The 1153433-nt window shown below is 43.2% G+C and overlaps 27 protein-coding genes, 4 long non-coding RNA genes and 5 pseudogenes across 122 annotated transcripts; 16 read left to right on the top strand and 20 right to left on the bottom strand.

Moving 5' to 3' along the window:
- The first annotated feature begins 13748 nt into the window (after positions 1-13748).
- Ltbp2 (latent transforming growth factor beta binding protein 2) lies at positions 13749-117798 on the top strand. Of its 5 annotated transcripts, none has more exons than XM_087195398.1 (36): positions 13749-14930; positions 21197-21267; positions 35871-36117; positions 63975-64159; positions 65690-65860; positions 66352-66558; positions 67329-67612; positions 68726-68828; positions 84168-84242; positions 86124-86246; positions 88224-88388; positions 88644-88859; positions 89458-89477; positions 90460-90499; positions 91304-91417; positions 93975-94103; positions 94958-95086; positions 100256-100375; positions 103923-104156; positions 105124-105246; positions 105445-105570; positions 105935-106060; positions 106765-106887; positions 106979-107104; positions 107521-107643; positions 108310-108441; positions 108733-108858; positions 109425-109568; positions 110813-111004; positions 111121-111204; positions 111959-112087; positions 112373-112510; positions 112590-112757; positions 113017-113283; positions 114237-114386; positions 114584-117798. In XM_087195398.1, the coding sequence occupies exons 1-36, from the start codon at positions 14440-14442 to the stop codon at positions 114724-114726; spliced, it is 5544 nt and encodes a 1847-aa protein (XP_087051524.1). In that variant the 5' UTR covers positions 13749-14439; the 3' UTR covers positions 114727-117798. The 5 variants fall into 5 exon arrangements, with proteins under 5 accessions (XP_087051524.1, XP_087051525.1, XP_087051526.1 ...); XM_021246459.2 differs by having other exon boundaries at positions 14123-14930; positions 104037-104156; XM_087195401.1 differs by lacking the exon at positions 13749-14930 and adding an exon at positions 15325-16695.
- Positions 117799-120068: 2270 nt separating this feature from the next.
- On the bottom strand, positions 120069-121735 carry Isca2 (iron-sulfur cluster assembly 2). Of its 2 annotated transcripts, none has more exons than XM_087195402.1 (4): positions 121547-121735; positions 121225-121358; positions 121016-121145; positions 120069-120623 (listed from the first exon to the last, which is right to left on the bottom strand). In XM_087195402.1, exons 1-4 carry the CDS (start codon positions 121615-121617, stop codon positions 120449-120451), a joined length of 510 nt encoding a protein of 169 aa, XP_087051528.1. In that variant the 5' UTR covers positions 121618-121735; the 3' UTR covers positions 120069-120448. The 2 variants fall into 2 exon arrangements, with proteins under 2 accessions (XP_087051528.1, XP_004837257.1); XM_004837200.4 differs by having other exon boundaries at positions 121030-121145; positions 121256-121358; positions 121547-121734.
- A 105-nt stretch (positions 121736-121840) lies between these two features.
- On the top strand, positions 121841-132312 carry Npc2 (NPC intracellular cholesterol transporter 2). Its single transcript, XM_004837201.4, has 4 exons — positions 121841-122153; positions 128394-128501; positions 130262-130434; positions 131476-132312. Exons 1-4 carry the CDS (start codon positions 122072-122074, stop codon positions 131560-131562), a joined length of 450 nt encoding a protein of 149 aa, XP_004837258.1. The 5' UTR covers positions 121841-122071; the 3' UTR covers positions 131563-132312.
- Positions 132313-134649: 2337 nt separating this feature from the next.
- LOC147822760 (uncharacterized) lies at positions 134650-142174 on the bottom strand. The gene is made up of 3 exons (XR_015445040.1): positions 142094-142174; positions 135973-136188; positions 134650-134775 (listed from the first exon to the last, which is right to left on the bottom strand). It is a non-coding gene; the product is annotated as an uncharacterized LOC147822760 (long non-coding RNA).
- Positions 142175-176073: 33899 nt separating this feature from the next.
- Syndig1l (synapse differentiation inducing 1 like) lies at positions 176074-197634 on the top strand. Its single transcript, XM_004837202.4, has 4 exons — positions 176074-176224; positions 193439-193912; positions 194750-194890; positions 195027-197634. Exons 2-4 carry the CDS (start codon positions 193499-193501, stop codon positions 195183-195185), a joined length of 714 nt encoding a protein of 237 aa, XP_004837259.1. The 5' UTR covers positions 176074-176224; positions 193439-193498; the 3' UTR covers positions 195186-197634.
- Positions 197635-221758: 24124 nt separating this feature from the next.
- On the bottom strand, positions 221759-233292 carry Vrtn (vertebrae development associated). Of its 4 annotated transcripts, none has more exons than XM_021246497.2 (2): positions 233113-233292; positions 221759-224746 (listed from the first exon to the last, which is right to left on the bottom strand). In XM_021246497.2, the coding sequence occupies exon 2, from the start codon at positions 224743-224745 to the stop codon at positions 222607-222609; it is 2139 nt and encodes a 712-aa protein (XP_021102156.1). In that variant the 5' UTR covers position 224746; positions 233113-233292; the 3' UTR covers positions 221759-222606. The 4 variants fall into 4 exon arrangements, with proteins under 4 accessions (XP_021102156.1, XP_021102158.1, XP_004837260.1 ...); XM_021246499.2 differs by lacking the exon at positions 233113-233292 and adding an exon at positions 232117-232867; XM_004837203.3 differs by lacking the exon at positions 233113-233292 and adding an exon at positions 231402-232030.
- Positions 233293-263821: 30529 nt separating this feature from the next.
- On the top strand, positions 263822-278522 carry Abcd4 (ATP binding cassette subfamily D member 4). 3 transcript variants are annotated; one of them, XM_004837204.4, is made up of 19 exons: positions 263822-263977; positions 265676-265794; positions 265942-266069; positions 267223-267362; positions 268558-268674; positions 269025-269150; positions 270339-270389; positions 272130-272224; positions 272477-272598; positions 272689-272780; positions 272935-273012; positions 275043-275251; positions 275418-275509; positions 276023-276059; positions 276379-276428; positions 276806-276858; positions 277183-277259; positions 277724-277839; positions 277984-278522. In XM_004837204.4, the coding sequence occupies exons 1-19, from the start codon at positions 263940-263942 to the stop codon at positions 278050-278052; spliced, it is 1809 nt and encodes a 602-aa protein (XP_004837261.1). In that variant the 5' UTR covers positions 263822-263939; the 3' UTR covers positions 278053-278522. The 3 variants fall into 3 exon arrangements, with proteins under 3 accessions (XP_004837261.1, XP_004837262.1, XP_087051523.1); XM_004837205.4 differs by lacking the exon at positions 269025-269150; XM_087195397.1 differs by lacking the exons at positions 265676-265794; positions 265942-266069 and having other exon boundaries at positions 263854-263977.
- Positions 278523-297030: 18508 nt separating this feature from the next.
- On the bottom strand, positions 297031-317732 carry Vsx2 (visual system homeobox 2). Of its 2 annotated transcripts, none has more exons than XM_013065915.3 (5): positions 317254-317732; positions 315937-316021; positions 312006-312129; positions 299853-300033; positions 297031-299222 (listed from the first exon to the last, which is right to left on the bottom strand). In XM_013065915.3, exons 1-5 carry the CDS (start codon positions 317621-317623, stop codon positions 298840-298842), a joined length of 1143 nt encoding a protein of 380 aa, XP_012921369.2. In that variant the 5' UTR covers positions 317624-317732; the 3' UTR covers positions 297031-298839. The 2 variants fall into 2 exon arrangements, with proteins under 2 accessions (XP_012921369.2, XP_004837264.2); XM_004837207.3 differs by having other exon boundaries at positions 297031-299165; positions 317254-317623.
- Positions 317733-359188: 41456 nt separating this feature from the next.
- Positions 359189-453566, bottom strand: Lin52 (lin-52 DREAM MuvB core complex component). Of its 5 annotated transcripts, XR_002390206.2 has the most exons (7): positions 453187-453566; positions 448088-448162; positions 446213-446250; positions 443624-443690; positions 441124-441207; positions 380459-380636; positions 359189-361174 (listed from the first exon to the last, which is right to left on the bottom strand). XR_002390206.2 is itself a non-coding variant. In XM_004837208.3 (6 exons), exons 1-6 carry the CDS (start codon positions 453215-453217, stop codon positions 361119-361121), a joined length of 351 nt encoding a protein of 116 aa, XP_004837265.1. In that variant the 5' UTR covers positions 453218-453429; the 3' UTR covers positions 359189-361118. The 5 variants fall into 5 exon arrangements, 4 of the variants coding, with proteins under 4 accessions (XP_004837265.1, XP_021102318.1, XP_021102321.1 ...); XM_004837208.3 differs by lacking the exon at positions 380459-380636 and having other exon boundaries at positions 453187-453429; XM_021246659.2 differs by lacking the exons at positions 359189-361174; positions 380459-380636 and adding an exon at positions 420111-421987.
- Positions 380643-419983, bottom strand: LOC147822759 (large ribosomal subunit protein uL23 pseudogene; annotated as a pseudogene). Its single transcript, XR_015444936.1, has one exon. The product of XR_015444936.1 is annotated as a large ribosomal subunit protein uL23 pseudogene (transcript).
- A 110-nt stretch (positions 453567-453676) lies between the features above and the next one.
- On the top strand, positions 453677-480651 carry Aldh6a1 (aldehyde dehydrogenase 6 family member A1). Of its 2 annotated transcripts, none has more exons than XM_004837217.4 (12): positions 453677-453827; positions 461780-461836; positions 464754-464828; positions 464997-465158; positions 465579-465657; positions 466552-466854; positions 468288-468409; positions 470469-470658; positions 470868-471049; positions 472620-472799; positions 473203-473301; positions 477684-480651. In XM_004837217.4, the coding sequence occupies exons 1-12, from the start codon at positions 453780-453782 to the stop codon at positions 477786-477788; spliced, it is 1602 nt and encodes a 533-aa protein (XP_004837274.1). In that variant the 5' UTR covers positions 453677-453779; the 3' UTR covers positions 477789-480651. The 2 variants fall into 2 exon arrangements, with proteins under 2 accessions (XP_004837274.1, XP_087051211.1); XM_087195085.1 differs by lacking the exon at positions 477684-480651 and adding an exon at positions 473568-476624.
- On the bottom strand, positions 471969-521491 carry Bbof1 (basal body orientation factor 1). Its single transcript, XM_004837216.3, is given in 13 exon segments — positions 471969-473436; positions 480650-480839; positions 480998-481072; positions 485789-485890; positions 490435-490928; positions 491883-492027; positions 493921-493991; positions 496060-496140; positions 507356-507499; positions 510732-510797; positions 517179-517336; positions 517339-517412; positions 521289-521491. Coding segments are annotated over 13 exon segments (1662 nt in total). The 5' UTR covers positions 521339-521491; the 3' UTR covers positions 471969-473424.
- On the bottom strand, positions 501907-503443 carry LOC101704966 (E3 ubiquitin-protein ligase RNF113A-like). The gene has a single exon (XM_004837215.4). It carries the CDS (start codon positions 502970-502972, stop codon positions 501965-501967), a length of 1008 nt encoding a protein of 335 aa, XP_004837272.1. The 5' UTR covers positions 502973-503443; the 3' UTR covers positions 501907-501964.
- Entpd5 (ectonucleoside triphosphate diphosphohydrolase 5) lies at positions 521444-562759 on the top strand. 8 transcript variants are annotated; one of them, XM_087195088.1, is made up of 16 exons: positions 521444-521523; positions 523523-523598; positions 541418-541485; positions 544740-545024; positions 545759-545838; positions 547919-548062; positions 551491-551566; positions 551811-551846; positions 552708-552796; positions 553097-553176; positions 553752-553813; positions 554737-554838; positions 555648-555788; positions 556658-556714; positions 557557-557672; positions 559651-562759. In XM_087195088.1, exons 4-16 carry the CDS (start codon positions 544808-544810, stop codon positions 559735-559737), a joined length of 1287 nt encoding a protein of 428 aa, XP_087051214.1. In that variant the 5' UTR covers positions 521444-521523; positions 523523-523598; positions 541418-541485; positions 544740-544807; the 3' UTR covers positions 559738-562759. The 8 variants fall into 8 exon arrangements, with proteins under 8 accessions (XP_087051214.1, XP_087051215.1, XP_087051218.1 ...); XM_087195089.1 differs by lacking the exon at positions 541418-541485; XM_087195092.1 differs by lacking the exon at positions 555648-555788.
- A 97-nt stretch (positions 562760-562856) lies between these two features.
- Positions 562857-577633, bottom strand: Coq6 (coenzyme Q6, monooxygenase). Its single transcript, XM_004837218.3, has 12 exons — positions 577428-577633; positions 572556-572690; positions 571699-571757; positions 571286-571409; positions 567563-567693; positions 566755-566862; positions 566514-566576; positions 566214-566321; positions 564344-564546; positions 564151-564266; positions 563687-563853; positions 562857-562990 (listed from the first exon to the last, which is right to left on the bottom strand). Exons 1-12 carry the CDS (start codon positions 577591-577593, stop codon positions 562961-562963), a joined length of 1410 nt encoding a protein of 469 aa, XP_004837275.1. The 5' UTR covers positions 577594-577633; the 3' UTR covers positions 562857-562960.
- Positions 577634-577783: 150 nt separating this feature from the next.
- Fam161b (FAM161 centrosomal protein B) lies at positions 577784-596441 on the top strand. Of its 5 annotated transcripts, none has more exons than XR_015444931.1 (10): positions 577784-577930; positions 581595-581911; positions 582867-583417; positions 585437-585780; positions 586364-586491; positions 588770-588934; positions 589165-589264; positions 591919-592045; positions 592659-592785; positions 595623-596441. XR_015444931.1 is itself a non-coding variant. In XM_087195083.1 (10 exons), exons 1-10 carry the CDS (start codon positions 577877-577879, stop codon positions 595650-595652), a joined length of 1959 nt encoding a protein of 652 aa, XP_087051209.1. In that variant the 5' UTR covers positions 577785-577876; the 3' UTR covers positions 595653-596441. The 5 variants fall into 5 exon arrangements, 3 of the variants coding, with proteins under 3 accessions (XP_021102175.1, XP_087051210.1, XP_087051209.1); XM_087195083.1 differs by having other exon boundaries at positions 577785-577930; positions 591919-592061; XR_015444932.1 differs by lacking the exon at positions 591919-592045.
- Znf410 (zinc finger protein 410) lies at positions 596343-636329 on the bottom strand. 2 transcript variants are annotated; one of them, XR_002390149.1, is made up of 13 exons: positions 636167-636329; positions 630935-631116; positions 629850-629985; positions 625927-626145; positions 624457-624648; positions 616393-616543; positions 614989-615170; positions 610309-610398; positions 601560-601685; positions 600226-600366; positions 599746-599945; positions 598693-598820; positions 596343-597116 (listed from the first exon to the last, which is right to left on the bottom strand). XR_002390149.1 is itself a non-coding variant. In XM_004837221.2 (12 exons), exons 2-12 carry the CDS (start codon positions 630965-630967, stop codon positions 597078-597080), a joined length of 1437 nt encoding a protein of 478 aa, XP_004837278.1. In that variant the 5' UTR covers positions 630968-631116; positions 636167-636329; the 3' UTR covers positions 596343-597077. The 2 variants fall into 2 exon arrangements, 1 of the variants encoding a protein (XP_004837278.1); XM_004837221.2 differs by lacking the exon at positions 599746-599945.
- LOC110346274 (uncharacterized) lies at positions 636296-650814 on the top strand. The gene is made up of 3 exons (XR_002390207.2): positions 636296-636469; positions 645157-645230; positions 650179-650814. It is a non-coding gene; the product is annotated as an uncharacterized LOC110346274 (long non-coding RNA).
- On the bottom strand, positions 638932-668845 carry Ptgr2 (prostaglandin reductase 2). Of its 3 annotated transcripts, XM_004837229.4 has the most exons (11): positions 668677-668787; positions 665840-666010; positions 665672-665751; positions 664862-664980; positions 650813-651004; positions 645381-645551; positions 643153-643362; positions 641669-641790; positions 641117-641204; positions 640354-640393; positions 638932-639300 (listed from the first exon to the last, which is right to left on the bottom strand). In XM_004837229.4, exons 3-11 carry the CDS (start codon positions 665739-665741, stop codon positions 639227-639229), a joined length of 1086 nt encoding a protein of 361 aa, XP_004837286.1. In that variant the 5' UTR covers positions 665742-665751; positions 665840-666010; positions 668677-668787; the 3' UTR covers positions 638932-639226. The 3 variants fall into 3 exon arrangements, with proteins under 3 accessions (XP_004837286.1, XP_004837285.1, XP_012922730.1); XM_004837228.3 differs by lacking the exon at positions 665840-666010 and having other exon boundaries at positions 668677-668845; XM_013067276.2 differs by lacking the exons at positions 665840-666010; positions 668677-668787 and adding an exon at positions 668638-668656.
- Positions 668738-795745, top strand: Mideas (mitotic deacetylase associated SANT domain protein). 7 transcript variants are annotated; one of them, XM_004837223.4, is made up of 17 exons: positions 668738-668875; positions 678846-678929; positions 697358-697531; positions 701394-701521; positions 704570-704703; positions 771777-773440; positions 774528-774827; positions 782174-782519; positions 784392-784458; positions 784909-785051; positions 785175-785278; positions 785753-785828; positions 786560-786648; positions 788928-789077; positions 790240-790452; positions 791785-791987; positions 792252-795745. In XM_004837223.4, the coding sequence occupies exons 6-17, from the start codon at positions 772004-772006 to the stop codon at positions 792406-792408; spliced, it is 3285 nt and encodes a 1094-aa protein (XP_004837280.1). In that variant the 5' UTR covers positions 668738-668875; positions 678846-678929; positions 697358-697531; positions 701394-701521; positions 704570-704703; positions 771777-772003; the 3' UTR covers positions 792409-795745. The 7 variants fall into 7 exon arrangements, with proteins under 7 accessions (XP_004837280.1, XP_004837281.1, XP_021102170.1 ...); XM_004837224.4 differs by lacking the exon at positions 704570-704703; XM_021246511.2 differs by lacking the exons at positions 697358-697531; positions 704570-704703.
- LOC147822758 (uncharacterized) lies at positions 703901-704607 on the bottom strand. The gene is made up of 2 exons (XR_015444937.1): positions 704503-704607; positions 703901-704011 (listed from the first exon to the last, which is right to left on the bottom strand). It is a non-coding gene; the product is annotated as an uncharacterized LOC147822758 (long non-coding RNA).
- LOC101722481 (uncharacterized) lies at positions 749624-753745 on the bottom strand. Of its 2 annotated transcripts, XM_013067282.3 has the most exons (3): positions 753372-753745; positions 752249-752963; positions 749624-749911 (listed from the first exon to the last, which is right to left on the bottom strand). In XM_013067282.3, the coding sequence occupies exons 1-3, from the start codon at positions 753554-753556 to the stop codon at positions 749753-749755; spliced, it is 1059 nt and encodes a 352-aa protein (XP_012922736.1). In that variant the 5' UTR covers positions 753557-753745; the 3' UTR covers positions 749624-749752. The 2 variants fall into 2 exon arrangements, with proteins under 2 accessions (XP_012922736.1, XP_087051212.1); XM_087195086.1 differs by having other exon boundaries at positions 752249-753745.
- Positions 795746-796443: 698 nt separating the features above from the next.
- Dnal1 (dynein axonemal light chain 1) lies at positions 796444-837564 on the bottom strand. 3 transcript variants are annotated; one of them, XR_001182617.2, is made up of 9 exons: positions 837416-837564; positions 832713-832751; positions 829177-829286; positions 826371-826426; positions 818071-818126; positions 811024-811150; positions 809799-809939; positions 796713-797674; positions 796444-796577 (listed from the first exon to the last, which is right to left on the bottom strand). XR_001182617.2 is itself a non-coding variant. In XM_004837237.3 (8 exons), exons 1-8 carry the CDS (start codon positions 837416-837418, stop codon positions 806774-806776), a joined length of 573 nt encoding a protein of 190 aa, XP_004837294.1. In that variant the 5' UTR covers positions 837419-837564; the 3' UTR covers positions 796444-806773. The 3 variants fall into 3 exon arrangements, 2 of the variants coding, with proteins under 2 accessions (XP_004837294.1, XP_087051222.1); XM_004837237.3 differs by having other exon boundaries at positions 796444-806814; XM_087195096.1 differs by having other exon boundaries at positions 796444-797674.
- Positions 837505-854767, top strand: LOC101710126 (RNA-binding protein 3). Of its 3 annotated transcripts, XR_015444935.1 has the most exons (4): positions 837505-837602; positions 849887-850013; positions 851081-854008; positions 854268-854767. XR_015444935.1 is itself a non-coding variant. In XM_004837232.4 (2 exons), exons 1-2 carry the CDS (start codon positions 846402-846404, stop codon positions 851569-851571), a joined length of 612 nt encoding a protein of 203 aa, XP_004837289.2. In that variant the 5' UTR covers positions 846395-846401; the 3' UTR covers positions 851572-854767. The 3 variants fall into 3 exon arrangements, 1 of the variants encoding a protein (XP_004837289.2); XR_015444934.1 differs by lacking the exons at positions 837505-837602; positions 849887-850013 and adding an exon at positions 846395-846522; XM_004837232.4 differs by lacking the exons at positions 837505-837602; positions 849887-850013 and adding an exon at positions 846395-846522 and having other exon boundaries at positions 851081-854767.
- LOC101711221 (acyl-coenzyme A thioesterase 6-like) lies at positions 837549-846287 on the bottom strand. The gene is made up of 3 exons (XM_004837236.4): positions 845915-846287; positions 838534-843098; positions 837549-837646 (listed from the first exon to the last, which is right to left on the bottom strand). Exons 1-2 carry the CDS (start codon positions 846285-846287, stop codon positions 843052-843054), a joined length of 420 nt encoding a protein of 139 aa, XP_004837293.1. The 3' UTR covers positions 837549-837646; positions 838534-843051.
- Positions 851476-860874, bottom strand: LOC101709781 (acyl-coenzyme A thioesterase 6). Its single transcript, XM_004837231.4, has 3 exons — positions 860122-860874; positions 856161-856363; positions 851476-854441 (listed from the first exon to the last, which is right to left on the bottom strand). The coding sequence occupies exons 1-3, from the start codon at positions 860582-860584 to the stop codon at positions 853836-853838; spliced, it is 1272 nt and encodes a 423-aa protein (XP_004837288.2). The 5' UTR covers positions 860585-860874; the 3' UTR covers positions 851476-853835.
- An 8903-nt stretch (positions 860875-869777) lies between these two features.
- Positions 869778-871903, top strand: LOC101712309 (tyrosine-protein kinase Tec pseudogene; annotated as a pseudogene).
- Positions 871904-872526: 623 nt separating this feature from the next.
- Positions 872527-882819, bottom strand: LOC101722826 (acyl-coenzyme A thioesterase 3). Its single transcript, XM_004837492.3, is given in 7 exon segments — positions 872527-874375; positions 874377-874468; positions 874471-874692; positions 874695-874827; positions 876269-876471; positions 879773-880306; positions 882810-882819. Coding segments are annotated over 7 exon segments (1347 nt in total). The 3' UTR covers positions 872527-874222.
- Positions 882820-888650: 5831 nt separating this feature from the next.
- On the top strand, positions 888651-925151 carry Heatr4 (HEAT repeat containing 4). Its single transcript, XM_021248324.1, is given in 16 exon segments — positions 888651-888875; positions 888877-889580; positions 891018-891208; positions 892241-892381; positions 893663-893866; positions 895571-895714; positions 901237-901404; positions 902276-902436; positions 903050-903154; positions 904926-905044; positions 905739-905919; positions 907908-908107; positions 908783-908861; positions 909687-909846; positions 911722-911777; positions 924993-925151. Coding segments are annotated over 16 exon segments (2934 nt in total). The 5' UTR covers positions 888651-888713.
- Riox1 (ribosomal oxygenase 1) lies at positions 901863-913767 on the bottom strand. 2 transcript variants are annotated; one of them, XM_087195396.1, is made up of 3 exons: positions 911718-913767; positions 910795-910974; positions 901863-903351 (listed from the first exon to the last, which is right to left on the bottom strand). In XM_087195396.1, exon 1 carries the CDS (start codon positions 913684-913686, stop codon positions 911896-911898), a length of 1791 nt encoding a protein of 596 aa, XP_087051522.1. In that variant the 5' UTR covers positions 913687-913767; the 3' UTR covers positions 901863-903351; positions 910795-910974; positions 911718-911895. The 2 variants fall into 2 exon arrangements, with proteins under 2 accessions (XP_087051522.1, XP_021102326.2); XM_021246667.2 differs by lacking the exon at positions 901863-903351 and having other exon boundaries at positions 910811-910974; positions 911607-913767.
- Positions 925152-930620: 5469 nt separating the features above from the next.
- Positions 930621-931365, top strand: LOC101713020 (MICOS complex subunit MIC19 pseudogene; annotated as a pseudogene).
- Positions 931366-932955: 1590 nt separating this feature from the next.
- Positions 932956-941828, bottom strand: LOC110346303 (uncharacterized). Its single transcript, XR_002390244.2, has 3 exons — positions 941113-941828; positions 940563-940657; positions 932956-936697 (listed from the first exon to the last, which is right to left on the bottom strand). It is a non-coding gene; the product is annotated as an uncharacterized LOC110346303 (long non-coding RNA).
- A 4570-nt stretch (positions 941829-946398) lies between these two features.
- On the top strand, positions 946399-1096198 carry Numb (NUMB endocytic adaptor protein). 32 transcript variants are annotated; one of them, XM_021246713.2, is made up of 13 exons: positions 946405-946511; positions 974944-975074; positions 1010479-1010567; positions 1032475-1032615; positions 1044688-1044762; positions 1051475-1051507; positions 1062859-1062933; positions 1081749-1081889; positions 1083629-1083833; positions 1086862-1087155; positions 1089016-1089165; positions 1091752-1091898; positions 1092671-1094630. In XM_021246713.2, exons 4-13 carry the CDS (start codon positions 1032490-1032492, stop codon positions 1093375-1093377), a joined length of 1953 nt encoding a protein of 650 aa, XP_021102372.1. In that variant the 5' UTR covers positions 946405-946511; positions 974944-975074; positions 1010479-1010567; positions 1032475-1032489; the 3' UTR covers positions 1093378-1094630. The 32 variants fall into 32 exon arrangements, with proteins under 32 accessions (XP_087051518.1, XP_087051521.1, XP_087051503.1 ...); XM_087195380.1 differs by lacking the exon at positions 946405-946511 and adding an exon at positions 946582-946713; XM_087195381.1 differs by lacking the exon at positions 946405-946511 and adding an exon at positions 947580-947601.
- Papln (papilin, proteoglycan like sulfated glycoprotein) lies at positions 1064399-1150296 on the bottom strand. 17 transcript variants are annotated; one of them, XM_087195360.1, is made up of 31 exons: positions 1150144-1150296; positions 1145813-1145937; positions 1125944-1126023; positions 1123042-1123092; positions 1122761-1122826; positions 1119423-1119538; positions 1118562-1118622; positions 1118307-1118409; positions 1116651-1116781; positions 1115821-1115944; positions 1115233-1115313; positions 1114980-1115152; positions 1114741-1114870; positions 1114136-1114262; positions 1113667-1113732; positions 1113025-1113232; positions 1112318-1112497; positions 1112001-1112142; positions 1108843-1108965; positions 1108482-1108710; positions 1107388-1107508; positions 1106937-1107075; positions 1105584-1106061; positions 1104440-1104577; positions 1104220-1104344; positions 1103890-1104031; positions 1103335-1103472; positions 1101889-1102016; positions 1101684-1101792; positions 1099988-1100154; positions 1064401-1070242 (listed from the first exon to the last, which is right to left on the bottom strand). In XM_087195360.1, exons 5-31 carry the CDS (start codon positions 1122812-1122814, stop codon positions 1069983-1069985), a joined length of 3993 nt encoding a protein of 1330 aa, XP_087051486.1. In that variant the 5' UTR covers positions 1122815-1122826; positions 1123042-1123092; positions 1125944-1126023; positions 1145813-1145937; positions 1150144-1150296; the 3' UTR covers positions 1064401-1069982. The 17 variants fall into 17 exon arrangements, with proteins under 17 accessions (XP_087051489.1, XP_087051493.1, XP_087051494.1 ...); XM_087195363.1 differs by lacking the exons at positions 1125944-1126023; positions 1145813-1145937; positions 1150144-1150296 and adding an exon at positions 1124966-1125047 and having other exon boundaries at positions 1064399-1070242; positions 1101684-1101789; XM_087195367.1 differs by lacking the exons at positions 1125944-1126023; positions 1145813-1145937; positions 1150144-1150296 and adding an exon at positions 1124966-1125047 and having other exon boundaries at positions 1064400-1070242; positions 1108581-1108710.
- Positions 1074062-1079606, top strand: LOC101713747 (protein strawberry notch homolog 1 pseudogene; annotated as a pseudogene). Its single transcript, XR_015445029.1, has one exon. The product of XR_015445029.1 is annotated as a protein strawberry notch homolog 1 pseudogene (transcript).
- On the top strand, positions 1079645-1081719 carry LOC147822757 (large ribosomal subunit protein eL30 pseudogene; annotated as a pseudogene).
- Positions 1150297-1153433: the final 3137 nt, after the last annotated feature.

Raw genomic sequence — 1153433 nt, 5'->3', positions numbered from 1 at the left:
CCAACCCAGATTGATGTACCCTGCAAAACTATCTTTCAAAATTGCTGGAGAAATAAGATACTTTCATGACAAAGAGCACCTTAGGAACTTCATGAATACCAAACCAGCACTCCAAAAAATTTTAGACAGTATCCTAGGAAAAGACAATGAGGATCACAACCCCAGGAAGCCGAGCAGAATGAATCCATCAAGTATGAGAAGAAATTAAATGCAAGGGGGGAGAATCCAACAACAACAAAAAGTCATGACAATGATAAGTCAATATGTATCAATGTTAATCGTCTCAATTCACCAATCAAAAGAAATAGACTGGCAGAAAGGGTCAAGAAATAAGATCCAACAATATGCTGCATACAAGAAACACAATTCAAAAAGAAACTCATAGACTGAAAGTTAAAGTGTGGAAAACAATACTCCATGTGACAGGAACCTGAAAAAAAGCAGGAGTAGCTATCCTCTTTGCAGATCAAGTGGATTTCAAGCGAACACTGATTAAGAAAGACAAGAGAAGGACACTACATCCTTGTAAAGGGAACAATCCAAGATTAAGAGATGACAATCATAAACATATGCACCAAACACTACTGCACCCAATCATATAAAACAAATACTAACAGACATGAAAAATCAAATAAGCACTAATACAATAGTAGTAGGGGACCTCAATACCCCACTGTCACAAATAGATAGATCAACTAGACAAAAAATAAGAAACAAAATACTAGAACTCAATCAAACTCTTGAAAAAATGAACTTAATAAATGTTTACAGAGTGTTCTACCCCACAAAATCAGAATACACATTCTTTTCAGCTACACACGGGTCATTCTCCAAATTAAACCACATACTCACTCATAGAACATGTTTAAATAAGTGCAAAGGAATTGAAGTTATCCCCTGTATATTATCGACCATAGTACAATGAAATTGGAGATCAATAGCAAAAGAAATCGCAAGAATTTCCTAAACACACGGAAATTGAACAACACACTCCTGAATAACCAATGAGTCACAGAGGAAATTAAAGAAGCAATCAGCCAGTTCCTACAATTAAATAACAATACAACATATTGGAATTTATGGGACACATGAAAGTAGTCTTATGAGGGAAATTCATAGCAGTGAATACTCATATTAGGAAAACAGAGTGAGCCCAATTAAACAACCTGATGCTGAACCTCAAGCTTCTAGAAAAAGAAGAGCAGGACAAACTCAAAGCTCATACAAGGGAGGAAATTATAAAGATCAGAGCAGAAATCAATGCAATGGAGACTAAGAGAAGATACAAAAAATCAATGAAGCCAAGAGTTGGTTCTTCGAAAGAATAAACAAAATTGACAAACCCTTAGCCAACCTTATCAGAAAAAGGAAAGAAAAGGCCAAACCCATACAATTAGGAATGAAAAGGATGAAATTACAATGGACCCAGCAGAAATCCAGAGGATCATCAATACCTCCTTTGAGAACCCATATGCCAATAAGATGGACAACACAGAAGAAATGGACAGATTCCTAGATAAGTATGAATTACCAAATTTGAACAAAGAAGACCTAAAAATTCTAAACAACCCAATATCAATCAATGAAATTGAAAATGTAATTAAAAACTAACCAACTAAGAAAAGCCCAGGTCCTGATGGCTTCACTGCTGAATTCTACAAGTCATTTAGAGAACTCTTCAATGAAATCGAAAGGGAAGCAATACTCCCGAATTCATTCCTGGAAGCAAGCATCACTTTGATCCCCAAAGCAGAGAAAGACCCAACCGAAAAAGAGAACTATAGGCCAATCTCACTAATGAAGATAGATGCAAAAATCCTTAATAAAAAGCATCATACCACAGTGATATATGTGCACCCATGTTCATAGCAGCACAATTTGTAATAGCTAAAACTTGGAAGCAGCCCAATTGCCCATCAACTGGAGACTGGATAAAGAAAATGTGGTGTTTTTTAAAAATAAAATGGAGTGCTACTGAGCCATAAAAAATGAGAAATTAGAGACATTTATAGCTAAATGGATGCACATTGAAGCGATGCTCTTTTTTTTTGGTACCCGGGATCAAAGTAGCGACCTTGCGCTTGTGAGGCAGGCTCTGGAACAACTGAGCTAAATCCCCAGCCCATTGAAGTGATACTCTTAAGTGAAATAAATAGGACACATGTGTGTAAATACTGAATAGCTTCTCTAGTGTGAGAAACTGAAAATGTAAATAAGGACTAAAAGGTACAGTAGATAATGTGAAATAGGAAGAAAAGGGACAAAGGGGAAGGGGAAGTAGGAGGGGTAGGGGAAAGGAAAGAAGGGAATAGAATTAATATGAGAAAATGAAAAAATGGAAACAAAGTCTTTGTAAATAGGAAGGGATGGAGGAGTTGAAGGGAGGTCAGGGGAAGGGAGAAAAAATAAGAACCAAGAGAGATTATGTAAAGGTGCAAATTTCCAATGATGAATGTCATCATATTGTATACCTAAAATGTACCAATAAAATTAATTTAAAAAAATCTGTGTGAATAATGCAAACACAGAATAAGCTGAATCTCTTTCTTGCCCAACATTCCTGCAAACACTTAAAAATTGTCAGATCTGCTCCACCAAGATTTCTCTTTTCCAGTCTTTCAACTACTCCTGGGACATATTAATCTTCATTCAAGGTCATTTTCCCTAGACATGCTTCAGGGTTGGAATATGCCATTTAAAAATTGGCAGCAGAATTAAGTGCAAAACTTCCATTATGTCTGAAGATCTTGGAGAACACTGTTAATGTCCCTGCTCTTAAACCTGGGTTCTATCCAAGATGGTACTAGATCTTTTGGAAGGTGACATTCTTAGTTCATTTTTAACCAGTTTCCCCCCTTTTCAACAGTCTCTATATCTTGTTTTCCTGTCCCCACAATTCAGGTCATTCACATGAACTGCTATCAAAGCAAGTATCTCTCATTCTTAATTTAATTATTGATTCTTTTTAGACTGCAAGACTTTTTCACTTATCTCTATTAAATCTCAACTTATCTTGATTAGTTTATATTTAACGTCTATGTGTCAGTTTTATCATTTATTTCTCCAGTTCTATGTGATGCAAAAATTTGATTTATCTGATTCCTAATTGTGGGAAGTCTTATGGAGGTCACAGCCTTGTCTCACATATGAGTATAGATCTCAGGGAGCTCCATCCACCCAGCAATGTGGAGATAGCTGTTCCAAACAGCTACACATATGCCTAACTGCATCACCATGTGTTCCAGACTTCCCCAGCCTATACACATTGAGTATTATTTGAATTTCATTTCAGTATCATTACAATACAGCAAAAATTCTCTGATCAGCAACCTCATTGAAAAAGGCAATGGGGTAGGGACTGATATAGTTTAATTTTTGTGAGTCTGAGTCTGGTAGTCACTGTTTTTGCTTCCTCCTTGCCATCCTTTCCACCTTCTCCTGGATGAGACTCCTGGCCCAGCTCAGAGGGCACCTATTCTAGAGTCTCCCTGACTTGTCATCCCTACTCCCAGCCAAGACTGGAGGCTCTGTCTTTGGAGTAACATCATATTCTGAGCTATCTTAGTCCCAGCATGCACCATGATAAGCGTTATCACCTGTCTTCCTATACCGGACGCTCCATGAGGACAGGGACCTTCCTCTGCTACCTTCTTGGCAACACTGGTGCCTGCCAGACAGTGCTCAGTAAGGGCTGGTTGCAGTGCAGTAGGTTCTCCCCAGCTGGCTGCTTGACGCTGAGAACACAGGGCTTACCTACCCATGGAGCAGAGCTGGGAAGGCAGCTACAGGTCGGGTCTTGGAGAGGTACATTGTGATACCCAGGCACGATCCACCCTCAATAACCTGAGCTCATGGGATCACTGCAGGACCTGAGGCCAAGTGAGAGTGAGATTGGGGAACAGGAACCTGTTGAGTCCCCAGAGGAACCCAAGGTGCAAAGGGAGTGAGGAATTCAGAAAGGGTTTAGAAAGAGGTGGTTTTATAGGAAAAGAGTCAGGAAGGAAGGGATGCTGTCAGATCAAGGAATGGGTCATGGCAGCAGGAGCTTAGGGACTGGGCTGACCTGCTATATTGGCAGCTCAACATGTTCTATGGAAGAAAAGGCAGGTGGGCAACAGGCTGGTCAGAAGCAGGTCTAGCAGTTGTTTTAGGCATGACAAGCCAGGTGGTTCTGTGTCCACTGTTTATTTGGGACAGCTTTGGGCGGGTTGATGGAGATTATGGACACACTGCTTCTTCTTCATGGAAGTGATTTCTTTCTTTTTTTTCTTCTTCTTCTTCTTCAGTACCAGAGATTGAACTCGGGACTTTGCACTTGCGAGGCAGGCGGTGGCACCACTGAGCTAAGTCCCCAGACCTGGAAGTGATTTCTTACTGTCACCCATAAGACATTACTGTAAGAATTCCAGATGGGTAATCTGTCTACTCCAGAGCCACCTGCTGCTTTAGATATGGGAAATAGGTCCCCCTTCCTAAGAGGAGCTCACTACAGCTAAGCTCTCCATAAATTGACCCCAGCCTACCCCTTCTGCTTCCTCTCTTCCCATAACTTTCCTAGCTCAACTCCAGCCATGTGAGTTGCCTGTAATCCTGGCAATAGTTCGGGCTTTGGATATGCACTGCTTTCTTCTTGGCATGACCCTTTCTGCATGTGGTGAACTCCTCCTTAGCCTTCAAGATTCAGAACTCTGAGAAATGTGCCCATGTAGCCCTCACCTTGCATGGTTAGCAGTTTTATGGTGGGCCTGAAAGATTAATTCCCTATAGATCACACAGACAGGGAGGATTTGGTATTTACTCCCAATGCCTTTCACAAGTGCCTGGCACATATTAGGGGTTCAAAAAATTTTGGTGGGATGGGAGGGCATCGTGATCCCCAGCCAAATAGGCTGAGCTTTAGAAGCAGGTGCCTTAGACACATCTTAGGCAGTGTAAGCAATTCCAGGTCCTACCTGATAGTGTGCCTAAGGGAATCAGTAAACTTCTGGAGGCTGAGGCTGCAGGTGGTATGTTTCAGCAGCTAGGCAGGTTTGGATAGTGTGTGGATACTCCGTGAACCAATGGCTCAACCAGAAGTGCAGACTGTTTCCCTTCAATCATCACGGACCCTTCCCTATTTCTTCTTGCCAACTAGAAGAGGGACATGCTGACAGCTTATCTCTGGGATGTCATGCCTAACCTCCTCCCTCTCCCCCAGTGGCCTTGGCACTTGTATTTCCCATTAGAGATGTTCCCAGGCCCCAAGGCCCCGTTCTGACATGCTGTGACTCTTGGCTTCACTGGCTCAGACAGCTGAATAGCTCCCAGCTTCCTGTAGGAGTTGAAAGAATTGAAAAGTGCTGAGAGTTAAGAGACCCTGCTTCAAGTGCTGGGTGTTGCCAATAGTTGGTCACATGATCTGGGACAAGCACCTCTCCCTTTAGGGCCTCAGTTTCCACACCCACTCTTTGTCTATCCGCTCCTCCAATCAAATGTTAGTGTTGACAGGGAATGCGAGTTCACCCAGTAAAAGCCTTTCTTTGTATAGTTGAGAAACAGGCCCAGAGAGGGGAAAGTGCATGACCAGAGAGACACTCAGGGGGCAGATGCAGGATTAGAACCAGGTGTCTATGCTGCCTGCCATGATGTGAGTTGGACTTTCTTTTACTGCTTTAAATGGAAGAGGTTGTGCTCCGAAGTTGCCCAAGTGCTCTGCACTTGGTTGACATAGCGCTTGGTGGCTCTCATACTCTTCTTCAGGCACTCAGTTCAGGGTCACATACCTCTTGAGCCAACCAAGGGCCAACCAAGCTAGTGCTGAGCCCTAAGTTCTACCCATTTTGGTGTTACTGACTACCTGTGCCAGCCCGGGCAAGTCTCTTCACTTTTCTGGGTTTATGGTATTTTGGCTATGTGAACCCCATTGGATTGTGAGCTATAGGGAACAGAGACTTGCCTGTCTCACTTTAATTCTAGTTCTTGGCTTTCAAAGTCATGTTTCTTAGCTCAAATTTTCAGAGAGAACCTGAATTATCCAAAAAGCGATGATATCTGCATTTGAGTCAGACCACAGAAGTCTTATGTCACCAGCCAGTGAGAGGACTGTCTTTTGGCTAGGGATTTATCCCTGGACCAATCACCTGAGGCCTACAGTGTTGTGTCTTTGGCAAATATAGTTGCTTCTTCTATGCTCTGGGGGTAGAAATACATCTTCTTAATCTCTATTTTACTGATGAGGAAACTGGCTCAAAGAGTCAAGTTCAGGCCACAAAGCTGGTCAGTGATTGTGCTGAGCTTAGAATTACAAAGCCCCATGTCCTTCTCTCCACTTCAGGACCAACAGTTGTGGACTGGTCAGTCACAGAGGGCAGAAGAAGCACACACACAGAGCTAAAGGGGTTCAGTACAGGGAGCGAAGTTTCCAGACAGAGAGAGAAATCTAGGAAGTCTTTTTGGAGGAGGTGGCTTTGAGATGGGACTTAAAGGACAAGCAAGAGTGGTGAAGAACATTCCAGGTGAAGGAAATGATGTGAGCCAAGGTATTTGAGGGAGGGATTGGGGAAGAGGAAACTGGAAGCAAGTGGGATATGCTGAGTTTCAGCATACATGGAGGGGAGGGGCATGAGACAGTTTGTATGCCAGGCCCAGAAGGAAGTTTGAGCTGGTTTAGAGAAGCAGTGGGGAGCCACTGAAGTTTGTTGAGCAGGGGAGTGACCTGATCAGAACTGTGCTGCCAGAAAATGTAAGAAGAGTTAATTAATAGTCTGTTTCTCCTGGGAGGCACAGGCTGTTTTACCTTCACTGTTGTCTTCAAGCAGAGGTGGGGAGGAATGGGGTGGGGCTGAGAAGATACTGGTTGACACCACCACCTTCAGGCAAGAACCAGAGGGGGAGTGAGGACCATGAGCAGTGCCCAGGGCTCCATGGCTGGAGGGGGGGCAGGGGGAAGAGCTAAAGATGTCTCTCGGTCCTGCCTTGGCCACCAGCCTCTGCTGGCCTGAGGTCTGGTCTGTGAGGCAGAGCACAGAGCAGCCTGTGCCGTCTGTGTGAGTTCTTGAGGGGTGAGATCTTTAATTTTTGTCTGCTGAGCCCTGATGGGCGAGGGGCCAGCCTGTGTTACAGCCTCCCTGAGGCCCCTGGGCCAATGCACTCAGACCAGAGTGGACGGAAACGGGAATGAGTCACGCAGACCGGCGGGCCTCGGGGTCTGGCTGCACCCCTCTCCCCCTTAGCTTGGTGGTGTCTGTGGCTTTTTCTGGGGAGGTTCAGGGTCTTGTGCCTAAGGATTTGGGGGTCCTAGAGAGCATCCTCTGCACCAGAGCAAAACTCATTGTCCCTGATCTAGAGGTGTGACCCAGGGAAAACAGACCAGGCTGAGGAGAGCAGAGGGTATCCTCTATCCTCTTCTCTTCTGTGAGGTGAGGATGTGGTGTGTGTGTGTGGGGCCTCCTGCTTGAGGCCTCTGAGCACAACTTATTCTAGAAAAGACCCCATAGTGCCCCTTCTTGTCCTCAAATTTCTGCACAGCCACCCCAGAATCCTGCACAGACCCCAAGACCACAGGCCTTTCCTCCTGGGAATTTGCAAAGAATCATCCAGTATATCATCATACACTCACCTCCAAGACGGCACAGGAAGTCCCTATGGTCTTCCTGGGAGGAATGTGAAGGAGTAGCTACTCCCATGGTTCTGCTTGGGCCTTTACAGCCTCTGCTTCCGAAGTTATGCTTCAGTCCCCAGCTCTAGATTTCACTCCAGCCAGAGATTGAAGGAATTCATGCAGGTAAGTAGGAACTGATGCCTCAGCTTAGAGCTAAATGCACAGAGCTTGAGCTTTCACATCAGCACTCCCTATGCCAGAGCCTGGACACCAAGGGAAATAGAATTAAATCAGTAATTTTGAAGAACGGCTCATTTCACCTCATTGCAGACTGTCCCGGAGTGAATGCAGTGTGCTGAAGTGGAAAAGGCACAGGCTTTGGAGCAGCTCAATGCTTTTTAGATGAATCCTGGCTTGACTCCTAGCTGTGTGACCTTGAACTTGAGAACTCACCCCTCTGGGTTGTGAAATGGGAACTGCAGTGCCAGCACACAGTGTGCACAGACATTCACCTGTGCCCCTTCTCATTCCCAAAGAGAGAAACTGAGGGTTAAGATGCTTCTTATTCAACAACAGCAAACCATTTGATGCAGGGTAAACCTGACTCCCTTCTTCCTCCTTGGTCGGTGGGAATCAGATTCACAGAAACTTACCATACAGGCTTTTGTTTGCTTCCACCCAAAGTGGAGCTTTAGCTGGGAAATAGCCTGTGCCTGGTGGGGTGTGCTTGATGGGGCTACCTCGTGACAGCAATTCTGTGGGGCCATCAGCAATCCCACCACACCACAAATTCTAAGTTCTCTAGCTCCCACAGAAAGGCAGCTGAAGGTGGTCTCCCTCCCCCTGGAAGCTGGCATTGGTTTAGCATCTGCCACTAGACACATTAGGAGTGAGTCACTGTGTTACCACTCACTAACTTTGTCACTTTTTCTCCCTGAGGTTTCATTTCCTCATCTGTTACATGATGAAATAATACTGCTTCCTTCAGGAGATTATCATGAGGGTTAAATGAGAAAATAACTAAGAATGTAGCACAGTGCCTGGTACCTTTGAGGTGCTAGTGAATGGAATAGCACTGATCTATCTGCTCCTGGGACAGCTATCTAATTTGCCCTGAAGGAAGGACTAGCAAGAAAGAGCATCATTAGCTCCATTTTCAGATGAGAAAATGGAAGCCAAATGAAGCTCAGAACTGAGCTCCATGCAGAAGACAAGCATTCAACACAGAAATGTGGGAGACCCTTCCCAGAACACTTGCAGCAATAGGTCACTCGCCCAAATGCAGCAAGGGCATCCATACTGTGGCTGCCATGCTAGCATGACATCCTCACCTGGAGGAGAGGCATGCAGCCCAGGGAGGGTGGTTGTGGGTTCTGAGAGGTTGCGTGTCTGAGGTGGAGCTGTCCTGGCAGCCTCTGTGAACCTTGAAGGCCTCACACAGGAGGGACTGGGGGCCTCCTCCTACCATCTCCACCTTCAGATCTAGAGACTGAGGCTGCGAAGTGTGGGAGTTCCAGCTGCCCAGGGCCCATGAGCTGCTCCCATCTGGAAGGCCAGGGGCCCAATCACCCTTCCTCTGGCTATTCTGACCCCTGACTAACCAGGAAATGTGTTATTTGTTTTGAGCTGGGGAACAAGCTCTCCTGGGGAGAGGAATTCAGAGCTGGAGATCCAGTCACTTCCAAGGGAGAAAAATCCTTGGAATTCTGTAGGGAATTTGGGTCTCAGGAAAGGGAGCAGAGATGCAGTCCTTGTTTTTGGTCCTTATTTACGAGATTAGTTCAGGTTCTGGTAGCTATTTGGCTGCCAGCATTATTCGAGCATGACATGGGAAAGCAATTAGGTGGCCCTGTGCATCTAGCAGACTGCCATTTCCCTGTGGTACAGAGTCTGGGCAAATCTTGCCCTGCTAGAACCCCTTTCCAGAGATGGTTTCTCTCCAAGAGATGGGTGAGTAGTAGGCTTAGTGGAATTTTCCTGCCTCATTAGGGGTGGGGAAGTGACACATGGTGAATCAGGGGCCATGCTGGAAACAGCCCCCCTTTTCTTACTGGACAGAGAGGGTTGAGGGGGGCAGAAAGTTCTGATTGCCCCACATCTTCAGGGAATTAAGTTGTGAGCTACTGGCAGGGCAGAAAGCATTTGGAAATACACACTGGAAGTCCTTCGGTGGGGACAGCAGTGGGGTGGTTGAGAAGGTCCCACTTCAATTGTGGGGAGGGTCCAGGATTGAGGCAGGATGGTGTGGACTTAAAATCTTGGGCTCAGGTAGGAAATGAGTCAGATTGGAATCCTGCATCTGCTCTGTATCAGCTAGCTGTGTGATCTTGGGCAGCCAGTACCCATCCCTAGCCTCAGCGTTTTTTTGTGTATGTTGAAATCATAATGATACCTTTGGTTGGTTAAAGGAGCCAATTTATGTAGCATACAGTGCTTGGACCAACAATTTAAGCTCCATAAATTTTGGCAGCTTCAAAAGAAAAAAAAAAGAGCCGGGGATTTAGCTCAATGGTTTTGCCGCCTGCTGCGCAAATGCAAGGACCTGAGTTCAATCTCTGGTACAAAAAAAAAAAGAAAGAAACCTAAATTCAAGTGTTCATGAGAGAGGAGATTCTGCAGAGTGGCACCATGAGGTTACAACAGTTACAGAGAAAGGAGGTGTGGGGATTACATGGGAAGTGGGACAGAAGAGGGCACTAGGATGTGGGGAGCACAAGGCAAGCTTTGGAGGAGATTATCAGGGCAGGGGCCCTAGGAGAATAGGGTAGGAATTCTCAAGGAGCATTTGTGCTCAGAGAGGAGCAGGAGGGGCGTTGGCTAGTGAGGGAAGTGTGTCTGTGTGAAGGTTTTGGCCAGGCGAGCAGTGAGAGACTGAATGGGCGGCAGACTTCCAGAAATGCAGACGGAGGAGACGGAGCGGTAATAATGACTTGGACACAGAGGAGGAAAAAACAGCTCAGGGACAAAGAAGATGCCAAGATTTCTGCCTTGAGAGGCTCTTGAGAATCTGAGGTGAGCATTCAGAAGAGAAGATCTCTGAAGGAACAGGTTAGGTAGTGCAGAGGGGAAGGGAGCCTGGAACTGCAGGGCTGGACAGATACCAGCAAGGGAGGGTCAGCACAGAGCTGAGGCTTCCATAGCTATGAAGAGAAACAACCAAGAATTCTGGGAATTGAAGTGGCATTCATTCCAAAATGCAAGGAGTAGGACTCAAGGGGTTCTTTAGAGTCAGTCCTAAAGATAGCAGGACAGGAACATGGACCAGTAGCTACCACCCAGAACTCAGTTTTTCTCTCTTAAAATGGATCTATTGTTGCCAGACCTTCCTACTTGAGATTATTCTGTCCAGTTAGCTATCCACTGAATGTGTATTTTTCAGCTGTCTATTAGGATCAAGCACTGTTTTAGGTGCTGGGGCAGCAGTGGTGAACAAGATATCAATTCCTTTAAAGATATCATTGTGGCTTGGAAAGTCAGAGAGTAAGTTTTATAAATGATTACATGAGACTTTTCCTATAATCTTAGCATCTCTGCAGAAACAACAAAGACTAGAACAATGAGAGCTAAATACTCTTACATTCTAAAGAGATGTACAGAACATCTTACTAAAGGAAGGGCAGGTTCAAGACTACCAACCCTTGGTTTCAGTGTACAGATGAGAAGGAGGAAGGTGGCTGAGGTAGAGTATGGTTACATTAGTAGACAGGGCTGAGATTTCCCGAGAGTACTCTTCAACACAAACCAAGAAAAGAGAGCCCTGAGGAGACCACTCACCTTCAAGACAAGGAGGCTTGCATGACTTCTAATCTTGGATCTTAAATGTCCTCCAACATCTCATGTGTAGAAGGTTTGGTCCTCAGCTGATGGTGCTATTGAGAGGTGGTGAAACTTATAATGGGTGGGGCCTAGTGGAAGGAAGGTAGGTCATTGGGGGGGCATATGTGTGAAGGGGGCAGTGGACCCCAGCCCCTCTTCTCTGTCTTTTGTGCTTTCTGGATGCCATGAAGCAAAAAGCTTTGCTCCACCACACGCTCCTTGTCATGAGCCTTACCACAGGCTCAAAGGAATGGAGCCAAGGAACGATGGACTGAAACTTCTAAAGCCATGAGCCAAAATAAATCTCTCCTCCTTTTAAGTTATCTCAAGTATTTTGCCCCAGTGATGGAAAACTAACTAGTATAACTCCCTACAGCAGTCCTTTTGCAGATGCTAGGTGAGTTGTTGGTAGTTGCAGGCACCCCAATGCAAAAAGCACAACAAGAAAGTTCTTAGGTAAACCAAAACTATGTCTTTAGCAACTAAAGCTGCAAATAAATGAAGAGACTTACATGCACTTCCTGTCTGGAGAATTGTGGCTATGGAGCCTGGCTGGAGTGACTTCATGGAGCCAATTCCTCATTGCTTTGCCTGGCATGGATTGGAATGTCTCCTGTGGGTAAGATATGCAAGGATCTTCAAGAGCTAAGCCAAAGAGTACTTTCTTTCTTCTTTGGGGGGGGTGGGGTACCGGAGATCGAACTCTGGTCCTTGCACTTGCGCAGCAGGCTGTGAAACCACTGAGCTAAATCCCCAGCCCTCCAAAGAGTACTTTCTATGTCAGTGCAGAGAGGAAGCCCCACAAAAACCCGCAAATGTGCCCATTAAAGATCCCATGCTTGCCACTTGCCAGCCAAGGGTACCTGCTACATACACTTTGCTATTTTTCCTCCAATACTTCTTGCCCAACCTTGACACAGAGGAGACACAAAAGGAAAATCAGAAAGGCAGCCCTTACCTCACTCTCCCCTATTGAGTCTCCAGCCAAAAGACAGCCTGTGCGGGAGAGGAGGAGTATTAAATTGGATGTGATATTGATTAAACTGGATGGGGTTTTGACTTAAACAGCAGTCTGTTTAGTGCCCAAAAGTTGGTATTAATTATAGAAATGAAAGTGTTCTTGTGTCTGGTAGAGGTGGGCAAGCCAAGGACTCTGCCTGAGATGTCATTGTAGGAAGGGAAGGGAAATTCCATATAATATGGTTGAAGGCAATAGTGCAGAAAATATGCTGCTTCTTGATTCAGAATCACCAATTCAAATGACCAGTTTCACAAGGAAATAAGATAATTTAAACCGGCCCTTAGAGCAATGAAGATAAAGTAGGGTGATGTGAGAAAGTGATAACTTCGGGGTGAGAGAGTTGTTCTAGACTTGCGGTGGGCAGGGACAGCCACCCCAGGAGATGGCGTTTGATCTGAGGAGGTAATGAGTAACGGTCCTGTAAACATCTAGGAGATGAAAGTTCCAGGTAGAGGAAAGTGGAACTCATGTGACTCCAGGAGCAGAGGACCAGCAGCTGCCATGGGATGGGCGTCTGAACAAGGGGGGTTGGGGGGGTCCTAAGATCAGAGAGGGAGTCAGTCCTGTAAGCCTCTGTAGGCTCAGGTAGAGAGTTGAGGATTTCTTCCAACATTAGGTGTTATCTGTGGCAGTTCTTTGTGTACTATGGGAAGTGGTAAGCCGGGCTCATTCACTCTGCCTCTTTAGGAAACAGTAGGCTGTGAAAATGTGTTCAGGGTATCCATATTTGTCCAGGCCTGTAGGTATTCGGTAGAGGGCATGGATGTGAATGATGAAATGATTATTGGGGGTATTCAGATGAGAGGTTATATCGGCTTTTGTACCTCATTCCTCTGCAGCCAACGCAAGAGGTGAGTACACACACCGGATTAATCAGTTCGTCAAATCCTCCTCGGCGAAATTCCTGAGGGAATGAGGGGCTAAGGTGGGCGTCCAAGGAGTGGATGCTGAGCCAGAGGCAGGAGGCCTAGATTTCATTTATTTCTTTGGCACGGGTTGTCTCCTTAAGAAACTTTATTCAAGAGGCTCCATATCTATGCCTCTGTGGAAAAGAAGACACCTTTGCTAGCAGCCGCCACCACCGCCCCAGCCTGAGGCCGGTCCTGACGCTGCCGGCTGGAGAGTAAACTCTAGGAGCCAAGGCGGCTGGCAGCGGCGGGTCTGCAGAACGCAGTTTGCCAAGGGCAAGGCCGGCTCCACTAGGGGGCGCGCCTTCCTGCACTGGGACGACCTTCGAGCTCTAGGCGGAGGTCAGCTCTCACGTGCTGTCCCGGTGCCACCGCAGCGGGCGCCCCCAGCGGCCAGGGCAGGAGGCGGAGGCACCAGGCTTCCGCACCTCAGAACCTGTCCCTGTCACTCGGGTCTCGGTACCTCTCCTGGCCTCCCTCAGACCTGCGAGGCTGCAGCCCCACACCCACTTAGTCGGTGAGGTCCGGGACAAGAGATGAATTCCGACAGGTGGGCAATTCGCCCAGGGAAGGAGGAAGGCGGCTCAGGTGTCCCTATCCAGGCGGACGCCATCTCCCCTAGCAGCCCCCGGGTCAGCTCCACGCAGCCCCCCAGCTCTTCACGGGTTAATCCCCCTCGCCGCCTGGTCGCTTCCCCGTGCCAAAGTGGGTGTTGCTGGAATTCCTCTCTCCCTCTCCCGTAATGAGGGGGCCGAGCTGTCTCTCCAGGAGGGGGCATGGTGTGGATAAAAGAGACGAAAAAACGGGGAGCTTTCCAAAAATAAAACGCTCCGGTTCCCCCTCGGACGGCTGCAGTGCGGCGGACGAGGCGCGAAGGTGCGGCGGCGGTGCGCACCCTGCTGGAGCCCAGCGCGGACTCGAGGCTCAAGGCGCGCGGCCCCCGCTCCGGGAGACCCGGAGACCAGGGCCCTCAGCCGGCTGCTCCAGGGGCCCCCAGACGAGAAGAAGCGGGCCGCCGGGCGGGTCCTGCAAGCAGCCTGCGAACGGTCGGGCGCACCCACTACAAACCCCCGTGCGGGCCCCAGCGCCCACGGCTCTCCAGCCGCCTTGGAGCCATGAGGCCGCCGCCCGCCGCCCGCCGCCAGGGGCGCGCCCTGTGGAATCCCTGGAGGGCCTTTCTGCCGCTCGCCCTGGCGCTCCTGGTGGGCACAGGTCATGCCCAGAGGGACTCCATGGGGAGATACCAGCCGGCTAGCAGGCAGGCGAATCGGCTGCGGCGCCCTGCGGGCGGCCACTCCGCAGCGACTGCAGCCAAGGTGTACAGTCTGTTCCGGGAGCAGGACCCGCCCGTCCCGGGCTCGCTGCCCTCGGAGCGGACCCAGCCGGCCTGGGGGAGCCCCAGGAGGGCCGCCGAGGAGGAGGCTGCGGAGGCCGGGAGCCCGCCCCGCGCGCAGCAGCCGCGCCGAGCCCAGCCACCTGCGCAGACCCGGAGAAGCAGCTCATTGGGCCCGCAGCAGCCCGCAGCCCGGGCCCGGGCCGCGCCGGCTCTCCCGCGCCTCGCGACCTCGCAGCAGCCGGGGGTTGCACCGCGAGGGCGGCTCACGGGGTGAGCACGGGAGAGGGAAGCAGGGTGCAAGGGGAGCGGGACCCAAGCGCCTGTGCGCGCCTTCGTGGAGAGATGCGCTGCAGAGGGCGCCCACTCTTGCCCTTTTCGCTCTGTCCTCAGTAGTGTGAGGAAACAGCTTCGAGTTTAGGCAAAGATCAACCATTTTCGCCCTTTCATACCAACTTACCCCGAGCCCCAACATCGAATCCGTCTTCGAGGCGCCCGCGCTCTTCCCGCCTTCAGCTTTCGCAGGCGCTCGCTGCGCTGCGGGCATCCAAGAGACAGCGGGGAGGGGGACAGCTGGGTGGGGGCTCGGGGCGCCTGAGGCTCTGGGGAGGTTGAGTCAGCGCAGGGCGCCGGCAGGTGCAGGATGTGTGTGGGGGGGGGGGCCCAGCACGCGAGGATAGAAGCTTCTCCAGGTAGGGGCTACCGCGAAGCCCCTGCACAGAGACAAACGTATGGGCAGGGGCTCGGGTCCGCCTGGGCTTGCAGACGTCTGGATGTAGGCGTAGGCATGGGCTCAGGGGCCCTTAGGGCAGGAAACCTGACCCGAATGTGGCTGTGGCACAGTGCGTACATGGAAAACTGGATCGGTGTGTGTGTCGGTGCATCTAGGTGTCATTTGCTCGCTTTGCAGGGCAAAGCCTCCCTCCAACTCTGCGGCTTTGTTTCTCCATTTTTCTCTCCTCCCTCCCTCCGTTTTTTCCCTCCTTCCTTTTGCAGAACTGGGGATTGAACACAGGGCCTTTGCACTGAGCTACATCCCCAGCCCTTTATTTATTTATTTATTTAGAGACAGAATTTTTTGCTAAGTCGCTAAATTGCCCAGGGTTGCCTTGACTTGTGATTCTCCTGCCTCAGCCTCCCAGAGTGCTGGGATTACAGGCCTGCACCACCATGCCCAGATTAACTCTGCAATTTTTTTCTACTCCCCCCACCCCCGCCTGGCTAGATGGCTGACACTGCTGAGGTGCCCCTCAACATCTCCTACTCCCAGTCTGGGATCATCATGGATGCAGAGTGCTGGGGGCACTCCTTGCCTGGGTATGTGAGGTGCCTTTGGAATGAGGGCACTGGAGCCCCCCATCAGTGAGGGGCTGTGCCAGGATCATAGAGAAATCTGGGAAGGGCTCTGGCATCCCTTCTTGGCCTGGGCTCAATTTTCCAGTTGGGTTTAGTCCCTGGGAACGTCATGGCACCTGTACCCCCTGTTTTGCTCACGAGGCCCTTCTGCCTCCTGCCCTTTGTACTCACTGTTTTCCATGGCTGAACATTCTTCTCTCATGTTCAGCAGGATTCATTCAGCTTCATTTAGAACTCTGCTCAGAGAAGCCTTCTCTGTCCACTCCTGTCTTATCCGCTCTCTCCCTTCACCCTGCTTTACATTCTTACAGAGCGCTTATTCCATCCAACATAGTGTATTTCTAGTTCTGCTTATGTGTTTAGGGCCTGGCCTCCCATCTTTCACTAATGTAAGTTCTGTGAAAGCCAGGACTTTGCTCATTTCTGTGTCCCCAGTGCCTAGAATGGTGTTGGTACACAGCTGCTGTTCCCCAAGTATCTGTTGAAAGAGTTAATGAACTCCCTGCTGACCTTGGGTTGTGCTGCCAAGTCCCTCCTGCACAAGATCATTCAACAAGTATTAATGGAGCACCTGCTGCATTTCAGGGTTTGTTTTTTTCCCCCTGACCTGTGCAAGTGAATGCTTGCTTCCTAAAAGTATGTGTGCTGCGCACCGGGAAGGAGACAGGACCCAGGGACCAAGGTATTACCCCTGCTGGGAGAGCAACCCAATTACTTAAAATCGAGTTGGAGAAATGAGCAGCTAAGTGCCGGTGAATGTGCTTTCTAGCACTGGAAGTGCAAAGAGTGGATCAGGGTGGCTGAGGACCTCAGAGAAGAGAGAGAGGCTATGTGACTTGGGTTCAGTGGGCAGCAGATGGGGAAGCAGAGGGCAGATGACCAGAGTGGGGCCAAAAAGTGAGGGTGGCAGGCAGGCATGGCACTACCCAAGCACAAGGGCTTTCATTCTTGGCACTGACCCAGGCTTTGATAGATAGTGGGTTTTCCTGGCACCCCAGGCAGCTACTCCATGGCAGCTGGGGAGGGGCGGAGTGCCAGTGTTGTCCACAGACTTCCAGCCCAGGTCCATTCTAGCTAATGGCTCATCATTTTGGCCATTGTCTTGTGGGCAGATCAGAGCCAAAGACCAAGTGCCACCTGCTGGTAGCAATTGGAACTGCAGTCCTGCTACAAGGATTCTTATATACTATACAGTATTTGTGGAATATATGACAAGCACTAGGCTGGATCCCGGGGAGGTGGCGGTGGTCAAGACAGACAGCCTCTGTCCTTTGGGGATTTTCAATGTTGTGAGACTTTTTGTAGACAGTGAAGTTTTGGGGTTTTTTTAAGTATGCTTTAGGGACCGGGGATTTAGCTCAGGGGTTCTGGGGCTTGCCTTGCAAGCGCAAGGTCCCGAGTTCGATCCCCAGTACCAAAAACAAACAAAAAAAGACTGTCTTAAAGTATGCTTCAGGGTTGGTACTAGGTGTCTTGAGGTATAGCAGTGACCATTCCAGATACCATTCCTGCACTAATGAAATGTATAGTTTACAGAGGACTTGTGAACTCATTGTTTCAGTCTTTCTTGTTTCTTGAAACAGCCTCACCTTGTAGCCCTCTCAGACTATTTCCCTCTACCTTTTCCCTCCTGTTCTTTTACTTTCTTGAAATCAATACACTGTTAAAATAACAGGATTTTGTGTTTTATCCATTTTAAAGTACATTAGGAAGCTTTACAGACACACAAAAAGGTATTGGAAATAAAAGAGCTCACAAAACCCCCATATTTTGGCCATATTTTGCTTCTAATTGTTTTAGTTGAAATTTCTATAAATTTGCCTCTCAAGATCTCCCTAGAGTTAACCACTACCCCAAATTTAATTAATACAGATGTATATTTTTATACTATTACTACAGATGCATATATCTGTAAAACACAAATATTGTTTTGGCATATTTTAAACTCAGATAAGTGATACCATATTGTAGAAAATTCCTTCTACAATTTGTTTTCCCCCTTATTAGATTTTTGAGATTTAACCATGTTAATATAATTAGCCCAAGTTTATTTTAACTGTTGTGTATTGTTTCTTTGTCTAAAAGTACCAGCTTGTTTATCTAGCATCCTGTTTTTGAACATTAAATGAACTTCATTTTTTTTTGCCATTACAAACAGTGGTTGACTCACTTTTCTACATAAATAAATTCATAACTAAAAGGAAACTTTGTATCATTATCACAAGTTGAAAGTAGCACCACTTGTGGAAAAGAAAACATAACTGTAGCAAAACTGAAATGAAAATAAAATGTTCTTCTGTCCTAGTCAGACACTATCCATTAGGAGCTTAACCCTGTGGCATGCTCTCTCTAGAAAAGAGAGACTGGCCTATGTCCTAGGGAGGACCTGGCTTGGAGACCCAGGTCACATGGGGCCTTGCTCAGTGACCTAATCAGGTTTGAATGACCACAGAGCAGGGATCACTTCCTTGCTGTATGACTCAGCATTGCTGAGTACTGTGCTCATGTGACCCTAAAACCCCCCTTCCCACGCTCAGTGCTGTTTATCCCACTTTGGAGGAGGCACAGAAGTATTAAATGCACACCACGTTAGGCACTGTTCACCTGTAGAGGCACAAAGAGGAAAAAAGGAAAGAGCTCTCAGAATACCCAAGACAGACACATGGACCCCTAAACTCTGAGACAGTCAGTGCTAACTGGTAACCATGGGTGGAGAAGGAGGAAAGCTGGAAAGATGTCAGTGAAAGCTTTACACAAAGGAGGTGGTGTCTGATCCGGAAGTGTAGGAGTATGACAAGGATTTCATTTGGCAAGCAAGGGGAGGCTTTTCAGGCAGAGGGAGTAGCTTCAACAAGGGCATTCAAGTGTAGCATCTGTGGAAACAAGCATACAGGAGCACAGCCGTGGTTGAGAATGGTTGTGGAGATGAGGGGAAGGGCGATGGAGGTGATTTGATTTCACAGGCAGGTGGAGGCCAGGTGGGCTTTGTAGAGGCCATGGAGAGCTGTGGGAGGTTTTCAGCAAACGGCCAATCTGATCAAATTTGTCCAAGGTGGAATGCAGCTGTGCTGGGCTGTTAGGCAGGTGTGTCCCCAGCAGTGTTGCTGGACATTGAGCTAATGTTTGCTGAGTAGTGTCACCTGAAGGACAGTACTTGTGATCTCTGAGTGGTGTAAAAGCTGGCTTCCCAGGGGTCAGAGCCCGTGGGTCCTATGGCCCAGCTAGTCAGGCTCATCTGTTCTCTGGGCTGGCTGGTACACCCTGAATGGCTATCTCCCAGCTGCTCTCCTTGCTGGGCCTGTACCCAAGCTGTTCATATTGGCCTGGGAGGGACCCTCAGGGGCTCTCCTTGGATACCTGGCTCTCTCTTGAGTGTCTTCCCAGCCCAGCCTGGCCCCTCTGCCTGGAATCCTTTGATTCTGGCCAGTCCTTGCTGTATCCCTGACATTCCTCAGAGCTCCACTATGGGCAGGGAAGACTGGCCTGGCTGCTAGCCTCCTACAGTCAGCCACAAAGCTGTCCCAAGGGTATCAAGGCTCAACTTGGGCCGGGCTCCATGCCATGACCTCCTAAGCAGGCTCCTAGGTTCACAGTCCATGCTGTTTGGGTTACCACAGGTATCCAGTTTAGAAAATTCCCAAAGCATGCAGGCTGCTTCCTCAAAAAGATTTCCCAGCCCCCTAAGAGGCATTGTTTTCACAAGGCACTGTTATCCAAAAAGGTGACCTGTTTTCCCCTTCCACCAGGGCACACTTTCAGAAACACAGAATCTGAGATTCAGCCCCTTCCCCAGGACCTGGTGACTTGGGCCACCCCCAGGAGGAGGACTTCATGGAGCCAGGAAGCTGCTGAAGGTGGTGGCTGGAGTGGCAGAGTCCTTAGCTAGTGGTACATTCTGGGAACTCCCTGGGAGGCAGTTCTCCACAACTTTGGGCCAAAGGGCCAGGAATGGGCCTCAGCTTTTTCAAGCTGCAGGAATTTAGTTTGAATTCTTTGTAAGGCTCCCAAAACCACACAAGCTTTGGGGTCCACTCAAATGTCAAACAATCTAAGTGGGAGCAGATGCTCGCCACACTGGCCACAGAGATCCCAGGAATGGCCACCCGCTCTGTCCTCTGACCTCTGTACGACTCCCTCCCACTCACCTCTGGTTCCAGTGAGCACTCAGTGGTCACATTCTGCTCACTGTAACAGGGCCTAGGAAGCCAGAGCCAGCCTGGCCTGGGCTGAGGAGTCAGGCCCCCAAGGTCGTCTCCAGGAGGGGCCCTCCTAGGGAGTCACCACGGTCTAGGAATTTGAGTCTGTAGATAGCGAGCTAGGGCTGGGGAAAATGCTGTTGCTGCTGGTGCCCACCAGACACCTGAGGACAAGATGCTGACAAGTGGGTGAGTGCCCCACTGAGGACCAAATGTCATTGTCTCATGTGGTGGAGCCAGTGCCGAGTTGCTGAGGGGAGGTCTGCGTCCCCCATCCATACGTTCCATTAGCCTTCCCTAATGAAACGTGTGCTTGTACTGAGAGCTGGTCACCCCAGAGGCCCCTCCTAAACAGACCCTGGAGCGCTGTTCCTTTAGTCTCCCACTCAGCCCTCAGCCTCCTCATACAACAGCATGATGAAGGGTGTTGCTCCTGCTAGAGCACATTTATTGGCAGGCAGCACATCTGTGTTTCCTTAGGACTGCACATATGTACAGCCTCTCTGGTAGGGCCAGAAGCACGGTACTTGTTTTTGTCTGAGAGGCAGTGCAGAGTTGGAGCCTGGCTTCGAGTTGGGCTAATTCAGGTTTGAATCAGGTTCTGGTGCTTAAGTGTTGTATAGCTTTGACAAATGACTGAATCTCTCTGAATTTGCTTGTCATCTTGATGGTGCCTGTTTGCATCAGGTGCTAAACATTTCTATCCTGTTTAATCATCACAACCACCCAGTTAGGCAGGCACTGTCATTTCCACTGCAGAGATGACAGGGTCAGGTTTCCAGGAGCACAGTGAGGCTCAGCTTAGATCTGCATGACCCCACAGTGCTTGTCCCTGAGCCAGACCGCCTCTCTGTGGAACTGGGACTGCTTTTCCAGCCTGGCAGTGTTCTCCCAGGCCCCGCCTATAGGTGGCAGAACTATCAGAGGGCTCTGAATAGTCTTGACTCTGAGGATCCTTGTGTTGACCTGGTTCTGGTGACCCCACAGGAGGAACGTCTGCGGGGGACAGTGCTGCCCAGGATGGACGACAGCAAACAGCACCAACCATTGTATCAAACGTGAGTGTCTCCTGGCCCATCCACCCCTCTTATCCTTGAGCTGGGCCAGGCTGAGGATGCCAGGACCTAGAACAAAAAGGTCTTCCCAGCCTGCCTCCTGAGATGCAGCCTGTCCCCAACTCCTCCACCTCCTCCATTGCAGAGGTGATGTGAAACGGAAGAGAGAAAATTTTAAAATGCCTCTAACTGGATACAGCTTCTCAAAGCAAATCCCTGCTCATGTTTTAAAAGTTTGCTGCATTCCCTCCTGCTGTCTGACTGTGTTAGGGTCCTGTGTGGGCCCACAAATGCTTACAGTCAGTACACTGGCCCCAGAGCCTGGCTGTTCCACATCTCCAAGGCCACCATTCGTGTTGTGTGCTGTAGGACTCACCTCTGCCCTGGCCCCTGGCCTCTGTCACACACTCCCCTGAGATGAGCAGCTGAGGCTCTGATACTAAGTCTGGAACAGGCTTTCCTTGGACTGCTCCAAAGCTTGAAAGGTTGGCTCAAATGAGGAGAAAGAGAGTGGTCCTCTTAGATGGAGACCAAGGAGTGAGGTAGGAAGAGCCATGATCTCCATTCCTGAGTCTTCTACTGATGATAGACAGAGCTCAAACCTCCCATGAATGGTGTCAGAGGCAGTAACAACAGTGACAGGAGCCAGTGCCTGGGCAGTAGTCACTTTGTGCAGCGTGCACTTTACATATCCTGTAGGGCAGGAAGTGCCCCTGTCTACTTGGTGGATGAGGAAACTGAGGAACAGAGAGGTAACTTGCTCAAGGTCCCATGGCCAGGTAAGGGAAGAACTAGAACTTGAGCTCCAGGGTCCCCCTTCTTAATATCTATGCTCTGGTGCCAGGCATCTTGCCTTTTCTTTCTGGACCGCACTTTCTTCATCAGTGCACTGGGGATGGCAGTGTCCTGCTGCTGCTGCTAGCTGACAGCTGAATATGTGCTGTTACCCAGCACTGCAGACTCTTCACATGCACTGCCTGAATTAAACCTTCCGGTAATCCTATGATGCGAGTATTTACTTGTCATCCCCGCTTAGTGCTGAGGGAATTGGGTCTTTGGTTGGTTAGGAAGTTGGCCAAGGACACACTGCTGCAGTGCTGGACCCAGACTCCCAGACTCTTATTCTCTCCCAACACTAAGATGAGGGTGGACATTCCCTCAGGTGACATCAGCAACGAGGGCTTGAGGAAGCCCCTAGGATCTTTCTTCTTTGCAGCCCAGGGCCCCCCTTGGGTCCATGTCAGCTCCCCAGGCTCTGCTTGATTGTCCTCCTGTAGTCACCACTGCCTCTCCAAGCCCCAAGCCTGGCTGCAAAGCAGTCTCACCAGCTCCTCTACCTTTGTCCAGAATAATCGTCCTGGCCCTTCTCACACGAGGGCGTCACAGCTAACAGAGTGCATGGTGCTCTCAGCCTGGTGGATGCCTTCTCTAGTGCCTCTTGGGATGGTGATGAGAGGGACATGTGGTAGGGATGAGATGGTGTTGACCAAGCTCTGAGGTTCTGCCTCAAGCCTCACGGCCCTGACCCTTTGCGTATCTGCAGATGTAGCTCAGGCAGATTCTTGGGATGTTTTGAAGACCTCCAGATAAAGAAACCAAAACCCCCAAATCAAAAATAAACAAGCAAGCAGGTCTCACAGCCTTTCCTTTTCAGGAAAGGATCAGTCCTCTCTGGCTGTGGGCAGAGTTGGGGAGGAACACATGTCCTTCTTCTTTCCTCTTCTTCTTCCCCTTCCTCTTCCTCTTCCTGTTCTTCTCCCTCTCCCCCCCCCCCCTTCCCTTCCTCCTCCTCTTCCTCCTCCTTCTTCTCCTTCTTCTTTTTTTTTTTGTTTTTTTTTTTGGTACTAGGGATTGAACCCTGGGCAATGAGTTACATCCCCAGCTCTTTATTTTTATTTTGAGAAAGGGTCTTGCTAAGTTGCTAAGTTTCAAAGGCTGAGCTAGAACTTGGGTGATTCTTCTATCTCAGCATTCCACAGTGATAGGATTACAGGTGTGCAACACCACACTCAACTTCCTCATGCTTTTAAAGGTGAAGAAAGTGAGCCACAGAGAGGTAGTGACTTACTCAAGGTCACACAGCTTATGAAGGGAAATCTGAGACAAAATCAGGTCTGAGCTACTCTGCTGTGCAGAGAAGCCAGGGAAGGGGGTGGCCAGGTGGCTTTATGCTAGGCAGAAACCTTGGGGCTGGGACCTGCCACTGGTGCTTTTTGAAAGCACTCTAGTTGATTCTAGCTGTGAGTGAAGACCACTGAGAAGAGTTAGAGGTCCATTTCTGGGAGATCTGCTTTGGGGTCACTACTCATATCTAAGTGTTCCCAGGAAACCTAGGGATCCTATTAAAGAGCAGATTCTGATGCAGCAGGTCTGGGGTGGGGCTGAAGATTCTGTGTTTCAAACGGGCTCCCACAGGTGGCTCATGCTGTTGGGCTAAGGATCCAACTTTGAGAAGCAGGGTCCTGGGGATTCTGGAGGCCTTAGAAGGAAATTTGGAGTTGAAGGCAGGGAGGAGGTTGGTATGTTCTAGAGAGCTCAGCCTGTGCACTGTCCCTGGCTGATGGACAGTGTTACTGAGGTTTCAGTGAATCTGAAGCAGGAGACTTCACAGATAGGCTTCTTCCCAGCTGCCTGAGGGGACTTAGGCATGACCACAGCTGCCCCCTAGGCCTGGAGGCTCTTGGTTTCCTGACTTGCTTGAGATTTTCTAACATTCCTCTCTGCCAAACTGGTGTCTCAACACTGGAAAGTCAAGGCTGGGTGAGTCTGGAGATTGTTATAGAACCAGTGTGTGTGCACCCTCATGCCCCAGGAGGGTGCTACTCCAGGATGCCTCGACAGCCACCCGCTCCTCCATGACTTCCCTTCCCAGCGCTCTCACACTGCTGCCCCCCAGCGCCACCCTGGCTGGGACTAGCAGACTGGCGGCTCTCCTGGAGGGCGTTGCCAGGGCACCAGTCTTTCCTACATGAAGCCAGCTTGCCCACTGAAGGGCTGTGTACTAATTACCTAGTCCCTATGCTGTTTGCTCATTGCTATTTTGCTGCTCATGAGCCTAATGAGAACCACGTGGGCCATGGGGTGTTGGCCCTGGATGGCTGGGTCAGCACTCTGTAGAATGTGGGGGTCTTGGCTCCACACCCTGACAGCTGGCTCTTGTGTTTTCCCCAGGGGCTTCATATCTCCCTCTCTCCTCTTCCCAGCTGCCCTTCTGGTCAGGAATGTTCCTCATTCTGTCCTAGCAGTTTCACACATGGAGGGGTGCCTTCCCAGAGGGAAGACTCTCCTCTGGCCTCCCAGATGCCTGTGGGCCCAACCCACTGCCCAGGTGCAAGAGGCCTGGCCCTGGCTTGGTCATCCCCTAGCCCGGCCCTCTCTCCACCTCTCACAGAACCAGTCTAGCTCCCTGCTGGCCCCACTCTCTCCTCCCTGCCCCATCACTGGCCCTCAGGGAGCTGCTGCATCAGCAGGTGTCCCTTGTGGGGTTCCCACCTCCTCCCTCCACTTTGGCAGGGTCTAGACCTGGGCCATTGTCTCCTCCTCTGGTCTTGGTATCTGCCTTTCTTTTTGAGGCCTTGCCAGCTCTCCCTTGTGATTTATGTGTTTATGTATTTGTGGAAGCAGCTGGCTGGGGCCTGCTCTGCCCACTGAGCTGAAGGAAACGACTGTCGGGTGTGGGGTGACAGTGTCTTGTTTATAGATGCTGCTTTTGGAAGACTCTCCAGTCTTCCCAGACTGGCTCACCCCTGTCTCCACCCCAACTGGGGAAGGGGATGTGAGGATTCCCCAGCCTTCTCATTTTCTCTCAGCCTCAATGCACAGGGGCTGGGATGCTCTGAAGGGGGTGAAGAATAGGGTCCCTGCAGCTGTTGAGGGGGTCTATCTCAGGCTCCCCACCCAAGCAGCTAGGCTCAAGTTAAGAGCATGTGCTTTGGATTCTGGCACCAGATCCGGAGAGATATGTATTTGAATCCCAGCCCAGTGTTCTTAGGCAAGTGACTGGCTCTCTTTTAGCCATGGAGCCTCAGCCATAAAATGGATATGACCATCTATAAAGAGCTGTCTTTGAGGATAATGATGCTAACATCATGTTTCAGGTGCTATTCTAAACTCTGTATAATTTTTTAATCCTTACCATGATGCTATTGCTAGATTGGATTTTCTCCCCATTTGCAGGTGAGGCTGGCTATTTGTCCAAGCCTTGCAGCAGCAGAGGCTGGATGTGAATCCAGTAGCCCGGCTCCAGAGTGCAAGACCTCATCTCCTTTGCAGCCTTGAACATGGCTGGTTTAGCTTGTATTTAAATGTTCAATCTGGGAGATCATGTTGGACTGCCTGGGTTTAAATGTCAGCTTCACCACTTAGTGTCTATGTGACTATGGACAAGTTGCTTATGCTCTCTGTGTCTCCGTTTCCTCTTCTGTAACCAAAGCTCTAAGGGACAAATGAGGTAACTTAGGTCAAGTGTTTAGTTCAAAGCCTGGTATGTTCTATGTGCTCTTTACATGTTTGGCCTTGATTTTGAAGGCAGGGACTGTCTCACTGTCCCCCCAGCAATGCAGTATGGCAGGTGCAGGGTAAAGGTTCACCAAGAAGAGACTGAATGTGACCAGGCCTGGTGGGACACACCTGGAATCCTAGCAATCTAGAAAGCTGAGACAGGAGGGTTGCAAATTCAAGCCCATCCTGGGCAATTTAGTAACTTGGTGAGACCCTGTCTCAAAATAAAAAGTTAAAAGGGGACGGGGGATGTAGTTGAGTGGGAAGAGCCTGGGTTCAATCCCTAGTACCACTAAATAAACAAATAAGCAAAGGACTGAAAGATACAGGGCCTATCTGAGAGGTCCCTTTTTGCTGCCCAAGGCTTATCAGCCCTGCTAGAAACTCCCCACAGGGATCAGAAGCTCATGCCTGCTTGGTCCAGAGCCTTTCTTATGTGGTGGCCACTGGAACTGGGCCTCATCTCAATCCTACAAGGACCTTATTTCTACTGATCTGAGTTCCTCTTGGCTTCCCTAGGGGAGGTTGCCTGGCCCCATCCATGCTAACCTTGTTAATGAACCCATCTCTGAGGGGAAGACTGGCAAGTGGCTAAGACCCAACTTTGGAGCCAGATTGCCTGGCTTCAAATCCTTGCTCTATCACTGAATAGCATCATGATCATGAGTGATCTAGGCTTCAGTTTCCCCATATGTCAATCAAGGGTGAGAAGAGTATCCACAGTAATTATAAAATTCTACACATGAAGCAGTTAGCCCAGGGCCTTCCTATGGAAAGTGCTTAACAAGCCTTAGGAAAAAGGGTCAGGGCAGGGTGATTTTCATGTTTTTTACTAACTAGTTAGAATTGCCTAGAGCCAGAGGCTTGAGCATGTGGGTACCTCTGCATGGACCATGCTATAGGACTCAAGAGTTGGCAGGGAATGGTGGAGAGGAAGGCTGAGAGTAATTTATGGTCTCAGTGGAGACACAACTAATAAAGTGCAGTCCCAGCAAGATACCATGTAAATCTTCCTGGTGAACAGATGAACGTCCCCCTGAGGCTCTTTGCCAAGTGGAGTATTTAGGAAATGTCCTTGACCAGAAGCTTCCTGAAGCCAGGTGTTGGTTCCTCTGGCACCAGTGGAGTGTCTGGCCTTCTTTATACAGTGGCCTATGTCCTCTCTATGTGGTTGGTACATACTTGTTAAAGTGGCCAACAGATCACACAGGTGACCTGGTAATTTCCTTCCTCCATCCCCAGCCATCTCTTCTCAGTATCCTTGCTGGCTTCTTCTCTATCCAACATCTTAAGGCTGACTTTCCCCAAGACTTTCTAAATCCCCTATTCCAAAGAGGGGGCCATGGGATCAAGCCTAGCATAAATGGCCACCCATTATTGCGCATTATTATAGGCACCATGTCAGATGATCAGCATGCAGCGATAATATTAATGCCCAATACTTATCTGCTAGGATGCACTAAACACTGTAATCTTTCAACCCTAGAGTGGCCACTATGCTACTCTGTGTTCTGCTCTCCTCTTCTCTCCCTCTCTCCCTGACTGCTGCTTCTCTTCTATCCGCTACTAAATATTAGGTTTCCCAGGACTTAGTCCTGGGTTCTCTTCTTTTCTTTCTCACTGCACTGATACTGAAATGATCTACTGACTTCTTACAGATGAAAACTTTGTCTCTGGGCTAGATGTACATACATTTTCAGCCAAACTTCTCTCCCAACCTCCAGGCTCCTGTGGCTTATGATGCCTCCCAAACAGCCCAACCCCAACTTGAATTTGTGATTTCCCTGCTTTCGACCCAACTCCCCATCCAGGTCTTGTCTGCCCTGTGAAATGGCATCCCCAGCCACCTGGGCCACCCAGGATACTGTCCTCTGGCTCAGTCTTTCGGGCACCTGGGACACCAATCCCTCACCAAGCCCTGTTTGGCTGACTTTCCAGTTCCTTTGTGAATGTGTCTGTGTCTCTCTGCTGCCCCTGCTGCCTCTCTCACAGTCTCTTGGCTTCCCTCCCTGCCAGCCCTGGATGCATCCACTGGTCTCCTGCTGCAGAACGCCTCAGAACAGTCTAGCTCTAAGCCCGAGTGCTCCGTACTCACCCATCCATCATGGATTAATCCATGTACTCACCATCCATCCATCTGGATTCATCACAGAATCCAACCTATATTCCTGGAATGTGCCCCCTCCAGACCATGCACATGCTACCCTTTCCCTTCCTGCATTCCCTCCTCTCTGTGTAGCTGGCCCCTTGTCATCTTTCCAGTCTCTGCCTCAAACATCTCTCCTCTAAGAGGCTGCCTGAAGCTACTCTGTCAAGATCTGCTCCCACACCAGCCTTATTATTCTGGAGCTGGGCCCCTTGACTGTCACCCCTATGGCTCACATCACCGTATCTGTTCTACTTCTTTGTTTACTTATGTAATGATGGTCCCTCTGGCTAAGTTGGATGCTCCATGAAAAAAAGGACGGTATCTGTCTGGTTTACCACCCTGGCAAGTAGTAAATACTGAGTCCATGGTCACCTGCTAGATAAACATAAGAGGCTCATAAAAGAATAGAACTGGTCCAGGGTCACATGGTTAGAATCCAAACATTATCTGATAGCAAGGCCACATGCCTCTGGTGCTTCTGCTCTTCTATAGCTGAGTAGCAAGTGTTCCTTCCTGACATTCCTGGGGCCTGGGCCTAGAGCTGGAGCCCAGGGGTGGATGGCTCCATGTCAGCCACAGAACTATCTTCCATGTCCCAGCAAAAGAGTCATCTGAGGCTCATCCATCATGGTGGCTGTCCCAGGTCCCCATCCCACCCTCTCTTACTTCCACAGGTCCCTCTGGCTCCAAGGCCTCCCAAACCTGCCTCTCCCACACAAGTCTTCAAGGCTATAGGGATGGATGTGCCAGAGGTCTCTCTCCTCATGCCTACTGGAACTGGTAGGAATTAGGACTGCTCTCTGCCCCAGACCCTGGCCCTCGGCCCCTAAATGGCCCAGCATTGCAGCATTTGTTAATGCAATTAACAGGGCGGTCCAGGCTGGGAGGCTAGGGCCAAGGTCTGACTCACACGTCCCCTTCCTCCCCTCCGGCTGCCAAACAGTAGAGGCCCACTTGGCTTTCGAGACGGCGTCTGCAGAGAGTGCACCGGGGACCAAGAACGGCATCTTTCTCTCATTAGAGGCTTTTATGTGAGCACAACTGCTATTTTGGAGCTGGGCGTTTGGCTGGCTGCTGAGCCCCTGTGCTGTTTCCAACAGTCCTGAGCAGCGGCCCAGCACAGCTGTGTGGAAGTGAGGTGAAACCCTGAGGCCCTGACTTCTCCACAGCCTGGGGGCTCAGACCAGAGGCCAGGACCTGGGGGAGATGACTCCTGGACAGGACTTTTTCGTGCAGGGTCCCTTGTGAGTCCTGAGGTGTATGTGAGCCAGACAGGGATTCTTGGGGTTCTCTGCTATCAGGGTCCCCTTCCTGTGGAAATCAAAGGTCATGGTTATGGAGTTACAGCTTGGGGCCACGGGTGGACACCACAGTGAGCAAGTTTTAGAGATAAACTGAGAGTCTCCAGGTGCGGTCTCAGATGAGGTACCCAGGTAGAGGCTGAGGGAAGTATTCTGGATGGCTGGAAGTTGCCAGTTCAGCAAAGACCTCTTCGTAAGAAAGAGATTAGGTATCTCAGGGGAGAGGTCATTAGTGTCCCAGGACACAGATGTTTGGAAAGGTGGAGGTTTAACCTGAGGGCCAGCTCAGTGTCAGGTGTGGAGGCAGGGCCTCAAGTCTGTCCTGGAGCTGAGATTCCTCTCCCTGACAGAGGGTGGCACTGGAAAATTTGGAGGAAAGGAAAGGTTTATGACAGTGGCTCGTCTCATGGGTCAGATGGAGGGAGAAGATGTCTTGGGACTCGGGAGAGGAAGCGGATGACAGACACCCTGCCTGATAGTAGAGTATGGCGGGCGGCGGGGCGGCGGGGTGGGGGTGGGGGGATTGGCTGTACTCAACGCTGGAAAGCAGCCCCTGCCACTGCATTGTCTCCCTAACCAGGGCCTTGACATCACCTTTCCCTGGAAAAAAGGTCATGGCAGAGAAGTGCAGAAGCCACCTTGCCTCTGTTTTTTTGGTTTGTTTTAAGTTTTGCAGGGTGTTCACTAGAATTTTCTGTGATGATGAAAATACTCTGTATCTTGCTGTCCCATGTGGTAGCTATGAATTACATGTGGCTATTAAGCACTTGAAATGTGGCTAGTGATGCTGAGGAGCTGAGTTTTACACTTTATTTCATTTTAATTTAAATAGCCACCTATAGCTCAAGGCTGCAGTACCAGATTGTGTTGAACAGCACAGTTTCAGAGGTTACAAAGTATGTCCACATCCAGGATCTTGTTGGTGACTTAGGACAACTTTTTGAGACAGGAGTTTCCAGCCCCATTTTATGGATGAGCCAACCGATGAGGCATCTCGGTGAGATGAGATGTATCCAAGCTCATGGAGCTGGGATGTGGCTGAGCTGGCAATCAGTCAAATCGGCCTGGCCTCCCACCCTGTATTCTTTCTGCTACCAAGTTTGTTGATCACCAGAGGCTCTGAGCAGATGGCAGTAGCAGCTTCCATGGCAGGAGCTTTTTCTGGACCCTCCCAGCCCCACCTACCCAATCTGAGTTTGATCTCCTCCCAAACATAGGGGTTTTGTGTGGAAAATCTGAGCATATCTCTGCTGGACTGCTCTGGAGCGAGTGAAGGTAGAAGGGTCACAGCCAAGAAGGTGAGGGTGTTGGGAACAATGCCTTCCATTTCTTGCTTTCAAAGCAATTTTAGGAGTTCTTCTCTTCCTCCCTTTCTTGGCATCCTGTTAACTCCATAGAGCTAAACTCTACACATCTCCAATGCTCAGTGGAGAAGACAGGGGCAGGAGAGGTTGGAGAAGGCAGGGTTCCTTCCGGAAGAGCCCAAGTGATGAATAGCTGCAGACTGGTGTTAGCAAATGGGCAAAGGGAGGATGGGTGACAGTGTAGACTTCTGAGGATGCAGTCATCTGGCAGAGAGGGGCTGGGATGCATTCTTCCTAGTGAAGATCAACTCCTGGAGGCCCAAACATGGACACCATGGCATCATGCTGATGGCCCTCACCGACACTCAACCAATGAAGACTCATTAGGCTCATGTGACTCATGCTGGCCTGATTCCTGGATTATAAGGCGTGATCTCTACTCTTCACGAAATATCGGGGGATGAAGGCTTCTTGGCCTACCATGGATGGAGGCTGTCTCCTTCATAATCCCACGGCATAATCCCACAGCATAATCCCACTGCTGGGCTCTCAGCATCAACCTCTTTGCTTTGTGCAGCAGCCCCTCCCCTGGTGATACTGAAATGGCCAGTTTCTTTTTGATGCTCAAATTTTGAAATCTGTGCTTATATGACATAATATTGTTTTGCTTCAGGCTCCTTTAGACAAAAGGACACACAACCCTTCTTGTCCTTCCCTCCCTCCTAAGTGCTGTCCCTTCCTTCCTTCCTTCCTTTTTTCCTTCCTTCCTCCCTCCTTTTTTCCCTCCCTCCCTCTCTCTCTTTCTTTTTTTCTCTTTGCAGTGATATTAGGGATTGAACCCAGGGCCTTCACACTGAGCTACATCTCCATCCTCTTTTTAAAGGTTTTATTTTGAGAAAGGGTCTTGCTAAGTTGTGCAGGTTGGACTTGAATTTGTGATTCTCCAGCCTCAGACTCCCAGAATGCTGGGATTATAGGCATGTGCCTCCATGCCCAGCACAATGTCAATTTTATGCAGTAAAATATATTTTAAAAGTCTGAAGTACCAATGTACAGTGGCCAGCTATTCATTTTTCCAAGTGAGGATGCTCAAGTAAAAAAAAAATAGCTACCATATGTCATCACCTTTAAGAACATTTTAACTCTCTTTCCTCCCAAAAGACACTCTTTACATGGGAAAAATACTATTACAAAAAAATCAGGATATTGAATTGATTTTCTTTATTTTATGGCAAAACAGTAAAAATTGTCAGACTATTCCTTGTCTTACGCAGTTGGAGCCATCCTTGTGGGCCAATTGGGGGTGGCTTTTTGGAGGAGTGGAGAGAGAAGTGAAGAGTTTACATTCCAATTCCATAAGGCATATGCTCAGCCTGGAATAAAATGTGTAAGCACTTCAGTGATGAAGCCAGGAGCCCTGCATCTTGCTGAGACTTGTGAAAAACACACAAAACCAGACACAGGTAACACCGGTGAGAGCTGGTTCAAACTTCTGAAAGTCCAAAACTTGGAGGATCTGCCTTTCCATGGCTGCCAGCTACATCGTTGATTTGGAAAGATTACCTTCCCAAATGGGTATTTCCCCACCAGGACGTCTGACTGGTTTAGAAGCCTTTTAGAACTTTTATTTATTTCTATGACAGATATATATATAAAACACTCTATCCATAGTTTTCCCTTGAGCTGTTCATTGTGCCAACCAAAGTCCACACTGAGGACCAAATTCCCTGCTGGGCCAGGGCCTTCCCTGGGCATTCAGAAAGGTCTTGCTCATGTCTGTGCCTGCCCCTCCCAGTCTGCCTGAGGGAGGTGATCACTAATATCAGTGGGAGTTATTAGCAAATGAGGCAGGACCAGGACTGAGCGGGTCAGAGTTAGGCACAGGGCTCAGCTGGCAGGGCTGGGGGTCGGAGGTTTCCAGAGAATGAGGGAAAAGATCTTACTGATAAAGCCAAGGATGAGCCATGCTTGGAGCTGAGGAGGGGAAGGCAGAATCTAGCCTGTTTTCTACTAAAAAGATGACCCTTCTCTCACCCATGCTGGTGGAAGGGTGTGTCTGCTCAGGCCTTCCCTTGCTTCTCCCCTCTAAAACAATGCCAAGGCCAAGACCTATCCTGGGCACACCTGCCTTCTCCAGTGTTCATGAGCCCAGCTTTGACTGCTGACTGGGCCCCAGCTGGCTGTATCTCTGGTGGTGGTAACAACAGCCCAGCAGGTGGTCAGATAGAGGGTAAGTCTGCTTAGGCGCAAGGAATGATGGCCAGGCAATAGATACTAATCCTGCATGGTGGATTAGGGGAAGCGCTCTGGTTACAATGATCTCCTTACCTGGGGGCTTAGGGAAAATGCTCTGGCCTTGGGATCCAGCTTGCAGTTGGACTCCTACAGTGAGAGCTGCCATTTGCCCATGTCTGCTGGCTAGGTGGGCTGGCCCTTGGGCATGCTTGATGGGCACAAGCCCAACCTACTCAACCTTTGTGTCCTGGTCAGCACTGCCCCTTCTATGGAGACTTCCCTGACTTTCTCTATTCCCTGACTAGCCTGAGTTAGAGGCTCTGGTGAATACAGCACTCATCCTGTGAACTGTGTGTCCTGTTTTCTATGTGGTAGAGACACTATCACAAGCTAGAGAGTGTGCCAAGAATGATCATTGAATGGATGCATGAGCTGGTTCCCTTGCCATCTAAAATTTACTGTGTGGGCTTTGGAGAGGTAAGGGGTTCTGGGTTTCATGGGGTTCTAGGGTTTCTACCACCAGGCCTGAGTGAGATGTGTAGATTCCCAGTGCAAAGCTACCGAGAGCACATTTGGTGGCTAACTTGAAGCCAATGAATCTTTTTTTGTTTCATCATCAGCTCCAGGACAAGGGTCAGAGATGGTAGCCAGGAAGAGCCATACTGGCTCTGCTGGGAGTCAATGGGAGTACAGATAGCCCGTTGACTGTGTTGTTTAATCAAACAGACCTGGATTTGAATCCTAGCTCCACTCTCTGTCATCTGGGTGACCTTAACCTAATCTCTTCACCTCTCTGAGCTTCAGAGGCATTATCTATAAAACGGGAATCATAATCACACTTGTTGCATAGGCTTGTTGTGAGGATAACATGAGGTTACAGTGTAAGGCACTGTCCCTTGTGTATTGTCAGAACTCAGTGGTCAGGACATTCCATCATGGAAAGATAATGGTTGTGTTAGTGTTAGGAATGTGCTAAGAGCTAAAGGTACAAAGAGATGTAAGGACAACCACTGCTCTCCAAGGGCAGGCCATACGAGTGGGGACATTGAGACATACACGGAAAGCCCACTGTACAGATGGTGGCACCTTGGAGATGGCCAGTGGGTGGTGTGCACAGTAAGAGCTTTTCCTTGTTCACAGGGGGAGCAGTTGGTGAGTGGAGGGTCCTCGAGGGAAGTAGCCTTGAGGGAATGATAGCACTTAGGTAAGTGGACAGGATGGGGAAAATGTTCCAGAGAGGGGACACAGCACAAGTGATGGCAGAAAGAAGAAAGAGCAGAGGCCACTTTGGGCAGCAGGCTGACTTAGAAAGTTGTTAGGGTTAGTTTCAGGAATGTCTTCAGTGCTGGTATTCCTCCAGTGCTAGAGTTATGGACTTGTATCCTGATGGCAACCGGGGAGCCACTGAGGGTCTCTAAGGGGGAGGTGACATGGGCCAGGTGGAATTTTTAGGTGATTTGACCAGAACAGCCTCTGGTTTGAATTCTAGTACTCCTCCCAGAAAGGAGAGTTCAGCCAACAAAAACCCAGACGAAACCCTGTCTGGCCAAGGGTGCCTGGTATTTTCACAAATAAACTTCAAATGACAGGCAGCAAGGTTGGAGTATTTGTTCCAGGACTCTTTCTTGCTGCCCTTGAATGACCTTGCCTATTCCTCTCTCCTCGACCAGACCCCAGCTTCCCTGATCCCCTGAGCCTCCAGGGCTTTGTGCTTGCCTAGCCTTCTGCCTGAGAGTTTGTCTGAACATTTCCAGTCCACCCTATTTGTACCACTCCCATCTCACTCTTCAGAGAGGGCCCTGACCACCCCATCTGGACGGACCTGGAACCCTGTGTCACTCTGGTTAATTATCTTTTTTTTTTTTTTTTTTTTGGTACCAGGGATCGAACTCGGGTCCTTGCACTTGCAAGGCAAGCCACGGAACCACTGAGCTAAATCCCCGGCCCTCTGGTTAACTATCTTCATAGCCCTTGGTATTGGACAATACTGTAACATACTATTTTCTTGCTTCCTTTTGATCTCCCTTGCTGGACTGCAAGCCCCATGAAGGTGGACGTTGTCCTCACTCCCTATAACTCGGGAGGGCTCAACAACTATTTACTGAGTGTATGAATAACAGGTCAGGGAGACAATGGTTTTAGAGGGCACAGTATGAACCAGACCATGGGAGGTCCTGGGAGGAGGGCTGGCAGGGCTCTGCATTCCAGTGTGGTCTCTGCATGTGACTCTTCCTTGGCCGCTGATCACTAGGTGTAGCTCTAGACTCTGCAAGGTGGTGAAGGGCAGTGAGAAGAGAAGTCATGGCCTGGAGGTCTGGTGGCTGATGTGCAATGCTGGCTTGGGGGAAGGGGCCCAGTTTCAGCCCCATTTTGTTCCCCAGGGCCAGAAGGTAGACTCATCCTAGGCAGGAGTTCCACCTTGTTGGGGTGGGTAGGGGATTGACAGAAAGTGCTTCTGGAAGAGGAAGGCAAAGAGAGACTGTCATGCTGAAGGTAACTTTGGGAGGTCCTTAGAGTCCCCCAGCCACTTCTGCCCACCCCTCATGATGCAAGAGGAAACTGAGGCTGAGGTCAGGGTCATGCAGATCATGAGTAACAGAAAAACCCAACAACTCAAACCTGACTTTCAGGCTAATGTTGAACCCTTTTCCATAAAAGACATTCATTCATTCATTCATTCATTCAGTATTTATTGATAATCTACTCTCTGACAGTATGATTCTAAGTGCTGGGGCTACCAAAGGGCACAAAATTAAATGCCTTTCATGGGGTTTCCAGCCCCTTAGAGTGGACATTTAAGTATAAATATGCGGGTAGGCAATTCACTTCCCCTTCAGATATTCTGCTGGAAGTGCTGTGTGAGCCCACAGCTCTGGTTATTCCATCTTGTACTTTGTCCAAAATCAAAGGCAGACTTATCCCAGAGGACTGTGGGTGGTGGGGAGAGAGAAATGGGCCCAGGGAATCTTCTGGGGCCAGGAGTTTGCCTTCCTACTTGAAGGAGGGGCCAGAAAGCACTCAGTCCTTTCTCAGGGTCAGGAAGCTCTTCTGATGGGAGAATGTCTGGCAGCCCACAGCCTCTGACACAGCTGTCAGCCTCTCTCCCTGTCTCCTCAGCCGTGTGTCAGCCACCCTGCCAGAATCGTGGCTCCTGCAGCCGGCCCCAGCTCTGCATCTGCCGCTCTGGCTTCCGAGGGACTCGCTGTGAGGAGGTCATTCCTGAGGAGGAATTTGATCCCCAGAACTCCAGGCTGGCCCCCCGACGCTCGGCTGAGAGGGGACCCAACCTCCGCAGGAGCAGCATGGCCAGAGAAGGCCCTGTGGCCAGAACACAGCCACTGGTGCCACAGCTGTCACCAGCCAGGTAAGTCCTTTCCTCAGTGGGATCCTTGGGTCCGGGGCTCCATCTCTGTCAGGAGGGACTTCTTCCTTAGGACTGTGGGGAAGACAGGCATTGTCTTTCCTCTGTCCTCCCCATTCTCCTCCCCTACCCTCTCCCTTCAGGGCTATGGGGCAGGGGAGCAGGGGTTGAGGTTGGCAGGGCCTTTGCCAGACTGTATAGGGTGTGTGAGCGGGTGAAGTCTTTCTCCTCCAGTGGCCAGAAGAAAGCTGAGGGGAGCGTGTTCCTGCCTCAGAGTCTCTTGGTTTCAGTCCTGGCTTTGCCACTTCCTAGGTGGATGACATGGGCAAGTTACTTACCTCTCTGTGTCTCTGATTGTTCATCAGTCAGGAGGGGACAGCGCTAATAGCTACATCACAGAATTGTTGTGAGGATTAAGTTAGTTAATATAAGAAAAGTGCTTAGAACAGGGCTTGGTGCACATGTAAGCTCTTAATAAATGCTCTTCCTCCTCTTCCTCCTTCTCCTCACCTGATATGAGGGCAGGCATTTGGAAGGCTCCTCCTCAGAGCCCCCTCCATTCACTCATCACCCAGCCCCTCTCCTTGGAGGGGAAGAAAAGAGGTATGTGGGGGAAGGGAGCAGAATAAAAGTAGACAAGGGAGCTTTCATGGGCAGGAGTCCCTAGCCTGCTTGCCAGCCAATCTGGCTAGACTTTTTCTAGTTCAGGACAGGAAATCTGAACTTTGTAAACTGGTCCCTTTCTAGGGGTTGTGTTTTGCTTTGGGATTTTTACGTTGATTTTTCCATTTGCTTCTACTTAGGAAGTTCTTCCTGAAATGTTGCAACCTTGTCTTGCTGAACTAAGGGGAAAAAGGATTTGGCCTCTCCAAAGACAAGAAAACTGGAGAGGAAATTGATCTTGAGGATATGTCCTTAGCAGGAAAGACCAGGAGAGACATTGAGTTGGAGGGCAAGGGAGGAGAGGAGGTGGAGTTGTCTAGCAGTTCTGAAAGAGTGGGGCAGGGAGACCAGGGTCCTGGTAAGGTGGGGATCCAAGATCTTGAGCACCCAAGCAGGGCAGCTAGGAGCAGAAAGAAAGGAAGAAAGGACTCCTATCGAGGCCGAAGGAGCTCCAAGGTCAAAGCCAGAAGAGCCAAGCCCTGTGGCTGAGCCTGGGAATGCTGGGGCAAAAACAGAGAGCAGAGCCAAGGGCCCAGGTAGACAGCAGGGACAGCAGAGCCAATGGACAGAGGTAGGTGGGCCTGGGGTGAGGGCCATCCAGGGGCAGGTTGGGTGCACTGTCCTTCCAGTTGGGCTTTCCCTCTGGAAGTCTCTTTTGGCTTGTGGGATTTCCTCATTCTATATAATACATTGATCCTGTGGATGTTCGTGTTGCTTGGCAACTCACTCTGACCCTTGCACCCAATTCAGAACCATTTGATACCCCTACCCAATATTCCAGCTCATCTCATTCCTCCTTTTTCTTCAAGGCCCAGTTTACTTCCCACAAAAAGCCTCCTCTGATTCTGTCCACCCTGCTCTCTGGCCCCTGTAGCACTTTCTTGCTGGTGTGCGCTGTGTTGGGAGGGTCTCTGTCCTGCATATGGGCCTGGGCTTTGTGGGCTGTGCCCTGGGTGGTGGTGACTCCCTCCCTTCCACAGTGCCTGGCTCGAAGAAGGTGCTCAGTTCATATTTGCTCTCTGACACCCACTGAAAACTGCAGTTAGCCTGACAAAGGGCCCACTTGGCATTGAATACTCATCCTGTACCTGGAACCCCAGGATGCCACCCCATATACTGCTGAGGGGACTGGAGAAGGCAAGGCCCTGCTGATTCCCAGACAGGCACTTCATGCTCCCTTCAGGAACCACTTCTCACTGTGGGTGGGGTCTGTTCATTTGCTGCCTCAACCAGGAGTTCTCTGAAGAAGGACAGTGTCCTGCTTGTTCATGTACGAGTCCCTGCATCTAACACAATGCTTGGCACATAGGTGCCCAACCATTGTAAGCTGAATGGATAAATAATGGCTCCTAGATGAGGAGTGTGAGCTGTGAGCCTTCAATCCCCCAGGGATTGCAAGAGACAACGGAGGGCTAAGGTCCTGGGTGAGGTTTCTGGCCAGCAGTGGGGCTGATCTCTGACTTCCACAGGCTTCCTGGCCAGAGGCTACTGTGATGTTCTTAATGAACTGCAGCCTCCAGGCCAGCCCAGTCCCTCTCTGCCCTGGGGCCACCATGCCATGAAATCTGGGAAAGTCCAAGCCGCCACTGTTGGCCCAGCTGTGTTTTGCTTTGGGAGGCCAAGTCCTACATGCCTGGTGATGTCAGACATTTCCTGTGAGCTTGGCCAGGTTTCCCAAGCAGCCGCTCCTTCCTGATAGCAACTTGGACAGGGTTTGAGTGTCCAGACACCGGGGTGACATGATGTAGTGGACACGTTAGGAGTGGGAAGTGGGTACAAGATGTCTGGAGAAGGGAGATGCTGTGGGGACCGGTGATGGCCAGAAGCCTCCTTCAGAAAAGCCCTGGGTAGAGGCCAAGAGCCATGTCCCAGAGGCAGACAAGAGGGAGCAGCCGGGAAAGTCTTGGGCATCAGGCAGAACGTCCTCCAGGCCAGATGTGGATTGATTTGTCCAGCAGGCTGCAGGGGCCTGGACCCTCCCTCGAGCTGCAGGTCCAGACTTCTTTCCCAGGGGGGAGCAGAGGGCATAACTCACCGGGGGAGCAACAGTGAGGCAGCTGGGCAAGGGTCTTGAGAGATCATAATGGGACTGGTTACAGGAATCAGGGACCCAGCAGGCTATGGAAAACTGTGGAGTACACAAGTGTGCACCCACTGCAGAAATGTCCTGGGAAGTTGTCAACATGCAGCTTCTGGTCAGCAGGTCTGGACGAGCATCTCTCACGTAGGAGAGGCTGATGCTGCTGACCCATGGACCACATTTTCAGTACTAAGGGCTAGAGCCTGGGGTTTAGATTCAGATCGTCCCAGGTTTCCAGTCTAGATTTACCACTCCTCAGCTGTGTGGCATTAGGGTCACATCTTAACCTCTCTGAGCCACTAGTCTCTACCCAAAGGGATTACAGGGAGGATTAAATACGCTCATGTGAGTAGAGCTCTTTGTAAGGTGTGGTAGCGACTGGCAAGTGGGTTCTACTTTCCATGAGGACTTGGGTGGAGGGGAGGGAATGGGAATGAACACTCACACACTTATGCTCCACAACTGTTCTGGGAGAAGTCAGAGTCCAGATCCCAGCCTCAGCGGAGTCATGACTAGCAGGTGCAACAGCAGCACCAGTAGTGGCTTTAGCTGACTCAGGGTATGGTCACTGCCAGGACTGTTGGCACCAGCTCCTGGGAGGTGGCTGAGGGGAGGTATCAAGAATGTGAGGGCCCTCTATTGAGTTTACTTCTCAGCCAGACCTGGGGTCCTCGAGGCTGAGCCCTGGGGACATCCTAAGCAGGCATGGCCAATATATGGGCAACAGGAACCCAGAGGATGTGCTGAGCAAGGCAGCTGTCATGGTTAGGGGTGTCTGGGGAGTGACGACCCCAGAGTGGTGGCTCCTGGCAGGCTGTCCCCTAAGAAGCAGCTAGGATCTGCCTTCTTTTTACTGTCCAGTCTGTCCTTCTCTTCTGCACACCCACTTCTGAATACCTTCACTATATTCATTCTCTTTAGCTGCCAGAACAAATTATTGCAAAGTTAGCAGTTTCAAACAGCACAGATTTGTTAGCATGCAGTTCCATAGGTCAGACAGCTGACCTAGATCTCAGCAGGATGTAATCAAGATGCCTGTGGGCTGGAGAATTCATGTCCATGCTCTTTCAGGTGGTTGGCAGATTTCGGTTCCTTGCAGTTGCAGGACTGAGATCTGTTTACTTGCTGGCTGTTGCTTGAAGTCTGTTCCTATCATCTAGAAGCCATGCCCATGCCTTGTTTTGTGGTCACCTCCCTCACTTTTGAAGCTGCCAAGAGCAGGTGTGCTTTTCAAGTGTGCACCTCCCTTCTGCCTGGCCCATCCGCTCTGTCTCATTTGTTCTCTTGCCTTCCTCTTCTGCACTGAAAAGCCCTTATGATGACATTGGGCCCACTTAGAGAATGCAGGACAATCTCCTTGTTTTAAAGTCAGCTGACTAGCAATCTGTGTGTGTGTGTGTGTGTGTGTGTGTGTGTGTGTGTGTGTGTTACTGGGGGCTAGGGGTTGAACCCAAGGCCTTCTCACTGAGAGGCTAGGCTTAACCTTGCAGTCCACCTACTTCACCCCTCTAGATTGCTGGGATTACAGGTGTAATTATTGGCAATCCTAACTGCACCTGTATTAGAATGAAATCTTTTGCCACTTCATGTAACATAGTCACTTGATCTTAGCCAAAAGGCTGAGAAGCGATCATGTGACATATTCAGTGATGAAACTAACACCAAGAGATGGAGATCTTGAGGGACCAAACACACCCACTCTCTTCAACCTACACCAGCCAGGACCCTCTGTCCGAAGTGTGATAGTTTCCTTTTATCAAAGGTTTACCACAAGGGTTTCTGGGGATCTGGCCCCCCAAAACCTTCCTGATACCTCCAACTTTACCCCTCACCACTTGCCTCCTCCATTCACCTCCTTTTGCCGCACCTGCCAACTGGTTTTTCCTCAAACACGCTATGATGCTCCCACCTTAGGGCCTTTGTACTTGTTATTCCTCCCTCTCTAGAACACTATAATAGTTTCCCAGGTCTTCTATAACAAATTACCATGTTCTGGGTGGTTTAAAACAACAAATACCGTGTTTCCTCCAAAATAAAACCTAACTAGAAAGCAAGTCCTAGTTGGTCGTTACCATGGTGTTGGCCAGTGACATGCAGGAGATTCTATCTCACTATTCTCTTGATTGGTGGCTGCTCTGTAAGGCAGGTAAGGCAGGGATATGCTGACTGGGGCATTTTTTTTTTTTTTTTTTTTTTTGGTACTGGGGATCGAACTTGGGTCCTTGCACTTGGTGCAGCAGGCGGTGAAACCACTGAGCTAAATCCCCGGCCCTGATTGGAGCATTTTTGATCTCTAGCTTTCAAGGCTCATTTTCCAGTTAGTTCTTATTTGAGGGGAAACATAGTACTTATTCTGTCATAGTTTTGGAGGCCAGAAGTCCAAAATCAAGATATTGGAAAAGCTGGAGTCTCCATAGGAGAGACTGTCTCATGCCCTTCTGCTAGCATGTGGTGGTTCCCAGCCATCCTTGGCATTTGCTGGCTCGTACCTGCACTGCCCTAATCTCCGTCTCTGTCATCACATGGCCTCTGTTACTACATATGTGCGTCTGTGTGTCACCTCTTCTTATAAGTACTCCACTCACTGGATTTAGAGCCACCCTAATCCAGTTTGGCCTCTTCTAAACCTAACTAATTATATCTGCAAAGACTATTTTCAGATCAGGTCACACTCACTGTTGCAGTATATGTTTTATGGAGACACAGTCAACCCACTCTGCCCCAGATTCTCCCATGGCTACTTCCTCTCCTTCCCCCCTCAGCAGGACCCTCTCCCCAAACACTCCCTCTCCCTTCTGGCTATTTTTCTCTAGGACACTAATGTTTTAGATATTTTGGTTATTTCTTTGATTTACTGTTTTTCTTGCTACAGTAAAATGTCAGATTCAGAAGGATAAGAGTTTTGTTCTGTGTGCTGATGGATCTATTTTTTCTTTGTTTGAGACAAGGTCTAGCTATGTAGCTCAGGCTGGCCTTGAACTTACTCTGTAGCCCAGGCTGGCCTCAAACTCATGGTAATCCTCCTGCTTCAGCCTCCCAAATTCTGGGATTGTAGGTGTGTGCCACCACGCCTGGCTTGTGTGCTGATGTGTCTATAGCACCTTAACAGTATCTCCTGCACCCACAGCTCCCAGGCCCAGTCTGCCAGTCTCCCTGTTCCACTGATGAGGACAGAAGGTGGTGGCCCATCCCCTCTTCCTTGGCCCAGCCTGGCCTGGGCTGCACACTACTAGCCTCTTCACAATTTTGTCTGTGGGGAGACAGAGGAAGGCTGGGGACTATGAGCTCATGTGGCAGGGTATACCTATGAGCAGTGGTCGTTTGGCAGAGGCTTCCCAGTCCAGGCTCCCAGGACCCTTTTGGCACTTCCAGACAAGTGACCTTTAACCCTTGCTACTGAGGGTGTGCCACTGGTGGTTTCCTGGGAGAGCTGCCTCCCTCCCCCCAGGCCTTGCCCAGGGGAGGGTGGAGACTCTGCCCCCAAATGGAGGGCCTCTGTAAATTTGGGGGAGCAGAGCAACCTCTCAGTAGATCAGTGCACCATGAGTCACTGCAGGGGACACCCAGTCATCCCTTCCTGGGGGCAAAGGGCACAGGGAAGCCAGCCTCTCCCCTCAGCAGAATGGCAAAGATTATCCCAGAGCCTGATGGCCCAGAGTCAGAAATGCTGTGCTTAGTGAAGCCAAACTTTAGCAACTTGTGCATTGTGTCTCCTCCTCCCAACCCCAGAAATAAGGGTATCCTGATCCTAGAATTGGGATTTGGCTTGGGCCGGCAGGAAAGAGGCCCTGTGGTACGGGCATGGAGAACAAAGATTGGTTCCTGGCTCTGGCAGTGCTGGGCGCCTGGCAGATGGAGTCTGGTGGTTGGAGGAAGGGGCAGTGCAAAGTGCCAGGAGGAGCATGGGCTTGGATGTTAGGCAGAGTTTAAGCCCTACTACCCTCACACACTAGGTATGCAAGCCACTCTACCTCCTTAAAACTCAATGTTTTTGACTCTGATATGGGAAACTAATACAAGTCTGCTTAGATACTTTCTCATCACTGAGAAACAACACCTGACACCCACACCTTTAAGGATGAAAGGTTTATCTTGGCTCACGGTAGTTTGCTGGCTTGAAGGCAGAGCAGCATGGCAGAAGGGCATGGCAGGGGAGTGTTACTCATGGCCTGGCAGAAAGGAAGTAGAGAGACATCAAGGGAGGAGGGAAGGAAATAGACCCTTCCAGGCCACACCCCCATGATCCACCTCCTCCAACCAGGTTTCACCTCCCATTGTCACATTTAGCTGTGAACTAAATTAGTTCATGGCCGCATGATCCAATCACCTCCTAGAGGCCCCTCCTATGAGCACATGAAGCTTTGGGGGACATCTAGATATAAACCACAACACCATCTCAGAGAATGCCTGGGAGAATTCATGGAAATACTCCACTTAGAGTGACAGAAGTATCTAGCACACAGTAAGTTCAATAAAAACTAAACCTCTTCACCTACCTGCCTTCCTCTGTGTCGGTCACAAATCAATGTAAGTATCCCATTTACCAGGATAGATTTTTCTCCACTTTACTGTCTGAGCTTATAGATGGAGAAACTGAGGCAGCTCAGGGGTTGGCAGCTAGGCTGTGGGCCTGCCCTATTCAGGGCCCATCTGAAGGCTTGCCTGGTCCTGCTCTAGCCACCTCCAGCCTCCACCCTGTGAGCACCAGTGGGTTTCTGAGTGCTTTCTGCTTCTCCTGAGCACTACGTGGCCTCCTGTTTGGCCTCCTTTCTCCTCATTCAAGTCCCTCACACCCAAGGCCATTCTCTGACTCGAGACAGATTTGTGCCAGAAGACCTTGGGAAGGCCTTTACCCTCCCTGGACTCAGTTTCCACTTTTATAAAGCAGAGGGATCAATTGGACCTTCCCTAGGTGCAGGAGCTAAATGGTCTCAGATCCTGGCCTCCATCCTGGCCAGTTTCCATCCTGATAGTGAAGGTGCTTACTGCCCCTTTTGCCCATTTCCAAGGTTGTGACAAGGACACATGAGCTTTTCATCAGGCAGACTTTAGCTGTCCCTGACAACCTGGCCTCAGATCCTCCTTGTGAGGGCCAGTGGAGTAAAGGAGTCTGCTTCTCTTGTGCTGCCCCCCTGCCTTCTTCACAGGCATTGAGTGATGCCTCCCAGCTGGGCTCAGCCTTCCAGACTTTTGGATATTCTGAGAGTTGAGCACCTTCCTTCCTCTTTTCTTCATTTTTTTTTTTTTTAGAATTTTTCTCCCTTTTTCTCGGTTTGTTTTTATAATTCTGAATCCCAACCTTCCCCCCCTCCGCAGGGTTTTCTGAAATTTCCCAACCATTAGAACCTGAAAACACTATTTGTAATAGATACAGAATCTGGAGAGCTGGTTTTGCTTCCTAGCTGGGCCACTAACAGGCCTCACTTCCTGAGGCAAGCTGCTAACTGCGCAAAGCATTAATGTCCCTGCCTGTAAAATGGGAGACAGTTCCTTCCTCACAGGGAAATCATAAGGATTCACTAAGGCAATGTTTGGGAGAGAATGGTTTGTGGACTGAAATGTGCCTTGCAAATACCTGTTATTGTTGTCATTTAGCAGTCCTGACAAAGAGCTGGGGGATGTACTTACGCTTCGTGTAGGTACATGCGCCGCTTTCAGGAAGAAACTCCTCAGTGAGGCCCTCGCCAACCACTTTTTCAATATTTTAACTTTATGGTTAACTTTAGCTCCCAGACACAGTATCAGGGAACATCTTTTACGTCATCCTTTCTATGACAGACGTCTCCGAGAGTTGGGCAGTGAACAGCCTGTGAAGCTTATGTGGTGACCCTGAACTTGTTTTCTTCCCAGGAGGAAGGTGTCTCCCATTTCCCCATTACTTAATATTGTCAACCTGCAACTTGAGAGTATTTTCATCTGGTTTACTTTTTTATTTCCACAGTATTTTTTATTTTCCACTTTCTAACAAAGCATATAATTTATCTCTTGTTATGGTTTATATCCATATGTCCTGCCAGAGCTTCATGCACTCATAGGTAGGGCTTTTGGGAGGATTCGATCATGGGGGTGTGATGCTTATCAGTGGATTAGTCCACTGAAGATTTTATATCTCAGGGTGATTTGGGAGGTAGACCTGGTCAGAGGAGGTGGGTCACTGGGGGTGAGGCCTAGGATGGTTTATCTCCCTCCCTCCTCCTTTGGTCCTGCATTCTCCTTCTTGCCTCCACGCCATAAGCAAGCCTCCTCTGCCACGCTCCCCTGCCATGCTTCCCTGCCTCGGACCTAGCCAACTATGGACTGAAAACTCTATGAACTGTGAGCCAGAATAAACCTCTCCTCCTTTAGGTTGTGGGTGTCTGGTATTGTGTCTCAGCAATGAGAAAGTAAGACATTTATTATTATATTTGTTTAAGGTCTGTTTTCCCCTAGCTTCTATGTGGGCTCCTCAAGGGCAAGGACCTTTGTTTTGGTGCTGATATAGCCCAAGCTCCTAGAACAGTACCCTGCATATAGCAGGCCTTCAGTAAATCACTATCTACTGAAAAAGCATCCCTGTCATGCTGCATCTTCCCGTGCTGCCAGGAGCCAGGGAGATGGTCTTGGGCCCATGCCCTGGCATGTCACTGATGGGGAGGGGCTCTCCCAACCCTCCCAACCCTCCCAGCAGGCAGCCACTTGCCTGCCCTGTGCCCTTGACTGAAGGGGGCCTGAGAGCCAGGGCAAGCTGAGGGTAACTTTGCCTCCTGAGGTTGGCAGCTGCATAAGCAAGACAGGTGCAGCAGACCTAAGTGAGTGCCAAGCATCTTCAGAGGGGGCTGTGGTGGCTGGGAAGGGGTCTCCTTCCAGTTTCTTCTATCTCTTGGCCCTCAAGAGAGCCCTATGAAACACCTTCCCTGGTAATGTGGGTATAGGAGAGAAAGGGCCCAGTGGGAAGGGCCCAGAGGAGATGCTCCTGGAGGCCTCCAGCCAGGCCAGTGAAGAGGGTTTTTTTCCCCCAGTTCTAAAGTTACAGATGCTTGCTACTATTTGTTTGTTTGTTTGTTTACTAGGAATTGAACCCAGGGTCTCATGCATGCTAGGCAAGTGCTCTACCTCTGAACTACATCCCTGGCCTTTTTTGTTTTGAGACAGGGTCTTGCTAAATTACTTAGGCTGGTCTCAAACTTGTAACCCTTCTGCCTCAACCTCCCAAGTAGCTGGAATGACAGGCATGTACCACCAAATCCAACTTCTACGATTGATTTTTGGTAAGAGCAGAGATCTTTGTCTCAGCTGAGGGCTATCTTTAATATCTGCACCCCTCTCCTTGTTGTTTGTACAGGATGTGTTCTGGAAGCATAGACAGGCCATGTGAAAATTTGTGAAAGGTGCTTTGGGAGCCAACACTGCCTGTCCCGAGGCATCCCTACCCAGTAGAGGCTGCTTGGAGAGCCTGGGTAGGTCAGAAGTGCTCCATTCTAACCTGGTAGAGGAGGGAGGCAGGCTGTTCTGCACTGGACCTTCAGCTTCAAGACCCACCATTACAGCATCTGGGACAGGTACCCCAAGAGTTGTGCAGAGCCTAGCCTATGTATGTGGTTTCTTTCTGGGAGAAAGTTGTTCCCATTTCCCCTACAAAGCATGTTGCTTCAAGGGAGTCTTCTCCAGCTGGATTTGCAACTGAATCTCCTCTGAAAGGGGATGGTCCTCTGGCTATGCTTTGACCCTGGGCCTAGGGGGTCCCAGGAAAGGCTGAGAGGAAGGTAGGGGCCAGTGTATCTTCTTTCTCACCATGTGGCAGAGCTAGCAAGTGTCTTCCTTCTGGATGCTCCACCCAGGGCAGACACTTTTGGGTTGGTGAGGAGGCAGAGCTCAGGCCTCTGAGTGTTCAGGGGAGAAGGTGGCCCTGGGTCTCTTAACAGCTCCTCCTGCTTCCCACAATATGCAGCTGGGCAGATTTGAGGGAAATGGTGCTTGCTTCCTGTATACTTCCTCTTTCCTCTCCCTTCTTGTATTTAAGCCTGAAGGTGGACTTCTTACCAGAGGTGGCCCCAAGATCTTGGATGAAGATTGAGTGCCTCCCTTTTCTAAATTCTCCCAGGGTTAAGGATTATCAGGACCCCTCCCTGGGTTTGGTTCTAGAAGAGGACTGCATTAGTCAGCTTTCCATCACTGTAACCAAATACTTGAGATAATTAACTTATAAAGAGAAAGGGCTTGGGGCCGGGGATTTAGCTCAGTGGTTTGGCTGCCTGCTGTGCAAGTGCAAAGACCAGAGTTCAATAGCCGGTACCAAAAAAAAAAAAAAGAGAGAGAGAGAAAGGGTATTTTGACTCACAGTTTTAGAGGTTCCAGTCCAAGATGTGGCAGACCCACCCATTACTTTAGGCCTCTGGTCAGCAGTGGGGGAAAGTGTGAGGCAGAGCATACTACTCACTTCATGGCCAGGAACCAAGAGAGGAAGAGGAAGAGACAGGAGCCCATCACCACCTTCAAGGGCACACCCCTAATGATCTAAGGACCCAGTAGAACCCATTTTCTAAAGGGTTCATCTCCCAGTCGAGCTTTTCTGGGGACCAGGCCTCCAACACCTGGACCTCTAGGGATCATTCAAAATCCAAACTCGAGCAGGGACTCCTCCCAGCCCAGCCCTGGGCCCAGCCCTTCACAAATCTGAGATTTGAGCTCTTGGTCCCCTGCCTTCCCATATTCTGTAGTTGGGTGGTAGAGAAAACTACAGATCTTTTTCCTCTTCTAATTCTCCTTCTTCATCATCACCATCATCACCACGAATAGGATTTAGTCCACCCTTGCTGTGTTTCAGGCATGGTGCCAGTTGACCCTCTTCTCTTTTCCCTCCTTGATGCCCCACAGCAGTCACCAGCTCAGTGACATTCAGGAAGGGGATTTTGCACAAATGCTTTTTGGCCACTTGTGTCCAACTAGAGGAGTATAAGTGGAGGTGGGGGCTGTACCTGCCACTGGACAGGCACAGAGGGGCAGGGAGAGGCCTGGGTACTCATCACAGCCTTGTGGTGGGTCTGGGTTTATAGTTACGGTGGGAGATGCTTGGAGTAGGTCTGGGTGGAACTGGGTTGTGGTTAGGAGGATGTTCAATTTAACAATGCAATAGTGGTTAGGGTAGGATTAGAGGTGCAACATTAGTGTGGTCTGAGGGTTGTGGTTAGGGTTATGGTAAAGCACAATTTAGACTTGGGTGTTTTAGGTGTAGTGTGGTTGTTGTCTGAACCTCCCAGCTGTGGAGGCTTAATGAGGAAGCCAGCACTTTATGGGTTCCATCTAGTTTAGCAGTGGAGACACCACAGCACAGGGGTGAGAACACAGGTTGTGAATCAGACAGACTTCAGTTTCATGTGATTCTGTAGTGCACCAGTCACTGCACATTGGGTGTAAAATGCTATTGCTAATACTGACTGCACAATGCTGTGGTCTGAATAACAAAAGAATGTGGAGAAAGTGCTGAGGCACATAGTTCAGTGCTCAGTACTCATAGCTAATAGTTTTTATCTGGATCAAAGTTCTGGCAGGAAAGAGATAGGGACAGTTTACAAAGGCAAGGACAGGGGTGGCCAGAAACTGCAAAGGATGATGGGCCCCACAGGTAGGTATGTAGCACAGCCCTAAACCTCCAGGTCTAAAGGAGCATGGGACCAGCAGTTGCTGGAACCCAAAGTAACACAACCACCCACCTGCAGTGCCTGTGGGGAGACAGTGGCAGGGGACCTCCACTCACTCTTCCTGCCTCTGACTTCTTTTCTTTTTTTTTTTTTTTGGTACTGGGGATCGAACTCCGGCCCTTGCGCTTGCGAGGCAGGCGGTGGAACCACTGAGCTAAATCCCCGGCCCTGCCTCTGACTTCTTGCTGGAGGTCCCCATTGGCTGAACCAGGCTGGAAGGAAGAGGGTGAAGGAACCTCTCCAGAGTTGGGAGGGGCATTTGCCATTTCCCACAGTTCCCTGTGAGAAGGCTATTCTTGTCACCCTGCTTTACAACAAGGAAACTGAGGGCAGCCTCGCTTGCCGACATTTTGCTGACGGGCCTCTGGGGTGAGTGAATGGGCAAGTTTGGGAATACCAGGCTCTAGTGGGGAGCTGCAGAAGACAATTGGGCCAGATAGGCATTCAGAGTCTTTTCAGAAAAATCCAAAGAGCCGTGAGGGCCTGGGACAGCCAGGTGTGGAGCAAAGGGAGGTTGCTGGCCTAGGAAAATGTTCATGTATGCAGTTTCCTGCAGCAGTCTTGAAAAAGTAGTAACAATAAACAGAGCATGCTTACGGCTGTACTCACTTCGAGATTTAAATCCTCTAGGATTTCGGTTTGGAAGGAGAAGGTTAGGTAGGGAGCGAGGGAGCAAGTGGGAATGGAAAGATGGTGAAAGCCCTGGGAAGGTCTGTCCCAGCCGGCCACATTTGACAGAATTCTGCTTCTTGGTGAGTGTCACCCCGGGAGGTGGGGGGTAACAGAAGGCTGGATTAAAAACTGTGGGGAGAGTATGCCTCAAACATCCTAAAGGAAGTTCTCACACCTTGTGACTTCTTTTGAGCTCTAGGTTTTCAAATATATATCAGGTTTCACTCGTTGCCCGGAATGCTGAGGAAGTTTCTGATTTATAGGCTCAGTAGTGCTTCCAGTTACTCCATCCGTAAATCTGCCGTCGGTTAATTCATTTGCCACTGTCAGAAAAGGCACTGTGAGCTTCCCAGGTGAAAATCACTTCAGCAAATCAAAATGGTATTATGATAACAGTAATTTTTTTAAAAGACTGAAGCATATACTTGTGTCCACCGCAGGACTCTCTGGATCTGTCTGTTTCCCCATCCCTCTCCCCCTCCCCTTGCACACAAGTGTGTGCAAATGCTTTTCCAGGGGGGCTGAGAGGGAGATTTAAACTCAGCAGGATAATTTCCCAGAAAAGGATTAAAAGGGAAAAACAGGGAGGGGTGCAGTTATCTGATGAGCCTATAATAAATGGGTGCTTTTAGTATCCCAAGGAGTATGACAGTCTGCCTGTCTGTCCCTCTGTCGGCCTATGACATAGTGAAGATTGCTAAATGATTTCCAATAACGAAGTGGGAAAACACATTCTTAGCTTTTTTAGCCACATAGCTGTGGTTTTGTGTTCGTGATTCATTGTGGAAGTGAGGAGCTGGGACAGGCATTCTGTGAGGATATTTTTTTTCTTCTTTTTTCTCCTAAAACAATATTTGTGAAAGGTCTAAAATTCAAGGAAGTCGAGTGCTCTTGAAGAGAAAAATCCCCGCTCCTTGCAAAACAAAGATTATAAATCAAAACCTCTGGAGCTACTACATTTCTGTTCCCAGCCGGTCACCCACACAGCGTTTTCCTCCTGGGGCCTCGGCCCTTGGCCATGGTCTCACTTGTCCATCTATGTGGGCTGGCACAGGGTTGTGGGCTGTGGCTGAGGTGCCACAAGGGAGTCTGATACTGCTGACAAGGAAGGCAGCATCCTCTCAAATCCCTGGCCGGGCCACACCCTATCAGAACCCCTTCCTTGGGAAAAAATGGATTCCACAGGTTCTCTTGGGTGGAGGTCAGAGGCCCTACAGAACTCAGGAGCGTGTGAGGGGAGAACTATGAAATAATTTGTTTGACAGAGGAGGCTGAGTTCAGGAGGCGGACACCTCATGGCCAACCAGGTGGTGGTGAGAGACCCATCCACCAGGCTCTCTGTGGCCTTGGGAAATGGTCCTCACTCAATTTCTGCAGCTTCAAATTTTTTCTTGTCCCTCCTCCACCTCTGATCTCCTACAACACTTGGCAGGTCCCTTATACCCTACTTTCTGTTCTCCTTTTTTTTTTTCCCTTTGGTACCAGGGATCGAACTCAGGACCTTGCACTTTCGAGGCAGACAGCAGCACCACTGAGCTAAATCCCTGCTACCTTCTGTTCTCAATCCATTTTATGGCTTCAGATCTCCACACATTTCCAGATTTCATGCACTTCTTACTTCAGGCAGTACCACCAAGACTCCATGTGTGGCCAGAGCCTGAGAGTTGAGAATTTGGCTCCTGCGATGAGAGGAGCACACAGAGCTTTAAAGCCCAGCACACTGAGGTTTAGAAGCCTGGGTCATGACATTCCTGAGACATCTGACCTGGAGACAGCTGCTTTCCTTCTTCAGATGCATTTCTTAAAGGCCATGCTGGGATACTGAGACCTACCTCTCAGGTTGTTATGAGGACCTTTATAAGGTGATGTACATTTGGGACTTGGTGCTTAGTCTGTGTTCAGTAAGTGTGGCTATCACCGTAATCCCTTCTTATCTCAGGGGGATATATTTTTAGACCCCCATTGGATGCTCTGCAACTGCAGATAGCTCTGAATCCTATAATTTAGTATTTTTCCTATCGCCTGTGCGTTTATCACACACTCTAGCCATAACTTTTGCAGTTTGAAGAGTGACAGTAAAACTTGTACCAATTTATTTTTCCTTTACAATTTCATGGATAGCAGATTTTTAGGGCTTAGAAATCTCATCATTTTTTTTTCTTTTCTCATTAAATCAAGAACTCTCACCCTAAAGCAAGCACTTTGACATAGCTTCTCTTTAGCATGTCTAAATTGCCAGCTCTATTCTTGCACTTTAGGGACAGTATTAAGTAAAATAAGGTTGTTATTTGAACACAAGCATTGTGATACTGTGACAGTCAATCTGACAACCAAAATAGCGAGTTACTAACCAGAGGGTCACATCTACAGTGTGGGTACCCTGGACAAAGGGATGATTCACATCCCGGGAAAAACAGAGTGAGAGGGTGAAAGATTTCATCATGCACCTCAAAATAGTGCACAGTCTAAAGCGTATGAATTGTTTATTTCTGGAATTTCCCATTTAATGTTTTCAGACTGAGTTTGACTTCGAATAACTGAAACCATGAAAGGCAAAACTGCAAATAAGGGGGAACTACTGTATTTTACCAATAAGGGTTCTGTAGGGAGTACTGTGTCTCCCAGAGACTTGATTGCCTCCCATCCCAGCCTTGGGATGGCACATATCCAGAGGAGGAGACTCTGTTAGAAAAGTCTCATTCCTGTCTGATCTCAGCTCAGCTGGCTTCCTCTCCTTGGGTTTGAGAACAGTAACCCTCCCTTCAATACAAGCAGATGTCCTTTTCCAATAGCCAGAGGAGGCCTTGATCTGTTTCTGGCAGCACATCTGCCCACACTTGGGTCCAGCATTTCAACATCTCCAGATGTCTTAGTACAGCATCTTGCACTAAGAGGGGATCACCTGCAATTAGCTCCCTTAGCTGCACCTCCCAAGAGACATTCCAAGAGGTAACCCTAAAAGAAATAACCCTCTCCTGCATGAATCCTGCACTCATCGTAATCCCTTTGCCATGATGGAATTTTCAGACCGATTGGAAGAAAGGATGCCTAAAAGAGGGATAATCTTTGGGTCAGACAACTGACAAGAATTTTTTTTGCACAGCCTCCCCACCTTCCTTCTGCTCCTCCCTCCCTCCCTTCCTCTCTCCTTTCCTCTGGCCTTCCTTTATTCCAGGCACAAGGAGTGCTAGGTTACAAGAGCTCAAACCCTGTCCTGGCCTGCACCAGTCCCTAACGCACACCGGGCTTGTGGGAGGGCTTTGAGGGTGCTCTTGGAGATGGGGAAGAGAGCATCTCTGAGCAGTGTGTGCCACAGGGGCAAGTAGAGGCCCTCCAGGAAAGAGTTTTTCTATGATCCTCTTCCTAAGAGACCATTTTTAACCTTGTTACTTCCTGATTTTAAAAAAGTGCCTTCTTCAAGGGTTCCCTTTTATGCACAAAGTCTCACACGATGAAGCCCAGATTCTTGGTTTTCTACAGCTCAGTCCCAAAGTATATTTCTCAAGCAGAGCTAAAGTTAGCAGTTTAGATAGAGTGCAGACTTTGGAACCGAATTATCTGCTGAATACCTGTATTTGGTCCCAAGCTTTGTTAATCATTGGCTGTATGACCTTAGGCAAGTTACCCAGCTTCTCTGTGCCTCATCTCTAAAATGGATATAATAATAATAATATCTACTTCCTAATTTTAATGATGATGATTAAATGAATTAATATATGGGAAATGCTTAGCATAGTGCCTGGGACATAATAAGCACTATGTAGCTCTTCTCTGTTATTATAATCATCCCTGGCTCCTCTTGTTTTCTCTTTAACCACACAGGCCTTGTTCCCCCATGAACATCACTGCCAGCACATTGCTGGATCTATCCCTTTATGCTCATGGTTCTCTCTGTCTTCCCCATCCCTTCCTCCAGCCACTTCTCACAATCTGGAAAGCTTTCTCCAGCCACCTACACCAGGGGCACATCAGCTCAGGAGGCCTGGATCATTTGGGCTGACAGCTCCCCAGGCCACGAGACTCCTGGTTCCTGCAGCTCTCCTGCTTTCTGTCTCTTGGATTGTTATGAAGCACTCACATCCCGGGGCTGGTCTCTGGGCTGTTGTATATGCTGTGCATGTTGCATCCTGCCCAGAGTACTGGGAAGGGGATGAATGAGGCTAAAATCTAGCCACTGCTCTGGTCTGAAGGAAGTGGGGCAACTTCTGTCCCTGGCTGCCCAGAGGGGCCCCTTTCTAATGCATACAAAGGCAACTGGTATGTCAGGCCCCCTTCTACCCTCTCTTTCCTTGTCTGGCTTGTAAGCTGCCCATGGGCAAGATGTCTGTCCATAGTGCCCAATGGGACTGTGCTCTTTCAAGGATACATAAGTGCACCTTGGCGGTGGCTGAATGATTAATTCATGAAATCTGGGTTTCCTGAGGTCTGACAAGTCCTGCCCGGGGAAACTTGGAGCCCAAAACTTCAGGAACCCTGACTGGCTGTAGAAGGGAGCCTCCCCTGGCCTGGGCGGGTAACTCCAGTGAGGTAGGAGAGTTGGGAGAAGCTTGGAGAAGTTCCAAGTTCATGTAATTAACATTTGAGGGGAAGCAACTGTGTGCCCAGCACTGTGGTAATCCCATGGAAGCTATGAAAAGGCTAAGACCCAGTCCCTTCCCCTCTGGGGTCTGTGTCCTCAGCCTGCTTCAGGGGGTCCTGCTGGGCCCAGGAGGCATAGGGCTCTGGGAGTGGCTCCTCTTCTTGTGGGAGGGAGAAGACTATTGTGTAGGAGTTTGATATTGGGCAAGCTTGGTAGAAGATAAAGGACATTTTCTGGGCCCTAGGCAGACCTCAGGGCCACCTTCTCCTCCCACCTGTTCTCCTGAGGGGCCACAGGTATGAGCCCAGTGCGCAGGCAGCCTGCTCCAGCTGGCCTGTCCAGCCAGGAGAGAACAAAGCTGATGCAACAGGCCGAGGGCTTGGCAGCCTATAAGGCAGGCAGTTCAGTGGAAATGTGCTCACAGTTATAGAGGTGTGACTGGTGTGCAGGGTGGAGGAGAGAAATGAGGTGCTTAGGAGGCTCTGGATCCTTTGGAATCAGAGGCAGAACCTACTAGAGTGCTGCTCTTAAAGTGGGGATGAGCCTCAGGCAGGGTGTGGTTGTCCCTCTCCCCGACACTCCCCGGGACACACAGAGCCGGAGTCTCCCCCTGCCACTTATTTATTTGCCTGGAAACAGGGATGCTGTGCTCTCTCCCCAGGTGGCTGGGAAGCAGAGCAGGATGGAGTTCTGGGCAGGAATGTCACCTCCAGGGTTGTGCCTCCTCCCCACCCCACATCCTGGCAGGGGCACCCCTGGGGTCTGGGTGCCAGAGCTCCAGGCCTCTCAGACCTGGGTGTGGCCACGGAAAGAGCTGGAGGCCTGGAGGCTCAGAGCTGGGAGTGTGATTCATAGGGAGTAGGGTGAGGCCGCCGAGTGGGGACCTCAAGGTGACCAGTGAGGCTGAGGGGCTGGGGAGGTGGACATGGTGGGCAGAAGCAGGAGTTATCTTGAGGCACCTGGAGGACACCTTGGAGGGCTGGCTCTCAGCCTTTCAGGAGAGCAGTGGGGATTTGAGACCAGTGTAGACGATGCTCCCTCAGTGTGCCAAGCAATAGGCAGGTGCTGACTTCCACTCAGGCACTGTCCCCATGTGTCTCTACCTCAGGTCCCGGGGCTGTGGCAGCCAAGCGTGTCTGAACCTGGGCTCAGTGTGAGGGCTGCCTGGCCATCTGGAAGGGGAGAAGGGATAGAGCTCCGCCAGGGCTTCCCTCAGCCTTACCAGCAACCAAGTTCTCTGGAGAAATTGAGCCACTTGGGAGGTGCCAGGGCATGCTAACCTCCAGGGAGCTGGGCCCACTGTCACAGGAAGGAGTACCGCTTCTGCTTTGGCTGGAAGCAGAGAGTTCTGGGAACACCTTCTTCCGCTCTCTCCTTGCTCCCTTTCCTTCCCTGGCTTCTCAGCCTCTTCCTTGTTTGCTCCCTAAACCTTGGGTTCCCCAACCCCATTTCACCCTTCTTTATTCTCTGTACTCTTACATTTCTCAAAGTGTTTCGGTGTCAGAGCACCTGGAAATCATAAAGATTGCTATGAACCATCAATACAGTTGATTCATGATTAGAATTAGCTGGAAACAGTTTTATTAGCAGAAACTATGACGATCGTCTGTGCACGCGAAAGGGGGGAAAAAAACCCCACTGCAGCTCCATAGCACACATGTCTATGAAAAGAGCAAACTGTTGAGTGAAGTCTGATGGGCTGTTGCAAGAGTTTTCTGCTAATACTAGTTTATTGCCTGTTCATTTGTTTAATCATGCACTACCAGACAAGTGGTGGCAAGCGCCAATGGTTGGAGAAGGATTTATGGGAACAAAACTTAAAACTGAGACCCCTCTGTTCATTAACAGATTTTCCCCTTCACATGAGAGGTGTTAGCAGAATGAGCAAGGGCCTTCCAAGGCTGAGGCTGGGCTTGTTCTGCATCCTCTCCTTGCCTGGAATTGATCTTCCCCCTTAACTCTGCAGACAGTGCCTCCTCACCGATAAGCATCTCCCCTCACCCTGCCTCTCATACCTTGATGTTTCTACAGCCCTAAGGACCCTCTTCCGAGTCCTGCCTCCTCCTCCTCCTGGATGTTTCTGTCTTGATATCCATCTTGTGATACTGAACATCCATCATACACAGCACTGAGCCCATTGTCCACTTCTTGGATCTCTCAGGTTGAGCTCTGGGCCCCTGAAACCCCTTCCTCCCATTTGTTCAAGCCATCACTGGGAATTGTCTTCGTCTCTGCATTTTGAATATCCCTTGAATCTCTGCCTCTCAGTATCATCCTCAGTCACAGCTAGTCCAGAGTATAGCCAACGCCTTCCAGCAGGCCTCCAGCCCCCGCCCCTGATCTGTCCACCACCAGGTAGGCTTTCTCCAGGATAGTTAGCACTTAGGAATGTCCATCCATCCTGCCTAGTCCTACTTGAAGGCCGCTAAGGTCTTAAGGCTACTGTTGGCTTCTCTTGGGTCTCCTCACCTTTACGGAGATGCTGGTCCCTTTCTCCAGTCTCCATTGGAGATGAGGTGGGAAGCTTGGGCCCCAGGGCCTGACATGTGACACACTTTGTAAGTGCTTCTTGAATGATTGAAAGAGGGTGTCATTTCCCTGCCCCCAAATCTCTAAGCTCTCCCCCTCACCTACTCATTACAGCCCAGATACCTCACCCAGCATTTCAGGCAGACCTTCTGCCATGTAGGCCCAAACCTGTTCTTTCATCCCCTAAAACCTCAGTGTCTTCATCTGTAAAATGGTGATAAACAAATGACAAATGATGGGTGGATTTTGGATGAAGTTAATCTGCTTTAGTAGCCTGGCTTCTACACTTAGGAGTCCTGCGGCATTTAGCAAGGTATAGAGAGCTTGCATGCATTCTATTTTGTCAACTACAGAAAGGGTGGTGAGTAGTCAAGTCATATGTGACATAATGCACATGACATGCATTATTGGTACAGAGCTGGGCACAGAGTAAGCATTCATTAAATTGTAGCACCTGTTGATCCCCCACCCCACTTCCCACTCCCCTCCCCCCACATAAGTAACCACTATTACTAATTTCCCAGGGTATCTTTCCCATGGTTGCTTTATGAATATGCAAACAAACACAACCTGTGTCTTTATTTTCACACAAAAGTTTGTCCTACATCAGGAGTCAGCAAACTTCTTCCATAAAATTCCAGATAGAAAATATTTTAGGCTTCCTATGACAGATGGCTTCTGTAACTACTCAGTGACACCACTGGAGAGTAAAAACAATCCTAGACGATGACTATGGCTGTGTTTCCATCAAACTCTATTCGTGGAAACTTAAATTTGAATTTTATTTCATTTTCTCATGTCAATAAATATTATTCTTCTTTGACTTTTTCCAACCATTTAAAAATGTAAAAACCAGTGTTAGGATTTGGGCTGTCATTTTTCATGTTTGAATCTATCTTAGAGAGTGTTCCTTATTGATGTGAAGGAGCGGCTTTTGTTTCCACAGCACACAGTGCTATTCTGTTTGTTTAACCAATCTCCCACTGAAGGGCACCTCGGTTGTTTCTGTTCTGTAAAAAATATTTTGCTATTACAAAAGAGTGCTGCTGTGAATAACCTTTGTTCATGCATCATTTTGGACATTTACAAGTGTCTTAGATCAGGTCCCTTAGAAGGACGATTCGGGTGTATATGATTTTGGGGGGCTTGTGTTAAGGGAATAAGTCAAGCAAGGATGAAGACTCGTGGAAATCAAGCTTTGTGCTGATTTTGAACAGAGCTTACAATGTTGTCCCACCTTGAGACAAGGGACCAGGGAGGGGCTTTTGAACTTCTATTTCCAGCAGCATTTGGCTGCATAGTCATGAGAGTGGGAGAAGTTTTTCAGGTGACTCCCATTGGCCAAGAGTAAAGTGCAGTAATGCAGCTGCTGGGGATGTTCCAGCTGCAAAGGTGGCCCAACCAGAGCAGCAGCAGCCCTACCACAGCAGGTTTGTCCTGATGGTAGAACTGCAAGGCCATAGCATCCATGCGTTGACCTGTGAGTGCACATTACCAAATTGCTCTCCAAGAGTTGTATCAATTTACACTTCTACCAGCAACATCTGAGAGTGCCTGTTTCTGCAGTCTCACCAAATGAATGTTAATAAACTCTTGAAGTTTTACTAAAACATGCTATCCCAGAGTTTTCATTTGTACATCTCTTATAAGGAGAAAGGTTGAGCACATTTCTCTGTTTAAAAAACATTTGACTTTTTTTCCCTGTGAACTTTGCTCATATTCTTTGCTGATTTTTCTTTTAGGGCTCTTAGTCTCTATCTTTTCTGTTTCCAGGAACTCTTTAGATAATATGGGAATGTGTCTTTGTCTATGATACAATTGCATGTGTATTTCCCCATCTGATCATTTGCCTTACTACTTTAAGATGGTTTTAGTCAAATAAGGGTTTCTGCATGATTTTACCTTTCACAGGCTTTTTTTGGGGGGGGGTAGTGGGAAAGGCAAAGATTTCTGATCATAGAGTTGTTTGATCAGGTAAATGATATGTGAAACAGTTATTATGATGCCTGCTGCCTATAGGCACTAATTACTATTATTTCTTTTCTCTTCCCCCCTCTCCATCCTGTGCTTTATTCAACTAGTGCTCCTTATTCTTCCTTAAATATAGCCCATGTTTCCATCTCTGTGCCTTTCTTACGTTATTTTTCTAACCTGGAAGGTCTTCTTGTTCTGAGCTCTTGAAGCTCTACCTGTTCATTAAGCAGCAGCTGGAAAGTTGCTTCCCTCCTGAAGCTTTCTAGAGCCCTTCTACTAGATATAGTCCTACTTGCATTTGAATTCCGTGTCTCTGTTTGCCATCACCGTCCACCTCGGGTCCTCGTTATTTATGGGTATTTACCATGCTTTTTCTGAGCTTCAGTTGCCTTGTCTATAAAATGGAGTTCCTGGGGAAAATATTTGTTTTGATTACAAAATAAGTAAACATTTATTCTGTGTGATGCATATTTATTGTTTAAAAATTCTGAAAATATAGAAATAATATAATTATAACATCATTTTAAAACTATAATTACTCACACACAGGCACTCTCATTCTCAGAGTATCCACTGTTTACAGACCTTTCTGATGGCTGTAGAAATGTGTATGGCAGAAGGGAGACATTTAACATAAACTTAAAATATAAAACTGAAAGCATACTATCCTTATTAATCTGCAATTTATTTTTCTCATTCGCTGAAGTGATGTAGATAATATGACATATTTAAAGCACTTGGCTCTGTGCTCAAACAATGGTAATGATAACCGTTTTGTGCATCTTGTAGTGATATCTTAAATTTTTTCTCTTAAGAACAAAGATTCTGTTAAAACAAAATAGCATTTAGAAATCCAAATTATTTATATCTCTATAAATTAGACACAGTGGAGCCGCCAGATGGGGGTGAAAGTGGATGGGATGGAGGGCATGGAGCCTTCAGCCATGTGTGTCACCATCATTGTTTGAAAACCTTAGTGTGGGGGACCAAGGTGTGGGCACACCCTGCACACTTAACTGAGTGGCATTGTGGGTACACACTGTCCAGACAATGTGGATTTGAAGTTCTCAGATAGCTGGGATGGGCATCCCTAGAACGGTTGAAAGAGTTCTGGAGTTCTCAGGTGAGAGCAGGACTTAGTGAATCCACTGGCTCCCCTTTGGCTTGGTGCTGGTCTTCAATGAACTTTTCATGGTCCATGAAAAGAAACTCAGTGTGGGGAGATTTTCATGAAGTTAAATTTACTCAAATATTTCTTTTTTTGACATTGAAATGTCTTTTCTTTCATGTAATTGTGCTGGTAATAAATAGTACCCGTATGTTTGTGTGCATATTTAACCTACTGTATTAGCTTCCCCATTGATGGGATACAATGTCTGACACCCACTACTTAATGGAGGAGAGGTTTGATTTGGTTTACAGGTTCAGAGGATTCAATTCATGATTGGTAGGATGTAGGCAGGACCATCCTGGCAGATGGAAGAGCAAAGGTGCTTAGTTCATGGCAGCTGAGAAACAACAGGGGAACAGCACCAGAGAGGAAGGGCCCAAGGACCAGATATAGTACCCAAAGTCACACCTCCATAACCCACCCAGACACACCCAGAGGTGTGTTTTACCAACCCACTAGGCCTTTCTTAATCCAGTCACAGTGACATTCGTGATGAACGGGCAACTCTGTCTAAACAAAAAGCTGGCAATTTATGTTAGTCCTCCAAATTTGTTTCAAAATTGTACTCATCCATTAAATCCTAAAGTCTGCTGATGGCTGTTTTAGTGCATTGTGGCAGCTTCACCAGAAATTCCCTGGAACAACCACAGAGAGATAGCAAGTTCTAAGGGCCGGGGATTTAGCTCAGTGGTGCCACCGCCTGCCTCGCAAACACAAGGTCCCAAGTTTGATCCCTGGTACCAAAAAAAAAAAAGAGAGAGAGATAGCAAGTTCTATTCTTGTGCTAGTTGACGAAACAGCTGCAGGTCTTCTAAGGCTAATAGTCAACAGGCCCTTTCCCCAGGGGCTGTTGCCCAAGAAAGGCACCTTCTCCACTTGCCTCTGCTGCCACTACTCAGTTGCCCTGGAGAGGGGTGGATGGAGACAGACACTGCTTCTTTGGACCACCCTGGACCAAACACGGTGCCAGAGTCTTCTCTTTATTTCTCATAACCTGAGACTAGGATAAGACACGCAACTAGGACTTGGTTGAAGGCTTATGATTTGCTTAAGGGAAATGAATACAAAGATAACACATAGCAGATGATTGAGCGTACAAATCGTACAGTTCAGTGTCTACCCCATCCCAGCTGCCTATGCCCTTCTACATGGCGATGGCAGCAGCAACCAGTTGGAGATCACCAGGGAGCCAGAGCTGAGCCCAGAGCCTGCAACCCCCACACTACCTCTCTCCTTGTAGGCCCCTGAGGACTAGCTAGGATGTATGAAGAATATAGCTAGGGTGCTCCCAGGGTAAGATGTAGACCTGGAGGCCTCCTCCTTTGCTACTCTTAGTCCAAAAGGCTTTTGGATTTCTGCCATTTAACTCTTTTTTTTTCCTTGAGACAAGGCCTCTGTGCGTAGTCTCAGGCTGGCCTTGAACTTGCAGCAATATTCCTCCCTCAGCCTCCCAAATGGTGAGATTACAGGCACGAGCCACCACGTCTGGCTCTGCCATTTAACGCTTAATTCTCCAACACAGCAGTAAATGGCAATGAATTGGGCTCAGAGGACTCTGGTTACTAAAAATGTGTTGATGCCAGATTAGTCACTTGGCCTTCCATATGTAAAGATGCTTGATTAGCAGTGACAAGTTTTGATGTTTGTTTGTTCTTTGAGTCCTTTTATTCTGTAGATGAAGAAGAAAGAATTTTAAGTGACCAGTCACATTTTCTTACTTGGCTTGAGGATGGGAGTTAGTCCAAACTATAGTTAACCCTTTTGTGTCCTTTTGTTCATGCAGTTTTAAAATTCTAGCATACTTTTCAACTTGTAACTATTTATTTGTTTTTGCAAAGAAAAAAAAGTGCATGGTCTCACTGTTCCCTTAGCCCTCTCAATAGCCCAGTGAGGTAGGATAGGTAGTTTCCTGTCTCACTGATGAGAAACCTGGGGTTCAGGGAAGCTCAGTGACTTGCTTGAGGCCACACTGCTAGGAAGAAGCAGAACTGACATATCTTTCCTGTCTAAATCTCATCCTATCTCCTCTGTGCAGCCAGGTCCTATGTACAACAAGGGAAGTCATGTTTTTTCTTTTTTCTTTTAAAAAATTTATTGGTTTTTTTCTCTGCAAAGCTAACCAACTGGCCCTTAAGGAACTTATACTTGGGAATCTTCATGCCATTAGCATTAAGTTCCATTTAAAGCAACAAGCGACAGCAGCAAAAACATAATAATGACAGGTTACCAAGAAAGACCTTGTTGAGTTTCCAGTGTGACCACATTAGAGGGTTCTCTGCCAGGGTCAAGTTAAAAAAAATGTCAGGTGGTTTAGGCAGAACATGAGCTGTTGCTTTCACCTCTGAGGGTGCTTTGTGGTGAGGGCACTAATTTGAGCTGTGGTACCAGCCTGTAGCCCAGGAGAAGGCTTCCAGCAATGCACAGGCTCCTCAACCAGTCTCTCGAGCATGCTCTTGGAAGCCACAGGAAGGATTTTGCTTTCTCAGTAGTGGGTTGTGCTGAGGAGCAGGCACCTGAGGTCCGGGCTCATAGAACTTCCGTGATGGCTGACAGGACCTCTTTCCTGCTCTAGCCCCCAAACCTGGGAAACAGAAGAAGGTAGAGATTTGCTGCAGGTAGTCTAGGAATGAAGATGAGCATTGAAGTTCACAGGAACCAAGGCCCAGGCCATCAGGGTTGGGAAAAACTCAAGGGTGGGGGTAGGTACTGGGGTGAATGGGTAACCAGGCTCTAACATTGACTTCTGCAGAAAAGAATAAGAAGGAGCTTGCTTATGGCCTGGGCACCTGGGGTCAGCAGTGAGGAAGGGAGAAAATCCAAGACTTTAACCCAGTTGGGCAAGGAATCCAATTGGGAGTCTGGGGAAGGGACCTAGGAACACCACTGAGGTCTGGGCTGGTTTGCTAGGTGGCACAGAACACAGCTTTGGGATGGGGCTGCCCTGGTTGGCATCTGGATGCCCCAATTTAGCTGTTCTATAATCTTGGGGAAGTTCTTAATCCTGCTTAGCTTCAACATCCACTGTGCTCAGTGTAGAAACTTGTGTACAAAGTGGTCCACACATACGGGGGCAACACAGAGTATTTACAATAGAGGCTGCCTTGTTAGAATAGCCTGCCCAATAATAGAATAAAGAGAATCTATTCAAATGGATGAGACAAACAACTCAGTTAAGATGTCAAAGGACATGAGCAGAAAACTTTCATAATTAGCCAGTAAACTCATGAACAAAATTTCAACTTCGGAAGGTTTTTTTTTAAATTTTTTTGGTACTGGGAATCAAACTTGGGACCTTGCGAGGCAGGTGCCAGAACCACTGAGCTAAATCCCTCACCCCAAAAGTTATTTTTTAAAGGGAGATAAAAACAATATTGAAATATAATATTTTATGCTTATTCTATTAACAAAGTACAAAAAATTAATATGCTACACTGATGAGACTGTGCACTACATGGTACATTTATACTTTTTGATGTAATTTTGATTTTCAGAAAGCAATACATCAGTATATATTAGAACTATAAATATTTATAACCTTTGATACAATCATTGTAGCTCAAAGAACTGAATTAATCCTAAAGTAGTAACCCTTTTCAGAATGTTTATTATTAAAAATTCAAATACAGAATAAATTAGTATAGTGAATCCTCTCATAAATAAAAAGTGTATTATTTGAAAAATCCAAACACATAAAATAAAATGAAATGGTACAATGAATCCTGCTAAAGGAATATTTTAATAGAAGGAAAAAAATCATATGTGTAAAAGTATCCACAGTTAAAAATTAAAAACAGAATATGAGTAAGTTGTGATTCATCTGCAGGTTGATTGTCATAGGACAGTGAAAATGATAAGAAGGAAAAAAATGTGAAATCATATATAAAGTGTGATCTAATGTTAAATGAAAAAAATTAGAATTTACATTGTATCAATAGATATCAATAGAAAAAGTTGAAAGGAAATGGAAGTATTTGCTGTGTTGGGGGAAGATGAATTCATTCTCCTTGAATATTGTCCTTATATTATTTTTTACAACAAAGATAAATGAAAAGGAGATTCTAGCCTCTGGCCCACAGGCAGTCATATAAAGGCTTGTATTAAAAAGTGGCAGAGTCCAATTGGGAGGCTAGGGAAGGACCTAGGACTTGGCTTCAAGGCACAGGACTTGGCTTCAGGGCAGGCACTGCCCCAGAAGTGGGCTCTCAAGACTCTCAGAACGTCAGAGCTATACTGGGGCAGGCTAATGCCTTTATTCTGCAGCCAAGGGGTGGAGAGGCTGAGTGGCTTACCCAGAATAATCTAGCAAAAGCCTGGCTATTCCACATAGGGGTGGGTATGCTCCTGGGGATGGCTGGTCACCCACATCTCTGACTTTCTGTCTTGGGGGACCTCCATGGCCAGGAGTCAGCCAAACTGAAGCATTGTTGCAATGCAAGGACAGGCAGGCAACAGCCAGGTGAGGGAAGGCAGAGAGACATGCTTCTGGGATGCAAACCCCTGTGGTTGTCTCCACAGGACTCTGAGTGCACTCAGCCAGACCCACCCTTCCCAGCAGCATGTGGGGCTGTCCCGGACCGTCCGACGTTACCCAGCCACTGCCACCAGTGGCCAGCTGACTTCCAATGCTCTGCCTCCAGGATTTGAACAGAGGGATGGTGCCCAGCAGGCAGCACATCTGGACTACCTCTCATCCCCCTGGGGTAAGGATGCACTGCCTTGGGGCCTAGAAGAGCAGGCCATCTAAATCCTGGCTGCTCTTTGCCCCACTTCTGCTTCTTCCTCCACTCTGCAGGAGAAGCTGAGTTGTCTCTCATTCTTTCAGCCAAGAATATTCGAGTCCTTGCTTTGTGCCAAGACCCAAGGGTGCCAGAGTAGCTGATCTGGATTTGGCCTCTGTTGAGACCCTAGAACCCTGGTTGCTGTGCCTCGGCCAGTTTGTCATCCCCTCCTGCCTCTGCTTCCTTTACATCCAGCCTTGAACCTCAACTTCATGGCCCAGGCCTTTCTGCCTCCTCCTTCCTGCTAACCCTGTCCCTCCTGGACCAGCCAACTAGCTGCTTCTGTAGCACTAACACTGGGCTTCTGCTGCTGGGAGAAAACCTCAGCATATCTGAATTTGCACCAGAGCATACACTTTGTCATTGCTCACGTCCTTTCCATGCCTGCCTGAACATTCTCTCTCCCTTTCCTCAGAGTGGCTGCTCCAGGCCCCCCTGACTTGCAGAAGCTGGGAACTAGCTCCTCTCCACCTCCTCCTTGCACAGGGAAGCTTCTTTATTTACAGTCTGAGTGTGCTTCTCCACTTCCTGCCTCTATCCCCTCCTCAACCCGCTGCCTCTGGCTTCCTTCCCCACACTGAATTAATAGCCCTCCATTGTATTTCCACTGCCACCACCCTTGCTAACTGCAGTGCTTTCTCAGCCGGTCACCTGCTTCCCTTGCACATCACTAGTCCTCCCACACTTCTTTGATGTCTTGCTGGAAACTTTCAGCGGCTTCCCCACCACCCACCACATAAGGTGCCTGATCCCGTTCTGGTAATCAGGCCCCACAAGACCTGACTCTAATCATTCCTCAGGTTTTTTTTTTTTTTTTTTTTTTTTTGGTACCGAAGATCGAACTCGGGTCCTTGCGCTTGCGCAGCAGGTGGCGAAACCACTGAGCTAAATCCCCAGCCCATTCCTCAGGTTTTATCTTCTTCTACTTCTCTTAGGAAGCCCTCCTTTATGGTCCATCTGAGCCAGGTTCCATTCCATGCCCTTGCGTTCAAAGCCCAGCTGTTGTTGGACATCTGAAAATTGCCAGTAAGCAGGCATTTTAACCTATGAAAATGGCAATTTGTGAGGGCTGAACCTAAAGTAATACCCATCTAGAGGGTTGAGAGTTAATGTGCACAAAGTGTGAGCTCAGCGGCTGCATCTCAAAGATGTTACCTATAGACTGGGTGTGGTGACACACACCTGCAATCATAGCACTCAGGAGGCTGAGGCAAGAGGATCATGAATTCCAGCCCAGCTTGGGCTACATAATGAGAACCTGTCTGATTAAAAAAAAGAAAAAGAAAAAGAAAGGTGTTACCCAGCCCCTACTCTGGACTGCCATCCTGTCATCCTCAACAAATGCCCTGGGGATGGCTGCGCCCTAGTCCCATGGGCCTTTCTTACCAGGCTCTGGAGGTCACAGCTGTGCCTCTCAGCCCTGCCCCCTGGACCCAAGCCCTCTGTCCACAGGGCTGAACCTCACGGAGAAAATCAAGAAGATCAAGATTGTCTTCACCCCCACCATCTGCAAGCAGACCTGTGCCCGTGGGCGCTGTGCCAACAGCTGTGAGAGGGGTGACACCACCACTCTGTACAGCCAGGGTGGCCATGGGCATGATCCCAAGTCTGGCTTCCGCATCTGTGAGTCCCTTTCCCCCCAAATGCTTCCCGGATGGTCCTGGGGGTTGGGGTGGCGAAGCGACAGGCCTGCCCTGGACGGGAGCCCAGCTCCTCTGTAGGAAGGAAGCCTTCCCCTGCTCCCAAACCACACAGAGAGCTGTGTCATCTCCCATCCCTATCCCAGCCTGGTTGTATGACTCAGGCAAGTCACACACTTCTCTGAGGCCAAGTTACCTACACTGAGAAGAGAGGAGGGAGTTCATAATGAGGCCACTGCCCTGTATCCTAGGTCACTGGGGGCAGGGAGAGACATAAAAGGGGTTTTTAGAAGGGCTAGGGCTGATTATTATCTGCCCTCCTTCACTCCAGAGCCTCAAGGAAAGTTCCTGCCTTTCAGAGCAAGCTAGGCTCCCCAGGCCATCCACGTGTGGGTGCTTCTCTATTGTCACTGGCTAGCCACATGCCGGGTACTGCTGGTCTCCCACCATGGGTCACCTTGGTTGATGTTGTAGATTTCTGCCAGATCCCCTGCCTGAATGGAGGCCGCTGCATTGGCCGGGATGAGTGCTGGTGCCCCACCAACTCCACTGGGAAGTTCTGCCACTTGCCTGCTCCACAGCCAGACAGGGAGCCTTCCAAGAGAGGCTCCCACCACAGGGCAGTGCTGGAAAACCCCTTGCACCGATCCACCTTTACGCTGCCACTCTCCAATCAGCGCGGTGAGTGCCACCAGGCAGGGCGGGCACTGTCACCTACTGTGCTGAGTGGGGACAGGGAAGCATCTTCCCTCCTGCACTTATGACAAACCTTTCTCCTCCACCGGCAGGCTCTATTCTGTCCCCTGAGCTCTTTCCCCTTCCAGCTCAATGCCTCAACATGTTTTTCCCTAGCCTGTGCTGGGAAAGACAAAGCCGTGTAAGGGCAGCATCCTGCCCTCAGGTGCCTGTGGTCCTGGGCATATAGATTTCAACATAAAACGCAGCATCTCATTTTTCCTGCTACTATCGGTAGATGCCGAATTAAGGATACAAAAAAAAAAAAGAATTGAAGAATGGTATAGGAGTCGAGGGGTAGAGGAACCTCTGGGCCCAGGGTGCTCTGGGATGCTCAGTGGAGAAGATGACCCTCTGCTAGCCCAGGACCAGCAGGCAGCATTTGGTTCAGTAGAGGGAGCAGCATCAAGAACAAGGGCATCGAGGCAGAGTGAGGCCGGGGTCAGCGGCTGGAGCCCAGGGCTGTGCAGGAACATGGTGGGTGGAATCAGGAGGGAGTCTGAGATTTGTAACTGAGGGGCCTTCTGTGAAGCATCTGCCCTTCCTTCTTCTCTCAGGGGAGAATTGTTCCAGGGTTTCAAGTGGCCAAGCAATGGAAGGGGAGCTTTTCAGAGACAGCCAGCCTGCCGGGCCCAGGGATATGGGTGCTCTTTGGGAGGTAGATGTTGTGAGGGAGGCCTTGTTTCCTGGCTCTGACCTCAGCCCCCTGTGCCCAGCTTCTGCGAACCCCTCCTTGGTGAAAGTACACATCCAACACCCGCCAGAGGCCTCTGTACAGATCCACCAGGTGGCACGGGTGCGAGGTGAGGCTGATGGGTTCCTGGAGAACAGTGTGGAGGCCAGAGCCCCACCCCAGCTCCCTGCCAACCCCTGGCACAGCCACCGGGACAGCAACAGCATCCTCGCTCGATCTGGAGAACCCCCTCAGTCACCACCTCAAGTGATGTCCAGGCATCAGGGGCCGCTGGGCCGGTGTTACCTGAACACTGTGAATGGACAGGTGAGAGGTCAGCCCCTGCCTCAGCCCTGGAGGCTTCCAGAACAGCCATTGACCTGCCCTTCTCTCTCTCTGCCATTTGCTCTGTGGAGTGTGTCTGCAGTCTTCCATTTCCCAGATGGGGTGCCAGGGATTTAGCTCAATGGCACCACACCTGCCTGGCAAGCGCAAGGTGCTGAGCTCAATCCCCAGTGCCAGGAAAAAAAGAAAAAAGAAAAAGATCCCATTTCCCAGATGGGAAAACCCAGGGCATAGAAGAGCCTGAGTCTAGAAAGGCTGGGCTTCCTCCTACCCTGACCCCTGTCGGTGCAAGGCAGGCGGAAGTCGACCAAGGAAGCCCCTCTGCAGAAGAGCTGTCACCAGCATCCCCAGGCAAAAGCTGCTTAGATGTTTGGCCCCAGAAAATCCTGGGCTTTCTGAAAGCTGAGTCACAGTAGGACTATTAGTGTCTGGTGAGGAGTTTGGTCTCTAGTCTCAACTAGGGTCACAAGGATGTGGAATTGGTGAATGCATTTCGCACCCTAAAGCCCTGGTGGTGCCAAGATGAGAATCGCACCATTTCCCCTGGGAGGTTTCCCCAGTTCTTGATGGGAGGATCAGGTTAGGCACCCAAGAACAAGGCTGAGACCAGACTCCCGGTGTCTTTTCTTAAGACCGCAGTTTGGAGTTTCTGAGGTCAGGGGATCTGAGGAGGTGAGTAACCAAGGGATAAGGACTGGAGTCCCAGATCCTCCCCGACCTTCAATCTGTGATGTCCCCGAGCTTGGGGCCCCACTCATTGGAGGGCCCTCATGCTGGACTTCCTTGAAGGTTGATGGAGGAAAGCTCATCTTGTGGGACTCTCTGTGGAGTGTGGCAGTTTGCAGAGCTGCACAGGGCAGATTGTGTGTCTGGATTGTGCCCTCTCCAATATGAGGTTAGGGTCTGGCAGATTGGGCCACAACTTTCTCTGCCTCCTTCCGGTGCATTGGCTGAGCCCTTCTCCCCTGGCTTGGGGACATCCTCTGGCAGAAGGGGAGAGGGCTACGTTCTAGGTGCTGGGCTTTCTTGGGACCTCTCTGTACACAGCAAGGGAGGGAAATGGGAGGTCCCAGGTGTCCATGGCCTCTTTTTCAGTGTGCCAACCACCTGCTGGAACTGACTTCCCAGGAGGACTGTTGCATTGGTGTGGGAGCCTTCTGGGGGGTGACCTCGTGTGCCCCGTGTCCACCGAGACCAGGTAAGTTCTGGTGTCAAAATCCAGAGTGTTGGGGAAGCTCTCTCGGGGCCTGGTCTCTGCTGCCAGGCATACCCTTCACCCCACCTCATCGCAGAGCCCTTGACAGAGACTCTGGCTGGTACACCAAGCCTACAGCTCAGCCAGCCCAGGTGCCTGGCCCACTGCTCTGACTGCCTGCCTGTGAAGGGCCACTCCTTCTTCAGTAGATTTTAGGAATCTTGTCTGGTGCTGGGGCCCTGCACCCTCCTGTCTCACACACACCCCTGCCCAGGCACCAGAGGTCTTGGTTTGTTGAGTTGGTATTTCCCTCTTTCTCTCCTTAAAAGACTCTAGGCCTCTTCCTCGCCTCCTCACCTCCTGTTCCTGCCTCCTGGTCTCTGAACCAGGGTGAACTGCCTGTCCAGAATGTCCTCAGCCTTGAGGTGTGAGGACTCTAGTTCCCTGCCCTCTTTTGGATTCATTCATTCATTCATTCATTCAGGCAGCAAATACTCCCTAGTCCCTCATGTATTTCAAGCACTGAGGATTCAGGAGTCAGCAAAATGCCCATTACTGCTGATCTCAGAGGTCTGGTCTGACATCCAGGAAGAGATGACCAGGTACCTCTTTGGCTTTTGCCTGCTTAGCCTATCTTCCCCCCAGGCCTCTTTCCTGGCCCTGGGCCTGGCCCTGGTGTACATTTCTTTTGCTAGTCAGCAGCCAGCTCAGTGAATTGGTTTTGTGGCGGTTTGGAGCAGAGCCCAAAAGTGGGAGGGGCAAGGCTGTCTCCAACATCAGACTCAGCAATGGAGCAGTGACTACATTTTCCAAACTAAAAAGTGCAGAAGGCTTCACAGTGTGATAGAAGTTTTAGGGAGGCAGCAATGGGTAGCAGTTAACTTCCAGGCTTGAGCATCTGACACATACCAGGTCCCAGCCCTACCCTGCCCACTGACCTCTCTGCATAGACGTTAGCTGAAGTGAGGTGATGTACGTGCTTAGCACTAGGTTAGAAGACAGTGGCTATTACAACTGGTCCTCCATCTCTGTGGCTTGGGTGTCTGCAGTTTCAACCAACTATGGGTCAAAAATATTCAGGGGAAATATTCTAGAAAGTTTTGAGAAGTAAAACTTAAATTTACCTTGCACTGAGAACCATGCTAAATCTACACAAGTGAAAGATGTGTAGCCATGTGCTTTTATACCCTTCTGCTGCTTTCTAGATCCTCAGTCTGTCTCTAGCACTCAATGGGGCACTGTTTGCCTCATACTTCATTTTAGGCCTATGATGGCTGCCTCCACACTGAACATTTTTACTAAACAGACTTTTTTCTTGTCATGATTCCCTAAAGAATACTGTATAACACCTATTTACATCAAGTTTACACTGTTAGATATTAAGTAGAGATGACTTAAAATATACAGCAGGATTTGCATAGATTATGTGCAAGCACTGTGCCAGTTTATGTAAGCTTAGGATTTGAGTATCTGTGGATTCTGATAACTGTTTGGGTCTTGGAACCAGTTCATTATGGATACTGAGGGATGACTGTACTATTAATATCATTATTATTATTAGAAGGTGTGTTAGTACCTTTCCATTGCTGGGGAAAAATCCCTGACACATGCAATTTAAAGGAGGAAAAGTTTATTTTGGCTCACAGTTTCAGAGGTTTCAGTCCATGGTCAGCTGGCTCCAAAACAAAAACATCATGATGGGAGGAGCTGGCAGAAGAGAGCTGCTCACCTCATGACATCCAGGAAGAAGAGAGGGTTGGAAGAAGTTCAAGGAAAGATATACCCTTCAGAGGCATGGCCCCAGTAACTCACTTCCTCCAACTAGGCCCCACCTCCTAAGAGCACACTCAGCTATGAATGCATCAGTGTATTGAACCATTTATGAGGTTATCACCCCAGGATCTAATCACTTTCCAAAAACACCACATGAGCCTTTAGGGGGCGCATTTTGGACCCAAACCATAATAGGAGGTATCCTCAAGAAAGGGAAAAGAAGTCCAACCTACTGATGCATAGAACTGCTCTGCATCTCCCCTGCAGGCCAGAGATATCTTTGCCATTTTTTTTCTTTCCTTGTTTCCTTTCCTCCTTCCTGTCAGGCCAATTCTTGAGACTTCTTTCTATATCCCACAGTCTCTTTAATCAACAAATATTTATGATGAGGCCATGATATGTACCAGTGACAAATGAGGTAAAAGCAGTGCCTCTTCTCTCCAAGCTTATAATCTAATGGGTGCCAGAGACAGTTAGTGGGCATCAGAAATAAAGAGGCAGTACAGCAACTGGACAAGTGCTGGGAGCTGTAGGGACAGAGACATTGGAACCAGGCCACTCAGAAGTCCTGGAGCACCTTTTTGGAAATGAGGAAAAGGTGTCCCTTCCATTTGTTCAGAACCGTCTTCACAGGCATATAAATCTAGGATGCCAATGATTCCCTTTGTTGTGGTGCTTTTTTTGCAATACATCTGTACATGATAAGGAAAGGAGCCCTAGTTGAAACTGGTGGATTAAAACTTCTTAGAAGAAGTAACAGCCAGGATGAGATCTGAAGAATGATTAGGGGTTATGACAAAGAGGTAGGGAAGAGTTTAACAACCCAAGGAAATTACAGACGCAGGTGAGACCGTGAAAGTGAGCAAATTTCCTAAAGCAGAATGTGTCTGTTGCCAGGCCCTGCCCAGCCCTGGCTTTCCTGAAGAAACACAGGCATATCTGAAGGGCCAGGTGGGGCCAGGACTCCCAAGCCCTTTCTTTAGGTGCATTCTGGTTCCCAAGAGCTGCCTCAGGCAAATGGGGCCTATCAGCCCACCGTGGGCTGCTGCTGGCCAAGGTGCTGACCTGCCCAGGCACCTCCTGGCCCAGCAGTGGTCTCCTAGGAAGGAGCAACAATTTCATCCCAGTGGCAATTCCAGAGCAGCCTGAGAATCTCCTCCTGGCTGTCTTGGGCCTGGGTGCTGCCATGGTGTTGCCTCTGGAGTCTGAGAATACATAGAGAGGGGAAGAGTGGGCCCAGCTGCCAATAGCTGGGGGTGGCAAAGGAATAGACTGGTGACTGTGGCTGAGGAACAGGGATCTGGAAGGGGCCCCCAGAATCCTGCTTCATTGCTGGCTTCCACTCAGCAGGATCCTGAGGCCTTGAGATGCAGCTTGGTGGGTGGGAGACAGCACTTAGGGTCCTGCAGGGCCAGTTTTTCCTCTTCAATTCACTAGAATACCTTGACAGTGATGTTAGTGACCAGAGAATTATCAGGTGATAATGGAATGAGAATCAGAGTACCCTGAATTCCTCATTTGTGTATCAAATTCCCTGGTTATAGAGTCTAAGCAGGCCACAGGGATCTGCCATCCAGGTTGTGGCAGCCCCTCAGGGATCCAGAGGTGCAAGCTGTAAGCCCCACAGCCAGAGACAGTGGTAATCAGTGAAAGATCCTAGGCCTGCACCCTTCAGCCAGGGCCAGTGGGCACAGTGGCCATGTTCCCAGACCTTAGAATCAGTTCTGAGTATGGGGAGCCCTCATTTGGGAGAGTGGAGAACAGAAGAGAAGGCTAAAGCCTGCACTTCAGGGGCTGCCTGCCAGCCAACCAGCCCTACACCTGTCCTAGCTGTGAGCCAATGTCCTGTGCTCAGCCCACTGGGTGACCAAGGACCCTGTTCCCAGCAGAGCTGGCCAGCTCTGTCCAGGCAGGCTCTGGAGCCCAGTGTAGTGGGCCACGTTGCCAAGGCCCATGTGTGTGTGGGGGGGGTGCAGAACACCAGCTGCACCCACACACACACTCAAAGTTCGGCCCTGCCCTCCCACCCTGTTATCTTCCAGCCAGTGGCCTCCATCTCTCCTGCCTTCCCTTGCCCACTGTATTCAGTATAGCTCAGCACACAGGGCACCAGGGTACAGAGCCTGGAATGTAGAGCATTCCAGCACACTGAGCAAGAAATAACAAAGACCAGGGCAACATAAACATTTAAAATACATGGAAGTGTAGCTGGGCACTGTCTAGAGAAGGGGCAAGATGTTGAGGAAACTTGTTTGTGTTGACCATGTGCCAGACACCTAGCTCCACACCCGAGCCTAGGGCTGGGGGGCAGGGGCTGCTAAGTAGACATGACAGGCAAGCTACTGTGCAAGCATCAGAAGAGGGAAGGACAAGCTGCTCCTGGGGTGGGTTTGGGGATGCTTGGCAGACAGGCAAGACATCCGGATTCTAGAACACTCTTGGCCCCAAGCAGCTCTGTCTCTATTTCTCCTCTGGTGAAATAGGACTACACCTCACAAGGAAGACTTTGTCATCCTCAGCAAGGTGGTCTGGCAAAATCATATGGGAATAATAGAGTGGTCAGCCTGAGAACCATGTAACTTCGTGGCTCTCTCAATCAATCCCCTTTGGTCTTCTGCGGGTCCATGCTCGACTCTCAAAGAAGGTCACTGCAGAATGTTGCTATTTCTGACACTGAAAAGGACCACCTTGAAGTCTCAGTTGCATGGCACAGACAGAGATCCCTTTTCTTCAGAGAGAATTCCCCTTCCTCAGGGAGATGTCTCTAGGAGTCAGTCTAGGCTGCCTGTGGTTTTTCTCCTCTCCCTTTCCTCTGACTGAGAACTAGTGTGTTCTCTCTGACCTCCGAGACTTAGCTGAGCCTGGTCTTTCCTGACCCTTTGGGAGTTATCAAAGGTCCCAGACCAGAGCCTCCTCAGTGCCCCTGCCAGAGTCTTGGGAAAACAGCTCTCAAAAGCCACTTTGATTGAGGACACATTTTTAAGTTTCCATATAAGACAGACATCTGGGCTGACTGGAAAGTTGGCCACTGCCCCATCAGGCTTGGCACTGGCTGTGTCAACCCCAAGGCCCCTCTGCTGGAACACGCGGGGCTGGCACATGACTTGAGGCCCACAGTGGTGGGGTCCAGCTGTTTGCCATAAAATCATCTTTCCCTCAGCCTGGCCTGGGATGAGTTCCCCGGAGAACTGGGCCCCTCCCTGCATCTCCAGGGAGAGCCAGTTCTCTCACTCTGCCCCTTCAAGGAATTCACATTTTTCCCCCCTAAAAACGAAAATGGCCACCAGTTGCTGAGCCGCTGCACTATGCTGGCCCCACACCTGGATTGTCTCATTGAATTTGCACAGATGCAGGCAAGCAAAGGAGAATAGAGCTCAGCCATGGCTAAGGAACTAATCCAAGGACACACAGCTAGGACATGTGAACCCAGGACTCAAGCCCCAGTATGTCTGATGCTCAGCTGGCCCAGCTCTCCCTCTTCTTTCCGGGCTAACCTGAAGGAGACAAAACTCAGGATAGGAGACTGGAATTTCATAGCCCAGAGGGTGCCCATGAAGATTGTAATCAGGAGTCACTCAAAGGACAATACCTTTCAAGAAAATTGGGTTGAACCAACAGGCAAGTTAGCACATAGAGTAGAGCAGCCCTGAGACTTAACAGAGACGTGGTCAAAGAATTGCCATAGGCAGAAGAGGATGGGGTGGTTCCCTGTGCTTCTAAAGGAACAAAAGCTAAAGTGTAGATGTTTCCGGTAAGCAGAGCTCAACTTAAAACTGAGCATGAGGGACAAATTATTAGAAACTGGAGGGGTACTGCAAACATGTACTAATAAAAATAAACATTTTTAAAAATTATTTTTATATTTATTTACTTGGTGCCAGGGATTGAACTCAGGACCTTGCGCTTGTGAGGCAGGTGCAGTGCCACTGAGTTAAATCTCCGGCCCTAAAAATAAAAATTTAAAAATATGCTGGAGGGGTTGGTCATGGTGGCACATGACTGTAATCCTAGTGTTCTGGGAGGCTGAGGCAGGAGGATTATAAGTTCAAGCTCAGCCTGAACAACTTAGTGACTTGGCAAGACCCTGACTAAAAAAAACAAAAAAACAAATGTTTTTTAAGGGCAGAGGCTCTGGGTTCAATTCCCAGTACAAGGAGCAGGAGGAGGAGGGGGAAGAGCAGGAGGGGAAGGAGGAAGAAAAAAAGGAGAAGAAAGAAGAGGGAGAGAAAGAAGAAGAGGAGAAAGGGGAGGAAGAGGAGGAGGAGGAGAAGGGAGGAGGGGAGAAAACGGGTCCGGCCATAAAATGTGTCATGCCTAGAAAGGTACTAAGCTCCACATCACAAGAGGTATACCTATTAAGAACAGGATTATCAAAGGACTTGGGAAAGGTAGATTTATTTTTGAGAGAATGAGAGTTTACATATATGTTTGAGGATTTACCTGAAACTCTCAACAGAAAGAAAGCTTTGCTTCGCTTGGGTCCTGACCTGAGCCATGAGGAATGTTCTAGGTGTAGCTCTGAGATGCCAGCCCCTGGGGAGGGTAGGTGTGGGGGTGAAGTGGAACAGGGAGCCTTAGGGCAAGGCACAGCATCAATGTCATTATTGTCACATTGCCATGATAACCACTGTTTATCCCAAACACTTAAAAGTGCCCTACCACACTAAGGGCTTCTTGTGTTTCTCACCAATGATGTCTCTAGGCATCGGGTGCCACTGTGCCCATTTCACAGATAGGGAAGTCGAGCTGGGAACCCCAGGTCTATCTGATTCCAGGCCCTTCTCTCAGCCTCTCTGTAATGGCTGCCTGTGCACCAGGTTGGGGGGTTGGGGAGTTGGGCATTTGGTAAACCAGAAGACCCTAGCTTGGGGGACAGCTGCACTGGGTGGAGCTCCTGTCCTCTGGGACTCTAGGCAACACACCCAGTCCCCTGCCCTGGATAGATGGGATTTTCAGAATTCCGGTAAAGCAATGTCCCTGTGGCTGGGCGGTGTTCTGAGAGCTTCTTCCAAGGGACTGGAAATCTCCTGGGAATTGTGTCCCAGGCTCAGTTAGCCCCGTCCCTACCCTGCAGGGTGGCATTCATGATTGGCGGTATCTCTGGCCTGCAGGAGTCCAGGATAGGCTGGGGCCTGAGTGTGGCTGGGTGGCTCCCATGTGAGCTAGGGGTCTCCCAGACCCCTCTCCCCCTCGCTGTTGTGATGTTGGCTCTAGTGCCCCTCTGGGAAGCAGTCTGAGGCTGTCTTCGATGAAATGCCCATCCTCACTGCAGGGAGCTCATGGCACCTTGCCAAGGAGAAGCATATGAATAATGCATGTTGCTAAAACGTGATGACTGTTGTTCTCAGTTTTACATGTTTACTTAATGTCTACAATAACCTCGTGAGCAAGGACTTGTCATCCCCATTTTAGTAATAAGAAAACTCAGGCTCCGAGAGTTGAGTAATTTGCCCAAATCCACCCAGCTGGTGGCAGACAGTGGGCCTGCAGCTTGTTCTCAAGACTAGTGGCAGAAAGGAGGAAGGATGGATGGAAGGGAGGGAGGAAGGAAGAAAGGAAGACCAGAAGGGAAGGAAAGGGAAGAAGTGAGGGAAGGAAGGAGGAACTAAGCCTTAGGAAACATCTGCTGAGACCGTGCCAGGCATCATGCTAGGTTTAGTCTGACACATATTGTTTCAGCAAAGTTAATTCCCATGACAATCCTACAAACTGAGTTGCTGTCCCCAGATGAAGAAATGCTGTCTACAGATGAAGGAATTCAGGCTGAAAGAGTGTAAGACATATGCCCCAGGTCACAGAGCGAGTCAGAGTGGAGCCTGGCATCAGCTGCGGCTCTAGCTGCTCTGCACCACATGCTCCATCTGGGGGAGTGGACATTTCTCTCTGAGTGCCTGCCTGAGGTTTGCAAATCAAGGGGCCAAGGCCTCAGCCTGCTCACATGTCCCTGTGGCACCCAGTTCAGTCTCATGGCCTGTGTGTGGGCAACTTAAAGACTTAGCAAGCGCAGCCATATCTTCTTGCTGTCATCGAAGGCTGAGATGGGAGGGCTTGTAAACAGCCCTGTGGCCAGACCCATGTTTTCACTCTCTCCTCCCCGGCTCCACTCCTGGAGCTGGGCAAAACTGATGTCCATATTTTGTTTGCCTTTGCTAAGACCTCCTTGGAGGTACCCAGAAGCTGACAGGAGTTAGGAGAGCAGGGGTCCTTCATTCCTTTCCCCACTCTGTGAGCAGTGAGGATACAGAAGTGAGTGTTCAGGACCAAGGTCAAGGGCCAGAGTTGAAATAAAGCCAAAGCATTTGCCAGGGACCAGTTGGAATCAACCTGTATTCCAAGGAGTCTGACATCGAAGAATGCCTGTGAAGCATGGAGGACAGATATGAGTAACTTTTCTGGTGAGAAAATAATGCTGAATTATGTCCAGAACTTCTCCTCTGAAGCCAGACTGACTGGGTTTGTAATCTCACATCCATCCACCAGCTGTAATCTCACTGTCCGTCACTCCTAATGTATCTGTGCCTTAGTTTGCTCATCTATAAACTGGGAATAAGAAGCCAGGTGTGATTGTGCATGCCTGTAATCCTACCACTCTGTGAGGCTGAGGCAAGAAGGTTGCAAGTTTGAGCCCAATTTGGGCAATTTAAAGACTTAGCAAGGCTGAAAATAAAAACTTGAAAAAGGGCTGCACATGTAGCTCAGCACAAAGGCCCTTGTCTCAATCTCTAGTTCTGAAAAAAAAAAAAGAGAAGGGATAAGATTAATAAATACTCCGGGCACACTCAGCTGTGTTATCTTTGACAAATAGGCCAAATCCTTTTTGCTGGAGGAAAGATAGCCTTTTTAACCAGTGGTGCTAGGAAAACTGGCTATCCACATGGGGAAGATTGAACATTGACCGTTATCTCTCACCACGTCCTAAACTAAAATCAAAATGGATCAAAGATCTAAATATTAAAACAGAAACACTTAATCTGCTGGAAGATAAAATAGGTAAAACTCCTGAAGACATAAGTGTAGCCAAAGATTTTCTGAACAAAACCTCATTGCACAAGAAATAATATCAAGAATCAACAAATGGGATCGCATCAAATTAAAAAGCTTCTGCACAGCAAAGGAAACCACCAACAGATTGAAGAGACAACCTACAGAATAGGAAATAATTTTTTGCCAGCTACTCCTCAGTGGATTAATATCTAAAATATATAAAGAACTCAAAAAATTAGACCCCCAAATTTGAAGACCCAATTTAAAAAATGGGCATTTAAAATGAATAGACATTTCTCAGATGAAGAAGTACAAATGGCCAATAAATACATGAAAAATTGTTCAATATTGCTGGCCATTCGAGAAATGCAAATTAAAACAACACTGAGATTTCATCTCACTCCAGAAAGAATGGCTGTAATCAATAAATCAACCAATAACAAATGCTGGTGAGGCTCTGTGGCAGGGTGGAGACCCTTCTTAATTTTCTTCATTGCTGGTGGGAGCCTAAACTGGTACAGCCACTATGGAAATCAGTATGGAGATTTCTCAAAAACTAAAAATAGAAATTCCAATTTTACCCATCTATTCCTCTTTTTAGTATCTTCCCAAAAGAGTTAAAGACATCACACCACAGTGATGTTATGCATAGCCATGTTTATAGCAGCACAATTCATAATAGCTAAATCTTGGAAGCAGCCTATATGTCCATCAACAGATGAATGGATAAAGAAAAATGGTATTTGTACACAAGTATACTACTCTGCCATAAAGAAGGATAAACGAGGGCCAGGGATTTAGCTCAGTGGTTCTGCTGCCTGCCTCGCAAACTCAAGGATCTGAGTTCAATCCCCGGTACCAAAAAAAAAAAAAAGAGAAGAAGGATAAACGAGTCATTTGTAGGAAAATGGACACATCTTGAGACCATAATGTTTTGTTTTGTTTTGTTGCTTAAATTCTTTTATTGGTACATTTTAGGTATACAATACGTTTACATTTATCACTGGGTGCTTGTACATGTACATGACATATCTTGGTTCTTATTTTTTCCCCATTACCTGTGTGCCCTTCAACCCCTCCACCCTTCCCTATTTACATAAACTTCGTTTCCATTTTTTTTTTCTTTTTGAGACTATAATGTTAAGTGAAGTAAATCAGACATACAAGCTTAAATATAACATGGTCTTTCTTATATGAGAAACTCAATATATAAATAAAGTGCAAAATAAAAGACAGACAATAGAAAAAAAGAGATAAAAAATGAAGTTATTGTAATCCAGCTTGGACAATGTATCTAAAAGTGTACCTTGATTTAGTGCAATCATCTTATGTGTTTTATATATTTTTGGCCTATTGGTCTACTTATTAGTCTTACGTATTATAATAATTAACTTTGTAAGGACTTATAAAATAAATAAATGAATCTGATGCTGGCCAAAAAAGGGAAGTAGAGAGGAAGGAGGGGGAAAAAGAATTAAGATGTATTATGTACATGTACCAATTCCCCATAGTGAAGTAATCATTATACACTGCAAACATGTACTAATAAAAAGTAAAAAAAAAATTAAAGACTAATAAATACCTCCAAGGGCTGTTATGGGGATTAAATAAGTTAATATATTTGTAAAACATTTATAATAGGGCCTGGTCTGTAGTAAGTGCTATTTTGGTACCAAACCCATGTCTAGAAGCTCATCCCATAAAAGCCAATGTCCAAGAGACAAGTGTCAAGAGGAAAGAAGGATCTTTATTCAGGGGCCAAAGAATGGAGTCATGGGAGCTTTGCTCACAAATCAACTTCTCAACTCCAAGATGTTGAAGGGTTACAGATAGAGGATAGGAATAAGGAAGAAGAGACATAGGTTAATAAAGGGGTCTTTTCTGGAACAGGTGGAGATTTTCCAGGAATTCAGGTGCCACCTCTTTCTGCTCCTTTCATGGTCTGATGTTTCTGGTCATGGCAGCTGGTAGATGTCTTTCATCTTGAAGAGGAGAGAGAGACTAGGCAGGCCTAGATAGAGTTAACCCTGTATCTTAGTTCTGGAATAAAGGTTTCCCAAATGTTCAAAATGTCTACATGCAGAGCTGAGGAGAATCTGACCCAAAGGCTAAGGCAGCAAAAGACAGAACCAATATGAAAGCAGAGATGCTGAGCCTTTCCATTCTGCCTGAGGCACCCATCCAACGTTGGCAGGTCCAAGGGAAGAGCCAATGCCTTCAGCAAATCCAGCCTTCAGGTCTGGAAAAGTAACCTAGGCAGCTGCTATGGTCATACTCCCCCCACACCCTCCACACACACACACACTTCAGAGGTGCTGTCTACAGTGAAGCTACTGGGAGACTAATGATGTACTGACCAGCTGTGTGACCTTGGAAATTAGTGATTTTTAAGCCAATTTAGAGCAAGTGAGGCTAGAGGGTTTTGTAAGTTTTTCCTTGGTAACAATTTCAATTCTTGCTATTGCTATTTGTTTCCATTTGGACAGAGTGCCCATATTGTTCCAGGTGCTGGGCTTGGAACTGGAGACATAGCAAAGATAAAGAAGACAAGGTCCCTGTCTTCACATAGCTTACACTGCAGTGGAGAGACAGGCAACACAACTTTTTTTCTCCCAAAGGGGATTTGAGCTGATTTTTCTGAATTGGATCCTAGTCTTGATCTTACAGAAGCTGGGAACCAGTCCCTTTTGACTGCCTGTGGCTGATGTGAAGAAGGGCACTGATAGGCCCTGATTTGAGATACAGGGAAAAATGGCATTCATCAGACAGTGGCTTTCAGTTATTTCTCTCTAGAAGCCGCCTTGGCAATGCATTGCCCATCCAAACCTTTCTCTTCAGCCCAGGAGGAGCACAGAGTCTTCTTCCAAAGGGAGGAAATCACTTTATAGGAAAACCACATGTTGCTGTGTTGTAGTAGTGGAGGCCTGTGACCTTAGCTACTAGGGAGACCGAGGCAGGAGGACTGCAAGTTCAAGGACAACCTGAGCTTGTCTCTAAGTTAAAAAAAAAAAAAAAAAAAGAGAGATTCCACCGCCTGCCTCGCAAGCACAAGGACCCGAGTTCCATCCCCGGTACCAAAAAAAAAAAAGAGGTGAGGTGTAACTTCCTGAGTTCAATCAATCCCAAAAAGAAAGAGAAGAAAAGGAAAGATGAGAAAAGAAAAGAACAAGAAAAAGTACATTTCCAGACTAAGAAATATAGCTGTGGCCCTTCAGCTTAATTCATTGTTCTGGTTCTCCCAGTTTTTTGCAGGTGCCAGTAGCTGGTTTCCCTCTCGCTCCCAGCTCTATCCAAGTTCTCTACCACTCTTCTCTCCATCACTGAAGAAGCAAAGACCTCTTGACATCAGCAGAGGTGATGCCGCCCTGCCTGCTGGCTCATCATAATCTCCCTGATTTCTCTCTGTCCTTTCTGTCTGTCTCTCCATGAGGTGCCTCTCTTGCCCTCCCTCCGTGAGAGAGAGAGAGAGAGTGTGTGTGTGCGTGTGTGTGTGTGTGTTAGCGAGGGACAGTGGAGTGGAGTGGAAAGGACATGGCTTTTGTGGCCAGAGACCTGGATTCAACCCTGACTCAGCTCCAGCCAGCTTCCTTACCTGAGCAAGACCCTTAATCTCTCTGGGCCTTGCTTTCCTAATCTGTAAAATGGGGATAAGGAATACTGCCTTCAAGAATTATCATTGTGAGAAACAGGCAGGGTAACATGCCTCAGAGCCTGGCAACTCTGAAGCTGTGCACAGTGTTAACTTGCTATCACTCCTCAGGCCTTGGGCAACTGCCCTGCATTATTCTTTCTCTCCTTCTGCTCTTCATAATGTACATGGGTTGTATCTAATCAGCTCATTCTGTGAATCTCTCAGTGTCCCTTCTTTCCTCCCTCCTCTCTGTCCTCAGTTCAGACCCCAGGACAGGGGCACAGATGCTTCTGTCTCAATTTCAGCGTTTTCAGTCTACCTTTTCCTCCACAAGAGGGGCCTGCTAGGCCAGAGTGTTGTCTCCATGGTGGACCATGCAAACGCAGAGCAAGACAGGCCATGTCAGGAAAAATATTAGGACTTCGATTTATATTTTTTAATACTAAAGAATATGAACCTTTACTAGTGTATGCTCTACTTGGTCTGTCTGTATGTATGTCAGACTGTCATCACATGTCCTGCTTGGCATGTGATAGGATCCTCAGGGGAGGGGAAGGTCCAGGGGACTGTGGCACCCCCTCATGTCTTTGTCCTATTACAACATAGTGTGGTTCACAGTGTTCAGTTTAGTGGACTTTTATGTTGTCTGTTGTTAACTGACCCTCACAAAGCAGACATGTGACCAAAAAATCCTGGCAAAGAAATTGTGGATTCAAAATACTGCTAATAATACAATCATAAGCAATCATGAAAATGTAACTCAGATAATTCTCATGATGACATACTTCTAACATGTCATCAGACATGTCACAAGGTAAAAATAATAAAAACCTGTCAGATGGGACCCAAAATGTACCCAACAGCCAAACAATCAGGAAGACTATATGAAATATAGATATGTATCTGCTATCATTAATAATAAACCTGGCCTTAAGTATGCAGTGTACCCAGAGAGAGCAGCTCATGATGCAACAAAGGCTAAACACTAAGACACCAAACTTGGCTATATGATTGGATGAAAGTATACCATTTTCTAACATGTCTCTTGGTATTTCAAGAATCTATTTCAACAATAAATCATGTGAAGAACTACTTTTTTTTGTAAACCACTAAAGAAGGGAAGAATAAGAGAAGATTTATTCTCACAGTAAATGACTTCTTGGATAAAAATAAGCTCAGAAAATAACTCTGGAAGCGCAGCCAGTGACACTGCACTGGAAATAAAGGCGCAGGAGTAAAGTGATAGGGATCTCTTCACCACAGCAACTGGAGACAAGCTATTGACCTCAGATAATCAAAGCCAGAAGAGGATTGCTACAGGAAGTCATCCTGTGCTAACTTCACAAAATGAGACCTTTAGGCCTGATGGCATCTTAATGGGACTTTGTATGAAATAAAAGCCTGAAAATTGCTTGTGCCCCATGAGGACTACTGTCTGTGTCTTGGCAAAGGAATTTGAAAACCCTGGGTTCCATCTCCCGTACCAACACACACACACACACACACACACACACACACACACACACACACACACACACACACAGAGTCTCTTTTTTCTTTTTTTTTTTTTGCGGACCGGGAATCAAGCTCATGACCTTGTGCTTAGGAGGCAGGCAAGGTGCCACTGAGCTAAATCCCAGCCCTTTTTTCTCTTATTCATTTTTTATTTTTGGAGCTAGGAATTGAGCCCCAGGCTTTGTGCATGCTAAACAAGTGCTCTGCCGTTGAGCTACATCCCCACCACACTTTTCTTGTTTGTTTTTTAACAAAAAGTTCCACAGTTGCTGCCCTTTTCTGTGATGATGGGGGCTGTCAGTAGTATCTTGTCTACAAAGCTCTCCAGAAAGGTAGACACACTTATCTGTCCCTCCAAAGTGATGGACATGTTTTCCTTGTTTTTATTTAATGTCAATTGTTTGGGTTTTGTTTTGTTTTGCTTTGTTTTGTTTTGTCTCAGATATAAAAGTAGATCATGTGAAATTAAGGCAAATTGTGTATCTGCGTTAAAATACTGACAAACATTTCCTAGTTGATCAATCTGCAATCAGACATTGCCTATGTAGCTATAATTCTTTTCAAAGAAAAAGTTAAAAAGTATTTGTTCAGCCATATGTATACTGCATAACATGAATGTAGTAGACTAATACTGTGTATGGTATTGTAACTATATGAGGTGAAAAAATGATTTTAGTATTTTTAAATGTTTTAATTAATAAAAATTACATATCTTTATAGCACACAGCATGATGCTTTGAAATTAGTGAGACCCTGTCTCAAAAGTTAAACATTTTTAAAGGTCTGGGTATGTAGCTCAGTGCGAAGACCCTGGATTCAATGCCAGTACCACTAAAAAAAAGAAAGAAAGAAAAAAAGGAAAAGAAATCCATCACGGAATGGTGAAATCAAGCTAATTAACATGTATATTACCTTGTATGTAATGTAAAAGTTAATTAGCTCAATTTTGTGTGTGTGCTTTTTTGTGGTGACACTTAATAAACCTACCCTCTTAGTGATTTTCAAATGTATAATGTACTATTATTCATCATAGTCAGGTTATATAGTAAGTGCCTTGACCTTGATCTTCCTACCTAACCGAACTTTGTATCCTTTGACCAAGATCTCCCCAACCTCCAGCCCCAGCCCCTGGTAACCATTACATTCCCTGCTTCTATGGATTCACCTTTTTCAGAGTACACGTAGAAATGAGAAATGCTGCATTTGTCTTTCTGTGCCTAGCTTATTTTACTCAATGTCATTTATAATAAAAGCAGAGTGAACTGTGAGGAGCCTGCTGAGGGCCAGGTGGTGCAGCTGCCCGGGCTAATGGCTTGGGGGACAGGAGGCTCAGAGCTGCTGAATAAGCTGGATATCCACATCACACCCCACTTCCCAGCGTGAGTACATAGGACCCCAAGGGTCCTCCAGTGAGACCTGTCTGTATCTTCACTCCTCAGCCTCCCCGGTGATTGAAGATGGCCAGCTGGACTGTCCCCTGGGGTACAAGAGACTGAACGTCACTCACTGCCAAGGTAAGGACAACCGGGCAGAGCTGGGCTCGGGAAGGGGACATGAAGAGGCCTGCTGATGCACAGGTGATGCTCCCCCCAGAAGAGGAGCATCTGTCACTGCCTGGCAGCCTCCGGTGTGCACCTCTAAGCCCCAGTGTGGGGAGCTGTTGCAGGGGCTAAGGAAGTCGGGAACTTGTTTGAGAATGATGGAGTGAGCCAAGGGAGCCAAGCCCCCCTTCCTCCCCATCTTCTCCAGCCCCTACTCATGACTAGGTGCTTCTTCGGGCTGTACTGTGTCTGAAGGTGCCATGGCCATCCTCATGCATCTACTCACCTCCGGGGCAGATGTGGTCTCCCTGAAATGGGAGGAATTCCCACCAAGCCAGGAGCTCAAATCAGCCTGATTGGTGTGGACCTCTATGGGCTTTTCCCAACAGAGTAGCTGCTCCTGCCTTCCTCCCACCTGCCTCAACCCACAGCTAGAAAGGGGCAAGCAGTGGGGTGCAGGTGGCAGAATGGGGTGCCACAAAGCCCAGCCCCTGTCCTGGCCTTGCTGGCCTGGCTAATGGCTCTGTGGACCAGCTGAAGTTGGGGTGATTTGCATTAGAGAGGCCACAGAGGGGCCAGGCCCAGGGCATCTTGGGACAAAGGATAGAGGAGGAGCTCTGCGATGGTTTTGTCACTGCTGGAGGTTAAGGCAGGTGGGGTGGAACCACTTCATTGAAGGGTAGCTGCCACCACTGAGAAGACTCAGGAGCCCTCATGGACTAAGGGCCTCAGCAGAGGCCTCCTGCTGGCAAGGGGCTCCTGAGTCTGGGAGGGCCAGCAAGGAGCTGAGACAGCTTCCTTTTGGAAAGCTTCAACAAGTCAACAGGTAGATGTCTGCATGGCTTGCTTTGGGTGAAGCTGGCTTGGAGACAGGGATTGCCCCAGATAGCCTCCTAGTATCCTCTCCCAGATGTTTCTTCAGGAGCAAAGAGCCTGAGGAAGCCTGTGTGGCTGCCTCTCCACCTGTGGAGTACTAGCTGCTGAAGGGATTTCAGGTCTGTGGATAAGAAAGGGTGCTTAGACCAGGCAAAAGGTCAGGCCTCAGGCCTAACCTTACCAGGGTCAGACTCTGAAGGTGAACATTGGACAGGTGATGTGGTGAGATCTCTATTTTTGCCTCCACTGGGCTGGAGGGTGTGTGCTGCCTTTCTGAGGAAGGCATTCATGAGGCTCTCCAGACTTCCTCTTCTAGCCCACCTTGTGGACCCCTCTCCTCCCTTCCGCAGCACTACCCCTAGCCCCCTGCTTCCAGTCCCAGCAGACCTGTGACCCCAGGTCTTGGGCCCTGCAGATGGGCTCCACAGAATCTTCAGAAAAGCTAGATACAAGGGACTTGGCTACCCATTTGCCACCCTCCAACCCAGAGGGTCTCCTTTGCCCATTTCTTCTGTTTATGTGCTGTCAGTCACCAGAGCTAAGTGACTCTGGGCAAGTTACTTGTGGAGCCTCAGTTTCTTCTTCTATAAAATGAGGATACATGAACCTACATGCTAACATTGTCTGTGAGAATTAAATGGGTATTGTATGTTAAATACCCAGCACAGTGTGCCCGCAACAGGTACTCCATAAACCTTAGCGTTTACTCTCGGGATCATTATTACATGCCAGACGGGATCAAGTGGTTCAAAAATTCTCTCATTTTATCCTTCTAACAACACAGTCTGATAGTTACTGTCTTTATTCCCATCTTATAAATGATGAAACTGAGGCACCAAGAAAAGGAACATACTTAGTGAAGAGCAGCTCTCTCCTTGTCATTCTTTTTGGAGAAAGTTTTCAAAAGTTTCTGAACAGCCCCTTCCTGACATCAGGCCAGGTAAAGTGGGAACTTGGTCATCTTCTCTGCTCCCGTAGATATCAATGAGTGCCTGATCGCAGGCCTGTGCAAGGACCTGGAGTGCGTGAACACCAGAGGCAGCTACCTGTGTACATGCAGACAGGGCCTAATGCTGGATCCATCGCGGAGCCGCTGTGTATGTGAGTGCTGTTGGGGACCAGACTCAGTGTCACTTTCCAGTGCACAGGCAGCTTCAGAGCATTAAATTGTCTCAGGCCTCATCATTCCATGCCCAGGACCAGTGTTCACTACTCAACCTGGAGTCAGGCCAATGTACAAAACTGATCCACTCCTCCTGCTGGAACGGGCAGTTGCTGCCTCCTTTTCTACTCCAGGCTTTCTTTCTGGGACTTGGCAGTTTGGGGATTATGTTTCCTGTCTTCTCTGTCTCTCTGTCTCTCTGTCTCTCTGTCTCTCTGTCTCTGTCTCTCTCTCTCTCTCTCTCTCTCTCTCTCTGACCATTTCTGTCCTGTTTGCTGCCCTGTTGACCTTGGGAGTGTATGTGCTGCCCTGCTGTAGTGTTGGCCTGAGCCGTGGCTGCCCTTTCCAGTGCCTGAGCTTAGCAGCCTGGTCATGTGGCTGCTAAGTGCCCTTTCTTGAAGGGACATTCATAGATCAATGGCACTCCTTCCTCATCCCAGAGCTTTTCTATAATTCCACAGTCCCTTCTGAGTTCGTCTCCATGCCCACGAACACAATGTGTTATGAGTTGTGAGCATTAGCATTGTAGGAGTGTGTGTGTGCGTGTAACACCCTGGCAGCTGTTCCCAGTGACCTTTGTGGTTTCCAGCTGGGAGAGCCCCAGCCTGGCAGTCCCCTAGATGGCAGAGCTGATGCCACGGCCCAGATGGAACTTTCCTTGGGCAGGAAGACCTGATCAGAGCTGAATAAAACCAGTCCTGACTGGCCTCTGGGGCATGGCCACCTCAAGCTCAGCAGAGCTCCCTGTGATGAGCCAAGCCTTCGGTCTGCAAACCACCTGGCCCTGGGTGTGTGTGGGGCATGGGGAGAAAGAAGACTCTGGTGCCACCCAGAGGATGCACCTCATGTGAAGGGAGACTGAACCCCACGTCTCCAGGGAGAGGAAACAGTAGGAGACTTAGGGCCCAGAGAGTGAGGGGCCCAGAATGAGGACAACACATCAGGCCATGATTTCTAATCAAAGCCTTAAGGGGCTTACACCCCTTCCTTTTCCTCCATGTCACTTAAGATTCTTTTATCAGGCAGGTGTGTTTAACACCCAAGGTGACTTTTATTTATTGGTACCTGGAAAAGACCTTTAATACAAGGAAGCTGCAATGCCTCTGGGTATTCTTTATTTTTCCTGCCTCCCCAGTGTTAGTCCCTCGAGCCTCCTCTGATGATTCGTCTCCCTGTAGGAGAGAGGACAGGCATGTTTCTGAGGGTTGCCCTTTCCCCCGACACCTGACAAGACAAGTTGAGCAGTCTGTTTTGGGCTGGTTCAGCTTCCTGACATTCCCTCCTGTGTTGTTTCTACCCTGGTATTCAATGGGACAAATAGCTTCCCACAGCATCCTGAGGGAAGTGGTTGCTAGAGGCAGAGATCACACCTGATGACGCAGGGCTCAGGGAGCCACTAAGTCACCTGTGCATAGCACGATGACGCTGACAAGGCACTCTCACCTGTCTCGCTCTAGTTAATCTCCACCGCACTGTGAAGAAGGTTTATGAGGCAGGAATCTTTGGGTTGCAAGTTTCAGAAACCCAACCCGAACTGCCTTGAGTAAAAACAAATGAATTGATCCAAACAACGAGGAAGCGCAGGGCCAGATGTGGTCTCCTTGGTTTCAGCAGGCACCCACAGTGTCCCCAGGATGACCCTTGCTCTGTTTCCTGTGCTGGTTTCACAGCTTCTTCAAAGGTGGCCACCAGATGCCCTAATCTTACATTCTGTCAGTCTTGCCAACATTGCTGTACTACACCGTGGCCATGTCTTCTAACGTTCTTGTGAGTGTTTTCAGGGTCCCAAACTTCCAGACTGGGACATGGGCCAGGCAAGTCTGAGTGCATGCAGCCAACCACACCTCCATCCTTTGCATACACTTTCCTCTCCTGCTGGGCCACCGGCCCATCCCCATATGATATGTCTATTGCAGCGGACAAAGCTGTCTCCATGCGGCAGGGACTGTGTTACCGGTCACTGGGGCCTGGCACCTGTACCCTGCCTTTGGCACAGACGATCACCAAGCAGATATGCTGCTGCAGCCGTGTGGGCAAAGCATGGGGCAGCAAGTGTGAGAAATGCCCCCTGCCTGACACAGGTAACCCCTATCCCCATCCCAGCTCTGGCCATCCGAGGTCTTCCTCACAGCCAGTGGCCATTTTCCCTAGCCTGGTGGTCCCCTCAAGCCAAAGACTCTAGTCTTCCTTCCCTACTCAGGTACTTATCTCCACTTGGGGCTCACTCCCACATTGTTGCCATAATTGTCTTTTCCCCTGAAAGGGAGGGAAAGGGGACCCTGGTTTCCTATAGGAATGGCATCACTCACCTTGTCCTCCGGCTGTTGGCTTTGCAGAGGCCTTTAGGGAGATCTGCCCTGCTGGCCATGGCTATACCTACTCGAGCTCAGACATCCGCCTGTCCATGAGGAAAGCTGAGGAGGAGGAATTGGCCAGGCCCTCAAGGGAGCAGGCACAGAAGACCAATGGGGCCCTGCCTGGGCTGGGAGAGAGGCAGCCACTCCGGGAAGCCATCAACACCTGGCTGCAGGCTGAGACCATCCCTGACAAGGGTATCTAGGCTGGGGGAGAAATCTGAGGGGTTCTCCTTTCCTCTGAGATCACTGAGCATGGGGTGTTTGGTCATAGGATCCCATCTCGGGGCATCAGGAAGGGGAGCTGGAGCAGCAGCTGGCCTGGCGCAACAGCAAGGCCTCAAGAGGTGCTCATGTCCAAGGAGGTTACTTGTGGAATTGGGAGAGGTCAGCAGCAGCCTCACCCCAGCTGGTCAGGCCTTCTAGGATAGTGCTTGCTCCAAGCCCTAAAGAGCTGGCAGGTGGATCCTGGAGAGTCTGTAGGCTTTCGGTCCCCTGTCCTGGCTTTAGGTGGCAGTGCAAGGAGGTGGGTTACAGAACTAATGGGGCAGACTGACCCAGAGCAGTGGGACTCCTGTCATTGGAGGCCTAGAAGAAGCAGGAGGAGACTTCTTTTCATCAAGTGAGAGGCTGGGGGCAGGGGCCAGGTAAGATGAGCAGAGCTCTCTGTGTTCACTGTTTACCCTACTGGAGACACAGTCAGGGCTGCAGACTATGAGGCAGCCAGACCATGGGTAGAGGGCAAGGGCCACTGCCTCTCTTTGCCAAGTTCACGCTCTCACCTTTCCCTTCCCAGGTGACTCTCAGGCTGGACAGGTGAGTGGGTCCTTTCACCAGGGAGATGGGCAAGGGTATCAGATGGGGGACCTGGCAGCCCCTGGGGCCCCAGGGCAGTGTCCCATGATGGAGAGGAGGGAGAAGGATGGAGCCTCTGTCAGATTTTACTTGGAAAGGTGACAATGGGGTGGGGTTGAAGACCCCATTTGATCCCAAAGGAAGTGAGAATATCAGCAGCCACTGTGCAAGCAGCCTCTCATCTAGGACAGTCCAGGCTCTTAAAGAAGGACAGAAGAACTCCCTTCCCTGGGCCCAGGATTCCTCTGTACACCCAACACTGGCTTCTACCAAGAAACCACTCCAGAAGTGTGTATCTGCTTCATCTTCTATCAATGCACCAATCCCTACCCATCCCCTACCCTTCCAACCCACAAATCTAACTGTCCTCAAATACTGTATCTCAGTGGCTTTGTCCCACCCCCAGCACCACATGCTGTCCTCCCAGACTGAAGCTTTCATTCTGTGTCCTCCCAGCCCCAGCCACACCCCAGTACCTCTTCATCCTCTATTCTCTCCTCTGCTTCCTTGTTATTTACTTGCCTGTGTCCGAAGTGGTGATGAGGGACACCAGGTGTGGTCATGAGTCCTGGCTTCACCATGCTGGCCCTGGAGCCCTGGATGCTCTAGTTAAGCTCTGGAATGTCTCTTGCTCTCCCTGCAGCGTGGGGATCATAGCCTTGATACTATACTGCTGATGTCCACCATGTGTAGACACTCAGCTGGTACAGAACACACTCTGGCTCCTTCAATCATTACAGTCCACCAGTTCATTAAGACCATGGATATGAAGTGCCTAGCAGAATGCCTAGTGCATATTAAGAACTCATCCATTCTTGGAATGGATGAAAAGTGAATGAGAGGGTTGGATAGGAAGGCTGAAGGTGAGGTGAGTGTTGGGAAAGGAAGCATGTCATGACGGTGACCAAGGAGTCCAAAGTGACCTTCTCTCATTTCTGTGCAGGTCACAACCAGTGTCACCCACCCAGCTCCCTGGGTCCCAGGTGAGTCCCTGTCCTACCAGCTGTCAGAGAAAGGAGATGGGAGGGAGCAAGAGCCTTTCGTCTAGTGGTGGAGTTACTGTCCATGAGTTGTTCCAGGAGTCCAATCAGAAGAGGTCGTAGGTGACATGGCATGTGAACCCTTGGGAATCCTACACACCCAAGGGACTGAAGTCAGTGAGAGACCCATGATGCTTTGCAAATATCTTCTAACCACCAAACTGAATCTCATGATGCCACTCAGCATGTAAATCAGGGCAAAAAAAGAGGCACTGGGTGGAGCAGGGAGTTGGTTGGTTCCCGAGAGCCTTCTCTCCCAGGGACCTCATGTCCCCTCTGAAACTATGAGCTTGCCTCTCCCTGGAGTTGGGCTCAGAAACCAGGAGGCTGACTTGCTTCTTCTGCCATAGAATGGACACTGACACCTGTCCTGTAGCCTCCTGAGACAATAAGACGTTGATATTTGTGGCAGAGTTCTATAAACTATAAGACACTTGACAAGCAGAGAAGAATGCTGAAGTGGGACTTAGGAGACCTGGACTTCAGTTATGCCTCCAGCTACATGGCTGGCCTTGGACAAGTGGCCATGTCTAATTCTCCTCTCCTGTGAAGTAGAGGGTGAGACTAAATTTGCTCTAGAATTCTGACCCTGTATGGGGCCAACTCCAGTTCCAGGAGGCTAGGAGGCACAAGGAGTGACTCACCTAGGCTCCACCCCTGATTCTTGGGAGTCTGAGCAGTGGAAAGGAGAGGCCATTGCCAGCCAAGGAGGCCCTGGTCCCATCTGCTCCCTTCTCCCCTCTGCAGTGGATGCCATCGGAAGACCAACACTACCACTGCCTGCACAGGGGATTCCAGAGACCCAGGAAGAAGAGCACGTGGCCCCTTCCACTGATGTGCTGGGGACCTCAGCTCCCCCAGGTAGCTGCAGCCAGCCTTCGGGAGGCTCTCTGCCACCACCCCTGTGACATATGGCTGTCCAGAGCCAAACCCAGGGCAGGTGCATGAGCGGCATCCCTTCCTTGCCTCTTCAACCAGATGAACAATCTCCAGTGAACTCCCTTCAGGCTTTCTCCAGGGAGGGGTCCTTCCAGGAGAATCTCAAGCAAGGAGTGCACATGGAGCAGGACCTGAGCTTTTCCACACTTTTTTTCCCTGACTCAGTGAGAGCCCTGGTGGCGGCAGCAACCTGTCCAAAGGAGGGTTATTTTAGGAAGGAGCACAGTTGTTACCCAAGTTTTTTAAGGCCTGAGAGCCTGCATTTTACTCCCTCTGCTCAGCTACAATGATGAGAGTGGTGTGGGGAGATCCCTGGCAAATCCACCTTGCTCTGGAATGTGTCCTCCTCAAAGGCTCATTGTCTGAGCATTTGGTTCAAAAGGAGCAAGGCCACTGTTGTGGCAGCTGCTCCTGTGCACATGTGTGCCCTTCTGGCTGCCCTCTCCAGGAGTTGGGTGTACTCTTAGCTCACCAAATGAAGTCCTGAGATTTGGGTCACCTTGAGTAGGAGGCAAGGGTGAGGGGAGTTCTGGATTCACTCCAGCAAAGAGAAAGCCCTTGCAGCCTGGTGGGACAGTCCAGGGGTATCAGAGGTCAGTCGATTTTCTGACTGGCTAGAAAGGGGGACAGCGAGAACTAAAGAAAAAAGATGATAGAGACTTGCGTGATTTCAAGTATGGGGGCCTGGGAGGTCAGTGCCTCAGCACAGGCGAAGACAAAGACATTCTGAGCTAGCCACTATTTATTGGGTTCATAGGGAATATCAGATGTCTCAGAGAGTGACAGTAATGCTATGATGATGAGGATCTTATGCTGGTGAGGAGGTTATGTTGATTAGGAAGAGCAAAAAAAAAAAAAAATTCTTACAACAGTAGGTGGGATGAGTTAAACTGATAAGGAATTTGCCCCTTCCCAGGTGAAACCTTTCTCTTTTCGTATTACTATTTGGTTCTTAAAGAGCCAGGATGTCTTTAGCTGATGTAATCTTGCCCTTGAGCATCACAGCATCATGGGACCTTTGAGGCCTCAGACAGCCAATCATAATTTAACTGTGAAATGATTTCTCCCCCAAATTATGTAGAATGGCTCCCGACACAGGGGGTGGGGGTTGAGGAGGGGGTAGGAGTTGATCTTACTGCAAATGCCCTGCAAATGATCTTTTTCCCAAGACCTGAGGTCCAGGCAGTATCCTATTCCCAGCAGGAAGCAGGGGCTGGGCAAAAAAGGCTCAGCAGGGGAGCCCTGAGTCTCTGATAGTGAGAATGGCCTGCGGGGAAACCAAGTCTGGCTCAGCAGTGGCCCTCAGCTACATGGCTGTCAGGTCCTCCACCACCAGCAGCCTCAGTCTTTTGCCTGATCTCCCTTCTCTACCATCTTCCAACCTCACCCTGTGGGCAGATATCTAGAACCCATCTGGGGACCTCTGTGATATCCCAGGGTGACACAAACTTGGAACCAGGCCAGTGGGGAGGGTGGTCTTGCAAAAACCCCAGTATATGCATTCAAGTCGGTACAATTTAGTAAACATGGTGAATCCCCTCTGTGTACCAACTTCCAACCCATTCTCTTGGGGCTCAGGATTCTCTCAGAGCAGTGGGGACAGGGTGGGGATCCCTGGGTATATGTGGGTGTTAGGCTAACACCTCAGGGTGGATACAAAGGCTGAAAGCACTATTCATTCATTCAACTGTAAGTGTTAGGTGCTTCTCTAGTATTAGGAACACAATTCCAACGATCAAATTTCTTCCATCTATCAGCGTCAGCCCTGAGTCCTGATAATTCTGCCTCCAAATTGTTTCTCAGTCCAGCATCTTTTTCCCCTCTCTTGACCTCATTGCCACCTCCCAAGGCAGACCCTGCCTTAAATGATTTCAGTCGGTTTCTAGGGCCCTCTGTGTCCCTCCATGCCAACACATCGGCCCGTCTTGCTGCCGAGTGGCCTCTCTGTGACAGCTCTGATCACACCCCCTTCCCTGACCCCCTTGCTCACGGGCCAGTCCCAATGTGGCTTTCCAGAGCCTGCTCTCTCTGCCCAGTCCTTCCTCTCTCATTCGCCCCTAGACTTTTCCCCATGTGCCTTCCTCACCAGATCTGCCATCTCTCTGGGAGAAACTGGGAAGGAGTTGCTGGAGGTAGGCGGCACCGGACTCCACTGGTGAGAACTGTGCCCACATTCAGTGAGGTCAGCCTGCAGGCCTCAGCATTCTCTGTGAATGCAAATTACTAGAATCATTCAGGCTTAATCAAGGGGACACACAGCTGTGAGTTCCATCCTGGCTAGGGCTCAGGGCCCTGGCTTTTGGAAGTCCCATGGGCCTTACACAAGGCCATGCTACACGTGGATATGGGAGGGCTGGCAAAGGTGGGGTAGACTCCTATTAGTCTTCTAGACCCTTGCCCAGTACTCTCCCTGCCCTGTTCCACTGCCCTCATCCACCATCCACCCTGCCATAACCTCTGCTTGCTCCTTCTCCCACAGGCACTGACAAATGCGCTGCTGGACCCACCAACATCTGTGGCCCAGGAACCTGTGTGAACCTCCCAGATGGATACAGATGTGTCTGCAACCCTGGCTACCAGCTGCACCCCAGCCAGGCCTATTGCACGGGTATTCACTTGGGTGTCATATGCCTACACGTGGGAGCAGGAGCACAGAACTGAGTCAAGAGTCCAGGCAGCAGAAGGTCCAGGCAGTACTATGTTGTTGATGAGCTTAGGAGTGCAGTCCCTATGGACAAGGCCAATTTGACCTTCACTGAGCTTCTGGACTCCAGGAGAGTGGGGAGCCACCCCAGTGCACCTGGGTCTACACCTGCCCTGAGATCAGCCCACTCCTCAAACTAGCTATGCTGCTGCCTGCTGAGCAGACCAGGGTCTCCACCAGGGCCCTACCTGGAGGAGGGAACTAGGGCCAAGAAAATCAAGTGTGGACCTCATTGCTCCCCTTGAAATATTTTTATATAAAGGCCACATCCAGTGTGGTTTTGAAGAAGAAAGGAAGCAATTTCAAGGCCACAGGAGGAAGGGGACAAGGGCAGGGAGTGGTTGCTAGCGGTCACCCCGGGATCCTAGTGCCCAAGTGGGCCTGATGGGCCAACCCTATGGTTTTTAGCCTAAAGATTTTGGGGGGGGGGGGTTATTTTGTTTTGTTTTGTTGTTGTGTTTAGGGTTTTTTTGTTTTTTGTTTTTGTTTTTTGTTTGAGACAGGATCTCACTATGCAGTTCAGGCTGCCCTGGAACTCACTGCAGTCCTCCTGCCTCAGCCTCCCAAGTGCTAGGATTACAGGCATGCACCACCACGCCCAGCTTAGCCTAGAGACTTTCATCTCCCTAGCCCCCTCTGTCCCCTCACCCCTTCCATGCCACACAGCGCCATCCCCTAGTGTGGGCAGGTTGCTGGCAGGTGCCCAGAGAAAGGCACACTGGCCTCCCTAACCTCCCTCCTTGTCTCCCTCTGGTCAGAGGACGACGAGTGTGTGAGGGACCCCTGTGCAGGAAGAGGGCACTGTGTCAACAGCGTGGGCTCCTACTCCTGCCTGTGCTACCCTGGCTACACACTGGCCACCTCAGGGGCCACACAGGAGTGCCAAGGTAAGCCGAGCCCGCCCTGGCCTGGGATGGGCTAGATTGGGTGCAGAAGAACATGCTTGGTCTGGGCCGCACACAGTTGGGATGGAAGAGGACCTGGGCTATAAATACAGCCTTCAGTCTGCTGTAGTATTAGGAGTACAGGAGCCAGGAGGAGAGAGAGAGAACACTGGTGTGGAACTGGGAGGAAGCTGGTGCTATGCCAAGACCTCAAGGAGTGAAAGGAATCCAAAAGGCAGCAGTGCTTGCAAAAGCCTCGAAGAATTGTGGCTGGAGCCAAGAGGGCATCAAGGGACTTGGGTGGAGATGGGGACCAAAAGCCAGGTCTCAAATTCTGAGTGGCAGGAAGCTACTTTCATTTTGGGGAAGCTGGGAGCAGAACTGGGACTTCTGGAAGACTGGGAAGCAAGCTTTTGAGGGAGGAACTCAGGTCCCCAGCAGCTTGAGACACCTGCAGGCCGTTGATTCTCCCTGGGAAGTCCTGGCCTACTGCTAGGGGAACCCTTGGTAGGCACACTTCCAGTAAAAACCCTTTAACAAAGAATGAGTCTCATACATTTTTATAAATGTGTTCACAAAGAATAGAAGGGAGTGCTTTCCAACCAGTGCCTTAAGATTTCTAACCAAGAATGGTGTAGTGGCACATGCCTGGAGTCCCAGCACTCGGGAGGCTGAGGCAGGAGGATCGCAGTGACATAGTGAGTTCAAGGCCAGCCTGAACTACATAGTGAGACCCTGTCTCAAAAAAAAGCAACAAACAAACCAAAAAAGATTTCTAACCAGTTGGGAAATCTTCACCTCAAGAATGGCACTGTCTCTTTTTGGGGTTCACATTGCTGGTTCTGGCCAGGGCAGCCCAGTGGTCATCACAGCCCCCCAGAGCATCCAGAGCTGTACATCCTCCCATGCCAGGGTCCCCTCAACTCATGATCCCCCCAAGGATCTGGCCTATAGGAACCAAAGCCATCCAGGTCCTCTCGCTTGATTATGGGGGAAAGGGAGGTAGAGGAGATAATCTCTAACTCCATGAAAGAGTGGATTACTGGGTGCATCATTCCGTGAGCACTAAGGCATTGAGCACCATGTGCCAGGCACTGTGCAAAACTCTGGGAAAGCTGAGATGAGTGTGAACGGTGACACTGTGGGATCCAGATGAGCAAACAACTGGATCTACAGGAGAGAATTGCAAAAGGTTTTCCCAGAGAGTGCTTGAAGTGGGGCATAATAATGATAGCTACCATTTAATGAGCTTTATGATACAAAGCTCATCACTCCAGCCTAAGTTTAACAAACTGAGGCTTAGAGAGGTGAACAGAAATACCGAGGGGCCTCACACTTGGATATGGCACAACTGGAAATAGAACCAAAGTCACTCCAGCTCCCAATCACGGCTTGCTTCCTTCCAGAGACACAGTTTTTGTATGCAGGGTGTCAGATGCCACTGTGGAGCATGAACGGGAACAGTGGGTGATCCTGGCAAAGGGAACTATCTCCGCAGAGACCAGAGTAGTTTGCAGGCCTGGCAGCCTGGGACTAGTAATGAAGTCAGTGTGCCTGGAGCGTGGAGTCCAGGCAGGAAGTGGCAGGAGTTGAGGCCAGTTTGGGAAGTGGCTCGAGGTGCCAGGCTGAAGAGCTTGGACGCTGTCCTGAGGGCAGTGGCAGCCAGGAGTCCAAAAGCAGAGGAGTGGTGACTGACTGGGTCAGCTGGCCACCAGCGAGCGACTCAGGCAGCCGTGCCCTGAGTAGGCTGGCAGATCCAGGGAGAGGTGGGGCCTGGGCAGCTACTGTGGCCAGAGGCCCCTCTGTCTACAGACTCAGCCTGGGGAGCTGGCCCAGGGGGAGCATGGCTGCTTCAGGGAAGTGTCGCCAGGACTGGCCCAGACCAGGGGTTCTGCTCTGCACCAGCCTGGGTGTCCGAATATCTCTGCCAGCCCGGACAGCTGAGGAGGAGAGAGGTTGAGGCCAGCTAAAGTGCTTTTCCCAGTGGGGCTTGGCTGCCACTTGAAGAGCCCTTGACTGGCATAAGATCCACTTTCTAAATTTTGCCAGTCTTGTAAAGTGATATCTCATTATTTTTGTTTTGGGTTTTTAAAATTTTTTTTTAATTATGCCTTGATTCTGTTTGCTTCTTTCTGGTGTTTTTTGTTTTTGTTTTTGTTTTTGTTTTTGTTTTGTGGTACTGGGGATTGAACTCAGGACCTCAGGACCTTGCAGTTTTGAAGCAGGCGCTGCACCACTGAGCTAAATCCCTGGCCTGATACCTCATTATTTCAGTGACTTCATTTAATATTGAATTATTTATGAATTAGTTTTCATTGATGAATTAGTAATTCACAACTAATTATGAATTAATTTATATAATTAATAATAGAAACCATTATTGTTTATAAGTTAATATACATAGAAATAATCACTATAAATTATTTAAATATTATTTAATTATTTATTTAATTATTTAATAAGTGTGAGGATTTCTTGACACATTGGCCTTTGAGTTTCCTCATCTGTAAATTGCTTGTTTCTGTCTTTGGCTCACTTTTCTATGAGCAACTGGAAAACCAATTGCTTTTTTTCTTGTGGCTTTTTAGGAGTCCCTTCCAAATTCTAGGTGCTTAGCTGGATTTTGATATTATGACTCACCCATTTGTCCTCTTCCCTTGAACATTATCCTTGTGTCCTTCTCTGAACAGAAATCCTTAATTTTGATGTATTGAAATTCACCTTTTTGACTTATTTTTAATGGTTTGAGAGTTTTATTTAAGAAGTCTTTCCCTTCCTGCCAGGCCTGGTGGCACATGCCTGTAACCCCAGCACTTGGGAGGCTGAGGCAGGAAGATTGCTGTGAGTTCGAGGCTAGCCTGAGCTACATAGTGCATAGTGAGTTCAAGGTCAGCCTGAACTGCATGGTGAGACCCTGTCTCAAAAAACAAAAACAAAAACAAAAATCTTTTCCTTCCTGTAAGTCACAAGGATAATCTACAGTTTTTTTTCAGTACTGAGAATTGAATTTAGGGTTGCTCTACCACTGAGTTATATCCCCAGCCCTTTTGTTTTGTTTTGGTTTGGGTTGGGTTTTTTTTCCCCGGTACCTGGGATTAAACTCCAGTCCTTGCACTTTTGAGGCAGGCGGCAGAACCACTGAGCTAAATCCCCGGCCCTCCCCAGCCCTTTTAAAAAAAAATGTTAAGACAAGGTCTTGCTAAGTTGCCAAAGCAGGATTTGAATTTGTAATTCCCCTTCCCTCAGCCGCCCTACACTTTCTTTCATTACGGTTATTGCTTTACCTTGTATGGGATGCTTTAGCCCATCTGAGGTCCCTCTCCTCCATTTCCATTTTCACACTCCATGAGCTGGTTTTCCCAGTATCAACTCAGACAGTGATCCTGCCTCCCACCCCATTTAGGGGTTCTTCATCAAGTTCCTACATACAGCTCTGCCTATGTGTTCCCTTGTCTCTCCACTGGGATTAGAGCTTCTCGAAGTGAAAACTAGTTATTCCTGAGTTGCGGCAGGTTCCCCCCACCACCACCACCACACACTGCAGGGACAGGATCTGCACACAGTGGCCCGGACTGTGTATGGGACACCACTGCCAGCAACTCAGCTCTGCTGAGTTTTTCTTTTCTATTTTTCTTTGAAGCAAAATATTTATTGGTACAACTTAGATATACATAATGATAACATTCATCATAGAGAATTTGTACCTGTACATGATGTCTTAATTCTTCCTCCCTTCCACCCCCCCTCCCCTCCTTATTTACAAAAGCTTTGTTTCCCGTTTTGCCTTCTATTCCTTTTTTTTAATTGTCCCTCCCCTTATTTCCCTTTCCCCCCCTCCCTTGTTCCCCTTCCCATTTGAACATTTTCTCCCCATTTCCCAGTGTCTATTATACATTTTGGTCCTTATTTCCCTTTTCGGTTTCTCACACCAGAGAAACAATGCAGTGTTTAAACACATGTGTTGCACTGGAGTTTTTTGAAGGATTGCTCAAATGGAAACATCATCTATAAACAAATGATTGTTATTTTATCCCTGTAGTAAGTACTTACTGGGGTTCTATGCTGGGCAGGAGACACAGGAGACACTGAGATAATGAAGTACATTACCGGAGGTCAGGGAATCTAAGGACTGGGTCAGAAAGGAACCCCGGGAAGGAGCATGGAGGCAGGAGGGAAGAAGCCAGGTATGCCAAAAGATGAGTAAGACACAGTGAGGCTGGGAGTGGGGTAGGAGCTGCTCCAGAAAAGGGAACAGCATATGTGGAGGCTCAATGGCAGGTCCTATGTGGCCAAGTATTGTATAGGAGGCAGAAAACAAGTTGAGGGAAGTGGGCAGGGGCAGTTACATGCCAGGCTGAGGAGCCTAGATTCTGTGGGGGAGGTTTACCACTAGAATAATAACAATGGTGCCAAAGTAATAATAATAGAGCCAGAGTTGATCCATTGAGCTTCTGCTCGACATGGTAGTAGGAATCCACTGGCTAGCAGGGTGAGGAAAGACACTCCCAGCAGTGGCGCTGGTATGAACAAAGACTTGGAGGCTGGACCAGTGGAAATCTGCTATAGCTAAGGCACCAAGGGGTGCATGCAAACCAGCAACTATAGCAAGGCTGAGGCCAGGCCATGAGACAGGTTGCAAGTAGGACTGCAGGTGGCAGGGACACCCTACAAGGGATTAAGTGGGAAGTGACATGACCATGAGGGGCACCAGTATGCTTTGGACAATGAATGACACAAACCATACCCCATACCCTGCAGATCCTTGGCTGCTTAAAATACTTTCTCGCCCCCCCTTCTCTCTCTCTCTCTCTGGCTGCTTAATTAACCTTTAAGAAGGTCAGTGAGAAGCACCGTAGAAGTAGACCCAATGTCTACTGTACTAGGGTCAAGAGGGGGACTTTGTTGACCTCTTCTGATCATGCCATCTGGACTGCCATGGTCACAAGGCCAGCCCTCCCATGAGGCGAGAGCTACAGTAGCCACCGTGGGAGAAAGGAAGTTGGGTCAGCTGGAGTCTGGTCAGTCTCAGTCCTCGCCCCTCCAGCCAACCATGGCTGCAGCAAGCATGCCTTCCTCACCTGGGCCTCAGCATGGTATCCTTGTTCTGGAAAAGGTGCTTTAAGACCCACTCTGGGGCTGGCTTTGACTCAGGACTATCCTGTGTGTTCACAGATGTAGACGAGTGTGAGCACCCAGGGGTGTGCAGCGGGGGGCGATGTAGCAACACCGAGGGTTCATACCACTGCGAGTGTGATCCTGGCTACATCCTGGTGAGGAAGGAAGAGTGCCAAGGTAAGGAAAGTGGACAGGGGGTTCAGGCTGCTACCCCACACACTGCCCACCACCAACTCAACTCCCCTTCTGCTTGTCCCTCACTGGGCCCATTGGTGCTGAGCCCACTCCTATGGACAAAAATGTGTCTGTGGATTCCCGAGTCCTTCCATTGCCTTGATGATATTTTGGCATCCTGTCTCCCCACTGTAGCAGGGAAATGCAAATCCACGTGACACCCTGAGAACATCTCTGCACATCTCTGCTTCCTTACTTTGAAAAATGGGCTTTCCTTATGTGGCAAACTTCCATCTATCTGGAAGCCTTGGCCTTCTTGCTAAAGCTTGTTAGACTGTGAGCTCCCGAGGGTTCGCCCATATCCTTAGATGACCCATGCATAGACACTTGATAAGCACCCAACAAACGATAAATGACTGACTGACGAATGAATGAATGAATAGGTCCCAAATCTTTCTCTCCTTTCCCAGATGCAGCCTAACAATGGTGGTGGTAACAGTACCAACTGGTCTTTACAGGATACCCTGAGCCTACCACTACCACAGCAACTCTGAAAAGCTCCAGCCACCTGTGTCACTACCACCTTCCTGCCAGGCTGGGGTGTTAAATGCTTTCAGAAGGACTAGGTCATATGTCCCAAGCCTGGTTAAGACCATAATAAATGAGGGTAAATCAAGGCTCTCTCTGGGAAATAAAAAACAAAACAAAACAAAGCCTGCCCTGGGTCCCAACATATGGACTTGCCAGATCCTGGAGATAAGGGATGAATTTGTGTAGCTGTGAAGGGACAGAGCCCCTTCCCCAATCCATTACCATGGAAACAAAGTCCAGAGTCCTAGGAGGTCTTACCAAAAGGGAGAGGCGGCTGCAGGTATAGGACAAACAACTGTCTCTTCCCCCAGTGTGTCACCTTCTTCTCCAAATGCCTCCCATTAGGTGTTCCCTGTGTAAAACTCAGGCCACTGCATGATCAAAACCAGAAGCCACTCCCTCTGTCCTCATTAGATAGGCAAAAAGACACTTGGCATTTTCCAAGTGAATGGAGAGTGAAGGCCCCCACCGCTTGAGGGTGCCTACTGTGGGCCAGTGGCTGTGCTATGTGGTTGTCAGATAACCTCTTTTAAGTATCACAACAATATTATGAATTTGACATTAGGGCCTGTTGAAAAGAAAAACTAAAGGAAATGAACTAAGAAAATACCAGAACATTAAAATATCAGATTTCTATGAACCAGTCCGTGTTAAGGGTACAGGCTATGGAGCAGACAGGCCAGAGTCTGGCTCTTGTCTCATGTCTGGAAATGGAAATTATCATGCCCATCTCAGCAGCTCTAGTGAGGATGGGATAAGCTCAGCCCCATCTCTGGGACATACAGACACCAAGTAAATAGGGGCAAACATGACTGTCAGGCCTGTCCTTTCTCATGTCCAGATTCCTCTATCCCCACTGCCCTCCTCTGGACTGTCTCCTGCCCATCTAGAGGAAAGATTCTAGACATGCACCTCGACTGGGAGGTCAGGCAGAGTTCCTGGCCCTGGGCAGACACTTGGAGACTGTTGAAAGAAAGAATGATGTAGTCTGCCCACTTCCCCAGGTTTCCATCAGTAACCACAGACCCGGCCCATCACCCGGGAGCTAAGTCAATTTCCTCTCCCTCTTTCTTCTTTGTCCAATGAAGAAACCGCTTTCTCTACTGAAACCCAAAGCCTCTGGTGAAAGGCTGAGTGGTCTGGACAGCAGCCCGCGCAACAGTCTCCATGGCATTTCCACCCTACCAGGACTCTGTGTTCCCATGGACAGGGACAGATTCTCCTGCAGGCTTCCAGGGTTTTGATGTCCCCCACCCACATCTGAGGTCCCCTGAGCTGCTGGTCCCTGCCTGAGCGGCCTCCTCACCCCCACTCTGTGCTCCCAAAAGGAACAGATGTGGGCAACCTTCTATCTCCTCATGCAAAAGCTGATCCCTGGGCAGAGAAGCTCCGGGATCCTCCCAGGCTACATTGGACAGCAGACTGGCAAGCTGGCCTCTGCAAGAGAGGTTCAAAGACTTCATTTTTATCTCATTATGGATTTAGGAGGATCTCTGCCTCAGTGACTTTATTTTCATCCCCAAAGTCTCTCATTCCTGAAGTAATCAATGGCTTTGTGGTCCTCCATCAGGTTCCCCAGCCAGGCCAAAAGGGCATGGTGCTGGATGCTCTCTCCACAGTGGCCAAAGTTAGTGGTCCTGAATCCTTCATTTTCCCCATCTCTGTCTCATTTTCTCCATCTTGTCTTGACACCTTAGAATAATTTAACCTAGTGTCACCATAACCCAACTAGGGGCTCATGGTTTCTACCTTTCCAAAGATAAGCCTTATCTCAGTATCCCCAACTTTACCCAGGAACTGTGAGCATCTCTTTGCAGATTCTCACCTGAATAACCACCATCCCAGTACATCCCTTTTCTGGATCCTTGGGGTCAAGCTTTGGGCTCAAGAGGGTCCCAGTTCCCTGGGACAGAGAACTTTGATGTGTCCTGACTTCTGCAGACCAAGCAACCTCAGGGGAACTTATTTTCACCCTCTATCTTGGGTTCTACATCCTGCTTTGCTGTTGGCTTTAGTCCCTTTACAGAAGGCCTGTGTTCTGCACTTTGGCCTGTCTCTTACATTTTCTCCACGGGTGCTGAGTAGTTCTTCCTTCTGCCAGGGGGCCTCTGAAGCTGCACCAGTGGTGCACTTCCTCCAGGAGAATAATTACCCATTTTGAAAGAGTAAATCTCCCTGTTTCCTTTGGAGATTGGCCAATCTGTCATAAATGGTGAGCAGGACACTTGATCTTGGGCAAGAGGAGCATAATGTCCTGCAATTTTGACCTAGAGCTCAGTCTTTACTTCAGTCTAGGTCCCCTAGACTCCTCAGCAGGCTAGGTCACCAGGGAAGAACTGTGCACTCAACTCCCCGGGGAACAATTTCCCATCCTCCTTGCTGTCACTCATCTCCTTGCCTCTCTGGTTGGAGCCCGGGCTCAACCTTCCTGTCTGACATTCTTGGCTCTCAGCAGAGTGGGTGCCAAGACCCCTACACCTCTTGCCTGGAAGGAAGGTCTGACACTTCCCCAGCAGATAATCCATGCCAACCTTGTCCCTTTGGTCTGTCCTCAGCTTCAGGGCTGCTCTGGGTCATATCCAAGATGGGGATTCATCCTTGGTCTCATTTCTTAAAGAAAGGAAGCTCATTTGTCCTTTACTGCCCCTCTGATCTGTGGAAGCAGTCCAATAGGTTGCTGTGTCAAGCACAACCAATCCCAGTAATGGTCACCATTTGTAAAGGATTAGGAGTTCACCAAGGGAGCTATGAAGGTCCTTCCCAAACAGTCCAGCTCACAAAATAGCACTCTTTGACCCTCCCACAGCTCACAGTGACCACAGTCTACTGCACCCACCCGGAGAGTCTCCCTTTCTTATTTTTAAGTCTTTCCATCTCTCTTTTGTCCAAGACAGTGGGTGGGAGGTGGAGTTGAGAACACAGGGCAAGTCTCATTCTTCCCTTGTTTTCATCTATACAGACGCTGACATCCCTCTCCCCAACCAAGGGCAGGGTCAAGGATCTGCTGTGTCACAGAGCTACCCGTGGGCTGCGGTTCCCAGAGATGACCAAGGGAGGGGCTGTTGTTTTACAGATATCGATGAATGTCGTCAGCCTGGCACTTGCCCTAACAAGAGATGCGTCAACTCCCCTGGCTCCTACACTTGCGTGGCCTGTGAGGAGGGCTACAGGGGCCAGAGCGGGAGCTGTGTAGGTGAGGGCTGCTTGCCAAGGCACCAAGAGGGCTGTTTGGCCTTGGGACTGCTGGTGGAGCCCACACACAGGGAGAGAAAGAGGCAGGCAGAGGGAAGTGCTTAGAGGCTATTGTCCTCCCCAGTCCAGCTGGGTTCCCAGTTGACCCTGGGTATGGCATGGGTGTGCTTCAGTTCTGGTGCTCAGCCCTCTGAATCAGCCAGGGTGGGGGCCTCTCTCCCTGGCCACATCCGTTCTGAAGCTACAGCCCAAGGTCCCAGGAGTTTCTGTGGCTGGCTCCTGTGGGGTGGGGAGAGGAGTCTTATCCCAGTCTTGGGATAAGGCTGAGTGGTGGTGAGAGCCAGCAGCCAGGCCCCTCTGCTCTTCTGTCCGAGCAGCACTCAACAGCAGTTGTCCCTCTCCCTCCAGAGGGGGGTGCATGTGAGCAGGAGGAGGAGGGTCCTCCCCCCCGCCCCCGCAACCCCCGCAGGAAGAAGGGCCTGGGGTTCAGAATGCCAGGAGGGACTGTGTTTTCAATAGATGCTTTGAGGCTCTGGAGAGGGCAGACGGTTCCCAGGCCCTTGAGACTGCCACAGCCGCCCAGGCCTGGCTGGCCTCTCTCCCACTGCCCACCCTCTTATTGAAGCTGGTTGTCAGGCTGGGAACATGGGTTGTTTGGTGACAGGTGGGAAACTAGGGAGAATCAGACCCACAATGAGGTCTTTGGACACCTCATTCCCAGTGTCCTCAGATGGACTAAATCAGTCTAACCCTGGTCACCTGGCCCCTAGTGGTCTGTGTTCTAGATGAGGCTGAGGGGAGCTCAGGGGTGCAGGGACCCTGCCTTGCCTGGGTAGAATGGGGGCATGTGGCTTCACAGCTTCCCCAGGGTGGCCTTAAACCCCTTCTGAAGGCTGATTTCCTGGCCTGCCAAGGTGGGCTGCATGAAGGAGAGGGGCCAGCCCACATCCTGGACTTCTCTTCTACAGATGTGAATGAGTGTCTGACCCCTGGGGTCTGTGCTCATGGGCGGTGCATCAACCTGGAAGGCTCCTTTAGATGCTCTTGTGAGCAGGGCTACGAGGTCACCTCAGACAAGAAGCGCTGCCAAGGTACAAAAAGACTGGAGCTCCCTTTCTCCACAGGCCAATCCAGTCTGTGGCTCCTTCTGTCTGCACATGCGCCCTACCCACGCCTGCTCATGCATTCCTAACCATGCTGCCGAGCACACCCCTGGCCATGTGTCAGTCTCTGGCGCTTCTGGGATGTCTGCCCCGCAGTCTCACATAGAACTTGATGCCCTGTTTCAGATGTGAACGAGTGTGCCAGCCGGGCCTCATGCCCCAAAGGCCTCTGCCTCAACACCGAGGGCTCCTTTACCTGCTCTGCCTGTGAGAGTGGATACTGGGTGAATGAAGATGGCACTGCCTGTGAAGGTAGCCCTGGGGAGGTTACCTTCTTACCAAGCCTGGGCTGGTACTAAGGGGCTCTAGATTAGAACAGAGATCCCTGTAAAGGGACTTTGGCCCAAGGACAACTTCTATTGTCATAATCACCAAGCTCAAAAGGGAGGGCAGGAGAAACAGGAGGTCATAGAGGCAAGAGGGAAACAGGGAGAGCTACCTACGGAGCTCTCTAGGGTGGAGATGTGGGGGTTGCCTTAGGGAAGGTCCTCAGCAGGGCCTGCCTTTCCCCAGGGCCCCAGAGTCCTCCCTGCTCAGAGCGGGGCCCAGAGGTGTGGTGCAGGCCTCACTGGGTGGCAGCAGCCCTGCTGGGTCCCTGGCCACACTGTGTGCTCAGACCTAGACGAGTGCGCCTTCCCTGGAGTCTGCCCGGTGGGCATCTGCACCAACACCATGGGCTCCTTCTCCTGCAAGGACTGCGACGAGGGTTACTGGCCTGGCCCCCTGGGCCACGCCTGTGAAGGTAAGAGCCTGCGTGGGAGGAGCCCAGACGGGATGCAGGGAACAAACCCGTCACTCCAGGTGGCAGAATGGACAGGGGCCCTCTGTCCACCTAGGATGGTGGGCTGGCTGGGGACACCTATCCTCAATCCTCCCTGAACAGAAGTCAGAAAAGCAACCACAGACCTAGAGCTCCTGCGCCAACAAGGCTTACAAGCCTTCGTGTGTGTTAGCATCGCTGGGGCAATGTTCAACGTGCAGCCTCCTGGTCCTATTCTAGACGCATCCTCTGGACTCTGGAGGGGCCTTGGAATCTGCATTCTGACAAGCTCCTCGGGGAATTCCTTGTAAGGGTGGCTGCTGGGAGAGCACTAGTCTGTACCAGGCAGTCTCACATTCCCATGTCTGTTTCCTTGGTTTATTCCCAATTGCTTCCCAGTGAACTCTGAGCCCCCTCGGCCATGACAGGGGCAGGGCTTTGGGGCAGTGCAGGTAGTGGAGGATCCCAGTCAGAGCAGGGCCAAGTGGTCAGAGCTGTAGTCATCCTGCTCCCCTGGGTGCCCTCGCCAACTTCCCCCAGCTGTGCTGCTCTGTGAGGGTGGGATGGCCCCATGGGTCCAGTCTCTGCAGGCAGGTGCCAGGTCCTTGGGAGACCTCTCCCTCTGCTCTGTCCTTGGGAGGTTCCACTGGCAGCTAGCTGCCTCCCTCCCCTGTGTGGCCCTGCAGATGTGGATGAATGTGAAGACCCCCATAGCAGCTGCCTGGGAGGCGAGTGCAAGAACACAGCAGGCTCCTACCAGTGCCTCTGCCCCCCGGGCTTCCAGCTGGCCAGTGGCACTGTGTGCGAGGGTGAGCACTCCCATCTCCCCACTGGGGCAGGAATCCATGAGCGTATGGGAAGGTGGGAGCACCTGGAGACACTCACTGTCTTTCCCCTCAGATGTTGACGAGTGCTCAGGGGAGGAGCACTGTGCACCCCGGGGCGAGTGCCTCAACAGCCATGGCTCCTTCTTCTGTCTCTGTGCACCTGGCTTTGCCAGTGTGGAGGGGGGCACCAGCTGCCAGGGTGAGACGCCAGCATGGCCACGACAGGCGCAGCAGCGGGGGTGCTGGAGGCTATGTCTGGAGTGGAATCCATCTGAATTCTGGGACTGAAAAACACCTAAAATGTTCACACTTCACCCAGATGCAGGGGAGCCAGGTGTCTGGGGAGGGACTTGGAGCCTCTCAGCAGGGCCTCTCCATGCCGTGTGAGGCAGGCGTGCACCCTCTCCAAACTCTCCGCATTGCCCTTCTACCCCTGATAGCCCAGCTCCCCACCCCCAGAATGACCTCTGGTTTCCAGCTCTGGGCTCTCCCTGGGATCTTCCTTTTCTACCTGAGCCACTCTCCAGCCCTGCTGGGTAGCTCCTAAGGGCTAGCTGGGGACCTGACATGGAAGGGACCCATGGCTGAGTCTGCTGACAGATGTTTCTACTCTAGATGTGGATGAGTGCGCAGCTGCAGACCCGTGTCAGGGAGGGCACTGTGTCAACACCGAGGGCTCCTTCAACTGTCTGTGTGAGCCTGGCTTCCAGCCCTCCCCAGAGAGCGGGGAGTGTGTGGGTAAGGGCTGCAGGGGAGTGGACAGGCCCCGGCCCCATGTCTGCCCACACCCTCTGGTCCTCAGCTCCCTGGAACAAGCCACTGCCACTTCCCAGGAACTGGAGTGCTTTCCATGGATTAATCATCCAGCAGAGAGTGCTTTTTTCAAGCCTCTGCTGGCCCAGGCACTGTCTGAGGCTGACAAAATGAAGACAGCCATAATCTTTGTGCTGGCAGACCACACAATCTATTTCTAAAGGCCAAATTGATAGACATTAAACACCTGCTATGCTCAATGTCTTTTGCTAGGGCAAACAGTTATAGACAGTCTTGAAATTGAGTAAGGGAGACAGACATGAAGACTGCTCCCTGCTACGGTAAAAGTTGAACACAGAGAGAAGTATAAAGTGCTCTGCTGTTGGGGACAGGAGGCAGTGGAAGGAAGGGAGTGTCACAGAAGGCCAGGAGCTCTTCCTAAATGGCATACAGTTCTCTTCCTAGATGTTCACCCCTGCTGGGCCAGGGGGATGGTCCTGAACTCGACAGGTTGGGGTTAAGATGAGCACAGTAATTTGGAACAAATCAAGGGACCCCAGAGGTTGCGGGGTATGACCTTGTAATGCTAGCATGGTGGGGCCAGAACAGTGACCTGGTCACAGCTGTGCCCTCTCTTGGCTCTGGGGACAGATATTGACGAGTGTGAGGACTACAGAGACCCAGTGTGTGGGGTGTGGAGGTGTGAGAACAGCCCTGGCTCCTACCGCTGTATCCTGGGCTGCCAGCCTGGCTTCTATATGGCCCCGACTGGAGACTGCATTGGTGAGTAGGAGGGTTGAGTCAGAGGCAGGAGGGCTGCGAACGTCTCTTCTTCCTTGTATTGAACTAGAAATGGTTTTCTCCTGTGGATACTGACTGTGCAGATGTTTGAAGTTTATATATTTTCCATACAGCAGACCTTGTACAAAAATTAAAAAGGAATGTTGCTGTTAGAGCTTTTGTGTCCTGTGTTCAAAGACTGCTTTTCACAAATCTATTAACAGACCAGATAAATCAGTATTTTCAGCGAATAGAGCACTCACACCCTCTACCCTGGCCCCTGCTCTCCCATAGACATAGACGAGTGTGCCAATGACACGGTGTGTGGGAGCCATGGCTTCTGTGACAACACGGATGGCTCCTTCCGCTGCCTCTGTGACCAGGGCTTCAAGACCTCACCCTCAGGCTGGGACTGTGTTGGTGAGAAGCCTGCGGGCTACCCAAGGTCTGGGCCAGGGAAGGCTCTTGGGCCCTTCTCATCTCCATGGGTCTTGGCTGTCCTGGACAGAAGCCCTAGCACTCTCCTCCTGAAACATTCAGGGTCTCATGTTGGGTCCCCAAAGGGTGGCCAAGGGAAACCTGGAGGAAGAAATCTCGACTGCCCCCTGTAGCTGCCATCTCTGCTGGGGTGGAAGGGGAAAGCATGGCCAAGTTCTGCCAGCAGAGGGAGCAAGCAGGTTGAGGATGCTCACCTACCCCACCGCCTCCTCTCCCTCCCTAGAGACCTCAGACCCAAGAGGCACCATGTTCGCAGAATGTACAGAGGACTAACCCTTCTTTTTGGCCACTCCTCCCCTCTCTTCCTTCCCAGCTCCTTTGCCCATCTGCCACTCCATCCTCCTAATTCACACCCACTTTTGCTTCCTTCTGGCCAGGCTTAGCCTGGTTCTTTCGGGGAATGAGGACTTGGCATGGCTGGGCAGGAGTCAGGGGCAGGGGACGGGCCACTTTGTCTCTGCCCACAAGCCTGTCCTCATGCCTGGCAGACGTGAACGAGTGTGAGCTCATGCTCGCTGTGTGTGGGGCTGCGCTCTGCGAGAATGTAGAGGGCTCCTTCCTGTGCCTCTGTGCCAACGACATGGAGGAGTATGATGCACAAAAAGGGCTCTGCCATCCCCGGGTGGCTGGAGGTGAGATCTGGGAGCCTCACAGGAATGATCTGCACTTCTGTCATTACCCATGGGCATCTACTCCTCTGTCCTAAGGCTGCCGAGAGGGGACTGGGCAGGGTCTGGGGCAGTGTTGAAGGGCAGGTTAGGAATGGAGCGTGGAAGGGCAGGTGTCTGAGTCCAGCATGTGCCAAGACAAGGAAGGTTGGCTCCAACCAGGCAACATACAGGCACAGGTGTGACCACCTAGAGGCAACTCGGGAAGTTGTGATGCTGATTTAGTGGCCCCGGGGACCTCAGCCTTGGAGGGACCCTAAATCCATCCAGCCCCTGAATGAGTCTTCTGAACAAGGAAGGACTTGTACCTGAGCTAAGCTGGACTCTGCCCTACCCACTCCACCCTAGAGCTGCAGGCTCAGCTTCTCACCTTAGACTGGACCATGACTCAGCTGGCCTCAGTGACTTGGGGAGAAGTAATCTTATAGGGAACAAGGAAGGGTGGGAGGGGCTAGGTACCTGAGATGGGATGATCAGAGGGCTCCCTGTTTGTATGGCAGGAGCTGGGAGCAGCCCACAAGAGAGGAAAGCAGGGTAGAACAGAAAGGGTAGGGGCTTTGAGGTCAAACCCCAGCCTCACCCTTAAGAGCTGTGTGGCTATGTCAAGCTGCCTAGCTTCACTAAGCTCAGTTTCTTCATCTGTTGAAAAAGGTGATAGTATCCACTCATAGGGTTGTTGTTGAAAGTACCCAGTGAAATAATATAGATAACAGCATTTTGTAAATTGTAATGCTGTGTAAATGTTATATTTAAAAAATACACTCAAAAACAAGAACCAAGAGATACTATGTAAAGGTGCAAATTTCCAATGATGAATGTCATTATATTGTATACCTAAAATGTACCAATGATTAGAATGAATAATCGATAATGTAAAATAGGAATAAAAGGTCCAAAGGGGTAGGGGTAGTGGGAGGCACAGGGGAAAGGAAAGAAGGGAAAGGAAAAAATGATGAGAAATGGAAAAAATGGAAATAAAGTCTTTGTAAATAGGGAAGGGTGGAGGGCGTGAAGGGAGGGCTAGGAATGGGGAAAAAATAAGAACCAAGATGCATTATATAAAGGTACAATTCCCAATGAGAAATGTAATTGTGTTGTATACCTACAATGTACCAATAAAAGAATTTAATACAAAAAAAATACATTCAAGAGGCAGGGTGCCTCAGAGAGTCATGAACAGACAGTAATGAGGGGCATCTACCACACAGCTCAGAGCATCCCTGAGGCCCCAACAGGGGACCATGCCTCAGGCCCCATCCGCATGGACTGCTACTCAGGACAGGATGGCCATCTGCCCTGCTCCAGCATCCTGGGCCACAACTCCACACAGGCCGAGTGCTGCTGCACCCAGGGTACCAGATGGGGAGACGCCTGTGACCTCTGCCCATCTGAGGACTCTGGTGAGACCCCAAGGGGCCCAAATCCTCTTAGAGTCGGCTGTCCAGGGTGACATTTGAAGGAGGGAGGAGGAAAGGGGGCACCTCTCCCTTTTGAAACTTGACACCTCCCTTCACAGTTGAATTCAGGGAGCTCTGCCCCAGTGGGAAAGGCTACGTTCCTGTGGAAGGAGATTGGACATTTGCACAGACCATGTACACAGGTAACCTCCCTCCACACCCTCCCCAGACACCGCAAGCAGGAGTGCCCTTGGCCTGGTCCTCCAGGAGGCCCCTAGGGAAGGCCACATTCAGCCCTGGCCTCCAGGTGCCTTCCATCTTTTTTGGCTGACTCCCTGCAGTTTTAGTTGGAAGTTCAGACCTGAGTGCCACCTAGTGTCCACATGATCTTCACCTCAATTTCCTTGCTTGCTCAGGCCTGTGCTATCCAGGAACTACGGTTCTTGACTAACCCTCATCCCTGTCTTAGTGAGCACAGGCAGAGGCCAGGTGCAGTGGCCCAACTCCCATCCTCCACTGACCAAGCTGGAAACTCCAGGGATCCTCTCAGTGCCTTAGTCCTAAAGCTAGTCCTGAGAAGGAAGTAACAGAAACCGAAATAGCTTGCGTGCATGTGTGTGGTACAGGGGATGGAACGCAGGGCCTCAGGCGTGTGAGGCAGGTGCTCTACCACTGAGCTACATCTCCAGTCCCAGAGGTAGCTTTTCTTGAGTGTAGCTAGGTGCCAAGCACTTTACATGTATTCTCCTCGTAACGACTAGAAGAGGTGAAGTAATTGGCCACATTTTTTAGAAAGAAAACTGAGGCAAGGAGAATGTAAGCAGCTTGCCCAAAGTAACTCAATTCCTAAGTGGAACAGCAGGGATTCAAACCCACAGTCCAGCTTTAGAGCCCCTGCTTGAAAGAACTCCCTCCTACTGCTTCTCCCTTTCCCCTTAACTCCTCTGCCCTCTGCAGATGCTGACGAGTGTGTGCTATTCGGGCCTGCTCTCTGCCAGAAGGGCAGGTGCCTCAACACGGTGCCCGGCTACATCTGCCTGTGCAATCCTGGCTACCACTACTCTGCCTCCCGAGGGAAGTGCGAGGGTGAGGACTGCCCTGGCCCTGCCCACTCCCAGTCCCAGGCAGACAGTCCCTCTTGCTGGGAGGCCCCCTTCCTGGGGAAGATGCCCAAGCAGCAGGCAGGTCTGCGGTGAGGGAAGCTCTGGGCCCTCAGAGCTTGTCCCTGGGGAGGGGCTTCCTGGGCTGGGCAGATGTGAGGGGCATCTCTTCTGTGATTCATCACAGGAAAGCCCCTTCATGAGCACAGTCTGTGGACAGGCCACCCTGGCCCTAACCCACTCCTCCACTTCCCCTGCCCCGCCACCACAGATCACAACGAGTGCCAGGACATGGCCTGTGAGAACGGTGAGTGTGTGAACACGGAAGGTTCCTTCCACTGCTTCTGCAGCCCCCCGCTTACCCTGGACTTCAGTGGGCAGCGCTGCGTGAACAGCACCAGCAGCACAGGTGAGTGGCCTTGGATTCAGGCCACAGGGGATGTGGGCCTGGGCTAAGGCTCACGTGCCTCTGGGTCCTGTGCCACCAGAGGACCTGCCTGACCATGACATCCACACGGACATCTGCTGGAAACAAGTGACCAATGACGTGTGCAGCCAACCCCTGCGCGGGCACCAGACCACGTACACGGAATGCTGCTGTCAGGATGGCGAGGCCTGGAGCCAGCAGTGTGCTCTGTGTCCCCCCAGGAGCTCTGGTGAGGGGACCCCTGCATGGCTGCGCCCAACCTGGGGAAGGGGACATCTTAACCTTGGAAAGGAGTAGGGCAGAGCATTGCCCTTGTCTTCCATCCCCATGTTTGGGGGCAGTGGGAGGGGAGTGCTGCCAGAGCTCCCAAAGGGTACCAGTCTCCCATACTGCCTCTCTCCTGGGGGATTCTGCCAAGTGAACCAGCTGATCAGGCTCTAGCCAGCAGGAGCTGGAGCCCAGCATCCTCTCTCCCTCCTCCCTGACAGAGGTCTATGCTCAGCTGTGCAACGTGGCCCGGATTGAGGCAGAGCGGGAGGCCGGGGTTCACTTCCGGCCAGGCTATGAGTACGGCCCTGGCCCAGATGACCTGCACTACAGCCTTTATGGCCCAGATGGGGCCCCCTTCTACAACTACCTGGGACCTGAGGACACCATCCCTGAGCCCCCCTTCTCCAACACGGCCAGACACCCCATCCTTGAACCACCCCTACAGCCCTCCGAACTCCAGCCCCGCTATGTGGCCAGCCATCCAGGTGTGTTGCAAAAAATGGGGAAGAGGTGAGCCCTAGGCCATTTCCCTTTCATCTCCCCACTTGCCAGTCATACTGCCAGCAAGGTGAGGATGGGGAAGGAAAAGAAGCACCCAGCTAGATGTCTCTGCTTATGGGTCGCTTAGACATAACTCCAAATGCTTGGGTCAGGCCCTACCAACTCTCTGTCATGACTAGCACAGGGACACAAAGAGGTACAGGACACTGCCCCAACCTCAAGTCTCCTTGTGGGAGTTGGAAGCGACAGAAAGTGGCATGCTGCCATCTGTCTTCTCCACACCACATACAGGATGCAGAACAGCCTGTTCCAAGGAAATCTGGCAATTGAACTTGTGACCTGAAATGTGAATTAAGGATTTCTAATAACCTGCAAGGCCCACTGTGCTGACCTTCCATTTTGTGAACGGCATGACCGTGGCACTCAGGCTTTGTATTCTTAAGAGAAAGTCAGGCCTGGCACTTGTGTGGTGGGCACAGTACCCGCCACAGGGGCAGCCACTGTGTCAGCCAGATTAGGACCACCCCATCACAGGAGACTGGGTCATTTCTAGAGGGCGCGGGGTGCTCAGGGAGAGGAGAGGGTAAAGCAGATCAAGTTTGCTTTGTGTTGAGTGAGGCTCCTCTGCTGCCAACCCTGCACCCAAAGAATGCACAGATTTAAATAAAGCATCTTCCCCATACCAAACCCCAAAACTATACAGAAACGTGCAATGGGCAGGACCCTGCCATTATGAAGTCCCGCTCTTCCTGGAGCCTTCGTTTAATACACGGCACAGTACGGCCTTTGTTTTAGCATCTTTCTGTGAGAACCTGTGACCCTCCCCTGCCCATCCTCACCCACATCGTTCACCCTCCCTTTGTTCCGGAGGGTGAGGGTCTCAGCGCAGGAGTCTGAGCACCAGCCTCAGCTGCTTCCCTCTGATTCCCCCCGCCAGAGGCCCCGGCCGCCTTCGAAGGGCTTCAGGCTGAGGAATGCGGCGTCCTGAACGGCTGTGAGAATGGCCGCTGTGTGCGCGTGCGAGAGGGTTACACCTGCGACTGCTTTGAGGGCTTCCAGCTGGATACAGCCCACATGGCCTGCGTGGGTAAGTGCAGAGTCGGGACAGGAAGTGAGACCGGCCCCTGCCCAGAGACAGGAACGCACTTGGGAGGGCTGAGAAATCCGCTGCCGCCCCCTAGTGGCTGCTTGGTCTCAAGGCGGCAGATCACAGGGCAGGACCAGGGCTTAGTGACCAGAGGAGCAGAGGGCTCCCCACAGCTTTTTCCTTTCCCTTCCTCTTAGATGTGAACGAGTGCGATGATTTGAATGGTCCTGCTGCCCTCTGTGCCCATGGTCACTGTGAGAACACAGAAGGTTCCTATCGCTGCCACTGCTCCCCAGGTTATGTGGCCAAGCCAGACCCCCCACACTGTGCTGCTGAGTAGCAGTGAGGTGTGGGCAGCTACCTGGAAATGGTCTCCAGCCACAGGCAGAGGCTTTGAGGATGCTTTCCTAGCTGGGAAGACACCATGACAACATCAGGCTGGGGTCCTGACGCCCACCTCCATTGGACTTGCCTGCTTTCGTCTCTCCCAGCTTAGGCTCTGGCTGTGAGCTTGTCACTGCCTCCATGCCCTTGCTTGGCTCAAATACCACCAAACGCTTTAATGCTTCAGCCATAGGCCATGAGGCCCAGCCCACCACCTGTCCTGGCCTTGCTGTGGGATGCTATCAAAGACAGCCCTCCCCCTCCCCCTCAGGCTGTGCAGCCGTGAAGGGCCCAGTGGCCTCACACTGCAGGGACTCCTTTCCAGCTATGATCCACACATCATCTCGATGACTCCACAAGTGGGACAGAAGCCAGATCTGCCCTGGGATGGTCCTTCAGAATCTGAGGAGCAAGAAAGGGTTTGGCAGAGTTTGGGGATGACTCCATCGCCCCCACTCAGAACTGTCACAGCCACCCAGCCAGTCTGGGCCCTGATTTTGCAACATGTCCACCCTGTAGCCAGTTCTGTGGCCTCAAGGAAGGACCGAAGATCCCCTCATCTCTGAGAAGCAAGACTGGTATTAGCTTGCTGAGTGTAAGAGACACACATGAAGAGGAGCAAAGAGCCGGAGAAAGCAAGAGGGCACAAGAAGGCAGTATGAAAATATGGGGAGCTGACACAAAAGGGGGATACAATTCTAAAGAAATATTCAGTAGCTTTGGGTAAATATTCAAAATTCACCCACTGATATCCCTTGTGCACTAGCAGCAAGGGCTGCCACAAGAGTATTCGTCTCCATTTATTAAATACATACACTTCTTACAGGAAACAGATCTCTGGGATCTTTTTGGTGAAAGTCAGTTTGATCTGCTAACAGTGAAAAGGTCTACTTTCTAGTGTGATTTTGTTCGGAGGAAGCCAGATTTTCAATGCTGTTCTCTTCTGCTCGGAGCGCCCACCCTCTTCTTCAGAAAACCAATGTCTGGAATCCCTCTGGGCTTACAAATAGACTCTTTCCAGCCCAGGCTAGCTGGGAGTTCAGAACCTTGGTAAAGAAATATACATATCCTGGCTCTTCTGTTCCTGTTTTCACTTCATATTAGGCCAGCTTTCTGTACCACATTGGCTAAGTCTAACAATTAAGAGATGAGGCCACTCTGCCAATAGCATACTATTGGGTTCCAATGGGAAAAAGCTCTTTACTCTTTGAAGACAAGTAAAATTTTGAATGTATTTCTCTGATGGATGGCAATGTAAATGAGGCTGCATGTGACTGGAGATGGTGATAAATGCTACTTTCTTAATTTAATCTGTCCTGTCCTACCTGCTGTTCTGATTGTCGGCCATCACATAATAATTTATTGCAGGCTTGTCACATCCCAGGCACTGTGTTCAGTACTGTGCATAAATTTCATTTAATCATCCAACAATCCTACTTTTTTATTCTCAATTTACTGGTGAGGAAACAGGCATAGAAAGTTAAAATAATTTGTTATAAGTCACTACAGTAGTTGAGATGTTTTTAGAAGACAAAAATAAACGGTTCTTAAACATGAAAATGTTCTTCCATTCAAAATAAAAATCCAACTTAAAATGCACAGTGATATACTTAAGATTAGCCAAGATCAAAAACTTATATTAAGACTCCTAGTTGGCATCTAGCAAGCATCTAGGAAAACAGACGCTCTCATACTAGCTGATGGGAATATAAAGTGGTTTGACCTTTCAAGAGGACAATATGACCGTGTCTTTCAAAATTATAACAGTAATAACTTCTAGGAATTTAATTTTCAGATGTTAACTTCCACACTAAATGTGAAATGACATGTGTAAAATGTTATTTATTATAGTATTATTTGTAATAGCAAAAGATTAGTTACTATGGAAACAAAAAAAAGCTCTAATGCCTTCTGAGAAAAGATATCCAAAACAGACTAAGAGAAAAGGGGCGATTATACACCAGTGTGTAACATATGCTGCTATTTGTCTAAAGAAGAGAGAAGTGAGTAGCTGTTAACCTCATCCTCGCCACTCTAGCTTATACCCATCATTCATTACATACCCTGCTGTGCCCGCTGCCCCTTCCCTAACCCTCCAACCCTTCCTGCTTCTTCTAGACATACTGCATGTGTACACACATATTTCCTTTTATTAAAAGCCCAAATGGTATATTTTGCATGCTGTTCTGTACTTTGCTTTTTACACTTTATACTTACACATAAAGGATTTTCTCATTCTACTTCATAGAATGTATACCATTCCACTGAATGGATAAACCATAATCAATCAGTTCCTCACTGACTGACATTTCCATTGTTTCTTATCTTATGCTTATAATGCTGTAATGAATATTCTTGTACATATGTTATTTCACATTATATCTCTGGGATAAATTCTTTGAAACAATTGCAGTTTGTGGGGAGGGTGGATAGGAACAATACTGGGAGACTTTTCACTGTTAAGCCCTTTTGTGTCTTTTTAAACTTGTACATGTATTACTTATTCAAAAAATAAAATATTTTTAAATACAGCTGTTGGCCACAGACTGCTTAAATGTCCCTCATTCTATACATTTATCTGATTACACTTCACAATTAAAGCCAGTTGATAAATATTTCCAAATTTTATAAAGCAAACTTTCACTAGCCATGATGGCATACACCTGTAATCCCAGCCCTTGGGAGGCTGAGGCAGGAGGAGCTCAAGTTCAAAACCATCCTGGAGTATATAATGAGACCCTATCTCAAAAAACAAAAACAAATGAACAAAAAATAAAGCAATCTTGGCTGGGGATTTAGCTCAGTGGTTCTGCTGCCTGCCTCGCAAGCACAAGGACCCGAGTTTGATCTCCAGTACCAAAAAATAAATAAATAAATAAATTTTAAAAATAAAGCAATCTTTCACTAAGCAGCCCGGTAGCATTTTTATGGGGAAAGGACAAATGGATTTTAAGAGAGCAATTATAAGTACTAATCTTAGATATCAAGAAAAATAAAGGTAAAATAAATAAATAAATAAAAATAAAAATAAAGGTGTTTCTTGCCTTTTGGACAAATATGCAAAATGATAATATTGCCACGGACAGTGTTAGGCCCTGCTGAAGGCCAGATGCACAGCATTACTTTGGGGCTAGAGTTCAAGGGAAGGCTATCCACTCCTTATACCTGGTTGCTCCTGCCAAATGCAGCACCCTACTCTGATGCTTTGTTTTTGTTTTGTTTGGTTTTGTTTTTTTGAGACAAGGTTTTGCTATGTAGTTCAGGCTGGCCTTGAATTCATGGCAATCCTCCTGCCTTGGCCTCCTGAGTGCTGGGCTTACAAACAGGTGCCACTATGCCCAGTTTAATCTCTGAACAGATTTTCTCCTAATCCCTTCAAACTTTCCCACACATTCCCTGGGTTTAATCAGAGAGGGAGGGAGGAAGGAAAGGAGGAAAAGGAAAGAAGGGGAAAAGAGGACAAGGAGTGTACTGCCTAACATGCATGAGGCCCTGGACCTGGGTATAATCCCCAGCACTGCAAAAAAAAAAGGGGGCGGGGGGACGGGGGTAATGACATCCAGGTACCTGTTTGTATAAAGTTAAAGCCAATTCTGCAGCAAATAAGGCCTTGACAATCTCTCCTGGAAAGTAATAGGAAAAGTAAAGATCTTCCAATTGATATGGGAAAAGTATAAAGTTTTCCTAAATGAATTTGGACAGTAAACAAAAGTTGTGAAAACATCCGTTGGCATTTATGGCCAGTTGGGAAGAGGGTATCTGGCTAGAAAAGGGCCTGCAGAAGAACCTAAATCTGTTTACAATGTTGATTACTCAAGCAAATGGCTCAGTGTCCTCTTGCTGCTGTCATTATCCCTGCCCTGTGTTTTTAAATCACCCCCTCCCATGAAGACTTCTTGGTGCCACATCCAGTCCTTTCAGTGTAAAGTCAGGTGATTTTCCCTAATCCACCTATTTCTAAACACAGAATTCCAATTCTCCCACTCATAGTAGATACTTCTATATTTCAAGGGACCTTGTTTCTGGCCAGTTGACCACGGGAATTTAATGGGATATATATTTAGCAACTAAAGCTATGCTCCTTAGACTCTGGAATTTTAAAACCACCAAATCAATAAATAAACTATAAAAATATTCCACAATAGGTTCTAACATTTAAAGTGTAGCAAGATGTCTTTTGAACAATGATGAAAGGACTTAAGTAGTCTGAACTGAAAATCTTATTAGGCCAGGTACTGGGCCAACTTTCTGTCTTAGTAATGTGAGTATGCAGACATTTCCATGGCACACTGCTTTCTGCCTCCTTCCATGGGCAGCTAAGAAATCTGTTCAGGCTTCCAAGAATTCTCTTCTTTCTTCTAAACACATGATAGGTTTGATTTCTCTAAATTCTAGGTTCTCTTTTTTTCTTGACAGGGTCTCGCTGTATAGGCCAGGCTGGCTTTGAACTCGAAGCAAGCCTTCTCAGCCTCCTGAGTGCTGGGATTACAAGCATGCACCACTATGCCCAGAAGGTCTAGGTTTTCTCACATTGCAAGTTCTAGGTTTTCTCACATTTCCATTTTTTTTTAATGGCAAGTTTTCTTATTAAATAACTTTAGTTCCTACCCAGTTTAGCAAGTTTTTGCTGTAACAAACTTTTAGGCTCCCAAGAAAAAGATGGATTTAACAAATAATTCTTCCAGAATCAACCCAGTTGTGGTTTCCTCAACTTTGGTATAGTATTATTTGTTGTGATGAGACATATAAGTATGAGACATAATTATTTAAAAGATTAAACAACACACTTATACTAAAAAAGCTACTGTTTACCTGAAATTCAAATATAACAGGGCATCCTGCATTTCATCTGGTAACCCAAACGGCCATTATCTATTATCTACAATAACAAAAAGACTACTTCCTGCTCTGAATGAGACCAAAGACATTTGGCGAAGCAACATATCCCAAAAAGACTCAGTTACTGTTCACACACTCTTCAAATGTCTACATGAGTATAAAGAGGCTATTTTTCAAGTAATTCAGGTATCTGCAGGGGTTTGATCCAAGTCTTCTGGTGGACAGGCTCTTGGTTTTATGAATCCTAGCAGATTGACAAGTCAGACAATAAAATGTATCTGCCCTATCACATGGGAAGTGGCAAATGAGCTACAATACAAAATAAAATTAAGTCAGTAGCACATTCTAGACATGTGAAATGAAAAAGACACTTCATTTGCCTTTCTCATCTGTTCTGGCCTAGTAACTGATGTTCAAACTACCTAATTAATCTGTAACCCTGATTCAAAACACCATAAGGACTTTCTTTAAAATGAGGTTTTTATACATAGCTATACACATATGTACAAGCAGTTATGAAGGCCAAAGAAGTCACTCCAAATTTTGGAGCTTTGGGGCTCTATAGATAATATTGGGTTTCAACCAATGATTAAATCTGAGGTAACAGCATTTGGAAGGTCGGCCTTAGCATCATATAGAGGGCAAGTGGAGGGAGGCTATTTTGGCCAAGTATGAAAGCTTCACATTTGGGAAATAATAGTGGCAAAACACACACTCCTGGATTAAGGAAAATAAAATTGAGAGGAGGATATGATTGGAAGAAACCGCTAGAATTCTATAATCCCAGGTTTCTCAGATTAGTAGAGCTGGTGCCAATCTCAGGGTCACCTGTCATCTTGTCAAAGTTTGATAGAGAAGGATGACCCACAGGAGCAGCCTTGCTGTGCTTGAGGATTGTTCAACACTTGGAATGAGCTTCGGATCAGTTCTCGGCTGAAGTCCACCTGTGCGCCTTTCACGAAAGCCAGGCTATCAGAGTCAACTACCACTCTTGCCCCACCCTGTTCAAATACCCTGAAAAGACAGAAGGCAGTAATGAATGTTATAAACATCAAAACCCTCTGAGGCCAGAGGTGCACCTTCTTTTTTTTTTCTGAAACATTCCTTATTACCTCAAAGAGGTGCTGATTTTCTTTGAAGCAAAAAGAGTTAATGGAATAAATTCTGAAAAATAATTTTTAAGAACTTCGGCTTGGAATCTAGTCCAGCTATACTATCTCTGACTATCCTATGGACCTAGGCAGTCAATTTTCCACCTGTAACTTGGTTATATTGAATCAGGACAACAAATGTTCATTCCTCAGTGAGATGGTCACTATTAACCTTTTAGCAAGTCTTTCAATTTGTCCTAACAATGCACACTGAACTGGAGACACTTTCATCCCCCATACATCCTGCGGACCCACCCCTTTCTCCTTGCCTGTCGTCGGGGTTGATAACTGTATCCAGTGAAAATTTGTATTGGAATCCGGAGCATCCACCTCCCTCCACCTGCAGCCTGAGGAATTCTGACCCTTCGGTGATTTCCAGAAGCCTCTGAAATGCAAAAAGGGGATCAAGAGTTCCAAACAGTGGAGGCGTGGGTGAGGGAGATCCCCGCGCTCCCCGCACTCACCTGGGCACCGCCGCCCCGCTACGCCCCCTACCTGGACGCAGCTGTCCGTGAGGCGGATCTGTCCTTCACCAGCCTCGGGGCCGGAGGACGACGCTTCCCGACGTGCCTGAAGTTCCGCAGAGGCCTCGAGGATCCTGTCGCACAAGGAAGAAAGATGCGCCCGGGAGCAGAAGGGGCACCTGGACGACTTCCCGCCAAACCTAGAGACTCCACCTGGACTGTCTCACGCCAAACCCTCCTCTCCTCCGTGGGTCTTAGTTCCCATTTGTCCTGGAGGAACAGACACTAACATCCTTCCCAAGTGCCCTTCCAGCCTCGGTACCTGCTCCTCTGCCGGGGAATGACCGCTCTCAGCAGCGCAGCCGTTACGTACTGACCCCTGGTGGCGGCCATCTTCCTCCACAAACCCCGCCCTGCGCATCGCCCTTATTCCCGCCTCCGCCCGGACTCGGGAGGACTGGAGAGAAGGTCTGTGGGTGGGACCTCAGCGAGACCCCCCCCCCGAGCATGCCTATTGGTTAGTCCAGGAAGAGCAGGGGCTTGATTGGCTAGAAATGCTCTCACGGCGGCAGTGCGCCAATACAGACTGGTCGGAGCAGAGCGGCTTCTTCGCAGTCCCGGCCACCAATCGAAAGATGGGCGGAGATAGATCGCTAGCAGGCTCTGGGCCGGGCTCCCAGGGGCGGGACGTGGGCGGGACGTGGGCGGGACGTGGGCGGGCCTCAGCGGTGTTTGCTGGGGACAGGTTGCCTGATTGTCCCTCCTCCCCGGCCAGCTCCTACAACTTTATCTTGTGACCGCAGCAGCTGCTTCTTCCTTCCTAGAGCTTGGATCCTCGCTGTCCGTCATGCGTTTCCTGCCCGCCTCCTTACTGCTCCTGGTGTGCATCGCCGCCGCCCAGGCCGAGTCGGTCCGGTACAAGGACTGTGGTGAGGCCCGGGCCCGCCTGAGCTCCTCGCGTCCACTAGGGAAGCCCCGTGCCCTCCCCGGCGTCCCGCGCTGAGACCCCGAGGCTGGGCTGGGCGGGTTCCTCGGACTGGAAGGCTCTGCCTCGGACCCCGGGTGGAGTGGGCTGGGTTGGGGCAGGAGATGCTGTACGCTCTTATGAAACTTGACCGCACACAACTTTTGTCTCTTTCCTTGCAGCGTGTATTTTGGGGGTCCCTGGATTCTCCTAAGATGGACCTGTTGCCAACGGTCTCTAAAGCTTGTAGGGCAGACATCTGAATGTCTGTATCCAGCGCCAGGGTTTAGGAGAGGGGCCCAGAAACTTTTTATTATGTTTTCTCTTGGTTAGCGCGCCCATCCCCCACCCTGCCCCTCCGTTCCTTTTGCCTTTCTTAATTTCCCTTTTGCTGACAAATCAAAAGTCAATTCCCCTTTTCATGATTTATTGTTACAGAATATCTTCCTTTAGACTGGAGTTTTGGGATTCTTAATCAGTTTTCCTCCTGTAAAACTCATGTGTCTAATCGTGTCTTGTGACGCATTACTCCCTCTCAACGCCGTGGTTGGAATCTTTGCTGGAAAATGCAACAGACGGAGAAATTCTGAGTTCATTCGGTCGAGTCTGTAGAATTAACTGTTGGAGCAGAACTGAACAGTTCTGTTGGAAGGTTGGAGGTGGAGAGGTGCAATGATCAATGAAAGACAGGATACGATTTTATAGAAAAGTACCTGAGCCCGAAGGAAACTTGGAGATCAGCTAGTCAATCGTTGAATTCCAGGGACTTCAGTTAGCCTGCCTAAAGTCATATGGCAGAGCAAGTAACCGAGATAAGTTTGCTCCTTTATACTCAGTATCCAGGTAATAATTACTCAATAAAATTTGGAAAAGGTAAATGAGGATATATATATTCTTTCCACTGTGTCATCAAAATTAATGTTGAGTCAAAAACCAAGTTGGGGGACAAGGGGATTGGAGTGATTGAGGAATAAAGACCTCTGGCCTTTTAACACTTAGCAGATACTTTTTCTTTGAGGTTGGAGACTGGCACTTGAAAGATGCAACTATTGCTTCCACCTAATGCCTTTCCCTTCACTAAACTTAATAACCAACATTTGGAAGATAACTCTATTAATTTTATTAACTCATTCATTGTTCACAATCTGTTTTGCAGAAGCAGAAAGTAGGGCACATAGAGTAACTTGCCCAAGGGAAGAAAGGAGGGAAGGAAGGAAAGAAAGGGGGAGAGAGAGAAGAAAGGAGAAGGGAAGGAGGAAGGAAAGAAAGAGCCAGGCATTTAGCTCAGTGGCACTGTGCCTGCCTTGCAAGTGCAAGGTCCTGAGTTTGATCCCCGGTACCAAAAAATGAAAAAGAAAGAAAGAAAGAAGGAAGGAAGGAAAGAAAGAAAGGCAAGGCATGAGGAAGGGAGGGAAAGAGAACTGAAACAAATCTTAAAATTGTTCTGTTCATTTTGGAGGGAAAAAGATACAACCTATGGGAAACCTTCTTAAAGAAGAATTCCTATCACAGATTTTCAATTTACTGGTTTGTTGTTGTTGTTTTTTTTTTTGAGACTCCCTTTGTAGTTCAGGCTGGCCTTGAACTTGTGTAGCCTTGAACTTGTGTAGCCCTGGCTGGTGTAGAATTCATGGCGATCCTACTGCCTCAGCCTCCTGATTGCTGGGACTACAGGCATGCACCACCACGTCTGGCTCTCAATTTACTTTTGAATTGAGAAATACAGTGTAAAAACTTGAGCACCCACATCAAAAGATTTTGCATTCCACTCCACACCCACTTTTCCTTGGAGTGGGACTTGCTCAAGTGAGAAATCAGACCAAGCAAATTAGTTTTGCAATGTTTTCAGGTTAGAGCAGAGAGGGCTTTGTTCTATTGAAGTTCAAGAACATTTTGTCAGAGGGCCAGGTATGTAGCTCAGTGGCACAGTGCCTGCCTAGAAAACTCAAGCCCCTGAGTTCGATTCCCCATACCAAAAAAAAAAAAAAAAAAAAAATGATGAAAGAGTTATAAGCACTGCACAGCTTTCAAATAAGCAGGTAGAAGCTGGACCTGGAATGCCTCAACATAAGCACTGATTTTCAACAGCTTGTTAATATTCAGGGAAGATGGGATGGAATGAAAGTGAGTGCTTCTCAAAGGTGCTGAGTACGTGTACAGTTTTCAAACTTTTGCTGTGAGGGACAAGCAAGCCTGAGGGTAAGAGACTGCTGACTGTCATTTACAGACCTAGCCAGAGGCTAGGGCAGTGGGTCTTGTGGTGAAGAAGTAATTTAGAGGGACTGTTCACCCTAAGGGCAGGAACAGGCAGCCTAAACAAAGTGCATCTACTTGGCCAGCTCTGTTCCCAATGTCCTTCACAGTACTGAGCTAATCCATGACTGCGCAGCACATAATGTGCTTTCCACCTGCAGTATGCCTGCTGTCTTCATACATTTCTGCTTTTGAGACAGTAAGAGTCCATATTATTAGCTGGAAATAGAATCTCTGTAAATGAAGTGTATTTAGCGAGAGAAGCTCAGCTTTGGTGTCAAAGGGGGACTTGCTAATCCGAGAGCAACTACTCTAGATTAAATTCATGGACTGAATCAAAATATGACAATAACCCTAAGTAGTACTCCTGTGTTCCAGACACTTAGCTAAGAGCTGGATGTGTGTTCCATCACCCATCCTATAAGATGGGGATCCTTTTTATTCCCAGATGTTAAGTGTCTTGAGCTTGCACAGTATGTAGTGGAGCCAGTGAGATTTCAAACCCAGGCAGCAGTCCCCAGAATCCACCTCAGCAAGGTTGGCAGGATGGTAGTGCTTAACTTAACTCTGACACAGACACTGTTACCTCCCTTTCAGCAGTCCAGCCACAGAAGGCTGGATAGAGAAATGAGATTTTTCAAGACTCATACTTAAACACATGTCTGTGTGTTGTGTACAAAAAGCACTTTTGTCCTTGGTTAAATTTTTTTTTTTTTTAAATACACTCTTTGCCTTCGAGACACATGTTAGAGCACATAGGTTTCCAAAGTGAAATGTCCGTCTGTATATTGCAGATCTTATTGGTAGGGGTCCATCGTCAAGCATGAGGGACCACTGACTTGAAAAGATAGTGGGGAGAGATGGAGACATATCGGGAGCAGCTAGTCTCAGATTGCAAATACAAATGGTAGTACTACAACTTGAGTTATCACTGGTGCGATATGTGCTGCTTTACAACCTTGTGTAGGGATAGAAGGGTTTCCCTGGTCTTCATCTCCCAAGATATAGAACAGGCAAACTATTCATATATACTTTATTATTTACAGCATTCCCCTTTACCTAGAGATTAAGAGCAGTTTGTAGCTCCTTTTGGAGAGAGTTAGCTCAGATTTATAGAAAATGTCTAGTGTTGTTCTTCAGTGCTTCTATTAGATGACTCCTGAGCTAAACCTAGTTTATAAATCATAAACCAATTTTTGCAACTGCATAGAAACAACACTGACAGGTCAGATCAATTGTTTCTGACTTTTCCTAGCACTTTCCAACATCTGACTTATTTTTTAGACATTTGTAGTATTTGCAAATGTAATATTTTCAGCAGCAATTTATTCTTTCTTGTGTTTTTTGGTACCAGGGATTGAACTCGGGTCCTTGTGCTTGCGCAGCAGGTGGCAAAACCACTGAGCTAAATCCCTGGCAGCAATTTATACCTAGGCAAGTAAGTACTTCAGAGGAGAAGAAGCTGAGACTCAGTTATATTTTCTAACACAACTGTTATTTCTGATACCTTGGCTGTGTGAATCAGCCATATTTGGCTTAAAGTTTAATTTGGGCCCAAAGTTTTTACTGGAGCTATAAAGACTTTGACCTCTGCCCTCTTCATTTCTTTGATTCTTGAGGGAAAAAATCAAGGTCCTAATGACTTAGTCAAGATCTGAGGTACTGCCTATTATTTTTTCACCTGAAATACTTCATGACTCATTAGTGAGCCTCTTAGATGTCTTCCAGCAGAGAACATGACTGATCATAATGAGAACTCAAGTATTGTGGAGATGGTTCCGTTCCCTGTTGAGAAACAGAGGTAGTATCTGTCCCTCTCCGTCTGTCTGTCTTATTTTGCTTAAAATAGTACAGATTAATTCTCTTACAATTCTGGAGGGTAGGCACCTGACAGTCCCACCAGACTAAAATCAAGAGTGGGTAGGTACGAATTCCATTCTGGAGACTCTAGGGGGAACTCCATCCATTTCCTGGCTCTTCTGTTCTACTATTTTGGGGGGTTTTTTCCTCTCTCTTTTTAAAAATTATTAGTGCATATTAGTTATATAGACTAGTGGGAGCTCCTCTCTTACTGTTGAGGGTTAAGATGATAGTTCCTCTTAAATTCCCTAGTCCACTGACTTGCAGGTGAGTGAACTAATTTAAAAAGAAAAGACTAGATATTCATTTCATTGTTTTACCTGTACCTTAATAATACAGCTTATTTCTTTAGGAAACCAGGTTGGGATGAATGAAGATATTTCAGGAAGATAGAATATGGGCAAAGGGTTTACAAGAAGTTTGGGGGAAGGGTATAAAATCTGGACCAAAGATACTTCATCACTGAATATCACAAAGGATAGGGAAGTTGAACCTTTAAGATAAAAAGAGTAAGTAGGGCTGGCGATGAACTCAGAGGTAAAGCACTTGCCTAGCATGCATGAGGTTTTGGGTTTGATCCCTAGCAATGTGGAAGGAAGAGAGGGAGGGAAGAAAGGAAGAAAAAAAGAAGAAGGAGGAGGGAGGGGGAGAAAAAGACCAAATCAGGCCAATTCCATAAATTTTGGATCTGCCTTTTCCAGAAAATGTGACCATGGACAAATCACAGTAATCTTTATGCTTCTCTTTTTTCTAGCATCTAAAACAAGGAGGTTAGATAGTGAGGTTTTTTTCTCAAGTGCCTCAGCTTTTCCTCATCCTTGCTACCCAAGGTACAACTTCCATAGGGCCTAAAAATGATGACTCAGGAGCTAAAACTTAAACTCTAAAGAGGTTTTGTCTGTTCTGGGTTCTGGCAGATTTTACAACAAATACTGAACTCCTTAAAGCAGCATTTGCTGTTGTAGGACCTGGGGTAGAAAAATGGCATAACTTCCTTCTATCTTCCTTCATACCAGGTTTGTCTTCCAGCTGTTTTTGCATAAAGTATGGTCCCATCCACCTACCCGGCCCCCAGCAAACAACTTTGATCAAATTAACATGCTTATCTCTTTGCTAGAAAATGAAACGGGAAACAGGAATATTCTAATAAGAAATTCAGAAGAGGATTGAGGCAGATATTTTCAAGGCTTAAGTTTAAACTATGAGGGCCCAGGGATTTGGCTCAGTGGCTCTGCTGCCTGCCTCGCAAGCACAAGGTCCCAAGTTCAATCCCTGGTACCAAAAAAAAAAAAAAAAGTTTAAACTATGACCTCTTGCATTAGGTATGCAATATAAGAATCTAGGAACAGCCGGGCATAGTGTTGTACACCTGTAATCCCAGCACTTGGGAGGCTGAGGCAGGAGAATTGCTGTAAATTCAAGGCCAGCCTGGGCTACATAGTGAGTTTAAGGTTGGCCCGAACTACATAGTGAGACCTTGCCTCAACAAAAACCAAAAAAGAAGAGGAACCTAGGTATATGTACCAACTCCCCATGATGAATGTAATCATTATGTACTACAAATATGCACTAAAATTTTTTTTTTAATCTAGGAACATTCTGAGTTTCTTTGGTTATAATTTAATCTCTTTAATCCTTTTGGCATATGGTCTCTGGATATTTGACAAATAATAACTTGTCTTCATCAGGAAATGAACTAGATCCTTTTTGGTCCAATTTATAGGATAATTTATAGGATATGGTTTTAGCAGTAAGTTGAATCAGGGTTCCCATTTTTTGTTGATTTGTTTGAGAGAGCATCTTTCTCTGTAGTCCTGGAACTTGCTATGTAGCTGCCCTCAAACTTGCAATCCTGCCCTGGCCTCCTGAGTGCTAGGATTACAGGTGTGTGTCACCTCACCTGATACAATTCTCTCTTTTAATTGCACATTGTCTTTAAGATTCCATCCCAGGAAAGCAGTCAGAAGAGAATGAGAGCACCCTAATTGGGAGAGGAGAGCACAGGCCCATTAGGAAGTAGACAGCCTCTGTGGCATGCCTTTCCTCCTATTCCAATTCCTTTTCTTTTCTTTCTTTTATTTTATTTTTTCAGGTTCTACGGTTGGAATTATAAAGGAGGTGAATGTGAGCCCATGCCCCACCCAACCATGTGAACTGGACAAAGGACAGACCTATAGTGTCAATGTGACCTTTACCAGCAGTGAGTAAATGTGGCTCTTAACCTAAAATTCATGCTAAAGCATAACATAAACATCAAATATTGGGATGAACACGGGATGTAGGGGCTGAGAAGGTGACTGTCAGGAACTTTGCGACCTCCTTTCCAACTTGTGCAAAGCTGGAATTTACTAAGCCCCTTAGACACCCTTCTCATACTGGGTCCCCATATTGCCCCTTTCTCAGAGTCCATGCTCACTGGACTTCAAGAAGGGTAAATTCCCTGTGTCTACGGATTGTCTCGTCTCTGTCCTGTCTTAGCCCATGTTGCACAGCAGGCTTTTATGGGAATATCAGCTCTGGCTACATACTGTGAGTGTTAGTACACACTCCAATTCTGTAAACTCTGGAACTCCTCCAAAATGTTATTTCTGCCAGGCGTGGTGGTGCATGCCTATAATGCCAGCACTGGGGAGACTGAAGCAGAAGGATTGCTGTAAATTCAAGACCAGCCTGGGCTGCATAGTGAGTTCAAGGCCAGCCTGAATTACACAGCAAGACCTTATTTCAAAAAACCAAGAAAAAAAAATGTTATTTCAAGAAATCTACCTTTCAGCCATTAAGTCTATACCTGCCTGAAAATAAAGGTGGAGGCCCAGGGATTTAGCTCAGTGGTTCCGCCTCGTGCCTCACAAGCACAAGGACCCGAGTTCGATCCCTGGTACCAAAAAAAAAAAAACCATAAAAATGCAAATAGAGGTGCAATTAACATTTTAACAGTCTCTATAAGGTTTAGGGAACTCACTGGGGACTCAAGAAACAATCAAAAAACCTGAGCTTTGTCTTTAAGTGAAGACATAATGTTCAAGCTTGGGTTGTTTTCTTGCACCTCATTCATCATTTCGGATCACCTAAGAATGGAGATAAATGTTAACACTTTTATTTCTGGGCAGAGCATCTACCTTGAATCATCCTCTAGTTTTATATCCTATGAAACGATACTTTACTAAGGAACCTCAAAGTTCCTGTCATGTCTTGTTCATAAGTCTGAAGTCTACTTGTGAGTCCGAGCTCCCTGTTTTTCCTCCTGGACTATAAACTGGAGGGATATGCTTTCTTTTCTCTTTCTCCCCTCCCCTCACCCCTGCCATGCTGGGGATAGAATCCAGGGCCTCAAATGTTAAGCATGAGCTACACCCTTGGGCAAGGGTGGAAGGATGTGCTTTCTAAACAAAAATTGTACCCAATCAGGCAGGAAGCACAAAACAGCCCTGTGTCTCCAAAATACCCTATTATCTCCTAAGTCTGCTTGCTCTGATTTCATAATGCCTTTATTCTTCTGCCCACCTTGTGATACAGAAGTTAAAGGCTACCAAGAAATGTACCTGTTTTTAATCTTACCAGGTATCTGGAGGGTTACCACTTTCATTGTCATCACAGACCTTGGTATTTAAAGCACACAATATAATAGAAGCTGATATAAATAGCAAACAAAGTTTACTGTCAAAAGTCAGTTGCCTTGCTAGATAAGGTTATTCATCCAGGTAGCTCTGATTCTCTTGAGGAACTGAAGTGCAGTGGAGACCAAGGTAAAGGTAGGAGAAAGAAAACAACTCCTGCCTGTTGATTGCTTGCATCATGCAAGATACTATTCGTAACTGCAAAGACCCTAGGAATTAAGAAGTAAGGCTTTCTGATTTGCTAGTATAATGAGGCTATTATTTGAGAATATATCTGAAAATTTAATTTAGAATTTATAAATACGCTATTTTCTTTTCTGCCTAATTCTCTTTTTTCTTCAAGATACTCAGTCTACAAATAGCACAGCCTACGTGCATGGCATCCTGTTCAAGGTTCCAGTCCCTTTTCCCATTCCTCAGCCTGACGGTTGTAAGAGTGGAATCAGCTGCCCCATCCAAAAAGACAAGACCTACAACTACCTGAATAAACTGCCAGTGAAGAGTGAATACCCTGATGTAAGTGCCACTGTTGTTGAAAGCTCTGAGGACCTTGGGGCTGAATTAAAAAATCTGAGGCAAGAAACAGAAAGCAAAGATGGGGACAAAGGGCCCCTTGTCTCTATGATGAAGCAGATGCCAGAGGGAAAAAGAAATAGGCTTGAGTGTTAGGAATCTTGGGGTAGGGCAGATATTTTTCATTGTGTGCATGTGTCCTTTCACCGTGGCCTAATGGTTAGCTGGGAGCCCTAGTGATGCCACTTTTACACACAACACTGCACTTGATCCTCATGACCCCCTATGCAGAGATGATACTCTCTGTCTCACAGATGAGGAAATTTGAGCCTCTTTTAAGTTTTAAGATACAGAGTCCACTCCACAAAGAAACCTGGCAGGCTAAGTTTAGAGCTGGGTCTTCTAACATCAAAGTCTGTGCAATGTTAAAAGATTTTAGCCAGGTACCAAATAGTTCAAGGTCCAAGTTATCTTAGCATCATCCTCAGAAACCCTGGTTTCTCCATCAAATTTTTTTTTTTGATACCGGGGATCGGGGCCTAGGAGGCAGGCAGCCGCACCACTGAGCTAAATCCCTGGCCCTCCTACTTATTTTTCTGTTAAGCACTTATAAGCAGATGGAACTGGAGTGAACCTGTATTAAAGATATGAATGGTGGTGAGAGTGCTATAATTCGGCACTTGTCAAATACGTTCAAAATTATTCAAATGTAAAATTATTTTTCTTGTAAGATTTTTATTTACATGCCACTGATCTAAGAGGAAAAGAATGCTTTAGAAACATTTGTTAAGGTGACTAAATTAAGTGTGTATCATTAACACCAACTCATAGGAGATACATTTTGGTTAATTCTTCTGAGTTTGAGGCCACAGGCAGTGTCTATATATATGCTAAGTCAGCTTCATGATGGAATGATTTTAGAAGAAAATGGTGAGGAGTTAGGTGGTTCATTACAATTTACATCTTGAAAATGCAGTTAAACCAATTATGGATTAAGGTCAAATCCTAGTTTCATTTTTCCCAATTCTTTTTCTCTTTCTCTAGGTAAAACTGGTGGTGAAATGGGAACTTTTGGATGACAAAAAACAAGATCTCTTCTGCTGGGAAATCCCAGTGGAGATCAAAGGCTAGAAGTATTTGATGCCAATATGTCTACGTGGGGGTAAGAGGGCTGGGTAGAGGGAAGGGAAGAATGGAAGGAAATCAGACTTGAAGCTAAATCAGTGCCACAAGATGAAAGGAATTTCAAGACTGCTGTTTTATGCCTCACAACCTTTCAAAACATCTAAGACCCTATTTCTTGAGAACTCAGACCTGTAGCCTTTATAATTTTCTTTGTAAAAGGGCTGAAAGAAAGGAGAGAGGGTCAGATTGTGAGGACTGGTTTAACTGTCTCATGGTTTTTTGCTGTTGGATGAGGGTGGGCCCAGCCAGGCAGGACTCGGGGGAGATGGCTTAGGGATCTCAGGATAACTGGTTCTAGGGTGTAGGTGCTCACTGTGGAGAATGGCTTCCAAACCTCTTCTGTGTAGCTGTGGCCCTGTGTCTACGGGTTCCTCAGCTCCAAGTGCCTCACAGAATCCAGTGCATCCAGCCAACAGGTCTGCTGGCTCTTGACAGCACCTTCAGCCCTGTGGCTTCAACAGTAGGGACTTGTGCTCCATGTATCCAGAGATCACTGGAGAGATGTTCTCCAGCAGAAATTTAGCTCAGATGGCTGACTGTTCCATGACTGTCTCATGTCTCTTATTCCGTCTTAGTTGGTTTTCATTAAAGGCAACAGTTGGTTAGCAGATGTTAGATTTTTTTTTAACAATATTAACTTGTGTCCTTTTCCTGCATCTGAATCTTTGAATAAAGAAAAAACGAAGTCTTTCTGCATTTGGGCTATGGTTACCTGCTTCTTTCAGACAGTAAGTTCCCTAGATCCATGAAGGTGGGCACACAGTTCTATGACTCCAGAGAAGATAGACTCTCAGACACTGCCTTTTCTAGCTGGGCGTGGTGGCACATACCTATAATCCCAGCACTCAGGAGGCTGAGGCAGGAGAATGGCGTGCTTGCAGGAAACAGTGAAAGCAGACATCCCATAGTTGAATAATAACATCTGAGGGGTGAGACTCAGTGATCTTTTGGGAACCATTTGTAAGATGGGGAAAGCCTAGAGGCTTGAAGGCAAAATGTGAAGTTACAGTTAGCACAATAAAATTGTTAAGTCTTGGAGTTTCCTGCTTTTAAAGTAGTAAGTGTAAGAGCCAGGGATTTAGCTCAGTGGCACCACGCCTGCATCGCAAGCTTAAGGTCCTCAGTTCAATCCCTAGCACTGGAAAAAAAAGAAAAGTAAAAAAAAGTAACAAGTACGATCATGGGAGCACAGAGTTTATTGCTTTGAATCCATGCACTAAAGTCAGCTTCTAGGTGGCCAAGGAACTACAACCCTCTTCATGATTGACTTAAGTAATAAGGACCTTGGAAGGTCGTCTGTTGTTAGGTTGAGGCAAAAGAAAGAAACTTTTCTGACTTCTGACAAAGTGTTGAACAAACATTGTGAGCAAATAATTCATTTGATCACGGTTCTTTTCAGGCCAATAATTTCACTAGACCCTTGGATTTCTTCAACCCGTGAATTTCCTAGGAAAGCCACCAGGGGACAGCAACAGGTCAGAAATGAAGTTATTGACCGCCAAGCTTTGTTAGTTAATCCTGGCAGCCATTCAACCACAAGACTATTCAGCTAATGTCTCTTGTGTGGCTTGTCACATTTAGTCTAGAGGGACAGCCACCCTGTCTCCCCATGCAGACCCTAGGTGTATCAGAATTGTCTGAATTCCAGAAGTGCTTAACTATTACAGTCTCTGACTTCAAACTGCCCTAGTTGAGTCCTGGCTCTACTAATTAATAGGATTGCCAATGTGATCTTTAAATTACTTCATCTTTCTGTGCTTCAGTTTCCTTATCTGTTAAAGAGGGGATGTGAGGATTAAATGAAATGAGGCATGTAAGACACTAAGATGACCCGTGGCATACACTCTGTTAATCTTTAGCTGTTGTTCCAGGATGCACTGTTCTTTTTCTAGAAATAACAGGAAAACCAGGAAGTCCAATCTTATGTGTGGCAATATGCCTCCTCAGAAAAAGGCTAACAACCGGGCGTGGTGGCACATGCCTGTAATCCAAGCACTCAAGAGGCTGAGGCAGGAGTGCTATGGATTTAAAGCCAGCCTAGACTACATAGCAAGACTGTTTGAAGAAAAAAAAAAAAAGGAGGTTATCTGCTGTGCACAGGAGCCTTCTGAAGGTCTAGAAAAGCTCAGTTCTTACATGTATTTGTGGACTATTTACAGAAGATTCTTCATATTTTTAAACTCCTTTGGGGCTAACAGCTACTGAGCCTGCATTTCATACTCCTGTGCTCTCAGGTGTTGAAAGACCAAGCAAAGCAGCTCAGTTAGTATATAGCCTTCCATCAGAACAGCAAGGGATCCTAATTGCTGAGGACTCTACCTCCCCACCATTGTGGGGGTCCTTGGAGCCTGCAGCAGTGAGCGAGGTAGGGCTCCCTGTGGGGGGATTATTTGGAAAGGTCATCTACTGAAAGCTTACAGTCATTAACGCTGAGTCGCACTGAATCTTAGGTGTACAGAAAGGATCATGCTCTTTCTCACATCATTTTTCTACTCCTCTGTGCATGCCTTGGAGGCTTAGACCCAACTGTTACATGAATTCAAGGTGGACAAATGCCAGGCTCCAATTGTTTATGAATCAAAACAAAAATATGCTATAGACTTATACCAGTCTCCCAAAACAAATGTAACTGATATATTGTAATCATACACTAATAGAAAAACTTAAAAAAAAAAAAAAAGGCCAAGAAGCTCCCCTGTTTACAAAATAAAGGGACATAGCACCTCAGATCTTCAGTTTGGGAGAAAGTTAAATGTGAGGGATGGTAGTCCAATCTTCACACTAAAAAAAAAAAAAGCAATAAGCATGGAGTAATTTCAAATTCTGCATGCTTGGGTTTTGAAATCTCAGCCAGTTTTTTGTTGTTTTTTTGTCAAGAAACAGAGTGACCCTGATTGTGCTTTGCAAAAGTTCATAAAGCAGACTGGTCTCAATTCCCACCCGCATAGGCAAGGTGACTTAAAATAGATGAGGTCAATGAAGTAAAGATCATTGTGGATTAACCATTTGCTTTAATCCAAAAAGGAAATTATTCTCCAATAACTGGGTTGGTGGGAGGACAAAGTCATAGTACATTGGAAAAACATCTACACAGAGGAGAGCTGCACGTAAGCAACTTGTTCAGGTGCGGGTCCCATTAAACAAGTGATGTCCAGGGCCCTTGGAAGGAGACAGAACAAGGATTAGAGGTTGGGGTGTGCTTTACTTAAAGGCTTGGGTTAGCCAGTAACATTGTTTGCATGTGTGTGTTGGGGATGGGAGTGGAGGGACAGAATATATCTCCACAGATAACTGCCTAAAAGTCTTAAGAGGAGTTGAATCATTTTGGGTGGTTGTATCTTCTTTCTCTGAAGAGAATCCCTGGACCTATCCCTCAGCTTCTAAACTGATTCACTTACAGCTGTCAGTTGACTAGCAACTAAATGGTCTGGGTGTTGGTTGCCATGGAAACAGCTAAAAGGCCCATCGCTATGGGAACCTACCATGTTCTCCAGACCAGAGGTTTGCTTGCTTAAAAGGGGTGGGATAGGGAGGGTAGAGCCCAGGAGCTGGACTGCGTAGGTGACTTGAGGGTCCAAGAGGGTGAGCAATGTATATGAGCAGGCATGGCCAGCTCCACAGGTGCCCTCTCCTACTTTGCACAGGCACTCCTCGCCTGTCCTCCTCATTGGCCCCTGCTGACTACCAAGCACAGATGCTTGTCCTAAATGGACAGTAAGGCCATGAGACTCTGGAGTGGGCTTGGCAGGTCAGAGCTGCTACCCTCCTCTGCAGGGGCTGAAAGGGAAAGTCTTGGCTTTCTCTGGAAGGCCCATCTCTACAAATCATGTGCCTCAGGTAAGTAGCCAGCAGGTGATAGGATTCACTTAGCTCTGACTGCCAGCAACTCAACCAGTAAGGAAGTTGACAGGCAAAACAGATGGCCACTGGCCTTGAACACGGCAGAGATGCTGTGTGTGCCAGGTCAGAGAGCAGAGGGGCAGCCCACTAGCAGCAGACTGTTCTCAGCATTGAGAAATGCACTACTCTGCTCTCTACACACCCTACCCACCCTCATGGCTCTGCCACAAAATTAAAAGATGATGGTTGATGGAGATTCTCAGGAGTGCACACAGTGGTAAGATTCTTTTTTGTGTTTTATAATTAAGGGAAATAACTCATCAATCAGTGTTTAGTGGCAAAACCAAAGACATCTGAGTGGTTCTGCCATTAATTTCTGTTACTGTGTAATGTAGAAATTGAAAGGACTGGACTAGGTCATCTCTAAGTTTTCCATCAAGACTAACAACATATGAGTCCTTGGGACACTGAAGGAAAGTTTAAGTACTACAGGCAAACAGACATAGTTGCCCATACCTGTGAGGGTCAGGAAAATCCTTAGAGTCCAGAGGGGCTTAGAACTAAGACTTAAGGCCAAGTCATTCGAGTTAGAGAGCATCTCAGATGTGGGAACTTCCACCTGGCTCTCTAGAACTCTTGAGATGTATGGTGTTGATTTTCTCTCCCAGTCTTGCCCTCTGCCTGGAGTTTGCTGATCCCAGCCCTTCCCAAGGAGCTTTAGAGCCTAGAAGCCTGGTGAGAGAGAGAGAGACAGAGAGAGAGAGAGAGAGAGAGGAGAGAGAGAGATATGCTATTAGAATTTGAGCTGCTCCCCAGGAAAATTGAGCATTTCCCCAGAATCTATGGGGTGGATTTTACTTTTGAAAGCACCAGTTATTTATAGATTTAATTTTAGTTGGATTCACGTCTCACCTCCAACTTTTTCCAACTGATTGACTGGCTAAGTTATTTAACCTCTTAAAGTCTCATTTCCTGAGCTATAAACCAGGAGGATAGAACAATCACCTCTGGGTAGTGGTAATGATAACATGAAGTAACAAGTACCCAAGAAAGGTCCTTGGTATTATTATTACTGCCCTAGATAAGAAAGGAAGGTTGCAGCCATAGAAACTGCTCAGTGGCCTAGAATCTGAGGCGTTTGTCATCCATTTGTCTTCCAAATTTAATTCCAGGCACCTTTCAAAATGGATGGCCTCCCTGATGCCCCACTCTGCTTCGCCTTCATTAAGCCAGCATCTAATCCTCTTTATGACACTTAACCACATTCTTTCTCATGTACAATTTTTTGTGTGTCAGCTTACTTTCCTACTAGACTGTAAACATCTTGAGAATAGAGACTGCCCTTTCATCTTTGAGTAAATGCCTAGAACTCAGCACTCAGCAATTATTTAAAGAATTTTTAAATAGGGAAATAGGCTGTTTTTCTTTAGGTTTTGAAGCTGCCCATTTAACCCTATAGCAGCCTTATCTCCAAAGGGGAGGAAAGAGTAACAGTTGACTTGCTTTCCTGCTTCTGAAGAAAGGGATGGCCGTGCCCCATCCCAGGTGAGCAGCTCTGGAGCAGGACCAGGGCTCACATCTTCTAGATGCCAGCTGTCATCTGTGTCTAGGACTTATTGTCAGCACTCGTTCATCTCCAGGCCAAAAGCTCCCTGGCCCTGGGTTCCCCCTCTCCTTCTGTCTGCTGTCTGTCTTCAGTTCAGCAAGCTTCCCTCACAGGTTGCTCCCTCTGGGTCATGGTGACGGCTCTATAGCTGCAAGCTGTATGAGGTTGCCTCTGGGAGGGGGAGAGGAAGTGGATCTGGCTTTTGCAACTCTCCTCTGGTGTACTGGATGTCTGCAGCCCCTGTCAGACCCCTCGGCGTCCCACCAGAGCTTGCCAGTGCTTTTGGCCTGGCAGGAAGAAGGCACAAATCGCAGCAGAGCATCTCCCAGACTGTGGCTGTGAACTGTCTCCTTTTGAGGTAGGTAACAGTGCTGGGGTTAGGGAGTAAAGCAACGGAATGTGAGAGAAAAGACCTGACCCATTTGCCGTGTGACTTTGTTGTCAGGTAGCTCCTTTAGAAATGACTGAGCAATTAAACTTATTCCAGGTCCTTTTCACTTTGAACAAAGAATTGAATGAGACAAGCCAAAAATGGTGCCAAAAGTTTATTTGAAAGTGAGGGGTAAAGGAATAAGGGAGAAACTGGCTCTATGGAGCAAACTTGGGCTGAACAGGAGAGGAAAAGAGAAAAAGAACAAAACTGAAAGTACACCATGGTCTGAGAGACTCTGGGTGGGCTGCTGTGAAGAGTCTCAATAGCGGGCTCCTCATGGCCTCCTGTCTCTTACGCAGTCCACATCTCTCGGGAACCCTGAGAAGTTTACATATGGGGTCCTGAGAGGCAGAGCTGTGCAGACCCTGGGATCCCATCCCGCCTCTTCCCAGCCAGTCTAAGCCATGCCCTATCTCCTATCTCAATTTTCGGGGACGCATTTAGCCTCTTCGGTTAAATACCTCCTAGAAGTGTTGTATAGAGGAGAGGAAATGCTGGGCGTATTCCCCATTGGTTGGAAATACAAAGGAAGTACAAGGGACTAGCAGTTAATCCCCTGGATTTTCTTACTTAGATCTTGTTGATTGGATGACTAACTGGATATACCCACAAAATCTAAAAACCCAGATAGGGTTTGGTGGCACAAAGCTTTTAAGGCACCCTGGAAGGCTGAGGCAGGAGGATCACAATTTCAAACCTAGCCTGAGTGATTTAGTGACTTAACAATGCCTAGTGTCAAAATTTCTTTTAACAGTTAAATAAAAATTGATGGGGATATAGCTCAGTCTGGAGGCTCTAGGTTCAATCCCAGGATGGTGGGGGGGAATCCAAAAACACCACAAGATCCTAGCTTTTTAATCACCATAAGAATGAGGTTGGGCCAGGGATTTAGCTCAGTGGTGCCGTGCCTGCCTTGCAAGCATAAGGACCCAAGTTTGATCCCTGGTACCAAAAAAAAAAAAAAAAAAATGAGGTTAAAAGCGGGGCATGGTGGCTCATGCCTGTAATCCCAGCACTTGAGAGGCTGAGGTAGGAGAATCTTGTGAGTTCAAGGCAAGTCTGGGCTACATAGTGAATTAAAAGCCAGCCTGAACTACACAGTGAGACCCTGTCTCAAAAAAGAGTAAAGTTACAGTTGACTCAGTGAATGTTTTTCTTTGGCTACAAAACAGACCTGCAATGCAGCTGGCTCTCCTGAAATGTTTGTTGGCAGTCATGAAGGTACAGCAAGCTTAGGCAACTATGTTCTTTGATCATCCTGATCATCATGTGGTCTAGTTGATTCTATACAGACAGGACAGTGTACATTTCTTCAGCCAACACTTACTGAACACCTATTATGTGCCAGGCACTGTGAGGGTGCTGAACGTAAAAAATGAATAAGGCATAGTCCCTGCCTTCAAGGAGCTCAGAGTCTAGTGAGAAAGGCCAGCCGCAAACCATCACTGCAATACAGTGGGGCAATGCCATGACAGTCACGTGGACAGAGCACCATGGCAACAAGAAAGAAGAGCACTGTGGGTAATTTGCTCTGGAAGAGAAAGAGCCAGGCTGGGCTTCTGCTTGTAACATGGCTGGACACAGAGGCATCTAACACTGTGCTCAATCTTTATTCATCCATTACCCATCCATTCTTTCATTCATTCAACAAATAGGTCTCTGCCTTTGTCTTTTAAGATTTTGTGGAATATTTATCAAAGTGAATTAACCTTCTACTGCACTGCTAGTCTTGGTTAGTTTGTGTTTACTTAAAGTTTCTCCTATTTAATTTGCTCTGGAACTTAGTAAGCATATTTGGTTACATTCTGACTATGCACCTAGTGTATACCCAGTTATAATTATCTATTTGGATTTTAGGATTCTGACCCCACCTTCTCTCCAGCACATTTTATACCACTTCTCTTTTCTCTCTCTATGCTCTAACCACACCAGTCTCCTCTCAGTTCCTCAAGTTGGCTGTTCTCATTTCCCTAGCCACAGGACTCTTACATGTGCTGTTCCATGTGCGGGGGAAGCCCTCCGTCACTCTCACCCCCTTTCATTCAGCTAACTTCTCTGCACTGCTGCTGAAATGTCTCTTCCTTGGGGAAGTCTTTCCTCACCACCTCCCCTGGAGCAGATCATTCTCATGATACCCTATTCCCTCCATCATGGCCTACTTCAAGTTCTTGTCGTGATATGAGTATTGGATTGTGTCTTTCCAGGTAACTTGGAAGCACCACTGGGATGGACAACATTTCTATTTTGTTCATCGTGTTACCCCCTGTGTCTAGCACAGCTCTTAGTCCAAGTATTATAGGCAGCTAAGTTAGATAAAAATTAATATATAGTCAGAGAGGGACTGGGCTCTCAAGGAAGTCAGCACACACAAAAAAATAAAGACATCAGAATGGTGGCTGGAGGAGTATCTGAAGAAGGCCAAGCCTCAAGATAAAGATCCAATGGTCAGGCCTACATGCCTCCCTTTCCCTAAGGGAAAGCAGTAACATAATTATACTGTAATTAGCACCACCTGGTTCAATAAGTCCAGCTAGGCATCAGCTGCCTAGGTGACTTTAACAGTTCAGGGAAAGAGTTCAAGAATTATTAATACATCAAAGTACTACTGTATATATGCCAAGCCAGGCATGTTGGTACACACCTGTAATCCAGCACTCAAGAGGCTGAGGCAGAAAGATTGCCACCCTTCTGAGGCCAGCCTGGGCTGCATAATGAGTTCAAGACCAGAACAACAGCCTGAACTACATAGCAAGACCATGTCTCAAAACGCTAGGGGAAAAAAAGTATTATATGCCAAAGGATTCTGCATGAACTCAAGTTTTGGAAATCAAATATTATTAGAAATGCATGGGGCTGGGAGTGTGGCTCAGTGGTAGGGTGCTTGCCTAGCATGCCCAAGACTTTGGTTCCATCCCTAGCACGGCCGAAAGAGGAGGAGGAAGAAGGGAAGGTTGGGGGGGGGGGGCGTGAGGGAGAAGAGAAAAGAAATGCACAGAGAACAGGTTCTTTAGTGGCAAAACTTCTTGTTCATTTTGTACCACACACCACTCCCACTAAGACCTAGCACAGTGCTCCGAGGGCACAGTAGTTACACATTCAGTGTTGAATTGAATCCATAGCTAACAACTCATTAGTCCGGACTGTAAATTGTTAATTAGATCTTATTGTCAAGAGTCCTTGGCCAGGGATTTAGCTCAGTGGCACTGGTCCTGCCTTGCAAGCATAAGGTCCTGAGTTCGATCCCAGGTACCAAAAACAAAAAAAGAATCCTTTTCCTATCCACCCCTCCAGAGAGATTTGGGACTAGTTCTTTATCTCTCAGAAGGATCCAGATAAAAAGACTCCATGGGGTGCTGTGTCCAGACTATTCCCAGACAGAATCCTAGGGGAGGTAACAAGAGTGAGATGAAAGGAGAATGGAGAACATGTTACTTCCTGTGGTTGCCTTTAGGGAAATGATTCTCGAGTTTCTCTGCATGTTTCCATTGTTATCTGTGTTTATCTGGACTCCAGGAGCAATGTGAGCGCCTTGAAGTTGGGGCTGTGTCTGTTTTTAACACTAAGCACCTTGAAACCACGCCCAACTAGCTCACTGTCTGGCTCTAGGAATCCCTGGGATCAGAGTAGATAAAATCCCAGGCAAGATAACCACGCACATTGCCAAACTATAAGGAGCAGCGTTCTCAGAAGCAGGCCTGGGGAAGCAGGGAGCTGAAAGTCTTGCTGCCTGAAGAGGACTGTGGGTCCTTCTCTCCTTATCTACCTACCAGGTGGTATACTGAGCCTGGGAGAGCAGCAGTTGTGATAGCACTGTGATCACAGGGGCTGGTTCCTGGCAGGGCTGGGAGGAAGAAGACAATGTTCTCAGACTTAATCAGTGCTGCTTTTAACTCCCCCAGTGTGAGCTCTAATGGTCTCTGGCTGGTGCCACTCAGAGCCTCCACCCACAAATCCTCCGCTCTGTGCTCTGCTTACCTGAGCACATCCTTCTAATTCACCTAAACTTCTCAGCAACTCTTCCTCTCAGACCATTCCTGCCCCTCCTCCTCTGTTCTGTCCCATGCTCTCAGTGCCCAGAGAAGGAAGAGTGAGGCTGAATCTGCAGTCTGGACACTGTTTCTAGAGTATGTCCGATCAACGACCCTGGAAGCGGCTCTTAGATGAAAGGACAAGACCCACTGGCTAAATGCAGCAGCCAAGGGCTCTGGATGGCAAACGCTTGCAAGATGCCAATGGGCAGTGAAGTGGTTTGGCAGCAGAGAACCAGGCTGCACCCATGTCAGGAAGGAGCTGGGAAGAAACCAAACAGGACAGAGTGGAAAAACAAGAATCATCTGCAATGAAAAAAGGAAAGGTAGCAAGCCAAGGGCACGGAGATCTGTTGCCAGAAAAGTTAGAGATGAGGACAAGAACTCCAGGGCAATACTTCTCTACTTTATTCCCTCTTGGCTGCGCTTTCTACTTTTCTCATACTCTCCACAATAAATCACCTGCAAGTTGGGCCGGGGATTTAGCTCAGTGGCACTGAGCCTGCCTTGCAAGCACAAGGTCCTGAGTTTGATCCCCAGTACCAAAAAAAAAAAGAAAGAATAACTCACCTGCAAGTTGTAACCATCCTGGCTGCACCCTCTTGAAATTGCAATCTAGCAGCCCTAAGATTGGCATTCAGGGACTGTCTTTGTCACGAAAAGCAGAAATCTTGTTTATTTTGGTAAATTAATTGCTGGCTGGGAGGGCTTGTCATTTTCTAACCAGAACAGTAAACAAAGAGATCACAGAACTGGAAAGCACCTAAAGGTTAATCTGAGTTAAATTGGCTGACTGTGCAGCAAAAGCACACTGTTCTTGCCATCTCTGAATTCAAAACTACACAATAGCCCAAGACTCTGTGCTGAGCTGAATCTCTGCACCTGAATACCCCCTGACCCCTTATCCCTCAGCAATGTGCAGGGAGCCCACGCAATCCAAACCACCCTGCAAGTGACAAGTGGCTGTGTCTATCTCACCTAAAATCCCTGCCATAGTGAGGGAGTACTGTGGAATAGGGTTAGAAGAAGACACCATGTGGCCCTCTTTTCATGACAGGGCTCTGGGAAGCCTTGCTGTCATAAAGGTCACTGTAGCCTCTGCACCTTATCCTGTCCTGCCATCTTCTAAATACCAAACCTGACCTGGTCAGCTTCCCCCATATTGAAGCTGCCAATCAGCCAGGGGCCTGGGCCCATCTCACCATGGGAACCGTGGGTGTGGTCCCTTTGGGAAGGATGACCCTTGAGGGATTTAACAGAACCCACAGACACATCCCTTGTATATGCACATCCTAGGGAGAAGCCAATCCTCTTATAGACTGCAAAGTGTTGGAGCAAACAGGACAAAATTGCTGCAAGGTTATTTGGGGAAGGTTTCCTGGAGGGGAGGAGACAGTTATTCTATTATTCAAAGGGCATGTACTTGATTTAGCGGAGAGAATGGGGAAGGCATTGCAGGTGGTGAGGAGGGGGTGGTTTTCAGGCAGCAGGAAGTAGAAATCTGATTGTCCACGGAAGGGGCCACGTTAAGGTCCATGCTTGGGGTGTCAAGTCAGTGAGCGGGCAGTGGGCCCAGGCAGTCACCAGTAAGTTGGGCACAGTGTGATACACATCTGGACCCGAAGCAGGTTTCCAAGCAGAATCCCAGGCTCAGTGTGTGGGAAGAGCAGAAGCTGGAGTGTAGCATCTAAACAGGAGCTCTTGCCATATTGGGAGCTTAGTGCTAGAGGCTGGACCGAGACATAGGCTGTGGGAAAAGAGGGGTAGGAAAAGATTTTTCAGAAAGGAAGGTGGAAGGAAATCCCCAGGAGAAAGTACAGGAAAGCCTGGGCCTCAATGGCACAAATTTGCCAGAGCAGGAGCCTAGAAGAAGTAGACACCAACCAGCCACACCCAGCCCTTTGGCCACTGAATAACACCTGTGAAAGAGTGCCAATACCTAGAAAGAAATACCTTCACATCTGCAGTCTGACTGATCAGAACATCCCAGTGAAGCAGGCAGGGTCAGAGGCGATGACGTGCTTATAACAAGGAAGGAAATGGAAGCACAGTGGGTAAAGTAACCCAACCAAGGTCCCCACAGGCCCATTCCTTCCCCAGGGCATTCTAAGAGGAAGGGTGAGGAATTCACCGGGGGCCTTTCTGACTTGCCAGGGACCTCATTCCCTGGGCTTCACTCATCAGCGCCCTCCAAGTGATACCCAGCTTCCCAGGAGGCTAGGCCACTAGATATTGCTGTGCCCTAGGGTCCTCCCCCTCGGGAGATGTTCTAACTCTGCCTTCCTCTCACACAGTCTCAAGCCTACTGAGACCCTGCATCAGCACAGGTGTCTCCCCCAGGTCCGACTGGAGGTTGGGTCAACCCTCTCCTGCCCTGCAAGTGCTTCCCTCGACTTCTCCACATCTTCCTTTGGGCAATTCACTCTCTCTTATTGGAAAAAAAGCAATTGGCTGCATGGAAGCTTGCTGGTGTTTTATTGTTTAGAGGAGGTATTTTCATGTCAGTCCTGATGAGAGGCAGTCGACAGGCTATTCTTGCCACCTGCTACAAAAAGAAATTTTTTTCGGCCAAGTCTGGATGCACTTGTCAAACTGAGCTTCACCGGGAGATTGGGGGTGGGGTGGGTAACAGCTTCACAAACTGAGCTGCTGCCCCTCACCTGGGGCTGAAAAGAAGCTGAGCTTCTGCCTAAGGGAGACGAGATGGGAGTGCAGCTGCTCAGCCTTCATTTTAAAATTTGACTCCTCCTCCCAGCCCCAAACAGGACCCTTACGCTGGAGGTGACAGGGTGGGTGTCACCAAAGTTTCTAAAAGGAATTAGTGACAGGAGATGTAGCTCAGTGGGAGAGTGCTTGCCTAGCAAGCACAAGGCCCTTGGTTCAATCCCCAGCACTGCAAAAATAAATAAATAAAATAACATAAATGAGAAAAATGTGAGGTAACTATGCACTATACAAACCCTACTCTACACCCAAAGCCAATAATCTGGAAATATCCTGCAGGTAACATGGCTCAAGGAATTCTCTCCTATTGAGTGTAAGAAAGTTTTTTGGGGGTGGGAGAGAAAAGTATAATCCAGAGGACTTCACTATTCTGTCTCCAGTAAAACATATATTAAATCAAGAGTTGCCCCTGAGCTGGCCCTAGTGGCACATGCCTGTTAATCCCAGCACTCTGGAAGACTGAGACAGGAAGATCACCAATTCAAGCCAAGCCTGGTCAATTTAGTGTGACCATCTCAAAATTTAAAAATTAAAATAAAGAAGGCCTAGGGATGTAGTTCAGTACAAAGGCCCTGGATTCAGTCCCCAGCATCCTCTACCACACACATACACACACACACACACACACACACACACACACACACACAGTTGTCTCTGGACCCAGCCACGATCCCCACACCTTCCCAGTGTGTGAGCAAGTCACAGCTTCCAAAGGATCTTTTATGATTGTTTAGTCCAGTGGTTATCACTCTGTAACCACAGGACACTTCAACAAAATTCTTTTCAGGAAGTTCAGCCTTGAAGAAACCAGTAGGAGGGCCCTGTCAATTCTATACCTTCATGCCTTCCAACTCAAGCTCAGCAGCTCCCTTTACTTCTGGGGTGGCAAGGATGAGAGGTGATAGTGAAGTCAGTGGTGGTGGCCATGGAGGTAAATGAAAACCAATTATCTAGTCCCCTCCTACAAATAAAGAGAGGAGGCTGAGAGGGGACATCACTTGCCCAAAGTCATACAAAGTTCCTTCAAGGTTCATGTCTTCTTGGTCTATGGGCCAGCTGGCCTTGCTGTCTTCCCTTCCTCAGTGCCTCTGCTTCATCCATGCATCCATCTATCCATCCATGCCCACCCAGTCAGCATGGATGGAACTCTGTCCCTGCCACCTCCTTGACTTCAGATGGAGCAATGAATATCATATGGGCCCTGCTCCTTTCAGTCAGCGCCACCTTCTCAGCAAACCTGGTAGCTGCAAATTTTTCCCACCCCAGCACAGGCCCCCACCCTGCCTGTCAGTCAGGCTCCCAGCAGCCAGAGCTAAAGATAGAATTGAGGGCAGCGTTTTAAGTCAGCAGCAGCAGACCTGGCTGGCCAAGTGGGGAGGGGGAGCTCAGCTGACCTGACTGGCCAAGTATGGAGATGGGAGACCTCCTCAAAATGGTCAGGCTGTGTTTCTCTGATAATGGAACATTGCCGTGGGACTGGCCATATCTGCTGCCAGTCTTCCTTCTGTGGAATGGAGACCTGGGCAGGGCTAGTGGAGCCTCAGCCTGACACCTCATCTCAGATTCCAGCCTTCCCTGGACCTCAGAGATAGTTTCCTCATTTTCTCTCTTCTGTACCCACTGCTTGCTGACCTGGGGGTTTGGTTATTCCCACAGCCAGTGAAGACCCCACGTCTACAGATCTGTACCTCCCCCAAGCTGCCATCCACAGGTTAGGTTAGAGCTCGGCCTAGGATGGGCAGGCCTTTGCTGGGAGTCCCCGGAGCTTACACACTGGGGGATTCTACAGGCTCACAGATCCCGGAGGGTTGCCTGCAGTACATTGTGGAGCACAAGGGCACTACCAGCCCTAGCCACCTGGGATCCTCCTCTCATCTGTGGGCCACCTGTTTCTCTTTGCTGCCCTCCTGCCTTGAATGGTATGGGAAGAGAGTGGTGTGGGACAAGAGAAGAGCTGGCTTTATTTCCACTTCCGTCCAGAGCTCTCTATCTCTGGGAATGGGGTCTTTGGGTGTTAGTGGAGCTGTGGCAAGAGAGATAGGAGGAGCTGCTCACTTTACCTCAGAAATGCAAGAGATGAATAAAAGCTGCTTCCCTGTGTAGCAGGGGGACCTAATGAAGAAGGGTCAGAGGTTCCCAGGGTGATAGGTGGCCCTAGGATTTAGCCCAAATGATGAGACTTGTCCAGACCTCCTTGAGGAGGGGTCACCTCAGCACCTCACCAGTACCACACAGCAGCAAGTGAAGCGACAGAGATAAGCTGCCGCCCACAACCTTGTAGCTGGCTGGTGTCCCCCTGTCAGCCATGTTTTCTGAATCAGAAGGTTTGGTGAGAGGCCCAGGGAGGGGTGGGCTGGAGAGCCAAGGGAGCCCCATCTTCCAGACATTCTACCTCTTTCCCCCACAGTGGCAAGCCGAGGACTAACTCCAAGAACCTGCTTTCCAGGTACAGAAATAGTATGGAAAGGTGGGGTGCGGGGGCTGGGGCTGCCACATGCTGCTTCTCCTTGGGCATTCTGGGTAAGAATAATAATGAAGCTATTAATAACTTCTTACCTCTGTATAAGTCTTAAAGACCTTTCTCAAGATGTTTTTACCGCCTGCACACCCAAGAGCTTAACTTATTTTCAAGACAACCCTGTGAATCCGTGGATCATCACCCTCATTTTGTAGATAAGGAAACTGAGGTACAGGAAGTGGGTTTTTAGGTGCTGATCAGGTCATGCTGCTGAGTAGCTCAGTACATTCTGAACCCAGATTTCCTTGAATCATGTCCTCAGTTGTCTTACTGAAATGTGGTTCGAGAAAGCCAGAGCTTTCTTCTGGGCTATTTTGAAGTTACCTCTAGGGACGATGTGAACACAAAATCCCCTAAAGTGGTGCATTAGTCAAGACCCATTTACCCAGCACTTCCTATGACCCATATCCTGTGCCAAGGCCCAGAGACAGCCATTAACAGAATATAGTTTTGTTTTGTTTTGTTTCTTTTAAGAGATGATGTCTTGCTATATTGCTTAGGCTGGCCTCAGATTCCTGAGCTCAAGCAATCCTCCTGCCTTGGCTTCCTGAATAGCTGAGAATATAAGTGCTTTCCGCTACTCAAGGCCAAACATAGTTCTTACCATCAAGGAGCTCAGTTTGGTGAGCAGAGAGAAAAACCCTTAGATCACCCGAATACCACCAAACTCACTTAAAGACAAAGATAGCTCAGGATGGTGTGGAAGCACAGAGAGGAGCCCTAAACCATGTGTGGGTATCAGAGAGGGCTTCCTGAAGGAAGATGCCCTGCCCTGGCCGGCTTCTTCACAAGCTGATTTCCCCTAACTACACCTCTTCTAAACACCAGCCTAGAGCTAGGGATGTAGCTCAGTGGTAGAGCACTTGCCTAGCACACCTCAAGCTCTAGGTTCAATCCCAGGCACTAGAAAAAAACTATAACAACTTCTCTGCCCTTCCTCCCTCCTATCAGTCTACCCTCTGGCTTCTTTCAGGCCTGAACAACTAAGCGGCCATAGCCAGGCTGCTACGCCCCTATTGGCCATCCTGTGGCACAGAGGTTGTCACAGTTACAGTCAGATCCTACTTCTGGAAGCCAGCCAGGGATTGCTCCCCCCAGTTCCCTCCACCCTTTCGCTCATGTGGCAGAGGCCCGCATAAATATGCAGGGCTGTGGCGGGTTATCCAACCCACCCTACCCTTACCTCGGTGTACCCAGGAATTGTCTCAGATGTGCAAAAGCCTAGTCTACTTTAACAATCTGCTGATTATCTTCCACATCTCTGTAGCTAACTAATTCCTGACATTTAATGCTTCCCTGTCTCTAACCTGGATCTGTCATTTCTGTTATTACTAAAACTTAACCTTTTCCTATTTGATCTTTGGAGAAGATGAGGTTGTTGGTCATAGTTCTCAAAGCAAGGGGCTTCCTTAGACCTTAAATCCATAATCAAATCACCCCCTAGACACCTCCATCAGAGGCTGAGGATTCTCACGTTGCTCACTAACTCTTGGCCTTCTCCTTACTTCCTCTTACAGCCCCTCCCTTTCTCCTTTAGTTAAAGCATCCAAGACTGGACAGAGTCTTCCGAAGGGGCTGATCTGAGCTGACCACCGTGGGCAGAAGGCGAGAGCCATCGGGCCTACTGTGGGGTTGTTATGTCCAGTGCAGGGTGCAGGTGCCAGGAGACAAAGTGAAGAGTTAGCTGAGGACTAGATGATTGCACTGGCTCCTGGGGAGGGGACCACAGGATCCTCCAAGGCTCTGGGACCACAGTGTGGCCTGGTGTCCTCCAGTGATGAGTACCAAGCTTGCTTTGGGAAGTGGTTTCTTTGGCCTGAGGTTAGCAGAGAGTAAGTACAGTTCCTCACTCAGAGCCCTGGGTTCAGAGGCTCTGTCATGTTACACATGGTAACTAAACTTATGTGGTTCCATTTCTGCCAATTTCTGACCAACAAGTGGTTTGCCAACACAGTGACCTGGGAGCTGTCCGCATCACGCCCTCTTCCCTCTGGAGACCAGCTGCTTGTCCCACCCCAGCCTGCAGAGGGCGCTCTGGGTCCCACCTCCTCTTGGTCTTCTCAGCCACACAATGGGGCCACTCATAGCTGGCTTCCCTGCTTCCCAGCAACCATGTGAAGGTCAATGAGATCGTGCACATGTGAAGTTTTGTTGACAAAATAATTCAAAAGTGCTCATTTAATTATTTTCTGGGCACAAAGGAGAGCCATGTGGGTATAATAATAGCTTTCTGGGATTGTCTATAATAACTGGCATTTGCCTAGGACTTTCTAATTTACAAAGCACATTAACTGGTATAAATCCAATCATATTTGAAAGTGCCTAGCAGGGAGCCTGACAAAAAATAGACTTAATAAGCTCCATTTTATGAATGAGAAAACTGAGGCCTAGAGGTTAGAGGACCTACCCAAGTTTCTGTCAGAATTACTTCTGTTACTGAAGCTTTTGGATTCTGAATCTTGAGTCCTTGAAATCACCTCACTTTCCTCCAAGGGATGTTGTAGCTTCTTGTCTCCATGATCCTAAACTTTGTGGAGAGCAACGAGGCACCTGTGGGGCCAGGGTTAGTGGGCACTCCATGAGGCTCTGGGGCTCTTTTCTGCCCCACAATGCAGGATGGCCCTGATAAGCAGCCTCCAGAAAGCCAGGTCCAGGAGCAAGTGGGGGAAGGAGGGAGTGGGAAGTGAGGAGAGAATGAAAATAAACAACTGAGCTGAAAACAGCTAGAGAAAGTAAATGTGACCAGTGAGGCAGAGAACTGATGGATGGCAGTGTCTCTAGAGGAGGAGAAGCCAGGCCAGAGGATGGAGAGGGCGTGGGAGAGCCCGGGAGGGATGGGGAGGGCACTTCTTGGTGACTCAGGCGTGCAAGGAGCCGTCCTTGCTTCTCAGTGCAGCATACTGATGGCTTATTGAGCCAAGACACAGGAGGTGACTGCAGGGGGAGCTTAGCTCAGTGCTTGGGGGCTGTGGGCAAGAGTGGGCAGGGGGACCATGCAGAGACAAGGGCAGAGCCTGAGCAGGAGCAGGTGGAGGAGATGGGCAGGGTGACTCCTGGAGGGCAGGAGTGGCCACTGACCCAGCACCTGGCCTGGGTGCCTGAGGTTACCTGGGGTGTCTCAGGCACTACAAACCAACAGCGACCGTGCCCTCTCCTGCTGGTGTCACGTCTCCCTGAAGGCCTTGAGCACAAGACCACACTGGCCCTGGATGTTTAGCATGCATTGGACAATGCTCAGATAGTTGCAACAAAATTAGCCAATTTCCAAAACCCATTAAACATGCCTCCTGATAGCAGCTCTCTCAGGGCCATTTTCAAAACTGTAAACTGCTGGGGGAGGCTTCGAAGTGACTAGCTCTGGGCTGTCCTCTTCTTTTTTTGGTTTTTTGAGACAGGGTCTTGCTATGTGCATAGTTCAGCCTGGCCTGGAACTCATGATGATCCTCCTGTCTCAGCTTCCTGAGTGCTGGCATTATAGGTATGTGCCACCACATCTGGCTTTCTCCTCCAGTTTGGACTGACTCTGTGGACTGAGTTACTTCTCTCAGTGGCTCTTGCAGAGCCAAGGCTCTGACTCCTGAATCTGCTGCTGGGACCCACAGTGATAACCCCGGGGCATCCTAGTGCTCTGATCCAGCCAAGTGTTGGACAAGGCAATGAACCAGGCTCTAGACTGAAGGTTTCAACCACTCCCCACCTCCCACCCTCCCACCCCCACCTTGGCAGGAAACTGGCTATGTGACCTCACTTCTGAGCTCCAGTAGCCCTTCTTATAAGACGAAAACCAAATGAATTTAGAACTGACTGGGAAAAGGAAATGGAATTTTTTAAAAAATCATCTAGTTGAAAGGATCTTTAAAATTACCTACCTTACCTCTTTTACTTTATGTGTAAGAAACCCAAGTAAGGCCCAGAGAGGGGACAATACTGTCCAATGTCACACAGCTAGCTGGCAGCCACCCCAGAACAAGAATCTGGGCCCTCAACTTGGGTTTCTGCTTTTCCCACAGCTCAGTGGGAAGAGCATAGGGTCAGATATGACATAGATGTCAGACTCTCAGAAAGAGCACTGGAGCTGGAGCCTGAAGACATGGCCTCAAATCCCAACTTGGCCACTTAATAGTTATCTAACCTCTGGCAAGTTATTTTCCCTTGTGCACCTCAGCTTCCTCATCTGTCTAATAGGGAAAATAGCATGAGGCTTTGGGATCACTTGAGAAGATGGCATCTTGCTTCATGCATAATAGGTACTGATAATGTAGGGGTTTTCACCACCCCAGCCTTGTTCTCCTTTCTCTCCTATTTCATAAGTACTTCTACTTTTTATTTGGTTAGAAATTCCTTGGGGGAAGGGACAGTGCTTTAGTCCTCTTTGTAATCCCAGTGCCCGGCACACAGTAGGGCCTCCATAGGAGACTGGGAACAAAACAGTCCTTTGTCCCTGTGGCTGCTGCTAGGGTTCTCTCAGCCTGGACTGTAGGGTGTGAGGCTGCCCCCTCCACACACCCCAACCACCCCAGTGTGTGGTCTGGAGACCATGAAGCCCCCAGTGATGATGGAGCCCAGGTCCTGGCAGGAGATGCAGCCTGGGGCACCATTCTGGGCAGGTGTGCTCCTTGAGGGCAGCCAGGGGGTCATCAGAAAGGAAGAATCAATCGGGCCACAGCACCTACCCATGAGGGACAACAGCACAGTGGGGGAAGGGCGCCCAGCCAGGCAGCAGGCTGGGGAAGGCAGGGAGGTGGAGCCAAGTCTCCCGGAGAGGGTGGGGTACTGGCATTTCCGGCTTCAGCCAAACAGCAGCTCAAATGAGATGTCTTTGAGCAGCTTGAGGCACCACATTCCAGGGCTGAATGGTGACACAGACGCATTCTCCTCCTTGGTTCATTCAGCCCTTTCTAGGCAGAGCGCCAAGAGTGATGAGCATGGACAGCCCGGGCTGGGAAGAGACTGAGGACCAAGCACAAAGTGAAGCCAGCCACTGGGCTGCCCTGGCTTTGTCCAGACCAGCAAAGTTCAGCCCAGCCAAGAGTGACAGTCATCTGAGGGGCCTCTCAAAAAAATACTGATCCTTAAGCTCCACTCTGGTGATCCTGATATAACTGCCTTGGGATGGGCCTCGGATACCGAGATTTTTTTTTTAAATGCTCTCCAGAATTGGGCATAGTAGTGACACCTGTAATCCCAGCATTCTAGGAGGCTGAGGCAGGAAGATTGCACATTCAAGCCCAGCCTGGGCAATTTAGTGACTTAGCAAGATCCTGTCTCAAAATTTTAAAAGCTGGGGATGTAGCTCAGTGCAAGGGCCCTGGGCTCAATACTCAGTACCACAAAATAAAATAATAAAATAAAATGCTCCCCAGTCACTTCTAATGTGCAACCAGGGCTGGGAAAGGATGAGGGACCAGTGGATCTTTGTGTTCTCTCCTTCCTGGTGTGGCCACCCCTGGGCCATGCATGGGGCATGTAACTGTGGGCAGCTCCAGGATCCAGACTGGACAGCAGGACTGGGTATCAACCGCTCTGCTCTGCACTTGCATGGGTGCCTGGCCGGCAGGTTCATGCTCTAGTTTCCTCTCTTTAAAGAAGGGGGTCAGATGGGCTGCGGATTTAGCTCAGTGGTGTTGCCACCTGCCTTGAAAGCATGAGGTCCCGAGTTCCATCCCCAGCACCAAAGAAAAAAAAGAAGGGCTCAGAGTCTGTGGTGGGGGTGATCTCCACTGGCTTGGACCACTCCTCCACTGTGACTTTGGGGATGGCCTAACTGCTGGGGCCACTGTGCTTCTTGGCTGCACCCATCCAAATTGGCAGGAGAGCCCCTCCCCGGGGCACCAGCCTGCTTCCTGCATTGCCATTTCTGACATCGCACAGGGTGGGGTCCTCAGGAGAGCCCCATTGGACCACGCCCTCTCCCCTCCCACTTCCTGATTGCTTCTCTTCTTTAATTTTTATTTTTATCAGTACATGTTTGCAGTCATAATGATTATACTCATCGTGGCAAGTTGGTATATGTACATGACTCATCTTAATTCTTCTTTTCATCCTTTTTAATCTTACTTTTTCTTTTCTTTCTTTCTTTTTTTGTTAATTTTTTTTGTTTTTGCAGTGCTAGGGCTCAAACCCAGACCAGGTCTCTCACATGCTAGGCAAGTGCTCTACTACTGAGCTCCTCTCCCCATCCTTTCTGACTTTAAGGAGTGGAAGAAATGGGTAATCAGTGGGTGTGCCAGGCAGGACCCTCGGGAGGAGTGGGCCAGTGGGACACACGTGTGTTGAGAGATTTCTTGTGCAATCGACCCTCGCAGCTGTGGGAGCCACCACGTGTGAGCCTTGCAGGGCCAGTTGAACAGGCGGAACCTCTCAGGCAGGGGCCCATCCTGGGGCAGAGTTGTTTCCTCGGAGAACTTCCTATGCCTTCTAACCCCTTGGGTGAGGATGATATAAGGGGCCAGGGATGTAGCTCAGTGGTGTGGTGCCTGCCTGGCAAGTGCAAGGTCCTGAGTTCAATTCCTGGTGCCAGAAAAAAAAAAAAAAAAAGAAAGGAACATCTATTTGGGGCCGAGGATTTAGCTCAATGGTGCTGTGCCTGCCTTGGTATCCCCGGTACCCCCTCCCCTAAAAAAGCAAGGATGGGCTGGGCATTTAGCTCAGTGGTTCTGGTGCCTGTCTCGCAAGCGCAAGGTCCCATGTTACATCCCCAGTACCACAAAAAAAAAAAAAAAAAAAAGCAATGATAAGAAAGATATGGAGAATAATCTCCTTTACTTAAAGTCAGCCAATTATAGATGTTAACCACATTTCCAAAATACCTTCACAGCGAAGGCCCAAATTAGTGTTTTTTGTTTGTTTGGGTTTTTTTGGTACCAGGGATCGAACTCGGGTCCTCACATTTGCATAGCAGGCGGCGAAACCGCTGAGCTAAATCCCCGGCCCACCAAATCAGTGTTTGATGGAATCACTTGGTAGTATAACCTAGTACTATAGCTGACACAAAATTAACCACCACATTAAGTAAACTGATTTTCCTTTTCATTGGTATGCATTATTTTCTAACATGTATTCAAAACAGTCTAACAGCTTATCAAAACCTTGATTTCCCAGCAATTACTGCCTAAGATGAGGCTGTTTATTTTTTTTACTGAAAATTCTTTTTCTCCCTTTTTATGAGTATATGTGTGCAATACTTAATAAATATATTCATCATGGGGAATTGGTACATAATACATATTGCATGCTGACAGAGTCAATGTGAGAAAAATATCAACTAAACAAGAGCAAGAAGTACTTGAGAAGATAAAAATCATGAAGGTGGAGAGACAGGCGTGGTGGTGTGCCTGTAACCACAGCACTTGGGAGGGTGAGGCAGAAGCCCTGAATTCAAGGCCAACCTGGACTACATAGCAAGACCCTGTCTCAAAAAATAAAAACAAAAACCCAGAGCTCTGGCAGTCAGACCAATCTGAATTTGGACCAGTTCTGCCATTCTTTATGATCCTGGATAACAACCTCCCTGATTTACTTAATTAATTTCTGCTGCTCTTTCCTTTTCTTCACCTTCCCTATCTCTTTTTTTCCCTATCTCTCTCTTTCTCTCTCTCTTTTTTTTTTGGTCCTGGGATGGAACTTGGGACCTTGCACTTGCAAGGCAGGCAGAGGAACCACTGAGCTAAATCCCCAGCCCTCTCTTTCTTCTTTCATTTTTATTCAATTGTTCTTTCTCTAACATTTCCTAAAAACAATTTTATTGAAGTATAATTGCCATACCCTAAGTTTCATGTATTTAAACTGTACAATTGGATGAGTCTTGATCCATGGGTTTCTATACACTTGTGAAACCATCACCTAGGAGCCCATCCCTCACCAGAGTGTCCTCATGCTTTGTAATTTCTTCTTCCTATTCCTCTCCTTGCCCCTTTCCCTACCCACACAGCTATTCTGCTGTCTGTCACTACAGTTCACATTTTCTAGAGTTTTATACAAATGAAGTAGTACACACTTTTTTCAGGGGGGTGGGCTCTTTTGCTCAGTGTAATTATCTTGAAATTCATTCATGCTATGTGACTACTACTTCATTCTGCTTTATTCCTGATTAGTGGTCCCTTCATGGATGAACCACATCTTATTCATCCATTCATTAGTTGTTGGGTATTTGGGTTGTTTCCAGTTCAGGGCTAGTCTTTGTATGGACTCATGCTCTCTTTTCTCAGGAGTGGAGTGGCTAGATTATAGGCTAGGTGTATATTTAACTTTTGAAAAATGGTCAAACTGCTTCAAAAGTGGTTTGCCATATTGTTCTCCTGCCAATGTGCAGGAAGTTCTAGTTCCTCCACATCAGCATCAACACTTTATAAGCTCAGTCTTTTCATTTTAACCATTCGTATGGGAGGAGTACAGCAGTATCTTATTGTCATTTCAACTTGTACATTATTTCCCGAATGACTAATGAGGTTGAGTATCTCTGTGTATCCTTACTTGCTATTTCCATATTTTCTTTGGTAAAGTGTCTGCTAAAATGTTTTGCCCATTTAAAAAAATGTGAATTGTTTTTCTCATTATTATTGAGTTACAAGAGTTCTTATGTTCTCTATATGAGTACTTTAGCAGATATGATTTGAAAATATTTTCTCTCACTCTTGTCCTTTGTCTTGTCTTGTCTTGTCCTTTGCTTTACAGGGTCTACCAAACAATAGAAATTGTGGTACCTGCCTGTAATCCCAGTACTTGGGAGGCTGAGGCAGGAGGATCACTGTGAGTTCCAGGCTAGCCTGGGCTACATAGTGAGTTCAAGATCAGCCTGAACTACATAGTGAGACATTGTCAAAAAATATATATATCAAAGAGCAGAAATTTTATTTTTCATAAAGTATATTTATTGTTTCTTCTTGTATGGGTTATGTTTTGGTATTGTATTTGAGAAATCTTTGCCTAGTATAAGTCACAAGCATATTTTCCTGTTTTCTTTCTGAAGTTTTATAGTTTGAGGTTTGACAGAATAAATCTATAATCTTCTTAGAGGCAACTTTGTTTTGTTTTCTGAGACAGGATCTTGCTATGGAGTCTAGGCTGGCCTTGAGCTCGTGGAGTTCCTCCTCCCTCTGACTCCTGAGTGGTGCGATCACAGGTATGCAGCACCAAGCCCGGCCAATTGCATATTTTTGTTTCTATCTTTTCTTTTTGTTGGCTTATCAACTCTGTTACTTTAGTGATTGTGAGACAGGAGACTAGGATGTGGCAGAGGTGGCTGGGGAAGTTGGTGTGATCTGATTGAAAATTGAAAAAAAACAATTTTTCACAGTAATATCATAACCCTTCACATAGACTATAAGAACCTCACACCAGGAATGTAGCTCAGCAGCACAGTGCCTGCCTGGCAAGTACAAGGCCCTGAGTTCTATTTCCAGTACAAAAAAAAACTAAGACCCTTGATGGGCATGGTGGCGCACACCTGTCATCCCACCACTCCGGAGGCTGAGGCAGGAGGATTGCCTTGATTTTGAGGCCAGCCTGGGCTACATAGTGAGTTCAAGGCCAGCCAGCCTGAACTGCATAGCGAGACCCTACCTCAAACAACAAAACAAAACAAAGCAGAAACAAAAAATCTTACATGGTATACTTCTATTTCCCCACTCTTGGCCTTTATGCTATTGTTGTGATATATTTTATTTAGATATATATTATGAATCACATAATACATTTTTATTACAGCTGTACTTATCACTTTGGGGTTCATGTTCTGTATTTTACCAAATTTGATACTTGTATTTTTCAAATCTCCTATACATTCCTGAGGTTTTGTCTTCTTAATCTATCAGTCTTGAAGCACGTGTTAAAGTCCCCCACTACAGCCAGGTGTGGGTAGCACATGCCTGTGATCCCAGAACCTGGGAGGCTGAGGTAGGAATATCACAAGTTCCAGCCCAGCCTGGGCAATTCAGTGACTTAATGAGCCACTCCCAAAATTCAAAAAAGTGGTGGTGAGGGGAAGTACCTGGGAAGTACCAGCGTGAAGGCCTTGAGTTCAATCCCCAGTACCATAAAAACAGAAATAAAACCAAACAAATGCACAAAACCCCCCACAATACCTCTCACTATGACAGTGGATTTGTTTAGTTTTTCCTTGTAAGTTTCTGATTCTTCTTTCCCTTTGAAACTATGTTCTCAGAAACATGTGAGTTTGGAAGTTTTGCTGTTATTGTTTGACTACTGAATTAAGCTTTTTGTCACTATGCAGTGATTCTCTTTATCTCTGGTTATTCTACTTTTTTTTTTTTTTTTTGCCTTAAAGTTTACTTTGTTATTAATACAGCTGAAATAGACTTTTTAATTTTGGGGGGCGGATGGGTGGGTAGGTTAGTGTTTCCCTAGTATATTATTTTACATTCCTTTTTGTATTTTTATGTTTTGGATTTGTCTTTTTGAGATAACATATAGCTAGTTGTTGCTTATTGATCTATTTTTTTAAATGATTTTCTTTTATTTTGATGATTATAATTTTTTTTTTTTGGTACCGGGGTTCAAACTTGGGTCCTTGTGCTTGCACAGCAGGCAACGAAACCACTGAGCTAAATCCCCGGCCCAGGTCTAATGTAATTTCAGTAACAACATTTATAAATTTTTACATTTTGTTTCACTTTTCTTGACTTCTTTTGGATTGACTGGATTTTTCTCATTCCATTTGCTTGGACTTGTCATCCAAATGTGTTCTCTGGAATCCTAACTATTATATGCCTATGTGTAGATTTTTTTTGATCAAGGCTAGCTGGAGTCCTATATGCCTCACTTATCTGTATGTCAAGTTCTTTTCCCCTCCTTGGGAAGTTTTCTGCCATTACTTCTGTGAACAGTTTTTTATGTCATCTGCACCCTCTCCTCTTTCTTCATTGACTCCAATCAGTCTTATGTTATTCTTCTTTGCATCATCTAGCAGCTGCTGGATTGATTTCTCGTGTTCCTTTACAATTTTAAAGCAACTTTTCTTTTCCTGGTCACTAATTGCAATCTTTTCTTCTATATCTGAAATTCTATCCTCACATTGGTTCATTCTGCTGTGCAGACTTTTGATGGAGTTTTTAATCTCCTGGAAATCTGTTTGCATCTGTTTTATGGATTCCATTTGTTTCCTATGTTGGGATTCCATCATGTTCCTCAGCTCCTCTATGTTTTTTATCTATGTCCTCTCTAGATTTATTAATCATGTCTTGCACCATGAGCAAAATCTTTGCTGTTATCTGAGTAATTATTTGTGATTTCATTTTTCCCAGATCCTCTTTTGTTGCCCATTCAGAGAGTCCAGGTAGTTGAGTATCAGATTGTTCCATCTCGATTCCCTTTGGGATTGCTCTAGGTGATCCAGAAGTCTGTTTTTGAGGCTGGTTTATGTGTCTTCTCATTTTTATGTGGGGGAAGGTGCTTCTGGCACCCACACAGCTCACCTTCTCTGCCCTAGGAGCTTGGGATGGCGGCAGGGAGCTTCCTTCTGGGTGCTGGGACCAGCTCACCTTCTCTGCCCTAGGAGCCTGGGATGGTGGCAGGGAGCTTCCTTCCAGGTGCTGGGACTGGCTCATGTTCTCTGCCCTAGGAGCCTGGGATGGTGGCAGGGGAGCTTCCTTCTGGGTGCTGGGACCAGCTCACCTTCTCTGCCCTAGGAGCCTGGGATGGCGGCAGGGGAGCTTCCTTCTGGGTGCTGGGACCAGCTCACCTTCTCTGCCCTAGGAGCCTGGGATGGCAGCAGGGGAGCTTCCTTCTGGGTGCTGGGACCGGCTCACCTTCTCTGCCCTAGGAGCCTGGGATGGCAGCAGGGGAGCTTCCTTCTGGGTGCTGGGACCGGCTCACCTTCTCTGCCCTAGGAGCTTGGGATGGCAGCAGGGGAAGCTTCCTTCCGGGTGCTGGGACTGACTCACCTTCTCTGTTCTCTACTATTTTAAAATGAGGGAGAAAGGAAGGAAGGGACAAGGCAAAAAGGTGAAAATAGAAGGAAAAAATGGAAACAAAGCTTTTGTACATAGGGAGGGGAAGGGGTGTAAGGGGAGAAAAAATAAAATTTATTTTAAAAAAACAAACAAAAAAACCCAAAATGATTATCTTAGGGCTGGGCATGGTGGCACAGGCTCATAATCCCAGCACTTGGGAGGGTGAGGCAGGAGGATTGCCATGAGTTGGAGGCCAGTTTGGCCTATATAGTGAGTTCCAGGCCAGCCTGAACTATATAACTAGACCCTGTCTCAAAAACAAAATAAAACAAATGATTATCTTAGAAAATTCATACATGCTTAAATTATTGAAATCTAAAGTTAGATCATTTTTTTTTTTGGTACTGGGGATTGAACTCAGGACCTTGCGCTTGCAAGGCAGGTGACAGCACCACTGAGCTAAATCCGTGGCCCTAGATCATATTTTTACTCTCTTCTCAAACATTACAAGGACCTTGGCACCCTTACACTTCGTCTCCTAAAATCTCAAGTTTACAGTCTGAGATTGAGAAGACATACTAAAGAGTGACAGTCACACCAGTGGTCTGCTCAAGCATTTGAGTTCCTTCTTTCAGTCTGTAGATCCCTTGCTGGCTTGCCAGATCATTGATGTATTGAAAATGTTTTATCCACAATGCTGAGTGAAAATTCAATGAAAGGTTACTTTATAGATCCAGTGTCAACTTACATAACAGAGAAATTCTCTGAGGAATACTGAATTTCATGGGGAATAGCAGAGATTATTATCCAGAGGATGCATGCGAGGAGCCCATTGGTGTAACCAAGGAGTTTAGGCCAAGAGGAAGGATTTAAAGGCACAAGAGAGAACTTTGAACCCCAAGAACACCGGTCCCAGGGCCTTATCAGAGGAGATGACGCCAGTTCATTAACAGCCACAGTGTGTTGAGCATGTGTTCTCATGCAGCTGGCCCACCATCCTGGTGACTGATGTGCCAAGCTACAATTCAGAAAGTCCTTGACAAGAGTTGTTGGAGCAACACATGAGCACACAAGCCGTCAAGGGTTTGTGCAACAATTTCTTTGTTTTTTGGGGGTTTTTTGGTACCGGGGATTGAACTCGGGTCCTTGTGCTTGTGTAGCAGGCATTGAAACCACTGAGCTAACTCCCTGGCCCTGTGCAACAATTTCTATCACAGGCATGCATGCATGAGGGCCCTTCCTTAACCTCCAGCTTTACTTATGTCATTAGGATTTTTTTTTTTTTTTTTTGGTACTGGGGATCGAACTCGAGTCCTTGTGCTTGCAAGGCAGGCAGCAGAACCACTGAGCTAAATCCCCGGCTGTCATTAGGATTTTGACACAAGTGACACCACTTGATTCTAAGAATTTTCCTTGTATTTTCGTGATTAGACTTTTTGTAACTACACATTCATGTTTCCAGAACCAGAAGTCTACCTAATCTCTCTGAGCCTCAATTTTTTTTACATTAAAAAGGGATAATAATAACTATCTCATAAAGTTGTTTGGACGAATAAGTGAGAAAATATAACAAAGCATATGTGTCATATATTTGTAAAATAATTTAAGTGAAATTTAAATATATAAATCCTTGTATACTTGTAATACTTGTATACACACATCTTAAATATGTATTTTTGTTGTTGCTTTTTGTTTTTTTGAGACAGGGTCTCACTATGTAGTTCAAGCTGGCCTTGAACTCACTATATGGCCCCAGGCTGGCCTCAAATTTGCAGCAATGCTCTTGCCTCAGCCTCCCAAGTGCTGGGATTACAAGCACTCGCCGCCATGCCCAGCTTATTTTCTGAACTCACTCATTTTGGCCCAACATTAGAATAAATGTCTTCCATTTTTGGTTAACTAAATAATTTTGAAATTTCAAGGTAAAACTTATTATTTGCAACTACTAAGCTGAATAAATCAGGTTTGAGTGGTTTTGGGGGGGTTTTGTTTGTTTGTTTTGCTTTTTTTGAGACAGGGTCTCACTATGTAGCTCAGGCTGGCCTTGAATTCCTTATATAGCCCAGGCTGACTTTAAATTCACATGTCTTCCTGCCTCAGCCTCCTGAGTGCTGGGATTACAGGTGTGCACCATCACGCCTGGCTGTTATTTTCCTAGAATGTAAACCTCTCTACTGTCATGTGGATGCATCAATGTCAGGTGCCTGAGTCTTTCAAAGCGTTCTGTCATTTTCTCTAAGGCCAACACCCTGAGTTCCAGCTTCCCCTGGCAAATCACCATCCTCGGCATTTTACTTGAATCACATCATCTGAATTTCCTCGGACCCCAAGGTTACTGCCCAGTCTCGGGCCTCCCCAGCTCAGTGGTGGCCATTTCCACACTTGCCACTCTCTCCTCAGCCCGGCTTCTACCTCCTCATCCACACCCACAGCTCTTGCTACCGATTTCTGTGTTAAATGTAATGAGCATTTTCCAGGCTCCTTTTACCTGACTTTCATCCTCTTTCCACATAGCTGAGCACTGTGTCCATTGTGAATTACTCTTCCCATCTGCGACCCATGATTTCTTGGGTTGGTTTCCTCCCCCCCACCCGCCGGCTTCCTTTCACATTTCACTCATCTCACTCAACAACTAAACATTGGATTTCCTTGAAGGGGGGACCCTCCCCTCTCTTTCTGCCAAGGCAGATCCCGGGCATCTCATTCACATGCACAGCTTCAGTTACCATCTCTGCTAATTTCCCCCAAATTTGTGCTTTCAGTTCAGACTCACACATCCAGCTGCCTGTTCAGCTCAACTTGACTGTCGCAAGGGCTCCACAGCAGACAGGTCCAAAGCCACTCAGGCCAATTCCTCACTCCCGCTGCTCACCTGGAAGCCCCTTCGTGAAGACGGCACCCTCAGCTACCCAATGACTGGAACCACCTAGACAGCATTTGAGACAAATTCCTCTCTTTGCTATCCCTTGCCTGCCCCAACCCATCTAATCTACTACCAACTCCTGTAAATTTTATCTCCTAAATAGCTCTAATCTGTTCACTTTGTGTTTGTGTGGGCTTTTTTAATTTTTTAGATAAGGTGTCACTGAGTTACCCAGACTGTCCTTGAACTTGTGATGCTCCTGCTTGAGCCTCTTGAGTAGCTGGGATTACAGGTATGTACCACCATGCCCAGGGGAGCTGCTTATTTGTAGCTCCCTCCATTCCTGCCCCATTCTAAACTACCATATGACTTCACCTGGACCACCGTAGTGGCCCCCTAGCTGGTATGTTAACTTCACTTTACTACCTAAATTTGTTGTCAGCTAGCGCCCTGCTTAAACTCTCAACAAACTTTTGATGATTTTAAAATAAAAACAAAACACAACCTCAATGTAGTGGCACGTGCCTGTAATCCCAACACTCCGGGGGCTGAGTCAGGAAGAGTGCAATGTAGCCAAGGCTACACATCGAGTTCAAGGCTGGCCAGGACCACACAGTAAGACTCTGTCTCAAAAAACTTAAAAAGCAACAAACAGAGCCAGGGATTTAGCTCAGTGGTGCCGCCACCTGCCTCACACAAGCACAAGTCCCTGAGTTGGTCCTTGGTACCAAAAAAAAAGCAACAAACAAACAAAAAGATATGGTCTAAATCCTGCTTATTTTTCTACCCTTACTTGGCTCTTTGTTTCCTTTTATTTTCTTCCCACCAGTCTCACTGGTCTTTCTTAACTTCTACCACAGGTCTTTTGCACATCCCATTTCCTCTTTTAGCTAGCTAGCTATCTTCACTCTTTAGTGCTCAATGTAAGCATGTCCTTGCCAAGAAAATCTTACCTGAAATCACTTACCACATCAGATCTCTCTGTTTTAGGTTCTTATAAAACTTACTGCTATTCTGAGTAGCACTTGCCACAATTCCATTTTTATTTTTTGGTGTGATTATTCAGCCACTGTTTATGTTCTACATGAGCCAGGGATTTAGCTCAGTGGTTTCACCACCTGCTGCACAAGCGCAAAGACCCGAGTTTGATCCCCAGTACAAAAAAAAATAAATTATATCATAATGTCTAGCACAGTGCCTGGCTCCCAGTGGGCATGTAACAAATATTTGTAAATAAATGGGCAGGTGCTATTGTTAAGGTCATTTGTTTGTTTGTTTTTGTTTTTTGAGACAGGGTCTGGCTATATAGTTCAAGCTGGTTTTGAACTCACTATGTAGCCCAGGCTGGACTTAAGCTTGTGGTGATCATCCTGTCTCAGCCTCCCAAGTGCTGAGATTACAGATGTGCACCACCACACCTGGCAGGGTACCCCCAAAAGGGCTGAGGATGGAACCTAGGGCCTTGTACATGCTAGACTAGTGATCTAGCACTGAGGGTACTATTTTTAACTCCAGGTTATATAAGGAAGGAATTGAAGCTCAGAGAGGTTAAGCAATATACCCAGTTAAGTGGCTGAATCAAATTTTGAACCTCTCTTTCTGATTCCAGAGCCTACAGTGCTAAAGAAACACTCTGTTTTCTCAAGTGGACCAGATACCAAAACCAGAGGTTTCCTCTAGCCACATTTGCATAGTCCAGGCGTGGGGAGTTAAAAACAAAATAATAGACAGAATCCTGGGAGTCAGAACAGAAGCCTAGAATACTAGACCTAGATGGAGTTTAGAAATCCTCTCATGAGAAGAATCTGTCTGTCCAAGTCACACAGCAAAGTGATAGCAGATTCAGGGCTCAAGCTTCTTAACTTGAAACCCAGTGCTTCACAGCTGAACCCTAAGTACCCATCCTGCCTCCTTTCCCAGTGCAGGGCTGAGGTCCAGTAGACCAAGAACAATGGCTTCCAAACTGTTTTGACTATGGTCAATTTGTGATTTGCAGAGAGGGGCGGGACTGGAGACTAGAGATTCTGGATCCATTTATTATGACTTTCCAGGATAAAATATCATTAGCTGGGCCTACTGGTGCACACCTGTAATTCCAGCACTCTGGGAGGCTGAGGCAGGAGAATACTTAGTGAAACCCTATGGCTGGGGATATGTCAGGGATGGTAGACTGAAGTGAGGCCAGGTCAGGAGAGGTTCCCAAAGAAAAGAACATGCTTGGAGCAGAGATTACAAAACCTTAATTTCCAGCATCAGAGCAGCATCAGAGCGCGAGAACCGGAGCTGCAGCTCTAGAGCTCAAGAACTGTGTGTCTTTATCAGCTTTTCTGAGACACAGTAAGACAAAATAGCCACTTGACCTTGCCTAGCTGTGTGGTACATGCGTGGTCCTCCATGTTGATTATTATTATTATAACAAAGTTCGTCGTGCACCTGTCCTAAATGACAGAATTGTGTCCTCAGGTCTCCTCAAGCACCCTCAGACACCTGGGCTTTGACACATCTGCCAACGGCCCCCTACAGGATACAGCTCAGTGTGAAGGTTCAATCCCCAGTACCACAAAACAAGCAAAAATACATTTCAATATTATTGATTACAGATTGATACAATTGCAGATTTAGGGAGATCCCTACACATCAGCAAGAGTATATCTGCTTCAGATTTGAACTATAATATCTTGCTCTGTCCTAGGCACTGTATAAAGCACACCAACTACATTACCTCTTCTAGTTTGTAGAATTCCATAGCGAAAGTACCATGATTGGGCCCACTTTACAGATTAAAAAAAAAAAATCCATAAAAACTGGGCTGGGGGTTTAGCTCAGTGGCACTGTGCCTGCCTTGCAAGCACAAGGTCCTGAGTTTGATTCCCGGTACCAAACCAAACCAAAAGACCCAAACAAACAAAAAAACAGACTGAGGCTAGACTAACATCTAAATTTACAGAATTTATGAGGGTCATCCTAGAGATTTGACTCCAACTGCTCTAGCTTTAAGTTCCTAACCACTATGCTGTGCTTCTTCCAAAACAAACCGCCACGCTTACTTGTCTTATGGTGTAGTAAGTGGAGACTTATTCCTTTCCCTAGTGTTTGCATACTATATTTATTATTTCATGCTTTAAAAAAAACTAGTGTAATAAAAAATGTATTCTTTATGTTGTGATATGGACAGATATATTATTACGGCCAAATAATAATAATTAATAATAACAAGCCATGGTAGACTATGTATGATCTTCTGTTGTACTAAAAAGTACATATATACTTCTGGGAGGGTATACAATAAATCATTAATTGGTTGCAGAGGCAAAAGTAGAAACAGCCTTTTACTCTTCATTTCCCTACATTATATGCAATTATTACTTACTTGTTTCTTTGTTCATTTTGATGATACTGATAATTGAACCCAGGGTCTTCACCCTGAGCTACAACCCCAGCCCTTTTTATCTTTTTATTTATTTATTTATTTATTTATTTTTATTTTTTATTTTTTCCAGTACTGGGGATTGAACTCAGGACCTTGCACTTGTGAGGCAGGCGTGGTGCCACTGAGCTAAATCCCTGGCTTTATCTTTTTATTTTGAGACAGAGTCTTCTGAATTACTAAATTGCCCAAGCTGGGTTCTGACTTGCAATTCTCCTTCCTCAGCCTCCCATAGTGCTGAGATTACAAGGTACTTGTATAATTTTTCAAAGTTAAAATATACAGGCCGAAAGTAGTGGCACATGCCTGTAATCCCAGCACTCAGGAGGCTGAGGAGAAGGATAACCTGGAATTCAAGGCCACCCTGGGCTCCATAGTGAGTTCAAGGGCAATCTGAACTACATAATGAGACCCTGTCTCAAAAAAATTAAAAAGTATGTAGTAAAAAATATATATTATAAATGTAAGTATACCTTTTTTCACAGTATGGTTAACTCAAAACCCACCACAAGTTAAATTTTTTTTTTTCTTTTTGGTGCTGGGGATCGAACCCAGGTCCTTGCACTTTTGAAGCAGGTGGTGGAACCACTGAGCTAAATCCCCAGCCCAACAAGTTAAATTAATTCAAGACTAGCAGCAGCAGGCCTTGGTGGTAAATGCCTGTAATCCCAGTATTACCAAAAAATTAATAATAATAGTAATAGTAATAATAGTAATAAATGTGAAAAAGACCAGTCACACTTTAATCCCCCTCTGCACATTCAAGTCAGCACCCAGGATAATGAAGGCAACATAAGAGAATGGTGAAGTAATGCATGCACTGGCATCAGTCTGATCAGGATTCAGTTCTTGGCTTCTACCATTCATTAGCTTTCCTTAACCTCTGTGAGCCTCACCGTCCTCATCCGTGAAATGGAAGGGCAGAACCTCACACAGAGAATAAGAAAGATAATGCATGTCAAGCACCTCTTCCAGAGCTCCCAGGTACTGAGTAATGAGACCATTATTATGCACCGACAACAAAACATTCTTCCCCCACCACAGGGGTTCCAACCCCGTTTATGCTTGTCTGATAAAAGATGTGAGTTTGCCCATAGTCAAGGGCAGTCAGACTTCAGGTAAAAGAAAGAACTAATGGCCTTTTATTTTTTCAATCTTCCTACCTCCCAGGAAGTCTCCAGGTTCTCCAAATATACCTCAGTTAGTAGCTATATTTCCTGTGAGGAAGGCTATGCTTGCATGTGTGGGGGGTGGGGGGGTGGGGGGGTGTGAGAAACAAATGGTCCAAGCTTGGTTGAGTTCATTGCCATCCACACCCCTGTCTCCAACCCTCAGGCAGGAAATTTACAAGCTTGGCAATTTTGATCAGCCATAGGAATTTTTCCAGAACAGCTTGATCCATTCTCTCCTCTTCCTTCTCTTCCTTCTTCTCTTTCCTCCTCTTCCTCCCCCTCCTCTTCCTCCTCTTTCTTCTTACTTTTGAGACAGAGTCTCGCTAGGATGGCCAGGAAAGACTTGAACTTGTGATCTTCCTGCTTAGCCTCCCAGAACACCATCATGCTCAACTTTGTTTTTGTGTGTAAGTCTGAGTTGAGTTTATTTGGAAGAAGACCCTGACCTGACCAGCCAAGAGGTTATATAGTGTCTTTATTGATCACACAAGGGATGACTAGCCCTAGAGTTTACTGGAGAAATATTGATGTTTTTGATTGTGTGGTGCTGCTCCCAACCTGGCTAAGAATTTTGCTGTTTACCATAACGCACCATACCATATCACCTTGTTCAAATCAGAAAAATTTGAATTCTGAAAAAATAACTAGCTCTAGGGCTTTCAAATAATAAATTGTAGACCTGTATTTTCATAGAGGATTTCAGATCTTCCCTGTCCACAGCCCAGCTTCTTCCTACCATTCATCACAGTGTCATCTGTGGGAGGAGAGGAAGCCCTAAGACTTAGAAGGCTCGGCTCGGGGGTGGGGGTGGGGGTGGGGTTTCTACCAAGATTTCAGCACCAAGGACAGCAACACAGCGCCTTTGAGGCTGCCAAAGGATTCTACTAAATGTCAATGTCATGGATTCAGTTTTTCCTACTTATAGAGAGATCAACATGATGAAGCTCGCAACCAATTGTTTTCTAATAGTAAAACACAATGTATAGGGGAGAGAGTGGGGGAACAGTTGGTGTGGTCTGAGTAGAGGAAATAAATGTGTGTCTTATCTTTCTCCTCCAGCTGGTTCCAGGCTCTTCTTCTCTGACATTTTTTTTTTCTCTGACATTATTAAAAGCCTGGCAGGTACTTTGAATGTTTGTTTCCATCAAGTTTCCTTGCCATTTTAATCTCCAAATACTTCTGGCTAATTTGTTTTTCTGGCTGTTCTCCGTTGCCTAGCCACTAAATTTTCCTGGCCTCACCTGTCCGGCAACCAGGTAAATGGGTAAATTTGTTAGGAATGGACAGGAAGTTCTTGCTGGACTCTTGCCAGCCCTGGTCATTCTAACAAGATGTGCTTGAGTTATCATTAGGTCACTGAGAAGGAAAGAGGGGCATAGGGAGGTGGTTTTCTTCTCTTCTAAGTGAAATCATGTCCAGTCTCAGTGAGACTAAGCATTCTATCACTGAAATCAGTGTCTCGAATGGCAGTGCGTTAGACCACAGGGATCCTTAGAGCTCATAACCTGGAGGGAGTAGAAGCAGAATTGTTGTTTTTTTATTCAACAAATATCTACTATGTTTCTACTTATGTCAGGCATAGGCTAGGTACCAGGAATAGGATACAGCCCCATCTTCTTCCCAGAAACTCAGAATCAGATGAGAGAGAGAGAGACAAGTGAAATATAAATGTTTAGTGAACAAAGTGCTACGGTAGAGAAAATACAAGCTACTATAGGAAGCCAGATGAGGGCATTCACCCCAGGCTGAGGCAACACAGAGAAAGAAATACCCAAGCTGAGCTTTAATGATATGCAGAGGAGTGGGATAAGGGTTTCAAGGGGACAGAACAGTGCATTCAAAGGCAGGGCACTTGGATTGTGCATGTAGCTCAGTGGTAGAGTGCTTGCCTAGCAAGTGTGATGTTCTGGGTTTAATCCCCAGCACTGAAACTGAACACACACACACACACACACACACACACACACACACACACACATACACACACACACCAAACTCTGGGCACTGTGAGGGATTTCAGACTTGTTAACCTGTCATCTCTTGGTATTTGTATGTATCTGGCTTTATTCCACTGCTAAGATAATCCTTTCCATGTCTTATATCCCCCTGCAGCCCCAGAACCTACCCTGTTCTCTGAATATATACAGTAAATGCTCAATCAGTGGTTATCTGTGATAATGGCCTCACACAACACAACTGTAGCAATACAGACGGTTTCATAGTAGAAACCAAACCAGTGCAGTAGAAATATACTCACTCTATGCCCCCAATACTTGCCATATTGCCCCAAAAAGACCTGAGGACTCCAACAAATCATAGAAATTGCAATTGCTCCTATCCTCCCAGGGCTCAAAGTTCCCCACAAAGTGTATGGCTGAACAAAACCCTCCTGTACGTGTTCTTGAGAAGATTTAGTTTGAGCTCAGAACTGGCAGTTGTCATCCTAGTGATGCTCTTCTGAGCTGCTGCTTTGCTACCTTAAAAAATGGAGCTTATTCCTGGGTTACCTACTTCAAGGTATAATATGAGAGTAAAAGAATGTAGTCCAATCCATAGCAAGTCCCTTGAAATCACAAAACAATGCTCAAAAATGATCATTCTACTGGGTAAGAAATCATAAACCTCAACTCTCCTGCCAACCAGGTGTTGGCCCTGGCCAAGTCTTCCTATCTCTGAGCCTCATTTCTCTCCCTGTGGTTGGATTCTATAGATGACCCTTGAAGGTCTCACACTGTCCCATAATTGTTTTGTTTTGTTTTGTTTTTTGTTTGTCTTGCTATATAGTTCAAGTTGACCTTGAACTCACTATGTAGCTCAGTCTGGCCTTGAACTCATGGTGATCCTTCTGCCTCAGCCTCCTGAGTACTGAGATTATAGGTGTGCACCACCATGCCTGACATCCAAGATTTTTAAAAAATGCTTTGGTCTATAATTTTGGGAGCTACAGGCAGCCTTTGTACACAGTGTCTGGGACAACTGGGCATTAATCCTAGAGTTTATGTCCAGATTCCTGTCCATTAGTACCATATCTCCCAGTATGGGCTGGTTGAGTTGCAGCAGGGATAGGTCTACTTGTTCCTGGCAAATCACAATGGCTACAGTCCACAGAGATCCTTCTTGGCTGGAACTGTGAGGACTAGGAGGTGGCCAGGCAGCTGGGAGAGAGATTCAGGTTGCAATCCCTGGGAAAGCTTCCCCTAGATATAAGCAGCATTTAACTGCAGAAAATGGTTTCTGTAACACTGGGACAATCCGCTGCAGCTTAGCTGGAACCTTGACAGATGAAAAGAATTAAATCTATTACTAGTTTGCTATGTTTCTCTCTCTCTCCCCCCTCCCCCCTCTTTATCTCGCCTCATCACTCCCTCACTTCCTCCTCTCCCAGCTCCCTGACCCTTCCTGAGATGCCAGCTTTCTTGCTTTCTTTATTTCTTCCCCTTTCCTCCTCACCATTTCGTCTGCCTCCTGCTTTTCCCCTGCCATTATGTGTCCCACCCTCTGCCTCCTCCCCACTGCTTTCTTCCCTCCCTTCCTTTTTGCTATGAGGATCACTAGGGCCATAGGGGAGCATAATCCTTTACAGATGTGTTCTCATTTGCTGCAGTTCTCCCACTAAGGCAGGCCAGAGGTCAAGGTCACCTCCGACCCCATGACTGTCCCTGCTGGGAGTAGAGATGAGTCTCAAAGGATACCAATGGTATCAGCCATTCACTCAGTGAACATTTATTTTTACTTATGCTTTAAAATAATTTTAAGGGAATGCATGTATATTGCAGGAAATTTAGAGAATACAGAAAAGAACAAGGAGGAATATTTAGATGAGCCACAGTTTCCACCATCAAGAGACAACCCTTTGTAGCATTTTGTTTCCATTCCTCTTAGAACTTTTTCTGGGTTTATTTGCATACTCATAGTTATGTTACATGTGCAATTTTGTAACATGCTTTTTTTCTCACTTCATGTCATACACAAGATATTCCTCCATGATACCAAAACATTCTTTAAACTTATTTACCCATTGCCCTGTTTGCTGGACATTTATATGCATTCTGATTTTTCTATAACAATAATTTATTCTTCAATGGCCATTTTATGTGCCAAGTTTGCACAGAAATATGGTATAGGGTTAAAGAGTGAGGCCAGGGAGCCAGGCTGCCCAAATTAGAATCTGCCCTTATGAACCATGGGACCTTGGGTAAATTATGTGTCTCAGTTTTCACATTGATACCATAGGGATGATGAGAGGACTTGCCTCATGGGGTTGTTAGAATTAAATAAGATGATTCACCTAAAGCAGTTTGAACACTGCCTGGCACATAGTAGTTACTCAATAAATGTCACCTGTTAGTATTGTGCTTAGATTCCCAACGGGATTCCCTCTGCTCCTCCCTCCTTCATCCTTTACTGTCGGGTGAGTCAGACAGATCTTCAAAGAGAACATCAGAAAAACAAAAGGGACACAGATGAAGGAAGCACATCAGAACCTTCAGTCTTTGAGTTTGACAAGTACAGTCTCCTGACCCAAGGGAGAATTTGGGACCTGGTGCCATTCCACCTGAGAAACATATACTGGATGTCCAGAGAGCTTTCTTCTATACCTTGAGGTGGCTTCCTCCTGCTTCCTCATTAAATGTCCCAGTCCCTGGAATGACAATGAGGGTGATAGGGTGTTGGGGAAAGGGGTGGGGAAGTGGGGAGATTGCCTCTGGTATCAGACAGGCCTGGTTTCAAATCTTGCCTGTCACTGGTGAAGATATGCATCTGGCACATTAATTTATTCTCTGTGAGGCTTGATTTAAAACAACCTAATTTAGCTCAGTGGCACTGCACCTGCCTCGCAAGCACAAGGTCCTGAGTTCAATTTCTGGTACAAAAAGAAAAAAAAACCCAACCTAATTGAATTGTTTTGAGGATTAAAAGATAAAGTGTTTGACACAGACTGGGCACTTGGATGGGCTGTCTTCTTCTTGTTCCTGGGCTGAAGAGAATAAGAAGTTTCTCAAAGGAGAAAGAGAGGAAGAGAAGAAATATCCAGCTTCTCTAGGAATGTTTTTTTTTTTAGTGCCAATTACCCTTTTGTCTTCCAGCTGCCTGTCTCCCCAAAGCAGCAAGTGGTCAGGAGAGAAGGACCATTTCTCTCCTGCACTTCAGACACAGACATACAAGGGAGGCATAAGGAAAGTATCTTCCTACACATAGGGGAAGAAAGTTTTTCCTAGCTCAGATAGTCATCCCTGGAGCAAAGGCTGCACACACGTGCACACACACACACACACACTGGAGTGGTCCTAGCTTCTGAGCATTAGTCCTTCAGAGGGCTCCAGTGAGTGCCTTGAAGTTCGGGCCCCTCCCTTCAATGTCCCAGATCAGGGTGAAGGCAAAGAAGGCTTCCTTTTGCAGACCTCGATGGTACTGACTTCAAGGGCAGGAAGCAGGTGGGCTCATGCATCCATTTCATTCTTTTCCTTTGGCTTGGCATTAATCTATTTTTTTCCAAGTTAGAAGTAACTTCTCTAGGACTCGTTTGTAAACTGGAGATGATGCATGTCTATGAAAATCAAATGAGCAGATGCTCCCAAAATTGTAGAGTGTGAGGCAAATAAAAAGCATTCTTATTCTTTCTCCCATTGTTATTCTGTCACTGCACCAGGTGAAAAGAACCCTTCTGTCTGCTTGCCACTGCTGACGCTCCTCACCCAGCACCCTACACCCTCACAAGGCACACTCACACATCTCTGCTCTGCCCAAGTGTGAGAGTGCCAACCATGCAGGTTTCCCTGCAGTGAACAAATGCTCCTATGTCCCCAAGGCAGTCTGTGGAAAACAGAGTTGGTGCTGGGGTTCTGAGATGCACAGTCTGGGGTTGCTCTGTTTATTGCCTTATGCTCTGGCCCTGCCTCTCTGAGTTGCAATAACTCACCCACTCCTTTCCCTAGGCTTGAGTGAGCATATGCCCAGCAGGAGAGCAGGAAGTTGGGCAGAACCAATGCTGAGACTTCTCTTCTTTCCCTGGAATGAATCAGTGTGTTTCTAAAGCTCATCTTCAGCTTTGCATTCTCCCATGGAGAGAGAAAGTGAGCAGCTGTTAATGCACTTCCAAAGGACCACTCCCCAGCCCAGGAAAAATTTAAGAGACAGACTAAGAGTACTATTGCATGTTGGGGTTGGAAGGTCTACCTCTAACCAAAGGTCCTGACTCAGAAGCAGTGAGGATTTTCAGGTTTCTCTTTTGGGTCCAGAGGCAAGAATTGGTTCCCTCCACTTGTGTACATCCACAAATGCACTCCTCCCTGGAACCATGACATTCTGGAGCCATGCAGAGGATTTGGTTAGTAGGCAGCTCAAAGGCCCACCTGTCCCTGTCCTCTGCCAGCCTGCCTCTCCTATTACCCAGGACATTGTAGGTCACAGCCGAATAGCCCTGATCATGAGCTTGACTGAGAGGCTCTGGGCTCCCTGGGCTGGGGCAGAGCTCACCTTCTTCCTTAAGGGGAGCATCTCTTTCAATGTGTGGCCTATTGAAGCAGCAACAGAAGCAGATCTCCCTGCATTTGGTGCTGATTTACATTCCCCAGAGAACACTGTGAAGAAATCAACCCCTTGTAAAAAGAACTAAGAGTTTATGCATGAAGAAGCTTATGAAAGGCAGTCCCCAGGTGGAAAGAGATTAGCAGCCAAAGCTGACTCCAACCAAAGCAGACCCCACCAGTGCTGCACTTTGCTTGGTACTGCAGGAGAGCTGGGGGGAGAACACGACAGAGGCATCCCCTTCCAGATGACACCCAGTGCCTACTCTGTCTCTTCTCTACAGACTTTGCTCTGCTCCCAGCAAAAAACCTGCTGCTGGGCCAGGGATTTAGCTCAGTGGTTCCAGCACCTGCCTTGTAAGTGCAAGGTCCCGAGTTCAATCCCCGGTACCAAAAAAAAAAAAAAAAGAAACCTGCTGCCTCCTGTAGGTGGGCTTCAGGGGCTGCATCCCTGAGCTCTCCTGCCCCAGGTCTGGACCTTTCCCTTACCTCGAAGACAATCAAAATACAATGGGAGGGGCTTTAAAGAGCTCCAGCAACTCTATATCACCCTCACTAAAAGGGAAATACATTTATTTATTTATTTATTTATTGGTATGGGGATTGAACTCAGGACCTTGCGCTTGCCAGGCAGGCTGCGGCACCACTGAGCTAAATCCCTGGCCCAGGAAGAATACAATTTTAAAAGAAAGTATAAAAACCTGCACACTCTGTGGGGTGTGGTGCCCCACAGCAGCCCCCATGGCTTGCAGTGTTTGCCCCCCTCCTGATACCATGTGGCAGGAAGGATCAATTTCCCAGAAGCAAGAGAACCCAGCATTACTGCTGGACCCTGTGTTCTTCCCCCACAGTTAATCTCTCCTCTCTGTTCTCACCTAGAAGTGTCTCAATGCCATCCTCTGCTCCCCATCCTGATGGCTTGGCCTTGTTCACATTCTTACCACCTTCTTCCTGGACTCCAGTGCAGCTTCCTCTCCTATTCTTCAGCCTCCTCCTGTCAGTCCAGCCATCCTAGTCAGAGCTCCCTCTTCTCCTGTCCTGCCTCAAAGATGTCTCATCCTTTAATAAAACTCAGCCCAAATGCCACTTCCTCCAGGAAGCCTCCCTGGGATTTTCCAGGGCAGAGCATTGTTCAATTACTCCATGATAACATTTATCTCAGGTGTCAGAATCACAAATCAATGTGTCTACCCAAAATCCTTCACTCTAGCTCCTTCAAAGACTTGGACCAGGACTTATACTTTGCATTCTCAGGGTCTAGTACAGAAGCTGATCTTCCTTACATGGCAGACAATGCTCAATGAAGAAAGAAAAGAGAGGATAGAGGGAATAGAAAATGGAATGGAAACTTGCATAATTATAGATTCCTCAGTCCCTGAGCCACCACATATATCTAGTGAGGAATAAAAGGTAATTTCCTTTAAAGAAATTTCCATCACTGAATTAGTCCACTGTTCTCTGTAACAAATTTCATACACTGCTCATTGTTCCTACAATTTCCTTAAAGCAATTGAAGGGGCTTTGAATTCTAAGGAAGCAATGCTTCCAGTGACTGCTTCGGTTGCACAGCCAGTTAGAGACAAAGGCAAGATTAGCACCCAGCTTTCCTGGCACCCAGGCCAGGGCTTTTGCACTTTGAGCTTCCCCTCTGGGCAGCAGCGTATAATCATCAACATTACTATTTGGAATATATATGCGGCTTTTGCTTCACTGGCTTTTTTATTATTCTTTCAATTAGTAATTCAGTAAGCAGACTGGGCATGGAACAAAGCCAGAGTAGGGAGGTGAGAAATAGAGGGAGGCTGAGGACAAGCAGGGGCCATAAGCACTTGTGGGGGGAAGGCCAGAAGGAAGCAAGGATGCAGAAGGGTGCATGGACACAAGGAAAGTAAAGATCTGTGTAGACATGGTATTGGGACCAAGAGCCTTTCTGGCCTCAAGGGGCTGATACTCTAGTGGGGCAAGGGCAGGAAGAGTAAGCATGTATTTAACATCTAACAGGTTAAGCTCTGAGACCAGCCTTGAGACAGACACAGGCAGAAGGATTCTCTGCCCACTTTGAAAGGGAGGAGACCCAAGCTCCTTGTTGATGGGGTGGGGTGGGGGGTTGTCTGGGCTCCTTCTCTGCATGCTGGGACCTGAAGGAACTGCTCTGGTGGCCCACATCCTATGGAGCCCACCACTCGGTGTGCTCTGGTGCCTTTGGATGGGAGTTATGGGGAGAGGAAAGGATCCCACTGCCAGAACCTGGTCCCCACTGCCTTCCAGCCCCAGCCCCAGCCCTAAGTAAGGCTCCTCCTTACTTTCAGAAGATGAGGACTCTGCTCTCCCTCCGACCTCCAGATCCAGCGATGAGACTCCAGACCTTGTCGGGGTGGAGAGAGTAGCTTCATACATTCATAACACCCCTTCCCCATAAAAAAAGGAAAATGGGGGAGAGGGAGGGGGAGAGAAAGAGGAGCACAGTGTGGGAGACAAAGCAGCCAGAAGACCTGTGGTCAGATTTCGAGTTTCCCACTGTGAGAACTGAGTCAATGACTCACCCACTCTGGGCCTGTTGGGTGCTAACGTCTCTCGTACAATACATCCTCATATGATCCCTCATAGATGGATACAGCTCCCCCATTTTGCCCATGAGAATCCCAAGACTTTTAAAGGTTAGCTAACTTGCTTAAGTAAGTAAATGGAACACTGCCCTCAAAATTTGGGCCCATGGCATTTGAAGCCTGTGCACTTTTCAGCACAGTACTGTTATCACCAAATCAGAAATTTAATCTCTGTGAGCCCAGAGTCCTTATCTTGTAAAAGGGGGGGGGGGTGCCTAATAGAGTTGTTAAGAAAATTAAATGAGATTATGTTGGTTTAAAAGATAACCTGGCACGGTGTCTGGTATATAGTAGGCACTCAATAAATACTTCCTGTTTGTTTCTCTTTTTCTGGGGCAGATCAATATTGAAACTCGGGGTTTAGGAGCCTAGGAGCTCCAACATGCTTCCCGAAGCCTAAGGGCCGCCCATTGCATGGGGGATGCGCGGGAGGCTCGCAGGAGAGAGGGGCTGAGAGAGAGGCTCTGCTCCAGCCAGAGAGAAGCCGGCTCCAGCTGCGCGCCCCAGCTCTGGGCTCCGCGACTTCCCGCCCCGCCCCGCCCCGCCCTCCCGGGAGCCGCGTCCAGAGTGCCTGGGGGCTGGTTCCGGAGCGTGGAAGGGAGCGCGGAGCACGGAGGCAGTGGCGGCGGGAGGGCGGAGAGGGAAGGGCGACCCTCCTCGCTGCTCCCCTAAGTCGGCGCGGAGCCGCCTCGGGCCGGGCTAAGGGCTGCGCGGCGGCAGCGGGGCCCGGCCAGGATGCGGGGCTCCCGGGACCGCGCCGGGCGGGGCGGGCGGCGGGCGGGCGGGCGCTGTCCTCGGTGCTGAAGCGGCGGCAGCGGCGGGGGCGCGGGGCCCGGAGCAGGGGAGCCCTCCGGGGAGCCCCACCAGGGCCGCGAGGCGGGGGCGCCGTCTCTCGCCGCCCCATGACTGGTCCCCGAGCCCGGCGGAGGAGGCGGGACCGTCCGCAGCGGGACAGGTAAGGGGCCGTCTGGGGGGCACAGCGGGAGCCAAAGCGAGGAGCCACCTGGGAGGGGAGCGGGAGCCCCTTCAGGGATGGCTCTGACTCCCAGCTGGCCGAACCTTGCGCTCTTCACCCCTCACCACGCAGTCTGGGGCACTAGGAGGGCCCTGGGGGACCAGAACCATGACAGTCACCTGGGCACCCTGACCTCACACCACCAGGCCTTGACCCCAACCTCAGGCAGCTCTGGGACAGCCAGCTCACTGGTTGCAGGAACACGGAGGAGAATCTCCCAGACTCCCTGGTACCCCAGTCTCCACCAAGGTTCTGCGACATTAGCAGAATCTGAGAGGGCTTCACTAATTCTCCTCTCCCCAAGCCTGGTCACCAGGATGACTGGAGTGGCTGTGAGCATCCCCTGCTCTGAGATGTCTTTGCCCTCGAAATGGCCTTTGGGCCAACGAAAGGACCCATCCTCTCAGGACTGATTAACCCATTTCTCCAGGGAAAGAAGGGAGGTGTCAGAAGAACCTGTTTTTTCCTGTGGCCCTCTTGACTCTCATGGAAGGAGGCTAGTTTTGCATCATGTGTCCTTGGTGCATGAGGACAATGAAGGGGGAACCTAGGTCCTGTCTTCTCTTCTGTGCCTGAATGCTGATGACCCTAGACCAAACCTCCATTTGGAGTTCTCTCTCTTTCTGGCAAGAGTATGTTGAATGAGCTCATTCAGGGCTGCAAAGTGCTTCCAGTTCTTCAGAGCAGAGTTCTGTGAGTGGCAGAATGTAGCGATCAAAATAAAACTGCGTAGAGGAAGACTTGGCTTATCTCTGTGGACAACCGTTACTTTATGCTGCTTCATCCCTACCCTCCAACCCAGCACAACTTCCCCTCCCCCAGTGATAGAAAGAGCCCTAAACTAGGAGTCCCTGGCTGGGCACTGACATGTACTGGCTTTGACCCATTACCCAATCTCTCTAAACTCAGTCTCCTCACTCCTACCATGGGGATGCAAGCTCTGAGGTTCTTCTCACCTCAGGGAACTGCCTTGGGACTCAACCAAGCAATACACCTGATCAGAGGTACAGACCTGCCAAATGTATGTCTCCATACAAATGTGAGCTCCATCTCTGTTCCCATCTTAGAATCAGTGAAGTTTAAATTCTAAATCTTGAGCAGATAGAAGTGCTTCCTCTCCCCACTTCTCCTCCTCCATCATCACCTATAGAGATAATACAGGGTGAGAGTCTGACTCAGTTTTTTCCTTTTTTCCCTCAAGAATCACAGATCTAGGGAAATAGCTCCTTGAAGGCAAGGATTGTGTTGTTTTCATCACTTTGCTTTCCTCCACGCCCTTCCCCCCCTGTAGCACCTGGAAGATAGTAAGGACTCAGTAATTGGGTGTAAAATAAGGGAATGAAATGTGAAAATGTATCAAAATAAAGGCACTTGCCTGGGAATCAGGAGCCAGTGTTCTGGTCCCAGATCTGTCACTGGCTGTTTCAGGCAGGCCCCTTCCCTTTTGTGGGCTTCAGTTTTCCTATCTGTAAAAGAAAAGAGTTGGACCCGATGAGTTTTTAGATTCCAAGCTCTGGTGTTCTGTGGGGCTCTCTGAGACTGTCCTGAACCCAGTTCTCTGGGGATACAGGATGCCACCTTCATTAACCTGGATTGAAGAGTAAGTTAATGGCCTTTCATTGATGAGTTGGATTTTATGAATGGAGTGGAAAGGAACAATAGGAACCAGGTAAAGCCATTTATGTCTCTAGTGTTTTCATATGAGCCTTCTCTTCCTTATTTCCCTGGAAAAGTCACACATATATAGAGAGCGGCTGAGCTCATAGGATCCCTGCCTTCAAGCCAAAAAGCAAAGAACCATCTCTACCACCAATAACCCTTGTGAGTAGTCACCAGCCAGGAACCCAACTTTGGTCATCTCTTCCCAGGGACCTTGGCTGGCAGGGATCTCCCTCAGGGAGACTGGAAGGACAGTCAGGAAAGATCCATCCCTATAGAGAGGTTTCTCTTTTTATAAAAAACAAAACAAGTTCCTCTGGCAATAATTCCCTCAACTGTGGCAGGCCGAGCCAATGCTCAGAAAAACCTTAGCTAATTGGCACTCGGGCAGAGCTGAGTAAGCCATGCCAGTGACCTCCCTGACTTACTCTGTGAGTGCCCAGCCAGGGTGGGGGACCAGCCCCCCTTCCCCATGTCAGCACTTTCTGGCTCCCAGCTCTTGGTGCAGCACTGGCAAGAATCAGCTCTCGGGAGTTAATGGACAGTCACTAACCCTCATAACAAAGTGATGTGGCAGCAACAGGAAGAGTAGAATGGGGCTTTATTTTCTGCTGGACTGGTCTGTGGGGCAGCTGGCCTGCTGCTGGGCTGAGGACAACACACTGCATCTCCATCTGCAGCTCTTTGGGTGTCCACCCCACAAAGTGGTCAGGGTTCAGGGCATCCCTGGTCATTCAGGCAGATCACATCAGGATCCTCTCCCAACCAGGGAAAACTACCCGCTCACTGCCTACTTCCTGTGTCCCCCAAAGGGAAGAAGGGTGACCTTTCTTATTTAGGGCAGGGATCAGGGAAGCTGAGGAAGGGAAAGAAAAAATGCAACTTGGTCATTAAGAAAGTGTGGTGTGTGTGTGTGTAAGTGCACAAGTGTGTGTTTGTATGTGTAAGAGAGAGGTTGAAATACTGAAACACACACATAGATATCCCTTCCTCTGCAATGCACAGGCAAAATAGCAGAGGCAAAGAATATCTAGAGATGTGCACATTATTAATTACTCTCAAGTCCAAAGGCCAATCCATCTGTGAGTCTTAGAGGGACTCCCAGTTCCAAAGTATGCCACTCCAGGGAGAAAGATGCAGAAGAAACAGCCTTCACTTATGGGAGAAGAAACACCCCAGTTCTCAAAACCTTCTGTGTTTTCCAATCCTCTTCTCTCAGAGGCTTGGTGGCATTCTATCTGGGGCAAGGTCCCCTCTGCTGCAAGCTCGGGGACAGTAAAGACTGGATCTCACCCCTGCTCTTTGTATCAAGTCCTCCTTTCCCCGACTGCCTCTCTTTTTCTCTTTTCTCACCCCTTCCTGTGGCTGCCACCCTCACTCGTCCCTCACCAAGCAAACCAAAGAGAAAGTGAAGGCCCGCTGCTCCGCCTCACCATTAGGTGTGTCATCTCCCACCATTTGGTGCGCTGTTTGCTTCTAAGTGGCTTGGAATGAACTGCTTCAGTAGGGAGACAGGTTGTTTCGACACGAATAAAGGTGTGATTTCCACTTGAAAATGGACTAATTTGAGTAGTGCAGCCACCAGCCCACTCCTCTCAGCAATTTTCATCTTTGTTAGGCACAAACCCATTCCCATCCAGGCAGGTGGATGATGCTTTGAGGGAGAAACCAGTCTGGCTCATGGGAGCCCAGAGCAGCAGAGAATAGAAAAGGGGATAGTTCAATTCTTTCTGGGAGCCAGCAACAAAGACACCTCCAGTGGATGTGCAGCAGGGTTCCATCTGTTTTATTCATCCTTCCTGGGTTCCCTCCTCAGTTCTCTCCTTTCTGGTCCCTTCCTTGGCTCTCTTCTTCCCTCTCCAAAGGTCCTTCAATGATTTTCAAGTCCTCTCCAGCCCTGACCGTTACCCAGGGCTTCAATTTCATACATTCAAAGGCCAGGCAGAATTTCTCTCCTGCTATCCCAAAGGCATTTTCAAGCCAAATCCACCCACTTCTCTGCCCTCCTCCCCGTTTTTTCATGTGTGTGTTCATTTCTCCAGCTTGGGAGTTGGTGGGCCCTCTCAATCTAAATATTCCTCCTCCTCCTCCTCTTCTTCCTCTTCCTCTTCCTCTTCTTCTTCTCCTTCTCCCCTCCTCCTGCTCCTCCTTCTTCTTTTTCTTCTTCAGCTCAGGAAATACTTCCTGCTTCTGCTTTTTTAATTGACAAATACTAATTGTATATATTTATGCTATACAATGTGATGCTTCTTCAATTATTATTTTTCTCCTCTAGTCTTCTCCATTGTGTCTTTCTGAAAATTCTGCACCCCTCCTCCATGCCTCTTAACTTTCTTTCATATATTCTGTGTCTTTTTAAATGTGTTCCATGTCCTTTTGTTCTGCCTTGGGGAATTTCATTAACTTTTTTTCACATTAAAAGATTAGTCATGGGCCGGGGATTTAGCACAGTGGCATCACACCTGCCTTGCAAGGGCAAGGTCCTGAGTTCAATCTCCTGTACCAAAAAAAAAAAAAAAAAAAGATTAGTCATTACCTGGGTATAATGGTGCATGCCTGTAATCCAAGCTACTCAGGAAGCCGAGGCAGGAGGATGGAAAGTTGAAGCCATCCTGGGCAACTTAGTGAGACTCTGTCAAAAAAATAAATAAAAAGAAGCACTAGAGATGTAGCTCAGTGCAAGTCCATTCCATTATTCAATCTCTCCACTGAATTTTTGAAAAGTTAGACAATTATTTCCTTTTTTTTTTTTCCTTTTTTTTGTACCAGGGATCAAACTGAGGACCTTGCACTTGCAAGGCAGGCAGTGGAACCACTGAGCTAAATCCCCGGCCCGAGACAGTTATTTTCAATTTCAAAAACTCTTATGTTTGTGGATTGCTCCCTTTTTATAGCAACCTGTACTTGTTTTATAGATGCAATGTCCTCATATCTCTCCAAGAATATGAATTTTTTACAAAATTAAAGATCTTGGCTGTAACTTGAATAATTTTAGAATCTTATTGAGCAAATCATTCTATTTGTTTATTAAATTTTCTTTTATTTTCATGCAGCTGTTTTTCATTATTCTTTTTTGTCTATTCATATTTATGAGTGAAGGAAAGTATTAACCGGAACAGGTAGCTAGTATGGATCTCCTCTGGAGGTAGGTAAGTTTATTTCCTCAATAGGCCTCTTCCTTAAATGGAAGTTGTCCTTACCTCTAGCTTTAGGGGCTGCAAGTTTCTTTGCCTTGATTTCTTCACCAAGGAACCTCATCTGCTCTTTAGCTCTCAGAAATCTCTCAGTATTTTTGGACCACTAACATTCTTTTTGAAAAGGAAAGGAGGTTGTCTTTTTTGCTCTCCAATGAGCAGCCTCCCCCTAGTTTTTCTATCTCAATTCATCTCATCCCCTTCTATTTGGTTGACAAAGCCAAAAGTTTGGAACTCATCCTTGACTCATCTTTCACTTCTAGTTAACCACAAACTCCTCATCATTTAGCCTTCCGCCTACTCCTCAGCTAGGACTTTTCCTCTCCATCCATTCTGCCTCAGGCAATTCAGGTCCTCATCCTCTCCTGCCTGTGCTTCTACAATAATGTGTCTAGTTCTCTCTCTCTCTCTCTCTCTCTCTCTCTCATTCACTGTACATATTAATGAAATTCACTGTGATATTTCAATACATACACACAATGTGCACTAATCAAATCAGGGTAGTCAACATTTCCCTCTCCTTATTATTTCGTGTTCGGAGCCTTTGAGCTTCCCTCTTCTGAAATACAGAGCAGGTTATTGTGAACTATGGTCACCTACAGTGCTGAGGAACACCAAACTTATTCTTTCTACGTAACTGTGTTCTGGTACACATTGCACAAACTCCCTTTATCCACCCTTCCTGCAACATCTCCCAGTCTCTAGTAGTCACTATTCTACATTCAGGTCAATTTTTTTTACCTCCCATATATATAAAAGAATGTGTGATATTTGTCTTTCTGTGTCTGACTTATTTCATTCAATGTCCTCTAGTTCCATCCATTTTGCTGCAAGTGATAGTATTCTATTCTTTTTATGGATGAATAATATTACATTGCGTATAATACAATATTGTCCTTATCCATTCATTGTTGATGGGCAGCTAGGTTGGCTTTGTATCTTAGCTATAGAGAAGAGTGCCGAAACCCTAATAGTTTTCTAACGACTCCTAGCCTTCATTCTCACTCACCGCTTATGCAATCCTTTTTATTCACTGCTGCCAACCAGAGCACCTTGTTCAAAACACGGGCAAGACCATGTCATTTCCCTGCTGCCACCATCACTGGCTCCCCACTGCCCACAGAGCAAAGCCCCTCTGCCCAGCACAGGCCTTCCCACCTCACGTGGCTCCTCCCTCAGTACCAAACCACCCAGGCTTCTCCCCGCAACACCCCAGACCTTTGTTTGTGGCATTTCCTTGGCTGGAGATGCCCTGCTCTCATTGTCTCATTGAACTGATGACTCCTATTCTATCTTCAAGACTTATTTTTCTGTCATCTGCTTAGAGAAGCCTCTTCCTAGTTCCCACCATCCACTACCATTCCAGGGCAGGGGTCCCTCACACTCTGGGAGCTGCCAGCACATTCTATGGAAACTTTGAATTTCCTAGTCTTTATTTCCTCCCCCTCCTCATTGCAGGGACTACTTCTTGTCTATTTTTGGATCCCAAGAGCTAGCCTGAAATAAATGCCCAAGAAATGTTTCTGTGCACAACTGTGTGTGCCTCCACCTATCAGATCCTGGAAAGCACTTCCTTACCAGGAGGCCTCAGTACCCTCAGCTCGCTCACTCACCAATTCACTCATCTGTTCATGAGGTCAGCTGTTTATTGATTGCTTGCTACGTATATAGCAGGTAAGGGGATGCAGGGAGGAGCAAGACACACACAGTACCCCTCCCTCTGGAGCTCACAGTCTGGTGAGGGAGAAAGGCACTAATCAACGAATCACACCTATATAAATAGAGGCTGTGATAAGCACTTGGAGAGGAAGAGCATGGATCTGGGAGAGCAGATCACCAGGGTACTGAAAAGTAGCCTGAGGGTGGAGGGATCATCTCCCTGAGGAAGTGGCCTTTAAGCTGAGTGCTAACACACTGATGTGAGAGGAACTTCTGAGAAACATGACTGAAGTTAAGGAGAGAGAGGGACCAGAGCTGAGAGGGACAAGGCACCGGCAAAGTATATTTCAGTTATCTGTTGCTGCCTAAGCTACCCCAAAACCTACCAGCTTCAACAACAGATATTTTATCATAGCTCATGACTTTGAGGGGTCAGAAAGCACCAAGGGCAGGCTGTGTGATCTTTCTAATGTGGCACCGACAGCTCACCTGGTGACAGATGGGCCAGTTTGGAGAGCCCAGGATGGCTTAGTCACATGTCTGGCATCTTAAAGATGGGTAGGAGGCTGGGCTCAGTGGGTTGCATTGCCTGGAGCCTCTACTCACACATGGCCCCTCTGGCATGGTGACCTCAGAGTGGTCCAGCCACCTGCAGGACAGCTCGAGGCTCTAAGAGAGAGTGCACTAGTGATCCAGGTAAAAGGTGCCTGCCCTCATAAATGTGACACATTGGCTGTGCTCTGGGGGGAAGAGGTCACAGTCCTCCCAGACAAGCAGAGAGGGACATGGGTCCCCACCTCTCCTTGATAGCAATGTCCAAGTCTTTGCAGCCAGGTTTGACAATCTCCATGACGATTTCATTTAAGTGAGAGAGACTACACTGTATTTAAGTGCTGCCAGCAAGGAAGAGGAGTTAGAAGCTGTTGGAGACAGAGGAGAGAGAAAGGATAATCAATTGTGTTAGGTTTGCTGAGGAGGCGAACTGAAACAAAGAAAGCTAAGTTTCCCATTTTCCTTGAGTCTGCCCACCTCTCCCCCATTCCCACCCCTGGCTTTTTCTCTCTCTGCTGTTGGCCACAGCAACCTGCAGCTAATGACCCTGACTGGTCTGGTGGCTCTCTTGCTTATAGGCCAATCATCATCAAATCCAGCCCTAAGGCTGCCATGGCCACAGTGCTTCATAGTTGTGTGGCACAGTTTGTATATCACCTGCCTAGAAGATGGTCTAGCACCTATTTGTAAAGATTTTACCTTTTCCCTGGGTTTTAATCATTTATATTTAATCTTCTGCCCTACAAGGAAGTTCAGGGCTTTTATCTTTCAGTTGAAAAGCAATTTGGATGCACTGAGAGATAGTGGATGATGGTCTAGCACCCTCATAGTGGTTCTGTATTTATCAGAATCCAGGTCTTATTTAAAGGTTATCTAGGCAGCCACCCTTGGGCAACTAAATCACCCCAAATCTCTTAATCTTTTCTTAAAGCTCCCATTTCTCATCCTCTTCACTGAGGAGCCTGGTTTTAACCCATTTGAAACCAACTCCTCACTACTTCTCGGCATCCTCCCCATGAAGATGCACCGTGACAGAGGTAAAGAGTAAGAGGCCAGGCTTTGGACAGAAGCAAACCTGAGTTCAAATATAGCTTCTGACATTGCATAACCTTGGGCAAGTTTCTTAATTCATCTGAACTTCAGTTTCCTCATCTGAGAAATGGGAAGTAATAATAGTTTTGGCGAGGTGCCTCAGCACATGCCTGTAATCCCAGCACTCTGAGAGGCTGAGGCAGGAGGATCACCAAGTTTGAGCCCAGCCTGGGCAACTTAGAGAGACCCTGTCTCGAAACAAAAAATAAAATATAAAGGCCTGGGGATGTAACTCAGTGAGAGGACTGGGTTCAACCCCCAGTAACATAAAAAATAATAATAAACTTCATTAGAATTTTAATGTTTTGAGGTACAGTATACAGAACCCTTTACTAGGGTTGGGGGCATTGTAGCTGTCACCAGTTTACAGGGCTCTGATAAAGGTCCCATCCTGAGAAGATGACCTGACTCCTGGTTACACCTCACACTGTCCTTTTGACCTCTCCTCCGAGCACCAGAGACCGCACTGTGCAGTAATCCACAAAAAGACCTCCCGGCCTTAGCCCTGCAACAATCCTGGAGGACTTCCTGCTGTTCCTGCGACCCATCTGTTCCATTTGCCAGGACCACTGGTTCTCCCTGCACCGCATCACTGTTGAGTGGTTAAACGCATGCACCCTGCACCCTGGTCAGTCAGACTTGGGTCAAATGGGGTTCCGCCACTAACCAGCTACATGATCGCAGGAAACCTGTTAACCTCTCGGAGCCCATTTTCCCCTGCATGAAAGAGGATGGTTCAGTGAGATCATGCACTTGAAGCACTTGACATGGTGTTCAGAACAAAGCGCGCAGTCTGGAAGTGTAGCTGACTCATGTGGCACTGGGGTGTAGTACTACCTCTGAAGTCGGACTTCCGGGGTTCATGTCTGGCTCTCCACTCTCCAGCTGAGTGCCTCTGGGCACTTATGAATCTATTATTCCTCAATGTCTCTGTCTGCAAAACAGAGATGATGCCAACCTAGACTTGTTAGAGCTGCTATGAGGGTTAAATGAGGTAACAGATAGCATTTGCAACAGTGCGAGGGTCACAGTAAGAACTTAGTTAGTGTGGAGTGCTACTATCATTCCATCCTTTGACTTTTTTGTTTTTTGTTTTGGGGTTTGTTTTTTTTTGGTACCTAGGATTGAACTCAGGACCTTGCACTTTTGAGGCAGGCGTTGGAACCACTGAGCTAAGTCCCTAGCCCCTTTTGTTTTTGTTTTTGTTATTTTGGTACCTGGGATCAAACTCAGGACCTCATGGTTGCCAGCCAGACACTGTGCTGCCGAGCTACATCCCTGGCCCCTCATCCTTTGATTCTTCGGGGAGCTTTTTGGTACCAGAGATCAAATTCCCAACCTTGTGCTCGAGAGGCAGGTGTGGTACCACTGAGCTAAATCCCCGGCCCTCATCCTTTGATTCTTCACCCTTTTGTATTTTTATATTTCAGGAACATTGTCACTATATAATACTTAGTTGGACTGTTTTTTAAATTCATTCCTTTTTAAATTTCCATTTATATTTATATAAATATTTTATGTAGCTGGGGATTTAGCTCAGTGGTTCCGGCACCTGCCTTGAAAGCGCAAGGTCCCGAGTTCAATCCCTGGTATAAATAAATAAATAAATAAATGTTTTATGTAAATTTATATAAAAATTAATTAAATTTCAAATGCTCTAAGGTATAATAATCAAACAATAAATTCATTAATTTCAAGTATATGATTGCGTGTGCTATAATCAAGCAATGGAACAGTTCTGTCACCCCAAAAAGTCCTCAGGCCCCTTTTCAGTCTCTGTCCTCCCTCTGCCTCTGGGATTAGCAACCACCTGTTTGCTCTCTATAGTTTCTGACTTTCCTAGAGTTTCTTGTAAATGGACTAAAACACCAAAAGACCATCTTTGTCTTTTTATGGGCAATTTTATTCTATTTCTACTCAATGTGATTACTAATATAGTTGGGTATAAGTCTAACACCTTACCTATTTTTTTCTGTTTGTTTCACCTGTTCTTTTTCTATCTTTTCTTGCCTCCTTTTTGATTAATCAAGTAATTTTACCATTTTATATTCGGATCTACTAACTTTTGGTTATACATACTTTTACTCTTCTTTCAATGACTATCAGATCAGTGGTTCTTAAAGCATGGTTTTGGGATGAGAGGCATCAATATCACTTGATATGTTGTTAGAAATGTAAATTCAGCCAGATGTGGTGGTATATGAGTAAAATCTCAGCACTCAGGAGGCTGAGCCAGAAAGATTGCTGTGAGTTTAAGGCCAATCTGAGCTACATAAATGAGTTCAAGCCAACCTGAACTACATAAGCAAGTTCCTATTTAAAAAAAAAAAAAGCAAATTCTCAGCCCCCATCCCAGAATCATTAATGATATGGAATCCAATAATCCACATGTAATAACTCCCCCAGGAGATGTTGATCCTCACTAAAATGTGAGAGCCACTGCCCCGAAACCAGTGTTGCATGGAACAGAAGTTACACTCTGGGCAGGTCACCCTCAGGAAGGGGTGGCTGATTCCAAGCCTGGCTGGTTTGCTCCTGTTTCTAGGGTGTAACCTTAGAGCGGTCCCAATTGAAAACCCAAGGTGTTTATTGGGGCCCTACCCGTTAGCAGGCCCTGAACTCTAATTTTTCTCTGCAGCCTGATTCTGCTGGCAGAGTAGCCCCTGGAGAATCAGGAAAGGCCTCAGAGGGAATCCTGATGTCAAGCTTGTGTCTGTCTCTGCATCTCTCTTCCCTTAGGGCTCTTGCCATTTTGACCCCCAAGTTCTTGCATACTTGGTGATTCTTGCATGCCTTCATATTTTTCCCGAGCTACTTTGGCAGTTTTGTGTGATGAGAGTTAGTCTACTGCAGCTGGAAAAGGAAGCCCCAGTCCTACTGTTCTGTTCCCACTAGAATTATGGAGTCAAATGAGCAGTTGGAACAGTTCAGTCCCTGGCACATGGTTAAAGCTCAATAAGTGTAAGTTATTGTTCTTCTGCTCCCAGTAGAATCCTGGGGACTATTGAGCCGAGTTGTTAACAATCAACTCTCCCACACATTTTCTAGATAAGGAAGCAAGCATTCCACAGTGTGATTGGAGGCGAGCACAACTGCACCCAGCAGGAGGCTATGATTGGACTTCAGGGGATCCCAGGATGGTTCCTGCCCTGGTCAGGGAGTGGAAACCCTTAAACTTTAGGGGCCCAGCTGAATTCTCAGCTCAGAAGGAAATGAGCCAGGGACTTTACAGAGCCATTTCTCTCCCTCTCTTCTTGCAGGGCCCTAACTGCAGCCTCAGCTGCACAATCTGAAGCAATCTTCTTAGCTTCAGAATTCCAGGGCCCCTTGTGTCTTTCCTCTAGAGCAGAGCACATCCACACATGCACACACCCTTGCCCATGCAGGTGTGCTTACCCACAGGTACTCCAGCAGTGGCACCAGAGTGTGGCAGGCACACAGGCCACATGAAACCAGGCAGCAGAGGTGGCAATGAGAATTGTTGTGATTTGAATGCTGGTCCCCCTCTCCAGAGGACAGGGAAATTTGGACCAAGGAATAAGCTGGAAGGCCTGGCCAGAGCAAGGGCAGGGAAGGCTGATCCTAGAGACCTACTGCCTCCTCCTCTGAGATCAGGCCATGAACTCCAGAGTGGCCCCATTAGGGGGTGCAGGTTGGTCATGGAGAACACACATAAACTATGTAGAGACCTGGGAGTTGTGGCTGGACTGTGAAAGGATGCTGCAGCCACTAACTTGAGTTATTTTGTGAAAATGAATACGTGTGTGTGTGTGCGCACACACACGCGCATGCACATGCACACAGGATTTAATATTGTGCTCAGCCGCCAAACCCAGAAGGAGCCCCAAGGCTGGGGAGGCTTTAAACTGCTTTTAGATAATTTGGTTCAGAAGAAATCTATGCACTTAATTTTTTCTGGTTTAAAAGTAGTACATGCTCATTGTTTTTTTTAAAAAATGAGAAAAAACAGAGTGTAAAGGAGAAAATGAAAAGCACATGTACTCCCACTCCTAGAGTTAATCATGTTGACATCTCACTGGAGTAGAGATTGCAGGCCAAACCGTTCGCTTTTCTTCCTTCTCATGGAGACTGCCATGAGTGTTTCTCATGTCATTACTCTTTGTAAATCTGCGCAAAGGCCTTATATCACTGCATCGTGTGCCATCACTTATTTAAGCTGTTTCCAGTGGTTGGACATTCAAGCAGTTTCCCATTTTTCCACTGTGCAAATCCTGCACCTTTCTCCTGCATGAAGTGCTGGGAGGCTCTTCCTCAGGGCCCCATCAGAGTACCCAGAGCCATGCTCCAGCTTGGCTGGGTATCCTTTCACCAGGAGAATCTGACAGGAGCAGGGGGTGAGCTGGGATGCATCAGCCGCTGCCTGCTTTGGACATGCCCTACAATACCCCTATGGTCTTCAGTTATCTTTCCATCCCTTCAAGGGCATCAGACAGGTGGGCAAGGGACCTGCCAAGGCCTCCTGTGAGGCAGAATATAGGGCAGGGGTGAATTTGAGGCATTAATCTGCTCTGAGGGCCTGGGCTTCCCTACCCACCCCAAAGGCTCCTGCACACTTCAGCCCACATGGATGGTGATGGAGCCATGCTTTGGCAGGGGACCCCAGAGGCTCTAGGCACTGGGACATACATTAAAAGGAGAAGCTGAGGGACTTCTGGGATCCATTTCCTAGACTCCCAGAGGGTGAGTGTGGTGGACTAGGGGTGAGGACAAGGACAGGACTGAGACTGGGGAGGTGCAGGGAGAGCTGGAAAGTCAGGAGATGACTACATGGCTCTGCTGCCCTTCTGGAGAGCAGATGTCTCACCTTTTCCCTTGCCACCCTCAGCCTAGGAAGCAATGACTATGCCTCTCTCAGTGATGGATGTTTCTATCCCTGCCTCTTGAAAGGGAACTGGGAGTTGGAGATTCACTTCATGGGCCATGGAGTCATGGAATGTTAGTGCCACACAATCGACCTCAGTGACCATTTCCTCCACCCACTCACGGAAAAGATGAGGAGCTTGAGGGGCCCCAGTGTACCTGACTCCCAAACCCAGGGGCCCTGTGGTCATGTGCTCTTCATTCCACGCCTTAGAGTCACATCTGCTTGGAGAGGGGACATTATGGCAGGGCTAAGGCTGTCCTTGGGAGTCAGAAGATACCAGGCCAGGTGGGAATCTGCCCAGAGGAGCCCAACACAAGCCTAATTCATGAGGTTTCTGCCTTGGACACTCGCAGCCCCTCACCTGCAAGAAGCCCTCTCCACATGAGCAGAGTCCAAGAGCTCCATGCACTCTGGTGCCCAGGGGCAGAGGTTGGACTCGAGCCTGCACATCTCACCCAAGCCTGTGTGCCCTGTCATTGCAGGGTAGTAGGGGTGGGGAGTAGCTTCTGTCCCGGCTGAGTGACAGCTGTGTGAAACTCGCAACAGGTTCACCCACCAGCAGGGCCCCCAGGCACATGACAGTCCAGCATCTCCAGTACCATCTGTGCCTTCCATGTGAGTTATTGGTCTCTTGTGAGGTCTCTATGTGAGGTAATGGTCCCTTTTCTGTGCCCCTCTGTGAGTCTTTGTCAGACATTCTTGGAGCTCCCACTCTAAGACAGCCACTCTCAGGGATTCAGCACTTAGAGCCAAGGGCAGCCGCTTCTCGCTCCTTTGCCCCTACACAGACAGGCCCCTGTGGCCCACTCCAGTCCTCCTGGGCCCTCTCCTGCCCTCACTGCCCTTTGCCCGGCCACCTGGACATTATGGCTGGAACCATACTCTGTCTCCAGGTCTCTCAGGAGCCAGCTTTCTTGAATCCCATCATGTCTCTTGGAGCAGAAATAGAGACATCCCTTTCCCAGGCTTTACCTCTGGATTCTTTTTTTTTTTTTAATTCTTTTATTGGTACATTTTAGGTATACAACACATTACAGTTATCATTGGGTGCTTGTACATGATGTTTCTTGGTTCTTATTTTTTTCCCCCATTCCCTGTGTGCCCTTCACCCCCTCCACCCTTCCCTATTTACATAGATTTCGTTTCCATTTTTTTTCTTTTCTCATAATTTTTCCTTTCCCTTCTTTCCTTTCCCCTTCAGCTCCCACCACCCCTACACCTTTGGACCTTTGCCTATTTCAAATTATCAATTATTCATTTTAATCATTTTAATCTTTATTTACACTTTCAGTTTCTCACACTAGAGAAACTATTCAGAATTTACACACGTGTGTCCTATTTATTTCACTTAAGACGATGGCCTCAATATGGATCCATTTAGCTATAAATGTCTCTAGTTTCTCATTCTTTATGGCTGAGTAGTACTCTATTTTATTAAAAAAAACCACATCTTCTTTATCTAGTTTCCAGTTGATGGGCACTTGGGTTGTTTCCAAACTTTAGCTATTACAAACTGTGCTGCTATAAACGTGGGTGCACATATATCGCTGTGGTATGATTCTTTTAATTCTTTGGGGAAGATCCCCAGCAGGGGAATAGCTGGGTCAAATGGGACCTCTAGCCCTAGCTCTTTGAGGTATCTCCACACTGATTTCCACAGTGGTTGCACCAATCTGCACTCCCACCAAAAATGGAGAAGCGTTCCTTTCTCCCCACACCCCGCCAGCATTTGTTATTGGTTGATTTCTTGAGAGCAGCCACTCTTTGTGGGGTGAGGTAGAATCTCAGTGTTGTTTTCATCTGCATCTCTCGAATGACCTGCCTCTGGATTTTTGATAGCTGTTAAGGGTGAAGAGGGGACCAGAATCCTCAGACCTGGGAGCAGAAATCTATCCCTGTGCTTTTCCTTCTAGCATTAACAGAGACCTGCTTGAAGGCCAGAAATGGCCTGGGGAATAAAGACAAGTTGAGGCCCAGAAATAAGGACAGCAGCCTCTCCCGCCTACCATCCACAGCACACTGTCACCTCAGCCATCTCATTGGACCCTCCAGGCAACCTGATGGCATGGCAGGGAATATCACCTGCACTTTACAGCTGAGGAGACTCAGAAGGGCATGCAAACTCCCCACTGCATCAAGATCAGACCTTGAGACCTCCATCTTCAGATTAGAAATCCAGGACAAGCCATTACCCATCATCCTCCAGCCGAATGAGGGTCCTGGGATGGGGAGAATGCAAGGTCCTTGAGGCCACCAGGCCTGCCCCTCCCTCCCTGTACACCCCACATCCACCTGCTAACCCTAGAGGGTGCAGGTCTGTTGTAGACATGCTCAAGGGCTGCTTACCCTCCTCAGCCAGCCTCCCCGGTGCACAGTAGTTGCTCAGGTTGCCTGACGGATGGAAGGCAGCCCTCAAGTGTGTCACAGTCTGTCCCTTCTGTGTGTCTGCACTCCAGCTGGGATGTGCTGGGCCAGATCTCAGCACACAGGAGGCCCCACCTGGGATCTGCAGGAACTTCCCAAGGTCACGATTTGCCCTAGAGAGAGCCTAAGGTGTACCCCCAAGACTGAACTAGGGGAAAGCATCCTCCTCCAGCAGGAACTGCCAGCTATAAGAATGGACCGTGTCCAAGCTAAGCAAGGTACCATTTGATCCTTAAACAAATCCTCCCTGCCACCAAGGCCTGTCATCTTTCCTCCATCTCTGCTATCATTGAGCCCAAATTACCTCATAGCAAATAGCAAAACTCCTCCTGCTGTCACACCCCATCCCTCTCCAATTCACTTTGCACACAAAGCCATAGGGAAGGCTTCAGGACCCAAATCTCCCCCTATCACTCCTGCCAAGACCCCTGAGTCCCCCTTAGACCTCAGCAGGACTGCACAGTCTGACCCCCCCACACCATCTCATGCCTCCCTCTGATCCCTGAGCCACACTAGCCTTTTTCCAGACTCTCATCCCTACCAACCTTTGTCTAACTACAGCATCTTTCCACACATTTTCATCTGCATGAGGTATTTCCCATAGGTGTTAGTCCTCTGTTACTGTAACAAAATACCTGAGATGATCAATTCATAAACAGGAAAGATTTATTTGGCTCACAGTTTTAGAGGGCTCAGTCCATGATCTGTTTGTCCTATTGCTCTGTGCCTGTGGCAAGGCAGGATATCATGGTGGCCAGCACATAGTGGAGTCAGATGTTCACCTTACTGTGGCCAGGAAACAAAAAGGAGCAAGAGGAAGAGACAAGCATTTCAAATCCCCTTCAAGGGCATGGCCCCCAGGGACCAAATGGTCTGAACATCTCAGTAGACCCCACCTCTTAGAGGTTTCCACACCTTCCGAAGGCCAAGCCTTAACATATGAGCTTTGGGGAACACACTAGACCCAAGCTACAGCACCATCCCCTTTATCTCCTTAGATCTCAGCTACAAGGCCTTTCCTGCATCTTTGAGTCAGTTCTGTCTATTGAATGTTCTTGCACACACCTGCTATACTTCTTCACCAGAGTTGTTATTTTACAATTGTCTTCTGTAAGCTCCATGAAGACAAGAGAGCATTCTTCCCCCACTCCCGTTTCTCGCCTTTCTCACTGCTCTATTCCCAGCCCTGAGCATCACACAGATATGCGGGTGGATAAATGAACCACTCTCAGAGATGAGTGGTACCACTATCCCCACCTTCCAGATAAAGAAACTGAGTTCTTTTTTTTTTTTTTTTTTTGGTACCAGGCATCAAACTCGGGACCTTGCACTTGCGAGGCAGGCAGCAGAACCACTGAGCTAAATCCCTGGCCCAAGGAACTGAGTTCTGAGAAGCAGCCAGCTCAAGGTCCTGAGATTGGCAAATGGCAAAGCAGAGTTTGAGCCAAGTCAGACTGCAGAGCCTGCATTCTTAGACTCGTTTTGTTTTGTTTTGTTTTGTTTTGTTTTGTTTTGTTGAGACAGGGTCTTGCTATGTAGTTCAGGCTGGCCTCAAACTCACAATGATCCTCCCACCTCAGCCTCCTGAATGTGGGTTTACAGGTGTGCACCACCACACCTGGCTCTTAACCCCTTCTGCTTCTGATCTGGGGAACCAGCCTCAGTCTATCTGTCTTGCTCTCCTGACAGGTTCTGTGAGAATTGCTCAGCTGGCCCAGGCTCACCTCCTCAGCAGCTGTCCCCAGAACCATGGAGAGCCTGAGTGAACTACAGAACCCTCTGCTGTCCAGGAGCCCTGGCCCCCTCCATGGTCCCTATTCCTACCCCGAGACCCCACCCGGCTGGTCCTGCCAGGAGAAGCTCTACTCCTACCTCCTGAGTGGTGCTGGCCCTGCACACACCCACCAGCTCCTGGACCCAGGGTCCCTGCAGCTGGCTGTGGAGGCCTGGTACCGGCCCAGCTGCCTATTGGGGAAGGACAAAGTCAAGGAGCCTGGGGCAGGCAGCTGTGAGACCAGCTTTACGGAGGCCAGGGAGCCCCTAGCAGGACCCACAGAGCAGTGCACAGAACCTACCCAAGCTAAGGAGGATGTCACCATCCAGACTGTGTCCTACGGGGTTCAAGAGGAGCTGCAGGGCCAGGAGGATGACCAGGAGGAGGAGGTGAGCATGTCTGCTCAAAATGCCAATTCCCAGGGTCCCTCATCAGACTCCAAGATTTAACAGGCTTGGGTTCTGCCACCGAAGAAAAGGTTACTTCTGACCCCAATGCAGCCCACCCTTTGAGAAGCACTAGCTTGGGTTGACTTTCAGTCCAAGTGATAAATGGCAACTATCTACCACTCAAAAATAGCATTATTATTTTGGTGGGTGATCAGCTAAGCCTTTTTTTTTTAATAACCTATTTGGCCGTGCTTGCTTCGCAGCACATATACTATAACCTGCTTGGTTCTCTCTCTCTCAAAAAGATCTTGCTGGACATAATTTTATAACCTGTTATTTCAATATTGCTCTGTGAAATTTAATATTTTCTACAAGGTGATTTTAAAGTTACACGGTTTTCCATTGTGAGATTTTCCATCGTTATTAACTCAATCTCCTGGCCACTGGGCTTTGAGAGCATTTCTAATATTTTACAATTACTATCTTGTGATGAACTTCTCCAGATATAGAGACCTGGTGATAAAGTCCTAAAAGTAGAATCATGTGGCCATTGTAAAGGCTTTTGGTAGAAAGTGGTGAGACCAAACTACACTGCCACCAACAGCAGAAGACACTACCTATTGTCCCACATCAATGGCCCCTGTGTATGGGTAATACCTTGTTTAAAAACTCCTGCCAGGGCCAGGGATTTAGCTCAGTGGTTCCAGCACCTGCCTCACAAGCGCAAGGTCCCGAGTTAGATCCCCCATACCAAAAAAAAAAAAAAAAAGAACTCCTGCCGGTGTGACAGTGCTAGGAAAACCTGGGGCCTGTCTACCAAACTGCACTGTTTTGCAGAGTGATGCAACATCCACAGAGAGTGAAAGTGAAGACAACTTTCTCACGCTGCCCCCCAGGGACCACCTGGGTCTCACCCTCTTCTCCATGCTCTGCTGCTTCTGGCCACTGGGCATCGCTGCCTTCTACTTCTCCCAGGGGGTAAGTGCACTTGGGCCACCTCCCTCTGCTGAGGGCTTGGCTCCCCCAGCTGTAGAATGGGGTTAGGGGCTTGGTGGGCTGGGCTGCCCTGCTGAGCGTGAAGCTGCTCTCTTTAACAGCATATCTCTCTCCCTAGACCAGCAAGGCCATCTCCAAAGGAGACTTCCGCCTGGCCAGCACCACCTCCCGCCGGGCCCTCTTTCTGGCTACACTCTCCATAGCAGTGGGGGCCGGTCTCTATGTGGCTGTGGTAGTGGCTCTGGCAGCTTACATGTCCCAGAATGGCCATGGCTAGCAGCTGCTGATATGGCCTGCATCCTGATTGCCCTAGGCTACTGGAGAAGCGGTGGGGCTTGGGGCTGCAGACTCCATGGAGCATGCTAGGCCCTGGAGAAAACCCATGGGAGTGGCTTGTCAGGGGTCAGGGCTCCCAGCCTGCAGCCTGCAGAGCTCAACCTTCCCTTCTTCTCAACAGAGCAAACCAGGGGCACCACTCTCTGACCCAGGCTACAGAGTGGAAGCAGGAGAGACAGGGCTGCCCACCAGGCCATTCTACAGCGCCTAGCCCAGCCTGTTCTGGCCAGTCCTTACAGGGGCTCCCACCCTGTCAGTAGCCCACTACCCACTTTCTCCCTAGAGAAAGAGCAGGAGGTTCCAGGAAAGGAGAGAGGTGCCAGTGGGTAGAGCTTTGCCCCAGCCCTTCCACCCATAAGGTCTTCATCTGGAGACAGTCTGAACAGTTCAGCTCTACTCTCTGACCCCGTGATGCCCATGGTGCCCAAAGCCAGCCAGTCAGGAAGGAAATACACTGAGACACATGCATCTCTGCTCTTTCCGATTCTAGGGGCTGCTTATCTCCCCTGTGGGCAGGTAACATAGATCCTTGATAGAGAAGAGGAGTCTCAGTATGTAAACTCTGCATCAAGGAGGGCAGGTTCCTGGGGCTCCCCTGGGGGGGAATAAAGGGCAGTGATGACAGAGGTCAGAGGGCCCTGAATCCTGCTGGGGCCTCATGGGCCCCCCCACCCCCACATCCTTTCTGGCCTCTGCCCTGGAGCCCTACGCTGGTGCCCACCTACCCCAGGGAGACTGAGAGTGCCAGCAGCCCTGAACCACTGAACAGATGCAGGGCCTAGGTCCAGCCCTGTGGGAAAGGCAGTGAACAGAGTCTGAGGGGAAGGAAACAGGCAGCTTAGGCTGCCTGCCAGAGGAGGTGTCCCCTGATCATGGCCTAGAAGAATGAGTGGGATCCATTTACAGGATTTGTTTCCACACAACCCCTTGTGTTGGTAGGCAGAGCAGGAGGCAAGGGCCTCCTGGGTTGGGGGGGGGGGGCGGTCCAAGCTATTTGGATTCTGCCTGGAGCATCCAGGATGGAGCAAAATTACAGCCACTTATGAGTGCTCCACCAACACAAGGAGGAAGGTAGAGCCTGAGTCTCAAAGTCAGTAATGTTTTCCATCTCTGAACGTTTGGGGGTTGGTGATAGCAATTGACCAGCCCTGGGGCTTCTCCACTCAGGTCTGCTCACAGCCCCACAGCCTTAAGGCAACGTCAAGAACTTTAGTGACATCAGGCAGGCAGCAAGTGAGAAGGCAGGCCTGTTGGGGCCCAAGCCACAGGACCCCATTGTGCATCATTTGGGGGACCTGGTCATTCCCATGCCCCATCCAGATAGGGCCATGGCTCCACCACTGACCATGCCTTGTCCCGTGCCCTCCCCTAACTCCAACATTGCCCAACCCTCTGCTCGATGCATCACTGGCACTTTTAACACCCCTTGTTGTATTTATTTATCCTGGTAATAAACTTTTCTGTAACACTTGGTGCCCTCTGGGCCTCTTGCTGACCTTGCCTGCCCACCTTTGCCTGGGTCCCATTACTGACCCAGTTCTCCAATACTGACCTCCATCACCGGTCTGCTGCCCCTGACCCAGCAGCCTGCATATGGGCCTCTAGGAGAAGTGTCCAGAGCCTACGCTGCCCCACACTCCTCCATGCTCCTCGGCTTAGTCACCTGGATTCTTATCTCCCCTGTGGCTTGCTCTTGACTTCATGCAGGACTAGGCAGGATGCATACCCTGAGGGGGAAAAAAATCCTTCCGAGGCTCTTTGGCCTAGGTAGGAAAGGTGTGTGAAAGATCAGTCTTTGGATGTGGGCCACCCAGAAAGGGGATGTGACCATGGGTGAGGCAGGGTTTTTTAGCTGAGTTCCCCAAGGGACCTTACCCTGAAGACTGCTGCCAGGACTTGCAGCAGCAGGAGAGCCATTCACTTTTCCTGAAGGGCGCTGGGTGCCACCTCACCACACTGACCACATCTGCCACCCAGCAGCGAAGATGACTCAGTGTCCACTCAGGTGCCCCCTGCCCTCCCTTCTACATACTGACAGTGCTTACAGGGAACTCTGTGACACATGGCAGGAGGCAGGACAAGCTGAAAATGCTGGAAAGGCGACTCAGGAGGCTTCAGCCAACCACTGATGGGACTCAATGTATAAAGAGCCTCCACATCTTGCCCCTTGGATGGGAGAGGACTAGTTGTACTCCACACTGGTTCCCAGGGGCCCCCGGTGGGAGTGAACATCAGCGCCCACAGCAGCCATCTGCTTGGCAGCCTGGCCCCCCCAGCTACCTTCTCTCTGTAGTCTTCCCCATTCCTAGGGACCACTCTCCAATAATCTCCCTGCAATTGAGTCCTTGTCTCACAGTTGGCTTCTGGGGAACCCACACCCAAGCACACACTTGCATGTTCACATGAACATGTATCAGTGCTATATATATATATATATATATATATATATATATATATATGCACATACTTGCATAGGCATGCACCTGTGCACACACAGGCACAGCCATGCAACCATGCACACCTTCATGCACAGGGATGGCCCACAAATGCACAAAAACCACATGCACACATCCAGGTGTGCACCCACACATGAATGGGGAAGGGTGAAGGAGATGTGGTGGCTGAGAACTCTCACCCAGCCCTGCCCATCCTGCCACCCAGCTGGCTCCAGGCACTGGAATGGGCACAGGGCTGTAGGCCCCCTCAGCAACCAGGCTGCCCCCCGACCCAAACTGTTCCCACTTACCTCCTTCCTAGCCCTCTGGTGTGCTGTTCCAGGCCTTAGGAAGAAGGAAGAGAAGCCAAATGATTTTTTTTTCTTTTTGAGATGGGCTCTTACTATGTTGCCCAAGCTGACCTCAAATTCTTGGATTTAAGTGATCCTCCTGTCTCAGCCTCCTGAGTAGCTGGGATTATAGGTATGCACCACCTTACCAGCTTGATTTACTATTTTCATCCCTGGTCCTGCCCAGCTTCCTTCATCCCTACCCTCAGCTGCAAATTCAGGCTCTTCAGGAAAAAAATGGAATTAGCAAAAAGCCTGGGGTCTTCCCCCTCCTCTCCTGGGCTTGTCCTTTCAGACCTTGGAGCAGAGGCTGACACTTCTCCTGCTGGGTGAGGCCTGCCTCTGGCATGTCTGGGGCATGAGGCTCCTGGGAGGCCCAGTTCCTCCCCTTCAGGCTGGTTCCTCGGGCTGGCAGAGGGAGGCTGGGGGCAGGGAGGGTCCCCTGGGTAAAGGTGCCCATGATGAGCTGCAGTACCAGCACATCTGTGCAAATATTACCAATTATTTTCCTCACTCTAAACACCCAGCAGGAAGGCAGGGAAAAGCAACTAACCCAAACTGTTTAAAATAGAAACCAAAATTGCTGCACAGGGAAGTTGGGGCCGCCAGCATAGCAGGGGCCCTACACCAAGAATCCAGGGTCTCCCCTCACCAGCTGCTCTTAAATTGCACCTGCTCTCACCGCGCCACCTCCCCATCTCACCTCAGCTTCACTTCCACAGGCCAGGAGGAACCAGGTGGGAAACTTCACCAAGGGGATGGGGGACTTGGTCGGGGAGGGGGTGCCAAACAGCACCCCGTACTGGGGCGGAAGAAGGCTGAGGAGCCATTGCTGATGCCACCTGGCCTGTGGTTGGCAGCTGCCAGGCAAGCTCTTGCCCTGGGTAAGCCAGGGTCGGGGTTCTACGTGGAATGGAGTGGGGGAAGCAAGTGCCCTTCATTGTACCCTTGCTCTGGGGAAGAAAGGGTGGAGAGTGAGACGCTGACCTGTCCCCACTCTGACTGAAAGGAAATGACTAGGAACCTGCTCCTGCAGCCCATCAGCATTCTCTATTCCCTCCTTCCCTCCACATAAATAGGCTGATGGACAGCAGGTCACAGTACAGCTTCACAGGTTGTCACAATGGTAACATACCTCCATGCCAATTAATAAATAGGCCCTGTCCTGCCCCAACCCCTCCAAATGTCTCCCTTGCTGCTTCTCTAACCCCTCTCCAGGACCCCAGACACCCCCACCCCGGAATGAAAGGGTTAGCAGCTGGCACAGCAGCCCCTCCCCCAAATGCATCAGTCCAAGCCTGGGCAGCCCTGATTGTTAAATATCTCCAATGTCACCCTGCCCCCTACACATGCGCGCGCGCGCACACACACACACACACAAAGACATGGCTGTCTTTGTGCTCATGGCCTCTTCCCTCCCTCAGGAAGCTCCCCAGGAGGGTGCTCTGGGCAAACTCACCACTCTCCTGTGTGCCCTGCATCCCTGCCACCTTCCAGAGACTCAGCACAAGTCCTGGGCACAGCCAGACCCAAACCTCATTGGTGTGTGTGTGTGCACAGGGTGCATGGCCAAGGCCCTGAAGGCAGGGACCCTGGAATACTGCAGCAGGAAGGCACCTAGAACTCATTAAGTCAGCCTCTCATGTTAGGGAAGGGACCACTGAGGCCCAGAGAGGGAGGTGAGTTGCCCAGGTCACACAGCAGGTCCTGAGCCAAGCCTAGGTTGGTGACATCTCTCTGGTGTGCCTGCTTTGGAGACACAGAAAACCCAGCGACAACTGCTGCCTGCTGCTGCTCCTTGCATATTAACAGCCCTGCTTCCCCTGCCTTCCCTCCCAGGCCACGTCCTGCTTCAAAGGCTTCCCTGCAGCCATTCCTGGGGCTGATGCTGTGGGCCTTCTATTTTTGGTGGCATGGTTGGCTTGGGGCAGGAGGCTGACAGCCTTGCTTCACCTGCCCTGAGCCCTCCCAGGGGCTCTCACATCCTCTGTGTGACAGGGGAGGAACAACTCTGTGCAGAATGAGTCTCTGTGGGAAGACTCACATGTTCAGAACAAAAATAAAAGGTGCCCGTGCCACGGCCTGCCCTTCCAAACACTTCAACCTCCACCCTCCTCCGCCCTTCACCACTCTCCCTCCGAAGAGCCAGGCAGGCTTCAAAGCCAGTTCCAGCTCCGTAAGGAAATGACAAAAACTCCCAAAGGCTAGGGTCTCCCTGCCCACGTACCCAAAGACATCCAGGAAAGGGACAAAGGAAACAGTGGGTCTGTTGACACCAATGGGTAGGACCAGCATGAAAACAGTAGTACAAAAGACCTGGTCACACAGGCTCAGCCACAGAGGCAGGTGCTCCTGTCCCCAGGTTACAGACATGGAGACTGAGGCAAGCAAGAGTCCACACCTCAGCATACGGTAGCAAGGCCTCTCAGAGCCTGCTCCACCCTCACCGCTGCCATTCTTCTGGCCATTCTTCCTTCCATGTCCCCCTCCAGGCCTGTCCTTAATCTGCTTAGCACAGTGGCTAGTGTAGGGTGACTAGTGTGGGGTGTCTGTGAATATTGCATAAATCAATACTTTCATGGCTCCAACAACAGCACTGAGCATGTATGGAAGTGCTAGGGATCAAACACAGGGCCTCACCCATGCTAGGCAAGTCCCCTACCACTGATACACCCCCAGCCCGCTATATGGAATTTCTTAAAAGTTATCTAAATGGCTTCCCTACCAGAGTTCCTCATTTCTGCCACCTGATGACTTCCATTCCCAGACAAACTAAAGCCAAAGTCCTAGACTATGGGTCCCTGTTCATCCCTGAGCAGACAGATCCTGCTGTAGAGAGCTGAAGATAGGCCTGTTTCCATCTTCCCACTTTTGTCCAGATGAGGGACTCTTTATCTGCTGCCACTCCCTCACTTTCTTTCCTACAAGCTAATAAAAAAACCCTTCTAAGATATGATTCAAGAAAATATCTTTTATGCAGTCTTTTCTGACAACTCCCATCCCATACCAATTAGAACTAAAAACCCTTTTTGTGATCCAACACCACCCCTGTTCATATCCACCCAGCAGCAGCTCCTCTGAAGGTGGGGCTCACATCTGGGATCTGCATCTTTAGGTCTGGCACAGGCCTGCCTTCAGTAGACACTCCACTCTGCTCCCTGGGAGTATCTCTGGGGAGAAGCCACTCCCATGTGGCTGAGACTGTCAGGATCAGGGATTTCTCCTTCCGAAGGGAGAATCACCCACCTCTTGGGGGAGATAGGAGCAGAGAGGAGACCCCTGGGTGAAAGGACCTGTACAATTTTAGAGAAAGAAAGAACAGGAGACATCAGTGTGGCCCCACGGGGAACCCAACCCGCTGGCATCCTGCACCAGGACAGAGCACAAAACCTTACCCCTCCTCCTGCCTTTTATCTTGGGAAACCATAAAGCCCACTCTGTAGGCCAGCAACCTGTAGGAAGGCACAAAGGGGCCACAGTGGTTGTTTGGCCTTCCTCTCTGGTCTGTCTGGGCCTCTGGGCTGAAGAGAGAGTTCTTTCAGTTTCTTCTGGTCCCAGCTCCACCCCTGGTGAGACACCCCTGGGTGAGTCACCCCTGGATTACTCCTGGGCCCACCCTCCAAAGGAGTCCACAAGTGTGGCTGCCACTGGTCTGCCCACATTCCTCTCTGCAGCCAGGGCCAAAGGCAGAAGCTTATCTCCCCTAGCCTTGCCACCTTCCCACCCTACACCCAGTCCTGTGGCTCGACCTTTCCCCATCCTCCTGATCTCCCTACTTCTTGTCACATCTGTTACGAAGCCCTAGTCCAAATTCCCATCAGGTCTTAGTCACACTACTGCAAAAGCTTCCTGAATATCCTGTCACGTGCTACGATATGGATGAACCTAAGGACACCACGCTGGGGGAGATGGGCCAGTCATAAAAGGACAAACCCTGCACGATTCTACTAACACAAGGTACCTAGAGTAATCTGATTCATGCAGATAAAATGTGGGATGGTGGTTGCTGGGCTGGGGGTAGAAGGAATGGGGAGTTGTTGCTTAATGAGCACAGAGTTTCAGTTTTGCAAGATGAAAAATTCTGGAGATCAGTTGCAAAACAACAGGAATAGATTTCACAATACTGAACTATGCACTTAAAAATAGATAAGATGGCGGGGATGTAGCTCAGCAGCACAGCACCTGTCTGCCAAGTGTTCGGTCCTGAGTTTGATCCTCAGTACCCAAAAAAAAGAAAATTAATAAAAATAGATAAGATGGGCTGGGTGTGGTAGTGCAGGTCTGTGATCCCAGAACTCGGGAGGCAGGAGGATTGCCCTGAGTTTGAGGCCAGCCTGGGCTATATAGTGAGTTCAAGGCCAGCCTGAATTACAAAGCTAGACCTTGCCCTGCCAAAAAACAAAAAATAAGTAAATAAGATGGTAAATTTTGTTATTTTTTTAAACTTCCTTTTTTTAAAAGATTGGGGGAAATGATAATTACTATATGGCAATAAAAACAAACAACAACAACAAAACTGTAATACTATGATAAATCTGTCATTCAAAGATGATTTTTTATTTTTTTATTATTATTATTATTTTTTGGTACCAGGGATTGAACTCGGGTCCTTGCACTTCCGAGACAGGCAGTGGAACCACTGAGCTAAATTCCCAGCCCCAAAGATGATTTTAACGAAAAAAAAAAACAAAACCTCTGAAATGCTGTCTCTACTTCCTGCTTGACCTCTATTTAACTAAAGTGGACATTTCTCAATACAGATCTGATAAAGGCAAGCTTCTGTGAGTAAAACTTTCAAAAGATATGCATTTTTCTCTCTCTCTTTCTCTCTCTCTTTTGTTTGTTTGTTTTTTGAGATTACAGGCATGTGTCACCATGCCTAGCTTGGGCAAAGATTTTGTGGCTATGACCTCAAAAGCACAGGTAACAAATCAAAAATTTAAAAATGGAATTATATCAGACCAAAAAGCTCCTGCACAGCAGAGGAAACAACCAAGAGAGTTAAGAGGCAATCTACAGAACAGGAGAAAAATACTTGCAAAGTATTTATCAGACAGGAAATTACTATCCATAATATATAAGGAGCTCAAACAATTCAATTTAAAAATGAACAAATGATCTGAATAGACATTTCTCAAAAGAAAATGTACAGATGGTCAGCAAGTGTGTGAAACAATGTTTAACATCAGTAATTATCAGGGAAATGCAAATCAAAAACCCAGTGAGGTCTCTCACCCCAGTTGGAATAGTTGTAATGTAAAAAACAAACAAACAGGCCAGGGATTTAGCTCAGTGGCACCGTGCCTGCCTTGCAAGTGCAAGGACCCAGAGTTCTATCCTGGGTACCAAAACAAACAAACAAACAAACCATACACGGTTGGTGGGAATGCAAATTCGGGTGGCCATTATGGAAAATAGTACAAAGGTTCCTCAAAAAACTAGAAATAGGGCCAGGGATTTAGCCCAGTGGTTCTGGGACCTGCCTGGCAAGCTCAAGGACCCGAGTTCGATCCCCAGTACCAAAACAAAACAAAACAAAACTAGAAATAGAGCCTCCTTAAGATCCAGCAATCCCACTGGGAAATGGAAAGAAAGTGTTCAAATGTGAAGGAGAACAAAAGAGGAAGGAGGAAAAAAGGAAAGAAGAGACAAGAAAAAAGTGAAAATAGAAGGAAAAAAACGGAAACAAAGCTTTTGTACATAGGGAGGGAAAGGGGCTTGAGGGGGGGAATAGGATAAAATAAAATAAAATTATAAAATAAAAAATTGCTTATCAAAGATCCAGCAACCCACTACTGAATATATATCCAAAGGAAAAAGAAGTTAGTATGTTAAAGAGATCTCTCTTCACATCATTATTCAGCACTATTTACAATAGCCAAGATGTGGAATTAAACAAGGGTCCATCAGTAGTGGATTAAAAAAAAAAGTATACACAGGCCTGGGATTTAGCTCAGCAGCACCACCCCACCTTGCAAGCACAAGGTCCTGAGTTTGATCGCTGGTACAAAAAAAAAAAAAAGAAAGAATGTGTATAAATACACAATGAAAGATTACCTAGCCTTAAAAAAGAATGAAATCCTGCCATTTGCAGCAACATGGATGGACCTGGGGGACATTATGGTAAGTGAAATAACTCAGGCACAGAAAGACAAATATCAGAGTCGTGTAGAGTAGAATAGTAGTTACTAGAGCCTGGGAAATGGAGGGGAGATAGGGCAGAGAGGATGGGTAAGGATGTGGAGTGCGGTTGGGTGGGAGGAATAACTTCTTTTTTTTTTTAAGAGTAGGAAAAATTTATTGAGAGAAAGAAAGATTCCAAGAGAGACAGAAGGTGGACCGGAAAGTGGGTTACCCCAGGAATAACTTCTAATATTGTGCAGCATAATAGGATAACTATGGTTGACAACATTTTATTGCATATTTCAAAATAGCTAGTAGAGATAATTCTGACTGTTCCCAACATAAAGAAATGATAAGGGGTCGGGGATTTAGCTCAGTGGTTTCATTGCCTGCTGCACAAGCACAAGGACCCAAGTTCGATCCCCAGTACCCCCCCCAAGAAGAAATGATAAATATCTGAAGTGATAGATATGCCAGTTATCATGACACATTATATATATTGTATTATACATATATATCACATTATTTATGATAAAGGGCACAAACTCCATAACCTTACAAGCCCTGTCCACCTCCAGTTGCACCTCATACCATACTCCCCCAAACTCTGCACCCCACCATGTCTGCCTTCCTTCAGCCCTCCGTGCTTGTAGGGGCTTTGCATGAGCTGTTCCCTCTGCCTGAAATACTTTTCCTTCCCTTCTTGGATTAATCAACTCCTATTTGCCCTCATGTTTTGATCGTAAAGTCAATTCCAGGTTTAGGAGTGTGTGTCACACCCAGAGAGCCATGCTCACCCCTTTTCTTGCCTTCCTGGACCTCAGCTTCCTCTTCATAAAGTGAAAGGATCAATTACTTCTAAATGAGGTCTTAATCAGGGAAAAGGGAGGGGTCTGAAGTATTACTTTTATTGAGGGAAAATTCTCATAACAAAATTAAATGTTTTAAAATGTACACTTCATTTAGCAATTCACAATGTTGTACAAGCACAGCCTCTATCTAGTTTTTAAACACTGTCATTACCCAAAAAGGAAGCCCCAGTCCCATTAAACAGCTTCTCCTCATGTCCCCACCAGAATCACCAATCTGAGCTTTATCTCTATGGATGTATGGATTTACCTACTTATAAGTATTTCATATATATATGGAATCATGCAATTTGTGACTTTTTTTTTTAGCACTGAGCTACTCCTTGGCCCTTTTTTTTGTTGTTGTAGGGATAGAACTCAGGACCTTGCACTTTCGAGGCAGGTGGTGGCACCACTGAGCTAAATCCTCGACCCGGCCCATTTTTTATTTCTAATATTGAGACAGGGTCTCACTAAGTTGCTAAATTGCCTAGGCTGGGCTCGAACTTGCTGCCCTCCCTCCTGCTATCCCAGAGTGCTGGGATTACAGGTGTGCACCACAATGACTGCCTACAATATGTGACCTTTTGTGTCTGGCTTCTTTCACTTTGCATAATGTTTTCAAGGTTCTACCATTGTACCGTATGTCAGTACTTCATTTCTTTTCATAGTTGAATAATAGCCCATTGCATGGATAGGCCAGTTTGTTCATCAATTCATCCCTTGGCATTATGATTTTCTTTTCTTCCCTCTTTCCTTTATTTCTTCTCTTTTTCCAGTGCTGGGAATTAAACTCCGGCCCCTGTACATGCTAAACACATCCTCTACCACTAAGCTATACTCTCAGCATCCACCCATCCCTGCTATTTTAATGACTTTTCCACAAAGCTGCCCAACACAAAAACCTGATAAGTGTTCAAGGAGATGGAAATGCTAAATATTCTGATTTCATCATTACACTTTGTACACATTTATCATATTACCTCACTATACCCTAGAAATATGTACAATTCAGATGTGTTAATTAAAAAAAAAAAGAAAAAAAGCTTTTCACTGGGTGCAGTGGCACACACCTGTACTACTAGCTACTAGGAGGCTGAGGCAACAGAACTGCCAAATTCAAAGGCAGCCTGGGCAATTTAGTGGCTTAGTGAAGCCCTGTCTCAAAATAAAAAATAAAAACGATTGGGGATGTAGCTCAGTGCAAAGGCTCTGGGTCCAATCCCTACGTGGCTAAATAAATAAATAAATAAATAATCTCGGAGTGTAGCTCAATGATAACAGCACCTGCCTAGCATGCACCAAGGCTCTGTGTTCAATTCACAATGTGGCAAAAGCCTAAAGCAAAAAATATCTCCAATCTATGACAAAACCATACAATTTGTTTTGAGTAAATATTGTCTCGCTATAAAATTGACTGAATTTTGTTTGAGTAATATGCATTTGGTAGACAACAGCTTATAAAAGAGGGACAATTGTAAAATAGATAAATAAAATAGGGACAATATACCAAAAGAGGTGCTTAGTGGCCCAGGGCCTGATATGTGACAGTCTCTGCCCTGGAAGCTCATCCTGGGCCAGACTCCCACCCAGGTCCTCACCCCCAGCTCTCTGAGTCAGGGGCTGTCACTAGGGCTGCTCTGTAGAGGAGGCGCTTGTCTGCTCAGTGTCACACAGTTCATAGTGCAGGCTTGGCATCTGAGCCTGGACCCAGGAGACAAACCCTTAACCACACTGCACATGGCATACCCTTGGAGGTGGCTTCTCCACCACACCAGGACAAGCGGCACTGCTACCTAGAGACCAGATGTGTGGGCAGACAAGGTCCCTGAGAGGAGACAGTGGAGCCCAGTGGTTGGTGGAGGCAGAGCGATGCATGCTGATTCAGATGGCAATGACCTATCCCATAAGGGTCCTGGAATATTTAAATGAAATTAGGTATGAATATGCAGATACCAGTGTCTTTTACTTCATAGCAACCACTACAGATGGACAGCTTGAGCTTATGAAAGACATGCAGTGGGCTGGGGTGTAGCTCAGGGCTACAATGCCTGCCTAGAAAAATGTAAAACAAACAAACAAACAAAATAGCACCTGGCTGTCCAGATTTTACACTCTAGAGAGGGAAAGAGGGATCCACACCAATGACCACACAGTAGTCACTCGGCTGTGGGCTTTGGTTTCCTTGACTACAAAAAGCTCCTCTAGGGCTGGTGATTTAGCTCAGTAGTTCCACCACCTGCCTGACAAGTGGAAGGACCTGAGTTCAATCCCCGGTACCAAAAAAAAAAACAAACAGCTCCTCTATGTTTCACACACCCTTAATAAAGCACCTACTGATTTTAGTCATTTGTTTATGTGACTGACTCCTTATTCTACTCCAATCTCCTCGAGGCAGAGACCCCCCCCCTCTGTTCACCTGTGCACCCCCTGTGCCTCCCAGGCACCCAGTACAGACCTGTGGAGCCAAGAAAATGTGCAGAGGGGACCCATGGACTCTAAGGACTTTTCCAGCTCAGAATTCTGAGGTTTAGTTCAACTAATAATCCACACTGCACTGGCCAGGGTACTGCAGGACAAGAGAGGCACAAAGAGCATGTTTTCCAAGCTTTAGGATACACACCTAGGAGTGGAATTGCTGGGTCATAGGTCAGAGATGTAGGCTCCTGGGTATTTACAGAAGCACTGGGTTATGGCAGCATTAAAAGATTGGAAACTGCCTCAGTGCCCGACAGTAGAGGGCTGTTTGGACAAATAATGGGATGCTAAGCAGACATTAGAAAGAATGAGGCAGGCGTAGATTTACTAAGATGCTGGAGTTTCTGAGACAGAGATAGATAGTGGACTGCAGAGAGAAATTTACAGAAGTCTCTGTACTGCACCTTATACATATGTGCGTGTACATGCTTAGATAGTAAATGCAAAGACTAGCCCTAGAACAGTGCTATTTGCTAAAATTATGTCAGTCACAAAAGCAATCCATATATATAATTTAAAATTTTCCAGTATCCCTATTAAAAGACCTGGGTGTGGTGGTGCACACCTGTAATACCAGCACTCGGGAGGCTGAGGAATTTCAAGATCAGCCTACACTACATAGTGAGTTCAAGGCCAGCCTGAACTACATACCGAGACCCTGTTTCAAAAATCAATCAAACAAACAAAAATCCCTATTGGATGTGGTGGCACATGCCTGTAATCCCAGCTACTTAGCAGGCCAAGACAGGAGGATTGATAGTTTGAAGACAGCCTGAGCAATTTAGCAAGACCCTGTCTCAAAATAAAAAAGGCTAGGGATGTACCTCAGTGGTAGAATGACCCTCGGTCCAATCCCCAGTCTCCTCCCCTAGAAAAAAGAGAAACAAATGAAATTAATATTATTATAATTTATTTATCTGGTTGCCAGGTGTGACAATGGACACCTGTGATCCCAGCACTGTGAGAGGCTGAGGCAGGAAGATTATAAATTTGAGCCCAGCCTAGGCAACTTGGCAGTTTAGCAAGACTCTGCCTCAAAATTAAAATTTTTTTAAAAGGGCAGAGGACATAGCTCAGTGGGAAGGCCCTAGGTTTAATCTCCAGTACTATAAAAAAAAAGATTTATATGAGTATACCTAAAATATTACTATCTCAAGTCAGGGATTTAGCTCAGTGGTTTCACTGCCTGCTGCACAAGCACAAGGACCCAAGTTCGATCCCGGGTACCAAAAAAAAAAATTACTATCTCAACATTTAATCAATATCTTAAAACTACTAACTATATTTCTGTACTAAGTCTCTGAAGTCTGGTGTGTGTTTTATACTTGTAACCCATCTCCATTCGAATCAGCCTCTGCTCCAGTACTCAGCAGTAATGTGGACCTGTACTGGACCCACAACTCAAAAGGTGGCCAGCACAGGTGCCCCCAGGGAGAGAGTTGGGGGAAATGATCGTCTAGGGAAGAAGAAATAACTTTTACTGTATGGTCCTTTGTTCCTATTTGACTTTTTTCCAATATACATGTTTTACCTATTTTTTTAAAACTCACCATTTTAAAGGGAAGAAAACCCACAGAAAATTCAGAAAGAGAAAGACAACAGCAGCAGTGTAGACGTGGGAGAGTCCAGATGTGCAGGGGGAGTCAGGGAGATCGAGAGAGGGGAGCTTTTCAGATAAGGAGGAGAAGAAGGAGAAGGAAGAAGCACCCCGAGGTGACTTCAGATCTGGCACCTGGGACGTTGCTCATCACTCATCAATGACAGCTGAAAGCTGCTTCAGGCAAGGGAAAGGTGGGACAAGATTGGAGCGCGGAGGAGAGAGGGACGAGCAGGCGGATTCTGCAGCAGTCAGTGGACTGGAGCCAAGTACTCGAGCACTAACTCAGAGGGGCCTCAGTGGGACAAGCAGAAGAGCAGAGCACAGCGCCAGAACCTGGGGTGAGGGGGGACTCTGGAGACAGGTGGAGGACAGGTGGAGAACAAGCACACAGGGCGGAACCACCCCTATCTAGGGAAGGGGAGGAGTCGGGTTGGGCTGGAACCGACTGTAGGGAGACAGCAGTGATAACTGGCTTTGCTAACAACTCTTTAACCTCTCTGGGACACAGACCCCTTTGAGAATCTGATGACAGCAGAGGACCCTCCCAGAAAAATGCACATCTGCACACACACTTCTTTTACTGATGGTGGTAGTTTTTGTTTGTTTGGGTTTTTTCTTTCAGTTTGGTTTGGTTTGATTTGGCTTTGGTGTTTTGAGATAGGGATTTGCAGTTCAGACTGGCCTTGAACTCACTATGTAGCCCAGGATGGCCTCCAACTCACAATTATCCTTCTGCCTCGGACTCCTGAGTGCTGGGATTACAGGTGTGCACCACCGCACTCAGCTGGTTGGTTGGGGTTTTTTTTAAAGCTTTTTATTTATTTATTTTTGTATTGGTACATTTTGGATATACATAATAACATTCATCATAGGGAATTTGTACCTATACATAATACATCTTGCTCCTTTTTTTTCCGATTCCCTTACCCTCCCTTCCACCCCTCTTCCCCTCCTTATTTACAAAAGCTTTATTTCCGTTTTTTTCCTTCTATTCTCTTTTCTTGTCCCTTCCTTCCTTTTCCCTTCTCCCCTCCCTTGCTCCCCTTCTTATTTGAATATTTTCTTCCCATTTCCCAATATCTATTATACATTTTGTTTTTTGGTACCAGGGATCGAACTCAGGTCCTTGCACTTGTACAGCAGGCAGTGAAACCACTGAGCTAAATCCCCACCCCTCTATTATACATTTTGGTCCTTAGTTACACTTTCAGTTTCTCACACAAGAGTTGTGTTTGTTTGTTTGTTTGTTTGTTTGTTTGTTTTTGAGACAGGGTCTTGCTAAGTCACTAAGTTCCCCAGGTTGGGCTTAAACTTGCAATCCTCCTGCCTCAGCAGGTCACAGTCGTGTCCAAAGTCCCCTTGGGAAATCAAAAAGCTGATAGGAAGCAAAACAGGCAGCTTTACAGCCCCTTAATACTCTAGTCTTATTCCCAGATCCTAAGGAACAATTAAAACCAATCCATACTCCCCAGGAAGATAAATGGGACTTGGAACAAGAGGGAATTTTAAAGGGACTTTGGAGGTATTTAGAAAACAAACTGATCATTCCCCAAGGGATACAGTGAAAGGCTATAAAACACTTCATTGATTCTTTCTTTGAGGGAAGAGATGCCACATTGGAAATTGTCAATTGAGTTTTCAAAGGATTTGGACTAGTGGCAACTACTCAACAGGTCTGCAAAGCTTGCCCACTCTATGCCTAAAATAACCTGGGCAAGCCCAAACCACCTCCTTTATTAGAACTGTACAGAGGAGAGGGACATGCTCTGGGGAGGACTGGCAATTAAATTTTACCTACATGCCGCCATGTGGAGGATTTAAACGAATGTTGGTCCTGATTGACACCTTTACAGGCTGGATTGAAGCCTTTCCTACCAGAGACCACAAGACTCTTACAATATCTCATCAACCAAGGCTATTGGAATGTATGGGAACAGAGTCCTGCCAGCCCCTGGCCCAGGGGGACCACCTAGTGTCTGCCCTGGAGACCAAGTGCTTGTGAAAACTAGGAGAGAGGGGACACCCACTGACCAGTTAAAGCCAAAATGGAAAGGCCCCTTTTTAGTGTTCCTTGCCATACCCACTGCAGTACAGATGCTGGAGATAGACAATTGGATTCATCTTTCTAGAATAAAGGTGGTCCCACCTGAACTATCTGAAGAACAAGATTACCCAAAAGGAGAAAGCTACTTCTGTGAGCCTCTGGAAGACTTGAGATTTCTCTTCAAAAAAGCAAGACTCCAATGCAGCTATAGGAAGTGTGGAAATCTGACCTGCTCTTCATATTTAGGCTAATAATGAAGTTTCTTTCTCCTGTCACACAGGCACCTCAATGGTCGTTAACCCTTTTCTCTTTATTTCCTGACAGGTTTTCCTTTCTTCAATGAGCCAGTGAGCCACAGCACCCCAAGGTAGTTGGAGAGCACATAACCCCAGTAGGGAGGGCCTACAGCCTCTTCCACTTTGAAGAAGCTATAGAAGACAGAGACCTCAGCACCCCATAAAGAATTATGTGTCTCTCAGGGGAAATGAGACAGGAGATTAGGGTGTGGCAAAACTGGCTGAGAAGTAGGGGTGACCTGTTAATTACAAGATGTGCAGAACAGTTCCCAAAGCCCTGCACCTGGACTTCTTTCAAAAACTCAAGCAGGTTTTCAACAGGGTGGCCTAGACCTGACCCAACCTGGGGCATGGGATCCCAGCACCACTCTCAGGACTCATGTGTAGAAGTTCTCTCAGGTTTCCTCGAGATGTGGACAGCATGAAAGGACACAGACACCAAGAAGAGCTCACTATTGTGGCTTTCCTCCCCATAGCCCACCTCGCATCTTCCAGGGTGTACTTTTATCTTGCCTTTTTCCTCCTTTGCTTGATCCAAGCTCACTCTGCAGAGCCACAGAGCCAGTTTCTTTCTCCCTCACTCTTTCTTCACTTTTATTTTTTCAAATAAACTTTGTCATTCATATATATATATATATATATATATATGAAATCATATGTGACCTTTTGTGTTTGGTTTGTTATTTAGCATAATAGTTTTGAGATTTATCCAGTTGTAGCATGCATCAGTATTATTCCTTTTCCTTTTGCTCCTGGTCCTGAGCATTGAACCCAGGTTCTCATGAATACTAAGCATGTGTTCTACCATGTGCTACATAACCCCACCTATTCCTTTTTGTTTTGGAACATGGTAATATACATGTAACATAAGATATGTCATCTTAAGCATTTTTATTTGCTGTTTTAAAATGCACAAACTGGACATGGTGGTGCTCACCTATAATCCCAGCATTCAGGAAGCTGAGGCAGGAGGATCACCATGAGTCCAAAGCCAGCCTGGGCTACATAGTGAGCTCAAGGCCATCTTGAATTACATAGTGAGACCCTGTCTCAAAAATGAAATAAATTAAAATAAAATGCTTAGTTTAACCCAGACATGATGATGCATGCCTGTAATCTCAGCACTCAGGAGGCTGAGGCAGGAGGATCATCACCATGAGTTCAAGACCACCCTGGGCTACATAGTAAGTTCAAGGCCAGTCTAAACTACATAGTGAGAACTTGTTTCAAAAAAACCAATCAATCAATCAATCAATGGCATAATTCAATGCCAATAATTAGGCTTACAATTTTGCTTAACTACCATTACTATTTCTAAATTTTTTTCACCAACCCATACAAAAGTCTGTAATCATTAAACAGTTTAACTTCTTCTCTGGCCCTTGCTAACTTTGAGCTACTTTCTGTCTCTAACAATTTGCCTAAACTATGTACCTCATAGAAGTGGAATCATACACTGTTTATTCTTTTGTGTCTGGTTAAGTTAAATATCACGATGTAATATTCACTCCTTTGATCTTCCCAACAATCCCTATGGAAAGCAGGGTGGTTACAACTGCCCCCAGCTCCTAAGTGGGGAATGTCAGACCAGAGAGCTGAGATGACCACCCAAAAGCACACACCAGACCAGTCCTGGACAGCAGGGTCTGCACCAGGCTCCCCAAACACCCTAAGCTCAGTGCCCTCCAGGAAAGAAGGGAGTGGGACTTTGCCCATCTAAGAGTAATGACCAAGCCCGGCATGGTGGCACATACCTGTAATCCCAGCACTCAAGAGGCTGAGGCAGGAGGATCACCATGAGTTCAAGGCCAGCCTGGGCTACATAGTGAGTTCAAGGTCAGTGTGAACCATACACTGAGACCCTGCCTCAAAAAAAAAAAAGTAACAACCAGGGGCTTGGGAAAGACCAGTCCCTCAGCTGGCCCAGGACCCTTACTTATTACAGGGCTTGCTGAGTCTTCCCATGGAAACCCAACCCCCTCTCCATCCCCACCTCTGAGGATCCTAAGGAGCCAGAGCCAAGTCCACTTGGCCCTAATCAGAAAATGAGCCTTGCTGCTTATTTCCCCATATTTAATCCATGTTTTCCACCTTTCACCCCAGAGACCTCTCATCTTGCCTCCCATCCTGTCACCAAACTGAATTAATACTAATGATACCATTTTATTGTTTTATTTTTATTATATTTATTCCATTTATTTATTTTTATTACATTTATATCTGTCTTCTCATTTGATTTGTTACTATTCATTCAACTAATATTTGTTGAGCACCTGCTATGTGCCAGGGACTATGTTGACCCTTGGGGCTAATTCAAAACGTTGGGTTTTGAGCTGTGGTTCTCCACCCTGGCTGCACAGTAAGACTCCAGATGACCAGAGTGGGTGAAAAGCTTGTATGAGGTACTACAAGGGGTTGGAGATGTGGGGAGAAGCAAGCAGTGGCTAGGCCCGTCCTGGCCTTCCGCCCTCTTTTCAACTTCCATCTTGAAATAATTTTAAGCCTGAAGTTAGAAAAATAGTAAGAGAATTCCCATAAACCCTCTACCTAATTTCCCCTAATGTTAACAACTCACGTAAGTATAATAAAATGATTCTAACAAGGAGACAATGACATAATACTATTAACTAAACTATAGTGCTTATTCGCAGTTCACCAGTTTTCCCCGATACCCTTTTTCCAATGTGCATGGAATCCAGGGGCCACAGCTGCCCCACGTTGTTGCCTCTTCTTGATCTCCTCCACCCTGTGACAGTTTCTCAACTTTGTCCTGCATGAACTTGACACTTCAGAAGAGCACTGGCCAGTCATGATGCGCAGTTTCTCTTGATTTTAGTTTGCCTCATGCTTTCTTAGGATTCAGTCAAGATTGTAAATTTCTTGCAAGAATTCCACAGAAGCTATATGTCATATTGGTGGGATGGCCAACCTTAATTGCTTGGGTTTTATTAGTGTCTACCAGATTTCCCCCACTGTAAAGTGATTATTTTAGTCTTTTTCTTAAGAGACAAGGGATAGACTTGAAGAATTTTAAACAAGGGAAATGACTTGTTTAGATTTGTTTCAAAATCACCCTTCTAGTTGCAGCATACAGAATAGATCAGAAGGGTCTAGAGGGCAGGGGGAGTAGCTCAGTGGTAAGAGTACTTGCCTAGGGTGTACATGACTCTGGGTTTGAGCCCCAGTATTGTACCTCAAAAAAACAGGGGAGGTGGCTAAAATATATGTAGGGAAGATTAGGTGGCTGTACATATGTGATGATGGAAAGGGGCGGTGGGCACAGATTCTGTATTTAGAAGGTAAAGTCATAAGGCAGGCTAATGAAGCCAGGCAGAGTTGATTGTAATTAGTCTCCAGTTGGACTGGAAATCTAGTTTAAAAGCATCTAGAGTTATAATGTTTGTCTGCAGGTAAAGTCCAGGGCTGCTCCATATAGTCCTAAGATGAAAAACAGCTGTTCAGACTGGCTGAGCTCAAGCTGCCATGCACAGCTCAGGACATGTGGAATAAAGATGGGAGAGTGGGTCACCTACCATCCTCTCACAGTCCAGAGAGGGCTGACAGCATCCCTGGGCTGTGGACAGAGAGGAAATTATGAAACTAGAGTCTGGAAAAATGCTCTTCAGCACACCACAGCTCCCCAAGGAGAAAATACACTTCCATTACATTCAAACTTCCTGCAAACGATGAATAATCATTTAATATGTCCCAAATATTGCATGGAACATATTTATACTAAACATTTATGTCTATCTGAAATTCAAATGTGATTGGGTAATACTTTATTTTTACTTGTTAAACCCAGCAACAGGTCCTCAAGACAAGGATCTGATGAATTTGGCCCATTTCCATCCAGTTCAGCAGGTTCCAGACCAACGGGGACTTTGCTCCTCTTCCTCCTCCTCATCTGGTCTGGCCTAGGACCCAGGAGGAAACTTGCTCATTTCTTAATCCAGTAAATATTTTTGAGCACCTACCATCTGGGCAGAGGGACAAAGCAGCAAACAAGTCCCGTGTGGTCCTTCCAGGGGGGAGGTGTTCATTGAGAACCCAGATGGTGACTACTTGGGATGGGGATGAGAGCAGTGAAGGGACGTGGAAACAGTGACAAGGTGACTCGAGATATGGTCAGGCCTCCAAGTGGGTGACATGACTTTGGGAGCACTGACAAGAGCCAGCTGTGTAAAGATGGAGGGCAGTCTTCCATCTGGTAGCTCCAGCACATCTGGCAGACTGATATGATTTGCCAATTTCTGTGGTGTAAATACTTCATTGTGGCCAATTCCACACTACCAATGTGGTATGGTCATTTTCAGGAAGTTGACTTTATTTTTGAGACAGGGTCTCACTATGTGGTTCAGGCTGGCCTTGAACTCACTATGTAGCCCAGGCTGGTCTTGAGCTCTCGGTGATCTTCCTGCCTCAGTCTCCTCTGAGTGCCAGGATTATAACCGTGCACCACCATGCCCAGCAGGAAGCTGACATTTTGAATGGCCTCAAAAAGCCAGGGCTAAATGGCTATATCAAAATCCTACCCTCCTGGGGTTTCTCCAGCTCCCAGCCTCAAGTGCTCAGTTCCTTCCTCCCAAGTTTTCCCGCTCAGTTTTGTTTTGTTTCTGTACTGAGACTGAATCTAGGACCTTTCACAAGCTAAGCAAATGCTCTACCATCCCCATCCCATTTTGTTTTTAAGAGAGGGTCTTGTTAAGTCACAAAGTTACCCAGGCTGGGCTCAAATTCATAGTAATCCTCCTGCCTCACCTCCCCAGAGTGCTAGGATTACAGGTACTCATCACCACACCCAGCTAAGAGTTCTGTCTCGATCTAATAAAATTAATTGTGATTATTTTCTAAAATTCTGAATTAGACAAAATTGCAAACTATATTTGTTGGACCCTTGAGATTCCCTGACCCAGGACTGAGAACCTGCTATATAGTCAATGCTTAGGAACAATTCCAGGGAACCTGAGTCTTCGTAAACATTGTAGCCTCCCTCCTTCACTCCCAGGCCTGGACAAATGTGGATGGAATAATTAAATGAAGTGTTGAAAATCCCAAAGTTTCCTGCCCCCTAGAAGGTGAGCTCGAGGATAAGTGGACCCAGCAGGCACCAGCATTTGTCCTGGATAGTGTCCTTCAGCACAGCTCTGCCCCCAGTTCTGAACTCAGGAGCAACGGGTAACTCTGCCCAAAGTGGGGAGCCTAGGAACTGCCAATAGCACAAGCCACAGCACGGCAGAAGCACCCCTCTGAGCCAGGCAGGGGAGAAGGCAGACAAGGGGAAGGGACCCCAAAGTCGCTCAGAGCTCCCCAGTACCTTCCTGTGCTTCTGCTCTCCTAGAGGGCTATCTGGGCGAGGTGAGGGAGGACTGAGGAGGGTGCCCTGTGGCCTTTCTGCCTCCTGCCAGCCCCCAGCAGAGGGTGAGTCACAGCAACCACCTCCCAGTCTCTTCCTGGCTTCCCTCCATGTCCCCAGCTCTCTCTGCCTAGCACCAAAGAGCTACTAGAGTTAAGTAGATTTCATGCTATTTTCAAAGTCATTTTCTGTGGAAAAATTTTTTATACCATTAAACCTACTTTCTGCTGTTTCTCATCTCCCTAAAAGCTTCCCTCCTCCTCTTCCATGAGATAAACTAGCGACAGGAACACTTAGGAACTGGCCGGTGGCCCCCTGCAGGTAACCTGGGTGTCACTAGCCAGGGAGGGGGAGGAAAACTCACACTAGCAGGTCTGGGGGGAGGGACAGCAACCAGGGCTTATAACTCTGAGCTTTCTTAGAGCTTACAATTTCTCAGCCTTCCAGCTCCTTCCTGTCTGATGTCAGGACCCTTGTCCCCCAGCTTCCCATCTTTCTGTGACAGCCACCAAACTGGGATAAATGGCTTATTTCGTTTGTGGGGCTTGAGCCCAGGGTTTCTCACATGCTAGGCAAGTGCTCTAAAACTGAACTCCTTCGGCCCCAGGAAGACTCTTTTATAGCCAGAGACCTGAGTCACCTGAGGGGCAACTGAAGCATTCCCCAGTCTCCTGGGCAGCCTACATTTCCCAGAGGAGAGCTGGCCCCAAGCAGCTACATGTTGGGAGGAGGAGCTACAGACACCAGGCTATCTGAACATGCATGCTTGTGATTGCACTGTATGCATTTCCTATGGATTCTTGCCACATTGTGTCACTCTATACCTGCCAGTAAACTGAAGCCTTGGAAAACACAAGAGTGCAAATGACTACCTCCTCAGCTTACAGAATAGGCCCCAACCTGATAGATGATTAGGTAGCAGCCTATTAAATCTGCTGGATCCCTTGTCAGCCAAGGCTGACCAGCACTTTGGCCACAGATGACTGGGCCAGACTTGGACTGGCCAGTGGCCACAGGTGTGACCTGGCCTGATGGGGGCTCAGGTAACCGGGTGGAGATGAACTGGACAAAATCAAATTCTCTTCCTGCCAGGCATGACTATAATCCAAGCACTCTGGAAGGCCAAGGCAGAATGGAAAGTTTGAGGCTAGCCCGGGAAACTTAGCAATTTATTGAGACCTTGTCTCAAAAAAAAAAAAAAGTTTTAAAAAGGCCCTAGGGGTGGAACTCAGTGTGGTGTGAAGGCCTTGGGTTCAATATTCAGTACTACCAAAAAAACAACTCTTCCTGTGATAACCGAGCAGTGTGCAATCTTGTGGAGCCTGCACTGTTCCTTGGGTCTGCTGGGATGGAGATGTGGGAAAGAACATTCCAGAACACTCTCAGCTTTCTGGCCACTTCAACTGATAACAGGATGCTGCACCAGCCAGAGTGATAAATAATGAGTGGGCTATTGGGGAATGGAGGATGAGCCAGAGTGGCAGGTGCTGAGGCACTTGTACAGTCATCCAGAAGGCGCATTCGGTGGGGCATGGCAAGAGCCACCATAATGCTCGAGACCCGCATGCTAGACTTGAGAAATATTTGAGGAACAACCTCATGTGTCATGGTACACAAGATGATCTCCACCAAAATACAGGCCCGTCTTCCCTCAGAGGTAATTGTAGAGATAAGCAAAAAAAACTTTTTTTAATTATATACATTTCACCTGATTTATATTTTAAATATTTAGAGCTAATTGTTACCTAACAACTGCACAGGCTGTTGGAAGACAGTGTTAAAACTAACCTCACATGTTTTCCTCCTTTATTCACATTATTTCACTGAAATTTCTTTCTATATTTCTTATTTCTTCTGCATCCAAACAGGAAGTACCAAAAATTTTTTCCAACAAATGTCAGCTTGAAAACTAGCATGAAGCATTCTTAGTAAATATGGTCACAGCTTAGATATCTCTGCCTTTCTAAACAGATTATAAAGGAAACAGTTTTTCTGCACAAGAATAATTTAATCCTACTTATAGAACCTCTCAAATCAATAAATATCAACCTGTCATTTTTATTTTTTCACATAGAAGCTAATATTTCTGCTGTAGGCTTAGGCCCCATTGTTAGTCTCTGACAAAAGAACTTTCTGTCTTGGAACAGTAGTGTGTTTAACCTTGAGGGTAACCCTGAGCAAGTATCTTCTTAGAAAGCAAAAACTGGACTCCAGGGGTTCTCCAGCTGGACACCATGGTTACTTCTAGCAGACACTCATGTAGCTCTCACTCTGTACAGTGCACCCTATTACAGGCATGACTGTAATCCCATCTTCGGCTGGAAAAACGGAGGCACAAGGTTAGATAAATCACCCCTACGCATTTGCTCTCTCCCCCATGTAAAAAATAAGAATCAGTGGATGTGGTGGGCCCTAGAATATATACTTCCAACAAACCTCCAACCACCCAGGGCAATAATCCAGATTTTGTTTGCTTTCTCAGAGACCAAGACTGGACCCAAGGTCTGGTATATACTAGATAAACACCCTACCACTGAACTACATCCCTAGCACTCAGATGGCTTTTAGATCCCACTGGGGGACTGCTCCAGGCATCAAAGGACCTGCTCTGATTCTGAGTGCAGGGAAGAGGAGAAACAGGAGTATCCAGAGCCCCAGTCAGGGTATTCCCAAGGAAGAGGTGGAGGCCACCCTCTGACAGCCAAAGCAGTAAAAAGCAGGAACCCAGTTGGGTTGTGCTCACTGGGAACCCGTAGACTTCCTTTTGCTGCACCACATTGCCATCTGCTGGCTATAGGCTGCTATTACAGATCAAATAGGAACATTCCCCGCCAACCCTTTCACTAAATCTTTAGAGTTTACTTGGGTGATGGGACTTATTGGAGACCTCAGAGCTGTCCAGAGTGTGAGACAGACACACATCCACAACGCCCTGTTTCATGCCACAGATGGGGGAAAGCAGTTAGGGGAAAGCCCAGACTGTATGAGGGGTACATGAATGTCAGAAATATGTCAGAGAAGTAGGTCAGGAGTGAAGGGGGTGTCATTAGTTGGGATTTTTGTGCTAAGGGGCATGGGCAATTCAGGTGTTGGTAAGATCATTCTGGGATTTTTCAGGATGGAATAGGATCATTTGAGTGACGGCCAAGTTGCTGGGAGAGCATTGCAGCATCAACGACAAGAGCATAGGCATAGGGTGGCTGCAAGGATGGGAAAAAAAAAAGGTCTATAAGAAATATTTAGGAAGTAGGGGCTGGGGATTAGCTCAGTGGTTCCGCTGCCTGCCTTGCAAGTGCAAGGACCGGAATTCAATCCCAGGTACCAAAAAAAAGAAATATTTAGGAAGTAGGGTTGTTTAGGTTTGATAAAACCAAGTCCCACAGGATAACACCAGCAAAGGCATAAAGGCTCTATTTCATTCATTTCTCCTTTCAACAAGTTTTAGCCCCTACCATGTGCCAGGAACTGATTTATCTTCTGGGAATACAGTGGTGCAAGCAAGTAAGGAAAAAGCCCTGCATGAACGCATGCACAGTACTGGGGACTGAACCCAGAGCTTTCACACTGAGCCACAGCTCAGCCCTTTTTATTTTTTGAGAGAGGGTCTTACTAAGTCACCCAGGCTGGGTTCCATCCTCTTGCTTCAGCTTCCCAGGATTCTGAGATTCCAGGCCATCAGGTCTGGCAAAAGCTCTGCTTTTCATGGAGCCTATGTTCTAAAGGGGGGGCGGGGGGGGTAATCAAATAGGTAAATAAACAAGACTGATACAACAATGGTTCTAAGAGGCCTGTCTGCCATGTAAGGATAATAGGGGAAAGTGTTCTAGACCAAAGGAACAAGTGCAAAGACCTTAAGAGCAGGAGTTAAGTGTAGGAAGTTCAAGGTCAGAGGCAGCCAGTGTGACTGCAGCACAGTGAACCAAGGCAAGAAAGGACAGAGGCAGGAGAGAGAGGCAGGGGCCAGATTATACAGGCTTCTGAAAGGCCGTGGAAGGAACTCTAGTAGGGAAGGTAAGCTACTAGGCAGGATATCGAGAGAATCAGCTTTCTTTCTTTCCTTTTTTTTTTTTTTTTTTTTTTTTTGGTACCAGGGATCAAACTCTGGTCTTTGCGTTTGCAAAGCAGGTGCCAGAACCACTGAGCTAAATCCCCGGCCTTGAAGACTTCTCTGCACTGTGGAGAATGGATTGTATCGGGGTAGCAGGGGAGAAGCAGGAATTCAGGGAGATGGGGTAGGGAGCTATGATAAGGGACAGCAGAGTGAAGGGAGGACTCTGGATATAATTTGGAATCAGAGTCAATAGGACTTGCTGATGGATTAGATGTGGGGCTGAATAAAGAGCATAACCATGCCAGGCATGGTGGCACACACCTGTAACCCCAGGACTTGGGAGGTTGAGGAGGACTGCTACAAGTTCAAGGCCAGCCTAGGCTACATAGAGACCCTGTCTCAAAAAAAAACCCAGAAAATGACTCCACAGGACCATAAGGATGACAGCCACAACAGGAAACCTGGACAGGAAGCACAAGAGCCTCAGGAACTTCTTCCCCATGAGCCCTTCCACAACAAACAAAGGCCTGGTCTTTAGAGTCCAGTCCCCCAGATAGAGGGAGCATGAAAACTAACCACACAAGTTTCGTTTCCTTGTCTGTGACTGGGTCTACCTTGTCTGAGCACATGGCAAGGACCAAGTAGAAAGCCTGGCACAGACTTGATGCTCGATGCTGGCCTGGTCTTGAGAACACCTGATAGACCAGGTCTCTCCCATACTGGGAGGAGGGAGGAGTCTTACCAGGCGGCCAGAACCCACCCATAACTGGAGGAGCCCCTGACTGTCACTTCTAGATCCGAGTCAAGGCAGAGTCCCCAGAGTATCCCCTTCCATCCACTGAGGTCCTAAGCATGTCCCCTCAAGAGATAGAAACTCACTCTCAATCCCATTGAGCCAAAGAGGAAGATGAACAGACACCAGAGACCAAGGGCTATGGGTACCACCTCACTTTATTTCTTTGGTTTTCCAACTTCAGCCTTGGGTAATGCAAATTCAGTCTCCTGCCTGCTTGGCCATCAGTGGTCCCTCACTGAAGTGGCTCAGGCTTTGAGAGGAGGCTCAACAGAAACGCAGGGTGCCCAAGGTTCAGCCAGCTGGCAGAGGCCCGTGGAGATCAGGCCTTTCTTTCACCTGTCCAGGCTCCTCGCAGGGGACAGGCTGGCCCCTCAGTACTCTCAGGTGTCCTCAGGCCTTCCCTTGGACACCATCCCTGGCTCTTCCTGTGCATCTCTGCTGCCACTCATGCTGAATCTGGCATCTTCTCTGTTGGGGGCACAAGGCAGAAGCCATGGAGGAGAGCCCCCCTTCAATTCCCATGTTCCTTTGGGAAGAGGGTGCCACCCCAGAGAAACTGAAGACACATCTACCCCATAGGACAGATAATCACACTATACTTCTCTTGCTCCCAGGAAAAGCTGAAAGCTGCTTTCGCTAACCAACTTCCACACCCTACACAAATACACAGCTTCCAGCACCAGCAAGCAGGCCCAGTCAACCCACTTTAATCAAAACAAAAACTAAAACTCAACAATAAAAATGTGACCAGCCAACAACCAAAGAGAACATCTGTGCTGCTGTAGCTTTCAACAGAAGACCAGATGGCTGGCTTCTGGCTCTCTCTACCCTGGAGCCAGGAAATAACACAAATATGCCCTTGGAATCAGGGTAGACACTGTGAGAACCAGAGCAGAGGGCATCCTGGCCAAACCAGGGGACAACTCAGGTCCCTGACCCTTTCCCAACTGGTCCCCTTCCTCTCCGCCCCTTTTGTACCTCCCCATCAGCCGTCCACCAGGGTGAGGCCTTCATAGAGTGCACGCTTCCACATGTAGTAGGTGGAGCGCGCAGTGAGAGGGAAGAGGGTGCTGAACTCCTTGTAGGAGGGGAAGCTCTTGGACTGGAAGCGCTTCTGCAGGAACAGCTTGGCCTGGGCCTTGAACTTTGTAGTGGTGAGCATGTCCATCACCAACACCTGGCCATCCCTGTGGCCTGCTGCTGCCACCAGAGGGTGGCTTGACAGGGCCCCACTGTGGGGCTGGCCCTGGGCTGTGGCCTCTGGCAGACCCCCCTCTCTGGAAGGACCTCCCTGGGCCTTTGTAGAATCATTTCCTAGAGAAGTCCCCACTGGTAGGCTCCCTACAGGTGGGGTCAACACAGTTGTCATGTTCCTGCCAGCCTCCTTCTCCTGGGCCTCCTGCCTCCATTTGCCCAAAGAAGGGGATGGCCTCTGGAGTTTGGACAGGGCTCTGGGCCAGCCTCGGGTGAGGCTCTTCCAGGCCCAAAAAGTAGAGGGTGACAGGCTAGGGTAGCGGAGGCGGAAGCGACAGAAGGGCAGATGCCCACTCAGCACCTGCGTGCGGGCGGCCTTGCGCAGGCGCCTCTGCCAACGGGATAATGGCATCCTCCGTGGCAGGAGATCCTGGGGCGTAGGGGACCCACCTCCTGTGGCTTCCTCTGCCCGCTCTTCCACCTCGCCCTTTGAAGGGAGCAGGGCCACTTCCCCAACAGATGCTGACTGGGGGGCCCCGGCAGCTGCAATGGCTGGTGCTGGCTTGAAGCTGGGGTTCCTCCGGAGGGCCTTTCGCCGCCAGTTGTAATAGGTGGACCTTGAGATGCCAGGGAACCTGCGTTTGAAGCAACGATAGGGCACCAGTGTGTTCAGGGAGATGCAATGCTCCAGGTACAGCTTGGCCCGCTGCATCAAGACCATTCCAGGGTTTGTGGGTGCCAGGGCACAGCGCCCCAGCCCCTCAGCATCCTTCTCTCCTAGCAGCTTCTCCAGCTCCCCCATAGCCGGTACCTCTTTGGGGGCCGGGGACCGGGCTGGGGCTGGGGCTGGGCAAGGGCCAGAGCCCATCAACTCGTGCTTCCAGGCATAGTAGGTGGAGCGAGAGATCTCGGGAAACCTCTGGAGGAACTGCTGCAGTGGCACAACACCCCCTTGGTGGAAGCTGTCCTGCAGGAAGTGCTTGGCCGAGAAGCGGGTGGCCACCTTCTGCCGGTGCTCCTGGGACTGCCGCCGCCAGCGGTAGAAGGTGCTCTTGGTGACTCTGTAGCGCTCACAGAGGTGGGAGTAGCTGAGGCCAGGTTCTCGGTTGAGCAGCTCCAGGGTCTTGGCTGGAGGGGGCAGTGATGCGAGGGCTAGAGGAGTAGCAGCCAGGCTGGGAGTATCATCAGCCTCCACCTCCTCCAGGCCCACCACGGGGGCAAAGTACTGGTGGCGGAAGAGGTGGCTGGTGAGGGGCTGGCCAGCCCACATGATGTGCAGCGTGGAGGGCATGTGGTCACAGCGCCGGGGCCGTATAACACGGTTAAAGTAGGGTCGGATCTTGAGGTTGCGCATGGGGTAGATGGAGTAGATGTTGCGCTGAAGGACAGAGGCAAGGGCGTACAGGTGCCATACGTTCGAGAAGCTGCTAGGGAAGCAGGTGGCCTTGACATCCGCGTCAAAGATGGCCTCCAAAGTGGCCGATGGTAGGTTGGTCATCTCAGGGGACTCTTCGGAGCAGAGAGAGTAGCGGACGGCTTGCAACATCACCTTGGAGTCGATCATGCCCTGGAGGTAATAGTGTCTGTGCAGCAGCATCTCCACCACAGTTCGTGCCCGCAGCTCCAGGCTGAGGCCAGCATCCCCCCAGAGAAGCATGCTAGCCGCCTCGAACAGCAGGCTGCCCCCACCTGTGCACACCAGTGGCAGCATGTTCCTTGGAGCATCCTCGGGGTACAGGCTCAAGGCCACAGAATCCACCTCCAGCACCTGGAGCCCGGGGCCCCCCTTGCGGCAGGTGGGGAGAGCGAAGGAAGATAGGACCTGCTTGGCCTCCAGCGCAGCACTAACGAGACCCTCCAGGCCCTCGGACTCCACTGCCTCCTGCAGCTCCCTCAGCACCTGCTCCACCAGCTGGTCCCGAGAAGTCATCCTGACAAGGCAAAGGACAGAGGGCAGAGGTTAGGACAAGGTGGCTGCATCATACCTAGCATTGGTGCCCTGTGCACTCCTGCACCTCCTCCCTACAGGCAATGTCCAGCTGCTTCCATTCCCCCAGAGCAGATGATAGCTAACGGCCCCCTTGGGTTTGTTTAGTCACTCAGAGGTACAGGGACGAGCGTGGTCTCTGGGACTTGACTTTGAATCTTGGCTCTGATCTCAGCTTGACCACCTTAGCCAAGCCACTCAACCACTACACTGCTATCTTTTGTGTAAAATGGGGACAATAATAATCTACCTTACAGAGTTGTTACACACATAACTGAGCTAAAGTAACAGATGGAGATATAGAAATATACATACATACACATTCTTCTACTTACCTAGATGTAAAAGCTGTACTTCTCTGTACTTCTCAAAGGCTTAAAATGGGTTTTGTTTTGTTTTTTTGGTACCAGGGATCGAACTCAAGACTTTGCACTTTCAAGGTAGGCAGCGGCACCACTCAGCTAAATCCCCAGCCCTAAAAAGACTTAAAACGGGAAAGCTGGCATAGTGGCAAACACCTGTAATCCTGAGTGGTAACTCAGGAGGCTGAGGCAGGAATATCACTACAAATTCAAGGCCGGCCAGGGATACATTGTGAGACTATCTCAAAAAAAAAAAAAAACAAGCTGGGGATTGCGGCACACCCGCATTATCCCAGTACTGTCCTGCTCTGGGAGGCCCAGGCAGAGGATCACAAATTCAAGGCCTGCCCAGGGAACTTAGTGACTTAACGAAACTGTCTCAAAAATTTGTTTAGGATGTGAGGGCGATCTGGCTGCGACATCTGTCACTCCACTGATTGCCAGGGCTGATTTGGCTGATCTGGCTGGCCAGGCGGATGTCCCCTTCCTCCCTCACTGCTCCATGTGTGTCCCTCCTGAAGCTGCACACTGAGTTGAAGAGGACGACCACCCCTGATAGAGGAGGACTCTTTCCTCCATCAAGGACATATGAGTAGCTGTGCTCCGCTGCTAGAATCTCCAAACAAGTTCTCAAAATTTTAATATTGGGAAATAGAAAGAAAATGTTCAAATGGAAGAGGAACAAGGGAGGGGGGAGGCGGAAAGAAAGGAAGGGACAAGAAATAAAAGTGAAAATAGAAGGAAAAATGGAAACAAACCTTTTGCATATCGGAAGGGAGGAGGGTCGAAGAGAGGGGGGATTGGGAAAAAAAGAAGAGGTAGGATATAGCATGTACAGGTGCAAATCCCCTATGATCAGTGTTATGTATATCTAAAATGTACCAATAGGGCCAGGGATGTAGCTCAGTGGTGCTGTACCTGCCTGGCAAACAAGATCCTGAGTTTGAGTCCCAGTACAGGAAAAAAAAAAAGCTAAAATGTACCAATAAATGTTTTGCTTCAGAAAAAAAAAGACAAAAGTATATGGACTACAAAAATAAAATTTTTTTAAATGGCTGGAAAGGTAGCTCAGTGCAAAAGCCCCAAGTTCAGGGCAAGGATTTAGCTCAGTGGCACCACACCTGCCTCACAAGTGCAAGGTCCTGAGTTTGATCCCCGGTATGGGGGTGGGCCTTGAACCCCAAGTTCAATCCTACTACCACAAAAAGAAAAAAAATTACAAAAAAAATTACAATCACATATGGCCAAAATTGGCCTGCCTTTCCCTGAAGTAGTGATTCTCAAAGTATTCTGACAGTCTGCAAGTTAAACTATTCTCATGATAGGATGCTATTCTTTGCCTTTTTTCACTCTATTATCACATGAATTAAACTGTCATCTTAGTATGATCAAGGCAATAATATCAAACTGCTACAAGTCATTATGTCCTTTACTACCATGTACTTCAAATTGAAAAAAAATTGAAGGTGGCTGGTTTCTCTTAAGAATGTCCCCCAGTGAAGCAGTAAAGATGCATTAAACTGCAACCCTTAAATGCACATCTTTTCAATTATTGGGAGTGACTAAATGGAGAGTATTCCTAGAACATTTCTTCTGCATACTAAGTATAAGGAATCTATCAGTTGGACCACTGAGTTTTGTGATGAATTAGCATAGTTGTGGCATGGAATACCATTTTTGCTTCTTTTTCCTTTCCATTTTTAAAGACTGACAGATATTAAGTCATGCAGACTCAGATATGCTTAGCAAACATTTTCTCAAAAGTGAATGAAGTGGCTATTGTGGCTTTCCTCCCAATAGCCCACCCTGCTTTCTCAGGGGTGTTCTTTTATCTTTTTCTCAGCCCAAGCTCGCTCTGCAGAGTCAGTTTCTCCCTCATTCTTCACTTTTACTCTTTTTACTTTTCCAAAAGAACTCTGTCACTGCTTTTTGGGGGGAAAAATTAATGAAGAATGCCACTTCAGGGCTGGGGATTTAGCTCAGTGGTTCCAGTGCCTGCCTCGCAAGCGCAAGGTCCCGAGTTCAATCTCTGGTACCAAAAAAAAAAGAAAAAGAAAGAAAGAATGCCACTTCAATAAAGATTCTGAACTTTGGGCCAGGGATGTGGCTCAGTGGCACCACGCCTGTCTGGTAAGCGCAAGGTTCTGAGTTCAATCCTAGTACAAAAAAAAAAAAAAGATTCTGAACTTTACTTTGAAAATTTAAATTTTGAAGCCAGGCATGGTGGTGCACACTAGTGATCCTGGCTACTCGGGAGGTTGAGGCAGGAGGATCACTTGAGCTCAATTCAGGACCAGTCTGGCCAACATAGCAAGACACCCACACACACACACAAAGAATCAATTTTTGGTAAATCTGCAAATAAGCTTGACAGCTTCCCAATACCCAAAGACTTTTCTAATGAGATCAGTGGAGACATTTATTAAATGTTTTTTATACTGTATAATGAAATTGCCAATATTTCCATTAAAGAACTATATCACTCAATGAATGGTATTTTCCAAATAACCACAGTGACATTACAAAATCATGTACTTTTTGGACTGGGGATTTAGCTCAGTGGTTCTGCCACCTGCCTTGTGAGCGCAAGGACCCAAGTTCAATCCCCAGTACCAAAAAAAAAACAAAAACAAAACACCCCAGACTGAATAGAGATATTTGAAAAGACATTAAAAAATGAATTCCTACTTTTTTGCATTCTAGAAGTTATTTTTATAACAACGATTGTTACTTTTTTTTTTTGGTACCAGGGATCAAACTCAGGACCTTGCACTTTCAAGGCATGTGGCGGAACCACTGAGCTAAATCCCCAGCCCCTTTACTTTTTTTTTTCCCCTGGTACCAGGGATTGAACTCCAGACCTTGCGCTTATGAGGCAGGCAACAGAACCACTGAGCTAAATCCCTGGCCCACACTATTTATTTTGAAATAAATTAATGTTTTAAAATTCTCTCAAAAAAACAAATAAATAAAACAAAATTCTCTTGATCTTTTTTGGGGGGAGGAGGGCTGAGAATCTAACATAGGACCTCACAATTGCTAGGCAAGCAATCTTGCTACTAAGCAACACTTCCAGATTGATGGATATAACCTGCAAACAAGTTCTTCAAGGTCCTCAGATCTTAAGAGCGTAAAGAGATCTTGAACCCAAAAATATTGTCCTAGAACAAAGACAGTCTTTTCAAAAGGCCAGCAAGTCTACCCACAGCACTGACCACCATCTAATAACTAGGATTTAGTGGGTATGTACTATTTGCTGTGCACTGTTCTAATCCCAACAGCAGGACTTTAAGGCGGTCCTGCCACTATCTCCAATTCACAGAGGGAGAAGCAGGAAATTGAAGACAGCCTCATTTGCCCAAGGTCCCACAAATTAGTAGCTGAAACCAAACGTTCCCTCTGGGCCTGGCATTCATGGGGAGGGGGGTTTCAACCCTCAGCCCCTTTTCAACACAAACTAATCATCCAATTTCAATTAGCATTCAATTGCAAAGCAGCGTGGGCATTCCTCCATTGGCACTGTTTTTAAATTAGAAAGACCACCATTATCCTTTCTGGTTTCTTGGGTCTTTGTTCTCAGAGTTCAATACAGATATTCCTGTTTAAGGACCTACCTGGTGATGGCAGCTGTTCTGACCCATCCACATTCGGATTTACTCCAGGCTTATGGTGGCTTCCACGAGTACAGTAATTTTTTCTGATTGTACTGTACAGTACAGTACTGTAGTTTTATGTTCTGTTATACATTACAGTGCTGCGTTTGAGTTATGCAAATAAAAGCAGAGTCATCAAGTTGGAGTACCTTTTTGTCATTTCTTTGATTTGAATATTGTATATACTATATACAATTCCTTATTTAGCAACCAATTCATTAATGGCCTAGTCGCAGGCACTCAACTCAATACTTAAATAAGGGAATGTGTTTACATTTCTTTAGATTAGCTATAGGTTTAAACATTGCATTTAGGTGTATGTATTTTTCAGCTCATCAACTGTACCTTTAAAAGGGATGTTTGGACTGGGCGTGGTGCCACAGGACTGTAATCCCAGCACTCAGGAGGATCACAAGATTAAGGCCAGGCTAGGCTACACAGGTAAACCATCTCAAAAAATTCAAAAGATTGGGCTGGGGATTTAGCTCAGTGGTTCCGTTGCTTGCCTTGCAAGAGCAAGGACTCGAGTTTGATCCCTGGTACCAAAAAAAAAAAAATCCGAAAAATAAGAGCGCTTGCCTAGCATGTGCACGGCCCTGGGTTCGAATCGCATCAGACACACACACACACACACACAAAGATGCTTTCTGATTGTGTACTGAGATTCAGTAAAATTGGGGGAAAAAAAACCCTGAAAACACTAAAGGGTCACTTACCAGAATTATACTTGATAATCATAAAGGCAAGCTTTTTGTTTGTTTTTTGGTTCTGGGTTTTTTTTTGGAAACAGGGTCTCACTGTGTAGTTCAGGCTGACCTTGAACTATGTAACCCAGGCTAGCCTTGAATTTGAGGAGATCTTCCTGCCTCAGTCTCCTGAGTGCTGGGTGCTTTTTTGTTGTTTTTTTTGGTACCTAGGATTGAACTCAGAACCTTGCACTTTGAGGCAGGTGATGGAACCACTGAGCTAAACCCCCCCGCTACAGGTGTTTTTAAAACACTGGTAGAAAGGGCTGGGGATTTAGCTCAGTGGTTCCGGCACCTGCCTTGCAAGTGCAAGGTCCCGAGTTGGATCCCTGGTACCAAAAAAACAAAACAAAATAAAACACTGGTACCGGGCCGGGGATTTAGCTCAGTGGTTTCGCTGCCTGCTGTGCAAGTGCAAGGACCCAAGTTCGATCCCCAGTACCAAAAAAAAAACAAAACAAAAAAAACACTGGTAGGCCTAGGGATTTAGCTCACTGGCATCATGGGTGTCTGCCTCAAAAGCGCAAGGTCCTGAGTTCGATCCCTGGTACCGCTAAATAAATAAATATAAAACACTGGTAATCAGAATCACCATTGGATAAAATTTCTTGGCTATAGGCTTCCTTAAAATATGTCTATTATGGGCCAGGGATTTAGCTCAGTGGTTTCAGCTGCCTGCTGCGCAAGTGCAAGGACCCGAGTTTGATCCCCTGTACCAAAACAAAAAACAAAAAAAAATGTCTATTATTACAACAAATATGGTATAAACTTTCACCAAATTTCTCCTTGCACCATATTACTTAACCTGGATTTGGGTTTTTCTGTTTATCTTTTATCCACTTTACTTTTTAAATAACATTACTTTTCCTTGGACTCAGGAGATAAGCTTTTTTATCAGTCCTTAGGAAAGGGAACTCTACTTATGCAATAAAAACATTAAACCTTGGCCAACAAACTGCTGGCACAGAAGTGCTTGTTCATTCTGACGCTCATCCCAACAAACAGGATGGCATTTCTCCCTGTTTTTCTTACACGGTATCACTTGTTAAACACTGTTATGCAGCTACATATAAAGGTGTGTTCTGACAAAAACTCTGAAAATAAAAATAGGAAAACAACCACCATTTACTGGTTGCTCACTATAGCATTTAACTCAGGTAATTCAACCAAAATCTCAGGGAAAAAAACTGGAGAGAACAATAGATTTAAATGGTGTAGGTGATTCTTCCTGCTCTTCCACTCAAGGAGCCCATTTTCTTAGTACACAGAGATGCTCCCTTGGATGATTGCAAATGTCTGCGGGCTTTCGTGGGAGTGATCATTTGAATTTCAGGCTTTTCAGGGGGTAATTTTGTTTATATGTGGCTCTCACCTTCTCTCCATGTGAACTACATCACACCTGCCCCATCCCTCGAATCATTATGCCTAGTTCACACCTGGAGAAAGCGAGGTTCAGGGGTTACCCAGCTATTAAAAACTGCAAAACCAGCTGGGCATGGTGGAATTACAGGTGTCCACCAGGACTCTGGGAGGCAAGAGAATCACAAATTCAGGCCCAGCCTGGGCAACTTAGCAAAACCCTATCTCAAAAATAAAAAGGGCTATGGATGTAGCTCAGTGCAGAGACCCTGTGTTCAATCCCCAGTACCACACACACATAAAAAATAATAACAATAATAATAAAGGAACACAACCCTAGCAATCTGCCTCCTGAATTCCCCTCCTAAGCACTGTAATTCCATCTAGATTTTCCCCATCCGGAGGATTATTTGGCACTGAGAGGAACCTAGTCATTTTCTAGATAAGGAAACAGGCGCAGGAAGTTGAAGTCCACTTGCCTGTATTCATGCAGCGGTGTCCAAGTGTTTCCAGCACAACATCCAGTTATACCGCACTTCCTGCGGCACAAACCCCACCCCTCCCCACCCTACCTGGTCCCACCCTCACTTCCTCGGCCTCTTCCAAGTCCCACCTGGCTCCACCCTATCCCATTCCTTCCTCTTCCCCGAAGAGGTGAGAGGAGGTGTGAGTAAACGCCCCACTTCTGACTTCCTCAAAACTTGCTGTGAAAAAACAGCTCCCCAGAGAGTCTACAACCACCGCCAACCCATGAAGTTTGACCACTAGAGCCAGGGCAGCGTGGCTAGGGCAGGGCTGCACGGGGAAGCCTCTAGTCTTTAAGTACACAATTGCTGATAGGGCTCAGGTGTAATCTCTGGAGCACTGGCTCTTCCTGGAGGTGCGATGCAAAGCAGACAGGACTGTTGCCAGGTGCGCGCAGGGACTGCGGTGTAGAAAGTGAGGCTGGCGGACTTTGCATGCTGGCCTCACACACATCTCTCGGAAGGGATCTGGAAAGGCAGGACACCCAGGGGCAAGGCCCCTCTGATCACGGAGGCTCCCTGCTCCTCCCTACCCCCTTGAAGTTGGAGGGGAGAAAAGTCAGGGCACCCAGAAAGGATCCAGCCAGCATCTTAGCACCTGGGAAGGAGTCTGAAGGCAAAGAAGGAGAAATCGGATGGGGGCGATGCAGCAGGACGCTCAAAGCCTCACCTTCACCAAGGCCACTTCCTTGCTCTTCCAGTCTCCCTACAGAGCAGATGGCAGTCTTGGAGCCCCATTCTGGCCTCGGTCCCCAGCATTTTAGCAGGGGGGAGCCAGGGATCTGGATAGGTCAAGGAAAATGGGCCAAGAGACTGGCTGACAGGCTCCCAACTCTCCCCTGGCCTCTAGAACGGGTTCCTTCCTCACCAGCCGAAACTTGGGCTCCTAGGTTCTCCAGGACCCTCCTTTCCCTCCTTGCAGTTTCTGTAGCCAACCACACCCAACAAGCCTGAGGGCCACGCAGGTCTCAGGCCTCAGTGAAGCTATCGGCTTGGATTCTCCCCTGGGCACTGGCTTCTCACCCGGCCAGGCTCTGCGGCACCGGGGCCAGGAACTGAGGGCCTGCCAGCCATCTTGGTTCACTCTCTTGTGGCCTAGAGGCCCAGCCGGACTTGGGCAGCCACTGGGGCTCACTGGTAGTCACCCGGATGCGACTTCCCACCACCAGGGGTAGCGGGTGCACCTGGGGTCACCAGGGTAGACCTGAGGCCACCAGGTCAACCGATCCTCAGGAGTTCCCAAGTTCAGTTGCTCTTCTGGGCCACGTGTCTAGAAAGTTGGGAGAAGAGGGACGGCAGCCCACCCGGGGAAGCAGCACAGGCCACAGCCCTGGGGACGCCAGGTGGCAAGGGAGAGAGCTGGCTGGCCCAGGGCTAGGGGCACAAGGGACCCAACCTGGGAAGCTCCGGCTGCCCGGGGAGGGGCGGAGGCCAGACCATTGTATGGGTGGGGAGGGGAGATAGGAGGGTGGGGGTGGGGAGAAAAAGACCTTGAAACAAAGCTTCCTCCCTGTTCGCCAGGGAATACACACTTAGCATCTTCACGGGGTCCCTCCTAGACCGGTCCCTTTGGGTGTCCCGAGGTCGGCCCCCACTCCCTTGGGCCTCCAAACCGTACGAGGCACTCACCCTTCCTAGTTGTGTGAAAATGTCCTAGTTTACTGACCTGGAGGGTGGCCCAGAGCCCTGGGGGGCGTCCACGTTTCTCTCCACCTTCCAGCCTGGAACATTTAAGCCAGCCTTGGGGCCGGGCCCTCCCAGGCAGCGTCCCCAGAGGAGCGCCTCTCACCCCAGCAGTCTCATATCTGTAGTGGACCATTGAGCGTGGACCGTCTACAGTCTACAGCCAACTGGCCAGTGGGGAAGCGGCTAAGCCACTCCCCCCAGGAAATCGCCCACCCTCCAGGGCTCTGGTCCCAAGATGAAAGAAGTGCAAATTCGGGGGTCACTTCCAATGGTAAAGTGATAGTAGCTATTGTCTTATCCACTCTCCCCAGCTGGGGGTGTTACAGGGCCCTGACCCAGCTCTGAAACAGACCCCAAACTGCCCAGGGAAAACTTGAAAGAAAGTTGAAAGATTTCCAAACAGTTTGGGGGGGAGGGGAGGGGAGAGGAAGGTTTTAGATAGAAAGACCGAAGGGAGAAGTATGTGGCCAGGTTTGGGGAGGAGGGAAGAAAAGCTGAAGCCCAGAAACTGGCCATAGGTGACTGGTTAGAGAAAGATTGGCCCTCTGATTGTTTTTTTCCAGGACTGGAGATAAACCCAGGGCTTTCCCACTGAGCTACACCCCCAGATCTTTTTAAATTATTTTTTATTTTGAAACAGGGTCTCACTAAATCACTAAATTGCCTATACGGAGTTTAAACTTGTGATCCTCCTGCCTTAGCCTCCCAGATGCTGGGATTTCTGACATGTGCCCCCATACCCAGCTCTGTGGGGCTCTCTGAAACCCTAGATTGCATCTCTGCCTGAATCAGCCCTTCTAACCCAACTCTGCAAGACAGGCAGGTCGAAGAAGGACTCTCTGTCCCTTCAAATTGCTACAGGCCCAGTTCCCTTCCAGAAAGGCCCCACTTTCTCCAAAGGCTGTGTCCCTGCTGAGCATCCCCCAGGCTTGGGGATCAGTATCTCCAGTTCCCAAAGTGTGCCTAGCTCCAAAGAGCATCTGACCAGGCCAGGGGCCTTATCCTGGGGCACCTAATTCCTAGTCCCAGGAAAGACGATGGAGCTTCAGTCCTGATGGTCCCAAGGTGTCCCCCACTCTCTTACACACACACACACACACACACACACACACACACACACACACACACACACAGAGCTCACCTGGGGCCCAAGGCTTCAAATAATCCCTGAAGCAACCAATCCCATCTGCCCGTCTCCTCCCTGGCAGTGGGGGAGGTGAAGGCCCAAGGCAGCCTTTGGTGGCAGCTTCCCTCCAGGGCTTTCCTGCCCGGCTAACCCTTTAGGGTGCAGATTCTTTCCTGGGCGCTCAATTCCCCCGCCTCTGGTGACCACTGTAAAGTGTCCCCCCAGGACCCGTTATGCCCCAAATGCCCACTTATCAGTTTCTCCTCCCCCAGTCAAGGTCTTTGCCTTATCACCAAACTCAGAGATCCTTGCTCAGACTCCCATTCCCTCCCAGTAATTGGATGAGGGGCCGCAGCAGCTCCAGCCCGGGCCTCCTAATCACTCTGGCCCCACCCACCATGATGGCAGTGGCCCTGAGGCTGTGGTGGCTTAGCTGGGTCTCTTGGACTTGGAGTTGAATGCCAGCCCTGCTTGTTACCACAGCACAACTTTAGTCAACTTGCTAACCATGGGACCCCTGACTGTAGTTTCTTGGAGCATAACATTTACCTCAGTGTGGTGGTGTACACCTGTAATCCCAGCACTTAGGAGGCTGAGGCAGGATAGCCATGAGTTTGAGCCCAGCCTACACTACAAAACTGAGACCGAGCTGAAAAAACAAAAAACAGGGGCCGGAGATTTAGCCTAGTGGTTCTGCTCCCTGCCTCACAAGTGCAAGAACCCGAGTTCGATCCCCGGTACCAAAAAAAAAAAAAAAAAATCTACCCCCAGAGAGTGGGTGGGCTCATTTGGTGAGATGGTGTAAAAAGAGTGCATTCCAGTTTTCAGCCTCTGTTGTCAATTTAAAATTATTTTAAAATTCTTAATATAAGTATGCAAGAATTTAAAAGTTTCAGAGACTAGTAGCTCTAGAAGGAGATGAAATTATAAGAGACTTTCACCTGGTGTGGTGACACATGCCTGTAATCCCAACACTCTGGAAAGATGAGTCAGGAGGATAACAAGTTTGACCTCAGCCTAGGCAAGTTAGCAACTTAGCAAGACCCTGTCTCAAAAATTTTTTTTTAAAGTCTAGGGATATAGCTCACTGCAAAGGCCCTAGGTTCCATCCCCACTGGTTAAAAAATAATAATTTTTTTTTGGTACCGGGGATCAAACTCGGGTCCTTGCACTTGCACAGCAGGCGATGAAACCACTGAGCTAAATCCTCGGCCCCCCAAAATAATAATTTTTAAAAGAGAAAGAAAACCAGGTGTGGTGGTGCACACCTGTAATCTTGGCACTCAGAAGGCAGAGGCAGGAAGTTCTCTGAGAGTTTGAGGCTGGCCTGAACTATGTAGTGAGAGCCTGTCTCAAAAAATAAATAAACAGGGCCAGGGATGATTTAGCTCAGTGGTTTCGTCACCTGCTGAGCAAGCACCCGGTACCAAATATATATATATATATAAAATAAATAAACAAAAAGTAAAAAGAGAGTGAAAGAGACTTTCTCACATATCTTTCTGTGTTGTTTGACATTTTATAAAAAGTCTGTATTTCTTGCTATTATTTTTAAAAAGCAATGAAGATAATTCTCTTAAAAGCTAATGAAATCTTTAAAAGTGTCTTTTTTTTTTGCTTTTTGCTTTTTGCATTATAAAAGTAAGAGTGTTATTTATAGAATTTGGAAAATTTTGAAAGAAAAGTAAAAGAAAAATCACCTAAAAAATCACCTATAATCTCATTATCTAAAGACAGCTATTGTGAACATCTTGGTATATTTTGTTCTAGTTTTTATTTTAGAATTACACAAGTTATGGAATTAATATGAGAAAATGAAAAAATAGAAACAAAGTCTTTGTAAATAGGGAGGGATGGAGGGATTGAAGGGAGGGCAGGGAATGGGGAAAAAATAAGAACCAAGATGGATTATGTAAAGGTGCAAATTTCCAATGATGAATGTCATATTGTATAACTAAAATATACCAATAAAATTTTAAAAAAAGAATTACACAAGTTAAACATTCTCTTTACACAAGAGTCAGATGGTACACAGTGAAAAATAGAGTATAAGTTAACCAGTTCTTTCTTGTCCCCAAAATGTTTCCCTCACTATCCTTGTCTGCTGGTTCTTCTTGTGTGTGTGTTTATCTTTTTATCTTATTTGTTTTCCTCATGGTACTCAGGATTGAACCCAGTCAGGGCCTTTGCACTGAGCTACAGCTGCAGCTCTTTTTTTTTTTTTTTTTTTTACTTTTTTGAGACAGGATCTCACTATTCAGCCCAGGCTGGCCTTGAACTCACTGTGTAGCCCTGGCTGCCCTCAAATTCAAAGCAAACCTCCTGCCTCAGCCTCCTGAGTGTTAGAATTATAGGCATGTGCCACCACACCCAGTTTACTTTTCATTTTGAGACAGGTTCTCCTAAATCCCCAAATTGCCCAGCTGGCCTCAAACTCTTGATCCCCTTGACTTAGCCTCCCAGAGTGCTGGGATTTATCAGCCTGCACCACCACTGCCAGCTGTGTTTTTCAGTGCATACGCACCTGTATATTTCTCTAGTGGTCTCTGGATATTTTCATTCTGTTAAACATTTTTAAAACCATGATTGGATAAATAATATATAATACATAAATAACAAATTAATAGTGTCCAAAATGCTTAGAAACTTTAGCTCAAAAATTTACAAAAGGGGCCGAGGATTTAGCTCAGTGATGCTGTGCCTGCTTCACAAGCACAAGGTCCTGAGTTCGATCCCCGTACCAAAAAAAAAAAAAAATTACAAAAGGATTTAGAATTCAAAAGTTAGCCCTTTGGGCCAGGAATGTAGCTCAGTGGCACGGAATCTGCCTGGCAAGCACAAGGTCCTGAGTTTGATCCCCAGTACAAAAAAAGAAAGTCAGCCCTGCTCCCAGACTGCAGCCTCTCCAGCAGCAGCAACACTGCTTCTGGTGCATCATCATTCCAGAGACAGGTTAAACAAGCAAGCCAGAGATGGTGCTTTCTTCTTTCTCTGAAGCACAAAGGGCAGGACACCAACCACTCCCATGCACCTTAATTTGTCCACTTTATTGTTTTCCCCAGGGCCATGGCTGCTCAATGAACTTTCAAGGGAGTCACATTTATCCCCCCCACCGACCCAGTATTGGGGATGGAACCCAGGGCCTTGTACAGGAGAGGCCAGAGCTCTGACACTGAGCCAGTGCCTAACCCCTACCTTTTGTATAATTCTGAGACTGGGCCTCACTGAACTTCACAGGCTCAGGCTGGCCTCAAGCCTTTGATTCTTCTGCCTAAGCCTCCCAAGTTGCTGGGTTTCAAGTGTGTGGCACCACGCCTGGCACACACATACTTTTACATGTTCTAGGTCCCACATTAAAAAAAAAAAAAAAGTTAAGAGGAGTAGGACATGGTGATGTAACTTGGAGAGAGCATATATACCTCAAAAAAAATTTTTTTCCAGGACTAGGTATTGAACTCAAGGCCCTCACACTGAATTATATCCCTTAAATTGCTAAGGCCTGAATTTGCAATCCTCCTGCCTCAGCCTCCCAGAGTGCTGGGATTACAGGTGTGTGCCACCACACTCAGCTACACAACAAAAAAAAATTTAAAGGGGGTTGGAAACGTAGTTCAGTGTGAAAACCCTGGGTTCAATTCCAATACGCCAAGAGATTAAAAAAAAAGAGTTAAGAGGAACAAGTGAAATTAATTTTATTTTTAATAGTATATTTAAAATATTATGGGGCCGGGGATTTAGCTCAGTGGTTTCGCCACCTGCTGCACAAGCGCAAGGACCTGAGTTCGATCCCCTCGTACTTAAATAAATAAATAAATAAATAAAATAATATGCCTCACTTCTCGGTCTTTTGGCTAAGATCAAATGTAAAATATCATACCCAAAATATCTTTCTTTCTTTCTTTTTATCTTTCTTTCTTTCTTTCTTTTTGGTACCGGGAATCGAACTCAGGATCTTGTGCTTGTGAGGCAAGCGGCAGCACCACTGAGCTACATCCCCAGCCCAAAAATATCATTTTTGACAGGAAATCAATGCAAAAATTATTACAGATATTTTACATTTCTTCTTTTTCAAATGTTTATTCAAGATGTGCAGCCACACCTATAGTTCTTCTTTTATACCAGATCCACAAACTCTGATGTGTATTTTATACTTAAAAGGACATCCCAGCCAAGCATGGTAGCACATTCCTATAATCCCAGCACTTGGCAGGCTGAGGAAGAAGGATCACCATGAGTTTGAGGCCAGCCTGAACTACAAAGTGAGATCCTGTACCAAAACAAACAAAAACAAAAACGAAAAAAGGCAGGCCCTTCTCAACTGGGACTAGCCATATTTCAGAGGTCCACACAGCCACAACTGGCTGGTGGCTTCCACATAAGCACAAGTCTACACATAGTATAAACTCCACTGTATGCATGGATGTAATGGCCCAGTCCTCTAGTAATGATCATTAAGGTCCTTTCTTTCCATCTTTTACTAATGAAACTATGCTGCTGTGATAAACTTGCACATGTATCATCTTCCTAGTCTTCCGCACACATAGGTATGGCTGGACCTCCAAGTTGTAAGTGTGATAGGAATTTGTACAGTTTAGATTTTGCAAATTTTCCTCCTTAGAAATTATACCAGTTGCCTAAGGACCAGTTATCTAAGGACATTTTAGCCTACAGAGCATCTGCCTGTTTTTTAGGGGAAACTATTTCTGACACTTGTTAACTAAAAAGCTACCTGTTGTTGTACCAGGGTCTCGCTAAGTTGCTAAATTGCCCAGGCTGCACTTCAACTTGAGATCCTCCTGCCTCAGCCTCCCAGAGTGCTGCAATTATAGGCCTGTGCTACCAGGACTGGCAGAACATCACAATGGTCCAACCTATGCAGGATGCTAATCCAAGATTTGTCTGCTAAGGAGAATATGGGAAGCATTGGGTGCAGTGACTTTGGGAATGGTTCTCATTGCATAGGAGCCCTCCGACCCTATGGCTTTTGCTGTTAGGTTGACGCTGATAGCTGCCAGCATGTATTTAATCATCCTTATGAGTTTGTTGGCTTGGTGTAGAGCCAAGAGAAGGTTGCTGAGAAGCCTGAAAGCAGGCTGGCAGGGCAGGAATTTCTTAGATAGAGGTGAACAAGTCCTTTGGAGGCCGCCAGCACCTTCCTGTGCCTCTATAGTGAACTGTGATACCAGGAGCCTGCTGATAGGTTGAAGTCTAAGTAGTGTTTTTAAGTACAAATAAATTTGCCTTGAGCTGGGGATTTAGCTCAGTGGCACTGTGCTTGCCTCAAAAGCGCAAGATGCTGAGTTCAATCCCTGGTACAAAAAATAAATAAATAATTTTGCCTTTTCAAAAAAAATAATAAATTATACCAGTTCAATCTCCTAAAAGTAAAGTATGAAAGTACATTTTCCTTATCCTGGTCAAAAAAACTTTTTGCATCCTTGCCAATATGAGGTGAAAAAAGTAGACCTTCAGGAGGCTGAGGATTGGCACAAATTCAAGGGCAGCCTGGACTACAAAGTGAGACCCTGTGAGGAAAAGAGAGAGAGGGAGGAAGGGGAGAGAGAGAGAGAGAGAGAGAGAAAGAGAGAGAGAGAACAAGGAGTTGCTGTAAGCATTAAACAGAAAAACAGCTTGAGAAGTTCTTAGCACATGTCTACTGTTAGATTAATTAATTCTCTCTCTGCTTTCCAACTGGTCACTGCTTGGCTGAGAGAAAACACTGAATGCTGGCAGCATTGATTATTTGTTTTGAGACAGGGTCTCTCTAGGTACCCCAGGCAGGCCTCAAACTTCAGACGATCCTCTTGCCTCAGGCTCTGGAGTGCTGGGATTATGGGTGTGCACTACCATAGGAGGATGAAAAAGCTCTAATGCAGTCTTCCAGGTGGCACCGGAGAAGGCACAGGAAGTGCCCCACGACAGCCACTGTGCTTGCTCGTCCCAGGAAGGAGTGAGTGGTGTTTGAGCTTCTCCTTCCTAACCCTGTCCCTTCCTAGATGATGTTGAGCCACTGCTGCCAGCCGAAGCTGGTGTCAGCTATTTGCCAGTCTAACCTGGCATTAGGTATGGCTTTCAGGCCATTTGACTTTATGATAAATTTGAATATAGGTTATGAGAACATATTTAGGAATTAATGGTAAATTTGTTGGGAATGATAACAACATGGTAGTTACCTAGGAAAATACCCTAATTTTTCTGATATCCATGTAAGAATGTAGGGATGAAGTTAGAATGACTATTTTTTTTTTTTTTTTTGGTACTGGGGATCGAACTTGGGTCCTTGTGCTTGCTGGGCAGGCGGAGGAACCACTGCGCTAGATCCCCAGCTAGAATGACTATTCTTAAAAAGGCAAAAAATAACAAAGGGTGGTGAAGGTGTGGAGAAAAAAGAATTCTTATACACTGTAGTGTGGAATGTAATTAGTACAGTCTTTATGGAATACAGTAGATACCTCTTAAAAAACTAAAAATAGAACTAATTTATATGATCCAGCAATCCCACCACTGGGTATATATCTAAAGGAAATGAAATCCACATACAGTGGACCCTTGACTTAAGAACTCCATCAGTTCCCAAGGGCTGGTTGTAAGTCAAGTTGATTGTAAGTCAATACAGCTGAGATTTACATGTTTACTTGGGTACACACTATAGATAACAAGAGGCAGATGAATCATCCATTAACCTATCAACCCAAATTGTTCCTTTCAGGCCGGTTGTAGCTTGAGGATCCACTGTACCAAAGAGATACCTTGCACATCCATGTTTATTGTTTTGTTTTGTTTTTGAGAGAGAGTCTTGTTATGTAGTCCAGGCTGGCCTTGAACTCCAACTGATCCTCCTGCCTCAGCCTCCTGTGTGCTGGGATTATAGGTATGTGCCACCACACCCAGCTAACATTCATGTTTATTGTTCCATTATTCACAATAGTCAACATATGGAAGTCAAGTGGGAGGGTGGGAGGTGTACACTTGTAATCCTAGCACTTTAGGAAACAGAGACAAGAGGAGGGCTGGAGATATAGTTCGACGTGGGAATATAGCCCTGTATTCCATCCCCAGTACTTGAGGAAAAGATATGGAATCAACCGAAGTGCCCATCACTGGATGAATGAGTAAAGAAACCATGGTTTAGAACAATATTTGGCCATAAAGAAGAATGAAATCCTATCATTTGCAATAAAATGGGCGAACTAGAGGATATTATTTTAATGAAGTAAACAGACACAGAAAGACAAATACAGCATGTCCTTTCTCATGTTAAAGATACAAAATAAAAAAGTGATCTAGGCATTTGCCCGGGATGTGCAAGGTCGTGGGTCAGTCAGTCCCAGAGCTGAATCATGCGTCCCTTACACCATTCCTTCTGAGTGGTGCACTATCCCTTTCTCTCGTCTGGCGTGGCGGGAATACATTTTATATGAAAAGAGTAAATATCTACTCTTGAGGAGTGGGAGTCTCCTCCAGAGATGCAAGAAGGGAGCTCAGGTGAGGAGCGGCAGCAGGCAAAGGGCCTGGGCAGATGGCGTCCATGTGCACTTGCCTGCTTCGTTCACAGGGCCTTTGCTGGTGCCTTTGGGGAAGCGGAGTCACGCAGCAGCTTCCTCGAGAAATTCCCTGGAGACAGAAGAGGAGTTGCTGCTAACTGAGCTCTCTTACTGCCCCAAGGAAATAGGCACTAGTACCCTAGATAGGCCTCCAATTAGGTTCCTACTTTTCTTTTCTTTCTTTCTTTTTTTTTTGCTTGGTACCAGGGATCGAACTCAGGTCCTTGCGCTTGTGCAGCAGGCGGTGAAACCACTGAGCTAAATCCCCGGTCCCTACTTTACTTTACTTTACTTTATTTTACTTTACTTTACTTTACTTTTTTTCTTTTCTTTTCTTTTCCTTTCCTTTCCTTCTTCCCACCACCTCCACTTCCTCCTCCTCCTCCTCCTCCTCCTCCTCCTTCTCCTCCTCCATCATCTTCTTTTTTAACAAGTTCTCACTATTTAGCCCAGCCTGGCCTTGAAGTCACAATTCTCCTGCCTCAGCCTCCTATCTGACAGCTGGATCACAAGGGTGGCCACCACACCCAGACCCAACAGTTCATTTAATTTCTTCTGGCCAAAGCTGAGGTCTTCCAATCACTCTGTCCTTAACCTCAAGGCTGCTACCTTTGATCTTGGTTACTTTATTCCCAATTCCCTCCACTTCCCCCCACACCATGCAGTGCACCACTTTTGTCAGTACCCCCCAGAGCTTCTTACTGTAAGGTAAGTAGGAGCAAATGCCAGTATTCATTCTTCAAGTATGTTTTTGTGAGAGATTTTTTTTTTTTGGTACCAGGGATCGAACACAGGACCTTGTGCAAGTGAGGCAGATGGCGGAACCACTGAGCTAAATCTCCAGCCCAGTACAAATTCATAGGGAGAGATTTTTTTTTTTTTTTGTCAAGTATATTTTTGACCGGGATTGAAACTAACAACTAACAACGCAGTAAATTCAAAATGCAGAAAATTACAAAACATTCCAGGAAAACTGTAAAGTCCTTCTGGCATTTGTTAGCATCAGGGTAAGATCTAAATTGAGGGAATTGAAGGAATACATGCCTGTAATCCACTCTGGGAGACTGAGGCAGATGTCAACTTTGAGCCCAACCTGGGTAACTTCACATCTTAGCCAAACCTTGACTCTAAATCCTACCCCCAAAATTTTTCTTTTATTTATTTATTTATTTTTTTGGTGACAGGGTCTTGCTATGCAGTTCAGGCTTGTCTTGAACTCACTATGTAGACCAGGTTGGCCTACTCACAGAGATCCTCCTGCCTCAGCCTCCTGAGTGCTGAGACAATAAGCATGCACCATCATGTCCAGGCTTCCTAAAAGAATTTTAAAGGGTTGGGGGTACAGCTCTGAGTTCAGTCTCCAGTACCATGGAGGGTAGGGGGTAGGTGAGATAAGATCCAAAGCAAAGGGGGTGGAAGAGACCATCAAAGAAGAAAGGAGAAAGAAGAAAAGAAACCACAGAGAGCTAGAGAAAAAGCCAAAGAAGCAGAAAGAAAAATAGAGAGAGACTATCTGAAGCTGGGTGTGGTTAGATGTGTTACCTGCTGCTGATATATGAATAGTTCTGCAGAACCAACCTGGAAGGCCAGCCAAGTTCTCCTGAGCGTTCAGAGTGAGCTACTGATCTTACAGTTCCACTCTGCACAGATTTGCTCATACATATACATGAAGACTTCAGCAAGTAGAGCAGACCTGGGAGACTAAATGAGCAAACTAACAGGAAACGCTGGTGAGCAGGTTGGTGGGAAGAGGCGTCTATTTTTCCTTTTCTTTATTTTGGGGGATGGGGTTTTCTGCATGCTCAGAATTCACACTCTGCTGCTGAGCTACAGCCTCAGCCCCAGGAAGCATCTTTTCCACTTTGCACACTTCAAATGTTCACATTTTTTTGCACAGGAACATCCTTTCTTATAAATTGATAAAAACAGGAGAAACTAAGACCATCTATTTTCAAACTTTTGAGGCTGCATTGAATGAGAATTAGGAGCCCTGGTTTCGTTCAGTATCACTGGTCATTTCAGAGGAGCAAATTAAAACAATGCTGAGATCCCATCTCACCCCAGAAAGAATGGCTGCTATCAAAAAATGAACTAATAACAAATCCTGGCAGGGTTATAGGGAAAAAAGAACGCTTTTCCACTGTTGGTGGTAGTATAGACTGGTGCAACTACTGTGGAAATCACTGTCGAGATTCCTCAAATAACTAGGACTAGAGGTTCCATTCGACCCAGGTGTCTCCCTTCTTGGTATCTTCCTGAAAGTTTTAAAAGCACTGTACCACAGTGATAAATGCACATCCATGTTTATAGCAGCACAGTTTGTAATAGCTAAATCTTGGAAACAGCCCAAATGTCCATCAACAGATGAATGGATAAAGAAGATGTGGGTTTTTTTTTTTTAATATAATGGAATACTATTTTGCCATAAAGAAGGATAAGCTTGAGACATTTCTAGCTAAATGGATGCACCTTGAGACCATACTCTTAAGTGAAATAAATCAGACACACATATTTGTCACACAATACCACATTATTTCTCTGGTGTGAGAAACCAAAATTGTAACTAAGGACCAAAATGTATAATAGATATTATGAAATGGGAAGAAAATGTTCAAATGGAAGGGAAACAAGGGAAAGGGGAGGGGAAAAGGAAAGAAGGGACAAGAAAAAAAAGAGAAAATAGAAGGGAAAAATGGAAACAAAGCTTTTGTAAATAAGGAGTGGAAAAGGGGTTGAAAGGAAGGGAGGGGAATGGGGAAGAAAAAGAATTAAGATATATCATGTACAGGTACAAATTCCCTATGATGGATGTGATCATTATGTATATCTAAAATGTACCGATAAATTTTTTTTTAAAGAGTGCTAGTTTCAGAGTTGAATAAATGCAGGGTTTAAATCCCAGCTCTACCTCAGGAACAAATTAACCTCTGTGAATCTCAATTTCCTCACCTGGAGAATGATTATAATATTACTTTTAAGGGTGAGGGGAGCAGTCCTAAAAAATAATAATGACTTCTTCAGATTGTGATAAGGATTAATTAAGAAAGTACAAAAAAGGGCCGGGGATTTAGCTCAGTGGTTCCAGCGCCTGCCTCACAAGCGCAAGGTCCCGAGTTTGATCCCCGGCACCAAAAAAAAAAAAAAAAAAGAAAGTACAAAAAGTGTATTTAATACAGTGCCTGTCATAGGCAACAAGCACCAAAAAAATCCCCGTTTTTTTCTAAATTACACTTATATTACCTATTTATACCATGTTACCTGTGTTTCCCCGAAAAATAAGACCTAGCTGGAAAATAATCAGCCTTGAAAACTAGAGAACAAAAATGCCAGCCCCAATCAGCCTATCCCTGCCTTACCTGCCTCACAGAGTAACCGCTGACCAAGTACGGTTTTATTTTATTTTTATACTAGTGCATATTAATTATATGGAATTATCTATTTATTTTCTTTCTTTTTTTTTTTTTTTGGTACCAGGGATCGAACTTGGGTCCTTGCTCTTGCAAGACAGGCAGTGGAACCACTGAGCTAAATCCCCAGCCCTCTATTTATTTTCTGAGACAGGCTTTTTTTTTTCTGGTACCTGGGATCAAACTCAGGACCCTGCATTTGGGAGATAGGCGAGGCACCACTGAGCTAAATCCCCAGCCCTGAGACAGGCTTTTGCTGTGCACCCCAGGCTGGCCTAGAACTCCTGATCCTCCTGCCCCAGCCTCCCAAGTGCTACAATTCCAGGTATGGCAAGGGCCCAGCTGAAATCCCTGATTTGATGGTTTGACTGAGTGCTACAGAAAGGGTTAGGAAGAGATAATAGGAGGAGACATCAAGATTGTCAAGATTGTCAAGGGAAGTGAAAAAGAACAAGTTAGAATGGAATCCTCTGAGGTGAGAAGATAAACTTCCCTGCCAGGCTAGGAAACAGGGGTGTGGAATCTAGGTGAGGGGAGTTGCTTTGTGAGAGGAGGCGGTGGCCGTTAACTGAGCCCTGAGGGTCAGGTAGTGCAGGGTGCTTTACTTAAGGCCCCATTTACCACTGTGGAGCTGGGCCCCGTCCTTCCCAGTGAGGCAGCCACTGGGGCTCTTTCCCTTCTCTCTGCACTGAGAGGAGACTTGGGCTCCTGAAGACAAGAGGGGAGCTTCTTGAATGCTTTTGGTGTGGTCAGTGAGCTCCATATTGCTGGGGGCCACAGTTCAACTAACTGCTTTGTTTTGTTTTTGTGCTGGGGATAGAACCCAGGGTCTCCTGAATGCTAAGCACAAGCTCTACTACCACTACATTTTACCCCCAGCCCCCTAACTTGCTCCTTTTAACCCTATAATATGTTATGGATTTCTTTGCTTGTCACTTCTACATATAAAACTACTTCATAGCTTGTAGCAGGTGCAGATTATTTTACTGCAGAGATACATTATAATTTGTTTAAGCAACACCTTCCAATTGAACAATTTGTTTACAGTTTTTCACTATTACAAATAATGTTGCAAAAATGCTGGGTGTGGTGGTGAAGGCCTGTAGTCCCAGCACTTCAGAAGCTGGGGCAGGAGGATTGCCATGAGTTTGAGGCCAACCTGGGATACACAGTGTGATCATGGCCAGCCTGAATTGCATACTGAGACCTTGTCTCAAAAAAAAGCAATGAATTTTTTGCATTGTGTAAATGTTCCTATAAGATTCAGGAAGTGGGGCTGGGGATTTAGCTCAGTGGTTCCACCGCCTGCATCACAAGTGCAAGGTCCCAAGTTCAATTCCCAGTACCAAAAAAAAAAAAAAAAAAAGATTCAGGAAGTGGAATTTTTTAGTCGAAGAAGAGAATATGTGAAGAAATATTTTGCACTACATTCGAGTACTTTCATTTTTTGGCAAATGAACAAAGGAAGTACTTTGTGACATAATTTGCTGGGTGCATAGATGGAATTATTTGTGCCTGCATGGTTTTTCTGAGTCCTTGAAGGGACTGCGAAGACCCACCAGGGTTAGCGGGCTAGCTGGAACCATGACCACCTCTGCTAGCTCCACTTTGGCTTTTCTGCAGGCAGAGGGGGTGGCCAGGGTATAGTGTGTCCCCTTCTGTCCCTGCAGGGTGCCCTTTGATGTGTTCCTCCATAAGCTCAGAAGCTGGAGGCACTTTTGGAGGCTATCCAGAGAGGGGGGTTTAGCTCAGTGGTTCTGCCGCCTACCTGGCAAGTGCAAGGTCCTGAGTTCGATCCCCAGTACCAAAAAAAAAAACCTGATTATTAATAGAATCAGCCAGCCCTCATTTGGCCCAAAAGTGGGCCCGGTCCAGCAGGGCAAGACCTGCAAGAGACTGGAAGACTTGGGGTGCAGCCCAGCCCAGCCAGGCCAGGATCCGGATGTAACTGTCCCTTTCCCTGGCCTACCCTACAGAAGCTGTTTGGAGACAAGTGTGGTCTTCTGAAGGAGGCTGCTTGAGAGGGCTAGGGGAGGCCACGGGCACAGCCCTGAGGGTCAGGAGGGAGCAAGATGTTTTTCTGATTTGGGAGCCAGTGAACAAGTGAACAGCAGAGTAGGGACCTGGGTAGGAGAGCTTGAGGAAGGACTTGCACGAAAGGTGGGAAAGCAGGGGGGAACCCGGATTCACATCCTGGTGCTACTGCTGACTGCTGACTGGCTGACAGCAAACTGAACCATTTTTCATCATCTGGAAACTGAGCCCTTGGGCAATTGTGAGGATTAAGTGAGGAAACAGATGCAAAACACTTAGCACTGTACCTAGCACACAGTAGGTTTCCATATATAGGCCTAGGCTGAATTTATCAGTAAATAAAAAACCCACCCAAGAAAAAGCAATCAGACAAAAAAAAAAAAAAAAAAAAGAAAGAAAAAAGAAAAAGCAATCAGAATCCTCCAGGGCAGCCACAACGTGGGGTCAGGGATGGGCACAGAGCCAGGCAGGCCGCTTGCAGTACCTGCTGCGTGGTGGATGGGATGCGTCATCCTGAACGAAGGATCTGTACCTCTGTCCCGGAGTTTGGGACGTGAACCCCACACACTGTACCCCTGCCCCCTGCCTATCTGTTTTACCAGCAACTGTCCTCGCCCTCCGGGAGACTTAGGAGGGCCCTGGGATCTGGTGGGCTTGTGGCCGTGGCCATGGGTGAGGAGAGCAGAGCGGGAGGGGAGGCTGTAAAAAATGTAAATGGAGTGGCGAGGAGCGCGGCTCCAGCTGTCTGGCGCTCCCGGAGCCGGCAGGAGCGGAGGAAGAAGCTCCAGACCCCGGGTGCCTTTTGTCCCAGGGCTTGGCTATGTAAAAGGTGGGGGAAGGGGCAAGAATTCTTGGAACTTGTCCATTCATTGGAGCCCCTGCTGCCTGGCAGGTGCGACAATGGGGGAGGGAGTTTCTGACTCAGGCCTGGAAGGTTTAGAAATGAGAATGGCAACTCAGCATGCCCTGCAGACCGGACAAACAGATTCCTGAGCTTCCAGCCTCCACTGCTGTGAACCCTCAGACCAGCCAGACTCCATCCTGCTTAGCATGTGGCCACAAACTGGGTCCTCCACCCCTCGATTGTCATTCCAAGCCCCCATCTGGCCCATCCCTAAATCCCCATTTTCTAGCTCTGCTGAAACTGGATGTTTCCTTGCCCCACTCCCAAGACTTGGATTTTCTGAGGTTTGAGGGGCTTGCTTTTACTTTTCTGTGCCTCTTTGGGATTCACAGCTCCCAGAGCCTTCTCCAAGATACTTTATTGAAGTACTAGATGCCACTCGGCCATCTGAACTGAAGTCCTAGAGAAACCAGGGTAAAGGGAAGAAGGACTTGGAGCCACACAGACCTGGGTACAATTCCTTGCCCTTCCCAGCTGGGTAAACCTAAGCAGGGCAACAGCCTTTCAGAACTGCAGTTTTCTGTAGTCAAAATGTGGGTAATGTTTGTTCCTACTTTTCCCGGGTTGTGCACACATTGAATACCAAGTTAATATTTAGAAAACTCTTAGCACGATGCCAGGTACAGAATAGGTGCTCAATGACTATTTTTGTTTCCCTTAACAATATCAGGAAATAAGGCAAAGTTGTTTAAGTTTCTATTTCCTTGTTGCTAGAAGACTTTTAAAAATACTTATTTGCCATTTGTATTTTAATATGAATTGTCTGCTCATACTTGTCATCTTAGCAGTGCTGGGAATGGAACCCAGGTCCTCATGTATGCTAGGGGAGTGCTCTACCATTGAGCTCAGCCTTTCATCTTTCTTCTTTCCTTTTCTTTCCCCTCCCTTTGGTTTAATGATTGGCAGGATATCTTTACACATTCTGAGATTCTTTGTAATATGGTTGACAACTTGCTTTTGGCATATTTCACTGCACCCAATTGTCCTCTTTTCTCTTCTATGCATGGAATGACCAAATCTGCACTGGCTTCTCAGTTTTCACACCATCTTGCCATTGATGGCCCCGAGGTCTGATCCTCCATTGGCTGATTTTCTTGGCATTTTGCAGGATCTGCACTGACTCTTGAGCAGTGGTGAGTTTGGGCTTTCCTACAGCCTCCTTTGTTCTCAAAATGTGGAAAACTGGTAGCTGGTGCACTTTCCCTGGGTCCTGTATTATCCCAGTTCTGTCCCAGAATGAACTCCCTCCCCCTGCTGGTTTCCGAAAGAAGGACACTTTTTGGTTTGTTTTTTTTGATGCCGGAGATCGAACTCGGGTCCTTGCGCTCGAGCAGCAGGCAGGGAAACCACTGAGCTAAATCCCAGGCAGAAGGACACTTTTTTTTTTTTTTTTTTGGTACCAGGGATCAAACTCGGGTCCTTCTGCTTTCGAGGCAGGCGGTGGAACTACTGAGCTAAATCCCCGGCCCAGAAGGACACTTTTAAAAACTGGGTTGCTGGCTTGAAGAAACTCAAAAGGGCCTGAGGAATTAGTGTCACTAACCCTCTTTGGGGCCCAAGGCTAGTCCAGACTCTCAGTAATTGACAGGAAGATGCATTTCTGAGAAACTGATATAAATTTAATTTGATAAATCATATTTTATTGCTTTAGGACAGCGATGGCTAACCTTTTAGAGCTTTCAGTAACACTAACAGCCTGCTGCAGCATGTGTGCCATAGGTTCACTACCACTACCACAGGAGATACAGAAATTAAAATAAATGTTATGAATTCTAATAGCTAATTTGTTAGACATTTAAGCATTAAGCACTTTACATGAAGATCTTACTTAACCCTCACCACAACAAAGAAAGGCCTGATATCCCCATTTTACAGATAAGGAGATTGAAATGCAAAGGTACTGTGCAACCTGCCAAGGTCACTCAATGGCAGGTTGTCAGATGGAGCAAATAAATACACAAGACACTATTACATTTTAGGTACACAATGGATAATATTTTAGTATAGCATGTCCCAAATATTACATGCAGCATCTTTTTTTATTGTTGGTTTTGAGACAGGGTCTCACTGTGTAGTCCAGGCTGGCTTCAAACTCACAGTGAGCCTTCTGCCTCAGCCTCCCTAGTGCTGGGGTTACAGGCGTATGCTCTCATACCCAGCTACATGCAACATCTTATCTGGCAGCCCCACCCAAATGGTCAGTGGTGGAATGAGGGGGAGAGGTCCAAGCCTCATGATGCACAGCCTCCCAGTGCCAGGACCACCGAGAACTTGCATGGAATTCTTTGGAAAGCAAAGCTATCTCTTTTACTAACTCTAAGACTCCACCTCAGGCACAATAGAGAGAATTTCTTCCAGGTGTGGTGCCACATGCCAGTAATTCCAGCTACTCAAGAGGCAGAGGCAGGAGAATTCCAGGTTCAAGCCCAATCTGGGCAATTTAGCGAGATCCTATCTCCAAATATGAATAAATAAATGAATATTTTTTTAAAAGGGAGGAGAATGTACCTCAGTGGTAAAAGTGTCCTACTGACTCCCAGTACTACATGCAGAAAAAAATTTTCTGTGGGGAATGCCCAGGAATTTGTACTGTGTGTGTGTGTGTGTGTGTGTGTGTGTGTGTGTGTGTGTGTGTGTGTGATGTTGGGAACTGAATCCAGGACCTCACACATGCTAAGCATACCCTTTTCACTGAACTGTTTCCAGCCCCCCAGGAGTTAATACTTTTTTCACAAATAGAATCACAGGACTGCCGGAAGGAATTTGTACTTTTTACACCTTTATTCTCAAACCCCTACTCCCCCCGGATCCATTTCCACTCTAAACTGAGACAGGGTCTCGCTGAGTCACTAAGTTGTCCAAGCTGGACTTGAACTTGCGATCCTCCTGTCTCATTCTCCCAGAGAGCTCCACCATTACAGGTGTGTGCCAGAGAGTGTTTTGTTTATATTGATAATGTCCAGCTTGTAGATACAGTTGCCTTATTCAGCTGTCTATGTCTTCCAATATTCCTAGTGCAGCAGTCCCTTGGTATCTGCCAAGGTTGGTGCCAGGACCCCCCCCCAGCCTTCCAAAATCTGTGAATGCTCAATTCCCTGACACAAAATGACATAGTTAGCCAGATGTGGTGGAACATGCCTGTAATCCCAGCCTCTGAGGCAGGAGGATCACAAGTTCAAGCCAACTTGGGCAACTTAACAAGACCCTGTCTCAAAAAGGGGGGCAGTATTAGGCCGATGTGAGGATACTGGCTTCAATCTTAGCATGGCAAAAATAAAAATAAAATAAAACAAAATGACATAGTACCTGCATATAACCTACACACATCCTCCCATATACTTCAAATCATCTCTAGATTGGTTATTATAATATCTAATACAATGTAAATTCTATGCAAATAGTTATATTTTACTGTTTGTTTGGTTGTGGTTTTTTGTTTTTCTTTGTTTAGTTTTTTGTTTTTGTTTTTTGAGATGGGTCTCATTGTGTAGTTCAGGCTGATTTTGACTCACTATGTAGCTCAAGCAGACCTCTAACGCGTCAATCCTGCCTCAACTTCCTGAGGGTCGGGATTTCAGGCAGGCTCCACCATACCCAGCTGTTTGAGTATTAAGGAAATAATGACAAGGAAAAAATTCTATACATGTTCCATAGAGAGGTAACTTCTTTTTTCTATATTTTCTTCTTTTTTTTTTTTAAACTTTATTCTTTTTATTAGTGTGTATTTGTCATACAAATTGATCACATTCATCTAGGGAATTTGTACATAACCCATCGCAGTTCTTTTCCCATTTCCCTCTCCTCCCTTCAACTCTTCTTCCCCTCCCCATTTATACAAGCTTTGTTTCCACTTTTCCCCTTCCATTTGTTTTTTTTTCTTTTTCCCTTCTTTTCCTCCCCTCTCCCCATCCTTTGTTCCCCTTCCCATTTGAACCTGTTCATCCTACTTCCCAATATCTATCCTCCATTATGCTTGTTTACCCTTTAGGTTTCTCACACAGAGAAACTATGTGGGGCTGGGGATTTAGCTCAGTGGTTTCGCTGCCTGCTGCACAAGCACAAGGACCTGAGTTCAATCCCGGGTACCAAAAAAAAAAAAAAGCAGAGAAACTATATGATATTTAAACTTGTGTGCCCAGTTTATTTCACTTACGATTATGGTCTCAAGGCGCATTCATTTTCCTACAAACGATTTAAATTTATCCTTCTTTGTGGCATAGTAGTACTCCATTGTATATAAATGCCACATTTTCTTTATCCATTCATCTATTGATGGGTATATGGGCTGTTTCCAAGACTCAGCTATTATAAATTGTGTTGCTATAAACACAGGTATGCATTTATCACTGTGATATGGTACTTTTAAATCTTTAAATTGGGAAGATACCTAGAAGGGGAAGAGCTGGGTCAAATGGAACCTCTCGTTTTAGTTTTTGGGGTTTTTTTGTTTTTTGTTTTGTTTTGTTTTCATTTTTTGAGGACTCCCCATACTGACCTTCATCATGGTAGTACCAGTCTACATTTCCACCAGCAATGGAGAAGGGTTCCTTTTCCCCCACAGCCTGGCCGGCATTTGTTATTGGTTCATTTCTTTATGATTGCCATTCTTTTTGGAGTGAGATGCAATCTGGGTGTTGTTTTACTTTGTATTTCTCAAATGACCAGTAGGGGCCGGGGATTTAGCTCAGTGGTTTTACTGCCTGCTACACAAGTGCAAAGACCCGAGTTTGATCTCTGGTACTAAAAATAATAATAATAAAGTGCTGTCCAAAGTGACCAGTGACATTGAGTATTTTTTCATATATTTATTTGTTGTTTCTACTTCATCTGAGAAGTGTCTATTTATTTCAGATGCCCATTTTTGGACTGGGTCTTTAAATTTGGAATATCTCATTTTCTTGAGTTCTTTTTTTTTCTTGAGCTCTTTATATATTCTAGATGTTAGTCCTTTGTCTGAGGAATAATAGCTGGTAAAAAATTTTTCCCATTCTGTGGGTTGTCTCTTCATTCTTTTTTTTTTTCTGGTACCAGAGATCGAACTCAGGACCTTGAGCTTGCAAGGCAGGTGACAGAACCACTGAGCTAAATCTCCACCCCTGTCTCTTCATTCTTTTGGTGGTTTCTTTAGCTGTGCAGAAGCTTTTCAATTTGATTTAATCCCAAGTGTTGATTCTTTGTAATATTTCCCATGTGATCATAAAGCCTTTGCCTACACCTATGTCTTCTTTTTCTGGATATTTTTCTCTCTTTTTTTTTTTTGTTTGATACCGATCAAACTCAGGACCTTATGCTTTTGAGGCAGGCAGTGGAATCACTGAGCTAAATCCCCGGCCCCTTTTTCTGGATATTTTTGAACCATCGTGAAAATTGGGACATAAAAGGGCAACTGTATACTCTTTGCATTCATCCATCCATCCATTCAACTCCTTGACAAATGTTCATGGGCCTGTCCTGCCAGCCAGAGATAGAAGAGTGAATTAGACACAACCCCAGCCCTTGAGGAATGCCTGCTGCACTGCAGGAGACCGACAAGTTGGTGGGTGAGCAGCAAGATAGGGGCTTTGACAGAAGTTTGCTCCGGAAACAGAGGGGGCAGGGGCCAGAGCAGTCAGATACAAATTCCTGGAGATTAGCTTCACCTGGGCTTCCAAAAGACAGTGGTTTTATTTTCCTACCAAAGGGGAAACAAATAGTAATGGATGTGTATTTTAGTCAGTGGCTAAAATTTGGAATAAGAGTCCATGGGGTGGTACATCTCTGTAGTTCCAGTACTGTGCAAGGCTGAGGCAGGAGGATTGCAAGTGTGAACCCAGCCTGGGCAATTTAGGGAGATTGTGTCTCAAAAGAAAAAATGAAAAGGGCTGCGAATGCAGCTCAGTGCAGAGGCCCTGGATTCAATTTTCAATATAAGAAGGAGAAGAAGAAGGAGAAGGAGAAAAAAGAAGGAAGAGGAGGAGGAGGAAGAGAAGAAGAAGAAGAAGAAGAAGAAGAAGAAGAAGAAGAAGAAGAAGAAGAAGAAGAAGAAGAAGAAGAGGAAGAGGAAGAGGAAGAGGAAGAAGAAGAAGAGAAGAGAAAAAGAAAGGAAGAAAAGGAAGGAAGAGAAATTCAGGATCAGAGGAAAATTCAGATGAAAAGGAAAATGAGAACATGTAATCTGAAGCCAGACATCTTGGTTACATCCAGGTGTCTCCCTGCTCCCTCGCTATGTAACCTGGCCATGTAACTGATCCCTTCTAGATTCAGTTTTGTCTTCTGTGAAATGGAGATGAAAAATCTTACCTACTGGTGCAACCTCTGTGGAAATCAGTATGGAAATTCCTCAAAAAACTAAAACTAGAGGTTCCATTTGATCCAGCAATTTCCCTTCTTGGTATCCACCACTGAGCTACATTCCTAGCCCTCTACTTTCAAAGAGTACATACAAAATCCACAGTTCCTCATTTCCTCTATAGCAGGGTTTTTCAGCCTTGACATGATTGACATTTTGAACCAGATAACCCTAACCCTATCCCTAAGAAGACTTGCTGCCCAGCTGCTGGGGTGCCATCAGCCCCTTTAGGGCTGTTTCCTACAGAGCAACTTGCTCAGGCCAGGACCATCCTGAGGTAACCCATACCCCAAAACTGAGTGGGTAGGGAAGGATGCACAGCTATTTACATGCAACAAGAAACAATTCAGATGGCGATTTTTGCTCTGAAATAGGCTAAAACCATCACAGTACCTGCCTGCCTCTCAGCTTGATTTTTTTCCCCTTTGCCCAATCCTGTTTCCTTCCATTTCCTTCTGCTACCAGGTTTAAGGGTGCAGGGGACTCCTTCTAGAGATTCTTTCTGGGTTCTTTTCGGTGTTTGTTTGTTTGTTGGTATCGAACTCAGGACCTTGTGTCTGCAAGGAGGCGGCAGCACCACTGAGCTAAATCCCTGGCCCCATTTCTGGGTTCTTGTCTTGAACAAAAAAATTAAACAAGGGCTGGGGATTTAGCTTAGTGGTTCCGCAGCCTGCCTTGCAAGCGCAAGGACCCGAGTTCGAAGTCTGGTACCAAAAAAAAAAAAAAATTAAACAAAACAAGTGCATAAGGTATCAAGGTTTTGCATTTATTAAAGGTAATAAAAGAAACAGGCTTTGCAGAACAGTGTTGGCCACTGAAAAGTAGGAAAAAAAGTACGCTCTACAGGGTGAAAGCACAGCAGCCCAGAGCTCAATGATGGCCATATTTTATAACTCCCATTCCCCTGGCTGAGGGCAGCTCTAGGCTGTTCTATCAACAACCTGCTGGAGTTCTCCAGCAAAGAATTGAAGATAGCATTTTTTTAAAGCTAGCACTCTTTTTTTGGAACCGGGGATAGAACTTGGAACCTTCTGCTTTCAAGGCAGGCGGCAGAACCACTGAGCTAAATCCTTGGCTAAACTAGCACTTTTTAATTGGTTCCAGGTACATGGCTTGGGTGCGTGTCTCCTGGACCTCCATGATTGACAGGTCACAGCCACTCTATCAGATGGTTTACCACACCTTACCCTCCTCCCTGACTTCCACCAACTTGATCCAAGAACATTTGTTGTAGGCATCATGTGCTGTAAGAAATGTCCCAGGGTATGGAGTCCAGTGGACTCAGTCTATGACACCCTACTGTGGTTTTCTTAGCACTATCTGACTTTTATTTAATATCATCTTGTTCATTGGTTGTATGCATATGCTTAAAGCCTGTGAAGGCAAGAACTTTGTGTTGTGTTTTCTCCTCCCACCTCCCCCCTTCCCCTCCCCTCCCCTTCCTCCTCCCCTTTCTCCTTTTTTCTTTGCCATTTTCTTCCCCTTTGCTAGGATTGAACCCAGAGCCTCAAACATGCTAGGCAAGCACCCTGTCACTGAACTACCTCCCCAGGCCTTTTTTATTTTTCATTTTGAACCAGAAACTCACTAAATTCCCCAGACTACCTGGAATTTGTGATCTTCCTGCCTCAGGCTGCAGAGTAGCAGGAATTACAGATAAGTTTCACTGCATCTGGCAGGGACTTTATTTTTCTTTTCTTTTTTCTTTTTTTTTGGTACCGGGGATTGAACTTGGGACCTTGTGCTTGCAAGGCAGGCACCTGAACCACTGAGCTAAATCCCCGGCCTTGGTTTTGTTTTTTAAGACTGGGTCTCACTATGTAGCTCAGGGCTGTTCTTGACTCCCTATGTAGCCTAAACTGGTGTTGAACTCATGATCTTCTCATCTCAGCCTCTGAAGTGCAGGGATTACAGGGATTTTTGTCACCATATCTGGCTCAGGACTTGTCTCCGCTATGTCTCCGGTACCTCTGCCAAGGCCTGGACTATGCACAGTAGTTGCTCAGTAAATATTTACTGAATGTTGAATGAATTCCTTTTGTCATTATCTTTACTGCTTCAGTACCTTACTACCCTAAGATTACTCTATGGTCCGGAAGTCCTTGGGTGATGTCTAATCTGAAGTTTCCAACTTTTTAACAGACTGTTTTTTTTAAAAGCTCATGGGGCACAATCTTTCCAAAATCATTTACTTCCATGAAACAGGCCCAGGAGGCTTCAACTCCAGAAGGCCTGAGAGCACAGCTCTGCTCAGAGGACACCATCCCTCCTGCTCCGCCTGCTTTTGTCTGGAGACAAATTTAGAAGGCTGGTCTCACACAGGAAGCTGTCACTGGTCTTTGAAACCCACTACACTGCAGACGTTTTGACCTGGTCAGCCCACAGGATAAATTTTGAATTAAGCAGCTCTTCTTGAATATTTTCTCACAATTTCATCTTTTTCAAGACCATTCATGTTGCTCAGTAATTTCTTATGATGGCCATGGGTTATGGGTGGCCTTACCATCTTAATTTTTTTTGTTTTGTTTTGTTTTTTTGGTATGGGGGATCGAACTTGGGTCCTTGCACTTGCGCAGCAGGTGGCGAAACCACTGAGCTAAATCCCCAGCCCTACCATCTTAATTTTATATACCGCAGAACAGGGGTTGGGGGGAGTGGCTTTATTCATTTCAAAGGTATTTGATAAGCACTTTCTATGAGCCAAGCATTGGGCTGGGTATTGGTGGATATGAGGATGACCAGGCAGGCTCCCTGGAGCAGGAAAGATAGGAGCTACAACTCTAACCGAGGAGGAGCATGACCTGGGAGGGCCAGGAAATGAAATGATCATTTCTGCATTAGGAGACAACCTCTGGGAAGATTTCATTGTGTAGGTAGCATTTCAAAAAAAAAAAAACAATCATACAAGCTCTTTTCTTTTTTTTTTTTTTTCAAACTATCTAGCTCTCTCTTTCTTGTATTCCTAATTCCTACAGATTCCTATCATTTTTGATGGGTGCACACAAAAATATGTTTTTTCCCGTCTGTGATACTGGGAATTGAGCCCAAGGAGTGCTGAGCTATAGTATAGCCCTGGTCTCTTTTTATTTTGAGACAGGGTCTCACTAAGTTGGGCTGGCCTCAAACTTGTACTCCTCCTACTTCAGCCTCCTGAGTGGCTGAATTAAAAGAGTGTACAGCCACCACAGCTCAAATATCCTTTTTAATTTAATTTATTTAGTTAGTTAGTTAGGTTTTTGTTTTAGTTTTTGTTTCTTAAGCCCAGGCTGGCTTCAAATTCACATTGATCCTCTTTGCCTCAGCCTTCTGAGTGCTAGGATTACAAATGTGCTCCACCAAGACCAGCTACAAACATGCTTTTTAATTTCTAAAAGATTTTTAGCAAGGTTTCACATTTATTAAATGTAGGAAAAAAAATATTCTCTACAGAGTGAATGTAGGCCAATTAAAGTAGGAAAAGAAGTACACTCCACAGTGAAACAGCAACCACCAAAAAGGGAGAAAACAGAGTGGCTCAAGCTTTATTTATTTTTCTTTTTGGTTTTTCAAAACAGGGTCTCACTATGTAGTTCAGGCTGGCCTTGAACTTACTACATAGCTGAGGCTGGCTTTAAACTCACAATGATCCTCCTGCCTCAGCCTCCTGACTACTAGGATTACAGGCGTGTGCCCCAACAAAAAATACAATATTGAGCCGGTGTGGTGGCACACGCCTGTAATCCCAGCACTTGGGAGGCTGAAGCAGGAGGATTGCAAAGTCAAGTTTCATTTGGGCAAATTAGTGTGACCTTGTCTCAAATCAAAAAATAAAAATGGCTGGGGATATAGCTCTGCGCAAAAGCCCTGGGTTCAATCTTCAGTGCCAATGAATAAGGAGCCACTGATTAAGCAATTACATGTGTCAAGAAATAATTTAATAATTTTATGTTAATCAAAACATCATTTAGAAATTCTGATCACTAGAGAAATTGTGTCACAGCAAGAGAGTAATATAATTATATCAGGTCTAGGGATGTAGCTTGGTGGTAGAGCACTTGCCCAGTATGTGTGAGGCTCTGGTTTTATTTTATTTTATTTTATTTTTTATTTTTTGGTACCGGGGATCAAACTCAGGACCTTGCGCTTGTGAGGTAGGCGATGGCACCACTTAGCTAAATCCCCAGCCCTGAGGCTCTGGTTTTAATCCCTAGTCCCCAAAACAAAAAATTTTTTAAAAGTAGTATAATTATACTCTAGCGTAAATATAAGCGTGTAAATTAGTCTCTTTTTTCCTGATTTGTTGTGTGTGTGTGGGTGTGTTTGTTTTGAGACACAGTCTTGCTGTGTAGCCCAGGCTGGCCTGAAACTCCCAGTGGTCCTCCTGTCTCAGCCTCCCCAGTGTTGGGATTACTAAATTAGTCTTTTTTAATGATTTCTGTTAAAAACAAATACAATTTTTCAGCTTTGATTTTTGTTTTGTTTTGTTGAGACAGGGTCTCACTAGGTAGTTCAGGCTGGCCTTGAACTCACTGTGTAGCCCAGGCTTACCTTGAATTCATGGTGATCCTCCTGCCTAAGCCTCCCAAGTGCTCGTATTACAGGTGTGCACCATCACACCCGGCTTGATTTACTATTTTTTTATTAGTGCACATTTGTAATAAGAGTAGTAATGTTTGTTTTGGAGAATTGGTACATGCATATAACATATCTGTATTACTTTCAATCCCTTTACTCCCCTCTCCCTTTTTCCCACTTCACCCAATCCCCTTTCCCATTTCCAAGATGAGAAACTTAATGAATGAATGAATAAAATAAAGGAGAGACGATAGGAAATTAGAAGGTAGACTCTTGGCATATCTCCTTTTACACTTAGCCCACTGAATATGCCCAAGGAGAGTACTACATCCTTCTATATTCTAGCAAGAGACTATAACCCACTAAAATTTCCATCAATAGATAGTTCCTCTACGCAGTGGGAAAAATAATGATCAAGGTCTGTGTATGCTGACATGGAACAGCCTCTAAGCTGTCCTATAAAATGTAAAAATCAAATTGCAAGACAGAGTGTTTAAGAAGAAAAAGCATGTGTGTATTTGTGTGTGTTAGAGAGAGAAAAATGCTGAGCTATGTACATAAGTCAGTAATAGTTAAAGCACTTCCAGAAAGATTTCTAAGAAATTGTAAACAGTAGCTGCCTTGGAGGTGAGAGACAGACTTATTTTTCATTATATACCCTATTATCCTATGTAAAAAAAATTTTTTTTACCATGTGCTTTTAAAGTTTTCAAATAAAAACTAATATTTAGCAACAAAACAAAAGCCAGTATGGTGGAGCAAGACCTGTAATCCTAGCACTCTGGGAAGTTCAGGCAGGAGGATCTCAAGTTCGAGCCTAGCCTGGGCAACTTAGTGAGCACCTGTCTCAAAATAAAAAATAACAACAACTCGATGCAAAGGCCCTGAGTTCAATCCTTGGTACTGAAAAACAGCAACACAACTATGTAGCATGGGCATTTCCCCACATTTAGTATATAATATCACCTTTAGATCTTATTTCCAGGTAGTATTTAAATACTTCACAACTACTTATTTATTCTCCACAACAAACTTCTGACCTAGGAATGATTATTACTCCCATTTCACAGGTGAGGAAACTGAGGCCCCTTGCCCAAAGTCACCCAATCATGAGGTGCCAGAGTGGGATTTGAACCCATGCATTCTGGCTCTGAAGTCCATGCTCTGAACCACTATGGTGATGTCACTTCTGTCACTATTTTTTTTTTTTTGGTACCGGAGATCGAACTCGGGTCCTTGAGCTTGCAAGGCAAGCGCCGGAACCACTGCGCTAAATCCCTGGCCCAACTTCTGTCACTCTTGTTAATTATAACAAAATGTATTGTATGAAGTGCATGTGTCATGTTTTGCTTAACCACTCCTCTTTTGATAAGCATTCTGGTTGCTTGTAGGATTTTCGATTGCCTAGCTGACTGTAGAAACCATGTGTACTCTTAGGCAAGTATAGCCATAAGTCCTAACAGTAAGACTGCTGCATCATCTAAAACTTGACATTAATTACAAAATCACTTTCCCGTTTCTCCATTTGTCCTCCCTTCATCTATGTATAAGAGTGGGAGAACAGCACAAGAGTCTAGTAACTGAAAAAAGGGAATTTTCATCCATATAGGAAATGATACCAGCAGAAACCATGGCCTGTGTATTTTTTTGAGAATAGAGATTGTCTTACTGAGTTTCTTCTCAGCCTCTCTGTGCAGCCTCTCTTCCTTCTGGTTATAAATCAGGCCCCATCTTGAAGAGGAAGTTATGATCTCCTATCAGATAAAGTAGGTCAGAGAATGTCTTTATGACCACCTCTTATGCAGAAAGGCAGGGAAAGGTCAGAGTAACATTTGCAGGTTCGATGGCCAACTTTGGGCAGGAGGGCTTCAGTTTCTATGATTTTCCTTGGGGAAGAGGACTCTGGTGTCTAACTTGCTTCGAGGGCGAATGACAGGCGAGAAACAGGAGAACAGGAAAAAGGTCAGACAGAACTCACCTCTGAGACTGCTTCTGAGGCCTTCCAATCTCCTGTAATTCAAAGTATTCAACATGGCAAAGCACCATTCTTTGGGGTATCATATTCTAGGCCCTGATACATCCTAACAGTTTATTTTTTTAATGGTGGCAAAGTTGTACATTTATTTTATTTATTTATTTATTTTATGGTACCAGGGATCGAACTCGGGTCCTTGTGCAGCAGGCGGCGAAACCACTGAGCTAAATCCCCGGCCCCGAGTTGTACGTATATTAAAGGTAAGGAAAAAAAGAAGGGTAGGGGAAGGATGGGCTCTACAGAGTGAGTTTGGCCAAGTAAAAAGGGAGGAAAAAATAAAAATACACCATATATTGTAGGGTAGGCTACTGTGAAGAGGTACAATAGCCATGTCCTAACAGTTTAAATAAAAGGGAACATGGGACAGTAATGACACCAAATAACACACTAGGAGTTTTTTCTTTTTTTTTAGTGCTAGGGATTGAACCCAGGCCCTGATCACTTCTTCAGCCCAAAACCAGGATATTTTTGAGAGTGAAAGGTAGTTACAGCTATAAGCCTGATTGACCTCAAGAAAAGTAAGGCTTGGGCCAGGGATTTAGCTCAGTGATTTCGCCACCTGCTGCACAAGCTCAAGGACCCGAGTTCGATCCCCGGTACCAAAAAAAAAAAAAAAAGAAAAGAAGAGTAAGGCTGTTGCCAGGTGTAGTGGCACACATCTATGATCCCAGCACTCAGGAGGCTGAGTCAGGAAGTGAGTTCGAGGCCAGCATGGGCTACATAGTGAATTCAAGTCCAGCCTGAATTACAGGGCAAGACCCTGTCTGAAAAAAAACAAGAAGAAAGAGAAAAAGAAAGAGAAGGAGAAGGAGACATGGTAGTAAAGGTTGCTTTGCCTTAATTCTGTACTTTGGTTGCCTTATTAATTTTTCAAGTCTTGCATCTTGAGCTGGGCATGGTGGCACACACCTGTAATTCCAGCCCTTAGGAGACTGAGGCAGGAGGATTGCCACAAGTTCAAAGCCAGCCTGGACTACATAGTGAGTTCAAGGCCAACCTGAATTACAGAATGAGACCCTGTCTCAAAAACAACAACAAACTTGCAACTTGTCATGTTCAGTTTTCAAAAGAAAAAGGTATTAGAAAATCATGCCACCTCTAAGAAGCACTCAGTTATTTCCTCTTCTGCAAAGTGTTTCTGGACTACCTATTTTCCCATCTTCTGGAGCTCTCTCTCTGTTCTGGGACAGTGACAATGATTCCCAATGCTGGGGAGGAGGGAGGCCGAATTTTAGTCCCCTCTCTCAGGGGACATGTCATGATGTCTGGAGATATTTGGGATTGGCACAGGTAGGTCAGGGTGAGTGCTACTGCTTCTAGTGGGTAGAGCCCTGGGATAGTGTTCAACACCCTAAAGTGCTTAGGAAAGCTTACCCAACAAAGAATCATTAGACCCAAAAGTCATTAGTGCCAAAGATGAGAAACCTGCTATAAGGTACCTTTGTCATGGCACTTCCTAAAGACAACTGTGATTGTCTCCTGGCTGACCTTCCTAGCTACACTGCAAGCTCCATGAAGCAGGTGACACATGTATTTTGTTGAGCGCTTGGCATACAGTTGACACTTAATAAGGATTAAAGGAAGGTAGGAAGCTACATCCAGAATCACATGTACTGGGATCACGCTATTGTTTTCTTGGACTATTTCCCACTTTAACCCTTTGGGCACTATAATCAGCTGATAAACGTTGCACTCATTCATTCATTTCTTTCTTTCTTTCTTTCTTTTTTTTTAGTTCAGAGTCTCACTGTGGTCCCCAGGCTGGCCTGGAACTTGCGATCCTCCCACCTTAGCCTCGTGGGTAGCTGGGATTACAGATGCGCCACCACGCCAACTTCATTCAACATTTAAATATATTTATTAAGCACCTACTATATGCTAGCAGTGTTCTAGGTACTGAGGAAATAGTAATGAGTAAACCAGAGTCCCTGCTGTAATGTTTATTCTTATGGAGGAAGAAAATAAGGAAAACAGACAGTTTCAGGTAGTGACAAATATGAAGAATATAAAAGTGTACTGTAATGGAGAATAATGGGGTTGGGTGGCATAGTCTAGATAGAGTGAGCAGGTCACATTTCAGCTAAAGCCAGTCATGGAAAGCTCTTCGCTGGGGAGAGATCCAGCCAAGACAACCGAAAGTGCTAGGACCCTAAAGCAGAAACACTGTGGCAATTCCGTGACCAGAAAAACCAGAGGAGGGGCCGATCACATATGCCATGAGAACAGGGGTTTTTTTGTCTTTTGGTACCAGGGATCGAACTCGGATCCTTGTGCTTGCGAGGCAGGCGATGGAACCACTGAGCTAAATCTCCGGCCCCGTTTTGATTTTATTCTAACTGCAGCCTGAAGCCTGATTTATATTGTTTGTGTCTTTTGCAGTACGAGGTATGGAACCCAGGGCCTTCCGCATGGTAGAGCAACAGCTCTACCACTGAGCTACATCCCTAGCGTGACTTAGGATTTTAAAGGACAGAGCTGGCTTCCCTGGGAGAAGTTGAAATCTACTATATTCATAATCTAAAATACTTGTCATCAACAGTAAGATCCTGTCTCAAAAAAACAAAAAAGCAAAACCAAAACAAAGTACTTGTCATCAACTAGTTGCATCCCGGGATACCTCCTGTCAAAGGGGAAACCTCCCAGGGACGCTCTAGCCCTCGGATCAGTGGCACGAACGCTTAACATTCTGTGGTACTTTTAGAGAAGTCTGTCGCTTCCGGGAGCAGTCGCGTAGCCCGGCACTTCCTCTCTATCCGACGCTGTCTCTGTGGTCGCCGGGGCCCCGCCCCTCCCTGGGACTGTCCTGAAGCTCAGTGGACTCTGCCCGGGCTGGACCGCGGGCGTCCGCGCTCTGGTGTAGGTCGGAACTCGGGTCATGGCAGTTCCAAGGCCCGCGCCCAGAACTGGCGCCAGGTGAGCAGGGCGGCCGGCGAGGAGGGCCGGAATAGAGGGTCGTATTCCTGGGGCTGTGGGAGAGGGCTGCTGCACTCCACGCGTCTGGCGCCCTGAACTGTCCAGTTATGGTATCGTCTACGCAAAAGAGGAGCTAGCGAAGGGGCGCCCACCCTCCGCTTGGGTCCCAGGCCGCCGGCACTCCGCTGTGGGACCTTTCCCCTCGCAACTGGCCACCTTTTTATTTGTTGTTGGCTTGCTTGCTTTAGAACCTCAAGTGCACAGAATTCGGTTGATGATCATTGTCAATTCTTGTCACCGCCTGGGCTCCTCTTTTATTACCTTTCTCCCTTGTATACTATTCTCAGTGCCATTTCATTCCTAGGACACCCACTCTTGTACTAATTATTACAGTGATTTTGAATTAATATAAATAATAAGATGCTTTTTTAAAAAAACTTTGTGTGTGTGTGTGTGTGTAGTACAGGAGATTGAACGCAGGGCCTCCCCCTGAGCTACATCTCTAGCTCTTTTTAATTCTTTGTGTTTATTTATTTATTTTTGGTACCGAGGATTGAACTCGGGACCTTGCGCTTTCGAGGCAAGCGCCTGAACCACTGAGCTAAATCCCCGGCTGTATGTATTTATGTTTGAGACAGAGTCTCAATAAGTTGCCTGGGGTGGGCTCAAACTTTCCACCTCATCCTTTCAGAGTGCTGGGATTACAGGAGTGCACCATCACTCCCATTTTTTTTTAAAAAAAACTTTTTTTTACCTAGCATTGTCTTTTGGAAACCATCCATGCTATGAGTTTTCACTTGTAAGTACTGCATGATGTTACCCTGGGTGCATAGAACCTGTTTTATTTATTCATATCCTTAGCGATGGGCACCTAGACTGCTTCCAGTATTTTAATGATCACAGACAAGGCTGTAATGAGTACTCTGGCAGAATACTGATGATTTTCTCTGAGTTATTCACTCCAGAGTAAGATGGTAGCCCATACCTAATTCTGCTAGATTGTCCTCTGGTGGCACAGCAGTGCATAAAGGTTCCTATTTCCCCATTTCCCTGACATTTGGTGTTGAGTAGGCTTATCAGTCTGATAGATGTAAGGTGCTATCCCATTGTGTCAATTTTTTTTTTTTTTTTTGGTACCTGGGATCGAATTTGGGACCTTGCACTTGCGAGGCAGGCGGTGGCACCACTGAGCTAAATCCATGGCCCCATTGTGTTAATTTTAATGCATTTACTTTATTAGGAATGTTGGTTATTCCTTTTGTGAATTGCCTATTTATATCCTCCACTTCTCTATGGATTTCCTGAATTCTTTACAGGAATTCCTTGCCTGCTCTAGATTCTACTTCTTTGTTGGTTTTACTCTCTCCAGCTCTTCTAACTAAAATCTATGGTCCTGTGTTAAACAAAAATATTGCATTCTAATTACATTAAATCCATCAATATTTCCCTTTATAGTTTGTGGGTTTGGGATCTTATTTAATAAGGGCTTTCCCACTTGAATGTCATTAAGGTGCCTTTATGATGGTTTTTCTTTATTTCCTTCTGTTAATAGAATGTCACATGTTAATGTCACTTTTCACACCGGGATCTATTCTTAGTAGTGGACTGGTCCCAGGAAGGAACAATGTAGATAAGTTTGATAACTGCTAAAGCTTAACTGCCCTTGGGGCTCCTCTCTGCTTCCTGACTTTTCTTCAGGCCCAAGTTAGATCTGCAATTTCTCCAGCGGTTCCTGAGGATACAGAAGGTCTTGTTTCCTTCTTGGTCATCACAGAATGTCTTGATGTTCCTGACTCTCTTGTGTGTGGCTCTGCTGGGTGAGTGAGCGAGCCCTGGGCTTTGGTGAGGGAAGTCGAGCCCTGCTTTTGAGTCTTTGTCCTTCTCTCTGGGGTGTTGATGAGGCAGGGGCTCAGGAAGCTTCCTTCCTTTTCCTTTACCACTGATTTCTCATCTCCCTCCTGCAGAACAATTGGTGATCTACCAGGTTGGCTTGGTCCCCAGTCAGTACTATGGTGTCCTGGGAAATAAAGACTTGGATGGGTTTAAGGCGCTGACATTCCTGGCTGTCGTGCTCATCGTTCTCAACTCCACAGTAAGGGTTTTTCTTTTGTCTGTCTCTTCCTCCTGTCCGGGGTGAGTGGAGTGCCCAGTAGGACTTATCCTCCAGGAAGCAGGAACCAAGCTGTTAGGTGTGTGTTCCTTTTCTAGGAACCAGAGGGATGGTTGCCCTGCAGTTCAGAAACCTGGGCAGGGATTGATCTCATTATTGGCCCACTTGGGACCAATTTCTCAGGTATTTTAAACCCAGAGTGAGGCCACAAGGTCCTGGTTTAATTCAGCATTTAGTGGAAATGGTCATTGTCCCTGCTGTTCCTAGAACTCTTGCTTCAGGGAGCCCAAAGAGCTTTAAAACCAGGATTCACAGCCAGAAACTGCTGCAGCTCCTCTGGCACCTGCGGCTGTGACTTAGCCCGGCACCGCGTCACACCCAGCCCTTGCACCTGCTGCTTTCTTGCAGAATGGCTCCCTTCTCCCACCCCTTGCTCAGTTGGCTAAAGCCTGCTCGTTTTTTTCAAGATGCCTCCCTGGTCACTTCTTTCAAGTCCTTTCTTCTTCATGTTTCCTCCACCAGACTCATCCCCTTTACTATACTTAACTAATTCTGTGAGTAGACCTTGGCTGTCGCAGTCCTTACACCCTCATCATTGTCAGCTCCCTGGCTGGCCTGTGGGCTCATTGTTATTTCCCAACTGTTTAGTACAGAAAAGCACTTCACAAATAGCAAATGCTGAGTTGAGGCAGTGTCAGAACCCAACCTAACGTTCCCTGTCAGCCAGACTAGCTGTTTTCTAGGAAAGCCACTCCTCGCCACACTGTGGCACTTGATGGGCCTTCATTCAGTAAGCACCTAGGTAGAGGCATCCTTTTCTACACTTGGGGATAGCGGTGTGCTCCCCAATCTCCAGAAACTCCTCTGCTCTCAGTGTGCCACAGTACAGTGTCACAAGGCCTTGAGGGTCTTGCCTTTGGTGAGCCCTTCAAGATTCTGTGAAAGAATAAACATAGGAGTGAATGAGGAAGGAAAAATCCTGTGACTCGAGGCTTTCAACCGGGAAAGTGCTGAGCAGTCAGAGTGGGCTGGACCTCATCAGCAGAGGTTTCTACCAGCCCTGAGCTTTGAACCAAGACTTGGCAGGAAGCCATCTCTCCCTTCCTCCCTTCTCCTTGCCTCCTCCACTGCACAGCTGAAGAGCTTTGACCAGTTCATCTCCAGCCTGCTGTACGTGAGCTGGAGGAAGGACCTCACCGAGCACCTGCACCGCCTCTACTTCCGGGCCCGTGTGTACTACACCCTCAACGTGCTACGGGATGACATCGACAATCCGTAGGCGCCCCCTCGGTCCTCACTGTCCTTCACAAACTGGTCCATCAGGCCTTGTCCTGGAGAGTCCTGGCTGCAGACCCCACAGAGATCATGCACAGTGGGCAAAGGCTGCTGCCCCAAGCTCTGTGTGTGTGGGGGGGGGGTTGCTCTGCAGGAAGTCATGGACAGGCTGAGAATAGGAAACCAAAGAGAAGAGCCAAGAAGCAGCTCCTTTTTGTCTGTTTCATACCCTGTGCTTCCAAATAAGGCAAATGAACAAAATATCCTTGTTTAAAAAAAACTCGTGAATTTTTAGTAGCCAAGAAAAGGTTGCTGTTGTCTAAGATTCAGTCCGGGGTTCGTATCCCTATTGTCACCTCCGAGCTTCTAGCTCTTACGTTCATTCACTAAGCCCTGGGTTCCCTTTCTATAAAATGAAGATAGTAATAGCTCCTATCTCAAAGAATGGAATGAGGGTGAAATGGTACAATGCATGTAACATGCAGTGCCATACATTGCAGGTGTTTCGGTGTAAGTTGTTATTCTGTGGGTCAGGAAACTGAGGTCTCAGAACCGAAAGCACCCAGGGTCACTTCTCTCTTTGAGAATAGGAGTCAGTGTGGCCATGGTGGTGAGAAGGGGCCTAGGGGGCCTTTCCCTCACTCCCATCCCTTCCCCACTCACCACACCTGTAGGAAGCGCTTGCTGCCAGGGCAACCTTTCTTCACCTCACATTGAGCTCTGCTGCTTAGGTGCTAGGAAAGCTGCCTCCACTCTGCCCACCTTGGCCTCTTCCTGATGGCTCGACCCGGCTAAGGCTTTCATAGCCAGAAGCTGTACTGGGAGGCTCAGGCCCATAGAGAGTTTGAGGAGGGTTGAGCTAAAAGGTTCATGCTCCTGATCACCCAGAAAGGCAGCTCCTCTACTCCCAAGTTCCCTTTGGCTCTGCTCAGAGCTGGCTCAGGCTTCTGGGTCTTTGAGTTCTACTTTTTCAAGGGGCAAACTGAGGCACCAATATGAAGCAACTGTCTAGATCCCCATTTAGAGGCCCTAAGGATTCAGTTTCTTCTAGGAACCCTTCCATGGCTAGTGCATCTTCCAGTAGGGTCATTGCTGAGGGCACTGAAAGGCGAGGTTGGGAGAGGGCAACGCATCTTGTCACATTCCTCCCCAAAGCCCTGCTCACTGATGAGTTCCTCTGTGTCATTGGCTGCAGGGACCAGCGCATCAGCCAGGATGTGGAGCGGCTCTGCCGGCAGCTCAGCAGCATGGCCAGCAAGCTGATCATCTCCCCTTTCACCCTCATTTACTACACTTTCCAGTGCTTCCAGAGGTACAGCCCCTCCCCCTCCCAGGTGCCTTCCTTTTCCCCAGCCTGGTGTTTTTTCCTGAGTCTCACAGAGGTCAGGTCAGGGTCCAAGAGAAGCGTCTTGTTCCTCCCCCTGTCTGCACCTCAGGGAGTCTTCTAGCTCATGTGCTAGACCCCTGCCCTCCCTGGCCACGTGGTTTTTCAGAATCACAGGGATCCTGGCAGTCTTGACAGTTCACATGGGAGCAGAGGGCCATGGGGCTGCTGAAGTTGGACAGGGGCTAGCTGAGAAGGGGCAGAGGCAGGGCTGAGGTCTGTGAGGTTCCCTGGTGCCCCACACCCTTCTCTGCCTTCTCTCTCACTCCACCTTTCAGCACAGGCTGGCTTGGGCCTATGAGCATCTTTGGGTATTTCATCCTGGGAACCATAGTGAACAAGACTTTGATGGGGCCCATCGTGGCAAAGCTGATGCAGCAGGAAAAGCTGGAGGGAGATTTTAGGTATGTGCCTTGCCTAAGGTTTCTTGTTGTTTTTTGAGACAAGGTCTGACTATGTAGTTCAGGTTGGGCTCACTATGTACCCCAGGCTGGGCTCAAACTCATGATGATCCTCCTGCCTCAACCTCTCAAGTGCTGAGATTACAGATGTGCACCACCATGCCCAGCCTTACTTGAGGTTTCTGGGCTGAGCATGGTTAAAGGATGGGAACCAGAATAAGGCTGCCTTAGCTCAAATCCCAGTTGGCCAGTTACTAGCTGTATGATCTTAGGTGAGATCTTTCGCCCCATAAATTTCAGTTCTGTCATCTAAAGTAGGATAGTTCAGTTGCCATCTGAGAGAACTAAAGAAATTATACATGAGAAGCACAGAGCAATGTCTTGTTGGCCATCATCAATGTCATTATCATCCGTTAGCCTTCTCGACTGCTTGTTTGTTTGTTTGTTTTTTGGTACAGGGGATCAACCTTAGCACCTTGTGCTTGAGAAGCAGGTGTGGTGCCACTGAGCTAAATCCCAGGCCCTGTTTGTTTTGTTTTTGAGACGGGGTCTCCCTATGTAGCTCAGGCTGGTCCTGAACTCACTATGTAGCCCAGGCTGGCCTCGAACTGGAGGCAATCCTTCTCCCTAGCATCCTCAAATGCTAGGATCATAGGAGTGTGGTACCATACCCGGCCTCTCACCTACTTCTGGTCCAACCACCTTTTTTTTTTTTTTGGTACCGGGCATTGAACTTGGGTCCTTGTGCTTGCGCAGCAGGTGACAAAACCACTGAGCTAAATCCCCAGCCCTTAGATTTTGGGGGGGGGCTACCGGGGATCGAACTCGGGTTCTTGAGCTTGGAAGGCAGGCGGCGGAACCACTGAACTAAATCCCCAGCCCCAACCACCCTTACTTGGGTCTGTTGGACCTGGCAGCTGATTGATGTGGCAACTTCTCTACCTGCTTCTTGGCCTCTCCTTCAGGGTGGGCCTGGGGGAGGAGGTGCTGTGGACAGGAGAGCCCCTGTCTGCAGAAGGCTGCCACCCAACCCAGGTCCTGGGATTTTCCACCCCTGAGACAGTTCAGGGAAGGGTGGCAGAGACCGTTGGAGTGTTGAGTTAGAGCTGTGCCCAGGCATTAGAGAGGTGAGGTTTCCTCTTGGTCCTGGGCTCCTCACTGTCAGCACAAACTTCCCTTCTCCCTGCCCAGGTTCAAACACATGCAGATTCGGGTGAATGCTGAGCCTGCTGCTTTCTACAGGTGAGTCTGCCGGAGATGACCCTCTCCCGGCTGGCAGAGCTGATAGCAGAGAAAGAGAGATGAAGTCTACATCCTTCTTGGCATCACACACTTAGGCTGAGCATTGTCACGCTTGGCTGTGACCCTTTCCCCCTCACTGTCCCTGTTGATTTGTTTCTGGAGCTAGTGGCTCCTTGCAGTGGCCAGCTTTAGGCTTAGTGGGCTACCATGCAGCCTGCAGTGGCCAAAGAACAAAATGAGAAAGTGCTTCTTCTTGCTGATGACTGGAAAGCATCACCTCTGCCTCTGTCTGCCTGTCTGTGAAATAGCTGTCTTGCCAGTGCCTGGCATTCAAGGCTGATTCTTTGTGCCTCGGTGGCATGGGTGGGAATGGCTGTGTCCCAAGGCCATCCAGTGGAACCTGTGCCAGGGCTCCTGTTGGCAGTGTTGTGAAATATCCAGGGCCAAAGCAGGTCCCTGTGCTCTACCTGTGTGGGGCCTCCTGGTCAGCATGGGCACTCATGGTACAGGTCTTAGGGCTTTGTGGTTAAGTTGTGCTACTCCTTGGATCCCCTTTCTTGGGTCATTTGCTCTTCTGTCTTCTCTGCTGCAGTTTGCAACCACCACCACTTGGGGGCACTAGGAATCTGAGCAGGTCCTGGGTGATGGGTAGGCAGGGCTTGGCAGAGGGCTTTGCTTTTGGATTCTGCAGCTCACCAAGCTCTAAGAAAGACAGATTAGTTCTTGGAGCTCCAGACCGGGTCTTGGGCAGCCTCTGCAAAATTTGAAATGCACCCTCATCCTCCACCTTTGCCTGGAGAATTTGTGCCTATCTTTGTGGCCTCGTCACCTCCTCTGGGGAGCTTTCTCAGACTCACTTAGTGGGAGCAGTCAGGTCTGTTTGTTGCCATATCCCTGAGGACATACTTGACCCTGCACATTCCTGGTGAAGAGCGCAGTATGTCCGCCTGCCCTCTGAACTGGGGGCTCCACCAGGACAGGATCTACTTATCTACCCCTCAATGACTCACAAAGAGCCTGGCAGTAGTGACTGCTCCATTGTGTTTGATTAATAGCAGCTCTTGTTTATTGAAGGTTCCTTATGTGTCTGGTTCTTTATATTCAAAATCTTTTTTGTGTGTGTGGCACTGGGAGTTAAACCCAGGACCTTCACACTGAGCTACATCCCCAGCCCTTTTTTGAGACAGGTTCTTGCTAAGTCATTTAGTTGTGGAAGCTGGGAACTTGGTGATTCTCCTGCCTCCACCTCCCAGAATGCTGGAATTATAGGCACGCACCATCATACCCAGCCATTTTTTGGTTCTTTGAGACAGATCTTGCAGTGCAGCCCAAACTGGCCTTGAATTCACCATCTTTTTGCCTTTGCCTCTCAAGCATTGAGAGTCCAGATGTACACCACCATGCCCAGCTTATATTCAGAAACTCATAATTACTAATTTATTACATAGATATTCTTCGCTCCACTTTACAGATGAGAAAAACTAAAGCATTAGATGTTTAAGTAACCTGCCAGTGTCACTCAGCTAGAAACTGGTCAGAGCCAGGATTTGAACCAGGTCTGGCTAAGTCTAGAGTTCATTCTCTTCCCACAGACAATACCAAGAGGAATAACAGCAGTGAAGCGCTAGTGCCAGAAAGGGTCTGAGGCTAAGGTCATTTGGGTGGGCCTGATGAGGAGTGGGGGCCCCCACCCTGCTGAGTCCTCTCAGGCCCCACGGACATCCCAGCCTTTCTTGTCAGAGCCGGGCATGTGGAGCACATGAGGACAGACCGCAGGCTTCAGAGACTCCTTCAGACCCAGAGGGAGCTGATGTCCAAGGAGCTCTGGCTGTACAGTAGGCAGAGGGGCCCCCGGAGGTGGGGACCATGGGATGCAGTTGGTCCACTTTTCTCCCACTGCCTCCCCTGATGAGTTGGCCCTGGTGATGGAATTAACCAGGAGAGCCACTGCTTTCGCATGTCTTTGTCCTTGGGAGATTGAAGACCAAGGGAAGCATGGCCCTGCTTGGCTTCCTGTTCCTCAAGGGTTGGGTCCCCTGCAGAGTACTCGCGTGGCCCCTGGGTCTCATGCAGTCTGTCTCCTGCAGTTGGTGTCAACACCTTTGACTATATGGGCAGCGTCCTGAGTTACATTGTCATCTCAATCCCCATTTTCAGCGGGGTCTATGGAGACTTGAGCCCCACCGAGCTTAGCACCCTGGTCAGCAAGGTAGGAGTCCCTCCTGCTGTCACCTCCTACTGCCTCACTGCCCAGGGCCTTGGGGTCCAGGTTGTGCTGACTGCTCTCTGTCCCGTCCAGAATGCATTCGTGTGCATCTACCTCATCAGCTGTTTCACCAAGCTCATTGACCTCTCCACCACACTCTCGGACGTGGCTGGTTACACGCACAGGTGAGGCTGCGGCCCTGAACAGGATGCACACAGAAAGAAGCAGCAGGTGGAAAAAGGAACAGAGACTCAGCACGTGCGAGTGGGTTTGAAACGGAAAGCAGTGTGGCTATCATCTCATGCCCGGTCCTACCTCAGCCTCTCACTTCTTACCCAGGCTTGGGGAGCTGCAGGAGGCCCTGCTGGACATTTTCCTGACATCGCAGGACTGTGAGAGTGAGCAGGGCTTGGACAGGTGAGTGTGGGGCTGCAGTGCAGGGCAGGGTGAGGATGCAGCTGAGCTCGCCTTGGAGCCTTGTCCCTCCCTCCCGCTGGGTGGCAGAGGTGCCAGGAGGGCACCTTGTCACCAGCACCCTCGCTGTTCTGACACCCATTGTGATTTACCTCATCCCCCGGCTAGTGGAAACAACATGCACACACCTGCTGGGCCCCGTAACAAAACAGAGGACTGGCTAGTACCTTCCTCATCCTTTGCCTCTTCTGCCTAGCCTCTCTCAGACCTACAGATGTCTTTATTTCTGTATTTGTAGGGATCAGGAATGTTTCTGACTTTCCTGTACTTTCAAGGTTTATTTCATCTTCTCACTTTACTTAAGCAAATCACTTATCTGTCCCATGTCACCATTTCTTCATCTCTAAAAGGGATATGAAGCCAGGCATAGTGGCACATACCTATAATCCCAGCACTCAGGAGGCTGAGGCAGCCCAGCTTGAACTACATAGCAAGACCTTGTCTCCAAAAAAAATCAAAACTTTTTTTTCAGTACCGGGGATCCAACCCAGGACCTTGTACTTGCCAGACAGGCGTGGTACCACTGAGCTTCGTCCCTGGCCCAATTAAAACTTTTTAAAAGTGGATATAAACAGAATTCTCCTTCTATGTGGTTGTAAGGATTAGATTCCATAGTTCTTGGAAAGTACATGGATAGCAGCAACATACTAAGCTTTCAAAAATTGAAATAGTCTGAATTTCAGGGCCTGTGGTCATCTCTCTTCCTAGGAACAAATGCCTTAACACTTTTTCTGTTTTTGTTTTTTTGGTTTTTTTGTTTGAGACAAGGTCTTGTTATTAGTTCAGGCTGGCTCGAACTCAGGGCAATCCTCCTGCCTCAGCATCCCGAGTGCTGTGATTACAGGACTGTGCCACCAGGCCCGGCTCAAATGCCTTAACACTTGCCCTGTGCAAAAGGACACTTCATGTCCCTGTGGGCCCAGAGGCTGGGGATGGCACTGGGACTGCAGGAAACTGGTTGCTGTTCTGTGTGAGAGACAGGCATCTGCAGGGAGTCAGGAGCTCCTGCGCTAAAGCCCGAACACTCCTATCTGGGGCTGAGGATTTAGTTCAGTGGTTCCGGTGCCTGCCGAGAAAGCACAAGGTCCGGAGTTCGATCCCCAGTACCAAAAAAAACCACAAAAAACCCCAAACCAAACACTCCTGTCTTCCAAACAACACCCACTGACATTGGAATTAGATAGTGTTGTGATCTTGGGCAAGTTACTTAGCCTCCTGATAGGATTTCTTCATCTGCCAAGTGACAAGAATGTCCTTCATGGGTGTTGAGACTAATTGAAATTTGCTACAAGCCAGCCATGGTGACATGTGCCTGTGATGCCAGGTACTTAGGAGGCTAAGGCAGGAGGATTGTGAATTTGAGGCCAGCCTTGGCAACATGGCACAGCCCTGTCTTATAAGAAAAATAAGGGGCTGACAGTGTAGGTCAGGGATAGAGCACATGCTTGGGGCTCTGTGTTCAATTACTAGCACCATAAGAAAAAGAAAAGGAAAACAATCAGTCACATACAGAGCTTTGCACAGTGGATCAGAGTCAGTGCCCACACCTCCGTCCCGGTGTCAATGGGCTCAGGCTACCAGGACAAGGCACTACAGAGTGAGCGGCCTAAGGAACAGAAATTAATTTTCTGGCAGTTCTGGAGGTTAGAAATCCAAAGTCAAGTTGTTGGCAGGGTTAGTTCCCCAGAGGCCTCTCCTTGGCTCACAGAGGCTCACCTTCTTGCTTGTGCTCACATGGCCTGTTCTCTGTGCGTGCTCTGTCCCTTGAGTCCACCTGACAGCTCATTATAACATCACCTCTTTAAAGGCCTGGTCTCCTCATGCAGTTACATTCTGAGGTACCAGGGCCTAGGATGTCATATGGATTTGAGGGCAGAGTACAGGCCGTAAACCCGCGACCTCAGCCAGAGGTGATGTTTCTGGTCGAAGCACCTCCCCAGACAGTGCTCACACCGCTCCCTTCTCTTTCCCAGGGCCCCAGGATGGCCGGCGCCCGAGGCCTCGGACACAGCTTTTCTCCTAGAGCGGGTCTGCATCTCGGCCCCCTCCTCTGACAAACCCCTGGTCAAGGACCTGACCCTGAAGATCTGCGAGGGGCAGAGTCTGCTCATCACGGGCAACACGGGCACCGGCAAGACCTCCTTGCTGCGGGTTCTGGGCAGCCTCTGGGCCAGCACCCGGGGTGAGAGCTGGGCCCTCCCTGCACCTGACCCAGCCTTGGCCCTGGGGTTGGCAATGTGGCGGGTTCCAGCCTTCTTAGCTGGGGAAAGAGTGAGAGGTGGGGAGGAGAGGTGGTGCAGCACCTCCTCTGTGAGATCTCAAAGCAGAGGCTTCTGTGGGCTCTGCAGGCTCCGTGCAGATGTTGACCGACTTTGGGCCCCATGGGGTACTGTTCCTGCCACAAAAGCCATTCTTCACTGACGGGACCCTCCGGGAGCAGGTCAGCCGGGTTAGGGGCCCACTATCCTCCTCACTTACTCACGCACAGCCAGGCCCTCCAGCACCTGGCAGGTCGCAGGGCCTGGGGAGTTCTGGGGCAGACGGTGGGGTCATAAGATGGCCATGCCCAAGAAGCTATGGGCTCTGAGGAAATTCTGTTCAACATTCATGGATTGGACTCCTGTACTCAGAGCAACTCCTGGGTGCAGGTAAATCTGTGGGGGCTGCTGGCCAGTTACTCACTTGTTTGCTGAGCAGCAAGGTTGAATTCTGGGCCCTTTCCCCAGGAAGCTCACACACTTATCCCCCAATATTTCTGAAGGTTCCAGTTTCCTGCCCCACTCTGCACTCTGAGTCTCTCCTCCCAGACCCTCGGGCCAGGGTGTCCCTATTCCCCCCAGGTGGACAGGAGACTGTCCTCTCCGGGCAGTTCCGGGGGTCTGTGAGGAAGGGCCATTGTACAGCTCTGCCTCTCCTTAGCCCTCATCCTAGGCGGTGTGGTTTGTGCTTTTAGGTGATCTATCCCCTGAAGGAGATCTACCCGGACTCAGGTGAGCCTCCTTGGGTCATATCGTCCCTTCTATCTGTTGTCCCTGCTCTGCCTGACTGTGACCTCACTTGTGCTCTTACTGTTTTGGGGTTCATGCTATGACCTCACCTTGTTTTTGTCTTCCCCTCCCAGGGAAGAAACACCCATTGAAGGAAGTGATTACTTCTTTCACCTGGTCCTTCCTTCCCTTATCAAGTGCAGTCACTGTCACCTGAGCCACAGCCCAGCATTCTGGGGCGTCCACCCTAGCCGTTCTATACCCCTTCTATTCTGACCCCCCAGAGGAGCTGACAGCTGAAGACGCCTTCTGTGCTTTGCAGGTTCTACTGATGATGAAAGGATCCTGAGGTTCTTGGAATTGGCAGGCCTGGTAAGGAGGATAGGGCCCCTGTGTCTAGGTGGGAGCACTGACTGCAGGCAGATCCTGGGCCAGCAGAGCCAGGCCCTGCCACCTCCGGGCCCAGGACTGGGGTGGTGAGCAGGACCACACACTGGCAGTGGGAGCCATTGGCCAGGAGCAGGAGTAAGGGGGTGTGCTTTCTCTAGAGAAGTTTAGAGCAGTAATGAAACTAAGTCTGTGTGCTTTTTACCATCACCATGCTCCCACAGAATGAACGAATGTAGTTGATACCCAATTTGGCCTGCCTTTGTGGTGTCTGTCTCCGAAGCTTTTCTGTCATGGGGACTAAGGGCAGGAAGCAGGGATGAGCCCTTTCATGGATCTTGTGCCCTCTGGGTCTGTTACAGTCCAGCTTGGTGGCAAGGACAGAGGGTCTGGACCAGCAGGTGGATTGGAACTGGTAAGAATGGAATTCGGGGGCCCCGGCCAGCTCCCCCATGAAGACAGTGGGTCCCAGGGGTCCTGTCAAGGGATGGAATGGCTCCTGACCCTAAAGGCCAAGTGTTTAGTTGGGTCCATCAGCACACGTTTTATGCCCTTGGGAGCAGAGTTTGGGCCTCCTCTGGTGGGGGCAGCAGAGCTGTGGCCATGAGTGGAACCACCTGTCTGGCACAGAGGTGGGGTGGGTGTCAACCTCCACAGAGAGAACACCTTTTTGCTCAACTTTACAAAAGCCATCTGTCGCCTCCTTCCTCCAGTGTTCATCTCGAGGTCCCTTCCCTAGGTACGATGTCCTGTCCCCAGGGGAGATGCAAAGGCTCTCTTTTGCTCGACTCTTCTACCTGCAGCCAAAGTATGCAGGTGAGGTCCAGACCAAGAGTGTGCATGCTGGGCACTGCTGCACTCACAGAGGAGCCCTGGGTGGTGCAGAACCAGACAGAGGGTTCCTGCTGTGGCAGCAGCTGGAGCCCAGAGCCAGCCATGTGTGCGGTTGTGATTTAGCTTCTTGGACAGTCAAATGAGTGTGTGTCAACCCAGCAATGCCTGGCCAAGGGGTGCAAGCTGTGGGCTTTGGGGAGGAACTGGGTGTCCCTAGATTGAGCAGTCCTAGGGAGCAGTGGTGCTTACTTCTATGAAGCTGAGGGACTTTGGCCCAGCTCACAGGAGCATCCCCAGCTGGCCCTCAGTTTCCTGGCCCATCTTCTGCTGGAGGCTGGGTTCCTGGAAGCCAGAGCAGCTTTCAGCTTCCCTTGTGCCCAGTCAAGTTTAGGGTTGGTTGGAGGAGAAGCCTAGGGGCAGGGCCAGACTTTGATCCCTTCCCTCAGTGCTTGATGAAGCCACCAGCGCCCTGACGGAGGAGGTTGAGAGTGAGCTCTACCACATCGGCCAGCAGCTAGGGATGACGTTCATCAGCGTGGGACATCGGCCCAGCCTGGAGAAGGTACCCCGCCCATGAGGACAAGAAACACCCTAAAGGCTGAGCCAGAGTTTCCTCAACATCGGGAGTCTGATGGCAGAGGAAACAGGATGTCTCCTGCTCTGGTGGCTAGGCAACCTGATCATTGTGTGTCGGTGTCTCTCATAGTTTCACTCCTGGGTTCTGAAACTCTGTGGAGGAGGAAGATGGGAGCTGACAAGAATCAAAGTGGAGTGAAGTGAGGACGTGGATGGAGCTGAACTCAGGACAGACCCTCTGTCCCCGGGGAGACCAGGAGCACTGATGGGCAAGACCGACGCAGGGCCACTTCACAGGGCCTCTGCAGGAGCCCTGGCAGTGGCAGGCCCCCCAGGAGTGGCCCACAGGTGACACTGAGATCTCCTCAGGGCTGCTCTTGGGCCTCCACCAGGGCCTCCACATGCCAGAAGTGCCGATTACTTACAAACTACTTCAGATTGTATTTGTTGAAGAAAAATCCAGACATGTGCAAGCTATAGGAAATGAAGGGTCAGGATGGAAAGGATACCGGACCTGGAGTCAAGAGAGCCAGTGAAATTTTGCTACAATAGAATTTTTTTTTTTTTTTTTTTGGTACCAGGGATTGAACTCGGGTTCTTGCACTTGCACAGGAAACGGCGAAACCACTGAGTTAAATCCCTGGCCCTACAATAAATTTTTAACTTTAATTAACTGACCACTTAATTTTATAACTTTTTTAAAAAGAAAAACATTTTTTAAAAGTTTTTGTATCTTTTGCTCTTTCTCTGCCTTCTCTACCATAGAACGATCTTTTTATTGATGCTCAGACTTGGCTCTGAGAGGGAAGGGAGCCCTACTCAGCTGGCCCAGCACCTGCTGCCCATGGCTTTCACCCCACGTTCCCCTCCACTGAAGCCACTAACCTTCAGGGCCCTCCTGGCTTTGTTTTCTTTTTTTTTTTTTTTTTTTTTGGTACCGGGGATCCAACTCGGGTCCTTGTGCTTGCAAGGCAGGCAGTGGAACCACTGAGCTAAATCCCCGGCCCTAGCTTTGTTTTCTTAACCCAGGTGAAAACAAATCCCTTTATCCTTACCAACTAAAATAAGCTTGAAATTTTTTTCAAAAATATCTATATTTAGGAACAACAAAACCAGGCTTAGTGGTGCATGCCTGTAATCCCAGCACTCGGGAGGCTGAGGCAGGAGGATCACCATGAGTTTGAGCCCAGGCTACATAGTGAGCTCAGAGTCAGCCTGAACTACATAGTGAGACCCTGTCTCAAAAATAAAAACAACTAAACAGGCAAAACCCAGAAAGCACAAAAGCATGAAGTAGAAAGTTACTGACCCAAAAGTTCCTTATTCCAAAACAATGTGTCCAAAGTTTAGTTGTCTACATAATGCCTCCATGATTTTTGCCAGATTTCTGTACTTCTCATACTGTTCTTTACCTAGTATTTTTATACCTCAGCCAGGTAAGATGGCATGTGCATGTAGTTCCACCTACTTTGGAGGCTGAGGCAGGAAGATTGATAGAGCCCACAAGTTCAAGGCAAGCCGAGGCCACAAAAAAAAAGAAGAAAAAAAATCATAACTCATCTTTTTTATTTAAATAGATTTTTTCCCCTAGGGATTAAATCCAAGACCCCCTCCCCCAGCCCTTGAATGGATTTCTTTCTTTTTCTTTTTTTTTTTTTTTTTTTTTTGGTACTGGGGATGGAACTCAGGCCCTTGCACTGGCGAAACCACTGAGCTAAATCCCCGGCCCTTGAATGGATTTCTTGAAAGAAACTTTACACTTGACACAAATGGAAAGTAACTGTATTAAAAAAGTGAAAACTAAATACACTTGATCTTAGCCAAAAGGCCAAGAAGCGATGTGAAACTAGAGATATTAAATTACAGCTACCTGTGGCCTGCAAAGACTCAGAGCCTGAGGTTTTCTGTGTAAAGAAAAAGGGGTGCTAAGGTTAAGGGGTGTTAGAGAGGAGTTAGATATATTAATGCCCAACTGAGATCTTTCCCTTTAATAAAACTAAAAAGGTAGAATGTAAATTGCCAGGAAAATAATTTTATCACTGTAAAATTTGAGGTTATTTAGTGGCTGAGCGGTGATCCCAGATGTGAGGGTAGGAGGCCCATACTGGGTGAAATGCTGTCCTGGTTTGCTGAAGTCCCGCCTCATCTCTTGTTCTTCCTTCGGTGCCACCTGAGTTCACACAGGCACCTGGCCAGGTCTGTTGGTGGGCCTAGTCCCTGCTAAGGATGCACAGGATTATAACCTTGGAAAGGCTATGGCAGCCCTTGAGTGGCACTCTCATGGTTGAAAAGCACTTTCAGAGTTGGCATCTGAATTGGTGCTGTAGTACCCATCTGTAATCCCCACTACTCGAGACGCTGAGGCAGGAGGGTTATGAGTTCAAGCCCAGCCTGGGCAGCTTAGAAGACCCTGTCTCTGTGTCCTGCTGACTTTACCCCATCAGTAGGTCTTCCACCCATCCACTCCTCTCCAGGCTTGAATCCCATCTCAGAGAAGGCCAGGGATTTAGCTCAGTGGTGCCACCACCTGCCTTGCAAGTGCAAGGTCCTGAGTTTGATAGACGGTACCAAAAAAACCCCCCAAAACTCTTAAGTCCCACCTCAGAGAAGCCCAGAGGGGAACCAGAAATGTGAGGAAAACTACAGGAGAATCAAAGAGAAGAGAAGACGGGGCTGGGGATTTAGCTCAGTGGTTCCGGTGCCTGCCTCGAAAGTGCAAGGTCACAAGTTCAATCCCCGGCACCAAAAAAAAAAAAAAGAAGAGAAGAGACCCCTGTCATGTTAGCGACTGCGGTGTATCCATTCTATGGACTGGAGCCCAGCTGTGGAAACTGGGGCTACTTTTTGGGATTTTTCATTGAACGTCTGCTGTGTGTGAAGTGCCACAGTGGAGAGCATGATGGGCCTGGGGCCTCCCCTCCTGCAGCTTCCCTGCCCTGTGTGTATTCGGCAGATCTGAAGACCATAAAGCCGCAGGAAGGTGCTTCCTGTTAAACCTCAAGTGGAAGATAGTTACAAAATTCTACATCTGCTGTGGTACTGTGAGCCTCCAGGTGTCTTCAGAATTGAACCATTTGGAGCCAGGTGTGGTAGCACACACCTGTAATCCCAGCTATTCAGGAGGCTGAGGCAGGAGGAAAGCAAATTTAGGCCAGCCTGGAAAACTTAGCAAGACCTTATCTCAAAACTTTAAAAAGGACCAGGGAAAGACCAGGGGTATAGCTCAATGGTAGAGCATTTGTCTAGTGTGTATGAGGCCCTGGATTCAGTCTCCAGTACCACGAAAAAACAAAAACAACCCTCCTGGCATCTCCAAAATGCTAATTCACATACAAAGCCATGGAAGATTATTAACCATTTTGCCAAGGTTTATAAGTTGTGGGAAATTATATTACCTACTGCAAAACAGAGCATCTTTAAATCCCTGTTATCTTATTTTTCTGCCCACAATTTCACTCCTTATGTAGCTGCCCAGGTCTTCTTCCTCTCTCCCTGTCCCGTGTCTCCTCCTCTTTAAACATCTAGGGTACTCCTCTCCCTCCCCTCGCAGACTGGGTGTTGGAGGAGACAACTTGGATAAACTATCTCAGGCAAGACCAGGGTAGGTGGAAAGTGATCTTAGCTTGTGAGCAAAGATCCATAAATGCAGCATCTACAGGGTGGGCACCACAGACATGCAGCTCTAAAAGTTATGGTTCCTCTCACACTCTCAGCACTTCCTAGACATTTTCTCACTTAATCCTCACAGCCAACTTGGCAGAGAGGAAAGGGGTGTGGATGATGGGGCACAAGGCTACCCCGCCAGAGGCTGTGTGGGGTGTCTTTGAGTCTTGTAGAACAAAACACCCCTGGTCCATGCCTGGGGTTTCTACTCAGGGTGGAAGGGTGGGGACTGGGAGGGCAGGCTGGTGACCTGGGCAGTGGGGAAGGAGGCAAAGCCGGAGAGGCTGTGGGCAGAGGAAGGAGGGAGAGATCCTTCCCGTGAGCATAGGATAGGCCACTCTGGGTTACCCCCCTCTGTATTTTGAAGGTAGCAGGGACTGGCAGATAACAAGCCTCTGTTCCTGCCACCTGAAACTGCTGAGTGTTGTGCGCCTGGACAGAACTGAGCTTTGTTCCTGGAAGTTGGAGGACAGCGCCAGTTGCCCTGTGCAGAGGGTGCTTTTCTAGAATCACTGTCCTGTCAGTGCCAAGAGCTCCTGGCCAGTGGCATACCCGGATGTTGGGTAATGGGTGGTCCTGAGCTGAGCCCTGGGGGCAGACAGGAGCCCGCTGGAAGCACAGGCAGGTCCTGGAGAGAAGCTGCCCATTTGTGCGGAGTTTGAAGAGCCTGAGGGAAGCCTAGTTCCTGCCACATTCCCAGGAATGTGTTCCCTCCTATTACCCAGGAAACCTGGCAGGAAGACACTTCCTCTGTTCCCAAGCTGAGATGGCTGAGCTCCAGAAGCGGAAATGGCTTGCTTAGGAGTCTCCAAAGCAGAGCCCCTGGCCCGCAGCCATGCCTTCACCTGCTACATTCATCTTCCCGGGACTCTCAGGGGTCCCCCCTCTCTACCCATCCCATCACTAGGTCCTGTGGGTTCTGCCTCCAAAATACATCTGAGGCCTGAAGCCCACCCCTACTCTTCCTGCCACCACCAAGCTGGCCAGGACAAATATGGTGGCTTCCTCCCTGGCCTCCCTGCGGCTTCTCCCAGCCCCTCACATCTTCCCCAAGCAGCAGGTGAGCTGCTCACTGCGCTCAAGTCCAAAATACTGCAGCTGCAAGGCCTCACCCAGCCCATCTCTCCCCTCTCCCCAGGCCATTGTCCTTCTGCCTTCTGCTGTGGGCCAAGCTGGTCCTGCCTCAGAGCCTTGCGCCTGCTCCCTTTCTCTCACCCCACGTTAGATATTTATACATATTTAATGGGGAGCAAGCCCTGAGAGGAAGTCACATGCTCAAGGTCATTTGGAGCAAAGATTCAAACCAGGTCTGAGACCCAAAGCCAGTGCTGGTAAATAACATCTGGCCTCTTCTCCATCCCTCATCCACCTCACTAAAATCATCTTAGGCTGAGGCTCAGTGAGGAGAGAGAAGATTGCATTGTATTGAGATATCCTGGTGGAGGCTGGCAGAGCAACCTCCCTCCCCCTGTAGCCTACCAGTGGAAACTGAGCCCCAAGGGCACTGAGCCTCATGTCTCTCTGACCCCTGCCATCTCCAGCTGGCCCAGCCAGCAGACAGTGTAGAGGACCAGCAGGACTGACAGACATAGAGCACTGGCCAGGGAGTGCAGTTCAGTGGTAGAGTGCTTTTGTGAGGCTCTGGGCTTCAAACCCAGCAACACACACGCACACCCCACACTGATATGCCTGTATTTCATGTCATGTCTTAGTTATCTCATTCTGCCTTTTCTGTATTGTAAGCTTGGGTGCCTTGTACTTACCTTCTGGTTCTTACTCTCCTAACTAATGGGTTCCTAGTTGGTAGTCAAATGAAACCTCAACAAGAGATGCAGAAAATATTCCTTTTCCCTCCAGAGCTGAAGAAAGGCAGTCACTGTCTGGGGTCAGGAAATGGTCCTTGTACACAGGAAATCCCCTGTGTGTTATTTTTAAACACACCTTGTCAGCAGTGGGTCCCCAGAATTGGCCTGGTGGTAGAATGGGCCTGGTGTGAAGGGCAGCTGCAAGTTGACTGTGTTTGAATCCAGGCTGGCAGTGTTCTGAGCAGCCAGCAGAGCCGACAAACACTCCAGTGGGCAAAATCCTTGATCAGGGTTCTGGAACATCTATATTCATTGAAAAGTGTTTTTACAAAGAGGGTAGCTAGTGCAAGGGCTGTGGCTTGTAATGGGGCCCAGGCTAGAATTGAAATCAGAGAAAGTCTAAACATTACCTGTTTCAAAGTTTTATTCCAAGGGTGTAGATGAGGAATTAACTGCATACGGCTTGGGGATTCAAAGTACCCTGGACTCCTCCAGTCAGAGAACAGGGCTCTGAGAAGCCTTTCATGCTAGGGCATTAGACATACATCTTCAAGAGCAGTAAACTCTAGGCAGCATGGTGGTGCACACCTGTAATCCCAGCACTTGGGAGCCTGAGGCTGGAAGATCACAGGGAGTCGAGGCCAGCCTGGGCTACATAGTAAGTTCAAGGCCAGCTTGAGCTACATAGGAAAACCCTGTCTCAAAAAACAAAACATGAAGAAACTGAAGTACTGTAATAGATATGTCAATTACCCCATCTGATCTTTTGTTGTTGTTTTTGGTACCAGGGATCAAACTCAGGACCTTGTACTTGCCTGGCTATGTAGTTCAGACTGGGCTTGAACTTACTGTGTAGCCTAGGCTGGCCTCAAACTCACAGTGATCCTCCTGCCTCAGCCTCCAGAGTGCTGGGATTACAGGCATACACCACCTCATCTGATCTTTAAACATTGTATTTATGGATCAAAATGTCACACTGTTGAGGTAAGATAGAAGAAATAAAAGATAGGTAGAAGGGAAACAAGGAAATCATAACTAAAATTTGTACTTTTAAAAAGACTGCAACTTTTGGGCCTCAGTGGAAGCAACCCAAGGCTATACATATCGGAATTCCCTTGGCTAAATTTAGGCTCCTTTCCTTCCAGACCCATCGCAGTCAAAATTCCTCGGGAATACTCTTAAGTCCATAAATTGACTTAGTTGAGCAAGTAAAGAGCAGGAAACTGATCCTAAGATAAAGGAATAGGTTGACAGAATCCAAAGAATGTCTAAATTACTTGTTTAAAAGAAACAAAACCGGGCCCATACTTAGAGAATGGGCCAGTACCCTTGTTGGGGGCACCTGTCCCAGGGATTCCACCCCTCAAGAGAAGCATAAATGTTCCCAGGTCCAGGAAATAACGCACTCTCTCTTGAGGGGGTGTGCTCTATTTCTTTGAGTGTGTACCTTTTAATTTCTGCCTCATAAAACCCCTCTTGTGCCCCTAACTGACTAGTCCTGGAAATTATTTCTCTGCGATAAGAGTCAACAAACTTATTTTAGAAAAACAGTGGGTTAAGTTCTTTATCTCAGCTTCTGGAACTTCTCACACTCAGCCTGGTGACACAATTACTATATGTCAATTAAAAATAAAAAGATAGCTGGGCATGGTGGTGCATGCCTGTAATCTCACCACTCCAGAGGTTGAGGCAGGAGGAGCACCGTGAGTTCAAGTCCAGCTTGAACTACATAGCCAGACCCTGTCTCAAAACAAACAAAGCTAGACGTGGTGATTCACACCTGTAATCCCAGTAACTGAGGTGGCTGAGGCAGGAAGATCACAGTGAGTTTGAAGCCAGTCTTGGTTACATAGTCCAGCCTAAACTACAGCAAGACCCTGTCTCAAAAATAAATGAATAGCCGGGATTTAGCTCAGTGGTGCCACTGCCTGCCTCGCAAGCGCAACGTCCTGAGTTCAATCCCTGGTACCAAAAAAAAAAAAAAGAGAAAGTGTAGGAATGGCCCAGCAATCAATGAGAATAGTTAGCACTGAGAGGCCTTGATCTGTAGTGAAAATTAATGTAGCAACGCACTGCTTGGCTGGCGCAGCTGTGGCTTAGCAGATTAGCAGAAACTTCAACAGCTCCGGTGCTGACTTGAGACCAAGAGGTGCCAGGCAGGAAGAGGGAGCAAGAGGGAGCCCTAAAGAGGAAATAGGAGGCAGGAAGCACCAGGAGGCAGAACCAGGGAAGGCTGCTCAGGCTTGATCCAACCATGACTTGTCCGGTAAACATCTTGTTTAATACCAAACTACAGTTTTTAGCAGATAAAAAAACCCACAGCCCTCAGCAAAACATGCTGCTTCTCTAGGCAGCTGAAATCCAGATAAGGGCCATGCTCTCTCCAGATGTATAGAACACAGATGTTAAAAAAAAGAGATAAAGCCCGGGAATTTAGCTCAGTGGTTTCGCTGCCTGCTGGGCAAGTGCAAGGACCCGAGTTCGATCCCTGGTACCAAAAAAAAAAAAAAAGAAGAGATAAGACAACAAAGTACAGTACCTCCCCCGTGCCAAGTTACCTGATAACATCCTTACATCTGCTTTGACTGCTGCATGGACTTCGACCACAAATATTTGCTCTGACCCCTGTAAGTGACAGATCTCTTCTTAGTCCCCTATAAAGCTCCCTGTTTTGTCTTTTTTCACCCCTGATGGCCTTGTCGCAGGCCACAGATTGGCTTGCACTCAGGTGAATAAAGTCTTTGCCTCACTGCTTTCCACTAGCCTGCTCAGGTGGTCTCATTCCTCCAACATTTGTCACATCTGGTGGCAAAACCTGGAATAGGGTAGCCCTCTTCTGGGCTCTTTTTTTTTTTTTGGTACCAGGGATCAAACTCAGGACCTTGTGCTTGCAAGGCAGGCAGCGGAACCACTGAGCTAAATCCCTGGCATGGGCTCTTAACCCTATCCTGAACCTCTGCTTTGCTGAGACCACCCAGTGATATCTGCCCCTCTGCCCCTAGGTCTTACAGCTTCTGCTTCGCCATATCTCTCCAAGCACTCAGATCAGGTAAGCCTCCCAAGCTCTCTCTCTCTCTCTCTCTCCCCTTGTCTGCCTCTGTCCATCTCTTAACTCTTCCCACTGACACAGAGAGAGGCTCTCCTTGCTCAGTTATGCTGTTAAAATCCAGGGCTGGTCACGAAGAGCTCTGCAGGAAGACTGCTTCCCTTTGGCATCTGATCAAACGCATCTGTCTTGACTGTTCACCCACATTTCATATGGCCTTGGGATCTGGTTGGAGACATTCTCTAAGACCCTTGCCACTCCTACACCTCTCTCTCTGCCTCATGAGTAATATTCCATCTCCATCCCTCCCTCAAGGCCCCAGCCTGTCTCCTACAAGAACTTTTTTTGTGTGTGTGTGCCAGAGATCGAACTTGGGACCTTGCACTTGCGAGGCAGGTGCCGGAACCACTGAGCTAAATCCCCAGGCTACTACAAGATCTTAAACCTTTCCATCTTGACCCCAATCTGAATCTCAGGTGCTTAATTTTCTTCTGCAATACAGATGGACACAGTACAAATTGAACAACAGCTCACAATGGCCAGAGAATGTACATTTGATTTATCTGTTTTGCCAGATCTGGATAATTATTGCTGGCAATTGGGGAAATGGTCTGAGGTATCTTTATTTATTTATTTATTTTTGGTACCAGGGATCGAACTCTGGACCTTGTGCTTGCAAGGCAGGTGCTGGAACCACTGAGCTACATCCCTGGCCAGGTCTTATATCTAGGCATTTTTTACACTGCGCAATTTTCCCACCCTGTGTTCTTCCTGTGATTCTTCCCAGCCTCTTCTTCTTTCCTTATCCCCTACACCCTCTTTCATTTGTGTTGAAGGTAACTCCTTCCAGGCAATGGATGTGACAGATCTGGCCTCTCCCACAACCTCCTCCTCCTGCTGCAGCTATTGCAGCTGTACCTCCACTCTCCCCAGGACCTCCTGATGTGGTCCCTTTAGCTCCGGTCCCCACTCCCTCCATTTATCCCACATTTCCTTCAGATAAATAATCCTAATAAGACCATCCCAACCCCATCTCATTCTAGGTCCAGAGTACAGTTTGGTGTTCCTTCCCTGCCCCCTGCTCCTCAATTTCTGCTTTGGGAGGTGCCAGGGGCAGAAGGAATAGTCCAAGTTCATGTCCCTCTCCTTTCTGCTTCCTCTGTTGTTACCCCAGCCCCCATTGTTTCCCCTGACCTCAGTCCTGGGATATGTGATACCTCCTCCCCGTCCCTGGCACCTCTCATCATTCCACTAAAGCTTAGTCCCCCTTACTCTGTGCAGCATCAGTATCCCTTCCCAATCTGACTTTGAGGGTTAAAACCCATTATTTCCCTCCTGCTACAACATGGCCTCCTGCTTCCTACTAACTCCCCTTACAGTACCCCCATCCTCCCCATTTACAAGGCAAATGGATCCTACTGAATGGTACAGGACTTCTGTGCTATAACCAGATTGTCCTCCCCATACATCCTGTATATGGCTCTGTCTTCCGTTCCACGGTCCTGGATTTAAAAGATGTCTTTTCCACTATTCCTCTGCACCTTTATTCACAGCCCCTCTTTGCTTTCAACTGGAGAGATCTGGATACTCACCAATCCCAACAACTGACCTGGACGGTTTTCCCTCGGGGTTTTAGAGACAGTCTTCATTACTTCAGACAGGCCTTAGCTGGCAACCTGGTCTCTTTCCATCCCACATTGCAGTATGTGGATGATATCCTTCTCTGCATTGCACTCATGAGTCATCACAATGGGACACTATTAGTCCTACAACACTTGGATTCAAAAGAATATCATGTATCACCTTCTAAAGCCCAAATTTCTTCCCTCTTGTTCAACTACTTAGGCATAATCCTCCACAGGCACACTCAAGCCTTGGCTCCTGATCTAATCCAACTGATCTCTCCTATTCCAGTCTCCACTACAAAGCAGCAGCTCCTTTTTTATCTCAGAGTGATGGGATATTTTCATCTTAGGTACCTGGCTTCCACCTCCTCACCAAACCCTTATACAAACTCACTAAGGGAGACCTAACTGAACCTATAGATCATAAAGATTTCCCCTACTTCTCCTTCTGAGCCGTAAAAGAAGCTCTCAGAACAGCTCCTTCTTTGGCTCTGCCAGATCTATCCTAGCCTTTCTGCCTCCATACCGGTTACTTTTCTCCCTCCTCCTCTTCTTCTTCTTCTTCTTCTTCTTCTTCTTCTTCTTCTTCTTCTTCTTCTTCTTCTTCTTCTTCTTCTTCTTCTTCTTCTTTTTGTCCAGTTATTTTCTATCCAAACACCTAGATTCCTCTGTCCTGGGATGGCCACCCTATTTACAGGTGGCTGCTGCAGCAGCCCTAATGCTCATAAAAGCCTTTAAAATCACCAGACATGCACCGCTCATGCTTTGTTCCTCTCACAACTTACAGAGCCTTGTGTTCTCTTCCCACCTTCCCCACCTTCTGTCCAAACCAAACCTCTTACAACTATATACACTTTTCATAGAAACCCCCACAGTAACTATTGCCCTGGGCTCTAACTTCAATCTTGCAGCACCTCTTGTGCCTACTCTGTTTCCCCCTGAACCAGGTCTGCACAACTGTGTATCTCTCATTCACTTAACATTCTCTCCTTTCCCCACATCACAATTTTCCCCCTTCCAGCCCCCCACCACACTTAGTTCATCAATGGGAGCTCCTGTAAGGCCTCCCATGCCTCACTCACACAGGCAGGATACATGATTGTCTCCCATGATGCCATCATAGAGGTAGCAGCTCTTCCTTCATCCACCACCTCCCAGCAGACTGAACAAACCTTCCCAACTCAAACCCTCACATTAGCCAAAGGCCTGAACATTAACATATATACTGATTCCAAGTATTCATTCCACATATTACATCATCATGCCACCATCTGGGGAGAGAAAGGATTCCTTACTACTCAGGGATTTTCCATCATTAGTAATAAATGCTCCATTTATTAAGGCTCTCCTTCAAGCCACTCTCCTGCCAGCAAAAGCAGCAGTATTCCATTGCAAGGGACGTCAGAAAGCCTCAGACCTCATAGCTGCTGGAAACACCTTTGGAGATAAGATAGCTAGAGAGGCAGCCAATCCCTCCTAAGATCAATATTTTACCCTTTTTGGCTTTCCTCTGGCTTATGCATCCACTGAACATCAACAATATGGGGACTTCCACATCCGAGATGGCTGGTTCCTGACCCAGGGTAAATTCCTTCTTCCTGCCTCACAGGCTCACACTATTCACGCTCTTCACAATATAAATCCCTAACTCGCCTACTGGAACCTCTCATCTGCTTTCCATCCTGGAAGTCTCTCCTCAAAAACATCACTGTTCAGGGCCAGTGATTTAGCTCAGTGGTTCTGCCGCCTGCCTCACAAGCACAAGGACCCGGTTTGATCCCTGGTACCAAAAAAAAAAAAAAATCACTGTTCAGTGATCTGTCTGTCATGTGACTACACCTCAGGGCTTCCTGAGACCCATTCACTTTCCTACCCATCAACCAAAAGTTTTGGGGTTTTTTTTTGGCGGTACCAGGGATTGAACTCATGACCTTGCTCTTGTGAGGTAGGCATGGCTCCACTGAGCTAAATCCTTGGGCCCAAGCAAAAGGTTTTTCTCCTGCTCAGGACTGGCAAGTTGATTTTACCCACATGCTGCAGGTACAAAAACTAAAATATCTTCTGGTTTGGGTTGACCACCTTTACTGGATGGGTGAAGCTCAGAAAAGGCTTCTGCAGTAATTACTTCCCCTTTAACAGACATCATACCCTGGTCTGGCCTTCTCATTTCTATACAGACAATGACCCAGCTTTCATCAGCCAGATCACTCAGGAAGTGTCTAAGTCACTCACCATACAATGGAATCTCCACGCTCCCTACTGGCCTCAGTCCTCCAGGAAGGTAGAATGGGCCAGTGGTCTTAGGCCACACCTCACTAAGATTATGCTCCAACTCCATAAAGATTTGGTTTCCTTGATCCAGAGTGCCCTCCTCCATGTCTAAGCTATGCCCTGGGAGCCCATGGGATATGGTCCATTCTAGCTTATATATGGTCATACATTCCTTCTCAGGCCACACCCCCACTCAGACCCCAGTCCTATTGAAGACTATCTCCCAGCCCTACAACAGATCTGAGATCCTTTTTTTTTTTTTTTTTCTGGTGCCGGGGATCGAACTTGGGACCTTGCGCTTGCGAGGCAGGCAGTGGCACCACTGAGCTAAATCCCTAGCCCCCTACAACAAATCTGAAAAGACATACAGCATGTCGCTGATCTTCTGTTGCCCTTTCCTACCACTCAACCTTATGGAGATGATTTGGCAAGTTAATGTTATTGTTTTTTTATAATTTTAATTTTATTGGTACAATTTAGATATACATAATGACCATATTCATCATAGGGAATTTGTACTTGTACATGCTGTATCTTGATTCCTCTTTTTTTCCCCATTCCCCTCCCCTACCTTCAACCTTTTTCCCCTCCTTATTTACAAAAGCTGTTTCCATTTTTTCCTTCTTTTCTCTTTTTCTTTTTCCTTCCTTTCCCCCTCCCCCTTTTCCAGTTCCCCCCTTCCTTTTGAACAGTTTTTTTTTTTTCTTACTTCACATTGAAACAAATGTGTTTAATTAAATCAGTAACTCCTCAGTCCTTGCAGCCTATGTGGAGAGGATCTTTCTTGGTTATCTACAGTACTCTTACTGCTATCCACCTGCAGAATCCTCCTTAGTGGTACATCACTCATGAATAAAACTGTGCCCGACTGACACTGTATCTAGACTCTCCTTGTGGAAGTTACAAGTAACTTTTCCCGCCACTCTCAAACTCTCAAATTCCAGAAGGATCAGACAACATTAATGATAAGTAGAGAAGCTTTAATACACCCTGCATTCCTACTATGTGCCTTCTTGTGGGTATTGCTTGTCATTCTATTGCTGTTACAGCAGGGCTGTTTGCTGCTTCAGGAATGGAATCATTTCTAGGCTCATGCTCATGCTAATTTTTAAAAAACCAATCACTTTTTTCCATACACCCTTCATTTGGTCAGTTCTTGTGCTCCTCTTACCCTTAGTTGTTGCCCTCCCTCCAGCTCATTCTTTGCTAAATAGATCTAATCCCACTTTGGCTAAAAATTGTTGGCTCTGTGACTCCATGTCAGCTGCCACACACAAGGCCACTCCTGTCCCACTATAGGTGTGGGCCTTATCAAGTCTCACCATCCCTTCATAGAAAAGGGACCTCCATTCTCATGCACCAATTTTAAGGATCTATGGGTTTCCTCATTCCCTGGGGCATGGAGTCTTCCTCTTGTAGACAGCATCGTGAGGGGAGGAACTCCAGCCCAAGTAAATGTGCTATTGCAGTCTTACATGGCGAACCTCTCTCCTTATTCAATTAAGACAAGGCCATAATTGGTCCAATAACTACTGATACCCATCTTGATTTCCAAGCTCCAATCTGCACTCATTGAAATCTGTCTTTGGGAGTAATGTATCTACATTTACCTTCACATCAATGTAATTTTACACTGGTCCTATTAGCTTCCACAGACCATGCTAATTATCAGATAAAACAGGCCCTCCATTCTAACAGCTTGTCCAATTTTCTGCTCCTCCTCTGATTGTCACCTTCTCATTATTCAATAAACATTTGGGTTTTTGTGATGGCTGCAATCTCCCTTGCATAGCCATGCACCCATGGAATGCCAGTTCACTGCCTCCCACCCCATCAGACTGCCTGCTTATACCACTCAGGACCATTCTTCAGAATGGCTGCTAATAGACAACAAGAAATTCTTCCTACATTGGGAAAATTCAACTGTAGGTGCCCAGCAGACCTCTGAAGTCAGGGAACCTTTCCAGCCCCTGATGGGAACTGCTTTCTCAGGAACATTGAATGTTTGGGGAAATCAAGACAAATTCAGCATTTTCGGCATTTCAGCATTTTCAGCATTCACAATCAATTCTGCTTGCCTAACCAAGGTGTTTTCTTTCTCTGTGGTACCTCCACTTACCTGTGCCTCCCTGCCAATTGGACTGGGACCTGTATACTAGTATATCTTAGCCCCAAAATAGATATAGGCCTGAGAAATTAGAGCCTGCCTGTTGTAGTTAGAGCCCAGGTCCGGCAGCACAGGGCTGTCCAATTGATTCCTCTGCTTGTTGGCTTGGGCATGTGTGCTGCAACAGGAACAGCAATAGCAGGTCTCCCACTCTCCCTCTCTTACTACCATACTCTATCTCAGGACTTTTCTCAGAGCCTGAAAGAAATAGGCCAATCCATTATCACCTTACAGACCCAAATAGATTCTCTGGCAGCTGTGACTATACAAAATCAGAGGAATCTCAACCTTCTGACAGCAGAAAAAGGTGACCTATGCTCTCTTTTTTCTTTTTTGGGGGGGTGGGGGAAGAATATTGCTTCTACACAAATCAATCAGGGATAGTGAAAGATGCAGCAAAAAGGGTTATTGAAATGGCTTCAGAAATGACTGGACTGGGCTTCATGGCTCCTTCCTGTGGTGGGGCCTCTTGTCTACTGTCTTCTTTTTCATCTTTGGACCTTGCCTCTTTAGGCTCTTGTCACAATTCCTACAAAACTGCATATAGCAATTACTACTACACAGATGTTTTCTTTGCCACTCCCCACTATAATGTGATTCCCCAAAATTTTTCTCCCACATAGGTTGTCTGTGCCACCCCTAAGTCATGGGAGAAGCAGTTTTAAGAAACATTATCCCATTCCTCCCAGCTCTCTTTTTCTTTTTCTATTATAACAAAAAGACAGGGATGTCAGACTTGATCTGACCATGACCTGCTCGGTAAACATCTTGTTTAATACCAAACTACAGTGTTTAGCAGATGTAAAAAACCGAAGCCCTCAGCAAAACATGCTGCCCCTCTAGGCAGCTGAAAAACAGATAAGGGTCATGCTCTCTCTAGGCAGATAGAACACAGATGTTAAAAAGAAGAGATAAGACAGCAAAGTACAGCACAGCACCTCTCCAGTGCCAAGTTACCTGATAATATCTGTACCTCTGCCTTGACCACTGCATGGACTTCGACCACAAATATTTGCTCTGACCCCTGCATATGGCAGACCCCTTCCCAATCCCCTACAAAGCTCCCTGCTTTGTCTTTGTTCACCACTAACGGCCTTGTCTCCCACAGTCAGCCTGCACCCAGGTGAATAAAGTCTGCGCCTTGTTGCTTTCCACTAGCCTGCTCATTCCTCCACTGTTTGTCACAGCTACCAGCTCTTGACCCTGGAGGGTGCCTGGGTGATCACCCTAGTAAGTGGAGGGAGTTAGAGACAGAGAAAGGGCCAGCCCTGGCACTTCTGATCTAAAGAAGCCATCTGTTGTTTTCCTTCTAGACAACCAACTAGCTCGCTTTCTTTTCTTTTCTTTCTTTGTAATGAGACAGAGTCTCACTCTGTATTCCAGGCTGGCCTTGAACTGTGTAGCCCAGGCTGGCTTTGAATTTGAGATCCCCCTGCCTCAGCCTCCTGAGTGCTGGGATTACAGGACTGTGCCACCACGCCCAGCCCAACTAGTTTATTTTTTAAATAAATACTATTTTTATAATTTTAGATTTACAGAATAATCATGACTTGGGCCCAGAGTTCCCATCACTCCCTTACCCCCTTGCCCCTTACTGACATCTACCATGGTTCTATTATAGACAGCTAAGATAAGTAGAAATATTATAGGTCTAGGCCCTTGAGGGAGTCAGTACAGAAGATGAGAACACATCAAAACTGTGGCTGGAGGCACATCTGAAGATTAAAGTCTTGGCCAGATTTCCATACTTCCCTAAGGGATAAATGGAAGCTTAAAATTATTGGCACAACCCTTTTGAGATTTCCCATATAAATAAGCCATTATCTCATTAGGGGTGGACCATTCTCTCTCACCCACAAAGACTAAGACTACTAAAACTAAGATTACTTAAACCAAGACTAAAAACAAGACTAAGACTATTAGATTAGGTTAGTGATGTCATGAATAAGCCCTTGCTATTATTGGATTGTTAGCCAAGCAGCTATACTTATTATTGTTTGCTTATAGTTTTGACCCACATTGTACTCACCTCTTGATTTTGCTCAGTAAACTTCCTTTGAGAAGTGGGCTCATTGGCAACCCACTTTCAGGTCCCCTCCTGTCTCCCAGGAGTTACCTCTCTCTCTCAATAAAGTTTCCTACTCTTTTTTTTTTTTTTTTTGGTACCGGGGATCGAACTCGGGTCCTTGCACTTGCACAGCAGGCGGCGAAACCACTGAGCTAAATCCCCAGCCCTTACATTTCCTACTCTTAACCTCCTTTGTTCCTTAGAATTCTTTCTTCAATTTTGGGGAACACGAACTCAGTGTATCATTTGAAGTTATGTTTTCCTCCCTATATCAGTTCCTTTGTGACAATTGATGAACCAGGATGCCACCCCTATACCCAAGGGGAGGTCAGAGAGGGGGCATCGCAGCTCCAGTGGGAGCAGGAGAGACTCAAGCCCGGGGTGAGCTGTTGGGAGTAGGCAGTGTAAGAGGCTGGAGAGGTCAGGAGGGAGTAGAGTGGCCCAGGTCCCAGGAATGGTGAAGACCAGGGGCTGCAGCTGCTCTCTCCAGGCCACATGCCTGAGCCTCAGGAGCTCCCGGTCAGTCTCCACCCCATGTACCCACCTTTCGCTTCAGCTGGCCGCCTCCTCATCCATCCCTGCCAGGCCAGCCCAGTGGCAGCCTTCATCCATCAGTACTCTTTACCATTCTGTGGTGCTTTCCAGTGCATGCGGCCATCTATCGGCAGCCTGGTGAGCCTGCAGCCTGGATGCCCTTGCCTTTCCAGGGTCAGGTTCAGGGCTGAGGGGAGAGTAGGCTCCTGGGTACCATAGCAGCTGAGCAAGATCTCTCCTTGATCTGCCCACCTGCACCTGGCCGATCAGGCCTCCCCTGGCTGTGGCTTCCCAGCCTCCCCCTCATGGATCACCTGTAGGCCTAACTGCATTTCCCTCTGTGGGCAGCCACCTGCCTTTGCCCAGGGTAGATTCCCCTCCTGGGGTGAATATTCAGGGGGGATTTCTGGCATCTTCCAAGCCTCTGAGTGTCCCAGTTTGTTCCCCAGATCTCCCTGAGGGTGGGACAGCTGCCAATGGCACCCCTGGACCTGAAGTGGCCTCCTGGCATGACTGTCTTCCTCTTGCACTCTTGGGGCACCTGACCCTGTGTCCTGGCTTCTCCCCACCAGTGTTGTGAGAGCAGGTATTATTTTCCATTTAGGCCCACACAGACCCAAGTCCCACAGAGGGTCAGGTCACCCTATCATATGTTTTCATGGTCTCATAAATCATGCCTCCAAGGTCTTAGCATATCTGAACTTTTGTCTTTTATTGGTACAGTTACTGGAGTTCTATCTCCCTCCAGACTGTAAGTTCCATGACCACAGGGACTTGGGACTCTGCCCACCGCTATATCCCCAGGGCCTTGGCCCTCTGCCTTAGATATATTACTCAGTGAATCTTGATAAATTATTGACCAGTTGGATTAGTTATAGACAGAACATTCATTCATTCATTCATTCATTCAACAATGGATGGAGTAGCAGACCCTCTGATGAGTCCTGGGGATAAAAGATAGGATATAAATCCCAGAACCCAGTCTTGTGGGAAAGATAGATTGGTAAGTAAAATGCCACAACAGAGCAGCATCCCAAGTGCTGCAAGAGAATAGAGGCCATTAGCCCTCCCTGCAGGGTCAGGAAGGCCTTGGGGATGAGGCGAATGAGGGGCAGTGGGAGATGGAGGGGCGAGGATGAGACCTATAGGGGCCTGACTCGCTCGGGGCTCAGCAGGCAGGGAGCAGCCCAAGCAGGCAGGACTTGAATCCCTTCACCGAGCCAGGGCCAGAGTTCTCATATGTGTCCCTCGGGTTCCTCCTGGGTCTAATTGTGAGTACAGGGACTGCCAGCCTCCTGTCATTCTCTCTGGATAATGGCCTGCCAGATTCCTCTTCCATGAGAGAGTTCCACATCTGAGCCAATTTGAAACAATCTTATGGGATTATTTCTTGAGCCCAAAGCTACAGCAGAACCTATCCAGTCTGCGCACTGCACTCTCATCTTGTAATTCCACCCAGCACATCATCAAGTTCCTGGGTCACAGCTGCCGCCAGGCGATTTCAGGCAGCCTTCCCGAGCTCCTTCTCCTGGGTGCCCCTCCTTTTTGACCAGGATTTAGCATAATCTCTGACGTTCAGTCCCAGATACACTTACCTTTTCTGTTTGTTGTTGTTTAGGAGGAAGATAACATATGCAAATGCACAGAGTACACAAAGGGAGCCTGGGCTCCTGGGGGCCCATGTGGGCTTCAGGATTCACCGGAGGTGCAAAGGACATAGATGATTATAAGTCAGACCTGGAGGAGGGTTAAATGAGATCTACTGTGTGGGGAGGATGGGGGGGCATTATAGGTGGTAACTTAGGGACTCCATGGCTGGGGTAATTCAGTCTGCAACAGAGAAGGGTAAATGTCACATGTACAGATGTCATTGAAGGGCTGTACCTTTGGAGTAATTTTGAAAGAAGAACCTAGATTTGACCTAAAAATCACTGTGGATTGCCACGTATACATACAACATCCCCGCCCACAGAGGACTCCTAGATCCCTCCCTGGCTGTTTTTACTTCAATTTTATTCTTACTTGTATCTTTACAGAAAATGGCACAGAAATCACAGGTTTTAGAATGCCTAGAAGTTGTTACAGTTCCATATTTCAAACACCTCAATATCAAGTTTCTTCTCACTCTATGTACATTATTTACACACCAGGGCTACAGTCTAACATTTCAAACCAACAGAAGGCAAAGACAAGAACTGGAGAGGGGAGGGTTCTGTGAATGGAATGAAGAAATCAACTTTGGATACAGAATTTCAATTGCCACTCAGTGTCTCAGCCCCTCTTGGGATGTATTCCCTGCGAAGGTGGGTGGGTTGGTAGATGTCAAGAGGTAAAGGGGGCCGGGTACCTGGCCTGGGAATGTAAGCCCACTGGGCTCCATGAAGCTGTGTCCTCACTACTAATGCAGAAGGTAAATAAAGGCTGGGGTGGGGAGGGCAGCTGCAGAGAGGCCCTCAGCATTGACAAGCCTACCCACAACCAGACAGAAGGACCCAGTGCTTTATTCCAATATGGCTCCTGAGTCTGACTGATTCCAGCAGACATCCTGAACTTCCGACGTACAGCTGGCTGGAGGTGTGAGTGCCTGCAGTTGGTCTGAGTTTAATACTCAGCAAGGCTCCTGCCTTGCTTCCCTCTGAGCCTCTTCCCATACCCTTCTTGAGACCCACCCTCGATGAACATTTATGGCCCAGGCCTACTCCAGGTTTGGCTTCTTAGAGGTGGCCTGGGTTAAGTTGAGACCAGGTCTGTGGCTTCCTAGCTGCATTAGGTTTCTCCAAGCAGAGCACACGCGAACCAGGAGTTTGCAAGAAGCTCAAGGGGAAGGGTCCCTTGCACAGCAAGTCAAGCTCACAGGCAGCACATGGGGGGAGTCAGAACGCTTCAGAACACAGGCCCAGGGGCCCAAGGGCTCTGGGTAGAGGGTTTGGGCTCCCAACAGAGCTGCTCACCCTCCCTGAACACAGGACCCGGACCCACCGTGAGTACTGTACAAGCTATATGTGGTGTTGGCACCTGTGCTAGGCAGGTTCCTGAAGGTGACCACAGTAGGGAAGGAGGCTAAGGGTGACTGAGGAGCCCAGGCCCAGACTTCTCCTGTTTAGCCCAGAATCCCATGGGGTGGGGCAGAGGAGGCGGAAGTTGCAGGTGGGCCTGCAGAACAGCATATTCACACAGAAGCCCGGTGCAGGTAGGAACAGGCTGAGGGGAGAAGACTTGCTGAGGAACGGGGAGCTCAGGACACTGGAGCTGGAATGCAGGTCCTCACTGTGTCACGGCTGCGGCAGGCAATGTGTTTACAGCAACAACCCTTAGGCATGGACTGAGCAGAATCCACAGGGGGTTCAGAGCTAGGAAGGAGGCCTCTTTTTTTTTGGTACCAGGGATCGAACTCGGGTCCTTGTGCTTGCAAGGCAGGTGGCAGAAACACTGAGCTAAATCCCCAGCCCTGAAGGAGGCCTCTTTAGAGCCAAGGAACAGAGAGGAAGGGGAGGACTTGGACAGTGAGAGTTACCAAGGGATTGAGTGACAGGGGCTCACAGGGATGGCTGGGGCAGCAAGAAGGCTTCCGAGGCAGGGATGCTGGGATGAGGAAGAGGAAGCTGCAGAGTCAAGACAGGGTCCAGGATGTCTCAGCATGGTCCAAAAGCACAGCCAGGACTGACCTGTGCCTGGAGTCAGTGGGGGTCATGGAGGGCCTACGGGGCAGGGGGAGGGTGGCCAAGACCAGGTTTGGCCTGCCCCAGAGAGAACCTCCCTCCCTGGGAGAAGCAGTCTTGGGGCTCTGGTGTCTGAGTGGCCCTTGGCCTAAGCCATGTCTTTGAGCTGCGGTGGACTCAGCTTCCCAGCCGGCCTGTCTTCATCCATGGCCTCCGCCTCCTCTGGCCTCTCGGGATTCCGGCCCAGACTGTCTGGCCCAGACACAGTCCCCAGCACTTTGGTGCTGTGCTCCTGAGCTTTAGCTCGAAGCGCTGCAATGCTGTTCTCCCTCAGTTCCTCCTGGGAGATGGCTGCCTGCTCGTCAGGGCCCCTCTCCTCCTGCTCCATCTTGTCGAGCTTGGGCAGGGCCTGGTGTTCCACCTCGGGCTTCCTCCCCGACTCAGCTGCTGCCTCCAGCGACTTTTTGTGCATCCCTAAAAAGAATTGTTGGTATTCGGGTTTAGAAAAGCGCCTGGGAAAGCCATCTTGAACTGAAAACAGCAAAGATAGAGAGAGGCCAGAATTAAGGACAAGCAGAGAGCCTTTCTTCACACCCCACAGTCGCGCGAGTCCCAAGACTGGGCTGGGGCCAAGGACAGGGAAAATGGCCAAGGGGACAGGGCTGCAGGCCAAAGGCTGGGAACCAGGCCTATAGAGGACTTCACACCAAACCCCTGAACATCCGTTCCCCCTACAGTCTGTTCTGTCCCTCAGGACACAACCACACCTCTCTGTCCTGGGATTCCAGATCTTAGAACTCCAAGATGAGCAGATGCTGTTCTGAGAAAAGGACCCAGATACAAGGAGGGGGGAGACATTTGAGGGGAACAAGTCCTTTGGACAGAGCCAGAGTGGTGGCCAAAGGGAAGGTAAATACAGACCCTGGGAAAATAGCCACACTCTCCTTACAGAAGTAAAGACCTGTCCAAGAGGACAGAACTTAGCACCCAGTAGGTAGGCGCAAGGGACAGAAACCAGCCCCCAGGCCCTCCCTGCCTGAGTTCCCCCAGGTGAACCTCATAGCGGGTCTGTTTCCCCTTGGGCTGCTGTGGCCCAGGTCTCCTGGCCCCAGCACTACATCCCCTCCAGGGAGCCCGCCCAAGGAGGGTGTGGGCTCTTACCCAGTAGCCACGGGGCACAGGAGTCCATGATGCCGTCCTTGGCGGACTTGAGGATGGACTCGGGCAGGGGGATGGAGTGCCGCACCATGGCCCCATAGAGCCCATACTCCGCCATGACGCTGCTCCGGCCCCAGCACTTCTCTCGCTTCCTCCACTTGGCTCTGCGGTTCTGGAACCAGACCTGCCAGTGCGGGAGAGTGGGTCAGGGCTGCACTCCAAGTGCTGGGCCCAAGGCCCTTGCCCTGTCTGCCTGGCGTGGCTTTCTCAGCAGGGTGTCCTTACCCAGCTCTCCCACCACGGTGGCCCCACAGTTCCCCCAGGCTCGGAAGGAGAGCATCAGAGTCCCAAGAGAATACGATGGGTGAAATGGGCATCGTTTTTGTTTTCAGTCCAAGCAGTTCTAGGGAGATAGGCTAAGGATGCCTCCTGGACAGGGCCTAGAAGAGCAGCACCCAGAGTGGTCCTGGGGGTGCAGCTGAGAAGCCGGCTTTGGCAGCTCTCTGGTAGGTGTTCACAGAACCTCTTTCTGTTTTCCATCCAGATTCCCTCAGTCCTTGACAGGCAGGGCCTCTTGCTTAGGGTTTCCTCTCCCCCTGAGACCCAGAGCCAGAGCAGTCCAGGAAGGCCACAGAGTGGGCCCAGGGAGCATCAGGCAGTGAACAGTCTTGGGGACACTTTATCCAGTTACCTGTCCGGAAGTGTCCGTCCGAGCAGGGAGGACTATGCTGGAGGCCCGAGTCACCCTCCTCCTCTGCCCTGTCCCAGCTGAGCCCTGCCATGCTGTTCTTGCCTTGCTCTCTTGCCACTCGCTGCCCATGCTTCTGGGTCTAACTGAATGGAATTTTGGGGAACCAGGTGCCATCCCTCAGTCAGGATATGAAGACATTCTCCAGGGTGCGAGGGGAGTAGGGGTCTAGGAGAGAGCTGCAGGCTGCATCCTAGGAAACGTTTCTCTGGCTCCTACACCGACTACTGCAAGGCCTGGACAGGACAGAGGCACCCAGAGATTTGCCTGCAGCTTCTTGGGGAGATCCTAGAACCCTTCCCCTGTTCTGGAAGCCCAGGATGTCTTGGTCCCCCCAAAAAGCCTTCCTGAGGCTTCAGCAGCTGACAGCCAGGAGTGTCCCCAGTAGGTCCCTCAAGCAGGGCACAGGCCCTCTGGAAACCGGTGGTCCACCCACTCCAGCGCTTCTGGTCTCTTGTCCCTTGGGGATGGGACCCGGGGGGTGACAAGGCACGGGAGCACCCTAGGGGAGTGGGGGTGAGGGGGCAGAGGCGGGCTTCGGAAAATCCGTTCATTTCCTTTGCGATTTCCATCCCCAGGCCTCGGGCGTCCCAGCCCCCCACCTCCCTCCGGGTTCCTCCCCCGCCCTCCGTGGCCGAGGTATCAGCTTTTGATGAAAAATTGCTCCAGCTCTATTCAGGAGGCGGCAAAAGAAGAGTCACCCCCAGGGGCAGCCCTGGGCTGATTGAAAAATAAGTTAATTTCAGTTTGAATCGATGGGCCTCAGGCACTGAAATATCACGGGAAATTAAAGCGGCCGCTCCTCCGGGAACAGCAGCATTGACCCGCACTAATTAATGCTGGGGAGGCAGCGCTCGCCTCGCCGCGAGGCGCCCCCCCCCCTCCCCGGGGGACCCCAAACACTTCTCATTTAACTAATTAGACGGGAAAAATTGGGTGTTAATTTGTTGAGGATTTTTTCCCCTCTTCCCCCGGCAGCTCCCTTCCCGGCCCCCGCCCCACGCGGGGCACAGGAATGAAAGCGGGGCTCGCCGGCAGATGGCTGCCCCGGTCACTCTGCAATCTTCTCCGACTTGATTGCTTGATTAGGTCGTTAGCACATTAAAAAAAAAAAATTGCTTGCCGTCTGGCGCTGGCGTGATGAGTGGGACGCGCGGCAGCGCCTGGGTAATTTATCTTTTTATACGGCAAAGAATTTGATTTCAATCTGCAGATATATGGGGCGCCTTTGACACCTGTTTAACATCGCGCCGCTGACAGCTTAACCCTTTGCAGCCCGGCAGCAGGCAGCCGCCACTGGGGCCCGCGGGGCTCCGGGTCGGCGCGCTTCCGCCGTTCCCCCTCGCTACCGCCAGGTGGCGCAGTGAACGCCGGGCGCCCCGCAGCTGCCGGGAGTCTGCGGTGAAGGGAGGCGGGTCACACCCAGCAGGGGGCGCTCCGGTCGGTCCCGAACTGCCCAGCGGCCAAAAGGAGCGCTTGCCTTGGTTCGGAAAGACCGCCCAGTCCACCCACACCTTTAAAGTCAAGCTAAACGTGTGACCCTCGTTTCTTATTTCTTCTTTTCTAAAGAAAGCCATCACCTGTCCTTCCAGCTAATGGCACCTCTGCCACCACAGTTTGGGACCTGCAATTACTGCTGATAACTAGGAAGTTGGGAAATACAAGCAAAAGGCTTGCTCTTGGAGACCCTTGCCAAGGAAAGGGGTTATGTACTCCGAAGGCCAATAGATGGCTGTCTTCGGTGCCCTCGAGTGGACAGACTGGGCAGCGAAGAGGCTACCCGGGCCTTCCTCCCGGCCTGGCTTCACTGCGCTGCGTAGCTCTCCCTCCCCAAGGCTGCCTGCCTGTCCTGCAGGGCGTCGGCCCAACTCTTCACCTTACCCAGGGCTTGTGGTTTGGCTGGGCTTCTGACCTGCCCATCTCCAAGCCATCAGCACTTGCTCGCCCTCTACAGCTACTCGCTTGCTTCAGCTTGCCTTCTCCCTCAGAGGCAAGATTTAAAAGGACTAAACCACATGCGAGTCATATTAGGGACTTCTGGTTTCCTCCACCGCCTCCAGAGGATAACAAAGAATGGACACCCTGGTGATGAAATTCCAGCCATCAAGTCTGACCAGAGGGGTGGGAAGGCTTTCTTTAGGAATATAAGCAAGCCACCTGCTCCCTCCCCAGGAGATGGCCTGTCCTGCTCCAGTTCAGTGATTTTTTTTTTTTTTTTTGAGTTCAGTGATTATTAAGCAGTAAGACCACAGCCCTTTAACTGGAACCCCTGGGGCCAGACCAGAAGATGTTTGAGATTTTAGAAATCCCGAAATCACATCATCAGTTTCATTTTCTGCAGCAAAATATGCACATACTCACACTAAGAAGGATAAATAGATTATGAAGTCTGGCTTGATTTTTGCCACCAAATGAAGTGAGTTTTTTGTTTTCTGGGGTACTAGGGTGTGGAACCCAAGGCCTTCAAACTGAGCTACATCTCTGGCCTATTTATTTATTTAGACAGAGTCTTGCTAAATTGCCCAGACAGGGCTCAATTTACAATCTTCCTGCCTCAGCCTCCCAAAGTGCTGGAATTACAACCATGTACCACCACACCCAACTCCAAATGAGTTTCGTTTGTTTTGTTTTGTTTTTTGTACCGGGGATGAATCTTGGGACCTTACACTTTTGAGGCAGGTGGCAGAACCACTGAGCTAAATCCCCAGCCTCCAAATGAGTTTCAATGCCAAACTTATGGTGAAAGAACTTTCCATCTTCAGCTTGGATTAAGGATTCTGGAGAAGGCATTTTGGAGTGAACAAATACAGAAATAACACTGTCCTGGAGTTTCAGAAGTGCCCTGCTGGAGACAGGCAGGGCTCTCAGATCAGCACCTTCGGGTAGCTAACAAAGGGGTTCAGGCTCCAGATTCTGCTCTGGGGCCTATAGACACAATCATTTTTGGGGGGTTCCTAATTTGGGGAAATGAATAACTGGTGCGTAGATCAGAATTTCCACACAGACATTTTCCCAGGGGAGCTGGTGCCAGCTGGTCGCACAAACCAAGAGTCATCGGACCCTCAGTTACGGGCTCCTGCAACACCTGGCTTTCCTCAAAGACCAGATGCTGCTCCAATTTATGGAGGAAACCTGGGCAGCCAAAACAATTTCATTTCAGGACGCTGGCAGGGAAGTTGTGGCAATGGTGCCTTGGAGGACAGTGGACAAGCCATCAGGATTAACCCTAACTATGCTCCACACGTACTTTTCTCTCCCTTCCTGGGAGCCACCAGCACGTGTGCAGAACTGAGTCTACCTGAAGCCTTGGGGCCAGCCAGTCCTGAAATGGAATTCCCAGCTCTTAAAACTGCTCTGTGGGGGCCGGGGATTTAGCTCAGTGGTTCCAGCGCCTGCCACACAAGTGAAAGGTCCAGAGTTTGATCCCTGGTACCCAAAAAAAAAAACCCCAAAAAACTACTGTGTACAGCTGGGGATGTAGCTCAGTGGCAAAGGACTTGCCTACCATGCATAAGGCTCTGGGTTCCATCCCCAGCACTGAAAAAGTAACTGCTGTGTGATTTCAGGCAAGTTACTTGGTTTCTCAGTCTCTGCAAACAAAAAATAAGAATACACTTGGCCCTCTGTATCTACACAGGGCTCTGCATCTGTGGAGTCAACCCACTGCAGATTGAAAAAAAGATTTTTTAAAAAATTCTGCCTGGGTAGGCTTGGTGGTGCACGCCTGTAATTCTAGCACTCTGGGAGGCTAAGGCAGGAGAACTGCAAGTTTGAACCCAGCCTGGGCAATTTAGCAAGACCCTGTCTTAAAATAAAATACAAAAAAGGGCTGAGAATGTAGCTCAGTGTGAAAGCACTGAGGTCAATTCCCCATACTAAAAAAAATGTGTCTATATTGACCAATGTATACTCTTTCTTAGCATTATTTCCTGAGCAACACAGTGCAACAAGTTAGCATTTGCATCATGTTAGGTTTTTGGGGTTTTTTGTGAGACAGGGTCTCCCTATGTAGAACTTCCCATGAGCTCAGGCTGACCTTGAGCTAGCTATGTAGCCAAAGCTGCCCTTAAACTTGAGGCAATCCTGTATAAATTGTTTCTGGACTATTGATAATACCTAACATGGCCAAGTGTGATGGTGCACACCTGTAATCCCAGCATTCCAGAGGCTGAGACAAGAGGATCACCTCAAGTTCAAGGCCAGCCTGAACTGCATAGTGAGACCCTGTCTCAAAAATCCAAAATAAATAAATAAAGTGTACCGGAGGATGCACATGTTCTGTACAAATATTATACTTCCTTTTTTCTTTTCTATGCTGAGGGTCAAACCCAGGGCCTCACACATGCTAGGCAAGTGCTCTACCACTAAGCACCATCACAGGCTGTTATTTCTTGTAAGGGGCTCGAGCATGCCTGGGGTCGGGAGGCTGGAACCCATCCACTCAGATGTTGAGGGCCAACTATTCATTTCAGAGTTGTTTTGAAGATTAAATGAAGTACATAAAAGTCCTTAAAATCAGTGCTTGTCACACAGAAGATGCTCAATAAACGCTAGTTATTATTGCTTCAATAGAGGCACAAAGGATCAATGGCACTACCTGTCTCCCTGGCCTTCCCCACAGGTCCCTTAGTAAGGCTAGACTGACAAATAACAACAACAAATCTAAGAGAGGGGGAAAGAGCAGGGCTAACTTTCAGGCTTTCTTTTTTTTTTTTTTCCAGTGTTGGGGATTGAACCCAGGACCTCACACTTGCTAGGGAATGACTATCACTGAGCCACACCCTCAGCCCTCATGTATTTGTATTTTAATATAGATAACTTTTAGTTTTCCCAGCAGCATCAGGAAGGCCAAATACCTGGCCCTGAAACCCTTCCCTCATTTCTAATATAATCCAGGCCCTGGAGGTCCAAATGCAAGAGAACATAAAAGCAGAGCCACTCCCTGTGAGCAATCAGATTCAGAACTGGAACCAAAAATAGGTGTAGTGGCGCACATCTGTAATCCCAGCACCCAGGAGGCTGAGGCAGGAGGATCACCACGAGTTTGAGGCTACCCTGGGCTGATAGTGAGTTCAAGGCCAACCTGAACTGCATAACAAGACTCTGTCTCAAGAGACAGAGAGATGCTGGGGCCAGAGCTGGAGGGCGCTGCTCGGTCTGTCACTGCCTTTGTGACCATGCACACATCTGTTAACCTTCCTGTCCTCCCTGCTCCTCATCTACCCTGAAATATCACCTTCTGGTAGGTTTGTTGGGAAAATTAAATAAAATAGTGTGCAGTAAGTGCCAGGCACATAGTAAGAGCTAAAACACCAGCCTGCACCTATGAGATTTGTGGAGACAAGTGCCATGCAGTGAGGCTTCACTCCCAGCAAATGCTCAGGCCCCTGTTTGCTAGAAATGGGCGCTCCTGACTCCCACCTTTGAGAGTCTTCATGGGCACTAGGCCCCTTTTCTACTTGGGCTCTTGGCCCTGAGAAGCCCATAAGCTTCTTTCACGTCCTCCTTCTCTCTTGCCCACTTTCTACCTGAGATGGCCCTTGTCTCAGGAGTCTGGTCCCAGCCAGGACCAGAAGTCTGCCTTACACATGGGGGCTTTGAGTGCCTGAGAATGGACCCAAAGTGATACCAGGGACTTCAGTAGGCTGGGTGGCTCTTCTGGCTTGGGAATGACACTGGGTCTCCAGGTGCATTTCCACTCTGAGGGGCCCTAGGGCTGTGTGAAGGGTGCCCCTGCAGTGGCACAGGGTGCCTGTGCTTCCCAGCGTGGATGGCCCTGGCGAAGGATTTTATGCCACATGGTGGGCGCACAGGTAGCAGGCCAGGCTCCTCCTGTCCCTGCATTGTCACATGGTTCCCACTCTGCTGTCTCCCATCGTAGCATCCATGTGCCCAGGGCTCTTTCCCCAAGGTTCTTTTTTTTTTTTTTTTTGGTACTGGGGATGGAACTCGGGACCTTGTGCTTACGAGGCAAGCGGCGGCACCGCTGAGCTAAATCCCCGGCCCATACCCCCAAGGTTATTCCAGGATTGCCCCTCTGAAGGAGATAATCATGCACGATAGATGCTGCATGCACATTCTGGTCTCCTGGCTACCCCAAGCTCTGCCTTCTGATCTTCCCACATGCCATTGGGCCTGGCTTTATCGGTCATGTGGCATCATCCATCGCTTTCACCCAGCATCTTCCCTCTCCTCCAGCTGGAGGTTGATGAATCTGGGCTCCTTGCTGGCGTGAAGTAACTCTCCATGGCCACTCAGCGCTTCTGACACCGAATTTCAGCACACTCCTTCCAGCCCAGCTCCAGGCTGGGAGAAGCTGGGCCTCGCAGTAGCCTCTGGTGTCCACCAGGGGGCAGCTCCGGGCAGCAACCTTGGCCAAGCTCTGCCAGGTTATTTCCTTCCTCCCCCACCCCTTCCCCACTTTCCTCCACTAGTATATTAGCCCACTGTAAAAGCCCTATCCTCATCAGTCAGTTTACAATGAGTGTACGAAGACGCATCTGGAGAAATCTGAAACGCAAGGATGCCAACTAACACACTCCATACCGACTGAGTGGGATTGCTGAGCATGAGCCCCACATACTTTGTTTTTTTCTTTTTTCTTTTTGGTACTGGGGATCGAACTCCGGTCCTTGCACTTGCGAGGCAGGCGGCGGAACCACTGAGCTAAATCCCCGCCCCCCTGCCCCACATACTTTTCATTCTAAAAAGCCACCTTGCAGAGTCCAGTAAGCATCCTGGGCTGAGATTCTGCAGACCCTTTCCCACTCAGACACCTACTTTAACTTCTGGAAATAAATTCCTAGCGCTTTATGAGGCACAGTCCGAGCAGTACTACTCAGAGAATCCAAACCTCACCTTCCCCTACACACAATGCTTCGCGGCTCAGAGGGGCAAGTTGGCTAGGTTCACTTTGCATGACCATTGCTCTGTAATGCTTGCATTTTTATAATAAGTATGACTACTGTCGGAAAAATACAATAAATAAGAGGACATGTATACACTGTGACATAATCTTATAATTCTAATAACAAGTGAGCCCACAGAAGAAATAAAATTGGTCTAAAAACCCATTTCTCAAGTCCCAGGGCTGACATCTGGCAGGGGCCTCCAGAATCTCATATCCTGATATTTGGGGGGTTTTTTTCTTGGTTTTGTGAGTCAGGGTCTCCCAATGTAGTCCAGACCAGCTTTGAACTTTTGACCTTCCTGCCTCAGCCTCCCAAGTGCTGGGATTACAGGTGTGTGCTACTGTGCCCATGTGGAATGCCATATCCTGACATTTGATTCATAAAGAAAACTGTGCTCCAGTCTCTCATGGGGACTTGGGATCTTTTCTTTCCTCAGGGCCACAATCCTGTACCATCCCCATCAGCTGCAGCTGAGCCATTTGCTCTGATTTTAATGGTCTGCACAGAGTGGTGGCGGATTACCTCACCGGATCTATTGGACTCAAGTCCAGAGCTGAACCCTTGTCTACTATGACTTCACCTCTCAGCCCCTCAGCTTCCTCATCCAGAAAATGGGCCTGAAAGCAACACCTGACTTACCTGATGCTGATAGGATGAACCAACACGGACCACTTAGTATCTGGGGCAGTGGTAATAAATGCCAGAAATCACAATGCTTTCATGAAGTTAGCAGTCCAGAAAAATATTATGATTATTTACAAATGAGAAATTTCAGGCTCAGAGTTTGGCTTTCTGGCAGTAAAACAAAGATGGAGAGCAGGAATGTCCACTTTCATGTGCACACTGTGCGTTCTCATTAGATGTTAAACTGCAGGCCTCTGATATGTGTGGGGGTTAACTTGGCGTGGCCCAGCAGGTGTCCACCTGGCCTGCACCTCATGCCACCAAGGGCAGCCTGAGCTGGTGAGGGGAGGGGATCTTCATGAAGACCCTCCCTGGGAGGGGTTCCCCTCTTTCTTTCACCAGTGAGAAAGCTGAGGTCCAGAGATGGGAAGGGGCCTGGCTCTGTGGGTGTCAGAGCCAGGAGGAAATTATTAGGAAAGGATGCCAGAGCCTAAAAGGGCTCACGTCTGCCTTCTGTCCTTTGTGCCTCAGGTTCCCACCCTGTAACCAGGAACCATGTTCTGAGCTCACAGGGGCTCTGAGGACTCTGCTGAATGCACACAAACTATCTCCAGTAGGAAACAGAAGACACTGGTCACCCCTGGCGATGGGGAGACTAAATTTTTTTTTTTGTACCGGGGATCGAACTTGGGTCCTTGCACTTGAGCAGCAGGTGGTGAAACCACTGAGATAAATCCCTGGCCCAGGGAGACTAATTTTTCACCCTTTTGAATTCATGTACATGAATTTGCACATTCAAAAAAGTTTTTTGGTACTGGGGATCAAACTCGGGACCTTGCACTTGTGAGGCAGGAGACAGAGAGTTTTGTGACAAGTGAGATTTGGGGATTTTTTTAAAGAACAGTATCTGGTACTCAATTGTTTTGCTTTTTTTTTTCTTCCCCTGCAATAGTAACAATTGAACCAAGGGCCTTCAAACTGAGTTTCGTCCCCAACCCTTTTTATTTTGATTTTGAGACAGAGTCTTGTGAAATTGCCCACTCTGGTCTCGAATTTGTAATCCTCCTGCCTCAGCCTCCTTAGTAGCTGGGATTACAGGCATATACTACTATAGATTTTGATTATTTTTATAAAGTAATGATAGTTAGCATGCATGAAGCCTGGATTTAATCCCCGAGCTGCTCCTCCAAAAGAAGTTATGATACAGGACCCTCCTTCCGATTTCACCTCAGTGTCAGATCAAAGCAAGGCTTCAACCCCAAGAGGCAGGTGATGGAAGGGTGGGCTTTAGATTCAGACATGGGTTTAAGATTTGTATCCTCCTCTTCCTAGCTGTGTGGCCTTGGGCAAGTTGCTGTGCCTCTGTGTCCTTGGTTCTACAAGGAGGCTGTGGGCTGAGGGTGTCACTCAGAGCAGCAGTGCTTGCCTGGTACATGCAAGCCCCTGGGTTCCATCCTGAGCACTGCATAGACAGATACATAGATAGATGATAGATAGATAGACAGACAGACAGACAGATGGGGGCCAGTGGTCCTAAGCCCTTTGGTTGCTGCCAGGATTTAATGAGATCAGAGCTGAATCCGAGTGAGCAGGGGCAGGCACCACTGTACACATAGGGCTCACTGCATCTGCACAAGAGGCAGGGGCCCCTGAGATATAGGTGAGGATAAGCAGTGCTGGGAGGGGAAGTCTGGCTGTGAACCCAGGCAATCTGACTGTAGCATTAGTGTCCACAACTACTGCACCCCCCTCCTGCCTCTCCTGTGCATGTGGCCTACTTAGGACATTCATTACCAGGCATGTGAAAATGCCCTGGGATCTCTCCAGACCATTAAACACTTTGGAACAGGACCATTGATCCTCATAAACACCTTCTGAGGACAGCATTCAGTCCCCATGGGTCTGAGACTCTTGCCTCAATTCTCTCACACCCACAAATTCCACAATCCACCTGCACAAACCCAGGCCAACAAACATTCACTCCTTATTCTGAAGCCCAGTTCCTCCGAGCTGGTTCTGGTGGCTTCCGACACCTCCCTTTGGACAGCCCCAGGCAACTTCAGGAAGCCACACCAAGGGGTGCTGGAGCTCTGTAGCAATGCAGTTACAGCTGAGGGACAGCCTCCCCCAAATCCCCAGCTCTGGCAACTTCAGACACCTCACCCGTCACCACGGCAGCCAAACAGACTTCAGACACCCCAGTGCCACAGCCACAGACAAGCTGTTCCTTCTCACAGGCAGTGCTCGAGTGTGGGGGCAGCCTACAGGGCACCTCATCAGCCTCCACCCCAACCCCAGCCATTGGTGATGGCCAGAGTGGCACTGATGAAGGTCGGGCAGGGATTATTGCCACTCACTGGCTGGACAGACGGGGCCTCAGTTTATGAGCACACACCCGTGGACACACACACACACACACACACACACACATTCACACAATTCAGAACACCCAGCTCCCCTACTAGAATACATTTGGGTGAGGGGGCATGGTTCCATGCCACCATGGATAACGCACCAATCATAAGCTGCTTATGAATAATTAAGCTTATTGTTAGTGTCGATGTCTAAAGCCTTGGGCTGAAATTCCAAATAGATTTCTAAGGAGAAGGAGGCCCTTGGGAAAAGCAGCTCGGGGCTTCATTTCCCATTCTGCAGTATTCACTGAAAGGAATGGAGCAACCAGCATACCCTCCTGGGTCCCTTCTCCAGCCACCCCAGCCCAGCCCAGCCCACTCTTAGGGGGAGGGAGTTGAGCAGAAGCAGTTTCAAGAAGTCAACACTCAGCTGGGCATGGTGGTGCACTCCTGTAATCCCTGCACTCTGGGAGGCTGAGGCAGGAAGATATCAAGTTTGACCCCAGTTAGGCACTTTAGTGATTTAGTGAGACCCTGTTTCAAAATGAAAAATAAAAAAGGGCCTGAATTCAATCCCCAACATACAAAAAAGAAGGAGCAGGAGGAGGAGGAAGAGGAGAGAAGGGAAGAAGTAGTCAGCACTCCCCAGCCCCAGCAGTGAACCACCTGTGGACCACCTCTAAGGACCAGCTGTATTTCAGGCCAAAATCCAGCTGAAGTCACTCCAGATCTGGACATCCTTCCTCACCACACACTTATGGCTGCCAGGGTGGCCCTACCCCACCAGACCTCACACTGTCCCAGAGAAGTGACTCACTAGGCCCCCTCCTGGCCAGCTCAGGCCTTCGGGACTTGGGAAGGCCCTGCTGCTGCTGTGCCTGCCACAGCAGACAACGTGGCAGTCCAGACAGTGGCTGGCGTGCCACACACCTACCCAGAAGAGAAGGGACTCAATGAGCCACATGTGTGGGCACATGTCCCAGGCCACATCCCAGCCAGAGCTCAAGGCAGGGTCAGCAGGGGCCCGGTTAGGGGCAGGGCTGCAGCTGGATGGGTGATGAGAAGCAGGAAGAAGGGGACAACATCTTCCCCATGGGGAGGAGAGTAGATGGAAGGGAAACAGGCTGGGCTGGAAGTCACCTTCCTCTTTGCACAGTCACCAAAGCACTTCTGGCAATGGAACAGACATCTGCCACAACAGATAACCTGCTCAAGACCCAGGACCCACCCGAACTCTACCTGTCAACGGCAAGCGCCCTCAGGGTCTGTATGACTCACTCCTCAGGCAGACTTCTCGGCCACAGCAGCCAGGCCACATCTGCTAAGCCACTGTCTGTCCACCCTCTGTCCCCACCTTACATGGTCAGTGTTGAGCACAGGCCCATCACTGTAAATTCATGGTTCTTCTTTAGGCCATGATCATGGGCAAGCACGTGCCTGTGGCAGGAGGTGGGAGGCAGGATCATGGGTACCCAGGACCCTGGAGAGGTAGGCGTCCCAGAAGGGCTCAGGCTCTTACCTGTATCCTATCTTCTGGCAGCTCCGTTTTCATGGCCAGCATCTCCCGTGCATAGACATCTGGGTAGTGGGCCTCATTGAATGCTTTCTCCAGCTCCTCTAGCTGGTAGGAAGTAAAGATTGTCCTGAGGGAGCAAGATTGGACACTCAGGACCCCAAACACTGAAAAAGCCTGTCTCAGAGAGGGCTGAATGGCCCTCTCCCACACCTCTGGACAGATCCCACACTCAGGCTGGCTCAGCACAATTAACACAATCTCTCTCTCTCTCTCTCTCTCTCTCTCTCTCTCTCTCTCTCTCTCTCACACACACACACACACACACACACACACACACACACACACTTTGCAGGGGGATTATTTCAGCCCTTGGTGACATTTCACACTGAGAATCTTTCTGCAGGAGAGGGTGCTAAGCAGGAAATTTCAGAGGACTGGAGAAAGCCTGTCTCCTCCCAAGCACGAACAGGAGGCCTTAGCAGATAAGTACCCCAGCCCCACCTGCCAGCCTCCCAGCTCCTGTCAATTTTAAATCCTGCTTAAACTTTGAAGACTCACCAGAGAGCCAAATGCAGTCCCAATTCACTGTTTGTACAGCTGAGAACGGACTCCCACCCCCTAAATCCACCCCACACTCCCTCCTCACCTGCCCTCTGCCACCACTCAAACCCACCAGCTGCCTAGAGCAGCCCTTCCTCTGGTCCCCTCCGGTGCTCAAAAGATGAGAGTCTCCCAAACTATCCCTCAGGCAGATTCAGCTATGCACTGGGCGGGGGCCCCCATTCAAGCCACCCTGCCCCGCACAGAGCAGTTCATATTGACCTATTTTGTGTCATAAACTGCTCAAAAGATCTGCAAAGGCTTCATTCACAGGTTCGGAAGTAGCTCAACGGTAGAGGTAGAGCGCTTGCCTGGCATCCTGAAAGCACTGGGCTCAATCCCCAGAGAAGAAAAAATAAACAAAACACTACTTTTTCTCATCCTCGGAAATTGTGCAAAGAAATGCTTCAATAATAAAATTTCACCTTCAATATTAGGAAGTTCATCAACTCCCTTTCTTCAATAAACTGCTACATATCCACTTACAGACACAACTCTTCGCTTTTCAGACTTTAATTTTACCAGACTTTAGGTGACCTTCATCCTATGCCCCCAACAACACAGCAACCAGCGATATGACAGGTGGCACATCTTTTGCTTGACCTCCTTGGAGTCTGAGTGTGGGGGCCGCACAGGGGTGTAGAGTGTTTCACTGCTGTGCCTTCCCCCAACATATAGAAGAAATACAACGGCAGCCCCACCTATTCCCGGTGCTGGTGTCCCCTTCAATATCACGGGGATAACGGGGCGGGGGGGGGTTAGAAAGAAGATCATGCTCTTTACAGAAAATGACTGGTTTGAGTCAAAATCAGTTTGCCTGTTCTCTCAAGGGGGATCTGTGGAATTCTGATGGACACAGAGTTAATGCTTCAGGATTTTGAAAATCTGCTGCTTTCTCAGTGTTCTCCTTCCATTTGCTGAAGGGCTCTTGAACAGATCGGCAAAATGAACAATTGAAATATGCAAGTCCTTTTCAAAACCAGGGAAACTGAGGCACACAGGTAGTGTGGCCTGGCCAGTGTCAGAGGGGAGCTGATTATAGTCTCCATTCACTATAAAACAAAAACAAGGGCCGGGGATTTAGCTCAGTGGTTTTGCCGCCTGCTGCGTAAGCGCAAGGACCCGAGTTCAATCCCCGGTACCAAAACAAAACAAAACAAGACAAAAACAACCTCAAATCCCCCCCAAACTTCCTGTATACCCAAGTCAGAGCTAGTCCACATGTTGATGACGTGTTTTCCAGGGAGGTCCCCTTCCACCCCCATGTGACCCACACACTCTGCTCCTGGTTTAGGCAGAACCCCAGAACCTTTTTGACTCTTCTATCAGCCTACAGAGGAGCTGAGCTCTCCATAAAGAGCCAAATCTCAGGAAACATCACTATGGTTGCTCCATCCCCACCCTGCTCAACTCTGCAATCCTGGTTTGCTCCATCTCTCAGCACCAGATTCCAGGGTCTCTTACTCAAAACTCCATAGGAGAGAAGCTCAGGAAGATATATTTTTTACTAGTTAAATGCTGCACCAAGGGGCTGGGATGTAGCTCAGTGTTGTTAGATCACTTCATGAGACCTTGGGTTTGATCCTCAGCTCCGCAAAATAAAATAAAATTTAAATTAAAAAGAAAAGTGATCAGTAGCCATTCTTTTCTCTGATAATCCACCCCTTCATGCACCAGGGATAGACAGAAACTGGAGGTGTTCATTCTCTGCTGGTGATGAGTTGCTGTTTTGTCCCCTCTTCCCCAATCAATGCACCAAAGCCCCTAAAGTTTTCCCTGGCAGATGAGGACCTCAGGCGTGGACTTAGGGCAGGAGTCACCAGCTGCAAGTGCCACACAGTGAGATGTCCTGATGCCACTCCTCTTCTGGGGTTTGGGGGTGATTTTTCCAGGGCTCTCCATGCTAGGCAAACCCTCCCACCTATTCTACCCCATTTCACCACCAGCACCCTCCCTCCACCTCCCATTTCTGCTTGGGGAGGGTGACGCGTTACCTGCCCAGACCCCAGCATGAGATGCTTGTATAAGAGGTGTTTTCATGAATATTTGTTGAATGAGTGAACATGAAAAAGGAACAGGACTAGTAAGACAATGTTTCCGTTTAAAATAAAATAAAACAAAACAAACGGAACTGAAGTAAACAGCTGCCCCAAGGGAAGGAACCAGTCCCCTAGAAACTAACCTGTAGGGGACCGAGAGTTCTGGAAGGACTGTTCTTTTAAAAAGAAAACGGTGGAGTTTCTGAAGGCTAAGGAGGAGAGACACGGAAAAGCGAAAAGAGAGGGAGGTGCAGAGAGACACTGAGTGCAAACTGGGGAGAGGAGAGAATGTGGCCAGCGGGGAGCCAAGAGCACCCCGCTGGGAACTGTCCCAGACGCTGTGGCGCCCCCACCCGGGTTGGGGTAGACAGAGGTGGGAAAACAGCCCCTCCGGCAGCACTAGCAGAAAGACAGGCAGGGTTTTGCTCCTTGTTCCTGTATTTTCTTAAAAACCTCCTCGTGAATTTACACAGGGAGCAAGTAGCAGGGGTGCTGATGAAGAAGGAAATGAGGGTCTAGGGGCTCCGAGCTAGGGAAGGGTGAATACTCTTCCCTTGGAATTTTAACATTCTGCAACCAACGCCTATTTAAAGACAGGTTAGCAACTCTCGCTCTTTAGACTGCACTCCAGAGCAGCCCACCCCACTCGAGGTAGGGCTGGCGAGAGCTCCCAGTTCACCTCCCACGCTCCCTATTGCAGACAAGGAAACTGAGGCTCACGAAAGGGAAGCGATCCTCTCAGAGGCACAAAAAGAAAGAGCAAAGGCGAAGAGAAAATATTCCAACACTGCAGACATCTCTGAAGCTTTGGGGAAGAGTGAGAGCACAAAAGGGGGAATTGGCAGAAAGGGCGGGGCCGAAGGAGAGGAATTGGGGGTGAGGGAGGCAGGGGCAAAGGACCCGCTCCGCTGGGACGTTGGAGCCGATCTGCCCTCGCCCAGGTCCGTGTGGCTCTCGGAAAGTACAGTCGCAGGGACCAGGGGCCGCCAACCCCTCTCCGGCTATGCTTTGGCCCGGGTTGGGCCCTCTCCTTTCCCTGGCCGAACAAGGAGGAGGCCCGAGCGACACCGCTGCTCTCCGGGACCCTCTTTATCCTCGTTACCCTCTTTACGAGCAGCTGGACCCCAGGGCCCCGCGCAGATTCCTGCAAACGACGCGGGGTCTGGCCCTGGTGCAGCCCAGGACCACACATCTGGGATCCGTGAACATAGGGTCCGCGTGGCCGAGCCGGAGCTGGGACCCCAGGAGGGTTGGATGGGCAGCAGATGTAAGGAAAAGCGCCGCGGGGGCCTTACCTGTGTCGCCGCTTCTTCCGTTTCTTGGTTTGGTTTAAAGCCGATTTGGACATTTTTCGGTCACTGGAGGAAACATCTTCAGAATCTGAAAAGCGGGCGGAGGGACATGCGGCAGAATGGGGAGCGCGCTCCGCTGAGCCTGGCTGGGCCGCCTCCCTGAGCGGCGCTGCCTTTCGGTCTCCCCGCAAAGCCCTCCCGGACCCCCGGCGGCAGACCCCATCCCACAGCCCAGCCTGGCCCCAACCGTGTCGGCGCCCGAGATTTTAAACAATTTCGCTGCAGAAGCAAAGGCCCGGCGCACTTGGGGGCCGGCTCAGGGGGTCGCGGTGACCCCCGGGGCGCTCCAGGCTCTGCGCCCTGCCCTGTGCCTGCAACCCCAGCGTCCCTGGTGGGGAAGTTGGCCCCAAGGGAAGAAGAAGCCTGTCGGGGGAACCGGGCTCCGGAAAGGGCGAGGAGGTGCCGGGCCACGGTGCCTTTCGCGGTGCCCATACAATGCGCTCCCGCTGGAGGCCCGGGAGCCTGCGACGCGCCACTTTTCGTTGCCCTTCCAAAGAAAAACAATAATAATGAAACGAAACGAAAAATTGGGGAGTTGCCGAGAGCGCACAAGAGTCGCTGAGCCGAGAGGTCCAGGACACATCGCCAAGAAAGTGTCCAGGGAGGCCGTGGCGAGGTCTTCGGGGGCCGGGAGCCTGCGAAGCACCGGGATCCGATTCATTGTGGCGCTCGTAGGACTGGGTGGCGGCCGCTACAGCTGCCTGGTGCCTGGCTTTTCGAGTTTGTAGGGGTAAAAAACCCAGCTGAGCAATGCAGGGAGTTGGAATAGAGAAAGGAGAAGGAAGGAAAACGACAACTTTGGACACCAGGGTTGGGGCCAGAGGCGGCGCCCGCTTTCAGGCCCGCCCGTGCGTGGGTCTTATCGGGATCCGGGAGCCTGGGTCTCCCCGGGGCCGGGCCGCAGCGAAGCAGCGGAGCTGGGGCCCAGCAGCGGGCTCAGAGACCCTGCGCCACGGCCCCGACACCCCAGTATCCGGTGGGCCCCAGTGGAGCGCTGCGGCGGAGCCCGGCTGACGCGGGGTCGCAAGAACTGAGCCGCGGTCGGAAATGCTGGGGTGGAAACCTGGCGGGCGCCGAACCATCCTCCGGGTGAGGTTCCCGGGCCTCGGGCTGCAGGCTCGGGCTGCGACTCCTCGGCCTGCACGAACTTTGCCGCCCAGAGGAGGCCTGGTCCGGCAGGCGAGAGCCGACGGCACGGGGCTCCCGGCGCCCGCCAGTTCGCCCGCAGTCAGGCGGCCGCGCAGCCTTGCCCTCACCTACCGGAGCTGGCCGTCTGGCTGGTGTCCAGCGGCCCTGATGCTCTGCCCAGTGGCTGCAAGTGGACGCTCTGATGGTCAGACAGCACTTCCAGGAAGGTGGGCTGCGTGTAGAAGCTGGGGAGCCCCCCGGGGCCCAGGAGCCCCATGCCGCCCACTCCTGCGGGGCTGAGCACTGAGCGCGCCGCCAGCAGGTGCCCGGGGGCCAGGCCGTCGAGGGCAGCGCGTGGGTGGGAGCTGGGAGGCTCCTTGTTCAAGCCCAGGATCTCCTGGATGCCGAACCCTGTGCACCTGGCCGGGGCGCCCCCCGAGGTACTCTTGGCCACTGTCTCGGATTTGGGCTTGCTCAGCGCTTCCCCCGCTTTCCCCGTCATCTCCTGGTTCTTTGGAGGGGCTGAGCCCGCCGGTCTTTGGCTCCCCCCACCCCCCCGCCGGGCTCCCCGCTTCGGGAAGTTGGTCCCAGGTGCCCCCTCCGGTGTGTAATGCTCTGGAGCCCCAAGGAGATTCCCCTTTTATCCAACCAGGCGGCAGCCCAAGTGGGGTCAGAGCTGAACAGCCAATCACCGGGGCCAGAAGCGATTAGGAATTCCAAAAAGCTGGCAGCTCCCAGCGGCGCTGGCAGCGCGGAGGGGCCAAGGCGCAGTGAACCGGCCTAGCACCGGTGGGCTCTGCAAGATGCCCTTGGGCAAGGACCCCTCGGGCCGAGGTGAAACAAGATTCAAGGCTCTTCTAGGAGGCAGCGGTGGATAGGGCTCTGAGCACAGACTAGCAGGGACCTGTCTCCAGCTGGGTCAGGACAGGTCTCTGGGGTGGGGTGAGAAGCTAGAGGCTCTTCTACAGGTCAGCAGCCACAAAGAGGTTCGCATGTGGGACCCTGGTCAAAGGTGAGACAAAGGAGGAGCAAGGGCCCTGAACAGTGTGTGTGTGGTGGCAGTGGGCATAAAAGAAGGCCAAGGTGTGGGGAGGGAGCTGTGGGGTGGGGGCTTGACATGGCTTTCCTTCCTCCCCAGCACAGAACACAGTGCCTAGTTTAGAAGAGCTCTACAACAAATACTGGTCCAAGGAATGAATACATAATAAAGGGGGTAACAGTGGTCCCGGCAGGGCAGAGCCATGATGACTCGGGAGAACATCTCCTAAAGCCAGTATTCCTAGGACTTTATTCACCACCCAGTCGTTCCGCAGACATGTATTGAGCACCTACTAGCTCTGAGCCAGGGCCCAGGAGCTCTATAGTAAATCAGACAGGAGGCAGGGCCTGCTTTACCTCAGAGTTTGTTGACCAAACAGAATGAAGAGGCCGGGACTGTTGGTGTGGAGGGAGAGGGAAGGGAAGAGCACCGGCAGCATTTCAAAGGGGAGCCGCTTGTCCTAGTTGATGAAGACCCTTTGGCCACCTCCTGCCAAAGGGCAGGGAGAATCCTTCAGGGAGGAGGGGACCTTGGCCTGGATTCCAAAGATGGCAGGGGCGCTGCTGGTTTCCCACAGTGCCCTTGCCTGAGGGCTCAGAGGACAGTGTTACAACAACGCTCCTGAGTCCCTGCAGTCCCCCACCTCAGCTAGCTCTGCTGTGACCTGCCTGGGGCCCAAAGCTGTCTTCTTTAACTTGGGATTCCTCCTCCACTGCACTTAGCATCCAGTAGGGATTTTTGGTTTTGTTTTGTTTGTTTGTTTTGAGACAGGGTAATAGTGAAGCCCAGTCTCAAAAAAATTTACTCAAGCTAGGCTCAAACTTGTGATCCTCTCAGAATGCTGGGAATACTGACGTGTACCACCAGGTCTGGCTTCAAATAGGTTTTAATTCAAATTGGTTTGGTTTGGTTTGGTTTGGTTTTTTGTTTTGTTGTTGTTGTTGTTGTTAAATTCTTTAATTCAAATAGGTTTTAATAAATCTTTCTTTTTGGGGGTGGTGGCACATACCTGTGATCCCAGCACTTAGGAGGCTGAGGCAGGAGGATCCCTATGAGTCTAAGGCCAGCCTGGGCTACATAGTGAGTTCAAGGTCAGCCAAAATTACAGAGGAGACCCTGGCTCAAAAAACAAAAGCAAAACGAAAGGTTTCTTGCTAGACATGGCAGCACATGCCTGTAATCCCAGCACTCAGGAGGATCCCCCATACAAAAAAAAAAGAGATGACATCAATTGCTTTGGGCAGAGATTGGAAACCCAGGCTGGGGAGAGATTCCATCCAGGATTTCTTGGCCAGTCAGTTGCAAACCCCCAAGTGGAGAGAAACCCTCTGAGCATGCTTGGTCCACTGCCAAGGTGTCTAGGACTCTCTATGGCCACCGTGGGGCCAGACAGAGGTAGAGATTCTGTAGGGGTGGAAACTCGGCCTTGCTGACAGGACTGCTGTGAGGCAGGGCTTCACCCACTCTACTGTGGTCCACAGGAGAGTTGCAATGAAGCAGGGGCATTGTGCAGCATGGGAGGCATTTGGGAGAGGTATCCATGCCATCCCTGCTGTGCACCTACTTTGTCCCAGTCCCTTTGCTTAGTCTCTGGTCCTCACAGCTGTTGTATTAGCACCTTGGCTGCACACTGAAAGGTGGCTTAGTCGTTCTCACTTGCAAGGTGCAGGTGAGGAGATCTGAAATCCTGACGCATCCTTCACTTTGTAGTTCTTGGAGTTGGGCTCCAAGTGCACCGTTCACATAGGCAGTAATGTAAATGGTGCCCCCAGATTGTACAAAGTGGTGTCCTTGCCTGCCAGAGGAGTTTCTATCCCTATTTTACAAATACAGAAATCTAGGTCCTTGAGAGGTTACCTGTTGGGCAAGCAGCAGAGGCCAGACATCCTTGAATATTAAATGTCAGAGCTGCTCCTCCCCTGCTGTGTCTGTGTGTCTCATTTTTTTCTCCCAGAACCAAGAATTGAACGGAGGGCCTTCTGACTGAGCTGTATTCCCAAACCTTCTTTATTTTTAAATTTTGAGACAAGGTCTCCCAAGTTGCCCAGACTGGGCCCAAACGTGTTATCCTCCTGCCTCAGCCTCCCAGAGTGCTGGGATTACAGGTGTGCACCTCCACACATGGCTCAGAGCTGTTCTCTTGATGCCTTGCCTCTCTTCATCTCCTCTCCATGCCGGCCTACTTGGGAGGATGGATGGGGATGCTGTTAATGGCATCTGTCATGTCCCTGACTTGTCACAACACAGCCACTGTGAGCCAGATGCCAGTTTGTGGGCAAGGACGTGAGCGATGGAAAACAAGTGTGTGAGAGACAAAGTCAGCTCTCACTGGGAGGATGAAAAATCTCTTGACCAACCTTATGTCTAAAGCTCCCAGTTCTCAATCCCAGGGAGACAGTCACCACTCTGTCCAAGAAGAACGGGAACAGGGACAACCCCTGGCCCCCTGCGAGGCATCTGTACCAGAGGCTGCAGGTGGAGGGAGGACCCAGCATCAGCTGCAGCCAGCCTTTCCCTGGGACCTGGACAGTCACCCGGTAGGGGTGCTGTCTCCAAGCTTTGGGGTGTCATTGTTGCTGCTCTACAGCTGCCCAATTTAGGTCAAACCCAGCATGAAGACAGTTACGGAGTATGCGGAAGCCCTATAAGGAAAGATGGGCCCCAAGGCTTGGGCCAGGCATGGGGAAATGAAGTGACCCTTTCAGAGCAGTTAGACTGTGGATCAAATAGATCAAAATCCTGGGTCTGCTTTGAGCTGATCATTTAACTTCTATCTCAGCTTCTGTTGCTTTACCTAAAAAACAACTTATACCAGAGCTGAGGACACCCCCTGAGCTCACACATGGGTCAAGGGCACGGACTCTAGAGCCAGGCTGCCTGTTTCAGACTCCTGCTCTATTATTTGCTTGGTAACTTTAGGAAAGCTATCCATAAGATGGGGATAATGGTAGTATCTACCCCTCAGAATTGTCATGAAGATTAGAAATGAAGAGTGCCAAACACAGTGAATGAGGCCTCCCATGAGTGTACGTAACCCAGGCTGCAAGATAGGACCCAGTGAGTGTTCCTCATTAGTACCATCATGCAGGAGGATGCTATGCTTGGGACTTACACTGTGGCTGGGAGAAAGACAGACTGAGTCCCTGACTTCATGGGACATGGGCCAGTAGATGGAGGAGGTGACTTTGAAACACTTAGCATGGCCCATGGCCCTGGAGACTGCATACATGGCGGCCCCTTACTACTATTATCAATGGCTGCCGGGCTCCTTAACTCATTAGTCCCCTCAGCGTCTCTGAGAGCTTAGGGCTTCCGTTTCCCTTGATAAAAATAAGACATTAAACTTTGGGCTGAGTGTGGTGGTGGTGCACAACTGTAATCCCAGCACTCAGAAGGCTAAGGTAGGAGTTTCACTGCATGTTTGAGGTTAGTAAGTTCAAGGCCAGCCTGAACTACACAGTGATACCTGTCTCAAACAAACAAACAAACAATACTAAAGCTCAAAGGGAGATAAGGGAAGAGGAGGGAAGATGTTGCCTCTTTCCTTTACCTTTGTGTTGGTCATTTTTAGCACCAGCTTCAACCAAACCATCCCCCCAGTTCCCATGTCCCTGAGTCACTAAGCAACCATCAGCAACAAATTTTGGGGAGGAGTTGGAAAATGCAGGGAAGGGAAAGATCTGTTTGAATCAATAATCCCATTATGGGGCTGGGGATTTAGCTCAGTGGTTCCACCGCCTGCCTTGCAAGTGCAAGGTCCTAAATTCAATCCCCAGTTCCACAAAAAAAAAAAAAAAAGAAATCCCATTATGAATCTGTCACCTATGAATGTGTTTTGCTGCTTTGACTGCTGTTGTGGATCTTGAGCTAACCCCTGGGAAGGAACTTTTATCTCTGCTGGACAGTTCTCCCTAGAGTCTCAGATAGACCTGGCCTGAAGGCCCTGCTCTCTCTCTTCCTCCTATTACCAGACATTAGACTAGAGGCTGATTCTAGGAGAAAAGCAAGAAAGTTGGGGTTGTTTTTTTTTTTTTCTCTTTTGGTGGTGGGTATCAAACCCAGAGTCTTGAGCCACATCCTCCACCCCTTCAGGAGGGAATCTTTTTTTTTTTGGTACCAGGGATTGAACTCGGGACCTTGTGCTTTCGAGGCAGACAGCAGCACCATTAAGCTAAATCCCTGGCCTGGGAATCTTTTGTTTAACCTACGCTGGCCTCGAATTCAAGGCAATCCTCCTACCTCAGCCTCCTAAGTGCTGGGATTACAGGCATGTACCACCATGCCTGGCCAAGAGGGATTTTGATTCACTGTTTAACTTATATACTCTGAACATTTATTAAATTCTGGACTTCTTGACATTATCTCAGTGAATCCTCCCAAATACCTTGACAGATGTATACCAGTTTTCAAATGAGGAAGCAACCCTGGAGAGATGGTGACCTCCCCAAGAACACAGCTGCCATGGGCCAAGCAGGAATCCAAATCTATTACACCCTTATTTTCCTGAAGATGGAACCAAAGCACCCAGTGGAGGAAGGGATGTGGGATAGACAGAGGCAAGCCCTGCCCCCAAAATGCTTGAGTTGCTATCTTTCCACACGAAGCTGGGAGAGGGGAAAGGAAAGGGTTACCCAGGAGGCTGGAGAGGGCCTGGTAAGGTCAAGGTTAGAGTGAATCCCCCGAACCCAGGGCGGCTGAGAACATCCTATCTGAAACACCTGGGGGCTGGTTTTCCTTCTAGTTCTCCAAGAGCACAAGGAGTAATCTGTAGCCTTTGGAGTTTTCCCCAAGGAGTGGGAGGAGGGAACTGCTCTTGTTAATGTCTCCAGCCAGTCTTGTAGAAGGCCCTGTCTCCTATCAGTCACCTTCCAGGTGCCACCTGTAGGACTTCATCCCAGTAGAACACTGCACTGCAGGTTTCAGCTGCCCACAATCTCCTGCACCCACCTCCCCAACACTTACCCTTCTTTAGCCTCTCAAAGGAAAACACCATACTTCTGTCATGTTCACCAACTGGTGGGTGGCATGATGGAGAGAACCAAGCCATGGAGGACTTGCTCCATTACCAGTGTGCTGCTTGCCTGTGGACTGTGTCCCAGTCTCCTTCAGTTCCAGGTGGTGGGAATGACCACGTTACTGATGTCCTGAGAGGGTGTTAGTTATGCTTCTGCTCTCAGGACTGTTGTAAGACAACCTTGTGGGGTTTTTTTTGGGGGGGGGGGTTGGTACCGGGGATCAAACCCGGGACCTTGCACTTGTGAGGCAGGCGGCAGAACCACTGAGCTAAATCCCTGGCTGTTATAAGACAACCTAGTCAAGAATTTCTTCTGTCAACAAATATTTATTGAACACCTATTATGTGCCAGGTGCCACTCTTGTTGGCAAGAATACTATGGTGTAAAAGAAAGCAAAGCACCTTGTGTTGGTCAGCTTTCTGTTACTATAACAAAACACTTGAGATAATCACATAAGAAAAGGAAAGGTTTATTTTGGTTCATAGTTTGGAGGTTTCAGTCTATGATCTATCGACCCATTCTTTTGGGGCCTATTGCAAGACAAAATATTGTGATGGAAGCACATTGCAGAGGAAGCCTGGTGACCTCATGGTGAGCAGGAAGCAAAGTAAGAGAGGAAGAGACCAGTTTCCCACAATCCCCTTGTGTATGCTAGGCATACACTGTACCACCAAGTTACATCCCCTCAACCCAACCAAGATCACTTAAGAAGGTGAAAAGTGGGGCTGGGGATGTAGCTCAGTGGCACCACACCTGCCTGGCAAGCACAAGGTCCTAAATTCAATCTCTGGTACCAGACAAAAAAAAAAAAGGTGAAAAGTAAGCCTGTGATCCCAGCACTTGGGAGGCTGAGGGAGGAGGATCACCATGAGTTCAAGGCCAGCCCGGGCTACATAATGAGTTCAGGGCCAGCCTGAACTTCAAAGCAAGATACTATCTCAAAAAACAAAAACAAAAACAAAAACAAAAAAAAACCCCAAAAAGGTGAAAAGTTCTGAGAAGAAAATAAAGCAAGGTAAAGGGCTACAGAGCGGCTGTGGGAAGGACTTTGTTTGGATATAGGACAGAAAAGCCTTTCTAGGGAGTCACTGTTGAGCAGAGACCTGAGTGGTGAGAAGCCAGGCATGCAGAGTTGGTGGATGAGGGCAGGTAACAGGGTCAGGGGGTGTATTGTTCATTTCCCGTTGTTATAACAACATACCTGAGGCTGGATACAACATAAAAGACTTTATTTGCTCACAGTTTCATAGGCTGAAATTTCAAGACCAGGTGAGGGCCTCATGGAAGAAGGCATCATGGTGAGTGTATGAGGAATCACTTGTTGTTAAGATGGGAAAACAGACCAGAGAAGGGTGTCTAGGTTCGCTTTCTTACAACTCACTGTCATGAGAACGAGCTCGCTGTCTATGAGACCAGGCTACACCCCAGTGATTGGATTCCCTTCCATGGGCCCCACCTCTGAAAGGTCCCACTACTTCTAAACACTACCACACCAGTTTGCAAAATGTGAACATCCAAACCATACCAACCATAGCAGGTGGCACAATTATGCATGTTCTGTGGTGAAATCGGGTAGCTTTTCATAGGACCAGCGAGGAGACCAGAAGGAGACTGAAGACAAGAGCTAATGAGCAAGGAAGTCTCTGAGAGGAGCTCAGTGGTGTTACTAGGGGTCTGGGCTGCAGAGGCTCATGGGTCAGGGAGAGGACTCGGAGTGTTATCCCTGGGAAAGGAAGCTGCTGGCAGTTATGAAAAGCATGGGGCAGTTAGGCTCCTGTGTGGTCCAAGCAAGAGACAACAGTGCTTGCCTTAGGGCTGGAGGATGGCAGTGAAGAGGGATAGAAGAGAATGGATTTGGAATTCAGATGAAAGAAATCTGAGAATTCCAAGCACTCATCCTCCCAGGTGGAATATAATTCTTTTTTTAAATACTGAGGATTAAAACACAGGGTCTTTGCACTGAGCTACATCCCTAGCCCTTTTTTGTTTTTTATTTTGAGATAGAGTCTTGCTAAGTCACTAAGTTGCCCAGGCTGGGCTTGAACTTTCCATCTTCCTGCCTCAGCCTCCCAGAGTGTTGGCATTACAAGTATGCACCACTATGGCTGGCTAAGAGTGTGGTTCTTACAGTTTAGAGTTCTGGGAGCCAAAAGTCTTCCTGAAGGCAACTTCTGTGTCTTCTCCCAGAGAGTCCCAGAAGCCACACATCAGTCCGAGGCTCTCCTCTTGAGTTAAGGGTTCCTGTTTTTTCCTCCTGAGGTCAGAAGGTAAGTCTTCTTTTTGTCAAAATCAGAGGCAAGGCTAGGATCCAAGTAGGATCATAGGGTGAATAGTGAGTAGCCTGCTGCAGCCATTAATATTGAAAAGTTGTAAATGGGTGGAAAGACAGGACAGTATAAGGAAGGCAGAGGGCACGTGACCTTGAGCATAACTTCTCCAGAGACCTAGGAGGCAGGTAGAGCCTAGGGAGCCATGGCTATGGGGCATTCAATCAAGGAATAGAAAGGGGTAGGGCTGCAAAAGCACAACCAGGATCTGGTTGATTCCAGAAAGAAATGTCTAGATTCCTTACTTATTGGTCCTCTGAGATGGGCAGCCTAGCCCTTACTAATTGCGTGATCTTGGGCAAGTTGCTTCACTCTTTGAACTTCCATTTTTTTTCATGCACAAAATGGGAATGATAAGACCTACTTCATGAGTTGCTGTGAAACAATGTCTGTAAAGTCTTATAGGGGACATTTACTATTTTATGGGCAGTTCAGCATCTAAACCTGATTTTTTTTTTTTTTTTTTTGAGACAAGGTCTTGTCATGTAGCTCAGGCTGGCCTTGAACTCATTATGTAGTCCAGGCTAGCCTTGAACTCATAGCAATCCTCCTGTCTCAGTCTCCCAAGTGCTAGGATGACAGGCATGCACCACCATGCCTGGCTAAACCTGATTTTTATTTTTTTTAACCTGATTTCAATTTGGAGGAATTTGCCAAATTACAATTCTTAGTCAAAGATGTACCTCCTGTCTGCAATGAAACTGGCAATTCCAGACATTTGTTTTTCCAGCTTCCCTTGCAGCTAGAACAGCTTCTCTTGCAGCTTTCTTAGAGCCATGTGATCTGGCTCCATCAATCAGAATCAACAACCCTGGACTCTGAATTTGGAGCCAGTGGCATAAAGAAGCAAGAACTATGGAGGATCTTTTCTGGTAGCAGCAATGGTTGCAGCAAGATCAAATTGCAGGGCTATAAATTGGCAACAGAATTCCACGCTCAGCATTGGTGAGGCAGTAGTGGGAATCCCAGTACCTACCTAGGGTCTGGGGAGGTGACAGACACCACAGCGGCATCTTCACCAGACCAGTGTATTGATGAGATTTTGGGCATTGATTCTGGTTTCCAAACCTCTGGACCATCTCTGAGCTACCCAGTATCATGCTAGTAATTTCCTTTTTTTGGTCAAGACAGAATAGTTTATAAACCAGAACTCTTTTATAAAACATTAATGTAGTATCTAACTCTACCTCACACTGCAATCCAAGCAGAAACCTTATATTTCCTAACTAAATCATCTAATTTAGGCCAAATCTGAGCTATGATTAGCATGGAGTCATAGAGAGGACTTTTTTAAAATTTTGAGACAGGATCTTGCTTGCAGTTCAGGCTGGCCTTGAACCCACTATGGAGTGGCCCTCAAACTCACAATATCCTCCTGCCTCAGCCTCCTGAGTGCTGGGATTACAGGCATGTGCCACCACACCTGAACAAAGAGGATTTTGAAGAGACATCTCTTTATAAATTCTCAGACTATGGGAATGGATGAGACTCATAGTTTTCAACCCAGTTTCTTTTCTCTCTTTCCTTTACTACCAGAACCCTAATTCTGCTCTGAGTGGTGACAATCCAAGTAATAGAAAACTGCATTCCCCAGCCTCCTATGCAACTAGAGGAGTATAAGACATTTAGCATACACCCTTCTTGCTCTTTCCACCATTCCTGACTGGAACACAGGGATAATGGCTAGAGTTTCAGCAGCTGTTTTGAAATATGAGGTGACCTTGAGAGTAGATGCAAATCATAGGATAGTAGAAGGAAGGATAGAAGTCTGGATACCTCCAAATCCATAAGCCATCCTATCAAGCCTTGGGCTGCCCCAGTGAGCTCAGTATTTAAACTACTGATATCTGGTCTCTGTTACCAGAGGCCACAAATAATTAATTCTCTAATACCATGGAGAAGCACTTGAAATATATGTTTTGACCTGAGGGAAAATTGAAGGGCTGCTTCTTAGCAGAAATCTGTTTTGTCTCTAGATCCTGGTCATCTCTCCCTCTCATAGAAACTGATCCTCACTTGATCCTCTTATTTCCCTGCCATCTAGGCCGTCTTCCCCAGTTTCTTCAGTGGTCACTCCTAAAGTAGCTTTCACAGTGGTCCAGGACTCAAAACCTTCGCTTTGAAGTGGGGAAGCCCCTCACTTTTTATGTGCTTCTTTCTGTGATCCCCAGCATTCTCTGCACAGAGGGCACTATGGACTCGGTTCTGATCCCACTTCTAGTTCTTGTGGTGTCCAGTGGGGTGAGCCTTTTTGCTTCTCTGTGCCTCAGTTCCCTTATCTGCAAATTGGGGACAGTGATGCCTACCCTGGCTCCCTTAGGAGAAAAATAGGCATGAAAGTGCTAGAGGATGGAGAAGAATTGTATACAAGTCTGTTTCTTGATTGCAAATGATGACTCAGACTCTATCAACAGCTCATTTGCAAGCTTCAGTTATTTTTTCTACCTTGTACTTGTCCACAATGGCAGCTCATCTGCCTGCCTTTTCACTCTTCAGTATTTAAAGATCTGCTTTGAGATTTATTCCTGTTGACTTGGTATTTTACTATCTAGCATTTACATATAGCTTGCATTTATCTATTGCAATTTACAACCACTTCTGGCAACCTCAGTGTATATTTATTGAGTGCTTACTATGTGTCAGGCATTTTGCTCAGCACCGCACATGGATTATCTTATTTAACACAGAAAACTTAGGGGTGGATACTTCTGTTTCCTTATTTTTGTTGTTACTGTTTTTGTTTGTTTTAAGACAGGGTTTCACTATATAGTTCAGGCTGGTCTTCAACCTGCTGTGTAGCCCAGACTGGCCTTGAACTTGTAATCCTCCTGCCTCAGCCTCTTGACTGGTGGGTGTTATCTTTAAAATATATATATATAAATATATATTTATATAGGTAAAATATATACATATTTTATATATGTATATTCATATCTAGGGGTAGGGAAAGGACAAGGAGGATCATGCAAACCTAAATAGACATCATATTACCCCAAATGAGCCTGACATTAACAAAAAGATAATAACTCCCAGGGATTAAGTGACAACATGGGTACAGCAAGAAAGGCACCAATCTAACTATTAAATACTTTTCCACATTTGTTTGGCAGAGTCTGGGCTTCTGCACTTACCAGACAAGTAAGCTGATGATATTCAAATTTAAAAAAATTTTTTTAAAATTCAAGCAGAGCTCCATACCACAGTTTTCTTTCAAATCAGCTGACTGGCAGGCAGTTTTCCAACCACCAGGAACAGAAACTTTGGCTCCAAGGCAAATGAAAACAAAAGGGATTTCCACTTAAAACTTGAAAATACAGAAACTTCACCAAAGAAAGAAAATTATCAAAGAAGTCTACTTCCGGCAAAACTGAGGTAGCGCTGCTTTCTCTACATTCAATGCTTAAGTAGTTCTCAGTGCAATGTGTTCTAAAAAAAGCAAAACAAAATCACTCACATAACTGAGGGGGGAGCATGTTGATGGATAAACGCAACATGAAATGCAATTGGTCAAAGAAAGAACGAGCAAGAAGTGAAAGAAATAAGGGTTCTGGATAAATTAGCTTAAGAGGGGGTTGTCACCAGACCATACGTGCTCTTGACTGGCTGTGGCTCTCCAAGAGCTCCAAATTGCCAGGGAATTAATGCAGTGTGGTTAACAGTTAACACTGCTATTCAAATCTGTGTAAATCTTTAAAAATAATTACTACAACCTAAATTCAACCATGTAAACAGAACTACACACAGTACAGACCTGCCCTGAAAAACAATATGCAAAACAGATCTGACACTGTATCATTTTGTAATGTTAAGTCAACCTAACAGTCCCATTCTCCCCACTGGGCTCTACATCCTCCCCGACTCCACAAAAATCTAATTTTGCAAAAAAAGAAAAAAAAAGCACAACATGTAGCCAGGTTCAAATATTTGAGGATACCCGCCAAAAGAAATAACAAAAAATGAGGAAAGTGCCTGAAACATGATACAGCATTTTAGAGCACTCTCAGATACAAGGCAGAGAAAGTGTGAAGCAGAAAATATCCAGATCTTCAGTAATTTTTTTTTTTTTTTTTTGAGACAAGGTCTTGCTTTGTTTTCAGGCTGGCCCTGAACTCACTTTGTAGCCCAGGCTGGCCTCGAACTCATGGCAATCCTCCTGCCTCTGCCTCCCAATGCTGGGATTACAGGTGTGCACCACCACTCCTGGCAACAGATTTTCAGTAATTTCCACAAAGGTCCAACTCCTTGCCTGGCTTCAGGGCACTGGGCAGATCATTGCTGCTGCTCCTGGGACAGAGCTGCCAGGGTCCCAGTCTCCATTCCTGCTACCCACAGTCAACGAGGGATTCTTGCACTTGGTGACACACTGGCCCATAGTGGTGATGGCCTGGCTTCTAGAGTGGCCCCTCTGGATCGGATGCCCTCACTGTCACTGGCCCATGAACCTCAACACACCATCAGCCAGAGAAGCAGCCAACCCAACATTCTAACATTCCATCTGTTTCCTAAGTGTCTGAGTGTCCTTCAGCTAGAAATGTGTCTACTTCTGGCCAGTGTGAGCTGCTCCAGAGGTTCCTCCAGTCAAACCTGTTCTAGAAACGATGGCGGCCAGGTGGGTCCAAACCACCTACCACCCCTGCTCTTGTTTCCAGGCTCCCTACCCCCAGCCCCACCTCCTCTTTATCTCTGGGTGTTGTCTTTTTACAGATGAGGAAACTGAATCAAAGTATGGTTACAGCCAGGCAGCTAGTGAGCTGTGTCATCACTGTTTCAACCCATAGATCTCTGCTTTACGGCAATTAGATTGCACCATTTTGTGTACTAGAAGGAAGCAGGTGCTGAGATAATTGGAAATGCAGAGCCAGCCATGGTGTCCCAGGCCTGGAGTCCCAGTACTGAGGGAAGCTGAGGCAGGAGGAATGAAAGATTGAGTCCCACCTGGGCAACTTACCCAGACCCTGTCTCAAAATAAAAAGCACTGGGGATATAGCTCAGTGGTAGAACACCCCTGGGTTTGATTCCCTGTAATCCTCCCCCCCCAAAAAAGAATTAGGAATGTTAAGTATGGATGTGGTGCCAGCCTGGTAACAGATGCCTATGATCCAGGCACTTGGGAGGCTGAGGCAGGAGGATCACTGCAATTTGAGACCAACTACATAGAAAGACCCTGTCTAAAAAAAAAAAAAGAGGAATTAGGGTGGTGTGTGGTAAAAGGTAAAGAAGAGGAAGCAGGATTTGTCAAAGAGAGCTGTGGACTGCAGTGCAGATCTTACAAGGAGCAAAGACTGCCCACTAGAGGAGACCGAGGTGGACAGAAATGGCCAGTCCGCATGTCCACACCATGCTAAGCCCCTCAAACTCTGTAGTGGATGGCAAAGGGGTCCCACTGGAGGCTGCTTGCTAACTACATTGCTGCACCCAAAGAGCAAGGAACAGCCATGGTGCAAGCCATGGCCTCCACAAATACTGCGGAGCAAAGATGCTCTGCCTCTCAGGGGACTTCGCTCTGCTCAGGGCCCCTGGGTCACCTGGGCACAGCCACAGTTGGCTCTGAACTGCACACTGGTTTTCAGGTCTGCCTCACATATCTCATTTTGGAGCCACTGGCTGTCCAGGCACACTCATCTCATGGCACAAGTCAGGACAACCAGAGACTGAGTCAAAACACATGACCGGGCCAGGGATTTAGCTCAGTGGTTCTGCCGCCTGCCTCGAAAGCGCAAGGACCTGAGTTCAATCCCCGGTACCAGAAACACACGCGCGCGCGCGCACACACACACACACACACACACACACACACACACGACCATATATTTAATGTATTTACTTTTTTTTTTTTCCTGGTTTTTGGAAACAGGGTCTCACTATGTAGTTCAGACTGGCCTTGGATTTACTAGGTAGCCGAAGGTGGCCTCGAACTCATGGCGATCCTCCTGCCTCAGCCTCCTGAGTGCTAGGATTACAGGCATGCACCATCTAACCCAGCTATTTGTTTACTTTTTTTTTTTTCGGTACTGGGGATCGAACTCAGGACCTTGCGCTTTCGAGGTGGGTGTCGGAACCACTGAGCTAAATCCCCGGCCCTACTTGTTTACTTTTGAGAGAGGATCTTGCTTTAGTTCAGGCTGGCCTTGATCTCACTATGTAGCCCAGGTTGGCCTCAAACTTGTGGTGATCCTCCTGCTTCAGTCTCTCAAGTACTGGGACTACAAGTGTTTGCTACCACATCCAGCAATATAATTCCCAATTCAGAGAAGAAGGGCCAGGCAGGGCACAAGGTTGTCTAAAGCCACAGGGAAGCGCATGGCAGAGATGGGATTTGAATCCAGGCCGAGGGGACAACAAAAGACACGCTCATTGTGGCCTTCCCCAGAGAGGCTCAGCATCATTGGCCAACGTGGTAACTGTGGCAGACCCACATGGGTCTCAGACTGGTAAAAAAAAAAAAAAAAAAAAAAAGCAAAACAAACTAAATTAAAAAAATAAAGAAATTATCATTACTGAGGACTGGGAAAATATCATTAAGCCTCTAGGAATTTCCCCAAGTCCTCATAGGGACTTGAAGATTTCAGTATCATTTGGGGGGATTTTTGAACTTAATAGTTTTTAATTCTATATTGGCACCTTCATGTGAACTTAACAAAAAAAAAATCACAATGTTTAAAAAAACACATTAACTGACTAAAAATCTACACCAAGAGGCCATACAGAAGGCAGATCCATATACCCGCCCCCTGCCTCTCTGCGCGTGCGCGCGTGCGTGCATGCGTGAACATCTGCGCTTGTGTGGTGGGGAACGCTCTACCGCGGAGCCATACCCTCCAGCACGCGGAGTCCTCTGGCCTCTTGCCGGTAGGCTCACTGGCTTTGAACTGCTTTTTCCCACCAGGCACCTCTGTGGGAACCACCAGGGACACTTTCTCTCCTCTCTTGCCATCCTGCTGCACTGCTGACTCCTCCTTCCCCGCTTTGCCCCAGGGTTGTTTCCAGCACTTCCAGGGGCCGCGAATGGCCCCAAGCCCTGCAGGTGCTTCTGCTCAGCCCTGTTCCTGGCCAGCACTCACCTCTTCCCAGCACAGTCCTGCCAACTCCCGGATGCCCCTGGGTACGCTCAGGTCCACTGCCAGCAGATCATTAGGGACAAACGAGACCTAGGCAAGTCACCAAGAATCTGAAAAGTGCCTCTTCAGGGAATTTCATGCTAAAGACAGCTTTATTATTATTATCGTATTAAAGTAATACATGTTCGTGATGAAAAATAAGATAATATTGATAAACCAAAAGAAAAGCATTAAAATCATACAAGGTAACTTCCATTAACATGGACAACATGGGTTGTCTTTTGTTTGGCTACTGTCTGGTGATTTTTTTTTTTTTTTTTTTTGAGACAGGGTCTTACTATGTAGCCCAGACTGGCCTTGAATTTACAATGATCCTCTGGCCTCATGGCTGCTTTCTAAACATGTAAATATGTATTGACAAAAAGGAGATCTGCCCGATGTGATGATGCACACCTGTCATCCTAGCACTTTGGGAGCTTGAGGCAGGAGGATCGAAAGTTCAAGCCCGCCCTAGGTACTTGGTAAGAACCTGCCTCAAAATAATCAAAAAAAGCCTTGGTGATATAGTTTAGTGCTAAGGCCCTGGCTTCAATCCCCACTTCCTGGGGAAAAGAGAGAAGAGGGACAGAGAGAGAGAGAGTTTAATGCATTCAGAATACATTGTAAGAGCTACCAGTGTCTCTCTGCATTGATGTTCCTGCACATCTTTTCTAGATGTACATTATTTTCCTTTCTATGGATGTTCCCTAACTCATGTGCAACTCCCTTCCAGCAAAAGCATCACATTCCACCATAGAACCACCTGCCTATAGGCTGAGGTGGCTCACTCCTATAATCCCAGCATTTAGGAGGCTGAGGCAGGAGGATTGTAAGAGTTGCTTTTTTTAAAAAAAAAAAAAGTATTTATTTTTGAGACAGGGTCTCACTATGTAGTTCAGGCTGGCCTTAAATTTACTATGTAGCCCAGGCTGGCCTTGACCTCTCGGCAATCCTCCTGCCTGAGCTTCCCAAGTGCTGGGATTACAGGTGTACACCACCACGCTCAGTTGGATTGTAAATGTGAGGCCAGCCTGGGCTGTATAACAATACCCTGTCTCACACACACACACACACACACACACAAAAATCTCTCAAAGCTTCTCTGAGCCCTGGCCCTGGAGTGTGTTGGGAGGAGGCTCATACAGACTCCTACCGGGGGAGCTCAGCAGGTGACAAGGACAGGTTAGAATAGAATACAGGGTGGGCAGCAATGGCAGTGTTCTGGGCAGCCGGGTGGGGCTGGAGTGGACACAAGGTCAGGTCCCAGGAAGGGAAGCATCCGGAAGGCTGCAGAGCCATTCTGTGAGTGTGAAGACTGGGTGGGCACTGCTTGGCAAGATTCTGGGAGGGGAGAAGGCCCAGGACAGGAACAAAGGTGGAAAGAGGGCTCCCTTAACCTCTCCTTCAGTAGAATGGGAGCCGCTTTTGAGAACCTGCCCGGCAAGGAGTCTGAGAGGACCCTGGGATCAAGGAGACAAAGCACACAGATAGCCCTAGCACAGTAGGAGCTGAGTCTGCTGCCCTCTGCTTCTCCTCCCAGCCCCTCCAGGTCAAGATCACCAACAGGCAGTGTGGTGTAGTGGTTGTCGGTACTGGCTTCTGTGTCACTCAGTCATGGGCTCAATTCCCCATCTACCACCTGCTAGCTGTGATGAGCAACTTAGCTTCTCTGTGCCTCAGTTCCACCCCCCCCCTTTTTTTTGGTACCAGGGATCAAACTCGGGTCCTTGTAGGCAGGCAGCGGCACCACTGAGCTAAATCACCAGCCAGTTTCCCCTTTTTAAATGGGGCGTCCAGGGAGAACTTCCTGGAGGAGGCAGCTGTGGGCTAGGCTATGAAGCTAGAATGCTCACTGGGGCTCCCCACTTTTCAGCCCGAAGCAGGAGACAGCCCCACCCACACAGTCCTTCACCTGTGACCATCTCCTCTCAACTTCAGGCTTTTGGATGTCTCTCTGGAAAGTCCTGTCCCACCCATCCCTGCTTCAAGTTTCCCCTAAGCCTTGCTGAGGAGAGGGTCACCCACTCCCTCAGGGACAGAGTTGTCCTCCACCCCACTCCAGTTTTCTCTGCCCTATCAGGAATTGTCATGAACCAAGGGTGGGCTGGACCCTGGCGGTGTGGTGATAATTGATTGTCAATTTGCGTAGGGAACGCCCGGCTGAACTGGGGGAGAATTGTTGCTGGGACTGTATAAAAGGAGAGCAGGAGGGAAGGACTTCAGCTGGTTTTCTTCAGAGGTGCTTCAGCTGTTCTCAGAGGAGCGCCAGTCTTGCCTTCGCCTTGGGCATCCTCTCATGGCTTTCGGCACAGATTCTTCAGCTTCCAGCACCAGCCTTTCGGTCGGCCTGCCAGAGCAGACTGTAGCTTCTAGTGCTGACTCTCCGACCTCCTGGTCTTTCGCCACAGATCCTTTGGCCTTCTGATGTGGACTCATACAGGACATGCCATGGGATCCAGGCCTTCAGCTGTATCCTTCGGATCCCTAGCGTGTGGACAGATCGTTTGCACTCTTCTACATTTGACTCTGTGGGCAGCCACTGTAGGCCAATCTTGTAAATTTCTGTGTCCTGCATTAAATCTGACTCAGACAAAGCAGGTACAGTCTTTTGAGAAACCTTGCCCCAGCTCTGCAAGGTCCTGTAAGCACTGACTAATTCAGGAGGGAAATGGTAAAGTCTATTATTATTATTATTATTATTATTATTATTATTGTTATTTTTGAGACAGGGTCTCGATATGTGTTCAGGCTGGTTTTGAATTCACCATATAACCCAAGCTGGCCTTGAACTTGCAGCAACCCTTCTGCATCAGCCTCTTGAGTGCTGGATCACAGGCTTGTGCCACCACACCTGGCTATGGAGGGAGATGGTGAATGAGGCAGAAGGAGAGGACCCCCCGCCAGAACTCCCCAGTGGGAAGAGGGACTATGGTAGGCACAGAGGGGAGGAAGCCAACTGCTCACAGAAACCCATAATCCAACTCCACCTAATAGCCCATAATAAAATGCTGTCAACTTGAGTTTCCTGTTCAAGTGGCTTTGTTAAGAAGGCTGGCAGAGGTCAGAGGTGCATTCCAGCCCTCCTGGGGTGGAGGCTTCAGTGGGGTGTGTAGGGTTACTGGGTTATGGGGCCCCCTCCTAGCCCTCTCCCTTCTGCTGTCCAGGCAGGCCTCAGGAAGGATTTTGTCATACATGTCTGTGAACCTGAGATGGCCAGTGGTAGGGCCTGGAATCTTCTGAGGGAACAAATGTGCAACTCCTCTGAGAAGCATCCCGCCACTATGTGAGGGTGTGGTTTTAGACCTCAGCCGGAAGTGGGGAGGTGTCCTAGACAGGGGGAGCCACAGACCAACCCAAGGCAACCTTGGGACCCAGGGGCTGCTTAGTGTAGCCTCAGGCCTTGTGACCACCCAAGGGGTGACCCCACCTCATACTTACACGCTGCCCTCAGCCCACTTAGTCTCCCCTTCTGGCCTGCTGCTAAGCTTTCCTTCCTCCTGGGGCACGGGCCTGGCTTCCCTGGGGTCCTTAGGGGCTCAAGGGAAGGATTCAATGAGAGCTTGCTACTGGCACCATGCTGGGTGGCCTTGTGTTGCTGCCTCGTGGAGTTCAGTGGAGCCAGCCCAGGGAGCACAATCCAAGGCTGGCTACAGGGCTGTGGAGGATGGGGCTACTGTCACCCCATTCTCTGAATCAACAGGGCTCTAGGGATTTAAGAAACTAAACCAGGCCCTCACATAGAAAGGGAAGGCACTGAGACAGGAACGGAGCTCCTTGTGACCCCAGAGCCTGTGCAGGAAGACTGGGGAGAAGCCCGAGGTCTTTCTTGGTCAGAGCTTAGAAAGCCAGCCTGGGGCTGGCGTGGAGAGAATGAGGTCAGGCCTCAGCTGCTCCCTGATACCTGTGGGTGGGCGAGAACACAGGAGGGCTGAGGGGGCTTTGGTGGCCGAGGAGGGCAGGGCTAGGCCTCCATCCCTTTTGTGAGCTGTTTTAATTCGTGTAAATGAGGGTTTTTAATTTGTTATTCTGGGTTTTATTTCTATTACCGTCTCATTTGCCTCTAAACCCTATTTCGCCCCAGCCTGGACCGAATTCCATTCGATGCATTAGGACTAATTCTCCTCCCAAAGGGTTAGACGTTTTCTCCCCAACACAAAAGTCGCTTATTTTGGATAAAGAGACGATTAGATTTATCTTTAATATTTTAATGGCAGCTGGGATTAGCGGGCAAATAGCCCTGACTGGGGTTGTTCACTGCGGATTAGGTTCTGATAAACTCTCAGATGGGGAGGCCCCCCACCCCACTTTCTGTTTTCCACAAAGTGCTTTTTATTATTTTTGGTTAAAAAAAAAATTCCCTTGTCTTTTGAGGCATCATAAATTCCATTTGCTGTTTTCTATTAAATCAAGTTGATTAAATTCGTTGTGACTCTTTGCACATAGATCTTTTTAATTTTAACGTCTCCAGCATAAAATCTTTAATGGTGCGATTCGAAATTGCTGCAATATACAGTAGAGGCCCTGATAAAACAGATGGAAATGAGGTTTGCAGGGAGGGAGCCCTGCCAGGAGGGACAGAGTCAGGAGAAGGTGGGCGATTGACTCCAGGCTAAGCTCTGGAGGCCTTGGTTAAAGACCCTTGTTCACCACTTCCACTCGGCCAGAGTTCATAGTGGCACTGTGTGGGCAATGCCAATGACCCTCACACGGAGGCCCAGAGGTCACCAGCTCAAGGTCACACAGCTTACCGGTGGCATGTTTGGGTCCAGATCCTCTTTGGCTGGTGGCACCCCATCTTACCTCACAGACCCTCCACGTCCTCGTCAGTGAAATGAGGAGATCAGTTCTGCTCTGCCTCACAGGGCCTCAGATGGATTAGAAGAAGCCCACAAACTGCCTGTGAGCACCTCTAGGCTCTCTGGGGGCTGCGGATGGGACTGACCCATTTGGGGCCCAAACAGCTGCCATCCCTGGCTGGGTACGACTGATCTTTGAGACCCTGAGTGCCGTTGGTCTGCCCTCCCCTCCCCTCAATGCTCAGGTCCTCTAGCCTCGCCTTGGGCTCTTTCTCCTGTCCCTCCCACTCTAATCCTGACCTCATCAAGTCCTGGGAAGAGTTGATCCACAGAAGCAAATCCCTCATTCAGAGAGGCAAAATCAGCTTAATTTGTAGCAATTTGAGGCAAGTCTATGCCAGGATTTGAATATCAAATTATCCCACAGCCTGGGCTGACTGTGCCTGCCCCCCAGCAGTGTAGACGGATGTGTGCTGGGCTCCCCTGGGGAGTTGTTCTGGGAGCAACTGAGGCTGAGAATGGGTGGGAAGAGGGTGTTGGGGAGGTGGGAGTCACCAGTTAGCTCTTGTTCCTAGAGGGCACTGCACGCCCCAGGCCTGAGGGACCAGATGGAGTGAAAAACCTCATGTTCATGAGACTTACCCAGGCCTTTTGTCACACATGTTGGCCCTCTGTGTACATGGGCTCCACATCGTAAACTCAACCAACTGCACATACAACTATGCAGAAAAAAATGTGAAGTCAGGCCTAGCAGCCCACTTGTAATCCCAGCATTTGGGAGGCCAAGGCAGGAAGATTGCCGTGAGTTCAAGGCCTGCCTGGAACACATAGAGACTGTCTCAAAAAAAAAAAAAAAAGAGAAAAATTTGTACAGAATATGGACAGACTTGTTTTCTTGTGACTATTCCCTAAAACATACAGTATAACAACTATTTACAATACACTGGGTTAGGTATGATAAATAATCTAGAGATGATTCAAAGTGCATGGGAGGCCATGCATAGGTTGTATGCACCCTGCATCATTTTATTTAAGGGACTTGAGCATCCACAGGTTCAGGCTTGGGAGGTGGAACCAGTCCCCCAAGGTTAGTGAGGGACAACTGTGTACAGATTTCCAGGTCCTCCCAAACATAGGAAATCAGGATTTTCATGACCAGGAAAGTTTGGGGAAATCTAGAGCAGCTCAGTCAGCCAGTCAATGCATTAACAGGGCACACTTGGCACCTCCTCCTATTTGGGAGAATCAGCCTCCTCTGGTGCCCACCCCATTCCTTCCCAGCCTCTAGCACTGCACACCATTTCCGCTGTGTCTGCTCCATGGTGGTCCCAGATGCCTGCATCAGTGGTGAGAAGGTCTCCTCAGCCTTCCTTTCCCTGTCAGCTGCCCTTTTCTGCCCATGCCCTGCCCTGCTATTTGTTCCTCTGTGGATGCTCCGGCCTGGCAGCCACCCTCCCTCGCCTACCACACAGGACTCACTGACCAGATCCAAACCTCTGGGGTCCGAGTCTCATGGGCAGGCATGACCTGTGAGCTGTGAGCCTCTTCACATGGAAGAAGGCCAAGCACTGTCCTCAGAGCGCCCAGAGCCAGGAGGAAGTGGACCCAGAGGAGCCCAACACCAAACAGTGTGACAAGCACTATGAAACCACAGTGCTAATAACCACTCACTGCGCTGGGCACAGTTCTGAGTGTGTGTCCTCTGTCCTCCCATCTAACCCTCACAAGACCCTATGAAGTAGAAACACTAGAGCATACCTCTATTTCTCAGACAGGCAGACTGAGGCAGAGAGAGATGAGCAACGTGGCTCAGGTGACCTCTTCTCTCTCCATCCCTCCATCTTTGTTTTTTCATTACTGGGGATTGAACCCAGAGCCTTTCTACTGAGCTACCTCCTGGCCCTTGTTTTCTTTTTATTTCAAGAAGGTGTTGCTAACCCCCAGGCTGGGTTTGAATTTGGTAATCTTCCTGCCTCAGCCTCCCAGAGTGCTGAGATTACAGGTGTGCACCACCACACCTGGCTTTTATACTTTTTATGTACTGGCTTTTTTTTTTGGTACTGGGGATCGAATTCAGGACCTTGCACTTTCAAGGCAAGCAGTGGAACCACTGAGCTAAATCCCCAGCCCCTGGCCTTTTTTTTTTTTTGAGAAAGGGTCTCGCTATGTGGTTCAGACTGGCCTAGAACTCACTATGTAGTTTAGGCTGGTCTCGAATTTGCAATGATACTCTTGCCTCAGCCTCCCGAGTGCTGGGATTACAGGCATGTACCAACACACCTAGCTGTACTGGCCTTATTAAGGGTGTAGTCACTGTGTGTTTTGGGAGTTCAGACAGGAGCGTTCAACCCCCACAAGAGCAATCACAGAAGGCATTTTGGAGGTAACATCTTTATTTGTTCAATAATGTTCTCAGTCCTGCTGAAGCAGAAATGAAAAGCCATGGATCATGGAGCTCCCAGTCTGGGGCCCTGAATGTCTCATGGGCAGCTATGCTAAGAGCACCTGAGAAAGCACAGCATTGTGGGAGCCCTGGGAAGACCCTGAAGCCAGGGAGATCAGGGCAGGCTTCCTAGAGGAAGGCTGAAAGTTGACTGAGGCTGAAAGTTGGAGTGAGACTCTTAGAGACAAGGCTCCTCCACTGGATCCAGTCACAGAGCAGAGGCTAGTGGGGCCCACATGTCCCTCTGTCTGGACCAGGCCCTCATCCGTGGAGCCTTTCTGGGCGAACCAACCCCTATCCCTTCTCCTACCACCTAACCTCGCAGGCAGAGCTCCTTGGACGGAGCTCTGTGTCCCTAACTCCTGTGTGTTCTGGGAGCACCAGGTCCCTGAGCCCCTAGGTCCTATGACAGGCAGGGGTCAGGCAGGGGCTGCTTGGGAAAGCCCAGTGGCTTGAGCTGAGGGTGCCTCGAATGTAGAGCAAGAAGCCACTCAGACTCACTTGGAAGTGAGTCACGGGGGCTGCCTGCTCCCAGCGTCCTCCTCTCCTCTCCGGGGTGGTCTGGCCCCACTTGGGCTCTCTCCCTCCCCTGTCCCCCACGTCTGCCTTGCCTGATGGTGACCAGGGTAGCTTTTCCTAAATAACGATGGTATTGGCTCAGATTAAGGGCAACTAGCTGGCTCTTGGCTTTTCCTTTTTATATAACAACTAATCTCCTTCTAATCGGCCATTATTAAATTATATTCTGTTTTTAATTCATTCACAGATCACCATTGGGACAGCTGGATGGATAACTGGGGAGAAATAATTTATGTAAATGAGGAGCAGCAGAAGGTTTCGGGAGGGAAGCCCAGGGCCAAAGGGGCCCCTCCTGTACCAGGCTGAGGAGGTGACAGTGGGTGTGTCCAGACTGGGTACGCTGGGGTTTGGGGGCCTCACACGGGACCTTTGGGTTCCTGATCGGTGGCCCCTCTGCATCACTGTAAATACTTCTGGCAAATGGGGGTGCACTACTTTTTTAGAGGGGCAGCTTTGGGGAGATCAGCTCTCCTTTTTAGAAGATCTTGAGAGGCAACAGAATGCTCAGCTCCAGAGAACTCTGGAGTCAGAGCTGTGTTCAATTCTGGCTGCACCACTGCACAACCTTAGCTGTCTCTTCCCACATCTGCAAAATGGAGTACAGCCAGGACCTACCTGGTAGGGGGGCATGAAGCCTAAGTCCCTGGTGCAGAGGAGTCCAGGACAAGCACATGGTGGCTTCAGCATTATAAGGATGGGGCATACCGAGTCCCAGTCTGCCTCTCCTTGCCCGCCCTCAGGCCTGGCACTTCCTCACATATCTGAGAATGGCTCAGTCTACTTGGTGCCTCTGTGGGAGGCATCGGGCTAAGTCTTGATACCCAGTGCCCCCTTGGAGCATCAGGACAACTGTATGAAGTGGGCACCATTGACACTGTCTTACAGAGGAGCAGGCCGTGAACCCAAACTCTCTCTCGACAGCTCCTGCCACAGAAACAAAACAGAAGCCCCAGGAGCCTGTTGGGGAAAGGACAGGAGGCCCATCAAACTTTTGGGAAGGAGACTTGGGGACTGGTAGGCAGGGGTGGCAGGGGAGGCAGGTGAAGGAGGCCCTTTGGGGCCCAGGAATAGGGCACAGGTGGTCTCCAGTGACTGAAGGGAGAGGTCTGCATGTGCCTGGCAGGGGCTGGCAGGGGCTGGTGGGAGGACTTTGGCCCATTCCCAGAGGGAGGAGGGAATTAAGGAGGGCCAGGGAGGTGGTCCCAGAGGGTCCTCAAAGAGTAATGGGATTAGCCCTGGGGCACCGAGTGAAAGTTATTACTGTGTGGGGCCTCTGTCCTCCCGCCAGGGCTGCAGCTGTCACCCATCCCTGGTAGAGAGAGCCACCGACAGCCCCCCTCCCGCATGGCCAGGCTGGCACTCTCTCCCCCACCACCACCACCGCGGGCTTTCCTACTGTGGTCATCTGTCATGGGACTGGCCTCCTAGAATCAGCCTTCTGCTGGTCCTGACAGCCCAGGCCACCCACACACAGCATGCCCTAGCATCGCCTTGTGCCTCCCTTTCCCCCTGGGTAGCCCTGCAGTGAGGATGCCTGAGGCTTTCTGAGGGATTACCTCTGGAGCTAAGGAGATCTGAGCCAGTTCCCCTGGGCTCCTGGCTCTGCCATGCATGAGCTGTGTGACCCTGGGCAAGTCAGCCTCTCTGGGTCCGAATTCACATAATGAGAGCAGTGGCACGGCAGGTTTTCACGTAGGAGGAACTAGCAGGGTTGGCCCCTGGAGGCTGCAGAGGGCAGCGGGCCTGAGCCTAACAGTGGGTGGGGTCAGGTCTTGAAGGAGCCTGGCAGCCCTTGGGAGATGGAAGGCGGGCAGGGCCTCCTGACGCTCGCGGCTCCCTCTAGTGGTGACAGCGCGGATGGCGGGGGCGCGGCCTCTCCGGTTGCGCTGAGACCCCGGGCCAGGGCTGGGGGTCTGCGGGCCAGGGCTGGGGGTCTGCGCGGAAGGGAGGGGTTGCAATGTCTTAAAAGGCCTTCCTTCTTAACCAATCCCGGACACCCATCGTAAGAACATCTTTCCTTTAGCTTGTATGGCGGCTAAATGTTAAGAGGAAAATCCCTTGCAGGAGGGCAGCACGCCTGGGATATCTCATCTACCGCGGACACAGCCGGTCCAGAGAGGTGGGCAGAGGATGCCTGGTGTGGACCGCGGGTGCCAGTCAGCTGCGAGCCGGGCAGGCACCTGGAGGATCCTGGTGGGAGTTAGGGGCCAAGGCAAGTGACCCCTTTTTAGAAAAGTCAATACTTTTTTTTTGGTACCGGGGATCGAACTCGGGTCCTTGAGCTTGCGCAGCAGGCAGCAAAACCACTGAGCTAAATCCCTGGCAAGTGACCCCTTTTTAAACTAGCCTCCATTTCCTTGAGGTCAACTGACAAGTTGGGGCTAGGACAGTGGTCCCACATTTTCAATAGGAAATATAAAATGTAAAACAAAACAAAACAAAAACCTCACAGATTCCCTCATGGTGGTACTTACACTTCCATATCTGACCCAGGAGCCCAAATAATGACCCCCAACCACTAGGCATTCAGTAATGCTTTTGCTTGAAGTGAGACTTTATTAATCTCAACATCTGTACAGTTTTTACATTTACAAATGAATTTCATTTTAAAGGTTTTATTTCATTTTATTTATTTTGGATTTCTTGAGACAGGGTCTCACTATGTAGTTCAGGCTACCCTCAAACTCCTGGCAATCCTCTTGCCTCAGTCGCCTGAGTGCTGGCTGTGCCACCATGGGAGGCTGACAGTTTTAGAGTACAGCATTCCCATACTCTGCACCCAATTTCCCCTATTATTGTCTGACATCAGTATGGTATGTTTGTTATAATTAATGAAGCAAAATTGATATATTACTAAATAAAAGGGCCGGGGATTTAGCTCAGTGGTTTCGCCACCTGCTGTGCAAGCGCAAGGACCCGAGTTCGATCCCCGGTACAAAAAAAAACTAAATAAAGTCCATGCTTTACTCAGATTTCTTTAGTTTTTACTTAAATGTTCCCTCCCTGGGTTTTTTTGGGTTTTTTTTTTTTTTCTGTTCCCAGGATCTCACCCCAGATACCGCCTCACATTTATTTAGTCATCAGATCTCCTCAGGTTCCTCTCGGCTGTGATGATTTTATGGATTTTTGAAAAGAAAAAAAAGTATTCATCCAGGGAGTGGAATACTGTCCTCCTATAATCCCATATTCTGATCTCAAACAATCTCCAAGACAATATAAGTTTTAAAAAGGAAGATACAGAATAGTGTAGTTTACTTCTACTGGCGAAAAATAACCAGTATGGTTACTGGTTGCTTGTGTGAATTAGATTGCTGGAGATCAGGGTTATGAAAGAAGCTCACATTTTACTCTATATCCTTTGTGTGCTGTTAGTCTCTAAAACTGTATTATGTATTATCCGTCTTGATAAAACATGGTTTGTTAAACCTAACACTGTGTACAGGTACACTACATTCACTGAATCTCTTGCCACTCCTGTCTGCACACAGTAGGCACTTAATAAGTGCTAACTTCCTTATGTTCTGTGTATGCCTTAATGATTTGTGTTTGCCCAGCCATCTCCCCTGTACAGTACACCATGAGCTTTAATTAGTAGGCACCATGAATGTTTGCTGAACAGCTCAGTGATTTCTACTGGGGAGGAGGGAGATATTACCAAGCTTCCACAGGGTTGAGGCTAAGGGGCCTACACTGCCCCAGTAGGTTGGAAGAGGGTGTCCTGTGCCACTGTTGAAGTAAGGGGTGCAAATTACAAGGGTGTTTGGGTAGAGTTAAGGGACAGAATTGGCATGGGACCATCACTGCTCAGTTTGCTCTGTTGGTCCCCAACCCTTTCCCTTGCTCTGTGCCAAGAGTGAGAAGCCGGTTCAGCTCTCAGGACCATGGTCAGGGCCATGAAGCCGGTGCCCAAAGAGGAAGGGGCCCCATTGTCTCACTTCCTGCTTTTCAGTCAGGCCCCTATGGTCACATCTGGCGAGCTGCACCTGGCAGCCTGGGATCTTTGTGAATGGACAGGACACTGAGCCTGGCTACTTGAAGGTGCTGAGTAGGTGCTGAGTAGGAGATGGCAGTAGGACAGCCAGCACCCAGCACCTGGCAGGTCCTAGGCAGCCCACTCACATTTTTCAAGGATGGACTCAAAGCTGGGAGGTTGCCTGAAGCTTGAGGGGCTTCAAATTTGGGAATGGACTACAGCTTTAGCAGTTCTTACATGAAGAACTCCTGTGCCTCAGCCCACCAACCCCTAAAGCCACCTCTCCTGAATACATGAATGCTTTCATGTGGCACTGGCGCTCTACCTGCATAATCTTAACCCTCACAAAGACCCAAGAAGATCTTAAAACTTATTCTCATTTTCTTTTTTAATATGAGAACTGTGGCTCAAAGGAGGTAAATCACTTCCTGGGGTCACAGAGCTCCCAAGTGGCTGGGTCAGGACCGCAGGCCAGCTCTGCCTGCTAGCACAAGCTCAAACTCCCAGCCACAACCTGGCCTCCTTGCTGCCCACTCCAAGCACAGCTCCCACCCCAGCTCTGAACAAGCACCAGGACCTGGTCACCCCAACCTGAAGCTTGCTGTTCTTTGTGGCTTTCAGTTCCTACCATCCTACTTCCCCAAAGCTGTCCAGCCTGCCTCTGAGCTGTGCACTCAGCTTCCCAGGAGGCCTTGGAACCCCAGGGTGTAGGGCAGCAGTGGGCAGAGGCCCGGTGCCTCTAGGCTGGGCCAGTAGCTACACCATGGGGAGGCGAGTGCAGTGCAAAGCGCTGATCCTAACCAAGTTTGCCAGCCCAGCTTTTCTCATGGCTCCTGCACAATGGTCTGCTTTGTGCCCACCTGCCGATAATGGTTAATTAGGCGAGGAGTTGATTAATTTGAGGTAATTGACAGCTAATTAGAGGCCCACAGGCTCATTAACTTGACATCTTGTCTTCGTGAATTGGCTGAGCAGGGTCAGGTGATGGGAGCCGTTGCTTCTTCCTTCCCAGCTCTGTCAGCCCCACAGGCCGAGGCAATCACCTGGAGAACAGCCAGGCAGACCCAGGTCTTCAGGTGAGGCTGCCCAAGGCCAAGAGCAAAGGAAACCAAGCAGTAAAAGAGGAGGTGGCTGGGATGGAGGTGTCTGCTCTAAGTTAAGGAAGGATCGAGTGAGCAGGAACGGAGGGCTCATGGGCACCCAAGAGGGAGGATGTCACAGGGAGGTAGGAGGGGCGAGGGAAGCCAGTGTGCAGGAAAGCTGTTGTAATTGGCACAGGTCTTGGAGTAAAGCCAATCTGGGGTTGAATCCCAGCTCTGAGGGTAAAGCTGGTTGACTGTGAATGAGTTGATTTCTAAACCTCAGGTGTTTTGTCTGTAAAATGGGAAAAATAACAGTACCTAATAATAATGGTAACCTCAGGAGGGTTGTTGTAGAGTCCATGAGACACAGAAGTAAAAGAGATGTACTTTGGGGCCTGGTGAACACTCTATTAAATTGGAGGCAGGAAGGACCGAAAGAAAGGCTAAGGGGATAGAAAGGGCCTCGGGGTTGTGGGAGCCAACGGAAAGCCCCTCCCAAGGGGACTTGCTGTTACCCTGCAGGACACATTTGATCCTGACCACAGCGGCACCAGTTGAGGGTATGGGGGGAAAGATCTCCTTATTAAAACCTCTTTAGGGCAGCAATTCAGCAATATATACTTTTAAAAAATGCACATGGCTTTTGACCCACCAGTTTCCTCAGTAGAGATTATATATATAATACTTTTGTATATGCACAAAAATTTAAATACAAGGATATCTGTCCATCACAACATGGTTTGTAGGGGCAGAAGACTGGAAATGACCTAAATGTCAATAGGGACAGGCCAAATAAATGTGGAATAGTATGTATCTGTTAAAATTTACATGTACCAATATGAACAAGATCTAAGATAGATTAAATAGGAGAAAAAGACAAACATAGAACACTGTGCAGCTTCCACAGGCTGGTCATGGTGGCTGGAGGGGTAGGGGATGGGAAGGAGATATATTTTTCAAATCTGTTCGTTTTAAATACCATTTGTTCTAGGCTGGAATCTGGAAAGAATCCACATATAGATTGTGTTTAAAACTATAGGAAGAGATGTAGATGGAGACTAGGCTGGAGCTCATCAGTGGGTTGGGAAGGAAGAGCTACTGAGATCAAAGGAGAGAAGGGTGTGTTTCCAGAAGAAGCACATAAAACTATGTACAGTACACAGTACTCGATAGTGTGATAAACGGCTGTTACTGTTTTAGGTACTTATCATAACATGCTGTGCTTTTTATCCTTTAGAGCATAATCCTACTTATATAAAAGAGTAGTGTGCTACTATGCCAGCGGTAGCCTCATGTATCTTGTGTTTAACAGGGTATTTGGATGATATCAAGGGCCATCACAGATGACTGACGTATACCTTTTCAGTTTGCACATAGAAGTTGGCACTCTGTGTGGTACTTTGCAATACACACAGATGAAATTGCCTAATAACATGTTTCTCAGATTATATTTTCATCATGTGTCACATGACTATATTGAAATTTAAATTTTAAAAAAGTTGGCCTATGTGGAGTCTACTAGTTAATTAGAATTTTTTCTCCAGACCACTATTTGTTCAATATTAGTTTTGAAAATCTTTCTAAAACAAATCACATCTTCTGATGTCTTGTTAATGCTTGAGATGTTTTTTTAAATTATATGGAAAAATGTTTAAGTACTTTTCAGTTTTGTTTTGGTTGAGTTCTATTATATTTGAATATTATTATAGTTTATTTTTCCCTTGCATTGCTTTTCTTTGAATAATTCTAATTTTTGTATATGTGTGTGTTTAGTGAATAATAAAGTTATACATTTTAAATTTTAAAAATACCATTTGTTCTTACTACATTTCAAAAATATTTAGAAATTTAAAAAGCAGTAGGATCATTTTTCCCTCCAAATGAACTTGAACTTGAAATCTGAACTTATAGGCAGAGTGGCTCTGCTTAACTGGGATGGGGGCCTAGTTCTGCCCACTAAATTCCTTCCTCCCCTTTCCTAATGGCTGCAAGAGGGTCTGAGAATCAATCTTCTCTGGCCTATGATGATAGAAATGTATGCAGTTCTGCTCTTCCAACATGGTAGCCAGCAGCCATAGGTGGCTGTAGAGTACTTGAAATGTGGTGAGTTCAAATAAGAAATTTTGATATTTTTTAAAGTAAAGAGGTTTATTTAGCCCACAATTTTGGAAGATGGAAGTTGAAACAGTATGGTGCAGGCTCTTGCAAGGATCTCCCTCACATCATGTGTGTTTTCTGAATTTTTAATTTCATTTAGTTTTAATTTAGATTTAAGAAGTACACGTGGCTAGTGGCTACCAACTTGGATAGCAAAGAAATCTCCTAGCTGTCTCTGACCTCTACCTAAGGGAATATCCAACTTGCGAATTGCTGTTGGCACCTGCAGTGTAGACACTGGCTCTTTTCTAGGAGAGCATGATGCTGGAGCCTTGAAATAATCCTGGAAAACTTGTTTCTAGAAAGAACTGGAGCTCCTTTCTAGCAGAATCGGGACTGCACTGGATGGAATCACATCAGAGATGCCAGGATCTCACTTGGAAACCCAGTTTTTTGTTGGGAAAGAAGACCTGGATGATCCAGGAATGAAATTGTACACCTTGGCTTTGAGAGGGTGGTCAGCACCATCTGGGAAGAATTTAATGCTTTAGGTGGCGGGAGGTCATGGATTCAGGTACTCATTTGGCAACCGTGCATTGAGTACCACAGCACGTCAGACTCCGGAGAAATCCAGCAGCACAGACCCAGTGTGAATTCTCACTCTGAACTCTCAGTAGGGGATGGATCTACACTGATGCTGCCTCACAAGAGAGCCCAGGCATGGAGTATGGAGTGTCTGGGACCCCTGGAGTCTGGCTGACAGCCCTCCCCTCATATTAGGACAGGCTCCCGGCCCTATGTCACTGGTGGAGCATGACAGGCAACTACCTAAGGAATACAGTGACCATCCTCCGTCCTTCCAGCTCCATAGCTGAGCCCAGAATAAGCCTGACATCCTCTGGGTCCTGCCATGGGATTGTCCCAAATATCTCCCATGGGGCTGTGGTTTGAAACAGAAAAACCATCAGCTTTCATCAATGTTTCCCTTTAGAGGCTCAGAGGACCTTAAGTCCTTGTTTTGCAGCACAGTTTACAGAGTAAAGTGCACGACTAAATGCACAGCTTGATGCATGTTGACACACATATATGCCTGTGTGACTATCACTCACATCAAGATGGAATAGTTCTGAAACTCCAGAAGACTCTTTGTGCTACTTTCCAGCCAATACACCAAGGCAACCACTCTTCTGACTTCAATCACCCCAGATTAGTTCTGTCTGTTGTAGAATTTCATATTTGTGGAGTCATAGCATAGCCACCTGCTGTGTCTGCTGTAATTTTCTCCTCTTTCATATTGGTGAGGTTCATTCAAATTATTATGTGAAGTAGTACAGTAGTTCTTATTTTCTTTTCTTTCTTTTTTTTTTTTGGTACCGGGGATCGAACTCAGGTCCTTGTGCCTGAGCAGCAGGCGGCAAAACCGCTGAGCTAAATCCCTGGCCCAGTAATTCTTATTTTCGACTGGCATTCCATTGTATTAATATACAACTTATCTATTCTCCTGTGATGGACCTTTTTTGAGACAAGGTCTCACCATGTAGTCCAGGCTGGCCAGCCTTAAACTCATAATGATCCTCCTGTTTCAGCTTCCCTAGTGCTGAGATTAGCATGCCTAGCCACCCCGCCCCCCTTTTTTTTTTTTTTAATTTTAAATCACTTGCAAGTGTCTTTTGGTGGATGTCAGCACTCGTTTCTACTGGGTATACATGTTGAAGTAGAATTAACAAGGACTGTGTATTCTTGAAGGTCAAAGACTTGGTGAGCCTTTGAGGAAGTGAGCTGCCAGCTTTGAAAGTTCTCCAGGGGCATCATGTGCCCCACTGGTCACAGAGGGTGAGCAGCTCATGTCAGAAAAGAAAGAGGCAGAGCCAAGCAAGAGGGTTCTTAAATCAAGGCGATGATGACAATGACAGCGAAAGTGTGAATGTGTGAATGGAGGCTGGGAACAGCATAGGAAAACAAAAATCTGTTTTGCAGGAAGGGAACAACTAAAGGTCCTAGTTGATTTTTGGTTTTTTGTTTGTTTTTTGTTTTTTGTTTTTTTGGTACCGGGGATCGAACTCAGGTCCTTGTGCTTTCGAGGCAGGCAATGGAACCACTGAGCTAAATCCCCGGCCCTCTAGTGGATTTTTATTTAACATCATGGAAATACATTTATTTTCTCTGCCTTATTTACATAATCAACAAGGTTAAGAAAAATGCTTCTGATAATCTAAATATGATGTTTGGTTTTAAAAGTATTTTTTCCAGAAGCTCAGTATTTTCCCACTAGAATATTTCCAGGCCCACAGAAGGGTCCCTGAGATCTCTCCCAGCTAGTCCCCCACAGGGGTAACCACTAGTCTGAGTTCTAGCATCATAGACTCCTTTGTGTTTCTTTTTAAACTTTGCTTACATGGAATCTTAAGCTGATGTCAACATTTGGTGATATTTATTATGTGTTAAGTAGTACAGTATCTCATTTGATCCTTCCAGCAACCTAGAGAATGGGTTATTTTCCTCTTCAACTGAAGAAGAAACCAAGTTCAATAAGGCCACACCCAAAATCTGTTTAATGTTGCAGAACTTGGCTCAAAGTAGAATGACTAAGCGTCCCAGTAGCAGGGCTGTCCCTAAACCAAGGAAATTCCTGATTTCCCAGCAAACTGGAGAGTGAGTTACCCTAATTCAAACCCAGTTTGGACCCAAAAGTTGGGCTCTCATTCATCAGGCTGGGATTTCCTGTAGCCTAAGATTTCAGGCACAGTGCTTGTATGATTAGCACAAACTCATAGCCGAATGTTTCATCTCCAAAAGAACTCTGTGATATGAGGATTTTACATACTTGTTTTCCTTTCACTTTGAAGAAGGTGATTTCATTGAAAGAAAACCTGAGTTGGGTAAGAACAAAATTATTTACATTAAAAGAGGATTCTAGCACCTCGATCCATCAAGCAGGATTTACTCAGCATCCACACTCTGAAAATATGTTTGAGAAGGTAATAATTTACTTGTAGAGCTAGGAGTAAAGCTTAGGAAATAAAATTAAAGGGTACTAAATAGTAATGCTAATCACCTATATGTGAGCACTTACTATGTGCTAGGGCAGTATTGGTGAACCTATGACATGCGTGCTGTTTTTCTAAGACAAAAGATGTTAATGTATGATTGTTTTTTCTAAACTAAAATCTCAGTATTCAGGTTTAATTGCAGTGTTGGCACTTTGTGATAAATAAGTGGGTTTTGGGTTGTACTTTGGGTACTCATCTCTAAAAGTTTGGCCATCACTGTCCTAGGGGCTTTATTCTTCCAGCTCATTTAATCCTCTAAACACAGGTATGAGCCAGGCATGGAGGTGCAGTCCATAATCCCAGCACTCTGAGAGGGAGGGCTAAGGCAGGAAGATCACAAATTCAAGTCAAGCACTTTAGCGACTCAGTGAGACCCTGTCTCACAATACAACATAAAAAGGGCTGGAGATGTAGCTCATCACAGAGGCCCTGGGTTCAATCCCTAGCTCTGAAAAAACAACAACAACAAAAAATGCATCCCTCACCTCTGAAACAGGTGCTGCTGGTGTTCTCATTCAGATGAGGAAACTAAGACTAGATGAGGCGAAGTGATTTGCTAAAGGAAAAAATATCACTGAGCTGTTTGCTTAAGATTTGTGTACTTAATGTAAATGAGTTACACATCCAAGAAATGTTTAGAGGATGGGAAACCACTGAAGATGGGGAAACTTTTCTTGCCCCTGCTCTTGAATATCCTATCTTCAATAATTAAGTGTAAAAAATAAAAACCAAGATACGTCATGTACAACAGGTACAAGCACCCAATGATAAACGTAAACGTATTGTATGTCTAAAATGTACCAATAAAATAATTTAAGGAGAAAAAAAATAATTAAGGGTAAAAAATTTTAAAATGTCTTTCGCCTTTTCATTTTAGTAAAACAGGTCAAAACAGCTTTTTTTTTGGTTTTTCTTAACAGCTTAAATGCAAATATGTATATCTTATGGCCACGAAGTTAGAGGCCTGGCCTTGCAGAGGGCCCTGGGGTGACACAGGCCTATGGGCCATCCAATCTGCATGGCCCTGGCTGCACACTGTTGGCCCCACAGTCAGTCCTGGCCAGAAATTCACAAGGGTACTTGTTGGGTCCTCAAGGCCAGCTCCTCTGTCTCCCCCAACACACCCAAACCCCATCCCCTTCCTGACCCTGCCACCCATCTCTGCTTTCCAGGTTGCAGGCCCTAGCCAGAGGCATCTCCATCATCGTTCCCTGTTGTGTCGACTTTCATTTTCCTAGGATGAATCTCATCTGACAATCTCCAGCCCATATTTCTAAGCTTTCTGGGTCTCACCGTGCTATTTCTCTGTCCTCTCCGAGGTTTGCAACACCAATCATCTGCAGGTTTCATTAGCATGCTGTTTACCCCGTCTTTCAGATCATTAATGAACATGTGAAGGGAGACACCAATCCTCACAGCCCCCGCCACGTGCCCCTCCCTTGCTTGCCCAGCGCTGCTGGAATCATTATCCTTCCTGGTGTGACAGGGTCAGAACCAAACCAATTTGCATCAATCTTTGGTGATGGTGGGAAGTGTCGCCTGCCCTGCAATCCTCCTGTCGTTACAACCGCTTCAGCTGTCCTTCTGTTGCACTCTTCTTTAGGAGGCTGATCAGATTTGGCTGCCCCACTTCATCTGCTGAAAATCCGAGTTACTGCAGTAGTCAGGCAGGACTCAGGGGTGCAAGTGGCTGCCATCTTCCCTGCTTTGTTTTGCTATCGTACTCTGGGCAGAGAGCAGAGCATCTTTGGAAAACAGGTTGAACAAGTGCACAGACTGGCAGAGGAAGGAGGAGGTGGAGTAGGCATGGCAGGCATGGACTTCTTACTTATGAGATCTATTTCTATTGTGGAAAATGAGGGGCAAAGCTCCTTAGGGTCCTCCAAAGCTTAGACAGATGCCTGGGCTTGTATGTTCCAGGCGTCCAGGGCTGGAGTGGTCACTTCTCAGGACGGAGTCCATTTTTCTCCATTTTGTTATGTCGTCTGGCCCTGGTGTTCTTCTGTCTTCTCTATTAATTCCATGACTACGCATCTTATTTTGCAGAGAAACTGCATTTACAAACACACTTGTCTTCCAGTGAAGGTGAGAACCACCTCCTCCACACCCCTGTGTCCTTCATATCAGCTGGGATGGAATGCACTCTGCTTCCTCTCCTGATGGGCAGGGCCTCCAACAGCTGTGATGACAATATAATTCCAGCCTCCCCAGCCATCCCTATTCCTAACACTTAGCTCATCTTCCCCTCCTTCTCTCCCTGTTTGGAAGGGGGAGGGTGGTAAACAGGAAGATAGCAGTGAAGGAAATTCAAACTCACTGGAAGTAATGTTTTGCACGTCTAAGGACTGGAGAAATTCACCCTTATGATATAATAGCAAAAATTTGGTGAGAGATACTTTTCTCAGTGTATGGATGGACTGAGGGACAAGGTAGCAGTTTTGTAACACTGAGGGAACATTTTTTTGTTCATGGGCCAAGACTCTGTGAATAGAATGTGAGATGGGGTTGCACTGGCATGATTAGGGAATGAGCAGTTTTTCTCCACATTACATGTGATGGAGTGGACAGCCTAGTGCAGGGCTGAATGCTTAGCAGGTGCTCAGTAAGCACTTGGTTTTCAGATTAATAAGATGTTTTCTTTCTTTTTTTTTTTGTACCGGGGATTAAACTTGGGACCTTGCGCTTGCGAGGCAGGCGCCAGATTAAGATGTTTTCATACGCAAGAACAAATGCCATCTTCCGATTACAAAGGTCATTGATGAATTATGTGGGTGCATGCTTATGCACATTAATAGGCTGAGTTGATGGATGGGGCATTGGAAGCTCTGTATACCTACCTGTATACTCAGTTCCAGAGGCTTTCTTCTCCTTGTATTTCAAAAGAAATATAGGCTTCTGTAGGGACTTCAGACAATGTAGAGGAAAATGAAAATTATCCATAACCCTCCACTAGGGCAGCAAACACCATTACAACCTTGGTCTACTTCTAATCCCTCCCCACCACATTGGATATCTTGTTATTTTCATTTATTCTTATGACAAATCATTTCTTTAATTTCTTCCCTTTTCTGCAAACATACCGAGTGGCTGCATACTAGTTCACTATGTGAATACAGCATAAGTTCCTCAATGGCTGCACACCTGGAGCACCTGTGGGCCATCTGCTTGCTCAGTTTGTGATGGTGTGGCTGTGAGGGAAGCAGGGATGAAGTTCAGCTGGAAGAAGGTAGAGGCAGTGGCAGCAAAGACAGAGGGTAGGGAGCAGGAGGCCAAGGTGAAGCAACTCTCAGGAGCTGCCCTGACACCCCCATTTCTTCAGAGACCACTCCCGGTTCTGGGCCCTGCACAGCCCTCATGGCCCTGCTCAAGGCTCCGCCACAGCTGCAGCCAGTGTTTCTTATTTCTTGGCCTCAAGTCACTGACTTTTCTAACTTGACTCTTCTCAGCGGCTCCTTTGGCTCCTGGGGCTCAGCTGTGTCCAGGAAGACCCCCGGCATGTGACCTTCAGCCTTGCTTGACCTAGAGGTCTCAGGCTGCAGTCAGGCCAGGCTGCTCTCCACAGGCTGCCAGACAGGGTGAAGCCTGAGGAGGCTGGCAGGGAGTTGAGGCCCAAGTGGACCCTGCTCGGCTCCTTGAAGGAAGCAAGAACTTGAGCAACTCCATAGCAAAGCATCTGGAGGAAGGCTGGAGGGATTGGGGTTGGGTGCCAGAACACAGCAGGGAAGCGTGTTCTTGTGCAGTGAGTGACTGGTGCAGTGTGGATGCTTAGACTATTAGACCACAAAGACCAGGAAGCACAATTCGAGGAATATGGCAAGCAAAATATTGACTCAGAAACCTACTAATGTCACAAAGAGCATCTTTCCCTCCCTTGCTTATTAGCAACAAATGGTCTTTAAGTGCCACTGTCTGCAAAGCCAACGTGGTATTTACTAAGTGCCCAAGATGACACAGGGTTACCTCAGATTTGAGGTAAGAGGATGGGGTTAGAAGTAGTTAGTAAACTGCAAGCCCTCCTTTAGGGGTAGAGGAATGGCACTCTGCTTAAGTGACTATTCTAGGTAACCAAAAGTTACCGTATTTTCTCTGTAGGTGTTATCAATTTGGGGTGGGGGTTGATGTAGTTCAGGCTGGCCTTGAACTATGTAGCCCAGACTGGCCTCAAGCTTGTGGTGATCCTTCTGCCTCAGTCTCCTGACTGCTGGGATTATAGGTGTGTGCCACCATGCCTGGTAGGGTTATTCTTTTGGGGGGATGTACATTTTAAAAATGTGAGTAATGTATAATAAAGACTATTTAATAGCACCAACTTTATACAGCTCATCAAGCAGTTGTATCAGGGGAAGATATGCTGTGCACTGTTCTTGCACTTTGTAAGTACCCATTCAATTATCACTATGCTATGAGTTAGGGGCTTTTAGGGTACCTATTTCATAAATGGGCAAACCAAGCAAGGCATAGAAAGGTTAGACAATTTACCCAACATCACCTAGCTAGTAGGTGGCAAGAGCAGGATTCAGACCCTGGCAACCTGACTTTGGAGTCTGTGCTTATAATGACACTGGGCTCCCTCTGTAAATGGGAAAGGTCCTGAGGAAATGGAGGCTGAGAGAGGAGGGTCTTGCACAAGCTCATCCCTGCCTCTCTCAGAATCCAAGCTCTCACTTTCTTTAGGCCAATAACTGGCTATGAATACTGAACAGCAAGGCACAGGCCATTCTTTGAACAGATTCTTATTAAGCACCTATTATGTGCCAGGTTATCTTCTAAGTTGTGTTTATAACTGAAGAAACTATAAGAGACTGAGCAAATATGGACAAATTATCTGACATTACTCAAAAGTTATTTAAGAAGTTAAATCTTGTTACCTTTCCATGTCTCAGGGAAGATGGAAAAACAAAGCAACTCTGATTACTAGAATTTTGGGGCTCATTGGCATCTATATAATCAAGTGTTTTCTAATATTGCAGGTCACTTTCAAAGGCATCAGGTAGAGATTGAGACAAAGCACAGCACAAGATAAAGATGAAAATATTGTTTAGAGCTAGGGCTGCATTGAGATTTCCATGCCACCCTCCCCTACATTCTGTGTCCCTGGCTATGACCAAGTTATCACTGTGTTGCTCCAAATAATCCCTGCAACAGACAGCGATCCTGGGAGCTGTTTCTATTCATTAATTGGCCAACCTCTGAGGCTCAGGGAGTGCGGCCACTTTTCTATTTTAAAAAGCAGGGTTCATCCAGGAGAGAGGTTGGGGACAGCAGACAAGGGCTGGAGACACGAAGGTGATGGGGGCTATTAGTGCAGGTCAGGGTAGGTGGGAAAGCCATGTGGCCTGTGCTTCGCTCTCCTTGATGGGAAGACTTCTGCTGCACTGGACTTCAATGTAGTTCCAGGAACGGTGCCACAGTCACAGCTGCCTGTGATGCGTCCAAGGTAGACGGGTGGGAGCAGGGGTGAAAAGAGACCAAAAGAGACAAATGAGGAGGGCAAGGCAAAGAGCAAAGAGTAGCACATAACCATCATGACAAGTGCCTCAGACTGCAGCTCAGGATAGGGTCAGGCTGTGTCCAGAGCTCTTCTGCTCTCAAGCCAACCATCCCTGTGCCTGCCTCTCAGAGACTCATAGTGGCTGCTTGTTTAGAGACCCTGTCTGTCCCCTTGCTGCACTGCTACCCCCTCATCTGTCCCCTGGTTAGAGCTGTGTGAAGCGGAAGACAATTTGGGGCTTATTAGTGTCCCAGGGAGACACCTAACTTATGTTGTTGGGACCCAAATAGCAAGACTCTTAGTGGCAAACTCCAGCCAAGAAAAGACTGAGGAATTGTCTCACCTAATTACAGAGAATGGACCTCCTTGTGTTTGTGATTCGGTACGGTTGTCCAATCGCTTTTGATCACTTTTCTCCATTTGCTGGCTCAGGCCATGCTGGAATTGTGCTAATTAGAAGAGAAATGGACAGAGTGATCCTGTCAGCCCTGGTTACTGGTGGGGACAAAGCGGAATATTATTCTGAGGCAGTGTTTTGTGAGGGCCCTCTCCCAGCTCTCATTAGGAGGAAGAGGCCCCCAGGAGGGGAAGGTTCTGAATGCCTGGGCTGGCTAATGGAGCATCGGGGTGTTCTGTGCTAATTAACAGGCTCTGCTAGCACTCGTGCCAACCTGGAGTCTCAGAGTTGCACCTGTGCCACCTGAAGCCCCTAACTGCCTCCTGGTGTAGCAGCAAAAGTACGGAACAAAGGGATAGTTAAGAACAAACCCCAAGAATGCCAAGTAGTCTAAAGAGACAGGAAAAGCCACTCCTAGGCCAGTTAGAACTTTCAACCTGAGCCTGGGGAGACCTCTGCTTGCCCATCCTCTGGGGGAATGAAGTCTGTACAGGGATCAGTAGTCTTGTGGCCCTCAAAGGATGAAGAAAACAAGAATATAACCAAATGCTTGGAAATGGAGTTAGGCCAAGCTGAGAGCTGGTAAGAATCTGTGTAATGTGACCATCCACCTTGGCCCATTTCCCCTTTTCTTCTTGCTCTGCTCTGTTCAACCTTCCTGTGATGCCTTTAATCCTAGAGGAAACAGAAGAGCTGGAAGCAGCCACCAGAAATGAAATTCCTTGGCTTTGTTAGAGTTCCCATGGAGGTCCAAACACACTTCGGAAGCCACAGGGACAATGGAATGACTTGCACCAGTTCCATTTTCACTGCCCTGACTTTGGTCAATCTGGAAGAGCTATAATAAACAGAAGCTAGAGAACCAACACCAAGGAGCAGTCAGCAAGTGTCCATTTAAAACTATGACAGAGCCAGGCATAGTGGGACATTCCTATAACCCCAGCATTCTGGGAGGCTGAGGCAGGAGGCGTGTATGTTGGAGCCCAGCCTGGGTAACTTAAATGCTTGGCAAGACCATGTCTGAAAATAAAAAAAGAAAGAGAGAGAGAGAGAGAGAGGGAACAAGAGGTGGGAGGAAGCATGGGAGGAAAGAAGGAAGGAAGAGTGGGAGGGAGGGCGGATAGGCAGGTGGACTGGCAGGTGGACTAGGGATGTAGTTTAGTGCAAAAGCTCTGGATTCAATCCCCAGTGCCACAAAACAAACAAATATGAGAAAAAAATTATGCTGCGTGTTGTGGCAAATGCCTATAATTCCAGCTGAGGCAGGAGGACCACCATGAGCTTGAGGCCAGCTAAACTAGTGAGTTCAAGGCCAGCCTGAACTACATAGCAAGACCCTGTCTCAAAAAAAACCAAACTGGGCCAGGGATTTAGCTCAGTGGTGCTGCTGCCTGCCTTGGAAGCACAAGGTCCTAAGTTCTATTCCTAGTACCAAAAAGCAAAACAAAACAAAAAATTATGACAAGTATCTTTTTTTTTCCCCCGGTACTGGGGATTGAACTCAGGACCCTGTGCTTGCCAGGCAGCATGGTGCCACTGAGCTATATACCTGACCCTATGACAAGTATCTTTTATGGTAAGAAAAAGGTATCTTAGGATCTTTTAGTGCTCCAACTAGCATTTTGTTTTCTTTAAAATGGGATGCTTTCTCCAGAAGGGCATGCTCTTGTCAAGAACAAGTAAACTTTTTTTCTTTTCTTGGGTGACAGGGTCTTGCTATGTCTCTGGCCTCAGCCTCCCAGGTGCTGGGATTACAGACATGCACCACCACACCTGGCTCTAAAGCAGGTCAGCTCTCAATGGGTACCAGGAGTAGCACTAGTGAGCACCTTCTCTTGTAGGTCTACAACCGAATGAAAAGGAACTCACACAAAGGGTTTTAGAGGGGGCAGGGAAAATGTGTTTGCAATCTATTGTGTTTAACTGCAAATCTGTACACAGATAGCTTCTGAACCCCCAGTCAAAGATGACACTGAAGAACTAACTGGATGTGCAGGAGACGGCCACAACCTTGAGGAGCTTATGTTTTGCTAGGATATTTGAGGTACAGACCAGCTCACCTTAACTTACTGTGTCGCATGGTGAGAGCACAGGGATGGTACATTTAAAGTCTGTGAGAGCGCTCGGGGAAGGATCATCTCCAGCAGGGTCAACACGGGTTTACAGGAAGAACAGGCTGGATGGGTGCAAAAGGGAAGCAAGACTTTCTAGGAACTCAATGGCCTGGGCAAAGGCCCTCAAGTGAAGAACTGGGAATTGTTCAGAGTAACTGGAAAAGAAACTTCATATAGGGGCTGGGGATTTAGCTCAGTGGTTCCAGCGCCTGCCTTGCAAGCGCAAGGTCCTGAATTCGATCCCCCGGTACCAAAAAAAAAAGAAACTTCATATAGGGGAAAGGAAGGAAACCAAACTGGAGGATCAAGCAGGACTTCATGGAGAGTCCTAAAATGCCTGAAGGAGAGACCTACACTTTATCTGTAGTCATAGCGAGGTATCAAAGGTTCCTAAATGTTCCCAGAAGGAGCTGAGGAGGAAGGAGCAGGATGTCTAGAAGGCCAGACTGGAAGCTGGGAGACCAAGCAAATGACCACTATGATGTTAAGGGGGAAGGCAGTATGTTATTTATCACTTGAGTTGTATTTTCTAATGAGGTATGTGTTTTAAATAATACAACGTGGCCCTTTGAGGAAAAACCCCCCTATAAAAGGGACGTATTTATTATGAGGACATAATATACAAGGTACAATCCTCTAATAGCCTAAAATACATACACATACACACTGTACATAAATTTATATTATCAATATAAAAATACATCATTAACATTTCTAAGGACAACAAATACAAAACCAATAAATATTGAAATTCTAAAACACCTACTTACATTAAGTGCTGGTGAATACGATGACAGACAGTAAAAGGAGGAGCCCAAAGCAGATTAGAGAACCAACTCTTGGCTTCCGGTTACAGACTTGACTGGCTTGGGGGAGGTATCCCAGTATTCGCTGTTATACTTCTCAATTCCCCAAACACTTCAAAGTGCCTGACAGCATCAACTCTCAAAGATAGAGGGAAGAAAAATTCGATATGGCACTAATTTTGGCCATCTCCACACATGCACACACACATACTCTTTGACTGCATTTAGAGAGATCAAGAAATGTCAATCATAAGCTTAATTAAAGACTCTAAACCTGACACTTTCAGGGAGCACGCCAGCCAGAGTATTTTCCTTCTCACAATCATCCATTGTGTTCTGTGCTTTTTTTTTTCTTTCAAAAAGTGAAATTGTGTAGATGGTCAGAAGGCCCAAATAAGAGAAGAACCAAAAATTAGCTCTAGTATGGGAAACATGCACAAATGTCAGAAAATGGTCAAAGAATCAGTGGTTAAACTAGAGTGTGGTACCTTAGCAGACACTCGAGACCACAAATTGGCTACAAATTTCCTGTATCCCACCATCACTGCACTATCCCCACAGGGATACGAAACTTTATGTACTTCTCAAAATATGAGAGAACATATATTACTGATTTTACCCATGGGTGAGCTTTTCAGTTTTGTTTTTTGGTACTGGGGATCAAACTCAGGACCTTGCGCTTGTGAGGTAGGCATGGTGCCAATGAGCTAAATTCCCAGCCCTAGCTTTTCGGGTTTTAACGGACACATAACTGGGAAGAACTCCATAAAAAGTTTATGTAGGTCAGGAAATTCTCTTTCTCTTTTGCATACATGCACGTGCGTGTGTGTTTCCGCCATATGGGTTAAGGATCTCACACATGCTGCAATGGGGACAAGGGGAACAGAACATTGTCTCCATCCCACAGCACACACTAGGTTAATTAGGGATTCTAGTTTTCATTCAAATGGGAACTTCCACAAACCATGCTCTTTTCCCGTCAGGCCATACTGACTTTCACTTAAATCTATAACAGACAATTCAATGCAATCAGCATGGGCCTTTTGTTCTTCAAGCTACTGGGGGATCTCTTGGCTTGGAGTCAGACCTGGAAGGTGGGCTGGGAGGTAGAGAAATGAATGGCATTGAGGGTGGGACTGTCATGAGAAGGGTAGGATTTTAAAAGCAGGTATTTTGAGAAGATTCTGGTTTCTCCAGCTGGAGAATCTTGAAACTTAGTACAGACTGGAGAGTTCACAGGTCAGGATGCATGGTCTGGTCCAGAATCAGTAGGTCTTTTATCTTCTCGGGTCATAAATACTTCCTAAGAGATCAAGTACAACTCAAAAGAACCCATCCAGTCAACATGTCACAATTGACTTTGCCATCACAGTATCAAATCAACTATAAGATCCCGGGGCTCCCGAATCACTTGGAAACGAGAAAGCACAACTTTGACCTTTAAGAACAACAGGACCTCTGGTGTTACCAATATCCAGGGCTAAGACATTGACTTAATAATGGCAATGATCCTTGGGTAGAGCAGATTCTTCTCTTGCCACCAAATGTCCTCAGAGGTGCAGAGTGCCAGGAGCGGGGAGGGGCAGTCCTGCAGGTAGAGATCTGGCCTCTCCCAAGGAAGCATGAGGTGCGCATTGTCAGAACTGCACTGGGGAGGGAGCTTGGTTACAGTCCCTGTGCACAAGCAGCTGCTACTTCTTGGGCTTCTCTAGAATGTTGAGAAATTTCCCTCGTGTCATCTCTCTGGCTGGAATTACAAAGCAAATAAAAGATAGTGAAAACCTGAAATGTGAAAAAAAGGACTGCAGGAAGTTTTCATTCAAAAAATGCAGATTGATTCAAATTGTATACCAAGTTGCTGCCACTACAGTTCTGATCACCACTAACCTCCTAAAAGGGGGAAGTAAACTACCACTGACAACTAAAACTTGATAAAGCTATTCTGAAGTTAGCAACCGCTATAAGATACAGGCCAATTGGGGAAGACTTTATCATCCAACTTTAAAAAAAAAATTACCAGGGAATTCCCTCCAAATCCTCCTCTGAAGAATCTAACCTAATGTTCATGTTACTATCTCATGGGGTTTGCTCTTGGAAGCTAAAACCCAACCAAGATAAGAGTCTTTTCTGGGTTGTTGGTCTCTGGACATTTATAATCTCAAATCAAAATCAGAGATCATTTACCCTGTCTCTCAGTGGTGGTAGTCCCTGCATGCTATAATATAACAAGGTTTACATTCCCTCAGTGCAGTTCATCTGTGGACGGTGTAATAAAGTAGGGTTTATAGAGCTTTGGTCTTCTCTCTCTTGGCATTGTCAGTCCTTAGGTATTTAATATAGCCAGGCAAGGTTTATGTGTCTTTCTCCGACTTTCAGCACCATCAATCTTTGAATGCTGTAGTTGCCTGTGGGTTTATACAGCTACTTTCTGACATATAAGGCTCCAAAATGAAAGCAAAACGTTTCTCAATTACAAGAGCCACTCCAGCAAAGGTGAAGGGGAAGTGGGAGGGGTAGGGAAAAGGAAAGAAGGGAATGGAATTAATATGAGAAAATGAAAAAATGGAAACAAAGTCTTTGCAAATAGGAAGGGATGGAGGGGGTTGAAGGGAGGGCAGGGGAAGGGGGAAAAAATAAGAACCAAGAGAGATTATGCAAAGGTGCAAATTTCCAATGATGAATGTCATTTTATTGTATACCTAAAATGTACCAATAAAATTAAACAAAAAAAGAAGAGCCACTCCAGAAGCCGTTTTAGCTGTGTCAAGCAAATCCTCAATGAGCATATACAATGTAACATCCCCTTCACTCTCATCCCCCAAGGTCATCTTTTCAGATAACCCTATTTAACAGTTCTGAAAGTTTCTGATGGCTGGCCCGAGCACCCAGAAGTCTGGAACCACGCAGTACTTCAGGGCAGGATGTGTCTCTATTCTGGGCAAAGAAGAGAGGTGTTAGAGAGGCACTCACAGGAATGGGAAAGGCTTTGCCTCGCTTCTTGCTGCCTCACACAAGTCCACACAAATAGTGCTACATGAAAAGACTTTCACTTTTCCTCTGTCCCAACCTAAGTTTAACAGTTTCTTGTTTATTTGCACAGTGAAGAAATAAGACAACACAAAGTCCATCACTACAGGGAGGCTTCTGGTAACTAGCCTATATACCTCCAGCTCTCACTAGTTTCTGAACAACAGTCAGCAAAAGGAAATTTCATTAGTTAGGAGTGGAAGTCCCAGTGGTGGGTCTTGCCTCATGTATCCACAATCCCATCCTGGCCCCAATCAAATTGGTCATTCCTTCCTTGGCGAATTTATACCAAATTTATACCAAACACTCACAATTCCTGTAAGTCTTGCAGGTAATTACTTAAATTACTTATTTACAAGCTTGTCTTCCTTCACTAAAATGTAAGAACTGAGTGTAGAGATTGGCTAGTGCTACAGCTGTATCTGCTTAATAAATGCTAGTTGGATGAGTGGTCATATACAAAAGAACAAAGTCCAACAAAACAAATGTTAGTTTCCTTCCTTTATAAACAAGAGTAGTTAGTGGCCCTCAGGGCTCCTTTCTCTACAATATATATGTGGCTCTTTTTAAATGTGCCTTGATTATCTGGCAGGAAAAATAATTTTCCTTGATGGAAATAATACCAAATTAATGAAGAGATCAGGGATCAAGAACAAACTACAGCCAGGCACACACCTGTAATCCCAGCACTCAGGAGGCTGAGTCAGGAGAATTGCCATGAGTTTGAGGCCAGCCTAGGCTACACAGTGAGATCCTGTCTCAAAAAAAAATTAAACAAAATGAAAAAATTTTTTTAAAAGAACCAACTACAGTATTTTAGAGAAAATCCAATCAAGTACTTTCTTGCCCATAGGAGGCAGTGTAGGCTTCTTCCAAGTACACAGTACAGTGTGTGAACTCAGTTCCAGCTGTAGTATTTACTAGCCGGGTGACACCTTGGGCTGGACAGTATCTCTGAGCCTCACCTTCTTCATCTGTAAAATGGGTACAATGTTAATGCCACTTGTCCTACTTTTCTTTTTGATATTAACAATGAACATACTTGGTATAGTAGCAATCATTACTAGAACCCTTTTCAGAGGTACGTATGTATGTTTTTTTATACTCAGTAGTTTCTGAGTGAATGAATCAATGATTATAATAAGACAGGTAACCTCAAAACCCCATTCCTAGCTAAGCACGGTGGCGCCTGTAACCCTAGTACTCTGAAGCCGGAGGATCACAAGTGCACAACCAGCCTGGGCAACTTAGTGAGACCATCTCAAGATAAAAATAAAAAAGGGCTGGAGATGTAGCTCAGTGTGAAGGCCTTGGGTTCAATCCCCAGTACTACAAATAAACAAAAACCCAATCCCAGGAATGTTTCTCCTCAGCCCAATCCTATACATATATATTTTTTTGGGGGGGGAGTACCAGGGATCGAACTCAGGACCTTGCGCTTGTGAGGCAGGCATGCATTCACTGAGCTAAATCCCCAGCCAGGAATATATTTTGGGCCCAACAGGTCTCATCATTTATTCCTGCAGGATGGATTACGTACCTATGCTCCTGTGCTAAGGACTTCAACATTTTCAGTATCAAATGACCTTGCAACATGGCTAGAGGTGCTCTAGAAACCAGACATGGGTAACACAGAGCTCTGCCAGGCAGAAGAGAGCCTCGTTCCCCAACCATGGGCCTGGAGCACCGCACTGACAACACCTGAGATTTCTGCTGTTGTCCTTCAGACCTTCCACCTTGCTGTTTTTTCCACCAAATGGGAGAATGACTTAGAATAGTGTAAGATTTAAAATTTAAAAAGACTCAACTATTTGAAGGCTCAAAGGGTTTAAAAGGGAAAATAAATGGAGATTCTGAAGTCTCCTGGTGGCAAGCTCTCCTTGAATTTAACCAATCCTTTTTAACAGCCCCTTTTCCACTCAATCATTCCTCCCCCTTCAACCTAATCCAAGTATACAGAGCTGCAGGAAACCACCATAAAAGTAGAAGTAATTCAAAAGACATCATCTCCTCCATGGGAGGGGAGAAAGTTTCCGTGCTTGCCAGTCCCATATAGGAGATATACGAATGTGTGACACAGACGCTCCCTAAAAGAGGGCTGTGCCCTATAAATCAGGTCCTAAGCACCAACCCCTTTTTGTGCACAGAGAAATTGCTGTGGGTCAGGGGCTGTACCAGAGCACGTGCCCTCCTGTTCACTTGTCATCAGAGATGTTAGCATTTCTGATGAATTCATAGAGCCCTTATTTTTCTTTGCTTTCCTGCTCTGCTGCAGTGTGAAGATTCTTACCGATCTGCTACAGTAATCACCGCCTGCAAACTGCACCCCCCTAAACCTAGTAAAATTGTTTAGTGATGCCAACCGTGCTTTTAATTTGCAAGACATCAGACACAGAGGTAATTTATACCAACATCTGTTCATTTTTGACTTCTGAAACAAACTCGCACATGCTGCTACAAAATCCCATTAAGAGTAAGCCTTCTGCTGCTGTTTGGTATTTCTCATCTACACACACACACACACACACACACACACTACACACACACATGCACGCAGGCACGCACATGCACATACATACCCCTTCCAGTAGGGTTTTATATGTAAATATATTTTACTAAAACACTTCCTTCAAGGATTTCAAATTTTTCAGGGAAAAACCTTTAGAGATGGCTATTGCCTGCTTATAGCAAAGGAAAATACTTGTTTCCCCCTGCCTGGCTCCATCCTTTCTTCTTTCCAGTACTGGTATATTCTAACACAAATGGCCAAGGTAAGATCACAGGCTGTTGAGCTTGGCACTTCCAATTCCTCCATTCCCTCTTGGTCCCCCCTCCTCTAATGCACATGATGATACAGAAAACTATCCTAGGGGCTGGGAGTGTATGTAGCTCATTGGTATAGCAGTTGGTTGGCAAGCATAGGCCCTGGGTTTGATTCCCAGCCCCACAAAAAAGAAAGGGAAGGAAAAGAGAAGAGAAAGGGAGAAGGGAGGGGAGGGGAGTGGAATGGAGTCTTGGAGACAACAAGATCACCAGTTTTATCTAGAATTTGCAGTGAAATTTGTTAACTATTTTCTGCTTCTGGGTTCATTCTCCAGGATTACTAGGCTGGAGAGAAATGTAACACTATTACCATTCTTAATTTTTTTTTTTGGTACTGGGGATCAAACTTGGGATCTTCCACTTGCCAGGCAGGTGGTGGAACCACTGAGCTAAATCCCCAGCCCAACACTATTACCATTCTTATAGGAACCCACTGGTCATCAGCCCGAGGGCATGTGCTGTGCACAGAAGCAAGACTCCCACAGCCAGCTGTGATTTATAGGTCCTCCTGTTTAGTGCATACATCATAAACTGAGAAGGTCACAATGGAGACTGTCACAAGGGGGTTAACATGTGAACTGCTGTGGACTATGGAGAGGGGACCATGTATCCATGTTGAAAGATAGCAAATGGGTAACCTACAATTAACTTTCAGATTTACACTGTTTCTATTATCCTCTTTGTAGTTTCCCTAGGGCTGTCAGGCTCATGGCAGCTGTAAATACCTGAGTATACTTAGAGAGATCAGGGCTGAAGGGAGGACTTCATCCTGCTTGCTCTGATGGTGGTACAGGGTTTAATATAATCTCCTCTTGAGACTCTCCAATTCCTCCATCCTCCATTTAGCCTTACCTCTGGCTCTCTTTCCACAATGACTAGCCCCAAACTGCCTTCTCTGCAGTAAATTTTCTGGTGGCTGGTTGAAAAAGATTCAGTGGTACAGATTGATTTCTCGCCGGTGAGGGGATGAGGGATTACCAGAGGCACCCTGGTTAACGAGATTGGGTGCAGAGTCTCTCTCAAGACCAGCCTTCTCTGCCAGGGCTTTGTAAGTTTCTCCCATGACATACAGGTTTCATTAAAGAAAGATTTTCCAGATTATAACTCTGAGGCAATTGCCTGATAAAATTCTGCTTGACATTTATGCAGGGAACAATATGAAGATTAAGTAACTTTTTAATGAAATGGAAGAAACTCTTAAAATGTTTGGTTTTCAATTCCAAACTAAATATTTCTGTGCTGCAATCTAATTTAAAACATTCTCATGGTAGAGAAGTCACACTGGTTTCCTCATACCTGGAAGAGCAACAATAGGCTGTTTTTAGGAGATCTACCATAAGTGGTCAGGAAACAAAGATAACAGAATACTGTGAAAGGGACAGGATTCTTAGCATTGGATTAGCTTACATCTGACCCTGGACCACTGTAGCAATTCCTTAGGTTATCCTTCTGGGCTTCTGTTTCCTCATCTGTTTAAGGTGAGATTAAATGCAAAAACTGCAACCTATTTTATTTCACACAAGTTTATTTAAGCAACAAGATGCTTCATGGGATTATCAAGGATTCATTTTTTTAGAGTAATTGGTAGCTACTCAAAGACATATTGCCTGACTTATAACAGCTATGTACAACAAGATCATAAAATTGTCCTTGATTTTATAATGATAAATAAAAAACATCAAAATTCTCCAATGGAACAAGGCATGCTAGAATTTTTGTTGTTAAATGATGAGAACAAAATAACTTAACAGAATCTAAAGATAGCTGAATAAGCATGCCAAGAATGGAGAAAGACGATATTTTCACAGAATCAGTATCCCCTCATTCCATCTTTGTCTGATGTTGAATAAAACACACCATCAGCCATTTAGTTGGGTTTTTTTAAGGCAATACACTTGTTCACATATGCCAGGCACTTTAATAGAATATAGGAATGAAGAGGAGGAAAATGAAAGCATAGAAAAATCTACTGTCAAGATATAGTGCAACCAAGCCAGGTATGGAGGTGCACACCTGTAATACCAGCACTCAGGAGGCTGAAGCATGAGGACTGCTATGAGTTCAAGGCCAGCCTGGACTACATAGCAAGACCTTGTCTCAAAAAGACAAAAACAGACAAACAAACAAAAAGGATATAGTACAACAAAGTTGTAGCTGTCTAATTCAGAGAGTTCCTGGTCTGTGGGAACAGAGTTCTGGAGTAAATAACAGGTTCCCTTTGTGGCAGACACCTCCTGCTTCTGGAACATATTAATTCTATCTTCACTCTATTTCTAACTGTGCAGGTGTGTCTGTCTCATTAAATGCCCACCTATCAAACTGGAATCTAACCTGCTTTATTGATAAGCTGTTGTTTACAACAGGCTTTTATTAGTTTACTAAGTGGCACAAGCCTCGATCTTAAACTTCACCATGGAACAATCCTGTCCTGCCACCTTCAAACTAGTATGACCACAGGATCTGGGGATTTAACCCAATGGTTCTGCTGCCTGCCTTGAAAGGGCAAGGTCCCGAGTTCCATCCCCAGTACCAAAAACAAACAAACAAACCAACAAACAACCAGTATGATCACTTTCTCAGTCTGGACTCCTTCCCTCAGCTTTTTGTCAGCCATGACAAGCACTGCGGGCTCTCAGCTGCCCTCTCACAAGCGGTAGCAGGCTGCACTAAATAAGACAAATTATGCAGTATTAAGAGTGGCAAAAGGAAGCCTATTTATTTTTAAAAGATCTTGAAATGGAAAACAAATGGTAACATAAACATTTGGCAGGCCGGGGATTTAGCTCAGTGGTTCTGCCACCTGCCTCGAAAGTGCAACGTCCCAAGTTCGATCCCCGGTACAAAAAAAAAAAAAAAAAAAATTGGCATCTGGGTAAGGCACATATGCTGGTGGATTAACAACCCCTGGGGGAAAAGCAAGCGAGCTTCAAAAACAGCACTTCTGGTGACGTCAACATGGGCTTGTGGCTAAACCCAGCCACACCACAGAGTCCATTGGACAACTACTCCAAACTCAAGAATGAGTCAGCCCAGTGCTGGGGAAAGAATGCTAAAGAAGGCTCCACATCGACAGACAATGTTTTTCTCAGTGATTTGACATCATTACTTGCTTCCACCTCTTCTATCATAAACTAACTGAACGTTATGATAACGCAAGCAAAAAAAAACAAACTCTCAAACTCTGCTGGAGTAATGTCAAGTACTACTACCTTCCTTAACCATACCACTAGTTACTTCTAGCAAAAAGAAACACATAAAATCCTGATTAGTTTAGTTTAAATCACTGTGCTAAAAGGTTAATTAGCCTCACAGAAGATACTTTGAAGAAACTCGTTATAATTATAATTTTTACTCTTTAAAAATTACTCTTTTGGTGCCTGAAACCTTGAATACACTCTTAACAGCTATGACAAGAAGACTCAGTCATCAGTGTGTGCTATGTAGAAGAGAAGTTTGCATGGGGTGGCTGGCTGACTAGAGAAATCAGTCACACGGAGTGCCAACTACTACAGGCAAGATATTTTCGGGGCGGGGGGCAATTGGTAAATTTGAAGAATATTTACAAATTAAATGTTGACAAAACCCTTGACATTCCACTCCCGATGTACAAGATATTACAGATAGAGTCTCACTCCACAGTGTAGGATAGGCTGGGGCTCATTATCTAGCCCACGCTGGCCTCAAATTCTCCATCCTCCTACTTTAGCCTCTCCTATGCTGGGATTACAGACACCTGTGTCTATGGCCCGGTAACAACATGCCTTCTGATAAGAGACTATTCTCAAAAGCTAAAGTGCCTTCAAGGTGGAGCGAGCTGTTAACAGGTACTTTGGTAGATTAGAGGAAAATAAAAAGAAACCTGAGTGATTCATAATACTGACTGCTGTCTCACAGGGATGTGCAAAGTTTTCCTGTGCTATGGCTCAGAGCTGGCATACGCAGGGCAGTTCCAAGGCAACCTGCCAGACCGAGATTCTTCACCAAGCTCCAGCTCAGTGTTAGATCTCTGCACAGAAAGGACCACAAGTGATTGATAATTCAAGTCGAAGACTAAGCACTTCTGAATGCCTCTGATATGAGAGCAGCTGGTGCTAGCGTCAAGAGCAAAAGGACCTGGGAACTGGATGCCTGGGAAAAGGACTGTGTTACTGGATGAGGAACAGTCTGCCTTGGTGCACTGGGACACTTGGTGGCCTCAGTAAGTGGAATAATTGTACTAAAGTCTGCTCACCATTCTTAATCAACTCCTGTGATAAATAATCACAACTGATAATACAAATGAAAGCATTTGGTAAATCTCACTATTTTCTAAAATACTAAAAGTAGCACCTGAAAGTTGGCAGAATCATCTTGAGGCTTTTGTATAAAGTTCTTTGGGTATAAGCATTTCAAAAAGGGAGTGGAAATACTATGTATCTGAGAAAAGAACATCCTACATGCTATATCAAAAGTCTTCATCCTCAAAATTCTCAAAAAGATTCGTCCTTGTAAGCATATTTTCCAAATTCTCTTTATGGGGCATCTAACACTTTTTCTTTTTTTGTACCAGGGATTGAACTCGGGCCTTGTGCTTGCGCAGCAGGTGGCGAAACCACTGGGCTAAATCCCCAGCCCATCTAACACATTTTCTGACAAAAGGGTGGGTGGCTAATAATAGTGTTTCCCCTGGTGACTTCAGAGAAATAATTTTATATTAAACATTTTTTTCCAACACACTATAAGGCCTATTTCCAAATACTTTTATCCCAGAAGTAATACGAGCAACCGAAGTCAAGGCTCAATGCGCAAGAAATTTGGACAGTCCCAACATGGAAAATAATTTTAATGGCTTTCATAACAGAGGGGGAAAAAGGATAGAAATATCCAGCTAACAGATTTATTTTCAGAATATAAAACATCAAGCAGGAACATAAAATATGGAAAGTGTCAGCCATGATGCCTAAAGATCGAAGGCAGAAGTAGAAGAATCTTAATTGTCAGGCATTTGAAAAATGTTGTATTCAAGAGAAAGCCTGTGTTTTTCCATCAACCCCGCCCTCTTTTAAGAGGAAGACAAAACTAGATGTCAAATATCTAATACTAGTCTTTCTTATCATCCTTCTCCTTACTAAAAGACAAACCCAAACAAGACCCTCAAAGATTTGTATTCAAGAAACAAGAGCTAACAACTTATTTGTATTTTGTTTGCTTTCAAAGGGCCTCACAGGCCTATTACAGAGCTTCACTTTGTTCCCTTTTCAAGGTAAACCTCAACTGAGAAAGGCAATGAGATCAAAGCAATGGATTAATACTTTGGGGACTAGAAATTTTATTAATACTCATAAATTTGTGCAGAACATTCATGTTTTAGGGCCTTTACAAAGTAATACATCCTGGTGAAAACACTTCTTATGATCAAAGGCTAGCAACTTCACCCCATCTGATTTTTGGTACCAGGGATCGAACTTGGGACCTTCCACTTTCAAGGCAGGCAGCAGAACCACTGAGCTAAATCCCCGGTCCCTCACCCCATCTTAATATCCTCATTCATAAAGAAGAAAAATAATAATCTATTGTGTAAAGCTAAGACAGAACAAGCATTCAAAATGATTTGATCAGTACCCAAAATATTTGCCCCAATTTAGACAGAGTGAAATATTCATAGGCTGGGTTCTACCATTAGGAAAACCAGACCCAGATTTCAGTGCAGATCATTCCAAAGGCCTTGGATACTAAGACAACTTTCCTTCTTGGTTCCTTCCACTTTGAGGTACTGGTAGTAGCTTAAGTCTAGGAAGAATGAAGGACCAGTCTTCTTGACCCTCCAGGGCAGGGAAAGAGTTACATTTTCACACTGGGAAGCCAATAAAAACCTCTCTTGATTATAATTTAGATAAGAACCACTGGATTGAATAATAAATGTCTGAAACTCCCTTGGCTGTTTCACCTTGAGACGTCCATCACTGGGTTAAACATGATGCTAATTGCATTTGGATTGATTAATTTCTCTCACTCCTGTCTATTCGAATAACGCTTAACAAAATAATCATAGCACCTAGAGCCAAATCTTCTCCGTCAAAGGAATGAAGCCATCAGAACAGGCAGAGATGAAAGAAATGAAGATGACCCGTAATTACTGCTACGGTGATATCATTACCATATTATACAAAATGAGTGTGGGGGGTAGGGGGAAGGAAGGAGGGGCTGAGATTATTTTTTTAATGGATCTCTACAATTTAAGAATACAGATTTGACATCAAGTGGAACACACAGAAATATAGAACTTTAAAAAAAAATACAAATCTTGCTCACAAAACTGCAAAATCCAACAAACATTGAGGCCCAAGATACATCAAGTGTCTTCGCCTGTGAACAGGTATTATTCACACCACTATTTTTTCATCGAAATAACACTTTGTGTATGACTTATATAAAGATTTAAGATGCTGTCTTCATGGTACAAGCATTCCCATAGTTACTGGAGAATTTTTCTTTTACCAGGGCATAATATCGTCTTATTTTAATATTGTTAGAGGTGGCCCTGTTTGTTAAATTAGTACATAGGTATTAACTGCAGCTAGTTGTAGTTTAAGACACCAAAGAAAATATCTATAAATCTTCACACACAGTTCACTGGACAATATTGTGGATTTAATTTAAAATACTAGAGGGCCAGGAATTTAGCTCAGTGGTGCTGTGCCTGCCTCGAAAACACAAGGTCCTGAGCTCAATCCCTGGTACCAGAAAAAAAAAAAAAGCATAAAATACTAGAAAAGAATACAGTAATATTTCTCTATAAGCTTTTTGCTTGTTTGATATGAACTTTAAATACTTATGAAAGAAAACTTTTGCTTGCATAGGATTTGAATCCCCACCCTGCCAGGAACTGAAGTCAGGACCTTGCACTTGTCAGGCAGGCAATCCCTGGTACTAAAAAAAAATTTTTTTTTAAAAGGGGGAGAAAGAGGAAGAAAAAGAGAAGAGGAAAAAAAATCCTTCATACAGTTGGGCATACAGTAGGGAAGTAAAAAATGGTAGTGTTAATCATTTTTATTCATCATGTCTCTGCCCAAATATCCCCTGGATCACCCAACTAAAGTGAATCCTCTTCAGTTACAGTCTTTCATATCAACACATTTTTCCTTCCTTACAAAATTTGAAATTAATCAGATATATCAGTTGGACATATTATCAACAAGGATATTTAATCTCTTTCTCTCTTTTTTAAAAAATCCCCCAAACCCCATTTACCAACTTTGTTCATGGAGACTGCCTAGAAGCAATGACTGTCCAATAACAATAGATATTAGTAGGACCGGGGATTTAGTTCAGTGGTTCTGGTGCCTGCCTCCCAAGCGCAAGGTCCCAAGTTTGATCCCCGGTACCAAAACAAACAAACAAACAACAACCACCCCAATAGATATTAGTGCCCAGATTTCTAATTAAAAGGAACCAGGCTTCCCGGGAGAAACGAATGAGATTTCAAGTCTGGAGAAGTACATGAATCAGGGATATCCTTATATCCATGAAAGCAAGAAGTTATCAAAGATTACTAGGGTCATGTAAAAGATACAGGAGTCAACCTGAAGAGACGCCTACTAAAGATGGAATAGTTTTGTAGTACTCCATTTTATAAAAACAACCCACACCTTCTTTATCCAGTTTCCAGTTGATGGGCACTTGGGCTGTTTCCAAGCTTTAACTATTACAAACTGTGCCGCTATAAACATGGGGGTGCATATATCACTGTGGTATGATTCTTTTAATTCTTTGGGGAAGATACCCAGCAGGGGAATAGCTGGGTCAAATGGGACCTCTAGTCCTAGTTCTTTGAGGTGTGTCCATACTGATTTCCACAGTGGTTGCACCAGTCTGCACTCCCACCAACAATGGAGAAGGGTTCCTTTCTCCCCACACCTCTGCCAGCATTTGTTATTGAAGATGGAATAGTTTTGAAGTGAAAGAGAATAATGGTTTTGTTTTGTTTGGTTTGGTACCGGGTATTGAACTTGGGTCCTTGCACTTGCGCAGCAGGCAGTGAAACCACTGAGCTAAATCCTCGGCCCGAGAATAATGGTTTTAATAGATCAAAGCATATTAAACATCAATGATACTTTTTAAAAAGCTCCCAGCCATTTCAACTCATTTTTCTGAAAATGTATAAATAAAAGAGGGAGAATCTAGTATTTTCCCAGCTTCTTCTGTTTTTACTGTATTTTAGAGAAGTCAAATAGATGCTGATTTAATAAGAATAATAATTATTTTCACTCTATTATTGATACCACCTGAAACCACTGATCTTCACTCTACCTGGAACAAACTGAATGTCATGGGCTTCCTTCTTATGAAGCAGAAGAAAAAACACCAAAGGAAGTGAGGACCATAGTTATAGGAAAGATTAAAAAGACCTGGCTCATGTCAATGTGCAGACCTTCTCTAGACTCTGATTCAAATGAATGGTGAAAAATATAATCTGGGGCCAAATTGGTCATGTACTGAATCAGACACTGTTACAAAATTATTTTATGGTATTAAGTGTGACAATAATGGAATTATTTTGGGGAGATTTCTTGGTTAGAAATACATACTAATGTATTTATGGATGAAGTGGTATGAATGGAGAAAGCTTTAAAATATTTGAGCAAACAACATAAGCACAACAAAAAAGTGTAATATAAAGGAGTCAGGTGAAGAATAGTAGCAACTTGACCATTACTGAAGTTGGGCTTCATATGTGGGGTTCATACATTCACTCTTGTTAGTATATGCTTGAAAATTTTCCATAATAAAAAGAAAATGTCATCAAATACTTCTCTGGAAATACAGCCTTTTCTCATTATCACTCTACATCACAATATAATTCATAGGGCTAGAAGCTACATGAATGAGTACTCAGGGAAGAGCAGGCCAGAGAACAGAGATGAGGATAATTAATTCTGCAGACAGCTTAGAAATGGTTGGACAGGAAAAGCTTTAGAAAGGGGGCGGGTAACTCTTCATGTCACAAATGTTTATTTCTGCCATTAAATCCTTTGAATGAGAAAGAAATTACAAATGATCAATAATCAAAAGAGGATTATATGTATTTTTAAATCTACCAAATTGAACTCAGGTTAAGTCTAGTAATAAAGCTGCTTCCTTCCAACCTCTCTCTCCCTTAATTATTTAAGAAATCATACTGACAACTCTAAGAGCATAATTTTCACTTTGTCCCTAAAACAGCTATGAGAGAAGTTCACTGCCTCAACATGTTGCTTCTTCAAGATTCTTGGAAAGTGGAGAGAATAAGTCCTTAATTTATTTAATCTTCTTAGAAGATGCTTTTGAAGTAGTAGCAGGACTAACATTAAGGTTTAGCCCAGGCTGATAGCTAATCAATTACAAAAGGAACAGCTTAACTCAAACTCACTAGTCAAACTAAATCACATTAAGTTTACACATCCCACAGCAGCTTCCTACACCCTCATACTCTCATATATATAAATGATAACCCCACTAATTCTACTTTACTTTGATCACTCTTTAATTCATAGATGATGATTTATCCAATTTAAAACAAATTACTTGTTCTAGTTGATAACTTTATTTTTAATTGTTTGCACTGTAGTTTTACATCCGTATGGTTCATTTCTCCAAAATAGACCATTTATTATCCAATAAAGCATGCTTAAGTAAATGCAAAAGAATCAAAATTATCCCATAGACATTATCAGATCACAGTTGCAGTGAAACTAGATCAATGGCAAATGAAACCACAAAAACTATGCAAAATATGAAAATTAAACAATATATTCTTAAATAATCAATGGGTCTCAGAAGAAATCAAAGAAGAAATTAGACAGTTTCTAGAATCACATGATAATGCCAGTACAACATATCAGAATGATGGGATACAATAAAAGCAGTCCTAAGAGGGAAGTTTACAGATGTGAATCCCCACATCACAAAAACAGAGAGAACCTAAATATACAACCTAACCATGTACCTCAAGGTTCTAGAAAAACAAGAACAAGGGCCAGGGATCTAGTTCAGTGGTTCTACCACCTGCCTCCCAGGCGCAAGGAGCTGAGTTCGATCCCTGGTACCAGAAAAAAAAAAAAGAACAATCCAAACCTGAAGCTATTACCAGGAAGGAAATTATAAAGATCAGAGCAGACGTTAATGAAATTGAGAACAATCAATGAATCAAAGAGCTGGTTCTTTCAAAAAGTAAGCAAAACAAACCCTTAGCCAATCTTATCCCAAAAAGGAAAGAAAAGAAGACCCAAATCAGTGCAATTAGAAATGAAAAAGGTAAAATCACAAGGGACATCACCAAAATCCAGAAGAGTATTAGTAACTACTTTGAAGACCTGTACTCCAATAAATTGGAGAATTCAGAAGAAATGCATAGATTCCCAGATATATATGAATTAACAAAACTGAACCAAGAAGACATAAAAACCCTGAATTATCCAATGCAATGAAACTGAAGCAGTAATAAAAAACCTACCAACTAAGAAACAGATTCTTGGTTGAATGTATTCACTGATGAATTCTACAAGAACTTCAGGGAAGATCTAACGCCAACACTTCTCAAACTTTTTTAATGAAATTGAAAGGGAAGGAATACTCCTAAAATCATTCTTGGAGCCTAGCATTATCCTTATTCCAAAACCAGACAAGGATCCAAATGAAATAGAGAACTACAGGCCAATCTCTGAAGCGTAACACATCTTTTGTCATAAAGTCACAGACACATGGGTGTGTCAAACCTACATTTATTCTTTAGACTATTTCTATTGATGAATTAATAATTTTAATTTTGAGTTTTATTAAACAATGAGTGCTTAACTGGAAAAAATCACAAAAACAAAGAATTGCATTTTTTTGTTGTTACTGGGGATCGAACTCGGGCCCTTACGCTTGTGAGGCAGGTGGTGGAACCACTGAGCTAAGTCCCTGGCCCAAGAATTGCATTTTTAACATTTACTGTTTATTTAAAAAGCATCAAAATTGTCAACATCCACTGTTTTTTGGTGTACAAAGTCTAAAAAAGGGCAACAAATAAATTCCTATATGAACTACAATGAAAATACCAATAGCACTCTACAAAAAAAAATCTTTACTGCAATTATCACACCTAAATAAGGAAATAAGATACTAATAAAATATCAAATATGTAATAAGTGCTTAGAATAGACATCAGCATTTTCACATCATCTGTGTATTTGCTTACAAAACCTAAAATTAACTTCAGAAATAAAAACCTATGTGAACTACAGTGAAAATAACAATAGCACTCTACAACAAAAATAATCTTTGCTTCAACTGTCACACCCAAGGCAGTCTTCACACATGAAAATTGCATGTTCTATACCTAAGTATTGCTTATACTTATAGCACATATGTTTTGTTTTCTTGTCCTTTCTTGTAGGGCACAGTTAACATCTTTTGGGTTTTCCTGTTGTCGTAGTAGGTCTTTGGGATGCTGTGCCTGCTTGTTTACCGGTCAGCTCACCAGTGTGCTCCACAATTTTCTTGTGTAGTTCTCTTTGGGCAGAAACATTTTGTTTTTCCTCTGCTGTAAATGATCTCTTATGAGTTCCAGTCCCAATCCTCTAAGAAAATTTATCTGTGGTATTTTGCATTAGTTATTTTCTTTGTAAATTATCAAACTATGCCACACATGTTTAGGATCAAGTAAAACATAATCATTGGCCAATGCTTTGTGTTTTGAGTAACATCATAGTTGCTGCATAACTCATCAACAACATCTACTCCACCTCTGGTTTTATTGTAGAAAGTTTCCATCTCAGGCTTCCATTTTGTCAAGGTTTCCCTATCAATATTTCTATCATGGTGTAATGTTGACATCAGCAGTACCAGTTTGTCTTTCTTTGCCATATATGAGGCCAATGTAAATCTTTCTGAAATCTAAAGATTGTACTACACAATTCTCTTTCTGAAATTGTAACATTTCATTTGGAGTTTCTGCTTTGTTCCTGCATACAGTTCCTGTGCTGGTTAATTTGTGTTCTGTTAGCAAATGTAACATTGATTGGAAGCTGATAAACCAACTGTTGAATGTTACATTCCAATTAGTTTGGGAGATGGGTGCAACAAGTCTGTTCTGCACAGCATCATTCAGTTTATTACTATATCTATAAGGACCTGATGGCTGAGTTCCAGGGTAAATTTCTAAAGTAAAGCATAATAAGTCTTTGCATTTACAAGGGCATGTATTTTTATGCCATATTTTGACCGATAGCTTTCCCATAAGTCTTTTACATTCCTGCAATTACCATGAGAAGTCCCTGCTAAGTACAGCAGACTTATGAATGCTTTCAGTTCAGCTAGTGAGGCATCATAATAAATACATTTTTGAATATGGCTATTGTTGCATACAGAATGTTTTACTTGTATCTCACCCTTTGTGTATTTCACAGCATCTTGTACCATTTCATCTGTTATAATTTGCAACACTGATTGGCAGTGCTGGCATTTTGTTCAATATGTTTCACTCCTGCCAAGACTTTCACTATATTTTCAGACCTAGTTCTAACATTGGATTGTTCCATTTGGTTGTGTGACCATTTTGCAACATTTTGTCTAGTCAAATATGTACTCACATTGCTGTGTTCTTCATCATCTGAATGAAGGAGGTCTTCATTCTCTGTATCTGTATCAGTCTATTCTTTTTTTTTTTTTTTTTTTTGGTACCGGGGATCGAACTCGGGACCTTGCGCTTTCAAGGCAGGCACCAAACCACTGAGCTAAATCCCCAGCCCTATTCTTGCTCCACTTCACTGTCACAGGAACTTTGGCTCACGTGCCCAATGTCAAAGTTATCATTATCATCATCATCATCTACCCACACCACTCTTCTGTTATGAAAACACGTATTTTACCATAATGGATCATCTTGACTTTGACCTCCTCCAAAACTTGCAAATCTAGTTTTTCATGTGCCATTGTACTGAATTGGGCTACTTCTACCAGAAAAATCAAAAGAAAACTTTTAAAAAACAAATCCTAGAGTTGTGTGTGTGTATTATACCCTCTATGATGCTCAGGTAAACATATGCAAAACTGTTAGCCAGAGCACCATCTGGGTGTAAATCCTGGCTTGACACTTTCACACAGTGCAAAAATGTTCATCATCTCTGGCCATTAGAGAAATGCAAATTAAAACAAGATTCTATCTTCCTCCAGAAAAAATAGCCATTATCAAGAAATCAAATAATAAATCCTGGTGAGGAAGCAAAGGGAAAAAGAACTCTTCTACATTGTTGGTGGGAATGTAAACTAGTACAACCACTATGGAAATCAGTATGGAGTTTCCTCAAAGAACTAGAACTAGAAATTCCATTTGACCTAGCTACTCCCTTTCTAGGTATCTTCCCAAAAGAGTTAAAGATATAAAATTACAGTGAAATGTGTATACCATGTTTATAGCAGCACAATTCATAACAGCTAAATCTTGGAAGCAGCTTATGTATCTGTCAATAGATGAATGGATAAACAAAATGTGGTATTTATACACAATGGAGTACTACTTTGCCATAAAGAAAGATAAACCTGAGTTCTTTAAAGGAAAATAGATGCACCTTGAGACCATAATGTTAAGTGAAATAAATCAGACACACAAGCTTAGATATCACATGGTTTCTCTTATAAAAGAAACCCAAAATCTAAATAAAGAGCAAAATAAAAGTTAGATAATAGGAAGTAAGGAGGTAGATCTTTCTCAAATGGGAAGGGGATCAAGAAATGGGGAGGGGGAAGGCAGAGGACCAAGAAAAGATGAAAAAAGAATTAAAATGTTATGTACATGTACCAACCCCCACGAGAAATATAATCATATACTGCAAACATGTAATAATAAAAAGTGAAAACTGAAAAACATATATAAAAAATTGAAAAACATATATAATATTATATATATATATATATGGTTCATTTCCTCAATCTGATTGGGTAGCAAATTCATGAATGGAAGAAACTTTTAAAGATAATTTCCCTAACAAATTTGGAAAAAATGTACAATGTACAGAATGCTTCCAAGCCTTAATTTTAAAACTTTTTTTCTCTAATCACAAGTATGAAGGTCTAAAAATTTGTCTTGACTTGCTAGTGAGTTTTTTAAAAACCACACTGCAATCAAGTAAGAATGTGATTGGATGACCTGTCTACTTACAAAGTCACATGGTAGTGGTTATTTTCCTCCAGATTAGAAATAATAGCTAGTTAACCTTATGTTTTTCCATAATATCCAATTTTGATGTTTCTGAATATTTTATTTACAACATTCATGAATCACTATATTAAAATAATTAGAACACAAAAATATGCTCAGTGAGAAAATTATGTTATACTCTGTGTAACAGTATGCATTCTTGAAACTTCAGAACTTAGCTGGGTGTGCATGCCTATAAATCCCAGCACTCAGAAGGCTGAGGCAGGAGGATCACTGTGAGTTTGAGGCCAGCCTGGGATACAGAGTTCAAGGCCAGCCTGGACTACATAACTAGACCTTGTCTCAAAAAACAAAACAAAACATCTTAAACAGGTGAGCTGATGAGGAACAGACTTTATTTCAATAATCTGATGTCTTGTAGGGAGGTTAGTTAAATGTGCTATATAAGTGGTCCTCAAAGGTGATCCCTGGACCAACTACATCAACATTATTTGGGAACTTAAACACATACATTCTCAGGCCTTATTTGAGATCTTTTAACACACCCTAGGTGATTCTAATGCATGTTAACACTCGAGAAGCATTAATCTACATTTTCCAGGATCTTTGATTTTGTTTCCAGTTCTCTGAAGCTCTAATTCATTACTTACAGAGGACGCAAGGTTCTTTTATATTCTCAAAATTATGATCACAGGGCACTTTATTTTTATAACATAAAGCACAAGGGGGGTCATTATCTTTTAGCATATGAGCTATAAAATATGAGCATAAAAGGGGGGGGTTAAAACATTTAGCCAAAGAACTAGAATTATTTTGTTTTTTCTGTATTGGGATCAAACCCAGGCCTTGTCCATGCTAGGCAGGTGCTCTGCCACTGAGCTATACTTCCAGCCCAGGATTAGAATTTTTACCCAAACTGTAGCTTTATGTCCTGTTATAGTTTATAGCTAGATGTCCACCAAGAGCTTCAGGCACTCGTAAGTGGGGCTTTTGGCGGGTGACTGAATTATGGGAGTGGCATACCTGACTCGCTGTTAGGAGATGAGGCCTCTGGAAAAGGTGGCCCACTGGGGTGTGCCTGAAAGGGTTTATCTCACTCCCTGGCTCCTCTGTTCCCTCGGGCTTTCTGGCTGCTTGGACAAGAGCAGCATTTCCTCCACTATGTCCCTCTGTCATGCCATCCTGCCTTGGAGCCAGCAGCCTAGGAAATAATTATTAAGCAAAGTCATAAAGCTAGAAGAGAATATAGAACACATTACGAGGGCAGAAATGGAGATAATTAACTCTGCAGAAGGCTTAGGTTGGACAGACAAGAAAAGCTTTAGAAAGCAGGTGATGTTTGAACTGAACCTCAAGAAAACTACAATCTGGGAATAACCAGGCAAGCGAAGGAAACTATGTACGTATGTATTACTGATTGATTGATTGATTTAGACAGGATCTTGCTATGTAGTTCAGGCTGCTTTGAACTCACTGAGTAGCCCTGGCTGGCCTACAACTTATGGTGATCCTCCTGCCTCAGCCTCCCGAGTGATGGGATTACAGGTATGCAGCACTACGCCTAGTAGAAACTCTAGGGCACTGGTGAAATGAAATCTCAGAACAAGCCCCAAGTACTCTCTTAATATCCTGCATTGCATAAAGATTTCTTGTGGATATTAAAGTAGTAGAAAACATGGCCCTGACTTTAACAAATTAGACCACAAGTAATAAATTTGTCCTTTCCAAAACTTAGCAGAAAATAAGCCAATTATAATCATTTTTTCATATTTTGTTAAGCAAAAAAACTGTGACTGGCAATAACCAAACCACAACTAACTTGCTCCTAAGTCTAGTTTCCTCTCAAGACTGAAGGGAGGGGGCTGGAGATGTAGCTCAGTGGCACAGTGCCAGCCTGGCAAGTGCAAGGTCCTGAGTTTGCTTCCTGGTACAAAAAAAAAAAAAGGAAAGAAATGATTTACAAAGTCCAGGTTGGAGGGTACTATCCTAATGAGTTAAAAATTATTGTGCTTATAAAACTGACATGGATCAAATTCATGAAATAGCCAAATCTTGAAATCAATTTTCCCTTCTCTATTCATGTTAGTTCCAAAAACCTAGAACTTCTGTAACCAAACATACCCAAATATAAAAACTTTTTTCCCTAGTGCAGGAGTTTCAACCCATTATATTCCTAGTCTTGACTAAACCTTTTTTCCCTCCAGTGCTGGGGACTGAACTCAGGACCTCATACATGCTAAGCAAGTGCTCTACCACTAACCCATAACCTCAGCTACAGTAAACCTTTTTTTGAGGGGAGGGGCTATAATAATTCATAATTTGCTAAGCATTTATTTTAATATTAATCTAGCTAGATTTTAATAAATCACTAATCTAGCTCAGACTTAAGGGGTCTTGTTTCCAACAAATAAACCTCAAAGTCCAGAGCTGAGTCAACAGCAAGAAGACAATGTGAATAAATGCCCCTAAAGGCTCCTCTCAGTAATCACATTCTTTGAACCTCTTTCTTAATGATTGCTCGGGTTCAGTTTGAGCTGCTGGGTACATCTACTTCATCTGTACAGTCAATGATATATCTTTTTTTTTTTTTTGGTACTGGGGATCGAGCTCAGGACCTTGAGCTTGCAAGGCAGGCGCTGGAACCACTGAGCTAAATCCCTGGCCAATGATATATCTTTGAGGTTAATGTCAACAGAGAAATTAATTTCCAGAAGGTGTTCGCCACTTTAAGTGTATAGACTCTTTTTTGCAAAGTTTCACTCTAAGAAAACCAAAACCAGACTAAGATTTCAACAACAACAACACAGAAGATGACTACTGTTGTCATTTAGCTTTTTGTCTTCCAAGTTAGTCAACCAACTGTAAACGGATTCACACAAAGCCAATCTTCTCTATTCTAGCTCAAGACAGAAAAATATCAAACTCGAGTTCCTGGAAATGGCCCAATAACAAGGGTGATGAAAAGCAAAATGGGCTGGTTTTTTTTGCTTACCCAATTATAGTTTCTAAATGACTCAAAACGACAAAGGAGAAACTAATAAACATTTGAGTTTAGTAAGATGTATGCAGACGATTGCATGACATATGTTGTACTCATTAAGTTAAAACTATACCTGGGGTGTTCTAATGCAAATCTTATGACATAATATATGAACACACTACACATCAAAAGAAAGCTATATGCTAAAAAATGGTGATGGCACAAAAACTTGTATATGAATGTTTGTAGTGGTATTATTCACAAAGCCAAAAAGTAGAAGCAATTCAAATGTCCCATCAACCAAAGAATGAATACATAAAATGAAGTACGCCCATATAATGGGATATTATTTTGCAGGGCAGGGTTGGGGGAACTAGGGGAATAAGGAGTGACTATGAATGGGTATGGAGTTTTTTTGTAGGATAATGGAAATGTTCCAAAATTAGACTGTGGTAACAGCCGCACACTCACTGACTTATGTACTTTAAGTGGGTGAATTTTATGATCAATACATCAACTAAGGTGCTTTTGAGGAAAAAAAAAAGATGTATAGAGCCAAGAAAAAATTAAATGCAGAGATATAAAAAGCCTTTAGGCTCAAAGTCAAATCTTCGATAGAGACTTACTCAATAAAGGAAACCCATGGCAAGAGGAGCTGAGTGCCTCCACTGAGAACACAAGCTGCCATTTCTTCCCTGTCACCTGAAGCACAGAGGAAACCTGCCCTTTCCTTCTATTTCTTTTTGCTAAAGAATTGACTGAAAAGCTAACCAATCAATATTCTTGTTTTTGTTTTTTGAGACAGGGTCTTGATATATATAGTTCAGGCTGGCTTTGAACTTGTGGCAATTCTCCTGCCTCAGCCTCCCTAGTACTGGGATCACAGGTGTGCACCACCACTCCCTGATCCAATCAGTGTTCTTGATAGTAAACTTGGGTGTTGAACATTACTGCCATATACTTCAAAAAGGAATATACTTGGTAAATTCTGTTTAAATTCAAATAATATCAGAATTTGTATTTATGATACACTGTTTCAGAAAACAAAAGCACTATACTTTGAATTAAAATAAGTATAGCATTTAGATTATTTAGACAATATGAATAATTATTTGAAAATGTACCCTTTGTTTAATGACTAGATATTCATCCCAGGAAGTCACTGATTAGATTTAATATAGGTAATTAGATTAATGAAAATGCATTAAAGAAAAAAATACTTAAACATATCAAAATGTGTAAAGTGAAAGATTAATGCTGCTCTAAAATCTAAGCAATCTCTAATCTAAGTAATAATTGGTCAAATATAATACGAACTGAATCAGCAATCCTAACTCAGATTATGAACAATATAGCTAACTTCATTTATACAAAAAGCATTCAGTTATAGACTTTGTGTGTTCATACCTGCTAAAGGTACTAAGAGAAATAATGTTGACAGTTTCTTTTCTTTTTTTTATTTTTGGTACCCGGGATCAAACTCCGGACCTTGCACTTGTGAGGCAGGTGTGGTGCCACTGAGCTAAATCCCCAGTCTGTTTCTTTTCTTTTTTTCCCTGATGCTTGGGACTGAACCTTGGGATTGAACCTTAGGTCTTGTGCATGCCAGGCAAATGCTCTATCAGTGAGCTATATCCTCAGCCCGATGTTTTCTTTTTAAAATTCATGCATTTAGCCAGGGTAGTGGCACACGCCTGTAATCCTAGGACTGGGAGGCTGAGGCAGGAGGATTAGTGCTAGTTTGAGGCCAGCCTGGGCTACATAGTTGAGTTCAAGGTCAGTCCAAATTACAAAGCAAGACCTTGTCTCAAAAAAAAATCAATCAATAAATATAATTGGTTCATTCCGTGTATATTTATTGAACACAATACAGGATTAGGAGTTCTAAATCTTTTTGCATTCACTTTAAAGAGATGGAAATATTCAGTCACTAAGAAAGTTAAAACAGTTACCTAATTTTTCACAGATTCCATAAGAGCCTCCATAATTGTCACACTAGTTAGTTACTTGGCCTTCAGTCCTGTGCGGATATTTGAGTGGAATTATTTTCTGATTTGACCATATTCTTTTTTTTTTTTTTAATGGTGAAAATAATGTGTATTTAGAATTAGCCAGCTGGACTCAGTTTAGATGATTCCAATTTTGTTGGCAACATCCAAAGCATCATAATCAGGAACCAGTCGAACATACACCTTCTCTCCATCAGGCCTGATTAGGGTATTGACCTTGGCCACATCAATGTCATACAGCTTCTTCACAGCTTGTTTGATCTGGTGCCTCTGGGCCTTGACATCCACAATGAATATGAGTGTGTTGTTGTCCTCTATCTTATGGCCGACTCTTTGGTCAGGGGGAACTTGATGATGGCATAACGGTCAAGCTTGTTTCTCCTGGGGGTGCTTTTCCAAGGGTATTTCAGCTGCTGCCGGAGCTGCAGTGTCTTGGGACGGTGGAAGGTGGGTGACGTGCGGATTTTCTTCTTTTTGTGGCTATGGATGCCTTTCAGCATTGCTTTCTTGGCTTTCAAAGCTTTTGCTTTGGCTTCAGCTTTGGAAGGGGCAGGAGCTTCCTTCTTCGCCTTCGGGGCCATCTTGGTAAAAAGCTTGACCACATTCTTAATACATTTATGTGGCAAAGTTCTCAGTTCCAATAAAGTGCCCTCTTTCCTCACTGCCGACTTTGATATTATGCTTTTTTTCGAGACAAGGTCTTGCTATGCAGTTCAGGCTGGCCTTGAACTCACTAAGCAGCCCAGGCTGGCGGAAGTTGTGACAATTCTTCTGCCTCAGTCTCCCAAGTGCTGGGATTACAGATATGCACCACCACGCCCAGCGATATTATGCTTATGTCTTACTCAGAACAAGTTGTATTCTGTCCCACAAGCCATATGACATAACCTATTCATGCCTAAATTATACCTATCAACCCAAATCATTCCCTATGCCAATGGTGGTGAAACTTTTTAGAGACGAGTGCCCATACTGGAAACCAAACCCCATTTATTTATCCCAAAGTGCCAATATTGCAATTGAACCTGAATACTGAGTATTTAGTTTAGAAAAAACAACTCATGCATTAAGATCTTTTGCCTTTAAAAAAAAACAGGTGTCATAGGTTTACCACTACTGCCCTATGCCCTTTTGCAAACTTAGTATCACCCTTAGTTCTAGGCAACCACTGATCTGCTTTTGTCACTATAGATTACATTTGCCTTTTCTAGAACTTTATGTAATAAATAATATAGTATATACTCTTCAGCATAACATTTCAGATATTCATCCATATTATTGCATGTATCTATAGTTTGTTGCTTTTTAGTACTACTCCATTGTATGATATAAAGCAATACATTTGTTTATTCATTTATCTACTGATAGACTTTCAAGATGTTTCAGATTTACAGTTATTATGAGTAAAACTGCCATGAATTTTTTTTTTTCCTGGTACCAAGATCAAACTCAGGACCTTGGGTTTGCGAGGCAGGCGCGGTGCCACTGAGCTAAATCCCCGGCCCTGATTTTTTTTTTTTTTTGAGACAAGGTCTCGCTATGTAGTCCAGGCTGCCCTTGAACTCACAGCGATCCTCCTGTCTCAGCCTTCCAAGTGCTGGGATGACAGGCATGTGCCACCACACATGGTAAGATTCCTGTTTTCATGCATCTTGAGGAAAAAATTAGGAGTAGATTGCTAGGTTACATAGTAAATGTTTGTCTAACTTTATAATAAATTGTCAAACTTTTCTAAAATGGCTACATCATTTCACATTCCTATCAGCAATGTATGAATTCCACTTGTTCCATACCCTCTCCAACACTTGTTATTATCCACCTTTAAATTTTAGCTCTCTAATGAGTATACAGTGGTATCTCATTATGGTTTTACTTTGCAAATATAATTTCCCTGTTGACTAACAATGTTCAGGATATTTTTACATGTTCACTGACCAATCCTTCCCATTCCTCTCTCTTTGAGACAACATCCTACTATGTAGTCCAGCCTGGCCTTAAATTCCCTATGTAGCCCAGGCTGGCCTGTAATTTGTGATCCTCTAGCCTCAATCCTCTGGGATTGTATGTGTGTAGCACTATGCCTTGCTATTTATTTCTCTTGTGAAGTGTCAGTTCACTTGATCTTAGCCAAAAGGCTGAGAAGCGATATGAAGTGTCAGTTCAAATATTCTACCCATTTAAAAACACTATTTATTTATTTATTTATTTATTTATTTATTGGTACTGGGGATCGAACTCGGGTCCTTGTGTTTGCAGGGCAGGTGGTGGAACCACTGAGCTAAATCCCCAGCCCCAAAACACTGTTTATTATGAGGGCTGATACTAATCCTTCATTGAATATTTAACAGAATTTATCAACTGAAGCCATATGAACTTGAACTTGGGTTATGAAGTTTAATTATAAATTTAATTTTTTTAACTAGATGTAAGGCTAATGAGGTTTTCTCTATCTTCTAAAGTCAATTTAAAAATTTGCATTTTTCAAGGGATTGCCCATTTCACCTAAGCCAACAAATTCAGTGGAATAAAACTTCTATATTTTCCTGCCATTGCCTGTAGGACCTATAATGGTGACTCCTTTTTCAGTTCCGATATTGGTAATTTGTGCCTTTTTTTTTTTTTAACTCAATCAGTCTAGTTAGAGAGTTACCCATTTACATTATCACTGTAAAGAATGAGCTTTTGGGGGGCTGGGGGTTTAGCTCAGTGGTTCCAGCACCTGCCTTGCAAGTGCAAGTTCCCAAGTTCAATCCCTGGTACCAAAAATAAAAAAAATAATGAGCTTTTGGAATGATTAATTTCTGTTGTTTTTTGATGAATTGAGACTTTATCATGAAATGCCTGTCCTTGGTAAAAACCTAGTTCTGAAGTCTACTTTGATATTGATATGGCCACTCCAACTTTTATATTAATGTTTGCATGGGATTTTTTTTAACCATTTATTTATTTATTGGTACCAGGGATCAAACTCAGGTCCTTGCGCTTGCGAGACAGGTGGCAGAACCACTGAGCTAAAGCCCCAGCCCTCTAACCTTTTATTTTTAATTTATCCATGTCTTTACATTTAAAGTTCATAAACCCTACCTGATAATCTGTCTTTTAACTGGTGTGTTAGATATTTATATTTAATTCTTGGTATGGCTTGGTTTATATCTATCATCTTGTTAGTTATTTTAACTGCTCCCTGAAGTGTTTGTTCCTATCTTTACTTTCTTTTGGATCAACAAAGTATTTTTTAGTATCCCATTATATTTCCACTGTTGGTTTATTACCTCTGCCTTGAACAGCTTTCTTATAGTGTACATCTACTGAAGACAAATCATCTTGTTTTTATTTGACTGGAAAATGTCTTTATTTTGCCTTTATTTTTTGAAGAATATTCTTGCAGAATATGAAATTCTAGGCTGACAACTGAGTTTTTCCCTTTTCATATTTGAAAGATTTCATTCCATTATCTCTGGCTTCATACTTTGAAGCAATAAATCTGCTTTCCTTGTTTCCTCTGCATGTCTTTTCTCTCTGCCTGCTTTAAAATTTTTCTCTTTATCACTGGGTTTCAACAATTGTATTTTTTTGTTTGTTTGTTTGTTTGTTTTGGACCAGGGATCAAACTCAGGTCCTTGCGCTTGTGCAACAGGCAGTGAAACCACTGAGCTAAATCCTCGGCCCTCAACAATTGTATTTTGATGCATCTTGGTGTAGTTGTCTTTCTTACTGGGTTTTTTTTTTTTTCTGGTAACAGGGATTGAACTCAGGACCTTGCACTTGCGAGGCAGGTTTGGTGCCACTGAGCTAAATCCCTGGCCCTCCTTATTGGGTTTCACTAGCCTCCTTATGATAGTTGTGCCATTTACTTCTTCATATATTTTTGAAGGCTTAGTTTTTTTTGTTTTGTTTTGTTTTTGGTACTGGGAATTGAACTCAGGGCCTCGTGCCACTGAGCTACATCCCTGGTCCTTCTTCATGTATTTTTTTCCGGCCTGTTCCCAACTCCTTTTCTTCTGAAACTCCAGTTAAAATTGAGCTGCTTGATATTGTTCCATGAAGGCTCTATTAATTTTGTTTTTAACATTTAAGACTTGGAGCTTCATTTTGGATAGTTTATATTTATATGATTTCTATTATTATTCAAGTTGAACAGAACTGGCTGATTTTTTTTTTCTTTTTTGTTGGGGGTGGATACCGGAGATTGAACTCAGGACCTTGTGCTTGCCAGGCAGGCGCAGTGCCAGTGAGCTAAATCCCCAACCCTGAACTGCCTAATTTTAAAATAATCTAAGTTCTGTTTTTATGTATACCACATAGATTTTTCTAGTCTTTACTTCTCTTTTTTCTTTTTTTTTGTACCGGGGATCGAACTCAGGACCTTGTGCTTGCCAGGCAGGTTCAGTCCCATCGAGCTAAGTCCCCAACCCTGCCACATAGATTTTTAATAATAGGCTAAAATCCAGAGTGCTTATTATCTTTCCTATGGCTTATCGCATGAAGAGTGGGCTTTCAGAAAAGAAAGAAATCACATTTTTTTCTTTGGTAGTAATGGGGATTGAACACAGGGCATTTGCACTGAGCTACATTCCCAGTGTCTGTCCCTCCCCTTTATAAAAAAATTTTGAGATAGGGTCATGCTAAGTTCCTAATTGCCCCAGATGGGCTTGAACTCTTGATCCTTCTGCCTCACCCTCCCAGAGTGCTGGGATTACAGGCATGCACCATTACACTCCACTAGAAGATTACTTTTGATAAAAATAATATCAGAAAAAGAAGGAAGAGAACATAAGGATGGGGCAAAGATTACTCATCATTAAAGTTTTATTACCAAGCATCAAATTGAAAAGAAGAAAGCCTAACTTTTCAATCTCTTCTATTTTTAATTAGAAAGAAAATGCACATTTAAGCTCCAAGGCAACTTCTCAAAAGTCAAATAGGATACTGTAGAGTTCACCTAACTAAGAAGTTTTTTGTTTGTTTGTCTGTTTGCTTCAAGGTTGTCATTTGGCAAAATGTAGCACTAAAAATTCTGTCAGGTAACCAGATAAATTAGTATTTCATATTTGCCTCAGAAATTCATTAAAAAGGAAGAAATCTCATAATTAGGCTTGAGAATCTGAAGAAGATATAGAAGTCCTAATAGTGTGAAAGGGTCCAGTCTTAGGGAATTCAGAGAAAAATCACTTAACTAAGCAGAGTTAACAGGTAGTATTATGTCACTTTTCACAACAGGGCAGCAAGAAACTTTCTAATGTCATAAAAGTCCTGTTTGAAAGATGTGACAAAATCTCAAGCTAATGATTTCAGAAGTTCTACCAGGTGGCAGTGGTACATACCTGTTGTCCCAGCTACTCAGGAGGCTGAGGCAGAAGGATCACTTGAGCCCAGGAGTTTGGGGCCAGCCTGGGCAACATAACAAGATCTCCCCTTTCCCCTGTCCCCAAAGTTTTACTTTCAGAGCTTGTAAAAGCAGCTGTTTCATACTTCTATCTAAATTTTAACAACTTTCTCTATCCACAAAGTGCTCCTATTATCTAAGTCATTCAAGCTTCAGATTAAGTATATTTTCTTCTACTCTAAATAGAGTTTTAAAAATTCATTAATTTTCCTATCAAAACACTAATTCAAATGAAATACTAATAGCACCACTAGTCTCATTAACAAATAACAACTGTTAAAAGAGAAGACTATGAGAATAGGAATATTGTAAAAATGGAACAATTAAGGAGACTATTTTGTAGATCTTCTGAAAGCCAAAGCACAGATTCATTAATTCTTATGAATGAGTATCTGGGATCAGCTAATCTGTGCTCCCACCCAATCCCATGAAGCTAGTCACAGAGTTCTGCCAGAGCATTTCCACTGATGAGGAATGCAGCACCTTTTTGAGAGTTCATTTAATCTCTGGGCATTTGGAAATTTCTTCCTTAATACTGCAGCACACCGGGTGTGGTGGTGCATGCCTGTAATCCAAGCACTTGGGAGGCTGAAGCAGGAGGATCACCATGAGTTTGAGGCCAACCTGGGCTACATAGTAAGTTCAAGGTCAACCTGAATTACATGGTGACCCTCTCTCCAAAAAACAAACAAACAAACAACACTGCAATAAATGAATGAATGATTACATAAATACCCAACTCCTAATTTCCCCCCATTATTCCTAACTCTGCCCTCTGGAATAGAACATGGATCAATGGTCTCAGTTAGTCAAAGCAGACAAAATGAGATGTAACTCATGTAATTAAAACTAAGGAGGGCTAGGATTTAGCTCTGTGGTTCCTCCACCTGCCTTGCAAGCACAAGGTCCCTAGTTCAATCCCCAGTATCAAAAAAAAAAAAAACTAAGGAAAAACAGGTGAAGTCTTGGGGACAACTAAGTCAATGGACAGCTATCCCCTGAATACTTTCAGAGCAATGAAACTAACCCCTTATCATCCTCCTTGACATGAGGATTCTGTCCAAATCTAAAGGGTTTATAAAAAATCGTACAATTCCTTAATGTTTACATTCAGTATTTTTTCAGATGAATCACATGAAAAGGAGAAATAGCATGTGGTTCTGTAGCCAAATATGAAGATCCATTAAAAAGATAAGTGACAGCTCAACTCTCTCCCTGAAACATTTGTTACCTAGGCCTTTATCCTTCAGGGATCTGAGTTGAATGACATTTGCAGTAGGTTGATAATTAGTTTTTCTTTCTTTTTTTTTTTCTCTCTCTCTACTTTTTTAATGCATAGGAGACCAATGTTGGCCTCCTCCCCAGGAGAGGCCCCAGCCTGAGTGGTCTGGGATTATATGTCTTGATCAGATTTGCACTGTAACTCCTGAATGCACGCACCATCCCAGCAACACCTGCTCTCCTGACAGGCCACCCGAGACTGGCAGAAAAAGGATCCATCAATTCCACTCTCCCCAGAGAGATCACCCAGACCTAATGCTACATGCACAATTCAATCCCATGTTAGAAAAGTAAAACGCCACCCACCAAAACCTATCAGTTACCAGAGGTCAATATTTAGAGGACCTTATATAGAATTTTATTTTTTTCCTACTGAGTTGCAATTCAAATAAATATTAGGAAAAGTAAAGGAAGGAAAAAAGGAAAAAATGAAATTCCTTAATCAAATTGTCACCAACATATTGCTAACAGCTTGAATCTGGGGTTTTATCTCCCAGTACTGAATGGAAATAGTTATTTCTCATCCAGAACACAATATGACTTATTTATATTAGATTATGACAAAGTTTAGGCACATAGGTTTTATAATATAAAAAGCAAAACTATTTTTTATTAAAAAGCAACACATTTTAATTCAAAGCAATTAACTCCATTATATAAAAGAGAGGTAGGCATCTTTTACTTTTGGCCTATTTATATACATTTTGCCTATTTTGGTTTCCATTTATTTTGCTATTAAGTGTTATTTAGCCTGTGTCTCTAAATGTTACAAAATCCAGTCTCTGCCTTCTCTATTACCTATTTCACATACTTTAGCAATTAAATCGTATGTGTACATCTTTCAAAAAATCAAATAATTCTATAAAGTTTTTTAAAAAACAGTTTCCATTAACTATTTTCCAGTGGCAAACACTTTCACCCAGTTTATTTTCCTAAATAACTAAATAACATGCCTGTATTACTTCTTGATTTTTCAAGGCACTTACCTATTGACTTCCCCCAGTACAAAAAGCTGTGACTTTAGCTCTTTTCTCCATCCATCCTCCTACCGCACAATACACGTGCAAACAGCCCATCTCCCATCCTCTGGGGAGTTCCACAGCCATGTGTCACTTAACAGGGACACACTGTGGAAAACGCTAATTTCATTGGTAAGTAGGCAGCATAGTGTACTTATACAAACCAAGACAGCATCACCTATTATACAACTAGGCTATAAATGACTGGGCCTTGATGAGCAAAATAACATGACATTAAAATTAAGTATGATACGAATAAGGAACACAGTAAAATAAGATACCTGAAAGCACTCCTAGTGTAATATAGTGTATATTATAGTACAGTAAATTTTTTTCTTTTATAAGTAGAAGTACACCCTAAATGACTAAAAGTTTAATAAATATATACAGTAATATATTTATAGTAATATAGTAATTTGTGGTCATTATCAGGTATTATGTACTGTACTGAATAGTGTGTACTACATTTTTATATAACTGGCAGTACAGGAGGCTCATTCGCAACAGCATCAACACAAGCACATGAGGAATGCATACTATGTACTAGGACATTATGATGGCTACAACATCGTTAGGAGAGATTTTTCAGCTCCATTATTTTTTTCTGTTTGTTTGTTGAGACAAGGTCTCACTATGTAGTTCAGGCCACCATCAAACTCGGAGTAATCCTTCTGCCTCAGCCTTCTGAGTAGTAGGATTATAGATATGTAGTTCCATTGTAATCTTATGTGACCACCATCGTATATGCAACCTGTCATTGACAAAAAGGTCATTATGCAGCACATGACTGTATATGCAACATTTCTTAGATAATTTTTAGTTTTTCTACCTTATTCTGATTACATAAATCCTATTTATTGTCAGGCCACGTAGTAAAATAAACTATAATTACTTTTTCCTTCTGGTATGCTTTTTTGTTTCCCAGGGGTTTTAGTGTGCTTAGTTTCTTCTGTAGTATTTCTCTCTAATTCAATCACAGAGTCTGGGTCTATCTGCAGTCTGAATCTTAAGATATTGAGAGGTACCATACAACATAACAATTTCATCTTTCTGAAGGCATAGTTTGTGTTCTCCTAATTGTTTTTTCCCATTTGTTGCCCTTGTTCTTTATTTTTTCATGTTAGGGGCTTTTCTCAAGCACTGGTAATCCTTAACTGTTTTTGTTTTGTTTTGTTTTTTCTATGTAAGACCACAGCACTAAGAAGCTGCTTGAAAACTCTGAGAGTAAGAGTTGAGCTTATTGACTTTGAGCTTCACTTCAGTATGACCGGGCTGTTCAGTAGGAGAACTTCTAATGTCAGACCTTTTATTCTTCTTGGGCTGCTCTGATTCCCAGAGAAGTTTCTTCTAAATCTCTGAACTGGAAGATGAAGGGCTGGCTTGAGAGGCCAGGGAGGTCTTAACATACAGCGTGCATAATTAATTATATCTTCAGTACAAACCCCCATCTTCAGCTGGTCTGGTGTCTACTAGTTGAAGAACCACTTTGTTTTTACTCTCTTTAGAGAATAATGCTCCAGTCCTTGGTAGGGTAAAATAAAGCATGTGAGCTATGTAACTGACTACTTCTAAAACAGACTTAATTCCTCCTTATTTAAACCTTTTCACCTGGTATCACAAATCCTTAGCCTTTTGGCTGGGTGTGGTGGAGCATGCCTGTAATCCCAGCACTCCAGAGGCTGAGACAGAAGGATTGCCATGAGTTCAAAGCTAGCCTTTTGGAGTACATCATACCTTGGTACTCAGCTGCACTGAAACTCATAGACTCTGGTATTCAATGTGCAGTTCTCAGTGTCAATGGCCTCATGACTTCCTACGCTTTTAGCTAAAACAATTTGTTTGGTACTTGTTTTCAGTACTCATTGTGCCTCCTGGAACCAATGAATGAGAAGTATCAAGGTACCACTACACTGTGAACTAGGTTGGAGGTTGGCTTTCCTCACAGTATGGTTTTTCCTGGTCTGCTAAGTCCGTATACTTCCCAGCTTCCAATATCTGCTGTTGCTGTCTTATTTCCTGTTCTCTAGGTTTAGAACAAGGATGTTTCCCAAAGGCCTTATGTGCCCATCAGTGGGGCTTTTGGAAGGTAAATCAAGTTTGAGATCTAAGTGACTTGTTAGGAGGTGGGGTCTGGTCAAAAGAGGCAGGTCATTGGGGGCGTGACCTGGAAGGGTACATATCTCCCTCCCTGGCTCCTCGCCTCTCTCTCTCTCTTTGCTTCTTGGTCACCATGACATGAGTAGCTTTCCTCTGCCCAGGCCATCTCTGCTTGGAACCAGCAGACCATGGACTAAAAACATGAGCCAAAATAAACATCCTGTCCTTTAAGTTGTGGGTGTTGGGTATTGTATCCCATTATGCAGTTGTGAGAAAGATGCTAAAGGAAGACAGAAACAGGAGAGTTCAAAGTGACTAAAACAGTTGGAAGAGAGTAACAGTTTAAGAAAAATGAAACCGTAGAAGAGAGAATTAGTCAGAAAGGAAATTTGGAAATGCTATGTGGCTAAGAGGTTGGGAGAGCCATCTTTTATTTACATTCATACTTTTGTCCTTTCAATTATTATCAGACTTTTTAAAATTTTGAAAATATGTTAATCCCTATTTATTGAAAAGTAGCCAAAAGAATTTTAGGGGACATTTATACCTACATTAAACAGTGACTCAAGCAGCATTGTCTAGGTAGTGAGAGCTACGCAGCCAAGTATGTACTGTACAAAAGTTACAAGTGCACCTTGCTTTAAATAAACATCTATTTAAAAAATAAAACGAAACAAAAACTATGCATCTTACAAAATGAACTTATTTTTAAGACTGAAATTTACAAAGCTCTTATCATGGGGCCAGTCACTCATTTACTGTCTTTCAGCTCCTAACTCCCCATTTTTTGTCCTGCTCTGCGGTACTGGCAGTTGCTATACTTGTACACCTTAGATTCTTCTTTTACCCCTTCAGAAGTTAACCACCTTTCGTCTCTTTAACAATTCTTCAAATTTCTCCTGTTCAAATTACTTCCAACAAGAGGCAATTATGGTGGCACATATCTGTAATGCCAGCACTTGGGACAGCTGAGGCAGGAGAGTCACAAGTTTGATAATAGCCTGGCCTGAATAGCAAGTTCAAAGTCAGCCAGGACTGCATAATGAGATCATTATGTCTCATCTCAACCAACCAACCAACTAACCAACCAACCAAACTCCCAACTGGATCCCAGCTGATATAATCACCCAAAAAGACCATGAAAATAGAATACAATGTGATACCAATTAAAGCCTATCCCCAAATTCTAATGTTAAAAAATGAATTCTAGCCATTACTGTTAAAAATCTAGAGAAGTTCCCCCATATCAATTATGACAACCAAAAATATAAGGTTATCCAAACTATGAGTGCAAAACACTAAAGAACAAGAATAAAGAACAAACTATCACAAAAAAATTTGTATTTTGTTATGATAAAATTATAAGATTAGTGACTGACAAGAACCCAATAGATGAAACAACCTGATTATAAGAAAGCATTTAATACTGCATCTCCTGGCATCTTCCTTGCAAAATTAATTAAAACTAGCCAGGATATATGAGTCTCATGAATTGAAAACTGGCCTCAAGACTGCAAGGAGTGATTATAAACTGCCTTAAATCACACTGAGCAAAATGTGTAATGGAATGTCCAGAGAGTATTAGATTGGTTATAATCCAGTATTTCCATTAGTGCTCGGGAAAGTAGAGTTAAGTTAATTAATGCTGAGTCGACATTAACTAGAAGAGATTTGTGAAAACCAGTATGACCTAAGATATAAAGGATTTTAAAAAATGAAAAAGATGTACAAAAATTTTTTTCAAGGGGCAACCCCTTTTCCGGTCCCCCTTCTGTCTCTCTTAGGCAGAAGCTTTCCTTCTCCCAATAAATTTTTCCTACTCTTAACCTCTGTTGTTCCTAGAATTCATTCTTCAATTTTAGAGAACACGAACTTGCATTTCAGATATCTAGTAAGTTTGGGAGTTACAGCTCTTCCCCCTGTATCATTTTGGAGGTCTTCTACCGAGATTACTGAAGATGGCATCCTACTAAAGGATAACAAAGAGTTTTCTTTATGTCATTTAATGTCTTGGGATCAGATGGAGGTCTTTGACCGAAAGACTATTCCATACTAAGATGGACATTTTGGAGACCAAAACTAGAAAGGTAACTGGGCTATGAGGACAGCCAATATTTTGGCCCTGGCCCCTCAAGGTCAACAAAGAATCCAGGACATGAAGGAACCTTTCCTACAGGATCCTACATCTTTTGACTCAAAGCTATATGACTACCAAGATGACAATGCCTGGCACATGTTGAGGGCCTTTAGATAAGACTCTCTGTAGAGTAACTGTAACCGCTGATCACAACCACAACCCTCTTCAGCTGGAAGAAGCCAGACCTGTCCTCACCCTTTACCCTCTCACAGCAGTTAGGGGTACTTCTTCAGAGGAGGGAATACTATAGATAGGTAAATTAATTAGGTATCTTGTTGGCAGGTAGACAGGGCCTCCCTTAAGGCGCCAGCCCTCCAAGAACCAACACAGCAAAGAACCAACATGGAGAACAACTGAGGCACATTCACTGGTTAGCATTATAAAAAGGAAAAGAGGTACTACTTCCCCTAGAGATAGATAGCAGTGACTGATACTCTAAATGGAAAATTTCTTGTATGTGACTTGTCTTCCCATTTGATCCCCATTTAATCAATATTACCTGGGTGACTGTACTTGTAATCTTATTGGTTGGTCGTGGTTTTGTCCCACCTCATGCCCAGCTGGTAAATTTCCACTGGGTCTTATAGTTTTGTCCCACTTTGTACCCGCCTCACCATATGGCTTTGCTGTATAAAACATCTTTGAAAAGTGGGGTGAGTGGGCAACTCACTTTCCAGTCCCCCTTCTGTCTCTCTTAGGCAGAAGCTTTCTTTCTCCCAACAAATTTTTCCTACTCTTAAAAAAAAATTTTTTTTTTCAAAAGCTAAATGCTTTCCCTTTTAAAAAAATAATTAAAATAAAAATAATTTTCACCTAGAGATATGAAAACCTCCATAGGTATATGGGACTACATAAAGTCAATAAAAAAGAACTAAGGGTTTTTATTTTGTTGGTTTTTGAAACGGGATTGAACCCAGGCCTTCCCATTTAGTGAGATAGGGACTCACCATCACTAAGTTGTCCCAGGCTGGATTCAAACTTGTGATCCTCCTGTCTCAGCCTTTCAGAGTGCTGGGATTATAAGCATGTGTAATCCATGCTCAACTGGAATGAAAGCTTTTTTATCTGGCTAAGGAAGAACAGCAGCCATTCTGGGGTACCTAATTGCTTTTAGTCTACAGAAATTATATAGAGAGAAGGTATTTGGGTCCATAAATAATTCCACGCACAGCTATACTGCACAGCAGCTTGAGTTAACACCAGCATTTCCTTTCATGTGGACTTGTGCCTTTACAAATATACAGAAGTGGAGACAAAACACAGAAACAAAGGCAACAATTGCACCAGCAGCGAAAATGAACTTTTTGGTAAAGATATCACTTGATCTTCAAAAAGAGATGGCTGAAATTTAGAGGTTTTGTGACCTCTTCCTTTTTCTCATATGCTTTCCTAGCACATCAAACTGGGAGCCTAGTGGAAAGCAAAGGAGACATTCTGACAAGTAACTGCAAACGTAGGTTTGGGAAGGGGAACTAGATAGTACTAGTAAAGCATATTCTCTGGGCACGAGAGAAGAGGCAGGATGCCTAGTCATGTATGGACTTCCACAGGAATTGACCTTCAAATCAAACTTGGAGTTTGTTCTTAGTCTCTGTGTGGGATCCTTTCTCAAGGGAATGAAATGCAATTAATTTCTTTTTTTTTTTGGTACTGAGGACTGAACTCTGAACCTTGCACTTTCAAGGCAGGCACAGTGCCACGGAGCCAAATCCCTGGACCTGTCAATGATAATTTCTTAGAATGGGACACAAGATGGTCCTGGGCTTGTTCTCAAATTTCCTCCATCTAGTCATAATTGGCCCCTGGGTCTGATTTTCTTGATAAATTCAGGGCTCTAAAAATGCTAGCAAATTATAATTTAGCAAAAAAAGGGGCCTGAATTAGGCTCTCCTTCACCCTACCCACATGAATATACTGTGCTTCAGGTGTCTATCTAGTAATTAGTTGGATCAGGGGAAAACAAGCACTGGCACTAAGAAGAAACTAATTCAGTGCTGATGGAGGCCTTAGAGGACCACCCAGAGCCAGGACCAAAGGACTTCCCCAGACACATGGGAAGAGGGTAAGGCTAAGCAAGCACATTAAGGAGCAGAGGCTCTAGAGCACTCAGGCCTGAGAGTTAGTCCTGACTCTGTCATTTAATACCTGTGTAACCCTGGGCAAGAACCCCTCTCTCTCACTAGTGCAATGAGGATAACAGTAGCTACTCCACAGGAGGTAGATAAGGATGTGGATAAGGAGCTGGGCAGTGTCAGGCAAATATCAGGAAATGTCAGCTATCAGTAATCGACAGAAATGTATCTGTACCTGAGGTAGAATATCTACAAGTGACTGAAAGAGTGTATATGTTTATTTTCACATATCTAAGTTATTTAGTAAACCCATATTCAACTAAGATAAAATGATGTTTCAGAGGGCCGGGGATTTAGCTCAGTGGCACCACGCCTGCCTTGCAAGCACAAGGTCCTGAGCTCGATCCCCAGTACCACACACACAAAAAAGTTTCAGAATCCACCAAAGGCAAATGAGATTCAACATGTTAAAAATAAATATCTCCTAGCATCAAAAAGTACCTTTTCTTATACTCTGTATTTTCATTAATACAATAAATAGGAAACTACTCAAGTTAAAAACTGAGTCAGGGCCGGGGATTTAGCTCAGTGGTTTTGCTGCCTGCCTCGTAAGCACAAGGACCCGAGTTCGATCCCTGGTACCCCCCGCAAAAAACTGAGAGTCATTCATAACTCCTGCATCATCACATCTTCTAAAACTGGTTTCCTGGTTCTCCACTTGCCAACCAGTTATGAGTATCTATAATGTGCCAGGCATTCTTAAAAAGAGAAGAGAGCTGGGCATGGTGGTAAACACTTGTAATCCCAAATACTCAGGAGGCTGAGGCGAAAGAGTTGCAAGTTCAGGGCCGGGGATTTAGCTCAGTGGTTCCGCTGCCTGCCTCACAAGCACAAGGACCAGAGTTCGATCCCCGGTACCAACGAAACAAAACAAAACAAAAAAAGAAAAAACAATTGCAAGTTCAAGCCAGCCTGGGCAACTTAGAAAGACCCTGTCTCAAAATTTTAAAAGGTAAAGGGCTGGGCATGTAGCTCAGCAGTAGTACAGTCCTTGCCTAGCACGACAGCCCCTGAGTTCAGGTCTCAATAGGAGGCGGGGAGAGGACATTGAGAGGAGCAAGTCTGTAGACTTTGTTTTCAACTGTCAGTGATCTTCCTAAGCAGAGGTCAGTTAGTGTCACCTCCCGGTGCACTATTCTTCAGTAGTCAGTAGTCACACAAAGCCTTTTGGAGAACACCACGGCTCACAAGCATGACCAGGCTTCTCCTTAGCTTTCCACAGTCATCTCCTCACTGCTTACCCAGCACTTTCCCAAACGCAACCGGCTTCACACCTTTGCATTTACTATTTCTTATGCCCACATTATCACTTACTCACTGTTCAACCTCAAAGACATTTCAAGATTACTTTCTCTGATCTTGAGATAGGTATCCTTCCCTAGTACTTTCTGAGATACTCTAAGAATAGCATTGGTATTTTTCTCTATAATCCCAGTGCTATACACACTACATCCAAATGGTAGACACTCAATACATACATACTGAATGACTTAAGGTAAACAAACAAACAGACAAACTAGAAAATCTTTCTTTTTCCCTAGCACTGGGGACTGACTCTTGTATCTTTGCACTGAGCTATATCTGCAGCACTTTTTCTTTTTTTATTTTGAGACAAGTCTCATCAACTCACTAAGTTGCCCAGGCTGGGCTTCAACTTGTGACCCTCTTGCATGAGCCTCCCAGAGAGCTGAGATTACAGGCATGTACCCAGCCAAAACCCTACAAATTCTTCAATATGAGTCACTACCTTGATACCTGAACAAGGTTTAGTTTGGCTGTGTTTCCCTTTAGAAATGCTGCCTGTCTTAAAAACTGTTAAAAACCTTTTGGGGTCACAGTCAAGCCCAAACCATCCCTTAATTTATTCTTTTATTTGTTCCTGGTGGTAGGGATCAAACCCAGGTCTTTACTCATGCTAGGCAAGTGCTCTACCCCCAGCCCTCCCTAATTTATTCTTTATCAACAAAATCATGGTTTCTTTCAGGTACAGGGTGATTCCACGCTTGGGGGAGGCTGGGATCATTTCAACTCTGGAGGTTAAACTTTAATTGGTCCACCTAAACCTATCATGGTAATCTCATTCCTCTTGATAGGAACTATCTTAAGTCATAGGAATATGATCACCATTGTGGGGTCTCTCACTAATAAGATGATGCACGGGGAGGGCAAACAATTTCCTTTCTATCTAAGGATTCTGTTGCCAGCATATGATGTGAAAGACTTTAGTAGCTATCTTGCAACTACAATGAAAGCCAACCTAAGAGGAACTGAATACCCTGAAAGTGGCACAGAGGAAACATAGAACAGGGGTCTCTGATGATAATGCTGTCACTGAATTAACCATTCCTAAAAATGAAGTACAGTCAAACATTGATACTCATCAAGTACTTTGAAATGTGTCAAATTTGGTATTCATTTGGATGTGAAAATTTTGTCCTGGTATCTGTTGTTGGTTTAGTGCTTGATGCACAGGTTAAAACTTTTCACTGTCAATTGCCAGGGGACTTCCTACCCTTTCCAGCCCAAACAATTTGTTTGCTACTCATTGATTTTAGTACCTGTCATGCTTCCTGGAACCAATTAATGATGGGGCTAACAAGTCTCCCTGTGGGCTACTTGTTACATGGAACATCTTTATATTTACTTACCTACTCATTTGAGACACATCTCACTATGTAGTCCAGGTGGGCCTTAAACTCTCTAAGTAGCCTTGGTTGGCCTCAAATGCATGATCTTCCTGCTTCAGCCCTCCAGGGTGCTGCTATTACAGGTATGTGCCACCAAGCCTGACCATCCTATCCTTCAAGCTATTTTACTTATTTGTAATTTGTGGGCCAAAGCACCCTAACCAATAGAGAGTATATTAGTTTGCTAGGGCTTCTGTAGTAAACTACCATAAGCTGAGCAGTGTAAACAACAGAATTCTGTTTTCTCACAGTTCTGGAGGCTAGAGTTTCAAGATCAAAGTGTTGGTTCCTTCTGAGGGCTGTGAGAGAAGGGTCTCTCCTTGGCTTATAAGAGAGCCCTGTGCCCCTTTACACTGCTGGTTTCTTTCTTTTTTTTTTTTTTTGGTACTGGGGATCAAACTGGGGATCTTGCACTTTCGAGGCAGGGAGTGGAACCACTGAGCTAAATCCCTGGCCCTTCATTTGTTCTTGTATTAACAAAAAAGACTTGATCCTTAGCACCTCACACAAAAAAATAAGTAAATAAAATAAAAAGACAGATTTTCTCCACCACTGCCAAAGTTAAACTTACAAAGAGAATGTCATAAAGACAAACCACTGAAACCTTGATCATCAAGGTATCTCTGAAGTTTGGAAACATCTACAATATCATCTGGTAAATGATGTACCGATTCCTTTTTTCCTGAGACCCACAAGTTATATATTTCATCTCACATGGAAGATCCTCAAAGCCTCAAGTGTAGAACCCACTCCGAGTGATGACAAAATTTTGGGGTTTTTTTTGCTTTTTTGAGGCAGGGTCTCCCTTTGTAGTTCAGGCTGGGCCTGAACTCACAATGTAGCCCAGGCTAGCCTCAAACTCAAGGTGATCTTCCTGCCTCAGCCTCCCAAGTGCTGGGATTATAGGCATGCACCACCATGCCTGGCATGACAAAATTTTATTTGAAATGGCCTGATGGATAGACAAGTAAAAGTTTTCAGATGAGAGAAAGACTAGGCTACTGTTGGAAAGACCCTTTTGTAGAAGCCTGAGGAATTTAAATTTTATTTTGTAGAACCCAAGAAGCCACAGAACTTTCATAAGAGAAATCTGTCATGATTAACTCTTCTTTTTAAAATACTGTATCTAAGCCAGGTGTCCTGGTGCCTGGCTGTAATCTCAGTGCTCAGGAGGCTGAGGCAGGAGGATTGCCATGAGTTCAAGGCCAGCCTGGGCTATGTAGTGAGTTCAAGGCCAACCTGAACTATATAGCAAGACCCTGACCAGATAGATCGATCGATCGATCGAATCTGTAGTAGCAGAAGACAGACTTTTTGTTGTTGTTTTGTTTTTTGAGACAGGGTCTCACTGTGTAGCTCAGGCTGGCCTTGAACTCACTATGTAGTCCAGACTGGCCTCAGATTCACAGCGATCCTCCTGTCTCGGCCTCCCAAGTGCTATGATTACAGGAATGTGCCACCATGCCCGGCCAGACTTTTTGGGGGGGGGGTACCAGGGATCGAACTCTGGTTCTTGTGCCTGCAGAGCAGGTGGCAGAACGACTGAGCTAAATCCCTGGGCCCAGACTTTTTTTTTAAACACTGACCATGGCACCTAACAGATGCTCAATTAATACTTATTGATAGACTGACCAACTAAAGCCTTACAAAAGGGTTATTAGAACTGGAGATTGACATCTAAACAAAGTTAGTCCAGAAAACCAATACTGAGTATTCACAGAAAGATAACAAAAGTGTTAAGGCTTGATGACTGTTTTTTGTTATTGCTAAAAGAGTGTAAGTATTATGATCTGTAATCAAACGATGTCAATTCTTTTCCTACATTAATATGACTCTGATCTGGCTTAAAATAGGAGGACAAAGCAAATCAATAACCTTATCTAGAGGAAATAAAGCCAAGTAAAATTGCACCAAAACATCAATGTTTATTTCATACTGTTAGCCCTTTTCTTGCTTGGCTGTATGGTCTCCAATCATCCCTGAAATACAAGTGATTGGGCTCTGCTGGACCCACCAGTTAAGGGGAGGGGGAACATTTATCTACCGTCAATTTATGGGACACTAATCTCCTTTCCACTCCTCTGATTACAAGCAAGCAGGATGCTAGAGAAAAGGCCTCAACAGAAGCTTTAAAAATATATAAATAAACCCAGCCCCTTCTGCTCCAGGAATTCAGAAAACATTGGCATTAATACAAGAGAAAGTGATCTGTCCAAGCAAAAGCCAATCTGAAGGAGGAGTAAACCCCACAAGCTAGCCAGCCATTATTGCTAGCAAGATAGCACACTTGTTAAAAATGTATATTTTAATTTTCTGTATTGCAAAAGGCCCCAATTTGCCCAGGGATCTAGCTAAGCTGCCATTTTCTACTACGACAGAGTCTAATCTTTATTTAATGGATTTAGCATCTATCTTTACTAGAGTGGTCTCTAAGGAAAAGGGGAGGGGAGAATGAAGGGGCAGAGAAGAGATGACCTGATCCCCCTCCCCCTTTCATCCATCCGGTGCTCATGTTTGTGTTCAAAATTCAATTACCTCCTTATTGATACTTCACCGAGATATTTAAGCTGCAAACATGAAGCCCTGATTTCCCAAGGGGCCAGGCCCCTCTCTATTTCACTGCTCTGCTTTCCCCAGGGTGAATTCCTGAGGCGTCCATATTAATAGGTAATCAGTCACAATTCATTTATTAAACAGCTAGCAAGGTTTATCAGCCTGCCCTGATTAGCCCGAAGAAACCACTGCATTCCTAATTTATTTATGGAAATGTAAGTGTCTTTTTGAATTCCATTCAGGAGTTGCTGGAGTGTTTTGGATTTAGCACAGTGAAATCTAACAGGCAGCAGACAAGCCTTCCTGGAAGAAGAGAGGCTGCCTGGGACTCTAGATGGCAGAGCCAGGGACCTGAACAGCAGAGAATCTTCTGGTCACCGGATTTGGGTCTACATAATCCTTGGATTAGTATTTATTTGATTGCTTTCTGTTTACATAAAAGAGTTGGAAATGTTATTACTAAGCAGCCATTACTAGCCTGAGACAAAAATCAATCTCAAGGGTGCTGCTTTTTGATTGGCAGAACAGTGGCCCTTAATGGAGTAGAATTGAGGACCACAGTGATTTAAAAGACAATAATTCTTAGCAGAGTTAAACTAACACTAGGTTAGAATACAAACCAAAACCACTAAAAATAATACTTCTCAAGCATTCATCTTACAATAATAACTAAACCAGACCCTTTTAATCTTATACTGTTCTAGGCTGGAGTAACAAAGCAGCTTTGTGTATAACTTCCACAATTCAAACCAATTAACAGTTCACCCAAAATTGCCCATTACTAATGAAAAGGCCAATACAGATTAAATAAAGCTCTTAGGAGTAACATTAAAACTCACCCTAACTGCCCCAGTAGGTGCAATTAGAAGAGAAATGATTTTAGGGACTTGAGTAGATCTTATCACCTAGATTCCTGCTTCTAATCAGAATTAGAATGGGCTTTCTGCGAGAAATGATAAAATATTTACAAATGTGAAGAATATAGTCAATATTTCAATGCCACCAAAGAATGTTGTGAATGCTTATCTTTGATTATCCACAGTCAATATTTTCAAATCCTAATCTGCTTTCCTCATAGAGCTCACTATGATTAAGAGCACCCTCCCCATATCACCTAGGGTACATAGTGAAAGACAAAGCAAAATCATGAGAAAAACATCAGACAAATCCCAGCTGAGGGACATTCTGACCAGTACTCCTTAAAACTGTAAAGATTTCAAAATCAGAAACTGTCACCGTCAAATGGATATTCTTCTTCCTGTTCTAGGGATTGAACCCAGGGGTTCTCTACCACTTGAGCTACACTCCCAGCCCTTTTAATTATTGTTGTTTTTTAGAAAAAGTCTTGCTAAGTTGCCTAGGCTGGCCTTGAACTTGTGATCCTCCTGCCTCACCTTCCCATATAACTGGGATTACAGGCATAAGCTACTGTATATAACAATCTTTCTAGGATTTAATGTGGAAAAATATTTCCTCTAGATTTGTGGACTTTAAATATTACTGACTCATTCAAAATCGCACTACACGAAGCACCAAATGTAAAAAATAATTAAATATTCTTTCTGGTCTATTTGACCTTTTTATTCGTGCTTTAAAAAGTTGCTATGAGTCCCCCCACCCCCATACCCACTCTTTTTTTTTTTTTTTGGTACCAGGGATGGTACTCGGGGCGACCTTGTGCTTGCAAGGCAGGCGGCGGAACCACTGAGTTAAATGCCCGGCCCAATATACCCACATTTTAACTAACAAATTCAAAGGGAATACTGCCATCTACTGAGTCACAATTATCACCATCCTTTCTCTATGCCAGTGTTACCTCATGTTTTGATGCTCTGGTGGCAAAAATTTAATACTAAGAATGATATTATGTTTCAAACAAACCCTTAAGGCACAAAAAGTTGTACACATTCAGAGGTGCCAATGACCGAAACACACCAGAAAATAGTTCCTATGATCTTTATCCCATTATATAAGGGCTGCTCAAAAGATACTCTGAAATAGAAGATGGGTGGGAAGGTTGGTTCCCTTCATCTTCAAAATCCTCTTTTCCTGTCTGGAAAACTATCAATACTCAATACCATTCTTTCATGAGCTTCCCATATTAAACCAGAAAGGCTATAGAGCTGTCATTTCAATTTAAGGACAGACTGGATATTAAACTTGAAAGTGAATTGTTTCAGTGTTTATCTCAGCCACTATTTGTCTTGAAATTAATTTAATTTTTAAAAGTATAACATATATAGGGGCCTGGGGTTCCGCCACTTGCCTTACAAGCACAAGGTCCCAAGTTCAATCCCCGCTACCACAAAAAAGTATAACATGTATAGAGAAAAATGTACAAATTCTAAGTATACATGAGAAATTTCACAAAATCACACACCCATGTAACAGCCACACAGAAACACAAAGAACCACTACTAGCACCTAGAAGTCTCCCTCTTCGTGATCCCTCCCAGGGATCACCACAATCCCAATGCAACTATTTTTTTTTTTTTGGTACCAGGGATCGAACTCGGGAGCTTGCACTTTCGCGGCAGGCGGCGGCACCACTGAGCTAAATCCCCAGCCCTCAGTGCAACTATTTTTTTCACTTAATTAATAGAGATTAGCTTCGTTTTTGAACATTATATAAATGAAACCATATAATGTGCTGTTTTGTGTCTAGCTTCATTCACTCAGTATAATGTTCCTGTGACTCATTCATTTTGTTTTATGTAACAAGTTTATTTTCATAGCTATAAGTATTCTACTATATTCTTGTATAACAAATAATTATATTTTTTATTCATTCAACCCTCAACAGACTTTGGATTGTTTCTAGTTTGGGTCTATTATGAACAGTGCTGCTCTGAACCTTTTTGTATGTATCTTTTGGTACACAAATGTATGTATGCATTTCCATTTCTATGGTACACATGTAGCACTGGAGTTCCCAAGTCATAGGGTACATGTACAAACAGGCTTAGTAAATACTGCCTAGCAGTTTTCCAAATTGATTGTATCAAGGATCACCTGCCATTGAAAGCTGCATATTTCTCAGTAACAAACTGCTATGAGTTTTCCCCTCTAAATAAACCTCAGGCTAAAATTTGACTGGCATCGTGGCAGGGTTGGGTGAGGCCTCTGTGACTAGGGCCTCTAAGAGGGATTAATGCCTTTCTTGTGAGAATGGGTTCATTCTTGCAAAAGTGGACTGCCTCACATTTTGACCTTTTGCATGCACCCAGTCTTGCCCTCCCATTTTTCTGCCATGGTATGATGCAGCACAAGGGTCTCACCAAATATGACTGCCCGATATCTTGGACTTCCAACCTCCAGAACTGTGAGCTAAATAAACTTTAAAGTGACCCAGTCTCAAGTATTCTGTTAGAGCAACAGAAAACATATGAAGATGGGGACAATATTTCAAATTGTAAATTATTCTCAGTTAAAAGAATTTGAGACACTTGGAAGTAAGCACAGAGCAGTTAAGGAAAAGCAATCAGATAGCTAGCTGCTGAGATCATAACCTGAGACTTTCCCAGACTCTGGGACCCCTCTTGAGGACTATGACTTGAATCCAGGCATTGCTAGAAGCCTATTTTGAGAACACTTTTTATCTCATACCCCTGTGCCTTGATACCAGTTTACTTACAGGTTTCTTCCACCCTGGTTCTCTCTTAACTTTAATCAATACCTCAAACTTTTCAATAAGGAGATTATTTCAGAGTACAAGCTAAGTTATTTTAGTTAGAATGCAAAGATATTTTTATACCATAATGTCCTTATCTGATTGCACAGAATTTATTTCACAGAATTTATTCTGAAGTAGAGGTTTCTGAAAAACAAGATTACTGGAATTGAATTGGAATTACTATAATGGGAACCCCTCCTCCAAGATTTTTCCTATTTATAATGACAAAGACCCTTGTCAATAATGTGAGAATACCATGCCTAACCTCATTCATGTACCGATCAGGCCTGAAGCAGTCTTATCTCATCATGATATCTCAACTTAAAGGCAAAAAAGAGACAGCTGCCAGAATATTTTAATACCTATGAATTTAGAGAATTGCTCTACGTCAGTCTAATCATTTTGTGGAGTTATAAAAATATCTGCTACAAAAGTGGTGCTGTAAGTATGTGTCTTTATGTAGCTGAGGGTAATAAAACACTGCACAGCCTTGGGTCAAAGTCTGCCAAGCCAGAACTGATATATATATCAGAGCTGCTGTGAATTTTTAAAACTGTTCTGGCTAATCTTTTTAAAGGATCCTTGTTTATTTAAATAAAAATTAGCTGTAATAACAGCCAACTGCTTTGGTGCTTCAACAATGAGTTGTACTTAATGAAAATTCAGAAATCATCACTGCATGTCATAAAGAGGTTAACATTTAACACAGAGAAGACATTGAAAAAAGAAAAGAAAAATCAATATATTGTTAAAATCAAGGATTTTTGAGATTCTGATAGGTAGTGAATCCAGTTTGCACAGAAAATAGAAATAATCAAAATCACTGTCAAGGCCCAAGTCAAACTCACCTTAGGCCAGTGGTGGCAAACCTTTTAGAGCTTTCAATGGTAACAGCCTCCTGCAGCCTGCGTGCCATAGGTTTGCCACCACTGCACTAAGCCACAGATGCTTGACAGTGGCAACTTTATCTCCTTGTTGCCATTTACAGGCTTAATAGGGTAAGCGTACAGAGGCTGCTGACAGCGTGGTGAACAAGTGAAGATAGAAGATTTGCCTAACTGCTTAATTACTAATCCTTATGTGGACGATGGACAAATAAGTAGCACTTTGTCCTGTACTCACAAAATGGACTGCCAGCAAGGGAAATATATATGAGAAAAAGGGTTTGTGCAGGTTAATCAAATAGTAACTGCTATATAGAATGTTTTACATGGACTCTTACAGTGAGGAGGAAAGCAATTTGCCTCTGATAATATATGACTTTTTTTTTCACTCCAGTTTAAATACCACTTTTTAAAAAAACACTTTTTAAAAGATTGTCTCCATTCACCTTTAGACTACACTACTCTCTCAGGTATGTGAACTTTTATGCTACTCATGTGGCTTTTGGTATTTTCTTTCTTATACTTCAAGCAATAATTAGTTTATTAGTCCCTTAAAGAGATGCTTATGTATTTCTGACACCCAAGATCTACCACATTGTTTTTCATAATAACCCATCATAAATATTTTATTTATTATAAAATCCAAATTCTAAAAAATAAGCATGAAACCTTGGTAGGGTCCCAGATTTAAAATAAACAATGAGGATCAGGGGATAATTTCAAATCTATTTTGGAGAAAAATAAAGGGAAGAGAAGAAGGGACTTATTAATGACCTGAAGGAAGTGCAATATAAAATACATTTTTTAAAAAGAAGGTCCTCAATTAGAAACACGCCTATAATGCACTTTTTTAATCCTTTTGGGCTTCCTGGACAAGTTTAATTATTTTTTTTCTTATGTAACTTAAAAAAACAGAGGTATTCACATACCAAAAGCCAACACATTTCTTTTTAAAACTGCCAAAATTCATATAACATAAAATTGACCATCCTTATTATTTTTTTTCTCTTTGTTTTTTTAAGTTACATAAGAAAAAAAATAATTAAACTTGTCCAGGAAGCCCAAAAGGATTAAAAAAGTGCATTATAGGCGTGTTTCTAATTGAGGACCTTCTTTTTCATCCTCACTATTTTTAAGTGTGGTATTAGGTATACAACCTCTAGAACTTTTCACTTGCAAAACTGAAACTGTACCCATTAATCAATAACTTCTCATTTCTCCTTTCTCCCATCCCCTGGCAACCACCTTTCTATTTTTTGTCTCTATGACTTTGATTACTCTTGCTTATGCAGGTGGAATCATACAGTATTTATCTTCTTGTGACTGGTTTGTTTCGGTTATTGTAATAGTCTCAAGATTATATGTCAGATTTTCCTTCTTTTAGGACTGAATAATATTCCATTATTTGTATACACATTTTATTCCGAAAAATCCTTCTATGAATATACATATCTAAGTCTCACTTTCAATTCTTTTTGAGATATACTCTCAGAATTGGAATTGCTGGGGGCCAGGGATTTAGCTCAGTGGTTCTGCCACCTGCCTTGCAACCACAAGGACCCGAGTTCAATCCCTGGTACCAAAAAAAAAAAAAAAAAAAAGAATTGGAATTGCTAGATCACATAGTAATTCTATACTATAATACTGTTTTCCATGGGAATTATGTCATTTTACATTCTTATCAATAGTGTACAAGGGTTCCAATTACTTCCTATCCTGAACAATACTTGTTTTTTTGTTTTTTTGGGGTTTTTTAACAATACTTGTTATTGTTCATCTTTTTTATTAGAACCATCCTAGTGAGTGTGAAGTGCTATCTCATGGTTTTGATTTGTATTTCTCCAATGACAAATAATGATGAACATCTTTTCATGTGCTTATTGGCCACTTTTACATCTTCTTTGGACAAGTATCTATTCAAATCCTTTGCCCATTTTAAAAACTAGGTGGTAGGGCCGGGGATTTAGCTCAGTGGTTTTGTCGCCTGCCGCGCAAGTGCAAGGACCTGAGTTCGATCCCCGGTACCAAAAAAACAAACAAACAAACTAGGTTATTTTATTATTATGAGTTTTTATATATATTCTGTGTACAAGTCTTATCAGACGATATACAAATGACTTGCAAATATATTCTCCCACCTTATAAACTGTTTTCATTTTCTTAATGATGTTCTTGAAGCACAAAAGTTGTTTTTTTTTTTGTACAGGGATTGAAGTCAGGACCTTCTAATTACGAGGCAGGCACAGTGCTACTGAGCTAAATCCCCAGCCCCCAAAGTTTCTAAATTTTAATGAAACTCAATTTTTTTCTTCCTTTTCTGCTTATGGTTTTGATAGCACATCTAATGCCTGTTTCCTTTTAAAGTTTCAATGTTCAAGGAGATGGTCCTTTCCTTTAATATTTCTTTGTGTGTGTGTGTGATATAGGGGATCGAACTCAGGACTTTGCACTTGCTGGGCAGGCACAGTGCCACTGAGCTACATCCCCAGCCCCTTAATATTTCTGACTTTTCAACTCAGGTGCAAAAATACAAACTCAAGGCATACAAATTTGCCATGCTCCCACTGGCATCGTGAAATGCTATGGACAAAGAAGTCAGAGTGGTAACAGCCAGTTTTAGAAGAAATTCAACCTTGCTTATGTAAGAAATATCCTGGAATGTCTTACTGGAAAACAGGCAGGTATTGATTGCCATGCCTTTCAGGAGGCAGTATATGACTTCAAGGACATTGTTTTCACAGACAGTGAAAGGAGTACACCGTTAGTACTGACATGGCAAGAGGGTGGCAAAAGTTTAGAGGGTAGGCATAAAAGTGATATAGGAGAACTGAAAAAGGAAGAGGAAGAAGACTTAGAGACTAAAGTATCAGAGGAACTTAAAAGAGTTTTCAGAAATTTACTTAAAGTTCTAACATGAGAAGCTGCTAATTGACACAAGTGATTATGATCATTAAATAGAGATTTAAATAACAAAATTTGCACCAATTTCATACCCAGGAATAAAAATCTCCTACTATTTATGGAGTTCTTTGGAAAGAAGCTATTATTTCATGAAGAGTTCTTCTCAGGATATTGTTTCACAATTATCTCTCTTATTTGCTCTACCACTTGCTTCTTTCTGCGAGGCTAATACAAAATGTGACTTTTCTGTGGTTCATTTCTCTTCTTGACCCACACAGCCCATAATTTGGCGTTAGTCTCTTGAGTTTGAAGATTTAGGCGAGTTCAGGTTAATGTTACTACTAATAACACTGTGGTGTAAATTTATTTTAGGGGGAGAATTACTTTAGTTATTTCTAATTGTGGAATACTTTATATCAAAAGCCTAAATGGGGCCAGGGATTTAGCTCAGTGGTTCCACCTCCTGTCTCACAAGCGCAAGGTCCCGAGTTCATTCCACAGTACCAAAAAAAAAAGCCTAAATGGGTAACTTAACTTTTTAAAAACCATATTTTCCTGCATTTTAGAGGAAAACTGATATGTTTAGGATAATCACAAACTTGGGAATTGACAAAATTATCATATAAATGTCAAAGTTCTATCTTGAAAGCAACAAGTTGACTAATTTTTCACAGAAGTGCCAGATGCTAGTTTTATAAGCAGATTTTGTAAGCCTCACATATAATAAGAAATTATTCTGTTACATTTGGCACGGGAAGATTATTTCTCAGATGCTGAGAATAGCAGGAGAGGAATCTTTTTGCTTCATTCTTTCTAGGAGACTGAAATAATTTGACATTAAATGTAATTTGAACAATTTTTTTAAATCTTCATGGTAAATTCTTTGTTAAAAGCTGAAATACATTCACTGAAATGTATCATTATATTTCTTTCAAAGTAATATACAAAATATAGAACTTAGAGGAAATAATGTACAAAATCAGAATGATGGTCTGTTAAGCTATAGGCATTATTCACATGCTTACAGCAAGCTGCTAATTTATATTACAAAGCATTTTACCTATTTTAAGTGTTCATTCCACTTGTGCTAGCTCCAAGGAACTGATGGACTCAGTCAATAGTTTGCCCACAGTGTAAAAAACTTTGAATAGATTTGCTTAGTAGACTCGCAATCTCCTTCCTGATAGCTTAGGGAAACACTCAACCTAACTTGATCAGAAACCTAAATCATCAAGAAAGGTTGACACAGGTCCAAGGATCAGCAACTTTTTCTATAAAGGGCCAGTCAGAAATATGTTAGGCTTTGTGGGCCACATACAATCTCTGTTTCGTGATCTTCTGTTTTAATTTTTATAACCCTATAAAAAAATGTAAAAAGCTATACTTACCTCACAGAGAAAACAAAAACAGGCTGCAGGCTGTAGTTTGCTGACTCAGTTTTGTCCAATATGGTAGCAACTAATTGTAGCATCTACTTAAAATGAAGGATTGAATTTAAATTTTTATTTAATTGTAATTAATTTCACTTTGCCCAAATATATGTGTCTAGTGGCTACTGTTTTGAACAGCACAGGTTAAAAGGACCTCCAAAAAGCTGGGCGTGGTAGCACATGCCTAGAACCCTAGCACTTAGGAAGCTGAAGCAGGAGGATCACCCAGAGTTCGAGACTAGCCTGGACTACATAGTGAGTTAAAGGACAGTTTGAACTGCACAGAGTTTATGTATACCTGTCTCTCTTGAATCTACTTAAGGCTTGGGCTGGACAAGAAGTTAGGTATAAATAGTATAAGCGAACTGTTATTAGTAACAGCCCCCAATTATTAAATTAAGGACTGTGTATCAATTCAATTGACTAACCAAGGGCTGGAAAAATACTATATAAGAAACCTGAAGCTAAATTAGCTGGCATTTCAGAGTTTATTAGTATGACATTTCATTAATAATGTGGGCAAACCAGAACTTTGAATTGTGGAGAGAATGGAGCTAAAAGGCTTTGAGTTTTAAAAAGATATGTAATGTTTCCACTTCTGATGAAAGTAAAAATCTCTATCATTCAATTTGCAAATAGATTCTCCTACTGAAGACAGATGCAACTAAAATTAGGCTTTTGTTTGCCTGAGAAGACAACTGATTTCTCCCATCACTGACCGGAAATGCACCTGGAAAACTGCTTTGCAATAAGGCCCTCAAAGTTCAAAAGGTACAACCTTGCTTTTTTGGCAAACTATTGCACAAGAAACTTAAGTCTTCAGTTCCAAGTGCTAACATATCACTTCCCAAGTCCACTAATACACCCAAAACTTCATTCCTGGAACTTGTAGAGAATCTGTGGAGAAACCCTCAACTTTAGGGGAAGCCTCCAGTCCATACCTTAGATGACCCTCATCCAAGTTGATTTGTTTTCCCTACCTGCTTGGGACAGAATACTTCTCATTTAACAAAGCAAAGAATTTAAAACAGGCAGCAAGGTGCATATCAGTACACCTATATTCAGATGATGATTCATAACAAGATTCATACTAACCACCGCCTAAAGTTTCATTTCTTGAGCATTTCCAGTTTAAAACAATCCTGGACTAAAACCTAATACTCCCAAAGAAAATTATTTCATGTGAAATCAGGTTGAATCACAGAACACAAATCAGTGAACATAACCATTTAGGACAATAAGCATTCACTTATAAGGTCCAGATCAAATCATCTACTAAGAGTTTTGAATTGGTATATCCATACAATAAATCTATGCAGCAAATGGAAAACAATGAAGTAGGTCTATACCGCTGTGAAAAGATATCAAAGATATATATAGGAAAAATGTCACAAAACAGTATGTATTATGATCTCATCTGTGTGTGGTAACAAATACAAACTTAAGACTATGTACAGAAAATGTCTTGAAGTGTTCATGGAGAAATTGGCAGTGGTGGTGAATGATGAATTCAGCAAATAAAGTTTTTATTTTTCACCTTATATCCATCTACACTATTTAAAAATTTTTATATCAAGAACTCGTAGGGACAGGGATTTAGTTCAGCGTTGCTGCTGCCTGCCTCCCAAGGACAAGGTCCTGAGTTTGATCCCCACACCAAAAAAAAAAAAAAAAAAAGGAACTTGTATTACTTGTCTAAGTTTAAAATGTTTCCTTTGAAACCCAGAGAGATCTCTAGTAGCTCTTCTCAAAAGACTAAAATGTGGCCCTCCTTTTCTACTTCAGTGCCAATAATTTAAATGAAAAAGTCAAAGTGATTTCTTTTGTATTTAAAGCCATTATAGCATTCCAAAGACTGCTTTTGTTAATGAATTTCCATAGTGGGCAGGAGAAAAAAATTGACACAACAATATTATGAAACTAGAAGATTAAAAAAAGAAAGAAAGAAAAGGGGGGGGGGGCGGAAGAAAGGCACACCTCAAATAGGGCCTTGGTAGGACAAGACAATCCACAAGTGCCAACCAGCTCCAGGCCTGCAAAGATCTCAGGAGAGCCATCACATTTCAATTACCATCACTAACATTACTTATTATTTGGCCTGCTCCAGTCCCTCCGGAGGGCAGCTTGTGATGATAATACCCAGCTCTTCTTGTAAAACAATTCATTAGGCAAAGCAGAACAGCTGGGGCAGCCACGTGTTCCTTCTTAAAGCACTGTCCCACTGGGACCTCTAGCCCAGATTTCCCTTTTCGTGAGGGACAGCCACCACCCCTTTGACAGCTGTAGAGTCCTCCAGGGACACTTTAGGTTTAATCAGTACTTCCTGCACTGGAGAGGGCCATTTGATTTCTAACATAAACTAATGGCACTCCTGCTTTCAGCAGGTTACACCAGACATCAGATAAGAGGCTTTAGGGCATTTTTATCTTGTTCTAATGCTCCAGAGTTAATGAGGCAGCAAAAGATATTGTCATAGAGCCCCAGTGTAGCTATATTATCCAATAAACAGACTCTTTCCAAGACAGGTTTAATATGGATCGAGGAGGTAAAGAAGGCTGGCTTAATATTGATCCTATTGGGAGGATGAGAATCCAGTCACCATAATTAGAGCAAAAATCATGCACATTTGGCAGTAGACAAAGTACTACAGAGAAGGTAAGGAGTTGTCTTTAAAGATTAAATAAAATGCTGATTTTTACTATTTTAAGCAGCATAAATTTACAAGATTTATTTGGCATTTTGAGCTAAGTTTTTAAAAATTGCTTCTGAATGAAGCTACCCATTTTCCTATGTTTTGCTGAAAACTGTTCTTTGGAGTTAGCTTTATTGCCAATTTTTAAAAAATCTATTATAAAAGTAGTTTCATGTTAAGTATATAAAATAATTATATTAATGGTATACATCTTGAGTACAATTATAGCTTTTTTACCAGCTATAAAGCATTTCATCATGTTAAGTGGTAAAGATTCTCTTTAATTAATTTGGTTTTTTGTTGTTGGTTTTGTCATTGCCTAGGCTGAGCGTGAATTTACAATACTATTGCCTTAGCCTTCCAAACAGCTGGGCTCACAGACCTATTGCTAGGCGGCTCTCCCTTTAACTTCTAAATTTCACTGGAGCTGCATCATATAGGGCTTCAGAAATAATCCAATCAGTTATTCAACAGTTCTATAGTCTACTATAATCAAGGTTATATGAAACACAGTAAATATTAAAATTAACCTTGGATTCAATGGTCCATGCTAGTTGCATTAAAAATACTATTAATCTCTTTCTCTCTCTCTCTCTTTCTCTCTCTCTGTATTTTAGAATCTGTTTTGGCAAATATGCAAAAATTTTAAAAAGCCAGTATTTGTTTTCCTGACATTAGAAATATCTATGGCAAACTCTACTCAGCAATTTTGTTTTTTGGTTGTTTTTGTTTTTGAGACAGAATCTCACTGTGTGGTTCAGCCTGGCCTTGAACTATGTAGCCCAGGCAGGCCTTGAACTTGCAGCAATCCTCCTGCCTCAGCCTCCCGAGTGCTGGGATTACAGCCATGCGCTACACCACACCCAGCTCTACTCAGCAATTTTAAAAGCTGTATATTTCTGTAATGGGTTACTCCCTAAAGATTAAAAACAATAAAATTGCCTCATACTTACTACCTTGAAGAAATAGAAAAAAATCTGCAAAATTTCCTTAAAAGGATATGTTGGCCACACACTCATTTATACAGTACCAACCATACATGAGGCATGACAAAACAATACAGTGAATGCCCCCCAAATTTAATATTTATCACAGTTTAAGACATACTATTCTTAATCCCCCTCAAAATACCCTGCCATTTTGCTTTAAATACACTGATCCCATCATTCTTGCCACTTTCTGAAGCAGTTCTGGAAGTCCTCTTTTGTGTCTTTATTTGAGCTATCATGGCTGCCTTGATGTACTGAACCTATTCAAAATGTTTACCTTTTGAGGTTATTTTGACTTTAGAGAAGAGCCAGAAGTTGTACAGTGTCAGATCTTGTGAATAAGGTAAATAAGGACACACATGATTTTTTTTTTTTTTTTTTTGGTACTGAACTCGGGTCCTTGCGCTTGCGCAGCAGGCAGCGAAACCACTGCGCTAAATCCCCGGCCCCCACATGATGTTTTTATGAGCCTCCTTTTCCACTGGATGGCTCCTGACAGTAGCATGCACAGTATTTTTTTTAGTAACACCCTATAAAGACACTCGCAAAAGAGGACTTCTAGGGCTGCTTCAGAAAGTGAAAAGAATGATGGGATAAGTGTGTCCTATGCAAGGGAGAGTATTCTGATGGGGATTAATGACAATATGTCTTCTACTGTTTAAAAATTTAAACATATTTTGATTATACCTCCTATGATAAAAAAAACAAGATAATCAGAAAACTTTATGAACAAAGTGTGTCACAGACATCAAGTCCACACATGCACCCTTAAAATCACTAATTCTGAACTTTCTCAACATAACCAAAACCTCATATCCTTTTTACTGAACCATTGCTCGCTCTACCGCTCCTGTTTGTTTGTTTGTTTGTTTGTTTATTTATTTATTTATTTATTTATTTGACAGGATTTCGCTATGTAGTTCAGGGTAGCCTTGAACTTACTAAATAGCCCACTCTGGCCTCAAACTTGTGGCAATCTTCCTGTCTCAAGCTCCCAAGTATTGGGGTCACAGGCGTGTGCCACCATGCCTGGCTGCCGCCAGGTGATTCACTACTCTTGCACAGGTCTTTTGTTCCCTGGGGGTGGCAGAGAATGCTGCCTTTCCCAATATCCATTGTCACCTTCTGATTATTAATTTTTAGCAAAATTACAGAGCAAAAGATTATCTTATTTTGGTCCTAAGGAAGGCCAGGTGACTCGGTTCTGTGGGATGGACTTTCAGGAAGGCTGCGTAAAGGGAAAACAGCGAGCTCGTGGGACTGCTTTTTTGTTCTTCTCCCTTTCCATATTCTTCTGGCCTATGCTGAAACATGATGGCCAGAGCTCCAGCATCCATAAGGTACCCTCTGGGATGGAAGCCATGTTCTAAAAAAGTGGAGTGGAAAGATACAAGCCTGAGTCTTTGATGATACCATGGAGCTATCCTACCTACTAGGGTTGTCTACTTTCAGCCTTCCTTCTTGCGGGGGCGGGGGGGATCTACCAGTGTAAGCCATAATTATTTTGAATTTCCTATTATTTGTAGTTCACTTTATTCTAACTAATAACCTAGTATCCACAGTTTTATTCATTTCAAAGATGCTTTGACAACACCTTAGCAAACAAAACTAAAGTTCTGTTAATGCATACCTGAGTTCCACCTAAACTGTATTCTCCTAGTCACAAGAGCTTAAAATCTAGACATTATTTTGGTAGTTCTTGTTTTTCTAGTCAGTTACAAATTCTTACCTATTTTTTTCCCCTAAAAACCTCTCTTAACGGTCCCTTCCTATGCAGTCACACGGTCCTATCTAACATAAGCAACTGTTCTGCTCTTGAACTGCAACAACCTCTTTGTCAGTCTCTGGAAGGAAGTTACCGCTGCAACCTCCAATTTTCTCTAAGATCTGCTACCAAGTTTAACAAAATGATTCCTCAGCCTGGTCCCTCAGGCTCTCCATAATCTAGCCCCCCTGGCTTTTCTCACTACACTTTTTAGTATACTAACCAACCCATACTCAAAAATTGCTTCCCAGTCTGAAGGTATTCACTCCTCTCACATGCAAATATTAGCTATGGAGTCCTACTTCAGGTTTCATCTCTTCCAGAAAGTGTTCCCTGAATTCTTTACCTTACTTTTTCCTATTTAGGACACTGCAACACACATGCTCAGAAAGGGAACACAGAGTGAGATGACCATGGTGTGAGAAAGGCCAGATGAAACCGGAATAAGGGCCAAGCAAAATCTTTTGACTTTGTCTTAAGAACAATGGGAAGCAAAAAAAAAAAAAAGAGAGAGAGAGAAAGAACAATGGGAAGCCATTGATGAATTTTAAGGACAAGGGCATGTGGTCACATGTTAATTTGTTTTAGAAATATTACCCCAACTGTACAATGGAGTAGATATTGGAGAAAAGATCAATTTTACAACTAATTTAACTGGAAGGAGAGAATACCAGAAATGAAGTGACGACAAGGCTTGCGGTACAGGATGAACCTGAAGCTCAATGTTCTGGAGGAAAATGACAATCATTTAAGCAAATATATATTCACTGTAGGAAAAGGTGATAAATAATTATTAAAAAGAGCTGTTGTGCAAAGTTTAGTACTACATGTTCTCCTACCAAAAATGTGATGGCAAGCCGGGTGAGGTGGCACACACCAGTAATCCTAGCACTTGGGAGGCTGAGGCAAGAGGAGTGCCACAAGTTCAAGGTCACCCTCAGCTACAAAGCGAGTTCAAGGCCAGCCTGGACTATATAGCAAGACCCTATCTAAAAAAAAAATGTGGGCCAGGGATTTAGCTCAGTGGCACTGCACCTGCCTTGTAAGCACAAGGTCCTGAGTTCGATCCCCAGGACCAAAAAATAAAGATGTGATGGCAGCAGGGTATGATGACACACACCCATGTTCCTGGTACTCTGGGAGCCTGAGGCAGGAATATTCCTCATACTCTGGGAAGCTGAAGTATAAGGATTGAAAGTTCACACTCAACACAGGTAATTTAATGAGACTCTGTCTCAAAATAAAAGAATAAAAAAGGGCTGAGTATGTAACTCAATACAAAGACACTGGGTTCAATCCCCAGTATGGAGCAGGGGTGGGGGGAATATGTAATGGCATCTATAATGCCTGAACCTTGATTAGATGATATTTTTAAACCTTCATAAGATTTTTAGGGACAAATGAGCAGGTCTTGATGTGGAAGGATATTAGATATTTGGGAAGGGAGTAAATTTACTCACGTGCACATATAGCAGCAAAAAGGGGGGATCACTGGGTGTGTAAAATGTTTTCATAATAAAGGGTTGGAGAGAAAGACTTAATAGCATTTCTGAAGTTAGTGAAGAGAGGCCTCTTTCCTGACCTGTTTGTGACATTGATACTGATTCATTTACTTGCTAATTTGAAACAACTTAAAAATTTCTATTTTATTATTTTATTTTTAAAATTTTTTTTGGTACCAGGAATCGAACTCAGGACTTCATGCTTGCCAGACAGGCGCTGTGCCACTGAGCTAAATCCCCAGCCCAAAATAACTTTTTAAAAATCTACAGCTCTCAAGGAGTTTGGGATCTTAGAAAATGAGGGTTTTCACTCAAGAATCATCTTTCTATAAGGAGTTAGCAGATAAATACTGTAACCTTCACTTTAGTTTCAAGCCTGGCTACTTCTCGGATTCTATTCTCTGCCTGATTAAAGAGGGCAGCAAGAGGCTGCCTATTCCCTTTCAATCTGGAGACATGTGACTGAATCCCTGTCCAGCACCTATATTTGTTAAACCTTTAATACAAAGTTATCAAGCCCTGCTGCAAGGTCAGTTCAAAGAACATCAGGCACACCAATTAGTACTCAAGTAACCATTTATTGTGTTGCTTTCTTTTAAGGACATCTTCCTCCAACATCATGAGATGATGGCTAATTAAACCCTTGTTTTTACTGAACTTGACAGCTGACAGCAGCAGACACAGAAGCAGACAACCATAAACTCTTTTCTCTTCAGTGAGGAGAAAAAAATGCTGTATCTGTGATTTTCTGAAGGAGGTATTCTTAGTAATAACAAGATTTCCAATCTGAACAACTAGAACAACTTTCTAGTTGTTTTCATAATCAGATCCACCTAGAAATCTCACTCTTCTTTTGACTTGAGTAGATATACGGGTGAAACTCCTTAACTTTGTCCAAATTTTCTGTGCTCACCATCAGATTGCATAAAATTTGATAAAAGACAAAAGAAAAAATAAAGGTCTGCATCAAAATGGATATCAAAAATTCCAATATGGCCATTCAATAAGGAAAACAATTTTAGTTCCTAAAATATACAAAGAGTTATATCACCAAGTTAAGAGTATAGGAGGTTTTATTTGGTTGTTTTTAGTTTATTGTATATGTTTGTTACATACATAGTAAGCCATATAGAAGTTTCCCAAAATGAGAATTAGGTAGCAATATAATTTCACCTTATACCATGAAGAACACCGATGGCATGATAGGAAAGAAAAGGAGTTAGAAAAGGTAGAGGGTATCCCTCATTCTAAAGAAAGAAGAACTGACAAGAGGTCTGAGATTATTCTCACCCAAAGATTTTAACTATTGTTGAGTAAGAAGAAACTCTAAGGTAATAGGAGAAATAAAAAATTTAAATCCCAGATAATATAAAATCTCTTTGGTCATATACTTTTCTGAACACATAGCTGGGGTGTGTGTGTGAGGGGGCAAACAATTATGTATTTCCTTTAATCTTCCTACTCCCATCTACTGGTAGAAAGATGGCCATGATCAGTTGTGGTCAAAAAAAGAATGTAAGCAGAAGAAAAGTTAAAAGGATGAAAAAAATCAACTGGACAATTCTACATATCACATTATTTGGACTTGTGTGTTGACTAATGGTTGAGATTTATCATGTATTTTATACTCTCTGTATTATCATCTACTACCTTTTAAAATCATTTCAAAGAAGGTTCAGGATATGCTGGGAACCATGGTGCATGCCTATAATCCCAGCTCCTGAGGTAGGAGAAGCACAAGTTTGGAAGCCAGCCTAGGCCACTTAGCAAAAACCCTGTCTCAAAATAAAATATTTTTAAAGGGGTGGGGTGTAGGTCAATGGTAGAGTTTACCTAGCATGTATGAGGCCCACAGTTTGATTCACAGCAAGGCAAAAAGAAAAGAGTTCAGCAAGGCAAAAAGAAAAAAAAAAGAAAAAGAACAGTTTTGATTCTTGAGAGATCTGTTCAAATATCAAATATACTAGAAGAAAAATATTTGTGTCTGTTTTTCCACCTATTTAAAAGGGGCTGCTCTTAACCTAAGTTTCTTTCAAAACTGCTGTAAGGAAAGAAAACACGAAAGAGATTCTAAAGAGTCTCTTAAAGATAGGTACTGTGGTACCTTGTTCACAAACTTAATTTGTTAGGTGATTCTGAAAAGGATAGTCACATTTGTGTTTGTATGGGAAAGATGGCTGTGGTTATACGTCACCTGTTTGCACAGTTTGCAAACAAAAACAAAATTCTGCCAAACAGAATTTTGCAAACAAAAGTGTTTATGGAGCTGGGAGTAGTGGTGTATGCCTGTAATCCCAGCACTCGAGAAGCTGAAGCAGGAGGATCACTACAGGTTCGAGGCCAGCCTGGGTTACAGAAGGAGTTCATGAGGGCCAAGGATTTAGTTCAGTGGTGCTGCCGCCTGCCTCGCAAGTGCAAAGTCCTGAGTTCGATCCCTGGTACCAAAAAAAAAAAAAGTGGAGTTCATGGCCAGCCTGAACTAAATAGGAGACCCTGTCTCAAAACAATAAATAAATAAAAATTTTAAAAAGTCTGTGAATCTAGGTATCAAGGTACCACTGTATATTACGAACTTCTCTCTAATACTGCCTCTATCATGGTAAATGGTTTGTCAGCACACCACTTTAAGCAGTTGGGAAAGAGACAGTGAAACAGCTGAGAATTAAGACATGGCAGAGGTGATCTTCATCTTAATTTTTGCTGGCCCCACTCCTGAAGAAGAATAAATGCTCTGAAAGGGAAACTGAATGTTTTAGATGAGAGGAAAACAGGAAAGAAAGAAAAAGAAAGAAAGAAAGAGAGAGAGAGAGAAGGAAGGAAGGAAGGAAAAAGAGAGGGGAAGGAAGGAAGAAAGAAAGAAAGAGAGAGAAAGAAAAGAGAGAGAGAAAAGACAGAGAGAGAGAAAGGAGAAAGCCAGCCAGCGAAGTTTAGTTATTAACAGTGATAGGAAAGGGAGGTCATGTTAAGAGACAATGTATAAAATGAAGTTGGGAAGAATTTTTCATTCTAATATATCAATTTAAGTGGCATTTGCATTTATAAAATGAGCATTGCTTGTCTATGTTCTATTTGCAACATACAGTAATCCTAGGAGGTCATTTGACAACAAACAAACAAACAAATAAAGAGGCCAAGGTCCAGTATCAATTCCTATCCTACCTTCCCTACATAATCTCCTAGCAGACTAATGCAAATCAAAGCAAGCACTTCAGTGCTGGTGGTAGTGAGGCCTGTACCTTTCCCAAGAGAGACCTGTAAAACAGGACAGTCACTGACAGCAGTACAATTACTGACACGGATACAGACTTTATGGACATGTTTATCTCTGCTGTAAATCCACACTCTCTCTCCACTCAGATTCACGAGTCATAAAGAAATTGCAGATAATGAAAAAGTTGGGGAAATTTACAGCATGTCGGAAACCTCAGACAGCCAGAAGAAATTAAAGAGCTGACTAGGAATAAATCACACAGGTACAATTAAAACTTCCCATATACCTCCTTCATTTCCAAACTGAGGTACAATCCAATGGAGCTGATGAAAAGTTGAGGTCATGACTCCTCAGGCTGTAATCATTTCTTAACTAACTGCATGTCAAAAATTAGCCAATTCATAGGTCCTGTGTAAATGCTGATTTCTTACTGCTATCCTGATTTCCTCTGCTCTGCACCAGAAGAAGTACCCACAGTGCAAGTCTGTCTGTAAACAGGCCAAACTGCAACAAGCAATAACTGCAACAGTGATGGCCCCTTCTCCTATTGCCATTTCCATAGGTGCAGGACATTTTTTACCACTGCACCATGGACTGAGCATTAAAATGAGCAAGTAGAGCTACAATGGGTGAGTGAAATTGGAGGGTTTTTGTTCCCCAATAAATAACCATTCTGAAAGTTTCATTTGATCTCTTTTCAACATTCCAAAGGAGATTTTAAAGGACTGTTATGTTCAATACTAGAATAAAAATTACTTCTGGTGATACTTGTTTTTCAATACTGGACTGAGTTAACGGTCCACACAGTTATGTAACCATCCCTACATTTGTTGATTAATGTGCAACTTTTGTCATAATAAAATCAGAAAAATTCCAAGAAGATTAATGCCTATTTCTTAAATAATAAGGCTTTTTTTAGCCACCCCCCCACACACACACTGTTGACGGCCAGACAAAAGTGAATTAGTTTTTAGTCCCTGTATTCTATAATGCTTTTTATAAAATCCTATATGAAGCAAAAAAAGGAAGTTTCCGTCATATGTACTCTCTTCATCTTCTCCAACTTATTTAGATGTAACTACCAGGTTTTAAAAACATTAACCCCATCACTTACACAATCTCTCTAAAAAAGTAGAAATGTGGAACACAGATCTTAACGACTAACTCTACATAACTGAACCAAACCAACAGTGTCAATAAAGTTGAACAGAAGTCAGTATTAAACTTGGCACATCTCTATAGGATGATGTCTTAACCAAATTAGCACTAGTACAATTTTGAAATTTTGAGCCCTGTCAAGAAATGAAGGCTTTTTTAGAGATATGGAGGATGCAATTTACATGGTTTCGATTTTGTTCCTATTTGAGCCCATGATGATTTGAGGTTCATTTTACACTTCAGAGAACCTAAATGTCATTTTCATTTCATATATTAAGATTTTATTCTCTATGGAATAAAAACAGTTCTTAAGCATTTCAACCCAACCACTACCATAAAAACTTTGGTCATATATACCATGTAGATCTCAACTCTACTCAGTAAGTATAAGATACGGTCTCTAATCTGTTTTACTTACAACAAAATTTCCTTAAGATTATGAATATCAGACTGATGGCTAGCATCAAGTGTTAAATAGAAACAGTTTTATTTAGAAGCTCTATGAGGCAAATCATATTTTAGCAAATGAATATTTGAGTAAAGCCAAGAAACAAATCCCCTGTTCCTATCCTGAGAGGCAATGATACCCCTGGATTAAGAATCAGAAGGGGGCCGGGTATTTAGCTCAGTGGTTTCACTGCCTGCTGCGCAAGCACAAGGACCCAAGTTCAATCCCCAGTACCAAAAAAAAAAAAAAGAATCAGAAGGGCCAGGGATTTAGCTCAGTGGTGCTGCATCTGCCTCACAAGCACAAGGTCCTGAATTCGATCCCCGGTACTAGAAAAAAAAAAAAAAAAGAATCAGAAGACTTAGGGCTGGGGACTTAGTTCAGTGGTGCCGCCACCTGCCTCGCAAGCGCAAGGTCCCAAGTTCCATCCTCGACATAAAAAAAAAAAATCAGAAGACTTTCATAAATAATATATAATTTATAAATAAGTATGTGACTCTGGGAAAATCATTGAATTGCTATGAACCTCAGTCATCTCATATGTTCAAATGGGAATAATAAAGAATAGTGAAAATTAAATGAGAAAATATATACTGCAAAACCTAAAAGGCTCATAAATGTTACTTATCTTTCCCTCTTCCTGATTTCATTGATACAGAATTCAGATTCCTGGTTCTGCCATTAATAAACTCTTTCATTATCCTTTCTAAAGTCCCCTAAGTTCTTTTGTTTGTTTGGTTTTGTTTTTGTTAAAGGGTCTCGCCCTGTAGTTCAAGCTGGCCTTGAATTCACTACATCACCCAGACTGGCCTCAAACTTACATGGATTCTCCTGCCTCAGCTTCCAGATTGCTAAGATTACTGGTGTGAATTACCATGTCTGGCAAGTCCCTGAGATCTTTAAGCCTCTGTTTCTGCATTTATAATATCAATGGGGTTGGGACTCCATCTCCAAGGTTCCCTTTCAGCTCTAACATGCTATGATTACTGGTTCTATCACTAAATTACTACATGACCTGGGAAAGTCACTTCAATTCTTTAGATCTCAGTTTCTTCATCTTTAAATACAGAAGAATGAACAGAAAAATAGACATGGATTACAGTTTATCAGGAAATTCATAACATTAGGAAAACAAGCAGTCATTTCACTGACAAGCAAGTAAATATTACTTTATTATCAACCAAAGAAACATATATAAAAAATACTGAAACACTATTTTTCACCTATAAGATGGGCACATATTAAAACAAAAAAAAGATGGGCACATATTAAAAAGCTTAAAATAGCTATAGTTAGCTAAGATAATAGGAATATGAGAACTTTTACTGCTCTTTGAAATATAATTTGGACCAGTCTTTCTGGAGGTCACTTTGGTAACATGAATATAAATTTTAAATACACATGCACGTTGATCTAGCAAAAGACACTCACTGTAACATGATTTACTCTAGTGGAACACTGGAAACAACTTAAAGGTCCATTAAAAGAATTACTGAAGTAAACTATAACTCTACACAGCTATTCTGCAGTCATTACACTGATGATCTTGCTATGTTTCCGTACGCATTATAAGATATCTATAACATATTAAGTCAAGCAAACCAGTTGCAGAACAGGAATAGCACAATGGCATGCACATAAAACTTACATGCAAATATATGTGTCCATATGTGGATACATATAATGCAAATCTATCTGTCTATATGTGGATATGTGGAAATATTTTTCCTTCTTTCCTTCCCCATCCCTCCCTTCCAAAATTAGGGTCTCACTCTGTAGCCCAGACTGGCCTTGAATTTATGATCCTCCTGTCTCAGCCTGGAGAGTACTGGAATTATAGACATGTGCCATTGAAACTGGCTATATTATCTATTAAAAGATATGTTTAGAGGGTTTGGAGGGGTGTTTACCAAAATAATAATAGTGACTACTTGGGGATGATATCATTTTAGGTGATTTTTGCTTTTCTTATATTTTCTGCAGTGAACATATTTTACAATGACAAAAAATTAAGCTTATATTTAACTTTAAAAATATATGTAGCAGGGGGTGGGGATTTAGCTCAGTGGTTCCAGCGCCTGCCTCACAAGCACAAGGTCCCGAGTTCGATCCCTGGTACCAGAATGCATGAGGCCTTGGGTTGGATCTCCAGCACTATGTAAAAATAATACACACTATGTGGGGTGTGGTGGTGCATGCCTGTAATCCCAGCACTCAAGAGGCTGGGGCAGGAGGATCACTATAAGTTTGAGGCCAGTCTGGACTATAAAGCAAATATGTAGTATGGGTTTTTGATCTCAAAAGAACAAAAAGAAAAAATAATACATACTATAAAAATGAATCTTAACAATTGTTTTCATTTAGATAAGCAGTATCTCTTGTTCTTATAGTCTCTGACACAAAACTGAATTTTAAGACCAGGAATCTATTTTTTTAAGTCATTTAAACACACAAAAAATTTTACTCTTGGTTATACCTTATACCTCAATTAGAAACACTACAGGGCCAGGAATTTAGCTCAGTGGCACCACATCTGCCTCACAAGCACAAGGTCCTGAGTTCGATCCCTGATACCAAAAAAAAAAAAAGAAAGAAACACTACAGCACATAGGAATTCTAAGCTAACACCAAGGGTTTACTTAAAGATTTAATCAATACTTGCTATATGAATTAAATATTTTATCTTAAAATAATAAAAATTTAATGCTATAAAGAGCATAGAGATCATCTACTCCAATAAATTCATTCTTCAACTCAAGAAACTGATGCCCATGGGCCGGGGATTTAGCTCAGTGGTTCTGACGCTGGCCTTGCAAGCACAAGGACCCAAGTTTGATCCCCAGTACCAAAAAAAAAAAAGAAAGAAACTGATGCCCCAAACCATAGAGGTACATATTACAAAGATGATATTGGACAATAATATCTAAAATTTATTGATAGCTTAGTAGGTGTCACACACCATACTAACCATTTTTAAAAATTGAACTGAAGGGCTAGGGATTTAGCTCAGTGGTTCCACCTCCTGCCTCAAAACTGCAAGGACCCGAGTTCGATCTCCAGTACCAAGAAAAAAAAAAAAAGTGAAATTCTTTTTAAAGTGAATTTTTAAAGAGCACAATCCAGTAACCCTTTGAGCATTCACTGTTTTGCAACTTAATTTATAGAATCACCTATACTGTTATAAAATATTACAAAATATTTTTATTATCTCAAAAGAAAACTCCATCACGCCCCATTCCATATTCCCTCTAGCCTCTGACAGAGACCTGTCTCCTTTAGATCCATCTACCTTGGATATTTCATATAAAAGGAACATTGCAATATGTATGACTTTTTAGGCCTGGCTTCCTTTAGTATGTTTTCCAGATTCATCCATGTTATAGCATATATTTGTGTGTGTGTGTCATACACATATATATCATTCATTTACATGGCTAAATAACATTCCATTGTATGTATATACCACATTTTGTTTATTCAGTCAGCTGATCATGGGACACGCAGGTTGCACCTGCCTCTTGGCTACTGTCAACAGTAATGAACATTCATATATAAGCATGTGAGTAAATGTTTTCTCTTGGATATATCCCTAGTAATGGAATCATTGGGTCATCTAATATTCTATGTTTAATTTCTTTGAAGAATCACTGAAATGGCCATAGCAGCTATACCATTTTATCTTGTACCAGCAGTATACGAGCATTCCAATTTCACCATATCCTTACCAACACATTATGCTCCCCTTTTGTTTCTGTCGGTTTTTTACTATTATTGCCATCTTGGTGGGTTTGATTGGTATCCCACTGTGGTTCTGACTTGCATTTCCCTAAGCACTAATGATATTAAACACATTTTTACATGCTTATTGGCAATTTGTGTATTTTCTCTGAAGAAAGGTCTATTGAAGTCCTTTGCCTATTTTTCCTGGGAGGTCTTTTGAAGGTTGTTGAAGAATTCTTTAAATATTCTAAAGTCCTTTATTAGATATATAATTGGCAAAAATTTTCTCCCATCCTATGGGTTGTCTTTTCATTTTCTTGATAATGTCCTTTCAAACACAATAGTTTTTTGTTTTTTTAAATGAAGTTCAACTTATTTGTTGTTTTTCTTCGTGCTTTTGGTATCATACAGAAATCTGTATTTAAATTCATTTATCCAAATTAGCTCATGCTAAGCATTTTATAAACATTATTCAATTTAAACCTCTTGATAACCCAGTGCGATTTAGGTATTATTATTACTTCCTCTTATAAACAAGGAACATAAGGTTCAGGGAGATATAATTTGTCAAGTTAGTGAACATAAGAGCAGATCTGCTTCCAATGATCAGGACTTTGTCATTTCCAAGCCAGTCTTCTCTCCATATTCATAACAACTGCTTCCCTGGGGGGGTAGGGAGAACTGAAGTTGTGGTCTTTCTGTACCTTAATCTCATCACTTTTTGGTAGCACTAGGTCCCACTCATATATGTGAGAAGATTAAACAAGGGCACAAATACCAGTTCTAGGAATCACTGGGGACCATCTTAGAGGCTGCCTACCACACCAAGGTTTTATTTTGGGGTTTTGGTTTTTGGTTTTTGGGTTTTTTTTGAGACAGGTCTTGCTACGTAGCCCAGGCTGGCCTCAAACTAGTGGCAGGCAATCCTCCTGCCTCAGCCTCCCTAGTGCTGGGATTACAGGTATGGCATGTGCCACCATCCCCAGCTGGTTCTATTTTAATATTACACATCCCCTTGGATAATCTCTTTCTCACCTATGGCTTCAACTAGAACCCATGAGTTGATGATGTCATTCTTACTGCCCAAGCCTCCCTAACCCTAGTACATCCAATCAGTTCCTAAGTTTCCATTTTACTATCCAGATTTCTACAGCTTACCCTTTCTTTTCCAGTTCCACTTCCACTTAGTTCAGAGGCTTACTGTTTTAATTTGGCTCACTGAAGGAGTCTAACTTGTTTTCCTGTCACCATTTTTATTTCTCACCAACCTGTTGGCCACCCTCTCTGCTCCCTCTATTTCATTTTCCTTTCCAATTGCAAAAGCTCTATTTCCATTTTTTTCTTTAACTCCATTTTTTATCCCTTTTCCCTTCCCTCCCTCCCCCTCCCTCCATCTCTTGTTCCTTTTCCCATTTGAAAAAGATCTCCCTAGTTCCTATTAGCTATCTTTTATTTTGCTCTTTATGTATGTTTTGAGTTTCTCATAGAAAAGAAATCATGTGATATTTAAACTTGTGTCTGATTCATTTCACTTAATATTATTGTCTCAAGGTACATCCATTTATCTATGAATGCCTCAAGTTACCCTTCTTCTATGCTTTAACATGAGTTTTAATGACTGCATTGTATTTTATGTGGATATACTATAATTCAGTTGGTTAGTCATCTAAATGTTGAACTGTCTCACTATGTACTTCATACCTATCTTACATTTTGTAGAACTACACAGTGAAACTTTGAAATCAACCCCATCTGAATTAATTTGTGCTGTCTACTCTCCTCTATCCACCTCACCACCAAAAAAAAAATTAAAAAAAATAAGGGAATAAAACACCGCAACCATTTTATGGCAAAATCCTCTTTGTGTGTAAAACCACTTCAGAGGCAATGTTGGATTTATGAAATAACTTGACCAATGGATAAAGATATGAATGCTTATAAGCCTTAAAGGTAATTTGAGGATTTACATATTATAATTTGTTAGCCAACGTAAAATGAGAAATAATGGCATGTTTTATTTCTCATTATCATAATACATTTTTTAAAACAAAGAACTTAAAATTAAATTGACAATTTCTAATTATGAGAAATAACCTTGATCCCTTCAAAGTGGAGTTTCTAGATTTCGTACTGTATTACTACCTAAATGCTAAATGCTAATGACTATGGCTAGATGGTATGGTAATGCATAAAACAAAGAAAACAAGGATAAGTTCCAAATGGTTTTGGGAAATGCTAGTTTCAACACTGCCTTTAGAATGTTTTTGAATTCAATTTCCTGGTTTTATTTTTTGAGGTTAAACTAATTTAAATTTGGGCCAGGGATTTACCTCAGTGGTTCTGCCACCTGCCTCACGAGCGCAAGGTCATGAGTTCAATCCCCGATACCAAAGAAAAAAACAAACAAAAGTTGTGAGAGAAAATAATTTAAATTTATACTTTCTTGAATTTTCAGCCTTATCAACAGATACAATCAAGAAACATGAAAAATGTTCACCTTTACAATCAAAGACATAAACATTAAGACAAGATATTAATATTTTGCCTATCAAGTTAGCAATGAAAAAAATTATAATGTTTGGTGCTAGCAAGGATAAAGGATGGGAAACACTTCTGGAAGACAACTTGGCCTTCTCAACCAGAGGCCCCAACTATTTTATAGAACATGCAGTCTTTTAGGGGGATGGGCGGTACCAGGGATTGAACTCCAGACCTTGCACTTGCAAAGCAGGCGTGGCGCCACTGAGCTAAATCTCCAGCCCCAAGAACACAAAGTCTTCACTATTAGAATGAATTACACTCATGCTGATATAATCCAAATATAGCTATTAACTAAAAGATGCAGCAACAGCAAACACTGTAAGTCAGTTACTCCAAATACATACTTTTGAAACTTTTTTTCAGTTAACAAAGAATTATACATCTACTATATATACAAAGACCCTAACAAATTCCTAAGTAACTCTATGTGCCAACCAAATGAAAAAGCACTAAAATAGATGAAATTATAAAATTAAGTCATTCCATCTAGAGGCCTAATGACCTGCCAAAGAGTATAGGGACTTTACAAATTCATTTCTGAAGTGGGCCAGGGATTTAGCTCAGTGGTTCCGCCGCCTGCCTTGCAAGCGGAAGGACCCAAGTTCAATCCTGGGTACCAAAAAAAAAATTCATTTCTGAAGTTATGAATGTCTTGTTTCACAAATCCATTACCCTGAGTTCAAATGACTTAGCATTCTCTATCTAAAACATAACCTGTTGCCTAATTGATATGATCCAACATTGGTTTCACCCTGTTAACAATGCCAACTTTGATAAATGTCTTTCACTTATTTTTAAAAACTAAAGATGTCTTACCTAGGAAGGGACATATAAAAGTTACATGGTTTTTTTTTTAACCAAGTATCTTGCTTCCTCTGACTTCCCTTTTTATTAATTAGGCACAAAACATCATGGTAAACTCTAATTTCAGTTTACTAATATACATTCAAACATTTACCTAGTCTTGAAAATGACAAAGCTAAAACATCTACTGTTGGTGTACTTCTTCCATTCTCACCGTCATTATCCACTCAAGCCCTCAACCCTTCATCCTAGACTCTTCACAACAACTTTCTGCCTCTGTTCTCCATCATTCAATTCAATCCTATGCACCAATGCTTCCTACAAGTGTGTGACTGTGCTACTCAAAAATCTTCAGTGGTAAGATTTTTTTTTTCCCATTAAGTTTATTGGTACATTTTCAGTATAAAATACAGTTACATACATCATTAGAATCTTGTACCATTACACGAGTATCTTGGTTCTTTTTTTTCCCCTTCCCTTGCCCTCCCTTCACCCCCTCCACCTGTCCCTATTTCCAAAGACTTTGTTTCCATTTTTTTCCTTTTCTCATATTTTTTCTTTTCCCTTTTTTCCTTTCCCCTACCCCTCCCACTTCCCCTGCACCTTTAGACCTCTTCTTCCTGTTACACAATATCAATTATACATTTTTTAAATTACAATATCAAGATCTAGGAGACATTACCACAGATTTTACAGAACTTAAAAGGATATAGAAAGCATATTTCAAAAATTTGTTTTGAAATAAATTTGACAACTTCTAAGAAGTACCTTGGAAGACAAATTAATGAAACTAACTCTGGAGGAAATATAAAAATTGAATAGCACCTATTAAAGAAAGTATATTCCTAGCTTGAAAACCTACCTATATGACAATAGCAGGCTCATATACATTTTAACTGATAAATTATATCAAACAATTAAAGCAGAAAAAAGAAAGAACACTTCTCCCCTCATTTTAGGAACTCAACATTGTGCTAATCTTAAAATTGGATAAAGATAATAGAAGAAAAAAGTATGAACATAGACAGACATTTGTTTAACAAAACAAACTATTAGAAGTCAGATCTGGCAGGATGTAGAAAGTGGTTTTGTTATAGGGATGGCAGTATTGGCTCAGCATTGGAAGATCCAGCCCCAAAAGTCATCATTTTAACAGAGGAAAGGAAAAAGCCATATGATCCTGTCACTAGTTGGAGAAAAAGTAATGGACTAAATTCTACAGCTGTTCATGGTAAAAGCTATCAGGAGACTAGAAGTACAACAGAACCTTCTCAACAGATTAAAGACATGTACTCCATACTTCCAGCGAGAACACCTTATATGAATGGAGAAGATACAATGCTTTCTCCTTAAGGTGGGGAACATGGGCAGATATGCTTACTCTTTATCTGTCCATTAAACTTTGAAACCTAGGCCCCACCAAAATAGTCTGGCAATAAAATGACACAATTAGGATAGGATTGGCAAGGTAGAAACAAAATCTTTACATGTAGATGAAATTATCATCTACAGAGAAAATACTAAGAAATCTCTAGGAGCCCGTAGAACTTGTATTTGAATTTAGCAGGATTAGAAAACACAAGGTATATATAAAAATTCAGGTCTGTGTATACTTGCTATAAATGAAGAATTGGATATTGAAATTGAAAAGTTATGTAGGAGTACAAAGGACCTAGAAAAGTTAAAAAAAAAAGTGTTGGAAGATGTTTAGTACCTAATTTTAAGACTTCTTCTAAAGCTACAGTAATCAAGGCAGTGTTGGTGTAAGGAAAGACATATAGATCATTTGAATAAAACAGAGAATCGAGAAATAGAACCACACATATATGGTCCACTGAGTTTTGAAAGATTATTTAACATTAGCATTTTATAGAATATAAATTCAATTCAAGAGCCGAGGAAGAGATAATGTTTTCAGCAAATGGCACTAGAACACCTGGTATCCGTATATAAAAAATTAACCTCAATCTTTTATTTCCATACATGAAAATAACTTGAAGGGATCTATGAACCTAAATATGAAAGCCTAAAAGTATAAAACTTTAAGAAGAAATTATAAAGGAAAATGTTTATGAATTCAGGGTAGGCAAGAACTACCTAGTATACAAAAGACATGATGTATAAAAGAAAAAAATTGATAAATGAGATTCCATCAAAATTTAGAACTTTAAATGACATCATTAAAATGAAAAGTAGTCCTTAAACAGACCATATTTACAATGCATATAAGCTATGACCAGAATAAAGAATTCTTAGAGCTCATTAATAGACAACCCAATTAAAAAGTACACATAAGAAGATGATAAATAGCCAGTACAGCACAAGGAAAGGTGTGCAACTCTAGAATCAGAAAAATATTAATCAGTACAATAACAAGATTGAATTATACACTCATTAGGGAGATGAAGTTAAAAGTTTTAAAAGCCTTGTCATGACTTTTTCTTTTTGTTGGATTCTCCCACTTTGTGTTTAATTTGTCACGCCCAATGGATTCATTCTGCTGGGTTTCCTGGGGTTGTGATCCTCATTGTCTTTTCCTAGGGTATTGTCTAAAATTTTTTGGAGTGCCGGTTTGATATTCATGAAGTTCCTGAGGTGCTCTTTATCATGAAAGTATCTTATTTCTCCATCAATTTTGGAAGATCATTTTGCAGGGTACATCAATCTGGGTTGGAGGCTGTTTTCCTTTAGGGCTTGAAATACATCACTCCAAGCTCTTCTTGCCTTGAAGGTTTGCATTGAGAAGTCTGCTGTGATTCTGATGGGCTTTCCTTTGTATGTGATTTGTTTCTTTTCTCTCACTGCTTGTAGAATTTTGTTCTTCTGTTGGATTTCTAGAATCCTATTATATGCCTATGTGTAGATTTTTTTTTGATCCAGGCTATTTGGAGTCCTACATGCCTCACTTATCTGTATGTCAAGTTCTTTTCCCCTCCTTGCGAAGTTTTCTGCCATCACTTCTGTGAACAGTTTTTTTATGTCATCTGCATTCTCTTCTCTTTCTTCATTGACTCCAATCAGTCTTATGTTATTCTTCTTTGCATCGTCTAGCAGCTGCTGGATTGATTTCTCGTGTTCCTTTACAATTTTAAAGCAATTTTTCTTTTCCTGGTCACTAACTGCAATCTTTTCTTCTATATCTGAAATTCTATCCTCACACTGGTTCATTCTGCTGTGCAGACTTTTGATGAAGTTTTTATCTTGGAAATCTGTTTGCATGTTTTATGGATTCCATTTGTTTCCTAAATTGGGATTCCATCATGTTCCTCAGATCCTCTATTTTTTTATCTGTGTCCTCTCTAGATTTATTAATCATGTCTTGCACCATGAGCAAAATCTTTGCTTTTATCTGAGTAATTATTTCTGATTTCATTTTTCCCAGATCCTCTTTTGTTGCCAGTTCAGAGAGTCCAGGTGGTTGAGTATCAGATTGTTCCATCTCATTTCCCTTTGGGGTTGCTCTAGGTGATCCAGAAGTCTGTTTTTGAGGCTTGTTTATGTGTCTTCTCATTTCCACGGTGGGGGCGGGGGAGGGGTGTGCTTCTGGCACCTGCGCGGCTCACCTTCTCTGCCCTAGGAGCTTGGAATGGTGATGGGGGAGCTTCCTTCTGGGTGCTGGGACTGGCTCAGCTTCTCTGCCCTAGGAGCTTGGGATGGCGGCGGGGGAGCTTCCTTCCGGGTGCTGGGACCGGCTCAGCTTCTCTGCCCTAGGAGCTTGGGATGGCGGCGGGGGAGCTTCTTTCTGGGTGCTGGGACCAGCTCACCTTCTCTGCCCTAGGAGCTTAGGATGGTGGTGGGGGAGCTTCCTTCCGGGTTCTGGGACCGGCCCACCTTCTCTCAGTGGTAAGATTTTTAATGGCAAAGGAAAATGCTTACGAGAAGAAAATAAGACACTGGCTAAAACTATAAGAAAAATAGATATGTAGATATAGTTTTAGTTATCTTTTAAGGAGCATGTATATGTACAGGCAAAACTAAATGTAAACACACATCCATATGTGAAGGGAATAATGGGGGCCAAGAAATACATCAAATGTTAGCAGTAATCATCTCCTAGTGGTAAGGTTATGGTTGTTTTATTAGTTTGTTCTTCATTTTAAATAAACCAATTTATACTAAAGTCTCCTTTAGCCAAATATTTCTATAACCATTATAACAGGCATGTCCAACCCATAAGATATGAGCCACATGTGGCCTGGACAGCTAGTCATGTGGCCCCACAAGATTGTAGACTTTAAAAATCACTTTGTGAGGGGCCATGGATTTAGATCTGTGGTGCCATGCCTGCCTGTCAAGCACAAGGTTCCAAGTTTGATTCCTGGTACCAGAAAAAAAATACTGTGTGATTTTGTGATATTTTTCATGATTCAATTGCATGGTGTTTGAGGGCAGACTGTGTAGGCAACAACAGAACGCCGTGTAGCAGAGGGTGAGGACAGTGTCAACTCTAACTCTGTGCTCACCACACAGTCAGTTGAATCAAAACTCACATGTATTAGATGTTACACGCCCTTTGCAATTTGGTGAGTAAAATGCAGCAATTACTGATAACAGTACTTCAACCTACCCATTTGTGTGTACCTGTGAAAACAGGTGTTCGTTATTAGGTAGATGTGTAAGTTTTCTTAAAAGGCTAGATACTCATGATCTACAATGAACACAAAGATAATGTTTAGTTATTAAAATACTTTTTAAAGAACGTTTATATGTTTTCCTATTATCATGGGTCTAACATCTCCCCCTTTGAAGTTCAAGGTCCTTCTCAATCTGGTTCCTCCTCCTTAGTCTTAGTGTATACAGCCCCTAATATCACCTGAGGTTCTCAATGACCAGATTCCATCACTCACACTATTCCTTGAGGACAGCTGTTGCTTTCAAACTCAGCTCTACTCCTAATGTTCATTCTACCTGGAATATATTCCCTTTTCATTTCTACCCACTAAGACCCTATCTATTCTCTACGGTCTATCTGCAATGTTCCAGAAAAGGCAAATATTAGCATTCCCATCTCCCTTGTCCACAGCAGATATCACTAATGACTTCTCTGAATCCAGATTCTTTCTCAAAATCCTCAATTCAATAGTCCTAGGCAATCCTTACTGATCAACTCATGATGATACATAAAAATAAAACTTATTTGCCACATAAAATTAAACTTAGCAGCACCCATTTAGTTCTTTGTAGTCTATAAGAGCTTATTTTCTCCACCTTCTATTAAGAATCACTTACTTGTATTATCTCCTTTCCCTACTAGATTTTAATCTGCACGGTGCAGTAACTCTGTCTTATTCATCTTCATATCCTCTACAGAGCCATGTATGAGGTAAGCCATTCAAATGGTTGCTGAACAGGACTGTTCATTCTTTTACTATTGTCTCATCACTCAAAATGACTAAATATTTGAAAACTTTATTTTGAAATAAGTAGACTGTTCTGAAAGGACTAATTATTACAAGTTTATTTTATTAATTTTAGCGAACACATATGTTTCAATTTAATATGGTGTTGTCTGATACCACACAACATAACCAAGATTCCAAGAATGCATAAAAAGCCATTGGTAAGGAAGATGACTGAGATAAGAGAACTGAAATCACTTGAAGGGTCTTATACCCAAGTGTGGGAGCTACTGAATTAAACAACCAACCACTTTTGGAAATTTTTTCTACCAATCATCTTACTGAATTGCAAAATGCTTTATTAGAAATACTGAAACTATGATAGTTGTGATGGTGCATGCCTGTAATCCCAGCACTCTGGGAAAGTGAGGCAGGAGGATCCCAAGTTTAAGTCAAACCTGAGCAACTTAATGAGGTCCTGTCTTAAAATTAAAGAAAAAAATTTTTGCAACCTTATAATTTCTGCTTTAATGGCAATCAAGTTCAAAAAAATGTAAAGTTCAACTTATTTACACTATTTATTCCTTTATAAAAGGCAGATTTCAGGTAAGCTTCTAGATGCATGCATATTTTAGAGGTTAATGTTTTCTTATAGTCCTTGGTTCCTGAAATTCAAACTTTATAAGGTGTGTTTTAAACTTATGTCAAAACAGTCATGAAAGATATGTTATTAAAATTATGGCCAGGGATTTAACTCAGTGGTTTCACTGCCTGCTGCGCAAGCGCAAAGATCCCAAGTTCGATCCCTGGTACCAAAAAAAAAAAATTTAAACTGATGTAACTCACTGCAAAAACCTTAGGTTCAATCTCTAGTACCTCAAAAAAGAAAAGAAAAGAAAAGAAAAGAAACTAAAGGATTCTGAGCAACAAAAATATACATTGCGCTGGAGATTTAGCTCAGTGGTGCCGCCATCTGCCTTGCAAGTGCAAGGTCCCGAGTTCAATCCCCAGTACCCCCCCCCCCCAAAAAAGAAAGAAAGACATTGGGCCAGGGATTTAGCTCAGTGGTTCTGCCGCCTGCCTTGCATGCGCAAGAACCTGAGTTCAATTCCCGGTACCAAAAAATATATATATAAATATATATATATATATATATATATATATATATATATATATACTAAAAGTTAAACAATAAGCTAAAAGTTAAACAAGAGGGGTAACCCACTTTCCAATTTCCAGACCCCCTTCTGTCTCTCTTATACAGAAGCTTTCTTTCTCTCAAATTTTTCCTACTCTTTAAAAAAACAAACAAACAAACAAGATGTCAACAAAGTTAGGCAAGTAGTCTGGAAAAATCACAGAAATTTTTTTACCTAAATCAGAAAGCCAGTTCAAGAGATGGTGAAAAGCAAGTACAGTAAGACTTGTGCTGCCATCTAGAGGTTAGTGGCTACATGACTTTTCTCCTCAAATCAGTTAAAGGCTGCTAATTTAACTATTATAGGTAGTACCAAATAGGCCTTCTAATGAAAGTCAGACAAATAACCTTGATGTGATGCCACAAAGAAGACTATCCAGGGTATATGAGTAGAAGCTATTCTCTTTCCTCTTCCTTCACAGATTAACATTAGCATTCAACAGAGCTGTCTTGTGGAATTTTACTTGGATGGAGAACAATTTTTAAATACAAATGTCCACTTTCACAGAATCATGTTCCTAGAGGGTAGGGAAGTGTACTATAACCACAGGTTAGCTTGGAAGCACTAGGTTCCCTTTGGTACCACCACCAAAGAAGGTTGTAACAAATAGTTTCTGGTACAGACAACTTACCTGTATCAGTACAGATAAATGAGATGAAGTTTAAATGAGATGTCTCAATCATTTTTAGACTAAAACTTTTTAAAACTACAGAGTGATTATATTTAACCAAATAAGAGTCCCACTGAAATTACTAAGTGAACAAAAAGGATTAGACTATAAATCAGCAGAAGAAGCTACTTTTATCAAAGTAAGCTAAATTCCTTAACACTTTTTTTTTTTTTGGTACCGGGGATTGAACTCGGGTCCTTGCACTTGAGCAGCAGGCATTGAAACCACAGAGCTAAACCCCCGGCCCCACCTTAACACTTTTTTAAAAGGCAATATACTTAGTGTTTACATTAAAAAGTACCAAGCAGGATGTGGTGGCACATTCCTGTAATCCCAGCACTTTGGGAGGTTGAGGCAGGACAAACAAGTTTGAGTCAAGCCTGGACACCTTAGCAATTGAGCAAGACTTTGTCTTAAAATAAAATTTAAAAATTTAAGAAAAGGCTGGGGATGTAATTCAGTGTGAAGGCCCTGAGTTTAACCCCGGTACCACAAAAAACACATACACCAATAGGTACCTACAAAAAAAACCCATAGCTAAAACCAATGATTCATAAACAAAGGACAAAAGAAAAGGAAATGGAACTAGAAAAATTAACCTGGCAGTAGTAAACAAGATGGACTGGATTAAGAGGCACGGAGACCAGTTAGAAGATGACTTCAATAGTCCCAGTACAAGAAAAAAGGCACTGAACTAAGATGAAAGTAACAGAAATGGAATTCTTTCTATGCTAAAGCAGAGTTTTACAACTTTTTATAGCTCTACATATTTCAAAGGAATTTCAGATAAGTGCCCAAATCAAACCAAGAGGCCCCAATCACCTGAGAGGCTATTAAATTACTGTAACAAAAGTTATTGCCTTCCAAAATCTGCACACCAAAAGGGTTATATGAGGTATAATCACGTACCAAATCAAAAGGTTCATCTTCCAAAAGACACAATCTAGTTATTATCAGCTCTAGAAGATTCACATTATTTCTGCACTAACATTTAACAATGCTCTTGAGAAATGACAAACAATCATGTTTTGAGGACAAATATTTTTAGCATTTTTTTTCTTTCCATCATCTTTATCAGTGCAGATATTTGCATGAAAACAGGATCACTGGTCCTTGGGGATTCATCAGTTCCTATTGCTTATTTTTCATCCATGTCATCCTCTCAATTAATGTAGGAAAGAGGATTGAGACATCAAAACACCAGATTAGGATGTCAAGTAAAAGCCAACCCCTAGAGTGGATGAAAAATCTGTAAGGACAAAAAAAAATCTTGTTTTTATGCAAATACACTTAACACAATAAAACAAAGAGACTGTATTCAAGAAGTCCAATACACATCAGTGAACTATTTCCAATTCTAACTTTAAAAACTCTTTATATCACCTAAATTCACTATAGTCAAGGAAAATGGCAATTAGTTAAATACTGCAATAGAACCTGAAATAAAGTTGAATTTTGAACTAGAAGATAATTTTAAAGACTCTCAGCTGTGCTAATGGGAGAACTCTGGCAGAAATAACCATTTGTTGTGTAGTTTGGGTTCAGTGCTTAAGGTGGCTGAGTTAGGTGACTTCAAGTCCCTTAAGGTTATGGAAATGTGAAACAGTAAGGACAGCTTTAATTGTGCATATTAAAACAAAGCAAAACAAAACAAAAAAAGACCATATACAACTTAGAAAACTACTTTTGGGATTGCTTGGATTAGTACAAAACTTTAATTTTTGAAGGAAATTACATGTCATAATACTACTCTCAAGATTATGGATTAATGATGGCCTCAGGTTCTAATCACTGTATTTATGTTGAGTATCTATAGTCTTTCAACTATCAAGTGAGACTTTCTTATAATTCCTTTTCCAGTTTTATAATGAATGTAGTATAAGAAGGGACACAATGTGAAAAGAAATCATTCTAAAATTAAAAAACGGAGAGCAGACAGGCATGGTTGAGAAATTTAAAAAGCATTACTCATGGTAGCAGAAACATTCTTGGTCTGTCACATGTCTCTTCCTTTAGGGAACCACTTTTTTCCTCCCATTCCACATGATGAGTCACATACTCCCTCTAATCTGCACCTGTATCTAGGATGCCAGCCTGGTGCATCAGAGTTCCATCTGGCCAAAGGACTCATTCAAGAGATGGTACATGAGCCAACAGAAAACAGTCAGTCTTTTAATTTATGTGAACTAATAAAGTTTTTTCTTTGGCTTAAGACAGTTTGAGTTGATCTATCACTTAAAACTGTAATGGCTCCAACAGACTTTTATTGCACAGAGGAAAATAATTTGTTACCTAGTAAATCCAGTAATTATTCCAGCACACTCTCCATAAAAGGCACACTTCAGATTACACTGACCCCTTAACTTCAGATTACTTATCTTTTCCCAAATAAGGAAAAATTATATTTTCCAGAATTACAACTAGAACTCATCATGGAATGCACAACATGTAACCCTGAATAAATGTGATCTGGGTACTCACACTCATCCAGCCCCAGCTGATAGGCCAGGTTCTGTAGGCCTCGAACCTTCTCCATCAAATTAGCTGTTGTTAGGCTCCCGAGTTCTGAAACAGAACCATTTATTTCAATACTATTTCTTCTCACTATTCTCTAATAATAATTCATTTACATTGGGAATCCCGATTATAAAAATTTTCAGGTTTGGCTGGAGGGTACAGATGAATGTTGAGCTTAGCATGGTTTAATCCCCAGCATGGAAGGAAGGGAGGGAGGGAAAGGGAGAAGGGGATGAAAGGAGGGGTGTTTCCAATCATAATTCCTATTGAATAAGTGGAAAATGGATCCATATCTCTTCTCCTGAAATCTTACACACATGCATAAAAACAAGTGAAACTTTCCACTAATGTAAAAATGCCTCTGATTGAGCTTTCTCACATAATAAATTGAGTCAGCATAAAGACAGTAACAAATTGTTTTAAGCTTGGGTCAGGGATTTAGCTCAGTGGCACCACTCCGGCCTCGCAAGCGCAAGGTCCTGAGTTCGATCCCTGGTACCAAAAAACAAAAAAAAAAATAAAACAGCAAAAAAACATTGTTACCCATTTTCCTATGTTTAGAAAACAGAGGGCTGTGGGGATTTAGCTCAGTGGTTCCACTGCCTGCCTCGCAAGTGCAAGGACCCGAGTTCAATCCCTGGTACCACAAAAAAAAAAAGAAAACAGATTAAATATAAATCCAAAATTCCATTCAAATCCAATTCCTCTTAAAAAATTTTAGGGGCTGAAGGTGTATCTCAGTGGTAGAGTGCTTGCCTAGCATATACATGGTCTTCAGCTCAACCCCTAGTACCAAAAACAATTAGGTTTTCCAAGTTAAAAATATAATATACTTAAAATAATAGCACCCAATTCCTTTTAGGTTTGAGACACAGGTCAATTTGCATGAAACATAATGGTGTGATCTCTCACTAAAAATGTAAAGTTTCCATAGAAAACACATGTCAATGGGCTATTCTATAAATGTCTGTTTGGAACATTATAACAATGAACTGAAGACGCCCTTGAGACTTAATTTTTCCATAGCTGAAGGAGGGGATCTGCATTCAAGCATGCAGAACAATGAATTGCTTCAGAAATCAAATAAAGGGTTTTCTTCTCTCCCATTTATCATGCTGCAGTCATTATCTATATCTGGCATAAGCAGACTTTCCTGATCTGTTCAGCTGTTTAAATAGCTCAAGAATCTCAGATTTTTACCTTAATTTCAGTCTATTATTTCATAACTATCATGAATCTTATCACCAGAAGGATAAAAAAAAAAAAAGAAAATTCATGGAAAATTCATGTTTTTAATTTAAATTTCTACTCTGTGATTGAGTTCTAAATCATTTATCAAATAACAATATTCATAGAATCCTTTCTGGAAGAAATTGATAGGATAGAAAGAAACAGAAGACAGGCCCCATTAAGAGACTGCCTCTTAATAGTATCGACAATATATAGCATTAAATTCTAAATAAGGCACTTTTATTGGTGGAAAGAGATTTTAAAAATTGGGTTTATGCCAGATATGGTGGTACACACTTCTAATCCCTGCACTCAGGAAGCTGAGGCAGGAGGATCACCAGCCTGGACTACATAGTGATCAAAGCCAGCCTGAAATACATAGTAAGACACTGTCTCAAAAAAAAAAAAAAAAGGTTTAAAATTTTAAATTTTTTTTTTTTTGGTACCAGGGATCGAACTCAGGATCTTGCACTTGTGAGGCAGGCGCCAGAACCACTGAGCTAAATCGCCAGCCCCAAAATTTTAACTCTTTCTAATCAATCTTAGTTAGTTAACCTCTAAACCTCAGATTTCATCACACCTATTCAACAGAATGTTTATGAAAATTAACTGAGAAAATTTATGTGAGGTTTTTGTTAACTATATCATACAAATAAAGTTTATATTAAAAGAACTAGTGGGCCAGGGATTTAGCTCAATGGTTCTGCCACCTGCCCCGCAAGCACAAGGACCCGAGTTCGATCTCCAGTACCAAAAAATAAATAAAAACTAAAAAATAAAAGAACTAGTATCAGAAGAATTCATTAGGACTGAATCTTGAAGTGGCAGGATTTCTACACATGAAAAAAGTAGAGAAAGGCATTTCACATATGAAGAACTATGTATGAATAAAGATGCTTAAGTGAGCAGTTTGAAGCCAAGAATACTTGTAAGGGAATACTGACCAAAAAAAAAAAAATTAGAAAGGTGGTTTGTAGGAGAACAATATCAAGTTAAAAGTAGGATAGGGGCCAGGGATTTAGCTCAGTGGTTCTGCTGCCTGCCTCGAAAGCACAAGGACCAGAGTTCGATCCCTGATACCAAAAAAAAAAAAAGTAGGAAGACAAGCCAGATATGGTGGCACATGGCTGTAGTCCCAGCTACTGGGGTGAGTCACTTGAGCGCAGATATTTAAGATCAGCCTATGCAACATAGTAAGACTATCTCAAAGCAAAAAATCAAAGCTATTACTTACCTTTTAACATATCAATGTCATCACGTTCTATTTCAGCCATCCACTTAGGTGGAGAACTAGTAATAGGCTGTCAGAAAATAAGAATATATCTATTAGATACATACAACTGTGAGAAGACCCTACTCTTCCTTCTTAAAAGAAATCTAGCTTCAGAATGAAAGTTCTGGGTTTAATCTCCAGTTCTGCCGAAAAGAAAAGAAAAGAAAAGTAGCTTATCACACAACCTTCAGGTTGTATGAAAATAAGAGCAAAATTGCTATGCAAGAGCAAGGTCCTGAGTTCGACCCCTGGTACCAGAAAATACAGGCAAATTATAACTATAAATGTAAACCGGGATTTCTCCAGGTTCAGATATGATCTACAGTCATCTGAAGAGATGCCAGTACTATTACTATTTCATGCATAACAATATAGTAATGAAACTACTCAAAACACTATTCTGAGCAAAAGCCTTCAATGGAACTGTTTGAAATGATAATCAGTAACATTCTCTGGCAGAAAGAAGAGCCAAGAATGAGAAAACCGGCTGGGGATTTAGCTCAGTGGTTCCACCACCTGCCTTGCAAGCACAAGGACCTGAGTTCAATCCCTTGTGCAAAAAAAAAAAAAAGAATGAGAAAACCAAGGCAAATAAAAAAGACCAAGAGGTGACAGGTATATGTACCACTTACATGTGATGAATGTATTTGTTATGTATTGTAAATATATACTAATAAAAAGTAAAACTTAGGGGCCGGGGATTTAGCTCAGTGGTTCCGCCGTCTGCCTCACAAGAGCAAAGACCCCAGTTCAAACCCCAGTACCAAAAAAAGTACAAATTAAAAAAATTTCAACTCCTCCTCTCAAAAGAAAGAAAAGCAAGCAAGCAAGGAAACCAGCCCCCATCTTAGTGACAGAAGACTAGAATGGTCATATGATCATCACTTGAACTTTCATAATTTATTGTAGAAGTTTTAAAGAACTTTAGAATTTTAGGTTATCTTCTCATTTCTGCAAATAAAATTTAAATATGAAAGAAAGCCCATTCTCAGAGTAGCTCTGAGTTAGCAGTTTTCAATCCAAGTTGCACATGGAATCACTAGTGTAGCTTTAAAGTAAGCTCCTTGGCTGCAACCTGGATATACAGGGATTGAGGGAAGGTCCCATTGAGAACAGAACAAGGGAATCCATAAATATATTTTTGAAAAGCTCCATAGTTGCACACTGATTGTTCTGTTATGTAGGGAGGGATAGGGTTAAGAAAAACTACCTCAGCTGGGGATATAGCTCAGTGGCACCGTGCCTCAAGAACAAGGTCCTGAGTTTGATCCCTGGTACCAAAAAAAAAGAGAAGAAGAAAAACTACTTCAGCTTTGAGCGCTGCCCCGCCCCGCCCCACCCCCATACTGGGGATCAAACTTAGGACCTTGCACTTGCCAGGCAGTCTCTTTCTCTTTTTAAACAAGTTCACAAAGAGGCTGTAATTCCTATGTCTCACTGCCAGGAAGCTCTGAACCACTGGTGGTACATGTATGATTGTCCCATCAGGTGGCATGAGACAGTCCCAACAGGTGGTACATGCCACCCCATGGGACAGTCATGCATGTACCACCAGTGGTTTAAGCCGGCAGGAACCTGTTGATTAAAATGTACTCAGTACTAACCATGAAATAAGCAGAACACTTTATGTCACATCATTTACCTCCAAAAAACCCCTATGAAGTAGGTATTATTGTATCCCCATTTTACAAATGAAAAAGAAAAAAATTAATGGAAATTAAAATTCACTTGGCTTAGGTCTCACAGCCATAGGTATCAAGATTTAAAACGCAGGTAGTCTGAGAACAGAAATCACTACAGACCCATGGCATGGTGGTACATGCCTATAATCCTAGCACTCAGGAGGCTGAGGCAGGAGGATCACTACAAGTTCAAGGCCACCCTGCCTGGGCTACATAGTGAGTTCAAGGCTAGCATGGACTACATAGCAAGATTCTATCACAAAACAAAACAAAGGAAGAAAAAAAGAGAGTGAACGTATTTAGAGCACCAAGCACAATGCCTGCTGCCCTGTAAGTGGAAAAGTCTGTGGTTCTTATGGATGTCCTCTTTCAGGTTTCTGATACAGCACTGATTAATTCCAACATCTTCTATGGAGGTCTAAGCTAAGGCCACAACAAATCACATAAACAAAGGAGAAAAGCTTCAAAATTATAGGTTGGGCAAAAAGAATACTAGTGTTAAACATTAAATATTTCAACTGCCTTGCCTTAAAAGCTTCAAGCTGAGAAAAGAGGCTAGGTGTGTAGACAAAGGTCAACATTTCAAGGTAGTGGGCCGGGGATTTAGCTCAGTGGTTCCAGTGCCTGCCTTGCAAGCGCAAGGTCCCAAGTTTGATCCCCAGTACCAACAAACAAACAAACATTTCAAGGTAGAGCATTTGAACAAAGGAAAACATCAACCATTAACATGATGATATAAATGGATTTACAAGGTTGCAACTACAAAATGACTTGAAAGTTATGACAATAATCTTGAAACTAAAGAAATGACAGTTTATATCTAGGAGCAAAACTTTGGGCAACTTTCATTAGGTAAGACATTACTTACACTTTTGAAGGAAGCTGCAAATTCAGCAACACCTGGCACTACAAAGAAAGAAAAAAAATGATTCATTCAATGAACATGTATGTGCTCAGGCACAGGGATTCAAATAATATTTTTTTTAATTCAAATAATATTAAGGGGGGCAGGGATGTAGCTCAGTGGCACCACGTCTGCCTGACAAGCGCAAAGTCCCAAATTTGGGGCAGGGAGAGCGCGCGGCAGCACTGCCTTCAGGTAGCTTACAGTCTGGAAGAGGTCAGAGAGTAAACCAGTGACTCTAATATTGTCTTTTTTTGTGTGGTACCAAGGATTGAACTCAGGACCTTGCACTTGCAAGGCAGGCACGGTGCCACTGAGCTAAATCCCGGGCCCAGACTCTAATATTAAGTGCTCCAAGAAAGATGGCAGGATAATGGGAGGACAAAAATGGACATGCAAATCAGCAAAAGCTTCTCAGAGAAAGTAATATCTCAACTAAGCTTTAAAGGACCCGCAATTAGCTGGGTAGGAGGGCAGCCAGACATAGTATCTCTTACCAGCAAGTTTAAACTCTCTTTTAGTTATGCTGATCTCTATCAATCCAATTAGTTATTTAACTGCCTCAAAGAACCATATTAAAAAGCAGAAAAGTAATAATTATTACTTAAAAGTGAAATAACATTCAACTTCATTAACAGAGAAGTGCAAACTAAAAATAATAAAGAAAAGCCGGGCCAGCACATGCCTGTAATCCTAGTACTCAGGAGGCTGAGGAAGGAGGACTCCCATGAGTTCAAGGCCAGCCTAAACTAGAGTGAGACCCTGTCTCAAAAAACAATAAAATAATGGGCTGGGGATTTAGCTCAGTAGCGCTGCTGCCGGCCTCACAAGCACAAGGTCCTGAGTTCAATCTCCGGTACGGAAAAAAATAATAATAATAAAGATTGGAGGGCTGGAGATTTAGCTCAGTGGTTTCACCACCTGCTGCGCAAGCACGAGGACCCAAGTTCAATCCCCGGTACCAAAAAATAATAATAATAAAAATAAATAAAGATTGGAGACATGAGGTAATACATGAGAAAATGAACACTCAATACACAGTCATCTTCTTCCATGTGCACAAAAGTCTATGTGCCAGGATATTATTCACTGATAAACTGTTTGAAAAAATAAAACACTGGATACAACTTAGGTTTCCAGAGAGGGCACAAATATACAAATTATAATATATCTATATAATAAAATATATTTGAAAGAATAAAATAGACCTATACATACCAACATTCCAAAATAGAAAGATCCATTAACAAATAAGATGGTGTAATAAGTTAAGCTTAAGACTGTGTACATGACTGTCATTATAAAAAAACCCTCTCTCTATATAAAAATGTTTGCTTATCTGTATAAGCATAAAAAAGTCAAACCAATTTGTACAAAACTATTAGCAGTAATTTTTTAACAGTGATTAAAGGAAATAAGGAGATGCTTTATGTATCTTCATAGTATTATCTGAACTTATATACAGATTACTGGTTAAGAGTAATTATTATTATTATTTTTTTTTTGGTACCGGGGATCAAACTCAGGTCTTTGCGCTTGCATAGGTGGCGAAACCACTGAGCTAAATCCCCGACCCAAGAGTAATTATTATTAAGAGGCTCCTCATCATTTCCTGCCAGTGTTCTGAAAAAAATAAAACTATCAAAAAGCTACTGTTAACATTGGACATCCACCTTTTCTCTTCCTTTTAAAGTACAATAAACACTTGAATCATTACTGTTATATTAGAACACTTCAAAAATTTTTCAAGGAAGCACAAGTCTGACATAAAGAAAGCAGAGACTAGTTCGATCCCCCATACCAAAGGAAAAAAAAAAAAAAAAGAAAGCAGAGACTCACATTGTTCTGGCCAAAGATCTGGTGAGGCTCGATCAAGTTTTTCAAAACTTAGCAAAGATGCTTCCAAATCTGTCCCTGAAACAAAGCAATCATCTTAGACTAGACAAGAATACATTGCAACATTAAAGAATATAAACTAAAGCACTCAAATGGAAGTCTAGAGATTTGAGTTCTATAACTCAACTGATGCTACTGGGTCAGGATGGAATATAAATAAACCATTCTTTCTCGCCAAATCTTACTTTTCCAATCTATAAAACGGGAGTGGTATTTTAGAGGTGTTAAAAAAATCAACCTAATCTGCACCTTCATTCACACCCTTGGACTTCCCTCTATTTATAATAATTTTAGTGTCCCCGCTCCCATGAAAGATAAACTCCTTGGCCAGGGCTCTGAATGCACATTCTCTTGTTCTGTCAAGGCATTATCTTGAATAATCTTGCTCTTATACCATCATTTTTACTTTCTCTAGGCTCACACTCAACACCAAGCAATCATGCTCTAGCATCTCCCTTCTTTAAAAAGAACTCTCCCTTAATCCCATGATCTCTTGCACACTCTTCACAGCAAAAGTTTTGTTTGGTTTTTTTGTGGTATTGGTCTCTGAACCCAGGGCCTCTTAAATGCTAGGCAGGGGCTCTCCCACTGACCCACCTCCTGGCACTTTTTGTTTTGAAACAGGATCTTGCTAAATTGCCCAGCCTCACCTTGAACTTTCAATCCTCCTGCCTCATTCTCCTAAATGGCTGAGATACAGGCATGCACCCTGCACCTGGCACAAAAGTTCTTGAGTTTCATATTCTGTTGTTTCCACTTTCACACCTCACACTCTCTCCTTAACCTACAACAGTCAGGCTTCTGTCCCTACATCTATGGAAACTATTGTTGATAAGGTCACCTATGACCTATGTTACTAAATCCAGCGGTCATTTCTCTTTTCTCTCTTATATGACCTCTCTGCAGCATCCACGTACTGACCACTACTCACTGCTATGAAACCACTATGGTGGTTTTTCTCCTATTCACTGAGTCCTCCTTCAGCCTTCTCCTCTTCCTCTCAGCCCTTTCTAGGCCATCTCCACACTTCTACCTCACCTAGTCACTCACCTTTATCATCACCTAAAACCAATGACTGTATATTTATATTTCTAGTCCCAACCTTTCTCCTGAACTTGTTATGTCTAAGTAACTACTTGACATCTCTCTCCACTTACATGTATGAAAAATCACACTTTCCCAATCCTCTCTATCTCAAGAAACTATAATGCCATGAACTACAATTGTCAAACCCAAAATCCAAATACCATCCTTCATGCCTCCTTTTTTACACTCTTCTATAACCAATCTGTCAATAAATCCAGCAGTTTCTATCTGCAAAACACACCAAGAAACCAAACTAGTGTATCACTTCTCACCTCAAAGCCTTTTAACAGATCTCCCAGCTCCTGTATTTAATCTTTCTCTCCCCAAAATCAATTTTGCACAAAGTAATCAAAAGTGATTTTTTAAAAAGTGTTACTGTCCATTTCACTCTCTAGTTTAAAGGTCTTCTCAGCCAAATTAGTGAGTGTCTATCTACTACGTCCTATAAAATCCTACATGATCCAGCTCCTAACTAATTATTTAACACCACTTTCTTTTCATTCTTCCTCTGGAACACAGGTATTCAACATCTGTTGAGCATTTACTGTGTACTTTGAGTGCTAGCTACTTACATAGTTAGTTAATGCTATAAACAGTGGCTCTTAACATTTCCTGGGTAACCAGTATCTTTGGAAATCTAAAAAGACGTGAATGCATTCACTGGCCAGAAAATGTATGTATGTGTAATACTTTTCAACATGAGCTTTTCTCTAAACTAAATTTGTTTTGGCGCAGATTTAGCTCAGTGGTTCCACCGCTGCCTCCCAAGCACAAGGTCGAGAGTTCGATCCCCTGTACCAAAAAAAAAAAAAAAAGATTTCTAAACTGAATTTGTTTTAACAAATTTCCAAGAGAATTTCCAATGACATTATAATTGGGAAGGAACTGAAGTCTAATACATTGATTTATCTAAATCACCCAAAACTGCTCAAAAAGAAGAGCTATGTGTTAAGAACATGTCATTTTGCAAGTTCCCAAGGAATGTGACTAATGAGGAGCTCAACCTTAATAAAAACAAACTTAGTAGCTGGGTGTGGTGGCACATGCCTATAATCCCAGCACTCAGGAGGCTGAGGCAGGAGGATCACTGTGAGTTCAGGGTATGCCAGGGCTACAGAGTGAGTTCAAGGCCAGCCTGAACTGCATAACAAGACCTTCTCTCAAAAACAAAAAACACCTTTCTGTGAGGTAGAATCCAATAACCAATGGAGTAACCTTATGATACCACATTCTGGGACAAAATTCTGATTCTGTCACGAGTCTTAGTCTTATAAATTACGTAATTAGACAGCTTTACTTGCATTTCAATTTTCTCTTTTTAAAAAGAAGTTCCAATAAATTTAGCACGAAAAAGACAAAAAGGTAAATGACCTAATCTTAGTTTAAAATGAACATTTGAATTAAATTTTAAAGACAGAGACAGATGGAACACTAAAAATAGAAGTGAGATCACTGGGAAGTGGACTATTTTATGATGAGATACTTATTTACAACTTTAATTTAAATCCAGAGTGTTCAACTTCATTTTATCAGATTATAAAGATAAGACTAGATGGGGAATAGTATAATTCTGAAAGAGATGAGAAAGAAACTTTTAAAAAATCAAGGTTGCAAACAAAGTGACCATAGAGACAATGAGACAACCAAAGGGAAAAACATACATTTCCAATACCCTTCTTGTCCAAAGAAAGAAAAAGAACTGAGGGAAAAAAAACACAACACAAGTTAGAGGTGATGGTGCACATCTGTAATCCTAGCATTCTGGGAGGCTGAGGCAGGAGGATGGCAATTCTGAGCCCAACCTGGACAACTTATCAAGACCTTGTCTCAAAATTATTTTTAAAAATGTTTTAAAAAGACTCGCAATGTAGCTCAGTCTGAAGATCCTGGGTTCAATCCAAAAAACAACTTAATAACAAGCTAAAAGTTTTAAGCAATTAGGATCTGGGATGTAGCTCAGCAGCACAGCACCTGCTCCGTCTCTAGGTCCTGAATTACAAGTTTTAAACAATTAGCTCTATGTCTGTCACATGGCTGATTTTGTGTGTATGTGTACATGTGAAAGTAGCATAACATAAAATTTATCATTTCAACAATGTTTAAGTGTACAGTTCAATGACATTAACTGCATTAATTTTTTTTTTTTTTGAAACTGGGGATCGAATTGTGCTCACAAGGCAGGAAGCAGAACCACTGAGCTAGATCCCTGGCCCTTAACTCCATTAATATTGTACAACCAACATCATCCATTTCCAGAATTGACTCACCTTCTCAAACTGAAACATAAACTCCCCATCCCCTTGGCTGACTTTTTAAATGCCATTTCTTTTCTAGTGGAAGAAACTTTTAACACAACCTGAACATCCATAATTTCTCATGGAGTATGTACTTGTGCTCAAAAGACTTAAGACTCGGTTGAACTTAAAATTTTAAAATCAGGTAAGATATACCAAGATACATCATGTAAAGGTACAAGATCCTAATGATGAATGTAACTGTATTTTATACCTAAAATGTGCCAATAAATTTAATGGAAAAAAAATCAGGTAAGATATTACTTGTGCACATGTTCATTGAAGGCTGACTGCTTGCCAGGCACTGGGTGAAACCTGGGATCCAGCTACAACAAACAAAACAAACTTGGAATTTATAATCAGGCATGAAAAGGGCAAAGTTAACAGAACAACTATGCTGACAATGAATATACTCATAGTGAATAGTGGAAGAGCAACTCCAAATACTGTGTTCTAGTTAAGCCTCTTTGAGATGAGACATCTAAAATGAGAACTGAACGAGCAGTGGGACAGGGTGGTGCACGCTTCTAATCCCAGCACTTTGGGAGACTGAGGCAAAAGGATCCCAAGCTCCAGCCTAGCCTGTTGAGCAACTTGGTGAGATGGTAGCTCAATTTTTTTTTTAATTTTTCAAAAAGAGATTGTGATGTAGCTCAACGAGAAGGTCCTGGGTTCAATCCCCAGTAAAATAAAAATAAAATCTGAAACTGAAAAAATGATCCCATGTTTGAATCATCCACCTCCCAAAGCACCTACCACAGGAGGTATCTATCCAACATAGCTCTCCTTCCCCTCAATTTCCTCATTCCTAAAATGAATGTCCAAGATTCTTTCCACCTACAGAACATGTTTGAAAAGGGAAAACTACCTATCAATGAAATCGGTGCAGGGATAGGGGTAGCAGAAGCAAAAAATTAAATGAGTTCAAAACGGACTGCGAGACTCCACATCATTAAAGCAGAGTACACCAAAACCACCCAACTGCTACCTGAAATGACTTGCATTTTAGACAACACATAAGCAGAAACTGTTCGTTCTCTCAGCCCGAGGAAACAACACACAGAGACCCAAGAGAGGCCGAGACATGCGTAAGACCATATTAAAAACCTCAATACTCCTTGCCTTTGAGACTGTCATGGTGAGAGAATGAGAAGTCCCTCCACTTCTCTTTATTTTGTTGCCAGGGCAACAGCCCCAAACTGAGAAGATAGCAGAGAATCACTGTTCTCTTGCGGACCAGTCCTGGGGTAAGGTCAGCCACCAAGTGCAGCTAGAGCTTGAAGAACACTTCAATGGGACGCCCAGGGAAGGAGAAAGCTACCTTAAGGCACCTCCTTTCCCCTAGCAATATTCCCTCTTCAACCCTTAACCTCACCCAAATGGAGCTAGGGGAGGGCCAGGATGAGCCCCGTCCTTTCGCGGGGAGTCGGTCCTTTGCAGGTGTCCTCCTTCACCCGCCTGATACACAGAAGGGAATCTGGGTAACTCCAGAGACGCTGTGAAGAGCTGGCGAGCTGAAGACAGGGACGCATCCCAAGGCAAAGACGTAGAAAAGAAAGAGGAACCCAAGAAAGAAGTGTTAGTGCGACGGGCAGGTGGGGAGTGGAAGGTTTCAGAGAAGCAACAAGACTGCCGGCCAAGGATCTCTAAGCCGGCTCTTACCGTCAGTGGGAGACGCCATCTTCCAACCCATATCACGTGATGTGGCCAACCGTCGGCGGGAAAGTGAGGCTTCATAAGCCACGCCCCGAAAGTGGTAGCCTATCCCCAACTCGCACCTCTGTCTCGTTTCCCCGCCCCGCAGGGCAATATTTGACTAGCACCGCCCCCCTGATAGCCACGCCCACGCGCTGTTGTTAAGGTGGAGCCACGGCAAAGTTCTTGAAGGAGCTTATTTACTTTCCTCGTTCAGGGGGCGGGGCCTTGAATGTATGTGGCCAATCGAGGTTTCGGGTTAGGGGGCGGTGTCCCCTCGTGCTTAATATAGAGTACCCAAATCTCTACGAGGGGACTCGATATCTCCGCCTATAGAATTAGCTGAGGTGGGATGGGGCAAGGACTGTTTTGCTTCTGACCAATCACATATCCCCAAAGCTGCAATGAGGTGGGGTGGGATCGGATGTTCGCGCGAGTGATTGGCTAGAGAAGATGGTTCTTTTCCCCAATGAGGCCCGGCAGGATGGAGGGCGAGGCTTGGAGCTCGGGCTGCACTGGCAGCGGAGGTGCAGGGAGCCGAGGAGAGGCGGCCGAGAGCCATGGCGGCGGTGGTGAAGGCAGCAGCGGTGCGGGCGCGGATTCTACAGGCGAGTGAGGGTGGCTCCGAAGCTAGGAATGGATCCTTTCCGCACGCTGTCTGAGCCATGCTCCAGCAGGATCGACTTTTGGGCCAACCCCTTCTGGGCCCACCCGACCCTGCGTCCCTGTCCCACTCTCTCACTTCCTACGGTCCCTCGCCTTGGACGCAGCCCTGGACTGTCGCACCTGGCCCTATGCCCTTCCAGTCCTGAGCCTCCTCTTTTCGGGTTCTGGCCCACTCTTCTCCAGTCCTTTTGGGTCTCTGCTTGCTTGCTGTCACCTCGGTCCGACCACCGTCTTTCCCTTTCACCTCTGCACCAGTCACTTCCCTCTCCCCAGAAACGCCCTTTTCTGGTCACCTGTCTTAGACTTCTTTCCCCTGCTGGGAGCGAGACACACACACACACACACACACACACACACACACACACACACGCCATCTTCTCTGTTCTTAATTCGAAATGAAGGGGGAGGATGCGTGCAGGGGGCTAGGGGCGAGGCTCAGTAGTTGAACTTTGAATCTCCTAGAAGCCTACAGTAGGTTTTCACCAAAGGCAGCCCTTTGGCAGGCTGTTTTTCCCACCTGTTTTGCTCTTTGTATTTCCACAAGTTTTGGACTTTCTTGCCAAGAAATTTAAACTTTCAATGAAGTTACAGTGTTTACATTGGAGGTAAATAAAAGGCACGTTGTTAATCTACTACTATATTTCATATAGTTCAAAGGACTAAACATCTTTCCAAAACAGGTAATAGAAAATGAGAGGTGAGGAAGACCAGAAGTTCTAAGCTCTTACCCCCGAGACAGCTCTTTAAGGACCAACACACTCTCCACTCTGAGTTCGCTCTGAAGCCAGCCTAAGGAAAAGTAGTAGAGCTATAGAAACTGCATCCCTGAGGCCTGTGGTCCCCAGCTCTGTGCATAGCCTTTCCCCTGTTTCTTACAGCCTAGCAAAGACAGACCATGAGGCAAGGTTTGCTTCTGGCAAGATACTCAAACCTGCAAGCATTGATCTTATTTCATCCGGCCTGGGATCGTCTGTATTGTTATGCTTTTAGGTAGTATCATTATTTATCAGATTTCAGTGTGTTCTACTGCAGAAATGTATGCAGTTTTAAGATTCTTGGCAGAGTCAGCCAAGGTTCATGTTTGAATATGCAGTTTAATGAGAGGGTGGGGAATGAGTGGGAGGGGTTAGATCGGTTTGACTTCACTCATTTCTTGCAGTGATCCGCTTCTTTTCTACCATCTTTTTTTTTGGGGGGGGGGGTTACCAGGGATTGAACTCGGGTCTTCAGGCGGCAGAACCACTGAGCTAAATCCCTGGCCCCTTCTAGCATCTTTTTTTAGTAGCAGGAAAACAGTTTCCATCCTGTTTTCCACTATTAGCTCTTCTTGGAAATCTTTTATTGAAATTAGCTTTTTTCCTTTGCCTGTACTCCCATCACAGTAAGACTGAGAATCTTAAGGAGGTATTTTGTCCTTTGTACCAAGGAGGAACATCTCTCTTCCTATGTATTTTATTTTAGAGATGTTACACCCAGTGAGAGAGAACCAACCAGAGACCGATATTAAATCCACACAGGAGTTTATTACCGGCCGGGACCCGAGCTGAGCATCGGACTCGAGCCTTGACTGGGGGTTGGCAAACATGTTTTATACACCTTTGAGGCCAACAGTTTCTAGGCCCCCCTATGGGATAGTAAAGCAAGTAAAAGGTACAGAAGGGGAACGTCCTGCTGTTAGAACATTTGTAAAACAATAGTTGATTAATTGTTATTTCTAAAGAGACTTTCTAAGGGGAGGAGGTTTTTAAGCTTCCTCCTTCTGAGTTCATCTAAAGGGCAGGCATGTGGGTCAAGCAGCAATATGGAGTCTGGCTTGCTAACTAGGGTCCTTCAAGAGACAGTATTTTTTTATTCATTTGAAGAAACCTAACTGACTTGGAAAAGACCAGAAATAATAATCCTTAGCCAACTAGGAGTTGTTATAACATGAAACTTTGATAGTCTGAGCCAGGTGTAATGGCTCTGGCTCTGCAGCCCTAGCTATGTGGGAGGTAAGAGGGTTGCTTGACACCAGGAGTTTGACACCAGCCTGGATAACATAGCAAGATCTTGTCTCAAAAAAAAGAACAAACAACAACAAAACAAAACTCTAAATTCTGGTAGTCATGAATATTAGAGAACTAATAAAAAGACTCTCTAGATGGGGTGTGGTGGTACTCTGGGAGGCTGAGGGAGGAGGATTGCAAGTTTAAGGCCCTCCTGGGAAACTTAGCAGGACCCTGTCTTAAAATAAAATTAAAAGGGCTGAAAATATAGCTCAGCACTCCTTGGGTTCAATCCCCAGTACTGAAAAAATTAAATTAAAAAGAAAAATGATTTATAATGGTTGCAAGTTCATGTTTTAAGTATGTAGCTTATCATATTATCAAGGCTATATCTAAAATCTCTCTGTTCCTTGTGATATTATCATTTCCATTCAGAATTAGGAAAACTAGTCTTAAAGAGACTCACTGACTTACCTCAATAATGTGGTACAAAGACTACAAGCTTCACAATCATACTTAGATTTATTTTTATCCCAGCTCCACCTCTTTTTTTAGAGAGTACTGGGGATAGATCCCAGGGATGTTCTACCACTAATCTACATCCTCCCAATTACTGGGATTATAGACATGTACCAGCCTGGGGAGCACAGTGAGAACTTATCTCAAAATAAAAAATATTTTTAAAGGACTGGGGATGTGGCTCAGTGCAAAGGCCCCAGATGTAATCCCCAGTAACAGGCACGCACGCACATACAACTTAAGTGATCTAGAATGCTCAAATTGGTTGATCAGTGCCTCTACTATCCTACAAGACAGTATGTGAAGCAAAATTAGTATCACATGGTTGCTTGGAAACTACTCATTCTTTCATTCTGCAGATGGGTGCTTACTCTATTCTAGGAACCATGCTGGGAGCTGAGGACACAGTGGTCTGGCAATCTAAAGGGAAAGACAATTCAATACAGTTATTCCATGTGAGATGAGGAATGGAGGAATTCAGCTTCTTTAGGAACTGCACAGTGAGACTTCTCAGAGTAAATGATGGCCAAGTGGAGACCTAAAGTAGAGGAGATAGGCAAATGGAAGAAACAGTGCCAGGCAAGAGGGATCAACATGTGCAAGGGCAAAGAACACAAAACATGTTCCAAATGGCTGCAGCAGAGAGCAAGAAGGAAAGTAGAAGCTATGGAACTAGAGGAGCACCTAGGCATAGTGGTGCACACCTGCAATCCCAGCTTCTCAGGGAGGCAGAGGTAGGAGGATCACAAGTTCAAGCCCAGACTAGGCAACTTAGCAAAATACAAAGGACTGAAATGTAGCTCAGTGGAACAGCATCCCTAGGTTCAAACCCCAGTGCCAAAAAAAAAGAGAGAGAGAGAAACTAAAGAAGCAAAAATAATATATAGAGTCTTCCAATCAACATCAAGGGAAGTGGAAAGGCACTGAAGGTTGTTTTGTTTTGTGGTCCCAGGGAAGAAGCCTAACAAGCCCTTGTACATACTTGGCAAATATCACTGAACTACATCCTCAAACCCATTGGAGGGTTTTGAACAAGGGTGTGATCTGACCAGATTTGTGTTTTAGACCCTCTAACTGTCGAATGGAAACTACATTCAGAAAGCTTAAGATTGGAGCTGGGAACCCTGTTAGGAAGTCATTATTGAAATCCAGGTGACAGACTAAAATGTGATAGAGTGAAGTAGTGGCAAAGGGTTGGTATGCTCCAAAGACTTCTAGGAAAACAGATTCCCAGGGCTTGCTTGACTCACCGAGGAAAGAGAGGAAGGAAACGAGGTAACATTCCAGATTCTTCTTGGGCAACTAGGTAAAGAGTGACCCCATTCACTATAAGCCCCATTGACCTAATAGGTGGGCTGGAGGAAGCAGAGCAGATTGGTGGAGGATAATGTGGTTCCAATTTTCCAACATGTGCTTAAATAGAGACGTGGTGAGGACAGTTATATGGCTACTGCCTGAAGAAGAAAATTCTAAGAACTTCAGATTTGGGCATCATGAGGATCTAGATAATTAAGCCATAGATAGGAGTTAATAAAAATCACCCAAGGAGTATATGAAGATTGAAAAGAAAACATCTACTAGAACCAATCCTTGAGGAATTCAAAGAATGAATGGCCAGGTAGAAGAGGATGAACCAGGAAAAGAGGCAGAGGAATGGCCAAAGAAAGAGAAGGGATCCCAGGGCATCCCAGAAAACAGTGCAGAGGGGGTTCAGGGAGGAGGCAATTAGCCAAGTCACCTCTGCTCAGAGATCCAGTCCGGGGAGGACTAAGAAGACTCCGCGGGTATAGGGAGTCACGGTTGTCTTAGTCACATTTCTTGCTGCTGGAACAAAATATCCCACCCCCACAACTCAGAGAAGGAGAGGTTTGTACAGATTTCGGTCCATATTCAGCTGGCTCCAACGCAGGAGGGCATGGTACAGGAAAAGAGCCTTCCTACTGGTTCTGCCACCTGCCTCAAAAACATAAGGCCCTGAGTTCTATCCTCGATACCAAAAAAAAAAAAAAAAAAAAAAAATTAATTAAAAAAAAATCTTTGGGCCAGGGATTTAGCTCAGTGGTGCCACTGCCTGCCTGGCAAGTGGAAGGTCCCAAGTTTAATCCACGGTAACAAACAAACAAACAAAAAAGCCTTCCTGGAATGGCAGCCAGGAAGCAGAGAGGGTGAGGGAGGAGCTGGAGAGGGAGAGAAACCCTTCCAGGCCTTCCCCCTGTGGCCCAATCACCTCCTAAAGGCCCCACCTGTGAGGACAGGAGGCTTTCAGGGGACGTCTAGATAACAGACCATGAAGTTCTGCCCCTGGCCCCAGAAAAGACTCATGCACACGCCTTTATGCAGAAGGTTTTTAGTCTGTCTCTAAGAGTTGCCAAAGTTCTAACAGTTTCAGCATTGTTGAAAAGTCCAAGTCCAAACTCTTAACTGAGCCCCTGTAAAAGTCAAAAGAAAGTTAAATATTGCTGATGTACAAAGCCACAGGGTAAACAGGGTACTCATGAAGTTATGAGTGGGAGATGATGAAGTAAAGATAATTAATAGGGCCTTTTTAGGAAGAGAATGGTTAAGAGTAGGGGACTCAGGGTCAGGAATGTAGCTCAGTGGCACAGTGCCTGTCTGGCAAGTGTGAGGTCCTGAGTTCCATCGATCCTGGGTACCAAAAAAAAAAGACTATGGGACTCAGATTTGAGGAAGAGGATATATATATATATATATATATATATATATATATATATATATATATTTTTTTTTTTTTTTAGACAGAGTCTTGCTGTGTAGCCCAGGCTGGCCTTGAACTCACAGCAATCCTCCTGCCTAAGCCTCCTGAGTGCTGGGATAACAGGCGTGCACCACCACACTCAGGATTTTATTTTAGTGTAATATGCTTATAAAGCAGCAATTGGATAGAAGTTTAAGGTACAGGATAGGATAATTGATGGAATTGTCTTGAGATAGAAAAAGTTGACTTTAGAGCACAAGGGCAGAGATTAGCTTTAGATTTCTTTAGTCTATAGACATTGTGCACACCTGTGTCCCTTTACTTTGCCCTCAGGGAGTTTGCTGGCCACCTCCATCAGGTGCAGGTGGGCTGGAGGTCACTTTTGCAGGCTTGCTAATAAGTTGAAGAAGTTAAACTTCATTAGGTATTTAGGTGCATGCCTGTAATCCCAGCACTTGGGAGGCTGAGGCAGGAGGATCAAGGGCAGCCTGGGCAAACATAGCAAGTTTGAGAGGCCAGCTTGGACTACGTAATGAGACCATATCCAAAAAACAAAGTAAACTTGGCATGGTAGCATACGCCTGTAATCCCAGCACTTGGGAGGCTGAGGCAGGAGGATTGCCATGAGTTCTAGAACAGCCTGGGGTTCATAGTGAGTTCAAGGCCAGCCTGCACTACATAGCGAGACCTGGCCTCAAAAAAAAAAAAAGAAGTCCTCATCCCTCATCCTATTGTTGCTGTTTTCTCTGAAGTAGGAGAAACAAAGTGAGGGCCAGGGATTTAGCTCAGTGGTTCTGGCGCCTGCCTTGCAAGTGCAAGGTCCCAAGTTCAATCCCCGGTACCAAGAAAGAAAAATAAAAGAAAACGTGAGAGAAGTAATAGAGTTGAAATTTTTAAGAGAATTATTAAGTTTTTAAATAGCAAAGAGTAAAAGCAAATAAGTATATATAATATAATATTTAATGAACACCAACTGCATGCTAGTTACTTTCCATACCTGGACAATCTTGATCGCAATAACTGTAAAGCAGGTAAACAAAACAGATGCAGTGCCTGCCCTCCTGGAACTTAGTCTTTTGGGATAACAGTTAACCTAGGCGGGCCGGGGATTTAGCTCAGTGGTTTTGTTGCCTGCTGCGCAAGCTCAAGGACCCGAGTTGAATCCCCGGTACCAAAAAACAAAAAACAAAAAAACAGTTAACCTAGGCAATTGTAACACCAAGAAATAAACCTCACTGGGGAAATGTCAGCTGCTGTGGGGTTACAAAAAAGGAGCTTCTAACATAGTCTAAAGTGGAAGGCAGACAGCAGTGGACCTTCCTTTTATTGAACACCTACTATGTACCAGGTACAGCATTGGTTTTGGGAACATGGCTATAAACAAGGCTTGGTAGACTTCAGGAGAGTGTTGATGGTTTGATTAGTTTTTGTGGGAAATGGGAGAGGAAGCAGACTAGACACAAGGATTGTCTGCTGACTCAAAGGACCAGCACCCTTTACACTGGGGAGTACTACAGGTGCACACACATTCTTGTGCTTTGGTTAATACTAGTCTCTCTTCAGACGAGATTGTAAATGATCAAATTCCAGCTTTATTTAACATCTCAGTCTTGAGTTTCAGTTTGCTCACTTTGATTAGCCTTGAATGTTTCTTTCTTTTCTTTCTTTTTTTTTTTTTGGTACCGGGGATCGAACTTGGGTCTTTGCGCTTGCACAGCAGGCAGCAAAACCACTGAGCTAAATCCCTGGCCCAGCCTTGAATGTTTCTTAAATCTGCTTCTACAACATATATACAAACTGTTTTTCAGAGTTGTAGTTCAAGAGGCATGTTATTGTAACTGACCCTTCTTCCCCCATTCTCTGATTTTATCCTATCAGATACTACCTATACCACCCATTTCCATCACCCAAAAAGTTTTTTTCTTAACCCTCTTTACCATATTCCCCATCATCCCTGCCTTCTGATACTACAAATTAGTTTTTATTTTCTAGTTTTATATAAATGAAACTATCTAGTGTGCCCTCTTTATGCCTAGCTTCTTTCACTTGCCATAATTAGAATTACTTATGTTGTATGTATCATTTCATTCCTTTTTACTATTAAGTAGTATTCCATGTCTGAATATACACATCTCTTTCCTTCCTCACCCATGTAGTCGTGGACATTGGGTCATTTCTAAGTTTTGTGCTATTCCAAATAAAGCTGCTATGAACATTGGTATTCAATTATATTTGTATATGTGTACTATACTCACATTTGATTAAGTACTATTTATACTTCCAGTGATTATGTACTGTGTTATTTATGTTTTATTATAGTGATTATATACTGTCTTTAATGCTTAGGTATCATATTAAGTATTCTCATATTGTTAGATTTATGATGATTATACTTTCTAGGCCAAAAATGAGGAAAATATGATATGACCAAGAAAATTTTTTAAATGAAGACTGTCCTAGAAACTTAACTGGACACAATTATTTTATTTTTCCCTCAGTTTTCTGTGTCTCATCATTTCATACCTTTTAAAAATGTCTATATGGCCCTTTAGAACACCCAAGTTCTTTTCCATATATCCACAGTAGCTAGAATAATGTTGAGCTTAGAGTAGCCATTTGCTAAATTTTAGTAATTTTCTGCTCTCATTTATCAAATCATTATTTTATCTCACAGGTTTCTTCCAAGGTAAACTCTGTCTGGTATCCAGCATCCTCCTTCTCTTCTTCAGTGGTGAGTATACTCAGCACTAAAGCTTTACTTTTGAGAAAGAATCAGTTAGTTTTGGGCTATCTTCTTTTCTTTATATTATTGTAATCAGACTATGTGTGAAATTATGTTTTGATTTTAATATTATGTCTATCAGATACTTCCTATACCACACAATTTTTTCCCAAAAGGTACCCATGGCAATTTCTTTTACAAAAGGAACCTGTACCTTATTGAAATAAATTTGACATAAAATAATCTGTACATATTTAAAATGCATAATTTGATCAGTTTTAACATCATCATCATCAAAACAAAAAATATCACAATCAAGATAAAGAACATTATCCATCACCCTCTTATGTTGTAACCATTGGTTTGTGTTTGTTTTGTTTTGTTTTATAACAGTATTGGAGATTGAACCCAGGGATACTCTAATATTGAGTTATATCCCCATCCCTTTTTATTTTGAAACGGTCTGACTCAGTTGCTGAGGCTGGCACTGAGCTTACAATCCTCCTGCCTTAGCCTCCCAAGTAGCTGGGATTACAGGCGTGTGCCACTGCACTCAGCTGTAAATATATATATATATTTTTTTTTTTAATGGCTGCATAATAAGCACATGTAACCTGAATTAATTTCTTAATGTAACATTTAGATGACTTCAGTTTTTCAATAATATAAAATTACTTTTTATATAGTTTTTTTTCTTTTTTACTTACTACATTAAAAATACAAACATTTCTATGGCCTCTAGAAATTTAGACTTTTTTTCAACAGTCTTGCTGTATTGCACTGGCTGGTCTTGAATTCCTGGGCTCAAGACCATCCTGAGAAGTTCCAGCCCCCTGAGTAGCTAGAACTATAAGCACATACCACCACAGCCAGCTTCTTCTAGAGGTTTGGTTGTGTCTTCTACACAACCTTTTGAGTTGTTGTTCCTGACCATCTGCCTACCAGTGATCTGCAGTACCTAAACAAGGGATGCTGCTCAAAACCTTTTCCATACAGAAGTGTGCACACCTGTCACACAGTAATCCTTCACAGTTTTTGGTTCCCAGGCCCCACTATAATTTCTCTGCTATACATAGTTTGTCTCCTTTGAAGTTCATGTTGAAATATGATTGCCATTATGGTTGTACTGAGTGGTGGCACTTTTAAGAGGTTATGAGGTTGTTAAGAGGGATTAATGACTTTCTTGCTTTTTTTTTTTTTTGGTACCGGGGATCGAACTCGGGTCCTTGTGCTTGTGCAGCAGGCGGCGAAACCACTGAGCTAAATCCCCGGCCCAATGACTTTCTTGCTTATGGGCCTTTGCTGAGACAAAATACCAGACACCCAAAGTTAAAGGGGAAAGGGTTAATTTGGCTCACAGTTTGTAGAGCTTTGAGTCCATAATCAGCTGGCTCCACGGCAGGGTGGCAGAGGGGGAACAGTTCATGGCGACAGACAGTAGCAAAACATCAAGAGACTTTAACAGCATCTTTTTGCCCCTTTTATCTTATCCAGACTACTTAGGGCAGGTAGCACTCATACTTTTAATCCTAGTACCCTTGAGCCTAGCTAGCATTGTATCATGAATCAATCACACACTCTAGATTGAGCCACCTAAGAAAAAGCCCCACCTACCACTGCATGAGGCTTTGGGAGGACATCTAGACACAAGCCATAACAGGGCCCTTCTACCTTTTGCTACATTATGATGCAACACAAAGCCCTTGCCAGATACAGCTACCTTACCTTAGACTTCTAGCCTCTAGAACTCTTGAGATAAATAAGATACTTTCCTTTATAAATTACCCAGTCTCTGATAATCTGTTATAAAAACAAAAAACACATTCAGACAGACCTCTTTGAAAATTTAGTGAAAGTGAGCTACTTCAAAAACAAACAAATGAACAAGAAAACAAAACAACAAAAACAAAAAACCCCCAGAAAACACCTGGATAGAAATATTTTTAAAATCTTTCAGTCATAAAAGATAAGACATGTGGGGCCAGGGATTTAGCTCAGTGGTTCCGCCGCCTGCTTTGCAACTGCAAGGTCCTGAGTTCGATCCTATCCCCGTCCAAAAAAAAAAAGATAAGACATGTGGTCATGTGACAGAAAGTCAATGGGACCAACAAATCAATGGCTAATCTGTGTTAACACAGAGTGTCTGCTTTTTTTTTTTTTTTTGGTACAGGGGGTCTAACTCAGGACCTTGTGCTAAATCCCTGGCCCTTTCTTCTGCTTTTTTAATGTAAGCTTCACAGGGACTCTGGGCATGTTGTCATTTGCCTATATCCCAGCAGAGGGAGGTTAAGGTGAGAGGATCACAAGTTCGAGTCCCGCCTGGGCAACTTAGTGAGATCCTGTCTCCAAAAATAAAAAAGGCTGGGGATGTAGCTCAGAGCAGAAACCTTGGGTTCAATCCCCAGTACTGGGAATAAAAAAGACTTCACAAGTAATTCAAGTCTACTCATGACGTCTACTGGGTGAGTAGCAGAGAATTTGCCAGTCTCAGAGAGGTCACTTTATTGAGAGGTGCTGCCTTACTTTAGTATGCATTGTAGACAAGAATACAGTATTGTGTGGAGATTGTGTATCTCTTCCTTACTGGTAACGTTTTTATTGTTGTTTTCAGTACTGGCACTTGAACCCAGGGCCTCATGCATACTAGGCACATAGGCCTGCACTCTAGCACTGAGCTACATCCCCAGCCTTTTTTTCATTTTTACTCACTTAGTTGCCCAGCTGGGCTCAAACTTTCTGTCCTCTGCCCTGAGCCCCCAGAGTAGCTGAGATTCCAAGCCTGCGCCACCATACCCAGCCCTAATGATAACTTTTTTAGAGACTAAAAGACTCAGTTGTCAGCCTGAATTCCCTCTTCTTTGTGAAAAGGAAAGAGGAAAGCAAAACAACAAATTAATATAAACTTTTGGTTTCTTTTTTTTTCCAGCCAACTGTAAAACTCTTCATTGATGGGAAATTTGTTGAATCCAAAAGTGACAAATGGATTGACATCCACAACCCAGTAAGCAAAGCTTTAAAACTTAAAACTGAGTAGCCTAGAGTCTTGGGGACATGGTGGAAGGTGAGGACCCAGGTATATATCATAAAGAATGTAGTACTGCCACAATGACCAGACAGAACACAGAGAGGGCAGCATTGCCATGGTGTGATGGCTTCTTTTTCCCAACAGGCCACCAATGAGGTCATTGGTCGGGTCCCTGAGTCTACCAAAGCTGAAATGGATGCGGCCATTGCTTCCTGCAAGCGTGCTTTTCCTGCATGGGCAGACACCTCAGTGTTAAGCCGGCAGCAGGTCCTGCTCCGCTATCAACAACTTATTAAAGAAAACTTGGTAAGAAATCTAAAAGGTATCAGTTTCCACATTGTTGCCTAGGGAGAGTCGGTCACTCCTCCAGAGACCTTATCAACTACCCTACCTAACTCCACAACAGAGACACATTGAACACAGCTCTCATCCTAGTTCTCGCCTACAGTTTTGTGCTTCCTTGGCTAACAGAATTAAATGGAGTAACATAGGGGCTAGGGATGTAGCTTGGTGATAGAGTATATGCTGAGCATGTACAAGGCCCTGGTTCAATCCCCAGTACCAAAAAGATAACTAAAAAAGAAAAGAAGGAGGGAAGGAGAAAGAGTGGAAGGGGAGAGGAAGACATGAGACAGAGGAGAAAAGGAAGATGAAGAAGGAAGGGAGGGAGAGAGGGAAGGAAGGATTATCCCTGCATTATTTTCTATTTGTGTGTTTTCTCTCTAGAAAGAAATTGCCAGGTTAATCACAATGGAACAAGGGAAGACCCTAGCTGATGCTGAAGGAGATGTATTTCGAGGCCTTCGTAAGCTGGCAGCCTGTCATGGGAGTTTTGGGAAAAAACAAAATGAGAGGCAAAGATCCCAGAATGGGGAGGTTGCTTCTTTATGTAGATTTTGCTAGCTCATGATATCCTTTTTTTTTTTTCCCAGTGCAGTACTAGGGATCAAATCCAGGGGTGCTGTACCATTGAGCTACATCCCCAGTCCTTTTTATTTTGGGACAGAGTCTCACTAAATTGCCCAGACTAATCTTGCACTTGTGATCCTCCTGCTTCAGCTTCCCAGGGTGCTAGGATTACAGGCAAGTGCCATGACACCTTGCTCTATGATAACCTTTTTAATACTTACTTTAAAAATTGCAATACCAGAGGGCTGGGGATTTAGCTCAGTGGCACCACGCCTGCCTCACAAGCACAAGGTCCTGAGTTCGATCCCCGGTACCAAAAAAAAATTGCAGTACTTTTCAGGTACCATTGAGAATGATTTATTTCATTCTTTGTTTTTTCAAATGATTGTCCAGTAGGTATATACATGTCACTGTCTTTTTCCCGTACCAAGTCTTTTTTTCAGTACTGGGAATTGAACCCAGGGCCTTCACAGTGAGGTACATCTCAGCCCTTTTTAAAATTTTTTATTTTGAGACAGGGTCTCACTAAGTCATTAAGTTGCTCAAGCTGGGCTCAAACTTGTGGTCCTCCTCCATCAGCCTCCCATAATGCTGGGATTACATATGAGCCACCACCCCTGGTCGACAAACTCATTCTATACAACCTCTTCACATGGAAGGACAAGTCATTGTTTCACCCTATCTTTGGCCCAAGCCGCTCCCTCTGCTACAGGATGAATGGAGCATGACAGAGCTAAGGTAGTGCTCAGGACAGAGAGCTGGTGGTCTGACTTTTTCTCCTGTGTTCCAGAGGTGGTTGAGCATGCCTGCAGTGTGACATCCCTCATGCTGGGAGAGACCATGCCGTCCATCACCAAAGACATGGACCTTTATTCCTACCGTCTGCCTCTGGGGGTGTGTGCAGGCATTGCTCCATTTAATTTTCCTGCCATGATACCCCTTTGGATGTTTCCCATGGCCATGGTTTGTGGAAATACTTTCCTAATGAAACCATCAGAGCGAGTCCCTGGAGCAAGTATGCTGCTTGCTAAGTTGATCCAGGATTCTGGTGCCCCTGATGGAACATTGAACATCATCCACGGAAAACATGAAGGTAACTGCCCTTCTGCATGTGGCTACTTACTTAGTCTGGCTACCTAAAATCCAAGGTGAGGGGTGGTAATTGGGTGCTTTACAATGAGAAAACTAGGAAGGAAAGGTGTTACTAATAGTAATGTCCATGTTTGAAGGTAATGTGTGTTGACTATTTTATTATCTGTGTGTGCTCATGTGACTAACTGGAGAGGACCAGTGCTTCTTGCCTCTCACTGCACACAGGGTCACCAGAGATATGGATTAGGACCAGACAGAAATAAGAGTGAAGTGAAAAGGGCCAGGGATTTAGCTCAGGGGTTCCGCTGCCTGCTTTGCAAGCACAAGGTCCTGAGTTCAATCCCCGGTACCAAAAAAAAAAACAAAACAAACAAACAAAAAAAAAAAAGAGTAAAGAGAAAAGTTTTGTTTGAATGTTGAGGGAATTGACAAGGATATTTAATTGAAAGGATCTGTAGACATTAGGGAAATTGAGGGCCTAAGTCTTATAATAACTAATACTTAAATAGTGCCTCTGTGATTCAGGCACTGTTCTTAGTTCTTCTAATACACATGGTTGGGGGTGTAGCTCAGTGATAGAACACACACTTAACTGAGCATGCACAAGGCCCTGGGTTTGATCCCCAGCATCAAGTAAATAACTTAATAAAGAAAGAAATATATACATATTTTTCCCTCCCCATTTAATCTTTGTAACAATCATTTGTCAGTACTATTTTTTTTTCCATTTTAAAGATGAGAAAATTGAAGCATAATGAAATTAAGTAATTTGCCCAAAAGTCATACTGCTAGAAACTATCAAAATGTGTTACCCAGGGAGACTGATTGGTGTTTGCTTTTCAATACTATGCCCTATCATGCTCACTTCAGCAGCACATATACTAAAATACTATGCCCTATCACTTCTTTTTTCTTGGTACCAGGGCAGGCACAGCACCATTGAGCTACATCCCTGGGCCTTCCCTTTCACTTCTTTACTGGGGATCAAATGGAGGACCTTATGCTTGCCAGACAGGCACAGCACCACTGAGCTACATCCCCAGCCCTATGCCCTGTCACTTCTCATAGGAGGACCCTACTGAGGGTCTCACTATATAGAGACAGTTGAGGATGTTTCACATTCTTAAAGGACAAAAAGGGTCATATACTGAAAGGCTGTTATTGAAAGGAAAATAGTGGTTCACTAACTTCAGAGTTAGACTTGAAGTGGAAATTCTGAAATAATGAGAAAAACAAAGGAAGAGGTTAAATAGAATTTGTAATTTAAAGAATTTAAGAGAAATAAATACAAAGAAACTTCATAATGGGAATCCAATATAGAAAAACAAATGTATGAAAACTTGATTCATAGCAGTGGCAAAGGGAAAAATTTGCCATCTTGAGAAGACTGTGGCTATTTGTTCTTTGTAGTAATCATTTATTTTCTTCTTAAAGCTGTCAATTTTATTTGTGATCATCCGGACATCAAAGCAATCAGCTTTGTGGGATCCAACCAGGCAGGAGAGTACATCTTCGAGAGAGGGTCAAGACATGGGAAGAGGGTTCAAGCCAATATGGTGACTTCTTATTCCCTTTTCTCCCAAACTTTGTTATATATATTTAAATGACCTAGGGACAGCCCTTCAGCAGAGGGGCTGCTCATTCCTCTCTAATGCCAGTGTTTCTTAATTATATTTTATCCTGAATGTCTTCTCCTTAGCCATGAAGTTTGTGAGTTTTACTCTGTCACAGTGATCACCCTCTATCATATACAACTAATCTTGGTGATAAAGGGCACATTCCTCCTTAAGAATATCATTCAAATTCTTTGGGCTTCAGTAGTAACAGCCGAATTCTAGTTCTATTATTTCCTTTATACCATACTTCCAGCCCTTAATCTTTCCTTCTTTTAAGGAATATCCTAACTACTAATGTCTTGTTTCGTTTTGTTGTTTTTTTTTGTACCGGGCATTGAACTCGGGTCCTTGAGCTTGCAAGGCAGGTGGCAGAACCACTGAGCTAAATCCCCGGGCCCCTAACTACTAATGTCAAAGATAGGATCAGTCTATTTTAAGGCACTGGAAAAAGCCAAATATCCCTATATGATATGTGGGTATGGTTTACTTTTACTGTTCTTTTTCTAGTTCCTTGCTGAATGTTGAGCAATTGTTTTAATTAATTAATTTATTTTGTGATACTAGGGATTTAACCCAGGGCCTCACACATGCATGCCAGGCATCACTGAACTACATCCTCACCCCTTGTTACTTTTATTTTTTATTTTGAATCAGGGTCTTGCTTGGTAAGTTAGTTGTACTGGCCAGCGTTGGACTTGAGATCCTCCTTCCTCAGCCTTCCAAGTAGCTGGAATTGCAGGCATGGGCCACCATGCCAGGCTGAGACTCTTTGATACTCAATATAAAGTCCTGTTGCAGGGCTGGGGATTTAGCTCAGCAGCACCATGCCTGCCTGGCAAGTGCAAGGGCCTGAGTTCCATCCCCTGTACCAAACAAACAAAGTCCTGTTGCAATCATCTTGCCCTCCCTCTCCCCACTCCAGTATTGAACCCAGGGCCTTTGCGCTGAACTCAATCCCCAGTCTTTAAAAATTTTTTTGAGATAGGGTCTTGCTAAATTACCCCTCCCAGAGTGCTGGAATTATAGGCGTGTACCTCCATGTCCAGCTCATCCTTCTCTAATCCTCCTCACTTCCTATTGTACAGGGGATAGCCACCTATGCACAGACTTAGAAACTTTTCATGCTGGAATGTGTTTCATCTAATTTGATGTAAACCCTTCCTAATTCACTGTTTATTAAATATATTCTGTGTTCAACATGCATAATGGGATTAAGTAACAGACATGGTATCTATCCATGCAGTCAACTGAATTCTTATGTGGAAACTTGACAATGCTACATAGAAAAGACATACATGTAGCTGTATTATATAGAAACAAGCCAATTTGGGAACCTCTTTCTAGAAGTTATGTATCAGGAGATCTGCCTTCTGTTTTGACTCTCAGATGGTTACTGGCTTTACTATTACTGGCAGCTCTTTGTTTATACTGTTCTTCATTTAATTGGAAACCCACGTAGACAACAAATTCCTTCCTAACTTAGGGGAAAAAAGGGTATTTTCCTCAGTTGCTGAATGTAATGTTTAACCTATTGGTTTGAATGTTATTGGGGCTTTCTTTTTATTTCCTCCCTTCTTTGGTAATACTTTTGATCTAAATAAATACATATCACTGGGTATAGCAGTGCACACCTATAATCTCAGCACTCAGGAGGCTGAGGCAGGAGGATTGTCATGAGTTCAAGGCCAGCCTGGGCTACATAGTGAGCTCAAGGCCAGTCTGAACTACACAGCAAGACCCTGTCTCAAAAAAATGAAAAAAATTAATACATACATTCATATCAGCTTATCAACTGGAAAGTGGAGAAAAAGTAATGTGGAGACCTGCTCAATCTTCCTGTTAGCAGTGACAATATTAAACATAATTTTTTCATCCTCAAAATGAGAAATTATTTCTCTAGTCCTTTGCTTAAGTTATCACTTGAAATTTCAGGCTCTTTGATTTCTTAGCTTAATTGTATTTGGTCAGGGAAGCCCATGCACTTTCTGTATTTCTTTAGGGAGCCAAAAACCATGGGGTAGTCATGCCAGATGCCAATAAGGAAAATACCCTGAACCAGCTTGTTGGGGCAGCATTTGGAGCTGCTGGTCAGCGCTGCATGGCTCTTTCAACAGCAATCCTCGTGGGAGAAGCAAGGAAGTGGCTGCCAGAGCTGGTGGAACGTGCCAAAAAACTGCAGGTCAATGCAGGTAATCAATCATCTGCCTAGCAACTTTTGATTCTGCATCTGTGGTATGAAGCTCTTGGTTTTAGCATTGTCCTTGGCCAGTGGAGAACAATCATGTCTACTCTTATCATTGTCTCTCTTTATACTGTTACCTGTCATTTGGGTTCATCTCTGATTAGCAGCCATAATTTATGTTAATAAAGACCTTAGCACTTGTATGTTGTTTTGTAGGAGACCAGCCTGGAGCTGATCTTGGCCCTCTGATCACCCCCCAGGCCAAAGAGCGAGTCTGTAATCTGATTGATAGTGGACCGAAGGAGGGAGCTTCCATCCTCCTGGATGGGCGAAATATTAAAGTGAAAGGCTATGAAAATGGTAACTTTGTTGGACCAACCATCATCTCAAAAGTCAAGGTGAACAACTCTTATTTCACAAATACGAGCGCTGAAGGCACCTTAGAAGCTACGGAATCTCATCCTTCTAATTTATAAATGAAGGCATTTCATTATTAAAGTTGCAGCCCTCATCAGAATTGCGGTTATTTTATGTGGAGTCTGATTAACTCTCCCCTTCTGACTCCCAGCCAGAGCTCTGCCCTACACCAGTATTCAGCACACTTCCATATCTCTATCATTGCAGAGACAGTCTCTGTCAAAACTACTCAACTCTAATGTGTCCTGAGAAATCAGCCATAAACATTATGTGGCTGTGCTCTAATAAAACTTTATTTATGGACATACATTTGAATTTCATGTACTTTTGGGCCGGGGATTTAGCTCAGTGGTTATGCCATCTGTCTCAAAAGCGCAAGGAGCCGAGTTCAATCCCCGGTACAAAAAAAAAAAAGATTCATGTACTTTTACATTCTGAAATAATTCTTTTTGATATTTTTGTCAGCTACTTCAAAATGTAGAAATCATTCTAGCTTGTGTACTGTACAAAAACGGGCAGCAGCCACATTTGGCCTATAGGCAGTAGTTTGTCAACCACTGTCTTACATTACTCTGGTTGTTTAGTTCTCCCTCTCTCGCTCTCCAACTCAGCTATTTCAGTATCTCAATCAATATATCTACCACCAGTTTTTTCCCCTGTACTGGGGAATGAACCCAGGGAGTACTGAGCTATATTCCCAGCCCTTTTTATCATTATTTTTATTTTGAGACTGGGTCTTGCTAAGTTGCCCAGGCTGGTCTCAAACTCAATCCTGCATCAGCCACCAGGCAGCTGGGATTACAGGTGCAACACTACACCTGGCTCCAGTATTTACTGAAGACCTATTCTGTGCCCAAAATTTAGCTGTATCTTCACAAGAAAATGACAAAAGAAAAAGAATTCATTGGTCAATTTTTATTTATCAAAACTCTGAAAGTCTCTCAGCTAATATTCACCACTAAATTGAGACTAGGAGGCTTTTTTTTGAAATTCACATATCCAACTATAATCATGAATAATCGGGATTGAACTCTTGCCATAGAATCATAAAGGAAAAAATCTACTGATCAGCAACACAGCTGACTAGAAGGAGTACCGAAGGATGTTTTGACTGTTTAAGTGTGACCAAATACCAAAGTAAAAATGTTCAGACTTACTTGGGAAGCAAAGAAATGAATGAGAACTTCAGCACAGGGCTTCTATAAACAAAGAAATTCTCCTGGTGTATTTATGTTTGATTTATAAAAAATGAACTTTTTGGTAAGAATTGTATGGAAGTGGTTGTCCAGGTATGGGAGGCCAGTGATGTTTCGTGGGAACTAAAACTGAGAGTGTGGTTATAATTAAAAGGAATTTCAAATTATTACATGTTGGTAGCTCAGAATATGGAACAGACTGAGAGGACTATTTTAAATAGTGATTTAAAATGAAAGTAGATTGCAAACATGAAAGCTGTCCATGTAGACAGCTGGGTAGTAAAAGTACCAATTAAGTATAAAATACTCAAAATCCAAAAAGCTGACTTCTTTCTGGACACATCACTCCCGGCAGCCAAATATGACCTGTTACAAAGAGGAGATTTTTGGTCCAGTTCTTGTGGTCTTGGAGACAGAAACATTGGATGAAGCCATTAAGATTATAAACAACAACCCTTATGGAAATGGAACCGCCATCTTCACCACCAATGGAGCCACTGCTCGGAAATATTCCCACCTGGTGGATGTCGGACAGGTCTGTGAACAGAAGTTTTGAAAATTCTTCTAGCTCTTTAGTATTTCTGAGAGACAGTAAGCAGTGATCGGTCACTGCAGCTTGTTTAAAGATTGCCCCTTTAATTTTCCCCCATGGTCTATTTCTTCCTCAGGAGTAAAAGTTTGTGGGATGGAAGGTATCTACTTTAGATGGGTCTCTCAAAAAAAGAAAACAAAACGGGCCAGGGATTTAGCTCAGTGGTTCTGCTGTCTGCCTCACAAGTGGAAGGTTTGATCCCTGGTACCAAAAAAAAACCACCCAAAACATAAAGTTCTTAAAAAAAAAAAAAGATTAGTCTTTCTGTTGTCTTTGTGCTTCTAAATGGAGAATCCATAGTTTGAGTCCTTTGCTTGGGATTTGATATGGATTTGTTCTGCTTTAGGTGGGAGTCAACGTCCCCATCCCAGTGCCTTTGCCAATGTTCTCATTTACTGGCTCTCGAGCTTCCTTTAGAGGAGACACCAATTTCTATGGCAAACAGGTAATTTGAGTTAAATATTTTTCTCTTTAAGAAAATTTCTTGAACATATTCAGGAGCAAGGATTCTGCAAAGAAGGGCTTGTCAGCAGCTTCTGTGGGCTCATATGTTGTTCCATTGTATCTCTCAGAAAGTTCCCTAGAAAAGATTTAAAAATTAACAAAATTTTGCCCAAACAGTTTGAGGAAAGAGTACCCGGAATTCCAAGCTTTTGTATGTGCCATTTCCCCTGTCTGAAACTCTGCTCCCCATCTCTGACCTCTCTCTAGGCTTAAAGAACAGACTCCTCCAGAAAACCCCTATGGCCACTACCACTCCTTCCTTGATGCTGCATGTGTGCTCCATGTGATCCCATTGCATATACTTCACCTGGGATAGTTATTTGTTTACAAAAACTTTTTGGGGGGGGCCAGTACTGGAAATTGAAGCCAGAGCCTCTACAATGAGCTACATTCCCATCCTTTTTTTTATTTTTTATTTTTTTTGGGGTACCAGGGATCGAACTCAGGACCTTGCACTTGAGAGGCAGGCGTGGTGCCTCTGAGCTAAATCCCCAGCCTTTTATTTTTTTATTTTGAGATAGGGTTTTGCTAACTTGCCCAGGTTGAGCTCAAACATGTGATCCTCCTCCCTCAGCCTCCCAGAGCACTGGGATTACAATTGTGTGCCACCACATTTGGGTGTTTACAAAAAACTTTATTGAGCTGGGTGTAACAGCATACTTGTAATCCCAGCAGTCCCAGGAGGAGCACATGTTTGAGCCCAACCTGGGCAACTATAATAATTTATCGAGATCCTGTCTCAAAAATAATAAAAAGGTCTGGGGATGTAGCAATACTGCTAAAGTGAAATAAATAAAACCAAAATATAAAATGAAAATTTTAATGGGCTGGGGCTATAGCTCAGTGGCAGAGTATTTGCCTAATATGCATGAGGTCCTAGATTTAATCTCCAACACCACAAAAAGAAAAAAATTTATTGAATACCTTCTTTGTACCAAACACTATTCTGGGCATTATGAGTATAGCACTGAACAAGAAAAAGCATGCAGATCTGGAACTAGACTGCTTGGTTCAAATCTCAACTCAGTCAGTTATGAGCTGTGTGACTTGGGATATACCCTCTTCTAGGCCTCAAGTTTCTTTATCTGTAAAAGGAGAATATATTTCATATGCCTATGAGGATTGAACCATCACCACATGGGTCAGCAGGTTCATGTCCTATGGCAGGAACAGGCATGGCATGTTAGACAGCAGAAATGAGCCGGAGCGGGCCGGGGATTTAGCTCAGTGGTTTCACTGCCTGCTGCGCAAGCACAAGGACCCAAGTCCGATCCCTGGTACCAAAAAAACCCAAAAAACAAAAAGAAATGAGCCAGAGGAGTCAGTAAGGAGACTAAGAACAGGTGAGGTTAGTTAGGCAGAAGCCAAGCCACTGTAGGAACCTTTAAGCCATGTCAAGCAGCCTCATGAGATTATTATGTTAAATGAAATACAAGCCCAGAAAGAACAAGTAGCACATGATCTCACTCATATGTGGAATTTAAGCAGATCTTATAGAAGTTGAGAGTGAAATGGTGGATACTAGAGGAGAGTAGTGAGTAGGGGGAGACATGGGGAAATGTTGATCAGCACAGGTGCTAAGTTACTGTTAGCTAGGAGCAAGTTCTGCTGTGTTACTACATAGCAGTGTGACTACTGGTGAAAGTAATGTACTATAGTAATGTACTATACTAAAAGAAAGGATTTTGAAAGTTTTCACCATAAAGAAATGGTAAATATTTGGGAAAAATCATTATATTTAACCAGATTTAAACATTATCAATGTATACATGCATCAAGAATTATGATACTATATTAATATGTTATTTTTGTTTTTGTTATCAGTTCAAATTTTTTTCAATTAAAAAAGCCTTAGGGCTGGGGATTTAGCTCAGTGGTTTCACTGCCTGCTTTGCAGGCACAAGGGCCCCAGTTGGATCCCTGGTACCAAAAAAAAAAAAAAAAAAAAAGCCTTTATCTCACATTGTAAGTAAGAAGAAATCTTTTTTCTTTTCTTTTTTTTTTGAAACAGGTTCTCACTTAGTCACGAAGTAATCTAGGTTGGGCTTGAAATTGAGATCCTCCTGCCTAAGCTTTCCAGATAGCTGGAATTACAGGTGTGCACTACCACACCCAGCATGTTACCTATCTATAGTACCTGGCACGCAGCAGGCCAGCCAAGCATTTGGAGTTCTTTGTAGTCCAAAAGACATACAACCATAGGAGTTCTTTGTAGTCCAAAAGACATAAAACCATTTTGGAACCTTGATTAATAAATTACATATTGGGCTGGTGATTTAGCTCAGTGGTTCCACCACTTGCCTCACAAGCATAAGGACCCGAGTTTGATGCCCGGTACCAAAAAAAAAAAAAATGTACGTATTTTGGGGCCAGGAATGTAGCTCAGTGGCACTGCACCTGCCTAGCAAGTACAAGGTCCTGAGTTCCACCCCAGGTACCAAAAAATAAATGAATATTTTGGACAAAGGCCTCCCCTTTTATAGGTTTAATAAATTATTAATGGGATTGCATAATGGATATGATAATGTAACCAAGGGGTTAAGTCAACACCTAAGTGACTTGGTGACTGATTATCTATTTTGTGTATTAGTCACAGCCCTTGCAAGACTTACTACAGATGTTCTTTGACCTATGATGGGTTATGTCCTAATCAACCCATCATAAATTTAAAGTATCATAGGTTGAAATGTATTTAATATACCTAACCTATTTTTATAATATATCATTCATTTCACCGGAAACTCTTTTACTAACTTGTGTCAGCCACAAATGTTACACACCTTGGTGCTTGACCTACTTGCTTCTTAGCTTAAAAAAATTAACCGAGGGCCAGGGATTTAGCTCAGTGGTTCTGCCGCCTGCTTTGCAAGCGCAAGGTCCCGAGTTCAATCCCCAGTACCAAAAAAAAAGAAAAAAGAAAACGAAAACAAAAATTAACCAAATATCTTTAATGTATATTTTCAGATTTTTTTCTCATTAAAATTCTATTTAGGTCCGGGGATTTAGCTCAGTGGCACCATGCCTGCCTAGCAAGGGCAAGGTCCTGAGTTCGACTCTGTACACTGTAGATTATCCCTTGTTAAGGACTTCAAGATCTTGTGGCTGACTGGGAGGGAGGGTGGCCACTGTCTATTGCCACAAGAGTATTATCATATCGCTTATTGCTAACCTGGGAAAAGATAAAATTTGAAGGACAATTTCTACCAAATGTACATTTTGCACCACCTTAAAATGAAAAGAGTAAATCAGACCATTTGAGCTTGATACTGATAAGATGCATGTTTCTTTGTTTAAAATAGCTTTTCTTTCCACCCTCATCTTGGCTGAATTATTAGAAATAATAATTCTTGGAGGTAAATTACTTAAAACATATTTTGAAGTCTTAAATCCTTAGGTTTAGTAACTATTTAGTTGCTACTTTGCATTCTGGAAAGAAGATAAGAAAGTATTGTTCTTACATAATAAAATACAAAAGTAAAGCCTGGCACGGTAGTACATGCTTGTTGTTCCAACTGTTCAGGAGGGTGAAGCAGAAGGATCACTTGAGCCTAGGAGTTTGAGATTAGCCTGGGCAACACAGTAAGACTTCATCTCAAAAAATTACATATGGAGAAGACAGACAGACACAGACACAGAGAGAAATATTAAACATGCTATATTTTTTGACCCATACATAGGTAATTTAGAAGTGACTTTGTATATATAACATCTTACTTTAGATTTGTAAGATATTTTGAGTTTGCTGCTTCACCATTGAGCTCATTATCACTGACAATTATCAAAAATGGTCTAATACATATCACACCTTTATCCCTTTCTATTCGCGGGAAGGAGCTAAAAGCTAACAGCTGTTGAATAGGAGTTACTTGGTAGGATAATTTTATATGGTATATTATTTTCTCACAACATTGCTATGAGGTGAGTGTTGTGTCACTCATAAGGCTCAAGTTTAAACTTCAGTCAATAAAGTAAGACACAGGATTTGAGAAAATCTGCTGACTTCAGGATACATGATATTCAGCTCTAAAATAAAATGATCTGCAAGTTTAATAGACTACATTGTTCAATTTTTTCCATTTTTGATGTTCCTGGCTGAGAAGTTTTAATTTTAGAATATTAATGGTGACTAGAGTTTGACTGTTTACTAAGTGCCAGAAAGATGATCTCATGAGCTACATACTGGATTTTGGTTGCACCTATTAATAAGAATATGAATGGTACTCACAGAACTACCTTTCAAAGCTAATCAAGAGTCCCAGAAGCATGCTGATGTCCCACAGAAGTACATGCTAATTTACTTTCTCTTTTTTTGGTTCTCTTTAGGGCATTCTCTTCTACACACAGCTAAAGACCATCACTTCTCAGTGGAAAGAGGAGGATGCTTCTCTCTCCTCACCTGCTGTAGTCATGCCTACCATGGGCCGTTAGAAACAAAGTTTCTTCAAACCTAGTCCATCCTGCATAATCTCCCTTCATTCTTTTTTTTTTTGGTACTGGGGATCAAACTCGAGACCTTGTGCTTTCGAGGCAGGCGGCAGAACCACTGAGCTAAATCCCCGGCCCCCTTCATTCTTGACCAACTTCATTTGCCAACTTTGTTCAGATCAGATCTCTGGGATTAGAATATGTTTAACTCAAGTCTTTCTCAGGACTTGGCCTCTTCAAAGTTGCTATAAGGAGACATCTAGTATAATACTGACATCAGATTTTTACTAGATTTTCATACTTCTGGGGTTTTTTTTGGTACTGGGGATCAAACTCGGGTCCTTGCACTTGCACAGCAGGCAGCAAAACCACTGAGCTAAATCCCCAGCCCTCATACTTCTGTTTTTGAGATAACTGGTATAACTATGGAATGCTCATCTAGAATGACAGCCTAGACTTGTTTTCTAAAAATTCTCCCTTTTTCTGACAACTTGAAGGAGGGCAAGGTCAGCGTATATAAAAAAGGTCTTATAATTGGAAGAAGAACACTTGGATGGGGAAATAGTGTGAACATACAGTTCACCCTCTGGCTGAGCCTCAAACACAGCCCTCCATCAGTGCCAATGGGCAAGGCCATTCTGCCAAGTTTTCCTGAGCCTCCCTCATTCCACACTATACAAGATCTAATTCATTTCTACTTACCTCGATTTTTTTTTTTGGAACTGGGGATCGAAACAGGAGATCAGGACCTTGCACTTGCCAGGCAGGCAGGCACTGGCACCACTGAGCTAAACCTCTGGCCCTACTTATCCCAATATTGTGACAACTGCTTCTTTCACTTTTGCTCAATGCCACTTTGTTGTCCTTGTGATTCATGACCACTGTGCAATGTTATCATTGTCCCTATTCCTGATTCTTAAAATCACTTCGCAAGAATACCTCAGTATTCAATGAATAAATCAACTTTTTTATTATATGTGCCAAAAGTTAAGTTTTCAAATCATTAATCCCTCAGACATTAATCCAGATGCAAGTAGTTTTCTTAGTTATTTCAAAAGTTATTTTAAAAACTCAAGGAGCCATGAAGTAACAATGAAACTATGAAAGTGGGTAAAACTCTTACCTAAAGCAAATCTAACCTGCTATTATTTGCCAAATTTTATATATTATTTTCATATATATATATATGTTATTTTCTTTTTTTTTTTTTAAAGCAGGAACCCAGCTTTATTTCCTTTTTTGGTAGCAGGGATCAAACTCAGGTCCTTCCACTTGCAAGGCAGGTGGCGGAACCACTGAGCTAAATCCCCAGCCCTATGTTATTTTCTTTTGCCTGCCATTTCTCATTAGTGATACTTTTTTTCTTTTCTTTTTCATTACTGTTACTGATTGGAACCTAAGAAATTTCAAAGCTTTTCAATACATATAGTTAAGAAATGTTTTAACAGTCTTCTGCTGTTAATTCAAGTGTCCTTGTGTTTTTTGTTTCTTTGACCTATCTAAACTTTAAGTCAGAAGAGAAACTGATGTGCAGAACAGAATGGATTCTGCCTCTTTGTTCCACCATCTCAACTGAGTCTGAGCTTTCCAGACTAAAAGGTTACTGCCTCTGGTAATCCCTGCTCCTTAGCCATGTGGCTTTAGTCACTTTTCTGCTTCTCCATTTGACATTTGGATAGTGCCGCCTTTTACTCCACGGGGATTATTCAGTGAGCTAAGAGTGGTAAAAAATCTTGCAAAGTTGCAAGATTTAACTTTAAGTTTATTTACTTTAAGTTTATTACTACCACCTGTTGGAGAGAGCGTCAGAATATTCCATCTACTAGGGTGACTGAAATTTTAACAAACTATACAACCCTACAGGATCTGTTTTTTTGTTTTGTTTTTTGCTTCCTAAAAGTGAGGGTATAGAAATTTACACTTTTAGAATACAATGCCCCTGTTTTATCTGTTACAAAACACAGGTAATCTTTAATCCAACAAATTTAGGCTGGGTTGAATAAAAAGTTATTACTGTCTAAATTCCAGGTGGAATTAAATACAATCACAATGACTCTAATATTTTCCTTACATTTAAGGTAAACCACCTTTTAAAAAATACTGACTGATTGGAACTGTGTTAGTGTAAATGGAATCAGCTCATTTTGCCACCCACCTGCTGCTCAGAAGTTTCTTTTCTCTTAGAAAAAAATGTGTACAGTTACATTCTTAGTAGTAGCAGCTAAAAATTTAGTATTTTATTTTCTTTTTTGATCTGATATGGCCTCATTTGAATTTTCTCAGAGTCTACCTTGTTCTAATTAATAATAAATAACAAATTACAAATAAAAAGCACTTAAAGAGAAAAAAATCTAGCTTGTTTTGTTTTTACTGGTACCATATTTCTTTAATGCCTTTGTCTCCTAGGTTGTAGTGAGTCATACTTCCTACCTCTATCAAAGCCAAGAGTTACAAGGCCATTGTGTTGTGCTTATATAAAAGACAGTGGGGATGGGGGTGTAACATGCTCAGTGGTGTAGTGCTTGCCTACAATGCACAAAGCCCTGGGTTTGATCCTAAGTACAAAGAAAGAAAAAAAAAACATAGTACATATTTTGGCTAGACTGCTTTTCTTTCTTCCTATTCTGGTGTGTGTGTGTGTTTCCCCCACTAAAAGAGGTACAAATATACATTTGCATTATGTGTAGTATGCCTTTAGTGTGGTCACTGTTGTAAAATTTTTCATGATCTCATACTAGTCTATTTGTTACTTATTCCATTGATACCGGAGACTCCTGGTTGGCTAGTACAGAACTCTAAATTAGCAAGAAGCTGCATAGAGAAGGAAAACAGTTGTATTATCTGATAGATTAAAAACTCCTTACCATGTTGGGCTCCTGTGATCCTTTCAGAATACTGGAAAGTGCCATTTCAGAGTCTGAGACTGGAACTTGCTGAGTGATGAATGTTTGATCTTGAAGCTTACTTTCATCTGTTTGATCTTGAAGCTCAATTTCATTTGTCTGATCTTGAAGCTCAGTGTCATCCGTCTGATCCTGAAGCTTACTTTCATTCCTGCAATAAAGACAAAATAACAGTTCTGTCAACAACCATATTGGTTCAGAACAACAAACTTGTCATATTACTTTCACTCAATTCTAGCACATGTAAGATGACCATAGAACCATCCTGATCAGGCTCACATTCATGGACTTTGGCAAGAAAGCTCTTACCCAAATTCCTTCTTTTCTTCACTTTCAGAAACAACGTAGTCTGCACCTGGAGGCCTAGAACACTGGCCATATTTCCTGTAGTGGGTAAAAGTCAAACAACATAATAAGGCATTATCTCCTTATGCCCTCATATTTCAACTACACCCTTAAAGTGCTAAGTGAAAACCTTTGGCTGGATGAGCTTCTTGTTTTCAAAATGAACTTTTACACAATGATTGATGCAGTCTATTAGGCAAGTTAATATATTCACTTAAAAACTGAGACATGTTAACAGGCATGCTTGCCTGTAATCCCAGATACTTGGGAAGCAGAGGCAGGACAATCACAAGTCGTAAGTTCAAGACAAATCTGGACAGTTTAGTGAGACCCTGACTAAAAAGGGGAAAAAAAAAAAAAGCGGTGTGTGTGTGTGTGTGTGTGTGATGTAGCTCAGTGTTCCTTGGGTTGCTCAGGGTTCCCTGGGTTTTGTTCACTACTGCAAAAACAAAAAGTTACAGGGCTGGGGATGTAGCTCAGTGGCACTGTGACTGCCTAGCAAGCGCAAGGTCCTGAGTTCAATCACTGGTACCAAAAAAAAAAAAAGTTGCAACATGTTGAACTCAAAAAACAAATACTTAAGGAGATGATAATGAAGGTACTCACCTACTCTGCCATAAAGAAGGATAAACTTGAGTCATTTTTAGGTAAATGGATGCACCTTCAGCCATAATGTTAAGTGAAATAAATCAGACATACAAGTTTAAATATCACATTGTTTCCCAAAGGGTAAATAAAAAGCAAAATGGAGGATGATATTGGGAAGTATGAAGAATATGTTCAAGTGGAAGGGCAACAAAGAAGGGAAGAAAAAGGATTTTTAAAAAAAGAAGAGAAAATAATGAAAACAAAGCTTTTGTAAATGGGAAGGGAAAAAAGGATGAAGGGAGAGAAGGGGAATGGGAAGAAAATAATTGACATTATGTAAGGTAAAAATTCCTTATGATGAATGTGATCATTATGTATGGCAAATATATACTAATAAAAATAAATCTAGGGCCAGGGATTTAGCTCTGTGGTTCTGCTGCCTGCCTCATAAGCACAAGGTCCCAAGTTTGATCCCCAATACCAAAAAAATAAATCTAAAAAAAAAAAAAAAAGTGTTCACAACAGCTATTAGTGGTAATGGACAGGGTTGAGCCAGATTGTTGACCAAAATACCCAGAACTCTCATGAACTGAGATATTACTGTACCTAGTTTCTCAAATTATTTGTTTTTGTTTTTTTGGTACTGGGGATTGAACTCGGGTCCTTGCACTTGCAAGGCAGGCGGCGGAACCACTGAGCTAAATCCCCAGCCCCTACTGTACCTAGTTTCTTCCCTATCTAGTTTGAGCTCTCTCACTTAATCTCATCAATATTTCACCATCTATTCTTATCTTATTTTTTTCCTTTATTCAGTTTTGGCATGAGATTTCAACAGGCTTAAACATGATTCCAGTGTGAGGTTCCAGTTCATTGTGTTGGTGTAAACAAGCTCACTCAAAGCTCTGTTTCTCCAAGGTTGAAAATAACAGCCGAGGATTTAGCTCAGTGTTTCCACCGCCTGCCCTGCAAGTGCAAGGTCCTCAGTTTGATCCCTGGTACCAAAAAAAAAAAGCTTAAAAAAAAAAAAGAAAATAACTGCCTGCCTGGCAAGCACATGATCCTCAGTTTGATCCCTGGTACCAAAAAAAAGAAAACAACAGTATGGAACTGGAGCCTTGGGTACAGAGAAGTCAACTCACAATAAGACAGTCAGTACCTGAATCTAACTCCACCTCTAAAAACTCTTTGGAAGGCTATCAGTGACACAAGAGCCACTTCAAAGTCCTTCACTTAACCAATAATTCTTTAAACTTTTCGCTTTTGGTTGTATTCTTTCTTTCCCTGTTCCCTATTGTGGTTATTCCTAAGGGTTCTAGCCTTACCTCTCTACTCTCCATCTTCATTCATACCAAATCCCAGTTTTTACTAAACATGGTCATGTATCTCTCCCCAAACTCCAGTCCCTATTTACAAATGCCAGGGCCGGGGATTTAGCTCAGTGGCACAGCACCTGCCTGGCAAGCAAGAGGTCCCAAGTTCAATCCCCGGTACCAAAAACAAACAAATGCCATAAAGCTATTCTTCACTTCAATATACAGTAATGCCATCATTGATTAACACTGAAAATATCACTATTTCTTCTGCCTGAAATGCTTTTTTCTTCCCTTTTTCGTTCCTGTTTACCTTTTAGAAATAAGCTCAAGGTTTTACTTCTTCAAAAATTCTGCTGACTCCCCAATGAAATCAGATTCCCTTAATCTAGGCCTTTTCACCACTGTATAATTCCTTTGACCCTGTTATAGTTGTACTTTTATATTTATTTCTGTGATGATTTGAATAGTGTTTTCTCCCATAAAATAAGTTTTATGAACCATAAACTCCCTGAGATTAGGCATGATGTCTTTATTTTTTCAGTACTATGTTCTCAATAGTAGGCACTCAGTATATGTATGTTAAGTAAATTAATGGATGGATTAAATAAAGTTTAAACATTTTTCTTACTCTGGCTTTTCTGATCTTCCTTTATATCACCATCCTTTTCTTAAATTAAAAACCTTGAACTTTTTCTTTCCTTCATTCCTTTTGTCCTTTACCACCAAGTCCTGTTCCTCTTTCCCATGTGTCTGTCAGTTTCTCCCCTTCTTTTCTGATTGCTCCCACTCTTACCTGAAACAACCCCACCACACACCCAGAGTAGTGTACGCCTGTGTTCACTGAATGTCAGCTCTGCAAACACTGACTTTGTCCTGTGTACCCTTCCAGGGAAGAGTATGAGAGTATGGTTTAGTCCTCCTCATATTCCTTGAAGGCATGGAAATAGGATACACAGTACTCTGAAATCTACAATGGCAGTAAGTTCAGAGCCTCTGTGTGATTTTTAAGGCTCAATAAAATTTAATCTTATAAATTAAACCTTACTTCCAATTACCCTACAGCATCACCAAATCTCAAGCCAGGTAGTTTTCCCTCAATGTTCCCTAAACACCCGAAGCCCATTCCTAAACCTGAATTTGTGTACTGTCTACTAAGCCCCTTGTCTGATGTGCCTTTTCTCTGCTATTGTCCCACTGTCCTACAGAGTACCCCAAAGTACCTCTTTCCAGAATGTCTTCCTACTGCTCTAGTCACTGACATGTTGTCTGACCTCCAATTATAATTTATTATGCCATCTAATTGTTTTCCCTAGTTATATTTGGTTTTAAGGAGCTAGATTGTAAGTTCTGAGTTCAAAGGCAATTTCTCTTCATTCTTTTAAATCCCTGATACTACCTACTTGATATGTACAGTATGTGCTTGATTTCTTTAGCCAGCTACTATTTAATACCAGGTTTATGTAGTCAATGACAAAACAGTGGACAGTCAAGGCATAGTGGTACACAGCTGAAATCCTGGCTCCTCGAGAGGATGAGGCAAGATGATGACAAACAAGGCCAGCCTTTTGCAAGATAAAAACAGCTGGGGGCCAGGGATTTAGCTCAGTGGTGCTGCCGCCTGCCTCACAAGCACCTGGTCCTGAGTTCAATCCCTGATACCAGAAAAAGCCTGGGCATGTAGTTTAGTAGTAGAGTGCTTTCACAGTTATGCATAAGGTCCTGGGTTCAACCACCCAGTAGTGCAAAAAAGAAGAAGGGGCAGAAATGAACAGATCCAAGAAATTTCTTTTAAGGATTAGTCTCTCTCACTCTCTCTCTCCCCTCTCTCCATCTCTTTCTCCCTCTCTCTCTCCCCCATCTGTCTCTCTCTCCAGTACTTGAGATTTATACTGAGCTATATCCCCAGCCCTTTTACATTTTATTTTTTATTTTTAGATAGGGTCTCACTAAGGGCCAGGGATGTAGCTCAGTGGTTTCGCTGCCTGCTGCGCAAGCACAAGGACCCAAGTTCAATCCCTGGTACCAAAAAAAAAAAAAAGATAGGGTCTTACTAAATTGGTAAATTGCAATTCTCCTGCCTCAGCCTCCCAAAGTGCTGGGATTATAGGCCTGCATCACCTCACCTGGCTCTATGACTCTTTCTTAGAGAATCCCTTGATTAATAATTATCTTAAAAATCATTTACTTATCTTTGCAAACCAACAAAATCTTAACAGTTGTTATTATGTGTCTCTGCGAGTACTGCACATTCAGTTTAGCAATGTTCTAACTTCTTAGAAAGCATTATAGTAAACATCACCTTAAACATAAAATTACATCTTTTAGCCAAGCATGGTGGCACATGCCTGTAATCTTGGCACTATGGAGGCTGAAGCAGGAGGATCACTGAGAGTTAGAGGCCAACCTGGGCTACCTAGTGAACTCAAGGCCAGCCTGAACTACACAGGGAGACCCTGTCTCAAAAAAAAAAAAAAAAAAAAAAAAAATCAGGTTTTTTTTCTCCCCTTTAATTCCAAATCATCTTCTTTTTTCATATTCATTCATTCATCTGCCATTCTTTATCTCTGGGAACTGCCATAGCTAGACAATGAAACTCTTTTATATTTTCTGGTCCTTAAACATATTTTCTTTTTTTTTTGGTACTGGGGCTCAAACTCGGCTCCTTGTGCTTGTGCAGCAGGCGGCGAAACCACTGAGCTAAATCCCCAGCCCTGACACGCAAGCGCAAGGTCCTGAGTTTGATCCCCAGTACTGGGGAGAAAAAAAAACTATTCAGAAGAGTAAGTTCATTGTTTCTATGTAGTTTCTAGATTTGACAACAACTTAGCATTTCACTGCAGAAATAGGAAATTACCTAGGAAAAAAACCATTCATTTTTGCAAAGAGCAATCTCAAGACTTTCTCCTTCTGCTCCCAAGTCAAATCTCCAATATCCACATTTCATTGAGTACTTGTCCTAAAGAATTTCAAGGAGTGAAGGGAAAAGGAAAAATGTGATCAAAATAAGCTTTTCTTTTTAAAATATATAAAATATGTAAACATAGGAAAAATTTCACAGTATAACTGAATATTACATACTAACTACAAAGCAAACTATGTCCATTACAAAATCATAAAGTTAAGGCAGATTCCAATATGCTAGCCAATCCAAAATGTTATATAGTCATGAAGATGAAAATGACAAAAACTATAACAACATAAAAAAAATCTGTGCTCAAACATTAACCAAAGGAGCAAAACAAGAATATTGTAATCTAACATGTATCCAGATATGGTCAAAGACAGAGTAAATTGGAAAAAATGTTGGTGATATTATTGGTAGATGTTTTTCTTATAACATTTCTTTTTATATCAAATATTTTTCTATGAAAACAGATTGACAAAAAGTAAAGTTAGTGATATAGTTGTTTTTAAATTTTTTTGACAAAAAGTAAACTTAGAAAATAACATTAAATTATAGTCTATTTTCTTAACCCCAAATAAGGTTGCATTTACTTTCCAGGTATGCCTTCATTTTTTATGGTACTGATGACTGAACCCAGGGACTTTTCACTGTGCTGCATCAATACCCAGCACCCCCACACACATTTTTTTTATTGTTTTTGAGGTACCAGGGATTGAACTTGAGACCTTGCACTTGCAAGGCAGGTGGCAGCACCACTGAGCTCAACCCCTGGCCTCCCCTCTTTTCTATTTTGAGTTGGGTCTTGGTAAGTCACTGAATTGCCCTGGCTGGACCCAAACTTGTGATCCCCTCTGCCTCAGCTTCCTAGAGCACTGGGATTACAGGATTGCACCACCGCTCCTTTCCCCCAGGCAAGTCTTTATATACTATAACTTTCCCAGAGGATTTGTAATGTACTTGCTATTTATAAAAGCTAGTATGTGCTGATGTATAACATAAGAAATATATTTGTAGATAGCTCAGTTGGGTTAAATTTAAAAGTTTACGTTTTCCCTTATGGATACCATTTATTTCAATGGTCATTCACCAATCTGCCTCTTAAAATGATGACGTAATTTTCTTTTTTTAAAATATGGTGCTAGAGATTGAATCCACATGCTAAGAATAAGCTCTATTGCTAAGCCACACTCCCAGCCCATAGAGGATCTAATATTCTAACTACTGCTTCTGCCCAGCTTGTAGAGGCAAAAAGACACTGAAGTTAAGGTGCTAAATTGCCCAGTAGCAAAAATGTCACACAGAAGGCAGAATAGGAAATCTAGTTTCTACAATAATGTAGTGAATCATTTTATTTAATTTCTCTGAACATTTATAACATGTAATACATTGGACAGGGCTAGGGATTTAGCTCAGTGGTGCCACCGCCTGCCTTGAAAGCGCAAGGGCCCAAGTTCGATCTCTGAACTCAGAAAACAGGAAACTGCCTTATATATAGTAGAGACTCAACTTATTTGTTTGTTTGGGGTTTTTTTGGTACCGGGGATCGAACTCGAGTCCTTGCGCTTGCGCAACAGGCGGCGAAACCACTGAGCTAAATCCCTGGCCTTCAACGTACTTATTAAAAAGTGGAAATTTTAAGTCAGGCATGGTGTCACATGCCTGTAATTCCAACACTCAGCCAGGCTGAGCAGGAGGCTCAGGGAGGCTGAGTTCAAGCCCAGCCTGGGCAACTTATCAACTTAGTCAGATGATGTCTCAAAATAAAAATTTTTAAAAAGGTGTGGGGATATAGTTTGCTGCAAATGCCCTGGGTACTATCTCTAGAATGAAAAAAAAAGACAAAGAAACAAAAAGGAAATCACAGCAAATCTCTTGTTAATACAAGTGGTATTCAGACTTCTGAATATGGCAAGGAAGTAATAAATTATACTATGGGTATTTTTGAAGGATAATCTTTTCACAGGCCATTAAGCATGTCCAACCTTCCCAACAGCTCTATAATTCAAAAGAACCTACGAATTATTCCCTTAAAAAATAACTTAGGGGGACTGGGCTGGGAATTTAGCTCAGTGGTTCTGGTGCCTGCCTCACAAGCACTAGTTCCCGAGTTCGATCCCCAGTACCAAAAAAAAAAAAAAATAATAATAATAATAATAATTTAGGGGCTGGGATATAACTCAGTGGTAGAGTGGCTGTCTAGCATGCAAAAGGTCCTGGATTTGATCCTTAGCACCAATAACAATAATAACAACAACAACAATAATAATAGCTGGTTCTGGCGCCTGCCTTGCAAGTGCAAGGTCCTGAGTTCGATCCCTGGTACCAAAAAAAATAATAATAATAATAGCTGGGCATGGTGGTACACATCTGTAAATCTCAGCACTCTGAGAAGCTGAGGCAGGAGGAAATCACAAGTTCAAGCCTCCCTTGGGCAATTTAGTGACTGAGCAATATCCTGTCTCAAAATAAAAACTTTAAAAAGGGGGTGAGAATCTGGGATGTATTGTAGTTCAGTGCGAAGGCCCTGAGTGCAATCTTCAGTACCACTTCAGAATAAAAATAATAATGATAATGATAATAATTTAAAGTAGAAAACACTTTTGGAAGCACTCTTAACAAAATGCTAAACTGGGCATGGTGGGTCAGGCTTATAATCTCAGTACTGGGAAGGCTGAGGCAAGAAGAGTGCTGTGAATTTGAGGCTAGCCTGAACCATATAGTGAAACTCTATCTCAAAAAGCAAAACCTGGGCGCATGCACAAGGACCCGAGTTCAATCCTCAGTACCAAAAAAAAAAGCAAAACCTGGGGCCAGGGATGTAGCTCAAAGGCATAGTGGCTGCCTGGTAAGTGCAAGGCCCTGAATTTAATTCCTGGTACAATAAGTAAATAAATAGGGCCGGGGATTTAGCTCAGTGGTTCCGCTGCCTGCCTCAAAAGCGCAAGGTCCTGAGTTTGATCCCCGGTACCAAAACAAAACAAAACAAAACAAAAATAAATAAATAAATAAAACGCTAAATTCACAGTAGTAGAGAGTCCTTTAAATTTCCTGAGCCCTTTCAAGAATCCAATTGAATTGGTACTCAAAGCATACTTTTTTCTCAAAATCTTCAAAATGCACTATAATGTAATCAATGGCATATGGGGGAAAGGCCGTGCTAAGAGACAATGTTAACAGGAAACAAAATTGTTGTATACCATCTTCAACTGCCTCAATCATTCAACTACCTTTATCACAGTGGCAGTGTTTTAGAAATTTTGGTAGACTTCTGGTTAATGCAATGATGGAGAAGCACTATTGAATATTTTCCAATCCACAGAATACTACTGCACAATAAAGAATCATTATAGGGCCAGGGACTTAGCTCAGTGGCACCACGCCTGCCTGGCAAGCACAAGGTCCGGAGTTTGATTCCCGGTACACCAGGAAAAAAGAAAAAGAATGAATGTAATAAAGAATCATTACAAAGAATTATTATACTGATTTTTTTAAATTATATGGTCAGTTAAGATTTTATTACCTATGAATTTCACCTCAGGTTGGTAAAGGAAACAGTACAAAATATATGAGAAAGTATGCTTATCAAAAATGTCTAACCATGGGGCCGGAGATTTACCTCATTGGTTCTGTCGCCTGCCTTGCAAGTGCAAGGACCTGAGTTCAATCCCCGGTACCAAAAAAAAAAGTTTAACCAGGGCTGGGGATTTAGCTCAGTGGTTCCACTGCCTGCCCTGCAAGCACAAGGACCAGAGTTCAATCCCCAGTACAAAAAAAAAAAAAAAAAGTTTAACCTGGTCCCACTGAGGCAAGAGGATCTAAGTTCAAGCCCAGCCTGGGCAACTTAGTGAGAGCTGTCTCAAAATGGAAACACTATAAGAGGGGCCAGTGACATAGCTCAGTATAAAGGTTCTGGGTTCAATTCCCAGTATCACCAAAAACAAACAAAATCACTAATTATTTAAACGTTAGTAAACTTTTAAGCTCACAAAGGTGTGAACAAATTTTTCAAAATCCTCGTTTTTGCTTAAAAGTTTGAGTTTTATCACTGGCAACAAACACCACCAATTATTTTCCATAAAGTAACAGGCTCACTTTGATTTTGTATATTGAGTTTGCATCCTGACAACTTGCTAAATTTGATTATTAGTTTTGTTAAGTTTTTTGGAAATCTCTCCAGATTTTTTATCATATGGTCATGTCTTCTGAAAACAAAGACACTTTTATTTCCCATCTATAAAAAAAAGTTTAACCTAAATCTAATGAAGCCTTTATAACCAATTTTCTATTTCTATGAAGTAAGATAAAGGAGCAGGTCCAAAGATATCACAATGACATTCTACAGGACAAATCTAGTTTCTGACAAATTTCTGTCACAAGAAAAAAGGGGACACCTGCTAAGAATACAGACTGAACCATGAACACTCTGCTAAACATTAAGGTTTACAGAGATATGTAATCGGTTCCTATCCTCAAGTAACTTATTGAGAAATCTGTTCAACATGTGAATATTAACAAACCAAACTTTTCTGAGTTCTTATTTCTTTAAGGGTCACAAAAATAGCACAAAAGACAATATATCAAAGTGTTATTAGTACCATTTTTCAGCCTCCATAAGATCCTGATTCACACTGTTGGTGCTGTGTTCTCTGGCATCAAATGTCCTGATCTGAGGATATTCTGTTTTTCCTGCACATGCCATTCTCATTTTTAAACTGAAAGCAGCTTGTGCTATCTGCTTATAATGCTTCCTGCTCGTCAAGATCTGTTGCTTCACTTCATGTACAGCATCTAAAAAGAAGCATTCCACTTCTGTTCTCTCATCCAGTATGTTCTTGGCCAGCTTCTTTACTCGGTTCATTTCCCTGTCCTTCATCTGAAGAAGCTGCTGCAGCTTGTCAATTTCTACCTGACCTGCTTGGTTCTCTATCACTGCCTATTGCTTCATTTTCAAAACTTCAGCCTCAAACTCTCTGGTTATAAAACTCAGAGCATTCTCCAAGTTTACCACCTTCTTCTGAAGAATGTGGATTTGTGCTCTCTGCTGGGTAAGTTGCAAAATCTTCTCCTTAATTAGTAGTTCACTGATCTCCTAAAAACAGAAAGAGGTAAAGGTTGTTTTTTCTTCTTTTTTCTTTAATCATTCTAGAACCTACAATCTCCTCCATAATTTCTGTTACTTCTTGAGATTTAAGTCTGACACCAGAATGAGGTGATCATTTTGGTATTTCTATGTATAGAAAGTCTGGACTTGTGAAGGCAATCCACTGATTTTGCTAATTACAAAACGCTTCCTCTAAAATTCTGAAAAGTTATTTTATATTATCAAAACCAATAAAACTAGACAGTAAAATATTAACAGTTATCTAAAGGAAACTGTGGTAGTCTCCTAGTTGCCTTTCTCAATATCCACCTTTCTTTTCCCTTTCTTCCTTAGTAATAAAACCCCAATTTTACTGGGCATTAAGCCCAGCTGAAAATTTCCCAGTCTCTTTTTTTGTTTTGCTTTTTTGAGACAGGGTCTCGCCATGTGGTTCAAACTACCTTGAATTTACAATGTAGCCCAGGCTGGCCTTGCACTTCTGGCAATCCTCCTGTCCCAGCCTCCCAAGTGCTGGGATTACAGGTGTGTGCCACCATGCCTGGCCTTCTTATATGTTCTTTATAAAGTCAAGTCTAATGCTTCTTTTTTTCTTCTTCTTTTCTTTCTCTTTTTTTTTTTTTTTTTTTGAGACAGTTCCTCTCTACAGTTCAGACTGGCCTTGAATTCACTATGTAGCCCAGGCTGGCCTGGAACTGCAGCAACCCTGCTGCCTCACCCTCCTAGTGCTGGGCTTACAGGTGTCTGCCACCATGCCTGGCTTTAAGTCTAATGCTTCTTACAAGTCATTCAGTATTAATCTTTTCAAATAAGGAAAGTACATCATCCAGACAGAAGAAAAATGGTCCTATTGTCCTTACATATCATTATTATACTCAATTATTAGTATTCACCAAACCAATCCTTAAAAAAGATAAGAAACAAAGTCTAAATGAGAGTGAGAACCTTTTGCTGTAACAGATTGGTATGACTCTCTTTCAAATTCTGGAAGGTTTTTTGTAGAGCATCAGCTTCCTTCAGGTGATATGCAAGAGCTTTCTGGAGATGAACATTCTCTTTAAAAACATTTCTTCCAGCAGCATTCAATTGCCTGAAATAGACATAAAATCCTAAAATATAGGCTACTTTTTATTTTATTTTTATTTTTTGGTACCGGGGATCAAACTCGGGTCCCTGTGCTTTCGCAGCAGGCGGCGAAACCACTGAGCTAAATCCCCGGGCCCTAGGCTACTTTTTAAATATTACCAAATGAGAATAATGATTGCTTGACCCTCTAACATTAATAATAACCATCACTGGTCTGGGTATGTAGTTCAGTGGTACAGCACTTGCCTACCACACGAGGCCCTGGTTTCAATCCTCAGCACACCCCCCACACACACACACACAAAGCCACCACTCATTAACTTATAGTGGGTACTCAACAGGTAGGAAGGGATCTTGTGACTAAGTTCTTAGCCCATAGGAAGGTGAAAAATAATGTATTACTTTCAAATACAAGTTTTCCATGCTTTCTCCTGTCAACACAGTTGAACCTGAAAATATCCTAGGAATCCAAAATGACAGAGGTACAAGATGGAAGCAGCTCAGCTTCCTGAATCACCATCAGAGAAGAGCTGCCAGACCCACAATGGATTGTTATAAGATGACCAAGAAACAAACCATTGAGACCTGGGAGTTAATTTGTTAATATAATGTACCTAGTGTTACTTCTGCAAATATACCACATGATAATCTTTCAAGCTTGCTAATATTAGTCCCATTTTTAGATGAAGAAATTCACTAGGTGTGATCAAAAAATACACTGATTTTTGGTTTGGTTTTGTTTTAATCACAGTAAAAAAAAAAACACATTGGCATTTAGTTCCCCTTAAAATACTCCCTTCTCACTCCAAACACACTTATCCCATCATTCTTGACACTTTCTAAAGCAGTCTGGCATCCTTTTTTTTTTTTTAAAGCAGTGACAAAGTTTATTCAAGAAAGCAAAAATGAAGAGTGGGAGAGAAACTGGCTCCCCAGAGCAAGCTTGGATTGAGTAAATAGAAAATGAAGGTACACACTGCATCTGGGAAACACAGCATGGGCTATCATGGAAAGTTATTGTCTTTTTTTTTGTACTGGGGATCGAGGCATGTGGCAGAACCACTGAGCTAAATCCCCGGCCTATCATGGAAAGTTATGATAACCTGGCATCCTCTCTTATGAGTGTTTGGTTACACTGTCATTACTCCTTCGATGTCCTGAATCACTTCAAAACATTTATCTTTCATGGCTGTTTTGACTTTGGGGAAGACCCAGAAGTCACATAGTGCACTAGATCTGGTGAATAAGATGGACGAGCACACATTATAATGTTTCCATGAGCTTGCCTTTCCACTAGATGGTACTAGGCAGCAGCATTCACTGTATTTTTTATCACACCTTGTAAAAACACTCATAAAAGAGGACTTTTAAAACTGCTTCAGAAGGGCCAGGGATTTAGCTCAGTGGTTCCACCGCCTGCCGCACAAAGTCCCGAGTTTGATCCCTGGTAACAACAAAAGAAAAACTGCTTCAGAAAATGGCAAGAAATATGTGATAAGTCCAACTGAAGCAAGGGGGATAATGTTGAGGAAGATTAGTGGCAACATATCTTTTACTGGTATAATTTTTTAAAATTTAAAGGTTCCATGTATTTTGATCATACTTTGTAATTTCAAGAAAGTTAAGAAATGTTGCAATGTTCAGTTAGTATACATGTTGAGACCCAAGGTCCTACTTCCAAAGCCAAGGTTCTTTTCACCAAAGCACGGTGCTACAAAAAGAGTGAAGGGAAGGGGGAAGGGGAACACAGAGAATGAAACAGTGAAGGAGAACCTAACAGGGCATTTAAAGAAAGCACACCATGAGATGAGGGGGAAGACAAAAAGCTAAGAAGAAAATAGATCAGCAAAGAAGGAAGAGAGGCTACCAAAAAAAAAAGGAGGTAATAGTCTCTTACACCATGGCTTCATGGTGGGCTCTTTCTGCTAGGATTATTATCTTCTTTTCGGCCTCTTGTTCTAGTCGGTGCTAAGAAAAAGAAGACAGGCTGTATAAACACAGAGCTATGCTTCTTACAACAAATTTTATACAACAGAGAGCAATTATTTCAGGACTGGAGGTGTAACTCAGGGGTAGAATATTTTTCTAGCATGCACAACACCCTGAGTTTGATACCCAGCACCACCAACAACAACAAAAAAATTATTATTTCAAAATATTGAATAAAATACTCCTGTTCACATGGCCACATGTGAAGAATTCTAAGTACTGGTTAAGTAGCCAACAAGAAAAGAGAGTGTGAACACAAGAACCTTAGGGTACCTCCCAATTTCCTCATTAAATAAACAACATGAAACATACATGGGGTGGGAGTGGGAGGCCACATCCATATGAGAAACCAGAGCTGAAAGAAATTTCTGCTAAATGCAATAGGATGAGTCAGTCATTTACCCATTGAACACTATTACTGTTCCAGGTTGTTTCAGATACCAATGATTCTATGGTAAAATAGGCAAGGCCTTTGATCTCATGAAGCTCATATTCTACAGCAGGATCCAACATTAATCCATAACTATAACATACTGAGCATTTACTATGTGCCAGGTACATTTCTCAGAGCTTAATATGTATTATTTACTTCTCACAACAACCCAATGAACCAGATCCCCAAAAGCAAGGACTGAAGAAAAGAGAGGTTAGTGGCCTGCCCAATGTCACACAGCTAGTAAGTAGCAGTTAAACATAAGCAACCTGATGTTATATAACCTCCCTAACAAGGACACTAATGAATATTTAATAGAGTTAATAGGCTCTGATAAGTGCCATAAATGAAATAAATGAGGTGATTAGATAGGTAGTAACCGGGGGACATTTCAGGTTGGAGTTTAGAAAATCTTCTGAGAAAATGGCGTTTAGGGCCAGGGATTTAGCTCAGTGGTTTCGCTGCCTGCAGCGCAAGCACAAGGACCCGAGTTCGATCCCCGGTACCAAAAAAAGAAAGAAAATGGCATTTAGCTCTGAAGAATGAGAAGGAACCAGAGCAAGAAGACATTCTAGGAATAGACACTAACATGTATGAAAATAAGACAGTAGGACAGTACTTTGCAGTTCAAGGAACAGAAAGGAATAAATAGGAAAACAAAAGGAAGCATCTAAAACCTGAGGAAATCCTTTATGTGACCAAGTAGAGCACACTGAGGTATGAGGTGAATGAGCAGACCTATTGAAAAGCTTCCTGGACCAAACCAGCATGGGAGAAATACCGGTGAAGTCTCTACCTACGAGGTGAGGCAGGCACTGCTGTGGATAGACAACCAACACTTAATTCCCATTCTACTTTTTCCTTCTCAGCTTCTACTAGTGGTTAAAGAAACAAAACACTCACTTTCCCAACATCCTTATAACAGTTTTGGCCAATGAGATATAAGAAGAAATCTAGGAGATTCTAAGAAAGCTTTTATGCTTTCCATATAAAAGGGACAAATACAGCTGAAGCTTTGCCTTCTTTCTTACCTCAAACACAAATAAAACCTGGAACACAAATAAAACTTCCTACTGAGATATATCCCCAGCCCTTTTTACATTTTATTTTGAGACAATCTTGCTAAGTTGCTAGGTTGACAAGGCTGGACACAAACTTGTGATCCTCCTGCCTCAGACTCCCAGAATTCTGGGATTACAGGTGTGCAACATCATACCTGGGTAATATATATAATTTTTATGCTTTTATATATCAAAAATAAATTTTAAAAATAAAGAATCTCTGAATGGAAAGGGGAAAAGGACTAGACAACTGAGACTTCTTTTTGTTGTTTTTTGAGACAAGGTCTTGCTATGTATTTCAGGCTGGCCTCATGGCAATCCACCTGCCTCAGCATCCCAAGTGCTGGAATTACAGGCGTGTGTCATCATACCTGGCTAGACACTGAGATTTCTAGAACAAAAGGCTTTGTTTTTGAAGTTTTGTTCTGCTTTTATTCAATACAAATCTAACAAAATACGAGATGAAAAGTCAGTATGTCTCAGAATGCATGCAAATTACTTATGTTGTTCTAATAACTAAAACATTTCCCTGTTAATACTAAATATTTTGTACCTTTTCTTCAAAAAATCTGCCTTCCATTCTTCTAAGAGTCTCTAGATGTTTCTTCTCTGTCACCCTTAAATTTTCTTTCAGCTACAATTAAAAAACAAAAAATGGTCAGTGGGAAATAGGGGTTATTGGAGTATATCCCTAGAAAATACTCAATAAAGAAACATTTTCTGACACCCTGACCAAGTTGGATTTATCCCAGGGATGCAAGGATGGTTCAACATACATAATCAATAAATATAATAAAGTATATTAACAGAACCAATGACAAAAACCATATGATCATCTCAATAGATGCAGATGCAGAAAAAGCATTCCACAAAATTCAACACCCATTCATGATAAAATCCCTACATAAAATTGGAATACAAGGTCTTTATCTCAACCTGATTAAGGTTATCTATGAAAAACCATAGCCAACATCATACTAAATGGTCAAAAGCTGAAAACTTTCACGCTAAAATCAGGAACAAGATAAGGATGCCCACTATCACCACTCTTGTTCAATATACTTCTGGAAACATTAGCCACAGCAATTAGAAAAGAGAAAGAAATAAAAGGAATAAAGATAGGAAAAGAAGAAGTTAAACTGTCATTATTTGCTGATGATATGATACTCTACATAGAAGACCAAAAAAACTCTGCCAAGACTTCTAGACTTAATTGACAGATTCAGTAGAGTAGCTGGATATAAGGTCAACACTCAAAAAACAATAGCCTTCTTATAGACAAATAACAGACTCACTGAGAGAGAAATTAGAGAAACAATTCCTTTTATAATAGCATCCAAAAAAATGAAATATCTAAGAATCAATCTAACAAAGGAAGCAAAAGACCTCTACACTGAAAACTACAGCACTCTAAAAAAAAAGAGATCGAAGAGGATATAAGAAAACAGAAAGACATCCCTTGTTCCTGGGTAGGAAGAACCAATACAGTGAAAATGGCCATACTTCCAAAACTGCTATACAGATTTAATGCAATGCTGATTGAAATTCCAACCATATATTTCACAGAACTAGAGAAAATGATCCAAAAATTCATTTGGAACCAGAGGAGACCTAGAATAGCAAAAGCAATTCTAGGCAACAGACATATGGCAGGGGGTATCACAATCCCCAACCTGAAACTATACTACAAAGCTACTGTGATAAAAACAGCATGGTACTGGCAAAGAAACAGACCTGAGGATTGGTGGAATAGATTAGAAGATGCAGAAACAACTCCAGACATACTCAGCCACCTCATCTTTGACAAAGGAGCCAACCACCCTCATTGGAGGAAAAATAGCCTATTTAATAAATGGTGTTGGAAAAACTGGATTTCAACCTGCCAAAGATTAAAACTAGACACATATCTATCACCATGCCCTAAACTAAGATCAATGTGGATTAAAGACCTAAATATTAAAACAGAAACACTACACCTGCTGGAAGATAAGTTAGGCAGAACTCTTGAAGACATTGGCAGAGGAAAAGACTTTATGAACAAAACCTCAGTAGCACAGGAACTAGAACAAAGAATCAACAACTGGGATCTCATCTTATTAAAAAGCTTCTGCACTGCAAGAGATATCATCAACAGAGCTAAAAGACAATCTACAATGTGGGAAAAAATTTTTAGCAGCTATACCTCAGACAAAGGACTACTATCTAGAATATATAAAGAACTCCAAAAAATCAGAATCCCCAAATTCAAAGAACCAGTTCAAAAATGGGCACCTGAAATGAACAGACATTTCTCAAAGAAGTAAAAGCAGCAAATAAACATATGAAAAAATGTTCAACATCACTGGTCATTTGAAAGATGCAGGTGAAAACAACACTGAGATCCCACCTCACCCCAGAAAGAATGGCTGCTATCAAGAAATCAACCAATAACAAATGCTGGCGGGGGTGTGGAGAGAAAGGAACCGTTCTCCATTGTTGGTGGGAGTGCAGACTGGTGCAACCACTGTGGAAATTAGTATGGGGATACCTCAAAGAACTAGGACTAGAGGTCTCATTTGACCCAGCTATTCCCCTGCTGGGTATCTTCCCAAAAGAATGAAAAGAATTGGGCCAGGGATTTAGCTCAGTGGTTTCGCCACCTGCTACACAAGTGCAAGGACCCGAGTTCGATCCCCGGTACCAAAAAAAAAAAAAAAAAGAATTAAAAGAATCTGGGCTGGGGATTTAGTTCACTGGTTTTGTTGCCTGCTGCGCAAGCACAAGGACCCAAGTTCGATCTCCGGTACCAGAAAAAAAAACAAACACAAAGAATTAAAAGAATCAAACCACAGCAATATATGTCCACCCATGTTTATAGTGGCACAGTTTGTAATAGCTAAAACTTGGAAACAGCCCAAGTGCCCATCAACTGGAAACTGGATAAAGAAGATGTGGTTTTTTTATAAAATGGAGTATTACTCTGCCATAAAGAACAAGAAACAAGAGACATTTATAGCTAAATGGATGCATATTGAGGCCACACTCTTAAGTGAAATAAATAGGACACAATTGTGTAAATACTGAAGTTTCTCTAGTGTGAGAAACTGAAAGTGTAAATAAGGATTAAAACAAATAAATGATAATTTGAAATAGGAAGAAAAGGTCCAAAGGGGTGGGAGAAGTGGGAGGGGCAAGGGAAAGGAAAAATTATGAGAAAAGGAAAAAATAAGAACCAAGATACATCATGTATAGGTACAAGCACCCAATGATAAATGTACACGTACTGTATACCTAAAATGTACCAATAAAAGAATTTAAGCAAAAAAAAAAAAAAAAAAGAAACATTTTCTGTTATACATTACTTTTTAGTCCTAAAAACACACAAAAATTCAGAGTACTCACTGATACGTACCTTATTTCCCTCAATCTTCAGTAGATTTACAAGATCAGTATTAAGTTTTAAAAACTTTTGTAATTGACAGTTCTCAGGGCATTCAGACAAGTTTTTCTCATAATCATATTTTCAAAATATCTTCATTTCAAATGTGGAATGACAGAATCATAAAATTTAAGAATTGGAAGGGACTACTGTCAAATTATACAATTATCCCACTTAATATAGAAATTCCTTTTATGAAAGAAATGTGCTGATAGAAATATCATTAATTCAAATCTTTTTATTTTTTTCCAGTACTGGGGATTGAACTCAGGACCCTGTGCTTGCCAGGCAGGCATAGCACCACTGAGCTATAACCCCGGTCAATTCAAACCTCAGTACATCATGTTGCTCATTAATAGTTCTCATTTTTAAAAATTTCTTCCTAATATCAATCGATGAAATATCCTCCCATGATTCCCATGCAGGGATCTTTTTTTTTTTTTTTTTTTTTTTCAGTATTGGCGATTGAACGTAGGGAGCACTGAGCTACATTCCCAGCCCTTTTTATTTTTAGACAAAGTCTCACTAAGTTGCCTAGGCTGGTCTCAAACCTGCAATCTTCCTGCCTCACCTTCCCAAGTAGCTGAGATTATGTGTACGAGCCACTATGCCCAGCAGGAGGAATTCTACTTCTGTTCTCTAAAACTATATAAATTTTAAAAATATAGAAAACTTTTAGGCAAAGAATGGTTTTTTTGTTTTGTTTTGTTTTGGGGGAGGGCGCACAGCCGGGGGGGGGGGGGGGGGATGACACGACTTGGGACCTTGTGCTTGCAAAGCCAGGCAGCAGAGCCACTGAGCTAAATCCCCAGCCCCACCCTTCCCTATTTACAAAGACTTTGTTTCCATTTTTTCCTTTTCTCATAGTTTTTCCTTTCCCCTTCCCCTTCCACTTCCCCTACCCCTTTGGACCTTTTCTTCCTATTTCAAATTATCAATTATTCATTTTAATCCTTATTTACACTTTCAGTTTCTCACACCAGAGAAACTATTCGGTATTAACATGTTACACCTTCTTTTTTTAACGGCCTCTTACATTGTTACGTACTTCCAAAATTAAAGTCAACATATGAATTTAAATGTATGAAATTAAATACAAAATTAAACATGTGTGAGGAAATGGGTTTTTCATATGCCGCTACACTCTTCCCAAACTCTAAATTAACCTTTCAAAAGATAACTAGCCAATGCACCACACCTTTAAAAGCTCATGAGCTTTTTTAAAGAGAGGGAATAGGACCTCACTGCACTGCCCAGGCTGGAGTGTGGGGACTATTCACAGGTGCAATCACACTACTGATCAATACATGCAACCTAGTGGTGTCCTACTTCATGTGATGGTCACCATGTGACAGCACCAGTGTATGGACACCCAATCAACATAGAGTACTATAGCCTGAATTCTTGTGATCCTCCAGTAGCTGAGACCACAAACACATGGCACTAAATACTGATGTTCGTGTTCTTTAACCCATATATTCCACTTCTAAGAAGTTATCCTAAAAATTAAGGACAGAAAACTTTACTTCTTAGAAGTTCTTCACACTTTACAAACTACAAAACAAAAAGTCCATATGTCAACAGTAAAGAACAAATGATATATCTACCAAATGGAATTCCATGCATTTATATGAAAGATTCTATAGAAAAATGTTATTAAAATATTTAAATATATGATGAAATATCAGCCTAACAACTTACATGTCATGATTTAACTTTTATAAAAATAGCATTATTGATACTTTAAAATATTTCTACATAGCAGAAGAAAAAGACTATCCACAAAAATATTAACAATGGTCATCTTTAGGTAGTGTAATTGGTGAGGGCAGTTACTTTTAATTTTCTTTTATCTGCTAGGCTAAATTTGCTGAAATGAGCATTATCACTGTCAAAAGAAAACTAAAATGATTAAAAAATAATAACTGTAACCTACCAATGTTTCTTCTGTTATTCAAGTAGACAGAAGCTGGGCACAGTGACACACGCCTGTAATCCCAGCACTCAGGAGGCTAAGGCAGAAGGATCACCTTGAGTTCATCGCCAACCTGGTGAGTTTAAGGCCAGCCTGAACTACATAGCAAGACCCTGTCTCAAAAAGCAAACAGGGGGACCGGGGATTTAGCTCAGTGGTTTTACCACTTGCTATGGCAGGCGCAAGGACCCCAGTTTGATCCCCGGTACCAAAAAAAAAAAAAAAAAGGAAACAATGTGGCTCAGCTGCACAGGCCCTGGCAAGTGCAAGGTCCTGAGTTCGATTCCTGGTACCCAAAAAAAATGAAGTACATAGAAGCTTTTCTTTAAAAATGAATGCTCTGGGGCTGGGGATTTAGCTCAGTTGTTCTGCCGCCAAGGACCCGAGTTCAATCCCCAGTACCAAGAAGAAAAAAAACAAATGAATGCTCTGAATACTTTGAGTCTTTTTAAAAGTTTGTACAACAAATTCTATACTGTGTATATACACAGCACAATTTCCTGCCTTAATTCACATCTCCCAATTTTAAATTCATGGGTCTCATATCTTCCACATTTCAGATTCTACAAAACGGTCTTATTTTTCCCATAAAAGAGTAACTTTTGCCTTTGAATTTTAAATCAACAGTCCCCTTTGAAAGGTCTCCAATCTATTTCTCCACTAGATGGAAACATTGTTCCTTTAAAAGAAAAATCACATCAAGACCCACTAGAGTATGAATAACTAGTTTCAATTCATTTTGAGTAAGAATGTGTACTTGTACATGGGGTGGCTATTTTGAGAGTTCTTGAAAAATTAAGTATATCGATTCAATCTGCAACACCTTTATATAAAACAAATGGTATTCCTTCTAGAGAACGTGGCATTCCTTCAATCGTGGTTGTTTTTGTTTTTAAGATTACCAAAAGAGGACTGGGTATGTAGCTCAGTGGTTCCACCACCTGCCTCACAAGCTAAGGACCCGAGTTCAATCCCCGGGTACCAAAAAAAAAAAAAAATTACCAAAAGAAAGACAAAATATTTATTTTAAGATCTAACAATTATGGAAAACCTAAATAATGGGAATTAGGCCCTTTCGGGGTCTTCTGGGATATCAGAAGCTCCATCCTCAGAAGTTGCTCGATGCTTCTCCAGCTTAGCAATCAATTCTTTAGCAGGATTAAAGACACCGTTTGTCTGCTGGTCACAGACATAGCAGCGCGAGGTGGTGCGGAAATGCTGCAGTGCACAGCTCTCGCAGAAATAATGCTTGCACTTGGTAACAACTGGGTTTTTAAAGGTCTGGCGGCAGATAAAACACTTGAACGGTATTTCCTCATCATCGCTTCCCACTTCAAAGTTTTCGTCCTCACAAACACCATAGCGACCCTCATCAAGCTCACGTTCGATCTGCCATCCGTGCTTGTAATCTGAACGGTCATGGAGGAATTTGCAGCTATCTCCGAACCCGCAGAAGCCAGTCTCCTTGTAGTCCTTACAGATGTCAGGCTGGTAATCCCAGCGCACGGTGGCCCGTAGATGCTCAGGTGCTCGGATGGGTCCCTTCCTCACCATCCCGGAGGAGGCATTGCCCATAGACGTATCCTTGGGTTTCATATATTTCTGGTAATTATTGATTCCCCGATAAATCTTGTCATCTTTCTTGCCTCTCAGGTCTTCCTGAATCTTCTGGCTGCGCTCAAAGATGGCTTGTGCATCTCGCTCCTTCTCCGTGTCCAGCTCATAGACTGCTGTGGCCCCCATATCCTCTGGCCCCACAGGTTTCGCTGAACGGGTGGACTTGTAGACCACGCCCAAACTCTCACTCTCCTCTTCCTCGCTACTCAGATAACCATAAGCCGCCTTCCCTTTACCGCTGCCACAGGTCTTCTGGATCATCGGATTGTGGGTCGCCCGCTTCTTCTCTGGTCGAACCACAGTGCTGCCTTCATCACCACTGCTGCTGCTTTCTCCGGTCTCCAGGTCACACACTGGGCGCTTTCGGCTGCCTGCAGGCCCTTTCCGCCTGGGCTTTTTGAAGAGAAAGGTGCACACCTGGTCAGCCGACTTTGAAGGAGTCTGTTGCTCGGCCATATTGGAGCCCCAAGTGCCTCAACTGGGGCGCAGCGATGGGTGGCGCGGAGCCTTTTACGTCATCACGCTTCCGCTACGCGCTGCGCCGGAGGCTGACCACGAGAAAGCCAGTGCGCAGGCGCCAGCATCCCCATTGTGGTTTCATGGAAAAAAGGGTTTATAGAACTTTGGTGTGTGTCTTGTATTTTGTCAATACAAAGACGACGCTGTGCCTCAAAGAATTTACAATCTTTGGGTCGGGGATTTAGCGCAGTGGTTTCGCTGCCGGTTGCGCATGTGCAAGGACCCGAGTTCGATCCCCGGTACCAAAAAAAAGAATTTACCATCTAGTAGAGGGTAAGACAAATAAATATGTAGTATGGCCTAAGTAGTATTTTAAAAAGACAGTAAAAGGGCCGGGGATTTAGGTCTGCGGTTCCACCTCCTGCCTGCAAGTGCAAGGACCCGAGTTCGATCCCCGGTACCAAAAAAAAAAGCAAATGCCGTGGAAAGGTACGGAAAATTCTTACCTTTTTTTTTTTTTCGGAAAATTCTTACTTTTAAACACAGGACTCTTTTTTTTTTTTTTTTTGGTACCGGGGATCGAACTCGGGTCCTAGCGCTTGCGCAGCAGGCGGCGAAACCACTGAGCTAAATCCCCAGCCCTAAACAGGACTCCTAAGTCTCACGGCGAACATGCATTTGAGCTGAGCCTTTGAAGGTCATGTAAAATTTTAATGAACAAAGAACTATCAGAAATATATTCCAGTCGGGCGTGGCGGTGCACGCCTGTAATTCCAGCACTTGGAAGGATGAGGCAGGAGGATCGCTATGATTTCCAGGCCAGCCTGGGGTACATAGTGAGTTCAAGGCCAGCCTAAACTATATAGAAAGACTGTCTCAAAAAAAAAATATCATATTTTTAAAAATGTGTTAACACAGTGGTCAGTTACCTCTTCCCAGTTCCAGCGTGTCTGCTCCCTCACCCTCCTTGCCTCACCCTTCTTTCCTACTTGGCTGATGTTTTAAAGTTTGCCCTTCCCTAAATTTGGATTTTTATTACAGATCTAAAGCTCTTTCAATTTTATACTGATTAAATCAGTCCTGTTGTATCTGATTTTAAAAAGTGTCAATAGGGCCAGAGATTTAGCTCAGTGGCACCGTGCCTGCCTCGAAAGAACAAGATCCTGAGTTCGATCCCTAGTACCAAAAAAAAGTGTCAACAAAGGGGGTGGGGCGGGGAACCTTAAGATATAAGTGAATATCCAGTTTGGGTGAATTAAAAGGAGTGTTTGTGCAGAGTGGTGTAGCAAAAGGAGATAGTACTAGGTAAGTTAGGGTCTTTAACACTATTGTGTCAGGACAGTCTTCCGTTTAGGATGGAGAAATTCCAAAGATTTTTGGGGAGATGGTAATACTGGGGAATGAATTGAGGGCCTTCACACACAGCTAAATCCCCAGCCCTTTTAATTTTTTTATTCTGAGATAGGGTCTTCCTAAATTGCCCAGGCTGGGCAACTTTTTTGTTTTTGTTATTGAGACAAGGTCTCACTATGTAGGCTGGCCTTGAACTCACTGTGTAGCCCAGGATGGCTTTGAACTGCAGATCCGCCTGTCTCAACTGAGTGCTGGGATTACATACTTATGCAATACCACACCTAGCTGGGCTTGAACTTTCAATTCTCCTGTCTCAGCCTCCCAAGGTGCTCGGATTACAAGCATGTACTACCACACGCAGCTCCCAAAGATAATTCTTTTTTAAAAAATAAATTTTATTTTGTTCCCTGCCCTCATCTCCCTCCCCTCCCTATGTACAAAAGCTTTGTTTCCATTTTTCCTTCTATATTTAGATCTTTGAACCATTTCAATTTTACCATAGTGTGTGGTGAAAGATACGGGTCTAGTTTCAATCTTCAGCATGTGGAAAGCCAGTTTTGCCAGCACCATCTATTATAGAGGCTATCTTTCTTCCAGTGAAGGTGTTTGGCTCCTTTGTCAAAGATAAGGTGGTTGAGTATGTCTGGAGTTGCTTCTGCATCCTCTAGTCTGTTCCATTGATCCTCAGGTCTGTTCTTTTGCCAGTACCATGCTATTTTTATCACCATAGCTTTGTAGTACAATTTAAAGTCAGGTAGGGCCAGAGATTTAGCTCAGTGGTTTCACGGCCTGCTTCGCAAGCACAAGGACCCAAGTTCGATTCCCGGTACCAAATAAATAAATAGATAAATAAATAAATAAATAAACATAAAGTCAGGGATTATGATACCCCTGCTTTGCCTTTGTTTCCCAGAATTGCCTTTGCTATTCTAGGTCTCTTCTGGTTCCAAATGAATTTTAGGATTGTTTTTTCTAATTCTGTGAGATATGCTGCTGGGATTTTGATTGGGATTGCACTGAATCTGTATAACAATTTTGGAAGATGGCCATTTTCACTATATGGGTTCTTCCTATCCAAGAACAGGGATAGCTTTCCATTTTCTGATATCCTCTTCAATCTCCTTTTTCAGAGTACTATAGTTTTCAATGTAGAGGTCTTTTACTCCCTCCGACCAACTGATTCCTTGGCATTTTATTTTTTTGGATGCTATTGTGAAAGGATTGTTTCTCTAATTTCTCTCTCCGTGAGTCTGCTATTCATGTACAGGAAGGCTATTGATTTTTGAGTGTTGACTGTATCCAGCTATACCACTGAATTTGCTTATCAAAGTTAAAAATCTTTTGGTGGAGTTTTTGGGGTCTTCTACATGGAGTATCATTGTCATCCACAAAAAATGATAATTTTTTTAACTTCTTCCTTTCTTAACCTTATCCCTTTTATTTCTTTCTCTTGTCTAATTGCTGTGGCTATTGTTTCCAGAACTATATTGAACAAGAGTGGTAACAAAAGACATCTTTGTCTTGTTCCTGATTTTAGAGTGAAAACTTTCAAGTTTTGTCCATTTAGTATAATGTTGGCTGTTGGTTTCTTGTAGATGGCTTTTATCAGATTGAGATAAGGACCATCTATACCAATTTTCTGTAGGGTTTTTATCATGAATTGGTGTTGGACCTTGTCAAATGTTTTTTCTGCATCTATTGAGAGGATCATATAGTTTTTGTCCTTGGCTCTGTTAATATAGTATATTACATTTATTGATTTGCCTATGTTGAACCATCCCTGCGATGAATCCAACTTGGTCATGGTATATAACCTTCTTGATGATTTGCTACATTCTGTTTGCCACAGATAATTCTTGAAGGAGGTGATCCAGAACACCTGTGATATTTTAAGGTTACTCTTGCAGCAGTATATACTTTGGACTGCAGTGGTATGATGATTTTAAAATATATCCACAATTCTTTGCCACTCTTCTCTTCAAATGATGGAACCTAATTCCCTGCCCTTATAATGTGGGCCACACTTAGGTTGCACTTCTAATTAACAAAATAAGGCAAAAGTGATACTGTGTGACTTGCAAGGGTAGGGTATGTGACTTGGGAAGGAAGGAAAGAAAGGAGGGAGGGAGGGGAAGAAAAAGAAAGAAAAGAGGAAGAAGAAAGACAAAAAGAGGGGGGAAGGAAAGGAGAGGAAAGAAAGAAAAGAAAAGAGAAAGGGGGAGGGAAGGCAGGCAGGCTTCTGGCTGGCTGCCTAGGTAATCTGAGATTACCACTAATCTCAGAATACTCAAGCATTTTATGGAGAGGCTAAGGCTTCCTAATCACCTCCACCAACCTGACAGCCATGTAAGTTTTACCTTGGAAGTGGATCCTCAGTCTTCAGTCAAATGTTTAGATCACAGTATCCCTGGCTATAATACTTTAAAAAAAAATTTTTTTTGGTACAGGGGATCAAACTCAGGACCTTTCCCTTATGAGGCAGGCAGCGGAACCACTGAGCTAAATCCCCGGGCCCCCACTATAATATTTACACCATGGAAATTAACAAATGTTATAAATCAGGACTTTTTTTTAGAGAGCTGCGCATCACTGTTTATATCATTCTCACTCTATGATGTGTACTATTTTAAGCACTTTACATATTATTATTTCATGTAATCCTACAACAACCCTATAAGACAGTAATTCTTATGCTCATTTTACAGATGAAGAAAAGTAACTTTGCCTTCACTCATAGAGCTGATTTTGGCTAACAGTGTAATTTATTACATTATCACTAATGCAATAAAATTATATTCTGAGCTGAAGGAATGGAAAGCAAAAGAAAGCATAGCAAGGTCAAAGAAATTCTCTGAAAGTACTTAGTATTCCTTGCCCTGTGTACCCCTATCCAAAAAGCTGTCTAAATTTTTCTAAAATTATCATTCATCATCCTAACTATATTTTCTCTAAGAACTTTCTTAACTGTCTTAGATTTATCAAATCTCTTTTAAGAAAAAAGAAAAGAAAAGAATGAATCTAACTTACATCATCTAATTCTTTCTCCACTTGGATTTTTCTCTTCTGGAATTGTTTTATTGTTTTCAGCTCTGTCTGAATCATGCCAATTTCTTTGGCTTTTTGATGGAACTGTCCCTCCAGCTCACTTATTTGCAGAGCATACTTTTGTTCCTGTATTCAAAAAAGAAGTAAATAGTTAGGAGAAACAAGTTCCACAGAATCATATTCTATTTGAAGCCCTGAGCCATTTGTATATAACTTCTTTAAAGAAATGTCCTATTTTTTTCCCGTAAAGTTCAAATTTCTATAAAATGATAACAGCTTCATTGAATTTAAAAAAAAAATCTGGACAGCACTTAGGGTGGCTGAGGCAGGAAGATCACAAGTTAAAGTCCTACCCAGGCAACTTATTGAGATCCTGTCTCCAAATAAAAAATAAAAGGGCTGGGGCCAAGGATTTAACTCAGTGGCGCTGTGCCTGCCTTGCAAGCCCAAGATCCTGAGTTCGATCCCTGGTACCTAAACAAACAAACAAATAAATAAATAAATAAAAGGGCTGGGGATGTTGCTCAGTGGTACGACACTCCTGGCTTTGATCTCCAGTACCGCCCCCAAAAGAATTCCTGGAAAAATTTCTGTGTAAGCTGGTCTTGTATAGAAAAGCAAGAAAATGAAGATAAAAAGCATCACTTAGTGGCAGAGCACTTGCGTAGCATGTGCAAAGCTTTCTGTTCAATCCTCTGTGCTACCAAGAAAAACCAAACAAACAACACAGGGAGAGGGGGTTGTATGAGAAGACTAAAAAAAACCTTTAATCTGTAAGAAGGATAAATGACGAGTTATCCAAGTTAAAATTAGTAAACTAGGGGACAAAGGGAGGGTAAGTATTCCTAATAAACAACAAAAAAATGATTGAAGGGGAAAGAAGAGAGAGGAAAAGGAGAAAGAAAATAATGAGGGAAGTAAAGGAAGAAGATAGAAAAGGAGGGAAAAGGAGGTGAAAAGGACCAAATACACAATAAAAAATGAACAAAAGGGCCAGGGATTTAGCTCAGTGGCACCGGTGCCTGCCTCAAAAGTGCAGGGTTGTTAGTTCGATCCCCCCCAAGAAAAAACAAAAACAGGGGCTGGGGATTTAGCTCAGTGGTTCCAGCTCAAAAGCTCAAGGTCCAGAGTTCGATCCCTGGTACCAAAAAAAAAAAAAACCCACAAAAGATATTAACAGAAGTGTAAATGGCTCTCAAACATATAAAAAATACTCAACCTAGCTCATAAGAAGAGAAATGAAAACCAAAACTACACTGAAAAGCCATTTTCGTTCTATTACAAATTATCAAGTTTGACAATATGCTCTATTGGTAAAGCTATGTGGAAATAGGCAGTCTGGTGTAATTAGTGGTATTACAAAATACCTATACAAGGACATTTGCCAATATCTATAAAAATCATATATTTTCTTTGACCTAGCAAAATCATTCTTGGAATATATTCCAAAGACATAGTGGTCAAAATGTGAAAAGATGTGATCACAGGATTCTTTATTGGAGCACTAACTGTAATAACAAAAGACTAGAAACAAAACAACTATCTACTGAAAGGAGACTTCTATGGGCTGAGTGTTAGTGTCCCCCTAAAAAAAATCATACATTGGGCCGGGGATTTAGCTCAGTGGTTCCACCGCCTACCTCGAAATGTCAACGACCGGAGTTCAATCCCCAGTACCAAAAAAAAAAAGAAAAGAACAACAACAACAAAAAATCATACATTAAAGCCCTAATCGCTAATGGGATGCACATGGAGGTATGGCCTTTAGGTGATTAGCTTTAGATGTGGTCAAGAGGGTGGCAACTTCATGTGGGGACTAATACCTTTACAGAAGATGAAGTTGCCTACAAGTTTCTCTCTCACCCTGTGAAACTACAACAAAAAGGCAGCTGTCGCTGGGGATTTAGCTCAGTGGTTCCGCCACCTGCCTTGCAAGTGCAAGGTCCCAAGTTTGATCCCCAGTACCAAAAAAAAAAAAAAAAAGAATCTAAGAAGGCAGCTGTCTGTAAACCAGGAGGAGGACCCTCACGAAACACTTAATCATGTTAGTGCTCTGACTTTAGACTTCGAGCCATCAGAACTGTGGGAAACAATTGTTTTAAGCTACCCAATCTATTCTGTCACAGAAGCCCATCCGACTAAGACAGAGACCATATGAATAAAATATGCTATATCCACACAATGACAATACAGCTATAAAAAAGAATGCAGAACTATCATATACATATACATATTGCTATGGAGTAATCTCCAAAAAATATTGTTAATGTGGAAAAAAAAGGATACAGTTCTTTGTATTCTATATGCTACCTTCTATGTGAGAAAGAGGAGACAATATATATTTCTTTATACTTATTACAAACATATAAGTAAATATATATGTTTTAATGAACAAATATGCCATAAATAAAAATGACTACTATGGAAAATACATGGATAGAGGTTAAATTTCTCAACATATACCTTGTTTCATAGTCTTGATTTTGGAACCATGTAAATATTTTACATAAATGTAATAATTGTAAAATTTTACATGCAAAGTCAATTTTTATTTTTTTGTACCAGGGATCGAACTTGGGACCTTGCACTTTTGAGGCAGGCAGTGGCACCACTGAGCTAAATCCCTGGCCCAGAAAAATCAAATTTTTAAAAAGCAAACTCTAGGATGGGTTTGTAGCTTGGTGATAGAGTGCATGTTTAGCACAGACAAGGCCCAGGGTTTAATCCCCAGCGCTAATTTAAAAAAGAAAAACCAACTTCTAAAACTCAAAAGCAAAATCCATTGTTGAGTCAGTTCACAACCTCATTGAAAGAATTTTTATGTGTGTGGTACTGAGGATTGAACCTAGGATCTTCATACTAAGCTACATCCCAGTCCCCCAGTCCCTCCTTAAAATTAATTTTTAATTTTAAGACAGGGTCTCACTAAGTCACAAAATTGCCCACACAGGGCTCAAATTTGCAATCCTTGGGGAAGGAGGGAGGGGAAAAAAGAAAAAATGCAGCCAGGAGGGAAGGGAGGAGAAGGGGCTATAAAAAAATGAAGATGTGCTATGTACATGTACCAACTCTTCATAATGAATGTAATCATTATGTACCACAAACATGTACTAATAAAAAATTTTGAGGGCCAGGGATTTAGCTCAATGGCATCGCACCTGCCTGGCAAGTGCAAGGTCCTGAGTTCGATCCCCAGTTCCAAAAAAAAAATTTTTTTTGAAATGCTTAGCCTCCCAGAATGCTGAAATTATAGGTGTGTGTCACCACCCCCAGCTCCTTTTCACTTATTGGGTCTTAAATACGTGAGCTCACTAAAGACCTGCAACCAAGTGAGTGAAGTATTATTATACACACATACCAGTTTTTCCTTCTCCACTTGGGCTTTTTCCTTTGTTTCAACCAACTGCTGTTTCAGTTTTTCAATCTGTAGATAAAAACAGAGTCAGAAAGGCAAAGAAATTGCTCTGTGTCTTACCTTTATTCATAAGTTTTAGTGTTTTACATAACACTAAAACCTTTAATGTAGGAAAGAAAGTGAGGTAGGAAGAGGAGGGGACAGAATTTCCCTATATGGTTAATCTGCTATTGCCAGTTTCCAAAAACCTAGCCACCAACAGAATTATCTGGATAGTTTTTTTTGGTTTTTGGGGGGGTGTTTTTTGGTACCAGGAATTGAACTCAGGACCTTGCACTTGTGAGACAGGCGGTGGCACCACTGAGCTAAATCCCTGGCTATCTGGATAGTTTTTGTTTGTTTGTTTGTTTGTTTAAATTGTGGTTAAGGGTCAGGGATTTAGCTCAGTGGTTTCGAAGCCTGCTTCGAAAGCACAAGGACCCCGAGTTCGATCCCCAGTACCAAAAAAAAAAAAAAAAGATAAAAATTGTGGTAAAAAGCACATCTGGGCATATTAGTGTATGCCTGTAATCCTAGCGCTTGGGAGGCTGAGGCAGGAGGATGGCCATGAGTTCAAGGCCAGTCTGGACTACATAGTGAGACCCTGTCTCAAAAACACAAAAAACAAAACAAAACAAAAAAACCATTAACATTAAATTTACTATCTTAACCATGTTTAAGTGCACAGTTTAGTAGTGTTAATTATATTTACATTGCTGTGCAAAAGATCCCTAGAACTTTTCATCCTTTCCTCCTTCCCAGCCCTTGGCAACCACCTCTTTGTTTAAATTTTGCAAGATGAAAAGTTTGTTTCTATAATTTTGACTACTTTATGTACTTTAAATGAGTGGAATTTTATAATGTTCGATCTCTTGTTTCTGGCTTATTTCATTTAGTGTAATATTCTTGAGGTTCACTCTTTTGTAGCATGTGACAGGATTTCCTTTTTAAGGCTACATAATATTCAAATATATATACCATATTTTCTTTATCCATTCATTTGTCAATAGATGTTTAAGTTGCTTCCATCTATTGCCATCTCTTAGTTATTATGTTTGTTTGTTTGTTTGTTTTTTTGGTACCCAAGATTGAACTCGGAACCTTGCACTTGAGAGGTGGGTGCCAGAACCACTGAGCTAAATCCCCGGCCCATCTCTTGGTTATTATGAATAATGCTTCAAGGAACTTGGGTGTTTAAATATCTCTTTGAGATCTTGTTTTGAATTCTTTTGGGTTGGTAATTCCGTTTGTTTGTTTGTTTGTTTGAGATAGGGTCTCTCAATGTAGTTCAGACTGGCCTTGAACTTACTATGTAGCCCAGGCTGGCCTCAAACTTGAAGCAGTCCTTCTGCTCAGCCTCTCAAGTGGAGATTAGTAATTCTACTTTTAATTTTTTGAGGAAATTTCACACTCTTTCCCATAAAGGCTATAACATTTTACATTCCCACCAACAGTGCACAGTCTAGTTTTTCTATATCCCCATCAACTCTTGTTATTTTCTCTCTTTTGTAATAGTAGTACCTTAATGAGTATGAGATGATTTGTATTTCTCCTATCTGGGTCTGTCCCTCCCCATATAGATAGATATAGATATAAATTGATCTATCTACATGCACACATGCACGCGCACACGCACACACACACACACTTTTTTTTCTGAACCATGTGAGGTAAGCTTCTGATAGCATGCCCCTTGCCTCTAAATACTTCAGTATGTATTTCCTAAAATGCCATTATCTTTTATAATCACAGCAATTATCAAAATTGAGAAATTCAGCATTGATATAATACTATTAATCTAAGATGACTCCTGTGTCCTTTAAAATTTTTTACTTTATGAAACAGTAAGATAATCCTGGTGTATCTTTTTTTTTTTTTTTTTCTGGTACCAGGGATTAAACTCAGGACCTTGCAGTTGCAAGGCAGGCGCAGTGCCACTGAGCTAAATCCCCAGCTGGCATATCTTTTATATATCCTGTCCCAGTCCTGGAATCAACAATTGCTCTAATCAATTCCAAGCATTTCTCTAAGGAATGCTGACTCATTTTAGTAGGCAACCCGAGTAGCTTTTTATTTTTTTATTTTTTATTTTTTTTAATTTTTATTTTTTTGGTACCAGGGATCGAACTCGGGTCCTTGTGGTTGCAAGGCAGGTGGCAGAACCACTGAGCTAAATCCCTGGCCAGCTTTTTATTTTTTTTAATTCATTAAGTTTATTGGTACATTTTAGGTATACAATATGTGACATTCACCATTGGGAATTTGTACCTTTACATGATATACCTTGGTTCTTATTTTTTTCCCATTCTCCTGCCCTTCCTTCAACCCCTCCACCCCTCCCTTTTTACAAAGACTTTGTTTCCATTTTTTCCTTTTCTCATATTTATTCCTTTCCCTTCTTTCCTTTCTCCTATCCCTCCCAATTCCCCTTCCCCTTTGAACCTTTTCTTCATATTTCACATTATCTAGTATACATTTTGATAGTTATTTACACTTTCAGTTTCTCACACCAGAGAAACTATTTGGTATTTACACATGTGTGTCCTATTTATTTCATTTAAGAAGCCTGGGGATTTAGCTCAGTGGTTCTGCTGCCTGCCTCAAAAGCGCAAGGTCCTGAGTTTGATCCCTGGTACCAAAAACAAAAAAAACAAAAAAACCCAGGTTTATTTCACTTAGGAGTATAGCCTCAATGTGCATCCATTTAGCTATAAATGTGTCTAGTTTCTTATTCTTTTGGGGGGGGGCACCAGGGATCGAACTCAGGTTGCGCTTGCTTAGCAGGTGGTGAAACCACTGAGCTAAATCCCCAGCCCTTCGTTTCTCATTCTTTATGGCTGAGTAGTACTCTATTTTATAAAAAAAGAAAACCCACATCTTTATCCAGTCTCCAGTTGATGGGCAATTGGGTTGTTTCCAAGTTTTAGCTCTTACAAACTGTGCCACTATAAACATGGGCGCACATATATCACTGTGGTATGATTTTTTTAATTCTTTTGAGAAGATACTCACCAGGGGAATAGCTGGGTCAAATGGGACCACTAATCCTAGTTTTTTGAGATATCTCCATACTGATTTCCACAGTGGTTGCACCAGTCTACACTCCTACCAACAGTGGAGAAAGGTTCCTTTTTCTCCACACTGAGTAGCTTTTTAAACTGAAGATTCATTGTCATGGTTTTAGAATCAGAGAATACAGAAGTGAGATATGGTTGTAAACATTATTTTAGACCAGCTTAAGAAAAGCTTAGAAATTGTAAAAAATAGATTGGCACAGTCTTAAATTACACTGGACTATTCCAATTAATCTTATTAATAAGATTATTTTATGATTGACTCAACAAAGTCTTTTTTTGTTTTTTATTATTATTTTTTTTTTTTTTTGGTACTGGGGATCGAACTCGGGTCCTTGAGCTTGCGCAGCAGGCGGTGAAACCACTGAGCTAAATCCCCGGCCCAACTCAACAAAGTCTTACATTCAAAAACCCAGTCTTAAGAAAAATTTCCCTCTTAAAAATTTTTTAAAAAGGGACTGGAGATTTAGCTCAGTGATGTCACACCTGCCTGGCAAGGGCAAGGTCCTGAGTTCGATCCCCAGTTCTGAAAAAATAAAATTTAAAAGAAGAAAAATCACCTCATTTTGTTCAAGATAAAATAGTTTTCTAAACATTTCATAAGAAGAAAATTAATTTCTAGTATTTCTCTAATTAACATGAAGTAAGACTATAAATAGTCTGAATAAAGATTAAGAAAACAATACATTTCTAGAACATAGCAGAAGAGAGTAATAAACAACTATGGTAGAAGCCTGGTGTGGTGGCAAGAGTCTGTAGTCCCAGCTACTCAGGAGGAGGAAGTGGGAGAATCACTTGAACCTAGAAGTTCAAGGCTACCCTAGGGAATGTAGGAAAACCTCATCTCACAAAACACAACTATGAGGGCTGGGGATTTAGCTCAGTGGTTTTTGCCGCCTGCCTTGCAAGCGCAAGGGCCCAAGTTCGATCCCGGGTACCAAAAAAAAAAAAAAAAAACTATGAAAGAGCTAGTTAACCAGGATATATTTATATCTACATTTTTTATTCCTCCCAAAATAGTTTCTGTGGTTTGTTGTTGGTTTTGGCGTTGGAGATTGAACCCATGGCATTGAGCATGCTAAGCATGTGCTCTACCACTATGCTACATCCTCAGCTACAGATTTTTGTTTTTAATGGGAATCCATTATTATAAGAAGACATTGGCTACAGCTGTTGCAGAATCCAAGCGACAGGAGAGACCAATGGGAAACAGGAGGACTTTATTTTAGGTGAACACTGGCTCAAGGGAGTAATGTCCAAAGAAAGGAAGAGTGTTGAACAAAGAAAACATTAATTTTTGTTTAAAAAAAAAGGAAACTCTCTGGTAAAGAAGTTAACAAAAATTAATGGATATAATTTTAGTAAAATACATAAAATCTACATGAATGTTCAGTTGTTTGACTTCGCCAATTTACTTTCAATATCATCTTGAACTTAGTTTTTATTGCTACTTTTTCAAATCATTAGACATTTATAAGCAAAGTAGCAGTGTAGGGCCAAGGATTTAGATCAGTGGTTCCGCTGCCTGCCTCACAAGCACAAGGTCCTGAGTTCAATCCTTGGTACCAAAAAAAAAACCTATAAGGAGTGCCCACTATGTTCTGGGGATATAGCATTGAACAACAACAGAAATCCCCAAATTCTTCACTTCTGTGAGATTTTGTTCTAATCAGGAAAAGGAACAATAAACAAATATATCTCAAACAAATAAATTCAAGTTGCAAAAGATCTTTACAATATGATGCTATTTATGAACATTTTAAAACAAGACTATGGATTCATAATTAGTAAAAGTACAAACACATATATGGAAGGAAGAATACATCCTGAACATGGTGGAAATTTCCAAGTGGCTTATGGAGGCAGAAAGAAAAGAGAAGAATCTGGTGTAACTGTAGGATTTGGGGCAAGTTATCTGTCCATCTGTCCCCCCCGCCCCCAAACCCCAGTACTGGGAATCAAACTCAGGACCTTGTGCTTGATAGGCAGGCGTGGCACCACTGAGCCACATTTCCAGCTATCTGCCCTTTCTGAGAATCAGTTTCTTTGTAAAATAGGAATAACATGCCAGTGTAATCCCAGCACTGGGGACACCTGAGGCAAGAGGCTCACAAATCTGAGGCCAACCTGAGTAACTTAGGGAGATCTGGTTTCAAAATTAAAAAATAAAGAATGAGCTGGGGGGCCAGGGATTTAGCTCAGTGGTCCCACCGCCTGCCTTGAAAGCAAAAGGTCCTGTGTTCAATCCCCAGTACCAAAAAAAAAGAATGAGCTGGGGGCAGAGCTCAGTGGTAGAGCACACCTAGGTTCTAGCCCCAGTTCTGAAAATAAATAAATAAAAAAGAATGAAAGAAAAGAGAGAATAACAATATTGTCGCTATATGAAACCCTGTCTCAAAAAACCAATACATGTAGTTATTAAAAGGGTTAAGTGAGATAATTCAGGTACAGCACCCAGCATAATGCATGGCACAAAAATAGTGTCTCCCCCATACTCTTAAGTGAAAAAATTGGACACACATGTTTAAATACTGCATTGTTTCTCCGGCATGAGAAACTGAAAATGAAAATAAGGACTGAGATGTTCAATGGATGTTGGGAAATGGGAAGAAAGTGTTCAAATGGGAAGGGGAACAAGGGAGGAAGGAGGGAGAAAGGAAGGAAGGGACAAGAAAAAAGAAAAAATAGAAGGAAAAAATGGAAACAAAGCTTTTGTACACAGGGAGGGGAGGGGACTTGAGGGGGAAAATGGGATAAAATAAAACAAAATTTAATTTTTAAAAACAGTGTCTTCTGCCAGATGTGATGGCACACACCTGGAATCCCAGGACTCGGGAGGCTTAGGCAGGATTGAAACCTCAACCCCAGGGGATTTAGCTCAGTGGTGCTGCCACCTGCCTTGAAAGCGCAAGGTTCTGAGTTCAATCCCTGGTACCAAAAAAAAAAAAAAGCCCTCAAGAGATATAATAAGATCATGGTAGAATCCAAGAAAGTTCAAGCCCAGCGTGGTCAACTTAGTGATTTAGTGAGACTGTATCTCAAAAAAGTTTGTTTTAATTTTTAAAGGGCTGGGGATGTAGCTAAGCGTGAAGGCCCTGGGTTCAATCTCTAGTAACACCCCCCCATACACACAATTAATTATATTGTCTTAACAAGATTGCTTAATCTCTTGAGATTTCAAGGAATTAAAATTCTTGAAAAATATAACCAGGCCAGTTACTACAGAGGTAATGAAGGCTTTCTCTTTTTTTTTTTGGTACCAGGAATCGAACTTGGGACCTTGTGGCACCACTGAGCTAAATCCCTGGCCCTGAAGGCTTTCTACCTACGTACTTACCATATTATCTTTCTCCTGCTTCTGCTTCTTCAGATAGTTTAATACCGACATCGTGTCTTTCTCCATTTTATACTGCTGTTTCTTAAAGTCTTCATTACTTTTGGCCAGTCTCCAGGAAGTATCACGATATTCAATCCTAGACAGTTCTGTGACTTCCATCTGCCCTCCCAAAGGGCGGCATTGGCCTTGGCTTGATCCACCACAGAGACAGAATCATCTGTTTTTCCTGTTTTCCTGCACGGGAAAAGGATATTGAAAGTATATAACTAGGTCTACTATATTAGGGTTCTCTCTCTCTTTCTCCCTGGCACACATGACCAAATATTGTTGGATGAATGGGTTATGAAATAAGAAATATATATACTAATAATAGAAATAGTATAATATAATACTAGTAGTAGTATTCACACACTTTTAAGTAGGTGCCTCTTCCTGGAAAAAGAGAGCTCTGGAGCATAATTCTAAAGGACTGGAAAAACAAAGAGGCAAGAGGCAAGTCAAAGTCATTTCACAAGCTTTCATATCTTTTTTATTTTTGGTACTGGGGATTGAACCCAGGGCCTCGTACATGCTAGGCATGCATTCTACCCCTGAGTTACATCCCCAGCCCTTCTAAAAACGTTTTTATTTTGAGATAGTTTCACTAAATTGCTCGGACTGTCCCGACCTTCCTTAGTAGTTGGGATTATAGACATATATAACCATGCTTGCCTCACAATTTTTTATTTACCTCTTCAATTCTTTCATATTTGAACTATCTTTTCTATTCATATTCAGTTGTGAACTTTGGTTCTCTCCATTCCAAACCTATTCCCTACTTTGTTGCTGTTTTGCATGAGAATACATTAGTAATGTACCTGTAATTTCCTCACCCATGCTATCCCCAGTTTTGTATTGGGTTTTTGTTTTCATTGTTTCATTGTTTTGGCTAGGCCTTGGACAACAAAGCAAGCTACTTGAGCAAATATGTTAAATATTTTGCCAGCTAGTACCAGTGTGCCAGACTTTTAAAATGCCTAAGAAGCAAGTATCATTTATACAAAGGTGGAAAAGAAAAAAAAAATAGGGAGTGGGGGTATGGCTCAGTGGTGAGGCCCTGAATTCGATCCCTAGTACCATAAAAATAAAATAAAATAAATTAATAAATACTAAAAGGATGGATTCGAAGATTAAAGTGATAAAAGGAAGCTGGGTAAGGTGGCATATGCCTGTAATCCCAGCACTTGGCAGGCTGAGGCAGAAGGATTGCTGAGAATTCTGGCTAGCCTGGGCTACATAGTGAGACCCTGTCCCAAAAAACAAAACAAAAAGTGATAAAAAGAGAGATTTTTTTTCAGCCAGGTGTTACACATATGCCTATAACCCCAGCACTCTAAGAGACTGAGGCATAAGGAAGCAAAGTTTTGAGGCCAGCATGGACAACTGAGTGCCTTAGCAAGACCGTCTCAAAATAAAACAAAAAAAGGGCCTGGGAATGTAGCTCACTGGGAAGGCACAGGGTTGAATCCCTGGTATGAAAAAAAAAATCAAAATATTTATTGGATGAATATTAACAAAACTGTATGGTAGGTACTAGGTATATATGGAATATACAAAAATTTCACCGTATTTGCCAACTGAATATTCTCACACATGTATAAATGGAACTTTTTATACTGCAACCTCTGTATACTGTACTTCTCAACTCTGGGTTCTCAGTCTCTTTTTCACTCCTACTTTTCTTCTCTTCTAATTAAGGCCAGTCCCCTCACCCCTACCTTGTTATAGCTGTTGATCTCAGAGGCATCTGATTTAAACACTAGTGATGATTGCCTTGTTGTAATCATCCAGCTGCCCCCTGAAGGTATCAAAGTATTTAATGCAAGAAATTAGATACCTCAGACAGGAGGACCACTGTTATGGCTCATACGGAGAATACCCCTAGAGGTCTCAGGGGCTCATAGGTGAGGCTTTTGGAAGAAGATGAGTGGATGCTACTACTGACTTGCTGTTAGGAAGGGGGTCCTGGTGGGGGGGTGGGGGGGCTCACTTGGGAGCATGACCTGGAGGACTATATATCTTCCCTCCTAGCTCCTCCCTTTTCTCTCTGCTTCCTGGTCACCATGATGTGAGCAGTTTCCTTGGCCCAGACCCTTCCACCATGCCTTTCTGCCTTGCAGCCAGCTGGCCAAGGACTGAAAATAAACTTCTCTTCCTTTAAGTTGTGGGTGTCGGGTGTTTTGTCCCAGTGAGGAGAAAGGGACTAATACAACCACTAACAGCGACTGGGAAAACAAAGCAAAGTTCCTCAAATAATGAACATCCAAGGAATAAAAAGTCTCTTAGCTCCAGTGGCCCTCATTTTTCACATGTGTACCGCAGATGCATGGGGAAAAAAAAAATCCCAGGGCCTCTGACCCTAGCCACATCCCCAGCCCTTTTTCTTTTTTTATTTGGAAATTGAGTCTAAATCACTAAATTGACCTGGCTGGGCTTAAATTTTGAGATCTTCCTGCCTCAAATTCCCAGAGTTCTGGAATTACAGGCATATGCCACCACACCCACCTCCCTGGCATTATTAAAAACTGCTACACAGGCTGGGGATTTAGCTCAGTGTTTCTGACGCCTGCACCCGAATTTGATCCCTGGTACCAAAAAAACAAAAACTAAACAAAACAAAACAAAAACCTGCTACACTGCCAGGTGTGGTGGCACACGCCTGTGATCCCAGAACTCTAGAGGCTGAGGCAGGAGGATCACTATGAGTTCAAGGCTACATAGTGAGTTCAAGGCTAGCCTGGACTATATAGCAAGACCCTGTCTCAAAAAAACAAAAACAAAAACAAAACAAAAACTGCTACACCATACAATTAAAAATAAAGAGAGAGAAAAGAAAAATTACCCTGAAAAATAAGATTTAATGTTGATACAAGGGAAGGAAGAAAGCTGCAAATAATTGGGCTAACATTTCATAAAGAAAAAAATCGCAAAATGATAGTGTCAGGCCTGCCCTAAATCAACAGGGAAAATAAACAGGCTGCTTTTAACAAATACCAGCAGCTTCCCAGTAAGTAAGGCAAATGAACTAAAAAATATGGCTTACAACCCCCTGACACCAAAAAGTCCAGTAATTGTATACATATCTGTCCAGACCATCCTTGGGCAGCTAAGTCATAAATATGTCACCCCAGATCACTTAGCCCCTTCAATACCTATAGAAGTTTAATTCCTTTCCCAGTTAATTGCTAATATCTCTCTCCCTTGGTAGTAGCCCATCTTGTCAGGGATGAATTCTCTCCCGGCTAAAGCCCCGCCCCCCCCATCCCACCCCCGCCAGCCATTAAAATCCCCTGACCTTAGTCCCTGTCCATGTTCACTGGAATAAACTTTCTTTTTCTCACAACAGAGAGCCTGTCTTTTGTTGACAAGTGGATTCTTTATAACAGATAGAACTGGTTATCTATGGATGATGGGGTTACAAGTGATTTTATTTACTCCTTTGGTAACTTACGTTTCCCAAAGTTTCTGTACTAAGTATGAATGAAACGAGTGATTTTTTTTTTCAGTACTTGAGATCAAATCCAAGGCCTAGCACATGAAGGGTAAGCTCTTTATCAAGCTACACCCAAGCAAGTTACTTTGTAAGCATCACAAGTTTGTTGTGGTCCCATATTGGGGTGGGGGTGGACATCATGCATAACTCCAATGTGTTTAGAAAACCCAGAGGTCACAAATAGATCCAATGGCAATCCAACAGCAACTCCAAGTTAGGAGGTTAGTACTAGAATATTAACCACGTTGTCGGCAGCTCTGATCATTTTTCGGAAACTTGAACATTCATTACCCAATCTGATCAAATCTGTAGGTCCCTCTTGTGAGCCAAAAGGGATTCCTGAAAAGGCCCAAGGAACTAATTCAACCACATTTTCTAGTTGTTCAAGATTATCTCAAATGCACAACAAAGAAGACTTCTCAGGGTAGGGGCATGAAAGAATGAACTGGGAGCTCTCCTCAGAAACCGGGAGAGCTGGAGGGGAGCGGTAGGCCGGCTAGAGGCAGCCAGCTTCCCAGATTCGGAATCCCCTCCGGCCCAGCCGAGGGAGAGGGGACACCTGGGCGGCTGCTCCTTACTTCTTTTCTTTGCCCTTGCCTTTCCTTTTGTCCTTGCCCTTCCACGGCATCTTGGCTGTTTTAGTTCCCCGTCCTTGGCAGCCAGGGCCTGTTCAGTCTCTAAGGTAACGAGCACCCTGGTGAGGAGCGCCCCCTAGGGGGTTGCCGGCGCGCGGAGAGCGCATGCGCCGTGACGTGGCCGTGCCATCGCGGCGCTGGAGGCGAGACAGAGATCTCGTTGAGGGCGGCGGGCGCGGTGAGTTGTAAGAGCCGCTGCAGTGCAGTCCCGGGACAGGGATAGGCAGGTGTCGGGGAGTGGGAGCCGAGCAGCCCAGGGGGGTGGCGCGGCGACTTCGAGCCGGGCAACACGGGAGTAAGGGCGCCCTCACCTGAGGAGGATTGGTTCCCGCGGACATCTGAGCCGGGCTCCCTTGTCCTGCACTTTCGCGTCTCACCCACAGGTGGCGGCCTCCCTTCCTTCCTCTCCGCATCCCTGCTCCGCCTCTGCAGCTCCAGGGCTGCCTGACTCCTACTTTCTTTCTCCCTTTCCTGGCTTCTAAATCTTGCGGGTTCCCAAAGGGATGGCGCACCAGCGGACGTCCGTGGCCAAACATTTTCTGAGAGGCAGTTGAGGGCGTCCCGGAGTGCGGTGGCTAAGAGCGGTGGCTGGGTCGAGGCCGCCAACCTTCGCTGGGCTCCCCGCCCTGAGGCGAGATCGGGAGGAGCGTCCTTGGCAGCCTCGGTCCTAAGTGGCCGATCCTATCCACCCAGGATCAGTCCCGGGTTCCACTTGCTAATAAAACCTCCCGCGTCTGCAATCCCTTTTTCTGGAAGTTGCATAAAGTATAAAGTTGAAAGTGCTGCCCCCTCCAGTCCTGATCACACCTCTGAAAAGGAGTATTCTCAAATATCTTATGTTTAGAGGAGAAGCTCTGTGATTATACTTTCATTCAGTCAGTCAGTGAGTCGTTAAGGAAGACAGGTATTCTGACTGCAAGTCGTAAGAGAGTGGTTAAAGCTCTGCTGTGTGTTATCCATTATTTCATGTTACATTTACAGTTCCTTTAAAAGGTCATTGTAAATCCCTTTTCTTTTTTTCTTCTTTTTATGGTACTGGGGATCGACTTCCTTTCCTTTTGTTTGTGAGGAAGGCGGCGGAATCACTGAGCTAAATGCCCGAGCTAAATCCCCAGCGATCTCTTTTCATTTCTTTAAGGAGAACTTAATCCCTACACCCCTTTTCGAGATCTTTAGCGTCTTCTAAATTATGCCCTCTCCCACCTTTTATCGTTTCTGTTTCTACTTTTTTTTTTTTTTTTTTCTGTACTGGGGATAGAACTCGGGACCTTGCGCTTGCGAGGCAGGCAACAGAACCACTGAGCTAAACCCCCGGCCCTAGTTTGTTTCTAAATTCTGTGATTGCAGGAAACATGCTGATCTGGTAAGGAACTCTGAAAACCTTGCTAGAGGTACCACCTGCTGTGTGATGTGACTTATTCTGGCTGTACTTCTGGCTCATTTTCCCCTCTAATTATGTGTCACTCTCCCGAGTCCATGAGTAGAATCACCATACACTGAAGAGATTACCTTTGATAAGGAATCCGTCAAGTTAGGATTAATGTTGTATGACTCAAATTCTCCAAAAGCACTCTATTGGTAACTTGCAGAAAAGAAAGTAGGGCATTTTCTGTCACAGGCTATGTATTAGACTTCATGCCAAAAATTGGTTACTTTATAATATTAAAGTCAGTCCAGAATTTATTTCAACATACTGATTCATTTATAAACATAAAATTGGACTTCTTAATATATGCATAGTACCTAAAGTATTTTATAGTTTATCGTATTACGCATATTTTTATAGTCTATGTTTGATTTTGTACATAAAACTGTTGTGATGTGAATATAGCTAAGAGAAATGCTGAGGTTTTTATTCTCGTAGAGGTGGTTCTAGAATTTACAGTGTTCTGAATCTCCACATTCTCTACCAAAGAACTGAATGTTATTAATCAGCCATCTCTGGTGAGAAACACCTGATGGCACAGATTCTACAGCAGGAAGTTGCTTTTTAGCAGTTTATCTGATAGCATTTCAATCCACAATTGCTGGTAGGTAGCTTTACTGTGATGTTTCAGGGATTATTTTGCTACATAAATTTGCTTTGTTTCATTGTTTAGAATGCTAATGTTTTCAAAACCCGAAACAAACTCCTTAGTGTTTTGCTAACTTGGGTTTGTAATTCTTTTTCTGCCCAGTTCTAGTTCCTGGTCAACATAGAAATATTGAGTATCTTAGCTGAATCCTCATGCAGATGGGATCATTATGGTTCTGGTGAGTACAGCAAATGTTCAGACATAGCTAACATCTCTGTTAGCTTACCACTGCAAATGTACTTTGTATGCTGCAGGTAGTGATTTTTTGTTTTGTTTCATTTCTGAAATTGATTCTCTTAAAGGACCAGGGATTTAGCTCAGTGGTTCTGGTGCCTGCCTCGCAAGTTCAATCTCTGGTACCAAAAAAATAAAAAAGAAATGAAATCAATTCTCTGTCTTAGTGCTAAGTAATAGTCATTTTTCTCTTTTCCAGTAATTATTCTACCTTCAAGTTCGATGATTTTCAACAAGATACACATAGAATTTAGTGCTATATTTAGAGTTTAGTATTCCTAATTTTTTCTTCTGGTAGTTCCAGAACTGGGTTTATTCTGTTAAGTCATCTGTGACTTTACTGTGGTTTACTTGGAGAAACCAAAGCCAGGTGTGGTGGCACACACATGTAATCCCAGCACTCAGGAGGTTGAGGCAGGAGGATCATGGTGAGTTCGAGGCCTGAACTACATATTGAGACCCTGTCTCAAAAAAAAAAAATCAGAGACACCAAGTTTTTCCTCATAAATCATCCTAGGAATCACTTGATAACTAATGATACTCTCTAGGTAGAAGAGAGTAGGTAAACAGTTTTTGATATTGTTTTCACACAGCCTTCAGAATCCTGAGCATATTAGTCAGCTTTCTATTGCTGGGACAAATTATGTGACATGTACAATTTAAAGGAGGAAGGGTTTATTTTAGCTCACAGTTTCAGAAATTTTAGCATATGATCAGCTGGACTCCAACGCAAAAACATTATGGCAGAAGGGCATAGCAAAGGAAAGCTGAGTAACCCATGGTGGCCAGAAAGGAGAGAGATGGGGAAAGAGCCAGGAGGAAAGGGGCATCCACAACCTACCCAACACACCAAGTATGTTTTATTAATCTCCTAGGTATTTCTTAAGCAAATCAAGGTGACAAGATAACCACAAGTCTACCTACTTCTTATCAACTTGATGCACAAACACATCTCCTTAAACCATACTTATACTTACATTATTGTTATAAAAACAGTAACTCTGCCCAGTATGATATCCTGTGTACAACCCAAAAAACGCCAATTCCTTTGCCAAAGTCCCAACAGTTCCAGTGTTCCTCAAGTTCAAATCCAGAGTCTCCTGTGAGACTCAAGGCAAAAATCTTACCTGTGAGCCTTTGTAAAATTCAAAAAGCAAGTTACATGTTTCCAAGATATAGTAAGGTAAGCATTCCTATTCTGGGAGGAATAGGAGAATACGGAGGAACTGGACCAAAGCAAGATCAAAATCCAGCAGGGCAAAATTAAGTCTTATAGCTCTATGTCTGGCATCCTGGACATGTGGTTGTGAGATATGAACTCTAGAGGGTTTGACCAGCCCTGCCTCTATAACCTTGCAGGTGTAGCCCACATAGCTGACTTTGCTACCTGCAGCTTTCCTTGGCAGATGTTTCACATTCATGGCATCTCCAACCTCGTGGGGTCTCCATTGCAGCCTCTGACTTACCTCCACAACTTCACAAATTTCCCTCTGATTCATAGGCTCCCAGCAGGGATTCCAACCCTGTTACACATTGGCCTCCTAGGCCTTCCTTTGAAATCTGGGTGGCCATTTTAAATATTTTAAGTGTACAATTCAGCAGTATTAATTACATTCACAGTGGTGTACAACCATCACCACTGTATATTTTCAAGACTTTCATCAGCCCAAACAGAAACTAAATGTCAAGCAATAACTTTTCATTCTTTTCATCTGTTTGAGTCCCTGTTTTCAATTCTTGTGGGTACGTATCTAGGACTGGAATTGTCTTTGTCTTTGTCCCCTTTAACCTCATGTTCACACATGTAAGTGGCCACTCATTAATCACATCATGGAACAACTGGTATTTGAGTTCTTAACATTCCATAGGCCAGGGATTTAGCTCAGTGGTTCCATCGCCTGCCTAGCAAGCACAAGGACCCGAGTTTGATCCCTGGTACCAAAAAAAACCAAAAAACATTCCATGAAAGAAAGACCTCACAAAATAGGTACACTTGATTTTATGCACCTGTGGATTAGCTCGTTAGACACTACTCTTCGATTTACACATACACATTTACATGCCACACCAGCTTTTACAGGGAGTATGACTTGCTTTTCTTGCTGTCATTGACTTTATAAATGAGTTGGTTGAGTAGTAAGAGTGGCTGACATTGTGCTTTTAGTAAGAAGAAAGTGTGGAAGAAGAAAAAGACCCAATATTAAAATGTAATTAGAATGTCAGGAGATGAGCTTGGCAATCTGGTTTCCAAAGCATGAACAGATTGGAAACAAAAATGTAAAGAGATAACTGGATTGAAAATAGGCATACCAAATCAGGTGTGGTGGCACATGCCTGTAATCCCAGCACTTGGGAGGGGAAGACAGGAGGATTGCTGTGTGTTCAAGGCTAGCATGGGGTACATGGCGAGACCCTGTCCCCCCCAAAAAAGAAGGCATACTGACAACAGAGAATTTTGCTCTTATGATTATCCCTGCCCATCATCTGTAGGTTGAAAAAGTGACACATTAGTTGAGGAAACAGGAGAAAGAAGGCCAGGCATGATGGTACACACACACACACACACACACACACACACACACACACACACACACACCTGTAATCCCAGCACTTGGGAGGCTGAGGATTGCCACAAGATCGAGGTCAGCCTGGCTACATAGTAAGTTCAAGACCAGCCTGAACTACTTAGCTAGACTCTGTCTCAAAAAACCAAAAAAAACCCAAAAAATAAAAAAAAAGAAAGAAAAGAGAAAAAAATGATACAGTTTGATTTAGAAACATTTTTACCAAATACTGTTAAAATGTTATGGCATTTAGAAGGAAACCATCTTAAAGATGCTTTAGGGTTGGGAAACTGTAATTATGTAGAACTCCTATTCCTTGCTTTATACATAAAAAAAATACATTCATACTAGTTCAGTGTAATAGTTTAATCTTTTAAAAACTTTAAAAAAGATTGAAGCAATAGCTATTTTTCAGTTGATAATAAGGGAAAATATATCTTTACTTCTCTTCCCACAGTCAAGCTCTAGAATAAGTAGTACAATCCTTTTCAGTTACCCTTCTGGATGTACAGTATTAACCCCTGTATCCATGGGGGATACTTTCCAGGACCTTCTGAACCCTGTATGTATATATATTGCTTATTTTCCTGTACATATTACCTGTAATAAAGTTGAACTCAAACATTAGGCATGGTAAAGAGTTTAACAAAAACAACAATAGTAAAATCCAACAATTATAATTATATATTGTAATAAAACAATATGCTATAATAAAAGTTATTTGAAAGTTATGAATTGTTTATTTTTTGAATTTTCTAATTAATATTTTCCAACTGTGATTGACTGGGGATAATTAAAATTGTGGAAAGTAAAACTATAAGTTCCTCCCACAGTAGATATGGTCTTGGAGATAAATTATCACCTCTTATTTTTATATTTGTTCATGGGGGGCAATATGAACAGTATTTTCTCATCTAGTGAACTTTGATTTTTAATGACTAGATAAGAAAAGACTTTATGCCTTGTGAAGTAAGAGACAAAAATAGTAGAAGCTTTCACTGGGCAGTGATTATTGTAGTTATTTCAAGCCTAAAACGAATGGAAATTGAAGACATGCACTGCCTGACTCATTTTAGTGTAATACCCAAGTGGTTTTATTGTATATAATGGGCCTTTTTGGATAGTGGTCTGATAATGTTTTGTTTTGATTAAAATGGAATAAAAAACAGAAGTCTATTTATAGGAATTTGTATATATATATATATATATTTTTTTTTTTTCTGATAATGGGAATCAAACTCAAGACCTTGCACTTGCCAGGCAAACCTTATCAGATGCATCACCACTGAGCTACACCCCTGGCCCCACCAGTGCATCAGTTTTAATTCCTTTATTGCTGTATTAGTCAGCTTCCCTGTTGCTGGGACAAAATATCCAACACCCAAACCTTAAAGAAAAAGAAGTTTAGTTGGCTCACAGTTCTGGTGGGTTCAGTCCATGGTCGGCTGGGTCCAAGGCAGAAACACCATGGTGGAAAGGCTTGGAGGAGGAGATCTCATTTCATGGCAGCCAGAAAGCAGACATAGAGGGGGAAACCTGGGACAAGAATACACCCTTCCTCTTCATGCCCTGGTGACCCACCACTTCTGACAAGGTTACACCTCTGGACAGATAAGACTTCTGAGGAACATTCAGATCCAAACCATAACATTCCACCTCTGGTTCCCCAAAAGCTCATTTCCATCTCATGTAAAATGTATTTAGTCCTTCTCTGAGAATCACCAAGGTCTTAACAGTTACAGCACTGCTGAAAAGTCTTAAGTGCAAAGTCTCTGAGACTCAAGATAAACTCTTAGCTGTGAGCCTCTGTAAAAATCAAAGAGAATTAAATACTTCCAGCATACAATAGCATTGAGTAAACATTTCCATTCCAAAAGGGAGGAATAGGGAAATAGAAAGGAGTCAGACCAAAGCAAGACTGAAATCTAGCAGGGTAAACATTAAATCCTGTAGCTCTATGTCCAGCATCCAAGGCAAGTTCTGGTGCGATGTGAGCTCCAAAGAACTTGGGTAGCCCTGTGTGATGGTTGAGCGATTGTGTCAACTTAAGAAGTTTGGCTAAGAGAAGCTTAGCCAAATGGGCTCAGAAATTCCCACCTTAGGGTGTGGGAGATTCACCCTAGGGCTGCTCCTCTCCTGACTGTTCTAAAGGGGAAATGAGGAAGGTCAAGTTCTCTTCTTCTGTTCCTTTGGAGGAGCTCCAGTCTTTGCCTTGCAGCCTAGACCCTTCGGCTCTCCATCGCAGACCTTTCAGCCTTCTAGTGCAGACCCATCGGCCTCCTGATACAGACCCCCACAGAACACTACAGTGAGCTCCAGAACTTTGACCGAATCCTTTGGTCTCCAATGTGCAGAGAGACCCTCTGAACTCCTCCCCATCTGACCCTGTGGGTAGCTATTGTAAGCTAATCTTATAAATTCTTATATATATCTATGTATCTTGTGTTCCATCAGTTTTTGTAGGAAATATGACCGATACACCCTGTCCCCTATGGACTTGCTGGAGACCCTCTCTCTTGGTCAAGCTCCACTTTCTGCCTATGGCCTTTCTTGGCAGACATTCCATATTCCTGGCATCTCCAGCTTTCTGGAATCTCCACTGAATCTTGGGCATCATTCTCAGTTTCATGCATTGCCCTCTCACGGGCACATTACCGGGCCTCCTGGGCTTTCATCTAAAATCTCAGTGGAAGCCTCCATGATCCAAAAACTTACATTCTGCATGCCTGTAAAACCAGAATTGTGTGGATGATGCCATGGTATTCTGCCAATATGATCAGTAGCCAGTTGCCTGTGGACCACAACTGCAGTGGCCTCTAAGAGCCTGGATGACTGAATGTGGGGGAATCACTTCTGTAGGAGACCCAGAGTGAGCAGGGCACCCTGGGGCTCTCTTTGTAAAGCAAAATCTTTTTAAGGAGTTTATACTTTTATGCCCTTGAACCTGCAGTAGATGTGATCTTGCTCATTTCTGAGATACAACAAGACGTCTTTCTATTTGTCCGTGGGCAAACAAAAAAACTGTGTACCCTTTTGCTGTGCCTATAATCCCAGCACTTGGGAGATAGATGCAGGAGGATTGCAGTGAGTTCAAGGCCAGCCTGATCTACTTATTGACTTCAAGGCCAGGCTGAAGTACGTAATGAGACCCTCTTTTTTTTTTTTTTGGTACCGGGGATCAAACTCAGTCCTTGTGCTTGCTAAGCAGGTGGCGAAACCACTGAGCTAACTCCCCAGCCCGTGAGACCCTCTCTTTTAAAAAAAATACACCCTTTCAGATCATGCCCCTAGTAACTCACCTCTTCTGACAAGGCCCCATCTCCAAACACATGAGGCTTTTGAGGGACATTTCAGGTCCAAACTATAACAATTGGGAAATAAAGTATTTGATTTAAGGGTTGGAGACAGCTTAAATGATGTATTGTTCAATTACCCTTCTGATCTGTGAATCTAGTCTGAACAGTGTGCTCAGATTTGGGACAAGCCCTTTAGGCAAGGAGCTTCTGCATCCCACCAGTGTGAGACAACTCGTATTGTTGGGAAATTCTTCCTACTCAGTCTCTCTCTGTTTCTGTGCTCACAGATCTTATTATACCTTGGCACTGATCTTAGGAAAGGCAATTTTTTTTAAATGAACACTGATTTTTAATTGGTTTTATTGACTTTTCAGAAATATTTGTTATAAAATCTTTCATTGGTTTTCAAATCTGTGCCAACTCTTTTATCCCTATCTACCAAAAATCTTCTCCAGTATCCAAGTATTAATGCTATCATTGTATGATTAGAGGTTTTTCCCACATGTAACATAAAGCTCCTATTCTGTATATTAACAGAATATTTTCACTCTGTATCTTCCCTGATTAACATTTACTTTGTTTCAATTTTTTTTTTTTTTTTTGGTACCAGGGATCGAACTCGGGTCCTCACACTTGTGCAGCAGGTGGCGAGACCACTGAGCTAAATCCCCAGCCCAAAAACTTACTCAATTTTTAACTGATAAATACCATGATTTACTTATTTCAAAAGAAATACAGTGACTCATTTATTTCCTTCCACTCTCTTTAAGTATACTAATGTGAAATACTGTATTTAAATTTAGTTTCACTTAAGAAGTAAGCAGGACATTGAGTGAATTATAGTTTTGTTGATTTTAATTCTTTTCTTGGTGGGCTGGGGACATAGGTTAGTGATAGAATGTTTGCCTAGCAAGCACAAAGCCCTGTGTTCTATCCCCAGCACCAATTAAAAGGGGGGGGGGGGCGCCAAGGTTTTAGCTCAGTGGTTCCACCACCTCCCTCGCAAGCGCAAGGTCCCGAGTTTTATCCCGGTACCAAAAAAAATTTCCTCATTTCCTTAAGTAAAATATTGGTGTATTACTGAAAATAGAAAGATTCAAATGGTTGTATATGATATTTTCTGAGAAATTAAGTCATTTTTAATTTTTACTAATTTTCATTTCCTTTTTTTTTTTAATCTTTTGTTTAGTGGTGGAAATTGAACCTAGGCCTTACACATACTTTTAAGTTTTAAAAGTTAGTAACAGGCTGAGAGTATTGCTTAGTGGTAAAGTGCTTGTTTAGCATGTGTGATGCCTGTTTGATCCTTGGCATCACAAACAAATTTGATATCATTTGTTCCTGGTGTGGTAGTATGCACCTGTATTCCCAGGTACTCACGAGCCTGAGGCAGGAGAATCACTTGAGCCCAGAAGTTGGAGGGCAGCCTCAGCAACATAGGAAGACCCCCTCTCAGGAAAATAAAAAAGAGAAAAAGAAAGGAAAAAGATTTTTTTAAATGTTAATATCATTGGAATAACATAGTTTTCAAAAAAAAGTAGTATATTAGCTGAAATAATAATAGAAACATAAATGTGTACATGTATCTACATACGGTTGTTCATATTTCAGTCAACAGTATACAGTACACTATCAGTAATATACACCATATAGCCTAGGTATATGGTAGGCTTACCACTTAAGTTTGTGTAAATACACTCTGTTTGCACAGTGATGAACTTACCTAACAACAATGCATTTCTCAGAATGTATCCCCATCGTTAAGCAATGCATGACTGTACTGAAAGAACTGAACACAAAATATTATGCAAATACTTGTTCATTTAGTACATTTTTCCTGAGACAGGGTCTCACTGTGTTGCCCATGGTGGCCTCAAACTCCCAGGCTCAAGCCACCCTCCTGCCTCAGCCTCCTGAGTAGCTGGGACTGCAGGTTGCATGTCACTGTGCCTGGCATGCCAAATACTCAATATAGCTAACAGTGGCCAGCCTCCAAGATGCTACCCATTGATCTTCACCATTTGCTGTCATGCATTTGTGTAATCCCCTTGTACATTTCATCAGAGTTGGTTTGTATGACTGTTAGAATGTAAGAAAGTGGTAGTGTACACTCATGGGGCTAAGACATAGAAGACATTGGTGCTTCTCCCTTGCTCCTCATGGATCACCCACTCTGGAAGAAGCCAGCCACCATATTGTAGAGAAAGACATTGAAGCAGCCTAATGGAGAGTCTGCATGGGTAGAAACTGAGGAATCTGACAACAGCCAGCACCAATTTGCCAGCTATTGAGTGAGCTGTCTTAGAGATGGGTCCTCCAGCCCACTCTGCCTTCAGACAACCACACCTCCAGTCTACATCTTCAGTACTGGGGATTGAACCCAGGGCCTTGACCAATGCTAGGCAAGTGCTCTACCACTAACCTATATCCTTAGATTTGTTTTTTGTTTGTTTATTTGTTTGTTTGAGAGACAGGGTCTGGCTAAGTTGCTCAGGCCACCCTCAAATTTTAGATTCTCCTGCTTCAGCCTCCTGAATGGAGAGGATGAATGAATTCAGCTGGGGTTATAGGAACACATCAATTCACTTGGCTTCCAGCTTATATCTTAACTACAATCTCATGAATGACCTTAAGCCACAACTACTCAATTAAGACACTTCCAGATAGATGAATTGCAGAAACTATAGTATAATAAATGTATTGTTTTAGGCTGCTAAATTTTGAGGTTGTTATGCAGCAATAGATAACTAATGTACAGCATACCAAAATGTTTTTTGAAGAGAATTTGAACAGTACAAACAATATTATCTTTTAGGGTTTTTTATGAAAATCTGTCACACATTTAACAATTTGAAGATGTTTCAACTTCAGAAATTCACTTCAGATATAAAATTTGGAATAATAATAATGCAGTAGTTTCTCCTAAGACAGTATGACTATGTTAAATATTAATCAGTTTAAATCTGTTTATTTATGAAAATGTAATTTCTCCCTTTATAAGTAAGTCATTTGCAGTTTATTCCTGTTGTCAGTTTCTACTTGGTACTACCTTGGGCGCACTTCTAGGTCTTTAGACTATATTAGTAACCAAAAATCTTATTTTCTTGAGGAGCTTATGTTCTTTCAGAGGAGCTAAAACAAGAAGCATAATAAGTAAGCTCTCTAGTATGTTAGAATGTAATAAGTAGTGTGGAAAAATGAAAAGTGAATCTGAGTAAGGGAGATTGAGCAGGTCACAGTTCAGGGTACAGGAAGGTGGGAGATTATAGTATTGAAAATAGACCTTAATGTGAAAAGAAATGTTTTCAAGTTGGGCACAGAGGCATATGCCTATAATCTTAGCTAATAGGGAGATTGAGGCAGGAAGAACAAAAGTTTGGGGTCAGCTTGGCAACTTAGATCCTGTTTCATAATTATCAAAAGGGCTGGGACTGCCTGCTGCGCAAGCGCAAGGACCCAAGTTCAATCCCCGCTACCAAAAAAAAAACAAACAAAGGCTGGGGATGTAGCTCAGCACTCCTTGAGTTCAGTCCCCAGTACAGGGAGAAAAAACAGCATTTGGGCTGGCAATATAATACTCAGTGGTAGAGCATAAAGGCCCTGGGTTTGCTCCCCAGTACCAAAAAAGGAAGGTCAGTAATTCTTTGTTAGGACTATATTAGTAAGTTTTATGAAAGTAAGAAAGATAATGGTAGCTTGAACCAGGGTAGTAGCCTGGAAGTGGTCAGAAATGGTTGGATTCTGTTTTCAATCAGCAGGAAAATGAGCTCTTCAAAAGCTCTTGTTTGAATATGGAAATATCAGGCTACTAGAAGATGTTTATTTATTTTGGTGGGGGTTTTTGGTGGTTTTTTTGAGGCAGGTCTCGCCCTTTGTAGTTCAGGCCAGCCCTGAACTCACTATGTAGCCTAGGCTGGCCTCAAACTCACAGCAGTCCTCCTGCCTCAGCCTCCTGAATGCTGAGACTACAGGTGTGTGGCACCACTCCCGTCTATAAGACTTTTATATCCTGATGCAAGTCTAACTTTCCAGCCTCATCGCTGATCACTCTTCTCTACATTGTTCTCCCCACCTCCATATCCATTTTTCTTCGAACCACTCATGCCCCTCCCCGGGTGGTCTAGTCATTAGGACTGTGGGCCCTGGAATGAAACTACAATATGTGGATTTGGTTTTGGGCTCTTCATAAACTACTATGTGGTCTTAAGTTACTCTGAGCCTCAGTTTTCTCATTTATAAAATTGAAATGGTAATAATATCACCTAATTTATAAACCAATATATGAGGTTAAATGAGATTCTCCATGTAAAGTACTTAACATAGAGTGTGGCATGTATTAAAGTCTCAATAAATACTAGCTAGCTGAGCATGATGGCAGATGCCTGTAATTCCAGTGCTTAGGAGGCTGAAGCAAAAGGATTGCCACGAGTTTGAGGCTACCCTTGGCCACATAGTGAATTCAAGACCAGTCTGGACTACACAGTGAGACCTTGTCTCAAAACAACTTAAAAAAGGGCCAGGGATTTAGCTCAGTGGTTCCGCTGCCTGCCTCTCAAGCGCAGGGCCCAGAGTTCGAGCCTGGTACCAAAAAAAAAAAAGAGCTACTGTTACTATCTTGTTTGGGTTTGTTTTGGGGGGTTGTTGTTTTTTTGAAACAAAGTCTCACTATATAATTCAGGCTGGCCTTGAATTCACTCTGTAGCCCAGGCAGGCCTCGAACTGGTGGCAATCCTCCAGCCTCAGCCTCCTGCGTGCTATAATTATAGGCATGTGCCACCATGCCTAACTACTTCCCCCTTTTTTGTGAGGTTTTACACTAAGGTATATCCTCAGCCCTCCTTCCTTTCCATACCCTGCTCTACTATAGTCTTTTTGTTTTGTCTCTCAAATCCATGTGAGAAAAATTCTTAAAATTTAGAATGAAACCAGACTATCCATAATTTCCTTACTGTTTTCATCTTTTTATACTCTCTCTGGTCTTTGTCCACATCTTATCATGTATGTATTACTTTAAGTCTTTTTTTTTTCTTTTTTGGTACTGGGGATCAAACTCGGGACCTTCTGCTTTGGAGCCAGGCAGAACCACTGAGCTAAATCCCCGGCCCTATTTTTTTGGTACTGGGGATCAAACTCAGGACCTTGCCCTTTCAAGGCAGGCAGCGGAACCACTGACTAAATCCCTGGACCTTTAAGTCATTTTTTATGATCAGTTCAAAAGTCATCTCAGGATGCCTTTCTAAATCCTTTAGGTAATTTATATGCTTTGGGCATCTTTACCATTTTTATATTTTTTTTATTTAATGCAAGCTTTACTGAAATATAATTTACATACCATACTATTCATAAAAAGCATATAATTTTTAATATTGAAATTGTATTCTGAGACGTGTGAAGATAAACCGATTTACATCACAATGAATTTCAATTAATATGGTTGAATTAATAACATAAGCATTATCAGCTTATCTATAAATTTAGACTACCATTTCACCCAGTACCTACTAAAATATCAATGATAGTTACCAAAATGTCATACAAAGTGGTCGAAGAAATTTAACCACTTCCCAGAGAGGCTGTCTGTCCAGATCTAACTAATATGAACTATCAGAGTTAACAGTTACAAGTTTATTGAAAGTATAAATGATGATCAAAATGTATGATAGATAGGGCCAGGGATTTAGCCCAGTTGGTTTTGCCGCCTGCTGCACAAGCGCAAGGACCCAAGTTCAATCCCCGGTACGAAAAAAAAAGTGTATGATAGATAATGTGAAATAGGAAGAAAAGGTCCAAAGGGGAAGTGGGAGGGGTAGGGGAAAGAAAAGAAGGGAAAGGAAAAAATATGAGAAAAGGGAAAAACAGCAACAAAGTCTTTGTAAATAGAGAGGGGTGGAAGGGTTGAAGGGAGGGCAGGGGAATGGGGAAAAAAATAAGAACCAAAATATATCATGTAAAGGTACAGATTCCCAATGATAAATGTCATCATATAGCATACCTAAAATGTACCAATAAACTTATGAATTTTTTTAAAGTTTCAAGTTTATTTTGAAAGCATTAAGACTTGTAAATTACTCCAGAATATTTTTGAAAAATTGTTAAAGGATAAGATTTTCATATGACATATGTGGTTATCAATTGAAGGTGATTTTGTCCTTCAAGTGACTTGGACATCGAGAAACATTTTTGGTTTTGAAACTTGGGTGAGGGGAACCACTATGATCCAGCAGGCAGAAGCTAGGAGTGCCGCAAACCATCCTATACAGGATGCAGAAGAAAGTTCTCTCCACAACAAATAATTCCCTGACTCCAAATGGCAAGTGTCAAGGTTGGGAAAGACTGTTTGAAACCATCTAAAACAGTGGTGACGAACCTGTGGCACACGTGCTGCAGCAGGGGCTATTTGTATCGAGAGCTCTAAAAGGTTTGTCATCACTGGTCTACAACATGATGCAATATAAAATGCTGCCAGAATAGGAATTTGTTAATAAGTTATACTTCCACCACACCTTGGTTGTCACAATATTTAATACCAAATTTGCAAAGAGGCAGTATGGATGTAACATTATGTGGGATTTGAGAGAACTGACTTTGGTGCCAAAGACCAAAAATGAAATTTCCAACCTATTCTAACAAGTCCCAACCTAAGTCTTTAGTGGTAAAAATAATACCAGTAATGCCTCTCTTGTAAGTTGTGAAAAATATTAAATGAGAGATATTTTCTAAGGGCCTGGCACTGAGGCTGGGCTTGGTAAAGTCACAATTACAAATACATAAAAGGAATGTAGGTTTCTTCCAGTACTGAACCAATATTTAACCCAAACTAGATTTCTTACAAAATCAGTAATTTACCTTCACTGGTCCCATCTTCTGGACCTAAAGTATTCCTGTTACAAAACCTGTTTACGCTGGGTGTGTTGGCATACGCCTGTAATCCTAGCACTGGGGAGGCCAGGCAGGAGGACTGCCATGAGTGGGAGGCCAGCCTGGGCTACATAGTGAGTTCAAGGCCAGCCTGAACCATATAAGGAGAACCTGTCTCGAACAAACAAACAAACAAACAAAAACCTGTCTGTTCTAGAACCATGTCCATTATCTTTCTGTGATTTAGAAACTATTTTATCTTCATCTGGCAGATCACTTCCACCGGAACTCCATGTTATGTCTGTAAGCTCACTGGCACTCTTGTATGTGGTAGTTTCCTTCTTTGGTTTTGGAGATAATTCAGGGTGCTTTCCTGTAATAGTTGCCTTTTCAGCTGTTTATGATGACTCCCAGAAGTATCCTGAAATTCTTGGGCCGGAATTTAGCTCAGTGGCGACACGCCTGCCTTGCAAGTGGAGGGTCCTGAGTTCCATCCCCAGTACCAAAAGAACAACGACAACAACAAAAAGAAATCCTTCTCTGGGCCAGGGATTTAGCTCAGTGGTTCCACCGCCTGCCTCGAAAGCTGAGGACCCTGGTTTGGTCCCCGGTACTAAAAAAAAAAAGAAATCCTTCTCTGCATTTGAGCTAAGCTTCAGAGAGGGTGACAGCTGCACAGACTGTCCTGAGACCTGTTCTTTGGGATTGCAGTGGGCTCTTTTCTGGAAAGGATGGGCATTCTGTATCCCAACTCCTTTTCCTCTTGGGACCACAAGCATAGCCAGCCCCAGGGCATCTCTACACACGCATTGCCTCTTCCTCCATTTTTATTGTTAATTTAAAAAGATATAGCTATTTATAGTATAGGTATGCCTGTCACCTCTGCCAAACTCTGCACATTTTAAGTAAAAAACGGCCTGTTTTCTTTGCTTTTTATTCTCTGGCACTCACTAGGCAACAATAAACATTTGTAGAATTAGATAATTTTTTTTTGGTACTGGGGATCAAATTTGGGACCTTGTGCTTGTGAGGCAGGCAGCGGCACCACTGAGCTAAATCCCCAGCCCTAGATAATTGACTAGTCCTAACAAGTCTCCTCATTCCAGTCCATCCCATATGTAATTGCCAGATTCATATTTGTGACATTGTCTTGTTTAAAATCTTCAGTGGTTCCCTATTGCCTACAGAGTAAAGTCTAAACGCCTTAGCTGAGTTTTTGGGTTACTCAATTATCTGATCTTAATGTCAACTTTAGTCCTACTTTATTTCTTACTAGTTAGCCAAACTGATCCATCCACTATTCCCAAGAGTCCCCATCCCTTTTCTACACCCATATCTTGATTCATATTGTTTCTTATTCCTGAAGAGCCCTCTCCTATCCTAATTCATCCTTAGGACCTTCAAATGCCCCCTTTTTCATAAAGCAGTCTTGATGATCTTAGACTGTAGTGATCTTTCCCATGTTGGAGTCTCTAAGATGCTAACTGACTGCTTGCTGCCTGTCACATTTTCACTTTATGGAGGTAATTTATGGATATGTACTTACTATAGTCTCTTAAAGGGCAGGTCTAAGATGATTCATCTTTGCATGCTATACTTATAAGTAGAAATAGCCAACTGGTGACTTCTAGAAAGGCTAAATGATTGAATATATGAATAAACAAGCTCCCTGAAATTGTACCCTGTCCATAGGTTGATTTGGAGAGGAATGGCAAGTTAGGGTATGATACATAGGTCACAGTGAGACACTGGGAAAGGAGGTATTCCTTGCTCCTGCCTGCATGTTCTAGTAGCCCAGTTATACCAAGCCTATTTGGAATATTCACTGAAGGCTTGCATGTTCCAGGCCCCATACTTGCCATTGGAGATACAAAAGAACATGTGTCTGCAGTGTAGACACCCTGCAGATAGCAAGGTGTTCTGGGGCTCTGGCCTTTTGTATTGGTCATGCAGGCACCAAATCATATCACCAAGTTAGGCCTTGCTCACTGTGCTGAACTTTGTCCCTGACTTACCACATGTACCTCAGTATTGCTTGACATGGGTAGTTTGTGCTGGGTACTTTGACTAAATCCATTCCAATAATTTAGGTTAATGTTTAAAAATTTAACTCTAGTTAGATTTTAAGTTGGGTTATGTTTAATTTTTTTTTTTTTTTTGGTACTGGGGATCCAACGTGGGACCTTGTGCAGTGGAACCACTGAGCTAAATCCCCAGCCCTGATTTTTATCTTTGTTAAAGCCAGCTTTGCTGTGGAGCTCAGAAAAATTGGCAGTAAAAGTGTTTACATTCACTATTTTCAGAACTTTTGGTGGACTTTTCTAGTCACTTACTCTATTCCATTATTTTCCACTGTTGGGAAATACTATGTAATTTTATCCCAGTCAGTCAACATTGATATTTCATTAGGGAGGGATTAGAAGGACTTGTATAGTTAACAGTCAGGTATCACCATGGAACCACACATGAAGGACAAGTCTACTCCTTTAGAAATCTGATTTAGTGCCTTCAGAACCATCTTTCCTCACACCTGTACTCTTTATGCTGGTACCTATATTTTCCAGCCATACTTGAAGTTGTAAGAATCCTCCATGTGTCACTTCCCCAGGGTAATTCCTGCCTCTGATTTAGGATGCCCCTTAGGCTCCTCATCCCTCAAAAATCCTCCCATTCTTTTTCTCCCTCCTTCTTTCCCCTTCTGAGTTACTTGTCTCTTACATCCTTTCCTTAGCACTCTGCACATTTCTGTCAGAGAATTTAACTGGGTACACTATAGTCATTAGTTTACTTGTCTGTTTTTTTTCTGGTAAGCCAATGTTTCCCCAAAAGATAAGCCTATCTAATTTTCTTTTATATATCTAGATTAACACAATGCCTGCTATGTATTAGATGCTTATTAATTTTTTTTTGGTACTGGGGATCGAACTCTGGACCTTGTGCTTGCAAGGCAGGTGCCAGAACCACTGAGCCAAATCCCTGGCAATGCTTATTAACTGACAGTTCATTACCCAGCTTTCTAAATTCCATCTCAGCCAGGCATTGTGGTTCACACCTATAATCCCAGCACTAGGGAGGCTGAAGCAGGAGGATTGCTGTGAGTTCAAGGCCAACCTGGACTATGTAGTGAAACCTTTCAAAAAACAAACTGCTGGACAGGGTGTTGCACACCTGTAATCCCAGAACTCTAGTGGCTGAGGCAGGAGGATCTCTGTGAGTTCAAGGCCAGCCTGGGCTACCTAGCCAGTTCAAGGGTAACCTAAATGACATACCAAGAGCCTGTCTCAAAACAAAACAAAAACAAATAAATCCCATCTCAGGGATGGAAACTACTGAGAATTACTTTTAACTTTTTTTGGTATTTGGCTAACATAAAAACAACACAGAATTCAGTTCTTGAGCAGCTTCTGTCCTGTGAGCAATAATTCTATTCGTTGGCATTTAACTGTCATAAAAGTAGATGAACCAGACAATCTTAAACCTAAGAAAAGGTGGAGAAGGGTGGAGTAAACAATAAAGAAGGGAGTGAGTTAGCAAAATTCCACCCAGTTACAAACTAGCACAAAGGTGACTGTGCTTTATGAAGTTAGCTTGATTCATTGGAGCTCAAAGAGGAGCAAAGAGCAGAGGCAACCACCAGTGAAAGCGGGACTTCACAGCAAACAGCAGACATGAGCAGGTAAGCACCTGGATGGGACTCTGGTCCTCTCCCATTGTGGTGTGTCAGGCTCTAGGAAGCAGGAAAGAAGGGAAGCCAGAGTCTGAAGCTCTGGGATGGCTGGGTGGGAAGGACTAGTGTTTGCTGTAGGTGTAAAGAAACACTAAAGAGAATGTAGAAGGAGATACGCATAGTGAGTGACAAACACTGGCTAGCACCAGTGTCTCAAAGAATTAAAGAAAGCTTTGGGCCGGGGATTTAGCTCAGTGGTTTTGCCGCCTGCTGTGCAAGTGCAAGGACCAGAGTTTGATCCCCGGTACCAAAAAAAAAAAAGAAAAGAAAAGAAAAGAAGGAGCTTTTCAGAGGATGAATAAAAGATGTTGAGAAAACCAGTTGTGAAGAGTGGGTTTAAAGATACTGGTGTATTTTCTCCAGGCTATTAAAACCAAAAAACTTGACTATGTGCATTATTTTGAGTAGAATACAAAATCTGACACATTTGGACAAATAACACCTTTATGTAACTGACACATTTGGAAAAAAATTCTCCCAGCTTAGAATCCTGATCTTCCAGTGGTTGGGTAATTAATCATTTGGAAAGAAATCAGCTGTTATTAACTAGGTGCAATCTGGTGTCTGTTATAGGCGCCTCGTTTATTCCTAGTATGTTTTAGCACTATTCTAGCACTACAAGTACAACAGAAACAAAACAAAATCTCTGCAGACATGTGAGGTGTGATTTAAAAAGCATACAGTGGGGCTGGGGATTTACCTTAGTGGTGCTGCTGCCTGCCTCACAAGTGCAAGGTCCCGAGTTCGATCCCCAGTACCAAAAAAAAAAAAAAAAAAAAGTAAATGACCAAGCTGGGCAGATTAGGGTCATGTAAAATAGGATGCTGTTCTACAGACTCAAAATTACAAATTTTCTTAATACCATTTTTAAGACAGCTGATCTTAAAGAAAAGTGAGGTTGGAAGTGGTGTTAGAAGGTAGATGCTGAAGGCAGAAAGAGCAGTTTTTGTATTGCTCCTTTGCTTGCCTCTAAAATCTCTTGTTTGTTTTATACTCAACACCTGGTATGACGCTGCAGTTTTTTACTCCGTGAAAATGGATACCTGGGGTGCATTTTTTTCCCTTTTAAATCTTTTCTGGAAGGAAAACAAATGTTTGCTGAGTGGAAATAGAAGCTGGAGAGGTTTTTTAGAAACCACAAGAAAAAGAAAACAAGTATGAGTGACCCCTGAAAAAACTGCACTCACAGAAAGGGAGGAAAGCTGATGCTTGGAGCACCTCTAATGCACTTCTTGAGGGAAAAGAGATATGGAGTGTTAGACAAAGCAAGAGTCTACTGTTGATATGCAGAGTCTAAGACAAAGCTATTTGTTTTCAGTCATTTAGATGGATCTACATGACCAGCCTGTTTGCTGTAAGAACCAGCCAAAGAGAGTGCTTTAAGATGTGAGTATGAATCTGGCCAGGCAGCTACCCTCTTTTAGTGGTTGATTTCCTAGGATGAAATTTCCTTTGTTTGGGATTCTGAAAGTTGAACTATTCTCATTGTTTCTTTCTCTAGCCAGTAGTTCTAATTCTTAGACATAGGATAGAAGTTCAACCTTGAATTGTGTTAAAAAGGATGATTCCAGTCTGCCTTTTTAGTAGCAAGAACAACTCTAGTTATTTTAAATATATCTAAATTCCAAGTACAATTAACTTTCATTTATTTTACATAATACAGCACCTCTGGGAAGGGAGTCTTCTTTGGGGAGGGTGCTGGGATTTGAACCTAGGGCCTTCACACTGAGCACCCCAGCCCTTTTTTATTATTTTTGTTTTAAATTTTTGAGACAGGATCTCACTCAACGGTCCAGGCTGGGCTTGAATTTATTTACTTTATTTATTTATTTATTTATTTAGAGACAAGGTCTTGCTATGTAGCACAGGCAGGCCTTGAACTCACGGCAGTCCTCCTGCCTCAGTCTTCCAAACTCTAGGATTACAGGAATGGGCCACTGCATGGGCTTGAATTTACAATCCTCCTGCCTCAGCCTTCTAAAGTGCTGGGATTACAGGTATGAGCCACCAGGCCCAGAATTCAGGCATTTTGATTAAACAAACCCTAGGTGGTCGACAAATTTGGTAATGCCTCAGCCTTAATCTCAACTCCAAATGTACCAAAGAGATGATAAGAATAAGATAACAGGAATGGGAAATGGGAACTTTGGAATCAGATCTTGTCACTTAATTAGTAACTGACTACTCAAGAAATTCAGACATAGGACTGGGGATTTAGCTCAGTGGTTCCTCTGCTTGCAAGGTCCTGATTTTGATCCCTGGTACCAAAAAAAAAAAAAGCCAGACTTGAAAACTGGATTAGAAGACCCACAGGTGTTTTCTCTGTTTAATACCAAGAGAAAATACAGCCTGGACAAGAGGTAGTTGAATGTCCAGAGATATTTTTGGTTGACAGAGTTGGTGTGTTGGAAGGAAAGGGGATGGCTGCAGAGTCTGCTAATTAACCTGCCATACACAGACAGCCCCACAACAAAGAATTATACAGCCCCAAATATCAGTAGGGTGGAAGCTGAGAAGCCCTGACCTTGAGAAACTCTGTTTGTCCTGTACAGACGGGATAGGATGCAGCCTGAGCGTTCCAGACCTGCTACAAATCTCCAGAACAGAAAGCACTTAATTATTTTGTTTCTCATTTATTGTCCCTTTGGGAGAAAAGAAGAAAAGAAAGTTTAAGTAGAGCAACTACATAGATGGGATCCCATTATTCCATTGAACTCTGCTGAGTGCGTGTGTGTGTGTGTGTGTGTGTGTGTGTGTGTGTGTGTGTGTGTGTGTTTTGAGGTACTGGGGCTCGAATTCAGGACCTTGTACTTGGAAGGCAGGCGATGGCACCACTGAGCTAAATCCCCAGCCCTCTGCTGAGTGTTTTTATCATGGGCTTTAAGAACATTTAAAACTCACTATAATCAAAAAAATAAAATTAAATTAAAATTTTAAAAACTCACTATAATGTCTTTGGGGCAGTAATGCAAAATAAGCCTTCTGAACCTTTTAAAAATTATTTACCTTGCTTGTCATTTGTTGCTTGCTGCTTGCTGCCATCTCCCTACCTGCTCTGCAATGCCCCTCTGCCATGGCACCCTGCCTTGGAGCCAGCCAACTGAACTGAAACCTCTACCAACTATGAGCTGAAATAAACCTTTCCTCCCTTTAAAAAAAAAGAATTATTTACCAATAATGATAGCAAAACCTATTCTGTCTTATTCTACTTTTCACAACCTCAGTCCTAGAAAAACACTCAAAACCCTAAAAGATGGTATGTTCAAATAATGGATTGTAGGGCCTGCGGATTTAGCTCAGTGGTGCCTCCCTCTGCCTGCCTCTCAAGCACAAGGTCCTGAGTTCGATCAAAACATAAACAAACAAAACAAATAATGCATTGTAATTTAAAAACAAACCAAATTTACACACATGAACCCACATGTGTATATGTGCATATCATTTGATTTTCTTAATAACCATGGACGGAAAATAGGGCAGGTGCTCTAACTTTACAGACGAGGAAATGGAGTCTCAGAGACAATGTGACTTAAGTTCACACAGCTCCCAATAGACAGAAATGGAGGACTGAAACCCAGTAGCCCTGACCTGACCCTTTGTGCTCTCTCTACTGTTTCATCTCCCTTCTCTAGGTTTCCAGAAGCATTTGTATTTAGCTCCATAATATACAAATCTGAAACACATAATGTCAAACACAGTTTTGGGGGTTTTTTTGTCGCTGCTGAGGACACTAAAAAGTACAAGCAGTAACTTGTCTTAAGGGAGGTATTTGGAGTCAGGGAAAAAAAGGGTTAGGCAAGACTGAAGACTGATTTCTGAGCTGGATTTCATTACTATCTCGCTTTATGACTTTCAGCAAGTCATAGGACCTCTCTGCCTTAATTTGACCATCTTCTCTCAGTTTTGTGGTAATAACATGGCCTGAAACCTATGAAGGCCATCTTTAAAACCATTATGGTCCACTAAAATGTTTTAAAATTCAATTTATTTCCTTGAAATAGTGTATATACATACACGTCACTGGCAGCAATGTTGATCATGGATGACAGTCCAGTGGCCTGATTTTTGAAGGCTGTGAACATCCCAATGATAGGGCTTTTATAACTTCTTTGTAACTTTATAAATTTAATTCAGAAGTTGAAGCTTCTTATTTATCAATCGAAGAAGAATGAATAGAGAAAAAGAAAATGAGAGAGAGAAAAAGGTAATTATTTAACATCTAAAAGCAAAATTGTCAAAATAGAAAAAAGAAAATTGTACTCAACCGTAGGAGCAGGGTGGCAGGGAGAGCCTTTGAATGTGTGAGAACCACCTTACAATTAAAAGCAAAGCATCGGGCCAGGGATTTCGCTCAGCGGCACCACGCCTGCCTCACAAGCAAAAGGTCCTGAGTTCGATCCAGTACCAAAAAAAAAAAGCATGAAATAATATATTTTAGATCCCAGTTTCCTTTCAGAATTGGATACCCTTCAGAAAAGGTGCTAAGAGTTTATATTACCCTGGTTTAGCTTGTTGTACTGGTTATTAGAAATAGAGAAGCAATACCTTTGAAACAGAGTGGGATTTCCATACTAGTGTTTCTTTTACAGGTTAACCAAAAAAGCCAATTGGACTAACCTTGTGTGTCTTTGTCCTAAAAGTTACCACAGGAGTGTGAGCAGCACCACTTCCACAGCAAAGTCTGGCCTTACCACATCTTGGGAAGAGGATGGCCACTACTCGGAGTGCAGCCATTTTCACGCTGGTGATATCCTGTGTTTGCAGCACAGTCTTCCATAGAGACCAGCAGACATGGTTTGAGGGTGTCTTCCTATCTTCCATGTGCCCCATCAATATCAGCGCGAGCACCTTCTATGGAATTATGTTCGATGCAGGGAGCACTGGGACTCGAATTCATGTTTATACCTTTGTGCAGAAAATACAAGGTAAGTGCAGTTGGACCCTCACCAGACTCTGTGAATCCATGCTTTAGCATTTCCTCCCACAAATAAATGTGCTGAAGTATGATGTAGAGTCAAGAATCTCACAACTACTGAGTGACTTCCTTCAGAGAACACTTTGGACTTTAATCAAACACATAATTTTTTTTTTTTTCTTGGTACCAGGGATCAAACTCAGGACCTTGCGCTTGCAAGGTAAATGCAGAACCACTGAGCTAAATCCCTGGCCCTCAAACACATAATTTAATTTGATGTGAAGTGAAGAGAAATCTGGGCTGCCTATAGTCTGAAACCCATATATCCAAAAAATATAGCTCATTTGTCCTTCCCCTTCTCTGAAGTTGGTTAATACCCCAGGGGTCCAGAACATTGAGAATATTGGGAGTGATCTTAGGGAAAGGATCATGTGGGTATTTCTCTGTCATCCTTGGAGAAGAGACTAAGGGGACCCTGAAGATTAACTTTTTCTGAACTGTCCCCCAAGGAGCCTGGGGAAAGGAATAGGAGCTAGGGATCTACCAGAGAAATGACAGAGGCCCTTAAGGGTTGCCATCTAATTCTCCTTCCTAATACTTCAGCAAGACAGTGCTTGCAGGTGGGATCATTAGCATGGGAGAAGAGTAGGTTAATCTAGTAAGTGATAGATGATTTACACAGCCTAGCAGCCTAACTTTTGGTAATCAGCCAACTGTCTTCTTTTTGTTCTGGGGACAAAATAGGACAGCTTCCAGTTCTGGAAGGGGAAATTTTTGAATCTTTGAAGCCAGGACTTTCTGCTTTTGCAGATCAACCAAAGCAGGTGAGTTTCCTATTATTTGATGTTTAGATTCTCAGTGCCTTGATAACTTAACCACACCACTGCTATTAAACACCTCATGCTGTTCATGAATGATTTTGAGAGCATGTGTGAGATCAGCGTCCTCTCCTCAGTCTCCTGTATGTATCAGGCTCACTAGCGCTGAGAAGGAGGCTAGAAAATAAGTTGTGCTCATGCAGGAATGACCAGCTTTTTAAGAGATTGCTCTCTTTGTATTTACTGTTTAAGATTTTGAGTCGAAGCCAACTACAACATTAGTCAATGTAAATACAGAAGATAAGCATAACGTTCTGTAGCATATGAACTATACACATGGAAGTTGAGGGATAGAGAATTTCATTTCAGAGTGCCTCATTAAGAAGGGAACCTTGCCTGTTCCTGAGAAATTAGGCAGCAGCCCACAACGACAAAAATCTTCAGTAGTAGAAGATGAATGGAGTTCGTGGTGCCTGATGGCTGTATTTCTCATTTGAGCCCCCCACAATATACTGCACTCAGTGTGTCTGGTGTCAATGCTGAAATAAAAGAGAGTAAGGCAGAATGTTGAACTTTGGTAGTAGATATAAAGTATTGTTCAGTGTCAACAGAATTAACCGAGGGAAAACCTGATGTTAAGAATGGGTTGAGTTGCCAGGCGTCGTATGTACACCTGTAATAATCCCAGAACTTATAAGACTGAGGCAGGAGGATCATGAATTTAAGGTCAGCCTGGACATAATAGCAAGATCCTGTCTAAAAAAACTAAAAAGCAACAGAGAAATAAAGGGTCTGAAAGCCTGCTAAGTTGTATGCACATTTCATCCCAGACTCAGAATGCTGCAGAGGGAGGATCCACTTAAGTCCAGAAGTTCGAGACCAGCACCAGAAAAATAATGAGACCTTATGTTAAAAAATAAAAAAATAAAAAAAAAAAAAGGGAAGAAGGAGAGGGAAATGTTTTGAGCTTGAAAACTGAGAGGACGTATTCTCTCAGTTCAGTGTCACCTGAAATGGCAAATGCAGCATGAAATTAGGGCTGTTGAAATCAACTGTTTTATCGGAAAATGATCTGACATTTAGAAAGGATTGTGTTAATGGTTGCAATACTGGGAATTGAACCCAGGCCTTGTGCATGCCAGGCAACAACTCTACCACTGGCCTATATCCCTAGACCTTGTTTTTTTAAAATTTCATATTGGAACAGGGTCTCACTAAGTTACCCACCCTGACCTCAGACTTGTCATATTATCTCAGCCTCCCAAGTAGCTGGAATTACAGGCATTTACCGCCACACCTAGCTGAAGTATTGGATTTTTTAAAAATGATTTTCATTTATTGTAAATAGAGCATCTACTGGGTGCCATGCATTGTAGATGCTAGTGATCCAAAAATGAACCTGTCACCATTTGTCCTTAAGGAGATCATAAAAGTGTAGCATGTTAACCTCTGCAGCTAGCATTTGTGGGATAAGCACATGCATTCTGCCTCATCTAATGTGTCCAGCAGCTTAGTGGTGGTGTGAGGCATAGCTCCTGTCTCTCACTAAGGAAACCAAGTCCTGGGTAGGCCTGGTGACCCATGTTAGGGTCACAGGGCTGGAAAGGAACCCTGACTCCAGCTCCTGAGTGTCCTGCACTATACCTAGCTTTCTGACCTCACTGAATTTATTGAAACATAAGACAACAATCATTGAGCATGGTGGCTCACACATGTAATCCCAGCACTCGGGAGGCTGAGGCAGGAGGATGGTCATGTGTTCTACGTAGTGAGTTCAAGGCTAGCCTGAACTACATAGCAAGACACTGTCTTAAAAAAAAAATCAGTTAAAATGACCACACTATAAAAGAATAACTTTTATTGTGGCTATCAAATGAAACAGAGATAGGCTTTAAAAAACAAACAGAGAATTCAGTGGATATTTCTGGAAAGCACCCTACATCTCTAGGTTTCTGCTGTCACAGGCCAGAGAGCAGTTGGAGGCTTTGGCCTCATCAGCTATGTTGCTCCCCCAAAGCACTTTGAAGTGACAGACCAGTGCTGCCAGTGGGCTGTTCATTGGATGAATGGGTTCTCTCTTTTGAAGGGCGCTGAGACTGTTCGAGTACTGTTAGAGGTGGCCAAAGATTCAATCCCCCGCAGTCACTGGAAAAGAACCCCCGTGGTGCTGAAGGCAACAGCAGGGCTGCGCTTACTGCCAGAACAGAAAGCCCAGGCTCTGCTATTTGAGGTAATTTTTTTTTTTTCTGATACCGGGGATCAGACTCAGGACCTTTCACTTGCCAGGCAGGTGGGGCACCACTGAGCTACATTCCTGACCTTGAGGTAATTCTGTCTTTTCCTCTATATGAATATTTTATTTTCTGTTCAAAATTATGTCCATTTTAAATATACAGTTAAATGAATTTTGACAAATATAGTAGTTTCCTTGTCCATTTCCCCACCCCTGAAATCAAGAAACCCCTAATCTTCTTTCTGTCACTATTCGTAAGTTTAGCTTGATCTTACATTTCATATGAATGGAATCATACAGTTTATATTTTCTTTTTTTATGTCTGGATTTTTTCTCTTACCATTAAAGCTTTTGAGAATTATGCAGTTTTGGTTTTTCTTTTTTCCCTATGTGGTTCATGCTAGCCTTGAACTCACTAGTCCAGGCTGGCCTTGAACTCTCAGTGATCCTCCTGCCTCAGCATCCTGAATGCTGAGATTACAGGCATACACCACCATGCATAGCAAATTTGAAATATTTATTTATTTATTGGTTTGTTTGTGTGGTTTTTGTTTGTTTGTTTGCGTTACCAGAGCTCAAACTCAGGACCTCGCATTTGTGAGGCAGGTGAGGTGCCATTGAGCTAAATTCCTGGCCCAATTTGAAGTAATTAAAGTCATTTATTAAAAAAATTTTTTAAATGTCAGGCCGGGGATTTAGCTCAGTGGTTCCGGTACCTGCCTCGCAAGCACAAGGTCCCAAGTTCGATCCCCGGTACCAAAAAAACAAAAAATTTTTTAAATGTCATTTTACAAGTCATTTTTTAAAATCCTCTTTTTCTGTTCAGATGAAAAACTTAACTATAGAGTTTATTAAACTTAGTATTTAAAATAGAAACACATAGGGCCGGGGATTTAGCTCAGTGGTGCCACCGCCTGCCTCACAACCACAAGGTTCTGAGTTCAATCCCCAGGACCAAAACAAAACAAACTAACAAAAAAACCACACAACATTAAAATAGAAACACATAGTATGTATGTATGCATGTATGTATTTATTTATTTATTTGTACCAGGGATTGAATTCAGGACCTTGCACTTGCAAGGCAGGTGCAGCACCACTGAGCTAAATCCCCAACCCATAGTATTTAAATTTCACATTGTAAAGAATATTTATAAGCAGAACCCCATCATTAAAATTAAAAAATCACAGCAAAAAAGGATTCTGCATTACAGTTGTGCTATTAGTACTCTGAGTTGATTTTCCTTCGACTGTCAGCACAGAGGACTTACGTCCCTTCTCCAAGGACAAACAGCCAAGCACATCTGTGTGAAAATCTGAACTTCGATCCTTTGTTTATTTATCTAGTACCTGAGTACTGGGGCTTGGGGATGTTGCTGGGATGCCAACAGCAGGGAAAAAAAAGAAGACGAACACTGTCTGCCCTGTGGGGTTTGTATTAACAGTTTCAGAGAAACAAAATAAACAGCTAAACAAGTAAGTGCAAAGTGTGTCAGGCACTGTACATGCTGTGGAGAGAAACAGCAGGGTACAGCAGGCCAGGAGTGCTGGTACAGGTGAGGGCAGAGATGCTATTTTAGTCAGCAGTCAGCAAAACCTCTTTGATAAGATTCATTTGAGCCAGGGTGGTGGCACACGCCTGTCATCCCAGCGCTCAGGAGGCTGAGGCAGGAGGATCACTGCAAGTGGAGGCCAGCCTGAACCACATAGTGAGACCTTGTCTCAAATCCAACCAAACAGAAGACATTTGATCAGAGAGAGATCTGAGGGGAATAGAGAAGCACTTATATAAGATATTTGTGAGAACAATATTTCAGGCTAAAGAAACAGTGCAGAGGTCAAAATGAGGAACATGTACAGTATGTTCAGAGCACCCTCCAGGAAGTCAGCTGGAGGTGACTGGATAGTGAGAGGGAAGTGGAGATGAGATCAGAGAGGTAGAGAGTAATTTATCATATAGGCTCTCGAAAGCCAAGTAAAGACTTCGGCTTATTCTCTAAGAAAGAAGCTAGTAGAAGATTTTGAGCTAAGGAGAGCTGATGTCCATTTTAAAAACACCGTTCTGAGCTGGCCATGGTGGCACACACCAGGAATCCTAGCTACTCATGAGTCTGAGGCAAAAAGATCACAATTCGAGGCCAGGCTGGACAACTTAGCAAGACCCTGTCTCAAAAAATGGGCCTGGGGATGTAGCACTGGTACTTGTCTAGTAAGCAGGAGGCCCTGGATTCAATCCCCAATACTGCAGTAAATAGATAATAAAAGCACCCTTCTGGCTGCTATGTTGAGAATGAACTGGGGTAGAAGAGAGGAGGGGAGAAGGCAAGAGCAGAATCTTCTTATTCCTGTTTGCTTGTCTTGTCTTCTCCTTAAAAGCTTATTTGTTATGTTTGTTTGTTTGTTTGGTTTTGGTACCAGGGATTGAACTCAGGACCTGGAGCTTGTGAGGCAGGCGGTGGCACCCCCGAGCTAAATCTCTGTTCCTAAAAGCTTGTTTATAGATCATGGATCTGGCTTTCCTGGTTGAACCAGGGTCCAGAGGTCACTGCTTTTGTGACCATAACAAAATAAGCCATGGCAAACATATCATTGGGTTGTATTTATGAAGAATCAAAAGCATTTGTAGGGGATCTTGGTTCCCTCCTCCTAATACAGGATCTGTAAGTCTAGGTCTGGGTCCTGCGACTCTAGAGGCCCCAGCTATGTGTCAGCATTCAACCAGGGGCTGGTAGCAGATTACCTTTGGAGTCCTTCCACCATAGCAGGTTCCTCTGCTCATGCAAAGAGTGACTGGGAGAGGCTCCTCCCCACATCCTGTGTATGCCCAGGTGGACTTAATCAAGAGGTTTTCACAAAACTTTAGGATCCTGATTGGCATAGCAGGGTCAGATAAATGCTTTTTCCTAAGTCCGGTTAATCTATAAATTCAATGGTTTGATAGAGATTTACTTTATAATCGAAGAAATCCTTGTGTTTGTGTTTTTGCACATAAAATAGTAATGGCTGCCTAATTCTTTTTCTGGTTTTTAGGGAAAAGTTATGAGTTCTGCTAAAATTGTATCCAATGAAAATAAAGTAGTTTTGTAAGCTTTACAGAACTCAGCTAAAATGTGCACTTCTGGGTTTTTTTGTTGTTGTTTTGCTTTTTAATTTTTGAGACAGGGTCTTACTATGTAGTCCAGGCTGGCCTGGAACTCACAGTGATCCTCCTGCCATTGCCTCCAGAGTGCTGGAATTACAGGCATGCACCACCATGCCTGGATGCACATCTGGTTTTTTTGTTTTGTTTTGTTTTTGGTACTGGGGATCAAACTTGGGACCTTTCACTTGCAAGGCAGGCACTGGAACCACTGAGCTAAATCCCTGGCCCATGCACATCTGTTTTATTACCTCAGGGAATCCAGATTTTTTTCCTTTCATTTTAGGTAGAGGAAGCCTTCAAGAAGTCACCTTTCCTGGTTCCTGATGACAGTGTTAGCATTATGGACGGCTCCAGTGAAGGTGGGCAGGATGGGCAAAATAACATTCACTGAAAGATCTAACTAAAGAGCTGGGGACTGGGATGAAGTGCTAAAGAAAAAGAAACTAAATAAGGAGAAACAATACAAAAGACTAATGGGATAGCAGGAAATACAGCCACACAGGAAAAGGGAACTATATACTGTAATCATGAAATTTCAAAGAACAAAAGTTGAACCAGGAAAAAAATGCTCTAGAGTGTAATTCTTGTCTTTCTCTCTTTTAGGCATATTAGCTTGGATTACTGTGAATTTTCTAACAGGTAATTGCATCCTCAAGTTTGTGTTAAGACCTTAACTAGTTGAGTATGGTGGCATACATCTGTTATCTTAGCACTCCTACCACAGAAGATTGCAAATTTGAGGCCATCCTGGACTACATAGTGAGACCCTGTCTCAGAAGGAGGGGTGGGGGGAAGGACCTTATCTGGCATAACTGGAAAAGTGAAAATCCCTTTCTCTTTTTCCTGTATTGTACTTTTGTACTTTATTTACAAAAGAGAGTGAGAAGCTGGGCATGGTGGCACATGCCTGTAATCCTAGTACTTGGGAGGCTGAGGCAGGAGGATCACTGTGAGAGGCCAGCCTGGGCTACATAGTGAGACCCTGTCGAGAGAGAGAGAGAGAGATAGAGACCAGAATATGGTGTTGCCAGCATGTAATTCCAATACTTGGGAGGCTGAGGTAGGAGAAGTGCAAGTTCGAGGCCTGCCTTGCTAATTTAGTGAAATCCTATCTTTTAAAAGGGGCTGGGAAGGCCGGGGATTTAGCTCAGTGGCACTGTGCCTGCCTCACAAGTGCAAGGTCCTGTGTTTGAGCCTCGGTACCAAAAAAGAGCAAAAAATAAAAGGGGCTGGGGATGTAGCTCAGTGGTAGAGTACTTCAGGGTTCAATCCCTAGTACTGCCCCCCACAAGTAGAAAAACATGAAATTAATAGTTATACCTGTCTTCAAGGTCTCATGTGCTCCAAGAGTCCCCCTGACTTGACACTTGCAGCCTTTGAGGCCGGGGGGCGGTGCATATTTATGGAATAGCTTTGGTGTACAAGAGCAGGAGAGAATTGCCTGAAAGTGGGTGTTGGGCTCTGCAGATGTGGGAGACATTCTGAGCTCTCTGTTAACAGGTCAGCTGCATAGCCATAGCCAGGAGACTGTGGGTACCCTGGACCTGGGAGGGGCTTCCACCCAAATCACATTCCTGCCCCAGTTTGAGGTGAGTCATTCACACAGTCTGTTAGCAGCACACTTGGCAGGCATATCATGGTATCAAGAAAGCAGTGCCCTGTTTTCTAGCAACAGCTCTACCACAAACAGGCTGAGTCATTGTGACTGGCAAGCTTCCCCTTGCCTTTCACTGTTATAGAGTCCCTTCAATTTCTCAAGCATTGTGAGGTTGGCAGCTTCACCCGTCTCCATCTCTGATTTGTGGGGGGAGGGACAGGAATGGTGGTGATAAGAGAGTGTCAGATAATTACAAATCCTGAATAGTCTTTTTGCTTTTTCTGATTTGCAGAAAACCCTGGAACAAACCCCTAGGGGCTACCTCACTTCCTTTGAGATGTTTAACAGCACTTATAAGCTGTATACACATAGGTGAGGAAGGGGACAGGGAAGAAGTTTTCACATTGTATGATTCTCCTAACTTTTCAAGGCATTCTCAGACCTATCACTACATTTGATCAGCCTTATCTTTGCCAGTCCCCTAAGACTTGTCAGCAGAAACCCATAGTACTTACCAAACCCAAGGGACCTAAAGAGGCTTCTCCATTTCTGACCTCAAAAATACGTGTCAGAAGAGTCAAACATTTCCTTTAGAGGGAGGACATGTGGAGAAGGCTCAGCAAAGCTCTTCAGCAATCCTGCCTGGCATTTGAACCCAGTTGGGGTGAGGAGGAACAAGATAATGAGGGCCTTTCTGAGGGTGGCTCCCAGGGTGGTACCCTAGGAAGGATCACTATTGCTGGCCTTTGAGTCAGACCTGTGGGCAGTTCTTAATGCATAGCTTTGATCCAAAAGGTATAAACATTTCCTTTTTTGACCACATAAGATGAGTAAATCACAGAGATATAACAAGATTTTCATCTTCAAAGAATTACTTTTAAAAGATGTAACTTAGGGCTGGAGAACCTGAAGACTAGAAAGAACTTGGTCAATCCTATATTTTACAGTTACTTGGGACTTGGATTGAAAGCTGCAAGACTAGCAACACTGGGAGCCCTGGAAACAGAAGGTTTGCCTGGGTACCTATGCCGGGTGGAGGGTGGTGGGGGTGACACTGGTACTCAGCTTGTTGCTTCCTTCCTTGGCCATGATTCTATAGAGGAAAGATTTAGGTTGAATTAGAAAGCCTGGGTTGTATAAAGTACATAATAATTGCAAATTCCTTGTCTATCTTAGAAGATCAGGTGCTTTGCTATGTATTATTAGCCATTTTTAGAATGAAGTCTACTTGTATAGGGCTAACAGCCTGTAGCTAGGAGCCTGAAGCTTCTGCAGAAAATTAGGGCTCAAAGAGCGTATTTGGCAGAAGCTTGCACAAGCCCTTACCCTTATGTGGGCTGTGCAGGAAGCAGGGTCTGTTACATTTGTAAGGTAGAATAACTGAGCAACTCCATTCATCTCTTCCTAGTTGGGGTCAGGCAGAACTGGATGCAGTCCCAGTTTTGTGATTTGGATCAAGTTTCCTCACCTTAGGTGTTTGACTTGGTATTTGATGCTCTCTGTGTGATGCCTGGCTCATGGTAAACCATTAATGGAATGGCTATTGTATAGTGCTTCATAGTTTTCTGAACATTTTCAAGTGTATTTCATTAAGCTTCTTGACTACTACTGAAGAAAGGTAGCATAGTAGTTAACCCCACTGTAGACAGGAGTAAACTTTATTGTGGGGTTTTGGTTTCATTGAGATGTGATGAAAACCATGCACCCCACAGACCTATGAACCCTGAGTCAAGAATTTCTGTCACAGAAAAAGAAAGAAAGAAAGAAAAAGTATTGCTGTCATAGGATGCAGTTAAGGAACTAATTTCACAAAATTTTAAGGCCCCGCCCTCTTGGTAATCCCTTTCAGCCTTACAGATTTCTTGCATACCTTTCTCTTTCTCTCTCTCTGTCTCTCACTTACCTGCCCCTTTTTACTCTGGTTTCTTTTAGCAGTTGAGGGACACACTTTCCGAAGTGCCTGTCTACCAAGATGGCTGGAAGCAGAATGGATCTTTGGGGGTGTGAAATATCAGTATGGTGGCAACCAAGAAGGTGAGTAATATTTTTCATGACTTTTACAGTAGAAGTTCTGCAAAGTCTCACAAGAAATTTTCCTGAGCTCAAGAAAGCTTATCATGTTGCAGGCACTCATTCCAAAAATCTTTGTATGCCTCCAGGGACACATGTGAAGGGACAGCAAACAAGGCAGCTGTCACTCTGCAGCCTGTTTCTGTTTCCCTGAGAGAGTATCACAGATCCATTAGAAATCTGTTGGCAGCCTGATTCTAATGTAGCTGCATTAAACCATTTCAGGATTGTTAATGTTTAGCTATTTAAATCATAGTAAAACTTAAAATTGAGATGATAGAATGATTTAGATATTATAAAAGGCATAAACTTAAAATTAAGGAAGAAACTTGTTTTCTCAGTGAAGGAACCAGGTGAGCCCTCTGAATACTTGCTCACAGAGACCATGGGAAACAATGGTGGGCAGCAGCACCAGGTCGGCTGGAGCTGTTTGGTGAACATGGGTTAGACTTTTTTTTTTTTTTGAGACAGGGTCTCGCTAAGGTAGGTCAGGCTGGCCTTGAACTTACTATATAGTCCAGGCTGGCCTCAAATTCATGGCGATCTTCCTGCCTCAGCCTCCCAAGTGATGGGGTTACAGGCATGGGTCACCATACCCAGCTCAGAACATGGGGTTAGAGAGGTGAGCTGCCCTGGAGAAACAGTAGTGGGATTGCAGAAGTTTACTCATCTTTCATTTTTTCACCTACTGTCCCCTCCTTGGCTGCAGCAGCTTGCCTCAGAGAGGCCCCTTGCCCTATCCCTGTTCTCAGCTTGAGCTTTTGCCCTGGCAGGGAAGGTGGGCTTTGAGCCCTGCTATGCTGAAGTGCTGAGGGTGGTACAAGGAAAACTTCACCAGCCAGAGGAGATCCGGGGAAGCTCCTTCTACGCCTTCTCTTACTATTATGACCGAGCTGTTGAGACAGACATGATTGGTGAGTTTGCCTCTGCAGTCAGGATAGGAGGGCAGGTGGAGCACTGTGGTGGGGAAGGCCAAGGCCACGTGGTACTCATCTCTGGTGCTGTGTTGCACCAGCCTCTCCAAGGGGAGGACTGTAGCAGACATCCCTGCCCAGTATTACTTGGGGTCTTTGGGAGCTAGCTAGAAGATGACTTAAACAACTGGACACAAAGTCTTTTCCTTTTTTTTTTTACACCTTTATTGAGGTATAAATGACGTACAATAAATGCATGTGTTTTTAGTGTAGTTTGCCAAGTTTTGTCACATACCTGTGAAACCATCACCACATTCAAGATAATGACAACTAATCCTAAGCAGTTTCCTCCTGCTTTTTAGGATTGCTTTTTTCCATATCACCAAAGGTTTTTTTTGTTTTTTTTTTAAGACCAAAGTTTATGCCTTCTGGACTGGGGATTTAGCTCAGTGGTGCTGCCGCCTGCTTCTCCAGCGCAAGGTCCCAAGTTCTATCCCTGGTACCAAAAAACAAAAAAAAAAGTTTATGCCTTTTATTTACCTGGGAATGTATATGTAGATGCCCTATCATGGCCTGAGAAATATGAATTAAATTCCTATTTACTGGGTTTTTTTATGAGCCTACTTGCTTATTGTAGTTAAATATATATAACAGAGTAGATAACACACATTAATTGTAAATAAATAAAATAGGCAGCATAGATTTTTGTATTGTATGGATATGTATTTGTGTATTCCAGTCTTTAATGTTGGAAATTTTATTTCCAGTTTTTCAATATTATTACAATATTATTACAAATATCACTAGCGTAAATTTCCTTGTTTCCTTGAAGGCTTTTTGACAGCAGCTCCTGTTCTGTCTCATTTCAGATTATGAAAAGGGAGGCCTTTTAAAAGTTGAAGACTTTGAAAGAAAAGCCAGGGAAGGTGAGTGTCAGGAAGCCCTTGAAAGGCAGACTGTGCGGGGCACCTGTCAACTCAGTGACCTGAGTGACCACTCAGAGGATGCTTCCAGCCTGTACCAGAATTGAAAGTGTCAGGTGGCATAGACAGGGCAAGAATATAGGATACAAGAAGCTTTGGGGAAATGGTGAAAATTGTCTTTCTACATTTCTGTCTTGGGTTTTTTTTTTTTTTGGTACTGGCGATCGAACTCTGGACCTTGAGCTTGTGAGGCAGGTGGCGGAACCACTGAGCTAAATCCCTGGCCCTCTTTCTTGTTTTTTAATTGAAATATTATCAGTGTTAATGAAACAACAAGTACATGGGTAGCCTCAGGTGCTTCCTTGAGAGGGTCACTCCAGATAAGATACAAATGATCTTATCCAGTGGCCCTACCTACCAGCAGGATAAATGATATTTCCCTGTCTTCTGGGTCTTTGAATTAATGCTAGATAAGGAACTTAGAACTAAGCCCCCAGAATTGGTCATAGAAATTTGGCAAATAGGGGGCTGGGCATGTAACTCAGTGGTAGAGTACTTGCCTAGTATATGCAAGGCCCTGGGTTCGATCCTCAGCATCCCCATCCAAAAGAAATTTCATAAGTAAACTCAGACCTGTGTAAACATGAGCAGTTAAGATTTCACACCAGATTTGTACAGGTTCTTAAAAAGCTGTGGTCTTAAAGAGGCAATCAGTGCACAGCCTAATCTCCGAGAATCCCACCAACAAAACAGACTCCAGTTCTGCATCTGAATTTAGAGAAAATCTTGCATCTGTCAGCTCATTACACACTTGAACTCAACCGGGCACTGGCTGTCACTTTCAGTTTGTGATAACTTGGAGAACTTCACCTCAAGCAGTCCTTTCCTATGCATGGATCTCAGCTACATCACAGCCCTGTTAAAAGATGGCTTTGGCTTTGCAGACAGCACCATCTTACAGGTAAGAGAGAGGTCACTGTAGGCCCTAACAGTCTTCTTTTGTTGGTATTTGAAAGAAGTTAAGAACTTGCTTAGTAATCAGAATAGCTATAGATGGAGGTATTTGTGTTCAGGCGAGGCATGAAATTGTGAATTTGGGATTGAAGTAAACTAGTTTGTCTTCTAAGCTCGTTCCCCTCCCACCTTCCCATGTATCAACTCCTGTTTCCCCAGTTTGAGAGTTTACATTGCCCTGTATCTTGTGTTATACATTTCAGTCATGCCTAGTGAGGTATATGGATTTAATGTATTGTTACATGTCAGCAATATCAGCATTTAAAGTGCTTAACACAGAAGAGTTACCTGCCAGGAAAGTCAATATAACTTAAGTTTAAGAAGCTGTGGTCTTGGAGGAGAGCAGGGGTTCTGTTGCCCTCAAGGCTCCATTCAAGTTCTGATTCCCCAAACTGACTAACTCTGTGACTTTATGTGATTTGCTTCCCCTCTCAAAGTTCCTGATTCAAGCTACAAGAATCATTACAATACATATTTCATAGAGCTGTTAAAATAATTGAGGCAATCCATATAAAGCACAATACCTGGCATGTAGTGTTGTTAATATTGGTATTACTGGGGTGGGTGGGGGGTTAGCTAAGTGGCACCACACCTACCTCGAAAGCCAGTTCAATCCCCGGTATAAAATACATATATATATATTGGTATTACTATTAGTGGAGGCATTTCACGCCAGTTGGGGATCAGTTTGTGAATAACAATGATCATCCTATCCAGGCATGGTGAGGCATGTCTGTAATCCCAGCACTGTGGTAGACGAGGCAGGAGGATCACAAGTTAAAGCCCAGGTTAGATAAATTAGTGACTTGGGGCCGGGGATTTAGCTCAGTGGTTTTGCCGCCTGCTGCACAAGCATAAGGACCTGAGTTCAATCCCTGGTACCAAAAAAAAAAAAAAATTAGTGACTTAACAAGACTGTGTCTCAAAATGTAAAAAAAAAAATTTCAAATTTCTGTTTTGAAAACCATATTTAATCAACAAAAGCTGCTGGGGATTTAGCTCATTGGTGCCTGCCTGGAAAGCGCAAGGTCCTGAGTTCGATCCCCAGACCAGAAAAAAAAGCTTACACAGAATGTCAATAATATAAACTGATAAAGTAGAGCTCTTCTTTTTTTTTTTGTACCAGAGATCGAACTCAGAACCTTGCACTTGCAAGGCAGGTGCCAGAACCACTGAGCTAAATCCCCAGCCCCAGAGCTCTTCTTTTGAATCAAAAGTTAGGGGCCTAGAACTCCCTTGCCATTCAGATTCCCTTTCTCCTTCAAATCATTTCCAAGGATTCCCGGGAATTCTGAAGAAAACAATTTGATAGGCTATGAATCCCCTTGTTCTGTAACTGAGGAAATCAGATCTAAAGTCTTGCCCAAGGTCACCTTGCTAATTGAGGCACAGATTGGTCCAGAATGCCTTAGATGCCCTGATTAGTTTAATAGTGCTTAAGAAGAAGCAGTTCCTTACATAGTATGAATTGAGAAGCTTGGTGTGTTTTCCTACCCCTACATGTATTTCCAACTCCTGATAATGCTCCTTCTACCACATCCATTAACATTTCATTTCAAGTTGCCTTATTAAAAAGAGGTGATTCAGAAAGTAAAGCAGGGGATGCTGTTTCAGGATTAAGAGCTCAGAAGCCTGTCTTTGTAGATCTCTCTAGAAGGCCTGAGGGGGACCACTTCCTGGGCTGAAGCACTCAGGAATGAGAGTGGTGGGCGTAGGGCCATAGGCCAGAGGCTACTGGCTGAGGGAGACTGTCACTGAGGGGAGCAGTGGGTAGCCTCCCAAGGCTGGCTGTTCTGAGTTTTGCCTAGGTTTGGGCATATACATGGTCTTCGAAAGTATTATCTGCCTAAGTGCCATGCTTGTTAGAATTGAATAAAAATGTGAAATTGTGTTTTTTTTGTTTTGTTTTGTCTTGTTCTCAACAGCTCACAAAGAAAGTGAACAATATAGAGACGGGCTGGGCCTTGGGGGCCACCTTCCATCTGTTGCAGTCTCTGGGCATCTCCCACTGAGCCACATGCTTCCTCCAGGCCTGTATTCATCCACAGCCTCTAACAGGAGGGCCCTGTTGCTCTGAGCTCCTCTGGGTGCTGAAACCCAGCAGCTGGCTTTTCAGGGAAAGGGACTTTTATAGCCAGGTCTTGCCCTTGAACCTAGAGATTTGGGTTTAATTTTACATATTGAATCGAATGTGAACCATTACCTGACCACTTGGGGTGCACAGCTGGCACTAGAGCTTGAATCTTTGAGATTCACTGTGTGAATCACAGTGAGCCACAAATAGCTCTGGAACTCAGCCTTGGGAGTGACGGCTAAAGGACAAGTTCCTGGGAACCAACAAAAAATCTCATTTCAACACTTGGGAGTGCCTCATTCCTTGGAAATTGTAATTTTCCTCTTACATGCTAAATTAAGCCAACTTATTTCAATCCTGTGGCCTATCAATACCAGTATTTTTTTCCTCCCTATATACTGTCCTGTCCCAACCGTTATGTGCAGCCTTTTCTCCTGAGAGAAAAAAATACCTAGTTTTGCTATGTGTAATTGAAAAAAAAAAAAAGAAAGAAAGAAGAAAGGTACCATATCAGATTGCAGGTTTAAGAGGCTCTATAGCCGGGTGTGGTGGTACTTGCCTTGCCTGTAATCCCAGCTCCCAGCACTTGAGCCTGGGAGTTCAAGGCCAACCTGAGCAATACAGGTGCTTCTGGAGTGGGAGATGGAAATCACCGTGAAAAGTCTGAAGAAATTCCACTTTTAATTAAACAACTAAAATGAGTGGGGGGAGTGATATAGAAATAAAAATTTTTATTAGTAAGGGTTTGGTTTTTTTTGCAATACTGACTGTTGAACCGAGGGGCACTCTACCTGTGCTATATCCTGTCCTTTTTAGTTTTTGAGACAGGGTCTTGCCAACCTCAAACTTGTAATCCTCCTGCCTCAGCCTCCCTAATTGCTGGGATTACAAGTGTGTGCCACCTCACCCAGCCCTAAGGTCATCTTTATACTTTTTGCCTTCCTCAAAAAAATGCTCATGAGTGATGGAATGATAGTTTTTTTGGTTTTGTTTTTATTTTGAGATAGAGTCCTATGTAGTCCAGGGTGGCCTTAAATTCACAGTTGATCCTGCCTCAGCCTCCTGAGTGCTGGGACTATAGGTGTGTGCCACCACATCCAGCTTATCTTCTCAGGCTGCCATTCTAAAACCTTTCAAAATCTTAATAACTCCTAAATTCTTTATGCTGTCTTTTAACATTTGACATGACTTCTGGACCCCTTAACATCTTGTCAAAAAAGCAGATTGCTAGGCCAGTAGTGGCCCCCTAAATGTTATTCTACATGATTATTACCTACAGTAGAAACCAAGTTGTTCCCCCAAAAAGTAAGCTGTGTTCATTAAAAGATCCTCCAGCCTGACAGGCCCAGAGAGGTGAGGTTCCCATGGACATTTCTTACCACAGGCTGTCTCTGAAGTGGCTCCTAAGTAGAGGCTGGATTTGTGAAGTACATGTATTGTTCCCCAGACTCCTTTGGTCACCCCAATAGCTTTGGAACTCTTGGGTAGATACAGTCTCACTTCAGAAGATTTCTGCATTTATTCTGTTAATCTTGATCAGAATATCTGGAGAATTAGCCGATTGTTAGTTTTGTTTGTTTTTGGTACCGGGGATCAAACTCGGGTCCTTGCGCTTGTGCAGCAGGCATTGAAACCACTGAGCTAAATCCCCAGCCCTTCATTTGTTAGTTTTAAGTGCAATTTGGAATGAGAATTATCTTTCAAAAGATTTGTTGATGTACCTTTTGGGCTTCTAAGGGGTCCTGTGTATTCTAATATTACTGGTTAATTTCATCTCCGTAAATGGGTATGTGGAAAATACCTAGGATTTAGCCTGGCACATGGTGGATGTTGTGTTTATCATTGTTGTCACTATATGAAGAACTGTGAATCATGGAGATCCTTGAAAAGTGTGCCTTAAAATTCTGTCTTTGTCATTATACTTTTGGAGTCTAGATTCTCTACCTGGACAAACTTTCTTTTTTGGGGGTACCAGGCATAGAACTCAGGACCTTGTGCTTGAGAGGCACGTGCAGCACCACTGAGCTAAATCCCCTTTCCATTTCTTGTGATAGTGACCCTTTGTCTATAGTCTCTGCCAGTAGTCACACAGCTTTATACAGAGCTGTAATCTTTTCATTTGGGCACATTTTTCTGGATTTTAGGACATTATTATTTTTCACTCTGTATCTGAACACATTTTTCACATTTGCCTTAAAAGCTGCCCTATAGTATCAAACTTCTCATTCCTTCAAAAATTATTCCCAAGAATAGCTTAGCTTGGTTCAAAAGCAGACTGTTTCTTCTTATTTCATCTTCAAAGCAGGCTTTTGGGCAAAATGTTCTTTACAGTGTGCAAATCTAACAGCCCTGATGATCTCCTCTGGGGGAACTGTGGTGAGCTCTTTAGAAGCACAGCAGTACACTGCTCCCTTGCCGGCCACCAGTCTGCCAGCAAGCATGGACAGATTATGCTGCCCATCAGTGTCCCTTCTGACCTGATTCCTGAGGTCTTCAAACCTGGGCAATGAAATTATTATTTTATTACTGAGCAAGATTGGTGTCCTGGAGAGGAACCATAAGTAAAACTGAAATTTGATGCTGTGCTGAAGATGTAATAACTAGGATTAATAAGATTTGATTTTTTCCAGGCCGGGGATTTAGCTCAGTGGTTCCAGCGCCTGCCTCAAAAGCGCAAGGTCCCGAGTTTGATCTCCGTACCAAAAAAAAAAAAGATTTGATTGTTTCCAAGTCCAATGCACTAATAACAAAGGTTAAAGTACTTTGTATTTAATCTGCACTCTAATAAATTTTAAAACAAATCTAATAGAAACGTATTAATAGTTCTAATCCTTACCTCTTATCAGAAAAACAAATTTATGACCAGCACTTTCTCTTTAGAAAGGACTGTTAACTAACAAAAATGAATGGAACAACACCTCAGTAAGTTTTGTTTTAATAAAAAGCTCTTTTGAATCGAACAGTAACAGTCTTCCTGTGGAGTTTTTTTCCTCACAGCAAATTTTCAGTCCTTTAGGTTTCATAGGCATAGTTTCCATAGGAGAAAAAGACAAGAACCCTGATGTAAAATAAATTTATTAAATTACATCTTGGAAGTATAGGTGATGATCACGAGGTAGGATGTTCTTTTTTTCATCAACATAATCTCCAGAAGACAGCACTCATTTGCAGGCAAAGGCCATAATTTGTTCCTGTAGAAAAGGGGAACAAAGTGAGTGGCACTCACATACTAAGATTAGGAGACGTGAGGCAGATGCTCTCAGGGTTGGGAACATAGTTCAGTGGTAAGAGTTTGCCGAACATGCACAAGGCCCAGGGTTCAATTCCTTGTACCTTATTGCCCCAAAATGAAAAGTAAAAATAGTAAAGTACTTATAATGAAATATCCAAAGTGATCAAAGCAAAAACAGTCACAGAGATATTCTTCCTAAGAGTCGCTGTTTTATTTCAGCAAAAAAAAAAATCTTTAAATGGAAGTATCTCACCGGGGATTTAGCCCAGTGGTTCCACCGCCTGCCTCGAAAGTGCAAGGTCCCGAGTTCAGTCCCCAGTACCAAAAAAAAAAAAAAAAAGAAAGTATCTCAGAGAAGGAGCTAGCCAAGCAGCAAAAGGAGTTTAAACTTTTCGTCTTTTTTGGGGGGGTATCGAACTCAGGACCTTGTGCCAGGCAGGCACAGTGCCACTGAGCTAAGTCCCCAGCCCCTAAACTTGTTCATCTTTACAAGGCCCTGTGCACCATTCTTCAGCCCTTCATATCAAGTTATCACTTAGATATGGGCCCTGACAATAAGCCCAGCAAGTACTCTTGCTCAGAACCACTGGCCATGGCAGACAAAATAATGTTACAGTCAAGAAAACAATCTTGGAAACCACTAGTGGCCTCTTACTTTGAGTGGAGACACAGCATTAGTGACCTGCAAGCCCCACGTCCTGAGCAGCACAAGTGGAGTGGCACTGGTGGAGTAGAGCCTTTTCAGCAAGTCAGTAGCAGCCAGGAGAGCAGTGTTGTGACGCTGTCTGTCTGTTTCATAACCTGTGAGGTGGCTCATGGAGCCTGGAGAAAAAAGGGAAGGTTAAATCCCTTTTCCAAGAACAAAGGCTTCTTCCTCCTCCTAGCAACCCAGATCTACATCATTTTGATGTAGATCTAGATGCCATCTACATCATATTGACCCCATCTTGCTATTGAGGGCTATTCTGGGGTTCTGATCTTTAACTCTTTTTCTCTTTTTTGGGGGGTACTGGGGATGGAACTCGGGACCTTGTGCTTGCGAGGCAGGCAGCGGAACCACTGAGCTAAACCCCTGGCCCTGATCTTTAACTCTTGATCTCTGGATGCCTGAATCTTTACCTAAGTCTTTTCCACTGAAGGCTGCGGTACTGAGGTGATGGAGCAGGCTAGAGATATCCCCAAAGCCCATGTTGACACCTTGTCCTGCAAGTGGATGGACTCTGTGGGCTGCGTCCCTGTGAATGAAGCAGCATTCAGATGTGGCCTCCAGCACCAGTGAGGAGGGAACGACCCTGCTCCATTACTGTCTTACCCAATGAGCGCCACGCGAGGCCGGACATACTCAGCTGCATGTCCCAACCCCAGCGGAAAGAGCACTCTGCTTTTGGCATCCACCTTGGCTACACTTGGAGGTAGCTGGCGAGCTGAGACTTTAGAGGGCTTCAGAAGAGCAACAGCATACTGCAGCATGCTGCCAGCAGAGCCAATGAAGTCGGTGTGGTTAGCATCACTCCACTGAGCATCACCCACGAAACAAACCAGGAGAAATCTCATCAGTGACTAACAGGAAACTCAACAAGGAAACCCTTTTACAACCAAGGCTAAGGGTAATGCTTCCTAACATGCCCAATCTATTCTTGAGCTGTGAGTGACAAACCTCTTAAACAAATGCAAAGTAGAATTTTCCAGGACTCCCTGCAGGGCAAACTGCCCTGAGCTGGCTTCTGCCTACCTCTTGAGCACCTTTTGCCAGGCCCCACCACCAGTAATGATGCATCTGCCAGGGTAGCTCATCCTACACTATCTTCTCGTCTGGAGGACTCCTCTCTGGTTAGAATGTCCAACCACCCATTCCACCAGGATAATACCTCAGAACACCTGAGCACCATCCCCCAAGCCCTCCGCTGTGTGTTTTTACCCCTCTGTGCTGCCACAGCACCCTGTGCATACTTCTATCACTGTACTTAGATTGTCATTTGCAAGTCTTTCTCCACACCTGACTACAAGCTTCCTGAAGGCAGGGACTGTCTCATCCATCTCTATCTCTACAGCCTGCTACACAGAAGGCCTTGTAATTATTGTTGAATAAATGTGCTACAAAGGTGTTAGGCCTGTGCCAGGAATACATACTGAATGACCCAGAGAGAGGTAGCATTCATCATTTACCTTGGAAACCACTTCAGTATGTTCAGTTCCTTTTTTTCTTACTGCTACTACAGAGCAGTGGAATATAATTCTTTATTGTGAAGTTCTTAGTGAGGCTTGGTTAAAAACACAAGCTTTAAGGGCCAGGTTGATTACAGAACTTGGCTTTGCCCTAGCTCTGTGACCTCAGGCAAGTTCCTAATTTTTCTAAATGAGGCTAATACTACTACCTACCTCAAAGGTTAACTAAATTAAGAAAAATATCTATAAAACTCTAAAGCCTGGCACATAGTAAATATTACCAATTAGTGCTACTGATGAATTTAGGTAAGTGTGAAGTAAAAGCTCCAAAAATACAAGTGTCCATAATATCTACAGACTATGTCTACTCCAGAATAATTAATAATTTGTTGAAAATCTACAATGTATTAAATATGTTCCAAGGATTTTACATAAATTATCTCACTTTATTTTAGTTTTTATTTTTATTTTATTGTATGGGGATTAAGCCCAGGGTCATGGGGATAGTGGGCAAAAACTCTCCCACTGAGCTACATTCTCAACCCATTTCTCCCATTTTAAATATCTTTATTCAGTCCTGAGGGTTTGGTGGTAACTATTTCTGTTTTTCAGGAGATTATTAGAATCAATATTGAACCCATCTATGTTTGTCTACAAAGTTTACTCTTAAGCTCTGTGCTAAAAATGGGTTCACTCTCCCCCCCACACAAACACACACTTCCAGTGAATCAGGTTTCAAAGGTTCAGGTACTTGGGACCTACTAGAATTATTCAAAATGATCAAAGTATACAGCTTCAAAAAAAGCAGTGCTAACCACCACCAGTCAGCTGTGTCCATCAGTATAACAGCAGCCCACAACCCTAGAAGAGCATTACTGTATTTCTGTTGTGCCCTCAGCATAATCTTGATTAAGTTAGTTACAAAAGGGCAGCTGCTTGGTTAGTCCTTCTTACTTAAAACCACCTTTCTGAACCCACCCCTACAAGCTATCATCGGCCGGACAGGTGATACTCACAAAGGCAGAGTTGATGGCATCTACAAACTCTTCCTTGTCCATGCTGACCAGCTGTGCGGCATGGTCATGGGATGTGGACCAAACCAAGGAACTCAAGGTGTCTGAGAGCTGTGTCAAAAGAAGAACATCAATACCAAGGCTAAAATTCTTAGGAACTTGGGGGCTCTCGAGCACAAAAGATGAGAAGCGGAAACAATGTTAGGCTAGGTATGTTCCCTTGAAACCATAAAAGGGGCTGAGAAAGTGAAGTTGTAAAGAAGAAGGTACACCTCTAAACAGACTAGCCAAATGACCTCTTACCGGGAGCAGAGCAATAGGCCCTGAGGGAAGAAATCTCTGCCAGGCTACGTTGTTTTCTGTGGCCTGTAATGTTGAAAAGAAAGGCTCTTAGGGCCGAGGATGTTGCTCAGTGGTGCTGCGCCTGCCTGGCAAGCACAAGGTCCTGAGTTCAATCCCCAGTACCAAAAGAAAAAAGAAAGGCTCTTGTGGAGAATACCTGGGGCCTATGAGTAGGGTCCCAAGTGGCAGCTCCAGAGCTTACCTCAGATAAATGCAGAGTAGCCACTACAGCAGACTGGTCATAGTTCCAGCTGACATTCTGGATCCCAGCAGCCTGCCGTACTCCTGAGTTGTGACCATCAGCACCAATCTACATGGAGATGAGAGCCTGCTAAGTCTTATAGCCTCTGCATATATCACATGCTCCAGAATTTTCTCTTGCCCCTAACAATTACTCTAGTTCCAACTGTTGGCCAGCCTAAAGTTTCCCTAATAGCAGGAAATTTTTCATCAGGCCTGTCTCATAGCCCTGGACTGGAGCCCTACAATATGCACCTTCTGCCTCCACTGATGGAGTCAAAGTGGACATATGGCTCAAGAAATGCCAGCCAGGTTAAACCTGAGGTAGATCCCCCTGAGATTTAAACTAGAGAGGAAAGTTTCAGTATGGACGGGCAATGGAGCCGAATGGTCCTGACGTGAGGTTGGGAATGGCTGCCACACAAAAGGGAAAGGTAATGAGCAAAGAGAAAAAAATGAGAGCTTTGAGGAGATGAATGACAATGGGATCCTGAGAGGAAAAGAACAGCCTCAATTGCTGACAATGATTCCGTACCTGTGAGGCCCAGCTATCCTATCATTTCGTGACCTAAGATGGCCATGAAATTGCTTCCTGCATAGGACTTAAGACCCCCTCAATCTTGGCCAACCCAAAGGGTGACTGGGCACTTATAACCAAAAGCCTTGCCTGAACTCCATACAGCTTAGACAGATTGGCTTACAGAGTCCCTAGAGTGTAGGACAGGGTGTACACATGCAAGACCCCTGGCAAAATAAGAATCTTCAACTACCAACAATGTGGTCTGGAGGGTGCTGCCATCACCTAGGGTAATATGGACCCAAGGGCTGGAGTCTGCCATGGAAAATGGGCCAGGCCAGGAATAGCCAACAGCTTTGCTCCTGTACAGAACCGTCACTCGATCTGGGGAGGCCAAAAGAGAAAGAAAACAAAAGATTAAAAAGGCAGGCCACAAGGCCAAGGGAAAAGCCAGAACCAAACCTCAGACAATGTGCCAGAACAGTAATGTTTTGTTATGCACTGCCAAACAAGATCTAAAAAGGTAGTTAAGGGCCAGGAATTTAGCTCAGTGGTGCCACCACCTGCCTTGCAAGAGCAAGGTCCAGAGTTCGATCCCTGGGACCAAAATAAATAAATAAATTATACATAAATAAAATAAAAGGAAGTTAAAAAGAAAAAGTGACTCAAGCAATCAATGATATATTCTGACAGCTGACGAATAGAAGAAGCCACAGACAGGACTCGGTGTCACAAGCAAAAATGTCCTCGAGCTCTCAAGTGGATCCCAGCCTGGAGCATTCTTTTTCTTCTAGTTTCACTCTACACCTACACACGCCCACACACACACAGAGCAGACAGCGTGGGCACACTACAGGATCAACATCTTCTGTACTGCAACAGTGTTCTCTCCACTGGAAATCATTTTATTTTTCTTATTAAAAAATAATATTCTCTATACTGATCATGAGGTAATAAGTTATAATCAGATGGGAGAAATAAGTTCTGGAGTGCACAGCATAGAAGGCTGACTACAGATAACAGTGTACTGTATATTTCCAAACAGCTTGAAAAGAAGGTTTTAAAATCTTTGTTTGTTTTTGTGGTACCGAGGATGGAACCCAGGGCCTTATGGTTGCCAGGCATGTGCTCTACCACTGAGGTGCACCCCAGCCTTTTTTTTTGTACCAGGGACCTCGCACTTGCCAGGCAGGCGCTTTGTTTTATTTATTTAATTATATTTTAAAATTTTTCCAGCACTGGGGATTAAACCCCAGGCCGTGCACTTCTACCATTGAGCTCTGTACCCTTGGCCCTAAATTATTTTTAAAAGCTACACTGTGGCACATTACATGAATATTATTCCATATGAAAAAGCATTTAAACTATTTCTAATTTTTCTCTCTCCTATGAATATGTAAAGACCTCTTATAATTCAAAAATAAAAAAGACAGCCTGGCATGGTGGCACATATCTATAATCCCAAAACTTTGGGATGCTAATGCAGGAGGATCCTAAGTTCAACCCTGGCCTGGACAAGTTAATAATTTAGCAAGATTCTTTCTCAAAATAAAAAATTAAAGTCCTGGGAATGTAGCTCAGTGTAAAAGCCACAGGTTCAATCCATAGTACTGCCAAAAAACAAAACAAAACAAAAAAAGACAACCCAATTTAAAAATGTGCAAAAGAAGGGCTGAGAATCTTGGCTCAGTGGTACAGTAGCTTGCCTAACATCAGGAGGCTTTGGGTTAGATCCCAGCGTGTACACACATGCACACACTACACACAAAAGGCAAGATTCTGAACAGACATTTCTCCAAAGAAGGTACACACGTGGCCAATAAGCACATGAAAAGACACTTATTACTCATCAAAAGACACTTAAATTATTCGTTAGGGAAATATAATCAAAAGTACAATGAGATACCACTTCACTTTCACAAAGATGGCTATAATTTCTTAAAACGGGTGGGGGGTGGCTCAGTGGTAGAGGGCTTGCCTAGTATGCACAAAGCCCTGGACTAGTTCCCTGAGACTACAAAAAGAAAACAAAACAAAATGTTCTCCAATCATAAGTAAACCAAGAAGGTGAACCTTTATTTAGCTGGGCTTAGTGGCTCATGCCTGTAATCCAAGCTACTGGAGAAGCTGAGACAAGAGAACTGCATTATTCCAGGCCAGCCTGGACAACTTACCAAGACCTATCTCAAAATAAAACTATTTATTTATTTATTTATTTATTTATTTATTTTGGTACCAGGGATCAAACTCTGGACCTTTGCACTTTTGAGGCAGGCAGCAGAACCATTGAGCTAAATCCCCAGCCCCTCAAAATAAAACTTTAAAAGGGGGTAGGAGGGCTGGGGGTATAACTTAGTGGTAGAGTGCTTGCCTAGCAGGTACAAGGTCCTGGGTTCAATTCCCAGCAAACACACACACACACACACACACACACACACACACATACATACACACATGCAAGTATACTTACTTATGATAATAAAAGAAAAAAGGAAAATAATTATTGGCAAAGATATAGAGAAACTGGAACTCTTAACATTGGTGGCAAAGGAAAATGGTGCAGCCTCTAGAAAACAGTTTGCCAGCTCCTGAGAAGACTAGACCTAGAACACTAGCAACACTACTTTCAAGGATAAGTATCTAACCAGGAGAAATGAAAACACATTCACACACACACACAAAAAAAAGAAAAAACATGTTCACACAAAAACTTCTACATGAAATATTCTTGGCACTATTTGCAATTGCTAAAAAAAAAGTAAAACAATCCAAATATCTGTCAAAATTTGGTATATTCATACAATGGAACACTATTCAGCAATAAAGAAGGATAAAGTACTGATACATGCTACAATGTAGAGAAACCTCAAAAACATGCTCAGTATGAGAAGTCTGACTTGAATGAACACCAATTATATAATTCTATTCATATGAATTGTCCACGTTTGGCAAATCTAGAAAGACAAGTCAGGCCTGATGGCACATGCCTATAATCCCAGCACTCAGGAGGTTGAGGCCTCAAGTTCAAGACCAGCCTGAACTACATAGCAAGACCCTGTCTCAAAAAACAAACAAAAACAGGGCCGGAGATTTAGCTCAGTGGTTCTGGTGCCTGCCTTAAAGGCGCAAGGTCCCGAGGTCCCGAGTTCAATCCCCGGTACCAAAAACAAACAAACAAACAAAAACAAGTAGAAAGACAAAAAGCAGATTAGTGGTTGCAGACTCTGAGTGGGACTACAGAATGACTGTAAATGGGTATGAGGTTTCTTTTTCAGGTGAAGGAAATGTTCTAAAATGATACTGGGGTGATGATTGCACATCTGGACAAATACACTAAGAGTCACTGAATTATACACTTAAATGGGTGAGTTTTATGATATGTAAACTGGACATGAATAATACCATTAAAAAGAGACAGGCATGGTGGCACATGGTTATAATCCCAGCACTCTGGGAGGCTAAAGCAAGAGGATCACAAGCTCAAACTCAGCCTGGGCAACTTAGCAAGGCCCTGTCTCAAAAACTGGGAGAGGGTGGCAGGCTGTGGATGTAGCTAAATGTTAAGGCCCTGAGTTCAATCCCCAAAAGAAAGAAAGGGAAGGGGAAGGCACAGAGGAAGAAAAGAGAATAGAAAGGAAAGGGGAAAGGGAAAGGAAGGGGAGGAGAGGGGGAAAAAAAAGGGTACGAAAGGGAAAGGGAGGGAAGAAGAGAGCAGGCTAACTAGCTGTTAAAAAGAAAAAGAACGGGGGGGGGGTGCTGTGTCGCTGTCTGCCTCATAAGCACAAGGTCCCAAGTTCAATCCCCAGTACCAAAAAAAAAAAAGAAAAGAAAAGAAAAAGAACAACCCAGAGATAACTGTCAGAGGATTTCTTTACAGCGGACATTCAGTATCTGTAAAAGCAATCTTCTCTTGCAGGAAGTCCTAAGGAGTTCACTTCCCAGGGAGTAAACAGAAGAGGAAGAGATGGTGACGCACCAGACACAGCCTCCAGCTGCTTAGTGAGCGCATTCATGATGACATCGTTCTCCACTATGTAGCCCATGTCATCTAAATTATCCTTATCGAACATTATCAAGGCCTCTGAGCAGCCATCCCACACCTGGAAACACAAAGAGAAAGTTGCATGAAAGTCAAGTAAAAGAAAATATGACTCTAATCAGAAACCAAGTATTGGTTTCCCAAGTGACAGAAGTATAAAGTCACCAACTATCAGAGAGAAGTGAGAAGATTCTCAAAGTCTGCCCCCCCACCCCGGCTTCATCAGACTGAAAGTGAACTTTGTCCGATTCCTCCCACATTCACAGAAAACCTGGAGAGTATGGACTCCAATATCTTAACACAAGACAGACCAAGACATATCGCCAGAGGGCACAAGGTAAAAGAGGCACCTGCATCCGCCGAAAGGCTCTGTATCTCATGTTGCAGATGTGGTCCCAGGCACCAAAACCTACAAAAGAAAGGGTCTGTAGATGGGAACCAGCTCATAGACACTTCACCCTCCTTCTGTCTTTCCAGCCTAAGTAAGAGGTTGTTTTCTGTGCTCTCCTATGTCAGAAAAATCCTTCTCTGCTTGCATCCTGTTTGGTGCTAGGAGCTAAGCTACTCTTCCCCAGTCCCCTACGGTACAGCACAAAAAAAGACCCCAAAAGTCAAATCATGTTATAAAAAGGGAAACAAAAAGCAAATCAAACCCATGTTCTTTTTCTTCATCATCTTAAGAACCCATCTTCTGCAGTTGACCTTCTAGTTACAGAGACTGAACATCAAAAGACAAATACATAATGTCAAGTAGTAAATAAGTGTTACAAAGAAAACGAAGCAGTGTAAGAGGCTAGAAAGTGGTGGAAGAATTTAATAGACAGGCTGGCATCATACAGGACAGGAGGAACATCTGGCAGAGACCCCAAAACAATCTGCTAAGTAACTGGTCCTATGTGAACACATTCATCTACACCCCACAAACTATGTAACACATGGCTCTGGGAATGGAGAGCAAATGTTCATAATTAATTCATAGATTCAGTTCCACAATAATGAGGTATACAGGATGGACCCACACATCTCGAAGAGCGAAGAGCGGGATCTGATTCGTTAACAACATCAGCTCCACCCTAGACTTCCTGGCCACTTCTTCCCCTACCACACAGGACTTTCCCTGCTCACAGATGCTCTGGGGACTGCACTGCAGAGTGCACTGCAAGGCCCAGGAGGAAGGAGGCTGTGCCGAGACAGGATCCATACTCACTACTGAGCAGGGTTGCAGAGCCGGGGGAAATGGAGCTGACTCTGTTGCTGTAAGTTTCTGGCAATTTCTCCAGTACTTTCTTTGGACCTGCTTCTAGCAACAGGATTTTCTTGTCATGAAAGTGAATATCATGTCCTAAAAGAAAAAAAAAGAAAGATTTTATGCAGTCATAGAAAAATCGAGAATGTAACTGCACAGTAGGATAATAATGTACTGGACATTTCAAAAAGCTGGAAGAGAGTTTTGAAAGTTTTCAACATGAAGAAATGATAAATGTTTGAAGAGATAGATATGTTTAACCTGATCTAAACATACAGCATTTACATGCATTAAAACATTACATAGTACACCATTAATATGTACAATTTTTGTTTCAATTTAAAAATAAATTTTAAAAAGCCAGATGTAGACAGGCATGGTGGCACACACCTGTGATCTCAGCACTTGGGAGTCTGAGGCAGGAGGATCACCACAAGTTCAAGGCCAGCCTGGGCTACATAGTGAGTTCAGGGCCAGCCTGAACTACAAAGGGAGACTGTGACTCAAAAAAAAACAAACAAAAAAACCCCCAAAACAAAATGCCAGATGTAGTCACTCACACCTGTAATCCCAGCACTCAGGAGGCTGAGGCAGGAGGATTGCTGCCCTCCAAACCAACCTGGGCTACACAGTGAATTGAAGATCAGTCTAAACTACCTAGTGAGACCGTCTCAAAAAAATAAATAGATACCCAGGGATTTAGCTCAGTGGCACAGTGCCTGCCTGGCAAGCATGAGGTCCTGAGTTCAATCCCCACTACAAAAAAAATTAAAATAAAATAAAATAAAAATAAACTGAAAGGGGCCAGGGATTTAGCTCAGTGTTGCCACCACCTGCCTTGCAAGTGCAAGGTCCAGAGTTCGATCCTCAGTACCAAAATAAATAAATAAATAAATAAATTTTAAAAATAAACTGAAAAAATATGATTAACTTCTTAGGCCTTAGAATACAAATTTCTTACAGGACACATAATGTAAACACTACTCACACAGAACCCTAAGCAATAACATATTCCACTATTTCATCCAGGGATACACCTCACTCACCACTGTAAACCTTCCCTAACAAACTTTGCTATGTGCCATGTGCTTTAGGAACAAATAGTGGTAAAAGCCACTACTGGCAAATACAATGTGCAAAAAAAAAGAGAAGAATTTTATCTTAGCTTCTTAAGAGTCTGAGGCAGGAGGATCACAAGTTCATTCCCATTGTGGGAATTTAGCACGACCCTGTCTCAAAATAATATTTCTTTGCTCATAGCTATTATTTCCATCCACAAATGTTGCAGAACCATAAAGTAGATATGGCATGTCTGTTAGGTGTGACAGGCAGGGAAAACTGACAGAAAAAGGGTTCTGAACACATTATAAAATATACCCAGGTGAGCCAGGGATTTAGTTCACTGGCAGCAAATCTGCCTCGAAAGCCCAAGGTCCTGATCACCGTTGCGGGGTGGGGTATGTGCGTGTGTGGGTTTTTTTTCTTCCTTCTATTTAATGTAACATTTCAGAAAAGTTACTTAAGATGGCTGTAGTCCCGACTACTCAAGAGGCTGAGGCAGGAGGATCGCTGTACCTAAGAATCTGGGGCCAGCCTGGACAACACAGTGAGATCCCATCTCAGGAAGGAAGGGAGGGGAGGAGAAGAGAAGAGAAGCCTTATAAGAAAGTGTTTTTAAAAAACACTAGACCAGCTCTTCAGGACCATTCCTGAACTCAAATAATGTGAGAGGGAAATAAAGATGTTTCAAACCTGAACATAAACTAGTGTGAGCCTAAAGAATCAAGGAAGACACAGCAGACTGTAAGGGAAATTCTGCATTGAAGGCCTACTGGAAATTTTTTAGTTTTAAAGCAACTGTCTAAAATAAAAAGATGTTGAACTAAAAAGTAAGCTTAATCAGCATATAAACTATTGACAAAGAGCATTCACTGGGCTATGTGCTCCGATGATCAAGGCTGACAACCCAAGCAGCTGTCTGCCTGAAAACCCCACCTGCCTGTGGTCGCAGGAAGAGGACCAGTGTGAGGACCAACGCTCTTCCCACAGAGAAGAGCCCATCATACACTTCAGTCCCAGTGTTGCACATGAAAAAGCAGAGGCTTGTCCACTGGCTAAATTTCATGAAAGAGTTCCAAATCATCCAGAGTTTCAGCTTTTAAGTTTTTTTTTTGCTGTTGGAATTCAAACTGAGGGTTTTCCACATGCTCAGCAAGCATTCTACCTGCCACTGAGCTGTATCCCCAGCCCTACCTTTATATTTTAATATTTAGTTTTTTTGTTTTTTAAATTTTATTTTAATAGTTCTTTGTTGTTGTTGTTGTACTGGGGATTGAACTCAGGTCCCTGAGCTTGCAAGGCAGGCGGTGGAATCACTGAGCTAAATCCCCGGCCCCCAATATTTAGTTTTTAATGAGGGTTTTAATTTTTTATTAGTCTATGTTAGCAGTACATAACGAATATATTCATTGTGGAGTTTAGGAATCTGTACATATTGGATCTTAATCCTCTTTACTTCCCCTTCCCTCCCTCCTTTCCTTCTCTTTCTCTCCCTAGATTCCCTGCCTGTGGAGCAGCTTATATTAAAATGTAAAGGCAGAGTCCTTACCTCACAGGATACACAAAATTTAACTAAATTAGGTAGATCATAGACTTCTGTAAGAGCTGAAATTATGAAACTTTTACAAAAAGTCATTGGAGGGCCAGGGATTTAGCTCAGTGGTTCCAGTACTTGCCCCACAAATCCAAGGACCCAAGTTCAATCCCCAGTACCAAAAAATAAAATAAAAAAGTCATTGGAAAAGAGCGGGGCTGGGGATTTAGCTCAGTGGTTTCGCTGCCTGCTATGCAAGCACAAGGACCAGAGTTCGATTCCCTGCTACCCCCCCAAAAAAACCCAAAAAAGTCACTGGAGTAAATCTTAGTATATCTTTGGGTAAATCTTAGTTATAACACCAAAAACATAAGTGATAAAAGATAAACTGGACTGCATCAAAGTTTAAAATAGGGTTGCCAGGCATGGTGGCCCATGCCTGTGATCCCAGAACTCAGGAGGCTAAGGCAGAAGGATCACTACAAGTTCAAGACCAGCCTGGGCTACATAATTCAAAAAATAAAACACCAAAAAAAATTGAGTTAAAAAAAAACAAATTAAAATGGGGCTGGAGGTGTAGCTCAGTGGTAGGGTCCTTGCCTAGCATGTGATAGGTTCCAGATTCTATCCCCAGCTCTGGAGAAACAAAAATTTTAAGGCTGGGGATGTTGTTCAGTGGTGGAGTGCTTTCCTAGCATGCAGGAAGAGCTGGGCTCAATCCTTAGTATGCTTTCCTAAATTTTTTAAATCTTTGTGCTTCAGCCAGGTGTGGTAGTGCATACCTGTAATCCCAGCACTCTGGGAGGCTGAGGCAGGAGAAATGAAAGTTTATGGCCAGTCTGGAGAACTTGGCAACTAAACAAGACCTTATCTCAAAATAAAAAAGGCTGAGAATGCAGCTCAGTGTGACAGCTTTGGGTTCAATGCCTAGTACCAAAGAAGAAGAAGAGAAAGGAAAGGAAGGAGGTAGGAAAGAAAAAAGAAAAGTTTGTGCTTCAAAGAAGCACTATCAAGGAAAAGAAAGGAATTACAAATATTCTGATAAGGGATTTGTGCCTAGAATATATAAAAGAACTCTTGGGCCTGGGGTTTATCTCAGTGGTTCTGCCACCTGCCTTGAAAGCACAAGGTCCTGAGTTCGATCCCTGGTACAAAAATAAAGAAAGAAGGAAAGAACTCTTACAATTCAACAACAGAAAGACAAGTAGCCCAAATCAAAACAAAGGGTCAGGCTGGGGTGTAGTTGTGTGGTAGAATATGCATGGCAGTCCTGGGTTCCATTCCTAGAACTGCAAAATCAAGGGAGCTGGGGGGTCTAAATAGGTATTTCTCCAAAGAAGACACATACATATGGTCAATAACCATAATAAGGAATATTCAACATCATTAGTCATTAGGGGACTACAAACCAAAACCACTTCACACCTAATAAGATCCCTATAAAAAAAAATGCTGTCCAGGGCCCAGGATTTAGCTCAGTGGTGCCATGCCTGCCTCGAAAGAAAGCTCAAGGTCCTGAGTTCGATCCCCAGTACAGCAAAAAAAAAAAAAAAAAAAAAAATGCTGTCTAGGCTCTGGAGACATTGGTACCCTCATATATTGGTGAAAACATAAAATGGTGGGAAAGTTTGACAATTCTTCAAAACGTTCAACAGAATTACCATATAACCCAGCAATTCCACTGGTTGGAAGATAGGCCTCAAGATAACAAAAACATATATACACAAAATGTTCACAGTAGTATTAGGCTGAAAGTGAAAACGTCTCAAATGTCTGTCAATTGATAAACAATGGGGAGAGACTGCTGAAGGGTTTCAAGTTTCCTTTCAGGGTAAGGAAAATGTTCTAAAACTTAATTGTGGCGATGGCTACATAACTCTGCGAATATACTAAAAAACATTAAATTGTACTCTTTAGGTGAAATTTATAGTATGTGAATTATATCTCGATAAAGCTGTTTTGAAAAGAATGTGTAGCAATGAGAACACCTGATGCCTTCCAACCGCGTAACTAACCGGGCAGGTGTTTCTCGCAAGTCGGACGGACTCGTAAGGCTCCGCCCACTTTTGACCCTACCGACTCTGAAGCAGCAAACATAGGTCCGAGGGCCCTGAGGCTCCTCTAGGACAGGGAATGGACCACTAGATCCGGGCCGCTCAGTCTTTGTACAAACAGTGCCTTGGCTCGGACGATCCCCATCGCCTCGTTCCTTGCCACTATCGGCCTGGAGAAGCGCTTACCCAAGGCACAGGCCATGGCAGCGCCCACCATGCCTCCTCCCGACACCACCACATCGTACACGGTGTCTGCCGAGGCGCCGAACCACCTCCGGCAGGAGACCAGCGGACTTCTGCGGGCAGCTGCTGGTAGAGGACCACAGCGACTCACAGCTAGCCGAGTCGCCATGATGGTGACCTGCGCCGTAGTACTGGGCAATCCGCAGACGCGCCTAGGATAGTACTTCCGGGAGCAGAATTTTCCAATCGCGTGCCGCGCCTCAGAACCGGAAACAAAACGCACGAAGGGAATAGACCAATCAGAAAACGATTCTTGCCTCCTAGGGCGGGATGGATTGGAAAGATGCCCTGAGAGCCAATCGGAGACCAAAGCTAAAAGGGGGCGTGTACGGCGCTGTCAGGACTGTCAGGGTCGCTGTCACTGCAGCTGCTGCTTCTGCCTGGCTACAAAGATGACTTTGGGGAAGCCTGTGGGAGCCTCTGGCAGCGCAGAGTGCAGCCGTCAGGTGAGGAGAGAAAGAAAAGGGACAGCAGGACTGTGCCCCGGAAAGAAATCCCCAAGAGATGAAACTGTTTTGCGTTGCCTTGGAGACAGATGGCAGGGGCGTGTCAGGGAGGGGCGTGGGATTAAAATTAGCGTTTAGGCTCCGGGAGACTGAGTCTTGTCTTTCTGGGATTTGAACTACTTTACCTTCTTTTTTTTTGGTACCGGGGATCGAACTCGGATCCTTGAGCTTTCGAGGCACTCAGCAGAACCACTGAGCTAAATCCCCGGCCCTGAACTACTTTATTTTTTAGGAGTCTCTTCATGGGGCCATAGCAATGCACTGTTTTTTGTTAATCCTCTTAACTACCCTATAACCAGTACAGTTCTCATTTTGTAGAAGAGAAAACTGAGGCACAAAGTGATTAAGAAACTTGCCTCAAAAATCCATAGAGACAGAAAGTAGCTTGGTGGGGTTTAGTGCTGACGGGGTTGGGGTACGGTGTCTGAGGTTAGGAGAAATAAGAAATGACTACTAAGGGGTATGGAGTCTTGGAGGCAATGAAAATGTTCTAAATTTTGTGATAATTGCACAACTTTGACTATACTAAAAAAATTGAATTATACACTTTAAATTAGTGAATTGTGTACTATGGAAATTATATCTCAATAAAGTTTTAAGATGTTAAGAGCCAGGCATGGTGGCTCACACCTATAATCCCAGCGCTCAGGAGGCTGAGGCGGGAGGATTGCTGTGAGTTTGGGGCCAGCCCGGACTACATGGCAAGATCCTGCTCCCCTGCCCCCCAAAAAAGCTATCATGACTTTCTTCATGGTAGCCTGCCCTGCTTTCTCCAGGGCGTCCTTTTTTTGCTTTTTCTCTTTTTACTTGCCCCAAACTCGCTCTGCAGAGCCAGTTTCTCCCTCACTCTTCACTGTTACTTTCTCGAATAAATGTGGCCACTGCTGAGAGAGAGAGAGAGAGAGAGAGAGAGAGAGAGAGGGAGGGAGGGAGGGAGGGAGGAGGGGAGAGGAGAGGGGAAAAGAAAAAAAGAAATTAAGAACTTTGCCCAAGATGGCAGACACGTTATTCAGTAACAGAGCCAGGGATACAACACACACATACCTTTGAATCCAAATCTGGTGTTTTTCTAGTATAACTGTTGGACCTTTGAGAACCCAGTAAGACCATCACCACATGTGACCTGGAGGGCTGTAACAGCCTGCCCTCACCTGGCCCTTCTGCTGCCACTCATCCTCTGCAGGCCCATCATGGCCCCATGCCTACCTCCCTAAGGGTGTCTCTCTCATGCCACTGTCCTTCAGCCACAACAGCCCTCTTTTACCTCCACAAGATTCAAGTTTATTCCTGCCCAAGACCCTCCCCCATGGCCTTTGCATATGCCTTGAACCCAAAACCTTCTTACCCAGATCCTAGCAAGGCTGGCTCCTCATCAGTCAGGTGTTAATCCAAAATTCCTACATAGTAAGAAAATAAAAACTAAAATAAATAAAAATAAAAATTAGTGAGGACTGAGAAAATACAAACATCCCAGTTTACAATGGTTCAACTCATGATTTTTCAGCTTTACAATGGTGGCCGATGAGAAAGTGATATACATTCAATAAAAACTGTACTTCAGTTTTAAATTTTCATTACTTCCCTGGCCAGCAATCATGTTTTCTCTCCATGCTGAGCAGTGACAGCAAGCTGTAGATCCCAGTCAGCCATGTGCTCACAAGGAGGAACAACTAGACGTTCAGTGGGTTAGGTGTATTAAATGCATATTTGACTTCTGATATTTTCAAGTTAAAATGGGTTTATCACTGTAAATCAAGGAGCATCTGTCTAACTGCAAGTTTAATAGACACATAAGGACAAGATCAGCAAAAGTAGTGTTTCTTTGGGACTATGATGTTGCTGTGAAATTTCTAACAGCCCTTCATCTAAATGATAATGCTTACTTACCAATTACCTCCCTTGCTTTGTTCTTCTCACCTCTTCAAGAAAAATTGCTCACTCATTCACTTACTAACTGTCCCTGCTTCATGAGAGCACCCATCCAGAGTTTATCTCTCTCTCCCCCTAATCCTCCTCAAAGTCAGGGCAGGGGGAATGCCTCTTTGGAGGCTGAGGCAGGAGGATCATGAATTTGAGGCCAACCTGGGCAACTTGGTAAGATCCTGTATCAAAGTTTAAAGATAGTGGGCTGGGGATTTAGCTTAGTGGCACAGGGCCTGCCTCAAGTAGGAGGTCCTGAGTTAAATCCCCAGTACTGCCAAAAAAAAAAAATTAAAAATAGGAACGGGGATGTAGCTCAGTGGCACTGTGCCCGTCTTGCAAGCACAAGGTTCTGAGTTTGATCCCTGGTACCGAGGGGAGAAAAAAAAAAAAATATATATATATATATTTTATATATATATATATGGCCTTACTATGTAGCCCAGGCCAGCCTTGAACTCACAATCCTCCTATGTCAACCTCCCAAGTACTAGGATTACAGATATGCAGCACCACACTCTGCCCCAAATAAAATATTAAAAAGGGTTAGGAAAGTAGCTCACTGATAGCATAAGTCAACCTTAAAAAGCCCTCCCCACACACATACCAAGTTCCTTGTAGTTTTCCTGATGTTCTAAAAGTTAATAAACCTAACCCTAATGATAGGTACATTCCTAGTGACCCCTCATGGGCTTTGTCAACAGGAAAGCTTTCTGTAGGACTGCATCAGTATAACCTCACACTGTTTATGTTTTTTAAATATGTTGCCCTCTTGTATTTATTTATTTATTTATTTAGGTACCGGGGATCAAACTTGGGTCCTTGTGCCTGCACAGCAGGTGGTAAAATCCTCTTGTATTTTTTGTCTCTCATTAGAATGTGAGTTTTCTGAGACTAGAGAGTATGTTTGTCTTGTTTTTAGATGGTACACTATACATGTTTTCGGTACGAATGAATGAATGAAGTTTTGTTACTGTTTTACAGTGCTGGAGATCAAACCCAGCCCTTGAGTATAGGAGACAAATGCTCTACCACTGAGCTATACTCAACCCCTGAATGAAGTACTTAAAAGCTGGCTGGGTGTCAAGAATTCTGTCATGGTGTTCTTTCAGCCAGGCCACATTGTCTCTCCTGTTAATCATCCATTCTTAATGATAGAGTGGCAATTAGTTAGAATATGAGGAAATTAGGGATATAGGTGGAGAAACAAGAGAAGAAAAATTGGTAGCAAGTATGTAAATCCCAGGTAAGACAGGATGCAATTTTGACAAGGTTCTGGGTAGGATTCGTGGAGTGTAGTGGGCCGAATGCACGGTGATTAGTACTCTTTAAATGCTAATTGCATTACACGGTGCAAGGACCAGCTTTAGCTCTTCATTTTGCTTTCCTGCCCTTCAAACACACCCATATATCACACTGTGAAATTTCTTTACAGTGAGGAACACATCTTATTTTATATTTTTTGTTTTGTTTTGTTTTTGGAGACAGGGTCTCATTACAGAGTTCAGGCTGACCTTCAACTCACTATGTAGTCCAGGCTGGCCTCAATCTCAGTGCGATGCACCTGCCTCAGCCTTCCAAGTGCTGGGATTACAGGTGTGCATCACAATGCCCGGCTAACAGTTTCATTTTGAAGACCTTTGAAATTATAGTTTAACCTATGAGTTATTTCTATTCTTTTTAGATATTCCCTCCTAAATCCTCTTCAGACACTGAGGCAGAAGATGAACTGTCTGGGGATGGTCTGGTGTTGCGCAGGGCTGGCAAACTCCATGAGTTCCTCAGCCCAGAAGAGGAGGCAGATTCTACTTCTGACTCAACTGAGACCTTTTATGAGACCCTAGAGATTCTAAAGCAGAAAGGTGGATGGGGACTGTTGGAGTCCCTCTTTTCCTCTGACCCAGACAGTGATGAGAACGTCTCTGAGGATGAGGACCTGGAGAGTTTCTTCCAGGACAAGGGCAGGGGGAGGCCACAGGTACAGTGCCCTCCGTCTCTGAGGTAAGGCCTTGTGTCAAAAGCTGCCCCACCCCACCACTCCAGGCAAGTCACACTGTTTCTGGGCCTCACTCCTTTCCTATGAAAAGCTGCGATCACTTCTGCTACTTCTCATGGCTCCAGGTCAGACCAATTTTGGGGACCAAGCAAGTGGTCCATTTCCCACCCAGTAAGCCCAAATCACTCTGGGCAGCTCTCCGTTCAGTGAAGCATTAGAATTAATTAAAGGGATATCTTTTCCCAACACTTTCCCCCCAAGAATGACAAGGTACATCGACCTCAGTCGAGTCTGTTACATGCGTGTGTACTTTATCTCATTTAATACTTTCTCCTCCCAATATCCTTGTAAATGGATATTATTTTTGCCATTTTTACATCTGAAGAAATCCAAACCTTGAATGTTTGAAGCAAGGTTTTAACTTGGATCTGACGCTGAGTCCCTATTCTTCCCCATTGCAGTTTCTCTCTCATATACAAATACTGAGTACAACCAGGTGTGGTGGCTCATGCCTGTAACCCCAGCATTTTGGAGGCTGAGACAGGAGGATCACTACAAGTTTGAGGCCAGCCTGGGCTACACAGTGAGTTTAAGGCCATCCCGAACTAAACAGTGAAACCCTGTCTCAAAAAATAAAACAAATTGGGCCAGGGATTTAGCTTAGTGGTTCCGGCGCCTGCCTTGCAAGCGCAAGGTCCCAAGTTTGATCCCTGGTACCAAAAAAAATAAATAAATAAAACAAATACAGAGTACAGACTGGCCATTCGTGGATCAGTTCTGAAAAGAGCTCCTACTAGGCAGCTAGGGTTGCCTGTGAGATGAGGGAGGCCTGTGGGGCTGAGATCAGGCCGAGAGGTGAGCTGTGACCTGCCAGGCAGGGTGGCCTGGGGAGAGGACGAGGGAGCAGTGAGGCCTCTTGACTACCTTGTCCTCCATACACAGATCTGATTTCTCCCTCAGGTGTGGCTCCGCAAGGCGCTGCAGTTCCCTGAGCAGCCTTCCCTGTGACACTCCCAGGGCCCAGGCACAGCCCACCTCAGGCCCTGGGCCTCCTTCCCAGCACCGAAGTATCAGCTCCTGGACGTCCTCCATCACTGTCCCTCGGCCATTCCGAATGACGCTGCGTGAGGCCCAGAAGAAAGCCCAGTGGCTGGCCTCGCCTGCCTCCTTTGAGCTAGAGAGGCAGCAGGCCCTGAGGCAGGGTCAGGAGGAGGCTGAGTGCCACCGGCAGTTCCGGGCACAGCCTGTGCCAGCACATGTCTACCTGCCCCTGTACCAGGAGATCATGGAGCGCAGTGAGGCCCGGAGGCAGGCAGGGATCCAGAAGAGGAAAGAACTGCTGCTGTCATCCCTGAAGCCCTTCAGCTTCCTGGAGAAGGAAGAGCAGCGAAAGGAAGCTGCTCGACAGATAGACTTGGCTGCCACAGATAAGACCAAGGTCCCCAAAAAGAAAGCCACCCAAAGGATCCCAAAGTCTGTTCTGGAGCCAGCCCTTGGGGACAAACTTGAGGGTAAGGACATCCTTGCCACATTGCCACCTCCTGCTTGGGGACACTGAAAGGCACTGTAGGGATTTAGTGAGCCTGGCCTGGAGACAAGCTGTTCAATTGGACCCACTGGAGGCCGCATGCTCGGTGCAGCCGTGAGGGAGGTTAGGGAGCCTGTGAGAGGTCTTACAGTGATCCCCATGGTGCATCCTGTGAGCTCTCTCAGTGGACCCACATGAGGGCCTCTGTGCCGCACAAGTACAGGAGCCAAGACCGTGAGACACCCAAGAACCACTGAGGCTACTGTCACTTCTAGCCAGCTGCCGCTAGGAAAGCTCCCAATGCTGCCCTCATCTTTCACTGAAGTTACTGAGGGGATGATTATTGACACGTTTCAAAAATTATTTTTCTCTGGGGGGATGGGGATATAGCTCAGTGGTAGAGCACTCGCCTAGCATGTGTGGGGCTTGGGGTTCCAACCCTTGATTCTCAGAAAGAACAAAGAGTGTAGCTCAGGCTTTATTCATTCTTCCATCTATGTGCAACTCACCAAGCACTATTCCTTGGTGAGCAAACAGACATGGAGTTTGTAGGCAAGGAGCAGGGCTGATAAGAGACGAATCACTACTGATGGGATAAGTCATACACAAGGGTTGACAGGGGAAGCATGGGGGTCCTACGAGGGACTAACTCAGGGCCGGGGATTTAGCTCAGTGGTTCTGCGCTGCCTGCCTCACAAGCGCTAGGTCCCGAGTTTGATCCTTGCTACCAAAAAAAAAAAAGAGGGACTAACACAGGGTGTGGTGAAGGGGGAGCAGCCCAGGAAGGATCCCAAGAAAGTGACCCCTGGGAGGGTGTTGGTGAAAGAGGAGCTGTGGTTAATTTTGTGAGGACAGAGAAAGAAGGGAGCAGCCAGAGATGTGGCATGGAGGTAAGAAGCTGAGAGGGTCAGAGAAGGAGAAGGAAAAAGGGGACACACAGGCCCATTCTGAGGGGCCTCATGGGCCACTTAGGGAGTTTGGACTTGGTCTCAAGGGCACTGGAGGGTCACTGACAGGCTTTAAGTAAGGTGGCTCATGACGAGATACATAGTTCCCAAAAGTCACTCTGATTGTTGCATGGATAATAAGAGGGTGGAAAGACTGGATGGATGTTGATCTAATACCTCTTTTCCCACAAAATAAGACCTAGCTGGACAATAATCAGCCTTGGGAACTAGAGATAAAAAGTGTCAGCCCAAATCAGCCTATCCCTGCCTTACTTGCCTTACAGAGTAACCGTTGAGCAAGAGGATTGTGATGGCAGGGAAGGTCGATTATCTTCCAGCTAGGTCTTATTTTGGGGGAAACGTGGTAGGAGGTCATTTCAAAAATTCACAGTTGAGAAATTATGACGCTAGTAGCAAGGACAGTGAAAATAGAGGCTGGAGAGAAGTTCAAGAGGAGGAAATGGAGAACCTGTGCCTGATGAGAGGAAAGGAGGAGGTGTCCGGAATGGTTTGGACAAAGGGCGTGGGTGGCTGATGGGCCCTTCTCAGACACCAGGGAGCCAGGGAGCAAGGCAGGTGGCTGGCCAGCTTCTTTCTGCCTCGCTCTGGAAAGGAATTTAGAAAGAGCTCCCTGGGCCGGGGATTTAGCTCAGTGGTTTTGCCGCCAGCTGCACAAGCGCAAGGACCCGAGTTCCATCCCCGGAACCAAAAAAAAAAAAAAAAAGAAAAAGAAAGTGCTCCCTAAGTGTTGCCAGGAACTGCGTCCACAGCCTGATTGGCACAGCTGTGGTGTCCTGGTCACTGTGTATTCATGGACATTCCGGAAAAGAAAAAGAAAAACAGCAAACTGGTTTGTAATGTTTGCCATTTTCATCCCTGTCATTGCTAATTGCAAACTTCCCACATGAGGTCAACAGACTCACCAAAGTCCCGACACTTAACAGCTGGCTCCAGCACACTACTTCTAGTACCTAAAAGAGGGGAAGTTCTCTAGAGGTTTTGGTGTGAAGCTTGGTCCCTCTTCACCCATCACTACCCTGACTCTTTCTCCACAGAAGCTGAGCTCTTCAGGAAGATTCGCATCCAGATGCGGGCCCTGGACATGCTCCACTCGGCCTCCTCCCCTATCCTCTCTAGTAGCCGGCCTGACCCACAGCCCCGCACGGCCACCCGAACTTGGGAAAAGAAGCTCGGCTTCCTGCAGACCAACTTCAGATTCCAGCCTCGGGTGAATCCTGTCATCCCTGACTATGAGGGCCTCTACAAGGCTTTCCAGAGGAGAGCTGCCAAGAGAAGGGAAACTCGAGAGGCAACCCGAAACAAGCCTTTCTCGCTGAGGACTGCCAACCTGCGCCACACTCCAAGGCCCTGTGACACTGCAGCCACTGGAGGGAGGAGGGTGAGAGCCCGGGCAGCTGCAGGAGGGTCAGGACCCAAGGCCTGAAGTACAGGGTAGACCCAGGTCTCCAGAAAGCACTTTTCATGACATCTTCTATCTTAATTAAACAAAACAACGGCAAAATACCAACACAGTTATAAACACATCCACACGGGAAAACTCCCTTTTGTTCCTCTCTCTAGAGGGGTTTTACAGAAATAAATCCAAGCAGGTTTGGAAGGCTGAGAATTGGGATCAGTTGCTTGTATCTTTAGACCAATTCCAAGGAATACTTCTCATTAGATTGAAAAACTTAGGATATATCCAAGTCTTGGCCCGGTTACTAACCTTAAAGTTTCACTATCCATCTCTTTAGTGAATTTTTTTGGGGGGGTACCAGGGATCGAACTTGGGATCTTGCCCTTGTGAGGCAGGAGCCGGAACCACTGAGCTAAATCCCCGGCCCTTCACTATCCATCTCTTATTACTAGGGGAAAAAAAATGAAGATTCTCATTTTCAGTCTTTCACTGAAACTGAATCCTCATTAAGACTAAGCCCAGTATCAATTGCTGTAACATCAATACCAGCCTTCCTTTCTTCTAGGGTTCCCTACAGCCACCAGCTACGCCCCTGCCCAGGAGTTGTTCTCTGAGTGGCCTTGCTTCGCTCTCTACCAACACCCTCCCTGTGCACATCACAGATGCCGCCAGGAAGAGGGAGTCAGCAGTCAGGTGAGTGGTCAGTCACACAAGGCTCACAGTGCTCTGATCTGGGACCAAATGCTGGACCCCATCCTGCTGTTATCAGAGACATCTTAGGAGGTTGAAGGGATTATAGGTGTGGCTCTGCATGCCTGGTGTGGACGGCAGCCAGCCATCACACAGCAAACACTCATGGGGACTTATTCTCTGCAAGGCACAATGAAAACATCTTAGGAAAACTTCAGTGTAATGTGCAGCCAGAAATACAGAAAAGTCAGTAAGCAATTACCATGGTTTTTTTGTTTGTTTGTTTTTTGTACCAGGGATCGAACTCAGGACCTTGTGCTTTCGAGGCAGGCAGCGGAACCACTGAGCTAAATCCCCGGTTAATTACCATGTTTTGTGAGGTGTGCAAGTATGGAGGCTTGTGAGGGCCCTGGGAAGCTGGGGTGGAGTCGCTTGTCTTTGACAGTAGTGTCAGAGAAGAAACTTGAAGAATGAGGAGTTAGCAAGATAGGCTGGAAAGAATGACAGATAGAATATATATAAAAGCCTGTAAATGAAAGAAGCCGTGAGGAAAAAAATTTAGAGACACCTGAGGCAGATGGCTGAGCCTGCCACAAAGGAGATAGCCATTGCCAGATTTCTTTTTTCCAGTACTGAGGAACGAAGCCAGGCCTTTGCAACGAGCTATAACCCCAGTCCCCCCTTTTTCTTTTAAAACAAGGACCTCATTAAGTTCCCCAGGCTGGGCTCGGATTGTGATCCTCTTTTTTTTTTTTTTTGAGACAAGGTCTCTCTATTTTCCTATGTAGTTCAGGCTGTCCTTGAATTCATTATGTAGCCCCAGTCTGGCCTTGAACTCCCACCAATACTCCTGCTTCAGAGAGTGCTGGGATTACATGCATGCACCACCATGCCCAGCTCAGTGTTAGATTCAAGGTGCCCTGAGCTTTAGAGAGGTGTCAGAGTTGGATGGAAGAAATAAGGAGCCTGTTTTGCTTTTTTCTTAGCAGTGCTGGGGATCAAATGCGAGGCCTTGTATATGCTAGCCAAGCACTCTCTCACAGACACCACCCCTCCCGCCCCAGCCCAAGCCTTTTTAACTCTTTAACTGACCTGACTCTGGTATTGTTTCCATCGAGCCAGCACCTCAGAAGGAGCTCCTCCATGAGGCCTCTGAGCTACTGTGTATCTGGTGTGTGTGTGGGTCACTGTGTAATGAGCAGCTGAACCCTCGGAAAGGACTAGTGGCTTAGTAGCTCTTAGTGCCTTCCTCTCTTGGTGCCTTCCCATGGTGCCTCCCAGTGTATTTAGGATCCTCGAGTTTCACAGAGTTACTAAATCAGGGCTAAATCATCAGTATCCTGAGGCCCAATAAGAGGCCAGCCCACCTATGGAAGATAGCCACATCTACTTTCCAGCAGCAGGGAGTTTGACATTTTCATGCTGCTCTTCCTCATCTGTCCACTTGAATGTGTACATCTCAATGCAAGAAGAATCTTGCTCACTTTCCCTTTTAGGATAACTCCACATAGGACCTTGTAGAATAATTAAAAAGCTAAGTGCTGCAAATTGATTCCAAATTGCCTGCATTGAAGGAGGCCCATTTCTAGTTTGTTTGTTTGAAATGTGGATTTGTATTTCCAAACAACCATGAACCCAAGTAACTTCTAGCCCACTGTTTATGGTACAGTGGGCAGAAGCTTGTGAGTCAGAAGTTCTGGTTCTAATCCTGGCTTTTCAGTTGGCATGCATATCTTTGAGCAAGTGGCTTAACCTCTCTGACCCTCAATCTCTTCCTGGGGAGGAGGTTTTCCATCTTTATCTCATAAGGCACTTAGCAGGTTTACAGGAAATGTAGTGGTACATGGTTCATGCTATGTAGCTCAGCAAATGGTGGGTATTAGTACTGTTTTCAGATAGGTGCAAGCCTAGAAAATCTACTGAATATTTGGCTATTTAAGGATATTTTAGGGCCAGGGATTGAGCTCAGTGGTTCCGCCGACTGCCTCACAAGCGCAAGGTCCCGAGTTCGATCCCCGGGACCAAAAAAAGGATATTTTTAACTCACAGATTCTCCACTTCAGTTAATGAACTTTTCCTGGGGTAGGAAATCTCTGGGATTCCAGAGAAGGCTTCACCTGCCAGTGCATTTAATCTCAGAATCTTGTTCTTTCTGAAAATGCCAGCTGTGGTAAATTCATTTAGAGAAAACACCAACATACTTTTCAGAGAGATGATTAAGATTGTTCATAAATATAACCAGGATGGTCATCTGTACCCTGTTTTTGCTCCCTCTCTTTAGAAGTTCACTTGAAAAGAAGGAAAAAGCAGATGAGAGTATTCAGTGGTTAGAGATGCACAAAAAGAAGTGTCAAGCACTGTCTAAATCTGTGACCCTGCGTGCAAAAGCCATGGATCCCCATAAAAGCCTAGAGGAGGTGTTCAAAGCAAAGCTGAAAGAGAACCGGTCAGTGTCTTCCATGTGTCAGAGGGGCATATATCTTGGGACCCAGCAAGATTGAAAAAATGGCAAGATGAAGTTATTGGGCTTTAGCTTCTATAATCACAGGGAGTCACAGATTTTGCCAGGAAGTTAGGAATTTACAATGCACCTTAGAGTTACTCTCCTTAACTGGAATGGATGGTGGTCTGGATTGGAAAAGATGAAATTCTTTCTAAAAATCTTGTTAATTCCAGGAACAATGACTGTAAAAGAGCAAAAGAATATAAGAAAGAACTGGAAGAAATGAAGAAGAGAATACAAACAAGGCCCTATCTCTTTGAACAAGTTACCAAGGTAAAGACCGTACTATCACTCATTTTCTTTCTGCCTTGCATGAAAGGGCTCTTAGAGATTATTAAACAATTTCAATATGTGGGCATTAAACATTTCCTTAAGTTTCAGACATTCTCAGGTGGACCTGCTTTATTACTACCATTTTCCCCCAAATATAGGTTAGGGTGCTCACAGGCACCTCACAAGGTTCTTTCCAGACTAAGTGCCTTTCAGGTAGAATTATTTGAAGATAACTCCCCAAGGGAAGGCAAAGCCCTATGAGTTCTCTCTAAGGAAGCTCTGGAGCTCCTTGAATGACCCAGAAAAGCCACTGTCCCAAACAATTTGGGAAAAGCTCTGTGGACCCCTTTTCTCTTTAGTTTCAGACAGAACTTGGGGTTCCATAGGGACTGGCTCTAATTGCTGGCCATTAGCTCTGTCCTTCAACTGGTGCTTAATCTAGGTATCTGGTGGTCTGCTCCAGCCCCACTCCAATATCCCCACCCCACACATGGGCTAGGCTGCCTTTGATTTACTTAGCATCTCTCATGCTCTGCAGAACGAGTTTGTGGTATAAATGCTTGTAATCCAAGCTACTTGGGAGGCTGAGACAGGAGGATGGCAAGTTTGAGGCCACCCTGGGCAACTCAAAAAGACCCTATCTCAACATAAAAATAAAAAAGGCTGGGGATGCAGCTCAGCACTACCTGGGTTCAACCCCCAGTACAAAAACAAACAAACTCCCCCCGCCCTTTTCCTTTTAGATGTTAACTTGTTTGTTTGTTTGTTTGTTTGGTACCTGGGATCAAACTCAGACCTTGTGCTTGCAAGGCAGGCAGGGAACCACTGAGCTAAATCCCAGGCCAAGATATTAACTTGTAAGAAGCAAGCATAGGCTGGGTGTGGTGGCGCACGCCTGTAATCCCAGTATTGGGAGACTGACGGAAGGAGGAGCACCTCAAGTTCGAGGCCAGCCTGGGCTACATAGTGAGTTCAAGTCCAGCCTGAACTACATAGTGAGACCCTGTCTCAAAAAAAAAAAAAAGAAAGGAAAAGAAAAAGCAAGTGTTGTCTTTAGATCTCAATAGATCTCTCAGCACTAGGAAAAATACAAAGTACTCTATGATTTTTGCTCTTGAGTATTTAAACAAAAAACCTTTTCTGGTCCACAGATAGGTAGGTAGATCATCTTCCATTTGTTGTTTTTTTAAAATTTGGTACTGGAGATCGAACTCCAGTCCTTGCGCTTGCGCAGCAGGCAGTGAAACCACTGAGCTAAATCCCTGGCCAATCTTCCATTTGCTAAGGGTGTTCTGAATGTAGCTTACTTTCTATTTGTTAATTTTTAGTCTTCGTCATGATTGCTTGCTTATTTATTTATTTTTTGTTTTTTTGAGACAAGGTCTCAGCTGGCCTTGAACTTGCAGCCATCCTCCTGCCTCCACTCCTGAGTGCTGGGATTATGGGCATCCACCACCACACTTTATTGCTTTTAAATTTCAAGATGTGGTTCTGGAGATTGAATCTAGGGTCTTGCACATGATGGGCAATTGCTGTACCATTGACCTACTTCTGCAGTCTCCCCCTTTTTAAATAGGTTCTCACTAAGTTACCCAGTTACCCAGGTTGGCCTCAAATTTGCCATCCTCCTGCCTCAATCTCCTGAGTACCTTCAGCTGAGTGTGGCACTATACCCAGGTGAATTTGGGGGGAAGGTTTTTTTTTTTTATTGTGTGTTGCTGCTGCTGTGTTTGAATTGGGGTCTCCGTCTGTTGTACAGCTTGTCTCAAACACATGAGTTCACGAAATTCTCCTGTATCAGCCTCCTAAGTAGCTGGGATTACAGGCATGAGCCAGTATGCTGGCCCTTGGACTATTTTTTCTTTTTTCATCTGGGTCTCACTTGGCCTCCCACAAATCTAAGTCCTTGTTTTTCAAAGGTATGTATCCCAGTTTAACACGTGGCATCTCCTGGGAGCATTAGAAATACAGAATTGCAGGCCACATCTGAGCCCTGCCTGGTACGAACCTGCGTATGTTTTTTTTTTTCATACCGGGGATTGAACTCCGGTCGTTCCGCTTGCGAGGCAGGCTACAGAACCACTGAGCTAAATCCCCGGCCCCAAACCTGCATATTTTAAAAAAGGTAGCAAGGTTTTACATTTTATTAACGGTAGGAAAAGAAATGTGCTCTGCAGAATGAGTTTGGGCCTAGTAAAAGTAGGAAAAAAGGGGCCGGGGATTTAGCTCAGTGGTTCTGCCATCTGCCTCGCGAGCACAAGATCCTGAGTTTGATCCCCAGTACCAAAAAAACCCAAAAAAAGTACACTCCACATCGTGAGTACAGTTCAAGGACAAGTAGCCAGACCTTGCATTTTAACAGGATCCTCAGGGAGCTCACCTGCAAGCTAAGACTTGAAAACAAAAGCTCTAAGAAATTTTTTTTTTTGGTACCAGGGATCAAACTTGGGACCTTGCACTTGCAAGGTAGGTGCGGGAACCACTGAGCTATATCCCCAACCCTCTCTAAGAAATTTTTATGCAAATTTGGGCCCACCGCTAAGGGTGGAGATGGCGGTTAGGGACAGGATTATAAGGAAACTGGCTAAGTGAGTAATTTAGCATCATCTGGTAATTCAGGAGACAGCCACAGCAGATTAAGTTCCATTTCACAGGACCTTGCCCGGAAAGAGGCAGAGCGACGGTATCGAGACAGGCTGAAGCAGGCCGGGCTGGAGGAGGACTTCGTGAGGAACAAGAGTCAGGGCACCCAGGCTGTTCGATGGAAGGGTGAGGCCCCAGGCAAGGATTCGCCCAGGTATCTGAGATGCTCTGCATTCTGCAGGTGCAGGTTGTCATGCCAGACACTGCCACTGGGAGAGAACTTCTGAAGAGCCCCTCACACTTTGTGATCACAATCCCATTTTTATAGGCGAGGCCAAGCCAGACGCCTAGATTTAGAATAGTAGAGCTGTGAGTAAAATCTAACAGTTGTATTACATTTAGACTCTTTTCAATTTGAAATATTATTTTCTAACTCTAGTTCTAATGCCATGAGTAAAAGTATTTCTACTTTATTTCTGAAGAGAAATCATGTATAGTTTGACTGCTTGTAAAATGATGAAACTTTTTTTAGCACTCCTTAAATGTAACTCATGAGCACCACCTCCTCCACAACCCAGTTGACACTGTCTAAATCAAAGGGAGAGAAGCACAGAATCTCTATTATTCTCAATTTTCCTTTGTTTCTTATGTCCTGGTAGTCCTTCCCCTAATTCTTGTCTGTTTTCCTCTTAGAAATGTCCCTTCATACCCACATAAAAGAATGAAAACATTTAAACCATTCTTCAATCTTACATAAAGGTTTCCTTAATTTAAAATGTTCTATTTCATTATTCCTTAACTTATTTTGCAGTATCAATGAACGTACAAAACTTGACATCAGCGATCCACAGCAAGCTTTAGAAGAATTCCTAGAACAGCAGACAAGCCCTAAGAAAGACTTGGAGATGCTGTCTCATGAATCACCAGGCAATCTCAAAGCAAGTGTTTAACCAGTACACTTAACGTTACTGCTTCTGAACATCATGCAGCTAACTAGGAGTTGAGTCAAAGCAAACAAAACTTGTATTTTGTATCATGGCTACAGTTAGAGAAAGGGGAAGAGTAACAGAAAAGCAATTTGAGGAAATCAAATTGGACAAGCACAGGTTAGAGTGGTCATAGTTCACATGTAAAGTTCTAGCTTTTTCCCTGACACTTAAAAGTAAATATAGGAGAGGGCCGGGGATTTAGCTCAGTGGTTTCGACGCCTGCTGCACAAGCGCAAGGACCCAAGTTCGATGCCCAGTACCAAAAAAAAAAAAAAAAAAGATACGGGAATGTTTGCCTTTTGAATACTCCCTACTCATCCAGAGTAGTGCTCTCACTCTCTTTTTTCCTTTCCCTACCTTCAAATAAATCATCTTTTATTAAAAAAAAAAAAAGCAGATATAGGAAAAAAGGGCACAAATTGGGTGGGGGGAGAGCATCTTCCACTGAAGGAAGTAATTTAACGGGCTCCACTCCCAAAACAAAGAGAAAAGCAAGTTTTGTGTTTTGTTACTGGGAATCACATTCAGGACCTTGCACTTGCCAGGAAGGTGCAGTCACTGAGCTACATCCCCAGCCTAGAGAAAGGCAGGTTTTTATTGACTTACTGGAATGGGTTAAGTTGGTGATTCCCCCACACCAAAGTTTATTTATTTATTTAGGTTTTCTTTTGTTTTATATTCTGGAAATTGAACTCAAAGATTTCTCACTGAGCTACATCCCCAGCCCTTTTTCATTTTTTAAGATTTCCTCAAATTGCTAAGCTTCCCTGACTGGGCAAGAACTTGTGATTCCCATGCCTCAGGCTTCCAGAGTGCTGGGATTACAAGGGTGGACCACCAAGTCCATCTTGTTTTGTTTTTGAGACAGGGTTTTGATATGCAGCCCAGGCTTCAAACTCAGGATCCTCTGGCCTCAGCCTCACGAGTCTGAGATTACAAGGTGTGATCAAAAAAATACAGTGAACGGCCAGGGATTTAGCTCAGTGCTTCTGCCGCCTGCCTTGTAAGTGCAAGGTCCCAAGTTTGATCTCTGGTACTGCCCCCCCAAATATATATATATAGTGAACATTTAACATTTTAAATTCATTACAAGACACATTGCCATTAATGCCCCTCAGAATACTCCCCCTCATTTCAAATACTTTCTTACATCATTCTTAGAACTTTCTGAAACAATTCTGGGAGTCCTTTTTCATGTCTTAAGGTGTGCTGTTGTGGCTGCGTGGATGTCTTGAATTAAAAATGTTTTAACTTTCATGGTCATTTGAGTTTGGGTGAAGAACCAAAAGTTGCCAGTGCCAGATCTGGTGAATAAGGTAGATGAGAATACACTAATTTTTGTTTTGTTTTTTGAGACAGGGTCTCACTATGTAGTTCAGGCTGGTCGAACTCACTGTACCACCCAGGCTGCCTTGAACTCTCAGCAATCTTCCTACCTCAACCTCCTCAGTGCTGGGATTACAGGCATGCACCACCACGCCAGGCCACACTAATTTTTATGAACCTGCCTTTCCAATGGATGGCAATTGACAGTTGCATTCACTATATTTTTTATCACATCTGATCAACCCTCATGAAGTCCAGAATGTCTTTACAAAGTGGCAAGGACGGGATACATGTGTTAGAAGCAAGAGGGAGTTTAATAGCACCTTTTACTGTAATTTTTTTAAAAATTTAAACATTCATATATTTTGATCAGACCTCATATAGGCATGTACCACCACCCCTAAAGTCTTTAATTTCTATTGTCCAGGAGCACTGTTCCAAAAGATGTTTCTCCATGCTAGGCATGGTGGTGTGTGACTATAATCCCAGCATGGGGGAGGCTGAGGCAGGAGGATCACCGTGAGTTCAAGGCCAGCCGTCAAATGGATGGGTGTAAGACAGCAGGAGTCAGAAGACTAATGAATATAAAAGCTGCTGGAGGGCCAGGGATTTAGCTCAGTGGTTTTACTGCCTGCTGTGCAAGCACAAGGACCCAAGTTCAATCCCCGGTACCAAAAAAACCCCAGGAAACAGTATTTCCAGATCAACCCCATTTTCATCTGAAGCCAGAAATTTGCGTGTTGGCAGCTAATTAAAAATTATTTTAAAATATGGGCTTGATGTGGTGGTGCATGCCTGTAATCTCAGCACTCTGGGAGGCTAAGGTAGAAGGATGTCAAGTTCAAGATCAGCCTGGGTAATACAGCAAGACCCTGTCTCAAAAAATAATAAGGGCAGGATATGTAGCTCAGTGTAGAGGTTCTGGCTTCAATCTCCAGTATTTAAAATAAAATTGTCCAGGTAAAACAAAATACATCTGGGGCTGGGGATGTGGCTCTGGCACTGCGCCTGCCTGGAGAATGCCAGGTCCTGAGTTCCATCTCTAGTAAATCCCCACACATCTGTTTATCACTTCAACCCACAGGGGATGACAAATTTGCAACCTTTTACTACCCTTTCTTATCTTCAGCAACTGATCACTTTTTGCTGGTGGTTAGAGGAAGCTGTCCTGTGTATTGCAGGATGTTTTGCAACATTGCTCCCCTCTCCTGGTTATGAAAACCAAAAATGTTACCAGATATTGCCAAATGTTCCCAGGTGAGAATCACTGTTCTAGTATCAAAGTTAAGACTATAGAATACAAGAGCCAGGGATTTAGCTCAGTGGTTCCACCGCCTGCCTCACAAGGGCAAGGTCCTGAGTTTGATCCCCGGTACAAAAACAAAAAACAAAACAAAAACAACAACAACAAAAAAGAGGGACTATAGAATACAAAAACTAACATATGATTTATTTTTTAGGTATTCTGGAGACAGGGTCTTGCTATGTAGCCCAGGCTAGCCTTAAACTCATGACAATCTTCCTGCCTCAGCTTCCTGAGTGCTGGGATTACAGATGTGCGACACCACGCCTGCAAAAAAACTAGCATTTTAAGAATACAAGTATTTGCCATGAATTCAGTCTGCATAGTTTGATTATGCATGTCATTAATAAATTAAGAACTGTAATTATTTAAAAGGAATTAAGCTTTTCTGTTATGTTTAGAATGTGCTACTTTATGCATGTGTGTGTCAGCACAGAGATCATTTTAAATAAATTTAAAACTTCTCTGACAACCATGATTTTCTACTAGTAGATGGTCTTTGGAATTTCTGTCCTGTTGTCAATAATTGGGTATTTTCTCTCAATAGCTGTGGACAGGTTGCTAGCAAGAGCACCTGCTATAGACACTCATGTTTTAAATATCTTTGTGCAAAAATTCAAAACTATCTGTTATGACTACCATATTTCTAGACTCAGACAGAGTCTCTTCTGATGCAGCAGAGTGATACGTTGGTAACAACCTTGTGTTTGCTAGGTAGAAATGAAGACTCTCATGTCATGTTTCTTAGGCTCGGTCAATTTTACTTACATGGAATCTTAAGGGTAAATCACTGCCCCATCTTCAAGAGAAAGCCTAAATTATTTTCTTAATCTCCCTTTAAGAAATTAAGCTGTATCTAAAACAAGAGCCAAATAACTCACTGGGCTGCTTTGTTTATTTAAAGGGAAAACTGAAGCTCTGTATCAGATGATTTTTAATTTAAAAAAAAAAACCCAATAAAAAAAAATCCTCTTAACATGCTACTGTGTGTTCTGTCAACAAAGAAAGCAAAGTGACTAAGCAGAGGTGTATAAGACAAGATAGAACCTCAGCAGCGGGCCAAGGGAGATTCAAGTAATTCCTTTTTTGCAGCCCGATGGCTGGGAGTCTCTTACTCAGGTTGCTGAAGGGAGAATGCCTCAAAACAACTGACATCACTCCCTCCTTCAAAGCAACAAGGCATCTTGAAAACTCAAGGAGAAGTTCTGTGGTTGATAGCAGGATGCTGACCATCCCTGTGGTCAGACAGCTGGGTCTGGGATGAAAACTCTTTGAAGGAAAACCTCCCCTCAACAGTCGTCATAAAAAAACTTCAGCCAACAAATAACCCAATTTGCCTCTTGGACGAGAAGTCTGTCCCAAAATTCCATGGGGAGAAGAGGCAGGTAGAGTCACGGAGCCCCAGCCTCTGCTTCGCTTATCTGGATCAGAGGGTCGCTGAAGAGAATCTCTCACACACCCATGTTCTCTGCCAGGGAAGTAAGGAGGCAGAAGCGGGGTTTCATCCTTCACATATTTATTTTGGTTCTGGCAGGTCTGGAGCCTTTTCATCCTGCACCCACTGTGCACTCTGGGATCAAACAGCTGCTCCTTCGAAGGTCAGCACCCAAGCTCATGTCTGTCTTTCAGTTAAGTCTCCTTCATTTAGTAACTGTCAAAGATTGAAAGAAAATGTACAATGGATTACAAATGAATTATAAAAAAAAATAATTCATACTAAGTAAAAGGATTAAGAGGAGGGTGAGGATCAAGTCAAGCAAAAGACATCTTCTGAAGCAAAGTCCTGTGTAAAATGATAAATCTCATTAACACACTGTCTCTGGGACAGCACTTTGGGCCCTTCAGGATGCTGCCATCGTAACTATGGTAATAAAATCTCCAGCTACTGTTTGTGTAGTTACATACTCAGCAATCAGTGATGGAGAAATGTGCTACAGGGAATTTAGAAGCAATGAGTGAAACCAGTGTCAGCCAGAGCACAGACTGAAGGCTTAATAAAAAGGATCAGGAAAGGGAGTGGTTCCCTCTATGTCAATTCTAACAACAGCAACAGATTTCATTTGATGCTATGTGGTGGGGACATAAGAATGGTGTATTTTGGGCTGGGGATGTAGCTCAGTAGTAGAGTGCTTCTGGGTTCAATCCCCAGTACAGAGAGACAGACATGGTGGTGGGGAGGAAGGGGGAGATGGAGAGGGAGACAGACAAGAGATGGGGGGAGGGGTGTTTTTAAGATCCAGATATTTGCACCCAAACTTAGTAATGGTACTTTATAAGAAATGCTGAAGAATTTGTAATTTCTGTATTCTGTTTTATTTGGAAAACATTCTAACACGTAGTCAAAGTGGGCCTGTGCAATGAGCCCTCTGTCTAATTCTCAGGAGACCTGACGCAACACTGAGGGAAAATATAAACTGTATAATCTCAACTGCCAAGGTTGAAAGTTGACTTAGTTTTTTACTTTTTTTTTTTTTTTTGAGACTGGGTCTTGCTATGTAGTTCAGGCTGGCTTTGAGCTCACTATGAAACCCAGGCTAGCCTCAAACTTACAGCACTCCTCCTGCCTTGGCCTCCCACGTCCTGGGACTATAAGTGTACACCACTATCATAGGCAGCTAAATTAGGTAAGAATTAATATATAGTCAGAAAAGGACTGGGCTCTCAAGGAAGTCAGTGCAGAAGGTGAGAACATATCAGAACTGGCTGGAGGCCAGCAATATTGTTTTCTTTATAAAGTAAAAGCAGCACCTTCATATTAGGAGAACACTGGGAACAGACATTACTCACTAAGGATGTGTATAAAGGAACGTTAATGGTGAGAATCTCAGCTGTGACACACCAATCTCCCAACTCGATAGACTGTAACACGCATGGTCCTTTGAAGATGGACTCATACTTGGCTTCCTCCATTCTTTTTTTTGGTACCAGGAATCAAACTTGGGACCTTGTGCTTGCAAGGCAGGTGGCGGAACCAATGAGCTAAATCCCCGGCCCTGACTCATACTTAGCTTAAAGGAAGACATTCTAGTCAAAATTTCCAAGAAATGGAAACTGGAAAAATTCTCAGATCTCTAGATCAGTGGTGGCAAATCTATTTCACCCATGCCACAGCGGGCTGTTTGTATCACTGAAAGCTCTAAAAAGTTCGCCATCACTGCTCTAGATTCTCAATCAATCTCCATGTCAAGTGGACACAGAAACAAAGTAAGGACAAGAGACAGTTTTACCTCCTGTGGATTTACGGCTGTTAAAACAGAAACCTCGTATGACTGCCTCCCTGACTGCATTGTCACCAAGTGATGTGTTACATCAGGCACCGAAGACAGGGGACGTGGGGATCCTTCAGTAAGCACCTCTGTGAAACAACAGAAAAATTAATCTTCCATGAAAAGTGAACAGATACACTACTGCCACATCAAGCCTCTCATTAAAAACTCTTAGAAACTATTCTCTGAAAAACTAAGTCCCACATTTCCATATTCCTTTCAAGTTAATTCATGCCTGATAATCATTACCAGTGATTTGGCAAGTATTACAAAAGGAAAATGAAAAGAAAAAGCAAGAAATCTTGACATAGGAGTTCTCTATTTTTCAATATAGTGATTTAGAATGGCTTTAGCACTGTTACCTGGATTAAAAATGTATAAAGCAGGGCTAAAACAGTTCAAGCAGGCAGATCAGGGAACCAGAGCCAACCCTTGAAGCAATCGCCAATGATACTAATAGCTCAACATGTGCACATCAACAATTTAATCTAGGCTCCTACTCAGTAACCCCTCCTCCCTTGGGACTTCCTTCTTTAAGACTGCCAAAGCAGTTCCACATAATTTCTGTGCCTTTTGCTCTAGTTATCCACCAGTACTGGTCATGAGAGCAGTGCACTCTAGGCCTTGTAGGCTCCAAACGGAAATTATACAAATACAGTTGCACACAAAACTGACCAAGTAGGATACAAGTAACTAAAACACAGGATCTCACATTAACTGTTCATCAGTGGGATCACCATGAAAATCTTCTGGAAACCATTATAGGTAAACCATTTATCCCTCAAACAAATTACAAGCTTCCCATAGGGGCTTTGTAGCTTCTACTGCTCTTCCAGACTGTACGGTATAATGTAATGTTTACTAATATACTACTGCCTATTTACTCAATGTTGTTTTGCACATGTGTGTAAATTTTGACTTCTCAACTGGATTTTAAGGGCCTTATCTCCTATTTTGCCTTTCCCATAGTGCCAGGCACACAGTAGGCACTGAATAAATGCATGCTGACCTCACCTGGTAAGTTTTTCAGAGAAGAGGGCCTGGCCTGTGTAACTTGGGTGAAATTTCTATACCAGAGAGGAGCAACTCCTAGAAAGCCCTTTCTTTCTCCAGAAGATATGGCTTTTGAAGGTATGGAGAAATTGCTTTATATCTCCTCTGTAAAACCTGGTTATGTTCTGTTTAAATGTTTTAAAAGTTAAGTTCTTCCATAACTGCAATAGGAAAGACAGAAATAGTTGGGCTAGGATGCTAGGATTACAAATAATTTTCTCTTTTAAAATTTTTTCTCTTTATTCTTGTTATATCATCTTTAATTAATTTTTTAAAACAAATTCACTTAACCACCCCAGAGAATAATAACACAAATGCTACTCAATCATATGATAGCTATGTATAAGAAATGCAATTTTAAACCTCCATTGGAGATACCCCATTCTTTAGCCCTTAGTTGCAGCCCATTTCCCCCAAACAAAGAGGAACTCAAAGTCTTACCATCATCAACTCCCAGGATGGAATTGGTATTTGGTAGGTTCAAGGACTCGCCTCCAAGGCTGGGCTGGGAATTCATAGATACCAGGTTTTTACTGGGTACTGAAGCCTCTTCAAGCAAACTACTGCCCATTAGTGGCTCAGCTGCACAGAGAAAAGAGTGTAAGAGACATACAGCAGTCAAGGCTGTGCCTGGTCCTCATCTTCCTAACCAAGAAAGCTGGCCTTCTCTTCCAGAACTAGAAATTAATCTATATTTTGGATGCCACCTAATTCACCTATTTTCAGGAAACAAGAATAAATCTAGCAGGGAAAGGCTGAGCTTTAGGGATAATTATCTTTGTGATCAATATCTGAAAAATTAGCATATGAAATGGGATGGACCTATCCTTAGGAGTTTTGGAATGAAATAACTGATTTGAGGAAATACTTGGAAAAGGAATAATAAAAAAGGGTTATCAAATTTAAGGTAGGGAAAAAGGTAGTCATAACTGATAAGCAAAACAATATGTACACTCTTGTCATACAGAAATCTTTTTATTACCATGCTACTCAAATGCCGGTTTATGAACCAGCATTATTATCAAACTCACTAGGTGGACTTTTGTTTTTTATTTTTGAGATGAAGTCTCACTATGTTATCCACGGTAGTCTTAAACTCCTGGATTCAATTGATCCTCCCCCCTTAGTACCCTAAGTGTATGGGAACTACAAGTACATGCCATTAAGGGGAACTCATTTATTTATTTATTGGTACTAGGGATCGAACTCGGGACCTTGCACTTGCAAGGCAGGCACCAAAACCAGTGATCTAAATCCCCAGCCCACTCATATTTATTTTTTGCAGTTCTGGGGATTATACCCAGCACCTTATGCATGCTAGGCAAGTGTTCTACCAATGAGCTATACCCCAGCCTCTGCAAGAACTTTTAAAACAACGGATTCTGTAAACTCACAAATTATTTCATTTATCAGGTTATTTTGTTTTGTATAGGTGAGGAAAGGATGACAAGCAAGAAAATACATGTTTTAAAAGTCTGTATGCCAGGCATGGTGGTGCACACCTGTAATCCCAGGACTTGGAGTCTGAAGCAGAAGGACTGCTGCAACTTCGAGGCCAACCTGGGCTACACAGTAAGACCCTGTCTCCAAAAGCCAAAACACAAAACAAAACAACAAAAAAAACCCATTTGTTTGGAAACTGCCAGCCCATCAAATGAGACTAGGTCTCTTAGCCCAAAATTGAATCAGAAGATCATGAGAGGGCTACATGGACCAGTGATTTGGCTCTTTGAACTTAGAAAGATACAGCCCTCCACTATGTCCACCCTCCTCACCAGTTTGCTCCTGCTCTTGACTCCCAGCTGTCCCCAGCTGCAAGTGATGCTTTCTCATGTGCACATTCCTGCTTCCACTCTGAGAGAAGGTCTTCCCACAGACTTGGCACTGATGAGGCTTCTCTCCTGAAATAGGGACCAGGAGGTTAAGACAAGGCAGCCAAAAAATTGAGTACATTTTTGGTGGCAAATCAATAGACTGAAGACTTAGAGGCAGAAGGCCAGAGCATATTAACTATATGAGGCTGCTCCTTTTCTCCCACTCTCCACCTTCCCCAGCCTCTCAGCTTTCGGTACATGGAGAAGGTAGAAGAGCACACCAGGAAGGCTCAGCACAATCAATGCTCCCAGGCCCAATCCTTTCCAGACCCACTGTACTGTGGACTCAACAACAGCTTCTTTGGTGTGGGATCCTGGAACCAACACAAAGTATTTACTTCCCTTTTCAAACAGTCTTCCATGAACCTGTAAGACATGTACCCTCTCCAGGGATTCCAATCCTTGGTTTGTAATATCCCGTCTTATTCTGTGGCACCAAAGTCATCAACATCTACACTGGTAATTCTTCTAACATAATGATCTGAACTATCCTCTATGTCAGTGGTGGTGAACCTATGCCACGTGTACCACAGCTGGCTGTTTGTTATCACTGAAAGCTCTAAAAGGTTTGCCATCACTGCTCTAAGTCCTTAAGTCCAAAACTCTTTGTCTCCATTCCATCTACCCAAACAACCATACTTAGAGCAGGGATTAAAAAACTCATGCCCAGGTCTGGGGATTTCAAGGTCCTGAGTTTGATGCCCAGTACCGCAAAAACAAAAAAACAAACTCATGCCCAGAAGCTTTTTAATTTGGTATGATCCCATTTGTTGAGTTTTGGTACTATTTCCTGTGCAACCAGGATTCTGTTCAGGATTCTGTTGCCTACACATATGACTTAAAGAATTTTATCTATTTTATCTTCCAGCAGATCAAATATTTGTTTTATTATTTAGATCTTTGGTTCATTTCGATTTTGGTTTAGAACATGGTACGAAATATGGATCTGGATTCAATGTTGTGGAGAGCCAGTTTCCCCAGCATCGTTTATTAAACAGGCTACCTTTCCAGTGTATGTTTTTGGCCCCTTTGTTAAGGACCAAATACTATAGTTAAGTGAAATAAATCAGACATACAAGCTTAAATATCACTTGGTTTCTCTTATATGAGAAACTCAAAATAAACATAAAGAGCAAAACAAAAAGATTATAGGAAGTAGGGAGATAGATCTTTCTCGAATGAGAAGCAGATCACAAAATGGAGGGAGCCAGGTGTGGTGGTGTACACCTATAATCCCAGCACTTGGGAGGCTAAAGCAGGTGGATCGCCACAAATTCAAGGCCAGCCTGGGCTACATAGGGAGTTCAAAGTCAGCCTTAACTATACATTGAGACCCTCTCTCAAAAAACCAAAAAGAAAGAAATGGAGGTAGTGGGGAGGGAGGGGAGAAAGGGATGAAAAAAGAGTTAAGATATGTTAAGTATGTGTACCAACTCCCCACAAAGAATGTAATAATCATGTACTGCAAAGATATACTAAAAACAAAAAATTAAAAAGCACAACTCATGCCCATGGGAGACTGGTAGATAGCAAAAGTGAGTGTGGCTGGGGATTTAGCTCAGATGCTGGGGATTTAGCTCAGTGGTGCCATTGCCTGCCTCACAAGTGCAAGGTCCTGAGTTTGATCCCCGGTACAAAAAAAAAAAAAAAAGTGAGTGTGATTACTGTGGGGGGTCACAGTAATCCAGTGAACACTTTCCCTGTAAGAGAGACAGCGGTTACTCGGTTCTAGCCAACTGCTGCCCTGTATGTATCAAGGTCTAGCACTGCCAGAGGGCCGTCCACCACTTAAAATCTGGAATTGTGGATTTTAAAGTAAAATCTGCCAACTTATAAATAATGTATGTATGTATTTTTTTTTGGTACCAGGAATCAAACTCGGGACCTTGCTCTTGCGAGGCAGGCGCCGGAACCACTGAGCTAAGTCCCCGGCCCTGGGCAACTTATAAATAATGGGAATAAATTTAAAATGGATAAAAACATTATGCAGTAATCTTCACTGCTGATGAGAATAAAAAAGACCTCTATGGCAGGAAATCTGATACTATTTAGCAAAATTACAGATGTACTCTATTTGCATTTTGATCTAGGAACCCTATTTCTAGACATCTGTCCCAAAGTTACAGTGGCAAAATGTGAAATAATCTATGCACAAGATTATTCACTGTAGCATTATTTTAAATGGCTAAAGATTGGACATATTCATCAGAAAGTAAATAAAATGATAAAATATAAAAAATACTACAAACCCATAAAAAGGAATGAGGAAAATTTCTATACACTGATATGGTGTAAATATAGGAAATATTGTTAAATATGGCTAAAAAAGACCCATACATAACTACAGAACTATATATAATATGCTACCTTTGTGTAGGAAAGAAAGGGAGAGCTAGGCATGGTGCACACACCTGTAATCCCAGCACTCTGTGAGGCTGAGGCAGGAGGAGTGCAAGTAGACTCCAGCCCGGGCAACTCAGTGACTTAGCAAGACCCTGTCTCAAAATGAAAAATGAAAAAGGGTTGGGAATGTAGCTCCGTTTGAAGATCCTGATTAAATACTTAGTAGTGGGGTGGGAGGTGGTGTTGGCGTTGGTGTGGGGAGTGTTGGCAAGGATTTGAAGAAGCTAGAACTTTCAGACACTGCTAGTGGGAGTGTAAAGTGATGCACTACTCTTGTTTTGTTTTTTGTTGTTTGTTTTTTTTGGTACTGGGGAACAAACTCAGGACCTTGCTCTTGCAAGGCAGGTGGTGGCACCACTGAGCTAAATCCCCAGCCTTTATTTTGTTTTGTGACAGGGTCACACTATAGTTAGGCTGGGCTTGAACTCACAGTGATCTTCCTACCTCAGCCTCCCATGAGCTGAGGTTACTGGTGTGTGCTATCACACCCAGCTAAGGCAGCTACTCTGGAAAATTGGCAGCTCCTCAAAAAGTTCAATAGAGATTTATCATGTGACCAGCAATTCAATTCCTAGGCATACACAGAAGAGAGATGAAAACCTACCAAACATGGAAAAACTTGTACAGAAATATTCATAGCAGCCTTATGCGTAACAGCCAACATTTGGCACATGAACACAATGTAGTATTATTCAGTCATGAACAACGATGTGCTGATAATATATTACAACATGAATGAATCCTGAAAATGCATACCAAGTTAAAGAAATAAGACACAAAATGACACAATGTATATTCTCATTCATATGAAATGTACTGTATAAAATAGATAAACCCATACAGACAGAAAATAGGTTAATGGCTGCCAGGGGCTAGTGGAAGACAGAAATGGGAAATGACTGCTATAGGATGTGGGGATTCTTTGGGGAAGAATGAAATCTTATGGAATTAGGTATTGCAACAACTGCAAAACAACCAAACTGCGATTTTTTTTTTTCAGACAGGGTCTTGCTATGTAGTAGTTCAGGCTGGCTTTGAACTCACTATGTATTCCAGGATGGCCTCAAATTCGCAGCAATTGTCCTGCCTTAGCCTCCCAAGACCTGGGATCACTGCATGTGTGACCACACCTGGCCTGCACATTTTTTAAAAAACGGATGACTCTCACAGTATGTGAATTGCATCTAAATTAAAAAAAACTGTATGGGGGAGCCGAGTGCTGTGGCACCCAACTGAAACCCAGCTACTCAGGAGGCTGACACAGGAGGCTCACAGGTTCAAGCTCAGCCTAGTTAACTGTGTAAGATGCTGTCTCAAAAAATAAAATAAAGGGCTGGGGATTTAGTTCAGTGGTGCCGCCACCTGCCTCGCAAGTGCAAGGTCCCGAGTTCGATCCCTGGTACCAAAAATATAAAATAAAATAAAAATTTAAAAATAGGACTGTGGGGGCTGGGGATTTAGCTCAGTGGTGCCACCGCCTGCCTCCCAAGCTCAAGGTCCTGAGTTCCATCCCCGGTACCAAAAAAAAGGACTGTAGGCTGATCCTTAGCACTGCAGGGATAAAAAAGAAGGGGGAGGTTCTGCGCCTGCCTTGAAAGAGCAAGGTCCTGAGTTCAATCCTTGTTGGTGGGGGGGGGATATGTTTTGAAGGGAACTAATTGCAATTATGTGTTTTGGGCTGGAGATGTAGCTCAGTGGCACAGTGTCTGCCTGGCAAGCATGAGGCCCTGAGTTTGATCCCCAGTACCAAAAAACAAAAAACACACAAAAAAAGAAGGGGGAGGAACACTGGGAATATATATAGTTTGGTTGTACAGTATCCCTGGAAAAATATTTTCAGTACTGGAAAAACAAAACAAAACAAAAAACAACTTGGGGAGGGTGGGTAAAAATCATCTGCATTTCTTTATGTTTGTAAGAGGAAGTACTAGAAAAATAAAGCCAGGCATGGTGGCACAGGCCTGTAATACCCAGCACTACAGGAGGGTGAAATTGGGAGGAATGAGAGTTCAAACCCTGGTTAAACAATTTAGGGAAATTAGTGAGATCCTGGCCTTTTTTTTTTGAGACAGGGTCTCACTATGTAGTTTAGGCTGGCCTTGAACTCACTATGTATCCCAGGCTGGCCTCCAACTCACAGCAATCCTTCTATCTTAGCCTTCCAAGTGAAAAAAAATTTTTTTGTTTTGGTACTGGGGATCAAACTCAGGACCTTGCACTTTCAAGGCAGGTGCCGGAATCACTGAGCTAAATCCCCAGCCTGAAAAAAATTTTTTTGAAAAGGACCAAGGATATAGATGTAGCTCAGTATAAAGGCCATGGGTTCAATCCCTAGTACTGTATAGCAAAACAAACAAACAAACCCCAAAAACAAACAAAAAAAGTAAATCTAAAAGGAATTAAAAACCTTTAAAAGAAGAGGAGGAAACAGGGTGAAGGGACAGAACTATAATTAAGACTTCTTTGACTATACCTAGCTTTGACTGTACATATTAGTAAGAATAAAATTTTAAAAAACTTTACCACTTCAAAAAGAAACTGAAATATATTAGTCAAGTGAAATAATAAAATGATTTTTAAAGGATATTTAGATAAGATTTTTGTTGGTTTTTTTAGATAAGGTATTTTGACTGCATATCCTTAATGGAATATATTGTAAACAAAACACGGCTGCAACCTACAGAATGGGAAAAAAGTTTTACCAGCTATTCCTCAGATACAGGTTTAATATCTAGAATATATAAGGAACTAAAAAAAATTAGAACCCCTCCAAATAAAGACCTGATCAAAAAATAGGCAACTGAAATGAATAAACACTTAAAAGAAGAAATAAAAATTGATAGGTCTCCCACTACCTCAGCAGCTATTATGTATAGTAGTTGCCCTCTTCCTATCGTGCCTTGCCCCCTCCCCTGTGTGACATCATGCCAAGATGGTTGCTCCCACCAAAGAACAAACCCTTCTTCCCAGCATCCCCCTGTTCCCGCCTAGAGAATAACCTCATACTCGCTCATCTCCAACCGCCTAGTGACATCACAGGCTCCTCCATTCCCTAGTCACTACCTCACTCAACCCCGCCTCAGCCCCTACAAACCCCACCCCAGTCTCTATAAAAGACTCTCCCTGCCCCGGCCACATTGCTTTTGTCTCTCCTTTGTTCTTAGACAGCCCAGCAGATCTGTTCCCCTAATAAAGGCTTGTTGCGACCTGGTCTGATCTTGGGTTTTCGGCCTTTTACCTGACACAAATGGGCAGTATAAACATGAAAAATATTCAAGCTCTAACCATTAGTGAAATGCAAATCAAAACAACACTGAGATTCTACCTTATTCGAGTAAGAACAGCCATCAGCCTATGAGTGGGCCAGGCATGCTTGTTTTAGAGCTTACTTCAATTTATAGTAAATATAGGAAAACAAGTTAAATGACATAAAAGGAAGCTAACCAACAAATCCAGAATGTGAGATACTCTATAAGACCCAACTGACTGTTCAGCAATAAGTATGAAAATTTTAAAAGTGAAAGCAGAAAGGTCTAGATTCAAGAAGACTTTAACTACAAGTTGATGAATCCTTTTTTTTTTTTTTTTTTGAGACAGGGTCTCACTATGTAGTTCAGACTAGCTTTGAACTCACTATGTAGCCCAGGCTGGACTTGAACTTGTGGGGATCCTCCTGCCTCAGCCTCCTGAGTGCTGAGACTATAGGCATGAGCCACTAGCCTGGGCTGAATCCTTATTTTAAAATACCACCTTTAAAAGCCATTTTTGAGACAATGGGAAAAAACTGAACAGGGCCCGAGTGTAAAATAAAACTAAGGAATTACTGTTAAATTTGATAGGTATAAGAAATTATCTTTTTTTTCCCCTCTACATTAGTGTTTGACACAATTTTATATAATAAAGTAAATGACTTTACAAGCCAAGCAAAATACATGTGAAGCCCATATCTAGTCCACAGGATATCAATTTACTATGTCTTAGAGCTTGCCATCTTATTAAAAAAAAAAAAAAAACCTATTCTAGCCCTAAGATCTCAGATCTGAAATTCACAATCCTAATTTTTTTTTTTTTTTTTTGGTACTGGGGATTAAACTCAGGACCTTGCGCTTGTGAGGCAGGCACCAGAACCACTGAGCTAAATCCCTGGCCCCACAATCCTAATTAATTATCTCTCTCTAACTCCCTTGCTCCCATTAAATTGTCTTGCTGTCCTCATCATAAATAACTTCCGATTCCTCTTTTTTTTTTTGGTACCGGGGATTGAACTCGGGACCTTGCGATTTCGAGGCAGGCAGTGGAACCACTGAGTGGAACCACTGAACTAAATCCCTGGCCCACAATTCCTCCTCTTAGTCTTCTTGTCATGGTTTCCCTTTGCTTCCATGGCCAGCCATTTTGACAATTACTGACTTCATTCTAGAATCTCGCTCCACCTTGAGTTCACCTCATCCTTGGCAGGACTCTGCTCTGAATAATCTTCATGTCCTAGTTGAACAGTAGCAGAAAAAGTCATGAAATCTAAACAGGCCTGCTAAATAGTTATGCTATCTACTTTAAAGCTGATGTCATCTACATCTGAAGCTGTGTCTTCACTCACTGCTACTTACCAGTCCTTTTACTAATGACAATTAGTTCATTCAATCAACAAGTTTCTACCATTTATGGGGAATTTTTCCAATTCCAGGATGACCCTAGAGGCTCCCTCTAATACTCACCATCATCTCTTCCAACACTTTTCTAACCCCTTCTCATAAATCTGTGAGCCAGCCTGACAATGAGGTGGCCAACTTTTCCTCCCATCTTCACTACCACATTCATTCGTTCTTTCTTTCTTTCTCTCTTTTCTTCCTTTCTTTCCTTCCTTCCTTTCTTTTTTTGGTACCTGGGATCGAACTCAGGACCTTGCGCTTGCAAGGCAAGCGGCGGAACCACTGAGCTACATCCCTGGCCCAGTGGCTTTTTAATTTATTTATGTATTTATTTATTTAGCCACATTTCTTGAATGAATAGTCTTCCGTCGCCTTTATTTCCCTATTACTTTATAGCCAATCAACTATGAAATCAGAAAGATGCTTCCACTGGGTCTCTTTCCTTGTGCCCTAGGACTACCTTGAAGCTGACTGGTTTTGGTGGTGGTGCTGAGTCTTGTACGTGCTACGCAATGCTCTACCACACAGCTACATCCTCATCCCTGGGAAAGATTCTTGACTATATTACAAGAAAAAGTCTTCTCTCTTCTCTTTTCAGTTTAGTTTATGCATCACTGCCAGATTAATCTACAGTAAACTAAGTTCTCATTTGGATGCACCTTCAGTAGGCTCTATAAACTCTTTCCTGGCATGCTAGGCTCTTCTTAAACTATGTTTTCAGTGTGTTTTCAATATAATATATGAAGTCTCAGAGGTAGCATCCCCCAAGATAGAGCTGTAGGCTTCTGTTTGGGAGGATGGGAGGGGAGGGAAGGGAAACTTCAGCTTTTTTTACTGAGCTTACAAGGTCTGGTTGATGTTGAATATTTTCAGATATTTGAAAGATATCTTTAGCAGGAAAGACTACGTTATGTGTACAGAATGAGCAACTTGACAGAATTACAAGGAATTAATTTAAGAATGCAAAACAAAAAAGGAGTCATTAAAACTTTTTTCTCTCCGGCACTATTAGTGATAACGTGGTTCTAATACTCCAAGATAGGGGTTTTTTTCTTTTATTACCGGGAATTGAAGTAGGACCTTACACTTGCCAGGCAGGCACAGCACCAATGAGCTAAATCCCTGGCCCTTAAAGGTATAGTTTCTATCAAAATCATGTCTGAACAAGATCACCAACATCTTCTAGGAGGCAGTAATATTATTGGTACAACTAACACTACAACTTCATAACTACTTTCTTTTGATTTAAAATCCTCCTCCAGAGGAAGGAAATGTAAATTCCTAAAAAACAGGATCCATGTTCAATGTAACTCATAAAGGACCCAGTACAGTATGAAACAAGTTTGCTGATCTCATAAAAAGGTCTGGATTAAAAGTACTTCTGTGACTCAGCAGAAAATACTATTAGATTCCCCCCTACTGTTATGAGACCCTTTAAACGAAATTATCTTGATTTCTGATTCAGTTGTGACTCAGAAGCTTTATGTATGTTTAGGGTAAACAGTTTCTTTCTTTTTAGATTTCTTTACACCACTCTCCCTTCTACTCTTTTGTCTCTCTCCTTTCCTGAAATCTACAAATGGCACAGTTTCTCATACCTGAGTGAACCACCAGATGTTTTCGGAGACTAGAATACTCAGCAAAGGAACGGCCACATCCTTGGGCTTCACAAAGAAAAGGTTTCTCTCCTAGAGGCAGAAAATGAGATAAAAACTCACGTCTTCTGATGAACTGACTTTTCCCATCAACTTTATTCTGTTTTCAATGACATTTTTTCTAATTTCTTTAGTTCACGTTGTATAATTTCTTCTTTTTGAGACAGGGTCTTGCTATGTAGTTCAGGCTGGCCTTGAACTCATGGCGATCTTCCTGCCTCAGCCTCCCAAGTGCTGGGATTACAAGGATGCACCACCACTCCCAGCATGCTATATAATTTCAACCAGGCTTCTTAGAAAATCTGTCTCTCAATGATCTAGTATACAATCTGCCACACAGCCCTGCTGGTTCCCTTAGAAGGACTGCCTCTGAGCCGCATACTTCCTCCTTCCTCTTGGCTGAAGAGCTGACCCCTCCAGATTCAATGATCTTCCAGACGATGTTAAGATTAATGGGGTGGGCTGGAGTGTGGCTCAGTGACAAAAGCACCTGCCTAGCATGCATAGGGCCCCAGATTCTATCTCCAGCACCATTAAAACAAATAAAAAAGATTAACCACTTTTCCAGATCCACGTAAAAGTACAGATTTTTAAAGGTCTGAAAAGGTATTACACAGTCCCATTTTATAAAACAATGGGAAGACAGATAGTCACAGGAGTATACAATAAAGTCTGTAATGATATTGTAAAAGTAGCTATATACAGGTGTACCGCAGATCTTTTCTTTCCTCCCTCCCTCCCTCCTTCTCTCTTTCCTTTCCTTTCCTTTCCTTTCTTTGATACTGAATCCAAGGCCTTCACACTGGGATACATCCTCAGCCCTTTGTTTTTTTTTTTTGGTTGAACTCGGGACCTTGCGCTTTCGAGGCATGAGGCGGCACCACTGAGCCCCCGGCCCTTCGGCCCTTTTTTATTTTATATTTTTCAGATAGGGTCTCACTAAGTTACTAAGTTGTTCAGCTTGGGCTTGAATCTGTGATTTACCTGCCTCAACCTCCCAAGAATGGTGGGATTACAGGCATGTGCCACCACTCACAGCTTGGATCATTTTTATTTTGTGTTTTTCTCTTATTTTCATTTTCTATAATATCATTTTGTTATTTTAAAAAATGAAAGCTGGGGCCAGGGATTTAGCTCAGTGGTTCCGCTACCTGCCTCTTAAGCACAAGATCCCGAGTTCAATCTCTGGTTCCAAAAAAAAAAAAAAAAGCTAGAGGTGTAGTTCAGTGTTAGAGTGCTTGCCTAGCATGCAGAAGGCCCTGGGTTTGATCCCCAAAACTGCAAGAAAATAAATTTTAAAATACATACATACATACATACATACATGCTGGATGGTGAAAAGAAAAGTGAGCTGAGTGTGGTGGTGCATGCCTGTAATTACAGTTACTTGGAAGTCTGAGGCCGAAGGATCACAAGGCTGAAGCTAGCTTGGGCAACTAGTGAGACACTGACTCAAAATAAAACAAAGGGGAATGGGGAAAAAAATAAGAACCAAGATAGATTATGTAAAGGTACAAATTTCCAATGATGAATGTCATTATATTGTATACCTAAAATGTACCAATAAAATTAATTTTAAAAAATAAAACAAAAAACCAGCTAAGAATGTAGCTCAATGTAGCATACACAAGACCTTGGCTTCAGTATCTAGTACTGCAAAAGAATAAAAATTAAAATAAATAATAAAATTTAAAAAGCAAGAGCTAGGAGTATAGCTTAGTCACAGTGTATGTGCATAGTATGTCCGAAGCCCTAGGATTAACCCCCAGAATAGCTTTCAAAAAAAGTAGAGAAAAAAAAAAAATCAAAGATGCAAACTCTATCCTCCTAGGATCAGACTACTAAGAGACAACTGTATTCATAAATAACTGCCACACAAGTTCCTGCATAAGCATTTAGAAGGTGAGTAATTCCAACTGTAGTGGTTTTTTGGAAGAAGCTGAATTTTAGGTGGTCTTAAAAGATGAGAAGGATGCAAAGGAATTTAAGCCACAAGGAATAATATGATCAGAGCCACGAAACTGAGTGCTTGAGGTAAATTCAAAGCATGACAACACATGGTAACAACACAGAAGTCAAGCCTAGCAAGAGCGGCAGCACTGGTTCTCAATTGCTTTATTCTTTTAGACTATACCATGTAGATGAATGCTAGGATTCCCAGTGGTCTGTAGCTTTTTTGTTTTGTTTGGGGACAGAGATTGAACCCAGGGCTGGGAATGTATCCCAGTGGTGCAGCGCCTGCCTGGCAATGTTGAGGCCCTGAGTTTGATTCCCAGTACCAAAAAAAAAGAAAAGAAAAAAGAGAGATGGAACCCAGGGCCCATACTCACTAAGCATGAGGTTTACCACTGAGCTACCATAGATCTCCTGTAACTTTTTCTAATGCCTATATGGATACTAACACCAATCCCTAGAAGACTTGGTACTCAAGAAGTTTCTGAACAAATAAACATAATAATAATACATGATACAATAAATGTTAGGAAAAGAGAAAATTTTAATAAGGTTAAATGTTTAATAACATGAACTAAAGAACTTAAGAAATAAGAGGATTTAGAAAAAGATCCCACCTTAGGGCCAGGGATTTAGCTCAGTAGTTTCACCACCTGCTGTGCAAGCGCAAGGACCCGAATTTGATCCCCGGTACCAAAAACAAAAAGATCCCACCTCAGAATATAGTAGTGTGATATCTCTGCATTGGGCTGGCCTAGGAGATAGGACCTCCCTACTTGGAAACTGAGAGGATTATGATTTTGTCAAAAGAGATACAGAAGAAGGAAGAGGAGATTCAAAAGGCAATGCATTGTAACAGTTAAGAACAAGGGCTTCAGAATCAATCTTCAGTTCAAATCCTGCTACTACCACTTACTAGCATGGGGAAGCTATTTAATCTGTCTGAGAATCAGCTTTTATCTATAAAATAGCTAATATAATCTCAAAAGGCAATTTAGACTGCTAAATGAGATACATACAATTTAAATATTCACCACAGTTCCTGACATATAGTAAGCCACAAAAATTAGCAGCTTTAAGTACTCTCATTAGTAGAGTACATCAGTAATCCTAGCACTCAGGAGGCTGAGGCAGGATTGCCACCCTGAGCTACATACTGAGTTCAAGGGCAGCCTGAACTACATAGCAAGACTGTCTCAAAAAGGGGAGTTCAATCCCCAGTTCCAAAAAAAATCTGTTCTGTGATGCCAGGCAATTTATTTAACTCTAATCTTCTATTTATTCATCAATAAGTATAGTATCTACTGTTATCTTAAAGATTAAAGGAAATATACAAAAAAAGATTAAAGGAAATAACACATATGTGGTTGGTACATGCCTCAAAAAATGCTTTTATTATTATATTGTGATTGAAACTTAGATCTACGAGGCTTCTAGCAGAAATGAGTCACTAGAGGCCTGAGATTATGACAGCACACTGAGTGAAACAGAAGGAAGCTGAAATCCTGAAATTAGTGAGCAATTAAGAGCTGAGAACTATGAAAAGTTGAAATGAAGGGGGACAATTAGAAGAAAGTGAGTATGTTCAATGTTAGAAAATGCTACAAAGATGACGATCAGCATAAGCATGAAAAGGTCAGTGAATTTAACAATAGGCCACAGTAAATTTATTTCTTAGCTATTTAGCTAGATGGTTTCCCTAGGTGTTTATTCAAATCGCTTTCTTGGAGTAAGTATAATTTACTCTTTCAAGAAAGAGCTAAAAAGAGAACTATTCTACCCCAAAACATATTCAGAGGTTATGTCAATCTAGCAGTCTCAATACTTACAACAACTGTGCCTTCGGCTCAGGATATACTTTTTTTTTTTTTGGTACTGGAGATTGAACTCGGGTCCTTAGCTTTCAAGGCAGGCGGTGGAACCACTGAGCTAAATCCCTGGCCCTCAGGATATACTTTTTAAGTGCCCTTTAACTGTACCTGCTATCATTTTAGCAATGAGAAAATGAATACAGACACAAAATGGCAAGAACACAGGGAACAATTATATATCCTCAGATGATCATTTAGGTTCAATGATTAAGTTTTGACATCAGACTGCACGTGCTTACTAACAAGTAGCTTGGAAAACCAACCTTAAAGTCAGACTAAGAGTTAAGAAATTTTTATTTTGCTCCTTTGATACTAACATGCTGTACCCAGAACAAGTTACTTCCCATTCTCCTTATGTTGAGGCTTTTAACAAGAACGCAAACTCCTCAAAATCAAAGATTACATCTTATCTTGTATTTTACCCACTTTATCCCATTTAGCGCTCTGTATGTTTTCTATGACTTGATAAGTGTTACTGCCCAAAATACAATTATGAACTAGTCAGAGAGATGAAAACAGACTGATTTTGTCCCTATCTCCTCATTGTTATTATCTAAGAAGATCTCATATCTCTTCCTACATGTTAGGCTCCTAAGGGGCAGAAGTCAACACTGTCTATTCATCACAGAGGTGAAGTTTAATTAACATTATTACATGAACTGAAAAGTACAATGAAGCATTTGAAAAAATGAATCACATCTTCAGTGTTCTACCAACAACCCAGTATCTTCACTTCTATGGAAAAGCAAGCAACTGCTGAGCCAAGGAGACTGCCATGGAACACTGAGGTTGCACACACCTGTGTGGATGCGCAGGTGATTCTTGAGGTTTCCAGCTGTAGTGAACTGCTTACCACAACTGGACTCAGGGCACATAAAGGGCTTCTCCCCATTGTGGGTCCTCATGTGCACCTTCAGCCTCTGCAACACGTAGAAGCTTTTTCCACAGCCCTCTGCAGGGCAGATGAAGGAGCGGTCATTTCTGCAAAAATAATCATATAGATAACAGTACCTGGAAATACCTTTGCTAGAGCTGAGAAGTCAAAACCCCTAACTCTCAAGGCAGAGAGTAAATTTCAAACCTGGATATATCAGAATAATCTGAAGAGGGGCCAGGGATTTAGCTCAGTGGTTTTGCTCCCTGCTGTGCAAGTACAAGGACCAGAGTCTGATCCCCGGTACCAAAAAAAAAAACAAAACAGAATAATCTGAAGAGTTCTTTAAAATTACAGGACCCCCTCTCCCCATATTAATTTCACAGGTTTGGCATAGAAGCCCAGGCTGATGTATTTTTGTTTTGTTTTGCTGGTGGTACTGGGGATTGGCCTCAGGGCTTCCACATGAGAAGTGCTCTACCACTGAAATCACATCCCCAGCCCTTTTTATTTGAGACAGGGTTTTGCTAAGTTGCCCAGCCTGACCTCTAGAATCTGTGATCCTCCTGCCTCAACGTCCTAAGTAATGGACATTACTCATTAAGTGGCATGTGCCACTTACACAAAGGTTTTGTTTTTTTTTTAGACAGGGCTGTGCTATGTATGCTGTCCTTGAACTCGCTATCTAGGTGAGGGTGGACTCAAACTTGTGGCAAGGGGGCCGGGGATGTAGCTCAGTGGTTTTGCTGCCTCCTGTGAAAGCGCAAGGACCTGAGTTCAATCCCTGGTACCAAAAAAAAAAAAAAATTGTGGCAATCCTCCTATCTTAGCCTCTCAAGTGCTGGAACTACAGGCATGTGCCACCATACCTGGCTATACATAAGGTTTTTTAAAAAGTTTTGTAATGAGTTTGAGAATATGCTGAGACATTTAAATGTCAACAATCTTACTGAAATATTTATCAAGGATAGGGTAGGGGCCAGGGATTTAGCTCAGTGGTGCCACCACCTGCCTTGCAAGCACAAGGTACCAAGTTCGATCCCCGGTACCAAAAAAAAAAAAGAGTAGGATAAATAATACAATGCAAATCTTTTCATTAAAAAATAAGAGGGCTGAGTATATATCTCACTAGGTACTGCATTTGTGTAACATGCATTAGGCCCTTGATTTGATTCCCAGCACTAGGTGGGAAAAAAAAAAAGGCCAAGAAACACATCTTAACCAGAAGTTAGCTGTAGTCCCTGCTTTTCTTTGTCAGTTTGGGGGACAGGATTTTCAGGAAGTATCATTGTTCCTAAGCTCCAAATATGAGCCCTCAGGTTTGCTCACCGATGAGTTTTGAGGTGGTACTTGAAGTGAGCTGGCCACACAAATGTCCGGTCACATCCTTCAACGGTACACTTGAGCTTCTTCTCCACTTGAGGAAGGGGTCCAGAATCTTTGGGTTGCCCATCAGCAGAACCGAGGTGGACATTTTCTCCTATAACACAGTCACATATTTGTAATCCAGGGAAAGACCCTGCTCAGATACGTAGGTTCAAACAAAAAAGCTCTTACAATTCACTCCTAGTGATCACTAATGAGGTATCTGTCTTCATCTTCCCCAGCTCTCTTTGTATCTGCTTAACAATAGAAATGAGAGTTCTCTACATCCTCATTCCCTTATTCAGAAAACTACCAAAAGCTATCATGCTTTGCTTCACACATCTGAGCAGGCCTCTTTGACAAATACAGAAAATATCCAAAATGGTATCTTACCAGAACTCTCAGAAAGCAAAGTTAAACCTATTTTGCATTATACAGCTTTGTGGGGAAGTAGATAAATCAACAACCAGAATGGGATGAGACAGAGAAGACTTAAAAGTTTCAGGTAATAAAAACCTGTATTTTGAGGAGATGTGGTCATTTTGACTTAGTGCCAGCTTCTGGCAAATTTCTATCACAGATCTGCTTTCTTAGGTTTCCATCTTTTGAGGTCAATTTGGTGGCTTCCTGTCATTCTGGAGAATAAGAACCATCTTCTAATTTCCTCTACCACCTCTCTTTTGTTATAAAGTATTTTAAATGCAAAAACTCAGCTGACTTTTAAATTTATAACCATAATAAAATTTATAACCACAATAACAAACAAAAAAAGTAGAGGGGGGCCGGGGATTTAGCTCAGTGGTTCTGCTGCCTGCCTCTTAGGCATAAGGTCCCAAGTTCAATCCCCAGTACCAAAAAAAAAAAAAAAAAAAAAAGGAGAGAGGCTGGAGATTTAGCTCAGTGGCGCTGCACCTGCCTCGAAAGTGCAAGGTCCTGAGTTCGATCCCTGGTACCACACACACAAAAAAGTAGAGAAGCCAAGCATAGTGGTACAACACAGTACTGTAATTCCAGCGCTTTTGGAGGCTGACACAGGAGGATTACAAGTTTGAGACCACCCTGAGCAACTTAGTGATTTTCCAAGACCCTATCTCAAAATAAAAAATAAAAAAAGCCTAAGGATGGATGAGCTTATTATAAAGGCCATGGATTCAATCCCCAGTACCGGCAAAACAAAAAAACAAAGGTTAAATATCTACTGGTGTTTTGTTGAGAATAAAGGGAAGTGAAAACAGGGCCTTCATTAAATTTAAGTGAAATCAGCTGGGTGTAGTGGTGCACACCTGGAATTTCTGCATTCTGTGAGGCTGAGGCAACATTGGAAGTTTTAGCCCTGCCTGGGGAACTTTGTGAGAATCTCTCACAAATTAAAAAAAATTTAGGGCCAGGGATTCAGCTCAGTGGTTCTGCCGCCTGCTTTGAAAGCACAAGGTCCCTAGTTCGATCCCTGGTACCAAAACAAAATTTTTTTTTAAAGGACTGGGGATGCAGCTCATTGCAAAGTCCAATGGTCCAATCCTGAGTACCATTTTTCTTTTAAAGTGAGGGGAAGGGGAAGGGAAAGAAAGGAAAGGAAAAATTATGAGAAAAGAAAAAAAATGGAAACAATCTATGTAAATAGGGAAGGGAGGAGGAGGTGAAGGGCGCACAGGTAATGGGGAAAAAAAATAAGAATCTAAATACATCATGTACAGGTACAAACACCCAATGATAAATGTAAACGTATTGTATACCTAAAATGTACCAATAAAAGAATTTTTAAAAAATTTTTTTAATAAAAAAAATTTAAAAAGTGAAATCAATTAATTAAAAATTTTATGGGGTGGGGATTTAGCTCAGTGGTTCTGCTGCCTGCCTCGCAAGCACAAGGTCCCGAGTTTGATCCCCAGTACCACCCCCTCAAAAAAATTTTATGTAAGAAGCTGGGTGTGGTGGTGGATGCCTATAATCCCAACACTTGGGAGGCTGAGGGTGGAGGATTGCTGTGAGTGTGAGGGCAGCCTGGGCTAGACAGTATAAAGGCAGTCTGAATTACATAGTGAGACCCTGTCTCCAAAAAAAAAATTTTTTTATTTTTAATGTACGTTACCAATTAGCAGGTGGCGTTTCCCCCTTTACTTTGTATGTGTGTGTGGGAGGGGTTACTGGAGACTGAACCCAGGGCCTTCACAATGAACTACATTCCTAGTCCTTTTTAAATTTTTTTTTTTTGTACGGGGATCAAACTCAGGACCTTGTGCTTTTTTTTTTTGGTTCCGGGATCGAACGTGAGACCTTGCACTTGCAAGGCAGGCAGTGGAACCACTGAGCTAAATTGCTGGCCCATTGGACCTTGTGCTTTCGAAGCAGACGGTGGAACCACTAAGCTATATCTCCGGCCCCCCTTTTAATTATTTTTAAATTTCGAGACAGGGTGTCAATAAGTTGCCCAGGCTGGGCTCGAACTTTTGATCCTCTCGCCTCAGCCTCCCAGGGTACTGGGATTACAGACATGTGCTACCCATACCCAGCTTCCTTCACTTTCTTGAAACTCCTCAGACAGTGTCAGAAGCCAATCTTCCTTCACTTTCTTTAAGACACAGTTGGACATCAACAGAGAAAAACACTAATTTTGCTGTGAGCAGATGGAGTTTACTTCTACAATACATATAATTTAGAATAAGATTTATATTTACAAACTTCACTCTCAGAAGCCAAGAGTAGGACATATATGTTGTACATATCACACTCTGGAAAGAAAGAATTGATCAAGACAGTTTCTATCCTATCAATCTTCTCTTTCAGTTTTACATTCTCCTTGCTATATTTTACCAAATTCTAGTCATAAAACAAACTGCTTCAAGGTCAGGGCAGAATATAGGATGGCTTCTGCAAGTTATTATTATTATTATTATTATTATTTTTTTTTTTGGTACCAGGGATTGAGCTTGGGTCCTTGCGCTTACGCAGCAGGCAGTGAAACCACTGAGCCAAATCCCCAGCCCCTGCAAGTTATTATTAACGTTTTCTTTTTTAATATTGTTCCAATTTCTTAAACATTTTGTTTGAGTGTTGGCGATGTAGCTCAGTGGTACAGCAGTCGCTTGGGATGCACAAGGTCCTGGGTTTGGTCCTGAGCACTGCATACACATAGGCAAAATTTAAACAGGACAGAATTTCCTTCCAACCTCAGTGTTGCAGTTAATTACTTTCTTTCTTTTTTTTTTTTTTGGTACTGGGGATCGAACTCAGATCCTTCCACTTGCAAGGCAGGCGGTGAAACCACTGAGCTAAATCCCTGGCCTCAGTTAATTATTTTCTAATGGAAAGTCTGTAGAAACCTTACTTGATTCCAGAGACTTAAATCAGTGAACAGTTGAAACTTTGTGTATTCCATTTTGAATATATATTAAGATATTGAAAAAGAACACTTATACAAATGTTCAAAAACAGAAATATTCAAATAAAACAGAAAAAAGGTGTATGTATGTATGTATATATATATATATATATTTTTTTTTTTTTTGGTAAGGATGGCTAAGATATCACTGCAATCCCTCCTCTTCAACAATGATTACCAATACAGTATGTGCTCAACTCTAAGGCAATCTTTTTTTTCCCTAAAAAAAGTCCCCCATCCAGGTGTGGTGGTACACCCTGGAATCCCAGCTACCTCAGGACACTGATGCAAGAGGATCACAAATTCAAGACTGGTGTGGGGGTGGATGCCTGTAATACAAGCACTCTGAGAGGCTGAAGCAAGTCAATTGAATGTTCGAACCCAGCATGGGCAACAGCATCTTAGCAAGACTCTGTCTAATCAATCAATCAATCAATCAATACCTGGGCTTGTAGCTCAGTGTGAAAACCCTGACTTCCTTGCAAGTGGGAAGTCCCGAGTTCGAGCCCCGGCACCAAAAAAAAAAGAAAACCCTGACTTCAATCTCCAGTACTGCACTGTAAAAACAAAAAATTCCCTCAGGAAAAAGTAAACTGCTTTGTATTTTTTGGAGGGGTTTTTTTGAGACAGGGTCTTGCTTTGTAATTTTTTTGGTACCAGAGATTGAACTCGGGTCCCTGCGCTTGCGCAGCAGGTGGCGAAACCACTGAGCTAAATCCCTGGCCCCTTGCTTTGTAATTTAGGCTGGCCCTGAACTCACTATGTAGACCAGACTGGCCTTGAACTCACTGCTATCCTCCTGCCTCAGTCTCCTGAGTGCTGGGATTACAGGCATGTGCCACAATGCCTGGCTATAAATTGCCTTGCATTTGAGTTCTTAACCACTCATTTAAAGGAGGCTTCCTTCAGTTACTTTGTTTTTAAAAACTAAGAACTGATTAGGGAAAATAGAGATGCTTACAATAAGCTCAACCAGTGACTGTTTTGGATATTCAGAAGTTATCTGATAGAAAAGGTTAAAAAAATCTCACACTTCATAATTGCAAGTTTTGAACACTGTAAGCACTTTTAAAGACTCTAGTTATTTGAATAGGTTTTTACACTTGAGATAAAACTTCTACTGAAGGTGTCATATATAGCAGAGGTAAGCGAACTTTTTCTATACAGAGCCAGAGAGTCAATATTTTCAGCTTTTGGAGCCATTTGGTCTCAGTTACAACTATTCAACTTTGCCAAAATAGTAACTATAAACAATTAGCAATTAATGAATATGGCCATATTCCAATAAAACTTTATTTGTACAATCTATTTACAAAGGCCAAAGGCCTCTGATAACCAGAAATACAGCATCATAAATTATTTCTGTATTTTAAGCAATTTAGATAGAAATGAAGATGATGTGCTCTGAAAAACTATGTTAGGGGGGCCAGGGATTTAGCTCAGTGGTTCCAGCGCCTGCCTCGAAAGTACAAGGTCCCAAGTTTGATCCCTGGTACCGAAAAAAAACCCAAAAAAACAAACTACGCTAGGGGACTCACAAAATGACAACTAAGAGGTCCATTAAAAATGCTTTAAAATATTGAATAAAATTATTTCATTACATGTTAGTAAATAAAAAGCATTAAGCTGATATTTCATGATTAAAGTGTATATAACCAAAATTATAAAATTTTCAAATGGTAACATTAACTTTATCTACACATCTAAAGATTTATATAGGTAAAAAAACAAAAAAGAAAAAAAACAAAACAGGGAAGTCATCTCATTAGGAAAATGGACTCCTTTTTTTTTTTCTTCGAACTTCTTTCCGCTCTCACCACCTGTGACACACAAAATGGCATGACCCTGGAACTGTATTTTTGCCTCATATTTGGGCTCACTTTTTTTTTTCTGGTACTAGAATTGAACTCAGGACCTTGTGTTTGCCAGGCAGGCTTAGCTGCAGAGCTAAGCCCCAGGCCCAAGTGCTCTCTTTATTTGAGAAAGGGTCTCGCTGTACAGTTCAGGTTGGCCTTTCATTTGGTTACCCTAGTTCTCTTGCTTACAGCCCAGTGGAATTCCAAGACAAAACTCCATTTTGGCCTCCAGTCACAACTGAGACCTCAATGATCCGGTGGTGCTGTGATTCTCCAGGACAAGAAACATCCTGGGAGCTGAAAATATCCCGGGAGGAACAAACATCTACTCAGTTCCTCATTGTTCTTGGACTGTTACCATCTTGTTTATGCGGATGTACTGAACTCTCTGCAAGTCATTCGTTACATTTGTTTCTCCCGATGTACTGAGTACTGAAGAAAAGGTGCGGTAAACTGGGGGCTTTCGTCTTTGCTGCCCAGAGCAGCACCGATCAGACCCAAAGCTCAGCTTCTTCTCAGTCTCATTTTCCTACCTTTCCTGTAACTTGCCTTGCGCTGCCGTGGCTTGAAGAAGACTAGGACTTACTGCAGAGGTTCTAGTAATGTCTCCTTTCCCTGTTCCCTACAGGCCTTGAACTCACTTTGTAGCCCAGGCTGGCCTCAAACTTGGAGCAATCCTGCCTCAGCCTCCAGAGTGCTGGGATTACAGATGTGCACCACCAAGCCCAGCTTGGGCTCCCTTTATATTCAGGAATGCAAGGTATTGTTAAACTGATAAGGAAATATATTTTGAGAGTAAGAAAAACATTCACTTAATGTTTTGCTGATTATAAAGCAGTTCCCAGATTCCCACATAGAATCTTATTTAATCTCCACAACAATCCAAGCAGGAAAACTACCTGGATTGCTGTTTTGAACATGAAAAAACTGAAGCTAAGGAAGTTTCAGGTGCCCAAGACAGGGAGCTACTACATGACACCAGCTTTGGACCTCAAGACTCCAGATTCTAAATCTCAAACTCCTTCCCTATACTGTTTCTCACTGACGAATATTTTCTGAATGCAAGTAAAAATGGTAAAAGTTTCAGGAGCTAAGGAATGGAAATAGAGTCTCAGGAAGAATCTTCCCAAAATGGTAAAATAAACCATTCTAGGCAATATTACGATAGACACAGGCAGAACTAATTTAAAAACTAATGAAGTTTAGAATTTCATCTTGCTGGAAACATTTAATGTTTCTAAAACTAAAATACTCTGAAGTATCAGTAGGATTCTTGAGTTTTATATGAAAAAAAAATTTTTTTATATGAGAAATTTTTTAGCTTTTTCATTTGAGTGGTAATTTAAAAATAATCATAAGCACAGTCCAGAAGATCATCTGCATGAACTTCAAATAGCTATGAACTCGGGCTGGGGGTTTAGCTCAGTGGTTCCAGCTCCTGTCGCACAAGCGCAAGGTCCCAAGTTCGATCCCTGGTACCAAAAATAAAAATAAAATAAAATAAAAAATAGCTATGTACTGACATAAGATTTCAGTGTTTGCTGGGTGTGGTGGCACACCCCTGTAATTCCAGCACTTGGGAGGCTGAGGCAGGAAGATCCCCAAGAATTTAAGGCCAGCTGAGCTACAGAGTGAGCTCAGGGCCAGCCTGAACTACAAAGCGAGACCTTGTCTCAAAAAATGCAAAAAAAAAAAAAATAAATAAAAATAAAAATTCAGTGTTTAAGTTTGGTTTGTGATAATGTTAACGTTGAACCATGTAGTACTAACCAAGCTGTCACAGGTTAATAAGAAATTAGAGGCAGACCTAAAACAAACAGTATTAATGGCAAGTTACATAAGCAAGGATATTATGTTAGCTTGGGAGTGGTTTGAATATAGCCACGGATCTCACGTTTTAACATATATCAGAACCAAGTTTCTGATTCAGTAGGTCTGTGATAGGAGGTGAAACTTTGCATCTTTTTTTTTTTTTGAGGTGATTCTCCTGCCCCAGCCTCCCCCCGAGTTCTGGGATTACAGGTGTGTGCCACCACGCCCGGCAAAGTGTGCATTTATAAATTGCCAGATGATAATGGATAACCCAGGGGTAATACTTTGAAAATCACTGATATAGACTAGAGTGGCATAGAGAAAGTACAAGGATGCTAAAATGAAAAGAAATAGCACAAAATCTACCATAGTAACTATAAAATTGCCAAGAGTAACAATTACAGTTTCAGTGAAACATCATCTGCCACACTGACTTCATATTATTTCATTGGTTTTATAGCTTTTTTGTTAATAAAACTCTAAATATCAAAATTTACACAGAATTTGTTTTTACATATTTAAGGAATGTTACAATAAAAATAGTTCAAAATAACCCCAGGATCTGTATTTTTACAGATGCTCTTTTAAAGTTACTCTGAGCCAGGCATGGTGGCATACAACTATGACAGGAGGATTGCAAGTTTGAGTCTTGCTAATGTAGCAAGTTAGCAAGACCCTGTCTCAAAAAATAAAAAAGGGCTGGGGCATGAAAGCCCTAGGTTCAATCCCCAGTGCTGGAAAAAAAAAAAATAGTGCTCTGTATATCATTTCGAGCTGAGAATTCAGAATACTACCATAGTGCATTCTGCACACAAATCCAGCATGGACAGGTTATTTTACAGAAAATAAGACAAACAATTTACATACTTCTAGTCTTCCACTCTCAACAACAGAACAACTTGGATCATATACAACTCAAAATAAAGCTATTACAATACTAAAATCTCTGCAAAAATGAGAGGAATACACCATGAATCTCACCATTACTGCTGGTTTTTGCATTTTTTGCCAGCTGTGCACGAGTAGCAGCAATCAAACTGTCATGGGCCAACTCCTGAACTCGGAGAAACCATGGAATGCTACTGTCTGTGCTCTCACTGGAGAGGAAATCGTTCCCTGAATCCTCTGCTTCATCTTGTACAAACACTAAGTGCTCAGCTGAAGAGCCCAGACCTGGAAGAAACAAGAGGACATACGAAAGTTAGCCAACAAGTAATCCTTTATATGATTTGAAGTATCTATGTTCTGAATCAGCTATTTCAGATCTTTGTTTCTCACCTCAAGTTTCTGTTCTTGCAGATGATCTAGCCTATCACTTTTCTACTTTCAGCCTACAGGCTTGTTGTTACCTTGTCTCCTCTTGTTTCAAAGGCTAAGCTGTCGTCCTTGGCAACCAGGCCAACCTCAACCCCTAGTATCATCATAACCATATTATCAGTCATCCCCTCCTGTGTCCTTCACTTATATCCTCTCCCATCTACAGTCTAGTCCTCTTATTGGCCAGCTTTTCCTTACACCTTATAGTTCATCTCTCTATTTTTTCAAAAGAATAGAAAACCTCAAGTACTTTTCTAGCTGTTATCTTCTAACCTGTTTCTTCAAAGTTAAGTTCCCAGAGCAAGTATAGCTTCTATACTGTGTCAACTGTCTCACCTTCCTATCCACTCCTCATCTGCTTAACTTGGGCCCTATCTGTACTGCTGCAGTAGCAATTACTCTTGCTAAGGTCACCACATACACCTTTAGCTCACCCACCTAGCCTCTGTAGTATTTTGCACAATCAGCATTTTTTCTTCCTTAAAACTTTTTCCTCCCTTTGCTTCCTACCCACCACTCTCTCTCATATCTCTTCACCCCCTTCTAGCTGCTCATTCCTGTTAATCTCTTCAATTTTTCAGAGTTCCAGACACAACATTTTTTGTTTATGCTTTAAACTTGTCCTGAATGAAAGAATCCATGCTTGCTGTTTTATACATTTCCTGAATGCTGCTAAACACCCAAATGAGTTTTTCATTCCAGACCTCTTTAGGACTCTGGATTCCTGTTTCTAACTCTCTCAAGAACACTTCCTCCTGAACGTTCCTCTAAAACCTCATCATTAATGACACAAATTGTACTAGGCATCCTCTCCAAACCTTGCTCTCCCTATGTCACTGTGTCAATAAATTGTACCAGGGCCGCCACACATGCCTGGTAAGTGCTAGGTCCTGAGTTCAATTCTTGGTACCAGAAAATGAAATAAATTGCACTATCTAATTTTCCAAACAAGAACTGTTTGAGTTATCTTAGAATCTTCCCTCTTCCTGAACATATTCAACTGGTTACCAGACCACATCAGTTCTTCAAAATAATCAAATAATAAAGCTTCTTTGCATTTTAAGTATGATTTACATATGCTCCATCCATAATTTTTTGTTAAGCATGGGCAGAGTTCGAATAAAGAATACCTACCTGCTCTTGTTAGATTAAGAAGAATAAAAGAAGTGCTATCACTTGGCTGTAGATCTTGTAACAAGCTAGGAGACTCTGGAGTAGATAAAAACTCTGGGGACTTCTGTACAGTCTGAGCCCTTGTCTCTTCTCCGTCTGGGCCCACATTTACCTGAAGGCTTCTCAATACAGCCGAGGAAGTGACCTCCTTAGAGGAGTTAGTATGATTTGAAGTATCATCTAGTAAAAGGAAATACCACAGTTTTACGTAGCACTGGTTACCAAGGAGCTCACCATTCTGATACATGGTACTTAATATCCTCTAATATTTAGCACCTTAAAGCCATGTGTACTCAAAGTGCTGAGGGAGGAGGATCGCCACAAGTTTGTTGCCAATCTGGGCTACATAGTAATTTCAAGGCCAGCCTGAACTACACTGAGACCCTGACTCAAAAAAACAAAACGGGGGCCAGGGATTTAGCTCAGTGGTTCTGCCGCCTGCCTTGCACAACCAAGGACCAGAGTTCGATCCCTGGTACCAAAAAAACAAAACAAAACAAAAATAATAACAATGATAATAATCATACCTAGCACCCTTATGGTAGTACACAGTATTCTTATTTTGTAAATATAAAATCTACCTCACAGAAGTACAGGAATAACTTTAAATTCTGAAGGTAGTCAGCAAAATAGGAGAAACAGACTTCAATGACGCCTGGCATAACTAATAACAACACATCCATATTTGGGTATTATAGAATGTGGTACTTTTTGAAGCCAGAAATCAGCATTTTTCCTTTAAAAAAATATAGCTATACAATGAATATTAACTCAAGAATAGGCTCTAAATTTTATTGGTGGTTTTTTTTTTTTGGTACCGGGGATCGAACTCAGGTCCTTGCACTTGCACAGCACACGGTGAAACCACTGAGCTAAATCCCCAGCCCTAGGCTGAAAATTTTAAATTATTGTTTTGGAGAGCACCAGCATTTTTCCTTAAAAAAATATAGCTATACAATGAATATTAATTCAAGAATAGGCTCTAAATTTTAAATTAATTGTTTTGGAGAGTACCTTCTTAACTTTTATAACATGTATATGACAGTGCTGGTGAGTAATGAAGAGGGGAAATAAAACATAGCCTGGAGAATGCAGTGGTACACACCTGTAATCCCAGCTACTCAGGAGGCTGGGGCAAGAAGACTATGACTCGGAGGCCAGCCTGGGCAAGGTGGCAAGATCCTATCTCAAAGTAAAAATTTTTTTTTTTTTGGTACCTGGGATTGAACTCGGGTCCTTGTGCTTGCACAGCAGGCGGTGAAACCGCTGAGCTAAATCCCCAGCCCCTCAAAGTAAAATTTTAAAAAGGGTTGGGAGGGCCAGGGATGCAGCTCAGTGGTGCCACACCTGCCTGGCAAGCGCAAGGTCCTGAGTTTGATCCTTGGCACCAGAGGGCTGGGGATGTAGCTCAGAGGTAGAGCACCTGCCTAGCATACGTGAGCCCTGGGTTCAAGCCTCAGTACTAGAAACACACACACAAACACAGCCTGGGAAATAAATGAAGTTGTATAGAGTCATCAGTATATTTCATTATAGTTCTGGGTTAATATATTATAGTTCTTTGTTTATATTGAATGTAAAGCTATGAACACAGAACTATAATGAAATATATTGATTTCAATTCCACTGGATATACATACACAAGGAGGATTGCTGGCTAACATCATGTTTCTGTTTTTAGTTTTTTGAGGAACTTCCATACCATTTCTCGTAACGGCTGTACTAATTCACATTTCTACCTAGTGTACAAAGGTTCCTTTTTCTCTACAGTCTTGCCTATACTTATCTGTCATCTTTTTGCTTGAGACAGGGTCTCGCTGTGTACTTCAGGCTGGCCTTGGACTCACTATGTAGCCCAGGCTAGCCTTGAACTTGCAGCAATCCTCCTAACTCAGCCTCCTAAGTGCTGGGATTACAGGTGTGCACCACCACACCTGGCTCTGTCATCTTTTTTGACAGCCATTCCAACAGAAAAAGGGTTTTCCCGTTTCACCTCCTTCATTGTTGTTAAAATATTTATCCAATAAATTAAAGCTGGGAGAGAAATTTGGGGGGGAATATAAAAATATATAAAATGGGGCTGGGGATTTAGCTCAGTGGTTTTGCCGCCTGCTGTGCAAGTGCAAGGACCCGAGTTCAACCCCCGGTACCAAAAAAAAAATAAATAAAATAAAATTTTATATATATATATATATATAATGTTATTAGCATCTGGAAATTTTCACAGGTTGAAAATCTATGGGGGATTTGAATGATATGACTGAACATATCAGTAGAAAAACAGGACATGAGAGGTGGATGATGTGAAAGAGCTATGATCTAGGTAGGGAAACTTTAATGCTGACTGGTTGAACATATCTGCCTTTTTCTTCTCTCTCTCTTTTGGTTTCTTGAGACAGGGTCTGGCTGTGTAGTTCAGGCTGGCCTCAAACTCAAAGCAGTCCTCCTGCCTCAGCCTCCCAAGTGCTGAGATTACAGGCCTATACACCATCCTACCTGGCTTATCTGCCCTTACTGAATGTTTAAAACTTAAAAGCAGTTTTAAAGTCACTCAAAAATAATGAGAGAACAATAAGCAGAAAACTTTATAGCAAACAAATTGTCACCAACAGTTTAATATTAACCCTACCTGATTAAACATCAATATTCCAAATTTTAAAATAAGGGTCAAAATATAAAATATTAATTATATCCAAAAATAAAGTTCTCCTAGCTAACAGTCAAGTGAGAGTCTCTCTTTCTATCCAAAGCTAATCTTGCTGTACTTGTTTGGAATTCTACTTCCTCCTACCAATTATTCAATATCTTTCTGCCTTTAGCTTCTGTAATTGGCTCTTTCCTTTTAGCATAAAACAATCCTTTAAGATTTAAGATATAGCCAGGTGAGGAAGCACATGTCTGTCATCCCAGCACTTGGGAGGCTGAGGCGGGAGGATTGCTTCGAGTTTGAGGCCAGCCTGGGCTACATAGTGAGTTCAAAACTAGCCTAAACTACAAGGCGAGACCTTTTCTCAAAAAAAAAAAAAAAACCCCAGAAAAACAGAAAAAAAAATGAAAGAAAAGATCTCAAGACATAAAACAAGAAAACCCCAATCTCCCTTTACCTCTTTCTGTTTTTCCTTCTCGTATCAGGAAAGCTTTAAAAAAATACTAGTTTCTTCCTCAACTCTACACCAGACTTGCTTTGCATTGATATCTCAACTCACTGCAGCCTGGCTTTTCTCCCTCTGCCCTCTATGGATTGCCAAAGTCAGTGATGGCCTCCATTTGGTCTTTATCTCACTGGGCCTTTCAGGATCATCTGACACACCGACTTCTCCTAGGTCCCATGTCTCCACTCAATGCAGATGTCTATCCTACTACGTCACTGTCCTCTATTCTCCTTCCCTTCTTTTCAGGCTCTCCTGTCTTATCCTTCACCTTCAACAAGGAGTCCCAAAGTTCTACCTTGGCCTTTTCTCTCACTGTGTGGGTGATGGTAATCATTCCTATGGCTTAAATGACTGATACATTTCTGAATTCCCTTTTTCTCCATGACTCCTGACTTGTATAGTTTCTGCCAGTCACTTTACCTTCAGTGATTTATTCTACCATTATACAGAGTAGGCTAAGGCTAAGGTCTTTGGAGTTTTGTCTTGTTTTGTTGCAGCACTGGGTACTGAACCTAGAGCCTCACACAAGATAGGCAAGTGCTCTATCACTGAGCTACATCCTGAAGCCTTTCCTTTTATTTTGAGACAGGGACTCATGAAACAGCCCTGGCTGGCCTCAAACTTTTAACTCTTTCTGCTTCAGCCTAGACAGTGGCTAGAATTATAGTTGTGCACTACACCGCCTAGCTCTCAGGACTTCTTTATCCTATGCCTGGTGATCTTTATTTTTACCTGGTAACATTAGCCGACTGCATTCTGAGGCCTCAGTCACTGGAAGGAGTGACAAGCAAGTAATGTCTTTAGTTTCTGATTCTACTAGTCCCTGTCCCAGTGGGATGGAGGTATTCTGAACAAACTGTACCAGAAGCTAAAAGAGAAAAAAAGACAATACTGAGAAATAAAAGTTGTTAGGAATAGTTCTAACAACCTTTGAATTTATCAAAAGATGTTATTGTAATTAAGTCTTGACTATTTACTAGACTCAGCCATGTTCAAAGAAAAAGTAGATTAACTATAATATTTAAAGTTATGTTACCAAGTCCTCTGTTCTAGAGAAAGGCTTATTTACATAATCAAGATAACCATTTCCATCAAACAGGACAAAAATAATTATATTTTTAAATTATGGGCTATTTAAAAAATCAACTGAGGAAAAAAATCAACTGTACTATACTGAGCACATTTTACAAAGCATTTTCCTGTGTACTGGCTCATTTAATTCTCCATTAAATCAATAAGATTCAAGGATATTTTATAAATAAGGACATAAATTGAAGACATTAAATGGCTTGTCTAAGATCACATAACTAGTTAGCAGCAGTGCCAGTCTTCAAACTTCAGTAATCTGATTCCTAATTCAGTGATCTTTCCACTATGCAAAAGATTCACCACAATTAAAGTGAGAAAAAGAATGAAAAAAAAAAGTTTAAAATCTCCCAATTATGTATACAAAATTAATAAGAGTATTTATAACACACACATATAAATTACATATAGATAATGTATATGACATATAAACATACATTTTATATATAAAACAATATTTTGCCATTATATAATTACTTTAATGCACATATGTTCTTAAATGACAAATATAAAAAACCCCACAAAGGATAAAAATAAAATTTTTAAATCTTTGAGAAAATACATAGTAACAGAAGAAAAATAAAATTAATTCTCCAATCAAAACCATTTGGTTCATAAAGCCTAAAATATTTACTATCAGGTCATTATAAAAAAATTTTGCTGATCCCGAAACTAAGGGTAAACTGAAATATAACCCACCATAAGGAAGGAAACAAGCTGAGTGGGCTTACCTCTGGTTTGGATTCTAACTCATCTGATAACATTGATTCAGCTTCCAAAATCCTGTAGCTCTTCAGGGTACAGGTTCAGATTTAATTCAGAGTCAATAATACCTTCCTGTTATGCTCATATTCCTTAGAAAACTCTATGCTCTTCCTGTAAGATGCTGAACTAGGCTGGCAGCGAATTTAACCTTAAACAGGAGTAAAGGAGACAGCATTAAGGGCAGGGAGAAAACAGTTAAATAAACAAAGGCATTTCTTTATATTGTATATCCAAAAATCACAACAAGCAAACAAATAAAGAATTCAGCCAAAACATTTGTGTGTGTGGTTTTTTTTGTACCAGGGATCAAACTCAGGACCTAGCGCTTGGGCACCACTGCGCTAAATCCCCAGCACCAAAAACATTTGTTTTAAAATAGAACATATCCTGAGCTGGGTGTGGTGGCACACACCTGTAATCCCAGCATTCAGGAGGCTGAGACAGGAGGATCCCCCCAAGTTCAAGACCAGCCTGGGCTACATAGTGAATTCAAGACCAGCCTGAACGACACAGTGAGACACTACCCTGTCTCAAAAAAATATATCAAAACCCATAAAACTGTTATGTCTTGATACAGAATTTCTACTTCTAAAATCTAGTCTAAGGAAAGGTCTTAAATATGGGAAAAGTTACATGCCCACATATATTTATCATGAATGTGACAAAAAGTAGAAGCAACGTATAAACACACTTACGTATCCACCAATTAGGGAGTGGTGGATTAAATATGGCGGTCACTTTAAAATATGGTTATAAAGACAATGTAACAACAAAGAAAAATGGTCATGACATATTAATTACAAAAATAAAATACAGAGCTAGGGTGACATATGCCTATAATCCCAGCACTCAAGGCATTTGGGAGACTGACACAGGACTGCTGTGACTTTGAGGCCAGCCTGAACTACAAAGCAAGACTTTGTCTCACAAAAAATAAAATAAAATAAAAAGTTATATATCTGTTATTTTAAAAAGTAGTTATGATATATATAGGAAAAAGTAAAAGAAAATTTACACAGCTATGATAGTAGCTATATTATATGACAGGCTGGTATGACTTCTTTCCTTGGCTTCCCAAGTTTTCTAAATTATAATTATATTGTTTTTATAATTGAAAAAAATTACATTTAAAAAGTCAAAGCTGGATGGGGCATGGTGGCCTACACCTGTAGGAACTCTGGGAGGGTGAGGGAGAAGGATTCCATGTTTGAGCCCAGCCTGGGCAATTTAGTGACTTACTGAGACCGTGTCTCAAAATAAAAATTTTAAAAAGGGTTGGGGTATATCTCAGTGTGAAGGCACTAGGTTCAATACTTAGCACCCCAAAAACAAAGCAATTTCTTTTTTGGTACTGGGGATCAAACTCAGGACCTTGCACTTTCGAGGCAGGCCCGGTGCCACTGAGCTACATCCCCAGCCCAAAACAATTTTCTTTTAAATGAACGATAAACTAGACATGGTGGCACATGCCTATAATCCCAGCACTCGGGAAGCTGAAGCAGGAGGATCACTGTGAGTTTGAGGCCAGCCTGGTCAACACAGTGAGTTCAAGGCCAGCCTGAACTACATAGCGAGACCTTGTCTCAAAAACAAAAAAAAAGAAAACCCAAAAAATCAAAGCTGGAGGTGTATAGCTCAGTGGTAGCATGTAAGAAGCTCTGGGTTTAATATCCACCACCTGAAAAAATAAAAAGGCAAAATTTGAACAGTGACTCCCAAAGGCAGTACACTCTCAGAACCCTGATGCAGCTGTCCCTCCCACCTCCATAATTTAAATTCTTACTTTTTTATATGTGTGGGCTAAAGATTGAACCTGGGCCCTTAAGCATGCTAAGCACTTACTCTACCGCTAAGCTACTCCCCTAGCCTAAAATTCTTACTTTCTTGTAACTTAATTATTTCCCCTTAGGATTTTGGTATAAGAGTTCATTTAAGTTGTTTTAATTGTTTCTAAAAGTAGGAGTGTTCTTATAAAGTAATCATAAAGTACAGGGCCAGGGATTTAGCTCAGTGGTTTCACCGCCTGCTGCACAGGCACAAGGACCTGAGTTTGATCCCCAGTACCAAAAAAACCCAAACAAACAAAAAAATAAAGTAATCATAAAGTATATACCCAGAATAGAGGTTTCTACACTGATATAAATGAAAATAATCCTTTTAAATTTTCCTATGTAAACTAAAGTGTCACAAATCCCCACATTTTCTTTCCACATATATGTTTTTTTACCCAACCACTACACTAGCTTAATGTGGTCTATCCAGTCATCTTTTTAGAGAGGAAGAAACCAGGGCTCAATAAATCACTTGCCCAAGTTACTAACCTAGAGTCAGGACTCTATGAATAGTAATCACATTTCTCTAAATTTGATCTTGAATTTCTGAGTCTTAACTCCTCACTTGCCTCACAAGCTCAAGTCCTGAGTTTGATCCCCTGCACAAAAAAAAAAAAAAAAAAAGAACTCCTTTGCTCAGCTAGGTGTCTAGGTGTGGTGGTACATGATGTTTTGGCACCGGGGATCGAACTCCGGTCCTTGCACTTGTGAGGCAAGCGGCAAAACCACTGAGCTAAATCCCCGGCCCTAGTGGTACATGATGTAATCTTGGCACAGTGGGTGGCTGATGCAGGAGGATTTCAAATTTGAGCCCAGCTAGGGTAATTCAGCAACTTAAGTGAGACCTTGTCTCAAAATAAAAAATAAAAAAAAGACTGGGGGTGTAGCTTGGTGCAAAGGCCCTGGGTCCAATCCCAAGTACTAGGAAAAAAATCCTTTTCTCCAGTTTCAGCTCACCTCAACCAGCCAGGAAATTATCAAATGTTTGTTTAGTTATCCATAAAGCTCTTCCAACTTTGAGATTCTAGGATTGCAAAAATCTCTAAAAACCAGACAATTATTTACTGACCTTCATGTTATCTATGACATCTTTTTTTTTTGACATCTTTTTATTATAGTGTTTGCATTTTACTAATAATCTCTAAAAATTAACAAGGATTTTCTGGAACAACTGAGTGTCTATATCATAACTGAGTACTGCCATATAATTGGCACCCACATTTATGGTTTTTATGTATGATTATACTGTATGAAGAAAACAGAACACGATGCACTAGAAAGGCAGCTGAACTCAAATGAATCTACAGAAAAGCACGTTATCAAGTGTAGTGTGTGGACCTCAACAAAGAACTTGCTAAGTACATTAATTAGCCCAGTAGTATAACAGCAAATATGCAGTTAAATTTGTTCCTCTTCCTAATTCCACTGCCCATTTGACCAATTTCAAAAACTGCAATAAAAATGTTTTTTTAAATAAGAGTTCACATTACATACAATTCATTTGTTTTAAAGAGTAAATTGTCTTTAGTGTATTCACAGGTGTGCAACACAACCATAACCAAACTAATTTTACATTTTCATCACCCCAAAAGGAAATCCTGAAGTTATTACCTACTTTTAAAGTTGTCTTTACTATGAGTTTAAAGGGTTTTTTTTTAGCTCAGTGGTTTCCCTGCCCGCTGCGCAAGCACAAGGACCCGAGTTCGATCCCCAGTACCAAAAAAAAAAAAAAAAGCCTTCCAGAGTTTAAAGGGTTTCCATAAAAAGCTTCCCTGTAAGCACAGAGCACTGAATAAATATTTCTACAGCGAATGAATGACACTGCTTTTTGGGTTTTGTTTTGTTTTGTTTTGAGACAAGGTCTTGCTGTGTAGCCTAGGCTGGCCTCACACTGGATCCTCCTGCCTCATTTTTCTGAGTGCTGGGCTTACAGGTGTGTGCCACCACGCCCTGTTCAACAATACTAAATTTTTGTCTCTAGTTCCAATTTCTCTTCTGAACCCTAAACCTTCATTTCTCGCTTCTTGTTGAGTTTCTCCACAAATATATCCCACAGCACTTCGATCCTAACAATGTACAAAATCTAGATTATCATCTCCTCCACCAAACCTGTTCTTCTTGTATTACCCATTTCAATTATTGCCCAATCTTCCCACTCAACTGCAAATTCTAGGTCTTTATAAATCTCTCATATTTAAATCTCAGTGATTCTGAGTTCCCTCAAAATTTATTCCTTGTTTAGGTCTCTTACTTTCAGCTACACTATTTTTAAAAGTTTCTAACCAGTCACCCGGCCTTTAAAATTTCCCTTTCTAATCCATCTATTGCTTATATCACCCACACACACACCGGTGCCTTGGAATAACTGTCAAAGCTCCAAAGGTAAATTTCTTCATTTACACAGAAAATCCCCTAAAGGTACAGAATAATTTAGCAAAATTTTGACATCTACGTGGATGTAACGCTTAAACTAGAATTCAACACTACTAGTTTTGTTGTGCTTTATTCTACCCTCATTCAGATAACACAAAGTGGGACTTCTCACTATCTAACCCCCCCCGATTCCCCTAACTTTCAAAATGTTTCGTTCATCCTTTTTGCAAATATGCTACGTTGACCCTTGAGCCAAAATGAGGTTAACTGCGAATTCTTAATCCCCAAGTTAATAATATTTAACTTTCAAATGGTGCCTAAATGCATCTCAGAGCCTCACCAGCAAGTGGAATAAACTTTAAAAAACTAATTGGATTCCCTTGAGAAACGTCAGAGGGTAAGTTTAGCCGACAAAATATATTACCAGCTGGGAACACTGACAGCCCACAAGCCCGCCCGAACTGACAGACGAAGGAGAAACCGGTGGCCCAATCCCTCCGCTTGGGCAGCCTGGTCCCTATTCTAAAACCAGAAAGTAAGTGGACGTCGGAAAGGAGAGTGCAGTTCTTGGCTAAAATCGTTCTGGGCGAGGTCCCGTTAGCTTCCCTTCCCCCACGACAAAGGCCTTAAGAGTAAGGCCCCAAGGTCCGCGGGGAGGCCCGGCTGCGGGTGCCGTCCGGGGGCGCCGGTCCCGGGGACTCGCTAACTCTGGCTTTCTCGGGACTGTCTCGTTCACACACCTTCGCCCCTAAAACCGAGTGAAGGATCCAAAACATCTCCCTCAAAATTCTGCCAGGGGAGGGCCGAAGCCGCAGGGCTGAAGACCGGCCGCTCCCAGGCCCGCCCGAGTCGGAGGGTCCCCTAGGGGGGCGGTTTCTCTGTCCTCCCCAGGGGCTGGGTCGGCCCCCAGACCCCTCGAAGTCGGTAGTAGCTCCTCTTTCCTCCGAGACCACCCCGGCGAGCGGGTGTGGCCAGCCCCACCCAGGAGCTCACCTTCCAGACCCGGGGTGCTGGCCGGCCGTCAGTCGGTCCCGAATTCCGTCCACACATAGCGTCTTCCGGCTCCCGCCGGAAACAGCTCGAACGCGGGACAGGAAGTTTGGCCTCACCCCCACGCACACACCCACTCGCTCGCTGCCCCTGCCGCCCCACCGGAGGTCCCGGCCTGAGGACCGCCGGCTCGGCCAGCTCTGCCCGCTGCATGGGCCCGGCCCCAGATGTGGGACGTCTGGCCATTGCCTCCTATTCATTCTCCCTGGCCTTCGGGGCTCCAGGTCCGCGAAGCCAGAAAACCAGGTCAGTGCCTTCTAGCCGTGACGTCACTGCCTCCCCTCAGCAGCAGATAGGGTAGTTTCCCATTCGGCGGCGGAGATACGGGGAGGCAAAGGAGAAAAACAAGATCGCCACTTAAACAATTATCAAACCTCTACTGCCCGGGAAGGGAAATTGCAGAATCAAGTTCTGTATTGCATATGGGACAGAGTATGGATCCAGTCACCTGTAGAACTGTTCTGGTTTATGAATTCCCTGCGGTCTGGTTCCCGAATATTATTACGTGAAGGGCTCTTGGATGTTATGACTGTGGGCTGGAACACTTGAGTTTCAGGCTGCGTGCCACCACTTAATTTTAGGTGTTTGACTTCTTGAAAAATACGAATTTTTAAAATACTTGCAGTACTAAAGAATAAGGCAGTCAACTACAATAATGACGGTGGGGATGAAAGTTCTTAAAAAGACACCGTCAAGGTTCAAGATAACCCAAGTGTATACATGGGTGAGGGAGTAGTTTGGGTGCATAAATAACTTTTCAAGGGAAACTAGTTCTTTAGATAAAGCAGAGTTTGAAGTCCTCACGGGATATCTAGAGCTCAATTAATGGAGTTGTAGATTTGGGAGTTAATCAACATACAGAGAAGACTTGAAACCTCTAGCCTTCAGGAAAGGAAATAGTCTGGGAAAGTACAAAAAACAGGCCACTGAAATAAACCGGAGTGATTACCAACAGCATTTGAATCTACTTGTTAACAAATGTTGCACGCAAAAGTACATTCACCACTTGGAATACAGCTCTTGTAGGAGGCTTGCTATGAGCCAGGCTCTGGGTTCAGTCCCCGATATGAGGGTAGGGGCCATAGTGGCACATTTGTAACTCCTGCACTCTGGGAGGAAAAGTATCAAGTTTGAGCAGAAGGAGCCCCGTTGGTGGCACATGCCTGTAATCCCAGCACTTGGGAGACTGAGGCAGGAGGATCGCCTTGAGTTCAAGACCAGCCTGGGCTACACAGTGAGCTTAAGGCCAGCCTAAACTACATAGAGAAACCCTGTCTGTCAAACACACAGTGAGCTCAGTCTGGGCAATTTATCGACTTAGTAAGACTGAGTCTCAGAAAGTAAAAAAGGGCTGGGGATATAGCTCAATGGGAAGCACCTGGGCTCAATACCCAAAAACACGCTCAGGCTTGCACGGAGGAGTGACCACAAAATATCTTCAATCTTATTGTTTAAAAGGCTGATTATAATTAATTGAATAAAACTTACTTGAGGTCTATCAGTGGGCCTTCAATATTCCTGTTTACAACCATTGGTTAATTTGCCAACCAGTCCTGTCATTTTCTGAAACTGTTTTTGTTTTTGTTATTTTGCTGTTGAGGATTGAAACTAGGGACAGTGTTATGCTAAGCAGTGTTCTGCCCCAGAGCTACACCATTAGCCCCCTTTGTCTTTAATTACCTGAAATTCCAAGTGATGTTTATATCTACTTGACCTCTCTCTCATCTTTACAGCTAATTGACAATGTGCTTACTAACCTAAAATAAAGATATGCTTTTATCAATATATATTGCATTTTTAAGTTGTGCAGTAAATTACTTAACAAAGCACAAATAGATCATCTTCTGGATATAAATGTAGTCTCATGGTCTCTCTCAACTGATCCCAGTTATTTATTTTCTCATATCATTCCCAAGCCAAAGCCTCTGCTCTATCCCAAAACTTGTTCCACAAGTCTGAAGCCCCCCAACTCTGTCTCCAGCCCCTGTGAACATACTATACCTTTGTGTGTGTATTTGGTATTCAGGGTTGAAGCAGGGCCTTGTACATGCTAGACAATCATTCTACCACTAAGATACATCCTCAGTTCTTTTTTTGAGACAGGGTCTTGCTAAACTCCAGAGGCTGGCCTCAAATTTGGAATTCTCCTGCCTTAGCCTACTGAGTAGTTGAGATTATAGGCTTGTTCCATCACGCCTGGCCATAGCATGCCTCTACGTCTCTTTTCCATCTACAATGCAGAATGGCCATCCAATTCTATTCTTATACCAATGTTTAGTTTAAGAATCGGGCCTGGGATTGAGCTCAGTGGTTCCGCTGCCTGTCTCACAAGCGCAAGGACCCGAGTTCGATCCCCTGTACCAAAAAAAAAAAAAAGAATCATGTAATACATTTCTAGTTCAACAAATGTTTACTAAGTGCCTCCTCACTTCTAACAGAATTAACAGAATATTTATTCCATATTAAATAAATGTTATTCCATTAAAAAAATCTATTGTGTATGAACCATTAACAGTTGTACCAAATCTCCAGTGGTTTCAGAATCTCTGATACAAATGTCTGTAATATTTTAACAAAAATAGAAAAATAGATCATGTTGGCTTCAATCTATTATTGTAAGTAATCATGTGTTAAATGTAGAATGCATATAATACTGGAAGATATAGAAAAGATTAAAGAAAAGAAGAAAAAAATCACATATGATCACATTTAAGTCGAGCTATCTGTAGTCTTACAGGTTTTTATTTGGTTTGTTGGTTGGTTAGTTGGTTTTTTGAGATAGAGTCTCACTATATAGTTCAGACAACCCTTGAACTCACTATGTAGCCCAGGCTGGCCTTGAACTCATGGCAATCCTCTTGTCTCAGCCTCCCAAGTGCTGAGATTACAGGTGTGTGCCACCACGCCTGACTCTGTACTCTTAGGTTTTTAAAAAAATCTTCAATGTTTTGTGTAAAATGGAAAAAAAATATGTGATTTCTTTGATGAAGAAGTCAACAGAGATTACAGAGAAATTTCTGAAACGCAAACTATCTGCTTTCCGATGTTACCTCCTGTCATCATGGATTGGAATGCAGCTGGAAAGGAAAATAAAATAGGTTATCTAAAAAGCTAAAAACACCATCACACTTGTTTACCAGGTGTTCAAACACATAAAATTACTTTGAATAATGTCTTCAATGATTTTGTTTTGTTTTGTTTTTTTGAGGCAGGATCCCACTATGTAACCCAGGCTGGCCTTGAACTCATGGCAATCCTCCTGCCTCACCCCCTTGAGTGCTGGGGTTTACAGATGTGCATCACTATGCCTGGCTGTTCAATGATTTTAATACTGAGTATAATAGGAAACTGTCATGACAAGAAACCTCATGTAAAACAAATTTACAAACTAATCCAATTAACATTTTAAAAAATTAACTTATCTAAACTGGAAATGACAAAAGATAAAGTCTAAGTCTGTGTTAAGCAAAAAACGTTAAATATTGAAAATTTGCTTAATCTTATGATGGTTCACAAACATTTAATCTGAAAAAGTTACCCGGACCCTAAATAACTTTCTGAATCCTTACATGTTTTTATAAGCTATTTGAAAAACCAAAGAAACATTTTACAGTTTGAAATGTGAAAACAATACCTCTCAAATAGCACAAAGTTGAACTCTAATGGAATTTGACTATATTTAAGGAAACCTGCAGTACAGTTTTACAGAGAAGAAACACTTGGGGAGCTGAAGCAAGAGGATCTCAAGTTTGAGGCCAGCCTGGGCACTTCAGTGAGACCATCTCAAAACAAAATAAAAAAGGGTGTAGCTCAGTGGTAGAGTGCTTGCCTAGTATGCATAAGCCTCTGGGTTGTAACCCCCCCCACCATGCACACACAAAAACAAAAACAAAAACCCACATAAAATATTTAGAAAGCATTGATCCCCAGAACTGCTACAGAGAAAAAAATGGGTAAGAATGTAGCTCAGTGGCAAAGCATGCTCCAGGCCCTCAGTTCAATCCCTAGCAAACACACATACATATACATGGACATACACACAGAGAGATAGAAAACACTTGAGAGGTTGTATTTAAAAAGAATATTTGCGCTAAGCATATATATATATAACAAATCTGCATTCATCTTACCTCCCATGTTTTCCAATCCATTTATCACAGTCTCTTTGATCTGTAAGTCAAAATAGCTAAATTTAGTATTTAAAATTCAGTGTTTAATGGTTTCCATTTATGCAAAAGACAGAAATACTAATTAGAACCTTACACCTAAGAACAGATGTTCTATATATTTCAAGAGTTCCACGATTCCCCAAGGTGATTGTAAACTGCATGTACTCCAAACATGTACTAATAAAATGTCTTAAACTTCCATTTTTTCAATAAAACCCTAAAATTCCCGTTGTCTAATCTTCCATAAGTAACAGATCAAAAGTGATACGCTTTTTTTTTTTTTTTACATAAACACATACACAAAAACTACCACTTGCAGGTGTTTTGTTTTTTTGTTTTTGTTTTTTTTTGGTGCCAGGGATTGAATTCAGGACCTTGCGCTTGCAAGGCAGGTGGGGGCACCACTGAGCTAAATCCCCTGCCCTCACTTGTAGGTTTTGACGGCATCCAAGGTCTAGGTCTCTGGATCACAGATCAATAATTAATTTATGTACTCAGTACATCTTTCTTTTGTAGAAAAATCTTTATAATGAAACAAATGTTTACTATCATAAGTTAATATAATACAAAAGTACACTGAGTAATAAGAAGAATTACAATGAGAAAGAACAGAAGTAAGTTCTAAGACTGAGGCTGTAGCTCAGTGGTAGAATCCTGGCATAGTATGCGTGATGCCTTGGGTTCCTTCCTCACCAGTGCGGGGGGCAGAAAAAAAAGATACTACCTTTAGCTTTCCTTCTTTAAACCACTGACTCAGCTGTATAATGCCAGGCTCAAATTTATCCTTATAATTTAACACCAGAAATCTCTCCCTGCAGTGAGAAGAAAAGGACAATGATCAGAGAATGTGACAGGAGAGTCCAAGATCAATCATTTAAGATTTCTAGTATGTGTTAATCTTAAAAATCCTTCAGATATTAGGATTTAATAACAGTCCGGTCAGATATAGTTTTAGGTATCATGACAAATGTTAAGTATAACAGACTTCTGTTTGTCTGCCCAGTGTCCATAACCCCATTTGACTATAGTACTATACTGTAATATTTTTCCCTTTGCAAATAACATCCTTCCTCCACCCTCCCCTGATCTGACCCAATCCAGTCAAATCCAGTACGTATCTTTGTCAGGGAGCTAGTTAGTCAAAACCTAAACATTGAACCAGCATAAAAATTATATACTTTCAAGTTTTACTTATTAAGGAAAATATGTAAAGAACAATACCTTCCATATATGTAAGCCCCTGGGATCTGGTGATAAGGGCAGAGAAGGAACTAACCTTGTGATGTTTCTTTCCTTCAGGACTGCCTCTATAGCAGGCAGGAGCGGGGGAGGATAAGGCACATCCTTATTGTACTGAGAAATCTGACCACACAGGATGATGTGGCTGTTCTGATTCATCTGTGCAGAGAAAAACTGAGGATTACACTCTTAAGATAGATGCCTTTCCTGTTTACTGATTTTATGGTTGTCTCAACGACAGACTCCTTGACTGTCATATTTAATCCTTTATTGCCAATTAACAGTTTGTTTTGAAGATTTACCCATCATATGTGTATAAGGTTTTTTGGGGGGTTTTTTTGTTTTTTTGGTACTGGGATCGAACTCAGGTCTTTGCACTTGCGCAGCAGGCGGTGAAACCACTGAGCTAAATCCCCGGCCCTTATGTGTATAAGTTTTAATTAGCTAGAAATATGTCTGTTTTAAAGGACTATAAAGGCAAATGAGAAGTTTAGTACTTAACAAAAGAAATACATTAGTTGTCATTGTTATTTTTATTGGTGGTATATTTCTTTGATTATTTATTTAGGTTGTTTTGAAAGGGTTTCACTATAGTTGAGACTGGCCTTGAACTCACTATGTAACCCAGGCTGGGCTGGAACTCCTAGTAATCCTCCTGCCTCAGCCTCCCAAATTCTGGGATTACAGGGATGTGCCACAATGCCTGGCAATGGATTTAAATAATAAAACCTCAACTGCAGATAATCTTACATACAGGAAAGGAATATATAGTTAATAGCTCATGGTTGATATTTTATAACATTATTAATAAAAATACATAAATACCCATATTGTATGAAGATCCATTCCCTACCCAAAGTAAGGGACCATGACTGTGAGGTGGTTGATTTTTTTTTTTTTTTTGGTACCGGGGAATCAAACTCGGGTCCTTGCACTTTCGAGGCAGGCAGAGGAACCACTGAGCTAAATCCCAGGCCCAGCGCTGTGAGTTGGTAGATAGTGAGTTAGGGGTCAGAACTTCAGTATTTTAAAAATTTCTTTTTCAGTAGTAGGGATTGAAGCAAGAGTCTCACACATGCCACTGGCTACATTCCTCAGACTTCTTTGAGACAGAAACTCATTGAGTTACTCGTGCTCCTGAAGGATTACAGCCACTGCAGTGTAATTCTTCACAAAAAATAAATTGAAGATGAAAAAAATGTATTGCTAGGTAAGAACTGATACTGAAGTTCACAGTACAAGTCTGTGAGCAAATGAAAGTAGGTATCAGCAAGTTCTTTTGTATCATTTAAATACAACAATAAGTACAGTAGGGCCGGGGATTTAGCTCTGTCGTTCCACCTTCTGCCTTGCAAGCACAAGGTCCCGAGTTTGATCCCCAGTACCAAAAAAAAAAAAAAAGGACAATAAGTACAGTAAATCCTACAGTTTTATAAAGTGTCTTCCCCTTCAGTATCAGATAAAAAGATATCCAAACAAATAAAATGATGTATTCAAATCTTTAACAAGTCAGCAAACAACCTGACTTATCACTGTATCACTGATGTCACCGCCAACATTGTCAAAGTAAACGTCTATTCCAGCTGGGCATGATTCTTGGAGTTTTTCTGCCACATTCCCTTTTTTATAATTAATTGCACCATCAAAGCCCAGTTCTGAAGTCAAAAAGAGGCACTTCTCATGTGTTCCACATATTCCCACCACTCTGGAACAGCCCAGCAAATGGCCAATCTACAAGGAAAAATATTTAAATAGTTTATATTGTCACTTTTAAATATAGAAGTGTGCAGATATACAAGATATTACAAGTAGTTGGAGTGTTCACTGCTTTAGCTAAAAGAAATTTGAAACAGAGATACGAGGGCAGACTGTCATCATTAAGAAACTTAAAACTGAATAAAACTAGACTCATTAAAAAATTCATGATTTAAATCTGATTTTACAAGAGGAATAATCAGACCCCAAACATCACTATCTTACAGTTCAATATTTTTTAGGTCTATGTGGATCAAAATAAAATTTTGCTTCAATAGAATTTTGCTTCAATAAAATTTTGCTTTCTACACTATTGAGGCTATTATTCATAAAATAATCCACTTTGTAAAGTTCTATGAAAATATTACTACAGGGCGGGGGATTTAGTTCAGTGGTTCCACCGCCTGCCTCACAAGTGCAAGGACCCGAGTTCAATCCCTGGTACCAAAAAAAAAAAATTACATTTCTAAAATTCAATAAATGCATTTTTTAAAGAAGTACTAAAAATTGAACCCACTGCCCTAGCAGAGTTACATCCTCAGCCCTTTGTTTATTTTTTATTTTGAGGCAGATCTCACCAAGTTGCTAAATTGCCCAGGCTGGACTTGAATTAGAATCCATCTACCTCAGCCTCCCAGAGTGCTTGGGGGTTATAGGTGTGCACCACCATCCCTGTCAAAAAATGCTTTCTTGGGGCCGGGGATTTAGTTCAGTGGTTCTGCCGCCTGCCTCGAAAGCACAAGGACCTGAGTTCAATCCCTGGTACCAAAAAAAAAAAAAAGCTTTCTTACTTGAGGATATTTAAAACATGAGTTTATGCCGTGCATGGTGGTGCATTCCTGTAATCCTAGCACTCAGGAGGCTGAGGCTAGAGGATCACCACAAGTTCAAGGTCAGCCTGGGCTATATAGTGAATTCAAGACCAGCCTGAACTACATAGTGAGACCCTGTCTCAAAAAACCCCAAATAAATAAATAAGAGTTTGTGATGGGGTGGGGGGTACTGACCATTGAAACCTGGGACTGATACATGCTTGCACAGGCTGTATTCTTAGCTACACTCTCAGCTACTTGTTTTTTTACTTAATTGGAATTCCAGGTAGGTCTTTATTATTCTCATCCTTACATGGATGACAGCAGTGTTCCAGCATTTACCAAATCTATTTTTGGTTAATAGAGGATGAAGCACAAAAATTTATATTCTTCATATTGTTATTTTTTTCTTTTTTATTATTTATTTGTATTAGTAAATGTTCACAGTATATAATAATCACATTCATCGTGGAAAGTTGGTACATACATACAACACATCTTCACCTTTTTTCATCCACTTCTCCATCCTTCGCCCTCCATCCATCTCTTGACCCCAACTCTGGAAAAAGAACTTTCTCTTTGTTTTCTACTAGGTATTTTGTATGTTTCTCTTCAAATCATTTTTATTTTTAGTTACTCATATAAGATAGACCATGTGATATTTAAGCTTGCAAGTCCAGTTTTTTTTTTTTTGGTACTGGGGATCGAACTCGGGACCTTGCAGAGCAAGCAGCGGAACCGCTGAGCTAAATCCAGGGCCCAAGTCCGATGTTTTTAATTGTTAAATTTTTCTTGGTAGTACAAGTTTATAGTACATGATGATTACATGTATGGTGAGGAGTTGGTACATGTATATAATTTGTGATATGGTTTTAACCCTTTCCCTCCCCTGCCTGAATCCACTTGCATATTGTTATTAACACAGACCAAGTAAGTCTCTTTTTTTTTTTGGTACCAGGGATCGAACTCGGGTCCTTGCACTTGCACAGCAGGCAGTGAAACCACTGAGCTAAATCCCTGGCCTGAGACCAAGTAAGTAATAACACCATTTCTACCAGAAATGTGCGAAATAATCATAATATAAATTTCTTTAATTTCATACTTTAAATTATGTATAGTACATGTATCCAGAGATTCATAATGACTATTTTTTAGAAAAATCAAATAATTCTCAGCATTTACCTGCCCAGCTAAGGATCCACAGGCCCCTGCTGCTCCACTGACAACCATTGTCTGATTAGATCCAGCAATTATATGACCTTTTTCCTGTATCCCAATCAAAGAAGTCAAACCAGGCATACCTATAGCTCCAAGAAAATATGAAAGGTGTCCATCCACAAGTTGTGGGTCTACCTAAAATAAAATATACATCTTTTTAATATAATATTTGCAATTCCTGCTTTAAGGCAACAAGGTACAGACTACCTGTTAAGGTCTAAATTGTGTTCCCTACCTCCAAGTTGATATGTTAAAGCCCTTACCCCCAGTGTAACTGTATTGGATAGGGGCTTTAAGGAGATACTTAAGGTTAAAAATGAGGTCATAAGAGTGGTTCCCTAAACCAATAGGACTTGTGCCCTTAGAAGAAACATGAGAAACACCCCCCCCCCCAAAGACCTTGTGGTGTGTCCTCCAGGACATAGTGAGAAGGCATCTGTCTGCAAGCCAGGAAGAAAAACCTCACCAGAATCCAAGTTTCCAGAACCTTGATCTTGGATTTCTAGTTTCCAGAAGGAAAACTAAGTCTCAGATGGCAAAGCTACTCAGCCTGTGATATTCCATTACAATAGACCAAACAGACTAATAACCTAATATGTTTTTATAGAAATATAAAGCATTCTTCAGTCTTGTTAAAATTTTATAATTATTTATAAAGAGTAAAATATAATTAGTATTCTCTATATTTTAAAAACTTGAAAAATTCCTAAATTTAAAAAATTAATATTATTTTTCATCAATGTCCTATGTATATCAAAAGACAAGAAATGCTTATTAGGAAAATAGTAGGCAAAGTTGAAAAGTTTTTTTTGTTTTTCTTTTTGGTTTTTTTGTTTGTTTGCTTTTTGAGACAGGGTCTTACTAGGTAGTTCAGGCCAACCTTGAACTCACCATGTAGCCCAGGCTGGCCTCGAACTCATGGCAATCCTCCTGCCTCAACCTCTCAAGTGCTGAGATTATAGGCATGTGCCACCACAGCTGGCTAGAAAGTTTTTAAATCACTGAGCAATTGGAAAGTAAATATTTATATATAAAAATCAACTCAAGGCCAAATGTCATGGTACATCCTTGTATTTCCAGGTACTTGGGAAGATGAGGCAGGAAAAATGCTTGAGCCTACGAGTTTAAGACCAGTCTAGGCAACATAGGAGACCCTATCTTAAAAAATATATATACCAATTTTTTATACAATGGAGTACTACTCTGTCATAAAGAAGGATGAGTTTCAGGCATCTGTAGCTAAATGGATGGACCTTGAGACCATACTCTTAAATGAAACAAATCAGACACACATGTTTAAATACCACATTGTTTCTCTGGTATGAGAAACTGAATGTGGAAATAAGGACTAAGATGCATAATGGATGTTGGAAAATGGGAAGAAAGTATTCAAATGGGAGGGGGAACAAAGGAGGAACGAGGGAAAAAGGAAGGAAGGGACAAGAAAAAAAGTGAAACCAAAGGAAAAAATGGAAACAAATCTTTTGTACATAGCGGAGGGGACTTGAGAGGGAAAAATAAGATAAAATAAAATAAAATTTATTAAATCTATATATTATATATACCAAAACCAAAAAAATTCAAACTCCAATCATTTTCATCCTTGATGCTAAAAATCTAAGGAACAGGCAGGGGTGTACAGTGCATCTATCTACAAAACCCTGAGTCAGTCCCCAGCATGCAAAAAAAAAAAAAAAATAGTAAGGATCATGTAATAAAATATCTTTTAATTTAATTACAGAATTAAGGTCTCTTTCAATTTGGCATTTTGTATTTATATGTTTGCTAGGTCCTGTCAATAATTATATTGTTCTTTTTCTGTATGTGTTTTCTTACCTGTAAAGTCAGAATTGAAAAATATATATATATATTTTATATATTTTCAATTTTATTCTCTAAACACTCCCTACCATACAGGTTTTCAAATAATTTTTAAGGAGTTAATTTTGGAAAAGTTTAACAAACCTCCAAAAGTAATCAAGATGTACATCCTTAGTTTAATTGTAGTTGAGTTACCACAAAGAAATAATATGGCAGTTTGTATTCAGTAGTTCTAAATGGCAATCAGTTAAATCTCATAAAGGTAAAAAAGACATAAAGGTGTATAATAAACAAGAAAGTCTGTAATACACAAATATTTCATGTATTGTAATAGTTGCTTATTAGTAAAGTCAATCTCTAATCTCACTGTGAGGTAAGTTTGAATTGTGCAAATACCATTTTCCTATCCCTTCTGAATACCTCTTACTTCCAGTACCTATTCCCAAACCATGTTCAAGTTGTCTTAACTGCTCAGTTTCTCACTATAGCACTGTAAGAGTTTCTCCACACTCTCACATGGAACTCTTTTTTTTTTTTTTTTTTGTGGTACCAGGGATTGAGCTCAGGTCCTTCCACTTGCAAGGCAGGCGACGGAACCACTGAGCTAAATCCTGGCCCTCTCACATGGAACTCTTAACATTATAGGTGTGTTTTTTTTTTTTTTCCACAGTACTGAGTTCTCATTAACTAGGCATCCTAGAATTCAATTCAGTTCAGATTAATGTCAGATTGCTGCCATCACACTGGGTCCTTGTCTCATGTAAGGTTTAAATCAGACATGGAATAGTTCTACAGCAAAAGTAAAAGGAAAGAACCACAGCTGATTACCCTGTGTAGGCACAGTAGCTCAGGATAGAACATCAAAGCTGGATACTCCACAGAACAGCCCAGGAAAGGGCAGCAGGGCAGGCTATTGTATAGGTGGAGGAGCAGTAAACAAAGGAGACCCTTTACTTTTATGGAGGTCTCATCCAGTTCGCCTAAGCATCCTGCTTCCTTATCTCAGCAAGTGCAGTAGCACTTTAAGTGATTTGATTAACCATTTGCTTTCCTCCTATCACCAAAAGTGCAGCTGCCTATTTGCTTTCTACCAGGAGGCTACTTCAAAGGCCTGCCTAACCTTGGTGTCTCAAGATCCCAGAATTTACAGTTTCAATGCCATGAGCCTACTCCCACTTCAGATGCCACTTGTGAGTCTAGGCCTCCTATACTTGTTGTTGTTGTTGTTGTTGTTGTTAGGGTTGTTGTTGTTGTTTTGGTACTGGAGATCGAACTCGGGCCCTTGCGCTTTCGAGGCAGGCAGCAGAACCACTGAGCTAAATCCCCAGCCCATGGCCTCCTATACTTCTGATTCACTGGCTATAAATCAGAGATTCCCATTCCTTTCTCAAGTCTGGTACTTTGCTAGAATGACTCACAGAACTCAGGGAAACACTTTACATTATGTTTCCTGGTTCATTATAAAAATATGTAAAATGATATAAATGAAAAGCCAAGTGAAGAGATACACAGGGTGAGGTCCAGAAGGGTCCCAAGAACAGGAGCTTCTGTCCTTGTGAAGTTGGGTACACCACCTTCCTGGCACCTGAATGTGTTCAATGACTCAGAAATTAATCAAATCTCATTCTTTAAGAGTTGTTATACAACTTTCTCTCCTACCCCCTTCTATTCAGTTGGTGTTTCTGTTGACCAACCTATCTTGAGTCTGTCTAGGTGCTCCACACTGTTTGTTACCTCATCAACATAAACTCAGATATGATGGAAAGGGGCTTGTCATCACACAGGAAATTCCTATCATGCAGGAAATTCCAAGGTTTTTAAGAGCTTTGAGTCAGAAATTGGAAACAAAAGCCACCTGCACTTACTATGGCATAAGAAAATCTACAGGCAGAACATGAGTGCTGAATATATTTCTTTTTTACCTCCTAATAAGAAGTTAAATCTATTTTGTTAGAAACATTAAGTTGACAAATAATTGTGTAACATCTCCCACTTAACATTTGTATCTTAGCCACTTTTTAACGTAACCTGAGTGACAGAATGGCTGTCCAGAAATAATTTATGCAGTAACATGCTAAGATATGCAAGACATGACAAACTGTAGGCATATCCAGAGAGGCAAAGGAATGCCAGTATTTTTAAAGGCAAAATGAGAAAAGTTGCATTAGTTGTTTTGAAACAATTATTCCCCATTACAGGATTACTAAAAGTGGCTGGCATCAGTCCACTAGTGGAATAAGTTGATGAATAGGCATCTGTTCTGTAGAAGTAATATTTATGCAAGGCTGTAGTGGATTTTGTGCAAGGCTGTGGTTTTCAGAGTGCTTGTACCAGCTCTTGTCATAGGCATATGTTGATTAGGGCTCTTCCTTCATGGCCTCCCAGCTCCATTTTGTTAGAGTTTGACATCAGTGATTCCATTTTGGTATTAGCAACTTTTTGAAACTGGTTAAGAAGTTTTAATAATAAAAATATTAAAATTATACAAAGCTTTTTGTGAAGTAGTCACATTTAATAGCATTTAATTTTTACATCTGCTTATGAGGTTAACTATTATTTTCATTTTGCACCAGAGGAAACTGAAGTATAGAGACATAGAGTAATTTCCATGATAACATATCAATTAAGCAGAATTAAATGAAGCTGCTATTTTTTTTAGGTCAAAGAAAATACTGGCAATTTCACATAGTTCTACCTAAGAGCTGAAGTGAACTCTGGATTTCTAACATGAGATGGGATTTCAGTCATAAAGCAAATTAATTTCTTTCTTTTTTTTTGTTACCGGGGATCAAACTTAGGACCTTGCACTTGCGAGGCAGGTGGCAGCACCACTAAGCTAAATCCCTGGCCCGCAAATTAATTTCTTAGGTGGCTATTTCTCAGGAAAATTTAATGTATATAATTATAGGGAGACTTTTTTTCTTTTCTTTTTTTTTTTCAGAACCGGGGATCAAACTCAGGATCTTGCATTTCCCAGGCACGCACAGCACCACTGAGCTAAGTCTCTGGCCCAGAGACTTTTTTTGCTTTTTGGTGATACTGTGGATTAAAGCAGGACCTCTGTACTCAGCTATATCCCCAGACATTTTTAAATTTTTATTTCTGTATTTTTTGAAAGAGGGTTCCGCTAAATTGACAGAGGTGGACTAGAACTTGTGATTTTCCTGGCTCAGCCTCTGGGAGTGCTGAGATTACAGGTATGTGCCACTATGCCTGGGTATTAAGGGAAATTCTAGTACTTAGTATAAAATTTTTTTGGGTACCGGGATCGAACTTGGGTCCTTCCGCTTGTGAGGCAGGCGGTGGAACCACTGAGCTAAATCCCCGGCCCTATATAAAATATAAAATATTATACATATTATTTGAAGAACAAAAAATGGAAAATGACAACATTCTTTGGTAATCTACAAATTGTCCCATATAGTCATAGCCAACAGTGGAAAAGCAACAAAGACTCTCTACATTTTGGCAGCTAGCTGAAAGAAAATGTATGCTTTTACTTTTTTCCCTGATAACAAACAAAAGTAAATATCAAATGTGGAAAATAAGAATTATAGAGGGGGAGAAAACATCACCTTTTCAAGGCTATTTCCATCCAGAATAACCATGGTTTGCCAAGGCCAATAGAAAGAAGTCACAAAATTGCCTTTAGTCAAATTTGCATGCTTGCTTTCCTCTATAACTCCAATACCTCCACCATCAGCCACCTGAGACAGCTGCCAAGGTGCTATATAATCAGTGCCCGTATCTTCATTCATCTTACAACGCTGAAAAAAAGAACAAATTGATTAAGATGATTTTGTGGGTTCTGAGCCAGTTTACTAATTTACTCAATGACTAAAAGTATGTAAGTAATGTTAACAAAAGTATTACTCAAATAAATAAAATGTATCTTTTTTTTTTTTTTGGTACCAGGGATCGAACTCTGGTCCTTGTGCTTTGGCGGCAGAACCGCTGAGCTAAATCCCTGGCCCCAATAAAATGTATCTTAATTTCTCCATTAACTTTTTTATTTTGAAAAATAATGCACTTCTCTAACAAGTAAAGAAGTCCAATTAAAAAGGAATTTAAAGCTGGGCACACATGCCTATAATCCAGACACTCTGGGAGGCTAGTCATAAGTTCAAAGCCAGCCCTAGTGACTTAGCAAGACCCTGTGTCAAAATATAAATAAAAAAAGCTGCAGAAGTAGTAGCTCAGTGCAAATGCTCCACATTCTATTACTAGTATTGGAGGAAGAAAAAAGGGGGAGGGTTAAATATGGGCTAGGGATGTAGTACAGTAGTGGAGGCCTTGTCTAGGAAGCCCAAGTCAATGGGTTCCATTCCCAATACTTCAAAAATAAATAAAAACTGACTTAGTAATGTTCTGAAGTGAGATTATAGTAGTAAAAACAGCACAGTACTGACAGAAAACACACAGGCCAATGGAATAGAATACAGAGCCAAAAAGAAATCTATGGATTTACAACTGATTTTCAATAAAGATGCCAGTAGCACACAATGAGGAAAAGAGAGTTTCTCTAGCAAGTAATACTGAGAATGCAATATCCACAGGCAGAAAAATGAAATTAGACTTCTACGATACAAAAATATCAATCCAAGATAGATTAAAGTATTTTGTTGGAAAATGGTGGAGCAGTAAATAGCAACAAATCAACCTCTCCAAGATTCAGGATCTAGGTACTGGAAAATAACAACCTGTGGAAGAAAAGAGGGAGGTGGGTCCCCAGGACCCAGGAAAGATCTGAAGGAAAATCAGAGCCCACATAGAGTGTGAAGAGACAGCTCAACGCAGCAAAAGGAGGGGGCAATCTGTACTTTCTCCAGACAGCTCAACGCAGCAAAAGGAGGGGGCAATCTGTACTTTCTCCTTGGCTCCTGGCTTGTGGCCTGAGAGAGAAGGATGGAATCTTCAGAGATACAGTGAGGGCAGGTGACTCCAGAGGCCTCCAGGGAGAAATCCACCAGTGGAACAGAGCAGTGGATGCTGGGTGCTACAACAGCTGGTAACTCTAGTCCAAGCAACTTCAGTGTCCCCTGGAGACAGTGCTGGGTCAACATCATTTTAGGGAGGAGCCAACTGAACCTGGAACTCAGAGCAACCATGGGTTGTCATCTCGGGGTCCTAGTGTTGAAACCCCACAGTGATTGGGTGACACAAGGGCAGATGTCCAGGGTCAGGAAGCCGTGATCAGGCAAGCAAGAGACACCCAAAGTGTTACAGACTGAATCACTCAGGGCCCAATCTCACAACCAGAAATCAGGCTGACCTGAACTTTTGTGGATTTGAAAGTGCCAGAACCAGCACACTGCCCTAATCCTACTCCAAGCTTGCTAGGATTATCCCCTAATCCTACTGCAGGCTTCCTGGGATTATCTAGCAGGGATCTGGGCTCTGACTGCCTCCCTTGTCTACCAACAAGAACAGAGTTACAGCCAGAACTGGACACAATTACAAAACTGGACCTCACAAGATAACCACAGGCTTGAAATTACAGAGAAAATTTTTTTCTTTGCTTTTGTATTTTGTTGTTGTTCATTTTCTTTTGTTTTTTCTTGTGTGAACACTATTTTTAGGTTTTTTTGTTTTTGTTTCTTCCTTGTTTCTTTCCCTCCTGTCTTCTTCACCAGTTTCCCAAGTCTTGAGAAATCGTCCTTTGTCCTTCAGCCTTGTTTCTAATTTCTTTCTCTTCTTTTTTTTATTTTTTGGGCTGGGAAGTAGCTCAATGGCACCACATCTGCCAGGTAAGTGCAAGGTCATGAGTTCAATCCTCAGTACTGGGGGGAAAAAAAAACCTAAAAAAGATAATATTTTTCTATTTTTTTCCTCTTATCTATTTTAAATTTTTTCTCCCCTTAGGGCCAAATCACTCTATTGACTGGATATTTACTGTTATAATTTTCTGATTTGTCTTAGATCTTGTTATATAACTAAAAATTTTGTACCTATGGTTAAAGTTGGCAAGTTAATAGTTATCACGGTTTGTCATTTTCTAGTCTGTGTTTGATGCTATTTTTATTACAAATTCTACTACTTTAGCTAAGGTGACATCCTTGTCATGATCAATTGCTAGTCTTGTATCCCAATGCATGCATGTCTGGGAGTCATAAATTATAATATAGTCCATTACCAAAGAACTAGGTGCTAGGCCAAACAGGCAACAATTAGCATCCCTAATAAAAACAATGAGCATCCCTAATAAAATTAGGGATGAAAGCTAAAAGCTTTTGAGAAGGGAAAGAAACGGAACCAACAACAGGAAAATAATATGACAAGAATAAGTCAGTATAAGGGCCAGGGATTTAGCTCAGTGGTTTCGCTGCCTGCTGCAAAAGTGCAAGGACCCGAGTTCGATCCCCGGTACCAAAAAAAAAAAAAAACTTAAGAATAAGTCAGTACATATCAATTATAACCATTGATGTGAATGGTCTCAACTCACCAATCAAAAGAAAGAGACAGGCAGAATGGATCAAGAAATGAGATCCAACAATATGCTGTATACAAGAAACACATTTAACTCAAAAAGAAATTCATAGACTGAAAGTTGAAGGATGGAAATCAATATTCTATGCATCAGGAACCTGGAAAAAAGCAGGAGTAACTATTCTATTTGCAGACAAAGTGGACTTCAAGCCAAAACTGATCAGAAGAGACAAAGACGGTCACTACATACTTGTAAAGAGAACAGTCCAGGGCTGGGGATTTAGCTCTGTGGCATCCCACCTACCTCGAAAGCGCAAGGTCCTGAGTTTGAGCCCCAGTACCGAAAAAGAAAATGTTAAAAAAAAAAAAAAAACAATCCAAGAGGAAGAGATAAAATCACAAATATATTTGTACCAAATACCAGAGCCCCCAACGATATAAAACAAACACTAATGGATATGAAAATTCAGATAAGCAATAATACAGTTGTAATGGGGGACCTCAATACCCTACTGTCATAAATAGATCACCTAGACAAGAAAATCAACAAAGAACTATCAGAACTGAACCAAACTTCTGAACAAATGGACTTAGTAGATATCTACAGAGTGGTCCACCCAACAACAATACACATTCTTCTCAACAGCACATGGGACTTTCTTTTTTTTTTTTTTTAATTTTTTTTTATTGGTACATTTTTGGTATAAAATACAGTTACATACATCATTGGGATCTTGTACCTTTACATGAGTATCTTGGTTCTTTTTTTTTCCCCTTGTCCTCCCATCACCCCCTCCACCCTTCCCTATTTGCAAAGATTTTGTTTCCATTTTTTTCCTTTTCTCATATTTTTTCTTTTCCCTTTTTTCCTTTCCCCTACCCCTCCCACTTCCCCTGCACCTTTAGACCTCTTCTTCCTGTTACACAATATCAATTATACATTTTTTAAATTACAATATCAAGATCTAGGAGACATTACCACAGATTTTACAGAATTTAAAAGGATATAGAAAGCATATTTCAAAAATTTGTTTTGAAATAAATTTGACAACTTCTAAGAAGTACCTTGGAAGACAAATTAATGAAACTAACTCTGGAGGAAATATAAAATTTGAATAGCACCTATTAAAGAAAGTATATTCCTAGCTTGAAAACCTACCTATATGACAACAGCAGGCTCATACATTTTAACTGATAAATTATATCAAACAATTAAAGCAGGAAAAAAGAAGGAACACTTCTTCCCTCATTTTAGGAACTCAACATTGTGCTAATCCTAAAACTGGATAAAGATAATAGAAGAAAAAAGTATGAACATAGATAGAAATTTGTTTAACAAAACAAACTATTAGAAGTCAGATCTGGCAGGATGTAGAAAGTGGTTTTGTTATAGGGATGGCAGTGTTGGTTCAGCATTGGAAGATCCACCCCCAAAAGTCATCATTTTAACAGAGGAAAGGAAGAAGCCATATGATCCTGTCACTAGTTGGAGAAAAAGTATTGGACTAAATTCTGCAGCTGTTCATGGTAAAAGCTATCAGGAGACTAGAAGTAGAACAGAACCTTCTCAACAGATTAAAGACATGTACTCCATACTTCCAGTGAGAATGCCTTATATGAATGGAGAAGATACAATGCTTTCTCCTTAAGGTGGGGAACATGGGCAGATATGCTTACTCTTTATCTGTCCATTAAACTTTGAAACCTAGGCCCCACCAAAATAGTCTGGCAATAAAATGACACAATTAGGATAGGATTGGCAAGGTAGAAGTAAAATCTTTATATGTAGATGAAATGATCATCTACAGAGAAAATACTAAGAAATCTCTAGGAGCCCGTAGAACTTGTATTTGAATTTAGCAGGATTAGAAAACACAAGGTATATATAAAAATTCAGATCTGTGTATACTTGCTATAAATGAAGAATTGGATATTGAGATTGAAAAGTTATGTAGGAGTACAAAGGACCTAGAAAAGTTAAAAAAAAAAAACAAACAGTGTTGGAAGATGTTTAGTTCCTAATTTTAAGACCTCTTCTAAAGCTACAGTAATCAAGGCAGTGTTGGTGTAAGGAAAAACATATAGAACATTTGAATAAAACAGAGAATCTAGAAATAGAACCACACATATATGGTCCACTGAGTTTTGAAAGATTATTTAACATTAGCATTTTATAAAATATAAACTCAATTCAAGAGCCAAGGAAGAGATAGTGTTTTCAGCAAATGGCACTAGAACACCTGGTATCCGTAAATAAAAAATTAACCTCAATCCTTTATTTCCATACATGAAAATAACTTGAAGGGATCTATGAACCTAAATATGAAAGCCTAAAAGTATAAAACTTTAGGAAGAAATTATAAGGGAAAATGTTTATGAATTCAGGGTAGGTAAGGACTACCTAGTATACAAAAGACATGATGTATAAAAGAAAAAAATTGATAAATGAGATTCCATCAAAATTTAGAACTTTAAATGACATCAATAAATTGAAGAGTAGTTCTTAAACAGACCGTATTTACAATGCATATAACCTATGACCAGAATATATAAAGAATTCTTCGAGCTCATTAATAGACAACCCAATTAAAAAGTAGACATAAGATGATAAATAGCCAGTATAGCACAAGGAAAGGTGTGCAACTCTAGAATCAGAAAAATACTAATCAGTACAATAACAAGATTAAATTATACACTCATTAGGGAGATGAAGTTAAAAGTTTTAAAAGCCCTGTCATGACTTTTTGTTGCACATGGGACTTTCTCAAAAATAGACCACATATTAGCTCACAGAACATGCTTAAGTAAATGCAAAAGAACTGAAATTATCCCATGCATGTTATGAGACCACAGTGCAACAAAATTAGAAATCAATGGCAAGGGGCCGGGGATTTAGCTCAGTGGTACCGTCACCTGCCTCACAAGTGCAAGGTCCTGAGTTTGATCCTTGGTACCAAAAAAAAAAAAAAGAAAGAAATTAATGGCAAAAGAAACCACAAAAACTAAATAAGCACATGGAAATTAAATAACACCCTCCTGAACAACCAGTGAGTCACAGATGAAATTAAAGAAGAAATTAGAAAGTTTCTACAATTAAATGATAGTCAATAAAACATACCAGAACTAATGGGACGCAATGAAAGCAGTCCTACAAGAGAAATTTATAGCAGTGAATTCCCACGTCAGAAAAACAGGGTTGGGCATGGTGGTACATGGCTATAATCTCAGCACTTGGAAGGCTGAGGCAGGAGGATCACTATGAGTTCAAGGACAGTCTGAACTACACAGTGAGAACCTGTCTCAAAAAAAAAAGAAGAATAGAGCAAGCTCAACCCTAAGTGTGTACAAGGAAGAAAATTACACTTGATCTTAGCCAAAAGGCCAAGAAGCGATTAATATTGCTTTTTTTTTTTTTTTTGGTACCAGGGATCAAACTCGGGTCCTTGCGCTTGCGAGGCAGGTGGTGGAACCACTGAGCTAAATCCCCAGCCCAAGGAAGAAAACTGTAAAGCTCAGGGCAAAATTAATGCAATTGAGGCTAAGAAAACAATACAAAGAATTAATGAATCAAGGAGTTGATTCTTTGTTTTTTTGGGAGGGAGGGGGTGCTGGGGATTGAACTCGCGACCTTGCGCTTGCAAAGCAGGCGGCAGAACCACTGAGCTAAATCCCAGGCCGCAGAGTTGATTCTTTGAAAGATTAAATAAAACGGACAAACTCTTAGCCAGCTTTATCCAAAAGAAGGAAAAGCTGGGGATTTAGCTCAAAACAAACAAACAAAAACTATCAAAGAAAAGCCTAGGTCCTGATGGTTTCACTGCTGAATTCTACAAGAAATTTAGAGCAGGGCCGGGGATTTAGCTCAGTGGTTTCACCGCCTGCTGCGCAAGTGCAAGGACCTGAGTTCGATCCCCGGTACCAAAAAAAAAAAAAGAAATTTAGAGAATTAATATTACTACTCAAATTCTTTAATGAAATTGAAAGTGAAGTAAAAAAAAAAAAAAAAAAAGAAAGAAAGTGAAGTAATGCCCCCAAAGTCATTCCTGGAAGCAAGCATTACCCTGATAACCAAAACCAGAGAAGGATCCAACCAAAAAACAGAACTACAGGTCAGTCTCCTTAATGAACATACATGCAAAAATCCTCAATAAGATTCTGGCAAGCAGAATGCAGCAAATCATTAAGATTAAAGCGCAAGGACCTGAGTTTGATCCCCGGTACCGGAAAAAACAAAACAGAACAAAACAAAATCATTAAGATTAAACATCATGACCAAGGAGGATTCATCCCAGGGATGCAAGGATGGTTCATATACAAAACATTAAATGTAATACACCACATTAACAGAACCAACGAAAACCATATTATCATCTTAATAGACACAGAAAAAATATTTGACAAAGTTCAACACCCATTCACATTCATGATAATAGCCCTACAGAAAATTGGAATACAAGATCTTTATCTCAACCTGATAAAAACCATCTGTGACAAACCAACAGCCAACATCACAGTAAATGGTCAGAACTGGAAGTTTTCAATCTAAAATAAGGAACAACACAAGGATCCCCACTATCACCACTCCTGTTCAATATAGTTCTGGAACATTAGCCAGAGCAATTAGACAAGAGAAAGAAATACATTAATACCTTGGGTCACAAATACTTCCATTTGCAAACAATTTGGTTCTCAAAAGCATTGGACAAAATTTGGCTTCTGTTCACAAACTCCAGATTGGGTAACAAACACAACAATGGCCACCTTCACACAAACACAAACACAGCCATCTTCCCCAAAATCGTAAAACAAATTATGTTCATGAACCAAGGAACCACTGTAAAGGGAATATGGATAGAAAAGGAAGAAGTTAAATTATCATTATTTGCTGATGACACTATACTCTACATAGAAGACCTCAAAAACTCCACCAAAAGACTCCTAGAACTAATAACCAAATTCAGCAGTGTAGCAGGATACAAAGTCAGCAACTCAAAAGATCAATAGCCTTCCTGTACACAAATACCAAACTCACTGAGAAAGCAGGGAAACAACACCTTTCAGAATAGCATCAAGAAAATGAAATATTTAGGAATTGCCTTTTTTACTTTTTTCATTGCTGAGACAAAATACCCGACACCCAAAGTTAAAGGAGGAAACGTTTATTTGGCTCACAGTTTGTAGAGGTTTCAGTCCATGGTTGGCTGGCTCCAAGGCAGGGTGGCATTGCAGAGAAGAGACAGTTCATGGCAGGTAAAAGCAACAAGGGCCAACCACAAGCTCTTTCTATTCCTTATATCTTACGCAGGTTACTTATGCTGGGTAGTACTCACACACCTGTAATCCTAGCACTCTGGAAGATGAGGCAGGATTGTAGGTTTTTCAGCCCAGCCCAGGCAATTTAGCAGTCTCAAAACATTTTTTAAAAGGAAGGGGATAGAGCTTAGGGCAAAAGCCCTGGGTTCACTCCTTAGTACAGAGGAAAAACAAAAAGAAGAAGAATCAACAAAACCGAAGTTGGCTCTTTGAGGAGCTGGGCATAGTGGCATGTTCCTGTGGTCCCAGGTATTCAGGAGGCTGAGGAAGGAAGATAGCCTGAGCTTAGGAGTTTGAAGCTAGCCCAGGCAACATAGTGAGGCTATGGCACACACACATGCAAAAAGTTGGTCCTTTGAAAAGACTTAACAAAATTTGATGTTTTACCTCAGCTAACCAACAACAAAAAAGATGTGAATGTCAGGCCTGCCCTAAACCAACAGGAAAAAGCAAACAGGCTGCTCTTAGCAAACAACAGCAGCTACTCAGTAAATATACCAAATGGACTCAAAGTATACAACCCCCCTGGTGCCAAGAAGTCCAATAATTGTGTACACACCTGAGCAGACCGTCCTTGGGCATCCAAGTCATAAATACTTCACCCCAGGTTCCTTAGCTCCTTCAAAACCTGTATAAGCCTAATTCCTTTCCCAGCTACTTGTTAATTTCTCTCTCCCCTGATGTTAGCCCATCCTCTCATGGATAAAATCTCTCCCAGCTAACTGCCACTATCTCTTGCTCCCATTGTCAGCCCATCCATACACGGATGTGATGAACTCAGCTTTTCCCAGCTAGGTGCTAGAATCTCCTGATTTTAGTCTCTACTTACTGGAATAAACTTTCTTTTCAAAAGCCTGCTTTTTTGACAAGTGGATTATTTACGACGGTGATTTATTAAAATCAGGAATTAAAGAAGCACATTACTACTGACTCTACAGAAACAAAAAGGATAAATGGAATATCATAAATAGCTATATGCCAATGAATTACATAATTTAGATGAAATGGACAAATTCCTAAAAGATACAAATTTCAGAAGTTGAGTTAAATATAAAATCTGAATAGACATATAACAAGTAAAGATACTGAATTTTACAAATTTCCAAAAACAAAAACCCAGGTCTAGATGGCTTCATTGTTGAAATCCTCCTATCTTTTAAAGAAGATTTATTACCAATTAAATACAAACTCTTTTTCTAGAAGAGGAAGAAACGCTTCTAATTCATCCTATGAGACCTTTATTCTCTTGACACTGGAACTATTAGCTGCTAGGCGAGCACGTTTAGGAGCAAGCTTCTATACTTACAGAGAGAAAAACTGCTGCCCATTAAATGACTTTTATTGCACCTTCAAAACTGTTTTGTTAGAGCTAAGTTTCCTGGAAGCCACTTAAGGATGCCAGCCAAAATTGCTGAGACACTCTGACTCATTGTTTTTAAGTGACATAGAGTAATCTTTGCTCCTTATATCCCTAAATTCTCCACCTAGAGACATTCATGTTCACCTTTTTATTTTGTTTTTTTGAGGGTTTTTTTTTGTTTTGTTTTGTTTTGTTTTTTTTTTTTGGTACCAGGGATCGAACTGGGGTCCTTGTGCTTGTGCAGCAGGCAGCGAAACCACTGAGCTAAATCCCCAGCCCCACCTTTTAGTTTTGAACATGCAATCTATGATCCTGAACTGAGCATGCTCAGTAATATGCTCTCTTCTACATGTGATGCGTCTTTTCTATGAGGGTATGAGAGTATGAGTAAGTTTCTTCAACAAAAGCCCCTCGCTTTGTTTCCTTTGTTCAGGGATAACACTGCTTTGAGAATTAGCTCCAGTGCTATCCTTACTTGCCAACAGCAGTAATACACTCATCAGTCTTCTATCTCCTGGTTATGCTTATTGGCATTGCACTCATCAAAAGGTACACCCATTGTGTTTAGTTACAAAATCAGACAAAGACATTACATGAAAGATGCATCTCTGCAAGATTGAGTCCCAGGTAAGCCAGTTGTGTAAGTATAAATGTCTGAGAGCAGGATTACTGATGTTATAGATGCCAGTTAAGGTCAGAAGAACTGAAAATGAGGCCAGGAGAAGACTGATACCTTAATTCAAGCAGCAAAACAAAGAAAAAAAAATTTTAAGCAGTGATAATTCAACTTTTCTTTACTATTTTTCTATTCAGATTCTTAATGGACTGGAAGATGCCCTCTCACATTTAAAAGGAACATCTGCTTTACTCAGTCCATCAATTCAAATGCTAATTTAAACTTTCTCGCAGACACACCCAGATAAAATATTTAGCCAGATATCTAGGCACTCCATGGCTTTGTCAAGTTGACACATGAAACCAACACAAACTAATATTCCTAAAATTGACCTATAGATTCAAAGTAATCCTTATCAAAATCCTAGTTTGCACTGGGCAGGGTGGCATATACTTCAAATCCCAGCACTGGGGAGGCTATGTACGGTAGGAGGATGTTAAATTTAAGCCCAGTCTAGGCAACTTAGTGAGGCCCCTGTAGCTCAGTGGTAGAGTGTCCCTGGTTTTGATCCCTGGTACTTAAAATAAATTCCAATTTGCTTCTTTGCAGGAACTAACAACCTGACTCTAAAATTAATATGGAAATTCAAGAGATCTAAAATAGCCAAAACAATCTCGCAAAAGAACAGAGTTGGAAGTCTCATGCTTCCTAAATTCAAAACTTACCAGAAAGCTTTAATAATCAAGGCAATGAGAAACTAGCATAAGGATAAACATACAGATTAAGGCAATAGATTTGAGAGTACAGAAATAAATCTTCATACTTAGGGTCAACTGATAGCTAAAAAAGGTGCCAAGACAATTCAATGAGGAAAGAATAGTCTTTTCAATAAGTAGTGCATATAAAACTGCATATCCACATGTAAAAGAATGAACTTGGACTCTGGGATGGTTAATCTTAGGTTTTAACTTAATTGGACACAGAGATGCCTACATGGCTCATAAAACATTGCTTCTAGATATGTCTGAAGGATGTTTTCACAAGACAATGCATATGAGTTGGTGGACTGAGTAAGATTTGACCTTAAGTGAGTGGGGTAGGTGCCATCCAATTGGTCGCCAGGGGAAAGGTGGTAGTGGTAAGGGATGGGGGGAACAAAAAGATGGATGAAAGTTAATTCTCATTCCTTCTCTTTCTCTCTCGCTCCCTCGCTGTCGCTCTTTCTCCCTCTCCCTGACTCCTCCCTCCTCTCTCCTAAAGTGAGTCACTCTTCTCTTGTCCTTGTACATAAGAATTCCAGGTTCTTTGGCCTTTAGACTCTGGGATTTACATTTCTTAGGGCTGTCTGGCCTTCAGCCTCAGATTTAGGGCTATACTATTTGCTTCCTTGATTCTTGAGCATTCCAACTTGCACTAAGCCATGCTACAGACTTTTCAGGTTTTTCCATCTTAGAGACAGCCTATTATGGGCATTCTAACCCTCCATTATCATGTGAGCCAACTCCCCTAATAAATCCATATATATATATATATACACACATACACACACACACTTTTTTTGGTACCGGGGATCAAACTCAGGACCCTGCGCTTGCAAGGCAGGCAGAGGAACCACTGAGCCAAACCCCAGCCCTAAATATATTCTTTTGATCCAGTCTCTGAAGAACTCTAATACAGACCCTGTGCTTATATCATACACAATAATTAACCTAAAATGGTTCATAGATCTAAATGTTAGCACTCAGAATATAAAACTATTAGAAGACAGGATACAGAATAGCTTTTCTATACACCAATAATGAACTAACTGAGAAAGAAATCAGGAAAACAATGCTACTCATAATGTTGCAGAATTTAGGAGATTGGAGAGACCAACAGATGAAACAGGAAGATTTATTTAGATGTGCGGATTCAAATCTAAAGGCTGAGCCCAGAACAAAGGAAGGGCTCTAGTTTTATACATGTTGCCAAATGGGGGTTGGTCTACCTAACAGAGTGAAACTTGTGGGTGGGCAAGCAAGTTTACAGAAGCAGAACAAAGGCAGTTACTCAAACAGTGACAGTTTGTAACATAGCATATCTTGGTGGCCTTGGTTGGGTGAAGAGAAACAGACTCATAAAAACAGGATGTAAAACTGTTATTTATAGGAACAAAGTTGGCAGGACAAAGAACAGCAGCCCCAGGAAGCGGGAAGAGTAAAGGGGAATTGCTTAGGTTGGGGATATTGTTTTTTCTTCTTTTTAAAGTCCTACTTTAATAATATTTTTAAATAAATAAATAAAATACTTAGGAATCAACCTAACCAAGGAGGTAAAAGTCCTCTACACTGAAGAAAGAAATTGAAGACGATAATAAAAGATGGAAAAACCACCCATGTCCATGAATTGGCAGAATTAATAGTTAAAATGGCCATATTACCAAAAGTAGTGTACAGCGTCAATGCAATCGCCATCAAAATTCCAGTGATATTCTTTATAGAACTAGAAAAAAACAGCCCTAAAATTTATATGGAAACACAAAAGATCCAGTATAACCAAAGCAATCCTAAGCAAAAAGACCAAGGCTGCAGGCATCACAATACCCAATTTCAAATTACACTTCAAAGCCATAGTAACAAAAACAGCATGGTACTGGCAAAAAAAAAAAGTAACATGTAGACCAATAGAATAGAATAGAGGACACAGATAGAAACCTATACAACTATAGCCATCTGATTTTTGACAAAGGGGCAAAAAAATTACATGGGAGAATAGATAGTCTCTTTAACAAATGATCCTGGTAAAACTGGATATCCATACGTGTAAGACTGAAACTAATGGCCAGGGATTTAGCTCAGTGGTGCCCCCGCCTGCCTCAAAAGTGCAAGGTTCTGAGTTTGATCCCCAGTACCAAAAAGAAAAAGACTGAAACTAATGTAATAGTGCAACTGGGGCTACAAGGCCACTCCTGGACTCCCAGCTGGACCACTCCCCTCCACTCACCTGAACCTGAACAACACCCCAGACCCATACCCCCCACACCCTTGTCCTAAAGCTTACTATGCAGAAGCAAAGATAAAAGACCCAAGCCTGCCTTGGAAAATTCTGAAATTCCAAACCAGGAAGCATGCACGCCAATGACCTGCAATAACCTTTCTTCACATGGAGTTCACTGAAGATTCATGCATGTGGACTGCATTTCATACATCCAACTATAAAAGAGTGAATTATGGGTTGTATGGCTTGTGTTTAGATGTTTCCCCCAAAACCTTACCTGGATGATGTGGGGCTTTCTTTTTTAGAGATAGCTGAATCTGGAATGTGTGATGCTGGGATTAAGGGTGTGTAATTACTAAACCATTACACATGAGTGACTGGTTTGGGACAGCCCTAATCCCAGTAGTCTGAATAAGATAAAAGGGGGAGAAAGATGCTGTTAAACTCTCTTGTTGTCTTTGCTACCTTGTGCTCACCATGTTGTTTCTCCTCTGTGATGTCTGTTTTTCATCCCTATCTTGGAGCCAGCCGACTATGGACTGAAACCTCTATGAACTGTAAGCCAAATAAACCCCTTCCCCTCTAACTTTTGGTGCCAGGTATTTTGTCTCAGCATTAAGAGGAAAGTAAGTGGGAAAGGACATGAGTTAAATGCTGTTGACATGACTCAGCACTGTTAATCATGTTGTCAACTGTGCTCTAGAAAACCCCAATAGGAGGCTCCCCAAAACTGGCACAGCATATTAAACCCCCTACACCTTATGCCTTCTACAACATTCCTAATAACACCAGTAAAAAAAAGGTAATCTGTAATTGATAGGTATCAAGATGTAACTGCTCAAATATCAGTCATGAGGATTGCACAATAAAATTCCAGTGCAACAAAATGAAAATAGAAATATTTTCACCAACTCACAACATCTTGATTCTTACCATGTAAGGGTCCACAGAAAGATAAAGAGTTCTAACTTGTACTTGCCCTTCACTGATATTATCTGGCAAATTGACTTCTTCTATTCGGAAATTCTCTGCCACTGGATTGCCATTTTTTCCTAAAATCAGGTAAAAATATAAAGTAAAAAAGTAATTTTCCTATACATTATTTTTTAAAAAGGTCACCCTAGTACTCAGAACATTCCCTTTTAAAACAGGCATGAATAAATTTATGTGGTCTTGTAACTTCTCTGTAACTGCAGAAATGACTACATAAATTCTAAAAGTCTTATCATTTATTCTTTTGGAATATTGCTGTCAGCTTGTAATTTTGGTTTTTTTTACAAAATGATGATAGGTAAATCATTTCACAGTGTAAAATTATAGGAGTTTGAAAAGTGAAAAAATTTACACTCAACTTTTTTTAAATTATGAGAATTGAAATTTACAAACTAGCAAGAACACATCAGCCAAATTGAAATGTTGGGTAAGCTTTCCTCCAAGATACCTTATCTCTGTTCAAAGGATTTCTTCTAATATTATTTACAGTTCTAATGTCTTACCACCTTAATTTACCACATATGGCATCATAATTAGTTTTGTTTTTGTTTTTGTTTTTTTTGAGACAGGGTCGGGCTATGTAGTCCAGGCTGGCCTTAAACTCATGGTGATCCTCCTGCCTCAGCCTCCCAAATGCTGGGATTACAGACATGTACCATCATGCCCAGCCATAATTAGTTTTTATTCCTCCACTTTCATTAATAATTAGCAAAGACCAGAGTTGTTCATTGATCACAGATGAATACATACCAGGTCGGGAATTCAATACCACTCTTTGTACAATCATCATTCCATGCAGTGGTCTCACAAGATTTCTCATAAAATAACTCCTATAAACACAAAAATTTTAAATCACAAGATTTCAAGTATTCAACAATTTAAAAAATAAAAAAAGAATTAAGAGAGGAAAAATCCTACCTAGGATCCAAAAAAGATATATTCTCTTGTCAAGAGTTTGGCTTCTAAAGCAAATCTAGTTAGACTTTTTAGTCAACAGGAACAAGGTCACTGAAGAGTGAATAAGGCAATCTCATTTTGGCCTCAGATAATTCAAGCACATTTATCCTCACACCATCATGATTAAGCATCCTAGTATGGGTTGATTAAAAGAAAAACATGATATATTTCTCTAGACCTAGCTGGTTAACCTAGCAGCAAAACACTAACTGCCTAATTGAGTTATAACCAACTTTTCAAAGGTTCTTTTATTCATTTATCAAAATGGAAATTCTTTTATAGTTTTGCTGACTATAAAAGTAATACATTAAACACCCCTATGATGGCTTGTATCTAGATATCCCTCTAAGGCCTCATACATTCATGGGGGAGGGGGCTTTTCAGAGCTTGCTGGATCTAAGGCATGTGATACTGGGATTAAGGGAGTGTGGTATTAAATTAGTCCACAGATCAGAATTAGCATAGTTCTGGGTGTGGTTGAATGGATTTACTGAAGACCAAAGCCCCACCCTGAGTGTGGGTGGTACCACCCAAAAGGCTTGTAATCTGGATGAGATGAAAAAGAAAGGCAGGCAGCTCTCTGTTTGCTGCCTTCTGCCTGCCTCACCATAAACTGTTTCTCTTCTGTGATGATGAACCTGTGCCACACCACCCTGCCTCGGAGTCAGGTGACTATGGACTGAACCTCTACAACATGTGAGCCAAAATAAACCTTTCCTCCTTTTAACTTGTGGGTATTGGGTATTTTGTCTCAGCAAAGAGAAGAGTTAACTAAAACCCTCCTCCCTCTTTTTGAGACAAGTCTGTGTTGCCCAGACTGGCCTTAAACCCTTGAACTCAAGTGATCCTCCTGCCTCAGCTTTCCAAGTATCTGGACTATAGGTTCATGCCACCATGCCCAAAGCATTTTTATTTTATTTTATTTTATTTTATTTTATTTTATTTTTGGTACCGGGGATCGAACTCGGGACCTTGCACTTTCAAGGCAGGTGATGGCACCACTGAGCTAAATCCTCTGCCCCCCCCCCCAAAGCATTTTTAAATCTTTATCTTACAGGGAAGTCTGTACAGAATGGCCAAAAAAGTAAAAGATTCATTTATTCCGGGTTTACAATTTGAGCTAATGAAAACAACAAAATGAAGTTCCCTGGTGCTGGAACTATCTGACTTAATTGAAAATCCCTTTGGTTTATCAGTAAAAAATGAAAAAATCAAACCCTTGGTGTTTTTATGTGCTAAGCACACTTGTGAATGTATAGATGATCTCTCATTTAATCTCCTGACAACTCTATTTTAGAGTGTTATTTCCCCATTTAAAGGTAAAGAAACTGCATCTTAAAGGGCTTAATCACTTACCTGAAGTGGTCAAGATTCAAACCCAAGTTACATGACATTCTTCTTAATTACTATTAAAAATTCTGTTCTACATGTTTGATTTTTAAGATATTATACAAATAACATTTTTTATATTATTTTTCTTTAAGTTAATACATTTCTATACCACTTGTGTTTTCTCATTAGATATTTTACTGTCTTTAGTACATTGAGAAGCCCGGAGGAAAACCATTCTATCAGTTGTTTTTTTTTGTGGGTGGTAATGGGGATTGAATCCAAGGCCTTTGCAATAGGGTGAATGTTTAGATAAAGAACAATTTATTACAGTAACAGACACATTGCCATTAATTCCTCTCAGAATATTCCCCTCTTGCTTCAGACATGCTTACTCAATTGTTCTTGACACTTCTGGAGCAGTTCTGGAAGTCCTCTTTTGTGAATGTCTTTAGTTGCACTATGTGGCTCCCTTCATGTCTTGAATAGATTAAAAATGCTTACCCTGCATGGTCATTTTGACTTTGGGGAAGAGCTAGAAGTTACACACTGCCAGATACAGAGAATAAGGTGGGTAGGAACACAGCTTGATGTTTTTATGAACCTGCCTTTCCAATGAATGGCACTTGGCAACTACATTCACCATGCATTTTTTTAAATCACAAAATCATAAAGTGCCAAGAATGATGGGATAAATATGTTTGAAGCAAGGAACAGTGTTTTGATGAGGATTAATGACAATGTGTTTTTTACTGTAATAGGTTTTTTTTGTTTATTTTTGAGACAGTGTCTTGCTACATAGTTCAGGCTAGTCTTGAACTCCCTATGTAGCTCAGGTTGGCCTCAAACTCACAGTGATCCTCCTATCTCAGCCTCCCAAGTACTGGGATTATAGGCATGTGTCACCCAACCCAGCAATAGTAGACTATTCACCGTATGTAATTAAGTCACTAAGTTGTTCAGGCTGAGTTCAAATTTGTGATCCTCCTGCCTCAGCTTCCCAGATTACAGTGCACCAATCACACTCAGTTTCAATTCCTTTTTTTTTTTTTTTTTTTTTTTGGTACTGGGGATCGAACTTGGGACCTCATGCTTGCAAGGCAGGCAACAGCACCACTGAGCTAAATCCCCCGCCCTCGATTACTTATTTTTTACAACCTTGAAATATATGTAGCCATCAGAATCATCTCCAAGGTTGTTTATCCTGACAATTCTTTAAAACAAACGGGCCAAGGATGCAGCTCAGTGGCGCCGCGCCTGCCTGAGTTAGACCCACGGTACCGGAAAAAAGAAAACAATATTTAAAACAAACACAAACACCTGATTCTTGGGTATTCCCTATCCTACAGTCTTAGGCAGTAACACCAGTGTCGCCAGCAGCTCCAGGAGGAAGCCAGGAGTTCACGCTAATTCCAACTTTCCTCCCTTACCGCGCGAGCTTTACCCAGCTTCAGGTACTGCAAACTCACCAGCCACCAGCGAACAATCCACTTGAGTCACTTCACCTTCGCGGAGGTTGAGGGCTAGGGTGGGAGATCTCGCGCTATTTCATGGGATCGGGCCTGGCTGGCCGCGCGACATTGAACCTCTGACTTCACTACGCAGGCGCAAGCGGCCTGCCGCGCGCTACTGCCTTTCCTGGTTGAGGGAAATACCGTCTTTCGAAAGGTAAGTCCCAAGTGTAAGCAAAGTGCATTAATAAATTAACGAAGCTCGGTGCTTTTTGGCCCCTCTACTGCATGGGTCCAAGAGCAAATTGTTCAACGCTGGCCAGTGAGGTCACATACAGCAGTCCTTGAAGGATTTTATTCATGTTCCGTGAGCCTCGGGTTGGGAATTTACACTGACGGGGATCCTGATCAGACCTGTCCCTTGCTTTATAGACGGGAACGCCGAGGGCCGAAGAGCTGATGTGGTTGAACCAACCTCTCATTTTCAGCCAATAGGGGCACTGCTGCGGTTAAAACTTTCTGGCGCGTCTTTTTGACAGTATTTAGTATTTTCAAAGCATTCCAAATTCCTCAAAAATGGATTACTTAACGTGGGCTGATTTCTCAATTTCGTTAATTAGTAGGTGCCTCCTATTGTGTTGGACTAGGTTGAACAAAGCTTATTCCTAGGGCAGCTTTGGATTGCCAAGGACCTCAAACCCTAAGAGAATTCAAGCAAATACACAGAAGAACTGCTGTTCATATTGAATTCCTGTGGGACCTGATAATGCAGCACATATCATGGAATAGAGTACCTGAAAGACGACTGGTATGGGCGGGGGTTACCAATCGAATAGGCGGAAGCTCCTTATATTTTTTACCTTGGAACATTCTCACTTCTTGGGAAAACTGGATAGAGCTAGATGGGGTTGGGGGAGGGCCAGGGCGGTGCTGGGAATTGAACCCAAAGCTTTTGCACAGAGCTACAGCCCCAGCCTTTTAAAAGTTTTTTTAAATTATGAGACAGGGTCTAGATAAATCACTAAGTTGCCCGGGCTGGGCTTGAAATTTGCAGTCCTCCTGCCTCAGCCAGTAAGAGTCCTGGTATTACAGATGTGTGCCACTATGCCAGACTTGCAAATATCTTCAGCAGAGATTAATTTTTTTTGAGGCAGGAGTCTCACTATATAGTCCAGACAAGCCTTGAATTTGCTGTGTAGTCCAGGCTGGCCCCAAATGGGAGATTCTCCTACCTCGGCGTCTTGAGTGGCAGAACTGCAGGCTGGACCTAACCTTTTTATCTGTCATGTACAGAGACCTGCATTAACCTTTTATTGTAATAATTTGAATCAATGCAATGAAAAAAAAATGCTCAGACTAAAATAGTAGAAAATAAACGTATTCTAAAACTTGATTTTTTTTTTTTTAAAGAGTATTTCAGAGTACCCCAAACAAAACAAAAACCCTACAGTATTAAATTAGTTCGGGCTTTCTTGATTCTAGAGTCAGTAAATTCCTTGTAATATGTGAGAAATTACTCAGAAGGAACTCAAGTATACCTGTATAGTGTATAGCATTCGGTACAATATCAGAAATAATTTGATGCTAAATATATTTTCATGGAAATGATAATGGTTCATAATGGCATAAATGTAAACCTAAACATACATCCTAGAGAAATAACACGACAAGGTAATAGAGGAAAACCACACCCATCTCTCCATTAGTCCTGATTCCTCATTAGTGTTTTGGTGGGGGAGTGTTGTTGTTGTTGTTGTTGTTTGGTACCAGGGATCAAACACGGGACCTTGCACTTTCGAGGCAGGGGGTGGCACCACTGAGCTAAATCCCCGGACAATTCCTCATTAGTATGACATTTGTTTTCCTCAACCTCCCAACACCTTTTATTAGGCCTAGAAGAAGGTGCTTGATAACTGTAGGTTGAATAGATTATTAGACCTTTATATTGATGGATTTGTCTAAAGTTCGTAAGAAATACGTGAAGAATTTATGCTAGCTGAGCTTGGTGGTACACATCTGTAATCTCAACTATGCAGGAGTCTAAGGCAGGAGAATCACAAATAATTAGAAACCATCTTGGGCAATTTACCTTGCCTCAGAATAAATCTCATAAGGGCTGAGAGTGTAGCTCAGTGGTAGAGCACTAGCCTAGCATGCATGAGGCTCTGGGTTCCATCCCAGCACCACAAAGACAGAGAGGTAAAGGGGAAGAGGGGACAATACGAATGAATCCAGGCACAGTTTGCCTGGGTACCTCCACTCAAGGTCCCTGCAGTCCAGCTTCTATCTCCTAAGAAGACAGCAAGGATTTGCTTCCAGGCTTTCTCATATGACCCTAGATTCCACATGGGCTGTTGGGTTAGTGGAAGGCCTCAGTTCCTACAGGCCATGCCAGTGAAGTGAGCCAGCAAATAAATAACAACATGCATTTCCTAAACTCCTCCTGTTCTCCACAGCAAGCAGTTAAAAAAAAAAATAGAACTCACTCAGGATAGAAGCTACCGTCTTTATTTTTTAAACATTTTTGGTGTTGGTGATTGAACACATGTTAAGCATGTGTTCTGCCCCTGAGCTACATGCCTATCACCTCTTCCTAATTGTAAAGGAATTTCATGATTTTTGATATTCCATTTTTCCCATTTATCCTCTTAAACTGGACCCCAATTAAAAGCCTTTGAGATCATTAGGACTAAGGCTTATGTGCCACAAGAACATAAATTCAGAATGTATAAAGAATATAGATGAGTTTTTGATTTACATAAGATTCTTTTGATTTTGAGTATCTAGCATAAGTAAAAACAAAAAGGAAACTTCTCCAAATTTTCAAGAGCTATTTCAGAATTCAAGAAGAAACCAAGAAGACAAACTTTAGGTAGAAAGAGTTCTAGAAACCACAATAAGCTGTATAGACCACCTCTCTGGATTCAGCTCCAGGGACTCCATATAAGGGAAAATTCCAAATTTCTAGGATAAAGATTGGTTTCCCTTGGGTTAGGAGCACCATGATCCTTGAGAAACATCCTTCTACGTGGGAGGAAGGGTCTAGGAAAAGAATATGGTCATCCGCAAATGGAAAAAATTCCCAGTGTTAGCTCTTCTCTGAGAAACCTAGTATAGGCCCATTTGTGGAACTTTAATGTTCTTAACTAGGACGGTGGTACAATTAAAGTGGTGATGTTACCTTTTAGTTTCTTTCATTATCTGACCTTAAAATTTTTCCTGTACAAATGAAGAATTCTTGCCGGGAGTGGTGGCACCTGCCTGTAATCCCAGTACTCTGGAGGCTGAGGCAGGAGGATCGCTGCAAGTTCCACGACAGCCTGAAAGGGGAGGGGGAGGAGGAGAATTCTTGCTAAAGTATCACAACACAATAGAAGTTTATTAAATTACTACATAAAAATAGTAAACTGGTACATGGAAAAACATGATAAGCTTAGTCAAAAGCAAATGATAGGCCAGGTTTGGTGGCACATACCTGTAATCCCAGGACTTGGAAGGCTGAGGCAGGAGGATCACTGTGAGTTCGAGGCCAGCCTTGGCTACATAGTGAGTTCAAGGCCAGCCTGAACTATATAGCAAGACTCTGTCTCAAAAAAGCAAACAAGGACCCGAGTTCGATCTCCAGTACCAAAAGAAAAAACACCAAATGATAGGGGCCAGGGATTTAGCTCAGTGGTCCCGCTGCCTGCCTTGCAAGTGCAAGGTCCCAAGTTCAGTCCCAGTACCAAAAAAAAAAAAAAGCAAACGATGAACAGGGAGACAATATTTGAAATATATATATCAGAACAATGGCTGGTATCCTGAATTTACAAAGTTTTTAACAGTTGAATGAAGGGGAGGGGCACCAAAAATCCAATAAAAAAATGAACAAGAGACATGGACAATTCATAAGAAGGGATATAGAAGTATTTTTAAAATATTCAACTTCACTCACAAGAGAAATGCAGATTAAAACTTACCATTTCTTTTTTTTTTTTTTTTTGGTACCGGGGATTGAACTCGGGTCCTTGCGCTTGCACAGCAGGTGACGAAACCACTGAGCTAAATCCCCAGGCCTAAAATTTTTTCTTTCTTTCTATTTTTTTTTTGGTACTGGGGATCAAACTCAGGTCCTAAAACTTACCATTTCTTACCTACAAGACTGGATACAATTCAAAAGCTTGACAATAAGACCATTTCAAAGACAAAAAAAAAACCTAGAGACTACAATACATACTTGTGACAGGATTGTTAGGAAAGCCAATACTCACATTTATGATTGATTGGAATAAGACATGAATGGATCTCTTTTTTTTTTGGTACCGGGGATCGAACTCAAGTCCTTGGACTTGCACAGCAGGCAGTGAAACCACTGAGCTAAATCCCCAGCCCTATGAATGGATCTCTTATGAGGGAAATTTGACAATTTCTTTTTATTGTTATTTTTTGAGACAGGGTTTCACCATGTTGCCCAAGCTGGCCTTGAACTCATGGATTCAAGTGATCCTCCTACCTAAGCTTCCCATATAGCTGGAACTGTAGGCATGCACTACCACACCAGTGAACTTAGTCATTTCTAATAAAATATATGTACATTTATCTTTGAGTTCAGCAATTCCACTTTTTAAATTTACCTGGAATTTGTTTAGATATAGGTAGGTGAGTAGGTAGATAGAGATTGACATGTGCTTTACAGCATTAATGTGAAATATTGGAAACTACATAAATGTTCAAGACTAGGAGATTGATTGAATAAATTATGGTACATCCATCCATTGGAGTATTGTGCAGTTTTAATAAAGGCCAAGGAAGATCATTATGAACTGATAAGAGTAATTTCCAGGAAACATTGTGCACATTGAGGCCATACTCCTTTTTTTTTTGGTACGCGGGATTGAACTCCGGGCCTTGTGCTTGCAAGGCAGGCAGTGGCACCACTGAGCTAAATCCCCAGCTTGAGGCCATACTCTTAAGTGAAATAAATAGGACACACATGTGTAAATACCAAATAGTTTCTCTGGTGTGAGAAACAAAGTGTAAATAAGGATCAAAATGTATAATAGATAATGTGAAATAGGAAGAAAAGGTCCAAAGGGGAACGGGAAGGGGGTTAGGTAGAGGAAAGGACAAAAAGGAAAGGAATAAATATGAGAAAAGGAAAAAATGGAAACAGAGTCTTTATAAATGGGGGGGGGGTGACGGGAGGATAGGGAAATGGGGGAAAAAATAAGAACCAAGATATATAAAGGTACAAATTCCCAATAATGAATGTCAGCATATTGTATACCTAAAATGTACCGATAAAATTAATAAAATTAATGAAAAAAAAGCAAAATCCAAATAATCATACATAGGGTGCTATGTTTTTTGTTTTTATATGTGTATATGTTTTGAGACAGGGTCTTCCTATGGTGCCAAGACTAGCCTCAAGCTCCAGGGCTCAAGGGATATTTTTCTGCCTCAACCTCCCAAGGAGCTAGAACTACAAGTACATCCAACTGTCCCTGGGATCTAAGTCCTCTTTTTTTTTTTTTTATTGGTACCAGGGATCGAACTTGGGACCTTGCGCTTGCGCAGCAGGCAGCAAAACCACTGAGCTAAATCTCCCACCCTACTTACGTAAAGTTTTAAAGCATGTGAAGCAATGCTGTCCTGTACTGTATATTGTTTATAGATACAACTCACGCTGTAAAAAGGATAAAACTGCAAGGGAATGATAAACTCCCCATCCATATTAAGAAAGTTACTTCTGGAGGGAGAGAAGTAAGATTAGGCAGGGGATACAAATACCGTTGTATGTATAATATTGTGTTTCTTAAACTGAACAGTGCCTGGATGTTTGTTATATATTCAATAAACTTTTTAAATTCATAAAATATTTTATGATACCAAAACTTTTTTAAAGGGCTGGAGGGGATGGCTCAGTGACAGAATGCTTTCCTAATATGTGCAAGCCCTGGACTCTATCCCCAACATCAAAAAATAAATAAGTACATTACTAGATAACATTATTTTAAAGAGGTCAGGAGAATTAGAGTTACATTTCAAATTAGAGTTACATTTCAAAGAGAAAGATCAGATTGGCTCTTAGAGCACATGGGCATCTGTATAGAATGAGATTTAATTTACTTGGGTATTATCTGAGGATCCCAGAGGCCTTACATTTGTGTGATTAATGTAATTTTCCAAAGCCCTTCATATTTCTTAAGCCTTTTCTGAAAAGCACTAAGACTTCACACATTGTAGGTCTATGTTGGAGGACAAGTGGTGGGGCTATTAATATCAGAAAGAGTTACATCAGGAAGAATTATAAAAGACTTTGAAATGGGCAAAAAATTGATGGTGAGCAAAACAAGATTTGAAACGGGCAAAAGAAGACAGGTACCCTGTCAAGCAGGTTATTTTTATCTTTCATTCTCTCAGGTATTTTACAGCTCTGCAGGTGGCAAGACACTGATAACAGTGCAAATAATTCTGGTCCATAGAAATGCAAATGCAGATTGTTCCCAGAGTACTATTGATCTCTATCTATCCCATTCGCCCAGTAAGTCTGAGTTGCACCTGTTAAGCAAATTAATCTCAGCATTGCTGATTATCTATACAGGTGCCTGCTCTTGGTATTATCCTAGAGCTCTTTGTAATATTTTTCTGGTTTGCTTATCAATTAATGAGTTAAACAAAACTTTTAACATTAGAGTCATCATTTTACTTTTTTTTTTTTTTTGGTACCTGGGATTGAACTTGGAACCTTGTGCTTCCAAGGCCGACAGCAGAACCACTGAGCTAAATCCCTGGCCCATCATTTTACTTTTTAAAAATAATTAGTTTATAACAAAAGGAGAGGATGCTCTTTCATTTCATCTTTGCTACTGGGGTTCAGCAAACAATACCTCATAGTATGGCACTTTGGCCTGCTAAGTACTTTGAACTAAGGGGCATTGGAAGGCCTAAGAAGCAGCCTCAGATTCAAGTTTCTTTAACCTTCTGCCGTCACATTTCTTGCTCCTCATTTCCTCTAAAACAAGTAGAAACCAGAACACCTCTTTCCCAAGGCAAGCCATAGAAACAAGAGCCCCTTTTCCCCTAAGCAAGCTATAAGACCTAGGAATATCACCCTAATCTTCCTCCACCTTTCTACTAGACCTGCCTGATAATAGGTCATAAGACCCTCCTTTAAGGGCCGGGGATTTAGCTCAGTGGTTTCACCACCTGCTGCGCAAGTACAAGGACTTGAGTTCAATCCCAGGTACCAAAAAAAAAAGACCCTCCTTTAAATCAAAGGGGTTCTGCCCCATACCTGTGAGGAAGAAATGCTAAAACTGAGAGGCCAAGAAGGATCTGAACAGACAGGCCTTGTTTGTTTCTCCACTCAATCTATTACTATTACATCATACTTTTTTGTCCAATCATATTTCTATATAGCTGTCCCTACTTCATCCAACCTAAGCATGAAATAACATTTTCCCTGTGTCTTTGGGTCTTTTGTTCTGAAAGCATCCATGTCATGTAGACTATTATTAAGTAAATTTGTTATGCTTTTTCCTGTTATTTTTGTGTGCATTTGTATGTGTGCATTTCTTCGTGTGTGTGTGTGTGTGTGTGTGTGCGTGGTAATGGAGATTGAACCCAGACCATCACACTGAACTACATCCCTGCTGCCGCTCCCCCCACCCTTTAAAAAATTTTTACTTTTGAAGCAGTTTTCACAAAGTTGCTCAGGGTGGGCTGGAACTTGTGATCCTCCTGCCTCAGCCTTACTTAATTTAGTTATCTTTTTTTTCTCTTCAGCGCTCTTCCAGTTTTTTGGGTTTTTTTTGGTACTGGGAATTGAACCCAGGGCCTTGCACTTATTATGCAGGTGCTCTATTCTTATAGGAAATAATACCAGAGATAAAATATGAAATATTATATCTCCCAACCTGTTAACAGCATTGTACGCCGAGTTCTTGTTTTCTAGAAATCGAAGAATGAGTCCTAGGAACAACAGAGGTTAAGAGTAGAAAGATATTTATTGATAGGAAAGCTCCTGAGGGGCAGGAGGCAGACCTGAGTGGGTAGCCCGGGAATCCCCGCTTTACAGAGGAATTTTATAGAGTGAAACCCATGTGGATACAATGTGGGGCACAGCCCTGACCATCCAATAAGGTTACAAGTATAGTCACTTAGGTAACGGTGGTCCAATTGGGAAACAAGTCACACGTAACAAACGTGGATGGAAAGAACAAAGATTCTCCTAGGAAGTGGTAGGTCCACAGGTCTCTGGTCACCCACCGGGGTGGTTGAGGTCTATCTAGACTTCATTAGGCCCAGTGTTTGTTCTTTGAGGAAGTATGTAGGTCTGATCCTCTTGTCTTTATCTTGAGGCCTGATTTTTGCTGATGTGTCTCTGGTGCAGCTGTGGTATGTTTCACCTTTGTCCTGACCCTCTCAAGGACCTAGCCCTATCTGACAGCCTATAATATTTCTATCTAGCTCATCTATCTATAATACTACCACTAAACTACATCTTAAATCCCCTTTTTAAAATTTTTATTTTGAAGCAGGATCTCACTAAACTGCTTAGGCTAAGCTCAAATTTACAGGCTGGGGATTTAGCTCAGTGGTTCCGCCACCTGCCTTGCAAGCGTAAGGACCCGAGTTCGATCCCTGGTACCAAAAAAAAAAAATTTACAATCCTCCCATTTCAGGTTCTTGAGTAGCTGGGATTACAAGTGCGTGCCAACACACTTCCTCTTTTCCTTTTGCTCCTCCTTGTTGAGAGTTTTTAATAAACTGATTTTTAAACATTGACTTCTTGCTCCTTTAGCAACTGGAAATATACCAAATATCGTTTACTAAGAAAGTAATCCATCAAGGTTTTCTCTGTGATTAAGGCCAATCTACATTTACTACCTTTGTGAAAATTTGAAGTCAGAAATTTAAAACAGACCCATTTCCCTGCTTCTTTCTCTTCAACTTCCCTCTTCCTGAACTGAGCCTTTGCTTTTAACGTTGTACATGTGTGATATATATTTATCAAATTAATACATGAATGGATATCTATTTTGTGCTTACCACCATAGTAGGTGCTAAGTAGCATATCTTTTTTTTTTTGGTGCCGGGGATTGAACTCAGGATCTTATGCTTGCAAGGCAGGCGGTAGAACCACTGAGCTAAATCTCCAGGCCCTAAGTAGCATATCATAAAAATACAAATTACAGTCCTTGACCCTTGGAAGTTTATGGTCCATTTGGGAAGGTAGTATTTACCAAATGGTCAATACAAAAATAAGCAAAGAGTAAGTGGCAATAAATGTTTCATTCATTCATTGAGTGAGTAATTACAGTATTGATTGCCTGTTATATACAGGTACTATATCATACAGTAGTGAACAAGGCCCAAACAGACCTTTCTTCCCCAAGCATAGTCTAGTGAGGACCGTGGACAAGAAATCAGGCCGTTATAATACAGCATTTCCAGGCCTAAATTAGCAGAGAAGGACAGGATGTTAAGGGAACAAATAAGAAGAGAACCTGACCCTGAGTAGGCAGTTTGGAAAGACCTTGAAGCAAATGATGTGTAAACTGAAATCTTAAAGACATCATGGCAAATTAGCCCAGTTTTGGGGATAGGAGCAGAATGAGCTGTAGATGAGAATTGACCCAGACTGTGGAAACATTTCATATTCAAGTCTGGGGGTAAGGGAAAGCAAAGTATATTGAAGTAACCAGAGGAAGTTTAGTATGGCTAAAGCAAGGAATTTGAGGGAGGCAAGTGGAAAGGGTTGTGAGAAGAGTGATGACAAGAGACCAGATTATATGGAACTTTGTTAGCTATGTTAAGAAATTTCAATTTTATACCACGTGTAGTGATGTACACTTGTAATCCTAGCACTCTAGCAAGCTGAGGCAGAAGGAGCTCAAGTTTGAGGCCAGCCTGGACGATTTAGTGAGACTCTGCCTCAAAAAAAAAAAGTGGCTGGGATGAAGCTCACAAGAAGACCCTGGGTTCAATCCTTGGTACTGAAGGAAAAAAATGAAAGGAAAGAAGGAATACATTTCTATTTTAGGGCTGGGCTTTAGCTCAGTGGTAGAGCACATGGCGAGCATGTACAAGGCCCCGTGTTTGATGCCGAGAACCCTGAAGAAAGAAAAAAAAAAGAAATTTCAATTTTGTTGTAAGAACAATGTTTTTTAAAAGATTGAGCCTGATCATATTTGTCTTTTTAGGGAGTCACTCTGGCTAGAATAAGAAGAATGGATTTGAAATGGCCTGGACTGGACTAGAGGAAGAAGTCTAAGCAAAAGATAATGGTGAGCTGAATAAAGGTGATTGTAGAGGGAATGCAAAAGGACATACTATGGGATATTTAGGAGTTAGAACCAACAGGTCTTGATGATAAATGGACTGAAGTGGAGACAGCCAATAATCAGTGTGTGGATGGGTATTTGGAGTCCAAGACAGACACTGGACTAGAGGTACAGTTAGGTAGCAAGTCCAGATCTGTGAAATAAGATAAGATGGCTCAAAAAGAGGAAGTGAGTCCCAGAAAGATCTCTGAAGACCTCAACATTTAGAGGAAAAGTAGACAAGGAAGAGTCAGCAAAGAAGCAGACAGAAAATTACCAGAGACGTGGAAGGAAAACCAAGATAGCAGAATGTCAAGGAAGTCCAGGGAAGAGATTGCTTCAAAATGGAGGGCAGGGGCTGAGGTGTAGCTCAGTATCTGCTAGTACATTCAAGGTCCTTGGTTTGATCCCCAGCAGTGCAAAACAAAACAGAAACAGAAATAGAGGGCAAAGTCAGCAGGGTCCAAGGATGCAGAAAGACTAAGGAAGATGAAATCTGAATGTGACTTCTGAATCATTTGGCTGCAAGGAAATTGTTGGAGATCTTGGTAAGAGCAGTTCAGTGGCATGTTGAATGGTGATTGCAATAATGAGATAAGACAATGCTAATTGTTACATTATTTTGGAATTACCAAAAGGGGGAAAATTTGTTACCCCTTTATCTTGCATAAGTATGTTGCAGCCCTGTTAAACAATGCTGTGTATGCTTTCTCTCACTACTACAGTTGAATTTCTTGAGCCTAGAGATTTATCTCATTCATTTTACAGCCCTAGTGACTAACACGGTCTGTGACAGATGTAAAGAGTAGAACATATATTTGTAAATTTAATAGATCATTTAGGGTTTTTGGGTTTTTTGTATTAAATTATTTTATTGGTACATTGTAGGTATACAGCACAATTGCATTTCTCATTGGGAATTGTACCTTTACATAATGCATCTTGGTTCTTATTTTTTCCCCATTCCTAGCCCTCCCTTCACGCCCTCCACCCTTCCCTATTTACAAAGACTTTATTTCCGTTTTTTCCATTTCTCATCATTTTTCCTTTCCCTTCTTTCCTTTCCCCTGCCCCTCCCACTACCCCTACCCCTTTGGACCTTTTCTTCCTATTTTACATTATCGATTATTCATTCTAATCATTGGTACATTTTAGGTATACAATATAATGACATTCATCATTGGTAATTTGCATCTTTACATATTCTCTCTTGGTTCTTATTTTTCACCCTTGCCTAGCCCTCCCTTCAACCCCTCCAGTCCTCCCTATTTACAAAGATTTTGTTCCTATTTTTCCATTTTCTCATATTAATCCCATTCCCTTCTATCCTTTCCCCTAGCCCTCCCACTTCCTTCCCCTTTGCCCCTTTTCTTCCTATTTCACATGACCTGTTATACATTTAGTCCTTATTTACACTTTCCGTTTCTCACACCAGAGAAACTATTCGGTATTTACACGTGTGTCCTATTTATTTCACTTAAGAGTATCGCCTCAATGTGCATCCACTTAGCTATAAATGTCTCTAATTTCTCATTTTTGATGGCTGAGTAGTACTCCATTTTATTAAAAAACCATATTTTCTTTATCCAGTCTCCAGTTGATGGGCATTTGGGCTGTTTCCAAGTTTTAGCTATCACAAACTGCACTGCTATGAACATGGGTGCACATATATCACTGTGGTATGATTCTTTTAATTCTTTGGGGAAGATCCCCAGCAGTGGAATAGCAGGGTCAAATGGGACTTCCAGTCCTAGTTCTTTGAGGTATCTCCATACTGATTTCCACAGTGCTTGCACCAGTCTACACTCCCACCAGCAGTGGAGCAGAGTTCCTCTTTCCCCACAGATTTAGGGTTTTTTTTTTTCCCCTTAATTCAAGTCGTCCACAGCATCTCAGACAAATGTCTAAGCTCTGTGGTCAGCTCTTGAAGAGCATTTGAGAAGCAGTTGTGAATAGGAGCTGAAACCGGTAATTCCATCTCTGTGACTTCTCATTCATCACTAGACCAGTCACACAGCCTCTCTAGTCTCAACTTTCTCATCTCTGAAGTGACTACCTTTATATTTACCATCAGAGGTATTCAGAACCTTAATTAACATCAAAGAAAGAATTTGTAATCCTCATAACATGAGCTCTATAATTGAAAAACCATAGCATTATCATGGCCCATTTCATTTCATCTGGATGTTTTCTTAACTGGATCAGTTTTACATTTCAATGTGAATTAGTATGCAGTGCTACTGTTAAATTGAGTGTTGAATTTCACTCCCCAAACAGTTTTTGCTTTCAATAATGGGAAAAAATGAAGCATACATTATCACAGTAATAACACCCTCACTTGTGAGTTGTCATTTCACAAGAATCTTTTTTTTCTTATTTCACAAGAATCTTATAACAGGAGTTGGGCACAATTATTGCTTAGAAGAGAGACCTTCTGAGAAAAGGTACATACTGTAAGGACAATCTTTACAGATATTGTTTACATTTCTCTTTTCTATTTCCATATTCTATTCATGAGAACCCAGGAGAAGATGAGGCCGAGCATCGTACAGGTTCAGATAGTCTCAAAATAATAGCTCCAGTTTCTCCCCCAGCTGCTCCACCAACCCTATGAGGCTCCTCTCACTAACACTGATATTCCAGGCAGAACTTCCTTATACCTGGCTCTAGCCAGTTCTCTTTTCCTTTTTGGGTACTAAAGAACTAGTAGCTCAGAACTTGTGGTTTAAGATAGGGTCTCACTGTGTAACCCAGGCTGGCCTCAAATCCATGATCCTCCTGTCTGTCAGTCTCCTGAGATCTGGGATTATAGACTTGTGCCACCACAATCAGTTAAAATCTCTTCAGTTTCCATGTCCTGTTGGTACTCTACTACACTCCTACTGTGGCCAGAAATCAATTATAAATGCTACTTTATCCATATATATATTCATATATATATATATATCAATTCAAGTTCCTAGACATAAAAACATTCAGATTTTCTTTTTTCTTTTTTTTGGTACCGGGGATCAAACTCAGGACCTTGCTTTGCGCTTGCAAGGCTGGCGGTGGCACCACTGACCTACATCCCCAGCCCATTCAGATTTTCTCTTCAGACATTTTGCAGCAGAGAAAAGAATGCCAGTTCACTGGGTGTTATTTTGCCCAGGATTACCTGTTGGAAAACTTAAAGAATCAAATTAGTGTGGTTTATAGTAATAATCTAGAATAATTTATTAGAACATTATATTTCCCAAAGGTTAAATACATTATATGTGAAAATACAAATTTACTTTGGGGAATGGGAAGAAAAACAAAGGGAAAAAATAAAAACAAAAATAATAAAAAAGAAAAACAAAGGGGAGATTTGGATAGGGTATATAAACAAATAATTTAGCTATAATAAAACAAGATAATATAGCTGAGTCAAAAATTGTTATGTTCAAGAATGAAAATGTTTTGAAGAACAGTTTCAAGTTGTTATATTTTATTATAATAAAAAGATCATAAAGTTTTATTGCATATTGCAGTAAATGAATGATAGGTAGCAATTATTAAAAGCATCCCCTGAGCCGGGCATGGTAGCACATGCCTGTAATCCCACCACTTGGGAGGCTGAGATAAGAGGAGCATCTCAAGTTTAAGGCCAGCCTGGGCTATATAGTGAGACCTGTCTCAGAACATACATACACACACACACACACACACACACACACACAAAACATCTCTGAACTGTCTGTATGGTGCTTCTATCTTTTAAAGAAAAATTGTGTTATGTAATAAAGAACTTGGCCTTTGTCCCTGGTTCCTGGGAAGGAGAATCTAAATCTTCGGAATGTACCTAAATGTACCAATAAATGAATATAAATCAATCATTCTTTGGAATGTTCCAAGTTGCACAAGTGTGTTTTATCCATGAGTTGCTTGAATTTGTAATAGCTAAAGCTTAGAAACAGCCCAAATGCCCATTGACTGGAAACTAGATAAAGAAGATGTGGGTTTTTTTATAAAATGGAGTACTACTCAGCCATAAAGAATGAGAAACTAGAGACATTTATAGCTAAATGGATGCATATTGAGGCCATACTCTTAAGTGAAATAAATAGGACACACATGTGTAAATACCGAATAGTTTCTCTAGTGTGAGAAATTGAAAGTGTAAATAAGGATGAAAATGATTAAAATGAATAATTGATAATTTGAAATAAGAAAAGGTCCAAGGGTTTGGGGATGGTGGAAGGGAAAGGGGAAAGGGAAGAAGGGAAAGGAAAAAATTATGAGGAAAAAAAAAATGTAATCAAACTCTGTGTAGATAGGGAAGGGGGGGGTGAAGGGTGCACAGGTAATGGGAGAAAAAATAAAAACTAAGATGCATCATGTTCTAGTACAAACACCCAATGATAAATGTAAATGTATTTTATACCTAAAATGTACCAATAAATATATATATTTTTTAAAATATCCATGAGTTGCTTGGATCACAACTGAGTTTATACTAAGGAGATGAGAGGATCTGGCTGATCATCAGAAAGACCAGCCCTGTGATTAGAGGGTTAGAACTTTGAGTTACCATGATCTCAATGGGAGGTGGGCTGGGGATTGAATTAAAAAGGCCCAACGCTCAAGTCTATCATGCCTAGCCAATAACAACTCTGGAGCCTGAAGCTCAGTGTAGTTTCCTGGTTGTTTAATACTTTAATGTGCCAGGAGGATGACATATCCTGATTCCACAGGGAAAAAGGATGGAAGCTCTGTATTTGGATCTTTCTAGGCCTTTCTTGATATTTCTTCATTGGGGTGTTCCTGATTTGTATAATTTATCAGAGAACTGAGTATAGCATAGTGCTTTCCTGAGTTCTGTGTCATTCTAACATATTGTCAAACTGGAAAGGATCATGAGAACCTCCAAACTTTTAGCTAGTCAGTTAGAAGTGCAAGTGGCCCAGGTCCCCTGAACAGCCTTATGGAGAACTGAACTCTTTAACTTTTGTGCTTCCTCTGGGTGTCAGTGCCAGAAGTGAATTTGAATTCAGTGAGTGAGGTTGAAACAGAATACAGAAACGTTTCCTTTTTCCCTCTTCACATTGTATACTGATCATTCTTACATTGGATGGATCACCTTTACTTGGGCCCAAGTGGAGCTATATCTTTCTTTTTTTTGGTACCAGGCATGGAACTCAGGACCTTGCACTTGCAAGAAAAAGGCAGGCACGGTGCCACTGAGCTAAATCCCCAGCCCAAAGTTGTATCTTTCTTATGAGCTCCCCATGCTATACTTATTTCCTAGCAAGTATCCATATAGATTCATAAAAACATCAGATTGCAATGGATACTAAAGTTGAAACCACACACACACACACACACACACACACACACACACACACACACACACACACACACACCAGTCTTCAACTATTAAAACTAACCAAATGCTACTGATTTTTTTCTCAAACTTTTGGGCCAATATTTTTTTCTTCAAATATCCAGTGGAGCCAGGCATGGTGGTGAACACTTGTAGTTCTATTTACTTAGGTGGCTGAGACTGGTGGGAGCGTAGACTTGTGTAACCACTGTGGAAATCAGTGTGGAGATTCCTCAAAAAACTAGGATTAGATGTTCTATTTAACCCAGCTATTCCCCTGCTGGGGATCTTCCCCAAAGAATTAAAAGAATCATACCACAGTGATATATATATGCACTCATGCTTATAGTGACACAGTTTATAATAGCTAAAGCTTGGAAACAGCCCAAATTCCCATTAACTGGTGACTGAACAAAAAAGATGTGTTTTGTTTTGTTTTTTAAATAAAATGAAGTACTACTGAGCCATAAAGAATGATAAACTAGGAACATTTAATGGCTAAATGGATGGACCTTGAGACCATACTTTTAAGTGAAATAAATAGGACACACATGTGTAAATATCGAGTTGTTTCTCTGGTGTGAGAAACTGAAAGTGTAAATGAGGACCAAAATGTATAACAGATATTGTGAAATAGGAAGAAAAGGTTCAAAGGGGAAGAGGAAGAGTGGGAAGGGGGAGGAAAGAAGGGAAAGAAAACAATGAGAAAAGAAGGGAAAAAAACGGAAGGCCGGGGATTTAGCTCAGTGATTTCACTGCCTGCTGTGCAAGCTCAAGGACCTGAATTCAATCCCTGGTAACAAAAAAAAAGAAGGAAAAAAATGGAAACAGCTTTCGTAAATAGGGAGGGATGGAGGAGTGGAAGGGAGGTAAAGGGAATGGGAAAAAACAAGAACCAAGATATACAATGTACAGGTACAAATTCCCAATGATGAATGTGATCATAATGTATACCTAAAATGTACCAATAAACTTAATGAATTACAAAAAAACAAAGATAGTAACAATATCTTTCAAAATGAAAAGTATATATATATATATATATATATATATATATATATGCGCTCCTTATTTATTAATATGGTAAAAATCATCCCAAAAGGGATATTAAAATGTTGTGTGAGGCTTGGGGTATAACTCAGTGGTAGAGGACTTACCTACACAAAAAAAATTTTTGGCCAGGTATGGTGGTGCATGCCTGTAATCCCAGTACTTGGGAGGCTGTGGCAGGAGGATTGTTGTGAGTTCAAGGCCAGCCTGGGCTACATAGTGAGTTCAAGGCCAGTCTGAGCTACATAGTGAAACTGTCCCAAAAACAAAAATTTTTTTTGGAAAAAAATTTACTTCATTAGTAGATCAATTTCTGGCTAACCATATGACACAGAATTTATAATAATAAACTATGACAAATAATATATGATGATATGTTTTATGAAAAGCATAAATACAGAACACAAAATTTAGCTGTTTACCTTTCAAAGAACAATTAGGGGAAAAGGTCAGTTTTGCAGACCAATTATTTTGCAGTATAGGTAATTGTTTCATCCTCTGTTTCAGGGTTTATCATGACAAAGTTTTACAAAAGATGTAGAGATTATATAAAGGTAATTGAGGATTGTGTTCAAGTTACCACTTAAGTGTCTTTGTAGAATGGTGCCATAATTGTTCACAAGAATAAGTGTTCAGAATTGTGCGTGTGGTACTGGGGATCAAACCCAGGGCCCTGCATGTGCCAGGCAACCACTCTACCACTGAGCCACATTCCAGCCTAGGAAAAAAAATGTACAGTGGACCCTGGATTTCTGAACTTAGTTTTCATGGACTGGTTGTAACTCAAGTTGGTCAGTTGAAGGCTCAGGCTCCTCTACACAGCCTTCAAAGTCTCTCTCCTATATAGAGGCAGATCTCACTCCCCTTAGAGAGACATTGGCCCAGGGTTTCTCAATTAACCTCACACAGGAAAGGATGTTGAATGTTCCTCCCAGAACTCTTTAAGGGTTAAATCTGTTTTTTTTTTTTTCTTTTTTTTTTTCTGTAGTTCAGGCTGGCCCTGAACTCACTATGTAGCCTCAGGCTGGCCTCAAACTGGAAGCAATCCTCCTGCTTCAGCCTCCCGAGTGCTGGGATTACAGGTGTATGCCACCGTGCCTGGTTTAAGGATTAAATCAGTATCTCAGACCATCTGGAAGCCCAAGTGGTCAGCATTCGGGTCGTAACTCAATACTTTGGACCTAAATAAGAACTAAAATTCTGGCCGTAACCCAAGTTGTTCACTGTACCTGGAGTCAGAAAAGGTTCGTGAGAGAATTCAGAATATGCTACCCCAAGTACACCATTTTGAAATGTTGATTATTTTGAGCTAAAAGAAATCAAGAGCCAGCCAAGGCAGGAAAATCTACTTCCTACTCAATTGCCTAAAATACAATACAAATTTCCCTTTTGTAATGGAAATTGACACTTAGAATGGGAATTGTTGTTAGTAAAGTTATCTATACCAGGGCCCCGGATTTAGCTCAGTGGTTTCACCACCTGCTGCACAAGCACGAGGACCTGAGTTCAATCCCTGGTACCAAAAAAAAAATTTATCTATACCAGGAAGAAAGCTACATTTCTTTGAGACAACTTTTACCACCTGTGAAACTTCAGTCCACAAAACAAGGAAACCCTTATTCACCATTCATTTTTTCACCCTAACTTTCCCATTATTTGTCTCCACAATCTGCCCAGAAGTTCCAACCCTGTTCCTTTCTGCAGCTGAAGATGATTACATCTCAGACATCTGGCCTCTTCCTGGACTCATATTTTTAAGGGACTCCTCTGTGTACATACATAATTAAAATGGGTTTTCTCCTAGTACCGTGTCTTCTGTCAATTTAATTTGTAGCTCAGCCAAAGTACCTCTGAGAGGGCAGCATTTTTCCTCCCCTACACACTAGTGTGCACATGATCAGCATGTATGTCACATGAAGAGCAAACTCAGGTTTTAACCAGTTATCTACTCACAACTGCAGCTATTCTCCATTTTTCTGATATTATTAATAAACACTGGTGTTTCATCATTCCATCAACCTGAACACAAAATCCATTAAGCCATCTTTACAACAATATCATTTGACAGAGAGCACAGTGCCACTGAGTAGATGTGTCAGGGTGTGTGGGAGGCAGAGGATGTACCTAGGGAAGGAGAGGAAGAGGGATGAATAATAAAACCAAGAGTGAAAATAAATGGAAAGGGGTGTCAAGTGCAACTAGTCAGTCGATCACATAGCGTGCATCAAGTCCTTGACAATGGTATGAAATCACTGTCAGGATTGCTGAGAAGCTGATTGCTGAACATCATTTTGAGGAACAGCTAAATGACAGATACCCAGTAAAAGTGGATAGATAAATACATGAGTAAAGATGTAAGCATTTTTGTATGTTGGAAGTTATATTGTTCCAAGTAAATTATTAAGAATTTTTGATATTAAGGCTCAGCAAGAAGAAACTTGTGTTAAGTAGCTCTTTAGGTGACAACAGGTTTCTATTGATAACATGGTCATCTCCATTGTTCTCTGTGTTCTGTGTGCCTTCGATGCTACAGTTGGAGAGGCCCCTGCCCTAAATGCCCATGCACATGCATGTAGGGATGTGCCGTGCTCATCTATGTTATTACAAAATGGCATAAAAGTCACCATTAACAGAATGCCTGAAAACTTCCTGCTTTTCCCTCTAACTTCCTTGATTAAAGTCACCCTCCGGGGCAAACCTTAATTCTGCAGCTTTAGTTTAGACCCAAACATCTGCCTAAATTTGTTTTAAATTCAGTTTCTTTGATGGTTCTGAAAGGTCATCCTCTGGGGGTCAAGGAACTAGGTGGCTATGTTTGTGAGATCCATTGAGATTGTTTTTTCTTTAATTAATTTTTTTTCTACACTTCTCTAGGGTAGAAGAGTAATATTTTTCCCTCACTCATTTACTAGGTTTATGGCTGAGATCCCCATAATAAAAGACAGATTAATAGCCAGCCATAGCATTATAGGCCTATAATCACAGTACTCTAGGAGGCTGAGGCAGGAGGATCACAAGTTTGAAACCAGCCTAAGCAATTTAGCAAGACCCTGTCTCGAAATAAAAAATAAAAAGGGCTGAGGATGTAGCTCAGTGTGAAAGTTCAATCTCCCCTACTTAAAAAAAAGAGAAATAATAAGATTAATAAGAGAACAGCATCCAATTTTATTTACTGTTTATGCAACACGCGAGTCTTCAGAAATGAAGGCCTAAAGAAACAGAGAAGACTATCTTTATGGACAGTTGTACAAAAGTATGACTGGAGGACCAACGAGGGTGTGATCTACAGTTACAAACTGGGAGGAATTTAACAAGTCTGGTTTGTTCAGATTCTTCCTGGTATCTCTGTGTCTTCAGGGATAAGGGCATTCCTTTCCCCAAGTTATAGGGTGGACACTTGTCACATGAGAGTGACAGAGCATGACCTTCCAAGGTCTTCTGGCAGGGGTAAGGTGAGAGTGGCCATCCTGCTTCTGCTGTTTTCATTCTTGGTTTCCAAAGTGCTGCATTATGATGCTGTCTTTCCTGTGCTCCATTACTTCTGTCACTTGTAATCTGCACTTGTGCCTCACTGAGTGGGTCTTGCTGTTGTCAAAGCCAAGTGTGTGGCTGACTGAGTGGCTGTTTTCTATGGAGGAGGGAATATGAGCCAAAGTGATGGGCAGTTCTCGTGGTGTGGTCACCAAGGCAGGAGTGCTTGCCAGGCCCACAGACAACTGCAATACTGCTCCTGGCAATGAAAGGCATCATTTTCTCAAGGGGTCTTCTAGCAACAGGAAGCCTCACACTGGTAGTAGGCCTTCCCTGGCCATTACCTTGGCACAGCTGGGATAGGCAGCCAAGGCAGAGAGGATAGCAGCAGCCAAGGACAATGCTGGCCTCCAGCTCCATCAGCTGTTACCACTTAGGGTCTCTGTCTAAACAAAGAGGAAGGAGCCACCACAGTCAGGGCACCTGGTAGTATTTTAAAGATTAATATACGGGGGCTTTCTTCCCCTGCACTTTCTCTTTCCCTTCAAGCAGGAAGCTTATGCTTTGTTGCCTCAGAGAAGGTATATGAAAGGGCAAAAGGCAGGGAGTCTTTTTGGTTCTCGTTTACTAAGTTCTGACAAGAATGTAGAAGTTTTGTGGTTAGAAGGAGGAAGAGAGATGGAAAAGGCTCAAGACTTTTACAGTGAAATGTCTTTAAGAAAGTTGAGAACAGATTCCCTTCAGTCTTGGTTTCCTGGCAGGGCCCCAGGGAGGTGGCAACCAGGTGGGGCATGGAAACAAACATCTTAAGGGGCTACTGAGAAAGGGACAGTCTATCTCAGTAGTAACACACAGTGATGGAAGGGCACCTTCAACTTGGAATTGAGAATGATCATGGAATTTTCCCAATGTGGAAAACATTTGGAATGAACAAAGTTAAGCATTTTGCCCATCTGTCAGAGTGGGGGTCAGAGGCAGAAGATCCGTTGATCTGGAAGAGAATGAACATGTCATTCTACAAGTCTGACTGTGTGGCTTGAGAATCACATTCCCTGTATGATCGCCAGGAGAGTTGGGGGGTCTCCATCTAGCATTGGAACTACATTTCCCAGAATTCCTTCCAAGTAGCATATGAGTTAGTCTTGGCAACAAGAGAAAAATGACAGGATTCAGAAGGGGAAAGTGAAGCAGCTGCCCTGATGCTCTGAAGACCTCCCACAATATCACTGCCCTGCTGGCTTTCCTTGTTGGTGTGGGCAGCAGTTGGGCCCACATCTCTTTGTCTCTCATTTGGTCTTTATAGGATGCTTCCAAAAAAACTATCATGCTCAAATCCTAATTTCAGAGTTGGCTTCTGAGAACACTCAACCTAAAATAGAACTCATTGGATGGAACAGTGGATTGAATCTGATAAGGTTAAATTAAAAGATCTTTCCTAAGATTCAAAATCCATCCTCATATGTACTATAAGGGAGATTCTCCCACCAGAGCAGCTTCAGATCTAGAGTTGGAGCAGACATCTGCTCGCTCTTCTGGGAAAGTCTGGGAGGAGTCTCCAAGATCGGAAGCTTTTTTTGTTTTGGGGGGGGGGGTGGTACCGGGAATCAAACTCAGGACCTTGTGCTTGCAAGGCAGGCAGCAGAACCACTGAGCTAAATCCCTGGCCCAAGGTCCAAAGTTTTTAGTGTGCGTGTGTGTGTGTGTGTGTGTGTGTGTGTGTGTGTGTGTGTGTTTGTTGCTGGATATTGAACCCAGGGCCTCACACATGCTAGGCAAGCACTCTACCACTAAGCTACATCCCTCACCTTTCAATAATGTTGCATCCTGTACATCCATCCCAGTAGGATAAGTGTTGTTTGTGTATAAGATGCTGCTGACGCTGATAAAGAGAAGCACATGATTATAATACAAATAGTCTGAGCCTCATTTCCTTCCTTAAAACCTACGTCAGGACTGCATCCTGGTTGAAAGGGACACAAATCTGGCTCCAAATAGCCTTTACAAGTAACAACACCTTTCCTAAATATCTCTGAGTCAATTGGGAAAAGAGCTACCGTACTCAACACACAGCAAGTTCTCTGCCCCCAGAGTCCCACCCTAAGGCAGTTGCTGAAATCTTTCCTTAGTTTTCCAAAGGTTCCAGGGTCTCTCTTCCACTTCTATCTCCCACATGTGGTGGAGTTGTCATGTCTCACAGTTGCCGTGAGAGATTGGATTTGGGGAAGGGATGGGCTTGGGCAGTGGGGAGACTAATTGTACAGTATTTAAAAATTGTTGTCCCTGTTCCATGTGAAAATTAATTATTTAAATTGGCTGCAAATTCAGTATCCACCTCTTCATTAAGAGGCCTCCTCTCAGAGAAAAATAGCACAGAATTATAGTCCATCCACAACTCAATTACCCATCCCTTCCTACCAGAGGCCAGTGCCATGTCTAGATAGGAATTTTAGGAAGGGTTGCTAATGACCTCCCAACCCATTAGTAACATTCTTTATGATGGTTGCACAGCTGATGCAGGCAGTGTGACTGTCCCCTGGTGAGAACTTCTCTATCTGCCCTGGCACAATCATCCTCACATTTTTTAGGAAGCATCCAGTATTGTTGTCTAAATTTAAAATCTAGGCTAGTAAAAAGGGCTTCAGAAGTTGGCTGACCTTAAAGTCCTTTTCCGTTTTACTGTTTCTGGCACTGATGTATATGATGTTTATGAGGTTGATACAGTGCCAAAACTCCATTTTCTCTGCTAACTGAAGGGAGTAGGAAGGAAGAAAAAAGCAGGCTTTACGTACCCAGCACACACATTGTCATTCTCAGAGTAGCTTCACTTGTATTGGGATTCAGAAAATGATACTCCAGAGTATGGTGCTCTGACATGCTGAGTGCTTAGAACTAAAAAGCAGTCTCAAAGCCAAGGGCTTTCTGACCTCCCACCACTTGTCTCTCACCTTTCTCCCCCAGCACAGGGAGAGGCTTTCTCCACAGTCCCTTCAATTGATTAAGGGAAGTTCCTCCAAAAGGAACACACTTGTCCTGAGCTCCCTCTCTGTAATTTCATCCAATGGAGAAGATAAACTTTCAGGAAAGAAGACTAGAGTTGACACCACACCCAGAGCCCAGAGGAACTTTGTCTTAGATGTTTATTGGCTGTTCTCTCGGCCCACTCAAAAGACTGAAATAAAACATAGATATCAAAAAGTGCATAGAGACCAGGCGTGGCACATGCCTGTAATGCCAGCCCTTGCACCGCACCAGGGAGGCTGAGGCAGGATGATCACTGCAAGTTCAAGGCTAGCCTCAGCTACATAGTAAATTCAAGGTCAGCCTGAACTACATAGCAAGACCCTGTCTCCAAAAAAAAGTGCATAGAACATATTTGGACATTTTAATGAATAATTACAAAGTAACCCTCTGTGTAATCAATACTCAGGTCAAGAAGTGGTAATTATCAACATCTAAGAAGTTTCATCCCCTGAGCAAATCACACAACTGTCTCTCTCCCTGTTGGAATTGTTATCCTAAATTTTTTGATACTAATTTTCTTACTTTTTGTAATATACCACCTATATTTGAACTTTATGGATTCTCACTGTACACATTATTCTGTATCATGCTTCTTTCACTTAACATTGTACTTGTGAGATTCAAACAACTCTCAGTCTGTTGCCGTGGGTCACTTGTATTCATTGCTGTACTGTATTCCATTGTGTTCATATGCTATGTGTTTTTCCATCTAATCTTGATGGATAGGGTTGTTTCTAGTTCAAGTATATTATAAACAATGTTGCCAAGAACATTCTTGCACATGAATCCTGGTGCACATGTACTCTTGCTCTTTTCTAGGATGATAACCTAGGGTGACTTCCCTTTAATCCAGGCTTAGTGCACTCAGGCTTCTTCTCTATCTCCTCTTTCAAAGCTAGCTCTCAGGAAAGGATCATACATTCACTCGTGCTAAGGTATAAATGGCCAAGAAAGATGAATAGGTATCCTCTCCCATATAAATGTGAGAAGAGATCCAGTGGATTCATTTCTGATTGTAGAATTTTAAGTATCAGGGAGCTAGTAGAAGAGAAATCCATTAAGGTTGGCCCTGGAAAAAAATATCACATGGTGCTAATGTCATGAACCAAGAAAACGAAACACACCAGCCAAGATGTAATATTCTCTTTGAAAGGTTTAAAACTGGGCATAAGAAATGAAGTCCCTACAGGGCATTGTGGCCCATGCCTATAATCCCAGCACTGTGGGAGCCTGAAGAAAGAGGACAGCAAATTCAAGCCCAGCCTGGACAATTTAGTGACTTATTGAGACCTTGTTTTTTTCTTGTTTTGTTTTTTTAAAAAGTCTGACAAAAGTTTTTCCAAGCTTCTCCAAAATCACTCATCAGTTAGTGGCTAATTAACCCAACGTGCTAGAGTAGGCAAAAAGAAACCCTTCAGGACAAGCACTGCACTTCAGCCCCAGGTGCATCAGCCACTGAGTTATCTTTTCCCAGCCTCATTTCCTCTTCTGTAAAATTGACATGATGATAGTACTTAACCTCATCAGGCTGTTGTGAAAATAAAACAAGGTAATGACTGAATCACATTTCATGCTGTGCTTGCCACTTAGTAAGTGCTCAAGCAATATTCGGTAGCCTGCTGCTTATTTTTTTTTTTTTTGTACTGGGGATTGAACTCGGGACCTTGCACTTGCAAGGCAGCCACCAGAACCACTGAGCTAAATCCCCATCTCCGGCGCCCTCCTGCTTATTTTTATTATTTGAAACTGAACACAGGCACTTTCTGTGAGTCAGGTGCCATAGTTTGGATCTTGAATGTCTCCCAAAGGTCAAAGTGTTAAAAGCTTGGTCTCCAGGGTGGTGCTATTAGAAGGCAGAGGAATTCTTAGGAGGTGAAGCTTCCCAGGAAGTCTTCAGGTCACTGAGGGTGTGCCTTTGTAGGAGATTGTGGAACCCCAGCCCTTTCCTCTGCCTCTTTTGCTCTTTGGCTAAGAGATAAGCAGTTTGCTCTGCCACATGTTGCCTGCCATTGCTGTTGTCATTGCCATCTAGCTACCCTGTTAGAGGCTTAAAAGCAAAGGTCCTCCCTAATCATGGAACTTCTAAAACCATGGGCCAAAGTAAGCCTTTTCTCTTTATAAGTTAATTTATCTCAGGTATTTTGATATAGTGACAGAAAGCTGAGTAACACATCAGGTAAGCCAATGTATAGGGCTCCCTGATGCTGTTGAAGAGCCTGGGAGCCTCAAAGAGTAAATGGGAGAGAAGAGGAAAAGAAAGAGAAATGAAAACTATCTGCTGGGCAAGAGGAGAGTGTGGAGTATCCAGAATCAGGTTGCGGAAGGCCCACCAGAGAGGAGAGTGGAGTGGGCCAGAGAGACAGAGGGAGTGCTGCCATAGGTCAGGTCCAAGGAGAAGTTTGAGTGGGTTGAGCTGGGTCAGGACAGAAAGGTCAGGTATAGTCAATACATGAATAGTACAGTGCAGGGAAAGAAGGTCAGATAGCAGCAGACTAACACATGCATACCCTCAGGGCAGCCACTTGAGGCTGTAGTAGACCTTTGGAGAATTGGTCTATGACTTCAGACACAGCTGTGGTCAAGAGCTCCTAGACACACGGGTGGCTTTCCATCTATGCACCAGCAGTCCCTCCGCTTTTCTGCCTCAGGATTTTGGCCTCATCTTGGGAGCTCGCTCAGTCTACTTGCAGGTACAGCCACAGCAGAAATGTAGGTGTGGTCAAGGGTGAGAGAGTGGGAGGTGTCAAGGAGGAAGAAAGATGGTAGGTAAATGTCCCAAACCCCCATACTTCAGCAGGATAATTGTAGGTGGTTTTTATATTGTTCTTCAGAAGGTCTCCAGGGAGATTAATTAATGACAGCAAAGCTCAATAATACATTTGTTGGCTTTACCTTCCTTCCCTGTATTTCTCTTCCCTTTTCCTCACCCTCTTCCTGGGATATCATTCCAAGCCAGCCATTATCACCTAAGTTCTCGTTTCAGGCTCTACTTTAGGAAGGATACACACTAAGTTGTACTATTATCATCTGACACAAATCTGGCAGCTGAGATTCAAAAAAATCAAAAACCTAGCTCAGAGTTGTTAAAAAATGATCAAATTGGAAATTAGGATTTTTTTTGCCCAGACAAAATTTCAAGAATAGAGTTAAGATCACAGCAAAAGCTAGATGTACACAGATAAACCAGTTGAATGTGGACAGGCATATGAATAGAAGAAAAACAAGAATATTAGAAGAAAATGTACTCAAACCTGGAAATATATGCAAGATCATACATGAGGTTGTTCATTGCAGGGCTGTTTGTAGTAATGGGAGTCAGGGCCTTAGGGGCTCAATACCGGGAGAAGGGATGTATCACAGTTAAAAAGCAAGAGCTAAGCATGCCATGGCCATGGGTACAGGTGGTAAAACAGCGTTAAGAGAAAGCAGTCAGAAATAGGATAAGATTTATGGCACAATATCAATTTTATAAATATGCTGTATTTAGAAAGGGTGATCAAAATATACGGTGAATGTTTACATTTAAAAATTTATTACTATGAAAGACATAATGCCATTAATCCCCCTCAAAAATATTCCCACTCACTTTGCACACACATATTCCATCATTCTTGCTACTTTCTGAAGCAGTTGTGGAAGTGCTTCTTCATGAGCATCTTTACAAGGGGTGATTAAAAAAATAAAAAGATGAATGCTGCTACCAAGTGCCATCCATTGGAAAGGCAAGCTTGTAAAACATTAGTGTGTTCTCATCCATCTTGCCATATCTGGTGCAGTGTGACTTCTTGCTCTTCCCCAAAGTCAAAATGACTATTAAATGTAAACATTTTGAATCAATTCAGGACATTGAGGCAGCTATGATAGTGTGACTATAGGCATTCACAAGAGGATTTGCAGGACTGCTTCAGAAAGTGGCAAGAACTATGAGATAAGCATCTTTGAAGCAAAGGGAGACCTTTTAGGGGGATTAATAATAGTGTCTTTTACCTTAACAATTTTTTTTTGGTACTGAGAATTGAACTTGGGACCTTGTGCTTGCGAGGCAGGCACTGGAACCACTGAGCTAAATCCCCAGCCTACCTTAACAATTTTTAAAAATTTAAACATTCACCTTATTTTTTCAGACCTTGTATAACATTGCATAAAGAAATAGACAAATACTATAATACCTACCAAACACAATATAGTGATTATCTATGGAAGACAGGGGGAATGGGAGTGGGATAAGGGGACTAAACAAACAAAAAGAGGTGCCTTACATGGACTGATAATGGTTGTGGAGTATGAACTGAGAGGCTGAGGAGCATGATTGCTGTGATTTGAATATGGTTTGTCTCCTATGAAAGCTCATGTTCAAATTTGAGATATTAAGAGGGTGGAAACTTAATCAACTATGATGTTTAGAGGTAGGACCTTTGGTGATGAGCAGTAGATGAGGTCATCAAGACCAAAGCCACATGGTTGAATCCTAGTGGCTTTCTAAGAGGGAGTGAGGACGCATTTCACACTGGCCTGCACACACTCCCTTGCCATGTGCCACTTCCGGTGCTGCTTCAGAACTCTGCCAGCAAGAAGATTTTCATCAGATGCAGCCCCTCAATCTTGGACCAGAATTGTGATCCAAAATAAACCGCTTTTCTTTAAAACTTACCTAGTCTGTGGTATTGTGTCGTTAGCAACAGAAAAAGCACTAACACAGTGATTAACACAATTCTTTACACCTGGGATCCAAAATGGAACGACTAAAGCAAGAAGGAAAACGTAGGAAGACAGTGTGTAACTGTAAAGAAGGAAAAGTCTCGTGAAGTATAAAATGAATAAATGATAAAGGAAATATGACCACATGAAAACAGACATTTATAAGAATGTCAACACAAGGCCAGGGATTTAGCTCGGTTCCACCATCTGCCTCACAAGTGCAAGGACCCGAGTTCAATCCCCGGTACCAAAAAAAAAAAAACACAAAAAACAGCAACAACAAAAGAATGTCAACACAATATTTTAATAATAGCTAAAATTTGAAAACAAGTTACGGTTCATCAAGAGGGAAATGGTTAATTGTGGCCTATTTATACCAGAAAATATTCAGGGATAAAAACAACAACAACAAACCGAGGCAGACCTACAAGTGCGACAAAGAGCTCAAAATGCAAGGAGGCCATCCTGAGGGTGGTGCACGGTCTTGCTTTCCTCACCTTGACCTGGACTCCACCTGGCTACATCAATAGGCAAAAGAAGGTCAAAGAACAGCAAGTACAATACAAGGCAATTTACAGTATAAAAATGGTGGAGAAACACAAAAAGAAATCTGTGTTTTACCTGTACATCTTATACATATATAAATACCCAGAATAAATTCTGGGAAATTAAAAAATATGTTTAGAACGCATGTAGAAAACATGAAAGGATTGCTACATGATTAGTTGCTCCGAGGCCAGGACTTCCAGAACAGTTTTGAGAAATATTTTTCCCAAAGTCACTGGATTCTTACACACTGTCTCTCCAGGGTCCTTTGGCTGGAGAACCGCCCTGAGCCAGAGACTGCACTTCCCCAAATTTTCCAGCAGGGGGCAGAAGCACCATGAGCCTGCAGCCCAGACAGACTGCCCTGTGACCTGGAATTTAGCCTGGGCCCCATCTGCTATCAGTCGACTTTTGGCCAACTTGTTTACCATTAAAGGTTGGTTATTTGAAATTTTTTTTTCAGAGTAGCAGAGTCAAATATGTCTCTTGCCTGCATGTTTTTAAAATTCTGAACGTGTATTTGAGTTCAGGGTAAGGACCTAAGGAATTAGCTTACTTTATTATAATTGAAATAAAATTAATTTGTTATAAGAAAAAAAGTTTTGTAGGGCCAGGGATTTAGCTAAGTGGTTTTGCTGTCTGCTGCACAAGTGCAAGGACCCGAGTTCAATCCCTGGTACAAAAAAAAAAAAAAAGGTTTTGTAAAGTACAAAATGGAAAAGTTTTTTAGTTTTATCACCAGGGGAGAATATTAATGTATCTCTTTACATGCAAGAAGACTTTTTTTTTTTTTAAAAGACCGCTTTATCAAAAGGGGCATCATATACTACAGCCGTGTTACAGATGCTTCATTTCAATAAACCAACAAAATGTCCTGACTTCTCTGTAGGGGCTGAATAGTAAGTGAAATTAACTATTCTAAAAAAAGAAATGTAGGCTGGGCACAGTGGAGGACACCTGTAATCTCAGCTACTCGGGAGACTGAGGTAGGAAGATCAAGTGTGAAACCAGCCTGGATAACTTAGCAAGATCATGTTTAGATATTCAAAATAAAAAGGACTGAGAGTGTAGCTCAATGGTAGAGCACCCCTAGGCTCCATCCTCAATATTGAAAAAAGAACACAAGAGAAAGAAATTTATATACATGTTGCTAACCCAATTATTTCCATGAAAGCATCCTTACATCCACTGTGTGGGCTTCAGGTCGTCCTGACTACGAGGACCAGGCACTTCCAGGAGCTAATCAGTGGAGGAGGCCAAGCTTTTCTTTGGATTCACTCTTCTAAATGACTGCTGAGTTTCGACTGCCAAGAGCTCATATGTTCTCTGATCTTTTTTGTAGGTGTCCCCACATAGTGACTTCCTGTGCGATGGCTGTTATTTCCATTTATTGGATAACAGGAGATAGTCATAGAGCAACTTCAAAATTCTCTCTGGGAGGAGTGACCAAATTGTCCCTGTATACTGTGTGAATTTAGGAAGTGAGGACTTTGGGATGACTGGATTTTAGCTGCTTCTCCCTTCGGGAAGGTGATTATTTCACTGTAGAAATTAATAAATTTAGCCCTTGCTAACTACATTGTATGAGAGGTTTGGTTAAAAAATGATAAAATGACTTCTTATGGAAAGGTATCAGATTTAAATTATCTTCTTTCTCGCTCTGTTCTTCCAGGTGAGCTAAACCTAAATTTCAGGAAACTTAACCAGATGCAAAAGAGAGTCTGAATTTTTTTTAAAAGTTAATTTGTTTGTTGTTTTGGAAAGGGTTCAAATAAATAGAAAGTTGAAGAATTTGCTGACAAATATGAAAATAAATATACAGTACCATTTGGGGATGGCCAATAGCCAGACAAAACTAATGCCCAAGGAAACTAAATCTAATTTTGTCACCAATTTACAAAGATTATTGAATGCAGGATTCAGAAGGAAAATGTGGTATCATCTGTTCAAATGAGTGATGAAGGATTTCCAAACCCAAACATCTTGGCAGACAATGTCTCAGACAATGGCTGAACTAAATAATCAAAACCACAGAACAGTAAACCACGAATGCAAAAGGCCCCTGGGTGGTCAGGCTAGTGGAAAGGTGACAGCTTGCCAAACAGCAAGGCCCCCTTGGAAGAATTCTGCAGTTGTATTCCTTCTTTGTCAGGATTGAGGTCATAGATTGTCTTGCTTTAAACCACCAAGCTTTACAGTACTGGCAAAGTACTGTGATAGACTACCTCTCATCTTGGTCTGTGGCAGGACACAGGCTAATCGGAGGCTGAAAACATATTTTATTATTTATACATTTGTTTTTGGCATGCTGGAAGCCAAAGGTTTTTAGAGGTATGAATGTCTGTTTCATAGAACTAAATACAAACAGCTTTATTAAGGTCATGGCTCTTCTCATTGTAAAGGCAACAACAGATGATACAGAGAAAATTATCCCAAACAAACCTGAGGTAAAACACATTTGCCCTTGGGAGATGATAAACTGAAAATGAAGAGAAGGGGTAATACATATAAATGTACCAGCTAAAAACTGTAAAACTCTCAGAAGAAAACATAGCAGTAAATCTTTGTGATCTTAGATTGAGTGATATCACATCAAAAGTACAAATGACAACCAAAAAATAGATAAATCAGACTTTATCAGAGTTAAAGCCTGTTTTTTTTTCCCCTCTTGTGATACCCAGGGCCTTGCACTGAGGTACATCACCAGCCCTTTTTAAATTTTTAGACAGGGCCTCAATAAATTGCCCAGGTTGTCCTCAAACTCTTGATCCTCCTATCTCAGCCCCCTAAGTAGCTGGGATTATAGGCATGAGCCACCACACCTAGCTCAAAATTAACACTTTTAAATTTCAGAGACACCATCAAGAAAGCGAAAAGACAATGCACAGAATCGGAAAAAATATTTGCAAATCATATATCTAACAAGGGACTTATAGGGTGAATATGTGTAAAAACATTTTCAACTCAGCATTAAAAAGACAATTCAATTGTTTTTCTTCTGTATTGGTGATTGAAACCAGGACTTCACACTGAGCTACATCCCCAGTCCCTTTCATTTTTTTTTTTTTGTTTTGGTATCGGGGATCAAACTCGGGTCCTTGCACTTGCGTAGCAGGCAGCGAAACCACTAAGCTAAATCCCTGGCCCGTCATTTTTCAGTTTTTGAGTTAAGGTTTTGCTGTTTGCCCAGGCTGTCCTTAAAGTTGTGATCCTTTCATCTCAGCCTCTGGAGTAGCTGGGATTATGGGGATGTGCTACCATCTAGCAACAACTCAAGTTTTTTTTTGGTACTGGGGATTGAACTTGGGTCCTTGCGCTCACGTAGCAAGTGGCAAAACCACTGAGCTAAATCCCCAGCCCTGCAACTCAAGTTTTTAATGGCCAAGGAAATAGATATGCAGGGCTGGGATAGTAAGCACCATTACCAGCAGGGATATGCAAATCAAAACTATAGTGAGATACCACTTCAAGTACACTAGAATGAGTATAATAAAAAATATGCTGTAATAACAAGCGCTGGCAAGGATATAGAAAAATTAGACCTTCATATATTGCTAGTGGGAATGTAAAATTATACAGACTTTTGGCAGTTCCTCAATGAGTTAAACAAATAGGTCTTTTCCTAGAGATAATACCAAAGAGAATTGAAAACATTGTTTCCACAAAAGCTTATATATAAATGTTCTTACCATCATTATTCATTAAGGCAGGAAAGTGGAAACAACCAAAATATTCATCAATTGATGAATAGATTAAAAAATGTGGTACAGTAATATAATGAAATATTAGTCAGCCATAAAAAAAGAATAGGCTACAATATAGACAAGCCTTGAAAACACTGTGGTATGTTAGGTTGGAGGTGTAGTCCAGTGGCCGAGCATTGCCTAACATGAGCAAGACTCTAAGGTACCACACAAAAAACCAAAAAAACAAAAACCAAAAAAACATTGTGCTATTTGAAAGAAGCCAGACACATATATTACACAATCACTTTTATATAAAGTATCTAAAATAGATAAATCCAGAGGACAGAAAGTAGAAGGCATGGGCTGAGAGGAAGTGGGAATGGAAAGTGACTGTCAATGGTTATGGGATTTCTTTTTTGGGGAGTGATAAAAATATTCTAGAATTAGGTAATGGTGATGGTTGTGCAACTCTGTACACATACTAAAATCACCATATTTCACACTTCAAAGAGGTGAATTTTTTGAGATGTGAACTCTATCTCAATAAAGCTGTTAAATAAATTAGAAGGGATGAAAATAAATAGTCACAGATTGTCTGATCCCCTCTTTCAGATGAGCAGGAGCCCTGAGTGTGGAGCTCGAATGCCAGCTTCTGAGGGAGGCAGCGTAGGAGAAGGCACCCACAGGCAGAGGTGTAAGCAGCGCTCATCAAGGCGTCACTGCTCACTGGGAACATCCAGGTAGGTGGCAACCCATAAAAGCTGAGGCAACTGGAATTGAGCAAGAGAGATGGCCAAGAAGGTGGGAGCTGACCTATTTCCTGAGATAAGGATAGCTTTTGCCCCTTGTGTTGGGGATTGAACCCAGGGAGTCCTGCATGCTAGGCAAGCTCCACACCAATATAAATAAATACAGAGGTTTAAAAAGAGGACTTAGGGCGGGGGATTTAGCTCAGTGGTTCCGACACCCGCCTCGTAAGTGCAAGGTCCTGAGTTCGATCCCCGTACCCCAAAAAATTAGCATTTATTTTTAAAAACACATATGCTTTTTTTTATTAGTACACAGCTGCACTACATAATGATTACACTCATCATGGGGAGTCGGTACATGTACGTAGCACATCTTATTTCTTAACCATTTAACGTTTTTTTGTACCTTGTGCTTTTGAGGCAGGTGTCAGCACCACTGAGCTAAATCTCTGCCCCAGTCATTTAACTTTTTAAAGCTCTTTCTCCCTGTCCCCCTTCCCTCCACCTCTTGGTCCCCTTCCCATTTGGAAAAAGATCTATTTCCCTGTTTCCTACTTTTCTTTTTTTTTTTGTACTGGGGTTCAAACTCGGGTCCTTGCGCTTGCACAGCAGGCAATGAAACCACTGAGCTAAATCCCCGGCCCAACAGAGCAATTTTATAGATTGCCTGGAACCAGGTCTGAGCAGGATAAGAGCTATTAGAAGTACCAAGGAGAAATTGTGTGGTTTTCCAGGAAACTGGAAGTCATCATCTATTGTTTCCAAATTGATTTCATTTTATTCAGTAAGCTTGTGCATTTGCTTTCTGGTAGACCTGGGCAATAAAGGGAAGAGTAAGAGCCAGGATGGAAACAGGTACGAGTGTGGAGAAGGGTCACCAGTCTTGGGCAGGGTATAGTGACTGACCAGGTAATGATTTGATTCTCCGAGTCCACTTGGACATTGAATCCTATTTTAATTGTAACGTGGTCCAAAAATGCCTGTGGTTATGAACTGAATTGTGACTGTCCCCACCTCCCAAAAAAGATATGTTAAAGTCTTCACTCCAGTACCTCAGAACTTGACCTTATGCAAATAGGTCATTGCAGACCGAATTAATTAAGATGAGGTGATACTGGAATAGCACAGATTCCTGACCCAATATGACTGTGTCCCAAGAAGACAGATGAGACAGACGGAGAGAACACATGTGACAATGGTTGTGGCGGTGGGGGTGCTGCAGCTACAAGCCAAGGTGAGGAAGTGAAGAACGGGCGAAGGGCTGCTCTGCAATTCTTCCATCATCAAGCCTCTAGGAGCGTGAGACAATACACTCTGTCATGTCAAGCTGCTGAGTTTGTGGAACTTTGTTATGGCAGCCCCAGGAAACCATTAGAGCCTCTAAAGGCTGAGGTTTTATCAACTTGCTCAAAAACCCAGTCTGTAGTCCATTTGAAGGGTAGAATTTCTCTACTTGTTTCTATTTAAATACTTTCAAAGCCAGGCGTGGTGGTGCACGCCTGTAATCCCAGCCCCTGGGAAGCTGAGGCAAGAGTTCAAGTCCAGCCTGAATTATATAGTGAGACCCTGTCTCAAAACAAAACAAACAACACAATGAAAAACAAAAATCTTTCAACCCCCTGGGTCTCTAGTGCTGTTCCTGGGAGAGCTAGAGGTTCCCGATACAGCCTAGGTCTCTGACGCTGGTGAAATGGGCTCAGCCTCCTTGAGAAACACCTAGAAGTGCCATTTACAGGTCTTGTGAGCCTAAACTAATGAGAAAATTTGGCTTCTTTTTTTCTAGTTTTTTTTTTGAGGGGGGGAGCTTGAGTAGGGTCTTACAATGTGGCTCAGACTGACTTTGAACTTACTATGTAGGCCACACTTGCCTTGAACAGGTGATATCCCTGCCTCATCCTTACGAATTCTGGGATTACAGGCAGGTTTCACCATGCCCGGCTCTTTTTCTAGTTGTTTTTTTTTTTCTCCCAGTACTGGGGATCAAACTCAGGTCCTTGCGCTTGCGTGGCAGGAGGTGGAACCACTGAGCTAAATCCCCAGCCCTCTTTTTTTAGTTTTTAACAGATATCGCAGAACTTATACTTCCATATGCCTAATAGTCTTTCTTATTCACTCATTCAACAATTCTGTCCAAACTGCATGTGGTGGCTGATGCCTGTAACCCAGCTACTCAAGAGGCAGAGACAGGAGGATTTTGAGTTTGAGGTTAGTCTAGGGAAGTTAGCAAGACACTGGCTCAAACAAAACACAACAAAACCCCATAAACAAAACACACTCACAAGGAGCACACTTACTCTGTGTCAATGGCCCCTGCCCTCCCTGTGCCCCCAGGCTGGACTGCTCCATACTACTCCATTGTGCCTTTCCAGCCTCCTCACTGAGCAGTACTCACCTGCCTTGCAGCACACCCCAGATGGGGCAGCCTCCACCTCTGAAGGATGATGGGAGTTCTTGGATCATCCAGTGTCCTTAGAGCCACATCTAGGGAATAAGATATATGATTAACCAGGAAAGAGAAAAAGAAAAAAAAAGACAGTCTCTGTTTTTCCCCTAAGAAACCCCAGGGGGAAAAAAAATTCAAAATATTTTAAATAGCAATTCCAATGGAGTATGTTCATAGCTCATAGGGTGAGGATAGGGAAGAACAATGTCAGTTGGATATAAAAAGTGACCTTTTACATCATGGTCATATAAGGAGACCCTTTGATTCAAGCCCAGGTTCTCATGTGGTAGCCTGTCATCTTCCATTGTTGTGTTTCCTGCCCTCTCAAAAGAAGATCGGCGGTGGGGGCCGGGATTTAGCTCAGTGGTTTCGTCGCCTGCGCAAGTGCAAGGACCCGAGTTCGATCCCCCATACCAAAAAAAAAAAAAAAGAAGAAGATCGGGGAGAGGGGGTGGGGGAGCAGCAGAAGCATTCATCTCTTCCTTCTTCCTCTTGAGGAAATAGATGGTGAGTGGTACAGGGCACACACCTTTCAGTTCTGCCAGTTGTCCCCAGTGACACTTGGTTGCCTTCATTCTTTTTCCTGACCTCTCCAGGACTCTGCTTCCAAGGCTGTCATCTAATTGCAGCTTCTGTAACGAATCACAAGACACACAGCCTGCAGACACTCACCAAGTTGAGCTGCAAGTGAAAACAGGAAGCAGCCTGAACTTTCCATCCACAGAGGGAAGTGAGTGTCTTGAGATGCCTGAGAAAGTGACTCTGGTGCTTCTGCTAGTAAGCTGGTTTCTAAGTCCATCTCATGCCTTTGTGCGTGGTGTGTGCAAATGGCAAAGTTTAGATGCAGGAGGCAATCACACATCTAATAACTGCACTGTTAAGGCCGCCATCTCTGCAGAGGAGAGACATTCATCCATTCATTCACCAAATATGTGTGAACTGACCTGCAGTTTGATAGGCAGTGGGAAATCTAAAGCCAGAAGGAAACACAGTTTCTACCCTTGAGGCTGCTTGTGGTGGGGAGATAGATAAACAGAATCTGGCAGGATATGGCCTGAAGCTAATCATGACAATTTGAGCCACTCTGGTAGGTCTTGAAGGTCTATCCCAGCATCCAAGTCACCCTACTCCAGAGTATTCCATGGCTAGGCCCAATATGGGGGGCCTCTGCTAGGAATCACCACCAAAACTCCTGAATCACCCCCCTCTCCCCACTAGTCACTTTTCTCTTGTTCCTGAGACAAAATACCCAGCACCAGAAGTTAAAGAGGAAAGGGCTTATTTAGCCCACAGTTTATAGAGGTTTCAGTCCGTAATCAGCTGGCTCCAAGGCAGGGATGGCAAACAGACAATGCAGAGGAGAAACAATCTGGCCCACACAAGGTGGAAAAGGTAACCAGGGATCTTCAACGAGTATTTCTGCCTCATTTGTCTCATCCAGACTACCCGGATTAGGGTGATGCCAAACCAACCACTCATGTGTAGTGGTTTAGTAATCACATGCCCTTAATCCCAGCATTATGGATTCCAGATTCAGCTACCTCTGACCACATGAGGCTCTGGAGGGCCATCCAGACCCGAACCATAACACCCCCCTTTTCATAACGTCTGATCCTTCCCCAAAGTGCCTCTCACGTTGAAGTTGGTGCATCTCAGCTTTCATCTCATCACACCCCAAAAGCAGGATCTTAGCTTTTTCCTCCTCCCACATCACCCTGGCTTAGCAAAATACACTTGACTCAGGTATCTCTCAAGATTGCCTTCGGATCTCACAGCCAGGCTCTTTTTCAAAGTAGCTACATTTACCCTTGATGTTTACAATGAGAATCTAAACAGAAATGCCTTCTCTCTCTCCCTGAACTGTGATTGTGGTTAGAGTGGGTGTCCCAAAGTTTCATCTGTCGAAATTTAATCCAAATTTTGAGGTACTAAAAGATTGGAAACTTAATCTCACTATGGCGTTTAGACATGGGAGCATCAGGAGGTGATTAGGATTAGAGAAAGCCATCAGGGTGGCATCTCCATGATTTAATATTGGTGGCTTATTGGACACACATGTTTAAATACAGCATTGTTTCTCTGGTGTGAGAAACTGAAAGTGAAAACAAGGACTGAAATGCATGATAGATGTTGGGAAATGGGAAGAAAGTGTTCAAATGGGAAGGAGAACAAAGGAGGAGGGAGGGAGAAAGGAAGGAAGGGACACGAAAAGAAGTGAAAATAGAAGGGGAAAATGGAAACAAAGCTTTTGTACATAGCGAGAGGAGGGGACTTGACGGGAAGAATGGGAGAAAATAAAATAAAATTTATTTAAAAAATAATATTGGTGGCTTGCTAAAAAGAGAGGAGGCCAGAATCCTTCCTTTCTCTCCCCATCTCTTGCCATATGATGCCCCTTGAGACCTCCAGATTCTACCAACAAGAAGGTCATTACTAGGTACTGCCCCTTGACCTTGGACCAGAGCCAAAATAAATATCACTGAGCTACATCCTCAGTGATGTATTTTATCTTTATTTTTTATATTTTATGTTTTACTTTATTTTTTCATTTTTTGTATTTTGAGACAGGATCTTGCTAAATTCTCCAGGCTGGACTTGTGATCTTTCTTCTTCAATCTCCCTATTAGCTGGGATTTGTCTAGCAAATAAATCTCTTTTCTTTAAAACATACCCAGTATGTGACATTGTATTATTTGCAACAGAAAATGGACTAATTTACTATTTCTTGAAAAAGTTGGGTGCTCTGTCCTATAGGACAAAGCTTTCCACAGTCTGAAAGTTCCTGATAACATTTTCTTGGTGTCATTTGACATATTCCTCTATCTTCTATACTTTAATAGATATTTTTTTTGAGGCTTCCGTAGATTTAGATCTATTTTGGCCAGGATATTTCTAAGTTTGCCGAGCTTGAAATACAAATACAGAATGCCCAGTTAAATGTGAATTTTTTTTATAAACTATGAATAATTTTAGTATGTCTCATGGAATACTTGAGCTATATGAAAATTATTTGCTATTTATTTGAAATTCAAATTTAACTGGGCATTCTTTTTGTTGTTGTTGTTTTTGGGGTTTTTTTTGGTACCAGGGATCGAACTCGGATCTTTTTGCTTGCAGGGCAGGCAGCGGAACCACTGAGCTAAATCCCCGGCCCTGGGCATTCTTTTTAATCTGGGAACCCTAACTATATACAAGATGCATTGTGACCATCTATCAGGAGTTAAATAATATCTACCTGTCTCTTTTGTGATGTTAACAGCTTTTGATGATAGTGGCCAAAACTAATTATTTCTTTGAAGGTTGCAAAATGATATTTTAATTCCATATTTTTCCCTTTTATTTTTCAGCGGAATATGACTATAAAGAGAAAGTTTCCTTCATTAGCTGATTAACCTGGTTATTTTCATACAGAGAAGCCAGGACACATGCTTAACTCTCTCCTGTTATTTACCAGTTTTCAGAAAAATGAATTGATTCCTTAGCATCCTCCAAAGGTGACCAATGAGTTGTATTCTTTCCTTTTAAAGTAGTATAAATTTAGGGATTTTGACATGTATCTTTTGATCCAGAGCGATCATTATTCCTTTAGACTTTCAAATTGTGCTTGTCAGCCATTGGGAGCCTCTTGAACTTGACATCTGAATTCCTCTGATGCCACCACGGTATTCTATGTTAACTTATTTGTTTTCTGGTGTAACAAGATGTTACAGACTCATCTTATGCATTTCTAAGCTCAGACTTAGATTCAGAGATATTTATTAGAAGTCCTTTCATGGAAAATAATATTTAGAGATCAAATATTTCTAAGTCTTCCATTTAAAATTTCAATCCCCTTGAGGGGGGTGCATATATATTGGGCTAGGAATATAGCTCAATGGGAGAGCATTTGCTTCGCATGCACAAAGGTCTGGGTTCCATTTCCAGCACCATACATAAAATAAAATGAAATATTGCACATGATTTCAGTGTGCTAATGAGGCCCAACTAGCCCAACCCAAAGTTTATTTAAAAAAATAAAGGAAAACAAACCCAACAGCATATAAACACATGCTTAGGTTCCCTAACAGCAGCTTACCCTGATTTTTTCCCCTTTCATTTATCATCTTCTAAATACTATAAACTTACTTTAATTATGTTGATTTCCTGTCTTCCACCTTAAGACTGTAAGGTCCTTAAATGGAGGGACTTTTCTCTGCTTGTTCACAAGGTAGAGAATAAATATGCCTTTAATGAAAGAATGGCAGAATGTCACCAAATTACATTCTGAAATGTTCATTCTCACTGCTGGTGGAGAATGAATTTAGGAGGGACCTTTGTGAAGCAGGGAGCCCTGTTAAAAAGCTATTATGGGGCCGGGGATTTAGCCCAGTGGTTCCGTCACCTGCCTCGCAAGCGCAAGGACCTGAGTTTGATCCCGGTACCAAAAAAAAAAAAAAAAAAAGCTATTGTGCGTGGGGCCAGGGATTTAGCTCAGTAGTCTTGCCGCCTGCTGCACAAGTGCAAGGACCCAAGTTCGATCCCCACTACCTATTATGCATGTCAAAAATGTACCAATAAATTTAATTTTTTTTTTGGTACTGGGCATCAAACTCAGGCCCTTGCACTTTTGAGGCAGGCAGTGGCACCACTGAGCTAAATCCCCAGCCCAAAATTAATTTTTAAAAAAGCTATGTCATTTCTCTATGTGGAAAATGATAGTGGCTTAGGCTAGGAAAGTGTCTGTGGAGATGGAAAGAAGAGTAGAGTAGTGACAAGAGATATTGGACTAAAACTGACTGAACATGGTAATGGATTACTTGTGGAGGATAAGTGGAAAGGAAGAAGGAAAGATGACTCTAGAATTTGATCTGAGTAAACAGATGGATAAAGGTGCTGAAAGGATGGGGGAGTTATAAGAGAAGATGTGGAGATTTTGAGGATAAAGACAATCAAGAGCTCCATTTTGCATGTATATTTGAGGTGACCATTAGCCAAGTGAAGATGAAAGGCAGGCAACTGGATGAATGAGTCTGGGTTTGGGATGGAGATGGAAGATTGGGAGTCATCAGGATTTAGATCCTTAGGGCTCTGGGATGGATCAGATCATCTTAAGAGACTAGAGTTAAATGAGACTAGACACTATTTTTGGACCAAGGCCTGCGATATCCCTGCATGTACAGACCAGATGAAGAAGGAGTAACCTGCCAAGGAGACAGAGAAGAGGAGGCTTAAGAGGTGGAAGGGAAACCAGGGGAGCGGATCATTGTGAAAACCAAGAAGGAAAGATGCATCAAGGAGATGGAAGTGGCCAGCTGTGTCAGATGCTTCAGAGGGGTGAAGTTTGATGAGGAGACAGACACATTGGATTTTGCAGCTTGGGAGGTGCTGGTGACCTCGATAAGAGAAGTTTCAGTGGAACAGTAAGTCCAGGTGAGTGGACAGGAAATGAAGAATGGAACTAGGAAGAGCAGAGTATTATTTCAGGAAGTTTGTGATCAAGGGGAGAAATGGAATCAGGAGCTGGAGAGCAATGTAGGGGCAAGGAAAGGGAATCTTCAAGATGGGAGATGTCCCTGTTGTAGCAGGAGAGCCTATTGACCCAAGGACTGAGAAGCAATTGCAAAAGACTGTTGGCTGAATCCATGGAAGAAATAAAGACCTGAACCAGAACAGGTCAGAAAAACTGAGTTAACTTATGAAGCAGGTTGACCTAGGGTCTCCCAATTTTGCATCAGGAGGCAAATGCCAGGTTATATAATTTCTCTAGATTCAAACCTATCTGCTGAAGAGTCTTTCCCCTCTTCACCCTCACCCTAAATAAACAAATGGACTGAAATGCCTGATTTTTTCCAAAAGCATTGAAAGTGCGATGCACACTGGGATCCTGGACAAATGCTCAACTGCCACCAGGATGGCCTGATCTGGGTTCAAAGCTGAGAAAGCATGCAGCATTTCCTTGTTCACACCACTGGAGTTAAGCAGGGTTTAAAGCTCTCTCCTCTGGCTACCTAAGGATTAGCCATGTGTTCCAGCTATCGCTCGTCTCTTCTTTTTGGACCTCAAAGGTTTGAAATGTACACAGCTTGGCAGGCTGGACAGTGCAGCTGGGCACCAAGAGGGCTCGTCTAAACCATCTGTTGCCCCGCTTAATTCCGGCCTTCTGCCCTTCCCGCTGCTGGGGAGCGCCAGGCTTGAGTGGCAGATACAGGACAAAGACAACTGCAGCCTTGGCTTCCAGCAGTTGCTCACAGAGTGTCTTGGGTGGGTGTGGGAAGAGAGGAAATTATTGAGTTGATATTAGTGCTTTCTCTTGAGGTATGGGGTTTTCCCTGGACTTTAGAGATCCAGAATCTTAGAGACAGTGACCAAGGACATTATTGTTGATTTCTCTCCTATCAGAGCTGCACAGTGGATTTCAAACTAGTCAGCTACTCTGAGGTGATTCAAGGTATCAAACAGAAGATTAGAATTTCACTAGAAATGTATTTAAATATTTGAAAAACTGCTATTAAAAATGTTTAGTCCAGAGCCAGGGATTTAGCTCAGTGGTTCCGGTGCCTGCCTCACAAGCACAAGGTTCCGAGTTCGATCCCTGATACAAAAAAAAAAAAAAAAAAAGTTTACTCCAGCCTGGCATGGTGGCTCGCAATTGTAATCTCAGCACTCAGCACTCAGGAAGCTGAGGCAGGAGGATCACTGCGAGTTTGGTATGACCCTGGGCTACCTAGTAAGTTTGAGTCCAGCCTGAACAACATGGAGACCCTATAAAAAGAAAGAAAAAGAAAGAAAGAAAGAAAGGAAGGAAGGAAATGTTTAGTTCAATTCAAGCTGACAGTGGTGGTGTACACCTGTAACCCCAACACTCTTAGAGGCTGAGGTAGGAAGACTGCAAGTTTGAACTCATGCTGGGCAACTTAGCAACTTAGTGAGACCCTTTAAAAAAATTATTTTTTGGTACTGGGGATCGAACTCGGAACCTTGCATTTGAGAGGCAGGCACTGGAACCACTGAGCTAAATCCCCAGCCTCAGACCCTTTTTTTAAAAGGGGGTCAGGGACATAACTCAGTATGAAGGCCCAGATTCAATCCTTAGTACTGCCAAAAACAAAAATGTAGTCCATAAAACTATGAATGCAGCTCAGTGGTTCTGGCGCCTGCCTCGAAAGCACAAGGTCCTGAGTTCCATCCCCGGTACCAAAAAACAAAACAAAACAAAACAAAACAAAAACTATGAATGCATTAAATACTCATTTCTAGTGTATCAAGACTTTAGTAGTGTAACAGGCAAACTAAAATTTTTTGAAAAGCGGCCAGTTTTATCATTATTTTTTAGAAAAATTTTAGATTTTCAGAGAAACTGAGCAGAGTATAGAGTTCCCTTTTTACCTTTTCCATCCCCAGCACCCACTTCTCATATTCTTAGCATCGCATTGATTTGGCACATTCACCACTATTGATGCACCAATTGATGCTTTATTAGGTGAAGTCTATAATTTATTCAAATATCTTTAGTTTTTACCTAACAGCCTTTTTTGGCCTCAAAATCCCATTTAGCATACCACATTACATTTACCCAGTATGTCTCCTTAGGTTCCTCTTGGTTATGACAGTTCTCCACAATTTTCCTTGTTTTTGATGACCTAGGGGTTTGAGAAATACTAGTAGGGTATTTTGTAGGATGTCTTGCTGATGAGATTTGTCTGATGTTTTTCTCTTGAGTGGACTGGGATTGTGAGATTTGGTGGGAGAGAACACAGAAATAAAGTGTCATTGCCGGCTGTGGTGACGAAAACCTGTAATACCAGCACTTGAGAGGCTGAGGTAGGAGGATCCTCGGGAGTTCAGGGCCAGCCTAAACTACAAAGGGAGACCCTCCCTCACCCCCCCACAATTTTTTTTTAAAAAAAGAAATAAAGTATCATTTTCATTAACATCCTATCAGAGATGTGTGCTATCAACATGATTTTTTTCTTTTTTCTTTTTGGAGACAGGGTCTCGCTGTAGTTCAGGCTGACCTTGAACTCACTATGTAACCGAGGCTGGCTTTGAACTCCTAGCAATCCTCCTGCCTCAGGCTCCTAAGTGCTGTGATAACAGGCGTGTGCAACCGTGCCCAGCTCAACAAGACTTTTGACTGTTGATTTTTTTTTTTTTTTGGTACTAGGGATCGAACTCAGGATCTTGTGCTTGGGAGGCAGGCGCCAGAACCACTGAGCTAAATCCCTGGCCCTTGAGTATTGATTTTGACGTGGATCACCTGGCTGAAGAACTGTTTGTGGAGTTTATTTTTGTTTGGTTGGTTGGTTGGTTTTTGAGACAGGATCTCCCTATGTAGATCAGGCTGGCCTTACTAGAAGCAATCCTCCTGCTTCAGGCTCCTGAGTGCTGGAATTATAAGCATGCACCACCATGCCTGGCTAAGAACTGTTTGTTTTTATTCTTTTAAAAAATTATGTAAGTATGAGGGGCCAGGGATTTAGCTGGTTTTGCTGCCTGCTGCGCAAGCACAGGGACCCAAGTTCGATCCCCAGTACCAAAAAAAAAATATGTAAGTGTGGACTCACAGGTATTTATTTAATGTGCTGGATTGTAATCCAGTGGTATTTATTTTTGTTGCATTTTGGCCTTTGGAAGCTTCTTTCACTGCCTCTTGTGCCCTTTTGACATTTCCCCATTGTTTTCGGTAGACTTTTGTTCAGGCTTTAACACTAGCTCCTCCTGGCACCCCAGGCCCAGGCTGGCCCAGAGAGTGGGTGTGTTGTGTGGATGCAGCCGCGCTGTGCTAGCCTGGGCACATCTGCTCCTAAAGGAAGAGCAGTGAGGAGCTGAGGGCTTCCTGCGCTCAGGTTTGCCAGGCCCCATAAACCAGCAGCAGTAACAGTAAAATTGTCTTGTTCTTTTAATACTTATCATAAGTTTCAGTTGTTTATTGAGTGGTTTTTATGTTGATTATGAGGTCAAGTTTGAAACAGAAATTTCCACTACTTCTCTTTCTAGCTTGTAGATTTTTTTTTTTAAGACAGTCTTTCTAAATAGCCTAGGCTACCATCGAACTTGCAATCCTCCTGCTTTGGTCTCCCTGAATGCTGGGATTACAGGCATGTGCACCACACCTGGCTTACACTGGTTTAACTGAAGACTATTCAGACCTCAAAAGACACTTGTGCACTTGGGGTGTAGCTCAGTGGTGGAAGTACTTGCCTAGCATGCATGGGCCCTGGGTTCCATCCCTAGCACGGGAGTGCAGTGGTCATGGAGAGCCATTAAGAGGAGTTCAGAGCACAAACATTAGAGTGGAACTGCTTTGATTAAATCCCTTGACCTTGCACAAATTACCCGCTCCTTTATACCTCAGGTTTCTCATTTATAAAAGGGAAGTATTAATCATAGGCCCATCTTAAAAGGCATGAGTGAGAGCTGGATATGGTAGTGCATACTTGTAATCCCAGCATGTGTGGAGCTGAGGCAGGAAGATGGTGACTTGGAGGGCAGCCTGAGCCACATAGCAAGACCCCATCTTTAAAAAAAAAGGTTTAAGTGGGTTAATATATGCAAAATGAAGAGAATGGGGCTGGCATATAATTGGTGCTATTAATGGTTTCTATCATTATTATTAATAACTATCCATCCATATGATCAGAATTTTCTCAGAACTGTGTGTACCCAGGCAAAATATAAAAATAAGTCGGATGCTAAGAGTGATATTAAGACTGAATTGGTCAGCACACTGACTTAAAATTGTGACAGGCACTGGCACTGGGTGATTTAAACCAAAGAGGAATATATGGAAAGGATATTCAGTAGCTTGGAGAATCCCTGGGAAGGCTGAAGAGCTGGCTGAAAAGCCTCTGAATGAGAACAAAGGATGCTGGGCCACAGCCAGGAGTGAGGCCAAAACGGTGCCATTGGAGCTCTTCAGAGCCTTGCTCTGGTCTCTGAGCCTGGGACAAATGTTGGCATGACCACAGCCTCAAACCTGAATGATGATCTAGTTGCTGTTACTCCTAGAATCTGGACAATGGAATCTGAGAGCTCTGGCCACTCCCAACAGAAAAGATTCTTCGCTGGGCTCTGTGGTTGGTATGGGCTCTGTGGTTGGTATGGGCTTCTGACTCAGAGTCCAGGGTAGTGCACCAGGTTGGCCAAGCCCAGGCCTCATGTTTAAGCCCTGTGTAAACGGAGGCTGGGAAGCAAGTATTTGGCGTTTTTAACCTTTATGGTGATAGCTGAGCAGTGGGTTCCAACTTCCATTAAGACCCATAAGCTGAAGCCTTTCTCAAATGTAGGAAAGAATTCTAAACCTAGGAAATATAATAAAAAAATACTCAGTGAGTGTTAAAGCTATTTAAAAAATTATTATAGTAAAAAATATTGCTATTAATCTTCCTTATAATTACCCCCACCCAGCTGCCCAGCTTTGAACACACTTATCCCATTGCTTGTGCCACTTTCTGAAGCAGTTCTGGAACTGCTCTTTTGTGAGTGTCTTTATGCTGTCTTGGCTGCCTCAAAGTCCTGAATTGATTAAACAACATTCACCTTTTATGATAATTTTGACTTTGGAGAAAAGCCAGAGGTTACCTGGTGCCAGATCCAGTAAATAAGGTAGATGAAGACATACTAATGTTTTTACAAGTCTGCCTTTCCACTGGTAGTGTTCACTGTATTTTTGATTACACATTGTAAAGATACAAAAAAACAGTTCTTTTCCAGAACTGTTTCAGAAAGTTGCAAGAATGATGAGGTACATGTGTATGAAGTGAGGGGCAGTATTTTGAGCAGAATTAATGGCAATGTGCCTTTTACTGTTATAAATTTTTAAAAATTTAAGTATTCACTGCATATATATATTTTTTGGTACTGGGGATCAAACTCGGGACCTTGCGCTTTCGATGCAGGCGGCAGCACCACTGAGCTAAATCCGCAGCCCTATCACTGTATATTTTGATGATGCCTGGTAGGTAGTCAAAAAGTGATAAATGTCACTCATCATTCCTACTTTCAAATTTTGTTGTATCATATCAGCATCATTGATATTAAAAGTCATAGTAAGTACTTATAATTAATAGTTTGAAAAACACTGGCCCAGTGCTCTGGCATCTCATGTTTATTTTGTTGCTGTTGTTTTGTTTATTTGTTTTTTGTTTTTTTTAAACCAGACACAGGTAACTATGTAAGTTCTAAGAAAGATAAAAGGTCAGCTGGTTGGATTTGGATAGGAGCTTTTTTTGCTTTTGGTACCGGGGATCGAACTTGGGACCTTGTGCTTGTGAGGCAGGCAGTGGAACCACTGAGCTAAATCCCCGAAATTTTTTGTCCTATTTCTGTACAATAGTTCTTTTTTTTTTCTGGTACCGGGGATTGAACAGGACCTTGTGCTGTTGAGGCAGGCGGCGGAACCACTGAGCTAAATCCCCAGCAGGTAGAAGCTTTAAAGGGTGTTACACCCCAATGTTTGTAAGTGACGGTAGATGCTCCTATTGATTAATAAAATGCAAATTTCTTTTTTTTTAGTTTTTTTTTTTTTTTGTACTGGGGATCGAACTTGGGTCCTTGCACTTGCGCAGCAGGCTGCAAAACCACTGATCTAAATCCCCAGCCCAAAATGCAAATTTCTTTAAAAGATATATATTCCTTTTTTGTTTTTTTACAGAACTGGGGGTTGAACTTAAGAGCTTGCGCTTGCAAGGCAGGTACAGTGCCACTGAGCTAAATCCTTGGCCCTTTTTTTTCTTTTTGGTACCATGCATGGAACTCAGGACCTTTCGCTTGTGAGGCAGGCGGTGGAACCACTGAGCTAGAGCCGGGGATTTAGCTCAGTGGTTCCGGCACCTGCTGCGCAAGGACCCAAGTTTGATCCCCCATACCAAAGAAAAAAAGATACATAAATTATGTTTTTGTTTTTTGTTTTTGTTTTTGCAGTACCAGAGATCGAACTCAGGACCTTGCACCTGCTAGTCAGGCGTGGCACCACTGATCCACATTCCTGGCCCCATAAGTTATGTTTTTTATTATTTTGTGTTTTTTAAACAAAATCAACAGATATCAAAATTACCACTTCTACCATGTGAAGTCTTTGAAATGTTGGGTTTGTGTGTTTGCTTGCTTTTTTGTGGTACTGAGGATGGTACCCAGGGCCTCACACATGCTAGGGAAGTGCTCTACCACTGAGCTACATCCCAATCCCACATACTTTATTTTTTAAAAGTATTTTAAAAGATGTCTTTTAAAAAGAGGTCTTCATATAAAATACAAGGTTGTAAACACTTAACACTGTCCCAACACTGCTTTTCTAAATGTAGAAATGAAGCCTGAGAGGAGAAGAGACTGTACAAGGCCATTTGGTTGGTTTAGTAGCAGATTCTGGGCCTGGTGCCAGGGCTCTAGGTGTCTGCCATTGCCAAGTTGCTAGGAACAGGCCTGGCTGTCCAGCTGCACAGCTGCACCTTCCTGAGACCAGGCTTCTTTGGAACACCAGCCTGCGGCTGCTGCTGGTGCTTTATTCACCCTTACCTTTTGAGTTAGGTCTTCCCTGAGTAGCTTTCATTCTTCCCTGCAGCTCTCTCCTTCCAGCTAGTCAGAAAACAGTACCCACACTGGGATCACTCTTTTAGAATGTGTCTTCGTGATGGATCTGGGGATTGGAGGATGTCACCTGCTAGGCTATGACCTTTTCCAGCCTCAACTCTGTCTCCTGTCAAAACTGCCTACCTCCTGCCCTTACGTTTGACTTGCTCCTGATCCCACCTCCCTACCCTGGTTCCTGGCCCTGTGGCTTGGTCCGATCTTGACATCTGCTATGTGTATCCAGTGTTGGAACTGCCTGTTTAGCCAGATGTGGAGCCATCCACTCTGTAGGAAGCCCCTGGTGGCAGGTGGCAGGGCTCAGACTTTCCTCTCCCCACCCTCCTTAGCACCCAAATGGGGGCCTGGCCCTGCAACCCTTTCTGAAGGATGAATGACCTACTCTGGGTGTTCCCACTCATCCTTGTGACTAATTAGAGCAAAGGGAGAGGGAGGTGTTGAGAGGACATTTCTGACAAGCTTGTGTGTGTGAAAGAGATTTCCCTTCTAGACTACTGAGTGATTCCTATCTTGTATTAAGATCAGATATTTAGATCTGAAATCAGAGTGTCATCAACAGATTTAAGGTGTGATCTCAGGCCGGAGCAAAGAAAATTGGTGGTGGGAACCCAGGAAGAACAACAGGATCAGGCCAAGACTGCTAAGGTAATTTAGACAGCAAGGCATTCATTCATTCATTCATTCATTCATTCATCTATTCAGAGATTTATATTCAGCATATTATGTGTCATATTCAGTGATGAATGAGACAGAGTCCTTACCCTTAAGGAAAACAAAGCAGGGAACTGGTATCTGCAATAGATTATGATGTGTGCTGAAATATTAATAGCTAACATTTATTGAGTGTTCACTACCTGCCAGACTTAGTGCTAAGGGATTGGCCATACATTGTTTCATGTAATCATCACAGGAGCCCTAGTAGTAGGCAGTATTATCATCTCCATCTTACAGACAAGGAAATGGAGGCACAGAGAGGTTAAATGACTTCCCCAAGGTCACAGAGCTGGAGCAATCATCATACCTAAAATTTAAATCCAAATGGTTTGACTTCAGGGCCCTATGCTTGCAGCTACTCTGCTGCTTTTCTATCTCATGACGATAGAGGAAGCCAGTATGCTATGAACCACACAAAGATTCATCTAACATGGAAGGCAAAGAAGGCCTGCCTAGGAGGTGACAAATAAGAGGAGCCAACAGGCTAGTCAGAATTCATTAGGAGAGGGCTGAGGATTTAGCTCAGTGATTCTGCCACTTGCCTGACAAGCACAAGGACCCGAGTTTGATGCCCAGTACCAAAGAAGAAAAAGAAAAAAAAAAAAGAATTAGTTAGGAGATTGGGGTGGTTTATATCCAGACTGAGGGCACAAAGACTGGTGGCAAAAGAGGATAGTGCACTGGCTACTATTTAGAGTGCCAAACACATCTAGAAGACTTTGCAGACTCTATGTCATGTCACATGGCTGGCTCAGAGGGGAGGAAGGGAAGCTTGGAAAGAGAAGAGGCTGGAGGGTTCAGTAAGTGTGAGTTTAAATGGTGTTTCAAGTCCAGGCTAAGAGGTCAAGACTTTATCTGAATGATAGTGATGAGATACTGAAAGTTAACTGGGAGAGTTTCCCAGTTAGGTTTTACTTCACAAAACTTGCTTTTAACTAAACTTGGAGATGGAGTCAAAGAAGACTGGAGGCCATTAAAATTGTTCAGTCAACAGATGGAGGTGGCCTAAAGTGAGGATTGGCAGTGACAAAAGGGAGAAGTAGACTAGCATCAGCACAGGTCAAATGTTAGGCAATTGGCCAAATAGGAAGAAGAGCCTGGCAGAAGTCAATTTATTTTTTGATCTCTGTGTGTGTGTGTGTGTGTGTGTGTGTGTGTGTGTGTGTGTGTGTGTGTGTGTGTGTGGTGCTGGGGATTGAACCCAGGATCTCACACATGCTAGGCAAGCACTCCACTGAGATACAATCCCAGGCTCGGATTTACTTTTTTTGTGTATGTGTGCTGCTGGTGATTGAACCTAGGGCTGCTCTACTACTGAGCTATAGCCCTCTCTATTTTTTATTTTAAGACAGGGCTTCACTGAGTTGCCCAGGCTGGCCTTGAACTTATGATCCTCTTTCCTTAGCTTCCTGAAAAGCTGAGATTACAGGTGTTTACCATCATGCCTGCCTCCTGATTTACTTTGTTAAGCTTTTATTGAGATATAACACACATACTGTCCAATCCACTCATATAAAGTATATAATTCAATGTTGTTTTGGGTATATTCAGAGTTGTACAACCATTATTACAATCAATTTTGGAAAACTTTCATAATTAACTTCCTTTTTTTCTTTTAAAAATTTGTTTAAAAAATTAACTTACTTTTGAAGGAAATTGTCTATTATTCCCATAAATGGAAGACTTGTATTATTTACTATAAATGGAAGGTAAAATAAAAACAAAGCAATGAAGGCTGGGCAATGTTATTAAATGCTTTCTAGCTAGTGCTGCCTGTGAAGCATCTGAGCTGTATGGAGACTTTTCTCTTTGCCAAGAAGACCTAGCAGGTATTAAAACATTGTTAAGGATGTACCAGCTCTAGGGTGAAACTCTTTGACATAATGAGAAAATGAAAAGATGATTGAAAAGAAAATTACTCTTTCATTATGTAAGGTAATGTCATATCCGTGAGCAATCTAAAATCAGCTTGTTGTCACATCCTACACCTGTATTCTCCAGGTAAGGGAAGGGACTTGCCCAGTGTCACACAGCCAGGCAGTGGCAAATTGGGTTAGAATTCAGGTCTCTTCTATGCTATTTTCCTTCCACTATATCATAGACACCTTTTTGCAATTGTTATTTTAAATTAGGTCAAATGCCTAATGTGTATGCTAAGTAGTCCTTATTACAAACATATAAAGCACACACTTTACAGCTAGAAGGAGCCTCAGTAACAGTCTAATCCCACTCATTTCATTTTACAGATGAGGAAAACAATGAGTTTGTTTACCTAAGCCTGTTTAGAAGTGCATCCCAATCAGTTGACTGGATTATACAACCAACAATATAGCTATTAACAGCCCAGCTTTATAATGACCTATCACTTGGTTTAAGCTCAAGTTGAAACCACGCTTCTGCATATCTCAGTCCTGTCACCAGGCCCTGCACCACTTTCAATCTTGCTCTTTAATTTGATCTGTCTTCACTTGTGTGTGACTAGTTTTCCCCTTGGCCCAAACTGCCAAGGTGGCTTTCAGGGTCATGGGTGTGAGGGAAATTAGTTGTGGATTGGAAAGGTGTGCTATATAAGAAAGAAATGAGTGCTGGGGATTTAGCTCAGTGGTTTCACCGCCTACTGCGCAAGGGTAAGGACCCGAGTTCGATCCCTGGTACCCCCCCCCCCAAAAAGGAAAGAAATGAGATGTTATCAAGAGCTGTGGAGGGGCTGAGATTTTACCCTACTTGCAAGCTAACAAGTGAGTCTTCCACAGCTTTATGGCTGCTGGCAGAAGACACAAGCCTTCTGAATGCATCACAAACAAAGGTCTTCTTTACTCACAACAATAGCAGTAGGTAGAATGTTGTCATTTGCTTGTGCTTGTTTTCCCAAGCCCCAGTTCCCAATGTAAAGAGGGCCTGGTGACATCTGAACATACCGTAAAGCACATCACGAGAGAGGAGCCCTGGGATTAGAGAATCAGAATCTTAAACACCAGACAGTAAGCATGCCTTTACTTTTCTCTGGGAAAAGAGTTCTCTTAAAAAGCCTGGAACAAAGGGCAGTCCGTGACTCTGCTCACCAGTCATGCAGACATGTGAGAGGCCGACAGACAACTGTCTCCCAAGTCCCCTGCTATGTCAAAACACAAGAGATGGGAAAGATGGGGACACTTCCTATATTGTTTCTTACTGGTTTCAGTTATGGAAGAGCATCTAGAGGCTCGTTTGTAGATTTTCGCATGTGTCTCACTTTTCAATGTACGTAGCCTTCAGTTCACTGTCTTGACTATTTAGACAATTCAAAGCATTCCTTACCATGGCTGTCAGAAATTCCTAGACGCACATAACTCCACAGATGGGAGACGAATGTAGCCTTCCAAATGTTGTCTGCTTCCTGGAAATAGCATATGCTGGGAGAACCTACGGTGGCCATGCTTCAGTTGGTTGTAAGATGTACACTATCTCTTGCATCGTGCCCATCAATACCTAAGGAAAATATGGTAAGGGTTGCCAGTCACCATGACGCAATCAACAAGGCTCCTGACTTGGTCTAAGCTGTCATCTGAAATCACAAATAGATGGGCCATGAAGGAAGGCTTTATTTGTGAAATGGCTTGATCTCTGAGGATATTTCTGTAGCTTTGGCTGTCAAGCCTGAGGCTATTGGCTTTACTTCTCTATTTGGAGAAGGATGTAGCTTGGGACAGGAGTTTAAAGAGACTGCTGGCCCCTACCAGGACCTGGGATATACTTCACGGAGGGATTCTGTGTCACTCTACAGGTCCTCAGGCTCTTTGCAACTGCATCAGATGCAAGTTAACACATTGACTGACTCAAGCAGTGAATCAGTGGCAGGTGAATCAGTGACCACACCCTCCAACTGAGGGCAAAGGGCAAAAATCATGTCAGGAAATCAGGCAAAGCCCAACACTACAAGCAAAGGCCATTCAAGTGGGATAGCTTTAGTGAATCTAAAAGAAGGATATGGGGGTCACGGATACTCCAACTGATGCAGTAGATTGCTGTAAATGGAAATATAATGCAAACATAATTAGAGCTGGCTATCCAAAGTGGCTCTTCCATCTCACTGCCTTGTGGGAAATTTCATTTGGAAGGATGTAGAAGGGGATAAACTGGGGGAAATGGGGTGTGGAATCTTTTGCCTTGTTTAAGCAACCCACAAACTACAGTTTTTATATACAGTTCCTTGGAGCCACTGTGAAGAATTCCAATTCACAAAGATACCCCAAAGCTAAAGCTTCTTATGGACACTTTATATGGCCAAAGCCCTGGTTCCTTGTTGGATTCCCCGGATGTTGCCACACCCAGAATAGGAGGACTTCCTTATTCCCAACATAAGTCATGGGCCCCAAAGTAACCTCAGGATGTCTAGTCCTCAGCGAACATAAATGACACCTCCCACACTATGCTAAACCTGATATCCCAGGACTAACATTTATTACTGGCAGAGGATTGTGAAAAGACTTCCTCCCACTGTGCAGTGAGCTTTGACCCTTGAGCTGTGCCTGCTAATAAATATTCACCTGTCTCAAACAGGAAAAAGCAACCCATGCAGGGTGACAGAGTTGTTGGCCAACTTGGATCTCAGGAATGCTGTGCACATTGTCTTGATTTTTGCGTTGCGTTTTTATATTAATTGCAAAAAGAAAGATATAAAGTTTGTGTGGTTGTGCAGTCTTGCTGGGCTCCTGGGATCATCAAATGTATAAAATATTCACAGCAACTGTTTTTTTGGTACTGGGGATCGAACTCAGGACCTTGCACTTGCGAGGCAGGCGGTGGAACCACTGAACTAAATCCCCCGCCCAATTTTTTTTATTAGTACATGTTTGGAAGTACATAATGTTTACATTCCTTGTGTAGAGTTGCTACGTGTGCATTAACACAGCAACTTTTAACAGCTGACTCTGGTACACTTTTTTTCCTTCGTACTGGGGATTGAACGCAGGACCTGGCACTTGTGAGGTAGGTGAGGAGCCACTGAGCTAAATCCCCAGCCCCCTTTTTTTGAGATAGGGTCTTGCTATATAGTTCAGGCTGGTTTTAAACTCATTATGTAGCCCAGGCTGGCCTTGAACTCACATTGATGCCCCAGCCTCTGACTCGAGAGTCCTGGGATTATAGGCGTGTGCCACCATGCCTGGCTGGTGCACTTTTGTTAGCCATTTTTACACTTGACCTCTGCATGTGGTGTTCTAGAAGTCCCAAGACATGGTGTGTGAATTAAAGTTCATCCGAACATAAGGAGACTGCTTACAGATTGTACTTTCAAGATACAATCTCAGGGACTGGGGATGTAGCTCAGTGGTATGGTGCTTACCTAGCATGGGAGAAGCTTTGGGTTTGGATCCCTAGCATGGCAAAAAGATAGTATCTCAGAGTTTGGAACTCATGGTGTTGATTTCTAGTGGCTTGTAACTCTGGAAGCCTCCTGGTGACCTGGCCTTCTGGTACTGTACCTGGTCCACCCAGCCTGGCTTTCTGCTCAAGTTCTAATATAAAAAGTAGGGCTTTAAATTCACAGTATAAAGACTTCCCAGAAAATACATTTTGAAAATGTCCCTGCCTTGTTCATTTTCTACAGCCACTGTAACAAACTACCAGAAGCTTCGTAGGTTAAAACAACAGAGTTTTGTTTTGTTTTTTTCATTTTACAGTTTTATAGGTCAAATGTCCAGCATGGAATTACCAAACCAATATCAAGGTGTTGGAAAGACTATTCCTTTATGATGCTCTTTTTGGGGTTTTTTTGGTACCTGAGATCAAACTCAGGACCTTGCGCTTGTGAGGCAGGCGGCAGAGCTACTGACCTAAATCCCCAGCCCCCAACGAATTGGACTTCATCAGAATTTGAAAGTGTTGGTTTTTTTTTTGTACTGCGTATGGAACTCAGGTCCTTGCGCTTGTGAGGCAGGCAGCAGAACCACCGAGCTAAATCCCTGGTCCTATGAGGCTCTTAAGAGGAATTTTTCTTGCCTTTTTCTAGCTTCCAGAAGCTATCCACATTTTGAGCCTAGGATGTAGCCCAGTGGCTCCGTGCCTTCCTGGCAAGCACAAGGTCCTAAGTTTGATTCCTGGTACTGTGAAAAAAATAAAAATAAAAGAAGCCATCTGTATTTCTTGGCTCATGGCCACAGTTTTCCATGTTCAAAACCAGCAATGTTGTAGCTCTAGACCATTCATTCTTCCATAGTCTCCTCTCCCTCAGAGCCTGGTAACTCTTCTGCTCTTCCCTCCTGCTTTTAAGGACACTTGTGATTACATTAGGCCTGCCCTGATATTCCAGGAAAATTTTTGTTTTACAATCAGCTAATTAGTAGCTTTAATGCCACTCACAACCTTAATTTCCCTTTTGTCATGTAACCTAACGTATGAATTGTGGCTGAAAAATATGGTGAATGTTCAAATTAAAGAAAAATTATTACAGTAAAAAACACGTTCCCATCAATTCTCCTCAAAATATTTTCTTCATTTTAAATACACTTATCTCACTTTCTGAAGCAGTTGTGGAAGACCTTTTTTTGTGAATATCTAGCTGTACTGTACTGGCTGCCCGGGTGACCTGAATTGATTTAAAACATTTACTTTTCATGGTTATTTTGTTTGTTTGTTTGTTTTGAGACAGAGTCTTGCTAGTAGTTTAGGCTGACCTTGAACTCACTATATATAGCCCAGGCTGGCCTCCAACTCACAGCAATCCTCCTGCCTCAGCCTCCTAAGTGCTGGGATTACAAGTGTGTGCCGCCACACCCAGGTTCATGGTCACTTTGACTTTAGGAAAGAGCTAGAAGTTGCATGGTACTAGATCTGGTGAATAAGGCTGATGAGGACACACTGTGATATTTTTATGAATCTGCCTTTCTGTTGGGTGGCACTGGGCAGCAGTGATCATTTTACAAAATGATCACATTTTGTAAAGAGACAAAAGAGGGTTTCCAGAACTGCTTCAGAAAAATGCCAAGAAGGATGAGATAAATGTGTTCAAATCCAGAGAGAGTATTTTGAGGGAGATTAATGGCAATGTGTCTTTTATTGTAATAAATTTTTGAAAATTTAAAATTTACCATATATTTCAATCACACCTAGTAGTCACATATTTATTAGGACAGGGAAGCTTTGAGGAGGACTGTTATTGTGCCTCCACAGTCCTTTCCTGAATTATATCTGGATAATCAGACATAAGTAAATGCAAAGACTTGGAAGACTTGCACAATGTCTGTCTTCCAAAATGGACTGTGTGGAGGGGTCAAATCTTATAATTTATACTACATCTTAAATGTGCAGCCCATAGCTGACCCAGCTTGCCTTATAAGCTGATAGTTGGGGGAATTTTATTTTATTTTTTTGGTACCAGGGATTGAACTCGGGACCTTTCGCTTGCAAGGCAGGCATTGGAACCACTGAGCTAAATCCCCAGCCCCAGGAATTTTAAATTTAAAGTTCAATTCAGAGGCCTTAGGATCATGTAATAACCATGTAGAATTCTTCTGTTTGGTGAATGATGTATATATTTAATGGATACATAAAGAATATTATATGTAAGAGCTTTACAAACTAATTTAATTCTCAAAACAACCTTACCAAGTATGTGCAATTGTTACCATCATCCTAATTTTACAAATAAAGAGGCACAGAAAGGATGAGTGACTTGTCCAGAGTCACACAGTATGTGGCAGAGATGGGACTAGAAGTCAGGAAGTCTGTGGGCAGTGCAGAATCCTTGTTCCTAACCACCACACCTAACACCTTGGTTTCTTGTTGCTCTTTAGGGCTCTGCTGCTATGGTGGGCAAGCTTTCAGTCCATTCTTCAGCAAAGCCAGCACCTTCACCCCAGCACCAGCCTCTTCCTTTTGCTCCTCCATGTTCATGTTCCCCTCTACTCTCACTGGTGCAGACCCCTGATCCTCCCCAGGGTAGTCCCTCGGCAGGCCACTGGCTGTCATTGTGATATGCATCCCTTGCAGGAACTGTGGGGACTCCACAGAGCTAAGCCTCCGAGCCTGGCTGCTCGGAGGGTTGGCAGCCATGGCTGCCCCTGGGTTGGTATAAATCAGCTTTAAATGTAGCTTCCTTTCAGAATCCCCAATAGGGAGCCGAGTAAGAACCCTCTTTGTGCTTGGAGTAACATTCATTAGGCAATGCACCTTTCTGGGTCCTGTCCAAGAGCTTGAGAGGAGGGAAAAAAACATGACACATGTCTGATTCTTCTTTCTCTTCTCTTTTCCCTTCCCTCCACCAGGCAGGCTGGAAAGAGGGTGGGTCTTTCTTTGTCTTAAAGCTGGCCTTGGTGTTCGGGGTAGAAGGGGGTTATGCTTTGTTAAGAGAATACTCAAGGAGCTCACAATTCAGGGTTGGCCTTTGATTTACTAAGGATGGAGAATGTGTAAAACCTATAACTCATGACTAATTTCTTCAACTATACAATGGGACAACACCTTGATGCCTGGCCCATCAGAGGTCATTAGTGTGTGGCAGTTATTTATTGCTCTCTAAACCGAGAAGAGTCACAATTCTTTGACTATTCTGATTTCATACAAATATACATATTGTATACAATTGAAACAAATGCTACATAATATGATTCATAGTGCAACGCATCCTGATAATTTTTAATATTTTTTTTCAAAAGGAAAACCCCAGTGGTGACTCAGAACACCTCTTCCCAGACTAACTTACTCTTTTCTCTGACATCTCATGGTGCCCTATGCAAAGCTAGATTCTAATGCTTCTCATGTTACATGGTAATTTATGTGTTGTTCTCCTCCACTAGGGAGAGACTTTGTCCTTTTCATCTTTGCATCCCCAGCACGCTCAGTAGTAGACACTCAGTGAATCTTAACTAAAGAGATGAATGACAAATCCCTGTCTGTGTGTTCAACACAAGAGAAAAAGGTGGGTTCCTTTTATTGTAGTTCACAACATCTAATCTTGCATTGAAGAGCTCAGACCTCCATGGGCAACTGGCACTCTGGGAGGGATTCTTTTTTTTTTTTTTGTACCGGAGATCGAACTCGGGTCCTTGCGCCTGCGCAACAGGCAGCAAAACCATTGAGCTAAATCCCCGGCCCCTGGGAGGGATTCTTAAAAACATTAATGCACAAACCCTTCTGCAGAGTGGGTCAAAACACAAAAAATGAGGACCAGAAACTAACAATTTCTCACTCATTGATTACCCCCCCCCCAAATTCTGGCCGTTTGCACCCCTATTGTAGAATGCCTTTATGTCATCTATAGTAACTTAGTCATAAAAAACTGTACAGACTCAAAATTCAGGGCATTTGGCATTTCTGTGAAGCCAGACTCTAGGAAACATGCCCATTGCAGAACACATTGGATGTGGTTTAGGTAGCAAAGCAAATGACCTAACAAGGAATGTATGTGCTGAGCCTAGTTTGGGTTAAATTAATAGATTCACGTTCTGGCACATTCACAACCTCACAAGTCATAGCAACCGGATGACAGCATGGCAACACAGCAGCTGTGGCCACTGTACATGAGAAAAATTGGAGCCTGGTGTCTCTGGAGAGAAAACAGAAACAGTCTCTACAATTGCAATTGCCAGCTTTTACAGCATTGACTGAGGGGAGGGGACCATGGGGGGAATACCAAGCAGATGCTTGCCCTGGTCAGGGCTAAAGGAGTAGGACAAATCCCCTGCTTTCTAAAACTTTGTTTTGTATTTTAATAGTAAATAATTTGCTCCAGCTACAGAGGAAGTGATGCTGAAAGACACCATTTTGTAGACAGCATGCCCTTCCTAGCCCTAAAAGAAGCATGGAGGTGATTCAGACCATAGAGTCCATGACTTGCTATTCAACTGCAGCCCCACAAGCTTTCCTTTCTAGTTTTTAGACCCACCTAAACCACCTATGCCTTCTGCCTGTCAGAGTTGAGGACCTTCTTTCAAATTCTCCTTCCAGAACCAAGGCCTGACTCCAGGGCCATAGGATGTGGCAAGGCCTCAGAGATCAGAGTAGATAGCCTGGGGAAGAGGAAGATTAGGCCTGAATAGATGTTAATTCTGTGACAGAAAGACTTCTGCACATGGTGTCAGGTAAGTAACATCCAACACCAGGGCTGCCTGGGATTAAGCAGCACTTTATACCCTGTGACCTAAATTCAAGGGTAACCTTTGCTCTGCAAATGTAGTGAGGGCCAGGGCTTCTGTTCTTGGGATTTATGTACTGCACTTAAATCTGGGTCAGGCCCTTGATTTTTTTTCCCTCCACGTTATCTTTTCCAGATGTGGGATCAGGAAGACCAAGTGGGGTTGTCACTGGGACTCTGCTGACTTCTCTGTCTCTGTATTAGTTATCTGTGGCTCAAAACACAGCAGTTTAAGACAACAAACATTTGTTATTGTAGGATTTCTGTGGGTCAGGAATGCAGGCAGCTTAGCTGAGGGTAGGCTGTAGTCATGCTGTTGGCTGGGGTTAAAGGTATCATTGGAAGGTTTGATTGGCATGGAGGAAACTCAAGTAGCTGTTGGCAGGCCTCAGACCGTCTCCACAGGGCTGCCTTAGGACACAGTCCTGAGCCCTGACCTCCTTCTCCTCAGTAAGCAATCCAAAATGGAATGAAAGACAGAGAACACCCAAGATGGAACCCATAGTTTTGTTTTTGTTTTTTACAACATAGTCTCAGAATTGACATCACATCACTTTGGCAGTAATTCTGTTAGGATTGAGTCAGTGGGTACAGCTTACACTTAAAAAGAGGATATGAAACTAAGAGGCTGAGTTCAATGTCAGGGAGCTGTTTTAGAGGCTGTTGTTAGAGGCTCCACATAGTGGCCTGGAACTCCAGCAAATGCTACCCTGTGTAGACAAAAAGCAGTGTGTATGTGTGCATTTGTGTCAGGCCCTTCTCACATTTACAACATCTGTTGATTACTCCTGGGTACACAGAAATACTGAATATTCATGAAATGGTGACTGAGAATTTAAAAGTACAGTCCTGAACAAAATATTCTGCTCTTGTTTTAGCAAACGTGGAGTATCATGATTGTCTTTAGAAGCATGGCGGACATCTTTTCTACTCATTGGTTGGTTCCCTTAAGCAGAACACACTAAAGAGTTACTTCTATTACAAAACTGAAATGGGCATCCCTTCCCCCTTCCACCACAGTAGTGTGATGTAATAAAAATTTCAGAGAATTGTAATTATCGAGTCTAAATATGCACTTATTTCTTAAAGCAATATTGCTTTTCTTACATGGTACATTTTGTATTTATAATGTGCCATTAATGTCTCAGTAGCAATTAGAACACAGCAACAGCTGCAACGTGGAGGATTTCACGTTGCTAGGAGAGCTTGGATCTTCACGCTCCCAGTCTTTGGGTGAATGTGTGGCTTCCCGTGAGGTATTTACACAGACCTGGGGATCATTTTCCAGATGTCCTTTTCCATCAGTCTCACATACATCCACCTTTCTGGACAAAGCCTTCACTCAAGCCTATGGTTTCCTGTGCTTTGGTAAAAAGATGAAGCATTGGAAGGGAGCTTTTACCTGGCCAGTGTGCATTAGTAACTGGAGCGTATTTGGGGGAAAAAGGGAAAATTGTCCAGCCCTCACTGAGGTTTTTGAACGGCTTTTCAGAGGTCCCTGTTTTCCATTGCAAGCTACAATGAAGCTAATGTTTGCTAGGAAAGCCCTCCAACTGCAGTTTCCACTGTCTGCTTTTTTTGTAAACCACAGCAAAGGCTAATCCCGTTTTCCCCTCCAGCTTTGGGGCAATGGGAATTTTTCTCGAATACTGCTGTTTAACTGTTTTGTTGCTACTTATCAGGACCCCCCCCCCCCCAAAAGGAAACCTAAAAGGTGACTTTCCGTTGTAGCTTTTTAAAACGGTGAGTAAATTTATCTTGGGCAAGGATAAATTTCAAAATTATTATTGCCTGCAGCGCCTGTGCTCAGGACTCCACCCTACCCTCTAAGCCACTTTTGTGCGGTGGTGAAAACCCAAATACATCACCCCCTAACGACATCTGAGACTGGAGCAAGAGGAAGAGGTGGAAACTGGCAGAGGAGGACTAGAACAGACCGACCATTTTGCAGCCCCAATTTGGGAGCTGAAATAGCCCCGGAAGTTATAACACGTGGTAAACGCCCTACGCCCGCGAAAAGAACGGAACAATCGTGCAGACCTTTTGAGGAACGTACGGATAGGAGACCCGTGTTTGAAGGCCCAGTTTAGGGATTATTTAGGAAAACACAGAGCACACTCCTTTCTCACTTGACCTTTCTAACCTAAGCACCAAACTGAAAAACTTTTCCTTCTCTTTCCCCTACCCCTTGTGTGTGCCCGTGTGCAGGGGTGTTTCTCCCCAAATCCTAGCTCTGGGGTCCCTTTAACACCGCCCCCCGGAGGGGGCCCAGAACCCTAAGACCACCCTGCAGACCAGACATTAGGGCACCTCAGTGCTGCGTCGCCGACGCGCTACCCCGGACAGAAAGGACGCGGCTGCAGCTCGGAGGCCGCCAGCGCAGGGCTGCTCGCTCCCCGAGTGCCCAAGGCGCCCAAAGCCGTGCGCGGGCGCCAGGTCTGGGGCGCGCGGAACTGGGGGTGCTGGCGGGCGGATGCAGGGCTCGGCGCGCCGCCGCGCGAGCTGCTGGGTCACAGCCGGGGCCGCGCCGCCGGCTCCGCGAGGAAGTGACGACTGCGCCGTCCCGAGAGCAACAAAGTTTGAGTCTGCAGGCCGCGCCCGCCTGCGCCCCGCGCCCCTCGGAGCAGCACCTGGACCCAGCGCGCAGGTGAGCCGCGGACCGCCGGGGCGCCGTCGTGGGGCTCGGCCTTGGGCACGCGAGTTGGGAAGGGGCAGGAGGGGCTGGGCTGCACGCCGGGGTGCGGGGGCGCTGCAGGGGCGGAACTGGGCGGCGGGGGTGGGGGTTTGGCTGCGCCCCTAGAGTCGCTGCTTTGGTACGGGACTTTCAGCAGACAGCGCTGCAGCCGGGACCGTTCTGGGCGCCTTTTGCGAGAAGAGAGGTGTGGGGAAGGGGCTTCGCTGGCCTATGTCTGGGGCGAACCCTCCGCCTTGAGCCCCATCCCTACAGGCTGGGCGCAGCGGCCCCATAGCCCCTGCCTGCTGTTTCCCTGGGAAACGTCCTCTTCCTCTTCGCAGCCCTTGACGAGGTTGCAGGAAAGAAGTTAAAGGAACTTTTCCTCCACTTTTATTTCTCAGTCCTACAATGATGAAGAGTAGAGTAACCCAGAAGTTTGGGAACACAACCCTACTCATTTACAGTAAACAAAACCCGAATTGCTCCCAGACCGCCCGCCTTCCCAAATCCCTCCTATCTTTCCTGACTCCTGCTGCCCCTACTCCCGCACACCGCTTCCTCCCCCCCGCCACAGTAAGGCCTAACACTTTGCAATTTAACCATAAAAACTGTCACCACACCCACGTACATATGTGAGTGTTTTCTATATAAAACCCAGAAAGCCGTTTCCAGTGGACTCTGTGGTATCTCGTTCTTTTCTGTTTTCTAAAACTGCTAGGGCTGCAGGAATGTGCCTGGGAACTTTGACGGTAGTTCCCGCCACCCTTGGTAGCCTCACTAGCCACACAGAGGAGAGTTTTTTGTTTTGTTTTGTTTTCTGTTTTTAAAGGACAGCTGAGAAGTGTATGGTGACCCTGTGGAGTAACTTGGGGCTTGGCGGGCAGGGCGGCTGGCGCCCTCGCTCCCTGGTTTGAGTGTGCAACCATAACAGCGGTGTGGCAGCTGCAGCGGCAACGGGGACACGGTGTTATGTGCAGGAATGTGCCTACGAGCCGAGGAGACTCCGAGATGGGATATCTAGAGGGTGAATGGTGCAGTTCCTAGCAGCAGCTTCCTGCCGGCCTGTAATTACAGCCTGATTGCACAGTCAGGCATTGTTGGCGTGTTTATACACAGGCTATTGTGCAAGGCCTTGGTGGTGGTGAACAAAATGCAGATTTGCATTGCAAATGCCCAGGGTTGATCTGGGCCGGAGCTGTGTCTCTCTGTTCTTTTGCCTTTTAACCTTAGCTAGGTGATTTGTTCTCCTTGCCTCTACTTTAACCTTTGCCAAAAGCCACAGTTGGTGTGGGCTCTGGAGGGCTGGATCCCACCACTCCTTAGGCAGCCTGAAAACTGCCAGGAATTGTACCTTCGTTTGTGTCTGGAGAAAATGTGGGCTGACGTCAGCAGGAAAAGGAGATAGGAGATGGCTATCACCCTCCCTAACCGGGAAAGCCGTTTGAATTAGCAAAATTGCCTGAGTGGTGGACTGGGGCTGGCTGCAAAGACACACCACGCCATGTATATCTGAGTTGGCCAGTGGACTTTGAACCTTAAAGTGTCAGCTGCAGAAACTTAGTAGGTGGGTCCCATTTTCTTTATTGTGTTCTGGGCCAAGGGGAAATGTGCTCTGTGGCCAAAGGCAAAGTGCTGGGGCTTTGAGACTACGTGTGGTGCTGGTGTTTGGGGTGGGGTCGGGAAGGGAGGCAGAGGAGTGACTCATGCACATTTTCTCCTGCAGAGCCCCAGGCCTACTTCCAGAGTAAGCTTGCAGTAAAGAGCCAGTTGGGGGTCCTCACATCTGCTAAGAGGCTGCCCTGAATGAAGCGACCCAAGCCTGAAAGTGTGCTGAGGAGGGGCACAGTCCTCCTTGAGGGCCTCAGAGGCAGCCAGCTGTAGTAGAGCTATCGAACAGTCCTCTGCTCCAAATTTAAAAAGCTCATGTTGGATTTGTGCAGAGCCATCCCAAATCACAATCCGCTCACATCCTGTCCTAGGCAGAAGGCGCATGGGGCATTTCTTAGCCCTGCTAGGTTGCTGGGTGACTCAGTGGCATCACCCATCACCCAGTGCCTGGGCTGCCACTCTGGTCATAGTGGTAGGCACTGATGACCCTGGCATGCTGGAGCTCCTCCAGGCCTTCTCCCCAATGGAGCAACTGAGCTTCATGCACCTGGAAGGAAAATGCTGTTTTGCAGCCTCCTGCCAGCTGTGTGTCATGGGCACAGTGACTGTTTATGAAACCGTAATAATAGGGCACAGTCGCTAGCAGGTACCTTTATGCTTCCAGAGACTGGAGAACAAAATGTAAAATCAGGACAGTTTTGGAAAGTCTGAAATAGGAGGTCAAAGTAGCCATAGGGGAATGAGGTTTAGAGCAAAACCCTCACTGCAGTAGGAGTCACCAGTGGTTGCACAACCCCTGTTTTAGGAACACTTGGAGTTTTTTTTGGGTTTTTTTTTGTACCTGGGATCGAACTTGGGTCCTTGTGTTTGTGAGGCAGGCTGCTGAACCACTGAGCTAAATCCCTGGTCAGAAACACTTGGCTTTTACTGAACTTGACTCTCAGTTCCTGGCTAGCTGTATCACATGACCAGGACAACTTTAGTGAGGGCTTAATGGTGCCCAGTGTGTGGCTTGAGGGGCAGGAGAGGAGTACATTCCCTTCTGACCTCAAAACAAAGAAAAGTATGAGTTTGAGATCCTTAGTGTTTATGTAGAAGCATGCAGAGATAAAAAGTGTCCAAAGGCCCTCTGGGACCAGACAAAGCAGGAAGCTGGGCTCCCTGGAGTTATGGAACTACCCGGAACAGTTGTCCACCCATATCTTTGGCTCACCCTGGCTGATTTTTGCCCAAAACTCAGACCCTTTTATTAACTTCCTCTGCATTCACAGAGCTTGCCCTGCAGTGATACACAGCCTAGTTTAAGGCAGGAAACTTAATCCTGACTTCCTCTCCCACTTTATGTAAATGCTCCTGAGCACCCCTACCTGCTGCCTTGCTATGCGCAATTAGACAGTGATGGAAAAGCTCTTGATTCAGAAGTTGACAGATTTAAAAAATAATTTTATTGTTCCAGGAGGACAAAATACTGGAGGTATTTAGGGAGCTCAGCAGCTCTGGAACCCCAGGATGCTACTGAGAGAGGCAGATAGAGAAGTCCCATGGAAGAGGGTGGTCTTAGAATGGAGGCCTTTCATGCTGTCCAGGACTGATATTTGTGTTTCTGTTCATCTGCCTCTTCCTGGCTGATGACTCCCTACACCACAACCCAGAGTTTTGACTTCACAAGTCACCTCCAAAAAAGGAGGCCAAGCACCCACAGCTGAAGAGGGCATTCCAGACTTGAAAAGGAGCTGCACTTTTCCAGATGCTGTGGCTGGCCATTCTGTCCTACAGATTTGGTTCCTTCTTTAAAACATCCCCCTTCATTCCTCATTCTCATTGAAGCATCTCTTTGTGAGACCCTTAAACCTTCTTTTTCTGGTCTACATGACACAGGGCAAAAGCGTTATGACTTTCTGTCTCAAGTGCCACTTGAAATACACACGGCTTTGAATAAGCCTCAGATAAAGGGCTGCTCTGTAATCTCTCCTAAAATGCCTGTTTGCAAGGGTCACCCTCCTCCTCAGCAACCTTCAGTGGTTCCCCACTGTCTGCATAGTGAGAGTCAAACTTTTAGGCTGGCAGTGAGGGCCTTCCACACAGGGGTCTGGCCTTCACTGTTCTCCTGTCCTAATTCATAGCCCTGATCCAGTGACTCTCTCTGGGTGTTTGTCCAAGCCATCAGTGAAAAGTATCCCTAACTTCCATGCTGCCTCGGAGGCCTGGATGCCTTACTCTTCCTCTCTTCTACTTGGCTTAGTCCTGCTCCCCTTTTAGTCCTGTTCATGTACCTTTAGATTTTCCCTAACTCACCAAGTGAGTCCCTCTCAGGACTCCAGGAACGTCCACCTGGGGCCTTGTGTCAAGGAAAAGCTTGAATCCTGGTATAAAGATTTTCATCTTCTCCTTTGGGCCAAGGCTTTTCTTAGATACTTTGTTCAGCTGCTTAAATGTGCTTTTAGATGAATAAAACCTATGACTTTTTTTTTTTTTTTTGGTACCGGGGATCGAACTCAGGTCCTTGAGCTTGTGCAGCAGGTGGCGAAACCACTGAGCTAAATCCCTGGCAAACCTATGACTTTTAAACTAAACTGGAAGTCCCTATTTTGTAGATCTTTATATCCCCAACCTGGTGCTCTATTCATAGCAAGTCCCAGTAAACAATTAATGATGACCATGATTCAAATGGCAGTAGCTGTTCCATTTTGTCCACTTGTGCATAGATATACACAAAAGCCCAGTGCTAAGAACCATGGTTCCTCATCCTAATTCTAAACATTAACCCAAACCTGCCTCCACCCGCCTGTTGGTCTTCCCTGGCTCCCATGGCTTTGTACTTCATTAGTTTTCTCCATTTCTAGTACCTTTCCCCGCTGGGTGCCAAACAGTATCTGTCCTGGTTGAACACTGGCTCCTCCTTGTCCTCGTTTGACCCAACTGCCCTGCCCTATGATGCTCTATGCCTTGGTGCCAGTTTTGAGGGTGTAGGGTTGCCTCAGCATGGGGGAGCTTGACTGGTAGAAGGTAGGACCAATTCTCAGGCAAGACTTGAGAGCAGGGCAAATTGCTGCTTCCTGGCTGGCTTCAGGCTTGCTTTGTCCATTCCGTGTTTACCCTATAAAACTAGGCTAAACCATGAAGCTCAGTCTTGGGGAGATCCCAGCTAAACCCTGAGATTAGGCTTGATGAGTGGGGCTTTGTTGCCTCCCCAAAGTCCTCAAACTGAATCACAGCCTTGCCTTAAATGCCAGATTCTGGGCTGGGGATTTAGCTCAGTGGTTCTGCTGCCTGCCTTGCAAGTGCAAGGTCCTGAGTTCAATCCCTGGTACCAAAAAAAAAAAAAAAAGACAACAAAAAACCCCCAAAACAAAACAAAAAAGCTAGATTCTTAAATTGAGATATAATTTGTATACCATAAAATATAACCTATAAGCAGGATTCTTTAACTTTTTTGTTTTATTTAAAATTAAAATCTGGTAGATTCTTTTTACCCTTAATTTTCTATTTGTTTTTTTTTGGTACCAGGGATCAAACTCGGGTCCTTGCGCTTGCACAGCAGGCGGCGAAACCACTGAGCTAAATCCCCGGCCCTCTATTTGTTTTTTGTAGTAGTGGGGATTGAAGCCAAGCCTTCACATGCTAGGCCAGCACTCTACCACTGAACTGCTTCCCCAGCCCTCTTGGTTTTCTGTTTGACAAGCTAGTACACACACATAGTTCAAAATTCAAAAGATATGTAGTATAAAGTAAGACTTAAACATAATCTCAGTATAGACAAAAGAGATTACTATGTATATAAATGCAATTGAATTAGAAAAATAAAGATATGTTTTAACTGTGGAGGAAAGACCTTCTTAAAAAGGATACAAAGCCCAGAAGCCATAAAAAAATTCTGATAAATGTGATTACTTAAAACTTTGAGGAAGTGAATTTTCCATCCTCTAATCTTCATTTCTTCAATCCTCCAGTACTCCTGTTTTAGGCAGCTGCAATTTGACATTTTTCAACTACCCTTCCAGATGTAATCTCAGCAGATAGAAAAAAATTTGAGACAGGTCACACCCGGAGAGAAAGAGCTGACTGATGGTCAGTCTGTCACTGGGAAGATGGAATTTGATGGAGTAGTCAGTGTGTAAGATGAAAAATAAAATTGAGATTAACTTTGCAAGTACTTTAGGAAAATACCAGGTAGGCAACAGACCTATTGGCTTTTGATACTCAAACATATCTTAACCTGTTCCTCTAACTTTAGAAGTTGTTGTAGTCTCTAAGGTTGAGCACCAGGTACAGTGGGGGCCATGCAGTATGAAATAGGTGTGTGTTTATATGCTGCGATCTCACTCAGCATGTAGAGATGCTTATATTATGATATCCCCACCACACTGGGCTTAGGGCTCTTCACCCAGGCTCGTTGCTCATTGGAACAGTAAGTTTGCATGGCTGTGTTTTCTTCTATTCTGTTTTTTCCTTCTGTATATCCCTTACTTTCTCTCTTCTCTTGTGGTAAGTTTGACTGTTTGAATCTGCATGAGTTAAATGAACATACTGAGATATTCCATTGTCTCATGGGAAGATAGACCATGGGGACTATAAGTTAGGAAATAAACTGTATGAGGTGAAAAAGAAAGACTCTTAGAATAGGTGAGCAGGATTCAATGGAGAAGAGAACCAGGGAATAGGTTTAAGCTGCAGTGTGTTCATCTGGGATTGGAGATGAAAGCTTTAAGCCTGGGTTGCCAAGTCCTTGATGTGTAGCAGGTACTTTTCTCTAAAGCCCTGGCCCACTTCGTGGCCTCTCCTTATCCCCCTCCCCAGCCTCCCTATTGTAAGCCAGTAAAAGAGGTCTGCAAGGAATCTACCAGCACCAATCAGTATCTACTTCCTCTGTGTGTTCTCTGGGGCAACTTAGAAGCCAACAGTTTCTACTCCCTGAGGCCCTTGTGACTTCGCACTAGAAGAGGTGGAAAAGCTCAGGATTTCTTCTTTCTTCCACATCTCTTCAAGGAGGCTGTGCTCACCTAGCTGATGGGATTTAGGATCTGACATTTCTGTTTATGGAGAAAAAAAACTGGCCATGGGCACAGCAATAGTGACCTTGCCCATATAGTTTGTAAGGTATTTTCCCTCACCCTTTATTCTTTCACTCATTCAACATGAATTTATTTATTATTTATTTGGTACTGGGGATCGAACTCGGGACCTTGCACTTGCGAGGCAGGCGGTGGAACCACTGAGCTAAATCCCTAGCTGCAACATGAATTTATTAAGCCCTTACTGAGTGCTTGGTTCTGTGCTTATATATATTTATAGGGATATAAAGATAAAGTTCAAGCTTCAAATGCTCACAGTCTGTGAGGGATATAGTCACGCACTTTTTAAAAGTTTTCATTTTTATTTGTATATGCTTGCAGTACATAATGATTACATTCATTGTGGGGACTTGGTACATGTACATAACACATTTTAATTCTTTTTACACCCCCTTTTCCTCTTCTCCCTCTATCAGTTGTGTACTTTTAAAAAGCAAGAGCAGGTAAGGACCACAGAAGTCAATGTGAGCGTATTCCAGAGTCTCTTAGACTCAGAGGAGGACTGGTCACTTCTCCCAGCATTAGGGAAAAGTGAAAGTCAGGAAAGGCTTAGGATGGTCTCATGCCACATACTGTTCCTTTGACTGCTGGGGGTGGGGGGTCAGAGGCTGCCTGAGGAGCCTGAGAAGTGGGTAGGCATCCATCAAAAGGCAAAGGGAATCGGCATTCTGGACACAGGGAACAACAGCTCAGGCAAGACTTGGAGGCATGACACAACCGGTGTTCTTGAGAATCAGCTGTAAGTCATAGGGCTCAAAGCAGCATGTGGGAAGGAGGCAGCCGGGCTGGGTGATGGGCCTCCCATGCATGTCTATTAAGAGTTTTGGACCAAACCAGTAGGGAGCCTCTGAGGACTAGATGAAATGTATATTTGGGATGTGGATCAGATTTTGTTTTTGGATCTTTTTTTTTTCCCCCCTCCGGTACCAGGGATCAAACTCAGGACCTTGTGCTAGTGAGGCAGGCGGGGTGTCCAGATTTTGTTTTTGGAAGATCACTCAGCTGCAGTGTGGAGATTGACTGGAGGTGGAGGAAGATGGGCACTTGTGAATAGAAACACTAGTGAAGAGTTCCTTATGGTCACTGGGGCAAGAGGGAGTGAGTCTGAGTCTGAGCAGTTGCTTCTTCAAGGAGGAGGAGGAAGTCAGGAGCAAGGAAAGTGTCAAAGTTGAGATGAGTTGAGAGGCTTTGAGGACCCAGTATGAGGGAGAAGTCAAAGAGTTCACACAGTTTTTTATTCAAGACAGAAGGAAGCAGATTGTAAAGGAAAGACGGTGAATCTAATTTCAGCCATGTGGAGATGTAGGAGCCTGTGGGACATCTAAGAGAACTGTCCAGTAGGGTTTGGGGCAGAAGATTCCCCAAGAGATGGTATGGGGGGTACTGGGCTCTCTACCCCACATAACTTCCACTAACCAGACCATTTCAAATAAACATCATCTCAATAAAAATGATGGTTTATTGTCCAGTTGCAGCCTTGAGACAACTTCCAGATAAACCTGATCATTTCCCTTTAGCCCCTTTGTCAGAAATTTTGAAGCAGATATTTGGGGATCGCCATTACACAGAAGGCAGCTAGAGCTCAGGAAGCCTATGGCATCATTCAAAAGGAGCATACAGAAGAAATGAGGGGCACACCATTTAAGAGGTGCAGCTGAAGGGAGTTAGCAACAGGCACAGAGAAAGAACTGATGGTGAAGAAGGAAAAAAACTCAGGGGTCAGGGGTGTCAGGAGAGCTGAAGAAGAAGTGAGCCTTGGATTTATGAGAACAGGGACCATGATTTTGTGCGTATAGTATAGTGTGTCACGCATTTGAAGTTCTCCGTAAGTATTTCTTAAATTGAGTTGAAATCGATCAATTATTGAGCTGTGGGAAGTCAAGAGTTCTGAAACGATGTATTGATTTAGGAACTAGGAGGTGCTGGGGCTTTGCCAGTAGAGCTCCTCATTTGCTGTAACCTCCTGTGAAGCAGGTGGTACAGGGATCTCACCTGCCCCAATTGAAGTGGCATGTGCAAGTCATACAACCCAAGTTTCCTGACTCCAAGTCTACCTTTTCCTTTGCTGGTGGCAGATAGGAAAGAGCCCAAGGCAACAGGATTGCCTTTAATTTCTGGTATTTTATTTCCTAAACTAGGGCATTTGGTCAGATCCAGGACCAGGGTTGTTGTATTTAGTTTTTATGGCATTTGCCCATACTGTATTTGCATTCTTAAGTGTTTGTGTTTTTCTTGGATGGTGTGAATATTTTAATTAGATTTTTCACAGAAGAAAAGATGGAAGCTTGAGCACAGTTTTGTCTTAGTGGCTAGAGGAGCCTGTGTACAAGTAGGAGATACTGGGGTATTCCAAGTCCTTGGTCTATAAATAGTAGAATCCAGTTCTGGCTAAATTGAGGAAAAAAGGAACTTACTAGAAAGAAATCTGTTGGCTCACTGAATGTCCTGGAAGGCTACAGAATGAGGTGTAGAATCAATCAGACTTGTGGGAAATTGGGTGGCCAGAATCAAAGCCAAAATGATGAAAACACTGGCCTGGGATCAGTGCTATCTGCACACCTGGATGCTACCTACCATCTCCAGAATGATTTCTGACCTCTCCCTGCTTTTATTTTTGTACCGGGGATCAAACTTGGGTCCTTATGCTTGCACAGCAGGTGGTGAAACCACTGAGCTAAATCCCCAGCCCTAAAATATGCTATGATACATTTGGGGGGGGGGCTACTGGGGATCAAACTCGGGGTCTTGTGCTTGCGAGGCAGGCGCCAGAACCACTGAGCTAAATTACTGGCCCTCTTCCTGCCTTTTTGTATCACCACCTTTAGGGGCAAAGCTCAGGCTGAACATCTGGCCCAGCCTAGGTCATGTTCTTGCTGTTAGTCCTGAAGGCAAAGCTCTGGAGGCTACAGCTTCCCCAGTGACAGGGAAAACTCTGTCTCCCAGACTCAATGCCAGTGCCTGAAACCAGGGGAGGGCTGTACCTGTTAGATGAACAAGTATCCCCCAGAAATCTGGAGCTCAGATCGGGATGACTGGGGAGTGCTAGATGTAGGAGGAAGAGACAAGACATCCTCCTTGGGCCACAGAAAACATATACATCTTCACCTTAGTCTTTTTGGAGATCTTTTCAAATCCTTAGCCTCCAGCTGAGCTTTAGAATTTTATGTTCTGGAGATCTGAGCATTTCATTAGATTTGAATTTCTCCACTGGAATATGAAACTATTCCAGTGGAAAAGGATGGTCATCCCAGCATCTGGATCCTCTCAGCGCATTTGATTCCACTTGGAAAACTTTAGTGCTGCCTCATGAGAACAAAGGCCAAGGCTTGGTGCTCTCCTGCTCCTCTTCTAGGGATAGGTGGGATTCACAGGGCTTCAGGGTGTTTGGGAAGTACCACCTTGCTTTTCAGACTAGAGATTGGAGTTCTGGCTTCAGGTTTGGTTTGTGGATCAGTTGAGGTTCCTGGTGCTCCGGCTGCTCAGGTGACACCAGCAGGCTCCTCTCCACAGTTCTGAAGATGTTAGCCTGGTTAAGATGGTCTCCCCAGTGTCTTATCTAAGAGAGCTCTAGGAATTAGGGCTTTGCTTGCCTGATGCTATCAACATCACTGGTCATGTCCTTGCCTGGTTTTATTACCTCCCAAATGGTGCATTTATGCCCCTTCTTGTCCTCATATCTTTTAGTTATAGCTCTTTGAAGCAAAGGCACCTTGACTGAAGTCTTGTTCACTCACCTCCAGCACCCTTAGGCAAAGGAATTAATTTCCTTACAAACAAAAAAGAAACATGCAGTTTTGAACTTACTGGTCTTCTACCAGTCTAGAACTGTGTTTAGCATCCAGTAGGTGTCCACTAGTGGGGCCAGAAGGGTGCAATGGGACCTATACTCTGATGGTCAGATGTGCTTGTTGAGCTACTTTTTGGTGGTCCCCATCCTCCCTTAGCACCTTGGCAGCTCCACTGTTTCTTTGAGATTGCCAACAAGACCCTGGTGAGGGTGGGAAGGGGATTTGGGGACACAAAGCCCAGCAACTGGCCTAGTTCACTCTGAGGAGTATTCTCACAGGACACCCTTAGAAGGCACCTGAGGTGAGGAGCTGGTTTAAAGGTGGCAGGGACTTCCCTTCCGAGCCTGAAGGATAGATCCCAGATGTCCTTGAAGGACCTCTCCTTTCTTCATGTCCTGCACTACTGTCTTCTGGCCTTGGTCAGAAGGAACAAGGAAGAGCAAGTCAGCAGACTATGGGAGGAGAGACTGGGGCTCTTTCAAATGAAAGCCCTGTTCAGCTTGGTCACAAGGGCATCAGAGGCAGCTGTGGCTCTTCCGGTTGGAGGGCAGAGAGGAACAGATCCTCTGACCGTGACTTCAGGGTACAGTGGGGCCCCAAAGCAGGAACCCAGGGTCTCTTTATATAATGAAGGAGTTAGACGACATAAGGATCTTTCCCACTTGGAAATTCCACATGCCTATGAGTAGATAGAGCCTTGGAGGTGGTATCTTTATGGTGCCTCACAGTGGGACCTGCAGTTCTCGAGGAGCAGTCCCATCATTGACTAGATATCCTGGGTCTGTATGACATTTAGTGCCTAGGGGAGCATCTTTTCCACTATGGCTGATGAGTTGGACTTTCTCTCTTAAAAGACTTTTCCTTCTTTTTTTTTTTAAAGAAAGCTTTTTTTTTCTTTTAAGACTTTTCCTTCTTAAAGCTGAGCCATTCTTTTTTTTTTTTTTTTTTTGGTACCGGGGATCAAACTTGGGACCTTGCGCTTGTGAGGCAGGTGCCAGAACCACTGAGCTAAATCCCTGGCCCCAAGCTGAGCCATTCTTAAGGCAGAGCTCACTTGTGCCTGGGTTTATCAGATCACTGGTGAATGCCTGATTTAGGTTGTTCACAAAATATGTTTTAAGACTCTAGAAGCACATGGTATTTCCAGGAGCCCTTTTTGGAACCCATCAATGTGTGTCTTTATATAAACTCCAGAATCCCAGGGGGATCCTGGGTTGTGAGTGGGATGGTTTTTGTGCCTAAGGAGGTGTTGGGTCATTTTAGGAGGATCTGCTTTTGTTTTTTCCCCACAAGTCCTGCTCTCCCCTACCCATCCCAGCATTTCTACCTTCCTATCTACATCTTTCTGTCTTCCTTCCTTAAGTCTCCACAGCAAATCAATTGTACTGCCTCCAACATCCATTCAATCAGCATGCTAGTCTGGATACTTAGCAAACTGGGGAGCTGGAAAAAGTGCATTTCAAGAGTGGATTCATCTCCCCCCCACAAAGAAAAGTACACCCATGAGTGAGGGCCAGGGTTTGATGCCTAGCACTGGGGGGAAAAACACAAAAAAGCAAAGAACACAAAAATACCCCCCCCATATACAGACAGAGTGGATCTTGATTGGTGGGATTAAGAGGTGTGGTCAGGAAAACAACTTTGGAAAATAGTCCAGGTAATGCACACAGAACAATATATTCTTTAACATGTAGATCTTGAAACTGTAAGACATTAATTTCCGTTCACCTATTAGTATTACTGTTGAGTATTAATTCTAAGGAAATAGTTTTGAAAAGGAAAAGAACTATAAGCACAAAGATATTTATGGCAGCATTGTTTAAAATAGTAAAAAATTCTGTTACAGCCTCAGCATTCCACGTGGCTGTATAATTCATGATACCTGGATTCAGTGGAGTATTGTGCCACTGATAAATTAATATGAAGATGATCATTTATGGGGAAATGTTGATGAATTTTGGTGAAAATAAATAAAACACAAAGTTGCATGTGCATATACTATGAGGGCATAAAAACTGGGTACATTGACCATAGTATAAATTGGCACAATGTAAATACTGGATTTAGGTGAAGAGGTTATACATGGAATATTTGTTTGTAATTGTTTTAGAAATATATATCTATGCTTTTTAAAAAGACAGGCCTTAACATCAGAGACTTTGGATCTAGATGGGAAGGAGGCCAAGGAGGGACTCTACGCCTCCCATCTGTTACCACCAGGAAGACTGACCTGCCCTGTCTTATCAACCACTGTTGCTGTGTGCAGGGGCTGCAGGACTCAGATTGGCCTGACTGCACAGGCTGGCTAACCGTGTAACTTCGGGGTTCACGGCGTGGACTCTGCCTCTCATGCTGGTGCAGGCAGCCCTGGGTGGCCTCAAAGCCACAGATCATTGTTCACACCTGAGTTTCCAGGGAACCAGCCATTGAGCATGTAGCCTTTGAGGCTCTGAACCACCCACTCACCTGCAGGCCCAGCCGCAGCAGAAGGAAGCTGATTCTTTTGCAGTTCTCAACAGGCAGCAGGAGGGTGTGCTTTGCAAACTGAACTCCTGCAGCCTAGCCTCACCCAGGTGGAGCCCTAGTAAGGTAGTGTCTTGGGTGTTTCCACTGTTGCAGATATTTTACTATTAAATTTAGAATTGTTCTTTAGTGTTAGCCCCTCATTCGTCCAGTCCATTTCTGATTTAACTGGCAGAGCTCTCTGAATCCCCCCGCTCCCCCTTGCCTTGAGCTCTGCTGGGACTTGCAGCTGCAAGTGTAGTTCTGTCACTAAGAAGCCAACCCTCTTCTGACTGCTTCTCATATTGGTAGCATCTTTGAATCTTGGGTGTCTGGTGAATGGCCTTTTTTTTTTTTTGGTACCGGGGACTGAACTCAGGACTTTGCGCTTTCGAGGCAGGTGCGGCACCAGTCAGCTAAATCCCTGGCCCTGTGAATGGCCTTCTTACCCCCACTATCCTTGTGTTAGCCCCTAGTGGGTAGCATTTGCTTTGGACAGAGAAATTTTCTTGACACAGGGGATGTCTGAGGGCCCTTGCTCATCCTTTCTTTGTGACCAGGCCAGGAGTGTAACCAGGGAAGGAAATGGAGACTCCTTGGTGGTTTTTGGAATCCTGAGGTGGGTGTGGGCTGGAGAGCCCCTGACATACCTTGTGAGCAGGTTGGAGCTTGCTAAAACAGAGGCCACTGAAACAGTGCAGAGCGTATCTGGAGGGATGTCCAGGCTCTTCTGGGGCCCGGGATATCTGAGCATATATCCGCTAAAACCAAGTTCTGAAACTGTCAAAAATTTGGAGATTTTGTTCTGTGATCAGACTGAAATAGGACCTTGTGGCTGGAGGTTTGCCAGAGTCAGAGAGGAATTGGGAAGAGTGTGGGCTCAGGGCTTGCCAGGATGTTCATCAGGGGTACTTTGGCCAGTTTCACGTCTTCCAAGTAATGCTCATGTGCAAGTGTGTGTGTGTGTGTGTGTGTGTGTGTGTGTGTGTGTGTAGTGGCGGCAGAAGCTATTCATGTGCTTTCCTAGAATATCATGTTCATTCTTAGATGCCCAGGCCCCATCCTCACCTTGTATAACGTGGAGCTCAGTTCTGATCACTGTTGGTGGCTGAAATATTAACTGTCACAGAATCTATGTAGCAAACTGTCTTCCTGAGCTCAGGACCCAGCTCATCTCAGTTCCCTAATTTAGAGATCACATGTGTGCCCCAGGGTTTTCAGCAGCTTGATTTTTTGAAGCTTGAAACATATTTCCATAGAAACAATGCTATAAATGGTGGTTGGGTTCCTAGGCTAGCCCACAGAGAGCCCTGATATCACCTCAGAAGCTGCTGAAATAAGGTATTAGTAAAATTGAGAGCACAAATGCAGCAGTAAAAGTTAGCACTGAGGATGTTAGAGGTTAAATGTGTGGGTTTATTTGGGTAGCTTTGTTTTTCCCTGAGAGGTGTCTTTCAAAGTCCTCCAGATAAGGAAAGATCTGTCCCAGTTTGCATTTCTTCTCCTTCCCTCTTCAAGCCAGGTGCCTGGGCCTGCCTGTCCCCTGGGTCCTTGGCCCAGCATATTTTATGATGAGGAAATCCTGTCCAGTGGCCCTTACATCATGATCATGATCATCACTGTTGTCTTTATTGTTATTTAAACCACCTTCCTCGACTCGATAGAATAAACATTACACCCTAACAATTTACACTGTTTAGAATTCTCTTCTGATTGCTTCTAATGTTCCTGTGGAAGTTTTAGCAATTTGTAAGTTCATACATGTTTCTTTGTGCTGATTTTGTCATTTCATATGATTTCATCAAATGGTTTCTTCAGATTGTTCCATGTATTGAGTCCATTCATATTTTACTCAACTATTGTATCATATCCTACTATGTATAATATGAATAGATTTTAATATTTGCTGATATATGCAGGCACTTTGAGCTTCTTTTGTGGTGGCATTTTAATTTCATGGGAAATAGTCCCCCAACTGTAATTACCAGGTCAGAGCCTTAGACTCTTGCAACACAGTGCCAAGTCACATTCTAGAAAGATTTAAACAGTTTATAGTAGTAGCACAGCAGTGTATGTGCAGCTGTTCCCCCAAAGCCCTGCCAACAGCAGTGTTGTTGTCTTATTTATTTACTTATTTTCACATTGACTGGGGCCATAATGGGGTGTTAATGATGTTGTAATTTGCATATCCTAAATTGTTTCTGAGACTGTACATTTTTCCTCTTGATGATTTGCTGTTTGTGTTTCCTCATGTGTCAAACCCTGCTCATCTCCTGCAACTGTGGATCCTCCTGGACCTTGTCCAACTCATTCCCACACCTGCTTGGTCCCCATCACAGCCATTCCAGCCCTCAGCTCTCTTCCTATGGGTATGAGCTACAGACCCTGGGGGCTCCTGGGATGGAGGCAGAAGGGCAGGAGTTTGAAGGAAGGCAGGGGCTTGTATGAGTGGCTCCCCAAGTAGGTTCATAAGGTTCTTTCTTGGAGATAGACTTAAAGCTGAAGGGGGCACTGGAGTTCATCTGACTAGGGGTCATGCACTCAAAGGCCAGCAGGGAACAGAGAGAATGAAACGACAGAGGCCAGCACAAATGTGATGATAAATGGAGTGACCCATGACCTAGGAAGGGGTAGGACCAGCAGGAAATTGGAACATGTGAGTTGCCCTTGCATTGCAGTGGCACTCAGCTCTACCTCCAAGAAGGAAGGCTTACTGTGGCCAGTGTTCTGATTTTTTTTTAATGACAAACCAGAACCCCTGATTTTTAATTTGTCTCCAGATTAAAAAAAAAATGTTGGCAGTAAATTCATTTAAAATAAAACATAATGAATGGGTCAAATAAAATATACCTGTGAGAGAGAATGGCTTCTCAGCCTCAGCTTCCTTATTGGGGAAACACATGCCCAGCATATAAGACAGAGATGGAATCAGAGTCTAAGGGTCGAATTCCATCTGTGTGACCTTGGGAGAGTTGTTTAACCTTTTTGAACTTCACTTCCTTATCTCTGAAAGGGGATCATGACTTCCAGGGTGCTGGGTGGATCCAGTGGTCTCGCACATTGGACATAAAGTAGCAGCTTGATGATGCATTAGATAGGTTCATTGGGGTCATTTGGAAAGTTAAAAGGAAGAAACAGGCTTAGAAATTTGCTCGTGTAACTCTTAATCTAGAGCTTTATCTTCATCGTATAGGGATGCTTTCATGTGTTTCTGGAGGTATCTGGACACAGGAGTCCTTCTTATCCCTGAAAATTGTAGATTACTTTATGAAAGCTTGAGTGTCAGAGCACTCCTAAGCTTAGATAATGGGCCTCACAGCTCTGTGGATTTTGTGCTACAGGACCCAGGACCCAGGAGACCAAACCGCAGCAGTAGTAGCAGTAGCAATAATAATAATAATGGCATACACCATTGAACCTAAGGAGCCATTGATTATAATATGCACCATTATTTTACATACACTTAAGAAAGAGAAAATGCTGCTGATAAAACCATGCATGCCTGCTGGGCATAGTGGCACGTGATGGTAGGTAGCTACTTGGGAGACTGAGGCAGGAGAATTGCTTGAGCCAGGAGTTCAAGGCCAGCCTGGGCAACATAGCAAGACCCTGTCTCACAAAAAAACGAACCATAAGGGCTGGTGATTTAGCTCAGTGTCGCCGTGCCTGCCTGGCAAGTGCAAGGTCCTGAGTTCGATACCTGGTATGGGAGGGGGCAGAAAAACCATACATGCTGTCCATTGTAAGAAGCAGCTTGATTTCAGAGATGTTGAATGGGGGAAATATGCATCTTAGAATCAGTGAAATAGAATAGCAATACAAGTAATAATAATGATGTTATATTTTGTTGATTGTTTTAAATTTTCGTGTATAGTTTCATTCACGAATTTATTTATTTATTTTTTTATTTAGGTACTGGGGATTGAACTTGGGTCCTTGCACCTGCGCAGCAGGTGGCGAAACCACTGAGCTAAAATCCCCGCCCCCATGAATTTATTGCAAATGTTTGCTAAGTGCCATAGTGTGCAGGGACTGTGTAGACACCAGAGATACCACAGGGAGTAAAATCTAGGAGGCTGCGCACTTAAGGAGCTCTGATTCTGGGTGATGGTGCTCTGTTCACAGAAATGGTGCAAGCAGAGCAGAACAACATGTAGCCAGTGGAGTAAAGATACACAGGAAGCCGTGGAGGTTTAGGGAAGAGAATAGCTGTTCTGATTCTTTGGAGCTGGGAGCTAGAAGGGGTTTTGGTGACTGGGGTTTTAGAAGGGCTGTCAGGAGGAAGTGAAGCAAGATAGACCAGGGAAGGGCTGGGGATTTAGTGATTTAGCTCAGTGGCATCTCCACCTGCCTCAAAAGTGCAAGGTCCTGAGTTTGATCCCCAGTAGTGAGAAAAAAAAGATAGAGCAAGGACACAGCTAAGCAAGGAAGGATATGTTGCAGCTGGAGCCCACAGGCAGCCCTGCAAGCACGAATTCCCTTCCCACAGAATCTGTCCACCAAAGGTGCCCTTTGATTAGGGCCAGCTGTGAGCTCTTAGCTACCACTCAAGGCGGGGTGGAGGGGGCAAGGGATGAAGCCTGATAAAGGGGACCTGGGAGGGCTCCAACAGTGTACACTCCAGCAGCGTCCTCTGCTCTGAGGAGTCAAGAGAAGCTTCTTGGAAGATGGGCTGTTAAGCTTTAGGCTGTTAAGCGCTAGTGTGCTGGGAGACCTGGGTATGGGCTAATCTGCAGATCAGGATTAGAGGGAGGAAGAGCAAGAGTGAAGACTGGAGAGTGAGAAAGCATAGCTCTTGGGAACCTCATATTGGTTGGCTCTGTGGGGCCAGAGCTGGGGCTGGGAAGTGGAGCAGAATCAGATAGTGCCAGGAACACAAGTGGCTAACTGTCTGGTTAACAGACCTAGCTTTATGCTGTTGATGATGGGAGCTGTTGAGGAGTAAGCATTTTGATGGCTGTGTGGACAGTGAAGTGTGCAAGACTAGGAGCAAGGAGATCAGTTAGGAGATGAAAAAATGACAGCACACATGTATCAAAGACTTACTGTGTGCCATATACTTTTAGGGTCTTATCATTCTCATTTTGCAGATGAGAAAACTAAGTAGGTAAGTAACTTGCTCATCAAGTCAGCGTGAGCCAAGATTTGGACTCAGGTCTTAATCTGTGCTCTTAACTTGTATATTCCCATAGATGTGAATTTTGGATTCTAGTTCTTGACTTATCAGTATTGCTTTTCATTTAAAAGTCATGTTTCAAGCGTACCCCACTGCACACATTGAATGTGGGGATCCTGCTCCTCTTGGCTTGCTCGTGAGGAGAGCTAGTGAGGGAGTCTGTCCCGGCCGGTCCTGTGGGGGCATGGGCTTTGTTGAAGTGGGGCCCCTGGGAAGCTGGCAGTTCTTGCTCTGTGAAGAAAGGGTGTTTCTGTCCTGTAGCCCTGCTGGCCTGCCCTCCTTGGCAGCCACACCTGTTTTGTCCTTCTCTCTGCACCCAGCCAGACGTATGTCCCAGAGTGACAGCAGCAACTGGAGCCATCTACAGAAGCTCCCTCTCAGGCCTGACAAAGGCGCTCAGAACCTGGTCCAGGCCGTAGGGGAGGGAGGCTGGGGAGGGCAGGTGGGAGGGCTGAGCGGGACAGACAGCTGTGGGCTGGTGTGGCCGGCTTGGCTCTGCCCCAGAACAGGTGAAGTAAGTGTGAAACTGAGGAGAGTCCCATGGGTTTTCAAGGGTAAAAGAGAATGCATGACTTCTCAGTAGTGCATCAAGTTACTGTGGCTTACCTTAGTGACTGAGGTGGTTTTTGAACTCTCTGCTGTCTCAGAAAGGACCTGGTAAGAAGCGGGGAGAAAGCACGGTTGTTAAAGGGGTGTCTCTGTTCAGCCCAGGTGGACAGAGTTGTGGAAAAGTGGTGGAAAGGACACAAAGGGAGGGGACACCTCCAATGGGACACTGGGTTGATGTTGCAGAGCCTAGCAGAGGGTCACCCTGAGGCATCATGTTGTCTTTTCAGGGGGAAAAAAAAAAAAATCTTGCCTGGAAGTAGGTTCTTGAAAGGGAGAACCTAGTTTTGAGAGAAGGAAATACAGGGTAAAAGAGTAAAAGTAACAGTTGTAACACCTAATACATGTACATAGCATTCTACAGCGTAGAGCAGTTTTTTGTCCATTGGATCCTTTCAGACCCCTATAAAGAGGACACCTTTTCACTGTTCTTGTAACAAACACGGTGCTCTATTAGGGGACAACAGCAACAGAGAAAGAAGGAAAAGAGAAAAAAATGAAGCTCAGACGTTATGGAGAACTGTCCTAAGGTCACAGAGCAGGTTTGTTTTAGTTAGGCAGGTCCCTTCCTCAGTACTGGCTCCCCGTTCTTTTCACAACTTTCTCTTTCTTCTGTTGTAATTATAAGCAATAAGAACCTTTATTTTGCAAAGGGACCTGACAGTAGGAACATAGCATACAAGGGACATAAGAAGGCTGTCATTTTGTGATGTCCTCAACAATAGTTGTACCCCAGTTCCTCATATTCTGGTCAAGGCTAATTGTTCACATAAACACACCATGTGTGCTGGGCTCGATGGGGCAGTGGAAAAAGGACAACAATGCGGACTCAGGGCAGGTGGCTGGGTGGCGAGACCCTGGCTTCTTTAGACGCTTTTATTTTTCTTCTTCATACCAGCTTTGAGATATAACTCACATACTTAGAAGATTTTGAACACTGGTGACGGGCCACTCTGAGTAGAATTCAGAGAGCTGAGTTGTTTGTCAGGAAGCCTTTGAAATGCCATACTGTACCCTCACTGGGACCCAGAGGATGGGGTCCTGCCAGAGAGCTTTTCCTCCTGGAGTCTTTCTTTCTTAGCAGACAGCTTCTGGGAACTGGCGCTCTGTACTCCATGCTTTCCTGCAGTTTGTAAAGAAAGTGGGTGGTGGAGAAACTATCACTCTGTGGGTACGTTCTTGGGATCAGCACCTTTCACCACAGCCCTAAAAGGTCACCTTGGTTGGAGGAGGGACTGGGGCATCTAAAACCAAAATTTTCACTTCACATGTCAGTGATTCTGCACTGTCATATCCGCAGCAAGACTGACCTCCAGGGCTTTCCCGGAAAGGCCAAATCTTTCTTTACACATCCTCTTCTGCTGGCAGTTGGCAGGTAGGTACATTTCTCTGCCAAATGGTGGCTTTGGGAACGGTCTTGAGCCCTTGTCCCCTGCACACCCATGTGCCCTTTTCCTCTTCTCTCTGAGTTGATTCACATTTAGAAGTTTAGTTAGGGTAAAGGGAAGGGGTGTGCTGCTTCACAGTGAGCAGGGCTCCTCCAGAGCCACTGACTTCTCAGTTCTTGTGCACCCTGCTACCTGCCTTCACTCCCTGGGCTGCTCCTCCGATAGGCAGCTCCTTCTGGGACAAGAAGGAAGTCCCAACGGGACAAAACTGAGGAGTGCCCTTTGGAGTGGCTCCCACTCGCCCATTCCCTGGAGGCTGGGCCCTGGCTTGCAATGTGGCAGGCTCTTCTAGGAATGTGCTCCCCAGCCGGGTTTTCTGGTTGGTTGGGAATGTCCCTGGGCTGGTCTGCACTGGCTCACAGAGGCTCCCTCTGGGCTGGCCCCAGGCCAGCTGCAGGGGCCGGTCCTTTAGGACAGGTCAGGATGGCTGCAGATCTGCAGAAGAATCTGGCAGCTGGGGCCCTGGAGATGACGTCACTCTGCTTTTGTTTCCTTCACTTGGATGAGTTATCAGTGGGAGGGAAGAAACTCAGCAAATGGAAAAGCTAAACGGCTTTACACTGAGCCTCTGCCAGGAGTTCTGATGGTCCAGCCTCTACTTGGGGGTCTGTGGGCCTGAGCACTCCAGTCCCTCAATTGCTTGCTGCCTTACTCTGTGGGAGATTGGAAGAAAAGCAGAGAGATGACAGATGATTGGATTGCTACCTCTCTGAACCCCAGTGTTTTCATCCAGAGAGGGATAAAACTGTCACAGAGTGTGGCTCAGTAGGCTCAGCAGGCTGTAGGGCAAAGTGCTTTGAGACCTGTCAGGAACAGTACTGCCACAGTGAATTCTAAATTGAGGAGCCTGGGCTTTTCTGTGTAGAAGGTGGTTTTCTGACTCCATTCACTTTTTACAACCACAGAATCGTGGATCCTGAAAGAAATTTAAGAGATCACCTGGTCTTGTCTTCTGCCATAATTATCAGTATTTTGTGGATAAGACTGTTTTAAAGGTCCTTATTTGGACATCTATCATGACATGGGACAAGTGAGTCCTTTACCTTTCTCTGGCTGCAGCATGACTTCCAGGTGCATGCAGGTGCTTCAGCAAGTCAAGGGGCAGGAGAGTGGAAAGCCATGGCCCTTAGAACAAGTGTAGTTTGTGCAGAGTTTCTAGGCAGAATGTCCTACAAGGCTTAGGTCTAGCAGGCTCAGGGAGTGTGTGGGAATCACATTCTGCTGTCCTCCTTGTTCTGAGAACGCCAGGGATGCACTTGGCTCTTAGGACTGGCCATAGGGGAAAGGAGCTCCCAGGACACAGTGTATTCTTTGGTGGCTTTTTTCTTCAGAGAAATATCTCCTTCTGACTCATCTTTTTAAAAAAAAATCATACACTAAAATATACTGAAGAGCAGGATTACCTCTGCTGACTTTTGCCTGGCCCTGCAAGACCTGAGCTGCAGAAAATGTTTCACATTTTCCCGACAGTCAGGCAAAGAGAAATCAGGCTTGGACCAGAAAATGATCAAGGGGCTATTTACAGAAGACAGGGGAAATAGTAAAGCTTCCTAACTCAGGTCTGAGTTGCTGGACTTCTAATGGCCTTGTGGGCCCTCAACAGGGCCTGGGGCCGGTTTCTCAGTTACCTTTACAGCACTGGAGGCTGGTGAACCAGAAAGTAAAACTCGGGGAGGCTGTTAATAAAGTGCATTGGAGAAGACTGTGCATGATTTATCATATCCAACACCAATTTTCTTTGTGGAAGAAAGCTACTTGTGCCTTCCCCAAAATCACACACACACACTGTCTCTCTGTCTCTCCCTCTCTCCCTCTCTCCCTCTCTCCCTCTCTCCCTCTCTCCCCCTCTCCCCCCCTCCCCCTCCCCCTCCCCCTCCCCCTCTCCCTCCCCCTCTCCCTCTCTCCCTCTCCCTCTCTCCCTCTCCCTCTCCCTCTCTCCCTCTCCCTCTCTCTCCCTCTCTCCTGGCAGGCTCCATGGGTTTCCAAACATTTCGTCACCGTCTCCTCCTGACCTTGGTGTGCAAGGAACGAGCCACATGGCTTGTTGGTTCCAGCAAAGCCAAGGGGGCGCCCGCCTGGGCTGGGGGAGGGTGGCACCCTACTCCGGAGTAGAGGTGAGGTCCGCTGGAAATCCCCAGCCCCGGCCGCCCCCGGAGGTTTAAAGACGCCTTCCTCGGCCTTATTTGGTCGCAGGAAGTGGGCGGCGCTGGGCCTGCTGGCTGAGAGGCCGCCCCGAGACAGTGGTGCTGATGAAGTGGTAGAGCTGGTTCCTGCTCCTCGCGGTGCTGCGCGCGCCTGCTGGCTGCTGGGCACTCTGTGCACCCAGCCTTGAGTTGTGCAATCCTTTGTAGCACGCCAGAGTCGTCCTCCTTCGTTGTTGCCTCTCGCCCTCTTTTTTTTTTCCAAGCTGTGAGCTCAACCGATGAGTCAGAGCCGTGCAATCCTGACACTGCATCGCAGGACTGGGGGTGACTCGAAGGGAGGGAGAGCGCTCGCGAGTCGGACAGCACGGGCGCGGGGTGCACCGAGGTTTCTGCGCCGTCAGCGAGCGGGGGTGACAGCCTGCACGTCCCGCCAGGGCCCTGCCAGCAAACTTCCCAGCTTAGGGAGGCGCAGGCTGGCGGAAGCCCCGCGAACGCCGCAGGGAGGCGACGGCGCCTGTTTGTTTTTAAAATCGGTGAGTGCGTGCAAGCGGCTGGAGTCCCGGAGACGACCGAAGGCGGCGGCCTGCAGCGGAAGGGGGACAGTCGAGGTCGGAGCTCCAGACAGAGCGGGGTAAGTTGGGGTGCCGAGCCGGTGCCCAAGCCCTGCACGCGGCAGGGGCAGTGAGGGGACCCGAGCAGCGTGTGCAAGCAGTGGCCTCCCGCCCCGCGGGCTGCAGCTCTGCAGGCACGGCCTGGAGCTGAGGCGCAGGGCCTAAGGGCCGCCCCGCGCCAACTCCTGCGGCCTGGGCAGCAGTGGAGCAAGTGTGCGGGGATATGCGTGGACCGCCAGCAGCCCGCCCCCGCGCGGCCAGTAACCCGCGCCCGCCCGTAGCTGCGAGTGCGGCGCAACCTCCCCGTGTTTGTGCTGCTACGTAGCTCGCTTGCGGCCCCCGCCCACCAGAGCGCGGCCCGCAGGCAAACCCTTCCAAACCTGCCGGCCTTCGGCGGCTCGGGAACACCATTGCTTCCTCCTCTCGCTCGAGCCGAGCGAAACGTGATGTCTGCAGGGACTGGTTGGGCTGATGGAGCCCAGGCCCTGGACGCATGGCGGGGGGTGGGGGTGGGGGGTTGCGAGCTGCTGGAACGTGGTGTAGGAGCCCTTTCTCCTGCCTGCATGCTCCGGAAAGTGGGCAGGGCCAATGTGTCCGCGCTGGGACTTTGGGCCACCGAGGTGCAGGGGGCAGTGAACTGGGGCAAGTGCAGCCAAGGCCTAGACTGGAGCTTCGAGCGCGGGCGGGCCGCGGGCGAGCGAAGAGCCGCCTCGCCTCGCGTGCCCGGCACTGCTGGCGCACCCCAGACCTGTCATGCGTCTCCCGCCCCCGCACGCCCCTCCGCAGTGGCCAGTCGAGCCCGCGCGGCACCTGGCCTGGTACTGTGTTCCGTAGTGCCTGTTGAGAGTGCTGGAGAGGGGAGGGTCTTTGGTGGAGCGCCCCCCCCCCCCCGCCGCCGCCGCCGCCGCCGCCGCCGCCGCCGCGCGCGCGCACACACACACACACACACACGTGTGGATCAGATTGCCTCTCTGGGCCCCCTACCCAGGCCTCCAGGGTAAGGCTGAGGGGAGTGCTGAGGAACCTGCTGCACCCTGCAAGCCTTAGTACCCAGGAAGACCACAGGGCCACAGGAAGGGGTACCTGCCACCCAAAGTGGAGGCCACCAAGTGTCCCAGGCGATTGTCCACCTTAAGCTCCTGGAAAGATGAAAGGGGAAGATATTTGCCCCATTTAAAACTTTGTTGGCTCCAACTTCTGTGGTTACTTTCCTGCTTCCACCATCCTACATAGGTGAGAGCTGTGTACCAGCCAGTGGAAGGGGCTGGGGGAGCACTGGCTGGCCATGGAGGTCACTGTGGCACCTGTGTGTAGGGGATTCCTGTTGGCGGCTGTGGCTGGGGAGGGCAGAGGGTGTCTGACTTCCTCCGGGGCGCTGGGTGGGGGGGTGTCTTGGCTGACCTGTCCCTGTAGCTTCAGGACAGAGACAGGAGGTCTGGTGACAGTGGGAGGAACTGCAGTTCTTCTTCCAGCTTCACCAGATCTGTTGAGGGTGCAGAATCTCCTCTCTTCCTCCAGAGCCTCTGAGGGAAGGTGTGGTACATGCTCCTAGGATCAGAGAAGTATGTCCTTTCCACAGGTGTTACATGGCTTCAGAACCGAAGGGAAAGGACAGACCTTTCCAGGTTAACAATCTGTGGATCCATGTTGCACAGGGAATAATAAGGGTATAAACATTCAATTACTGTGATAAATCATCTCATCGCATGGCCCTCATGCAGTCTGCACTCTAATTGGATTGGGCTCTGGCTGGTTTCTCTGGTCCGTGTAGCTCCCAAGGGTCAAGCTGGTGAGGAACCTAGAGCAGGCTCCCCGAGTTATCCAGCCTTCACTGGGCCAGCCTGCCCACTTCCAGTGTGACCATTTGGAACACTAGGCAGAACTTAGTTCCCTAGAGCTGTCAGCTTCTTAACCCCAAAGAGTACTTGTGGAATCCTTACAGGGTTGAGAGTTTAACTTTTAAGCAGAGATCTTAAAAATAGCCCCAGTGTTTGACCCTGTAGACTGCTGCTTTTAATAAATGGGAGGGGAACAAAAGCAGCATGTAGTTATGGCTGTAGCAGAGGGCCTCCTGTGGCCGCAGAATCCCGGGAAAGACTACTCAGGAGCCAAGACCTCAAGAAGAGGAGGGGAGTGGCAGGAGGATGGCAGTTTCACCAGGTATAGTTTCCTGGAAGGAATGGGCCCAGTTCAGGAATCTCTGGCCTTGGTAATTTCTGTCTGTTGTGTCTTCCAAAAGAAAACCTTGCTCATTGCCAGGTGTGGTGGTGCATGCCTATAATTCCAGCTACTTGGAAGGCAGAGGCAAGAGAACCTCAAGTTCGAGGGCAGCCTGGGCAATGTAGTGAGATTCTGTTCCAAAATAAAAAATAAAACTGGGGGTGTAGTTCAGTGACAGAGCATCTCTGAGTTCAGTCCCCAGGATGAGAGAGAGAGAGAGAGAAGGAGGCAGAGAAGGGGAAGGAGGGAGGGAAAAAGAATGAGAATATTTTGCTCTTGGTGGGGTGGGTTGGGCACACGTAGGTGGAAGACTCCTGCTTAGCCCTTTAGTCCTGCTTTGAGCACCATTCCTGAATTTTTTAGCCTTCTGAATGCTCACTGTCCCCTTAGGTAGTTATTTGTATGTGTACTATTGGATGGTGGTCAAAAACATAGACTCTAGGCTAGAATCTTTCTATCTCCTTTACCAAGTTTCTGTGAGGACTCAGTGTATGCAGAATGTAGCCTGTACTCTAGTGTAAGCTCTGTATTGTTCTGACACTGCCTGGCATCCAGTATTTAGTGCATGTTAGTTGAAGCAGTGAAGGATTTTCACCGAAAGAAAGGCCTTGGCATGTGCAGGAGGGCCTGGTGAGTCCCTGCTGCTGGGACCTCTTCACATTGCACCATTAGTTTCAGAAGGATCCGTCCACCACAAGTTGGATTCTGGAGTTGGTGAACCCCATTTCCTGCCACTGCCCTGTAGCTGGCCTTCTAGAGGCAGTCTTGGTCATCCTGATGCCAAGGGGACCTCAGAGTGAAAGAGTTGTGCAGTGTCCTGCCTAGGGATCTGCTGATCTGGGCATTTCCATTGTCCAGTCCGGGTTGGCACCTTCCCTATGTGTGTGTGCGTGCACTGGTGCCAGTACAAGAGCAGCTCAGGGCCTTCATTCTTCCCTGACTCACTGCAGGCCGAAGGAAACTCAGCCAGTAGTTGCATTCACTGAGAGGAATTGCTTCTGCACATTAGAATTCTGGACTGTGTGGGGCTGAAGGAAATTGCACTCTGGGCTGGGGCTAGGTGGAGTATGCTGAAATCCCAAGTTCTTACTAAGGGATCTGCATTTGCATTCAGAATAGCATTCAGGATACTCTGAGACTGTGAGCTCATTTTATGAATCAGAACCATTACAGCATAACTTTGGTGCTGGAAACTGCTCTTTGGAATCCAGATCACCCTCCCTCCAACCCCAACACACGCACACTTACTCTGGCTCTCACAGGTCACACAAGTGGGAGCAATAACAGTTAGTGGGGGGATTAATTCAGATTCCAGAACCACACCCACACTCAGAACACCATTCCTGGATGGTGTGTGGACGGGCACCCTGGCAGTGACGGTGAAGGAAGTCTAGAGATTCATGGGAATGAGGCCTGGGCAGACTTAAGTTCATACTCTAGCTTTTCCATTGCAGCATGTTTTGGGGCATTGTGTAACTTTCTGAGGCTCAGTTTCCTCACCTGTAAAATGAGGAGGATTATAATACTTCTTAGGATAGCTTTGAAGGTTGAAGAAGATTATGCAGGCCAGATGGTTGGTATCATTTTACTAGTTCCAGGCCCAGTTCCTGTTGTCTTTTACTCCTACCAGGGAAGAGGAAATGAAGAGTGTCCTGCTTGTGGTAGGAGAACAGTATCCCAGGACACTGGTGCTTGTGCAGATGAAACTCATGAAGTTTTGTTTCTAACTCCTTAGGCCCTGTGCACAACTGTGTGACCCACTGCCCCCAGAAGGTCCCAGCCCCTGGCGTCTGCATGCCTTTGCAAGGGCCTCTGTCCTTGCAGAGGAGGGTTAAGAGCTCAGCTTCTCTGAGATCAGACTGTGCTCTGGGGAACCTATCTGCCTGCCTAGGCCTCAGGCTAAATTGCTCTTGTGGGTAGGCTCCAGGAAGGCTGCTTTCTCAGCTAAGAAACCCCCGTGTCTTTGGGTCACCTGAAGCCTCCCAGTGTGACCTAGATGGAGGTTTGGGGAGGGGGCGGGAGGGTAGGCGGGGACACCATGATATTCTCTAAGAAGAAAGTTGCCACATGTCAGAAAAGAGCTAAGATTTTGCTGGATGGGGTGGTGGTCTCCCTGTGGGAGGTGGTTGCTGGCTGTGGTTTGTGGGGACTGGTAGGGGGAGTGGGACTAGAGGCCTGTGGCTTGCAGATCTTGTGCTTGCTCTTCCAGGAATGCAGTCTCGTGTTGTGGGCAGCTGGGGAAGGTGTTCCCTGTTCTCTCTGCCTTTCTCCTCAGCCACAGGGTGAGAGCGTTTTTTTCTAAGCACTGCTTCTTCCTCCAGGAGTCTCTAGAGGGAGAGGGGAGCAGCCAGGGTGAGGTTTATCCAGGGCAAAGCTTGGTGAGAGGGCAGTGCACCAGGCTTGCAGCTTAAAGGGGGTTCTCTCAGGCCACCCAACTTCTCTGGTAGTGGAATCCAGAGAGGAAGGAATGTGGTGAGGGTTTTTGTTTCTCAGCTTTTCCCGATAGTTGGGCAGACAGTGGCTCCAAATCCAGCCCACTATTGGCAAAACTTGCCAGTTCTCTAGAAGGGGAGGCCCCTGGAGCCCAGAAGGGAGCTAAAGAGGTGACTTGCAACCAGAGTGTGTGTTGGCTGCCTCTTCAGCCTCCTCCCAGCCAGCAACAATTCCTGGGGCAAGCACCTGGCTCCTCACCTGACCTTATTCTCTCTGAGGCCCCAGCTGGCCACGGGTCATAGTCCTGGGCTCCCTATCTCTCAGGAGTCATCCAGTGCTGGAAAACACTCAGAGACATCTAGTCCTGCTCCTTTGCTTTCAGGTAAGGAAACCAAGAGGCTGTGAGTTGCTTGAAATTGCCAGAGTCACTACTTTCACAGGGGGGGTGGGGGGCAGTGAAAAGAGAGGCTGTGTTTGTGACCTCCCCAGGATCCCTGCCACTTGGAAGTTGGGAGGGTTGCTTCAGTACAGGAAGAGCCCAGAGGAATACTGTCTCGGGTCCTGGGTGTGGCTCAGCTCCCAGCTGGCTCCATAGTTATTTATTTGTCTGTTTGTGTGTGCATGTGCGTGTGTGTGTGTGTGAGTGTGAGTGTGTGTGTGTAAGTGAGCTCTGTGGTTGAGAGGCTGGATCTGAGCAAAAGCAGTACTCACACTATGTCAGCTATGCAGCGCACAGATTGGGCTTTACAGGGACAGTCTGGAGAGGAAGAAGTGGGGCAGAGGCCCCTCTACACGGTGGCTGCTGGTACTCTTTCTGTCCCTGCTGCAAGCCTGCACACTTGAGCATCAAGAGCCTTTCCATGTTGTTAGCAGCTGCCTTTCCTTGCTGGTTCTGGGCAGAGAGGTGCCAAAAATAACCAGGCAAGCACTTGTATTTGTGGGACACATTCACTGTGGTGGTCTCTGCTGCTTGCTTTCTGCAGGCCCTGTGTCTTTGCCCTCACCCCGCTCCTACTTCCTGTGCCCAGCCTTTTCCAGCCTCCTTCAGGCTGTGATACCTTCCCATTTATTGCTGCTCTTAGAGTAAGTCCAGGAGAATGGTGGCTCATCCTGGGGGGTCTGGAAGCTCTGCCAGGTACTATCTTGGAAATACTCTTGCCCCACTGTGTCCCTGCAGGCTCCGCTGGCACAGCTGAGTCCAAAGGAGGCCTGTGCTGCGTGTGCTGTGGACTTCTTGCCAGCCCTCTCTCCTCGGTCTTTAAGCCAGATGCCCTTCATGCTTGCAGAGCCCAACATGGTTGTGGGACTCCTTGTCTTTTTGTCCTATGCCTGTCTGGCCATACCTGCTGTCAGCCAGCTGTGGGGTTAGGTCATTAATTTTATCCGAGGGTTAAAGACTGAAAATGAGCCAGATGTGGGGGGATACATGCCTGTCATTCCTGTACTCTGGGGGGCTGAGGCAGGAGGATCACAATTTCAAGCCCAGTCTGGGCAACTTATTTTTTATTTTTTTATTTTTGGGGAACTTACTGACTTAATGAGACCTTGTATTAAAATAAAAAATATAAAAGGTCTGGGAGGGCCAGGGATTTAGCTCAGTGGTTCCGGCGCCTGCCTTGCAAGAGCAAGGTCCCGAGTTGGATCCCCAGTACATAAAAAAAAAGTCTGGGAATGTAACTCAGTGCAAAGGACCTGGCTTTAATACCCAGTGTTGCCCCCCCGCCCCTAAAAAAGTCTTATAATGAGCTATATCTGCTCATCTTGTCGGGGAGAGAAATCACATTTATTGAGTGCTTACTTTGTGCCAGGCACTTCATCTTTATATTTTATTAATTCCACAATAACCATTATTTGTGTTTACTGGTAAGGAGCTCAGGGCTCCCAGAGGCTGATGATGGGAGAAGCTGGTACATGTTCTCTGTCTGACCCTTCCTACCACACTTTTCCCAGTGACTACTTTCCTGTGCTTTACCCTTGGAATGAAGTGCTGATGGCATTAATTTATCCAACACAAGACACAGGGCAGCCAGCAGCCCAGCTGAGCCATGGGCCTGCCTCGAGAGGCTCAGCTGTGGGTGTGGGGATTGCTGGAAGAATCACTTGTGCTCAGGAAGAGTTGAAAGGCTTGCTATAGGCCTTGCAGGGACCTTCCAACTGGCTCCTCCTCCCCAAACACACCCTCTGCAGTCCTGAGAACAGCTTTGGGGACCACAGGCTGGGGTAGGTGGGATCTTGAGTTTCCCTTCCTAGCTGCTGGGATTGACCCCAGGGCCCATCATTCCTGTTGGCTTGGCCCAGATCCCAGAGAGCCTAGTTGGTGTGTACTCGGGGCTTGGGCTGAATGCTCTGCCGGTGCCTAGTGTGCTGTGCCAAAGGCCTCTGGGTATATTTCAGGAACAATGAAGAATAAATCAACATAGGAGAAAAAGGCCCTACAGCAGCTGCTCAGAGTCTGGAGAAATGCAAGGAATGTACAAGCATTTGGCAAAGGTCCTGTATCTTGACCGGGGCCTGAGAAAGGGCCTGACTCTAACTTGATGGTCAGGCAAGTAAAACAGTCAGCTCTGTATGTGCCCTCTGCAGACCTTATAGGGGTCTCAAGGCAGCCATGCTGGAACCCTCCTCTGCTGGTCACAAGTTACCAAGCTTCTTAATCACTAGCGCTGTTGGGGAGCATATCACCTCCACTCTTCACTCTCACTCCAAACCAGTGGATATCATCCTAACCCCCACTGTCACCTACCAGGTAGGTGTTGGCCCTTCCTAGAGCTGGTTGGGCAGGGCAGCCTGGGCTGATGAAGCTTGGTAGTCTTAACCCCATCCATATGCCAGATCCCCTGCTTTATACCCCTGCTGCAGAGAACATGAGCCAAACAAATGTCAAGGACCAGCAATGCCAGATCTGAGGTGGTGCCAAGTGTGAAGTCATCTCTTTGGGAGCTTCTGACCTCAACTCTACCCAAGTAGTTATGCATGTGTCCTTGGGCAGGTGACAACGGGTCCATAGTCACTTTACCTTTCAGGGGTTCAGTTTTATCAGTGACAAAACAGGAATTTCTGCTGTGATCTTTGGAGTGCGTGGGCACTATTTGTTTTCTCTGTTCAGGATGTACCACAAACAGCCTTTATTTAGGAATTTAAGCTCCTGGGAGAAGAAGCCCTCTGAGAGGCCCATGCAGAAATGTGGGTGCCTATGGCTGGGACTGGTGCTCAGTGTCCTGGAAGGGGGGCCATTGGCACTAATAGGAACCTAGGCATAGAGTTGCTTAGACTCAGACTTCAGGGTGCCAGGGAAAGGGATAGGATCCTGGGCCCTGGGGGGTTTTGTGGGCATTTGACAAGCAAAGGAGAGTAAGGCTTTCTTTTCTTTCATTTTTCATTATTGGGAAAACTTTTATTTATAAAAATTAATTTTAATGATACACTTTTGATATACATAAAGATCACATCATAGAAAACTTGTGCCTGTACATAACTTAATATGTCTTGAAAGGCTTTATTTTCAAAGAGCTGTTGGACAACTGTACAGGGTTGGAGGGTGTGGGAGGACTGGGGCTTCTACTTGCCGAGAAGATGCTGAGCCTTTCACAGATAGTCCAGGGGTGGGAATCACTGTAGTCTCTTTTTAGATCTGCTGGGCCTCTCCACCTTTCTCGACCAGCCATACTTCCAGAACATTATGGTGGTTTTCAGGCCAGCTAAAGCTACTCTTCACCAAGCAAGTGTGAGCAGCCATGAGGCTTTTGTTGTCTCCTGATTCCCGTGTCATCCATCCCTGACAGCCTGGCAGGGCATTGAAACAGGAAGCTAAGCCTGAAACTTAGCGAGGGAGTTTGTAGAAAGAGCTCTGTCCTGGCCTGGCCTCTTTCTTCCTGTGACTTTAGGCGAGTGATTTGACCCTGGGGTCTTTTCAGCTTCCTGGTTTAGAGAATAATACATAATATGCTTTGCCTTTTGTGAGGATTAAACAAGGTAATAGTAGAAGTCCTGTATTGATGGAGCCTTATTTGTGTGGTGTTGGGATTAACCTTGGCTCCAAGCTTTGGCTAGTGTCTTACAAGAGATAGGGCCTACTGAAATGGAGGCATGAAGTATCATTGGATTTCCTGATTCTTGGGCCCTGTTATGCTCCTGGCTGTGTGTCTTCAGGCAAATTTCTTTCCTGCTCTGGACTGCTGTGTGGAAGGAAGTATTAGACTGGGTGATTAATAACATCCCTTGATATTTGGAATCTGTTCAGGTTTCCCAGCTGGGCCCTGCTTTGCCACCTTGTCTACATAGTATGAGGCCTTTATTCCAGAGTGAGGTCCTGCAGTTCCCAGCAGGTCCTTCAGCCTGCACTCAACACCTGTATCCCCTGTAGGCTTTCCTGGCTGGCTTCCAGGGGCTTCTATCAGTGCCCTAAGTCTGGGGAGGAACCTGTTTGTTTCTGCCAGGCTAGGGCTCGATTGTTTCTCGAGAAGAGTGTTATATATACCACACTCTGTTTGGAAACACACTCAGGAGAAGCAGCCACTCTTCGAGGGAACAGGAGGAAGGGTAGAGTCCATGCTGGCTTCCTGGTGTTCTTACATATAGCATTCATTCTGAGCCTACAAGGGCAGTGGAAAGAGCAGGATTTTGATAGCAGACAGTAAGTATTTGGAGTTTGCTTCTGGCACCTTTAGCTGTGGTTCCTCAGTTTCCTCTATAAAAAGGGGAGAGTAAGACCCCTCCATGGGAGGTTTGTAAGGATAAATTATGAAATAGGATATGTCAAATGCCTGGCTCAGGGAGGTCCTCTTGTCAGTTAACACTTTTCTTTTGGGAAGGGTTTGCATTTTGGATATTATGTAGACTGGCCATGGAAGCCATTTTTCCATGGAAAAGCAGGGCTGCATGACAAGCTCTTGCAATCCCTAAGGCCTCTCCACCCTGTAGCTGTTTTGATTCTGGGATCAATCTTGGGGCCAGGATCAGTGTGTCTGTTGTGAGACATGGGCAAGGAGCACTGAGTCCTTTGCAAATGTTTGAGATCTGCTGTGCAAAAGGTATGGAGAACATGGGCTGGGAAAGGAGTAGCCTTTCTGAGCTGGGAGGACTAAAACAAAGTTTACTGTAAATCTCTCAAATTTGTTACTTGATTTCCAATTTCAACCCATTTTAGTCAAATAAAATACGTGATTTCAATTCTTTTTAATGTGTTGACTTGTTTTGTGGTTCAATTTATGATATGTCATAGAGAATGTTCCCTGTACTCTTTTTTTGTTTGTTTTTGGTACGGGGCATCAAACTTGGGGCCTTGCGCTTTTGAGGCTGGTACTGGAACCACTGAGCTAAATCCCCAGCCCTGTTCCCTGCATTTTTTTTTTTGGTACCAGGGATTGAACTCGGGTCCTTGCGCTTGCACAGCAGGTGGTGAAACCACTGAGCTAAATCCTCAGCCCTGTTCCCTGTATTTTTAAGAAGGGTATATTCTGCTGTTGTTAGGTGAAGTATTCTAATCTAATTTAGATCTAATTGGTTTATAGCATTTAAGTTTTCTTTTCCTTGTTGATCTTCTGTTCAGTTGTACTGTCCATTATTGAAAGTGGAGTATTAAAGTCTCAAATGATGATTGTTGAATTATCTGTTTCTCCCTTTAATTCTGACAGTTTCCGCTTCATGTGTTTTGGAGCTCTGTTGTTAGGTACACACATGTTTGTAATTGTAATAGCCTCTTGGTGGTGGACACTTTCATATTGCAAAATGTCCTTTTTTGTCTCTAGGAACAATTTTTTTTGTAAGGTCTATTTTGTCTCATATTAGTATAGCCACTGCAGCTCTCTTTGGGTTGTTTGCATGGTATCTCTTTTTTTTTTATCCTTTTCTTTCAACCTATTTATGTCTTTGAACGTAGTGCCCCTTGTAAACTGAATGTAATTGGATCATCTTTTAAAAATTCTGCCAACCATTGATGAGTGTTTAATATATTTAAAGTAATTATTGATAAGGTTTTAGGACTTATGTCTGCTATTTTGTTATTTGATTTGTATGTCATGTTTTATGTTCTACTGTTCATCCATTACTGTCTTTTGTGTTAGATAGATTTTATTTTTTTGGTACTGGGATGAAACCTAGGGCTTTGCACATATCAGGTAAGCATTCTGGTATTGAGCTACATTCCCAGCTCTTTTAATTCTTTATTTTGAGATAGAGTCTTGCTAAGTTGCTCAGGCTGGCCTCCAATGTTTGATCCTCCTGCCTCAGCCTGTGGAGCAGCTGGGATTGCGGGCATGTTGTGCCTAGCTAAATAAGGTATTTTTAAGTATACCATTTCTTGCCTATAAAATGAGAAAAGGAAAGTAAGATTGAATGAGATGTTATCTGTGATGCACTTAGTAAAGTGCCTGGCAAAAGCACTCCCTAAATGTGAGCACTCAGTTGGGTGTCAGGCACTACAAGCACTCCAGTCAGCCCTAGCTCTGAGCAAAATGGGGCTCCTGTCTGCAGGGCAGGACATAGCACTGTAGCAGATAGTTTCTTTTTGAGACTGGGAGATAGGAATCCTGGGAAATGTCACTATACCAGGCCCTGACCTTCAATCTCTTCCTCTTGCAATTCCTTTCCTGCTCCCCTGTCCTCCCAGCCAGACCCATGAACCACTCTGTCAGGGTGGGTCTTCCTGCACACCCTAAAGTGTGAGAACCAGGCTGCTCAGCACCAATGCAGATGGGCAGCAGAGGGTGACACAGAGAGACCTGGATTTCCGCCATCAGGCTTGTCTTCTCGTTCTGACCCCTGCTTGTGTGCTCTGTGATCTGGACAGGTTACTTTTCAGAGGCAGCTTTTGCTCATTTCAGCAAGGAGTACTGTACATGATTATGCAAGTAACCCCGACTCATATACCTTGGGCACACAGATGGTGCCAGTGGCCAGTTTCATGTGGTAGTTGCTTGTTACAGAAGTGTTTCTTTGTTTCCTCTGTTCCCCCTGCCCCACTCCTGCCTCTTAAGTTCCTTAGGAACCAGTGAGTAGCTGCTCCTGAACCAGACACTTGATTCCCTGACACGCAGTCCACCATCCTCTCCACTGGGCCACACTGCCTCAGAGCAGAAACAGAAGGGAAGTGAAGAAGCCTTGTGGGGTAGTGGTGGAATAGGTTGAAGATTCAGAAGGGGTGAGAATTGTTTGTGCCAGTGGCCTGCCTAGAGGTGGCAGGCCTTGAACGAAGGTGGATTATTAGAGGAGAGGCATGGCTTCCAGGCAGAGGGAACAGCTCCAGGGAGGCTCAAAGTCAGGGGGTTTTGTAGGGGCCACCTGTTCCTTGTGTTTTATCTCTAGCCCTGCATTATATTTATCTCGAGCCACTTGCATTATGATTAATGTGTGTTCTGTGTCTCTCTCTGACCACTGGATAGGGAGCTCTGCGAGGATAGAAGCTGTGCCTTGTCTCCGGTGTCTCCCCAGAGCCTTGCCTGTAGCCAGCATGCAGCAGATGCTTGTTGTTGAGTGGATGGAGGGGCCTAGGCAGACAGACCCCTAGGGGCCTGCACGGTTGTGGTGGTGTGGCGCATAGTTGGGGAGCCGGCTGGGCGGGGCTATATTAATGGAGGTCCCGGTGCCTGGCCTGTGTATCTTGGCCCAGAGCCAAGGTTGGCACTGAGGCACTCAGGCATGGACTCCAGAGAGCCCTATCCTAGCCAGGTCTTTCCAAAAGGGGAAAGGGGAGCTGGAGCAGTGTCTGGCAGCATGAGCAGTGTCTGGGCATTAAAGGGCATCGTGAGGGGACAAACCAGGTCCCCAGCAATGCCCAGGAGACTTCACCCAAGGTTCAGTCACCCAAGGACATGGTTGCTGGCTTGTCTGTTGCGATTCTTGTAGAGAGAGCCTCCACTTTTTCCTGCTGAGTCCCAAGTCCTGTGGAGAGGGGGTTTCCTGGACTACCCGTGATCCTTGGTGGCCCTTGCGCAGGAGGGAGGCAGCCGGTCAGTCCCTTAATGTGTAGTTAGAAACTCAGCCTGGAGGCTTAGTCCTCTGCTGGCTTTGCCCATGACTTTGTTTCTCTCTGCTTCACTGACCCCTGCTGTAAAAGGGACCTTGTTCTCCTGGCCTCTGAGGACATTCTGTGGGTATTTGTAGGGCAGTTGGGGAGAGGGACGATAAAAGCAGTTGCCTTGGGCTGGGGCTATAGCTTAGTTGTAGAGTGCTTGGCTAGCATGGATAGGGCCTTTGATTCCATTCCCAGCACTGCAAATAAATAAAATAAAAATCAATAAAAGTGAATACCTGGGTGGAGGAAGTGTCTCATAAAGGAAAGGATCCCCTTCTCACACCTCTTTAAAACCACCTCAGTGTTGCCATTTTTACTGCCAAGCTCAAACTGCAGCCAGCTTGATCCCTGGCTAGGCTTTGGGAGCCTGACCAGCTTTGATGGCTGAGACCCCGGGGACTCCTGTCCCCCAAGTCTACCAGCCCGGGCTCTGCATGTCAGAGCTGAAGTTCAGTCCAGGGAAGGGGTGATTCAGGGACTCTGTGGATTGGGAATGGGCAGGACATAGGCCTGTTGCCTTCTCTCTTCTGTTCCCAGGGCAATGACACTTGTGGGAAGCAGGTCCACACCTTTTGCCATTGGAGCCTTCTATTTCTTTTTTTTTTTTTAGTACCGGGAATTGAACTCGGGTCCTTGCGCTTGCGCAGCAGGCGGTGGAACCACTGAGCTAAATCCCCGGCCCATTGGATCCTTCTTACTGGTTTGCAAGTCCCTTAAGAGCAGGGCCTCTGTGTCTGGTGGTTTGGAGAAATGGGATCCTTTGCCCTGTTTGTTAACTCCTAGTTGGGGGGTGGCATTCAGACAGCTACTCTGTGTTTAGAAGGAAGGTTTATGTACAGCCTGGGCAACTCTAGCTGGCTCAGTATGGCAGTTCCAGACCCTGTCTGACTGTAGCCAGAGCCTCAGATAGCTGGGAGAGAGCCCTTCAGAATGTGAGGACTAGGAGGGCATCTGGGCCATACTGGTCCCCTTGTCACATTGCCCTGGCGTCCTAGCCAGACCTTGTTTCCTTCCTTCCCTCCTTCCTACTCTCCCTCCTCCCTCCCCTCCCCCTTTCTCTCTCCCTCCCTTTGCTGAGCAAGCTTTCTACCACTTAGCTACATCCCCAGACTTTTTTAAAATTTTGAGACAGGGTCTCAATAAATTGCCCAGGCTGGCCTCCAACTTTTGATCCACATGCCTCAGCCTCCTGAGTAGCTGGGATTATAGGCATGTCCCAGCCTTGGTGTTTTGTGTTCCAGCCCAGCCATGTCAGGGCATAAGGTAAACAGATCTCAAGGCTCTTGTTCTTGGCCATGGTCTGGCAGGGGTGGGAAGTTGATACTTTTACAGGTGGCCTAGGTGTAGTGGCTCATGGCCCAGTCATTGGAGAAAGATTGTATTCAGCTCTGTTGGAAAGGGCCTGGGCTGTGAAGTGGGGTGTGGTCCGAGGCTGGGCCTTTTCATGTCTTCTCAGCCTCCTAGGGAGCTCTGCTTTGCTTCTGGAATGGAGATTAGCCTCAGGACCAGGCAGGGGCCTAGGCTGGACACCTGGCTGTGAGCAGCACCTCTGTCTGGGCTTGCTCTAATTCACCTTGGTTGCCGCCTTAAATGAGCATCCCACGAGCCACCTACAGACAAAGTGTCAAAGTCTGCAAACTCTGCGCCTTCTGCTGGGAATGAGGAAGCGGGCACCTGGGACTTAGTGTGCTGAGCATGTGGGGGTGAGGTCAGGCGGTGTGATGAACTCGCTGCAGTTCCTGTCTCAGCCTCAGGGTCAGGGGAGCTTCCCAGAGGAAGCCGTGTCTGAGACTTGAAGGATGAGGAGGTCTTGGCCAGAGGAAATGAGTGGGAAGGTCTCACAGGCAGTGGTACATCTTCCTCAGAGACCTAGAAGCAAAGTGGGAATAGCATGTTGCAGGCCCTGACTGTGCAGCTCAAGCATGGCATGCTGAGAGAGGTGGCCGGAGCCTAAGACCTTAGGGTCTTGTGAGTGCGGTAGGGAGTTCAGACTTTGTCCCAGGACAGCTTTTTTGGTATTCACCTGGAGCTCAGAGGCTTGTTGGAGCCTGTCTTTCCCTTGGGGGTGGGGGAGATGCATGAGCTTCAACCCCTGCTTCCCAGTGCTAAGTTAGCAGCCCTGGGGTGGCCCAGGTTTGAGAGCAGTACCTTGGAGCACAAGTCTCCAAGGGTGTTATGCAGTCAGGCCTTACCTCCAGGTCAGAGCTGAGTACCTGTGGCCACTGGGGTCAAGCAGAGCACCTCCTCCCTGGCCTGTGTGACCTTGGCTCATAGCAGTCTTTTTTCTCAGATGAACACAGTGAATGTCCCAAATGGCTGGAGGGTGGCCCAGCCCCCTTAGTGGCCACAGTCTGGCCTCTTGCCTGTGATGAGGGCTCACTGGAATGTCCTGGGTGGGCCAGTGTTGGACATGCAGCTGGGACACTGATGGCACTTGGGAAACTATATGTGTTGGAGCTGCCATCCCTGCAGAGCACGGTAACCAGAGCACAGAGTACCTAAGGCCTTTCTAGCACCTTCTCCTAACGTGTCTGCAGAACCCATTTTTGGGTTCAGGGCTGCTTTTTTTCCTTGGCTCACACTGCTTTCTTCTGTAGAGGAAGTGCTTCTTACTATAGATGTTTTCTTGGAGGCCTCATAGTTCCTAAGCCACTGATAATGACTCTTGGCCTTGTCTTCAGCCCCCGGGGACTCATGATGCTGGTCAAGGACTGGTTGCAGCAGAGAGGAGGCTGGAGAAGGGAAAAATGAAGAGCGCTTGACAGTTTCTCAGAGTGACAGGATGGGTTGCGAGAATGGGGCCCTTGGTGCTGTGGGTTTCCTTTTACAATGTGCTTGCATCCGTTGTCAGAGGCCTGCGGATGATCCTGGGGCGAGCTGCCTGCAGGGGTTTCTCAATATCTCCTCTTCCCTGCACCTCTGGAACTTGGCCCAGTCCATAGGTTGGCAGCCTTTGGAGAAGGTGGCTTCTTTCCTCTTCCTTGCTGTGAGGAAGGCCAGGCTGACTTCCTTCCACTTGAGGGAGAGGAGTCGGGGAGGGGCAGAAGAAATGGAGGAAATGGCTCAGTCCTGTTCCTGGGTCGCAGGCTGGGAGATACCAGTGGGCTCCCACAGCTGGAAGTTGTGCCCCCCCCCCCAGCAACCAGAACTGGGCCAGGGATGGGGCTGCAGGGGTGGGGTTGTAGAGGTGGAGTTGCAGGGAGGGTTAGGACAGCCCAGGCCCAGGGAGTGGAGGAGGTGTTGTATCTGGCACGCTGCAGCTGGACCTCACAAGCCTGCTGGACCCTCTGGGGTGTGGCCCCTTTCCCGCTTCCTGGAAGATGAGTGTACTGTAGAAAGGTGTGTGCAGTAGGACCCGGGGTCTTAGTGGTGTGTCATGGGGATGAGGCATAAGAGCTTGATCTTGGAGAGGGACATCTGCCTTTAAATCCTAGCTCGGAGACATAATTATGTGTGACTATGGCAAGTTACTTAGCCCCTCTGAGGGGGCTAAGCTTACCTACAAAATGGAGGTTAAAAGAGCAATGCCTGCCTTATAATTCGATCCTGGGAATTGAAAAGAATGCAAAGCACTTAGGACCCTCCTGGCACAGGCACACTGTTATTATTGCTGTTGCCATTCAGTTCCCTCAGCCTGGGTGGTCCCCTCCCCTCTCTGCCTAGATTCCCAGGCATCTTCCACTCTTTTCATCCCTCAGATGATGACCTTTCTTCTCTGGGGAACCCAGGCCTGGTGTCTGATCCCTGGCAGTCTCAGCTCTCTAGTGGGGGTGACAGAGAGGCCTCTGCAGCAGGAAGCTTCTGGGTTGATTCAGCTTCCCCTAAATCAGGCCTGCAGGTTTGTTCTGAACTGCAGAAACCTACTTCGATGTCCTGAAAGATGACCCTCCTTGATGTGCAGGAGTGTGGGTAGGAGGCTGAGCAGCCGAGCCCAGCCCCTCCGACCCTGCATCTGGCCTCCAGCTTCTCCTGAGCAGGAACAGCCAAGTCCTGGAGCCCCATTCACAAACACTACTCTTGTCTCCCCCAAACCCTGCACTAGGTATTTAAGTGGCCATTCCCCTGCTGGGGCCTCTCTATCAAACATTCATGGCACATGCACCCAGGCCTGCCTGCCACGTGGGCCTCTCCTTGCTTTAGGCCCAAGCCCATGCTGTGGCTCACAGGGTGACGGGGTGGTGATGAGGGAAGGCATGGTGCATGTGAGCACCCCAGAGCTTGTAGCAAGCCCCTTGGAGGCACGTGGGCCTCCTGGGCTCTCAGCCACCCCTCCCTGACTTGCTTCTGCAGACACATACTATACTTCCAGTTCACTGGGCTTGAGTCTCCTGAGGAGAGGAAGAGCCACAGTCCCACCCTGTGGCCTCACAGAGACCCATTCAGTCTGGGGCTGGCTTTTGGGTTTCTGCTCTGAGTTGGGTTGGCTGTCAGGGAAAGAGAATTTTAAAGCAAGGAAAAGGGATTTGCTCAAAAGATTGTGTCATCGTCGTCCCCGTCTCCCCCCACCCCTCCCCCCGCTTCTTTCCCAAATCACCTCTCTCCTGCTGAATGTTCTGCTGGTCTCTTTCTCACTCCCTCTTGGAAACTTCCGTAAATACTGACAAAGGGATTGCACACCAGCAGGGGCTCTCATCGCCTTTTGGGTCCTGGGCCCAGCGCCGAGGAAGGAAATGGAGGAGGAAGTTACTCTGCTTCTGGGTGCTGGGTGAAAGTGAAAGACGAGGAGGGGCCTCCAGTGAGTCACACCAGGCAGGCTGGCAGGCCTGGGAGCAGGGCTGGAGCTGCGGAAGCGTGCAGAGGAGCGATAGCACCAGACAAGGGGCTGGGCCAGCACTGGTGTAGACAGGGCTTTTTACCCACCCAGCTCCTGCCCTCTGCTGGTTTCTTGCTAACAGTGACCAGGAGCTTCCAGGGAATAAGGTCACCTGGACCTGCAGATTTATTTTCCAAAGCAACCTGAGCTTGCCACCCCGGCTGTCCCCTCCCGATCCTAGGGACCAGGACCAGAGTATTACTTTGGCACTCCCAAGGAACCCACTTTCCCACTCTCACCAGCTTCCTAGGAGAAAAAAATCTTTCTGAAGAAAGAAAAAGTCTTTAAAAAGTACATGCGAGCAGCTATGTCAGTTATAAAATAGAGGCCTGGATTCTGTTCTGTAGCTGGATCAGTAGAGCAGCCCTTTAAAAAAATCAGGTTAGAGGGGCTGGGGTGTGGCTTGGTGACAGAGCAGGTACTCAGCTTTTTTGAGGCCCTAGGTTCTATCCCTAGCACCCTCCCCCAAAATCAAGTTATCAAATCAAAACTGAGCGCTTTCATCATGACATCATGGAGAAACCTTCTGGACTTAAGTTCTAGCAATCTGTACCCCTCATGTCCAAGTTAGACTGTTGGCTCTGAATGCCAGGGTCTCTTTAGCACTTGGAGGGGGGGCACCCGCAGCTACTGATCAGCTACTGGGTTAGATTGGGCCTCAAGCCAGCCAGGGCTGCAAAACAGGTTCTGTGCTAGTTGAGAAAGACTGTGGTAGCCAGAGCCTCACCCAGCAGCTCTTCCCAAGGGTGGGGCCTCACCTACATGCCTCTGTGAGCCTGGCTCTGGGCCCTGGACTCTGAGAAGCCTTGCTGAGGCTGTACTGGAGGGGTGGCTGTGCTGGGAATGAACCCTGTCCTTCCCACTTCCTGTGTCTGGGATGTGCTTGGAATGTCAGGAGGAGGCACTGTCTGGGCTCTGGTGGGAAGCTATTGCATAGACAGATGTGCAAAGAGGACCCAGCCTGACCACCCAGGGGCCTGGGGCCTGGTTTAAGAGAACAAGAGAGCTCAATGTAGCCTTTTCCCAGCTTGCTTTGGGTCTTAGGCTGGATGTCAGCCCCACTCGCCCCCTCCCCATGTGCCTTTGTGCAGTGTACAGATCACACCAAATGCAGCAGTTCTGGAGCCTAACCAGGGGCTGGTGGCACAGAGTGATGGAGTATCTCAGCTGCTGAGTCTGCTGCCTTCCTGGCAGCTCCCCTGTGGGTCCCAGCTCCTCTCTCACCAGTGTTCCTGTGGAACCAGAAGGCCTTGGGGTGCTGACACCAGGGATCTGTAGCTGACAGTGTCACTGCTGTCCCCTCTACAGCCTCCAGGACCCTGTGGAGCATCATGAACTGGGAATAGTAGCCACGAGCCTCTCTGGAAGAGGAAGGAAGAACAGGTCTTTGCCCGTGCCTGACTCCACTGTCCAGCATCTTTGTCTGATCCCACTGTCCTCACTGTCGACAGGACCAGACTTCTAGCAGGATCTCTTCCCAGGGGATGGGCAACTGGTGAAGTAGTTCTCACTGCTGGGGCTCAGTTGGCCACACCATGAACCTCCAAGCCCAGCCCAAGGCTCAGAACAAGCGCAAGCGTTGCCTCTTTGTTGAGCAAGAGCCAGCTCCCAAGGAACAGCCGCCTCCCCTGCAGGCCCCACCGCAGTCCATCCGCGTGAAGGAGGAGCAGTACGGGGGCCACGAGGGTCCGGGAGGGGCTGCCTCCACCTCTCAGCCTGTGGAGCTGCCGCCTCCCAGCAGCCTGGCCCTGCTGAACTCTGTGGTATATGGGTCTGAGCGGAACCCAGCAGCTATGTTGTCCCAGCAAGTGGGCTCAGTGAAGTGGCCCAACTCTGTGATGGCTCCAGGGCGGGGCCCAGAGCGGGGAGCAGGTGGGGGCGTCAGCGACAGCAGCTGGCAGCAGCAGCCTGGCCAGCCACCACCTCACTCCACATGGACCCGCCTGTCCCTCTACGGTGGACCCAAGGGAAGCCCTCATCCCACTGTGGGGGCCTCTGCCTACTATAACCACCCTGAGGCACTGAAGCGGGACAAAGCTGGGGCCTCACAGCTGGACCGCTATGGAAATGCGGTGCGGCCCATGATGCCACAGAAAGTGCAGCTGGAGGTAGGGCAGCCTCAGGTGCCCCTGAACTCTTTCCATGCAGCCAAGAAACCCCCAAACCAGACACTGCCCCTGCAGCCCTTCCAGCTGGCATTTGGGCACCAGGTGAACCGGCAGGTCTTCCGGCAGGGCCCGCCGCCCCCCAACCCTGCTGCCTTCCCCCCGCAGAAGCAGCAGCAACAGCATCAGCATCAGCAGCAGCAGGCCGCCCTACCCCAGATGCAGCTCTTTGACAACTTCTACTCCATGCAGCAGCCGCCCTCTCAGCAGCCCCAGGACTTCGGCCTGCCACCAGTAGGGCCACTGGGGCAATCTCACCTGACCCACCCCAGCATGGCCCCTTACACCTTCCCCCACAACCCAGATATGAACCCAGAACTGCGCAAGGCCCTCCTGCAGGAGGCAGCCCCGCAGCCTGTGCTACCTCAGCCCCAGATGGCCTTTCCCCGCCGCTCCCGCCGCCTCTCGAAGGAGGGCATCCTGCCTCCCACCGCCCTGGATGGGGCTAGCACCCAACCTGGGCAGGAGCACACAGGCAATCTGTTTCTTCATCATTGGCCTCTGCCGCAGCCACCTCCCAGCTCCCTGGGGCAGCCCCATCCCGAAGCTCTGGGATTCCCAATGGAACTGCGAGAGTCACAGCTGCTGTCTGATGGGGAGAGACTGGCACCCAATGGTCGGGAACGGGAGGCTCCTGCCATGGGCAACGAGGAGGGCATGAGAGCAGGGGGCACAGGGGACTGTGGACAGGTGCTACGAGGTGGGGTGATCCAGAGCACAAGACGGAGGCGCCGGGCATCCCAGGAGGCCAATTTGCTGACGCTGGCCCAGAAGGCGGTGGAGCTGGCCTCGCTGCAGAACGCAAAGGTGAGATGAGCACTGGGGCCAGACCTGGCAGGGGCTGGGGGGAAGGGTAGCAATGCCACTGGGCTCACAACAGTCTTTTCAGTTCACCGAAGGAAAGTTAAGAACTTCTCCATGCAGAGAACCCTTACACAAGACATCTGTACCTGAGGGACCCGAGGTTTATACACACAGAGGATTGACAGGCAGGAAAGTTTGGTGACCTGAGGATTGAGAGTAGGGGAATGAAAGACCATTTCCAGATCCAAAACACTAAAAGACAGGAATGTGATGTGGTGGTTACACAGTGATTATATTTGTCAAAATACATTGGAATGTGATTTAAAATAGACCGGTTTATTGTATGTAAATTATACTGCAATAAAATTAATTTTTAAAAAAGATAATAGTAATCAGGAGGAAGAATAGATAAGTGCACTGTGTTGTGCTTGGAGTTTTTAATACCTGATCACAAATAATTTATGATCAAACCCAGTGAGAAGGGTTCTGTCATCTATCCCCGTCTTCCAGCAAGAGAAGCTGATCCCCAAGTGGGATCGCCCAGGCCTCGCAGCTGAAATGGAAGCCTTGTATCTGCTCCCAGAGCCAGCATTTGCCTTTCTTTCACCAGAAATCTCAACTGCTGATGCCCTTAGGCCCAGGCTGATATGTGGGAAGATGGAGAGTTTGTCCTATGTTTAAGGACAGCCAGACTCCACTCTTGCCAGATACCCATGGAGAAATAGATGCAAAAATTACCCTTTACCTTGCCATAGCTTTCTTGCTAACTTTCTTTTTCAGAGATGTAAAAAAAAAAATTTAGATGCTATGTTATGTGCCACACACTGTACAGACCAAATGAAACACATTTGTGAGCCTCTTGTGGCCTGAGATGGCTTTCTGGGGACCTCTGCTCCAGGATGGAAGGAGCTGGCAGAAGAGAGGCTATAGAGAATTTGAACTATGGTAGGAGAAGTGGTCAGGGAAAGGCTGGCTTGCCAAAGAAAAGTGGGATCCACGGTGGGTATTTGAGTCCCTGGAGTAAATAGTTTAGCAAATCAGGACTCATCTTCTAAACCTCTCTCTTCCCCTCAAACCCCCTTTTCTCCAGGATGCCAACGGCTCTGAGGAGAAGCGAAAAAGTGTGTTGACCTCAACTACCAAGTGTGGGGTGGAGTTTTCTGAGCCATCCTTAGCTGCCAAGCGAGCACGAGAAGACCCTGGGCTGGTACCCCTCATCATCCCAGTGTCTGTGCCTGTGCGGACTCTGGATCCAACTGAGGTGGCCCAAGTTGGAGTTGTTGATGAGGATGGGAAGGATCCAGAACAGCACCCTACTGAGCACAAGCCTTCAGTTATTGTTACCCGCAGGCGGTCCACCCGTATCCCGGGGACAGATGCTCCAGCTCAGGTAAGAAGCATACTTCCCGGCCTAGGACACTATGGGAAACAGGAGAATGTGACAGTGTCAGACGGTTTCAGGGAGCCTGTGGTGATAATATTTTTATTTTCCAAACCAAACTTCTGGATATATGGGGGGATGAATCAGGTTTATACTTGAAATTGAGACCATCTGAGAAAATCTAGGATGTATGAATCTCTTTTGTTTTGGGTCAGCAAATTTTGACTGCTTTCTAATGTGGTCCAAAGCCCTCTGCTACTAGGATGTACTGGGATATAGAGATGTTTGTGTGTTCTGTCAGGACTGAGATATATACCTTAAAATCCCCACCAGGATTGAGGGTTTGTCCATTTTTTCTTTTACTCATATCATTATTTGTTTTGTGGCAATACTATTAGATACTTATTTGCTGAGTTCAAACTAGGGATTGAACTCAGGACCTTGCGTTTTTGAGGCAGGCACAGTGCCACTGAGCTAAATCCCCAGCCCTTAGATACTTATTTAGAACTGGATTTGATACTGTATCATTATGAAAGCTTTCTTTTTATCTTTAGTGCTATTTTACCTTTTAAAGTCTACTTTGTCTGATTCTTAACTTTCTTTTGGTTAGTATTTGCATGGTGTATCTTCAATCCTTTTACTTTCATATTTTCTGTATTCTTCACTTAAGGAATATTTTTCAAGTAGTATACAATTGGAGTTTGTTATATGCTCTAGTTTAACAACTTTTGTCTTTTAATTAGGACATGAAGACAGTTTACACTTTTCTGTTTACTAATAAAAATTGTATATATAATATACAAGATGATGTTTTGATAGAGGTATACACTGTGGAATGGCTAAATCAAGCTAATTAACATATTCATTACCTTAGATACTCTCCCCGCCCACCATACTAGGAATTGAACCTAGGGCCTTTAATTGATCAAGAGCCCTTAAAATTTTTTTGTTTGTTTGTTTGTTAAAAAACAGTTTGAGCTGCCTGCTGCACAAGGGCAAGTACCCGAGTTTGATTCCCCAGTACCAAAAAAAATAAAAAAAACAGTTTGAGACAGGGTTTTGCTAAGTCATTAAGCTGCCCAGGTTGGACTTGAACTTTTGATTCTCCTGCCTGAACCTCCCAGGGTGCTGAGATTACAGGCGTGTGCCACCACACTTTGCTAGGTATACTTATTTTGTGTGTGGTGAGAATATTTCATATCTGCTTTTAGCAATTTCCAAGTATACAGTACACTGTTATTAATGAAAATCACCATGTTGCACAATAGGTCTATTGAACTTACTCCTTCTAACTAAAATTATGTTTCCTTTGACCAATAGCTTTGAAGTCCCTACTTCAAGTCCCAGGCCTGAGTAACCACCTTCTACTTTTTTTTTTTTTTTTTATGTACTGGGGATCAAACTCGGAACCTTGCGCTTTCGAGGCAGGCGCTGGAACCACTGAGCTAAATCCCCGGCCCACCCTTCTACTTTCTGCTTCTCTGAGTTCTACTTTTAAAGATTCTGCTGATACACTTGGGTTGAAATCTGGCATGTACTGTTAGCTTTCTGTTTATATCATCCTGCCTTTCCTATGCTATGTCCCTTTTCCTCTCCCTCCCACTGTTATTCCATTTCTCCACTTGTTAGTTTATTAGATAAATACTTAAATATTTCTCTTTAATGATCACTTTAGCAGTCCTCTTACCTAGGTATCTCGAGAAAAATCAAGCCCTAGAAAGAGATTTGAGTGACTATTTTCTCAATTCTCTAAAGGATGCTATGTGGCTAGGTATCATTTTGGATGCATAAGAAGAAAGTGAACTTATTATATACACTGAAGGCCTCATAAATTGGGGCTTAATTCTCTAATTGAGAAGACTGCTAGAGATTGGCTCACTGAAATTTAATACAAGCTAATACTTTTACCTCTTATTAGACAATACAAAGTTCTTATCAGGGCTAAATTCCATTTTTCACTGACCCCTGACACGTAGAATTATTGACAAGCATTTTTATTTAACATCAACAGGACATTATAGCATTGTTTTATTTGGTTGTTAATTTAGATTTACCCCTAACATTTGTCTTTGTTGTTGTTCATTTCTTCTCATAACTTGGATTGTTTATATGCCGCTTGAAGAACATCTGCCCTTAGTATTTCTAGTATGAGTTTGTTAATGATGGATCTTACTCATCTTTGGTTATCTGAAAGTGTTTTCATTTGATCTTCATTTTTGAGGGGTAACTGCTAAGTGGTGAGTTCTAGATTTGTAGTTACTTTCTTTTTGGGACTTTAAAGATATCATTCTATTGTATCAGGCTTCTATTGTTCTTGCAGTGTTAAAAAATTACTGAAAGCCATATTGTTTAAATGTAAGGTGTCTTTTCATCTTGTTGCTTTCAAGATTTGGGTGTTTTTTGCTTGTTTGGTTAAAAAAAAAAAAGTCTTTGATTTTCAGCAATTTTGGTGTTGTCCCTAAATATGTCTTTATCCTATTTAGAGTTTATAGTGCTTCTTGAATATTTCTTTTCCATTTCTTCTTTCCTGTGAAACTCCAATATTATGTTTGTTAGATCTTTATCCTCTTTTCTGTCTGGCACATACTTTCCTGTATTTTCTGTTTTATCAGTCTGATCTTTCAGTTCACTGATTGTCTCTTCACCTGTGTTTACTATGTTGTTAAAAATTCCTTGAGTTCCTATTTTTAATTAATTTAATTTACCTTTTAAAATGTAATCTGGACACACCCTCTCAGATTATTTTTGGCACCAGGGATTGAACTCAGGACCTTGTGCTTGCGAGGCAGGTGGCGGAACCAGTGAGCTAAATCCCCAGCCCCTAATTTACCTTTTTAATTAGTAGATTTCTATTTGGTTCATTTTCAGAATTTCTAGTTTTGATGGAATTCTCAACCTTGCCTTTTATTTCACTGCATAAATTGTTATTTTCTTGAAGTTTATGTCTCATGACTCCATTAACATCAGTCTGTTTCATGACCTGTTATTTCTTTATTTTAAATCACATCTTGCTTGTTTTTGTATCGAGTTATTTTTATTGAAAGTCTATCATACTGACCTCATTTTCTGTTACTATAATAAAATACCTGAAGTTAGGAACTTACAAAGACTAGTGGTTTATTTAGCTCACAGTTTTGGAAGCTGAAAGTCTAAAGTTGGGTAGTCCCCCTGTTTAGCCTCTGGTGAGGGTTCCCTGGGCTGCATCACAATATGGCAGATAGCATCATGGTTGGAGCCATGTGCAAGAGAGAGAGCAGTCACATAGCGAGACAGGAAGTGAGAGGGATTCAGCTGCCAGGCTTGCCCTTCTGTAAGAACTTGCTCCTTTGAGAACTAACTTCCTCTGTGAGACCAGCATTAATCTCTCCCAAGGTCAGTGCCCCTATGCCATAATTATTTTGCACTAGGCCCTATCTCTTAAAGGTTCCATCACTTAAACACTGCTACACTAAGGACCAAACCATCAGCATGTGAATTCTTGGGGGGAAAAACCACATCCAAACCATAGCATCATATGAAAAATTGTTGAATGGCTGGAGTGTGGCTTTGGTATCACAAGACCTTCTTCCCATCCCTCTAATTGCTTCTTTCACCAGAGCTGGGTTGGAACTTGGTGTGGACTGGTTCCTAGGGCACTCTGCACCAGCTCCTAGCAAAGCTTTTCTTAATGTTGCTTATTTTCCCATGATCCTAATACTGGATATCTTGCAAAAGTTAACTCCAATCTTTCCTATAAACTGTAGATCTATTTTCCTTCATCTAATATTGTTCCTTTAATATCTCCCCACCTTAGATAACATTTTTAAGCCTTCTGTAATGTCTTTTCATCTTCTAGAGCAACTCCATGTTTACTTGCCATTTATTTCCCATATCAGAAGCCATGGCTTCATGGCCAGATTCTAAACTGCCTTGGAAAGTGAACACACATGTGCACACACACACCCAAAAGCACAATGTGTATGTGTGTGTCCTACCAATTTTCCCAAAGTGTAAATTTTTTTTAAATGTTGAGGTAATTAAAGGATCTAGACAACATTCTTTTTTTCCAGATTTATCTTCACTTCTGATGGGTACCAAAGAGCACCTGAATCACTGAATCACTTTCATTTAATCAAAGACAGAAATGAGATGATTTGAATCTGGCCCTTATTCCATGTGAGAACTAGACTATTTCTCATCCACCTTTATTCTGAAATAAAAGCCCTTTGAAGTCCCAGACTAGTCTGGGTGTTTACCAGGCTCTCTTTCCTTGACAAGCCCTAAACTCCAGTCTTTATTATGTTCTTCGTAGTCTCTTGATTGCCTCTTCTAGTAATGGCATCGACTTCTAGGGAAAAGGCAGCCCCAATGATGGGCTCACCTCCTTAGCTTTCTTTTCTCAACCCTGCCTCCCTCTCCTTGCCATCCTGTTTGCTCTCTGTTACCTTCAGGAATGTGCTTTTTACATTGAGTTCAGATTTTCTAGTTCTCAGGTGGAGAGTTGGTCTGCATGCCTCACCTCTATAACAAGAAGAGAGGGGGCCAAGGATTTAGCTCAGTGGTCGCCGCCTGCTGCGCAAGGACCCAAGTTCGATCCCCAGTACCAAAAAAAACAAGAAGAGAGGTTCCATTATTGTGAGATAATTAATCCAAGGTAATCTCCTCTCTGAGGTCTTGTTCTGTGCTTGGGGAAAACTTTTGGTAGAGGCTGAAGACTGGCCAGCTTGTCCTGAGAGTGGCAGGAAGGAACCTGAGCAACTACATAGCTAGGCCCTGCCATTTCACAGATGATGAAATAAGTCCAGAGAAGGTTATAGACTGTATGAATCTTTTTTTATTGCTGTAACTAAGTAATGGAGGCAGGCTAACATATGTAGAAAGATTTATTTTGGCTCATGACTCTGGAGGTACAAGGCCCAGGGAACTTATTAGGTGTGATAGCCTTCTTGCTGACAGACTCCCAAGGTGATGCAGAGTATCACAGGGCAAGACAGGGATCACGTGTGTTATCTGTGTGTCAGATCCCCGTTCCTCTTACAAAGCCACCAGGATCCAACTATGGGGCGCTCCACTCTAATGACCTTACCTAAACCTAATCACTTTCTAGAGGCCCCACCTCTAGGTGCCATACTGATGAAGTCTTCATCCTTTTAATATCATTAACATACGCCTTTGGGGATTAAACTTCTGCAGGAGTCTGTTGGGAGAGTAAATCATATTCAGGCCTTACACTCTGGCTGGGAGAATAGCTCAGTGGTAGAGCACTTGCTTAGCGTGTGTGAGGTCCTGGACCTAATCCTCAGTGCTGAAAACAAACAACAGCCCCTGCAAGCTTGAGCACTGACCTAAAGTCCTGTAGTAAGGTAATGGCCATACTGGATCTGGAATTTGCATCTCCTGAGTCTCTCAGTTTCTCTCTGTGAGAGTTTTTACTACTCTAGGCTTTGCGGTGCTTATTTGTTGTTATTTATTGTTCTTTGTGTTATAGCCATTTTCAATCATGCATAAAAATAGAATGGTACAGTGAGTGAATGTTTCGCTGTTGCCCAACTGTCACGTTAAAATACAGCCAATCTTGTTTCATCTGTGCCTGTACTTTTCCCACTCCTGGATTATTCTGAGGCAAAACCCAAACATTGTATCATTCCATTCATTAACACTTCAGTTTTTATCTGAATAAGGTCAGATACCTACATATGGTCTCTTTGTTTCTTTTTGTTTTTATCACAGTCTCATTAGCATTATCACACCTAAGAAGCTGTCAGATATTCAGAATAATTTAAATCTCTTATTATAAAACTACAACCAGTTACAGCTGGCTAAGTTTATTTTGGGTTTCTTGTCTAGTAAGTTAAGGGGCTACTTTAGCTCTACTGTCTTTTTCTTTTCCTTGTGTAATCATTATTGTTCCTCTATAGGCAGAAGAATATGAATATTTTCCTTTCATCCTAATCTGTAAAAGAGGGCACATATGGGTAAAGGTCCTGGCCAGGGCCTTCTTTTTTTTTGGTACTGGGGATTGAACTCAGGACCTTATGCTTATGAAGCAGGCACCAGACGCACTGAGCTAAATCCCCAGCCCAGGCCAGGGCCTTCTGTTGAAGGTGTTACAGGAGCTGGAGCCTGTGTTCCCAGGCTTCCTCAGGCACCGTGGCCAACCTTACCTGTCGTACTGTGTAGCCTGAGAGAGCAGGGTACTGCTCACCTCTGGAGGGCTCTGTTCTCTGCCCTTTTGAGACTATAAGGGTGGATCAAGGAAAGGCCTCTGTCCCCTTGAGGCATACCATTCAGGGAGAAGTATAAGCCAGGAAAGCTAACTTTTGACAGAACGAGTGGGCTAGCCCTTCTTAGTAGATCTAATATTCTTTTGTTGTTGTTTGTTTTGGTATCGGGGATCGAACTGGGAGCTTGCACTTTTGAGGCAGGCGCTGGAACCACTGAGCTAAATCCCCGGCCCTAGATCTAATATTCTGAGGATAAAAGCTCTGCATGCTCAGAGTTCTCCTATTTTGTGATCCCTTCCCCAGCTTATCTTGCGCACAATAGGGGCTTCCATCTAATACAGAGCCTGGAGTTTAAGTAGTGTTATTGAGTATTTATTATGTCCAGGTAATGTTCTCATTGATTTCCATGTATTATCTCATTTAATCCTTATAGCTCCTGCATTAAATAGGTCCTTATTATTCTCATGTTAAAAATGAAGATGCATGTAGCTGGACGGGGTGGCACACACCTATAATCTCAGTACTGGGGTGGGGGGGCTGAGGCAGGAGGCTCATGAGTTTGAGCCTAAACTAGGAAACTTAAGGAACTTAGTGAGACCCTGTCTCAAAATAAAAAAGAGGTAGGGATGTAGCTCCATGTGAAGGCCCTGAGTTCAAGCCCCAGTTTTATTTTTGTAAAATGATGCACACAGAAATTATGTAATTTTAAGTGGCAAATAAAGGTGATAGATTCCAATCCAACCAATTCAGCACCACAGCCTGGGCACTTCATGGTAGTCCTGCCCTGCTCCATTGTGCAACAGGGATGAGGAACTATGGCCTGGGGGGCAAACCCAGAGCTATGAATGGTTTCTACATTTTTATGGGATTTTTTTTTTTTAAGGTAAAAGGGAAAGAAGATATAACAGAGACCTCCTGTGAGCCACAAGCCTAAAATACTTACTCTTTGGCCCTTTCGAGAAAAGGTTTGCTGACCTCTGTCTTAGAGGAGACAGTGCGAAGGGCTTTTGGGTCGGCTCTCCATTTCAGACTTGGCTTGGTGGGTGCTGTGGGCAGGCAGTCCGACAGGTGAGACTGGCAGGCCGTGGTCAAGACTTCAGTTATCCTGAGACACAAGGGGCTGAGCCAGCTTTGATCTGTTTCCTTCTCCAGGCTGAGGACCTGAATGTCAAATTGGAGGGGGAGCCTTCTGTGCGGAAACCAAAGCAGCGGCCACGGCCAGAGCCCCTGATCATCCCCACCAAGGCAGGCACTTTCATTGCTCCTTCGGTGTACTCCAACATCACCCCCTACCAAAGCCACTTGCGTTCTCCTGTTCGCCTAGCTGACCACCCCTCTGAGCGAAGCTTCGAGCTGCCCCCCTACACACCACCTCCCATCCTTAGCCCTGTTCGGGAAGGCTCCGGTCTCTACTTCAATGCCATCATATCAACCAGCAGCATCCCAGCCCCTCCTCCCATCACGCCAAAGAGTGCACATCGCACCCTGCTCCGGTCAAGTGAGTGACTCCTCCCCCACTGGTGACAGTGGTGGTGGCGGCGGCCAGGATGTAGGGACTCGAGAGAGAGGCAGCTCAGCCTAGGGGCTTGCTGGGAATTGGGCTTGAGGCTCTGCTCTGGGAGAAGGGACTCTAGTGTCTCCTTTGAGAAGAGGAGGTTGTCCTGTTACAAGGACAGGAGTGGGGTGGGTATGGGGGAGTCGGCCTTTCTGCTTGGATTGAGGTTCCTTACTGTCACATCCCCTTGTGCAGGTCATTTAAAGTCCCTGGGCCTCAGTTTCTTTAGTATTAAAAAGGGGATTAGTAGTTCTTGGTTGATGATCAAATTGCCAATATCCAGCTATTTGGGGGATGCACAAATGGCATTTTCCTGTGGTTCAGCCTCCTAGGGGTGTGGTAAGAATCATTAGCAGGCATAAGGCCCTTACCAAGTTTTTAATGGGTAAATAAGGCCGATCTGGTCTTCCAGGCCTCTTGAATATCAAGTCAGTCATTTTGGACGGGAGCATTTTTGGAAGTGTTTGGCTGGCCTGGGTGGTGTACTGCTGAAAAATGTTGCCCATTTCACAAAAAGATCATTTCCCCTGGGGATGGGGGTGGGAAAGTCCTATCTGTTAGGGTGGTAGAAAGGGTCATGTGGGAGGATCACATGGCTGCCTTCACCCAGTTTGTCTCTGACCCAGACTCTCCCATGATGTAGCTTTCTGGTGCCCCCTGCTGTCTGTGGGTGGGAAAAGGCTTGCTCTGCACTGACTGCTGCCCCCTTTATGGTGTCCCTGGGAAGCTTCTTCCGACTGGGTTACGAAGGTAGTCTCCACAGAGAGGGAGAACAGAATGGCAGCCAGGAAGAGATCAGCCTGGTAGCAGTATTTACTGAGCACTTGGGTCCAAAGCTTTGACTTGGGTCCCTTGAGGATTCCAGTAATATATGGGACACTGTGATCTGTTCTAGAGAAAGCACAGTGCAGGGTCATTAGGGAGTTGACCTGAAAGCCAGAGAGAGAAAAGTGAAGGTTCCTGGCAGTATGGGACCAGCAGCCAGTGAGTGAGGGTGACACTAAACTCCTGGTCTGCAGAGGGCTGGCATGGTGAGGAAAGCATGAGGGAAGGGGTGGGGCTAAAGCTGAGTTTAACTGGGGGGGGGGGGCAAGGAGCGCCCTCGAGGCAAAGGAAGATGGGACTGTGCAGAGAGAGCAAGGGGCCACCAGGTAAGCAGTCTGCAAGGATCCAGGGTGCAGACAAGGGACTCATGGGAGGTATACATGGAAGTGGAGCCTTGAGGTTTTTATCTCCTGTTGCAGACAGGTATTGGCAAAAGTACATATTTGGTGTTTGTTTTTAAGCAAGGGAGTGTGGGGCTTGCTTGCTCATGGGGCTTATTATCAGATTAGCTTGGAAGAAACTAAGGTAGAAATTCCAGAGAGGAAATGAGAAGATACAAAACACTTCCTTAGTGTATCCAAAGTTTTAGCCTCTTTGCTAGAAAACCACAGTTTTATGTTGAATTCTGTAGTGTGGGACGTCCTGGGAGCAGGAAGTCAGCATTGGTGCTAGGGTTATTAGCAGCGCTAATAATAATAGCTGATGTTTACCGAGTGCCCAGCTCCATGCTTTATTTCATTCCATCTTTACGTTAGCCCCAGGAGACAAATGGCCCCTTTTTGCAGGTGTGAAAACTGAGGCACGCAAATATTTAGTCAAGGGCCTGGGTCGTCACAGCACGTTGCACAGTAGGACTCAAGTGCCTGAGTTCTGAGTGATCTCAGTGAGTCACAACTATGACTCTCCTGCGTGGATTGCAGCTACCCAGGGCTGGGGTGCTTTGCTAAAGGGAGGACGGTACCACTTACCAACCTGCTCTTTGTCTCATAGACAGCGCTGAAGTCACCCCGCCCATCCTCTCTGTGATGGGGGAGGCCACCCCTGTGAGCATCGAGCCGTAAGTGCAGCCTGACTGGGGCCCATGGTATGAGGGTGGCCAAGAGGGCCGAGTGCATGCAGGTGGGCTCGGGGAACGAGAGGAGGGTCTTGTGAGACCTCTGCACTTCTGCAGTTGGCCCTGGGCTCTGCTGTCCTTACCCTGCTTCTGCATGGAAGTTTCAGGGAAAGGAAAGGAGCAGCTCTGGTTGAATTTGTCTCCAAGGAGAGCTAGGTGGGGCTCCAAGAGACTCTCTCCCTGTCTGTCCACACAGAACAGCTTCTCCCCTTGCCAGCCTTTGAGCCTTGTCTCTCTGGTTGTGCTAGGTGCCAGGTTGTTCTCACAGTCTCCCAGAAACCATTCCTTGCACCTGGCTTCTGCCAGTTCCCCCTCTTAGTCCCATCCTCTGGGAGAAAGTCAGGGTAACCGTTCCTGTAAAGTGAGGCCTCACTCCGTGCCCTTCTGCTACAGACGCATCAATGTGGGTACCCGGTTCCAAGCAGAAATTCCCTTGATGAGGGACCGCGCCCTGGCAGCTGCAGACCCCCACAAGGCTGACCTGGTATGGCAGCCATGGGAGAACCTAGAGAGCAGCCGGGAGAAGCAGAGGCAAGGTAAATGGGATCCCGAGAGTGAGCAGGCCAGGTGGGCTGGTAGGTACATGAGGAGGACTGGCCTGGCCATGCCATCCCTGAACGTGATTTCCTCTCCTGTCCCCTATGCTGCTGTGAATCCAGTGGAAGACCTGCTGACAGCTGCCTGCTCCAGCATCTTCCCTGGTGCTGGCACTAACCAGGAGCTGGCCCTGCACTTTCTGCACGAGTCCAGGGGAGACATCCTGGTAAGAGAGTTGTGTTGGTTTAGGGAAGGTCCCACAGGAAGGCTGGCATATCTGAGGTGGACAGGAGGGTCTGGCCAAGGTGGGGGGATTGTAGCAGCTTGGCTCGAGGGAGCTCTAGTTCCAAACTCTACATTTTGGTATGCAGGGTCCTCCTGTCCATCCCAATCCCCAATTTTAGATCAGTGGGGTCCCCACTGTGAGCCACAACCATTACTGTGAGGGCCTTCTCTGTTGCTGCGGCCTGCCTTGGAAGCTACAGTTCCCTTATGAGTTCCTGGTTTCTGAGTAGCCCCACCTGCCATGCCTCTACCATCTTCTGAGACCTCTTGTTGCTCAGCAGTTAAGGGGCCAAGAGGAAGTGTTCACCTTACTCTGAGACTTAAGGAGGCCCTCTGCATTGTGCCTGCACCTAGGCTGCTCAGTCCACCACTGAGACAATGGCCAGGGACCTGACTTCCTCTCATTTCCCTCCAGGAAACTCTGAATAAGCTGCTACTGAAGAAGCCCCTGCGGCCCCACAACCATCCACTGGCAACTTACCACTACACAGGTGGGCCTGGCTGGGGTGGGTCTCCAGCATCAAGGGCCCTGCTTAGCGCAGAGCCATAGCCCTGGGCGGAGGCAGGAAAGTGGGGGATCAGCCAAGAGCCGGATGCAGGAACTGGTACCAGAACCAGGGTGGCTCATGCAGGGACTTCCCATGCCCTAGAGGGGAAGGGGTGAAAGAGGTGGGCAGGTAAAACAACTAGGTCACAAGTACAAGACCAGGAACCCAGTTGGATACCATCCAAATTGGCATCAGGTACCCAGAACTTAGCTGGCCCTTGGACCACATGTCTCATTCTGGACATTTTACTTTAAGAGGGACTTTGGGGCTGGGGATTTAGCTCAGTGGTTTCGCTGCCTGCTGCGCAAGTGAAAGGACCCAAGTTCGATCTCCGGTACCAAAAAAAAAAAAAAAAAAGGGACTTTTGCCAAATCATATGATCTTAGAAGCTACTATTACTGATCCCTGTTATTGCCCTTTTTTGTCTATACCAGAGAGTACCAAGGGCTTCACCCACATTGTCAATTTGTCCTCGTCACACCTGGTGAGGTGGGTCTAGATGTTCCTATTTCATAAGCAAGGAGAGGGAGGCCTCAAGGGACAGGGTGTAGAATCAGCTCTGAATGCTGCAGAGACCATGAAGGGATGGCCTCACACTTGCAGCTGGTCAGAATCTCCCCACAGTGCTCACAGGCCTCCCCGCCTCACACCCTGGCTCCCTCTTTGCCCCTCAGGCTCTGACCAGTGGAAGATGGCTGAAAGGAAGCTGTTCAACAAAGGCATTGCCATCTACAAGAAAGATTTCTTCCTGGTGCAGAAGCTGGTAAGTTGGGCTCTGTTCCTGGGGCCAAGTGAGGGCCAGGAGCTGCATATGTGACTTTGGGGCACCTATAGTTGCTGACTAAGCTCTCCTCGTGGTCACATCACTGTCATCAAGGAGCCTTGGAGACAGCTTTCTAAACATTACAAGAAGAGGAAAGATCTGGCCTTTCTCCCTTGTTGGTTCTGCGCCCCTTTCTCCTGCCTTTGGGTGGTGTGACCATGCTCTGGGGTCTCAATCCACATGGGGACCTGGCCTCATACTTAGAATAGGTGGAAGGATAAAATGGGAATAAGGGCTTTGAGAAGAGGTGAGCCATTCCCCAAAGGAATGCAGAAAGGAGGAAAGAGAAAGGTGGTCACTCTAGGGTGAGGGGAACTGACAGCCAGCAAGTGCCTGTTTCACTGACCTGGGGGACCTCTGCCTTCTTCCTGCCTGAGCCAGGGCTTCCTTCTAGCCACTGGCTGACGAGCCTGGGCTCCCTAGATTATCTTGTCATCTCGCATATTCTCCTGGAAGGGTACAGTGCTTTGTATCTTTTCCATCTCCACCTCACAAAGCCTGGGCTGTAGGAAGAGTGAGCTGCATGACCCACCAAGGGTAAAGAGCTTCTGAAAACAGACTGTTTCCTACTGGATGGTAGATTGTGTCAGGATTGGCCCTGGGGACTGCTCCCTGGCCCATCCAGAGTACTGACAAATTCCTCCATGAAGGCTCTGTGAAGAGGACAGTCGTGTGTTGTATTTTAGTAACACTGTCCCCTGATCAGGTAATTTCACTAGGACGTATATCCCTGTGAAATTCACTGAGGTGCCCCTAGTGCCTAATGTTTTTTTTTGGTACTGGGGATTGAACTCGAATCCTTGTGTTTGTGCAGCAGGCGGTGAAACCACTGAGCTAAATCCCCAGCCCCTAATGATTTTTACTTTCTTTTTTTTTTTTTGGTACCGAGGATCGAACTTGGGTCCTTCCGCTTGCGAGGCGGCGAAACCACTGAGCTAAATCCCTGGCCCCCTAGTGCCTAATGTAAAGAGCAGATCAGTGGTCAAACGAATAATCCAAGAGAATTTTCAGGAAAAGTGTGGCAGTCTAATTAACAAGTGTATGACTCAGCCATGAGATGAAGCATGTCTGTTTCCTCCTTGCACAGAGGACCTCGGTGGCCCCTGGGCTCCTGGACAGGAGCTCCCTGCCCAGCAGGGACAGAGCAGTCTGGGAGCCTGAGGAAGGGCAAGGGAGTATAAGAGAACCCCTGGATGGGAAGTAGTACAGAGCCTAAACCCAGTGGCCAGTCAGATTTATAAAATGGGAAGGCTTAAAATTTCAAAATTGAGAGGTCCCTGGAGCTGCCTCATCCCCTTATATTTACACATGCAAAGCTGAAATTAGATAGGTGGGTGACTTGCATAAGGCCACATAGCCATTTAGTGGCAGGTTTAGGAATAAGACTTGGCCTTCTGCCTCCTCTTCAGGTTTCCCAGGGTTTTCTTATTAGTTTGCCTTGAGTCCTCCCTGAGATAGAGTGACATTTCTCTGCCTCACTTGTCAGCCACTGCTCCCTGGTCACTCGCTACTCCCTGGAGAGGAATGGACCTGTGCCCGGGTTGCTGAGGCACATCTGTGTTGCCAGATTGGGGCTGGTTTTGGATGTGGTTGATGGCCCGACTTTTCCCTTTGACCTTTTAACTGGAAAAGTTTTAAACTTAATAGAAAAGTGGAAAGAACAGTTCAATAAATACCTGATGACTCTTCACTGAGATTTATTAATTGTTAGCATTGGCCCCCTTTGCTTTTCTCTTTCTCTGTCTGCATCTAAACATACCCACATAAACACACAACTGTCTTCCTTTCTCCATTTTAGCTAATCATGAAAAGTTACATAGTCTGTCATGTGACTCAACAGACTTCAATGTATATTACCTAAAAATGATTTATTTTTCAATAAAAACACAGTATCATAAACAGTTCCAAGAAATTTATCCAGACACAGTGATACCCTCTACTACGCAATTCATAAGTCAGTCACATCTCCCCAGGGCTCCAGTGTTGTCCCTTGTATCATTCTTTATTTCTTGACAGTAGTGCTGAAGCATTGGTTAATTGCATTGGTTGGGTTTGTGGCAGAGCGGGCACTAGAGAAATGTTTCCATTTCCTGGGTTTACTTCATTTAGTTTTTGGCCTGAACGTGAAGGGGGACATATAGGAAGGAGAAAGGCTGGATTCTCTCCAGGTAGGCAAGCCAAACCAGCACACTCTAACCTCAGTTTTGGCTTCAAACCAGATCCAGACCAAGACCGTGGCCCAGTGTGTGGAATTCTACTACACCTACAAGAAACAAGTGAAAATTGGTCGCAATGGGACTCTTACCTTTGGGGATGTAGATATAAGCGATGAGAAGTCAGCCCAAGAAGAGGTTGAAGTGGATATTAAGGTAATTCCTTTTCCTGCTCCAGCAGCCTAGAGCCTGGCAGGGTCTGGGGCCAGGGCCAAGCTCTCTAGGAGTCTGCAGAGGGCAGGCAGAGGAAATCAGGGTCTTTAGAGCCCACAAGAGCTGATGTCCCCAGCCCTAGACCTTGGAGCTTTGCCCTGTAGTAGACAGCTGGGGTCACAGTAATTGTTCATGATACCAGTGCAGAACATTGGAGAATTTCCCCATAGTATTTGTACCACCAACTACTGTTGCCTCCTCATAGCAGACCTCTAGCTCTGTTTTCCCAAACTTCAGTCATTCTTGCATTACCTTTGTGATTTCTGCTCTATCCGCACCCTACCATATGTCACCATTACCATTTTTGTCATGTCCACACACCACTTGTGCTATTACTTAATATTTTTCTTTGTATCAACCCATTTTTTACTCAAAAAGGAAGCTCTATATCACAATCATGAATAGAAAACCAGTATTGTTTCCCATAAATAGAAGGAACGGGTAAAAATAAATATATATGAAAACCAACCACTGTTGCCAAATTCTAGTTAGATGCTGTGTTACCTGCCAAGGTTCTGAGACTGAGGATCTCTGTTAAAGAAATTATCAGGTCTACAGAAGCCTAAAGGACATCGTAATAGCAATCTGAGACTTTGTACTTCACCTAACCAGGACTGAAGAAGAATTGAATGGGCAATGTTACTTTATTCTACATCCATGTATCTGTCTGATACCATCTCAGGGTTACAAGTTCACACTTGGTAACATGCTGCTCTAAGACAGGGAGTGGTTTGCTCCCCATTTTGCAGATGGAAAGGGTGTAGAGATACAGAAAGTATTACAAAGATGGTTTGGAATTGGAGCTCAAGGCTCCTGCCTGCCTCACCAGACCACTCTGCCTGAGGATGTGTCCTCTAGGTCCAGGAGGTCAGGTGGCTTGTGAGTACTGGCATGTTCTCTCGCTGCCCTGGCTCAGTCTCAAGTGCTCAGTCTCATCATGAGGGCTCCCAGGTCTCAAGACTGTGTTTTGTCCCCAGGGAGACTAGCCAAGGGAGGGCTGTGACCTCAACCAGACCAACAGGACAAGTAAGGGCTCATGTGCCCTGGCTGGGTCAGAATCAGTGCACTACTGCAGTGTGATTGAGCTTGTTCTTATCCCCCATAGACTTCCCAGAAGTTCCCAAGGGTGCCTCTTCCCAGAAGAGAATCCCCAAGTGAAGAGGGGCTGGAGCCTAAGAGTGAGGAAAAGGAGCCCAGGAAAGAGGGGGAGGAAGAGGTGCCAGAAATCCAGGAGAAGGGGGAGCAGGAAGAGGGGCGAGAGCGCAGCCGGCGGGCAGCTGCTGTCAAAGCCACGCAGACACTCCAGGCCAATGAGGCGGTAAGTGTGACTCCACCTCCACTCCCTGAGCCCAGTGAGGGAGGGCAGAGCAGGAACATGGTGGAAATCCTCATTATCACAATAGCAGAAAGTGCACCAAGTACTTTATGCTATTAACTTGTTTAATTCTTAAAACTATGTGGTAGGGACTGTTATTAATGACATTTCACAGATGAGGAAATTGAGGCTCAAGATAACACAGCTAATAGGCAGCTTGATGCCAGGCTATTTCTTTTTACACCATGCAGCTTCTGGTTCTGAGATTTGGAGGAAAAAGGCTTTGTGAAAACCCACTGCGTATGCGGGAGACTGGGGAATCATTCATGAGCCATAGTTCAGCCCTCAGTCAACCCCATGAAGGCTGTCTATTGCCTGACAGTATCTAAAATGGAGCTGAGACCGTGGCAGTAATAATAACTGTCCCTCACCTATGTTCTCTGCAGAGTTCCTTTAATTTCCATTGTCTCAGTATCTCAAGAGTAACTCCATACTGTGTTAACCTCTACTTTGCAGATGGGACAGTTGGGTTTAGAGATGCAAAGTGACTTGCATGAGGTCACACCCCAGGTCCTTGGACTCCTAGTGCAGTGCTCTGTCTACCACATAACAGGCCAAGACTTCTGGCCAAAGATGCCCTTGGCCTGAAGAGCTCTACCAGGAAAGGGGAGGGATGAGGATTTGTACACTTAAGACTTGCAGGATGTTACAAGCTGAATACAGCTCTCTTCTAAGCTTGCCAGTCGGCACCAGAAGCACATGCTCTGTATCTACACTTTGTTGAGTTCTGCAGACTTGGTGAACACTTTCCTATAAGGGTTGATCCAGGACACATTGTCATGGCCATCTGGGGCCCCCACTGGAGGCCCAGAGCAGGACCTCCTCCAGGGCTGTATCACCCGTCCTCTCTGCTCTCTGACACCTGCTCTTCCCCTCTGTTCTTCCCCTCTGTCCAGCGTTTGCCGTGCTCTGTGTGCTCAGCAAGTGACCTGCACGTCTGCATCTGTCCTTTCACTAGACCCAGAGTTCTCTGAGGGCAGGGGTCTTGTCAATTTCTGTGTCCCCAGCACTTGTCACATCACAGGGACATGATTTTTTTTTTTTAATGGCTTAAAAGCCAGCGACTTTGTAAAGAATAGAGCTAGAGTGGACCCAAGATTAAGTGGGCGTCTGAGGAGGCACTGAGGACCCTTTACTGGAAGGACTCAAGAGGATGCTAGGTTACTGTGTGGCAGGAGTTTGCAACCTTTAAGGTCCCTGTATTCCCTGAGATTCCAGAATTCTGGGTCCGTACTTCCCTGAAGCACTCAACTCTCCTTGTTGATTTTTTTCTAGGCCAATGACATCCTCATCCTTCGAAGCCATGAGTCGAATGCCCCTGAGTCTGAGTCAGCAGGTGGCCAGGCCTCAGAGAAGCCAAGGGAGGGGCCAGGGAAGTCACGAAGGGCACTACCTTTCTCAGAGAAGAAGAAAAAACCAGAGGCATTTAATAAGACCCAGAACCAGGAGAACACTTTCCCTTGTAAAAAATGTGGCAGGTAAGATGGCCCACATTGTCCCTGCCCTGGGGTGGGAGGGGGTGCTACTGGGAATGCTGAAATTGTCTTCTGATTGGCTCAGTGGGTTGCCAGGGCAATGATGTCATCAGGGGCAGCTTTAGATTATGGCCTGCAGGCTGGGTGAGGGAGGTGAGGGGGGCTGGGGAGGCTGCAAGTGGGAAGGCCTGGTGTACTCCCCCACACACACCCAGGGGTGCTGGGGCTGGCCAGCCTTTTACCTGCGCCCCTCCTGCCCTGCTTCAGGGTCTTCTACAAGGTGAAGAGCCGCAGTGCCCACATGAAGAGCCACGCAGAGCAGGAGAAGAAGGCTGCAGCCCTGCGGCAGAAGGAGAAGGAGGCCAAGGAGGCTGCTGCCCTTGCCCTGCGCCCCCAGGAGGAGAGTGCGGGTGAAAAGGGCTGAGTTTGGCTAGGAGCCTCCAGAGCGAGCCCAGAGGGTCATGTGGACATTTCTCAGCAAAACAATTCAGACAGTGAAATAAATGGCTTTTTTATTTATAAAGGCCCCAGGAGCAGTGTTAAGGGCTGCAGGATCCAGTTCTCTTTGCCTTTGGTCTTTGGGAAGTTGTCCTCCTGCTTTCCTGGAACTGTGAGTGTGCTGGTCGGACCCCTGGGGAGCTGCAGGGAGCTGGCCCTTTCTGATCTGGCTGCCTCTGCACAGAGCAGCCTCTTTCCTCCTCTGTGCTCCCTCCTCCTCTGATCTCCAGGAAGCCACCCTGGCCAGCCAAGCACAAGCTCGCCCCATTGCAGCATTATTCCCCCTACCCCAGAGGACCTGAAAGGCTGCAACAGGCCTTGCCCCAAGCCCAAGAAAGGGATCCTTTGGAGGGTGTGTGTTCCTGACACTAGTGCTGTCCTTGCCGGCAGTGTCCAGGCCTGAGCTGCTCCAGTGACCCTCTCCAGGCCACTGCCTCATTCCACGGGGAGTGAAGCCCAAGACAGGTACTGGTCTGCAAAGTTTTCTCCAGTGTTTGGGGAAGGGGCCACTGTTCCTGTCCATGCTCTCAGCCTGCTCCAGGGAAGGAACTGTACAGAGGCTGGAAGCCGGAAGCCAGAAGCCACAGAGCTGGGCTCGAAGGAGCTTTTGACAAGCCCCTCCTGTTTCCCACCCATCTTTTTGCCAAATACGTTGGGCCCTGGAGGCTATTAACAGAGCTTAGCCTCAAGTAGGTCCTCCAGCTGCTGCCAGCTCCCTGCTTGTGTCTGTCCTGCCCTCAGTAGCTGCCACTTAACCCCACACACACCCCCATTCCCTTTGATGCTTGAACCCCAGTGCCCCCCCCCCCCTTCCAGTCCCTGTGCGCTAGAGATTTCTGGGTTCTTCCCTGGGAGAGGAGGTCTCCTAACTAGATGGGACAGGAGCCTTCATTCTTTGACTCGTGTCATTTGGGAGCTATTTATTTATTCTTAATATTTAATTTTCAACATCCTCTCAGGGACCAGGGGCCTCCTGCTTTCCAGAGGCCCAAGTGCATTTATCCCAAAACAAGGCACCTTCTTGACACCCCCAATTTCCCAGGCCCTAGGGTCCCTCCCCTTGTTGCTCTGGAATTTCTTGCCACCAGTAGGAATGACAGCAGCACTGAAAGAGGCTGGGAAGGTGGAGGGTGTCCCCAAAGCCACACACAGACTAGCAGGAATGAGGGAGATCAAAGGCAGTTTTTGTTGCTCTCCTTTGCTACTTTGAAATTCCCTGAGGGAGTTGGCAGCAGGCTGGAATTTTAGTTTTGTTTACCAGGCCTGCATCCTGGCTTGAAGAAGCCTTATTTGGCATAGGATCATTGAAGTGAAGCAGCCAGAATTTTCTGAAGGCCCCTTTACTTGCCAGTCTCATGGGGAGCTTGAGTTATTTTTATGATCTCATTACTCAACTTTAGTTGTGCAAAAGAAATTCTAAGTGAATGTGTATATGACAGGCCAGCATGTTAGGAACCCAGGATTCATTCTGCTGCTACCTAGGAGATACCCTAAAGACATCCTGTCAGTAACTGGGATTGGAAAGGGAATTTTGCTTTTACACTATGCGCTATGAGATGTTTTTACATTTGTTTCTGCATTAATAAGGGTTCTATAAGACCCCAGTTATGAAGGTAACAAAATTCTACCCCCCCAGACTCATAGACATCTACTCAGATTTCCAGCTTCCCCGTTAGGGCTTTGACAAGCTCCAAGACTCAAGACTGCAAAAATCCAGTGGAATCTCTAGAAGGAGGGCAGGAAATTTAGGCTCTCTTCTCAATCACTTGTATAAATATGAGTGCCTTCACAGCTGAGCCCCAAAGTGCTACTTAAGCTTCCCAAGGTTTTTCTATTTAAACCATATTTGGTTTTAGGCCCCTTTATGGACATGTGTTAACAGAAACCTCCTTCAGTCACATGAGATCTTTCTGTTCAGTGGTAACATCTAGTACTAGGAAAAAAAATTTTTTCCCAGTAAGAAAGTGATTCTATTCTTCTAAGCTCACAGAGACCAGACCAGGCAAATGTAGCCAAGGAAAGCCAAGATGGTACCTCTTGGAATTAACCGCATCAGATACCGCATCGTAGGCGAGCCCATATTCCAGAATGCATTTGTATCTAGAATGCAATGTGAAAAACAAATTGTTTTAGAGGACAGATGCAATTGTGGCAAGTGATCACTCAGTAAAGTTAAATGCAGCCACAGAAGCTGGCATAGGTATATCCTTAATGGTGCTTTCTCCCTATGAATACATTAGGCTTGTCTTTTGTTTTCCTCTATTTTTAGAGCTCTTTGCTTTAACAAGTTAAACTGCAAACAGCTCCAGCTTTATAATGTCCTCCCCACACCATCTTACCATGTCAGTCTCCCCGCCTCCATTTGCATTGTTAGAAGTTATGAAATTGACCCTAGTGCCTGGTGTCTACCATTTCTGAGGCCTCTTACCCACCTGAGGAGACAGTGCCATTATTACTGTCCTCCATGCCTTTAGCAGCCCCCCTCATGGCTAAGGTGCACACTTGCCCACCCCCCTGACACCCCACCGCCCCCTTGGCACAGAGGTCTTGTGCTGCTTATGTCTAAAAGGACTCCCTGTACTAACTGCCTCAGTGAACTAACCTCTTTCTTATGTGCCCAAAGTTAAGATGAAGAAGGAATGCAACACATATTCAAGCCGCAGCTGTCTAAATGTTTTCACTGGGGTTCATTTTTCTGGGATGTTATTTATTGTCAGACTGGCAAGCCCAACTCCTTAGGTTTACAGGAAGTATGCATATTTTTATAATACAATTGTGTCTGCCCCACATTTGGCTGTGTTACTATTTGCCTCTGATTAACAATTTGCAGCCGTTTCACCTTTTCCTTCTTTGTCTCAAAGCTGAAGGCCTTGTTGGAGGGGACAGAGCACAGGAACAGCCTTGACAGTCTGTAATTATTATACAGGTATTTTAATAGCATATAAATAAGTATATTCCTTTTATTTTGAAACAAAAATCAGACACTGCCTTTTGTGTGTTTGCTGCCTGTGGCACCCTTTTTTTAAAAAGACTGTTACATATTAAAATAGTGTACATATATAAATATATATACATATTACCTCTTTTGCTGTACAGTTGTGATAGACCAGACGGAAGATTTTATTTTTTGTGTGCTTTTTATAAAAAATTAATACACTAAAGAATCTTGCTGATGTGATTGTAATGTATCTATGTAACTTATTTACTTTTGAATGTTCTTCTGTATCTTTAAACCTTTTATTAAATAAGGTTGTAAAACCTCAGAGTTGAATGCTGTGTCTGTTTAGGGGGGTTTTCACCACCTGAGAGTGACATAAGTAGGCCTTGTTTTGGAGGGACATTACATGGCATTTTTTTTTTTTTTTGGTACCGGGGATTGAACTTGGGTCCTTGCGCTTGCGCAGCAGGCGGCAAAACCACTGAGCTAAATCCCCAGCCCTACATGGCATTTTTGAGCCACAAAGATTCTGTTTCACCCATTGTCATTAAGGCCAGAACAGAGAAAATAACAGTTTGCCTGGCGACAAAGACTACTGAGTAGACAAAGACCTTGTAATTTACCAGTCTAATTATTTAAATACAGAATGACCAAAATGCATATTTTTTCGTTAAATTTCATAGGGTAACAGGAAATATAAAAAACGACAATGGGGGGGGGTGTTGAGACAAGGTCTCTTTATGTAGCTCAAGCTGGTCTTGAATTCACCATGTAGCCCAGGCTGACCTCAAACTCGCTGTGGTCCTCCTGCCTCAGCCTCCCCAGTACTGGGATTACAGGTATGCGCCACCACACCCTGCTAAAAACTACAGTTTTATCAAATTTATTCAATACAAGAATCGACTGGTTGAAATGACACTTGCCTAGGCGACACTAGGGATAGTACACAAACCCCAGTTACACTCAGGGTAAAACTGTTAAAGTGGTTAACAAAATTTTAGAGATCTCTCTCACACACATGGATTGCATACGCCTACATTTCAATTTTATTGGGATAAAATACAGAGGTTGCAGAGCGTGGACAGGTGGTACAGGGGAGAATTGGGGTGCTCACCAGTATTCATATACAGCATAGACTACCGAGGCGAATGAGCAACCTGAGAAAACAAGTCCAACATGATACAGGCATCTTCAGTATTTTAAATCCATTCTAGAATTAGATTATTTTTAAACCTGGTGCTTAGTTTTTATTGTAAAAAAACCCCCTGGAAAATATGAAAAAGGAAATGCACCTTACTGACACAACGGCAACCGCTCCACCCTCAGGCCAAAAGAACGAGCGGGTCACGAGTCATCCGGGACACCGTTGCCATGGCCACGGAGGCGCGGGCTCCGACGCTGGGACGCACGGAAGGTGCGTGCAGGGGGCTGGCGAGCCGGCCACGCCCTCCACTGCAGCAGTCACGCCTCGGCGGCGTACGCTGCCCCCTCAAGCCTCGCTTCTCGTCCTTCCCGCGCCTCTGCTACCTCCATTCCCCGTGGTCGCCGCCCAGAGGGGTCCTGTAGACCGCGAAGAAGCCGCTCGCCAGCTCGCCCTGGCGCCGCGACCTCTGAACAGCCTCGCCTTCCTTTTGCCTGACAACCGCTGCCCGCCCGCCTGAAGGTCAGGCCCCGACTGCGAACGTCCAGTCCCGTCGGCTCCGCGAACGACAGCGCGTCCGGCCGCCCCAGCTGCAGGAGGCGCAGCCACGCCCCGCGGCCACATCCGGCCATTCCCTCCCAGAGTCGCCTGCCCTGGACTCCAGTCCGGGCTTCTCACTTCTGGGTGGCTACACGACGCCCTGGCTGCTGGCTGCGGACCCCGACCCGGGGCAAAAGATGGCGACCACCGCGTGACTGAGTCCTTGAGCATCCCCGGAACCAGGCGGCGCGGACTGACTTTGGGGACGGCGTCGTGGCGAGAGCTGGATTCTGGTGTTCTTTGATAATTGTGATTGCCTGAAGCTCGCCACGTTTGCCACACCTACCTGGGAGACTGTGTTTTGTGCTTGAGCTCCGTGAGCCTTTGGTGCGTTCGATAATTGGAGGAAATGGCCATGACCCTGTTGGAAGACTGGTGCAGGGGGATGGATGTGAACTCCCAGAGAGCTCTGTTGGTCTGGGGGATCCCAGTGAACTGTGATGAGGCCGAAATTGAAGAGACCCTCCAGGCTGCGATGCCCCAGGTCCCCTGTCGAGTACTTGGAAGAATGTTCTGGAGGGAAGAGAATGCGAAAGCAGCCTTGTTAGAGCTCACTGGTGCTATCGATTACGCTGTGATCCCTAGGGAAATACCGGGCAAAGGAGGGGTCTGGAAGGTGGTCTTTAAGCCCCCCACTCCCGATGCTGAGTTTTTAGAAAGGTTGCACCTCTTCCTTGCTAGAGAGGGATGGACCGTGCAAGATGTTGCCCGTGTTCTTGGGTTTCAGAACCCTCCTCCTGCTCCAGCCCCAGAAATGCCAGCAGAAATGCTCAACTACATTTTGGATAATGTTATACAGCCTCTTGTTGAATCCATATGGTACAAGAAGCTAACGCTGTTCTCGGGGAGGGACATCCCAGGATCTGGGGAAGAGACCTTTGATCCCTGGATGGAGCATACTAATGAGGTCATGGAGGAGTGGCAGGTGTCTGATGCAGAAAAGAGGCGCCGGTTGATGGAGAGTCTGAGAGGCCCAGCCGCTGATGTCATTCGCATCCTGAAGACCAACGACCCAGCCATTACCACTGGTGAATGCCTAAAGGCTCTAGAACAGGTGTTTGGGAGCGTCCAGAGCTCTAGGGACGCGCAGGTCAGATTTCTGAACACTTACCAGAACCCAGGAGAAAAGTTATCAGCTTATGTCATTCGTCTGGAGCCTCTCCTGCAGAAAGTGGTTGAAAAGGGGGCCATTGATAAAGTTAACGTGAACCAGGCCCGCCTGGAGCAGGTCATTGCGGGGGCCACCCACAGCGGGGCCATCCGGAGGCAGCTGTGGCTGACTGGGGCTACGGAAGGGCCGGCCCCTAACCTCTTCCAGTTGTTGGTGCAAATCAGAGAGGAGGAGGCCAAAGAGGAGGAGGAAGAGGCTGAGGGCGCCCTCCTACAGTTAGGCCTGGAGGGGCACTTCTGAGACCCAGGAGAAGGGACTTTACTGCAGACCTGGATCACAGCAGCTTTTATTGTCCCTGTGTGGTCTTGCAGGCATGTCTCTGAGTAGTAAAGACATCCTTGTTCTGTTTTTTGTTTGTTTTGTGGGGGAGAGGGACCCGGAGTCAGGCCTGCATATTTATTAACTTTCGGGAAATTGTGCAAGCAAGCACCAGGATTTGCTGCAATACAAATAGAGCACAAAGGCAGAAATGCCAGGGAAAGGCTTGGACGCAAAGTGTTGGGAGCAAGCTGTCATCATGGCATCGTCAGTGGTGAAAAATGTGAATCAGCGACACTTTCCATCGTGATAGCTAAATGTGAATTGCATGTTCAGATGTTTAGTGCAGGACCTGACTCAACAGGAAGTATTCAGTAAAAATGTGAACTATTATTTGTTACTAAGGATGTGAATATTTTGTTATTGTAAATTGCCCTGGTTTATATTAATGGAAAATATGAAGTTACTAGATGATATTACTCAGCTTTATAATGCAAATTTCTTATTTCTCATCTTTCAACATCTGGGTCAGTTTAATTGAAAACTATTCTGAGACTTCAAAATGAGGTGTTAAAAGATAGTGCAAGTATAGGGCTGTATATATATCAATTTTCCACTATGTAAGATACAGATACCAATCAAATGGGGAGGTTGATATGAACTAGTTCCCCCACTTCAAATCTTTGTCATAATTGTTCATGCTGATACTGTGTTCTGAATTTGAAGTTATTAAGTAGATGTATACAAATAAAAGTAGTTTTTTAATTGTAGTCTCATTTTTCTGACATAAATTTTTAGTGTAATTAAATTCTGTGTCTTTTTTTTTATATGAAGACTTCCACCATATTAAAAAAAATCTAACCTTGACTAGTAAGGAGTTTAACTTGCAGAAGCTTTTAACTACTTTTAACTTGCAGTTTTTACACATTTTCTTCAAGACCAATGTTAGAAGGTTAAATAGCCAGATATTAGTAATATAAAATTACTACAAAATTTTAGAAAATTCTGAAATGAGGTTTCTGGAAAGGAAGTTGTGTTTTTTGTTTTGTTTTGTTTTTGTGGTACTGGGGATCAGAGCCAAGGGCACTCTACCACTGAGCTATGTCCAGCCCCCTCCCCTTTTCTTAAATTCTGATTTAGGGTCTTGCTTAGTTGCCCAGGCTAGGCTTGAATTTGTGATCTTGCCTCAGTCTTCCAGGTGTGGAATTACAGCTTTTTTCTTTTAAATCACTTTGCATCTAAAAACCTGTTTCACTGAAGAAATAATTCATCACAGCTATGTAAAATGAATATTTGTTTTATAGAAACCATTTTATACCAAGAAAATACAAAAAGGGAAAAACTGTAAAACATTTAGCTGTAGAGATTCAGTGACTGCGCATGTCCACCCAATACCAGAAGTAATTGCATGAATGTTAAGTCTCCTGTGGGATTTCCCCTTAAGGTTGTAAAATTATAGCTGTCTCAAGTAACACTCATGCAGTACAGAATATATAAAGGCTAATATTGGTATGTGTTTTTCCAGATTTTTCAATACACTCATGTCTTCACTTCCCATATCATAGCAGTACCTCTCATTTCTCCCCTCACAAATGCATATCGCATTCTTGCCTTCCTCAGTAGACATGCATATCTTTACGTCCCCCTCAAACACTTGCTGTAGACCTAGCCCCTACCCACCAGAGTCCTATAAGTCCCTCTTACATTCCCACCAGCATCAGGTACACACAAACCACCTTCACACTTTTGTCTTCATGTACTTACCTCCCCCTCTATACTCACATACTCCTTTCACTGTACAAGAGCACTGCACTAGCATCCCACCCCACAATATGTATTCTATTTCTCACTATATATACAAGCCCTGTTCTGGCATGCCAACCAGCCACACTCCCTATCCATATACATACACGTTACATTCTTAAGGACAAATAGGATTTCATTTTTTTTTTACCCAATATGTTACAGACATCCTTCTATATCTGTGTATAGAGACATACTTTTTTCCCCTGTGGTACTGGGGATCAAACCCAGGACGGACCTCACACATGCTAGGCAAGTATTTTATCACTGAGCTACATGCCCAGCCCTAAACCTTTTAATAGCTGCAGTGCTGATTGCATCCTAGAGGAATGGTCTTTTACTGCTTACTTACTTAAAAACAATTGTGTATATCTAGATAATCACATATATATTTAACGGAATACATACATATGGCATAAAACTGTTAGGATCCTAGATGCCCATCCTTTGTTCTAAGAACAAACTAAAAGTAACTATGATCTGATTAGGGCTTTCTCATTATATGCTCAGAATTTAAAAATTTCTGCTTTTTAAGGAAGGCTAGCAGCAAGCAAGTTATCCTCATAAATATTTGTGGGATAAGATGTAGAACCTGCATTGCAGGCCTATTCTGTAACCAAAATTACATTTTGGCTTATAGCACAGAGTACGGGTTAGCAAAGTGTGATGTTACTGATATTGTGGATTATTCCTGTTTCTCATCTCAAGGGCCTATTAGCTAGCCAACATTTACCTTTGTGCACCTCTGGAAGTTGAGGACTAGGAATGTTCAAATGTAGTAGTGACTTGCTGTCCAGGAGTCAACTAATTTGAAAGGGTAGAATATTTAATAAATTTAGTAAAGTATGTTGTTGCTGGTAGTAAACTACTGAAAAAAGGTTTAGAAGATCCCCAAGTAGGAAAATCAGGAAATCCTGATTGGTTACATTGGAATTATGTCAGCTTGCTTTCATAAACTCTTGCATGGTTGTACATTCTCATTCTTATTCTCAGTCCCTCTCCCTTGGCCCAGTTATCCAAAGGCTGACTTTCTTGGAACGGAATATCATTGGAAGTTCCCATAGTTGCTCTATATTAGCTAAAACTAATGATCATGTAACAAAAAAAAGATACAAATGTCCTTTTCTTATAAAATAACACAATTTATTACTATTTTAAAACAAGTCTCACAAAATAACATTCAGGAACTCAATATTTCTAAATAATTTAACACAATAACTTTAGTCATAGTCATGCTACAAAATTCCTGTGTATAAAAGATTATTAATTACCCAAGTATTAATAGATGTTAAAATGCTCTTCAGAATGGAATTGGTTCTAAAAGCCAAAGATCCTGGAATGAAGCTCATGATTGTAACTGACAATCTGGGAGAAGCAGTTGGAGATATAAACATTTATTCTCTTCTGCGTCCAGCTCACCAGTCTTTATAGGCATGATCACTGTAGGCAATAGCATCTTGGAGGCAGGTACTTCCTACTAATCAAAGAAGCAAAGAGCTTCCAACCAATATAACTTAGCATCAACTTAATGCAGACAACATCTAAATTTGTTTTTAAAATCTGGGTGTGAGGAAGATAACTCACAAAGTGTCTGAGTAGGAGAATTACTTGACATATCCTCCAGAAGGATGATCTGAGATACAGCAGATATAGAAGATGACACAAGTAGGGAAATCAGGAAATCCTGACTCTGCTTGTTTCAACAGACAGCAACTGCTCATGCTGGCTTAGAATGAGCAAGGGTGACTACATTCTCTAACATCTATGTGTAGGCTACGTATTTATCCATCTGCTTTTTGGAACTAGTTTCCACCAATATCCCGTTCAGAATTGTAAAGTGCAAATCTACTGAAAAATAGTTTACTCTCCCCCATTCCCTTATTAAATTTGCTAGATCATAATTTGGTTGGTTGATTCCCCTCTAACCTGCCCAATATGGGAAATAACCTAGAATCCAATTACGACTTCTCTAAGTGTTGAGTGTCAAATTTATCTTAGGTCAGAAGAAGATAAGACTTAGTCTAGGTTTTCCTTTCAGTTTTCTTTCTTTGCAGTCATTGATTAATAAAAGGTAAGACTAGATATATAGATATGATATTTCTAAAAACTCAGTGATTTTAAAATGTAACTTTTTTTTTTTTTTCTTGTACCGGGGATCTACCTTGGGTCCTTGCGCTTTGGAGGCAGGCGGCAGAACTACTGAGCTAAATCCCCAGCCCAGAAAATATAACTCTTAATTGCTTAAGTTTCACCTATTTAATAGTTTTACAAAAGGAAAACAGTATGACACGCTAGAGTAAAGAGAAAGGAACACAGTCAAGTTAGCTGTGTCAGAAGCACCAACTCTGCTACACTGAATATTGTTTCATTTTTACAGACACACTAAAAGGCCCAAATAAAATAAATGTGTGTGCCAAAAGAATGAATTTCTGGTAAAGGATAACTTGCAGTTTAGCAGTTTTTTCCCTTTACCAATATGTATGTATAAGGTCCTAGTGAACAAATGATTCAGCTGAACTCAGAGAGACACTACTCATGATAGATGCTTTGATACTTCCCACAACTTTCTAAAGTGAGTGACTAAATTAAACCTTTCTGGGCTGGCCCTATGCTTTTCCATTTAGCCCTTAGAAAAACCCAGGTGGAAGATTCCAACTCTATACATCACCAACTCTGAGAATAAGTCAATAGTCACAATTCAGTTTCCATTCCTCCTTATTCCATTTTCAATTCACTGGCAAAGAGTATCAAAAGAAGCATCTGTTTAAGAAGAAAATTCTACTCAGAAACCACACCTAAGTGCCTCATACTGTCTTCATACATGGATGGAATGGGTTCAGTAAGCATACCAAGTTATTGACCAGTTATAACGAGCAGGGATCATTCTGATCACACTCAAAATCAATGTCTACATCAGCTAACTTTTATACATGATACACTTTACACAATATTTTTTCCATATTTAATGACTGTCACAATCTGCTAAAGTTTGTATATTAGGTAATGAATGATGATGATCCATTTTCTAAAGTATATTCAAAATATTAAATTTTAGTGACAAAGCAAAATCTACCAAAGTGTTGAATTTTATTGATAGTAACAAGTAGGTTAATAAACATTGTCCTAAGATAAGCAAGGATGTTAAGAAATAAAATTTGAAGTCCTGCTTAAAAAAAACCGTAAGTTTATCCTTCTAGCCCTGAGTTTCTAATACTATGTGAAACTTACAAAAATTAGAAAATTAACTTCTAATTAGAAAATTAATTTTGTAATTTAGAAAATTACAAAAAGGGCTGGGGGGATGTAGCTCAGTGGCACCGTGCCTGCCTCACAAGCACAAGGTCCTGAGTTTGATTCCCGATACTGAAGAAAAAAAAAAAAAGGAAGAAAATTACAAAAAAGGGAAATACCTCTGAACATTTTCTTCCATCCATGATTATAAATGCATCACATTCTTTCACCCAACTCCACTGGCACACAGGTATGCAGTGAAAATATATGGACACTGGGCAAAAGGAACACTGAGGCACAAAAGCACCAGGGTAGAATTTGTTCCCACTCTTTCCCTCAGGGGTAAGATGGCAATGTCTGGAGACACCTTCTGTTGTTATAATTGAGGAGAAGGAGCTACTGGCATCTCCTGGTAGAGGATAGCGATGCTGCTAAACATCTACACAGGACAGTTTCCCACAACAATTAATTATCTAGCCCAATATGTAAATAGTGCCAATGTAGAGAACCTCTGATTAAAAGGAACAAAATCCTATAAACAGAGAACACAAGAACCTTGCAAGCCTGGCTAGGTAATATGGCCATAGGCTTAGAATTAGAGAACATAGGAAAGTTGAATTCCTTGGTAGATGAAAAGCAAATTTACTGTGCAAAATTAAAGTACTGGACTGATGCCAGAGCTCTACCATCATTTATAAGAATAGAAGTAAGGCGGTGCACACCTGTAATCCTAGCACTCTGGGGCCTAAAGGAGGAGGATCACAAGTTTGAGCCCAGCCTGGACAACTTAGCAACTTAGTGAGATCCTGTCTCAAAATATAAAGGGCTGGGGATGTAGCTCAGTGCAAACACTTTGGGTTCAATCCACAGTATTGGAAGAAAAAAAAAGAGAAGTTTAAATGATCCTCTAACATAGGAACACAGGAATCGTCCATATCAAGTAGGTCAAATTCTAATCTCAGAGGCATAAACCAAAGGCATTAAATATAAACTAAATATTCAGCAGTAAAGGATGTTAAGGGAATGCTTTGAGAGACTATACTGAACTTCATATATCTAATCTTCCATTTTCTAGTTGCATGGATTTTGACTTTAATTCTAGGAACAGGGATGCATTGAAGTCATTCAAATATTTGTTGAATACAACTGAATGTGAAGTTTGTGTAAAACAGACACAGAAAAGCACCTTACATTTCTCTGAGAACCACCAGTGATTAAAAGACATTAAGAAAAAGAAAAAGAGAAAATTAATGTCTGTATTACAGAATTCAAAAAAAATTAAACACTAAAACTATAAACTATTTCATAAATAAATTCAATACAAAGTCATCCATTTTCTATAATATTCACTTCCAGAGTAACTTTTAGAAAATATACCCATATGTAGGAATATGGCTTCAAGCTTGCCTACTGGATGAAGTGTAAACTACAAGATCACCTTCCCACTGAGCTTATGGGTGGGCCTTAAACATCACCAAGGAGCATGAAGGCTCATCGCCTGTGGTTCACAAAAGAAACGCTGAAGGCTTAGAATGTAAAAGCCAGTTAGGGAAAAGGCTTCTTCCTATCAGGTTGAAAGAAGGAGCTAATGGGGCTAGACTAAGTGTTCTTGTTTGGATTTAGAGTTGATTGTCAAAGCGGTGGCCCCTTTTGATCAGAATGACTCTTAGAGAAATTAAGTGATTCTTAAGTGATAGCTGTAGATTTCTAAAACCTAGGACTACTTATGCAATCATTTTTAAAAAGTGACTTTCCCCTCTTTCATTAGATGGAGAAATAAGAATCAATAGTCTCTTGCTGAGAGACTTTAGGCACAATTTGGCAGGAGGCCGCTGACTTCTTTTTTGCAGTCTACTAGCGATTCACTCATGACCTGTTATGGACTTCATCTGGTTACTGATCTTGCATTTTCAAAAAAAAATTTTTTTTCTTACATAATAAATTTAATCTCTGCATCTAACTATTGCTTTGCAATTCAGAGGTTAAAGCATCTACAATGCTTCACCTACGAGGTAATCTTCAAACATATTGCCATTTGCCTGGGATTCCACACTGAAACATCTCTTTCTTCCCTCCACAACCACTTACACAATACACTTTCTGAGCTGTTCAACTTAGAACTTCTCCATATATATATATATATATATATATATATATATATATATATATATATGTATGTGTGTGTGTGTGTTTTGAAATATATATGTATATATATATATATATTTGGACACAACCTTCATTTATTAAGAAGTATCAAACTCAGTCTTCAAGTCTGTACCCTTCTAACCATAAGAGGAACAGGAGACCAAATCATCGGGTCAAATTGTGACGCATATCAATGGTTGATGTTTAAGCTAGCGTTATTGACTTTAAACTATAAGGAACTATAAACCAAAAAATGTGTTTCAGGACAGGTCCACATGAGTAACACTCTTGGTCAAAGGAGGTCCATAACAGTCATTTTAATTGCTGATCTGGATCACAGAATGACTGATTGTATGGTGACTCAAGTGGCCATGCATGTGAACACAACCTAAATTCCAGTTGACAATCTACACATTTTTTGAAAAAAACAAATCAATATAATGTGGGCTAGACAGCCTCCAAGATATGAATTCTTCCTTTTAAACCATAGCTTTTTCTAACTGGACTTTGAGTCTTGCTTCTAGGACTGCTGTTGTACGTATTTCTAAGAGGTACTCTTTCCCATTGGCACGCTCCCTTAAGAACCAAAGGCATGATACATTTGTGCTTCTGAGTTATAAGGAGAGGGACCTTCTACAGATTCAAAAGGGTGTCTTTTAAAATCCCTGGCCTAAAAATTACTAACCAAATGAATAAACAACATTTGTTCCTTTGCTATTAAAATGAGTGGTCTATGTATTTCAATAGATAGGGCCACACAGTATATAACTGGGAATGAAGACAAAAATGGAAAAGTTGTAATTTCCAAAAAGAAAAGTAGACTATATAAAGTTAGTGTTAGTAGTTTGGGGGAGCAACACTGAATAGGTTTAAAAAAATTGGAAATGAGATTGTTTTAAGAACTTTCTGTCCCACACAGAATCTTTAAAATAGAGAATTATACAAAACTTATCTACTGTTCTTATCACATTTAAATAAGTTAACACAAAGAGGAAAATATGGTGTTAGTTTTCTTCTTCTTCATCCTCTTTAATTACTGGAGTACCTAAAATGAAAAATATAGATATATTTCTGTTTATTCTCAACAGGTTGCTCAAATTCTTTGGTGGGGGGAGTTGTTCACATTCTAAATGAAAATATTTTCTTGTTAACCTAAGAAGCTCTGAGATGCTGTGAAATGTGACATAATAAAATAGTTTCATGAAATAGTCTCTTAAATTTCAAATTCACTAGAAAGCCTCTCAAGAGAATTCACAAGTGGATTAATATACTTATGAATATACAGCTCTCTAACTATATAGAGTTGTAAATAAATATGCCTACAAGTGCCTACAGAAAAATGAGATGGCTAGGATGGCACACACCTGTAATCTTTCTCATGTTTTTTTCTTTTCTTTTTGGTGCTGGGGATTGAGCCCAGGGCCTTGGGCATGCTAAGCCCATACTCTATCATGGACCTATACCCCAGGCTTCATTTTTCTTTCAATAGAAAGGAAATATTCAGGGCCAGGGATTTAGCTCAGTGGTTTCGTTGCCTCCTGCGCAACGCAAGGACTCGAGTTCGATCCCTGGTACCAAAAAAAAAAAGAAAGGAAATATTCATTCACACACATACTATATAAATCATTTAAAGGGTCAAACCAATAACTGTATATTCACAACTCAATTTAGGAAATAGGACATTACTGGTATCTTAGAAGCCTGTTTGCCTCTTCCTGATTATGCCTGTACAGTACCTTCTCACAAAGAGGTAATCCACTGTCTTTGTCATTTATCCTTCCGTATGTATCTTGGGGAAAAAACATTCTGCACAGTTAAATTTATATAAAACCCTAGAAAATACAAACTGATACAAATGGACAGAAAGCAGAACAGTGAATTTCTTGGAAAGGTGGTGGAGAGCAGCAGGAGTGAGGGATTATAAAGAGGCACAAAGATGCCTTTGGAAGTGATGTGTATGTTCATTATCTTGACTGTGATAATGGTTTCACAGGTACAGATGCCTGTCAAAACTTATCAAATTGTACACTTTATGCGTGGTTAATTTCATATCAATTATACCTCAAGCTGTTAAATTTTTTTTTGTATAGGAGAAGGGTTAGTTAAGGGCCTTTTAGAGCAATTAATTCCCAATCTGAGGACAGAAGATCTTATCTCTACCTATGGAGGAATATTAGTATCACCTGTAAAAATTTTTCAACCTATATGTCTCCTTCACTTTCTCCCTAGAGAATTTTTTTGGTACCGGGTATCAAACTCGGGACCTTGCACTTGCAAACAGGTGGTGGAATCACTGAGCTAAATCCCCAGCCCTCCCTAGAGACTTTTGAGTGTCTCTCTCCACAGGTATGCAGCACCATTTAAGAACAACTGCCATAGTAAATTGGGTGGATAAAAGGTTTGAGCACTGAGCTGTTGTGTGTGTGGGGGGGGATGAAGAAACACAAAATAGGACTGAAAGAATAGAACACAGAGTAGCAGGGGTGGTGAGGAAAAGAAAAAGCTTGACAAAAACTGTAAATGACTGGGTCCTTTATTGGAAAAAACATGTGGCTCTTGGTATGAGTATGATGATGAAGACAATAAGGAAAACATGTTTGTAAATGGTCATCGTTATCGTCATCATCATGTGATGTATATTGCTTATTTTTTTCTTATTCTCCTTCCTCCCATTCAATCAGCCTAGTCAACTCTGTGCATGATTGTTTTGGGGACTGGGTGGAAAATGGACACAGACCAGAAGACTTACTGGCTTTTGTCTTTGAAAATCTTAATACCACTGAAAAGATATTGTTTGTGAGAAGATAGAATAATGTGGAGAAGGTAGGGATGGTGATTTCTCCCAGACTAGAAAGGAATTTCCTGGGGGTTCTGGAATAGTGAGACTCTTGGCTGCACTTCCTGATAGCACCACGAGAAGGAGGTAAGAGCCAGAGAGGAACGTCTGTATTTTATCAAAGATAATCCTATGGCTACCAAAGATCTCATTCCCAAAAAAGCACTTCCATAACTCAAGTGTAGCGAGAATATACACGGCAGGAAGCAGGGAGGATGAGTCCTAAGGGACCTTGGGAATGGAGACAATAGATTTCTCAGTGATGACCTTTGAGGACAATTGACCTAAGACCAGAGGATATCTCCTCATGACCTGGTCCTAGAATGATGGAATAGTCCCAGGGGGACCTTAAGACTAACAGACTAAATTTCCTGTCAGCTGAATTAAATAAGGGAGGTGGTGATCAAAGTGAAAACGGAGTTAATTTATATTGAAATATTTCTTATGCAGTTGAGCTTTTGGATTATTAAAATCTTTTAAAATGTTAAAAGATTTTAAAAGCACGATATTAAACAAAGATTATTTCATTTCATCCTCATAACAACACTGAAATGATTCCTAATGATATTGTTATCATCTCCAGGTTTTATATTACAATGAACAAGGTTTGGCAAGGTTAATTAACTAGCACAATGTCACAAATACTGTAAGTGGTGGAGCTAGGACATGACCCAGTGAGTCAGTGATATCTAGTGATATTAACATGAATCTTAGTGGTTGGGAAACTTAAACTGAGGAACAGGGATTATGAGACAGAATACAACAGTTTTGGTCCAACTGTGAGAAAGCAACTACTTATCATTTATGTCTAATTATTACACAAAATATTTCTGTGACTTGAGAATAAGCCTAAGTTTTTCTATGAGATCTTTTTTTTTTTTTTTTTGGTACCGGGGATCAAACTCTGGTCCTTGAGCTTGCGCAGCAGGCGGTGAAACCACTGAGCTAAATCCCCGGCCCCCTATGAGATCTTGATATAAGGATGATCTTGTATCAGCCCAAACATCCTAGGAATTTTTCATCTCACATTGGTATAAACTGGATCATTAAATTTCATATGGACAGAAATGGTCTTTAAGATTAGGGACAATCATCATTTTCTTTAGTTTTACTCCTTGTTATGATCCCATGCTAAAAACTCCATTTTTATAACTAGAAAACATTTCTAAGCCAGCCCACCCAGAGTCACTTACCATCCAGCTTTTTTAGTTTGGGCACTCTCTTGGTTGCTTCCTCAATCCAGTTACCCTCAGCAGAATGTTTCTCTTCCAAAGGATTGCCTACAAATACCAGGTCTTCCAGGCATGGCAGGTCTGTCAGCTTCACAAATTCAGCTATAAGAACAAAGAACATTTCCACATTAAAATGGTAAGGTTTACTGTTATAATTTTGGAGATTGAATTCCAAATCACTACCCTCAATTTGTGACTTATTCAGGACAATTAGTTATTTAAATTTTTGAAGGTTAGGGAAATTTTACTATATGAAGTTATTGTCTGAGAACATTATAGGGTGGGTGGTTCTCTTGTCTACCTTTAATGCTAGCCTAAGGAGGGGACAAGAAGAGAAGAAAAGGGTCAGAAATGAAAAGGACTAGTTGATCTACAGTGATAAATGTTCTTTGTTGTGCTGCATCGGTGTAGGCTAAGCTAAGCTGCTTTTGTCTCTATTTCTTCATCCTCAAATTCTTTTTTTTTAAGTACTGGGGATCGAACTCAGGTCCTTCTGCTTGCAAAGTAGGTGGCGAAGCCACTGAGCTAAATCCCCAGCCCACATCCTCAAATTCTTTTTTTTGGGGGGGGTACCAGGGATTGAACTCGGGTCCTTGCACTTGCAAGGCAGGCGGCAGAGCCACTGAGCTAAATCCCTGGCCCCTCAAATTCTTATAGCAACTCATTCACATAATTATTGCAGAACCTATCATAAAATGTTATAATTATTAGTTTATAAATGAATTTTCCCCACTAAGCTGTGAGTTCCTTGAGGGCAGGTAGTTTCTATTCAATTATGTATATAAAAGTGTGGCATTGATCATGCACATAACAGGGCTTTAGTATATGCTGCATTAATAATATGCAATAAAAAGCAAAGCAATATAGATATCAAATAAGTTTTCCACTCAAGGATTATTAGATTTAAACTGATTCCTTCAGCCTTAGAACAATAAAGGTTTTTTTTCATTACTAATAGAACAAGGACCTACCTAATTATATTTGTTCTAAGTAAAAATTTAAATATATATTCCATGCATTTAAAATTTAGGAATTCTTATACTGTTTCTATAAAAAATATAGGAAGTTCTATAGCTATTACTCTCTGTGCTTAGAAATAAATGTTTCCATTTTATATCTTTTCCTCTATCGGATATGTTCTAGAAAGATGAGGTAGATGGTTAGGAAAGAGCCATTCTCAGCTTACCCCAGTCTTTTACCAGGTTATTAGACATGTAGAGAATCTTCAATTTTTTCATTACATGGATCCCTTTCAACTTTTCAATAAAATTGTAGGAGATCCACAGTTCTTCTAATGTGTCCCCTACAGCTTCCTGAAAAAGAAATCAATCTAAATTACATGCTCATTTTTTAACATTACCCTTCTGTCTCCTTCATTATAAACATGGACAATGGCTTTCAAAGAAAACTAAGACCTGTCTGTCCAACCTGCCTGTCCACTTGTAGGAGATCTGACTTTTGTGTGGAAGTTTTTTTCCCATTAAGGGAATGAAATAGAACATTCTCTTTCCCTCTGAACTCTTTCTATTCTGATTGTTTCACTGAGAAAAAATTCATAAAACACTCTTTACCAAGAATAGTTATGCAATAACCAAGAGGAGAAATAATGGCACTATAGTATCACTTTTATTGAATGCTATAGTTTCTAATTACTACCCTATTGATTATATATATTATTTGGTCGTTTTTCCCCTGCAGTAATGGGGATTGAACCCAGGGCCTTTGCACAGTCCCCAGCACTTTTTTAAAAAATTTGATTTTGAGACAAGTTCTCACTAAGCCACTAAGCTGCCCAGGCCAGGCTTGAACTTAAGATTTTCCTATCTCAGATTCCCAGAGGGCTGAGATTACAGGAATATGCCAACATACCAGCTTATTATTTGGTCTTTACATTTTTTTTTTTTGGTACCGGGGATCGAACTCAGGACCTTGCACTTGCAAGGCAGGCGGTGGAACCACTGAGCTAAATCCCCAACCTGGTCTTTACATCTAAAGTAGATAAGCTATTTGATTTCTTTTATAAGAGACTTTAGGGCTTTTTAAAAAACAGCACATTAGTAGTATAGCTAAGTCTAAAATTCAGGGTTTTCTCAAAATTTATTATTAAAAAGTTTAAACATAAAGTTGAAAGCATTTTATATTAAATGCCCATATGGTCACTATGCATTTTGCCATACTTGTCCTATCATAAATGTCCATCTACCCATCTCATTATCCAGTAATTCATCTTATCTTTTTGATAAATATAATTCAGTTTTAACCTATTATTATTAAATTAACCACTAAGTATTAGTAAAGTCTTTCTACTATAGTATAAAAGTTATATCATACTGCCTCTTTTTAGATACAATCAATAATTTCAAAATTTTTTTCTTTTATAGACATTAGACAAATGCAGTGATTCTTTTTTTTTTTTTTTTTTGGTACCGGGGATCAAACTCGGGTCCTTGTGCTTGTGGGGTAGGTGGCAGAACCACTGAGCTAAATGCCTGGCCTGGAGTGATTCTTTTTCTAAAAAAAACATAAAAAGTACCAGGCAGGATGAATTGGATGCTCAATCTTCTCTTAACCCCTTCTCCCAATTTATCTACGTGCACATGATAATGTCTAGGTAGGCCCCAGGTCTATATCCTGGTAACTGCACCTTTAATGACTATGGAGAGAATAAATGTTCCTGGATTAAGATCCTGAATGCATTTTCCATAATGGTGGAACAAAGGGGGAAAGTTGAGAATGACGTGATCTGAGTTAGCTCTGTATATAATCCCAGCTCCAACATTTCATCTTAGTTTCAACTTTCCAAATAGAAGACACAATGCTTTCAAAGTAAAAGACATTTTAAAATCAGTCTATTCTGGGATTCTTATATCAGAAATTTGTGATTTAACCAAGCCCTCTTGAGTAATAGTGTGATATCTCCTCAGATATGTAATTACTATATACATATGTCTTTCAGAGGAGGAGAATCAGTCTTCAGTAATTTAAATTTTATTAATACATTTTCACTGACCTAGATCCTCAACCTTCTCATGTCACCAGTGTATGCTGCATGAGGTAGCAGAAAAAAAATACTAATTAAATACTGATCTTTGTGGTAGAATGCATACCTCACATGCATGAGGCCCTAGGTTTAATCACTAGCACCAAAAGAAAAATAAAAAGATTTAGGCTTAATTCTGGGTTCTGCCATTTGTTCAGTGCCATTTTATAAAGGTAGAGACTCCTGGTTTATTATTTTTTCTTTTTTTTCACATCCTCCCTCCTGGTTAATTTCACATAGCCAATTTGGTTAATTTTCCAAATAGCCAGTGTGCTGAGTTAGTTCTTTTATTGATTTACCAAAATAAAGTCTACTTTAAAATGATACCAATTTTAGGTAAAATAGAAATTCTTTTACATAAGCTAGTTTTTGAAGATGTCTTCAACGCTTTGTTCACTTATTTGAAGTGTTAACTTACTTCTGATTTAATTTTCAGTCATTTGAAAGCAACTGCTTTGCCATGACCAAATTTCAATGCATTTGAGGACTTAGGGTTAGAGCGACCCTGAGATTGTCCCAAGTTCCAGGCAAGTCATGCCAGTGTTGCCTCGCTGTCTTGGGCAGGGACCATGTATTATTTTATTTATTTAAAATTTATAATTTATTCAAATTGAATTGCCTTGGTAAACTCCCAAACCTGATAACTGGCATCACCCCTCCTCCACCCTCAGGTGTTGAAGAAGCTGATGTGGGGGAAGGGGAGAATTGCTATCACTCAGCTGAGGGCAGAGGGTTACTCCAGAGGGACCAAGTCACTAGCCAAAGACTGCCCCTGTCCTTTTCTATTCCCTCCACTCTCCCTACCCTGTAACCCATCTTTGAAAGCCAGCTGTGTGTGTGTGTGTGTGTGTGTGTGTGTGTGTGTGTGCAGGCACACACAAGCACAAGCTCATGTTTGTGTGGTATGTGTGAGAGAATGCATGCGTGTATGCACATACACAAGGGTTAACCGCCCTTCACCGAGGACTCCAGACTCAGCTGTTTCCCTTCTCCTGTCTGTGTTATTTTGCTTTGGGGTCCTGAGGGGCACTGAGGAAGGTGTGCAGGGGCAGAGTCCAGGCCAAAGACTGGGGCGGTTCCTTTCACCTGGCCAGATGCTGACCTGCTTACCTCAGCTGGGGTGAGGGGTACCCTCAAACTCAGTTATGTGGTTCCCAACTACCCCATTCCCTACTTCAGACTCTGACCCAGCTTCAGCCCTTGACTCCTGCAGCTAGCCTGAGGGGAACAAACATTTTCTGAAACTTGAAAAAACAAGACAAAAAGGTAAATGTGATGCTATTTTGGGGGAATATGACTTTGGGGAATCAGAAAGTCTTATGCATATTGAATTACAATTGTATAAATTTTGGATGCCCAGGGTATAGTTCAACATTCCAAAACATTTTCAATCTCTTCCACTGCCTTTTGTACTTTGTTAAATATAAGAATGCATATACCAGTTCAAATTAGACTACTGCTTTTATGCTGTAATCATTTGAGAAGTGATCAGTATCTAAAATATGAAAGTACCATTCCACAAAGATGGACTGAGAAGCCCAGTGGCTGGGATGAAAGAGTTGCAGTAAAGTTAACACTGAATAAAATCTAAAGAGAATTTCAAAAGGTAATGAAGAAGAAGCAGGTAATGAAGACAAGCTTTTGGTGAAGCAATCTGATAAATACCAATAAATAAAACTGGTGAAGTCATCAGTGAAATCTATCATTCAATAAACTAGCTCTTTGGAAAACTGGACATTGAATGAATAGGAATTTAACAAACTGGTTTGCTTTTGCTTGTGAACAAATCATTTCTCCCCTTAGTTTTCTTCTTCCTCATCTTCTTCCTCACCTCCTCTTTCTTCTCCTTCTCCTTCTTTCTTCTTCTTCTTCCTCTTCTTCCTACTCCTCCCCTTCCTCCCTTTCCCCTCCTCTCTCTCTCTTTCCCCTCCCCCTTCTCCTCTTCCTTCTCTTTCTTCTTTATTAAGGCAGAATCTCACTCTTGCTGAGCTTGGTCTTGAACTCCTGGGCTCAAGCAATTCACCTGCTTCAGGTTCTCATGTAGCTTGTACTACAGGTGTGTACCACTATGCCCAGCTTCTTTCCTTACTGTCTTACTCTGTAGAATGAGGAGATTGGCATAATGATACACCACCTCACATCCATTAGTAAAGCTACTACAAAAACAGAAAATAATAAGTGTTGACAGGGATATAGAGAAAATGGAACCCTGTGTACTGTTGGTGGGCAAGTAAAATGGTCTAGATGCTATAAAAAACTGGAAGGTCCTTTAAAAACTAAAAATAGAATTATATGATCCAACAATTCCAGTTCTAGGCATATATCTAAAAGGAATGAAAGTGGAGTCTCAAAGAGATACTTATACACTAGTGTTCAGAGAGCATTATTTATATAATAACCAAAGAGTGAAAGCACTACAAGTATCACAAATGAACAAAGAAGTGGTATATACATATTATAATAGAATATAGTAAATTATATATATATTATCAGTTTTAAACACTGGAAAAATGAGGAAGTTGGACAAGAAGTTCTCTTAACATCTCTTTCAGTTATTGAAATTTATGGTTTTTTGAGGTCAACAAACCACTGAGTATTGAAATGAAAAAACTTAAGTGCCTGCTCTGTGAATAGTATCATGTTGGAGGGTAAAGGAGTATGAAGGGCTTTATGAGGTACTATAAAACCTCTTGATTTTGGACCATATAAAATGATGGATTATTATTAGTATTGTTTGTTTGTTTTGTATAAAGTAATGAATTTGGATAACATAACATTGCTTAGAAGTCTTTAGTAAGATGTAATTTGTAAATAGCTAAGAACTGTTTGTAGGTAGTTGATTAAATAAACATATAAAACAAATGGCTTTTATCTTATAAATGGTAAATTGTTAGAAATTACCTCATAGCAACAAAAACTGTAAGTTACCCAGGAATATATTTTTTTCAATAAATGTATGAAAGCTTATTGGAATTAAAACTATAAAATTCTACTGAGGAACCAAAAAAATCCGAATAAAACTTGTAAGGGAAGATTCTTCTCTTCTTCGTTTTATTTATGTATTTATTTATGTCTATAGACATGTGAGTGCAAAAAGTTCCCAGCTATAGAATAGTTGGGACAAAGTAAATACACATTCAAGATTGTTATTGCCAAGCTGCCTGTCTCAGCAACAGTGTTTAAGAATGTCTGTTCACTGCACTTTGGCATTTTACATAACTATCTGAGTCTCATTTCTTTATCTTAACATAGGATAATGTCATTATTACTTGTGAGTTTGAAATGAGACAATGCATGTTAAGACCTTGCTACACAATCAACAAATGGAAATTTACTATATTAATCATTTTTAAGTGTATAGCTCAGTGGTATTAAATATATTGTACTGTTAGGTAATTATCATCCCAATCATCTTCACAGCTCTCTTCATCTTACAAAATGGAACCTCTATACCCGTACCACAATAACTTCCCACTGCCCCCTCTCCTGAACCCTAGCAACTGCTCTTGTTGGTGTCTCTATGTCTCTATGGTGTCTCTATGAATTTGACTAGATATTTGTACTTTTGTGACTGACACTTCACTTAGCATAATATTCCAAAAATGGATAGTATCTACAAATTTGAAGAGAGTCTAGAATTAAAATAAGTGCCCAGCAGTATAGGAATTCAGTTACATGGCACATGATGATGTTTCAATCAATGAAGAGCTTAAAGGCTTTCCTAAATAGTTTAAATAGACCCTCCCTCTCAAATTTAAGATTTTATGTTTTACACATTATAGTAGTCATTTTTAATTTACTGATTCAGCTATTTAAATTATGCTACAATGGTGTGTTTGGATGAATAATTCAGCTACTTGAAGCCCAGCATTTACATCCTCATGCGGCTTTATTATTCTTTGGTTTACATGTAAGTAGTAAAGGTTTTAGATGCACACACACATACATCCCAAGCCCACACAATACATACTGGAAAGAAAACCAACTGATGTTGTAATAATAGGAGTGTGTAGAAAGTGAAGAGATTTAGGGCTGGGGCTGTAGCTCTGTTGGAGAGTGCTTGCTTAGGCATGCATGAAGCCCTCAGTTCAATCCCCAGCCCTAAGGGGGAAAGGTATGATTTTTAAATTATTTAAAAAACTTAAATCACATCCTCTGATCCAAAACCTCCAATGGCTTCACAAGAAACTTGGGGGCGGGGGGGGGGGGTATTTAAAATCTTTTCATAGCCTGTAAGGCTCTGTGTGGCTTGTTCCTGATTCCCTGTCAAACACCACTGAGGATCACACTCCTTTTTTGTCAACTCTTGCTTTTACTCAAGCACCAAACAGATCAATGTTTAGGACATTTTCACTTGCTGTACCCTTAGCCTATAGCTTCACTACATCCTCACTTCCATAGGGAAGATGTCCCATCACTTTGTCTTCTCTTATTGTGCCTCATTGAACTTATCACTACCTGATGTATTATACAATTAACTTTTAGTATATAGCCCTCAAAGGTCATGTAAATTCTGTAAGAGCAAGGACTGTTCTGTATTCTGACATATCTGTACTGCTTAGGTAAGTATTCAGGAAATATACATATGTGGAGTAAATCTGTTGAATGACATGCAAGAATGATTTTTACATATTAAGCTAAACGGGAATGCAAAACAGTAGGAATGTATACTAGGAGTTTCACCATCAATATACCCATTAAAGAATCTAAAATAAAAAGTAAAAAGTCAGGTATGGTGGCACATATCTGTAATCCCAACCCTCTGGGAGACTGAGGCAGGAGGATAGGAAGTCTGAGCCCAGCCCAGGCAATTTAGTGATTTAGTAAGACTCTTGTCTCAAAATGAACAAAGAAACAAACAAACAAACCAAACAAACAGGCTAGGGATGTATCTCAGTGCAAAGGCCCTGGGTTTAATCTCTAGTACAGAGAAAGAGAGAGAGAGGAGAGAGAGAGACAGAGGGACAGATAAAGATATAATCAAAATGTTAGCAGCATTTTAATTATCAGTGGTTTACAGGTACTTTTTTTTTTTTGGTACTGGAGATTGAACTTGGGTCCTTGCACTTGCACTTGCACAGCAGGTGGCGAAACCACTGAGCTAAATCCCTGGCCCTACAGGTACTTTTTACACCTGCTTTCTACTTTTTATAATGAGAAAAAAAATGTTCAAAAAAAGAAGTCATAACCTACCAGTCCATTTAAGTTCTTTATGTTGTTTCTTCCTAAAGACAATATCCTCAAGTTTTCTGTAATGGAAAAAAGCATTTTTCCTTATGAGAATCAAATTACACAATTGTAGATCTAGTACAATGAAGCTTTAATAAATTTGATACAATAAATATCCTTGTAAATGAGTAAAAAGGTTGTATTAGGAAAAAAAATAGTCAGGAAGGAAATACCATTGACCTATCATCTAAAATAAGCACTACAACTATAATTTCACAACATACCAAGATTAATTTTAAAATTCATTAGCTATTTGTAATGCATGGTCTTCAATGGTTGGCCAGTAAAAATATTATAGAGATAAGAGTAAAGAAGATTTTACCTTTAAATTTGGGAGTGTGTATATTTCAAATATGTATGAATTTATAGTATAAGAACTCACATGGAAAATAGAAACATATTTATTATGTTTAGTCCATGTTACTTCATGAAGAATTAGAAAAGAGATGAAATAAATTTAAATGATTTAAGTATTTAAAATTTAAAATTATTTAAAATTTTTTTATTTTCAAAAAAAATTTTTTTGGTACCAGAGATCGAACTCGGGTCCTTGAGCGTGTGAGGCAGGTGGCAGAACCACTGAGCTAAATCCCCAGCCCTCACATTTTTTTGTGTGTACTGGAAATCAAACCCAGAGCCTTCAACTAAGCTGAATCCCCAGTCCTTTTTTATATTTATTTATTTAACTTTTTTTTTTAATTTAACTTTTTTTGAGACAGGGTCTTTCTATGTAATTCAGGCTGGCGTTTAACTCACTATGTAGCCCAGGCTGGCCTCAAACTTGTGGTGATCCTCCTGCCTCAGCCTCCTGAGTGCTGGGATTACAGCACCACCACAGCTGGAATTTTTATTTTTTACTTTGACACAGGGTCTTGCTAAGTCATAAGTTTCCAAAGCTGATATTGAATTTACAATCCTCCTGCTTCAGTCTCCCAGAGTTCAGGGATTATAGGTATGCCCAGCTGTTTTCAATTTAAAAAATAATTAGATTGTGATTTGCCTAAAAAAAAAAATGCCTGTTTGCATTTTTTTTGACGGTTTGCATTTTTAAAAGAATGCTTCTGTTTGTAAATCTATAGGCTATTTCTGGAAGAGAGAGAGAGAGTGAAGAAAGAAATAATGGTTGCCTTTAGGAATAAACTAAGAGTTTATGGTCAGAAAAACACTTATTTTTCATGTACCTTATTTTGAATCATTTGAATAAAACCATGTGTATCTATTTCATTTCCAAATTAAAGAAAACAGATTTCTAGTAAAATACAGGAAGCCATATTTCTGTTTCAGGAACCTACTGTGAACACTCTCTCTCTTTTTTTTTGGTACTGGGGATTGAACTCGGGACCTTGTGCTTGTGAGGCAGGCAGTGGAACCATGAGCTAAATCCCTGGCCCAACTGTGAACACTCTTATAAAACATTAAGTTTTCACAATTTAGACTTCTATAACTACCTTGTCTAATATGGTAGTCACTAGTTACATGTAGCTATTTGGTTTGGTTTTTGTTTTTGTTTTTTGAGACAGGGTCTCCCTATGTAATTCAGATTGGCCTTGTACTCACAATGTAACCCAGACTGGCCTTGTACTCACAATGTAGCCCAAACTGGCCTCGAACTCTCAACAATCCTCCTGCCCCAGCCTCTGGAGTGCTGGGATTACTGATATGTGCCATGCCCAGCTACATGTGACTATTTAATTCAGGTTAAATTTTTAAATTAAAATTTTAATTTCTCAGATACATTAGCCACATTTCAAGAGCTTAATCACCATATTTAGCTAGTAGTAACTGTATAGAGAGACTGCAGGTTGTTTTGTTAAATGTCTTATTCTATAACAACCATAATTCAATGGTAAGAAATAGATCCAATTAACTTTCAACTCTCTGGGAAGAAATAAAACCTCTCTGAATCTCATTTTTACTCTGTGCATGATGGGGGGAAATATAGTATCTATAAGAATAAGTTGGGCAGAGGGAAGAAATCACAAGTTTGGGCCCAGCCTGGCCACCTTAGCAACTTTGAGAGATCCTGTCTCAAAATAAAAAAAATTTGAGGCCAGGAACACAGCTCAGTGGCACAGCCCTTGGCTTGCATGGACAAAGCCCTGGGTTTAAGCCCTAGGATCAATAAAAAATGTTTTAAAAAAATTTTTTAAAGGGCTGGGATTTAGCTTAGTGCAAAGATCCTGGGTTTAACCTCCAGTACTGGGGGGAAAAAAGAATAAAAAGATTAAATGAGATAATTATCTAAAATATTCAGTTAAAATGCCTGAACTATGGCAAGTACACAATAAACAGCATGAATGTATATCAGGCAGGAATGTATATCCTATAACTTTGACATAGGAGATTAGGGCATGGCAAAACTGTCTGAGGGAGTAGGTGTGACCTGTTAATTACAAGATCCCAGAACATGTGCGCAAAACAGTTACCAAAGCCCTACACCTGGACTTCTCCCAAGAACTCCAGAAGGTTTTAAAAAGGATGGCCTAGACCTGATGTCAGGATGTCAGCCTGAGACATGGGACCCTAGCACTACATCTCAGGACCCGTATGTAGTTCTCATGGGTTTCCTTGAGATTTGGACAGCATAAAAGAACACAGACCAAGAAAAACTTGCTAACATGGCTGTTTTCATGATAGCCCACTCTGCTTCCCCCAGGGTATACTTTTATCTTGCTTTTTCCTCTTATGTGGCCCAAGCTTGCTCTGCAGAGCCAGTTTTTCCCTCACTCTTCACTTTTACTTTTTCAAATAAACTTTTCCACTACTTTTTGCTCGTTTTGTTCAACTCTTTGAGTCGAGAAGAACCTGGAATCCAATTCCAGAAGGAGAGGTGAGAAACCCAAAACCCAGTAACGTTTGATTGGAAAGCCACTTTTGGAAGGAGCTACCTGATAACAACTTGGTTTTTATTTTAGATTATCTAATGAGAATCTGTAATGCGAGTGATCTCATTCACATAAAATAGTTTAACTATTGAATAAGACCCCATATTATGGGCTGAATTGTGTCCCCGCAAAATTAATATCTTTAAGTTCTTATCCTTAAAATCTTAGATGGTGACTGTTTTTGGAGTTAGGGGCCTTAAAAAGGTAATTAAGGTAAAATGAGTTCATGTAAGTAGGCCCTAATCCAACATGACTGCTAACCTTAGAAGAAGAGAAAAGTAGGACACAGGTACAGGGGAAAAACTATATGAAGATAGGAGAAGCCAAACCAAGACCTATCTGCAAGTTAAAGAGAGAGCCTTGAAGGATATCAACTCTGTTGAAACCTTAATCTCAGACTTTTAGTCTCTAGATCTACAAGAAAATAATTTCTATTGTTTAAGCCACCCAGTCTCTGTGACTTTGTTTTGGAAGCTATAGCAAACTAATACATCCCATATAACTATACATTTATGAAAATTAAGTATTTTTTAAAATAACATAACTTATTTAAAGCTTATTGATCTAGGAGAATCACCATTTTGTATTACTGTTTTGCTGTTTCATATAGTAGCAAAAGATTATTTAGGGCTGGGGATGTCAAGTGCTTGCCTATCACACACAAGGCCCTAGGTTTGATCTCCAGAACTGCAAGAAACAAAGAAAGAAAAAGAATTTATTTAAAAATGTATTCATTCAATACATACTTATTGGACATCTATTATATACCATGAACAATAATAAGCACTATAATCTTTTTTATTTTTATTTTTTTTTAAAACAGGGTCTTGCTATGTAGCCCAGGCTGGCCTTGAATTTGCAGTAATCCTCCTGCCTCAGCCTGTCAAGCACTGTAATCTTATAGTGAATAATACATATAAAAATTCCTGATATCAAGACTAAGGTTAGCCAGGAGTCCAGGGTTTGCTAAGTATGAAATGTCAGACAACTGAATATGTTAATCCGGAGGTCAGAGAAGATCTCAGAACTAGATATTTAAATTTGAGAGCCATTAGCACATAGATGATAAAGCCATGACTCTGGATGAGACAGATAATCCAAGGAACAAATGAAGATAAAAAAACGAAGAGAGGGCCAGGGATGTGGCTCAGTGGTGCCACCGGGCAAGCGCAAGGTCCTGAGTTTGATCCCCCATACCAGGAAAAAAAAAAAGAGAAATGATTCAAGAACTGAATGCATGAGCTCTCCGATATTTAAAATTCAGGGACATGAAACTGGGAAGAAGAGGCCAGAAAGAAAATTTCTTTTTCTCTTTGAAGACAGTGCCTCAAAAAGGAAAAAGAAATCATCCTTGAAAGGCCGGAGATTTAGCTCAATGGCACCACGCCTGCCTCAAAAGCCAAGGTCCTGAGTTCGATCCCAGTACTAAAAAAAAAAACCCAAAAAACTCCTTTTTAAAGAAAAAGCAAGATAGGGCTGGGGATTTAGCTCAGTAGTTTCGCTGCCTGCTGTGCAAGCACAAGGACTCGAGTTCGATCCCCAGTACCAAAAAAAAAAAAAAAAAAAAAGAAGAAGAAGCAAGATATATTATATACAGGTATAAATTCCCTATGATGAATGTTATTCTTATGTATATCTAAAATATACTAATAAATGTTTTGCTTCAAAAAAAAGCTTTTAAAAAGCACAAATGAAAATGGTAATGAATGACTCTAAAAATCTTGTTGCTGTATACAGAAATAGGTTTATGATGTCAAAGTTAATAGATTAAGTGTTCTAATATAACACAATCATGTATTGTCTATATGTTATACACTGTTGAAATAGGGCAGCACTAGAAGGAAAATACTTGTTTTTCTCATAAAATGTCATGATGGAAATTAAAATACTGTTTTCAAATTTTTATGCTTACTCATGATCTGGAAGATTACCGCATAATTTTTTTTTTAGCAAAGATAGAAGGAAAGAATTTATTTTCTAATCTTTAAAATGAGATTATTAATATTCACACTGTGCAACTTTTTAGTCATGGTTTTGAACACAGTCTTGTCATGCAGTTTTCCAGTCAGTGTTGGTATAATAAATTGTCTTTAGGATTATTCTGTCCTATAAACCTGTTAAACAGAAACATCGATGTATGTCAGATCTTCTCATCATAGTATGATAAGCAAGACCTTTGCATTTATGAAAGGACAGGGGTAGAAGGCAAGCTAGAGTCATTCATTTAGTTCTTCATATGGGTAGGTTAGCTTCTTGTTTCCTAGTCACAGATTAACTGTATTCCCTAGCCATCGACTGTATTACTATTTGCTACAAGCCGAACTAAAATGAGTTGAGTATCAGCAAATGCCTACATTCTCTCATTCTATGTTTACAGCAGACATCAACTATTGCCGCTGATTTTTAAAAATTCTTCTCAATATAATTTTCCTGAGAGTCACTACCATTGACCAAAATTGGAATATGAATTAAACACCATTGCCAGCCCTATGTAGATCATTATCCATTTTCATTACTTTCATAGTCTTTTTTTTTTTTTTTGGTACCAGGGATCGAACTCGGGACCTTGTGCTTGCGAGCCAGGCAGTGGCACCACTGAGCTAAATCCCCAGCCCTCATAGTCATGTTTTATGAACAGAAAAGCACTTAATCTGTCATGGTAAATAATACGATACCAATGTAGTCTTATTTAAGCAAGATACTTCAGTTACAAAGAAATTGAGGCAGAGAATAAAATTGATATCCTAAAATGTTTAGTGAGTCAGCAAAAAACTGGCATAATGCACAGCCCTAATAGTTAGCACTTCTCTCTGACACAGTATTAATATGAAGTGGCATTTTTGAGTACCATATTACAGGTAGAAGAGGAATGGAACAGAAGATGAAAAGATTAATATGTGATGCCTGCCCTCAAAGAGCACACTATCTAAAGAGCAGAACACATTTCCAGCTATAATAATGGCTAATATTCAATGAGCATTTTATAAGGGCCAGGCACAATTCTAAGTACTATCTATCTAGTAACTCATGTAATAGTCACAATAACTATATAAGGTAATTATTATTATAATCTAAGGTTGACTAGTATAAATACTGTATTCTCAGAAAAGTAATTATGACAATGGAAATTATAAAAGTCTTTGGGAAGGTGACATTCAGATGTGAGGGGTTTTTTGCCTTGTACTAGGGATTGAACCCAACGCCTTCACACTGAGCTACATCCCCAGTACTCTTTTCATTATAAATTTTGAGACAGGGTCTCACTAAATCACTAAGTTGCCCAGTTTGAGCTGAAACTTGCAATCTTCCTCCCTCAGCCTCCCAGAGTGCTAGGATTACAGGCGTGCACCACCATGCCAGACTTCTTGTTATTTTGTTTTAAAACAAGTTGATTTGTAGTACAGGCTGGCCTGCAACTTGCTATTTAAGTCAGGCTGGCCTTGAATTCGAGGTCCCCCTAAGTGCTGGGGTTAAAAGAATGAGATACCACGCCTCATTTCCAAATGTGACATTCTTTTGTTTTGTTTTGTTTTGTTTTTTGGTACCAGGGATCAAACTGGGGTCCTTGCACTTGCGAGGCAGGCTGCGGAACCACTGAGCTAAATCCCCACCCCCACCAAATGTGATGTCCTTTTTTCTTAGAAAACTTTTTTTTTTTTTTGTACCGGGGATCGAACTTGGATCCTTGCGCTTGCGAGGCAGGTGGCAGAGAGAACTGCTTTCAATGAAAGGCAATGCATTAACAAATGTACAAAGTCATTTAAAAATGGCATATTTGGATGTGAATACAGTGGCACAAGATTTTAGATGATGTTGTAACATTTGTCTTTACTAGGCAAAGGATCTCTGATCTGGCGGAAAGATAAAAATAATATTTTCAGAAGAAACTTCATCATTGGTATCAGCTGAAGATCAGCTGAAGAACAGAATGAAGAAAAAGACCAATTTAGGAGACTATCACAAAAGTCCTATGGCAGTATTTTTCAAACTATGGGTCATAACCCATTACTGTAATAGATTAGGAAATCAATTTAGTGGAGTATGATCAACATTTAAAAAAATAAATCAAAATTTAAAAATATATACTGGAACCTATGCTAATATATATGTATGATATATATTTATATAAATATATAATGAATTCATATGTATTTTTACTTCAGAAAATGGTCAAAAATGCTTGAAAAATATGATCTAGAGAAAAACTAATATGATTCTAAGTTCAAGTTGTAGCTCCTAGAAGTGGAAAAGCAACAAATTATTTAAGAATTTCTTTAAAGAAAAGAATTAACAGGACTTAGTGATGAATTTGGATGTAGGGTTGAATGGAAGAAATGAGAGAATGTGTTAGGCTAAATAATGGCTTCCCAAGCCAGGCTTGGTGGCACACATTTGCGATTCCAGCTACTCAAGAGGCTGAGGCAGGAAGATCAAGTTCTGGCCAGCGTGGGTAACTTGGTGAGAACCTATCTCAAAACAAACAGAGCTATAATTTAGCTCAGTGGTAGAGCACTTGCCTAGTGTGTATGAGGCCCTGGGTTCAATCCTCAGTATGGAAAGTGAACCCCGCCTCCCAAATGATACCTATATTCTAGTCCCTGGAACCTGTGAATATTACTTTATGTGGAAAAAAAAATACTTTGTAGGTTTGATTAAGGATCTTGAGATGGAGACATAATTTTCAATATCTAGGAGTACGCCAAATGCAGGAACATATATCCTCAGGAAGAGGAGGCAGAGCTTTGACACAGATAGAATAGGAAATGGCGATTCGAACATGGAGACACAGACTGAAAGATACAGTCAGGAGCACAGGGATGTGGCAACCATCAGAAACAGAAAAAGCAAGAAGTTCTCCCTCAAAGCCTCAGAGGGAGTGTAGCTTTCTTTTTGGCTCAGTGAAACTGATTTCCAACTTCCGATCTCCCAATAAATTTCTGTTGCTTTACATCACCAAATTACAGTAACCATTAGAACTCACTGAGAGAGTGGGGGCCTTGGGAACTGGGAGGGCAGTGATGTTACTGATCAGCATAGAGAACACAGGAAAAATAGATGGTAAGGAAGTAAATTTTAAATATAACAAGTTTGAAATGCATACAAAACAAATCTGCACAAAGAAATGTATAATAAAATCTTATATTCTATTTAAATCATCTCAATTTTAATCTATAAAAAGTTTTAAAATGTTCAGGTCTCATGTAATTTCAATTTTCTTTGGATAATCAAATTTAAGAACACATGGTTTATATATTCACTCTGTCATCTAACAATTACTGTGGTTAAAACAGGTGCTTGCTTCTGGAATTACATAAAGTCTTTGGAATGTTTATTCTAATAACTAGGAAAATAAAAAATCTGTTATTACGATTCACTTACTTAAGCCATTCAGGTTGGCAATTTTTTCAATGCAATTTGTAGACAGAGAAAGCTTCCTTTGAAAGAACAAAGAAAAATGGAATTAATATGAAAAATTTATATTGTATATCAGAAATCAAGTATAATATAGATACTTAAGTCAGATTTCTTTTTGACACTGATTCCTCTTTTCGATTCAGTCTTGGAATTTATCCTTTCATTTTGGAAATCTTTTTCCCTTTTTGAATTATAAAAGTTAACAAAGACTCATTGTAGAAAATACAAAAAACATTTTTAAGAGCAATTTTGTGTTATCAAAAATTTTAACAATGTATTCTTTAATTCCTAGGAATACATCCTACTAGAATAGTAACACAAATGTTGAAAGACGTACCAAATAAATATATTATTACAACAGAAAAATTGACAATAATCCATTAACTCAGGAATAGATAATGAAATACTATTCTGCCACTAAGAAAAAGAAATTTGCCGGGTGTGGTGGCACATGCCAGTAATCTCAGGACTCAGGCGGCTGAGGCAGGAGGATCACCATGAGTCTGAGGCCAGCCTGGGCTACACAATTGAGTTCCAGGACAGCCTGAACTATATATTGAGAGAGGTTGGGCTATAGGTACTGACTTAGGAAGATATCCATGACATAAGCTAAATTTAAAAATCATCTAGCAGATGGTAAAAAACCAAACCAACCAAAACAAAACACCCCCCTAAAATAAACCCAGAAATATATATATGCATTTGTGAGATTATATTTTTTCATGTGTAAAATCATTCACAAATGTATATTTAAAAAATGTAATCCTAACTGGTCCACATATTCTACCAGAGATATTTATTTTCAAAAGTTCATCCAGGGGCCAGGGATTTAGCTCAGTGACACCGCACCTGCCTCGCAAGCACAAGGACCTGAGTTCTATCCCTGGTACCAAAAAAATAAATAAATAAAAGTTTGTCTATATTATTCTATCTGTATTTAATTATATAAAAACAAAGTATTTAAAGGGAATATAATTTTGCATTCTTTATCATTCTTTCTGAATTAAAATGTTTAATATCTCAGTAAATTTCAGGCTAAGAAAGGCTAATTTTGTTGAACATTTAATGTGTGTCCAAGTAGTCACCTAAATACTTTACATATAGTAACTATTTTAATTATCACGGTCTTTTGAGATAAATATTATTATTATTTATATTTTATTTAATTTTTTATTTTTTGGTACCAGGGATTGAACTCGGGTCCTTGCGCTTGCGCAGCAGGCGGCGAACCCACTGAGCTAAATCCCTGGCCCTATTATTTATATTTTATAAATGAAACTTAAGCACAAAGAAATTAAGCAATCTTCCCAATACCACACAGCCACAAAGTGATAGGGCCCAAATTATAGTCCAGGTAAGTTTGACTCTCTTGCATCTTATTCATTTTTTTATCTGCTTGAAACAGCAAAAACAAGTACTACATATTGTAAGAAACTGAGCAAATCTGTATATTTTCTAGTCATTTCCAACTCCTGAGAACTACCAGTAGAACATGGAGTGCTTTCAAATCTAGCAATATGGTTAGAAAATAATTCTTTAATTCTGTTTTGGCAGCCTGCCCAAAGAGATTATCAACACAAATATAAACAGGTTCACTCTTCTTAAGTGATTTGTAAGGCACTTTGATATGGAAAACAAAACCTCAAATCTGTTTGCCTTTGCAATGGCTTTATGATAAAGAGACACCGAATACTTTAAAACAGTGATGGTGAACCTGTTAAGAGAGCCCAATCTGCAACCCAAAACCCACTTATTTATTGCAAAGTGACAACAGTCCAATTAAATCCAAATACTGAGGTTTTAGTTTAGAAAAAAACAACTTATACATTAACATCTTTTGTCTTAAAAACAAATAACACACGTGCCATATGTTCACCACTACTTTAAAAGCATCCCTGAAGCCAAAAAAGCATCCCAGAGAGTATCAAACACAGGATGAAGATGTCAGAAGAAGAATTTAGCTCAGTGGTGCCACTGTCTGCCTGGCAAGCACAAGGTCCTGAGTTCGATCCCCAGTACAAAAAAAAAAAAAAAAAAAAAAAAAGACGTCAGAAAGAACGTCAGGGAATGTATGGTATTGAGTAGTCCCGAGAAGAGACACTGGAGCCTAAAAACATGGTTATAAGGTATCACGGGAAAATTGCCTCAACTTAGCCATCAAATCTTGCTTTAAAAAATTTGAATAATATGTAGAAAATAAATGAAAATGAATTAGTATAGATCTGGTACTTAATGTCATAGGTAATAGGACTACAAAATAAGTATAAGTTGAACTCAAAATTTTTTAGAAATTAAGATTATCTTAGTTATCTCAGATAAATAAGTAGTTCTAACTTTGGGGGATAAGTTTTTTTTTTCTGGTACTGGAAATTGAACTTAGGACATTGTGCTTGCCAGGCAGGTGCAGCACCACTGAGCTACATCCCTGGCTCTGGTAGATAATTTCATAAGAGAAAGCAGTAGACTATATAACAGAATAAGAGTTTATTGTGTTACTTAGCTTCTCCCAAAAGACTAAGAAATTTCTATTTCCAAATACAATATAAAAATTGTACAGAAAAAAATACTGTATTGCTCAGTATTACTCTATTAATCATCATATAAAGCAATAATCTTTTATATTTGGTCTTGGCAAAAGAAAGTTATAATAAACAAAGAAAAAATACATAAATTAAAATCACAGAAAACAAATACTTGCCAGTTTGTGTGGTTAAGAGAAGAAAGGAAAACCTGATAGCAATACTAGATATATGAAAAAAAGAGAACTTACTCGCAATTAGCAAGTGTGGACAAGGAGGCATCCATCTTCTCTATTGGTGGAATCTGGGCATAAAGCTTTATCTCTTTGGCTTCAGATGGCCTCTGACCGGTTTTCTCTTCCTGTGGGAAAAATTAATTTGGAACAAAATGATCCCTGGTTGTAATGTGCAATAAGAGCCCAGAATTTCCCAGTGGCTTTCAATGTTTATTTCAAAACAATTATTAGAATTTCATAACTGTTTAACAAATATTTACCATTCACTTATTGGAACCTTTAATTGCTGACCCTAATAGCAAAGTTTTACATGGCTGAATAAGGGAACTATTACCTTGCCAAACAGAAATAAAGAGAAAAGACAATAACTTTCATTTTGTAATATTTAAGATCATTTATTTAAGAGTGTTTCAATTATTAAACAAAGGCAAAATACAACAAAAACATTTTCCCAGAAAGAATTCCTTGTCCCTAAAAAGCGCTTTTCTTAAATGTTAGATTCACACCCATAAGATCAATTGTTTTGTCATTTCATCTTCTTTTTTTCTATATATGGATAATAAGAATTTAAAAAGACATTCTCTTTACAATATAGTTATGATCAGAGCTATCTGCTCCACTCTAATTAACTACTAGATCCTGCCTCAAAATTTAATTTTAGTATAAGCACACAATTTTAATTCTCAGTATTTGTTGCCTATTAATATTTTCTGATCACTTCATTGCTTAGAGTAAGTTCTATCATTCTAACAAAACTTGAAGTTCAGAGACTATTTCCTATATTTTCTATAGTCTAGTACACTGTAAGACACAAAAAAGGCACATTTAAAAAATCAGATCATCACATATCAAGAATAAAAAATATAAAATTAACTAACTGGACAAAAGAAATCTAAGACATCCATATAGTACTTATTTTTGTGCCATACATTTGTAAGTTAGGAGAGAGGAAACTAACACCTAGTAAGTCTTTAATAAATGTTAGATTATCATTTGTGGCAACATGAGCCTAGAAAACTCATTCATTTTAAGTAAAATGTGTCAGACACATATATGGAAGGTGGGAGCAGAATAGTAGTAACCAGAGGCTGGGAAGAGAAGAGGGAAGGGAAAGATAGGAAGAGGTTTGGTCAACAGTACCAAATTACAGTGAGATAAGGGGAATAAATTCCAGTGCTCTACAGCACTGCAGGATGACTAGAGTCAACACTAACGTGTTACATATTTCAAATAGCTGGGGGGCGGGGGGGCGGGATTTAACTCAGTGGTTCCCGTGCCTGCCTCTCAAGCTGTCTCTCAAGCGGAAGGACCTGAGTCTGGTCCCTGGTACTCCCCCAAAATACGTATATATACATATATTTCAAATAGCTGTGAGAGGATTCTGAATGTTGTTACCACAAAGAAATGATAATTGTTTGAGATGATGGATATCATTGTTACCCCCACAAACATGTATAATTATGTGTCAATGAAGAATTTTTTAAATGTTAAAGAAAAGTATTGGATTAATCAATTAAAGGGTGAGCTTGATGCCTTCAAATAATCTTAAATTCAAAGACTGATGGTGATAATATAAGCCAGAAATTGAAGTTATAACCCAAAACAAACAAACAAAAGCTCTAGTTACTAAAAATAAATAAGATAAAATTCTAAAATCCAATTCAAGGAAAATAAAATCTGAGTCTATTCCATACTATTTTTTCTTTAATAAAACATATTTTATTAGATATTTAATCAAACAGAAATGAACTTTAAAATGCAATTAGAGTAAACAAGAAATTTATAAGTACTAGAACAAAAATTGAAATATTTCATTATTTAATTCACCTTTTTTTCTGTTCCCTAGACACCAAGGCTCCTAAAAGACTTTTATTCAAATTAGCTACAAAAGCAAAGTATTCAACATTATCCAACAAACTACATAGCATAAACAATGAAGTTATCACTGGGCACAGAAATTAAAGAGTCATCTCTGGAATCTATGCAAATTCTATCTAAAATGCTGAATTACAACTTTTGAAACTATAATGTTACAATACTCAAAATATTTATAGTGTATATTTAATGTATGTTTTTGACAATGTGGTTTCCTCTCTAATATTACTATTATAGACAGCTGAGTTGGTAGAAATATTATAGACAGATAGGGCTAGGTCCTCGAGAGAGTCAGGACAAAGGTTAAACACACTACAACTGTGGCCAGAAACCTCTGGATCCACCATTTCCTAGGAGAAATCTTTGTTCTTTCCATCCACGCTTGTTACGTGACTTGTTTCCCAATTGGACCACTGTTACCTAAGTGACTATACTTGTAATCTTATTGGTTGATCATGGCTGTGGTCCACATTGTACCCAGGTGGGTTTTGCTCTATAAAACTCCCCTATAGAGTAGAGTACCGGCTACTCATTCCGGACTCCTCCTGCCTCTCAGGAGCTATCCTATCAATCTTCCTAATTCCTACTCTTAACTCTGTTGTTCCTAGAATTCATTCTTCGATTTTTAGAGAACATGAGCTCCACATATCAGACAGCTAACAGGTTAAGAGATATATTTCATATTTCATCTCTGGTATTATTTCCCGTGTCATTACTACATGTTAGTATTTTTTACTCCATGTTCTTTCAGTTGTCTGCATGTGATATACATTTGTCTACATCGGCTGTCTCTGTCCTCATTTCTATGAGGCTAAAACCATTTTCTATAAAGCCTAGAACAGTGATGGCAAAACTTTTAGAGCTTTCAGTGATAACAAACAGCCTGCTGCAGCATATGTGCCATAGGTTTGCCACTACCAGCCTAGATAATCTACAATACATAACACTCTGTCACTTTAAAGTGACATATAGTCTAATGATGAAGTCAAAACAGAAAATGTAGTGTGACACAAACACTGCAGCCATTTTATAGCAATAGATGAATCAAATTTTCCATTGTTAAATTTTCAAGTGGTCAGAATTTTTTATCTGAAATTGTTATGGAGATACTTGAAGATGCATTTGGAGTTATAAAAAATAATGCAAGTGATGGAGGTATAGCTCAGTGGTAGGGTGTTTGGCTATAATGTGCAAAGCCCTGGGTTCAATCCTCATTATAATAAAAACAAACAGAAGGACTCAGAGAAATACCTTGTATAGTTTGCCCAGTTTCCTCCAATGATATTATTCTATAAACTATAATATTTTATAACTAGGGTATTACTATTAAGACAATCCATCAATTTTATTCAGATTTTCCCAAATTTATCTGGGCTCATTTGTATTGAGAATATATATACATGTGTATGTATTAAACCCTATACAATTTTCTTTTGTGGTAATGGGTGCTGATGATTGAATCTAGGGCCTTGCACATAATAGGCAAATGTTCTACCACTGAGCTACAGCCCTAACTCAAATCCTATGCAATTTTATCACTGTGCAGGTTCATGCATCCACTACCACAGAACAGTTCTATTTCCTCAAGGATCCCTCATGCTGAATGGTCAGACTTAAATAACTATCCAAAATTTCCTTCTATGGTTTCTAAAAGAAGGAAAAACTCATATACTCACCCATCTGGCTAAGGCCTCTTTGATTGTTGTTGCTTTTGCCTTAAAAAAAAAAAAGAAGAGGAAGAAGAAAAAGAAACAAAGCTGACTTTACTAGTGGGATTTGTTTAATTTTCATGCAAAAGTTATTAGCCTTGGGTTCTACCATTAAAATGATTAATTTCTTTCTTTCACTTTATAGGTAAGATGGTGTTCTAATCTCTGAAATCAAAATGATTTCTTTAAATGCCTCTCAAAGGAAATCATTATGTAATGCCCATACATTTCATTCCCACATGGTTTACCAAAAATATATAGCTTTCAAAAGTTGATATTAATATATATCTTATTTCATTGATTTTAAAATCTATATCTCTTTTTTCTATTTTAATACCGAAATGTTCCTGTATCTTATAATCAATAATTTACAATTGCTGTGGCAGGATTGCAGTGGTAAACTTTTAGGAAAATATTGACAATTTTATTTCATATACATATATTCCTTCTAATGTTTACAAAGGATGACATATGACAAAAATCTGTCAGTCTAAAACATTTAAAAGAACTCTTATCAGCCAGATGTGGTGGTGAACACCTATAATCCCAGCTACTTAGGAGACTGAGGCAGGAGGATCGCAATCAAAAGTAAAAAGAGGGGGCCGGGGATTTAGCTCGGTAGTTCCGCTGCCTGCCTTGCAAGCACAAGGACCCGAGTTCGATCCCCAGTACCAAAAAAAAAAAAAGTAAAAAGAGGACTGAGGATGTAGTTCAGTGGAAAAGCAGTTGCCTAGCATGTGTAAGGTCCTAGATTAAAAAACCAGCACTGCAAAAACAAAAATAAAACAAAAACTGTGTCATTAATTACAAAATAAAAATCCTAAGTGATAAGAAAGCATTTGTCTCTGGCTGTGGTAGCCTACACCTGTAATTCCAGCAGTAGGGAGGCTGAGGCTGAAGGATCACTGTAAGCTCAAGGCCAGCCTGGGCTACATAGTGAGTTCAAGATCAGCCTGAACTACATGATGAGAGCCTGTCTCAAACTAAAAAAAAAAAAGAATTTGTCCAACTTAATTTTCTTAGTATTATAATATAAAATAATGTTGCTTCTTACAATATTATCTTAGATTCAACAATATTATATATAAATCTTTGAAGGTACACAAGGGAAAATGTCCTTAATGAATTATTGCTGGAGTTCATTAAAAAAAGAACCCTAAATAATAACAAAAAGAAAGTTTTAAGACATCACTATGTCTAGAAAGTAAATATGTACTGATAAATAATGCTTGCATCAAAAATATATAAAATAAGGCCGGGAATGTAGTTCAGCAGCACCTGAACCTGCTTGGCAAGTGCAAGGTCCTGAGTTCAATTCCTGGTACCAAAAATATATATAAAAATAAATTTAAAAATAAAAATATCATAAATTGAGGTATATAACACTAAGAAGGAAATATGTCTCCAGGAGTTAAAGTCATCACATTACAGGGCTACATGCATACTCATGTTTATAGCAGCACAATTCATAATAGCTAAATTATGGAAGCATCCTACATGTCCATCAATGGATAAAGAAAATGTGGTATATACATACAGAGAACTATTCAGTCATAAAGAAAGATAAATTTGAGTCATTTGTAGGAAAGTGGATGGATCTTGGGACCATAATGCTAAGTGAAATAAATCAGACACAGATGGTTAAATGTCACATCATTTCTCATATGTAAAACCCCCAAAATATAAAGAATTTAAAGAGAAAATAAAGGAAAGGTGATAGGAAACCAGAAGACAGACTTTTTGGAGCTGGGAATGGAGAAGAGGAGACAGGAGAAAAGGAGAATAAAAACGATCAAGATGCCATATGTAGAATTCCCCAAAATGAATATAATTATTAGTGTTACAAACATATTAATAAAAAATTTTAAAACAAGAAATTAAAAACAAGTGAGTTAAGCATTCAAGACATTTTTTAAAAGTACATCATTGTAAATTCAAAGACAGAGGAAATGTAAAGGATGAAATCAATGAAAAACAAAATAGCTAGGGTGGTGGTGCACGCCTATCGTCCCAGGACTCGAGGCTGAGGCAGGAGGATCACCTTGAGTTCGAAGTCATCCTGGGCCATACAGTGAGTTCAAGGCCAGCCTGAACTACATACATGGACTGGGGATTTAGCTCAGTGGCACTGCGCCTGCCTTGCAAGTGCAAAGTCCTGAGTTCAATCCCAGGTACCACAAAAAAAACAAAAAAAACAAAAAAACACAAGATATACACAAATTAGAAATGGAGAATGAATAAGAGGAAGTAACTAGATAACACAGACATTTAAAAAATAAAATATCATGAGCAGAATATGGCAACAGTTTTAAAACCTAGACAAGTATGCATTTCTATAAAAAACATATAAGTGTCAAAACTGTCACAAAAAATCAAAATTTTAATAGACTGATACCACTTAAAAATTGAAATGATAAAGAGATTTACCGGGCCGGAGATTTACCTCAGTGGTTCCACCACCTGCCTCGTAAGTGAAAGGACATGAGTTCGATCCCTGGGACCAAAAAAGAGATTTACCCCCATTCTCTTCCCTTAAAGCTCCAAACCTAGACAGTTTTAACAAGTGACTTCTAACAAGTTTCAAGAACTGATATTCTGATACTGAGTATGGTGATGCATGCTTGTAACCTCAACTGCTCAGGAGGCTGATACAGGAAGTTTGCAAATTCCAGGCCAGCCTGGTAAATTTAGTGAAATCCTGTTTAAAAATAAAATAAAAAGAGCTGGGAGTGTAGTTTAGTGGTCTGATAGGTGCCTAAGGGAAATTAAGTATTCATAGACTTTATAACTGAGCAATTTACAACTAATTGTATTTCTCAGAGAAATCCTTGCATGGATTATAAAAAGATACATAAATGAACAATTTCATATCGTTTGCGGAAACAGAGGCAATCTAGCTTTTCACCGCGGTAATATAAGTTGGTATAGGGTAGTGGTTCCCGAGTCAAAAACTCAACTGCCTAAAGGACCAAGTGGACATCACTAATGGGTAAGCTGGTCAGGTAAAGACAGAGCCCATGTAAAGGAGGTAAGTTCTACTTAGCTCCAGATAATGGCTGGCAGGTAAAACTTGGAGAAAAGAGTTTAAAATTTCCTCTAATGGTAAGCAACACTCTTATTTCGTGTACCATTAAGAAAAGATGCTGCCAATTAGTATATGACATTGTATTTCAGTAATGCTAAAACATGAAAAAAATGTGTTCAATGGTGAAACATGGTATTTCTGGTTTTTCAGAGGCCAAAAACCTGAGTTTTAATGTGGAAATATTATTTTTTTAAGACTGGAAGCTACTTTTTTAAAAAGTTTAAATAAGTATGTATGCTTATATTTCCAGAGCTCCCTGGAACTACTAGTTTGCAGCCTCAGCTAGCTTCATCCAATGACCGTTTCTCTTCTCTATTTGAAAATCTTTAATAATCCCTTGGTCCAGAATTTTTTAAGGCCAAGTCTTTTTTTCACCTAATACATGGAACTTTTTACTTTCCTTGACAGTAGATTTCAACTAAACGCCTGTAGAATAAAGTAAGGACTGCAGGGTAGGTTGGGGAAAACTGGTTTGAAACGAGTGGTATTTAATGTTGTGGTTGAGGGCAGGAATGACTTTCCTCATCGTTTTAATTCCTTGAGCTCAATTTCTGCCCACTTACATAGCACTGGACAGACACACATACACACACACACACGCACAGACACGACTGCTAATTATACTGTTTTTGTTGTTTTGTTGTTGTTCACTGGTTTGTAGTGCTGGGGACTGAACTCAGGGCCTCTTGCATTCTAGGTAAGCGCTCTTCCACTAAGCTATATACTCTCAGCCCCAATACTTATTCTTTAGTAACATCTACATCCAGCAAAACAATCAAAACTAAGTAGTATTGTCTGAGTCCTTTTCAAACTACTAGTTGGAACTACTAAGTAGGTAAGACAGAGAATAGCACACTACATAGGAGTTGAGAGCATCACTAGGTGGAATCATTATTTCATAAGAGCTCTGATAGGACAGACTACTAATCGTTTTCAAAATGCGATGGGTTGTGACCCAATTTTAGAATCACTTGAGGTCTGTTGTGGAAATGGTATGTGGCTGAACCCCAAATCATATGAAACATTCGTAATCTGCATTCCAACAAGTCCATATTTATGCATACTTAAATTTGAAAAACACTGCTCTACTGGATCCATCAGAGTGGGTTTTACTGCACTCAAGGCAGTCTCGGTACACAGCAGGTTAGGAATGACTATTGGTGCAATCCGTGCCACATGAACTCCTCTGGTAACCAGGCCCCGTCCCTCTCCATCTCACCAGTGTTGAGGCCAATTAAAATTACTGCTATGTAAAGAGATATCTATCCACAATTCTCTTCCTACAACCTTTCCCGCTCTGAACCGCTCTTTGTTGAGAATTTTTTGCTCTTCGCCCTTCCTTTTTTTCTGTCAAGAGTCCCTCCACCTTAACCTAACTTTCAATCAGCCCAGGCCATCCTCACCCCCAGACCACCCTCTGCCTGGGCTTCTCTTTCGCCTCAGGCCGCTGACTCCACGGAGCTAGCATCCGCTATGGTCTCCCTTCCACTGTTCGAGGGCCCTGCCACCTTCAATACTTCACAACCATCCTTTTCCACTCTCAATCTCCTCTTGGCTTTGGCTATGAGGCCGGGAGGGTACTCACCATTCTGGCGGTTGCTACTGTCACTGCTCTGGTTGCTAGGGCCCGCTTGGGTTAGTGCGCACGCGCACTTCTCGGAGCTCGCGGAGGATGCCTGCCCCGGCAGCGGTCCTTTCTCTCCGCCCTTAGGGTGGCGCGAGCGGAGCATTGTGGGATGGCGTGGCGGCCGCTGCGGTCCTCCTTCTTGGCTGTGAGTATTAAAGCTCTAGTTGTGGTCCAGTGTGGTTTTCTTTACTGAAAGTATTTTCAGCTGATCAAAAGTGTGGCACTTGTCCTCGATAACATTTCCCTTTCTCTTAAAAGAACCTTTAAAATTCCTTTCCCCTGATGAGTGACGGGGGCGAATAAACTACCTGGTGTGATTCGTCTGGGTAGCTATCTGACGGGGAGTACCAGAAGCTAAAATGGATCGGGTTTATCTCCTGACCTCAGACCCCTGAAAACTCCGCATTCCATGTAAAATATCACAAAATATTGTTTTACATATCTAGGGTGTCTTTTCCCCATTTAACCAAATTAGCTAAGAATTGAAAATATATATGTATTTTTATAGCGTTGCTAGGGATATGGAGAACAGAGATGCACAAATACACTGCTGTTTATAGTTGATGCAGCCTTTCTGGAGGCCTGTGGCAGTATGTATTAAAATCTTTAAAAAGTTTTGCATTCCTTGTGACCATCCCATAAGTTCCATTTCTGTGACGTCATCCTAAAGAAATATATTTGTTTATATTTCAAAGCTTTAATAACAAAAAGGAATGCCAAACTGTCAACAAAAGAGACTTGTCTAAGTAGTCTTGAATACTGATATAGCGCTATTAAAAATACCCGAAAGGGGGCCGGGAATTTAGCTCAGTGGTTTCTCCGCCTGCTGCTCAAGCACAAGGACCCGAGTTCGATCCTCGGTACCAAAAAAAAAAAAAAAAAAATACCCGAAAGGTATCTATTCACACACAAAGATACACATGATATTTTAAGTAAAAATACAAGTTATCAAACAAAAATTAGAGTGATCTTCTTTAAAAAGTATACATAGTACACACATATACATATTACTAAAGTATAATGGCTGTTAGGGACAGAATTGTGTCAACCCAAAATTCTTATGTTGAAGTCCTAACCTGTGATAGTTTTTGGATACAGGGTCTTTGGGCTTATGTGCATCCATAGTAGTGGGGTCATAATCCAGTAGGACTAGTGTCCTTATAAGAATTGTAAAAGCTGGGGATTTAGCTCAGTGGTTTCGCCTCCTGCTGGGAAGTGCAAGAACCCGAGTTCGATCTCTGGTACAAAAAAAAAAAAAAACATTGTAAGAGACACCAGAAGCACCAACACAAGAGAAAATGCCATGTGAAGACCTTACTGAAAAGTAACTCTGCCAGCACCTTGATCTTGGATATGCAGCCTCCAGAACTATGAGAAAATATATTTGAATTGTTTAAGCCACTCAATCTGTGGTATTATATCAACCCAAGCAGACTAACTAATGCTTGTCTTTTTTATTATTCTGTAATGTGAATGTCTTAATTTTTGAAGTAAATAAAATTCACTTTAAAAAGTCATTGAATCATATTTTAAGAAAAATAACAAATACTAGCTAGGAATAATGGTGAAAGCCTGTAATCCCAGCACTTTTAAGGCTGAGGCAGGAGGACAGAAGTTTGAGCCTAGTTTGGGCAATTTAGAGACTTACAGACTCCTGTCTTCAAATAAGCAATTAAAAACAGGCCTAGGGCTGGGGATTTAGCTCAGTGGTTTTGCTGCACCTGAGCTTGATCCCCGATACCAAAAGAAAAAAAAAAAAACAAACAGGCCTGGAGCTATATCTCAGTGCAGAGACACTGGGTTCAATCCCCAGTGCATTCTTAAAAAAAACAAACAAACTGAAATGTTTATTAAAGAAAATTAAAATGTGTATTCATAACATAACCGTTTTTGCTCTTGGGGTGTTTTTCAGAAGCCTCCACACTTCCTACTTGTCCCAACTAGAATTTTTCTTTGCCTGCCGAAATCTCCTGATAATTTTGTGTATATGATTATAAGGGGAATCTAAATCTCAATCATTTCTGATAACTTGGCAGAATATTCATTTTACTCAAAACTGTGGATTGCAGAGGATTTAAATGCTCAGTGGTTCTGCTGCCTGCCCCACAAGTGCAAGGACCCGAGTTTGATCCCCAGTACCAAAAAAACAAACAAAAACTGTGGATTATATCCTATGGATTTAGTTTTAGTGAGGAATAATAAATCATCATGCTTGTTCATAGCATTGCTTCTATTTCCTTTTTGTCATTGCAGTAGTAAACTTTGACTACAAATATATTTTATTTACCACTAATATAAACTGTGTATTATCAGAAATTTACTTGTCTATAAATTAATTCACATTACCTTGGCACATTTCACATAAAAAACATTTTGAGTTTCAGATTTTCTGAGGCTAAAATCATTCACATAGGAAACAAAAGAATTACATAACTTGGATCCTTTTTTCTTTTATGTCCTGCAGTATGAACAAATAGATTCTAACAGCTGCTCACCAGAGAATATAGCTTTGAGTTGGTTTGATCTTATTTTAGGCCTTAGCAGAGAAACCTGAGAGATATCGCAGACTGAAAAATAAAAAGGGGCTGGAGATGTAGTGCAAAGTGGAATGGAGTGCTTAGTGCAAAGGATCTGGGTTCAATCCCCAGCAGTGAAAAAGAAAAAATTAATGAAGCTGTGTGCAGTGACTTAGGCCATAGTCCCAGCTACTGGGGAGGCTGAGACAGGAGGACTGCAAATTAATTACACCGGCATTTTAGCAAAATAAAACATAGAAGAGGCTGGGAAGTGTTTAGTGATAGAACACTGGCCTATGGTAGCATGTGCCAGACCCTCATTTCAATTTCCATACCACAAATAAACAAAAATAGTGTTGGAACAGTTTTACAAAATTCAGAAAATCTGGCAGACTCTTTGATAAGTGTAGGTAAAATTGTGTTAAATGACAGAAAACAGAATCAAGTAATTAGGGATCGAGAAATCTTTAATTTTTAAACCAAAATGTGAATTGGACAAAAAATAAAAATTGTCACATCTAACAGATGATTTGAGATTATGCAAACTAAGTATAATAGCCACTAATTCTTAATGTTGTTTATATAGTCCAGAGGTTTATCAATTTGAATGAGAATGAGGATTGACTCAAATTTCAATAGTCAACTTCTCAGATTATAATTCTCATTGTAGTTATTTGATAAAAAGCTTATTTCTCCATCACTGTAATTTTGGTTTGTTTTACAGTAGACCTTTTTGTAAAATCTTATATGTAACCCCCTCCAAATCAGGAGGTACACACACACACACATATACTTTTTGTTTTGTTAATATTAATTTGAAACTTGAACTCAATTTTAAAAATAATGTTATTTGGGGGGGATAGACTATACTACAAATTAGGGGTACAATCCTTCAATCTCTTCAAAAAAGAGCCCCCCAACTAGTTTTGAGCACAAGGTCCACTGACTAACCAAATTAAAGGCTAATAATTAGCTTTTTACATGTTCCAACTCCACAAATCATAAAAGTTTAGAAACTAAGAAGTTAAATAAGATTAAGAGATTAAACCCAGGGCTGGGGATTTAGCTCAGTGGTTTTGCTGCCTGCTGCGCAAGCGCAAGGACCCGAGTTCGATCCCTGGTACCAAAAAAAAAAAATAGATTAAACCTTACCCATAAACTGCAACTTTTTGGTGGAGGAGGTGGATAGTAGAAAGGATGAACTCTACTTTTCTCTCGTATAGTTACCATATAGTTACCTACATGTTAATTGTCAATTTAGGACTAGAGTCAGGAATCTGCTTAGTTTTAAGTATTTTTTAAAACAAAAATGTGAATTCAATCCCCAGTACCGCAAAAAAAAAAAAAAAAAGAATGAAGAAAGGTCCTTAAAACTACTAATATCAATAAAAGAAAGACACAGAATGAAAGCAAGGGTTTCTCAATAATTGCTTTCTTTCTTTTCTTTGTTTTTAAGGCAGTTATCTTTGGGTTGCTGGCTTTCTCTAAAGATCCTAGAAGAAGTACAACTAAAAGAATATCACCATGTGATTAACAGTAGAAAGGATTCTGTGACTTCAGTTTACCAATTAGCCTCTGGGTCATCCTATTAAAATTAAATCTAGCCTCTGACTATTATAAGAAAAATTATTGTAACTTAGTGGCTTCTCATCATAATAGCAGGGGCATAAATCCATATATTCACCCCTATCCAAGTACTTCTAAACCTCTGGGGAAGATACAGCAAACTCATGATCATACATCAGGTTTTCAAAAAATTTTTGAAAAGATAGATGAGTAGGAGGATAGGTGAGAAGGGTGGGTTAAGTGGCAGATTTAAAGCTGGTTTTCAGTTAGCAGTTACTGAGTTAAAACTCAAACCAGAAATGAGGAAACAAAGATACAGAGTATGAAGCTCTTGAAGCAAGTATTTTCACTTCTAAAAGTTGACAGATGCCTATGAGAAGTTCAGATCTCAGTCCTCATTTATGAAAAATACTCTGGCTAGGGATATAGCTCAGCGGTACAGTGCTTGCTCAGCGTTCCTGAGGCCCAGGGCTTAATCCCCAAGACAGCCGAAAAAGAAAAAAGTTTGTCCCCTGATTTGCCTTGAAACAATTATATTTAACTGTCTAGTTAACTTTTACCCTAGGTGCAAGTGCAGAAATTCTAAAATTTTCTTCTAAGACTATCTGAGCAATAGCATGAGTTTTGAGCTGCCCTCCCCGCAAAGCAGGTACCCTCCGCACAGAATCCAAGGCTACAGAGAAAAAAGGGCTATAAGGGAGAGCTATCCTGTGGCCGGCACACGGGTAGCTTAGAAGATTGAAATTTGTCTTCCTGTGCTCTGTGAGGTGCTTCACAGCTATGTCAGCATAAATAGAGGTCTTCCAATGTCTGTTATCCTCTTCAGTGATAAAAAAGAAATGGGCACTGGCTCTTTCAAGAGGGATTCGGCTTTCCTGATGGACTGGATCGAAGAGGTCTTCTGGGGCTTATATAACATCATAAACTCCTGAATCAGTGGCAGAGATTTTGCCTACGTTAAAGGGCAGTCCTGGCAGGATTAAATCACCTCAGGTAAAGGCAGTAGCTGTATTAGAGATGCAGCCACTGATACTCACAACCACACCTGTATTTGGAAGAAAGCTAGCCATGATAAATGCCAACTCTGCCCCTTTGCCAGAACCAATCACTCCAATGTTTGGACCTTTAACCTGCACATTGAAGAAAAAGAAGACAAACATGGAAACAGAGAAATAGAAAGTGTGATTGTTAATGGGGTCACAAATTCCTCAATAAAGGAAAGCCTTTCATGGATTTATCAGATAGCTCTTTTTTATTTATTAAGACAACAGGTATTTATTTTCCAACACATTAGTATTACTTTATTCTCTTCTGGCTTTAATGAGATCATCTTAAATATATTTCTCTCTTCCATCCCACTCACCTTTGGGTAACTTTGCACAAATTTAGCTGCATCTTCAAAGTAATCTGAATTTAAGTCCTTCATGACTGGAGGTAGATCTTCATAGCCAAAAAATGGCAAAACCAGAGTAGCAAAACCTTGACAAACAAGGAGACTTGCTCAAGACTCATTTAATCCTCCAAAACCAAACATATCAGACTGGGAAAAGGACCATCTCCTATAAACCAGGAAAAGGAATTAATTCTGGGTTAGTAAAGTACATTTAATAGACTATGATACCAACCAACATTTTCTGAATAAAATCTCAATAGTATAGCTTATCTTTTTATTTAAACATTCACCTATTTGCTTTGAAAAGAAAACATTTGTTTTGGTTGAAATCATTTGCTGTTGTGGTTGAAACAAACATTTATTTGGGCTGTCCTAAAGCTGAAAATGTAAAAATATTTCTATATTTTCCCTGTAGGGGTCGAAATCACTGTTTAATGGGGGAAATTTGAAAATTAGCATCAAAGATGGGTAAAGTGTTTTCATTAAGTGTTAAACTGTTTTAAAGGTCTAGTGAAGACATAATTAAAGTGAACTATGTGTCTGGAAAGGTAGTGAAACGTCAAACTAATATCCTTCCAAAGCTGGTCTGTTATTTCTCTTTCAACATCCCTATCAGAGATTGTATTATTTGTTCACCATTCTGAGAGAAGAATTTCTCAGATAGTTGTCTCCTAGTATTTTTCAAATATATGCCTCTGTGTTATTCCACTTAATACTGACATATCTGTAAGAACATATTAGGAACAAGAATATTAGGATAAAAGCCAAATTAAAAGATCTAAAATTCCAGTGCCAGGGCCTCAGGTATGCTGGTCAAAGGCTCTGCCACTGATCTACATCCCCAGCACAAGGGTGATTTTCTTAACATTAAGATATCTCTGCGGGCTGGGGATTTAGCTCAGTAGTTCCGTCGCCTGCCCTGCAAGTGCAAGGGCCTGAGTTTGATCCCTGGTACCAAAAAAAAAAAAAAAAAAAAGATATCTTTGCATATTTTCATTTGTCTCTTTTTTCCTTTTTTTTTTTTTTTTGGTGCTGGAGATTAAGAAGAGCGCCTCATCCATGCTAGGCTTGATCTGTCTCTTTTTTAAAAGTGAATTTTATTTTATCCCCTTCCCCCCCAAGCCCCCTCCCTTCCCTGTCTACAAAAGTTTTGTTTCCATTTTTCCCTTCTATTTTCACTTTTTTACTTGTCCTTTCCTTCCTTTTTCCCTCCCTACTCCCTTGTTCCCGTTTCCCATTTGAACACTTTCTTCCCATTTCCCAGCATCCATTACTCATTTCAGTCCTTATTTCCACTTTCAGTTTCTCACACCAGAGAAGCAATACAGTATTTAAACATGTGTATCCGATTTATTTCACTTAAGAGTATGGTTTCAAGGTCCATCCATTTAGCTATAAATATCTGAAGCTCATTCTTTTCTATGGCAGAGTAGTACTCCATTGTACATTAAAAAAACATCTTGGGCTGTTTCCAAGATGTAGCTATTACAAACTGTGCTGCTATAAAATGGGTGTTCATATATTGCTGTGGTATAATGCTTTTTAAAAAAAAGTTTGATCTGTCTCTTTTTAAAAGTAGATAAATCTCAAGCATTTCTGGATTCAAGATTAATTCCAGAAAGCTTAAAGCAAATCACTATTTATACACATATACATATTTATATACAGTATGTATATGCACACACATACATACATAGATATGTATATAGAGGCATTTGAATGTATCTATGTGTATTTACACATATATACCTATTTTATAGAATATCACATCATTCTGGGAATAGAGTTTTCCAACCATTGACTTCAAGAAACAATCCTGACCACCATGTTTAAATGATTAAGAACTTATTTGTTTCAATTTAGTAACTTAATCCCTAATCTGCTTCGGCTTTATACATTATATCCAAAAAGTGTCCCCCTTATCCCCTAACTATGAAAATGTTTTAAATCTCTCATTTTAAAGGTTTGTAGTGGTGATGGGTGAAGTAGTGCACACCTGCAATCCCAGCACTTTGTGAGGCCAGGCAAGGCAGAGAGATTGCAAATCCTGCCTGGGCAGTTTAGCATGATTGTCTCAAAAAATAGAAAGGACTGGGGATGTAGCTCAGGGGTAGAATGGTAGAGTGGTGGGTTTCATCCCCAGTACCAGTGCCACCAAAAAAAAAAGAAAAAAGAAAAGAAAAACATTCTTAGTTGGATCCTGGGGATGAGAGTAGGGGATAAACCTGATTAGGTTCTCAAAAATGGCAACTCTGATTATTTCATTCATTGATTCATTCATTCAACTTGTGTTAACGAAGCTCCACTCAGAGAATTTGACTGGCACCGTGATTTTAGCACCACCTAGCTATTTGATTTGGTTAAAATACTAGGCCTTGGTTTCCTTATGTATAAAGAAGGTGTTCTTTGATCTGTGAAATAGACAGCAAAACAGTTTTCTCATCGTAGTGAATGTCTTTGAGGCATTAGAATATATCAGACAATAGCAATTTAAAGTTCATTTATCCTATCATGAAGTCAGTATGGGAAGGTAAACAGTATTATTGGGCAAAATCCTTTGGGGGTTTGAAGAGCTATCAAAGTTTTGAAGCTACTATTCTTGTCATTTTAAACAAGAAACAACGGCAACAGGAAAGGTTAGATTAACACAAAGCTCCACTTAAAAGATGCGTAGTAGGCAAACTAGCATTTCATGCTAGAAACTGCTGCAATCTTATGTTTAGTATACAGCGAACAAGCACAGTGTATAATGACAAGGAACCGTGTCTGCAGAACTAGGAGTTTGAAAGGTGGGCAGCTGGCATAAGAAAAGTAGCCAAGCAAAATTTGATCTTAGCCACCATTTAGGGGAATGAATATTCCACTCGATGCACAGGAGGCAAAGCAGTTAAGGAGCGCGTTGTTTTCAGATAACAAAGCCAGCCAGCCTGTCAGTTCCCCCAGCGCAAAGCCAGGCCGTTTGAGTTGAAGGGCTGCAAGCACCTGGCGGCAGCAGGAAGACGGCCCGCAGGTGGACGGCCTTTAGGCGGGTGGGGTGGCGTTCGGGCGTGGAGAACCTGCGCAGAGTCCAGCGCCGGCCCAGCGGCTCCCGGGGCTGCCGCGGCGTGGAGTGGACCGTCACCTCCACTTTGAGGGGGCTTCTCATGACGCCCCTCGGCATCTGTCTGAGGCAGGATTCCTCCGGGCCAGCCGGCGTGAGGCTCCACAGGAGTTCCATGGACCTCACGCCCGTAAAGTCGCCGCCCAGAGCCGGGTCGCGGGCCAGGTCCTGTGCCCCGCGGCCGTCCGCTTCGTAGTGGGCGAGCGAGCGGAAGAGGTGGCCTCGGAGGCTGACGGCCGCCGCCAGCAGGGTCATCCGCCCCCCCCCCCCCGGGGCCCAAGCCTTCCACCCGAATATCCAGGAGCTCGTCCGCCATCCCGGTCTTGGGCGTGATGGTCAGGTTCGCTGCCTTTTGAAGCAGAAAGGACGATGTGGACGTTGATCTCCGGGGCTGGAGGGGCGCCCCGGAGGTTCGGAGAGCAGCTCGGGCGGCCCGCCACATGGCGCGGGGATGGTGGCGCCCACACGGAGGCGAGGACGTCGCGGCCCGGTGCGCGCGGGGTGCGGGAGGTCGCGCAACGAAACCGGGCCCTTGGGGACACCGTCTGAAAGAGGCAGGATCTCATCCGAGCCCGTTCCTCGAGGAGTCCAAGGAGAAGTTAATGATTTCTGACAGAAAATGTCTCCCGCTTGCCTTTTTTTAAATCCCTCACTGGCTATTGGGGGACGGCTGTTCCCTAAATCGGCTTGAATAGTGCACGAGGCAACTGCCATATTCGTTTCCTTCCTTGAAATAATCTTTGGCTCCGATTTAAAAAAAACTGTTAAAGTTGAAACGTTTCAGATGAGACACTGAAGTAAACTATAAAATGGCAGGGGATGAGGACAGAAGGGAGTGCAGAGAACGTCCCTTGAGTTGAATGCCAGAGCCCCCAAACTAGCCCAGCTATCAGATGGAGATGAGGGAGCACGATTTTTGCTTTTTTGTTGAGAATGCTGAACTACTCAGATTTATACCTTGAAGAAATACTGTTCTGTGGCCTGGCACAGTATCAACAGTGTATATTTTTGTATACAGAAAACAAAATGTATTATTTTTATGGTTTTTTAAAGAAAGTGTTGATTCCACAAAATAAAACTGTAGTTTTTATTAATACATAGATTTGTATGCATATGGATAAAAATGGTTTTGGAAGGGTACATTTCAAGTTGGTAACTTTTCCGTAGAAGACTGGAATTGGGTAATGAGCTAAGAGAATCTTTTATCTGTATTACTTGAATCTTTTACAGTGAAGAATGTATTGTTGGGCCGGGGATTTAGCTCAGTGGTCTCGCCTCCTGCTGCGCAAGCGCAAAGACCAGAGTTCGATCCCCGGTACCAAAAGAAAAAAAGAAAAAAAAAGAATGTATTGTTATTTACATAAAATTTGTTTTCTACTACAGAGTATCTTATTTAGATGCATGTCTACAATGAAGTTAATTAACCTACACATTCCATTGAACTGTTTGTCAAGGAAGAGGGGTGTATATGTAAATCTTGCATTTTGGGAAACTTCCATTTGCAAATATTTTTAATTTGAAATTTTTGTTGTTTCTTTTTGGTACCGGGGATCGAACTCTGGTCCTTGTGCTTTCGAGGCAGGCGCCAGAACCACTGAGCTAAATCCCCGGCCCCTTAATTTGAAATTTTTAAAATTTATTTTTATTAGTATATGTGTGCAGCCCATAATGTTTACATTCCTTGTGTAGAATTCTTTTTTTTTTTTTTGGTACTGGGGATCGAACTCCGGACCTTGCACTTGCAAGGCAGGCGCTGAAACCACTGAGCTAAATCCCTGGCCCTCTTGTGTAGAATTCTTACATGTACATAACACATCTTAATTCCTTTCTTCATCCTCTTTCCCTGCCCTCCATCCCCCTCCATCTCTTGATCCCCTTCCTATTTACAAATATTTTATTTCAGTTACCCATACATAAAATAATCATTTATTTCATTTATAATTATCCTGATTTTTGAATCTATTTGCTACTGAAACATTATGGCTTTTGCACCAAGAATTTCTGGTTTAGAGCCATCCAACAACCTGTTCCCTTTTTTTTTTTTGTCGGTATGGGGGATTGAACTCAGGACCTTGCACTTGCCAGGCAGGTGCAGCCCCACTGAGCTAAATCCCCCAACAACCTGTTTTCTTTAAAAAGTACTTGTTAGCCAGGGATTTAGCTCAGTGGTTCTGCCACCTGCCTCGCAGGCACAAGGGCCCAAGTTCCATCCCCGGTACCAAAAAAAACCCCCGAAAAAGTACTTGTTAAAGTGCTCCCGTCTTTGGTTCTTCAGTCATACTTATATGTATATGGCTGACCCTACTTTGAGAAAAACAACTCAAATAATTTTGACTTCTGCTCCAAATCCATTTTTATACTGTCTATGAATATTGGGTTTTATACATAACTGCATGCTAACATTTGAAAAACTACAAGCCATCCAGAAGCTTTAGTCTTCCCAGAGTTCAGTAACCATAAATGAGTATATAAAAAAGCTTAGTTGTGATATTTTGGAAGAAATAAGAACTGTTTGTGTTTTCAGTGCCTGAAATATGAAATGGGTTTGTACAAATACTTTAAATTTTTAAAAATATTTTTAAGGGGCCAGGGATTTAGCTCAGTGGTTCTGCCGCCTGCCTCGAAAGCCAAGGTCCCAAGTTTGATCCCCAGTACCAAAAATATATATATATGTATGTATGTATGTATATATATATATATATATATTTAAAATGACTAGTGGTTGACAAACCACATATTTGTTTTCAAAGTTGTCTCTTGGCCTTTCTCGCTTTGTTAGAAGTACAGTCAAAGATACTGAGTTTATGAAGGAAAGCAGAACAATTAGTTGAATTTGGTTATATATATTTTATTTTTTATTTGTTGAATTTATTTTAAAATACCTAAATAATACCTGAAAGTATAACAATTGCACATATTTATGGGATACCAGGTGACATTTTGATTGTATACACTGTGCAGTGTTTAAATTAGGTTAAACATGTCTATCTTCTCATTTATGATATCATTATGATGAAAACATTCAAAATCCTTCTAGCTTTTTGAAATATACGACACATTATCATTATTGACAGTTACCCTTCTATGTAATGGCATGCACTTCTTACTCCTATATGTAACCTTTCCCCCGACTGTCTCCTCCCTACTCTCTCCATCCTCTGGTAACCATCATTCTCTTCTCAACTTGCTTACGTCTACTGATTTATTGTTGGGAGATGTTGTGATGCTCAGGGGAAAGATTACATCAGCATAAAATCCTCATGAACTCAGGATTATCATTGCCTACTGAGACATCTGATACTCCCTCAGATTTTAAGATCCTCGTGAATTTAGAATTATTACTGCCTTATGAGTCATCTGATACTCCTTATGAACCAACCCAATAATTAATTAGTGGCACGCTTGGAGTCTTTTTCTTTAGCCTACTCTGAGGCACTGACCCCTCTTCCCCATACTTGAAATTATGCAAGTCTTTTTTTTTTTTTTCAGCCCTCTCTGTCCCCGTTTCTAGGCAGTCGGAAGACTAATTGGCCTCCAATAATTTTTTGTTTTCATTTTTTTTGGTACCGGGGATCGAACTCGGGTCCTTGCGCTTGCGAAGCAGGTGGTGGAACCACTGAGCTAAATCACCAGCCCTTATTTTCCTTTTTAAAACTGTCGCTGATTGAATTCCTTTTAGGCTTAAACTGCTTTGAGCCACTAAATCTCAAGGAAAACTTAATGGCAGCCTTTTAAAAACAAATTATGTTAAAAATGGGTACTTATTTTTTATCATTTCAAATCTAACCTCTCCAACTTGGTTTATGAAGCTTCCATTATGTGACCATAACGTAACTTTCCCGTGGTCCTTACAGTGTAGCTCTGGATTTTTAGAGCATGTATTCTCAGGATGAATGGCAGTAGAGCCAAATGGTCAATGAGGGCCATGGGGAATGGAGTTGGACTTGAGACAGCCAGAGATCACCACGGGACAAAGAGCAGGTACACTTCTGGTTCTTAACTAGTTACTCATTAAAAGAATGATTTGGGTTTTTTTCTGAGGCAATCAGGGATTTAAAAACTGCTTTTGCTAAAATATAGTTACTCTTCATTTGGACCCACATGCCACTTGGTAACTAAGCAGAACAAAGTTTGACCTTCATTTTGTTGGGGGGTTTTTGGTACCGGCGATGGAGTCCTTGCTCGAGTCCTTGCGCCTGCGCAGCAGGCGGCGAAACCACTGAGCTAAATCCCCCGGCCCCAACCTTCATTTTGTGTCTATCTAAAGCTTTGGGTCAAATTCCTGCTTACTCTGCATTGAGGCATGTTAATCACTGAGGGAGTGTCTGTCGAAAAACTGGCAATGCAAGGTTGATTATCCCTAAATTTACATAAACTGTCTCGTCTCCTCCCAAGACTGAGGAATCAAGATGAGAGATTTACAGCAACTTTCAGTTATCAAGGGGTGCCTAGAAGTCTCCAGTCATTGCCCTAAACCTACCTCATCTTGGATTCCAGGACAGCCTTGGCAATACTGAGACTTCCTCAAGCAGAAATAATCATCTCATGGAGACCAGATTGCTCCCTCAAATGATAAGGACTTCTCTGGAGCCACTTGGCAAAACCAGAACAGCAATAATAATTACCTAGACCCTAGCCCATCTCAGCAACTGCTTAAAGGCTAGTCCCTTCCCTTTGTAGACAGGCCAGTCTGATCTTCATCAGAACTGTGATTCCCTCAGCTCCTCAAGTTTAAGCCCCTTCCCTGTTTTTCCTCACTAACTCTGGATAATTAATAAATCAGCCTGTATATGTCACTGACACATCCTGAAATGCTTTTTACAATAATACATCAAAATCCTGCCTGGGCTGAGCCAAGGTCCCCATCTCTTCAGACACACAGCTATCCTACCAACCAGTTTCTTAACCCTCCTGGGTTTCAATTTCCTTGTCTGAAAAAAAAAAAAAAAAGCTAATATTTAAAAGTTAAAATATGAAGCTGGGCTCCCTGTTCTCTGTGTTCCTTGAAGCTTGCTGTCTCTGTGGCCTTATTATCTTCTAATTCCCAGGACTCGAATTCACTGCCATGTCTTCTGAAGAGGGGAAGCTTTTCGTCGGCAGGCTCAACTTCAACACCAATGAGCAGGCTCTGGAAGACCACTTCAGCAGCTTCGGGGCTATTTCTGAGGTGGTTGTTGTCAAGGACCGGGTAACTCAGCAATTGTGGGGGTTTGGCTTCAACACCTCCACCAATCCAGAGCAGGCCTCAGATGCCATGAGGGCCATGAATGGAGAGTCCCTGGATGGTCGCCAGATCCGTGTGGACCATGCAGGCAAATCTGCCCGGGGCACCAGAGGAGGGAGTGCCTTTGGGGCCCATGGACTCAATTGCAGCTACTCTAGAGGCGTTGGGGACCACGAGTATGGGAGTGGCAGGTATGTCAGTCGACCTGGAGGATATGGATATGGATATGGGTGGTCCAGCGACTGTAGTGGCAGAAGCCAGGGTGGTTTTGACTGCTATTCAGGAGGGAATTACAGAGACAATTACGACAACTGAGGAGCATGTACAAATGACATACACAAGGAATAACACTCCTGGTCCAGGATCGTCCTTCCAAATTGCTATATATTTTTGGAGCTGCGTTAAACTTCTGTTTTAGTATATTACCTGCTTTTGAATTGAGCTCCCAAGGTACCTTGTTAAAGACCTTTTAGAAAGCTCTATGTGTTCAATTTTCCCCCCATTTAAAGACAAATTTCTGGGACATTTGTAGAGTATGGGGATTTTTTTTTTCCTTTATAAAGTTTTTAATTTGGACTCTCAGGATTATTGCTTGTGGCAAAAAAAATTTGGCCAGACTGATTTTTTTTAAATCAACATGTATCTAGGGCCATTTTTAAAACTTGTACAAAATTTTTATCATGACTAGATTTTTTAATGTACCTGTAAGCAGTCTGCATCAAAAATGATTGCTTAGAGCTGTTTTTTATTCAAGATCTACCATCGTGACAAGAGCTTGTTGAAAATATTTGACTGTCATTTTTTTAATACTGGAAGAAAAAATATTCTTTTTTTTTTGGTACCGGGAATCAAATGCGGGACCTTGAGCCTGCAAGGCAGGTGGCAGAACCACTGAGCTAAATTCTGGGCCCGAGAAAATATTCTTTTGTGTCTCATGTAGTGTTTAGGATGTCCTTCAGAGCTGATTAAAAAGATGAAACCTGAACACAAATTGAAAAAAAAAAAAAAATATATATATATATATAAAGCTGGGCATTGTGGTACATGCCTGTAATCCCAACACTCAGGAGGCTGAGGCAGGACTGCCATGAGTTTGAGGCCTGCCTGACCTACATAGAGAGCTCAAGGCCAGTCTGAATTATGTAGTGAGACCATCTTAAAAAAAAAAGTTGAAATATGTTAAGTGCTATACGTAGATTATCTAATTTAATTACAACAGACCAGAGAAACAACTTATTCAAGACCACATAGTAAGTGGTAGAGCCTGAGATTTATACATACTGCACAGGAACCTTTTATATTATTTAATGTTGGGGCTGAGGATTTAGCTCAGTGGCACTGTGCCTGCCTTGCAAGCACAAGGTCCTGAGTTCGATCCCCAGTACCAAAAAAAAAAATTAGCTGAGTTGTATTATTTAATGTTTCTTAGTACAATATCTGGGAGAAATTGATTTCTAAGCTTTGCTTTTATTTTATGGATGTTGTAAGTTTTGTGGAACTAGTTGCTTCTCTTTATCCCAAGAATATAACTAGAGTGGCCTGCCTGCCTGGGAGGGAGATAAAGCAGAGGATACGAGAATTCACATCATAGAAAATTATGCTATAAGATGAAGGACTGTACTCAGAAATATTTTAACAACGGGTCAAAATTAAGTTACCTTTAAGGAATCTTTTTTTTTTTTTATTAGTTAGGATGTAATGATCATGTACTCTGACATACCCAATTTGGTGAAAGATTTTGTATGTGCCCAAGTCTCAGAAAAAATTTCTTGTGCTCAGGGAAGACCTCTACTCTAGTACCTCGGGACTCTAGATAGTGGTTCAACTGTGGTGGGCGTAAGCAGACAGATATCAGTGCTTTCCAGTTAGAAGGGAAGAGGAGCAGATAGGGGTGGGAGGAGGTTTGATTTGGCAAGTATAACAAGACATCCAAAGTTGAAGGCCATGGTCTACAGGTTTTGTAGTCCTAAAAATTTTGGCATCAGCGCATTCCTCTAGACAGGCAATCAGGGAATCCAGAGATGGTGAACATAATAAAGGAAGTTTATCAACAGGTACAATGTCCCCAGTCTTCAGAAGGACAAGTCATGAGTAAACTTTCAGGAATGCAACTCTATGTGAAGGCCCTAGGTTAAATCCCCACTGCTGAGGGGAAAAAAAGAATAAGGCAGAATCCATTCCTTAAGGACTCTATTGGGCAGGTTCCCAAGGCTCAGACAAGATCTCCTAGTGTTCAAAGAGAATATGGGACTTCAGAACAATACAGAAGTTTAGTCCTTAGACTTGGGACACAAAAGATGAAGCTAGGCCATTGCCTGAGTCGGGCAAGCAGTCTTTTGGCTAAGGTTAAAACTGTTCCTACAGATGAGATCTGGGTTAAACCTATACATTGGTGATGTTCAGGGGAGTGAAGGGTGGACAGGGAATAAAGGAGGGTTGCAATTAAAATCCAGTAGGACTTGCCAAGGAAGCCGAGCTGCTTGCTTTATTACAAAAAGTTTCCTAGGTGCTCTGGGAAACCCAACAGAAGTTGTATGATTAGGATTTTTATGAGTGGTATTTGATCTATAATTGCAATGTTATATTTTGCTGTGCTTGACAGATTTTTTACCACTGAGATGTTTTTGGAAGAAAGTTTGAATTTGCTGCCAGGCATCCACCTGTGCCCTCGAGTGAGCCTTTGGCTCACCTCCATAGAATACCGCTTCACCCAATAATGCATGCTGAGACACTCTAGAAGGAGGAAAATAAGGTGGGTCAATACAATGACCAGTCTTTGGATAGCAGATTATCTGGGGTTTATCTTTCCCACAGGCTTGCAGCTGTTCAGAGGCTATATTAGCATAGAAGCTACTTTTCCAGTTATGATCATCCATGCCAACAATAAACAGGAAGGGTCCCTGGGCCTTTTCCAGTGGAATAAGACTCTGGCAATTAGGTTCCTCCTGTGGGTTGCTCCAAATATCCACCATATTCAAAAGGCCTGATTCAGTGGTTTTTTGTTTCTGTAGGTCATTGTGGAGATCAGGAATAATCATATCCTTGTAATGAAGAGGAACTATTGTGTTGGCCACACAGGAGTTGATAAGTACAGTGGCTGTGATACCTTTCAAGAAAGATGCCATCGAGAGACACAGGTCACCTCCTTTGGAGAAACCAAGAAGCCCAATAGTAGGACCTTTCACCTGATAAAAATAGAGAAGAAGAACAAGCTTAGAATTAACAAAAGGAGGACATAAACAGAAATTTTACATTCTTTAAGTAACTTTCTCAAATATAATTTGCTTTATGTAATAATCTACAAAGTTCCAGTGTTTCTTCTATTGCCAATCAACTGATTGCCTAGTATGCAAGCTATCCCCTAGTATTTATGAAGACTGGATCAAGAGTATACAGAGGCTCTTATATGTAAATTAAATAAATAATCTGTTAAATAAATATATTCTTTCCTGCCTTGATACCACCATAACAATTTATAAGGTCAGGTTCAAATTAAAAATTTTAGAATTCACTGGAATTCTGTATTGGAGTGTGGCACGGAGAAGAGCCAGCCACTGACCCTAGACCCTGGACCTGGGCCGATCCTCTTTCTCTTCCCATCCCTTGGGAAGACACCTTAAGGGGTCTCTCACACATGTGTTTGGATACTCAGCCTACATGTTTAAGGCCTAGGTATACAGAAACTGATAGACCCGGAGAAGGAGCATTAAGGCCTGGAAACTGGATCAGCTCCAGGGTCTGGAGCTGTCAGACAGAGAATTCTGTGGTTCCAGGTCCCAATAGCATGGTGAGGAGCATACAGTTCCTGATGAACACATTTCCATGACCCTTAGACTCCTCATCCTACAGACAGTAGTCCAGCCAATAGAGGGCCAAAGGATAGCAATTTAAAACAGGATCCAGGCCAGAAGACCCTCTTTCCAGGACAGAACTGGAAGTGTATATTGGTCTCTTATTTTCTAATAAACTAACCTTCACAGTTTGAGATCATCTAGATTTTAGCAGCTCTGCTAAGAGACCAGTCCCTGGACCACAAAAAGGTCAGACTATCCTGTACCCCTTACAAAACACCTGGGTTTTTTTTTTTGGTACCAGGGATTGAACTCGGGTCCTTGTGCTTAACACACCTTACTTCTTAACATTAGAATGCCTGGGTCTCTTTTTTTTTTTTTGGTACCGGGGATCGAACTTGGGTCCTTGCGCTTGCACAGCTGGCGGTGAAACCACTGAGCTAAATCCCTGGCCCAATTCCTGGGTCTCTTTAAACTTATAAACCATTTATAATCATACCAAAATGTTTTCTGCTATCAGATAAAGACATCTGAAATAAAACTATAACACTACTATCACACTTAATACTGACGATTTCTTAATATCACCAAAACATTGTTCCTATTCAAATTCCCTCAAAAATATCTCTTTATAGTAAAAATGTTCTCACTACACATTCATATCAATACTATAAACGAGAAAAATTAAGCCCCAGAGGCTTATTCAGGATGGTAAGGCCACTATGTGACACATGTAGAACAAGGACTCAAGGTTAGTATTTTCTTGACCCAGTGCTCTTTGAATTACAGTAAACACAAAGGGAACCAAACAGTCAAGTCCTAAGAGATGGGGGAGATGGGTGGAGATAGAAATAATAATCCTTGGCTGTTCAGTGGTTCTGTCACCTGCCTCAAAAGCACAAGGTCCAGAGTTCAATACCCGGTACCAAAAAAAAAAGAAAGAAAGAAAAGAAAAAGAAATAATAATCCTAATAACTTTCAAGGGAGCCCTTGTGTCTTCATGCATATTTCCAGCCCCCAGTATCCTGATAGGGTTTCTAGGTCCAGCCCTGTATTCACTCTACTTCCTTTCTGCATTTAGGTGAGCCTCAGATGCTAACTTTGGGTGCTTACCTTTGGGTGCTGAAGCATAAAGCCTACTGCTTCTTCAAAGTACTCCAAGCGCAACTCACTCAAATATTCTGGAAGGTCCTCAAATCTGAAGTAAGCCAGAGCAAGCACAGCAAAACCATGTCCAGCCAGGAGGCTGGCTCTGTATTCACAAAGGCCACCACTGCTTCCAAATAGGTCGATGATCCCAGGGAAGCGGCCCTTGCCTGGAGAACACCACAAATTAAAGAAGTTTTATCTTCTCAAAAGACATCCTGTGTCGGGGAGCAATGCTACATAATTTTAGAGAAAAATCATTTGGTTAGCCTAGTTCTCCTGCCTACAGCCCAGCTATGGAATTCCGAGACATAATTCCATTTTGGCCTCCGGTCACAACTGAGATCTCAATGATCCGGTGATCCTGTGATTCTCCTGGACAAGAAACATTCTGAGAGTTGAAAACATCCTGGGAGGAACAAACATCTACTCAGTTCCTCATTGTTCTTGGACTGTTACCATCTTATTTATGCGGATGTACTGAACTCTCTGCAAGTCATTCGTTACATTTGTTTCTCCCGATGTACTGAGTACTGAAGAAAAGGTGCGGTAAACTGGGGGCTTTCGTCTTTGCCGCCCAGAGCAGCACTGGTCAGACCCAAAGCTCCGCTTCTTCTCAGTCTCATTTTTTCTACCTTTCCTGTAATTCGCCTTGTGCTGCCGTGGCTCATAGGAGACCAGGACTTACTGCAGAGGTTATAGTAACGTCACCTTTGCTTGTTCCCTGCAATCCTGGGTTTGAGATTTGGGCAGTCAGCAAGTAGAGTTTTTGAAGCTAGAGAGGTTGAGAGAAGGAGGTTGGTGAAAGGGGACCCTTTTCACTTTACTTCTTTGTTTTGTTTTAATAACCCATAGAGAGAAGGGAAAGGAAGCAAAATCCTTTATTTTCTCTTAAATTTGTCATATATTTTCTCAAACAATAATATAAATAAACTAAGTTAGAAATAGAATATGATGAGATGTATGATTTTTCCACCAACCAGTCTCTCTCATTTCCCTCAAAAGTAGTATCTGAGAATGCTTTGAGAGCTATAACGTGTGCTAAGTATACAGGGATCATTAGAATACACCCTTCACCTCCTTATAGTGTCTGCTTCAGCCTTAAAGAATGCCATTCCAAATATGCATGTTTTTTGCCCCCTGAATATTGATATATACTGTTTCCTTGGCCTACACATTACTATTCCTTCTCTTCCCACTTTTTTGATCTGAGTGACTCCTTAGTCTTCGATTCTTAACTTTAGATTTCCTCTCATGAAAGCTTTACTAGATCCCCCAGGCTGAGTGCAGTTAAGAGAGCCTTTTATGTGTTCCCACCAGCACACTGGACCTGTACCTCCCTTACCATAGTGAAACCACCTAATGGGTTAAAGAAAAAATTTCCCGGCACAAGTTAAATTCTTTCCCCAAGCTTAGATTTATTTTTTTTCCTGCCTAATGAAGCTGCACACAAATGCTAGCTAGAAACTCCCTATACTCTTCTTTTCCTGAAAACTCCTTAGACCCCTGCTACAGGGAGAGGTCACACCTGGAGTAATGACAGCCAGAAGAGCATGTAGCAAGAACTGGCCATAGCCAGACATGGATCAACAGAATTTTAGTTATTTATATTTTCTTTTAGATTCACAGGCTCACTGACCTTCATATAAATAAGATTAATAAACAACCCTGGTGTCCAACTATCTGGGACCTGCACACCTTCTCTTGCAAAAATCAAAATCTCGAGTTTGAACAGCAAGATGGTCACTAAGGTTGTTTGACCCACCATCTTCCAAGCCAACTTGTTATTGGTAAAACTTTTTCTTCTCCCATCACTCTGTCTCTTGAGTTACTGGCCTTATTCAGTAGCAACATAATGGGACCTTTGTCTTGGTTACAGTAGCACCTGCTACACTATATTATAGGTACAACGGTATTTGCCAGTATTCTCTATTACACTACAAGTATAATGAAGTCCATGTTTAAATGGGGTACATAGTAGGCACTGAAATAGTTAACATAAGACTGACACTGACTTACGTGGGATATCAGCACAACTAAGGTTTTTTTAAATTAAAACTTTTAGAAGATTCCAAATGAATCACTGTGATTTATTGAGCTCCTACTACATCGCTGTGAAAGATTCCAGGAATAATAGATATAGAAATGTGTAGGACCCAACTCCAGTGCTAGCAGTTCACAATGTAGTGAACAGCAGCCTCTAGTTAAGTTTAAGAACTGCAAAAACATAACACTATTATTTTGGAGAATAATTACAGAGTTCAGCTCAGGATCTGTGTGCACTGTGGCAACTCTAGCACTTTTATCTACTAGGGGTTTAAGTCAAGAATTTGATTGGACGGGGTGGGTCAGAGGTCTTCGTTCTAGGCTACTTCTACTAGCCTGCTCCCTTTTTTTCTTAGACTGAGGTTTCTCAACCCTAGCACTACAGCCATTCTGAGGAAGGTAAATCTTTGGTCTGGTGGCTGTTCTATGCACTGTGCAATGTTTAGCAGCAACTCTGGCCTCTACCTGCTAGATGCCAATAGCACATCCTCCTTTGGTTATGACTACCAAAACCGTCTCCAGATATTGTCAAATGTCCCCAATGGAAGCTGCAAAAAAATCACCTCAGGTTGAGATCATTGACAATATTTATGATAGGAAGAAATGCCCATCAATTGGACACTGGATAAAGAAAGTGTGGGTTTTTTTATAAAATGGAGTACTACTCAGCCATAAAAAATGAGAAATTACAGACATTTATAGCTAAGTGGATGCACATTGAGGCGATACTCTTAAGTGAAATAAATAGGACACACATGTATAAATTCTGAATAGCTTCTCTGGTGTGAGAAACTAAAAGTGTAAATAAGGTCTAAAATGTACAATAGGTAATGTGAAATAGGAAGAAAAGGGGCAAAGGGGAAGGAAGTGGGAGGGGTAGGGGAAAGGAAAGGGAATGAAATTAATATAAGAAAATGGAAAAATAGGAACAAAATCTGTAAATATGGAGGAATGGAGGGGTTGAAGGGAGGGCTGGGCAAGGGTGAAAAATAAGAACCAAGAGAGATTATGTAAAGGTGCAAATTTCCAATGATGAATGTCATTGTATTGTATACCTAAAATGTACCAATGATTAGAATGAATAATCGATAATGCAAAATAGGAAAAGGTCCAAAGGGGTAGGGGTAGTGGGAGGGGCAGGGGAAAGGAAAGAAGGGAAAGGAAAAATGCTGAGAAATGGAAAAAATGGAAATAAAGTCTTTGTAAATAGGGAAGGGTGGAGGGGGTGAAGGGAGGGCTAGGAATGGGAAAAAAATAAGAACCAAGATGCATCATGTAAAGGTACAAGTTCCCAATGAGAAATGTAATTGTGTTGTATACCTACAATGTACCAATAAAAGAATTTAACCAAAAAAAAGAAGTATAAAAAAATAATAAATAAAATTAAATAATTCTTAATCTGAAAAAAAAAAGAAAAAAAGAAAAAAAGAAGTGGAAGGGCCGGGGATTTAGCTCAGTGGTTCCGGCGCTGGCCTCGAAAGCACAAGGTCCTGAGTTCGATCCCCAGTACCAAAAAAAAAAAAAAAAAAAAAAGACAGGAACAAGTGGAGTCTCAGGGAATTTTGTGTTTCCGTGATTATGGACCACTGGCTCTATTAAGGTTTTTAATTCTTTGGAACAGAGGCAAAAGTTTTGCACCCAGACAAAAGTTATGGAATTCCAAAACACACTCATGTGGCTGGCACGAAGGGGATCTCAATATAAGTGGAATGCACTTCTTAGCATGTGGCTCAGGGCTTGACAATGCCTCCAAGGAGTGCCGTGAAACACACTTCCATTCAGAGAATATGACAGACACTGGAAGCGGCTTAGAGAAGTTCCACAACCATGTGTCTCTGAAGGCATAGGGACCAGGTCAATCATTGGACTGCAAGTGTCTCACCTGGAGGCAGGAAGAGCATGGCCCGCACCCGACCCTCCCGCACAGGCACGCGCTGCACCCCGGGCGCCAGGAAGTGTCGCTCGTGCACCGCGCTGGCCAGCAGCTTCCCAAGGTCGGGCTCGGGCTCGTGTCCGTCCAGCACCTCCAGCTCCACGACGAAGGGCGTCTGCACGTCCCGCTTGATCAGGCGACCAAAAGGCCTGTCAGGTTGCATGGCCCAGAGCAGCCCCATGGCCTCGAGACCCACGAAGCTGCCGCCCAGAGCGGGCGCGCGCTCCAGGTCCAGCTGGCCGGCGGCGTCGGCGCAGTAGCGTGCGTGGGCCCGGAAGAGCGCGCCCTTCTCGTCGCGCAGGGACGCGCGCATTGTGACGGGCTGCTCGGGGGCCAGGCCGCGCACTGCGATGCGCAGCGGCTGGTCGCAGAGGCTGCGGCCCGCGGGCTCCAGGATCACCCTGGCCTCCATGCCAGACCTCGAGAGGCTAAGACCAAGGCCCTGCCGAGGTCGTGGCGAACTCGCCAAGCCCGCCGACTTTGGGACCCTTGACTCCGGGAGCACTAAGTAGCTGAACTGATTCGAGGTGTCTGGGAGCTTCAGTTCCGTGGACCCCAGCCCGAGCGTCTGAGGCGAAGGGGACCCAGCTCTTGGCCGAGGCGCTCTGAGGTATTGGCCTTGGGGCTGAAGCTGGAGCTGTGGAGGATTCGCTCTCTCACCACTCCCACTTGTGGGCGTGCAAGTTGTTTGGCGATCAGTTGCTAACAGCAGAGTGAATGAGATCAAGCCATAGTCCATGAGGTCAATGACAGAGTTTTTAAAATAACCTTGTAAAAAAAATTCTCTCTCTAGGGCTGGGTATTTAGCTCAGTGGTTCTGCCACCTGTCTTGGAAGTGCAAGGTCCTGAGTTTGATCCCTGGTACCATAAAACAAAAATATCTTCATGTCTATACATAAATACTTGCAAAAAAATTATTTCTCGAACCGTTTATGTGTTGCTATTACAGAATGCATGAACCCAGGTAATTTATCTAAAAACATTTATTTCTTACACTTGAGGCTGGCAGTCCAAATTGGACGGGTCCACATTTGGTGAGGGTCTTCTTGCTATGTCATCCCATGGTGAAAAGTTCAAAGAGCATGCAAGAAAGGTTGGGAGAGGCTTTATTCATCCTTGTGTGAAGAACCTGCTCGGGGATAACTAACTTATATCAACCAAAAGGGCATTAATCCACTCACAAAGGCAGAGCCCTCGAGACCTAATCCCTCTTGAAGGTCTCACCTCTCAACACTGTGACACTGGGGATTAAGCCTTCAGCACATGAACTTTTTTTTTTTTTTGGTACCAGGGATCGAGCTCAGGGCCTTGCGCTTTCAAGGCAGGCACCAGAACCACTGAGCTGAATCCCGGCCCCAGCACATGAACTTTGAGGGAGGTACTTAAACCATAGAAGGCTTACATACAAAAAGCACAAATTGCACAGGTATACAGTTCAGTGAATTTTCATAAGCCCAACATAAATATATATATGCCTTTCCATGTAACCAAGCACAAAGATTATTTAGCTCACTGTTCTGGAGGGCCCCAGTCCAAGATTGGACTGCTTCCTCTGTTTCTCTCTCTTTCCCTCCCACCCTCCCTTTTTCCCCTCCTTCCTTTCTTCCCCTCCTTCCCTTCCTTCCTTCTTTCCTTCACTACATAACCAGCTCTTTATTTTTTGAGACAGGTACTTGATCAGTTGCCCAGGCTAGCCTCAAACCTGCCATCCTCCTGTCTCAAACTCTCAAATAACTGGGAATACAGGTGTATGTTGCCACACTCGGTTTGGGCAGCCCTGTTTTTTTAGGCCTCTGCTAAGTGTACCAGATGGTCATGGTGTGGCCTGTCAGAGCACACATCACAAGCCAGAAAGAAGGAAGAGACTGAAATACTGGGGTTCTACAATCCCCTTCAAGGTCACAGCTTCAATGACCAAGGACCTGCCAGTAAGCCCCATCTCTCAAAGGTCCCACCATCTCCCAGTAGTGTCACCCTGAAGAGCAAGGCTTTTTAGCAGATAGTCCGGGGTGGGGAGTGTGCTATGCATATCAAACCAATGCAATACTTTGTCCTGATTCAAATACCCAGGTTAGGGACGGGGATTTAGCTCAGTGGTTTCACCACCTGCTGTGCAAGCACAAGGACCTGAGTTCCATCCCTGGTACCAAAAAAAACAACAAAAAACTCCAGGTTAATTTTTCATTACACTTTATGGGAATAAATCATGCAGTATGCTTTCTGTAGTGCCTGTTTTCTTTCACTCAGTGCTACACTTGTGAGAATCATCAGTATTGTTCAGTGTATTTGTAGATTATTCATTCTCATTGCTAAATACTAGTCCATTTATGCTCCCACACAGTATCTTCTGCCATGATGTGATACAGCCAGGGAGGCCCTCAGCAGAGCTAGTGCCATATATTTGAATTTTAATCTTATTTTTTAAAATAAAATATCCAGACCCATGTACATTGCTATATTAACATAAAAGGGACTACTGCATGTCCTAATCCACATTTATCTCCTGTTACCCAAATGCTTTATTTTTGAGACAGGATCTCACTATGTGGTTCAGGCCAGCCTTGAATTCATTATGTAGCCCTGGCTGGCCTTCAGCTTGTGGTGATTCTCTTGCCTCAGCCTCCCGAGTGCTGGGATTATAGGCTAGCACTACCACACCTGGCTACCCAAATGTCTAAGCATTTGGAGGCCTATGATGAAATGTCTTGCCCACAGTAGTAAAAATAACCGATAAAAGAATAATTTTTCCATCTGTGAGTTTTTGTGTAGGGTAGAATTAAGCCTGGGGTCAGTTATTTTAATAAATGTTGTTAGTAGCCCTTTCTCTTGAAATCAGTCCCAATAATTTTTTATTTCTAGTAGGGAGACACAAGGAATGGTTTAGAGGGAGTGGTTTATTTAATAGTCTTGGGGCCCAATGTGGAGACTATTGCTGTAAGAAAGTAAAGCAGAGGACAGAAGTTCAGGGTAGGGGGCCGAGGATTTAGCTCATTGGTTCTGCCACCTGCCTCACAAGCTCAAATTCCCAAATTCAATCCCTGGTACTCCCCCCCAAAAAAGAAGTTCAGGGTAGATGAGAAAGATTACTTTAAAGGAGGTTCCAGAGGTAGAATTTGTATAGGTGGTGAGACCTAGAATATTAGTGAAATTTGTTACAGGTTGAATTAGGGAGTCACTAAAGTCACAGACTGATCAGTGTTTGCAGTAGCAGATCCAACAATCTGTAAGTTTCTCCCTTTAGTGATGGACTGGGAAATGCAGACTAGGATATTGTTCTTGAAGGGAAAAAGAGAACAAAATAAAGCTAGAAACAAGAAAAGGGTATATAGGCCCAGTCTAGTCATCATGGGAAATCTAACACACACACACACACACACACACACACACACACACACACATATATATATATATACCATGTGCCTCAACTCCTAGAAAATTTGTTTTAATCCATCAACAGGACAGATTCAATTAGCAGCTGATGTTTTCTTTACAAGGGATACAGGTATCCAGGAATCAATTCCTTTAAACTTGAAAGCACAAGGGTTGGTCAACAAGACCTGGAATGTGCCTTCCTTGTGCAGTTGGAGAGATTCCCTCTGTAAATGTCTGTTCCAATAGGCAAAAATCTCCTGGTTATACGTTATGGTGTTTCAGATCTTTCTCTCCTGGTAGAGTACTATGAAATGATTGTTCTACTGGAATATAATTCTTATTCATATCATTAAATATACTTTTACAATATTGAAGTGCATGATTTTTTAAAACTAATTTTGGATGAAAGGAAGTCAGGGGCAAATGCATGGGGAAGCCTTTAATTATTTTGAGTGGTGAGAATTTAACTTAAAGAGACTGGCTCTTAGGTTCAAAAGGACTATAAATAGGACCCTTGGCCAGGGTAAATGGAAAGTTTGCATAAATTTTGTGAATTGGGATTTGAGAGCACATTGGTACACTAGGCCAGAGAACTGGGCATGGTAAGCACAAGACACGTTGTAAGACCAGCCATTTAGCATTTAATTTGAATGGGTTCTTTGGCTGCTGTGGAGCTAGAGGGATTACCCTAGGTAAGGATTACTTTTCTAAAAGGACCTCATCTAGTGTTGAGGCAATGGTTTGTCTGCAAGGCTATGCTTCAACTAAGGGGGAGAAACTGGAAACAATGACTAAAACCTATTTGTGTCTGCGTCATGAAGGTACCTAGTTAGAGTCCATCTGGAAAACTTCAACTGACCCATTGTGGAGATCAAAATTACCAGGGGCTACACTCACTAGTTTTCTAGGATATAATTTAGGACAGATGTGTCAGGCCAGATAAGTGCACCCTCACTGATTCTGCCACACTAGTATTGTTTCATAAGGGTGATCATCATTTCCATGAGCTCGGTTAGTGATTGCCCCATCTCCATGTCAATGCAGAATGGGCCTTGAGGGGCTGTGCAGAAGGAAAGCTCTGCCAGGAAGGAAAGAAATCCTCCTTCTTTACATCTCTTGGGTCTGACAAGAAAGTATCAAGAAATATAGGGTCCTGTAAAGTGTTTAAACCGAACTCTATTACAAAACTTTAAGTCATTACCATGCTTGTCCAATTAAATACATTTAAGGCCACCTATCAACTAGATGCTCCTGTCATTTATTTATTTACTTACTTACTTACTTATATATATTTATTGGTACATTTTAGGTATAAAATACATTTACATTTATCATTGGGTGTTTGTACCAGAACATGATGTATCTTATTTTTTCTCCCATTACCTGTGTGCCCTTCACCCCGTCCACCCTTCCTTATTTACACAGTTTGTTTCCATTTTTTTTTTCTCATAATTTTTCCTTTCCCTTACTTCCTTTCCCCTTCCCCTCCCACCATCCTCAAACCCTTGGACCTTTTCTTATTTCAAATTATCAGTTATTCATTTTAATCATTTTCATCCTTATTTACACTTTCAATTTCTCACACTAGAGAAACTATTCGGTATTTACACGTGTGTCATATTTATTTCACTTAAGAGTATGGCCTCAATGTGCATCCATTTAGCTATAAATGTCTCTAGTTTCTTGTTCTTAATGGCTGAGTAGTACTCCATTTTATAAAAAAGCCATATCTTCTTTATCCAGTTTCCAGTTGATGGGCACTTGGGCTGTTCCCAAGCTTTCGCTATTACAAACTGTGCTGCTATGAACATGGGTGCACATATTGCTGTGGTATGATTCTTTTAATTCTTTGAGGAAGATTCCCAGTAGGGGAATAGCTGAGTCAAATGGGACCTGTAGTCCTAGTTCTTTGAGGTATCTCCATACTGATTTCCACAGTGGTTGCACCAATCTACATTCCCAACAATGGAGAAGGGTTCCTTTCTCTCCACACCCCCACCAGCATTTGTTATTGGTTGATTTCTTGATAGCAGCCATGCTTTCTGGGATGAGGTGGAATCTCAGTGTTGTTTTCATCTGCATCTCTCGAATGACCAATGATGTTGAACATTTTTTCATATATTTATTTGCTGTTTTTACTTCTTTGTCTGAGAAATGTCTGTTCATTTCGGATGCCCGCTTTTGAATTGGGTCTTTGAATTTGGGGGGGGGTCTGATTTTTTTCAGTTCTTTATATATTCTTGATAGTAGACCTTTGTCTGAGCTACAGCTGCTAAATATTTCTTCCCACATTGTAGGTTGTCTCTTAGCTCTGATGGTGGTTTCTCTTGCAGTCCAGAAGCTTTTTAATACGATGATATCCCAGTTGTTGATTCTTTGTGCTAGCTCCCGTGCTACTGAAGATTTGTTCATAAAGTCTTTTCCTATGCCAGTGTCATCAAGAGTTCTACCTAACTTATCTTCCAGCAAGTTTAGTGTTTCTGACTTAATATTTAGATCTTTAATCCACTTTGATCTTAGTTTAGTGCACAGTGATAGGTATGGGTCTAGTGTTAATCTCTGACAGGTTGAAATCCAGTTTTTCCAACACCATTTATTAAATAGGCTATCTTTCCTCCAGTGATGGTGATTGGCTCCTTTGTCAAAGATGAGGTGGCTGAGTATGTCTGGAGTTGTTTCTGCATCTTCTAATCTATTCCACTGATCTTCGGGTCTGTTTCTTTGCCAGTACCATGCTGTTTTTATCACAGTAGCTTTGTAGTATAGCTTCAAGTTGGGTATTGTGATACCCCCAGCCATGTCTCTGTTGCCTAGAATTCCTTTTGCTATTCTAGGTTTTTTCTGCTTTCAAATGAATTTTTGGATTGTTTTCTCTAGTTCTGTGAAGTATATTGTTGGACTTTCAATTGGCATTGCATTGAATCTATATAGTAGTTTTGGAAGTATGTCCATTTTCACTATATTGGTTCTTCCTACCCAGGAACAAGGGATATCTTTCCATTTTCTTATATCCTCCTTGATCTCCTTCTTCAGAATGCTATAGTTTTCAGTGTAGAGGTCTTTTGCTTCCTTTGTTAGGTTGATTCCTAGATATTTCATTTTTTTTAGATGCTATTGTAAAAGGAGTTATTTCCCGAATTCCTCTCTCAATGGGTCTGCTATTTGTGTATAAGAAGGCTATTGTTTTTTGAGTGTTGACCTTGTATCCAGCTACTCTACTGAATCTGTCCATTAAGTCTAGAAGACTTTTGACTGAGGTTTTTGGGTCTTCTATGTAAAGTATCATATCATCAGCAAATAATAACAGTTTCACTTCTTCCTTTCCTATCTTTATTCCTTTTATTTCTTTCTCTTTTCTAATTGCTATGGCTAATGTTTCCAGAACGATACTGAACAGGAGTGGTGATAGTGGGCATCCTTGTCTTGTTCCTGATTTTAGTGTGAAAGTTTTCAGGTTTTGACCATTTAGTATGATGTTGGCTGTTGGTTTTTCATAGATAGCCTTAATCAGGTTGAGATAAAGGCCTTCTATTCCAATTTTCTGCAGCATTTGTATCATGAATGGGTGTTGGATTTTGTCAGATGCTTTTTCTGCATCTATTGAGATGATCATGGGGTTTTTGTCCTTAACTCTGTTAATATAGTTTATTACATTTATTGATTTATGTATGTTGAACCATCCTTGCATCCCTGGGATAAATCCGACTTGGTCAGGGTGTATGATCTTCTTGATGACACTCTGTATTCTGTTTGCCAGTATCTTGTTGAGGATTTTTGCATCTATGTTCATTAGGGAGATTTGTCTGTAGTTCTCTTTTTTGGGTTCGGTCTTTCCCTGGTTTTGGAATCAAAGTAACACTTGCTTCCAGGAATGAATTTGGAAGCCTTGCTTCCCTTTCAATTTCCTTGATGAGTTTAAAGAGTAATGGCAATAGTTCTTCTTTAAATGTCTTGTAGAATTCAGCAGTGAACCCATCAGGACCTGGGCTTTTCTTTGTTGGTACGTTTTTATTACATTTTCAATTTCACTCATTGTTATTGGGGTTTAGAATTTCTATATCTTCTTCATTTAATTTTGGCAATTCTTATGTATCTAGGAATCTGTCCATTTCTTCTGTGTTTTCCATTTTATTAGAGTACAGGTTCTCAAATTAGGTATTAATGATTCTCTGGATTTCTGCTGGATTTGTTGTGACTTCCCCTTTTTCATTCTTAATTGCATAGATTTGAGCCTTTTCTTTCCCTTTTTTGATAAGGTTGGCTAAAGGTTTATCAATTTTATTTATTCTTTCAAAAAACCAACTCTTTGATTCATTGATTTTTTTGTATTGTTTTCTTAGTCTCCATTGCATTGATTTCTGCTCTGATCTTTATAATTTCCTTTCTTGTACGAGCTTTGGGTTGGTTATGCTCTTCTTTTTCTAGGAGCTTTAGGTTCTGCATTAGGTTATTTAACTGAGTTCTCTCTGTTGTCCTAATATGGCATTCACTGCTATGAATTTCCCGCATAGAACTGCTTTCATTTTGTCCCACAGTTTCCTGTATGTTGTACTGGCATTATCATTTACTTGTAGAAACTGTCTAATTTCTTCTTTAATTTCCTCTGTGACCCATTGGTTGTTCAGGAGGGTGTTGTTCAATTTCCCTGTGTTTGTGGGAGTTTTGTGGTTTCTTATGTTATTGATCTCCAATTGTATTGTACTGTGGTCTGATAATATACAGGGGATAACTTCGATTCTTTTACATTTACTTAGATATGTCCTATGAGCTAGCATGTGATCTATTTTTGAGAATGACCTGTGTGCAACTGAAAAGAATGTGTATTCTGATTTTGTGGGGAGGAACACTCTGTAAACATCTATTAAGTCCATTTGTTCAATAGCTTGGTTCAGTTCTAGAATTTCATTGTTAATTTTTTTTCTAGTTGATCTGTCTATTTGTGATAGAGGGGTGTTGAGGTCCCCTACTACAGTTGTATTAGTGCTTATTTGGTTTTTCATGTCCTAGATGCTCCTATCTTTGTAGTTTTACCACTGTGTTATTTTATTTATATGTATGTTCTACTGTGGACTAAGTATATTTGAACACACTTGAGTATTTCCATCACCAAGTCTCTGAGCCTACACTTTCCACTTCTCAGAATGTTTCTACCATCAACTCCATCTTCTGGAACCTAACAAAATACAGCTCGTAGAATTCAAATGGCAAATAACAAACTGATAGAGTGGCCAATGTTAATAAGGATTTATTTCCTTAATAATGAAATGCTGCTATAAGCCAATATGAAATAGATGAGTAAAGAATGGGATAGGGAGTTTTAAAGTGACAAAAATATTTTCCCAGTAAGAAGGGAAAATATGGGCTGGGGATGTAGCTCAGTAGTATAGCACGAGCTTAGCGTTCATGAAGCCTTAAATTTAATCCCCAGCACCAAAAAAAAGAGGAGGGGATAATATTCAACATTATTATAACAACAACAAAAGCCATCCAGTGAGATGTTTTTTTGTACCGGGGATAGAACTTGGGAGCTTGCCCTTGCAAGACAGGTGGCAGAACCACTGAGCTAAATCCCCGGCCCAAAATGTTTGCAGATTTTTTTTTTTGTTTTTGATTATTTTTGGTACCAGGGCTCGAACTGGGGTCCTTCCGCTTGCAAGGCAGGTGCTGGAACCACTGAGCTAAATCCCTGGCCTTGAGATACTCTCTATATCTCATAAAATGTGTAAAAATAAAGGGATTCCAGACACACACACGTATATACATACTCATATTGTATCCAGGTGGCAAAGGTACAATGCAAAATAGGGCAATTACATCCAATCATTCAGATATTGTAGGACTGATCATTCCTAGTATGTATACTACAGAATCCCAGTAATTTTATTGCAAGAATATGTTTTAAAAATAAGCAGTTATAGGTCTTGTTACCTTTGCTGCCTTGTGTGTGCCATGTTGTTTCTGCTCTGCCATGCCTGTTTGTTGTCCCTGCCTTGGAGTTGGCCGACTAAGGACTGAAACCTCTATGAACTGCCTCCCACTTGCCCCAGAGGCGCTGCACTGCTGAGCTACATCCCCGGCCCTCCTGACCTCTTTCTTGTGTTGGAATCCTTTTTTATGGAGAGAAAGTGCCAGGGAGACATTGATGATTTCTGATGAGTGAAATGGAATGATGCATCTTTGAAGACTGATTCAGCAGGAACACGGGGATACTGGGATCTTTGATGGCAGGAGAAACAGTGATCAGAAGACTGAGATGAATTTTAACACTATTCTAGAAGAGATTCTTATTCAAAGGTCACAGCAGAAAAAGATGACATCACCCCTAAACTACAAAGACAGACTTTTTGTACTTACAAAGTCCATGTTAACCTACTATGAAGGTCGAGCAGAGAAAAAATACAGAAAGGGGTTTATTTATATTTCCCGAATCCAGTGTGTGGAAGTAGTGAAGAATGATGATGCCATCATTCCTTGTCAAAATAAATATCCATAATGCTAACACACTTTACGTTTTCGCACCTAGAGCACAAAGCAGGGACTGCTGGGTGAAGAAATTAAAAGAAGAACTAAAGAACAACAATAATATTATGATTAAATATCATCCTAAATTCTGGGCAGATGGAAGTTATCAGTGTTGCAGACAAACAGAAAACCTAGCACCTGGATGTGAAAAATACAATCTTTTTGAGAGTAGTAGTATAAAAAAAGGCACTACCCCCAGCACCAGAAACAAAGAAGGCCTCCCCCACCAGTTCCTCTTGAAGAAGAGCATAATAGTGAAGAAATAGTTATAGCAATGTATGACTTCCAAGCCACAGAAGCACATGATCTCAGATTAGAGAGGGGCCAGGAGTATATCATACTGGAAAAGAATCATATTCATTGGTGGAGAGCCAGGGTTAAGAATGGGACTGAAGGCTATATCCCAGGTAATTATGTGACAGGAAAGAAATCCAACAACTTAGATCAATATGAATGGTATTGCAGAAATACAGATAGAAGCAAGGGAGAGCAACTCCTCAGAATTGAAGATAAAGAAGGTGGTTTTATGGTAAGGGACTCCAGTCAACCAGGCTTATATACAGTCTCCTTTATACAAAGTTTGGAGGGGAAGGTTCATCAAGTTTCAGGCATTATCATATAAAGGAAACAACGACATCTCCAGAGAAGTATTATCTAGCCGAAAAGCATGTTTTTAGTTCAGTTCCTGAGATTATTGAATATCATAAGTACAGTGCAGCAGGACTTGTCACAAGGCTGTGGTATCCTGTTAGTACAAAGGGGAAGAATGCGCCAACTACTGCAGGCTTTAGCTATGAGAAGTGGGAGATTAACCCTTTGGAGCTGATCTTTATGAGTGAGTTGTGGAGTGGGCTGTTTGGAGTGGTGAGACTTGGCAAGTGGCGAGCCCATTACAAAGTAGCCATCAAAGTGATCAGAGAAGGTGCCATGTGCAAGGAGGACTTTATAGAAGAAGCTAAAGTGTTCATGAAGCTGACCCACCCGAAGCTGGTTACAGCTATGGTATGCACTCAGGAGAAACCAATTTACATCATTACTGAGTTCATAGAATGGGGCTGCCTTCTGAATTTCCTCCGGCAGAGAAAAGGCCTCTTCAGCAGAGATATGCTGTTGAGCATGTGTCAGGACATGTGTGAAGGGATGGAGTACTTGGAGAGAAACAGCTCCATCCACCAAGACCTGGCTGCAAGAAATTGTCTAGTGAACGAGGCAGGTGTTGTGAAAGTGTCTGATTTTGGAATGGCCAGGTATGTCCTGGATGATCAGTACACAAGTTCTTCTGGTGCTAAATTCCCTGTGACGTGGTGTTTGCCTGAAGTGTTTAATTATAGCCGTTTTAGCAGCAAATCAGATGTCTGGTCCTTTGGTGTTTTAATGTGGGAAGTATACACAAAAGGCAGAATGCCCTTTGAGAAAAACACCAATTATGAAGTGGTAAGCATGGTTACATGAGGTCACCGACTCTACGGGCCAAAGCTGGCGTCCAAACATGTGTATGAGGTGATGCTGACATGTTGGCAGGAGAAACCAGAGGGAAGGCCTTTGTTTGAAGATTTGCTGCGCACAATCGATGAACTAGTTGAATGTGAAGAAACTTTTGGAAGATGAATGGTGCTGTGACCAGGGGCTTCCAAATCCCAAAGCCTGAGGAGGAAATAGCAATTGTGGCTGAATTAATTTGGCACCTGGATGTGTGGACTGGTTAACTTACAAAATCAAACACCTACAGCATTTGCTTCTAGAGCAGCCTTAGCTCTGTGACTGAGCCTTCCACATTGTGGAAATGTTACCTGAGAGCTGGTGACCAAAAACACTAACTCCTCATCATTCCTCAGCAACCTGAGTGCTGACAACATGCCAGGCACTTTGCCCACTTTGGGGGTACTCAGGGGACCATGTTAGCTTGTGCCAGTAGTGAAGGACCCTAGTTAGCAAGACAGACTCCATATTGCTGCTTGACCCACCTGTCTGCCCTTTAGATGAACTCAGAAGGAGGAAGCTTAAAAACCTCCTCCCCTTAGAAAGTCTCTTTAGAAATAACAATTAATCAACTATTGTTTTACAAATGTTCTAACAGCAGGATGTTCCACTTCTGCACCTTTCGCTTGCTTTGCTAGTTCTATCCCATAGGGGGCCTAGAAACTGTTGGCCTCAAAGGTGTATAAAACATGTTTGTCTCCCCCCAGTCGAGACTCGAGTCCTACTTGGCTCAGGTCCCAGCCAGTAATAAACTCCTGTGTGGATTTAATATCGGTCTCTGGTTGGTTCTCTCTTGCTGGGTCTAACAAGTAGCAGGTGAGGGTACTGGGGAAGAGGAGGGAACTGGAGCTATGTTGTAGGCCCCTTCTCTTCCCTTTGACTTCTACAGAAATCTGGGCCTGGGGCACTGTCTGGATCAGGACTCTACCTTGGATAAGTACCCATCTTTTGTTGTGAAAACATCTCTGTTTTCAAGTCTGTTCTTAGTATTACATTTAAAATATTTGTATGCTGCATATTTTATAAATACATATAATATATAAAGTTATATGTTTATAAGAAAAAAATAAGCAGTTATACACACAAAATCATCTGTAGTCAAGTACCTTCACTATAGCACTAGACTATATGATCAAAGTGCATCAAAAATGTCAAGGCCCCCAAAATAGATGATTGACTCAATGAAGGATAGTGATAGCAATATGCAGAATATAGGTCATAGTTTAAAAAAAAAACCTATATGATATGCAATAAAATGTTCAGTACATACAATAGAATCCATTTTCTAACATATATATAAAAGCCTAGGGGAAAATAGAAAAAAATATGAAATTGTTAAGGGCACTGGTTTCTAGGTGATGGAATTGTATGTACCTCATTTTCTTTTTCTTTTTTTTTTTTTTTGGTACCGGGGATTGAACTCATGACCTTGTACTTGCAAGGCAGGCGTGGTGCTAAATCTCCAGCCCATGTACCTCATTTTCTACTGAATAATTTTTCCATTGTCTAAATTTACTATGACTTTTTATCACTTTAGATTTAGTAAAATGATGTCCTCTCAGTTTAACACACATTTCAAATGAGAGCATCTATCTGAATTTTTTGTAATTCTTGCCCCAGTAGTATGTAATTTTCTTCTTCCTTCCATAAAATCTCTCTATGTCATTTTGATGGTGCCTCTTCTTATCTCCTCCTACTAATAAACCCCAAATTTCCACTGCTGAGCTTTATATCCCTCATGACCACCATCCTTTATGATGCCTGCATGATGCCAGCAAGATTCCTGACCTGTTTTGGATCATTCCAATCACTCTTGGCTGATAGATATAATACAGCTTATAGGAAAGAGAAGAAGGAAGAGAGGAAAGAGGAAAGGAAGGACAACTCATATGTGTTAACAAGGAAAGGTTGTAGACAGTTTGTGGCTAGTGGTCATCCATATACCTCTCCCCAAACTCAAATTTGATATTGTAATCATTTTGATATAAAATTGTCCATTGGTATACATGGATAGGTTGCAAGAGAGAGAACAGGTTGCAGGACTCTTGCAGATACCAAAATCTGAAGATGCCAAGTCCCTTATGTAAAATGACATGGTATTTGTCGTATAACCAGCAGTTATTTTTCACATACTTTTAAATCACACTTGGGTTACTTAAGTTACCTAACCCAGCGTAAAGAGTTGCTACCCTGTATTGTTTAGGATAGAACGACAGGAAAATGTTTATAGTTGTTCAATTCAGACACAATTTCTTTTTCCAAATATTTTAAAGTGGGGTTGGCTGAATGTACAATGTGGAGCCCACAGACACGAAGGGCCACTGTTTATGCTTTTCTTACACATCAGTCAATAATTTATTTATTAACCAGCAGTCATTTAGCAAATAACTAAACTCCAGTTGTGTAGCAGGTAGAGTTAATGAGTGGTACTCACTTTTCTTTTCTTTTTTTTCAGAGTGAAAGCCTGTCAGTTGGATGACATATGATAGTAATAAATAAGCTTTTCCACTGCTTATAATTTATGCAGAATTATTCCCCACAGGAGTAGATAAAAATCTTTGAGGAAAAGTCTCTAAACAGTTGTTAAAAAGAAAAATACATATACACACAGTAATTGTAGCAGCTATTTCCAGGAGAGATCAGCATCACAGATGTTACATACACTATCACACAAAAATTACAGTTTTGCTGGGATGGTTCCCTCTTTAACACCCAAGTGTTTGTGGAAGTTGGTCTGGAGTCGCTTCCATGCGTCCACCTGGGCCATGGCATGAGCTCTGGGCTCCCCTCCCCAGATGCCAGGACCACCCACCAAGGAATGCAGAGACACTCAGCACAAGGGGGAAGTAAGGGGGCACCAGGCAGTACCCAGTTTCTGGGTAACAGATGACCTGGGGCTTTTTCTTCCCAGGGGCCTTTAAGTCCTTAGAGCCCTCATAGCATAGAACTCACTCTTCCAGTTGTGATCATCCTGACCTACAAGGAACAGGAAGGTGGTGTCAGACCTTTCCACAGGAATGAGGCTCTTCTGGTCAGGTCCTTCCAAAGGGTTGTTCAGGACATCCACAATGTCTTTCATGCCATCTTTGGTCACCTTGATTTGTTTTTTCTGGCTGCCCACAGGGGGCAAGGTCTCATCCTTATACAGTAAGGTTCCCCCACATTGGCGATGGAGCCATTGATGATTACAGCACCAGTGATGCCTTTCAGGAAAGAGGCCATGGAGATGCAGAGTTCACCCGCTTTGGAAGTCCCAAGCAGCCCAATTCCTGAACCCTTTATCTGAGAAAAAGACAGACAAAAAAGACAAAGAGTAAGTCCATGAAGTGAATAGTAGTGTCTACCTAGATGTCAGCTAGACCTGAGCCCAAATCTGAATCTATCAATACTCCAACTTTATTAAAAGATAACTAAGGCTCTGTAAAGCTTATTTTCCTTAGCAGTGAGATGAGGGGTGAGCTCCTATGTCACAGAGTCTATATGAAGCTCAAATGAGAAATCACATGAAAAGTACTTGGCATCATGCTTGTCAGGGAAGAGCATTCAAGTCCAAAAGTGTTGATGGATTAGTCTCCAGTACCTTTACCCTTCACTATGCATTCCATTCACATAAATCCATGGGAATGGGAAAATGTTCAAGGTGAGCCTAAGTAATAGTCCATTTGTATGTAAGATTCTAAGATGGACATGAAAGTACAGTATTGGTGAAGAGAATGGCTGTATTTATATATAAAAAAACCTTTTCTTCCTGAATTGATAGTTATTTTTGCAAAGAATGTTTGAAGCAATGAAATTGTTACCTAGTTTATACAGGATATGTATGCAGTATAAAATCACCATCAAGTGTTTATGAAAAACTTAAAGTATTTATGTAAAACCTTAAAGTATTTATGTACTTGGCAGCTACTACATCATTACTAATTACCTTTTGTATTTATTTTATTTTTAACATGTAAGTGGTAGTGGATACTGAAAGGTTTTTAAAAATGTAATAGCTAGAATAGTCTCCTGGACAACTAATAGTACTACTACTAGTAATAAGACTAGCTAACATTTCAGTCCTTGCTAAATGAGGTTCTTCCTGGCTCTATCTAGTCGCATAAGTTTCACACCTACTATTCTTCATCAATGTCCTGTTAATTTCCTTGTTAGCACTTTGATGGCTGAGATTCCTTTCTCCCTAGCCCTCCCTCCCCAGTCCCCACACTCTATTTTAAGTCATGTGGACATGAACTTTGTACTCCTTATTCTGTGTATGCTGAGCTTGGATACTCTAGTGTTTGCTTCATGAATGAATGGATGTTGATCATCAAATGTCAGGCCCCATTTCAAGGGTTTCACAAGTGTGATGCATCTAGCCTTTCTGATAAACCAGGAGGCTGGATACAAATTCACATTCCCACAAAGCAATGATACTGCTAAGATGATCATCCCCGATTCACCTATTTGTATCCTGGTCTTAGCAACAAAAGGCTTGCCTCTCTGGAAACCCTCTGTCCCGAGCAAAATAAGATGCTTGGTCACCCGAACCTGGGATTTGATATCTGGCTGTCTGACCAACTCTATCACCCCAAGCTAAGAAATGTTCTTTTCTCTGTGAAGTTGGAAGGCACTTAATATTTGTTACATAGGATCCTAAGCTCACTTAGTTGAAAATCTATACTGATTAGGGGAAGTATTTAGAACCTACTATCTGAACCAAATGACTGAAAGGATAATCAACCTGAGGGTGACTGAGGAGGTAGTTCACAGCTTCTTCAAAGTACTCCAGGTGGATGATATCTATGTCCTCGGGGAGGTCATCATAGTTATAATAAGCCAGAGCCATCACAACAAAACCCTTCCCAGCCAGAAGACTAGCTCGATACTCTAGAAGGCCTCCTCCAACTCCAAAAAGGTTCACTATCCCAGGAAAGGGCCCAGGTCCTTGAAAAGAAACAAAACAATGATGTAGTCCTCAAATAACTTTTGGAATCTGGCTCTCTTTCATTTATTTGGGAGTCCTTGGGAGAGGGATGAACATTCAATCCTCCTTTCCTATTTTGAAAGGATAACTTGTTGGGACCCAGAGAACTACGAATCACTAAGCGGGGAGACCGTCCCTCCTTCTGTGACCTGTACTCACTCCTTTGAGTGATATAGAGAGGTAGGGATGATTCAGAATTTACTCAGGTCAGCAGCATTGGCACTGAGTCAACAGCAGCCCTAATGTGATACTGAGTGTCCAGTATTAATGATGTTCAGTGTTGGCATGGTACTGTGACCTTAGTATGATCTGATCCCAGTCTTCTGGACAATTGGGTTCCTAAACTTTACCTATTTATTTCCACAGCCCTTTCCTATTTAAGTAACAGTAAGTCTGTTGTTGGTACTTGCAACTCAAAATTTTGACTGACCTTCCAAAATTGTGATATTAAAGGCTATCATGAGCCCTCTTGAAAACATCTGGAAAAGAATTTCAAAGTCTTAGGCAATATCTGGGCATTCTATATCAAGGCTTATGATCTTCAAGATTGCCAGCAGGATGGTCAAACTCAGTCCACATTTCATCTACACCTGTTGTTCCAAATTCCCACTTCTTTATAAGTAAAATTTTACTTAACAAGGTCCCAAGTTATTATTTTTTCCTTTCCAAATCTGGGGCCAGGAGAAGAATCTGTCTACACTATGTATAATATGTTGATGAATATAGCACAATAGCACAATTTATGTCTTTCTTTCTTTCTTTTTTTTTGGTACCGGGGATCGAACTCAGGACCTTGCACTTGCGAGGCAGGCAGCGGAACCACTGAACTAAATCCCCGGCCCTATGTCTTTCTTTTTTGATGATCATCAAGGTTGTTACAATTTATTATATTGCTGCCTTAAGCATCCTGTAAGGTCCAGATACAAGCATTTTTGAAGTGCTGTACATATAAGTTACATGGCTGTTATTTAGATCATATGTACATTTGAGTTTTTACTAAGAACTACCAAGTTGTTTTCCAAAGTTGCTTTACTGATTTACACTCCCTCCAGAAGAGTGGGGTGTTCTTGTGTTACTATACCACATCTTCATTAACACTCAAAATCAGGTTTTAAAAAAATATATTTGTCCAATTGAGGGGTATGAGGTATGAGAAGGTATTCCACAATACTTTTAATGTGCATGCCTATGATCTCTGAGTTGAGAATCTCTTTATATGTTTATTGCCATTCTTTCTTTTGTTTCTTTTTCAATTGAATTCTGTCTCTTTGACCTGTTTTTCTAAGAAGTTGTGGGTGCCTTTATTGGCTTGTAGGGTTTTCATTTTTAATTCTAGCTTCTGACTATTTGTCTGTTGTCTATGCTATAAATATCTTCTGTTGCTTATGAAGATACACATAGTGTTTTTCCTGATAGTTTTTTTTGTTTTTGTTTTACAATTTGCAGCAATGGGATTGATGTGAGGGAGCATTGAGCTATATCCCCAGCCTTTTTTCTTTTCCTTTTTTGTTGGTACCGGGGATCAAACTCAGGACCTTGTGCTTGCGAGGCAGGCGCTGGAACCACTGAGCTAAATCCCTGGCCCTTTTTTTTTTTTTTCCAGACTAGTTCTCACTAAGTTTCTTAGGCTGACCTCAAACTTGACATCTTCCTCCTTCAGTTTCCCGAGTGGCTGAGATTATAGGTGTGTGACACCTTGCCCAGCTCCTAGTAATGTTTTGTTTTTCATATAAATTTCTTCAATTCATCTGGAATTCATTTTTGTGTATAAGACAAGAATCTCAATAAGTGGCCAATACAACTGCCTTTCCCCAGTAACCTATAATACCTGTATCAGTGGTGGTGAACCTACGGTACATGTGCCGCAGCCACCTGTTATCATTGAAAGGTCTAAGAGGTTTGCCATCACTGACATATATCATACCCCATGCTTCCCTATGTGCATAGGTCAGTTTATGAAGCATCTATTCTATTGACCTATTTGTCTATTTATCAACATGTTTAATTGACTTAATTCCTGGTAAGGTAAGTGTCTTGTTCATTATCCTCTTGAACCTGGTTCTTTTTTAGAATTGCAGGAATTATACTTTTCAGCATGCCCAAGAAACACTGAAATTTAAAAACTGCATCCCAACTGGGATATCAGATTGTAGGACGGTAAGACTTAGACAGCTGCCCATGAGAATGTCAAGTAAAGATGTCATATGGAAGACAGCACTTTAATGTAGACCCTTTTGTACTGTTGATTTATTCGCTTGTTACTATTTAAATATGTAACTATTATATTATTTGAAGGTTGTTTACCAAAGAACTACATTTCCAATTTTACAAGGTTTTTTCCAGATGCTAAAGCAGTATTAGGCACAGGGATTTTGGCAAGAGGAAAATTTAACTATTGTATAAGAGATAAATTGTCCCCTTTTTTTGTTTTGTTTTTTCAGATGGGGTCGCAAGATGCAAGTCAGGCTGGCCCTGAACTCACTATGTAGCACAGGATGGTGTCAAACTCGTGGCCATCCTCCTGTCTCAGCCTCCGAAGTGCTGGAATATAAGCATGTGCCACCACTCCTGGCTAGAAATAAACTGTCCTTATATTTGGCCTCTCTGCACACTCCTTCCTGTCAGCAGTTCCTCTTCTGATCTCTATTGCAAAGGGAATGCCAACTATTGATCAGAGTCCCTGAGAACAGCTCTCTGTGAGCTCCTGCACTTTTCACCTCCCTTTCTCTAAGCATTAAGGCTCTCACACTTCATCTGCCTCAGAAGCAACAGGGAACAGTGGTTCAATTCACACTACTGGTTCCACTCCTACCCTTTCGATTCTTTAAATCTGGGTGAGGCCAAACCGAGCCTTTCTAACAAGTTCCCTGGAGACACTGCTGGTTCCTCCCCTTGGCCTGAATCACTGTTCCAGAGCAGCTGATCTCAAACCAAAATGTGCATGCAAATCACCCGCGGGTCTCTCTTGTCACTGCTCAGGTTCTACCTCAGCAGGCTTGGAGGGAGTCGGACAATCTGCTTTTCTAAGCAACTTCTCTATTGCTTTGGCTGTTGACGTTTAGATCAGGACTTTAATAGGACCATTAGCCAAAAACTCGGTCAGGCTTTTCCAGTGACCACAGACTTCTGGGGTTCCCTGGAGGGTTTGGGAGAGGAGGACAGAACGGGGTCAAAGACATTGTACCATAGTGCCAGCGGCTACTGACCCACAGGGCCAGCGCCACTGGCGTATGGGACCAATGAGGACAGCAGGTGTCTCACCTGGCGGCAGGAAGAGCGTGGCCCGCACCCGGCCCTCCCGCACAGGCACGCGCTGCACCCCGGGCGCCAGGAAGTGGCTCTCGTGCACCGAGCGGGCCTGCAGCTTCCCAAGGTCGGGCTCGGGCTCATGTCCGTCCAGCACCTCCAGCTCCACGACAAAGGGTATCTGCACGTCCCGCTTGATCAGGCCCCAAAAAGGCCTGTCAGGCTGCATGGCCCAGAGCAGCCCCACAGGCTCGAGACCTGCGAAGCTGCCGCCCAGAGCGGTCGCGGGGTCCAGGTCCAGCGGGCCGGCGGCGTCGGCGCAGTAGCGCGCGTGGGCCCGGAAGAGCGCGCCCTTCTTGTCGCGCAGGGACGCGCGCGTCGTGACGGGCTGCTCGGGGGCCAGGCCGCGCACTGCGATGCGCAGCGGCTGGTCGCAGAGGCTGCGGCCTGCGGGCTCAAGGCTTAGCGTAGCAGTTGTCCGTACAGGGGTCCGAGTGCTCCGGACGCTCAGCCTGAGCTGCGTGGACCCAGAAAACCGTCCCCAACTTCCTCAGGCTCCTTTGGCACAGCATGCACGTGCTCAGGACAGCAACTGACGAGGCCATCGTTTGGCGTCCTGACTTCAGACCGCGGAACTAAAGGAAGAGTGAGGAAAGAAATTAGTGTAGGGATCGTCTAGCAGCGAGCTGCGAACCTGCAGACTACAGGCCCACTAAAGAAGTGCCCTGCCTGTCAGCAAAAGCGAAAACTTTTGGACTGTCTTCAAGCCCCGGGTACGGGAAATTATGTTAGGGTTGGGGTTGGGGGTTGCTTCTTAGTTCTGCTTCTCAGGCGCTCATTGGGCTGGACCAGAGCTGGCTCTTAAGAACCTGGCACCTGGCAAAAGCCTCTATTTGCTGAACTTCTAATGGCTAACAGGACTGCAGGACTGGAATCCAGTCTTAGCACTTTGCTGAGTAATTCACACTTGTTACTAATCTTGTGCCTTTGCTTTCAAGATATACATCACGTCACGGTTGTTTTCCATGTGTGTTATCTATGTGCTTATCTTCTACATTTGTCCCATTTCTAACAGTCTTGGCATCTCATTATGTGACCTCTGAGCTGCATTCCATATGGGTGTAAAAATAGCCAAATGGCGTAGTAATTTTTATACAGGGCTCTCCTTTTGCTCCTGTAAGCAAAGGCTGTCTCCTGGGTTTCTCTCCCTTTTCCACCTTTTCATAAGCAATCGGCTCCAACTAGAGTTTTCACCAAATTTAAACTGTAGGTAGGTCCCTTCCAAGGCCTTGTACCTGATTTTATATGCACCTGATTTTCTATTTCATATTGTCGTTGTTAGAGAAACCTAGGAATGTGTAAGCTGTATTTACTTCTGCTCCCAAAGAGACCAATCTCAAGAGCTTTCCCGAAAAAACCTTTTTCCAAATATTCTCATATCCTAATGGTTATTAATCATGCAAACTCTGTAGCTCTAGATACTTTTCGTATTGGTTCTGTGGGGTTCAACAAGTGTTATTTTGTGCATAGAGTCTAAGGGTAAGTAATAATAGCTAATTCTTTTTATTTTGGTACCAGGGATCGCGCTTGCCAATAGCTAATTCTTAATCCTTACAAGAATTCTATGAGAAAAAAAAAAGAATTCTATGAGAAAATTAAGACTCAGAGAAGTTAACTGATTTGCTAAAGACCACTTAACTAGAAAATGGAAGAGCTGGGGCTGGGGATTTAGCTCAGTGGTGCCACCACCTGCCTAGCGAGCGAAAGGTCCCGTGTTCAATCCCCAGTACCAAAAATAAAATAACATGTCCAAAGTATACAGAATGAGGAAATTTTCATGAAGGCAAAAACAAAGCAAATTAGAGAATAGTATATGTAATTTTTTGAAGGCTAGAAAAAGGCTAGTAAAATACTAACCTGCACTGTTGTTTCTTAGCTCTTTGAGGCAGTATGGATAGTTTTAATTTTCTTGGTCCAGAATTTGTTCAGAAAACCTATATGCCTTTAGTAATTAAACAGAGTATGGCTTCCTTTTAGTTGTAGAGTTCTCTGAAGAAGACGAATATACATTCAAGATCCTGTAGACCGTTTGACCTTAGCTGACTAGGACATTGGGATTGTAGAGAAATGGAATCTTGGAGTCAGGAGCCAAAGTTATCTTGGGCTATTTCAGGCCTCTTACTGGTCATTTACCTTAACTTTTGTATATGACCTAACATTTTCATGACTAATAGATAAATTTTAAAAAGTTTAGCAGATCCCTGCCCTCCACCAGCCCTAAAGCTGAGTGCTGTAAGATGGCATCTGAAATCTATAGAAGATTCCCCCACTTTGTTGTAGCATGCCCACTTGATGTCCCCACCAATGTAATTGGTAAATGTATTGATTTATGACTCACTTTTGTTCTTTTGTTCTATTCTAGAAAAGTTCACATAACTTCTTCTACATGGAACATGTCATTCAGGGTAACTTGAATCCATGTTCCTGGGTGCCGTCACTCATCTCTGGTTCAGAATAAACTATTTTATTATTTTCTTTATAGCAGAATCATGAGTCATGCATGACAGCACAGGCTTGTAATCCCAGGCACTCAGGAGGCAGAGACAGCCTTATGAATTTGAGGATAGCCTGAGCTATATAGTGAGACCTAGCCTCACAAAGCAAAAAAAAAAAAAGAAAAAAAGAAGAATCACTATTTCACATCAACAACACAAACAAAATGTCCCATTTTAACTATACAGATTAAGGGCATTAAGTACATTCACACTGATGTGCAACCATCACCACTATCCATCTCCAACATTTTTTTCGTTATCTCAAACTGAAACTCTGTGCCCATTGGTCAGTGAGGCTCAGATGTCCTTTTAAAACTCAGAAAATATACTTCAGAGTATAATGCTTTAATATATTTGGGCACATTTTTTTCTTTTTCTTTTCCTGTTCTCACCAATGTAACTAGTAAATATTTTTATGGATTTACAATATTATTTTTCTCTGTGATACAAAGACTCATGTAACCTCTTCCACAGTGGACTATGTAATTCAAAATTACTTGGATCCATGTTCCCGGGTTATTATCACTCATATTTGGCTCAGAATAAACCATAGTGATACCTCGGTTTTCAAATGGCTCCATGCAAACTTTCCACTACTCAAATGGCAAAATTTGAAAAAAATTTTATCAGCGTTTGTAATTTTGCTCGATAGTCAAACTGAAAATCTGATTTGAAAAAATCTGTACAAGCCAAGAGCCATGTGTCACTCTGGCCACACTCACAAAGGGATGACATTTCAGTCTAAGCTCTTCTCTTGCCCAAACAACATATAGTACCTGTATTAGTGTATTAAAACATTCATCATTGTACTGCTTTTTTTTTGAGTTTTATTTGCAGAAAATATTGTAACAATGACGCCAAAGAAAGTTAGTGATACCAGCAGTAAAGCTAAGAGGAAAACTGTGAGAACCACAATAGAGTTAAAGAAAGAAATTGTGAAATTTGTTAAAGTCTTAGAAAAATGAATTTATAAGTGTCATTTTTGAGCCTCAAAACCAATTTTTTGGTTTTTCATTCATTTTTTTTTTTTTTTCAGTACTGGGAATCAAACTCAGGACCTTGTGGTTGCCAGGCAGATGCAGTGCTACTGAGCTAAATCCCTAGCCCTTCATTATTTCTTATGGGAAGAATATATTCAGTTCTCAAACGTTTTAGTGTTCAAACACGAATTTGGAATGAATTGAGTTCAACAATCGAGATATCACTGTATTTTCTTGTTTTCTTTAAAACAGAGTTGTTCTTTTATGTCAGTGGACAAATAATCTAGCCAGGACCTGAGAGTGGGGCCCAGGGATGGAATTGAACTGTGTGGAAAGAAGAGATTGAGTAGCAATGGAGGAAAAGAAAAGGGGATAGAAAAGGCCACAAAGACAGCTTTTATTTCACCATCTGTTACATCTACCTGGCAATCTGAAGAATGCCAGAGCTGTGTTGGTTCCTGTGTTCCCTTCTTTGACTTGTTCTCAGCAAGACTGATGAACCTCTGTGGGAGGAAAATATTGTATTAAGTAGCATGGGACTAGTGGTTTATTTTTCAAAGAATGACTAAGAAATTATTAAGTCATCAGTGAGTACATATGATGCAATTTATCAAAGTACAGTTTACAAAGAAGGAAATTTAACAAATGAATACCCCCAACTAAGACCCCCTGGAACTCTGAACAGTTGGTTGCTAAGTGAACAACATAAACAGCTTTGAAACCTAAGAAACAAAAGATCTAAGATATAATGTATAATAGTAGCTTGTTTCCCTCAAAGGACCATGGTGTGGTGGGGGCCATTCTGAAGGTAATTTCGAAACACTGCATCTTTACCAGGATCTTAAAACAGTTAATTAGTATCAGCTAAATGATAAGAGGCAGCCTGAGGTAGTTGAAAATACTTTGTAGTAGGTATCAAAAGAGTATTTCTTCAGATACCAACCAAGGCCGATTTTAGTCAAGTCTCTTCTCTCCAGGCCTTGATTTTGGAATCTGTAAGATGAGGGTATTGACCCAGGTCATTTTTATGGCAACTTCCCGAATAAGCTCTGGAGACTACTGTATAGCAATGTGAATGCATAGTGAGAAATGCAAATTAGAAAGCAGAAGGGAAAAAAAACCAAAGGAGCTTTTGGAGAGGAGATAAAGGGCAGATTTGAAGCCTGCCAGGATAAGAGTTTGTGTTGCCCAATCCTGCTGTCCTCACTAACCAAGCTTCTTTTACATGACCTACTGATACTCTTTGGGGCCATTGTTTCTATAAATTGGATAACCCCTGAGAGTTTATTACAGTGCAGATTTCTAGGCCTTGCAGCTTATTGAAGCAGTATTCTGGAGGTGTGGCAGAGGAGTCTACATTAGCCTGCAACACTAAATTCTGTCTCAAAAAGAAAAAGTCTGTATTTTATCAACCTCCTCAGGTGACCGTGATACATAAGGTCCCTGAGCCACATCTAACAAAGGATGACTGGTCCTCTTGCACCCCACTTCATGACTTCAGAATTAGAACCTGGAGGTGGAGATGAGAGCATGAAGATGTCTAATGTTAAGGCAATTTCTTCTGCTTTAATAACAGAAGCAAAAACAATAAGAACAAGATACTACTACTTTTAGCACACATTATTCAACCTACTTCGATAAAAATACTAAACAAGTAGGTGAGGCTAGGGGCCTGGGAAAGTAAACAGAAGAGTGAAATTTAATTTGAAATCTCTGAAATAATGATCCATTTTGAGTTGGGGTTTTTTTTGTGGTGGTGGTGGTGGTGGTTGTTTGGTTTGGTTTTTTGAGACAGAGTCTTGCGATGTAATCTAGGCTGGCCTTGAACTCATTATGTAGCCCAGGCTGCTCTTGAACTTGTGATTCTCCTTTCTTCAGCCTGCCAAATTCTGAGATTACAGGCATGCGCCACTACATCTGGCAGAGTTGGATTCTTCTATTCATAAAATACCAAAGGGAAGAGAGGACTTCAGTTCAACTTTCATGTTTTACAGTTAGTGATCTACAAAGTTCATCAGGTTCTAAATGGAAACATGTGGCCCGCCCTTCTTACCTGGCTCCGGCCTTTCCAGCCCAAATTCCTAAAAGGACAAAGATGATGCTGGTGGTTGCTGCTGAGTAGGATTGCAGGCCTATTCTGCAGTGGTACTAGGATTAATTTATTCTTTTTTTTTTTTACTGTTGCCTATCTACAAAGAGTTGGGATATGGTATTCTGCTTTTGGTTCTAGATGGCTGTTTTTTGGGACAGTGGCTCCTGATTCATGAAACTGGTCTAGGTAATATCTAAGTTGGATAAGCTGGACCCTCCAAATTCTTATATAGGTTCCTTTTTCCTTTCTAAGCATCTTTGAAGTGTTTAGTGCTCTAATGCCCCTAAATTCTAGGCCTAGTGAACCTTGTTAGACCCAGCGAGAGAGAACCAACCAGAGACCGATATTAAATCCACACAGGAGTTTATTATCAGCCGGGACCGAGCCAACCATTGGACTTGAGCCCCGGCTGGGGGGAGACAAACATGTTTTATACACCTTTGAGGCCAACAGTTTCTAGGCCCCCCATGGGATAGAACTAGCAAAGCAAGCAAAAGGTACAGAAGCGGAATGTCCTGCTGTTAGAACATTTGTAAAACAATAGTTGATTAATTGTTATTTCTAAAGAGACTTTCTAAGGGGAGGAGGTTTTTAAGCTTCCTCCTTCTGAGTTCATCTAAAGGGCAGGCAGGTGGGTCAAGCAGCAATATGGAGTCTGTCTTGCTAACTAGGGTCCTTCAAACCTAACTTAGAGAACTGCCTCCTAAGGATAATTAGTCCATCTCCCAAACCAGTAATAACAGTTCTTCACATTTATGTAATACTTTTTAGCGTGCAGAGAACTTCCACACATATTTCACGCATATTCTGAGCTTCAGATCAACAGGTGTCAGACACCCTGTTAGAAAAAAATTAGAACACATATGCTATTTTCAGATTAGCAAACCAGGGATGTTAAATCATTTGCCTGAGAAGTGCAGAACCCTGCCTTAGCTCTGTCTTCTAATTCTAAGACAGACAAGGACAAGCCTCTTGTGACCAAACCTTATATTTTGCCTGCCCCATCCCTTCCTTTTAAAATGGACCTATCGTGTGTTTCTTTCTCACTTAGCCAGCATATCAGGTGATAAGTATTCCTTGAGAATCTACAATAACTGATAATGATAATATGGTATTCTTCCTGTTTGCTTTGGGGTTTTTTTGCTTTATTTTTGTTTTTTGGTTTTTTTTGGACAGGATCTTGCTATGTAGCCTAGGCTGGCCTTAAATTCATTAGGTAGCCCAGGCTGGGCTTAAATTCATTAGGTAGCCCAGGCTGGCCTCGAACTCGCAGCGATCTTTCTGCCTCAGCTTCCCAAGTGCTGGGATTACAGTTCTGCACCACCACACCTGGCTGCATTGTTATAAGGTTTCCTTGGCTCTTTATGTCACAGGTGAAAGGGCATATATCTGGGTATTCTTCACTCCCTCCAAACATGTAGTCACCTTGGAGTGAAACCAGGCCTCATCCTGATTTTAGTGTTTAGGATCAAAATGTCCCTGCCTTAGGAACAAGATACACACTGAAACACACAAATGTGAAATATTTTACTAATCATTACACATAGGTCAGAAGAACACTAGCATTGCTCTCATCTGACAGCTCATTTTCAACCAGCAAAAGTGGGCACTGTTTCAAGAAAAACATTGCCTTGCGATAGCCTCTACCTTTGCCCTAATTTTTGTAGTGTATTTAGATAGCATGGTCACTGCCTTTGTGACCATGTGGCCTTCGTGACCATGTGGTCTTTATGCTTGTGAAGAGGTGAAAGAACTAAAATTAATTTTGTATGTAAAAAAATCTACCAATTCTTGCCTAGGAACATTGAGATGAAAGCTGACTTAACAGAAAGAAAAATCTCAAAGTTAGGTTTCATACTTAGAAGACAGTGGGATAAATCAGACTGCAAGGAGTGGTGTGTGCTGCTTGTTAGGGAGGAGTAGAGTTAGATCTGCTCCTCAGGGGCACCTTGTAGCTGTGCAGGAAGGGGAGGAGTTGGTAGGAGCAAGAGAGAAGGGTGCAGAATAAAGATACCTGTCCTTGGGAGCCTAAGTGCAGCATAGGAGTGGTAGAAGTGGGGCTTGAGGGCTGGGGATGTTCCTCAGTGGTGCCATGCCTGCCTCACAAGCCCAAGGTCCTGAATTTGATCCCGGTACCAAAAAAAAAGAAAAAAAAAGAAGTAGAGCTTGAGCCAAGGCCAGAGTGGCACAGAAGTCAAAAGCTATGGAGTTGCAGTACTGCAGATCTCATTCCCCTACTTACCAGCCAGGCAATCTGAAATAATTTACTTATCTCTCTGAGCCTCAGCTTCTTCCCAGATCATAATATCTTGAACAAGTACAGTGCTCTAATTACCAATTATCACCATTAGACCAAGAGAGTGGTTCAGAAAGAAATAACAAAATGAAACACTAAATCTAAACACCAGTTTCCTACAGTTTTATCTGTTAGCTAACAACCTGAAAACAGCCTACAATAATTAAGGAGGAACCTACTTGATAATATACTATACCTTGAGTATTTTAACAATTAAGGTTACGGGTGGTTTGAAGGACAGAAGAGACAGGAGACATGGTCACTGGGCAATACAGTTAGAAAGCCAATACTTAACATTGTGAGGTGTCACAGGACTTAGAACTAAAATAAGTGGTATGGACCAAGAGGGATTTATAAATTATTCAGATATGACATGGCAGCCTGTAGGAGCTATGGGAGAGGCATGTAGGAACACAGCTAAGCCTAAAACAATGGACAGGATTTTTGTGTCAAGTATGGCAGAAAAGCAATTTCACAAAGAGGGCACAAGAGGAAGCTCCATTGGGTGGAGAGAGGAATACTCAGAGAACAGTGAGGGATTTGGCTAGCTCAAGACGAGGTCACAGGTCAGGACAAAGTCATAAGCTGAGGTCCTGCTCGTAGAAAACCCTGAGTGCCAGGCTGAGTTGTTTGTGTTTTATACTCTAAGCCTTTGAACAGAGAAAAAGCAGCAGCTAAAGAAAAATGGGAAAAGTGAGGCACTGTTGAAAGGCAGTAATCCCTCACAAGGAGATGAGCATCTTCACTTTGGGGACAAATGTGAGAATTGGAAGCAAGGGCCTGATACAAGAAATATTTAGAATGTTGTACCATGTCTTTCTTTTGTTCTAATTCAAATGGCTTTTCCTTTCCACCACACTCTTCTTCTTGTCTGTCTTCCAAGACACTCTTTCTGTTCTGCTATGGGCTTCCAAATTCTGCTGACCTCAGTTCTCACCAACTCCTTCTATCACTTGAACAGGTGCCTGGTCACAGCTGCAGGTCCTGCCTCTGAACCAGGTAGTGTGGAAGGAAGCATTTGCTGGGAAACAATATGACCACGTCCCAAAAGGGAAAGATCTTTCTAGGCCATCCTCAGTGACTCAACCCACGGCTGGGATAGGGTATGACTTTCTGCTTCTCAAAACTGAAGGACAGGGAGGAATGTGCTTCCATTTCCGGTATGCCACCCATCTTCCACTTCTGCCCCCAGCACTGCAACGCATCTCAAGAGCCAGTATCTGAAAAAGGCTGCTGCAAACCTGTCCTCTGCAGAGGTGGTGTGGCAGCGAGGGCTGCCCAGCGTGTCTTACAGCCAGTACAGCTTTGACCACCTCTACAACACAGACGACATCATCCAGCCTCCCCACGTCAGGAAAGCCCAACCTGAGAAACGTGTCAGCTTCAGGCTCCTACATCCCTCAGGACCCTTGGCAGGAGACACCCCCCAGGCTGGGAAGACAGAAAGTTCTCCCCATTTTGAAAAGAAGCGAAAGAAACCAAAGCCAGAATGCATGGTCCAGGAAACTTCTCACTCTCTCATGCCTTCGCCCAGCAAGAATCCAGATATGCTAGATCTGCCACCTTCTCCAGATGTGGAAAGGGACGTCTGGCTTCCACCTTCTGAGAAGGAAGACAGAGCCTGGGAGACCATTGTGTTGGAAAAGCTGAACAAGCGCACAGCCTGATGGATCCAGAACAAGCATCCCGCAAAGCCTGGAGTATCACCCAACAAGTGGCAGAGCTTCTTGAGCCAGCAGTATGACTGGAGCCATATCCAGGATGAACTCACCTCGGCTACAGACCTGGAGCTCCTGAAACAGCTGGAAGCAGAAGAGACAGCAGAGTTTGAGGGTCAAACTATCATCCTGCTCCCCCAGGGAGAAAAGAAACCAGAGCTGCTGCTTCCTGTTTACTACAGGTAAGCTGGCCAGGCTTTAGGTACATCTTTGAAAATCCCTGGCTCCTCTTCAAGGACTCACAGGTGTTCTTACATACTTTATTCTATTTTATCTTATTTGTTCTTTTTTTTTTTCTCTCTCTCTCTTTTTTTGTTCTGGGGATCTCTACGCAAGTGCTATACCACTGAGCTACACCCCAGGGCATAACTCTTATTTTGGAATGCACTCTCCCATCAACCACATGTTCTCCACCAACAACCTAGTGTCTGGGAGCTCCCCAAATTAAGGTTTTTTAGCCACTGCAATACTGACAACCTGGGTTGGACAGCTTTTTGTTGTAAGGGGATCCCTGTGGATTGTAGGATGTTAGCAGCATCTGTGGTCTCTACCCACTAGATGCTAGTAGTTGGTTTGACAACCAAAGATGTCTGAGATACTGTCCTGCCAAATGTCTCTGAGCGGCAAAACTGCCGCCAGTTGAGGACAATTGCCTTAAAAGGATCAGTTCTTGGCCTTCACCTGAGTCAGCTATCAGACTGCTGATCCAGTTACCATTCAAGCATCCCAGAAATATACCCATCATGAGAATAAGGAAGGCAGACACTTCATGGGACCGAAGTATGGTCCTGCCTCACTTTGAATAAGGAACCAGTGTGTCACGAGACTGAAACTCAAAGCAGCTATAGGACAGAACCAAGTAACCTTGGCAAATAAAGTGATTCCCTATTTCTCAGATTGCTTCTTTCTTGTTTATAACTAAAGTGAAGGCTGGAGCTATTATAATAGCCCTGATTTCCAAAAAGGAATTAAAAATAAGTGGAAATGTTTATTCATTTACTGGGAAAATATAAATTGTCTTTTTGCTACTTTCAGTTTAGTCTGCCAAGTGCCAGGGACTACAGCGTAAAAGGGCTGATTTGTACCTTTCAGGAGCTTGTAGCCTGTCCACTGGGTGGGCCAACATTAAATAACCACACCACACTAACATGAGGTAATATAGAGGTTCCCCAAGTCTGGGCAACCTCTAAGGGAACAGTGTCAAAAAAGGGTTATGCTATGGGCTGGAGTGTAGCTCCGTGGTAAGTCATCTTTCTAGCCTGCATAAAGCCTTGGGTTTTATCCCCTGCACCAGGCATGTACACATGCACACACACGCGCATGCACACACACGCGCACGCACACACAGAGTTATGTTGGGAGTATGGCTGCCCTAGCATGGTGCCTTATCATGTTGTTCTGGCTGCCAAAGGCACGGTTTCATCGTGGAGGGGCTAGGTTGTTGAAGACAGGTCCTTCTTGTGGCTCCATATTCAATTGACACTAGTGGAAAGGTTAATAAACACTAGTGTTCTTCAGATGCTCACACATGTAGGAGCTGAGCTTAAATGAGCTGTGCTCCCAATGGAAAGTGGGGCACCTCCTACCTTTCCTCCTTTCCCCCCTCTACACCTGCCAAGATTACCCAGTTATTCCCCACAAGTACAGACAGTTGAAAGCATGCCCAGCAAGAATACAACGGCTGAGGATATCAAGGAAAAGAAAAGCACCTCCCAGCCCCCAAAGCAGAGCTGCTTTCGACAAGTGAATCTTCAAGCTGGAAAGTTTGCTTACTCCACAGATAACACCTTTGAACAGGAGATTTACTTTGGTAATAGCACTGGGGCCCTATGGTGGGGACATAGATGAGCATGGACCAGGGAGGTGTAGGAAGCTGGGGAGGGAGACAGTCGTGGGTGGGGAATGAGAAGCCCTGGGTACTCTTGGTTTTCATGATACATCTCCTGGGTACTAGCACAGGTTGGGGTGGGCAGTGATTTCCAGTGGGAAATAAACAGTTCTCTTTTTCCTCTTCTCTATCTTACTAAGGAGGGAGTCCAAGGTGGGATTGTAAGGTCAGCAAGATTTGACTGTGGGAGCAACCTCTCTTCTCTGTCCACACTTTCCCTTCCCTCACTTTGAGATAGTCCCCAACAAGGTGCCATGTTGGAAAAAATATCATGGACTTTGGAACCAGGCAGATTTGGAATTAAATCCTGGCTCAACTCCTTATTACACTTCAGAACATTTTCCTCTAAGGCTTAGAAACCTCATTTATAAAACAACGTTAACAAAAATGCACTTTAAGCAGAGTAGACAAGGAAGCAGCTGTTAACACTTTTTACACAGAGCCTGGCACATAGAGGTGCTCAGTAAATTCCCATTACTCCCCCCTTCCACTTTGTTTTTTAGATGGACGGGCTTCCAGAGTGTGTTCCAATCTGTTTCTTCTTTCCAACCCTCATCCTGTTCCTACACTGGTGTCAACTGGGTCTTCTTAAAGGGTTTAACAAAACTATTCTAAAATATTCATGACTGATGAGCACAACTGCCATTTCTTTACTAGTAGTATCATGGGGGACAATGCCTAGAAGTTAAACACATTCTGCCTTAGTATGAAAAATGCCATCCTTGGCTCCCATACCTCTATGAAGCTTCTCTACACAGCCACAGACAACTGTGACATTTCTAAGCAAGAATCACATTCAAGGGATGCTTCACAGTATGGTAATCTTCGGTTTTAGGAGCTTAGATTAGTGCAAAAGAAAGTTGGTTCCTGATGAGTGTAAACCCAGGAAGAAAGGAAAGGAAAAAAAGAAAAAGAGGCAAGAGTGAGGGGGACTCACTGTTTCTTTGTTCACAGATGGAGTCCAGATCATCCACAACATTGGAGGAAAGAGAAACCATATTTTTCTGGAAAACTGCAGTTGGTATGACAAACAATTATGTAAGATCTTCCCTGAAACTCCAGAAAAGTGGAGTTTCCAGCCTGTTCCTGAAGCACGTAAGCAGGAAACTGATGGGGGCGAGGGTGGTAGAAGTGTGGCTTTTTTTTTTTTTTTTTTTTTAAGATTCCTAGTTCATGGGCTAGGGGCACCCCCAGCAATGGGGGAACTCCCTACCAACTAAAAAGCACCTCTCAAAATTATAAAATACTAATATCTAGGAAGAGCCTTGGAGAGGTTATTGCCCTCCTTGCTGAAAGGAAAGAACTGATTCAAAGCAAATCTAAAGGTATTAAGAGTTGGAATGAAATTTTGGAAGAAAATAACTGACAGTGATAGAATGGAACATGAGACTAATAGGCAATGTGGCAAACAGTGTATTTAATAAGTTTGGAAATGCTTTTATCTGTTTTCCCTTCCTGTCCTCCACACAATTTCTCTCCTAAGAGGCTTTCTAAAACCATTGGACACCATGAAGAACAAAACATAACCATAACCATTTTTATATAACAACCAGAAGTAACTATATTTATAAGTATATATGGTTTCTTCTGTTCTCAAATTTCTTTGTGGGGGTGGAGGTTGAGACAGGGTCTTCCTGTGTAACCCAGGCTGGCCTTGAACTCTTGGCAGTCCTCCTGCCTTAGCCTCCCAAGTGCTGGGATTATAGGCGTGCACCACCATGCCCAGCATTCTCAAATTTCTGGCTGTTATTTATCATAACTAGACAAATTCAGAGATATTAAAATCTTTAAAACTTAACCACTCATAGCACTATTCCTTCCCTCAAAAAAGATTAAAGAAAAAACTTAATAATGAATCAATGGCCAATTACACTGTAAATTTCAACATATCAAATATTGAATTTTTAAAAATTTTAGCTTGTTTTACTTTTAGATAAGGATCTTGCCACATTGCTCAGGCTGGCCTCAAATTTGTGATCCTCATACCTTAGCCTCTATAGTAGCTGGGATTACAGGAATACACCACTGTACCTGCATCTCAAATAGTGAATTTTATAAGCAAATCTTGTCACATATAAACATATTTGTGTTCCTAAGTACTGATTACACTTATAAAAAGGGTTGTGTATATCTCTACCACCTCTCAAAATCTGTCTCATTATCATCATCTTAGCTTACTATATGATACTCAAGTCTTTTCCTAATTCCCTGTGGAACTTCTACTCAGTTCCTTATATAATCATGGGAAAGTTCACTCTCAAGGGATTTGTTTTGCCTTGGTATTAGTAGGAGTAGGAATGGGAAACTAGCTGGGACCACTGTGTGGCAAGGCCTAAGGCAGTCAGGGAAGATACCTCATGCTGCCGTGTTGCAGAGCTTGTAGGCCCGTGAAAGGAGCCCTGCGCTGGACTGCTCTACCCACTCCAGCCAAAGATCTGCTGTTGCAGGTGGGTGAGGAGGATGTGCCCATCAAGACCAGGAAATCCAAGAAGCTGGTGAAATCACTGGTGGAGGATGTGACTTGGGAACTGGTGGTTCTGAGGAGGATGGTGCAGGAATGGAAGACTGCCTGGGGCCTGAGTGAGTGGAGGGGAATAGGTCTCACCTTGGACTAATGCTACTCAATCTCTCTCAAATCCATCCCTCTCTTGTAAAATGTAAAAACTTGGTTGCCTCATTAAGGTTAGACTAGATAAGTTTTCACACAGTGGGTGTTAGGTGAACATTAGTTACATATATCTGATTTTTTTTTTTTTATTGGCATGGGCCAGTCTTCAGTAATTTGTAGAAATTCGCTGCACTGAGAAATCTTCATAGGCAGGGACCATGTCTTACTGATTTCTGAAACTTTACAAAATATTTGATGCCTGAAGGAAAAGACAAAATATGCTACCCAAGCATTTGGACATGTAAAGATCAACTCTGTGGCAGAGTTGCGGCGGTTATCATGTATCTACTTTTCCTCCAAAGATAGCCAAGTAGAGGATTAAGTGTCTGGGGCAGGTAATGGCCTAGAAAGAACTTTTAGAACTATTTGAGAACTCAAAGACTTCTGGGTTTCAGAAAAATGAGATTAGTTAGTGCAGGAGAGATGATTTACTAGGTAAGGGGGATCAGAAAACAAAAAAGGTTGAAAAAGAGATTCTGAGTAAAAGATACAAGTGGAGAGTGCCTATAGAGAGTAGGAGCACTGTAATAACAGTATCATACCTTCAAAGAGGGCAACTAGCAATTTCAGTACAATGAGGGAGCTGTTGAAAGCTAGAATGAACAGCCTTCAAATGCAAGGAAATTGGATTACAATAACTAACCTTTGTTGGGATGGGGATATAGCTCAGTGGTAGAGCACTTGCCTAGCATGCACAAAGCCCTGGTTTTGATCCCTAGTACTAAAACAAAATTAATATTTATTGAACCCTCATTATCTTGTCAGACATTTTGCTAAACACTTTTGTCAAGTTAAGGATTTAATTCTCAGTGTAACTCAATATGATGGATTTAGTGTTACTCCTATACTACAAATGAGAAATCTCAGGCTCAGAAAGGTCTTATCCAAGGTCACATAGCTAATAACTGTTTCCAAATCAGGTATCTCTGCCAACAAAGTACTCACAGCCACATGGGGATGTTTACTTGTTTGTTTGTTTGAGATGGAGTTTTGTTTTGTTTTGGTTTTTTTGGTACCAGGGATCGAACTCGGGTCCTTGCGCTTGCGTAGCAAGAGATGGAGTTTTATTATGTTGCCCAGGCTGGTCTTGAACTCATGGGCGCAAGTGATCCTTCCACCTCAGTCTCCCAGGTAGCTAGGACTACAGGAATTGCCACCCTCACCAGCCAATCATTACACTTTTTACTGCCTCTTTTATTTTCAGATGGTTAGAATGAAAAGTTAGTTAAAGCTGGCCATGGTGGTACAAACCTGTAATCCAGCACTCAGGAGGCTGAGACAGGAGGATCACAAGTTTGAGGCCAATTTGGGCTTACGGAGCAAGTTCCAGATCAGCCTGGGCTACAGAGTGAGTCCCTGTCTTTAAAAAAAAAAAAAAAAAGTTATGTAAGCAAAAAGTGTAAGTATAAGATTGGATTGGGGGATTTAACTGAGAGGTATATGGATCATCAGAGAAATAACTTACATAAGGAGCCCATCTCTGAATTTTTTAATCTTCTAAACTGACGTTTTGCTTGAATTGTCCTGGGGAAAAGGCACTTCTTGTCATCTGCCAGCAGCACAATATCTAATCCTAACCAGGTGGTTCCTTTCTCATTTCTGTCACTGGGACACAGTCATCGAGTGGCACCACGAGACAGTGGAGAGCCTGATGCAAGGCTTACAAGACATATATGATCACATTCGGATCCAAGCTATCATCACATGTGCCACAGCTGCTCTGGAATGGCCTCGGATTGCCCCCAGCCCAAGGGACTCAGGTGAGAGCTAGGGCTGAACTGCTTGAAAACATCTGGAATTCATAAAACCATGGAACATCTGAACTGGCTGGGACCTCAGAGTTTATCTAAGACCATTTTACAAATGTGGAAACCAAGGCCCAGAGACTGTCCTGAATACATACAGCTTATCAGTAGTAGAGACAGATGACAATTCTTACATTCTTCACCTCTAGTCCAGTGCTTTTTTTTTTTTTTTTGGTGCTCGATATGAACCCAGAGCCTCAGATGTGCTAAGAGTGTGCTCTACCACAAGTACTTTTTGCTCTTTACCTTGTTTGTTCATGCCTTGCAAGAAAGTTCACACTTCATATTCATAGCAGCCAAAAACTATATTTAAAACATACATGTGGGTATTCTCCCAACTCCATTTTACCTCTTCTTTGGACAGCACATCTCAAACTCAACATGCTCAAAACTGAATTCATCACCCTTGACACAGACCCTGCGCCCCACATTCCAAATCTCAATCAGCAGCTCCCCAATCCAGTTTATAAGCTAGGCCCCTGGGAGTCATCCTAGGTAAAATCTTTCATCTACCATAACCAACTGATCATTGAAAACTACTGACTACTTCTTATTTTTTCATTTTTTGATTACAAAAGAACTATAAAATATCATTATTCATCAAAACACAGGAATGTAAAAAGAGGTAAAACCTCTGTCCTGTTTTCCAATCCTGATACCACTCTGTCCATCATTCCCCAGGTTAACCAATGTTTACAGCTGAGCACTTCACATTGTTTTATGTTTTGGTTTTGTTTTTGGTACTGGGGATCAAACTCAGGACCTTGTACTTTCGAGGCAGCTGGTGGCACCACATATTGTTATGCTTTTACAAACTTATGCTAATGTACAAGTGGACTTTTAAATTTATTACAAAATTGAGTATTTTATTGAGCAGGCTGTAGTTTTTTCCCTGTAATCTGTGGATCGGATCTGATAAATTCTGTTGTTGAATTCTTGGAATAGAGGCAGGAACAGTACAAGTTTGAGCCCAATCTGGGCAATGTAATGATTTAGCAGCATTGTCTCAGAATTTTAAAATAGCAAAAAGGGCTAGGTTCAATCCCTAGTACTGTACACCCACATACCCCAAAACACCTACCCACACACACAAACACAAGATTCTTGGAATAAATCCTACTGAATCATGATTATATTATTTTCTTCCTGGTGTAATTTATTTTTTTGTTTGTTTTTGTGTTTTGTTTTGTTTGTTTTTGTGTTTCATTTTGTTTGGTACCAGGGATCGAACTCTGGTCCTTGTGCTTACGCAGCAGGCGGCGAAACCACTGAGCTAACTCTCCAGCTCTGGGTTTAATTTGTTGAGACATTAGAATTTTTTGTTACATCAGTGAATTTTGTAGTCTTATTTACTTATACTATTTTGTTAAGTTTTAGAGTGTTTCTACTCTAAGACAAGAACTTTGTAAAATAAATGAAGAACTTTTTTATTTTTTCCCAATTACAAGTCTGTAATCTTTTGGAAAAAAGAAACATCTATAGTTTTTCTTTCCTATCTACTAGTGCCAAAAATGTAACTCCCTAGGAGGTAATTGAATAAGATACAGGTCACAGATGATGGCACGTTGAAAAGACAAACTGTGGCCTTCCTTACTTGTTTTGCAACTGCCCTCAGATACTATCTTTTATACAAAACCTGAGTTAATCTGCCCCTTCTCTGCTGCTGGTTACATCTAGGTTGACGTCTGTCCTCATACTTCTCTAATTGTATACCTTTCTCTATCACTACCAGGGAAGGAACTTCTTAAAGGCAGGGACTAATTTTACCTCTACTAAGTTGCTAAGTTGTCAAGTTTTTTTTTTTTTTTAAGGCAAAAAGTTTTATTCAGCTTACAGTTTGTAGAGGTTTCAGTCCATAATCAGCTGGCTCCAAGGCAGGGTGGCAGAGGGACAACAGCTCATGGTGGACAGACAGTAGCAAAGCAACAAGAGCAGTTGTCAGGTTTTTAAAGTTTTATTTCATTTATTTCCTGTTTATTTGGTTCCAGATATGGACATTTTCCTTCCTAAATATTTTTTATTTATAAAAGAAATATAAAATGTTATTATTAATCAACACAAGAATTTAAAGAGGTAAAAACCTTACCCACCCACTTTCCAACCCTACTCCATTCTACACATCACTCCCCAGATTAATGTTTGGTTTTTAAATTTCCTGTTCTCTCTGCTGGAATATTTCTCTCTTCTCACCTGATAAACTCCACTTGCCCTTCAGTTTTTAGCTAAGATGTCACTTTTGAGGCACTTTCCCTGCCCTACCACCTAGACTTGGCTCAGTGTCCCTGCCATATGCTTCCATTCATGTACATTTTTTGTTATATATGCTTATTTCCTTGGTTATTAAACAGGACAAAGTATTGTCAGTGGGCAACACAAAGAGAAAACCTCTGATGGGTGGCAATAGATACTATATCCTAATACCTGAATCTTCCACGTACAACCATGTACCATTTAAGGGTGGGGATAGGTCTGAGGGATGTGTCTTTAGCATCATTGTGCAGACATCATGGAGTGGTATTTACACAAAAACATCAACAGGGCCGGGGATTTAGCTCAGTGATGCCACGCCTGCCTCCTAAGCACAAGATCGTGAGTTTGATTCCCGGTACAAAAAAAAAAAAAATCTACAACATAAGGAAAGATTATCTATTTTTTTTTGTACGGGGGATCAAACTCAGGACCTTGCGCTTAAGAGGCAGGTGCAGCACCACTGAGCTACATCCCTGGCCCAAGACAAGATTATCTTAATGGGACTACCATCATATATGTGGTCTGTTGTTGACCAAAACGTCATTTTATATGGCCATGACTGTACAAAGAATGTCTGTGTCTTGCTCAGAAATATGCCTTCTGTGTGATCCTTTTCACATGTCCTGGGTGTCTAGACTTGGACTTCTTTTGTAACTTCCCCCAAGAAAATTACCTTATTTTTTAAATACACAATTGACTTGTTACATCTCTTTGCCTGAAATACATATATCTCCATCTACAGGTTTAGTGTCACTTGTCTGAAATGCTTGGGACCAAAAATTTTTTGGATTTTTTTTCAGATCTAGGAATATTTGAATATACATTGTGAGATATCTTGAGGATGGGACCCAAGTCTAAACATTAAATTCATTTTTCTTTCAGATATACCTTATATGCATAACCTGAAGATAGTTTTATGTATTCTGATTTTAGTTCAACATTATCAAAATATATTTTGTTAGCATGTAAAACATGTTATTTACACAAACACACACAAAGATGTTATTTACACAAACAGTACATTATAAGCAAAATTGAACACTTCTGCCAGTTATTCTCTCAGAAAGCAAACGATCTGCAAAACAACATTGGATTGTATCACAAGAACTGCTTTGGAAACATGATTAGGTTGTACAGAGACATCCCACAACTCCAAAAGCACTCAGTGAAGCCAAAGGTGGTTCCACGGACCTGAAAAGTCTTTTAGACATAATCTCTGAACACCGGTGTGAGGCAAGCGGCAGGTTCTGAGCTGCTTTCTGCTCTGCCTTCAGGCGTGTCAGCGCCAAGAACACCAACTGGGTCCATGAGAGGAAGACAAACCATAACCAGGACAGAAACCGTCAAACGCAACGTCGGATAAATCCAAAAGGCACCTGCCCGTTTCCTCCCCGCCAGCCCCAGCAGGCACCCTGTTAAATACTCGCCATGCAGGCAGCGGGAGTTCTAGGCTCTTAAGAGCCATCACTGGGCACCACCTGCCTCAACCATCGGCCCGCCTCGCTCTCTCTCAGCACAAGACGACAGGCCTGTGAGGGCCGGGGATTTAGCTCAGTGGCACGCGCCAGCCTTGGAAGCGCAAGGTCCCGAGTTCGATCCCCCATAGGAAAAAAAAAAAAAAAAAGGACAGGTCTGTGGCAGAAGCGGAGGGGCAGCACTTTCCACCAGCGCCACTGTTGCGCCTTTCCTGGAATGCTCCACCATCCAGCGGGAAGGGTTGGCTTTGCAGGAGGAGAACTGAAGGAGGCAGTCGAGATCCCGATCATCCTCCTCCTTTCCCCGCTCCCTCTCCCCTCCTCCGCGGCGGAAAGCTGCCCCAATCCCGGCTACCAGAGCGTGGACACAGACTTCACAACGCCCAGTTCCCGAGCCTCACACCCAGAGAGGCCCTGCCTGGGTTGCCACTTCGACTCCATAGTGGGCGCACCGCAGTGCGTCCCTTCCGTCGCACAGAACTGGAAGACTGGAAGCCATGCCGGATCTCTGCTCAGTACTGCAGAATGTGATCCCACTCAGTTTCATATAGTTTTTTTTAACTGTGCCTGTGTTTTGACTGAAACCCATCACATGAGGTCAGGTGTGGAATTTTTCCGCTTGCGGTATTATGTCAGTGCTCAAAGTTTCGAATTTTGGAGCATTTTGGATTAGGGGATCAAGAGTGCCCAATTCGCATGTAATGTTTCTAATAGATACCATAGTGACCCATTGCATTAGTAAAAACAAATGATTATAAATCAGAGAAGTCTGAGTCAGACCTAGCCCTGCCCCTAAAGTCTTGTAGGATAAACAGGTTGATTTTTGCCACAAAAATATTGATAAGGTCACCATAGTTCGGATGGAAACATTCTTCTTTGGCTTGAATACGGCACTTCATAGGCCAAATGATAAAAGGACAGGAAATGGCATATTGGCACAGATAGGCACATGCTGTAATCCCTTGAGCATAAAATCCTGCTAGGTGTAGGGGGATAGCTGACCTGTGATTACATTAAGTAGCAGTAGGTACCTGACAAAAGGCTAGGCCTCTTCCCCGGCCTTTTTTTTTTTTTGCTTAAATTCTTTTATTGGTACATTTTAGGTATACGTTTACATTTATCATTGGGTATTTGTACCTGTACATGATGTATCTTGGTTATTTTTTTCCCTATTCCCTGTGCTCCCTTCACCCCTCCACCCTTCCCTATTTACAAAGACTTTGTTTCCTTTGTTTTATTTTATTGGTACATTTTAGGTATACAATACAATGACATTCATCACTGGAAATTTGCATTTTTTTCCTTTTCTTATAATTTTTCCATTCCCTTCTTTCCTTTCCCCTTCCCCTCCCACTTCCCTTCCCCCATTGGACCTTTTCTTCCTATTTCAAATTATCAATTATTCATTTTAATCATTTTAATCCTTATATACACTTTCAGTTTTTCACACCAGAGAAACTATTTGGTATTTACACGTGTCCTATTTATTTCACTTAAGAGGATGGCCTCAATATGCATCCATTTAGCTATAAATGTCTCTAGTTTCTCGTTATGACTGAGTAGTACTCCATTTTATAAAAAAAACCCACATCTTTATCCAGTCTTCAGTTGATGGGCACTTGGGCTGTTTCCAAGCTTTTGCTACTACAAACTGTGCCGCTATAAATATGGGTGCACATATATCACTGTGGCATGATTCTTTTAATTCTTTTGGGAAGATACCCAGCATTACCTGGCTCTTTTTGATCACAGACGTGAAGCCATTTATGCAGGACTTGCTAGAGGCTCTACAGCCTTCCCTGGAGGCTGCTCTTTGTGACAAGAATGTCAGTGTGAGGATAGCAGCAGCACTATGCCAATATGCCACACAGTCACATAATCCCCTTGCCCGGGACGTCATGGAGACAGCCCTTGTGAAGGGTGAGTAACTTCATCACTGCTGACCTGGGAATATGGGATAGAGGGTATCTCTCACCATCAGCTTTCATAGACTTCCTCTCCACTTATGCTCTGAGATGTCTGCTGCATCAGGTTTGGGTTTATGTTAGAACATTCAGAAATCAGTTCTTCCTAGGTACTTATACAAAACTAAGCTTTTCATAGAGGCATTTGATTAAAAATTATGCCCTAAACTGGATGGACCTGGAAGACAATATATTAAGCAAAATAAGCCTGACTCAGGAAAATCAGTACCCCATATTCTGAGTCAACCTGCAGGTAGAATAGTGAATACTAGAGGCTGGGAAATAGGGGGTAAGGGAGGAGAGAGCTAAAGGGAGAATGGATTTGATCACTGTGTGCTATATGCATGCATTGAAATATCACACCAAACTCCATTAATGTGTACTATTATTACATGTTTTAAAAAATCCATAGCCTTTTTCATACAACCTGATTTTCTTTATTGAAAAGATTGAACAGTATCAAATACATTTTTAAAATTTTAAAAATCACCACCTGAGCACATCTTGCTTCCATTTTGTATAGTAACTTCCAAGGATCATTCACATGAGTTGTTGGAATTATTTGACCAAAATGGCTCCAGCCAGGTGTGGTGATGCCCGCCTATAATCCCAGCACTTGGGAGTCTGATGCAAGGGGATTGTTGCAAGTTCAAGGACAGCCTGGGGCTGCTACATAGTTCGAAGCCAGTCTGCATAGTGAGACCCTGTCTCAAAAAAACAAAACAAAACATGGCTCGGTCAGGTGATTGGCCAAAAGTGCTAACTATTCTCTCCATCTATGGGAAACATCCCCATTCTGGGCTCATTTTTTTATCCTACCATGGCAGGTAATAGTGCGGACAGCTGGGCTGCAGCTCAGTGCTTGGCTGTCAAAGGTATTGCTACTTACCCGGTAATTAAGAGGATTCTCCATCAGCTGTTTAACAAGACGCATGAAGACACTGAGAACCAGTCTTGTATCCTCCTGTGCCATCTCAGTGGAAAGACAGTATGTGCCCCTTATGGCTCAGAGAGAAAACTAAGTTTTGGGAAATAATTGGATCTTTGTGACCAGTGCATGTAAGGAATCCAAAGTGCAGGTAGTTGGGTAGGATAATCTCAAGCATAAGTAAAAGTGCACCAAATGTGGGTAAACGTGGGCGTGGAAGTGTATACAGAGAGACTTGATAACAGCTAGCTGAGAAAAGCACGAAGTAAGTTGCAAATGATTTCTAACTATACAAGAGGAATTGTGACAGCTGATAGAGGTTTACCACTGAAAACCACACAGACCTACAATTGTTTAGTTTCTTCCCTAAGAAATAGGAAACAATGATTGGAGCATAAATAAATCATCGTTGGGTAAAAATAAAGTCAGGAAGATTGTTTATGTTACTAAATCCATAGTTTCTTCCCTGATGTATGATACCAGTCAGGCAGCATGGATGGTGGAGTGCCCATCTCTTGTAAACTCACTCTGTCCTTTGTTAGGGATGGGTATCTCATGCTCTTGCGACATTAATTATGCTTGATGCCATTTATGACATAACTTCAAGACTCCAGTATCTCTAAAAGTAATCAAGACTATTGATACATTGATACAAGTTCTTCCATTTCCTCAGACCCTGATACACACCATGCTTGCTGTGGAACTGAATAGCCATCAATGGAAGGACCAGACTGTGGCCTGCTGGGCTTTCTCTAGGATCAGTGGAAATGTCTGTTTAGTAAGCTTTCTTTCTTTGCTTCCAGGAAAGAAAACCTAAGTAAGGCTGGGCTATAAGGATCCTTTCTACTTTTTCCTACTGTATAGTATCTTACGCTTGCCAAACAGAGTTCTGTCCCCACATTGCTACCTCTTACAAAGAATTACCTTCAAATGTCAACATATCCAGTGCTTCTCAGTATGGTGATAGTCCACAAACTGTAACAGAGCCACAACAAAATAAAAAAAAACTAAGGGAAGAAATTTTTAAAGAAACTTTTATAATTATTTGACATTGCCTTAATATCAATGGCTTTTATAAAAGTATCAGTCAATGATATATTTTTACCCCACTCCAGCTCTAAAGTTTCACACAGTTTAAGAAGTGTAAAGACCCAACCCAACATACCAAGTGCCTGTGCTGGTTCTCTGAGTGGTCTGCACACACAAGTATAAAACATAGTGCCAGAGCCAGGCACGATGGCACATGCATGTAAATCCTAGCACTTGGGAGGCTGAAGCAGTAGGATTGCAAATTCAAGGCCAGCCTGGGCTACATAGTGAGTTCAAGGCCAGCCTGGACTATATAGTGAAACCCTACCTATAAAAACTCCTTAAACTAAAACATAGTTCCAGCCAGGTGGACAAGTCCTGAACCACAGCACAGGCATTATCTGTGAGGGGTGTGAAATCTCACATTTGGCCAACCCAATCAGAATTTGCATTTATACACCTTTAACATCTGAATCATCACACATTCACCTCCTCAGCACTTATCACTCAGGATTACTAATTCAAAGTAAACAGACATGTAGAGGTAGCAGTGAACAAGGTAAAGATGAGGACTTCAGAGCAGAATGCTGGATTTAGGGAAGGCTATGTGTCTATGAATTGTCTCATTCATTCAGTAAACAGTTTCTGCCCCATCCTACATTGCTAGGCATCATGCTAGCATCGGGGATGCAAAGATATTATCTTCCCTTGGTAAATGTTATACATAACCTAGACGGAAGCAGCTATGAGATATGGGAACTTCCTATGGTTCCATGGGGCAGACTTCACTAAGGACATGCATTTAGAGTTAAATCCTACCGAGTAGGAAAACACTGGGCACCAGGTAGGGGTAGAGGAGAGATGTTTTAGGCAGAGAATAGCTTGCCCACATTTATACCATCACCACCTACAACTTTAGTACCATTTATCCCCCCCAAGAGAAAGACTGACAGGGTGACCAACTGTCTTGGTTTTTCCAGAGTAGTGGTCAACTTATGGCATGTGTGTTTTCTTTAAGATAAAAGATGTTAATGTATGAGTTGTTTTTTCTAAACTAAAACCTCAGGATTCAGTTTTAATTGCTGTGTTGGTACTTTGTGATAAATAAGTGGGTTCTGGGTTGCAGTTTGGGTACTCATCTCTAAAAGATTCACCATCACTGGTCCAGAACATTCAGTACTGAAATCAGCAAAGTCCTAGGCAAATCAGAATGGAATGGTCACCTTTTTAAGTATCACTTTCAAATTTTAAGTCTCTTATAGAGACTATGTTGACCCTGATGCTATACAATAGTTTAAAGGATAAGCTTAGGCAACAACTGGATTTGAGTCATGGTTCTAGGCACTCACCAGGTTAACCCTGGGCAAGTGAATCAAAGCCTTTATGTGTCATCTATGACTGGTAAGAACATTTCCCCACTGGTTTGGGAGACTAAAGGATAGGTTAAAAACACCTCGCACAAAGCCAAGTAGAACATTAACATTCAATAAATGACAGCAGATTATTATACCTATTTACAGGATATGAAACATAAGTTGATCCAGCTGATGTGGAATGACTGGAATAAGGAAGTGAGGCAAGCAGCTGCCCGTGCACTGGGGCAAATGAGCCTTGGGAAAGAGGTGCATGATACAATTAGGTAAGACCTAGTCAACATGAGAGTAACTTCTATTCTTAGAAGCAGGTAGTAGGCCTGGGATCCAGCCAGCTAGCATTTGTTGATCTCCTCTGCGTGCTCAGTATTGTGCTAGGTCCCAGTGTAAAAAGTTCAGTTCCTATAGAAACTAACAATGGGGTTAGGGGAAGCAGCATTCACTAAGTTCACTTATGTAGGGGTGATGTTTTGGGCATCTAAGGAAGTTTGAAAAATACTGCAGTTATGATGAGCAGCACAAGCAAGATACACAAGGCCTAAATAAAAATACCATATCATATTAAAAACAAATGACATAAATTATACCTGCTATAGGAAAAATGGAATATTCAGGGTGGGCTACAGAAGTAGGGCCAAGTTTCATGGAGGATGGATAAGACAGCATAGTCATTCTAGACTGTGAGCCAAATGCCAACTGAGCATCACACATGTAAGGGCAGTGGAGAGAATTTGACTGTCACAGGGGGTGCAAGATAATATTTTCCTTTATCTAGTCATCCAATACACTAGAGAGTCTAGCATATGCTAGATAGTAGGGATTCAACACAACTGAGGTCTGTGCCCAGAGAACCTTACTTTAATGGGCATGTGGCTGGATTTTATCCTGAGGGCATTGGAGGGTGGGCGGCAGGCAATGAAAATTTAAGGAAGAAAAATAAAACCAATTTGTGCTTCACAGGGTTAAACTGGCTGAAGGAAATGCCCAGGAATGCATGAAAGCACTCTCCCTGATAGGTGGGCTCAAGCTCATGACTGCCAAGCTTCTCCCAGGCTTCCTGCAGTGCTTCTCTGATGAGTTTGTAGCAGTTTGGCAGGCAGCCTGTTTGGCAGCAGGTGCCCGGCAGATCCACAACAAGATGGTGAGTCAGGGAAAAATGGTCACATCTTACCTGAATGACCAGAAGAGGGCATTACCTTCCCTTGTTGTACATAATACACTCACTGTTCTGTGGGGACACAGAATAAGAGATCAGAACTAGGAAGGTGATGGGTATATAGGCCACACCAGTCTGTACCGACCATTTAGCTCTCAGCTCCCTAGACTTCAAGACAGAACATACCTCTGAATCCTGCTCTCACCTGTTAGTGCTGATAGGCTTTAGGATCAATTCCAGTGAGTGGAGCTTCACACATAATTATTAGAAAAAATGTGACTGAAGTATTCAAAAGAAGTCTGAGACTGGGGGTGTAGCTCACCTTACCAAGCAGAAGGCCTCGAGTTCGATCCCCATCCACAACCCCCCCCCCCCCCCGCCCCCCAACACACACAGAAAGTCTGTATGGCCACAGATCTGTGGGCTGAGAAATACAGAGCAGATAATTCTGGTAATGTGTTGTATACAGGTTAGTAGTTCAGGCACCAGCTCATCTGTCACTAGAATCAACAGGTTACTTTTCAGTTCTAGCACCATTTAGAGATATGTAGTATCCCTGTTTCTAATTCATTCTTGTTCTGGTTCTCTTCATTCAACAGTGACTTTTATCTATTTATTCAAGGTGCTTGAATGCCTCCTAAATCTGATGCAGACAGATCCTTTTTGGAAAATCAAAGCTTTTGCCATTCGAGGTATTAGAGTAGTGCCCTGTTTTGTTTTGTTTTTGTTGTTTGTTTTTAGACAGTGTCTATGTAGTTTAGGCTGGTCCTGAACTATGTTGGCCTTAGACTCACAGCAGTTTTCCTGCCTCAGCCTCCTGAGTGCTGGGATTACAGGCATGCACCACTTTATCCAGCTTCAACTCAACTTTAAATAACTTCTCCTGTGCTAATCTGATGATGCCCAGAAAGTTTCTAGTATGGGAAAAGTCTACTAGGGGAGGATGATCTTAGTTTCTCAGAAGTTCCTTGCCTGAGAAAGGAGGTTTTTAGCTTTGAGTAAATTTAGGTCTAGTCAAACCTAAGGCAAAGGGCAGACAAGTCAGTCCCTGACAACAGGATTAAGGATAAGTTCCAAGTAGGTATCCACTGCTGGATATATCTTGCACTCCCCGGAGGTTTCAACTGTAGCACTCTGTTAAAGACCTGATTCAAGACTGCTAGAGCCTTTAAACTGTGCTAATTTCCCTAATTTATTTTTAGGATCTTTGGCATTGGTTCTTTTTTTGACATGGCCTTTGGCAGATCTCTAGACCCCACACCTTGACTAAGTGGGTGGTTTGTGAGCTTTTCATGCTATGACAAAATACCTGAATAAATCAACTTAAAAGGAGGAAAGATTTATTTTGGCTCACAATTTCAGTCCATGGTTGGCTGGCTCCATTGCTTTGGGGCTGTAAGAAAGAAGACTATCGTGGCAACTGGGGCGCAAACAGAGAGGAAGGGGCAAAGGGTCTAACATACCATTTAAGGGCACTCCCCACTGACCTACTTCCTCTAACCAGGCCCTACTTCTAAAGTTTCCACAACCTCCCAATAGTGCCATGACCTTTTTTTTTTTTTTTTGAGTGGAGTATTTAAGACTCAAACCCTAACAGCTGTTCTTCTAAGATATATCTCATATCTCATCCATAATTAGGCACATTAGTCTGTGGACAAAGGTGAAATCAAACATCGTCCTAGTAATCCTTTGGAAGTAATATCCCACTCTAATCTATCTCTGAAGCCTGTATGTGTGTGTAGTGCTGGGGATCAAACTCAGGGCTGCACATAGCTAGGTGAGGGCTCTACCACCGAACCCCCACCAGCCCACTACTTTCTTTGGTTTTGGTGTTTTATTTTTTATCCCTGAGATTCTAATGGTGATTAGTTAGCATCTAAAAGGAAAGCTATGGTTTGCAATAATCTACTCATGGATGCTCAGAGATCATTCCTCTTTAACAGTGGGACATGCTGCCTTCTGTATTTCCACAGCTTTGCACAGCGTTGGGACAGATTGGGGAAGTGAATCCCCAGGTGGCTGATCTCCTGCTCTGGGCTGTCCACTTTGAAGAATCACCACGCGTACGAGTGGAAGCCTGCCATAGCATCCTGGCCCTCAAACTTCAAGGGGACAGGGTCAGGGACACCTTCCTAGATGTGTTGCTTCTGGAGAACCATGAGGCTGTTCTCAAGTGAGCTCTATGTTCTCAAGTCAACTCTCTGGTGCTTGCCATGACCTCTTGGATGGCCTACTTGTTCACTGAATCTATTCCTGCTTTTCTAGGCTCCCTAGTAGGAGGTAATAGCCCACTGTGCCATTCACCTCACTACCCAAATAGGTGACAGAAAAACCAGCCCATATTAGATGGCCAAACTCATGTAGTTTGTGTACTGTGTCTAACACCCACCCCCAAGCTGGTTTTTGAGTACTGTATTCATATATTCCACTAAATTTATCAAGTACCAATTGTGACAACAGGCTTTACAGTCAAAAACTCTGGTGTTTGAATTCCAGCTCAGTCACAGAATATCATCTATGTGAGCCTGGGGAAGCACTTAAACTCTGTTGTGCCCATTCTTTTTTTTTTTTCAAGTGTCAAATGGCAGGTGATAGTCTGCAGTGACAGTAACACAGCTGCAGTGTCAATAAGATGACATTTAGTATCTATCATAAGGAAGTTCAATAAATGATGCCGATTAGTACTTCAAATATATCATTTCAAAAACTGCACAATATTCCTAAGAGGCTCAGCAAACCTGGAGTTAGGATTGGAATTTAGGATTCTTAATTCTAAGTCCTATATTTTCTACTCCTGTGCTTTCTTAAAGGACAAAGTAGAACAATCTAAAAAGTCCTCCTCTTTCAGAGAAATTTACCAAGCAATGAAGATACTCAACTTAGGAAACGAAGAAAACCAAGAAATGGTTCAGGAAGTCAAGAACAGGGTCAGTAAGTACAAAGTGTTTTCAAGAGAAAATTCAGGGCTCTCAAGAGTTCCTCGGATCCTTTTTATTCCTAAGCATATATATGCCCTTGCCCTGTCACAGAAATACTTCACAACACCAAACACAGATGTTATTGTTTGAAGATATAAAACATCTGTGCAAGTTCTTAATTTATAAAATCCTGCTAATATGAAGACAAAACCAAAAATCTAGTAGTCCTATCAAGTAACTCTCAAATTGAGGACTTAAATAAGTTGTTTTTTAAATACCATCTCTTTCCCATCCTATTTTCTCCCCACCATCCCTTAAATCCAAGTTTTTCTTTCTTTTTTGCATATGGGCATAAAGAAGGAATGAGAGATTAAACCTACCCCCTAGATTTTCTTTTTCTTTTCTTTTTTGGTACCAGGGATCAAACTCAGGACCTTGCGCTTGTGAGGCAGGTGGTGGCACCACTGAGCTAAATCCCCTGCCCACCTTCTCAATTTTTCTTAATTCCTAATGTAGGAACTTTCACCAGTGGAACTCTCTACTTGAAAGGGTTGTTCTAGTTTTTCAAAGCTGTTAATGAGATGAAGGAAAAGAACTTAAAAATGCTAATTCACAAAACCAACTTTGCACCAAGCAGGTATTTCTTAGCAGATTCCTTTCATCATGATCAAATAGCTAAGGTAAAATTTTTATTAGCAGGTGTAAAATCTCCAGCCAATATTTTAGGCATCCATATATTACCTAACACTGATAAGCATAATAATAATGTTACTTCATTAATGCTTTTTGATGATTTGCTGTCTACAACTTTTTTTAACATTTGTTTTAATCTAGATTAAATCACTAAACCAAAAGGACTTGCTGACGCAGAAAATATTCAAAATAAACAGGGTCACAAGAAAAGTGAAAGAAGCAGCAAAATGTGTTTACTCACAACCCAAAGAGGGGCAAAAACCATTGAAACTCCATACTTTTCTCCAAAAAACTTTTCAGGGTAGGTTTTCTTTTTTTTTTTTTTCTTTTTGTTACGGGGGATCAAACTTGGGTCCTTGGCTTGTGACGCAGGCAGTGGAACCACTGAGCTAAATCCCCAGCCAGGGTAGGTTTTCTAAGGGTGAATCCTATGGTTTAACTCCATTAAAAAAATTTTTTGTTTTTGGAGACAGGATCTTGCTTTGCAGCCCAAGCTGGCCTCAAATTCTGGCAATTCTCCTGTCTCAGCCTCCCAGTGCTACACCTAGCTGCCTTGACTCTTTAATAAACCTATTCCAGGATATAGATTTGAGACTTAGCAGATGGTCTCATAGGATAAGAGTCAGGAAAGACTACTTCTTCCTTTTCCTTTTCTTCTTGGTCACCATCTGCTCGGTCTTATTCTCTCACCTCCCCCCCACCATCCCCCCTCCAGTATACCAAGTTTATTCATTTGCTATGTTTGCCTCCTAGCTCTACTCAAACAGATTAAAAAGTTAAGTCAAAAAAGGACATATTAGAAAAAGCACAAGTCTCTATAAAACAAAACAAAAAACTGCAGGTGTGAGTCAGCACCAAAAAAGGCCTTAGAAGAGGGATCAGAGAGAGAGCTATCATTTTTGTGTGTGCTGTGCGGGGGACTGAACCTGGGGTTTGCACATGCCAGACAAACAATCTTTAAGCCACAACCCAGCTGCTTTTGTAATTTTTTTCTTTTTGAGACAGTGTCGCTAGGTAGTTTAGACTGGCCTTGAATTTGCAGCTGTACTCCAGCCTCAGTCTCTTGAGTGCTGGGATTACACGTGTGCACCCCCCACACCAGCCTTGTAATTTTTTAAAAAAGACTTTATAATAAAGTTCTCACCCTTAAAAACCTGGCCCTATCAGTTATGATGATAGGTTCTTAAGAGTCCTAGATACAACCTAAAAGATGAGGGTGAGAATCAAGCTGTACCAAAATAATACTTACAAAATTCGTGTGCCCAAGCGTAGCAGCAGCCTCAGGTCACTCAGCCAGCTGCCTACCAGCCACCACCCCAAACCCAGGTCTTCTGGTTCCAATTCCAAGTATTCTTTCTGGTACATCAGGGTTTCTTTTCCACCAACCATGAGAATATTCACTTGCCAGATTTGGGGAAGTTTCTTCCAACTGCCAGGAAAAAATGAGAGTGGAAAGTAACTTGAACACCAGCCTTCCCTTAGCTTGCTAAAAGTTGGTTGACTAAGACCTGTGACAGCACAACTAAGTGACAGGCTGCCCCTTTGGGAACAATGCTGGACAATAATGTAAGCAAGCACTGAACAAAAACATAATAGTGTTAAAGCTGACCCTGCTTTGAGGTTTAAGTAGTATAAAATAAGTAAATTACACCTGAAGTTACAGAAATCAGATGAGTTTCTCTTCTTTAATTTTTGCGTGTGTGGTGCTAGGGATCTAGGGATTGAACCCAGGGCTGTGTGTGCTAAATACATGCTCTACCACTGAGATTTACCCCCAGCCCCTCTCCTTTCAAGTTGATTAACATGCTTCTTTGACATCCTGCAAGCACTTCAAATTGTTTTTCACCCCTCCTGCATTTCTTCAAACCAGTCCACATAATAATCTACCTTAGAAAAGAGAAACATTCTTTGGCACTTTAATAACTCATACAAACTTATTAACAAACATGATACTGAGCCCAATCCTCTCCCCAAACTGATGAAAGAGAACTCAAATGAAAGATACAATTTCCAAATAAAAACTTCTAATGTCTTAAGCAGAGTGACAAAACCAGTGCTCACAGTACAGCCTAAGAGGAATGAAGCTGGTGCTGTGAAATGATCAAGGTCACTGATCAGAAAGAGCAGAAACAGCTCTTTTTTCTCCTCTAACTTCTGCTTTTACTTTTGTACCTAGATGAGGTGGTTCTTCCCAAAAGACTGTCTGAGGTTTGTGACATCGAAGTGATAACGGTAAATGTGACCATATTGATGGTTATCAAGGTAAGAACAGGAATTAAAAACAAAGCCAAAACGAAGGTGGTGGTAGTGTTGAATCACTACTGTCTTGTTTTCAGCAATCAACAAAAAATTAGTTTTGAGCTAGAGGCACTTTGGTGAGTAGCAGCCCCTTATCATACAGCATGGTTGCCAAGGAAAGTTGGTCCTCCACACTGTCACAGGGTAGGTCCCCTACTCTCACAAACTCTGGGTAGGAGCGAAGCAAGAATTCCATGGCATCTGCCTGCTGGGGGTATATTTCCAAGCACTTGGGTTCCTCCAGATGATAAACACGAGAATTTTCCACCGTGTAATAGAGAAACAACTGGCCCCCCTCACCTACCAGCCGAGCTATCCCATCCTGCAACATGTGGACTTCCGTTTCTGTTGTCAACTGGGCACCCACATTTACTGGTTCTCCAGCCTCCCAGCGAATTGGGAGCCCGTAAACACTTAGTGCCCTCTCCCTATCAGTCAACACAGGCGGCAGAGAATCATGGATGAAGTCTTTGGCTCGCTGGTCAGCCACAGCATCAACAGGTGCAAAATGTCCAAGGCGGGCAACCAAGACCCGTACTTTCTCCATGAAGGCAGTTCTTCGTGGATCCTTAGAATCTGAATGCTGGGCCCCCATGTAGTCCGAGAAGTCTCGGGGAAGACCCCTCCGAAACTCCACGTTTTCTTCCATTGCAGCCTGCACAGCCAGGGGCAGAATGGCCTCCAGGAAGTCGCCCCAGGTATTGCGCTGGTATGTGGACAATGTGAGGTGCAGAGAGTGCACTCCATTCTGGCATTCAGCTTGGTGAATGAAGCCCCGAGGAAAATAGAGCAAATCCCCAGGCTCCAACACGGTCTGCAGCACCGGCTCACCAAGGTCCTCCTGGCTGAAGTTGGGGCTAGATGTCAGGGCCAGTTCTTCGCCTGGGACCCGGGGTCGGTAGACACGCCAGAGTTTCCTACCTTCCAGCTGCAGCACAAAAGCTTCGATGTCGTCGTAGTGGGGTGCAAAGCCCTGCGAGTTGGGGGGCGTGAGGTAAACGTTGGAGCCTGCCATGCTTCCAAATTGCTCCTGGAGCACAGCCAAAAACTGCCATATGGTGGTGGAGAAAGCCTGAGGACAGAGGAGGCGCAAGGAGCAGCCTGCCTGGTACAACGACCACGCAGCGGCGGGCAGCGCGCGGCCCGGTGGGTTCAGGGTCTCGCGCCTCCCGTTAACATAACGCGTGGCGTCCAGGTGCTGTCCAAACTGTACCTCCTCGTTGCGCAGGATCGAGTCCAGGTCAGCAGTAGAGAAAAGGCCCTGGTAGTAGGCGTGGTCTTGCCGCCGTATCAGCACCGCTTCCCGCTCCCAAAGGCGCCGGTAGAAATGGTCTGGCGGCATAGGCGCGATGAGCCACTCAAAGAGGCACGCCGCTCGGCGCCGGCTGCTGGGTATGCGGTTCAGCTCGGCCAAGATGCGCTGAAGCGGGGAGTCCCAGGGAAGCTCCCGACCTGTGTTATCCACCTGTGGCGTGGAGTTCGCCAAGGGTTGGGGAATGCACAACAGGGCAGAGGCGTTCAGAGCGCGGGCGGGCGCAGCCGGCACCTCCACCACGCGCGCAGGCGGGGCCTCCAGCAGCTCCGGAATGGCTGCCGCACCACCAGGCCGCGCGGCCCCCAGATCGTCTGCCGTAGTCTGCACCCTCGAGTCCTCCGAGTCCACACTCGGCAGCGCCTGAGCCCTGAGCGCAGCCATGCGGGATGCGACACTTCTCCTCAGCTGCCTTCGGATCTTCCTGGGCCTCAAGGGTAGGGCCAAGACCGACCCGCTGTGTGGCGGGGGCGGGCGCCGGCGCCTCAGCCGCCCGCGCCTTAACCCAGCACTAGGCCGTAGCACCTCCATGGCCTGATGGCCTTCCACGGCTGGAGGATCCGGAGGGAGAAAGGAGCTCACGCAGGCGGCGGCGGCGGTGCACTCTGGGAAGGGGGCGCGGTCTCCAGCCGGCTCAGGGTTGGTCACGCCCATTATCCGTCCACCTGCCTCCTCCTGCTGACGACGTTCACAGAAGGTCAATTAGTTAAACTCTGGGCCCCACATTAGAGAGGAATGTTCCCTGCTAAACAAATCAACAAAGCTTCCATATTCAGAGAGCAATTTAAAAGTTAAGTTTCTGGGCACTCCAGGAGAAGGACAATCGGACACTCCTTTTTTCCTTCTATTCTGAGTATTGTGTTCTTCCTGACTTCCGCTTTTTTGAGGGCAGGACGTTCTCCAGCAGCTTCCTCCAGAGAGTGCATCATTCTTTTCAAGTAATGCCCTCAGAGAAAGTTTGAAATTCTACAGAAATACCAGGTCCAACCACTCCTTTTTACTCTGGTGATACTAACTTCACTGAATGAAGCCCTAACAAGCCCTCCATCTAACTTCCCTTCCTTTCAAATCCTTATAGCCTTCCTCTCTCTGAGTCCACACCCCAGCCCGCACCAGGGATTAAACCCAGGGAGGGCTGAGCTACATGCCCAGCCGGGTTTATTGTTTTGAGACAGGGCCTCACTAAATCCCCCAAATTGGCCTTGGATTTGCCATCCTCCTGTGCCTCAGTAGTTGGGATTCCTGGTGTGCACCACCACACCTGGCTCTGCGTACATTCTTGATAAGTGCCCTTTCCTCTTATCTGACGTTTTGTTTCATTAGCTACGACTTCTCTCTGGGAATAGACTTCTAAACCTGGGCCTTTCATTTAACAGGCAATATGACGACATAAGATAAAATAGTTGAGAACAAAGTCACTTGTTTTCTTTTCTTTTTTTTTTTTTTTTTGGTAACAGGGATCGAACTCGGGTCCTTGCGCTTGCGCAGCAGGCGGTGAAACCACTGAGCTAAATCCCTGGCCCAAGTCACTTGTTTTCATGTATCTATTGTTGCTTTATACATGAGCATTGCTTATCTTTACTTAAATTGTTTAAGATAAATTCTCAGAAATAGCATCACTGAGTCAAAGGATAAGATAATTTTTGTGATGATTAATAGGTTTTTCCAACTGCTCTTCAAATGGATTTACCAAATTGCCCTTCAAGAGTTAGTTGACTATATTTTGAGCAATTTAAAGCATATTCTTCCTTTGTTTTGTTTTGCTTTTTAAGACAGAGTCTTACTATGTAGCTCAGGCTGCCCTCAAACTCATGATCCTTCTGCCTCAACCTCCTGAGTGCTAAGAATACAGGCATGTGTGCCACCACTCCCAGCTAATTATACCCATATTAGACTACCTGGCCTCTAGTGCCTTTTCTGTGGTTCTGTTTGAGTTTACATTCCTCCCTTTCTCAGTCACACTCCTATCTAAACACTTGGCACAGCTTTTAGATTTCCCCCTACCTCTGCCTAGCATTCACCTTTTCATCTTTATTTCTTATATGGTCTATTACATGATTCTCAACTGGGTCAGGGGCCAGGCATTTAGCTCAGTGGTTCCACTGCCTGCCTCAACTGGGTGCATTTTTTCCTTCCGCAGGGGGAAGGGAGTTTTTAATATCTGGTGAGAAGAGACTAGAAGTGCTGCTAAATATCCCACAATGCAAAGGAAAACTCCCTACAGCTAACAATTATATGACTCAAAAGGTCAATAATAGTGCTAGGGCTGAGGAGCCCTATTAGCCTCCCAAATAGTCCCTCTGCTCTCTCCTATGCTAATTTATTCTACAGGAAACTGCCAGATTAATTTTCTCAAATTATGTCCCTAAACTTGTCACTATCCTAGTTGAAACCCATGTGCCCATTGACTACTCCAGGCTCCCCTACTTCATACTGGAGTCACATAATGTTATGTACTCCTTATCAGCCTAAACTCGACTGCTACAAGCTGGGCTATTTGCTGTTCTTTTCCTATATTGGTGTTCTCTCATAATGGTGTCTCTAATCATATCAGAGAAGGCCGTTTTGCAAGGTTGTGCCTGTATAGTTCTGCTCAAAGGTTCCTAGCCAAGGGGCAGAGATGGGGTTTAAACCAACTGTTATGGTTTGATCCTAGAATGTCCTCCAAAAGCTCATGTGTTGAAGACTTGGTTCCCATTGTATCAATGTTCAGAGGTGGGGCCTTGGGGAAGTGATTGGATCATGAGGCCTTTGACTCCATCAATGGATCCATTGATAGGTTCATAATTCAGTAGGCTATTTGAAGATGATGGGAACTTTAGGAGGTGGCCTAGTTGGAGGAAGTAAGTCACTAGAGTGTGTCTTTGAAAGGTATATCATGTCCTCAGCCCCTTCCTGTCTCCCCCACTCTCTTCTCCACCTTCCTCCCTCTCTCCTTCCCATATGTCATGAGGTAAGCAGCTCTGCTCCCCCATGCTCTCCTCACTGTGGCCCTCTGCCTCTCAGGGGCCCAAAGCAATGAGCCCAAGTGACCATGTACTGAAAGGATGAGCTGAATAATTCTTTCCTCCTTTAAGTTGTTTTTTCTTGTATATTTTGTCATAGCAACAGAAAGTTAACACACTAACCAATGTTCCCCCAAGTCCTGTGGCCTAGTAGAGGGGTGCAGGGTCTGGAGGAAGGGACAGCAAGAGGGGATCCCTCTTCCTAATTGACAACAAAGACTATGTGTGATGGAAGAACCCTGATACTGGATCCCTTGGGGAGATGTAGAAGAGGGCAGGTCTTATTTGTCATGCGGAAATTGAATTGTCTTTTCAAAAGAATGATTTTCACTTGGCAAAGGACACATCCTGCTGGGATCTAGGAAATGTATTTCTCTGCCTGCAAGGCTAGGGGACCCTGTGCTCAGCTGTAAGAGGGTTGTAGTTTGTCATTTCCACATCCTATGCAAATATCTCCTCCTCCCAGGCTTTCCTGTGACCTCATCCTTTTCTTTTTCCAACATCTTGTCATTTCCTCAAAGAAAGAGTCTAGTTAATATCTCTGTCCTCTGGTTTCCCCTGTGAGTGGGAGTTGCCTTTTGGAATCTGCTTATCTGTAACTTCATCACTTTCCTGTGATTCTATTTAGTTCTCACTACAAAAGGAACTATTGATAACCATATATATATATTTTATATATATAATTTAATGACTTGGAATAATTCTATTAATATAGTGTTGAATAGGAATAAAAGTAGGTGAAATGAAAATTACAGACCTATAATCCCTCAAGAGGCTGAAGCAACAGGTTCATAAGTTTGAGGCCAGTCTGGGATACATAGTGACACCCTGTCTCAAAACAAAAAACCAAAAGAATTCCAGAATGATAATGTATATGTATCTATTCATATATCCCTATGTATTACTGAATAAAGTTTGATAACCTTTGTACTACAAAATTTAACAGTGATTATTATTGAGATATTGAGAAACCCTTATACAATCTTTGGATGACAATTCATCAATATCAAAATTTTAATATCTTATACCCGGTATAGAGATCTGTCATCAGAAATTATTGGTGATAACTCAGTTTGGTCTTTCTTCCATTTTTTTGGCAGGTAACAATTAAAACAGCCTGACTCATTTGGGGATAAATGGTGTATCCCTATAATCTTAACTATTCTGGAGGTTGAGGCAGGGAGGATCAAAAGTTTCAGAACAGCTTGGGAAACTTAGTGAGACCCTGTCTCAAAATAAAAACTAAAAAGGCTGGGGATGCAGCATAGTGCAAAGGCCATGGATTCAGTCCCCAGTACAGGAAAAAAAAAATCTGACCAGTAGTAGAGTCATTTACTTTTTTAGTTTCTGAGAATTAATCCAAAACACTTTACCAAGATTTATCAAACAACTTTTAGTGATGTATGTTCATCTTTTATTTAATTGTTTCTTGTTTAACTCTGTGTATTAAACAACAAAACATTGGGAGGCTTGGGATATAGTTTAGTGGTTAAAACACTTATCCAGCATATGTGAGGCCCTGGGTTTGATTCCCAACACCATCGAGAAAAAGCTTAGGGCAAATTATAATTTTGATCACTTCATTGCATCTTTACCAATACAATATTCTCTGATAAAATGCTTTTCATGCATTATTTATTTATTTATTTTTGATACAGGGTCTCATTGTGTAGTTCAGGCTGGCCTTGAACTCTTAGCAGTTCTCCTACCTCAGTGTCCTCAGAGTAGCTGGGATTATAGATGTTTGTTTTTCATTTTGAGACAGGGTCTCTCTAAACATCCCAGGCTTGCCTTGAACTTGAGATCCTCCTGTCTCAGCCTCTTCAGTAGCTGGGATTATAGGTGTAATCCACCACTCCCAGCTTACAATACACTTAAAAAATATGTATGTCAAAATCTTGAAATCACAGATTATAGAAAATACTTGGCATATGACCTGATCAACAAAGCTAATTTTATTGTCAAACTAGTCAGTTCAATCAGGTTCCCTCTTTAAAATATATTCTCATTTTCAGAATGGTTTTTTATTTTGGGGGGGTGTGGTACCGGGGATCGAACGTGGGACCTTGCACTTCTGAGGCAGGCGCTGGAACCACTGAGCTAAATCCCCGGCCCGAGAATGGTTTTAAATTTACAGAAAAATTGAGACGATAGTAAGGGTTCTCATAAATCTTTATTTTTCCTATTATTAACATCCTCCATTGGTACAGTATGTTATTTACAATTAATGAACCAATACTGAGACATTATTATTAACTTAAGTCCATGGTTTAATTCAGACTTCCTTAGTTTTTTTTTCCAACTTCTATTCCAGAATCCCATGAAAAATACCCCATTACATTTATTTACCAGCTGTCCTTAGCAGCTCTTGCTATAACAGTTTCTCAGGCTATCCTTATTTTTGAAGACTGAGTCTTTGTTTTTTGTTTGTTACTGCTATGTTACATAGCCTGGCCTGAACACCTGGGCTGGATTGATCCTCCTGCTTCAGCTTCCTGAGTAGCTGTATATACAGGCCCATGCCATTGCAACCAGCAACTTTGAATTTTGAGGAGTCCAGTGAAATATTTTGTAGGATGTGCTCTGTGGGTTTTGTCTGATGTTTTTCTCACAATAAAACTGTGGTAATGCATTATGGAGAGGAAGACCACAGAGGTAATATGTCATTCTCATCATATTGTATCAAAGTTACATGTAGTCAACATGATTTATCACTGTTGAGATTGAACTTGGTCATCAGGCTGAGGTAGTTTGTGAGGTTTCTTCACTGTAAAGTTACTCCTTTCTCCTTTCCATTCCATACTGTACCGTGTATGTGTGTGTGTGTGTGTGTGTGTGTGTCTTTTATTGGGGATCAAACCCAGAGGTATTCTACCATTAAGAGAGGTGCTCTACCATTCAACTTTTTATTATCTTTTTTTTTTTTGGTACTGGGGATCGAACTCAGGTCCTTGTGCTTGCAAGGCAGGCGGCAGAACCACTGAGCTAAATCCCCGGCCCAATCCCCGGCTATTATTATCATTTTTTAAATTTTGAGACAGGGTCTCACTCAGTTGCCCTGGCGGAACTGAAACTTGCAATCTCTTGCTTCCCTCAGTCCTGGGATTACGGATGTGCACCACTGTGTTTGGAAGTCATTATGTATAGCTTCTGCATAAAGAGAGGGAAGGAAAGAAAGTCTCTCTCCTTGAGGATAGAGTATCTACATAAATTTTTGTTATTCTGCAAGGGAAATTTCTCTTCTCTCCTCTTTATGTTAATATTGACTAATGGATCTTTATTTTATATATTTGATTATAATTTAATACTACTTTGCTTTTATTTGTTGATCAAGTTGTTCCAGCTTTGGCCAATGGATCCTCTTTCAGTGGGTTCCTGTGTCTCTTTAACAATGGACAGTGTGTGTGTGTGTGTGTGTGTGTGTGTGTGTGTTTGTGTGTCGAGCACTTCCTTACTCAAGCACTACAAAATTTTCCATGTTCATCTTGTATACTTCCTGCCTAGTCCTAGATTTAGCCAATTTTCCAAGGGGTCCTTATTTCTTTCATTAGAGAGTGGTATTAGAAACCAAGATTTGGCCAGCACAGTGGTACATGCCTATAATCCCAGCTATTTGAGGAGAGGTTGAAGCAGGAAGGTAGCTTGAGCCAAGGAGTTCAAGGCCAGCCTGGGCAACATAGCAAGACCCCATCTCAAAAAGGCAGCCACAATAACAATGAAAATGAAGCCAAGAACTGGGTGCTGGGTATGCTCATTGCTACTTGGTGTGGTTACTTCTAGGTCATTTCAGCTGACAGGACAAGAGAAAATATGTTTGTATAATAATCATATATATATATATTTATTTTATATATAATTATCAAAATCTATGTCAAGCTAAACATGAGTTCATATAATGTCTCCGACTGTAATCTATCGCCACGTGGATCATTCTAGCCTCCTTCACTTATCTAAATTCTCACGCCAATGAAAAGAAATCTGGCTCCCACCATCTTCCATTCCTTTACATTATGGTTCAATTTCAGTGTACATATATCAGACTTAGTAACCTGAACTCCCTTGGAAAAGAATGTTATTAACTAGAGTTAATATTGCTATGTGCAATTCTTGTGGCCTTTACTCTTACAGATGCCATTCATTTGCAGTTTTACCCACCTCCTTCACTGAAGTTGTTTTGTACACTTGTAGCATGGTTGGATTCTCTTGTCCCAGTCTGAATTCCTTCCTGGGATCTCCTTCTGTGGTGGATTAACTAGTAGTCAACTTGGAATGCCCAGCTGAACTGAGTCAGCATGGTTCTGGGCATGAAAGACCCATCTGAAGATTGCTGCCAATGGCATAATAGGAGAACTGGAGGAGAACATTGTTGGCTATTGATTTTCCTGGAGAAGCTTGCCACAGCTGGTTTTCCTGATACAAACTAGGCTGTTCATGACGAGCTTGAGTCCTCATTGTTGCTAGGAATGGCTGCTGGTCTCATCAGGTAGCTCTGGTCTTCACTTTGAGTGTTGTTTCCTAGCTCCAATGTAATTCCCTCAGCCTGGTGGCAAAGACCCTTCACTCTGCCGGTGCAGGCTTTCTAGCTTCCACTATTGGCCCTTGGGCCTTCCCAGTGCAGATCCTCGATAGGGACTTAAATGAGACATTGCCATGGACTCTAGGACTCCAGCTGGTCTCATGAGAACGCTGCCACAGGCTTTAGGCCTTCAGCTGAACTCATGGGGGAGCCAGGTCCTTGGCTGGATTCTTCAGGTCTCGAGTGTGCAGACAGATCTCTTATGCTCTTCTGCATTTTTGGGTGAATATTATAAAATAATCCTATAAATTGTGTGTCCTGTATCGAATCTATTCCCTTGCAGATCCTGACTGTAACACCTTCCTTCTTAAATGAATTTTTAAAATTTTCATACATTAAGTTTCACTCTTTGTGTTGTAAATTTCAATAGGTTTTAATAATGTATAATCTCATGTATCCATGGCATCTCAGTACCATCCAGAATAACTTTACCACCATAAAAATCTATTTAATCCTTCTCTGCTCCTCCCAAACACCTGACAAACACTGATGTTTTCGCTGTCTCTGTAATTTTGCCCTTTCCAGAATGTCACATAATTGTAATCATATTTACATAGTATTTTCATGCTGGCTTCTTTGTTGTTGTTGTTTGTTTGTCTTTTGGTCCTGGGGAATCAAACTTGGGACCTTGCACTTGCAAGGCAGGTGGCAGAATGACTGAGCTAACTCCCCGGCCCTTGGCTTCTTTGAATTAGTAGTTCATTAAAGGAGATTCATGAATATCTTTTTGTGGTTAGGAGCTCATTTTCTTTTATCTCTGAATAATATTCCACTGTATAGCTGTATCAGTTTGTCCATTGACTTATTGATGGACATGCTGGATGCTTCTTAATTTTGGTTTATGAATAAAGCTTCTACACACTTTCATGTATAGATCAGACATACTTTTATCATGACTTAATTTTTCATTTCAAATATGATAGTCAAAAATATAATAAAACTAATAGAGAGGGGCCGGGGATTTAGCTCAGTGGTTCCGCTGCCTGCCTCAAAAAGCATAAGGTCCCGAGTTTGATACCTGGTACCAAACAAAACTAATAGAGCAATACACCTTGAAAGTTAAAATATTGTAATTAATATTTTAATAATCTTGGATATGGTCCTTAGGGCTGGGGGTGTAGCTCAGTGGTAGAGCATTCACATAGCATACACAAGGCCCTGGATTCAATCCCCAGCTCCTAAAAAGAAAAAAAGAGATGGTTCATTATAATTGATTTATCCATTTATTAAGTAATAAAAAGAATATAAATATGTTGTATGTTGTTTGTTGGTGTTTTTTTTGAGGCAAGGTCTCACTCCGTAGCCCATGGCCATCCTCCTGCCTCAGCCTCCCAAGTGCTAGGATTACAGGCATCCACCACCACACCTAGAAATATGTTGGTTCTTATTATTTAATTAGTAATAATGCAATAAATACATCATTGAAATTAGTAGTAAAACAAGGGATATTATAGAAGGTATGGTGTTCCTTCTGCAAGTATGTGAGTGGGCATATATTAAACTCTGGGTAGTCTTTTGAGATTAATTAAAGAATAGTCATGCATAAAAATTAGAAATAGGTATGCTGGGGATTTAGCTCAGTGGCACCATGTCTGCCTTGCAAGCTCAAGGTCCTGAGTTCGATCCCTGGTACCAAAAAAAAAATTAGAAATAGGCAGGCACCATGGTGCACCCTTGTAATCCCAGCCACTCAGTAAAGGAGGATCACAAATTTGAGGCTACCCTGGAAAACTTAAAAGAACTTGTTTGAAAAATAAATATAAATTAAAAGGCGGGGAATATAGCTCAAGGTATAGTGTTGCTTAGCACACCTGAGCTAAGCAATCTAGGTTCAATCTCTGGTGAAGAAGAAGGAGAAGGAGAAGAAGAAGAAAGAAGAGGAGGAGGAGGAAGAGAAGGAGGAAGAAGAAGAGGAAGAGGAAGAGAGAGGAAGAGGAAGAAGAAATTCCATCAAATTAATAAGACATAATAAAAATATTCCAGCCATGTGTGATGATATACACCTGTAATCCCAAAACTTTGGGAGGCTGAGGCAGGAGGATTTCAAGTTCAAGAAAGACCTTGTCTCAAAATTTAAAAATAATTTTAAAAGGACTGGGGAATATAGCTCAGTGCAAAAGTCTGTGTTCAATGTCCAGTACTTCAAAAAGAAAAAATCTAATTTGTTTAATGAAGAGGAGGATAAATATATACAAAGATAAGCTTGTTCTGTATAAACCCATATGTTCTGATAAATTATATCTTGTTTGGTTCCTGTCAAAAAAGAAAAATGAAAAAAGAAAAAGAAAAATGAAGGGTACATTTACAGTGCTGCATTATCATCAGGGAATATTTTTTTGCTAGGGATCAGTAAGAACTAAATCTTTTATACACACGATAACTAAAAAGAATTGTCCATAAACCATCTTCTGGCCCTATACATTTTATAAATTGTCCTTCTTTCACAATGACAGTTTCTTTTTCCTTTTTTTTGGTACTGGGGATCAAACTCGGGTCCTTCCGCTTGCGAGGAAGGCAGCAGAACCACTGAGCTAAATCCCCGGCCCAACCCTGTACATTTTAAAGTTACCCTTGTTTTCTCTCCCATTCCAACCTATGTCAGTGTTGGGCACCATAGAACAAGTTCTTATCAGCCTGTGGTCCTGCACTTTCATGACACATCAAAACTTTAGTATGCGTAGCGGGCAGTAGAACTCTTGAGTCAGCCTTATGTTTAGATGGCCAGTAATAACCTAACCAGTACATCCCTGGAGCCCTGGGGCCTCAGCTTGGAGGACTCATCCCTTACCTCTTGCCCTCCGCACCAGGCAAGAAATCTGTGGCACTCCCTAACAGAGCCCACACCCACCTTATACACAATATACTCTGGATACCTGAAACTCTGGAATTTCTTGTCCATTTTTGGGCTTTGGTGGGCTGAGCTGCCTTTCTCATGGGTGGGCAGCCTTGGACTAAAGGAGTGACCAATAGGTGGTTGTTTGCAAGTTTTGTGAACGTAACTTGGACATACAGTCTGGAGTGTTCACATGTGTAATTGTGAGGTCCTTAGAGTATAGGATGGAGTTGGAAATGGAGAGAGAGATGAGTGGACTACAGCTTTCCTACACTGCCCATTCTAGTAAGAAACTCCCAACAATCTCAGAACTCCAAATTCAGACCTGATCTCCTTGTCAAGCCAGGGAACAGAATTGTTTTACTCAACAGTTTGTTAGCTTGATTTATAAAACTTAAGTATTTAGTATAGTAAATTGTCTTCCATTTGTACTATTGCCCCTAGCTGAAAATTCACAGAAGCGCAAGGAGGATATCCTCCTCATTATTCCATAGATACATGGATTGAAATTAGAACTACCTACACTTCTGAGGATGCTTTAACCTAGGTGCAAGCTGAATTCTGGTCATCATCAATAGATTACATTATGGAGTTAAAATACAGCAGTGGGACCATCTTGAATAAATCCATCTCCTCAGCACATTCCAGGAATGAAAGTCTTTCTTTACTCACAGCAAAGGTGGCGCATATGAAAACAAAGATAGAAAAAAAAAATACTCTGAGAGTGGGGGGAGAATAGCCAGGTATGGTAGTACACAGCTATAATCCCAGCTACTCAGGAAGCTGAGTCAGGAAGATTGCCAGTTCAATTGCTGAGCAATTTAGTGACACCTGCCTCAAAATAAAATATAAAAAAAGTAAAATAAAATAGGGCTGAGGATGTAGCACAGCACTTCCTGTGTTCGATACTCATTCCTAGGAAAGAAAAAGAGGAATGGTCTAAACACATACCTCAGGCCCCAGCACAGGGGACTGAGCCCAAGGTCTGATGCAGGCTAGGCATGCACTCCAGTCTGAGCTACATTGTCAACTCCTTTTATTTTATTTTGAGACAAAGTCTCACTAAATTTCCCAGAATGGTTTTGAATCTCCTACCCTTCTGCCTCTCCGAGTTCTGTGTAGCTGGGATTACAAGCATGCAACCATCTTGCTTTTGCTTCTTTCTCTGAAGTCATACAAAACACAAGCTAACCCCAAGATCATGATCCAAATGGTCAAAACTTCTCAGGGGAACATATCAGGTTTCTGACTAGGGTCTTGGGAGACAGATCTTGTGCTCATAGGTTCTATCTTCTTATTCAGTTTAGTAATTCAGAGAGCTATTCTGACAAATTGTCGCTAAAGAGATATTCGCCTTGGGCCAATCTCTCAGGCAAGACCACACGTTTGACAGGTGCACTCATATGTTAATCTTTCTTTGCAGCCTGTGAAGCCACGCACACCGAATCCCTGGTTACAAAGTCCAGCCCTAGACCTAAACACACAAAACAGACGTCATTTATCACTTGTCAAAGACCTACACACTGCCCGGGAAAAAAGGATTGCTATGGGGCCTTTTGAGTCTCACACCTCAGGTCTTTAGCTGAGTAAATAATCAGAAAGAAGATTTTTTCTAGCATCAAGTCTTCTCTGAAAGGAAAGGTGCTCATCTCTAGGCTGAATGCTGCTCTTGCTCCAAGACACAGGCAGCAGTGGACCAGGTCCATTCTGTCTCTTCACTGATATTGTACAATCTTGTCACTGTTTATAAAGAAAAATTATTTAACTGTGGACTTGATTTCTTTTCTTTTTTTTTTATTCTCAGTACCGGGGATTGAACTCAGGACCTTGTGCTTTCCAGGTAGCCACGGCGCTGCTGGGCTACATCCTTGGCCCTGGACTTGATTTATTTTTATTTTTTTATTATTATTTTTGGTACCAGGGATTGAACTTGGGACCTTGCGCTTGCAAGGCAGGTGGCAGAACCACTGAGCTAAATCCCTCCCTGGACTTGATTTCTTAATGTGTAGTATTTACATAGAAAATTAAAGAAGACTGACATCACATTTGGTAACAGGATATTTTTCCATACCCCTGAAAAATCATATATTAAATATGAGTCAGAGCTCCAAATTTATTAGAGTAGAAGTAAAAATGTTGAAAAACTCATCATTTACAAAGCCATACAAATTGTCCTCTGGAGCCTAAACTAGAATCCTATTTGTCTAATAAAGAAACAGCTTAGGTGACTTTTTTTTTTTTTTAATCTGCAAGGCTGGTCTCTCACTTTTTAGAAAAATCTGCATGTCTAGTCTCATTCTAGAGGAAATTCTTCAAGTGCAGTCCACAGGGCAGTGTGGAAGGCATGTCACAGGGACTGTTAGGCAATGTGGAACCATGTCACGGATTATTCCAAAACAGCAGCAAAGCCAATACAATAATTTTCCCTTCATACTGAGTGGGTGGGTGTGAACACATTTAAATTCCTGAGAAATAACTCTGCAGTTTCCCAAGGCTTAACAATTAGCAATTCACATGAGCTTCAGTATATTTAATGCTTATGAAATTTAAGCACTGTGGAGCAGCTGCAAGCTTTCATAAGATGGGAATCTGTAAGAGTACATGATACTTAAAAAATAACCATAGAGAAGGAGAGGCCCAGAATTCAAAGTAGTATGAATTCAGCTTTTTTTCCTAAGTATCTATTGCTATTTACACCCTAAAGGGCATAGAAACATCAACAGTGAAAATAATGTCAGTGTGGAGCCCCTCTCCCATTTTCTTCTCCCTATTGCGTTTCTTTTCTGTTGGCACTCTTATTGAAAAATAAAAAGCAATATTTTCCTCTATGAACTCCTAGCAGCTATGAAACGGGGTGGGGTGGGGCCTTTGGGGAATATCCATTTATGCATAACAGACAATCTTCCCCTTTCTTGACTCATGGAACTCATGTCTTTTTTAAAAATTAATTTTATTGGTACATTTTAGGTATACAATATAATGACATTCATCATTGGAAATTTGCACCTTTACATAATCTCTGCTGGTTCTTATTTTTTTTCCCCTTCCCCTGCCCTCCCTTCAACCCCTCCATCCCTCCCTATTTACAAAGACTTTGTTTCCATTTTTTCATTTTCCCATATTAATTCCATTCCCTTTTTCCTTTCCCCTACCCCTCCCACTTCCCCTTCTCCTTTGCCCTTTTCTTCCTATTTCACATTATCTATTATACCTTTTAGTCCTTATTTACATTTTCGCTTTCTCACACTAGAGAAACCATTCAGTATTTACACATGTGTGTCCTATTTATTTCACTTAAGAGTATCATGTCTTTTTATTTTTTACTTTACACATTCCATCTGTTTCCACATCTAACCTGAGAATTCTGGGATCTGGATCTCATGAGGCATTCAAAACAATGAATAATTCTGTCCAAGTACTTTCTCAGCCCCTCTATCTTTGAATTTGCCATTTAATAGTGAAAGGACTTTATTGTGTACTCTTTGCATTGCTGGCAAGAACAAGAGAGCTGAACTGAACTCTCTTGCCAGCCAGCCAGCAAGGCCACACAGAGGGTCTCTTAGGGCATCACCACTGTGGGAGACATAGCAGCAGCAGCAGCAGCAGAAGAACTGGTCCTTGTGCTTGAGGAGTTTACAAGGGGTTTTATAAGACACACATACAAGAATCTTTCAAGACAATATGCTTAGTCTAGTGGGAATTGTGTGGCACACGATGGATGTGCTAAAGGAGTACCAGGGAGGAGGGCAGTGGAGTTTGGAATGAGGGAACTTTTGTTGGACCTGGGATAAGCGGAGGGAAGGAGGGAGGACTTTCCAGGTGATGGAAAGGACACGAGAGAGGGCTGGAGGGAGGAATGAGCTTGGCAGAGATCCAGGAGAGCTCCTTTTTCCTCTCCTATTTCCAAAGTGATTCACTTCTCTTTTCACAATAGACAAGCTGGCATCCATTCTCCATGCTCTCATGTTTTTGCTAATCTATGCATATTAACAAAATGTTATGACTACAAAATATTCCATAAGTCCACAAATCCTTTCTAAAGGGCCTTACCTTCCTTTATGGCTGATTCTCTTGGAGTGTCTCTATTCTCTTCCTTTTTTCTACCTTCATTAACTCCACAGATTGATGAGGTGAGTGACTGACCCCTATCCTGCTGTAAAAGGAAGCTTCAGTTTGCCCCAGCATGTCAGGAAAACACAATGCTGACTTTTTCTTAGAATCTAGAGAAATTGTCCATTTTTCAACCAAGATTTACGTTTCTCTGAGTTTAGATATTCTGAGTTAGCATCTCTAAGTGAGCCATGTCCGAAGACCAGATCAAGGGATAATCACAGATAAAGAGTAAATTGTGGGGCCAGGTGTGGTGGCACATACCTGTATAATCCCAGCACTTGGGAGACTGAGGCCAGGATTGTTGCAAGTTCGAGGCCAGCTTAGACTACATAGTGAGTTTAAAGTCTACCCCCCTCCCAAAAAAGTAAATTGTGGGCTAAGGTTCACAAGGAAATCACTTGTGTTAGAATTAATTCCCTCCCTCCCACAACCTTCAACTGGTTATCACTTGATTCTCCCACCCTGCCTCATCATTTCTTGATCTATATTGTCATTGTACATGTACCAAGAACCAGTACTAATAATCATCATGGATATACCAGGAAGTATGAGACAGTTTTTCTGACTTTGAGGGATTTGTTGCTTAGTCGGATAAAATGGACTTGTTTTGTTGAAGACAGTTACAAAGTCTTTCAGAGATAAAGTGCAAACTGGTCACTCTGATTTTTCTCAGACTCCAGCTATATTTTTTTAAATGAAGTGCTAAAGCAGAAATTTTAAAAATTATGGCAGATTTTAAAGTAAATTATTAAATTATTGCTTTTAACACAGAAATATACAATGGGTAATTTTCTTCTGAGATAATGTCAGAAATCTAAATAACATAAATGTTCACAGCAGCATTATTTGTAATAGTCAAGCAAAAGCAGCCCAAACTGATGAATGGATAAATAAAATGTGGCATATTCCTATAACAGTATATTATTCAACAATAAAGAGTAATAGCTTAGCCAGGTGCAATAGTGCACATGTATAACCCCACCACTCTGGGAAACTGAGGTAGGAAGATTGCAAGTTTGAAGCCCACCTGGGCAACTTAGTGAGACCCTGTCTTTTTTTTTTTGTACTGGGGATCGAACTTGGGACCTTGCACTTTTGAGGCAGGCGAAGGAACCGCTGAGCTAAATCCCTGGCAGTGAGACCCTGTCTTAATAAAAAGGTTGGGGCTATAGCTCAGTGGGAAAATCTTGAGTTCAATCAATGTCCAGTACCAAAAAAAAAAAAAGAAATAAGTTGCTAGGCTGGAGGTGTAGCTCAGTAGAGAGCATTTGCCTAGCATGCAAGATCTCACCTTAAAATAAAGCAAGACAAAACAAACAAAACCCCAACTCACTCAACAGGCACTGTTCTAGCCTCTGGGGATACACTGGTGATCTAGACCATGAAGTTCTCTGCATTATATCTCATGACAAAACCCTAGGTTATTCGATGAAATCTGTCCAGGGTTAAATACTTGCAATTGATTGAAAAATATTTCAAATATTGTAAACTAATACTGTGCCAAAAACATCTCTGGACCAGAGTCAGACCTCAGGCTGACAGTGTGTGACCGTCAATCAAAGATTTTTAGATGTTTCTAAAATGTTACTTGGCTGAACCTTAGCATCCTCAACTGCTTCCATATGCTTCCCAACACCAATCAAGGAAGTATTCTCATAAAATTTAGGGAAATAATTTTAATTGAGCCAGGACTTGGTGGACAATAGCCTAGATCCTGTTCATCTCTATGAGATGCTGCAGCCTTTGTCACTGACCAGGTGAGGCCCCGATAATTTTCCATACCTGCACTGAGAGACAGTTTCTACAGGGTGGATTTGGAATAGATTTGTGATTCCTAGAGTCTTTTAAGATTATCTGCCCTCTGAGGATATTTGTGGGAGGCCAATTCAGCAAACAGCCTCAGAGGTTAGGATTTGGACCCTTTCATTTTCCTTACTTGAGAATACCTAATGACCTCAACTGCTTTTGGCCAAACAAATGGCAGCAGTATAATCAGCTCAATAATTAATTTAATCTGTGTTAAGACTTTAACATCTCCATGATCTCACAAAGAAAAGGAACTTTAAATTTATAGTGGACCTTCAAGTTATGACCAGCCTGACATACAAACAACTTAGGTTAATTAGGTTAATGGAAGATTCATTTGCCTCTTGTTATCTATAGTGTGTACCCAGGGAAACATCCAGATCTCAGCTGTATTGACTTACAACCAACTTGACTTACAACCAGCCCTCGGGACCGATCAAGTTTGTAAGTCAAGTCTGCTGTATCTTGTAACTATTCAGTTCAGAATCAGTCTCATACTATTAATTTACCCATCAGCAGTTTAAATCAGGTTTTTCACTGGACCACACTGCCCTATAACTCAAAGCTGTTACAGTAAGTCCCCGCCTTACAAACGAGTTTCTCTCTGAGAGAACATTCGTAAATTGGATTCATTTGTAATCTGAACAGTGAATCTTAATACAGTACCCTGGTGAAAGTTCAAAACTTGAATGTTTGTAAATCAAGGGCTTACTGTATTTGCAAAGCTTCAGTTCACAAGTCCTGGTAGTTCACTTCCAAATGCCCTTGAGTTGAGCCTCCTCCAAGCAAAAGCTAAGTGGGGCACATGAGATCTTCAAAACCAGACCATGTGACTGGGGGAAAATTATAGACTCAAGTTCAAATTTCCTCCTCCTACTATAAGACTTTGTAGAAATTACCTTATCCTTCTGAATTTTGGAGTTTTGTGAGTATGTGTGCTGGGGATTGAAACCCGAGCCTCAACCATACTAAGCAAGTGCTCTACCATGCTATATCCCCAGCCCCCAAGTTTTACTTTCATCATTTGTCAAATGAGAAAAATAGCTTCTCCTTGCTTCTTGAGGTCGTGGCCTTGCTCCCCCTGGGCAAGGGAAGTGTCCCGTCCTCCATGCGCGTGTGCACAGGCCCTGAGGTGCTCGTGGGTCCGCGATAGGACTCTGCAGGACAGAGGCAGGAGCCATGGGCGGGGCCGCCAGCACCTGCCAGGTCACCTTCGAGGCGGACGAGAATGAGAACATCACCGTGGTGAAGGGCATCCGGCTGTCAGAAAATGTAATTGATCGAATGAAGGAATCCTCCCCATCTGGTTCGAAGTCTCAGCGGTATTCTGGTATTTATGGTGCCTCAGTTTCTGATGAAGAATTGAAAAGAAGAGTGGCTGAAGAACTGGCATTGGAGCAAGCCAAGAAGGAATCTGAGAATCAGAAACAACTAAAGAAAAGCAAGGACCTAGACCGAGAGAGGGCTGCAGCCAATGAGCAGTTAACCAGAGCTATCCTTCGAGAGAGGATATCAAATGAAGAAGAACGCTCGAAGGCAAACCACTTGGCTAAGCAGCTGGAAGAGAAAGACCGAATGATAAAGAAGCAGGATGCGTTCTACAAAGAGCAGCTGGCTAGACTGGAGGAGAGGAGTTCAGAGTTCTACAAAGTTACCACTGAGCAGTATCAGAAAGCTGCTGAAGAAGTAGAAGCAAAGTTCAAGCGGTATGATTATCATCCGGTCTGTGCTGATCTGCAGGCCAAAATCCTCCAGTGTTACCGTGAGGACACCCACCAGACCCTCAGCTGCTCTGCTCTGGCTAACCAGTACATGCACTGGTTAATCATGCCAAACAGAGCATGCTGGAGAAGGGAGGATAAAATCAACTTTAGAACATGCAAAACTTTAATTCCAGAAGTGGAACACTTTTTTTCTGAGTAAGAAAATAATACACTTAAAAAGAGAAGACCACTAAAGAGAAGCACCCGAAAATGAATTCAACAGAATCATATCATATTTTGATCAACAATAGTTTGAGAAGCCAAGGTCTAGATCAGGAATCAGTCATCAAAGGACACTGTTCTGTTCCAGTAAACCCAATTTATGAAAAAATAAAAAAGAAGGGCAGTGCTCTCCACCTTTTTGTACTTTCTATTCCACTTCTACTGACCATATGATGTGTCTTTTCACACCAGGCTCCACCTTTTGGTGGCTTCACCTCTAACAAAGCTGGGAGCAGGTGGGGAGGCTGAGCTAATTGGAGTAGGGAGAGGAAGGAGCAGAAAAACACAGAGCCCCAGGAAAAAGTGCTGTATGGAATTGCCTAGGCTGTGTCTTACTCATTTCCTCTTTCTTCCTTTTCTTTGACTAAGAGCCATTTCATTTTAACTTATTATGGTGGTCATGCAAGTAAGAGAAAAAGGAGAGAAAATGTTCCTCTTTTACTGGAATGATGTTTATGATTACAAATGAAATAAGACATTTTTATAAATATAAAAGGAACCTTGATTTATGCAGCCTCTAACATTTACTTTACTCACTATCAATAATAAATATATTTTCTGACAAAGAAAAAAATGAGAAAAATAATTATCTCATGGGTCTGTTGCAACGATTCTCAATCCTGATGTATATTAAAATTACTCTTTTTAAAAATGTTACATCCTGAACCATACCTCCAAGTTAAATCAGAACCTCTGAAGACAAAATCCAAACATTAGCGGGGAGATAATAATTTTAAAATCTGAATATTAGTTTTAAAAGTTTCCCAAGTCATTGTAATATGTAGCCTGAGCTGAAAATCACTGATGAGGATTAAATACTGTTATTCATGTGGAGCGGGGGCTCCGTTAGTTTCGACTCATTCCCAATTTAAGTTTCAAACCAGCAATTAAATCTACTTTGAGTATATATTCTAAAATTGTACCACTAGGTGTCAGTTTGACCATATAAGATTGTTTCTAGGAATTTGTGATTATCTGCTCTCAGAATAACAACTGTGTACCACCACCATTTGTCAGGTTCGTGCAGTATGCCAGCCACAATGCCAATAACTCTTTTTGTGTGTGTGTGTGTGTTGCCATTTTTAGGTTTATTTCACAATATTTGATATACCAATAACTCTTAAAACATGTAATTTCTGTTTTGTTTTTTGTTTTTTTGGTACTGGGGATCGAACTCGGGACCTTGCGCTTGCAAGGCAGGAGCCAGAACCACTGAGCTAAATTCCTGGTCCAAAACATGTAATTTCTAATCATATAGAATGTAGACAAGTAGCTGTTGTCTCAATCATGAGGAAGGTGAGAGTCATGAATTCTATGACTTGTACAAAGGTACACAGTGACAGAACTGGAATTCAAGTTTCATTCATTCAAAAACACTGAACACTAATTATACTCAAGGTACTATTTAATAGCAGAAAAATCACATTGTGCCTATGATGATTGTGACTAGGGATGAGTACTGCTTAGGTCATTCAGGACAGATGAGCCCTAAACACAGTTCTCATCCTTTTATCCTTCACTTATAGGTACATTTGAGAAGAAAAGGTCCACACCCCTTTTGCAGTTGTTCTTAGCATCAATTGAGCTCTGTCTTCTAAAGAACTTAAATTCTGGACCAGGAATTTAGCTCAGTGGTTCCACCGCCTGCCTCATAAGCACAAGGTCCCAAGTTCGATCCCTGGTGCCAAAAAAAAACCAACTTAAATTCTGTGTTCCTAACAAGGTAAAAATTGACTCTTAAGCAGTTTCCTGGAATGAGTTTTCCATTGTCTCCAGGTACTATGACAAAATAATAGTTTTTAAGAGTCTGTTGCATAAAGGATAGGGACATCCTAGTCTGATCTGTTTTACTACTGTCTTATTTACTTATTTATATGCTTAGCAAAAATTTGTTGGCCTGGAGTACATATCTAATTTAAAATCAGTAAATATTTACTGAATAAATGAACATCTATTACTGTGTTAAACAGCACAAAAAGAGCTATGAAAGAAATATATAAAGAAGTATACACCTCATTCTGGTAAGCAAATCTGAGTATTTCCTTCCAAAAGTACTACTTTGTTTCTAATAGGTCCAGCTGATTCATATCTGAGGTGGAAAAGACTCACAGGTCTTGGAAAAGATTCTACATGAACCACGGAGCAGACTATTATACTTAATTTGATCTGTGTATTCGGAATCTAATGGCTGCTCTGGAGTTTTTTTCCTGTGTCACAAGGACACCAGCTATATGTGTCTCTGGGCTGTCATTCACCAACCAAGCAGTTTGACAATTAGGATTATAGGGATTACTAGGCTGGATCAGACCTATGATCTATCCAACAATCTCTTACCTTGGAGGAAAGGTTACTCAGTGATCCTCAAAGCTGGTTATAATGGGGATGACTTGGGGGAGCTTGGCCAAAATATAATACAGACGCCTGGACCCTACTTCAACTTACTGAATTGGAATTCCTGAAACTGGAAGAGGAACTTGGGATTCCCACATAGGACCAGGGTTGAAAAATGGTGAGTTCAGGATTCACACAGGAAGATTCATGTAAGATTCTGCAATTCATAAATTTTTCTCTGATCTTTCCTGTATTTTGATTTCCTTCTCTTTCTGAATATGAGTTCCATGCAGTTATTACCTACGGTATGAAGCAAATTTTTTTGGGGGGGGGTCCATAAGCTTATCTCTATTGGAGGTTTGCAAGTGACATTGAAATCCTAGGATGTGAGGATTTGAGACATGAGTTCATGTTGATTTTATTTATCCATGCCATTTATGATACTAGAGACTTAGGTCAGCTCTCCCTCAAGAGCTTGCCTTAGAAGTTATATGCCTACCCTTGAGATTTTTCATTGTTTTTGAGCAGCTCTAACTTTATCAGTGATCTATTCTGTATCAGCTAGATAGTTTTGTCCACTTTGTGCAAGGGCAGAAAAATCGTATGTGTTCTCTGATGTTTGTGATCTCGGATAACTGCTGCCTAGGTCATTCAGAACAGGTAAGAACTTGTCACAGGCATGGATTAAAGGTCTGTTCTGAGTCTAGTTACTCTGGTAGTTTTGAAGAGACCAGGAAGCGATATATACTTTCACTCAAGAGCTCAATGATAAATGTTTTCCTTTGGAATGACAATACAGATGGTTCATGAGAGCAGAAGAAGGACTGCAGTGAAAGTACCTGAGATTTTTCATTGTTTACAAGCAGCTCTAACTTTATCAGGTAATCTATTCTGCATCGGCTAGATAGTTTTGTCCACTTTGTACAAGGTATAGTATACAAGGGGATAAATAGAGAAGGAGAATACCAGGGTCATGTACTTGGCAATTAGAACGAAAAAGGATTTGGCTTAAGCATATCATGTTCCTTTTATTTTTTTTTAAGGCTGATCTTCTGAAAATAGGGGGCCATACTTAGGGTGATCATTTTGGAATTTCCTTGTATCCTTCAGCAAGTCAGAGTAGTTTGTTTTGTTTTATTTTGAGACAGGTTTTTTGTTGTTTTGGTTTGGGTTTTTTTGGTACTGGGGATCGAACTTGGAATCTTGCACTTTCGAGGCAGGCACCAGAAACACTGAGCTAAATCCCCAGCCCTGAGACAGGTTTTTTAATAAATTGCCTAATGTGGCCTCCAATTCAGGCTCAAGCAATCCTCCTGCCTCAGCCTCCTAAGTATTGGGACTACAGGAGCATGCACCACTTTTTTTTTTTTTTTTTTGGTACTGGGGATCGAACTTGGGACCTTGCGCTTGCGAGGCAGGAGGCGGAACCACTGAGCTACATCCCCGGCACCCTGCACCACTATTTTTAAGTAGGCTTATGTATGTGTAAAGGCAAAAAAGGACAGGAGAACCAGGCATAGTGGCTCATGCTTGTAATCCCAGCACTCAGGAGGCTGAGGCAGGAGGATCACCATGACCCTGTCTCAAGAAGGGGGGGCAGGGATTTAGCTCAGTGTCTCCAAGCCTGCCTCGAAAGGGCAAGGTCCTGAGTTTGATCCCTGGTACTGAAAAAAAGAAACAAAGAGGGAGAGAGAGAAAGAGAGAAAGAAGAGAATAGGAGAAGAGAATAGGAGAAGAGAAGAGAAGAGAGGAAAGGAGAGGAGGGGAGAGGAGAGGAGAGGAGACGAGAGGAGAGGAGAGAAGAGAAGAGAAGAGAAGAGAAGAGAAGAGAAGAGAAGAGAAAAGAGAGAAGAGGTATTATCAGATCATAGCTTGCACATCATCTGTCTAGGCAAGTTAGGTCTGGCCAGAATTGATCTGCACAGAAAGCGTTTTGGACCTTGGTTGGAAATTTCTATACTCTGGTAGTGAGATTTTTGATTATATTCTTCAGGGACCTCACCACTGACCCTGTTCTTAATTGATACTATTAGAAAACAGATCCCTCAGGACTGGTCCACCCAAGATAAAACTACTGCAGCCTCTGATTCCAATACAGGAGCTCAAAGATGCTCTGGCTCCCCTATGATCAGTGCTCAAAGTAATGACAGCTTTTCCTGGAATTTCCTTTCATCTAGAGATTTCAAAGCATCCTGGAAATATTTGCCCATCCCATAGGCAGCTGATTAAGCCAATCTCTGACATTCATCTTTTGCTTGGAGGTCCCCCAGCTTAAACTGGTGACTGAGCTGGAAATAGTGTGGGCCTCCTGATTCAAGGTCTCACACTGGATGGCCACTCCCTCTCTTCACTTAAGCAGTTTGTAGCTCTCCTACAGGGCATAGCTCTTTATAGGAGCCAGTGTATCAGATTTGCCTGCTTCTTAGCTGTCATCACCTTCCACTGACTGCATTTTTGGGTTCTTCAGTGTCTTGGCAACTGGGTTGTGCCTTAGCTGTCCTGTATGTGGGAACTGTTGAAGAATCTCCAGGGAATCTTCTTGTTATCCTTCATTTCCAATTCTGATTTCCCCATGTCCATTCTTCCCTCCCCCATCTGTCAAAGTACTTTGCCCTCTGGTTCCTCTTCCTCTCCATCCTCATCTACCCAGAAGAAAGAGGAAGAAAGACCATTTCTTGGGAAGGATGGGAGAAAAAGACTGAGGTGACTTTTCTCCTGGGTTGCTCTTTTATTCCCAGGGAGAGGGCCATGGCGGTGAACTTTAGTCTCACAGGGTGGTGGAGATTAGCAAGGCGAGTCTATTTCCATCACCCGCCCTGAGGGAGCTGACTTGTTTTCCATGGAGGAGGGGTGATTCAGCTCAGATCCTTGATTGGGAAATCCATCTCAGAGCCTGAAAGAAAAGTTGCAGAAGGCCAGGTTCTTTAATTTCAGACCAGAGTGTTTACTGGTTTGCAAGAAACTGAGCTCTCTCTGTTCCCAGTGTTGGTGACTTTGTACAGAATTTCCCAAAGGAATGTCCCTGTCCACAGGAGTCCAACAGAGGTAGGCAGTGGGATCCCAAATTCAGAGTGCAGGGATGGCCTACATATACCAGTGGAGAGCTTTATTTAGTCTTACTACACTATTGTGCTTTTACCTACTAATTACTATAACTACTGGTGATCACGATATGATAATTAGGACATGCTTTTTTTTATAACTCCCAGAGCACCAGCCAAAAATAAATGATTGTGTCAAATGGCAAAGCTGCTCCTAGAGACAATTCCTGATTTATTCATTCATTTACTAAATATCTAGCGATCTACTAATGGCCAAGCCACTGGTTATCCCAGTGCTGATGCACTGCAGGATGGGCACACAAGTTTATCCTTGGGATGTATGTATCCAAAGTGGAAGCACATTGTGTATTAATGGGCACAAAACCAAATGGTGGCTGGGAGAGGGGGTGCCAGGAGACCTCCCCTATAATAGTAACTTTAAAGGTGATTTGTAAGATGAGTGGGAGCCAGCAAATGCAGTCCAACTTAGGGTAAACGTATGTGATTTCTAAGATTTCCAGAAAACAAACAAAGTTAAACAAACCCCAAGTTACCTCTCATATTAACCCTCCAATGTAATTACCAGGCTATGCCAATTGTGGTAGTGTCTCAGCTCTGCTTCTATACAATGTGATGCTACTTTCCGACAGTGTCAAATTCTACTCAAGTGGAAGACATAATTATTGTTATCCCACTAGAGAGAGTTTTAATGGAGGAAGATGGCACCAGGGAAACAATTATAAAATCAGGTTCTTCTATTTTTCACAACCAGGTCCAATTCTCCAAGCCCTTAGAATAGTCTGGATCTGTGATAGGAAATATATTAGTCTGTCTCCACTTCGGCAACATCCTTCTTAACTGCTGCTGGACTGACAAAGACACTGATGTCCTTTGCAGGAAACTAACAGGAAAAGAAAGAAAGCCTGCCTCTAAATGCACTTCCTGAGGGTTAAGTGAAATGGCTGCTGCTCTGGTTGTGGTATAGGAAAGGGCTGAATAAATAAATAAATACACAACCCTATTGTGTAGTTAGACCTCTTCTTTCCCTTCTAAAATCAGCCAGCCTTCCAAAGGCCAGACAGAGGACTTGGGTTATTAAGAGGTATTGAAACTTACAAGTCTCCTCTGTCTCAAACACAGAGGAAACAGAATTGGAAAGAGAGAAGACAAAAGTCACCGGAAGAGGAACTTACTATTGGTACATACCTTCTGTTTACTCTCTTGGAATTTTGCCTGCAACTTCTACTTTGAGTCTTTCTGAGCATTAATGTGGTAATATTTGGGAATGTGTCAGGAGGAAAGGGGGCCAGGGTTAGTGCATCTCAGAAAATCAATGGTCTTCTTTAAATCACAGCTGCACCAGTGACTTGATTTGGAGCCAGAGATGTAAGTCATTATTATCTGTGACTATTTATTAAGCTCCAACGTGTAGCACCACAGCAGGTGCTACTAGAGAAGATGACCTTGGAGCTGGATGTTTTGGTTTTGGTACTGGGGATTGAGCCTTGGGGGGGTGAGGCAAGTCCTCTACCACTGAGCTACATCCCCAGCCCTTTTTTTTTTTTTTTTTGGTACCAGGGATCGAACTCGTGTCCTTGCACTTTCGAGGCAGGCAGCGGAACCACTGAGCTAAATCCCTGGCCCCCCAGCCCTTTTTAACACATATAAAAATGTTTTTTGGAGATAGGTTCTCGCTATGTAGTTCAGGCTGGACTTGAACTCATTGTGTGGACCAGGCTGGCCTCAACTTCATGGTGATCCTTCTGCCTCAGCTTCTTGAGTACTGGGATTACAAGTGCACACCACCATGCTCAGTTTAAATTTTATTTTGAGGCAGGATCTTGCTAAATTGCCCAGTTTGGGCAGTTGCCCAGTTTTCATAATTTTCCTGCCTCAGCTTCCCAAGTAGCAGAGGGTTTTTTGTTTGTTTGTTTATTGGTTGGTTGCAGAATTTTTGGTTAAAAATCATTTATATTTCAAGAGGGTACCCGCCTATCTGTTTTATATAGTAATCATGGGTGAGTCCTGAGAAATGACTCAAAGCCAAAATAATGGGGTTTCCTTAATTATAGTTCCTCATTTTCCCTGGCTACATGCCAATCCTCAATATCCTCCCTTATAAGGAAGTCAGCTTGCATCTAGCACTGCTGGGTCACTCCAACCTCTTAGCAATCATGTTGCAAACTAGACTCTCTTCCCCCAACTTTTTAATTGCAAAGTTGTTCTTTATTCAGTCTCATAGTTCTTATTACTTCCAACCCAGGTGTGGAAGCCTTCTCTTAGATGCCCTTTTCTTGTCTGAAGAGCCCCTGTAGGATTTCTTTTCCTCTCATGCTCAGTGGAGGACTGACTTAGACTACACAGTGACCAGCTTCTTTTGAAAGAATGGAAGCCAGGCTTGTACTCTGCTGTGAATAGGAGGTGCCGCTCTAATTAACCTGCCTTGAGGGTTTGGGGCATCCCCTTCTTATTATAGGGCAGGTAGAAATTAGATTGGGTTGTGGTTTGTTGATCATATTCTATAAACCCCAGGTACTTATGGAAAAATGGGCCATAAGTGGAAATAAGACCAAACTTAAAAAGTTACCAGAGTTGCCAGAGTTCGTGACATTTTTCTTCTATAGTTTGGCAAGACAATCAGATAACATACAATAATGTCAATAATTAATGGTTATTGAGCACTTACTATGTTTCAGGCCCGAATTACACATATTATCTCATTTACTCCTCATAAAAGTTTTCCTTCTAGTAGTTAGGAGAGGAAACCAGCCATTATATACATTCAATAATAGTATTAATGGCAATATTAGTTATATATGCCAGTTATAGATTATATAATATACTGGTCCTGTATTGAACATATTCTCTCATTTAATTTTTAAATGAGCCCAACAAGTAGGTATTATACTGTTACAATCCTAAAGGGGTTGCTTTTAAAATAGTGTCTAGTGGTGTTCCTCCTGCTGGTATTTACATCCTTGGGTAACCCCTCTTCTTGAGTATAAGCTGGACCTAATGGCTTACTTCTAAGAGAATGTGACAAAGTGATGAAATGTCACTTCTTTTGGATTATAAAATCCTCTGACCTCTTTCTCTGGCTGGCCTTCTTTCTTGCTTGCCCTGATGAAGTAAGCTGCTGTGTTGTGTCATGCTCTATGAATAGGCCTACAAGACAAGGCCCTGAGGGAGGCCTTCTGCCAACGGTTCCTCTGAGGAACTAAGACCTTAGTCTAAAGCCAGTAAGAAACTGAATTCTGCCAAGGACCATGTGAGTGCACTAAAAAGCACATCCATCCCAACTGAGACTTGAAAGTACTGCAACTTTGTGAGGGACCAAAAGCTAGAGGATTCAGCTAAACTGAGGCAGGATTTAAGACCCACAGGAACTTCGAGATAATAAATGTAGCTTTAGGCTACTTGGATATGCGTGTGGGGGTAATTTGATATATAAAAAAAATTTTTTTTTAAATTTAAAAGTTGGGCTGGGGATTTAGCTCAGTGGCACTGTACCTGCCTTGCAAGCACAAGGTCCTGAGTTTGATCCCAGTAATAAATAAATAAATAAATAAATAAATAAGTTAATGCACATCGTACTTTGTAGATAAAGAAACTGAAGCTGAGACAGATGAATCAACTTTGCCAAAGTCACACAATTAGAAAATGGTAGAGCCAAGTTTAAAAAAAAAAAACACATTAGATTTGAGAGTTCAAGTTTACCTTCTTATGAGGTTCCAAGTGATGGGGACACTGGAATTCTAGAAGGCATTCTACTCTGAGAAATCCTTGGAGAGTAGCCACGTTTCCAGGAAATTCTTTGTGTACATGTAAAACAGGGATGGACAAAAGTTTATTTGGTGCTAAGTACTTTATAGGGTCCACTCCCTGCTGTAGAAGAATGGCTGGTCCACCCACAGATCCGGTGATAGTAACCAGGGGCCCCTTTCAATAGCACAATGGCAGAACTAAGAGCTAAGAGCCCATCCATCTTAGAAGCACTCAAGCTGTTTTACCTATAAAATGCAAGGCAGGTGGATGGGGGTCATGCACTTTTCTTGAGGATGAAAACAAATGTATTTAGTAGTAAGAAGGCATGGTGTGGTATTGAAAAATCAGCAAAAGCCCCGGAATTAAAAAGCAAGTGGTTCTTCCTGAAAGAATAGCCTCTTCCATTGAGTTATTTTTTTCTTCTTCTTCTCATCCATAAAACAGCCTTGAACTTTGAAACCACAGTGGATTGTTCCATCATGGAGAGCATCTTAGTACTTACTTCCTTATATTGGAAGCTCCTCAAATTGGGATGGTAAACATATCTTCTCCCAGAGCTTTTTTGCCAGTGGTCATCTTTATGATGATATGCTCCATGGCTGGCTGTATGAATACGTCCTTCCCTGTCAGCCTTGACCTGCAGCCAAAGCAGAAGGCTTTGAGCTCAGGAAGGATTTCCAGGTGGCAGTAGAACAACAGCCCCATAGGCTAGAGCACTGGCACACTACCCCCTTTTAACCAGTGGCAGACTGCACTTGGCTGGTGTGATTATGCAACCTGGGGTAAAGTCCACAGCCAGGGAGGGGTGGAGGCAGGACTCTAAGCTGGCTCAGCACTCCAAGTGGGCTCCTGGACTCTTGTTCTGATTTTCTTTTCTTTTCTTTTCTTTTTTTTTTTTGGTACTGGGGATCGAACTCGGGTCCTTCTGCTTGCGTAGCAGGCAGCGAAACCACTGAGCTAAATCCCCAGCCCTCATTCTGATTTTCTTTATCTTTCTCACCTGGACCAAAGCTTCTCTCTCTCTCTTTTTTTTTTTTGCTTAAATTCTTTTATTGGTCCATTTTAGGTATACAACATGTTTACATTTATCATTGGGTGCTTGTACCTGTACACGATGTATCTTGATGTATCTTTTCCTCATTCCCTGTGCTCCCTTCACCCCCTCCACCCTTCCCTATTTACAAAGACTTTTTTTCCTTTTCTTATAATTTTTCCTTTCCCTTCTTTCCTTTCCCCTTCCCCTTCCACTTTCCCTACCCCGTTGGGCCTTTTCTTCCTATTTCAAATTATCAATTATTTGTTTTAATCATTTTAATCCTTATTTACATTTTCAGTTTCTCACACTAGAGGAACTATTCAGTATTTACACATGTGTGTCCTATTTATGTCACTTAAGAGTATGGGCTCAATATGCATCCATTTAGCTATAAATGTCTCTGGTTTCTTGTTCTTTATGGCTGAGTAGTACTCCATTTTATAAAGAAACCACATCTTCTTTATCCAATTTCCAGTGGATGGGCACTTGGGCTGTTTCCAAGCTTTTGCTATTACAAACTGTGCCGCTATAAACATGGATGCACATGTATCACTGTGGTATGATTCTTTCAATTCTTTGGGGAAGATACCCAGAAGGGGAATAGCTGGGTCAAATGGGACCTCTAGTTCTAGTTCTTTGAGGTATCTCCATACTGATTTCCAAAGTGGTTGGACCAGTCTACACTCCCACCAACAATGGAGAAGGGTTCCTTTCTCCCCACTCCCCCGCCAGCATTTGTTATTGGTTGATTTCTTGATAGCAGCCATTCTTTCTGGGGTGAGGTGGAATCTCAGTGTTGTTTTCATCTGCATCTCTCAAATGACCAGTGATGTTGAACATTTTTTCATATATTTGTTTGCTGCTTTTATTTCTTTGTCTGAGAAATGTCTGTTCATTTCAGATGCCCATTTTTGAATTGGGTCTTTGAATTTGGGGGGTCTGATTTTTTTCAATTCTTTATATATTCTAGATAGTAGTCCTTTGTCTGAGGTACAGCTGCTAAAAATTTTTTCCCATACTGTAGGTTGTCTATTAGCTCTGTTGGTGGTTTCTCTTGCAATGCAGAAGCTTTTTAATAAGATGAGATCCCAGGTGTTGATTCTTTGTGCTAGTTTCCTTGCTACTGAGGTTTTGTTCATAAAGTCTTTTCCTAGGCCAATGTCTTCAAGAGTTCTACCTAACTTATCTTCCAGCAAGTTTAGTGTTTCTGTTTTAATCTTTAATCTTTAATCCACTTCCATCTTAGTTTACTACACGGTGATAGATATGGGTCTAGTTTTAATCTTTGGCAGGTTGAAATCCAGTTTTCCAACACCATTTATTAAACAGGCTATCTATCCTCCAATTAGGTGGTTGGCTCCTTTGTCAAAGATGAGGTGGCTGAGTGTGTCTGGAGTTGTTTCTTCATCTTCTAATCTATTCCACTGATCCTCCGGTCTGTTTCTTTGCCAGTACCATGCTGTTTTTATCACAGTAGCAAAGCTTCTCTTTTTCTTTTTCTCTCCCTCTCTTCTTCCCTGGCCTTTTTTCTGTGTGTCTCTCTCCCCTTCCCTTCCCTTCCCTTCCCTTCCCTTCCCACTCCCCTCCACTTCCCTTCCTTTTCTCCTTTCCTTTCTTTTTCCTTTCCCTTATCTCTAATTCCTTCATCCCTGTCAGCCTCAAGGATCCCTAATTTAGGAAACCACCTAATATCAAGTACTTCGCTTGCCTCCAACTGCTTAGTGGCAGGCAGCTCTGTCCCTTGTCTGGTTTCTGAACAATTTTCTTCTCCAGCAGTTACTTGTTTCTCTAATACATTAGGAATTGTGATTATGTAGAGAATCCCTGAGCCAGTACATGTATATGGAGGTATTGTCAAAAGACAAGAAATAGAGCTTTTCCCTGGTGAGATTTTGCCCCTCTGGACTAAAATAGGTATGAAAGGAAACTTGGATTCCTCTCCCTTGAAAAGTGACATTGTGAAGAGAGAACAGGAGGAAAAGTAGCATTTATACCCAAGAAACCCCAAGGCATACCATATCACTCCTCAAGCCCTCTATTTTCTACTTAATTGGATTCATAAAGACTACTTTTTTTTGCCCTTAATATACCTGCCATCCTGGTCTTGCTCTGAACAGATACCATCTGCACCACCTGCAGAGCCAACCACACAACACAAAGCTGCAGACTCCCAGACTCCAGCATTCTTGCTTTCTAAGAGTGGCCCCCGAAAGTTGGGGAGAAGCACACAACATAGGAAAGAAGAGAAGCTGGATAGAGTAATTACATTATAGTGTTACCCTGTGCATGTAAAATTAAAATGTAGAGTTCAAACAACAATCTCTCTGGTAAGACATAGTCTTTGATAACACAATAGTCTTCTGTTAGTTCAAAGCATGTTCCTTTAAACCTTCCTTCTTTAAGGGTATCCCTCTTCTTACTGTATTGTGTCTATTTATTTTACATTTTCTTTCTTAACTGATTTTTACAAGGAATGGGAATGATAGAAATGTTTCTGAATGTATGAGCAAAAGCATTATGAAAACCTTTTTTTTTAAAAAAAGTATATGAAGCAGAATGAATAGCTGATCTTTGTGGCATTTTTCCATCAAATTTTGTGAGAGTAATTTCATCGAGTTCCTAAAGTTAGATGGCAAGTCCTCCTAGTGAGACTAGCCTAATTCTATGTTCTCTATGGCACCTGGTCACTAAGGCTCTGCAAGAGCCATTATTATACAAAGCACCATAATCATGACCAGGCCCTCCTATGACGTTATTGTTTCCTATCTGCCAGGACATTAATTGTTTCTAACTTGCTCTAAAATTGATAGTACACCACACTGTCAAGACTAGAGAGAAGAAAGCTCCCATCGACATATTAAATGGCTGTGTAAAAGGACATACGGGGCATCTTTACCTTTGCATGTTACTTCATTTGTTATGGGATGTTAGCTCAGGCCTTCTGTCTTGACTTCTATCTTACTGTGGGCAGTGCCTAATCTTTCCTTCCACTAAATGATTCAGACACCTCTGACGTTATTTTGGCTTTTCCATTTTCTTTTTACAGATTTTTTGTGAGTCACTGAATTGAATGGGAGGTTATTTCTAAATTAGAAGGTGAGGATGACAGAAGAGGAAGGAAAGTTCCAGAAAATAACTAGGAAAAGACACCTTCTTTTTATGTATAGTTACTGGAGGAATAATTTCCACTTGGTCTGGTGATAGAAGTGTGTAGTTTATTTAAACTTGACTAAAAATATAGGCTAGAAAATAGTCCCCCCCACCCCTAACAAACATAGTTTCAGAATCCTGAAAGCTTGCTCTGCAAAGGACAAGAGGTTAGTAAATAGAAGAGATATGGGACAAAGAGTTAGACGGAAGACGATAGAGGCAAAGTACAAAATTTCCAAAGTCCAGACTCTTGGTCCCACAGGAAGTTCCCAATCATAAAAGTGGTGCTTGTGAAGAGAATGCCTCTTCAACAGTGTCCCAGAAATGCCTGTCCCCCATCGCCATTTCATGGCCCATGGGTTTGCATATTGTGGATGGAGTTGTGAGGAAGGTATATTTAAATCTGATTTAGAAATTGAAAGAGCAATTAGGCCAATATTTTTCCCCCCAGCATTTTCTTATTTAGGAACAGGAAACGTGGGTGGAAATGAAAAGAAGTAAAAAAGAAAATGGTGAATATATTTCTAGGAGTGCGAGAGTTTTTATAGCAATACCAGATTTCTCAAAAATGCCTACTGTGATTTGTACCCAAATGAGTACAATGAGTAAAAATGCAATCATTTATTCTTGTGCATTGTGCCAAATGAGAAAACAAAAACCAAAACCAAAACCCCCCACAGTTCATTCATGGCTCTAATTTAGACTGCTAGGAAGAGTTTAGGAAAGAAAAAAAAAGACAAGCATTTAAAGTATCTGACACACAGCTAACAGGGCTATTTAAGAATTGCTGAACATAAAAACCAAGCAGGGGAGGGGGTGGTTGGAAGTAGAATTCTCATTTTCAGACCATCACAACGGTAAAATGTGGCCCGTTTATTCAAAACTTGTTGATTATTGTCTGCTTTCTGGTTATTTGGCAGAAGCCATCCAGGAGCGGGTCTAGAACTCTTTAACACCACACTTAAATTTATTGACGATGTATTGCAACTGAAGGGGACCGATTGATACTAAAGGGCTGCTCTTTGACTTTTAGCATTTAGACTCCTGGAAAGAACTTCAAAGAACTTGGGCGTATTGAGAACTCAGAAAAAGAAAGGGAAAGGTTTACGTGGTACCTTTCTCTCAAGGAGTTAGAAACACTTCTTAAACACAATTTTTGATGTTGGTGTTTCGCAGGTGTTACTAATACGAGTAAAATGACATCAGATTAGCTTCAGCTTGTAGGTAGGGCGCTGTAAAAATTGAAGAGTTTACAGCGTCTGCTCCACAACAAAGAGTTAACCCTTCCCCGGTAACCTCAAATGTGAGCTTCTGCCCCTTTTTAGCTTTCTACGGCGCAACCAAACTGTGCATAAACTGTAAAGAACCGTGGCCGTCACATCCCTTGCAAGTTAACTTAACAGACACTTCCAGCAGCCTATCATAACTTCGGACAGACCAGTCACCAACCAATTACAACTAAAGCTTGGTCTAGGTCGCTCCAGGTCCGGGCGGGTGCGAATACCCGGTCCAGGAAAAGGGGAGGTAAAGACGCCATGACCGGCAGGTAAATTAAGCCAATCAGAGCAAAAAGCCGCCGCCCCATTGTCCAATGGATAGGTCGGAAGTATGATATGGGGGTGGGCCTGTTGTCATGGGGGAGGTGGTGGCGCTTGGTGGCTCCTGGCGGCCGAGGTAGTGGCAAAGGCGTTGGAGTTGGTCGTGGGCAGCGGCAGGTTAGTGCAGTAACGCGGCCCTGAGGGGTGGAGGCCGTCGCGGGCCGGAAACTGCAGCTCAGCCCTCTGGAGGTGGCGGCTGGTGGAAGGGGGCCTGGGCCAGGTCGGGGCCAGGGCCAGGGCGGAGGCGGGGACGAGTTCGCTCTGACTGGGTTGGTGGGAGAATGGCCCGGTTCTCGGAGGCAGAGTTCCTGCTGGGAAGGTAGGCTGGCGCCGGAACCAAGCAAGTGGGCCGGGAGGTCCCTTGGGACGCCCTGCTGCTCCGGACTGGGGCACTGACTGGCGGCGGGTGTGCGAACTGTAGCGCTTGAGGAAACACGGAGCGGCCAGGGTCCCAGAGAGGGCGGTGACCCGGGGTGACCAGTCTGCGGGCGGGGTGACTTGGGAATACTTCAGACAGCTTGGGTGCGGAGGAAAGAGGAAACCCTGGAAGCTCGGGAGCGGATAGTGTGTAGATAGCCGGGGGCCTGAGGAAACTGGGAGTGGCCCTTGGAGAGAGGAAGGGTCCGAGGTGACAGCAACCAGAATCCGAGTAGGGGGCGTCTGTGGAGAGGCGCCTAGCGGGGTGGAGACCCTCCTGAGAAAGACGGCTCTCCAAAGGAAAAGGGCGCCTGCCGGAGCGGCGGGTCTCGGGAGGGTCGGACGAATGGAGACCTGGAAGGGAAGTCCCGCAGCGCCGAGGCACCCGCCGCCCGAAGCCGGACTGGGACCCGAGATTGTACTAGCAGCTCCTGGTCTGAAGATTCCCCGGGGCACCAGGAAAGACGTCCTCTAGGAGTAGATCAGGCTAGAGACGAGGGTGAGAGTTCAGCGGGGGGAAGTTGGAAGTTCCCCGAAGCAAAACGGGATGGAGGTGGCAGGGGAGGAGTAATCTTCCCCATAGGAGGCGGGTAGTAGATAGGTCTCAGGAGCGACAGAGTTGCTCAGGGAGAACTAGTAGTGGTCTTGTAGAAACTGGCCAGGACAGATACCAGAAATTAACAGTGGTGTCACTAATGGATTCTAAGGTCTTCAGAAAAAGAAGAGATTTCAGCTTCATAAGTAATACAAAGATGCCATCTAGGACCAGAGAAAAAGTCCTAATTGCAAGGTAAAGCGACTTGCATTTTAGTGCTTTAGAAATTTGGTTAGGGACGACAGCGATAATACTAGAAAATAAGGACATTGTCAGGATGGGGAATTTGAGAGGGGAAAAAAAGGAGTAACCGAGCTGAAGGATTAGAACTGGGGACTTGGTCAGAAAGAGGATATTCATGACAAGGTTAGGCATGCCCTGCTAAATTGAAAATAATTTTGAGTTCTAGTTCCACTTTGCTCGGGCAACTTAACCTCTCTACATTTTTTTTTCATCTGTGTAATAAAGATACTAATAGTTTTTACTTGAGGATTAAAAATTTTTTTTACATGAGCTAATATTTGCATAGCTTTAGAATAGTCATTGGGACATAGAACTGTGTATTGGATTGATAAATGGAGGATAAAGATATGAGTTCTTTAATATTGTTGTTCTCAAACATTAGCTTACATTGGAATTACCTGGAGGGCCTGGTAAACTACAGATTGGTTGGCCTCACCTGGGGTCTGCTTAAGGTGTTGGGTCGTGCCCACGAATTTATCTCAAGTGATGTTTGTGTTGGCCAGGAGACCACGTTTTAAGAAGCACTTGCTTTAATGAAAATAATAATTAGCAGCCCCAAAACACTTGCCCATTCTGCTGAAGAGACAAGTAGAGGAAAATTGCAAAAAAGGTTTTTTGTTATTGTTTCTTTGTTTTTGATAGTCTTGGGAATGGGACCCAGGCCTTCTTCATAATAGGCAAGTACTGTACTACTGAGCCACAGCTCCAGCCTGAGGATACCCTTTTTTAAGCCTCTACTTTTAAACTGTGGATCAAGATTAATTTGTAATATATAAAATTTTGTAAATTACCACAAGCAGAACAGAATAGACTAGGATTGCACTTGGTAAGGAAATGTTTTGGGAAACTTCTCATACATGTATGTACTAGGTCACGAAGTAAAACATTTCTTGCAGTCAAAGTTTAAAAAGTGAGCCATGCAGTTTAGCAAAAGCAATCCTCTGTTATCTAGGGATTGGGTTATTATTTAAGCTACTTTTTGTTGTATTTCTTAAGTGCTAACACAGTCCATTAAATTTCTTCACTCGATCTTAGTCAAAGGGCCAAGAAGTGATTAGTCCATTAAATTTCTTTATTCTATGATTTAACTTATCTTTTGTTAGTTGTTGTCACTATTGTGTTGTGCCTCTGACTCTGGAACTTTTTTGGATATTGAGAATCTTTGGCATGAGGACTTAAGGCAATTTGAGGCAGAGAAATTGAGTGGTGTTTCTCAGATGTTGTCTGCTTTTGTTTCATTTGTGCCCTCTTTTTCACCCCTTTTAAAAAAGAAACAATGTACTATAAAGCATTGTCTGAAAAAAACCATTAATTTATACAGACATAGTGACAGTAAACAACGAAAAGTGAAATGAACAGGTTTGAGAACATTTCATGTGTGGACAATAAGCAAAGTAAGAAGCATTTCAAAAGAGAAAAGCAAAAAAGTACTTTGTTTTTGGAGAGTAAAAGTATTTAAAACTTTTTCTTTTGACCTTACATTAAAACAAAACATATAAAGACTTTTTTTTTGGTACTGGGGATCAAACTTGGGACCTTGTGTTTGAGAGGCAGGCAGCAACACCACTGAGCTAAATCCCTGGCCCAGTAAAGACATTTTTTAAGGTACTGGCAATATGATTTCTAGGTATTTTTTAAAATTTCTAGGTTTTTGTAGAGAGAAGTAGTGATAATGCTTGACAGCAAAATGCACTGGGATAGAGACTTAACTGCCCAGAAAATTGCACATTAAGGAGGAGCTTTTGTTTTGATGGTTTTCTCCCCTGAAAGTGAACTGGATGTGGTGTATGTTATAAATTTGTTTGAGAAACCTAAATATAATCTACATTTAAAGTTACAGTAAGAATATACAGTATATGTTTTGTGCTACCCTTGGTCTGTATTCTATTGAAAATTAGATGAAGTTGGTTTAGATCATTTTTTGTTGTTATTGTTATTTGAGTCAGGGTCTTGCTATGAACCCAGGCTGATCTCAAACTCAAGGTGATCCGCCTGCCTCAGCCTTCTGAGTGCTGGGATTACAGGTGTGCTCTACCATACTGGGCTGGTGTAGATGTGTTTTTATGTATATAAGAACAGAGAAACCAGTATTGAAAACTGAAAGAGATTCTTGTGGTTCTCTTTAAAACCTTTTAATCCAGGGGATTATGTAATCTTTCATTAATGTTTTATGGAACTGAAGAAATTGTTGATGTAGCTTTACATCAAGTTTTAAAAATTATTTTTCTCAAATCTTTTAATTCTATTTCAGATGTTTCCATTTTTTTAAAGTTATTTGTATTTTTAAAGTTGGAAAACATAATCATTCCATGTTTGATTTCAAAAGTAAAAGCACTCCTTTCACAAGACAAATTTAGTAAAATTTTTTGTGAGAAAGAATCCAAGGATGAAAGCTTTTGATTTCTTGCATTGAGTTAATGGAATGCCAGTAGTAGACTGGGTGTGGTGGCACACACCTGTGATCCCAGCAGTCAGGACACTTAGGCCAGAGGATCTCTGTGAGTTCGAGGCTGCCCTGGGATACATAGTGAGTTAATGGCCACCTAAACTACAAAGCCAGACCTTGTCTCAAAAAAACCAAAAAATGAAAGAAAAAGAAGAGAATGCCACTAGAATTGTTGTACTTTAAGTCATTATACATTTGTTTAGATCATTTAGTTCTACCCCGCATGATGGAAGGATGTAAAATCTTAATTGAGTGTGGGAAAAAATATAAAAGTTCATTCTTCGTAATTGTGAACATTGAGCAGTTTATTTACTTGCTTTTAATAAATGGACTTTATTCAGTTGGCTTATTCATCTATAATTCAATCATACTTATCTATGAATACCTCTGATTGCACAACTCATTTTGCAGTTGAGATCTGTTAATCTATAGTTGAACAAATGGTGGTTTTTAAATCTCAGAGAAAATATGTGCTCCTGATTATACTACGTAGTGAGACTCAATAGAAAATACAATTAACTAGTATTAATTAAACTTCCATTTTAAAAAATCACTTGTCTGAATAAACCTTGGTAAGTAAAATTTTCTATTTTAGGGAAGTCTTGTTTTATGATAGCTTTTTATCTGTTTGTTCTGCTTCTTGCTCTCAACTATCCATACAATAAATCCTAAAGGAAAATCTAGTTCTGTAAAAGAACAAAACCTCTATATCTGATTTTTAGTTTGCTTCAAGAATTCCTTTACTAGAAAAGGCTCCTTAGTATACTTATCACCTTAAAAAAAGGTATTTATGTAATAGATTTTGATTTCTACAGAATAGATCTCCAGTTCTGCATATTTCTGAACTCTGATTTGAGTTTCCTTGATAGGACTGGGGGCAGTGAAACAATGTACTCCCTAAATTTTTAAAGTGTTTTGCTTTTTAAAAAAATCTTAACACCTGAGACAGGATCTTAACATATTGCCTAGGCTGGCCTTGAACTTACTACTGTCTTCCCGTCTCAGCCTCCTGAGTATTTGGGATTCTAATAAATCCTTTAATTGCAAAGAAAATTTGTTTTAGTAATATAAATTAGAGCTAGAAACACTATGTAAGATTTTAGGATGTCTATTCAGAAGTGAGATAGAGCTAGTGATGAATAGGATCTTATTAAATACTAGGCACAATATTGCCATACATTTTGGAGAATATAAAATAATATACTTACAAGTCTTGAGGCAAAAAGGAGACCTGAAATAAAGGAGAATGAAAATACTGACATGTGTTTAAGGAGGAGTCCGGAGGATCTGCAGGAAGTATGTGTAGAGGAGTGAGCAGTTCCTGGCAGTTTTCCTGGAGTGACATATGTAAAGGAGGATGATCCTATTTGTAACATTCTTCCATGGACTGATTTTTAGTTCTCTGAAGTTTCTGCTGCTTGCTGTAACTTTTCCTTTGTTTTCTTCCACTCAAAAAGCTCATTTCAGAATGTACGTAAATAGACTGAGAAGGACCAGTCCTAGTGGATAAGAGACAGAGGACCCTGTGATTTTATTGACTTTTGTTTCTTTGTGATGCTGGGAATTGAACCCAGGACCTGGGGCATGCTAGACAAGTGCTCTTACCACTAAGCTGCATCCCAGTCATGACCAGGTGGATTAAAAGAAGCCAGAACTGTTCCTGCAGCTCTTGGGAATATGTTCTCAGCAAGCGTAACTAGGCCAAGCCTTCCCCTTGTCCTGTCCAGTGGAGTATAGGATTAGGTGGAAATTCCATACTCATTTTATTTTATTTATTTATTTTTTAATTCTTTTATCGGTACATTTTAGATATACAATACATTTACATTCATCATTGGGAACTTGTACTTTTATGTGATGTATCTTAGTTTTTATTTTTTCCCCATGCCCCTGCCCTCCCTTTAACCCCTCCACCCCTTCCTATTTACAAAGACTTTGTTTCCATTTTTTCCTTTTCTCATATTTTTTCCTTTCCCTTCTTTCCTTTCCCCTACCCCTCCCACTTCTCCTACCCCTTTTCTTCCTATTTCATACTATCAATTATTCATTTTAATCCTTATTTACACTTTCAGTTTCTCACACCAGAGAAATTATTTGGTATTTACACATGTATGTCCTATTTATTTCACTTAAGAATATGGCTTCAAAGTGCATCCATATAACTATAAATGTCTCTAGTTTCTCGTTCTTTATGGCTGAGTAGTACTTCGTACTCATTTTAAATGGATTAACTACGGAGCTGCTATGTTAGTAATTGTTAGCAGCTCCTCCTTCTCTCCCCACCAAACCTTTATTTCTCCTCACTTGCTTGCTACTACCTTACATTCTTTTAACCAGGATCAAAGTCTTGAATTTCCTAAACAGTGAAGTCTTAATTATGGTAATTTGATCATGTTAACAATGGATGTAGTTCAGTCAGAAAATGATTATTACCAGATTTTTTTTTTTCTGTTTAGGTAAGGTAAAAGGGGACTGAAATCTATAGAATAAAGGGCCTGAATAAAGGTAAAGTCAGGGAACACATGGTATTAATTACACATGGTATTAATTACTAATAAACAACTTGAGACTTATTATAAACTTTGCAAGATGGCTAATATGTCAGATAATGATTATAAACAATATGGCAGTTAGAAAAAAGATACAACCTCTGATCTACTATTTGTCCTTAAAGTTTGTGTTTTCCAGAATTAATTTCCCTCTCTGTCTCTCTCTCTCTCTCTTTCTCTCTTTCTTCCTTTCTTCCTTTCTTCCTTTCTTCCTTTCTTCCTTTCTTCCTTTCTTTTTTTGAGACGGGGTTTTGCTTTGTAGTTCAGACTGACCTTGAAATCACTGTGTAGCTCAGACTGGCCTTGAACTCAGAGCAGTTCTTCTGCTTCAGCCTCTCTAGTGCTGGAACTACAGGTGTGCGCCACTACTCCTAGTATCACATGATGTATATTCCTTTTTTTTCTTTTTTGAGAGGATATCTGACTTATTTATTCTGCCTAATTAAAATCTGTATGTTGTAGTGTGTGTGTGCGGGTCAGTAATTCATTGTTATTGCTGAATAATATTCCATTATATTGATGTTTTACTTTTTTTTTTTTTTTTTTGTGGTGCTGAAAATCAGTAGTACTGGAGAGTACTCAGGGCCTAGCACTGAGCTGTATCCCCAGCCATTTTTTTAAGTTTTTAAATTTTAGTATATGTCCTTCCAAAGCAAGCACAAGTTTTTAAATTTTGATACAGGGTCTTGCTAAGTTGCCCAGGCTGGGCTTGAACTTTTGATCATCCTGCCTCAGGCTTTCAGTGCTAGGATTACAAGTGTGTGCCACCATACTGGCTAATTAAAAAAAATTTAAAGCTGAAGAATAAAAATTCATATTATCTCTTTCTATTTTTCCCTCATGAATATTTTTACTATGGCTATACATAATTTTGGAACCTAGTTTGGTTTTTTGGTGGTTTTTTTTTTTTTTTTGGTACCAGGGATTGAATTTGGGACCTTGTGCTTGCAAGGCAGGCACAGTGCCACTGAGCTAAATCCTCAGCCCTTGAACCTATTTTTTAAAGAACATATAGTATTCATTTAATATCATTATAATTTTATTTGAAAACAGTTTAAAATAGCTGAAGAATATTGCATTGATGGATATATTATCAGTTATGCAACCAATTTTCACAGTGTTCACATTTAGATTAATTTCCAATTATTATTAACAAAACTTTAGTGAATATTATTAAGTACAAATCTTGGTTCACATTTCTCTATTCTCATAATGGATTCTTGTAATTAGAATTATCAAGTCAAAGTGTATTAACATTTCTAGGGCTCTTAAGAGAGCAAAACCACTGTATATTTTACTTTCTAGAAATATACCAACATACATTCCTGTTAACAATACATGAGAGGAAGACATACAGCTTTATCAACAGTACTATCATTTAAAATATTTGCTAGTTTGATAGGGAGAAAATAGTAACTGATTTCTGAAATTTTGTATATATTTGATCACTAGTGGAACATTTAAAGTATAGTCATAGGGCCGGGGATGTAGCTCAGTTGTTCTGACGCCTGCCTCGCAAGCACAAGGTCCTGAGTTCGATTCCCAGTACCAAAAAACAAAACAAAACAAAAATAAAGTATAGTCATAGGGGGCCAAGGATTTAGCTCAGTGGTTCTGCCACCTGCCTTGCAAATGCAAGGTCCTGAGTTCGATCTCTGGTACCAAAAACAAACAAACAAAAATACAGTATGATCATAGGGGCTGAGGTATGGAGCTTGATGGAATAGCACAGGCTTGGCATGTATGAGGCCCTGGATTCAGTTCACAACAGTTAAAAAAAAAAGAAAAGAGAAGAAAAATAAAAACTAAAATTGGTAATCTTGATGTATTCCCTTTAAATGAAGTTAGTTGTTCCTATTTGTTTTTCTTTGACCCCTGCTTCTTAGGTAGAGTCTAAGGATGCATAGACTTCAAACCTATTACATCTATACAAATGATAAGTATAAAGTAGTTTCATGTCTCTTTCAAGTTAGTTTTATCCTTCATCTTCCCCAGCTACTTTTTGTTTTCGTTTTTTTGTGTTTTGAGACAGGGTCTCACTTTATAGTTCAGCCTGTCTTTCTGTGTAGTTTAGGCTGGCCTTGAACTCATTGTGTAGCCCAGGCCAGCCTTGAACTTCCAGTGATGGTCTTGCCTCCAGCCTCACAAGTGCTGGGATTATAGGCATGTGCCACAATGCCCAGGCATACAGTAGTCAATTTAAGCCAGTCTTTTTCTACATGGAGAATTTCTAGAAAAAGAAGAAAAAAAACAAAGCAACAACAACAAAAAAACCTTTGCTAGGATGAAAATGAACTGAACTCCCATAGGAAAAAATATATATGTGCAAGTACATTTAATAGTTTCTTATATCACTTAATAAAGCTCTGGGACTTATTTGCTTCTTAAAAGCACTGATTTAAAAATTCCTCAAAGTTAATAATTTTTTTCAAAAGTTAATATTGTAGCAAGAAAATTCTAGTGAGTTACTAAAAAAATGTTATTTTCAGAGCCAAAATGATCTGCAACTAGAGATTGCTTAAAATGCTTTATTTTGAGACAGGATCTATGTGGTCCGGGGTGGCCTTGAATTTGCTCTGTAGTGCTGGGATTACAGATGTGCACCACCATACCCAGTTTTAAAATAAGACAATTTGAAGGAAATAAAATATCCTCGTCGAATAGTATGTTCTACATCATTGTTATAGACAATAGATAACTTTGTAGGTGAAACAGTATTCTATTTTTTTTTTTGGTACCAGGGATCGAATTCGTGTCCTTGCATTTGCGCAGCAAGCAGCGAAACCACTGAGCTAAATCCCCAGCCCTAGTATTCTATTTTTATGAATATATCACTTTGTTTTTCCATTCACTTGTTGGAAGACATTTGCATTATATCCAATTTTGATCCATTGTGCAATTAAGTCTACCATAAACATTCCTATACAAGTCTTTGTGAACATATATTTCACTTCTCTGGGTGAATAGCTAGAAGCAGAATTGTTGAGTATATTTAACTTTATAAGAAACTGTCAAGTGATTTTTCAAAGTATTTGTACTGTTTTATGTTCTACCAGCGGTGTATGAGATCCATTTGCTCTATGTCTTTTATAGCTTATATGTAGATGCCCCCCAAAGCCTCATGCGCTCATAGGTGGGGCTTTTGCGAGTGACTGAATCATGAGTGTGTGATACTGGATTAGTCTACTGATTGGTTTAGCATAGTTCTGGGTATGGATGTCGGACTTAATTGAAGAGGGAAGACCTACCTTGGGTATGAGTGGCACAAATCAATAGGCTTGTAGCCTGGATGGAATAAAAAGGGAAAGAAGAAGGAAGTCAGGCTGCTTCCTACCTGCCATGCCATGAACTGTTTCTCCTCTGCCATGCCCCTGTGCCTCACCTGCCTTGGAGTCAGCTGACTAAGGACTGAAACCTTTACAAACTGTGAGCTAAAATAAACCTTTGCTCCTTTAACTTGTGGGTGTCAGATATTTTTGTCTCAGCAATGAGAAAGTAACCAAGACAAATTTTTTTTTTTTTGGTACTGGGGATCAAACTTGGGACCTTGTGCTTGTGCGGCAGGCGCCGGAACCACTGAGCTAAATCCCTGGCCTTAACCAAGGCAAATTTTGATGCCAGGAGTGGGGTCATTGCTGTCTAGCAGTGTGGTTCAGAAGCCTGGCTTGTGTGAGGAGTGGTTTGGAGATACAGGGTAGAGAAGCAGCCCTAGAATACTGTGAGCCAAGCTTAATGGGAGATTCTGATCAAACCTCAGAAGATCAGAATGTTGACAGTAATGCAACTGGAGAAGACCTGGCTCAAGAGCTTCAGTTGAGAAGAAGGACTCTATTGGCAATTGGACTCCAGGCCATGTGTGTTATGCTGTGGGAGAAAATTTGTCTCCATTTTGCTTATGTACAGAGACATTGCAGGAGACTCAGATTAAGGGCAGTGGACTAATTAATCCTTTGGAAGAAATTTCAAGGCAGCCTCATGTTAAGGGGGTGATATGGCTACTGTTGGGAGTTTTCATCCAGTTGTACCTTGAGAATTAAGAGCAAATGTCCCAGCTGAATGATTTTTAAAGTTTTGAGTTTGGCCAGAAAAGAAGCTCTGGTAAAGTTGCTGTCTACGAAGATGGAGCAGAGAAAGATTTGGTTTCTGAAAAGATTAGCATTAAGAGCCAAGTACTTCAGAACAGTACAATAGAAAACGTGGCCAGAGGGTATCACAAGAACCAACAGGATTTCACCCTTTGTAGCTTCAAAATTGCAAAGGTGAAAGACTTTGCTTTGAGCTGAAAGCTCCAAGGCATCATGTTCCAGTCTGGGAGGGATTGGGTTCATAATGCTTAGCAATCCAGTCACTTGATCCCTACAACCAAGAGAGAAGAAAGCCTGGGTACTGCTTCAGCTCGTGACAGACTTTGGTGTCATCCACATGGTGATGATTTTAGGCACATGCAGAATGCAAGAGTTATAGGGTCAGGAACGCTTCCATCCAGACTGCTGAAGAAGGCTTGGGAGGCTGGCAGTATGCCCCTGAGAGGGCAGTGGGTGAAGCTGTGAGTGTGAAGCTGAGAGTGCAGTGGAGACCCCAGAAGGTTGGAAAAGCCAGAAACATGAATCTTCTGAGGAAAGGCTCAAAGACTAAGCAAAGCTGGCCCTAGAAAGAAGCCATGAGGTCTACAATGGCCGGCAGTGCCATGGGGGTGGGCCACTCAAACCTTTTGGAGTTATATTGCCCCGGGTGCTGTTTGTGGAGCTATAGGATTTAATGTTTGTCCTGTTGGATTTTGATCTTGCTATCTTCCCATTCCTCTTTCTCCCTATTTGTACCTTTTTGAATGGAAATGTTTATCTTGCACCATTGTATTTCGGAAGTGTTTGTCTGTCTGTCTGTCTATCTATCTATGTATCTATCTTATCTATCTGAGACAAGGTCTCATTATGTAGTTTAGGCTGGCTTTGAACTGTGTACCCAGGCTAGACTCGAAGTCACAGCAATCCTCCTGCCTGTGCCTCCTGAGTGCTGCGATTATAGGCATGAGCCACCATGCTGTTATCCTTTTATTTGTACAGAATCTTGCAGCTGAGAGTTTGTCTTAAATATCAGAGGAGACTTTGGACTTAGACTTTTCAGCAGGGCTGAAACTGTTAGCACTTAGGCAACTCTTAGAGTTGGATTAAATGGATTTTGCAAAAAGGGATGTGTGTGAGTCTTTTGGGGTACAGGGATGGCATGTTATGGCTTATATCCAGGTGTTCCCTCAAAGCCTCACGTGCTCATAGGTGAGACTTTTGGGAGTGACTCCATCATGGGTGTGTGATACTGGATTAGTCCACTGATTGATGTAGCATAGTTCTAGGTGTGGATGCTGGGCTTACTGAAGAGGGAAGACCTATCCTGGGTGTGGGTGACACCAACCAATAGGCTTATATCCTGGATGGAATAAAAAGAGAAAGAAGGAAAGTCTCGCTGCTTCCTGCCTGCCATGCCATGGACTGTTTGTCCTCTGTCATGTCCCTATATCATAATGGGGGACATGCTTGGAGCCAGCTGGCTGTGGACTGAAACCTCTACAAACTGTGAGCTAAAATAAACCTTTCCTCCTTGAACTTGTGGATGTTAATGTCAAGTATTTTCTTCTAGCAATGAGAAAGTAACTAAGACAACATCTTTGTTTCCACTTGGGTTGTTAGTCTGATTTTAGCCATTCTAGTGGATAGTGCAATACTGTAGTTCTTAGAGTGGTTTTAATTTGCATTTTCCAGATGACTAAAGATAGCCCTAGATATGACAGCATACCCTGTAATCCCAGAACTTGGAAGGCTGAGTCTGGAGGATTGAGTTCAAGGACAGTCACACTTTCCTAGAGTGTTTAATGAGCACTTATCTTTTGTTGTTAAAATCCTTGACAAATGCAATTTTGCAGATTTATAGTAAATATCTTTTTGGAGGTGGTGCTGGGGATTGAATCCAGGTCCTTGAACAGTCTCTGCTGCTGGGCTGCTTCCCTAACCCCTGTAGTAAATACTTTTTTTTTTGGTGGTCTTAGGAATGTAACACAGACCTAGCACTTGCACTACCACTGAGTAAACCCCCAGCTTTATAAAAATCTTAATAAAAGGATACATGAATTTTATTACTGTATATGGATCCAAATTTATTAATTTGACGTGTAAGATCAGAGATTAATTTATAATTAAAAGTAACATGAGGAACAATCCAAGTATAAGATTTTTCAGAAATTTCATATCATATAGAAATGATAATTTATACTGATTGCTTGGAGCTAAGTAAACATTTACTATTTATTCCTACTAGTGGGAACTTTGTGACAAAAAGAAGACTTCAGGCTGAGTTTTATTTATTTATTTTTTTTGTTTTGTTTTTTGGTACTGGGAATCGAACTTGGTTCCTTGTGCTTGTGCAGCAAGCAGTGAAACCACTGAGCTAAATCCCCGGCCCTGGGGCTGGGTTTTAATTTGGTATATTGAACCATTGGTTCAGGAACTTTAAAATTTCAGGATCTGGTTGGGAAACTATTTTGCATTTGAGCCACAAGTGTAAACTGATAGTCTAGTAAGGCATTAGATTATAATATTATTTATCTAATAATAATAATACAGCTAATGCTGTTTTCCAGTAATTGTTTACATGTACTGCCTAATTTAATTCTTATCATAACCTCTATGAGATTATTCTTATCATTCAGTTTATGAATCTGAAGTACAGAGGATAAACAGTTTCCCAAGATCATAGATCAAGTGGTGGAAATGGGGATTTAAACCTAGGTGGTTTTGGGCTCTAGATCTCATACTCTTTATTATTTTTTTAAATTTTTTTAAGGTACAGGGCATTGAACTCAGGACCTTGTTGCTTGCCAGGCAGGCGCAGCGCCACTGAGCTACATATCCTCGGCTCTCTCATACTCTTTACTTTTAGTACTAAAGTGGTTCAATTCAAGGCAATCAATTTTGCCTTCGTTTTAGAGGATGTCATTGTATAGCATTGATGGCCCAAGTTCAAGTTGGGATTTGAGTTTGCAGATAGGCTCCCTGTTAGTCTCTTTCTCTTCACTACTGATATTCCTGTCATGTATCCCAGGGGTCATTTATGGAAGGAGAGTTTTATGTGAATTAACAGACGGTGGATAATTTAGAAACTTGAGATTGAGTGCTTTCTAGAGAAAAAGCCATTCTCTCTATGAGTCTCCCTCTCTGAGTCTTAGAATTGAAGCAGTTACCTTATGATATTGTTGAGTAGTATTTGTTTAACTGATCTTTGGGAAAATCTTTAAATGTAAATGTTTATAGTTAACATCCTCTAGAAACGAACTGAGTGCAATATAAAATTGATGAAAAGCATTTGGCCTAAATTAATGATCCTAATATAGCACTGTATCAGAATTCACTAGAGGAACAGGTTTCATATATAAGAATTTACAAAGTGGGCTTACAATGCTTACCTGTGAGTAAGGGGTGGAAGCATGAAAAATGGCTTTCACATAGGTGAGTGTGGTGGCACCTGCCCATAATCTCAGCTCTTAGGAGGCTGAAACAGGTGGATTGCTATAAATTCAAGGCTTGGGCTACATAGGGGGTTCAAGACCAGCCTGGGTCTTGTACATGTCAGGCAAGTGCTCTATCATAGCTACATTTCCAGCTCTGTATGTGATTTTGTATGTAATACTTTGGTATTGCTTATACTCTGTGGGGTTTTGAATGGTAATCAATATATATATATTTTTTGGTACCGGAGATCGAACTCAGGACCTTGTGCTTGCGAGGCAGGCTGTGGCACGACTGAGCTAACTCCCTGGCCTGAATGGAACTTTTTTTTTTTGGTACAGGGGATCGAACTTGGGTCCTTGTGCTTGCGAGGCAGGCGGTGGAACCACTGAGCTAAATCCCCCCTCAGCAATTTTTTTAAAGGAGGTAGAACATTTTCTGCATGTGAGAAAACTAATGTGGGAAAGAGTTTGAATTTTTGAGGAAATAAAGTGAGACTAGAGTTTAGCTAGAGCTTGTCATGTGGTATGAGGGAAAGAACAACCGTTTTTTCTTTTTTTCCAGTGGTGGAGATTAAACCTAGGCCCTTGAACATGTAAGGCAAGGACTCTACTACTGAGCTAGATCTCCAGCCCTTTAGAAAAAAAAAATAGATTGAGGGCCGGGGATTTAGCTCAGTGGCGCCACGCCTGCCTGGCAAGTGCAAGGTCCTGAGTTCAATTCCTGGTACTGAAAAATAAATAAGTAAGTAAATAAATAAAAATTTCAAAATAGATTGAGTTAGGATCTTGCTAAGTTGCTCAGGTTGGCCTTGAACTTGGAATCCTGTCTTGTGCTCCCTGAGTAGCTGGGATTATAGTATACCACCACACCTGGCTTTTTTTGTTTTTTCAAAGTAAGTTTTGTTTTTGTGGTGCTGGGGATCAAACCCAGTGTCTCACACAAGCTAGGCAAGCACCTGACCGCTGAACCACATCCCTCAACCCTAGAATAACTTTAAGTTGAGGTTAGGAAGGTATAAAGATTACGGATCATGCAGTGCCTTGAAAATAATTTAGATTTTATTCAAGATGTAATGGGATAAAACAAACACTCTTAGGGAACATAAATGAGCTAAGGAATAAAGATATGGAGTGCAACAAAAAAAGATATAATGGGATAGCATTGACGCAGGGCATGAGGTAAATATGATTTACATTTACGTTTTTAAAGATCAGGTTGGCTGGCTGGTGAACATAACCTCAGGCTTCAGAAGGTCCCTGTACCCTTTGTACCTTTGGATTTAAGGGAGGTAATCCCCCCTCCCCCCACCCCAGTACTGGGGATTGAACTCAGGGCCTACACACAGAGCTACATACCCTGCCCTTTTAATTTTTAAAAAGTTTGACACAAAATCTTGCTAAGTTGCCCTGGCTTGGCTCAAACCTGTGATCCTCCTGCCTTAGTCTCCTAGAGTGTTGCAATTACAAGTGTACATCTCTGTGTTTGCCTAGTGGCTTCTTGATTGCTAATTTCTGGGTGCTGTACCATCTCTTTTTGGTTTGTTCAGTCCCCTGCTCACATCTTTGTGAATAGTCTCTCCTTACACTCTCTTCATTATTCCTTTAAGTGTGTCATCTGTTTAAATGGGCAGTAAGGACCAGTTTTAGTAAACTTGTGGAGTTGGATTAACTTCAAGCAGATTAAACTGAAGGTGAAGTATTAGAACTATGAGAAATGAGGCAGGCTTCTCTCCCTCCCCCTCCCTCTCTCCCTCCCTCACTCTCCCCCTTTCCTCCCCCCCTCTCCCCGTCTTTCTCTCTCCTTATATAGTCCAGGCTACCCTTGAACTTGATATTAGCCCAAGCTGGTCTCAAGTGATTGTCCTGCCTTAGCCTCTTGAGTGCTGGAATTATATGTATGAACCACCACACCTGGTTGAGATCTGATACTTTTTTGAGAAGTATGGCTATAAAGGGGAGCAGAAAACCAGGGAAGGAGGTACAACATAACTGAATATGGAGAATGATTTTTTTTTTTATACATGGTATTGGAATTGAACCCAGGCCCTTTCCACTGAGTTACATCTCCAGCCCTTTTTTAAAATTTAAAATTTTTCTTTTTATTTATTTAATTTTTTTGGTACCAGGGATCAAACTTGGGACCTGTGCTTGCAAGGCAGGCAGTGGAACCACTGAGCTAAATCCCTGGCCCTTGATGGGTTATTTTAAAAAAATATAAATACAGGAAATGATGATACATGTTTTTTACGTGATAATGGGGATGGACCTATGGAGGAGGAAAGACTGATGGTATGACAAGACAATTTTTATTTTGTTGTGGTTGGATCAAACCCTGGGCCTTTCACATGCTAAGCAAATGCTCTATCATTGAGCTGCATCCCTATCCCTACCATCTTCTTAATGAATGAAAGTGTCTTAAGTTAAAAAGTGTTTGAATATTTAAGAATTAAAGAAAAATATCATTACAGGGAGCTTATAGATTGTTATATTTGTGGTTAATGTGAATATATGACAGTAACCAATCTTCCTTGATGTGTGGCTTTTCTCCAGTATTTCACCGCTCTATTGCAATCATTGGGAAGGTTGGCTGCAGTTAGGAGAATGTGAAGGAGAGAGACTTGGGTGACATTGAGTGAGAGGAATGATTATATTGATAAACTGTGAAATCTGAGTTGGAGAACAAGGGAAATGAAACTAGAAAACTGATAGGGAGAAAGTGAACGTTTTCATGAGTTGGTCTTGTTAAGTACTAAATTATTTTTGAGGGCACAGATGAACAAGTGAATTGAAAAGATTAAAGTTTTTATTTCCTTTCTCTGCTTCTTTCTCATGTACAATAAAATAAACAGAATATCTTAATTTGTACAGACTTAAAACACTTGGAAGCTGTCATTCTAAATAGACAGTTTTAACCCTTCTAGCAAATAGATGAAATTACACTCAGTGCTCTGAGTGAGTGTATTTTAAACATGAACATATTTTAAGTCTATTACAAAATTTTTGTCTATTTGATAAATACTAATATTTATCAATCAGCTTCCTTTGTTAACTTTTACTTTCTTTAAATAGGACACAGGAAAATAATTTCCTTTGATACATATCTGGATATATTTAGCATCTTTCTGGGAAATTTGTGACATAAGGTCTAAGCTTGTTTTTCCTTAAAACAATGAAAGATAAAACCTGATTCATTTGTTGGCACAACCTCTTTGAAAAAAAATTTGATAGGTTCTCAAACACAATTAAACATAGACTTATCATGATTCAACAGTTCTACTCCAAGATATTCACCCAAGTGAAGTAATAGCTTATAGTCACACAAAAACTTTTATGCTAATGGAACTGGAAATAACCCAAATGGTCTTCAGCTGGTAAATTGATAAACTTTCGTATATCCGTATAATGAACACTGGCACCGTATGCTGCAACATGGGTGAATGTTAATAGCATTATGTTAAGTGAAAGAAACCAGACTCAAAAGGCCATGTATGATTCCATTTTTATGATATTTTAGAACAGGCAACAATATAAGGACGGAAGGGAGGGGTCTGACCACAAAGAGCAAGAAAAATTTTTAATCTATTCTATATCTTGATTTTGGTGGTGATTAGATAATGATGTGTTTTTTTCACACTAAGAAGTATACATTAAAAAGAGTGAATTTTAGTATATATAAATTGTATCTCAGTTCTAGCTTATATTGCTGTATTTAAAAATATTTTGGGGATTTCTCAGAAACATCTCAAAATGTTTTGTTGGGTTTTACTTTCTACTTACGTGACTTTTTGGGGGAAGAAAGAGTGGTGGATAGGCATCATTAACATTGATAAAGTTCTTTAAAGCTCTTGAAAACATGTGAATGCTGAATACCTTTACACTTAACAAACATTCCTCTCGTGTTTAAAAGAATATTACAATGTTAGGTTTAGAGGGGCCCAATAGACATTATAAAATGTCCTCATTTTACAGATAAAGGGCCTGAACCCTAGCTAAATTAGTTATAGTCCTACAGCTAGTTACTGGCAGAGATAAGTCTAGAATTGAAATTGTGGGATACTAATTTGACACTTATTTTACTAAAATTTTACTTTTAATTTCAAGTTATTTTCTCCAGAGACTATTTTTAATTTCTTTACTGAACCTTTCAATTGTGTCATCCTAAAACTGGAAACCACTCCCTTCCTAATAATAGGAAGGTCCTGTGTCTGGTTGATAATAAAAGAGCTAAATTTGAGGGTTCCCATATCACTTAAGTTTGTACAGACATAGTCAATAAATTCAGTTATAAAGATATTTTTCTTTACCTGAGAAGGGATGTTTATTTTTTTTATACGTTTCAAATGCTATCAGTTAAAAAGAGGGTTTTATAATTTTATTGCATTTAAAGCATCTTTGTGGGTTATCATGATTGTTGGTTTATTGGCAAGGTAGAGGTTTAAATGTGTTAGATTCTTTTTGATTGCCTTAAATGATGAGGACTTAATAATATTGAGGGATGTCAGAGAACATTGGAAACAATACCCATGCATTCCAGAAACAAGAATGTAATGTCATCCCAAATATAACAGCTACTTTAATTTAGTTGCTTTCTATTCTTAAGACTCAGCTAACTTTCATGGTCTTCTGGGTTCACTCCTGCTTGTATTGCAGTTTTATAGTTGTTCCCAGACCTCAATTCTAGAATCAATGTTAGAGTTCCTGTCCCTGAGATATTGATGACATTGTGGATATTTGCAGATACAATTAGAGAGCTAGCAAGTGTCTGTGTCCTGCAACCTTTCTGGGAGTTACTGCTTAAAAGGTACAGCCCCAGGCAGAGTTGGCAAGTTGTTTTCAGGCTAACTTTATAAGGGAGCCCTATCCAGCCCTAGCTCTAACAGGTTCCCTATCTTATATAGAGGATTTTCAGCCCCTGTTCCCCAAGGTAGCCGAACTTCAGTTGATACTGCCTGGTTCTAGTCCAGGAAGAAGCCTGTGGCTTCAGCCACAATAACCACTTTGTGTTTATATTCCCCTATAATTGCTTGAAAAATGTTTATATTATTTTTTAACTGGCTATGCATTATTTCCCTGATACATTTATAGATTGAATTGTTCTTTGCATGAATTTACTGTGCTGTCTTGACTGGAAGTTCCTTAATCTTTCAAATCAATAGATTTTCATCATTAAAAATATAGTCCCTTTCTCAGTGTTGTGAAATTATACATATAGGCACATATATAAATTCTTATGAACGTCTAGCATATAGTGGGCACCATATATGTGGTGACTATTACATTTTTCAAGTGAGTCCTATTTTTTCTTGTGGGTTTGTTTAGACTGCTATCTAGTGACCCCCCCCCCCCAATACTTGTCAACCTGTATTCAAAAATATTCTGCAAATATATCTGGGGACTATGGAATGTTTTTGGTACATTTGAATGGGATATTTTAAATCTAATTTTAACCTACACCCTAGCAACCTTGAATTGGAGGTTTTTCATGAAGAATTGCTTTTTTTTTTTTTCTGTAACAGTTCTGGAATACTTATTTGTATTTATAGTAGTGTTTTTTAGAAATAGGTAATTGACACTCTTTTAAGCTCTACTGCATATTCTTTCCATTAGCTACTAACCATTGAAGTCAATGTAGTGTCTGTTGATGTCATAAAAACATCATTGGGGGGCTGGGGATTTAGCTCAGTGGTACTGAGCTTGCCTCACAACTCAAGGTCCTGAGTTCAATTCTCCCCAGTACCAGGAAGAAAAAATCATTATGGAAGTTGTAATGGAGTAAATTTTAAGTCAGGAAAAAGGTATGTAAGTGTGCATGAAGGAAAATATAAGGTGGTATTTAGGATAGAGATGTTGGCTTAGACAACTAGAATTCTGAGTCAAGTAAAGTTCCCCTTGGGGAAAGAGTGAGAAAAGAGAAAATATATTATGGCACAGTTGGTGTGTTTAGGTCATGAGAAATATATTTGCATATTCTAACTCCTAAAGCCTTCATTCTAGTCAGACTTTATCCATAAATTAAGAATCATGACGTTTTTAAAAGTTTTTCTTTAAATATCAGGTATATAGGGCCGGGGATTTAGCTCAGTGGTTCCGGCGCCTGCCTCGCAAGCGCAAGGTCCCGAGTTCGATCTCTGGTACCAGAAAATAAATAAAAATAAATAAATATCAGGTATATAAATTAAATTACTTTCTCTTCATTTCTAGATTTTGGGTTTAAATTTTGTAGACTATTGTATACTAACATTTTTTAGGAAGGGCTGAATATAATTCTACCCTTTAGAGATGTATCTAAGATTGTGCTTGATAATAATTGATCCTACTTCCTTATTCAGCTGAAATAATAAGACATACTATTTCCCTTTTCCTCTTACATTAAGCCCTGAGTATGCTCTTGGTTTGTTTTATGTATGTATGTATGTATGTATGAATGTACCGGGGATAGAACTCAGGTCCTTGCATTTGAGGGGCAGGTGGCAGAACCACTGAGCTAAATCCCCGGCCCTTGGTTTTATTTTTGTGTTATTATTGTAAACTGGTGTGTGGATATAGCTACTTGGAACCATGGGAGTATTCATATCAAGTAAGATGCATGGCATAGCTGGGCACAGTGGCACACAAGAGGATAACAAGTTCAAGGCCAGCCTAGGCAACTTAGCAAGACTCTGTCTCAGAATTTTAAAAAGAGCTGGGGATATAGCTCAGTGCTGAAGGGCTTGCCTCGCATGCATGAGGCCCTGGGTTGGCTCTCCACCAAAAAAAAAAAAGGCATGGCACAATACTGTTTAGAATTTGAAGTTTATCTACTAGTCACGAATAAAAACTAATTCAGTATGCCATCCTACAATGTATTTATTCTTAAAAATGAATTTCACATAAATGTTTCTGAGAGAAGTGATCTAGGGGACTACATTAGAGTTGTTTTAGTTAAGCTGAGATTTTATAAGGTTCTTAATGGTTGAGACCCCCCCAAAAAAAACCTGAAAGGTTTTTAATAGGACTTTAATTCTTTGTCAAAAATCTATGATGGGGGGGCTGGGGATTTAGCTCAGTGGTTCTGGTGCCTGCCTTGCAAGCACAAGGTCCCAAGTTCGATCCCCGGTACCAAAAAAAAACAAAACTCTATGATGGGGATTCAGGAATGTTGATTAAACAGAAGATTCATTAGAATTCTGATCCTGGATCTTTCAGGTATTAGGAAGTGATTAGGTACTATATTTCATAGTTCTAAAATTTTACTTTTTTGTTATTTTTCTTTTTCAGTATGAAACATGACACTTTTTTAGTGTTAGCTTTAAAAAAGTCTTATTTTGAGAAATAGCTGATATATATACAGTATAACTAGAACCATCATGCACATACCAAAATAGATTAAAAGGCTTCATATTGATCTTTTGCTGTTAACATTTCCATTGTATAGACTGACAAATTTTCTTTTATCTGTGTTGCCAAACTTGAGCCTTTGTGAAGGAATGTAGTCTGATGGAAACATAAGATTTGAAATCAGAAGGCTTGAAATCCTGTCTCTGTCATCTGTCTCTGTGACTTTGACCTTTCTGAGATTGTTATTATACAAAGAATATCTGTCTCATAGGCTTGCTAGTAAAATTAAAATTAATAAAAATATTTTTTGTGAACTATAACATACTGAGTGTAACACTGTTTTTCAATTTGAACATTTGTATTTTAGCAAAGTAACAGTCTTGAAAGGTTGCCACTGAATAGGTAAAAAGACTGCCAACTTTGGATTGATGTATTATTTTTCCTTAGGTCAGTATCCTTAGTTTTTTTTTGGTTTTTTTGTATTAAATTCTTTTATTGGTACATTGTAGGTATACAACAGAATTACATTTCTCATTGGGAATTGTACCTTTATATAATGCATCTTGGTTCTTATTTTTTCCCCATTCCTAGCCCTCCCTTCACGCCCTCCACCCTTCCCTATTTACAAAGACTTTATTTCCATTTTTTCCATTTCTCATCATTTTTTCCTTTCCCTTCTTTCCTTTCCCCTGTCCCTCCCACTACCCCTACCCCTTTGGACCTTTTCTTCCTATTTTACATTATCGATTATTCATTCTAATCATTGGTACATTTTAGGTTTACAGTATAATGACATTCATCATTGGAAATTTGCACCTTTACATAGTCTCTCTTGGTTCTTATTTTTCACCCTTGCCCAGCCCTCCCTTCAACCCCTCCATTCCTCCCTATTTACAAAGATTTTGTTCCTATTTTTCCATTTTCTCATATTAATCCCATTCCCTTCTATCCTTTCCCCTAGCCCTCCCACTTCCTTCCCCTTTGCCCCTTTTCTTCCTATTTCACATGACCTATTATACATTTAGTCCTTATTTACACTTTCAGTTTCTCACACCAGAGAAACTATTTGGTATTTACACATGTGTGTCCTATTTATTTCACTTAAGAGTATTGCCTCAATGTGCATCCACTTAGCTATAAATGTCTCTAATTTCTCATTTTTTATGGTGGAGTAGTATTCCATTTTATAAAAAAACCATATTTTCTTTATCCAGTCTCCAGTTGATGGGGATTTGGGCTGCTTCCAAGTTTTAGCTATTACAAACTGTGCTGCTATGCACATGGGTGCACATATATCACTGTGGTATGATTCTTTTAATTCTTTGGGGAAGATCCCCAGCAGTGGAATAGCAGGGTCAAATGGGACTTCCAGTCCTAGTTCTTTGAGGTATCTCCATACTGATTTCCATAGTGCTTGCACTAGTCTACACTCCTACCAGCAGTGGAGCAGGATTCCTCTTTCCCCACAGCCCCGCCAGCATTTGTTATTGGTTGATTTCATGATAGCAGCCATTCTTTCTGGAGTGAAGTGGAATCTCAGCATTGTTTTCATTTGCATCTCTAGAATGACCAGTGATGTTGAACATTTTTTCATGTATTTAGTTGCTATTTCTACTTCTTTGTCTGAGAAATGTCTGTTCATTTCAGATGCCCATTTTTGGGTTGGGTCTTTAAATTTGGGAGGTCTGATCTTTTTAAGTTCTTTATAGATTCGAGATAGTAGACCTTTGTCTGAGGAAGAGCAGGTGAAGATTTTTTTCCCCCATTGTGGGTTGTCTCTTCACACTGCTGGTGGTTTCTCTTGCTGTGCAGAAGCCTTTTAATAAGAAGAGATCCCATTTGTTGATTGTTTGTGCTAGTTCACGGGCAACTGAGGTTTTGTTCATAAAATCTTTTCCTACACCGATGTCTTCAAGGGTTCTACCTAACCTCTGTTCCAACTGGTTCAGAGTTTCTATTTTAATATTTAGATCTTTAATCCATTTTGATTTTAGTTTAGTGCATGGTGAGAGATACAGGTCTAGTTTTAATCTTTGGCAAGTTGAAGCTCAATTTTTCCAGCACCATTTATTAAAGAGGCTATCTTTCCTCCAGTGAGGGTGTTTGGCTCCTTTGTCGAAGATGAGATGGCTGAGTGTGTCTGGCATTGTTTCTGCATCTTCTAATCTGTTCCACTGGTCCTCAAGTCTGTTTCTTTGCCAGTACCGTGCTGTTTTTATCACAGTAGCTTTGTAGTATAGTTGCAGGTTGGGGATTGTGATACCCCCTGCCATGTCTCTGTTACCTAGAATTGCTTTTGCTGTTCTGGGTCTCTTCTTGTTCCAAATGAATTTTTGGATTGTTTTCTCAAGGTCCATGAAGTATGTTGCTGGGATCTCAATTGGAATTGCATTAAATCTAGATAGCAGTTTTGGAAGTATGGCCATTTTCACTCTATTAATCCTTCCTACCCAGGAGCAGGGGATGTCTGTCCATTTTCTGATATCATCTTCAATCTCTCTTTTCAGAGTGCCATAGCTTTCAGAGAAGAGGTCTTTGATTTCTTTTGTTAGGATGATTCCTAGGTACTTCAGTTTTTTTGGATGCTATTGTGAAAGGAATTATTTGCCCCATTTCTCTCTCAGTGAGTCTGTCATTTGTGTAGAGGAAAGCTATTGATTTTTGTGTGTTGACCTTGTATCCAGCTACTTGACTGAATTTGGTTATTAAGTCTAGAAGACTTTTGGTGGAGTTCTTGGGGTCTTCTATGTAGAATATCATGTCATCTGCAAATAATGACAGTTTCACTTCTTCATTACCTATCTTTATTCCTTTTATTTCTTTCTCTTGTCTAATTGCCGTGGCTAATGTTTCCAGAACTGTATTGAACAAGAGTGGTGATAGTGGACATCCTTGTCTTGTTCCTCATTTTAGTGTGAAGGATTTCAGTTTTGACCATTTAGTATGATACTGGCTGTTGGGTTTTCATAGATGGCTTTTATTAGATTGAGGTAGAGATTGTCTATTCCAAGTTTTTGTAGGGTTTTATCATAAATGCATGTTGGATTTTGTCAAATGCTTTTTCTGTGTCTATGGAGATAATCATATGGTTTTTGTCTTTGGCTCTATTGATATAGTGTATTACATTAATTGATTTTCATATATCGAACCATTCCTGCATCCCTGGGATGAATCCCACTTGATCAGGGTGTATGATCTTCTTGATGATCTTCTGCATTCTGTTTGCCAGTATCTTATTAAGGATTTTTGCATCTATGTTCATTAGTGAGATTGGCCTATAGTTCTCTTTTTCAGTTGGGTCTTTCTCTGCTTTGGGGATCAAGGTGATGCTTGGTTCAGGAATGAATTTGGGAGTATTGCTTCCCTTTCAATTTCATTGAGGAGTTTAAACAGTAGTGGCAGCAGTTCCTCTCTAAATGTCTTGTAGAATTCAGCAGTGAAGCCATCAGGGCCCAGGCTTTTCTTAGTTGATAAGTTTTTAATTACATTTTCAATTTCATTGGTTGATATTGGGTTGTTCAGAATTTTTAGGTCTTCTTCATTCCACTTTGGTAATTCATATGTATCTAGGAATCTGTCCATTTCTTCTGTGTTGTCCATCTTATTGGCATATAGGTTCTGGAAGTAGGTATTGATGATCCTCTGGATTTCTGCTGGGTCTGTTGTCATTTCACCCTTTTCATTCCTAATTGCATGGATTTGGGCCTTTTCTTTCCTTTTTCTGACAAGGTTGGCTAAAGGTTTGTCAATTTTGTTGATTCTTTCGAAGAACCAACTCTTGGCTTCATTGATTTTTTGTATCGTTCTCTTAGTCTCCATTGCATTGATTTCTCCTCTGATCTTTATAATTTCCTCCCTTGTATGAGCTCTGGGTTTGTCCTGCTCTTCTTTTTCTAGAAGCTTGAGGTTCAGCATCAGGTTGTTTAATTGGGCTCTTTCTGTTTTCCTAATATGCGTATTCACTGCTATGAATTTCCCTCGTAAGACTGCTTTCATTGTGTCCCATAGATTCCGATATGTTGTATTGTCATTGTCATTTAATTGAAGGAACTGTCTGATTTCTTCTTTAATTTCCTCTGTGACCCATTGGTTATTCAGAAGTGTGTTGTTCAATTTCCACGTGTTTATGAAATTTTTTGAGTTTCTTTTGCTATGGATCTCCAATTTCATCGCACTATGGTCTGATAATATACAGGGGATAACTTCAATTCCTTTGCACTTACTTAAACATGTTCTATGTGTGAGTATGTGGTCTATTTTTGAGAATGACCCATGTGTGCAGCTGAGAAGAATGTGTATTCTGATTTTGTGGGGTGGAAGACTCTGTAAACATCTGTTAAGTTCATTTGTTCAGGAGTTCGATTGAGTTCTAGTATTTCATTACTTATTTTTAGGCTAGTTGATCTATCTATTTGTGACAGTGGGGTGTTGAGGTCCCCCACTACAATTGTATTAGTGCATATATGACTTTTCATGTCCGTTAGTATTTGTTTTATATAGTTGGGTGCACTTGTGTTTGGTGCATAGATATTTATGATTGTCATCTCTTCCTCTTGGATTGTTCCCTTTACAAGGATGTAGTGTCCTTCTTCGTTTCTCTTAATCAGTGTTGGTTTGAAATCTACTTGATCTGCCAAGAGGTTAGCTACTCCTGCTTTTTTTTCGGGTTCCTGTCGCGTGGAGTATTGTTTTCCATCCTTTAACTTTCAGTTTAAGAGTTACCTTTTGAATGAAGTGTGTTTCTTGTATGCAGCATATTGTTGGATTTTGCTTCTTGACCCATTCTGCCAGTCTATTTCTTTTGATCGGTGAATTGAGACCATTAACGTTGATGGTTATAACTGAAACGTATTGACTTGTCATTGCCATGACTTTTTCTTTTAGTTGGGTTCTCCCCCTTTACATTTAATTTCTTGTCATGCCAGATGGGTTCATTCTGCTTTGCTTCCTGGGGTTGTGATCCTCAATGTCTGTTCCTAGGCTATTGTGTAAAATTCTTTGGAGTGCTGGTTTGGTATTCACGAAGTTCCTAAGGTGCTGTTTGTCATGAAAGTATCTTATTTCTCCATCCATTTTGAAAGATAGTTTTGCAGGGTACATCAATCTGGGTTGGAGGTTGTTTTCTTTTAGGGCTTGGAATATGTCACTGCAAGCTCTTCTTGCCTTGATGGTTTGTGTTGAGGAGTCTGCTGTGATTCTGATGGGCTTTCCTTTGTATGTGATTTGTTTCTTTTCTCTGACTGCTTGGAGAACTTTGTTCTTCTGTTGTGTTTCTGGAATCTTAACAATTATATGTCTATGTGTACATTTTTTTTTGATCAAGGCTATTTGGAGTCCTATATGCCTCACTTATCTGTATGTCCAGCTCTTTTCCCCTGCTTGGGAAGTTTTCTGCCATTATTTCTGTGAAGAGATTTTTAATGTCATCTCCACTCTCTCCTGTTTCTTCGTTGAGCCCAATCAGTCTTATGTTACTCTTCTTTGCATCATCTAGCAGCTGCTGGATTGATTTCTCATGTTCCCTTATAATTTTGAAGCAATTTTTCTTTTCCTGGTCACTAATTGCAATCTCAGCTTCTTTATCTGAAATTCTGTCCTCACATTGGCTGATTCTGCTGTGTAGACTTTCAGTGGAGTTTTTCATGTCCTGGAAATCTATTTGCATCTGTTTTATGGATTCCATTTGTTTCTTATGTTGGGATTCCATCATGTTCCTGAGGTCCTCTCTAGATTTATTAATGATGTCTTGCACTAGGGGCACAATTTCTCCTGTTATCTGAGAAATCATTTCTGATTTCATTTTTTCCAGATCCCCTTTTGTTGCCAGTTGAGTGGGTCCAGGTGGTTGAGTATCAGAGTGTTCCATCTCATTTCCCTTTGGGGTTGCTGTAGGTCATCTGGAAGTCTGGTTTTGAGACTTATTTATGTGTTTTCTCATTTCGACAGGGACGGGGGGCTGTTAGGACCTGCACAGATTACCTCCTCTGAGCTGGGAGAGGTGGGACAGGGGCCAGGAGCAGCGGTAGGGATGGTGACCCAAAAGCCCTTTCCTGTGGACTGGGAGCAGCGGGAGAGATGGTGGCCGGGAAGCCCCTTCCTCTGGACCAGGAGCAGTGCGATGGCGGCTGAGAAGCCCCTCCCTCTGGGCCGGGAGTGGTGGGAGGGATGGTGGCCCGGAAGCCCTTTCCTCTGGGCTGGGAGGAGCGAGATGGATGGTGACCGGGAAGCCCCTTCCTCTGGGCCAGGAGCAGCGGGATGGATGGTGACCGGGAAGCCCCTTCCTCTGGATCAGGAGCAGTGGGACGGTGGCTCAGAAGCCCCTACCTCTGGGCCGGGAACAGTGGGACTCAGTACCTTGGTCTGGTGGTCTGGTGTCCTCTGTGTCTTTGTAGTGTGGAACCAGGTGGCTGCCTGTCTGCAGCAGGGTGATTTGGCGTCTTCCATGTGCCTGGGGACCTCGGTAGGGCGTGCACAGACCTGCCTGTCTGCAGCGGGCTGATTTGGCATCTTCCTCAAATCCTATTAAATTTTTTTTTTTGAGGCACTAAGGAGCAAACCCAGGACCTCACACCTACTGGTACTGTACCACTGATGTATGCCCTTAGGCTTCTACTTCATTTTGAGTCATGCCACTATTCTTCTTCCCATATGTCACAAGTTTCATAGTCTGTAATATGAGACCTAACATAATATATTGTATGGGAGGTTTATGTGTCTATTTCCCTTTTGATGGGGTGGTTTTTATTTTTATTATTTTAGAGAAGGAACTAATCTTATTTATTCCCCCAACCTCCAGCAACTAATCCCTGTCACATATTAGGTGCCTAGTAAATATTAGTTGAATAGTATGGAATGTTAGAAGTAGAAAAAATTTAGAGCTCATGAAAATCAGATAGACACTAGAATCTTAACAATTTAGGTTACTTATATAATACATCTTTTTATTTTGACACCATTTAAAAAAAAGTCTTACATCTCATTAAAAGGCAATTTTCACCTCAAACAAGTAGAAAGGATAGTCTCATAGTAACCACAGTTGGTAACTTTATACATATTATTTTGTTCTGGTTGGCACCTGTTCAGGGATTGGATTTCAAGAAACATTATCTAATTCAATCCTCTCCTTTTATAGATGATTAAACTGAGCTCACCTGAGTTTATAGCAAGGCAGAATAACTGAATTTGAAACCCTGGTCTTCTGACTCTTAGCTCAAAATTTTAATTCTGTCCCCTCAATCTTTGTCACATGATAGGATTTAGGAAGAAAGAATTTGTGACTTACCTAAGATCCTACAGCTCTTAAGATAGTGTATAGCTGGGACCTGAATCCACATTGTTCAACTCCATTTTTAGTGAATCCTGTGCACTTCTTTGTACCTTAACAGACTCCATCTATCTCCAGTCAGTTATAGAAGCAGAATTATAAGTGTTTGAAATTGAAAGGAAATGTTTATATTTAGATTTCCTTTCCTTGAAAATTTCAGATTTGGGATTTAAGCAACTTCTTCCAAAGAAGAGTACCAGTGGAGCTGCTGCTGCAGCCCAAGATCTTGATCCATATCTGTAGACTGGAATATTGGTGGGGCAGCAATCCACAGACACCTCACTTGGATAGGTAAGTGAAAGAGATAGTTGAGGGTAAGAAAAGTATGTTGAGTGTTCTTTCTGTTTTTTACTTGGATAAAAAATAGGTGACTACCTTAAAAAATTAAATCCTTTATCTTGGTAAAAACAAAACATTTGTAATCTTGAATGGGGCAAAGCATTTTCTTGATTGTAAAATGTGTCAGAATGTTCACAGTGGTGAAACTTAGGGTAAATAAATTTTTTTCTTTTTGTGTATGTCCAAGTTGTATTTATGAACTTGTGTTAGTTATTGTTTTATAACAAACTACTCCAAATTCAGTGGGTTAAAATGTAATAGCACACACCTGTAATTCCAGCACTAAGAAGGCTGAAGCAGGAGGATCAAAAAATTGGAGTTCAAGGCCAGCCAAAGTTACATAGGCCAGCCTAATTGCAGAGGGAGACCCTGATTTAAAAAAAAAAATTATATACTCTGCTTGTGTGTGTTAAATTTGGTCAAGGATTTTGGTGAGAAAGCTGTCTCTGTTAACGCGTGGCATGAGGTAGGGTGGCTGGAAAGGTGGGGATGACTCAGTGGCTGAGAGCTGGAATCATTTGAAGTGTCATTCACTCATGTTTCTGGTGGTTAATTCTGGCTGTTGGCAGGGCTCAGCTTGGGCTGCTGGCCAGAACACCTACAGGACACCTATCCTTTGTGGCTGCTTGGCTTCTTCACAGCATGATGGCTGGATGCCAACACAGCATCCCAAAAAAGGAAGACAAAGGTGCATGGCATATGGGACTTAGCTTTGGAAGTCGCATGATGTTACTTTGTTCTGTTGGTTGAAGTAGTTATAAAGGTTTATCCAGGTTTGGAGAAGGATGTAGACATAGACCGCTACCACTTGAAGCAAGAAATATCAACATCATATATGAGATGGAATCTACTGTAGCCAGCCATCTTTGGAAAATGTAATCTGTCACAGTTTATATTACTTTTAATATATAGAATATAAAAAATGTGTAATATGTGAAAAGAGGAATATTTGCAGAAAATTATGGTGTGCAAATCCAAAACGAATTTGTTGTCTTGTCTAGTACAGTATGCTTTTGAAAATAAGATGCGTAAAGAGAAAATAAATTCATTTTGAATTCTATTTTGTTTCAACAAAGCAGTATATTGCTGTCATCAAAAGTAGAGATAAAAGTTGATAAACAAGTTAAAAAATAAGATTTGTAGCTTGGGTTTTTTTTTTTTTTTTTGAGAATATACTAGTTAAAGTTGGCTTTTTCCCCTTTAATAATTTGAGATTTATTTGGGAAATTGGTTTCCAATAAAAATTTGAGAAACTGGTGCTGGCCATTGTTTAGTTTATTTGTCTTTCTTTTTTTGTTTGTTTGTAATGCAGGCTGGACTTGAACTCAAGGTGATCCTCCTGCCCTCAGGCTCCCAAGTGCTAGGATTATAGGTGTGTGCCACCACACCTAGCTCCTTGCTTCTTTTAAGGAAAACTATATAATCTTTTTTTAGAATTGTATAGTCAAGAACAAGAAAATTATATAGTCATGGAACAAGAAAACTTACACAGTTGTAGAATGTTTAATTGTCTTATTGATAACATTTAGCAGTTATATAAATTGCCTGTAAAAGGTTTGAATATAGCTAATACTCAATTTCTGGATGTAATAGTGTGATTTTTTTTAGATAATCCTCTAAGAATTACATGTGTCTATAGATCCATTCACAGTACCTGGGAAATGGGCTCTGGAAAGCATCTAATCTCTTAGACCTAAAAAATTTTTTTGCTGTCTACTTTCTTATTCCTAAGTGACTTAAGTCAATGAAGCTAATTAAGCTGAGTGGGCTCTATACTATTTCCCAACTACTCAAAAGTAGTTATTCTACAATAGAAAAATAACTGAACCAACTATTGTGACAGTAACAAAAATTTACTCTCAACTGTGGTTGATGTGGGCTGGGGATTTAGCTCAGTGGTTTCATCACCTGCTGCGCAAGTGCAAGGACCCGAGTTCAATCCCCTGTACTAAAAAACGAAACAAAACAAAACAAAACAAAACTGTGGATGATAATTTCTGTGATGATGTGATTTCTTTTTAGTTAAAAAAGTGTAGTACTTGAGAAAGCTGTTTTCTTCTTTCTCTCTTCCTTCTTACAGCACACCTCCCCTTCCCCTTTCTTTTTTTTGTTGTTTTGTTTTGTTTTGGTTTTTTGAGACAGGGTCTCCCTATGTAGTCCAGGCTGGCCTTGAACTCACGGTGATCCTCCTGCCTCTGCCTCCTGTGTACTGGTATTACAGGTGTGTGCCACCAGGCCCAGCATTCCCCTTCCTTTTTAAGGCTGATTGATATTCCATTGTGTGTATGTACCAGATTTTGTTTATCTTTTGATGGACACTTAGCTTCTTTTACCTTTTGGCTGTTGCGAATAATGCTGCTGTAAAATACTGTATCTGAGTTCCTGCTTTCACTTCTTTTGAACATATCACCAGAAGTAGATTGAATCATCTGGTAATTCTATTTTCATTTTTTTCCCCCCACAGTAGGGGATTGATCCCAGGGAGCAATGAGGTACTTCCCCAGCCTTTTTTATTTTTTTGATATAGGGTCTTGCTGAGTTGGCCAGGCTGGCCTTTTACTTGAGATCCTACTGCCTCAGCTTCTTGAATAGCTAAGATTGCAAGTGTTAACCACCATGCCAGGCTATTTTCAAAGATATGAAGAATTGCCATACTGTTTTCCATAGTGAGCACATCATTTTATATTCACATCAGTGCACAAGGGTTCCAATTCTCCACATCCTCAACAACACTTGTTATTTTCTGGTTTTGTTTTTGGTGCATAGTATTGAACCTGGGACCTTATGCATGCTAAGCTCGTGCTCTGCTACCAAGCTACACCCACAATGCCTCCTGATGTTTTCTTTTCTTTTGGTACCGGGGATTGAACTCTGGTCCTTACACTTGTGCAGTTGATGTTTTCTTTTAATAGTAGCCATCCTAATGTGTATGAGGTAGCATTTCATTGTGGTTTTGGTTTGCATTCTGTAATGATTTGTTAAGTGAGCATCTTTTCATGTGCTTGTTGGTTATTTGTATATCTTCTTTGGAGAAATGTCCATTTAAATACTTTGCCTGTTTTTAAGTTATTATTTATTTTGTGGTTGAGTAATAGGGGTTCTTTATATATTCTGATATTAACTTCTTTTCAGATACAAGATTTATACATATTTCCTCCTATTTCATAGGTTGTATTTTTCACACTCTTGAATGTTCTTTATAGTTTTAAATTTTGATGTAGTGTGTTATATCTGTTTTCACTTTTGTTGCCTGAGTTTTTGGTATTATATCTAAGGGATCTCCTCAAAACCAATGTCATACAAGTTTCTCCTTGTATTTTCTTTCTCAGGACCTGGTGCTTGCGAGGCAGGTGGCAGCACCACTGAGCTAAATCCCTGGTCCTAAAACTTGTATAGTTTTAAGTCTTACATTTAGGTTTCTGATCCATTTTGAGGTTATTTTCATATGTGATGTTAATTTTTTCATATGATATAATAGTGCTGGTATATTTATTGCATGGATATTCAGTGGTCCCAGCTCCATTTGTTGATGAGAATATTCTTTGTCGTATAGAAAGATCTTGGCACTTCTATGAAAATCGATTGGCCATAGATGTGTTTATTTCTCATTTCTATTGCATTGGTCTATATGTTTGTCCTTATGCTAGTATCATAATACTGATTACTGTTGCTTTGTAGTATGTTTTGAAGTAACGAAATAAATCTTACAACTTTATTCTATTTTAAGATTATTTGGGACCCCTTGACATTCCATATGAATTTTAAGGTTAGCTTTCCACTTCAGCAAAAAACAAAACAAAACTCCCACTTTTTGATAGGGACTATATTGAATCTATAGATCACTTTGAGTAGTATCTCCATCTTAAGTCATCCAGTTGGTGAATACAGGATGTCTTTCCATTTATTTAGGTCTTCAGTTTTTTTCAGCAGTGCTTTGTAAATTTTCACTGTATGATTGTTGTGCTTTCATGGTTAACTTTGTTCTTAAGTATTTTATTTTTTGTACAATATTGTAAATGATATTAATTTTTTCAGATTTTATTGCTTGGTGTATAGGTGCACAATTTTTTTGAGGTCTGATCTTAAAAATTCTTATTTTTGAATAGACTAAGAAGTAGCTCTCAGAGGACAGCTTGTGTCTCTTGGCAACCTGTTCCTGGCATTTTTCTTTGGCTTCTTTCATTCTCTTGGCCAAATGTTTAGCATATTCTGTAGCCTCTTCCTTATTTTTCTTTCTTTCTTTTTTTGCTACCAGGGATCAAACTCGGGACCTTGCACTTGCAAGACAACACAACCACTGAGCTAAATCCCTGGCCCTTCCTTATTTTTCTTAATGTACTGTTTCTTTATAGTAATACAACAGTATTGCTGTTGTAGGGTATGTGGAGTAGCGAGATGCTGAATCTTGGTCCTGAATTTCTTACCTTCCATAAGGGCTTTTGAACAGTATATTGATGGACATCATCTTTTGAGAGAGTAAAAAGTTTGTGGATTTTTCCTGTTCTTTTGGGCCATAGGCAGTGAGGCACAGTGGTATTAGTCTACCAAGAATGTCCTTTTGTTCCTCTTTTTTTTTTTTTAATGTGGTACTGGGGAGTCAGTCAGGAGCACTGTACTACTGAGCTACACCCTCAGCCCTTCTGAAATCATTTATTTATTTTAAAAATTGGTTGATTGATTTTTGTGGTACTGGAATATGGAACTCAGGGCCTTTGCACATCCCAAGCTCTGCTCTGCTCTTCTCTTTTCTTTTTGTTTGAAACAGGGTCTGACTAAGTTGCTAAGTTGCCCAAGCCTACAATCCTTCTGCCTTAGCCTCCCAGAGTGGTGGGATTAGTTACGTGCCATCACACCTGGCTATTTTTCTCCTTTTTAAACAGTAATCAATTTGACAACACTAGACTGACATTTATAATACAACCCTGAGCAAATTTGTGCTTTCTTTCTTCAGTTTTCCTGGGTCTATAACAGGAATGCCCCTTACTCAGTAGCAGACACACCTGGTCATGGGTTACCCTGCTCATAGGGCAGGGGTTTTTTTTGGTACCAGGGATCAAACTCAGGTCCTTGAGCTTGCGCAGCAGGCGGCGAAACCACTGAGCTAAATCCCCGGCCCCTCATAGGGCAGTTTTGTTGGTAGTTTTCACCACTGATTTGGACCATATAATTACTCCATTTTTCATCCAGAATGTCAGAAGCAACATCTGTGGCCATACGCTTTGCATAGAAAGTATGAAGTTTATGTTCCTGGTTCACTTCAATAAATGTCTGGCAGGAAGTGGTTGAGAAGATATACAGCTTCCTTTTGATGCAGCTAACTGCCTGTGAGGTGCCAGAAAAACAACCACAATTAGTTTTTGTACCCTGTTGATCTACCCTGCAAACTTTGTTGTATTCATTTCTTAGCTCTAGGTATATTGTGGGCGATATGTGTATTCTATCTGTAGGATCGTGTCATCTGAGAATAAGTGTAGCTTTATTTCTTCTGTTCCAGTGTCAGTTTCTTTTATTTATTTATTTATGTTTTCTTGTTTAATTGCAGTGGCTAGAATTTCTAGTTCAATATTGAGTAGGACTTTTTTTTTTCCAGCCTTGGGGATTGAACCCAGGAACCCAGGGTCTTTTACATGCTAAACAATCATTTTACCGCTGAGCTATATCTCTATCTCAGGATGTTATCTTTTAGTGCTTATTATTTTTAATAGACCTATACTATTTTCTGCATTTTGCCAAGGAGATCTTGCCTTTTGACACATATTATGACATTTCATGTTATATGATACACTTCTTAATCAATTCCATAAGTTAAAAATTATGTATATTAAGCTTGATTATTTATGATAGTTATTTTATGCGTTAAGATATTTGTAGAGATAATAAATTTATCTTGGTTTTAAACCCAAGTCTAACGTTTAAAAAATGTTTTTTACAAATGTTAGCCTCTAGCCAGGCGTGGTCCACATGCTTGTAATCCTTGTACTCCAGAGGCTGAGGCAGGAGGACTGCTGTGAGTTTGAGGCCAGTGTGTGTGATATAGTGAGTGGGAGGCCAGCCTGAATTACATAGCAAGACCCTGTCTAAAAAAAAAAAAAAAAGTTAGCTTCTGAGTAAGCTTGGTTGTATACTAACTCCAAGTTACAATTTTACAAATTGAATACCCTGTATTAAAGGATTGATATTAAAAAACCTCACGACATTGAGTTCTTGTGCTTGAGGGCTCAGATTGTGTATTAAGCAGTAAATATTTATATTAGGTAGTGACCTAAGGATAACAGAAAAAGGCAAGGAAAATTACTAAGATCTAATTGGAAGAAAGCCATACTGTCATCAATGGAGATATTTTGCAGAGATGTTTCTCTTTCATCTCGCTGTGGAAGAAAATTATTTGATAATTGAATCTCAAGAGAACTGATTAAGTTTACAGGAAAGGTAAATCTTAAGAGCCTTTCTGATGATAGTATAAAGAAATCATGGAACTTCTCCGCTACCCCCCAACTACCCCGGCTTGGATAGTTTAATCCTTGGAAAAGGGTAGCTTAGTGAGAATTTTGATTTCTTTGAATCTTTTAGGAATTTTAAAACTAAATTAACACAGAAAAATCTAGTTCTGACTATGGTTAGAAGTAAGTTAGAAAACTCTAACTTATTTAAACCAGGGTTAGAATTAGCAGTAGGGTAAGGGGAAGTGGAAATGGTAGGGGAAAGGAAAGAAAGGAATGGAATTAATATGAGAAAATGAAAAAATGGAAACAAAGCCTTTGTAAATAGGGAAGGATGGAGGGTTTGAAGGGAGAGCAGGGGGATGGGGAAAAAATAAGACCCAAGAGAGATTATGTAAAGGTGCAAATTTCCAATGATGAATGTCATTATATTGTATACCTAAAATGTACCAATAAAATTAATTAAAAAAAAAAGAATTAGCAGTGAGGCATGAGTTAAAAATTAACAGTGTATTTTGGTATTGATGTTTTAAGAAATTATATCTCATCCATTTGGACATGTTCAGAGCTGTGATGTAGCTCAGGTAGAATGGCTTCTTAGCATACAAAAGGTGCTGAATTCACTACAATTCAGAACACTAGAAAAAAATCACAAATCATTTGTATATGTTAATACCAGTTAATATTTATTGAAAGTTTCTTTTCATAGAAAAACAGTTGAGAAAACTCCTATTTTGACTGTTAATCATTAAGAGCTTATTCTTATCATAAAACTATACCTCTCTCCAGTAACTTACAGTTTACCTGATTTTTGACACATTAAAAAGAATAGAGGCTTCAACACCTTGCAAATTTGAGTGTATAAAGTGATGACAGTGCTGTAGGAAGAAATTTCCCAGAGTTTAAGGAAAGGCTGGGAGAGAGAGGAAGGGAGGTTATATTTTAAACAACTTTTACTTTTGTTATGGTATTTTTTAATTCTAAAATTTCTTTTGGTTTTTGTTTGTCTTTTATTTCTTGACTGATAATTTCTTTTTTTTTTTTTAACTTAAATAACAGAATTTTATTTTCTCACAGTTCTGGAGGCTGAAAGTCTGAGATCAAGGTGCCAGCATGGTAGGGCTGTGGTGAGGACTCTTTCCTGGCTTGCATATGGCTGCCTTCTCATTGTGTCCTCATTTGGCAGGTACCCAGGAGCAAGGCCTCTCTGGTGTCTTCACTAACCTCACTGTGAGAGCCCACCCTCATGACTTCATCTAAACCTAATTACTCTCCGAAGACTATCTTCAAATACTGTCATATTGAGGGTTAGGGCATCATATAATTTTTTTTTTTTAAGACAGGCTCTTGCCATGTTATGGTCCTCTCGCCTCAGCTTCCTGAGTTGCTGGACCTATAGATATGCATCACTGCACTAGTTCATAGGAATTTGAAGGGGGCACAGTTCTGTCCATAACAACCACCTTTGTCATTCATATACAGTAGACTTGAAGCCATTTCTTCCATTTTGTTGATTAGTCTATTTGCTATTGATGCTAATTTCTACATTAATAGTTATTTCAAGAGTTTTTGGTGTTGTCATTTGAATATTTCCACAAAAGCTCCTTTAACATACTTCTCAGTTCCAACACCCATTGTCCATCTTTGCATTGATGTAGTCTTTTCCTATATTGAGTTAAGATTTTGTGATTGTTGTGCCTAGTAATTTTGGTTTGAAACTGTTTTCTTTGTATTCTGTGAAGAATGCTGACTTTTTTTTTTAACCTTCTGTGGGTTGAGGTTCCATGTCATTTCAGTTTTCAGAGCTTTGGCAGTGCTTTCAGCTATGCCCCACATGTGATTCTGTTCAATAGTGATTTCAGAATTGGCTAGAGGCCTATCTGTTATCTGTCTTCAGAGTATTTATTGTGTTTATTAGTATTAGATCCATACCTATACAGATTGAACCCAGTAATTAAAAAACAACTTAAAAAAAAAAGACTTTAAGGGATCCCTTTCCTATGGACAAAGAGAAAATAAAAACACAAACATCAATGGGAATTGGCCTGCTCATTTGGAAGTAGGGCTCCACTGAACTGAAAAGAAGGTTCTTTTCTCAGAATTTTTGCTCCTCAGACTTTCCATCCCCAGATGCTCCTGCTCTTCCTGCTGCCCCCACCACAGATGACTTGGGACTGAGGTGTGGAAGTATGGAGAGAAAGAGTAAAAGAATACTTAAGGGAGTTTCCACAATTTCTCTGAGCTTGTAGGAGTTCCAGTTTTGGGCCTTGAGCCAGAGCTAGTGGGTTTCTTCTGTTTCTCTCTGTGTGCACCATGGTGCTCATTTCTGAGTTTTAGCCTGTTTAAGTTCAGGCTGGAAGAGACTAATGGAGGAAAATGGCAAACATTCAGCTTATTTGGTGATGCTCAGCATTCTGGCTCTCTTCCTGGATTTACCTATGATAATTACTTTTCAGAGTCTTCAGCTATTGGTAATTACTTTTTAGAGTCTTCAAATAGCTGTTTATGTATTCTGTCTCAGTTTTACAGTTTAGTGGAAGATAAAGGGAAGTATTTACTCCATCTTACCAAACTAGAAGTCTTCTCAATTAAAAAAATTTTTTCATTTTAGTTTAATTGTAGTTTAGCTTTGAGACTGGCTCTCACTTAAGTTGCCCAGGCTGGCCTTGATCTCACAGTCCTCCTGCCATAGTTTCTCAAGCTTTGGGATTACAGCCAGTGCCGCCACACCCAGCTATTCCCAACATCTTTGTTTTGACTATATTTTGAAATGATTTTTAGATGCATAGAAAGTTGTAAAGAGGACAGAAAAGTCCCGTATGCTTTTTACCTGGCTCACTCCAATGGTTACATCTTAATATTACTATAGGATAATACCCAAACTAGGAAATTAATGTTCACATCAACTTTTTATTATGAATCATATCATTTTATTAAATATTTTATTATGAAATATGTTGATAGAATAGAATGTTGAACATTATATATTTCCCACTGCTAATTCAGTAATTTTTAATATTTTTCCATACTTGTTATCCTACTTACTTTTCTTGTTGTTGAGGCAAAATACCTGACACCCACAAGTTAAAGGAGGAAGGGTTTATTTCAGCTCATAGTTTGTAGGGGTTTCAGTTCATAGTTGACTGGCTCCAAGGCAGAGTTTTATGACAGAGGGGCATCACAGAAGAGAAACAGTTTTTTGGCGTAGCAGGTTGAAGGCAGCAAATAGCAAACTTGCCTTTCCCTTTTATTCCATCTAGGCTATAAGCCTTTTGTTTGGGTGGTGCCATCCTCACCCAAGGTGGGGCTTCTGTCCTCATTAAATTCATTTAGCCACACCCTGAACTATACTAATTCCAATCAGTAGACTAGCTTAGTACCACACTCCCTTAATCCCAGTATCACATCCCCTAGATCCAGCCTGCTTTGTAAAGCCCCACCTATGACCACGTAAGGCTTTGGGGGGACATCTAGATATGTGTCATAACACTTGCTTTTTATGTATTCAGTATGTGTGTATTCTTTTATATGAATTACTTGAAAATTGAAGACATAATTCACCCTAAATACTTAAGTGTCCATCTTCTAAGAAAAAGGGTATCATAATAAGCATTCATTTAATAAATGCAAACTATGTTTCTGTATAACGCCAATAGCATGATCACACCTAAGAAAATGAATATGAGGGCTGGGAATTTAGCTCAGTGGTGCCGCTCCCTGCCCGGCAAGTGCAAGGACCCTAGTTCGATCCCTGGTATCAGGGGGAAAAAAAAAGAAAATGAATGAGTTTTTTGGAGGGGCAGGAGTCTTAATGTTCTAGGACATTTCTTTTGAAATATATTAGTCTTAGGAGCTAGGGATTTAGCTCAGTGGTTCCGCTGCCTGCCTTGAAAGCACAAGGTTCCGAGTTCGAGCCCCAGTACCAAAAAAAGAAAAGAAAAGAAAAAAGTGAAATATGTTAGTCTTTTGAAAGCTTACATTGTTGTTCAAAGACGTGGCCCTCCTATTCATATGGTCTTGATAATTGAGAATCTGGACTTTTATTCTATATGCAATTCAGGAGCCCATTGAGGGCTCCCTGATTCTATATTCTGTTGACTCATTTTTCCCCCAGCTCAGTCTTCTCACAGGTTCCTGAACAAATACTCTTTAGAATAGGCCTTATTGGAAGATTGTAACTTTACCAGACTAATTTAAGACTAGTATGTGACTTTATTTTAATTAGTAGGAAACTACTTACTGTTAAACATGGAGTTTCTGATTTGGTAGTACATAGTGATTGTGTCTAACTTTAAGCAGTTGAAAACTTGACTACAAGGCTTAAAGAGAGGTTAGTTTTTCTTATGTAAGACAGGAAGCGTTACCAATTTCTGACCTTAAACTGGATCCTTTTTTCATCTTGGAATTGTGGAACCAATTGCAAGATTGAGAACCAACTAATCAGCAAAGGAGACTTTATTCTTAGCCAAGAATAGGAGGAGTGGGAGATAAAACTCTCAAATCAGCTTCTTGCAGTAAAGGTCAGGGGGTTATAGATATGGGTAAAAAAATGAAAGGGAGGGACAGGCTAATCAGAGGGAGGAATAGTCATGTCTTTTTCAGGAATTAGGGCATTACCTCTTTCCGCTCCTTTTATGATTTTTTTCTGGTCATTGATATGGCAGTTGTCAACTGTCAGGGCATTGAGGGGTATGCTATTTAACATGCAGATGGAATTATAATGAGGTGCTATGGCATGCATGCTGCAGCAGGCTATTTGTATAATTGAAAGCTCTAAAAGATTCGCTAACCTGGGTTGGCTGGGTTAGAGCATGTCCAGTGGTCACTCTGGCAGCCATCTTGGACACATCCTGTTTTGCCTGGCCCACTTGAAGAGGAACTTCTAGTTTATAGGCACTCTGTCCTCAAAGATAAATAAGATTAAGGGGGAGGCAGAAATTTAGCTAGGCTAAGCAGGCAGTATGATATTGGGGTAAGGTAACAGAAGCAGGCAGTTGCTCATGTTGTTTCAGTGGCTCAACATTGTCAAGGCCTATAATTTTGTGACTTGCTTCATATCCTAAGAAGGTGGATCCAGCGTCTTCCTAGGACAAAGGCAAAAGGTCCATCCCAAGTAAAAGTTTTCCTATTACTTCCAGCAAGTCATTTCATATGAGTGAAAATTGGATCATATGGTCACCTCTAGTAGTTTTTAGCCTTTTGTTCTCTAGTGAGAAGGAAGAAGGAAAGATTTGGGAATGACTTTTTGGATAGCCAATTAATAGCTTCTGTTACAGTTAATAATTATATTTATTTAACAACTTGTCTTCTCTCTTTTTTGGGGGGGGTGGGTACCGGGGATCGAACTCGGGTCCTTGTGCTTGCTAGGCAGGCCATGGAACCACTGAGCTAAATCTCCGGCCCAACAACTTGTCTTCTGTGGTAGATCCTTTGCACTGAGCTACATCCCTAGCCCTTTTCCTATTTTTTTGAGACCAGCTCTTACTAAGTTGCCCAGGCTGGGCTCAGATTTGGAATTTTCTTGCCTCAGGCTTCATTTAACTTCTGAATTGCATTCGTTTTAGTACGATGCTCAGCATATAGGTACTTTCTAATTATATAATATTTTATCAGTACTGTGGAAAACAAAAAGATTAAAAATAGTAAAAAGAATTTTAAGTTTGGTTGTGAAGGTGAACTTTGGTAATACAAGGTGAAACTTGGCTTGAATTTTACATTTTTTTTTTTTCCAGTACCAGGGATTGAACTCGACCTTGCGTTGCCAGGCAGACACAGTGCCACTGAGCTACATCCCCAGCCCTTGGCTTAAGTTTTAGAACCTTGAGCAAGTTATTGAATTTACAACCTTCCATTTTCTCATCTGTATAATAGGGTTAATAATACCTGACTTTTTTGGGTAATTGTAAAATGTGAGGAAGATAATTCATATAAAGTACCTAATATAATATGTGCTGCATTAGTAGTGCTGCAATAGAAGATATAATTGTTTGGTGGGTGGACATTGTGATAAAATGGAAGGGTATAGACTTTATAATGGACAGATGATTTGATTTCTAAGTCCACTGCACGCTTGATATATGGTCTAGGACAAGTATTTTTTTCCATTAAGTTTATCGGTACATTTTAGGTATAAACAGTTACATTCATCATTGGGATCTTGTACCTTTACATGATATATCTTGGTTCTTATTTTTTCCCCATCCCCCTGCTCTCCCTTCAGTCCCTCCACCACCCTTCCCTACTTACAAAGACTTTGTTTCCATTTTTTCCTTTTCTCGTATTTTTTCCTTTCCCTTCTTTCCTTTTCCCTACCCCTCACACTTCCCCTGCCCCTTTAGACTTTTCTTCCTATTTCACATTATCAGTTATTCATTTTAATCCTTATTTATACTTTCAGTTTCTCACACTAGAGAAACTATTTGGTATTTACACATGTTATGTCCTATTTATTTCACTTCAGCGTATGGCCTCAGTGTGCATCCATTTAGCTATAAATGTCTCTAGTTTCTCATTCTTTATTGCTGAGTAGTACTCTATTTTATAAAAAAAAAAAACCTCCACATCTTTTTATCCAGTTTCCAGTTGATGGGCAATTGGGCTGTTTTCAAGCTTTAGCTATTACAAACTGTTAGGGCAAATAATTTTGACATAGTGTACTAATGTAGTGTTTATCAGGGTTGTTAGGGCTGGTCAAAATTACGGTGTAATTTTTAAAAAAATTTATTACAGTTAAAGACACATTGCCATTAACCCCTCCTCAGTACTGTCTCTACCTTTGAACACTCACCCCATCATTCTTGCCACTTTCTGAAGCAGTTCTAGAAGCCCTCTTTAATGTCTTTACAAGGTAAAATAAAAAAATATAGTGAATGCTGCTGCCAAGTGCCATCCATTGGAAAGGCAGGCTTGTAAAAACATTGTATTTCCTTATCCACCTTATTCACAGGATCTAGCATTGTGCAACTTCTGGCTCTTCCCCAAAGTCAAAATGACCATGAAAGGTAAACATTTTGAATCAATTCAGTATATCAAGGCAGCCACGATACTGCAACTCCCTTGAAAGCTTCTAACACAAATAATATTGCTACGAACATCCTTATATATACCCTTGTTGACTTGTGGAAAGGTTTCTCCAGTATGGACAAAGGAAAGGAATTGCTGACTTATGGTCTCTACACATTACTGAATTTCAATAAGTGATTCCAGATTGTTTTCCAGAATGGTAGCCCAAGTTATGCTCCCACCAGCAGTGTATTAGGGTTCCCATATCCTTAAATATGCAAAATATTTATGGCACTTATCCATCTGTTTAGCCTTGCCAATATGATGCATATAAAGTAGAATTTTGTTTTAATTTGAATTTCTGTCACTAAGAGTGAGGTTGACATCTCTTTTATTTACTTGTTGTTATTTGATTTTCTCCTACATTTTAAAAATGATATGAAAGTAACATGTTTGTTGTATTTTGGAAAATAAAAATAGTCAGATATAAAAAGATTACAGTACTGTACCCACAGATCATCGCTTTAACATTGCTTACATTTTTCTAGTCTTTATATACAAACTCATACATATACATAAATGTATATTTGTATATTAATGGGATCTTATATATAATTTAATAGCTTACATTTTTAATTTCATAATTTATGACCCTTTCCCCATGTTTTTTCTATATTACCATGTAGTCTGTATGTGGTTTTATTTAATCTTTTGTTACAGGACATTTATACTATTTTTGGTTTTTCTCTCATTAACAACACTTTGGTGAACTGCTAAGCCTACATTTTGGTGAGGCAAAAAGCTAGAGGGATTATCCTCATGTTGTCTTTGTGAAACTGGGTTTTATTGGTAGTTGGAGGGTATCTTAGGTTATTTTCTGGAAAACTGTGCTCTTCAATACACATCTAACATCGTGTGTCACTATACCTTTACCTACTATTAATCCCTCTGTGATTGATTAGACCATATTCATCCCTTACGTCTATCTGGCATGTATCATCATTCTGAAATACCACTTTAAAATGTATTAAGATTTATCATCCGGGCATGGGGTGCACTCTGTAATCTTAGCACGCAGGAAACTGAGGAGGATCACTGTGAGTTCAAGGCCAGCCTGGGCTACAAAGTGAGTTCAAGGCCAGCCTCCAGTGAGACCCTGTCTAAAAAAATTTTTTATTGGTTACTTATTCACAATAATTAAGATATAGAAATGGGGCTCAGTGGTTCTGCCGCCTGCCTCACAAGCTCAAGGACCCGAGTTTGATCCTGGGTACCAAAAAAAAAAAAAAAAAAAAAATCAGCCTGTGTCCCTTGGTAGATGATTGGATTACAAAAGTGCTCCCTGCTGTCTGAAATAGAAGACAGAAGAAATCTTCACTTATAATGGTAGTTTTAGTTCTTCCCTGACAAGCAAAGCTGTAAAGGATTTTTAAACATTTAAATTTCTGCTGATTTATTATTTGTACAGTTCATTTCAGTCATTTCAGCTCTCTTAAGGAAGTGTTTCTCTAAGTTTTAATGATGCACTGTCATCAATAGAAAAGGAAAGCAAATTTGTATTTTTTTTAGTGCTATTAATATACTAGTCCAAATAGTAACACATAGTAGTTTAATTCTTCACAATCCTGTGAAAATAGGCCCTGTTTTATATCCCCCTTGGTGCTGAAAAGAAAATTAAATCTGAGAGAGATTTTAAAAATTGCCCTATGTTGTGTATCTAATAAGCAGAGAAGTAAAGTTTAAATGTATACATTGAGTAAGCATTTTGAGAGCCTACTATGTGCTGGAACCTGTTGTAAGTAACAAGAGTTTAAAAAAAATGATTAAGACTTAGTTTTTGTCCTAAAGGAACTCAGTCTTGTAAAGAAGACACACAGTAATGACTCCTATAACAAAGATATCTAAAGAATGACTTGAACAGTGGAGAGAAGATCTGACTTTGGAGGATTGGGGAAGGCTTCAAAGAAGGATAGAATCTTTGATGTTTGAGTAGATAAGATGAAAAATTCCTTTGATGAAGACAAAATTTTCTTTCATGTTTAATGAAATTTTACCATAAATTAATGTTTCTAGAAGTAAATTAAAGCAATGATAAAGTTCAAACTACATTTGCTCTCTACCCCAGTTTAAAACATTTTTTTGTTTTGTTGTTATTGTTTTGGGTTTTTTGACATGCTGGGGATTGAACTCGAGGCTTTGTATGTGTTAGGCAAGCACTCTACCACCTGAGCCTATCCCAGTAATCTGTCTGGCTGCCTGCCTGCCTGCCTGCCTGCCTTCCTTCCTTCCTTCCTTCCTTCCTTCCTTCCTTCCTTCCTTCCTTTCCCTTCCCCTTCCCCTTCCCCTTCCCCTTCCTTCCTCCCTCCCTCCCTCCCTCCCTCCCTCTCTCTCTATCTTTGTCTCTCTGTCTCTCTCTCTCCTTCCTTCCTTCCTTCCTTCCTTCCTTCCTTCCTTCCTTCCTTCCTTCCTTCCTTTCTTTCTTTCTTTCTTTCTTTCTTTCTTTCTTTCTTTCTTTCTTTCCTCTTGGGCACTTTAGAATTTTAAAAGGTACATTGTATTTCATGGCTTAGATGTCCCATAATGTATTTGACTAGTTCTATTTTATAATATTTAAGACTGCAGGGCCAGGGATGTAGCTCAGTGGTTCCGCCGCCTGCCTCGCAAGCGCAAGGACACGAGTTCAATCCCCAGTGCCAAAAAAAAAATTAAGACTGCAATTTTTAGTATTATAAATGATGCTACAATGAACATTCTTTTACATTCATCTTTGTTATACGTGTATTGTATTGTTAATATAGTTCAAGAAATAGAATGTTGAACCAAATATTTCTGTATGGATTTGTATTTCTTCTTTTGTCATCTGACATTATCTCTTAACTCTCCCACCCCTTTTAAAAAATGATCTTTACATGTTGTTTTGGTAACATGGGTTATGTTAGAGTTTTGGGGGCACATACATTTTCTCATTTTTGTTGTTAAGTAGATAAAATGTAGGTTAAATTTCTGATGGCCTTTTGGCATGTTAGCCTATAGATCAGTAGTGGCAAACCTATGGCACACGTGCCGTAGTGGGCTGTTTGTATCATTGAAAGCTCTAAAAGGTTGACCATCACTGCTATAGATTAACATACTATTACACATAACCTGCATGTCTTTGGTGATATGGCTTAAAGTCATATAGTGGAATGCCAGTGGAAATCAGGAGATAAATATTATGGTCTCATTTTAAACAGTGACTGTTATAAGATATTTTTCATCTCTAAAGGCAGTCTCTTAAGGTAAGTATGATAGCAAGGATGGAATTGATTTTGGACCCTTCCCCTTCCCCTTTAAGCAGTCTATTTGCTTAAAAGCCTACTATTAGAATACTAGCTCTAGAATGATTCCAAGGATCACAAAGGTGTCCTAGTAATATTGGGACTTTGTAGACTAAAGCTAAATTCTGGGAGCTGAATTACAGTTGAACCAAAAGATAGAAGGTATGTGAGTGATGTAGCAAATTAGCTGCCTTATTATATTGAAGTGTTTTATTATAAATGAAAAAAAATCATATCTCTTTGTTTTATTGGTCTTAAAAATGATTTCTTAGTTCCTTGCTGTAGTCAGCTGCTTTATGACATTTTGTCAAGAAGTAAGTATATTCAAAAGCAGAATAAACTAAGAGTTGGGAACTTGTTAATTGGTCAAGATGATGGGAATTTTTTTCTCTATGTACATAGCTGTTATACATTTTGACATTTAGATGTAAGGTTTTTTTACTCATTTATATTTTTTTTCCACTTTTAGAATCTGGCAGTGGGAAAAGACAGTAGTTAGCTTCTTGGCTGAGGAAAAACTCCTTTTCCTTAAGAAAATAAAAAATCGGCTGGGGATCTAGCTCATTGGTTCTGCTGCCTGCCTCACAAGCGGAAGGACCGGAGTTCGATCCCCGGTACCAAAAAAAAAAAGAAAAGAAAAGAAAAAAATCTACCAGTACATTTATTTTAGTTTTTAAGTAAAGATGAAAGTGAGTGAATCTTTGGCTTTTTCTGGAACTTATAGTATAGCTGCAATTTTCTATATTTCTGTAAATTTGCTTCTAACAGTGAATGCAGAATGCTATGGTGATGTACATATATTTTATAGCAGTGCATACTGATCATAATACAGTTTTTTCATGTAATTTATTCCTAATGAGATTGTATGTTCTATAGTCATGTCAGTCATTTGGCTGGTAAGATTCCCATTCAAATCTAGGATTTGTCACAATTCTTGGAATTTTCTGGAAAACAAATCCAGTTAGTATATGTTTCAACCTTTCTTTCATTTAAATTACTGCTTTAAAAAATAGAGGTTATTAATCTTGCCTCTATAGAAACTTTATGTATGATATAAAACAAGCTGTTTTTTATCCACGAAGTCTTTCATATTTGATTTAAAAAATGATTAAAAATGTAAAACAGTTCTTAGACCTATAATAGAGAAACAACATTGAATTTTTCTTTTTTTTGGGTACTGGGGATCGAACTCAGGACCTTGTGCTTGGGAGGCAGGTGGCAGAACCACTTAGCTAAATCCCTGGCCCAACACTGAATTTTAAAAGAAACAATAACTTAATTCTGTATAAATAATTTATTCTAATAAACTACCAAATTTGTTTTCTGGTATACACCCATTGAAAGTTTAAGTTACTTCTAGCTTTAAAAACAATAAATTTCCTTACAAGGAAGTTATATTTTATTAGGAAAGGTTTTTCCCAAATTTAATTTTTACTGGACAGTTTTCTCCTACTAGAAATCTTAACAAAACACGTGATAGTCTTTTATCTTTCCCTTGACTTTTTATAAGCTCAGTGATTAGAAAGGCTATTTATCAAATTCTCAGTAAAATCTCTGTGGGTTGGTTGATGCTGAAGGCCTTTAAAATCTTTAGACTTCATTGTGTAAAACAATTTTGAATTAGAATTTTATTTTTATTGCGTTTTGTTTTTCTGTCAGAATTTCCAGGTAGTATGCCGTTAAAACTAGAAAAATTCTAGCAATTGGGCAGCCTAAGGGAGAGTTATTCACAATCGTTTTTTCTTTGGGGTTTGTGCTTACCAGGCAGAGTAGCCACTGTATTCCAGTAAGCAAACCTATTGCCAAAACACCCACTAGAGCAGAAAACTGACCTACTTAATGCTGACAAGTTAAAAAATAAGTCTGTGGAATTGTAGCAGCATTGGATTGTTTTCCTTCTTTACTGGTAGATGGGGTGGGGGTAGAAGAAAGTAGAAAGGATACAACTGCAAGGGATTAAGTAATACAGTAAATGAATATTTAATTACCTGCAATCAGTTTGATTAAGAGCTGCTCACTTGGTGTAATTTGAAAGTCTCTAAAACGTAGCAGTTCTTTTTAATCACTTAAAAACCCCAAAACATAAATTTTTAGGACTTTCATGGTAATAATCTAGAAATGCTCACTAGTTAAAGTTGTTAGTTAACATTAAGTTTACTTTGTAAAAATTTTTCAGTGTAGGACAAGGATTGTAGCTCAGTACCTAGTATGTGGAAAGTTCTGAGTTCAGTTCCCAGTACTACAAAAACAACACTTTTAGCTCATTGTTTCTTCAGTATGTTGTATTTAAGAGTTTATAGATATAGAAATAAAAGAGAATGGTTGGAATACTTACTTGTAGCAAGTGAATGTAGACCATAACAACTCATTGATTCTATTGTTCACCTAATTTTTTTTTACTACTCTCAACACTAGCATGTGCGTTTTAGAGCTGTGCCATTGACTAGAGAAGCCACTAGCCATACATGGCTGTATAAATTAATTTAAATTGAATAAAATTAAAACTGATTCCTCAAACTAGCCATGTTTCATGTGCTCACTAATTAGTGTCCACCATATTGTATAACACAAATATAGACCATTTTCATTGATACCAAAAGTTCTTTTGGATAGGACCATTGTAAAGGCTTCCCCACTGTGTTGTACTTTACTTTGAGGTTTTTCAGTCTTGGCACTGTTGACAAGTTGAGCCAGATAAGTATTTGTTTTTGGAGTGCTGTCCTTATAGGCTGTTACCAGTATCCCTGCCCTCTACTCACTAGAAACCTACCCAGTCAGGACAACAACAAAACATCTCCAGTGTGTTAGCAAACTTTCTGTTACTATAACAAATACTTGAGACAGTTAACTAACAAAGAGAAAGTTATTTTTTTATTATATATTTATTTTATAAATTTTATTTTACTTTGTTCTATTCCCTCCCGCAAGCCCCCTCCCCTCCCTATGTTTTTCATTTTTTTCTTGTCCCTTCCTTTCCTCCTCCCTCCTCCCTTGTCCCCTTTCCAGTTGAACACTTTCTTCCCATTTCCCAACATTCATTATACATTTCAGTCCTCATTTCACTTTCAGTTTCTCACACCAGAGAAACAATGTGGTATTTAAACATGTGTCTGATTTATTTCACTTAAGAGTATGGTCTAGGGTCCGGGGATTTAGCTCAGTGGCATTGCCCCTGACTCACAAGTGCAAGGTCCTGAGTTTGATCCCTGGTACAAAAAAAAAAAGAGTATGGTCTCAAGGTCCATCCATTTAGCTATAAATGTCTGAAGCTCATCCTTCTTTATGGCAGAGTAGTACTCCATTGTATAAAAGAACCATATCTTCATTATTCGCTCATCAGTTGATGGGCATTTGGGCTGTTTTCAACATTTAGCTATTACAAACTGTGCCACCATAAACATGGGTGTGCTGTGATATGATGCTTTTAATTCTTCCAGGAAGATACCAAAAGAGGTATAACTGGGTCAAGTGGAACTTCTAGTTTTAGTTTTTTGAGAAATCTCCACACTGATTTCCACAGTGGTTGCACCAGTCTACACTCCCACCAACAGTGGAGAAGGGCTCCTTTTTCCCTACAGCCCCATCAGCATTTGTTATTGGTTGATTTCTTGATAGCAGACATTCTTTCTGGGGTGAGGTTGAATCTGTGTTGTTTTCATTTGCATCTCTCGAATGACCAGTGATGTTGAACATTTTTTATATATTTGCCGTATGTTGAACATTTTTTATGTATTTATTTGCCGTGTCTAATTCTTCATCTGAGAAGTGTCTTTTCATTTCAGATGCCCATTTTTTGGATTGGGTCTTTAAATTTGGGTGGTGTGATTTCTTTTTCTTTTTTTTTTTTTAGTTCTTTATATATTCTAGATAATAGTCCTTTATCTGAATAGGTGGTAAAAATTTTTTCCCACTGTGGGGGTTATCTCTTCACTCTGTTGGTGGTTTCTCTTGCTGTGCAAAAGCTTTTTAATAAGATGAGGTCCTAGTTGTTGATTCTTTGTAGTATTTCCTGTGTGGTCTGGGATTTGTTCATGAAGTCTTTGCCTACTTCTATGTCCTCAAGTGTTATACCTGTTCTCTCTTCCAGCAGATTTAGTGTTTCTGTTTTAATATTTAGATCTTTGATCCATTTTGATTTTAGGTTAGTGCATGGTGAAACATAGTGCATGTGGAAAGCCAGTTTTGCCAGCACCATTTATTAAAGAGACTGTCTTTCTTCCAGTGAAGGTGTTTGCCTCCTTTGTCAAAGATAAGGTGGTTGAGTATGTCTGAAGTTGTTTCTGCATCCTCTAGTCTGTTCTATTGATCCTCAGGTCTGTTCTTTTGCCAGTACCGCGCTGTCTTTATTACCGTAGCTTTGTAGTATAATTTAGTTAGGAATTGTGATACCCCCTGCTTTGCCTTTGTTGCCCAGAATTGTCTTTGCTGTTTTAGGTCTCTTCTGGTTCCAAATGAATTTTAGGATTGTCTTTTCTTATTCTGTGAGATACATTGTTGGGATTTTGATTTTGATTGCATTGAATCTGTATAACAATTTTGGAAGTTTGGTCATTTTCACTATATTGGTTCTTCCTATCCAAGAAGAAGGAATATCTTTCCATTTCCTGCCATCTTCTTCAATATTCTTTTTCAGAGTACTGTAGTTTTCAATGTAGAGGTCTTTTACTTCATTAGGTTGATTCCTAGGTATTTCATTTTTTTGGATGCTATTGCAAAAGAGATTGCTTCTCCAATTTCTCTCTCCATGAGTCTGTTATTTGTGTACAGGAAGGCTATTGACTTTTGAGTGTTGACTTTGTATCCAGCTATGCCACTGAATTTGGTTATCAAATCTAAAAGTCTTCTGGTGGAGTTTTTGGGGTCTACTTTGTAGAGTATCATGTCATCTGCAAATAGTGATAATTTAACTTCTTCCTTTTCTGTCCTTATCCTTTTTATTTCTTTCTCTTGTCTAATTGCTCTGGCTAATGTTAGAAAGCTAATTTTGGCTTAGAGTTTTGGAGCTTTTAGTTCATAATTCATTGACCCAGTTGCTTTGGACCTATAGTGAGGTGGTACATGGTGGAAGGGCATTGCAGAACTGCTAAACTCGTGGTTGGGAAGCAAAAAAGACAGGAAAAAGAAAAGGCTGGAGTCCTATCCCCTTTAAAGGCATGCCCCCAGTGACTGGAAGAGCTATCAGTATGCCCCACTTCTGAAAGTTACACAATCCTCAGGCTGAGGTTATAGCTCAGTAGAACATTTGCCTAATATGTACAAGGATTCCCAGCACCCCCCCGCCCCCAAACAAAATCCACTCAGAGCAAGTCTTAACGCATGGGCTTGCTGGGGCATTAAAATCCAAACTAAAGCAGCCAGTGTCCTCAAGGGGAGGAAAATTGACCCTGCTTCAGAACCACTTATCAACTTATGCATCTTAATTTATCAACTTACACGTATTAGTTCTGTATCAGTCAGCTTTTGCTGCTTAGAAAGCTTAGTGGCTTAAATAAATGATGGTTTGTAATTGGTGATCTGGCAGTTTGGCTTGAGCTATGCTGATCTTGATGGTCTGCTGGTGGTTTGGCTGAGGCCAGATTACATACAGGAGCCTCACTTGTGTACTGTATATTTTGGTTAGCAGATTCGGGGCCACTGTAGAGGTAGGAGAGTTCTCTGTGTAGTCTTTCCAACAGGCAGGTTCATTCCTCTGATGGCTTCGGAGTTGTAAAAGTAGCAGGAGAGGACAAATCCCAATATGTAAACACTTTTAAAGTCTGGTGTATCATGATTTCTAATATTCCATTAGTCAGAGAAAAGTCATGTGGCCATGCACAAACTCCAAGGGTAGAGATATAGATTCCATCTTTTGTAGGAAGAGTAGCAAAGCCACATTGTAAAGGGTTATAATAAAGAATATGAAGAATTACTGTGGCCAGTTTTACAGTACCAGAGATTGAAGCCAGGGCCTTATACATAGTAGGCAAGTGCTTTGCCATTGAACTACATCCCCAGCCCTTAATTGGGGCCAATTTTGCACACAATCTACTAGTATTGTTTTTGGTACTTTACAGTCCTTTTATTCCAACTATCATTCATTCTTCCTCCTCCTCCTCTTTTTTGCTGTATGTCCATTGTTATTTTATTTTTGTTTTCCCCCCCCATTAAGTTTATTGGTACATTTTAGGTATAAAATACAGTTGCATTCATCATTGGGATCTTGAACCTTTACATGAGTATCTTGGTTCTTATTTTTTTCCCCTTCCCCTGCCCTCCCTTCACCCCCTCCGCCCTTCCCTATTTGCAAAGACTTTGTTTCCATTTTTTTCCTTTTCTCATATATTTTCTTTTTCCTTCTTTACTTTCCCTTACCCCTCCCACTTCCCCTGCTCCTTTAGACCTTTACTTCCTATTACACAATATCAATTATACATTTTTAAAATGACAATATCAAGATCTAGGAGACATTACTACAGATTTTACAGAGTTTAAAAGGATATAGAAAGCATATTACAGAAATCTTTTTCGAAATAAATTTGATAACTTCTAAGAAGTACCTTGGAAGACAAATTAATGAAACTAACTCTGGAGGAAATATAAAATTTGAATAGCACCTATTAAAGTATATTCCTAGCTTGAAAACCTACCTGTATGACAAGAACAGGCTCATATACGTTTTAACTGATAAATTATATCAAACATTTAAAGCAGAAAAAAAAAAAGAACACTTCTCCCCTCATTTTAGGAAATCAACATTGTGGTAATACTAAAACTCCATTGTTATTTTAAATAACTCATGGTTATTTAATTTTACCCATGTTTCTTCTTTCCTGTGTCTGTGGTTCTTATCTGTGTTGTCATACTTCCCCTGGGATTACTTCCTTCTTTTGTGTCTATAGGTGAGAATGTTCACATTTGTCTAAGAGCTTTCTTTTGGGGGGGGGCGGGAGGGGGGACTGGGGATTGAACCAGGCCCTTCACACTGAGCTACATATTCAGCCTCCTTTTTTTTTTTGGTATCGGGGATCAAACTTGGGACCTGGTGCTTGTGAGGCAGGCAGTGGAACCACTGAGCTAAATCCCCGGCCCTCCATTGTTTTTGTTAAAGAAGCAATGTTTGGCTGTTTTGTTTTGTTTTGTGTTTTGGGGTTTTTTTAAATCAGTAATGTGCCTAGGTGTTTTCTTTGTGTTTAAGATGCTTATGGTCCATTGCTTGATAGCAGTCTTTTGTCACATTTGGAATATCTCTTCAGGTATTCTTTCTGCACACTCTGTCACTCATTTTCTCCTGGGATTCTGGATATCTGTATGCTAAATCTTTCTTCAATTCCATGTCTCTTGTGCTCTTTTCTATATTATTCATCTCTTTTTCTCTGCTTCATCTGGATATAGTATTTTCTACTGATGTATTTTCTAGTTCATCTAATGTCTAATCTGCTTTAAAAGCATCTGTTATATTGCTGGATTAAGTATTTTTAGTTCTGGAATTTCAATTCTTTTTTGGTTTTTATAAATTCTGATTCTTGCCCTGGGTTCAATCCCTAGCACCCAGGTGATAGAGGGGAGAAAGAAATCCAGTTCCCTGGTGAAATATAATTACAATGCCTGGATCCTCTTCTAGTGGTCTTTTTTCATTATTGTCGGCTTTTTCTCTTGGGTTTCAATCATTTGGTCCTATCTTCTAGCTTTCCTAATAATTTTAAATTGAATGTCAGACATGATGTATGAAGAATGTTAGAGACTCTTAATGATAATATTGTTCTTCAGAGAGATTTACCTTTTTTATGATGGTGCTTAAAAGTAGGAGCAGATGACCTTGATTGGATACAGGCTTGAGATGACTTGTAGCCTTGTTTTCAGCTTCTCAAGTTCTGGTTTAAATCTAGTTTCCACTTGCTTCAAGAGAGTTGTCCTTCAGAGGTATTAAATAGAATCCTGAGGTATTTGCCAGGGCCTCATCTCTGTGGCAGCCCCTGTCATCTTAATTTTTTCTTTCATAAATCTTGTTCTTCTTACCTTTTTTGCTTTAAATAGGAACTTTGCTTGGTTCTTGGCCTCTTGTCCCCCACGCAAGTTAGGATTCAGTAAATCCTCTGAGGAAAAATGAAGTGCAAATGTCCAGACCTACTTTGCTGTGATTGACATTTATCTGGCAGTTTAGCCCCTCAAATTCTGCCTGTCTTTTGTTTTGTGGTGCTGGGAATCAAACCCAGAGCCTCACACATGCTAGGAAGCATTCTACCGTTGAGCTACATCCCTATCTCCTGACTCTTAATAGCTCTGAATTCTGATTTCTGTCGCTGCAGCCCTATGAGATTGCCAGAAGCTCTTGTCCACATCTGGTTGTCCCAGGAGGAAAAAGTAATAAGAGAATGTCAGGCTTAACTGAGTTTCCTTTTCCTCTGGTATTTTTGCCTCTCACATTGCAGCTCCTTTCTTTTTTATTTATTTCTATACCTAGCTTTTATACCAGGAGAATAATCTGATAAAGCTACTCTATAATAACTGGAAATGAAGTCTCAAAACACTGTCAGCTCTGCCTTTAAGACATATCCAGAATCCTACCACTTTGCAAAGGTCTTAGAGAATGGCTATGGATTATTGTAAACTTCATCATTTAGTGATTTCTGTTGCAGCTGGGCTCCAAATATGATCTCTACTGGAGTTAAGGGTGTATGTAGACAGTAGGTGGAGCACATCTTTGACATATCTCAATTGCTGTCATTCTAGTCCACTTCTCACCTGGATTCATTTAGTAGCTTCCTAACTGGATCCCTCCCTTATCTGTTTACAGTATGGTAGCCAAAGTGGTCCCTTAAATATATAGAACTCATTATTCCTCTTCCTGGAATCTTTCAGTGCCTTTCATCTTATTAGGAATAGAAGTCCAAATACATGTGATGGCTTATGAAACCCAGTGAAACGCCTTGGCTTCCTTTCCAATCTTTCTCCCACCTTCCTCTTACTTATAAGTTGTAGCCACATCATCTCCTTACTGTACCTCTAACATTGAATATACCTCAGCCTCAGGACCTCTATATTTGCTATTCATTTTACCCGGAATGCTCACTACTTAGGCTTATTTTCCCACTATCCACTATTTTCAGATCTGTCTGCTCAAACATAACCAACCTAAATGTGTGAAACCTTCTCTACCACTTTGTTTAAAAGAGTGTTCTCCTTTCTACCCCCTTTCCATCCCAGCACTTTCCTCCTTACTCTGATTGATTTTTCCTCATACTTCATGGCATATTACAGCTTTATTATTTTTAGAATACAACTGGCATGAAGTTAAGAGGCTTTATTTCATTCTCTGCCATATCTCCCTAGTCTAAGAACATTACTTATTCTATAATTGGTTCTCAATACAGTATTTGTTGAGTGAGTGAACATGTTTTCTGATTCAAATGACAATTTTTTGGTACAAAATCCATTTAGAAAAAAATCATTCTAAAACTACTTTAAAAAGCAGCACTTAGATGGGTCTGATAAAAGAGAAGGAAGTATTAACTTTTGAGACATATTTTTAAATAAAATTCAGAAATGTGCATTGCTGGATAAGTACCAGTGGGTGAGTTAATAAGTGGGTAAAATGTCATACAGAAAGGCCAAACATATATAGTTCCATTGCCACTTGATCCTGGAGAGAATTCTTTTTTATCTTCTCTTAGATCTGGTACAGTTTTTAAAATATATTTTATTTTTAAGAAGAGTTTTAGGTTATAGCAAAATTGAATGGAAGTACATAGAGTTCTTGTATTTCCTCTATCTCCAAATATGTACAGCCTTCCCACTGTGAACTTCCAGCATCTCATCCTTATTACCCATAGTCCATAGTTTACATTAGGCTTAACTTGTTGTATGTGAATTCTGTGTGTTTGGACAGACTTATGTCATGATCTAAAATTATTGTATCATACATAATTTCACTGCCCCCCAAATCACCTGTGCTCTGAGTGTTTATCCCTTTCAACCCCACAGTCCTTGGCAACCACCAGTCCTTTTACTGTCTCCATAGTTCTCCCTTTTCTGGTGTGTTATAAAATCGATGATGTACAGCATATAGCCAAATCTAGATAGACTTTGTTTTTCACTTAGTAATCTGCACTTAAGCTTCTTCCATATGTTTTCATGGGTTTAAAGGCTCATTTCCTTAGTGCTGAATAATATTCCATTTTCTAGATATATCATAGTTTTATTTATTAATTCAGCCATTGAAGATACTTTTTTGCTTCTACATTTTGTCCATTATGAATACAGCTACTATAAACATAATGTGTGCAGGTTTTTGTGTGAACATAATAAGTTTTCAACTCATTTCATTTACAAAGGAGCTTACTTGCTGAATTGTATGGAAGAGTATGTTTAGTTTTGTAAAAAACTGCCAAGATGCCTCCGAAAGTAGTTGTATCGTTTTCATTCCTATCATTGAACATCATTCATTCCCAATGAGTGAGATTTCCCCTTGCCTCCACATCCTTGCCAATATTTTGTGTTGTCAGGGTTTTAGATTTAACCATTGTAATAGGTGTGTTGAAGTACTTCATTGTTTCAGTTTATACTCCTCTAATGACCTGTTGTGGAATATCTTTTCATATGCTTACCTTGCCATCTGTATGTCTTCAGTAAGGTATGTTCAAGCCTTTGCTCATTTTTAATTGGGTTGTCAGTTTTTTTATTGTTTTGAGTTTTTGTGTATTTTGGATAATAATCCTTCATCGGATATGTCCTTTTATAAATATTTCCTCTCAGTTTATGGCTCATCTTCTTAGTCTTTTAATATTTATTTATTTATTTATTTATTTTTGTGGTGCTGGAGATCAAACCTTGGGCATTGCACATACAAAGTACTTGCTCAACCACTGAGTCACTTTCCCAGCCCTTCTCATGCTTTTGACAGTGACTTTTATGTGATAGAAGTTTTTAATTTTAATCAAGTCCAACTGATTATGGCATTGATTATGCCTTCAGAGTTTTTTTTTTCCCATTAAGTTTATTGGTACATTTTAGGTATATAATACAGTTACATTCATCATTGGGATCTTGTACCTGTACATGATGTATCTTGGTTCTTATTTTTTCCCCTTCCCCTGCCCTCCCTTCCCTATTTACAAAGACTTTGTTTCCATTTTTTTCATTTTCTGGTATTTTTTTCTTTTCCCCTTTTTTCTTTCCCCTACCCCTCCCACTTCCCCTACTCCTTTAGACCTTTTCTTCCTATTTCACAATATCAATTATACATTTTGACCCTTATTTACACTTTTAGTTTTTCACACCAGCGAAACTATTCAGTATTTACACATTTATTTATTTTTTTCACCTAAGAGTATGGCCTCAATGTGCATCCACTTAGCTATAAATATCTCTAGTTTCTTGTTCTTTATGGCTGAGTAGTACTCCATTTTATAAAAAAAAACAAACGCATCTTCTTTATCCAGTTTTCCAGTTGATGGGCACTTGGGCTGTTTCCTAGCTTTAGGTATTACAAACTGTGCCGCTATAAACATGGGTGCACATGTATCACTGTGGTATGGTTCTTTTAATTCTTTTGGGAAGATACCCAGCAGGGGAATAGCTGGGTCAGATGGGACCTCTAATCCTAGTTGAGGTATCTCCATACTGATTTCCACAGTGGTTGCACCAGTTTGTACTCCCACTCCTTCAGTGTTTTAAAAAAGTCATTGTTGTACCCCAAATATCTGCATTTTCTTTTGTATCTTCTGGGGTTTTTTTTATCTATAGTTTCACATTTAAATTTAGGTCTGTTATCCTAAGAGTATAAGGTCTGTATCTAAACTTTTTGTTTGTTTTGTTCTTTAATGTGTGTGGTCAGTTGTTTCAGCAACATTTGTTGAGAAAGATTTATCTTTTCTCCATTGTCTTGGCTTTGTTCCTTTAACAAAGATCAGTTGACTCTTTATGTATTCTAACAAATTGGAAATTCTTGAAGAAATGGGACAGATTTCTAGGCACATACAAGTTACCAAAATTAAACCAAGAAGACATAATAACTTTGAACAGCCCAAAGATAACCAGTGAAATTGGGGCAATTATTAAAAAGAAGCCTAATGACCCAAGTTCGATCCCCGGTACCAAAAAACCAAACAAAACAAAAAAAGAAGCCTAGTAACTAAAAAAAAAAAAAAAGAAGGACTAATAGATTCACTGCTGAGTTCTGCAAAACCTTTAAGGATGTTGTATCACCAATATTCCTCAAACTAGTCAATGAAATTGAAAGGGAAGCCAGCATCACTCTAACTCCAAAACCAAAGACCCAACTAAAAACTACAGGCCAGTTTCCTTAGTGAACATAGATGCAAAAATCCTCAATGTGATATTAGCAAATAGAATGCAAAAAATCATCGAAAAGATTATACATCATGACCAAGTAGGTTGTATCCTAAGGTTTCAAGGATGGCTCAACATGCGCAAATCAATGAATGTAATACACCACATAAAACAGAAGCAAGGACAAAAACCACATGATCATACCGATGTAGAAAAAGCATTTGACAAAATCCAACATCCCTTCATAATAAAAACCCTGAAGAAAATAGATATAGAAGGACCTTACTGAAATCTGATAAAAGCCAATTATGACAAACCAATGGCCAACATCATATTAAATGGGGAAAAACTGAAAGCTTTCCCTCTAAAATCAAGAACAAGGCAATGATACCCACTATCACCACTTATGTTCAAATAGAATAGAGGAGGGGCCTGGGATTTAGCTCAGTGGTTTTGCCGCCTGCTGTGCAAGTGCAAGGACCCAAGTTCGATCCCCAGTACCAAAAAAACAAACAAAGAAAAACACTTTCACAAATAGAGGATACAGAAACATTCCTAGATGTGTTCGGCTATTTGATCTTCAACCAAGGGGCCAAAAACATATGTTGAGGCAAAGATAGCCAGTTTTCCCAGCACCATGTGTTAAATAGGCTGTCTATATGCAGAAGATTGAAGCTTGACCCTAGTCTCTCACCATGTACTAAACTAAAATCAAAATGGATCAGAGTTGTAAACATTAAAACAAATAGCCTACTGGAAGATAAAATAGGTAAAACACTTGAAGTCATAGGTATTGGCAAGGACTTTATAAACAGAACTCCAATTGCACAAGAAATACCAGCAATAATCAATGTGATTATAGCAAATTTAAAAGCTTAGCAAATTTAAAAGCACAGCAAAGGAAACAATCAGTAGAGGGAAAAGACAACCTATAAAATGAGGAAAATATTTGCCAGCTATTCATAGGACTGAAATCTAGAATAGATAACTCAAAAAGATTAGACCCCCCCTCCCCATAAAAGCTCCAATCAAAAAATGGACAAGTGAAATGAAGACACTTCAAGTACAAATCCCTAATAAACATGTGAAAAAAATTCAATGTCTGGCCATCACAGAAATGTAAATTAAAACAACACTACAGTTTTATCTTACACCTGAAAGAATAGCAATCATCAAGAAATCAAATACTGTAATAACAAATGCTGGTGTGCCTTTGGAGAAAAAGGAACATTTCTACATTGTTGTTGGGAATGTTGTTGGGAACTAGTATGACCATTACAGAAATCAGGTAAGTTCTCAAAAAACTAAAATTAGAAGTTCAATTTGACCCAGCTATTCTCCTTCTAGGTATCTTCCTAAAAGAGCTAAAAGACATTATTTTACAGCAACATATACACAACAGTATTTATAGCAGCCCAATAATAGCCAAATCCTGGAAGCAGTTTGTATGTGCAACAGACAAATGGATAAAGAAAATGCGATATCTATACACAATTGAATACTACTTGGCTATAAAAGATAAGTTTGAGACATTTGTAGGAAAATGGATACACCTGGAAAGTATAATATTAAGTGAAATGAGACACACAAGCTTAAATACAATATGGTATCTCTCATTTCAGTAAAATAAAAGTCTTATAGAAGAAAACGGGTAGATCTTTTGCAGATGAGAGGGGATTCAAGAGACTGAGGGTGAGGAGTAGGGGAAGAGGAAGTAAAAAGATTTAAGATGGGTCATGTACATGTATCAGATACTTACAATGGATGTAAACATGTCATAAATAAGTAAAAATATTAATAGTAAAAATGGGCAAAGGGGATCTAGAGATGGTGGGAGGGATATGGGTAAGAATGGTAAGGGGAATAAAAAATAATCAAAGCATGTCATGTACATGTACCAACTCCCTAAGGTGAATGTAAACTTCATGTATTGCAAACATGTACTAATTTTTAAAGAACTATTGGGTGGTTGATGAAAAACATGATATTCACATAATCTCAAGATAAACCTTACCAAATATTTGCTTATTACAAAGAGAAAAATAGTAAGTTTGCAATGGAGAAACTTGGCAGATATCACCTTAACCAAGTGATCAAAGTTTGTACCAACTAGTATCTCCCAGTTTCTAATAAAATACAGTGAGAATGGCATGACATTACTTTGTGATATTCCTGGCATAAAATTTGTAGCTTAAATTTAAACATGAAAAAAATCCAAATTGAAGGATGATCTTCCAAATAACTGCTCTGTGTTCTTGAAAAAGATCAGTCATAAAAGACAGAAAAACTAGGGAACTGTTAGGAGAAAATAAAAATCTAAAGATTTGCATGATCCTGAATTAGATTTTGGACTGGGGAAATAAATAGCTTTAAAGGTTGTTTTGAAGGGAATTAATGACTCTTGCATATGGATTATAATTTTAGCATTGATATAATACCTATTTGCTTAGCTATATTGTGGTTATCTAAGCAAAGGTCCTTGTTCCTGGGAAAATAGAAAAATTGAGGGCTAAAATGGTATAGTGTCTATAACTCATTCTCACATTGGTCAAAAAAAATGTGTGTAAGAAAATGATAAATTGGGGGAAAATAGAAGTAATACTTGCAGATTTTCTTTAGATTTGAAGTTATTTGAAGAAAGAAATTTATCTAAAAATTTCTAAATTAAAATCTTCATGTATCTGCATTATAATTTAGCTGAAATTATTATAGAATTTATTTTTTGAAAAGGACAAAAATTCTCATCATTTAGAGAAAATAAAGTAGTGAAGGAAATACTGGTCATATAGAAAAATTCTGAATTGTTAACATAAAAGAACCTGACTTTGTTGTTCTGTCATTGCCTGGTAACCATGAGCACTTTGTGTTCTATATGCATCTGCCCTAAATATTTATAAAAATAGATAATTCAAGAATTTAAAAACATTTTCTCTTTCAGCAAAAAGTTTTCCTAGAAAAGAATGGTTTGTAAACTTAGATGGCCTTTGTTCCAGACAAATACTCCTATGAATTTACTTTAAAAATGTAGAAGACGTTATTTGTAATTATTTCCTAAAAGCTGATATTTTAGAGGTAAAAGTTCTTTATTAATTTCTTTGAGCTACTTTGAATGCAATGTCACTTTAATAATAAGATATAACTCATACTATTAGATTGGTAACATTTTTAAAAATTCAACTAAATAATAGTTCTGATGAGCTGTTTAGCAATATGGTGGCTATTAGTGTAGAGTTTCAACTTGACTTTGGGATCTGCTGTCATGATTGATGGCACACTTCTAGGTGTGTCTGAGTAGTCATGGAGGCATGGCCTTGGGATTTCTGTCTGGTCCCTTAACCCTTCTGCTCTGGTACTCTTCCCCTGCTTTCCTTCTCAGTCACCATGAACTAAGCATCTTTGCTTCTCCACTCCTTTCCAGGTAATGTCTCTGCTTTGGAGCAAGCTGATCATGTAATGAAACCAGAAGCAAATTAAACCTGTCCTCCTTTAAGTTGTGGGTAGTTGGGTATTGTGTCTCAGCGATGAGAAAGCTAATACAGAAAATTGGTACTGAGAGTGGGGTTATTTTGGTGACTATTCCTGATTATATGGTTCATAAGCCTTTGAAACTGGTTTGCAAAAGAAGTTTTAAAAAATTTAGAGATGTGTGCTAGAGAAGCCCTAGAACATTATAAACAGTGCTTGATGGTAATAATGGTCAGAGCTCAGAAGACCGGGCTGCCAATAGGAAGTTCATCATTCTGGCTAACAACAGACCTAGGAAGCATCTCAGTGATGCCAGTTTTACTGGCATGCAGAATATAAGAGCTGTAGGATCAGTGAGGCTTCCACCCAGATTTCAAAGGAAGGCCTGGGAGGGCAGTCCATAAAGCTGAAGGTATAGTGGAGACCCCAGGAATTCAGAGATGCCAAAAATGTGGAACATTTGCTAAGGAGAGCTGCAGGCCATGAGTAGAACCAGCCCAAGAGAGAGGTTATGTGGGCTAAAATTGGCAAGGCCATAGGGGTAGGGTTGCCCTCACCCTTTGGAACTCACAATTTATTACCATCTGCTCCAGATAGGGTCTTACTAAGTTGCCAGGCTATTTTGAAACTTGGGGTCCTCTTGTCTTAGCCTACTGAGTGGCAGGGATTTCAGGTGTCGGTCACCACACCTGGCTTGCTGTCAGTTTATATCAGGTTGATTGAACAGTGAAGTTCTATCAAAGAGAATGAATAGATTATAACTGCAGACAACAGTATGAATCAGATTCATGAACATTATGTTGAGTGAAACAAAGTAGTTGCAAAAGGATATGTGTTAGTCTTTTTATAAAATTCAAAACTGGCAGAACATGTCTATGATAGATCTTAATGGTTAAGATAATAGCCAGGTGTGATAGTGCAAACCTGTAAGCCCAGAACTCTGGGAGGCCAAGACAGGAGGATTGCAAATTTGAGCCCAGCCTAGGTAATTTAGTGACTTAGGAGACCCTGTCTCAAAATTTTAAAGGACTGGGGATGTGTACCTCATTGCAAAGGGACCAGGTTCAATCCCTAGTATTTAAAAAAAAACAACCTATCAAGTTCCTTAGTATAAACTTCTAAAATAGTATTTGAAGATAAATGGCAATTGACTAATGATACTATTATTGTCAAATAGTATGATGATATGGCTAGTATCATCAAATTTCCTTTTTGAAAATATTCTTAGTGTTTAACATACATTTTCATTTTCCACTCTCCATTGCACCCCCACCTCCACCCCCATACCAGGGATCGAACTCAGGACCTTGCGCTTGTTAGGCAGGCGTGGCACCACTGAGCTACATCCCCAGCCCTCCACTCCATCTTAATGGTAACTAAGGAAATAAATAGCTCATTCTAGACAAATGGAAAGCTTTTTGGTTTAAATTGTTTTTATTTATTTATTTTTTGGTATCAGGGATCAAATGCGGAACTTTGTGCTTTCAAGGCAGGCACAGTGCCACTGAACTAAATCCCCAGCCCTTAAATTGTTTTTATGTTCAGAAGTTAGGATTAGGATTGTTATAAATCACTTTTCATATGCTTCATCTTCTACAAAGTCTTCCTTCATTTCTTCCCTTGAATTTACTAATCTAACTTCCTCTGAAGACATGTAACAATTTGTGCCTTTCATAAAGCATTTACAGCGTTCCATTGTAGTTTTAAAAAATATTCTTGATAGGGCTGGGGATTTAGCTCAGTGGTTCCAGTGCTTACCTCGCAGCGCAAGGACCTGAGTTTGATCCCCGGTACAAAAAAATATATATATATATTCTTGATTGAGCCGGGGATTTAGCTCAGTGGCACCATGCCTGCCTCACAAGCGCAAGGTCCTGCATTTGATCCCAGATACCAAAAAACACAAAAAATTCTTGATTATAAGAACCTAAAGCGTAGAGATTGTCACTATTTTTCTGTACCTAATACTAATGCTAATACTAATATTTAATTATATTGCATATATTAACCTATAAATTTTTGATCTGATGAATTGCCTTGTTTTTAGCCTAAAATACCATTTTATAACTTAATTTTGCTTATGTAATTTTCTCTGTAAACCAGAGATCTTTAATATACAGATTTTCTTTTTCCTTTTTAGGTTTTCTTTTTGACCATTTTTAATTTATGAACCTTCAGTCCCTGTTATAAACTGTAATTCTATAATATTTAGCCTTTACCAACCATATATTTTCTTTGGAACAGGAAGAAATCTGCAAAACAAAAACAAAATTCCAAACCAAGTGATTTCTTTAACACTTTGCAGAACTATTATTTGCTACAAGAAAACTAGTACAGTATTTTTTGTCTTAGCTCATATGAAAAAGGAGATAGATATGATTGGGTCATTTTGAATGTGTTTCCCCTGTGTTACAGTAATTCTGGGTCCATTTTCTACCCACCTTTTTTATAGCTCTTCCTCTTTTGGACCTCTTGAATACTGTTGGTATGAGGAATGTGTGTGAAATGGGATTTGCCCTTTTAAATAACAATGTCTTGTCATTTCTTTCTCTATGTATATATAGTATTTTAAAGACCCTGTGATTTACCTGTAGGCATTTGATTTCACCTAGGGTAATTATTTGTTATGTGTTAGAGGAGATTATGGTTCTATATTAGTGTGTGTATCTTAGAGTTGCTGCAGTGATGTGGAGTTATCTTCATTTTATCATTATAATAAAGTTGTTTTCTGAGAGAAAATTGAGAACGTCCTCTTTTTATTTTGTGTACCTGTGTTTTGTTTGGAGTTACCATATTGGTGTAATGCAGCAATAGCTATATCACTAAAAACAATTTTGTGAAATGTTTATTATTCTCATTTTACAGATGAGGAAACTGAGGCTTGAAGTTACGAAACTTGTCCAAAATCTAAAGTGATACGGCTTCTAACGGGGACAGCCAAGATTCAGAGCCAGGTCTGTCCAACTTCAAAACTTAATCATGGCCTTGACACTTTGAAATAGTTGTGAAATGTCAATCTTTAATAAGTTATATTGGTCGTAATATTGCTTAATTGTATTTAACACTTGTGGATTTCAATGTTGAGGTTTTTTTGTCCCTCATAAAATTTAATTTATCTTGTAAATATTGTGAAAAATAGTATAATATAGTAACTAAAAGTTTGAGTTCTGAAGACAGACTCTCTGGGTACAAATCTCTAAGCTTCTCCACCTACTTGTTGTGTGACATTAGGAAAGTTACCTTTTATGCCTCACTTTTCCTGTCTGTAAAATGGTGATAGTGCTATCATGTACCTGATAGCGTTGTTGTGAAGATTAAATGATTTATTATATACAAAACAACTACAATAGTGCCTGGCACATAGTAAGCATTTAGTAAGTATCAACTATAAGCATTGTATCTTGGCAACTAGTAAAGCAAATTATGGTGATTTCTAATTCTTTGATAGACAATTTAGGTAAACCAAAGTTTAGGTAGCAATGTAGAGTATCACAAAACCTACATAAGCCAAAATTAAACTTGAATAAATTAGACCTAGAATAAATTTGACCAAGTTTGTGTAAAACAAATTGGATAACTGTTTATGTGTCTCACATGGATAAAGGACTGTATGTATATAAAGGACCACACATAAGTGCACTAAAGAACACATATTGTGTTATGAATGTGCTTTTTCTGTTTTACCCTTGAGAGTGCAGCTTCAAAATAAAATGTCTAAATTTTTTAGGTGGCTTTTAAGGAAGTAGTATTTTGGCAGTGTTGAGTGATGATAACTAAGAACCAAAACTTTATGTACGCTGTAAAATGTTGGCAGCATTTCATTGTGTGCAAGAGTGGTAATCAGAACTGACACTGTGGTAAATTATGCACACTGATTGATCTTTGAATCAGTAGGGCATAGCATATTCAACTAGAATTTAGCTATACTTGTTTAGTGTAGCTGTTAGAATTCTACAGTGCTCTTTAAACTTTTACTCAGATACAGTTAAAGTAAAATACATGTTAGTGGCTAATAAATAAGTTTATACCAGTTGCTAAGTTTATAAAATGAATAGAAGGTGATTTTGCAAAAATTATCAAGTTTGTAAAAAGTCAAAAGCTATTATTTAAAGAACGGACCTTGTTTTGTGTATGAGTCCAACATCTCTACAGCTTTTAATCTATGGATGGATTTAATTTATTCCCTTTATTTTAAGATATTGTGCCTTCCTTATCTATGACCATGGTGCATCTTTCTATTTATTCATATATTTGAAAATATTTTTAGTAAAGGTATTTTTCTCCCTAAAGGTCTCTTAAATCTTCTCATAGATTTAATTATTACATTGTTTGTTTACATTATTATTTTTTGTTACTATTGTAAATGGTATATTTTCATTTTCTGTTTGTCACTAGTAGGCTTTTATTTGTTTGTTTGTTTGTGGTACCGGGGATTGAACTCGGGATGTTGCACTTGCAAGGCAGGCGCGGTGCCACTGAGCTAAATCCCCAACCCAATAGTAGGCTTTAAAAAAATATACTGTGCCTAGGTATAGAGATTTCTTTTTATTTATTCTGTATAAGACTATGGCTGGCTGTGAAGTGATGATTGTTTCTGAGAAAAATATTTGTGAGTATTCTTTGGAACCAAGATAGAAATGTATTGCTTCAAGATTATTTGTCTTTGTATTTTTCCAGGTGCCTCAAGGTACTATAGTTTGGTGACTCTCTAAATTTATGCCTTGAGGTATTTTAATTTTAAAACATTTATTAGTACAATAACTTGTGGGGAGTTGATACATGTCCATAATGCATCTTAATTCCCCTTTTCATCCCCTTTCCTTCATCTCCCTTCCCTCTCCCTCCATTTCTTGATCCCCTTCCCCTTTGAAAAAGATCTCTCTACTTCATATTATCTGTCTTTTATTTTGGTCTTTATTAATGCTTTGAGTTTCTCATATAGGAGGAACCAGGAGATACTTAAGCTTGTGTGTCTGATTTATTTTGTTTGTTTTTGTTTTTTGCTTTGGGTACCGGGGATCAAACTCGGGACCTTGCGGTTGGGAGACAGGCGGCAGCACTGCTGAGCTACATCCCTGGCCCTGTCTAATTTATTTTACTGTACATTATGATCTCAAGGTGAATCCATTTTCCTACAAGTGACGGCAGTTTGTCTGTCTTTATGACAGAGTAGTACTCCATTGTGTGTAAATACCACATTTCTTTATCTATTCATCTGTTGGTGAACATATAGGCTGCTTCCAAGATCTAGGTATTATGAATTATGTTGCTATAATCATGGATATGAATATATCACTGTAATATGCCTTTACCTCTTTTGAGAAGATACCTAGAGTGGGAATAGCAGGGTCAAAGGGTTTTAGTTTTTTGAGCCTTGACAGCATTTGTTTTCTTGATGATGGCCATTCTTTCTGGGGTAAGATGGATTCTCAGTATTGTTTTGATTTTCATTTCTTCATCTGTTGATTGGCCATTTGTACTTCTGAGAATGTCTTTTGATTTCATTGTCCATTTTTTTGATTGAGTCTTTTATGGGGGGGTCTAATTTTTTTTGAGTTCCTTTATATTCTAGATATTAGTCTTTTGTCTGAGGAATAGCTAATAGCTGAGGTATTTTAGACCATCAAATGAAGTGAATTTGGGTTGCAAATGTATGTGGGGGCCTACCTCTTAGAATTACTTGTTCTGTTCAGCAGTAGAAAGGCAACTTAGAATGAGTGTACTACTTCACTCTTTTTCCTGAGTATGAAACTGGGGAAGGGGAATGTAACTTTATATGTAAAAGATTTGTTAGATTGCCTTGGTAGATGGGCCAGAACTTGACTTCTGTTCTCTTCCAAGAGACCATCAAAATTCAACTCAAGTTAGTAAGTTAAAAGTTTCCAGGACAAAAATAGTTTCATTGTGCCACTGATTTCTTGGCAGTTCTTGCTTCTCATAGATTTTGGTCTGGTAATTCCTTTGCCATCTGGTCAGCTATTGAATGCTTTTAGGGTATGGTATTTTTTTGAAATAAAATTTTATCCATCACTTTTAGATTTCATTTTCAGTGAAAAAACTGCTTGAATAATCTAGCATACTATGTTACTGAAGTGCTATTTTCTTACAGTTTGCTTTTTTTTTCTTTTTATGATTCTTTTATATGCTTATCAATTATTGATTTTTTAATTTTTGGTACTGGAGATCAAACCAAGGGCCTTGCACATGCTAAATACATTCTCTCTGATCAATAGCCCCCCGCCTTTTTTTTGGTACCAGGGATCAAACTCAGGACCTTGCACTTTCAAGGCAGGTGGCAGAACCACTGAGCTAAATCCCCGGCCCCCTTATTTCTTAATATAAGCATTTAAAGCTATACATTTAAAAGCATTTCATGAGTTTTGAAGTGGAGTTTTTGTTATACATATTTAAGCTTTAAAATTTTCTAATTGCTTCTTTATGCTGTGACCTATGATCCACAAGTCATTTACAAGTATAATTGTAAATTTGAAATATGTGGATTTAAAAAGGTAAATCTTTGTTACACTTGTCTTTTAAAAAAATGAGATTTTCAATTTGAATTACAAAGCAAGATTCAACTATGTGCTTTTTAAACATATATTAGTGATCAATCATATATATGAAGTTAAGATTGTTTTGGATAGGAAGAACAAAAACTAGTGCTTCCTTCTTTAAGCAAGTTAGAGAATTTATTAAATGGGCACTGAAGCATCTGATAATGTTCAAGGAAGAGTTAACCATTGAAACAAAATGTATGAAATATAAAGCACTCTGAAGGAAATGAATACTGTAATAAAGAATTATAGAGGATGGTACAGTATTTAGAAAGTGGAGAAATAAGACTTCATCAGCGAGATAACATTTAGGTTGAAACTTGAAGGATGACGGGAAAACAGAAGCACTTGAAGTGTCTGGAAGAAAAACATTTCAGGGAGAGAGAAACAGCAGGTCCAAAGTGGAAACAAGTTTGTAGTTAATGGAAAGGATCCTCAAGAGTAGGTTAAAGAGAGAATCATCTCAAGCTCAAAGCATCAGGCAGAGGCCATATGTTAATACATTAACATTTACTGACCATGTGTGATGTTCTGTGCACTGTTATAACTACTTCTTAAGTAATGTAAATTATTATTCCATACTGACAAAATGCTCAGAGTTTGAATTTAATTTGAAGAAAGCCATGGAACAATTAAGCAGTTTCATGATCCAATTTTTACACTTTCTAAAGATTACACTGACTATGGTGTAAATAGTTGCTCAAAGAGGGACAGTAGAAGAAATAGAAATAAATCCTGGTTGCTGGTTTATACTAGTCCAGTAAGAGCCAAGTTGTCTTAGACCTTGGTGGTGCTGGTGGTAGAGCAGTGAAATTGCGATGTATTTCAGAAATGTTTTGCTGATGGCATGGATAAGGGAAAGAAAGAAATAAGATTAGAGAGGATAAAGAATTGAAGAAATGATGTGTGTAGATGATTTGCCAACTTACGTGTAAGTAAAGATGAGCCGAGCTGTTTTTAATAGCTTCTTTTTTATTATTTTTATATATTTTCCAGTGACTTTTCTTCCTCTCTCCACCCCCCCCCCCCATTCTTGGAACCAGATTATTTTTATTCCAGTCTGCCTCTCCAGATTCCAGCACCTTTTTCTCATCCCACACTTGACAGATGCTTAGAGGAGGAAAGTCAGTGTAAAAGTAGGCTAACATTCTCAGCAATTTTACCCTTTTTCGTCAAGATGTTCCTTGCTAAATCAGTCTTTCCTATAACAGAACAAAAACGTAGGAATTGAATCCTCGAAGTAATATTATTCTAATGAAGTCAGTATGTGTATATGTGTTCTTGGGGTTCAGAGTGATGACCGTATGTATTTTTTATCTGTAAGACAAAAAAGTATTGCTGAGTTTTGCCGCCTGCTGCGCAAGCGCAAGGACCCGTGTTCGATCCCCGGTACCAAAAAAAAAGTATTACTGAATCACATTCAATTCACCAGTTTCTTTTTTCAGGTGAAAAGCAAGTGACCAAAGATAAAATTGGGAGAATAAACTCAGAAAAGATGGCTTTTTTTGTTTTGTTTTGTTCCGGGGATCGAACTCCGGTCCTTGCTCTTGCGCAGCAGGCGGCGAAACCACTGAGCTAAATCCCCGGGCCGAAAAGATGGCTTTTTAAAAAAAAAAAAAAATTCTTTCTTTTTGGAGACAGGGTATCTTGCCTTTCTCATTGCTGAGACAAAATACTCGATACCCAAAGTTAAGGAAAGAGGTTTATTTAGCTCACAGTGTATAGAGGTTTTAGTTCATAGTTGACTGGCTCCAAGGCAGGGTGGGATGGCAGAGAGACATGGCAGAGGAGAAAGGAGGTCGTGATAAAGCAGGGAAGGCAGAAGGCAGAGGGCAACGTGGCAGCAAGCAACAAGCAACCTGTGACCCTCTTATATCCCTTATATCTTATCCAGCCTGCCCACCCTTAAGGCAGTTAGTACTCACACCCAGGGTGAGGCACCCTTAATCCTCCCCAGAATTATGCCAAACCAATCAGTAGACTGATTTAGTAATCACACATACTTGATCCCAACATCACACATTCCAGATCCAGCTACTTCTGAAAAAGCCCCACTTATGACCACATGAGGCTTTTGGGGGTCATCCAGATATAACCTATAACATTTTGCCTCTGCCGCCCCCAAGACTCATGTATATCTCTTTATGCAAAAAGCATTTCATCCATCTCTAAGAGCTGCCAAAGCCCTAACAATTTCACCATTGCTGGAAAGTTGAAGTCCAAAGTATCCTTTGAGATTTAGGGCAAACTCTTAGCTGTGAGCCCTTGTACAAATGAAAAGAAAGTTAAACACTTTGCCATAAGATAAACATTACCATGACAAAAGATACAAACAGGGGAAATACAAAGGAATGGGACCAAAGCAAGTCCAAAATCTAGCAAGCAAACATTAAGTCCTGTAATTAATTCTATGTCCAGCATCCAAGGCAATCTGTGGCAAGATGTGAACCTTGAAGGGCTTAGGTGGCTCTGCCCCCTACAGCACTGCCAGTGGTTATAGCTCCCATGGCTTCTCTCTTTGGCCAGCTTTGCTCACTCCTTGCAGCTTTCCTCAGACAATCCACACTCCTGGCTTCTCCGTCTTCTGGTGTCTCCACTGCACCTCTGGCTTCACACTCATAGCTTCTCACACTGCACTCTCAGGGGCACACTGCCTGGTCTCCCACGCCTTCTGAAATCTGGGTGGGAGCCTTCCTGACCCCATAACTTTTGCATTCTGCAGGCACCTAAAACCAGCACCACATGGATGATGCCAAAGTCTACCACCAGCTGAAGCAGTAGCCAAACTTCTTTCTCTCTTGGCTATAAGGGTCAGGTGCCTATAAACAATCTCGAGGAACAACTTCCCTAGGTTGCTGCCATTCTAGAACATGGTGCTCTGGGGCCTTCTTCTCAAAGCAGTCTTTTCACCTTTGCAATTTTGAGGCCACAAAGGGTGATTTTTGTGATGTTCTCAAGCCATTTTTTCTGTTGTCTTCTTGCTAGTCTTTTCAGAAACCAGTTTCTCCTCTGTCAGCACCACCTGTGACCACAGGAGGCTTCGGAGGGACATGCAGTACACATAACACAGGACTTCACTGTGTACTTTGGGCTGGCTTTGAATTCTGTGTACCCCAGGCTGTCCTCACATGGTCCTCTTGCCTCAGCCTCCAAAAACATATTTCTTAAATACATATTCAGGTTCAGCTTTTGAAAGCACCTTTGACTGCAGGGTCCTTTCTCATTTTATGAAGTTCTGACTTTCCATTATTATCTTTAAGGAATGAATAGGAAAGCTCTGTATCAAAACAAAAAAGGAATTTTATGGACAAGGTTAAGTGGGAAGATGAAAATTCATAAGGCAGCAACCTAAGATTAAAGTCAGATAAGGATCATGGACTACTGTCAAATTAATAGTAAATTTTTTGTGGTTAAAGAATCCTTTGCAATTCTGATGAAAGGTGAAGAATCTGACCCCAAAAAGTACAGACACACGGATTCAGATGTGTACGTAATCTTAAGGAGTTGCTGAACCAGAAGGGAGTGCTACATTGTGGCCTCAGGGTTCAGAACATGTGATCTAAGTGTTAATCAGGGCTGAGGAGTATGTGCTAGAGAACTAGGACATTCAAACTGTTAACGCTGTTCTGTTCTCACCAATTTTAGGACAACCAAGACTTAATTTTTTGTTTAAATCTCTGGTCTGGTGGCTGATGAGCAAAGTAATTTTTAGTTTTAGCTACTGAAAAATCAGAATAATCTGTTCTTAAAATTGTTTTCCTTTGAAAAGGCTGTAGATGGTAGAGTTTTATAAAAATAAGGCAGTACGGTGCTCAGGGTACCCTTACATGTACCCTGTAATAAATCAGCTGAGCCTAGTGACACTTACCTGTCATCCCAACCACTGGGGGATTGCACGTTCAAGGCCAGCCTGGACAATTTAGCAAGACCGTATCTCAAAATTTTTGAAAAGTGGTAGGAGACTACGGTTATAGCAGTGGTAAGGCACTTGCCTACCACAAATGATGCCGAGTTTAATTCCCAATATCAAAAAAAATTAAAATAGAAGCTAAGCATACAAGGAGAAAAATAATGTGATTGTTTAAAGTGAAAATAGTGTTGACAAAGTGAAAATTTTTAAAAAGTGAAAATAGCTCAGAGGTAGAGTGCTTGTCTAGCATGTAAAATGCCCTAGATTCCATCTCTTAACACTGAAAAAAAATGAATTTAAATATATTGACCCTTTGTTTTCTTGACTTTTCTGTGAATCTTTGTGTAAGTTAACTTCTGTCAGAAAACTATGAACTTTTAAAATGAATTTTATTAGTTCTGCATATTAACAGATACACTTACTTAGCTGTTGGTGATAAAGCTTGTTTATTTGGCTCAATGCCTTGGTAGAATACTGAACCAATAATATAAGCTAGTAAGTTTTAAAAAGTTCCACTTAGGCAAATTATTATATCAATTGGACCAATGTCTAATATAACCCAGAGTTGTTAAGATTTATTGATCAAGTAGGGGATTGAGCTATCACTACTCCTTGGACCATGAGTCTAGGATTCTTTATTTTTTTTTTCACTTATTTAACCTGATCAAGTAAAATAGATTTTTTTTCTTTAAATCTTGCAAACAAGCTCTACATCATAAAAAACACTAAAATCAAAGTGAAACTACTACATAGATGGCAATTCTTTATATTTTGGCATTTTAATATTCATGCTATGTTTTTAAAATTGAAATAAGTTTTATGCCAGCCATTATGGCATGTGCCTATAATCCCATCACTCAGGAAGCTAAAGCAGGAAGATCACAAGTTCAAGGCCAGACTGGGATACGTAGCAAATTCAAAGCCAGCTTGGACTATTCTGTCTTATAAAACCCCAAAACAAAAGTTTATTATTAATATTAAGAAATCAAAGAAGGAAATGCAAAAATGAAATACTTTATGCTTGTATAATACATTCTACTTTAATGTCATGATTGAATGTTTTAGATTAGATTTCAAAGAGTGAACAAATGAGGTTTTTTTTTTCTTTTTAGATAGACAGATACTTAATGCATATTTTTCTTATAACTTCCCCTTTAAAATTTGGAATAGAAGTGAAGAACACAATGGAATTGTATATACAGTGGTACCTTGGTTCACAAACTTAATTCAATCCACGATTCTGGGGAAGATGGCTGCACCCATGTTCTTGCAGGGAAGATGGCCAGGTCATTTCATCATCCAATGCAGAGTTCACAAACAGATGCAAAATTTTGCCGAATGCTTTGAGAACTGAATTATTTGTGAACAGAAGCATTTGTGAACTGAGGTATTACTGTATTCTCATTTAACAATGTTTGTTTGGAGAACCATAAAGTAGAAGTCAGAGTTAAAAATTATTTAAATAGTATAGATGATATAGATGATTATTTCTACAGTTCTACTCATTGAGTTTCTTCTGTACTGTGTTTTCTGCATCCCACATGAATATGTGTGATTCTAGTGTTAGATTTTTTTCACATAATACAGCCTCTAATTATAAGACAGGTAGCATTCATCTATCGCTACTTGATAACAGACTGTTGTGCACTAGGATAAAAACTGGCGATGTTTATTGAAAAATATATGGTGCTCTATAGATAAGTTGTGGTATTTCAATATAATTTTGAGTTTATATCACTTTTGCCTTCAGCGCTACCTTTGTATTCAACACTTAAATGAGATTAGAATCTTCTAAAAAAAAAGTTAAGCAAATTTAAAGTAATATGTGAGTGTACACTTTTTTTTTCAGATGTTTATAGTGATGCCCATGGTTTTTTGTTTCTTCTTGTTTTGGGTTTTGGTTTTTTTCGGGTTTTGTGGGGGTTTTTGGTACTGGGGATCAAACTCAGGACCTTGCACTTGCCAGGCAGGTGTGGTGCCACTGAACTAAATCCCCAGCCTGTCTTTTGGTTTTTTGAGACAGGGTTTTGCTGTGTCATCCAGGCTGGCCTGAGACTTACATGGTAGCCCAGACTGGCCTTGAACTCCTCCCTCAGCCTCTCTAGTGCTGGGATTACAGTTGTATGCCACCATACTGGGCTCTAATACCCATGGTTTTATATTTTAGTTTATATATTGTTACATTTGGAACCACCTAATATAAAAATTAAAATAATTTAACATTTTGGCTACTTGATCTTTTTTTTTTTTCTTTTCTTTTACAGAGTAGTCAGGGCCAAGTTTCCTGGGTATATCTTATGTATCTGTTTTGTATATCAAGTGTGTGCATTAGGGCTTTATTTTTTGTTCTGTTTTTTTCTCCCAGTGCTTTTTCCTGAAGTATATCGGATACCTTTCTTGTCCATCCTTGCTTAAGGCTTATATACAAGAGGGATCTTAAGTTAGGGGTATGGTTTGTGTGACCATAGAACAGAGAAAAGCAAATAAGCATAATTTAGGGTAAAAACACTTAGAAGAAAAATCCCCATTTCTCTAAGACTCGTACCTCTCTAATAGGCCCTTAAAAGCTTCTAGTTCACTTTTGTTTGAGAGTGAATTTTAACAGCTTTATTCATTTTAGAAAAAATGAGACTTTAATTTTGTAACTATAACTTATCTTTTTATTAGATGTGTCATAATTATGTCTTTTTATTTCTATACTGTATTGATCTTCTCAGTTCCAGAAAAGACTTTAAGTGATTTCCTATCAATCTAATTAAAAGTATGAAATAGTTTGTGTGTACAAAAGAATATATAGGTATATAGCATGATAAAATAAAAGCTTGTGTACCTAGTATTCAGCTTAAGCATGAGAACATGACTAAAACTTTTGCAGTCCCCATGTACACACTTCCTGATTATATTCTCCTTTCTTTTCCCTCTAAAGTAACACTGTTTCTAATTATTTTTATCATTTTCTTGTTTTTCTTTGCTCTTTTACCTAGTGTATATGTATCCCTAAATCTCCTTCTTAGTGTTGTGTAGTTTTGAGAGGCAGTTTAATGTAGGATTCAAGAGCACAAACTCTGATGCCAGGAGATTCTGCCATTTAGTGACCATGTGATTTGGGCAAATTACTTAATTTGGTGCCTGTTTCCTTATGTAAAAATAGAATCTACCGACTTGTAGGGATTTCATGAGGCACTGTTGTGTAAGTGCTTAAAACAGTGCCTGATACACTAGCAGTATTGACTTTCAGTTGTTAGTGCTTATAAAAATCATATCCTATTCTTTTGCAATTTGTTCTTTCAACATAATTTTGTGAAATTCATCAATGTTGATAGTTATAGCTCTACATCATTTATTGTTACTGTTGTGTGGTGATCTAATGTGTAAATCTGTTTCTCTTCTCTGTCAGTGGATATTTGAGTTCTAGGGTTTGTCGTTATTTTACCACTACAGACAATAAATAATGCTATACAGACATAATTGTATGTTCCTTCTTGTGCACTTACATAAGAGCTCTTTAGGCTATATACCTAAAAATGAATTATGAATTAAAAGGGTAAGTGTATCTTTGCTGAGCATGGTGGCGCACACTTGTAATTCCAGCACTTGGGAAGCTGAGGCAGGAGGCTTACTACGAGCTCAAGGCCAGACTGAACTACGTAATGACATTCTGTCTCAGAAAATAAAACAACATCCAATTTTGGAAATAAAAAGCTGAGTATGTATGCCACATTGAAATTTTCACATTGTTAAGAAATTATGCTTTTTATGCCATTAATTCCTGGTCTTTTTAGTTTTGTTATATATTTCCAACATATAACCTCATTTCTAGCCTGTAGCTTGTCTATATGAAACATAATTATTTTTTATTTTCTGTTAGAGAACTTTCATTTTTCTAGAGACATGGTTAGTAGTACACCTTACATGATCTGAACTAGCTATGAAATATTCTTTTAAGAATTTTAACTTAGTTTATGACTATAACAAGTCAGTGAAACTTTACCAGGTGAGTCTTTTTTTTTTTAACAGAGAACACATTTAAAAACCTTTTTTTATTTGGAGTTTTATTTGCCATTTTTTAATGATGGCTCATGGAACACTTTGAAACTGATTGTGCAGTTAGTCTTTTCCCTTTGTTTTGGGAGTCTTGTGGTTAGGGACAGTTACTTAACAATCTATAAACTTCCACATGAAACACTTTGTAGTACTATTCACCAAGTAGGTACTTAATGTTTATTGGAGTTCATTATTGTGGTTGTGGGTGAATATGCACCCTCATCTAATACACACATACATGTGTGCACGCGTGTGCACACACACACACAGAGGGAGAGGGAAGGACCACTGTGTTCCAAGAATTTATGTTGTCAGACATACAATTAATTGCCATGAAAAATATAAAAATTTTAGCTGGTCTTTTGGACAATATTGTACATATAACTTCCTATGGAATCAGTCGTATTAATGAGTAAAGTGAAAATAAAATAGCAAAGTTGTGTGTCAGTATTTTATCCTTGGTTGTGTTAAAATACTGTTGTGGATCTTGAAGTCTAATTTCTGAATCTATCATTCAGGGTCCTCCATAACTTCAAGCCAGCATGAATGGCTATAAATTTAAGTGCCTCAAATTTAACAAGTATAAATGTAAATGTAATTTCTTTAATTTCACCACAGTGTACTTTAATACACCTTTCTCACATTTAAATAACCTAAATGTGATTTCAACAGATATATCAATGAATAGTGCATTTTCTAGATTTCTAGATGGAAGCATGATTCAGGAGACACATCTACCTGATTTTCATACACTCTCATGGGGAAATATTGGAAGATAAGGTTAAAAGCTTTAAAATGAGCACAGGAAGCTTAAAGTTTATTTCTGACATGTCTCTAATTCTTTCATATCCAGTCCATTAATTGTGGTAATGGATGGAAGCGTCAGTATCTCTCTGAGGAAAAGTTAAAGCCTTTGGCCTATAAGGCTAAACATGACCATGCACCCCAGAACCCCCTTGGTCTCATCTGTACTACTGTCTCTGTCCACTTGTGACCATTTTGCACTGGAACCACTAACTTCCTTTGTGTTCCTTAAACTTTAACAAGCTTCTTCTCTCAGAGCTTTGTATTGATTATTTGCCTTCTAATTCTACTATCATGGCTCACTTTTTTTTTAAATCTCTTTCAAAGTGTGGCTCAAATATCACTTTATTCAAGAAAATTTTTGCCAGGGGACTAAGTTAAAACTAAAAGGCCAGTCATAACCCCAGTTGTTCATATGTGAGGCTGGTTGTAACTTGAGGGTACACTGTATTTTATTATTTTTTTCAAAGAACCAGCTCTTTGATTCATTGATTCTTTGTATTGCTTTTTAGTCTCAATTTTGTTAATTTCCACTTTGATTTTTATGATTTCCTTTATTGTACTAGGTTTGGATTTAGACTGTTCTTGTTTTTCTGGTATCTTGAGATGCATCATTAGGTTAGTTGACCTCGCCCTGTTTTTCTAATGTGAGCATCCACAGCAATAAATTTCTCTCCTAGGACTGCTTTTGTTGTGTCCCATAGGTTCTAGTATGTTGTTCTTGCATTATCATTTGATTCTAAGCATTGTTTAATTTCTTCCTTTTTTTTTTTTTTTGTGACCCATTGAGTATTCAAGAGTATGTTATTTAGCTGGGCATAGTGGCATATGCATGTAATTCCAGCACTCAGGAGGCTGAGGCAGAATGATTGCCACAAGTTTGAGGCCAGCCTGGGCTACACAGTGAGTTCAAGGTCTGAACTACATAGCGAGACCCTGTTTCAAAAAAAAAAATGTTATTTAATGTCCAAGTGTTTTTAAAATTTCTGTGGTTGCTGTTGCGATGAATTTCTAGTTTCAGTGTGCTGTGATCTGGTAGTATACATGAGGTGATTTCAACTCTTTCATATTTAAGCAGGTTTTATGGACTAGTATATGATCTATTTTGGAGAAAATCCCATGTATATTCTGTTGTACTAGGGTAGAATGGTCTGTAGATATCTTTTAAGTCCATTTTTTCGAAGGTGTGGTTCAGCTCTGATATTTCTTTGTTAATTTTTTTTTGTTTAGTTGATCTATTTGTGACAGTGAGGTGTTAGGGTCACCACTATAATTGTGCTGGTGTTTATTTGATCTTTTATGTCCTATAGCAGTGATGGCAAACCTTTTAGTACTTTCAGTGATACAAACAACCCACTGTGGCACACATGCCATAGGTTCTCCACCACTGTCCTGCAGTGTGGTGCACTGATGCTTGTATATATATGTATATATATATTTTCAATTGTTATCTCTTCCTGTTGAATTGTTCCCTTAAGTAAAATGTAGTGACCTTCTTTGTGTCTTCTGGTCAGTTTTAGCTTGAAGTTTACTTTGTCTAAAAATGAAATTGCTGCCCTTACTTGCTTTCAGGGTCCTGCTGCATGGAATATTGTTTTCTATCCTTTGATTTTTTAGTCTGTTTTCTTTTTTTTATTAGATGAGTCTCTTGAGTGCAGCAGACCATTGGGAGTTTTTTATCCAGTCTTCCAACTTCTGTCTTTGAATTGAGGAGTTGAGGTCATTTTACATTGAAAGTTATTACTGAAAGGTATTGACTTATTCCCACCAGTACATTCTTTTTCTGTTGTTGAGTCCTTTATTTTTCCTTTTTTATTTAACTGCTTACCTTATTTGCCTCACACGTGCTGTCTAACTTTTTGGCTTTGTTGTCTCCAACTAGGATATTCTTGAGTTTTTTGTTTGTTTGTTTCTTTTTGTGCTGATTTGGTGTTCATGAATTTCTTAAGGTGTTCTTTGTCATGAAATGTCCTTATTTCTCCATCAGTTTTGAAAGATAGCTTTGCAAATATTATGGCTTGTATCTAGATGTCCCCCCAAAGTCTCATGCAGTCATAGGTGGGGCTTTTTGGAAGTGGCTGGATCTAAGGTGTGTGATGCTGGGATCAAGAATGTGATGTTAGGATTGATTCATGGTGAAATGCTATGATTAATGGTGTGAATGAATATAAAAGACCGAAATATAAAAGATAGAATATAAAAGACAAAAAGACAACTGCTGTTATCCTTGCTTGTTGCTCGTCACTTACTGCTGCTTTGCTACTTTGCTGCTCTGCTGCCCTCTGCCATGCCACCCTGCCTTGGAGCCTGGCAGTTATGGACAGAAACCTCTATAGACTGTGAGCCAAAATTAACCTTTTCTCCTTTAACTTTGGGTATTTTGTCTCAGCAACAAGAAAAGTAACTAAGACAGCAGGATATGTCAGTCTGGGTTAGAAATTTTCTTTAAGGGCTTGAAATACTTCACTCCAAGCTCTCCTGGCTTTTAAAGTTTGTGTTGAAAAGTCTGCTATAATCCTAATGGGTTACCTTTAAAAGTGATTTTTTGCTCTTCTCTGACAGCTTTTAAGATTCTACCTTTGTGTTGTACTTCTCGGATTTTTTTAATTATAATGTATCATTGGGAGCTTCTTTTTTGATTGTAGTTATTTGGTGTTCTGTAAGCCTTCGTACCAGTATGTTGAGTTCTTTTCCTATATTTGGAAAACTTTCTGCTATGAGTTCTATAAACAGATTTTTTTTTTATTCTATGTGTGCTGTCTTCTGATTTCTCTCTAACTCCATTTTGCCTTAGGTTAGTCTTCTTAGTATCATCTAGTAGCTGTTGGATGAATCTTCCTTGCTGTTCATGTTTTTAAGGTTTCTCTGAGTATACTATCATTTGATTCAGTTTTGTTCCTTTTATCATGTTGGTCATTTCTTCTATTATATATTTAATAGAATTCTTTATCTTCAGGATTTTGGTGTGGTACCTTTTCATGGAGACTATTTCTTTGGTAAAATTGTCATTCATGCTTTGTACAGTTTTGGTCAGCTCTTCTAATTTTACAGTTTCTTCCATAATCACATTGGTTAGTTTGTTAGTTCTATTATCTTTTGGATTATGTTATCTTTGAGCTTCTTCTTTAATCACTTTGTCAGCTCAGCTATTTGGCATTTGATTTCCTCTCCATTGGTTCCCCTTGGATCTGCTTTGGGAGAGTTGGGAGTCTTTGGAGTCATTTTGCCTTTTTTTCATGTTCCTATTGTGTGTACATGTGCACACACTGAAAGTTGAAGTGAGAGTGAAGAGAATTTATTGTTATTATGACGATCTCTTTAGTTTCTGTTTTCCAGTGATGTGTTCTTGGCTTTATTTGTCAAGAGGCTTTGTTTACTGATTCAGCCTGTTCAATTTAATTGAGTTGGACCCTGTCAAGTGGTTTCTCTGCTTCTCCCTTCTAGGACCACAGTGGCCCTGTCGCCTCTTTCCCGACTGCGTCTATGCTTTTGTTGGTGCAGTTGCCTCTACTTGAAGTAATCTTTTTCTATAAGAAAAGTATGCTGAATGTTGACTCTTTGTATAGTGCTATTATTATATTCACCCTTTTATACAGACATTAACCTTTTATGAAGGGAAAGAGCCACCTAAAGATAAAGAAGTAGTCTTATTAATTTCTGTATCCACTAGCATTAACAATAGGGCCCAACACACAGTAAGTTCTCAAACAGTTTTTACTGAAACAGATTCAGTGGGGGAGGGCACTTTAAGGATGAGAGATAAGCGGTGATAATTTAAGTTAATGTATGGGAAGCAATAGCAATGAGAAATAGAGAAATTTGAGTAAAAAAGCAAGACCTAAAAGAATAAATGGGAGAAATCATCATTTTGGGGGTGATAGTTTACATTAATTGGTTATTTCTTAGAGTAACAGTGTAAAGAAGAGAACACAGATTGAGGACTGCTATTAGGGAGTACTCTCAATGGGTGGGAGAAAGTAGAGGAGGCTCTCAAAAGAGGCAAACAGGTGAAGAAGATAAACCAGAGAAATATTATGGGGAGGAGAGGGGTTTAGGAAGTAAAGAAATGTACAAGAAAGAGCTGGAACAGGGTATCAGGTTTTGCAGAGCAGTTAAGGAGAATACAAGATATTCTGAATTTGGGAAGTAATTGTATCTGGTGACCTTTGAAAATTCTAGTAGAATGGAGATTTCTTTTTTAAGAAAATTTGGGCTGAAAGACAAAATAAGTTTTTGTGTTTTCAGTCTTTATTCTTACAAAATTACATCCATTACATGTGTTCAATCAGAATTTTTCAGGCCACTGGTAGTTATTCTTTATTCATTAAGAAGTAGCAGTCAAGATGTCTTATAAATATTTTTCCAAATTAATTTTAGAGCTATTGTGTCAGCCATTTTCAAAAATTTTCTAGCTATGTTTTTTATATATTTTAGATAGTAGACCTTTCCCTGAGGAACAGCTGGTAAAAAATTTTTTCCCACATTGTGGTTTGTCTCTTCATCCTGTTGGTGGTTTTTCTTGCTGTGCAGAAGCATTTTAATAAGAAGAGATTCCACTTGTTGATTCTTTGTGCTAGTTCATGTGCAACTGAGGTTTTGTTCATGAAATCTTTTCCTACGCCAGTGTCTTCAAAGTTCTACCTAATCTCTCTTCCAGCCAGTTTAGTGTTTCTGTTTTAATATTTAGATCTTTAATCCATTTCGATTTTAGTTTAGTGCATGGTGAAAGATATAGGTCTAGTTTTAATCTTTGGCAAGTTGAAACCCAGTTTTTCCAGCACCATTAATTAAAGAGGCTATCTTTCCTCCAGTGAGGGTGTTTGGCTCCTTTGTTGAAGATGAGGTGGTTGAGAGTGTCTGGTGTTTTTTCTGCATCTTCTAATCTGTTCCACTGAATTGGGTCTGTTTCTTTGCCAGTACCATGCTGTTTTTATCACCGTAGTTTTGTAGTATAGTTTCAAGTTTGGGATTGTGATGCCCCCTACCTTGTCTTTGTTGCCTAGAATTCTTTTGCTATTCTAGATCTCTTATTCCAAATGAATTTTTGAATTATTTTCTCAAGGTCTGTGAAGTATGCTGTTGGAATTTCAGCTGGGATTACATTGAATATATGTAGCAGTTTTGGAAGTATGGCCATTTTCACTACATTGGTTCTTCCTACCCAGGAGCAAGGGATGTCTTTCCATTTTCTGATATCCCCTTCAATCTCTTTTTTCAGAGTGCTATAGTTTTCATAGTAGAGGTCTTTATTCAGACCTCCCAAATTTAAAGACCCAATCCAAAAACGGGCATCTGAAATGAACAGACATTTCTCAGATAAAGAAGTAGAAATAACAAATAAACATATGAAAAAATATTCAACATCACTGGTCATTTGAGAGATGCAAATGAAAAAAACTCTGAGATTCAAACTCACTCCAGAAAGAATGGCTGCTATCAAGATATCAACCAATAACAAATGCTAGCAGGGCCGTAGGGAAAAAAGGAACTCTTCTCCACTGTTGGTGGGAGTGTAGACTGGTGCAACCACTGTGGAAATCAGTATGGAGATACCTCAAAAAACTAGGATTAGAGGTCCCATTTGACCCAGCTATTTCCCTGGTGGGCATCTTGCCAAAAGAGTTAAAAGAATCACCACAGCAATATATGTGCACCCATGTTCATAGCAGCACAATTTGTAATAGCTAAAACTTGGAAACAGCCCAATTGCCCATCAACTGGAGACTGGATAAAGAAAATGTGGTTTTTTGTTTGTTTGTTTTATATAAAATGGAGTACTACTCTGCCATAAAGAATGAGAAACTAGAGACATTTATAGTTAAATGGATGCACATGGAGGCCATACTCTTAAGTGAAATAAATAGAGCACAACATGTGTAAACACCAAGTAGTTTGTCTGGTGTGAGAAACTGAAAGTATTCATAAGGATCAAAATGTATGATAGATAATATGAAATAGGAAGAAAGGTCCAAAAGGGAAGGGGAAGCGGGGTGGGGGGTGGGGTAGGAGAAAGGAAAAAAGGGAAAGGAATAAACATGAGAAAAGGAAAAAATGGAAACAAAGTCTTTGTAAATAGAGAGGGGTAGAGGAGTTGAAGGGAGGGCAAGGGAATGGGGAAAAAAAATAAGAACCAAGATATATTATGTAAAGGTACAAATTCCCAATAATGAATGTCAGTATATTGTATACCTAAAATGTACCAATAAAATTAATGAAAAAAATATTCTAGCTATGAAACTTTTTAAAAAAACTTTTATGTCGAACCCCAACTTGTAAATCAAATAAAGTGGAGCTAGTCTGTTTTAACTGTGATAGGGACCTGAAACCTTTCCTGAGAGTTATGTCCACCAGTCTTCTAGACTCTTTTTCTTTCCCTCCAAATAACCAATGGCCGCTGAGCTATTTCCATGGAAATTGTAGGGCTACTTGAAGCATAGTTTGAGAATCACTAATATGTAATACCTCACATGAAAGCTGATAGCAAACCATTTCCATACTGGAATGACAAGATATTTATATCCAGTTGGTTAATATTTACAGTCTCTTCTCTTATTCAACAACAGAATAGTACAATGACAAATAGCTGTGTAGAAGGCAAATAAACTTGTGCTAGATCTGTTTAGACAGAGGTTGGAGTCCTCCTTTAAGGAAAGTTGTCAAAGTGGTTGCTTTGTCAGCTGGAAACTGGACTGCTGTTAAATCTGTGGACTCTTTTTATTCTCTGGTCTTGTGTGTCTAAACTTGTACCTAGCAAGTGACCTCTGCTGTGATGATCTATTTTATCTTTCATTTCTTCAAATATACAGTATGCCACATATAACAGGCACTGTGTTAAGATCCCACGATACCATTTAAACAAACACAAGACTGTCTACCAGTAAGGAAATATAAGTTGCTTTAAAGTTTGATGAGTGCAGTAACAGAAGTCAGCATAAAGCATTAATGAGAGTTATATGAAGTGAACCAAAGCCAGGTAATTCTAGCTTCCTTAAAAACGTTAACTCCTGAGCCGGGGATGTAGCTCAGTGGTTCTGCTGTCTGTCTTCCAAGTGGAAGGTCCCAAGTTCAATCCCTGGTACCAAAAAAACCAAAAAAACCAAAAAACAAAAACGTTAACTCCCAAGCTGACTCTTTAAAGATAGTTAGACTTTAACCAGAGGCAAAAAGAGAAAGTTCTTTCTTCTGGGCAGACTAGGAACATGTACAGAGGATCTGGAGCTGAAAGGAGGCATGCTTTGTTTGGAGAACTGAAAGTAGTTTAATGTACCCGGTGCCTAGGATGTGAATGGGGACTGGTGAGAGAAGCCAGATGAAAAAGGACTGTGTTTGACATGCCGAGTAATTTGGACTTTATCTTGAAGGGGTTCTGAAGTGGGTGGAGAATTTTTCACTCCTAGTACTGGGGATTAAACCCAGGACATTCACACTGAACTATATCCCCAGCTTTTTTATTATTTTGAGACAGGGTTTCACTAAGTCATTCAGTTGCCCAAGCTGGGCTCCACCTTGAATCTTGCTCCCTCACCCTCCCAGAGTGCCATGCATAATACCACAGGAGAACTATTACCAAATTAGCTAATTTCCACAGGCAAGCCAGTCTTACCACACATCCATGTGTCACCATGCCCAGCTGCAAGTGGAGGATTTTAAGTAGAGTAGTTGCATGGTCAGTTTTATGTTTTAGGAAACACTCTATCAGTAGTCAGAACAGATTGTAAGCACAGACCAAGAAATAGGCTTTTGGTATAATTTAAATTTGGTTTAAATCTGTCTGTCTGTCTGTCTTTCTGTCTGTCTGTCTCAGTCTAGTGGGCCTGGTATGGAGAGAGGGTTTGAATTCAAGAGATACTAAGGAGGTAAAATCACTGGAGTTATAGATCAGAGAAGGGGTAAATGAAGGGATGATTTTAGGTGGCTGGCTTGGCCAAGTGGTAATGTAGTGGTAGGTAGGTAGTTGTCTTTGCTAAGAGAAGGAAATTAAGAAGAAAAGAATTATATAGGCTTTTTGACAACTTGAGCAAGATTAGAGATGCTTTTTATTTTCTTCATGGGTATATTTATTTAAGTAGTACTGGGGATTAAACCCAGGGCCTCACCCATGCTAGACAACAGCTTTACTGCTGAGTTTACAACCCCAGCCTCTGTATACAGTAGTTTTAAAATGTAATTTGAAAGACTGTAACAGGATGTATTTTCAAGGAAGATAATGAAATTCCTTTTGAAAATCTATTAGATAAAGGTAGAGTATTATTTAGGTCGTTTAGGAATAATAATCTGCTTAAATTCATTTTTAGAAAAGCAGGGATTTTTACACTCTTGTCAGAATTTTTACCTAAGATGTGTGGTAAGATTGGCTTGCCTATGTAAATTAGCTAATTTAGTAATAGTTCTAGTGTAATATTATGTGTTTAAAATACAAAATGATTTTACTCAGAATGCAAACTTTGACTGTTAAGTCTTTCACTGGTGTCATGTGGGAATTAACACTTGTGACAGAGAAGATGATTCTGGTTTTTTATTTTGTCATGTCATTTTTCTAGAGTTAAGATCACTTTCAGGCTAGTTGGGGTGCTTAAATCCTTCTGGAAAAGAATGAGCCATGCTTCTTAATATAAAACTGGAAGTATTAGTTTCACATTTTGAGATTTTGCTCTATAAATGGGCACTTACTGTAATGATGTTTATTCATCATTTCTTGAATGTTCTGTTGTCATCACTTAAGTCTTATTTGTCTATAGTTTTGTAATTACAACTGAGCCTTTAGCAGTATTCAAGAACAAAGAACTTATAGTAGTTTAACACTTTAATTTACAAGGGTTAATTATGAAACTTAGAGCCTTCACATTGATTCTTTAGATTACTGTAATAATTGTAGCTATGAAAGTAAATTCTGATGTCATACTGGTTTCAAGTCTTACCTTTTTTATGTTTAAAGAATATTTTGTTTTATTCCTCTTGAAAAAACAGTCATTTATAAAAAGATGATTACAGGGCCGGGGATTTAGCTCAGTGGTTCTGCCACCTGCCCTGCAAGCACAAGGACTCGAGTTCGATCCCTGGTACCGAAAAAAAAAGATTACATTCCCTATTTTGCTTAGTGTCTTCTAATAGTAAGCCAAAATAAGCCCCAAATTTCAATACACCAGAATGGTTTTTCCCTCTAGTAAGTATGAAAGTTTTCAGAAATTGTTATGAGTCTATGATTTGGCCAGTATATACAAATTTCCACTTTCACAAGTGAGAATGGATTTGAGTAGTAGATTGGTAGGGAGAATTTTTGTTGATTTATTACAATTAAAATGCTTGAAAATTCTTAGAATAACATTTCTTTCAATCCTACTAGAAGTTATTGTGGTTTTTATAAGGGCTAATACTGTAGTTGTTTTTTCAAAAAGTAAAATGATTTGTTTGGACTTGGTGTTACTCTAAGAGGAAGTGTACCAATTACTTACTTTCCCTTACCAAAACCTTTAATTTGGGTCATTTTGGTAATCCAAAGTTTAAAAATGTTAAAAGATAACTTTTTCATATTTCTTTTGCTGTCTGCAGGTTGTAAAAATTAAAATGAACAAACTACGCCAAAGCTTTAGGAGAAAGAAAGATGTTTATGTTCCAGAGGCCAGTCGTCCACACCAGTGGCAGACAGATGAAGAAGGGGTTCGCACTGGAAAATGTAGCTTCCCAGTTAAGGTAAAAGTGGATAGTTCTATAAATCTCTATATGGAAAAGAACTGACAGATGATTGAATGTAAAATTCCATTAACCAGGACAATCAAAAGAGAACATTCCAACCATGAATCCCTTCATGTTTTCTTTTAGTGATAGAATTAAATGAGAAAAAATATATTACAATTGGAAATCTCTTTAAGGATTTCTGCTGTGTAATCTGGAATCAGTACAAATAAGATGACTTCTGATGATAATGGTTATCTTGACTTATGTAAAGGTCCTGAATTATGAGGGATCAAATTATTTTTCAGTGGGATATACTTACTAAGTGATAGGGTAAAAAAAAATGGGGTCTATTTTTATTTTTTTTTGGTACCGGGGATCAAACGCCAGACCTTGTGCTTGCAAGGCAGGCACTGGAACCATTGAGCTAAATCCCCAGCCTGGGGGTTCTATTTTCTTAAACACAGGCCTGGCATAGCCTAGAAATCTTTGAGTTAATCAGAGTAGTTCAATCAAAGGGAGTTTTCTTTTTAATCATGTTACTTTTAATCATATAGAAGTCACTGTAATGTAGTGAACAAGGTAGTTTTTAAACTGAAGAAAGAATAATGCTTCTATTTTAATAGGCGCAAAGGTGAAAAATGGAGAACACCTAAATTTGTGTGTTGGTGGCTTGAGATTGATAGACGTCTATTCTGAAGGCATTCTTAAGGAAATAGGAAGTAGACACATCCATAGAAGACTAGAGAAATTACAGGTGTGAAATTAGATTTTGAGCACATTGAAACAGCTACTCTAGAGACTAGGAGAGAAAAACTTGGAGTCATTAAGCAAGTGAGATTGCAACTAGTTTGATCTCTGCTGTGTATATTTCAAATACTGAAACCTATATAATATGATAATTCAATGTTAGCATAAAGATTAAAACCTCGTTTTGCAATTCTGCTACTATACCATAATTTTTTTTTTTTTTTTTTTTGCTACTGGAGATTGAACTCGGTCCTTGCTCTTGTGCAGCAGGCGGCGAAACCACTGAGCTAAATCCCTGGCCCTTATACAATAATTTTTAATGGAGGAGGAATCTTAACATCACAAATAAAACATTACCCTATACTATATGAGTATCCCTTTGGTTTGGGGATACACATAGCACTTATTCAGTTACTAGGAATTGTGCCAATATGTACAAATAGGATAGACCAGTTTGATAATTGAGCATATGGGTGCTAGAATTGTGCATGTATTTAGCTCTTAGACCAACATCTTGCTGTATTGTGATCTACCACATGGTTTGGGGGACCACACCTTTCTAAGATAAGAACTGCCATTGTGCTAGAAATTATAATAGGTATTTTAATAATAGGCCTTCCTTATTTTGTGTATAACCATATAACTGTGATGCAGAAAGTAGTCCTTACACTTCTTTGGTATTTCTGAGAAACTAATTTCTGACTCATATAACATTTAACAACTTTCAGAACATTTCAGAGATTTTGGCCCAAAGTGTTAAAATTAGGAGTTGTTAGAATACATAAAATAAAATGAAAAAATAGTCACAGAAACTGATGAAATTTTAAAAAATGACTGTACAAATAAATATGAAGACATCAATAAAATTGGTGATATTCTTGAACTGACCAAAACTGACTCCTAAAAAAATTGAAAATATAAAGAGACCAGCTAAGTAGAAGAAATACTGTCAGGTATCAAAGTTATGTACCTCTTATTCCTACTATAAGCACAAGGGAATAATAGTATTTTCATAAAAAGATAAAATTTATGAGATGTTATCTGTTCAATACAGTCATACCATAGTACTCACCTGCTTTGAAGATCATAGAACTTGGCTTATTTTAACATGAAAATTTTTCCAGGGGCTCTTTTGTTTGTGCTCAATGTGCAAACTACAACTGATCAATGTTAATTGTTTCATGGCTTGACACCCTTTCTAGCCCAAAGAACCTTGTTTGGTATTTGTCTTTTTTCTTACTCCCCATGTCTTCCCAGACCAATTAATGATAAGTGCCGAACAGCACTGTAAGTTTTTAAAAGTTATAAATTTTTTTTTTTGAAGTGCTGGGGATAGAACCTGGGACTTTGCAGATGCTCGGCAGGAGCTCTACCACTGAGCTATATCCCCAGCCTAAAAGGTTATAAATTCTTTTAATATGTGTAGTATTACAGAGCTTGATATAGAGCATCTAAAACAGACTTCAGGCTAACTTAATTTATAGATATCAACATAAAGCTTTTAATAAAATGTTAATGTACAGAATCCAGTATCCCAAAGAATAATATGTACCTTCACTTATCTAAAGAGTAAAGAAGTACCTTTTATGTGCAGATGGAGCAGACACACACCTATATACACACACATACACATACCACTGATTGTTATTGACTAGGACTGAAGCAAAATCATACTTGCCCAAGTCATAGTTGCATATTCCAAGAAAGCAGTTATTTTGTATTTACAATCTATGCCATAGAGGTGGGTATCTAACGATTTCAACTCTCATTACATTTACATCATAACACATTTATTCTTAATTTTTAAATTTTTAATTGACATGTAATTGAACATATTTATAGGGTACAGTGTAATATTTTGACAGTGTGCACTGATCAGGGCAATTAGCATATATATCTCCTCGAACATTTATCTTTGTGTTAGAAACATTCAGAATCCTCTAATAGAATATAATACTATCAACATAGTTGCCTTACCGTGCTATAGAACACTAGAACTTAATCCTTTTATGTATAGTCATTCTTAAGATACTTCTTATTTAAGAAGTATCTTATAGCTAAGGCTTTTGTCTTCTTGGGTTTTTTTTTAGTACATATTAGTTATACAGATTAAATAGGTTTTACTTTGGCAGATTCATACATGCGTATAGCATACTTTGATCATTTCCACCTCCTAGTTAGCCCCTTGCCCTCCGCTTTCCTCTTTTCTAATATGCCTCTCCCTCCCACTTCCACATATGAAAGAAAACACACAATCTTTCTAAGTCTGTCTTATCTCACATGATGATCTCTAATTCCATCTATTTTCCTGAAAATTACATGATTTCATTTCTTATGGCTGAATAATACTCCATTATGGGATAGATAGATGGATAGTATTGTATTTATCAATTCATCTGTTGACAGCACCTAGGCTGATTCCATACCTTAGCTATTGTGAATTGGGCTGCAATAAAAATGGGCATGCAAGTATCTCTTTAGTATGCAGACTTTAATTCTTTCAGGAATATACCAAGGAGCAATATAACTAGAACAAATGGGATTTCTATTTTTAGTTTTTGGAGGAACCTCCATATTCATTTCCATAGTGGCTGTGCTAATTTTACATTCCCACCAACAGTGGAGTTCCTTTTTCTCTGCATCCTTGCCAACATTTATTAATTTTTGTATTCTTGATGATAGAATTCTGATTGAGGTAAGATAGAATCTTGGTGTAGTTTTGATTGGCATTTCCCTGGTGTCTAAAGAGGTTGAACATTTTTTCATATACTTACTGGCCATTCATTCCTCTTCTCTTGAAGTGTCTGTTCAGTTTGTTTGCCTATTTATTGAATAGATGCTTTTTTTTATGTTAACCTTCTTGAGTTCTTTATTGTGGATATTAATTCTCTGTCAGAAGATTAGTTGGCAAGGCTTTTTTCCACATTCTGTAAACTGTCTCTTCATTCCATTGTTTCATTCCACCACAGAAGCTTTTTAATTTGATGTAATCACATTTGCAGATTCTTGGTATGATTTCCTGTGCTGTTGGAGTCCTATTCAGGAAGGCTTTGTCTGTGCTTATGATTTGATGTATTTCCCTGTTCTTTTGTTCTTCTAGCCATTGCAAAGTTTCAGGTATTATACTTTTATGTCTTTTATGTCTTTTATGTCATTTTGAAGTGATTTTTGCACAGGGTAAAAGATGAGGTATAGTGTCAATTTTCTATGTAGGGATATCCAGTTTTCCCAGCACCATTTGTTAAAGAGGCTGTCTTTTCTTCAACATATGACTTCGTTCCCTTTGTAAAGAATCAGATGCCAGTAATTGTGTGGGTTTGTTTCTGTGTGCTTTATTCTATTCTCTCGGTCTCTGTGTCTCTTTTATATCAGTACCACACAGTTTTTGTTACTATGGCTGTGTGGCATAATTTGAAATTGAGTATTGTGATAACTCCAGCATTGGTCTTTTTGCTCAAAGCTTTTGGCTATTCTGAATCTTCTTTCATGTGAACTTTTTTTTTACTTTTTAAAAAAATTTTATTTTATAGGTACATTTTAGGTTTACAGTATAATGACATTGATCATTGGAAATTTGCACCTTTGCATAATCTCTCTTGGTTCTTATTTTTCCCCCTTACCTTGCCCTCGCTTCAACCCCTCCATCTCGCCCTATTTACAAAGACTTTGTTTCCATTTTTTCATTTTCTCATATTAATTCCATTCTCTTCTTTCCTTTCCGCTATCCCTCCCACTTCCCCTTCCCCTTTGCCACTTTTCTTCCTATTTCACATTATCTATTATACCGTTTCGTCCTTATTTACACTTTCAGTTTCTCACACTAGAGGCACTATTCGGTATTTACACATGTGTCCTGTTTATTTCACTTAAGAGTATCGCCTCAATATGCAACCATTTAGCTAAAAATGTCTCTAATTTCTCATTTTTTATGGCTGAGTAGTACTCCATTTTATTAAAAAACTAAACTTTCCTTATCCAGTCTTCAGATGATTGGCATTTGGGCTGCTTCCAAGTTTTAGCTATTACAAATTGTGGGGCTATGAACATGGGTACACATATATCATTGAGGTATGATTCTTTTAATTCTTTGGGGAAGATACCAAGCAGGGGAATAGCTGGGTCAAATGGGACTTCCAGTCCTAGTTATTTGAGGTATCTCCATACTGATTTCCACAGTGGTTGCATCAGTCTACACTCCCACCAGCAGTAGAGCAGGGTTCCTCTTTCCCAGTAGCCCCACCAGCATTTATTATTGGTTGATTTCACGATAGCAGCCATTTTTTCTGGAGTGAGGTAGAATCTCAGCATTGTTTTCATGTGAACTTTAAGATTGCCATTTCTACTTTTGCAGACTGTTGGTATCTTGATGCAGATTCCATCAAATCTGTAGGTCTCTTTTGGTAACTTGGCCAATTTAATAATATTAATTCTGCTGAGATATAAACATGGAATGTCTTTCTGTTTTCTAGTGTCATATTCATTTTCTTTCTTTGGATTTGTATAATTCTCACTGTAGAGGTCCTTTGTCTCTTTGGTTAGGTTGATTCCTATGGTGGGTTGGTTGGTTGGTTGGTTGGTTGGTTGGTTGGTACTATTGTGAATGGAATTGTTTTCATGATTTCTTTTTCCGTGGGTTCATTATTGGTGTATGGACAAGCTATGGATTTTTTTAATGTTGATTTTGTATCTTGTCACTTTGTTCAATTTATTAGATCTAAAAGTCTTTTGGTGAAGTTTTTAGTCTTCTAAGGTAATGGGTCAAATCATCTGCAAATAGGAATAATTTGACTTCTTCCTTTCCTATTTGTATCGTTTTTATTTTTTTCTCTTGCTAAGCACTCTAAAATTCCAAGTACTACATTGAACAGAAATGGTAACAGTGACCCCTTTGTCTCATTCCTCATGTTAGAGAAAATGCTTTCAGTTCTTCTTTCCATGCACAAATCTTAGAAATGAAAAGTTCTATAAACCAAATAAAGAATTCAGTGGAAAGCTTCACCAATAGGCTTGGTCAATCAGAAGAGAGAATTTCCAGGCTTGAAGATAAAACAGATGAATTATCACATTCCGACAATAAAGAAAAATAATTTTTTTCTTCTTTTTCCAACTGTCATTGATTTGATCCACTTTCCCCCCCCCTTAGATCATTACAAGAACTCTTGATTTCTTGCTTCCAATCTTGTCTCCTTTCCAAACTATTATTTCAGTGCTGTAGCAGTGATCTTCCTAAGTCAGTATTATAACTTACCTGCTTCATGTCTTTCTGTGCCTCTGTAATAAAATTTTAGACAGGCATTGAGAGCTCTTCAGAAGCATATATTTTTAAACTTTACTGTCTGGATTTGAATATAGGTTTTGCCATTGAACAGCCGTATGACCTTCAGCAAATTATTTAAACTTCTCTTAGCTTCAGTATCCTTATCTGTAAAATGGGGACTGGTCCCTACCTAGTATAAGAGCTCTGAGAATTAAGCACATACTATTAAAAATACACTACACTGCCTGGCCTGAAGTTGGTGTACAATAAATGCTGCTGCTACTATTGTTATTGGATGCCAACTCCATATTGTAGTTTTTGCCTGCTTTCTCATTTCTTTGAGTTTTTCCATAATGGAAATTTTAACACTGCAAATTAAATATTGCTACAGTTTGATGTTGACCTCCTCTAAAGATCCACATGTTAAAGGCTTTTTCTCCAGGGTAGTGCTACCAGAGGTGATGGAACCTCTAGGAGGCCAGGCTAGTAGGGAGGTCCTTAGGTCATGGTGGGCGTGGCCTGTAGAGGACTGTGGAACTCCAGCTCCTTCTCTTTGCTTCCTCAAGTAGTGAGCAGTTTGTTCCACTACACCATCCCTCCCTGCCATTGTCACCTGGTGATGTATACCAGAAACCAAACGCAGTCTTAGACAAGAACCTTCCAAACTGTGAGGCAAAATATATTTTCTCTTATAATTATCTCAGGTATTTCATTATAATAACAGAAAACTAACACAAACATTTCTTTAAAGAGGGGCCTGAAGCTTTTGATAGATGTATACATTGCTCACACCAACCTCTCTTAGCTTTAAAAATTCTGGTGTTTATCCCAAGAGATGGGACATGTTTTGCTGCCTATAATATTATTGCCTTAATGTGAAATCTTCTACATCCACAATAATGTTTCATTTCAAAGCTGCCTCATGGCATAACTTTTTGGAAGATATAGTACTCTGTAAGACAAATAATGATCTAAACTTAATATTCAGCCATGTGTAGTACCAATTAAGTAAATCAACTAAAGTAATGGTTGAACAGATATATTGTATTCATAGCTAAGTTTGTTGGCATGCTGGCAAAGACTGCATAATTTTTTAAATCAGACAAACAATTTAAACAAATAGTTGATCAAATAAGATATGAATAAATGCATTAGTAGAATTTCAGTACTATTAGTCTTTAGGAATACACAAATTAAATTTTCAAGAGATGCCACTACACATCTGTTAGAATGGCTTTTTAGGAAAACTGACAATACAACTGCTGGGCAGGATGTGGAACAGCTAGAACTCCCATACATTGCTAGTGGGAATGTAAAATGATACAGAGACTGGGAAAGATTGCAGCAGTTTCTTATAAAGCCAGGCATGCAGTTACCATGTGATATAGCGATATACATCTCGTGTTCACATGAAAACATAGTTACAGTAGCTTTACTTAGACCCCAAACAGGAAATAACCAAGATGTTCCTCATCTAGTGATTAGACAGACTCAGTGATACATACAGACAGTATACTGTCTCAGCTATAAAAGGGAACAAACTACAACACTCAACTTAGATGACTCACATTTATTATACTACTGAAATATAAGTCAGAAGTCTCATACTATGTGTAATTTTCTTTTTTCTCACATTTTTATTAGTGCACATTGGTTATACAGATTAGTGGGTTTCATTTTGGTAGATTTGTGCATGCAGATACATACTCTATTCACCCCCATGCCTTTATTGTATATGCTTTTTGAGAAGTGATTTTCTTAAAAGACAGATTATAAGAAAACAGATTGGTAGTTGAAGAGACTGGGCATGGGAGGAGAAAATGGAAATAAATGGGCAGCATAAGGGAATTTGACTGAACTGTTCTGGGGTTTTTTTGGGTTTTTTTTTTTTTTTTGTCTTTTGAGACAGGGTCTCACTATGTAATTCAGGCTGGCCTTGAATTCACTGTGTAGTCCAAATTGGCCTCAAACTCACAACAATCTTCCAGCCTCATCCTCCGGAGTGCTGGGATTACAAACATGCGCCACCATACCTGACTTGTTCTGTATCTTTTGTTGTTGTTGTTGTTCTATATCTTAATTGTGGTGGTCGTTATGCAACTGCGTGCATTTGTCAAATCTCAAAGTCTAAAACAAAATAGTTATTTTCCTGTAGTTTAAGAAAGTGAATAAATATTCCCTTTGCTGGATAGTATAGGAACTAAAACGATTTTTAAGAACTAGTTTTACAAGAAAGGCACGAAACTCCCATCAATTTGAATTATTTTTAAATTTTGCTCAATAATGATAAACATTGACAGTACCGTGTTCCAAAATGTTCTTATGCCTCCCAGTCTGCCTCATATTAGTAATTCTTTGCGAAGTGGAAATTCTGAAGCCTGAGAGGAGTTGAGGAAGTGTATGAAATGATGAATTTTAGAATCTTCACTGAATTTTCAGAGGCTCACTTACTACTGACAGTTTCAACCCAGTGAGAGGGAGAATTTGCCAGGTGAATGACTTTCACTTTTACAAGGTGGAAAACAAAACGACAAAGGAACTTTTAAGATTTTTTCCTTAGAATGAGCAGCTAGGAAAATTTTCTTGAATTGAGTTCAAGTTGAGTAAGAAAACCCTTAGACTTCGGAGTCATGAGTATAAGCCTTTCTTTTCCTGTATCAATTGCTTATGTGACTGAGGGCGTTATTCCGCATCCTCAAACTTCATTTTCTTTCCTCAGTTTTAAAATTGGACGATCATACATATTTTTCTGAGTAGTTGTTCAGGAGGATGAAATATATAAAGCTCCCAAGCTGGGCACACCTATAATCCTAGCACTCTTGGAGGCTGAGGTAGGAGGATTACAAGGTAGAGCCCAGCCTGGGCAATTTAGCAATGTAGTGAGACTCTGTCTCAAAATTAAAAATTTAAAAGTGGTTGGGAATGTAGCTCATTGCAAAAGCCCTCAGTTCAATTTCCATTACCACCAAAGGGGAAAGGTAAAAAAAAAGCTTCCAGGTCATAAGCATGTTGGAGGGGATCAGTAAATACTATTTCCTTTTTCCTATGCTTGCTTCTCAACCACTATTGACCTCTTATAGTATATGAGCATATGAAGGAGCTACAGAACCAAAATATGTGCAATCTCTTTGAAGTTTAAACACAAATGTGCTGAATAGGAGTAATGAGAGGACAGCCTTGCCTTGTTTCAGACCTAAGGGGCAAGACATCTGGTTTCTTACTCACTGGGTTTGATGCAAGGTATAATTCAGTTTCAGTTGGTCGATTTTCAAGTTCATAGACTCTTTCCTCTGTCACCTCCATTCTGTTGAGTCTGTGCAGATGTGTTTGTGTGTGTTTCAGTAATTGTATTTATCACTTTCCATTTGGTTCTTATATTTTCTCTGCTGAGAGTTTTCATGTTACATTTCTTTCAAGACTGTTCATTGCTTCCTTGAACATTTTTATGCTACCTGCTTTAAAATCTTTGTTAGATAATTCTAATATCTGTGTAGTATTGTTATTGGTGAACATGGCACTTTTTCATGCCAAGTAATTTTGGATATTGTCTTATAAGGCTTGGGGTCTTATTTTAAATCCTATAGAAATTTGGGAGAGTGCTAGAAATTAAACTCAGCGTCTTTTTTCTTTCCCCAAGGGAGCTCTACCACTGAACTGCATCCCCACTCCACCTCCCACTGTGTTTTACAATTTTTAAACAGGGTCTTGCTAAGTTGTCCAGGTGGGGCTTGAACTCATATCCCTTCTGCCTCAGAGCCCAGAGTGCTGGGATTACAGGCATGTGCCACCACTCCCACTCAACCCAGGTCCTTAAATATGCTAGGGGGATGCTTTCACATTAGCCCCAAGAATGTTTATATTTTATTTTAGCACACAGTCAACTTAGTTAGGTCTCTGCTAACTAAATTCAGCTTGCCTTCTATGGACTGTGGTTCAGATACAAGTTAAGTACCCTTATCCGAAATGCTTGGAGTCAGAAGGTTTTTTTAAATTTTTTGAATATTTGCATATTCACATTGAGACATCCTGGGGAGAGGACTAAGGTCTAAAGATAAAACTTAATTATGTTTCATACTATACCTTACATACACATGATCTAAAAGTAATTTTATACAGTTTTTTTTATACAGTATTTTTAATGGACCTCTGTTTTGTCTACAACCCATTACATGAGGTCAGGTGTGGACTTTACCACTTGTGGTGTCATACCACTTGTGGTGGCATATCTCAAAAAGTTCCAGATTTTGCAGAATTAAATTTTTGGATTAAAGGTGCTCAACCTGTACCAGTTTAGTTTTGAAAGCCATAAAAATACCATCCTATGTATGCACCATCCATTAGTTGGCTTAGAAACCAGGAAGTGGCCTCTTCATTGGTTTAGTTCTGAAAATCTTTGATGTGCTAATTAGCATCAGATTCTTACCTGTATAACTCCAGGATAAGCCACGAATTTAAAAATGAATACTTGGTATCACTTTTCCAAGCTTCTCCCTCCCTGTACCTTTTTTTTTTGGTACGGGGGATCGAACTTGGGTCCTTGCACTTGCACAGCAAGCGGTGAAACCACTGAGCTAAATCCCTGGCCTTCCCTCCCTGTGCTTTTATCAGTGTTTTAGGTCCTTGGAGCTCTCCTTTCTGGTCCTGTGATTCTTTGATCATTCTGCTTTCTTTCATATTCTCACAGTTTCACTTGAATCTAGGATCAAATGGAGGGGGGTGAGAGAATGAATAAATGAATATGAGAGGGTTGTTAGCTCCATCTTTCTGGAATCACAATTCCACCAAACAAAGATTCCCCTCTATTTCAAGTGTGGCTCTTTCAGGTTTTCACTTTTTGCTACTTCTGTTCCTGCACTGTCACTACTGTCACTGTTGGACTTCTGAGACTCCTTTACTCTGAGTAGGAGTTCCCATTCCTAGTCCTCAAGCCAGAACTAGAGGTGTTTTTTCAGAGTTCTCTCTGTGCTTCAGCACTCACTTTTGGATTTCTGGCTGTTAAGTTTATACACACAAGTTAAATTCTTGGTAGAAGTATCAAAGAGGTTTGGGTGGGGTGGGGATAAATTTCTTGCCATTTCAGTGATGCTTTGAATTCTAGTGTTTCTCCCTGATTAACCTTCTGCTGTTTACTTTGCAGAAACCTCAAATAAGCTGTTCCATGCATTCTGTCCAGATTTCAAAGTTTCATTCAGTGAGAGGACCAATGTATATGTAGGGTATTTACTCCACCTTCCTTCAAAGCAGACCCTGTGCTTTTTTTAAAGCGTATTTATAATATTGCCACCATCCCTTCTGCTTTTCTAACCTACAACTAATCCCCTATTAATGTGTAATTTGAATCGTATTTCTACCTTGCCCCCCCCAAAAAAATCTTTATTAGCTCTCTGCATAAATCTTTATTAGCACTCAAATTCCCAAATTTATCTCATGTTATAGCCAAGAGGGATACTTAACTGATTGGCATATAATTATCCTGTTACATACTCATTACTTTGTTTATGTATTTCTCTCAATCTATAATCATTTCTTAACTTTCCAGTTTCTCCCTCTTCAAAGGCCACACATTTTTTAAAGCTTAGATGCACCACCTTCTTTAAAATTGTTCTAGTTATCTGCCCTGTTCTTATATACTCCCATAACAGTAGAGTTATTTCTTCAGCCTGTTTTTGTTTGTGCTTTTTCGTATGTATATATACTTTGTCTTGGTGGTATTTTTATGTGTAGCGATATAGTAATGTTGTCCCACACCATTATATAGTAGTGGGACACCATTACTATATTAGGCTTCAGATATATGGAGCTTCAGATAATATTAGGCTTCAGAGCTAATAGATTTCAGTAACATTCAGTAGCATTTAGCATGGTCTATTTTGATTTATTCCCCTGTAACAACTCTTTGACATAATTATTCCAAGTCTCATTCATATAAAGATACCAAGGGTAAGTAAAATCAGATTGCCTTTTTTACAGTGGCTGTGAGTTTCTTCAGTGTAAGAACTTCAATTTTCTACCACCTAATACCTACCATGTAGTAGTTACTGAAGAAACAGCAAGGGCACTAACTTATTTTCTTCTTTCTACAGTACCTTGGCCATGTAGAAGTTGATGAGTCAAGAGGAATGCACATCTGTGAAGAAGCTGTAAAAAGATTGAAAGCTGTATGTATTTGATAGTTGCCAGTATTGATCTGTATACCATCAGTAGTTTTTACAAGATTGTTGTGCTCAATAAATTTTAGTAGTCCAGTACCACTAAGAGAAGTGTTTCTCTTAAGGCCAGAGATGTGGGCTTAGTAAAAAGACCATCTCATGTTATTCTATCTCTTCAATTTTGGCCAAATATTATCTAAAATGTACTTTTACAATTTATATGAAGCAAGTGGTATGAAATCTGACAGAATAATATTCTAAAACCAGGATAAAATTACAGTTAACATCTTACCCTAAGATAAATGGGTTACATATTGCTGATTTTAAATTTCCTATAGGAAACAGCTTTCCAGAAATAGTAGGAGATATGTGCTGATGCCTGATAATGTTCGGGGGAGGAGGGACAGTTTTCATTATTATTTTGACTCTTCCCATTTTTCTTCTCCACACTCCTCTAGCATATGCAGTGTATTTCCACTGCCTTTTAAATAAACTTTAGCACACTTGGACTGGAAAGCAACTTTCCAGGATAATGTTTCCTTGGCCTATTATGCCATAGAACACATCCAAGGCACATGTTTGTATATTTAACAAAAGGAAAGACTGGGTTTGTAAAGGTTCAAATTAAAGTGCTAATTTGGCAGGAAATGTAGCTCAGTGGTGCCTCGCCTGCCTAGCAAGCTCAAAGTCCTGAGTTCAATCCCTGGTACCAAGAAAAAAGTATAAAGTGCTAATTTCATACTTTGATAGGCTTTGAGAAATGTTCCATAGACTGTGAAAGCCCTCTTCAGACCTTCCTTCTCTCCAAAAAATGGCCTTTCCCCACTTTGCTGCAAAAAGCTTTAAGCATTACTTCTGCATGGCCTTCCCCCAAAGAACATTAAATACATGTTGCTTTGGGTGTGCTGGTGTGGTGGGCTGCCACAAGTTTGACAACTAATGAGTGCTTTATTTCTCAGTTTTCTTAATAACTAAACTTCTCTGTTTATTGGTATACTCCAGTGATGGTGAACCTTTTAGAGCTTTCAGTGATACAAATAGCCCACTGTGGCACGCCTACCATAGGTTTGCCACCACTGGTATAGTCTATATTACCTCTTATCTATAATCTGTTAACATAAAGTGTATAAAATTTAATATCTCAGGTAAATTTTATTTTGGAACAAATGCCTAAATCTGTTATAGAAAGGAAAGGAAGAGAAAAATAACTGATAATAGTATACAAAGACTAAATAATAACAGTAACCTAATATAGACACAAGTACACCTACATACATACATTCATATATACCTGTGTAGGGGGCCGGGGATTTAGCTCAGTGGTTCTGGTGCCTGCCACGCAAGTGCAAGGTCCCGAGTTCAATCCCAGTACAAAAAAAGAAATACACTTTGGGCTGAGGGGGTAGCTCAGGGTCTGGGGATTTAGCTCATATATACCTGTGTATACACTTTACCTCATAGTTTAATCATTTGAATTCAGAGTTTTATTTGGTTGGTTTTTTAAAAATATTGTTTTATTTATTTTTCTTTTTCCCCTGTACTGGGGATTGAACCCAAGGCCTTTCACTTAGCTACATCCAGCCCTTTTTATTTTTTAAGGCAGACTCACCATCCTCCTACCTCAGCCACCTGAGTACCTGGGATTACAGCATGCATTACTAGGTCTGGCTAAATTCTTAAATGATGAAGCCCTCCCAAGTTTATCTGTCCTCTCCAATTCATCTATAATGTTAAGAAGACTTCTATCAATATAGTGTCATACTTGAAAACTGTAGATGATAGACCTGTCATGTTATCTGAATATATTTCTCAAATACACCCTCAGATAATTTAATTTTCCATTTTTATAAAAACCAGTTTAAAATAAAAATAAAAATTCAGTTTCTTCTTTTACGGAATAATTTTTATTTCATCTATAAGAATAATAAGATGAATTTATCTAAGAACATCTCAAAGTTTGATATGATGGCACATGCCTGTAATCCCAACTACTGGGGATGTTGAAGCAAGAGGATCACAAGTTCGAAGTTGCCTGGGCAATTTAGTGAAACATGTCTTAAAAGGGGTGGGGCTAGAGATAGTTCCGGTCTCCCTGGGTTCCTCCCCTAGTACCACAACAAAAAAGAAAAAAAAATTCAATGTCTTGCCCCACTTAAAGACTATTTTTAGCACTATGTTACTACTGACTGAAAACAGCAGACAGACCAGTAAACAGACTAGATGGACCTGAAACAAATTACAAATAATTATTAAAATCTTATAATTTAGGATTAAAAGGCCACTGTGGAGTAAGTCTTTGGAGAATTTTCTCATTCAGATTATGGCTTCATGTTCATTCTCTAAGTAAGGTTTAAGTTTGTCCAGAAGATTTTGAGGAATAAATACAATATACAAATGAACCCAGAAATCCATATAAAAATATTTTTTTCAGTTTTTATTTTTTCATTGTACATTTTTGCAATACATAGAGATTACATTTCTTGTGGGGAGCTAGTACATGGACATAAGACATCTTGGTTCTTTTTATCACCTCCCTCCACTCTCTTCCACCTCCCAACTCTTGGTCCCCTTCCCTTTTGCAAAAGATCTAACAAATCTTTTGGAATTCCAGATATGTAGTACTTAACCATCCAATTTTAAAACTAATTTTTTAACTGAATGGATTTTTTGTTGCTTTACCTTTTTATTTTTTTAACCAAGAAGATTATTAACTATAAGCACGTTTATTTGATGCATAAGACTATTTAGATACAATTTAATGAGTTTTTACATTCTTCAGTAATAGGAACTAAACTGCTATTTTTTTTTTTTTTTAATTTTTGCAGTGCTAGGGATCAAACCCAAGGCCTTGTTGCCTACTAGGCAGGCACTGTCCCACTGAGTTATACCTCCAGCCATTGTTTATTCTTTATTTCCATTTTTTAAATTATACCTATATCTAGAACTATATTTAGCACATAGTAGCTACTCAAAAACTATGTCTGGAATGAACATACATACTCAATATTGGATCCAGTACTCAATATATGGTCAAATTAAATCTTTTAATACTCTAATTGTAGAAATCATATCCTATGTATAATTTTTTAAAGTTTAGAAAACCATTTTATATAACTCTGCAGATCTTATTTCCCAGTGGTCTTGTATGACTAAAAGGAAGATGGGTGGGTAGGTAGGTAGATATGACTATAGATAGAGATACAGATAATAAAGAAATGATTGCTTTTCTGGACATACCTAAACTTTTGAACTTTGAGAAGAAATTGTCCTATATCCAGGAGAGGAGACTTGGATCAAATATAAATATCTTTTGCGTTGACAGACATGTATTACTAAAAACTGCAGCTGAATTTTTGGATGATGGGGTAGACTTCCTGTTTATTGTGCTCAATGAAACTTCTGCCTTCTATGAATACCCTATCTAGTGCTATACTGAGAATCTTGGAGCAAGCTGGAAGTCTCCAGGACGTTGTTATTCTCAGATCGTACTTGGTCCACATAGATTCATAATTTTGGTCTTCCTTTCACATTTTTACTATATAGAAATACCTAGATGTCATTTCTCCCTTGGCCCCAACATTCTTCTAAGAAAAATCCCTGAGGATCTACAATGGTGTGAGATACTAAAATTATACCAACTGCTGTGTCTCTGGAGGTTTTTTTGTTGGCTTGCTTTTTAATCATAAAGCTTCCTTTTAAAGTTTCTTAAATGGAAACAAATATAGGGGTGCAAAGCCTATAGAAATAGAACATCGTTGGAATTAATTTGAATGTCAGAGTTTTAAAATTTAAAGAATTGTATAGTTAAGTAGCAAACCAAATATTTTAAACTTATCATATGAATGACCTTTATAAACACTTAACATTTCTAGTACTTTTAAAATTTGTGGAGAATTGAAGAAGAAAATAATTTGCAAGTAATATTTGTGTGGGGGGATATTTTCCCCCAAAAGTAGTCCCTTATAATTTAGAATTACTTTGACTTCAGCTGGAAGCTATCTGTATATTTTATATTCTCAAATGAAAAATATGCCCTCACTAAATAATATAGTTTTAAAAATATGCTCCTAAGAGCATAAGTATGTTTTAAAAATTCTTACACTTTCTATACATAATGTTAGTTATAGCTGTTTTCAGCTCGTTTCCTTTGTGACATAATTTCACTAATCAGCTACCACAGTATTTAGATTATGTAAGATAAATGAAAGAAGTGGCTGTTGCCTATTTTTGTTACCTACATGGCATAGTCACTTGCAGGGTGAGGAGTGTTATTTATCAGTTGGTTTTCTAAATATTATTTCAAGCCTTTGGTTATTCTTATTTCACTCTGGTCCAAAATGCCCTTTATTTTTAAAGGTCATTTCTTCCCATTGTCTCTTAAGTGTCTCTCTGTCTTGGTTTTAGACTAGTTTCATTTTACTACCAGTTTCTAATATTTTGGGGTTTTGTTCACTATTTGATATATTTGTTTTAATGTATGTTCTTGTTTTAGCAGGTAAAAGAATCATAATAACTTAATTCTTAAAAAAACATTAATCTCTAATAACTACTTTTTATGCATTTTGCACGTCAACTTTTTTCATTAACACCTGGGGTCTAAGAAGAGGGTTCCATACTTAACAAGAGCATTGCTAGGAGCTATATTAAATATTAACAAATCTCCTTCCCTTCCTATCCCTCAAGAATGGTGAATCTTTAATTTTGGCTGCATCCTTGAAAGCTGATGGTTACTCATAGTTTATTAAAACTAGCGCCACCAAACTTGGCAGCAGAAATAGCCTTAGTTTTACTGTCGTAACTGCCCCAGTTACATTATTATTCTTCCAGTTTAAGTTCAGAGTATCTTGTGAAAATACTTGATACTATTTGTGACTTCCCTATCTTAGGGAAAAACAAACTTTCCAGTGTTTGAAAGTATTGAATGAGCTTATAAATTGTCTCAGAGTCAAACATCAGTACAATTGTCTTTTCCTTGAGATTTATCTGAAAATAAAAATTGATAATTATAAATAGTAATGGTTTAAAATACAGTTAAACCCCAGTAAGGAAATGTAAAGTTAAACTAGGTTGGGTGGGTTAGAACCCACTTTTCATAAATTCTTCAGAGTTTAATTTTAGTGGCTGGTTTTTATAAACGGTACTTAAAAATTGGTGGTAGAATCATAAATAGCTATGCTTCTCTTATCTAGATAGTTTCAGAATTGCATATTTAAAATTGTCACTACCTGTCTCTTTATATTAAAACAACAGCATTTTGGGCTAGGGATTTAGCTCAGTGGTTTCGCCGCCTGCTGCGCAAGTGCAAGGACCCAAGTTCAATCCCCAGTACAAAAAAAAAAAAACAAAAAACCACAAACAGCATTTAAAAAGAAAAGTTGGATGTGATAGTGCATGCCTATAATCCCGGCTTCTCTGGAGGTTGAGGTAAAGTGATCACAAATTCATGGCCAGCCTAGGCAATTTAAAGAGTTTGTGTCTCAAAATTAAATAAAAAGGGTTGGAAAAAAAAGGGGGGGTTGGGGAGGTAGCTTAGCAAAGTTCAGATGTCACTTGGGATGTAGAAGTGCTTGCTTAGCATGCATGAGGCTGTGGGTTAAATCCTGTGTACTGCCAAAGGGGAGAGAGGGGCTAGAAAGAAAACAAAACCCTAGTTCTTAAACTTTGTTTGTGGCCTGCAGATATGGTTTGGTTCTGATATGTTTTCTCAGCTCCAGTGTAAACCTTAGCGTTGTGTTTTTTATAGGTGATTTATATTATGCCTAGAATAAACATATCTGTTGATTTCCCTGTGTATGTTGTAGAATGAATCAGCACACAATACATACAAATTGATACTAATGCATAAGGAAATAGGAAGCCAGTGGTTAAGCTCCCTATAAGTAGAATGGGCTTCTCTAGGTGACATCTTGAACTCAGTAAGAAAAAATATTGCTAACACTGTTGATATATGCTAATTTAATTTTATGTGTGGCAACTTTGTTTTGTTTGTGGTGGTAGGAGATTAAGCCTAGGACCTCATACATGCTAGGTAAGAGCTCTATCCCTGAGGTACTTTCCCAGCCCTATTAAAATTTTTACGTGATTGTGTGGTCATTTGAATTTTAGTTGATAACTTCCACATAGTTGACCACTGATTTTTTTTTTTGGTAGACCACTGATTTATTAAAAAATTATTTTTAAAGAGACAGGTTCTTATATGTTGCTCAGGCTGGCCCTGAACTCCTAGACTCAAGTGATTTTCTTGCTTTAGCTTCCCAAGTAGCTAGGACTACAGGCACTCACCATTGCACCTAGCTGCCACTGATTTTAAATTGAAAAGTGTAAATGGAACCAATCCTCTGTTTACTCCTCACTTCTGTGAATTTAAAATGCAAAATTATACCAAGCCAGTATATCCTTATCTTTTTCTCTGCTGCCAAATTTGGATAATCTCTGTTTTACAAGCAAATAGAGATTACTAAATTAGTTGCATGAATACAGGTTCTGATTTCTTCTCTTTCCGTGGATTCTTAGGGCCATACAGTGTGTTTCCCTGCATTTTCATGCACCTTCCTTTCTCCTTGTCACTCCTGGTATGGATAACTCTTTAAAACTCTCACTCCCTCCCTTTCCCGACTCGACTTTGCCCTTTCCCCTACTTCTGTCTGTGCTTATTGATGTGAAACCCTGGGACATTAGCCCATACAATAATAGCACTCGACTTGTCCCCCTGTTCCTCCAGGAAAGAAAGTTCTTCAAAGGCTTCTTTGGAAAAGTAAGTTTGATGCCATGTTCATGCTTTCTATATAAGGAGTTACACCCCTAGTATAGCACTGACATACTTTTTTTTTTTAAAAAGTATAGTTTTGGTTTCTTTATAAAACAGGAATTGATTTGACTGTATATAGAAATTAATGAATCAGTTGCTATCTATGGTATTACCTGTATCTTTGATACTAACTAATGATTTCTAGGAAAATCCAATAGTGAGTCGTTAAAAGGATTATTTCTAGGTATTAAATTTTATCTTGAAAAATTCTGTTTATATTAGCTGTAATTTTAACTGCTTTATTTTACTTATCCAATATTGACAGAGAAATGGGAAGAAATATTAAATTCAAGTAAAAATTTAAGATACCCCAAATGTTGCATTCAGTGTTAATTACTTTTTTCATCTAAGTTAAATTTAAGGTGAATAAGTAAAAGTATGTAGACTTACATTTGAGGGTCCTTCTGATTTTTAACCCAGGTTGCTAATTTAAGAAAATCTTAATTATTAGTCTACCAAATATCTGTCACATGGAAGGTTCTTTATGTAAATGCTTTTCTAATAATAAATAACTGCTTAATGCTCAGATATCCTTAAAATTAAGGGTATGAGGGCCAGGGATGTAGCTCAGTGGTAGAGTGCTTGTCTAACATGCACAAAGCCCTGGGTTAAATCCCCAGCATCTTTAAAAAACACACAAAAAACCCCAAAAAAACCATACTTAAGGTGGCAGTACCCAAACAGGTAAATACATTTTTTTTTCAAGTTTATCATTGTTTAGCTTTGAATAAGTAGTCTCCCTAGGAATATGCTTTTAAATGGAAAACTTTAATTTGAGGGGCCGGAGATTTCGCTCAGTGGTTCTGCCGCCTGCCTCGAAAGTGCAAGGCCCCAACTTCAATCCCTAGTACCAAAAAAAAAACAAAAAAAAAAACCCAAAAAACTTTAATTTGAAGCCTTTTAAATCTTTTCAGTTGTCATCATTCAATTTATCCCCCACTAGTCTGCAAGAAGTAGGCTGGTGAAGAAGCTTGATTTGTGTTTGATAGGTCAACTGTGGTTTGATGTAAGCTGAACAAGAAGAATCTCATAAAATAGTGTAAGACATAGTTTTTCCCCTGGGCATGGTGTCATACACCTATAAGGTAGGAGAATTGCAAATTCAAATTCAGCGTGGGCAATTTAGTGACTTATGAGACACTGTTTCAAAATTTTTTAAAAGGGCCAGGGATATAGCTAGGTTCAATCCCCAGTAAAAAAAAGGGCGGGGGTGGGGGTGGGGGCGCTGGGTTCAATCCCCAGTAACAAGGAAAAAAGAAATTTTTATCTAGAAACTGTTAAATGGAAGAACTGTTAGCCCTGATTCTGAATTTATGAATCATAACCAGGATGCTTCACTTCTTTTCCATAAGTCACCTCCTGTATCTGACCACTAGGGACAGTGTTTCCAGAAACTAGCAGTAGGGAACAGATAAACCTGGTCTGTTACAGAATTATATTATAAACATCATAAAAGAAAAGGGAGAGAAAAATGAGGACCTTGGATAAGTTTTTCAAAACTGGCTACATGAAATTGCTTGTTGCTTTAGGAAATCCAATAATGCGCTCAACTATTTAGAGATTATGAAAGCGGCTTCGCCAAGTTTGGTAGCACGCTCCCAGCACTTGGGAGGCTGAGACAGGAGGCCATCCTGGGCTGCATAATGAGTTCAAGGCCAGCCTGAACTATATAAAAGACCTTGTCTAAAAAAAAAAAAAAAAAAGCAGCTTCATTAATGTAATTGGTCATACTAAGCAAATGCTTTATTACCAAATATGATAATAAACATGGCACTTAACATTTGAGAAGAATTTACAGTTTTAATATATTTGAGAAACCCCATGAACTAAGTAATCTATATTCTCATTTTATGAAGGAGCTGACAACATAGAAAATAAAATGTTCTCAGCTTACTCTATTAGGTCTCTTTTAAAAGCCATTTACTTGTAGTTATATCAAGCTTTATAGTTTATGATGTGCTTTGACCTACTTTCTAATTTACTATTTAAAACAGCTCAGTGAATTAGACAGTAGTTCATAACATTGCATTTTACAAATGAATAAACAGAAGCTCGAAGAGGTCACCCAGCTAGTAATAAATGGCAGTGCTTACCCTGAAATCTAGCCTTTCTGAAACTTGGTGCAAGGTTCTTTCACCTACCCCATGTTGATATTCTTTCATTCAAAAGTATTGGCTCTTGCTAATGTACACCTTAATTGTAATGAACAGAGAAATACTAATGCAGAGGACACTAGAAAACTCCAGGTCCTGAACATTTCCTTAAACATGCGTTGTATGGTCTGCACAGTTTATAAATTTGAATTAGTTGCAGATATTTTAAATATTGAGACATTTCACATAAAAACTAAGACATCTAAAGAATGAGAAGATGTAGCAAAATAGCATGCTTTCTATGTGACAACAGTGGCTTTAGCTGAGTATTAGTTGTGCCCTTGAGTTGGCTGTTCACCACAATTCCTGCAACTCCATGTTGTCCCTTACAGTCATCCTGCTTCTATTTTTTTTTTTTTGGTACCGGAGATGGAACTCGGGACCTTGCGCTTGCAAGGCAGGTGCCGGAACCACTGAGCTAAATCCCCGGCCCCAATCCTGCTTCATTTTGTTACCACCTTTAACCCTGTAGGTATTTGAGTTTGTGAACTCCTCTCTGGGCTATTATGTCAATCTTAATGATATAAAAAAATCAATAAAAATGTTACAGTACTTGTTCTAGCAGATCTTATTAAAATATTGCTAATTTTTTTTCAAGTTCTTTTGCTTCTGTAATTATTAAATGACACCATTAGAAATGGTCAAGTTTTAGTTAATTCATAATTGAAAAGTAATGCATTTTTATATTGCCTTTACCTAATACTTAAGGGTAAAACATTTTGTGGTATTTATGACCACTCTTAAATCAGTGTATTCACATCTACATTCTGTTTTAGATTTCCTTTTTTTTTTTTTAATGCCTCTGTAACAAATTGTCCTTAGCACTTTCTTCATTCTGGATCATTTTCTTAAAAGTAGGGACACATCTGCTACCTTTTCTTTTCATCCTTTTAAAATTCCCATTGCCCTCCTTGTACAAGTTTTACTTTCTTTTGTATTTTACTAGATATTTTAGGATTTGGTTTATTATGGTAAATGGCAGAGGGAGTGAAAAGGCAAGAGTACTCAAATTTCATTCACCTTTGGTTTAATTTTTTTTTCTGTGACATAATCAACTAGTATGTTAAAAGTGTTAGTCACTGACCTTTTATAAATTTTTTAAAAATCAACCTTCAGAGTTATATTTCTTTCAGTTGTAACCATGGCAACCCATTGTTTCTCAAGTCACATTACGTAAAATATGCTAAGGATTTCATTATCTATATACAAAGATGAGCAAGAGCTCAGTTTTCAAGAGAGAGGAACAAATCTTTTTTCCTTAACCCAATTTTAGATGACTACTTCATGCCTCCTTTTTCCTTCAACCTCCAGACTTTCTTTGTTTGTTCTTTTTTTCAGCTTTCCTCCTACTTCATGAAACCAATTAGCAGGAAACTTTCACATGTGTCATCCACCACATCCACTCACCTACCTGTATCTGTCCCCATGTGCTTCGTTTCCCTTCTGTTCAAAGGATCTGTGGTCCTCTCATTTAAGAAAGTACGGAATGCTTATAATCTCAGCACTCTGAGAGACTGAGACAGAAGGATCACATGGTTAGGTCCAGCCTGGGCAACCTGGCAAGACCTTATTTCAAAATTTAAAAAACAAAACAAAAAAAATGATTTTTTAAAAGTTAGGGATGTAGCTCAGTACAAAGGTCCGGTGTCAGTCCCCCAGTACTGGAAAAAGGGGGTGATAGGAAATATACTTTTAGTAGAGTGACCATTGGAGTGTCAATCTCAAATCCTAAAGAAAGCTATGTTTCTATCTCTTCACTGCTTTGAGGAATACAGTATTCCCAGTATTTGCTCATTACATCTTTCAGTTCAGAAATTCAAATACCAAATTATAGACTTCAAGGTTTCTCTTCAAATTTAAAACAAAAAAATGAAATCAAGTTCCCGGTCAAAAAAGTCTCTCATTCATTTATTACAAGGCATGCTGTGTCTTAGTTGCCTGGCTGGTTGTTGTTATTCTGTAATGATTGGGTTATCTCTGTGTGTAGGTATGACAGAAAGACTGAGCAGCGATTCTTTACACATTGGGTACCCTTGAAGACCTCTTTGGTTTGTAGCTGAAAGAACTTTGCACAGTGAAAACGCAAATCATTGTTGCATAGAAAAAGTGACTTGCTCTCTGCCTCCTGACCAAGTTGGTCTGTTTGATGCTGTTGCTTCTGAATAGCTCGTAGCTATGCCAATTATGCTTCCTTGTGTCTTCATAGCATTTCTCTGCTTTGGCTTACATTAGAACATCTACTTAACCTTTTTGCTATTATCCATCATATGCCCAGCATAACTATCTTGCCTTTAAAATATTACTTCTATTTATGTTGGTTAATTGCATGTTCTTATCTCTTAGTAATCTTGGGAATCATAGAATTTTAAATTTAGATGACACCTAAGATATGGGGACAAAATCAGGGACATGATTTCAGATAGGTGTAATATTTCAAAATAATGAATTATCTCTCAAAACATAGTCAATGATAACTTTATAAAGGTCATGATATTGCCAGAGTATGTCCCACTGTTTGTTTTTTTGTTTTGTTTTGTTTTTTGTTTGTTTGGTTTTTTGTTTTTTGGGTTTTTTTTAAGAGGAAAAACTTATTGAAAGAAAGCGTCTGTCTAAGAGAGACAGAAGGAAGACCAGAAAGTGGGTTGCCTGCCCACCCCACTTTTCAAAGATATTTTAAAGCCATGTGGTGAGGTGGGTACAAAGTGGGACAAAACTGTAAGACCCAATGGAAATTTACAAGGTGGGCATGAGGTAGGACAAAACCATGACCAACCAATAAGATTACAAGTACAGTCACCCAGGTAATATTGATTAATGGGGATCAAATGGGAAGACAAATCACATACAAGGAATTTCCCATTTGGAATATCAATCCCTGCTGTCTAGCTCAAACTTTTTTTTTTTTTTGGTACTGGGGATCGAACTCAGGACCTTGTGCTTGCAAGGCAGGCACCGGAACCACTGAGCTAAATCTCCAGCCCCCACTATTTGTTTTTAAAAATAAAGTTTTATTGGAACAAAGCCATGTCCATTTGTTTACCTATTGTCTGTGGCTGCTTTTGTGCTACATTGACAGAGGCAAGTATTTGAGTAAAAATTGCATGGCTCTCAAAGCTCAAAATATTTGCTGTCTGGCCTTCATAGAAAAAGCTTGCCAATTTTTGATATAAACAATTTAAAAATTTATTTCTCCAACTCCAACTTATTTCTCCCAGTATAATATCAGTATGCAAAATGAAACCAATGTAAGAATCTTTCAGCCTACTGAGAATATCACCAACTTGTTATCTTCCTCTTTTTTCAATTTATTTTTTATGAAGTAGTTTTAACAGAAAAAATCATACTCTTGGGATAGGTAGGTAGATAGTTCTTTATTGTAATTGGTTATTTCAATTGGCCTTTTACTATGGGCAGCTTTTACATTTAGGAGAAAATAATCTTACAGAGTGCCTAGCTTAAGTTACTATTTCTGTGTCATTCCTATAGCTGTTTTGTGTACCTTCGACAGTTTTTCATGATAAGACTATGTGTAGATTTCTTCTACTCATCCTGAAAATGTTCCAGTTTAGTAATTTGTAATAGATCAACCAACTGCCATCATTTTCTCCAGTGTCAGCCTGCTTAACTGAGCTATTGGTTTATATTTGCCCATAATAAAAGGAGTTTAAGGCAGATGTTACTTTTTAAAATTCTAGGCAGGATATTTAGAGAGTAGACTAGGTAACTTCCAAGTAGGTTGGTTACTTGGAAGTTACACCTTTGTCATTTTTCCTATATATGTTAGCTTAATCCTCGGAGTTCACTAATTTAAGTTACTAAGGTTCTGTCCATGTAAGATCCATTTTCGTTCTCTGAAGAATAAACAATTTTACCTGTATTTTGAAACTTTTGCATGACATTAACTCTAGTCAGTGTAAATTCCACCTGTAACTTTGAAATTATTAGGGTGGAACATGTTAGAACAGTGGCCATGAAATAATTCTTAGTGTCTCACATCTCCTTTAATACAACCACATTTTTATTAGTACCTATGGTATACAGTCTTTTTTTAGAGAGTTTGTGCCACTAAAGGGTATGTAAGTTTATATTTTATACTTACTCTTACCTCTTTTATTCAGTTCTTTTAGTTAGCTAACTTTGACCTGATTTCCTTGGGTGATTGGTTTAAGTGGATAGTTTTAAATCTAACGAAAGCAACACTCATCTTCTCTCTTTTATCTTTTTTTTCTTTTTTTTTTGGCACCGGGGATTGAACTCAGGACCTTGCGCTTGCGAGGCAGGCAGTGGAACCACTGAGCTAAATCCCCAACCCATTATCTTTTTTTCTTAAAAGTGCCCAGGTATCTTAGTTTATATTATCAGAATGAAAGACTACAGTTTTCAATACTACAGGATTGTTGCTACTATAGAATTTGTGAGAGAAAATATAGACTTAATTTCAGCTACAGGTGTCTTTGAGTCTTAATATCTCGATACCTACCCAGAGAAGTACTCTAGTGGCATGCCAGAACCAGCACCCAAATGTATGAATAAACACAAAAAGAATATTTGTTTTCTTCCCGTTTAGAGACATCAGAGGCCATGAAATATGACAGATACAATTCCTCTGATACATTAGTCTAATACCATAAAAGTTTGCATAAAGGCATAGCTCAAAAAAGCACAGATGTTTTCATAACCATAGAATTGGGCCAAGAAAATAAGTTTCTCTGGATGTCATAAGAAAACTAATGAAGAACAGTTTCATTCTAAAATGACCTATTTTTTTCTACCGTCAGTCTTCCAACCTGGAAGCTGCCCTTCTATTGCCTTAGATGCTGAGTATTGCAGTCTATAATTATACAACATGCAGATGGATAAAATTGCAAATTTAAATATCTTACACAGGATTTTCAGTGTCATCTAGAAATCTTCTATGTCATTGTCTTCCATACCCTACAATAGTTAGCACATTTCTTTTTTCAATAAATATTTCTTAAACTCTTTTTTTCATGCATTGTTCAGACTCTGAGATACAGTGGTGAACAATATAGTAGATGGAAAAAACTCCTGTCCCCATGGAGCCTGCCTTCCAGCAAAGTACCTTGGTTAAATATGGGCAACTACCTTTGTCAGTGGGGGTGACTTATCCCATTTTGCCTGGAACAGCCCCAGTGTGGTACCTGTTTGTAGGGTTGTTTTGCTTTGTTTTTTCACCTGAGGCAAAGCTTTACTGGGGGGAAAGAGCTGCCAGGATACCTCGAACAATGGTGAGAGACTAGGTTTTAATATAGCCCCTCTTTTGTTTTAAAAGGAATCCCTTTAAAAGGGAGGTTAAAGTATATGACCAGCCTCATTCTAAACCTTTTACATACATTAACCCCACAAAGTACATGAGATTATTAACATGTTATACAGATGTAGAAACTAAAGCATAGAGAAGGTAAATAACTTGCCCTTGGTCATACAAGTAAGTTGCAGAACCAAAATCAAACCCCAGACAATCCCTTCCTCCCTCCTTCCCTCTCTTTCCCTCAGGCTTGTTGCAAAGAATTCCAGGGATCAAGAAATTCTGCCTCACCCTCCTGGGATTACAGATGTGTGCCAGTGTACCCAGCTTTCAGCTCTCTTCAGCCTTACTTCATCCCTCCATACCAGAGGAAAGGACATCCCTGTCTAAAACTTGTTCTCTAGCCTTATCCCATCTTCCCTTCTGAAAGACTTTGTTCTGTGAATTCTTCTCTCTCTCTTTTTTCTTTTTTTTTTTTTTTTTGGTACCAGAGTTCAAACTCAGGACCTTCCACTTGGGAGGCAGGTGGCGGCACCACCGAGCTAAATCCCTGGCCCTATTCTTCTCTTTTTCTTGGGCCTTCGATCTCTATCTTTACATTGGCTTTTCCTGTTCAGCATATAAATATGACCTATTGTCATCATTATCATTAAAAGTCACTCTTTCAAGCAACTTTACAATTAGGGAGAGGTTTTTTAAAGTTTATCAACAGCAGTATTATAATAAATGGGTATCATTTATGACTCTTTAAAAATTTCAGGTACTGTATACAATCTCTAGTCCTTTTAACAAACCTACAAATATTTTACACATGAAGAAATGGAAGCTCAGAGGGCTATATCACTTGCTTAGCTTAGGGGTAGTAGCACTGAATTCAGGCTTGTCTTACTCCAAAGCCTAATCTGTTTCTAGTGTAACATGCTAGTTTATCACAAACCTTATAGACTTCCTTGGCCCTCTGCCCTACCCCTACTGCCCTATAGCTCTTCTGCTCTTTATAGAAAAGCTTTTAAAAGAGTATTTAATATTCATAGACTTCCATTTACTTCTCAACTCATTCTAATCTAACTTCTACTTGTATGACATTCAGGGTTCTCCAGAGAAACAGAACTGATAGGGTGTGTGTGCATGCGTGTGTGTACATGTGTGTACATGAGAGATCAAGAATTAGCTCATTTGATTGTAGGGTTAGCAAGTCTGAAATCTTTAAGACATGCCATTAGGCTGTGGAAACTCAGACCAGATTTCTGTGTTGCAGGCTTGAGAGTTTCTTCTTCAGCTAATTAGACAAGTCTTACTCATATTATGAGAGCTAATGTCCTTTACCCAAGTCAATTGATTATAAATCTTAATCATATCTAACAAATACCTTCACAGCAACTTTTAGACTAGTGTTTGACAACTGGACAACTACAGCCTAGCCGTATTGACACATACAGTTAACCATATAAACTTCTGTCACTCTTTGTCTTCTTTGCTAAATCCAGTGGGCACTTCACGTCTTGGCTTTCTTGATCATTAGATCACATTTGATATTTCCAACCATTCATTAGTTTTTAAAACCCTTCTCTCTGGTGTCCTTGGCCCTCTTATTACTTCAATCATTGATGTCTCCCGAATCAAAAATTCCATTTTAGAATTCTCTTTTGAGCTTCATACCTATATATCCAGTTGTCTACTGAGTGTCTCCACCTAGATGTTGTGTGGACACTTGAAAGCCTATTCTTCCCCTCTCGAATTTGCTTTTGCTTCTCTCCCACTCTTTTAGTTGATGGTACCCTCTCTGCCCAGTTATACAATCCAGGAACCCCGGAGGAATCCTCAGCTTCTTCCTTACATTTACCAAAAATCTTCGCATTTCCTACATATCTTACCCAAGAGAATTCAACCCTCATTTTCTCACACCTGGGATTGTATACTCATTCTGCTGGTGAATCCCTTTCTAACCGTTATACACTGCTCTCAAGGTGATGTTTTAAAAACACAGTCTGAGCCAGATATGATGGCATATGCCTATAATCTCAGCACTCTGGAGACTGAGGCAAGAGGAACACAAATTCCAGCCCAGCCCGGGCAACTTAGTAATTTAGGGAGACATTGTTTCAAAAAAAAAAGCTAGGGGTGCAGCTTACAAAGATCCTACATTCAACTCCCAATACCACCAGAAGAAAAAAAAGAAAAGAAAAGAAAAAGGAAAAAAATGTGGAAGTGGGGATGTAACTCAGTAACAGAGTGTTTGCCTAGTGTGCAAGAAGCCCTGGGCTAGATCTCAGGAACCAAATAAATAAATAAATAAATAAATAAATAAATAAATAAGTTTCATTGTGTTGAAATTCCTTCAGTAGCTTCTAATTGCCCATAGAATTAAGAGGCAAACAAGGCCCTCTATAACTGTCTTTCCTACTACTTTTCTCTTATTACACATCAGTCTCTCAGCCTACTTTCAAGCCACACTGAAATATTTACAGAGCCCCAGATTTGCATGTTGTTTGTCTCCATGACACATACTAATGTTTCTTCTCCTTTACATAGTCACTACCTCTGTTACTTCCCTGCCTCCCTACCTACTTCCTAGGGCATCAAGAAAAATTGTTTCAGAATCTAGTTCTATCATCTTTGTATAGCCATCCTCAGGTCCACAGATAGATTTGATTGTGCCTCCTTTCTGGCATTACTGTAATTGTTTTCAGCTCTACCCCAGCACCTGTTATTCTATAATTTATTTTCTGTTTATCTTAGTGTTACCTTTCAGTGGACTATAAGTTCTTTAGGTATTTCCACTGACTAACAAATTATAGGCATTCACCAAATATGTGGTGCTGGTGATGGTGGTCATAGAGATGATGCACCTGAAGTGAATTACACCAGTTCATTGCAATAAGGGCATGGTCCTATATTAAGGATTCCCGGGCCGGGACACCTGTAGAGGACAATGGTAGACAGTCGGTTAGTCTCACTTGTCCATTCTGAAGGCTACTCGAAACTTAGCATCAGGTTCCTTTGATTTATACTTTTATGATAACTGTTACTCATTCTCAGCCTTTGTTCTGTCTGTTTTATTTTGCTTGTATCCTTGGAAAAGTTAAGAAAGGATATTGTTAAGTTACTATTCTTTTCCATCACAGAAAATAATTAAATATCAGCTTATTTTCATGTGATTCTTTTATGCCACAGTCTTTTCTCAGCCAGTTGAAAAGAAAACTCAGGCTAGAAGACAGTTTTCTCTGTACTTTTTAAATCTTCCTGTATCCTGAAAAGTCTCCATGCACTTAATGTCAAATTAAAAACTAAACTAGTTTTATATTAATCATCAGAGGTGAAAGAGTGACTTTTAAGCTTTGTTAATAGAATAATAAAGAATTCTTGCCTTTTTAAACTTGAAAATGTTGGGTCCTGTTACACACACTGGCGTCAGAGGATAGAATTGTCAGCATCTCAGTTTAGACTTAGCTGTTACTTCCTACGCGAAATACATTTGTAGAAGCTACTTGTGGTGTAACTCCTTATGTATTTAATACTTATCTGACTCTTGGTTGTCTTGGTTGATTTTTTAAATGGGTGAAGAATCTACTTATGAATTCTTTGCCCTTTATGGGATGTGATATCTTGGTTTTGATTCCATTTGTTCCTTCCCCCTTACTTTTTATTGTTTTGCATTGTGTTCCTAAAATAATGGCTTTGGCTTGTTTTTTTCCTGAATGTTTCTGCAGTTTGGTTTGAGTATCTGGCTTTGGGCACCCCTCCTGAATTGGATTTCATCTGTACTTGTGACTTTTGAAAGGCAGCAGTCAGTGTTTTCCGTGGAAGATTACCTTTTTTTAATATTATATATGTGTGTCTCCCCCTTCTTCTCTTTTTTTGTTTTCTCTTAAAAGACTGGAAAGAAAGCAGTGAAGGCAGTCCTGTGGGTATCAGCAGATGGACTCAGAGTTGTGGATGAGAAAACGAAGGTAAGGTTTTTATGTTTAAATATGACTGCTCATGTGATTTTTTTTTAATCTCTAATGATCAAATATAATGCCATTAACCTGTTCTAGTGGCTCTATATCCTTCCACTTTGTCCAGAGTACAGTCTTTCAGGAGACTATTTAATGTTCAAGGTACCAATTTAGTTACTCATTTACCTCATGAAAAGTAGGATTTTCTTAGCACTTTGTTCTGTGTAACACATAGCACGTTTAATGTACTAAGCTTTAACATTTAATGTTAAAATCCAAGTTCTATTTTTGATCTTATATATTTAAAAAAGTTTCACCCCCACAAATGTAAGAGATGATGCATCCTTTTCCGAAGTTAAAAATTTTTAAAAGATGACAAACCACATCTGAAAATTTTTTTCTGAACTCCTTAAGAAAATATTATTTTTGAAAGTGTTAGACAAACTAATTAACCTATTTAACTGAAAACCCAATTTAAATTAAATTTTAAGCACTGGTGAATAGCTCTTTGGTTAACATTTACTTAGGATCCAAACAATATCATTATGCTACAGTATAAAATATCTAAACAATATCTCTAATCCTAGGTAGAAAAATTAATGCTAAATGACTAAAAATAGTGACAAAGACTCTGTGCCTAGAAACTAAAATTTAATAAGAGACTTGAAGTCAAAAAAATTTTAACAAGAGACAATTTTTCAAAAAATCCAGATGTCACTGGACAGGGAGAAATTCTGACTGATAAAGAGCAGTTTCCTTAGGCAACTTGCCTGATAATTTTGAGTGGTTTTTTAAAATATAGTTGCCTTTTAGTCCTTTGACTTTCCATTTCAGTTTTAAGTTCAAGAGAAGCAATGGTGCATTGCTTTTGGAAACAACAAATAATTAGCTTGTTTTTAAGAACTTGTATTGTTTTCATTATTGTTTTGAATGATGTGTGTTAAAATCTATGTGTTTCTTTTATACAATGCTGTAGATGGAAGTGCTATTGACCCCTGGTGGCTACTTCTATTCATTTAGTTGTTTCCACATTGAGGGATGTGCAATTGTTGGGTTGTCACTCTCTTCCCATCTTTGTTTAGCTATACCCAGGGACTAATACAACCTTAGAATCAGTGTTTGTAATAAGGCCATGCCATGATCTGCACAAATTTACCATGGTATAGAAGTCAAAATTTGAAGTCCTTAACTTTTAAGCAAGAAACTGTCAAATCGTCTTGTCCCACCCACCACCCCCTACCCATACCTGTCTTGGTTCTAATAGTGTCCCTGCTCAAGAGAATGGTAGATAGCTGTTACATAAAAAGAAAAACTGTTCTTATTAGCTGGGCATGTTGGCACATGCCTGTCACCCCACACAATGGGAGGCCAAGGCAAGGAGATGCCAAGTTTGAGCCCAGGTTGGGTAACTTAGCAAGACCCTGTCTCAAAATAAAAAATGAAAAAAGGTGGAGATGTAGCTCAGTGAGGAAAAAAAAAAAAAAGAGCATGGTAGGTAACTCTTGGATAGTTTCTTAGAAAAATGGATAAATTAATTTACCTGTGGATAGAAAATGAAATTTATATTACTGGGCTGGGGATTTACCTCAGTGGTCCTGCCGCCTGCCTCACAAGCACAAGGACCTGAGTTCGATCCCCAGTACCAAAAAAAAAAAAATGAAATTTATATTACTAAGAAGAAAAACAATTTTTTTTCAGTTGATTATATTTATTGGTACATTTTAGGTATACAACATAATGACATTCATCATTGGAAATTTGCACCTTTACATAATCTCTCTTGGTTCTTATTTTTCCCCCTTCCCCTGCCCTCCCTTCAACCCCTCCATCCCTCCCTATTTACAAAGACGTTGTTTCTATTTTTCCATTTTCTCATATTAATTCCATTCCCTTCTTTCCTTTCCCTTACCACTTCCCCCTCCCCTTTGCCCCTTTTCTTCCTATTTCACATTATCTATTATACCTTCTAGTCCTTATTTACACTTTCAGTTTCTCACACTAGAGAAACTATTTGGTATTTACACGTGGGTCCTGTTTATTTCACTTAAGAGTATCGCCTCAATGTGTATCCATTTAGCAATAAATGTCTCTAATTTCTTGTTTTTGATGGCTGAGTAGTACTCCATTTTTTAAAAAGAACACATTTTCTTGATCCAGTCTCCAATTGATGGGCATTTGGGCTTTTTCCAAGTTTTAGCTATTACAAACTGTGCTGCTATGAACATGGGTGCACATATACCACTGTGGTATGATTCTTTTAATTCTTTGGGGAAGATCTTCAGCAGGGGAATAGCTGAGTCCAATGGGACTTCCAGTCTTAGTTCTTTGAGGTATCTCCATACTGATTTCCACAGTGGTTGCACCGTTCTACACACCCACCAGCAGTGGAGCAGTGTTCCTCTTTCCCCACAGCCCTGCCAGCATTTGTTATTGGTTGATTTCTTGATAGCAGCCATTCTTTCTGGAGTGAGGTGGAATCTCAGCTTTGTTTTCATTTACATCTCTCGAATGGCCAGTGATGTTGAACATTTTTTCATATGTTTATTTGCCATGTCTATTTCTTTGTGTGAGAAATGTCTGTTCATTTCAGATGCCCATTTTTGGATTGGGTCTTTAAATATGGGGGTCTGATTTTTTTAAGTTCTTTATAGATTCGAGATAGTAGACCTTTGTCTGAGGGACAGCAGGTGAAAATTTTTTCCCACCTTGTGGGTTGTCTCTTCACACTGCTGGTGGTTTCTCTTGCTGTGAAGAAGCTTTTTAGTAAAAAGAGATCCCACTTGTTGATTGTTTGTGCCAGTTCATGGGCAACTGAGGTTTTGTTCATAAAGTCTTTTCCTACCCCAATGTCTTGAAGAATTCTACTAACCTCTGTTTCAGCTGGTTCAGGTTTCTGTTTTTATATTTAGATCTTTAATCCATTTCACTTTTAGTTTAGTGCATGGTGAAAGATATAGGTCTAGTGTTTTATTTTGTTGTTGTTGTTGTTTTTTGTACCAGGGATCGAACTCGGGTCCTTGTGCTTGCAAGGCAGGCGGCGGAACCACTGAGCTAAATCCCCGGCCCTATAGGTCTAGTTTTAATCTTTGGCAAGTTGAAACCCAATTTTTCCAGCATCATTTATTAAAGAGGCTATCTTTCCTCCAGCGAGGGTGTTTGGCTCCTTTGTCAAAGAAGAGGTGGCTGAGTATGTCTGGAGTTGTTTCTACATCTTCTAATCTGTTCCACTGGTCTTCAGGTCTGTTTCTTTGCCAGTACCATGCTGTTTTTATCACAGTAGCTTTGTAGTATAGTTTCAAGTTGGGGGTTGTAATACTCCCTGCCATGTCTCTGTTACCTAGAATTGCTTTTGCTATTTTGGGTCTCTTCTTGTTCCAAATGAATTTTTGGATTGTTTTCTCAAGGTCTATGAAGTATGGTGCTGGGATTTCAATTGGAATTGCATTGAATGTATATAGCAATTTGGGAAGTATGGCCATTTTCACTATGTTGATCCTTCCTACCCAGGAGCAAGGGATGTCTTTCCATTTTCTGATATTCCCTTCAATATCTTTTTTCAAAGTGCTATAGTTTTCAGAGAAGAGGTCTTTGATTTCTTTTGTTAGGTTGATTCCTAGGTATGTCAGTTTTTTGGATGCTATTGTGAAAGGAATTGTTTGCCCTATTTCTCTCAGTGAGTCTGTTGTTCATGTAGAGGAAAGCTATTGATTTTTATGTGTTGACCTTGTATCCAGCTACTTTAGTGAATTTGGTTATTGAGTCTAGAAGACTTTTGGTGGAGTTCTTGGGGTCTTCTATGTAGCGTATCATGTCATCTGCAAATAATGACAATTTGACTTCATTTCCTATCATTATTCCTTTTATTTCTTTCTCTTGTCTAATTGCCGTGGCTAATGTTTCCAGAACTATATTGAACAGGAGTGGTGATAGTGGACATCCTTGTCTTGTTTCTGATTTTAGTGTGAAGGATTTCAGTTTTTGACCATTTAGTATGATATTGGCTGTTGGGTTTTCATAGATGGCTTTTATTAGATTGAGGTAGAGACTGTCTATTCCAATTTTTTGTAGGGTTTTTATCATAAATGCATGTTGGATTTTGTCAAATGCTTTTTCTGCATCTATGGAGATAATCATATGGTTTTTGTCCCTGGCTCTATTGATATAGTGTATTACATTGATTGATTTGCATATGTTGAACCATCCTTGCATCCTTGGGATGAATCTCACTTGGTCAGGGTGTATGATCTTCTTGATGATCTTCTGCATTCTGTTTGCCAGTATCTTATTGAGGATTTTTGCATCTATGTTCATTAGTGAGATTGGCTCATAGTTCTCTTTTTCAGTTGGATCTTTCTCTGCTTTGTGGATCAAGGTGATGTTTGCTTCCAGGAATGATTTTGGGAGTATTGCTTCCCTTTCAATTTTGTTGAGTTTAAACAGTAGTGGCAGTAGTTCCTCTCTAAATGTCTTGTAGAATTCAGCAGTGAAGCCATCAGGACCTGGGCTTTTCTTGGTTGGTTTTAATTACGTTCTCAATTTCATTGATTGATATTGGGTTGTTTAGAATTTTTAGATATTCCTCATTCAACTTTTCTAATTCATATGTATCTAGGAATCTGTCCATTTCTTCTGTGTTGTCCATCTTAATGGCATATAGGTTCTCCAAGTAAGTATTGATGATCCTCTGGATTTCTGCTGCATCTGTTGTAATTTCACCCTTTTCATTCCTAATTGCATGGATTTGGACCTTTTCTTTCCTTTTTCTGACAAGGTTGGCTAAAGGTTTGTCAATTTTGTTGATTCTTTCGAAGAACCAACTCTTGGCTTCATTGATTTTTTTTGTATTGTTTTCTTAGTCTCCATTGCATTGATTTTTGCCCTGATCTTTATAATTTCCTCCCTTGTATGAGCTTTGGGTTTGTCCTGCTCTTCTTTTTCTAGAAGCTTGAGGTTCAGCATCAGGTTGTTTAATTGGGCTCGTTCTATTTCCCTAATATGATTATTCACTGCTATGAATTTCCCCTGTAAGACTGCTTTCATTGTGTCCCATAGATTCCGGTACGTTGTATTGTCATTGTCATTTATTTGATGGAACTGTCTGATTTCTTCTTTAATTTCCTCTGTGACCCATTGGTTATTCAGAAGTGTGTTGTTCAATTTCCATGTGTTTATGAAGTTTTCGCAGTTTCTTTTGCTGTTGATCTCCAATTTCATCACACTATGGTCTGATAATATACAGGGGATAACTTCAATTCCTTTGCACTTACCTAAATATGTTCTCTGAGCAAGTATGTGGTCTATTTTGGAGAATAACCCGTGTGCAGCCGAAAAGAATGTGTATTCTGATTTTGTGGGGTGGAACACTCTGTAAACATCTGTTAGGTTCATTTGTTCAAGAGTTTGATTGAGTTCTAGTATTTCATTGCTTGTTTTTTGTCTAGTTGATCTATCTATTTGTGACAATGGGGTATTGAGGTCCCCCACTACTATTGTATTAGTCCTGATATGGTTTTTCATGCCCATTAGTATTTGTTTTATATAGTTGGGTGCACTAGTGTTTGGTGCATAGATATTTATGATTGTCATCTCTTCCTTTTGGATTGTTCCCTTTACAAGGATATAGTGTCCTTCTTTGTCTCTCTTAATCAGTGTGGGTTTGAAATCCACATAGTCTGCAAAGAGGATAGCTACTCCTGCTTTTTTTTGGGTTCCCGTCACATGGAGTATTGTTTTCCACCCTTTAACTTTCAGTCTATGAGTTTCTTTTTGAATGAAGTGTGTTTCTTTTATGCAGCATATTGTTGGATCTTGCTTCTTGACCCATTCTGCCAGTCTATTTCTTTTGATTGGTGAGTTGAGACCATTAACATTGATAGTTACAACTGATACGTATTGACTTATCATTGTCATGACTTTTTCTTTTTGTTTGATCCTCCCCGTTTGCTTTTAATTTCTTGTCATGCCCAGTGGATTCATTCTGCTGGGCTTCCTGGGGTTGTGATCCTCATTGTCTTTTCCTAGGATTTTGTCCAAAATTTTTTGGAGTGCTGGTTTGGTATTCATGAAGTTCCTGAGGTGCTCTTTGTCATGAAAGTATCTTATTTCACCATCAATTTTGAAAGATAGTTTTACAGGGTACATCAATCTGGGTTGGAGGTTGTTTGCCTTCAGGGCTTGAAACACATCACTCCAAGCTCTTCTTGCCTTGAGGGTTTGCACTGAGAAGTCTGCTGTGATTCTGATGGGCCTTCCTTTGTATGTGGTTTGTTTCTTTTCTCTACTTGTAGAATTTTGTTCTTCTGTTGGGTTTCTGGAATCTTAACAATTATATGCCTATGTGTAGATTTTTTTGATCAAGGCTAGTTGGAGTCCTATATGCCTCGCTCATCTGTATGTCAAATTCTTTTCCCCTGCTTGGGAAGTTTTCTGCTATCACTTCTGTAAATAGTTTTTTTATGTCATCTGCACTCTCTCCTGTTTCTTCATTTACTCCAATCAGTCTTATGTTATTCTTTGCATCATCTAGCAGCTGGTGGATTGATTTCTTGTGGTCCCTTAAAATTTTAAAGAATTTTTTCTTTTCCTCGTCACTAATCGCAATCTTATCTTCTCTGTCTGAAAGTCTGTCTTCACATTGGCTCATTCTGCTGCATAGACTTTCAATGGAGTTTTTAATCTCCTGGAAATCTGTTTGCATCTGTTTTATGAATTCAGTTTGTTTCCTGTGTTGGGATTCCATCATATTTCTCAGCTCTTCTATTTTTTTATCTGTATCCTCTCTAGATTTATTAATCATGTCTTGTACTATGGGCACAATCTTTGCTGTTATGTGAGAAATTATTTCTGATTTCGATTTTTCCAGATCCTCTTTCATTGCTAGTTCAGGGAGTCCAGGTGGTATCAGAGTGTTCCATCTGGTTTCCCTTTGGGGTTGCTGTAGGTGATCTGGAAGTCTGGTTCTGTGGCTTGTTTACCTGTCTTCTCATTTTGATGCGGTGGGGGTGGGGGTGGGGTTCCTGGCACCTGCGGGGCTCACCTCCTCTGTGCTGGGGCGGCACACCTTAGCCAGAAGCCTCCTCCTGCCTGGGAGTCGTGGCGGGCGATCTGGAGGTCTCCTCTGGGCTGGGAGCTGTGGCATGCCTACCCGGAAGCCTCCTCCTGCCTGGGAGCCGTGGTGGGCGATCTAGAGGTCTCCTCTGTGTTGGGAGCCGCAGCACACCTACCTGGAAGCCTCCTCTTGACTGGGAGCCATGGTGTGCCGATCTGGAGGTCTCCTCTGGGCTGGGAGCCGCAGCACACCTACCCGGAAGCCTCCTCCTGCCTGGGACAGAAAAACAATTTTTAAAAATTATCTTCAGTATGTTTCACTTCTAGCAATGGTTGAGTAAAGCTCATATTCACTTGACTTTCCTGAAAAAACTGTAAATTTTTAACCAAGTATTTGAAGGCACTAGAGAATAACACAAAGCAAGTAGATTCTGGAAGGGGGTTGACACTTAGAAGGAGGAAATAGCACTGAGTGATTTCCTATTTCAAGCTTGTACCCTGAGAACAGTACTAGTCTGTACCATACAAAGTAGTCCCAAGTATAATAGAAAATTCTTAGTCTTCCTGCTTTAAAATACCAGAAGACAGAATTTGAGGCAACAATAGCCACAAGAAAGTGAAAGAGAAATCCTGGCTGTGAGAGAGCGAAAGAAGGTACTTAAATTCCACCCAAATCTCTGATACCTTCACCACACAGCTGTGAGGCAGACTGTAGATAGCCTAGCTAACAATATAAAAACATTTGAGCTGCTGGCCAAAAGATGGAGTTACCCATTTGAGTATTATAATCAAATTACCTGTTAAAACCAAAAATATAATGTTTCCAAGGAATATAAAAGAATCCAGACACTCCATATATAATATACACAATGTTTACTATGCAGTGCAAAATTACTCAACATACAAAAAAACAGAAAAGTGTAACTCATTCTCACAGAAAATAATAGAGACCCAACCTCAAGATGATCTAGATCATGGGTGCTGAACCTTTTGACCAGCCTGGGCCACACTGAGTAAAGAGGAATTATCTTCCACAGCATATAAAATAACTTATATAGTTAATATATATAACCAACTTCCCTTTTTTGGGGGGGAGTGTACTGGGGATCGAACTCGGGACCTTGCTCTTGCCAGGCAGGTGGCGGCACCAACCCAACTTCCCTTTTTATTTTTATTATATATAACCAACTTTCATTATATATATAGCCAACTTCCCTTTATATTTTTCATTATAACATTTAAAAAGTAGGACAAAATAAGCAAAACTAGTAGGATGTTTGATCCTAACTTTGTGAAATAATGGTTTATGGAAGTAGTTGCAATTTTTAGTTCTCAAAGTGCTTGTCAGAAAATTTTTTCATCTAATTTTATTTTTCATGTGCTTCATCCTTGAAAATAGTTCACAAATATACATATTTTTTATGTATGTTACACATGTATGCATTTTACATATATGTAACAAAGGTAAGAACATGACTATCAAAAAGCGATGGCATGACTACTGTTTAAACTCTTCAGTGAAATTGAAAGGGAAGCAATACTCCCGAATTCATTCCTGGAAGCAAGCATCACCTTGATCCCCAAAGCAAAGAAAGACCCAACTGAAAAAGAGAACTAACTATAGGCCAATCTCACTAATGAACGTAGATGCAAAAATCCTTAATAAGAAACTGGCAAATAGAATGCAGAGGATCATCAAGAAGATCATATACCTTGACCAAGTGGGATTCATCCCAGGGATGCAGGGATGGTTCAACATACGTAAATCAATCAATGTAATACACTATATCAATAGAGCCAGGGACAGAAACCATATGATCATCTCAATAGATGCAGAAAAAGATTTGACAAAATCCAACATGCATTTATGATAAAAACCCTACAAAAAATTGGAATAGACAGTCTCTACCTCAATCTGATAAAAGCTATCTATGAAAACCGAACAGCCAATATCATACTAAATGGTCAAAAACTGAAGTCCTTCACACTAAAATCAGGAACAAGACAAGGATGTCCACTATCACCACTCCTGTTCAATATAGTTTTGGAAACATTAGCTACGGCAGTTAGACAAGAGAAAGAAAAGGAATAAAGATAGAAAATGAGGAAGTCACATTGTTATTATTTACAGATGACGTGGTACTCTATATTGAAGACACCAAGAATTCCACCAAAAGTCTTCTACACTTAATAACCAATTCAGTAAAGTAGCTGGATACACAAAAATCAATAGCTTTCCTCTACATGAACAACAGACTCACTGAGAGAGAAATAGGGCAAACAATTCCTTTCACAATAGCATCCAAAAAACTGACATACCTAGGAATCAACCTAACAAAAGAAATCAAAGACCTCTTCTCTGAAAACTACAGCACTGTGAAAAGAGGGATTGAAGACAATATCAGAAAATGGAAAAGACATCCCTTGCTCCTGGGTAGGAAGGATCAACATAGTGAAAATGGCCATACTTCCAAAACTGCTATATAGATTCAATGCAATCCCAATTGAAATCCCAGCACCATATTTCATGGACCTTGGAAAACATATCCAAAAATTCATTTGGAACAAGAAGAGACCCAGAATAGCAAAAGCAATTCTAGGTAACAGAGACATGGCAGGGAGTATTACAACCCCCAATTTGAAACTATACTACAAAGCTACTGTAATAAAAAACAGCATGGTACCGGCAAAGAAACAGACCTGAGAACCAGTGGAACCGATTAGAAGATACAGAAACAGCTCCAGACACACTCAGCCACCTCATCTTCGACAAAGGAGCCAAACACCCTTGCTGGAGAAAAGATAGCCTCTTTAATAAATGGTGCTTGAAAAATTGAGTTTCAACTTGCCAAAGACTAAAACTAGACCTGTATCTCTCACCATGCACTAAACTAAAATCGAAATGGATTAAAGATCTAAATATTAAAACAGAAACACTAAACTGGCTGGAAGAGAGTTTAGGAAGAACTCTCGAAGACATTGGTGCAGGAAAAGATTTTATGTACAAAACCTCAGTTGCCCGTGAACTAGCACAAACAATCAACAAGTGGAGAGACAACACACAATGTGGGAAAAAATTTTCACCTGCTATCCCTCGGACAAAGGTCTACTATCTCGAATCTATAAAGAATTTTAAAAAATCAGACCTCCCAAATTTAAAGACCCAATCCGAAAATGGGCATCTGAAATGAACAGACATTTCTCAAAGAAGTCGAAATAGCAAACATATGAAAAACTGTCCAACATCACTGGTCATTCAAGAGATCCAATTGAAAACAATGCTGATTCCACCTCACTCCAGAAAGAATGGCTGCTGTCAAGAAAGCAACCAATAACTAATGCTGGCGGAGCTGTGGGGAAAGCGGAACACTGCTCCACTGCTGGTGGGAGTGTAGACTGGTGCAACCACTGTGGAAATCAGTATGGAGATACCTCAAAGAACTAGGACTGGAAGTCCCATTTGACCCAGCTATTCCCCTGCTGAAGATCTTCCCCAAAGAATTGAAAGAATCATACCACAGTGGTATATGTGCACCCATGTTCATAGCAGCACAGTTTGTAATAGCTAAAACTTGGAAACAGCCCAAATGCCCATCAACTGGAGACTGAATCAAGAAAATGTGTTTTTTTAATGGAGTACTACTCAGCCATAAAAATTGAGAAATTAGAAACATTTATTGCTAAATGGATGCACATTGAGGTGATACTCTTAAATAGGACACACATGTGAAAATATCAAATAGTTTCTCTAGTGTGAGAAACTGAATGTGTAAATAAGGACTAAAAGGTATAATAAGGACTAAAAGATATAAAAGATAGGTATAGATAGGTATAAAAGGTATAATAGATAATGTGAAATAGGAAGAACAGGGTCAAAGGGGAAGGGGAAGTGAGGGTTAGGAGAGAGGAAAAGGGAATGGAATTACTATGAGAAAATGATAAAATGGGAAGTCACGTGGGGGCGCGGCCCGCTTAGTCTTGCGTGGCGCCTGGCCCATTGCCCCGCCCCTTCCCCTGCTGGCGGGGCGGGGCGGGGCGGGGCGGGGCGGGGCGGGGCGGGGGGAGGGTGTCAAGATGGCGGCGGGGAGGTAGGCAGAGCCCGGACGCTGCTGTCACTGCCACTGCTCCTGCGGCGGCAGCCTCCGCTACAGTCGCCTTGGGCTCTTCAAGCTCTCACCGCTCGGGAGAAGCTGCCCTGGCGTCGGCTCCCGCGGCGAAAATGGTGGAACCGGGGCAAGATTTGCTGCTTGCTGCTTTGAGAGTGGAATTAGTCCGAATGACCTCTTTGATATTGACGGAGATGTGGGCCTTGCAACTCCAACCCCGACACCTGCACTTCAGCAGCAGCCTCCATCAACTACAACATTTGTGTTGAATCAAATAAATCAACTTCCAATCCTGGGATCTACAATTTTAATGACTAAAACACCACTTGTAACAACTAACAGGCAGACCATCACTTTTAACAAAATTTATCCAGACTACTGCAGATACCCAGCCTTCAGTGTCAGCACCAGCAGTGCGGAACACTGTGACCACTGCACCTTCAAAAGACCAGGTTTAGCTAAAGGATCTACTAAAAAATAATAGTCTGAATGAACTCATGAAGCTGAAGCCACCTGCTAATATTGCTCAGCCAGTTGCAACAGCAGCTACTGATGTAAGCAATGGTATAGTGAAGAGTCTTCTAATAAAGAAGTAGCAAGAATATGGATAAATGACATGAAAATGAACTTTTCCCCCGACCATGAAGGTTCCGGTTGTAAAAGAGGAAGATGAGCCAGAGGAGGAAGACGAAGAAGAAATGGGCCATGCTGAAACCTGTGCAGAGTATATGCCAATAAAATTAAAAATTGGCCTACGTCATCCACATGCTGTAGTGGAAACTAGCTCTTTATCCAGTGTCACTCCTCCTGATGTTTGGTATAAAACATCCATCTCTGAAGAAACCATCGACAGTGGCTGGTTATCACCATTAAAGCTTGAAGCAATTACATATGCAGCTCACCAACATGAAACATTCCTGCATAATAGAGATCGTGCTGGCTTCTTAATAGGTGATGGTGCCAGTGTAGGGAAAGGCAGGACAATAGCAGGAATCATCTATGAAAACTATTTGTTGAGTAGAAAGAGAGCATTGTGGTTCAGTGTTTCCAATGACTTAAAGTATGATGCTGAAAAAGATTTGAGGGATATTGGAGCAAAAAACATTTTGGTCCACTCATTAAATAAGTTTAAATATGGAAAAATTTCTTCCAAACATAACGGGAGTATGAAAAAGGGTGTGATTTTTGCTACGTATTCCTCCCTTATTGGTGAAAGCCAGTCTGGTGGTAAATATAAAACTAGGTTAAAACAATTTCGCATTGGTGTGGTGATGACTTTGATGGAGTGTGTTTGATGAATGTCATAAAGCAAAAAAACTCATGTCCTGTTGGTTCTTCAAAACCCACTAAGACAGTCTTAGCAGTTTTGGAGCTCCAGAACAAATTGCCAAAAGCCAGAGTTGTTTATGCAAGTGCCACTGGTGCTTCGGAACCACACAACATGGCCTATATGAACCGCCTTGGAATCTGGGGTGAGGGGACTCCATTTAGAGAATTCAGTGATTTCATTCAAGCAGTGGAGCGCAGAGGTGTCAGTGCCATGGAAATAGTTGCTGTGGATATGAAGCTCAGAGGAATGTATATTGCCCAACAGCTGAGTTTTACTGGAGTGACCTTCAAAATTGAGGAAGTTCTTCTTTCTCAGAACTATGTTAAAATGTATAACAAAGCAGTGAAGCTGTGGGTCATCGCCAGAGAGCGGTTTCAGCAGGCCGTGGACCTGATTGATGCTGAGCAGCGAATGAAGAAGTCCATGTGGGGTCAGTTTTGGTCTGCACACCAGAGGTTTTTCAAGTACTTGTGCATAGCATCCAAAGTTAAGAGGGTTGTGCAGCTAGCCCAGGAGGAAATCGAGAATGGGAAATGTGTTGTAATTGGTCTGCAGTCTACAGGAGAAGCTAGAACATTAGAAGCTTTGGAAGGGGGTGGAGGAGAATTGAATGATTTTGTTTCAACTGCCAAAGGAGTGTTGCAGTCATTGAAAAACACTTCCCTGCTCCAGACAGGAAAAAACTGTATAGTTTGCTGGGAATCAGTCTGACAGCTCCAAGTAACAACAGTTCACCAAGAGATAGCCCTTCTAAAGAAAATAAAATGAAGAAACGGAAAGGTGAAGAAATAACTCGAGAAGCCAAAAAAGCACGAAAAGTTGGTGGCCTCACAGGTAGCAGTTCTGATGACAGTGGAAGTGAGATGCCTCTGACATTGAAGAAAGTGACTACAAGAGCTCTAAAAACATGAGCTTAGGTGATGACGATGATTTCAGCCCCTTTCGAGACGAATCTAGTGAGGACGATGAAGATGATCCTTGGTTAATCAGAAAAGACCATAAGAAAAACAAAGATTAAAAAAAAGAAAAGTATAGATCCAGATTCTATTCAAAGTGCCTTATTAGCATCAGGTCTCAGATCAAAATGTCCTAGTTTTTCATCTACACCAGTTATCTCACCTGCTCCTAACAGTGCACCAGCTAATAGTAATGCCAGCAGTAACAGCAGCCTTATAACAAGTCAGGATGCTGTGGAGAGGGCCCAGCAGATGAAGAAAGACCTACTTGAGAAACTGGAAAAGTTAGCTGAAGACCTCCCTCCTAATACCCTGGATGAACTTATCGACTAGCTGGGTGGCCCTGAGAATGTTGCTGAGTTGACTGGCCGAAAGGGGCGGGTTGTGAGCAATGACGATGGAAGCATATCTTAGAGTCAAGATCTGAACTTGATGTGCCAGTGGAAATACTAAACATTACAGAAAAAGGTTTATGGATAGCGATAAGAATATTGCTATCATCTCAGAAGCTGCCAGCTCGGGTATTTCATTACAAGCAGATCGCAGAGCTAAAAATCAAAGGCGAAGGGTTCATATGACTCTGGAATTACCCTGGAGCGCTGATAGAGCAATTCAACAATTTGGAAGAACTCACAGATCAAACCAAGTGACTGCTCCCGAGTATGTCTTTCTGATTTCTGAACTGGCGAGAGAGCAAAGATTTGTCTCCATTGTTGCCAAAAGACTTGAGAGCCTGGGGCCTCTTACACATGGTGACAGAAGAGCAACAGAATCTCGGGATCTGAGCAGATTCAACTTTGACAATAAGTATGGAAGAAATGCTTTAGAAATTGTTATGAAATCCATTGTAAATTTGGATTCTCCTATGGTATCACCACCTCCAGACTATCCTGGAGAATTCTTCAAAGATGTTCGACAAGGACTGATAGGTGTAGGCCTGATAAATGTGGAAGATCGCTCAGGAATTCTTACTCTTGATAAAGATTATAACAACATAGGAAAGTTCTTAAATAGAATTCTGGGCATGGAAGTGCATCAACAAAATGCGTTATTTCAGTATTCTGTGGACATGCTTACTGCAGTTGTTCAGAATGCCCCCAAAAATGGACGATATGACATGGCAATCCTAGATCTTGGTTCTGGAGATGAGAAGGTGAGGAAAAGCGATGTTAAGAAGTTTCTGACTCTGGGCTATTCGACCTCTGGCCATGTAGAGTTGTTGTACACCATCAGTGTAGAGAGGGGGATGTCCTGGGAGGAAGCGACCAAGATCTGGGCTGAGCTGACAGGACCAGATGATGGCTTCTACTTGTCATTGCAAATAAGGAACAACAAGAAAACTGCCATCTTACTTAAAGAAGTAAACCCTAAAAAGAAACTTTTCTTAGTTTATCGACCAAATAATGGGAAGCAGCTCAAATTAGAAATTTATGCTGATCTCAAAAAGAAGTATAAGAAGGTAGTCTCAGATGATGCCCTTGTGCACTGGTTAGACCAGTATAATTCATCCGCAGATACTTGTACTCATGCTTATTGGCGTGGCAATTGCAAAAAAGCAAGCTTGGGATTAGTCTGTGAGATCTGTCTTTGTTGCTGCACGTATTATGTCTTATGTGGCTCTGTCCTGAGTGTGTGGCCAAAAGTAGAGGGTGTGCTTGCCTCTGTCAGTGTCATGAATGTGAAAATGCAGATAGTTCGGCTAAGGACAGAAGATGGACAATGGATTGTAGGCTTGATTATTCTGGCAAATTGTGTGTCTCCTCTTGTAAATCTCCTGTCAACTTCAGACCAGTCTCAGCAGCTTGCGGTGCAGAAACAGCTGTGGCAGCAGCATCACCCACAGAGCGTCGCCAACCTGAGCGACGCCTGAAGGACAGGCAGGTGTCAGCATGGGTGTGTCTGAGATGCTGTGGGAGCGTATCATTTCATAAAAATCAGGGACAGTTTCCAAAGAATTATATTTTTTTTTCAGTTGTGCTCTCTAGTTAATTTTTGGGGGAATAAGGACAAACCTGGAATAGGTAGCAAAACTGAAAATCAGCAGTGCCGATGGTAGTGTATGTGTCTTTCCTTTCACCTCCCTGGGGCTTCCTGTACGCTTCTATTTGGGTGAGCAGAGGGTGATACACACGCACACGCACGTATGTGTATGTGTGTGTATGTGCGCGTGTGTGCATCAGTCTGTTCGTGTGTTTGTTAAAGGCTACAAACCACATCTGGTTTAAAATGCTTGGAACTTCCCAAACTGGCTTTATTTTTCTGTTACACAGTGCTCAGGGTTAATGCAGTACATTCATATCATTGCTGGGGGAGCTATCCCCAGATCCATGTGTTGAGTCTATAAATATAGAAACTATATATTGATTTCTTTTTCCAGCTTAAATAATAGGTTTACTAAAGCATGAAATGAAAGACTGCAGATCACGCATTCAGGTTCTTTTGTAGTTTTTGTTCTGACAGTGCATGTCTTTGAAAGCATGGGTAAACAAGATTAACACAGAAGTCAGGTATTGGAGAGAAGATTTGTAGATAGATGTACAGCATTGGTTCTTGCATTTTTATAGTGTTTACACTTGATCTTAGCCAAAAGGCTGAGAAGCGATCATTTTTATAGTGTTTATACCTGGGCGTTTCTTCTAGCCCAGCAGACCCTTCCCCCTCACTTCCCTGCCCCAGGTTTCTGTCAAGGTAACAAGTACATACTTTTTGTAATAAAACTCTTCAAAGTTAAAAAAAGAAAAAAAAGAAAATGATAAAATGGAAACAAAGTGTTTGTAAATAGAGAGTCTGGAGTGGTTGAAGGGAAGGCAGGGGAAGGGGAAAAAATAAGAACCAAGTGGGAAAAATAAGAAATAAGATTATGTAAAGGTGCAAATTTCCAATGATGAATGTCATTATATTGTATACCTAAAATGTACCTATAAAATAAAATTTTTAAAAAATCAAGAACTAAAATAAACTCACCCCAGAATCAGACCTTCAAATAACTAGGTTACAAAGTGTAAAACCAGGCCCGGGGATTTAGCTCAGTGGTTCTGCTGCCTGCCCTGCAAGCGCAAGGACCCCAGTTTGATCCCCGGTACCAAAAAAACAAACAAACAAAATGTAAAACCAAACTTTTCAAAAAAAGAAATATATTTTATTTCTATTAAAAAAAACCACGATGGCATGAATAAGGCATGATTGTAAAGCGAGGGCTATTTTTCCCTGGGATGATAGTTCTTATAAAAGTATAGTAGAGAAATGATCAGATATTTCTTTGAGTTGAATGTCTGATTTCAGCTCTGTATATTCCAAAAATTAATAACTAATTTTAGTATTAGTGATATTGTATATATAATTCTAACAAAATGGTGAGCAAAAAAACTGGTACTTTTTTTTTGGTACTAGGGATTGAACTCCTGACCTTGCACTTGCGAGGCAGGCACGATGCCACTGAGCTAAATCCCCAGCCTGTTTGGTACATTTTTGTACTTCCATACTACAGGTGCTAAAAAACCTTTAACTTATTATTTTACAAAATAGCACAAGCCCAAGTTTAACAATTAAAAAGGAAAATTGACATGTTAATAACAATAAATGCCTCTTTTCACAGACACATACTATATATTGCTAGATTGAAATACTATTACTAGTAATTGTTTTGTTCACCAAGTCTCACAAGAACATGACACCTGATAACGTGTGAGTTTTGATCTGTGTGTCGGCCCCAAGAGGTGAGCCTAGCATTGCCGTATGCCCTTCCCTACTCAGCATGCCAAGGTCACCTGTGCAGTTAGAGCAGTACACAGTCAAATCATGAAAAATGTTTCTAAAAATCACATAATAAAAAGTTGATCGGGCTGGGGATTTAGCTCAGCGGTGCCACCGCCTGCCTCACAAGCACAAGGTCCAGAGTTCGATCCCTGGTACCAATAAAATAAAATAAAATTTTAAAATTAAAAAAAAGCCTTTCTCACTCCCCAGCCATCTTGGCGGCTGCTTTTGGTTGGGGGCCGTCCCACACCTACAGCAGGAAGATGGTGGCTGCAAAGAAAACGAAAAAATCTCTGGAGTCCATCAACTCTAGACTCCAACATGTTATGAAAAGTGGAAAGTACGTGCTGGGGTACAAGCAGACACTGAAGATGATCAGACAGGGAAAAGCGAAATTGGTCATCCTTGAGAACAACTGCCCAGCTTTGAGGAAATCTGAAATAGAGTACTATGCTATGATGGCCAAAACTGGTGTCCATCACTACAGTGGCAATAATATCAAACTGGGCATAGCATGTGGAAAATACTACAGAGTATGCACACTGGCAATCATTGATCCAGGTGATTCTGATATCATTAGAAGCATGCCAGAACAGACCAGTGAAAAATAAACCATGCCAAATATTTCATTAATAAAACTTTCCAGGGCCGGGGATTTAGCTCAGTGGTTCCGCTGCCTGCCTCACAAGTGCAAGTTCCCAAGTTCGATCCCCGGTACCAAAAAAAAAAAAAAAATCAAATATAAAATAAAACTTTCCAGAGCTTGTTTTAAAAACAGTAAAAAAAAAAAAGTTGATCTTGTAGTGCCACATTATCAGCTGTTCAGGACCACATGACTCCCACAGGCTACAGGTTGGACACACCTGACTTAGATGTTGGAATTAGCAAACAAGACTTTTAAAGTGGGTATTATAACTATACTCAGTGATGTAAAAGAAAATATACTCATATTGAATGAATAACTAGAAAATCTCAGAAAAGAAGCTAAAAAAGAATCAAATGGAAATTCTATACCTGAAAAAAATATAGTACCTGAGGGAGGATGAGACAGGAGTACTGCAAGTTCAGGGCCAGCCTAAACAACTTAGGGAGGCCTTGTCTCAAATTTTTAAAATAAATAAAAAGGACTATGGATGTAGCTCAGTGTGTGGCCCTGGGTTCAGTCTCCAGTACTGCCAAAAATAATTTTTCACTGTATGGGATATATTATTAGTTGAAAAGAACAGTATGCAAAATAGTAGATATTACTGTGCAGACTTTTGTAACAAAAGTAGTAGGAAATGACTATCATGTCTTTATTTGCTTATATTTGGAAACTAAAAGGGCTAAATATATTGATTTATATATTGTCAAATTGTACATGGAATCTGCCATGAAAGATCTGAAACTAGAATCAACCAACATACATTTTAGAAGATGTAGATAAAATGAGGGCGCCACCTGGGCAAGTGGATGTCTTCTAAGTCATATACTCAGTATTCAAACTACTGGATGCAGATATACCTATTCCCTAGCCAAGTTGCATCAGATTAGAGATTCTGTATTACGACATGAACATCTGGTGTGTGTTCTGAGAAGACTGACTGAATAACCTCATAAGTATTCTTTTCCCTCATGTTTCCCATTTTTTAGGACCTCATAGTTGACCAGACAATAGAGAAAGTTTCTTTCTGTGCCCCAGATAGGAACTTTGACAGAGCCTTCTCTTACATATGTCGTGATGGCACCACTCGGCGCTGGATCTGTCACTGTTTCATGGCTGTCAAGGACACGGTGAGTCCAACAATGAGTATTCTCAGCTGAGCTCCTTCCAGGTCGTCTCAACCAAGCAGTTTCCACTATTCTTCCAGCAAGTACATGATGCTAAAGCTGCTCTTGGAAGTGCCTTTTAAGACTTGTTTCTTTTTCTGAGGTAGTTTACACTCTGGTAAAAATGTTGTCTTAACAGGCCTGGTAGTGCATGCCTGTAATCGCAGAACTTGGGAGGCTGGGACAGCAAGATTACAAATTTGAGCCCACCCTAGGCTACATAGTCCAACACCAGCCTGAGATAGATATATGATACAAATATAGATAAAGATATATAGCAAGACCCTGTCTCAAAAAAAACACAAAAAAATATTGAGTCTGTTAAAGACCATATTTTTTATGAAACACCCAAGTCATTAAAAAAAATAAAGAACTTCTCCCCTAGCCTAGGAGAAATAATAAACCTTCTTGGCTTATAGCTCTGCCCTTATAATATAGCTCGGCTCAAATGCAAATGGATTCAACACCATAACTTTATGTTTATCCTCCTAGGAAGTTCAAAATCATGTGAATTCACAGAGTAAGTCTAACAGTTTTTAAACAGTCAAAAGCTTTATAGTCCTATAAAATCTTAAGGCAAAAAGCATTTTAAACATTACCTTTCCTAATGATAACTGATACTGGCATGTAAAAATCCAATGAAATGACTTGTTCACAGATATACATAGGAGCAGCTGCCAACATGGGTTTGACTTTGAAAGGTAATACCATAAAAGCCTCTCTGTCCCAAATACCTCTTCTCACTGTGAATGATGTTGACAGTTACTATACCATCCCTTTTTTGTTCTATAGTTAGGGATATGATTTAAAATACAGATAACCCTGGTAAAAATAATCCATTGGATTTATTGGATAATTGGTATATCTATAAAGGAGTATTTATATAAGCTCCTATCTCTTCCCACGCTCAAACAAATCAGTTTAGCTGTGTAATTTCTAAGTAGAGAGTGTAGGTGATAACATGTTTTCTTTCACCTGTGTGTGGTTGGAGGTAGAGTTGGGGGTACGAGAGTGCTAGAAGAAGATAGGGAAGGCATGAGGGAAAGTCTAAAAGCACTGAAGGCCTTCAATGGGAAAGTTGCTTGGCATGGTTGGGAAGCATTCAGAAAAGGGAGTCTTTTTAATTAGGAGGGGTCTTTTTTGGTACTGGGGATCAAACTCTCTTCCTTGAGCTTGCACAGCAGGTGGCGAAATCACTGAGCTAAATCCCCGGCCCCTAGGAGTTGCATTTATTAGAAGTTTTAAGTTTGATTTTTTTCCCCTAGACTTTTGAGACTGTAAAGTGACTGAAGTTTGCCCTGCCTCACCATGGTTTCTTAGAAATGGTGGTACATATTTCAACTCTTGGTCTGAAGAGCAGCTAGAGTTTTATGGGTAAAGGCTTAAAACTTTGTGCAGTGTGTCCTAAGCTGGTGGTGGCCGGAGCTGAGGTGACAAATGGAGCCTTAGTAATAAGGACCTCCCTGTGGCTGTTGACAAAAGGACGGGTTGCTGGTGATCACTTTACCTAAGGACTATAACGCTTAACATAATTGAAGTCTTAGAAGTTCTTTCTAATATTATTTATCTAAATTGAATGTGGTAATAAAACGGTTTTAAGCTGGAGTTTGCAACATTTGGTCTTGTGTAAAAACAGGCGTAAGAGTATATGTAATTGTCGGTATTGTGACTCTTAAAAGATTTAAATACCTTGCTTTTTACAGGGTGAAAGATTGAGCCATGCAGTAGGCTGTGCTTTTGCAGCCTGTCTAGAGCGTAAGCAGAAACGAGAGAAGGAATGTGGAGTGACTGCTACTTTTGATGCCAGTCGGACCACTTTTACAAGAGAAGGATCATTCCGTGTCACAACTGCCACAGAACAAGCAGAAAGAGAGGAGATTATGAAACAAATGCAAGATGCCAAGAAAGGTACAATGTGTTCTACTACCCAGTGTGTTTATTTGATGCAGTTTTCCCCAACAGATGAATTTTTAAAGCTGTCAGGGACAGATTTTCTCATAAGAACCCTTGGGACTGTGAGTATAGCTCAGTCATGGTGCATGCTTAGCATATGTAAGGCCCTGAGTTCTATCTCCAGCATCTCTCCCTTCCCCCATAAAAAGAAAGAACCTTAGAAATAGATGAAAACCTTAATAACAGAGCTGAATATCTTATAGGAGTGCCTTCCTTTAGAATGGCTAGTTAGCGGCCTAAAAATGTTTACTCTTTCCATTACAGGCACTCCTCATTTAATGAGGGAGTTCTCTTCCTGCAACTAGGTCATTAAATGAATCGGTTGCTAAATGAGGAATTGCATATACATTACAATATTCAGAACAAAGAAATGGTCAAAGGAAACTCCAACTTGATGACTTTGTTTTTATTTGCATAACTCTTACATGCAGGACTATAACTGTAACAACATAAAACTACAGTACTATAGGGGCCAGGGATTTAGCTCAGTGGTTCCACCGCCTGCCTCGAAAGCACAAGGTCCTGAGTTCTATCCCCGGTACCAAAAAAAAAAAAATACAGTACTGTATTGTATAGTACAATCAGCAAAAATTACAGTACTCTATAAACCAGATGTACTGTACCAAAAAAAGACATTGAGGCTCTATAAACAAGATGTACAGAACTGTACGGAAGAAAAGATGGGTTGTAAATCCAAAAAGAACACCATGGTCATAAGTCCGAACAGTCATTAACCAAGTAGGTCGTTAAACGAAGAATGTGAATAGTAAGCTCCCCTGGGGAAGGTGAGAGTGCAGTTAAGAAGCTGCAGAGACATCCCTTGCTCCAAGCCCTATCCTGGAACAGATTTTTAATTCTAATGCATCTGACCTCTATGAGAAGCAAATGCCATCAAAGACCTACACTTTGAAGGAAGAAACACAAGCCCCAGGGCTTAGGAACGCAAAGGGAGCCCAGACTATGATGTTGGGAGAGATTTAACTGTGATACTGTATTTATTAAGTTATTACTGTAATTTCTAATGCTTTAGTCACTTAACTCGATAGACTTGAAGGGATGAGCCACTAACTCTTTCCCAGAATTCTGTTAGGTTTAGAATTCGAGTTATATACATATGGCATCATAGGAGAAATACCTGTGCAAACATTAAAGTGACTCAATAGTTTGTAAAGTTGGATTGGTTTTTGTTTGTTTTTAATAGTTTCTTTAGACATGGTCTTGCTATATAGTTTAGCCTGACCTTGAACTCAACAATCCTTCTGCCTCAGCCTCCCAAGTGCTGCAGGCATACACCACCACACACAACTGGTTGGGTACATTTTAAAGATTTTTTTTTGGTACCGGGAATCGAACTTGGGACCTTGCGCTTTCAAGGCAGGCAGCGGAACCACTGAGCTAAATCCCCGGCCCCCATTTTAAAACTAATAGTGCTTGGGGAAAATGTTTGTATTCTTGTATATAACTAGGCTGAACCAATAAGAGGTACACAAATAGTTCAGTATAACTAATAGACAATATAATTTTGTTAATTTTTTATTATGTCCTTTTATTTCTAAACTATCCATTTTGGATCAGCATCATTAATACTGACCGAAACAGCTCTAACTCTTAAGAACTCTCAAAAAGCATACATGGGGGAAAAAAAATAAAAAAATAAAAAAGCATACATATACAGTATTTATTGAAATTATTGATGGTGTTGAGGAGGTGGCAGTCAGGCCAATATTATATTGTTCAGACTAGACTTAAACCTCCTGGGTTTAAGTGATGCTTTTGCCTCAGCCTCTTAAGTAGCTGAGACTACACACACATTCCACTGCACTCAGCTGAGAGTGATTGTTTTCTAATTCTTGTAAACATTTGTGCTAAGATAGCAAAGAATAAAACACATGCTGGCCAGGCATGGTAGCATGTGCCTATATAGTCCCAGCTACTTGGAAAGCTGAGACAGGAGGATCATATGAGCCCAGGAGTTACCAACAACATAGTGAGATCCCCTCTCAAAACAAGTCATGCTAGCTTTTCTAGAAAATTCCCAGATAGCTATTATTTAGTGTGCTGTAGAAATTTTCAGACTGAAGGCTATGTGCATGTGGTGCTGGAGATCAAATCCAGGGGCTCACACATGTTAGGCAAGTGTTCTCCCACTGAGCTAGATTCCCACCTCTGAAAGCACATTCTTTGATACCACCAAATAATACTGCTATGCACAGCATCTGACAGAGAGATTGAGTTTTAAGATCTACATAGGATTATGAAGGTTGGGGTAGAGATTTGCCACAATCACAACTGGACTCAAAGCTGGGAACGGTGGCACACATCTGTTATCCTGGCACTCTGGGAGGCTCAGGCAGGGGGATCACAAGTTCAAGCCCAACTTGGACAACTTAGTGACTAGCAAGACCCTATGTCAGGGCTAGGGGTGTTGCCCAGTGCAGAGGCCCTGGGTTGAGTACACAGTATCACACACACACACACACAACTCACTCAGGAATGGGACTCAACTGGGGCTCAACTTTGTATTCACATGGAAGCAGTAATACATTTAGGTTTAATCCAATTTAAGATGTTCTTCCTGAATCCTTTTATTCAAATGAACAAGTGCATGTATTTGTGATTTAAAGATTTTTGACACTTAAAAACACAGCTTTTTGGCTGTGCAACTCTCAAAGTCACCTCCCAAACAAACTCTGAAAACCATGAACCATCATTCTTTAAAGGACCTCACATGAGAAAGAAGTTAATTGGAACTGGATTTTTAAAATCATATTGAAAGTCTTAATTTATAAATCACAGCATGAGAATAAAGGACCTAATTATTTGTTTTATAAATATGCAGTGTGACATATATTGCTTCAAACATATCTTAAGACACATTGGGAAGGAGATGAGTAAAAGGACATGGTCTTTTGTGGTCCTTAGCTCTAAATTCAGAATATTTGAAGATCATTGCTAAGGTCCTCTTGCTCTTGATTTTCTTGAGCTGAAACAGATAAGACAGCTTCTGCTTCATCAGTGGCCTCTGGCAACACTGCCCCGTCCCCGTCCTCTCCCACTTCTCCCACTTCGGACACCACTGCCTCTTTGGAGATGAACAACCCTCATGCCATTCCACGCCGCCATGCACCGATTGAACAGCTTGCTCGCCAGGGCTCTTTCCGAGGATTTCCTGCTCTTAGCCAGAAGATGTCACCCTTTAAACGCCAACTATCCCTACGCATCAACGAGTTGCCTTCCACTATGCAGAGGAAGACTGATTTCCCCATTAAAAATGCAGGTAATGCAGCATACATCTGGCTCCCCGCATGATGCTCTGGCACGGAAGCAGTGTCATCACTTCTAGTAGTGACACAGATCCCATTAAACCAGCCACTCTCTCTGAGGCTCATTGGTGGTTATACCTTGTGTCATTTCTCATGGGAGAAAACAAAGGTCTGTGGAGAGGACCTGAATCACTAATATCTCTTCAACAAATAGATGGAATTTCTAGTCGGAGCCACAAGGTTTATGGTTTGTTCTGATGTCGCACACTACCTGCCAGGCTGTTTCTAAACATTAAGGGTTTCAAGTTTCCTTCTTATTCTGCCACTTGGGACCCAAGAGGTAATTAATTTAAAAGGCTTTAGAAGAGCCTGGGGATTTAGCTCAGTGGCACCGTGCCTGCCTTGCAAGCACAAGGTCCTGAGTTTGATCCCCAGTACTGGGGGGTGGATAAAAGCTGTAGAAACATGTACAATTAAATAGTACTACCGGCAGATGTACGAGAAGAAATGAGTAAGTGTTCATTGTTCTTCTGGCTGGTTGGCTCCATAGGGAGGAAACTCCAAATGGGTCTCTTGTACAAATCTAAGTTCTGTTGTTCATCAGAGGCAATGGACTTGTTCACATTCATTCATTACCTTTCAGAACTGCCACGCAGGGCTTTGTGTGGCCTGTTTGGCTAAGTCAGCCTCTAACCTCTATCCTCATGTGATCCGGAGCTAAAGTGTTAGATCTGGTCAATACTTTTTTGAACCCTATTTTACTTCCCTCTGAAACATGTCAAGGTATTGCTGTAATAGAGTACGAGGATGTTCTATCTCAATAGGCTCTCCCACTGATAGTGGTACAAAAGTTCAGAGGGTTGAGTTCTTTTGACAGATAAAACTAGGCCTAAAGAGCAGTTGGACTAAATAATCACTGAGGGCCTTTTCAGCTTTCAATGCCTTTAAAAGCTGAAATCCCAGATGTTTCAAGTACTTCATTTCAGTTTCCCTCTGGGGAACAGGTAGAGAACAAAAACTATTCTCTCTTCACAGATGAGCAAAGTTTCAGCACACATAATTAGCTTCCTCAGTGTTACAAAAGTATCCTAGAGTCAATATTAAGAACAAAGTCTCGGGCTGGGGATTTAGCTCAGTGGTTCCAGCGCCTGCCTTGCAAGCGCAAGGTCCAGAGTTTGATCCCCAGTAGCCCCCCCCCCAAAAAAAGAACAAAGTCTCTAGAGTCTTACACTTTAGTTCACTTTTCTTTGTTATCACAGTTGATATACTTGATGCTAGAGACTTTAGAGAAAAATGAATGATGACATTGTTAATTTATTGCAGAGAAAAGCACTGAACATCCCCTAGTGGCCTGGACTTTACTCCATTTTTCTGAATTACTTAATAGCTCCAGAAATTAACTCAGACCACAGCCATGGGAACTGATTGGAAGGCAAATAGATTGCAGTGTCTTCCAAGAAGATCTAGCTAGTTGAATATCTTGGCACAAAAAGAGAGAGGACAGCAAATTCCTAGATGTCACAAGAAAAGGAAATAAATTTGGAGCTGTGTAAGGAAAAAATATGTATCTTAGTACATGCATTTTTGACATTTTTATACTTTTCCATCAGAAAAGCCAATGAAATGGTAGTAAATTTTTGGAAACTTTTTTTTTCGTACCAGGGATTGAACTCAGGAGCTTGTGCTTGCAAGGCAATTGGCGGCACCACTGACCTAAATCCCGGGCCTGGAAACTTCTTTTATAACCCCATCAGATAGTTGAGCCTTTTCCTTCCACAAAAAGATACAGCATAAAATGCCTGCTGGTGTCATACTGTCACAGTTCAGGACTATTCCATTTTTCTGTCTGGAACCATTTTCTGTCTGCCTTACAGTGCCAGAGGTAGAAGGAGAAGCAGAGAGCATCAGCTCCCTATGCTCACAGATCACCAATGCCTTCAGCACACCCTCTGAAGACCCCTTCTCATCTGCCCCAATGACCAAACCAGTGACAGTGGTGGCATCACAGTCACCTGCCTTCCAAGGTCAGTGCCCCTGGACCTGCTCTGCTTTTCTCTTTTAAAATAGTGCTCTTATTTCACTGGACACCATAAGTTGGCATCCTCAGCTTCCCAAGAGCTGGGCAAACCCATTATCATCAATGTCTTAGATTCACTGGTTTCCCTATTAAGCAGTGTCTTTGTGCTTTGTTTCCCTTCCTGTTTCCTAAGCTGTCTGCATTCATCATTTTTCATGCATGTGCCTGTCTTTTGTCCCCGCTAGTAGGAGATTCTGTAACCCCAATCCACTGCTTGACTTGCCACTTGACAGTTAAGTGTCAGAGTGTCCAGCCAGTTTTCCAGAAGCAACAGTCATTAGGATTGATTCTAGCATAGTGGTTCTCAACCTGGTACAGTTTTGCCCCCTCAGGGAAAGTTTGGCATTCATTGTATGGAGACATTTTGGGGTTTCAAAGACAAGTTGGGGTGAGGGTTGTTTTTGCTGATAGAGGCCAGGGATACTCCCAAACCTCCTTCAAAGCATAGGACAGCACCCACAATAAAGAATTATCAGACCCAAGGGCCGGGGATTTAGCTCAGTGGTTCCACTGCCTGCCCCACAAGCGCAAGGATTGGAGTTGAATCCCCGGTACTAAAAAAAAAAAAAAGAATTATCAGACCTAAAATATCAGTACCCAGGTTGAGAAGCCTGGACACACCTAGTCTCTGTCCTGTCATAGAGGTTCATAAAAGGCACTTCTTTTGGCTCTCTAGTTCATCGATAACAAATGTCCTAAAATTTGCTTTGGCAATTGAAGACTTACTACAAATTGTTTTTTCAGAGATGTTGAATTAATAGTTGGCATTGACTTAGATCAACAAAGAATGTAATTCAAATTGAGGACTCCTAATTTGAGTTCCTATAATTCCCCTTTTTTCATTCTTCTTTGAAAGAGAGCTCAGAAAAAGTTGTGCTCTGTAGACAGAACCCTCCTCCTATTGGAGGATGCTGCTGTACCCTTTGACTCCAGGAGAGTCTGTCTCTCTCTTCTCTTTTGTTCTCTTCTCCTCTTCTCTCCTCCTTCCTTCACACCAAACCTTGGTGTTTTTCGTGTCACCAAGTAGCCTTTTATCTTATCTAACATATTTATAATACTAGTTATAATGGGGATAAGCACAGTATATTAAGCACTTAACACAGTGCCAAGATTGTGGTTGAGTATTCATGCATTATCTTATTTAATTCCACAACAACCCTTTGAGGTAGGGAGTACAGATTAAAAAAACAATGCTCAGAGAGGTTAAGTAACTGCCTGAATTATACAGCCAGGATTTAAATGCAGATCTTTCTGAATATAGCACCCATTACATTCTACTGATCGTGCCTGTGAATAAGACCCTGGGTATAGGGAACTGAATAGAACATAGTCCTTTCCTTGCCTTTTAAGGAAATCCCAGTCTATAGATAGATCATTTTTTAGATAGGACCTGGGTAGATGTTACCAACACCGTAGGCATGGTTGCTCAGTCCTAAACAGAGTTTTATATTATGAGGCAAGGGGAGATGCTTGTCTGCACCATATTAAGTATGATAGAGGGATAAAGAGTGGAGACTGATAAAGATTTCTGGAGTAAAAGGAACAGGGTTAGGAGATTTTAATAGAGATGAGGAAAAATAAGCACTTTGAGTTATTATGAACATTGCAAGTATAGGAAAATCAAAAAAGATAAAATTATAAGTTTACTAAGCAAATGAAAATGTACCAAGTTTGATTTCTCATCTTTTACATGGAAATATATAATATAGTAGTTCACCCTTATTCATGGTTTCCCTTTCCAAGGTATCAGTTATTCATAGTCCACTACTATCTTAAAATGTTAAATAGAAAATTCCAGAAATAGATAATTCATATATTTTAAATAATTTGTATTACAGTATATTATTACGGTTATTCTTTTTTATTGTTATTAATCTCAACATGCCTAATTTATAAATGAAACGTTATTGTAGGTATGTATAAGAAAAAGCATAGTATATACAGGGTTGGGTTCTTTCTAAGGTTTTAGTCATCTGCAGAATGTCTGAGAACTTATCTCCCAGTGGTCCTACATGCCAATCTTATGGGGTTTTTGAGGAAATTAAATGAGATAATGCACATAAAATACTGTTAGCCTAGTGCCCAGCACATAATAAGGAAATATTTTATTTAACCATTATTGTTATTGATATTTTTACTTTTGGATGAGTTAGAAAAAAGAAATGCCTTATCTACTTGTTAAGCCAAAGGCTAAATTATATCTAGAATAGCTAGGTTTTTGTGCTGCTTATAAGAGCAGCTTTATTCAACTTAATTTGAAAAGTTTTAAAGGCTTCATTTCCTTCTCCCTGTACACAAATTTTCCCAAAACAGTCATTTGACTTTATCACTAAAATCATTTCAGTTATAATCTCTGATTCCTTCTTTGCCAAAGGTCTGTGTATCCATTCCAAGATAACATGGTTGTCCTATCATCAACCATCTTGTCTTATCTCTTCCACTAGTGTTGCTGGCCTGACTCACCCAGCTCCATGATGTCACTTGTGCATCTTGCATGAATTAACTCCATTGATGTTGTCTGCTCCCATTGTAGCTAATGGCAGTGACTCAGCCTTCCATGTGCTTTCTGCTAAGCCAGCCCATACTGCTCTAGCACCCATAGCAATGCCTGTGCGTGAAACCAACCCTTGGGCCCATGCCCCTGATGCTGCTAACAAGGAAATTGCAGCCACACATCCGGGTAAGGTGGCCACAGATGGTGGTGAGGATTCTGGGATCAGATAAGTGACCCTGGTTCTAAAACCAGGCAGTTACCTGAGTGGAAACTAGAGAAGAATCCTTTTTAAGAAAAGTATGTTATCTCCTGGACAGGATGGTGAAGGAGGAGAAAACATAGAGCTTTTTATGAAATGCAGATTCCTGAGCCCCGCCCCAGGGAATCCATCCCTGGATTTGGCAATGGACAGACATGCCTATAGGAAGAAGGAACCTTGCCTCCCACAAGGCAGTGGTTTTCTGTATTTACTAGTTTTTCTGTAACTATAAGACATTTTAAATTAGTAGTAATCATTCACCAGAAAAGCACCATATGTCTGGAAACCAGGCAGGGGCCAGCACGGTATGCCCAGATCACTGGTTCTTCTATTTTTGCCCTGTTAGAGTGAAGCCCTTGAGCACTGTGAAGCATGTGCATAGTTTCCATACTGTCCAGAAGCCATTGGGACAAGGAGGGGTTTCTGACACTAGCCAGCTGCCTTAGTTCAGTGCATTTGAGGCATTTTAAACAGCTCCTTGACATGGCTGAGGCAGCAGCATGGTCTGACAGGTTCTCTTTGTCCTACCACAAAATCTCCTTAGCTGGCAATGCAATATTTTTCCTCTCACCTATCAAAGCCACAGAACATTCTATTAGGAGAACTTGTTCCACATGTTAGGATCATTCAAATAACTAAGGTTATGAGGTGAGGAAAGAAATCACTCACTCTTCTCTCTCTCCATCTTGCTGGTTCCAGGCACCGAGTGGGGCCCATCCTCTCCAGATCTCCTCCAGGCTGGCCATAGACGCACTCCCTCAGAGGCTGACCGCTGGCTAGAAGAAGTGTCTAAGAGCGTCCGGGCCCAGCAGCCCCAGGCCTCTGCTGTACCTCTGCAGCCAGTCCTGCAGCCTCCTCCACCCGCTGCCATCTCTCAGCCATCACCACCTTTCCAAGGGAGTGCATTCCTCACCTCTCAGCCTGTGCCGGTGGGTGTGGTCCCACCCCTACAGCCAGCCTTTGTCCCTACCCAGTCCTATCCTGTGGCCAACGGGATGCCCTACCCAGCCCCTAATGTGCCTGTGGTGGGCATCACCCCCTCCCAGATGGTAGCCAACGTGTTTGGCACTGCAGGCCATTCTCAGGTCGCTCACTCCCGTCAGTCACCCAGCCTGGTCAAGCAGCAGACATTCCCTCAGTACGAGACAAGCAGTGCCGCCACCACCAGTCCTTTCTTTAAGCCTCCTGCTCAGCACCTCAACGGTTCTGCAGCTTTCAATGGTGTAGACGATGGCAGGTTGGCCTCAGGAGACAAGCACACAGAGTTTCCTGCAGGCACCTGCCCAGTAGATCCTTTTGAAGCCCAGTGGGCTGCATTAGAAAGCAAGTCCAAACAGCGTACTAATCCCTCCCCTACCAATCCTTTCTCCAGTGACTTACAGAAGACATTTGAAATCGAACTTTAAGCAATCTCTATGGCTTATGTATCTTGACTGTATTTAGGCAAAGGCAGGGGGTGGAGGTCAAAGGGGACTTTGTCTTCCTGATCAGTATACTTTTCACTAATCCCAAAGGTCCCAAGGAACAAGTCCAGGCACAGAGTGCAGTGAGGGGTGACTTGAGAAATATGGAGAAAGTCATTCCTATCAAATACTGTCTTACAGTTAGGCTAAAGTTGAGAAAATATTGCCCTCTGTACTCTTCCTCTCTCACCCCCTTACAAATCTCTGGCAACAGAGAGGCAGAAGTACCTGAACAGGAATCTATTCAAAGCACATCTACTGGAATATAAAACAGAAAACGGAAGCAAATCTCCCTTTATTTTCGAGGCCATTGACCTGCCTCCTCCCAGTACAATGGCCTAGAGAGTGGTTTGGGCTCGGGCTGGGAGGGGAGGCAGGCTGTGGTGCCTGAAAGGCACAGAAGCAACTGCCCAGCAGGGCTACTTGGGGGGTATAAAAGCTGAGCTTCCATTTTGAGTAACAGAATAAATAGATATATATCAAAAGCCAAAATCTTTTATTTTTATGCATTTAGAATATTTTAAATAGTTCTCAATATTAAAAAGTTGTAAGTAATCTTGCCAAAAGTAAAGGCGTTATTTGTAAGAAATTGTACATAAGATTGATCTATCGATGCTTATTGAAGTAAAAAGGGGTGGACGTTGCAGGCTCGATCCCTAGCTTGTTTGCCATCATTGTAAGTAGCCCATTGCAACAACAATCATGCTTATGACCAACAGACACTAGGTTGTTTTTAAAAAATGAAAGCAGTATTGTCCTGGTTTTAAACCTCTGAAATTCTATTGTCATTTTAATGGAATCAGTCTATGCTCTAGAGAGAATACATATTATCTTTTATATATCATTGGAATTTCCTTGTTAATCCGTTAACACTAAGGTGATAGTGACATCTTCACAGAAGGGAACGTAGGTTGCTGTGTTGGTTTGTAATGTGGGTCTTGTCCTTTAAAGTTTGTTCCCACATTTTGTGGGGATGAGGACCTTGGTTTTATTAGCTTTGTGTGCCCCCACCCGCCGCCCCCTTGGTGAGACTATCCCATTGCCAGTTGCAGCCACTTGACCTCGGGTAACATGAGATCCCATCTCATTTTTACTTTTGAATGTTGGCCTTACAATCAGATGTAAGTTATATATATATATTTGTACTGATGAGAATTTATAATCTGCTTTAACAAAAATAAATGTTCATGGTAGAAGCTTTTGTCCATGAAGGACTGTTCTTTCCTCTTATAAGTTTAAAAGCTTATTCTGTCTCTGCTAGTTTAGTGGCTAGAAAGTCTTTGTGACTGTTATATCCTTAAAATTCATGTTTTCCTTTATAGAGATGTATTCAGGATCAACCAAAGCCTAAAATCAGATGCTTGCTGCTCAAAGTGGAGCCTGGAACAGCAGCATGGACCTTACCTAGGACCTGGATGCAAAGGCAGCTTCTTAGCCGCACCCAGGACTGGCGCTGTCCCCCTCAACTTGGCTGTCTATGAGAATCACTTCAATTTAAATCCTAATCCCAAGCAAAAAACTAATGCCCAGCCTATACTCCAGACCAATTAAATAGAATTTTAGTGGGTTTGAGGAAAAGGAGAAAGGGGCACATGATTCAGTTGGGTTTTTAAGTTTCCAGTATAGAAGAGGGTTAGAATTGCTGGTCTTGACTGAATACCCTCACCTCTGTGACTATCACTATTACTATTACTATTCTGTGACTAGTTCTAAGAAGGGCTAGCTGCAAAGAGCTAATCTTAGCTGTACCTTCGGAAGCATGTGCCAGTAGTTTCATTAAACCAGAGAGTCCAAGAAAGCAGCTCTTTCCAATTTGTATAAACAAAACCAGCCCTGGTAAATGCAAAGGGATGCTTCTCAGTGTTTAAATGGGGAAAAATGGTATCTACCCTGACCCATATTTCCTTTGACTGAAGCAGACTGAGCAGTATCACTCCTTGTGACACCATTTCTCTTTTACAGCCGTATGTTCGTAACTAATGAAAATCACCTTTCAGCACTTTGGTCACTGTAATGCCTGTCTTTCCTGTGTGCAAGAATAACCTTTGTTATTAGACAGACCTCTCAAGATCTGGAGAAAGCTAAAAGTGGAAAGGGACTGAGAAGCTTATTGATCTTGGGTCTCTTAATTCAGTGTTGAGGCAGAAGTTCTGGAAGATGAATTCCTTCCTGTAGCTCACATCATTTCTGAAACCGCTTCCCTATTAGTACATTGTTCCCACCTCCTACACATACTGGTTCCTCGTTCCACTAATGCTATCTGTAACAGTCTGATTTCTCTCTAGCAGCAACTGTTCTGCTTTACAGATTCCTACTTAAGAGGTTCCTCGTCTCTGCAGACCAGGCCAGCCAGCTGTCTGTGTCGGCCTCAGAAGGGCTCCGGGCGCAGCTTTTCCAGGCTTTCCATGCTTAGATGACGATGCTAACTGTGGTTCTTTCATCTCAACACCCTATGAGGCCTACATTCCACCTTGGTCAGAGTTTTCACAAGCTTGATGCTGCTAACCCTATGCACCAATGGGATTTCCTACCTAGAAAGGAGAGAGAGTCCTGAGAAACTTGGTTCTAGCACAGAATACTTCGCTGACACAATAGGAGTTGCCATTCCCTGTATAAGACCTCTCCACTCACCTATAAATGAGATGAGCCCTGACAGCTTGTTTTAAAATTCAGTGAACTAGCTGGATGTCGTGGTGCATACCTATAATCCCAGCACTCAGGAGGCTGAGGCAGGAGGATTGCTGTTAGAGGCCAGCCTAGGCTACATAGTGACTTTAAGGCCAGCCTGAACTACATAGTGAGAAACTGTCTCAAGAAAAAAAAAAAAACTGATCCTTTTTTTGGTTTGGTTTTGTTTTTTGGTACCGGGGATCAAACTCGGGTCCTTGCACTTGCACAGCAGGCGGTGAAACCACTGAACTAAATCCCCGGCCCAAACTGATCCTTTTTGTACATAACCTGAAACCCAAAATACTCCAAAGTCCAAAAATTTGTGCACACCCACATGACACAGAAGTGTTTCAGGATTTTTGATTTTGGGGATTAGGGATACTCAGCCCTAGTCTGCAAATATTCCAAAATCTGAAACACTTCTAGTCCCACACATTTCAGATAAGGGATCCTCAACTCATCACAAATTGTAAAGGGACGTTGCAGAGGAAAGGCTGCGCTATTCTGGGCAACTCAGCAGCAGCTGGGGTTTTGTCAGAGATGCGGACTCTGCTGAGGACTTCAAAGGGGGGCTGGTCCTGGTGGCTGCTGAGGTGAGACACGGGGTGGCTTTCTCAAGGGCATTGTCTTTGGACGATTTCTTTGCTGGCCAGGGAAGAGTCTTCTTTCTCAATTCTTCAGAACTGGGGCAAGAACCAGCCTTTATCCCTGCTGCTGGGCAGGCTGAGCGTGCAGCTGGAAGCGGGTGCAGCTGGCACAGCAGAAGCTGGAGTAATACTCATTGTTGCAGAGCTGGGCCTGCAGGATCAAGTCACAGTTGGCCAACTCGGGCTGATCAATGCAATCCCTGCCGGCTTCCCTGGACGGGGCGGTCGCTGCTGCAGAACAGGGAAGAGGGGTGAGGCAGCTGAGTGTGTGAGAGAGTCACCTGCCACCTGTACAAGCAGAAGAAGGGGTAGGGTTTCCACCACCCATTGGCCTTACCCCGGCATGCAGTGGTCCTCTTGCTACTTGTACTTGTGGCCTCAGCCTAGGCTACAGCCCTTCTCAGACTTCCAGCTATTTACTGACTGGAAGGCTAAACATTTCTCTCTTCAAGTTCTCTCCTACCTTCACTGTTGAGAGCTGAAGAGCACTTAGGATCGGCCCTAAAATTTGAGTCAGCATGAGCTGCATTGTCTTCTCCCTTTCACTCCTGGATTCCTCTAATGCCCAGAGCTCTGCCTGCAGTTCCTAGCTAAGGCTAGATCAGAGGTGAAACACAGGCCTAGCATCTAGTACTTATAAGGCCCTACATTCCATCCCCAGCACCACACACATCTGTAGTTTTTATACTTTATATGTAATACATACAAATCTATTTTATATACAATAGCATATATTTAAGACTATATTTTATTTTAGTGTTAGCAGTATACTGAGAACACAGCCCTTGTTGCCTCCCCTCTACCTTCCTGGGAGCTGCACCACACTGCTCCATCTGGGTTGGGCTGCCGTGCTGAGCTAACGTCTCTATGCAGCAGCTCTTCCAGCCTTAGGCTGCGCATCATCTTCCCTAAAGCCAGGCCTCACAGGGCTCTGAAAGCCCTTAGCCTCCTTGTTACATCACAAGTTACCGTGAAAAGACCAAACCTAACTAGAGAATGGCCTTAAGACAGGTCTGGTCTACTAGCGTGACCAGGGCTAACGCCATTCACACAAATGGAAAAGCCATCATTTTAAAAAACCTGTAACTTTGTTATCAACTTTATCAGGTTCTTGCAGCACTGGACCTGTTGTGGTAGGCACTCAGCACGCTAATCAACACTCTTGTCACCTACTACCTTCTTTCCCCAAAACAATCTGCCTTGAAAACTAGAGATCAAAAATGCCAGCCACAGTCAGCCTATCCTTGCCTTACCTGCCATCATTGTTCTCTTGCTCTGTGGCCACTCCATAAAGCAGGAGAGTTTGAGCTTTCCCAACACAGCAAGTTCCTTCTCATGTAGAAAATGAGTGACAGCCTATCTTTCATCTCTGGTATTTTCTGCTCTTTTTTGAGACAAGGTCTCAATATGTAGCCCAGGCTGGCCTTGAACTCATGATGATCCTCTCAGCCTCCCAACTGCTGGGATTACAGTTCTGTGCCACCATGCCTGACTCCTCACTCCACTCTTAACCAAAGTGACCAAGAAGTCCTCACATTAGAACCATGTCTCTTGCCCCAGAGCATGACCAGCCTGAGGCTCACCCTCATGTCACCATTGTAATTCCAGGTGCCCACAACCCATCAGTCAGGCAGCCTCATACTTTGTGATCCTGGAAAAACTAGTGAGAGCAGACACTTGCAGTCTGATCAGAATGAATAGAGAGGAAGAGGATAGCTTGTGGCCAAGCAAGGTGTCCCCACAATATCTAGAACTAGCACCATTCACCCAGCAGAGGGCAGGAGAAGGACTGAGGCCATGTCCTGTCTGGGACTCAGGTGCTGCCAGATCCCTTCGGCCTGGTAGACCACACATGGACAAGAGCCCAACCAAACCATCACCAAGCAAGTTTCTGATAATCCTGATTTCCTATGCAGACATCTATAGCTAATTACAAACCTGGGTGGGTCCTCAAGGGTGGGTAGTTATGTGCACAAAAGAGATTATCTGGATGCAATAGCGGTGAAAATAAGACCCTGCAATACAGTGCTCTCACCAGGACAGGGCCATCTCTTACACATGTGCACATTCACCTAGCCACTGCCTAAGCTCAGTCCCCCTCACACCTTTCAGTCACACCTGCAATCGCTAGCATTGGCCGGTTCCCCCCTCAGCTGGCAGGTAGGAGGCACTTCGGATGGCCGGCAGCCCTGACAGCAGAAACGGCCAGGTAGAAAGCAGGCAGAAAGGGCCCCGGCCCCTCCAAGCCCTCTGCCCTCCCCCAAGTCTGCATCAGCTCTGTAAGAACGAGCTGCTTGGCCCAAGGCACTGCTCAGTTTCTCATCCCTCAATGAACTTGGACCAAGGACAGAGAGAGGGCAGCAGGGCCCTTCCCTTTCTATGAACACAGCTCTAGTGAGTGTGAATGTTAAATCACCAATTCTAAGATGCACTTTTCACATCTCTCAGATTTGTCTAAGCCTTAACAGATGGTGTCATTTAATTGGCAGCATTTTTTTCCATAATGGTAATACCCTATAATACAGTACTTATATTTTAACAAATCAAACTCACCAACAGCAGGAGCTGGAGAATATAAGGCTAAAATATCAAATTACTGAATAATGCAGGTAAAATTCCACTCCAAGGGTGATAGTTCAGTGAAAATACATAAATAAACTGAGGAGTCAAAAGACCTGGGTTCCAGGCCCAGCTGGGCCACTAGTCTGCTATGTATGTGACTGGTGGAAACATACTGAGCTCCTGTCTGCGTGGGCTCTTGTTCTCATGTGTTAAAAGGTAATGATGCCCCAGCCCTATTCTTTGTGGGTTAAAGGTTCACAGGGTCACAGAGGTACTTTTTAGGACCACTTTTTGCCACCCTGATTAGAATGGAGATTTTAGTGGTCCGTTTGCCTCAAGTATTATAATGGAATGCCAGCCAGTTATATTTTTTGAAATAAATCACTAAGTAAATGACAGTGCTGATCATCGATAAGGCTATTACCAGGCCCAGCAAGCAGTTCCCTTTCCTCCACCTCAGCCTCAGAGTGTGGGACAGTCTCACTCCACAGAGCAGGAGAGCAAGGCTGTAGGGTGCAGCTCCTTGCCCTGAATCACAACCAGAAACTGGCAGAGTGAGCCAGGATTTAAACTCAAGCCCCTCAGACTGCTGAGCCTGCATCTCTCACAGCTCACAGCCAGCCCCCGAGGAGGAGGAAATGCCCTGGGGAACACATCCCGGACAGGCTACTCACCTGGGGCAGCCACCTTCACCTCGGTGCTGCGGCTGACTGCCTGGCTCCCACGGTAGGCGCTGCAGGTGTAGGATCCTTCGTCCCGGGCCCGCAGGTTGTGGATCAGCAGCGTACCGTCTGGGGACTGGTGCACTCGGCGGCCGTCAGCCTGCACTGGCACCCCATTCCTGCAGGGGAGAGGACATGGCATCACCTAGTGCCTCTGGTCTTCAGGCCCTACAAGGCCCGGGACAATGAGGGAGAAGGTCATCAAAGACCGTTCCAGAGCCAACCTACCTCTGAGGGCAGACAGATGACCCAAGGAAGAGGGGACAAGCCCACAAAAAAGGAAGAACATTATGAAAGCAAAGTAACAAGTGACATCAGCCCACACAGACGCAGTGTGCACAGGGCCCTGTGTCACGGAAGCCAACAGAATTGCTGAGCACCTTGCTGCCTCTGCGTGCTGGTGAGGGGCACAGGTGTGTGGGGTGCCTTCCCTAAGGATGCTGCTGGCTGAGACCTGACAGCCAGCTAGCAGCTGGCCAACCATACGGGAGTTTGTGGGGGACTTGGGAGTGGGAGCAAGGGAAGTTGTGACAGGCAGCACTCAGCAGGGCCTTGGGTGATGGAGGGGTTTGAGCTAAGCGGGGACTGACAGGAATTCACGGAAGCACGGCGCCCAGGGAGTGGCTGCTGCCTCAGTGCACATGGGGTAGATGGCACAGGCAGTGAGATAAAGGGACTCGGGTGAAGCTCAGATGTGGGAGGTGGAGGAGAAGAAGCAATCGGCCTGGGTTACTGTGGGGATGGTTTACCTCCAACCTGGAGAGACTCCAGGCTGGGGCGAGGTTAGACTCCACCATTTGGAATCTGGGGTGTTTGTGAGATACCAGAAACCACTGGGTTCAAGGGCTGGAGACCAAGAGTCCAAACACATCTGCGTATCAGCATGAGGGGCCCCAGGAAGCACATGTCATCAAGGCTGTCTGAAGTGAAGCCACTGTGACCACCAAGGACAGCCATTTCCTGGAGCCAAGGGAAGCAAGCATTTCAGGAAGGAACGAGTGGCTAGCAGAAGAACCCTACAGGTCCTGTAAGGACTGAGAAGTATCCATGGGGTTAGCAATAGGGAAGTGGTTGACAGCCTTAGCCAGGGTAGTGTCCCTGAGTGGGGGCTGGATTCTAGTCAGACAGTGAAGGCAGAGACAACTCAGATGAACGGCAGTGCTAAGGGTGCAGGGCAGACAGTGGAAGCCATGAGGCTTTGGGCATCAAGGCCACATAAAAGGCAGCTGACCTCTGCAGCCCCATTGCCTCTCCCCAGAGCCTGCAGAACATTCCCATCCCAGAATCCTCTGAAACACCACCTTCCACCTTGTTGCTTTCCCCCACAAGAACATCCTTTGCCCCCAGTCGTTAAAGTCCAGCCAAAGCCACTTCCCCTGGCTTCCCCTCCCTGGACCAAAGCAGCCTCGCCCTCCATGTAGACAGTGCTCAGGGCAGAACTCGTCTGGAGCTCCTGGGACAGGGACACGGGGCCAGCTCCTGCCTGGAACCCCAAGGATCCCCAGAACCCAGCCTAGTCCTGACACATTCCAGGAAAGGAGGGGCAAAAAATGCTGAATGAAGAAATGAATACAAGACCAACTAATCTGGGATTAAAGGCCACTGAAGTCCCCAAAACTGGTTCTCAGTGGGGGGAAGAGAGTTTTACCTGGACCATCTGATGTTCACACTTTCATCTCCCACCACACAAGGCAGCCTGGCTGTGTCACCCTCTGACACTGTCACACTAGGCGGCAACCCTGTGATTGTCAGCTCTCCTGGGCATAAAGAGGAAGCACTGTCAGCCATGGCGCAGATCCTGCCCCCACCCTCAACCTTGAAGCCATCAGCCTCACTAAGCACTCCCACCTTACCCAGAACTCTGAGCTGGACCCAGCGCTGGTCTCGGTCCTGCCCATTGAAAGCAACACAGGCATAGAAGCCACCATCTTCTACAGCCACTTGGCTGATGACCAAAGAGCCATCTGGCTGCATCTGGTGTCTGGGGACAAAGCAGTTAATAATTGGCTCCAGCTGTGAGGGTCTACAAGCGATGGGGGAGGAGTAGGGAGATAGGGATGAGAGTCTGAGCAGCCACTACTGTCCAGTGAGGTTGAGCCAGAGACCTGCTGGGCCTCAGTCCCTCACGCCCTCCAGCTACCTGCACTCTAATTTACTAGAAAATGTTTGCCTTTTAAGATCAACTGTTCTATTAGCTTTTTTTGTTCTTTCAATTGTTTTTACTTTGGGTTTCTCATATAAGAGAAACCATGCAATATTTAATCTGTGTCAGATTTATTTCACTTACCTTTGTACATCCATTTTCCTACAGATTTGCTAAAATTTATTCTTTATGGCCGAGTAGTACTCCATTGTGCATATGCATATATATATATATACACACACATTTTCTTTACCCATTCATCTGTTGATGGGCATACAGGCTACTTCTATGATTTAGCTATTGTGAATTGTGCTGCTATAAACATAGGTATGCATGTATCCCTGTAATATGATGTCTTTAACTCTTTGGGGAAGATATTTAGAAAGGGAATAGCTGGGTCAAGAGGATATCTATTTTTAGTTTTTTGAGGAATCTCCAGACTAATTTCCATAACGGCTGTATTAGTTGACACTCTCACCAACAATGTAGAAGGGTTCCTTTTTCTGCTACAACCTGGCCAGCATTTGTTGTATTTTAAGTTCTTGATGATAGCCATTTTTTGTGGAGTAAGATGGAATCTCAGTGTATATCAAATTTTCCAATACAAAATAATTCTGGTTTCAGTTGGGTGTGCTGGTATAGACTTGAAATACCAGCACCTTGGGAGGCTGAGGCAGGAGGGTCTCAAGTTCAAGCTCATCCTGGGAAACTTAGCGACTCATTGAGACCCTATCTCAAAATTAAAAAGGCTGGGAATATAGCTCAGTATGAAGGATCAGGATTAAATTCTCAATATCAGAAAAAAAAAATCTGGTTTCTCATTGTCATCAAAGGTTTAAATCCTGGTACTACCTTCTATGAGGTTGCGATGCTAAGTTCCTGTGTGTAAAATGAGGAAAAAGGAGCACCTGCCTCAATGTGGCTCCTTTGCAGATTATACGACACAGAAGCAGCCTCACGTTCAGCACGTGCTCAATAATGTCAGCAATTATGCTCAGCCAGAACTGCTGACCACCACCAGCCACACTCAGGAGGGACCCAAACGTTCTCCCACCCCGAGCCCTGCGCCTCAGCTCCATCTCTCCAGGCTGCTGAGGGAAGTGGTGGGGCTGGGGGCTGCAGGCGGATGAGCAGCAGGAAAAGGTGCTGGACAGACCTGGGGGAGGCGACGGGCTGCCCATCCCTCTGCCACTCGATGACTGGGGGTGGGAAGCCTTCAGAGCGGCAGCTCAGGCGGACCCGCTGGCCTGGACTGGCATCCACCACCCCAGGCTGGGTCCCATCCAGACGCAGCCTGCAAGACAAGCCGACAGCCTTGAGGGGCCCTCGTCACTGCCTCCCCTTCTCCCTCTCCAGAGTCAGTGTTCTAAAATCAGCCCTTTGCTCTGTTTGGGACACCATCCACAAAGGGAGGAAGGCCTGAAAGCCACCCTGACTTTCTCACCAGGCCCTTGACTTAGGACCCCCCTCAACCCTCCCCATCTCCTCTGAAAACAGAGCTGATCCTCGAGGCCAGCTCTGGGCACCCCTTCCCTGCCCAGCTGCTTAGGGGTGAGGGGCCCCCCTCCTGCCCTCGGGCCCAGCTCAGGGAGTCCTGATTTTCTCATCCTCGCTTCAGAGCCCAGGAAAGCCTGGTCACAGCAGACCCCTTCTCTCACCGAAGGGACCCTGGGCCCTGGCTCAGCGGGAGACGACACTGCTGAGCTGTTACCTGGTTGCAGGTCGTGGCTGTGGAGAGGGGACTACCGCACGTCCCCCTAGGACGGAGTCCCGAGGACCTTGGCCTCGGGCTGGGTCCCTGGTCCCAGAGAAGTGCCTTGGCTCAGTCTCAGATGGCACTGCTATGTCAGCCCCTGTCATGAGGTCAGGAAAAGCCAAGAGTGAGTGCTAGGAGATAGGACTGGAAGGGTGGCCATGAGGCCAGTGTGGACTTGTGGAGAAATTAGGGCCCCAGAGTGGCCCCTGGAGTGTATAGTGTAGGGGTGGCCCAGATGCTCCCACCCAATCCCTCCCACACGGGGGCCCGGGCGGGAACAGGGACCTGTGACGTGAAGCTGGATCTTCCGGGAAGCATGGCCAGGCCTGTTGCCGCCACAGGTATAGATGCCAGCATCCTCTGCCCGCAGGGGGCTGATGACCAGGGAGCCGTCAGACTGCAGCTGGTGCCTGACCAGAGGAGGAGCGGAGACAGCGCTCTTGAGCCCGCTCACCCTCTGGGACTGCTGTTGGGAAAGACTCACTGCGCCAGAGGTAACCCATACCTGTCAGAGGAGATGGGCTGGCCATCCTTCTGCCACCCAGCCTGGGATTCCAGGGAGGCATCAGTGGGGCAGAAGAGCTGTATCAACTGCCCCAGGGCTGCCTGCACCATGGAGGGCTCCGAGCCTGCCAAGTTGATCCTGGGGGGTGGGCAGTGAGGAAATGACTACTGACACAAGGGTGAGGATGAGCCCAGGGCCAGGGCCCCCTCTTGAGCACCTCAACAGATGCCTTCTTGGGCCAGAGTCCCACAGGAGGCCAAGCTCCAAAAGCCAGGGGACCCTCCCCACCGTGCCCCTTGCCATTGTCCTTCAAACAGCAACAGCAACAGCAACAAGGAGGGTGCAAAGCCTAGGGGCCGAGGTGGACCACGCACACCAGACTGTGAGGCTGAAACGCACATTGACAGCCCTGTAGCGGAAAGTTTTGGTTGATACATTGAGGAAGTTTGTTTCTCCCTCTCTCCCCCTCCGTGTGTGTGTGTGTATACATGTGTACATATGTGCACAAATGTACAGTACTGAGGATTAAGCCCAGGGTCTTGCACTTGCTAGGCAAGTCTCTGCCACTGTGCTACACCTCCAGACCTTTTTATTTTGAGACAGGGTCTCAATAGGTTGACCAGGCTGGGCTTGAACTTCGATCCTCCTGTCTCAGCTTCCCGAGCAGCTAAGATTACAGGCAAGTACCAGCACACCCAGTTAAGTTTGGGGGTTTAATTTCAATTTTCCAAAATCCCTTATTAACTGACCCAATCCTAAGAAGAATAATGAAGAGAACCCACATCAAATCTATGAACTATGTAGAACAGGAAATAATATCACCATCTTACAGGTCAACTGAGGCTCAGAGAAGCTGGTGACTTGCCAAAGACTATGAAGCCAGTAAGATTTCTGGGCTAGACAGGCCCCAGGGTATGTGGCCAAGATCTGATGGAGAACCCAGGTGCCCACACCCATAGTGCCATCTATGAGATGTCAGACGAGCCTGGCATCTCTAGTCTGTTTCCCACCTGTAGAGTGAAACTAGCAAGGCCCACCAGGCAGGGGCATCCGGGGAATAGCCCTTAGGAGTGGGAGGCAGGGCCGGCTGAGCTGAGCCCTGGCCGGATACCCTATCGCCCTACCTGGGGAAGGGAGGCCTCACCTGTAAGAGGAGCTGGGAGAAGGTGGCACTGGCCATCTGGGGTCTCTGCCCAGTCCTGGGGTCCTGGCTCCAATGTCCTGGCCCTTGGGCCATTCTCCAAAGGCAAGGGTCGGCTGGGCCTCCCCTGGCAAAGGCTCCTGTTCTCTTTGCCGGGGGCCTCCAGAAGATGGCAACAGTCTCTGGTCTGTGTCCCCCGGCCTGTGCCTGCTGATCTCCTGCTGGCCTCTGGGACCACTGCCACGGCCATCTGTGTGGGTGCCCGGGCCAGTGGCCCCAGGGTCGGGGTGGTGGAGCCCATGCTGGGTGCCCCGGCAGCTGCTCATGCACTCCTGTTCTGAGCCAAAGTTGTTGGCATTGCCGTGGCAGCCTCCATACCAGAACCGGTTACACAGGCCCACGGAGGGGATGAAGTACCACCGGGGGGCCCAGTCTGTGCAGGAGCCGAGGGCGCTGGGCAGCAGGCACCGCACTGGGTAGGCTGCGAACACAGGTGGGACTGTCGCCGAGATGGCCAGTGATAAAGTGATATCCACCAACCTTCCACCTCAGATGTACAAGCCACATCCTTCCGAGTTTACAGAGCACGGCTACGCCCTGCATAGGCCCCAACGTGGCTCTAGGGGTCTGTTTACCGCCCAGACTTGGCCTCTGCCCTGAGCTGGAGCCCTCCAGGGGAACAGGCCCAGGGTTCCCTGAGCAAGTAGCCTCGTGTCCCTCACACCCTGGTCCCTGGTGAACACACCCCCAGCAGCGGAGTTTGGCTTTGCTGGGCTCAGCTTATGAAAGGACCTCAGCCCTGAGCCACCCCCACCCCAGGCCTATGCAGATGCCCAGTAAAGGACCCACTCATGTCCCCAGGACCCTGCAGCAGCTCCTCAACCCACCCTGTCTGCCCATTCTCACAGCCCTCCCAGCCAGCCTGCTCCACCTCTCCACATTCAGATGTGACTACTTCTATCCATACCAGTGCCCAACCTCCTCTCCGGCTTTTGATGTCTGTGATGGTTCCTGGCAGCTCCCCTCATGCTCCAGCCTCAGTGACCTCCCCAGCCCAGCCTTCCTTCCTGGGCTCCACTCCTACTGCCCCGCCCACCCCCTGGCAGAGTCAGGACACCGTGGCCACCCCTGGCACTTCCCACCCTGGCACCATCTCTGCTGACTGAGGTGCAGGATGGGCCTTCCCATGATTAGAACCTTCCCAACTCCCACAAGAAGCCAGAAGGCCTCAAGCACAAACAATTCTGGTACAAGAACAAGCCAGCAATGTTCTTGGGCCTGGCATCCAGCAGGCACTCAGGTATCTGTGGGAGAAATGACTCCGCCCACCAGGAAGGATGAGAGGGGCCCACTCACCGGAGCTGGGCTGGCCTGAGCACCCTTCTCCAAGGGGGCCAGCCGCAGAGGCCACGTTATCATAGCAACAGCCAAACTGGGAGCCCCGACACGCAGCAGGTTCATTCTGCTGGGTCTGGGGCCTGTGGGCTTCGGAGGCCTGGAGAAGAAGCCCAAGGTCGGGAAGTTGGGAATGGGCCTGGCTCCTGGAGAGCACCCTCAGCTGCTTGGGGAGGATGGCAGGAAGGTGCCAAGTCCAAGGTGTGTGACACCAGCTGGAGGAGCCCAGACCCCAGGAGAATGCAGGGTAAAAGCCCTAACCTCAGCCCAGGCCCGTGTCAAGCAGTGAACCCCCAAGAGGGCGGCCCAGACCAGGGGGGCCCTTCCCCAAGGCCAAAGCTGCAAGACCCCGGCCCAGTGGCACCAAGCAGACTCAGGGGCTGCGATCTTTCCTGTCACCTCAGCCACTTACAGTAGAAGGCACTGCCTCGGAGCCCGGTCTCCTCCCAGCATCGTTGCTGCCATAAGACCTCACACAGCCAGCCTGCTGGGGTCCCTTGGCCACAGACACCCCGTCAGGGCAGCACCCATACCTAGGTAGACAGCACACAGCCTCCCTTACTGCCGGCCCGGACCCCAAGCTCCTCTATGGTCCTGCGCGGGGTGACTGCGAGGCCCAACGGAGAGGGTGAGGCCCCCCAGGGACCCCATCCCCGGTACCCTGGGGTCTGCCCTCACCCACCGCCCCTCAGCCTTGAAAACGGACAGATCCTCGACCCCAAAACCAAGAAGGGGGATTCATCTGAACCTGCCCAAGTGTCAGGGTCCCAGAGAGCTTTCGCAAGATAACAGCAGACAGGGCCGAAAAGGCAGCTCAACGGAGCCCACCCCTCATCCCTCCTCCACTGGCCAGCTGTGGGGTAACGGGATGTGGCCAAGCACCTCTGTGTGCCAGTCACCTCGTGATCTACTCCATCCTCACAGTAACCCCAGCCCATGGCTATCACTGTTTGCAATTCTGGGAAGAGGAAGCCAAGATCAGAGAAGTTAAGTGACTTGCCTGACATCACTCAGCACGCAGTGGGTAAATGACAGCTGCCTCATGCTGAAGCTACTAGCCCCAAACCTGGGCCTTAGCACTCCAGTCCCTAAGCGGGACCTGTCCAGGGCAGGCCTTGGAATCAGAGCCACAGGGAGGGCAGTAGGGGTGGGGGGTGGATGGCCCAGCCTTCCAGCATGGCTGCAGTGGGTGGGATTAGTAGAAGGTGGGTGGGAACTGGTCAGCTCTGTCCAGCTCCACGCTGGGTTCTGGGAACCTAGTTTGAGTCTAAGAGCTGGAACCACCCCTCGGGCTCACGGTCTTAAGGCAGGGGCTACGCCCCTGCTTGGCACAAGAGGAAGCTCACTGGGAGGAAGCCAGTCCCCTAAGGTCTCACAACCAGGACAGCTCAGAAACACCTCAAGTCTCAGCCCCAACTGCCAAAGCAGCCCATCCCCTTTCCCAGCAGAGATGTGGGGGCTCCCATCCGCGGGCCCCACCTTCCTTCTGATTACCCCAGCACCCACCTGCTCTGCTGACACCAGACCTCAGTTCTGGGACAGCCTTGCCCTTGGGGCCCAAGTGAGGCTGTGCGGCCATCGGGGCAGCACCCGTAGGGGCCTTGCCTGCAGTCTTGGGCCCCCAAGCCAGACCTTGGGGGCTGCTGCAGAGGTGGGGTTGGGCCTGGAGCTGAAGGTGGTGAGCCGCCGAGTCCCCTGGGTCTATTTGGGACCGAGGGTCGCTGGTCTCTGGAGTCTAGAAAGGGGAAGCAAAACCAGGCCAGTGCGTCCACCCAGCTCCCATGTCCACCTCCCACCCACCTCCTTCCATCCTCCAGGCCCCTCCCCACTGCGCCACCCTTGACTTCCACCTCCAGGTGCCACTCACAGAAAGATAGCAGCCTGGGTGGGAGGCCACTCTGCTCCTCACCTGAGGCGAGGGCCTCCCGAGGGCCCAAAGGCATCCAGGGGCCCCTGGGGTGGGCATGCGAGTCCTGCACACTTGGGACCTCTGCAGGGAATGAGGGCAATGGAGATGGAGGGCAGAGCCCAGCACAAAGAATACAGACAAATTCAGCATCCCCACTGCACAGGTGCTACATGGACTTTATTTCCTGATACTGGGATTGAATGCAGGGAACACTGAGCTACATCTCCAGTCCTCTTTTTTGAGACAGCCTTTCACTATGTAGCGCAGGCTGACCGCAAACTTGTGACCCTCCTGCCTCAGTCTCCCAAGTAGCTACAGTCCACTGCACTGGGCTTCAGCCACCTTATTTTTTTTCCAGTACTGGGGACTGAACTCAGAGCCTTCATACTGAGACTACATCCCCAGCCCTTTTTATTTTTTACATGGAGACAGAGGCTTGCTAGGTACCAAGCTGTCCAGACTGGGCTTAAACTTGCAATCCTTCTGCCTCAGCCCAAGCAGCTGAGATTACACTGGGCTTTAGCCAGCTCAAATTTAAAGGCATCTCTGCCCAGCCTCTCCTGCCCTCTAGCCCCATCACGTGACTTTACTTCAGGTTTAACTCAATTTCGCATACCCTCTGGATGACAGGCCCTGCCAGGCTGGTGCCTGCCCCTTTATTCCCTGGGCCTGCCACATGCTAAGTCTCCTACCCTTTCTAGTCCTTGAGCTCCTGCCACCTGCTCCCACAGCTCCTGCATCCTACCTGCCTCCACTGCAGCCCGACTCTCAGGCATGAGCCAAATTTGTTGTAAATAGCTTGTGAGGTGTTGCTCTAGCTCCAAACCACCAGTGGCTCCCCTGGGCCTCTGAACCCCCCTAGCATCCACCCAGTCCTCCAAGTTCCACCCTCATGGCCTGGGCTGAGGGACAGTCCTGGGCCCTTACTGGTCTCAGAGCCTCTGAGCACAGGAAATGTGGATAGAGTGACCGAGTGAACTGAGTCTTCAATTCTATTTAATTGCAAACAACTAAATTTTATATTTAAAATTTCATGTTTGTTTATTGGAAAACAATCAAGTATGGAATAACCTGGGTATGTGAATCTATTTTTTCAACTGCAAATTTCATGAAATCTAAATATAGATTGAATATTTTGGTGAAAATTTAGCATCTGGATCGAGATTTGTTATAATTATATACTGTGTTGAGTTCAAAGACTTCACTTTCAAGAATCTTGTAAAAGAATACAGAATATATAAAAACGTATGCTGACAACATATTGAAAATATATTGGGTGAAATAAAATATATTCTTAAATATAAATTCACTTTTTATTTTTCTGCAGGGCTGGAGATAAACTCAGGCCCTCACACATGCTAGATAAGCACTGTACTACTGAACACATCCCTAACCAACCATTATTTATTTTTTTGGTACCAGGGATCGAACTCAGGTCCTTGTGCTTGGTGCAGCAGGTGGCAAAACCACTGAGCTAAATCCCCGGCCCCAACCCTTACTTTTTAAATATGGCTCTAAAAAACCTGAAATGACATGTGACTTATATTCCACTTCCTTTGGGATACTAGGCGAAGGTTGTGAATGAAAAGGACTCCACAGGATGTCCCCAGGACACCCCTTAGCGGGCTCCTCAGAAGGCCCTGTGCCCCACACAGCTCCCCTTCCCCCTGACGCCTACAGTATGCCCTGGACCACACTTCACAGTGCCAAAAACCACCTAAATTCTACATGACTACCTCTCGTGGACTTGTGCGAAAGCCCTAGCAACCAAGAGACAGGGAAATGTTCAGGCACAGAATAGAAGGAAGGGGAAGAAGCAGATACAAAATTATAGAAATGTTACAGGAAAACACACTAAAGACTAATCTGAGTAACTGATGAGATTAAAGGCAACTATAAGTCTCTATTTAGTACGAGCTCAGACCTCTGAGTTTTCCACACTGAATCTATGTCACATTTAGACTTATAAAAGTAGCAGTGGAGGTTACTTCTCTTGCATCTTATCCTGGCCCGAGACTCCCTTTTCCCTTTCCCACCCTCCTGTGAGAGTCTTGCTGCCCTCTGAGGCAAATGCAAGACCACCTCTTCCAGGATGGCAGTAAGGTCCTGGGCAGCCAAGTGGCCCCGCTGGTGCCCAACCTGGGAATCCAAGGACCTTCTTGCTGGTGAGGCCCCAGGCTCTCAGATGGTCCCTGAGGCCAAGCTCAGGCAGGCTCCTCACCACCACTTTCCACCCTTTTCCACCCAGCATTCCCTGTGCCAGGGCACTGGGCCCTGGGACCCACTCTGAGCCAGGGTCATCACACCTATCCACCACTGAGCCAGTGGACAAGCAGAAGCAGGGAGGGGAGGCACATAGGGTCAGGAAACTCATCAGCCATGGAGTGGATTTGAAGCTAAGCCTGCTGCTGACCCTGAGGTACTGGTTCTTGACCATTCTGCCCCCTGCCTCCTTTGGAATTCTGATGTCCCCCACCTCAAGGTCCTACAGCTCAAAGCCCCATCACCAGCACTTCAAGGCCAAACACACCTTACCGCAGTATAAGAAGCTCACCCGCCCATACCTAAAGCACAGCCATAATCCACACCCTCAGCATCACAGCTGCGCACCAGCCAAACGCCGGCCTCTGTGCCCCCTGCAAATCCTCAGGCCTCTGCTCCCAGCAGACGGGATAAAAGGAGTGGGGAGACCCCTCTGCCCTCAGTCTTTCAACAAACAATAGCTGAGCCACTTACAATTTGTGCTAGGGTTGTTCTGTGGGGGGATACATGGAGCAGCAGGGACACTGTGGGCCCAGCCCTCAGAAGCTCACAGCTGCTAGGCCTAGTAAGCCCTGAGCAACCCCGACAGCACAGTAAACTAATCAGCGACACAGAAATGGGACATGCTGGGGGCAGGAGTCAAGGGGAAGATGCCTCTGAGCCGAGGACAGCAGGGCCAGCTTGCAAGGTTGCAGAGAAGACGGACTTTGCCACAGCAAAGGCTTCAGCAACAGATGGAGGAGAAGAGGGGTCAGAGGCCTGGCACCTCAGGGACAAAGGCCCCAAACAGCAAGTGCCTGCTTGGTTTGCAGGGAGGGGGAAAGGGGCGTGTGTGGGCTCCAGCCCGTCCTCACCCTGAGGAAGATGGCAGGGCTGCATGTTACAGAGCTCCACATCCCTGGGCTTCGACTGCTGCAGGTTCCTACAGTGGTTGGGTGGCCCGATGGCACAGATGACCTGTCGCCTCCGAATGCCTGAGCTGCAGCTCTTGGAGCACTGAGGTCAATGGGTGGGGGTGGGAGAGAGTGATCTGAGACCAGAACACCCAAAGGAAGAGGGACGGGGAAGGTGGCCCGTGACACATTCAGATCCCTGACGGGTGCATGTGCAGTCACCTGCCCGAGGTGCCAGTCTGGGCAGCAGGAATGGAGAGAGAGGGACAAGCACTCACTAAACCCCAGGCGCTGACACGCCAGGCCTGGTCACTGAGGGGACAGGCTGCTTGCACACAGGTCTCCATGAGGGGGGGTCGGTCCTCCAAGGAACAGGCAGAGGCAGGGAACAGGGACCCTTCGTCACCCAGACAAGTCACACTCCGCCTTCGGATGCCAGCACCGCAGGTGACAGAACACTGCAAGAGCCAGCTGTCAGCAGGATCTCATCCCAGCCCAGAGGCGCCACAGCTGGAGGCCCACTAGCCTGGCACGAAGGGCAGACCGCATCCTACTGCTGGGACCCGCCCCCAGCCCCGGAGAGGCTGTGTCACACCACCTGGACACGGTGGCAGACATGAGATGGAGGGTATCGTGCCTTCATTCATAACTGGAACAAGCGCAGATGCTGGAAGCAATGACCAACAGCTCCAGCCAGCGCCAGTGCCTGCGTCACCACCAAACACCCTGCCCTGCTGCTTCTTCAAACCAAGGCAAGGTCTTAGGACCTTGGAGAAGAGCGAAAGCTCTGGACCAGGGGTCCAGGACCTAACTTGCCTCTAGTCCCAGCCTTGGCCACAGCTTCCAAGATGACCAGCTAGGTCCCTTCACCTCCCTCAACCTCAGTTTCCACACAGAGGACAGACCCTAAGCCTGGCCCTGCTGCCTCTAGAGCCCATATCCAGCTCCTTGATCCCACCCCAACCCGGCCTAGGCAGGGCCTCACCTCTTCCCAGGGCCCGGCGCTCCAGGCTGCGCAGCGCTGCAGGTTGCAAGCCTGTGTGGAAGGGGGCTTCCCGGGCAGGCCGGCACACTCAGCCTCCTCAGCAGCCTCCTGGCCTCCAGCGCCATCAGATGAGACACAGTAGACCGAGCGGGACTGGAAGCCGCCCCCGCAGGTGGCAGAGCAGGGTGCCCACAGCCCTACCTTCCAGCTGGTGAGGAATGGGGTTCAGGTCAGGCCAGCCGGGAGCAGCAGCCCACCCTCTGAACATCCAGGCTGTGCAGCGAGCCAAAGAGCTCTGCACAGAGCATGGCGCCTCCTCCACATCCTCCCAATGGCTGCATGGCCATCTGAGGGGCGGGGTCCTTACAATTCAGAACCAGCTGCTGCCCCTCAGCTTTCTTATCCTCACCCCAATCCCCTTTTGCCCTCTCACTGGGCTCCCTTTCTCCAAGCCAGACCCCATTCCCACTGGGTCCAACCTGGACAGGGACAGCTCCAGAGGGGTGTGCAGCCCTGTGCATGGAAGAGCCCTGCCTGGCACCAGGGGCAAAAACCGGAAGGGCAGCCCCCACCACACCATGCACAGCCACGCCCACCACCAGCCACAAGGCTGCTGCTGCCAAGGCCGGCCGAGCAGATTACCTGTTCCCACACACATGCTGGACCCCAGCATGGCGCCACGCTCCGGGCCGGTACAGGTAAGAGGTCCTTTGTGCACGAACAAAGGCATTGCCGATGTCGACACGCCCTTGGCCAGATCCCTGGCTCGCCCCTTGGCCTGTGCCGAGCCAAGCCCCCTGCTGGCTCAGACCAGGACTCCTGGTACCGTTCCCAACCGTCCCACCAGCAACCTGGACATTCCGAGTACTGCATGGACACTCGAGGGTGGAGAGGGTAGCCCTAGGCCCTCATGCTCGAGCCCCTTTGCTGCCTTCCTCAGTGACAGCTACCACCCACCCACCCTAGCCACCCATCCCACAGCCACAGCTGTGGGGAGCCCCGGTACCCCAACCTCCTCACTGTACTTCTAAAGCAGCTTCAAGACATCTTCTCTTCCCACCCCACCCCTGCCCACGCCAGCACAGGTGGAAGGGGCTGGCAAGAGCCTCACCGCTTGGTCTGCGGGCAAGGGTGGGAGTTGCAGGGGCGGCGGTCAGCTGGCCGAGGCTGGCGCTGGCACATGTGGTAGGGGTAGGGCTCGCTGTCGCTGGTGCAGAACACCAGGCGGGACTGGTGGCCTGTGCAGGGATCAGGCCACAGAGCAGCTGGTCAGTCAGCCCTCTCCAAACACATGCTCTAGGCCAGGCGCTGTTCTGGCCTCAGCCCAATATCACCCTGGTTAAGCCTCAGACAACCCTCTGAGGTAGGTGCCACCATCAACCCATTTACCGATGACGAAACTGAGCCTCGGAGCATTTCCGCTATGAGTGACAGAGTTCTGTCTAACCCCAGTCACCAGCTCCAGGCCTGGCCTCCACTCCCAGTGGAGTGCTGTCTGCTGGGAGACACCACTCCTGCTTAGATGCCTGCCCTCTTAGCTTAGGTTGGGTCCTCCACGGTGTCCCCACACCCTAGTCTCCCCCAAGGTGACCCCATGACAGATTTCTCACCTACTTGCCCCCTTCCCTGGTAGCGCAGCCTTGAGGAGAGGGCTGTGCCTTCCCCACACCTGATCGAGCCACCCCACCCCCCACCCCGGGCTGCCAGGGGCCTCACCTCCACCACACTCCACGCTGCAGTCACCCCACGAGGTATGACTCCAGCTGAAGCCCTGGCTGGACCCAGGGCCACGCAGGGGCAGGTAGTACTCGTAGTGCACACCGGGGTTGGCCTCCTGGCTGATGAGCTGCCGAAAGGGGTCCTCTGAGGTCAGCCTTACCCCATAGCCCCCCGGCCACCTATGCACAGGGCTTGGTGACTTATCAGGGGCTCCCAGCTTCCCACCACCCTCTCACCTCGATAATCAGGGGCTCCGACGTGGGGCCCCGGGCCTGGAGCCGCTCAGGGGCCAAGTCGCCGTCGGCACCCCGTTCGTAGTGCAGGATGGTGCTGGCCACTGGCAGGGCCCTGGGCTCCGAGATGGCCCAGTGCCCATTGAGGTAGTACTCCCCACGGACGCTCCTCACGGCTGTGCAGGACAATGGCAGAGTTGGGGGAGGGTGGACCCCAGGCAGCCCAAACTCTCCCGCACCCGGACCACAGCCTCACCCAGGAAGTTCCTGCTGGCCGCAGACTCCTCAATGTGGATGCTGGTCGCCCCGGCAGGAATGATGAAAATCCGGTTGTAGCCTGATGAGGCCAGACATTCAGGTTGGCGGTGTGTGACCAAGCTGCCCTCCCCCAGCACCATTCAGCACTGGAAGGAGTTGTCCCTGAGGACTCGTAAGTGCCACACAGCACAGAAGGGGGACGGGTGGGAGACTAGTGGCAGGGCTGGGCTGCTTGGGGACCGGCGTCCCAGGCAGACCAAACCTAGCAGACCTTTGCTCTGCAAAGGCCTGAGAGGCAGGAAGCCTCAGGGCATCCAGAACAGGCTGGGAGGAAGCAGGGTCAGGATGGGGACCAGGGGAAGGGGCGAGGCGGGATAATCAGGTGGTGGCAGTGTGAGATTAGACTGGACCAGGGCCCCGACTGACAAAGGCACGTGGGCCCCTGTGAAGAGGGCGGCCTCCACCCTGTGGCTGTCCCCAGCCAACAGACCCCCAGGTGCCACAGGGGCCACTCAGCCTTAAGCCTTGGCCAGAGAAGGAGACAGGTGCACAGGAGGCGGGCCACAGGCCCTGGCAGGGCCCCTACCTCTACTGAGGTCATTGGCATCAAAGGTGCCTGTGACCGAGTAGCAGGCTGTGCCGTCCCCGCCGCACTGCAGACACTTGTCCTCCTCCTTGGATGAGTCCAGCTCGTGGTCACAGCCAACAACCTGCCGGAGAAGGACGAAAGATGAGAGCGTGAAGGCACAGAGCAGGGGGGAGATGAGGACCCAGCAGCCGCAGGCTCCAGGCAGGACAGGGTGCCAGGATTATTCGGCAGCAAGCTGGGCAGGTGAGCAAAACTTGGGCCTGTCTGTGTGGCCCCCACATCCTTCTCTGATAAGCACACACCCCTCTTCCAGAGGCCCCTTCTCCCCCTCAGCCTAGATGGTCCCCCAGCTGAGTTTGGGACAATCAGCAGGCGTTTTGTTTCCTCAAATCAGGTGAGGCCAAGGCAGGTGAGGGGCGCCCCAGGCTCTGGGGACTCCTGGGAGCCAGCCCTTGCCAGGCCGCTTCAGCAGAGGCCTGGAGCTGCCATCTTGTCACACCTCATAGGTGTGACAGGAAGAACCTGCCCGAACCTGGTGCTGACCAGAAGGGAGTAAAGCAAGAGGCAAGGAGAGAGGAGTTTCTAGCAGCAGCATCCAAGCACCTGAAGCCATCCTTTAATGTCTGGTTTTCACTGCAGGCAAGTTTTAGTTAGGTTGCAACAACATGCCACCCACAGAGTTTCTTTTACAAGGTTAGCATTCTCAAAGAGCACAGTGAGAGGGTCAGAGGGCAGCTGTCATGGCTGCAGGGCATCCTAGGAGCTAGGCTGGGCATCTGGTAACTTGGGGTGACCCCTCCCCAGAGCAGCGGAGGGACATCACTCACCCGGCAGCGGCCATCCACACAGACATCACGTCCACTGGGCTCACAGGGCGTCCCGTCCAGCACAGCCTCCTGGTGCTTATAGTAGAAGTTCTCCCCCTCGGGGATGCAGTTCAGCTCACACTTGTTTGGGGCTGGGGTGGGCAAGAGGAAGGAACTGAGGCCAGGGGCCAAGGCATAGCCTAGCAGCAGGGACGCAGGGGCCAGAAGCACATTTGCGACTGGGAGAAAAGGCCCTTGTAGCAGCTGCCCCCATCAGGTGCCACAGAACCCCACCTCATCTCAAGGAGAAGGGATACTGTCCACAGTAGGGCTGTATCTCTGGGGACCGAGTCAAAGAAATCCCAGAATGGTGGACAAACGTACAGTTAAAAAGGCCTAGCCTAACATTAAGTACAATAGTGCAGGTGTTCACAACAGGCTACCCTGAATCATCAACAGGGCATCACGCATGGTGGCCATGGAGTTAAGATGACGACAAAGAATGTACATTTGCGTGGGAAGACGCTCACGACAGAATGCAGAATGGTGATAACTAGGCTAAGCACAGAGAAAATGTGGACAGGGTCAGGATGAAAGGCCAACAGTGATCCTGCGAGATACGTAGGGTTAGGGTGACTTTTTTCTTCTATTTATTTTTCTTATTTTTACTTACTTATGGTACTAGGAGCTGAACCCACAGCCTTCACATTGAGCTACATTCCCAGCCCTTTTTAACTTTTTCAGACAGATCTCAATAACTCACTGAGTCACAGAAATTGGGCTTAAACTCTCAATTCTCCTGCCTGAGCTTCCCAGAATGCTGGGATTACAGGCATGTGTCACCACACCAGGCTTCTTCTTGGTGTAATCAATATACAAGTATCATGTACACACAGCCCAAGAGGGCCCGGCGTGGTGACACGTGTCTATAATCCCAGCACTGAGGCGGCTGAGGCAGGGTTGTGAGGCTGGCCTCCTTTACACAGTGAATCCAAAGCCAGCCTGAAGTACACAGGGAGCCCCTATCCCAAAAAACCAGATACACACACAGAGGCCAAGAGTGCTAACCGGTTCATAATTAACTCTGGAGCAAGGCAGGCACACCTCAACTACTCTTTTTAGCCTTTCTCTTGTGTTCCAACTTCTATATGATGTGGATATATAAAAATTATTTTTTAACAGCAGGCTCCAGGAGGAGTATTGAAGGGGCCCGCTGGGGCAACCCGTACTGGCTAAGGAACCGCCCAACACACACAGGAGCATGCTCATTGGTTAGGAATCCAGAGCCCCCAGGAGTCACTGGCATGGAGCAGCCCAGTGCACGTACGTCGGTGGTTTTTCCTGAACCATATTTCCCTAACATCCATGACCTCCCAGAGCTGGGTGCATGGAATCTCACCAGCCCCAGATACATCCAGGCCCCTCCTGCAGTTCGCCACACTGCATGCCAACCCCACCTTTGGCTCCCTCCTGGGCCCCGTTCAAGGAAGGATCCTTGAGGGCAGGCAAAACAAAATCCGGGCTCAAACTAGCTCAGATGGCCAGAGGTTTGAGAAAATGCGTCCACAGGGGGCAAGGCCCTGAAGACCTCAGCGTGGCCACTGTCGCAGTGTGACGGGCACGTGCTCAGGGCCCTGGCAACAAGGCGCCGATCACAGGTCCGTCCGTGTCGCTCACCGCCATAGTAGGGCAGCCACCTGTACTGCCGGCCATGGAACAAGGCACCGTCCAGCTCCGCGCACTGCTCGGCCCTGAAGTCCCGCGCGCCGTTGGAGCAGCTCTGCACAGCACGGCGGAAAGTGGGTCCCAAGCAAGAGCCCCCGGAGAGGTCGGGATCCTGCCCACCCCCTCCTTTCCCACCCCAGAACCAGGGTCTCTACCTCTGCACCCCACCCACCCGACCCAAGGGTGGGCACCGGGCGCCGGCCTCACCTCAGTGTGGCAAGTGCGATGGCTCCGGGCGGGGCCCACGCAGCTGGTGACTCCATCCTTCCTGCGGAGCGAGAGCGCTGGAAGACCCTGCATCCCTGCCCCCCTGGGGCTCTCCTTCAGGCTCCCCAGCTTTGGTGAGGCTCCCAGGTGGGCAAGGGGAAAACGGAGTGAGCTCACATGCATCCCCCTGGGTGGGTGTCAGTAGCCCCATGTCTACTCGGGAGAAGCCGTTCAGAAGCCTCACCACCCTGAAGTTTGCCCAACTCAGGGCCACTCTGCCTCTGAAAGCAATTTTCCAGAGAAGAGCCGAATTCTGCCCTTGGAGCTGAGAGCCAATACATACTCACCTGTAGGATGGGTCTGCGATGTCAGCAGCAAATAAGTATAAGGCACTTAGAATAAGCTCTCCTCTCTCGCCCTCCTCTCCCAAACAGTGAGCTCAGAAAGGCGCCTCGTTACCTTTTGTACCCCACCCCTCCGTGGAAGCTGTCAGGTGCAGAGCTCGAAGTGCGTGCTTAACAAATCACTCGAGTGGGAAACACCTACACTTAAAGCGGTGGAGGGCAAAGCGGCTGCTCGAATTAGGAATTGCTGAGGGTCATTTACTCCACCACACCTGCCTCGTGCCTGCACCACGTCAGCAACCAGATTCAGGTGCAGGACGCACATGCTCCAGCTCTTCCCATCCGGGCCGAGCTCAGGTGTAAGTGTGTGACAAAGGAGTTGCTTCCCTACACTCTTCTGATGCTGCTTCCAGAATGTGTCACTGGGTGGCCAGGTGCACCTAACCCCAGACCCAGCAGCCAGACTGCCTTGTACCCACCTCTTTTTAACCCGCTGGCCCCTTCTAGTCCACCCTACCTCTGGGAGTAGCAGGGCCGCTCCCGGAAGCTGATGCCCCCTCCGCAGGTCCGGCTGCAGGGGCTCCACTCACCCCAGGGGCCCCAGGTGTCACTCTGCGGCCGAGCCTCAGGAGCCTGCAGGAGATGCGTCAGGGTTTGAGCCCAGAGCCCCCACCAGGGCCCGCTGCCTACAAACACCCCTCCTCAGTTCAAGGGGCCGAGTCTCCCTTCTGGAACTACCCTTTCAGGACCCCACAACTCCACCAGGCACCCCAAGGTGTTCATTCACAAAATTAGCCAGTTTTCACCACGAGGAGCTGAGAGCTCAGCCTGGGGCATGAAAGGGACAAGGCAGCCAGAAAGATCCGAAGTTACAGGAGCCGCCAGGAGGGGCTTTACACCCAGGGCACAGAGCCCAGGCACTTTTAGTCAAAGCTAAGGCAGGGAAGACCCTAAAAGGAAAGGAAAGCAACAGAGGTCAGGGCACACAGCCTGGTGACTTTTGGCCAGTCACCCAATTGCTCAGCTGTGGTTTTCTCATCTGGCAAAGTAGCCACCATCAGCGGTGCCTCTTGAGTTCCTGGACTTGCCACGCACGATGCGGAGGTTGCCAGGCTGGAGCAGGGGCTTTCTCTGGCCTATTAAACTAGCAATTTAATCTAATCCTACATGGGAGAAGGGGACGCTGGTCCCTTCCTGCTGAACTGGGGCAGAGACTCCCGGGTGCCCCAATATTATCCCCCTTTCCCATCCTTATCTCTCAGACTTGACTTAGCTTCCTGCAACGAACCGTGGCACCATCACTAAGTTCTCATCAGCGACTGGAAACAGAGTTGGGCAGCAGTCTCTGCTAATCTCCTAAAGCAGGGGTTCCCAGCAGGGGGATGCTGGTGGCCAACACAGTGGCTGCCCTGCCCTGGAGTCCACTTGCCCCGCCCTGGCAGGGTGAGGTGGGGGGTGCAGCCTGGATTCTGACTCTCTGGAGCAGAGCCCCCAGCCGGAAGCCTGGCAGGCATCCTCCTGGCCCTGCGCCAGGCTGCAAGAGGCATTGTGAGGCCGGCATCTCGGAGCCCTATACAGTGTGGTCCTAAATCTGTTCTGCACGCCTCTCCGCACCACGTCTCCACAGAAGGAAACCCGTTCAGTCTCGGGCAGCGCGGGAACAGTTTGTTCCCTGTAATTACACAAACCATGATGCATGGTGGTGTGAAGCCAGGAGCTGCCGCAGCCCCACCTCGCCCAGCCCAGCCTGTCCCTGCCTGTTCCCATCTGCAGCAACCCTGAAGCCCCCTTTCTGCTGCGCTGTTTCCAGGGGGTCGGCTGCCCACTGTGCTGGGAGCGCCTCACTGGCGCAGTGCCTCCCATAGTCCACTTGTTCTGGGCAGCACCCACAGAGAGCCCCAAAAGGCGCTAAAGGATCCCTCGGTGGGCTCCACCTAGGACCAGGAAGGAGGCAGCTGAGCTGCAGCCTGGGTCACACCCCTTCCACCATGCAGGGAAGGGGAGTGAGAGTCTCAGCCACACTGGAGGGGAGGAGGCAGGAGAAGACTACTTGAGCCTTGGCTGCTTATAAGCGAGAAGGGAACCCAATAGAATTCAGGGTGCTTTACTGGTGGGGGCAGTACTGAGGAGTGAACCCAGAGCCTTTGCACTGGGCTACACCTCCAGCCATTTTTTTTTTTTGGTACCAGGGATCTAACTCGGGTCCTTGTGCTTCCGAGGCAGGCGACAAAAGCACTGAGCTAAATCCCTGGCCTGAAAACTTTTTTTTTTTTTTTTTTTTTGGTACCGGGGATTGAACTCCGGTCCTTGCGCTTGTGCAGCAGGCGTTGAAACCACTGAGCTAAATCCCCGGCTCCAGCCATTTTTTGTTTTGAGATGAGGTCTGGCAAAGTTGCCCAGGCTGGGCTTGAACTTGCCATCCTCTTGCCTCAGCCTCCCAGAGTGGCTAGCTTGGAAGGCTTTGTAAGCCTTGATTAATTTCATCTCTGCAACAGCATGTTGCATTGAAACTCCCACATTAGAGGAATCTACAGCTTGGTGAATGCAGCTGTTTGAGGAGCTCTGGATTTCATTGTGGGGTCTCAATGCCATCACCATGCCCTCCCCCCACAGGGGCTGGGGCACCAGCACGTAGGGAAGAAGCTCAAAGGGAGGCACCCAGGGAGGAGGGCCGAAGTGGGGCATGGACTGTCCACGAGGGAGGATGGCTGTAGTCCACCTGCTGCCCCGACTGTGGGCTTCGTTGGACCCACAGACTCTTGGAGGACTGCCCCGTGCCCACCACTGACACCCACCCCTGCCTCCCCTTCTCCCTCCACCTGCATTTCCACAGAGGTGGCATTGCTCCCTGCCCCCCTGATAGCACACCACTGTGGTCCTTCCTCTTTCACTGGTGCACACCTCAGAGGCTGGGTGGCCGTGACCTACCTGACCCCAGGGAGAGCTCTCCAGGGGCAGCCTCATCCCAGCAGCACCCAGCTCTGCAGATTCTGCAGCCTACGACACTCCCTGCACAGCCTTAGGGCTCAGGTGTCCCCTCCAGGTGTCCTTTAGACCCCTGCTAAGGAGACAGCTACTCTGGCTGCCAGTTGGTTCCCTGTATCCACTAAATTTGTAAAATATCATAACCAGTAGCCACATGTGACTATTTAAGTTAATAAAAACAAATTAAATTTTTTAATTCCTTGGTTGCACTGGCCACATTTTAAGTGCTCGATAGCCACAGTGGACCTAGTGGCTGCTTACTGTGCAGCAGAGAGGCAGATGATGTGGTTTCCATCATCTCAGAAGGTTCCCCTGGACAGTCCTGCTTGGATGGTGACCCCAGAGGAAAGCAGGTGACAGGCTCCCCAACCCTCCAGGCCCAAACACCACCGTGAGCGGCAGCCATATCTGGCTCTTGGCAGGTGTCTCGTGGAATGGACCTTCGTTGACCCAGCACTGCCCCCACCTGTCTCTTCCTTGGAAAGCCACCATGGTGGGCCGGGGATTTAGCTCAGTGGTGCTGCCTGCCTCGAAAGCGCAAGGTCTTGAGTTCGATCTCCGGTATCAAAAAAAAGGAAAACCACCGTGGGTAGGGGGTTCGGCAGCATTAGCCAAGGCCCAGCAGAAGGGTGCCCACCACCCTCTGAAGGGGGCGCCCCTGCAGCTGGGCACGCAGTTCCGGACACCAGGGCCAGACGGCTGCAAGGTCCCAGGGCTTCTGAAGGAGCTGGAAGCAGCGCCGCTCTCCTCTTACTCATCTTCCCCGGCACCGCCCCTCTTCCGGGGATGTTGCTGCCCCACCCTGGGCTCCAGAAGGCAGCTTGCACCAGGCTCCACCCCGCCTCCCTGCAGAGAGCTGGCTGCACTCACCGAGGACCCGGACGCCGAAGCCAGCAGGAGGGGCAAGAGCAGGAACAGCCGCATCTCCGCCTGTGCCTGCGGGAGAAGTGGGGTTAGATCTGTGGCGGGCAGGTCACCCCGCCACACACCCCGCCCGCCCGCCTCAGCCCCAGGGCTCTGGCAGCAGCCTTGAGCGCTCGTGCCAGGTGTGCGGGCGTCACCCTCCCTCTCGTGGCCCACGGGTGACCCAGGGACCCGCTCAGGAGCTCCGGGTGCACAGGAGGGAACGCGCATACGGCCGCGCCACTCACAGGGGTGGGAAAGCAAGCGCCCCTCCACAACCGGCAGACGTGCAGGAACAACTTGTTTCAAGGTTCCAGAGGAAAAAAGAGACAGGGCACTTATAAATTGTCGGAAAACATGGAGTTCAGAACCAAAGCGGGCAGACACTTAAATTCAGCAAGGTATTCCCTTTACAAAAGTCATTTCATAGTTGTCTTTGAGCTCCTGATAAAAAGTAGATTTATAAAGCCGTTTTAGCACTAAAATAGATTTTTAAAAATGAAACTCTCTGACAATATTTTTTGTTGGTGGTGGTGTTTTTGAGACTGGGTCTTGCTAGACAGTTCAGGCTGGTCTTGAACTCACTATGTAGCCCAGGTTGGCCTCCAATGTAGCAATACTCCTGCCTCAGCCTCCCGCGTGCTAGGATTACAGGCCTGTGCCCACCTGAAAATAATTTTAAAATTAAACTTAAAAAAAATGTTAGTGGGCGACTCCAGAGGCTGAAGCAGGAGGAACATGAGTTCGATGCGAACGTAGGCCACTTAGTAAGATTCAAAATAATTTTTTAAAGGCTGGAGATGTAACTCTGTGGTAGAGCGCCCGTGGGTTCAATCCACAGTACGTTAAAACTAAAAAGTAATTGGGGACGGGGATTTAGCTCAGTGGCACCGCACAAAGTCCTGAGTTCAATCCCGGTACAGCAAAAAACAAAACAAAACCAAACAAACCCAACTACAAAGTAATTGTATCTACTTAAACCAGCAGGGAAGCTGCCCTGGGAAGCTCCGCCATCAATCAGCAGGCTCCACAACCCGTGTGTGTACCGGGTACTCGTGTGGTGTGCACGCGTTCAGTGCAGGGTGCGCGCGGTGTGGCGTGTGTGGGTTCACACGCACCCGCTGCAGTGTGCGCGTCACTGGGCCAGAAACGCAGAGCAGCGCGCGCCCCTCAGTACAAACTAAACAAGCACTGACTTGTGTGTCTACATTTTAAATGTGCAGTTCTACCAGTGTCCTAATTGTTTTTAAAGTATAAAATGACCAGATTACAAGGATAAAACAGCATAAGCCAAGTTTAGCTAAATCTACCCTGGCACATTTATCGACCGACGTGCGCCTGGGTTACTTTGGCACAGCGACTCACTTCGTCGTTATTTTCAGGGGTCTTGGCCTAGGGCTGACAGGGACAAGCCTTCAGGGGCGGGTGACCATAGCTAAGGCACAGGTCGAAGAAAGGACAGGAAAAAAAGAACTGCTCCCTACACTGCCGTCGCCACTTCAATGGCGCTGGACGGCGATCCCAGGTCCGCAGTTCCAGAATGCCGCGAGCCTGCGAAGTTCGGCTTTTTTCCCACTCGACTGGTGACAAACAGCGCGCGCGGCTCCAGCGCCACCGCTGGGTCTGGGCACCGGGCTCTCCCGCGGGCCTCGCCTTCCGCCCGCAGCCCGGACGCGGGGCGCCTCTCGGGCTCCCCGGGGCTCCGGACACAGGCGGAGGCGGGGTCGACAAGGGTGCAGGCCAGGGCTCGCGCCTAGGGGGCGCCGCACCCTGCACTGTCCCCAGAAGACGCGAGGACACCGGGGCAGACGCGGCACCATCCCCCGCGTCAGCCTCGGCCTGACCGGGACCGCGTCCCCACCTGGGACCCCGCCCGAGGGCGCAGAGGTGCGACGTCGGCAGGGGTGGCCGCGGCGGCGCGTCTGGAGCGGGCGCGCTCGGCTCCGGGTCTCCGGTCCCACCGGCCCCGCTCCGCCGCGCCGCTCTCCGCGTCTCCTCGCCGGCGACCTGCACCTGGGCCGACGGTGGCTGAGCGCTCACCTCGCTGCACGCGGCCTCGGCGGCTCCCACGTTCTCGGACCCCGCAGTGGCCGCGAGCCGAGCCGGGCGGGCGAATCCCTGCGACAGCCGAGTGAGCCCCGCCCGAGCCCGCCTTCACCCTCGCCGACCTACCTGTGTCTGCTTGCGCCGCGGCCAGGAGCGCTCTGCGCGTCTGCACGGCCCGGCCCGCCCGAGGTCAACCCCAACCGCCCGCCCTAGAGGTTGGACTTTATCTCCCCGCCCCGTCTTCCCCCCACCCAGCGCAGCTGACACCAATCCCCGTGGGCGGGCAGTGCCCCGCAGGACGGCCCCTGCAGTGACCCGCCTGGCCTGTGCCCCTGCCCCGTTGGGTTCGTGCCATGCTTGGCTTATCCTCCACTCCGTGGGCTCCCAGGTGATTCCTGGCTTGGGTCTGAGCTGGCAACCTCATCAGTCCCGTTCCCTTCGCCCCAGCCCTCCTGTTTGCCATACCCCCTCACACATACACCTACCTGAACCTCCTCGCATATCCAGGGCCTCCTTGTCTTCCACTTGAGTCTATACTTCAGTCACAGCTGAGTTTCTCCACATACATCACCCTGCCTCTGGCAGCTTTTCCCACGGCCTAGCATCCCCGACCATCCTAACTCCTACTCATCCCTCAAAACCCCGACAACTTGCACCTTCTTTTGAAGCCTCCCCCACACCACCCCAGGCAGAGGTGTTGCACACCCTGCTTCCTCAGCGGCTGCCTACCCAATGTAGTTGTGAGCTGCATCGCACAGCTAAAAGTTCCCAGAGGGTAAGACCTGCATCCCCCATCACCTGTGCCCAGATAACTGGCAACAAGATAGATAATAAAGGTGGTAAATGTAATTCCTTTTCCTAGTTGGCCTGTTTTTTTCTCAACCAAGGCACTCCTTCCTGCCTTGCCTGCCAACTCTTTTCTGAAACTAGAATTCACCTCTCTAAGAAAATGGGCCCTGGGCTTGTGGAGGTAGGAAGATGACAAGGGCTGGTCCCCTCCCCCTCCTCTTCTGCCTTTGGCCCCTTGCTGGCCCTGAAAAGATACCAGCCCTGGACACGGAACCCTCACTAGTCATAAACCCCTCCAGCCAGGCCGGCTCTTACCTAGAGCGCAGAGAGGAGGGGCAGCAGCTGTGTCTCAGGGGCCCCTGCAGAGCTCCGTGGATTCTCAGGCAAAGATGAAGCTTGGCAGAGAAAGCAGAGTGCAATTACCCGGAGCCTCTCTAGAAAAGGAAACAGTTTATTCCATTGGGAAAGCCCCACTCCCTGGCCACCCCCAAGTGGGAACCCTCCTGAACTTGGTCAAAGGTCCCTGTAGAGAGAGGAGAAAATGCTTCTGCTGCAGGGTGGGGGCTGCCGAGGTCAACGAGTTCACCCTCCGGATCGGGCCCTGGTTCTCCTCTGACCCCTTCTCAGGTGCCCACACCCATGATTTCTCACTCCTAGGCCCAGCTGCACAGAGGCCGGGAAGGCTGAGGAGGCAGAAATGCACGCAGGGTCAAAGGCAGTCTTGGCCCCAGCCAGCCAGGCCCCAGCAGTCCTGGCTTGGGCACGAACTTCTCTGCAGGCCTGGCGTTCCCTGCCTGCCCCTGACGGCCATGGGGAGCACAGTAACAGAGCAGTTTAGAAAGAAGATCCCTCCCATTGCACATTACCTGTGCTCTGGCTCTGGGCCCTCTTTGCCAGCACCCAGATCCCTTCCGTGGGGTGGGGTGTCAGGGTGTCCAGGGGAACGGCACACCTGGCTTGGAAAGCTGTTCTACTCCTCATGAAGCAGGGACCCTGGCTCCAATATACTGAGGAAGTGGGGATAGAGGCCCACTCCACTCTGCTGGCCCCACTCCCAGATCGTCCCTGCCCTTGTCAAGTCCACACTCCAGTAGGTCACATTCTGACACTGTGTGTTCGTTTGGACTAAATAATGTCACCTCCTTAGGCCACAACCTGTAGACTTCATAAAGCTCCTACTAGGTGTGGAGAACATCTTAATTCTTCACACACACACACACACACACACACACACACAAACACACACACAGCTGAACCTTAATTCTCTACATTTTGATCGTTTCTTCAGATTGCAGATTCAGGGAAGAGGCTATCCATTGGGTTGGGGTGAAGGCTCGACAGAAGAAGATGAAATGGTGAAACCTCGAGAGCCTTGGGACTCCAGGATTCACCCCGTCCAGGAAAGCTTTCCTCACATCTGCCTCTGTGCGCCCCTGGGCCAGGCTTTGCCCTAGCACTGAATGGTGTATTGCTCTTTCCTTGTCCATGCATTTGCCTAGAGCAGAAATCACTCTTCCGCCGTTCTGCCCAGTCCCGAAGGTTGGCCTCTAGGGGGCGCTCTGAGAAGCCCGATTGACTGCCAGCCGGGCTCTCTTCCCCAGCCCCCAGGCTCCCTGGCGGCGCCCCTCCACCTTTATCTTTGAGGGCCTTTTCCTGGATAGCGCTCTCGCACATCTAATCCTATGGTGGCATCTGCCTCTTGGCCGACCTGACCTGACCACAAGGTTCCTGGCTGCCAACCGCAGAAAAGGACTGGATCAACTCAAACAGACCCACTGCCTGGGAGGAAGGCTGGAGCTCCAGACACGGAAATGGGCTGAACCCTTGCAAATGTCATAGACTGTGGCCCGGAACAGATCTGGTGAGGACCTAGCCTGCTGGACGCTGGGGTACTGGCACCACCACATGGAGGCAGTGCCGACCCCTGCCACCCTGGAGCAAACCCTGAGTGGTCCTTGTCAACTCAAACCCCACCAAGGGTGCCTGCACCGTCTGCCAGAGCCCGAGGAACAAGAACTGGCAGTTCCCCAGATGGGGAGCTCAGAGGCTGGGCCACCTCAACACCTCCATTCTCCCTGAAGCACCCCAAAAGTGGTGTTTGGTGAACGCCTGTACAGCTGAGCTTCTCCTCCTCCTCCTTTTGCGGTGGTGGTTGTTCAGTCACGTAGCTTTCCCTGAACGTCTGAGGGTCTAGTGTGCACCAGCAGCTGAGGGCGGTGAATGTTTAACCTGGGCTCTGTGGAGGAGAGCAGCCCTGCTGAGCGGGGCTGCCGGCTTTCCGGAGTCCAAAAGCACTGGGCGAGGGCCAAGTGTGCAGGGCCCCTCTGATTCCACCACGCTCTCCGCCTCACTCCCTCTGCACACCAGGCTGTCTGCGCTTGGCGAGTCTGCTCTCTGGTAGGGGTTACCTTCCAGCGCTGAGTTAATTTAGATTAAGTCCAATAATAAGAGGATTCAGATTTCCTACTGTTAAACATACTTGTTTCCCTTAAGATGGTCTCCAACTTACAGCTTTCAACTTTATGATGACGCAAAACATAAAAGAATACACATTCAGTAAAAGGAACTTTGAATTTTAAATTTGGGTCCTTTCCTGGCCAGGGATTTACTTAGTGGTTCTACCACCTGCCTTGAAAGCGCAAGGTCCCGAGTTTGATCGCTGGTACCAAAAAAAAAAAAAAAAAAATTGGAGTCATTTCCCTGGCTAGTGATACGCACTCTGATTCCTGTCAGGCCACGAGTCCCAGTCAGCTTCACCATCACAGGGAGAACGAGCCGTCCTGTGCCATTTTCCACTTAGGGTATTCAATTTGCCATTGGTTTTCCCATCGAAAATTGAGCAGCTTCTTTTATACAGTCAGAAAGAAGCCAGGTGTAGTGGTGCACACCTGTGATCCCAGCACTCTGGGAGGCTGAGGTGGGAGGATCAAAAATTTGAACCCTGTTTGAGCAACTTAGTGATTTAGTGAGACCCTGTCTCAAAATAAAAAATTGAAAAAGGCCTGGGATGTAGCTCAGGCGAAGGCCTTGCATTCAATCCTTGGTACAACAAAAAAATGTGGTGGGGAAGGAGAGTGTTAAAGCCCCGAGTGCAGCGCTGGCCCCAACTCCATGCTGTGCCTCAGATGCCAGCTCGGGCCCCCCTTTCCTCGCTGTTGCTCCACATCCCAGTGAGCACTGTGGAACAGTGGCCAAGGCCATCAGCATGGGACTCGGTGCTTGGTATGCCTGACATAAGACTGTCATAAAATAAGCCACCTGGCCTTTGGAGGGGAGTTTTATCTTCAAAGCTGGAACAGACATATCCCCACCCCTCCCCATGGACAAGAGGGCTTTCCAGAGAGAAAGAATGGGGACCCTGGGATGTCATTTCAGGGACACTGGGTCCTCTACCTGTTCCTCAATTCAGATCCCCGGAAAGGGCACCAGGGGGAGGAGAGGCGAGGGGAGGCACCCCGGGGACAGGGCAGTGGAACAGCGTGAGGAAGGGGCTTTCTCGATATCTCATCCCGAAGGGACGCCTCCAGCAAAGATCTTACCCCCTTCCTTCTACACAGACACCCCCCCACACACACATACCCCATCTAGAAGGATTGGGCAGTCCCTCTGGAGAAGCTGATTGTCTGAATTCTGTAGAAGCTAACAAAGCTGGTGGGAGGAACCCACCTCATTTTCCAAGTGTGAGGGACTCAGAGCCCAGGCCTGCAGGCACCTCTGGCCTCACAGCACAGGGTGGGCACCTGGGTCTTCACAGTAAGCCCAGTGGCCTGTGGCCTGGGTGCCCTGGGGTGGAGCACAGTCTCTTGTTGCAAGTCTGGAACGCTGGGCTTCAGACTGGGCACCCCCTGCTCTGCCGCTGCTGTCCCCAGGGGGGCCAGGGAGAGGGTCCTGGATTGGCAGCCCCAGGGCCAGAAGTCAAGGCCCTTGAGATCCCTTCCCCTGGTCTCAGGCTCGCCTGCCCACCCCATGGGGTTGAGGGGCTCTCTCCTCTCCGGGCCTCTCTCCTCTCCTGGTCTTCCTCCTCTCCAGGCATTTCTGCCGTCTGGGCATTTCTACTGTCTGTACCTCTCTTCTTTCCTGGGCATTTCTCTTCTCTAGGTCTTTCTGCTCTTCAGGGCATTTCTCCTCTCCTAGGGACACGGCTCAAAAAGACAGAGTGCGCAGCCTCACAATTCTCACACTTCCCAAATGTAACTGAAATGAGGAAGGCATAACTTTCCAGTGTCCTTGCAATGCGTCTCTAATTTCAGTAATGTTGGAACAGGTTATCCTGGAGCCCTATTTTATTTATTTATTTTTGTGGTGCTGGGGATGCAACCATCACTCTTTTGGGCAAAACACTGCTTAAGCAAAAAAGAAAAATAATAATATTCAAAATATTTTACAAAATATTCAAAGCACACAACAAAGATTTATATATGTGCTGGACTCCTAGAGTATAATCCCACTTAAAGATAGAAAGACAAAATCAGGAGGCTGAGGCAGGAGGATCCAAAGTTTGAGGCTAGCAGGGGTATGTGACCCTGTGTCAAAATAAAAAATTGTTATAAAAGGGCTGGAATGTAGCTTGGCGCTGCCTGGGTTCAATTTGCAGCAGGTATAGATAGGTAGTGTCTATACTATCTATATGATATAGATTTATTCTACTTTTTAATAATTGTTCATCTCTTACTGTGCATTATTTATAAACTAAACTTTATCACAAGTATGTCTGTACAGTATAGGAAAACTCCCAGTATTTATAGTTTGGTACTATGCAAGGTTTCAGGTGTCCCCTGGGGGTCTTGGAGCACACTCATCCATAAGGAGGGACAATTATACCTAGGTTCCAATCTCTCATCAGAAGCTCTCAGGGCCAAATGTGTTTCAGGACTGAGAGTTTCCAGATTTCAGCTGGGTGTGATGGCACGCACCTGTAATCCTAGCATTCAGGAGGCTGAGGGAGAAGGACCGGGGCAAGTTGGAGGCCAGCCTGGGGTACAGAGTGAGTCTAAGGCCAGCCTGAATTGCATAGTGAGACCTTGTCTCAAAAACAAAAACAAACAACTGAGATTTTTCAGATTTCAGAAGTTACTAAAAGTACACATTATATAACACCCCTGGCAGGGTTGGGGGCCTTTCTAAATCAAAACAAAACAACCCACACATTCCTGACTGTGCAGTAAATCATAAACCTTTCCCTGAATGGGATAAAACAAGACTTTTAATAGCCTACAACAGAGCAGGCCAGATCTTACTGATGAATAGGAGAGACATTTCAGTTTTCAGTATTTCAAATTTTGTAGTTGCAAGTAAGGGACCATAGATCTGTACAAATTGCACACAATGTGACTGCAAAGCGAGCAGGATTCAGAGGCGCCATATCGCAGGCCAGAATCACAGTCTGGCGGGTGCATTGAGGGGTCTGGGTGTGGGGGAGGCCTGTGTACTCAGCTGCCAGGGCTGGAGTTTGGGTCTGCTATTCCTGGCTGTGACATCTTGGGCAAGCCAACTTCCCTGCATGTCAGATTCCTTAGTTTAAGAGGAAGACAAAATAATAAACTGGGGTGGTGGTGCATGCCTGTACTTCTAGCACTTGGGAGGCTGAGGCGGGAGGATCATGAGTTTGAGGCCAGTCTGGGCTACACAGTGAGACTCTGTCTCTAAATAAATAAATAAATAAATAAATAAGACAATAGATTAATATAAATTTTTTAAAAGTAAAGTGGAAAATTCCTAAGAATCCATAGCTCAAGGTTGTGAACAAAGGAGTGTAGCAGGAAGGTGGGCAGCAGGGTCCCGGGTAGGGAGCGGCACAGGCTTCTTCTCAGCTCAGACCCAGAAGGCATGACTGTGACTGGGCCCAGTGAATTTCCCAGAGCTGGGGGCCTAGGCCCCAATGGCCCGTGCTCCTCACACCAGGCAAGACCTTGGGGACACAGAAAGACACTGAAGAGAGGAAGCACAGCCTCCAGGGGCATCAGCTTTAAACCTGGGGCATGTGTGGTGGGATGCTAGGTCTTTTTGTTCTTTTTTTATTTTTTGTGGTACTAGGGATCCAACTCAAGACCTTGTGCTTGCAAGGCAGGCGCAGTACCACTGAGCTAAGTCCCCGGGCCAGTGCTAGGTCTTTTTGGTGGTGGTTTATGGTGGAGTCGTGGTTATCGTCATATTAAGACAAACATGCAGGCTGGATAAGCCTTGGGGACACAATGCTAAGTGAAGCAGACCAGTCACAAAAGGATAAATAGACTTGATCTAGTTTGAAAGGTAGAAAGTGTTCCACTCATGTGAGGTCCCTAGAGGGGTGGGATTCATAGAGACAGAAAGTAGAATGGGGCTGCCAGGGTTAGGGTGGCAAATTTCATGTCATGTGTATTTCATCAAATAAACAACTGTTGTAGTCAGGGTTTGCAAGGGAATAGATTTAATACAGGACACATAATTTTTTTTTTGGTACTGAGGATCGAACTCGGGTCCTTGTGCTTTCGAGGCAGACGGTGGAACCACTGAGGTAAATCCCTGGCTCCGGGACATATAATTTATAGGATTATTTTATAATACTCACCCAAAAAGTCAAATGCAAAAGAGGGCAAGAGATCTAGCCGTGCACTAGAGGCCCGAAGAATCCAGCCAAGGGCCTGGATCGCACAGCAATGTCCTCATGAGTCCAGCTGGAGTCCTATAACCCATGGCAATGTCTCATGCTTGTGTCCGTATCAAGGATCTGCACCCAGAAGGCCCAAAGGCCAGTGGTGGAAGCTAGAAAACCTGCACCGGCAGGGTGAAGGATTTGTGCCATCAGGCTGAGGGATCTGCAATGGAACTAGGAAGTGACGCTCATGGCAAAGATCAGAGCTCCCCTGAAGAGAACAGTAACCATTCCCAGTGACAGTGAGGACTCAAGCTCCTCCTCTGACGAGAACAGCCAAGTTCAAATCAAGAAAACCACCCTTGGCAAGCTTCTCCTAGAAAATCAACAGCAAATGATTTTCCCCTCCACTTCTCTTTTCGTGCCATTGGTAACAATCCTCAGGCAGGTCTTCCACGCCCAAACCACGCTGATTCAGTTGACCATTAGTTAATCCACCACCATAACAAAAAAATACACTATGAAATAAAATGTTTGTTTGTTTATTCATCTGAAACTGCAGAGAAATTTCTGGGTGATGCTGCCACTTTGGACTGTGTCCTAGACCCTCAGGGTCTCTGCCCTCCCACTGCTTTGGGAGCAGCCTCCGTGAGAAAGTTGAGAAACGTCAGACTGTGCCCTGAGGCCCCCCAGATAGGTGATCTGTGTCACTCTGGCCTCAGGCCTGGAGTCAGATGGACCTGTACAGCTCGGTTGCTCCCTTTTATTTGGTGTGCATGACTTGGGGGATGTTACTCATCCTCTCTGGTTGTCATCTGTGAGTGGGAACAGCAGGCCCCTGCTCACAGTATGGCTGAGGAGGACACACATGGTGCTCGTGCCGGGTTGAGCTCAGCGCTGGGACTGTTTGTTAGTAGTAAATGCTCCATAAACATGGTTTCAAGGGGCAAGTATTTTGCTCTGGGGATTTTCTTGGTTAAATAAGGGTGAGTATTAAGAATGGAATCATCTTGTATTCCTCTATGTGGTGACACTGACCCAGGACAAACTCGTGCATTTTTCGGGATGTGACCAGTGTTCTCTTGGGAGAAATCTTGTTTGGGTTCCATCCTGTCCACCTGTTTGTAAACACAGCTTCTCTTAAACAGGCAAGGCCCGAGTTCCCCGGCACAGCCTCATAAACAGAGCAGAAGCTGGCTAATGTTGTTCTTACTCAAAACACAGTCCCACACACCAGCCTGCTTCCGTCACTGTGCACAGACACGCTCTGCACAGATCCTTCTGTCCGTCACCTCACTGGCTCACACACCTGTGAGCAACCTCCCAAACCCCAGGGCCTCCCAGCAGCCTGGGGACACGCTGTCCCTTACCTAGGAGCAGGGCCCCCTGTGGGGGCTGGCAGCCGGGTAGCCCCCCAGAGGCAAATCCACAGGCTGTCTTTGTCATCATAAGGTCCTGGAGCCAGGCAAGCATGAAGGAGACACATTCTTCTGCCGGGTTCCCTGCCCTGAGAGCCGGTCTGCAGACAGCCTGGACTTTCTCTCAGAATGACAGGATGGGCAGAGGAGACACAGGAATGTCAAACCTCAGGGAAATGGAGGCAGGAGGCAGGTCCTTGGCTTCTCTCCAGACACAGGCAGAAGCCTGGGGCAGAGAAGTCTGGTGGGAAAGGGGCCTGGCAGGTGATAAAATGTGCTGCACATGGGTCTGCAGGCAGGGCACATCAGGGAGTGGCTGCAGGAAACATCTAGGTTGGCCAAGATCCCAGAGGGGAGATGGGACCAGATTCATCTTCAGTCCCAGGGCAGAAGAGAGGGCCTTGGAGGGGTGGCAGGAACTCTGCCAGGAAGCTGGGAGAGCAGAGAGAGGAGCCTATCACCTCCTGCCAGGTTAGGCTCAGCCTCTGGAATAGGCCTCTCTGGTAAGATCATCCCCTGCACAAACATCGGCCAAAAGTGCATTTTGACTTTAAAAAGTCAATTCGTGTAATAATTATCAAATGTTTGGAGCACTTCTGTGACTCTTTAAGGACCAAAGTTGTATAATTACTGGTAAGGTGTCTGTAACTTAGCTCACAAACTTATCTATAGTACAAGAGGGAGAATCCAATCTGTGCCAACTAGGAAAGTAGTCCTCCAAAGTATCCCAGCCATATGGAGACAGGGAGAGGCCCAGGTCCTTGTCTGTCCCTAGAGCAGGAAGCTCTGGGGCCATCAGCATGGGCCCATCAGACACCAAAGAGGCACCCAGGCCTCAAGGGCAGCATCCTTCATAGCCAGTGCAAATGGCCTGTGCCCTCGACAACACATTAACCTGGCAGGATGGTGTAATGCTGCTGCAAGGTGCTTAGCAACCAGCCTTGGAGTGGGCTTCTGGAAGCCAATGGGAGTAACCTGAGAGCCAGAGAAGCCATGTCGGTAAAACAAGAGGTGCCGCCCCCAGCCCAGCCTGTGCCCCCCGCCCGTAGGTAGGGAAGAAAAAGTGCAGATGGATGCCTGTCCCTCTGGCTTCCGATGCTGTGCTGGAGACACATTCATCAGGGCAGAAAAAGCCCATCCTCCACTGGGATAGGGCTAGAGTTTTGTTTTTTTTAGAGAACCAAGTTCCTTTTTTTTTTTTTATTACCAAAGTGTGATTTGCAGTTATACATTTATCTCCTTACCACCCTCCCTTCATTAACTGAGGTACAATTTACATATTACAGAAATCTGCCCAGCACTCTACAATGCTTTAGAGCTACTTTTCTAACAGAGCGGATGATCTAACAGTTTTTTTGTGTGTGTTTTTGGTGGTAGGGAGTGTCATTTTTTTGTTTCTTCATTTGTTTGAGATAAGGTCTTGCTAAGTTGCCCAGGTTGGGCTTGGACTTAAAATGCTCTTGAAGCAGGACTTAAAGAAAAAGAAATCTTTTTTGGCCTTGGATAGTTTTTCTCTCCTGGATTTTTTTTTTTTTTCTCTTGTATCTGTAACTCCTTATTCTGGTACAGATAAAATTGACAACTATGTCCTGTAAACAAAATTTATGACACTCTGTTCTCATATGATTCATAAGGCTCTGTCTTCTTTCAAGGCAAAGTTAAAAAACTGTCCTTGTCCTGGTAAACTCACCTGCTACATCACTTAAAAAAAAAACAGCCCTTTCTGGGGCAACCCACTTTCTAGTCCTCTTTCTGTCCTGTCTCTCTTAGGCAGAAGCTTTCTTTCTCCCAATAAATTTTTCCTACTCTTAACCTCTGTTGTTCCTAGAATTCATTCTTCGATTTTAGAGAACACGAACTCGCATTTCGGATATCTAGTAGGTTTGGGAGTTACAGCTCTTCCCCTGTATCATTTTGGAGGTCTTCCACCGAGATTACTGGTTGGAGATGGCATCCTACTGAAGGGTAACAAATAAGAGTTTTCTTTATGTCATTTAATGTCTTGGGATCAGATGGAGGTGTTTGACCGAAAGACTATTCCATACTAAGATGGACATGGATTCAATTCAACTACTAAAATGATCATGGTTGATAAAATATAGCTTAAAAGTGCTTAATGTCCAGATGAAATTATAATAGTTAAGTTCACTGCTCCTACTGAAATACTCATGTCACTGATCTTCTCTTCTGGGTGTTCAACAACTAAAGTTTGGAGACCAAAACTAGAAAGGTAACTGGGCTATGAGGACAGCCAATATTTTGGCCCTGGCCCCTCAAGGTCAACAAAGAATCCAGGACATGAAGGAACCTTTCCTACAGGATCCTACATCTTTTGACTCAAAGCTATATGACTACCAAGATGACAATGCCTGGCACATGTTGAGGGCCTTTAGATAAGACTCTCTGTAGAGTAACTGTAACCGCTGATCACAACCACAACCCTCTTCAGCTGGAAGAAGCCAGACCTGTCCTCACCCTTTACCCTCTCACAGCAGTTAGGGGTACTTCTTCAGAGGAGGGAATACTATAGATAGGTAAGTTAATTAGGTATCTTGTTGGCAGGCAGACAGGGCCTCCCTTAAGGTGCCAGCCCTCCAAGAGCCAACACAGCAAGGAACCAACATGGAGAACAACTGAGGCACATTCACTGGTTAGCATTATAAAAAGGAAAAGAGGTACTACTTCCCCTAGAGATAGATAGCAGTGACTGATACTCTAAATGGAAAATTTCTTGTATGTGACTTGTCTTCCCATTTGATCCCCATTTAATCAATATTACCTGGGTGACTGTACTTGTAATCTTATTGGTTGGTCGTGGGTTTTTCCCACCTCATGCCCAGCTGGTAAATTTCCACTGGGTCTTATAGTTTTGTCCCACTTTGTACCCACCTCACCACATGGCTTTGCTGTATAAAACATCTTTGAAAAGTGGGGTGAGTGGGCAACTCACTTTCCGGTCCCCCTTCTGTCTCTTAGGCAGAAGCTTTCTTTCTCCCAATAAATTTTTCCTACTCTAAACAAAACAAAACAATACAAAACAAAAACAACCCTTTCTGGGGCCAGGGATTTAGCTCAGTGGTTCCACCGCCTGCCTCGAAAGCACAAGGACCCGACCGAGTTCAATCCCTGGTACCAAAAAAAACAGCCTTTCAACAAAATGTATAAAACCTAGAATTTCTCTTTGTTCAGTGCTCTTTCTTTGGATGTTGAGCCAGTGTACACCTTAAACCTGAAATAAAGTCCTCCTATTTCAGTCCATGGGTCTCTCCAGTCTCTTGGATTCCCACATTTTTTTTTGGTACTGGGGATCAAACTGGGGCCCTTGTGCTTGCAAGGTAGGCGGCAGATCCACTGAGCTAAATCCCTGGCCCCCCACAACATTTTTAGCACCATGAAGTGATTGGATTTGCTGTCAGATTTGCTGTCTCCTTTTGCCTATGGGCCAGGGGCTCACCAGCTGAGAGACCCACCTCTGGTGCCACTGAGTGAAGCTTTAGCTCTGAGAGAATATTGGCTCTCTCCCAGCCTGGCAGTTTTCCCTCCCCTACCAGTACAAATGGAATCTGCAAAAACAGGTAAGACGATCCAGAAACAGCACACTACAGGACCAAGGTAAGTTAGGGACCCGGGGAAAACCTGTCCCTTATGGACAGAAGGGGAAGCTGATCACTCCTGGAGAGTAGCAAGTAATGTGACCCAGATTAAATTGGACCATACAGGCACCCCAAGCAGAAGTGGCTTGCAACAAAAATTGGCTCATAGGGGTGCTAGAGACATGAGAGAGATTCATGGTTGGTCCAATCTGAACAAAGTCAGATGAAACCTACAACCCCAAATGAAATGTGGGAGCAACCCACAAGTGAGAACAGCTCACAGGTGACTCTCAAACAGCTCACAGGACAGGTCCAAATAAGAGTGATGTGCAAAGAGGGTGTACCCAGTAAACAGACTCAGGGGAGTCTAATAAAACCCACACCCAGGTTAAAAAACCTGGAAATAGATAAGTACATGAGTGCATGTAAATAAATAGAATATAAACAGGTGGGAAATGCCAGAGAGTGCAAAGCAAGACAGTGAGAGGGGCCAAGCTAGGGTGATAAATGGAACAGCGAAGGGGAGCAGGGGGGACAACTGTGAGTGATCAAAGCAGTGCTGGGAGTGCTCAAGATCCAAGCACAGGAACCACATGCTGTGTTAGAGCCCCAGTGCTGGTGGCTACAAACTGCATGCTCCACGGAAAAAAACAAAGAAAGAAACATGAGCCAGCCCCAAGGTCTCCTGGCTTCAGGAGTCCTAAGGCCAAAACAGCCCCAGCCTAAGGCCAAATACCCAAAGTCAAAAAAAGCTACAAACATGAACAAGTAGGTTTTACAAGAAAAATTAAAGTACAAATTTTAGCTAATTGATAAATGTACTTTTGATTTTCAATCTGAGTTGATTTTTTCATTTAATTGGTGTGCTTAAAATATTTCTTGTGCCTTACACATTCTTAAATTATAATTATAGAGTTAACTTGTTCTCCTCTGTCTCTGCTGTTGATAAGAACACTAATTTAAGGTTACTTAGCAGTCTATTGGCAGCCAGTCAAATTTAAAATCTAACAATCTACGAACAACAACAACAAAAAGGGACACTTTAAAAGCCAAGTGGCTACAGCCAAGTTTGTTATAGAAGGTTTATAATAAATGAGATAGAAAAAAATATTTAAAAGCCTATAAATACAAGAGATATACTTTTTTTTTTGGTACCAGGGATCAAACTCAGGACCTTGTACTTTTGAGGCAGGCGCAGCACCACGAAGCTAAACCCCTGGCCCAAGAGATATACTTTTGTTATGAGAAGAATGATAAAAGTTTTGTCCTGAGTTCAATCCCTGGTTCAAAAAAAAAAAGTTTTGTTCTGTTAAAAAGATAAAAAGAAGATAATGGCAAGACTAGAAAGCTTACAAATATCAAGAAAAAAACATGCAAAAGTGATTTATCAAAGAGACTATTTATGTTTGCTTGTTGGTTTGGTGAAAGCCCATGGTGTTCCTTCCAAAACTCCCTGTTGCTCAAAAGACTGAAGAGTATATAGTTATTTGTCAATTTGATAGAGCTCAAAACAGATAGAAAAAAGCATCAAACCCACCCCATTAAAATGTATGTTTTTAAAAAACTTTAAAAAACTCTATGGGGAACTATACAGTAAAGCTCACATCCCAGAGGTTAAAAATTCTTTCTAAAGTTGATTTGCCCTCCTTTGATGTGGGGTGGCCAACCAAAAGAACTATTGATAAAGAGAAATTGGGCATGTACCTAGGGTGATAACCAGAGGCAGAAAATGACCAGGACACCCAGTCCCTTTAATCTTGAGGCTTCTGAGAATCAGTACATGGTAAATGCTGCCTTTGTGGAACAGGCACAGAGAGACATCAAGCACAAACTATAAAAATTAGAAGGTTTTGATGATATAAATGCTACTCAGCTCATAAATGTGGCCACCAAGGTGTATGTTACTCATGATCAATACATAAACTGAGGGCTGGGGATTTGGCTCAGTGGCAGCTGTGCCTGCCTTGCAAATGCAAGGTCCTGAGTTTGATCCCCGGTACAAAAAAAAAAAAAAAAAAAGACACAAACCAAGAGGCTAAGCAAAGGCTTAAGAGAAAGATAAATCTACTGGCAGAGCTCTCAGGGAAAAAGACAGAGGACATAAAAAACAAAAAACAAAAAAACAAGGCTAGATAAAAACCCAGGAACTGGGCTAGGGATTTAGCTCAGGGGTTCTGCCGCTTGCCTGGCAAGTGCAAGGTTCTGAGTTCAATCCCTGGTACCAAAAAACAAAACAAAACAAACAACAACAACCTAGGAACCATCAGAAACTAGTTTGAAATCACTGTGCATGATGTAGAAAGTTTGGACATTAAAAGGATAAATGATAAAAAAAAAAAAAAAAAAAAAGATAAAAAAAAGTAACAGAGAAAACAAGACAGGAGACCCCTCTGCAAAAAGCCACTTCCACGGGAAACAAAGAACTGATCTAATTGGACTTAGAAGAGTCAAAGATTATGAGGACTAGGCCAGACTGGGCTTCATCTCTTTGGGCCCCCAGGAGTCTATGGTCATGATGATGATTGTGAGGGGCCAATTAATGGACTTTATGGTAAACAGTAGAGCTAAACAATCTGTGGCCCATTAGACTATCATCCAAAAAACATGTAACTATTGTTAGAACCACTAGAGTTCCAGAGAAGAGGCCATTTTTCCAGCCCAAGAGGTGTGTTACAGGGAGAAGGAAGATCTGACATAAGTTCCTATACTTTCCATACTGCTTAGTTCCCTTGCTGGGAAAGAATTTGCTTCATAAATTACAAGTCCAAATTGCCTTTGGGTCTCAAGAAAAAAATGACTTTAAATCTGACCCACCCAGAGGCTATGATTTAACCCTCACTATCCACAGGCTGAGAAATAAAGACTGTACTCATAAGCCACCCCACATCCTGCTTTTGCTGGTACATAAACCAGGGACTAATAAATATAAGCCACTACAAGACTTGCATGCTGTAAATCAGGCACCCAATCCTACACCCAACAGTTTCAAACCCATATACATTAACGGGACTCATCCCAACAAGTGCTGCCTGGCTCATTTTTCTGGACTTAAAAGATACCTTTTTCTATCTTCGCTTGAAACCCATCAGTCAACCCATTTTTACATTTCAATGGGAGGACCCAGTTACTGGCATAAAAGAGGAGCTCACTTAGACTAGGCTTCCCTGGGGGATTAAGAACTACTCTACGATCTTGGGGAAACACTGGCCACCAATCTCAAGGCCTTCCTATGCCAGGAAGTGACTGTATTTTATTACACTATATAGATGATCTTCTTTTTAGAGCCCCCTCCTGTGAGGACTGTCTCCAAGGAACTAGAGATCTTCACCTGCTCTAGAAGGCCAAATATAAAGTGTCTAAGAAAAAAAGCCCAAATTTGCCAACAAAAGGGTTTTATAGTAACAAAAGAGGAACATCAACTGGGCATTAAATGAAAAAAAAAAATGTCTGTGCCCTCCCAGATAAGACAGTTTCTGGCGGTGGCAGGTTCCTGCCACATCTGCATCCCTAACTTCTCACTCATGGCTAAGTCCTTATATAAAGCTACCAAAGTGGGGAAGAAAGACCACCTCCTCTGGGAAATTAAACAGGAGAGGGTATTCAAACAAATCAAAGAAGCTTTAACCCAATCTCCAGCCCTGGGGCTGCCAGATATAAATAAGCCTTTCTTCCTGTATGTCCACAAATGAAAGGAAATGGGGATAGGAGTTCTGATGTAGGTTGTAGGATCCTGGCACTGTCTGGTGGCATACTTGTCAAAACAAATAGATTTTATGGTCCTGGGGTGGCCTCCATGCTTTAAAGTGCTTGCTCCTACTCCCCTACTGATGCAGAAAGCTGACAAGCTGATTCTGGGACAGCAACCGACTATCCAAGTGCCACATTCAGTTATAACCTTGATGGGAAAAACAACAACAACAACAATAAACCCAAAAGCCAAAAAACCCACAACAAACCACCATTGGCTATTAAACCCAAGGATGACCCAATATCAGGGTCTTCTATGTAAAAATCCCTGCATAACCCGAGAGGCTGTAAATATCTTTAATCCAGTCACCCTGTTCCCAGTTGAACTGGGCACTCCCCTTCAAAACTGTGTAGAGAATGTGGGTAAAACATTCTTTTTTTTTTTGGTACCAGGGACTGAACTTGGGACCTTGTGCTTGCAAAGCAGGCAGTGGAACCACTAAGCTAAATCCTTGACCCTGGATAAAACATTCTTGAGTCAGAAGAGAGATCATGCAGATCACCCCCTTAGAGACCCAGATGTTAAATACTTTACAAATGGGAACAGTTTTCTACTAGAAAGGACCCTCTGGGCAAGGTATGCAATGGTGACACTAGACTCTGCGACAGAGGCTCAACCTCTGCCTACTGGGACTTTGGCCCAAAAGCAGAACTGATAACCTTGACAAGGGCTCTTCTCCTGGCAAAGGACAAAAAGGCTAAGATCTATACTGACCCTAAATATGCATTTGCTACCTTACATGTCCACAGAGCCATATATAAAGAGAGGGGACTCCTAACAACTAGAAAAATAAAACAAATTATAAAGAGATTTTACAGCTCCTAAATGCTGTGTCGGCTCCCAAGAAAGTGGCTGTTATACACTTCTGGGGGGCACCAAAAGATTAAAACGTCAAAAGCTAGAGAAAATAAAAAAGAGACAAGAGGCAAAGCAAGCTGCCATGATAGTCCCACAAAGGTAGACCCTAGCCATGCCACTCAACCCAGAAATCCCCCTTCCAGAGACCCCAAAATATTCATTAAAAAACCCAAGAAACTAATATATATATATTTTTGGTACCAGGGATTGAACTCAGGACCTTGCACTTGCGAGGCAGGCACCAGAACCACTGAGCTAAATCCCCAGCCCAAAAACTATATTTTAAAAGGTTGAAAACAGTTCTCTAAAGAAATTGGCTATCTCCCTACATGTCAGCCCCCAGGTTCATAAGACAAGTCCATCAGAGTCCACACATGAAAAAAACAGCACTGGAGACAATGATGAGCCAGCACTTCTATGTGCCAGGGCTCATAGCCATCACCTGAGCAGTCTGTGAACAATGCCTGACCTGTGCACAGAACAATCCAAGACAAGAGCCAGCCAGCCCCTAGGAATCCAAGAGGTAGGTGCCATTTCTTATAAAAATTCGGTTATAGATTTCACTAAGCTGCTTTGAGCAGGAGGCCACCAATACTTGTTGATATTTATTTACACCTTCTCAGGGTGGGTAGAGGCATTCCTAATCCAGAAAGAAAAAACACAAGAGATAAGCCAAGGTGCTGCTAAAAGACATCATCCCAAGATTCAGACTGCCTTTATTTATTTATTTATTTATTTATTTTTGATACTGGGGATCGAACTCAGGACCTTGCACTTGTGAGGCAGGCAGCGGCACCACTGAGCTACATCCCCAGCCCCAAATTGCCTTTATTTAACCCTGGGGTCAAACAACAGATCAGCATTTGTAGCTCAGGTAATCCAGGGACTTGGACAAATATTAAAAATAAATTAAAAACTACACATGGCTTATCAGCCACAGAGCTTAGAAAAGGTAGAACACATGAACTGGACACTTAAAAAATTACTAAAATAATATTGCCAAGAAACTCACTTAAGGGGATCAAGTCCTGCCCATGGTCCTCCTCTGAGTCTGGTATAACCCCATCAAACAAACTAGACATTCTCCTTATGAGATTGTATTTGGCCAGCCACCCCACCATCATAGGTCAAATTAAGGGTAATCATTATAAACCAGGAAAAATTGACCTTAAAGAAACAAATCAGGCTTTAAAAATCACTATACAAGACATCCATGGCTGAGTTTTTAAAAAATGCCTATTAGCTTAACAGACTCAGTATACCCATTCAAACCTGGGGACTTTGTTTGGGTCAAAAAGATAATAATAATAAAATCCAACTCTTGGGCCCAAATGGGATGGGCCTCATACTGTAATCCTGTCAACCCCCACTGCTATGAAAGTTGTAAGGACTCTGTCTTAGATCTACCATAGTTGGCTAAAGCCAACACCCCAAAACAAGTGGATCAGCCAGCAGGATCCAGACCACCCAAACCAACTGATCCTGCAACAAGATTGGGCCACCACTGAAAATGACAGCCTTGCTCTAGTCACCCCAGAAGCTGACTAGTCTACACATGGCTAAAGCCTGAGGAAACAACGGCCCTGCTTTGGTCACTCCAGAAGCTGACCAGTCCATGGCCAAAGCTTGAAGATCAACACAGAGTCACAGTGACATAATTTTCTTATCCTCTTTGTTATAATTCTTCTTTGCCTCTTACCTCTACTTGTCAAAAACATTCAGTTGGCCATAGAGACTCTGATAGACAAAAATACCACCACTAACCTGATGGCCTTAACCAAATACCAACCTCTGTTCAGTAGGTTGGACTGAGCACCCCTTTATGACAAAAATTGATAACAATAATGATAAAAATGATGCTCTCTATTAAAACTTGTTATACAAAGCATAAAAGGGGAGGATGAAGCAGGATTTAAAGAAAAATAAATCCTTCTCAGCCTTGGGCAGTTCCTCCCCCCATCACCTTCTCTCCCCTGGTAGCTGCAACTCCTTGTTCTGGTACAGATAAAATTAACAACTATGTCCTGTAAACAAAGTTTATGATACTCTGTTTTCATATGATTCATAAAACACTGTTTTCTTTCAAGGCAAAGTTACAAAACTGTCTGTCCTTGTCCTGTTCTGGTAAATTCACTTGCTACATCACTAGAAAAAACACCCCTTTTGACAAAATGTATAAAAGCTGGAACTTCTCTTTGTTCAATGCTCTTCCTTTGGATAGGAGTCTGCTGAGCCGGTGTGCACCTTAAACCTGAAATAAAGTCTTCCTGTTTCAGTCCATAGGTCTCTCCAGTCTCTTAGATTCTGACAACACTCCTGCCTCAGCCTAGGGCTGCACCACTATGCCCAGTTTAGGAAGGTTATTTTGAGATGTCCCCTGAACTGGCAGGAAGGGAACAGAAGCAGATGTCCACCAAAGAGGGAATTAAAGTCTGTTCAACATTTCAGGAGGTCTAAAGAATCATACATTCACTTCTCTCTAGTCCCAGACATCTTAATAAGCAATTAAGTTTAATATTATTTATGAGCTATATAAGTAACTGATTAGTAAACAGAAAAACCAATTACAACCTAGTAAGTCAGTTTCTTGTTGGACAAAAATCTTTGAAAACCTGGGTACAGGATAAATTTCCAACAACCATGAGCTTCCTCCTCAGGGATTTGAGAGATCCCTATGTCTGCTACTGTGACAACCACTGTATGGGGGAGCCATCTGCACTGGAAGAACCCACTGAAATTCAGGTGTCGGGGCTATGGGTATGGCTCAGTGGTATAGTATGTGCTTAGTATGCATAAGGCCCTGGAGTCCATCTCCCACATCAAGAAAACAGGGAGGGGGTGGGGAAGGGAGGGGAGGAGAGTGGAAGAGAGCACAGAACAGAGAAGAGAAAGGAAGAGAAGAGAAAGCAAAAGAAAGAGAAAGCAAGCTAGGCATGGTGGCACACACTTGTATTCCTGCCACTCTGGGCAACTGAGGCAAAAAGATTACAAGTTTGAGCCCAGCCTGGGCAACTTAGTGAGACCCTGTCTCAAAATAAAAATAAAATATTCTGCTGCCTGCCTTGCAAGTGCAAGGACCCAAGTTCAATCCCCAGTACCAAAAAATAAAAATAAAAATAAAAATAAAATAAAGTTTTTAAATAAGGGCTGGGGATGCAGGTCAGTGTGAAGGCCCTGGGTTCATTTCCTAATACCAGAAAAAAGAAGGAGGAGGAGGCAGAAGAGAAGGAGAAGAAGAGAGGGAGGGGAGGGAGAGGGAGAAGGAGGAGAGGCAGAGGGAGGGGGAAGGGGAGGAGGAGGAGGAACCAGGGATTTATCTTAGGGGCACCACGCCTGCCTTGCAAGTGCAATATCCTGAGTTTGATCCCCAATACCAAAAGAAAAAAAAGAAGAGGAAGAGGAAGAAAAAGAGGTGTTTTATAAACAGAATGAATCTATGAATCTGGGACAGGAATATAGCTCAGTGGTAGAGTATTGCCTAGAATGAGGTTCTTTCTGAGTTTGATACCCAGCACCATGAAAAAAACCCTATCTCTTTCTCTCTCTCTCTGTCTCTCTCTCTCTGATGTCAAGTGTTATTTGTATTTTTAAATTATCCTGTATCTTTGAGTTTATTCTGCTACCCAAGAATTTTACCTTCAGGTTCACCTTGAGGTCTGCTATGGGTTTACTCTGTAAGGGAAATATTCTCTTTTGCATGAGAAATTGACCTTGGCTTATGAAAGTTGTGCGAATAAAAATGGAGTCACTTATGTCAAACTCAACAAAACAAACACATAACCTTATGAGGCTGTGAGAGAGGGCATCTCATACACATCTGCCAGAGCCCAGCCTTGCCCCACCACAGCTTCATTTGCAAAGGGCTCCATGGAGAGGCCTGTCCAGCCTTGGGATTGATGCCAATCTTGTTATTGATCCTTGTAGGCAAGGATCATGTTTAAAACAACTGATATAGCTCTTTCTATTTTGCCTTTAAAAAGTCTTGTCTTCCTTTACCTCCATGGGACATGTCCACATGTGTTCCCATTGCAATGTTCATTCCTGAATAAATCTCCTAGTTTTGGAGAATCTCTCTCCATTTGCTGTTCAGGTTGACATAATTCGGAGTTAGAAGTGGGACCCTAAAGGAAAAAGAACGGAGTGAGACCAGAAGCAAGGTTACCTTTGGAAGGATGGAATGTGGGCATGGGTGGGGGGTGGGTGGAACATAGAGCCCTCTTAAAGTCTCTCCTTCCCAGACCACCTTTTCTCACCTGGTGAGCCATCTCCCAGGCCAGCTGCCTCCTTCTGAAAGGTGAATTTGGTTGATTGTTTTTGGTGACCGGTCTGATTTTAAGGCTACCTTAACAAAGCTGCAGTCTCTGGCAAGCCTTTCCTGATAGTAGGGCACCATCCCCACAGAGCACTCTGGTTTCTGCAGAACTGACATAATTTGTGACAACCTCATGTCTTCTCTCAAGAACTCACTTTTCATTTTATGCCTCTGGTTTCAAATTTGTGTTTGATCTGCAATGGCTGCTTTAAAAAATTTGTATGTAAGCATGTTTTTGGTTTCATTCTGGTTTGGTTAACATGCATCTGCAAATGATTGGGTTCTTGTAGTTTGTCTTTCCAGCTTGTTCCTGAACATTTTAAGGAGAAAATATTAAAACAACAGAGCTTATAGGATTTTCTTTTGCTCTTGAAAGTCTAAGAAGATCCTGAAATTTTGAAGGCCTGCCAAGCGAGGACTTCTTTTTAGGGCTGTCACTAGCTGTAGTATGGTCCATTCTTGTGCACATTCTTTTTAAATCAATGGGCAAATGATCCTAAGGATAAATTCTTAAATGGTGACTACAGGGTTAAGCAATCTGGAGGGGATCTAACAGGGAGAGACTTTAACCTATGTCTTTTTATTTTTCCCTCTGCTCTGAATCTGATGATTTTTTGATATATTTTAAGACAAAGCTATTACAAATTAAAACAAAAACAAGAATGTACTCTTGGTAATTTTTGTTGCTGTAGATGTTTTTTCTTAGGGCATTCCAGCCAAGGTAAGAAATAAAAGAGGCCTTTCAAATTAATGGCTCTGCAAACTACAGTAGCTCCATGGCAACCAACAACCTAGACACCTGGGAGTCATCCCTTTTGGAAATATAAATTTAGGTTTGCTCCGCTAACAAATGATTAAGATGATGGAACAGTTAATTAAATGATTGATAGTTTAAAGGAAAAGAACTAGACAAGTGTTTATGAAAGTTAGGCCGCAGATCAAACAGGTCAAAATCTTGAGCTCAGAGCAGTAATAAAAGGTCTCTCTACACTTGCCTAGCATGCACAAGGCCCTGGGTTGGATCCCTGACACAATGGGAAAACCCTCTCTGTCCTAAAAAAACAAACAAACAAAAAAACAAGAAAAATCTGTTTTCTGCCACACTAGCAAAAGACTAGAAAAAAGCCCCAAACTGCAAATTGACTCCTTTTTTAAAAAAAGCATTTAATGTGTTTTCCCTACCTGTGTTGACTAGTCAAGCAAACCAGACTGCCAAAAAATAAAATAAAATAAAAATCTGTTACTAAAATTTAGAGATGCATGGAGATTTTTTGCTCATTTGTTTGGTTGTTTTTGTTTTGAGACAGGGTCTTGCTGTGTAGTTCAGGCTGGCCTCAAACTCACTATGTAGCCCAGGCTGACCTCAAACTCATGGTGATCCTCCTGCCTCAGCCTCCTGAGTGCGGATATCACCGGCATGGGCCACCACACCTGCCAAGATTTTGTTTTTCTTACACAATTCAGCCAGCACTTGCTAAAATCTAAACATCTAAAAAATTAACTTCCAAATTCATTTGAGATTGAAAAATGAGTAAAAGAAGTTTTTTAAAATTGAAATTGCAAGCCAGGCATAATGGCACATACTTATAATCCCAGCACTCAGGAGGCTAACCCAGGAGGACTGCCATGAGTTCAAGCCAGCCTGAACCACATAGCAATATCCTTTCTCAAAAAGCAACAACAACAACAACAAAAAGGAAATTACAGTTTACATGGTGGTGTATGCCTATAATCCTAGCATACAGGAGACTGAGGCAGGATGATTGCAAAATTTGAGGCCAGCCTGGACTGCAGAGCAAGACCTTTTTTTTTTTTTTGGTACCAGGGATTGAACTCAGGACCTTGTGCTTGCAAGGCAGGCATCGAAACCACTGAGCTAAATCCCCAGCCCAAAACCTTGTCTTAAAAAAAAACACAAAAAACAAAACTGCTTTACTTGTGAGTTGGTCCATACAGTCTTCATAAGATTACCTATTAGGAAGAAATGAAAAAACCTTTAAAAAGGTCTTCATAGGGGCCGGGGATTTAGCTCAGTGGTTCCACCGCCTGCCATGCAAGCACAAGGTCCTGAGTTCAATCCCCGGTATAAAGAAAAAAAAGGTCTTCATAAATACTCTTAAAAGCTGTTAACTAGGACCCGAGTTCGATAGCCGGTACAAAAAAAAAAAGCTGTTAACCAGGCACGGGGATTTAGCTCAATGGCATCACACCTACCCAGAAAGTGCGCAAGGTCCTGAGTTCGATCCCCGGTACAAAAAAAAAAAGCTGTTAATCATTTGAACAGGTGACTCAAACTTACCCCATTTGTCAGTTGGATCCAAATAACAAATAGTTATTTGTTTGATTTTTCGTTGTATGGGGGATTTAATTCAGGGCCTTTGCAGTGAGATACATACCAGACTTTTTTTTTTTATTTTAATTTTTTATTTTGAGATAGGGTCTTGCTATAGCGCTAAGTTGCCCACATTCGCTCAAACTTGTGATCCTTCTGCCTCAAATTGGTGAGTTAACTGTGCTTCACTCTCATGGCACAGTTCTAAAATGACAATTTTATTTTCATGTGTGCACATGTAGCTATATGTATGCGTATGTGTATGTCTTATACATCTACATGGTAAAATCACTTAAGTACTTTTATTCAAATGATAAATGAGCACTCATAAAAATTATAGCTAAAACTGTTGAACTATATAGTAACAAACCCAAATGGCTTTTAGTTCACATGACTAAAGTAAATCTTTGTTAAATAAGCTGGCTTCAAATTTGATAAAATAGGCCAGACATGGTGACACATTCCTGTGATCCCAGCACTTGGGGGGCTGAGGCAAGAGGATGGCTGTGAGTTCAAGGCCAGGCTGTCTCAAAAATCAAATTCGATACAATAAAAATGAAGATGTGAATATTGCTACCACATTTCAGTTGGGATTGCTGACCAGACAGGGTTATATTAGTCTCCATTAGATGTTTCAAAGTCATAAAGCTGCAAATACCGCCTAAAAGCAGTGATCTTTGTTCATGTAATTCTTTGATAAGACTAATATTATTTAGTGAAAACAGATGTATTTTCTGAGTTATTGGTAAAATACCCACATATTTAAGGTTCTTACATAGATCAACACCTGCCATTCACATTCTTTAAAAAGTTAACAGGAAAATGGCTCAAAATGACTAGCTCTCCTCCTTTCCTGCTTTTAATGTTATTCTAAAAAGTTTAAAAAGCAGAAACAGAGGCAAAAATAATATGTCTCCCCCGCTTGTAAGAATTAGGACTCCAGCAAATCTGGCTCCTGAGGTTCTGCCCACCTCTCTCTTTATAGGATGTGGCTTGGGAGAATGGCTCTTTATCAAGCCTAAGACATTCCTCATGTTAGGAAGCTCCTGGGATAGTCATCATGCCTTGTGGTTTCTATATTTAATGAAGGAAATATATATATAAGTAAATTTGGAAACATACTTGGTTAGCTAATCAAATTTTCCTCTGGATAAATCTACATTCAAAAACAAATTATCCTTGGGTGTCTCCCACATACTTTTTTTTTGAGACAGAGTCTTGCTAAATTGCTATGTTGCCTAGGCTACGGTCAAACTTGTGACCAACCTGCCTCAGCCTCCCAGAGTGCTGGGATTATAGGCATGCACTACCACACCCAGCTTGATCTTTTTAAACTCCCATCTTTCCTTCTTAAAAAAATAAAAGCTTTAAAAATCCTGTCTGCACTGAGTTATATCCTGTACTTTTTTTAAAGTTTTGAGACAGGATCTCACTAAATTGCCCAGGCTGGGCTCAGATTTGCAATCCTCCTGCTTCAGCCTTCCAGAGAGCTGCGATCACAGGTGTGTGCCATTGTGCCATGATAAACTCCATCTTTTGTGGATGTCTCTTTTACTCTGAATTTCTGTTCAATTTATGTAAGTCAACAATGAACTCACTGAATCCAAGTACACTGTCATTTCACTTTTAAGCAGATCCCAGAGTATGGTGTGAAATGGGCTGAAAGAAATCTATGGTGCTTACCTGGTGACACAGAAAACCCAGCCTTTTCACTATTGCTTCTCCGTCCTGCACAAGATCCTTCTGGTCTCATCAAGAGCATTGTTGCCAGGGCTCCTAAGAATCAGCAACCTCTCCTGGCGCAGGCAGACAAATCCTGGTGCTTCTGCAGCAGCCTGTGAAACTACCCTCAGGATTCATGAATCAGTGGACCCTGCAGCCCTCACAGGAGTGAGGGTGCCCTCCCTGCCCTTCCTGCCCCGGATGCCCTGTGCTCAGGTAGCTTTTCCTCTGCTCCTTCTGCAGATAATGGTCAACTGGATTTTCTTAGTACCTGCTTGGTGTATACGAAGGTTAAATTCGTCTTAGGAGTAGGTACATATACTTAACATATCTTGATTCTTTTTATTCCCCTTTCCCTCCCCACCCACCTCTGTCTGTCTCTAAATCTCCTGAACTGTGGATTTTCTGCCATAAATTCATTTCTGCTCAGTCATTCCCAACACTGTATGTGCTGTTAATTTTTTAGAAACAAAAGATTTTGTAGAGTTCTGGGATGGAGAAGACATACTATACACTCAACACCAGGTCAATAAAAGTAATGTTGCTTTTTTCATAAGTGTGACCCCGTTCTGGGGATCAAACCCAGAGTCTTCTGTGTGCAAAGCAGGCACTCTACTACTGAGATATACCCTCCACCCAACTATTTAAGATAATCCTCTAACAAATAAAATGTGTTTTGACAGGCTTTACAATAATGTGAAAGATTCTAGAAAAAAATATCTTTCAGAAATTTCTTTCAGAAATTAAGTAGTCCTTGGTATCTATGGAGGTACTATACAAAGTCTCTTATATAAAATGGTATTATAAAAGCCAGGTGTGGTGCTCACGCTTGTAATCCCAAAACTCAGGAGGCTGAGGCAGGGGGATCAAACCTGTGAGACCCTGTCTCCAAAAAAAAAAAGAAAAAAAGGGAAAAAAGAAAATGGTACTGAAAAATGGTACTTGCACATAATCTATTTACATACTTTATCACATCTAGATAACATAATACCATGGAAATATTATGTAAATTATCCCTTGCTGGTTGCAGTGGTACATGCCTGTCATCCCCACACTTTGGGAGGGTGAGGCAGGATTCCAAGTTTGAGTTCCACCTCAGCAACTTAGTGAGACCTTGTTTCTAAAAAATAAATAAAAAGGGTTGGAGATGTACCCCAGTGCTAAGGCCCTGGGTTCAATCTCCTGTCAAAAAAAAGTTATTAGGGAATAATAGGAATTTCTGTATATGTTTAGTACAGATAGTTTTTTCCCCTGGTTTTGATCTGTGAATAGTTGAATAAACAGGTGCAGAACCCATGGATATGGAGGTGGACTGTATTGTTATAACAGATTTAATATTGCACCTTTCAGAGGTGTGGCCTGCTATAATCCATATCACTTTATTATGAAGGGATAGAAATAATACATTTGTTTCTAAACTGTCTTGGTAACTGCTAGTCAGCCCTGAGTTCCACATCACAATGGTTTTGTGTAAGAAAATTAAAATAGCTTGATTCATGCCTTTATTGATTTGACAAATACAGGAAAATGTGCAATCATCTATCAAAATTATATTTTACCATGAATTTGAAAGGTATTTATAAAAAGTCATATTCACAGTCTGAATTCTGTACAAAGCAGTATCCACAGGAGTGGAAGCCAGGCAATGACTGCATGAGAGTGAATGATCCTGCCGAAGCCCTCCTCCTAGCAGCTCCCGTTGCAGCAGCCAGACAATCCTGTACTCCATGCAGCTGGTTTGGAGCTATCCAGTTTCAAGGTCATGTATTTCAAAAGAAAAAGTGCTTTCTGGGAAATCTCTCCGCTACCCAGACAAGCAGAAGTGCCAGCACCACATTCCAAGACCCAGGGCGGATCCAGCATCCAGTTACCAGGTCCCAGGAAATAGGTTTGACATTCAAGAAAGGGGTTCATCTCAGCACCAGGATGTTTTGTATTAGGCAAATCTGAGGCATTTCCTACCACGTGAGTATGCTGTTCGGAAGAAAACATGGCAGGTGATTCTGAGCCATAAACTTGAGTGTTAGTAAGCTCAGCTCCAGTCAGCGATTTCAGAGGGCTGTGAAGAGCTGAGTCCATCATGTTTAATCTGTTGTTTTGGTAATTTGAAAAGAGATGAGATCACAAGCATTGCTTCTAGACTCAAATTTATAATGATGATAGGGTACTGCCTCCATCTGAAGGGCAAAACTGAATGTTTAGTTTTCAAGTCCCTGCCGAAACTCGGCATTCAGAATACCCTTGGAGGCAAGGATGAAAGAAAGACTGGTCCTTATATATAAACTGGCCAAAAGCAAATTTAGAGAAAAGAGTACTGAAAGGACTGGTTTCTAAAAGAAGTCAACTCTATACATCAGTTTTATAGGCTTTCAGTAAATGGTCTGTGAAAAGTGGTTACTGACAATATTTTAAGAGGCGTTAAAGAGGTTGTGCCAGGAAGCAAGAGGCTCCAGCTGCATTCTCAGAATGTATCTTACTCATCTTTGCATCCTCAGACCCCAGCACCAGGCCTGGCACCTAGAAGATGGCAAATCCTTTTGAAGTGGTTTCTGAGCTCTCTTCCTTAACAGGGTCAGTCATGAACAGCACACATGCAAAGCCTAGTTCTGGGGGGCAGAAGCAGCAGCTTCCTATAGATAACCCATATCTGGTCTTCCTTAGTTTAACTTCTATTTCACATCTACACATTGTGATCAAGAATATATATTAAGTTATTTAAGGCCAGGTAAACACCAAGAACTAAACATATTCCTTTGGGCATCTATTACGGAAAGAAGGGCTCCTAAAAACCAGAATTTTAAGAGATCCAAGAGTTTAAAATAGGAAACATAGCCTTTTAGTTGTTAGTTGTGTAGTAAACTCGATAAATTGGTTTTTCGTTCTTTTGCAGTGCAGGGGATTGAACCCTAGCGCATGCTAGGCAAGCACTATTTTCCTCCAAATCACTTGGAAAACTTCCTGCTCTCCATGTTTTCTCATTGAGAAATTAAATCATTTAGAGTTATGACCCTTGGACCACACACTAACCAACTGAAAGTCAAACAGGAAGGAGAGCCCTTCCTTTCTGGCCCAATTCTGTAGGTCTTCCAAATACAGCTGGCATTCCCTTGGGCACTGCATCCTTCTCCATGTAAACAGCCTGCATCCTCAGGCCAGTCCATCCAGACATAGTGGCTGCATCTTCCTTCTCTTCACTGAGCAGGCTGGCTGTCCTGGTTGTGCTTTAGTGTTGGTTCTGCCCGGCTCACAGC

Source organism: Heterocephalus glaber, unplaced genomic scaffold, assembly GCF_053883595.1.
Source record: "Heterocephalus glaber isolate CG9 unplaced genomic scaffold, H.glaber_assembly_v1.0 deba00001608, whole genome shotgun sequence".
Lineage (NCBI taxonomy): Eukaryota > Metazoa > Chordata > Mammalia > Rodentia > Bathyergidae > Heterocephalus > Heterocephalus glaber.
This window is presented reverse-complemented; position numbering and strand designations above follow the sequence as displayed.

Coding starts and splice junctions, on each gene's coding strand:
- Ltbp2 (XM_087195398.1), top strand. CDS start 14,440: ATGAGGCCGCCGCCCGCCGCCCGCCGCCAGGGGCGCGCCCTGTGGAAT. Junction 36,118..63,974: donor CCACAGCTGTCACCAGCCAG/GTAAGTCCTTTC, acceptor TTGTCTCCACAG/GACTCTGAGTGCACTCAGCC. Junction 104,157..105,123: donor CCAGAGCGGGAGCTGTGTAG/GTGAGGGCTGCT, acceptor TCTCTTCTACAG/ATGTGAATGAGTGTCTGACC.
- Isca2 (XM_087195402.1), bottom strand. CDS start 121,617: ATGGCCGCCACCAGGGGTCAGTACGTAACGGCTGCGCTGCTGAGAGCG. Junction 121,146..121,224: donor AGCGGGGCGGCGGTGCCCAG/GTGAGTGCGGGG, acceptor TTTGCATTTCAG/AGGCTTCTGGAAATCACCGA. Junction 120,624..121,015: donor CGACAGGCAAGGAGAAAGGG/GTGGGTCCGCAG, acceptor CTGTCTTTTCAG/GGTATTTGAACAGGGTGGGG.
- Npc2 (XM_004837201.4), top strand. CDS start 122,072: ATGCGTTTCCTGCCCGCCTCCTTACTGCTCCTGGTGTGCATCGCCGCC. Junction 128,502..130,261: donor CAATGTGACCTTTACCAGCA/GTGAGTAAATGT, acceptor TTTTTCTTCAAG/ATACTCAGTCTACAAATAGC. Junction 130,435..131,475: donor TGAAGAGTGAATACCCTGAT/GTAAGTGCCACT, acceptor CTCTTTCTCTAG/GTAAAACTGGTGGTGAAATG.
- Syndig1l (XM_004837202.4), top strand. CDS start 193,499: ATGGAGAGCCTGAGTGAACTACAGAACCCTCTGCTGTCCAGGAGCCCT. Junction 193,913..194,749: donor AGGATGACCAGGAGGAGGAG/GTGAGCATGTCT, acceptor ACTGTTTTGCAG/AGTGATGCAACATCCACAGA. Junction 194,891..195,026: donor CCTTCTACTTCTCCCAGGGG/GTAAGTGCACTT, acceptor CTCTCTCCCTAG/ACCAGCAAGGCCATCTCCAA.
- Vrtn (XM_021246497.2), bottom strand. CDS start 224,745: ATGACTTCTCGGGACCAGCTGGTGGAGCAGGTGCTGAGGGAGCTGCAG.
- Abcd4 (XM_004837204.4), top strand. CDS start 263,940: ATGGCAGTTCCAAGGCCCGCGCCCAGAACTGGCGCCAG. Junction 273,013..275,042: donor AGTGAGCAGGGCTTGGACAG/GTGAGTGTGGGG, acceptor TCTCTTTCCCAG/GGCCCCAGGATGGCCGGCGC. Junction 276,060..276,378: donor GGAGATCTACCCGGACTCAG/GTGAGCCTCCTT, acceptor TGTGCTTTGCAG/GTTCTACTGATGATGAAAGG.
- Vsx2 (XM_013065915.3), bottom strand. CDS start 317,623: ATGACGGGGAAAGCGGGGGAAGCGCTGAGCAAGCCCAAATCCGAGACA. Junction 312,130..315,936: donor CGGAAGAAGCGGCGACACAG/GTAAGGCCCCCG, acceptor TTGCTCCCTCAG/GACAATCTTTACTTCCTACC. Junction 300,034..312,005: donor TGCCAGAAGATAGGATACAG/GTAAGAGCCTGA, acceptor CCGCACTGGCAG/GTCTGGTTCCAGAACCGCAG.
- Lin52 (XM_004837208.3), bottom strand. CDS start 453,217: ATGGGTTGGAAGATGGCGTCTCCCACTGACG. Junction 441,208..443,623: donor TGACATTGATATGTTAAAAG/GTAAGTAATAGC, acceptor GTTCTGTTTCAG/AACTCGGGAGCCTAACAACA. Junction 361,175..441,123: donor TCAGCTGGGGCTGGATGAGT/GTGAGTACCCAG, acceptor TTGTAATTCCAG/CCAGAGAGATGACACGAGGG.
- Aldh6a1 (XM_004837217.4), top strand. CDS start 453,780: ATGGCGGCGGTGGTGAAGGCAGCAGCGGTGCGGGCGCGGATTCTACAG. Junction 466,855..468,287: donor CATCCACGGAAAACATGAAG/GTAACTGCCCTT, acceptor TTCTTCTTAAAG/CTGTCAATTTTATTTGTGAT. Junction 468,410..470,468: donor AGAGGGTTCAAGCCAATATG/GTGACTTCTTAT, acceptor GTATTTCTTTAG/GGAGCCAAAAACCATGGGGT.
- LOC101704966 (XM_004837215.4), bottom strand. CDS start 502,972: ATGGCCGAGCAACAGACTCCTTCAAAGTCGGCTGACCAGGTGTGCACC.
- Entpd5 (XM_087195089.1), top strand. CDS start 544,808: ATGGCCACTACTCGGAGTGCAGCCATTTTCACGCTGGTGATATCCTGT. Junction 551,567..551,810: donor TATGGACGGCTCCAGTGAAG/GTGGGCAGGATG, acceptor TCTCTCTTTTAG/GCATATTAGCTTGGATTACT. Junction 556,715..557,556: donor TGAAAGAAAAGCCAGGGAAG/GTGAGTGTCAGG, acceptor TGTCACTTTCAG/TTTGTGATAACTTGGAGAAC.
- Coq6 (XM_004837218.3), bottom strand. CDS start 577,593: ATGGCGACTCGGCTAGCTGTGAGTCGCTGTGGTCCTCTACCAGCAGCT. Junction 571,758..572,555: donor CTCTGCAACCCTGCTCAGTA/GTGAGTATGGAT, acceptor TTTCTTTTGTAG/GTTTTGGTGCCTGGGACCAC. Junction 564,547..566,213: donor ATGCCATCAACTCTGCCTTT/GTGAGTATCACC, acceptor GGTGATGCTCAG/TGGAGTGATGCTAACCACAC.
- Fam161b (XM_087195083.1), top strand. CDS start 577,877: ATGACTTTGGGGAAGCCTGTGGGAGCCTCTGGCAGCGCAGAGTGCAGC. Junction 581,912..582,866: donor CAGTGCCCTCCGTCTCTGAG/GTAAGGCCTTGT, acceptor TTTCTCCCTCAG/GTGTGGCTCCGCAAGGCGCT. Junction 589,265..591,918: donor TCTTTGAACAAGTTACCAAG/GTAAAGACCGTA, acceptor TCCATTTCACAG/GACCTTGCCCGGAAAGAGGC.
- Znf410 (XM_004837221.2), bottom strand. CDS start 630,967: ATGTTATCAGATGAGTTAGAATCCAAACCAGAG. Junction 624,649..625,926: donor TCTTAATCTAACAAGAGCAG/GTAGGTATTCTT, acceptor TGTTTCTTCCAG/GTCTGGGCTCTTCAGCTGAG. Junction 597,117..598,692: donor CAGCCGTAAATCCACAGGAG/GTAAAACTGTCT, acceptor AATCTTTGACAG/TTACTAAATGAAGGAGACTT.
- Ptgr2 (XM_004837228.3), bottom strand. CDS start 665,741: ATGAGAAATCTTGTGAGACCACTGCATGGAATGATGATTGTACAAAGA. Junction 664,981..665,671: donor GGTATTGAATTCCCGACCTG/GTATGTATTCAT, acceptor ACCTGATTTTAG/GAAAAAATGGCAATCCAGTG. Junction 641,791..643,152: donor GTGATACAGTGATAAGTCAG/GTTGTTTGCTGA, acceptor TTCTCTGCACAG/ATGAATCAGAACAGCCACAT.
- LOC101722481 (XM_087195086.1), bottom strand. CDS start 753,556: ATGCAGGCAGGAGAAAGGGCTCCTACACCACGTTCCAGCAGCTCGCAA. Junction 749,912..752,248: donor CTCGTTCCTTGCACACCAAG/GTCAGGAGGAGA, acceptor TACAAACTGCAG/GAAAGCATGGAGTACAGAGC.
- Mideas (XM_021246511.2), top strand. CDS start 772,004: ATGAACCTCCAAGCCCAGCCCAAGGCTCAGAACAAGCGCAAGCGTTGC. Junction 782,520..784,391: donor TCGCACCCTGCTCCGGTCAA/GTGAGTGACTCC, acceptor TTTGTCTCATAG/ACAGCGCTGAAGTCACCCCG. Junction 786,649..788,927: donor TCTTCCTGGTGCAGAAGCTG/GTAAGTTGGGCT, acceptor GCTTCAAACCAG/ATCCAGACCAAGACCGTGGC.
- Dnal1 (XM_087195096.1), bottom strand. Junction 811,151..818,070: donor TAAAGAACTTAAATGGACTG/GTAGGTTATGAC, acceptor TTTCTTTTTCAG/GAAGCTGTAGGGGACACATT. Junction 809,940..811,023: donor TAACCTGGTAAAAGACTGGG/GTAAGCTGAGAA, acceptor TTGTTCTTATAG/CTGAATTTGTGAAGCTGACA.
- LOC101711221 (XM_004837236.4), bottom strand. CDS start 846,287: ATGACCCTGCTGGCGGCGGCCGTCAGCCTCCGAGGCCACCTCTTCCGC. Junction 843,099..845,914: donor CGTCTTCCTGCTGCCGCCAG/GTGCTTGCAGCC, acceptor CCTGGTTTATAG/GAGATGGTCCTTTTCCCAGT.
- LOC101710126 (XM_004837232.4), top strand. CDS start 846,402: ATGTGGACGTTGATCTCCGGGGCTGGAGGGGCGCCCCGGAGGTTCGGA. Junction 846,523..851,080: donor GGCGAGGACGTCGCGGCCCG/GTGCGCGCGGGG, acceptor TCTAATTCCCAG/GACTCGAATTCACTGCCATG.
- LOC101709781 (XM_004837231.4), bottom strand. CDS start 860,584: ATGGAGGCCAGGGTGATCCTGGAGCCCGCGGGCCGCAGCCTCTGCGAC. Junction 856,364..860,121: donor CATGCTCTTCCTGCCTCCAG/GTGAGACACTTG, acceptor GGTGTTCTCCAG/GCAAGGGCCGCTTCCCTGGG. Junction 854,442..856,160: donor TTATGCTTCAGCACCCAAAG/GTAAGCACCCAA, acceptor TATTTTTATCAG/GTGAAAGGTCCTACTATTGG.
- Riox1 (XM_087195396.1), bottom strand. CDS start 913,686: ATGGAGGTGCTACGGCCTAGTGCTGGGTTAAGGCGCGGGCGGCTGAGG.
- Numb (XM_087195376.1), top strand. CDS start 946,410: ATGGGGGTGGGCCTGTTGTCATGGGGGAGGTGGTGGCGCTTGGTGGCT. Junction 1,051,508..1,062,858: donor TCAAAGGCTTCTTTGGAAAA/GTAAGTTTGATG, acceptor TTCTCTTAAAAG/ACTGGAAAGAAAGCAGTGAA. Junction 1,091,899..1,092,670: donor AATTGCAGCCACACATCCGG/GTAAGGTGGCCA, acceptor TGCTGGTTCCAG/GCACCGAGTGGGGCCCATCC.
- Papln (XM_087195360.1), bottom strand. CDS start 1,122,814: ATGCGGCTGTTCCTGCTCTTGCCCCTCCTGCTGGCTTCGGCGTCCGGG. Junction 1,100,155..1,101,683: donor GTGAACATCAGATGGTCCAG/GTAAAACTCTCT, acceptor TCTCCCCTGCAG/GAATGGGGTGCCAGTGCAGG. Junction 1,070,243..1,099,987: donor GGTGAAGGTGGCTGCCCCAG/GTGAGTAGCCTG, acceptor TTTCTGTCCCAG/GCAGGAGGAGGCTTCCGGGT.